Here is a 1,153,433-nt window from a genome sequence, read left to right on the forward strand (position 1 = left end):
GTAGCACCCAATCCAAAGTCTGCTTTTTCTACAATGTTCTATTTTACATTCATTACCCTATCCTAGAAAACCTTAAAATCTGTATATCCACTTGGCACATATAAAATATTTTCTTAATTATTAAATAAATTTTATAGGAAGGATGACCTTTTTCAAAATTTTCTTTCAATTTAAATAACATTTGCTTATTGCAAAAAAGTCAAAAAATTTGAAAGTCATAAAAGAAACAATAGCAGTCATTTCTCCAAAACTAAACCTTGTTATCTTATTCTTTAGTACCTTTCTAAGGGAATAAAATCATGGGTGTGGAGGTGGTGATGTGGTGTGGTGTATATTTGCCAAAAATTATCAATGCTTGAACATATTTTAATATATAAAAAGAATTAGTAGCCCACTATACATGTTCACTTTGTTTTCTTTTCCACTTAAGAATTATTTCAGACATGTTCTCATGTCTGAAAATACTGATCTCCTTCATTTCTTTCAATAATTGCAAAAGTTTCTGCTGTAAATAATATACAATATATAGTGACATATAGAAATGTTGCTTATTTAAAAACAAGAGGCCCGTTGCACGAAGATTCGTGCAATAGGCCTTCCTTTCCCTGGCTGTTGGTACCAGTTTTCCTCCGGCACCTGGGACCCAGGCCTTCACTCTGGCCACCACCTTCAGTCTTTGCTCAGAGCCTTCAGTCTTCTCTGTTCCAGCCAGAGCACCGCTCCTATAGCTCCCTCCGCCACCTGCCCTCCCCCTCATAGCAGGCGTCCCAACCTGCCTGGCTGCTCCGCACCTGCATATGCAAATTAACTCACCATATTTTTGGGTTACTTTGCATACTCACTTCTGATTGGATGGTAGACATCATGGAGGTATGGCTAATTTGCATATTTCTCTTTTATTAGTGCAGATTTTGTCATTGCAATATGCTACAATAAAGTCTTCACATATAGAACTTGATATATTTTATTTTTATTTTTTTTATTGATTTCGGAGAGGAAGGAAGAGGGAGAGAGGGATAGAAACATCAATGATGTCAGAGAATCATTGATTAGCTGCCTCCTGCATGTCCCCAGTGGGGATTGAGCCCGCAACCTTGGCATGTGCCCTGACCTGGGAATCAAACCTTGACCTCCTTGTTCATAGGTTGACGCTCAACTACTAAGCCACACCAGCCAGGCTATAACTTGAAATTTTTGATAGTGTATCCAGTGTAGAAATTCCCAGCAAATATTAAAAGGTGCATACATTTTACTATAGACACTGACAAATTGCTTGCTAAGAGGGTTTGCAATTTACACTCTGATCAACGATGAGTGACAGTTTCCCTGCAAATTCTACAATACCAGACTTAAACTACTTTTGACAAATAAATAGGTGAGAATGTTATCACATTTTTTTATGTTTTTAGTTTGTTTGCATTTACCTGGTGATTTATGATAAAGTAATTATTTTAACAGGCTTTTTGTAATGCATACACACACACACAACACACACACACAATCTCTTTTGTAGCTAGTGTTTCAAAAAAAACTATCTACTATCAAGGGAAGACTTTTTGCAAGGTAGAAGCGAGACAATTGAGGTAATGTATACACTGAGTGGCCAGATTATTATGATCCCTCAATGCATAATAATCTGGCCACTTGCCCTAACCGGTTTGGCTCAGTGGATAGAGTGTTGGCCTGCGGACTCAAGGGTTCCAGGTTTGATTCCAGTCAAGGGCATGTACCTTAGTTGCGGGCACATCCCCAGTAGGGGGTGTGCAGGAGGCAGCTGATTGATGTTTCTCTCTCATTGATGTTTCTAACTCTCTCTCCCTCTCCCTTCCTCTCTGTAAAAAATCAATAAAATCCATCAATCAATCAATCAATAAATAAATAATAATCTGGCTACTCAGTGTATTTGTATCTCAAATGGGTACCAAAAGTATTCTAAACTTTTGCTGGAGATCAACCACCTATTTGCCCTGGGCTTTCTATCAGCAAGTGCAAACCGGAAAACTGATCAGGTGCACTATTTATAGTATCTTTGATATCAAATAAATGAGATACTCAAGAGAAGTACACCGAGTGGCCAGATTATTATGTGTTCAGAGATCATAATAATCTGGCCACTCAGTGTATACAATAGGATACCACATCATATAACAAGAGTGGTCTTCTAAGATAGAGCAAAGAGTTATTAGGACCTATTCAAAGAAGCTTAAATAGAGGTTTAATCAAAAGATATATCTACAACTGTGGGTAGGGAAACTTTTCCACATTGACCCAAAAGTATTTCAGATTTGTTATGAATCTATGTACACCCTTGTCTTCTTTCCAAATGAAACTATCATATGTTTGTCCTTTTCCTGTTTTACCTGAGACATGGGAGACAGATAACTTGTCTTTTTACTTCATAGGTTTCCAAGGAAAGAACTGCATATACTAGTAGTCATGATAGAGCATGGGATTCTGAATGTTGGGATTCATGCAGTTATTGGATGACATGGACATGATTGATACTAGTATGTCTTGATTGTGATGAGAAATTTGAGTATGGCAGTGAAGTTAATGCTTGGGAACAACAAGGGAGACTTTGGTAGAATGGATTGTAGTTTCCCAAATCTTCACTTCCTTCCTGTAACAGATGAACATATCTACATACTCTGTTGACTGCCTTTGCAGTGCTTGCTTGAGGAATACATGACCTATATACACCCTTGTTTGTATGACTTTGGCATAGTCTTCTAGCATGTTTTGGAGATCATGTAAACAAAGCCTTTACATATCTAGCTTTGGTTTAGCATAACCTCTTGGGTTTAGCATTTATTATAAAAATATTATGCCTGCTGAGCTACAAATCCTAGAGTGGAAGACATGAAACTAAGTTGAACCTGAATCATATCCTAAGTAGAACTGCCCCCAGAAGAGCTTCAGAGCACTTTAGCAATAAGTAAATGCTTGTTGAGGGCATGGGTCTGTTTGTTACCCAGCATTAACTTGACAGAACCTTGGTTAATATAACTGCATAATTACATATCACATGGACCATATTGCCAACATTATCTAAAGAAAGACTTAGAGCTTTTAAGTAACCTCATCAAGATGCTATATAATGAAGAGGCAGTCAAGATATGAACCTATATTAGAACACAAAAATGGGAGTGTTTTTTTTTTTTCCTATTACACATTACTGTCTTTTTTAAAAATTTAAAGTCATTGAACACAGTGGGGTGAGGGAAGTCCCAAGGACATTAATTTTGGAGGTAGGGAATGTCTTACTTAAAGTAGAGTAAAATGAGAAAAGAAAGGTTGGAATTTAAGAAGGGCAAAACAATGGAGTGGTATATAACAGATAATAAGAAAATAACTCAGGATATTTGAATTTTGAAGTGTGAGCATTCCTTTGATAAGTCAAGTCAAGTGGGATACACCATTTAGCAAGCAGTTACCACTACTAGGTGCCCTTCATTGTGGTTAAAAAAAAAAAAAAAAGCAGAAAGTATTAAGAAAATTATGTTCTTTTAGACAGCTTATGCAATGCACTAAAATCCATTTAATAAGTATTTAGTGATTGTACCTTATTGAAATATTTACCTAGAAAAAAACAGCACAAATGTATTGATAATTCTACAGTTTATTCTGTTCACCAGATAGGATATGCATGTATTTTTAAATACTTATTGCTTGACTTCTGTATGTAAAGTACAATTTAATTCTTGATCTAATAAAAAAAAGTGAAACATTAATTAAACAATTACAAAAAATGCATGTATCTTACCTTATAATAGACAAATATGCAAATTGACCGCACCTTCGCCATGCCCAAGCCACGCCCATCAACCACGCCCACCAGGAAACCGTTGCAGGGAAGCTGGGGTGTGGCGGAGCCCAAGGCTGGGAAAGGCTTTCCCGGCCTTGGGCGCCAGCGGGATGCCTGCTCCGATCGCAGCAGCGAGCCTACCTGGGGGTTCGGCTTGCTCCTGCGATCGGGTCGCAGGGACGCTGGGGTGCGGGCGGAGCCCAAGGCCCGGAAAGCCGCCCGGGGCTTTCCAGGCCTTTGGCTCCAGCGGAGCACCTGCTCCGATCGCAGGAGCGAGCCGACCTGGGGGGTCGGCAGGCTCCTGCGATCGGGTAGCAGGGAGGCTGGGTGCAGCCGAGCCCAAGGCCACCGCCCAGGGCTAAGCCGGGACCCTGAAAGAAGGTAGAAGGCGGTGGCCACAGCCAAGGCCTGGGTCCCTGGTGCCGGCAGAAAACTGGTACAGGCAGCCAGGTGAATGAAGGTCTATTGCACGAATCTTCGTGCAAACGGGCTACTAGTATAGTACATAATGTCCTTTTCCACATGTTAGTGATAAGGAAGTAGAATTATGCAACACAATAGAATACATAATAGTGTCAAGATATTAAAGAGTTAGTGGACAACACACACACACACACACACACACACCATTAACATTTCAAATAAATTTCCTTGGATATACTAAATTTTTTATTAATCCTCATTGATGATATGCATGCTCAATTTACATAGTTGCATTGTTACCAAGCAATATTATGGAAGAATAAGCATTTTGTCCATTAATAAAAATAATTTGGCTTATACCACTATGTTTGGACTTCCTATTGCTAAGCCTTTAGACAGTTATATTCAATACATGTGAATCGGTAAGCATACATACCGGGAATGTGAGAAGGAAAATTGTACATACAGAACTGTGAAACAGGTGGTTGAGATTAAAAAATCAAAACTATAAGGTATACAGAAGTAGCAAATGCATAACTCAGCTACTACTTACCTAAGAGCTGATGGAACGTGAACGAGGGAGAGAACAGAATTAGAATATCTCGCTACCCCAATCTTAAATTCACATCTCTTCGGAGAGGGTGTGGCTGCCACTAGAACACTGGTGTTTTAGCATCTATATATATAAAAGCCTAATATGCAAAGTGTCCCCCTCAGGAGTTTGATTGCTGACGTGTGCTGACCACTAGTGGGCAGCACAGAATGAAGGAAGGCCCCATCTGGCAGCCGGGAGCCAGGGAAGGGAGGCCCTGGCCAGCAGCTGGAAGCCAGGGAAGGGAGGACCCAGCGTCAGCTGGCAGCCAGCAGCCACTAGGGACCCTACCCATGCACTAATTTCGTGCACTGAGCTTCTAGTTTATTATAAAACAAACTAGAGGCCCGGTGCACGAAATTCGTGCACGGAGGAGGGTTGTCCCTCAGCCCAGCCTGTACCCTCTCCAATATGAGATCCCTCAAGGGATGTCCGACTGCCCGTTTAGGCCTGATCTCACCAGGATCGGGCCTAAACGGGCAGTCGGACATCCCTCTCACAATCCAGAACTTCTGGCTTCCAACTGCTTGCCTGCCTGCCTTCCTGATTGCCCCTAACCTGCTTCTGCCTGCCAGCCTGATCACCCCCTAACCACTCTGCTGCCAGCCTGTTTGCCCCCAACTTCCCTCCTCTGCCAGCCTGGTCACCCCTAACTGCCCTCTCCTGCAGGGTTGATCACCACCAACTGCCTCCCTTGCAGGCCTGGTCCTTCTCAACTGCCCTTCCTTGCAGGCTGGGTGCCTCCCAACTGCCCTCTCCTGCTGGCCATCTTGTGGTGGCCATCTTGTGTCCACATGGGGGCAGCCGTCTTTGACCACATGGGGGCAGCGATATTGTGTGTTGCAGTGATGATCAATCTGTATATTACTCTTTTATTAGATAGGATAGAGGCCTGGTTCAGGGGTGGGGGCCAGCTGGTTTTCCCTGAAGGGTGTCCCTGATCAGGTGGGGGTTCCCTTGGGGCGTGGGGTGGCCTGAGCGAGGGGCCTGTGGTGGTTTGCAGGCCGGCCACGCCCCCTGGCAACCCAAGTGGAGGCCCTGGTATCTGGAATTTATTTTCCTTCTACAATTGAAACTTTGTAGCCTGGAGCAGAGCCAAGCCTGGGGCTCCCTCCCGAGGCCAGCAGCCATTTCTGTTGGGGTTATAATTGAAACTTTGTTGCCTTAAGTGGGTGGGCCCGGCCAGGGTGTGCAGAAAGCTTTGCTTCCCCTGTTGCCGGCGGCAACCCTGGCCTGCTCTCTCAAGCTCCATTCTGCCGCCATTTGTTTGAATTTGTTCACCTTCTATAATTGAAACTTTGTAGCTTGAGTGGAGGCTTAGGCCTAGCAAGGCCAGGCAGAAAGCTTGGCTTCCTCTGTTACCTAGGAATCCTTGCTCTCTGTGGCTGTAGCCATCTTGGTTTGGGTTAATTTGCATACTCACTCTGATTGGATGGTGGGCGTGGCTTGTGGGCATGTCGGAGGTATGGTCAATTTGCATATTTGTCTATTATTAGGTAGGATGAAGGTAAAGAAACTTGCCAGAGGGAGGCGCAGAGCTCATATTGGAGTGTCCTGTCGCGTGGTAAAAACAAGCTGAATGGTGCGAACCACATTGGTATGTGGAAGTCCTTGAGTGAGTACTAGTAGAGCTCCCCTATGCAGATTCGCTGGTTATGGTGACCCCAAAAACAGCCCAAGTGAAGCAAGAAACCCCTTCTTCCTGCAGTGGCCCCTCCTCCAGCCCTTCCTAGTGACCAAGCCTAACACTGAGACAGCTGCTAAAGAGAAATGTCTGTGGGGCACAGCTTCAGCATTGCCAAGCGGGACAGAGAAGGGGGGATTCGTAATGAGAGGCAATGAATTAGACCTGGCACAGGCATGGGGTAGGTCAGACATGCAGCATCACATATATCTTCACCTCCAGATGTTTTCCTCCTTTGGAACAGAGTCAAATGTAGCCCCTTTTGTTTCATTTTCACATTTTAAACAAGTCAAAACTCCATGGGACAAAACCAAAAAGAGAGAAGTCAAAAAATCTGGCAAAACCTGGCCCAGAGGCAACTCCAGCAGTGCAGTCACTCCTGCCTTAGGCTAACTTACATAGCTTTGCTTCCCACTATGGCGGAGTGCTGGCCTAATTAATCAAATAACTTCTCGAGAAGGCATCAGAAATGCAAAATGACGCGAATGTCTTATTTAGCTACATATTTCTGGAAATACTGACAACTTGAATTTAATTATGCACATCTCTCTATAAAGCAGCAAGATGAATGAAGAGAGATGGAGTGCATGGCAGCGTTCTTTAGTCTGCTTTTATGGAATAGGGAACATTTCACACAATTTAATGTTATATTAACTTCCTGCTTGCTTCATTTCCATATGATTAATTTTATGATTCTTCACTAGAATTGTTTATCCTATATATCATGTCAGGAGAATCAATGAAGATCTCCAATTAATTAAGGTAGCAAACACTTTCATAACGTAGATTTTTTTCAAATTCAGTTCATGTTAACAAAAGTAGTATTTTTTTCAACTTAATAAACTTTATTTTTTTAGAGCAGTTTTAGGTTCACAGCAAAATTGAACAGAAGGCACAGAGAGTTCTTATGTCCCCCTGTCCCAACAGACACAAAACCTCACCCACTATGGGCACCCTGAACCACAATTTTACCACTGATAACCCTACATGGCACATATTGTCACCCAAAGTCTACAGGTTTTTGTTTTGTTTTTCCCCAAAAATAAGCTGGAGTAGCCATATTTTTTTTTATTTAAAAAATGTTTTTCATGTGTCCCCTACCCCCCCCACCCCCCTCGGATTGACTTCTTCTAGCCCACCCCCGCCCCCCACCCCAGGCCTTCACCATCCTATTGTCTGTGTCCATGGGTCATGCATATATGCATACTTGTTCTTAGGTTGAGTTTACATTAGGATTTACCTTTGGTTTTTTATAATGTATGGGTTTGGGAAATTGTATAACAGCATTCACCACTATAGTATTATATACAGAGTATTTTCACTGCCGCAGTTCCAAACCCTTGGAAACCACTGATATTTTTACTATTTCTGTAGTTTTGTCCTTTCCCGTACTTCATATGTGTAGTTAGAATCCTGTAACATGCAGCCCTTTCAGATTGGCTTCTTTCACTTATTAATATGCACTTAAGTTTGCTCCATATTTTTTCATAGCTTCATAGCTCATTTCTTTTTACCACAAAATAATAGTGCATTGTCCGGATGTCCCACAGTTTTTGTTTGTTTGTTTGTTGTTGTTGTTTTAAATATATTTTTATTGACTTCAGAGAGGAAGGGAGAGGGAGAGAGAGATAGAAACAACAATGATGAGAGAGAATCATTGAATGGTTGCCTCCTGCACAGCCCCCTACTGGGGATCGAGCCCACAACCCCCTGACCAGGAATCGAACCTTGACCTCCTGGTTCCTAGGTCGACTCTCAACCCCTGAGCCACACCACCCTCCGGCAAGTTTCTTCGTCTCTGAACACCAGTGTTCTAGTGGCAGCCACACCCTCTCCAAAGAGACCTGAATTTAAGATGGGGGTGGAGAGATATTCTAAATCTGCTCTTTCCTCGTTCACATCCCATCAGCTGTTAGGTTAGTAGTAGCTGAGTTATGCATTTGCTACTTCTGTATATCTTACTAGAGGCCCAGCGTGCACGAAACCATGTGTGATCAGGGTCCCTAGGCCATCTTCTGCCCGCTCACCAGTCCCCCCGCCACCCCCGGTTCACCGTGGTTCCCGATGCAGCAAGGCTCCAGTTCCCCAGAGCCTGTGGGCCGGGGAGAGGGACCAAGAGGTCACGCTTACACCCTCTCCCCACCCCGCTGCCACTCACCTCGTTGGCCATGGTTCCTCGTTCGCCAAGCTGCGATCCGAGCCTGAGGGCCGGGGGAGGGACCAAGAGGTCAACTGTTCCGCCCAGCTTGCCAGTCCCGCCGCACTGCCACTCACCTCGGTTTGCCATGGTTCCCTGATCGCAGTTTGGCTCCAGTTCCCTGGATCCTGCAGCCAGGGGGTGAGGGTGTGTGTGGGGGGGTGTGTGTGGGGGTGTGAGGGCGCCAAGAGGTCGTCGTTCCTCCTGCTTACCAGTCCCGCCCTGCTGTTCCGTTCGCTGTGGTTACCCGTTAGCCATGCTCTGATTGGAGACTGCAGATAGGGGGAAGGGACCAAGAGATGCTCAATGAACCTCATGGTGACCGGTCGTTTGGTCGTCCTGGTAGTCATGGACACTGGCTCTTTATATACAGTATATAGATAGTTTTGTTGTTTTAATCTCAATCACCTGTTTCACAATTCTGTATGTACAATTTTTCTCCTCACATTCCTGGTATATTTTCTGACTGATACACATGTATTGAATATAACTGTCTAAAGGCTTAGCAATAGAAAGTCCATACATAGTGGTATGAGCCAAATTATTTTTATTAGTGGGGAAAATGCTTATTCATCCATAATGTGCAACTATGTAAATTGAGCATTCATGTCATCAATGAGGACTAATGCAAAATTCAGTATATCCAAGGAAATTCCTTCCAAATGTTAATGTGTGTGTGTGTGTTTCTGTGTGTTACCCACTAACTCTTTAATATCTTGACACTATTATGCATTCTACTGTATTGCATAATTCTACTTCTTCATCACTAACATGTGGAAAAGGACATTATGTACTATATACATACACTGTTTTTAATTGTTTAATTAATGTTCCTTTTTTTTTTTCTAGATGAAGAATTACATTGTACTTCACATATAGAAGTCAAGCATTAAGTCTTTGAAAATACATGCATATCCTATCTGGTGAACAGAATAAACTATAGAATAAACTATAGTTTATATGTCTACTTATCTACTGGAGATCTTGGTTGCTTCCAAATTTTGGTAATTATGAATGAAGCTCCTATTAGCATCTGTGAGAGGGTTTTTGTGTGAACAGTTTTCAACTCATTTGATAAATAACAGGGAGTGTAGTTGCCGGATTGTATGGCAAGAATGTGTTTAGTTTTGTCAGAAACTTCCAAATTGTCTTCTAAAGTGGCTGTACCATTTTGCATCCCACCAGCAATTAATGAGAGCTCCCATTGATTCACATTCTTGCCAGTATTTGGTATTATCAATATTCTTGGTTTTGGCCATTCTAATAGGTGTGTAGTAGTATCTTCATTGATTTCTTATTGTTGAGTTTTATGAATCGAAGTACTTTGCCAGAGAGATGGGGAGGGGGTTAGGTTAGGAGCTGTGTGAAAATGGCGAAGGGATTGAGAAGTTCAAATTGATAGTTACAAAATAGTCACAGGGATGCAAAGTTCAGCATAGGGGATATAGTCAAGAATATTGTAATAGCTATGTAGGGTGCCAGGTGGGTACTTAAATTATTGGGGGGATCACTTTGTAAATTATATAATTGTCTAACCACTATGCTGTTCCCCAGAAGCTAATATAAAATAATACTGAATGTCAACATTAATTGAAAAATAAAATTTAAAAAAGAAAGAAAAGTGACCTGGGCCTTCTACTGATTGAATCAGTAAAATCCTTTGCACACTTTTCCCGCCTATTTTTCCTGACTCTACCTGAGTGAGAAATAGACCTCTGCTGTGTTAAAACTTTGGGATTTCATAATTAATTTGTTTTAGTTGCATAAAATATTCAAACCTAATGAAACATATGCCTTATAGGCTCCCATTCTTGATATCATCAATAGCATTATTTCAGTTTTTAGTTTTGTTTTCTCAGCATTTTTTTTTGGTTCAGATAGAAATATCAGAAAATATATCACCACAATAAATTCAATAAAAAGGAAAAAAATCAGAGAAGGGATATTTTAAACCTGTCAGTGCTTCTCTTAAATGACTGTCAGTACACACAATTATTTTGTGTTATAACTGGGATTTGAAAGCAGAAATGAGCCAGATGCGTTGAGTCAATGCAGTCCCACTTTCTTCCTGCCATCAGTCTTATTTCTTCACTAGAAACCCGGTACATGAAAATTCATGCACTGGATGCAGGGGTCCCTCAGCCTGGCTTGCCCCCTCTCACAGTCCAGGAGCTCTCAGCCAGGCCCGGCCGTGCCACGTGCCTGCCATCTCAGTGGGGCTGAGGGGACTGGGCACCACCACCTTGTGGCTGTGGGCACCGCCATCTTTGAGGGCATGGCAATCAATTAGCATATTCCCTCCTTATTGTCTGTGGGTGCCGCCATCTTTGTGAAGGTGTGACAGTCAATTAGCATATTCCATCTTTATTAGATAGGATTGCTGGGCAGCACGGGCCACCACCAGGTTTAAGTTGGTATCCGTTAACCCAAGAAGGCACTAAAGCTGCAGAGTACCTCTCACATCAACACACTGGGTAGTGGGTCATCTCCCCATGAACTTTTACCAGCAAGCCAGCAACTAACACTCTCTGTGCCATATTTTCCTATTTGCTGAGCTATTTCATCAGAAGCCCTTATAATTCACAATTGCTTAATTCTTTCCTTTAGAAGATACTATGAAATTCTCAAGATCCTTTTCTTTCTTTGTTATTGTGACTTTTTGGTCTTGTTCCCAGGTCCACAGGGCATTCTTGATGGCACTCGCTCTGCTCGCAGGGATAGAGTATGAGCTGATTTGTTTGATTTGGGAGGGTTGGGATTCTCCAACTCCTCAGGCACTCTCAGTTCTTCTCAAATAATCACATTCAAATGTCTGGTGCCTCACCTTTGACTATTTGGGTCCTGATCTTCACCATGAAATTTTATTACCTACAGACTTCATTTTTTTCTTTAAAATGCTCTGTACATATCTCAGGATGTAGTTTTAACTTATCTCAGAGCATCTTTTTAAGGAGAAAACATAACAAATAAGTTTATATGATAACACTAAGTTGTTTTTCCTCCTTTGTCTTGTGTTTTTCCTAATGTCGTCATTTTAGAGGTATGAGAGGTAAACCTGTACTTCTACTGTGCCTACACTACTGAACACACTGAAAACATTTCAAAGCAGCAACCAAAGATCTGCTTTCCATAGAGACATCTTTTATGTATGAAGATACAGAAAGGTGATAGCTTTACCATCAACTCACCGACCCACTGTGAGCTGTGGGACCTGCTACCACCTCCGTGTTTGGACCATTGCCGGTTCCATAATCTCCAAGGCTCTCTGAGGACCTATTACTTGACAATTAAGTCCAATAACTATTTCAGATGGTATTCTTTTATTTTTTTCAAACTGCAAGCCACATGGACTAGACATGCTTGCTTCAGTTAATTGTGTTTTATTTTTAAAAAGAAAGAATAGACATGGCAAAGTTTTACAAGAAGGAAAAGCAAGTCTCTTAAACTGGAAACACATGCAGGTCACCGTACTATCTCTAGCTATCCTCATTCCCAGGGATGCAGAGTCTAAACCAGTGATGGCGAACCTATGACATGCATGTCAGCACTGACACGCGTAGCCATTTCTGATGACACGCGCCCGCTGAGGCGGCCGCATGCCGAGGATGAAACATTTGCTGCTCCTGAGGATGAAACATTTGCGAAATAATGTTTTTCCTCAAAGTGACACACTACCCAAGTTATGCTCAGTTTTTTGGCAAAGTTTGACACACCAAGCTCAAAAGGTTGCCCATCACTGGTCTAAACTTATGTTCTCTTTGTCTCTTAACAGTCATATATACTCATATATTTTACACACATGCACACACAAACACACACACACTCACACACTTCTCTTGCTCCACAGCTTCTCATTTTGTCATTTCTCCCCTATGGAGTTGCCTAGATTCTGTTGTCTCTATTCATGACTTGCTTGCTGTCACTTTTACAATAAAACTCACTAATCTCTGTTTCTGTTAGCTTAGTCTGTCATAATCAAACATAGAATATTCTTATTAATAATTTTTGTGTCAGATACCTCTTAATTTAATTTCTGCCCCAAATATCTCACTAGCTGACTTAGGTTTAGTATCAACTGATGCAAAACATGAAAAACGGGACAAAAATCACAGCACCTGATGTCCTGAGACGTGGCCTGTCAGGAGGGTAATTGTGGCAGAAGAAAAGCCTTCTTAATGTGATTCAGAGTGAAAGTGATGAAAAGTCATTATGTTGTGGATATATTTGGGGATCTTGTTGATAAAATAAATGAGAAATTACAAAGAGAAAAATAAAAGATGAATGACAGATTTTCAACCTGAACAACTGGTGATTTGCAATTCACTTTACTGTAAGAAAAAATATAGAAGTAGAAAAAGATCGAGGGACAGCACCAAATGTTGCTTTGGGCATGTTAAGTGTGAGAAGCTCATCGGACATCCCATTAGATCTGTTAAATCAGCAGTTGGCATATAAACATTCACTGTGGAATGAATTTATGACTATTAAGATTGTAGGAGACAGTTATGTATTGCCATATATAAGCATATGTGATACAATTGTATAAAATAATAGCAAGAATAAAGTGTGACCTTGCATTTGCATAGCATTTCATAATTCTTCAAAGAGTAGTCACAATATTCTATTCTGATAACAATTATGTCATAAAAATAGGGGAGTTATCATCTTTTCATATGAAGAGACTGGAATACCACTGTGAAAGTGACTTGCACACAGATATATACATGTGTAGACCATAGGAAATCTGGGATTAGAGGTTGGATAGTCCCCACAAGCCTACTTACTAACTACATTTTATACTTACAGAAAAATTAACATCAAGGAAGGACACAAATAAATTACCAAACTTTATCAAGACTTCATCCTCAGACCTGTTAAATTGGAAGAGAGTTGTTTGATGAAGAGATGTCTGTTTATGAGGCACTTTCACAAGGTGTGATATTATTTACTTAGATATTAAGGCACCATGTTTCTACAATTGATTCTCCTCCAGTATACATTACCAGGTATTCTTCCCTTTGCAAATAGACAATCCGATTCTTATAACATTTACACTGATGGTACAAAGCCGCAAGGCCAACTATTGGAAAAGATGAAAACATGTTTAATTAAAATATACCTGCGACTTGTCAAAAGGCAATGCAAAGGACAGGGTTAAAGTCTAGGTTTAAGGGATATGAACTGAGAAAATCATGTAAGTAGAAATTTGAACTTTCCTTTTTTTTCTTTTCTTATAATTCCATTTTCTTCCCTACCTGTTAATAAGACAATTCCATGGCTATTAATGGCAAAAATGAAGTTACTGTACCAAGAGTATTTTTAATCCCGGTGAGCATAATTGCTTACCATCCCTTTCCACTTCTTTTGGTGTGTATAGCTTTGTTTTCTAGTGGGAATACATTCTCCTTTTCTCTTAGTTCATGTATGGCTAACCTTAACTACTGATTTAAGGAGAACCAGGCCTACTCATTCAGGTCATATAATTTCTCTGGCCACTAAAATACTCAGCATATGGCAATAAAATACGTAAACAACTAAAATGTATTAAGACCCGCCGGAGCTACGGGCTCAGAGGGGGAAACCTTGCCATCTTGCAAGGAAAGGAGGGTTTTATTGGAGGCCTGACTTTCCGCGACAACGGCGAACACTGAACAGCTGTGAGCACCAGAACACCGGCCCCCAATCTGCGCAAACACACGATTTCAAAGGAACTCTTCACTGCACCAAGAAAAGGTCAGATTTTGTGGGGATAAGGAGAGAGAGAACTATATAACCAGACATCCAGAGAAGAGAGACTATGGGGAGACAAAGAAACAGCCCCCATAGGAAAGAAAAGCAGGCATCACCAGAAAAGGAAGTAAATGAATTCGAGGCAAGCAACCTATCAGAGAAAGAATTCAGAGAAATGGTCATAAGGTGGCTGAAAAGAATGGAAGACAAATTCGACAATATGAGTAAGAACCAAGAGGAAATGAAGAAGAACCAAGAAGAAATGAGAAATGACATCGCTGCTGTAAAGAACTCAATACAAAACATCAAGAGTAGACTAGAAGAAGCAGAGGACCACATAAGTGAGCTAGAAGACAAGATGGAAAAAAATACCCAAATAGAACAGCTTCTAGAAAAAAATTAGAAAGCATGAGGAGAGCCTAAGGGAACTTCAGGACAACATGAAACAAAACAACATCCAAATAATAGGGGTACCAGAAGGAATGGAAACTGAGCAAGGAATAGAAAACCTGTTTGAAGAAATAATAACACAAAACTTCCCTGATATAGGGAAGAAAAAACCCACACAAATCCAAGAAGCTCACAGAGTCCCAAGCAAAATGAACCCCAAAAGACCAACGTCAAGGCACATTATAATTAAATTGGCAAACACCAACGACAAAATAAGAATCTTAAAAGCGGCCAGAGAGAGACAGAAAATTACATACAAAGGAACCCCCATCAGACTAGCAACTGATTTCTCAACAGAAACTCATCAGTCCAGAAGGGAATGGAATGAAATATACAAAGTCATGCAAAGGAAGGGTCTCAATCCAAGAATACTTTACCCAGCAAGGCTATCAATCAAAATTGAAGGTGAAATCAGGAGCTTCACAGACAAAAAAGGACTATGGTAGTTTATCACCACCAAACCAGCAATGCAAGAAATGCTAAAGGATCTGCTGTAAAAAAAAACAAAACAAAACAAAAAAAAAAAGATAGGAAGCAAAGAAGGAACACAGGGGTATAGAATAAAAATGGCGACAAATAAGTACCTATCAATAATAACTTTAAATGTAAATGGATTGAATGCCCCAATCAAAAGACACAGGGTAACTGATTGGATAAGAAAACAAAACCCATATATCTGCTGTCTACAGGAAACCCACCTCAGAAAAAAAGACGCATACAGACTTAGAATGAAAGGATGGAAAAAGGTTTTCCAGGCGAATGGAAATGAAAAAAAAAAAAAAAAGCTGGGGTAGCAATACTTATATCCGACAAATTAGATCTCAAAGTGAAGGACATAACAAGAGATAATAAAGGCCACTTCATAATACTAAAGGGAGCAATCCAACAAGAAGAAATAACTCTTGTAAACATAGACACACCCAATATAGGAGCACCCAAATACATAAAAAAACTCCTGGAAGGTATCAAAGGAGAGATTGACAACAATACAATCATAGTAGGAGATTTTAATACCCCACTATCACCATTGGACAAATCCTCTAACCAAAAAATCAGCAAAGAAACATCAATCCTAAATGACTCACTAGACTAGATGGAATTAATTGACATCTTCAGAACATTTCACCCCAAAGCCACAGAATATACATTCTTCTCAAGTGCACATGGGTCATTTTCAAAGATAGACCATATGTTAGGACATAGACAAAGTCTCTCCAAATTTAAGAAGATAGAAATCATATCAAGTATCTTCTCAGATCACAGCAGCATAAAACTGGAAATCAACTACAATAAAAACAATCCAAAGAAATCAAACACATGGAGACTAAACAGCATGCTATTAAACAATGTCTGGGTTACCAAAGACATCAAGGAAGAAATAAAAAACATCATGGCAACAAATGACAATGAAAACACAACAATCCAAAATCTATGGGACACAGCGAAAGCAGTCCTGAGAGGGAAGTTCATAGCTCTCCAAGCCTACTGCAAAAAACAAGAAACAATGGTAATAAATTACCTAACCCAACAACTCAAAGAATTAGAGAGAGAGCAACAAGAAAGCCCAGTGTAAGCTGAAGGAAGGAAATAATAAAGATCAGAGCGCAGATAAACGACATGGAAATCAAAGAAACAATACAAAAGATCAACAAAGCCAAGAGTTGGTTCTTTGAAAGGATAAACAAGATTGATGAACCTCTAGCCGAGCTCAACAAGAAGCAAAAAGAGAGGACCCAAATAAACAAAATCAGAAATGAAAGTGGTGAGGTAACAACAAACCCCGCCGAAATACAAAATGTTGTTACAAAATACTACGAACAATTCTATTCCAACAAACTGGACAACCTAGAGGAAATAGACATATTCTGATAAAAATATAACCTTCCAAAACTCAATCAGGAAGAATCTAAACAGCTCAACGGCCAGTAACTATGGAAGAAATTAAAGCAGTCATCAAAAAGCTTCTGGCAAACAAAAGCCCGGGGCCAGACGGCTTCACAGGGGAGTTGTACCAAACATTCAAGGAAGAACTAAAACCTATCCTCCTCAGACTATTCCAAAAAATTCAAGAGGAAGGAACACTTCCAGGCTCCTTCTATGAAGCCAGCATCACCCTAATACCAAAACCAGGTACAGACAACACAATGAAAGAGAATTACAGACCAATATCCCTCATGAACATAGATGCCAAAATCCTCAACAAAATTCTAACAAATCGGCTCCAGCAGTACATCAGAAAGATAATACACAATGACCAAGTAGGAATTATCCCAGGAATGCAAGGATGGTACAATATCCGCAAATTAATAAACATGATACATCACATAAACAAATTGAGAGAAAAAAATCACATAGTCATATCAATAGATGCGGAAAAAGCATTTGACAAAATCCAACACCCTTTCTTGATAAAAACTCTCAACAAAGTGGGAATAGAAGGCTCATACCTCAACATAATAAAAGCTATATATGATAAACCCACAGCAAACATCATACTCAATGGGCAAAAACTAAAACCACTTCCCCTAAGAACAGGAACAAGACAGGGATGCCCTCTCTTACCACTCCTGTTTGACATAGTACTGGAAGTATTAGCCGTTGCAATTAGACAAGAAGAAGAAATAAGAAGCATTCAAATTGGAAAAGAAGAAGTAAAGCTGTCCTTATTTGCAGATGACATGATATTGTACATAAAAAACCCAAAAGACGCCATAAAAAAACTAATAGACTTAATAAATGAATTCGGCAATGTAGCAGGATACAAAATTAACGCCAAGAAATCTATGGCATTTCTATACATCAATAGTAAACTTACAGAAAGAGAGACTAAAAAAGCAATCCCATTTACCATCACACCAAAAAAATTAAGATACCTAAGAATAAACTTAACTAAGGAGGTAAAAGACCTATACACGGAAAACTACAGGACACTGAAAAAAGAGATAGAGGAAGACGTAAACAGATGGAAGAATATATCATGTTCATGGATTGGTAGAATCAACATCATTAAAATGTCCATACTACCCAAAGCAATCTACAGATTCAATGCACTCCCCATCAAAACACCAACAGCATATTTCACAGACCTAGAAAGCACTCTCCAAAAATTTATCTGGAATAAAAAAAGAACCCAAATAGCCACAGCCATCCTGAAAAAGAAGAATAAAATAGGAGGGATCTCAATACCAGACCTCAAGATGTATTACAAAGCCACAGTTCTCAAAACAGCCTGGTACTGGAACAAGAACAGACATATAGACCAATGGAACAGAATAGAGAATCCAGATATCGACTCAAACCACTGGTCAATTAATATTTGACAAAGGAGGCATGAACATACAATGGAGTCAAGACAGTCTTTTCAATAAATAGTGTTGGGAAAATTGGACAGATACATGCAAAAAAATGAAACTAGATCACCAACTTACACCACACACAAAAATCAACTCAAAATGGATACAGGACTCACACATAAGACGGAAAACCATAAAAATACTAGAGGAATCCACAGGCAACAAAATCTCAGACATATGCCAAAAGAACTTCTTCACTGACATTGCCCCTAGGGCAATGGAAGCTAAAGAGAAAATTAACAAATGGGAATACATCAAAATAAAAAGCTTTTTTACAGCAAAATATACCATCAACAAAACAACAAGAAAGCCCACTCTATGGGAGAACATATTTGTAAATGCTATCACTGATAAAGGTTTAATCTCCAACATCTACAGGCAGCTTATGCAACTTAATAAAAGGAAGATAAATGATCCAATAAAAAAAAAAAAGGGCAACGGACCTAAATAGAATCTTTTCAAAAGAAAACAGAAGGAGGCCAAGAGACACATGAAAACATGCTCAAAGTCACTAATTATCTGAAAGATGCAAATCAAAACAATGCGGTACCATCTCACACCTGTCAGAATGGTTATCATCAACAAATCAACAAACGACAAGTGTTGGCGAGGATGCAGAGAAAAAGGAACCATCGTGCACTGCTGGTGGGAATGCAGACTGGTGCAGCCACTGTGGAGGACAGTATGGAGTTTCCTCAAAAAACTGAAAATGGAACTCCCATTTGACCCAGTAATCCCACTCCTGGGAATATATCCGAAGAATCTAGAAACACCAATCAGAAAGGATATATGCACCCCTATGTTCATAGCAGCACAATTTACAATAGCTAAGATTTGGAAACAACCTAGGTGCCCGTCAGCAGATGACTGGATCAGAAAACCATAAAAAAGAAGGAATTCTCATCATTTGCAGCAACCTGCCATAAAAAAGAAGGAATTCTCATCATTTGCAGCAACCTGGATGGAATTGGGGAACATTATGCTAAGTGAAATAAGCCAGTCAATGAAAGAAAAATACCACATGATCTCACTCATTTATGGATAATAAAGAACATTATAAATTGTTGAACAAAAATATAGATACAGAGACAGTAAAGCATCAAACAGACTGTAAAATTATTAGGGGTAGGTTAGGGTGAGGTGGGGGAGATAAGAGATCAACCAAAGGACTTGTATGCATGCATATAAGCATAACCAATGGACACAAAACTCTGGGGGGTGATGGCATGGGTGTGGGGTGGGGGAAACAATGGTAAGATATGTACACATATAATACCTTAATAAAAAAAAAGTGGGAAAAAAAGAAAATGTATTAAGACCCTATAGAAATTGATATCTTAGAAATAAATACAAAAATCTATCATGTTCATAAAACTTGGAAATTAATGATTGTCTTTGACACCTGATCTGTTTATATAAATTCTGCACTTTTATTGATATATTTTTTGAAAGAAAGATTGCTCACATGTCATATTTTTCAGATTAAAGTGTTTCATTGGAAATTGGGGAAGTTGGGAGGCTACTTTGTTTACTTATAATCAATCAATTTGTCAACTGCCATTTCCAATGACACCTTTAACAGGTGAGATAAAACTATATTCTGGCAAATCAGTAATTTTGTTCCATTTTAAATGTTGAACTGCACTTAAAGTTATAAATTATTTTTTCTCTATATATGTTTGAATGAAGTCTTTACTAATTCAAGTAGGTCTCTCATTTCAGAAAATCAAAATATCTTTACAGCGTACCTTCTGAATGTCTATTTCTATTAAATTCGAGGGGTGCAAATATGTATAAAGATGATATATTTACTCAAGGATATCACAGATCATATTTGCATATTTAAGCTTTCTTTTGAGCTCTGGGGAAAATATGCATTTACAATTTAAGATTTATGCTGCAAATTGAGTAGTTCTTTTATAAAGTCTGATTGAATAATACTATTTCTTTTTCAAACAAATAATTTCTGCTTGCATATGAAAATTTGTTGAAGAGGCAAAGTTTGATAATAATTTTATTTCACTAACAATAAAGAAAAATACTACTCATTTATAGATAGCAACAAGTCAGGCTACTTTCTTTTTTTCTTTTCTTTTTCTTTATTGATTAAGGTATTACATATGTGTCCTTAGCCCCTCATTGCCCACCCCCCCCCATGCATGCCCTCACCCCCCTGGTGTCTGTGTCCATTGGTTAGTCTTATATGCATGTATATAAGTCCTTTGGTTGATCTTTCTCCCTTACCCCCACCCTCCCCTACCTTCCCTCTGAGGTTTGACGGTCTGATCAATGCTTTTTTGTCTCTGGATCATTTGTGGAATATAATGAACAACATAAACTGATGAACAAAGCCAGGCTACTTTCAATTCATTCATATTGCATCTCTTTTTATGCCTCCTTCTGGGGTTTAAAATTATCTAAATAAAAAAATAATTTAAAGCCAGGTTTCATAGGAATAATATTCAGAATATTTAATCACAAGTAAGGGAAAGAGGTAAAAATACCTTTAATTGTTTATTATATTTTATATCTGATAATTTCCTAAAGGAATTAAAAAAAACAACAACTAAGTATATTTGGTAAAATAGCCGATTCAGAAAATGACATAAAATATCAATAGCCTTTGTGTATACAATGAAAACTTACTTATAAAAAGGAGAACTGATGTAGTATAAAAATTAAAAAGAACAGAAATAAAAATATCTAAGTTAAAATAAGATATGCAAATCCATATAAGATAAATTACAAAACACTTCTGAATGAAACATAAATCCAAAGACATGCTGTGTTATTTCTTAGGGAGGCTCAACATTATAAAGATATTACTTCTGAAGATAATTTATAAATTTAATACAATGCTTCAAAATGGGAGTATTATCTCTATCATATTTTTGTAATATGCACCAGGAAAAAGCATGAGGAATACATCCTGATAATCCTATGAAGTGATCTCCAGGATTTATTTTTGAGTAAAAAAAAAAAAAAATAGGTGGAGAAATGTCTTAAGTAACACTATTTATTTAGAAAGGTAGAGATGAGTACTAATCTATGTATATTGTCAAATCATACGGTTTAAAATGAATACATTAACTACATTTTTAAGTGTTATGTATGAGGGAAGAATAAGTTGAGGAAAGAGGAATAAGATATAATTTATATTTAATTTTTATATCTTTAACTTTGAATCATGCAAGTTTTTAGATTACTGATCAATACAATTGAGAGTAATAAGCAGATCTTAAATATTAAAAAATGTAAAACCAATAATTCTAACTTTATATCTAATATAAAGCTTAATTATATTGAAAGTTTTTGTTCCAAGTGATTTTTAAATGCAGAAATTTGTTATTATACTATAAGGATTGAAAAACAAACAAATTATATAATATAATTTACTAATCTTATTATTAGTGGCAAGGTCGCATGTTTTCCCTGAGATTGTAATGTTGAATTACGGATTGGAATACATTAATAACTATTTAGATTCATTAAGAATTCAAATGAGTACTGAACTGAGGACATATTTAAATTTTATTTAAAATTATAATTTTTAGCTCTACCCATTGAAAGAGCTTAGAAACAATGATCAACCCAGTAACAATGAAAACTTCTGTTACTCAAATTATAATGCATAAATATAATTTTGTACTGTAAAGAACCAAAGCTCCAAGTCTGGAAAAAAAGCTACAACGAAAACACAGAATATTTTGTCATACCACAAAGAAAAAAACTACCACAGGCTGCATGGATTATGCCAAAAGAACTCAGGGAGTCCAACTGTATAACAAAAACATGCTCTCAGCATCAGTTAGTTTAATTACTTCAATGGATCAAAACCCATAAAGTGTGTTTAAATTTGTTAAGTTCATAACAATTTTAAACCTAAATTAATTCCTCAGTAAACTTGGAGAATGATAGGGAATCAATTATTTTGAAAAATTTTAAGAAGAAAACTGAGTCACTTGCCATACTTTTTTTGCATGAACTGTAAGGAAATATTTAAAAGCAATAATTTTTCTTTATAGAAATTTTTAAATTGACTATGAATGCTGAGATACAAGATTTAAAACTTTGGAACATTTAATGAACAAATGGATCAAGCTAAGAGTTATAAAAAGTTTGTAAGAGCACAAAGAGACAAACTCACATATGACTTCTATGAAAAGACACACATAAAGGAAAAAAATGTAAATTATATGTCTGATAAGAGATTAATATTTAGAATATTTAAAAGGACAACCCGATTAAAAAGAGGCAAAGATTTTGATTCAATATTTCCCTAAAGATATACATACAAATAATGAATAAGTAAATGAAAAGATTCACAATATTATTATTTATTAGGAAAAAGCAAATGAAAAGCATGAAAAAATTCACATCCAGAAGAATGGTTATAATAAAAGAAACATGGAATATATCAAGCATTGTGAGAATGTGAAAAATTAGAACCATTCGACATTGCTGGTAGAAATTTAAAATTATGTCGTCATTTTGGAAAACAGTTTGGCAGTTCCTTAAAAGTTAAACAGAGTTCCTATACATCCAAGAAACTTTCCTCCTAGGTATATAACCAGGAGAGTTGAAAACCTATCCACACAAAATTTTTTACATGAATATTTATAGCATCATATTTATAACTAGTCTCAAAATGACAAGACCAAATGTCCACTGAGTGAATAAAGAGATGTGCTATATCTATACAATAGAATGCAATTCAGCCACAAAAAAGAATAAAGTATTGAATATTAGCATAACCAATGGACACAGACACTGGGGCAGTGGGGGCTTGCCTGGGGTGGGAATGGCTACAGGGGGTGTGTGTGGGAGAGCAATCAGGAGAAAAAGGAGACATATGTAGAACTTTATACAATAAATAAATTTTAAAAATCTAGTATTACACAGAGATGCAGTTGGAAAAGAGAGTATTTTAACACCCTTTGTGGACAATTGTAGTTACTTTTAAAAGTACATGGGGAATAAATGGTAATGGAAAAATAATGAAATAAAATAAAATACTGCGCGCGCGCACACACACACACACACACACACACACACACACACACAAAAAGAATGAAGTATTGATACATGCCAACATATGGATCAACCTTGAAAACAGTACCCTAAGTGAAAGAAATCAGCCACTAAAGTCCATATTTTGTATGATTCCATTTATATTAAAATTCCAGAATAGGCAAATCCATAGAAAAATAAAGTAAATTAGTAGTTTTAGTGGCTAGGGAAAAAGAGTCATGGAGGGTGACTGAAGAAAGTTATAATGTTTCTTTCTGAAATGGTGGAAATATTCTGAAAATAGTGGTAATGTTTGCCTAACTTTGTGAATATACTAAAAACTACTGAATTGTACACTTTAATAAAGTGAATTGTATGTTTATGTGACCTTTAGCTTATTAAAAATAAATTTAAGAAGAAAATCATAGAAAGCATCTAGATATACTCAATTAAATTAGGCTAAGACCTGAAAAGGCTTAATTAAATCTTCCTTTTGAGTAGAAGATCAAGGTGAAGATCAAATAAAGGATGTAGTCATCAATTACTACAGATGATCTTAAATTAGCCACCAATATTGAAAGTGTTAAGGAAATAAGTTCTCATACCCTATCTCTCAAAAGATTGTGTATATTCTTAACTTATGTTTTTAAAATAATTTAGGTATAGTTACTGGCTGTAGATCTCTTTGAAACTAAATGCATAAGAAACCTACTTATTTTTTAATATTAAAAATATATGAGTCTGTCTTAACTGGCATTTGATTGTTTAAGACTTAAGATATTTGGGTATAAGGCAAGAGACAGGGTAGGAAGGCTGTGTTAATTCTCAAAGCATCTCTATCCATTCTTTCTTCATTCAGATAGGACTATTTATTTTGATTATCCCATTATTGTTCCACTTTCTATGGAGAACAAAAAAAAAAAAAAAAGAAAACTAATTATTTTATATTTTAAATGTCTTCAGACCAAAAGGAGACTTGGATAGGCTTACTGTAAAGACCTTTGCACAAACTGCAGAAATCCTGGGCTTTGAGCTGGAAGGGACTGGGCATGTGTCTCCTGAGGTGGGGTCAGTTTGTCCTGTGTGTGGAGGAATCAAAGGAGCCAAGAGAAATGACTGATGTCCAGAATGGTGGGCTGTAGTGACGGCCAGTGTTCCCTATATTCTCCATTTGTTCCCCTGCATTTTTCAATCTCTTTGCTGTTAGGTTGGGACACTGAGAAGTGTGCTAAGGAAATGGGTTCCAAGCAGATGCAGTGAGTGTCATTTTTGAGAGATGGCGAATGAAAGCTGGTATTGGGCCTCTCCTTCAATCTTCCCTTCCCTTGCGGTTATAGCATGGAGTCATGTGTTCCTGATAGCAGGTGAGAGTGAATTCTCACCTGCCCACATATGACATCATGGGAGTGAGAAATAAAGTTTTATTTACTTAAATACTGAAATTTTTTTTTCTTACTACACCAACTAGTATATCTTAATGTGACCAATCCATTGACTTTCAGTAACTCACTTAACTTTTCTAAGCTTACAGTTTCCCCATGTAAATATTTAAATATTGATTGTACTTAATTTCTGCATATGCTTTACAGTAAAATGAAATAAATAGACCTAGCTGGTTTAGTTTAGTGGGTAGAGTGTCAGTCTGTGGATTAAAGTGTCCCGGCTTCGATTCTGATCAAGGGCACATGCCTGGATTGTGGGCTTGGTCCCCAGTGGGGGACGTGCAGGAGGCAGCCAATCAATGATTCTCTATCATCATTGATGTTTCTCTCTCTCTCTCTCTCTCTCTCTCCCCCATCCTCTCTGAAATCAATAAAAATATATATATTTTTTAAAAAGTGAAATAAATAAGTCTATTAATAAGGTTATTCTAGTTTCAGGTACAAATTAAGCAAATAGTTTTAGCTATCATTAAAATAATAATAATTATTATTATTATTAGCTTCTTATTTCCTGGCAAATTACAAACAGGTTAGGGTACAATGTAAATTACACATATTAAAAGGAGTAGTTATTGGGGCATTACATACAACTAGAAGCCCAGTGCACAAAATTCATGCACTGGGAGGTGCGGTCCCTCAGCCCGGCATGCACCCTCACACAGTCGGGGACACCTTGGGATGTGTCCGCCTGCAGGCTTAGGCCTGATCCCCATGGGCCTAAGCCGGTAGTCAGACATCCCTCTCATAGTCTGAGGCTCTCACAGTCTGGGACCCCTCGCTCCTTACCACCTGCCTGTAGCAGAGGTGGGAGAGGCTCCTGCCACCGCTGCTGCACTTGCCAACCATGAGCCCAACTTCTGGCTGAGCAGTGCTCCCCCTATAGGAGTGCACAGATCACCAGGGGCCAGCTCCTGCATTGAGCGTCTGCCCCTGGTGTTCAGTGCGCATCATAGTGACTGGTCGTTCTGCCACTCAGTCAATTTGCATATTAGGGTTTTATTATATAGGATGATAGGAAAATGGGAAAGAATTTGGGGTTTAAGGAGAATTAGAAAGAAACTTAAGAGATATATTATTAGAATTTGATAAAAATTAGTAAGGATAAAATTAAGAAAATTTCTACACATTGTACAGATGAAGTTAAAAAATATAATTTTGTACACCAAAACTTTTCACTCCTTTCACTAACACATTTCAACTTGGGGACAAAACAAAAGCATGCCAGTGTTCTGGGCCTAGGGAATGAGGAAAGCACACTGAAAGGAAGGTTAGTAAAGCACAAAGAAAAAGACTGCTTTGGGGTCTAAGCTGAGTATACAAAACTGAGTTCCAAAGTCAGGTGGTGAGCTAGGGGCAGGAGGTTATTTTATTTTTTACTAGAGGCTCAGTGCATGAAATTCATGCATGGGGGTGTCCCTCAGCCCGGCCTGCACCCTCTCTAATCCGGGACCCCTCAGGGGATGTCGGACTGTCGGTTTAGGCCCAATCTCACAAGGATTGGGCATAATCTGGCAGTTGGACATCCGTCTCGCAATCTGGGACTGCTGGCTCCTAAGTGCTCACCTGCCTGCCGGCTTGATCCCCCTAACTGCTCTCCCCTGCCAACCTGATCACCCCTAACCGCCTCTGCCTTGGCCCCGACACCATTGCTTTGTCCAGAAGGTTGTCTGGAAGGTATCCAGTCTAATTAGCATATTACCCTTTTATTCGTATAGACTAGAGGCCTGGTGCACAAAATTTGTGCATGGGGGTGTGATGGGAATCTCTCAGCCCAGCCTGCACCCTCTCCAACCTGGGATCCCTCTTGCAATCCAGAACCACTGGCTCTTAACTGCTCACCTGCCTGCCTGCCTGGTGCCCCTAACTGCTCCCCTGCTGTCCTGATCCCCCTAACTGTTCTCCCCTCCTGGTCTGATCCCCCTAACTGCCTATCTGCTCTCCCTTCCTCTCCGTGCCCTTCGGACCCCTGGTGCAGGCGTGCTGAGAACTCTCTGCCATGGCCCCGCCCCATCCTGATTGGTCATTACATGACGGCGTCCCAGCCAATTTGCATATTCCTCTATTATTAGTACAGATTCTCTGGAATATTTCAATAGGATGTGAATTCTTTTCTTCAGTTAAAACAATGCTAAAACACTACAAAATAAGAAAACTAAACTAAAATTTTCAAATCAATGTCCCTCTGCTGGGGGTGATTTGAATGGAGAAATAATTGTCAGAAAATAGCAGGGCTTTACTATAAATTTTCCTACAATTAAGAGTGGGACAGGAAACTGCAACAGACCAACTGTTCAGTGTGACAGTGGACCATAGAGGCCTTGTGACTTGGACAAACAAGTACATTAATTGGGGGCTATTTATTCAATGGGGATGTGGCCAAGGAAATAGCATAAGCAATATGGGGGGAGGTTATAAATGACTCCATTAAAATTTAAACATGCTTGAATATGCCAGCACATTTTAGGAAATAATGACTCAGTGATAACATTTACACTAAAATATCCATTTATACATTAGATGTGTTAATTAATGTAAATGTTAAAAAAAAAAGGAAGGATCCTGATGCTGTGTCAAACTGCACAGTACCTGGCGCATAGAAAGCACAACATATCTTTGATTTATTTCATAATTTGAAGCCAACTGTGAAGTTGCAATTTTCCATTTGTCTTGGCAAGAAAATTGACAATTTGTTCTCCCCAAAGGCTCACAATCTAATTACACCATACAGATCATTAAAAGTCACACATGCTGTCCTAAAGGGACAGAGGGTGGAGTGTAATGAGAGCTACACCCATTAGAAGTGCATATGACAGGGGAGGCTGTGTTACCCTGTTTCCCCAGCAGGCCTTTCTTTTCCCATTGGAATAGGCCTTCTGCAATGCATCAATCAGGAGAATTTGTAGCGTGACTAGCAATTCGGGCTGTACAGAGATAATCAAACCCTTATAAATTGGGTGATAACAAATAAAGCTTGCAAAGTGGGACCGTTAACAGAGCAATCAAATTTCAAAACTGCTTGCCTGCAGTGGAAAGTGTGTCAATGATGAAGAGGGGAGGTAAGAAGAGAAAATATCAGCGAGGTAAGCGTGTACTAAGTCTTAGGAACAGAGGGTGTGTCAGATGTTTCGGGTCCTCTGGGAAGAAAACTTTAGACACCATCGAATGAAGGGTCTTTGGAAAACCCTCAGCCCCCACGGTTCACTGCTTTGAGCTGTGCATTGAGCCCCAATGCCAGCAGGAAGGCCCCTGTTGCCTTTGTTTGGGTATACCAGTCTCTTCGGGGCATGCATCCACTTTCCTACCAGTCTTACTTGTTTCATCTTCACTAAGAAGGGTGGCGGTTTCAGCTGTGTGACGTCACAGTCTCCTTTATATCCAGGCTAGGAGTTTTCAATGAAAGCCTGGACAAAGGGACTTGAAGGGTATTCTGTCTAAGATATGTGTAGAAAATGATCTTTCTTGATACAAAGAAATAGGTTGCCTCTCTATATGTGGACATTGCTGTGAAAGGACATGTTTCCTGGGACACCTGCAGCTATCTGGAAGCCAACTGAAGGAGACAAATAACAGGCTGAAGTTATAAAAGTGTAAAGGTGGGAGGAGCCTGGAATTTGATTCCCCCATTGATCTGTTAGCCACCCCTAGAAGCACCCAAGTTTAGCTTTTTTTTTTTTTTTTATGTGAGTAAATGAAGGCTCTTGTCATGTAAGCCAGAGCTTCTCAAAGTGTGCTGTGCATACAAACCACTTAGGGACCTTGTTACCATTAAGTTTCTGATTTAGGAGGTCTAGAGTGGTACCTGAGAGTCGTGTTTCTGGTAAATTCTGAGTGATGTCCAAGCTGCCTGCATATTGGGTCACTAGTATTTAAAGCACTTTTAAGCTTACATTTAGTTACTTGAAGCCAGATGCATACTGTGTGGTGACACAGAAAAGCAAAGGACTTGAATGTTAAATCTAACCTAAAGATATGCACAATGAACCTTAGGAATTCACCAGCTAAAATAATCATAGATTGTAATCATAGATGTGTGCAAGAACTTTGAGATCATCATGGTCTGTGTTCAAATCCTGATTCTGTCATTTATACACTGTGTGACCTGTTGGAACATTTTTTGACATATCTGGATCTTGATTTCTTCATCAGAGCACACCACCTTCCACTCATCCATTCACATGGTTGCTTTGAAGATTAGTTGAGATAATGTGATACAAATCCTAGACATTGAACAAATGTGTGTTCTTTTTCTATGATGTCACTAGAGGCCCTGTGCAAGAAATTCTTGCACTGGGTGTGTGTGTGTGGGGGGGGGGCGGTCCGTCAGCCCAGCCTGTGCCCTCTCAGAGTCTGGGACATCCCTTCACAGTCCGGGACCCCTTGTTCCTTACTGCCTGCCTGCTTGCTGCTCCTTACCACTTGGCTCACTGCTCCTTAGCGCTGCCGCAGAGGCAGGAGAGGCTCCCGACACAGCCACTGCACTTGCCATCCATGAGCCCTGCTTCTGGCTGAGCAGCACTCCCCCCTGTGGGAGCACACTGACCACCAGAGGACAGATCCTGCATTGAGCATTTGACCCCTGGTGGTCAGTATGCATCATAGCAACTGGTCATTCTGGTCTTTCCGCGGTAATGGTCGCTTAAGCTTTTATTATATAGACTAGAGGCCCAGTGCACGAAATTTGTGCACGGGGGTGGGGGTGTCCCTCAGCCCAGCCTGCACCCTCTCCAATATGGGACCCTTCGAGGGATGTCCAACTGCCCATTTAGGCCCGATCCCATAAGAATCAGGCAAAAACGGGCAGTCGGACATACCTCTCACAATCCAGGACTGCTGGCTCCCAACTGCTAGCCTGCCTGCCTTCCTGATTGCCCCTAACCACTTCTGATCACCCCCTAACCACTCCCCTGACAGCCTGATTGATGCCTAACTGCTCCCCTGACAGCCTGATTGCCCCTAACTGCCCTCCCCTGCACGCCTGGTCACCCCTAAATACCCTCCCCTGCAGGCCTGGGTCCCCCCTCAACTGCTCTCCCCTGCAGGCCTGGTCCCCCCCAACTGCTCTCCCCTGCAGGCCTGAGTCCCCCCCAACTGCTCTTTTCTGCAGGCCCAGTCACCCCCAACTTCCCTCCTCTGCTGGCCTGGTCACCCCTAACTGCCCTCCCCTGCAGGCTTGATTGTCCCCAACTGCCCTCCCTTATAGGCCTGGTCCTTCCCAACTGCCCTCCCCTGCTGGCCATCTTGTGGAAGCCATCTTGTGTCCACATGGGGGCAGGATCTTTGACCACAAGGGGCAGCCATCTTGTGTGTTGGAGTGATGGTCAATTTTCATGTTACTCTTTTATTAGATAGGATAAAGGCCTGGTGCATGGATGGGGGCTGGCTGGTTTGCCCTGAAGGGTGTCCTGGATCAGGGTGGGGGATCCCTTGGGGCATGGGGTGGCCTGGGCCAGGGGCCTGTGGTCATTTGCAGGCTGGCCACGCCCCCTGGCAACCCAAATGGAGGCCTTGCTATCTGGGATTTATTTATTTTCTATAATTGAAACTTTGTAGCCTTGAGCTGAGCCAAGCCTCCTGCTTGCTCCATGGCCACAGCCATTTTTGTTGGGATTTATTTATCTTCTATAATTGAAACTTTCTAGCCTTAAGCAGAGGCCAAGGCAGGCCAGGGTGTACAGAAAGCTTGGCTTCTTCCATTGCTGGGGAAACCCAAGCCTCCTGCTCGCTCAGTGGCCACAGCCATCTTGGTTGGGTTAATTTTCATACCCGCTCCTGATTGGCTGGTGGGCGTGACTTGTGGGTGTAGCAGAGTGATGGTTAATTTGCATATTACTCTTTTATTAGATAGGATTGGCAGTATGAAATTCTATATTTGCAAGCTGCAATCATGCCAATTATTACCTATTTAAAATGGTACCAGGACTGATAGAAAAGGACAGATATAGTCATCAGCACAGACACTCCTTGCAATCAAATGCTGTATCAAAAGCCTGTCATGCTAGTATCAGACTATCTTAAATTTGATTGAAAGTCTAATAGAAAAGTAATCAAAATTGTTCTTTGATATGACTTATTAATTCTTTTAAAAAACCTTCCTCTGATGAGAGAAAAGATTTTTGAATTTGCAGCCTCTCTCTTCCAAAATTGCTGAAATATTGCCAAAAGAATTGAGAGTAGATCTGATCAGTAGTCAATAAAATCTATTGCCTATAGTGATAGAAAATTGTGAGGTAACGCAATTTTCCTAGGTTGAATTATAAATAGGATTGTGGATGTCAGCGAAGCTTTTAAATATCACAACATGTTTTCTGTATTTTCAGTGTTTGAAGACCAGGTGATCTTATCATGTTTACAAGCCTGGTGCTTTGATCAACACAATGTTTTAAATGCCTCTAGGAATAATTTTGGAATATAACTGGCATACTGCCAGAGCAAGGGATTTTACTAATGACTTCCCAGGCACAGTTGTGGTTTTCTGGGCAAATGTTCCCATGAACAGGAATAACTCTTACACAACTTCAACAAATATCATCTCTTGATATTAGGGGATTCTTGTAGCTTCCATGTAGCTACCATGCTACACTGGGCTGTTATTTAACTTTTAGTATACTGCTATCAAACACTCTCAAAAATATCTGGAACTATATGTTTAAATACTCAGACTCCATTCTTACATGGGTGAACATGGGTTAAACCCCTGCTTATTGAAGGAGTGCTGAGGAGAATAATGGCTGAGAACATGGCCTTCTATGTTAGCTGGAGCTAAGGTTTAGGCTATTTACCCATTAGTTATGTAAATGTGGGCCAAGTTACATTCTTTTCTGAGACTCGGTTTCTTATCTGTAAAATGGGAATAGTAATACCTATTTTAGGGCATGTTGAGAAGATTCAATTTGATAATGAACATGGAGCACTGAGCACATGCTTGGTACTTAGTAAGAGTCTAATAAATTCTAGCTAGAAACAGCTTATTGGTACTTGAATGAAAGCAATTTTTTATTGTCATTTTATTTCTTCGTCCTATAATAGTCACAATGGTAAGCACTTGTGGCAATAAGGGACTAGCCCAGAAAGTAGAGCCGAGTCAACAGCTGATGCACGTGTGGTTTGCATAGGGACATGATTTTAGGAAATAGGCGTGGGGGACTGAGAAGAGTGAAATGTGAAAGAGAGAACTAGAAAGGTATGTAAGTGTGGGCAGCTGAGATTCATGGCCCTTCCAAGGACCATGTAGAATGTCTGAGAGGAGAAAAAGAGGAATATATAGTCTTTTGCTCCTGTCTTCCATTAGTTGGGTTTTAATGAGGGGCATTAACATCCTTGTATAGGTTTGCAGTGTGTAAGGGATGAGTCCATTGGTTCCAGCAGACAGACAAATGCAGTGTCAGAGAATCCCCAGAACAGGAAGTGAAAGATGGAGCAGAGCTGAGGAGTCAGGTTTTATTTATGCAATGCTCATTGCTGCAGATGTGAAGGTGGGGGGCATGTGAGGAGAGACAAACCAAATATTTCATACATGATTATAGAAGCCATATGCTCTTAATGAGATTTGAGAGCAAATCCATCCCAGGTGCCTGCCATTTGGGGACAATGGCTTAAACAATTCTCCTTATAGCAAAGATCAATATTTAAGTTATATAAGAAATCTACAACTGGCCTCTGCCAGACTCCCCATGGGAATGATGTCTATGCCAAATATTCAATCAAAAGAGGCTCATCTCAGGGCTGAGATTCAGATTTAGAAGAGCACCCTTTTTCCTGGTCCTGTCAGGAAACTCAAACAGATCAGCAGGGACTTCTTAGTCTGTAAGTGTTGAGTTAGAGACCTCCATGGAGGGAATTAGTGAAACAATACTTTTGCCTTTCCAAATAGGTTCAAAACATTATGTGTTCTTCTCCGTGGATGGTTTAATACAGCTTACCTGTTTTATTTTACAGTTTGGCTTGATTTATTTTAACATTAAGGGGAAAATGTCACCTGGAAAGCTTGCTACTGGAGTTCTAGGAACCTAGTGGAATGCATCAATACACTCAAAATAGCGGGATTATGACTAAAGACAAATGTATAAATGGGGAAGTCCACTTACACAATCCCTCTAATACCCGGTGTCTATGTGTTAGTGAGCATTTCTTTACCTAAAATGGCATAATTATTCAAATTCAAAATATCACACAAATGAAAAATGTCCACCTTCCTACTAAGCGGTATGTCTTCATTTGAGATCTATTTAGCCTATAAGGTGAAAGTGGGTTCCAGACAAATGTCTTTCACATTATAAATTGTATTAAATTAATTGGAAAAATAGATAAACATCGATAATAATAAAACAGGAGAAGTGATGAACAGTAAAAGGTAAATACGTTTTAAATGTTACTCAAATAGACATTCAATAAAACCACAGCTTTCAGACAACAGAATTATTTGCATCATAAAAATCTCTAGTGGTTGAAATTTAAAATATTGATTAAAAACCTTCAGTTGGACTTTAAATCAGCCTTAAAAGAAATTTCCATCTTAATAAAATAGGGAAAACTTTCCTTTGAAATATTACAACCTTTTTTTAATGTGTTTACTATTCTTGAGAAAGACCTGAAATGAGTCTTTCAGAAAAGAGCCTTTCTCATTTTAAATTGAATTCAATGGAGCGGTGAGGACACAATTTCAATGCATTCAGAAGAAGAACAGAATATTCCCAAATGACTCACACATTTCCAAATACCCAGATTTGGGGGTTGATCCTTTGACAGAATAGGAGCAATTCTGTGACATGTTTGTTTCCTCCTGGTCTTCTAATGTCATGTTTACGCAGCCTGTACTAAGGAATTTTTAAAATCACAAAAATATAGTATATTACCTAGATTTAGCTGAACTTTTCCAGACTTTCCAATATCTTCTTGACGGTCCTTAAAGTAAAGTGCGAAGATACTCTGACTTTACTCACCAAATTTAATCCCCTCATGACTTACGTTGATTTCAGACAGTGAAGTTTATTTTATTTTCTCAGTTGCTTATTACTGCAAGTTAGCACAGACCAGGAAGGAATGCGTCTTGTGCCTTCATCTCAAGTTAAACAGCAGACACTGCTGTTTATGAACTTTTCATCAATGAATAAAAAATATTTCATTTCTAATTCTAGAAGTATTTAAATTAAACAGTAACAGATGGATTGGGCAGGCACCGATTATTAAATAGGAACTGGCAAAAGAAATAATCCAGCTCTTTGCTTTGCTTTTACAATGAAAATGAGAATTGATTCTGAATTGAGGGAGAGAAGTAAAAGGACCAAGTGTTTTTAAAAAAGCCTTCTCCGCCAAAAGAGCAAAATAGTACTCAGTGGCATTGTGTTGTTAACAAAAGTTCTTTATCAGAAACTATAATTTAATATTTAAGTATCTAATTTACAAGTGACAAGGTATCATATCCAAATAATTAAATTGCAACTAGAAAACTATTAACCACTAAAAACGATACCAAACACAACCCAAACATTTAGAGGAAAGCAATAGCTAGAATTTGAATTGAAAAAAAAAATGTTTCATCATATTTGGCTCATTAAACAAAGCTTCCATTATAGCCTGTAAAAGAGCATTTCTTCTAGTTCATCAAAAGTTTATCCTTTGTAGCATGAATAACATGTAAAGATAAATTTATTGATTGCATATGCACAAGTGTGTATATATATATTGTTTAACACACACTCGTGTGTTGGTTTAACAATATCATATCTACTGGTAACTGGCTGAACTTTGGAAGGTGCTAAAATCCATATTTCTACATGACCTTTGACCCATTTAACAATGTGTTTTTTGTAAACAGAAATTACATAAAATAGCCTCTTTTTATTAACTGAATATTTTCTTAAGCATAATAATAGGCAATGAAGGAATTGCACTTATTGTAAAGGTACAGTAAAGTGTTAGACTGCAGCTCAGCCACCAAGATCAGGGACTGTAGTACTGATAAGATGTGCATTGTATGCAAAGATGGTGGCCATTAAAATTAAAATGGGAACAACTAGTTACAGAACAAATAGGGCATAACAGAAAAAAACATGCACTATTCCTACTTTAATGCAAAACTAATTTCTCCTAAGAAACCAACCATTTGACCTTCCTTTCACAAGAAACAGGTTCTGCACCCGTGGCAAAACAGTAGACTTGGACATCTGTATTCAAATTCTAGTTTATTGTCTCTGAGTGTGCTGTTCCAGTGTCATCTCCTTAAGCTGCCCTTGGAATTCTGCAGCATCTACAATATTACAGTCTCTTGGTTAGATCTCATTGAGCCTCAGTATCCCCTTAGTTCTATATAAATAGAGTCCATTATTCATCTTCTTCTTCTGGTTCCTGTGGTATCATGGATATTTCTTCCTTTAAACAATCACTGAAGAATCTGAGGATTGTGCTGTAGAGATGATACTTGCTCTTCTCAGATATGCTATGACCTTCATCTGGATAGACCTAAGATTTTGAGGAGAAAGGAGACTTAAAGTTACCAGAGCAAGTATTGTCCCTCAGAACCCATTCTTTTTCATCAAATGGCAAAGAAACATCAGGTAATAATATCTAACCAAAATCTCAACTAATTACACTCTGAGTTCTTTATATAAAAAAATTTTCCTTTTTATTATCATAATCAACATTTAAGACAACATACAATTTTTATGTATTTAAATTGAGACTTATTGGGGGAAAATTAGACAGTTTCTTCATAAGTATAAGCTCCTGACCTCCCTTTTCTTAGCCTATTTAATTTAGAAAACTTGAAATTATAAATTCATTCACTGTCCCTTTGAAATGTATGTAAATGCTCTTTCAGTTTATTGCCAGTTTTACAACCCAGGAAATGTCTTTCTCAAGGACTGGAAACCATCTCTTTGACATATAAGCATTGAAGGAGAAAGCACCCCTGTCTTGCAGTCTCTGAGGGAGGGATTTGTCATAAAGATACAAGAAAGTTTACATTACCTTTTGGTAAAGCCAAATGCAAGTGGACTATGAGTTCCTCCTCACTAGCTTCAAAGCTTTCTCAGCCCTTTATTTCAACAAAGTTGAATTTAGTCTCTCTCCCTTATTGCAATAGTCTTAAATAAAGTCCTCCTTGTTTGTTTAATCTTGTGCAATGCAATTTTTACGTTGACAATATAAAAGACATTAGTGACTTTTCCCCCCCAAATACAAATACAAAGGTTGCCACATTAATTCCTGAGTAAAATGTTCTTAAATGGTGCCTTGGTGCCCTCTGGGTAAAGCCACATACTCTTTCAGAGTGCTAATGGTATGACCCACCATCTGTTTACCTAGTCTCCTTAACCTGTCATCATCCTAACACTGGTTCCTGGGTTTTAGATATGTTGAACTACTTTTAGTTCTCCCAAATGTTGAAAAATTACAATTAGTTTTATTTCCTTCTTAACTCCTCCTTCAGACTAAAAGTCCCTTGGTGGTATAAAGTATGTCTTATTGACCTATCTAGCTTAATGACTTTTGTAAAGTAAGTTCTTGATAAATATTTATTAAATATGGTTGAAGGCACAGATCTAAATGTGTTTTTTTTTTAATCTCTCCTTTTTTCTCATAACATTTACTGAAACCACTCCCCCTCCCAACTTTTTGGTTATGAGAATGATGAAAAATGAGGAAAAGACAAAGGGACTAGGAGAAAGAGAATTATCATTTTAAAAGAATTCATTATCAGTGATATTGATGCCACTGTAATGGTCTAGTTATTATTAACAGGAAAGGAGTAAAGGGAAGACTAGATAATATAGGCATGTCATTTATACAGAAAGCTGTACTTTAGCACTCTCCAAGTCTGTTCCCTACAGATTGACGGGGGGGGGGGGGGGAGGGACTGGCCAAAGGCAGTTTGGGCTCATGCCCAATAAGGTCTGAGTGACGCGAGAAGATGCTTACCTATCTGTCCAGTCACACCTGGGAATAGGTAATTAGCAGGAATAGGCATGGCCACTGCAGGGGCATGAAACCTGAATATTTAAACTTCTGAACAAAGGGAGCTCCCAGCTCTTGGCTCTTGGCCCTCTTGGAACTCCTGTTGCAGGCAGCACATTCCCCTGCATTTGCCCACGTGGCCCACAGCCATGTGAGCTCCACATAATGGACTGATGGACTTTAATTAGCCTGGACGCTGACCTGGGCCTGCTGCAACATGGAACAGAAGCTCTGGACACTGGCTTTGTTTTTGGCTTTGCTGAACCCACAGTTGCCCTCTTTCAGGACTGGCTTGATGGAAATGGGACATTGGAAACTGAGGAATGTAATCCATGCAAACAAAGTCTTCTAAGCCATCTCGTTCTCCCACGAGGGCTTCTGAAAGTGTTCATTTCAGCAGCACCCCAAGAATCCCCTCCCGCCAGCAATAGAGAAATCCCACTCATGTACCCCTCTGAGAGCAGCATGAATAAAAGTCTCAGGAGAAAGACATTGCATAAGACTATTACACAACTGTAAAGCAGGAGCTGATCCACATTCTCAGTATAATTAAGAAAAAATAAATCAATCTTTGATCGCTACAAACACAGTAAAACTACTAGCATGGGGGATGGAGCAGCACAGAAGTTGTGTTCTGATCTCGCAACTAAAAAACCTAGGTAGGAAAGGACATCAACACATCTTCTGAAAAAGTGGCTTACCTGCATAGTATAATTCACTTCAGCTTTTATTAGGTGTTTTATTAATTCTGCTGAGTGCTGGAAATGAACTTTTGCTGTAAGAAATTAAATTGTGATATTTGAAGAAATATGTTTATAAGGATAAGAACATTTTATGTCTTTTTTCCCCGAAAAGATTAAATATTTTACTTTACATACATTGCACATGTAAAAGACTTACACCTGGCTTTAAGTAGGAAGCCAGTGGATACAATGATGGTAAAACTTTGAGCTTCACGTTATAAAAAAAATAAACTGAAACAGGAGCTACTAGGAAGGCTCTACTTATTATACAGATGTTACTTAGATTTACTTTATTGGTTATCATTTATCATTTTTAATTGTTCACATTTTATACCATTATAAGAATTTTAACATAGTGAATACTTGTCTGGATAATAATACAGCAAACCAGATTCATTTTCTTTCTGAGGATGATCAGGGCCCAATCTCAGTGAGATACTGGCATTCTGTTTCATTTTAAATTAGAAAAGAATACCCCATGTTGAGAAAAGAGAGTACACATCTCCTTATTCAAAGGCTGAATATTTAATGCGGATCATGCTGGTTCTCCCCTTTCCTTCTACCTGACCCTCAAGGTCCAAAACTGAAGTAAGCAGCACAGCAGGCCAGGTAGAGTAGTAGCCCTGGCCCTAACCAGCTCTGAACGCTTGGAGGAATCGCTCAGATCTCTGTACAGCACTTTGCTCACATGCTGCCTGCGCTGTTCATTCCCATGCTGTGTAGCTCTTCAAATTTCTGTAAATAATTTTTAAGCTAGCATTTTTAACCTGTCTTTGTAAAACTAGGCAGGATTATATATAGTTTAAGATCCTTCATAGCTCTAATTCTGTGATACTGAGCAATACTTCTACATAGCAGAAAATAAAAGCTCCCTAATGGTCATTTCAATCTCTTTAAAATTTACCCAAGGTCTTTCCAACATCTTCCTATTGTACTTAGTGGGGAATGACCATGTCATCTTTGAAGAAGTTTACGTATCGCTCTGTAATTTAAGCTACTTGAAATGCTAACGAAGAGGAGCAATAGCTAAGGTAAAATGATCTCTCATTTTGTTTACTGTAGGATAATGTTTTGGAAAGTACCCACCATTTCCTGGTATGGATAAGGTTGAAAGATACATGTATAAACTAGAGGCTCAGTGCATGAAATTCATGCATGTGGGGGTCCCTCAGCCCAGCCTGCACCCTCTCGCAATCCGGGACCACTGGCTCCTCACTGCTCACCTACCTGCCTGCCTGATCACCCCTAACTACTCTGCCTGCCTACCTGCCTGATCACCCCTAACCACCTCTTCCTGCCTGCCTGCCTGATCACCCCTAACCCCTCTGCCTGTTGGCCTAATCACCCCTAACTGCCCTTCCCTGCTGACCTGATCGCCCCTAACTGCCCTCCCCTGCTGGCCTGATTGCCCCTAAGTGCCCTCCCCTGCTGGCCTGATTGCCCCTAACTGCTCTCCCATGCTGGCCTGATCACCCCTAACCACTTTGCCTCAGCCCCTGCCATCATGGCTTTTCCAGAAGGAGGACCAGACAACTGGAAGATGTCTGGTCTATCTGGTCTAATTAGCATATCACCCTTTTATTAGTATAGATCAGTGGTAGGCAAACTCATTAGTCAACAGAGCCAAATATGAACAGTACAACGACTGAAATTTCTTTTGAGAGCCAAAAACCAACTTCTGCACATGGGCCACGAAGTTTCAATCGCACTGTACGTGCGTGCCCGCACATGGTATTTTGTGGAAGAGCCACACTCAAGGGGCCAAAGAGCCGCATGTGGCTTGCGAGCCGTGGTTTGCCAACCACCGGTATAAATGGATTTTCCAAATGGATTGTTTTCCTGTTCAGTTTCTAGGGTGAAGCTTGTTGATATTTGTCATTTGACCCCTTCCTAAAACTAAACAGGGATATTTAAAGTCTAATTAACTGATTGAACTAATTTGCTGGTAATTTTTGAAGAAAATATTAATAATGGTTTATTATAGTGTCAATGACTGAGCCACCAAGCCCATAGGGAGTGTGCATGTGTAGTGTATGTGTGAGTGTGTGTCTGTGTGCATGGACAAATACACAGGTGCATTTGCTTTAATATGATCAGTGCTGAATCTCTGCTTGCATTTTATCAGACGGGCGAAGCACTAGGCATGACTGAGTCAGACAGGAATGATGATTTACCTCAGTAGCTGCAACAGTGATTGCTAGATATAAAAAAATTTAATCCTTAATATTATTTACTAGAGGCCCGGTGCATGAAAATTCATGCACTGGAGGGGGGGGTCCCTCAGCCTGGCCTGACTCTTCTCAGTCCAGGAGCCCTCAGAGGCGGGAGGTGAGACAGGGATCAGGGAAGGCAACACCATATCACACCTCTGCTGCTGCCACTGCTGGCAGCACATGCCTCAGCCAGCCCTGGTAACCTGAGCCTCAGGCGGCCCTGGGCGGCTGGGCAGCCGCCATCCAAGGCTTGCCTGCACCTTGGGCCAGCCCTGGGCAGCTGAGGGGCTGAGGGGACTGGGGGACTCTGGAGGCAGGCCCGGGGGGCGGGCTCGACCTTGCCGTGTGACTGCCGCCCCAGTGGGGCTGAGAGGACTGGGCACCACCATCTTGTGACTGTGGGTGCTGCCATCTTTGAGGGCGGGGCAGTCAATTAGTATATTCCCTCCTCATTTGCTGTGGGTGTCGCCATCTTTGCAATGGTGTGAGGCTCAATTAGCATATTCCCTCTTTTATTAGATAGGATTGCTGCAATTGAAGCTTCAGAGCACGATAAGTAAGATTCTCAATGTTGAATTCAAATCCTCTTTCTACTAATTGATACTTGTGTGATTTTCAGCAAGTTATTTGATACTTGTGTGATTTTCAGCAAGTAATTTTTATATAAAAATTATATAAATTTCATAATATTTATTTCCCCAATTTGTTCAATAAGAAGAGTGATGATAACTACAGTATTTTGGGAAAAAACAGGTAAGATGAAATTAAAAGTTTTTGGCACATTCTGTGATTGTCAGTGACTGCAAGAACTCTGCTCAGCACTGCTGCTCTGAGTTGCTCTGAATTCAGGTATTTCTCTAAATTCTTCCCAAATATGCCAGGGAAGGTTTCCTCTTGAACCCTGCCCACTATGCTAACTGTTGGGTCCGAGCCCCTCTACCGAGGGGCTGGACCTTCTTGGATGCCAGGTTGTAGACAGAGGCCATGAGAAGTGGTGGGTGTATAAGAATGAGTCTTTATTGCAGAAGCCAGGGGCCACATAGTCATCAGATAAGACAGTCCTTCACAGCAATCCCATATAGGCAGCCATACACAGGCTGGTAAATACATATCATTCCTACACAGTAGCATTAATCTCTGTACTTACAGCTATTATCTGAGCAGCCACATGCTGCCTCTAAATTCACTGCCTTACATTATAGCGGTATCTAAACTCTCTGGCTCAGCAGCTTCTCCCGTCTCTCCTGCCCCGCTCACTCTAGCTGGTTAACAGGGTAGCTGTATTTGAGCTCTCTATGAGCTCCAGCTCTCAGCTCCTCTGAGCTCTCTCCTCTCAACATCACACATAGGAGCTACATTCCCTGTGCCAACCGCCTCTGCTTCTCACACTAGCTGGTCAATAACCTATATATTACTCCAGAGACAAAAAAGGCTAGTTGCCAACAGTGACATAAATCATTTGGCTATAAAAGGGCAGAGCATACTGTGAGATTGCTGTGGTATTGCAGCTGTGTATGGTATCTTAGCCTAGGCACGGAGTGGCCTGGGACAGTCCGGTGTATTGACAACAAGGCCTCTGTGCTTTAATTGGCCTTGACCATAAGGTGCCTCTGGCGTGGTTCCCATAGTGACATATAGTCAGTACTTAATAATTGTTACTTATTGTTATTACTATTATTATTCATATAATATCTTAACACCTTAGAACAAAAGTCTAATGTCCTTCAGAATGTTTATGCTCTCTTTTATGTTTCACTCAACACAAGTCAGGTATTATGTAAGTTTGGGGAATTTTTTTAAAAATATTTTATAGTAGTTCTAGATTTTCAGAAACTTTACAAAGACAGTACTAAGAGTTCTTGTATATACCTTGCCCAGTTCCCCTATTACTAAGATTTTATATTTTTATGATACATTTGACACAACTTAGAAGCATTTAAACTTAATATCACTTTAAGATTTTTTGGTCCATCAGAATTTTTCAGACTTTATTTTTGGTGACTTTGACAGTTCTGAGGTATTTGATAGAATGTCTTTTTGGGTTTGTCCAATGTTTTTTTCTCATTGTTAGACTGGGAATATGTTTTTTTATTAAATTATATACATGGTGCATGCTATCAAAGTGACTTGTCACTGTTGATATTAAACTTGACCACCTGGCTGAATGGTATTTGTCAAGTGTCTGTATTCTTAAGTTACTTTTTCTCCCCTTTCTATACAATGCTCTTAAAGCAAATCAGTAATTTCAATCAGCTCCAAAGGGGGTAGGAAGGAGAGTTAAGTTTTCCCTCTTTGAGAGGAAATACCTAGATAAATCAATCCAAGATCCATCGGGGGATGTCTGACTGCCTCTCGCAATCCGATACCGCTGGCTCCTAACTGCTTGCATTCCTGCCTGCCTGCCTGATCGCCCCTAACCACCTCTGGCTGCCTGATCACTCCTAACTGCTCCCCCCCTGGCCTAATCTCCCTAAACAGCCTCTACTTCAGCCCCACACCCAGGACCCAGGATTCCCTCCTCTGGCCAGCAGCAGTCACATGGGACCCGGGCTTTCCTCCCTCTGGCTGGCTGCAGGCACCTGGGACCCGGGCCAGCTTCAACTGGGCTGGCTGCAGGCGCCCGGGACTGGGGGCGGGTGCCTTCTCCCTCTCCTGGGCCACAGCCGCAGGTGTTGGTGCCCAGGACCACGGGGCAGGTGGCTTGTTCCAGGCCGGCTTTGTCAGGAAGGATGCCTGGAAGGTCCTCCGGAAGACCTCTGGTCTAATTAGCATATTACCCTTTTATTAGTATAGATAATATACTGAGCTGAACATTAATTTAACCATGGCCTGACATGCTTGAAAGTTAAACTCAAGACCTGGTATGATCTTTGCTATAATTCTTTTTTAGTTATATGCTATTTATAATGGAGTAAAAATACTTAGGCAAGGCAGGTTGAACCAAGAAAAACAGTTCAAAATTTAGGAATTATTAACTCAAGGCTTTGACTATCCTTGCTCACTTGCCAGGTAGCCCTAAATAAATTAGTTTCCTCCTTGAAATTGGTGAGTGTTTTTTTTTTCCTCAACTCTGAATGGGGCTATGGATAGTCATCCCTCTGTTGTAAAGTTTTACATAGAATAATAAAAAGCATATATAAGTTCTTTATGTGACTATAAAATATTATTAATTACTAGTAATATCAGTCACATACATTTCCAATGTTTAATGTGACAAATGAGAGGTGATATGAATGTGTGTTTTTTTTAACAATTTAAGTGGGTAGCCTCCTCAGAATTTTATCTCAGTGCTGTCCTGTTATTTTCTAGGCTAGAGTCCTCTTGTGGTATACTAAATAACACCATAGAAGTAGTCACTAGCCACTAAATTAAGTAAAATTAACTAAAATTAAAAATTCAGTTTTTTAATCATTCTAAACACATGCTTATGAACCACATGTGGCCAGTGGCTAGCGTGTTCAACAGCAAAGGTTGAACATTTCTACCATCCAGAACATTTTATTGCACAGTGCTGCCATTGAGGCTCACATCTTGCTCTATTATTATCCTGAGTTCCTTTTAACCACTTCCCATCATGCATCAGATTTTGTGCCACTCTGCTTTCTTCTTTAGTAGGTTTATAGGATCCCCTTTAAGCAAGTCTTTGAATGTACCCCTTTGTTCAAGTTCAGACTCCATCAATGACTAGCAGCAAATATAATACTTACTGTCAGCAGTTCCATGAATTATTAATATATTTTCTTCTTTTAAGCCATGGATATTATGTAGCACACTTGATGCCTACAAAGGGAAACAAAAACATCTGTATATATAGTTCTACCTGTATTTACATTTTTACTGAGTTTTTAGAACAGAAGTACTTTTCTTTCTTAATTATTTTTAAATTAGTTACCTGGTATGTGCTTTCTTCTTTAGATGGCATACCGAGGTATCTTTCAGAGAAAGCTGAAGCTGTGACCCAAGAAAACAGAAATTTAAGAATAAACTAAAAACAATTGGAATAGAATATTTCATTATTCAATTTCTATATTTCACATTTAATTGTCATACTCCAGTAAAATTGATTAAATCAGAGAGAAGATAAACAGCTGTAAACATCTCTGATAACACATGATAAATGAACTCAATTGAGCTCCTTTGCATTAGGATTTTGTTTTCTACAAATGAATACATTGTATTAGGTCATTTTATAGGAAGTACTCACCATACAACTTCAAGTCGGTGATGGGTGCAATTACTGATCCACATTTAAAAAGCTTTTCATCTGATTTTAAGATCATTGATGCAACATAGCCACCATACCCCTGGCAACAAAATATTATATATATATAATTCTTGTAGATATTTTTAGCTTCAATCATTATGTTTGGTGATCTACATATCACAATGTCCCAAACGTGAGCAAAGAATCCTATATAATAAAAACCTAATATGCTAAGTGTCCAGTCACCCTGTCGGCTGTTCAACCAATCAAAGCATAATATCTGCTCAACCAATCAAAGTGTAATATGCTAATGATATGCTAAGGCCACTCAACCACTCCCTATGATGTGCACTGATCACCAGGGGCAGACGCTCTGACTGGTAGGTTAGCTTGCTGCTGGAGTCTGGCTGATCGGGACTGAGTGAGACAAGCCGGACAGCTGGAGCCCTCCTGCAGTCCCTCCCTGGCTGACCAACCTCCCACATCCCTCCTTGGCCCCAGTCATGCACCAGTGGGATCCCTTGGCCTGGCCTATACCCTCTCACAATCCAGGACCCCTCTGGCAATGTTGGAGAGCCGATTTCAGCCCGATCCCACAGGCCAGACTGAGGGACCCCACTGGTGTAAAAATTCATGCACCAGGTTGCTAGTATACTAATAATACAATTGCTACTAATCTATTTATTAATAATAGGAAAGGAGCAAAGGGAAGACCAAATACTGTAGGCATGTTATTTGGGCAGCTTCACCAGGATGCTATAAATTTATACTCCCTAGGATTTCAATGGAGAGGAGATAGACACATGCCCAGTAAAGCTGGGGTGACAGAGGGAAGGTACTTGTCTGTCAGTCACACTTGGGAACAGGTCATTTGCCACAATAGGCATGGCCATTTCAAGGATGCAAAATTTCAGATATTTAATCCCCTAGGAATGCCCTCTCTTGGGCTCTTCGTTTCTCTTGAGCTCTTGTGTTCTTGGCATGTTGCACTCTCCTACATTTTCCCACATGGCCCATGGTCATGTGGCCTCCACACACAATGGACTAATGGACTGAAATTAGCCTGATGTGGAACTGGACCCAGCTGCACCATGGGATGGAAACTCTGGACACCAGCTTTGCTTTCAGCTCTACACTTCTTCCAGAACTAAAGTAAAGGAAATGGGACTTTGGAAACGCAGGGATATAATTCCACACAAATAAAAATCACTCGCTCTCCTGAGTGAGTCTCAGAAAATTATTTTTCTTGAAATATGATAAGAACACCAGCCCCAGACCCAAGGGGAAATGGATACCCAAATCTCCCTAGTAACACAAAGACCACTTTGTACACATAACATTTTGAAAAGAGTTGTTTAAATTTTTATAGAACATTATTTTAATAGTTTTAGGTAAAATATAAAATTAATCATATACCACCAAGTGTCAAAGGTTTGCTCTTTAATTTCATACCAAATATTTGTAAACTGCCCAAAATAATTTGAAGCTATGCAAATACAGCACTTACTAAATCATATATCATTTTAGGCAAACCAGATATCTATATCTGGCTAAGAGACCAGCTGGTAGGTATGACATGCACTGACCACCAGGGGGCAGATGCTCAGTGCAGGAGCTGCTGAGCAACAGCAACTTTGCAGAGTGCCCTCTTGCACTCTGGGACCCCTTGGGGGCTGTCAGACTGCCGGTTTCGGCTTGATTCCTGCAGGCCAGGCTGAGGGACCCCTGAGGGACCCCGCTCACTCAGCAGACACCCTTCGAGCCCCAGCCGAGGAGGGACTGCGGGAGATTGGCTCCAGGGCATGTCTGGCCCATCTCACCCAGTCACGCCCTGCTGGCCACCTCCTAATTAATTTTCTTTAATGTGCATGAATCCATGCACCAGGCCTCTAGTATTATATATGAAACCTAAAATGATATATGATTTAATAAGTTATATATATATATATTTAGTAGATCATTTAATAATAATGATGGCTATGTAGAATTAAGAAAGCATAATTAAATATTTAAAATCTATTATCATACATATAGATTCTGACCCAGCCAGTGTGGCTCAGTAGCTGAGCGTCCACCCATGCAACAAGAAGTCACCAGTTCAATTCCTCGTCAGGGCACATGCCAGGGTTGGGTGCTCCATCCCCAGCAGGGGGTGTCCAGGAGGCAACTGATCAATGTTGATGTTTATCTCTCACTTATGTTTCAATCCCTCTCTCCCTTTCTCTCTCTCTAAAAATCAATTTAAAAACATTTTTTAAAAATAAATAATGAATATAGATTCTGCTTTTGATTTCATGCAACTAAACATTTGAAGGAAATGAGATATGGTAAATAATGTTGCTACTTAAATGAGTTGGATTATTGTTTAAATTTAATTTTAAAATATCCTCTTGAAATTTTTTGAACTAATTTATTTATAAATTCTTAAAAAATAAGTCAAGATGCTCAACTTTCTTTTGTAGTCCATGAGTTGACCAGAAAAGGTCCAAAGGAGATTTTAACAATTACAGTAATTCGAGGCTAAGGGAATTATCTATTAATTTTAATCTGTGCTCTAGGCAATGTTCCACATCTTGCTGGACATTAGAGTATCCTAGGAGGTATTAAAAAATATTAATACCCAGATCTTAGCACTAGGAATTCTGGTGCAATTGGTTCATGATGAGGTCTACTTTTGAAAGATTTCTAGATGATTCTAGTGTAGTTTAGTGCTAAAGTAATCTGGTATTCTCACTAAACACTTGATATGATAAGTACAGAATTTAATTTATGCTTATTTGAAACATCATTTAAATATTGATACATAAAAAAGTATAAAATGCAGTCTGACATTAATGAAATGGCAAAGAGAATGTATGTAAAGAGTACCAGAATATTCCACTCCAAAATGTTCCACAATGGCATATTGATTATTTTGAGCTAGAGGTACTTAAAAAACAACAAATGCAGGGAGAGGATTTCTCTGAACTCCCATAAAGGCAGGTCTTCCAACAGGAACTCTACTATTATAGATTCCCTCCCCAGGAATTCCATTAATCAGGGAAGACTAACTCTTGTCATAAAAGAGGAGAATAGAAGTTGACAGAAAAAAAATTGCCACAAACTGCAACTCCCATCTATTCTGCTAATGTCCTATTCCTCTTTCTTAACAGTCATTTATCTCTCCTAAAAGACCTATATCTTCTCTTGTTTCCCTTTGAAGATGGTAATTTAGGTCTGGTTGCTGTGGCTCAGTGGTTGAGCTAGGAGGTCACAGTTGGATTCCCAGTCAGGGCACATGCTCTAGTTGTGGGCTCTGTCCCCAGGAGGGGGTGTGTAGGAGGCAGCAGATCAATGATTCTCTTCACCATTGATGTTTCTATATCTCTCTCTCTCTCACTTTCTCTCTCTGAAATAAATAAAAACACATTTTTAAAAAAACTGGTATTTTAAGTCTGAATTCTAAGCCACCTCAGAGACGGACTCATTTTTCCCTGGGTATCTCCCATGCAGACATGAGGTATAAATGTCAATAAACATATTTTTATTTTTCTCTTGTTAATCTGTCTTTTATTAAAGGGTATCTCAGCCAAGAACTCAAAAGGGTAAAGAATAAATTATTTTTCATCCCACATATACCATTTTTTTTTACTTGTATATTCACATAGCACCCAGAAGCTTGAGCAAAGCTTCCCCCAAAATAAGGAGCTAAGTGAAATAAAATTACACTTTTTAGAGTGAAGCCACCAAGAGTGTTTTTGCTCAGTCTCTTTGAGAGAGAGAAAAATAGCTGTTGGTTAGCAAAATTTAAAAGTAGCAGGCTTAATTGTGCTAACACATCTAAAGAAAGAAGTGGAGCCCAGCTGGTGTGGTTCATGGGTTGAGCATCAGCCCATGAACCAAGAGGTTACTGGTTCAATTCCTGGTCAGTGCATATGCTCAGGTTGTGGGTTCAATCCCCTCTCATTGATGTTTCCACCTCTATATCCCTCTCCCTTCTTCTCTATCTAAAAATCAATGAAAATATTAAGAAAGGAAGGAAGGGAGGGAGGGAGGGAGAGAGGGAGGGAGGGAGGAAAGGAGGGAGGGAATAATTTCTTTCTATCCTTCTTAATTCTTGGCTGAAATGCCTTGTAATAGATATTAATAAGAGAAAAACAAGCACAAGTTTTGTTGTTGTTGTTGGTTTTGTGTGTGTGTGTGTTGTTGTTTTTTAACATGTATACCTCATGTATATTTGGGAACTAACCAGAGACACTGAGTAATTCTGTAAGAAAGGCCAGGCCACCACCTTAAATACCATCTTCAATTAAAGAAGATGTTGGGAGAGGTTGGTTCTAAGAAGTGACCCAGAAAAGAATCCTAAACAAGGATAGGGCTTGTTATGTAGATTTCAGCCGGTGCCTTCTCCATTGCTAAGAATTTCTTATGGTTTAGAGTCATCTTTCTCTTGTTGACACAGACAGGGAGACACAAATGGCGATTTTCTTTATAAATGTAAATATCTCTTGTAAAAGAATAACTTCTACTCTGTCTGTTTTCAGAGTAGAAGCATCTGCTGTTTCTTAAAAACAATTAGCTCAACATTATCCTTTGGCTAAAGAGGCATATTCTGGTGTGGCATCTTCTGCTCCTTTTCAGAGGTCTGAGAGGGTACGGGGAGTCAAGCAGAACAAGTAAAGAGCTGCTTGGCCCTTAAGAGTGCTGGAGCTAGGGGAAGCATTGCTAGGATATTGTCAGAGAGATGAGCCAGGGTGTCACATCCAAGAGCCTTCGAGTGCTTCCCACAGAGCAATACCATCCCCACCTTGAGAAAGGCATTGTAGAGGATCATGTCTTAGGTGATAACTTATACGGTTCTAATTCCACAAATGCTTAACAAACTTCCACTGATTATGATTTAGTTGTTTACATATATACTTTACTACTTTGAGAAAATAGTTGAGTATTCCAGTCCACAGAACTGTATATCACATATATAAATAATATAAAATAATAAATTGGTGTTATGTTTTTATGTTGTTGTTTTTTTGTTTGTTTATTTTTGTGTGTGTGTGTTTTGTGTGTGTGTGTTTACCTCAGTTTAGTATGATTCTTAGAGGTTAATTTTCTCCAGGACTAAGAAGAATGGTGCCTTTTATAGAAGAAGCAGATCCTAGAAAAATGCTTCACAACTTACATGTTCATTCAAAGTGCTTGCAAATCTTAATAAAATGCATGATCTGGTGTGGATTCTAAGATTTGGCAAGAAACTCCAGGGTATAGCTATGCTGCTGGTCCACATTTTGAATAGCAAGTCCTTATAGCATAATATTACAATAAAGAACAAACCAGGACATTTTCCTAGCTTCAGCCAACATGCCCTAGTCCAGCGGACCTTCAAAAAATATATCAATGTTCTTGAAAACAATTCAATCTGTGGTGGAGCTCTCCATGTGATTCTGAAGTGAAACTAGGGTTGTAAATCATTGCTGCTACACAAAGAATTGTATTTCACTATTTTTAATATGAAAATTTGAGACTAGTGAAGCTAAACACTCTTTAAGACTTAATGATAGTGAAAGCTATTGAACATGATTCTCTCTGTACCACTTACGAACCTAATAAAAATGCTGCTTTAATTTAATCTATGTTAGAGAAATAACCTCTATTTCAAAACAGTTCACATCTACCAAAAAGATATCAAAACCGGTGGCCATCAGATGGACTATGTAGTCAATTAGAGGAAGTTTTTCATTTGATTTAGGCAAAAAAGAGGCAATACTCAGTATAGACTGCTTTGTTTCAATTGTGCTGTCTTTTTATTGGTTGCTCAGTGATGAGATTTTTCCATTCATTACAATTATTATGTCAGTTCCATTTGCAACACATTTTTGCATTTCTTATTAAATTTTAACAAATTTATTTTATTTTTACAAAATCTTGCTTACCTATCGAGTGTTTGTGGAATATTGAAATAAAATTGGAACCCTATCTGGTTTGGTTCAGTGGATAGAGCATCAGCCTATGGACTGAAGGGTCCTGGGCTCAATTCCAATCAAGGGCACATGCCCGGGTTGCAGGCTCAATCCCCAGTAGGGGGCATGCAGGAGGCTGTCAATCAATGATTCTCTCTCATTATTGATGTTTCTATCTCTCTTTCCCTCTCCCTTCCTCTCTGAAATCCATAAAAATTTATATTTTAAAAAAGAAATAAAATTGGATATTAATGCCCAGAAGTTTTGTTTATTTTTAATGTACTGGCTAAAGTTTGTCTCATCCCTTGCCCTCTAATATACATGCGATAGTTTTAGAATGCATGCATTTATTAATAATTCTTTTCCTTGTGAATACAGTTTAACATTACAATAAGTAAAAAATAGGTAAGGTTAGTCTAAAAATCTACATTGTTTCATAGAAAAAACATTCTTAGAAATACTATCATTCTATGTCTTTTTTTCCCTTTTTTTTATTAAGGTATTATATGTGTACATATCTTACCATTGCATTCTATGTCTTAATTAGCTTACATGCTTTCCAAATTTTAAAGATTGAGCTAGAACAAATTATACACAAAACAAAAAAATATTGACCAGTTCCTTATAGTTCACTATTTTGGCATTCTGAAGATCAAAAGTGAAATGTACCTCAGAACTTCTAAATTTCATTTCTGCTGGCAAAGTAAATTATAATGGATGGTGTTAGCCAGCTAGCTAGATGATGTAGATGTAGATGTAGATGTAGATATAGATGTAGATGTCAATGCAGATTCAGATATAGATATAGATATAGATACAGATGAAGATGAAGATATATAGACCATAAAAAATGTATACCGAAAAGGAAAAAGTAGGAATTGTACATTTAATCAAATATTGCTGAATGTAAAGGAAATAAGTTGATCAAAGATAGTGAATTTCTGGCCTAATGCTGCCATATACCCTTTCTTTCCCTGTAATTATGTTTGCCTATAATCAATGATAATAAATTTATTTCAGGTTCCCCAAACATGTTTTTCTTCCTGAATCTGGCATCTATACTTGACTATTCTCCTTGCCCTCTATTTGCGGAATAATGTTTACCATCAGTCCATGTCCCACGTTCTTCATAAGGCTGTTTAAACCTTCTGAATCTGTTCTAAATTTCCATACTAATGAATGCTCCTACAACTCATTTGGTCTTTGATGCCTGTTTTTGTGTGCAGCGAGTATAGAGCTGAAATACAGAAGCCCTGAGTCCTTTATATCATGAGCATTAAAGAGTATAATGATCTCCACTAGATGCACTTTCATGGGGATGGGGTAAAAAATAGCATAACATTTACTATCTTAAGCACTTTTAAATGCACAGTTCAGTAGCATCAAGTGTATTCACATTGTTGTGAAACTGATGTCCAGAATGCTTTCATCTTGTGAATCTGAAATTCTATGCCCATTAAACAACTGCTCTCTTTTCCCCCCACCCCTTAGGCCCTGGCAACCATAATTGTACTCCTTTTCTCCATGAATGTAACCACTCTAGATGCCTCATAAAGGGAATCACATAGTATTTATCCCGCTGTGCCTGGCTCATTTCACCAAGTTCAATGTCGTCAAGGTTCATCCATGTTGGAGCATGGGACATGATTTCACTATATGCACATTTTAATGTAGCTAGAGTTCCCATTTCTTTGAAATGACCACTTTCTTGGACATTTTTGTTTTTTCACTAATACCTTTACCACTAATGAGGGCATTTCATTTATTTGTTTGTTTGCATTTATATTATAGGGATCTTGTTCCCAAAATATTTTTATTGGTCCCTTGAATATTACAACCAAAGTTAAATACAACAAAGACATGGTGCTCTGCAGATATCTGAAGTGGGGAGGACATGCGTGCCCCCAGAAAATTACCAATTATTTTATGGCATGTGTCTCTGGGTTCACTTAGGAATAGCAGAAAATACTTCATATTTAAATCCATGAGCACCAAGAATTTGCTTTGTCTGGAATAGTGCAAGACCTTCTTCCTTTCATCTCTGTATCCTTATACCATCTGGCCCAGTGACATATAAAACTAAGGCGCTCAATAAATATCTACATGAGGTAGATTTTAATACTCTAAAAATGATGTTAAATCCAAAATAAAAATTATTGCTATAAGAAGTAAGTATTGTGCAGAAAATACAGGAGACATAATTATGCATTTGGTCATCTTTCAGATTCTAAGCCAGGTCTGTCTTCCCAAAGCTTGCTGTTCCTGCTGTGCCTTAAGCGAGTTCTATGACTGCCTCCCTTTGATTATTTATGTCCCAGCGTAAATATCACTTAATCAGAGGGCTCTTAGCTGACCACTCAATCTAATAACATTGGTCTTTCCTGCAGTTAAATTTTCTCCATTGATTTTTTTATAAGATTTATTGTCAGATGAAAATATTTTTCATTTATTTGTTTACTATTTTTTTCTCCTCTAGAAGGTAAGCTTCATAAAAACAGAGCTTTTTTATGTCCTGTTGTACTAGGTACTAGATACTAGGTACTAGATACTAGGTACTAGATACTAATAAATAGTTGGTTAATTAATACATTATTGAACGCATATAATTAGTAATTACAACATTATATTCTAAAGAATGATATACATAATTTAGAGTAAATTGAGGAAAGTAATTATACAAACACACACAATTTTTCTACTGTTTACCTTTCCAAAAATGCTTAATCTATTGGAGTCAATGTATGGTAGTTTCAATAAAAATCTGCAGTGAAAAAGAAAAAAAAAATAGTTATATCTTCTTGAGTTAAATGCACATGGGAATTCATTCTTGGCACACACACAACACAAGTCAAACTAGAAATACTTTTGTGGCTGCAGCTCTATTGATGTATAAAAGCCATGTATTTCAAAATCTTGCCAGTCAAAGTGATGGTCCAATAGTTTGGGTAGCACCTGATAGTCTGTTAACAAATGCAGACTCTTGGGTCCCATTTAAGACCCTAGGGTCCCATTTAAAATCATTGTGCCCCATTACAGACACACTGAATTGACATCTACATTTTAACAATATTCTCACCTATTTCTATGTACAGTTTTAAAGAACCTACTAGATTTCTCAGTTCATTCTTTCATGTCAGTGTGGTAATTGTAAATGTGAAAGCTCAGGAATTGTTAATTAACTAAAGAAATAATAGACATTGTGAATTATGATTAAAATGATAGCAGCATAATTAAGATCTTTCATTTTCATGAAAGTGAATTCATCCAAAGTGAATTCTAATTCCATAGAGGAAATATGATAATTCTTTTATTATGGTGCTAAGAAAGAAAGGTACTTGAAAAAATCCAATAGTCTGTGTGATTAACTTAGAAAATTGTTCAATAACTAAAATACAAATATCTGAGTCAGCATCCATCGCATCATATATCATTTACCTAGCACTGACCTTCATAGGGAAGACAATAGGAATATGTGCAGCCACTTACTTCACAGCTGCTACTTGGTCCTTTACTTCCACGGAACCTAACCTTCGATGAATTTCCTGCAAAATTTTCAGGCCCTGGAATCCACTTCCTCTGCCGTCAAATCGTGCAGTGATGATGCTATCTGTGTGGACAAGGACTGAATCCCAGTCAATGTGGAACTTATCTGTCACCAGCTGGCCTCCTGGTTCTTCATCCCTGCAATACCAACATTGGACCAAAACAAGAGCAATTGCCAATCTAGTAGGAATTTTAGCTTTCACCCTTATTAGTTAACAAAATGTATGGAAAAGAGATATGATGGCTATTAATCCATTAATTCTTGTTGATTAACTTGAAGCTTTGAATTCCATTTTCATTTGTAAAATTTTAAATGAAAATTTCTATGAAAATACAAAACAAGATTTAAAACTGCACATGAAAGATTAATTTTACTCATTTTTCAAAAGGGAAAATGATGAAATATGTGTATATTTTCCATTGGCATTTATGAAAAGAAAAAATGGGGGGGGGGCTTGCAACCTAGTTCAGTATCTGGTTAAAACTCTAGTCTTACTTCCCCACTCTGACTGAACTGGGCAGAGCTGCAGAGCCTAACCACAGGGCCCCACCAAGGCTGATGAGCAGAGCTGCGGGGACCCTCAGGGTCCAGCCACAGGGGGAGATATATAGGCCAGAGCCTCCCCACGAGTTCAGTTCAGGCTTTGGCTCCAGAATTCCCCTGGACTAGCAGATCTGCGAAATAAAGGTTAAACTTCCCTCCCTCAGAGTGCTGGCTGATCTTTCTGCCGTGCATTCTGCCACAACATTTATATAGCGTGATCATCAAGTTTACATACAAGCTCATCTTTATTAGATTTCTTCCAGACAGTGTTTCTGAAATGCCTTGCAAATGCTCTACTAGGGCTAATGGTTCTGACAGAGAGCAGAATCAGTTATGGAATCAATCATAATTTAACAAGAAATGTACAACCCCACACAATGTCAGACTCAAAAAGAAACACTACATTTATATTTCCTTTTTCTTTGTATTTCTTTTATTTTGGTTGTTGTGGTGGTGGTGGTGAATTCTCACTGAGGAGAATTTAGCAAACAGTGAGGTAAAACTCTTTGTCATTGACAGCAACAAAAGAAAGCACAGACACATAAGTTTGAAAAATGTGAAAGTTAAAAGTAAAGAAGTACTGTTGAGTTATAAAGCATGAATCTTCTCTCCAAAGGAAAAAGGTGGTAACATTTTAAATTGTCATATTCCAATGATATTTATTATTTTATTTTCCAAAATATAAAAAAAGTAAAAACAAAACAACACACAAATTTTCATAAAATGCCACAGATTATCTAGGTCCAAACCTAAGTTTAGGATGAGCACACAGGGAGTGGTCCATGTGATAATTTTGAAGAGCATCAAACATCTAACTCTGAAAAGATTTCCAGTTTTAGTTGGACTACACACCAGAAATTTTCACCCTACTCACTCTCACTCTCCTATAAAGACACAAAAGCCCCTTGCCTTCATGTTTATGCAAATGTTTACCTAGAAGCTCCAACACACACACACACACACACACACACACACACACACACACACACACACGCTAATCCTCATGAATAAGTTCTCAGGTTACCAAACTTGCTAAAGAAACTAACTTCTGGGCAGCAGATGGAACTGAGCAGATACAGGGGTTGTTTGGGACCAGTGAGTCAAGTAAGAGAGGAAGTAGGGAATAGGGCAAAACATCAAACAACTGATATTTATAAAACGCTGTATCTTAGAATGTGACTGTATTTGGTGACTGGGACTTTATAGTGGTGAATACGTTGAAATGAGGCCATTAGGGAGGGCCCTAATTCCATCTGATTTGTGTCCTTATCAGAAAAGGACATTAGGACACACTGAGAGACCCCAAGGGCATGTGTGCTCAGAGGAAAGACCCTGTAAGGCAGTGGTTCTCAACCTTCCTAATGCCGCGACCCCTTAATACAGTTCCTCATGTTGTGGTGACCCCCAACCATAAAATTATTTTCGTTGCTACTTCATAACTGTAATTTTGCTACTGTTAAGAATCATAATGTAAATATCTGTGTTTTCCGATGGTCTTAGGCAACCCCTGTGAAAGGGTTGCGACCCACAGGTTGAGAACCGCTGCTGTAAGGAGACAGCAAGAGGGCAATAATCTGCAAACTAAGGAGAAGGGCCTCAGAAGAAAACAAACTTGCTGTCACCTTGATCTTGGTCTTTTAACCTCCAGAACCCCGAGAAAATAAATTTGTTTAAAATACCCAGTCTGTGATATTTCCTTGTTAGCCCTAGTACATTAATATAAATGCTTTCTGTGGCACAAGCACTTAGGATCATTACCTTATTTATTATACACTACCAACATTTATTTACCCTTTGTGAGGAGGAAGTTACCTGTACCATAGCTTATTACATGCATTATGATGCCTCCATCAAAAGTAAAGACTGCGTCATTGAAGTTATTCAACCAGGACCTCTTCATTCACTCCTAAATCCCACTAGTAATCCTGTGATCCAAATCAAGATCTGCTTTGTCCTCCCATAGTATTTGCAGTCTTAGCTTCTTTTCTTAATTTAATTCTTAATTTTAAAATGTATTTTAGTTTTGGCAACCTCAGCTCCTGATCAGATTATTGGGAATTCTTCCCGCACATGCCCACATCCGTAAACGAGAAATCTTATAGCCTGGTTCAGAATGAAGTCAGGAATTGGTGTTTTTGCCAGTATCCCCGGGGATATTGATATGACTTGCTCACCATTGGAGAGACAGTATGAATCGCTCTGCCTAACCGTTTCTGATACATGGAGAACAAGCAAACGAGTTCTTGTTGAACTAGATCTTCCAGGGAAAACAGACTCAGGTGAAGTTTAAAATGGAAAGACCTGAAAAAGCCTTGAGTTCAAATTCAGACACTGTATTTTGAAACTTGGGGACTTATTGCAAGTATTAGGAAGCAAAACATGATTCACAAAGGACAAAATACAATGATTAACCTGACCCTTTAAGCTGAGTAGAAATATGACAGTTTTGAGTCCTAACTTTACTCTGAACTTAGGCAAGATGCTAAAATTCTAAGACTTAGTTTCCTTAACTTTAACAATGATAAAAATTCTGTTTTCTCTCCCTCAAGGAATTTTGCAAATATTAAATGTTCTAATGTATTTGTAAATACTTTATGAAATACAGTAAGCAATATAAACCATTGTTAGATTCATCAAACAACAGAAACTGTTATTACACTTTTGTTGGAAGCCATTTTTGCTTACGTTAAGCATATTTCTTTACAGGTCAAATAAATAACTATACAAAAATTTTTGGTCAGTTGTGTGAAAATTAAACTGGGCAATATTGATAGATAAAAATATTGTGCCATGCCATGTGACCTATGTCAGAGGGATTTCCATTTTCTATATTGACCAATGATATCTTAACACAAAAACATTAAAAATGAATCAACAGATTTTTGGAGCGATTACCACAGTGTTCTTAAATATTAAGGCAGAATTTTTCAACTTTAAACACTGGCAGCTGATCTAAGGTAATGTAAATGTGTTGTTAATCTGAAAGATATAAGTTTTCAAGTTATGTATGACCCATTGCATTGTACACAGCTATTTTAGAAATTCACAGCTATGTTAAGTTTAGACAAAATGTAAGTAGTCAAAAACATTTTATGGCAGGCAAATAAATCATTTTAAAATATAGTTTAAAATAAGGCACATTCTCAAACTTTTATGATCAATGAATAGTTGCCTATTTTAAAAAACAAAAGCTTTCAATCCTTTAATCATGTTTCCAATGCTCAGGGAAAACAGTACAATTTTACTCCTTTGCTCCTTTCTCTAAATTCATTTTACACTTAAAGTCATTTTACACTTCAACCAATGACTTTAACACATTTATCTGTTAGGTTTGCTTCCCTTTCTTTTTTGCTCTATAATACAGGCATATCTATTTCAAGGTGAGTTAGGAGAGAACATGGATTAAGATGCTAATATTTCCATTATAAGGAATAACCCAGACACTTGAGGGACAGGGTAAAGATTCTTCATAAAGTGTGAAAAAAAAAATATTAGGTTCCCCACTCTACCCCCCCTTAGAAGTAAAGACAAAAATATACTACTTATTAAGTGAGGTAGGGATATCAAGATAGTTGGTGGTAGGCATGAATACAGGGCATGTACTATAGACCAGATCATCCACCATGTAATAAGTGGGTACATTGGCCATGTAGACTTGTGAGCTTCAATTCAACCAGTTCCTTTTTTTCTTTTTCTTCTGAGTGTCTTTCTAATCTTTTTTTTTTTTACATTATTTTACCTTACTCTGGAGACCCATAGAATGGAGGGTGTTTGAAGATTGAGAATAGGAACATGTAATTTTGTTGAAAGTTGTGGTGAAAAGAACAATTCCATCTATTTTAAGCATTGGAAAGGTCACAGCAGTATGAAACTTGCCTATTGCCTTATATAGGCAGTGAAATCAAATTAAGACTGTAAACTTTTCTTCAAAGTTAAGATTCTCAAGGGCCCAATCCTTGTCTCTTTTGGTACCTTCAAAACTGAATGTGTCTGTATGAATAAAGAGTTCAGGATGTAAAATTTAATAAAACATAGAAAGATAGATGACTAAAATGCACGGTATCTAGAAGATCTTCAAAATGACAGAGCGAGCCCCCTTTTGATGACATGAAAAATATCACCTAGACTAAAACTGAATTAGGGAGGAAAGATTTGTTCAGACTATATGTTTGGTCAGGTTCACAAAATGTTACTTAATTTCAAGAAAAGAGGGTTGAATTTAGGTTCAGAAGACATAGGTTTTATTTCTGACTTTGTTACCAATGTGTTGAGTTACCTTGAGCAATTATGTGCTCTTTTTATCTTAATATATTGTCTTCATTATGAAGTAAATAATATTTTTAAATAGTTAACATTTTTGAAAGCCCTTTTCTTAACCAGTAAAATTTTGGTGAAAATAAAGGGAACAAAAATATTTTCCAAGGAGAGCACATTTCATGACATGGCGCTTTGCTCTTTTGTCATTTTGTCCTACATGGCAGACTTTTAGAACTGCTATACTGTATCATGGGTGCACTTTGAGGATATTATGCTAAGTGAAATAAGCCAGGAAAAGAAGGACAAATACCTCATTATTCCACTTATATTAAGTACTTAGAGTGATTAAATCATAGAGACAAAGAGCAGAATGGTGGATGCCAGGAGCTTGGGAAGGGGAGTGGGGAGTCATTGCATAATAGAGACATGTTTTCTGATTGGGAAGATGAAATTCTAGAGATGGATGGTGGTGATGGTTGCACAACAATGTGAATGTATTAATGCCACTGAACTATATACATAAAAGAGATTTTCATGGTAAATTTTATGTCTACTTTACCACAACAACAAAAAAAAAGCTTTAAAAATAAGTACAAAAAATAAAACTACAATACTGAGAGTTGCATATTTGTGTCCATTGGAGTGTGAAAGGAGGGGACATAGAATTGCTTATAGTCATCTCAGTTATTTGCTTTTTCTAGGCCTCGAATAGATCAACTTCAGCTTCATAAGTGCTAGATTAGAGCTGGAGTCATTGAGGACTGTGTTGCAGTTTTATTTCAGATACAATAAACGCAAAGAGTGTGAAAGGGAGGCTGAAGAACATAATGGAAGGCAAGATAAGGGAAAGGAAACCAACCCTGCATAGAGCCACATCACACTAAATTCTTAAGGAAAATCAGTTGTCAACCCTTCTGATTTTGTTCCTTAGGACAGTTTTCATTTCACAATAGAACATGAGTTTGACATCAGACAGTAGTAGCCTTAAAAATATCTGTCTTGCTTTAATCTAAAATTTACTTTATAGAAATTTATAGGCAGAGAATATTTAGTTGTAACATGTGTACATCTAAAGCCTAATGAAGCTTGTCCTCTTCCAAACAATGCCTACACATTAGCTAAGGGCTCCTTGGGCCAATTCCTTCTCTCTATTTCTCATTTTATTGTCCTAAGATTTTTTCTCATGGATGAATTGTCCTACACACAGAATGGCAGAATGAGTTTTCTCATATATTTACTATATCATATGAGAAATAATATTATTTTGCCTTCCATAGAACTATTTCTTGCTCATATCCCCATCTTCTTCCATTAGTAATCCTATCTAATAAAAGGCTAATATGCAAATTGACCGAATGGTGGAATGGCCAGTCGCTATGCTGCGCACTGACCACCAGAGGGAAGACACTCAATGCAGGAGCTGATCCCTAGTGGTCAGTGCGCTCCCACAGGGGGAGCACTGCTCAGTCAGAAGCCCTGAGCTGGGCTCACGGCTGGTGAGCGCAGCTGAGGTGGCGGGAGCCTCTGACTGACGGCCATCAGTCAGACATCCTCTGAGGGCTCCCAAACTGCGAGAGGGCGCAGGCTGGGCTGAGGGAACCCCCCCTCGAGTGCATGAATTTTTTGCACTGGACCTCTACTATTATTAATATAATCTGAAAATTCCTGATCCATGGTTTGTGTAAAGTATAATTTTTGGCTGACTTACTTTTCTTCTGAGCTATAATTAGGGAAGTGTGTGTTATGGTCAAGTTATTTATGCTTTTATCCAGACCATATCCTAGACTTCCTAAGCCTGTATTTCTAGCAGTGATTTTAATGAGGCCTACCTGAGAATACATAAAAAAGTGTGCTTATTGACTAAATTCTCAAATTGTATTACTCTTCATTATCTTTTTTCTATATACATGCATTCAGAGATCTTATCCAAGTTAAACTTATTAGAAAAATTGCCAGTGTTAATGACCTGAACTTTATAGGTATGTAGGAGTGTCGTTGTGGACAGGGCACAGGTTTATACATAAATAAAACCAAACTGAGTTAAGCCCAGGACCAGTGTCTTTAAACAAGTCACTTCTCTTTCCCTAAGTTTGCTTATCTTTACTGCTTAGGATAATAACAATAGTGTCCACCTAGGAGAGTTATAGTAACTATTAAGTGAAATTATATATATCTCAGAAGAGAACCAATAGAAAGGGACCACAGGAATATCTCCCAGACAGAAATTGTGCAATAAAATGGGAAGAAGCACCAATCTTCTAATCAGCTCTGTTGTCAAAAGTCCTACTATATTAATTCCTATCCATTGGCCAACATATATATATCACTTAGCAAAGCATTTGGTTCTTGGTAGTTATTAAATACTAAAGGCCCGATGCATGAAGATTCATGCAAGAATGGGCCTTCCTTCCCCTGGCTGTCAGCACTGCCTTCATTCTGGCCCAGAGCCGCCTTTCCACCTTCCCACGCTGCCCAGAGACCCAGAGCGGCTGGGGCGGTGTGGAACACCTGTGTTGCCATGGCGACAAGGCAAGTGTCCCGCCCTGCCCCCGGCCACTCAGCACCTGCATATGCAAATTAACCCGCCATCTTTGTTGGGTTGATTTGCATGGTCACCCCTGATTGGCTGGTGGGTGTCACAATGGTACGGTCAGTTTGCATCTTTATCTTTTATTAGTGTAGATTATTAATCCAGTTTTGGTTAATGCTATGGAACTTGACCTTTGCATCTTCCATTCTTCTCATAGAAGCTGAGCTCCCAAATTTGGCCATTCCTAGGCAACTATGAATTCATAATTCTTGAGCCTTTATGTAACAATAGTAAAATTTTTCTAACTTGGCTTAGTCTAAATGTAGAAAACTTAAATTGCATTAAATGTTTCTACTTTTCAAAATGGGTGGGTCTTCAAGTTAATTTAGAATAAAAAGATGTATGTTTGTATTCCTGGTTTTTTGTTTGTGTATTTGATTTCTTTATACACACAGTCATGTGTGTGTGTGTATTTGAGCATAATTTATGTGACTCTGTATCTTTAAGTTTTTTATTCCCTGTTCCCACAGATATATATATACTTATCCCAGCTTCATAAAAACAAAAGAATTCCATCTTAAAACACTTCTCTAGATGATAGAATTTGTGACAGAATTTGGGCTTTCTTTTTGAGGCATTATTGTTTTTACAAGTTTTCTTTATATTCAAAAACTGCTTAGACAATAAATGTAATCAGTTTTTTTTTCTTGACCAGAATTTGGATTTCTTAATTTTTGAAAGTATTTTGCATTAATACAATTTAATATTTTTTTTCATCCTTCCCCTACTCTTCTTCTTATTTCTCCCCTTTTCTCCTTCTACTTGTGATAGAATAGCCTTCTTCATATCAGCATCTATTTCTGTCACTAAGGCATTCTTCTTTGTCTTTGCTCTTTTGGTTTCTCTTGACTAGAAGTCAGATATTGTCTACTGAGCATGATACAAAAACTGCATAACCACTACCATTAGATGAGTGAAGAAAAGCAGAAGCTAGTTATTTAAATCAAGTTATTTAGATTGTCATAGGAAGCCAAAAAAATGAAAAGCTTAGCAGAACACAGACTGAAATACTGAACAGCATGGGTATTAATGAGCCAGCTATAAAACTCAAAAATGGACTATTAGTATTAGCCACACAAAATTAACCTCAGATACACATTTTTACACATGAAAATAGCAGAAGAGAACGAAGAGAAAGGGACCATAGGAAATTGTGCAATAGAATGGGAGGAAGCACCAATCTTTAAATCATCTCTGCTGTCAAAGTCCTACTACATTAATTCCTATACATTGGCCAATTTCAATTTAGAATCATTTCTAACGGAGTGAATGAGGAAGTAGAAATAGAAGAGGGTTTGATGATCTTTGCTTTCAGTTGCTGAGAATGGCGATGAAAGCAGACAGTATTGGGTAATGGAAAGGGCAGAACTTTTTAATCCAAAAAATATAATAATACAGATATGCATAGGATTATGTGTAAACACACCTTCAACTATGAATAGAACTTTTCCACTTGGGAAAGGAAATCAAAGACACTGGAAGACTGTGTAACAAACACAGAGGTGTGCTTGAGAATCCTGTATTTCCAAAATAAAGCAGTTTTAAAAAAATATATGGAACACTGACTCTCTCTTTAGGGACTGGGTAAAGTAAGATGATGATGAAAGAGAAGTAGGAAATGGATGAAGACTTTTTATGCTGTGCTAGGAATGTGAATGTCTAACCACTGGAGAAAAAAAAAAGAGAGGATTTTAGTTAGGGGATCCACATTTTTAGATACGAATCTCATGAAATTTAACCTAGGAGCAGAGTGAAAAAGCAACTAAAAAGTAGAGTATAGAGCAAAACACTAAAAAATGGGGAAAGGGGCAGGGAAAGAGTGATTGAGAGCAAGGTGGCAGATTAGAATCCACTAGATATGATGTCTGCCTTGAATGGGCTTGAAAAGGAAGAGTGTTGACTCTTGGACCCCATGGGTTCAATGATCAAGTCAAGATATTATGATCTCATGAGCATAATGCTATTCACAACTTTAAACAATTTCCATATTGTTTGTTGAGAAGAAAGTGTATGTATGAAACATGTATTGATGTTATCTTGACTGTTGGAGATGAGTAGCTACATAATTTCAATCAGAACAAATGTTAAAAAAAAAAATTGTACCAAAAAGATGACAAACAGCTCTCTTCCATCAAGATGAGCAAGTTGTAGAATTCTGATATGTATCCCATTGATTGAGTGATGAAAATCTTTAGAGGAAAATGAATGATGACCTCCAGTTAGAACTGTAATAGCACCCATGTCCATCTTGTTTCTGGATCTCATCCACTTAGTCACTCAACACATATGCGTGGAGTGATTCTTATTACAAAAGCTAGTTGCTATAAAAATACACAAATAAGTTGGGCACTGTTTAATATATAAATTACATAAAATAAAGATTTTAGCATTTCAATTTTCTTAAGATATGAAATATTCCAGCCCTAACCGGTTTGGCTCAGTGGATAGAGTATCGGCCTGTGGACTGAAGGGTCCCAGGTTCAATTCTGATCAAGGGCATGTACCTTGGTTGTGGGCACATCCGCAGTAGGGGGTGTGCAGGAGGCAACTGATCGATGTTTCTCTCTCATCGATGTTTCTAATTCTCTATCCCTCTCCCTTTCTCTCTCTGTAAAAAATCAATAAAATATATTTAAAAAAAGATATGAGATATTCCATAAGCCAATCTATCAATTAATTTTCTAAACACTAACATCTAAGCTGTAGATTTTCCTTCAGAAACAAGTGGGAGTCAGAAATTCTTTAATTAACATATAAAACCATCCTCACAAATTATCATATAAAATGGAAAAGGGACAATATGATTTGGTTTAAGATGGATGTAGAGTCTGCTGACATAAAGCTATATAGTTGTATATGAAGGCTTGGATTGATTATTGTAAGATGGACTGGTGAGGAGAGCAAAAGAGAGCGTCAGTAAGATAAAACTTGCTGGATATCCATGAATTCATTAGAATTTCAAGAGACATGGGTTTAAGGACAGGGAATCAAGTCATGGGGCCAGATAGAGTGTGCTGCATTCCGTAAATTAACTTGTTGAACCGTCACCACCTCCATGAGTTAGACCTTTATCAAGTGTGGCATAGAGAAGTTGAACATTAAAAGAGCAGAAAATGAAAAAAGATGGTGATTTCTTAGCACTGAATGAAACTTCTGTTCAACAGCACTTCTCTTCATGGACAGCAAACAAAGCAACACACAACCTTTCATCTTTAATAATAGTACATCTGTCTGGATTGCTTTCTACCAGGGTCTTGGCATTTAGATTCATGCTTATGTATTTATCAAATAAACACTGTAACTGTAGGTTAACCCACATAATCTCCAGTCCTGCACTATTAAGAAAATTATAGGTTTGTCAGTAGGTTTTAAAAGGATTCTTTTTTCTATGTGTGCTTATGCACTGAGGAGATATACTTAACAAATCTAAAAAACTATTGCAGATTTCAAGATTCTTGTCATTTTTTTGTCTCTCTACAGGCATTAGTACAGCTTCCTACACATAAAAGCAACATGGTAAATGTGCATTGCATTAAATTACATATTCATTAGTAGAAAATAAGAACATAAACAATAACAGTTGTAAGTGATAAATGCTGAAATAAATATAGATGTATGTCCATTCCATATGTATAGGTGCATAAAGGTGAATATGGACTACTGGGCCCCTAAGGACTCCCTATAATGTTAAACAGAGAGGCTAGAGAAATATGTTTAGGCATCTGGAAAGAGAACAGAAGTAGGGAAGGAAAAGGGGGTCATGACCTCATAGAAACCACTGAAAATCGAGGCCACTCAGATACATTTGTAGTGACAATGCTTCTTAGATTTTCTATTACAGTAAAATACCCTGTGCCTTTGATTCACCAGCCTTTTCAATACCATGAAATTAGATTTGGGTTTTAGATAATATGGACACAAAGAGGTATTCAGAGGACCATTTCTTCTGAGGTCCAATAATGAATATCTAACAGAAAGGAGTCTGCTAATTGCCAGTGGTCACTTTCTTCAAGGTCCATCATCCTTCCAGCTACTCAGGCATTTGCTGTGGCCTGTCTCCAACTCATGTATTTATCACAGGATTTCCTGGTTGTAAATCCATCTGTGTATGTGACTTAAGAGGCTCATTCTGTTGAGAACTTGATGCACTGCACAGAACAGCAATCAAGTTGTGATACCAAAATCATATAATCATCTCTTAGTCTCATTTAAATAATTGTCACTTTATTTATTATTCCTCACTAATTGCCCATTTAGGAAAAAATAATCAATTATCATTATCTTCTTTTGTAGATTCAGAAATCCACTTGTCACTGAAAACAGGATTTAACCTTATAGAAAAACAATGCCTCTAAATTATAGGCAATCTAACAAACAGTTACAAAACACTTCACACTTAAGCCATCCTGACACATATAGGTTTCCAAGTATAAATATTTTAGTCATGATCATGCAGCTTAAGACAATAGATCATTTCTTAAATGAAAATTTTAAAAAGTCTTCAGTTTAGTTTTGTAAGTCATATTCCACTAAACTGAGAATTTTCATCTGAAAACTGAGCAGTTTGATTAAAGTAAATTAATATTTAGCATAATCAGCTTATAAAAACTAATAACTTGATACTCATTTTCATTCTTTTCTTCATCAACCAAAAAGTTACAAAGTAAATTCTATGGGCCCTGGCTAAATTATTTTATCTGCTTTAGTAATGAATGTCTATTAAAAAACTTTATGGATGCTAAACTATATATGTTATATAGTGATAATATTAAATGTTAAAAATACTACTAATAGCCCTAACTGATGTTACTCAGTGGTTAGAGTTGTGGGTTTCATTCCCAGTCCAGGGAACGTACCTGGGTTGAAGATTGGATTCCCAACACAGTCCAGGGCGTGTGTGGGAGGCAACCAATCAATGTGTCTCTCTCACATCGAAGTTTCTCTCTCTCTCTCCCTCTCTCACACTCTTTCTAAAAATCAGTTAAAAAAATATATATATATCCTCAGGTGAGGATTAACAAAAAAAGTAAAAAGTACTACTTCTACTAATAACTATGATTATGGTTATGATTTATTAAACACTAAGTACAAGTGTTCATGCTCTACCCATCACTATGTTGACATGTTCATATAAATTATGCCATTCATTATCTCCTGTTTATCTAGAAAGAAACAGAAACTTAGGAACTTAAGCAATATATTGGTAAATGAGTTAGGGTTTGAACCCAGGCCTACCTAACTCCTTAGCCAGTGCCTTTACTCTACCATCCTGCCTCTACAAAAGACCTGATTATTCCTTTTTAACAAGAGAAACTGAGTCTTGTGCTAGTCCTTACATTCCTTTCCTGAACTAAAAATCACCCACAGCCAAGCACAAATCTGATGCCAGGACCAGCCAGCCGGCTTCTCTGACTCTAGTTACAGAGAATCTGTAGCTCTTGTCTACCTGTCTCCCAAACTGCTACACTCTTCCAGGGCCGGTGGGTGTGCGAGAGGGAATACGTGTCTCTACATCCCTCTGCAGAAGGGCTCATCCTTCAAGCAAGGATGCCTAGAGAAACCATATTTCCCACTGAATATAAAGGACAATCCCTTTTCCCAAAGCAAATATGACTGAAACAGAAGATGAGGTTAAATTTTTCCCTTTTTTGTTCCATTTTTATGCCTTAAATATTTCCCTCAATCTGTCACACATGTAGTTCAAGTAGGGATTGAAAAAAGAAAGGTGAAATGAAGAGGCAAAAGAAAAAGTTAACATAAAAAAAGAGCTCATAAGAACTTCCCCAGAGAGACCCAAGACCCTTGGGGACCTTCTGGCTATTTGTGACAAAGGAGAAAGGTCTGGGCATAAAAAAACCATTTGAGGCCAAAGCATTATAGTTAGGAATAAACAGTAGGCCAAGTGAAAATACTAAGTATTTTATTTTCTGTATTATTTGGCTTATTAAAATGAAGTGAAAAATTGCTTCTACTTATTAAAATACTAAATAAAATCAATACAGTCTATATTAAATAATGAATTATAATCACATTCATTATAATAATCATGTGTGCTAGGCACTTCATATGATGCATTTCACTTAATCCAAAAGCAGCCTGAAGACATAGGCTCTACTGCAATGTTTGCTTGCTGGTATATTTGGAGAAACTGAGCCTTAGAAGAAGTTAAGTAATGTGCTCAAGGACATACAGGCAGTAATGACAAACCAGTTTGATTCCACAGACTCAATACTATCCTTGCATCTAGTAGTCGTAACAAGTAATGTTACTGTCATTTCGTTCATTCCTACTGAGCCTCTGATATAATTCAAGACTGTCATAGCAATATGCTGGCTGGGTTTTTAATAAGGAAAATAGCATAACTCTCAGGAATACAATGCTACATCAATATCAAATTCATGAACCATTATCTGTTAGGGGCCTCTGTGCCTAATATCATACAGCCACAATATAGTCTCACAGAAAGCATGGATTAATTTAATTCTAGAGTCAATTCCATGTTGAAATACCAAATAGTTGAGTTTTCTGAGCATGAGAACTACTTCCTGCAGGCCAAGCATCCAGGAAGGAAAACTGATGGGAGTGATATAAGTGTAACCAAATGTTTCAGCAATGAAAAGAAATGTTTCCTCCATATTACATAAACAACTGATTAACAACAAAGGGCATGTATGTTGCAACATGGATGTACCTTAAGGAAGTTATGCTATGTAAAGCAGTCACTGAAGGGCAAAAACATCCTGATTCCACTTACAAGGGGTACCTAGTGTAGTCAAACTCATAGAAGCACACAGTAGACTGGTGGCTGCCAGGGGCTGGGGGGAGGGGAAATGGGAGTTGCTATATGGGTAGCTGGTATCAGTCATGCAAACCAAATACGTTCTAGAGATCTGCTGTGAAGCATTGTGGCTATAGCTAGTGATATTGTACTGTGAATGCAAATACTTAACAAGGTAGATCTCACATTAAGTGTTTTTACCACAATAAAAAATTGCTTTTATGAAGTGAGCATAACTTTGATATGACAAATAAATCCACAAGAAAGTAACTTATACACCAATCAATATCACTTAAATAGCCGAAACCGGTTTGGCTCAGTGGATAGAGCGTCGGCCTGCGGACTCAAGGGTCCCAGGTTCGATTCCGGTCAAGGGCATGTACCTTGGTTGCGGGCACATCCCCAGTGGGGGGTGTGCAAGAGGCAGCTGATCGATGTTTCTCTCTCATCGATGTTTCTAACTCTCTATCACTCTCTCTTCCTCTCTGTAAAAAAATCAATAAAATATAAAAAAAAAATCACTTAAATAATATGTATATAATTTGGTTTATGTCTGGTTGAGCAATTGTTAAGCTGACATAAACCAAATTACATATTTCACTATACCCAATAGTAACATTCAGTTCAATTTGGAATGAAAGAAGGACAAAACAATTACACATCCCTCCATACGATTAATGGCTGTGTCTTTGAGGAACTCATACAACTGACAGCTGCCCAGTTAACTACACTTCTTCTGGGTTTATTTTTTGTTTGCTTGTTTTAATCAGAATGCTGTCATGTGAGACTTAAGGAAAATTATAAAATCTTTAGATTCCTTTTTTTTTTTCAAAAATAAATAAAATACTTACATTATTAACAGAAGAGCATACTTGTTTCGGTCCGTAAAGTCTTTGGGAAAGGACAACTGTAAAGGAAGTTCTTTTAAAGAAAGAGCAAAATATTAAAGATGTAGAGTCATTTATATGTAAAACTATAAGATGCAGAGAAAGTTGTTTTTAAATAGTGTAGCATGCACAGAACTTTACCATAGTCATCGATAGGAACCATTTTAACTTCTGACTTCACTATCTTCTTCAGGATAGCTTCCTTTAGCATGGAATTGCTTTCCAATATAAAATATTCTACAAATCAAAAAGGGAGTGCAAATTACTAACTGCTGTGTGTTGATCAAGAATCAGTGCAACACAACAAATAATTATCCAGCTGTTACACTTGGCAGCACTGAGCTAAGCAGTGATGAAATGCTCATAATTTCTCTCCTGGATAACTACACCAGTTTTCTCACTGAATTCCGGTGACATTTTCTCCAGTTGCCCCTATACTTAGAATTAGCATTTGCATTTTCAAAATGCAAATCTGATCATGTTCCTACTCTCCTTATTATGTTTAAAAGAATACAAAATTATCAAGCACCCAATGAGATGAAATTAAGAAAGCCAGGATTCCAATTCAAAATTCCTAAGCATGCAAAATATCAGAAAAATACCACACATGATGAGTTCCAAATTTAATCAGTAGAAATAACCTAAGAATGACACAAATGATATGATGGATAAATAATTATATTTAAACAGATATTATAATTATATTTTATGTGTTTAATAAGATAGAAAAAACATGAAGTCTTTAAGGAAAAATATGAAAGAAATTTAAGGAGAAGGATACAAGTTAAAATTTTTTAAAATGTTAAAAATCTGAGACACATGAAAACTATGAGATCTAATGAAACAAAACTGGGTGAGATTAATAGCATATTAGATACTGCAGAAAATTAATGAATCTGACAATGTAGCAAGAGAGCATCTATAGATATAAAAGGCTAATATGCTAAGTATCCAACTGTCCAGGTAATGATGTCATGTAGCAACGCCTAGCTTCCTCTCCCTAGTGACTAGCCTCCTTGGAATTTCTTCAGCCCAGGAACATGGCTTGCTTTATAGCCAGGTGGAAACATTTACACTTTAACCAAATGTCTGTGAAGCATTTTCCCTAGCTTCATCTCATTTGATCCTCACAGAAGTCCTGGAGTAGGTAGATAGGAGACTCAGTGGAATCCTATTTTCTTTTCATTAGCTGGAAAAACGGAGATTTAGAAAGCTTAGAAACTTGACCTGACTGAAAAGAAGTAAGAAATGGTGGACCTTGAAAATGATTTCAGGTTTTCTCATTGAGCAGAATATAGTCAAACACTGCTGCAGTTAAATATTTTACCCTTTGTTCTCCCTGTGTGATCTACAATAATAATCTGCTTCATGTTGATAGTTACTGCTGTGTTGCTGACAATTACCTGAAAGAGAAGTTGGGGTGCTTCACTGGGCTGGAAAAAGTTTAGCTACATCAGAAAGCAGGTCTAATTAAGCAAGTTTGTTCTATATCTATAAAAAACTAAGTTGGCTTGCACATGGGTGACACATATAAAGCTCTCACTGGCATTAATTGCACCGGTGTGTTTCCATCTGTCATTGTCGATGGTGAATGTGGTTGACACTTTTATTATAGAGAAAGGGCCAATGACAATATTAAAATATTTCTTCTAATTAATTTCCTTTCAATGTGCATAAATTTGTGCACCAGGCCACTAGTATGAAAAAAAGAGAGGAACAATCATCAAACACGGAGGAGTATGAGTAACTAGCTAGATTTCTCATTGATATATTAAATCTATAAATTTATTGGGGATATTTTATCTATTAAAAATGGGCCTTCTAGACCATAAATATGTATGTGTATGTATATATACCCACTTGAGTCTTTAATTTCTTTCAAAAATGCTTGTTTTTATTTTAGGGGACTTACACTTTTTTTTGTTATATTTATTATTGAATATTATATGATTTCTGATGTTATTTTAAATAGTATTTTGAATTACTTTTTAATTTTGCATTGCATCATAGTTTATAAAATACCTGGTTTTGTATATTGATCTACACCTGTAACCATGATACATAGATTCATTATTTCTAATAGTTGGGTGAGTGGGTGTAGATTTTACATTTTTGTTTTTATTTTCTGTTTTATTTACAAGTAAGTCTTGTACAAATAAAGACAGTTTTTCTACCTATTTATATATTGTTTTCTTTATTTCACTGGCTAAGTCCTCTAATACAATGTTGCATAAAGGGGATGAGAGCAGGTATTCCTTCCTTTTTCCCAATCTTACGGGAAAAGCATTCCATATTTCAACATTAAGTATGTCAGTTGTACTGTTTTTGTGGATACCATTACCAAGTTAAGAAGTTTATTTTTTTGAGTTATTAATGTTTATTATTATGAATATTATTTTTTTCAAATTAATCAATTGCTTTCTTCTAAATTCTTTGCTTTTACAATATATCATAGTGGATTATATTAATGATTGTTGAATGTTGAAACTACCATGGATTCCCCACATAATCATAATATGTTATCCTTTTATAAATGGCTTGATTTTATTTGCTAGTATTTAGTTAAGAAGTTTTGTATCTATATTCATGAATAAAATTAATTTTTTTATATTTGTAATATCTTTGTTGGATTTGGGATCTGGTTGATGCTGGCATTATATTTTCTAAGAGTTTATGTAGGCTTAGTATCAATATATTAAATATTTCACAGCATGTATCAGCAAAACTAACTCAAATGGGAGTTTTCTTTGTGGGAAGAATGTTAGCTGTGAATTAAAATTTTTAATAGATAACAGGTTATTAAACATTTTATTTCTTCTTGTTTGCTTGTTTAACAACTTATGTCTTTAAAGAAATTTACTTGTTTCATATAAGATGTCAAATTTACTGCCATAAAATTACATGTAATATTCCATTACTATCATTCTAATGTCTTTAAAATCTGTTAACTATTCCATTAATAAAAATGATAATGATAGTGTACTTTTTATATGAATCTATCTAGAATTTTATTGACCTTTTAAAAGAAAAATATTTTGGTTTTTACATATATTTCTCTACTGTTTGTCTATTTTCTATATAATTTATTTCCATTCTTATCTGTATTATTTCCTTCCCACACCTTACTTTGTGTTAATTTGCTCTCTCTTTTTTTTTTTTTTTTTCTAATTTCTTAAGGTGGAGGCTCAGATGATTGATTTCAAAGTTTTTGTTTCTTATAAACTAACAGTTTAGAGGCATGCATTTCTTTCTAATCACAATGTTAGGTATCCCCAAATTTGAATTATCTGTGTTTTTATTTTCATTTTGCTCAAAATATTTTTAAATTATTTTTCTCAGTTCTGCTTTAATCATGCTGTTTTTGTCCTCTGCGACTAGTGTATTCCCCTTAGTATAACGCCCTTAGGGAACACACATTATTGCCTACAAGCCCTATCCATGCTCTCTATCAATTATTTAGAAATGTATTGTCAGATTCTTGATTCTTTATTTTGGATTCACTTTTATTGTTCTAGTTTGAGGTTTTTTGTTGTGTGTGTGTGTGTGTGTGTGTGTGTGTGTGTGTTTTCCATCTGCATTTTAAACATTTTGTTCTACTGTCTTATGTTTACTTTCTTCTAAAGAAAACTCCACAGTCATTCTTGGCTTTGCTATTATGTATGTAATGTGTGGATATAATGTGTTTTTAATTTTGATGATTTAAATTTTTCTTTTTGTCTTTTTTTTTCTCTTCATCACTGTTTTTCTATTGGGATTTATCCTGCTTAAGGTTTATTGAGCATTTTATACTTTTCATTAAATTTGGATTTGGCCACAGTTTCATCAGATATTTTTTTATGCTTCCCCTTTCTGACTCCAATTTAAAATATAAATTAACTTAGGCTCTGTTCATTTCTTTCATTTGTTTTTTTTTTTTCCTCTGTGACTGAAAGCTTCCTCTGATAATGTCTCAAATTCATTGATCTTTTCTTCTGCATGGTTTAATTTTATTTTAGTACTTTGCAGTGAAGTGTTTTTCAGATACGTTAACTTTAGAATGTTCCTTTAAATCATATATTCTATTGAAAGGAGGTGGAAAAAGCACAGGGCTACAGAGTAGCAAAGGGTACATTTCCATAAGATAAGGGAGCTGAGAGGGCAGAAAGGTGTACATCTACAGAATAAAGGGAAGGAAGCCCTCATTCAGAGAGGGAGGAAGAAAGCCCAGAGGGAATAGGAGAACAATAAGGGAGAAGAAGGAAGGAACCTCACCTACTTCACATGAGGTTTGTGCTCTAGAGTTGCTATAGTAACCGATCTAAGGGGGATATGACCAATCAGAGGGGATATCAAGGCACAAAGAACTGCAGCCTTTATAAACTATGGAAAAAATGGACTCAGTGGGACTCTTTCCCCTCCCCATGTGGGGGTCTGTGCTTGTTTCTCAATAAATGTCCACCTTTTGCTATACCACCTTTCGTCCATGGTTTCATTCTTTGACTCCACCTGACAAGCGCCCAAGAACCATCCTGCCCAGAGGAACACCAGGTGTTCCAGTCCAACTTTCCCATATCACTATTTTTCTCACTATGCTAACTCTTCTTGATATTTTTAAACATATTTATAATAGCAGATTGACTGTATTTGTCACTGGTTCCATTATCTCTGACATTCCTGAATCTGTTTCTATTCACTGGTCAGTTTTCCTAGTTGTGAGTCATATTTTCTGGTTTCATCACATAGCCAGGAATGTTTGATTAGATTCTGACCGTTCTGATGTTAGCATTGAGTTATGTATTTGGCTCTGTTCTTTGAAAAATCATTGGGCTTTGTTCTTTCTGGCAGATGTTTTAGGCTCTTTGCAGGTCAGGTTTATTATTCCAAATATCTTATTCAGTGTAGGTTTAAGTGACCTTTGCTATGTGGATGGTTTGATTCTATTGCTAAAGCCAGCTTCTTCTGGGATCTCTCTGAAACGTTACAGTATCCTGCCTGGTTGGGAGTAGAACATACTCCAGCACTGTGTGAGCTCCGAACTTCCAAGGTTCAGAGAGCGTCTTCCTCTGCATGCTTTCAGCATTCTCAGCAGCAGGCTCCAGAGAATCCTTGCAGCCCTGCACATACAGCGAAGGCCCTTTCTCCCTGGCTCTTCTTCCTCGCTGGTGTGTTCTCACCTTCCCAATTACTAAAAGCTTCAACCTTCCTGAACTTCAATTTCTATCTCCATTCTACTCTCCAATAACATACTGATAACGTCTCATGGTTTTTCTTTACTATCTAATATAAATAGAAAAAATAAACCTAATTACATGTAAACTAATTGCATGAGTATAGGAGCAGTTGAGAAATTTTCACTTCTAAATCAAAGGCCATTATTTATTCATAAAAATTAATTTGTGATCACAGGAAAATAAATTATATTTAGGAAAAATATACAGAAACTTTAAAAGCCATTTTCAAAATATTAAGAGCAGAGAGCATTTTTTATGACAAATTCAGAAAATATGCTTAATACACATTTTTTGTAAAACATTGTGAAGAGAAGGAAGTGCGGGATTGAGGAGAAAAGAGAAGACAATGAGAAAAGAAAACTGCGAAGGAGAAAGAAAGGACATATGAAAAAGTAGAAGCATGAAGTGAGAAGAAAGAGATGGAATAGGAAGAAAGGAAAAACAAAGGAGAGACAAAAATGAGTGTAAAAGAAAAGAATCATATATGCAAAATAAAGAAAGAAGATAAACTATTTAAACAGGAAAGAGGACAATAGTAATGTGAAGCAAAAGGACTTTTGAAATATTAACCTTTTGCACTCGGATGTCGAGTGTGACTTGACACGGTTAGCATTGGTAGCAGCTCGTATGTCGAATTGTATTGAATGTATCAATAATTTGAAATATAAAAAAATCCAAATAAATAAGTTTGTATGAAAAGAAACTCTAGTTTTTTATTCTACTGCCATGCTTTGTAAAATCTGGGGTATTTAAAAAATTAAATCCCGAGTAGAATAAAGGAATCGAGAAAAAAGCAAGCGAGTCCAAAGGGTTAAAGTAAAAATGTACACATTTATACCTTGTCTCAAGTCACTGAGCATTTTAATGAAGGGCTTCTTTTTTATCATAAAAGATATATCTACACTAATAAAAGAGAAACATGCAAATTGACCATCCCTCTGCTATGCCAACCAGCCAATCAGAGCGAGTATGCAAATTAACCCAACAAAGATGGTGGTTAATTTGCATACACAGGCACAGAGCAAAGACTGAAGACAGCAGAACAAAGACTGAAGACAGCAGAGCAAAGACTGAAGACAGCGTAGAAGGAAGCCAAGCGCTGTAGAAGAGAGTGAAGCTGCGGAGAAGGGAGCAAGGCAGTGGAGATGGGAGGGAAGCGAGGCGGAGGCGGAGACAGGAGGGAAGCCCCCCTCGGCGGGCTTCGCTCCCTTCTCTGCTTCGCTCTGGCTGCAGGAAGTCCTATTCTTGTAGGAATCTTCCTGCAATTGGGCCTCTAATATATATCCTACCTAATAAAAGGGTAATATGCAAAATGACCACACCTTTGCTACACCTAAGCCATGCCCACCAGCCACGCCCACCAGCCAATCAGGGCGAGTATGCAAATAAACCCAACCAAGATGGCTACAGCCACAGAGAGCAAGGTCTCCCAAGCAACGGAGGAAGCCAAGCTTTCCACCTGCCCTTGCTAGGCCTAAGCCTCCACTCAAGCTACAAAGTTTCAATTATAGAAGGTAAACAAATCTTAACAGAAATGGCGGCAGCCACGGAGCTGGAGAGAGCAGGCCAGTGTTGCCCCCGGCAATGGAGAAAGCAAAGCTTTCCGCAGACCCTGGCCAGGCCCAGGCCTCCACTTAAGGCTACAAAGTTTCAATTATAGAAGGTGAATTAAACCCAACAGAAATGGCTGCCAGCCACGGAGGGAGCAGGAGGCTTGGCTCTGCTCTAGGCTACAAGTTTCAATTGTAGAAGGTAACTAAATTCCAGATACCAGGGCTTCCTCTTGGGTCGCCAGGGGGCGTGGCTGGCCTGCAAACCACCACAGGCCCCTTGCTCAGGCCGCCCCACACCCTAAGGGAACCCCCATCCTGATCCGGGACACCCTTCAGGGCAAACCAGCTGGCCCCCACCCCTGCACCAGGCCTCTATCCTATCTAATAAAAGAGTAATATGCAGATTGACCATCACTCCAACACACAATATGGCTGCCCCATGTGGTCAAAGATCCTGCCCCCATGTGGACACAAGATGGTCACCACAAGATGGCCATCAGGGGAGGGCAGTTGGGAGGCACCAGGCCTGCAAGGGAGGGAAGTTGAAGGTGATCAACCCTGCAGGGGAGGGCAGTTAGGGGTGACCAGGCCGGCAGAGGAGGGAAGTTGGGGGCAAACAGGCTGGCAGGGGAGCAGTTAGGCATCAATCAGGCAGCGGAGTGGTTAGGGGGTGATCAGGCTGGCAGGCAGAAGCGGTTAGGGACAATCAGGAAGGCAGGCAGGCAAGCAGTTGGAAGCCAGCAGTCCTGGATTGTGAGAAGGATGTCCGACTGCCCTCGAGGAGTCCCAGATTAGAGAGGTTACAGGCTGGGCTGAGGGACACCCCCCCTCTCTGTGCATGGATTTCGTGCAATGGGCCTCTAGTATATATATATATATATATATATGAATTTTATTTAGCATTTGCAAATTTTTTCTTCCTGTGATCTTCTATTCATTTTCAAATAGTTTTGTTCAAGTAGCATAAACATTTGGACTCCTTAATCACTTAGAAATGTAACTTAAACATTCTTAAAGAGTCCTGGCAGGTTGGGCTCAGCGGATAGAGCGTCGGCCTATGGACTTAAGCATCCGGGTTTGATTTCGATCAGGGCACATGCTCAGGTTGCACATAGCAGTTAGACATTTATATAACTTATAAAAGTGTTTCCGCAATAATTCTGGTACCCCCATGACACCACGCATAGTTATTACAGCATAGGGAATATGCCCTATGCTCTACATTCTGTGACTCCTTTGTAACTACCAATTTTTTTCTTTCTCCTTTCATCATTTTCACCCAGCCCCCCAAGTCCCCTCCCAACATGGTTTTTATCCTCATGGGAAACTAATGGCAACTTTATTAGAATAATTTTATAAAATTTTAATAAAAGACTATTTACAAATATGTGGACAATGGGCAAAGGATCACAAGAAATAGTGCAATAACCCAGGGCTTGTATGACAGTGGCTAGGTCTACAGATAAGGGGAGAGAGCAGTTATTTGAAGATGTTTGTATGAAAGTTCCACAGTGACCTCTAACCACAAGTTGTAGCAACCTGGAAGACTCCACAGGGATAAGGCTGGAGAATCACTACACCAGAATCATTTGCTCATACCATATGATCTCACTAATATGTGGAATCTAATAAACAAAATAAACTGACAAACAAAATGGAAGCATGGATTCACGGAACAGACTGACCAATGCCCAAGGGGAGGTGCGTGAGAGTGGCTGGATAAAGAAAGCGAAGGGATTAGCTAAACAACATCTATGCATACCTCATGGAAAATAACAATATTTTGGTGAAGGCCAAGGGATGGGGAGGTGGGGGTGGGTGGAGTGAGCAAAGAGGGGTGAAAGGAGGACACCTGTAATATGTCAACATGAAATAATTCAATGATTTTTTAAATCACTTTCTCCTTTTTTCAATCACCTACATGATTCACTTCACTTTAGCTGAGTTCAATTGGCATCCAAATTACAATAGAACCTAAGTCATCCATACACTCTATTTCTGGGATAGAGACCAGGGGAGAGTACAGCAGAATTAAGAGTGGTCTGGAAGGAAAAATGGAAGATATTCAGCACACTAATGCATATTCCATTAAGGTTTATTTTAAATTTTCTCTCTTGTTATTTATATATGCTTTTCCATGATCATCAATAGCCCTGTTATAATTTTATCTAGAGTTATTTTCTCAGTATAAACTATTAAAAAGAAAAAACTGAATAGATATAAAATATTTAAGGCTTATAATTTTTATAATTTATTAAAAATATTTGCTATAATTTATATTTCTAACAGGAAGTTAAGAGACTCTTCACTATATCATAATTAGCAATGCAAATTTTGGTGTTATAATTTGTTAGAAAAAATTACACAGCAGCATTTTACTTTGCATTTCTTTGGTAACTAGTGGGCTTAAAGGTTTTCTATGTTTATTAAAAAATTTCATTTTTTTTATTTCAATTTTCTTTTCATGCCATGTTCTACTTCATGTGGCCCAAAGATGAGTTATTAATGCCTCAGTAGGGTAACAGAGACTAACCGGAAGATTTATTTTCTTACAGTTAATGTACATTTCATCTTAACAATTGTCTTTTGAAGGGAAATTTAATCACCAGAACATGTTCACAGCCCCTTTTTATTTTTCTTGACTAGTATAAAAGGTCTTACTCTGTTCTCTAAAATTGACATTTGTAATCCCACATTGTATTTTTTATGCCCGCATCTTCTTTAAATCTAGGCATTTCAATAAAACTTCTACTTAATATATTCGTGCACGGAGGGGGGTTGTCCCTCAGCCCAGCCTGTACCCTCTCTAATATGGGACCCCTTGAGGGATGTCCGACTGCCCATTTAGGCCCGATTCCACCGGTGGGATCGGGCCTAAACGGGCAGTCGGACATCCCTCTCACAATCCAGGACTGCTGGCTCTCAACTGCTTGCCTGCCTGCCTTCCTGATTGCCCCTAACTGCTTCTGCCTGCCAGCCTGTCACCCCCTAACCACTCTGCTACCAGCCTGTTTGCCCCTAACTTCCCTCCTCTGCCGGCCTGGTCACCCCTAACTGCCCTCTCCTACAGGGTTGATCTCCTCCAACTGCCCTCCCTTGCAGGCCTGGTCCTTCTCAACTGCCCTCCCTTGCAGGCCGGGTGCCTCCCAACTGCCCTCTCCTGCTGGCCATCTTATGGTGGCCATCTTGTGTCCACATGGGGGCAGGATCTTTGACCACATGGGGGCAGCTATATTGTGTGTTGCAGTGATGATCAATCTGCACATTACTCTTTTATTAGATAGGATAGAGGCCTGGTTCAGGGGTGAGGGCCAGTTGGTTTGCCCTGAAGGGTATCCCGGATCAGGTGGGGTTCCCTTGGGGCATGGGGCGGCCTGAGCGGAGGCCTGTGGTGGTTTGCAGGCCGGCCACGCCCCGTGGCAACCCAAGCAGAGGCCCTGGTATCTGGAATTTATTTTCCTTCTACAATTGAAACTTTGTAGCCTGGAGCAGAGCCAAGCCTGGGGCTCCCTCCGAGGCTGGCAGCCATTTCTGTTGGGGTTATAATTGAAACTTTGTTGCCTTAAGCAGGTGGACATGGCCAGGGTGTGGGGAAAGCTTTGCTTCCCCTGTTGCCGCCGGCAACCCTGGACTGCTCTCTCAAGCTCCATTCTGCCACCATTTGTTTGAATTTGCTTATCTTCTGTAATTGAAACTTTGTAGCTTGAGTGGAGGCTTAGGCCTGCAATGGCTTGCAGAAAGCTTGGCTTCCTCTATTACCTAGGAAATCTTGCTCTCTGTGGCTGTAGCCATCTTGGTTTGGGTTAATTTGCATGCTCGCTCTGATTGGATGGTGGGCATGGCTTGTGGGCGTGGCTTGTGGGTGTGTCAGAGGCATGGTCAATTTGCATATTTGTCTATTATTAGATAGGATGTGAGGTGAGAGACAAAAACACAATCGAACAAGGTGTCATTATGTAGTAGTGATGACAAACCCTATTCTGGAGCCAGACTATCACACTGGATTCCTGGCTCTCTCACCTTCTAGTATGACTCTAGCCAAGTTATTTAACCTCTCTGACTCAATTTCCTCTTCTGTAAAATAGAATAATAAAATTAACTACTACAGGAGATGTTCTGAGGATTAAATAAAATGATAAGTAGAAGCCTAATTTGTTAGATTATAGTATCCTACAGTAAATTATTAGAGCATAAGATTATTGATTAAATAAAAATGTTAAACTGGAAGAAGGAAAATAAATATGGAAAAAAGAAAGAAGGATGTGTGGCAGGAAGCAATCTGGATATTCATTTTTAAGATTAGCTCAACCATGTATTTACCTGAGAACTCTACTCTAAGTTCTTAAACATATTGCCCTTGTCTTACCAGCAAGGTACATCCAGCCTCGGTCATATGGCTTGCTAAAGTACATGCTCACCCAATAAATGATAGACAGTTGGATAAATATATTAAACAATAAATGAATATATATAAAACTAGAAAGCCATGAATATATGGAACAAATAGAATAAAAATATAAAATGCTATGTTTTTCATAATTTCCCCAGAATTACAAAAAATGTGTTGCTCTAGAGCTGTGGTCGGCAAACTGCGGCTCACGAGCCACATGCAGCTCTTTGGCCCCTTGAGTGTGGCTCTTCCACAAAATACCATGACCTGGGCAAGTCTATTTTGAAGAAGTGGCATTAGAAGAAGTTTAAGTTTAAAAAATTTGGCTCTCAAAAGAAATTTCAATCATTGTACTGTTGATATTTGGCTCTGTTGACTAATAAGTTTGCCGACCACTACTCTAGATGAATAATTTATATGAGGCCCATAAAAATGAACCCAGAGTACCAAGGGGATAGTAGAATGAAATACTATCCCTAAAGGGGCCTCATCAGTCCCTCCTCATTTAATAGAGACATAGTATACACCCTATTTCAGGCATATCAGATCCAATTCTAGTTGTAACCTGGCTCAATCCACTTGCTTTACTGTTGCTTTTGCATATACAGGTCAAGTTGATGGTGCTACACAGCTTTCCCCATGCTGGGGACTCTTTTGAAGAAGGTTCAAAGACTATGACACTCAGAATGAGTAATATTATACCTAAGACCAGCACCAACCATGACTATTTGTATTGCTGTGTTCATGTACTTACTTTCTGAATTGTCCGTGCTATGTAGGCTGACCATTGGGACCCCTGGACCTGGATTTTAAAAATATATGTATAAACATTTTAAAGAAATTTAAGTAATAATTATGTAATGAAACAGAAGCAAGTCCACTAGATTTCATTCCTTTCTATGGATATTTTATTCAGAAAACACGAACATAGGGTGAAATGAACTATTTGCATAGATTAATTTTAAGATTCCCCCTTATCCAAAATGCCCCATACATCCATATTTCTATGGTTTTAAGCCCATATTATGTGCCTAGCTCTCTCTTTCTCTAGTCTCTTATAGATTAGTCACAGATATTCAGAAAGCTGGTTCATGACCCTGACCTCTCCATCATCTGCTCAAGCAAGATTAAATTCTATTTACCCACTCAGCCAAGAAAGAAAGAATCCATGCATATTAGAATTATTTCATCCACAAGATAAATAAAAATTAGAGCTGATTATATATTTATTTTTAAAATATGTTAACTGGAATCACTAATTATTTCAAATATACTAGTTAATTCAGGTGTAACCATAAAAAACTTCTCTTCTATGATTCGATAGAGATGAATCATAAATTAGGAAATTCTATCTAGAGGTCTAATGGTTTTTCCCTGGTGACATCAAACAAGTACTTTTCTTTTTTGATTACTTCATTTCAGACATCAAGAGCAAAGTTAATTTAAATGAGTAAGTGTTGGTTCATTCCTTGTGTTGTCTTAAAACAGGACAGCCTAGGTTACCAGCTGAACCAGTAGCACTCAATTGATAATGCTATAGGAGGACAAGTCTCCCATTTCATCTCTGGGAAATACAGTGTCCTATTAAAGGGACAATGATTTATATCAATATAGCATAGTGATATCATGCCTCTATAAAAGACTATACTAATTCTATCTATAGATAGAATAAGTAATTGGGGTAAGTGTAATTTGTCAGAATTGAAAGGGACCAGACCCAGAAAATTAAATTTCTGTATATACTAAATATTTTAACAACTTAGCCATTATTTTAATGACTATTGTTTTTCTAAATACAGCTAAGTTAGTTTATTATTGTGGCATGACTTTTTTAAATCATTCATGTTTAAATAGTCCTGATTGTGTGTATTTACTCTCCAATCTTATTTCTAAATGAAGTTTATGAATATAATTTGCATCACAGAAAATCTATAATTTATAACTTAAAAAACATATATTAAGAATAAGTCATATAGCTAGAGAATAATAGTCATTAATGATAGTAATAGATGCTGACCACATAAAATCAATAAAATAAACTTTATCAGAAATCATCTGTTACCTTTACAGAGTAATAAGAAATGTTGATTCATGGGACTAAAACTGGCATCAAAATATGTACATTGTTCTTTCATAAAATTACATGAAATGCATTGACGATTCAATAATCCTTCAGTAGATGCACTGGGGGGAAAAAAACATGTTAGAAATGCTACCATTCCAGGTACTTTATTGTGTGACATCTGAATTTTAATGTTAACATTAGTAGAGGAGCTCCAGCATTACTTACATTGAGGTCGCTTATAAATTATGACTTGCCAGAAAAATGGAAAGTCAATTTCCATTCCTAATGTTAAGACATGGACATTTTTCTTCTCTGTAACAAAATTAAAACTATGTACACCTGTATGTATATATGTATGCTTATAAATAAAAAAACTGACTTCCACAGAACTCAATAAAACTTACTCTTAACTGCATTTCTCTATAGGTATTTCTTTGAAAAGTCTTAAAAGTAATTGCCCATAAAGACTAACATAAAGTCATTATCAATAAACATTAATTGAAAGAACTAATAAATGTCTTCACAAATCACAAACAAAAAATCAAGCTCATTATTTACTCAATTCAACACTCTCACCACTGGGATTTGATATTAGTGTGAAATATTTTCCCACTAAGTATTTGCACTGAATTTTTTGGTAAAGAAAGTTATTTTTATGTCATTTTATATATATGTAGTTAAAAATCATACATATTTTGCAACATCTGGGGGGGGGGTTAAGTAAAAAGAAAGTCAATCATCTTTTTATTTTACCAAAAGAGGTGCTTAAGGTCAGAGGGGTTGAGATATATCTCCAAGGTTAAATTTCATATCTAGAATCATTTATTTTTTAAATAGAGATGAATCATAAATTATCTATGCTAATAGGTAAAACACTGTTGATAATACATTTAATGAAATTTGATTTGACAAAATATTCAATTTTATTTTGAAACGAAACATGATTTGGGCTATGCAGTTGGAAATGAATCATGGTCATGCTGCTTTTGATGTGCAATATGCTGCAGGCATGGGGCTGGGGGCAAGGACAGGGTGTTGATGTGGGCATCAGAAGCACAGAAGCAATCAAGTAGAGTTCACAGAGTCACGTATCATAGCTGAAGCATCCTGAGCTCATCATAACGATCCTTTACTAGTAAAGGTGATTAATATACACTAGGCACTTAAACACAGTAGCCAGTTTCACCTTTATGATATATATATCATGACATTTGCCATTTTAACCATTTTTAAGTGTATATTTCAATGTCATTAATTACATTCACAATGTTGTGCAACCATCACCACAGAGAGATTAAGAATGTGTACTATTCATACTCAGGTATTTAGTGACATAACTAGAATTTAAAACCTTTACTCTCGACTCCATATAACTTGTTGGTATTTTCTCATAATATAGAGGTTTATGTTGGTATTTTATCATAATTTAGACTCTGAGATTATTGAAATAAGAAATGCAAATTGTAAGATCAAATTGTAACACTGAATATGGTAGCAGTGCTGATTCTGCAGAGGTGTCTAATCCCATAAATTGTCAGCCAATGGTTATTTTTATGGCCTGGACAAGACATTGATTGAGTTTTCTGGATTAAACACTAACATTATCTTACAGTCAAGCCAACTGGCATTTGATGAGCTGTTTAAGGGGAAATTTATTGGTACTACATTTTCTTTATAGCACAGCCTGTTATGCTAGCACCAGTCACAGAGAGATTGACTCTTCTGCCTCAGTCACTAAAGAGATAAGTCAAGCACACAAATCTAAGAAGTCATTGTGATTCAAATCACATTTTAGGCTAATAATGGGAAGAAGAATTGAGGGAATTCCATTGGTTCAACCTGGCCAAGTCTAATCTTCTGAAACTAATTTTTCCTTTAAGACTTCTATAAAATGGGAGAAATAAAATATTGGTCAAGTATTTCCACATCTTAAAGGATTGTTCATGACTGCCAATACCAATCATAGTATGTTTCAAGGAAGATAAGCTTCAGGTAACCAAAAAGAAAAAAAAAAAGTGACCAGTACTTTATTGAAGACATCTGAACCAAAGTTAGAATCAGTGTCTTTAAATAAACAGCTGTTCTTCCTTGAAAGTCATTAGGATTGAGACTATGACTTCTAGACTCTAAGAGAAAAGACAAAGGATATGAAAATGACATATTGGAAGGGGTGATAAAAAGGAAAGGCTTGCTTCAGATAAAAGCAATATATGCATACATGAGAGTATATGGGTGAAATAGAGGGAGTTAGAGCACTTTAAACATTTATTTTTACCCTCAAAGGAGAGTCTAGGCTACTTGGTAAGAGTCAGTGGTGACACTTCTTCAAACATGATGAATTTCCACTGAGAAAATGCCATGGCAGTTTTGACACTTTAAAACTGTGAAATGGAAATTAGAAAGTATATATAAAGTCTAGAATTAATAAGTTGCTTGCCAGACAAAAACAACAGTCATTCTTGTGAGGTCCTGCTGAAGGCTTTCTGAGTGAAGAGGCATTTCCATACTACATGGGTATGACCTTATGCCCCTTTTATGAATATAGCTTTCCATTTGGGAAAATTGGCAGATGGAAATATGCCCCATCCATGGCTTTATTTTGGTAAACAACAAGCAGTACTGGCTTAAATAACCTTAATGGATTGTACACACTATTTGGCGGGTGAGGGGGGGCAGGGAGGGAGGGGGAGAAACTTGCACTGGATCCAGTCTATAAGTGCTCACAATGCTTTCTTTTGTTCAGAAATACACTGCATGTGTACAATATTAACACACTGAAAATGCAAAATGAGGCTTAGTAGAAGAAAGGCCAGTGGTGAAATATGTAAATGCCTGTGATGTTGGTGGTTAAGAGAACCGAGCCTCAAAAAAAAATATTTTGAGACGGTAGAAGCAGGTGAGGAAAAAAAAATAAAGGAGCAGCAATATTGTCTGCACTCCCGTTCTAACCTTGAGGATCATAAAGGTCAGGGCTGTGGGACTGGACCAAGAATGTGAAGGTCACGTAGAGTTGGCTCTCCCCAAGCCATGTCAAAAAAAACCCTGCAGAATGTTTCATCCTCTCATTAAGCTATGTAATGGCCATGGAGAAATCAATCTGTGTAGAGAGATCCTGGCACACTGCTTACCTGTACAGCTGCCTCCCTTGGGGGGAAGACTCCGTGCTCAGAAAGTAACTGCCCAGGAAAGAAAATAACACAAGCATCAGGCACAAATCAACATCTGCCATGCTGTTTTCACTTGAATTTTTGTACTGTCCAGAATAGAAGAGCTTTTTAGTTATTAACCACAAAACTTTGATACAGGATTTAGATCCATTTGGGAAATATATACTTTTTCTTAAAATATTATCACACTTTTTATGATCTCTCTCAATCTCTCTGCATATGGGTGTGTGTGTGTGTGTGTGTGTGTGTGTGTGTGTGTGTGTGTATTTGTGCAAGTGTCTGTATAAGTGTCTCTTTAGGTGATGGATAGAGAGAGTCTTTAAAGAAAAGGTTGCTACATGACCAAGTTGTTTGGACTAACACCACAGTTGGCAAAACATAAATCTGGCAGAAAATACTGCAGTTGACAACCCTGACTTCCAACCTGACTATAGAACCAGAACATGCTTACATTTTTTGAGTAGTTTCATCATATGCCAAGATCTTTATCACTTCCCAGTTTCCTGATGTTAGATGCCGCACGGTAATTTGCTCACTTTTACTCTGCAAACAAATAGAAATGATTAAGTTTTTTAAGATTTAAAGAGTATCTCTCTGGTCAACACAACAGTCGTAACTGCCTGTGTCACTTTTAATTCTTTAATTCTCAACTAACATTTGGTTTCTCATTTACCACCTAACCAATGTACTCATATTTATATAAACACTAGAGGCCCGGTGCACGAAATTCATGCACGGGGGTGTGTGTCCCTCAGTCTAGCCTGCACCCTCTCCAATCTGGGACCCCTCGAGGGATGTCCGACTGCCCGTTTAGACCCAAATCCTATCTAAACGGGCAGTCGGCCCGATCCTGGTAGGATCAGGCCTAAATGGGCAGTCAGACATCCCTCTCACAATCCAGGACTGCTGGCTCCCAACTGCTCACCTGCCTGCCTTCCTGATTGCCCTTAACCACTTCTGCCTGCCAGCCTGATCACCCTCTAACCACTCCCCTGCCAACCTGATTGATGCCTAACTGCTCCCCTGCCAGCCTGTTTGCCCCTAACTGCCCTCCCCTGCAGGTCTGGTCCCCCCCTAACTGCTCTCCCTTGCAGGCCTGGGTCCCCACCCAACTGCCCTCCCTTGCAGGCCCGGTAGCCCCCAACTTCCCTCCTCTGCAGGCCTGGTCACCCCTAACTGCCCTCCCCTGCAGGCCTGGTCCCCCCTGAACTGCTCTCCCTTGCAGGTCTGGGTCCCCCCCAACTGTCCTTCCCTGCAGGCCTGGTAGCCCCCAACTTCCCTCCCCCCTTGCAGGCCTGGTGCCTGTCAACTGCCCTCCCCTGCTGGCCTGATCGCCCACAACTGCTCTCCCTTGCAGGCTTGGTCCCTCCCAACTGCTCTCCCTTGCTGGCCATCTTGTGGTGGCCATCTTGTGTCCACATGGGGGCACCCATCTTTGACCACATGAGGGCAGCCATCTTGTGTATTGGAATGATGGACAATTTGCATATTACTCTTTTATTAGATAGGATAGACCCTAGGAGGGTAGTGCCTTTATTCTTATGCTGCAGGAAAACCATTGAGAAGGTACCTCTAGCAGAGGATCCCCTGTGCATCCTCTGGTCATAGGCTGTCATCTTGGCATTTGGGACTGACATAGGACTTTGATAAGTTTCAACTAAATGATTGACAGCTGTGAGGTATGGACAGCTTTAAATAAAACATTTCAGGACAAACTTTATTCTAAATAAACGCTAAGGGTTGTATACTTTTGACCTTCACACCACGTGCTATTTTCAATCAGTAATTTATTTCTGAGAATAATCCAGGTTGATGCTTATAGCCATAGTTTACTTTCACTGTTACATGGTATTTTATTGTATAAATATAGCATAATTTATCTGTTGCTTATTTTTTACAGTTGAGTGTTTCCACATTTTTGCTTTTTAAAACAAGTTGCCTAAAACAGTTTTATTAATGTCTCCTGATGGCCATAGCAGGGTTCTCTTGAGACAAACAACAAGAAATGGGATTGCCTAGGCAGAGGATATAATTAATGTCTTCTACTCAACTAGCTAGTGACAAAGTATTTTCCAAAGTTATAGTGTACCAGCAATACAAGTTTCTCTGCTTCACATCTTTCTCACTTCTGCACCAACAGTTCATTTCATTAGGCTATTTTTTTTCAAACTAATTATTATGAAATTGTAACTCATTTGTTTTGTTTTTATTGAGCAAATATTCAGACCTACAGAAGGTTGAATGAATAGTAGATGAGTATCATACAATTCTTATCTAGATTTACCAAAAGTCAACTTTTGAATACATGCCCTCACTTCTTTTTGCTTGTTTGTTTACTGAATTATTTAGTAGTAATATATATCAGACTATTTCAGCTCTAAATACTTTAATATACATCTCTCAAGATTAAAAATATTTTCTAATATAAGCAAATTGCATATCACACCTATAAATATTCACATTTGTATAATCTAAATACACATCCTATACTCTAATTTTCATAACTGATCCAAGCAACTCAAGTAACTTTTTAGATATTATATCTAAATATAATATTTAGATGTTATATCTATATATATATATATATATATATATATATATATAAAACCTTTCTTTTTTTTTTTTAAACATATTTTATTGATTTTTTTTTCAGAGAGGAAGGGAGAGGGACAGAGAGCTAGAAACATCGATGAGAGAGAAACATCGACCAGCCACCTCCTGAACACCCCCTACCGGGGATGTACCCGCAACCAAGGTACATGCCCTTGACCGGAATCGAACCTGGGACCCTTCAGTCCGCAGGCCGACAATCTATCCACCGAGCCAAACCGGTTTCGGCAAAACCTTTCTATGTGTTGGTAAAAATCTATATTTGACATTTTCCTAAATTGTCTATTTCTTATTCTAAACATCTAGCCATTTAAGGTCAACAAAAAGCATATGACTTCTTAACTTTTTATATACTTTCTCTTGTTGCATTATAACACTTTACAAGTATTTGTTGAATAAAAATATAAATGCAGAGATGAAACAGAATTTCTGAGACTTGAGACAGGCACTTCCCAAAGGGACAGGAATTTTGAAAATCACATATTTTATTCCAAATTCTTACAGGACAACCTCCCACTGATGGTTCACCTTACTCATTTCCAGATCCTACTTAGAATGATCCAATGGCAGGACACTAACATTTCAAGGTGTTAATTCACATTTTGTACCCAAATTCAAGAATAAAATATCTCAAAACAGTAAAAAGTAAAACTTTGCTCAATATGTGAACTTATCTGGAGATGCTTTTGGTTCACAGATTTCTTGGTTGATTATATTTTCTGTTTTTCAGAGAATGTGTGTATATGTTTTGAACACAGACAAGGGCCACATTAAAAGTGATCATGAGAAAATATTCAATGCTTTGGAATTCCTGAACCCAATGTTTTCAAGAATATACTTTGTGCATTATTCACTTCAGTCATGCATCTAGAATCAAATTAGGATGCTTCTAAATCTAGAACCAAGAGAACTCTTGCTGAAAGTCATTATAATGGCCACACAACCTTTGGATTTTACTTCAAACATATGTAACTGCTCTGCTCATTTTCTCTCTACTAGGGCAAATCTGGGCTGAGGAATAAGTCTGAACAACATTTCACATATAATGGCATAGATTATCTTTTATAGTTATATGTTTATAGTTATGACTCATGATATTTTCCATTAATATACAAGGGATTGTATCATGGCAGTGAGCATGTTAAGTTTGATCTGGACTCTATGTATAAAATCCCAATACCAATCAGAGCATTGTAGACAATCAGACTGTAAATCCAAAATAAATATGAATGTACTTAACTATCTTTATGAGAGGGTGTCTGTACCTCAATTTGTTTTTCATCCACCTTCAGCAGATAAACAACCACAGGCAAGATAATTTAACAAAACAAGAAAGAATAATCATTTTTACTCCAAAATAATCATTCTTTCTGTGTTACCATGCTATTTATTTATTATATTAACTTGTTTGAGCAGAAACACTGATTGTGACAATTAAATCATAGTTGACTTTTGACAAGGACAATAGGACAATACACTTTAAGTTGAACTCATTTCAGTTTTAGTTTTAAAATAAACAGCAATAAAATGAATCATTTCATTCATTCTCAAAAGAGGGCTGAAAATCTAGGATGAAGATAGTGTGTGTTTTTATTTAGGACATTAGACATTTGGTGCCTCTCTTTTAACTAGTACAGATTTGATCTTGCTCACTAAAATTAAATATTAATTGTATATTCCTATTTACAAATTGGAAGTGCATTGGTATCAGTAAAAGTTTAACAATGCACTTGATTTTTACCTGATCACACAGTTCATTCAAATTTCTTATATTATATTCTGTTTAACTTTTAGAGCACCTAGATAAGGGAAATATTGTAGTGCTTAAAAATAGCATGCTTTAATTTACTGTCTATTCATCATATGAGGTGAACTAATTGTTTTCAGACAATGTCCTAATCAGATACAGCAGTGCAATTTAATGAAAAATTGTATTGGGTTGATTAGGTGGTAGAATTATGGATGAGGAATTCTATTTTCTACAGTATTTGTAATGAATAAACATTCAAAATTGTTTCCAGTGAAATCATCAGCTATCATGAGCAAAATGTGGTAAGGCTGCATAGCAGAAGCAAGTGGATTCACCAATATAATTTTTCTCTTAACACAATTTGGGAAGATGACAGGGCAATCACTTATGCTTATGAATCTGGACCACTTAACAAAATTGAAACACGGCTTCTTATCTCAGACTAGAGGCCCAATGCACAAAATTCATGCACACAGGGGTTCCTTCAGCTGACCTCCGCCCTCTCACAGTCCAGGAGCCCTTGGGGGATGTCTGACTGATGCCTTAGGCCTGTTTCCCCCAGGGAGCGGGCCTAAGCCAGCAATCAGACATAGGCTCCCGCCACCGCCACTGCACTCCACCAGCTGTGAGCCAGCTTCTGGCTGAGTGGCACTCCCACTGTGGGAGTGCACTGATCACCAGGGGGCAGCTCCTGCATTGAGCATCTGCCCCCTGGTGGTCAGTGCACGTCATAGTGACCGGTCGTTCTGCCATTGAGCCAAAACTGGCTCTCTGACATCCCCCGAGGGGTCCTGGATTGCAAGAAGGTGCAGGCCAGGCCAAGGGACCCCACTGGTGCACGATCAGGGCCAGGGAGGGATGCAGGAGGTTGGCCAGTTGGGGAGAGTCCACGGGAGGGTTCCAGGGCATATCCAGCCTGTCTCGCTCAGTCCCGATCGGCCAGACCCCAGCAGTAAGCTAACCTTCCAGTCAGAGTGTCTGCCCCCTGGTGGTCAGTGCATTTCATAGAGAGCAGTTGAGAAGCCTTAGCATATCATTAGCATATTTCGCTTTGATTGGTTGAATGGACGTCCGGACAAACCGGACACTTAGCATATTGGGCTTTTATTATATAGGATGTGAGAAAAAAAGTGGCCATGTATTTGAAGAAAAAAACCTTTCTCCTGACTGTTGGCTGCATTGCAGGATGTAGGATGTAATAGTTTCAGATATGGTAATTCACAAGTTAGAAGTCTAAATAAAAATGCTATGGGGTATATGGAAAGGGAAAATATCAGAAGTGATCAAAAGTTTAATAGTATGAGGTAAAAGAAGTTTTGCAGAGATCCCAGAAATCGACCCAAGCCATTACACTCATTAATATTTGACAAAGGAGGCAAGAGCATACATTGGAGTGAGGACAGTCTCTTGAATAAATGGTGTTGGGAAAATTGGACAGATATATGCAAAAAATGAAACTAGACCACGAACTTAAACTATACACAAAAATAAACTAAAAATGGAAAAAAAGACTTGAATGTAAGTTATGAACCCATAAAAATCCTAGAAAAAAACCATAGTCAGCAAAATCTGAGACATCTCTCCTAGCTATATGTTTACTGATACAGCTCCTAGGGCAAAGGAAACTAAGGAGAAAATATACAAATGGGACTACATTAAAATAAAAATTTTCTGCACAACAAAAGAAACCATAAACAAAAATTTGACAATGATACATCTGATAATATCCAAAATATATAAGATACTGATACAACTTAACAAAAGGAGGGCAAACAATCCAATTAAAAAATGGGCAAAGGATCTAAATAAACACTTCTCCAAAGGAGACATACAGATGGCCAAGAGACATATGAAAAATTGCCCAAAGTCACTAATCATCGAAGAGATGCAAATTAAAATGACAATGAGGTATCACCTCACACCTGTCAGAATGGCTACCATCAACAAATCAAGAAATGACAAGTGCTGGCGAGGATGTGGAGAAAAGGGAACCCTAGTGTACTGCTGGTAAAAATGAAGACTGGTGCAGCCATTATGGAAAACAGTATGGAGTTTCAACAAATTAAAAATGGAACTGCCATTTGACCCAATGATCCCACTTCTAGGAATATATCCTAAGAAGCCTGAAACACCAATCAGAAAGGATATATGCACCCCTATGTTCATAGCAGCACAATATATAATAGCTAAGAACTGGAAATAGCCCAAGTGCCCATCAGTAGATGAGTGGATAAAAAAGCTGTGTTACATTTACACCACGGAATACTATGCAGCAGTAAAAAAAAAAAAAAAAAAAATGGATAATTTACCCTTTGAGATAGCATGAGGGTACCTGGAGAGTATTATGCTAAGTGAGATAAGCCAATCAGAGAAAGAAAAGTGTCACATGAGTTCACTTATATGTGGAATCTAATGAACAAAATAATCTAATGAACCGAGTGTATCCAGAGACATAGAAGCATGGAACAGAGTGCAAAATCTCAGAGGGAAGGCGGGGCAGGGTGGGCGGGTGGGAAGAGATCAACCAAAGAACTTGTATGCATACATGCATAACCCATGGACATAGACAATAGGGTGGTAAAGGCCTGGGGTGGGGCATGGGGGTGGGCTAGAAGAGGTCAATGGGGGACACCGGGGGACATATGTAGTACTTTCAACAATAAATATTTTTTTAAAAATAAATAAACAAAAGGACTTGGTTTGATTCAGAAATTACATAAACTAATATTAATAATGCATACTCTACTCAGAAGAACAATTAACTTAGTATATAGACTTTTTGAAAAAGCCAATTTTTATTTTTATTAATTTGTCTTTATGAAATATATAAAAGTAGATAAAATACTCACAAATTCTGCTTACACATGTTTAATTGAAAGTAATATAGATATATAAATAACTATATACATATTTAGAAATATTTACTTTTAATCAAAATTAAATAAATGATCCATAATATAAATAAGCTTAACATATACTATCTATAATCATAACAAAATGCTACTAAATTAAACACTGAATATAATGATTTAATATGTCAACTAAATATTAATATTGTAACAAATTATTTTTTAAATTATTTAGAATTATGGGAAACGTAGGCTTTAGATCAAAATTTAAAATATAAAAATATAAGGATGAAATAATGTAGTTTACATAAAATTACAATCATAAGAAGACTGGAAGAGAATAAGTGCATTCCTTTTTTATTTTTTGGAATTACTTTAAGAAAAATCACTTTTGTAAATGAGAATTAAACATTAAAATATTTGTAATGCAAAACCACCACTCTCTATAATGAAAATATCCTGAAAGCACAAATGTACCTTTTATGGTCTCTAATTATGATTTTCATCTATTCACTGATTGTGTAAGAGAGCAAAATGTTGGCAAATTTTACTAGTTTTGTTTAGCCAGATACTTCAAACAGATAAATATATTCTCAGTTAAAGGGACGTTCTCAAATATAGCTAAGCATGAAGTACTTATAGCTAAGCATCAAGGTGCTTCCTGACTGCCAGCGGCCAGGTTCTCTTCTTGTCACTTCTCACTTTCTGGGCACATTGATTTTAAGTGGAATCCTCTAGCATGCCAAGGGAGGGAGAGAGAGTAGAAGTCATCAATGTTGATATGCATTACTCTTAAGCTGTAAATTACTATACCATATTTGTAAATCATCATACTATTTTCAGAGAACCAAGTTGGCACTCCATATCAAAACCTAAACAAATACATATGTGCACATATGGTTTGTCTAGGTATCTTTCAACATCTATAAATATATTCTTGTAGGAATTATTATAAACAAAAATAAGTATTGAGGCATAATAATGTTATGGCTAAATAAATTATAATATTAAAATATTAGAAATAACTTTATGATGATTAAAATGCATTGTTATATATTTACTTGATGGAATGTTGCACAACTATTAAAATCACATTTAAGAATGATATGTGACCGGCCAGTGTCACTCAGTGGTTGAGCGACAACTCATGAACCAGGAAGTTATAGTTTGATTCCAGGTCAGGCACATACTTGGGTTGCAGGTTTTATCTCCAGTAAGGGATGTGCAGGAGGCAGCCAATCAATGATTGTCATCATTGATGTTTCTATCTCTCTCTCCCTCTTCCTTCCTCTCTCTACAATCAATAAAGACATATTAAAAAAAGAAAATTATATAAGTATAAAGATTACATGTACATGATGTGAGAAAATGCTTATACATTATTTTTAAATGTTACAAATCTAGATGCGTATATAATCTTTAAGATTATAATCTTTAAGAGAAAATAATATATTTTAATGTAAGAAGGAATTAGAAATCTAAACCAATTGATTGGCATTGTGAGAGCATGGGGTGATAAGACTATGTTTGATTTTACTCCTTTGTTCAGTTTATGTTGTTTAGAATTTTACAAATGTTTATACTATATACTAGTAGCCCATTTGCAGGAAAATCCTGCAAGCGGCTGTTGTGGTCGCATGCGCTGCCTCTGCTGCCGCCTTTGCGGCCACTGCACCTGCACCCGCTCGCCACTGCTGCCCGCCCCGCTCCGCCCTGTTCCACCCCGCTCCGCCCTGCCCAGGCTTTCCCTCTGGCAGCCACCTTGCTTTCCGCTTTTCCTCCCTCTTCTTTCTAAGTTGTCTTCAGTCTTCACTCCTCCCTCTCTCGGCGTATGCAAATTAACCGCCATCTTTGTTGGGTAATTTGCATACTCACCCTGATTGGCTGGTGGGTGTGGCTTTGGCTGGTGGGCGTGACTTGGGCGTAGCGAAGGTGCGGTCAATTTGCATATTACTATTTTATTAGGTAGGATGTGTCAATATGGAAATCATATACAACTCATAAAAGAGCTTTTTTTTGTTAGCTATTAAAAATTGAAACAATGGGATTCAAACTACTAAAATTGTGTGTGTGTGTATAACTTAGGTATAAACTGTGTTTACCTAAGATCTAACCTCTGACTCATTAACAAAGTAAATTCATTTTAGCCATATCTTGAAAATATCTAAACAATTGCACAGTCATGTTTATTTCTCAATGATGCAAAGCACAAATTCTCTGAACTGCACCCAGAATAGATACAAATGTTTCTACTTCAATGAAACCTTCGCTATATTCTTCATATAGAAGAACAAAGTAAACACATCTGCTCTATGAAGTTGTTCTGAACATTTCAGAAATAATGAGTTAGACTGCACATCAGGATGGTTTGAGTGGAGGACCAAGGGTATTTCTTCCCAAGAATTACAAATAAACTTTGTTAGCAGCATAAATATATTGATTCCTACATGTAACATCATCAGCCTCTCCCAATTCCACACTTTTTAAAAGATACTGTTTATCTGCATAAGTTTTTGAATAAGTTGTACATTAGGGAGCTACATATAGTATAAAGATGTCTTATACATATTTCCCTATTTTTGAGTATATCTTAAGATATTCACAATTTCTTGAATATAAAAGACCGTGATTTAAAAATGCAATGTCACAGTCATTTGGAAGATTTGGAAAGTGTTATTTATATTTTAGGAAAAATATCTCTGTGGTAGTTATATTAGAAAAACATCATTAGTTAGCAAAAGGGAAAACAATTTGCTAGTAAAGCTTCCTTCAGTTCAACACAGAAGGAAAACTTTCCTTAATCCCACCTGTCTCATATAACCATTTAATAGTTAGATATTGAATCACCAAAATGTTTATTCTCATAACAATGTGTACATTTATTTAGAACATAAATATCATGTTATATGTTAGTCTACAATCTGTTTTTCAAACTTAATGATATACTATGCAAATTAATATACATTTCTCCTGTGGAAATTAAATATGTTCCTAATTATTTATTACAGCTTTCATCAAAATTAAAGTTAAAACATGACACTTATTTTAATAGTGCAGACCTTAGATAAGTGTTTGATTTTAAGCTATTGGCACAGATTTTGAGAATTCAAAGCACTGAGATGTGCAATATAAATACACATACATATATATAAATATATATGTATATATAAATATATATATATAAAATGATAAAATGATGAGAATATACATAAGACTTGAAGAGTCTAACATAAAAGTATTCAGTTTGTTTAGAGACTTTTGCAACATTGATATTTACTCTATATTTTGTAGGTATGAAATTGATTCTTGATTAGTTAGTTTGTACAACTCTCATAGAAGATTCCAATTTAAAGCATAGATACACTATTATTTATCTTTACAAATTGTCTTTTTAACTATGAGACTGTGATATTAATATATTTGAATTTAAAAGAAACAATTTCTCATGAACATTTGTAATTGACAATTAGATTTAAATTGACTCATTAATCTTGTCATATTTGAAATACTTGTTAATTCAGTGACTTTTTGTAATTAGATAAACTGTTTAAACTATTAACATTCACTTGAAACTTAGAGAAAAAAACACACAAAACATTTCCCATCTTTTAGTTTGGGAATCCATAAAAATATAACTGCACTATATTTTCTTATGTGGGTACACCATACTTTATTCAACTATTCAATTTCTGATGGCCATTTAGGTTGCTTCAACTAATTAAAACTTTTATAACCCTTTGTAAGTATTACTTGTACAAAATAGGTAATATGTATTTGTTGAATAAACAAACAAACAAACAAAAACCCTCTAGATTTTCTATAGTCTTTGAAAGTAGAAGTTAGGTACTGTTAGTTTATTAAATTCTAAATATCAAGCCCTCAACTCATAGCACACTTGGTATCTTGCTGAATTCTGTTGGATGTTGAAACTGTTTTGTGAGAAGGCACAGCTTGGATTATGGCTATGAATTAGCATTCCTTTTCCTAAAGCGTCCCGAGTTGGATATATGGCTGGGCTCCCAGGCATTAACTGTAGGTTCAGAATGGCGACCAGAGTTGGGCCTTCATGAACATGATCTCAATGAAACCAAACCACAGAAGAAGCACTTACCTGGACGAGGAACATGGCTATGTGGTGAAATTCCCCACGGCCCCCTTGCTTAACAGGAACTGTCATAAAGAATTTGCTGCCGTCTCTAGAAAACACGGGCTCCTCATCCTGAAATGTAGAAGGGACATTACAATCTCACATGGCATAGGATATTTGTGTGGCCAACTATTGCTAAAGCAGGCAGGGTGTAGACCAGCTTTTATTTTAGAATTTGTTTCGAAAATGGTCAAAAAGTGTATATTGATATATATCTTAAGTGAACTCAGTGCATTGTGTATATGTGTGTGTTTGAGTGATGGGAAGAATGGGATGTTTCTTAAACACGGGATACATATGATTTACAGTTAAGCTAAAGACAGTTTTTAAATTGGTTCAAAAAGAACTTTCATATATTTTACATAAAATATGGTTATGGTTAGCAATTTATTCTTAAAAAATAAGAAAAATATAAGCACCTTCACCAGTTTATCAAAATAATTTTTTTTAATTTAGAAATTTTTATAATACTTAATATATTTTTCTGAAATCTTTCAGCAACTCTACATACTTGAAGGTACATTTCTAGTGGTGTATACATAAATTTATTAAAAGTAAAAAATCAAAAAGCCACAAAATAGGAAGGAATCTGTTGAAAAACATTTCATTCATATCCCCATCCTTACTGCTCACCCCTCCACAAACCCACATGCCCAGTTGATGATTTTTAAATTAAACTCTAGTGGCATGTTAAATTAAGAAAATTATTTTTTATAATTAAATTATGGAAACAACACATATAGATTGCTTTCTCTTGCTTCAGGGGAAACATTAAGAAAATGGATTTACCTGACTAAACATTGTGTTCTTTCTTATTGGATTACTGAAAGTGATTATACATATGGTATAATGAAAGGCTTCAATAGGATTTCCTCTCTAGGGCTTTAAATGGTTTAAGGCCCTTTTTAGATGATCTGGCCTTCCACTCTTTCTGATCTCATCTTCTTCAATTCTCCTGTTGCCTCTTTGTACATGTTTCTTCTAAATGGCGCCTTTGTGCTATTTATCCCCTATCCAGCTTTCTCTTATCGTTCATACCACTGCTCTACTTCACCTTATCAGAGAGGGGTTTCCTGATTACCTTATGTAAAGGGTGATCGAGGAAGCCAGGTCATTGAACTCTATATGAATCTCTTACATGTGTGGGTGTTTAGGTGCATAGCAGGTAGAGTGCCTATAGAATGGAAGCTCCATGGAGCAGGAACCTGGTATTCTCCATTGCTGTAGCTCCAGAACCTGGGACAGCAGCAGTCATAATTGTGCTTAATAATTATTTCCTGAATGAATAAATAAATTAACTATTTTCATAATCTCAAGAGTCTCATTCTATCTTTATTAGCAAGAATAACCATTGATAAAAATATAAGAATAATATTTTACTTATCTACTTCATGGACATTCATGAAAATATAAGACAATATACTAGTATATGAATAATTTAAAATCTGAAGTAACATACAATTCAAAGGTGGGAAAATTGCATTACTGGGTATATAATAAACTAGAGTCCCGGTGCATGAAATTCATGCACTAAGGGTGTGTGTGGGGGGATCCCTCAGCCCAGCATGCTCCCTCTTACAGTTCAGGAGCCCTCGGGGGATATCTGACTGATGGCTTAGGCTGCAGGGAGTGGGCCTAAGCCAGCAGTCGGACATCCTTAGTGCTGCTGCAAAGACGGGAGAGGCTCCCACCACAGCTGCTGCACTTGCCAGCTGTGATCCCAGCTTCTGGCTGAACAGCACTGACCACCATGGGGCAGCTACTGTGTTGAGCGTCTTCCCCCTGGTGATCAGTGTGCATCATAGCAACCAGTCGTTCTGCTGGTCATTCCGCTGCTCAGTCAATTTGCATATTAGGCTTTTATTATATAGGATACATAACGGTACTTGACTCTAAATCACACCTTTCAATTACGAGAGAATTTATATTTAATTACTTCTCCTCTGGTATATTACTATTTCTCTCTCTTTTTTTCTCTTTTGTAAATCTTAATTTTTGCTAAAACTCAGGAAACAAAATCTATTTCCAAATTTTTCTAGTTAGAGAGTATCTCCTAGTTAAGAAATCTCTTCTCAGAGATTCTAAACTTTTTATTCATCTCTTCCTGGCTTGCAGTGCACTTTCTTATATGCTTGACTTCTCTCACCAGGCAAGTAATAATTAGAGGAATTTTGCAATTTTGTCTTTTTTAGATCTATTGTCTAGGACATAGTAGGTGTCCAAATCATAACTAAATAGATAATGCATGCGTACAATGGACAAAAATATTTATTATATGTATCTCTATCACATTTAGTCCAACCTATTAGCTCCTCCCTTACTCAACATTCTCCATTTGTGTTTTGCTTCAAAAACAAAATGCATTTTTTATACTATGAGAATATCTGAGCATTCCCCCTTCTTATACTAGCCCTCCAAATCTGGTACCTTAAAAATAAATTCCGTAAAGACAGATGAGGACTCTAATCTTTAATGCATAGTTGGGCTTAAAAACTTGCAGCATTAGATGATTTCTAGCTATGAACATACCACTTTAGGCAGAACCCTCTCCTACAATCAAATAAAGAAAGTGGAGCCAACATCACTGTCAATCCTCATGATCTTAAGCAAGTCAGTGTTTATGACACACAGGGCAGTGAATTGGGGATACACTTTATCCCTGACCAAACATTTTATATATTGGTTATCCCAACTGTAAGTCTTTTGAAGCTAGGGCAAACATACCTGCTCTCTGCTCTTCCTGCTCTCCAGAAAGTAAGCATATAATGATTATGGTGCTTCACCTCATAACGACTGTCATTCTCATCTTTTAAATTTAATCAAATTCTAAGTATTTAATGAAATTTCCTTAAGCTTCTGGAGAAAAAGTCAACTGTGACAAACTATCATTTGCATTTGCTTACTGAATAATTGATCACTGGTTTCTTTGCTTAAAAATTGTTTCTATCACACATTCATGAAATTGGTATTTAAAATGTAGATAACAAAATACCAAAAGAGCATGTATTATGTTGGTGTATGTTAGACAATTATGAATGTCACTGGCAATAAAAATTATAGTAAAATATGTTTAATACTCAGGACCATTCAGAGTACACCAATATTCATATATTATTGTTTTTCATTGTTTTTATTTTCAGTATTTAAATTAATTTTGTGAGAGTTTATTATTGGCTACAAAAATCAAGGTTTTTGCCCCAATTTCATTTTGCACATTGCCTAAGAATAAGCAATTGATATTAATATAGATAATAGATAGATATATGATATATACATATGCCTACATGAGAATAATTCAACTAAGCAAAAGTTTAATCTATTTACACATTTTATTTATTTATTCAGAAAATATTTATTGAACTTTTCTTTTAACAAGACTCTATACCAGGCATTTAGTTTACAATGGAGAACAAAAAAAAAAAATGAATATCCTGCCTCTTCTGGTGAACTCAGTAAAAAAAATCACAGAAGTAATTGTGTATTACACAAAAATTACACTTGACTTTAAAATAAATTTTATTGGGGGAAGTGATTTTGTTAGTATGGTTAGAGGAGGTGACTTCTTAAGTAGGTGATTTAAGGTAAGGTTTGTAAAATGAGAAACCTTTACATTAGAAAGTAGTTGAGGGATTTCTCTTCAGAAAAAAATGGTTCGTATAAAGGCCTCATGAGTACAAGAGTTCATGTGTCTAGAATGAAGAAAACAATTGAAAGCAAGGTATGGCACAAAGCTGAAAATACTTTCAATGTAATTCCTTGTAGACCCTTTAAGAATGTTGGTCTTTTTCTGTAGAATAAAAGGATAGAAAAAATTGTTTCAGTTGTGAGAGTGAAGTATGAGGGTGGTTTGGGTAGTGATCAAATCTATATCTCAACAAGGTCATTCAGCCAGCTTGCAGTGTGAGGAACAGATTGGCAGGTGCCTTAGGGGTTGAGCGAGAACCAGTTAAGGAAGAACTGCAGTACCTGTGGTTTAATGCTGGACAGTGTTTGTGAACTGTAGGAAAATAACGTGAAAGTAAGATCAAAGGTGTGGTGATGAATATATGCAGGTAAGGTTGAGAAAGAGTTTAAGAATAGATCTAAGATTTTAATAGCTGGATGGATAACTCTGTCCTTGACTCCTATGATAAGAAGGCATAAGACTGAATAAAAAAGAGATGTGTTCAGTTTGTACCTATGGAGGATGCAATTACTTTTATAGATTTAGGAGGAAATGCCAAGCATGAGTGTAGAAGTTTTAGAATCAGGCAAGCAAGTTGGTTGGAGGTCTCAGGTTATGGGGTGGTAATTGAAACCATAGATATGAATGAGAACTAGGAAGAGAATATAAAATAAAAGATGACTGTAAAGAACAAAACAAATAAACCAAATAAAACACTCCTCTTTGCAAAAAGTAGTGATGGAGTTATTACTTAAATGGGTTCAGACATATGTGGATGATCTACTTGGGTTTACTTCTGAAATGTCCAGTATGAGACCATGTCATAGAGATATTTGATACTTTTTCTTTTGTGATCATTTAGATTCCAGATTCATTTGTGCCACAAACTAAAACTGTGGGCTAGGATATATCTAACAGAGGAAGTGCTCATATGAATATTTCCACAGAACCAATTTATTGGGCAATCTGAGCACTGTTAATGGTTTCTATTTTTTTTTTCTTTCATCTGCACGAAAGTTTACTTATATGAATGATCCCAACAATGGACAATTGTTATTCTGCAACTTATATCCTATAATAAACAAGAAATATTTTCATAAACATGCCATAAAAATGCTGTCATAAATATTTTCATGGAAAAGACTCAGTTAAACATGTAAAGCCTTAAAATTATATTTCTAAAATAACTTTGGAAAGGTATCAAATTACAAATGGGTGAACTGGATGTGCACAATGGCCAAAATGTGACATAAAGAAACCAACTATACCATACCTGCTTGGAGAGCCACGTATCTGATGTCATCTCATATTTCTGAAACAGAATCATTAACTTTATGAAGCATCTAAAGACCAAAATGAGCATGCATCAATTTAACAAGTTTTACAGTGTTATTTCAGGCATTTTTTTTCTCTCTCCTCACATGGTGAAATAACATGAATTAAACTGAATAAATAATTATAAAATTGGGATTAAATGATCATTTAATTATGAAGTCTTTTCTTTAGGGAACTCCTTCAGAATCCTCAGTAGTATATTACTATGATAACAGATCATTTTCCAGGTCTCTTCCCTCACCTCACTCTAGCTGTTTTGAACCACTAGACACTGTCTCTTTTCACCTCTAGGCATCAGCAGGAAAGAAAATTATTAAGTCCTTCAAAAGAATTGGGCAAATAACCAGGAATAAAACTAAAAGGTAGACATTCTTTCAATATTCAATCACCTCTTCACCATAGTCATACACATTTGTAATGACAAAAATGTTATGTTCTTTTAAAATAATCTTGCAAACAATAAAAACCAAAATCATATTTCAAAAAGAGAAATTACATTAAAATAATCTCAAGAAAAATATTTATAGGTTAAAAAAGTTCAGCATCACTGTTTACATGTAGTAATTTATGAAATATCTTGTCATTTTCTGGAAAAAATTATTCTATAAGAAAAGTATGAAGAAAAGATTCATTTATAAAATGTCAATTGAAAATTTTCTTCCTCTTTATTTCTCCTTATACGAACCTCAGCAATAACCCATATCCTATCTAATAAAAGAGTAAAATGCAAATTGACCACATCTCCGCTACACCCAAAAGCCACACCCACCAGACAATCAGGAGCAAGTATGCAAATTAACCCAACCAAGATGGCTGCAGCCACTGAGAGAGCAGGAGGCTTGGGTTTCCCCGGCAATGGAGGAAGCCAAGCTTTCCACCTGCCCTAGCCGGCAGAAACCTCCACTCAAGGCTACAAAGTTTCAATTACAGAAGATAAATAAATCCCAACAAAAATGGCTGTAGCCACAGAGCAAGCAGGAGGCTTGGCTCTGCTCAAGGCTACAAAGTTTCAATTATAGAAGATAAATAAATCCCAGATACCAGGGACTCCACTTGGGTTGCCAGGGGGCGTAGCTGGCCTGCAAACCACCACAGGCCCCTCACCCAGGCCACCTCACACCCCAAGGGAACCCCCACCCTGCTCTGGGACACCCTTCCAGGCAAACCAGCCTGCCCCCAACTGTGCACCAGGCCTCTATCCTATCTAATCCTATCTAATAAAAGAATAATATGCAAATTGACCATCACTCCAACACACAAGATGGCTGCCCCCATGTGGTCAGAGATGACTGCACCCATGTGGACACAAGATGGCTGCCACAACATGGCCAGCAGGGGAGGGCAGTTGGGAGGGACCAGGCCTGCAAGGGAGGGCAGTTGGAGGCGATCAGGCCAGGAGGGGAGAGCAGTTGTGGGGAACCAGGCCTGTAGGGGAGGGCAGTTGGAGGAGACTAGGCCTGCAGGAGAGGTCAGTTAGGAGTGACTAGGTCGGCAGGGGATAGCAGTTAGGGGCAATCAGGTTGTCAGGGGAGCAGTTAGGCATCAATCAGGCTGGCAGGGGAGTGGTTAGGGGGTGATCAGGCTGGCAGGCAGAAGCGGTTAGGGTCAATCATGGCGATGACGCAAGCATTCTGTCCCACCCCCGGCCGCTCGGTGCCTGTGTATGCAAATTAACTGGCCGTCTTTGTTTGGTTAATTTGCATACTCACTCCTGATTGGCTGGTGGGCGTCACAAAGGTATGGTCAATTTGCATCTTTCTCTTTTATTAGAGTAGATAGTATTCCATTGTGTAAATGTACCATAGTTTTTAATCCACTCATCTGCTGATAGGCACTTAGGCTATTTCCAAGTCTTAGCTATTGTAAATGGTGCTGCTATGGAAATAGGGGTGCATATACACCCCAAGAGGAGACTCCATCTATGAATGGGACAATGACATTCAAGACCCAACAGCATCAGGAAAATCCAAATATCTCATGTAGGGGGCCTTCGTAGAACACCCAGCCCAGGAGATATGAGAGCATGCACCACTGGTCCCACAAAACATCTACTACATAAGATGAACCCCAAAAATCTGGGTGGCATATCAGTTTGATCTAGTACATAGAAACAATTACAAAGGAACAGGTAAAATGGGGAGACAAAGCAACAATCCCCAAAGAAGGATGGGGAATCACTAGAAATGAAACTAAATGAAATGGAGGCAAGTAATTTGTCAGAGAAAGAATTCAGAATAATGGTTATAAGGATGCTCAAATGTCTGGATCAGAAATACAGACAACTCAATGAAAATTATAAGGAGTTCAATGAGAATTCATCAACATGAGTTAGAATCAAGTGGAAATGAAGAATGACATAGGTGTAATAAAAAACACAATGGAAGGTATAACAGTAGACTAGAAGCTGAACACTGAATCAGTGAGTTAGAAAACAAGGTAGAAAAACACAAGCAGAGATGCAACTGAAAAAAAAATTAAAAAGTAGGAGGAGAGTCTAAGGGAGCTTTGGGACAGCATGAAATGAAACAACATCTGCATAATAGGGAAGCCAGAAGGAGAGGAAGCTGAGCAAGTAATAGAAAACTTGTTTGAAGAAATAATGATAGAAAATGTCCCTGACTTTGGGAAGGAAAAAGTCACACAAGTCTAAGAAGCACAGAGAGTCTCAATCAAGATGAACCCAAAAAGACAATACCAAGACACATCATAATTAAACTGGCCAAACTAAAAGACAAAGAAATAATCTTAAAGGCTGCAAGAGAGAGATAGAGAGTTACCTACAAGGGATCTCCCATTAGACTATTAACTGATTTCTCAACAGAAGCACATCAAGCCAGAAGGGAATGAAATGAAGTATACAAATCAAGGGACTGAATCCAAGAATACTCTATCCAGCAAGTCTATCATTCAAAATGGAATGGGAAATCAGGAGCTTCGCAGACAAAAAAGGTTAAGGGAGTATATTACCACCAAACCAGCAATGCAAGAAATGCTAAATGGACTGTTTTGTTTTGATTTTAATTTTTAAATTACAGTTTTAATTTTTAAAATGCAGTTTCTCTCTTTGATTCTTTTCTCTATGGTATATCTCGTACTTGTACAGGGAAGCAATGAACTAAAGATTTCAGAGGTTCTTTATATAGATTGCTAGAATTCTTCTCTATTTAGCTCCAAATTCTATTACTTATCTTTCAAATTTCAACCATAATAGCCTCAAACTGTGATTCTTCCTGTCTACTTGAAGCAGGGATTCCACTGTGCTTTTCTTGGGCACCATCTCCATTGCACTGTGGTCTCAAAAATGTTACCAATGAGAAGTAATATCTATGCTCATCATGTGTATTAACTTTATTTCACCATTTATTTTTTAATCCTCCTGATGTCCAACATCTGAAAATAGATTTTTAATATTTTTGTACAGTTTTATATTTGATTACAGCAAAGATGCTAGACTGATAACATTTATTCCATCTTGTCCAAAGACAGAAATTTGAAAATTCTGTCATTATGTAATTGGGAATCCTTTACCAAGTACCAAGTATATAACAATTTAAATGGATTACAGTATTTCCTCCACTAAGAACCTTAAAATTACACATACAAAATCTACTACAGTTAATAAATATTGATTACAGAAATCTAAATACAACCTGATTTCAAAACACAGCAGTTCCAAAACCATTTTTTTTTACTATTTTTATTTAATTTAAGGACAGAGATACTGTATGTTATTTTAGAAAAAGAATTTAAACTACAAATAATTGAATTTTGAAATATATTTAAAGAAAGCATGAAAGAAACATTCTATATTCTCAAACTAATCAAAGTAAAAGTATTAAGACTTCCCAAATTTAGAATGACATTATCATGGCTTTGGCTACCCTTTACACTACATAATAATCCTTTAAAAAACCTAATTGTGGAAAGTATTACATATGTCCCTCCCCCCACCCCATATTGACCTCTTCTAGCCTACTCCTCCCCCTGCCCCAGGCCTTCACCACCCTATTGTCTGTGTCCATGGGTTATGCATACAAGTTCTTTGGTTGACCTATTCCTACACCTCTCCCCCATCTTCCCTGGTACATTTACACAATGGAATACTACACAGCTGTAAAAAAGTAAAATAAAAATAAATTACATCATTTTAAGCATACAAGAAAAGTAAATTATACTCACTCTACTACAAGCACCAGTTGTGGTCTCACAGACCGTGAGGATGGAAATGTTCTGCGGTCGGTTTAACCATCTGACCACCGTCTTGGTATTGCTTACCCATTTAACCATTGTGATATAATATTCTCTAGTTGGAAACAAAATTAAAATTTACATTTAGAGCCAGAGAACTTGTATAGTACCAATAATGTACATTGTTATATGTAACAATAAATTAAACACTACAAATATAAGAATATCACATCATAAGAATTTCTATTTATGTATATAAACATATATTTCAAATATTAACATACTAGTAGCCCATTTGCAGGAAGAATCCTGCAAGCGGCCATTGCAGCGGCGGCCGCTGCACCTGCACCAGCGAGCCACTGCCACCCTGCCCCGCCCCACCCCGCCCCGCCCTGCCCCGCCCTGCCCCGCCCAGGCTTTCCCTCTGACAGCCACCTTGCTTTCCGCTTTTCCTCCCTCTTCCTTCTAAGTTGTCTTCAGTCTTCACTCCTCCCTCCCTCAGCATATGCAAATTAACCGCCATCTTTGTTGGGTAATTTGAATACTCAACCTAATTGACTGGTGGGCGTGGCTTTGGCTGGTGGGCATGGCTTGGGCATAGCGAAGGTGCGGTCAATTTGCATATTACTATTTTATTAGGTAGGATATAAATACAAATACATGTCTATGTATGTATATATATGTCTATATCTACATGTGTGCAAATATATATATATTTGCATCTACAAATATACAGAAAATTTGAGAATAAAATTAAAAGTGAATGTTTTCCCAGAAAGAAAATCCTTGAAAAGATAAAAATAATCAAAATACTAGAAATTTATAAATAACTAGAGGCCCAGTGCATGAATTCATTCACAAGTGGGGTCTGGCTGGCCTGGCCCCAATCAGGGCAGATCAGGGCTGGGCCTGTCAGGAGGAGGAGATAGTGGAAGTTTGGCCAATCGAGGTAGTGGGGGCTAATCGGAGGTGGGGCTGGCTGTGGAGAGGGGCTGTGTGTAGTGGGCCAGCCAGCCCTGGCCCCAAATGGGGTGAGGGGACGATTGGGGGCCAGCAGCATGGGGGAGAGGCCGTGGGTGGTGGGCTGGCCCTGCCCCTGATCAGAGTGGGGAGAGCTGATCGAGAATAGAGCTGGCTGGGGGAGGGGGTGCAAGCCAATTGGGATGGTGGGTACCCATTAGGGTGGGGCTGGCTGGGGGAGGGGCCGCAGGCAGTTGGCTGGCTGCCCCACCCCCTATTGAGGGAGGGGAGGGAGATCAGGGACAGGGCTGGCCAGGGGGAGGGGCTGCAGGCCAATCAGGGTGGTGGGGGCCCATCAGGGGTGGGGCCAGCTGGGGGGGAGGGGCTGCAGGTCTATCATGGTGGGGCGGGCTGATTGGGGTGGGACTGGCTGGGGGAAGGGCAGGGGGGCATTTGGCCAGCCAGCCCTGCCCTTGATGGGAGTGGAAGAGTCCAATCAGGGGCAGGCCAGCCAGGGGGAGGGGCAGCGGGAGGTTGGACGGCCAGCCCCATCCCCTGATCGGGCCAGTTTGCTGGCCACAGTGGGCATCATAGTGACCAATCATTCTGGTTGTTATGGCATTATGGTCACTGTCTTTATATATATATAGATTTTATCCTCTCCTTATTAGTAATAATCTATGCGCAAACTAAGTATACTTTTTATAAGCTAGGTTCTATTTTATTTCTTTAAAATATAATCAATAATAAATTCAAAAGGAAAGCTTATTCTTGACAATTATTTTTTATGCATAGCCTCTATGTTATTTCACTCTATGCAGAACTATGAATGGTTTGTTTTAGTGTTTGTCAGCTATGGGCAAAGGGCCAGTCTCAGTCTTATTCATAGTATTGTCTACAATATTTTTTCACTCGTATTTATTTAAAATGAAGGAGAAGAGGGGGTTATTGAATATTTGGTACAGTGAGTATACTAATTTGGGAGGCCTATGATGTCCTCAGACTGGTTGTAGATTGGGAGTTTATGTGTGTTTTTTTATATTTCTTTCACTGTAGATTCTGTTTGGGAATTTACATAGTATATTACACAATTCCCAAGCCAAACAGAAGAAAATGCAACTACCAAAATTGATCCTATTAATAACAACAAAAAAAGCAACAACTTTCCAACCAATGTGCCCAGTTTCCGAATAGATGAGATACTTTAGCAATGGCTTGAAAAGTGCCATCTGTGAGTATGATCTTCAAATTAATCCACCTGGTTTTAATGTGACTTGGGGAAAAAATCACCTGTGGGAGAAAAGCCTTGTGAGACAAATCACCTGTCCTTATACACATCTGGGTTAGACATTCAGCTACATGAATCTTACACTTCTAACATTACTGAGTACCTACTGCTTCCTCTAGCAAACCTGTTAGCTCATCACATTGAAGATGTCAGTAGCAGGGCAAGCATAACTTATCATACAGTGAAGCCTGCAGTATTTTCTTCAACAATCTCTTCAAGACATTAGTCAGCTTTCACAACCCAGCTGAGTCCCTCTTGAAAATTGCCTAGAAACTCAGTCCAATCATTGTGGCAAGTTCCCCAAACAGAGTTAACAAGGCAAGGCAACTTCAAATCAAATATGCAACTGGTTTAGGATTACTCTTTGCCCAAATCAGTGGGTGTTGCATTTCTTCAAAGAATTACGTCCTGTTCATTTTTATTTTGTTTTGTTTAAAGTGATTTACTAGTATTTTGCATACATTATTATACCTGGCAGTGTGAACACTAAAAAAGGGGAAATATAAGTATTAAACTTTAAAAGATTTATCTAGAAGATTTAACATGGAGAAAATGATAGTGAGTACTATAATCAATCAGGAGAGGAAATACTGAAATCTGACAATATATATTTATGATTAATTAGCATAAATGTTCTTTGAATTAAAGAAAAAAATAATCTAATCATTGTAAACAATTTACCAAAGACCATACAATCAAGGTCACATTTATGGAAAAAATATAAATAAAACTGGTGTTTAGAATATAAGATAAAATAACATAAAAGGTTTTTAAAATAAATAACATCAGCAACAAAACTATTTAAATATTCATCTTGAGTGTTTTCCCTTTTAAAGTAGCCCTCAAGTTACTTTATTAACTTGAGGGCAAAATAACTCTGTCACATTACTGGTGTAGGCTGAGAACAATGGGTCACAAAAGTGGGATAACTAAATAATATTTCAAATAAATACAATAATGTCACAGAGTAAGGAGAAACCAAAACCAAACCACTACCTCTACTCTTCAGCCTACAGATTTCTGAACATAAACAATGATCACTTTCCCCCAAAAGATGTGACAAATGCATAGCCTATGGAAAAATCTGTATGATTCATTATCATGAGAGTATATACACAATCATTTAATTATTTAAAAGCCATACCTGTAAATTCCAATAAAGATACTAAATGCTTGCAATACCCTAAGGCTTAAGCTTATAGTGTAACAGTTTACAAAATGTTTCTTCTTCTTCAGGTGAGATGAATTGTCTAACTTCCACTGGGCCTGAAGATATTCAAGAAGGGTCATTATCTTAGTTCCTACATGCTATATTCTGAAGAATCAACTCAGGCCATAACTCAAATAAAGATAAGAGACTGGCTTGGCTGATGTGGCTTAGTAGTTGAGTGTTGACCTATTAACCAGAAGGTCATGGTTCAACTCCTGGTCAGGACAATTGCCTGAGTTGTGGGCTCAATCCCCAGTAGGGGATGTGCAAGAGGCAGCCAATCAATGGCTCTCTCTCATCGTTTATGTTTCTATCTCTCCCTCTCTTTTCATCTCTGAAATCAATATATATATATTTAAAAGATAAGAGTCTGGACAGAATTAGTATTAAAGAAAAGCTGTATTCAGGATCTGAATTTCTTTGATAAAGGGTCTTTAGCTGATTCACTAATATATATTTTTAAATGATGGGAGTACAGGGAAAGGAATTGGAAAGGTAAATTATGCCTTTCTCCAATAAACTTATCCTTTCATTTTCTTTTTAGAACATATGAATGAATTGAAATTTATTTTACATTCTTTGACACTGGAGCATAAGTATCTGGTTGAAGAGAAGTTCTATCCAATGATAAGACTAGCTTGGGGACTTTTTTCTATTATAATTATAAACATTAGTTATTATAACTAATTAAATCAACCAACCAAACAACCAGAGGACCAAAACAAATGGCCTAATACCTTCAAATTAAAAACAAATCTTGCTCTTTGGGTAGGGATTAGAAGATACAGTTTATAAGGTAGCTCAAGTAATGAGAACATCTTTCTATATTCATCTTATTAATCATCCTCTCTATATAGGTACATATGTATTTAATTATTATTATTATCACCATGGTGATTTTTTTAGAAATAAAGAGGCTATAGAGATGGTCATAGATGAAATTCAAGTATAGTAGAAAAAAGAATCACAAAAGGAAAAAAAATATATAATTACACTAATAGAATAAGGTTCACTTATTGATTGGCATTTGACAGGTCATGTGAAAATAAAATAAAAATATAGTAGATGCTTAGATTACATGCCAAAAAGCATAAATATATAAATGATTATGAAGTGAATTAATTATTTAGATATTCTGTTATTGTAAGTTTAAGCAGCATCTCAAATGATATTGGTAGCTATGAACACAATACAAACTCCAGTAAGAAGAGTGGGCATTTGATGGCCTTAATAGGGCATAGGAAAAGTATATTACTAATAAATTATCTTATGCATGTTTATCCTTTTACATTATAAAAATAACAATGATTTGGTATTGCTTGGGACTTATAGAATACTGCTACTAATAAATATGGAAATATTCTTACTAGTACCAGCATAAAAATAATATATTTAAAAATATGTAAATAATTTGAGTTAGCTTATAAAAATTTAAGACTAACATGATAAAGGAAATACAAAAGATACGTAAGGGAAATAAGTTACAGAGGGAAGCAAGTTTTACCACAGGTAAATTTCATGTCCAAAATACACTAATGCAAACAATGAAAACACGATCAGTTCACAATTTACGTAAGAAAAATATGTCAGGTTTTCAGGAGAACACAGTATTACTTAGATAAATCACAGATGTACTAGTGTATATATAGAGAAAGAGAAACTGAACACACACACACACACACACACACACACACACACACACACACACACACACACACAGAGGAAATGACAGAGAGACGAGAAAGAAACAAAAACAGAGAAAGAACACTTCTCACATTGCTTCAGAAAAATCATTGTGCTCTTGTGGACATCTCCAATACATCCCTAAAGTAATAACAATGATACATTCCTTAAGGTAAGTATTATCCTTAAGTTATTTGTGTCCAATATTCTCCATTTGCCAGATCCATTCTCCATCTCTTCCCCCCACGATTTCCAAAAGCTGGACTCTGCAATGAAGCTGCCTTGACAACAGGAGTCCTCTGCAGGAACTCAAAGCTTGAGAAGAGAGCTGGGGTATTTATCTCCAGGACCCACTCTCTCTATCAGGGCACGGCTTGGCAATGACTGGACTTTTCTACCCCCGGACAGGTCCTACTGGATGGTCCATTTGTTCTTAAGTTATAAGCCTCTTCAGGCTTCATCAGAGAGCCTGCCCCTTGCTCCTGAAGTCCTGGGGCAGGAATAGCTTTCTGCTGTTGCAGACTGGATGTTGATTTCCCATCCTTTGTAAGTTTCCCCTTAATCCTGTCCATATCTTTGTTAATAGTCCTTTAACTACATTTCATTACCTTTCTTGAGTGTGTTACCTTTTTAATTACTAGGACCCTGGTCAATAAATTATGAAAGATGATTTGCTCTTTTAGATGTCAAGTATTTAACTAGGGAAGGTTTTCGGGAATTTTCCCTATGGGTATAGTGCTAAGATTAACTATCAGAGATATTGATAACCCTAAAACAAAATCAAGAAAACTAAGAGTTTAGTTTCCATTCAATGTACATCTAAATGAATGCAGCTTTCTTTTACTCACACCATGGATCTCTCTCTCTCTCTCTCTCTCTCTCTCTCTCTCTCTCTCTCTCTCTCTCTCTCTCTCTTTTCATGTTTGTGTATCTTTGGGTCCATTCAAGTAATCTGCAGCCTCTCAGTGTCTAAATGCAGATGTCATAAATTACATTGATGCCCTTGTTTTTCCCCTGCGAATTGGACTAAAGCTTTCACCAAGAACAAATGAGTAAGAAACTACATTTTTGTTAAACTGGAGCATGAGAAAATAACAGTTTTGAAGTAAACGTCAATCTTGCGTTTTGCAACAAGAAGAGTAAATCATACACTTTGGTGCATTTCAGATGCCACAGTTGGCACTTACATAAGACCAAGAGGCATAAAAAGCAAAACTGTTATGTACATTTGTAGATGAGGTATTACATGCCTCTCTCCAAATTATAGACCAACATCTTGGCTAAACCAAATAAATATCTGAATTACATTTAAATTCCTTTTCTTCACAGGATTTTTCTCACTCTCAGTGGGATACAGCATTTTCTTTTTTCTTTACTGGCCTTCCAATAGCTAAGGATATGTGATATCTCTTTGCAAGGGCTGACTAATTTTATCACATTGTACCTCACATGTTAAAGAGATGTACACTTCATTAATACTCCAATAAATGACAATGTTTCTGACTTTATGAATATTTGTGTTTGATGATACTCTGCTGTAGCCTATGAACTCACTGTGTTGCTGGTGGAATTAGGGCTCTTCTGTGGAGTCATGAGAAAAGCATTTCAGGAACGATGCATAGGAGGATGAGCTGAGTAGTAAGATTTATTGGAGCAAAAATAAAGAACTGTCCCCAGGTGCCTGCTGTCTTATCCATGACCAGATGGCAGAGCCCCTTGGGAGACTGGAAGCCGGTCTTGCTGCAGGGGAAGGCCAGTCTATGGGGCCTCAAGCCCACACTTGTCCTCACCAAGCCCAGAAGGACCAGCGTCCAGAAGTTCTGTGCCATTGGCTCTGCATCGGCAGAGCATCCAAAGCTCTCGTAGTTCAGTTCATTTCATTGTTCAGTCTCTGTCCCGTCCAGCCAGCTAGTCTCTGTTCAGTCTCTGTCCCGTCCAGCCAGCTAGTCTCTGTTCCTGCTGCACTCCAGCTGGCACTGGCTACCACACCAGACCCATGCTCACAGGGGTGCAGCTGCAAAGCCCACATGGCTGCACAGAGTGTGCAATGGAAGGGAACCGGGAATGTGTGCTACCGACCAGGAGGGGACTTTGTTAAGCTTTGATCGTATTATCTCCATCCTGGGAAAGAGCAGGTTTTCTTTCAAACTAACCAATGTGTTTCCTATCTCTTTGCAGCCTTGTGCTGGGCCCTCACCCTATCCAAGACTTAAAAAAAAACAACAAAAAACCATGCCTGGCTAGCATGGTTCAGTGGTTAAGCATTGACCTATCAACCAGGAGGTCACAGGTCAATTCCTGGTCAGAGCATATACCTGGGTTGCAGGCTTGATCTCCATTGTGGGGCATGTAAGAGGCAGCTAATCAATGATTCTCACTCGTCATTGATGTTTCTACCTTTCTCTCCCTCTGTCCCCCTCAGAAATTAATACAAATATATATTTTTTAAAAACCTGATGAACATCTATCTATATATAAAAGCCCAGCGACCATTGCGGCAGAATGACCAGAACAACCAGAACCACCGGTGTCTATGAGGCACTGTGGCAGCCAACCAGCCTGATCCTGCCCCCATCGCCCCCCCAACCTCCTGTGGCCCCTCCCCCTGACCAGCCCCACCCCATTGGGCCCCCCACCTACTTGTCATGACAGAGGGAGCACATGACTGTGCTGTCAGCATCCCTTCTGAGGGGAGATGCCCGCCAGGTATACAGAAGGCACTCAGCATGGAGTCCAACGGGTTGTGTTCTCACCTTCATGTTGTCTCCCCCACCACCACAATGCCAAAGGCAGCCTGATGCAGGACCCGTGCTGACCACCCACACGGAGAAACAGTGTGTGATAAACATCATGTCCCGCAGATGCCTGCATCTGCCTCAAGAGGAAGATGCTACAGACCCGGAGCGGGAAGATCAGGACTGAGACAGAAGGTCTGGGAAAAACAGGGCTGCCGATGGCCATGTTTTGCCTTTGCTGCCCGACCCCGCTCCCTGGCCCCCTCCCTGTGCAAAGGGCCTGCATTGCCACCCTTGGACAGAGGCCTGTGAAGGAGTGAAGAACTGTGGCTGTGCCTGTGGCTGCACTCAGCCTCCTGCCCTCATGGATAAGCAGGAAACATATTTGCATGCCAGAATCTAAAACCCTCTTTATCGGTAATAGTACAAATAATGCAAGACACACATGTGTTTCCAAACAGGACTCTGTCCTGCTGTGTGTGAACCCAGATTAAAGGCGTGCTCTCCACCGAGGAGTCGGCAAAGGCTGCTCCTCTCTCAAAGGCACACAACCTTGAAAGGATTAAAAGGAGAAGGAGATAAAAATAAAACAAAATAGCAACAAGCTCTGAAGCCGCTGCTGCTGCTGTCAAATCCTCTGCACGGTGGTGATGTCAGAGCGCATCTCCCCATGCCTGGGGCTCAGGCGGCCGAGCTGCTGACACCTGCTAGGTCACCTAGCACTGGCCTCATCTACGAAGCCACTTTCAACCTCCCACCAGCTCCTGGAGGCGGTGGGCTCGTGGATGTTAAAGCAACCCTGGGCTTTTTGATGAGAGAGAACCCATAACATCCCTTCACGAACATGTTTTTAACTGTTCTGAGATCACGCTCCCAGCCTTGGCTACTCTCAAATAGGCCTCAGTGATTCCACTCGCCCAATGCAAATACTGACCCAGGTTTCACTGAGACCGAACCCTCAGCCCGGAGCAGCCACGTCCTTTTAAAAGGAAGGTCACCCTGGCTGCAGGTCCTTGCTCTTCATCCCTTTGAATATTTCTTGCCACACCCTTCTCTACCCAGCAAAGCTCATTTAGAATTGAAGGCCAGATAAAAAGCTTCATAGACAAGAAAAAGCTAAAGGAGTTCATCACCCCAATCGCTGGTGGGCAGCCAACAACCCATGTCCCTCCCCCCCCCCCCCCCAATAGGCCTGGCCCAATCAGCCCCAGCAGCCGGACCCCACCCATACACGAATTCATGCACCGGGCCTCTAGTTATAAATAATTATATCAAGATGAGCGTAGTCAAACCCAGAGACAGGTAGAGTGAATTTCCCAAGATCACAGAAATAAATGGTGGTAGAGATGTGATTCAAACACTGCAGTTTAGTACCCTTTCCTGTTAATTCAGAGCATCAAACAAATTAGAGAAAATGATGTGATTAAGGATCACATAAAAACGCAACAGTTTTTATAATTGTTTCATTTGTGACTAAATCTTTCATGACTAGTAGACTGAGCCCAGAAGTAGAACTTTCTATCTGATTTGGTTAACCTTACTGCATTCTACATGTCAGTTCAGATGGCCTTTTAAGGTCTTCCATCATAATCTGGATGCAATGTTCTGTAACTTGATGGAATTGGCTTCACCTTATTTTCTAACTCTGCTACTAACTAATCCTGAGGGTCTAACTCAACTTTTTTTTTTTTTTTAATCTCTGGGTCTCAGCTTTTCCCCTAATAAAAAGAGCAGGTTATATAGTAGATAGTTAATGAAAACCCTTCCATAATTTTTTATTATCTTTCAAATAGGAAAATTTTCCACACACAGCAGCTTGCACTTTCTGTGAAAATCCTCAACTCTGATAAAAACTTTTCTAAATATGTCAATGTGACAACATTTGAGAGGAATATCTTTTTGAATCAGTCACTCTGGATTGATTGATTGCCGATGTCATGAAAATAACCCTCAAGCTTAGCCCATATCATTCAAAATAGTATGAAACTATTTTCCTTAAACAGCTGCCTATCTCATCCCATCTTTAGGGATGCTTTAAATTTTCAAAGAGCTACAGGATTTTCAAGAATCACCCTCCAAGTTGAGTCCACTCTGGATTTCAAAATCCACATAGCTATTTGATTAATTGTTTCTCAACTGGAAATGTTGCTGCTCCATAAAATGTGTTTCTTTTCTTCCCACTTAAACTTCTTAAGAGGGCTTTTTATGTAGGATATTTAAAAATAAAACCTCATTAAATTTCTCTGCCAGGAAAAGAATGCTAGAAAATCATTGGTAAGCTGTAGAAAGAAAGTTGGAAAAAACTGCACAAATTTTAGGGAGATTATACTCTTTTAAAGAGGAAAAAAATTAAAAATGGAGTTACTATTTTCAGGAGGAAATATCAGTAGAAAATGATCCTTTGTTCCCATCGCTCTGTCACATTTGCAAAAGGTCTAATTCTCAGTATCAGTATATTTAGTCATTTTGAGATACTAAGCACCTTGAACTTTTAAAGGCTTCCTGCGAATAAGATACTCAGAATGACCTCATTCCTGCACTAATGGAGGCAACCTCAACCTTACTTTCAAGTGGACTTGTTGAGCTGATCACATCACTCTAAATTACAACAAAATGGTAATTGGTGTTAAACTATCTATTCCCTGGTAAGAGTGAAATTGAAATTGCATACCTTGATTTAAAGATGTCGGGTGGCATGAGTTCCAAAGTATGAGTTGGTCCGTATAGGTTTACAACATATAATTTGATTGTTGGGTTCACTTGACCTGCCTTTGAGAAAATGAAAGTTGTAAGGCAAATACATTAAGCATTAGACTGTATGAGGAAAGAAAGCAAATGCATGTTGACTCTTTTATAATTTTGTGTTAGAATGGGGGGAAAAGTTTAATTTCTCTGAAGTAGAAATGATTTTAAATTCAACCACTTGATTGCTTTCAATTGTTTTTGAAGATTGCTGCTTCTCAAACCATTTTAGTCAGACAATTAAAGGTGATAGAAAATCATGATGACTTTATTCATTAGCTAGTGCTACTGTGTTCTTTTCCTAGAATGACACCAGAGGGCTGGCTTTATAAAAACTAGTAGCTCAAGCAGCTACTCGTGTTATAGGATATAACATGTAATGGGGAAAAGAGCTTGGCTAGTTAAAAAATAACAATAATAAAACAAGACAGAAAAAAATACCAATCCAGGTGCCACATGCTTAAAATTGCACAATACCGAATTCTATTCCATGCATTAATCATCCTAGGTTTTCTTTGACATTTATGAATGTTAGATGGGGTATAAGTGGCCCTTAGGATGTGGGCCATGAGCAGACTGCCCTCACTCAGTACCTGGCATGCAGAGTAGAAAGACAGTTAAGACTATGTCATTTGAGTTTCATAATAAAAATTGTATTAAATCATAACCAATTGTAAAGCAGTTACTATGTTTCTGGTCAATAATATTTGTTAAACGTTACATGAATTATCTCATTAATGTTCCTACTATAGAACTAAGATATAATTATAACATTTTCCAGATTAAAAAGGAGACGCTCAGCAAACTGTGCAGGGTGAAATGCCCAGTAAGTGAAGGAAGCAGTATTTAAACCCAGGGTGCTCTTAACTATTGTAGTTTTGCTTTAGTTCATTCTTAGGCAATGGCTATCAAAGTTTTCTAAATATACTGTGAAATTTTAGGGGGTAGATATGGGATCTTTCACCAACAAATCTCAAGTATATTGAATGAATGAATGAAATGAAATTTATGTGAATAAATGATTAACAGAATCAGTTGACTACTGTCACTCAATTTATTTATTCCAAGTCTATAAAGAAAAATGACTAGCACATCTGTGGGAGTGTTTCAAACATAGGCTGGTGCTTTAAGAGAGGAGCATAGGAGCTATACAGAGGAGGACAGGGAATTTAAACTGAGTTGAATTCAAAGATCTGACAAAAGTCTAAATAGGACAATAAAACGGCCTTAAAGATGACAAAGAAATATTCATGCTCACGGACTTGGCATCTACAAAATCCAGAGTTAAATCAGGACCAGAAATGATCTAATACATTCTACCAATAGTTAGAAATAGCTCAAGAACTGTTCTGTTAGGTTCTTAATAATAATGAGCATGGAGGGAAGGGAAGAAAGGTGAGCAAATACAGTCAATAAGAGGATTTGTAGGACAGTGAAAACACTCTGCATGATACCATGGAGAGGGATACATGTCATTATACACTTGTCTGAAGCCACAGAATGTATAATGCCAAAATTGAACCATAAAACTATGGATGCTGGGTCATTATCATGTGTCAGTGATGCTTTGTCAATGGTACCAAATGCACAATTCTGGTGGGGGACGTTGATGATGGGAGAGGCCATAAATGTGTGGGAGCAGAAGGTATATGGCAAGTACTTTCCATCTCCTCAATTTTGTTGACAACCTTAAACTGCTCTAAAAAAACTAAAGTCTATAAAGAAAAATGACTGGCACGTCTGTGGGAGTGTTTCAAACACAGGTCAGAAGTTTGGAGTCAAAGAAACAAGTCAGAAAGGCTGTCACTACAGAAGTGCCGTGACTGTTAGGAAACATTCTGGAAATGGTTCCTTGAGTAAAGGGCTTCCTGGAAGATAAGCTGTGAGCCTGCCTCACACAGAAAGATTTTGTAAAGCTTTTCATCGTTCTAAAGCCCTCCTGGGAATATTTGTCTCCAGCAATGTAGTGTTCGACCACACCTAGGAGCTCTCTTTTATATCACTTTTGCTTTCATTAAATTGCCATTTTCCACTTAACAATATTGGCCTTATCCATATATTTTTAGTCTAACCAGTTCTCTAACTTGTATGTTAAAACTTTGAGCTGGGACACAGTATTTAGTGGTGCCATTCAAACTGTTGTTCTCTAATCAAGAGTATCAGTCAGCATTCCCTGGAACCTTAGAAACACAAATTCATGGGCCCTACCCAGACCTATATTCAGAGCCAGAATCAGAATCTCAGGGTGTGGGCCTAAGAGTCTATGTTCATCAAGATCCAGATTACTATAATCACTGTGCAAATATTAAAAAATACTGGTAGATAAATATCAATACATAACTATCAGCATTTTATCAAAATTTGCATACTGATTATAGTTATGGCAGTTCAGTGGTTATCAAAGGTTAACCTGCTTTTGAATCACCCAGTGAACCTCAAGGCCCACCTCCATCATTTCTAATCCCTGATGGGAGATGACAAATTTGCATTTCTAAAAACTCCCCAAAGGAGGCTGACACCCTTGGCAAAAGAACCACATTTTGAGAACTGGTTTAGCTTTATCTGTGAGTCGGAGAATTTTGGGTTCAAATTTTGCTGCTTAAGGACCATGGACAGGATGCTAACAATCCTGAAGTATTATTTTGTATTTTTATTTAAAAAAATAAAGCAATTCTCTGTTCTGGCTGGGGAGTTCAGTTGGTTGGAGCTTCCTCCCATATACCTAAAGTTTGTGGGTACAATTCCTTGTAAGGGCACATTCCTAGGTTTTAGATTCAGTCTCAGATTTGGGTGAGTACAAAGGCAATCGATAGATGTTTCTTTCCATCTTCCTCTAACGTCAATAAACATATCGTTGGGTGAGGATTAAAAATAATAATAATAAGAGAGACAACTCTCTGAACATAATCTGTCACAAGTCAGAAGTTTTGACCCAAAGTAGGTTTTCTTTCTGTAGATAAAAGTATTTCATAGTTTTGTTATTACGGACTGACAAAAAATGATTTATAAAAGTACCTAAAATAGTATATAGTAATGAATTAAAAATGATAGTTATTATTAAGACACTGACCTCTCTAGTTTGTGAAAAATTGTTTATATTTTTTATTTCAATAAACTGATTAAAGAAAAAGGGAAGTTGAATTAAATTTGATCTTTCTGTGAGTTCTTATCAATGTTACATAATTTAATGATGTACTTTGTCAAAGACATGTATGGTCATTACCTCCTCTTAAGGCCACAGCACTGTAAGTTTTTACTTGCACAGAATCACAAATATCCCAAGTAGCTTCTACATGAAAACAAATTAACAGTTGCATACACATGTGGCCAATTTTAGATAAAAACCAAACATCAGGCTGTTTCCAAAATTCAGCTGTTCAGCATTTTATAATCTTAATTAGATTCTTATCTTTTCTTGGAGTTTTGAAATTAAGTGCACATTACAAGTTCATCTGCGCCTTTGAATATTTGAATTGTCTCAATAGTTTGGAGATTAGAGGAGTTCATCTATGTGCTTTTACAGTCACATTTGCCACAAAAACTGCAACTCCACAGACTCCTTCCTCTATGATTCTGAAATAAAGCCTCAATAATAATTAACCTTATTTTACTGGCAACTAAATTGCCATTAAACAAGATAATGTTTTAATTAAGAACATTAACCTGAGGTTACTGAAATAGAACTGTGCATCTCTTTTGTGCTGAATTGCTAATGAAGGATATTTTATGAGTTCTGCACCATGCTGAATTAAGTAAAATACAAATATATTTGTTTAGTGTAAGTATTTCATTAGTAAATCTGACTACATTGGGTATTTTATGCACTCATTTTAATCAAGTTTAATTTGAAACACAATTTAGTGTGAACTCTATGCATTACTTCAATGTCTAAAATACCATTTCTGAAAGTTTATTAAATAAATAAGAGCAAATCAAAATACATGTATTAGTGAAAAAAAAAGCACACCTTTTTTTAAACCCAGAGTAGAAAATAATGAGACCTTGAGAATTCAAGTAATACACCCAACATGACAGTGAAAGTTAGTATGAGAACAAAGACCAAAACCCAGACCTAGTCTCCTTGAGTCCTATTGTCTTAAATACATAGGCAGGAATTCCTACTGGCAACCCCTTAAGGACTTGGGATTCTTTCTCTCAGCTTTGGCCACTGGAATACCTGTTTTGCATTTTAATACTCCTAAATGGTGGTCACTAACACACACTCAGGACTTTTATCATGTATTACATCCATCAAGTATCACATCCATCATATATTACATCCATCATGTCTTACATACAATATGCATTACATATAGACATATACTAGTATATGTTTATATATGGCAAGTGTGAGGCTTTCTAAGAATGATAGTCATACAGGATAGAACAAAAGTAGGTTTACAGTTGTTCGTATGGAAAATACTATAATAATTAATAAATAATAATACAAAAATAAACCGTGTTTCGCAGACTCACAACTGTAAACCTACTCTGGCCCCACCCAGTGTAGAGCTAAGTCACTAACAGTAAGTGGAGCAAGCAGAGCTCCACATATATTTGTTATCTTGACCAGGAGACATTTTCATTCCTGGTACAACTTCTGTGATATGCTAACCTTTAGTAGCTTTATGGAGAGGGACAGAATCGATAAATGTGAGTTATTTCCCTGCTCTTAAAATAACTGTGACTTTCATACAAGGACTTGGCCTTTTAGAATCAAAGTTTGTTTATTTGTAAAAAGAAGAGGCAATTGTGAGGAGGACCAAAGAGGAAAACAATGAGAAGTCTCTCTGAAAACATAAAGCATGTTATTAGTACACATGATTCATACAATTAATAAGCAAACATTACTATTATTTTATGCTTAGCTTAATGATTAAGAAATATTCAAAAACTAATTAAATAATAACTTACTAAATAAGTGTCTAGGTTTATCAATCAGGATCTATTAAATTACTGCTGACATATTTAAATTTCCTCAGGTGCTTCTAGTTGTTCCTTTGTATGAATCAGTCTTGTTAAAATTATGAAGCCTGGGAATGTCCAAGTTCAAGCACCAAAGTCTTAAGAAGGAAACTTGAAGATGCAGCTACTGCGTATGGCTCTTACCTGTGAATCCTAAAATCCTCACCGTTTGGGGGAAATGAATTACAAAAAGCTGTCCCATCCCAGGACTGATTTTATTCTTTGTTCAGTGCACAAACTGGACAGTTCTGTGTGAAGATCTTATTTATTGACATAAGTAACAATATGCCACCAGTTCTTCAATTTGTGTCAGAATTATCAGATGACCTTTCATTACAATAAGTAAATCAAATGGTGTGAGAATTAACAATGTATTGAGAAGTCTTTTCTGTTTTTCTCTGGAAAAAGGCAAGTGCAATATGCTGGGCAGGCACAAACTGTCAACCATAAAACATGGCTAAATCTGTAATTGAAGAAATTGTAAGTACTTTTATTGGAATAGAATAAAAATCTCTGTGAATATGTTTATTTTGTTGTTAGGTCAAATTGCTATTTTCTCCTGAAGAATACTGAGTATGTGGGACTTCCAATGTATGGCCAGAGGAGACCTTAAAAATAATATTTCAAAATCCTGGGATCTGACTCCTCTCCCCCTTGCTGTCCTCCTTAGGCATCAGTTATTTAACACCACACCCTGTGGAAGGAAGACAGGTTGGAGAAAAACAGTACAGAACCTCATTGAGGAAACTCTCTGTTTATTCCCGACTCTCCATAAAGCCTTTTTTTTCCCCCCACCTTGGAAAACTTGAGTCTGGCAGATGATAGGAAAATAAGGACAATCACCCCAACACTGACTATATCTTCATTGCAAGTGTAAAATAATATGTGTGATAGGTAATTTGTCCAGCACTCTGCCCAGTTAATGTAATATGCAAATTGAAAAATATAAAATCTATCTTGCTAGGAAATACAAAATACAACTCACTAAAGGAATGGCTTAAGAAATGGCCTCTAAATGAAACTAGCAGCCATGTCTTAATCTAATTAAGAGCTAAAATGTGTAAAGTGGAATTTTTAAAAGTTTGCTATGAGGTATCTTTACATGATTGACGCATAGAGGGCCTCACTTATGAGCCTTTCCCTTTCTTACATAATATGGGGAAAGCAAACTTTACAAAAGGGACCTTAAGTAATTAAACATGAAATATACTGGAAAACCAACACACTCCAGGTGTTTTAGCAACCTGCTCTAGAAGCCTCACCTAACATTTGAAAATGGTTTCGCCATCTGCACAGGATTTCCGTATTTGCCTCACTCAATAAAACAATTTTATCCTCACTGCGTCTGGCCATGGCTCTACCCCAGCATTTTATAAAGTATGTTCCAGAGTTTGCTCTGCCAAAACAGTACTGAAGTTAATGCTAATAAATCCTTTATGCTTAGTCTATTCTTTATTGGTGATTCTTTATGCTTCTGCAGATTCTTTATGCTTAGTCTACTTTTTATAGGAGATTTATAATACGCATTAACATATAGAACATTAAGTGCTCTAAGAAATCATCTTAGAGAAGCTAGATTTTTTTTCAACTAAGAATTTCCAATGTATTTGACGATGGCACTTTTTCCTCCTTTATAACACCTATTGACAACTCACAGAATATACCTTGGAGAAAGACCCTTTATATCTTCTCATCATCTTTCAAGTGGGAGATGAGGGAAAGCAAGAATTAGAGCATCAATGGGAAAGAAATGCAAAAAGGTCAAAGTCCCCACCTCCCCACATCTTGATCTCCTCTTACCCAAGCAGTGTGGACAGACTACTGAAAGCTCTAAAATGATGCTTCCTTTTTTCTCCAAAGGCAACTTGTTCATGAACCAAGAATACTATCAGTGAAGTCACTGGTGCAGAGCAAGGGGCAACTAGCGCTGCCACGTTACTTACCTTAGGATACGGATACTGCTTTCCTTTGGGATACAATGCTCCGGTAAACCGAGGAATAACCATGTTAGGCACCAGTGAATCATTTATCATCAGGAAGGCAAGCCTTTCTCCATCTGGTGACCACCAGTGGGCGATGTGAGAATGCAGAAGTTCTTCTAGAATAAATGAGTGTTATTTGAAACCAACTGTAGAGATGTGGGCTCAGTGACCCACAAAAATCTGTCCTTGAAATCTCCATTGTACATGTACATTTTCTATACTTGTGTTGGACTTTATCAACTTCATAAAGCATTCTCTATTTCTGAGTTACCCCTTTGATCCCACGAAAAGCAGATGCAAAGAAAGGAAGGAAGGAAGCAATAAGGTCAGGATGTCATGGGTTGCCAGCAATGTGAACGGAGACAATGAAAGTACTATCAGAGTGAAAAGAAAGAGGACGTTTTCAAAGACTAAAATCTTGGACTGCTGGCTCCTAATCGCTCACCTGCCTGCCAACCAGGTCACCCCCAACTGCCCCAACCCTGCCAGCCTGGTCACTCTTAACTGCCCTCCCCCCCGGCTGGCCTGGTCACCCCTTACTGCCCTCCTGCCAGCCTGGTCACCCCCAACTGCCCCTCCTGCAGGCCTGGTCACTCCACACAGCCTGCTTGTTCAGTCATTTGGTAGTCCCTCACTAACCCCCCCTGCTGCCTGGTCACTCCACACAGCCTGCTTGTTCAGTCATTTGGTCATCCCTCACTAACCCCCCTGCCAGCCTGGTCATGGGCAGCCATCTTTGTGAGGGTGTGATGGTCAATTTGCATATTGCCTCTTTATTATATAGGATAAGAAATATACCAGATATTTTTTGTGTGGCTCCAGATTCACTATCTACTTTTCTATACCTGCTTTCTGGCCCAGAAAATTAACCTGTATGAAGCACAGCAATCGGATTCCCATGCCCTCTAGAATATGGCCATTAGGGTTCTTTAGCAAGAGCTCAGAGGAGCATAAAGTCAGAGTATTTACTCCTTTAACTCTGTCTTGATATGTCACCTTAGGCTTGCTGTGTGTATTAAATGATCTCACTCCTCTTGCCAATGCAGCCACCTCTCCACAGCTTTCTGCTTTTGTATTTGGTAATTGTTCATCTCTATAGTCATAGGCTGCTGCAAGTTTAAATTGTAGCTCCGTCCTTTATATTTCCCCTACACTTTCACTTTGTAAATGATCTCTTTGTACATAAATCCTCTTCAAATTATTGAAAGTGCCACCTCTTTCCTCTTGGGACCCTGACTGATACAGTAATTAATAGCAGCAGTAGACTCAGGGAAGAGATCTTCAAAATTAGATTTTGAGATTAAGTTGGAGATATATCCACCTCTATAACTATATGTACTATCTTTGATTTAATAATAACCTTTCCAGGGAGAATTGTAGCAGAGATAATCCATAGTAAGGAATGGAAGCATGAGTAATCAATTGTCACTGGTAATGATGTGGAATGAAGTGCAAATAGAGAGGAAAAGTATTGAGAGGACAAAAGGTGGTGACTTAGTTGCTACAGCAGTGGCAATTGTAAAGATTGTAAAGTTTACCTGGTTCTTATGACATCTGAGGGTCATTATATAGGAAAAAACAAAAACTAAATCCATGACTGCAAGATTTGGAATACACAAAAGGTCACTATGACATGTTTGAAGGAGCCCCTCTCTTTTGTAGTTGCAGGGCAGATATGGCTGAGGTCCAAGAGATCATATTAATGTTGCCAGTGAAAATGGATTCTTTTGAAATGTCTTGAGAAGAGAATTTTAAAGAGCATATGCATGGAGGATGTTTACCAGTAAATGTAGTGGTAAGATTTATTGGAATGAAAGATAAATAATACACCATGGGAATGCAGAGGGTGTGAAGGCTCTAGCAGCACATGTCCCAGGTTCCTGATAATTCTTCATATATGTTCGTGGTTCTCAATAAGTAGCAAGCTGTCATTCAAAACCAAACCATCCAACCTAGCTCGTGATTTTCCCAGGGTATGAGTTGGGTTCCTCCCCCTAACCAATCTCTTTCCTAGACCTTTTTGGGTTCTGTGCCCTCACCCAATCCAATCCCTTTCTCAGGCTAGGCTTCACCCCTTCTTGTTGCCATTTTGGCATCTATTGGCATGCCTCAAACTAGAAGCACCTCTTTTTGCATCATCTTGTCTACTACTGGGCATGCGTTCAGCTAAAAATTTCCTCTTCTACCACCTCCCATAATCCTGGTTCCCTACCAATTGGTATGGGCATATTGCACCCTGAGGAGACTCATCCTGCCTGCCTCAAGGATTAAGTACCCTCCATGGAGAATACAGTGATCCCTTGGAGTGTGTGAATGAGTCTGCAAATGCTATAGCTTCCTGGTAAGTCAAGTTTAATGGAGTGCTGTAATTTCCTAGTGAAGCAGGCCCAATATCTGATTCAACCTCCCAGTTTATTAAGTTTAGTGTCTAGTTCCACTTGCTCCCTTCCTTTATTAATACTAACTACTTATGCCAACAGTAAGGGTTGAAAAAGGCAACACAAATCAGGGGTTCAAATGCACTTGTTTTTTAAAGTTAAGTAGAGATAATGGTAGAGAAGTTCTGGGCCGCTGACACATAGGATAAGAATTTTTGTATAAACATGTGCACTATACTTGTGCTTTCTGAACCAGTCTCAGAAATAACAGATTTCATAGTGGAATACTGCTATATGTATCTAATTTTATGGATGAAGATTTTGAACCTCAAATTCCCACAGGTTTGTTAACAGAGGCAACCTCTATCTATAAAGGCATAAAGGTGCAGTGGAAGAGGAATTTCTGCAAAGTTTAACAGTCTGCATCCTTAGGGAATAGTTGGAGATCTAGTGGCTTGGGATATATTGGTCTATCTCTTCTACAGTGAGAGAAAATTGGTTGAAATTGTACTTGTACAAAAGTAAAGAGGGACTGGACTCTGGATTTTGAAGAAAATATGACCTACATTCCCATGTGCTGCCTTGTTCTATTTCCCAGGTAAGCTGTAAAGGTGCCAGTTCTGAGTAGGACTTGAGCAAGTGAGAGCTATGCAGCAGATCAAGGCCATGGCGCAAGCTTCCCTACCACCTTTACCTTGTGGCCCAGCAGACACAAGGGCAATGCAAGTATCCATGGCGAATGGAGACGCTGTGGAGCTTCCGACACTCACCATATGATGATCAAAGCACAGGCAATACAAGCTTCCCAGAAAGGCCATTTCTCCTGTGCTGATAAATATTCTTTATTTCTAAAGCAGCTCTTTACTTGGCTCTGGCAGAAGCAATTAACCTGACCATGGGATAGCGAGTGGCTATGCAACCCAAATGCCCATCATGAACTGACTATTATCTGATTCACTGACCATAAAACTAAACAAAAACAGCAACATTCCACTAAAAAAAAAAAAAAAAAAAAAGCAGTCTACTGGAATATGGGATTGGTCCAGAATGCATAAGTCAACTGCTCATGGTAGCTTTCTCCTCCTACGTTATCTCACATTTATGCCTCAAGATGTATTTCTAACACAAGTTGGCAGAAAAGTAATAAATGCAGGTCTGGTTAATAGGCAGGTTTGCACATTGTACTTGAACACGCTGGAATTGGATAGGCCCTGGACTACAATCTGATTCAGGAATGGCAGTACAAGACTATAGTAACATGAATCCTGAGCTGGCAGACTTTTGCACAGATATTTAGTTTTCCACTACGTGTGGAAGGAGACTTGGCATGAAACCTGGATCCCTGACTTATGCACAATAACTAATAAATGGCCACCAGATGAGAAGAGTAGCATTAGAAAATTAGTGAAAAGAAAGATTAAGGGGAAAATGAGTGCACATATTTTTGTTTAAATCTATTTTTATTGATTTTGGAGAGGAAGGGAGAGGGAGGGAGAGAGAAAGAGAGAGAAACATCAATGATGAGAATCATTGATTGGTTGCCTCCTGCATGCCCCCTTGTGGGGATTGAGCCAACAACCCAGGCATGTGCCCTTGATCAGAATCAAATCTGGGACCCTTTAGTCTGCAGGCCAACACTTTATCCACTGATCCAAACCAGCTAGGGCAATAAGTGCACAGATTTATCAGAAGGGGTGAAAATGTGAAGACATAAGTGTTCCGTTCAATGTTCAACAGAGCGCATTCACAGCAGGGCTGCTCTCAATAATCCAAAGGGCAAGGTGACTACCAAGTGAACATCAGGTTGCCTCTGACTCCCATCATTATCTGCCAATAACAGAGGTTGTCATTAAACTGTTGATATGGCATTATTTCCCAGCAGTTCCAGCTGACTACCTGTTGGCAGGTGGCTACATGGCAGTCATTCCATGAAGAAGAGTAGTGTTTTGTCATTATAGTCACAGATATATATTCTAAGTATGGATATACCTTTGCTGCCTGCAGTTCTATCAACACTACTCTCCGTGGACTTACAGAATAACATTAATTACTATGTCACTTCCAAACAAGCAATATTTTATAGCAAAAAGCAGGGCAATGGGCTCAGACCCATGGAATTCACTGTTCTCATCATGTTCCCCATTGGCTGTATGTACCTGGCTTGTAGAGGAGTGACATAGCATGCTCCATCTGGGTCTTGGCACTATTTATTTGACAATGACCTTGTAGTTGGGATGTCATCCTACAACATGCAAGTGCCCCTCCTGCACAGCCAGGAAAGCACAGATCTAGGAACTCAGGGGTGGAAGTGCAGTGTTTTCTTTCACTATCAATTAATAACCCACTGGACACATTTTGAATTTTGTCCTCGTGATAATGAGCGTGGTGGGTTTAGAATTCTTAATGCCTAAAGGAGGATTATCTCCTACAGAGGAAATAGTGGTAATTGTGTTCCTCTGAATTGGAAGCTAGAATTTCCTTCTGACCATTTTGGGCTCAATATGACTGAGAAAAATAAACTGGCAGAAAACACAGTCACTGAGTTGAGTCTGATGATTAATCTCATCTGCCAGGAAGAAATGTGTCTTTACTCTACAAGGAGGGCAAGGAATACTATATTTGGAACTCAGCAGATTCACAAATATGCCTTTGTTCAATTCCATCCCACTTTCCAATTTCACATTTCTACATTCCAATTTCCATTTCCAACTGGTATTGTAGCATCCTCATTAAGAAAAAGAAGCAAAGGAATATGATTTGGTAGGACTAAAGTCTGGGTTTGATCTACCAGGTAAATAACCTGCCTTGTCAAAATGTTGGCAGAAGGTAAAGGAAAAAACAAATAAGAAGTTGATGAAGGGACACATGATTAGCAATTAAGGCCACATGATAAGCTTAGTTCTTTTCTTAATTGGAGCATTTCCCCCAGAATCTTATATAAAAAGCAAAAGTGTTAGCTGTAGTTATAAATTTCAGACAGGTGTATATAACTGGACTAATACTGCTATACCTTATGCTCCTCTTTTTATCTGAATAATAAGAATACTCCCAGGGTTTCTAACTTTGGTTGGGTATGGCCAACAGACAAATCAAGTAACAGAAGATAGTTAGTGCATGGCATTTACTATATGGTTCCTACCCATTGAAATCATGTGGGTGGGCCTGGCTGTGTCTCTCAACCAAAATTCATCGCTTTTATTATTGTGGAAACCACAGGATTCAGGTAATAGCTGCCTCCCCTTCTCATTTCAGGTGTCAATAGCTAAACCATTGTTAGCCATTGTCTTTAGTAAGTGCCCTCTTCATATACACAACTTTGAACACTGCTTTTTAAAATATGTTTTTTAATTTATTTCAGTGAGAGGAAAGGAGAGGGGGAGAGAGATAGAAAAATTAACTCAGGATCGAGCCACAACTTGGACATGTGCAATAGGGGGAATTGAACCATGACCTCCTGGTTCATGGTTCAACGCTCAACCATACTGGCAAGGCATCAACGCTGTTTTGAATGTGATATCTATTTTTCCAGTTATGATCTTCACCCTGATTCACACAAGCAACTTCAAGTGCAGATGAGGAAACATGAGGCATCCACATGAAAAGAAAATGCTAAATGCCAATTGAGTGTAAACTCTAAGTCTTACGAGACTTGAAGGTGCAAAAAGATCATGATATCTGAAATCCACACTAGGGTTTCTAAGAAGCAAAGCAAGTTCCATCCGGGGTGCCATAATATGTGTGCACAACTGCTTCCCAGGAATTAGAATGGCCCAGATTTGAGTGCAATATCCATTTGAAAGTTTATATTATCTACTCTCATTTATTTGGAGTGATCTATGACTAAAGTCATTCCTCACAACAATGTTAAAATAGCAGGAGAGTACAAATAGACATTTATTTGGCTTCCTTCAAGTACAAAAACAAAGCTAACTGAAATAAAGAGATGAGTAATAGAATATGTAATATGAATTTTTCTAAGAGACCTCTTGGATATGGCACGCACTTTTTTAATCGCAACAAATAGGTACATTACTCATGGATTTAAACTTCCTGTGTTGATTATATTATATTATTTATAATCAAAGTATTTTTAAAAATTGCATTCCTTTCCTTTTCAACGTAGGCTGGGCTCTTCATTGTCTTTATTACACTGATTTAGAAAATCTCACTGCAGAGTAGATGGAATTTTCAATACATGTTGTTTTATATCACAGACAATTAAAAACATGGCCTCCACACAAAGAAAACTAACATTTAACCACTGAGTTCTGGAAAGTAAGTGGATTGTATCCATTTGTTGATTATCAACTTAGACAGATAGGGTCTCCTGAGTATCCTATTGCTAGCTAATTCTGTGAATCTGCAGTTGATTTTTTCTTTTAATTTTCAGTATCTCACTGTAGACTTTCTCAAAAAAATTATCTATATTCATAACTTCCTCACTTCCCATTTATACCTCCATCCACTGCAATCTTACTTCTGGTGCAACCAACTGAATGATTACGTTCTTGTCAAGTTCTGGTAGCAAATCCAACAGTGACTTTGGTGTCCTTAGCTTGTTTGCCCCCAGAGACTCAGCAATATCCATTATCCTATCTTCTTCTGGCTTCCATAGCTGCATCTCTAATGTTTTTGTTTATCTGTCACAGTTCAGTTTTACTGGAATTTAGTAAATGCTCAATAATTATTTGTTGAGTAAGTGAAAAAAATGGATGTAATTTCTGTGTCCAAGAGAAGGCAATAAAAATAGGCACTTTGCATTGTTCTCATCAAACAATGAAAAAGTTACAATCACATTTTGTTGATAAAAATATTGTTTGTCCTGTAATTTCTTTCGCTCAGTTGTTTATTGTCATTCTTAAAGTGCAATGCAAAGATATTCCCCTATTCCACCAGACTTAATTATGTTTATACTTCTAGTCAGTATGCTGATGTGTAGTTCTATATACTTCTATTTACCATGCTTCAACAAAATAGTTTACAATTTTTCACTCCAATAATTTGGAAGTACCCAAAATCTGTACTACTCATTGTATTGCTCTCAGATGATGCTTGACAGATAAACATGTTCAATAACTGTTGGACTGAATTTCAAAGATGAATTTCTTTAAAAATATGAGGGATATTTTAATATGCTTAAATATAAATCATTTCTATAAATCATTAGTTCCATTATTTTATATGCTTAATCAATTGAAAGTGACAGTCATTTTTTATTCTATTTGATAGATTCAATACTATGAAAAATCTCAAAGTTGTAAGCTTGGCAACTGTGAATTTTACAGTTTTTTCATAAAACATTCATCTGATACTTTATTTAGTTAGGTTACCATGTTAAATACACTAATTTATATGAACCACATTAGACGTGCTTTGTGTGAATTATATTTAAATTTTTTGTTTTGAACATAACACTTTTTTTTTTTCTGAACTTCACTAACTCTTTAAAATACATTATGTTTTACTTCCCTTAGGAATTGAATAATACTGGAAATAATAAAAAAAAAGGTTTTAAAAGGACACTTTTCAAAACTTTTCAAGACTTGATACTAGTGACTACAGTTGGGAACAATAGCCACACTTACAGATTGGCCTGGTCCTAAAAAGATTAAGCCATGCCCTTAAATTTGGCATAAAAACATTTTATTATCTTTTATGTGATTCCTTATCTAATCGTTTTTTTTTCCTATGGCATTTACAGAAGGCAAATTTCAATTTAAAGAGTAAGTGAAACTGTTATATATTACTTCTTGAGTGTCTCACACCTACTAATTCAGATCATAATTGATTTCTGTAAAGTAATAAAAAGGAAATCTCCACACTAGATTATCACACACATCCTGTTGAAGATCATAATGCATTCCTAATAGAAATCACTGTTTTTTGGTGCTTATGTTTAAGGGAAAAGAGAAGCTCTGGATTCTGGTGCTCTTGGCGCACTGGACAAGCAAAGTAATAGTGAGAAATTAGGTATATGTGGGACTCTTGAAACACAGGTTGGGATAAACAGGCACAATGTTGAGGGAAAATCAATGATATGAATATGAGATCCTAAAATATATGCCTAAATCCCTCTACCAAACCTTAACATTAATTCCCTTGGTAGGGTTCCTTCTCTTGGAACTAAAGCAGAACTGACTTAAGTCCATGAATAGTAGGGTTCAGCGTCTTTGGCTGAGAAAAATGACCAGTGAAATCTGACAGCTTAGGTGCATAATGTATGTCATCCTTTATGAAACATTTAAAGGCGTGGAACTGTGACAGCTGGAGCTGACTAGGACTACGCACTGGCTTTGAAGATACAGATGCAAGTTAAAGCTCTGCCTCTCATGAGCTCTGAGGCCATGTCCAAGATGCCTATCCTCCCTGAATCTTGGTTTCTTCAGCAAGTGATTAGATATACTAGCATTGCAAAATTAAATCACATAGCACATTTGGAGTTTCCTACTATGCCTAGAACATAAGAGCCCAAAGGATTGAGTTTAATTTGAATGAAAAAAAAAACCCCTCATTTTTCTATTTCCCCTTTGCAATGTGTCAGATTTCTACAATGTCATCACAAAAGTTTTTGTTACTTGTTTGTTCTGCCTATCCCTCAACACGCTGTTCACTCTTAGCCCAAATATATAGAATTTTTATGTTCTAATTAAGAAAAAAACTAATTTGTCAGATAATGGTCTGTAATGTATCTCCTTGCAATTTTCTTTCAAATGCAATACTATAAACTATATAAATTTTTCCTTAAAGGACAGAGGCCCAAGTCATCTTGATCATTGGTCAAGATAGTACAGTTTACATTGAGTGTACTCCCAGCTGACTTGATGTTAAGGATCACAATTTGTCACACAATGTAGCAGGCCAGCATGCTATAAAGCACAAATGTTCCCACTAACCTGTTTCTCTCCTCACTGAAGTCCACTACTCCTTATGAATGCTGGCTTACTATGTCTGTCACCACTATTTACTAGTGACCAAACCAGAAGCCAAAGAATCATTCTTGTCTTCCATCTGCCTCATCCATTTAACCACAAAGATCTATCTACTTTACTGTTTCATCAAGTTTAGTCTTCCCTCCTTCTTCCTGCCCTAACCATAGTCCTATTAGTCATTATCTCTTGATAGAACATAGAAAACACCTTATAGCTGTCCCTTAGTTCTTTCTGCCATTCAACCCCAGCTTCACACTAGAGCCAAATGATTCATTTATATGGAAGATCTAATCTTGACACTCTCTTACTTGAAAAACTCTATTAGTTTCCCAATTTTCCAGGCAAAAAAAAATAATTAAAATTCCAGATTATTTTTATTGTCACTATCTCTTGGTTCTTGCTGACTTCCTTTTTCTTAAATGTTATGCTTCAATAATAATAAGCAGATTTTAGTTCCCTAGGTACTCACTATGCTATTTAACCCTATTGTGCTTTTGTAAGCTTTAACCCTTGCTTGGGTTTTCCTTCCTAGTTTCTTCTTATGTGTTCTACTTAATGTTTCAGGCTCAACTCAGAGGATTTCTCCTTTAGAAAATATTTGCAAATTCCTAGGATGTGCTAGGAATTTGTTCTTTCAACGAATCGTGTGTTCACTGTGATTTGACAATTTACCACACTGCATTGATCTGGTTTCTTGATCTGTCAATGTTTCACAAAGTCCAACAATATTTTAAAGATAAAGGGCATATCTTACCTATCTCCTTTAAGTAAGAGATGGTTAACTCTGGCTTTCTAGTTTACCAGAACTACCCAGGTTTCATATTTGTTCTCCACCTGTTTTGTTTTGTTTTTGTTTTGTTTTGTTTTCAATTCACTGGGTCATCCCAGGCCCTTCAAATAATAATTCATCTTTTTGAAATAAGAAAACCAGAGTTGGCTTCTGACACTCTCAACCAAAGGACCTTACTTTTCTATTTTGGTATTACAATTTCTAAAAAGTTCATAGCATAATTATGGCTATTTCCACAGTAGCTACTACTGCTCCTGGGGATAAACTGTGGCCTCTCAAATCTTTGATTATTTGAAGCTGGCATATATACAAAAATATATTATATATATAAATATTCATGTAAACATACACATACAAATATCAACCGAAGATGGTTTGACTGTGGTTGGTGGGCACACAATGTAATATATAGATCTTATATTATAGAAATGTACACTTGAAACCTATATGATCATATTAACTAATGTCATCCCAATATATTTATTAAAAATAAATAAATATCAAGGGCTACAACATATCTTTCTTGATAAAATAACTCCACTCAGGAAAATGTGTCTCTTAATGTGAGGTCCTGAGGGTAATATTTTGCTTTATTCCCTGATGTATCTCAGACCCAGACAAGTACTTAGAACATAGCAGTTCTTCCAAAATGTGTGTTGAAGAAGAGAATGGATGAAGAAATAAATGAACTAAGTAATTTACTTTTTGAAAAAAACAGAATTAAAAATATTGACTCTGGGTAGAGAGATTACATTTGCCAATGTTGCTCCAGAAAATGTATTTTCTGGGTGATACATAGCTTTACAATTTCTAAAAAAAATGGGCTAACTTAGTTTAAATCTTGACATATTTTTCCAAATCAGTTGCAGAGTCTGAAACCTAGGTATTAAACTCAAGCTTTGATTCCCCAGAAAATCACTACGTATAACTAAGCTGACAATTGGTAAACAACCAAACTAGATAGAGGTTTTCATATCTGATTCTTTTTTATATTCTCAGCTATTATTAAACAATTCAATTGTTATTGCAAATAACTCTTTAGGTAAGTTTTATTTTCCTCTTCTTACAATGGTTTTTAAAATATGACAGAATTTTAAAAGTGGCTTTTTTGAGAGAGTCAGAAAAATTCAACATCTAATCCCTGTGTGCTATAGAGGTGATCATTTGCTTTTGTTAGTTAAGAATTACCAAAAATAAAATATGTGTATCTATTTGGCTAGAACTATATATATGCCAAGTGTGGAATCATATAAGTAGATATAAATTACAACCAGTCAAAATATGAGCACATACAAAGAAATGAAAGCATGAAGGCAATTTTGAGAGGAAATGAGGAGAAGAAATAGTGCTGTAAGTATTGTTCTGGAATTGAACAGATTTTTCTTAGAGATATTGTATTCAAATATATCATTTGTGTTCTTGTGAAACTAAATCTATTCAACTCACCTTCATACAACCAGTCAGCAATCCCATTAAAAATAATCCCTTCTTTTCCAGAAGATGTCAGTCGCAATGAACTGCTCTTTATATCAGGTTGATAGTAGATATTATTTTCAAAGATATAAATCTGGATCAGGAAACATGTAAAACAAACAAACCCAACATATTAAGAAACCTTTTTTAAAGCTTTCATATTATACAACAGTAGCTGAAGAGCTAAGTGTTTTATTTGTCAGTTTTCCATTTGTCTTTATTTAATGCATATTTTTGTATTGCTTTTAATTATTAATAGTTATTTATTTCCTTATCATATCAATATCAAACTCTCATCTAGAAATAATATGATCCTCACTATTTAAAATTTTAAACCTGTATTTTCAACCACAACTTTTCATCTACTTAATAATCTCTTTCTCTTACTTTAAAATTGGTTTGGATTTGAGATAATATTTTGCATCCTCAGGAGACTGAAAATTATACCAGATACCATTTTAGTAACAGCCAACTGACTGTTTGAAAGGCTTCCAGTTTGTGTCTTTATTTTTACTTTTTGTGGTCAGTGAAATAATATTTACAGACTCTATCTGATTTCTATCTAGCTCCATATACAGATCTGCTGATCAAAGGAAAGGATGATAGAATTCCTTGTAATTGTTAAGTCAACACACTTCACTATGCCCCACTCTCTTCTGGCAATTCTTTCCCAAATAGCATAGCAGTAATAATAACCTTGTGCCTGAGAGTTCACGAAAGATTTTTTATTTAAACACATCAGAGAGTCTTCCAAAATAGTATCAACAACAACAACAGCAACAGCTCCAATAATGTCAGCTACAAATAATATCAACAAAATAATAGCAACCTCAGGGTAAAATTCTTTATAACCACTTTAAAATATTTTAGTGATAAGCATTTCAAACTGCTGGCCGATGTGATAATATAACCTTCATAGAACCATGTTTCATCCACATATTGAAGGGAATAGAATACTGTCCACCATGAGCCAAATTGCTATTTTGATTGAACATTCTACTAAGAATGTGAAAGCTGGCCTAGTGCCCACGTGTTCCAGCATGCTATAGGATCATTACACAAGAGCAAATACAGCAAACATAATAGCTTCTGAAATAATTATCTGATTAATTATGAGGCCCTAGATTTATAATCTTGGTGTGCACAGTGATGAAAGCAATGTTAATATCCAGAATATTTCGTTCATATTCTGTTTTGAATTTGAGGATTTGGCAAGCATTTAACAGTTAGAGTATTTAATTAATCATTCCACCACTACCTGACATTTATATTATAGGTGAGAATGTTAATAGAATAAAAAGAATTTGGCAAGGGAGAAGAAAAAATATACAACAGGGTATTTAAAAGTATGGACTTTATAATAGGGCAGCCTAAATTTAAAATCCCAGTGACATGGATACTTTTCTGTAGCTTTCTAAATCTTAGTCTTCTTCTTTAATAAATGTTTATGTCTCATTTTTAGATATCTGTTATAAGAATAAATGAGATGATGCATATAGAACATATAGCACATGTGGCTATTACTAGAAGCAAGGCTGACCGCACTCAGGATAATTTGGTTTAAAATCCCGGGCCTTTTGAAGATTACAAACTCTAAATCAAAACAAAATCTCTACAGCTTCAGCCAAGGTATAAATTATCCCAAACTATTGACCAGTCCTACATGTGGAAAATTTATTAGGAGTAGCAGTGGAACAGTACTGGCAGGAAAAGAAGGAAGAGGAGAGGTATTAACAAATAATATTTACTGCCGAAACCGGTTTGGCTCAGTGGATAGAGCGTCGGTCTGCGGACTGGAAGGTCCCGGGTTCGATTCCGGTCAAGGGCATGTACATTGGTTGCGGGCACATCCCCCAGTGGGGGGTGTGCAGGAGGCAGCTGGTCGATGTCTCTCTCTCATCGATGTTTCTAGCTCTCTGTCCTTCTCCCTTCCTCTCTGTGAAAAGTCAATAAAATATATTTTTAAAAAAATAATAATATTTACTGCTTTTGCTTCATTTAGGAAGTTTTCAAGTGATAATAGAATATAGAAATAAACTTATTATTGAAAGCATATGTGTACACTTTGGCAAAAGTTTAAGACCTATATCTCAGGTGTTGTAAAACTGGATGGAAGTTAATTTTAATGACGTTCACAGTCCCTCATGACAGAAAAAAATATTAACTTTATTCCAGCCATCTAAAACTTAAGTTTTCCATCTTTTGTAAAACTTACAAACAATATATGAAATAGTCACACAAAATCATCCTGACTTAGAGGGAATCTCCTCTTTGGATCTGAACCTTTTGATTAGGGCTTGTGAGTAATGACAATTCAGATCATCTACACCCAGGCTGTTTAAGCAAAGTGGCTATTATTATTAGGAGTAGGAGTGACTTAACTCAAAGTAAAATGGTTCCAAACCCTCTGCTTTCTGAAGGTAAAAAACAACAACTCTAAGTCAAATAATTAATAAAACCTCCATTATTTCATCAGATGTATAAATTATCCAAAACCATTGACCAGTAATTACATTTACAGTTGAAGAACAGATTGGATGATATTCAGAATCCATAAGAAACTGACATCTGCTTCAATGTGAAAGAACTAGCAATATGGAATCAGAATTTTAATGTCATTCACTCAAAGCTGCAATACCAGGTATTGTCCAAAAGATCATATTTTCTGTGGACAAAAATTACTCGCTACCTTCATGAAAATATACATTTATAATTTCCCAACCCCTTTCAATGATCAAGGTGTTTCCAAGAATTACATAGTTTCAAATAACAATCACAAACTCTAAGCACTACCTTAGCAATATGAGAGCTGCAACTATTTTCAAGTCCAAGGTGAACACACTGATGAAATTAAACTGGTACCAAATGGCAATCATCAGGGGCTGCAGCTAGTGTTCAATCACATTGAAAATATGACAAACACTTATGTCATTTATCCTAATGTTGCTGATTAAACTGTCATAATATTTTGATGTCATTAATCAATTCTTTCAGTGAGCCACCTGAACAGTATAACAAATAGAAATGGGTAGCTGTGTGACCATTTAACCCTTCAATCTATAGAGCAACCCAACTACCCAGTTTTTCAACATTAATTATTTTAATACACTTTCAAAATAATTCCAAATGGTAAAGTCACCACTAGGGGAATAGGAAGACAGAAGAAATACTATGTGCTGAATCATGACAAGTTGAGAAATATGTAATAAGTGTTTCAAGAAATCATTCTAATAAATGTGTTAGTCAATATTGCTAATTATCAAATGATCGGGCACATATATAGTTATTGGTGGGTAGAATTTTTTTCAGAGCGAATTTTCAATTTTCTGCCCCCTGCCACAACCACCAACAATGCTTCAATTGTGGAAAATAGGCACGGGGGGAATTCTTTCCCCACCCCTAGCCAATTGGTAATGGGCATATAGCAAGAAATGAACCCTTGGTGTTAAAGGTCATTAAGATTTTGAGATTGAGTGACCATAATGTAATCTAGCCTACTGTGACCGAGTCAACAGAGATAATACCTGATACAAACACAGCAGACTCTCCCGACTTTTAGCCGGCTTAAAAGAACACAAAAAACAGCAAAATAAAACAAAAATATAACTGAATATTGGATCTATTTTAACTGAAATATTACTGAAAAGCTATTCTACCCTTACTGATTTAAGTGATTTCTCATGATAATTTTACTTTAGAAAACTGAATTATTAAAAAATCCCCAAGCATTGTAATGATGTAAGAGAATCTGTAAAGTTACAGTGGAGTTCAGATAGTCTTTGGGTTGCCTTCTACTGTGACTTGTTTTCTGGGGGAAAAATTATAATGACTTTCCCAGATAACACATTCTGGCAGGGATATGGTAAAGGGGAGCTTTCCTATGTTGATGGTGATAAGGGCTAGCTAGCTAGCTTAATTAGGCAGACAGGAACCAGGGGCGGGGCGGGGGGGGCAGGGAGGGTCCAGGAGGATGGAGGCATTTCTGGCCTGAGCAATTAAAATAGCAGCCACTGTGAACAGTATGGAGCTTCCTCAAAAAACTAAAAATGGAACTCCCATTTGACCCAGTGATCCCACTTCTAGGAATATATCCCAAGAAACTAGAAACACCAATCAGAAAGGATATATGCACCCTATGTTCATAGCAGCACAATTCACCATAGCTAAGATTTGGAAACAGTCTAAGTGCCCATCAGCATATGAGTGGATTAGAAATCTGTGGTATATCTACACAATGGAATACTAAGCTGCTATAAAAAAGAAGGAATTCGTACCATTTGCAACAGCATGGATGGAACTGGAGAGCATTATGCTAAGCAAAATAAGCCAGTCAGAAAAAGATAAATATCATATGATCTCACTCATTTGTGGAATATAATGAACAACATAAACTGATGAGCAAAAACTGATCCAGAGACAGAGAAGCATCGATCAGACTGTCAAACCTCAGAGGGAAGGTAGGAAAGGGTGGGGGTAAGTGGGAGAGATCAACCAAAGGACTTGTATGCATGCATATAAGCCTAACCAATGGACACAGACACCAGGCAGGTGAGGGTATGAGTGAGGTGGTGGGGGGCAATGGGCGGATAAGGACATATATGTAATACCTTAATCAATAAAGAAAAGAAAAAAAAAAATAGCCCTGACCTGAGCAGCTGGGAGAGCCAGGACAACTGAGGGAGGGTCTATGGGAGAGGACTGCATAGATGGGGGCTTGGAGATGCCAAAATGCTTATCTTACTTGTACAGAGGATAGAGAAATCTCACAGGAGGAGAGTTGTAGGGCGGAATACATACACTCACAGAGGATAAAGAAAAGTCATAGGATATCCAGAAGAAGGAAACATACATACTTTCACAGAGAATTGAGGAATGTTGCAAGATAAGGGGAGGGAATGAGGGGGCATCACGTGAGCTTTGAGCTTTGAAACTAATACTATGTAGCAGAGTGACCAATGAGGAAAGCACGGGTCCTAAATTAATGAAGGGTCTAATGAGAAAGGGTCAGGTTCAGACAAAGGGCTACAGCCTTTATAAAACTGGAGACAAAGATACTCAGGAGATTTGGATTTTTTAGATTTTTTTTTTCCCCATTACAGAGAGAGAGAGAGAGAGAGAGAGAGAGAGAGAGAGAGAGAGAGAGAGAGAACAGGCCTTTCCCATTTGGGGGCCCCTCCCCAGGGGTTCCTTTTGGGGACACCCCTTCCCAGATGGAGTTTGTATATGCTCCCAATAAACACCTACTTTTTTTATTAAAGAAATCTGTTAGTCCACTAATTTATTCTTCAACTTCATCAGACAAGGACCCATGAAAAAATCTCTACCCCAAACCCCACGTTTTAACAGTGAAGATATAAAGTGTTATGGCCATATGGGAAAGCAATACAGCAGTTGAAAACAAAACCTATTCTATCTCATAAGCAATCCCTATCTTGGGACCTTATCTTGTAGAGGAAAAAAGTACCAATCTGTAGAGAATAATGAAGCTTGTGATATTTATTTCAGCAGTGTTTATGATGGCCAAAAAGAAGAGTCAAAGTTAAAACCCATTAAAGTGAATGCCAGGATTCACATTTTGTGATAACATTCAGGCTTTGAGGAAAATAAATTAATGCCACATAAGCTGACTTGGAGAAGTTTCATTGAGATATTGCCAAGCGACAAAAGACACAAAATGAAAAAATGATTACAACATGAACCCATTTTGTGCACTAGACAATGACAACACTAATAAAAACTTAGACTGGCAAGAGTCTCACCGACAGAAATACAGTGGATATTGTCTATTGGGTCTTGGCTTCCTGCCTGCCCTATCTAGTTTTTTATTACTGTGGGATTTTAGAAGCCATAAATTTACATTTCCAAGATTATCTTGCAAATGAGTCTTCTCATGTTCTTTGCTAGATGTGTTCTAGTCTTCAATAAGGAGAGAGTTGCTAGTTAGGAATTGAAAGATATTTGCCTATGATAGTGGCTCTGTTATGGCAGCTTCAGCATACGTGGCTCATTGGTTATTTATAAATAGATAAAAAAGCATGAGGAAACTACAATAATATATGTAATATCTATGAATAAATTATAACTATGGAAGAATATAAACTTGTCTTTTAATATAGGTATATGTGTTGGAAGGTAGGTGTACAATGAGAGAGACAGAAACGAAAAACATGTAGTCTAATAGAAAAGGCTGGAAAATACATTAAATATATTGACTTGATCACATTTACACTTATATGTGAACTATACAAGTTAGTATATTTATAAATAAAGTACCAATATTAATTTCCATGGTAATAAAAATGATGATAGTTATGCAGAAATTAGTCTCACATGTGGGTTACATGAGCAGGTGTTTAATTTTATTTAATATGAACAAATGATAAGAGTGTTCCAGAACTTAGAGCAGGGTATTTGAACCCGGACACTGTTACCGTTCAGACTGGATATTCCCTCGTTGTGGAGGACTGCCCTGATATTGTAGGAAGGGTAGCAGATCCCTTGCTTCTACACACTTGATGTGTGACTACCAAAATGTCTCCATACATTGCCTAATGTCTCCTGCAGCAGGCAGAGGCAACATCACCCCCAGGTGAGAACTATTAATTTTGAGGTAAATAAATATTCTTTTTTTTTTACTTTAAAAAATATTATGTATACTAGTAGTTGGCATACAATATTTTGTCTGGCCCTTATAGTCTTTGAACATGCAGATAACCATATCCTTGGCTTCTTTTGGCTCCTTTTTGGCCTACCAACCATATTTAACCTCATCATACTCTCTGGTCCAACACTAGCTCCAAAATTTGTGTGGAACCTTTGCCTTTTACTTTACCAGGAACAGACTTTAATTTCTAATCATGACAACTGATCAGTTTCTTAAAGAATTTAAATTATAATAAACATTTATTATTAAAATGAATTTAATGTAACATTATTTTGGAAATAAATGACACAAAAGGAGATTTTCAGTTACTTAGAGTCATTAGGGACAGATGTTATTGTGTTTCAATAAGAGAGAGACTGTCATTATAAGAATAGTATTAAAACATAATTATGCCTGTAATTGTTTTTTATCAAGAGAGTGTAAGAACAGGCCATCTTGAACTCCATCATACACATTAAAATTTTACAAGATAGTTAAACTGTTTAATAAATAAAAATTATTGAAATATTTAAGCCATATTCCATTATTGGATCTGGTTTCCTTGAAATTGAAGTAAAATTTTACTTTTTCAACAATGTGCTATATTTTAGTCAAGAAAACAGTTTGAACAATTCTTTAAAGTCCTTAAGTATAAAATAATAAAAGTCCTTATTTTGATTAATATTAATTAGATTCTGTTGGTAACATGAAAGGATATAAGTAGACAAAAATAGGGTATTTTGGTTTTACAATTAGAATGGCTAAAATAAAAATGAGAGCTAATAATAAGTGTTGACAAAGATCTAAAGCAGCTGGAACTTCCTTGTACTTCTGGTGGGAGAGTAAATTGGTACAATCGCTTTGTATATGTCTCTAAATTTTTACAAAAGCAGGACTGCATGACTTCATCCAAGGTACAGATGCCTCTCAACTTATAATGGCATTATGTCCAGAAAAAGCCATAAGTTGAAAATATCATGTCAAAATGCATTCAATAGACCTAAACTACTGAACAGCACAGTTTAGCCTAGCCTACCTTAAATGTGCTCAGAACACAATATCCAGAAATCACTAGTAACACAGTACACTGGAAAATATTGGATATTTACCCTCATGATTATGTGTCTGACTGGGAGATATGGCTTATTACTGCCATTGCCATCATCATGAGAAAGTATCATAATAAGAAAAAGCTGAAAATTCAAAATTCAAAGTACATTTTCTACTAATGGAGATCACTTTTGCACCATTGTAAAATTGAAAATTTGTAAATCAAGCCATCGTATGTCCAGGGACTGTCTGTATATAGCTAACACAAATGTATATAAAAGATGTCTAAATATCCATATAGATGACATATCTGTATATACCTAACACAGATATATATGGACATACACACACACACACACACACACACGCACGCACACACACACACACACAAACAGGGTGTCCCAAAACATGTATACACAATGTCTGTAGATTCTATTACATTTTGAAAATGAAATGTATTTTAGTAAACAATGCCTTTATAATTATTCAAAGTGTGTATACATTTTTTAGGACATCCTGTGTATGTGTGTGTATATATTTCAAGAGACATATAAGAATGCTTATAGCAGTGCTATTTATAATATCAAGTTAGTATGTTACAAGTCAGGATAATGATTACCCTTGGAAAGGAGTAGTGACTAGTAAAGGGCAAAGCAAGGGCTTCTGGGATATGAATAATGTTATGTGTCTACTCTGGGCGTTATGTGGATGGGAATGTTTACAGGATTAGCTCTGCATATTTGGAGCATATTTGTTAAACTTAAAAAAATATTATGCAGAATTTTTAATTACTAATCATAATTAATTTAAAATATCACCCTAATGACTATCAGTATATTAGTAAAAGCCACAGTGTATCATTCAACTCTACAAAAATTGTATTTCCTTAATTTACCAGTATGCAATAAATTCTGAGTGTCTATTTATATAATGCAAAGTAAAGCTATGAACACAAGCTAAATAGTTGGATTACCTCTGACATTTTGACTTTGAAAAAAATCTCTGTGGGTTATTGAGCACTGGTTTCATTTACCTGCAGGATCATCACTGAGATATAGAACAACTCATTCAAATCATTCATGTCACCTTTGCACCAGCACCTGACATTCTGGAGATGGAATCACTATCAGAGAACTCCCATCCTTTGACATTTGCAATTATTCATATCAGGAAGCCCTTTCAAAGAGTTCTTAATACCTTTACAGAACATTATGCATTTTCAAAGAAGTGAAATATAACCCTTTGTCTTAAATTCATAATTATGTAAGTCACTTTCCAGTTCCAAAGCCCTTTTATCCATTCTTTAATTTCTGGAGAAAAATTGATACCAGATAAAAGTTAGCGAAGAGACAACTGAAGACCAACTCTAATCAATGAAGTGTAACAGCAGACTCCCTTGGCTACATCAGTCCATAAATCTCCTTTAGAATACTAGAAGATCTTATGATAAATAGATCATCTTGATAATTAAAAATAATAATACAAATATTTATGGGCCTCAAGTATTAAGCTGGGATTCATAGAGTCATCACATTTTTATATCATTAAAATATCTATATGTACATATGTATATATTTCAAAATGAATCCCTTTCCTCCTCCACTCTACTTTCTTTTCTTTCATTTTTCCTTTATCACCCCATTTTCTTGCCTTCTTTCTTTTCTTATAGTCCTCCATCATAAAGTGAATATGTAACTGTCATCCTTTATAATGCTAGGCACTGTGCTAAGCCTGCGGTATATAAAGACAAAGCCTTACAATTGAATGAGATTTCTAATGCAGGCACATACAAATCACTGTCAATGTGTAGGTAAAGAACAATAAAACCAATATATGAGAACATTAATTTAGGGTAAAATGTTACCACATAATATGTGTCATGGCAGTAGAAGTTGAGATGAAAAATAAAAATAAAAGCAAAAATGTACAAAAATGGCATTTTCATCAGAAAGACATGGAACCTAAACCTGGCAGTGCTCTTTTGACAATTGGGCAATGAACTTCCTTAACCTCTCTGATACTTATTGTCCTCATTTATAAAGTGGTGGTATTAACACTCTCATGGTGGTCTATAGAATTAAAGAAACCAAAATCCAGGTTATGGATATTATCTCTGTACCTGTACATATATGCTCAATATTTAAATAATAATAATTGAAGCTAGTAATGGCCCTTAAAGGTATTATCATAATCTGAGGAGAATCAAACCTTCTTATCAAGTTACCCTAAAAAGCATAAGCACCTGAATATGGTAGGTTAATAACTTTATCTCCTGTTTCTCCAATCAGCAAAATAGTGTACATATTTTCCCTTATTTGACCATTCAGTTCTGATTTTCCTTCTTATTGTGGAGGATTCTTCTATTATGTGAGCATTGGGGGAAAGTAGAGCCTAATCTCCATTCATAAATACAAAAAGCCAGAATAAACATCCCTATGTTATGACCATACCTATGACTGCTGATTCTTGAAGGAATAAAGTTGCAGTTGAGAAATTATTCACAATAACAACAGCAAAACCTCAAGGGTCCGGCAAGAGTGAAGGTGAAATGCCTACTGAAGTAGTTGCCAGATGCAGCATCTTCATCAAATTTTACTCAAACATTCCTATGTCCACCAATGCCTGCTGGTTTTCCAGTTCTGGAGTTTCAACCTTCTCATTCATTCTGAAAACTTTCAGAAATCGTTTTAATAAATTCATTTCCTCCTGAAATAAACCTAAGCCAATTATCTGGCTTAGTTCCAGGAATCTTACTTGCTAGCTAGCATGCAAGAGTTTAACCTTCAAACCCTCATAAGTAAGAAGGTTATTTATGTTATTTATGTTGGGAGCTAACTCGTTAATCCCTCTTTTTTTTCCAGCCAGCTCTCCTCCCTCTCATCCATCCAAGGCTTAGCATAAAGCATGGTGCATATGCACTTTAGTCTCTGATGTTAAAACAATTTATTTTTGTATTTGTATTGTAACTCCTTTTATTTTAAATGGTGAAAACTTTTAAAGAGATTTCATAAAAGAGAGTTGGGGGAGACTGGAAGAAATTACCATACGCTTATCAAAGAGTCTGTGCCTAATGCTTTCTAGTTTATAGGCATGCTGATAAGAAAACAAATTGAAAAATGCAGAAGGTGGAACCAACCTTGGCGGTCTTCCATACACATTTTCCCCACAGCTCTAGACTCTCGATTCCACTTCATGTAATTTCAAGGCATCCTTGGCCACAAATGAAGAAATATAGGTACTTTTTGTTTGTTTGTTTTTTGTTTGTAATGCAGAAACATCCAAACACATTTTACTACATCTTCCTAAAATACTGGATATCATTAAAATAACCATAGAAATGTGGACTTAGTAATGAAATGTCTATGTCAAGAATTCATTTATTTATTCTACCTAATGTTCTTCTGAACTAAATTTAATTGAAGCAATGATGAACTTAGAATAATAATCATTTAAATACAAGCATAACTTGGAATCTAGAATAAAAAATACTTGAAATATATCCCTGTTATCCTCCTACCCCCACCCATGTGAAATTCTTTAGAAGTGCCTATCCCTTGTGCTTCAGTAATCTGTCTGCTACAATGGGGTATAATTAAACCCTACTTATGAGTATGGGTAGCTGCAACACAACCTGCTTTAATAACCTTTATTCTCGGGTGAGCATTAACAACAACAACAAAAGAGTAATTTCTGATTCTTTCAATTTCATATTTGTTGTTGTCCATAGATTATTCACTGCTCCCCCCACTCCTTGCCCCCTTCATTCTCCTCACATATATTATGTCTAATGAAATGGCAAATTTAAGTCTTTCTGTCAGTGCTTTGACTCTAATATTACCCAATTAAAGAATTATTCTATTATCCATCATTCCATAGAGAATAAGCATGGAATTTAGTTTCTGGTGTTGAAACAATTTTTAGCAATGATAGAATCCTGCATGATCCTATAAAGGTGGGGACATGACATTATACATGTATTAAAACCCATAGAATGTATACCAAGAATGAGCGCTAATGTCAACTGTAAAGTGTGGTTGACAATTAAAAATAAATAAAAAAAAACAAGCAAGCAAGCAAATGTGTAAATATATATTTACTCCTGGGGAGAATATTTTTAAGTTTCTTAATAAAGAAAGTTTAAAAATGAAAACAATATAACAAGTTGTGGAGATAGACTCGGACACATGATAGTTATAAGCTAACTCATTCCTTTACAATTCTACTACATTCCTAATATGTACCATGTCTATGAGACAACACTGTCTAAGTCTTAGCCCTCGTTGATGTGTTCACAGTTTAAAATAAGAAAGACAAAGAAAAGGCTCATTGATTTATTAAAGATGGTATTCCTACAGTATAGGGGTACACAAAATTATTAGAATGTGAATGAAAGACATGAGATTGTCTGAATCTGATTAAGGAGTAAAAGGGTCAGAAAAGGCTTCAGATGAGACATGACATGCTAGCTGAGCCTCTAAGTTTAAGAGATGTTACAAAGCACAGAAAGCTAAAACAATATTTCAACCAGAGTAAGATAAGTGAGAAAAGGCGTATTTAGAAGATTAGATGATGAAAACACATGTATTTAAAAAAATGGAAGAAAAACGACAAGGTAAATAGATGTATGTAAGAAAGTAAGAGGGGCCAGATTATAGATATCAAAGAATTATTGGAGAACTGGAGAAATATGAAGGAAACATATGAAGATAAGGAGATACTTTCTGAATAATGTTTTTTACTGGCTTGAATGATGATTCTGAAATGTAGCTCCATCTAAAAACTGACTGGAATAATATTAATCCATTTGTAAAGACACAAAGATGAATAAAGTGCCTTAAAAATTAATCATGAACCTAGAATCTTGCATTTCATTTTGAATTAATCAGAACAATTATTTTTCAGACACTCTGTTCTAGTTGAGAAGCAAAAAGTGAAATGGGATCTCAATGATTTCAATGATACTGTAATATTAACAGGTAAGGCAAATGATATCTCAAACTGAATCACCAAACACCTTTCCTATGTGGATTTTCTGATTCTGCAGGTATTAATACAGCAAACATATAATATACCCTCTGTTACGACCGACCGCTTTTCACATTAGCCTTTTGTAGCTGGTGGTGTGTTTCCAAGTTTGATGCATATAATACTTTAATGTTAAAACAGAAAATACAAACTAAGAGAAATAGAAAAAAACAAATGTGACAGATAGGATGCTTTTGGGGAAAGTCCAAGTTCAGTTTCCACAGATGACTTGGTAACATAACCCTTGAAGAGATGTAATATGATTAAGAAGCAAAAGAGCAGTGGGATTCTGAAAGTGCATATACATTTCTGGGTTTATAATTGGAGAATGGGATAAAAGATGAAAATAGATGATGGCATGATTTGAACTAACTTTCAGAACAGCCTCTTTGAAAATAATTTTCTGGGAATTTAAAAGTAGTTAGAAGGAGAAGGAGAATAAAGGAGGAGAAATGCAAAGGGGAGGAGAATGACAATTGAAGTAATACATCCAGTGTTTATTTTCTCAAAATCATTTAGGCTATATAGACTGCAGGTCTGCTGTCCAGAATCCTTCATCACACAGTTCAAACAATGGAATGTCTTTTTTTCCCTTGTCTTTGTTTATTTAAGAGAGAGGGAAACATTGACTTGTTGTTCCACTTATTAGGCATTCATTGGCTGGTTCTTGTGTGTGCCCTTATGGGGGATCATGTATGGCGATGATGTTCTAACCAACTGAGCTACCCAGCCAGGGTGCAATAGGACAACTTCTAATAGAATTTATCCTACCACTAAGGACTATCCAGCTTCCTATGGGTCCCATCTCCTTGCCGCAGGCTTAGTGATTGCCTTCCTCACACAGATTTTACCAACTAAATCTCTCCTGTCACTCATTTATATTCTGTTGGTAACTATTGCCACTAACAATTATTGCTCCAGCATGCTATCCTTCCTATGATAATGCTCATACTCCCTGAAATCTACATTTCAACCTTTATTAACTCAACCTTCCATACCTTTTCACTGCAGTTGAGAACTGGCACTCCAAACCACCCAGATTCCCCCTACTCTGTATTTTCTCTGAAGGTTCCTTCTCCCTCTTTGTCATAACTGAGGCCTGTTCTCCTTAAGCACATCATTACCCACCAGCTGTTTCTAGTGACTTCAGCTGAAAGGAGTTTTAGGGACAAAATAGGCAGGTTTAGGGAGTCTTGGAGATAAGGAGGGTCCATGGGAGAGGAATACATAGATGGAGTCTTGAAGACGCCAACATGCTTATCTTACTTTTACAGAGGATAGAGAAATGACACAGGCAGATAGAAATATTTCTGGCCTGAGCAATTAAAACATCCATAAACCAAGGACAGACAGGGGCATCTCTGGCCTGAGTGACCAAAGTTAGACTAAAAGTAGCCCTGGCCCAAGTAGCCGGGAGAGCTATAAGATAAGGCTTTCTCTGCCAACACAACTGGGAGCAAACTATAAGATAAATCAAAAGTGACCCCAACCAGTAAGATAAGATGGAGAGAAAATGGGGTGGGGGTACCATGTGAGCTTTGAGCTTTGAAGCTAATACCATGTAGCAGAATGCCCAATGAGGAAAGCAGGGGTGGGGGGTCCCGAAGTAAGGAAAGGGACCAATTAAAAAAGGTCAGATTCAAACAAGGAACTGCAGCATATGCAAACTGGAGACAAAGGGACATGAGGCAGGATTTTCTATTTTTCCCATTAGAGAGAGAGAGAGCAGGCTTTTCCCATTGGGGGGCCCCTCGCCAAGGGGTCTCCTTTGGGGACACCCTTGTCCAGATGGAGTTTGTATCTGCTTCCAATAAACTTCTACATTTCCTATTAAAGAAACCTTTTTGTCCACAAGTTTATTTTTCAAACTTCGTGAGGATAAGAACCCACGGGAAGCAAAGTCTGCACCCCGAACCCCACGTTTCACAGCTTATAACTCATATGCCACGACGTTCATTGTTCGCTATTGTTCCTTTAGGACATATCTATTTCACCTCAGTGCTAAAAATCCTTCTCATACAAGGTTCATGCCAATCAGCTTTATCATTCTCTGCTCTTCAATGTGGAAAGTGATATTATACAGCACTAGTTCTTATAGGTGGCATTATATATATAAAAAAAATTCCACCATCTAGGGCAGGATCAACCAATTATGGTACATGAGCAACACCCACACTGCCCTGTTTTTGTATGGCCCACAAGCTAAGAATGCTTTTTACTGACCAACATTTGTAATCATTTGATAAGAAAAGCACTTACTGGAACCTCAATTAAGTAAAAAGTTTCCTACATAATAATTTCATTCTTCCCATCGGTAGACATGTATTACAAAACATTGTACTTAATATTACTTTGTTTTCATCACCTCAATAAAATTTTGTAGCAATTTGTGTACTATCATGTTATTTAAGTGCCTATATAATACACTTGATTTGGCCTCTTGTCCTGCCAAACCAAAAATATTTACTATCTGGCCCTTTATAGAAGGAGATTCTCACCCTTGGTCTAGGATAAGACAAATAAGAAGCATTGAGGTAAACAAAATTAGACAGCTTCTTTTATCTTTCTTTTTTTTTTAAATTTGGGATTCTTCAAAGCTTTTACTAGTTTCATTGTGAATCATTGAGATCCATGATATTATATTGCATTGCCTAAATGCATTTTTTCCATACCATTTTTTTTAAGTCAGAACATCTTGCAGACCAAATGTTCTAAGGAAAGTTTGTAAAAATGTATTTTAAAACAGATCCTATTTTTTAAAATAAAAGTGAACTGGTATATGGTTCATTATTTACATCCTTATGGATCAATTAGTTTCATAGTTTTCAATTTGCATAAACTTCTCTAAGATGTGGGTCACTCTATGTCAATGAAGTTCAGTAGCAATAACAAAACTCATCTTGAAGAAATAAAATATTAAGGATTAACCGAAATTAATGTGATCAATTTAGAGCAAGATTTTCATATTTTCCTTAAAAACAGGGGTGAGGATTTTTCAAATTAACTGACTGCTATTTACACATTATTCTTACCTGAAGTGTACTAGTATGCCCACTCAAAACACGTGATACTTAACAGGATACTTATTCCCAAGCCTGCTTCACTTGTCAGTTTTTTATTATTTTCCCCTTGGATCAACCATTTTCTTATTCTTTTCAAATCATACATGGGAAGTTAACTCTGATCCTTCTTATAATCTGGGCCTCTTCACATGACTATGCTTTAATTTACTCCACAAAACAATTCTTATACACACCACTTACAAACTATGCAGCTTTACTTTTCATAAACTCAAGTGTAATGGGTTTGTTTCAAATTTTTATTAGTGGGAGAGTCACATCAGTGGATAACATCCCACTCAGTCTCCCGGCACTGAAGTAAATCCATTGCACATACAGCTGCTGGAGAATCTTAAATTGCATTTGAGATGCATAAGAATTCAGAGTGGCTCTCAATTTACATTCCCATTAAATACAGAGCCAGCATGATGCTCCAGGCCAACCAAGCCAACTTCATTCTATCCCTGCATCTCCCTTATTTTGTTTATCTTTAGGTTCTCTGATGTAACAAGACCAAATGCCATACCACATCCTTGCAAATAAATTGTTCTTTTGCAAAGTTTCTTTTTATTATCTGCAAATAGATACACATCACTTTCAAAGCTCAAATCAAGAAAGGATGATTCCAAGAAAACAAACCCACTATTACACCCCTTAAAAAGATATGCATTCAGTTTGCTTTATCTGCATGTTATTGTGCTATATCCATTGTAATTTTGTCCCAAATATTTCTTGACTTATCACCTTTTGTTTCTATAGTTTAAATGAATCAGCAGCTCTCCAGTTTTGCTACATCTGAATTTTCTCCAGTGACTAACATATAGCAAATTGTAAAAACAAACTTCCTATTCTTTAAAAACTCAAGTGCCATTTTTTGTAGAGAAAATATTTTCCACATTTCACTAACTAAATTATTGATGATCATGACCTTTGGGAGTAATACATGCTACTAGGAAAACTGAATTACTTAATACATATTTTATTAACCATATGATTAAAAGTGAATTAGCTTCCCAAAGAATACATCTTAAGTTTGGGAAATAAGGCCAAAATGAACAAAAATCACAAAAGTTTACAATGCTCTAGAAAATAAGTTGAAATGGTTGTATATCATTAAATAATTAGGATGTGTTTTAAGACTGATTTATTTCAAATATCCAAATATATTGGACACAAAAATGTTTTAAAAAATGAACATGGTTAATGAATGCAGGGTTTTACCTATCATTTGATGGATAGAAATAAACTATCATAGAGCCTTAAATTCTAAATTATTTAACAGATGATTTGATTTTTATTAGTTAACTAAACAGATATAGACAGGATATAGATATTGATATAGATAGATTGATAAAAATATATATGCATATATGCATATATGTAAATATCAGCATCTATAATAATAAAAGTATAATATGCTAATTAGACTAGATGTCCTTCCAGACAACCTTCTGGACAAAGCTGGGGCTGCGAGGGAAGCCCAGGTTCCGGGTGCCTGCTGGTGGCCGGAAGGAAGCCCAGGTCCCGGGTGCCGGAGGGAAGCTCGGGTTCTGGGTGCAGAGGGAAGCCGGTGCTGGCAGCTGGGGGAAGGAAGACCTACTCTTGCATCAATTTTGTGCATCGGGCCTCTATTCTATAGCTATAAAAGCCTAATATGCAAAATGTCCCCTTGGGAGTTCAACTGACTGGGAGTTCGATTGCTTGCTATGACGTGTACTGACCACCAGGGGGCGGTGCAGAACAAAGGAAGGCCCTGGCTGGCAGACATCAGCTGCTAGAGACCATACCCATGCATGAATTTTGTGTACTGGGCCTCCAGTTATATATAAATTCTATACTGATACTGTCAGAGTAAAATGGGACAGCAGCCTGAGTCAGAGCTCAGTCCCTGCATCCTGACGCCTGTTCTTCCTGACCTGCAATTAAGCCCTGACCTTCCTGTTACTGCTAAGTCCCAGTAACACAGGAAAAAGTACATTATCTATAGTTAAACAATAACACAGGATAAATCTATGTTATCCATCATCTAAAGGTAGGGGGAGGGATGAGAAGGGAAACTTCTCATTAAATCATCCTACCCTGACCACTTCCTTGGATCCTGTAATTTCCTTACATCAATCAATCTGCCCAAATTAGAAAGCTCCCTGAATATCCGGAAGCTTAGTCCATATATGGGAGACAAAGGGGCTAGGAGTATAAAGAACAGACAGACCCCCACTGCATTAGGCTACTCATCTTTAGAAAGCCATTCCTCTGAGCCATGCACCTGTGCCAGGAATAAAAAGTGCTTTTTCTTAACCTTCAAGTGTGCATCTGCCTGTCTTCCTGCCGCAGGGTGATTTTACTATAACAATAAAATTCTAGATTTTCATTCCTTTATGCATTTATTTTCTTGACTTTTCAGGAACACAGAATGGCAACTCTAAAAATCTTTCTTAAAAATGCAAGTATCTGTATTTCAGGTTCAGTCAGAGACTTGGCTGAGTTTATTCACACAACTGTTTATACCTCTTCTCTGACTTTCAGGGTTTTCTCCTCACTCTCTGGCTGTCCTGGGGGCTCAACCCAGGGGGGTTTCCCTTGCTCCTGTCTGAAAGACAGGGTTGTTGTTGTTTTATAGATTCAGCATCTTATGCATGCGCCTCTGCCTCAAGTATAGTTGCTATAAAAATAAGACCTTAAACAAACAAAATGGAGGACTTGCACCTTATTGTTCATTTCACCATTAATTTTGACTCTCTTCCAAAATCTGCCTGTTTTTCTTTAGGCTTCAGAATCCTTGGGTAGCTTTTTTCCATTTTGTGTGTTTCTTAAAGTTTTGTCCTGAGGTTATAACTAAATTCCCATGAAGACTGTGTTATTAGCAGCTCACACTCCTATAAGAGTTGAGAAACCATTTATTCTACTTTACACAAGGCTCTGTTAATTGTATATTGCTCTGAAAGTAGAAGGATATTTTCCAGTATAAAATGTATCATATTCCTGCTACAATATATTTTTCCTTTTCAAACTAAATTTCTTGATATTAAGTGAATCAAATTTTCAAAAAGTGATAGTGGTTTAAAATGCAAAAAACTCTATTTCTAAAAATTTATTTAAACATCAGATATATCAATTAATATATGTCATACTTCCAAGGACAGAATAGTACTTTTTTAAAGGACATAAAACAAGTTAAAATAAAACAAATTAGAAAATGGTGTATTTTTTCAAGGGAAAGTTATTTTGGGAGACTGTGGATTTAGATAACAAAAAGAGAAGTCAAAGAAATTAGTAAGCAGCCAAAGTTGTCTATGTTCACCCTCAAGTTTTAGTTTAGTTTTGGGCATAAAATGTAATTATGAGAATAATTTTGATAGATAAAGATCCGAGTACCAACTTTTAATATAATTATCTTCATTCTACTTTTCATATTCAGCACACATTAGAAACAAACAGAATACCAGATCTTTTAACATTTATTTTAAGTAACAGTAACTTTTTTTCTGACAAGTACAATTGCAGGTCCAAGTCACAGTTGATTTGAATTCAGCTTTAAATATGAATTCTTACCAATAACAACTAATAAAATTGAAGCAGTAATAATAAATAAATAAATAAATAAATAAATAAATAAATAAATAAAAAACACAGCAAACAAAAGTCCTGGACTGGTAAAAAAAAAAAAAAAAAAGCCCTGACTTCACAGGCAAATTTTACCAAACATTCAAAGAAGAACTAACACCTATCTTCCTCCAACTATTCTAAAAAATTAAAGAGGAAGGAACACTTCCAAGCTCTTTTTATGAAGCCAACATTATCCTAATACCAAAACCAGGTAAAGACACAACAAAGAAAGAAAATTACAGGCCAATATCCCTGATGCAAGGCTGGTAAAATATTCACAAATCAATAACTGTGATACATCACATAAACAAGATAAAAGATAAAAATCACAGGATCATATAAATAGATGCAGAAAAACCATTCAATAAAATCTATCACCATTTATGATAAAAACTCTCAGCAAAGTGGGAATAGAGGGATCATACCTCAATATAATAAAGGCCATATATGACAAACCTACAACCAACATCATACTCAATGGGCAAAAACTAAAAGCATTTCCCTTAAGATCAGTGTGGGACCTTGTCTAGAGTATGCTGGATGTCCAAGGCCACTCTGAGACTGGAAATCTTAATCAGGGTGTCTAAGGCTAAGGTGCTATGCACAGGTGCAAGGGCGCAGTAATCTGGACTGTGCAAGTGTGCCCCTCTGTAACCCAAATGATTGATGTCACTATTTGGCGGAAAGATTCTTTTGTCTAAATAATATTAAAAGTATGTTACTGAGGCTAGGGAGCTTGGGAGTGAGCTCAGATGCAACTGATCCAGAGGCAGTGCGTGGCTGCTCAGATAATAGTTGTGTGGACAGAGGCTGCTGTTGCTTTGTGGGAACGATGCGATGCATCGTTACCTAGCCAGTGTGCAGTTACCTACTGTGTAACTTTGCTTTGGAGAGCTGTTTTGTCAAGTAGCTCCTTGTTAGCAATGGCTACATGGCCACTAGCTACTACAATAAAGACTCTCTTATACATCCATGACTTCTCATGGCTTCTCCATCTACTACCCAGCATCCAAGAAGGTCCAGCCCCTGGCAGATTGACTCAGGCCCAAAAGTTGGTGTAGTAGGGCAGGATCAGCACCTGTGCTCTTACACTTGGCCAGTAGGCAGGATAGAGCAGTGAGTGTTTCCAACACTTAGTACAGTGAGCAGGGTTCGAGAAGGAACTTGCTCTAACAATCAGGAACAAAAAAGGATTGTCTGCTTTCAACACTCTTATTCAACATAGTACTGGAATTCCTTGCCATAGCGATCAGACAAGAATAAATAAAAGGCATCCAAATTGGAAAGGAGGAAGTAAAACTGTCATTTGCAGGTAACATGATATTGTATACAGAAAACCTTAAAGACTCCACCAGAAAACTACTAGATCTAATAAATGAACTTGGCCAAATTGTAGGATACAAAATCAGCATCCAGATATTGATGGCATTTTTATACACCAATAATGAACTATCAGGAAGATAAACTAAGAAGACAATGCCATTTACTCTTGCAACAAAAAATAAGGTAAATAGGAATAAATTTAACCAAGGAGATAAAAGACCTGTAATTGGAGAATTATATGACATTGAAGGGAGAAATTAAGAAAGATACAAATAATTGGAAGCATGTATCATGTTCATGGATTGGAAAAATTAATAATTAAAATGACAATAATATCTAAAACAATCTATAGATTAAACATAATTCCTGTTAAAATACCAATGGAATATTTCACAGAACTAAAAAAATGTTCCAAAAATTTGTATGGAACCAAAAATGACCGCAAATAGCTGCAACAATCTTGAGAAAGAAGAACAAAGTTGAAGGTATCACAATAACTGATATCACACTATATGACAAGGCCATTGTAATAAAAACAGCCTGTTACTAGCATAAGAACAGGTATATAGATCAATGTAAGAGAACAGAGAGCCAAGAAATCAATGCACAACTATATGGTCAATTAATATTTGACAAAGTAGGCAAGTGCTTACAGTTTCTTCAATAAATGGTGTTGGGAAAATTTGACAGGCACATACACAAAAATAAAACTAGACCACCAACTTACACTATACATAAGGCTGAACTCAAAATGGATAAAATCTTAAATGTAAGCCAGAAAAGCATCAAAATCTTAGAAAAACATAGGCAGTAAAATCTCAGAAATCTTTTGCAGCAATATTTTTGCCAATATCTCTCTAAGGGCAAGGAAAACACAAAAAAAGTTAAACAAATGGGACTAAATCAAACTAAAAAGCTTCTGCGCAGCAAAAGAAAACATTATCAAAATGAAAAGATAATCCACTATATGAAAGAAAATATTTGCCAATTATATATCCAATAAGGTGTTAATTTCCAAAATATATAAAGAACTTATACAACTCAACATCAGGAATACAACCCAATAAAAAATGAGCAAAGGACCAGATTAGAGACCTCTCCAGAATGGACGTAAAGATGGCCAATGGGCACACTAAAAATGTTCAAGGTCACTAATCAGATAGATGCAAATTAAAACTAGAATGAGGTACCACCTCACACCTGCCAGAATGGCTACTGTTAATAAATCAACAAGCAAATGCTAGTGAGGATGTGGATAAAAGGCAACCCTTGTGCACTCTTGGTTGGAATGCACACTGATGCAGCCACTACGAGAAACAGTATTGGGTTTTCTCAAAAAAATTAAAAAGGAACTCCCTTTTGACCCAATGATCCCACTTCTAGGAATATATCCTAAGAATCCCAAAACAACAATTGCAAAACACCAAGCAGCATCATTTACAACAGCCAATATCTGGAAACAGCCCAAGTGTCTGTCAGCAGATGAGTGGATAAGAAACCTGTGGTACATTTACACAATGGAATACTATGTGGTTGCAAAAAATAAAGAACTCTTGTTCCTTGCTACAGCATGGATGGACTTGGAAAGTATTATGCTAAGTGAAATAAGCCAATCAGAAAAGACAAATACCATATGATCTCACTAATATGTGGAATTAAAGAACAAAATAACTGATGAACAAAATGGAACCAGAAGCATGGATACATTGAACAGACTGGCTTGTGCCCGAGGGGAGGAGGGTTGGAATGACTGGATAAAGAAGGTGAAGGTATTGGCTAAAGAATATATATGCATATCCCATGGATACAGACAATAGTTTTGTGAAGGCCAAGTGAAGGGAAGGTGGGGGTGGATGGAGGTGAGCAAGAGGGGGTAAGAAATGTCAAAATTAAAATTTTTAATAAAAATAAATAAATAAATAAGAATTCTTTATGTTCTTTGTTTTTTTTTCAAAGTATAATGTATCTTCTAACAATTAAACAATATAACAGCATAAAACATTTTTAAAGACTAAAATTATTATTATCCTACTGCTTAGTATAGACTGAAAGCAGTATTATCCTACTACTTTCAACCAGTAATTATTTGTACTTTAATATACACAGTAGAGCAAAAGTAGATTTATAATTGTTGATGTGAAAAATGTGATGATTAATAAGTAATAATATAATAATATACTCTGTGTTTTGTATATTTACAACTATAAACCTCCTTTGTTCCACCCTATATTCTTTCCTTACCACTTTTTCCATGATTATATTTCATATTTATAACACTGTTAAAATTTCTTGCCATTTCATATGACATTTGCTGACATACAGTTTGGAGAACAAGATCTATCTATAAACTTGTCATCTCTTTCTGTATTTGAAAAGTACCTGATTTTTTTTAGTTTTCACATGCTCCATTAAAAGTAACTAATTTTGTGTTTTAAACTTTGTCTTATTCTTAATACCTTTTAAAATATATCTTTTAAGAATATGAGATATGTTCATAAAATATTAAATTAAATACTATGAAAAATCTCTCTCAAACTCTAGTTCTCTGCCAGTTAACAACTACTCTTAACAATGTCTTGTGTATTCTAGAATTTACTTAAATTATATATAGTTATATATTTTATATATCATATATAATAATATAAGTAATACATTATCTTGTTGCTTATAATGATATTACACTAATTAATAATAGGGACTTTTATAACGGGATGGCATTGCAAATCTGCACATGTAAAAGAATCATTTTAATGGCTTTCTAATATTTTGTTGTTTTTTGTACCCTAATTTATTTTACTAGTCTTTTAATCCTGATTTAAGTTGTTTCTAATCTTATTTTGTTTTTAAATTCTAAATAATATTCCAATTAGTTTACTTTTTAAAGGTCTTTAAGTATATGTGCAATATATCTACAGGATAAATTCTACCTTTGAAATTGCTAGATATATACTACCATAATTCTTACTGGATATATTCTTAGACCAATAAAAATGTGTATATGTGTGTTGTGCATGTGTGTAATTTGTTTGCTTTTGATTTCTAATTTAATTCCTTTGTGTTTCAAAAATATACTCTGCGTGATTCCCATTATTTTATAGATATTGAGAATTGTTTTATGGGTCAGTGTGTGCACTTAGAAATTCCATGTGTTCTGTAATAGTCTGGACAGGGTTCTGTAAGTGTCAATTCTCATGTTGGTTGATTGTGTTGATCAAATCTTTTACATCCGTACTGATTTTATATCTACTTGTCTATCCTTTACTGTAAGAAAAGTGTTCAAATTACCAGCTAAAATTGTCAATGTCTCTCTGTTTCCCTAAATTTGCTAAAGTCTATGTTTGCTTTCAATCATTTCCCGCTCTGGGGAATTATTATTTCATGTCCCTTAGAGATTACGTTTTCTGCTGAGGTTGATTAATAGTATCACAGAAAATGAGGTTTCTTTTTCATTTCTTTGTTTCTCATAAGGAGGAGAGTAAGGAGATAGCTCCTCTAACACACCATCTACAGGATGTCGAGTTATTTCTGACGTGACATACCTTGGCGTTAATGCAGACTACAGTTCCCCTCAGGGAGTTCTCTTCATGCCATTTAATAAAACACAGTAAATCACTGGAGTACTGAACTTTTCCTAATTGGAATTCTTTTCCCTCGGGGTTGTTCAAGATGATTCACATCTTACAATAAACAATGTTACAACCTTATTTTTTCAGTTTTAGTTAGCCTGCTGATGGAATATGACTTGATATCACCATAGGATACTCTGTATGGTCAAAAGTAAGAATAGTATATATGCAAAAGTTTAGTTGTAATGAAACATAAAGAATCCAATATTTAGGACTTTCACTGATTATCATCTCTATTCTTATTCCATTCCAGTGGTTTGCTTAGCAGGAGCTGTCCAACATGTTCAGTGCATTTCATTATGCATGACTTAGATTTATGGTTTAAAAATTTGCAATCCTGAAACCCTTATAGTTCTTTCTCCACAAGTTATTATTTAATTTAATGTTAGGAGAAGCATGAGACAAGAAGTACCATAGAAATTGTGCTGGGAAACAAACAAGAGAACAAAGATATGGTTATTGCATTTATTTCATTATTATTAAGTTACTCAGTTGTTTAAATATAAGTTAAGGAAAAAATATGAGTGGTCATTAGAACTAGGACATGGTGGTTATTCTTTCTAGTACAAATCAGCTGACATTTCTGATTTATTTTATCTTTTCACATTTGAATGTAATATGTAAATTATAATATTCTATTTTTTAAAATACAAACAAAAGAGTTAAAGCACGGGCCTCCATGTAAGCCTATTTTAATTTTTTCCATATTGAGATTGTCACTATAGTCCTAACGATGCCTTTAAATAAATAAAAAGTCCAAACTTTGCCCTGACATGTAACTTCAGAACTCAGCTTGCAGGTCACTTCCTCCAGGAAACTGCCCTGTCACCTCAGAGAGGCCTCCGCTTGCAAGGTGAGGCCCATGTCAGGATCCCCCACTGTCAGATGTTCCCAGAGGCCGCCATCCTCACCTTCAACCATGTTTTCTTTGAGTTCCTCCAATACAGAGATTGTGCCTTTTATGTCCCTGATGAATAAATATCATGTTCATCACACAGTCAGAATCTGTATACAATGTTATAATTCATGCTGGATAAACTGATTGAAACATTCTAAATAGGGACAAAGCTACTCCCTCCATCCAAAAGAGATACCCAAATTTCAGATGGCCCATCATTAATATTGGTACTGTTTATGGGAAAGTATTGATTTCCATTTTGTTTTTCTAAATGTTGAGGAAAACATTGCAAACACAGCATAGATAAAAGGTGTTCTCCTATAGCACACACAAGATGGACAGCTTTCTTTTCTTCTGTTTTTTTTGTTTTGTTTTGTTTTTTTTGTTTTTTTGTTATTCTTCTTCCTTTGGCTGGAAGCCTGCAACATTTCTACTCACTTTCTAAATCTCCAGGGCAGGCCTGACCTAGAAACTGTCAGCATCTAAATAGCTTCCATTCCACATACTGGCTGGCACAAGTTACAGCGTCTTGTCTGTACAGCTTCTTTTACTATTTTCTATGAAAAACTCATACTTGCCATCTGCATAGCTCAGTACACACTTACATATGCTATCAGGATTACAGAATTTGAGCTCCTGCCCTCAGAGAGTTTACAGTCCCAGACAGTCAGCAATGTTATGTCAATATATATCTATCAAGTGACTTCTAACAAAGCCAATGCGAACACTTTAAAAGCACTAAGAGTACAGCTAACAGTATGCAGGTTGCTCAGTTTTCTCCTTACATTGAAATATGCAACACTTAATTGGAGGAAAATATTCTCATATGTGTTTATAAAAAAACATAATTTCTCTTTAAATGTCTTTGAAAATCTCTGAATTTAGGTAGAAAGGTCACAAATCTTCTATTTATGTAATTCTAAGACATCAAGAGGTTTATGGAATTGCCACCTTATGTGTGATTTTCACACAGTAATGCAAATTATTTTCCTTTAAATTGTGGATTGCAATTATATACTTTTTTTCCCTTTTCTACACATACATATACATTGTTATAGTATGTTACTTATATGAGAATATACTATCTGTCACATTTACATACATAATCCTATATAATAATAGACAAATATGCAAATTGACAATACCTCTGACACACCCACAAGCCACGCCCACAAGCCACGCCCACCATCCAATCAGAGAAAGTATGCAAATTAACCCAAACCAAGATGGCTATAGCCACAGAGAGCAAGGTTTCCTAGGTAACAGAGGAAGCCAAGCTTTCTGCCTGCCCTTGCCAGGCCTAAGCCTCCACTCAAGCTACAAAGTTTCAATTACAGAAGGTAAACAAATTCAAACAAATGGCAGGAGAATGGAGCTTGAGAGAGCAGGCCAGGGTTGCCGGCAGCAACAGGGGAAGCAAAGCTTTCCGCACACCCTGGCCGGGCCCACCCGCTTAAGGAAACAAAGTTTCAATTATAACCCCAATACAAATGGCTACCAGCCTCGGAGGGAGCCCCAGGCTTGGCTCTGCTCCAGGCTACAAAGTTTAAGTTGTAGAAGGAAAATAAATTCCAGATACCAGGGCCTCCGCTTGCGTTGCCAGGGGGCGTGGCCCGCCTGCAAACCACCACAGGCCCCTCGCTCAGGCTGCCCCACACCCCAAGGGAACCCCCACCTGATCCGGGACACCCTTCAGGGCAAACCAACTGGCCCCCACCCCTGTACGAGGCCTCTATCCTATCTAATAAAAGAGTACTATGCAGATTGATCATCACTGCAACATACAATACAGCTGCCCCCATGTGGTCAAAGATCCTGCCCCCATGTGGACACAAGATGGCCACCACAAGATGGCCAGCAGGAGAGGGCAGTTGGGAGGCACCCAGCCTGCAAGGGAGGGCAGTTGGGGGTGATCAACCCTGCAGGAGAGGGCAGTTTGGGGTGACCAGGCCGGCAGAGGAGGGAAGTTGGGGGCAAACAGGCTGGCATGGGAGTGGTTAGGGGGTGATCAGGCTGGCAGGCAGAAGTGGTTAGAGGCAATCAGGAAGGCAGGCAGGCAAGCAGTTGGGAGCCAGCAGTCCTAGATTGTGAGAGGGATGTCCGACTGCCCGTTTAGGCCCGATCCCGGTTAGAGGCAATCAGGAAGGCAGGCAGGCAAGCAGTTGGGAGCCAGCAGTCCTAGATTGTGAGAGGGGTCCCAGATTGGAGAGGGTACAGGCTGGGCTGAGGGACAACCCCCCTCCGTGCACGAATTTCGTGCACTGGGCCTCTAGTATAAATATATACCTGAATACACTGCAAATTTATCAGTCAAAATGATTGAGTATTTAATAGTGTTTTTGTTGTCATTTTTGTTAAATTGAAACATAATTATCATATTAAGTTTCATCCAATATTTCCAGTCTAAATATGGAGTAAAGAAATTATTGGAGCTTCTTAATATTGGTTTCTTTGATGTAAAATTTGAAATGAGACACAATAGACCTTAGGTAAACCTGGTACTAGAATGTGGTAAGAGGGATTGCTTTTATTTTCTGGAACTAAGACACCAACATTGGATTTTGCTACTGATTACATAAAAGGGTGACCTGTTTCCAATGATCTCCTCTAATGAAGATGAATGAAATTTTTAAAAGTCCAAATTCATTTATTTGGGAAACAGTCATGGCAAACACTTGAGGATGCTCATGGTGTGAATTTTCTGGCTTCGCTCCCTAGCAGTTTTCCCGCACAAGCGTGCTAGCTAGGAATGAACACCACGCACACCACAGTGAAGGACTGACTTCAAATAAAACCTGACCCTTACGGGCCTCCTTTCTTTTCTGCTTCTAGACAGCTCTGGTATGCTAGGACTAGAAGTCCAAGGCTTCATCCCCAAATGGAAATGGCCGCAGCAGCCAGGTGTGAGTGTGTGTGTGTGTGTGTATGAGTGAGTGTATGTGCTGTGTGTATAAGTATATGCATATGTGTATCTTATATTTGCATATGCTTATTTTCTATTTCTTGAATATATCTTAATGATAATTAAAATAATTTTATTCTGAAAAACATGTATACAAAATGGGACATGAAGTAAGTCATGTTGGTTTTTAGTAGGGGACTTGAGATGCCAGTGAGATGTTTGAAAAATGCTACCTTAAACACTTACTACAAACCAACAAGGACTAAATTCATATTGGCAAAGTCAATGGCATTGCTCAAAATTTCTATTAATGAAAACATAAGCAATTACATCCAGTAAATATAAAATTTCTTAGAGACACCGAAACATTGCCAACCACCTAAGGCTTTAATACAATTTTAATGGGAAAATCTAGTAATAGTAAAAATGGAGACAATAGGAAAATTTTATATTATTCTATTTCAAGAATTATGTAAATATTATTATACTTTTTAAAAAATATATAGGAAATAAAGTGCATAAAAGTGATTTTTCTGAACACCTGGATTGTGATAAGTAAAACACTGGATGTTTCTAATGCTGTATGCCATTGGAAGAATGGTGCGATTATTTTATTTTACTCTAAACATGGTGAAAAAATGTTAGCAACAGCAAAGACGTGCATTTTATGTTGTGTTCTTACCACAAAAAATAGAGGGAGGGAGGAAGCTCTCAGAGGCGATGGGGTGCTGTGGCACTGACAGTAGTGATGTTTCCACAGGGGCATGTTTGCCTCATCTCATCATTGTTATACACTGAATGTCCATAGTCTCTTGTATGTACTCAATGCAAAGTACGGCCTTTCGTATGTGTCAATCCTGTATTTGTACTCAGTAAAGCGGTTTAAAGACTTAGGAGTCTAAATTGATTATTTTCTGCAAAATAGTATAGAAATAAACTTATATAGTATTTTAATAATTTAATTTACTTGAATGAATATTTGTGAGACAATTTTTATTGTTGGACTGCCATAAAATTTTAGACCTGAGTTTAAAACTTGATTTCTTTAACACTTAAATATATAGTTATTTATCAATTCAGTTATAGATTAAAATAATAGCCTTTATACCTAGCTCTCTGCCTCTGAACTCAGTTGCTTACAGTCTGGAATGAACTCTTCTGCCAGACCTGTCTTTTCATGTTTTTCATATCATACCATCCTCAAAACCTTCTTTGGTAGCCCATTACCCACAGAAATCACAGTCTTTCATTAATTTCTCAATGCAACCAGATACTTAAAATCCAATTTTGCCTTGTGTGAAATATATTTGATGAATAAAAATGAGGAGGAGGTGAAGGAGGAGGGAAAGACAGAGGGAGGGGAGAGACATTGAGATATTTAGCATATTCTGGATATGTCTGTGCTGGAAACAACTGTAGGTCAATGGTAGAAGATAGCAATATAAATTTTGAGATGAAATAGAAGAATATTAGAATGTGAGAAGTAAGCAATTCACTTAGCATGTAGAAATGTTGGGGAAAAGCTATCAGCAGAGGAGGGAAATTTATTTGACAGAGTTCTGATGAAAACAATGGCTGGGTATGCAAAGGAAATGACTGAGAGATACAAAGGAACAGTGCATCATCCTCTGAAAATTACAAACTTTGGTTCAGGTACAGGAAATCTGTGCGACTGCTCTGTGATGGAGTGGTGGGAACCAGATGATGTGTCATTTTAGTCACATATGGTGTGTCTTCTCAATGACATTTCCTAACCCGTGGGAACCATTAAGAATCTGCATTTTTAACACATATCTTTGCAGGTGCTGTGTGGTTCAGAGTGGATAGCAATTGGAGAGTGGATATTAGAAAATAAGCTGCTAAAATCTTTCACTGAAAAATGATGAGACTTAATTAAGTGTGCTATTGTAGGCAAGAATAGTGGGTATCAAATTAGTAACTACAATTTATTGAGCACTTGCTATGCTGTGATGGTTGATGTGTCAATTTGGCTAGGTTATGGTGTGACTATTTGGTCAAACACTATTCTTGTTGTTTATAGATGTGATCAATATTTACAATCAGTTGATTTTAAGGAAAGAATAATGAGAGTGATATAAATAGTTGAAGGACTTAGCAGCCAAAACAGGTTTCCAAAAAAGGAATTCTGCCTTAAGATTGCAGCATGAATTTTTATCTGAGTTTCCACCCTCCTCCGATAATCGCATGAGACAATTCCTCAAAATCTCTCTCTCCCTCTCCTTCCCCCACCTGCATCTCCCTCTTCCTTTCCCTCTTTCTCTGGAAATACACATATACATATACATACACTGTTGATTCTGCTTTCTGGAGCATCTCGACTTGTGCACATGCTCCATCTCATTTAAACCTCACAAAACTAAGTAGTTATGATTTTCTTTCATTTTTAGTCTGAATAAACCTTCCCTACATCATAAAACAAGCAAACAAAAAAGAAATCTGAACTTAGGCTGAGGTTTTAATGATTCTAGATATCAAGTTCTAATCACTGAAATGTTTTTCCCTTCTGAAACTCAGGACTGACTGGGCACAAGCCTGTGCAGAAGGCCGCAGGTCTGGGATGAGTGGGAGTGGCAGGCAGGAGCAGCAGGCTGCATTGAACTACCTGTTTTGGCCCAATCCCCTCAGGCCACACTGAGGGACCCCCACCTGTGCATGAATTCATGCTCTGGGCCTCTAGTATGTATATTATTATTGATAGTATTACAGATGTCTACCATTTCCCTTCCCCATTATCCCCTTCTTCCCTGCCCTTACCCTACTCCCAGGTCTATACCTCCATATTGCCTGTGTCCATGCATATGCTTCTGGTCTTATTTTGTTGGTCAATTCATTTTGTTCATTAGATTCCACAAAAAAGTGAAATCATGTGATATTTGTCTTTCTCAGATTAGCTTATTTCACTTAGCATAATTGTCTCCAGGTCTATCTATGCTGTCCCAAAGGGTAAGAGATTCCTCTTTTTTATAGCTGCACAGTATTCCATTGTGTAAATATTCCACAGCTTTTTTATCCATTCACCTACTGATGGTCACTTGGGCTGTTTCCAAGTCTTAGCTATTGTAAATAACATTTTTAAATCTGACATTTTTATTATTATGGTAGAATTATGAATAAATATTTTATGCATGAATTTAAATGAATTAATATCATTATATGAATTTTCAAATTGTTATAAAATGAGCGATTTTAGCTTTTATAAGACCAAGTTATTTTTGTAAAGAAAAAATAATATACCCTCTTAAACCAGAAGCCTTTTCAATTGAATGACTAATACTTTATTTTCTGTTTTAGGTAGGAACCACCTTTCTTTTTATAAAACATTCATTATATCTAACGCTGTCCACTCACTACCTTTTCTAAGTAACACATGTTGTATTGTGTCAGTTTTTCTTCCACAAAGCACCACATGCAAATTGCCTTCCCCCATACCAAGCGCTACTGAAACATTCTCCATCCTTTCAGTTCTAACTCAGACAGTCTTTTTCGTAAATCATGTCAATCTCTTACATCGCTTGTCTACAGCCAGAAATTTCTTTTGCAGCAAATAAAATTAGAAACTGAAATTAAGGATGATAAATTATTTTCCCTTGTTTCATAAACACTGCAGGACTTTCTAATTACATTTAATGCAAAACTAATTAAAGTAGTATTGCAAAGACTCACCTCTAATAAAATCATATTGATAAGTCTTCTGATGGCTTCAAATATTGACAAAGCTTGTCATATTCACAGGAAATAGACCATTAGCCATTTGTAAAAATACATCCTTAATTTGTATTGATTTTTATTTTTACATGCACACAACAGATAGCCTTGATAAATATGGACTTTATCTCAAAAATTCCATTACAAAAAATTTAGGTTTAAAAAACAAACAAACAAACAAAAAAACCTTAGGCTTAGTTTTTTTTTATTTGTTTTTGTTTGTTTTGTTTTGTTTTGTTTACCAAATTAGTGAAACTAACATTTCTGAAGAAGAAAATATTAAAGTGATAAAATTTCTTAAAAACATATTTGTATCCTATATAATAAAACCCTAATATGCAAATCCATCAAACAGCAGAATGACTGGTTGCTATGATGTTCACTGACCACCAAGGGGCAGATGCTCAATGCAGGAGCTGCCCCCTAGTGGTCAGTTCGCTCCCACAGCGGGAGCACCGCTCAGCCAGAAGCCAGGCTCAGGGCTGGTGAGTGCAGCAGCAGTGGCGGGAGCTCTCCCACCTATGCAGCAGGCGGACCTACCCCGAGGGATCCCAGACTTCAAGAGGGTGCAGGCCAGGCTAAGGGACCTCCCCGCCAGTGCACGAATGTCATGCACTGGGCTCTAGTAATAATAAAAATTAACACCACTGAAATACCATATGCCAAATACTTTTCCAAGTGCTTTATATTTATGCATTAAACACCAAACTAGCACTATCAATAAAGTACTGCTATTGTCACCATTTTAAAGATAATGAAACTAAGGCATTAGAAATTGAATAATATTCTCAAGGTCAACAGTTAGTAAGGAATGGATCCAATCACTTAGAAAATGATTTTTATAAACTTCTAGTATATTTTATGATTTTTTCTCAAATATATCAAAGAGTAAGAAATCGATAATGTAGGAATAAGTAAATAAATTAATGATTTAATAATTCTTTGAGAATATCAAACTATTATTTTGACATAGTTGTAGGTTCCTTTCAGAGTTGAAGAATAAGAGAGTAATTTAAAACAAATCAAAGTTTCAAAGAATTCCCTAAAGTCTCCTCAATGACACAAACATAAATTTATCTGTAGCTTTCTGGGTTCCGGAATTTTGTGTCCATAAATATATTGATTCATGCTTTTGTTATAGAATAATAAGAAGTTAGTGAAATTCCATGACAAGAAAAACAGAGAAACTGAAACCTATAGTTAAATAGCAGTTTTTGGCCACTTAGTAAATCCTATCTTCCCTAAACCAAAGACACTTAAGAGTAAATGGTTTGCATTTATCCTCCCTAACCAGAGAATAAATAGCTTAAATCACTCTACTCAGGGAGACAGATAACAGGAATGCAATCATGTGCCATTTGTATCAACCACACCCAAGGACAGACAAATTAAAAGAATAAATCTTATTTTGGTACATCAGCATAAAGCTGATGAATATTCTATTGATCCACCCCTAAGAACTCTCCTAAATGCCCAGCCTTTAAAACCCCTGAAAATTAAGGTCCCAGCATGCTCTTCCTGCAGGGACCATGCCTGTGACATTCCCTTCCCCCTTCTCTTTCCCCACAGCACTTATCTCCTAAATTACAAGGGACTTGCAACCAGGGGAGCAATGGGCAGTGGCAGCTTGTCCTGGGATAACCCCCTGAACCTGTCTACAAAGCCCACTTCCCCCTGACTTCCCAGTGAGCCAAAGCAGCCCAGCCTAGGCTCTCCTGTTACTCCCTGCCCTTCTTTGTCATACTGTCCTAATCTTCATATCTAGCAGCTTCTGCTTCCACTCTTCAGTGTCATAATGGAATGGATCTAGAAACAATCCTCCTTAGGATATATACATTGCTTTAAAATTTCTCTATTACACATGATAAAGACAAATATACTGTGTATGATCTATGGTATCTGAACTGTTGACTTTTGTTTTCACTTTAAATCATTGGCTTTTCTTCATAACTATTAAATCAACTAGAGGCCCGATGCATGAAATTCATACATGGCAGAGGAGTTTCTCAGCTCGGCCTGCACCCTCTCCAATCTGGGACCCCTTGGGGGATGTCTGACTGCAGGGATCAGGTCTAAACTGGCAGTCGGACATCCCTCTCACATTCGGGGACCGCTGGCTCCTAACCGCTCACCTGCCGGCCTGATTGCCCCTAACCGCTCTGCCTCGGCCCCCACCACCATGGCTTTGTCTGGAAGGATGTCTGGAAGATGTCTGGTCTAATTAGCATATTATGCTTTTATTAATATAGATTATTCAGCCATTTAGGGTGGATATGAATGGCTGTGCATACAGAGTGTTATATAGTACTTCATTGTGAAGCACAACTATAAGGATGTTTAAGCAGCTTCAGATATGTCTGGCAACTTTGTGTATACTTCCTTCAATACTTTGGTAAGCCTTTGATTTCTCAACATCCCTTTAGTCTGAATCCATAAAACCATGTTAAGAAAATGGGGAATTAAAGACTAGGGAATAACCATTTATTTTACTGTTGATACTTTTCTATATTACAATTAGTTACTTATTTTAATATTACATTTAAAAGTTCCTATGTTTGAGGAGCACATTCACCAAGACACAATGAAAGCTGTTATTGCAGGTGGAAAAATATTTTTCCTGCTCCAAAATACTAATCTATTGCACAGCTAACTCTGGAAATATTTCTGAGTGACAAATTATCATTAAAAATATAGCTGCCCAGTGTGCTCAGTGGTTTAGCATCAACCCATGAACCAATTGGTCTTGGGTTAGATTCCCAGTCAGGGAACATGCCCAGGTTGCAGGCTCAATCCCCGGTTGGGAGCATGCAGGAGGCAGCTAATCAATGTTTTGCTCTCATCCGTGTTTCTCTCTCTCTCTCTCTCTCTCTCTCCCTTCCTCTCTCTCCAAAATCAATAAAAACATTAGAACTATATACCTAGAGACAACCTCTCAGGGCAATCACTCCTTAACTCTTTTCTACTTTTATGTTCTCCTTTCTGTATCCCATTCATGCTAATAATTTTTAAATGAAAATAATATCCATTTAAAACAATTAGAAACTAATGTTTAGAATTTTATTATATAGGATGTAATAAGAATAAAGCCGAGAAGCACAAGCAAATGCCTTCATTTTGCTACTGATGAAAATGGATTCCAAGAGGAAAAGTGATTTGGCCACTGTCATATGACCAGTCACTGGAAGAAACTCTGTACCAGGTATATTCACTTCCTGGGTATTTCAGGATCCAGAATTTGTTTCCAATGAAAAGAGCATCATTTAGTAACAGTATATTATTCTATAGCCTTCTTTTTTTAAAATATATATTTTATTGATTTTTTACAGAGAGGAAGGGAGAGGGAGAGAGAGTTAGAAACATTGATGAGAGAGAAACATCAATCAGCTGCCTCCTGCACACTCCCTACTGGGTATGTGCCCGCAACCAAGGTACATGCCCTTGACTGGAATCAAACCCGGGACCCTTGAATCCGCAGGCTGACGCTCTATCCACTGAGCCAAACTGGCTAGGGCATCTACAGCCTTCTTGTGATGTGAAATTTCTATTATAGTTCCATATCTCACCATTTTGCTTAAGAAATTACTTCTTAGATTTATAAAATAAAAATAACAATAATATTAATCTTATTAAAAGAAACATTTATATTTCTCCAATAATTATCTAAATGAAATGGTGGTATAGAAATTTCTATTTTACATATGAGGAAATTGAAACTTATGGGAAATAAAAACATACCTCATCCCACCAGCTGTTCTTTATGCAGCAATTCTAATTTTAAAAAATCAAGAAAATTTCAACTTATTTTAAAATACTCTGTTAAAGGTAAGAGTTAGGGTTGGTCAATCAGAACTATTAAAGGTAAATAGAATAAACATAATAATAAGGGTATCAAGAAACTCAATTTACTGAAAGATTTATTTAACATTAAAAGCCACTTGTGCCTCATATAGTTTAAATTATGTAATGTAAAACTAATAGGATTCTAAAGAAAAAGATCATAAACCCACTATCACTGGTAAAAAAATAAAAATCTTAAAAACGTAATTATTAAGACGTCTAATAGGCATGTATAAAATACTTTTCATGTCACATGGAACACATATATAAAGCACTTGCCATTTGTTGATTTGTTGATGGTAGCCATTCTGACAGGTGTGGGGTGATACCTCTCTGTTGTTTTAATTTTCATCTCTCTGGTGATTAGTGACTTTGAGCATGTTTTCATATGTCTCTTGGCCATCTCTATGTCCTCTTTGGAGAAGTGTCTATTTATGCACTTTGTCCATTTTACAATTATATTTTTTGTCTTCCGTTTGTTAAGGTGTATGAGTTCTTTATATATTTTGGAAATTATCCCCTATCAGATGTATAACCCTAGTTACTGCTGGTGGGAATGCAGACTGGTGCAGCCACTATGGAAAACAGTATGGAGTTAAAAATACAACTGCTATTTGACCCAGTGAACCCACTTCTAGGAGTATATCCTAAGAAGCCTGAAACACCAATCAGAAATAATATATGTACCCCTATGTTCATAGCAGCATTAGTTACAATAGCTAAGATCTGGAAACAGCCCAAGTGCCCATCAGGGATACCAAGCCTGTGGAGGTCCATCCTGAAGAGTGAGTGGACCCAGTCCCATACTGGGCTCCCCAGCCCAGGTTTGCAGTCCCAGGAAGAGAAGTCTCCATAACTTCTAGCAGTAAAAACCAGCATGGATTGAGGAGGGAGGCCAAGGCTGTTGGAGTCCAGGTGTTCTTCTTAAAGGGTTCACATACGGACTTACCTGGACTCACTTGCTCTGAGCTCCAGCACAGGACAGCAGCTTGAAAGTCACCAGGGACATATGGGATGAACTGAATTGTTTGTCATCACAGCAAGAGCTGGAGGGGTAGCTTTCTCCCAGACAGAAATACTAGCAGAAGCCATTGTTCCTTTCATGAGCCCTCCCCACACAGAGCCGGCAAATGGATGCCATATCTGAGATTCCATTTACCTAACTCACACTATTTGCCCAACCCTGGTGATTCCCTAAGGTCCTGTCCTCTTCAAATTTCAGGCCCACCCAAGCTGTTTCCAGTGGCTTTTCAATAGAAATGGCCTATCTTGGCTCATGTTTCAGGTTTCCCTAAAATCTTTCAAACAAGCAGCATCTGGCCTCAATGAGCCCATACCTCTCACTAAGTCACCCAAGTCATGGCACTAGTAGCAGCTGGCCTTGGCTCAAAGCTTGGCCTTGCCTTGCACCTCCAAACCCAGTACAAGTAACAGCCATCTTCAATGACTGTGTAGCTCATTCCAAACGGCCCCTAGCAGAATACACACCATGGTGGACCTTGGCCTGCACCTCCCAGGAGGCCCCAGATCCAGTACACCTAGTGGACAGGTTCAGATCACGTTGAAGCACCACCATCCAATCACCTCCACAAGTGACACACTCAAGGGTTGACTCAGAGGGCATAGAGCCCTGCTGAACTAAGTCCTGCTCTGTGTGGTGGGTTTCTGGACAGCTGATCTTCCACAGTGGTCGGAGGTTGGTGATCAGTGGTGAGAGCCAGTCCTGTAGTTGATCGGTCTGGGTAAATCCCACCCACTAATGTGTCAAAAGCAATCAAGACTCAACTACAACAGGAGGGTGTACAGCTCACACAGGGGATGTACCTCAAGTTCCCAGCTAGGGTGATCAAGGAGGCTGTGCCACTAGACCCTACAGGACACCTACTACATTAGACCACACTCCCAAACAGGAGAGACAGAACAGTTCTGCCTAATAAATAGAAAGAAACACAAGGAGATGGCCAAAATGAGGCAATGACAAAATATGGCCCAAATGAAAGAACAGAACAAAAATCCAGAAAAATAATGAAACAAAATGGAGATAAGCAATCTATAATATGCAGAGTTCAAAACAGTGATTATAAGGACACTCAAGGAACTTAGTGAGAGCACCAACATCATAAAAAAGAACCAGTCAGAAATGAAGGATACACTAACTAATGTAAAAAATTATTTACAGGTAATTGACAGTAGAGCAGAGGAAGTTAAGAATCAGATCAGCAATTAGGTATATAAGGAAGCAAAAAACACCCAATATGAACAGCAAAAAGAAAAAATAATTTTAAAAAATGAGGAGAGTGTAAGAAGCCTCTGGGACAATTTCATGTGTATCAACATTCACATTATGCGGGTGCCAGAAGAGAAGAGAGAGAGCAAAGAAATTGAAAACCTATTGAAAAAAGAAATAATGACAGAAAACTTCCCTAACTTGGTAAAGGGAATAAACATACAAGTGCAGGAAGCACAGAGAATTCCAACCAAGATGAACTCAAAGATGCCCACATTAGAGCACATTATAATTAAAATGCAAAAGTTTAAAGACAGAGAATCTTATAAACAGCAAGAGATATCATTTAATTACCTACGAGGGAGCTCCATAAGACTGATTATTAATCAATAGAAACTTTGCAGGCCTGAAAGGAGTGGCAAGAAATATTCAAAGTGATGAAAAGCAAGGACCTACAACCAAGATTATTCTACCCAGCAAAGTTATCATTTAGAATCAAAGGGCAAATAAAGAGCTTCCCAGACTAGAAAAAGCTAAAGAAGTTCATTATCACCAAACCAATATTATATGAAATGTTAAAGGGTCTTCTTTAAGGAGTAGAAAAGAAGACAAAAATATCAACAATATAATGGCAATAAATACATATCTATCAACAATTGAATCTGCAAACAAAAAGAACAAGCAGAAAAGAAACAGACTCATAGATACAGAGAACTTTTTGTTGGTTGCCAGAGGGGAGGGCGGTTGAGGGAATGGACAAAGAATGTGAAGTGATTAAGAAGTATAAATTGGTTGTTACAGAATAGTCATGGAGATGTAAAGTACAGCATAGGGAATATAGTCAGTAATATTCTAATAACTAGGTGTGGTGCTGCGTGGGTGTGGAATTTATTGAGATGATCACATATTGTGTTATGTAATGTCTGGTAACCGGAGAGTACACTTGAAATGATGTATATCAACTGTAATTGAAAATAAAAAATAAGAAATATCGGGGTTTCGTACATAGCAGAGCAGCTCCCTCGCTCCGATCTATTGAAAGTCAGCCCTCGACACAAGGGTTTGTAAATAAATAAATAAATAAATAAATAAATAAATAAATAAATAGTCCTGGACCAAAGAGTTTTACAGGTGTGTTTTATCAAACATACAAAGCAAAACTAAAATCTATCTTTATCAAGTATTTCAAAAATTACAAGATGAGAAGATACTCACAAGTTTATTATATGAGGCCAGCATTGTCCTAATTCAAAAACCAGAGAAAGGCACTAAGAAAATAATTATAGGCCAATATCCTTGATAAGCATAGATTAAAAATAAACCTCAAGAAGATATTAGCAAACCCAATCCAACAATACATTAAAAAGATTGCACACCATGATTAAGTGGGATTTATTCCTTGGATGCAAGGTTGGTGCAATATTAGCAAATCAATTAATGTGATATACTACATAAAATAAAGACTAAAAATTATATTATCATATCAATAGATGCATCAAAGCATTTGACAAAATCAGTACTCATTTATGATAAAAACAAACAAACTCCTAGCAAAGTGGGAATAGAGAGAATATATTTCAACATAATAAAGGCCCTACATGACAAACCTACAACTAACATCACACTCAAAGGGTAAAAACTAGCAGCACTTCCCTTAAGATTGGGAACAAGACAGGGATGTCTACATTCACCACTCTTATTCAACATAGTACTAGAGTCCTAGACATAGCAATCAGACAAGAAGAAGAAATAAAAGGCCTCTGAATTAGAAAAAAAGAAAGAATTAAAACTGTCATAATTTGCTGATGACATGATACTTTATATAGAGAACCTTAAAGATCCCACTAAAAACGATTAGACTGATAAATGAATTCAGTAAAGTAGCAGGATATAAAATTAATACTCAGAAACATGTTGCATTTTTATACACCAATAATAAACTACCAGAAAGGGAAACTAGCCCTAGCTGGTTTGGCTCAGTGGATAGAGTGTTGGTCTGCGGACTGAAAGGTCCTGGGTTCAATTCTGGTCAAGGGCACATGCCCAGGTTGTGTGCTCAATCCCCAGGGGGTGGTGTGCAAGAGGCAGCCGATCCATCCTTCTCTCTCATCACTGATGTTTCTGTCTCTCTTTCCCTCTCCCTTCCTCTCTGAAATCAATAAAAATATATATTAAAAAAAGAAAGGGAAACTAAGAAAATAATCTTATTTACAATTGCATCAAAAAATTAAATACCTAGCCTGGCCAGTGTGGCTCCCTGGTTGAGTGTCAACCTATGAATCAGGAAGTCATGCTTCTATTCCTGGTCAGGGCACATGCCTGGGTTGCGGGCTCAATCCTCAGTAGGGGGTGTGTAAGAGACAGCCAATTAATTATTTTCTCTCATGATTGTTTCTATCTCTCTCTAAAACATATATAATTTTAACATTAAATACATAGAAATAAATCTTACCAAGGAGATAAAAGACCTATCCTCTGAAAATTGTAAAAACTGAAGAAATTGAAGAAAATACAAATAAATGAAAGCCATGGATTGAAAGAATTAACATCATTAAGATGTCCATACTACACAAAGCAATCTATATATTCAATGCAATTTCTATCAAAATACCAATGGTGTACTTCACAAAACTAGAATAAATAATTTAAAAATATATATGGAACCACAAAAGACCCCAAATAGTCACAGCAATCTTGAAAAAAAAAATACAAAGTTGAAAGTATCACACTCCTGATATCAAACTATATTACAAGGCTTTAGTAATCAAAACAAATGTGTTGCTGATATAAAAGCAGACATATTGATCAATGGAACAGATTAGAAAACCCAGAAGTTAACCCACACCTATATGTGGGTCAATTAATATTTCAAAAAGGAAGCAAGAACATTCAATAGAGTAAACACATTCTATTCAATAAATGGTGCTGGGAAAAGTGGACAAATACATGCCAAAAAGTAAAACTAAACCACCTTCGTATACCACATTTAAAAAATAAATAAATTCAAAATGGATTAAATATTTAATTTTAAGGCTCAAAACTATAGAACTCCTAGATTAAAAGAAAAACATAGGTAGTAAAATCTTTAACATTTATCTAGGCAATATTTTTTCTGATATATTTCTTCAGGTAAGGGAAACAAAAGAAAATATAAACAAATGGGATTACATCAAAGTAAAATATTTTGCACAGCAAAGGAAACCATCAATTAAACAAAACTAAAAGGCACTGAATTTGAGAAGATATTTGCCAATGAGATATCTGATTAAGAGTTAATATCCAAAATTTATAGAGAACTTATAAAGCTCAACACCAAAAATGCAGACAATCCAATAAAAAAAATGGGCAGAAGACCTAAATAGACACTTTCAAAAGAGGACATACAGATTGTCAATAGACATGAAAAGATACTCAACATCACTAATCATCTGGGAAATGTAAATTAAAACCACAATGAGGTATCACCTCACACCTTTCAGAATGGCTCTCATCAATAATCAATAAACAACCAAATGTTGTCAAGGATGTAAAGAGAAGAGAACCCTTGTGCACTATTGGTGTGAATGCAGATTGTGCAGCCACTATGGAAAAAAGTATGGAGTTTACTTTAAAAATTAAAAATGAAACTGCCTTATGACCAAACAATTCCAATTTTTGATATATATACAAAGAAACTCAAAATACTAGTTTGAAAGAATATGTGCACCACTATGCTCATTGCAACATTATTTCCAATAGCCAAAATTTGAAAGCAACACAAGTGTTCATCAATAGATGAGTGAATAAAAATGTGGTGGTACATATATATGGCTGAATATTACTCGGCCATAAAAAAGAATGAAATCTTATCATTTGAGAAAGCATTAATGGACCTAGAGGGTGTTATGCTAGTAAAATAAGTCAGTCAATGAAAGTCAAATCCCATGTGATTTCACTTATACTCTATATGGAATCTAAAGAACAAAATATATGAAGAAACAGGGCCTCCTGGCCTGGGGGAGCGATGTGGGGAGGGACCACGGGTGGTTGGCCGGCTGGCCAGGGGAAGGGACTGGCCAGGGGAAGGGACCGTGGGAGGTTGGCTGGCTGCAGGAGATTGGCCGAGGGAGTGCACTAACCACCAGGGGGCAGCTCCTGTGTTGGGCATCTGCCCCCTGGTGGTCAGTGCGCATCATAGTGACTGGTCGACTGGTTGTTCCAGTCGTTCTGGTCATTCAGTCATAATGGTTGCTTAGTCTTTTATATATATGACCAAACAATTCCAATTTTTGATATATATATATATATATATATATATGTATGTAGATAATAAGATAGCCTGAAAAAAAAAACAGGTGTTGGTGAGCATATGGAAGAAGGGAAGCTCTCACACTGTTGCTGGTAGAAGCGTAAACCTCACATAATTTATAAATCAAGTGGCAATGAGTGATACATTTGAGCACGCACATGTCACATAAGCAAGCATAACACTTTCTGAGCAGCATTCTCTTGAAGTCTTTATATGGGCACCATGAGACATACATACAGATATAGTGTTGTTCAAACTGTTTTATAAATCAATAATTTCCCTCTTCAATTTGTGATAATTCCAAAATATGATTTAAAAATCCTGTCTTAAGAGAACACTATCAAGTGCAGACTTCTGTCTTAAAATTTTACCCTGAAAAAGTACTCATTGACAACATTATATTATGGAAATGTCAAAGAACTCGACCCTGGTATTCTTGACTCTCTTCTAGGTTTCATTATTGACTAGCATTATAAACTAGTAATGCTATGATAATAAATTAAGAACTATCATTTCTTTATAGACTCCTTAAATGATAACACAATGCTAGTATTGTTTGATATATTCTTAAATTAGAGCACTAGGTACAAGAAATAAAGGGAAATAGACACCATATATAATGACGGTTTTTACAAGGAAGTGGGTCTGTACACATTTCCCTAGGGCCACGGCTGATGGTACTTGTGCATCCCAGTGCCCGCGCTTACCAGCTGCTGCCCTTGCACACCCCAGGCCGCATACTGCAACACGGAGTCCTCTACTTCTGGAGGGTTTAACTCCCAAACTTCCCTTGAAGAAAGGTAAATATTTTTTACAAGAACAAATTGACATCAACACCAGTCATTTATTTGGACAATTTCTCATGAAAACCAGAAAAATCAAAGAACTTACCTAGTGTGTATGTTGTAAATCACATATGACGCAGTATACGAATAATGAAAAATCTGAAATTAAAAAAAAAGAATTATTGACTGTAGTTTGAAATAATGGTTCTATCTTAATGTGTATATGTGTTTTTATTAAATTCCAGGGTAGCCAAGTATTGGTTTTAGAGAGAAATCAAAATGTGAAATATTGCAGTTCTGGGGTTCATTACCTTCCCTGAGCCTTACTGCAGTAGCCTTCTAACATTTATTGGACCATCAGTCGCATTTTTATTCAGTCCACTCTCTATTTAGCATAATTGTGATCAGAATTCTATCTTGTTAAAAATATTTAGTGATTCCTCATCATCTATAAAATAAAGTTCACACTGTTTTGTCGATATTTAAGGCTTTTGGTATTTGGAGTCTACCTGTTTTTCCACCCTTATAATCCACTACTTCCCTTCATCTAGTCTATATTTCCATTGCATTAGATAAGTTCCCCTTGTATAGTCTCAACTTTTTCTTTATAGGCCATCATATCCTAACTCAGGTGGAAATTTTTCCTCCTCCTATTCCATCTCTCTCACAGATTACTCTGACTCTCAGGACACTCTCACCCTGTAGTGTACACTTTATAACTATTTTAAGTATATGTCTTCTTTTCCTCAGAATGCTGTCAGGTCCAGTTGTGTATTACCTTTACATCCTCCACATTACTAATACAGAGTCATGTTTGCATGCAACATGCAACAGTATTTGTTGAGTAATGATTCTGATGGGGAAAATCTCATATAGCTTGAGGTGTTTATTGTTGGAAACAAAATGTGACACCTCCTCTAACCCCTTCATAGTAATTGTTGAAAATAATATATTAAATAGTTGTTTGCAAGTATGTGATCTTCAAGAGATGTTAGTACCATCTTATAAAGAACCTTATTTCTTTCTAAAGGCCACCTTCCCAAGGATTACATAACCTATGATGGGGTGACATCAAATCCCAAAAATGGACCATAGTGGATAATTCAAAGATATTTCTACATTTGGTTCTTCGTAATTAGAAATGATGAAATAGTGGACTACCGAATAAATGAGGAAAAATGCAAAAAAAAATAGGTTAAGGAAAGGGATGATGAATGTGTTGTATTTTAGTGAAAATTATTTTTCTCTAAGCTATTTAGTTCTGGTGAAGAAAATGTTTCTCTAGCTATATTAACTTTTTTATTATTTTCAGGTTTTATAGAACTTATACTTAAACTTTCAGCGTGCAATTGTACAAAGCTTATTTTATTTCTATAGTGGATGTACATTGTACAAATTGTATAATACTGCCAATTAAAATTCCCTTGAAGTCAATGTGTTATTTATTCTGAGTGCAATAATAGCTCCAATTAAACAGGATTTCCACATATTTGGAAAAGCAATACTAGTGTTCTCTCTATAGTGTAATAACAATCCTTCCTTATTTGTTGTAATACTGTGTTTTCCAGTGAAGCTTTCTTCCTTTTGAAATAACTGAACTTTGAGATTGCCTTCACTATAGAGTTGTAGACGTAAAAATGATTTTTCCTGGTGTCTATTTTGACATTCACATCATATTCTACACAATTCCCTAATGAATACATATTTTGAGCCTTGAATTTGCTACTATGGCTGACAGGTGAGAAATGTGACCACATCTATAAACATTTTTTTTTTTTTATCTCAGAAAGTTCTGTTGCCAAAGCACACTGCCAAGTGAGCACTTGACCTTCAAAGCAGACACATGTGTACATGACATTATGAGTAATGTAAACCATTCATCCTATCTGTAAATCACCTAGTACTATACCTGAATTCTAGGCTCACATCCATCCCCAGAGAAAAAAATTGCTGTGCATTACTTTTTAGGTAAAGCAGGCCAAAACAATGACTGACGCAAAACTGGATATAACCATTGATTGAATCTGGTCTCTTTCTGTGATGTTTGTCATAGAGGTAGCTGGCTCTTCTCAATGAATGACTCCAAAGGACTTAAATGTCCTCTAAATGATGTGATTTGGGGAGGGAGATATGGAAATCCACTTCCTGTCCTGTAATTCTTAGCCTGACACAGCATCAGTTTCTCACAGCTGGTGTGTAGAGGTGGAAGACCACAATAAAGAAGTTTACCTTGACTCGCCCCTAAACCCTTAACAGGTTGAAGCAATAAAGGGTAGGGTTTCAGGCTCATCTGTAGGTGTCCTACAAAGTCAGCAGTTTGCCATCTACAGATAATTAGAATCTAGTGCTTTACTCCTAGTTTAGAGCTCTTTCCTCTCCACTGCCCTTGGTGTAGTGTGTGTGTGTGTGTGTGTGTGTGTGTGTGTGTGGTCCCAGCAGATCTCAACTACTTCTTCGTTTTGGAACTTTCATAGTTAAAATAGCCTTCGATGCCCACATCAGAATATAATGAGTGAGGTAGGAGGAATCTTCAACAGGGTTAGAGGTAGAGGTTTCTCTTTGTTTGTTTGCATAGTGTTGCAGCAATTTTAAAAGGGGCTTTTCCAATGACAATTGGATTCAGCTTTAGTGATCATCTGTATTAAGGTGCACTGGTCTAAATTCACTTTGTTTTAATTTGTATCTCTTTATTTCCTTCTTAGGATAGCACTTCCTTTTTTTTTAACATATCAAGATTTTATTGTCATATAAAACATATGTCTCCTTTTCCCCAACTGACCTCCCCCAGGCACATGCCCTCACCCCCCAGGGTCTGTGTCCATTGGTTATGCTTATATGCATGCATATAAGTCCTTTGGTTGATCTCTTACCCCCACACACGCCCTCCCATGCCTTCCCTATGAGGTTTGATGGTCTGTTCAATGCTTCTTTGTCTCTGTATCTATTTTTGTTCATCAGTTTATGTTGTTCATTATATTCTACAAGTGAGTGAGATCATGTGATATTTATCTTTCTCTGACTGGCTTATTTCGCTTAGCATAATACTCTCCAGTTCCATCCATGCTGTTGCAAATGGTGAAAGTTCCTTCTTTTTTACTGCAGCGTAGTATTTCATTGTGTAGATATACCAGTTTTCTAATCCACTCATCTGCCGATGGGCACTTAGGCTGTTTCCAAATCTTAGTTATGGTAAATTGTGCTGCTATGAACATAGGGGTGCATATATCCTTTCTGATTGGTGTTTCTGTTTTCTTGGGATATATTCCTAGAAGTGAGATCACTGGGTCAAATGGGAGCTCCATTTTTAGTTTTTTGAGGAAATGCTATACTATTTCCCACAGTGGCTGCCCCAGTCTGCATTCCCACCAGCAGTGCAGGAGGGTTCCTTTTTCTCCACATCCTTCCAGCACTTGTTGTTTGTTGATTTGTTGATGATAGCCATTCTGACAGGTGTGAGATGGTACTTCATTGTTGTTTTTATTTGCATCTCTCAGTTAATTAGTGATTTTGAGCAGGTTTTCATATGTCTCTTGGCCTTCTGTATGTCCTCTTTTGAAAAATGTCTATTTAGGTCCTTTGCCCATTTTTTGATTGGATTGTTTACCTTCCATTTGTTAAGTTGTATGAGTTCCCTGTAGATTTTGGAGATTAAACCCTTATCAGAGATAACATTGGAAAATATGTTTTCCCATGAAGTGGGCTTTCTTGTTGTTTTGTTGATGGTTTATTTTGTAGTGCAGAAGCTTTTTATTCTGATGTAGTCCCATTTGTTTATTTTCTCCTTAGTTTCCTTTGTCCTAGGAGCTGTATTGGTAAAGATATTGCTATGACATATGTCTGCTATTTTGGTGCCTATGGCTTCTTCTAAGATTTTTATGGTTTCCTATCTTATGTTTAAGTCTTTATCCATTTTGAGTTTATTTTTGTGTATGGTGTGAGTTGGTATTCTTTTTGTTAACATTCCTTATTTTTTCTTAACCATGGTTCTATGACATTGACTAGATAAGTCTTGATTCAAGATGAGAGGATAAAAGTGGAGTCACTAATGTTAGAGACAGTCTTTTTCCTCTAAAGTTTGGCTGATGCATAACAAGAGCCAAACTGAGCACCTGATGAGATCCTTGGGGACATGGACATTTCACAGTCAAAAAATCACATATTCATTTCATCTTTGCAAGTGATATTCCACTGCTTGTTACAGAGTTTGAATAGTTAATGGCTGAGGTAATGGGCATGGGGCAAAACTGAGATATAATATGCAAAGTATTGATCAAAGCTTACTCTTAGAAGTTGTCCTTGAAATGTCCAATCATCCCATATCATGGTGCCAAAAGGTATATATTGGGAGGTACAGAAAGTATCATAAGATCCTTCAATGCAATCTGATCCACATCACCTCTACATTACTCTGTGGTCCCCAAGAAGAGGTTGATTACTAAATGTTAATTACTAAGAATGGTACAATCAATTCTTATTCTTTGTTGTAGTTATGTTCTATAAGTCATTGTATACATTGAATTAGCAAAGACTGAACCATTGCTTCTAAGAGAAATACAGGGTTAGGTTGCTGTGACCCGTTGGTTATAACAGTTTCGTCAACCAATCAACACATAATCTTATTTTATATAGTTTCTTTCTTAAGACACCATATCTAATATTTAGTATTAACATTGAACTCATGGCCAATAGCATTCTGACTCATCCTGCGTGATGCTTATCTAATAGAGGTACTTTATTTATAAAGCACATACAGCCTTCTTGTAACTAGGAACACTGAACAACATTTCAGCACTATGTTTGGGGATATTTTAAATAGAAAAGCCATCAACAAAAAGCATCAGCACGTGAAAAACATAGTACTAATAAGGCCATGTAAAAGACGTTTCACAGTACGAAAGGGGAAATAAGAAAGCGAAGGGCTGCCTTGTACGATCTCAGCTGAGAAAGTGTGCACCGTGCACCTCACATGTCCGCTGCGCTGCACATGTGGATGACCGAGAATGTACAGTGAGCATTGATTTTTGAGGTTACAAATACATCCTGGAAACTGGGAAATTTTTCAAATCCAGAATCTTTAAATAATGAAATAACATAAACATAGCCTGTGATATTACTGGAAGAAAGAAAGGAAAAAAAAAAAACAGGCATATTTAAGGCCTGCCAGAACTTGAATAAGAAAAGTATAAATGTTATTCCAAATGGTGGAATTCATGCTGTGTAAAAGAAAACTAGTTTCATTCATCAACTCTTTATTAAGCAACCTCTTTGACACAAACATTGCACTAGTACTATTTTTTAAAGAAGATTGTGATAATAAAAATTATCTTTAAAATAGTACAACATATAAAGGAGTATCAGTTGATAATTTTTATTTACTCTTATATGTTGTCTGTCAGTTTGTAAACATTTATGGGATACTAATTATGCACAAACTCATAAGTTAAGTACCTTGCCCAATGAAAAGGCCATAATCAACGTGACCCCTGTCCCCAAGCAGCTCTTGATGCAGTTGGGGTTACAAGGTTAAGAAACATTCCATTAGCAACGGGGCACTCTGTGAAAGGTCAGAGTTAAATTAGGACTTGCAGATTATAAACGTATAGGCTTTCCGAGAAGCGATTCATCTTTTTGGCTTCAAGTTAGCATCAAGAATGTAACAATCGACTTAGGCATTGAAGGGACTAATAGGGTTGAGGAAAATGCAGCCAATGTAGTAAACAAGTTAATCCTGTGTATAACTAACAATTCTTGACGTGAACATTTGCTCTATACCTAACTCTTCTGAGTGCTTTACATATATCATTTGATGTTTAAAGCAGCCTCAAGAAGAAGCTTTCATTCATAGTTCATGTGATGGGCTCTGGAAGCACTGAACGTGTGAGTAGGAAATGGAGCTACAATCTGAGCCCACGTCCGTCTGGTTACAACTCAGCATGACTTTCTCTCTCTGTACATCTCTTCAGGGACCTCAGACAGGAAGCATGACTACAGCTTTGCAAAAGATTCATTTCTGGAAGACCTATTAAGCCACCATCCAAAGATATATTGACAGGAGTAGGCGTGAATTAATTATGATTACCGCAGTTAAAAGAGATTTCATTTTGGAAAGATGACCTAATATATCAGATTAAAAATGTAAATCTTCTCCTTTAGCTGTTTTTCACAATTTTTTTTCAGAAAATTGGTTATTACCTAAGACATCTATAGACATTCATGTCAAGAAGAGTTATACTTACAAGAAAAAAGAACAGGGTACTTTAGTAATTTATTCTTGAACCAGATGTTTACACTCTGGGTGCCAAACCTTTTTCTGCACTGCAGTTAAACTGCCAAGTTGGTTTAAATAGCGTGTATTTTCATGGCCTGGAGAATAATTACAGTAGGTTTATGTTTTGCCACGGACTCAAACAGTTAGAAAAACTAACCTATGAGGAGGCAAGTTTCTGAGTGAAAAGCATTTATGAAAGAATATCAGTGAGAGAAAAGACAACAGAAGCAAAGGGCATTTTTTCCTCTTGGAAGTGTTATGAGGATGTCAGGCTTGTTCTAGAATAATGAAGTACCTTTTAGGATGAGTGAGCAGTGGTTCAGTTGTTTAAAAAACATCTTTATTATGTCATGGAGAACTAGATAGTTAGGTAGGACACTCTGATGTAGTAAATGCAATTCACAAAATTACAAGCTCTGGCTCTACAAAAATGTTTTTCAATGCATGAAAAGGGCTTGGTGAACACTGTGAACATTATTGGCTGAAAATAAAAATGAAAGGGAATTAAAGGTACACTTTATACTTGTCAGTATTTTAATTTACTTTCATTTGTGTTCTCACTTAATGCTCACCATAAATTTTAAGATATTCATCCAGAATACACAACTAGTAAAATAGAGACTGGAACCAAGGTCTTACAGATTCCAAACATGTCATCACTGTTTTAATGTGCTTCCACATGGCAGAACCGTGCAGGATTCTTCATCCTATTACCGTCATGGCTGACCGTAAAGATGGGGGCACTAAATATAAATGCTGCTACAGAAAACAAAGTTTGTGTCGCTTAAATTCAGCTCTATTTATGCTAAGATCTATAAAAAACAACAAAAATGAATTATCTAAAGAAAAAAACAACAGACTATCTGGCACAAAACCAATTTAACTCTTCTGTTAGCCTGCAGCCATCACCACATAGAATATAGTAAAGTAATACTTTTACTTTTTCTCTCTTTATTTGGGTCTTTTAGGCTTCCCATTTGGAAAAAAAAAATAGTGTAGTCTGAATTGAATAGTGAATACTGCATTCAAGTCTCAAAAGCAGACAGACACCAAATATTACCTTGGCATCATTTTTCATGTTGAACTATTGTGTCCAAGGTATAATCTAACCGCCCTGCACATTCACAACAGCCAACACAAGAATATACATTATTATATAACAAATATGCAAATTGACCGCACCTTCGCTACACCTAAACCACGCCCACCAGCCAAGCCACGCCCACCAACCAATCAGTACGAGTATGCAAATTCCCCAACAAAGATGGCTAATTTGCATATCAAGACTGTGTCGAAAGAAGCCAAGAGCTGCAAAGGGGAGTAAAGCTTCGAATAATCAAGCAAGCCAGGGGGGCGGGGGGAGGAGAAGGGAGGAGCGAAGTCAGGGCCATAGGCGAAGGGAAACGAAGGCGGGCTGGAGGAGAAGGCGGGGCCGGCGGCAAGGGCGGGGCGGAGGCGGGGCCGGGGCCGAAGGGAAACATGGGCGGGCTGGAGGAGAAGGCGGGGCCGGTGACAAGGGCGGGGCGGAGGCGGGGCCGGAGGCGAAGGCGAGGCGGGCGGCAAGGGCGGGGCGGAGGCGGGGCCGGGGGCGAAGGGAAAAGCAGGCGGGCTGGAGGAGAAGGTGAGAATTATTATATAACAGGAGACCTCTGAGCTAGCAGAATAAGTAATTTTCTGCTATATCCCTTGTTAAATAAATTAATAATCACCATAATCAAACTCCCTTCAAGTTGTTCTTAGAATTCAGTAATGTCTAGAATGTAGAATTTCACTTCAAAGAGGGCACAGAGCATCAGGTTTTCAATAATCTATAATAATAAAAGCATAATATGCTAATTAGGCTGGACATCCTTCCAAACGACCTTCCAGATGAAGCCAGGGCTGTGAGGGAAGCCCAGATCCTGGGTGCCAGAGGGAAGCTGGTGCCGGCATCTGGGGGAAGGAAGCCTATTCTTGCACGAATTTCATGCATTGGGCCTCTAGTCCATATATAACATGTAACCTTCACCATAATATATTGCTGACTGAAGTAACTCATTGGTAATGCCACGCTCTGTGAAAAATTTTTCATATACCAGACTTTTTGCATTAATTATTGAATATGAGCTACTTTCACACCAATTGGTGTTAAACTATTTCGTGTGTCATCATTGGAAGTACATGGTTTGATACCTGAATAACACATAAAGGTCTATTGCTACCAGTGATGTAAGTCAGCTATCAATTTTCACTGGAATAAATTGAAACATAATCTAACTGCATACAAACTAGTTTTCTCTCTAGCATGTCAATGCAGAAATAAATATATTGCAATAGGACAGAGTGACAGATGAACTCTCAACCTTAACTTTGGTGCTAGAACTAGAATGGCAAGGATGAAAATTGCTGCTACCACATATAGAAATGCACAGGTCCCTGTTAATGGAGCCAAGTATGTGCCTTAGGAAAGGGTTCCTTCATTCCACAGTAATTTTTCTGGAACAGTTCTTTCATCATTTCAATGGGATCAAATCTTACTTTGTTATCTCAAGCAGGTCACATAAAAATTTTAATTTATTTATCAGGGAAAGGAAAAAGCAAAATATTTTCAACGATTTTTTTATAAAAATTAGAGGGCAAATTACATGAAAATTATTTAACTATTACATGAAGCTAAACCAAGAGAATGGAGACAGAAAAAAAATCAAATTTATTTGAATTGCAACTTGTTAATTTATTTAATAAAACGGTTACTATCAAGCAGGAAAAAACCTCTACAAAATATAAAATTATTTGTATGGATTTGTTTTAGTCACTTTTCACAACACTATTTTCCCATAGATAATTAAGACTCACCTGTATTGAATTATTTTTTTAAATATTGGGAAAAATATAATTTTCAAGAATGTATAATTTATGTAAGTATTTACATGTTCACAGCTATTTAGGTTGATAATATTTTTCATATATTATATAAAATGCTGAAATTATTTTCATTGCATATTTATGTACATCTTTAGGATATATTCCAGAATTAAAATTTGTGCATGAGAAGATATGCACATTTTACACCTTGATTCATATTACCAAGTAAATTTTCAGACAGATTAAAAACAATTTAGTTGATGTGTACTACACAAGTATCTTTTTTTCCTTAATGCCAAAAATATATATAATATTACCTATTGTGTTGTTTTGTATTGTTTGAATGGCAAAAACAAAAGCACTTCATTATTTAGACTTGCAGTTTGTGAATCAGCTTGAATATCTTGTGATAAGCTTTTAATGCTTTGCATTTGTGCATTTGTGACTTGTCTATCTGCGTGTTTTCTATGGAGTTATTTATATTTTTATTGTTGTTCACTTAATGTTCTTTTTATATTTTGAATTGTAACTTTGTTTTCATGAATACAACATTTTAGCCAATTGATGTTTGCCTTTTAATTTGTGTGTTCTATAAAGAAATTTTAAATCTGTATATGATTTTTTAAGTTATTTTCTCTTTCAGATGCTAGTTGCATGCCAAGGGGAAGCTTCAGTAATAACATTATAAAATTTAAATAATTTGCCGAAACCGGTTTGGCTCAGTGGATAGAGCGTCGGTCTGTGGACTGAAAGGTCTCAGGTTTGATTCCGGTCAAGGGCATGTACATTGGTTGCGGGCACATCCCGGTGGGGGGTGTGCAGGAGGCAGCTGGTCGATGTATCTCTCTCATCGATTTTTCTAGCTCTCTATCCCTCTCCCTTTCTCTCTGTGAAAAAAATCAATAAAATATATTTAAAAAATAATAATAAAATAAATAAATAAATAAATAAAATTTAAATAATTTTTCTAATATTTTAAAAATCCATGATCTCTTCAATTCACTTACAATTATTTTTTGTTTAAGGTACAAAGTTTATACTCAGTTTGGTTCTTTATTCCCCAAATAACCAGGCAGTTTTCCACTACAATTGTTTGAGCAATTTATATATATTGCACATTACCTTTAAAAAACTCTTGAGTTATTTCTTTAAAAACATATTTTTATTGGAGATTATATATATATATATATATATATATATATATATATATATATTTATAGTTGATATTCAATGGCCAGAAAGAATAACAAAATTTTGCAGAAAATGCTATTAATATTATTGGATAGCCATATGTAAAACAATAAACCTTTATCTTTTGCAGCATGCAGTAATCTTAACAAAAGTAAATCAGAGCTCTCAATATAAAACCTAAAGTGTCTACAAGAAAACAATACTAGATAAAATCTTTGTTGCTTTTGCTTAGGAAAAATGTCTTGGGTCAAAAGCACCATAAATAAATGAAAAACTGAATTGGTTTTCATCCAACTTAAGAATGTCTGATATTTAAAAAAAAAAAAAATGTCACCTATTTCACTCAGCTAGTGTCGCTCAGTTGTTGAGTGTTGACCTGTGAACCAAGAGGTCATTGTTCAATTCCCAGTCAGGGCACAGGCCAGGATTATGGCTCAATCTACAGTGGGGTGTGTGCAGGAGGCAGCCAATCAATGATTCTCTCTCATCATTGATGTTTCTCTCTCTCTCCCCCACTCCCTTCTTCTCTGAAATCAATAAAAAAATATTTTTTAAAAGTCACCTATTTCAAAATGAAATGGTCAGTTACATACTATTTGCAAGAAAAATATTTGCAAATCATATGTGATAAAGGGTTTGTGTCCAAAATAAATTTAAAAATTCATAACTCAACAATAACAAAACTGGCAACTACATACCCAAAAGGGGAAATATTTGGACAAGCATTTATCCAAAGATATATGGATGGTAATTAAAGCTATGAATCCAGGTTAAGGGAAATTTCACTAGGAAAATTAAAATGCCATTACATACTATTAGAATGGCAAAATAATAATAATAATAATAATAATCCTATCTAATAAAAGAGTAATATGCAAATTGACCATCACTCCAACACACAAGATGACTGCCCCCATGTGGTCAAAGATGACTGATGACTACCCCATATGGACACAAGATGGCCACCACAAGATGGCCAGCAGGGGAGGGCAGTTGGGAGGGACCAGGCCTGCAAGGGAGGGCAGTTGGGGTGATCAAGCCTGCAGGGGAGGGCAGTTAGGGGTGACCAGGCTGGCAGAGGAGGGAAGTTGGCAGCGACCGGGCCTGCAGGGAAGGGCAGCTAGGGGCAAACAGGCTGGCAGGGGAGCAGTTAGGCATCATTCAGGCTAGCAAGGGAGTGGTTAGGGGCAATCAGGAAGGCAGGCAGGTGAGCAGTTGGGAGCCAGCAGTCCTGGATTGTGAGAGGGATGTCCAACTGCCCGTTTAGGCCTGATCTAGGTAGGGTCCCAGACTGGAGAGGGTGCAGGCTGGGCTGCGGGACACACTCCCCGTGCACAAATTTTGTGCACCGGGCCTCTAGTAATAATATAAATGGTGATGATAAGTAGCAACTGTCAAATGGTACTTCAGAAAATAGTTTCACAGTTTTTTATAAGGTTAGATGTATACTTGCTATATGATTCATCAATTCTCACTCTTAAGTATTGCTCAAAGTGAAATGTAAATCTATGTTTATACAAAAACCTGTGTCCAGTTTTTTAGCTCATGAACCTGAAATCACTGAAATGTCCCTCAATTGGGAAATGGCTAAATAAATAGTGGTCTGTCAATGAAATGAAATATTATTCTGCAATAAAAAGGAACAAAATACTGATATTTACAACAGCATGCATGAAGCTTGTTGCATTATGTGAAGTAAAAGAAACCAGATTTAAAAGGTTACATACTCTATGATTCCATTTATATGATACTAGTGGGCTGGTGCACGAAATTTGTGCATGGGGGGGGGGAATGCTGTCCTTCAGCAGGGCATACACCCTCTCCAATCTGGGACCCCTCAGGGGATGTCTGACTGCCTCTCACAATCCAGGACTGCTGGCTCCTAACTGCTCACCTGCCTGCCTGCCTGATTGCCCCTAACCACTCTCATTCTGCCTGCCAGCCTGCTCGCCCCCAACTGCCCCCCTACCGGCCTGCTCGCCCCCAACTGCCCTCCTCACCGGCCTGCTTGCCCCCAACTGCCTCCCTGCCAGCCTGCTCACCCCCACCTGCTCTCCTCACCATCCTGTCCGCCCCCAACTGGCTCCCCCTGCTGGCCTGCTCACCCCCAACTGCCCCCCCCAGATAAGAAGAAAAAACAAAAGGCATCCAAATTAGAAAAGAAGAAGTAAAACTGTCCTTATTTGCAGATGACATGATACTATACATAGAAAACCCCAAAGACTCCATCAAAAAACTACTAGACCTAATAAATGAATTTGGCAATGTAGCAGGATACAAAATTAACACCCAGAAATCTATGGCCTTTTTATACACCAATAATGAACTCACAGAAAGAGAAATTAAAGAAAAAAATTTACCATTGCACCAAAAAAATTAAGATACCTAGGAATTAACTAAGCAGGTAAAAGACCTGTACTCAGAAAACTACAGGACATTGCAAAAAGGGATAGAGGAAGACATAAACAAATGGAAGAACATACCATGTTAATGGATTGGTAGAATCAACATCATTTTTTTTAAATATATTTTTATTGATTTTTTACAGAGAGGAAGAGAGAGGGATAGAGAGTTAGAAACATCGATGAGAGAGAAACATCGATCAGCTGCCTCTTGCACACCCCCTACTGGGGATGTGCCCGCAACCAAGGTACATGCCCTTGACCAGAATCAAACCTGGGACCCTTGAGTCCCCAGGCCGACGCTCTATCCACTGAGCCAAACCGGTTTCGGCAGAATCAACATCATTAAAATATCCATACTACCCAAAGCAATCTACAGATTCAGTGCAGTCCCCATTAAAATACCAATGGCATATTTCAAAGATATAGATCAAACACTCCAAAAATTCATCTGGAATAAAAAAAAAATCCTGAATAGCCACAGCTATCCTGAGAAAGAACAAAGTTGGAAGGATCACAATACCAGATATCTAGCTATATTACCAAGCCATGGTTCTCAAAACTGCCTGGTATTGGCACAAGAACAGACATATAGACCAATGGAACAGAACAAAGAATCCAGAAATTGGCCCAAGCCATTATGCTCAATTAATATTTGAAAAAGGAGGCAAGAGCACATAATGGAGTCAAGACAGTCTCTCTTCAATAAATGGTGTTGGGAAATTTGGTCAGATACATACAGAAATAATAAAACTAGACCACCAACTTACACCATACACAAAAACAAACTCAAAATGGCTAAAGGACTTAAATGTAAGATGGGAAACCATAAAAATCCTACAAGACTCCACAGGCAGCAAAATAGCAGACATTTGTCATAGCAATATCTTTACTGACACAGCTCCTAGGGCAGTGGAAACTAAATAAACAAATGGGACTGCATCAAAATAAAAAGCTTCTGCACAGCAAAAGAAACCATCAACAAAACAACAAGAAAGCCCACTGCATGGGAGAACATATTTGCCAATGCTATTTCAGATAAGGGTTTAACCCCCAAAATTTACAGAGAATTCAACTTTACAAAAGGAAGATAAACAATCCAATCAAAAAAATGTGCAAAAGACTTAAACAGACAGTTTTCAAAAGAGGACATACTAGTACAGAAAGCCGAGAGTCATATGAAAACATGCTCAAAGTCACTAATTATCTGAGAGATGCAAATCAAAACAACAATGAGGTACCATCTCACACCTGTCAGAATGGCTATCATCAACAAATCAACAAACGACAAGTGCTAGAGAGGATGTGGAAAAAAGGAACCCTTGTGCACTGCTGGTGGAAATGCAGACTGGTGCAGTCACTGTGGAAAACAGTATGGAGTTTCCTGAAAAAGTTAAAAATGGAACTCCCATTTGACTCAGTGATCCCACTTCTAGGACTATATCCCAAGAAACCAGAAACACTAATCAGAAAGGATATATGCACCCCTATGTTCATAGCAGCACAATTTACCATAGCTAAGATTTGGAAACAGCCTAAGTGCCCATCAGCAGATGAGTGGATTAAAAAACTGTGGTACATCTACACAATGGAATACTATCTAATCTAATAATAGACAAATATGCAAATTGACATACCTCCGACACACCCACAAGCCATGCCCACAAGCCACGCCCACCATCCAATCAGAACGAGTATGCAAATTAACCCAAACCAAGATGGCTACAACAGAGAGCAAGGTTTCCTAGGTAACAGGGAAGCCAAGCTTTCCGCCTGCAGGCCTAAGCCTCCACTCAAGCTACAAAGTTTCAATTATAGAAGGTAAACAAATTCAAACAAATGGCGGCAGAATGGAGCTTGAGAGAGTAGGCCAGGGTTGCCTTGCAGGTGGCAACAGGGGAAGCAAAGCTTTCCGCACACCCTGGCCGGGACCACCCGCTTAAGGCAACATAGTTTCAATTATAATCCCAACACAAATGGCTGCGGGCCTCGGAGGGAGCCCCAGGCTTGGCTTGGCTCTGCTCCAGGCTACAAAGTTTCAATTGTAGAAGGAAAATAAATTCCAGATACCAGGGCCTCCGCTTGGGTAGCCAGGGGGCGTGGCTGGCCTGCAAACCACCACAGGCCCCTTCCTCAGGCCGTCTCATGCCCCAAGGGAATCCCCACCTGATCTGGGACGCCCTTCAGGGCAAACCAGCTGGCCCCCACCCCTGTACCACCTCTATCCTATCTAATAAAAGAATAATATGCAGATTGATCATCACTGCAACACACAATATAGCTGCCCCCATGTGGTCAAAGATCCTGCCCCCATTGGACACAAGATGGCCACCAAAGATGGCCAGCAGGAGAGGGCAGTTGGGAGGCACCCGGCAAGGGAGGGCAGTTGTGAGGGATCAGCCCTGCAAGGGAGGGCAGTTGAGAGGGACCAGGCCTGCAAGAAAGGGCAGTTGGAGGTGATCAACCCTCCAGGAGAGGGCAGTAGGAGTGACCAGGCCGGCAGAGAGGGAAGTTGGGGGCAAACAGGCTGGCAGGAGTGGTTAGGGGGTGATCAGGCTGGCAGGCAGAAGCGGTTAGGGCAATCAGGAAGGCAGGCAGGCAAGCATTGGGAGCCAGCAGTCCTGGATTGTGAGAGGGGTCCCATATTGGAGAGGGTACTGGCTGGGCTGAGGGAAACCCCCCTGTGCACGAATTTTGTGCACCGGGCCTCTAGTGCCTCTATAAAAAAGAAGGAACTTTTACCATTTGCAACAGCATTGATGGAACTGGAGAGCATTATGGTAAGTGAAATAAGCCAGTCGGAGAAAGATAAATATCATATGATCTCTCTCATATGTGGGATATAATGGTCAAGATAATTTGATGAACAAGAATAGATCCAGAGACAAATGGCAGGGGATGAGGGGGTTAGAGAGCAACCAAAGGACTTGTATGCATGCATATTAGCATAACCAATGGACACAGACACTGGGGGAGTGGGGACTTGCCTGGGGTGGGAATGGTTGGGGAGGGAAAGGAGACATATGTAAAACTTTAGATAATAATAATAATAATAATAATAATAGCAGGAATGAATACCAGATGACAGGGTGTAATATTTGGTGTTATGACACTATTCTATATCTTGATTGTAGTGGTGGTCTCACATCTGTATGTACTTGCTAAAATTTGCAGACCAACACACTAAAAAAAAGGACAATTTTCTTAATTTAAATCACACCTTAATATAAAAAAATGTGAGTTATTTGTCATCTGAGATTCAAGCTAGATTTAAAAGATGAACAAAGGGATAGAGAGATATTTTAAGACATTTATAAATCCATTAAGACACCACCAGAATAATTTTCTGTGTTCAAGTTGTCTTATTCTACGTTGCAAGGTATGATTTTACCAATAAATGGAGATCTGGCTTTTAATTTTACAATTTTTCTAAAAACCTAAGATGTACATTTTTTCCCACATTTTAACAACTCTGAAATTGAGATGACTCTGAAATAAATGGAATGTCATCATTTAATTGCTTCTTGGAACACAAAATAATAGTGTATCTTTCAATTGATGATATCTCAGATTGGGTGAACTGCAGTAATTATTCTACTCTAGCAAACACGTTGTGATAAAGAGAAGTAAGTGCGTCTTTGTCAAAAGGGTTAAAGGCTAGAACGCTGTGACCGCTGTGCTCTGCTGTGTTTCATCCACAAGACAGTCCTAATTACCTAGTGGCAACTGCTAAGGGGAAAGGACACAGCCAATACGGGAATGAGGTTTGGGTATGTCACTGGCATATTTAAAACATGATTCCAGGGACTTGTAAGCTAAAAATAAGAATTTCTAAGTGCTTAGACCAGCATGGTCAATAGAACTTTATGCAACAATGGGCACAGTCAATCTGCCCTGGCTGCGAGCCCATGTGACTTATAAAGTACTTCAAATGTGGTTGGTGCAACTGTGGGATGAAACATGCAAGCTTTTACACATTAATTTAAATGTAAGTGGTCACATGTGATTGGTAGTATTATAGGGAATAGCCCAGGCTTAGACTCTGGGTTTGATCAGTTTTAGAATCAGAAGAGAAGGGCTGGTTTGTTAGTGGCTCTGAAAATATCAATGCTGCTTTGGCCTCCATGGCCCTGCATCATTGAGCCAGCTGGGAGCACAGAGCAGCCATAGCTAAGAAGGTGGCCAGCACAGAAGGGAGTTGGGCCAGCAAAGAAATATCAACTGTGTCTCCTTTCTCACTTCCTGCTACAAGCTTCCAGGTTTTATGAAACAAAGCATCCACTTGCCCAGCAGAGCTATCTCCACTGGTTCCAATTTTATTTTCCATTCTTTCTCTATGTGTTAGTAGGAAGAATGACAAAATTGGGAGATACAGGGTAAGCATTATCATTAGTTTTATTTTCTAAATATACAACTAATGGTAAAAATAATGAGATTCAGGACCTTAATCCAGATCTTTACTGATATTAATCAGAGATTCAACTTGTGTGTTGGAGTGACCCCTCTCTAATAGCAGAGCTGCTTCTCAAAAAACACCAATAGATGGGCACCATTATCCCCATTTTATGAATGAGGTTATATAATTGCCTATGTTGGCATACCTAGCAAGTAGAAGTATAGATTTTCTGTTTCTAAAATCATGTGTTGACGACCACATCAAAATTAAAACTAAACTATAGAAACAATCATTCAGAACTGCCTGAAGTCAAGATGAACGGAAGCCACATTGATGGGTAGGAGAGACAAACAAGGAACAGGGTGGTCCCACACCCATGTGTGGTGGATAAAAATCGGGACTAATATTTTCATTGTGGAGGTGACCTCCTTAGGAGTGAAGGGTCCCAGCCCTACAGCAGGTCCCCCAGCCCAGGGTTTCAGTGCCATGAAGAGAAGTCCCATAACTTCTGGCTGTAAATTGAAGTGGGAATTGAAGCTGAGGGAGACTGAGGCTGCTGGAATCCCAGGGAGTTCCTTTTAAAAGGCCTGTGCACAGACTTACTGTGACTCACTCCATCTGTGATATAGCATGGGGGCAGCAGCTTGAAAGGCACTGGAGACATATGAAGAGGAATTGAATTGTTTGGCTTCAGGACTAGAGCTTGAGGGGCAACTTTCTCCCACACAGAAATACTGGCAGAAGCCATTGCTCCTTTGGTGAGCCCTCCCCACACGGAGCCAAGAGACGGGTGCCATATAGGAGACTCCATCAACTTGGCTACCACTGTTTGCCCTACTCTGGTGGTTCCCCCAGGCCCTGCCCTACCCAACTTTCAGGCCCACCCACGTTGTTTCTAGGGCTTTTCCATACGAATGGCCTATCTTGGCTTATGTTTCAGATTTTCCTAAAATCTCTCAAAGAAGCAGCATCTGGATTCAGCAAGCCCCATAACTCTTACTAAGTGGTTCCAGGTCTGGCATTAAAGGCAGCCAGCTTTGGTTCAAAGCTTGGTCTCACCTGGGTCCCTATAAGCCCAGCACATAAAGCAGCCACCTGCAGATCACTTTGCAGCTTATGCAGAATGGCCACAGGTAGAAAACAGGTGGTGGTTGACCTTGTCTTACACCTCACAGGAGACCCAAGAACCAACACACCCAGTGGACAGCTTCAGACCACAACAAAGCACCACCATCCAACCACCTCCATAAGTAATACAATCAAGGGTTGACTCAGCAGGCACTAGAGCCCTGCTGAACTAAGTCATGATCTGTGTAGTGGGTCTCTGCACAGCTGACCTTCCAAGGCTTTTGGAGGTTAGTGATCAGTGGTCAGAGCCAGTCCTTGTAGTTGATCGGCCTGGGTAAATCCCTCTCACTGATGTGCCAACAGCAATCAAGACTCAATTACAACAGGAGGTGTACAGCTCACATAAGATGCACCTCAGGGACCCAGCTTGAGTAATTAGGGAGGCTGTGCAACTGGACCCCATAGGATACCTACTACATTAGGCCACACTACCAAGCCTGGGAGACACAGGGAGGTGTCCAAAATGAGGATAAAAAGAAACATGTCCCAAATGAAAGAACAGAACATAACTCCAGAAAAATATGTAAACAAAATAGAGATAGCAGTCTACTAGATGCTGAGTTCAAAACACTGGTTATAAGGATGCTCAATGAACTTAGTGAGAGCCTCAATAGCATGAAAAAGAACCAGTCAGAAATGAAGGATATACTAACTGAAATAAATAATAATTTACAGGGAAACAGAAAAGTAGATGAAGCTGAGAATCAAATTAGCAACTTAGACCATAAGGAAGCAAAAAACACCCACTCACAACATCAAAAAGAAAAAAAAAATTTTTAAATGAGGATAGTGTAAGGAGCCTCTGGGATAACTTCAAGCATACCAACATTCACATCATGGGGGAGCCAGAAGGAGAAGAGAGAGAGAAAGAAAATTGAAAACCTATTTAAAAAATATTCACAGAAAACTTCCCTAACTTGGTGAAAGAAATAGTCATATAAGTCCAGGAAGCACAGAGAATGATGAGCTCAGAAAGGCCCATACATCATAATTAAAATTCAGAAGGTTAAAGACAAAGAATTTTAAAAGCAGCAAGAGAAAAGCAGTTAGTTACCTACAAGAGAGCTCCCATAAGTCTGTCAGATTATTTCTCAATAGAAATTTTGCAGTCCAGAAGGGAGTGGCAAGAAATAATCAAAGTGATGAAAAGCAAGATTACTCTACCTTGCAAAGCACATTTAGAATCAAAGGACCGATAAAGACCTTTGCAGACAAGAAAACCTAAAGTAGTTAATCATCAACAAACCACTATTATATGAACCTAGAGGCCCAGTGCACGAAAATTCATGCACTGGAGGGGGGGCGGTTCCTCAGCCCAGCCTGCCTCCTCTCACAGTCCAGGAGCCCTCAGAGGATGTCCTACTGACGGCTTAGGCCCACTCCCTGTGGCCCTCGCAGCCACTGGGGCTTTGTCCGGAAGACATCTGGTCTATCCAGTTTATTAGTATATTACCCTTTTATTAGTATAGATGTTAAAGGGTCTTCTTTAAGAAGAAGAAGAAGAAGAAAAATATTAACAATAACATGGCAATAAATACATACCTATCAATAATAGAATCTAAAAAAAAAATAAATGAACCAGCAGAACAGAAACAGACTCATAGATACAGAGAACATTTTGATGGTTGCCAGATTGGAGGGTGGTTGAGGGGGATGGGCAGAAAAGGTGAGGGTATTAAGAGTACAAATTAGTTGTTATAGGATAGTTATGGGGGTGTAAGTACAAAACAGTGAATATAGTCAGTATCCTATCTAATAATAGACAAATATGCAAATTGACCATACCTCCGACACACCCACAAGCCACGCCCACCATCCAATCAGAGCAAGTATGCAAATTAACCCAAACCAAGATGGCTACAGCCACAGAGAGCAAGGTTTCCTAGGTAACAGAGGAAGCCAAGCTTTCTGCCAGCCGTTGCAGGCCTAAGCCTCCACTCAAGCTACAAAGTTTCAATTATAGAAGGTAAACAAATTCAAACAAATGGCGGCAATATGGAGCTTGAGAGAGCAGGCCAGGGTTGCTGCCGGCAACAGGGGAAGCAAAGCTTTCCGCACACCCTGTCCGGGCCCAGGCCTCTGCTTAAGGCTACAAAGTTTCAATTATAACCCCAACACAAATGAATGGCTGTGGGCCTCGGAGGGAGCCCCAGGCTTGGCTCTGCTCCAGGCTACAAAGTTTCAATTGTAGAAGGAAAATAAATTCCAGATACCAGGGCCTCTGCTTGGGTTACCAGGGGGCGTGGCTGGCCTGCAAACCACCACAGGCCCCTCGCTCAGGCCGCCCCACACCCCAAGGGAACCCCACCCTGATCAGGGACACCCTTCAGGGCAAACCAGCTGGCCCCCACCCCTGTACCAGGCCTCTATCCTATCTAATAAAAGAGTACTATGCAGATTGATCATCACTGCAACACACAATATAGCTGCCCCCATGTGGACACAAGGTGTCCACCACAAGATGGCCAGCAGGAAAGGGCAGTTGGGAGGCACCCGGCCTGCAAGGGAGGGCAGTTGAGAAGGACCAGGCCTGCAAGGGAGGGCAGTTGGAGGTGATCAAACCTGCCGGAGAGGGCAGTTAGGGGTGACCAGGCCGGCAGAGGAGGAAAGTTGGGGGCAAACAGGCTAGCAGCAGAGTGGTTAGGGGGTGATCAGGCTGGCAGGCAGAAGCGGTTAGGGGCAATCAGGAAGGCAGGCAGGCAAGCAGTTGGGAGCCAGCAATCCTGGATTGTGAGAGGGATGTCCGACTGCCCGTTTAGGCCCGATCCCAGGGAGGGGTCCCAGATTGGAGAGGGTACAGGCTGGGCTGAGGGACACCCCCCCTCCGTGCACGAATTTCGTGCACCGGGCCTCTAGTTATTCAAATAACTATGTATGGTGTCAGAGGGGTGTGAGATTTATTGGAATGATCACATATTAAGTTATGTAATATCTAATCATTGGGTATACACCTGAGACTAAGATAATATTTTATGGTAAGTGTAACTGAAAATAAAATTAATTAACTAATTTAAAAAATAATACAATAAAGCCCAGGTGTTTTTCTCCTCAAATCAATACAGTTTAAATTTTGGTCTAGCTTAGAGGCATTAGAGCCACCCAGCAGAATAATGTCATAATTGGCACAGTGTCTAAGTTACCAGGTATTCTTTTACTCTTTCCCTGACATCTCCAATTTCTCAAATTTCAAAGAAACATTCTTGTAGGGAAAAAAAAAAAAAAATATCTCCATAGTGGAGAAGTCTCTCTTTAACTCTCCTTTAAATAAAGAGTGTTCTAAAGAGATAGTGTGTTCTTACCTTCTGTGGCACTACTACATGAATTGTCTTCATGAGTGCATGACCTGGACCTCATACACAGAATGACCCTGAGCTTGTTTTAGCCATCTTGAAAATTTTAACTTTTATATTTCTGAACATGTAATTTTTTAATATTTATATCTTTAAATGTGTGCTTTGTAATGGTGGAGCGTGAATGTCCAGCATTGCTTGCTATTTCATTCATATAGTGTTGTACTTACAATTCCCCATAAGCACAGAATTATGGAAGTCATAATGTGTGGCAGTTGAGCAACAGTCAAAGTGAGTACAAGGTAAGTGTGTTATGTCTTCAACTAAGTGAAGATGCTGATAGCCATAAGAGGCCATGCTCTCTATTTGAACCAGAACTTATTTGAATGAATAAAGAAACCTGAATGACCAAGGGACCATATTGTATTATTTTCACTTGTTTTACTTTCCTGCGTTAGTTGACCATTTCAGTTAAAAACAATGTCAATGAAAGAAAGAGTAAATCCCATAATTTCTTTCCCTTTTAAGTCCTGTCTAATTCATCATTAAGCCAAAGGTAGGCATTGTTGACAGAATACATTCATATCAAAGAGTAAAATAAAAAGAGCTAAATTAATTTTGTTCTGCATTTCCATTATTCAGTAAGAAAGAAATGCATATACATATACAAGCTAAGAAATGTGAATTGTGTAAATTTAGCAATTTTACATATGAAAGAAAAACTCATATTTCATTTAAAATTGGCATTCTACAGCATAAGTACAAATGCTAAAATACATGCTAATAATTACAATTTATTTTTTCTTTATTTCAAATGATACTAAATACCAAATAATCTATATATATAAAAATCTAGTGACCAGAACGCTGTAATGACCAGAATGACTGGTCACTATGACACCCACTGAAGCCAGTGAACCAGCCAAACCTCCCTGCCCCAGCCAGCCCTGCCTCTGATCAGCCTCTCCCACCCCAATCAAACCCTTCCCCCTGGCCAGTCCCACCCCCAATAGGCCCTCCCCACCCTGATCAGCCCACAGCCTTTCCCCCTGGCTGGCCCCACTCCTGATTATCCCCCCTACCCCAATAGGGGCCAGGGCTGGCCGGCCAACCTCCTGCAGCCCCTCCCTCTGGCTGGCCCCTCCCCAGGTTGCCCCCTCCAACCTGACCAGGGGCAGGGCCATCTGGCCAACCTCCTGCAGCCCCTCCCCACCGCTTGCCCCTTCCTAGATCACTCCAGATCAGCCCCCCACCCTGATCAGGGGCAAAGCCAGTCAGCCAACCACCTGCTGCCCCTCCCCTTGGCTGGCCCAACCCCCAATGGACCCCCACCACCCTGATCAGCCCACAGCCCCTCCCCCCAGTCAGCTCTGCCCCAGATTGGTGCCCCCACTCTGATAAGGGGCAGGGCCAGCTGGCCAACCACCCATGGCCCCTCTCCCAGGCCGCTGGCCCCAGATCACCCCCCATCCCATTCAGGGTCGGGGGCCAGTGGACCCACCACCCACAGCCCCTCCCCAAGGCCGGCCCTGCCCCTAATCAACCCCCCACCCCAATCAGAGGCAGGGCCCACCAGCCAATCACCCTCAGCCTCTCCCCTCAGCCAGCCCTGATTGGGCCCTGATCAGGGCGGGCTGGCCAACCAACCTCCCACCATCTCCTCCTCCCAACAGGCCTGGCCCTGATCTGCCCCAATTGGGGTGGGGCCAGCTGGACCCCACCAATGCACAAATTCATGCACTGGGCCTCTAGTAATAATAATAATAAATCCCCAACACCATGACAAGTTGATAAACACACCATGGATGAAAGCAAAATGTATATATTAGTCTCTTTGTTTTTTAATTTTTCAATTACAGTTCACATACAATATTATATTAGTTTCAGATATATAAAACTGTGATTAATTACTGTGATCACTCCAATAAATCTAGTAACCATCTGATACAATACATACTTATTACAATATTAATGACTATATTCCCTAAGCCATAATTTACACCTCTGTGACTATTCTGTAGCTACCAATCTGTACTCCTTAATACCTTGACTTTTTTCACCCATCCCCCAACCCTACTCCCATCTGGCACCGTCAAAATGTTCTCTGTATCCATGAGTCTGTTTCTGTTCTCCTTGTTTATTTCTTTTTGTTTTTCAATTCCATATATAATTGAAATCATATGGTATTTTTCTTTGGCTTATTGCACTCTACACAAAACCCTCTAGGTCCATTGATGTTGTTGCAGGTGGTAAGATTTTATTTTTTATTATGGCTGAGTCATAGTCATAGTTCATTGTATATATGTACCACCTTTTCTATATCAATTCATCTATTGATGGACATTTAGGTTGCTTCTATATATTGACTATTGTAAACAATGCTTCAATGAATATATGGATGTATATGTCTTTTTGATCTGATGTTTTGGATTTATTTAGATAAATACCTATAAGTAAAATTGCTGGGTCTGCTTTTTCTCTTGTTATATAGTCTTTTTTGTTGTGGTGGTGATTGTTGTCTCAATGTTTTTATTGATTTTAGAAAAAGAGAGAGTAAGGGTAAGGGATAGAGATATGAGAGAGAAACATCATTGACCAACTGATCACTGCATGCCCTCTACTGGGGATCGAGTATACAACCAGGGCATGTGCCCTGAATGGGAATCAAACTGGTATCTCCTGGTTAATGGGTCAACACTCAACCACTGAGCCATACCAGCTGCACTAGTATTTGTTTTAAAGTTTATTTTGTCTGGTATAAGTATTACTACTACAGTGTTTTTGTTGTTGTTGTTTGCTTCCATTTTCATGAAATATCTTTTACCATGCCTTTAATGTAGTCTGTGTGTGCCTTTCCATTTAAAATGAATGACTCTCTTGTAGACAACATATGTAGGGGTTTTATTTTATTATTAATTATTAATTTTGATTAGAGCATTTAATCCATTTGCATTTAAATTAATTGTTGATAAATACATTTTTACTGCCATTTTATCATTGATATTTTTATTTATTTTTACATCTTTGTTAAGAAGACCCTTTAACATTTCTATTAATACTTGTTTGGTGGTGATTAACTCCTTGGCTTTTTATTTTCTAGGAAACTCTTTAGCTGTCTTTAGATTCTAAATGATAGCTTTGCTGGGTAGAGTATCTTGGTTGTAGATTTTTTGTTTTTATCACTTTGAATATTTCATGCTGATCCATTTAGCCTGCAAAGTTTCTATTGAAAAATCAGCAATCTTATGGGAGCTCACTTGCAGATAACTAACTGCTTTTTTCTTGCTGCTTTTCAGATTATCGTTTTGTCTTTAATCTTGGGCATTTTACTTATGATGTATCTTGATGTGGACCTGCTTGGGTTCATCTTGTTTGGGACTCTCTGTGCTTCATGGATTGTATGTCTATTTCCTTCACCAAATTAAGGAAGTTTTCTGTCATTATTTTTTCACATAGGTTTTCAATTTCTTGTTCTCTCTCTTCTCCTTTTGGCACCCCCATAATGCAAATGTTCATACACTTGAGGCTGTCCCAGAGGCTACTTATACTATCCTCATTTCTTTGGAATCTTTCTTTTTGCTGTTCTGATTGGGTATTTTTTGCTTCCTCGAGTTCCAAATTGCTGATATGATTCTAGGCTTCATCTACTCTACTTTTGATTCCCTATAAATTATTCTTTATTTCAATTGGTGTATCCTTCGTTTCTGACTGGTCCTTTTTTATGGTCCCTATTTCCTTTATTATACTTTTGAAGAACTCACTAATGTTCATTGAGCATCCTAATAACCAGTGTTTTGAATCTACATTTAATAAATTTCTTGTTTCCATTTTGTTTAGTTCTTTTCCTGTAGGCTTTTTTTGTTTGTTTGTTTTTCCTGTTCTTTCATTTGGGACACACTTCTTTGTCTCCTCATTTTGGCTGACCCTCTGTGTTTCTTTCTATATATTAGGTAGAGCTGCTACATCTTCAAACCTTGGTAGAGTGGCCTTATGTAGTAGGTGTCCTGTAGGGTCCAGTGGCATAGATTTCAATCATGCATGCTGGGCATTCCAGGTGTAGCCCTGATGTGGGCTGTGTAAACCCTCCTGTTGTAAATAAGTCTCGATTGCTGTTTGCACCTCAATAGGAGGGATTTATCCTAGGGTGATTGGCTGTGAGACTGGCTGTGACCATCATGAAGGATCAGCTGTCCAGAGGCCAACTCCAGGGGCCAACTCCATGGAGCAGGACTTACTTCACTGGGGTTTTGGTGCCTGCTAAGTTCTCCCCTTGAGTGTGCCCCATGTGTATAGGTGGGGAGGTGATTCTCCATGGTCTGATTATCCACTGGATGTGCTGATTCACCTCTGCCCTGCCCACATGGCATGAACTAAAAAATGATTTGCCAATGGCCATTACTTGTGCTATACTTGGAGGTGTCCTACAGAGACCAAGCTGCAAATCATGGCCAGCTGCCACAAGTCCCAGACCCGGAGCCACTGGTGAGAGGTATGTGGCAAGTCAAGGCCAGATGCTGCTTGTTTGAGAGATTTTAGGAAAGTCAAATGCATGAGCCAAGATAGGCCATTTGTATGGAATAGACACTGGAAATGGCTTGGGTTAGGCCCTAACATGGTAAGCCAGGTTGATGAAGACTCAGATATGGCATCTGCCTGCAGACCCTGTGGGTGAGGAGGGCCTGCAACAGGAACAATGGCTCCTGCTAGCACTTCTTTCTGGAAAAACCCTGAGCCTCCAGTTCTCCCCTGATGCCAGATAACTCAACTCCTTTCTGTATGTCCCTGAAACTCCTTTTGAGTTGTTACCCCAGTGTTAGAACTCAAAGTGACTGTGTCAGTCCAAGTAAGTCTGTGTGCAATCTCTTTAAGAGGAACTCCTATGACTCCTCAAACCCTCTGTCTCAGTCAGTCAAAATCCCCACTGATTTTTACAAGCAGAAGTTATGGGGAATTCTTTTCCTGATTCTGGAAACCTGGGCTGGGAGACCTGGTGTAGGATGGGGACCACTTGCTCTTCAGGATTGACCTCTGCATTCAAGATATCCCTCCCAATTTTTATCCACCAACTGTGGGTAAGAGACTACCCCCTCCTACCAGTATTGATGTGGCTTCTTCTTTAAATCCTTAGTTATAGGACTTATGTTCAGCTAGGTTTCAGGTGATTCTGAATCATGGCTGTTCTATAGGTTAGTTGTAATTAATGTGGTTGTGATAGGATTAGAGTATTACATTTACCCACACTGCCATTTTGACCAGAACCCCTATTTTAATATATTCAATGGCATTTCTTTCTGCTTCTGGGATAAGGGATCTCACATTTTCATTTTGTCTTAGACCTCATAATTTATGTTCCTCATCTATCACTCTGAGAGTTAGATTTTGTTAGTATTGTTTACTCTGGGGTATTTATCACATCATTTTTTAGACATTTATTACAAACTAGAGGCCCAGTGCATGAAATTCATGCATGGGGGTGGGGAGTGTCCCTCAGCCCAGCCTGCACCCTCTCCAATCTGGGACCCCTTGAGGGATGACATCCCTCTCACAATCCAAGACTGCTGGCTCCCAACTGCTCACTTGCATGCCTGCCTGATTGCCCCTAACTGCTTCTGCCTGCCAGCCTGATCACCCCCAACCACTTCCCTGCCAGCCTGATCGACGCCTAACTGCTCCCCGGAGGGCCCGATTGGCCCTAACTGCCCTCCACTGCAGGCCTGGTCACCCCTAACTGCCCTCCCCTGCCAGTCTGGTCACCCTTAACTGTCCTCTCCAACAGGCCTGGTCGCCCCCAACTGTCCTCCCCTGCTGGCCTGGTCAACCCAAACTGCCCTCCCCTTCTGGCCTGGTCACCCCTAACTGCCCTCCCCTGCAGGCTTGGCCCCCCCCAACTGCCCTCCTCTGCAGACCTGGTCACTCCCAACTGCTATCCCCTGCAGGCCTGGTTCCCCCCTACTGCCCTCCCCTGCAGGCCTGGTCCCCCCTCAACTGTCCTCCCCTCCTGGCCTGGTCTCCCCCAACTGCCCTCCTCTGCTGGCCCGGTCACCCCTAACTGCCCTTGTTGGCCTGATCGCCCACTACTGCCCTCCCCTGCAGACCTAGTCCCCCCAACTGCCCTCCCCTGCAGTCCTGGGTCCCCCAAACTGTCCTCCCCTGCAGACCTGGGTCCCCCCAACTGCCCTCCCCTGCAGTCCTGGTTCCCCCCAACTGCCCTCCCCTGCTGACCTGGTCTCCCCCAACTGCCTTCCCTTGGAGGCCTGTTCCCCCCAACTCCCTTCCCCAGCAGGCCTGGTCAATCCCAACTGCCCTCCCCTGCAGGCCTGGGTCCCTCCAACTGCCCTCCCTTGTTGACCTGGTCTCCCCCAACTGCCCTACTCTGCCAGCCTGGTCATCCCCAACTGCCCTCCTCTGCTGTCCTGGTCACCCCTAACTGCCCACACCTGCCCTCCCATGCAGGCCATGTTGTGGTGGCCATCTTGTGTCCACATGGGGGCAGCATCTTTGATCACATGGGGGCAGCAATCTTGTGTCTTGGAGTGACAGTCAATTTGCATGTTACTCTTTTATTAGATAGGACTAGGGACCCGGGGCATGAAAATTCATGCACTGGAGGGGGGGTCCCTCAGCCTGGCCTGCCCCCTCTCACAGTTCGGGAGCTCTCAGGGGCAGGAGGCAACCCAGCGATCAGGGGAAGGTGACTCCCCCATCACACCTGTGCTGCTCCCACTGCCGGCAGTGCAAGCCTCAGCCGACTCTGGTTACCTGCACCTCAGGCCAGCCCTGGGCAGCTGGGCAGCTGCCATCGGAGGCTTGACTGCACCTCAGGCGTTGGCTAGGCAGCCGCATCCAAGGTTTGCCTGCGCCTCGGGCCGGCCCTGGGCGGCTAGGGGGCTGAGGGGACTGGTGGACTCCAGAGGCAGGCGCACGAAGTGGCCGGACCCGCCTGGGAACAGGCCCGGCCATGCCGTGCGCCTGCCGCCCCAGTGGGGCTGAGGGGACTGGGTGCCGCTATCTTTGAGGGCATGGCAGTCAATTAGCATATTCCCTCTTTATTAGATAGGATTGGGAATATTATATGGTAAATGCTCAGCACACTGGACATTACACAGCAGAGCCTCAATAAATGAAAACTATTATAAAATTCTAGGCCAACCTATTTTGTAAATTAACCTTCATGCCATGGATTTTTATCCTTAAATGACATAATGATTAATCTACTTTTTGCTTGTTTGTAAGTACAAACTGGCAAATTTAGAAATGATAACATGCCATAAGTAAAGGAATTCTTTAAAATGACTCATGACTTTTAGCACTTAGAATATGGTTAATTAATAAAAAGTCAGAACTGAGAAAAATATGCCTGGAGCTGACAAATGAATGGAAACTGAGGAATTCTTCCTTGCAACATTTATTTGGAGAGGCACCCTATATAATAAAGTGAACTCTATTTGCATTTTGTAGCTAATTAGAAATATATTTAATCCTAGACTGTGCTTTTCAAACCACTTTTAGTGTAGCTAAAGAGAAAAAAATACTTAATGGAAGGTTGGGATGGAAGTTGTTCAGTAAAATAGAGTTCTGATCTCATGTTTGCTAAAGGCTCACTATACAACCTGGGACAATTTCCCTCGCCTAGTCCTTGCATTTGTATAATTTATTTATAAAACTGGAGGTTGGACCAGCTTTCTATCACATTTAATATCCCCAGGTACCTTTATTTACTCTGTGATTCCACATAGGGAGATTAGTAATGATTTTTGGCCGTCCCTTTAGACTGTCCCATTCTATATAATAAAAGCCTAGGTGGCGTCATGTGACGTAGTCATAAGATGGCCGCCCCCATGTAGTCACAAGATGGCCACCACAAGATGGCCACCTCCATGTCATCACAAAATGGCTGCCACAAGATGCTCACCACAAGATGGCCAGCAGGGGGGGCAGCTGGGGGTGAACAGGCCAGCAGGGGAGGGCAGTTGGGGGTGATCAGGCTGGCAGGGGAGGGCAGTTGGGGGAGACCAGACCTGCAGGAGAGGGCAGTTAGGGGCAACCAGGCCTGTAGGGGAGGGTAGCTGGCAGCGACCAGGCCTACAGGGGAGGACAGTTGGGGGCCATCAGGCAGGCATGAGAGGGCAGTTGGGGGTGAGATCAGGCCTGCAATGGAAGGCAGTTGGGGGTGACCAGGCTGGCAGGGGAGGGCAGTTGGAGGTGACCAGGCCTGCAGGGCAGGGTAGTTGGGTGTGACCAGGCCAGCAAGGGAGAGCAGTTGGGGGCCATTATGCCAGCAGGGCAGGGCTGTTGGGGGCTATCGGGCCGGCAGGGGAGGGTATTTGGGGGTGAGCTGGCTGGCAGGGGAGCAGTTAGGCGTCAATCAGGCTGGCAAGAGATCGGTTAGGGGCAATCAGGCAGGCAGGCAGGTGAGCGGTTAGGAGCCAGTAGTCCCAGTTTGCGAGAGGGATGTCCGACTGGAGGTTTAGGCCCGATCCCTATGGGATCGGGCCTAAACCAGCAGTTGGATATCCCCCAAGCTCCCAGATTGGAGAGGTTGCAGGCTGGACTGAGGGACACCCCCACACACACATTAATTTTGTGCACCAGGCCTCTAGTCTACATATATAAAAGCTTAAGTGAGTGTTAAGACTGGTCAACCAGTCAACTGGTCACTATGACCCGCACTGAGCACCAGGGAGCAAACACTCAATGCAGGAGCTGCCTCCTGGTGGTCAGTGCACTCCCACAGCCAACTTCTCATGGCCGACCAACCTCCCACAATCCGTCCCCGCAGCCAGCCAACTCGATTGCTCCAATCGCTGGCCAGGCCAAGGGACCCCACCTGTACACGAATTAGTGCACCAAGCCTCTCATATTGTAAATAAAGGAATATTCAAAGACAAAAAAAAAAAATATTTTTCTAAATTAATAGTTATCTACCTTTTTCGGTTATCTTTAAGATTCAGTTCCTATATCTCTAAGAGATTTGTGGCACTCAAGTTAACTGACAAGGTCATAGTTCTGCAAACATCACATTGATTTGATTCAATCAGAATCAATTACTCCCTGGTTATTGATAACAACCAGTGCCCACCATGGGTCATAATTTATAGATTATATTAACACTTTGAGGAGTGAAATATAGCAAGGCATAACTAATGTTTACTGTCAAACTAGAATAAACGTAAAAAAAGAGAGATGTTAAGACATCTAATTCATCCTTAAGGAATAAAAGGCAGTCAAGTAAACCTAAATCTGTTAGGAAAAAAGATTGGGGAATAAAAAGAGCAAGTGAATGGGTCAAACCTGAGCCATTATGCTGCATTAACAAAAAGATACTGATGGGATGGTGGGAAGGAACTTCTATACAGTGCACATCAATTAATAATAAATTATGTTTATTTTAAGCAGTACCATTGCCTTTTTCAAATTGTTGTTACATTTATTAAGCTTTCAGGATAGAGATATATTGCTAGCATTTGGATATGTACACCTTAACAATACAGCAATCCAGAATAAGTGAATTATTTCCTAAAAATATTTTATGAAATTTATCTTGAAAGACTAATATATCATTGTCACATAAATGTCATTAGTTTTACTATCTTGGGATAACACAACAATTTAGATATCACATATAATGGTGAAAAGTGGTGGCATTTCAGTTAATTTTAAATTTCTTTTTTATATTCTATGTTATCTCAATTATTAATATACACATGTATACGGTCTAAACAGTTTTTTTTAGCAATATTGAAATGAGAACTTAATAAATAATAAATCCCTAACTAGAATTAGTAATTCTCTCTTTCATATCCAAAGGTTTATCATTTTCCTTTTTCAGGCAAAGATGCAAGATGAGGGGAAAATGAAGTTTTTCATATCTTCAGAACATAAAATATTAGGAGTAATCCAAAGCTACTTCAACCTTCAGTTTTTTATTACCCCAGAATTTAAACAAATTAGTAACGTCCAAATTTTAAATTTAAGCCTAAGAAAAAGCAATTCAGAATAGAAACAATATCTTGCAATGCATCACTGTTTTATTAAATTTCCCATAGTTAACACCCAATTTCCAAAACTTATTTTTTTAGTTTTTCTTTCCAGTCTTCCCCTAGTGGTTCTCAACCTTTTTAATGCCGCGATGGTCTTGTGTTTTCCGATGGTCTTAGGCGACCCTGCTAGTGGTTCTCAACCTGTGCATCGGAAAACACAGATATTTACATTACCATTCATAACAGTAGCAAAATTACAGTTATGAAGTAGCAATGAAAATAATTTTATGGTTGGGGGTCACCACAACATGAGGAACTATATTAAAGGGTCGCGGCATTAAAAAGGTTGAGAACCACTGCATAGAAACTGGATTAAAAAAAGGGGAAAAAAAAAAGGCCACATGCTAACCTGACAAGCTCAGAGAAGGCCTGCATGTCAGTCTTGCAAACTCAAAGACCTAAAGTAACCACAAAGGATGGTCTGAAATTAAAATCTGAACTAAAAGCAGTATGATGGGTAGTCATGTCCTAAGCTGGTATTTACCTTAACTGAGCCTATTGTATTTTTGCATCTATGATAACATATCCTTGAAATATATGGGTAACCTGTAACTTCCCTTTTTCCGGACCCCTTGGGGCATAACCTAATGTGCCTGGGCACCAGAACAGATACCACAAATTCCTTCATTGTTATTGTTATCATGTTAATTGTTGACTATTAACTATCTTGTACCCACCTAAGTATGTGTCTATCATTTTACTTTTTATCCAATCCCAGGGGTCCTCTCCCCTTCCCTTCCCCCCCTCCCCCCACCCCATTTTGCTTTCTCCCATCTCTCTAATCTATCACCAATGTATTTCATGTAACCCACCTATGTCCCCTCCTTTGATTGCAATGTATAAAAATAGATTAAAAAAACACCATTCTCTGGAGCATTATCCCAATCTGTTGAGCTACTGCTCCCTAGAAGTTGTCTACAGTTTGACTCAAATAAACTCACAAAAATTCTTTATAGGTTTGAATGTTTTTATGTTAACAAAACTTATTTGTCTTGAATAAAGAGCTAGGTCTCTGAAGATTACAATCAACTCAGTAGGACGATGTTGAGCAATTATGTGACCACCCTCATAATAATTTGTATATTTATTAATTTTTGATTCTTATTAATTTAAGCAAATAATAAAACTATAAATTTGAAAGGAATTTACTAAAGGTGAACAAGAATCTATATGACTTGAGAATCTCTATTTACCTAAACAAATAGCTCAACTGAGCTATCTACAAGGAAACAGAGGATGGTGTAGACAAAATGTAAATAAATATAATCAATGAGAAAAACATAAATTGTGAGTTTATCAGTCTAAATTTATGTAATATAAATTTTATGTAATTCAATGAAAAACTTTTCTGAAGGACTTGACATAGTCTGATTGAAGCATAAATATTCTGATACACATATGCTATTCATAAGTGTTTTTTAACATATAACTCACAAAGGTACTGTTGATATTGCTCTTTTTCTTCAAATCTGAGCTCCAAACTCTCAGTTACAACTTTCATAAATGCTTATTTGGCCAAATATAATTAAAAATATCTAAAGGAGTTATGTATTTAAGATACTGTAAACATTTTAATATAAACTAATATTGAAATCTAAATTTAAACCCACTTTTATCTCCAATTGATGTATTTACAGAATAACCAGAGGATAACATCATAGAATAAAAAAGCAACTACTATACAAATATCTACTCAGAAGGAGAATTTACAAAGAAATCCTTAGAAAGAAATGGGAAACTGGAGAATAAATCTAGAATTTTTGAAAATTAGAAAAGTTAGACTGACTTTCATGAAGAAATCTCATCTAAAAAGTCAAGGTTGTGGGAATTAACATCAGGAGACGGATTTCTCTACACTGTTAATTACTCTAATGAGTCTATCAGCTACTTCATCTTGCCCATGTTAACATTTATTGTACCTCCTTTGCCCTCTGCTGTCTCAGTGGTGACAAAGAGGTTACAAATTGGGATTGAAAAATATTGATTGGTCTATAAACAATAAAGACCATTATCTTCACTGTTAATGGGCACCATACAAGGAATTCAGTTAGAATGTAGGAAGAACCATGTTATTTTTTTTCTTATCACAAGATTTTTAAAGCAAATTATTTAATTTTCATAGTTTCTGTGACTACTACAGGAACAACCCACCACCAAATGATGATTTATTGACTGTTTTATTTGCTTAGGCAATCATTGTTAATTTGGTACCTTCTTGATCTTTCTATATTTATATTCTTTGGTACTTCTCTTTTAAAAAACATTCCTCAAATAATAATTTTTAAAAAAGAATTAAACTTTGTGCTTATTTTAATCAAATGTATCTATTAACACTGCAGTAGAGGGAAATTTCAGTAATTTTGTCTCTCCTGACCCAGGTGCATCTTAAAAAGACAATGCACTAAATCTCATTTGTAGCCACTCACCATGGTCTCTGGTGGAGAGAGGGAAAAGTGGACTAGAGTCATGTGAGGACAGACTGAAGTTTGTGGCTCTGGGGAGAGAGCTCAAGGGACAGCAACCATGGTCCCTGTGCTGAGTCTCTTTCTCATACTGCAGATGCCATCTTTCTTGGGTGGAGCACTCCCCTTGTTACAGCATCAGCCTGCAGGAATACAATTTCCCCACCCTCCAGACTCCCTGTTGTCTCACCCTGCTCTGCAGGGATCATGCCCTATGGAGAACTCAGCTGCCTAATTTCTGGTTATAGAGGTACTAGAGGCCTGGTGCACAAAATTCATGCACGGGAAGGGGGGGGGTCCCCTCAACCCAGCTTGCACCCTCTCCAATTCAGGACCTCTTGGGGGATGTCTGACTACTAATTTAGGCCCGATCCCACGGATGGGGCCTAAACCGGCAGTCAGATATCCTCACAATCCTGGACCGCTGGCTCCTAATCACTCACCTGCCTGCCTGACTGGTTGCCCCTAACTACCACTTCCCTGCCAGCCTGATTGCCCCTAACTGCCCCCCGCTGCCAGCCAGGTCGCCCCCAACTGCCCCTTCCCTGCAGGTCTGGTTGCCCCTAACTGCCCCCCCACTTGCTGGCCTATTACTGCCCCCCTGTCGGCCTGGTTTCCCCCAACTGCCCCCCTCTGCCCGCCTGGTTGCCCCCAACTGTCCCCCTTTGCCGGCCTGGTCTTTCCCAACTGCCCCCTGTCCCCTGCCAGCCTGGTTGCCCCTCATGGCCCCCTCACCAACCTGGTCGCCCCACGTAGCCTGCTGTTCAGTCGTTTGGTCATTCCTCACTAACCCCTCTGCTGGCCTGGTCGTAGGCAGCCATCTTGTGAGGGCGTGAGGGTTAATTTGCGTATTACTGCTTTATTATATAGGATGGGCTGACTCAGGAGGTGTCAGTGACTGAGATGTATGGCTCTAGTATGGAAGCCATTACCCCCACTTTCCAACAAGCATGATTTGGAACTCTCTCTCATTGGCGATCCCCTAGCCTCACCCTACGAATTCCTATTGGCCTGCCCTGCTGAGCATGGATTCTACAGGACGTCTGGGAAGAATTCAGGATAGACTGAGTTGTATGGCACTAGGTTGGGGGCCATTTTTCTCTTGAACACCCCACTGGTGCAACACCTCTCTTCACATAGTCAAATATTGGTCTGTTTGGGCTTGATAAACTCTGGTGTCCTCACCCTGACAACTCCCTGAGATCCTACCCCACCATAAAAGAGACAGCAGGAAGAGGCAAGTGAAAGTGGATCTCAGGGTGCCTTGGGCTATTTGCTGACCTGCCACTGGGCATGATTCTGTTAGAAGCCAGCCCTGGTACACACCTTGGTTCTTCTCACACATACCCAGGCCCAGCAGAAGCAGCCATAAACTGGACATTTGGCAGCTACATATAAGTTGCCCAGGGTCAGTCACCAATAGTATCTTATATTGACCTGCACCAGAGTCTCTCCCAAGAAGTCCTAGAACCAAAACATCCAGAGGTGAGCTTCAGACAATATCAGAGCAGAATCCAATTAGCTTCACAAGCAGTATATACAAAGGGAAATCTCAGCAGACATCAAATTCTGCTGAGGTGAATTCCACTTTGTGTGATCAGCACCTGCATTGTAGTTCAAACACTGTGGTTGGGGTTGGGTCAGCCATCATGAGGCTCGACCCTACACATGGACTGGACAACAGCAATAAAGACCTAAGTACAACAAGAGGGCTCAAGTTATCCACACAATAATGTAGCATCCAGGTTCAGGTGATCAAGAAGACTGAGCCACTGTATTCCAAAAGAAACCTACTACATAAGGCTGCCCTACCAAAACCAGAGTTATAGCAGATCTACCTAATACATTGGGAAAACAAACAAACAAACAAACAAATAAACACAAAAAAAAACAAACAAACAAAAAAAAACATAAAGAGGCAGCCAAAATGGGAAGACAAAGAATTATACCCCAAATGAAAAAAAATAAAAAAGGAGAAATCTCCCCAAAAAGAACTAATGAAATAGAGGCAAGCAATCTACCATATAAAGAGTTCAAACAAATGGTATAAGACTTGTTCAAGGAATTTAGTAGTAACTTCAACAAAAAAATAGCAAGTGTGAAAAGGAGATATAAACTTTAAAACAGAACAAGTTTGAAATGAAGAATACACTGGAAGGAATAAATAGTAGGTTAGATGAAGCAGAGGATAGAATCAGTGATTTGGAAGACAACGTAGCAGAAAACACCCAGTCAGAGCAGCAAAAGAAAAAACAATCCAAAAAAATGAAGATAGTTTAAGGGATCTTTTAGACAACATAAATTATAACAACATCTGCATAATAGGATGTCAGGAGGAGAAGAGAGAGTTCAAGAAATTGAGACTGTATTTGAATAAATATTGAGTGAAAACTTTTTCAGCCATGTGAAGGATAAAGACACACAAGTTCAGGAAGTGCAGAGGATCCCAAACAAGAAGAACCCAAAGAGTCCCACACAAAGGCACATTATAATTAAAATAGGAAAGGTTAAAGACAAAGGGAGAATCTTCAGAGAAGAAAGAAAAGGACAGTTAGTTACCTACAAAGAAACTCTCATAAGACTGTCAGCTGATTTCTCAACAGAAACATTTCAGGCCAGAAGGGGTTGGTGTTACAGTGATGAAGAGCAAAGACCTACAACCAAGACTACTTTACTTAGAAAGGATATCATTTAAAACTGAAGGAGAAATTAAGAGCATCAAGATAAGAAAAAGTTAAAGGAGTTCATTACCACAAAACCAGTATTATAAAAAATGTTAAGGTAAATTCTTTAAGAAGAAAGAAAAAGAGAGAGAGAAAAAAGTTACAAAAAATAAAATGTCAATAAATACATACCTTCCATTAATCACTTTAAATGTAAGTGACTTAAATATTCCAATCAAAAGAAAAAGAGTAGCTGAATGAATAATAAAAAGGCGAAGGCAATGTGTGAGATGAAAATGGGGAAAAAGGAGACATATGTAATACTTTTAACAATAAAGAATAAAAAATAAAAGAAAGGAAATAAGACCTATATATATGATATCTACAAGAGCTCCACCTCAGAACCAAAGACACATATAGACTAAAATGTAAGGGATTGAAAAAGATATTTCATGCAAATGGAAATAAAAATAAAAGCTTGGGTAACAATACTTATATCAGATAAACTACATTTTAAAACAAAGGCTATAGTAGGAGACAAAAAAGGACACTAAATAACAATAGAGTGCTAATCCAACAAGAGGATATAAAACTTGTAAACATTTATGCACCCAACATAGGAGAAACTAAATATATAAAGCAAATCTTGATGGACATTAAAGGAAATATCGATAATAATAAAGTCACTGTAGGGGATTATAACACCCTATGAACATAAATGGGTAGATCTTCCAGACAGAAAATCAACAAAGAGATAGCAGGCTTAAATGACACATTAGATAAGATGGATTTAATTGATATCTTTAGAGCATTTTACTCCAAAGCAGCAAAACATACATCTTTTCAAGTACACAAACTTTTTCTAGGATAGATCAAATGGTAGGACACAAAAACAAGTCTCAATAAATTGAAGATGACTGAAATCATATCAAGCGTCTTTTCTGACCATAATGGCATGAAACTAGAAATCAATCACACAAAAAACAAGTAAACTAAAAAACACACAAAGACATGGAGGCTGAGTAACATGTTACTAAATAATAAATAATGATTAATTAAATAGGAAGAAGTCAAAAGACACTTGGAAACAAATGAAAATGAGAACACAAAAACCGCAAATATCTGGAACACAGCAGAAGTAGTCCCAAGAGGGAAATTCATAGCATTACATGTCTACCTCAAGAAATAAGAGATAGAAATAAAAATACGAAATAAACAACATAGCTTTATACTTTGAGACACTAGAGAAACAACAGAAAATAAAGCCCAAAGTGAGTAGAAGAAAGAAAATAATAAGGATCAAAGTAGAAACAGACAAAATTGAGTTACCCCCCAAAACACACACACACACACACACACACACACACACACACACACACACAGAATAGAGAAACAATAGATCAATGAAACCAAGAGTTGGATCTTTGATACATTCAGTAAAGTAGTAGGATACAAAATAAATATCCAGAAATCAGTTGCATTTTTATATACCAATAATAAGTTAACGGAAAGGGAAACTAAGAAATTATACCATTTACAATGGCATCAATAAAATAAATAAAATAAAATAAAATAAATAAATAAAATAAAATAAATAAATAAATAAAATAAAATAAAATGCCTAGGAATAAATTTAACCAGGGATATAATACCTATACTTGGAAAATAGTATTATACTGAAGAAAAACATTGACGAAGATACAAATAAATGGAAGCAAATACTGTGTTCATGGGTAGGAAGAATAAACATTATTTAAATGTCCATATGACTTTCAGCAATTTATAGATTCAACACAATCCTTACCAAAATTATCAAAGATGTATTTCACAGAACTAGAACAAATAATCCAAAAATTTATATAGAACCACAAAAGACCATGAATATTCACAGCAACCTTGAGGAAAAATATAAAGTTGTAGGAATCATGCAATATCAAAATATACAACGAGGCTATAAAGGCAAAAGATCGTGGTATTCACATAAAAACTCACATATAGTACAATGGAACAGAATAGGGAGCCCAGAAGTAAACCCACACTTATATGGTCAATTAATATTTGCCAAAGGATGGGGTAAAGACAGTCCAGTCAGGAAATGGTGTTGGGAAATTTGGACAGACGTGTGCAAAAAACTGAATCTAGATCACCTTCTTACACAAGAATAAACTCAAAATGGATTAAAGACAAATGTAAGATTCAATACCATAAAAATTCTAGACAATATATGTAGGTGGTAAAATCTTGACATTTCTCTTACTAATATATATATTTTTATATATATTTCTTCGGGAAAGGGAAATAAAAGAAAAATAAACATATGGGACTACATCAGACCAAAACAGTTTTTATACAGCAATGGTAACCATCAACAATATGAAAAGGCAACCCACTGAATGGAAGAATATATTAGCCAGTGATACATCTATAAGGGTTAATATAGAAAATGTATAAATAACTTATACAAATCATCACCAAAAATAATACAATTATGAAATGGGCAAAGTACCTAAATAGACACTTATCCAAAGTTGGCCAAGAGACATATGAAAAGATGCTCAATGTCACTAATCATCAGAGAAATGCAAATTAAAATCATAATGAAATACCACCTCACACCTACCAGAATGGGCATCACAAATAAATCAACAAACAACAAGTGTTGGTGAAGATGTGGAGAAAAGGGAACCCTTGTGCACTGTTGGTGGGAATGTGACTTGATGTAGCCACCAGAAAAATTATAGTTTCCTCAAAACATTAAAAATGTAACTGCCTTATGAGTCATCAATTTAACTTCTGGGAATATATCCGAAGAAGCCTGAAACATTGACTCAAAAGAAGATGTGCACCCCTACGTTTATTGCAGTGTTGTGTGTAACAGCCAAGATCTGGAAGCAGCCCAAGGGCTCGTCAGTAAAAAGAAGGAAATCTTACCTTTTGTGACAGCAAGGGTTGACCAGGAGAGTATTATGCTAAGTGAAATAAGCCAGTCAGAAAAGGCAAGTACCGTATGATTTCATTTACATGTGGAATCTAAGGAACAAAATAAACAAACAAACAAAATAGAAACAGACTCATAGATACAGAAAATAGACTGATAGCTGTCCGACTGGAGGGGTTTGGGAGTCTGGGTGAAAAGGGTGAACAGATTAAGCAAAGAAAAAAAAAACAAAAACTTACACACAGACAACAGCATGGTGATTACCAGAGAGAAAGAGGGTTAGGGGCATCTGGAAGAGAGTAAAGGTGGGATAAATGGAGAGTGATTTTTGGTGATGAACACACAATAGAATATACAGGTGATGTGTAATTTACACCTGAAACCTAGTTAATTTTATTACCAATGTCACCCCAATAAATTAATAAAAATATGAAAATATTCTATTTTTTCTAAATTTTAAAATAATAAAGGCAATTTGCTTTGGTTTATTATTTTTATTATTTTGTTTGTAGTCTTCTGTTGGGTATATTTAGAATTTACTTTAAAATATTTTTATGTTAATGAAAGTTTGTAAAGTGTTTATGATGAACTTAACACTGTGTAAGGCATGGTTATGCAGGGAGAGGCTGGATGTAACTCATTTCTAGAGTCAGGGAAACTAAATCAAGTGGACTGATGTGTAAAAAATTCTAATATAATTAGATACAATATAAGGAGACTATACTAGAGGACTTTATTAGTTTTTTAATTTTATTAATAAGAGGATTCTTAGAAAAAGTTTTCTGATTATAATTGGTATTCAGACTGAATTAAATTTGTTCTTAAGTGTATGACCTTGAACAAGTCATTCAATCCCTCTATGCTATAATTTTCATAATAGTAAACTATGAATTTTTGTAAGAATTAAATGAAATAATGCAGTTAAAGCATTCTCTGAAGTGCTTGGTCAGAAATCAATGAGAGGTATAATCACAATCACTCTCCCCTTTTTCACCACTGTATTATAATTTCCATTATTGTCATTATCAACATAAACTCAGGTTCCACAAAAAAAATTAAAAATAGAGCTACCATATAACCCAGCAATCCTTCCAGGTTTTTTTGAAAGCATTTATTCGTATATATACATATACCCCTATGCTCATTCTAGCTTTATTCACAGTAGCCAAGATATAGAAATAACTTGTGTCCTTCAATAGTTGATTGTATAAAGAAGATATAGTACATATATATGATGGAATACAAGTCAGCCATAAGAAACAAAGACATTTTGCAACAACATGGATGGGGCTTAAGAGTGTCATACTAAGCAAATTAAGTCAGATAGAAAAGGACAAGAACCATATGATTTCACTCATATGTGGGATATAAAGCAGAGAGCAACAAATGAACAAAACAAACAAACACAGACAACAGTAAGGTAGTTACTGGAGGGGAAAAATGTGGGTGGAGGTTGAAGAGGGTAAAGTGTGTCAAATATATGTTGATTAAAGGAGACTAAACTCTGGGTGGTGAGTTCACAATGCAATATACAGATGATGTATTACAGAATTGTACACTTAAAACATATAATTTTATTAACAAATGTAACCCCTACAAACTTAATAATTTTTTTAAAAAAAAAAACATGATCTTGCCTTTTAAGGAATAGGGTTCATAAGATGGAAAGAGAAAAATTGAGTCATCTATGTAAAAGAAGTAGTATAAACAGTTAATTGTGGATAGAATTCAGTATATGTAAGGGGAACAGTAGCAGGAAATGAAGCTGGGAATGAAAAGTAAGACCCATTGATAAGAGCAAAGGAGTTTAAATTTCATTTAAACAGTGGAGATTTCCCAAGCCATTTTAAAGTATGTGAATGACAATTACATTTATAGTTTAAAAGCAAACTACTGGTACTATTGAAAATGGTCTGAAATAGAATACAACAAGAGGAGATAGTTTTATATCTCTCTTGTGTAGTCATCATGTGTTACTTTAAAAATGCTTTTAAATTATTTTTTTCAACTTGTATTAGAAAGATTCTTTGTTTCGTCCAACTATCTGATTCCTAAAAGCCATACCAATGCCTCAAATACTTGACCTAAATAGATATGCCTTTGCCATCATTTCTCTTGCTCTGCTTTTCCTGTATTGTATTTTCTTTTGACCTTTTCTTTGTACTCACTCCTTTCAATTACTTGTAAAACAGTCTAAATTGGGCATATCTTCCTCTAAGTAAATAATGATCTCCTTTATTCATTGAATAAATATTTATTGTGTGTGAGGTATGAACCAGACTCTACTCTCATTTCTGCTTTCCTCTCCTGTATCACTTGTAAAACATAATTGTAACCTTCATTTTTGATATTCATTTTTTAAGTAATTCCACAATTTCCATTCTTTAATTTTATTTTGATGGTGTTTCTAGAAGAATTTAACATTTAAATCAATAGACTGAGTAAAGCAGATTGCCCTCAATGTGTATAGACCTCATCCAATCCACTGAAGACACGAATAGAACAAATGGTAGAATGAGAAAGAATTTTATATCTCTGCCTGACTAGCTCCAAGATGTGACAGTGGTCTTCTTCCTTTGGATTCAGGCTAAGACTATAACTTAAATTCTTGACTCCCATGGTCCTCAAGCATTTGAACTTGAACTGAAACTAGTCTATTGCTTTTCCTGGCTCTTCAGTTCCCCGCTACACATGCTGGGCATCTCAGTGTGCATAAATGAGTGCTGCAATTTTTTATGATGAATATCTCTTTTTCCCTCCATAATACATAAATAATATATGAATAGTAAAAACAAGCACTATCTGTTTTCAGGTATAAACTGTCTACCATATGTCACATTCTGTGATATACACTTTATTTACCAAATAATTAATAATTTCTTTGGTTCTCAGTTTCTTCATCTATAAAATAGATACAATAATAATAAAGAAATAACACATTCATTGGGATAATTAAATACATTAAATCATATAAACTACTTGGAAGAGTGTCCAGCATGTGCTCTGTACTCTGTTAATATTAGCTTTTTTATTATTTATTTTATCCCCAGAAGACTTTACCAACAGCTAAGAAAATCAGGCCTTGAAGATAAAAATTAATGTGTCCAACATCACAGACAAAGTCAATTTTGGGGAATCCAGATTTGAATTCACATAGTCTGACTCTTAGGGCATGCTCTTAACCTACAGATATCATTGACCTGATGGGCGTCAGAGAGGCTTTGAGAAAGGATCATTAATTTTTATAGCTAGAGGAGCACTAAAATTTAATTCAGTTTGACTCTGAAAGCTCTAAGAATTGAATATTCCACTATTTGTTGATGGAAAACTTGCAAAACTTAAAAAACCTACTTAATCATGGACACTGTCTGCTCATTCTTGTTACAGTAAAATTCCCAATATAAATAAAGGCTAAAAATATGGATAAAAGAATGCACCATTTTCACTGTTTGCAAGCTCTAAACAGTACATTCAAAGTTGAGGCAGCAAGAATCTCTTTTCTCTGATTGACATGATGGCATTACTCCACAAGTTATTCTTGTCATATTCATCCTTTTATTATGTGTGGGAATCCTTTTGTCCTCCAAGATAGCCATTCCTAAAAATCAGTTGGCTCCTCTCTCTATTTCCAATTCTATGAGTTGAAAATGAAAATTGGTTTTCTTCTTCTAATTGCTTAATAAAATTAATTAACTTTCTACTTGGGTGCACCATTTTAGAAGATAATTAAGGGTGGAAAGGGAAAGGAGGACAACAGACTAAATGAAAGGTCTCAGTTATGTTCTTAGAAAGCTTATAACATGACATTCTACCTTCATTTTCAGGATCATTAATTTTCTTCCAATTTACAAACTAGAAAGAGTAATTTACATATCTATTTCCATTGTACGAATAAGGTTGGGTGAATTGGTTCTCTTTTGTTGCTTATTTGTTGTTTTTTTATTTTTCTTTAAACATTTTAAAATATATTTTTATTGATTTCAGAGAGGAAGGAAGAGGAAGAAACACTGAAAGAATCATTGATGGGCTGCCTCCTGCACACCCTACATCGGGCCTCAAGCCTGCAACCTGGGCATGTGCCCTGATCAGGAATTGAACCACGACCTCCTGGTTCATAGGTTGATGCTCAACCATTGAACTACACCAGCTGGACTGTTTTTCTTTAAATATATAGGTTTCAAGTGTATATTTTTGTGATACATGATCTGTATATAGCAGTGTGTATCCACAACCCAAAGTCAAATCATCTCTCATCACCCTATATTTGGTTCCCTTTACCCTTTACTATCCTCCAACCCCTTTCCCAACCGTAACCACCATATTGTTCTGTGTGTATGAGTTTTTGTTTGTTTGTTTTGTTTGTTCATTTGTTACTTTCAGTTTTATAAACCACATGAGTGAAATCATATGACTTTTAACTTTTTCTGACTTATTTTGCTTGAAAAGGTCCATCCATCTTGACACAATACAAATATTAAAGGTCATGTCAAAAAATTACCAGTGAAACCTCTAAGATTTTCCTAGAAGTGATCACATTAGCAGGAAAGATTTCAGCAGCATACGATTTCAAGCTGAAGTGAATAAAAGGCATTTCATTGTATCTAACAATTTCTCAGAAAAGGTGTCTAAGATTTGTTAATTCAAAATCCATTCTTTTTATTTTTTATGTTTATTGATTTCAGAGAGGAAAGGAGAGGGATAGAAACATCAATGATGAGAGAGAATCATTGATTGGCTGCCTCCTGCACACTCCCTACTGGGGACTGAGCCCATAACCCAGGCATGTGCCCTTGACCAGAATTGAACCTGGGACCCTTCAGTCTACAGGGCAATGCTCTATTCACTGAACCAAACCAGCTAGGGCTTAAAATCCATTCTTAAAGTGAAGCCATCAGCTAGAAAATGGTGTATCATTTCATAATATAGAAACAAATTAGTACTGGCCATATGAAAAAATATCAGTTGTTTTAGTTTACTTTTTCTTTTTCTTTTTTTTTGCCAACAAATGCAAACATTCAATGAATTGACACATTTGACAGTGCAAACAGAAATTAAGTCTTAGTTCTTTCATAATGGAGGAAATGTGATATTTGCCAGATGACCTTAGTAGTAACCAGCCTCCTTTGCAGGTATTAGAGGTGAAAACAAAGTCTCATGCCTGATTAGTAGACAAATATAAGGAAAGAATGTAGGAGAAGAAATAGAGGTATATTTATTTTTTCACTATTTGAATTAACAAAAAACTTAGGCAGTATATACTCTGAAAATATGAGGTACATTTCCACTCAAATTAAATAATAGAGGGCATAACACAGAGCACACAGTACTTAAAAATCCATACACTTGAGGAAATATAAAATTTAATTAGATCCTCTCTTTTTTCACCACTAAAAGCAAAACACTATTAACCCTGAAGATTATTTATAAAACTAAGTTGATCTTATTTTAAAAAGTAATCTAAAAGAATAAAAATATTAATAGGATACTAATCAATAGCTTCCTAAAAAATCATGTTCCTATAAGCATTTTGAAAAAAGAAAAAAGATTGAAATACAAAATATGAATATAGCAAATTTTAATCTCTAGTTTGTAAAATGCATTTTATGAAATTAATATTAACTATGGCTTATATTTTCTATATATATAAAAGCCTAAGCGACCTACACAACCAAAATAATGGAACAGATGACCGAACAGGCTGCATGGGGCAATCAGGCCGGCAGGGGGGTTAGTGAGGGACAACCAAACTACTGAGCAGCAGGCTGTGTGGGGCGATCAGGCCAGCAGGGGGGTTAGTAAGGGATCAGGCCTAAACCAGCAGTCAGACATCCCCTGAGGGATCCTGGATTGCAGGCTGGGCTGAGGGGACTCCCTCCTCCCCCGTGCATGATAATCCTTTTGATTGTTAATGAACTAAGAAAGTTAAGGTGAGAGTAGCTCCTCTCATTTACATTGAACATCTGACCAGGCACTCAGGTCATTTGTAAATATTAATTGATTAATCTCTCCAAGGAAAGATCTATCATTAATACTCTCAACCTTGCTGTTGCATCACCTGTTTCCTCTTTTCTTTTCCCATGCGACTGAATTATCTCTAGGCTTTACTATTTTCTTTGTACCAATGCTGGAGAAAAACATTGTTTAGGAGGAAAATCATAATAACATGGACTCACTCGGGACTCACCTGTGCCATTACCTGTTCTCAATTATTGCTTTGCTTTCCAACTGAGTTGGTGTCTCTACTCCATTAATCTATAAGTCTTGGCTCATTCTACCTTTGTAAGGTGCTAAGGAAACAAAGATGAATGGTGAGGGTCCTCCATATGATTTCAATTATTGCTTTGCTTTCCAACTGGGTTGGAATCTCTACTCTATTAATCTGAAAATTCTCACTTCATTCTACCTTTGCTATTATAGGTTGTCTTTATCACCCCCTACCTGGTATAATTAACATAAATTAGTTAGGACATCTGAGGCTTTACATAGTTTTTTTGGAATACTTTTAAATAAATAAATCATAAAAGCTCACCATTCTTCTAGCTCTGGATCCTTCTCATTCATGGTCCCTTAAGTGAGTTACTGCTTTTATCTCTCTTGGAAAACTAGATTGGGGGAGGGAGAGGGAGGTCACTTGTTACCCCTCTAGACATATAGACAAAGTAATAGCATAAAATAACTTAGTCCTTCTTACTAAGAGTAAAAGTGATGAGATGGCCTTCACTGAGTGTATTTAGGCATATCCTTACCCAAATTATCACAGTCTTTTATTAATTTATCTTTTATCATGTATTATTTTAACACAGTATTTATACTGTTATATTTTAATCTTTTTTACTCCCTACAGCAAATATATTGCCTTGGTTAACATAGTCATACATCACTTAACTGCAGGGATATATTCTGATAAATGTGTTGTTAGTTGATTTTGTCATTGTGCCAACATTATAGGGTACAATTATACATACCTAGCTGGAACAACCCACTATACACTAAGGCTATATAGTATAGTCTATTGCTTCTATAGCCTATGTTACTGTACAGAATACTGTAGGCAACTGTAATACAATGGTAAGTATTTGTGTATTTAAGCATTAAAGTGGTACAGTAGAAAATATGGTAAAAAGATTAAAAAATAGCACACCTGTTTAGGGCACTTACCATGAATGGATTTTGTAGGATTGGAAGTTGCTCCGTGTGAGTCAATGAGTGAATGGTGAGTGAATTGGAAGACCAAGGACATATTGTAAACCGAGCATGTCAAACTCACGGCCCACGGGCCACATGCAGCTACAACAGTTTTGTGGCCCAGCCAATATAATGGTATGTAAGAAACGTTTTAATAAAAATTTTGTGACTTAATTTTTACGATATCCTGTTATAAATAATTAATAAGGAACTACAACATTCGCTAATGACTGACTACTATAATCATGTTGCATTCATTTCCCTTACCCACTTTAAGTGCAGGTGCACTATTTCTCTCCACTAATACCAGCAGTGAATATTTTAGCAGCTGATTGCCACGTCATTAGTCTTGTACTGACTTGTTCAGTGTGCGCAACAGGAAATATTTCGCTTTCGGAGAACAAGAAAAATAGGTTTATTTTGTGTTACGCTTATTAATTTGTGCAGTTATTCAGTGTCTGGTAACTTAATGTTTAAGAAAAATATTACTTTTTATTAAAATGTTCTATTTTATGTTAACAATTACTCATTTATTTCAGCCCTTTGTATTCAGCATGTCTCTATCAAAATAAACCTACGTTTCTATGAAAATTTAAGCTTTTGTTTTTTTGCAGCCCACATCAACTTAAACCTTGTTTATTTGGCCCGTGTTAGCCTTTGAGTTTGACATGCTTGTTGTATACTATGGAAGACTTGATAAATGCTGTGTACTTATGCTATGCTAAATTTATTTTTAATATTTCCTTTCTTTAATAATAAATTAATCTTAACTTTCTGTACCCTTTTCATTTTTTAAACTTTTGATTTTTTAAACTTTCAAGTCTGTTATAATAACACTTAGCTTAAAACACAAAAACATACAGCTGTAAAAAATGTTCATCCTTTATATCCTTATTTTATGTATTTTTAAATAAAATATTATTGTTTTTAAATTTTTAAACACACACACACATTAACGTAGGTCTACAGGTTCAGGATCATCAACATCACTGTCTTCCTCCTCCACATCTTGTTCCACTAGAAGGTCTTCAGGGACATTTCAGGCGTGGAGATGTCAACCCCTATGCAGTCACAGATATTTTAATGCCTTCACTTGGAACACCTCCTAAAGGACCTGCCTTAGGCTCTTCTTGAGGAGGTGTCACTTTTCAGAACTATGTCCACGGTAGTTTGCTTGGTTTGTTTATTTTTTCATCATAGACTTGCTTATAAGTAGGTAATGCAACGTGAACATTCCTCTCTATTAATTAAAACATTTGGGGTTGAGGTCCATGTTTTCAAACTTTTTAAGAAGCTTGTTGACATCTGCCAAAAAATTCTACTAAACTTTTCACTATTAATTTTATTGGAGTTCTTTTTCTTCTCCTGCTGTTTCCTTTTCTCTTGCCTCTTCTACCAATACATTCCTATTCCACTTCCAACAACTCTTCATTAGCCAATTCTTCAGGAATCTCCTCTAGGAGCTCTGAGTGTCATCCTTAGCCACACCCAGATTAAAGTCATTGGCCATCTCAACAACAGTCTTGATTTTTACAATCTCCCCATCTCTGGCAAATTCTTCAAAGTTATTAACAAACCTCTTGAGTGTATTCTTGTGAGTTCCATTCATATACTCCTTGGTGACCTCAACCCAAGCCCAAGCAAGGTTCTTGATGCAGTCATATTAAATAAAAGGTTCTTGATGCAGATATTAAATATCCTTTCATAATTGCATCAGAGTCTTCCTCGATTGCAGCAATGGGCAAAGGTCTTCCTCAGGTAGTAGGCTATAAAAGCTGCTACAGCCCTGGCTGGTGTCGCTCAGTTTATTGAGAGTCATCTCATGCACCCAAAGGTCACAGGTTCGATTCCCCATTAGGAAACCAAAAATAAATAAATAAAAACTGCTATAACTCCATGATCCACTGGTTTGATCAAAAAGGAGGTATTTGGAAGGAGAAACATCACATTGATATTGGAATGAAGATCACCAATAAAAGGAGTATTTCTGGGAACATTATCAACAATAAGAAAATCATGAAACGTGTGTTATTCTTCAAACAGCACTTCTCCATTTAGCTGACATAGCAATTCAGGCAGATATCTTGGAAGAGGAAATGGGTAATACATGATAACTTGTTGTTCTGTAGTATATTCATAGTGTGTGTTCATTGATATGCTTGAAGGTCCTGGGGTTCTCAAAGTGCCTAATCATAAAGGATTTAAATTTTGCCCCTAAGCAAGTCTTATCCTGTCCTTAAAAAGCCTTATAGACCCCATTGACTTGACCTCCTTTTGGAAGAAACTTATTTTAGGCTTCCATTCCCAGAATAGGGAGGTTTCATCCATATTGAATATTTGCTCTAGTGAATAATTTTCCTCCACAATCAGCTTATCTAGATTTTCCAAAAATTATTCAGCTGTCTTCACATCAGCACTCACAGATTCACCACTCACTTTTATGTTATGTAATATATAATGATTCTTGAATCATTTAAACCACCCAGAGGTAGCAACAAATTCAACATCATGGTCAGGTCCAACCTTTTCTTTCAACATCACAAACAACTTTTATTTGTGTTGCACATAATCATCATGATGTTGAGAGTGATATGTTCAGTGTCTGGTCTTCAATCCAGGTCATTAGAAGCTTCTCCCTGCCTCCAATTTTTTTTTTAGTCTTGTTGCCTTCAGTAAAGCTGGCTCTTTAGCAGGTTCCATTACTTTGCTCTTGTTTTTGAAGATCACAGCAATGGAGAAATGGGACATGCCTGATTGGTAAACAATAAACATCACTGATTTTCCACTTTCATAAGTCTAATCACTTTTAATTTAATTTTCCAGGTCGATCACATGCTATGGCCTTTTACTTGCAGTGGTTTCAGTGGATTTTGTACAGTTAGGGGCCATGATGAACAAAACAATGTGAGAGTAAACGGAACACGAGAGACAATGATACAATCAAGAGACATGGTAAACAGGAGATGTATGAGGTTACTGCCAGCATAACATGACATACTGCTTTATGCAAACTTTTAAAAATATAACTAGGAAGAGTACACACTAAAATAATGATAAAATGTATAGTATGCTAAATATGTTAACCAATAAAGTTGTTTGTCATCATTACTGAGTATTGCATACTGTACATAATTGTATGTGCTACACTTTTATATGACTGGCAGAGCAGTAGGCTTGTTTTGCATCAGCTTCAGCAGAAACATGTGAGTAATGTATTGCACTATGACCATATAACAGCTATTATGTCAGTAGGCAATGGGAATTTTTCAGCTCCATTATAATCATACTAGAGGTCCGATGCACGAATTCATGCACAGGTGGGGTCTGGCTGGCCCACCCCATCAGGGCTGATTGGGCTGGGCCAGCTGGAGGGAGGGGCGGCAGGTGGTTGGCCAGCCAGCCCACCCCCTGGTCGAACTCCTGGTCATACTCCTGGTCGAGGGGACAATTTGCATATTAGCCTTTTATTATATAGGATGGGGCCACTGTCATATAGGGAGCCCATGGTTGACCAAAATGCTGCTATTTGGTGCATGGCTATACTGTCAGAAGTCTTTATCACAGTGCCTGGCAAATACCAATCACTAAATTATTGTCTGTAGATATGACTAATGAATGAGTGTAATCATTGTATAACTTCTTAGAGAGATTTAGAAATCTTCTAGTTGTGTTATTTCATCTTTTACTGCCTACTTCAGAGCCTGAAATACTAGCATTAGGAATGCACTTCTGTGAGGAAAGCTTACAAGCACGCTCATTTACTTGGTTATACGGGTGAGAGAGGCAGTCTTCCTTCTCTGATTGCTCCACAGGAAGAAAAGCAAAGTTTCTGGTACACCTTCAAACTTTAGTGTTACCTTCTTCCTTTTTTCTATTCACACTTTTGGAGTCCATAGAGATTGCAAATAGAGAGATACATTTTTTATCTTTAGAGTAAGGTGGATGATTTTCATTCATCTCAATTTGATGGGAATATTTTTTATGGTTACTGTAAAATGAAAATTTATTACTTCCTATTCATAACCTATCAGTCATGACTAATTTATATACAATGACCATTCTCAGCTGTTGAGACTGATCCAGGAGTAGCAGTGTGTACATAGTGGCAGAAAAAGAAAATTTGTAATTATTTAATTCAACTTCTTCAATTTAGAAAGGAGGAAATTAAGATTCAAGGTTGTCAATTTTCTCAGACTTGTATGAAAACAAATTTTTAACCAAGCTTCATTCAGAAGATCTAAGAATATTTTAAATTGGTGTCAAACAAAATCTATCAGTATAGTCATTCACACAATATTATCTTACCTATTAGTCAAGATGGGCAAAAGAAACAACTAAATGTATATTAAACACACACACACATACTCATAAAAATACATACACAAACACACTCTCATCTATGTCTTAATGACATTATGTCTTACATAGGACATTGTGTTTCAGCACAAATAATAGAACAGATGGGATGGATTGAATTACCTGAGAATCAATGTTATTTTTTTGTTTGTAAACTTGTGCTTGCTTATCTCGTAATTTTATTGGTGTGATTATAGAATTGCCCTTATGTTAAGTCCTCAAATCTTTTCTTACCAAGAGGCAGGCTATATTTCCATTCACAGTGTTAATAGCTCCATTGTAATAATCCTTAAAGATATAAATGAGACCTGCAATAAGCACTGAATAACACTCTTGAATAAAATAATAGGAAAGAAAGAATATAATACACACACACACACACACACATATATGTATATATAGATGTATGTATATATATATATCTCAATTATCAGTTAGGATTATATTTGGCCCATTTAACAAAAAGCCAACTGTAGTGGCTTAACACAGTAACACAGTCAGGCTTTTCAATTGTTTCTGACTCTGATTCTTATATTGTGCCTTTTGTCCCAATAACTATTGTCTCATGCAGTTTTTTCAGCTTCATTTTAATGGTTCATGTAGGGAAAAGAAAAAAAGAAGTAGAAAGAGTTGGCAAAACTTTCCCAGAAATCCCCAGTAGAGTTCAGTTTATGTAATATTGAAACATAGTATGATACAATGCCAACCATAAAGGGAGATTAGAAAATTCAATAGGCTATAGAAGTGCAAAATATAAGAAAAATCTAGATTATGTGCATATAGCTCAGCTTGTGAACAGAAAAAAAGGTGATATTTCCTGATACAAAGCATTTTATTAAAATGTTAGCAGACTAATCAAGTCTCCCTTTAATACAGGAGTTAAGACTTCTTTATCAAGTATGCTTCAGGATGCATAATGAATAAAAAATCAAGATTATTTTAAGACTTTACCCTTGCTCTATTGGAGAAAGGCAGGATAAGAAAAATTAAGAGTGCTGATTTATTTTTGAAACCGCTTTCTTAATAAAATATTTTGTGATAAAGATTTTTATAGTAAAGACGACATATGACATAATTACTTAGTACATGTGATTTCCATTTTTGGTGAATTCAGGCAAATTATTTTCTCTTCATAACCCAAATATTTACATAGGAAAAATAAAGGATTTCGATTAAATAAGGGATGGCAAACCCATATGATTACAGGCAGGTGGTGTAAAAAGAAAGTGGCTGGTGGGATTGTGAAGCCCTGGGGATCACCTGTCTGAAAGGAGAGGCAACTTCTCAGCTCCAGCTGATCATGGTCATGCAGGAATGTGCACCAGGTCTAAATTGTCCAAATAATTTAAAACTATCATCTTTTTGTCAAAATTCATCATTTTCTTACATTTTTTTTTTTTTAATCCTCACTCGAGAATATTTTTTCCGTTGATTTTTTAGAGAGAATGTAAGGGAGAGGGAGAGACAGAGAAAAACACTGATGTAAGAGAGATACATCAATTGGTTGCCTCCCGTGCGCCCCTGACCAGGGCCTGGAGACTGCAACTGAGGTATGTGCCCTTGACTGGAATCGAATTCGGGACCCTTCAGTATGCAGGCCAGTGCTCTATCCACTGAGCCAAATTGGCAAGGGCAAAACTCACCATTTTCAATGTTGGTAACTATAATAAAGATTTTTTAAACACAATGCAACAAAGCAAAACGCATGTGGAGGTTGGAGCTGGCCTATCATAACAGAGTTTCGGACTTCAAGGCAACATCAATTCTGAGCGCTTTAGCTAAAACAGTTGTGTCTTGGCTTTCTATATTCCATTTTAAGGCACTTTTCACAGCATCACCAAAAAGGAAACTTCACAGAAAGCAATGATTTAAGCCCAAAAGGCGAGTGTGCAATTTGCCTTTGGAATCTGATGCCTTTGGAATCTGACTTTGCTGTTCTGTAGATTTTCCTCTGACATGCTCACCATTGCAAAGAAATATAGAACCCAATTATATTGTTGGACATGTTTATGTTTCAGCATCAATAATTACATCTTCGGTGGGTATAATTTACCCCAACTGCATGAAATAATGACAATGATTTATATTGGCTGCTAAACTCCACCCCATACAAACACTCCTATTCAAGGAATAACTACACTAAGAAAACATTTTTTAAGTTTTTCTAATTTACATGATGATTAACGACAGTTGGTATGCAGCATGCAACTGGATTTAGAAATGTTAAGTGGATTGCAGAGAATAAAATTCAACACTCCTGGTCAGCCAGGTAGGGGCTGAGGGTTCCAATGGTTATGATAATGAAGGGAGAACCCAAACAGATGAGCAAAAGAACTGAAGCCTTTCTCATAGCCTTATAATAAACTAGAAGCCCAGTGCATGAAATTCGTGCACTCAGGGGCATCACTCAGCCTGGCCTGCACCCTCTCACATTCCAGGAGCCCTCGGGGGATGTCTGACTGATGGCTTAGGCCTGCTCAGAGGCTCCCGCCACTGCCACTGTGCTCGCCAGCTGTGAGCCTAGCTCAGAGCTTCTGGCTGAGCAGTGCTCCCCCTGTGGGAGCACACTGACCACCAGGGGGCAGCTCCTGCATTGAGTGTCACCCCCCTGGTGGTCAGTGCATGTCATAGCGAGCAGTTGAGTGGCCTTAGCATATCATTAGCATATTACACTTTGATTGGTTGAAAGGCCGACCGGAAGACCGGACACTTAGCATATTAGGCTTTTATTATATAGGATCTTTTAACTAAGTATTTAAAAATGGAATGTTTAGAAGATGACATGACTTGTCCTGAGCTAATTTTGACTTTATAGAAAAAAAAATGATTAAGTCTATCAGTGCCTGGTACATAGTAGGAACTCTTAAGTATTTGTTAAATTAAAGACTTAACAAAAGCCAAAACCTGGGGACAAGACTAATAGTATGTCATGGAGACACACACACACACACACACACACACACACACACAGATACAATCCTGTCATTGGCTTTCTAAAAGGATGCTGAATATAGCTATATTTGCAAGCCGAAGTAATGCTACTAAAAGTACAAGTGATTCTTGTAACTAAATAAAGCCTTGGTGGATAATTCTGTTGATATAACTTCATCTGTGCCCACCCTCCCAATCTCATTGACTATTCTGAGTTAGATATCTTACCTTTTATACTAAACCACTATATCATGAGTTCCTATTTAACTCTTTGCATGTGCCCTTGACCAGAATCGAACCTGAGACCCTTTAGTCTGCAGGCTGATGCTCTATCCATTGAGCGAAACTGACGAGGGCTGTGCAGAATATGTATTTCAAAATTTGTGCAGGTAGAATTCTTGAGCCCTCAGTTTACTGTCTCTGCAATTTTTCATGCTACCACTGTTCTTTATTAGCAATCATGTTAACTATAAAATACAATGACTTGAGTCTTTAAACTCTATGCAGTCCAAGTAGCCAATTTCACAGTGGAGTGTCTTGAGCAATTAAAAAGAAAAATTGTGCTGAACATAACTTTCAACTAGAGTAATGACTCGTGCATGTGTTAACAGCTTCTATAAGACTAACCCACTAAGGCCAGCAATTTCACTGAATACTAATATTGTGTGTGTTACACTTGCTCCTTCTACCTTTTTTCCCCCCAGATAATTTTGTTTCTATATCCAGGACTGGATTTAATTGCTAAATCAGAGGAAATGAACTAAGTTGAGTTTACTCCTTCATTTTTCTTTCCTAATATATGTTAAGTCATTTAAATGACTTCATACTTCATGGGAATTACTTATTATCTTTTGATTCTTTGTAGTAATGTACTTTCAGAATTGACAAATGGGGCCAATATATTTGATACTGAATATATAATTAAATTAATGACTAAATAAATATTTGGACAAGCTATACAAACTTTTCTCATTAGCATATTTTAAGTATATATATATATATATATATATATATATATATATATAGGGGGGCAGAGATAGAGATTTATTTTATGGTCATGACTCTGTGGAGGCATGGAAAGTCCAAAATCTGATGGAATAAACCAGTAGTCTGGGGATTCAGGGAAGAGATGCACTTTGAGTCCCAAAGGCAGTCTGGTGGCAGAATTCCTTCCTGCTTAGGGGAGGTCAATCTGTTCTATAAAGGCCTTCAACTAATTGGACAAGGCCCACCCATGTTATGGAGGGTGGTCTGCTTTCTCAAAGTCCACTCATTTAAATATCAATTTAATTAAAAAAAAACAAACACCTTTATAGAAGCATTCAGAAAAATGTTGACCAAATATCTGAGTGCTGTGGTCCACCTAAATTGACACATAAAATTAAATATTGCAGTGTTTTAGCTATTGCATCTCATCAAATTGTATTTATGAAGCATTGCCTCAGTTCTATTTAAACATGTGCACATTTTGAAAAGAAACTGTATTTTAATTAGAGTTACATAACATGAAAATAACATTATAATTCTCTTACCTAACTGCTGCAGGTCCCTGACTTGGAAACCAGTGCCCTTAGTCACCCTTTCTGTGTGTGCCGAAGATTTTTTCTAAGTGATCAACTTAAATTCTGCCTGAGCTTTCTCCTCATTACTCCATCTGCCATAGGGAGAAGTTCGTTCCAAGAACAACTAGTATGCTCTGTTTCATTATTTCATACCCTGTGGCTGCAAAGCATGATACTTTGTAAAACTATGATATATGGAATAACATAAAAAAGGATTTCTTTGGAGCCATCTGTACCCCATAATTTGTCTGAATCTGTCCAGTGACTGAGCTATCACATGTCAGAGAACCCCTCCCATTTATTCATTCACTTATTCAACTGTGTAGTAACCCAGTAAGTGACAGACTCCTCTGGGAACTAGAAATACATGACACAGACATCACCCTGATTAAGCTTGCACTTTAGTAGCAGAAAAACTAATAACACACATATACACCCATAAGTGAACAAACTGAGATAGTGGTAAGTGCTATGAAGTAAGTAAAACAGGATAATGGTAGAAGGAGGAAGTTTAGGCTATTTCATTTAGGATGATTTATAAAGGTTTTCCTGAAGAAGTAATATTTGAAGGAATCGGAAGAGCAAAGTAAAGGTGGAGATGAGTTGGGCATGTTTGATGATCAGAAAGCAAGTCTGTGGTACTGGAATATGGAGAACCAAAGGAACACTGGTAGCAGATGTGGCCCGGAAAAGCAGGTGAGGACAAATGACATGGGCCTGGATGCCATGGCTAGACTTGTACTTACTGCATGGGAATGACAGGATCAAAATGACTTGAGGAAGCAGACAGGACACAGGGAGGTAACCTAAGAGATGGTAGCCAGGGAGAGAAGATGGCTTAGGCTAGTAGAGATAGCACAAAGCACTGGTTGGGATGTTGTAAGAAAGAGAATTGTTGTTGATGTAAGATTATTTCTCTCTAAGCTGAATACACATCATATAATACATATCTCTTCACATATGTTCAAAGCTATTGTACAATTTTTATCTTGTTAGTCTTAAGAATTAATCAAAATATGGGAAGAAAAATAGCTTTACTCTCATTTGGTGACTACATCAGAAATAGAATTAAATTAAAGTTGAGGGACTGAAACTTTGTATTTTATAAATTAACTAGAGGCCCAGTGCACAAAATTTGTGCATGGGGTGGGGAGTCCCTCAGCCTGGCCTGCACCCTTTTCAATCTGGGACCCCTTGGGGTATGTCTGACTGCCAGTTTAGGCCCGATCCAGCCGGACATCCCTCTCGCAATCCGGGACCACTGGCTCTTAACCACTCACCTGCCTGCCTGCCTGCCTGATTGCTCCTAACCTCTCTGCCTGCCTGCCTGATCACCCCTGACCTCTCTCCCCTGCCAGCTTGATCACCCCTAACCACTCTCCCCTATTGGCCTGATTGCCCCTAACAGCTCTCCCCTGCTGGCCTGATTGCCCCTAACCACTCTCCCTTGCCAGCCTAATTGCCCCTAACTTCTCTCCTCTGCCAGCCTGATCACCCCTAACTGCTCTCCCCTGCTGGCCTGATCACCCCTAACCATCTCTGCCTCAGCCCTGCCACCGTAGCTTTGCTTGGAAGGATGTCTGGGAGGATGTCTGGAAGATGTCCAGTCTAATTAACATACTACCCTTTTATTAGTATAGAATCTATAGATGGTTGATGACATCCCTAAATAAAGACCAGTCCCTGAAAAAAAAAAATCTTTTATAGGGAAGAATTATTTAATTCTCAAGACAACTACAACCCATGGGCCAGTTCTGATTGTTGGAAAGGAACCCAGCCATCTAGCAGTGCTCGGACCTCTTGCAGTGGTGCCTAAGATGGAGTGCAAGGACTCTGGCTCAGCATTCACCTCCACAGCTGGGCTCACCTTTACAGCTGATGTCAGCTTTCCTATACTTACCTGCTCCTTCAACATAATTAAATAAACTTAGCCAAAGTGATTCTGATTTCTATTTAAACATATACACATTTTGAAAAGAAACTGTATTTTGATTAGTTACATAACATGAAAATAACATTTATAATTTTCTTACCTAACTGCTGCAGATCCCCTGACTTGGAAATCAGTGCCCTTAATCACCCTTTCTGTGTGTGCCGAAGATTTTTTCTAAGTGATCAACTTAAATTCTGCCTGAGCTTTTTCCTCTTTACTCCATCTGCCGTAGGGAGAAGTTCATTCCAAGGCCTACTAGTATTGCTCTCAAAAATATACACAAAAATGCCAGATGTTGTTTATTAACTTTAAAATTAATATTATTACATATACAAGCCAGAGATTCCTTTTTGAGAATAAGTGTGAACATTCAGTACATAAAGGACAAACAAGATGAGGAGGGTCCACAGAGAGGGAGGAGGAGGTGCATCAGGAAATGGGACAAGGGTCAAGTTCTCATGTTCTCCAGAGGGATTTTCTCAGACCCTCCCTTGCCCATCACTTGGTTAGTCCCTCTGTTTTATTGTTTTGTGGGGGTGGGAGGTAGGGGAAAGCTCAATATCCAGGACTTTTCTTAGAAATCCACACACACTTAACTTAATGGCAGACCATACTCTTTTTCCTTCCCTGAGGGGTCACACTGATATTTGTTAAGCAAGTAAGTGAGAGAATCTGCAAGCCTGGCCATTTTCCCACATTCAGCATCCTGAGGATACACTTCCAGCCAAACAAATCTGAATTAGAATATGAACCAGGTCACTTGCTAGATGTGTGACATGAATAATTTATTTGCTATTTCTAGCCTCAATTTTCTCTACTCTAAAGAAACAACAACATCTATTCTATTAGTTTTGTTTGGGGCTTAACATTTTCATTTATTCCTCTGTTCCTTCAATTGGGTCCCGGTCTCAGTGCTGAAACAGCAGTGCCTCTGAAGGCCCTGACCTGAGCCTAGCACGCATTAGTCACTCTGCAAGTTCTGTTTCCAAACTCTACTGCACAGAACAATCTGAGAAGCTTGTTAAAATGCAGATTCCTCAGACCAAACCCACCAGATTCTGATTCCTAGGACTGCAAGGAGGTTCCAGAAATCTGCATTTTTAACAAGCACTTCCAAAGTTGCTATGATTAATCTCCTGCTAATTACATTTAAAAAAAAAAAAGAAAATTGCAACTAATGTGAGCTTCATTCATCTATGACTCCTTGTCATCTCAGGGGTAATTCTTGCTTCACTCTCGATCTTCGTACAAGCCTTCCAACCCTTAACCTCCTACCTCCTGGCATAACACACATACCATCAGGACAGAAGCCATCTGTTGGGACTCTTTTCTTTCCGCCTGCCCTCATCTGGGTGATAGAACTTTGATATTCAGCATCTGACTTATTTCCTTGTTTCTAGTATCTACCTCTTTATTCCTAGTTGGATAATGCTTTAGACTCCCAGTTGTCCCAAATGACATGGAAATCTCTAGCTTCTCAATAGAGTAGCTGGGTTGCATGTCAGGCTAATACATTTGTGGATGAAAGGGGCCACATGCTAACCTCAGGGAAGGCCTGCATGGTGGTCTTGAAAGACTCAAAGACATAAAGTAACCACAAAGGATGGTCTGAAATTAAAACTTTAACTAAAAGCAGTTATGGTGGGTAGTCATCTCCTAGGCCAGTATCTTCCCTGACAAGGTCAATCTTTACCTTAACTGAGCCTATTGTCTTTTTGCATCTCTGATAACATATCCTTGAAATGTCATGGTAACTTGTAACTTCCCTTTTTTTCTGAATCCCTCAGGGCACAACCAAATGCCCTGGGCACCAGGACAGATACCATAGATTCCTTCATTGTTGTTGTTATCCTGTTAATTGTTGACTATTAACTATCCAGTACCCATCTAAGTAAAAGAAGTAAGTGTCTATCATTTTACTTTTTATCCAATCTCAGAAGTTTCCCCCGATTTGCTTTCTCTGGTCTCCCTAATCTATCACCAGTGGATTTCATGTAACCCACTTATGTCTCCTCCTTTGACTGTAATGTATAAAACAATGTGAAAACAAGGAGAATTATCCCAATCTGTTGAGATTCTGTTTCCTGGCAATTATTGACAGTTTGGCTCAAATAAACTCACAAAAATTCTTTACAGGTTGAATGTTTTTACATTAACACATTTCCCCAATACTATGTTTTTATAGTTATAGGTTAAAGTTGAGCAGAAGAGAAACACTTTTTAGCTATGGAAGATAGGGAAACAGAAGTCGCTATGTTAGAAGGTGATCAAAGAAAGGGTGCAGAGGTGTATGGCACATCCCAGTTTATTATCATTCTTCTCTCTTTTTTCACTTGGTTTAAACATGACTTGTGTGTGTTTTTTTCTTTCCTTTTTTATTTACTTTATTGGGGTGACACTGGCTAACAAAATCATACAGGTTTCAAGTGCATAATTCCACAACGTATCATCTGTCCAGAGCATCCTTCCCACTGCTGGCTCTGCTGGCCAAGGGCGGGCCCAGACCTGCCTGTCTGTGGACCAACAGAGGTGGCAGCGCCTCAGGGCAACATTCTCTTATAGGTCTTGCCTCAAGTTCCCCCTGGAGAGCTCCTCTTTGGTGGTAGACATATTTGATTTCTTTCATTTCCCTGCAAGCTCTTACTTGTCTACCGGGACCAGTGCTTCAGACAAACCTGTGAGTGATTATTTTCCTAATCTCCCCACTCCCAGTGGAAGACCTTCACTTCCTCTGCTGCTCCAATATTTGTGTAAGGTCTAATTCCCATACTAAATAAACACCTATGCCCACAATGATTTAAATAGCTCCATTTCATTCACTAAAAGCAAACACATTCACTAAAATAACTCAACTCTCGGTCCAGTCTCTTCATATTTTAGTCCAGAGGGAAGCATCAAAGGAAAACTCACTAGGACAATTGAGACCTAACCTATTTCTTTTGAAAGCGCACCAGACTATTTTGAGTGACTTTTAGGTAAAAAATACACAATCCTTCAGATTCCTAGAAATCAATGTTAGTATTTTAGACCCACTTTTACCTCACATTTGGACCTAGAAACCAAGAAGGAAGACAGGAAAAAGCCAACTTCTCTCTCCTGAAGACTCTGGTTTACAGGCATTGAATCTAGCCTTAGAGATAAATGTCAAGGGTGATTGAAATGCATTGATGAAGCAGAGATTACCATTGCAAATTGTGTTAACCTACTTCCTGCATGGTTAGCCATCACCAAAAGAGTTCAGCCTTCCAGATTGCAATCACATATAATATCCGAGAATTAAATCACCCATCACCAACCCTTCAAGCAGTCTTAGTAAATGTACACTTAGAATTCTGAGTAAGTTTTGACTGAACAAGAAATGTGCAATCAACTGATAGACTTCAAATCTCATGATACTTTTCTTTCCAAAGAATCACAAAGCAGTACCCATTAAAATTAGGCAGAGCCACAGATGCATATGAAACTGTATATATCAGAAATTTTTACAAGGCCTATTCAGAGGAAGAGAAGGCTCTGAATTTAAAGGTTTTATTAACCCTCAGATTTCCCTTCTATGCACTGTAGTTAAACCTAACATCGAAGCAAACTTTTGACTATTATTCTACATGCCACCTTCTTATTTCACACAATTCTATGTTTTTACTCTTAACTTACATTTGAATTACACCAATTGAATGTCATATATGCAGTAGTCACAAGAATTATACTAGAGGTCACAGACTTGTAGCATTCAGACTTAATCAGACTTCACACAAGTTTGATTTGACTAGCATCATCACCATTCACATCAATTGGTGAAAGCTCTGTGCAGACCTGCCTTAAGTAAGTAATATAGGCCTCCCTACACTGATAAATGGAAATTTAATCACAGCCTTCTGTCTATAAAACATGTTCTATTTCTGGGCTCACTAGTTGTTTCAATGATATTGTTAGTCTTAATTCTTATAAAATAATCTATATTCATGATTTAGAGTTGCTAAATTGCGTCAGGGCTTAGAAATGCTCTCGTAATATACTGCATTGATTCTTCTAAACTCTGCGCCTTGATCCTCTCATGATTGCCCAATCTTCCTCTATCACTTGCACTGTATTTTTCATGTTTTCTCAAGGCTCAATATTCTGCCTCTTGTTTTATTATTCTACTTTATCTACTCTAGTTTTTGTTGTTTGTGCTTTATAACTTTCTTTTTCATAATTATTCTAAATTTTAAATTCTAAGAAAATATTTTTTCATCTTTATAAACTTAAATTATTGTTTTATACAGTTATTGGTTTAGTTTTAAGCACATATTTACCAGTATCATTCCTTATAATTTCTTCTTGCATCTCTGTTACCATTTCCTTCTGCCTAAATTGTACCTTTAGCATTAATTTTACTGATACTCTTTTTGGGTTTATTTTGCATGTTTAAAAATATATATATACTAGAGGCCCAGTGCACGAAATTAGTGCACAGGGGTGGTGTCCCTCAGTCCAGCCTGCACCCTTTCCAATCTGGGACCAGGATCGGGCCTAAACGGGAGGTCAGACATCCCTCTTAGAATCCAGGACTGCTGGCTCCCAACCACTCGCCTGCCTGCTTGCCTGATTGCCCCTAAGTACTTCTGCCTGCCAGCCTGATCACCCCCTAACCACTCCCCTGCCAGCCTGATCAATGCCTAACTGCTCCCCAGCTGGCCCGATTGCCTCTAACTGCCCTCCCCTGCCAGTCTGGTGGCCCCTAACTGCCCTCCCCTGTTGGCCTGGTCACCCCTAACTACCCTCCCCCACTGGCCTGGTCACCCCTAACTTCCCTCCCCTGAAGGCCTGGGTCCCCAAACTGTCCTCCCCAGCAAGCCTGGACCCCCCCAACTGCCCTCTTTTGCTGGCCTGGTCACCCTCAACTGCCCTTCTCTGCTGGCCTGGTCACCCCTAACTGCCCACAACTGCCCTCCCCTGCAGGCCATCTTGTGGTGGCCATCTTGTGTCCACATTGGGGAAGCCATCTTTGACCACATGGTGGCAGCCATCTTGTGTCTTGGAGTGATGGTCAATTTGCATATTACTCTTTTATTAGATAGGATTTTTTAACTTTGCTCATTGTAAGGACAGGAAAAAGGCCTTTATTTATTTATTTTCCCTGTGGCTTTACTCAATTTATGAGAGGCATCTGGTAATTAAATCCCAAGATTGTTAGCTCCTCTGATTCAAACAGCCTCTCTTTTAAACTGAGGGACAAGCTAAGCTACTCTCAAGGCTACATTTTTGCATCTACCTCCTCCCTGCTGTTTTCACAACACAGGGATAATTCTCACCAAGGAATCTCTAATTAACAGAAAGTTCCCTCTCTTCCTCTCCTTCAAACAAGCCTCCTTTGAACTCTTCATAACATTTGCTCTAAGCATGTTTTATAGGCTTGATAAGACACCACCCTAGGACATCTGCTGGACTGTCTCCTGATAAGCAAACTAACTTTGCAAGAAAACCCCTGGATGTCTGCTCAACTTCAGCCCCAAATCTTCTTCTCTTCCTTGTCACCTAGCAATAGAAATCATTACCCTTTAAAAGGGGAGGCCACTCTTTGTTTCTTGCCCTGTATTGATTCGATGTACTTGGTCATTTTCCTTTATGGAAAGTAAAATAAACGTCCTCTCTGCATCTCTATTGTTAGTTGTGAATTCTTTCACAGCCTATGTCATTGGCCAAAACCTAAAACTCATGAAAGATATATCACTGGGAATATAAGTTTAAGCTATCTCAGCTCAGTGGAGATATTATTATAATACTAGTAGCCCATTTGAGGAAGAATCCTGCAAGTGGCTGCTGCAGCCGAGTGCACTGCTGCCCGCCTTGCCCCGCCCGGGTTTTCCCTCTGGCAGCCACCTTACTTTCTGCTTTTCCTCCCTCTTCCTTCTAAGTTGTCTTCAGTCTTCACTCCTCCCTCCCTCAGCGTATGCAAATTAACCACCATCTTTGTTGGGTAATTTGCATACTCGCCCTGATTGGCTGGTGGGCGTGGCTTTGGTTGGTGGGCATGGCTTGGGCGTAGCGAAGGTGTGGTCAATTTGCATATTACTATTTTATTAGGTAGGATATTTGGGTTTCTCCTGGTTGTTGGTGAGAGGCCTGTTCCTCGAGAATCTTTAAGATTCCATTATCATTTTAGAGAAAAATTGAAAGAACAGTATTATCAAGACCTGAATAATCCTCACTTTGATTCACCAACTCTCAATATCTTGCCATATTATGTTTCATCTCCTTTTCTCTTTCTCTGCACAAACACACCAAAGCTCTTTTGTCAAACAATCTAGAGTCTGTACATCACAAAATTTCAACAGATCTCTCTCAAGAATGGACCATACTACCATTACCATACCTAAGAAAAATCAATCTTAATAACATTATCTAACATATAGCCAATATTCCAGATTTCAGTAGTCATATAAATTATTTTTACTTATTTTTTAATCCATAATGCAAAAAAGTTTATATCATGCAATGATTGTTATGTCACTCTAGTCTCCTCTATTTTAGAATAGTTGACCTGATTTCCTCTATTTTTCCTATAAAAATCCAGGCCAGGTGTTCTGCTAAACATATCATTGTATTAAAAATGAGGTTTCCTTGCCAGGTGGGTGTGGCTCAGTGGTTGAGCATTGACCTATGAGCCAGGAGGTCATGCTTCAATTCCCAATTAGGGCACATGCCTGGATAGCGGGCTCGATCCCCAGTAGGGGACATGCAGGACACAGCCAATCAATGATTCTCTCTCATCATTGATGTTTCTATTTCTCTCTCCCTCTCTCTTTCTCTCTGAAATCAATAAAAATATCTTTTAAAAAATAAAAGAAAAAAAAATGAGGCTACCTTTCCCATTTTTCTTTATCTTTTGCGTCACTATGGGCACATGCAAGACTTATTTTTTGAATTTGACATGTCATTTTGTCTTTTTCTTATTGACAATGCATATCTCAAATTATGTCACCAAATTCCCAAAAAACAATATCTGTACCCTTTTGAACTGATCCTGATAATTTTTGAGTATTCCTTTGCTTTCTAGCATAATAAGATGCCCAGACTTACCTTGTTTTTTCCTGTTTCAGAACTGAAACCAGCCATTTTAGTTTTCCAGTTTTTAATATGTGTGAGGGGAATGGTATTTATAAGACATGATCTGGGCATTAGATGTATGATATACTTTAATAAAAAGGAAAAACATATTGTTGGGATATAGAATAGTTAGATGGATTCAAGATGGATGGATATATGCTTGTGTTTAAAGGATATATTAAGTCTGTGCATGTGTGGGTGGGTGGGTGTTTTGTGTATAATAGGGTTATAGTGATACTTCTAAGTAAAACCCAATACTACAGTGTTTTTCCACCCTATTCTATTCCATATTTGGATCTTCCTTTTCCCAACAATATGTATGCATTTACTCATATGTTCTTTTCTACAATAAGATGCACATAGCTTCAGAATGACTAGACCAATACAGCTACAACAACAAACACACAAAAATCAGTTCATATTTGTGCAATTGCTTGAATGTCATAATATGTCTTTCTAAGCATGAGTTTATGAATAAACATACATTATGTAAATTAAATATTTTAGTTAATTAGTATACTCATTAGTAAAATAATTGATTACTTCTCTCTTAGTGTGATATTTATTATTTTGATCTTCAGTTAGGATAATTTATTTCTATTTTAGTCAGTTGCTTTTTTCAACTTTTTAAAATTTAGTTTTTTGAATATATAAACTATTTTCATACTTCCAACATCAACCTATATAAAGAGATCTTTAGAGAGGTCATACTCCCATCTCTATTCCCTCCACCCCATTTTCATCTACCACTCAGAGGTAACTATTTTTCATTAGTTTGTTTAGTCTTCTTTTGTTCCTTTACACCAAAAGGTACAGAGATAGAGAGATAGCTGGATATATAGATATAGAGATATTGACAGAAAGAGTAAGAATCATATTTTTATTTACCCTTATTTATTAAACAAAAGTTGGCATACTATAATAATTTTTTACACCATATATCCTGTAATTCACTTTAAATTGGTTCATAGAAAATATTGTCATACTTATTTCACAGAAAAATAGTATTTGATTAGGTGGTACATAAATCATCTCACCAGCAACTTTGACTGTTTGCAGTATTTTATTGTTACAACTATTTTATTGTTACAACTAATTAGGTGAAATTTAGAAGCTTGGGTATATGTTGCTTTTAGGTGTGGAGGACTATCTTCATGGTCAATTCCCAGACAGAAGGTAACTGAAGAGAAGTACATAGTTAGATATTTTCAGTTACATAATTTTTGTAGTTGATTTTTAAATCTAAATGACTTCCCTTAATGTCTTAATCCTCTTATCACCAGCTGCCACCAACTACTTAACTTTTCTTTAATACATTAACATTTACTTTTATCCCTCAGAGTGGATTGAGCTCAATTGAGTCCAACAGTCTAATAACCAAGTCTAAATTAAGGAGGGCAATAATCACTACTGTTGTATATTTTGTATTTATATATTTGGGCTGGCTATAATAATAATCATCACACATGCATCTCCTTATCACAGCATTAACTCTTATTTTGCTCTTATAGTCATTGTAAACCCTTAAGTATTTTTTACATTTACATCTTACATTTCATGGACTTATAAGTTGGTATTTTTATCCCAACAAGGATATTTCTCTCATTTCTTCATTTTAAAAAATTATCTTATAATTTAAATGCATTATGAACTCTGTCAATACAGTACTGCCATCATTCTGTTATCCTATATATTACTAAATCCTTACAACTTTAATTTAGTAACAAATTTGGTTAAATTGCCCCCATATCTTTAACCAAGACACTGATAAAGGTACTTACTAGACCAGACTGCACACACTAACCCTCAGTGGATCCAAAGAGACTTCCTTATAAATATTAAACATCTCTTTTAAGGGTAGATTTACCCAGCTTTTAGTATCTGTAAGTATTCTACCTTCTAGTTCATTATTTCCTCATGATCATAACAATATCATGATACCTGCATTAATTAAGTCCTTTTTATTTCACTGATTTAACCATCTGGTAACTGACACAATAAGGCAAATGAATCATGCTTCAGGACACTATTAGTATTTTTCCCAACAAAAATGTTGCCTTTCTAGTAGAGCCTTTTCATTTGTTACACCAAGTTACTGATCAGTAATTCTATTTGCAGAAGGACAATTATTATATACCTCACAATAGGCTGTGATAAGTATTTCCAATCTCTTGATTACACAAGTGAGGAAACTGAGTTAAGGAGGAAAGTAGTTATTCACGCAAAGCATAGCTACTTAATGGCATTGTGGAAAATTGAGCTTGAGTTTCACCTTGTCCAGAACTGTAATTGGCTGCACCCAACATTTTAGATGATCTCCTATGCTTGCTGCCTTCACTTCCAATCCAGGTGAACCACCTTGACAGTGCTTGCTTTTGACTTAGAGGGGTTGTTTCTGAGGGGTTCAAAACAAACAAACAAACAAACAAACAACCCCCCAAAATGGCAAGGGAATTGCAGTAGTACTTTTTAAAATATTATCCACCTATTAATTAGTAAAGGAATGGAAATATTAGAGAGAAAAAAAATGGGCGGATGAAAAGATATTATTGGTCATCAAGACCCAAACACTTCACTGAAAAATGTATCTCTAAATCAATTAAAGAAAACAAAAAAAGATAGGAAGAAATCCTTTTAAAGTGTTAGAGCCCAAGGAAGAATAATGTGTTATATTATCTTTCCTTAAACTTTCTTCTTCATGATCTTAAAGTGCTTTAGAACAACTCATATGAAAGATAGGTATTAAGTAAAGGAAAAACTTAACTTCAAAGATCCTTTGAAGGAGGCATTACCATAACTAATTACAGGCTTAATATCTACACAAGGGAATGTTTTAAGACCTAAAAGGTCACATTGTACTAGAAAACCAAAGGTGTTGAATATGTGATCTTATTTTGCTTCCAGGAGCTTTCATGATTTTTTTTTTTCCATCTTCAACTCTATTTCTGAACAGCAAAGATCTAAATCTCTGCCATCCTCCCAAAATATTTCATAAACCCTTATAACATGCTTGGAGTTCAAGGGACTTATCCTTTCCTGATATCAACCAGAGACCCGGTGCATGAATTCGTACACCAGTGGGGTCCCTTGGCCTGGCCTGCAGGATCGGGCTGAAATTGGCTCCCCAACATCCTCCAAGGGGTCCTGGATTGCAAGAGGGCACAGGCTAGGCTGAGAGACCCCACCCGTGCACAATTGGGGCCGGGGAGAGATGCAGGAGGTTGGCCAGCTGGGAAGGAACTGCAGGAGGGCTCCAGGGCATGTCCAGCCCATCTTGCTCAGTCCTGATCTGCTGGACCCCAGCAACAAGCTAACCTACCAGTCAGAGCACCTGCCCCCTGGTGGTCAGTGCGCATCATAGCAAGCGGTTGAGTGGCCTTAGCATATCATTAGCATATTACACTTTGATTGGTTGAACAGCCAACTGGTCAACCGGACACTTAGCATATTAGGCTTTTATTATATAGGATTACAACATAAAGACTTAACTGAAGAAAATAATCACTAAACACTGACTGCATGAAAGTAGATCATGCTGCACTCCACATATGGAGAGCATGCTCTTATTCTCAATGCCCACTGGGCATTTTCTCCCCTTGTAGTGCAAATATATTTTCCTTCAGTTGAGTTGATGATCAATGAGAAATATATGATCAATGCCTTCAGCTATTCTAGAATGATTTAAGTGAAAAACTCAGGAGAGGGCTGAATCCATTATTCAAAAACTTAATGATATGTGGTGATAACCAGTTTTTATAAAGCTCGTGTATTAATTTAACAGTAGGAGTCAATCATGTGGCTCATTTTTTTAGGGATTTCTTTATGAGGTATATTTGAGAATGCCCCCAATCATTTTTTAAAAAGTTTTAAAGTATGTTTTTTATTGATTTAAGAGAGAGGAAAGGAGGAGAGAGAGTCAGAAAAATCAATGATGAGAGAATCATTGATTGGCTGCTTCCTGTACACCACCCACTGGGGGCAAAGCCCAGCAACTCAGACAGGTGCCCTGATCTGGAATTGAACAGTGACCTCCTGGGTCATGGGTCAATGCTCAACCACTAAGCCATGTTGGCCTGGCTCCCAATCCTTTTAAATCACTTTTTTCTAAAAAGTGTCCTGTTTTAGATCTCTTCCAGACTACTACTAATAGGTATTATGAAAAACACATTTAACATTTCCTAAACGTGATTATCCTTGAGAGACAGTTATTCTGTATTATACTTTGAAAAGCACTGATTTAACTCAAAGGTGAAGAATGCAAAATTATTCACAGGTCATCCAAGAAAGTTAAAATTAATTTTCCCTTATTAGAGATAAAATAATGTAATAAAAATCATCTTAATGTAAAAGAGAAACAACAGCAAAAGATCTCCAACATTTAAAGAAACATTCATTTTTAGAAGCATTCCCTACCTGTGTCAATGATCATTTTTCTCTAGAATAAAGCTTACAGAACAGAAAGAAAAACATCCCAAAACAAATACAATATATTCTATTTTCTTCCAAAGAGGGTCAATGCCATGCATGTTAGAAGTGTAAAGAAATATGAGGAACACATTCATGCCTGCTCAAGAGCCACTTCTGGAAGAAAAATATGAGTCAATTGATCTCTAGTGTTTACCAAGCGACTACAAGTAGATGGCCCTCCAATGGTAGCAGTCCACTAAAAAGCCTTGTCGAGACTGAGAATATATCCTCAGAAATAATTTTCCCATTCTAACATTTGTGTTATAGATTTTCCACTATAGAGATGTTCCTTACATGTATAAAACTCCCTCTTTACCATCCATGAAGCTTATAACCTAAAAAAATAAAAAGTAAATTTAAAAAAAAGCAAAGCAAACCTTCTAACTCTAAAATTAATAGGGCTCACTTTTCTTTTCTCCAAATTATAATCGTTTTGTGTCAACTTTGTATCATAAAGTATTGCCTATTTATTATCAAAGACAAGTAAAACATCATGCATTTGATTTATTTTCTAGAAATAATTACCATAATTAAAATATTTTTTTCTAATAGAAGGTTAATTGTAATGCAGTATTTATATTTATTTCCACTTTTTGGAACACTGTCACTTAAGTTGAAAAGATGCCCAAAATAAAACTTAAAAGTATTGGAAGTGGTTTCTAAAATAATTTACGAGTGAATTGCTGCTCTGTGATTCAAAAAGAGATGCCTGAGCACCACAGTTCTCGGCACCCGGTTTTCTTCATTGGGTGTTGGTCCCAACAACCAGATGTAAGTACAGAAAGGATTGCATGTCATACATCAGTGTTGTCACCATCTCTCTACCCTTGGATGATAACCATGTCATTTTGAAATATAAAGGGCAAGTTAGGTTTTCAGAATGGGCTTGAAGTCTCTGGAAGTGTTTAAGATTTGTGTTATTGGGAAATAGCGCCTCTTATTTAAAATGACCTTCAGAGAATAGGTTGACCATACATTTCAATTTATGCCAACCGCGCTGGTGTAATAATGAATAGAGCTTTCTTTATTCTCTGAGAGTGACCTGACTTGGACAATAAATTATATGTTCACTCTACCCTAATACCATATTTCTCATGGAAATTGTCTAAATGGCAAAGATCTGATTAGAGTTGAAGTTTCTGGGAAATAAGACATCACTGATCTTTACCGTATATGAAGAATGCAAATTTTAAAAGGGCATAGCCTTACGCAAATGGATAGAGGACTATGACTCTCTAAGCAGTCCAAGAGTATCGCCAACCAGAATTGTTAGTATGGACAGGCAAGAATTTTAGTTTCTCCATAAAATATGACAAACTTTTCATCTAGTTGACAGTGTTTTGCAGGCTTGATTTCTAACCATAACATTTTATCTTTGTCTTGCTTTATTGTTCTAGGTGACCTTGCAAGACTTTTTAATCTGAAAAGAGTGACAAACAAATGTTCTATAAATCCTGCTCCACACTTCCAGTGGGGGAACTAAAAGCTGATAGCAACAGCTTCTGAATATGGGCAATAAGCTGAAACATAACATTCTTTTGAGCATAAATAATAGGTTGGTGCCCATGAAGAAAGAGGAGAGATACAGCGGGAAGGCAGGCTAGTGCAGCACATGATGGTGCCTAGATTACAGGTTTGAAACTGGACCAGAGCTCTGTTTGGTTTTCAGGTGGAATCATCAGTTCTCCGGAAGGACAGCTGATGTAAGTCAATGGCAGTGAGCAAAGACTCAGGAGATGTGAGTGCCCATCGTAAAGCAGCCGTGGCAGACTATTCCAACATGCTACACATAAAATAGGAAGATACTTCACTTTGAGAGAAAAACTGAACTCACAGAATGAATCTTCTTTTATAAATTACATTTATTAAGAATACGGTTTCAGTAGAGCCCCTTTCAATATCCTTTCTAATATCCTTTCTAATATTTTATATTACTCTTTCATCTACTCAATCAAATATTAACCAATTCTCAGGTGTCCACTCTATCCATTTTTTAAAAACAAACTTGGAAAAAGTCCCATGTTCATTGGCACTTCCTTAAAGAAAAGAGAAAATTAAAGAGTGAACTCAATAAATGCTAACAGGTGTCATGTTCGACATTCACAGAGAGGAGGGCTGGCGCACTGAGAAAGTAAGTTCTGTGCCTAGATCAGAAAAAGGCTTATGGTGTACTTGACATCTGACTGAGCCTTGAGAGAAAGCAAGGTGACTAGAATAGCAGAGGATTAAACAGAGGAATCCGCAGGGGGTGACAGAAGTGTTAGCTGGGCCTATTCAGAAAACTGTGAGGGAGTCCATACTTGAGTATTGATCTTTTATGACATGGATGAGAGAACTTAAAGGAGATAGTCATGCTAAGGATATTAGATTTGTTATCCTATATAATAAAAGCGTAATATGCAAATCGACTGAACAGTGGAACAACCAGTCAGCGGGGGGGTGGGGGGGGGCCAGAGAGCAGGCGGCACCAGGCCAGCCAAGGTGCGTGCCAGCAGGCAGAGGGAGGGGATGGCGATGGGGGTGGAGGCGGCAGTGACCAGTTGTCAGGAGCCAAGAGTTGGTCAAAGGATTAACTCTGACCTTACTTCAGTAAGTTACTGAAACAGAAACTCACGGAAACTAGGCCCACTTCCTCTTGCCTGAGGACAAAGCATTCCTTCTGTAGCCGCCCTTCAACTGCCACACCCTTTATCTATAGTCAGCACCCTTTACGACTTTAGCCGATTATCTAAGTCCACATGACCCGTTCAGCCCCCATTCCTCCTAGGCATCTCCCCTTCTAGAAACCACATATAAGGAACACTGTAAGAATAAAATTTCGAGGCTTGATCAGAAACCCTTTTGTCCTGCCTCCATTCTTCTGCGTCCCTTGTCTGTCTCTCATTCTCTTAGGTGCGCCGCCTCGGTACCCTCGTTAGAAGACCCCGCTGGCCGGGGCAACCAGTGGCGGTGGAGGGGCTATGGGGGATGGTGGGGCATGGCCGCACCAGCCGGCACCTTCCCCTGATCACCCGCCCAGTGGCCTCCTGCAAAGGGAGGCCAGCAGTGGCAGCAGCAAGGTGAGGGGGGTGGTGCTGTCCCCTGATCGGCCCACTTGGTTGCCTCCCGCAGAGGGAGGCCAGACTGCGGCTTAGACCTGCTCCCTGGAGGGAGCGGGCCTAAGCTATCAGTAGGACATCCCCTGAGGGCTCCTGGACTGTGAGAGGGTGCAGGCACGGATTTTGGTGCACTGGGCCTCTCGTTACAGATAATGGAGACACAAGGTATTATAAGCAAAGTACTAATATGTGCAGACATGAATTTTAGAACTATAAATAGTATATACATTTTTTTTAAAAAAACAAGTGAGCAGGATTGCAATTAAAGGTACTGAACCTAGACTCCATGCCGGTGATATCTGAGCTAAAGTTCAAATAATGAATGAAGTTACTGAGACAGGATGTTATAGATAGGAAACTGTGAGAAACAGGACTACAAGCGAAGGTACGAGTAGATCAAGAAGAAAATAAATTATCATAAAAGGATCTCTATCTCCCATTTATAATCAATGGCACCTGATTCAGGGTCATCAGGTCCGAACACTCTAGGGAGTGCTGTTCAAATCATAATCTAAGTGGGTGATACCCTTTGCCGTTTTGTGGTGCACAGTTGTACAGAAGAATCCTAGAAACTTGGATAAATCAGTCACTTTGCTGCATAGTGAGTCAGATTCAGAAGAAAGATCAGTGCCTAGAGATCCTAATAAGAGCAGTGATGGTGTAGAGAAAACTATTTCAGGGAACAAGTCTTACAATAAGTGAAACCAAGAGATGTAGAACAATGACAGTGACAACTTAAATCTTTGAACCTGCTCTTTGGGCATGTCAGGATTTTTGAACTTGTTCTTCCCACTGCTTATGATGCTGTTTCTCCAACTCTTCATAAATTTCATTTCATCATTGATAAGTCTGACCAAATATCACCTTCTCAGAGAAGGCTTTCATTACTCCTGATGCCTCAATGGCAATTTACAAAAAGGATAGGTCATTTAACTGACACATTTCCCTCAATGTATATTTTATATAAAATGTCACCTCCTTTCATTCTTGATCCAATTATCTGTTTGTTTTTTTGAAACACTCATCCCATCCTGAAGAGAAAACATATTATTTATCTCTTTACACCTGAATTTATTTATTTAAGGTTTTTTTGTTTGTTTGTTTGTTTGAGGATATGTTTTTATTGATTTTGGAGAAAGAGGAACGGAGAGAGAGAAATAGAGAAACATTCAGCCATTACCACCCATAGGCACCCCGACTGGGGATTGAACCTGCAACAGAGCTATGTGCCCTGACTGGAATCGAACCTGCAACTTTGTGGTGTATGGGAAGACGTTCTAATCAACAGAACCACTTGGCCGGGGCTTTTTACAGATTTACTGTTTTGCCAACCTCAACCCCTCAACAAGAATATGAGCCTTATGAAGGCAATTCTTAATCATGAGCATAAGTATATCCCAATCCTTTGAAAAATTCTTAATATATACACTTTTAAAAATTGTTAAAAATAATTGTTTTGTGTTTATATGGATAATTGCATGATATACTATACTCATGGTTTGGTTTCTCAAAAAGTCTTGTTTCTGTCAGGTGTTATGTACTGCATCATCATAACTGTATTAAATGCAATTTATATGTAAATAAATGTGGGGCATTTACAAAAAAGAAGTAATGAATACAATAAGGTTAAATAATCTATATATATATAAAAGCCCAGCGACCAGAATGGCAGAATGACCAGAACAACTGGTGGCTATGACACATACTGCAGCAGCCAACCAGCCTGATCTGAGCCCCGATCAGCACCCCCCTCGGCCGGCCTGACCCCTGATTGGCCCCCAACATCCCAATCGGGGGAAGAGCCAGCCACCAACTGCCCGTGGCCCCTCTCCTCTGCTGACCTGGCTCAATGAGTACCCATCGGGACAGACCAGCTGGATCCCACCCATGCATGAATTCGTGCACTGGGCCTCTAGTAAAGTGTAATGTCAGGAGCATGTGAAAAAGAGAGATGAACTGCATAGGGCTTTCTGGGTTCTGGTGTGGATGATTGGGTAGAAGAGCAGGTTCATGGGACTATAATTTACCAAATGCACATGAACTTATTGGATCAAGTTTATGTGCATCAGGCTTTTAATGGTAGTGTCTGATTGGATGTATGAGTCTAAAATTCTGGAGCAGTCTGGACTGGAGTTAATAGCATGAGATGGTGGTTGAACATGTGTAATTGCCCAAGGAGAATGTGAATGTAAAAATGAGACACTAGACAACACCAACGTTTTTCAGAATGGCAGAGAGAATTCTCTAAAAGAGTCAGAGAAATAACCATCGTAGGGGTAAGAGTGCAGGTGTCTTGGAAGACAGGAACGTAATGGGGTCCAGAGAGGTGGTGGCCGACTTCATGGAATAATACCAAGACAGTCAGTAAGACAAAAATCTAAAAAAGAATATGCAAGAGTACGGCAAATTATAATACACATTTTGGTAGATAAATAACTGTTGATGTGACATTGGGAATCTGCTTTGAAAAAAATTGAGGTAGAAATATATTTATGCTGCTCAGAATATATACATTCTGACTTAGGTTAGAGCAGGGACACTGGAGGGCTAAAGAGCTTTCCTACCTATCAGTAAATTGCCATGGTCATATACTTAATTCTCTGTGACTCAGTTACCTCATTTGGAAAATGGACAACAATATAACAGTACCTATCATGTATATTTTACAAGAATTAAATAATATTATACGCAAAGTATTTAACACATAATTATCACAAATACATATTGCTTTATTTACAAAATAATATTTTCATTATCATCATTTTCCAATCCCATTCCACAGCATAATACACGCTATTGCACAGAATATGAGCTTCAAAGCTATCTGGAAGGGATAAGGTAAATGAAATTGGATGCCCTAGGTTGGAATCCCCAAGTGAATTTACACAGTTTTAACAAACTAAAGGTAGCAGCTGGCTTTTTTAGAAATCTCTTCAGCAGCAAATCACAGAAACAAACCACGGAACACTTTGAGAATGAAATTCTTTGATGTCTTGGTTAAATATGGATTCTCTCAGCAGCAAAGTATGAAAATCATGAAGCAGTCATGGTTGCAATCATTAAAAAAAAAAAGAACACATTCTTTATTTTATGATCCATTTTATACAATTGATTTATTAACTTCACTCTGCCTTGTGGTAAGATTGTTCTTAAAATTACCAGCTGTGGTGATACTGTTATTATGATTGAATGAAAAGTAATAGATACGATAAAACAAAACAAAACAACAAACAAGATACATGTGTTCAGAATTTTTAATGTATTCAACCAATATCTCTATTTCATAATTTCATATAAATTCACAAAAACAATTAGAATATATATCAATATACCCAGCTCTATGAACGAAGTGCTATTAGTCATACTTTACAGAAGAAGAAACTGAGGCTCAGAGAAATTAAGTAATACTTGCAGGGTCACTATAACTCTGAAGTACAGACATAAGATTCCAAGCCAGGTCTCTCTGTCTGCAAAGAGAATGCCTCTCACTTGCTACATTTTGACAGAGGAATTTAGCAGATTAAAAAACTGCTGGTGGGAACCGGACAGATACAGTCTACTTGACTATACATGTGGAAAACATACATAAAATTATGGCTATAATAATGCAGTTCCTAGTAGATTTCACAAAAGTACCATACTTTCCAGCATATAAGACAACTTGGTGTATAAGATTTTCCTGGGTTAAAAAGTCGTTTTATACACTGGAAAATACGGTATATTGGACTATATTGATGGGATTAGATATAATGGATTAGATATATTGGACTACCATATTTTCCAGCATATAAGATGACTTAACCCAGGAAAATCTTATACGCCCAGTCGTCTTATACGCCGGAAAATACGGTATATAACTTTAGGCTTGAGGTCATTTAGCCAAAACGTATTTGTAAACCCATCCTGTAAAGTGTTAACTAGAAGGGTAATCAGCACACTAAACTAAAGCACTGCTCTGTTCCAATTCAACACTCCTGTTTGCACATGAATTTTGGTTAGACACATGTCTCACTATTTCTGCACTAGAGGCCCGATGCACAAAGATTTGTGCAAGAATGGACCTTCCTTCCCCTGGCTGCCGGCACCACCTTTGCTCTGGCTGAAGCCGCCTTTCCGCCTTCCCACATTGCCCAGAGGCCTGGAGCAGCTGGGGCGGTGTGGAAAACCTGCATAGTCGCCATGGTGACAACACAAGTGTCCCGCCCCACCCCCAGCCGCTTGGTGCCTGCATATGCAAATTAACCCGCCATCTTTGTTGGGTTAATTTGCATACTCACTCCTGATTGGCTGGTGGGTGTCGCGAAGGTATGGTCAATTTGCATCTTACTCTTTTATTAGTGTAGACTAGAGGCCTGGTGCATGAAATTCGTGCACGGGGGCGGGGGGGTGTCCCTCAGCCCAACCTGCACCCTCTTCAATCTGGGACCCTTCGAGGGATGTCCGACTGCCTGTTTAGGCCCGTAAACGGGCAGTCGGACATCCCTCTCACAATCCAGGACTGCTGGCTCCCAACTGCTCACCTGCCTGCCTTCCTGATTGCCCCTAACCGCTTCTGCCTGCCAGCCTGATCACCCCCTAACCACTCCCATGCCAGCCTGATTGATGTCTAACTTCTCTCCTGCCAGCCTGTTTGCCCCCAACTTCCCTCCTCTGCCAGCCTGGTCACCCCTAACTGCCCTCCCCTGCAGGGTTGATCGCCTCCAACTACCCTCCCTTGCAGGCCTGGTGCCTCTCAACTGCCCTCCCCTGCTGGCCATCTTGTGGTGGCCATCATGGGGGCAGTATCTTTGACCACGTGGGGGCAGCTATATTGTGTGTTGGAGTGATGGTCAATCTGCATATTACTCTTTTATTAGATAGGATAGAGGCCTGGTGCAGGAGTGGGGGCCAGCTGGTTTGCCCTGAAGGGTGTCCCGGGTCAGGGTGGGGGTTTCCTTGGGGCATGGGGCAGCCTGAGCGAGGCGCTTGTGGTGGTTTGCAGGCTGGCCACGCCCCCTGGCAACCCAAGCGGAGGCCCTGGTATCTGGGATATATTTACCTTCTACAATTGAAACTTTGTATCCTTGAGCGGAGCCAAGCCTCCTGCTTGCTCCATGGCTGGCAGCCATTTCTGTTTGGATTTGTTTACCTTCTATAATTGAAACTTTGTAGCCTTGAGTGGAGGCTTAGGCTGGCCAGGGCAGGGGAAAGCTTGGCTTCTTCTATTGCCTTAGAAACCCAAGCCTCCCTCCTACTTTCTCCCTTGCTGTAGCCATCTTGGTTGGGTTAATTTGCATACTCGCTCTGATTTGGCTGGTGGGTGTGGCTGGTGGGCGTGGCTTGTGGGTGTAGCAGAGTTAGGGTCAATTTGCATATTACTCTTTTATTAGGTAAGATAGTTCCCTGATGAAGGCCAAAGGAAAGTATCACAAGTGGGCATCATTTACCTTCCATATCTTAATCTATTTCATATGCCTAAAAATGTATTCTGAATTTACATTTTCTCAACCATATGATCCAGCATCCCATGTCTAGGTATTTATCCAAAAAAACTGAAATCAGGATCTTAACAAGATATCAGCACTCCCATGTTCATAGCGGCACTATTTACAACAGCTATGTTGAAATAACTTGAAAGTCCATTGATGGACAAATTAATAAAGAAAACATGGTATACATACAACAGAGTATTTTTAAGCCTTAAATAAAGAAGAAATTCTGCAGTATGCGACACAACATAGATGAACCCTGAAGACGTTATGCTGAGTGAAATAAGCCAGTCCCAAAAAGAGAGACTCTGGATGTTTATGTGTAGTATCAAAAATAGCCAAGTTTGCCCAAAGTTACAGGACTTGAACCCAGGTTTTCAAACCCTCAAACCTTTTATTCCATCACATCTTTTCCACTGTACTCTGGATGTTCTGTTTTAATAGCCATCACCAGAAATCCTCAGCTTTTACATACATAACCTTCTAACGGAGTACCATGATACAAATGCAGAGTCTCAGGCCACGTCCCTGACATACTGAATTAGAATCTACATTTTAACAAAATCCTTAGGTGATCCACATTCATGTTAAAATTCAAGAAGCGCTGAGTTAGATACCCCTCCTCTTTTCCAGATCAAAAATCCCGAAAAACAGAGTTTCTGGACTCAGGTTGGGAACGTCTTTTCTAATGTTGTCAAGGAATTACAACAGCAGAGAATGGGAATGACTGCCCATCTCCCAATAATTAAGTCGGAAGATGTATGCAAATGCCCTGTCATCGGCTTTGGCACACAATAGGCAACCGGTGCAAGGCAGTTGTTTTATTGTATTGTTACAAAATGCACAGCTAGAGAAACACAACTTGTGTGTTTCATGATGGTTTCTAATTGGATCCAGAGACTAAAAAAGAAAAGGAAGGACAAAAGTAGTGAAAGAGACTGTTGCTGTGATAAATGGAAACATTGTACTTGAAATTGCAGCAAAAGATGTTTGTGTCTAAAATGATAATGGAAAGCAATTTGAGAAGGTAAACCTCAATTTCCATTTATTTAAAAAAATAGTAAAAAGAAAATGTTTTCATGCCCAAAACAAAAAGCAAAAAATAAAATAGCCAAGTTCATAGAATCAAAGAGTGGAATGGTTTTTTCTAGGACGAGATGGGAAGTTACTAATCAATGGGCATAATGTTTCAGGAAAGCAAGATAAACATGTTTGGGAAATCTGCTCTACAACATTGTACCTGAAGTAAACAACATTGTATCATACACTTAAACATTTAAGAGGGTAGACCTTATGTTACCTGCTCTTACTATGATGATATAAAATTAATAAAATGGAAAAAATAAAAGAGAAAAACAAAAACACAAAAAATTATAAATCTAATATCTATGAAGATATCAAACTGAGATTCAAGAGTATATTTTACATTTGGTTCAAACCTTAACTCTCTATTCAACCTCAAGTGATGTTAGAGCCCACAGAGGTCTTGGAGACCATCAAGTTCACTGCTCTCATTTTACAGATTGAAAAACAAAGAGACTCCTGAGTGAAGTGACTGACTCGAGGCAGCCCAGCAAATAAGTGGTAGCTTAACACAAGATTTCTGACTTTTTAAACATTGTGCTATGGCTTCGGCAATATGCTCCCAAAGTCCAATTCTAAAATTAAACCCTGCGATGATATTCTCATCTCTGCAAGCATGAGAGATGTCTGGAACCATACATACTTTCTTTGAAGAGATTTGAAAGTCATATTGTTATAAAAAGAGTTTCACCTGAAGAAGGAAAGAATAGATCAGCTATGTACTCAAAGCCTGGGCTAGACATTAAATTCTGTGGCCAACAGGGAAAAGAAAGTTTCAGAATCAGGCTTTGCACAGAAATGTGGGCAAAGCTGTCATTACTGTGGCACTGGAGTCGACTCCCTAACATAGTACATTTCATTCCCTTGAAGATATTAATTTATTTTTTGAAATGTTCATTGCTTAGATTAAGATTGGGTTTTTGAAATGTGTTTCCACATAATTTATGCAGGAGAAAAATATGCTTTCTCCCGAAGTGAGGAATATTAATTTGAAAATGATCTATTTTCTATAATCATTTTACATTTCAGTCCCCTACTGAAAAGTAAGGCTGTTGGTTATTTATTTTCCTCTTTAATTTCCTGCAGGAAGTTTTTTTTATATATATATATATATATACATTACAATTCAAGAATATTAGTCACACAACCCAGCTTTTATTAAAATTCTATTTCCTTTTTACTGTGAGGATTTATGCTGCATTGATTTGATATAATATAGATATGTAGAAGGAAAGATCTATCTCTTAAGATGCCAATTTCCAGCCATTGTCAAGTGGGTGAATTCATTTCCTGACATGCCTAGGAATATCAATGCTCCACTAAGAGGTATGCTTTCTAAAGATATTCATTGTGCACACTAATATTGTTTCCTTTTCTTTCTTTTTTCTTTTCTTTTTTCTTTTCTTTTTTCTTTCTTTTCTTTTTTCTTTCTTTTCTTTTCTTTTCTTTTCTTCTTTTCTTTTCTTTCCTTTCCTTTCCTTTCCTTTCCTTTCCTTTCCTTTCCTTTCCTTTTCTTTCTCTCTTTCTTCCTTTCAATGTTTTATTATTATTATTATTGTTATTATTATTGTTATTATTATTATTATTATTATTATTATTAGCTTTTCTCTACCATCCTACTCAGTCCTTGCAGTTCTCTTAAATACATTACTACAAAACAGCCAATTCCAAGTGCTCATAACCTGCTTGCACCATGCCAGTAGTGCTTGGAAGCAGATACACAGAATTTATAGGAGATATATACCTTATCCTCATGTAACTCAAGACCCCCTTCAATAAGTAAGCTGCCGACCATTCACGAGCATTTTAGAAAGAGAAGGTATATGACTTGCTTTATTTACATGAATAATTACAAAATCACCTTTTTCAAATACTGAGTCCTCTGCTTCTAGATTCCGTGTTAGCTACGTTGAGATTGGTTCTATAATTTACCACACACACACACACACACACACACACACACACACACACACACAGCCTGCGGCAGCTAGCCTCCAAGATGGCTCCATGAACTTCTCCTCCTGTTATCCTTACCCCATATCAAGTCTTCTCCAACCCTGAATTTAGAGTTGATTTACATAACTAATATTTTATGAGAACACTTTGTGATGTCTGAGACTAGTCATAGTGGCATTTCCTCCATGGCAGGCTTTCTCTCGAATCACTCACTCTAGAGAAACGGCAGCTGCCATATGGTGAGCCCCTAGGAGAGGCCTGTATTGTGGAGACTGAAGCCTCCCCCCAATAGACTACCTGCCACCCACCTGAGTGAATCCTTGTGGAAATGAATCCTTGAGCACCAGTCAGGCCTTAATGACCACAGGCCTGGCTAACATTGAACTCTAACCCATGAGAGATCCCATACACACAGGCAAGCTGCTCCCATATTCCTGATCCACAGACATGATGTGAAATAAATCTTTAGTGCTGTATAAGCTACTAAATTTGTGGATAATTGGCTATGCAGCAACTGATAACTATTAAGCATCATTTTCTTAATTTTAAAATGTTACATATTCTCTCCTGATGTCCCAGTAAAGAAGATGAGAATGTAGCTCACACCCTGATCCCACATTATTCCCCATCCATTCCTCTAAGACAGGGGTCCTCAAACTTTTTAAACAGGGGGCCAGTTGACTGTCCCTCAGACCGTTGGAGGGCCGGACTATAGTTTAAAAAAATAACTATGAACAAATTCCTATGCACACTGCTAAGTCGGCTGCTAAGCAGGACAGGCAGTGGTGGCAAAAACACCTGGCGGGCCGGATAAATGTCCTCGGCGAGCTGCATGTGGCCCGCGGGCCGTAGTTTGAGGACCCCTGCTCTAAGATGTCACTATTCAGAAATTTCATGGTTAATGATTGCACAAATACTATTCAGAGCTGAGCCACTCAATACATTTTTTTCACTTGCCACAATTTTGGTTTTACTAAAGCAAATAATTTCCTTTTTATTATTATTATTTTTTTACTATTCTATGTCTGTTGGCTTGCTTACTTATTTGTTCACTCATGTATTTATTTATTTGTTTGTTTTTATCTCATCATCTCTGAATCACTCACATTTAAGATAGGGACATGAAAGGCTGATTAGCAATCTTATCACAGACCTAGTTTGAGGAACAATGATCTTTACTGTAGAGTAACCAGAGTCACTTTATTTGGCATAACTATGTGGAGATATCTATGCTCCATCTTCTGATAAGAGCTTTCCAAATTCCTTCTTGAGATAGTACAATTAGGATTTTTGGAGCCCAGCTGAGGAAAGAAGTTGGAGATGTCTCATCATGCAGAATAAAGACTTTAGCTATTATTTTCTCCCTGTTTAATAAGCACTGGTGCCCTCAGCTGACTCGTATCCAAGGCCAGATATCCAGGACCTGGGGTGGGGTGGGAGCAATGGGGGGAAATAACAGGGGCCATCTGTAATACTCTCAACAACAAACAAGGCCAGATATACAAAGTGTGTTTTATTCCACCATGTTTAATCAGAAGTCCAGGCCACTCCATTCTGGAAAATCTCCAAGCTTTGAAACAATTACAATAAACTATACTTCATTAAATTAATCTCTGCATGATTTCTACATTTTTATTCTGGGCCTATGTCCTGGGCTGCAATATATGATATACCAACCTAGACCCCAACGTTTCCATATTACACCCATTAAATTGTCTTCAGACACCATACATCAGACACTTTGAAGATATACCTTGGTCCATGTACTGTACTAGGCATAAGATGAGCATGCACTAGTGAATATGACGGGTGTCATGTGGAGCATACAAGCTAGTGGAAAAGATAGGAATCAAATAAGAAATGAGCCGATGAAATAAGTTGTATTAAATGTTATAGGACACAAAAAGGGTAGAATGCAATGGCAGCACTAACTGCTTTTATTTTATTCACTGCTTCTTCACATGCTACCTAATTTTTTTTTTTTTTTTTTTTTTTACATGCTACCTAAATTGACTTGAGGATGCTTTTAGCAGCCAGATCCTGCTATCTGGCTCATGTGGTGCTAAGTGCGCGTGTGTTTTTTCCTTCGTAAACAGTTGTTAAATAGCATCTCTCCCTAGATATTTGTGTAAATACGGTTGTTTCAGTTGGGTGTTGTTACTAAATGTCAGCTTTTATAGCTATCTACATTAAGTTTCCTCTTCTGAGAAAAGATAGTATCTTACAGTATTGAGACATATTTGAATTAATTTTTTTTCAAATATTTTTTTTATAAAGTAGTATTTTTTAATTGATTTTGGAGAGGAAAAGAGAGGGAGAGGAGATAGAAACATCAATGATGAGAGAGAATCATTGATCGGCTGCTTCCTGCACGGCCCCTACTGGGGACTGAGCTGGCAACCCGGGCATGGGCCCTTGACCAGAATTGAACCCAGGACCCTTCAGTCTGCAGACCGACGCTCTATCCACTGAGCCAAACTGGCTAGGGCTCTTTTTCAAATATTTTGACCAAGCGTCCTATAATTATGTTATGTACAAACACAATGAGCATCCCTTCTTTGTAATTAGTGTACAAGTCATTGATGTACATAAAGCCATGAGAGTACATCATTTCTTTAATTAACTTTAGGCTTTAGGATTTTTTAATATTTTCTGTTAATCTTTGGTTTACCTTCTTATAACTATTTTGTGTCTCACTTTTATATTTATTTTCTTATTGAACACATAAAAGGAAGTCTATTTTTAAAAAATGATAAAACTCTACTGTTAGTTATAATTTTAAAGGAGTTGACAAGGCTGTTATAGATTATTACTTTTGAATAATTCAGTTGATAGTAAATGAGGATTTTTAATATGTATGTAATTGTTTTAAAGCACCTATTTTAAGAGAATATACTGTGCAATGTTGAAAACAGTTTAGGCATTTGTACAAATTGGTTAATTGCAAAAGAATAATCTGCCTCATTTTTAGGTTGTTTGGAGTTACAGACCACTTAGTAAGAGCCAGCTCAGCCTGTGATTAACAAGGGCCCTGCTTTGCACTGGACCAGTTCCAATGGAGGCAGAAGAGGTATATTAAAAGCTCTCCTTCAGTCTCTTCTTTTTGCCTGATATGCTTTTTACCACTTTTTATCTCCAAAGTAGGAAAAGGACAAGGATTTTATATGGGCTTAGAAAATAGGAGGCGAGATCTTATTTTTAACGCAGAAACACTTATATCAGCCTCTCAACAGGCAAGCAGTGACCTCCTTGAGAACCAGTCCAGGAAACCAGCACCGGCATTCACATCCTGTGCTTTTAACTTTTTAATAATATCTTTATAGCAGGAATGAGTTGAACTAACAGCTGCGCCCACTAATCTCACTGCTTGAGGGCTATCCCTTCAGAAATCCAGGGCTCATTTGAACTCCAGGTCCTCTGCTAGTAGAGAGGTTGAGAGTCATTCAGCCAAGTGTTTAGGAATATCTATAATGTGCTGCCAGATCCAACATTTCAACTATCAAGAGGGAAGTGAGAGAAACAATCCAAATCAAATTAATCAGCAAGCAGTGACAAGTTACCTGGGATGAAATAGACTAAAAAGAAAAAAAAGATAAGTACAAATCTACACTAATAAAAAAGAAACATGCAAATTGACCATCACTCCGCTATACCCACCAGCCAATCAGGAGCAAATATGCAAATTAGCCCAACAAAGATGGCGGCAGCCACGGAGCTGGAGGCTTGGGTTGCCCCGGGTGATGGAGGAAGCCAAGCTTCCTGCCCGCCCTGGCCAGCCCTGGCCTCCACTCAAGGCTACAAAGTTTCAATTATAGAAGATAAATAAATTCCAGATACCTGCTTCCAGCTGGCGCTGGCCTCCGCTCAAGGAGGTGCTGGAAAAAAAAAAAAAAAGAAAAGAAAAAAGGAGGGGCTGGGAGCCTGGATCGCTGGGGGGCGTGGCCAGCCTGAAAACAGCCCTCAGCCCCTCACCCAGGCTGGCCCAGCACTCAAGCGGGACCCCCTACCCTGAAGGGGCTGTGGCCAGCTTGAAAAAAGCCCTCAGCCCCTTACCCAGGATGGCCACGCCCCCCAGCAGGGACCCTCATCCTATGGGGGCATGGCTTGGCCTGAAAACCACCACAGGCCCCTCGCCCAGGCTGCCCCATGCTCCAAGGGAACTCCCACCCTGATCTGGGACACCCTTCAGGGCAAACCAGCTGGCCCCCACCCATGCACCAGGCCTCTATTTATACTAATAAAAGGGTAATATGCTAATTAGACTGGGAGACCTTCCAGGAGACCTTCCAGATGTTCTTCTGGACAAAGCCATGGTGGTGGGGCTGAGGTAGAGGTGGTTAGAGGCCAAGAGGGGAGGGCAGTTGTGGGTGATCAGGCCAGGATGGGACGGCAGTTATGGGTGATCAGGCTGGTGGGGGGCGGGGCTGTTGGGGGTAAGCAGGCCAGCAGGGGAGGGAAGGTGGGAGAGAGCAGGCCAGCAGGGGGGGCAGTTGGGGGTGAGCAGGCTGGCAGGGGATGCATTGGGGGCAAGCACACTGGCACAGTGGGCAGTTGGGGGTGATCAGGCTGGTGGGGGGGCATTTGGGGGCAAGCAGGCCAGCGGCGGGAGGCAGTTGGGGGAGAGCACACTGGCACAGGGAGCAGTTGCGGGTGATCAGGCTGGTGGAGGGGGCATTTGGGGGCGAGCTGGCCAGCAGCAGGGGGAGGTTGGGGGCGAGCAGGCCAGCAGGCAGAGTGGTTAGAGGCAATCAGGCAAGCAGGCAGGCAGGCAGAGTGGTTAGCGGCAATCAGGCAAGCAGGCAGGCAGGCAGAGTGGTTAGCGGCAATCAGGCAGGCAGGCAGGCAGGTGAGCAGTTAGGAGCCAGCAGTTGCGGATTGCGAGAGGGATGTCCAACTGCCGGTTTAGGCCTGATCCCTATAAACCGGCAGTAGGACATCCTTCGAGGAGTCCCGGATTGGAGAGGGTGCAGGCTGGGCTGAGGGACACCCCCACACACACAAATTTCATGCACCAGGCCTCTAGTATGTCATAATTTGACACTAGGTAGAAACTGTGCTCATCTGTTGGCTTTCTCTCTCTCTCTCCCTCCCTTCCATTACTCTCATCCAAAGTTTAAGCTATACTGAGAATAAGGGAAACTAAGATCAAATGCCAGGTCCTTCGCTTAAATTTAAAAGGAAGTATACCTGTCTTTAGCTCAGCATTGACAGAATTAGAATGTGAGAAAAGCTAGATTCTTGCAAAACTAGGAAAATATTTACCAAAAGAAAAAAATAAAAACTTAAGAATACTGGAATAAAAGCTGTTGGTGAAAGAAAGAAGGAAGGAAGGAAGGAAGGAAGGAAGGAAGGAAGGAAGGAAGGAAGGAAGGAAGGAAGGAAGGAAGGAAGGAAGGAAGGAGGGAAGGAAGAAAGGAAGGAGGGAAGGAAGGAAAGGAAGGAAAGAAAAGAAGGGAGAAAGAAGAGAGAAAGGAAGAGAGGAAGGAAGGAAGGAAAACCCACTGACTATAGCAGGGCTTCAGGGACAGTGTCACACTTAATTACCATGATGGGCAAAGAGTCTTCTAAAAACCATGGGTTAAGTAAAGGCAAACCAAGTAATACATAAAGCATTTTCTAGAATTAAAGAGTGATGAAGAGAAAGATGCAGACACAAGAGTCACAAATCTATTTTAAATTCTGTAATATTTGTGAAGGTTCTTGTCAAGAAAAGGGGGTTTAAGAAATGATAACTGCCCTGGAAGGGTAGCTCAGATGGTTGGAGCGTTATCCCATATACCCAAAGTTTTCAGGTTGAAGGTTCAATTCCAGACTGGGGAGCTGACAGGTGGCAACCAATCAATGTTTCTCTCTCACATTGAGGTTTCTCTCTCACATCAATATTTCTCTCACTCTCTCACTCTCTCCTCCTTCCTCTCTCTAAAAATCAATAAAACCATATCCTTAGGTGAGGGTTTAAAAATGATAAATCCAAAATTATGTATGTTAAAATAATTTTCAATTATATGCATGCCAACTTCAATTTCTATGAAGACATTCAGAAAGGAAATAAAAAGTGGGATTTTATTCTGGGCGATGGAGCGTGTGTGAAAGGATGATGTATACAGCTTCTTATCAGTTTGTTTATTTCCACAGATGTCTTTCACAGCCCGTCAGTTAGGACCCAGCATGCTTACCTCTGGATATTTGAGAGTGAAATCATTTTAATATTGGAAACCCCAAAATTTTACTTATGTGCTGAGGCATTAAAACACATTTCCTTCCTTTTTTTCTTCTCTGCCCTCTTTCCTCTTTCTTTCCATCTTTTCTCCTCACATTTCTACCCTTCTCCCTCTTCCACCCCTCTTTCACCATCTTTAATTTTTCTCTCAGATTACAAAGTAATACTGGCTTGCTCTTATTTGGAAACATTACAGGAGAAGTTCAACAGAAAAATTACAGAACCTATTTATCATGTCTCAGTAAGACTGTGGTAAATACTAAAATATATACTATACAGTGAAATGCTGTATTCAGAAAAACAACAACATACAATTGTTTAGGATTCCAAGAGTAGGAAATGAATGAGGATTTGGCTAGATTGGGAACTAGAGTTTATTAAAAAAGCAATGCCTTTTAAATAAAATTTTATCTTCAACATTAAGGGAGATAGCATGAGGTGATAAAAAGCATTTTGACCCTTCTGCTCAAAAATGGTGTCCTCTTAGAAAAATTATGATACACCAATTCTTTAACTCATAGTCTTCTCAACATCAAAATGGCAGACATATGCAACTAGTACGTTTCTGATCAGCATTCAATGATATAACATATTTGGTATCTCCAACAGTGATTACATCCAATAAATCATCTGCCCAAAAAAGACAATCCAAAAATTTCTTTATTTTCCAAAAGTATATCCATGACGTAATCCTCTATAGCAAGCAGGTGAAGACTGGTGATTGTTTACCTCTCTTATTTTATTATCATCTGCTCATCCTTATATTCTCTTATAAGATCATGAAAATCTCTCTAGAATTCATCTTTAAGCAATAAAGATGAATAAAAATTAGTAGTGGCTCATGAAGTCATATATTAAATTACAAAAAAAATTTAAAAATTAGAGTAAAATACAATAGACTATAACATAATTGACGGGGTATTAATGTTTTCTAATTTTTTTGTGTGGTAGGAATGCGAGATAAAATTAGACTTTCAGATTTTAAATGACTTTAATAGTCTCATAAACTTTGGACAATGTGGTAGGAAAGATGTGCATACTCATTGTTTACAAAAACAAAATTATCTGATGGAAAAGCATAATGGGCAATAACATAGATTATGCCACATTGGAAGAGAGTGAAATAATATTTAAAAGTCTCTGTCAGACGTAGAGTCATCAAATGAAAAGGCTTGGATTTAGGGATGCTATTCCAGGTGAAGTAGATAGAATAAATCTGAGGGACATTTCCTTGAGGAAAGAGACAGCAGTTGTGAATTGTGACGGTGATTACCTTGACAGAACAGAACTATGGTGACCCACCAGTTCGGGATCAGAGCGGAATATGTGGCTTTGAATGGGCAAGTGGTCTAGGTTGAGGGAGTTCCTCTGAGATCAAAGAAGAAATGACAGCATCAGAATTGCATTTAGGCAGCTTAACTTTAAATCAGAAGCTGGGTAGTTCTTTATATAAGGCATATTGTTAAGTCCGATGCCAGGAAACTAAAGTTTCCAAGGGCTACAGACGGAAGGCTACTGTGGACAAGTTCTGACAAATAAAGCCCCAGTCTACCCTGTCAGGAGGACAACCCTGAGAATCAGTTGTCATCACCCCATTGTATGAAAAAGGTAGTCAGGTCACATGATATCAATTTGTTGGAAAGGGCATCTGTATATCCTGAAAGATCCCACTTTTTCAAAAGCTACTATGGTCAAATAAAATAGCTTAATGGGAGGTTTATTCACATTGTGGCTTGTCCCTATCTTAATGTTTTCTCCACCAACCTAAAATACATTAACCTCTCTGCTTTGATAAAGAATAAAGGCATGTTCTTACTTAGCAATCAGTTGCTGATGCACTTTATGTCTTTCTTAAGAAGTAAGCTCCTAGGTGTTTACCTTAATTTGCATCGATGGCTGTGCACCAAGCATAGAGCCTGTTGCTAAATAAGTGCCTCCTGATAAAAACCAACTCCTAAATATTTCACATTACTCAAGTAATGAGCCTCTGTTTATCCCACCTTTTCAATAGTGGACCAAATCTGTTCATAGGTACAAATTCTGATGAAGAAATATTGCTGCTCTGAGAAGGCGAAGATTTATTGTGCACAAAGTGCAGCTTTAAAAATATGTCAGCATTGCTCATAGCAGGACTGATGCTTTTTCTCCTCTTCTATGTCAGGCTGACATGTTAATAGTTGTCAAGAAACCCAAAGAAAAACACAGCTGAAGGGAGGCCAAGTTCTTCCAGCCAAGCTTTGCTATTATTATGCCGAAAGGTTACACAGGAGCATGAGCAGGCACCGGTCTTACCTGCCTCTTCAGGCACTGGGGCGAGCTGAGAAAAAAGATGGGACCTATTTTCCTGGTCACTGCCAATGTCAGACTTGAGACTGGACTCTGTTTGGGGCCTTTTCCAAGTCACAATTCATAAACAATCTGGTACCCTTGTCACCAATTGAAGAAAGTATAAGACAATGATAGACTATTTTGACCAGAAAATTTTGATGCAAATCCAGACGTTTTCCCCCCATTAGAATATATTCAAACTATCAGATGGAAAATATATATACGGATTTATTATTTTTTAAGTAATAACATCTAGAATGTTGACTGGGATGAAAGCAAACAGGACTCAAACATTCCAGGTAGAATAGCAAATGCACCAACTTCTTGGAAGGTACTATGTCACCATGCTATAGGCACCCCAAATACCAGACTAGGTGTTATTGGACAGCCCCCTGAGTTGAAGGGAAAGGGCTGTGTCCTTCTGGGCTCCTGTCAGTCTCATAGGAAGGAATTCAAACGAATGACTCAGGATGATTGCTTTGTAGTAACGCCAATTGATTAAAGAAGTAAAGCAAATACATGTATTAAAGGATCAAGGCAAGCAGATCTGTGAAACCACATCTGGCCTGGAGCGCGGATGGACTTCTCAGCTGGCCTGAGAGGCAAGTCTGTGGGGGTTCGAGTGGTTCTATACCCATCTGTCTACAGGTTTCAAATCTCTGCTGAGTATCTCGGTACAGATTAACGCTCAAGGTCTTCCTTTTACTTTGTTATGGCTTTTCCAGAATTTATGAGAAGCATCTGGCGATTTTACCTTGAACAAGCCCCGGGACTGCTGGCTTCTCTGTTTAAACAGTGAAATGAAAACTCCCTTTTCTCCCCTCGTGTCCTCCTCCTGCCTTGGCAGTTCCAGGGTGATTTACACTATGTGTCCTCTGGTTAGCGAGGAGAGGCATTTGTTCTCAAAATAAGGCTTTGCAGCAAGCTGGCTGCATGTTTGGCCTTGTTTAGTTTTCTTGTCTCCGTTTCTCTATTCCTCCTGCCCTGGAATTTCCCTAACTTCTCACTATCCTGTAACCAATGCACATAAAGAGCCTTAATAACAATTTCTCTTAAATTATATATCCGTAAGCTAGTTAATGATAATTATACTTCACGGAAATGTCTCAAGGAAATAAAAAGAGAATCATAGGTGAATTTATGTAAATCCATATTCATTACAATGTTACTTAAAATTGCCAGTGACTAACTGGCTTCTTCAGGACACTAAATGAATCCCTGGCAGATGCCATTAAAGACATTTGCAAAGCTCTGACTTCCCACAGCCATTGTTCTATGATCTGTGTGTACCAGGCTGTGAAGTGGGTGACCCCTGGACGAACTGACACCTTGCAAAGAAATGCCTTTTTTCTTCTCACACAGAACATCTGTGAGGAAGACCCTCTTCTCTCTCATAAAAACCCATTCTCATAAGATCAGCAACTTCAGATGAAATAGTAGGAAGAAAAAGTAAAGGCAAAATGTATATGGCCCAAAAGGGCAAGTAAAATACTAAAGAAAATATTTTGAAAATATGTTCTTAGATGAGATAATCTCTTTCACTAGACACAGAACTAAAGGTAAACAGAAAATAAAGAGTTGAAATGAACTATTTAATGTGATACAAATTTGATTTTAAGTTCTTTACAAGATATTGAGTTAAAATGCATGTTGACTTTGGAAACAAATACATTCCTGTAGCACTTTTTGAAACTCATTACTTTTTCATATGCAAAGCCTTGCCATTTCATAGGAATAGCTCTTTTAAATAAATACCATGTCTAATAATTCTTTGAATCCTCAAAATATATACAGGTGAATAAGATTAAGAAAAGCATCGTTGTTTAGAGCCTTCTGTCCTATTAAAAGACTGTCAAATTACTGCTTGTATTCAGGGGTATTATACATGGAAATGTTAATTTTTGAGATAAAAGGAAACTAAGGGGTGACTTAATACAAAATGAATCTAGCCCTGGCAGGTGTGGCTCAGTTAGTTGAGCATCATTCCATGCATCAAAAAGCTGCTGGTTGTGGGTTCAGAGCCCTGTAAGGTCAAGTGCAGTAGATAGCCAATCAATGTTTCTCTCTCACATTGATGTTTCTCTCTCTCTCTCTCCCTTCCACTCTCTCTCAAATCAATAAAAACATTAAAAAAACATTTCTAAGTTCACCATTGAAGAAACAGAAGCCTTGAGAGTTCATATGATTTGCCTAAAGTTGCAAAATTAGTTAGTATTGTCCAACTAGTTAAGAATTAAGCTTTCATTCTGGCCAGTGTAGCTCAGTGATTGGAGCATCAGCCTGCTCACCAAAGGGTTGCAGGTTAGATTCCTGGTCAAGGGTGCATACCTAGGTTGCACATTCAATACCCAGTCCCAGTTGGGGCATGTGTGGGAGGCAACCAATCAATGTGGCTCTCTCACATTGATGTCTCTCTCTCTCTCTCTCTCTCTCTCTCTCTCTCTCTCTCGCTCTCTCTCTCTCTCTCTCTCTCTCTCACACACACACACACACACACACACACACACACACACACTTTCTCTCCCCCTTCCTCTCTCCCTTTCACTCTCTCTTAAAAAAACAAAATCAATGAAAAAATAACCTCAGGTGAGGATGAACAACAACAAAAAGAATTAAGCTTTCCATCTCCCCACCTAATGACTATTAACCTAAGTAACGATTCCTTCTTTCATTTTATCATTATGATCAACTTTAATAGAAATACAGTTATAAATTTCAGATAGCAAACCTCAGTATTTAATGTGAAAAAAGCATAGGCTTTACTCTTTGATTTATATGTTGGTAATTGGTATTATAATACTGCTGTGATAATGATAATAATAATAATAACAGTAAAAATAAAATCTTAGGATAAGTTAATACCATTTTGAAGTCCAGATAATGGGAAAAGTGAAATACAGCATATTTTACATGAAAGTGATTTTACCTGAATAAGTTCTATGTTCAATTCTAGTCAACACTTTAAGATGATCTTTAAATACTTCTCATGAAAATCAGCCATAGTTCAAAGTATTTGAATAAATGAAAGCTTTTTTCTTTTAAGAAGTAGGTAACTGGGTCAAATCAAGAAATACTCTAACTTCCCTTTGTGACAGAATGTCTCCTTAAAGTCTGAGTCATTATTGCACATTTATGAAATCTGACAGTACTGTTTTTATCTAGTCTTAGACATTTGGGTCAAAGTATTGAGTGAGACATTGTAAAGGCAGAGCAATTTGGCTGACTGAATGTGGGTGTTGAAGAAAGATTATACCTGGAGGTGGGAGAGGGTTATAGAAAAAAGTGTGTGTGTGTGTGGGGGGGGGGGGTTGGGGCACCAAAATTGAATTTCACTGTCTTTATCATTTTGCCTGACAATTGAGTTCACAGGCACCTGAGGCTGTAGAATCCAATCCCTCAGTAATCTTTGTAATTAGTCTATCTTAGAAGGGGTTTCTTGTAGCCAAGTCCATGGTTCTGAAATTGGGGCCACGGGTCTATTTAATTGTAATTTCTGTATTTCTCACCCAAGTGCATCACCCATTCTCTTTAGTAATGAGTTATCTTGAGTGTAAGTTCTTGTTTGTCTGTTTTTTCCTATTTTTATGACAAACACCAAGGCAATAGATTTCCTGTGCTGCTGGAGTCTGAGAGCTTATGGAAGACACTATGTAAGGAGGCATTTCTCCTTAGCTCTCAGGAAGAATGCATTACTGGCAGCCTAATGGGGAAAGCCACAGCTGTGAATGCAACCGATGGCCTTTGCATTTGCAAAAACCATAGATCCACAAACTGCAATAGTGTCTTTTTAAATGTGTCTTATATTTTGGGGGGCAAGATGATAATTTACAGGCAAGGTGGGATGGTGCTTCAAGCGGGTCTATGTGTCTTCAATGTGCCATGGTAGGCGGCGGAGCTTGAGAATGGCTAATTCTACCAGAAAATGTTAAAATCTAAAAAAACAAAGAAATATGCTAACCTCATAAATGCTGAAAAATGACATGGAGAAGCTAAATAACTGAAGGAACATGAAGTAGAATGGCTTGAACTTGTTACTGTATTTCTATGCACTAAGCATTAATTTTAAAAGTCCTGTTCACATCCAAGTGACTACAAGCTTTGCCTATACACAAAGAATGGGGGAATGTGACTCAGGGTGGTGTCACTTAAATTGCAGCCATTTTTCAACCGCAGTTATGCTTTTGTGTAAATTTAAATTCGATGGTATCTGCTTATAGATTATTAGTCAAACAAATATTCAGCTATGGTTTTCCTTCACAATTAAACTTTTATTTTGCATAATATGCCATTTGCACTTCATCTGCAGCTGCAATCTTACTGATATAAAAGAAATGTCAACTTCAAAGTTGCCATCTCTTACAAGTTATGAATTCAGCTTTGTAGATTAATGTTATAAGTGCCTACTCCTATGATAATTAAATGTGAAGGAACCGTGCTTTAGAGGCAATCAAGCAGAAAGTGTTTCCCCAAAGGTGCACAAGAATAGATTACTGGAGCAACTCAGTCCTGTGCATTTGAATACATACATTGAAACCAACTAACACATTTAAAAGGATTGATGTGTAAATAAAAATTTCAAGAAAGCACCATTTTTATTGTTTTTTTTCAAAATATATGATAATGAATCTGATAAAAGTTATTAAAATTTGTATTATTCATGTGAGGGAAACATTCATTTCATTATCCTTTTAGTTAGGAAAAATTATTGAATATGAAGCTTGTACTTCTAGATGAAGAAGTGAGCTCCTAACAAACTTATCCTCACAAAAATAACAGCCAGAAATGCTGGATCAAATATAAAAAGCAACTAGCTAAGGGCTTTGGAGATGCAACAAACCAGGGTATTTCTGAGGCGGGATAGTAAGAAGCTGGGAAAATTCCTTGTCAAGTGGGATGGGGAAACTGAGACAGATGGTTGATTCAAACTGGCCTCATCCAGCACCCTGACCCTCCTGCCTTCTTCTCCCTTGCAAGACCACTCCCTTAAGCATGAAGCCCTCAAGACAATGAGGTTCTGATCAGCATCAAATAATGTTAGGAACAAAGCCTCAGGACTGCTAATTACAGAGATCGAGCTTTGGTCAAACTACAGATAGTATCTAGACCTCAGTTGTGTCTCAGGAGCTCCAGGTTCAGAAAAGCAGAATAACCAGACTAATGGACACCATGGCTGACATCAGGACCAGATGCAATGACTCCTCAGTAGAGACCAAGACCCTTAAAGGACATACCTAGAAATTTGATGAATATTCTATTGATATCCTCTCCTAATACCTCTCCTAAAATTCCAGTCTTTAAATAACAACAACAAAAACAACAACACACAAAAAAACCACCTTAGGAATCCAGTGCATGCACTCTCTCTCTCTCTGTCTCTCTCTTTCTCTCTCTCTCTCTAGAGCATGTTCTTGCCTTCCTCCCCCGCCCCACCCCGACCCCTCACTTCTTTCCTAAGGCTCAAAGCTTTCCTTTCTTTCTCCAAGGGCCCCAATTTCGCCTCCATAACTTGTTTCCCGGGTCCATGCAGCCCAGCTGGCTCACTTCTGCCTCTGTGACTTTCTTTCCGAAGGGCCAAGGCAGCCTCTCTTAGACTCACTCCTGTGGCCGTGACCAGGCCTCTTCAATCTTAAGCTCTTCTTTGTTTCACTGTCCTCAGCTTTAATAAAAGTACACTCAAAATCATCTGGATTTGTTTTGTGAAGTCTCTCCTCTATAAAGTCAAGCACTGAGAGCCCACATTGCTGCTAACATTTCTATAAGGGAGTCAAAACTTGGAGAAATTACCAGCATGTAGTAAATCCCTATTTTGTTGGCATTTTACTCTTTGGCAGATTCAAAGGAGACAGGCCAAAATGACTTCTGGTCAAAGGAACTAAGAGAAGGACCCCTGGGGTAATGATTCTGTCAATGAGAAAAGGGTAGAAAGGAAAGACCCAGGAACAAAAAATCATTAATTCAGTGTTTAAGCCCAAGTTTCTGATTGACTACTGGATCACTAAAGTGGAGCGAGAAATGGTGAGCAGAATTAAAGTAACTTACAACTAGAAATTACAAGGTAAGGAAATGTGAGTCACTACGTACTGCAGGGATGCCAGTGTGCAATTTGAGTCTAACCAAAAAAAACTGTCTGCTAAAATCAAAAGCATAAGCCATCTTTGGGGAAAAACATTAAACAAGATATAGAGTCTAGACAGAATAACACACACAATGTCCAGAATGCAATTCATAATTACTAGATATAGGAAGGCCAAGAATGTGGCCAATTCCAAGGTAAAAGATATTCAAAAGATGCCAACCTAGATGGCTCAGAGGTTAGAATGATCAGGTTAGGATGGTAAAACAGCCATTATAATTGTCTGTGCGGTAAATGAAAAAGTATTCATAATGAATGAAAATAGGAAATTTCATCCAAGATACAAACAATATAAAAAAGAAATAAAAGGAAACGTTAGAACTGAAATAAGCATATGAAATGAAATCACTGTATGCACTTAATAGTAGAATGGAGAGGACACAGAAAAGATCTAGCATGCATGAAAATCTATCAAGACATTTCATTAAATTGAAAGATGAGGGGGAAAAAGATTTTAAAAACAGTGAACTGAGGGAATTATGGGACACTTTGTATCTTTAAATTCTGCCAAAAGGATATAGAATAAAAAAGAGCAATGCAAACAAAAAGTAAATGAAAAATTATATTAATGATAAAAGAAAAAGTAACAAAATAGAAAAGAAGCAGCAGAGAACATTTTGTTCATTAAATAAAAGAAGATTAAAATTTTCAACAAAAATATACAGGCTAGAAATCACTACTATTAAAAATGAAAGGTCTCTCAGACATTATCATAATAATTAGGCAATATTACAAACAACTTTATGCTGAACATTTGTCATTTTAGGTATAATAAAAATACCGGGGACAATAAGGCCAAAAGATTTGAGCTTGGATGTTGGGAATACAATGCAATATACAGATACTATATCATGGAATTGTACATGAAACCTGCATACTGGTAGTTTTACCAATGTCACCCCAAGACATTTTTTAAAATATATTTTGTATTGATTTTCAGAAAGGAAGGGAGAGGGAGAGAGAGAGAGATAGAAACATTAATGATGAGAGAGAATCATTGATTGCCTGCCCCCTCTCTGCCCCCACTGGGGATTGAGCCCGCAACCCAGACATGTGCCCTTGCAGGCTCAACCAAACCTGGGACCCTTCAGTCTTCAGGTCGATGCTCTGTCCACTGAGCCAAACCAGCTAGGGCCACCCCAAGAAATTTAACTGAAAAATAAAACAATACCTATAACTTTTATTTTCATAAACCAATGATATAGTTGGTAGGCATCAATAGCATTTTCAAAGTCAAAGATAGTATAACATTTTGCCCTTAAAAAAAAAGATAACTGTGAAAGCTCACTCAGAGAAGCAAATAATCTGGGGGTAGCTCTTTATTAATTATAAAAAGTGAACTAATATTTAAATACCATCTTATAAGTAAAATTACAGAGTAAGTTGGCTTCATGGATAGATTCTGCCAAACATATAAGAAAAATAAAATTAATTACACAAAAAGTCTTGCATAAAATAGAAAACCGTTCTTAACTCATTTTGTGACATTGACATTACCTAAAAACGGACACACTAGAAGAAAACATACACTGTAACAGGAATGATAAAAGTAATTTTTAAAATCAGTAAAGAAGATGAACTATTTAAACATGGTGTAGGAACCACTGGAATACCAAATTAAAAACTGAAATATCATAAACTACTCCTCACATTGCATACAAAAATAAATACCCAATGGGTCAGATATGTAAACTAAAGCTGAAATTATTCAAGTATTAAAGAAACAGTGGTTTATTTTCTTTATATTCTTAGAGAATAGAAATTTCCTATCTTATTCCAAAAGCATCAATGGAAAAAAATAAACAAATTTGATTATATAATTTTAAAACTCTTATACATATCAAAAATACCTAAAGAAATTTGACAAACTGGGACAAATATTTGTATTTTATAAAATATATTAATTATTGTCACATATTTCAAAAATGTTTTAAAATTATAGGACAGACAAAAAGTTAATATGCTTGATAAATAAAGAACTTCAATGAATTGAGAGGAATAAAATCATCAAACACAAGATATGAGCAGACAGTTTACAGGAAAAAAAAACAAAAACACAAATTTTTAAAAGTCCTCTAAACCTGTAAAACTATGTCAATTTCTTATAAAAACAAAGTGATTAAAAACAAACAAACAAAAAAAAGTGATTGACATTTTACTGAACCCTAGCTGGTTTGGCTCAGTGGATAGACCATCAGCCTGGGGACTGAAGCATCCCAGGTTTGATTACAGTTAAGGGCACATGCCTAGGTTGCAGGCTCAATCCCCAGTAGGGAGTGTGCAGGAAGCAGCCAATCAATGATTCTTATCATTAATATTTCTATCTCTCCCTCTCTCTTCCTCTTTGAAATCAATAAAAGAATGATTTAAAAAATTTTTACTAAGAAGCATATTTCCTCGCTAAAATTCTATGTTGGGTAACTTGATAAACCTGTGGGAAGACTATCTTTCATAGCTGTTGGGAATGAACATGGAATGGAACTAGACATTGCTAGTATATATTGTAGTAGAGGCCCGGTGCAAGAAATTTGTGTGTCGGGGGGTGTCCCTCAGCTCAGCCTGCACCCTCTCCAATATGGGAACCCTCGAGGGATGTCTGATTGTCCATTTAGGCCAATACTGCTCACAATCCAGGACTGCTGGCTCCCAAACGCTTGCCTGCCTGCCTGCCTGATTGTCCCTAACAGCTTCTGCCTGTGAGCCTGATCACCCCTAACCACTCCCCTGCCAGCCTGATTGACACCTAACTGCTCCCCTTCCAGCCAAATTGCCCCTAACTGCCCTCCCCTGCCAGCCTGGTCACCCCCAATTGCCCTCCCCTGCAGGCCTGGTCATCCCTAACTGTCATCCCCTGCAGGCCTGGTTGCCCCCAACTGCCCTCCCTTGCAGGCCTGGTCCCTCCCAACTGCCCTTCCCTCCTGGCCATCTTGTGGTGGCCATCTTGTGTCCACATGGGAGTGGCCATCTTTGACCACATGGTGATGACCATCTTGTGTGTTGGAGTGGTAGTCAATTTGCATATTGCCTCTTTATTATATAGGATACTTATTTAGCTTTTGATCCAGAAATCCTATATCTCACAATCTTTAAAAAAGATGCATCAAAGTATAAGCTAATGCACTTCATTGGCTATTTTTTGACATTAATTTTAAGAGGAAAAGATAGTACATCAAGAAATGACTGGTTATAGTCAGAGAAAGATAAATATGACATGATCTCACTCATTTATGGAATATAATGAACAACATAAACTGATGAACAAAAACAGATCCAGAGACAGAGAAACATCGATCATACCATCGAACCTCAGAGGAAAGGTAGGGGAGGGTGGGGGGAAGGAGGAGAAATCAACCAGAGGACTTGTATGCATGCATATAAGCCTAACCAATGGACACAGACAACAGGGGGATGAGGGCATGAGTGGGGGGTTTAGGGGGGTAATGGGGGGATGAAGACACATATGTAATACCTTAATCAATAAAGACATTTTTTTTAAAAAGAAATGAATGGTTATATAAACTATATTAATTATATCATCACAATGAATTAGCATGTGATTGAAAAAGAGCATGGAGTTTTCTTGTTATGCAGTGATCTCTATGATACATGGTTAGGTAGCAAACAAATCAAGATGCAGAACAGTGTTTAGAGCGCTCCTTTCATGTAAGGAAGTGGAAATGTGGACAGATAAGAGGATTTACACATATATATTTAAATATGTTAATAAAAGAAACACTAGTCTAGAAAAATAATCCAAAATTCAATGAAAAGGTTAACTAATTAAAGGAGAGAAGGAAATGCTTGGGGAAGACAGCAATAAAAAGCAGAATTTCTTACCTAACTGTGGACAAGCTATGATATGTCTACATCTTGTTGCTTCAAAAAATGAAAAAAAGGAAGTGAGAGAGGAGGGGGCAGGAAAAAAATGTATTTATTTACTTTGTTTGTTGTGAGCTCACATGATATCACCCATGAGAAACTGCAATGTTTAGTAGGCACTGCAATTACCAATAATAAACAATAATCTTGATGAATTGGCTAAGTAATGCATCATATTCCTATTTTTTTTGTCAATACTACTTGGTTTATTTTTTAGTTTATCTCCTTAAGATGTCATTAATCTGTATTACACATGACTTCAATTGAAATTGATATCTGGGTTATTCATTTGAATTTTATTAAAATGAATATTATTGGATGACTGGTTAATAGTAATCTTAACTGATTAATTTACTTTGCAGCTCACATCTGCTATGGGGACTTAGGAAATATTCCCTGAATGAATTTGATAACTGGCATGTTTCCCCTATAGCCATCAAATGAATATTTTTTTCCCTTCATTACTCATTTCTATAGCAAGTAGGCCCATATAATAGTTACTCTGAATTAAGCCTATTGCTACTATATCTCTGTCAGTGTGGATATTTTGATATAAATATGCTCAATGGGACACAATAAAAATTAATGTTTATGTTTCTATAAAACTAAAAATTGTTGATCAGATCCTACTATACTAGTATAGGGTGAAAAATATCTTATTTCCTTAAACATGACATCATCCAACTGGTAGACAAAGTCAATAGATGAAAAAAGATTGTAGAGGATCATGTAACCAGTACCTTGGACCCAGATGAACCCCATCACTCTTGCTTATCTCCCATTCATGTGAACTATTCACAGAGCTTCACTAGATGCCAGGGCATGCGACAAGGGTCAGAGTTGTAGTCATAGCCTGGATGGTCACTGCTTAGCAACAACTCTATACCATGGAATGGGGACATGATATTTTGTTATTCACCAAGTAGTGTCAAACATAGTTTTTAAGCAAACAAGAAACACAAGTTCATAATATTTTTGGAAAGACACACACAAGAAGAGAGACAGGGGTTCTAAACTTGATCAGCAAACATTGACTGTAAAGGTTCAGATAGCGAATATTTCATATTCTACAGGTCATATATAGTCTCTGCCTTCCTCTTTCCCTTCCTCCCTGTCCCTGTCCCTCTCCCTCTCCCTCTCCCTCTTGGTCTCTCTTTTTATCTTTCTCTTCTTTTAAAAATGTTAACAATAGTTTTAATTTGCAAGTCATACAAAAACAGGCTACAGCCTTATTTGGCCAATGGGCCATAATTTGTTGACTCCTGCTCTAGATCAAGGCTGTCTAATAGAGCCTTCTGTGAAAATGGAAGCATTTTATTCTGCACTATCATTACAGAGGTCAGAGCGATATGTGGCTTGAAATGAGACTAGTGCAAAGGAGGCCCTGAATTTGAACATTCATTGAATTTTAATTAACTTTAGCCATAAATGTCTTGCTGTTATTGTATTTGACAACATAGTAACCCAACATTGTCCAAAACAATATTCCTATTTTATTTCTTGAAACTATAAGTAGCCTATGTTACACCAATATGTGTTGTTGTTTTTTAATATATTTTATTGATTTTTTTAAAGAGAGGAAGGGAGAGCGAGAGAGAGTTAGAAACATCGATGAGAGAGAAACATCAATCAGCTGCCTCCTGCACACACCCTACTGGGGATGTGCCCGCAACCAAGGTACATGCCCTTGACTGGAATCGAACTTGGGACCCTTGAGTCTACAGGCCAACACTCTATCCACTGAGACAAACCGGCCAGGGCTACACCAATGTTTTTTCTTTAAAAAAAGTTTTTGTTGATTTTAGAGAGAGAGGAAAGGAAAGGGAAAGAGAAAGTAAATTGATGAGAGAGAGAAACATCAATCTGCTGCCTCATGCACTCCCCATGACTGGGAATTGATCAGCAACCTCTTGGCAAGTGGGACAATGCTCAAGCAACTGAGACACACTGGCCAGGGCAGTTTTTTTTCTCTTCTAGTTGCATGCTCCTGACTAAATTTGATCTTAAAATATTATATAGATACTCGAGGCTTTATTCATAAGATTTTTATTATTGATATACTTATTTTATTGGTAATATTTGGCTCTCACACTACATTGCAGGGCTTAGGAAAGAGCTGAAATTTGATTTGTTCACTGCTCTAGTCCCAAGGTCGAGCACAGAAGTTGGCATATCATGAACATGTATTAGTCAACTGAAATATGGAAGATCCATAATAAAATGATACTATGATCTACCAGTATGTAAAACTGTTTTTTTCCTGACTTTCATATATTAATATGAACATTGTGAGTTTGCAAAAGGGTTGTTAATTATATAGCATTCCCCAACATATTGGGAGCCTTTTTTATTTTGTTTATCTTCACAATACTTATTAAAACCTAGCTGAACACTACTTCTTGATAAACTGCAACTTGAGAAATGCTGTAGTAGAGGGGAAAACAATAGATCCTGCAACTCACAGTTTGTCTAGCCTAGTTCCAGCCTTGAAATTAAAGCTTTATAATGGTACACGGTATGTTTTTTTCTAAAATAAGCTCAATAAAGTTAAAAATAAGTTTTAAAATACTAGCAGGACTCTTGCTATGTTTTAAATAATGGTCAGCATTATAGCAATTTGGGAAACTTTGACTTAGGAAACCTCATAGATAGGCTGTGGCAGGGATTGGTTTTTGGAGGTGAATTCAGTTATTCAATATATTTGCCAAAAACTTCACTCCCAGAGATAAGATTAAGAGCAACAATGTTAGGCGAATAGCGAAGACCAACTTTATCTACTTTCCCACTTTTTTTTCCCCTATGGCAATATTTTTTCCTCATGGAAGAGAAGCAACTTCTAATGCTTACCAATCTCCACATTTCATCTACCCACTTCCCTATGCTGTGCAGCATGGATTGATGTGTCAGATGTTAGCATGCTCATCATCATACAGCAGAAATACACAGAATGTGAAGATTAAGTCTGGCCACAAATTCTGTGCCATTTTCCTCAGTGAGAGGTGATGTCTATACCTCTATCCCTTGAATCTGAACTGGCCCTGACTGCTTTGAACATTAGAATATAGTAGGAGTGGTGCTGATAGTTTTTCTACTGGACTCTCAGGCACCATCAGCTTGATCTTTTTTGGAACACTCTTTACCCAAGCTCTGAACTACCATGTTGGAAATCTAACTACCCTGAGAAAGCCATGTGTGGCATTTAGTCAATAGTCTCATCAGAACACAGCCTCACAGCCTTCTTTTCTAAGCACCACCTACAAGAGACTATCTCCTCTAAGGCAGCAAGGAGAGGGCTTCTCAGGCCTTCCAGAGCAGCACATTTGTAACTGAACACCATCAAGTAATCTCTGTTGATGTCCAGTGGAAGAGAACAATCTCAACCAAACCCCTGACCCATAATACCATGACATGTCATGCAATCCTGCTGATTTATGCCAGTAACCTTGGAGATGGCTTTGTTATGCAATAATAAATAACTAGAATGCAATGAAAGAGTCCTCGGTGAAAATGATTCTGAAAGGGACAAATAGAAACTAATTTCCTTGTGGTCCTGACAACAAAGAAATCTGATAAAAGTTTTTGTTTGGAACATGACCTGGAACATGTAAAATCTAAAGCATATATTATATTTTTCAGTTGTACTTAAATCTCTTTTCTATTTAGGTTCAGTTATAAAAGCTTTCTAAACCTCAAATTCTCATTCATAAAAATGGAGATTACAGCCTATAGGCCGGCATGGCTCAGTGGTTGAGCATCGACCTAAGAACCAGGGGGTCACAGTTCGAATCTCGGTCAGGGCAGATGCTGGGTTGTGGGCTCGATTCCTAGTGTGGGATGTGCAGGAAGCAGCTGATGAATGATTCTCTTTCATCACTGATGTTTCTATCTCTCTCCCTCTCCCTTCCTCTCTGAAATCAATTAAAAATATATATTTTTTTAAATGGAGATTACAATACTTGATCATCTCACAAAGCTGCAAGATGATAAAATAATTTAAATGCAGAACAGGGGTAATAAACAAAAGAACACTAATGTTAACTGAGAGTCTAGTATTTGGTGGGTCTGTACCAGTTATTTTCCTTCTCACTGCAGATTGGTCACAAGTGGGCAGGCTCGGGAGACTGAGTGATACTAACACTGAGATATTAGATAAACCGTTAACATCTCAGAGAAATTCTGTTATGATTTGACAAGGAAAGACAGTGTTATTTTATCTATTGACTTCTTTGGGTCATTTATATCGGGATTCAAATACATCAACTGAAATGAACAGACTTTATGATGTTAAAAATCACTAGGAAATATAACATAGTCATGTTGACCATGGGGGTTGACAAGGACGTCATTATTTTTCTTGCCTGAAAACCTCTCGATCCATGTTTCAGTTGCACATCCGTGTGGTTTGCGGTGAGCACTATGGTGGCACCTACAGAAAATATACTTGATCCTTGAATTTTACTTTCCCTCAGTCACTCAGGAAGCCAGGTTCTGGGATCACAGTAAATTTCAGACTCAACTTACTACAACATGCCTATCTTCAAATGACCACGTGATCTTGCTGAACTTCCTGGAAACTTTCAACACTGCTGAATAAAATTAACTCAAAGTAATGGGGTCATTTGCAGGGATCATTGAGAACCCTGTTCTTGTTATACCTACGATTTTGTATGAGGCCATGGTCAGGTTAATCTGTTCAGCAGGTTATTTTGTATAACAGAGTTTAGTAGTACATGTGGCTAAGCAAGAAACTTGGCAGTAAAAATTCAGGTCAGAAACCGGAAACCTGCACTCAAGTTCTAACTCTGTCACTCTTTTGCTGTATGACTTTGAGAAAAATCACTAACCCTTGAGCTTGGAGATAATAAGCTATGATTCATTGGCCCACTATTAAGTAAAATGACAATGCAGGAAACAATATAAGGCAATAGTATAGAGAGCTGCAAATAGAAGGTACATTTATAATACTACTATTAAGAATACTGATTATCTTAGAGTCAAATTCTTTTCTGCAGCTGAGCTGGGCACAGTAACCAGGAAAAAGAGTCATTTACATATGAACATTCAGCTTTCCTACTAAGATAGAAACTGCACTATTTAAAACTCTAAAACATGACCCTCAGTTATGGTCCTTATATTTCTCTCAGGTGATTAGATGTACAGAAAGACTTTAAGTAAAATGACTATAACAAAATCAATTTACCACAGGCTAATTGATATAAATAAAAGCTAAGTACCTATGGCATATTTCTGGTCACAACATCTCTAAATAAAGACCCCAAACAGTCTAATAAACATTGCAATAATTGTGAGCAATATACACATTTTACAAAGATTAATAAAAACAAGTAATATTCTTTCCCCACCCACTTATTCCAGGTCAGGATTACAGGTGGCCAGAGCCTCTCCTGGAAGCTCAGGGCACCGGGGGGGACCCCATCCTGGACAGGACACTCTTCCATCACAGGGCCACTCACACATTCACACGCACTCAGACTGGGACAATGGAGAAATGACAATTCTCCTCATATGATCTCTGGGATGCGGGAGGAAACCGAAGTCCCACACAGACATGGAGAGAACCTGCAAACTCCACAAGGGCAAGTGGCCCCAGCTGGGGATTCTGTTTTTTGTTTTTTTTTCCCCTCTCGTTAACATAATCAAACTAGAGGCGTGATGCATGAAATTCGTGAATGGGGGAGGGGAGTCTCTCAGCCCAGCCTGCATCCTTTCGCAATCCTGTACCTCCCGGGGATGTCTGACTTTCGGTTTAGGCCCGATCCCACAGCTATCCCTGTTGGGATTGGGCCTAAACTGGCAGTCGGCCATCCCTCTCGGAATCCGGGACTGCTGGTTCCTAACTCTCACCTGCCTGTCTGCCTGATCTCCCCTAACCACTCTGCCTGCCTGCCTGATCATCCCTAACCGCCTCTGCCTTGGCCCTCGCTGCGGTGGCTTTGTCCAGAAGAACGTCCGGAAGGTCGTGCGGCTGTCTAGTCTAATTAGCATATTATGCTTTTATCATTATAGATGTTGTTGAGGGGAATGATGTAATTTGAGGACCTGTGTATAAGAAGTTAGGCTTTACAACCAATTACCTGTATATGCATCTGGCTTTGCCACTTTCCAGAAATCTGACTTTGGTTGAGTAATTCAACCTCTTTGGGCCTCATTTTCTTTATCTGCACAATGAAAATTTGTTCAGGCACACTTATGTCAGGCACACTTATCAAGCGTGGGAGACAGAAGTGAACCGAGGAATGGGGGGAAGAGAAAAAGGGAAGAAATAACTGTACAAACGTAGGAACTAATGAGGTAAAAAAAAATTAATAGTGGGTGATTCTGTGTGCAGAATGTATGAGGGAGGGCCATTGGTAATATTCTTGCAAATCTATGTAGCCTTGAAATTATTTCCAAATAAAAAAATAATTAGGGCAAATTCATAAGTCATGGGTTGGATGGAACCCAAGCTTTTATCCAGCAGTAGTTTGAGCATATGGAAAGAGAAACTTCGGCTTTCCATTTTCTACATCATTTGAGTTACTCATTAGGACCACAGAGAGACTCAGTGGGGTTGAGAGAGATTAGCTGAGACTAATATAGGAATTTTCTTTTAAACAGTTCCCTTATAAAATGTTTTTAAAAATGTGTCTGCATATCAGAGCTCCTGACATGATGTAGGCATTCCATAAATGTGTGTGTTTTTCTTTTTTCCAAATACGTATACATGATTAACAGGAATCACTTGTTTTATGGTTTCAGTTGTTATAACTGTGTGAACATCCTTTCGGAGTGTTTTTCAAAGTGTGACTGCTGAAAAATTGGCATGAAAATGCGGTGACAGCATAACATTGTAGCTAAGTGGGTAGACTCTGAAACAAAACTGCCTGGGTTCAAACCCCGGCCCTACCATTTACTAGTGCCATGTTCTTAAAAACAACTCTATCTCCACTTCTCTCTTGTAAAACACAGATAACAAAATGTGTTTTGTGACTTTAAAGAAGTGAGCTTTTATAAAATGCCCAAATCAGTGTTTGGCATGTAATAAACACTATATGTTTGTGAGAAAAATCAACAGATATCTCAGGGAAGAAAAGCTTGATGCAACGTAGGTTTCTATGTCCTACTCATGACTGGATAAATCAGAATCTCCTTGGCCTGGGCCATTTCAACAAGATTTCCAGATAAGTCTTAAAAGCATTAAAGTTTGAAAGCCACTGCTTTGGTTATTAGGAATCTTGATGAACTGACTCCACAGGAGCAGCTAATATAGTAAAACCCAACTTTACTTTTTATGTCAACATCTTAGGTCTGAAAAATCCCCAAATCCTTGTGGGACATTTCTCCCCAAATCAAATTAAAAGGGCCTATAAAACTGGCCTAATGCTTAGCATCTCACATCCTGGTTTTTCGTATGCAGGTTTCCTTGAATTGTTTTTTTCAGGTGGCTACTCTTCCTGGCTCAGTTTTCCCCGGGTAGCTGTGGTTCACTGCCCATTTGTTTGCTTGGCTGAGGCCTGAGTCCCAATGGTAGTCCTGGGAGTCTCCATGCAGCCCTTCACCCTAAATTACTCATTGCAGTCTCTGTGCCTAAATGAAAATTCCATATGACAATTTTATCAGTGTGTTGTGTGTTTTTTTCCCAAGAATGGAATTTAGAATTGCTGTAAAAAAGTGCTACTTTACATAATTCTTTTGTCATTGGAGTCAATTGCTATAATTAACCTGGATGCCCTTATGTAGTGTGAATGGGACCATATTTGAGGACAGTTTTCATGTTAAAGGTGACAAAGCCCACAGAGGCCAAGACTCTGGCTTCAATGACTATTCGAGCAAAGGGAGGCACTGGAGCAATGCTACCAACTTTTGTTGTCCCTGAGAAGTGACCCTGAGGCTCAAAGGGACCTGAAACAGGCATTCACTATTTTTATAGATGAAGCTCATATAGTACAAAAAATATAACTCAACTGCTGACCTGGCATTAATCATCATCATCATCATTGTCATCACAACCACAAAATAATCATTATGGATTAGATGTGTCACCCTGACCCTAATTGCACACTTTGAAATTCTAACCCCCAGTACCTCATAATGTGACAGTATTTGGTGATAGGGTCTTTAAAGAGGTAAATAAGCCAAATGAAGTCAAGGGGCAGATCCTAATCCCATATTACCAGTGACCTCTTAAAGGCGAGGAAATACAGATACAGATAGGCACAGAGGAAAGACCATGTGAAGATACAGGGAGAAGATGACCATCTACAAGCCATGAAGAGAGGCTTCTGAAGAAACCAACCCTGCCAGTACCTTGATCTGGGGCTTCTAGCCTTCAGAACTGTGACATCAATTTCTGTTGTTTAAGTCACCCAGTCTGTGGTACTTGGTCATGACAGCCCTAGAGAACTAATACAATAATTACAACAGTACTAATATTTTATAGCACTTTAAATTTTACTGAAAATTTAAAATAAAGATGTCATTAACATTTTCAAAAAATACATGAATGTTTACTGTGAGAGAGGCATGTTACAAATGAAAAAACTAAAGCCCAGAGCGGTTTGGTGATTGACATGAAGTCCCATTGTTAATAAGCACTGAAATAGACAGGAGTTTCATCCATGTTTTCTGATTTTTAAAAATCACACTCTTTTCATTGCCCTGCATGGCTTTCTTGGGTCACCTGCTCCCCTAAATCTTGGCTTTCTGGGTGCCCAGGTAGGAAGGGGCAGGAGATGCAGTGTCTGCATCTGGACCAACTCCTTTAGGTCTGGAAGTCTGGAAGTAGTTGGGGCATCATCAGGGACAATTTCTGACAATTGGGGCTCCTCCACTGCCTCACTCATCATCCCTGTTGGGGCAGAAGGAGATCAGGGGCTGTTCTGAGAACTATGTTTGTCCATCATAAAATCTCCTTATTTCTTTAGTCCTCTCACCTCTGACTAGACGGGTAGCATCAACTGAGGATCTCTCCTGAAATGGGTTAGAAACCAAAACACTAGTGGATCCTTTCCCTAAATTTATTACAATTCAGCTCTACCTGTGTTGGGTCATGGAAGGTGCATGAGAGATTACTCTGTATTCTGACTCATTTTCAGAAACTGTGCACTGCTGACAGCTTGGGTGAGGGAGATGTGTGTATGCACTTGGAGTGGGAAGAGCCACTCAGATTGTGTGGGTGCTTTTCAGCAAATGTGTATTATCCTTCACGTCTCATGATGTAATGCAGATATTGTTCACTTTAAAACACTGATATATATATATATATATATATATATATATATATATATAAAATCACTCTCTGGAAAGCCTCTCCCTTCTTTCCCTTTCCGAATTAATCCTACCTAGACATCAATTAATTCTTAGTTCCTATTGTCTCCTCAATATTTTCTTGAAAGCTTCAACTGACTACTCTGAATTCCTACATTCAGTGTTATAAAATGTTCAAGGTAATCATATAATGCCAGTTTACATAAAATAAAGCAATGTTTACTAGGTTATCTACCAATTCTGTGCTTAGCCTCTAGTGTATACTTGAGGTCACGAGATTGAAACTCGTTTCTTTTGAACTCTTCATTGAGATGCTGCTAAAAACATAGCAGAATTCATTTGGCAATTTATCATGCCCTGCTGTATGACACTAAAGTAATTACTGTCTCAAAATATTGTCTTGTTCTTTCATCACTGTTAAAATTTCCATGTATTTATATCTTCCTTCATAATTAAATTGCAATTTTCCTTAAGGCATTTTTGGCCCTCTCAAGGTTAAGGTGATCAATGTCTTTGAAAGATCATTGTACTATTATCCATGCTGCATTATCAACTTGTCACAAACATAGTGGCTTGAAACAACACAAATTTATTATCTTATTGTTCAGTGGGTCAGATGTCTGAAATGAGTTTCACCAGAATAAAATCAAGGTGTGAGCAGGGAGTTTTTATGGAGGCTCCACGGAGGATCCAATCCCTTGAGACTCACATTGCTGGAAGAACTCAGCTCTTTGCTTTCGGTCTTTCAGCTGAAGATATCACCAGCTTCTAGAAGCTTCAAAGCCTGCATTCTCTGGCTCATGTCCTTCCTCCATCTTTGTGACATCACTTTGAATTACTTTTCTGCCATCTTCTGATTTTAAAGGCCCAATGTGATTACGTTAGATTCACCTGGGTAATCTGGTATCACTTCAGGTTAATCCTACCTAATAAAATAGTAATATGCAAATTAACCGCACCTTCGTTACGCCAAAGCCACGCCCACCAGACGAAGCTACGCCCACCACCCAACCAGGGCGAGTATGCAAATTACCCAACAAAGATGACGGTTAATTTGCATACGCTGAGGGAGGGAGGAGTGAAGACTGAAGACAACTTAGAAGGAAGAGGGAGGAAAAGCGGAAAGCAGGGTGAATACCAGAGGGAAAGCCCAGGCGGGGCGGAGCGGGGCGGGCAGCAGCGGCAGCTTGAAGGATTCTTCCTGCAAACGGGCTACTAGTCCAGTATAATCACCTTGCTTCAAATTCAACTGATTTGCAATCTCAATTCTTAGTTGGCATGTAATGCAACATATTCACAGGTTCTAGAGTTGAGTATGTGGACATTTTGGGGAACCAGTATTCTGCCCACAGCAATCATCAACCATGGATAATTGTAAGGATAAGATCCTGTACTACTGAGTCCTAAAATTCTGTTTTAGGCAGTTCTGAAAAAACATTGAATTCAGCCACAGAGTTGACATTTCAAAACTGTTAATTTTATTTTATCATTTATATTTTATCATGCTTTCTAATAGGAAAGGGTTGCGTGTCCAGGACCTCCTATTTTTGTAACAATGTATAATAACCACAATAGAAATATAAATAAACCAGGGGCCCGGTGCACGAAATTTGTGCACTGGGGAGGGGTCCCTCAGCCCAGCCTGCCCCCTCTCACATACTGGGAGCCCTCAGGTAATGTCCTACTGATGGCTTAAGTCACAGGGAATGTCCTACTGATGACCTAAGCCACAGTCTGGCCTCCCTTTGCGAGAGGCGACCGGGCTGATCAGGGGAAGGCACCAACCCCATCACCCTGCTGCTGCAGCTGCCAATATATTTTCATCAACACGGACTCTAGTCCATTCACCATGAAAAAATTATAACTTTCTTTAGGCATTTTTCAAGATGTGTCTTTCATAGGATATGACATTTCTTTCTTTATTTTTCTTTTTATCCTCACCTGAGGCTATGTTTCCATTGATTTTTTTTCCCCTTTCCTCCGATCCCAGGCTCAGCTCCTTACCAAGCCTAAAGCCTCCACCCCAGGCTTTAGGCTTGGGAAGGGGTTCACCCCTGGCACCTCCAATCACAGGTTTTCCCCCTTCCCAAGCCTAAAGCCTTTGCCCCAGGCTTTAGGCTTGGGAAGGGGGACCCCCCCCACCCCTCCGATTGCAGGCTCGACCCCTTCCCAAACCTAAAGCCACTGCTGCTGGCTGGCTGGGAGTGACCTGGCTGCCGAGGATGTTCCTGGGACCCAAGTATATATGCAAATTAACCACCATCTTTGTTGGGTTAATTTGTATACTCACTCTGATTGGCTGTGGGCGTAGCAGAGGTATGGTCAATTTACATGTTTCTCTATTATTAGATAAGATACATAATGATAAGTCAACTTTATGTTTCGAAGACTGACATGAAAAGAAAACCTACTTTTGATCTTTTAGGAACAAGGACTATAAAAAGTAAAGGAGTCCACAGCTGCTTCACTTGACACTAATATATTTAATATATATTTAATGCCAGTATCATATATATATATTATGCCAGTATCATGCTCTTTTGATTAAAATGGCCTTTAGTATAGTTTAAAAACAGGTAGAATGACTCCTCCAACTTTGTTCTTTTTCTCAAGATTGCTGTGGCTAATTTCAGACTTTCCATGGTTCATTGTAAATTTGCAGCATTATTTACAATAGCCAAAATTTGAAGTAGCCCAACTGTCCATCAATAGATGAGTGGATTAAAAAGATATAGTATATTTATACAATGGAATACTATTTGCCCATAAAAAAGAAGGGGATCTTACCTTTTGCAATAGCATGGATGGACATGGAGAGTATTATGCTAGTGAAATAAGCCAGTCAGAGAAAGACAAATACAATATGATTTTAGTTTTATGTAGAATATAATGAACAAAATAAACAAACAAAATAGAAACAGATTCAGATACAGAGAACCCACTGATAGCACTGATAGCTCTCAGGTGGGAGGGGGGTTGGAAGGCTGGGTAAAAAAGGTGAAGGGATTAAGCAAAAAAAAAAAAAAATACACACACACACACACACTCACACACACACAGACAACAGTTTAGTGATTACCAGAGGGAAAGGGGTTGAGCAGAGGTAGGAGAGATTAAAGTAGGGATAAATGGTAATAAAAGGAGGCTTGGGGTAGTAAACACACAATACAATATACAGATGATGTATTATAGCATTGTACACCTGAAACCTATATAATTTTGTAAGCCAATGTCACCCTGATAAATTCAATAAAAATTAAAATAAAAAGATGAAACTCTAAAACAGTACCAAACTCTCATTTCCATATGGATGTTTAAAGATATATTTTACAAAAATAAATATAGTAAAGTAAGCGCAAGGAATATTTATTTATTTAGTCAATCATTCGCTTGAGTTTTTACCCCATATGTGACTATGCAATCTGATCCCTGATGTGCCTCTTATTTCTCTGCAGTCTGTCCTGGCTATTCAGCTACTTCTATTATATCAAAACCCATTGTTCTAAAAGAGCAGATTTTCTCACCGCAGAACAAACATAGCAAGCACCAACTGAAGAGTTCTTTAGAAGTATGGTCAGTTACGAAAGGTGAGGTTGATTCTCTTTAAAATAAAACTGAAGGGGGAAGAGAGGATTTTAGCAAAACCAGCTCTCAGGAAAACCATGAAGGGGTTCCATTTATTCTACAGGGGCTCTATCTAAGCCTCTCTGAGGCACAGTGCCAGCCACACAAGGTTTTGCACAGTAGGTAAGCAGGTAAGTGAGCTACCATTGACAATCCTGCTTCAGAGAAGGCGAAGATCATGTGGACACTGAGAGGGCTGTGGAGGTCATTTAAATCTAAGGAACTGCAGCGTCAATGATAAGTTTATTGGATAAAGATGTATTCATCACTGGCATTTCCCAGGCACTGTTCCAGGTATAATGTAAGCAGTCCTCATGATCAACAAGCTTACAGCTTGTTGCAAAGACAAACAATTGAGATATTTACTCAGTGAAAATTAATATGTGCTACATTGGAAATAGCATATGGAAGCTCAGAGGAGGGTCCAATCAACATGTTTAATAAAGTCTTCCTGAAGAAAATGTCTATTTAATTAAGTGTTGAAGAACAAGTAGGAGGTCCACACGCAATTCAAGATGGGGCGGGTGTTTGAATCAATAGCAATGGGGCAGGAACTGTTGGAGGAGGTAAAGCTGGAGAGGTAGAGAAAACCAACTCATAGAGAACTTATATAGGAGCAGGAAGCTTATGATAAGTCTTTCATCATAAGAAGAGCAAGTAGTGATATTTATGTCTCATATCAATTACCCTAAATAAAATATAAAGGATGATAAGAAAGGGGTATCAGTGGGAGAGAAATAGAATAACTCAGGAAGAGATACTACTCTGGTGAGAAAGTACTTTTAAGGAGGAAGAGGGTTAATTAATCCTGAGAATCAGGGGGCAGGGCAGGGACGTATAATGGAGACAGAGGGAGGGAGGGAAAAGAAAAAAGTAAAGTACGATTTCCAGGTCCTTGAATTGTGTGATTGGCTGGTAACTAATTTAGCTTACAATAACTCAAGAAAATCATGGTACCTGGCATGAATTGTACTTAGGAAGGACATAGTTTTAATTAAGCTTTAATGGTTCATGGTGTTGAGACAAGACTAGCTAAAGAGAGGGGTTGTTATAAGATATAGAGAGCAATAAAAAGATGAGTATCACACTGTAAATTCAGAAGCTTAAAAATCCCATGAGCCAGGGTTTCCTGCAGTCTGTATGTCAAGCAGGGCTAGTACTTCAGCAGCAAGAACATACAGATCTTCACGTTTTATAGCTCTACTCATTAATATGACTCCACTACATTTGACGACTGGTCTATTTCCCATTCTTACTAATAGGTTTTCTCACTCTCTACCCTGCATATGATTTCAGCATTCTAACATTTCTGCTTTCTTCGGAATCTGGTTAACACATTTTGCTTAATGTACCTCCAAAGGGCCATGAGTCTAATACCAGCCTCTTCTTAGAACTCTAACACAGCATTTAGACATTGCTTAGGCAATAATCAGTACACTTTTAATATGTTGTTATTACAGATGAAATTTTTGATCCACTCCATTCCTCACTCTCTTTCCTGCCAATGACAACACAAAATCGTCATGGCTAAGACAAGTCAGTTATTTCCCATAAGACCCAAAGGTACCCCCCAAAGCTTTTCAAAGATAGTTGGAAGAAGCAGAATAACAATGGCAAACTTTGGTCTCATTAATAATTGAATGATTTCTTAATGACTATCAAACCGACAACCCCAACCAATGCTAAAGTCCTAGGTCCCTAGAAAAATAGTGTCTTCAAACTCTCAGACAATTAAAAAAAAAAACACAAAAAAAAAACAGTATGGTGGCTCTCATTTAAGTCAGCTGACCTTGATTCTGTCCCAAAAACACTATAAGAATTTTCAGGCTAGCACTATGTTCACAAATACATAAGGAGAGAAGAAACAGCCCTGGCTAGTTTGGCTCAGTGGATAGAACATCAGCCTGAAGGGTCTTGGGTTTGATTCTGGTCAAGTGCACTTAGGAAGGCTAGCACTATGAATTTTATAGTGCTAGCATACCTTGGTTGCAGGCTCCATCCCCAGCACTGGTCAGAAGGCCTGCAGGAGGCAGCCAATTAATGTGTCTCTCTCACATTAATGTTTCTCTCTCTCTGTCTCTCCCTCTACCTTCTATTCTCTCTAAAAATCAATGGGAAAATATATTTGGGTGAGGATTAACAACAACAACCAAAAAAAAAAGAGATAAGAAAAAAATATTAATAAACAAACACACTTGTGTGCACACATCATGTCTCTATCCTATCTAAAAAAGAGGGAATATGCTAATTGACCATCACACCCTCACAAATGGCAGCACCCACAGCCAAGAAAGAGGGAATATGCTAATTGACTGCCATGCCCTCACAAGATGCCGCATCCAGCCGGAGTCCCCCAGTCCCCTCAGCCCTGCAGGGGAAGGCATATGGGGGTGATCAGGCCATCAGGGGAGGGCAGTTGGAGATAATCAGGCTGGCAGGGGAGCAGTTAGGGGGCTATCAGGCTGGCAGGCAGAGTGGTTAGGGGCAATCAGGCAGGCAGACAGGCGAGTGATTAGGAGCCAGCAGTCCTGGGTTGTGAGAGGGATGTCCAACTGCCGGTTTAGGGATTGGGCCTAAACCAGCAGTTGGACACCTCCCGAGGGGTCCCAGATTGGAGAGGGTGCAGGCTGGGCTGAGGGACACCCTCCCCCCCCCGTGCACAAACTTTGTGCACCGGGCCTCTAGTATGTTTATAAATATACATATGTATATACATATATATTTATATATACATGTATAGTTATATATACACAAATGCACATATACACATAATACACACACATACACTTTGCATTATCAGTCTGGAAAGCCACATTTGAAAAGTTGGAAGAATATAACTTTTTCACTGATAATTCTAAACTGAGGGAATACATCAGTAGAGAGAATGCATCAGAAAAACAAAAGGCATGAGATTGGAAAATGTATCTATCTTATACCTGTATTTGTCCCACAAAAGATGAAAGACATATTTGTAGGTATTAAGCTATGGTTAAGCCTTTAGCATACTTATAAAACAAATGCATTTAGTGTTAATTTTTAAAATTTTGATATAATTTAGACATTTCTATACCAACCCTGTTGTTTTGTTACATGTTTTGATCTGTGAATATATCAAGCTTTTTAAAGAGTACAATGTGTAGCACTGTAATCAGTTTTGGCTTGTTCAGACAATAGTCGGGTAAAATACTTCCTATTTAAATTTAGTGATATAAGTGTCCAATGGAAGAATGGCCCTTAAAAATTTAGGTTGGAAAGTTGAAAATAATTTATATATTTCCCCTTTGGGAGTGCATATTTTTATTTTATAAAACATATATAATCACACACACACATATGTGTGCATGTGCACTCAAAGATCTTATGGATCAATACATTAAAAAACTGTTCTTTTGGGGTTTTGAGATTAGGAGTGATTTATTTGCTTTTAAATTTTTCTCCATTATTCATGTTTTCCTTAATGAGTACATAGTTTTTCTAAAATTAGAAAAGTACCACTGTACACATTGCTTTACAACAAAAGGGCTGAGTCCCGTCAGGCAGGCTCCTCATGATTAAGGGATAGCGGGGTGACATGCGATCAGTGCCCATTTTCAGTATGCTGCGGCTCCTAGCTATTTCTGCACATTGATGTTTGATTAAAGATATTGGCAACATTCAGGGTGATGTAATAACTGAATTCTTTTACAGTTTTTGAATTCCATTGGCTTAATGTCTTAATGGATCTAATTATTTTGCTTCCTTAGTGAGTTGAGTAAAAAGAAGTAGGCAGAGAGTACAGGGATATGGGAACTAGACTTGACTTCCTCAAACAATAATTATGTGTGTGAGTGCCCAGGGCAAATAACTCACTCTGAATCTCCACACCCTGACTTACACTGTGGCTGACAGCTCTCAGCGTGGCAGGGGGTAGGTGGGGGTGGGGTCCAGGGAGTTAAAGAGTCAGCAAAGGCCTTGAAATTGAATGGCCCAAGGCAGTATGTGAACACAAATATCTTGAGGGACAATTTTGTATCATTATTATTGTATTTATGTTATCTGTTTGCTCAAATTATTTATTCTTCCATCATGCAGAATTACTGTATCCATTTTAGTAGATTAAGAAATGTAATTAAGAGAAAATCACTTCTAAATCTATGCTTTTAATAAAAGAAGTTTATTTTTCAGCTCTTTTTCTCCTTTAATTGTCATTTATTTTCCTCTTTGGTTATTAGAATAATTACACTACAGCATTAACTTGGAACAAATAATTGGCATATCTTTAAAGATGACAAAGCAAGATGACAGATGGAAAGGCATGATTTCTTTAAGAGGAAATTCCTACAAAAGATTCTGAAGTTTTCATCAAACACGTGGCCAAAGAAGGGAAATATAGGCACAGATTCTACATGGGATCTCAAGTGGAGACTCCATTTAAAACACCAAAACCTTTAATACCAGAAGTTTTAATCAAATATTTATTTCTGATAAAATGTAGAAAAAATTCTAACAGTGTAAAGAATTACTTATTACACATGTGTCCTTGAAAGTGTTGGTCCAATTTAGGTAAATGTGGATTTAAGATTATCCTCTGTGCCCTAGCTGGTTTGGCTCAGTGGATAGAACATCGGCCTGTGGACTGAAGGGTCCCAGGTTCGATTCTGGTCAAGGGCACATGCCCTGGTTGAGGGCTCAATCCCCAGTGGGGGGGCGTGCAGGAGGCAGCCGATCAGTGAGATCAGTGATTCTCTTCATTGATGTTTCTATCTTTCTTGTCCTCTCCCTTCCTCTCTGAAATCAATAAAAATATATAATAAAAATATATACTAAGTTCATGGGAGTAGCTTAAAACTGCTCTTATTGGTTCTGCAGAAATAATCTCAGAACCTTATTTATTGCCCAGTTTCTATCAACTAACCTATGATACATATCACCTGCACAATAAGAAAAGAGCAGGAATGAAAGGCAAGATTTCTTCCCAGTGGGCTTGCTTCTCTGCAGGAATGAAGACTCTTCAAAGACAGAAGAAATCTATTCCATAACCTTTTCTCCTCAGACCACGACCTCAGTCTCTATTGCACACAGATGACTGTAGGGTGACTGCAAATGCAGTGAGACTGACTGAAAGAAAATTTGGTGATATCTAAATTTGCTTTCTGATTATCTTTTAAGTTATTTAATTTTTAGTAATTAGTATTTACATGTGGGACATTATAATTTTGTTTCAAATTAACTTTAGGTCAGATTTGTGACAAAATTGATTCATAATAACACTACTACTAATAAGCAGCATTTGATCATGAGTCAGTATCAGCTGAGTTTCTCAGGTTCCCCGTGATTTCTGACCCAGATGACATCACAGTGCCCCTGGCCTGAGCAGGTGTTTATTCAGTCTGCACAGGTATAGCCATGAATACATACTTATAGTGATCCATGCCAGATATGATTACTTCTGTTAATTAAATTCATCAGGTGAAGGTGTAATTCCCCGCTGATCATTTCTTGTTAGATCATATAAGTCTTGCACCAAATAAAGCAATAATGTTACTCAATCATGTAGAGATGACCTAAGTATATTTTAAAAGCAATCAATGCAATCTCCTATTAATAAATTCTGTATTAATCCCTCTCCCTCTATAAAGTATAATTAAAATTTGGATATATCTCATTAAGCACAAATTCATTTTCAAAATTATCGATACTATAGAATAGTAATTATGTAATGTACAAACTATAGCATATTCTTTCCCTCCTAATTAAAAGCAGATATCTCATTTAGCTAATATATTATCAGGCAAACATCTGAAATTCTTGAGCTTAGGATACAGTATGTATTATATTTCTTCTCATTTTCAAAAACAATGAAATGCATTAGCCTTATGCAACACACCAACTGCCAGTTTTGAGTTCAGGCTTTGAAAGCAGGCTACCCAAACCTGTCTGAATCAATTGCTAGCTGTAGGCACTCAGTTGCTTCATCTCTCTGTAACTTGGTTTCTTTTTTTTAATCTGTAACTGTAAACTAAAGATTAGTGAAAATACATACCTCATATAGTTGCTGCAAAGTATAAGTGATACAGTACAAAAGGAGCATTTGTGATACTTTTAAGCACATCTAGCAAACGAACGACCTTTACGTCATTATGTCACGGACTGTAGAAAGAAATGAAGGAAACCGGAAATTGAAGGCCCAACTTAAAAAAAACAAAAGCAACAGATGAGAGGTCATAAAAAATCTCCCTCTTTCAGAAAACAAACAAATAAAAATAGAAAAAGTAAATAAATATGAGAGTGTCATCTTATAAAGTATCAAAAACTCCCAAATGACTACATGAAAACTGCATTAATCTATAAAACACAATTATAATAAAATGGAAAATAAGAATTGAGGCTCCGAAGCTGATGAAATCCCACTTCCTCACATATGATTACAAAAAAACAACCACAAAATCAAAAATAAATTTAAAAAACACACAAATGAATAAAAACCTATACTCAAGACTTCAAAATGAGTTAAACATTTCAAAATATGAGAAAAATCCTAAATCACAAATTAAAATGTAAAAGATAATTAGATAATAAACAAGAAGAAATGTTTTAAACCGTTAAACTGAAAAATAATTGAGAAAAAAAGACAAAAATAATCTCAAACCTGAAAATAAAATTTAACAAATGTTGAGAATAGATGAAAATGAAAATCTAATAATGATTTGAAGAAAGGCAGAATAAAATGCTCAGAGATAAAAAGATAAAATATGAGGCCATTTATACAGAAAAGCCCCTGGAAATGGCTTGGGTGGGCCTGGAACTTGGGTGAAGTGGGCTGTCAGGGAGTCACCAGGGCAGGGTAAACAGGGTTAGGCAGGTTGCTGAGACTTAGATCTGATGTCTGTCTGCTGGCTCTTTGGGGGAAGGGCTCAGCAAAGCAACAATGGCCTCTGCCAACACTTCTGTCTGGGTGAATGCTGCCTCTCCAGCCCTTGCCCTGATGCCAGGCTTTTCAGTTCCTCCCCATATGTCCCTGGCACCTTTCAAGCTGCTGGCCCAGCACTGGAGCTCAGAGTTAGTGGGTCCCTTAGTGAGTAAGACCATGTGTGGACCCTTTAAGAGACACACCTGGGATTCCAGAAGCCTGCCATCTCACTCAGACACAGGCCCCGTTGAGTTTCAAAGCCAGAGATTTGGGGGACTTCTTTCCAGGAACCCCTGTGTTGGGCTGAAACCACCTCAGTACTCACTATTCAGGGAGGATTTCCACAGCCAAGGTTTTCCTCCTCATTTTAACCACAAGTGTGTTTGGGAGCAGCCTGTTCCACGTCTCCACCCCTCCTGTAAGTCTTGAAGTGGCATTTTCTTTATATCCTTAGGCAGAGTATTCTAGTCAGCTAGATTTCAGGTGGTTCTGAATGATGGTTGTTCTGTGTTTAGGTGTAATTTTAATGTGATTGCAAGAGGATGCAAGTACCGCATTTACCTACATAGCCATCTTGACCAGAAGCTCTTTTTTGGTCCTTGTTGTTGTTGAGAATGCGTAAGGTCTACTCTCAGCAATCTGGAGAGCATTATGCTAAGCGAAATAAGCCGGTCAGAGAAAGACAAGTACCATATGAGTTCACTCATATGTGGAATTTAATGAAGAAACTGAACTACCAAGCAAAATAAAGACAAATTCATAGATAAAGAGCAGGCAGTCAGCTCTGGTGGGGAGAATGTTTGTTGGGGTTGGATGGAGGGATTGAGGGAAAAAAAATAAGAGAACTCATGGACATTGACAACAGTATGTGATTGCAGAGGGGAGGGAGTGTTTAAAGAAGGCATAGAGGGGATAAATGGTGATGAACGAAATAAAAATGAATAAATATATATTTTTTTAAAAAGAACTAGTTATACACAGATTTCTGACTACTCAGGAGGTTGGTGCCCCTAACACCTGAGTTGTTCAAGAGTCAACAGTACATAATTCAGAAACGCTAACTAGATCACCATTCTGTATATTACATCCCCAAAACTGATTATTTCCATAACTGAGAGCTTGGACCCATTAACCAGCATCTCCTCCACTTCCTGGCTACTGTGAATAATGCTGCAATGAATACAGATGTACAGATATCTCTTCAAGATAGTGATTTTATTTCATTCAATTATATATCCAAAGGGAAATAAGGTCATTCTATTTTTAATTTTTTGAGGAACCATCATATTGTTTGTCATAATATTGTACCAACTTGCATCTCCACCAACATAAAAGTGGTCTTTTTTTTCCCCACATCCTTACCAACACTTGTTATCTTTAGTTGTTTTTTCTTTTCACCCAATTAGTGTCAGTTGACATCTCTCTGTGGTTTTGATTTGCCTTTCCTTGATGATTAGTAATATTGAGCCCATTTATAATACCATTTGGCCATTTAAATGTCCTCTGGCCATTTTAAAATTGGACTTTTTGCTCTTTTGCTATGGAATTATGAGTGCTTTATATATTTTGGATATTAACCACTTATCAAATATAACAAGGTTTGCAAATATTTTCTCCTAATTTGTAGTTTGCCTTCTCAATTTACTGATTGTTTTCTTTGCTGTGCACATATAGTCACACTTATTTATCTTAGATTTTGTTGTCTGGGTTTCTGAGGTCTTATATAAGAAATAACTGCCAAGGCCAAGGTTAAAAAAAATGTTTTTCACTATGTTTTCTTCTAGGACTATTAGGCTTTCAGGGCCTACATTTAAGTTTTTGATCCATTTCAATTATTTTGTGTGACTGGTGTAAGACAGGGTTCTAGTTTCATTCCTTTGTATTTAGATATCCCATTTTCATTTTATTGAAGAAACTATCATTTCTCAATTTCATGTTTTTGACACCCTTGTAAAACGTTAGTTTACCCTATATGCAAGAGCTTATATCTGGGCTCTCTAAAATAAGCCTCTCTTTATACCAGTACCATGCATACTGTTTTGATTACTATAGCTTTGTAACATAGCTTAAAATAAGGAAATGCGATGCCTCCAGCTTTGTTCCCTGCCTTAGCTGTTCAGGATCTTTTGTAGTTCAACACAAGTTTTAGGATATTCTTTTTTTTTAAATTTCTATGAAAAATGTCATTGGTATTTCCATATGAATTGCATATATCACTTTGGGTAATATGGAAACAATTTTACAATATTCTCCCAGTGTAAAAATATGGCATATCTTTACATTTATTTGTGTTGTCTGCAATTGTTTTCATCAATGGCATACAGTTTTGGGTGTACCGTGCTTTCATCTCCTAGGGTAAATTTATTCCTGGGTGTTTTATTGTTTTTGATGCTATTCTAAATGAATTTGCTTTTTAAATGTCTTTTTCAGATACTTTATTATCAATACATAAAAACACAGCTGACTTTTGTTCATTGATTTTTGTATCCTGCAACTTTATTGAATTCATTTTTTAGTTCTAACAGATTTTTTGTTGAAATATTTAGAGTATTCTATATGTAATATCATGCAATCTTCAAAAAAGAAACAGTTTTACTCCTTCCATCAAATTTGATGCCTTTTATTTCTTTTTCTTATTTCTAATTGCTCTGGCTAGGAATTCTAGCACTATGTTGAATAGAAATTGTGAGAGCCGGTATGCCTATATCATTTCTGATATTAGAGAAAAGCCTTTTAACTTTTCACCATTTAATGTAATGTTAGCTGATACATATGTTCTTTATTATTTTGAAGTATGTTCCTTCTGTTTTTATCATAAATGATGTTGAATTTTGTCATATGACTTTTATGTATCTACTGAAATGATCACATGGTTATCATCTTCCCTTCTCTTAATGTGGTGTGTGAAATTATTGGTTTGCATACGTTGAAACATCTTTACATTCTAGGTATGAATCTTACCTCATTAGGGTGTATGATCATTCCCAGGTGCTCTTGAATTTAGTTTGCTAGTATTTTGTTAAGGAAACTGCACCCATTTTCATGAGGGACATTGTGATTTTATTTTCTTGCAGTGCTTTGGTCTAGCTTAAGCATCAAGGGCATGCTAGTCTTATAAACTGAGTTTGAAAGTTTTTCGCCCTCTTCAATTTTTGGAATAGTTTGAGAAGGATTGGTATTAGTAATATATTTTTTTTAAATGTTAGGTAGAATTCACCAGTAAAGCAAACTGGTCCTGGGCTTTTATTTGTCGAGAGATTTTTTATTACAGATTTGATTCCCTTACCTGTTCAGATTTTCTATTACTTTGTGATTCAGTCTTGTTGTTTGTTCTTAGGAATTTATTCATTTCTTCTGACTTATCTAATTTCTTGGTGTGTAACTGTATGTAGTAGTCTCTTATGATCGTTTGTATTTCTATAATATCAGTGGTAATATTTTTTCTTTTATTTATAATTTTATTACTTGGGTCATCTCTCTTCTTTTTTGTATAATTAATGTATGTTAAAAGTTTGTCAATTTTGCTTATCTTGAAAAAAACACCTCTTAGACTCATTGATTTTTTTCTATTGTTCTATTCCCTAGTTTGTTTATTTCTATTCTGATCTTTATTATTGCTTTCTTGTTGCTAACCTGGGGCTTAGTTTGTTCTTTCTTTTTTAGTTTCTTGGAGTGTATGGTTAGTTTGTTTACTTGAGATTTTTCTTTATTCTTAATGTAGATATTTAGCCTATAGACATCTCTCTTGGACTACTTTTGCTTCATTCTATAGGTTTTAGTATGTTGTGCTTCTATTTTCACAATACTTTTTTGTTTTGTTTTGTTAATCCTCACCTGAGGATATTCTTTCTATTTATTTTTTAGAGAGTAGAAGGGAGTGGGGGAGCGGGGAGAGAAACATTTATGTGAGAGAGAAACATTGTTTGGTTGCCTCCAGAAAGCACACAGTAGGGGCTCTGGACCAAACCTGCAACTCAGATACATGCAATTGACAATCAATCGAACCTGAGATGCTTTGGTCCACACACCAACACTCCAACCACCAAGCAATGCAGGCCAGGGCTCACAATATATATTTTTAAATATATATATACTAGAGGCCCCGTGCATGAAATTTGTACACAGGGGCAGAAGGGTGTCCCTCAGCCCAGCCTGTACCCTCTCCAATATGGGACCCCTCCGACTGCCCGTTTAGGCCCAAAAACGGGCAGTCGGACATCCCTCTCACAATCCAGGACTGCTGGCTCCCAACTGCTCGCCTGCCTGCTTTCCTGAGTGCCCCTAACCGCTTCTGCCTGCCAGCCTGATCACCCCCTAACCACTCCCATGCCAGCCTGATTGATGTCTAACTGCTCCCCTGACAGCCTGTTGGCCCCCAACTTCCCTCCTCTGCCGGGCTGGTCACCCCTAACTGCCCTCCCCTGCAGGGTTGATCGCCTCCAACTGCCCTCCCTTGCAGGCCTGGTGCCTCCCAACTGCCCTCCTTTGCTGGCCATCTTATGGTGGCCATCTTTGACCACATGGGGGCAGCTATCTTGATCTTGTGTGTTGGAGTGATGGTCAATCTGCATATTACTCTTTTATCAGATAGGATAGAGGCCTGGTGCACGGGTTGGGGCCAGCTGGTTTGCCCTGAAGGGTGTCCCGGATCAGGGTGGGGGTTCCCTTGTGGTGTGGGGCGGCCTGAGTGAGGGGCCCCCTGGCGACCCAAGCAGAGGCCCTGGTATCTGGAATTTATTTACCTTCTACAATTGAAACTTTGTATCCTGGAGCGGAGTCAAGCCTCCTGCTTGCTCAGTGGCTGGCAGCCATTTCTTTTCGGATTTGTTTACCTTTTATAATTAAAACTTTGTATCCTTGAGTGGAGGCCTGGGCCCGCCAGAGTGTGTGGAAAGCTTGGCTTCTTCTGTTGCCAGGGAAACCCAAGCCTCCCTTCTGGTAGCCATCTTGGTTGGGGTTAATTTGCATACTCACCCTGATTGGCCGGTGGGCGTGGCTTGGCTGGTGGGCATGGCTTATGTAGCAGAGTGATGGTTAATTTGCATATTGCTCTTTTATTAGAGAGGATATATATATATATTTATTGATTTCAGAGAAGAATAGAGAGAGAGAAAGATAGAAACATCAATGATGAGAGTGAATCATTGATCGGCTGCCTACTGCACGCCCCCCACTGGGGATCAAGCCCACAACCTGGGCATGTGCCCTTAACCAGAATCGGACCCAGGACCCTTCAGTCTGCAGGCCAATGCTCTATCCACAGAGCCAAACCAGCTCGGGCCAATATTTTTTAAATTTCCCTTCTGATAACTTTTTTGATCCATTAGTTGTTCATTTGTGTGTTATTTAATTTCCACATATTTATAAAATTTCCAGGTTTCTTCCTTTTATTTATTTTTAGTTTCATGCCATTGTGGTCAGAAAAGATACTTGGTATAACATCAAGTCCTCTTAAATTTGTTAAGAATTGTTTTATTGCCTAATATATGCTCTCTACTGGAGAAAGTTCCATGTGTATATGAGAAGAATGTGTATTTTGTTGCTAGATAGGATGTTCTGTATATTGTCTGTTATGATAATTGGTTTAAAGTATAGTTCATTACCATTATTTCCTTATTGATTTTCTGTCTGAATGATCTATCCATTATTGATACTTGAGTTAAAGTCCCTTACTATTATTGCATTGTCATCTATTTTAGCCTTCAATCTGTTAAAATTATTTAATGTATTTAGTTGCTGTAATATTGGGTGCATATATATTTGTAATTGTTATATTATTTTAATGAATTGACACTTTTATCATGACATAATGGCCTGCTCTGTCTCTTGTTACAGCTTTCTACCTAAAGTCTTTTCAGCCTGACATAAGTATAACTACCCCTTCTTTCTTTAGATTTCCATTTCCATGGAATGTCTTTTTCATCCTTTTACTTTAAACCTATGAATGTCCTTAGAGCTTATGTGAGCCTCTAGTCCCATGTTTTAGCCATTCTAAATTCTCATTTTATTGTACTTGTTGTCTTGGGTCTTATTGGAAGACATATATGATATATTATTTTTAGATATATACCAAATCACTTAATAAACATAAGATCTGAATTTTGTCACTGTCTCAGAACTCTGATATAGACTAATATTTATAAAACTTAACAGCAAAAATATACATTTCAAATAAATACAAATTTAAGATTTCTACCATGAGTCAGGAATAGGAAAAATGCTGAGGGTACAATGATGCATAACAAAAGCACCTGCTCTAGAAGCAGTCAAAGTGCCAAAGGTCACATGGGCATGATAACTGATTGACATGGCTAAAGGATGATTATTCTAAGTTCTTGTATTTTGCATACAATATTCATTAAAGGAGAAATAAGTCCTGACACATGCACACATATGCATCCTAAAAAGATAGCTTTTATGCACAAGTAACTCATATAGAAAGAGAGATAGACAGCTGGTTTCACATATTCATGACTTGGAATATTTTATTCGTTTATCCCTGATCACTCAGCTTCCTGATTATCATCAATTACTAATGAGTTGAAATTGACAACTATGGGAGTTGACTATTCAGATCAAAAGCTTTACAGAAAGACAACTTAAAGTTATGTAGGCAGTAGAAAGTATAAAATAATATTAGAAAGTGGAAAAATGAACTAGTCCTGTTCAGTAATATGTACATTGCGGAGACCTTATTTAAGGTGAAAACTTAGCAAATGATTAAGAAACACTCAGATGTGACAAACGACTATGCTTTAGCAAGAGAGACACGAGTAAATGAGGTGGTTTGCAGGGAGTGGTTATTGTTTTGGACTTGGGAATCTATGCTGATTAAAGAGAGGCGAAAACTGTAGGAGATGATGGAAACTGAAAAGAGACAGAAATACTCAACAACATGGGAGTGATGTGCAGATACAAATGGCTCAAGTGTGGAATTTTGGAGATCATGATTATCATAAAGGAGTGCTGTTAATGGTGATGAAAAAAGGGTATGGTTTGACCTTTAAAATGATAAAATGAGCTAATGTAGAGGGAAAAGATTTTGGAGACAAGTAAATCAAGGGATTGAAAGCCTAATATTTTAAAAGCATTTTGATGTTGAAGTCAAGTAGAATAGAGACAGGAGTAAAGATGAAGATAAATACTGGCTCAGAATCTAAAGCCATAAATACGTGGAAGTGAATGGCAAAAATGTTAGATAATGACAACTGGAAGGGGGAGAGATTTGCACAACTAGATGACTTGAACTTTAAAAAATATGGATTCTTGAAAAGAAAAGGAGAGGCCTGATTTTAAAGTGGCAACAAGGGGCGAGGAACATGCCTGTTGTACTTTCTGGCTCTAGAACACGTGGGGATTGGAAGGAAAAGTTGTCATTCCTGACAGAGGATTTAGAGATGTGTTTTCAACAAACAACTGTCAGAGTTTACAGAAAGGAAGGCGATGAAGGATATATTCAGAGAAGAGCTTAAAGACATAAAGCAGTTTTGGGGATCAAAGAAGAATAATTCTAAAAGACCCCTCAGAATGTCTTTGTTTGTTTTGCTTTGCTTTGCTTTGGGAAAGGTTGAGAAGAGACACATTGATCTGGAGTATACATGTAAACACCCAAATGTAAGAAAACTTACATATAAACATTTTTTTCTCAAAATTATTCCCCCAAAATATTAAAAGATTGAGAAAGAGATCAATATGTGTGTGTATATTCTCTTTCCATAAGAAAATTTAATATCCAGTGTAAAATTTAGATAATTGTTATTATCTCAAATAATGTAATTATTTTATTTTCAGAAATGCTTTATTTTATATGAAATAATTATTTCTGTAATTTATTTCTTTGTTAAAATACTTCTTACACGTACTATAATACATTTCTCATAAAATTAACTTGATTCCCTCAATAGAAAGTGTGACTATGTCCACTATTTTTGGACATGACAACTTGGTGCTGTTCTTGAGATCTCAGTAGGCCAATTCCACAGCTGAGGATAGGTGAGGGGCTAGTTTCAGTCTAGCTCCTGTTAGGAAAAAGGAACAAAACACTGAAAGGACTATACTCTTCGCTGTAAAAAGAACTGCCTCCACTGACATCCTGCTCTTCTGTCCCCTTTCACTGAGAGGTGGGAAGGGGAGAGTGCCTAATGAACAGAGGTGTCTGCAGTGTGAGACTCCAAGGTATGACACAAAGAGGGCAGGTGATGCATTTACAAACATCCCAGCCATTTTAGAATGGAAGAGTAAACTGTAAAAATAGCCATGGCTGTATGAATTTAACAATGAACATTAAAACATCCATTTCTTATTTCCTCTTTCTTTTAAGTACTTGAAGTATCATTTTGCTAGGCCCACCATGTAATCCTGGGTGTCAGCAGATCCCACCATCTACAGAGCTGGGGTGAGGTTAGGTAACACACTGCTGTAAACAAAACTACCTGGAGGGCTAGATCTCTGTGAGCTCTTCTTTTTAACTACTTGGCAACAACAAAACAATATTTGAAGACTGTGAATACATATCTGAAAAGACAATCTGTAGCTTGTCTTATCTAGAAAAGCATGAAGACACTGTAGGGCTTTTTTGTTGTTGTTTTTTTCAGCAGTGAGTTCTTTGAACAGAGACCTCAAGCTTAAAAGAATTCAAAGCTTGCAGTCCCTATCAGTTCACAACAGAGAAATGACTTCTGTCTTTAGATTCAGGTGTATTTTCTCATAGATAAATCAAAGACAGAATTCTAGAACCATAAAACAATGTGCTGACAGGGTTAACTTGAAACGCAGGCAGGTAGGGCAGGGTCCAGTGGAAAACAAAGGCAGGTGACACATAGGCAGGGGCAGACTGGCAGTTTGAGAACCTAATCCCAGAAACCATTATTTCTCCTTTAATGAATATTGTATGCAAAATACAAAAACTTAGAATAATCATCCTTTAGCCATGTCAATCAGTAATGGGCCACTCATTAAAGCCTTGTAGTCCAGGGGTATATATTTCCTACCCCTGGACTACAAGGCTTTAATGAGTGGCCCATTACTGGGTCCCCCTCCCCTAGTGGGGAGTCTGAATCTGCTTGTAATAGATTTTCCACACTTTTGCTTAAATCTTCTGGTCCCCAGAGCTCATTCTTTGGGGGTCTGGAGACACGACCCCGGGAAAACACCTCGGCTCACCCGTCCGGTCATCAGTACCCTCTGTTGACACTGCGTCTAGCAGATTCACCACACACTTAAGTAAGAACATTAGAAAGAACTTGATATAAGGTTTTTTCACAAGAACTGAAAATGCTTTCACAAATTGTAATAACTGTTACGTGACTTGCCCATTCTCCGCCTGTGAATCTGGGGTATGTCAGATGAATGGCAGAGTACTGTCTGAGCACTGCAGCTAAGAAGTCCACAGGGACCCTTTGCCGGGTTGCACATAATTTGGAAAATAACCACAATTCTTTTTACTCAGTTATAAACACAAAAATGCAAACCACAAAGTAATAATTTTGATTATTAATGGTCACTGAAATGAAGTCTAATGTGCTATCTATTATTTTAGCATTATTTTTATTACCCCAGATTAATTTAAGCACCAAGAGGTCTTATTCAAGTCTGTAAAACAGAAATGAAACTGCAAAACAAATAATGACCTCTCTTAGGTCACTCAATGATCTCTATGCAGGATATTGTCATAAAATTATAATTCTGCCAGTAATTACTACTTTCAGAATACTGAAAAAATATAAAGATTTTAACATTAAGAGTCATTTTAAAAAATGTTTTGTTCATATTAAACTAATCACTTTTAGAGTATTTTACAATATTTTTAGGAAGCAATTTTCATTTATACTGAACCTGCCTTTCATACAGTTTTCATATTTCCATTGGAACTTGCATCCAAATTGAATACATTTTTGTATTTGAACAACAGGAAAATGAAGAAGTTCAATAAGGTAGTGAATGTTCCCTGTTATAGTATCCACAGTGAATGCAACCAATAGTTGAAGAACAAAGTAAGGACAAAAATACTGCTTAAAATTCCACATAGAATGATATGCTCTAATGATTTTCTCTTATCTCCCAAGAGATTTATCTTGTTTCTTAGTCTTATCTAGGAAAATGCCCTCTTTGACCTGGAAAGCTTGATCAACTAAACTAGCTCAGTGTGGGCAATTCATTTGCATAAGTACCAGTCTTTCATATATTCAGTGATTCATTGTGATTAGAGTAGATAACGGCACTTAGTGTAACAGAGAGATACCAGGGAAAATGAAGTCCTCCAAATGACTGTCAGTCTCTACTCTCACTGTGGACTTCCATAAAAATTGCTAATCTATCGATATCTCAGTTGCATGATATCATACACCAAAGACAATTTTCTGAATAAGTGAAAATAACTTTAAATCCACAGAGTAGATTTTTAAACTATGAAAACCTAACACATCTACTTTTTTAAAAAAAATAGAGATATTTAAGTGAGAGTTTTGTGTATTCTACATGACTTAGGTAGGTTAAGTGTTGTTCACTGTGCAATACAGACATCAGAATCTGCAACCAGCATTTAAGCCAGCACTTGAGGTGTATTTGAAAACCTCTGACTGAAAGTTCTCATTAATATTGACCTCCACCATCATTCAATCATTATTGAATCGGCTTTCCCACTGGATCCACTGTCAGGTTCACAATATATCCCCAGAGGGCTATTCTCAGGAGGGACAATGGCAAGCCCGTTTCTGCAGGAGGTAGAATTCTGTGAAGGTCAACTTTGGCTCAGTATTCCCCAAGTTAAGCCTGCCTGAAAATTCCTCAGCTCTGCCCTACAGCCAGAGACACTTGCTAACCCTAACTTCTTCATTGCCCTTGCATTCTATGTGGAAGTGGGAAAAGGTGTGGGGAGGGGGACAAAAAGAGACTGCTTGGGGCTAAGAGCATTCAATGCAATGTGCAGATAATGTTTTACTGAGTTGTACACTTAAAACCTGCATGGTTTTGTGAAACAATGTCACTCCAAGAAATGCAATTAAAAGAAAAAATGCACTGAGGTGTGAAGACCCTCCCTGACTTTCTGCTCTTTCCCTTTTATCCTTCTCAAGCTTTTTTAATCCTTTTGCATATATAATCCCAACTTGGGTCTGATTTTTGGAAAAACACACACACTATAATGTTATATAATCCTATATAATAAAAGGCTAATATGCAAATTATCCCCTCCACCAGGAGTTCGACTAGGAGTCCAACTGGGGGTTCAACCAGGGCAGGACTAGCCCACCAACAGCCCACAGTCCCTCCTCCTGGCTGGCCCGGCCCTATTGGCCCCAATAGGACTGGCCAGACCCCACCAGTGCATGAATTCATGCATTGGGCCTCTGGTGAATACTATATACACAATATAATGTCTTATAAACTATATATGTTTTTATCTTCATTTAAGCAACTTGGGTAAGGTCCCATAAGTAGTGATGGAATAAAAAAACAAACCCAATACATCTGAATTCTAAGTCCCCAAGTCCATGCTTTTTTTTTTTTTTTTTTTTTTTTTTACTAAACAATGTTGCTTCTTCCTTTGTAGCATTAATTTTTCATTTAGGTTGACACTTGAAAACATCATAGTAAATAAGATCCCGAGTGCTCTCAGCACCTGAAAATGTCTTTCTAGGAATGAGCCCATGCATTTCAGAATCAGTGACAAACATGAACAGGCTATTCTCGGTTTTCTCTCTGTCCTTGATTCATCTTCTTTTTGTTATTTGTTTGTTTGTTTACCAAATGCCTTTCAATCCATGATGAATCTGTTTTTTTTTAATATGTCTGAGCTTTTTATAATATGGCCACAAATCTTAAACCCAGTTCAATCAATTACAGAAAAGTGTACCCTGTGGAAGGGGTCTCTATGAAATTTAGAGGGGCAATTACAAGAAGTCAAGATAAAGGCATAGAGAAAATACTGAGTGTGATAGTGCTTTAATTTCCAAACTCTGTAAAGGTGGAGGGCACTGTTCTTGATAGAAAAAAATCTCCCAAGAGGCCCCATAACAGACAATCCCAGTGGCCAGCTTTAGACAAGATGAGTAGAATCCAATTAGCTTTACAAGGGGCATAGGCAAAGAAAGATCTTGGCAGGCACCAGACCCTGCTAAGGCAAATTCCATTTTGTGATGTTAGCACATACACACAAGCTTGTATTCTGTGGTCAGGGTCCATCCTCACAGTCAGCCAGCCTGAGGGTTGACACCATGCACGGAAAAATCAAGAAAAATCAAGATCAATTACAATAAGAGGGCTCACATAACCTACACAAGAGACAATGCTGGGGCACTGTACCACTGTGTCCCACAAGAGACCTAAACATAAGACCACCCTGTCAAGACTGGGAGACACAGCAGATCTACCCTATACATGAAACAAACACAAAGACGCATCAAAAATGGGGAGACAAAAAACATGTACCAAATGAAAGAGTAAGAGAAACCTCCAAAAAAAAGGGGCTAAATGAAATAGAGAAAAGCAATTTACCAGATATAGAGTTAAAAAACATTGTTATAAGGATGCTCATGAAACTTAGTGAGAATCTCAAGGAACTTAGTGAGAACTTCAAAAGCATGAAAAAGGATATAGAAAACATGAAAACGAACCAGTCAGAAATGAAGAATAAAGTATCTGAAATAAAGAATGAATTTAGGGAAGGCACCTGAGCATTCTATATTGGTCCCTCTTACCCTTTAGGCCAAGAGAGACCCTCTTCTCACAATTCAATTGCTCACAGCTGTTGCATGAGCTCTCTGCTCATGTCGAGGTTGAAGTCTCGTGATGACTGGTGCCATGGATCTGTCTCTCACCCAGTGGGGCGAACTGAGCCCTCCCTGGAGAAGAAACCTGGGTTCCACAAGATATGTGATCAGTGCTGGGGCCCCGCCAGCAGGCGAGGGGATCCCAAGGCAGGTGCTGGGCATGGAGGCCACGGGGGCATAGGATACCAAGGAGACAAAACTGAACCTCACATCACCCTGCTTGGCCCCAGAGGATGGCTGGTTAGCCAGAGACGGGTAAGATTCCTCAAGGAAGGAACAACCTAAGACAGGCACAGTTGCAGAGGGGCCATCAGGAGAGAATTTGGGATCAACAGAGGTGGGGCACAGACCTTCATCCCCCCAAGTTTGCAGGGGCATGAACCCTAGCCCCTTCTGAGGGAGGTCTCCTGCCCCCATGGCTGCTTCATGCTTCCCATGCCCAGCGCAGATCAGGACCCAGGTGACTGACAGAGACTTGGCCGACAGCAGCTGCCCTCTCACTCCAACAAGAATTGTTTTGTTTCTTGTACCCATGGTGTGGGGAAGTGGGTTTACGATATCTAAATCCAGCCTACCACCAGGAATGCTCAGGACCTACTCAAGAAGGCAAATAATCCCTTCCACCAATATTTAGAGGGTAAAATAAGATTGTTGTTAGGGTAATAAATTTGACAGTAAAATAGTAGTCAAGTTTTCAGGCAAATTTAAATTGGCTAGTTGAAACAAGTGAATATTCTAGAAAAATTAATTGTACTGGACAAAAAGGTGTCCCTAAAGTGTTAACTAAAATTTTTATTTGTACTTCATCTTATGATAAAATTGTGCACCATGTAATGAACCTAAAACAGTAATATTATAGTGCAAAAAATTAAAATCTAAAAGCCATCAAGACTACATTATAAAATTTTCAAAAGCCTCCTAACATTTAAATCAAAAAAGGTGGGGATAGTAGAGGAATATCATGTAAGGAAAAATAACCTGTAAGTAAATTACATCTAGAAAATTAATACTTTAGAAAATTAATTGTAAGGCTAAAAGCAAGACACCCATGAAAAACATACAAGGTGACAAAACAAGCCAGAGGAAAATCATTTGGGCAAAAAATGAAATATGATCCCAAGTCAAATTTATAGAAAATATTCCTTTATTAACTTTTGGTCGAGAATATGTTTGTATATTTTCAGAAAACAACTCCGAGACCATGTGGATTCCAGCAACAGAGAGGAATCGACAGGACTACTCCAGCCATGAAGACAGAAGAGAAGCAGTCCAGAGATGGAAGACGCTGATGTGGCCTTCCCATACTAGCAGTTAGCAGCTGTGCATCACTGCAGGTTGCCCAGGACCAAACCAGAGAGAGTCGGACCTGCATTACCACCATTTGTCCACCATCCAGAACTGTAATGTCAGTGCTGACATGTACACATAAGGAACTGTTGGACATTGAAATTGGATCTCAAAAGAACTGTTGGCCCAGAAAGAAACTCACTACAGACTGATTCATTTGCCTGTCACCATAACCATTATTGCTTGTCTCATTTTCGGTTCTTATAAGTGTATTTCTAATAGCACATGATCTCACTCATCTAGGGGAAATAATGAACAAGATAGACTGATGAACAAGAACAGACCCAGAAACAAGGAGGCATGGATCAGACTGTTGGGCCTCAGAGGGAGGGTAGAGGAGGGTGGGGGTAAAGGGGAGAGATCAACCAAAGGACTTGTGTGCAAGCATATGCGCCTATCCAACGGTTAAGGACAACAGCGGGGTGGGGGCATGTGTGGGGAGGGGTGTGGGCTGGGAATGGGGGGACGAGGAAAAATATGTGATACCTTAATCAATAAATAAATTTTAAAAAAGAAAAAAAAAGAAGGAATTTAGAAGGAATAAACAGTGGGTTGGATGAAGCAGAGAATCAAATAAAAAATTTGGCAGACAAGGTAGCAGAAAACATCCATGAGAACAGGAAAAAATAATTTTAGAAAATGGGGATAGTTTAAGGTACCTTTGGAACAACATGAAGCATAACAATATGTGTATCATAGGGTAAGGATAAGAAAGAGCGAAGGATCAAGAATCTATTTGAAGAAATGATGGCTAAAAACTTCCCTAACCTGGTGAATGAAAAAGATACAGAAGTCCAGAAAGCTCAGAGAGTCACCAACAAGATGAACCAAAGAAGCCCCACATCCTAATCAAAATGGAAAAAAAGTCAATGACAATGTCACCCCAATAAATCAATTAAAAAATTAAAAATACAGACGATAGTGCAGTGAAGGCCTGGGGTGGGGAGTGGGGAGTGGGACAAAAGGGTTTAATGGGGAAAAGGGGGGCATATGCAATACTTTCAGCAATAAAGATTTATTATTATAATAATAACAATAAAATGTGTTTCAATATCTTTCTGCTGCTATATGAAAGCCTCTCATCAATTTTCTTATAAGTGACATGTTGGAAAAAAAATTGTCATACACTTTTGACAGCCTGTTATTACATTAGGAATTAACATACACACACATCCTTCCTGTGGTTAAATTTCAATTTTTAATATAATACAATTCCTGGAGTATTCCCAAGTTGCAAATGTAAAGTTACTACAAAGGTAATTGTTTACTTAGCAAAGTGAAATTGAATGGTTATCACAGTAAAAAAAAAAAAATGTTTGCAACTTTAGTTTAGCACTGCTCTGTGTCTTTGGGCAAGTGTTACAATATTTTATTATCCTCACCTGAAAATGGAATAAACGTGTGCATTACAATGCTTTTATGTGTTATAACTTCATAATAGTTCATAGAGTGGTAAGCATAAAACTGTTCTATCCATTTTTTGATCCATTTTACATACAGTGCAAGTAATTCTAACATAAATATGTTTCTTTTGAGGAAAAATAACATTAGATACTAACACTTTGGTCAAACTAATTTAACCAGAATGCCATAATAGAAATGGTATAGGATAGATTATATGTTTTATTAGTTAAAATAAGATGAGTGTATAATGCATGGAATGAATGCTTGAAGGTGAGCACTCACTAAAGCCTTTTTATGAGCAGAAAAATTCTAATTGTACTTTTATTTTACACACATTAATACTCTGATGGTATCTTTCATGAGCAGGGCACATTTGTTAATGAAACGACACGTCTTCTCTCACCTTCTAGCTAGTTTTCCTTTCTTATTTTTCCTATATTCATATTAATATTATAAATAGGATCTGTCTATTAAGACAAGTTCGCTCATCTTTTGTAAAATGGAGTTAAAAGGACAATAAAGAAATAAAGTAAAAGTTAACCTTAGGTTATGCTTTTAATACTCAGCAAAAATTTATTTCCACAATATAAAAGACTATGAAAGCTCTAAAGTGGCTATTGAAGATTTAGTGCATGCTACTGACTCAGACCTGGAAGCACACACAAAGAGAAAAATATTCATTGGCAATAGATTTGAAGAAAATAGAGAAACCCCCTCCGTGTATCCTATCCTGCCCTCTCAAACATACACACCCACCACAAGAACACCGTGCACATCGCGTCAGTATCAGGCTTCCAAACGTCAGCATTTTCACTGTTTCCTCAAGTGCTAATTTATAAAGAGGTAGAAATGGTCAAGAACTATTTAGGGGACACAGATTTTAGGTAACAAGAAGCAACATAATCATAGATTTTAGGTAACAAGAAGCAACCTAATCATATATTTTGAATTTCTAGGGGATAGAACACAAAACAGTAAGTAATACCTTTGAGAAAGCTCAGTTTTGCCTCTGATATTTACATTGAAAATAAATTCCCACATCAACATTCATATCAAACATCAGATACCAAAGTACAGGCAGCAAGAATGAAATACCAACTAGGGCCAGTCACCTTGTCCTCTGTCTCAGAGGTGTGAAGATCTGGGTATTCCTGCAGTTTAGACATTTCCTCCAGCCCCTGACAGGAGCTGAAGAGAGAGCTGCTGCTTTATTACAGGGGGACAATCCTGGACAGAACACCAACAAAAAGCTCAATGCAATGTGTGGTGAGTGGGTTATGTAGTGAAATAGGCAGTATTTGCACCAGGGGCAAAGGCTAGCATCAAAACCAATGGAAGATATTTTTAAAAGCTGATTTGATGCAAAAAAAAAAAAGAGGCCTGCATTTGTTTTGTAACATAAAGATATTTTATTAATGTATTTAAGTGTAAATAAGTACCCCTGTATACTTGTCCCCCTGTATATGTGTGTATGTCTTTATGAAGAGAGAATTTTCTGGAAGGACCCATGAGGAACCATTACCGATATTTACCTCTGGGGTATGAGATTATGTTAAGCCCCTGAGATATCAGGACTGATTTGTGAACAAAGTATGGGCTAGGATGATTCTGACCAATGCATGGGATAACTAGTGTGGGAGACACATGCATTTGATTTACTTATTTCATCTCCCCATCATACAGGAGATGCTCAAATTGCTATTGACTACGAGTAAATATTGGCCTTCCCTATACTTGTAAACTCAGGGAATACCATCTCTTGTGACGTCGTCAAAAATGATAAATGGCTGTCTTAGTGGGAAGAGAATGATGACATAACTGATAACAGAAATTTGAATCTCTTGTCACCATTTGCTTTCCTTATAGTGAACTGATGTGAGGGCACATCTGCAATTTACTTCCTATTTTCTCACATGAGATAAAATTTCAGGACTTATACATTTTTTCTCCCCAAGTTTTGCCAAATATAATGTCAAAATTTTCCATAGATAATGTACAAGGTTTGGGAGATGGATACAAGTAATCACTGGCCTTATACCAACATACAGCTTTTCAATAAGTATCTTTATAAACCTGGACAAAGCTGCTCATTGTGTGTGTGTGTGTGTGTGTGTGTGTGTGTGTGTGTGTGTGTGTGTGTGTAAGAGAAAATGAAAGAGGTATCAGAGATAAATTAATCTGGATCTACTCCTCTTGGACTGCTCACTGCAGCTGAAACATTGAATAACTTGGTCAGTGGTGGCTTATTTAGGCAGTTGCTTAAGTAGTATAATAAACATCATCTAAGGCGAAGGGCACTAAGCATAATTTTGGAAGCCAAAAGAGCTTTTGTAAGAGCATCTTCCTAACACAGTCATGAATCCAAATAGTGTGCATATGGGTGGTCTACATAAAAGAATCAAAAGAGATTGTTTTGCTATAAAGGCCATAGCACAGATAAAGTAAAATGTTCTGTTTTGTTTTAGTAAATACTAGTTTCAATTTACTCAATATTGTATTTAATCAATGTCCTAATCCAATTGGGATCATTTCTTCCTGTAAAAACCCATGCAAATGTATTATACTCAATAATCAGATATTTTATGCTAATTTAATATGCCATATATTTATCCATTCAAAGTTAAAATGAAAAAAGAGTTATACAATTCTTGAGGAAAAAAATAAATGTGTGCAATGAAAGTCTGAAATAGTTTATTAATATATGTTAATATTCTTATTAATCTTGAAAATAGTGCTAATTCCCATTTACAAATATAATTTATACTGGCATCATATTATGTAGGGGGCAAGAAGAATAGCTATGAGGAAAGACACAATCTGCATTTGAATATAAAAATTCATGGTAATGTAATTGTGTAATTTCATAATTTATACCAACTATATCAGGCCTATGATCTCTACAAGACATGCTTTGAAAGTCAAATGACTAGAGACTTGCATATAAAATGATAATATCTGGATAGCACATAAATAATGCAAGAGTTTACATTGAAATGTTCACATTAACTTTATCTGAATTGCGTTTGGCAAAGTGAATTCCCTTTAAATCCACTCATTTCTTAGGCCAGGCAACAACTTTGAATCTTCTATTCTTTTTATCTTCTTTTGATTCATTATAACAAAATCAACCTAGTTTCAAATTTTAGGCCTTTAAATCTAGAAATTTAAAGTGTAAATAAACTTTTGCACAAATTGTATAATCATATCTTGCCTAAAACCAAAGGAGAAAGAAAGTTTTAAAAAGATAGAAGTCATAGAGAAATTTTGGTATTCCCTGCCTTGTCTCTCTGGTCAATCCACCTTTTAACACTTTCCCTGACTAGAAATCATGATCTTGAATTTTCATCAATGATTATTCAATATACATATTACATGGTGATTTTTTAATCAACAAAGGTGCTGTTTGTTTTTTTCAATTCTTACTCTAGTACATGTTTAAAAATAGGGAGAGAGAGAGAGATTGATCGGTTGCCTCCCAGACTAGGAATCAAACACAAAATACAAAATGTAGATATGTGCCCTGGCCATGGAATTAAACAGGCAACCTTCAGTGCACAGGACAAAGCTCAACCAACTCAGCCACTCAGGCAGGGCAACAAAGGTGCTTGTAAAATTATTTTTGACCACTGACTTTTCCACATCCTGAAACAAACACTGCCGGAAAAACACCTCCTCCCCACGCAACATAGTATCACTTGCCAAGGTCAACTGCAATACAAGATAAACAATGGAACCTACAACTCAGCAGCCTCATGTATCAGAAATATTGATTGGTTTGATATTAATTCTGTAAGTGCCAGACCAGGGCTATCTTGGAGGAAACCTTCCTTCCTAATGTAAAGACAATGTTATAGTGAAGTTCTTTGAATTCAGGGGCAGAGAAGGCTTGTGCAGCAGATTTTCCCATTGTCTACGCAAGTGTCTTCTCCTCCCCCCATATTCTATGCTAAAGAGAATTCTAGAAGATACCTTAACTTCAGGGAGGGAACACACACACACACACACACACACACACACACACACACACACACAATGTTATCCCACGGGGATGAATTATGATTGTTCTAAATGAATCATTATAATCTCATTCCTCTAAATAATAGATTTCACCTTAATTAAAGTCAGTGAGGTAGCATTTATGTAATATATTGCTTCCTTGATAAAAAGATACAAACCAAACCCATGTAGGCCTTTGCCCTTTATAAAAAAGAACTTGAAATTTTTATTTTTTATCATCTTCAACTCTCTGTTTGGAATAGATATAAGAAACCTGGTACTATGGTAGCCCTCTTATAACAAGAAGACAAACAAAAGTGAAAGATTACGAGCATTTAGAGATGCCAGCCCTGCCATGGTGGAGTCAGAGAATAAATAACATTAGCTGCCTACTTATGGTCCTCTATTTATGTGAAACTAATAACTCACAATTTTTATTAAACAACTATGTTTGAATTTTCTTTTACTTGTAGCCGAAAGCATTTCTAGTTTATTTGATTTGTAATGTGTTACTCACTTGAATGATTTGTTCTTACCATTGAAACTGATATTGCACATTGAGCTTCTTATATTGTTCCTTTTGGTCAAACCCTTTTACTTAGAGGTTCACATTGTGATGAGTAATTGTTATAATCTGAAAGCTCTACAAAAGTTTGACAGGCAGTATAAATATGTGAAGTGTGTAAGAGTAAGAATACATTACAAATGGTGAGCGCCAAGGTTAACTAGAGAGAGAATGGCCTATCCACGAGGGCCAGTCATTGTTTGTCTGAGGAAATGTCATCCCAATATGCCAGATCTTCCAAGCTATCAAGAGAAATATGGATTTATATGCAAATGTTTTAAATATTCAAATAATGACGAGTAAATCTTTCAAAAATATTTTGTCAATATTTGAACCAACACCACTAGGGTCAATTGGAACACATCGGTGGGCAGGCCAGATTACTATATTTGAGTTAAAGTCTTTAAACGAGAAGATTGAGGCAATGTCTTTTTGATATATAACACTCTGGCGAAATGATGTAACATGCAGCTTTCTTTGATGGCTTTTCCTACTTCACAATTACATAAATAGATCTTAAATTATCTCAGGCCATGAGCATTTCAACAGAAAGTCTGAACCAGCTGCAAACACATATTTAGGTTTTTCACATTCCTTTAAAAATACTTTTATTTCAACTGAAAAGTTGAGAAAGAAAATAGGTCCCATGCTAAGCAGATGGCTACTAGGAACTTCATGAAAAAGCCAAAAATGGGGTCAGTTTCTGCATGAAAACAGTTAGAAAATTCAGCGGGTATTTCTGTGTTGTGAAGTGCACTGAGGACTCTCCCTTCTTCTGGTTCAGTCATGTGCTATGCGTATCCCTCTGAGCATAGAATTGAGCATATTTTGCATTATAGCTGTCAGGTTTGAAAGAATATTTTAGAGATGTAGTGATGATAATGATGTTAAAGAGATTTGGGTCCTGAGAATGAAAACTTCTAAGTGGACTGAAGAATCAAGACAGCTACCTTAGTCATTGGACTGATATACACAATACATAATGATGAGTTTCCTACTTTTCACTCATATCTCTCTAATTCACTATCCAGTTCTGTCAAGAGCCTCTGTGACTATGTAACATAAAAGGCATTAGTGACTGTAGTGGAGTTTCACTGTTGCCTAACCGGTGTCCATTCTCCCTTTTTAATTTTCATAATCACATTTGGACTTTCATTAGGAATTTTTGTCTATTTATTTTTGTATAACTAAAATGGTTTGAGTGAGACTAATTCCACCCAAGCTGCATAGATGGATTGGATCTCTATATACCGAGCAACATAGAGAATCTCATCTTCATAGTAACTGGCTCTGGGATGTCGTGAGGTAGAGAAGGGAGTATTACAGCTCAGAAGTAGGATATGTAAATATTGGGGTAAGAAGGATTATGATATATTAAAAAATGCATTCCATCTAATATGATTGGAGTATATATAGTAAAGAAGAACAGTGAAGAAAAACAAAACTAGAGCTATAGGCACAATCTAGAACTTGCAAATCATTGTAGATCATGGAAAAGATTAAGACTTTATCCTAATGTTGTATCATTGAATAATTTTAAGCAAGCGACTCACATAGTCATATTTGTGTTTTTAACTAGAGAGGAGGTGAGGTGCCTTGGCTATCAAGAGCCCACTTAGGAGGCTATTGTAGCAATCCAGTTAAAAGATGATAGAGATTCTGACCAGAGTGGCACTGTAGAGATGGAGTTAATGGACATGGTCTAGTGGTATATAGATGCTTTGCCTCCCACAAGTCAATATTTATAAATATGACAGGAGTGGCAGATAGGCTTGTAAGATTTCAATGACATCAAAAGTCAGTCATCCTGATGTAGAGAACCAATGCATGGAAATTAATAACTTTGGACTAAACTTTGAAGAATAAAAAGCTTGATAAAAAGAGATGGAGGTCAAAAAAGCAACATCTGTGAACATGGTAGAACTGGAAGGACAAAGAATTTTGTGTAGGGCAAAGAGTAATTACACAGATTTTGGATGCAAAGGGAACACTGCAGTAGTAGGGACATGGCTCTGGAGTCCCAGGTAAGGAGGGGACTAACGGGGGCCTTCTATTCAGTGGAAATGCAGAAGCATTAACTGGGTTTGTTGATACCAAAACATAACTGGAGCCCTAGCTGGTTTGGCTCAGTGAATAGAGCATCGACCTACAGACTGAAGGGTCCTGGGTTCAATTCTGGTCAAGGGCACATGCCTAAGTTGCGGGCTCAATTCCCAGTAGGGGGCATGCAGGAGGCAGCCGATCAATGATTTTCTCTCATCATTGATGTTTCTAATCTTTTTATCTCTCTGTGTGTCTCCCTTCCTCTCTGAAATCAATAAAAATTATATTAAAAAAAAACCATAACTGGAGAAGTGGTAGTGATGATAGTATAAAGATGAGCAAGGCTTCCAGTTTTATTAGTTAAGTGGGTACTGATACCATTTATATAAAAAAGAAAAATCAAGAGAATATTATATTTTGGTGAAAGTAGGATAATTGTATAAATATCTTAAAGTTGTTATGATGCCATTGCCATATTTCCATAGAATCAAGTAACACTAATTGTAACTGACATGGGAACAAAAGAGCATATAGCTGTTTCAAAGTGCATGTGTGTTTACATTGTGGACACATCAAACATGGGTACTGATGGCCATTTGTATGTGTCTAATTACTGACCTTCCTCCACCATCCATCACTAGATGGTAAATTCAAGGAGGCCAGGAATTGTGTTTTCTTTAGAATTATTAATGTTTGGAATACTAAAGTGTCTTGAGATCAGTTGAGGAAATGGCTAAAGCCTCTTACACAAAGCTCCTCATGGCATCGTTGACTTTTCTACACTGCGTTTGAGGAGTATCCCCTTGCACAATGCCTTTGTCTCTGCACTTTGTATCCTATTTGTCTACTTCACTAACTCCCTTGTCAGCTCCTCCATGTATGTATTTTCAGCACAAGGCCAGCAAAAGGGGAAGTTCTGCTGGACCCCAGTTAACTGAGGAATCATCGGAAACTTTTCTTTATTCTCTGCTGATTATTCTTTATTCCCCTTTTGGTTTGTAAGAAGAATCTAATGTGTAGACGAAAATATGCCTAAGGATCCCAGAAGACTTAAATATCTAAATTGTGATTAAAAAACACACATAAAAAGCAAAGGAGTCAGAATAGATGATTATAACCGTCAGCTCATTTCCCCCAAATTTTCTATTATAGCTTTCTAAATTCCAGGTACTTTCCAGTTGCTTTATAATTTAATTATTTCTGCTTAATTGATATTTCTTGTTAGTTTGTTCAAACTAATTAAGATTTTATTGTGTGAAAGTTAAAATGACATTTATTTGAGTACTATTTTCAAGTCTAATTGGGTTATTAAGTAAAATGCATTTGAACAATAAAACAGAAATAGATTTTATTTTAACAAGCAGAGATTCCAATTCTATTCATGACTATTAGGAAAGTGCTTTTCTTACATGCAAAGAAATATAAAACATGCCCAATCCTCTAACATTTTGCTCTAGTTAAACCATTTATAAGCCATTTTAAGAAATGTATATCTAAACGAAAAAGAAAAGAGAATATCTGATACAGACTTCTGAAACAAATTTAGAAATGGCAAATAAAGCATTGTGTATGTTTTTTTTTTCTTTTCATATCAGCTACTACTGTATCATGGAAGCCTTAAATATACTCATGTACAAAGAGATTTTTCAAAAATCTTGAAGTTCTAATAAAAAAGATTTTATTGCTGTAACTGCAAAAGCATCCTTCCAAATTAGCTTTATACATTGAAGCCAGACAGCTTTTAAAATAGTTCTCCAATTATTTAACAAAATGAAAGATAAAGCATGACCTCACTGGGAATTTTATAGTACAATATCACAATGTCTTTCTGTGGGACAATACTAAGATGGAAATAAATTTGAGGTGACATTTGGTGTCAGGGATAAAGGGTAATATGCAGAACAAAAAATGAGTCAAGGAAAACATATCAAATTATAAGCTTCTCAAGGGTGAGGGTCATAGCCTCTAAAGATTTCATGTGGATTCTTCACCAGGCTTAGCAGATGTTCCTTCTATTAGTAAGAGCCTAATAAATAATGTTCAGACTAAATCGTATTTGTTTTTGTTTGGTGAGCTGCAATGTTATAAACCGAATAGCAGGAGCTGAAAAAACCTGTAGTGCAGCAACAGTGAAATGGGCAAAAGGTCAGTCTTCCCTGACACTTTTGTGCTGTCCAGTATGCCACCCAACTTCGACAGGTCTTCCAAAGAATTAGACCTTTAATTCCTCAAGCCATAGTCCCGAGCCCTTTGCTCTCTGCCAAGAAAGGAACTGAATGCCAGTGACACAGCGAATCTTTGAGAGGTTCAGTTGTCAGTCTTCTTATTTATCCTGCCCCACACCCATATTTTATCAGGGCCATGATTATTTAACTAATCCTTGTGATACTAGATACTAACACCTGGTAATCTTGTTACCACTGCCAGGATGAAAAAAAAAAAAAAAAAAAAAAGAGGATCTGGAATGTTGAAGGAAAAATAGGTGTATATATAATGTGGAGACCGGGAAGGAAATAAAACAAGTTTCCTATCTCATCACAAGGGAATTATGGATTTTTTATAGGTTTGGGTTTATCCAGATTAAGAACACCTGACAAATGCAACTGTAGGATAGTCTACATGCATGAGGAAAATACATATATACATACATATGCACACAAAATATACATAGTTAATATTGGGTTAGACAGAGCTTGATAATCAACTTATTTAAATTTTATTCAAAGAAGTGTTCATCTTACTAGAGTCAGCCACTCAAGCAGCTCCTGGCTATGTGACCTTTGGTAGAGTTTTCATGAACAATTGAGGAGGGAGGGAATGGAACCCATCAGTGTCACAGCCTCCTGAAGTGACAAACCTAAAGCAGAGGTTACCAGTTCCTAACTTTAGGGGTTGCTTGGAGCTCTGCTTGCCCCTTTTCTCCCCACTCCCTCATAGAAAGGTGATTAGCAAGGTCAAGAAAGGGTTGGCCTTTAAACTACAAAAGAAAAGAAAGAAAAATAAAGAATTGGAAAAGCCCTGAGTGCCAAGTATGAGAACATGGAAGAAATGTAACCGACACCAACTTCTACTGCTGGTCCTGGGTCCAAGGATGGAAAGGAGACACTGGTTTCCTGTGATCTTGCAGAGCTCATTAGAATTAGAGGTGCCATAAGAGGAAAACACTCTCAAATACCAAATGTTCAACTTTGCCTGCTATCAAAAATTCATGCCCTCTTAGCAATTTGTAAGTGATTGAGGATTTGCTTTGCCTGGTGTCAAAGACTCATGTACTAGCATAGGAAATATAGTCAGTAACATCATAATAATTATGTATGATGTCGGGGGGCACTCAATTTATTGGGGAGGAATCACTTCACAAGTTATGTAAATGTCAAACAACTCTGCTGTACACCTGAAACTAATATAATACTGAATGTTGACTGTAATTTTAATTTTTTTAAATAAAAAGAACATCGTACTCTTTGTGAGCCTCTAAGTGATTGAGGATTTGGGAATCTGTGACATATTTCATCACAATTAAGTTCAGAAATGGAGATGGAAAGTAATTAGCAAGTGGATGTATTACAATTTTTTTTTTGGAACCACTTGTACACTTCATCTCCAACATTCCTGCCACACTGTCTCTGCTCTGCACACATGCCCAGTCCTTTTGGGATCCTGATTTCGTACAAGCCTCATACTTTATCTTTTTTTTTTTTTTTTTTTTTTTTTTTTTAGTCAGAGAGAAGGAAAAAGAAACATTGATGGGAGAGCGAAACATTGATTAGCTGCCTCCTGCATGCCCCCTACTGGGCATTAAGCCGGCAACCCAGGCATGTGCCCTAACTAATAATCAAACTAGGTACCTTCTGGTGCATGGGACAATGCTCAACCAACTAAGCCAAACCAGCCAGGGCCTACTTTATCTTTTCAACCACAGAAAATTCCTACTTAATCACCCATATAAGGTTTTGATGTTCTCTTCTAGGAATTTTCAGCTTTCTCCAACTCTTGACAGCCAGTCCTTGCTCCCATGTACCATAAATCACCTATTTATACAAATTTACCTACTACAGTATAAACTTTTCAAATGAAAGCCAGGAATTATCTGAAACTATTTTTATTCCTACTTCCTAGCACATTTCCTGATGTTTTTAAAAAAATGAATGAGTAGATGTGTGGAAAAAATGCAGTTTGTTTTTGAAAGGGATTAAACTATATGTGACTTTTAAACATTGTTGAAGGTAATAAGATTTTTCCTCCTCCCCCTTATATACAATATTTAAAAGAATAATGTGAAAAAAAACTTGAGAATTGGAAGACCTGATATCTAGGTCACACTCTACTACTGCCCTGCTTTATATCATTTGGTTTTTCTGGGCTTCACTGTCCTCAGAAATAAATCAGGGTGTCCTCAAGTCTGGTTGTGTCATTTCTTGGTAACTCTACCAGAGCACCCTCCTGTATTGGAAAGAAAGGCAACAAGCATTCTTTTTTTTTCTTCTTCTTCTTTTTATCAAACAGAAAATACAAAATGAAATAAAGCAAAGGCAATATCCTCAAACTATAACTAACCTTATTCCCAATATTCAGTTCACCTTGGGCGGCAGGTGAGGCACATTCTGCACCTGTTTCTAGGTGGAGTTCCAACTTTTAAGCAGCATCTGCTTGTATGTCATGTATTATGTTGCCCAAATGATAGCAAGTGCAAGTGAGAACTGGTCGAAATATAATTGGCCTAACTTGGCTTTAACCCTGACAATGAGCCAGACCTAAACTGAGCCGGACTTAAAGCTTTAATCAGAGTTCTACCCTTGATCAGAACAAAGGGGTGAATAAGTAGTTTTAGGATGCATGATTAAATTTGTGCTGTAATAAATACTGGGACGAATACGAAATAATCCCCTGAGGTTTACAACCTTGATCAAGCTGTCTTGTATTACCTATGGTGTCTATCAAGAGTATACACTCACACCTAATTTTTAAAGATATGAGTTCTTAGAAATTAATACAAAGCAAATGGGAAGCTTGATCTCAGCATAAAAGGACCTGCAGAAATAGCAACTGTTTGCCTTTCATCATATTGTTCATGGACACTTATGTGGCAGGTAGGCCACGGAATCTATATATATAAAAGCCTAAGCAACTGGAATGCCTGAACAACCATAACGGCTGGTCGCTATGATGTGCACTGAACATCAGGGGGCAGACGCTCAATGCAGGAGCTGCCCCCTGGTGGTCAGTGTGCTCCCATATCAACCTCCCGCAGCCGGCCAACCTCCCAGTTCCTCCCCCCTGTCCAGCAGGCCCTGGCCAGCAGCTGGCAGGAAGGCCCTGGCTGGCAGCCAGCAGCCGGCAGGAAAGCCCCAGTTGGCAGCCAGAAGGCCCCGTTCAACCTTGATCACCAGCCAGGCCTAGGGACCCCATCCATGCACAAATTTCATGCACTGGGCCTCGTGTTTAAATATAAAAACAAGAAATTAAAACAAAAACATCAGCCAGGCCAGTGTTGCTCAATGGTTGAGCATTGACCTATGAACCGGGAAGTCACTGTTCAGGGCACATGCCCAGGTTTTGAGCGTTATCCCCAGTAGGGGGTGTGCAGGAGGCAGCCGATTTATGTTTCTCTCTCACATCAATATTTCTCTCTCCTTTCCTCTCTCTCTAAAATCAATAAAAACATATTTAAAAAATAAAACAATAACATCAAACACCTATAATTCCATAAAACTGACTATATTAACAATTTTCTAAGGATTATTTAGTATCCTATATTTGAACACCATAAATGTTTTTATTTAAATTATTGCTTTTGTGACACAATATTATAAATAGATTAAAGCACATTTTAATTTGTCAGTTTTCACTGTCTCACACTTTGAGAAAGAAAATAAGCACGTGAGAGTGTTTCTTCCATTTTTCCTCCCCTTAACTATACAGTGAGGGTGAATTCTTTCAGATAATTTTTCCTGTTTGAAGATACACTTGTTAAATAAAAAGACACTTAATATTAATGCCACTCACACAGCAGGCATTCAAATCAGCACAATGACTACTTTTGCCTATTGATTCTTGACAGGTTTCATCTCTTAATGCTTTGTTATAAGCAGGAGGGAGAAGGATCAGATGTCTGTGCTCATTAGAGGTGTTGTCTAGAATTGCTGACAGCAGCAGTCACATTTCCATGGGCTGCTGGAAGCCATCACTTGTGTTCTTTGATGTAAAAGAATCATGTCCTTTTCACAAATAGTGACTGAATACACACTGTTTCCTACTACATTCTTGGCACGGTAGGGAAATAAATGAAAGGAAACAAACCATAGTGTCTGCCTTCTGGGAGCTTATATTTGATGATGGAAATCCAGCACAAATACCGAGACCAGTAGGATTCCACCGGCATATTGCAGACCAGATTAGACAAAACTTGCATGGAGGAGCTCATCTTTACCTGAAATAAATGAACTTCTATGCATTTGGCTTTGTTTTTATCTGTGAGTTTATTGTTATTAGCATGTGTGTGACTAAAATTAGGATTTCCAGCTCTTCTCAGCACCAGTTCAACTCAATTTTCATTAATATCCACAACTTAACCGCCTGAACTTTGTTCATTTACTGAGCTGCCTTTGGGCTCTATCAAAGGGAGTTACACCCCCTTTTCTTTGTATGAAAGGCAGGGACTTGGCTAGGGTCATGTTAATTTCCCAAATGGACTGGACTTTCTGGCAGGCCCACGGAGTGCTTGCCATCTGTCATGACATCAAAGGACCACAGATACTGTCAAAAGGCTTCACCTCCATCCATCTCCCCTGTCATCCATGTGAATTTCCTGTGCTGAAGAACCCCATGCTGAGGCAATGCCCTCTGACTTACAGGAGATGCCATCCCTGTTCTTCAGTAAATGCTTTAAGACATGTGTGTTCCCTGAGAGAGATCTGCAGGCACCAGTGGGTTTTGGACGATGAAGAAAAAAAAAAAAAAGAAAAAAAAGAATCTGTGTGCTTTCCAATTCATGCAAAATATACCTAAAGACTTGATAAAATCAACATAAACATTTCATAAATGGATTATAAAACCCATTTAGTATTTTTTAAAGATAAATTCCAGATACTGTGCTCAAATAAAGCACTCATTTATACTAGACACTGGAGAGAAAAAAATCCCTTCACTCTTCCCAATGTTTGAAATTAACTTCATGGGAAAATGTCAGGTCACCTCAGTTATATAATCACTACAGTTACAGCGTCACTGCCATTATTACATGGCTGTGGAGGGTCACAGGGCCTTACGAGGTCTGTGCCCATTAACCCCCATGTCCTCTCGTCATGCTTGCTGACTCTCTCCCACTGCTCTAGCCACATTGTGCTTCTTTGCTGCCCCAAACTTTTCCTCAGGACCCAGGTCTTCATATTCCCTCCACCTAGGAAACTCTTCCTCAGCTGTGCACACGAGCGAGCCTTTGCTCACATCCTTAATTGAATGTTCTGGTCATTTCCTTAGGAATGACTTCAGAAACTACCCCATTGAAAATGGCACCCTCTTAATGACATTTCCTTTTCTATATGCTGCCCAGTAAAAAAAAAAAAATAAAAAGGAACAAACTATTGATAATACATGGAGATTTGGATGGATCTTAAGGGCATTCTACTGAATGAAAAAAAAGTTTATAAACTGTATGATCCCAAGTACATACCATCCTGGATGTAACAAAATTATAGCGATGGAGAGCAGTGGTTGCCAGCAATTAAAGAAGGGGCAGGAGGTTGGGATGATAATGGAGCAGCATGAGATGCCCTCTGTGGTGACAGAGCAGATCTACCTCTCAATCACAGGGTGGTGCTTGTTATGTGATAACGTGAACTAGAATTATACACAAAGGCGTGCTGGAAATGAGTAGATGCAAAAACTGGGAAAATCTGGGTGAGTAGTTGGCTTAATTTGATTGTGCAGGCAACTTCTGATAAATGCACTATGCCATATTGCATTATGGTTATGCCAGATGTCACCACTGGGAGAAGCTTGGAGATGGGTGTTGCAACTTTGTGAGTCTATATTTAAAAATAAAAGTAGTTTAGTCCTAGCTGGTTTGGCTCAGTGGATAGAGCATCAGGCTGCAGACTGAGGGGTCCCGGGTTTGATTCCAGCCAAGGGCACATGCCTGAGTTGCGGGCTCGATCTCCAGTAGGGGGCGTGCAGGAGGCAGCCAATCAATGATTCTTTCTCATCATTGATGTTTCTATCTCTCTCTCCCTCTCCCTTCCTCTCTAAAATCAATAAAATATATATTTAAAAAATATATATATATATATAAATAAATAAATAAATAAATAAATAAATAAATAAATAAATAAAAGTAGTTTAAAAGTAAGATAAAAAAAATTTTCCTGGAGAAACCAAGATGGCAGCATAAGGTAAACACCTAATTGTTGCCTACTACAACAATTTTAAAAGTACAACTGGAAAACAGAGCGCATACCATCCAGAACCACCGGAAAGTTGGCAGAGTGGAAAACCTACAATTAGAAAAAAAGAGAGGGGGACCTGAGCCTCAGGAGCTGTGGAGGTGCGGAGATCCGTGAGCGCGGAAAGGGCGGGTGGCTGAATATGCGACTGGCTTGCTCATGGTGCGCGGAGAGGGTGGGCAGCAGACGCGTGGCTAGCTTTCTCGTTTGGGAGAAAAACAAAACCTCCCGAATGCACTGAAATCCAGCTTCAGTAGGGGAGAAACTGGTCTGTTTGGCAGAGGGCGAGGCTCAAGAGCTACCTTCTCTCAGAGGTGCGCAGCCATTGTTTCGGGGCACAGAGAAACCGGCCCTCTTAGGGCGGCACGGACGGGAAACCAAAGTTTGTCTGCGCCACCCTGAGACTCTGCCCCATCCAAGCTGAGCACAAAAGCTCTTCCAGCAGAGACATTGCTGATCCTCACAGCCAACTGGCTTGGAGATCAACTCCCCGCAGTGATACCAACAACAAGCACGGCTTAACTACAACAAGACTGCACGCACTACCCACAAAGGGGTGCAACAAGAGGATCCACCACAGAGAACTGGGGAGGCTGAGCTACTGGGCCCTGCTAGGACACCTAACACCAAAGCAACTCCATCAACTCAGGGAAGCATCTATAATGCAGAGACAAAGAGGAAGGCCCCAATTGAAAGAAATAGAGGAAACCAAAAGACTGGACATAGAGTTCAAAACCACAGTTATAAGGTTTTTCAAGAATTTCCTAGAAAAGGACGATAAATTAAATGAGAACCTCAAGGATATGAAAAGGGATCAACTAGAAATTAAGCATACACTGACTGAAATAAAAAATATTATACAGAGACTTAAAAGCAGACTAGAGGATCACAAGAATCAAGTCAAAGATTTGGAATACCAAGAAGCAAAAATCACTCCTCTGGAAAAGCAAAAAGCAAAAAGAATCCAAAAAGTTGAAGATAGTGTAAGAAGCCTCTGGGACAACTTCAAGCATACCAACATCAGAATTATGGGGGTGCCAGAAGAAGAGAGAGAGCAAGATACTGAAAACCTATTCGAAGAAATAGTGACAGAAAACATCCCCCACCTGGTGAAAGAAATAGAACTACAAGTCCAGGAAGCACACAGAACCCCAAACAAAAAGAACCCAAAGAGAACCACACCAAGACACATCATAATTAAAATTCCAAGAGCAAAAGACAAAGAGAGAATATTAAAAGCAGCAAGAGAAAAACAGTTAGTTACCTATAAGGGAGCACCCATACGATTGTCAGCTGATTTCTCAACAGAAACCATGCAGGCCAGACGGGAATGGCAAGAAATATTCAAAGTGATGAATAGCAAGAACCTGCAACCAAGATTACTCTACCCAGCAAAGCTATCATTCAGAATTGAAGGTCAGATAAAGAGCTTCACAGATAAGAAAAAGCTAAAGGAGTTCATTACCGCCAAATCAGAATTATATGAAATGCTGAAAGGTATTCTTTAAGAAGAGGAAGAAGAAGAAAAAGATAAAAATTATGAACAACTAATACATAACTATCAACAAATGTATCTAAAAACCAAGGGAATAAAAAATCTGATGAACAGTATTAACTGGTGAATATAATAGAATCAGGGACATAGAAAGGGAGTGGACTGACAATTCTCGGGGGAAAAGGGGAGTGGGGGGTGCGGGAAAAGACGAACAAAAAGCGTACACCTATGGAGGAGGACAGCGGGGGGGGAGAGGGGGTAAGGGCAGAGGGTGGGGTAGGAACCTGGTGGAGGGGATCTATGGAGGGAAAAAAGAGGAACAATTGTAATAATCTGAACAATAAAGATTTATTTTTTAAAAAATGCAGTGAGATCCACGGATATATTTTTATATTTTGCATTACCTACATTTTTAGGAAGTAAAAGAAAACAGGTAACATGAATAATAATAAGTAGGTTTTATTTAACATATGATATCCAGAATGTTATCATTTCAACATATAATCAGTATAAAAAATGCCAATAAACTGTAGTAAATTCTGACACACACACACAAAAAAATTCTTCTTAGCACTTATTACCATCTTACATGCCATATAATTTACTTATTTATTTTCTTTATTCTCTCTCTCTCAGTATATAAGTTCCATGCAGACAATGGATTCTTACTTGTTTTTGTTTAGTGCTATCATCACAGCACATAGACCAATGCTGGGCACACATACACTTTCTATGAATAGTTATTAAATAAATTTATGATTAATGAATGCATTTTACTTTTAAAATCATCTTAACATTGTGATTAATATCATGACCTTTGATGTTGATCCCAGTTCTGCTATTATCTAGAAGGTCTTGATCAAATCTCTTGAACTTTTTCATCCAAAAATTAATAATGCTTAAAAGGTTAAATTAAAAAAGCACACACACACAGTAATACAGAGCTGGAGGAAGTAATACTTGAGATAAACTTCTTAGAAACAAATACAGTATTATGCTTCAGTACTCCCTACAAAATTAATATCATTTGACATGGTGATTTATCAGAAATGTGGACATAGTTGTAAGTGCAAGGATGTTCATCACAACATTATTGTATAGTGGGAAATGTGAAATAACCTAAATTTATAATAATAGGAAAAATGACTTTTTATATATTGTAAGTAATTTGGGGCATTTTTCTGAAAACAAAGACTTCATTTTATTTTATAAATGAATAATAAATACAGATGTATTCCACAAGTCAATAAGTCAGATTTTAAATTTCTATTTCTTATTAACATTATGCCTATCAGCAACATTCACTATTTAGAAAAATTTCCCTTTCACACTATCTTTTGCAACATAGCTGTGTTTTACATTACACCTATAAATGCAACAATAATTTTGTCAATTACAAGGGAGAGTAAGTTAGCATGCATCCTACTATTTTGCATAGTCATGACTAAATCTACGAATAAAGATAATTAACTTACTAATAAAATGCCCTACTCCAAGAATGTGTTATACATGATAGTCATACATATTGGGTGACATGAAATTTCAAAGAAAATTTTACAAAATGTTTCTCAACTCCACATATAAAAGAAAGTAATGACAAAGTGATACCTCTATATTAAAAATTATTAATGTTTTCATTTGAAATATTATAGGCATTTTTTTCTATTCAGAAAAAAATGATTAAAATCACTGTCAATTAGACAAATAAATTTAAGGGCAAAATTATAGTTGCATGAACTAATTTAAGGTTAAACATTATATGTGAAGAACCTCAATTATTTAATTTATCTATTTAATGAGAATCAAATTTCACATTAATATTCTGGATTTTCATCATCTTTGCAAAGTATGATGATGACATATTCTTATTCTGAGACAGGATATTGAAAAGTTGTGAAGAAGAAGAAGGGATGCTGCATATATCTTTTCAAAATAGTGTTTTGGATTTCTACATATATATTCCCAGAATGGGATCGCTGGGTCAAAAGGCAGTTCCATTTTTAATTGTTTGAGGAAACGCCATACTGTTTTCCATAGTGGCTGCACCAATTTGCAATCCCACCAACAGTGAATGAGCGTTTCCTTTCTCCACATCCTTACCAACACATTTGTTGATTTATTGGAGATAGCCATTCTGGTATATCGGAGGGGATATCTCGTTGCGGTTTTAATTTACATTTCTCTGATGATTATTGACATTGGGCATCTTTTCATATGTCTATTGGCCATCTGTATGTCCTTTTCGTAAAAGTGTCTATTTAGGTCCTCTGCCCATTTTCTAATTGGAGTTTGTTTTTGGTGTTGAATTGTATGAGTTCTCTCTATATTTTGGATATTACCCCCTTATTGGATGTATCTTTAAAGCAAATATCTTGTCCCATTCAATAGTCTTTTCATTTTGCTTATGTTTTCCTTTGCTGAGCAAAACTTTTTAGTTTGATGTAGTTCCATTTGTTTATTTTTTCTTTTGTTTCCCTTGCCCAAGCAGATATATATATTGATATATATGTTGCTAAGAGAAATGTCAGAGATTTTACTATGTTTTCTTCTAGAAATTGTATGGTTTCAAGTATTACATTTAAGCTTTAATCTACTTTGAGATATATGCACCCCTATATTCATTGCAGTGTTATTTACAATAGCCGAGATATGAAAGCAACTAAAGGGCCCATCAGTTAACTAGTAGATAAAGAAGATGTGGTACATATATACTACTCAGCCATTAAAAAAGTAAAATAAAATCTTACAGTTTATAACAACATGGATTTCCCTATACAGTATTATGTTAGGTGAAATAAGTCAGACAGGGAAAGACAAATACCATATGATTTCCCTTGTATATAGAATGTAAAGAACAAAATATATAAATGAAACAGAAAAAGACTCATAGATACAGAGAACAAATTATGGGTTGCCAGATGGTAGGGGGATTGAGGGGCTGGGTAAAGAGGTGAAGGGATTAAGAAGTAACCATTGGTAGTTACAAAATAGTCATGGGATGGAAAATACAGCTTAGGAAATATAGTCAATAATCCTATTAATAAAAGCCTAATATGCTAAGTGTCCAGTCATCTGTTAAATCAATCAAAGCGTAATATGCTAATGATATGCTAAGGCTGCTCAACTGCTCTCTATGATGTGCACTGACCACCAGGGGGCAGACGCTCTGACAGTAGGTTTGCTTGCTGCTGGGGTCCGGCTGATTGGGACTGAGCAAGATGGGCCAGGCACACCCTGGAGCCCTCCCAAGGTCCCTCCCTAGTTGGCCAAACTCTTGTGTCCCGCCCCGGCCCAGATCCGTGCACTGTGGGGATATCAGAGAGGCAGTTTCAGCCCGATCCTGCTCAACACAGGAGCTGCCCCCTGGTGGTCAGAAAGCTCCCACAGGAGGAGCGCCACTCAGCCAGAAGCCCTGAGCTGGGCTCATGGCTGGTGAGTGCAGCAGCAGTGATGGGAGCTTCTCCTGCCTCCATGGTAGTGCTAAGGATGTCCATGGGGAGTGGGCCTAAGCCATCAATCAGACATCCCCTAAGGGTGCCTGGATGCAAGAGGACACAGGCCTGGCTGAGGGCCCTCCATCCCGAGTGTATGAATTTTGTGCACCGGGCCTCTAGTATTGTAATAACTATGTACAATGCCAGGTGAATACTAGAATTATGGAGGGTAACACTTTGTAAAATACATGATTGTCTAACCACTATGCTGTACACATGAAACTAATATAAAATGTCAACTGTAATTGGAAAAAAAAAAGTAAGAAATACAAATTTTTAAAAAGCAGGGACTGTGTCCTTTATCCCTGAGCCACGAAGCTTTGTCTTCTACCTCCCCCAATCATTCACTTGTTGAAAAAACAAATGACAATAGTGGGCACCTCCTTGGTTCTTGGTGTTGGGGATGCCATACGGACTAAGCTCCAGTTAGAGTCTTAAGTGATCTCTAAGGCAAAAGGGTAGAAAACTGGGTAAAAATTTAAATTAAGTATAAATAAGTAAAATTAAGTACAATTGTGTAATACTCCATTATGTTTCAGGTATACTGGATTAAATCTCATATGTAAACAAAACTCTAGCTCTTTAAAATGAAGTCCCAATGTTTTTACCACAAGCCTTGGTCATTTTCTGGCTGAGATCTTTTAAAGAGTGGTAGTTTCATGACTGTAATTACATTCTCTCCAACTTCTTTCCTCAGAAATGCTGAGGTCCTTTCCATTTGGCTAATTACACAACACACTACCTTTGAACTGCTTAATTACCAACACACAAGGTTTAACTGTTTTTCTTTTTTAAATAGGCAACATAATACCAATTAAAAGTTAATTAGAGCAAATTCCAATTAAAAAGCATACCTTATTTCTTGGAATAATCAGAAAACACTCATTCTGGCTTTCTTATTAGGTGTGCATATTCTGATTGTTGGTTTGTTTCTACTTGAAGTTTTCTATTTCAGTAAGAATTATTATTGTTATTATTTTATTGGAAAGTTAGCCTGTATTTGATCCTATTCAAAATATATATGACTAAATAAAGCAACTCTTGTTTGAAATCTCTAGCAAAAGGAGTCAGAGACTGTATATTCTGCAAGATATCAAATTTGACACATTAGTTGGAGAGTCACACATTTCTTTCTTCCCGTGTTTATGGTATGATGTATTTCAGAGAGAAAACTGTTATCTTTCTTGGATGAAAGAAAGGCTTTGAAATATAACTACCCCAACACAGTTTGCCCACACAAAATTCTTGCACAATGCCTCTAATGAGCAGTTATCCATTCACCTTTTGGAAATTTCTAAAGGAAGTAGCTGCTGCCTCCCACACTGGCCTCTGAATTATTGAACAAGCAATTGTTAGAGAAGTCTTCTTCATGCTGAACCAAAACCCACCTTCCTGATGCCCTTTAATATCATTGGCCTTAGTTTTAGATTGAGAAACACATCTAATTTCTATTTGCAATACTAACATATCTATGACTCACCCCATGTTTTTCCAAATTCCTCATCCCACAACTACATATCTAATTGAATCATTGTCCTTTCTAAATTTTTGAAAATTATTGTTGTCTTCTATACAAGTCTTCAGTTGGGTACAGGACCCCAGGTGTTCTCCAGTTGGGACTTAGAGAACCGGGATATGAGCCCCCAGTGTCCTAGAGCAGCACCAGCCCAGAAATCTAAGGTTAGGCCTACATATGTGGGTTTAATAGCTTTTGTACACATATTAATGAAAAATAAAAACAGGTGAAATCAATGACTAACATATTTTACTTAATCTAATGTACATGAACATTATGTCAACATGTTGTATTTATAATTCATTATTAATATTTTGCTTTTTTACTAGGCTTTCAAAATCTGGAGTGTGTATATTTACACTTACTGCAAAACTCAATTTAAACTAACCACATTTCAAGTGCTCAGTAGCCATATGTGGCCAGTGGCTACTATACCAGACAGCACAGTTCTAGAAAGTTTAATTTTATAAATTGGCCTAAAAACATATCAGTAATTTTAAAATTCCTGCCAGTCTAACTTTATACTGAGTTTATGGTCAATAAAATACCCAAGTTGGCATGTCAGATACTATCCCTCATCCTACATTTTAAGAACCACATTTTTTATAAAACACATGTGTTGACTTGGACCAGCATTCCCATCTCTAGATCATCTGTAATTTTGATTCTGTAGACTGCTAATTCAATGCTTCAGTCTAGCTTACACATTCAAAACTTTTATAGGGATTCATTGATTTATTTATTTAAAACAGCTTTATGCACATTGAACAGGAAAGGACCATGAAAATAATACAGACTTGCACTGACTGGTTTGGCTTGGTGGATAGAGCGTCGGCCTGTGGACTGAAAGGTCCCAGGTTCGATTCCGATCAAGGGCATGTACCTTGGTTGCGGGCACATCCCCAGTGGGAGGTGTGCAGGAGGCGGCTGATCAATGTTTCTCTCTCATCGATGTTTCTAACTCTCTGTCCCTCTCCCTTCCTCTCTGTAAAAAATCAATAAAATATATGAAAATAATACAGACTTGTGACATACTGAAAGAGGCTCTCACACAAAATATTAACCAATCACTGGGTACTCACCCAGATTTAAAACCACCTAACTTCACCAGCATTCACATGTAATCTCCACCTAATACCACCATGTTTTCACGACGTACTGTGCAAAGCTTTCATGCAATTCAATTCCTTCATCACAGGATCTGTGGCAGCCAATGACTCTCACCTCCTGGTTTTCCTGGCCTAGTGTGCTCCCCTGCCACCTACAATCACAGCTACCCCCGGGTGATAAGAATATAGCGGCAGTGAAGATTTATGAGTCCAAAGCCCAGGTCAAAAAAGGCACTGCAGATTCCACCTGCTGCCTTGTATCACCCACTCTGGGAGAATCCAGCCGCTGCGCCAGGAGGACATCTGGTAGCCCCGTGGGAGGGGCCCACCTGGAGAAGACCTGAGGCTGTCAGTCAACAGCCAGGACTAACTTGTCAGCCAGGTCTTGAGCCACCTCCGAGGCAGATAGTCCAGCTTACCTCAGGGCAACATCTGAGAGCAAAGGTGTAAGGACACAGGTAGGACAAGCGTAGCCCAGCCCTTCCAGAACTCCTGACACAGAGTCCATGAGTATAAGAAGTTACTGTTTATGCTACTAAGTTATGACATAATTACACACAGTACTAGGTTACCAGAACAACACCTTAATGCTCAATATGAAAATATTTTGCTAATACAGTGCTTCTCCAAATATTCTAATGGTTCTGTCAATAAATGGAAAAAATATACACATTCCTATGACATGAACAAGACTCAAATGAGATAAATCAACATACTAATAGTGGTTTTCCTCTAAAAGATAAATACAAGCATTTTAATTATCTTCATTCTTCAGTATTTTCAGATTCTCTATAGTAAACATATTATTTTCAAAATCGAAATAAAATAAATGCCATGTGGATAAAATAGTGACAAACAGGTAAATATATGAATAGCTACTACAAAAAGGGACAGTTGTAAATACTGTCTTCCAAAACTTAAGTTTTCTTCCTTGCCTTCTTTTCCCCCCATCCTAGGATTCTTCTGCTTTAACAAAGAAAACGATTCCCAAATGGATATTAATATCTTTTTCATGTGTTATTACCCCTCTTCAGTAAGAAGGAGGTTAACTAGGAAGGCAGTTTAGCAGCAGCTGCAACGGAACACAGAAAGTGCATTTTATGGGCCCTGGAAGGCAGGAGGTTCTGAGAGTCAACTTCAAGTTCCATATGTTTGAATACAGTCCCTTTCCTACGCTGCCATTTCTCTGAGTTTATTATTAATAGGATTATTTGAAATATCAGTGTGCCCAAGTGTATGAATCTTAATAGCTTAGACAATCCCATGACCAGAACCTCTATGCCCACAGACTTCTTAAATATGTGTCTGTAATTGTAAAGCACTGAAGTATTAAGACCCAGAAATTAATTAGATAATTCACTAGAGAAGAGTTACTACTTCACGCAGCAGTGTATGCAGGATTTATTTTTACAGTGATTTCTTCTTAGTTAAAATAGATATTTATCATACAGAGGGTCTGGTCTACAGAGCTCCAGACCAGTAGGAACATAATTGAAATGAACGCTCTCTGTTCGATGCTTCTATGTACAGATCGTCAAACCTCAGAGGGAAGGCAGGGGAGGGTGGATGGTGAGTAAGAGATCAATCAAAGGACTTGTATCCATGCATACGAGCATGACCAATGGGCACAAAAAAATAGGGGGTGGGGGCATGTTTTGGGGGTGGGAGCAGGCTGGGAGAGGTCGATGGGGGAAAAAGGAGACATGTGTAAAACCTCAGAGGGAAGGCGGGGGCAGGGGGCTGATAAGAGCTCAGCCAAAGGACTTGTATCAATGCATATGAGCATGACCAATGGACACTGACAATAGGGAGGTGAGGGCATGTGTTAGGGGGTGGGAGTGGGCAGGGAGAGGTCAATGAGGGGAAAAAGGAGACATGTGTAAAACTTTCAACAATAAAGAATAAAAAAATAAATGGACACATCTAGCTCTGGAGAATATCAACACTTTGCTTTTACAGAGCATCAGCTCTGGAGGACGGGCAGCCATAGGCCACTCCAGCACATGTACAACTAATCCAGTCCTTCTTTAGAGGGATTTCAAAAAGTCATCCAATTATACTTTTCTTTTCAGAAAGAGCCTATTCTCCTGAAGATTTATGCCCCATTATACATAAAGGACAGTTCTAATTATGCCAAAACATCAGTTACTTTAATTAAAGTGTCTGATCCCAAACATAAGACATAATAAGGCAGTTTACAATGTAAAATAAATAGTTAATTAAACTATTCATTAGTCTATTTAATGTGCATTGTTAAACCAAATAATAAAAAATTATAAATGAGCATTATTTTAAAGAGTTTTTTAAATATTTTTTTCTATTCTTTTCTAAAAAAGAAATGTATATATAAAAAGCAATTGCCTTTTCAAGGCTGGCTTAAAAATGCAATTATTAAATAATTCCAATGGGCTAATAATTTCAAACATATTGGGATAATACATAAAGCAAACTGTATTTAAATAATAAATACTATTTATGATTTAACATGACTCAAGAATAACAGAAAAATTTTTTTTTCTGATATGGGAAATGTCAAATACTAGATTACAATTCTCAACCACAAATATTCTGATCATCAAGATTTATAACATCTAGATTTCCTCATATTTGAAACATATTTTAATCCTCTAAGAATATTTTTGAATTTATGGCATTGCAATGTGTTCTACAATAATTTAGTTCACTATTTTGAGAAACAACTTCTAAGAAGCAGATATAAAAATAAAATGTATAAGTCTGGAGAATTATAATGCATGCTACCTGAGTGTTGCAAATAATAATATGCCATATAAATTCTATTTATCTTGTAGTTAGTAAATTAGGATACAGTTGATATTATTTGAAATGAATAGAAAAATAATTATACCAGAGTACAGAATAATCCTACGAAGACATGTAAAAGCTTTTTCAAAATGGCAGTAAGATCCAAGGACTTGGGATGTTGACTAAAAAGATGGGCTGTGTCCCAGCTCTGCAACCTCAGTGGGGCCCTCATGGCAGAGAGCATCTCTAAGTCTGCTGCCTGTGCAACAAATGATGTCACTGGCAAAGGAGCATGGCCTTTGGGAGGTGTAAGTAGAAACCACTTTCCACATAGAAGACATGATTTGAGTACTCAACAGAGATTTGCTCCCTCTTCTATAGCCCCTTAAAATACTTGCCAAAGGAGAAACAGGGCAATGGATAAGAAAGGGAGAATTAGATAAATAATCTGAAACCAAAATCTATTATTCATATAAATATACACATTTTATAGTCCAATCAGCAGTAGAATGAATAAACTATAATATAGGTAGCAGATTACCCTAAAATAGGAAAAAGAATATGGGACTATCCAATTATTGAACTTATAAGAACAGATACTACACTTGCTCTTAGCCAAAAGACTAAGAAATGATATCCAACTATTGAATGATGAGGATATATTCCCAATCTTAAGCTGAATATAAGAAGACACAAAAAATAATACATACTGTATGTATTTATCTATTATCTATCTATCTATCTACCTATCTATCTATCTATCTATCATCTATCTATCTATCATCTATCTAGTACATAAACAGACAAAACTAACCAAGCTGTTAGAAGCTAGAACAGTGGTATCCCTTGTGGTGGGTAGTGACTGGCAAGGAGCACAGTAATGTTTTGCTTCTTGACCTGGCTGATGATTACAGGGATGTGCTCAGTTTGTAAATATTCATTGGGCTAGCCTCATAATCTGTGCATGTGCAACATTTCAACCATAAAATTAAGTATGAATAGCTTAAATATAAACTCACATATTTTGCTCCAAATCCCATGCACTCCCCACTATGCCACATGTACTTACAACATGCCAGATTAAGCTCCAATCTGGAAGGGCAAATGAGGCCAGCCCAGTGTCCAAGTCCAGAAAGAAACAGTTGGACATTAAATCCAGGATCAATTTTAGAATACTAAAGAAAGTATTAATAGATCATCTGTTGTAAATGTTATTTTTTTCTAAATCATTGTTATGTACATGGGTAACTTCTAGCTAATTACATATTTTCTCAGGTGCAATACTTTGGATTTTGAGAAATAGGACCCTCTAACCAGATGTGATTCTCGAAGTAAGCATTCATCAGCATCCCCTGGAGGCCTTAGTTAAACACAGAGTGTGGGCCCCACCCCAGAGTTTCTGGTTCAGTGGCTCTGAGCCGAATTTGCATTGCCAGCAGCTGCCAGGTGACCCTGATGCTGTCTTCTGGGAACATACATTGAGAACTGCTATTCCAGGAAAGAAAAAAAAAATCAATCCGGAGTCATATTAGGTAAGTTTGGGAATCACCTTTGTATTTCTACTAGAAATGAAAATACTGGTAATAACTATTCTGAAGAGAAATCGCAGGAAATAAGGAATACAAGTAAATACTTTGGCACAAAATAGGTGCAGTATGACAAAATTGGTACACATGTTTATTTTTCTCTCTGGGCCTTCCCTTGTTTGGAGTCTGGAAAGTCTTCAGCAGGTGGAATTGACCAGTTCACTTAAATTCAGAGGCCTTCAAACCTCGCTGCACATTGCAATCTCCTGGGGAGTTTTAAAATGCCCATATTTGGGCTGTATCCCAGACCAGTTAAATCAGGATGTCTCCAGGGTGGGACCTAAGCACTAACAATTTTTAAGTTCTCCAGGTGATTCTCATGTGCAGCTAAGATTGAGAATCAATGCTTTATTTCTACAAACTTTGCCCATTTACTATGTTTCATTTGCTGTAAAACAAAAACAAACAAAAACAAAAACAAAAACTGTCTGGGCATTAAAATAAATGAAGTCAAGTTGTTGACTTTAAGGGTCTTATTATTTAGTCAAGGGGATGTACTCATAGATGGACATGTTGGATATAATGACAAGGACATTAAGATGAAAATATAAACCAGATGCTAAGAATGCATAGAAAACGGCCACTTACTTTTACCTGGAACTTTAAGAAAAGTTTGCTAGAGGTTCTGGTTTATTCATTCATATATTAAAGTTTTATTGTTATTGTTGCTTTAGTAACACTGTGCTAGGCACTGTGTCAGACAATTGTAGTTGTGATAAATTTTATAAAAGGGATGGAGAGGACCATGAAACTTAGGATAGCAGATTTCACTGAGTCAGAGAAGTCTGGAATGGCTCTGACGTTTGAAGAAAAGTATGATTAAGTTGACATCTGAAGAGTAAGAACAAGCTATCTCTATGAAGGTGAGACAAGGGGGCAAGATTTGCTTCAGTAGTGAAAGCCCTGTGATGGGAGGGGACATGGTGTTTCCAGGGACTGTAGGAAATCCCAAAATGCTGAAAGCAGCTGGGGAGTCAAGGGAGGAGAGGCTGGGAAGACAGGCCTTGTAGGTTGTGTTATGACTTTTGGTCTCTATCCCAGAAAGCCTTGGGGAGATTTAAACAGAGAATGACAACGGATTTCTTTTCATAAAGATCAGTTTAGCCTGAGTGTGGGAACTGATTACAAGGCATGAGAGTGATTGAAGGAAAACCGCTAGAGGGCTGCGACATTCTCTCAAACAAGAAATAATATAAGCACATTACACCTCCAAGCCGAGAACACTTTTTTTATTCGAAATATGTTTGATAGTTAACACTGTGTAAATTTAAGGTGTACCACCTGTTAATTTGATGTGTGTATATATTGTAACGTGATTGCCATTGTAAGAATAATTAGCACCTCTACCATGTTACATAATTATTCTTTCCTTTAAGTAGTTGGAATAATTAAGTTCTAGTTTATCAAGTTTGATAATTATAATACAATACTGTTGTCTAAGTTTATTGTGCTCTGTATCATATCTCTAGGGCTTATATATTACTTGTTCTAAATTTGAACCCTAAAAAGCATCTGTCCTGTTCCCCCACCTGCCATACCATGGTAACCCCCATTTTATTCTCTATTTTTAAGAGTTTGGCCAAAACCGGTTTGGCTCAGTGGATGGAGTGTCGGCCTTCGGACTCAAGGGTCCCAGGTTCGATTCCGGTCAAGGGCATGTACCTTGGTTGCGGGCACATCCCCAGTAGGGGGTGTGCAAGAGGCAGCTGATCGATGTTTCTCTCTCATCGATGTTTCTAACTCTCTATCCCTCTCTCTTCCTCTCTGTGAAAAATCAATAAAATATATTAAAAAAAAAAAAAAAGAGTTTGGCTTTTAAAATCCACATATGAGTGATAGTATGTCTTTCTCTCCAGGACCTGTCATTCATCCTTCCTCCATCTTTTAGTCAAGAGTGCAGATGTGAGGATTCAGGCAGGAAAACTCCTGCTGAGCTATATTAATCAGTGTTCATATCGATGGTCACAAGCCAGAGAGAGAAACAAACAAACAAACACTGAGTGAATCTTCTTTTCTTGGTCAAATAATATAGTGTTTATTTTATAAATATTTCTCTTAAATATTTGTTACATCCTAAAAAAGAGTTGGATAACCTCAACAATCTGGATATAAGTAGAACTTATTTTTTTATATTTATCTGACCTTTATTCATGCAAATTTAACATCTAAAAAAACACAGGGAAATGTTAAAGATTGTCTGATTTCCTGCTCCTTTCTCCAATATTTCAGGGGCATGCACCTAAAGGTTCCTGCTTGCTTTGCTTCAGATTCTGTTGCTGTGTAAACAGAGTCACCAACTGAGATGCTATAAGAGTCAGACAAGTACTGCAACCGTGATGAGACTGGGCATAAAAGAGCTGAACTGTCACAGAGATTCCCACCCGTCACTAAGACCAGTCAGCAGAGGCAGCCAGGTTTAAGCACCATTACCACCAGTAGACTATCTGCAAGTTGGAATCCAGCCTTTATTTGAGCTTTTCTAGTTCAGCTCATTTGCCTTGTAATGAAGATAGAGACAAATCATCTTACAAAGCCAATTTGCTAGGGTGCAGCTAGTATTTCCTACTTGAAAGACTTTGGATAAATTTCTAAATATGTCTGATCCTGCATTTTCCAACTTTTCAGGGAGATTAACTTTTCTCCTTTCTGAAATCAGAATAATAGCATGTACTAAAACGATGTATAGTATCTATGGTAGCTCCTGTTTCCCCACTTTTATGTATAAAGGGGGATAAAAGGAATTAAACACACCAAAATACTTTTAAAGGATGTGTTTGGGTGGTTGGATTTTGTGTGATTGTTTCTTTCCATCTTTGTTAATGGGCATCATGCACAAGTGCACATGGACACACACACACACACACACACACACACACACACACACACACACACACGGTAAGCATGACATTTAATTAATTACTCTAAAACTGTCAATAATCCCAATTGCTGCCTTAGTATAAACTGTATAAAATGGAATGAGATTTCAAGTTCTTCTCTAATTTGGGCTTAAAAGATTTATTAAGCCCAAATTGTCAACCTGTGGACAAGTCTGAATTGACTGCTATCCCTCAAAGACAAGGCTGCTCCCATGAAGTCCCATGTTGTCTGCACATCTGGAATGTTTTTCTTTCATCTGTCCTCATTTGATCTTCAAAGTCTAGCATATACTTCCCTCTCCAACATGATTACCTTGTTGTATGTGGTAGATTACTTCTACCTGAGTCTATGTTTCTTAATTGAGCTGATTCCCACGCACACACTTACAAACTTACACAATGTCTATTCCATTTGTGTCCACAAAACAGTTGAAGGACAAATAGAATGGGTAATAAATGAAGTGAAATACGATTGTGAAATTTAGTTTGATCATTTTTTCTTATTAAAATAATCCAGGACTGATATCATAAACTATTTTTCCTGAAATTTAAAAAACAACAAAAAAAAGCACAAAAAACGAGAGAGAGCCAATATTAAAATTTTCTTAATATATTAATTTACATTTTTGGCATTAATTATATTCTCATATAATCTTAACATATTTTGCTCAAGTATTCAAAGTTAACCTAGTTTTATACATTATACTAGGGACCTGTTGCAGGAATATTCCTGCAAGACTTCTGGTGGGCTTCCCTCCCGCCACGGCCACCTCTCCGGCCCCCCCACACCTCCTGCCCCCCCCACCTCTCCCGCTGTGGCGGGCGGGGCGGGTCGGGGTGGGGCGGGTGGAATGGGCGGGGCACCCCCTGCCCCTCCTGCCCACCCAACCCAGCCCTCGGCCACCTCCGCCTCCGCAGCCACGCAGGGGACACAGCCACTGCCGCTGCAAGCCTCGCCCCACACTCCCGACCCTCCGCGCCCGCTGACGCAGCTGCCTCTGTTGCCGTGCACTGCCGTCACCTCTGAGCACCCCGACCCGCCTCGCACACTGCCACCGCCTCCTCGGCCACACACACTGCTGCTGCACGCCCCACCCCGCCCACCCGCCCCACCACGCCCCGCCCCGCCCGCAGCCACTACCGCCTCCGAGGCCACCACGGCCACGCACACTGCCCACCACGTCCCACCTGCCGCCTCCGCTGCGTGCCCTGCCCACCGCCTCTGCCGCCGCCGCCACCGCCGCTGCGCACACTGCCTGCCACCACCTCTGAGGCAGCTGCGGCCGCACACACCACCCGCCATGCCCTGTCCACTGCCAACACCGCCTCAGAGGCCACCATGGCCGCGTGCTCCACAGCTGCACTGCCGCCTGCCCGCGCAGCTGCCTTGCTTTCTGCTTTCTTCAATCCTCCCTCCCTCAGCATATGCAAATTAACCACCATCTTGTTCGCTCTGATTGGCTGTGGGCGTAGCGAAGGTACGGTCAATTTGCATATTACTCTTTTATTAGATAGGATTCCAGAGCAGCCCTACCATTATACATTCCCAAAAGCAATGTATGACCGATCCAGTTTCCCTGAATACTGGCCATCATTTGGTGTAATCATTTTTATTTTATTTTAGCCATTTTGATATGAGAGTAGTGGCATCCCTTCTTGTTTTAATTTGCATTTATTTAATGGCTAATGATGTTAACTGCATTTTTATGTTCTTATTTGCCTTCTGTATGTCCTCTTCAAAGAAATGTCTCATGTCCTTGCCTGTTTTCTGATTATAAATATATATACCAGGCCTGCAGGGGAGGGCAGTTAGGGGTGACCATGCTGGCAGGGGAGGGCAGTTAGGGGCAACCAGGCTGGCAAGGGAGGGCAGTTAGGGGTGACCAGGCCAGCAGGGGAGGGCAGTTAGGGGCATTCAGGCCAGCAGGGGAGCAGTTAGGGCCTCTATATATACTAGAGGTCCAGTGCACAAAATTCATGCACTGGGTGTGTGTGTGTTCCACAACCCATCCTGCATCATTTCCAATCTGGGACATTCCTCTCACAATCCAGGACTGCTGGCTCCCAACCACTCACCTGCTTGCCTGTCTGATTGCCCCTAACTGCTTGTGCCTGCCAACCTGATCATCCCCTAACCACTCCCCTGCCAGCTTGATCAATGCCTAACTGCTCCCATGCCAGCTTGATTGTCCGTAACTGCCCTTCCCTACAGGCCTGGTCACCCCCAAGTGCCCTCTCCTGCAGGCCTTATCCCTCCAAACTGCCCTCCCCTGCTGGCTCAGTTGCCCCTAACTGCCCTCCCTTCCCAGCCTAGTTGCCCCTAACTGCCCTCCCCCTGTAGTCATGGTTCCCCCCAACTGCCCTCCCTTGCAGGCCTGGTTTCCCCCAACTGCCCTGCCCTCCCCTGCTGGCCATCTTGAGGCAGCCATCTTGTGTCCACATGGGGGTGGCCATCTTTGACCACATGGGGGCAGCCATCTTGTGTGTTGGAGTGATGGTCAATTTGCATATTACCTCTTTATTATATAGGCTATTTGTAATTCTTGCATTTGATAGCTTGATATATTCTAGATATTAGTCCTTTGTTGAATATCTGATTTTCAAATATTCTATTCCAGTCTATACCTTATATTTTAATCTTCATAACAGCATATTTCATAGAACAAAGCTTTTTTTTTTCTCTGTATACACTATAAATTTGATATAGTGTGAGAACTATTTCTATAGCCATAGATACCAAAGATTTTCTGCTACTTTTTCCCTAAAAGTTTCATTGATTTATATTTTTACATTTAAATCCATAAATGAGCTTTTACATAGTGTAAGACTTAGGTCAGTGTATTTTTATTTGTTTTGCCTATGGAAGTCCAGTTGCCCCAGAATCATTTATGGAAAAAACCATCTTCCTCCTATTAAATAGCTTTTGCACAATTATCAGAAATCAGTTAGGCCTATTTGTATGGGACTACTTCTGGGTTCATTATTCCATTTTATTGATTTACTAGAGGCCCAGTGCATGAAATTCGTGCATGGGAGGGAGGGTCCCTCAGCCTGGCCTGCACCCCAGGGATCGGGCCTAAACCAGCAGTTGGACATCCCTTTCACAATCCAGGACCACTGGCTCCTAACTGCTCACCTGCCTGCCTGGTTGCTCCTAACTGCCCTTCCCTGCTGGCCTGGTTGCCCCTAACTGCCCTCCCCTGCCAGCCTGAACCCCCTAACTGCCTCTGTCTTGGCCCTGCCACCATGGATTTGTCCAGAAGGATGTCCTGAAGGATCTCTAGAAGATGACTAGTCTAATTAGCATATTACCCTTTTATTAGTATAGTGTCAATTTCTCTGCCAATTCCACTTAACCTTAAGTTCTGTAGCTACTGAGACCTGATTAAAAAACACACAAAAACAATTTATGATCAGTTTAATATAACACTTATTTTCAGTTAAAATTGTATAAAATAATATTATTTTTTAAAAAGTTTGGGATGTTGTATATTTTTGTTTACAAAAATCAAGTATTTTTTCTCCTGTTACACATGATTTTCAAAAGTGCAACTAAATAGAAATAACAAAAGCAAAATTTGAGGTAAAAAGGCCAGGATGCATTATAGGGAAAAAAAAATGTCTTTGATTGCATTCTCCTTTACTCTTTTTTTCAGTGTAAATTGCTTATTTTAAATAAAAACATAAACTCATTAAACATATAGTACATGTGTAATTCAAACAACTAAAACCATCAAACAGAAGGTCCTCTGAACTGTGACATTTTATGTGCTCAAAAGCTTTCAATGCATTATATGAGGCTTTCTGCTTTAAGTCTATAAATTTTTATTGTCTGTCCTAAAGCACATAAAACTTTCTTGAATGATTTCCAATCACTTATTTTCCACAGAAACTAATCTGCTGAACTGGCTTTTCAACATTTACTTTGCTTTTTAACAGTGAGAATTACATCGTAAGTACTAAATACTCAACCATAGTACAGCTCTAATTGTGCTGTGGAGCTGACATGAAATCATAAAACCCCAATTGCATTTAGAATATTTTATTCCTTTAGAATTAATTTCTTGGCTTGCCCCACTTTCAGAACTTTCTACAACCATAAGGCTTATGCTTAAATACCACCAAAGAACATGTTCACCATAACTTAAATAAATGTTCTCACCAGTCCCTTCCCACTATCCACACTGCCATCCTGGGCACAGCCATTAAGAAAATTCCCTAGTTTATACACACATGAAACACTCAAGTATAGAGTACAGCTATCCTGAAAAGGTAAAAATCTCCCATTTGTCAGATCAGCTAACCTGAAACACTCCCCTCTGAAAGAGATGGACTTGGAGGACCACTGCACCAGGTACTTGCTAGTCAGGTGTGGTAGGACATTGACTAAGAACTTCTCTTGGGCAATATTGATCATCAGTGACCCCTGCAGATATAGATAAGCCAAGCTTTCTCTAGATGAGTAGATAACCCAGGAAAACTATAAATGCCACCTAAATGCATCGCAAGGAAAAGTTCAACAAAGGAGATCACATCTTTACCTGTTTGACATCATATGCCAGAAGAACATATTTCAAATCTGGTGAAACGGAATGTCTTGATGCTTTGAAGGTTCCCTATAAACAAAACAAAACAATTATCTATATACATAAAAGCCTAACCGACTGAACAACCAAAGGACCAGTCGCTATGATGTGCACTGACCACCAGGGGCCAGACACTCAACACAGGAGCTGACCCCTGGAAGTCAGTGCACTCCCACAGCCAACCTCCTGCAGCCAGCCAACCTCCCATGGTCCCTGCCTCGGGCTGGCAGGCTCCCCCGATCGGCCCAAATGTGGGGGGCCGGCTGGCTAACCTGCCACAGTCCCTCCCCCTGGACAGCCAATCTTCCATGGTCCCCCCCCAGGCCAGCAGGCCCCCCGATTGGCTCCAATGGGGGGCTGCTGGCCAGCCAACTCCTGCAGTCCCTCCCCCCGGCCGGTCAGTAGACCCAACCTGTGCACAAATTTGTGCACCGGGCCTCTAGTCTTTAATAACAGAGATTAGCGTGCATTTGAATATATACATATTAAAAAAAACAAACCTCATTTCTGTTAAACCCATAAAACTGTTAAATAGGCATTCTCATTCCTGCATTAAACATGCACATGCATATATGTATGTGTGATTATACAGATGAATACGAATACTTAGAGAGGCTATAGTAAACATTTCATTAATAAAATAAATGCTACCATATCTTTTCTACATGTTATCACTATAAAACTATATTATATTTTCATTATAAGAAATAAAAAGCAAAAACTCACTGAAATTCTTAAGTAACCAAAATGCTTTTATATTTGCATGTTCATCAAAATGAAAAGAAATAGTGACATTATGTGGTATCATGATTTTTGGACTGTACTTTTCTTACATGTTGTATATTTATATTGAAAGAAGACACATATTAAAGACAGAATCTCTTTAAAGTAAACTTCCAGAGTGAAACAGATTAAAACACAAAAATACATAATTAATTATATATATATAACTGCATGGAAAATGACCCAATACTTCATTGATTTTGAGCCTATAATTTTATCTTTGAATAGACTTGATGTCAGAAAAAGTGGAAAATAAAATGAAGGAGAAATACATTGAAAGTGGAGAAATAATTTTATTTTAAGTAGAGATTGTATTTAACTTCCTATCTAAAGAGAAGGCAAGCAGCCCTGGCTGGCATTGCTCAGTGGTTAGTGTCAGCCTGTGTGCCAAAGGGTCATGGGTTCAATTCCCGGTCAAGGGCACCATACCTTGGTTACAGGTTCGATCCCCAATCCCTGTTGGGGCACGTGCAGAAGGCAAGGCAACCAATCGATTGTCTCTCATCTCTCTCTGTCTCTCTCTCTCTCTCTCTCATTCTTCTTCTTCTTCTTCTTCTCTTTCTCTCCCTTCACCCCTTGTACTTTCTCTAAAAAATCAATGGGAAAAATATTCTCAGGTAAGGAATAAAAAATAATAATAATTAAAGAGAAAGCAAGCAAATTGAGTTGACGCATCAAAAGTCTACAAAATACAAAGAATATAAAGTGTATATGAATTTTAGGCAACCTTTTTTGAATAGAGATATACATCTTAATAATTTTGTACACCTCATATCAAGGCCAGTTTTCACAGGACTGTGCTCCATGATGAACAGAAAAGGGTGAAGTCAAGATTTTCTCATTTAGAAAGCCCCAAAACACAATGGACAAGGTAAGAAACTTAATAATGAGTATTTGGGAAAGTTTTCATAGAGTAATAAAAATATATATTTGGCTTTTTATTTCAGGTTCTGGGTATAGAGCTCCTAAAGTCCTTGGAATTTCCTGAGCAATGGGAGTGTCTTTTGTTAATAACTAATCCACTTTGAACATCCCAGGTTTATGCTAATGAATGACTTTAGGTTCTGCAGCTAAATGAGTGGCTAGAGGTATCTGGATGGGGCTGGCCACCAGGGGATCCAAATCCCTCATTAGAGGATTAGAATGTCCAGTCTTGGAGGTCAGGGTGGGTGGAAGGTTAGGAGATGTTCAATCACTTGGCCAATGATTTTATCAGGCATGCCTAGATAATGAAGGAGACCTGGATAAAAACTCTGATGGGTAAGATTTAAAGAGGCTTCCTTGTTACTAAACATATCAATGGACTAGGGCATGGCACACCCAGCTCCACAGAGACAGAGACAGAGATTTGGGCCCTCCGAATCCACCCTATTTCCCTCTTCATCTGGCTCATCATTTGTGTCCTTTGTAACGCAGTAATCATAAGTACAACTGACCATTGAACAGCACTGGTTTGAACTATGCCAGTATACTAGTACTTGTATGCAGATTTTTTTCCCCCAGTAAATATAGTTCAACCTTTACATCTCTGGGTTCAACATCTGCAGATCTAACCAATCAGGATGAAAAACAGTATTTTTGCAATCAAAACTGTAATTTCTGACCTGCGGATTCCTGGGGATCAAAATTACTATTTTCTATCCCCACTTGGTTGAATCCACTAATGTGAAGGACCTACTACAGAGTCAAAAGTTATACAAGAATGTTCCATTGAGTCAGAGTTGGCACCCCCAACCTCACATTGTTCAAGGATCAACTATATACAACTTTCTGTGAGTTAGTCTAGAGAATTATCAAATCTGAAGGGGGAACTGTTGGATTTGTGTCGGGGTTCTGCAGAAAGGCAGGGATCCTGAGAACTGGAGACTTGAAGTTGTTACCTGAAGTGGGGGCAGTCAGAAGCCCTTACTCTGTGTGATCGCCACTGAGTCTAGGTAGTTAGTATCAGAATGGAATGGAATTGTAGGTCAACTAGGTGGGGCCAGAGATTGTGGTTGAAATAACACAGTTTAATCTCTGAGCCAGGTTAACAAGAGAGTAGAGTGGCCTGGGAGAAAATACTATTTTATGGCAATGCTAACATTTAGATTTTTGCATATATACAGGGTGGGGCAAAAATAGATGTATATTCTTGTATTATCTTTATTATTATATTATTTTCCATATGAACAACTTTAAACCTACATTTGTCCCGCCATGTGCATCCACCTTGTACAATCCATGTATAAGATATTTAGAAGGCCAGAATAGTCATATAATAATTCATATATTTCTTTCTCAAAAAAAAACACACACATTTCAAGAGCAATGACAATAACAAAAGCAACAATGGAGCTACCATGGGATCTATCATCTATCATAAGGCTATCAATTGCTTAGATTTTTGCAGTTTTCAATAATCCTCAATCCTCCTCATGGCAACACTGTGTGATAGGTTTCACCATTCTTAGAGTTTCATGAACTTATTTTTGAAAATTGATTTTTAGAGAGAGAGAAAGGGGGTGGAGAAAGAGAGAGAGAAGCCTTGATTTGTTTTTCCACTTATTTATGCATTCACTGGCTGATTCCTACAGGTGCCCTGACTGGGGATGGAACCCACCACCTTGGCAAATTGGGATGCTCTAACTGAGCTACTTGACCAGGACCTCTCTCATTAACTTGCTGTATATTGAAACTTGGTAGCCATTAGTTTGTGGGGAATATAGGGTGACATTGAAAACTCAAGGTCATCTCACTCAACATTATTGTATCAGGAGGTGAATTGTTACACAGTAAGGGGAGTTTAATTGTTATTTAAAAATCAGGTAAGCCCTGGCTGGTGTGTCTCAGTTGGTTGAAGCATCGTCCTGTATAAAGAAAGGTCACAGGTTCAATTCCAGGTTAGGGCACATACCCAGGTTGTGGTTCAATCCCTGGTCCCAATGGTGATGCGTAGGGAGACACATCAATGTCTCTCTCTTCCTCCCCTCCCCCCCTCTCTAAAAATCAATGAATATGTCTGTGGGTGAGGAGTACAAACAAACAAATAAGTAAATACATAAATACATAACAGTTAAGAGGGCAATGCCATCATCTGTACTGTGGAGATTAGAAAACACTAATGCCACAGTTAAACTTTTCTGAAGTTCACAAAGGAACACACATCACAAAATTATACAGGAGTACTTCCTTTCATAAATCCTGCATTATCTCACCAGCAGGAGTGTCTCTCTCCTTCCTCCAAAGAACTTCCCTGTCCGAAGTCTGAATTGTTTCAAAAGAAGCGCTCTTCCCTAGTCCCCACACACTCTCCTGGGATGTTCCTCACACACAGTAACTTCACACGTTCACAGGTGCTTCTGTGCCTCCAGCAACAACACTTTAGTATCTTTTATAGATCCCACAATTATCCAGTCTGGCACTTTATTAATTATCACTCCCCTGCCTCCAGCTCATGAGGGCTCGTGTACTGGGAAACTTTCCAAATATCTTTCCAGGGGCCAAGCTGCTGAACCATCTCTGAATTTAGAGAGTGGTACCCAGGTCACTTGTGCTGCAAAGAGACTTGCTGATGATAACGCGTATAAGAAACACATCTTTGCAGCTTAGTCAAGGAACATTGGAATTCTCAGGCAAATCCCTCCTAGCATAAGCCATTAATGTTATCATCTGCTGTGGCTGGGAAATTAATTCCTCCTAGCAGCCACAGGAGACCTCAGGGTCTACACTGACCCAAATTATAGACATCAATATAGTTTGGTTGAGTGTCAATTTTATATGGCTTCAAATTAGGGTTTCAGGAAATTCATTGTTGCCAATAATGCTGTTATCTGACCTACATATTTAATCACTTCATTACTATTGAAGAAATGAATGCAAAAATATTATCCACATATCATTATTAGTATTACTTAGCAATGATGCCCACCAGTGTACTTTTTGACACTGAAAGTGGTACAAAGGGCATTAAAATGCATGAAATCGGCCATCTAAGAATGTTCAATTAAAGTCAAGCAAGGTGACAATAAACAGAGAAAAATAAACACGCAGGTGGTTTACTAAACCAATTAAACAAGGAAGACAAGACATTTGATCAAGTTGAGAAGCAAATGCATGCTTTCAAGAAGCTTAGGGAGATTTTGTAATACCTCTTTTGCATATATCATTTTATTCTGCCAAAACTCATTTATTGAACATTCACAATATGACAAGCCCCATAGTAGGCACTGAAAGTGTTACAAAGTTGAGAAACAAAGTCTACTAAAATCTTATCTATCCCATATTGGGCAAGATAAGACAAGTCTTATGTTTCTCTGTAGTCCACAGTAGAGCAGGGGCCTAAAACCCAAATGCCTTAATGGACTGGGCATGGAGTGAAAGAATTCAGATGTCTGAATAAATTGAGGATAAATAGAATACTAAGGCTGCCTAAAAGAGGCAGGAGTCCCTCAGCTCCCAATATTTGTTATCTTACAGGAATAGAGTATATAGAATTTTTAGTTTTCTAAGTTTTTCAAGATAACCTGGAAATCAAGTTTTAATTTAGAATCTCATGATTTTTAAATTATAGCCCATTACCTTTAAATGTACATGTGGGGGGCAAATTTTGCCTAGGGGCTGCCAGTTGCTAATTTCTGGTAAAGCAATAACAACCATAAGAATGAGAGAAGGGACTGGCCAGTGTTGCTCAATGGTTGAACATGGATCCATGAACCAAGGTTGATTCCCTGTTAGGGCACATGCCTAAGTTGTTGGCTTGATCCCCAGTAGGGGGCATGCAGGAGGCAGCTGATCAATGATTCTCTCTGATCACTGATATTTCTTTCTCCCTCTCCCTTCTTCTCTCTGAAATCAATAAAAATATTTTTAAAACAATTTAAGAATGAGGGAGAAGAAAGAAGATGATATGGGATTTAAAGAACAGAATGGTATCCTTGTCATATATTTGGTGGTAATGTACATAAACATTTCATGATGGAGTTTTTTCCAGTTGAAAAAAAATTATAGACAACACTGTGAGAATAACCCCCACAAAATTCATAAGTAGCTTAAAAAGATTCCTGGAGAGCCCTGTCTGGGTTCTCCGTTGGTTGGAGCGTCATCCAGTGTACCAAAAAGGAAGCAGGTTCAATCCCCAGTTGGGGTGCATACAGGAGGCAACTGATGGATGTTTCTCACATCTCTCTTCCTCTCTCTCTCTCTCTCTCTCTCTCTCTCTCAAATCAATAAAAACATATCCTCAGGCGTGGATAAAAAGAAAATGTTCCTGGAGAGGTGTGGGGGGAGGCAGCCCCATGGATTCCTGCTGATATTAATGACACAACCAATATTACCTACATGAATGTGGCAGAACTGATCACTGTTTTCATGAAGGCTGAAATTTAAAGGCAAGGAAGCAACAGAATCAGATTTGAATTTAGAACAATTAGTCTGGTACATGAGTGGAAAATGAGTTGGATCTGTTGACATATTAAGGTCCTAAGACATGGTAAGAGGCTCTCATGAAAAACCAGGTAAGTGATTTCAAGATTTTAAGGGAGAAGCAAGTGCACAGAGGAGAGAGGATATATGCAAAATACAAAGGGATTTAATTATTACATTTGAAGATAGAAAGAAGGATGTGTACAAAACACATTCTGGATTTTTCAAGTGTTTATTACTCAGTGAATCTTGCTACAGCAAGCTAAGCTGGGAAGAAGCAAAAAAAGTTGTTGTTTTTTGAAAGTATGTTTTTATTGATTTCAGAGAGAAATGAAGAGGGAGAGAGAGATAGAAACATCAATGATGAGAGAGAATCATTGATCAGCTGCCTCCTGCATGCTCTTTACCAGGGATCGAGCCTGCCACTCAGGCATGTGCCTTGACCAGGAATCAAATCATGACCTCCCAGTTCATAGGTCAATGATCAACCATGGAGCCACACTGGCTGAGCTGTTTTTGTTTGTTTTAGAAAAATGTTATTTTAGACAAGCACAATTTAGATGTGTTATGGATACAGTCCCTTAAAAACATCCATAGGAATGTAGAGGATTTTTGTACAAAAGCCTGGAGTTTAAGACAGCTACCTGGGAATGTCATCATTAATCAGTTATGTGGAATATGAGGTGAAAGTCTACATCCAATGAAAATCCACCCACATCAGATAACAGGAGCAAAACCCCTCAAACGAGATGTTCTACTAGGGGTGAATTAGTAGCAATGCAGTTATAATGAATATTCTTTACTATTACTTTTATCATTTAAATGTATGTATTTTCTTTCTCTTATACTTTTGTTCAACCTGCTCACCTGTTGCAATACCATCACCCTTGCCTGCTCATTATTCACATTGCATTTCTCTGAAATATCATTTTAATTCTCCCCATTACCCTCCCCTGTCCTTTTCAGCTCAAATGATTCATCTGACCTCGCATGTATATAATTATATGTGCAATTCATCTGATCATTGATCACTGTTTCATGATTGCTCTTTAGGTTGTTTGAAATTGCAATTTACATTTTTTATTGCCACAGTAATGTCCTTATTAAGATGCTCCATTGCAATGATTCCCTCTTGTCAGTAACATTATAACTAGAAAAAGAAATAAGATGATGGTGTTCCAAGATGTCAGACATTAAAGTTCATGGCAAGAAATCATTAAACATAAACTTAAATGTCTGAAGTGCCAGAAAATGTAAAATATGCATTTGTATGACTTGAGGCTGAGAAAGGACTGAGCAAAGGAGAAGAATGAAGATGGGGATAACATTAACACAATTTGGTAAGAAGGACTTGGTTGCCTTAAGACAGATAAATGGCAGAAGCACAGAAACTGTGTAGTTCAGGTCAGTATTGTTCTAGAACTTGTAAGAAGCTGGTGATAAAAATATGTAAAGACATCTCTATTTACCCTCCACCCACAAAAAATACTAGTCCAGACACTTGAGCTGGGTGACTCTCCAAGCCTTAAAGTGTTAAGTGGCACATTTTCAACAGTTAGAGAATGATGAAAACAGGAAGGTAGGTCTTAGTGGGTCCTATGATCTTTTCTTCCTGCTCTCTCCACCTCCACCCCACCAAACTCTCTCTTTCTCTCTCTCTCTCTCTCTCTCTCTCTCTCTCTCTCTCTCTCTCACACACACACACACACACACACACACACACACACACTGTGTGGACCCTATTCAGAGTATATCGGATGCTCAAGGCGAATTAGAGTATGAAGGCCCTATTCAGATTACACCGGATGTCCAAGTATGGAAATCTTAATCAAAGTGTTCACGGTTGAGTTGCTATATGCAGGTGCAAAGGATGCAGCAATCTATGCACTGTGCAAGAGTGCTCTTCTATAACCCAAAAGACTGAGGTCACTATTTGGCAAAAAAGCTCCTTTTGTTTAAGTAGTAAAAATATGATACTGGCAAGCAAGTAGCCAGTTCAGATGCGGCTACTTAGTGAGGCAGCTCAGATGATGGCTGGTGTGGCTGCTTGGTGAGGCTATAGCTTTAAGGATGGCTCCTGTATGACTAGCTCCTATATAGGAGGCTACAGCTTGGCAGGAAAGATATATTGTTACTTAGCTGGTGTGCGGCTACCTACTGTATGGGACTTTGCATTGAAGAACTATTTTGTCTAGTGGCTCCTTGTTAGCAAAGGCTACTTGGCCAACGGCTCCTACAATAAAGATTCTCTCATACACCTACACGTTCTCATGGCTTTCCCATCTACCACCCGGCATCCAAGAAGGTCCAGCCCCTGGCAGAGGGGCTTGAACCTGATAGTTGGCATAGTGGAGCAGAGGATAAAGGAGGAACTGAGTTCCAACACACACACATTTCATGTTTAACTTATTTGGCTATAACTTCCCTCATTATTGAATTTCATTTTTAATTGATTGATACCTGACACAAATTTTTAGGAAAGGCATCTCTTACTCTAGAAAGGTAAAATATTAACATTTCAAATATGTGATTAAGTATATATTATGAATATGTTTATTTTATTATTTTTAACTAGAGGCCCGGTGCACGAAATTCGTGCATGGAGGGGGGTTGTCCCTCAGCCCAGCCTGTACCCTCTCCAATATGGGACCCCTCGAGGGATGTCCGACTGCCCGTTTAGGCCCAATCCCAGTGGGCAGTCGGATCCTAAACAGGCAGTCGGACATCCCTCTCACAATCCAGGACTGCTGGCTCCCAACTGCTTGCCTGCCTGCCTTCCTGATTGCCCCTAACCGCTTCTGCCTGCCAGCCTGATTACCCCCTAACCACTCTGCTGCCAGCCTGTTTGCCCCTAACTTCCCTCCTCTGCTGGCCTGGTCACCCCTAACTGCCCTCTCCTGCAGGGTTGATCACCTCCAACTGCCCTCCCTTGCAGGCTTGGTCCCTCTCAACTGCCCTCCCTTGCAGACTGGGTGCCTACCAACTGCCCTCTCCTGCTGGCCATCTTGTGGTGGCCATCTTGTGTCCACATGGGGGCAGGATCTTTGACCACATGGGGGCAGCTATATTGTGTATTGCAGTGATGATCAATCTGTATATTACTCTTTTATTAGAAAGGATAGAGGCCTGGTACAGGGGTGGGGGGCAACTGGTTTGCCCTGAAGGGTGTCCCAGATCAGGTGGGGGTTCCCTTGGGGTGTGGGGCGGCCTGAGCGAGGGGCCTGTGGTGGTTTGCAGGCCGGCCACACCACTTGGCAACCCAAGCGGAGGCTCTGGTATCTGGAATTTATTTTCCTTCTACAATTGAAACTTTGAAGCCTGGAGCAGAGCCAAGCCTGGGGCTCCCTCCGAGGCCTGCAGCCATTTGTGTTGGGGTTATAATTGAAACTTTGTTGCCTTAAGGGGGTGGGCCCGGCCAGGGTGTGCGGAAAGCTTTGCTTCCCCTGTTGCCGGCAGCAACCCTGGCCTGCTCTCTCAAGCTCCATTCTGCCGCCATTTGTTTGAATTTGTTTACCTTCTATAATTGAAACTTTGTAGCTTGAGTGGAGGTTTAGGCCTGGCAAGGGCAGGTGGAAAGCTTGGCTTCCTCTGTTACCTAGGAAACCTTGCTCTCTGTGGTTGTAGCCATCTTGGTTTGGGTTAATTTGCATACTCGCTCTGATTGGATGGTGGGCGGAGCTTGTGGGCGTGGCTTGTGGTGTGTCGGAGGTATGGTCAATTTGCATATCTGTCTATTATTAGATAGGATAATCCTTTATTGTTTAAAATATTACATATATTCCCTCTTTACACCCCATTGACTCCCTCCAGCCCACCCCCACCCTCTGTCCCAGACTCTCACAGCCCCATTGTCTGTGCCCATGGGCCATACATATATGTATACAAGGTCTTTGGTTGATTATCTCCCACCCACCCACCCTCCCCCGCCTTCCTTCTGAGATTCCACACTCTGTTCCCTGCTTCCGTTTCTGGATCCACTCAGTTCGTCAGTTTATTTTGTTACTTAGATTCCACATGAGTGAGATCATGTGATACTTGTCTTTCTCTGACTGACTTATGTTTCTTTTAGAGAGCAGTCATAAAGTAAGCATAAGGAAGGGTTTTAGAAAGCCACTCTTACTTAAGGTGATGGGGACAGGGTCAATGGTTACTCTGCAGTGTATAAAGAGGAAAAGTTGATCAAGAGAAGCCAGAAAAGAAGGCATGTATATGGCAAAGATGAGCTCCCTCTCTCTGCATGGCTTCAAATAACAGAGATGCAAGTAGGTTATTACTAGTGTGTAGCTCTAAACAAAGCCATAACTGTGTGTATATAGAAGGAATTTTAAAGTCAAATATTTTATTCATTTTTCTTCCCATGTTCTTTTTTCTTAACTGCCTAGTTACTTAGTATAGTGCTTGAATGATATTTCTTTGTAAAACCTACAACATTCACTTTGTATAAACATAGTACATGGATTATCATTTTTTTCTTGGCACTAGGCATCTTATTGATATTAGAATATTTTACAAAAATACTATGCAGAAAATGCTCTGGTACAAGTCAGTAGTGTTTAAGACTATTGAATCAGTACCTACTAACATATGTAGACTGGCTCACATATATCTTTCTTACTCAATAAATGTGAACAGCCATATTAATAGTTTATCGATTTGGTTCATAGGCCATACACTAAAACATTTAAAAAATAATTTTTATTTTTAATAGAAAGTGAAAACTAATGAACTCTGAAGTCTATTAACTTTTAAAAAGGGGGGCAGACAAGGTGACTTTGAGGAGAACACCAATATATTTCCACCCCAAAAAGTCAATAAATTAGAAAAAAATTGCTGAAGAAGAAAAGGATATTGCAAATTGCATATTATGCAAATAATTTCTTTGAAGTTTAGTTTTTTCTAGTCTACTGATTCTTCAAATTGTTTTAATGATTTCTCATAATATTGCAAATATCTTCCTCTTAAATGATGCTGTTACATTCAGGTACAGCAGCACTAAAGAATATACCCTATATAAAGAAATTAAAAGTTAAGGAAGTCCTAAAAAAATTCACATTAGAGTTTCCGGATAAGTTTTCTCATCATGGCCTAACTTGCTGGGGAGCACAAGAGACATGGTTGAAAAGTTGTAAGGAGGACATTCTGGTAAAAGGGAAGCGTGTGGAAGGCCACCTGCCCTGTTTATCAGAATGCGACTTAGGGGAGACTAAGGGGAGTGTCGAAGGCTTGCGCCCCTCATTATTCTTTGACCTTTCCGAACAAGTCTGTGCACGTGCAGACCCCTGAGTGTTTACTGGAATCCTTATGCTTAATCCCTGGATGCCCTTGCCTAGAGGACAATGTAAACAAGTGTCCTCCCAAGATTACTCACTCTGCTAATTGCATCTAAAGATAAAAATTCCAATAAAAGCCTAACAAGGCAGGCAATCGAGGCTGCCTGGCTGCTGTCAGTCAGGCCGTCCCTTAGCCCTCTCCCCCACAGTCAAACTGTGTCGGAGTAACATGTTCATCCGTCCTTCAGTGGCTGCTGGTCAGCCCAGGCAACAACTAATAATTCCCTCAAAATAAAGCAGAGGTTAGTAACGAAAAAGAACCTTACTTGTTACAGATTTGACATATTCTGATATGTTACCCACTAATACCATGTTTACTATCTATGTGTTTATTGTCTATCTTTGATAAAATTATATATATATATATATAAATATATATATATATATATAAACAGTTATTAGTGTTTTCTCTTATCTTAATGGACCTTGGGCACATATAATTAGATTAATCATAACTTTTGTCTTTTGAAATAGTGCCATTCACAATAAATTTAGCAAATAAAAATATAGGAGGGCTAGTACAATTTTATTTTATTTATTTATAAATATAATTTTATTGATTTCAGTGAGGAAGAGAGAGGGAGAGAGAGAGAGAGAGAGAGAGACATCAAAGATGAGAGAGAATCATGGATCAGCTGCCTCCTGCACGCCCCCCACTGGGGATCGAGCCCACAACCCAGGCATGTGCCCTGATCAGGAATTGAACCGTGACCTCCTGGCTCACAGGTCGGTGCCCAACCACTGAGCCATGCTGGCCGGGCCAATTTTAATATCAGATAAACAACAGATATCTTGTAAATAATGGAAGTAATAACAAACCATATAACCTTGAAAATAATATGAAAAGAATGGAATATCATATAGTAGTCATGAATGTATGTGAATTAGAGTTAAGTGCAAATATGCATATATCAGTAACAGAATGCTGAGTTACAAAGAAAAAAAGGAGATGATCATGGACTGCCTCATGCCTCTATCACAAGTTCAAGGCCAACTAAGATTAAACAATATGTAACTTAGGCAAACATGTACACATATATATGCACACATATATATAACTAAGTTTGATATATATGTATATGAGTGTGTATAATTATATAGAGTTTGCTGGTGCACGTGTGCAACCACCATCATATGTATTTATCTAGGGTGGAATATGTGGATAGAAGGACATGTGAATGTTCTACTTCACAGAATAAGGGCAGCATCTTCCCAAAAGTAAAAACACAATTACACTCCCGCTAACAATGTGTAAGGGGCCCTGCTCTTCACATTCTTTCCAATTTGTGATAATTTCAGAGTTAAGTTTTGCCAGTGGGCTAGGTGCAAAATATTATCTCCTTTTTGACCACCAATTTTTAATGTATAAGTTACGTTAAGCATCTATCTGCTTATTTGTCAATAATATGCGTTTCTTTTGTAAAAAAATAAATCTATTTACATCTTTTTGTCATTTATCAATTAAATTAGATGACCTTTTTCCTTTTTTCTTTACATTAATTACATTAACATTTTCCAGTTAAGTAATGCTTTCACCATGCCTTTATTTACTTATTTTTTTAAATATATTTTTATTGATTTCAGAAAGGAAGGGAGAAGGAGTGAGAAATGGAAACATTAATGATGAGAGAGAGTCATTGATTGGTTGCCTCTTGCATGCCCTGCATGGGAGATGGGGATTGAGCCTGCAACCTGAGCCCGTGCCCTGACTGGGAATAGAACCATGATCTCCTGGTTCATAGGTCAACATGCAACACTGAGCCATGCCAGCTGGGCTCACCATGCCTTTAGTATTTACTAGTTGGAATTCTTTAGTTTGCTAAAATATTCACACACTCTCATTTTAATCCTATATAGTAAAAGACTAATATGCAAATTGTCCCTTCCACTGGTAGTTTGACCAGGAGTTCAACTGGGAGTTTGACCAGGGCGTGGGGCCAGCCGGCCAACTACCCATGGATCCTCCCCCCAGCCAGCTCCACCCCTGATCGCCCCCCCCCCACCCCGATCGGGGGCGGGGACAGCCAGCCAAACACCTGCAGCCCCTCCTCCCAGCTGGCCAGCCCGATCAGACCCAACCCATGCACGAATTCATGCACTGGGCCTCAAGTGAGATTATAATAGATATATAATGCAAACCATAAGATATAAAAATTAAGATTCTGAAGATACAAGTCATTTGAAAAACTAGAGAATAACAAGGCTCAGGTTTTTAGCTTCAAACTCAATATTTTTGAGTATATTAGCAGGTGGATTATCACTCCTATGCTCAGGGTGCATGATAAAGAAGATTCTTCAGCCCTAGCTGGTTTGGCTCAATGGATAGAGTGTCAGCCTGTGGCCTGAAGGGTACCTGGTTCTATTCCAGTCAAGGGTACATGCCCGGAAAAGAGGAAAAAAGTAATTTCACATTTACTCCCTGGTGGCACAGCACATTGGGGAAAGAAAGTCAAATCCAGTGGAATGACAATGAAAATAATTTCCAGAATGAATTAGTTTAAGAGTTGAATTCTTTTTTACTAACCTTGCATTTTAATGGCCCAAAGCCAAAAGTCATTTCTTGTATTATTCCCTTTCTAAGAAAAGCTCATGAAGAGTTTTAATACTTTTATGAAATGCTAAGATCAATCCATTTTCTGCACATTTTTCAATATCCAGATGGAAATTGCACTAAGCTTAAAGCAAATGGTGTCCAGTTTATATGTTTATTTTCCTCCCTTGTATTAACTTATTTCACTTGAAATACTGAGGAGAATTTTAAGGGGTACATTTGTAATACCTTTTAGGGGAAATATTCCCTCTAACCTTTATTAAGTAGGTATTTACATATGAATGAGTTCATTATACATAGGTACTCACAACTTCTCCTTTTGTTCCACCTTCCCTAACACTCATCATTCATTCCTTATTCCATCTGTTAATAATAGATACAGTTCTAGTAAGAGATTTGAAATTAAAAAAAATATTTTCATTGAACTTAACAAATGGTGGTGAGTGAATAATTCCATTAAGGTTCAAGCTAAGTAGGAATATTTAAAGGAAAAACATTGCTGCACATGAAAATCTCTTGCTAAGTCCCAATCTTACAAGGTTATGCAAAAAATAACCATAGAAAAAATATGAATCAATTTCCAGTGCACATATAACAAGATGATGCTTAACTTCACTCAAAATTAGATAGCTGCACATCAATATAACAATTAAGTACCATTTTTCATCAGCCAAATTGATAATAATTAAAATGTTGACAATACTCAATGACAACAAGAGTGGACTAACAGGCAAAATCAAACACTATTAGTGGACCTGATTAATGCAATTTGATACAGTCTATTAAATTTCAAATTGACCTTTCCTTTGATCCAACAAAACTACTGCTATGAATTTAGCACACAAGTATATTTCAAAAAAGGTTGCCTAGTGTATTTGCAAGAATATAATAGAAAGTAAATAAATTGTAGTGCAAGGAAATTCTATGTAGCCATTGAATGATATTAGAGGAAAACAAAAGAGTTCATATAAAAAGATCTTCAATTTACATTATTAAGTGGATAAAGAGTGTAGGCCACCCATACTGTTGAAATTAAACACACACACACACACACACACACACACACACACACACAAATACACTTGAGTGTTTATATTTTAAATATATTGCTTATATACAAATTGACAAGACATACAGACATATTTTTGGAGAATATTTTACTGGTATAAATATGGACATAGCTATCTTCAAAAGGAGTATAGAGTGATATGGAGAGAAACTTTTGTTTTCATTATACTGTATATGCGTGCGTACCAGCTGTGTCCAATAGAATTTTCTGTGATATTACAAATGCTTTGTGTGTACATTTCCAATGTGGTAGCCACTGGTTTCATTTATCCACTTAACATTGAAATGTGGCTGGTGTAACTAAAAAATTGAATTTCCAATTTTATGTAATTTTAATTATTTTAGCAATAAATGTTAATAGCCACTTGTGGCTAGTGACTTTCATATCAGATATTTCAATACAGTCTTTATATTATCTAACCATATGTTTTAGTATTCTGTTCTTAAAAATGGCAATGAGGGAGATTAATAAAACTATTTATATTCTTAATTTTACTATATTTTATGAAATATCAATTAATGTTAATAATTTATAGGACATATATAAATTATGGATAGAGTGGGACATAACCAAGGATAAAAAAGAAGAAAGCCATATATTTTATAAATAAAATTTAACAAGAAAACCCTGATTTATTTAATAAATGTAAATGTTTGCTTCCCTAATAAAGAGTAATTACAATGTAAATTTGTTTGCCTTGTTTTTTTAGAAAGAATTACTATATAAGGGTATATATAAAGATGAAAGATTACTCTGTGTATATGTATGAATTAAATTTGTATTGAATATTTATTTTATAAAGAATATAATGTGCTTCTAAGCAATTTTCTTCTACAATAAGTACTGTCATAGTAGTGTCTGGGCATAATGATGTGCATACATTTTCTCATTTGGCATGAAATATAATTCTACGTCTTTTCTTAGGTAGAAATGCATACATTATCATAATATATACTATCTAAAATTATGATGCAGTTATATATCACCTCAGATATTTTTCTGCCTTAATATTTTTAAAACAATAATATAAAACAGGCATATTTTTTCTAGGTTTTCTTTTAATGCTGTTTAAGTAAATTCATTCACAATCATCATCAATACCCTAATAAAAATAGATTCAGAAAATATGCATTCTGAATGCCATTTTAAAAAATAGAATAAATTTAAAAAATCCTATTTTAGATAGTCCAGGAGTCTGAAGCAGTATAAAAAGTTTCATAATGTCAGATGATAAAGTAGGTTAGGATTTTTATAACAGTTTCTCATAAATCATGTAATTACCTTAACCACTAATTATCTGCACTAATGGTTGTATAGTTGTAATTATTTAGTTAAAACAAGTTACATATTACCTAAAAAAAAAAAAAAAAACAGAGAAAGGAAGAAAGAAAATTATACAATTAAAGTAAAAACAAACTATTATACTTAACTAGAGGCCCAGTGCATGAATTCATGCATGGGTGGGGTCCCTTGGCCTAGCTGGCGATTGAGGCCCATGAGGGGCCAGCTGGCCAGAGGGAGGGACCACGGGAGGTTGGCCAGCATGGAGGGGGGGCCACGGGAGGTTGGCCTGCCATGGGGAGGGGCCACAGGAGGTTGGCTGTGGGGGCACACTGACCACCAGGGGACAGCTCCTGAATTGAGCATCTTCCCCCTGGAGGTCAGTGCATGTCATAGCGACCAGTCAACTGGTCGTTCCTGTTTGTTCGGTCATAATGGTCGCTTAGGCTTTTATATATAGAGGCCTGGTGCACGGAATTCATGCATGGGGTGGTCCCTCAGCCAGGCCTGCACTCTCTCCAATCAGGGACCCCTCAGGGGCAGTTGAACATTCCTCTCACAATCCAGGACTGCTGGCTCCTAACCACTTGCCTGACGACCAGCTTGATCACCGCCTAACCACTTTGCTGCCAGTCTGATGGCCCCAACTGCCCCCACTGCCCTCCCCTGCTGGCCTGATGGCCCCAACTGCCCTCCCCTGCCGGTCTCATGGCCCCCAACTGCCCTTCTCTGCTGGCCTGATGGCACCCAACTTCCCTCCCCTGCTAGCCTGATTGCCCCTAACAGCCTCTGCCTCAGCCCCCACCACTGTGGCTTTGTCCGGAAGGAAGTTGGATGGTAGGAAGATGTCCGGTCTCCTGGCCTAATCAGCATATTACCCTTTTTTTAAAAAAATATATTTTATTGACTTTTTACAGAGAGGAAATGAGAGGGAGAGAGAGCTAGAAACATCAATGAGAGAGAAACATCGACCAGCTGCCTCCTGCACACCCCCCACCGGGGATGCGCCCGCAACCAACGTACATGCCCTTGACCAGAATCGAACCTGGGACCCCTCAGTCCGCAGACCGACGCTCTATCCACTGAGCCAAACTGGTTTCGGCAGCATATTACCCTTTTATTAGTATAGATGATATTAATTGGAAAATCACTTATGCACGTTCAAATTTTAGTAAAACTGAATGTAGCATATGACATGTATACAAACATATAAAGACAGTGAATAGTAAGAGAAAAAGAAACATTTTTCAAAAAATAATGACTCAATTTTTTTTTCAATTTGTTAAAAAATGTTAATGTACATTTTCAGAAGCTCAACAAATTCCAAGCAGAATACATTAAAAAAGATGCTCCCAAAACTTATCATAGTCAAATTGACAACAAACACAAAGAGGAAACCTTGAAAATTTGTTAAAAAATGAGATCACATACAAGGGAATATCAGTAAGATAAACAGCTAACTTCTCTTAAGAAACCACAGATGCCAGAGAGAAAATGACATATTCAAAATACTGAAAGAAAAAGACTGCCAACCAAGAATTTCATATTGAGCTAAACTCTCCTTTAAATATCAAGAAGTAATTAAGCCTTTCTGGATAAATAAAAACAGAGAACATTTGTTGCTACCAGACCTGTCCTGCAAGAAACACTAAAGGAATCCTTCAGGCTGAAATGCAAGGATACTAGACTGTAACATAAAGCTACTTGTAGAAATATAGTGGCTCTGTAAAGATAACTACAGCCTATATAATAAAGAGGTAATATGCAAATTGACCATCACTCCAACACACAAGATGGCCACCCCCATGTGGACACAAGATGGCCACCACAAGATGGCTGGCAAGGGAGGGCAGTTAGGGGTGTCTAGGCCAGCAGGGGAGGGCAGTTGTGGGTGTCCAGGCCTTCAAGGGAGGGCAGTTGGGGGCAATCAGGCCTGCAGGGGAGGGCAGTTAGGAGTAATCGGGCTGGTAGGGGAGCAGTTAGGTGTCGATCAGGCTGGCAGGGGAGTGGTTAGGGGGTGATCAGACTGGCAGGTGGAAGTGGTTAAAGGCAATCAGGCAGGTAGGCAGGCAAGCAGTTGGGAGCCAGCAGTCCTGGATTGTGAGAGGGATGTCCAACTGCTCGTTTAGGCCTGATCCTGGTGGGGTACCAGATTGGAGAGGGTGCAGGCTGGGCTGAGGAACACACACACACACACACACACACACACACACACACACACCATGCTCAAATTTCGTGCACCAGGCCTCTAGTAGATATTATAAAAAGCACTTTGTAACTACTATCCTTTTTAGAAGACAGCTCATAAATAATAATTACAAAAGTATGTAGATAGGATTATCTATATATATAAAAGCCTAAGTGACTGTTACAACTAAATGGCCGGAAAAACCGGTTGACCAGTGCTATGACGCACATTGACCACCAGGGGACAGACGCTCAAGGCAGGAGCTGCCCCCTGGTGGTCAGTGCACTCCCAAAGGGGGAGCACTGCTCAGCCAGAAGCTGCGCTGCAGCAGCACTACCAAGCAGCAGCAGCAGGCACAAAGGGCTGGGATGAGCACGAGCAACGTGGGCCCAGCTTGGGTTCCTCCCTGGCTGCCTGCCACTTGGCACACTGCTACATCCCTAAGGGGATGTCTGACTGCCAGTTTAGGCCCAATCCCCTTAGCTGCAGCCTGGCCTGCGGGAATCGGGCCTAAACTGGCAGTTGGACATCCCCCAAGAGAACCCGGATTGTGAGAGGGTGCAGGCCAGGCTGAGGGACACCCCCCTCCCTGTGCACGAATTTGTGCACTGCGCCTCTAGAACTATATAAAGATATAACCTGTATGACAATAATAGTGCAAAAGAGAAAAATATGTGGGGACATGACATGTTGGAACACCTTCATATAGTATTTCCATTTTTAAAAAATACCAATTATAAACATATATGCACCTAGTAACAGTGCCCCAGAATACTTGAAGCAAAAATTGACAAAGTTGAAGGGAAAAGTGGACAATTCAACAACAATAATTGAAAACATCCTAACTTCAATAAATAGTATAACTAGGTAAAGATCAGCAGAAAAAGAAAGAAATACAAAAAATACTTGAATAACATGTAAGTCTAGAGGCTCTAACAGACAAAAAATAGAATTACAAAATATATTCTGATGAAATGTATATGGAATATTCTCTAGGCTAGAATATATATTAGGCCATAAAATAAGTCTCTATAAATGTAAAATAATTGAAATAATAGAAAGTAATTTCTGTGATCACAATTGAATTAAATAAAAAGTCATAACAAAAACTTGAGAAATTTACAAACATTTAAATATTAAATAATACTCATTTAAATAATCAAAAGATAAAAAATAACAAGGTCAATAAAAATAATTATATGAAAATAAAAATACAAAGTAAAAAATCTATAAAATACCACTAAACTAGGGCTTAGAGGACAAAGTCTAGGTGTAAATATCTGAACTAATAAAAAAGATCAGTAATGTGGCAAGATGAAAGATCACTATACAAAAATCAGTTGCCTTTCTATACACTAGCAGCAAACAAATCAAAGATGAAATGAACATAGCATTTCATTTAAAATAGCCACAAAATAATAAAATACAAATGAAACAATTTAACTAAAAAGTAGAAGATATGTACACTGAAATTTATAAAATATAGGTTTAATGAATTAAAGACTTAAATAAATTGAACAAAATTTCATACCATGGATCAAAAGACTTAATTTTGCTAAGGTAAACATATTTCCCAAATTTATGTAAAGAATCAATAGAATCCCTCGCAAAAATCAAGTTTACTTTAAAAAATAAAACAAAAAAACTTTACCAGTTGATTTTAAAATTCTTAATAGAATACATGGGACCCAGAATATTCAAAACATTCTTAAAAAGGAGAATAAATCGCAAGGACTTGCATCTCAACATAAAGTCTTTTTACAAAGCTATAGTAATTAAGACTTAAGGATAGACATATAAATTAATAGAATAAAGAATCTAGAAATAAATCCAGACATTTATGGTCAACTGATATATGATAAGATTGCAAAAAATGATACTGTTATAATTAACTAGTTATTAATAATAGGAAAGGAGAAAAGGGAAGGCCAGACATAGTCATGTCATTTTGGCAGCTTCACCAGAAAGTTATAACTTTACACTCTCTGGGGTTCCAACAAAGGAAAGACAGACACATGCCCAGTAATGTTGGGATGACACAGGGAAGATACTTGTCTGTCGATCACACCTGGGGACAGGTGGTTGGACATAATTGGTGTGGCCACTGCAAGCACATGGAAAATTTGGGATATATAATTGCCTGAACAAAGAAGTTCACTCTCTTGGTTCCTCCAGTCAGGCTTGGCTTATGGCTCATGCATGGCTTCCTGGCATTCTCCCATGTGGCCCATATCTATAGGGACCTCCACACACAATGAACTAATGGATTGCAACTAGCCTGATGCTGTACTGACTCTGCTCCAACATGGAATCGAAACTGGGGACATTGGCTCTGACTTTAGCTCTACTGAAACCCCACTACACTTCTTTTATGACTGGACTAAGCGAAATGGGACTTTGGGAACCCAGGGATGTAATTCCATGGAAATAAAGCTTTCTACCATATCACATCCTCCTGTGCAAGTCTCAGAAAATTCCTTTTCTTGGGATATTGCTAGGACCCCATTCCCACTAGCAACCGGGCAAGACCAGGAACCATTTTCTCTGATAGCAGAACCATTCAGTTGGGAAAGAGTAATCTTTTCAAATTGTGTTGCATGGACAACTAAATGTCCATGTTCAGAAGAATAAATCTGGAGCCTCTATATATACAAAAGTAAATAAAAATGAATCATGGAACTAAATGTGAGAGCAAATAATACTCTTAGAAAAATATATAAATAAATATTCATGACCTTGGGCTAGGCAACATTTTCTTAGATTAACAACAAACTAGATAAGAAAAAATATATATATAGATAAATTTGACTTCATCAAAGTTAATTTAACAGGGAATTGCATTTTGGATATATGAAGAACACTTAAATTCAACAATAAAGAGACAAAGAGCCAAATTAAAATAATGGACAAAGGATTTTAACATAAATTTCTTCAACAAAAATATACATGGTCAATAAGCACATGAAAAGATGCTCAACATCATTAGAAAATTAAGAAAATACAAGTGAAAGACAAAATGAGATACCACTTTACATACACTGAAATGGCTCAAATAAAAGGACAAGAACAGGCATTAACAAGGATATGGAGAAATGTGATTCTTTTTTTACTGCTGGAAGAAATGTAAATATTTGAGATCGCTTTGGAAAATATCACAGTTGTTCAAAATGCTAACCGCACAGTTACCATATGACCTAGAATTTCCTGTAGGAATAAAAACATGTGTCTACAAAAACTTGCATACAAATGTTTATAGCAGCATTATTCATAACTAGCGTTCCCGTTGCAGGAAAAATCCTGCAATAGGGTTTCCTGCTGCACTCTACCCCGCCCTGCCTGCTCTCCTCCCTTGTCCCCCGCCAGCCCCCCTGCTTTTCTCCCTTCTCCTCCAGCCCCCCACTCCCCCTGCTCTTCTTCCTTCTCTCCTGGCCCCGCCTCTGCTCCTCCCTTCTCCCCCGCCCTGCCTTCTCTGCCAGCCCGCCTGCTTTTCCCTTCTCCCCCGCCCTGCCTTCTCCGCCAGCCAGCCTGCTTTTCCCTTCTCCCCTGGCCCTGCCTCCACTCCTCCCTTCTCCCCACCCCGCCTTCTCCACCAGCCCACCTGCTTTTCCCTTCTCCCCCGCCCCGCCTTCTCCGCCAGCCTGCCTGCTCTCCTCCCTTCTCCCCCAGCCCTGCCTCCACTCCTCCCTTCTCCTCCCCCCGGCTTGCTTGCTTCTCTGCAGCTTTACTCCCTTCTGCAGCTCTTGGCTTCTTTCTACACTGTCTTGATATGCAAATTAGCTGCCATCTTTGTTGGGGTGATTTGCATATTCATCCTGATTGGTTGGTGGGCGTGGCTTGGGCGTAGCGAAGGTGCGGTCGATTTGCATATTTGTCTATTATTAGGTAGGATAGCTCAAAAGCAAACCACCCCAAATTATCATTAAGTAATGAATGGATAAACAATTGTGGTATATCAGTATATTGGAATATTATTTAGCAATAAAATGGAGGTATTGATATATCCTAAAAGATAGATGAACTTTGGACACATGCTAAGTGAATAAAGACAGTGGCAAATAACACATATATTAGATTTCATTGATCTGAAAGGTACAGACTATTCAAATCCATAATTATGCAAAGTAGATTAGCAGTTCCTGGGGCTATAGAGAGGAAGTCAGGAGTGGAGACAGCCTACTCCTGTACAGGTTTCTTTTGGGGCATTAGAAAATGTTTTGAAATTAGATTTCAGTGATGGTTGCACACTTCTGTGAATACACTAAAAAACACTTTGAATGAATGAAAATTATGGTATGTGAAATATATTGCAATGAAGTTCTTGAGAGAGAAAAGAAAAACAAACACAAAATTCAATAATAGTGTGATACAGTCAGGAGTTAGTGTAATTTCCACACTGTAATTTCTTTCCCAATTGTTAAAAGTAAACTTTAATTCAGCTCTGGTTTCCCCATTAGCCATAAATTAGAAAAAAATATCAATTACAAAAGTCATTTTACTTATATAAATGTCAATTGATTAACAGACAAATAGATTTTACTGACTAATGTGTGAGAAACACTTCTCCCAATATCTACTAAGCGATGAAGACATTTGAGGATGAAGAGAAGCTTCTTATTGCACTTGTAATATTTGAATATCCTACACATTAATAATGTCGCAAAAATAACAAAGCTAGGTTGTAAAGAACCAAGTAATTTTTTGTCCTTTGAGCTTTGCTAAAGTTAAGTATTATTCATTTCAAATCTTAGAATCTCTTTACTTGCTTGCAATCTGATGGGCTCACACCTTCAGTGAGTGGGGAAATAATTATTTTGATATACAAATTACTTTTTTCTGTAGCTGATTCAAATTTAGGAGAGGAAACTGTATTTCTCTTTTTTTCTCCAACACCTTCTCATGGGCTCCTCTTTTTAGAGAGAATTGAAGAAAAAGGGAAAGACAGAGAGAAATATCAATGTGAGAGAAACACATGGATTGGTTGCCTCCAGCATGAGCCTGGTCCAGGGCCCAGGCCGGGAGGAGCCTGCAACCCATGTATGTGGCCTTGACCAGAATCGAACCAAGGACCCTTCAGACTGCAAGCCGACGCTCTATCCACTGAGTCAAACCAGCTAAGGCTGAGTCAAATATTTAAATAAATGATGGTCTGTGAAAAAGAAAATAAATATGATTAATTCCTAAAATGTGCACTAGTTGTCTAACTTGTACTATTGCCACCATTACTCTAATCACTGAAGACACAAATTTGACTAAGGTTTGGTTAGCCTCTTCTCCTAAGAGATTCATAAACTAGTAAGAATTTTAATTAAAGATGTAAAAAATGCACCATAACTATTTAATTAAAATATAATAAAAATACCTTTGAATAAGCTTACATATTTCTGGACCTCTTAACCAATAAGAACTTCATTAATTATGTCAACAACTTATTGACTCTTTTGAAATTAAAGTTTTAATTTAACCTTTCAAGAAAGGAACAGTATATCCTTAATAATGTTTTATAGATATCCCACTTATTTCCTAAATATTGCTTAATAAGTATTTTCATTCAGCCATATCCTCAAACTTGAGTCTCGCTCAGCATTGTCCATCTCAATGGTTAACTCCCTTATTCATTAAGTCCCAAATATAAAATCCCAAGAATTATGATCCTTGATATTTCCCCCTGGTTACCATTCCCACCCACCACCATACTTACTCCGTTATTTTCTCTGTATTTCACTTCTTATTATCTTACAAATATTTTCACTTCTCTCAATCCCCACTGCTACTGTCTAACTCCAACTACTACTTATGATCTCAAGCATAGGTCACATCAGTAGTGCCTACTTTTGTCCTCTTCTGAGTCACATCTTTTAATTTATTCTCTAAATCTAACAGAGAGATCTTTGTTTCAAAAAGCAAATCCACTCATCTTTAAAAATCCATCAGCCATGACCTAAATGATCTGGCCCCCACCTATTTTCCAGGCTCATCTGGCTTCTGTCTCCTTGAGCTGTTTCAGCCATGCTGGCATGCTCTCAGGGCTTCTAATGTTCCATGTCTCATTTTATTCCTGCTACCCCTAAGCTCTATTTTCACCTAGTTAACTTCTCTTCACTCATCTTTGCTTCATTAGGGAGCTTCTTATGACTTCTTCAAAGTAGATCAGGTCAATATATTAGAAATTCTAACAGGAATACAATATTTTACTTTCAGACTTTTATTCTGACATATCACTTTCATTCCATACCACAGCTCATAAATGTCCATATATCTGTTATTTGATTAGTGCTCTCCTTGCTTACAATACCATGAGATCATTAGGGCCAATACTCTCCTATTTTCTCATGATCATATTGTCAGCAGCTGTTACGGTGTATAGGATAAAATAAGCACATAGTAAAAGTATTGAATGATTCAATCAAATGATCGTAAGTACAGTAGTACATTTTTAACTATTGAGGATGATGCGTTTCTATAACCTATGTTAATTTCTTCATTTCATTGCAAGTCTTTTTCAACCAGGCCAGAAAAGTTCCTTTATTTTACTGTTACATACAGAAAACTCATGTAGACATATACATAAAGCAACTAAATACTAAATATATTCTATTATCAAGATTAGTTGGAAATATTAAAACAGAACTGCCAACTTAATGCCATTTAAAAATCTAATAGACAATGTTTATTCTTCTATTCCTGGCCAACGTGAAGCAATTCATCAACAAAGACCTATGCACATTATCCTCAAGCAAATCCTTAATACACCTACTTTTCAATTTCTCCATTAGTACCACTCAAGTGGAAAGCGGAAACCCGAATCTTCTCTTATCTGTAACACTGCTCTGGCCTTCAAAGTGGTTTTGGTGTTTCTGCTTTAATTTTCCTTGAACATATTCCTCATTTTGTAGACAGCATTCTTCTAAAATATGACTTAGACATCGTGACTTTCTCCAAATTGTGCTTATTGCTCAGAAAATAAAACCTACACTTCTACAAAACCCAACATAATATTCCTCCTAGTTATCCCACTGGGCTCATCTTCTATCATTCTCCACATCCTCTACTACTTATATATTTTCTGTTGGAATAGATCGATGCAGTTCCCACCCAAAGTTCTTTGTAATTATTTTTCTTTCAGCTTATAAAACTCTTCAACCTGACCTTGAAATGTTGCCTCCACAGTGGGCCTTTCCTAAGCACCTAATCATTCGCTAGTCCTCACCTTGTTATTTTTTATTTTTGAAGCTTCATTTTTTTTGTAGTTCTGCTTGATATTTGGTTTATCAAGCCTGCCTTGTTCACCATGTATCCCCAGAACCTGGAATATTATCTGACACATAGCAGTGTCTGACACAATTGGCAAACAAATTAACAAGACATATGGGTCATGTTAATAATAATGCAGAAAAATTATAAAAACGGCGAGGGAGAAAAAACAATGCAAGATTTTAAAGAAGGAAGAATATGAAGTGTAAAGAAGATTAATTCACACAAATATATCATGGGAAAGAAGGAGGGAAAAGCAGAATGGTGTATAACAGTAATATAAGTGTGTGTGTGTGTGTGTGTGTGTGTGTGTGTGTGTGTGCGCGCAATGCAGCTTAGGTTGTTTTTTTGTTTTTTGTTCACACAGGCAGAATTCCCACAAGAACTGAAAATATTTAAACATATATATACACACATATAAACATATATATATATATATATATATATATATATATATATGTTTAATTCAAGTAAAGTTTATAAAATGTTTAAGTAAGAAATACACAAATCTTTATATAAAAATAATAATTTTAGTTTATTTTATATTTCTTTACAGGGGAGTTTGAATGGAATACTCATCTTGGTATATGAGAAGCAATGCTAGACTAGTAGTCAAGAAATTTATACTCTAGTCTCAAGAGTACCCTAGATCCATTAAACCACTTTATTTCTCTGGGTCTCAGTTTCTTTTTGTTTAAACTGAAATGGGAGACATGGAGTGATTTTCAGCTCTATAATGTGCTGTCATTTTCATTAAACATTTGCTGAAAATTAAACTTCCTTGAATGCTCATTCATGTTCCATGAGCAAACCAAAATACTAAACTATTTCTATTGTAGTTTGACAAAAATCTGTATTGTATAGTATAGACATGTCACAAAAGTTCTGCTGATGCATGGCTGCCCATGAATAAAGCTGCACAGACCAAGGTATTCTAAACTCCAAAAATGGGAGGGGAAAAACATATCTCTGTCATCAACTTCAAAAGCTTCAAAGTTTCCTTATAAATGTCTTTTTTTGTTGTTGTTGTTGTTGTTGTTTTTTGCTTAAATGTCACCATAAATTAATAGAATAATTGGTGTTTTTTTGTTTTTATCTTTAAATTTCTAACTGCCATTCCATGACAAGGAGATAGTCAAATGTAAATTTTTTTTCCAGAAGAAAAAAGCACAGAAATATTCAACAAATGCTCAAGGAAATATAACTTATCTTAAATTGGTCAATAATGAACCTATTGGTCCTGGATAGAACCCAAAGCACTGACTTCTCAAGATGCTGAATTCCAAAACAATTGTACTTAAATGCATATTTGGCTGCCCCTTAGCTTCCATCATCCTATCTGATACAGACTGAAGCAATTTACACCTCTAAGGAGATGACATAAGAATCTTTAAAGAAAGAAGTACTGGAATTGTAATAATTTTATTGTCCATATTTAAGAGGATAAATCAGAACAGATTGAAAAAAGCTCTTTTGAAATAGTGAAGCAAATTATGTCTAATAATAAGAAATATTTATATCAGTGTTTTATTGCTATTCAAAGGAGACCTTTAGATATATTACTTAGGTAATTTTGGTTTCTCTCAAGGATAACTTATTCAAGAATCTGCATAATGATTTATATAGCTGATGATGTGGTTTTATTAGCAACAATATATACTGTTGAGGAAAAAATTATTATACCATCTAAGTACTTTTTCCCAGTGAATGAATTTGTTAGTAGCATCTCTTTTCCTAGATTATTCACAGTTGTAATTTAGGGTAAAACATAATACAGAGTGGTCTCTTGGAAAACCTTTCTCATTTAAGGGGAAATGCTTGAATAACTGTATAGAATTATAGAGTAATCATGCCACACATTCAAAGCTATGGAGACAAGAGTATCTCCTCTCACACTTCAAATTAAATTTTTACCTAAGTAGACTTCTAGGGTGAGAATCAGAACTTTTCACTCCAATTTTCCTGTTTTGATGACCATTGCTTTAAAAATTATGCATCTACTTATAGAAACATTTAAACAAGCTAAATATTCATGGTAGATCCAATGTTTTCCTTCCTAAATAAATAAATATAAAAGAAATATTCCAATCTTTGCTAAAATGCATGTTACTTCATTTCTATTTACCTGAATGTACATAAATGGTATAAATAAAGTTAGATCCTTCTTTGATGACTAAACATTAAAAATTATATAAGTAAATAAATAAAATAATGATTTTCAAAATGAATAAGGTAACAAATTTTCTTGATAGTTTTGAGATGAATAATAAAAATAAAATAAATATAAATGAATCTAACAACAAGGAGTGGTGACTGCTATTGGGAAGGGCAGAGATATACCCAATCTGGAGTCCCTAATGGACATCAGTTTTTATCTTCTAACTTACAGATGAAAACTTGCTTACTGGTCAGAAAAGTTGGCAGTAGTCATAAAAGTGATAATAACTTATCTGAACAAAAAATATCTCAATTATAAGTATCCCCCCCAAATTGTAGGAAAGTGAGGGTCACACTTTGGCCTGTACCCTGCACTATCCCAAGGGATGGAATTCAAGACCAACTGATTCTACTCATACATGCTGGTCTTCTTTGCAGAGTTGTCCATAAAACAAACAAACAAATCTACACTAATAAAAGAGTAAGATGCAAATTCACCGTACCTTCATGATGCCCACTATCCAATCAGGAGTAAGTATGCAAATTAAATCCACAAAGGTGGCGGGTTAATTTGCATATGCAGTCACCAAGCGGCCAGGGGCGGAGTGGGATGCTTGCATCATTACCATGGTGACGATGCAGGCGTTCTGCACCACCCTGGCCGCTCTGGGCCTCTGGGCAACATGGGAAGGCAGAAAGGCGGTTCTGGGCTGGAGCGAAGGCGGTGCCAGCAGCCAGGGGAAGGAAGGCCCATTTTTGCATGAATCTTCATGCATCAGGCCACTAGTCCTATCTAATAAAAGAGTAATATGCAAATTGACCGTACCTCCACTATACCCACAAGCCACACCCACCAGCCCATCAGGAGTCAGTATGCAAATTAACCCAACCAAGATGGATGCGGCCATGGAGAGAGCAGGAGGCTTGGGTTTCCCTGGCAATGGAGGAAGCCAAGCTTTCCGCCTGCCCTGGCCTGCCTTGGCCTCTGCTTGAGGCTACAAAGTTTCAATTATAGAAGATACATAAATCCCAACAAAAATAGTGGCATCCACAGAGTTGGAGAGAGCAGGAGGCTTGAGTTGCCACCAGCAATGGAGGAAGCCAAGTTCCCACAGCCCTGGCCTGCCTTGGCCTCCGCTTAAGGCTACAAAGTTTCAATTATAGAAGATAAATAAATCCCAGATATCAGGGCCTCTGCTTGGGTTGCTGGGGGGCATGGCCATCCTGCAAACCACCACAGGCCCCTCGCCCAGGCCATCCCATGCCCCAAGGGAACCCCCACCCTGATCCGGGACATCCTTCAGGGCAAACCAGCCAGCCCCCACCCGTGCACCAGGCCTCTATCCTATCTAATAAAAGATTAATATGCAAATTGACCATCACTCCAACACATAAGATGGCTGCCCCATGTGGTCAAAGATGGCTGCCCTCATGTGGACACAAGATGGCCACCACAAGATGGCCAGCAAGGAAGGGCAGTTGGGAGGTACCAGGTCTGCAAGGGAGGGCAGTTGTAGGCGATCAGGCCAGCAGGGGAGGGCAGTTGGGAAGGACCAGGGCTGCAAGGGAGGACAGTTGGGGGAGACCAAGCCTGCAGGGGAGGGAAGTTAGGGGTGACCAGGCTGGAAGAGGAGAAAAGTTGGGGGCAACGGGGCCTGCAGGGAAGGGCAGTTGGGGGGAGGACCCAGGCCTGCAGGGGAGAGCAGATGGGAGGAATCAGGCCTGCAGGGGAGGGCAGTTAGGATGACCAGGCCTGCAGGGTAGGGTAGTTAGGGGCAAACAGGCTGGCAGGGGAGTAGTTAGGCATCAATCAGGCTGGCAGGGGAGTGGTTAGGGGGTGATCAGGCTGGCAGACAGAAGCAGTTAGGGGCAATCAGGAAGGCAGGAAGGCAAGCAGTTGGGAGCCAGCAGGATCGGGCCTAAATAGGCAGTTGGACATCCCTTGAGGGGTCCCAGATTGGAGAGGGTGCAGGCTGGGCTGAGGGACACACACACCCCGTGCATGAATTTCATGCACTGGGCCTCTAGTAAATAATAACTGTCTTAAGTTAAAGGAGCTGTAAATCACACTTTCAGATCCTCCCTATCAATCCCTCATTGAAAAGCCATTGCTTTCATCCCACCTTGAAAAAACTACCTTCTAACCATTGAATGGTTTCTCTTGTACGTCAGTCTAGAACAGGATTTCTCAAACTTGGCACTACTGACATTTTCAGCTGGATAATCCTTTGCTGTGAGGAGCTGTCTTGAGTGTTGTAGAATGCTTCATGGAATCCCTGATCTCTTCTCACTAGATTCCCTCAACTCCTTCTTTCCACCCATAACAATCAAGAATGTCTCTAAGTTGCCAAATGTCTCCTAGGGGCAAAAGTATCCACAATGAGAACATTGATCTGGAGAAAGAAACTATACTGTCATGTACACAGCAGCATGCATAAGTATATAGTTCCTGTGACTTCACTAGTTAATTAATATCTGTTACACTACTGAGACCAATCACTACTGGTTACTGACATATACCACTAAGTCCAGATCTCTTAAAAAACAAACATTTTTTTTTTCATTATTCTAGCAAGCATGTGAGGACACTTGGCCAGCCAGAAGTTTGTGAAAATCTTTCTTTATTTAAAAATTTAAAAGGTGAAGTTTTAGTTGCCTTTATCCAGCAATTCTTTTCTTGTGCTGCTGTAATTTTTTATAGGGCACCTATTTCCTCAAACATGAATCAGAATATAAGTTTCTTAATTTCATGATTGCACATAGAGTTGGATCTATCCTCCAACCCTCATATGCCAATGGCAGAATAAAAATAAATAAATTAAAATACTACCATGGCATACAAGGCAACTAATGCTATCTATATGTATGGTAAGGCAATAAATATTCCCTGGTTCTAGTCAAACCTATTACCGTGTAACAAATTACAAATAGATAGTTGGACAAAAAATTTTGTGACTAAAATTTTCCTTGGTATTCTTTGGTTACCATATATAAATTTCCTCTCTCTGCTTTAGGTTATTTTTATAGCATGTTTTAAAACGATTACTGATTTTCAGAATCAAAGAGATATAAAATTCTCAATTAGTTATCTCTTATTAGTGCATGATATGTATTTTTTTTAACCATTACAATGTTTAAGCACATGATTTGGACCCATGTTTCCAATTCCATTTTAATTTCAAAAAGTGATTTGATAGAAGTATTTATGGCTCCTGGCCTTTTCTGTCAAGACAACAAGTGATATTCAATTTATTGACAGCAGAAAGAAGCCAGCTAATACTTGTGAAACATGTTCCTCATTATGTCATTATGAGTGAGCTTTTGTTTGAAATAGTTCTGGCTGTAAGAGATAACATTTCCAAACACTTAGAAAAGATTAAGAGCAATTCGGGGGCTATGTCACTTTTTAAATATAGTTCCCCTTCAAAAAGTTATTTACCCTTTAATTTCCTCCTTTATTAGAAATCCCACCTATGGTCAATCTCAAAGAATGCCTTAAGACAATTATTTCAGGAAAATGATTTACCTTTGTATCATTTTTACCAATCATGGCCATTATTGTTGTAGTCTGCTAACCATGACTACATAGTTAAAAGTACCTACTATTCATATTTAAAATAAGTTTAAGCAGGGAACTGACAATGTGGTGTTATCTTAAATTTTAAAATAAATATGGCAATCACATTTTAGCAAAATATGTCTTAATAACAGGGCAATCTGTTATCACATTTTTGTGAATAATGTTTATTGTTTCAGTTGACTTGGCACACTTCTATTATAAAGCATTTTAGAGTAATCTGATCCAATTAATTATGATTATAATTAAAATATTGATAATTGCTCAATGAATAACCTGCAATCTGAATAAAATTCTTAAGCTCTGCTAAGAAATTTTGTCCCAAAAGAAAGGCCTTATATAGAACATAAATCCAGACATTAGCCTAACGTAAGGTTTACAAACACAACTGTATTTAATAATGCTATCTTGGAATTGGGAGGAAATGATCAAATGAATTCCTCTCAGATCATCAGGAACCATGGTAATTTGTATTTTTGTTTGCAGTTTTGGGTTAACTGGCTGCAAATATCTAGATATATAAAAGGTTAAGTGTTCATCCTTCCCTCAGACCAGTAGCTATGATGCGCACTGACTACCAGGGGGCATACACTCAATGCAGGAGCTGCCAAGACGCGCACTGGCCATTTAAAAATAAATGGCACCAGGGAAGTGATGCTGACAAAGCAACACTTGGCTTCCCCCAAGTGGGACACAGGCCCCGCCACCACCCTAGAGAGACACCCCACCAAATTGCACCAACACTGCCAAGACCCCTGGCGCAAAATGTGGCCCACAGCCCAGCCCAGGCCAGCCCAGCCTGGAAACGGTTGCTGTGGGCACTGGGTATGATGGAGCATAGCAATGCCCAGTTTCCTCTCCCTAATGACCATCCTCCTTGGAGTTTCTTCAGCCCAGGAACCTGACTTGCTCAGATGCAAACATTTTACAGTTTAACCAAATGTTTATGAAGCGTTTTCACATGCCTTATCTCATTTGATCCTCACAGAAGTCCTGGAATAGGTAGATAGGAGACTCAGTAGAATCCTGATCATGAATTTGGTTGACACTTCTATTACTGAGAAAGGGCGAATAGCGATATTAAAATATTTCTTCTAATTAATTTCCTTTCAATGTACACGAATCCATGCACCAGGACACTAGTATGCCGCAGTTATCTGCCTACCCTTCCATTGAATTCTGACACCTGTAGGACTTAAAAATTGCTTAATTATCTGTGTTGTGAGATAAATGTCTCTAGGGAATCTATGGATCTTAGAAGATCAGTGAATAAGACTATTTGCTAAATATGACTTTGTGGTAATTAAGAGTCATAAACTACATAGAGGAGAGTAGAAAAAAATACCTTAAAAGGATTTAAAAAGACTGAACATACAGGTACAAAGATAAAATGGCATAAATCAGCACATGAAGAAAAGTACAATGTTATGAGGTAGGGGTGGTGCAAAGTCCCAATAATAAAACTGAGATAATAAAATAACCAAAATTTTTGTTCTTGTTTCTTTTCTGATGTATCATAAATGCTAAGACAGAAAGGAATAAATGATGAAAAATAATACATAATGTGTGACCAGAGGGAAGTTCTCATTAGACTGTATAAGGGGAATGATCATTAAAGAACAGTCACGCCTGGCTAGCATGGCTCAGTGGTTGAGTGTCAACCTATTAACCAGGAGGTTACAGTTCTATTCTTGGTCAGGGCATATGCCCAGGTTGCAGGTTTGATCCCCAGTGTTGGGCTTGTAGGAGGCAGCCGATCAATGATTCTCTTTCATTATTTATGTTTCTCTCTCTCTCTATTCCTCTCTGAAATCAATAAAAAATATATGTTAAAAAACAGTCACATAATATTTGGTGACCTACTGAGTGACTATAACTAACAAGTGGTTGGCCATTGGCAGCCTCTACTAACCCCCAAAGATGATATTTTATAATAAGGGGACACAATTAAAAATGCTTTTAATTTTTTTCTCCAAACCAATTTTATGGGAAATCAATTCAGACTGACTTTAGTAAGCAAACAATTACTATACCCTCTCATCATTAACAATTACTTCTTTCTACCTCTTGTTCAATCTCCTATTGAGGGCATTTTTTCCACCAATTTCAGCAACTTTCAATGATTCCTTTATCCTCCTCTCTAGTATCCCTGAGGTCTATGCAATTATGAAATATTGGATACTGCTGATATTGTTTATTGAAGTTTTTCATGAGGGTTCTTATCATTTCCCATAAGGAAAATCATATTCTTAAAAAGTGAGCAAATGTTTTATACATACTCAGCATTCCACAAGTGCTATAAAGAATTGCATCCAAAATAGGTGTTCCTCTAATATCTATGAATTACCTTATTAGTTTAAAAATAAAAATGTCATTATTCTCTGTTAGTAATAACCCAATTGCTAAAGTACATTGAGTGGCCAGATTATTATGATCTCTGAACACATAATAATCTGGCCACTCAGTGTATATCCTATATAATAAAAAGCTAATATGCAAATTGTCCCCTCGACCAGGAGTTCGACCAGCAGGCAGGTTAGCCAACTGCCCATGTCCCCTCCCACTGGCCAGGCTGGCTGGACCCCACCCATGCACGAATTCATGCACCGGGCCTCTAATATATGTATATATATCCTGAGTGGTCAGTTTATTATGCATTCAGAGATCATAATAATCTGGCCACTCTGTAAATATCATGGCTGGTTTAAGTTAACCTAAAAAATATGTATCCATATAGTCACTTCATGATTTACAAAGATAATTTTCTCTTAATATATAAAAAACACCAGAATGTTCCAGTTCATCTCTTCCATCTGGCCATCCTACAATACACATGAAGACTAAAGGTTGATTCCAAATGTACACATAAAAAAAAAAAAAAGTAACTCATGGTTCACTCATTGCTTTAATTTGGTTAGGTCCTCTGAGGTCTTGCATGATATTTTGTCTAAATCATGAACTTATATAATAAGCAATATATTAAACCTTGAGTTACATAAAACAGTGAGCAAATAACTTTTAAGTGGTATTTGATGGCAAGATTTTGAACATTTGCAACAGTTAATTCATTATCACTTACTCTACAGGTAATCATAGTTAAATATAACCTTAAGATGACTGAGTTTAAGAGAAAGGCAAAGTTTATACTTCTTTCTAAGAGTAAAATACATACATTCATTTATTTGAACACTGTTAAGCTAAACAATGATCCTGGAGTAGGAAAATGATATTGGTAGAATACTAAATTTTAAAAGTAAAACACATCAACTCCTACAGAAGGCCAGTTTTAGAAAGGCTGTCTTCTGCTTGAGTTGGAAAACCAATACAGAATTAGAAAGAATTCAAAAAGAAGGAAAAGTAGAGGGAGAAAAAGCTAATGATAACTTATTGGACTAGACATAAAAAAATCTTGGCATTTGTATAAAAATCTTACATAAAAATAATAAAAGAAATATTCATTATAAGGAATCATTATTCCTGAAAATATTATTTACTAAAAAGGATAAATGGGAAGAAAATGAAGCAGAAGGTCACATGGGTATTTTCTATCAATCAATATACTGATTCTAATGATATTCCAGCCCTAACTTTTCCCCTAAATGCTTTCAAAATGATAGACCTTAAAAAAATAAAAATATGTATACCTAGAGAACATTCTAAACAATAATGAAATGCATACAGTAATTAAGTATTCATTACTTACAAAAGTTGTGTTTTCCAATAATAATGTGGTGGCATTTGTTTCTATATTCAGTTTAATGACATGTCCATTCTCGCTTTTATACAGCACATCTGTATCTGCAACAACAAAGATATTAACAATAGACTATCACATTGACTAGGTAATATAATAACTGTGGAGGAGAAAATGTGCATCATTAACAGACACAGTAGAATGATCATTGGTAGCCTTTAATAACCTGAGCAGGTTTCTATAGTTGGCTCACGTTAATCCTCTTCAGTGATATGGAAGCCCACCTAGCATATGGCCTATTGTGCAATGAGAACAAGGTTAGTGAGAGGGCCACTCACAATCCTGATTGAACAAATAAAAATTAATTAAAATATGGGCAATCGGCAGCCCATTCTGAGATGAGAGAGAAGGAACAATGAGAAGTGCCTATGGTTTTCTATGTAGGCTGTTACTGATTAATGATCTAGTTAAACTTGCAGAAAGGGCTGCCAGTTAATCATAACTACACAATTCTAGGGCTACTGATATTGAACCAACCCCATGCAGGCTTTTTCATGTATCCAGTCTTACCACCGTCCAATTCCTACTCCAATCTTTTTCCTTTGGGTTGAAATGTTGTCTCTGGTATTTTATCTGGTTCATGTGATCACAGATCAAAATCTTTGACGATAAGGCCTTTTTTTTTTGTGCATAACATTCTAAAATGAAGATATTTTAAGCTATACTAATTACCTTCAAATGTTTATAATGTATGGGAAGATTTTCAATATATTTATTGTATTCATGTATTAAATTCTAACCAGTGTTTCCCCTTTTAAGTCTTAAAAAAGGTTTCTGTACTTATAGGTTTACCAAGTATGTCAGTACAATGCAACTACCTTATTTTAGATGCCAGTTGAAGACTGCACTAATAAAATTTACTAAACATCAGGATTATAAAACACAACAAATATTTCTGAAACTGTTAGCATACCAATGAATCTACTTTGTCAACTTTAGAGGAAGGGTATCTTTATTTAAAATAATGAAATTGCTTCTGAACAGTTGCTGATTTTATATATTTTGGAGCCACATTCATCAGGAAATTAAATTATCATAGGAGTACATCAGACTAAATATACCAACCTAAGGGAAAACTGTCAGAAAGGATACTCACAAGCTAATATATATATATATGGAAAGATACACAAAAGCAGTCTTGAGTATTTATTTTTAATAATAATAATACCTTTCTAGTTTACCCACTAACCTTTCCAATGGTATTAAACATCCCAAACCCCCTGGGAGAAAGGCAGTATTGAAGAGGATTTAGTCCACTATTCATAAAGAATGAAGGTATGTAAGTTACAACCACTCAGATCCTGAATGTGTCATCTGTATAATGGTAAGCAAGTACTGCATGCAGGGTGATGAGCATTGTATAGAAATGTCTGACACTTTTTTTTTCTTTTATTTATTTTATTTATTTATTTTTTAAACACAAAGAGGGCTTCACTTTTTTATTATTTTTTATTTTTTAATATATTTTATTGATTTTTTACAGAGAGGAAGGGAGAGGGAGACATCGATGAGAGAGAAACATCGATCAGCTGCCTCCTGCACACCCCCTACTGGGGATGTGCCCGCAACCAAGTTACATGCCCCTGACCAGAATCGAACCTGCGACCCCTCAGTCCACAGGCCGATGCTCTATCCACTGAGCCAAACTGATTAGGGTTGACACTTTGGCAAAGCAAGATTTTCTGACCTGTTTTCCAGTTATTTCAATATTATAAATTGTAACACCTACAAATCACATGATGAGAAGCAATCAATATTATAGAAAATAAGGCTTGTTTTTCTTTTTTGTCTGTGTTTCATTCAGAAGACTGAGAGGTCAATATGACTCTCCTATTAGAGTCAAGGATGGCACAGAGAGCCAGTAGTTCTTTTTGACCTTATTCACATAGGGTCAGTGATATGTTGGACCTATGGCCTGGGGAAGAAGGGAAAATAAATGGTGATTTAAAAGAGAAGGAAGACAGACATAAATATTTTGAAGTTATTTTTGGAGGCAGACTGCACAGACTGCAAGATAGTTCTATGTGATCTTTAAAATAAGACCTTGCAAACATTAATAAAACAGGAAAATAAAATAAGGCATTGTGTCACCTTCTGAACCTTTGTTGTCAGCTATAAGTAAATTGGGTTACTTTTATCATTAACTTCACCTGTTTTCCTTTTCTTATGATGTTGACCAAATAACAGGTTTACACACATAATACATATTTATATTCTTCTCTATCTTGCCTTTGTTTTCTATCCCAAAATTATGATCACAACCTAAAGGCAACAATAGTCGTCACCTCTGTTACTTGGTCTTGTCAGCTGACTCAATTAATGATTAAATCAACAGTCCAAGCCCAACCAATCTCTTCTGTTATTTTTCTTGATATTCTCAATTCTGTATAATTTCTTGATATTCATTAACATTATAAATTAGCAAGAAGAGACAAAGTGCATGCCTTAACAAATCATCATTATAATAATTTTACAATTAATTAAGAGGAAAAGGATTCCCCCCTTCTACATGGAGATAAATATAGCACAAAGTCAGTTGATGGGTGATTTTCCTCCCAGGGGATGAGTACACTGCAAAATTCTAAACAGGGATGAAGTGTGTGGGCTCAGAGAGAAAGAGGAGCTTAGAGAGCAATTTTAGTGTGAAGGTGGCTCTTCTCCAATAGAAGAGATAGAGCAACACGTGGCCTCAGAGTCTCTCATAGAAAGAGAAAACCCCATGCAGGCGAGAGGTTATATAGGAGGCAGAATAAGGAAAATTAGTTTTTATTTCCTTTAGAACCAAACTAGAAGTGAGTGAAGCTTGTTTGAGAAGATAAAAATGTTACCTTAACATTTTTTAAAGTAAAGTTTGTTAGGTAATTATTTAGACTTGAACAGATCTACAGGATTTGAGATTGTATAAATGCCTCTAGCTCTGCCCTCCTGGGAATAATACTGTCAATGTTGTAGCAGCGATATAATTTTTTTTTTTAATTCAAGGGTAACTATCTAGCTAAATATTTAATTCAGATTTCTGCCTAAATTATTTTAAAAGTATCTAAGATCTGCCATAATTAATTCTTATTTTTTTCTGGTCTTAAAAAATCTGGTCTACTGGGTCTCATATTTATCCTACTTTCCTATTTGATTTATAATCACTAGTGAAGTCTCACAGTTTTGTAACTCCCATTACTGCACTTAATCCCTTTAGGGAACCATATTTCAAAACTGTCATCTCATATTTTGTTTAATATTAGGTAATGAAATTTGAGTGAACCAGATCAAGGAGTAAAGTACATTAACACAGGAAGATAAGGTAGGTGTACTTAAAATATTTTTAACACACAGTATTATGCATGTCTATACAGTATCTTGATTAAATAAATGATCTTCCTTTTCAGCTCAATGAAAGTTAAGAGTCAATGAGTCAATTATCCTAAATACATACCCAATCCAGTTAGTTTTTTTTTTCCCCTTCTTAATGAAAAGGCATGAAAGATGTAATCCTTGTCTGGCCTCTCCATCCCTAGCTCCAAGAATTCATTTTTGGTGTCTGTTCCCCACATTACTGTCATTTCTGTCCCATCCATTTCCCCTATTTGTCTAACAAAAAATAAAACAATGGCATATCCTAGTTTAAGATCTTTCAAGTAAAAGCAACCGTTTAATTTACACCTCTTCCACACAAGGCGGCCAGTAAAACACTTCGCGTTGCATCCCCCCATGCATCCACCTCAACTGTCAGGACCAAGAACCAAAGCTGATTTTACTTTTAGTTCTTGAATACTCTTGCCCACGAGGCTGCAAATCAGTACATAAACGCAATTTTTTTTTCTGAAAGTAAATTTAGCTGCAAATATGTTTCTAAAACTGAGAAAATTTCTTAATAATAAAACTGTTTACTTAATACTCACTTCAAGATGCTTTCCTCTCTGTGTTCACCAATTCTAAAAGATTACATCCAGATTCTCATTGAAATACCTGTCTTAACCAGCAATATACATTATCTCCCCCCAATCCTGCCACCCCCTTCTTCTGCACATTCTAAACAGTCAAATTATTGTTCTCCCTGATTGCATTGGGTAATAAACTTAGCTTTTCTTCATAGGTTATTTTGGAGGTCTTCTGGGAAATTGCAGTTGACAACATTTATCTCCTATGTATATTAATAAAAAGTCACCTTCTTGGTTATTGTTGATGTATTTGATAATGTAAGTATGTATTTAATTTTGATACAATATGCTTTTAAAAATATATTTTATTAATTTTAGAGAGAGAGAAAGGGAGAGGGAGAGAGAGATAGAAATAGTGATGAGAGAGAACCATCAATCCCCTGACTCCTGCATGCTCCCTACTTGGGATGTAGCTCCCTACCCAGGCATGTACCCTGACCTGAAATCAAACCGAGATCTCTTAGTGCCTGGGATGATGCTCAGCCAACTGAGCCACACTGGATAAGGCTGACATAATTTGCTTTTAATGTTTCAAAATTAAACCTGTCATCTAACTGTCTATCTATCATCAATCATCTACCTACACAGAGTTTTCAAAAAGTGGAAAAAAAAATTATTGGAGAAATTTTAATCCATATATGATCTTCATCTTTTTTAAAACCTATTTTTGTTATATCTAAAATAAAAATTCTGTAACATCATTTTTAAATTTATATTCAGACCAAAAGCTGAGTATTTTTTAATTTTTTAAAATATATTTTTATAGATTTCAGAGAAAAAAAGAAGGAAGAGAGATAGAAACATCAATGATGAGAGAGAATTATTGATTGGCTTTCTCCTGCACACCCCGCACTGTGGATTGAGCCTGCAATCCGGGCATGTGCCCTGACTGGAAATGAAACCATGACCTTCTGGTTCATAGGTCCACACTCAACCACTGAGCCATGCCTGCTGGGCATTGAGTATTTTTTTTTAAAGAGTAAAACAAGCCGAAACCAGTTTGGCTCAGTGGATAGAGCATCGGCCTTGCGGACTGAAAGGTCCCAGGTTCGATTTCAGTCAAGGGCATGTACCTTGGTTGCAGGTACATCCCCAGTGGGGGTGTGCAAGAGTCAGCTGATCGATGTTTCTCTCTCCTCAATGTTTCTAACTTTCTATCCCTCTCCCTTCCTCTCTGTGAAAAATCAATAAAATATATATATTAAAAAAAGAGTAAAACAAAATAATGAAATATTTATCACAGTAAATGCTCTTATAAATTTAGGAAGGATTTGTTAAATAACAAGTTAATATTTTATAATTAATTTAAAATTCAAAATCTATAATTTTGAGCTAATCATAATTGAAATGTAGCTGGCCCCTCAATCGTCTCTCTTAAAGCACGGCTCACAACTATGGGAAAGTTGCCTCACCTTTTAAAGAGAAACAAGCTCCATACATTTACCTGATAAAATTGAGGCCATCAGAAATGGCTTTATTGTTTTTTTCATCTACCTCCAAATCTTGCTTCATACACACTCTTCTTTCTCCCCAGACTTCTGGAAAGATGTGATCTTTCTCCTTAGCTAAACAAAAAGCTGTTGTGTAACCAAATCAATATGCTCCAAGCACTTAAATATTTTTTTTTTACTTCTGTTACCCCTTGTCAACTAATTGTAATTTTCATCATGTATATATTTCTTCACAATCCTATCTAATAATAGACAAATATGCAAATTGACCAACCTCCGACACACCCACAAGCCACGCCCACAAGCCACACCCACCATCCAATCAGAGCGAGTATGCAAATTAACCCAAACCAAGATGGCTACAGCCACAGAGAGCAAGGTTTCCTAGGTAACAGAGGAAGCCAAGCTTTCTGCCTGCCCTTGCCAGGCCTAAGCCTCCACTCAAGCTACAAAGTTTCAATTATAGAAGGTAAACAAATTCAAACAAATGGCGGCAGAATGGAGCTTGAGAGAGCAGGCCAGGGTTGCCGCCAGCAACAGGGGAAGCAAAGCTTTCCACACACCCTAGCCAGGCCCACCCCCTTAAGGCAACAAAGTTTCAATTATAACCCCAACAGAAATGGCTGCCTGCCTCGGAGGGAGCCCCAGGCTTGGCTCTGCTCCAGGCTACAAAGTTTCAATTGTAGAAGAAAAATAAATCCCAGATACCAGGGCCTCACTTGGGTTGCCAGGGGGTGTGGCCGGCCTGCAAACCACCACAGGCCCCTCGCTCAGGCCGCCCCACAACCCAAGGGAACCCCCATCCTGATCCAGGACACCCTTCAGGGCAAACCAGCCAGCCCCCACCCCTGTACCAGGCCTCTATCCTATCTAATAAAAGAGTAATATGCAGATTGATCGTCACTGCAACACACAATATAGCTGCCCCCATGTGGTCAAAGATCCTGCCCCCATGTGGACACAAGATGGCCACCACAAGATGGCTAGCAGGAGAGGGCAGTAGGGAGGCACCCGGCCTGCAAGGGAGGGCAGTTGAGAGGGACCAAGCCTGCAAGGGAGGGTAGTTGAGAGGGACCAAGCCTGCAAGGGAGGGCAGTTGGAGGTGATCAACCCTGCAGGAGAGGGCAGTTAGGGGTGACCAGGTCGGCAGAGGAGGGAAGTTGGGGGCAAACAGGCTGGCAGCAGAGTGGTTAGGGGGTGATCAGGCTGGCAGGCAGAAGCGGTTAGGGGCAATCAGGAAGGCAGGCAGGCAAGTAGTTGGGAGCCAGCAGTAGTGGATTGTGAGAGGGATATCCAACTGCCCATTTAAACGGGCAGTCAGACATCCCTCAAGGGGTCCCAGATTGGAGAGGGTACAGGCTGGGCTGAGGGACAACCCCCCTCCATGCACGAATTTCGTGAACCGGGCCTCTAGTAATAATAATAACAACAATGATAATTACCTTCATTTTGCTCTTTTGCTCTCTCCCAGGCTTTTGTCCTTTCACAATAAGCCCCAATAAACCTTTTGTGTATGGGTTTTTTGCTGTATTCTTTGTGTCTGCTGTACATATTATTCTCCATATCTCCTTGCAGTACAACTTCAGTCCTCATTCTCCTGAAATTGCAAACTTCATCCCTGACCTGCAATAGCTGAATCCATTGTGCACTTCCTCCACATTTAACCCCCCTCACCCGACTTCACAGTGTGTGACAATGATGAACAGAAGGGTTTTTAAATCCTTGCCTCTTGTCTTTGAGCCATTACTTTGCCCTGGAATTCTTCCTTCAACAATCTCTGTATTCCACCCCTCCAATCGCTATCTAAACAAAGACGTCCCTCAAAGCTCAGTTCTGAGCTTTATTTTATTTCCAGCCACTATTCTCTGAGTGATCCTTTCTATTCAGACCTTTCTTTCATATTGATTTTAAACTTTCAACTCAAGTTTGACCTCTCCCATATGCCAGTTTTAAATTTCCAGTTCTATGCTAGATCACATAAATGTCTTGCAGATACATAAAACTCAATAGATTAAAATTAAACTCCTATATTTTTGGACATACCCTCCCTCAAAGTTTTATTTCACCTTCTCTATCTCTTCATCTCCTATATTAATATGGTTCTACTCTCACTTGGAAGATTTAGGGTTTCTAAAGTTTATTTTTTAAATCTTTTAATCCTCACTTGAAGATATGCTTTATTGATTTTAGAGAGAGGAGAAGGCAGAGAGAGAGAGAGAGAGAGAGAGAGAGAGAGAGAGAGAGAGAAACAATGCATGAGAGAAACATTGATCAGTTGTCTCCTGTAACCTGGGTATGTGCCCTGATCAAGAATCAAATGTATGGGACAATGCTCCAAACAACTAAGCCACACCAGCCAGGGCAATTTTCTCCCTCCCTCCCTTCCTTCTTCCTTTCTTCCTTTCTCCCTCTTTCTTTCTTTCTTTCTTTCTCTTTCTTTCTTTCTTTCTTTCTTTCTTTCTTTCTTTCTTTCTTTCTTTCTTTCTCTTTCTTTCTTTCTTTCTTTCTTTCTTTCTTTCTTTCTTTCTTTCTTTCTTTCTTTCTTCCTTCCTTCCTTCCTTCCTTCCTTCCTTCCTTCCTTCCTTTCTTCTTTTCTTTCTTTCTTTCCTTTCTTTCTTTCTTTCTTTCTTTCTTTCTTTCTTTCTTTCTTTCTTTCTTTCTTTCTTTCTTTTTCTTTCCCTTTCCTTCCTTCCTTCCTTCCTTCCTTCCTTCCTTCCTTCCTTTCTTCCTTCCTTCTCTCATGTTTGCTATGCCTCTAGCTAATTCTCATCACATAGCTTAACATTCGTTGTAATGTTTTGTATTCACTCATATGCTCCAGAGACACCTGGAGCCCTAATAATAAACTATAAAAATTAAAGGCTATCACTTAGGTTACTCATTTGTGACTTCAACATTTATTTCCATAGTTATTATCGCCTGATACCCTATTAAATAGTCCAGATCGTCTGTTGTTCACAGTTGTCCACATATCTCCTACTTCACTCCCACTCAGTTTTGCTTATGACACCCTCTAATAAATGTGCAGTTCTTGTCCAGACTTTAATCTTTTTCAAAGCATTGTTAAAATTAAATTTTCCCAACATTCCAAAGTTATCACTCGATCTCCCTCTTTTCTGAACTCTTATAGCAGTCATTTAATATTTAGTCATATAACTCCTTTAAAAAATTCTTACTATTTTTATTTAGTTTTCATGTGTTTGTTCTGGGTTTTAATTGACTTTATAAAGTCAGGAAAGGGCCTGTTTCTTGTTCTTTTCAGAACTGAAACTATTCTCATCCACACATCTTATTGTCTACATTAATATGAGCTTACTATTCAATTGTCTGAAATAATATGATTTTAATACTCCAGGAAATTCTTGGCAGGGAAATGAGGTTGCAATAACATCAGTGTTTTTGTTTTTTGTTGTTGTTGTTGTTGTTGTTGTTGTTGTTATTTGTTTGTTTTCAGGAACTTCCCCAAAACTCATTTATTTGAAAAATGGACTACTTCACTAATGTTAACTAAAGTAAATATGTCGTTCTCTAAGATCAATACAAAGCTCAACCAAATCACTGTTCACTATTCAAAAGCCTCTCCCAAACCTTCACCTCACTAAATTCACTAATCCTTACTTCTTACAACACAAACTTCACCCAATCCTGATCAACACTGCTTATTAAAATACCTGTCAAACTAGATCCAAAAAACATCTGTGATATCCTGCACCACAGGGAGCAATAAACTCAGGTGTGCTTTATCATGTTTGACAGGTGATTTGGTTGGTATTTTTGGGGAACTAGCATTCAGCAGTTTGAGGAAGGATCCCAACAAATAATTTTCTTAAGTCTTTTCACTATATTTATCAGTTATATTCATTCTGTTCACTGTTATAACTTAATTTAAAAATACCTTTAGCACTACTGACAAAGACTCCCTCCTTAATTAAAATTTAGTCAAGTTCCTCTGATCCCTCTTCTGGACTACTTCTGGACCTTGATCTGCCTTTAGCAAGGATCTACTAAGTCAGTCTAGTAAGTATCCCCCTACCCTTAACATGTCTGTCGTCTTAATAATTTACCAGCCACTGTTCCCTTCATTCTGCTTCCTGGCTATGAATCCCCAGGAATGTTTGCTGTATTCAGAGTTGAGTTCAGTCTTTCGCCCCTTATTGCAATAGTCTTCCCTCTATTGCAACAGTCTTTTTATAAAATATAGTTTTATTGATTTCAGAGAGGAAGGGAGAGGGGGAGAGAGAGAAAAACATCAATGATGAGAATAATTGACCAGCAGCAGCCTCCTCCACATCCCACACTGGGGATCTAGCTCACAAACCAGGTATATGCCCTGATTTGGATTCCAATTGTGACCTCCTGGTTCATTGGTTGATGCTCAACCACTGAGCCATGCCGGCTGGGCTATTGTAACAGTCTTAAATGAAGGCTTCCTTACTATTTCAACAAGTGTCAGAATAATTTTTATCAAAAACAATCTTGCAATTCTAAATTTAGGTAAAGTAGTTTCATTATATCCTAAAATTAAAGTACATATTATAAGCAAATATATTAATCAAATTAATATAAATAATATACATTTACAATATAAGATATTTGATATAATTTTAACAATGTATATTAATTAAATATAACTATATATTTAATTACTAATTAAATATAATTATACACTAGTGGTCCAGTGCATGAAATTTGTGCATGAAGGGGTGGGGGTTCCCTCAGCCCAGCCTGCACCCTCTCCAATCAGAGACCCACAGGGATCGGGCCTAAACCGGCAGTGGGACATCCCCCTTGCAATCTGGGACTGCTGGCTCCTAACCACTCACCTGCCTGCCTGCCTGATCGCCCCTAACTGCTTCTGCCTGCCTGCCTGATCACCCCTAACTGCCCTCCCCTGCCGGCCTGATCTCTCCCCCAACTGCCCGCCCCTGCTGGCCTGGTTGCCCCCAACTGCCCTCCTCTGCTGGCCTGATCACGCCCCCAACGGCCCTCCCCTGCTGGCCTGATCTCTCCCCCAATTGCCCGCCTCTGCTGGCCAATTTGGTTCTGATTGGTCAGCTTTTATGCCAGTCAGTGTCAAAAGCTCCACCTCCTAGGCAGCCATTGGTTCCTCACACTTCACTCAGATTTGGTTCTGATTGGTCAGTTTCTCTGCCAGTCAGTGTCAAAAGCTCTGCCTCCTAGGCAGCCATTGGTTCCTTACACTTCACCCAGATTTGGTTTTGTCTGGTCAGTTTCTATGCCAGTTAGCATCTCTGGGCTTATCAATGGGGCCTGATCAGAAAGTTGGGGCTGATCAGCAGCCCCAGTGCAGGCCTGAAGATAAATGGCTGCGTGGCTGCTGGACAGACTGGGAGAGAAAGAGAGAGGCAAGTCCTGATCAAAAGCTGCCAAAGAGGCAACGGATCAGTCCCTGCTTCTCTCTTCAGGCCTCTCTCTGGCCCTGATTCGAAGCCCCCTCAGCAGTCAGTTTTGGGGCATGGCGCCTGCAGCAGAAGCAGTCAGCCATGGCAACCTAGCACTGACTGCAGGTCTGACTTCCGGTTGGTAGAGCCTCTGTCATTACCTGACGTTATGACCCAGGGTTTTTATATATTAGGATATGCAGACAGATAGAGAGAGAGAGAGGAGAGTTAGTTTAGTATGCTAGACCAGGATTAGACAAACTCTGGCTATGGCTGTGGTCCAAATTCATGCCCACCAAATTTGGCCCATAGTCACATTTATTCATTTTCATATGTCTATGGCTGTTCTTGCATGACAATGGCAGATTAGAGTAGTTGCATCAGAGACTCTATGGCTCACAAAGCCTAAAAATACTTACTGTCTGGTCCTTTAAAGAAAAAGTTCACTGACTGTGTGTTAATTATTAATCATTTGCCTCAGTCAAGAACATATTTTTTACTTACTATACTTATGTTAGTCATTGGTCATTGTAGTGTCAGTAGAAGAATATTCTTTTATCTCCAAAATATCCATGTACTCAAAGAGTTTTTATTTTCCAACTGGGTATGAGAAATATATTTGCCTTAAAATGATTTGAATTCCTGATAAATATTATAAAGGTAGGTGTACAAAATAAATTCACTTTTTTTGCAAAAATGTAACCCAGATTAAAGGCCATCTTCATTTCAAAGTCATCATAATTGTAAGTAATCAACATTAATTCATAGGGAAGTGTCAATCCTGTGAATAGCACTTCCTATGATAAAGAGCCCTTTTTAGGCTTAATAATGACTCAATTGATGGCCACTCAGCTCAATGATTTTTTTTTTTTTGTAGCTAAAATGTAAATGGCAGCAATTTTCACTTGATCATTTCATTCTTCACATTATTTTTGAAATAAAAGTTCACAAAAGAGGAAAATAAACGCCCCCTCTTGAGAATGTCAAATATCTCTTCTCACCATAATGTTTGTTTGCACAGAGTAGCAGAAGTACCACTTATAACTGGTTTTTTAAACTTTATTCATTTGAAACCTGCAGAAGTCAGTAGGGCTTTACTAAAAGCTGTCTTAACTTCCGATGCATATACACAACCATCTCTACTTGAGTGGTCCAATCCATTGAAGTCAGCAGACAAAGGGAAGATACAAACAGATCCTTACCGTCTCTTCACTGAATATCTCACATAAAATGAACATAAACTTTGGTTGAGTTTCCATGATCCTAAAGGCATAAAAGCCTATACTACAGAGACATGCAGAGAACAGAGCTTATTTTAAAATAACATGTAAACTGCAATATACAGAGAATAAAATTGAGGCTAGGTAAATACCTAAATCACTCCTCTCTCCTTTAATTTTGTTTTCATTTTGGTCAGAAAAAACCTTGTCAGTATTTTTTTTTTCCTCATTCTGAAAAGATTCACCGGGCTAATCTCAACCTCCAAGAAGATGGGCACGTGACCAGGAATCCTATACGAGATGAGAGTTTTGTCTGTTTGTTTGTTTTGGGCTTCTACTCATGTAAGACACCTCACTGGATGTGAACATACTGTTTGGCTGTCACCACACTGCCCCATGGTGATTTGTCTGTTGCTATGAGTAATAAACTCTCCCTGTCTCTGATTCACAGGCTACATTTATATATACTAGTATGTTGGTTTGCAAGCAAGTGAAAGCTCAGATTCTTCATAACTACTCACTTAAAAGCTATCCTTCTTCCTTTTTCTACATCTCTTTTTCTCTCAAGGTTTTAACTTGAACATTCATTTCTACATCACTAATCAAATGGTCTCAAAGTTCATAGTGACATTTCATTAACTTAATTATAGGTCAAATAATCTTTAATCAGACTTGGAAATTAGAAACTCAAAACAAACAGTAACTCATCACATCCAATTTGTGCTTTCATCCCGCATCCCTGACTACCACTTAGAGCTCTGAATTTCACTATTTAAATACCTATATGTGTAGACTTAACTATTAATCACTTAGCTATTTTGTTACCCTCTTTGGGATCTTCCTGAGCAGTCCAAGCAATTTATTTAGTAAATTTCCATTAACTATGGACAATGTCACACTAACAAACATATTTACTCTCCGATATCTTTGATAAGGCCATGACCTTCGATGAACATAATGATACCATTGTAATTATCCTAGTTATTAATAATAGGAAAGGAGCAAAGGGAAGGTCAAATATTATAGGCATGTCATTTGTGCAGCTTTGCCAGGAAGCTGATGTGTAACACCCAGCAGGGTGCTACTGCACTATTCCCCACAGATCACTGGAGGAATGTACTGGACAGGGGGAGAATAGACACATGCCTACTAGTCTGGGAGAAATAGGGAAGATACTTGTCTGCTCAGTTACACCTGGGAACATGTCATTGGGAGATTAGGCGTGGCCACTGTAAGCACAGGAATATTTGAGATACTTAAGTCCCTAAACAAAGAAATTCACTCTCTTGGTGCTTTTGGTGGGCACTCTTGGTTTGCTCTTAGTCTCTCTTGGTTCCTCTTTTTTTTTAATATATATGTTTTATTGATTTTTTACATAGAGGAAGGGAGAGGGAGAGTTAGAAACATCGATGAGAGAGAAACATCGATCAGCTGCCTCCTGCACACTCTCTACTGGGTATGTGCCCACAACCAAGGTACATGCCCTTGACCAGAATCAAACCTGGGACCCTTGAGCCCGCAGGCCGATGCTCTATCCACTGAGCCAAACCAGTTAGGACTCTCTTGGTTCCTCTTGGTTGACTTCTGGCTTGCGGGACTCTCATGCTCTTGCATTTGCCCACATACAATGGACTAGTGCAGTGGTTGGCAAATCGCGGCTCGTGAGCCACATGCGGCTCTTTGGCCCCTTGAGTGTGGCTCTTCCCCAAAATACCACGGCCTGGGTGAGTCTATTTAGAAGAAGTGGCATTAGAAGAAGTTTAAGTTTAAAAAATTTGGCTCTCAAAAGAAATTTCAATCGTTGTACTGTTGATATTTGGCTCTCTTGACTAATGAGTTTGCCGACCACTGGACTAGTGGATTGCAACTAGCCTAATGTTAAACTGGATCCAGCTTCAACATGGAATGGATACTCTAGACACTGGAATTGCTTTTAGCTCTACTGAATCCCCAGCTGTACTTCTTCCAGGACTGGATTAAGGGAAATGGGAGTTTGGAAATCCAAGGATGCAATTCCACACAAATAAAATCACTCATCATACCTTGTGAGTCTCAGAAAATTATTTTTCTTGAGATATCATAAAGACCCCACCTCCACCACTCAGTGGGTAAATGGACACCCCACTTGCACTGATAATAATAGAAGTGTATATATCTTTGCAAATACATGTTTTCAAATTTTGGGGATAGATACTCAGATGAGGGGCTACTGGTTTATATGGTTAATTTATTCTTAATTTTTTGAAGAACCTCCATAATATTTACTATAGTGGCTGTACCAGTTTACATCTCCACCATTGATGAACTAACAGCTGTGAGGTAAAATCTTATTGTAGTTTTGATTGTATTTTCCTAGTAGCTAGTTCATTACAACATTATTCACAATGGCCAAGACATAGAAACAACTGAAGAGTCCTTTGTTAGATTATTAGGTAAAGAAGATGTGGTACATATAATGAAATATTACTACTCAGTCATAAGAAAAGATGAAATACTTCCATTTGCAACAACATGGATAGATCTTAAGAATATAATGCTATTGTCAGTGGAAAGCAGGCTCTTCCATGGGATTGCGAGAAAAGCATTTCATGGACTCATGCCTGGAAGATTGTGGTGTGGCAAGGTTCATTTGGGAAGGCTGCCACTGGGTTTTCAATTTCCCATCTCCTTCCTTCCATCCCACTATGGAAAAAGTCCAACCTTGTCTTCATCAAGGTAAAAACAAATGCCAGTGTCCAGAGTTTCTGCTTCACATTAAAGCTTAGTCCTCTGGAGCCTGTGAGGTCTACTGTAGGCTCCAGGTCACCTAGACCTGCAAGGCTGTATGTATTCCAAGGTGAGAGAGTCTGCTTGAATGAAAGGGCTAGTGTGTTACCAGGTGAGCTAGAAAGAGAATAAAAGGCTTTGTTCTCTTGGAGCTATAACCAGGAGCTTTTTCAAAACAAATAGCTTCCCAAATGTTCACAGGCTTCTGATGGGTCCACTCCTGATCAATGATCTCTTTCTCAGGTGAGATTGACAGGCCTATATGGTCAAGCACCTCCTCCTGCACCATTTTGACTTCTACTGTGCATGTCCTTTTCTCCCAGGCTCCCCAGACAATCCAGCACTGGAGGGCGGGCTGCTCCCTACATGTGGGGAAGGAAGGATATTAACGCCCTTGGAGGGGCAATGCTGTAGCTTCCTGATGAAACAACATGCTCAGTTTCTGATTCCCTTTGCTTTCTTTCTAATATACAGCTACCTATGGTGATGATGCTAAGCAAAATAAGTCACACAGAAAAGTTATGAACCATATGATTTCACTCATATGTGGAATATAAAACTGAAAGTAACAAGTGAACAAACAAGACAAAAAACAAAAATTCATAGACACAGACAGCAGGATGGTGGTTACCAGAGAGGAAGGGAGCTGGAGGATAGTAAAGGGAAGGGGGTGTCAAATATATAGTGACAGGTGAAGATTTGACTTTGATTTGTAAACACACAATGTGATATACAAATGATGTATCATAGAATTAAATACTTAAAAACTATATAATTTTATTAACTTAAGTCACTTCAATAAATTTAATAAAAAGCTAAAAAGAATAGAAATAAATGCAATTCTTGCCATTGGTTCAATGGACAGGTGAATCCATTATCTTTATCTACCCAATGCCAGTTCATCTGAGACATATTTTATTTTATGAAAATGTTTTTCTAGTTATGCTTAATATTTAGCACACTCAAGATGACAAAGGGAAAAAAAAAACATGGGATGAAAGACAATATGTTTCTGTTTCTTTTCTGATTATAAATTAATATATGTCACCATTAAAAAATTGTATAATGCCAACATACTAAGGAAAATAACTGCAAATTTTAATGTGTTTTGTTATAAAGCACACAGTTGAGATCTCAAAGGGTATCATGACTTGCATCCATTTTTCTTCTCTCATATTATAGATTAGGCATACCCCTTCATTAAAAACTATCCATTGGTATCCTAGCCAGTTTGGCTCAGTGCATAGAGCGTCAGCCTGTGGACTGAAAGGTCCCTTCAATTCCAGTCAAGGGCACAAGCCAGGGTTGCGTGCAAGAGGCAGCCAATCAATGATTCTCTCTCATCATTGATGTTTCTATCTTTCTCTCCCTCTCCCTTTCTCTCAGAAATCAATAAAAATATATTTAGAAAAATAAAAAAAATATATCCATTGGTTATTTCAAATGCCTAACACTTTCAGCCCAAAGTGATATTATAGAAAGAAAAATAAGTTGAAATATGACAATTAGAAATGCAGATGTAGCCCTGAACAGTTTCAGAAAGTAGCACTGAGGAATTTTTTAGTCTGATGAACTAATTCACACATTGAAAGAACAGATGGTGTGACTCTTCCAATGCATAATGGCACACCTTTATCAATTTCTGTGTTTTTCAATTAAATCTCTAGAGACTAAATTGATCACTACACTCCAAGAAGTATATAATTGAACCATAAGGTAAGACTCAATTGAATTGAAAATTGGCTTGGTTGAAAAAAATACAAGCGTTGCATTTATTTAAACAGAAAAAAAAAAAACTAAAATAAGTGACAAAAGGAATGATTAAAAATCCACATACTCAAAGACAATTAGACTTTGAGGTAAATAATAGAAAAATAAAATAGATTAAAGTACTTACAGGATGATTATTAGTATCAGAAATATGTAGTTAGTTCGATGGGCAAGTATAGTGGAAAAGAGGCAATAACTTTGAGCAATAGGTTTTTGTTTTTGAATTTGGATGAAATTGTTTCTCAAGCATTTACAGGGTTGTTTTTTTTTTTTAAGTGTTAAAGTTCAGAAGAAAAACAATTGTATAATGGGTGTATTCATATCTTTTATACGATGTAACTTATTTATCTATAAACTAGAGCACAGTGCACGGATTCTTGCACCAGTGGGGTCCCTCGGCCTGGCCTGCACCCTCTCACAATCCGGGACCCCACAGGGGATGTCAGATAGCCAGATAGCCAGTTTCGGCCCGATCCCCTCAGGCCCAATCCAGACAGGAGGGAGCCTGATCCCTGCATGCCTGATCCAGACAGGAGAATGACCGAATGACCGGTCGACCAGTCGCTATGATGCGCACTGACCACCAGGAGACAGATGCTCAATGCACAGGATCGGGCTTATATATATATATATATATATATATATATATATATATATAGCTATTACACAAATTGATTATCTGAGAAGAAGATTGATTAGATAAGGATGCATGGATAAGTCATTGTTACCATTTGCTTTTTAAAAAAATATATTTTTATTGATTTCAGAGAGGAAGGGAGACAGAGAGAGAGAGAAACATCAATGATGAGAGAGAATCATTGGCTGCCTCCTGCATGCCCCCTACAGGAGATACAGTCCACAACCTGGGCATGTGCCCTTGACCAGAATCGAACCCGGGATCCTTCAGTCCACAGGCCAACTATCTATCCACTGAGCCAAACCGGCTAGGGCACAATTTTCTATTTCAGAATAGGAGGTGGAAAAAAAGGAAAGTATTATTTCTGTTACAAGTATCAGAAGCCCCAACTCAAATGGACTTAACCCAAAAAAGTATTGTAGTGTACATCTGGCTTCAGGTGTGACTTAATGCAGGCAAATTAAGTCATGGGGGCATGTGTACCAACTCATAGTTGCATATTTTATGGCTCCATTCAGACACACGTTCCCATCACAGTCAGAAGATGACTATAGCACCTAGAAACCTTGCATACTCTCATTTTTAAGCCCAACAGGAAAAATTAAGATTATCTTTCCAGGATTCTCAAAGATTCATTGCTCTCATTGGTTTTGATTGGTCTAGGCAAGCATTCTTACCCTGGGTGTTAGGGATATGCAATGTAGTAACAGGCACAGAACTAAATCTCATGCCAACTCCTGCTGAGGACTAGTGATGTATTGATTTTTTAAGATAGTTTATTTTGTGAATACCAGAAACGTGTCAAGATTGTCTAGTAAAATAGACAATAGATCTATTATATAATTTTTGGACATTGATGTTGATTAATTTCACATATGGTGCTATTTACAACAAAATACTGCCTCTCCAAGCTTACCATAAATTAGCATTTCATCATGCAGTAACATGAGGCATATATAATTATAAGTGTGTGTTTGTATATATTCATGTGCCTGTCTGTATATGTGTGCATGTAAATGGGTACTTGGTAGCAGAAGAATGGGTCCATACAAGAAAATATAATTTAGTAATTATTAAAATTACGGAACGATTTTCTAGTTTGTCTGGGGTCCTGACTTATTAACAAGCAATGCTTCCTCCAGAGAAAACTGATTTTGCCTGAAATAATAAAACTTTAGTGGCCCATTGGGAAAGCTTTCCAGCAGGAATGTTTGCTTTTGCCAGAATGTCTGGGACTGTTGATGAGAGGGAGATGGATGCCCTGAAGAAGCACAGATCTCCATCAAAGTTGAAAGTCTCCTGTTGAGTTGCTAGTTGTCAGATTTGCCAAGGAACAGACTGAATTTACAAATAAGTCTTGTCAATAAGAATAAACTGTAAATGTACTATTTAAAAAACAATTATTTTGTGTTATTACATCATTAATATAAATATGCTTTTTATATTGTGGTTATTTTCTCAAATCATTGGCCCCATTGCCCCATCCCTACCTCTGATCATGATTAAACAAGTCTTGAATACTTGAATACTAAACGCCATTAGTAAGTTCAAGACCCACTCATCCCATTTCCCATCTACCATGATTCCTTTCTAAATACAAATACATACACATATATATAGCATAATATATACATTAGAGAATATATATGTTCTTTCTCTCTCTAATAATATATATACATCCTATCTAATAAAAGAGTAATATGCAAATTAACCATCACTCCACTACACCCAAAAGCCACGCCCACAAACCATGCCCACAAGCCAATCAGGAGCGAATATGCAAATAAAACCAACCAAGATAGCTACGGCCACAGAGAGAAGGAGGGAGGCTTGGATTTCCCCGGCAATGGAGGAAGCCAAGCTTTCTGCCTACCCTTGCCGGCCTAGGCCTCCACTCTAGGCTACAAAGGCTCAATGATAGAAGATATATAAACTCCAACAGAAATGGCAGCAGCCACAGAGCTAGAAAGAGCAGGAGGCTAGGGTTGCCCCTGGCGATAGAGGAAGCCAAGCTTTCCGCACACCCTGGCCGGCCCAGGCCTCCACTCCAGGCTACAAAGTTTTAATGATAGAAGATACATAAACCCCAACAGAAATGGCTGCCGCCACGGAGCAAGCATAAGGCTTGGCTCCACTCCAGGCTATAAAGTTTCAATTGTAGAAGATAAATAAACCCCAGATACCAGGGCCTCCGCTTGGGTCACCAGGGGGCGTGGCTGGCCTGCAAACCAACACAGGCCCCTCGCCCAGGCCACCCCACACCCCAAGGGAACCCCGACCCTAATCTGGGACACACTTCAGGGCAAACCAGCTGGCTCCCACCCATGCACCATGCCTCTATCCTATCTAATAAAGGAGTAATATGCAGATTGACCATCACTCCAACACACAAGATGACTGCCCCCATGTGGACAAAGATCTTGCCCCCATGTGGACACAAGTTGGCCACCACAAGATGGCCAGCAGGGGAGGGCAGTTGGGAGGAACCAGGTCTGCAAGGGAGGGCAGTTGTGGGCAATCAGGCCAGCAGAGGAGGGCTAGTTGGGAGACACCAGGCCTGCAAGGGAGGGCAGTTGGGGAGATCAAGCCTGCAGGGGAGGCAGTTAGGGGTGACCAAGCTGGCAGAGGAGGGAAGTTGGGGGGCGACCAGGCCTGCAGGAAGGGCAGTTGGGAGAGACCCAGGCCTGCAGGTGAGAGCAGTTGGGGAGGACCAGGCCTGCAGGGGAGGGCAGTTAGGGACAAACAGGCTTGTAGGGGAGCAGTTAGGCATCAATCAGGCTGGCAGGCAGAAGTGGTTAGGGGCAATCAGGAAGGTAGGCAAGCAAGCAGTTGGGAGCCAGCAGTCCTGGATTGTGAGAGGTATATCCAACTGCCCGTTTAGGCCTGATCTCACCGGGATCAGGCCTAAACGGGCAGTTGGACATCCCTCCAGGGGCCCAGATTGGAGAAGGTGCAGGTTGGGCTGAGGGACATCCCCCCCACCCCCGCCGTGCACAAATTTCCTGCACCGGGCCTCTATTATATTAGAGAATGTTTCAGAGATTTAAGATGAAATTCAACTCTTATATTTCCTAAGCATTTAATTTTATATGTTTATGTTTGCTGCTTATTATTTATTTTATCATCTAAATATTAACAGAGATATAAATAAAACACATGCCCCAAATAAGTTGTTTGAATATAAAATACTCTAATGCATGTAAAACATGCAGTATCTTACACAGAGTGTGTGCCTGATATGTGATGCAGAGTTTGTTGATGATATAGGGAGCATGATGATTTATTTATAATTTTTTAATTCTCCACTTGACCTCCATTCTATCCTTACTATTATCAGATATTGTCATTAGTCTCTAAAATGTGCATGTACTCTTTATAGAAGGAATTATTCAAATTTTCTTATATACCACACTAGCTTTCCCATTGCAGGAAAAATCCTGCAATAGGATTTCCTGCTGCACTCTACCCCGCCTCCGTTCCTTCCTTGTCCCCCGCCTCACCTTCTCCTCCAGCCCCCCTGTGTTTCCCTTCGCCCCTGGCCCCGCCTCCGCTCCGCCATTGTCCCCTGCCTCACCTTCTCCTCCAGCCCGCCCGCGTTTCCCTTCACCCCCACCCCACCTCCGCTCCGCCATTGTCGCCCGCCCCGCCTTCTCCTCCAGCCCGCCCGCATTTCTGTTTGCCCCCGGCCCCGCCTCCGCTCCGCCATTGTCGCCCGCCACGCCTTCTCCTCAAGCCCGCCCGCGTTTCTGTTCGCCCCCGGCCCCGCCTCCACTCCACCATTGTCGCCCGCCCCGCCTTCTCCTCCAGCCCGCCCATGTTTCCCTTCGCCCCCGGCCCCGCCTCCGCTCCACCATTGTCGCCCGCCCCGCCTTCTCCTCCAGCCCACCCGCGTTTCCCTTCGCCCCCGGCCCTGCCTTCACTCCTCCCTTCTCCTCCCCCCGGCTTGCTTGCTTCTTCGACGCTTTACTCCCTTCTGCAGCTCTTGGCTTCTTTCGACGCTGTCTTGATATGCAAATTATCCGCCATCTTTGTTGGGGTAATTTGCATACTCGTCCTGATTGGCTGATGGGCGTGGCTTGGCTGATGGGCATGGCTTAGGTGTAGCGAAGGTGCGGTCAATTTGCATATTTGTCTATTATTAGATTAGATTACTTGGATTAGAACTAAGTACTACGTAGTTGGTATTTATGTGTCTTTTTGCATCATTTTGAACATTGTGTAATCACCATATTCTTTAAAATATCCTATCTAATAAAGAAGGAATATGTTAATTGACCATCACAAAGATGGCGGCACCCACAGCCAATCAGGAGGGAATATGCTAATTGAATGCCACACCCTTAAAGATGGTGGCACCCACAGCCACAAGATGGTGGCGTACAGTCCCCTCATCCCCGCCAGGGCAGCAGGAGCACAGAGTCCCCCAGTCCCCTCAAGACCCCAGGCGCCCAGGGCCAGCCCAAGGCACAAGCAAGCCTTGGATGTCTCCTGCCCAGCCACTCAAGGCCAGCCTGAGGCACAGGCAAGCCTTGGATGGCAGCTGCCCAGCCGATGCCCTAGGCACAGGCAAGCATCAGATGGTGGCTGTCCAGCTGCCCAGGGCCGCCTGAGGCTCAAATAACCTGGGCCGGCCGAGACTTGCACTGCCAGCAGTGGCAGCAGCAGAGGTGTGATGGGTGCATTGACTTACCCTGATCACCAAGTCGCCTCCCACCCCTGAGGGCTCTTGGACTGTGAGAGGGAGCAGGCCGTGCTGAGGGATTGCCCCCTCCAGTGCATGAATTTTCATGCACCAGGCATCTAGTGTGTATGTATATATATATATATTATGTGTGTGTGTGTGTGTGTGTGTGTGTGTGTATATATATATATATATATATATATATATATATATATATATATATATATAATATTGATTTTAGAGAAGGAAAAAGAGAGATAGAAACATCAATGGTGAGAGAGAATCTTTGATTGGCTGCCTCCTGGATTCCCTCCATCAGGGATCAAGCCTGCAACTCAGGCATGTGCCCTTGACTGCAGTCAAACCTGGGACCTTTCAGTCTGTAGGCCAACACTCTTATCCACTGAGCCAAACTGGCTAGGGCTCACCATATACTTTTTTTATTGTTTAAAATATTACATATATTAGTACATATATCTCCTTTTTTTCCCCCATTGACCTTCCCCAGCCTCTCCTACTCCCTGTCGCATACCCTCATGCCAACCCCCAGTGTTTTGTGTCCATTGGTTTGCTTATATGCATACATACAAGTCCTTTGGTTGATCTATTTCCCTTCCTCCCCAACACTCCCCAGCCTTCCCACTGTAATTTGACAGTCTGTTCAGTGCTTTACTGCCTCTGTATCTGTCTTTTTATTCATCAAGTTATAATGTTCTTTATTTTCCATAAATGAGTGAGATCATGTGGTATTTTTCTTTCATTGCCTGGCTTATTTCCCTTAACATAATGCTCTCCAGGTCCATCCATGCTGCTGCAAATGGTAAGAATTCCTTCTTTTTTATAGCAGCGTAGTATTCCATTGTGTAGATGTACCATAATTTTCTAATCTACTCATCTACTGATGGGCATTTGGGCTGTTTCCAAATCTTAGCTATGGTGAATTGTGCTGCTATGAACATAGGGGTGCATATACCCTTTCTGATTGGTGTTTCTAGTTTCTTGAGATATAATTACTGGGTCAAATGGGAGCTCCATTTTTAGTTTTTTGAGGAAACTCCATACTGTTCTCCACAGTGGCTGCACCAGTCTTCATTCCTACCATTAGTGCATGAGGGTTCCTTTTTCTCCGCATCCTCGCCAGCACTTGTCGTTTGTTGATTTGTTGATGGTTGCCATTCTGACAGGTGTGAGATGGTACCACATTGTTATTTTGATTTGCATTTCTTGGATAATTAGTGACTTTGAGCATGTTTTCATATGTCTCTTGGCCTTCCTTCTGTCTTCTTTCGAAAAGATTCTATTTAGCTCTGTTACCCATTTTTAATTTAAGTTCCCTGTAGATGTTGGAGATTAAACCTTTGTCAGTGATAACATTTGCAAATATGTTCTCCCATACAGTGGGTTTTCTTGTTGTTTTGTTGATGGTTTCTTTTGCTGTGCAAAAGCTTTTTATTTTGATGTAGTCCCATTTGTTTATTTTCTCTTTAGCTTCCATTGCCCTGGGAATGGTATCGGTGAAGAAATTGCTTTGGCATATGTCTGAGATTTCTCTACCTGTGGATTCCTCTAGTATTTTTATGGTTTCCCGTCTTATGTTTAAGTCCTGTATCCATTTTGAGTTAATTTTTGTGTATGGTGTAAGTTGGTGGTCTAGTTTCATTTTTTTGCATGTATCTGTCCAATTTTCCCTACACCATTTATTGAAGAGACTGTCTTGACTCCATTGTATGTTCATTTCTCCTTTGTCAAATATTAATTGAGCATAGTGGTTTGGGTCAATATCTGGATTCTCTATTCTATCCCATTGGTCTATATGTCTGTTCTTGTGCCAGTACCAGGCGGTTTTGAGAACAGTGGCTTTGTAGTACAGCTTGAAATCTGGTATTGAGATCCCACCTACTTTGTTCTTCTTTTTCAGGATTGCTGTGGCTATTTGGGGTATTTTTTTATTCCACATGAATTTTTGGAGAGTTCTTTCTAGGTCTGTGAAATATGCCTTTGGTATTTTAATGGGGAGTGCATTGAATCTATAGATTGCTTTGGGTAGTATGGACATTTTAATGATGTTGACTCTACCAATCCATGAACATGGTATGTTCTTCCATCTGTTTACGTCTTCCTCTATCTCTTTTTTCAGTGTCCTGTTCACCATATACTTTTGATGACAAATAGGCAAGAAAAATAGAGTGAATTCCCAAGGGTTGATTACTCACTCATTACTCACTCAATTATTTAAAAAAAAGGAGATTAGGTCCAAAGCTATTGATGAATGAAAACCAACTCAAAGTTATGAACTGATAAACAGAGAAACAAAATATAGTATATCCTTACAATGAAATATTATTTGTCAATTAAAAGCAATGAAGTAATGGCACATGCTACAAGAAAGGATAAACCTTGAAAACAATCTAACCAAAAGCTTTATATTCTTTAATACAATGTATAAGAAATATTCAAATAAAAAATCCTTATAAATTGAATGTAGATCAGTGATTGCCAGGGACTGGGGAGAAAGGAGAATGGAAAATGAGTATTAATACATATTGGGTTTATTTTCGGAGGCAATGAAAACATTTTGGACATAGTGGTGATGATTGGATAACTCTGGGAATATAATAAAAACAAACAAATTATCCTAAAAATTGTGAATTTTTTGATATGTGCATTTCTTAGTAAAATTGGTATTAAAAATAAATCAAAAAAATATTGAAGATAGTGAAAGAGGAGAAGAAAGCTGAGATGCCAAAAAATCAAAATATGAAACTTTTTTTAAGGTTTCATTTGGCTATAAAACCAAAACTGCTGATAAAATAGAAAAGAAATACATGTGCTATTTACTGTTATATGTTCCAACTGCTCAAAGTAAAGCAAAACGCTTGGTTTGTCTTTGTGCTATGGGTGTCCTCTGCAATAGGAACCATATAGTTTCCTTTACTTTGAACCTTCTTATCCTTACTTTTTTAAAAATATATTTTTAGAAAGAAAGGGAGAGAAAGAGAGAGATAGAAACATCAATGATGAGAGAGAATCATTGATCAGCTGCCTCCTGCACACCCCCTACTGGGGATCAAGCCTGCAACACTGGTATGTGTCCTGACCAGGAATCCAACTGCAACCTCCTCTTTCATAGGTTGATGCTAAACCACTGAGCCACACTGAATGGGCCTTACCCTTACTTCTATTAATGCAGAGCTTTATACATAGTAATTTGTGAATAAACTATAAATATTTAAGACATTTGCCATGTAGATATACTAGATGATCTAATTGCTTTATCATTAACTCTTTTACATTTTTTAAAATAAAAAAGTCCTGAGAATAAAGCTGGCAACATCATTGGTTCCAAAATATATTTTAAAAATATTTTATTGATTTCAGAGAGGAAGGGAGAGAGAGTAAGAGATAGAAACATCAATGATGAGAGAAAATCACTGATTGGCTGCCTCCTGCACACCCCACACTGGGGATCAAGCTGGCAACCCGGGCATGTGCTCTGACCAGAATCGAACTGTGACCTCCTGGTTCATAGGTCGACACTCAACCCCTGAGCCTTGCCAGCTGGAGCCTAAAATATTTTGAAGAGTTGGGAGGAACCTAAGAGATCATCTTGTCTCATCCCTTCATTTCATCAATGAAAAAATTAGGCCATTGCACGTGAGGTGAACACAGTGAGGAAAGAGTTACTAAAACTCGTGGATTAGGGTTCCATATCCATTCCAACTTCTGCAACACTGGCTACCTCTTAATGATTAGTGCTGATACTGTTTCCTTAAGATCTGGGCATTCTTCTACCTGTCCACTCAGCTGCCAAGTTTCAAGAATTTCCTTTATGAAGCTAAGAGAGTCACTACTGAGTCATAATTAATTAATGAATAAGTAATACTTTAGCTGTGCAGTGACATAAGCAGCTTCCCTACTGTTGTCTCCAACATGGCCTCAGTTTGACCCACGTTAGTCTGTTGAGGGAGGCACAAGGGTGCTAGTGCTCTATCTGCCCTTTGGGGTGAGCACACTGATGATAGAACTACTCTGGAAAATGTGAAGCACATAGTTGCTTAGAGCCTTTTAGGACACATGTTTCCACACTTTATCTTCTAATTCAGTCGATGGCTCACAATTCTCATCTTATTAATTCTTTAGTAAGAAAACTCTGAGTTTTCTTAAATTCTACAAATATGATTTTTTAATAGTCAACATCACATTTAATTCAAGCCACCTGTGTGCACAGATGGCAGTGGTTCACTTTTAACAAGAGCTAAAGAGCTAGGCCCGACAAAACACAAGAGTTAAACTGTCACTGTGCTTTGCTTCTCCAAGTTTAATGTGAGTTGAAGAATCAGAAAGAACAGATGTCTCTCCTTAAGCATTTCATTTCACCTCTTCTGTCTCCCAGGATGTTTTTGAAAACATGATATGAGATCCTCTGCACTGAACATTATGTTTTTACTTCAAAAAGATGAAGCAAAAACCTGTCCCTCTTCCTAATATGACACTTACTGTACACATCATTAAGCAGATAAGAGCCACAATCTGTAGATCCTGCATCACTTCATCTGCATTTACCTTCATCACAATTGCTCTCGAGCGAAGCTAGAAGCACAAACACGATAAACTAGTAGATAACCAAGTTCACAGATGCAGATCTGATATAAAAATAAATGCTATTTTTGTCCTTATCAAAGTGTTCTGATATAAGAAGTAAGATAAATACATGATTTTTCAATATACGATTAGAATAGTCAATCAACTATTTTTTAGTATTTACCATGTTTCTTGGAAATATGAAGGGCAAGACAAATTCACCTAAAATCTAGTCAGTGAAATAAAATAAAGTTATGTTGTACATAAAACAACAACAACTACTCATTAACATCGATAATAGGAAAGGCATTTTGGTAGGCATTTATATTTACCTCATTTAATTCTTACAATAAAGGCCCTTTTACATAAGGGGAATATTTAGCCTCAGGGAACTTAATTAACAGGCCTAACATAATTAAGAGAATAGTGGAGCCAAAATTCTGACTGTAGACAGACGTTAAATACAATCTGGCAATGAGGGTTGAAATAGCTGCTCCAGGAGATGCTAGTGCCTGATCTCTGTCCTCTCCCAGTGCACACACACCCTGCCCAGTGTTGAATGGAGTCCTGACCTGCAGCACAGAGGCAGTAAATGAAGGCACAGCTCCTGAAAGTCCTTGCAATGTGCCAGTATAGGAAATAACTGAAGTCTGAACATGGCAAATTCAGAAGCCTATGCTTGCATGTCTATTCTGCACTGTGGATGCTACTGTTTCTTTTAATCTTGTCAGGGTCAGGCATCAGAATCTTGTCAGCAACTGAGATAGCAGCACAGTAGCACTTGACTAACAGTGGAGCTAAGTCCCTCCTTGACTGGTATGCATAGACCCACCTCTGAAGCTCAGCAAGGATGAGGTGCTAATTTCCATCCAATAATCTCCAACTCCAATAGGGGGAGCTCAAAGAGTCCCACTGAAACACATTATAATTAACCTATCAAAGCCAAAGGCAAGAGAGATATTTGAAAACTACAAGAGAGAAGAAACTCATCACATTCAATAAACCCTCAATAAGACTATCAGCAGAAACTTTAGAGGGCAGACAGCTGATGTATTTAAAGTGCCAAAAAATATGTCAAGACAGAAGTCTATATTCAGTGAAACTGTCCTTAAAGGATAGTAACTCAACTTTCTCTAAAAAGGGTCCATAGGTAAAAGGGTTAGAGCATTGTTAAACAAATCTAAACATATTTGTCTGTTAATACTTACTGTGGTGGTATTCAGATTTCTAACCATGATGGAATATTTTGGATAAAGTCTATTGTCATTACTTCCACATGTTGTTGTTGTTTTTTTTTTCTAGTAATAGGGAGAAATCTCTTTAACATTTCATAAAATAATGGTACACTATACTTTAGACATATTGCCAAATATATTTTGTATTTATGGAAAGAGTTTTGTTAGCTCCTTGAGGGCACTCAATATTTAATAAGTATATTCTTGTAAACCAAACTGAATGCTTACCAATATGAGGTGTCACTCACTATATTCAAAGGTATTGGCTGCAGTATGGTTATTTCTTATTCTTCCAGAATCTTTGTGGCTCAATTCCAAAGAAGCACAGTTCATGTGGTCTTTGGTATTTTTATTTTTTCAATTTATCTTTACTGTTGAAAGTATTGCAGATGTCCCTTTTTCACCAATGACAATGTCGTCTGTGTCCATAGGTTATGCATATATGCATATAAGTTCCTTTTTTAATCTCTTCTCATCACCCACCCTCACCCGCTGCCTTCCCTCTGAGATTCCTCAGTCTGTTCCATGTTTCTTTGTCTCTAGATCTACTTTGTTCAACAGTTTATTTTGTTCATTACATTCTACAGATGTGCAAGACCTTGTGATACTTGTCTTTCTCTGGCTTATCTTGCTTAGCATAATACTCTCCAGGTCCCTCCATATTATCTCAAAGGGTAATAGATCCTTCTTTACAACAACTGCATGGTATTCCATTGTGTATATGCACTACAGCGTTTTTATCCACTCATCTACTGATAGGCACTTGGGCTATTTCCAGTTCTTAGCAATTGTAAATAGCACTGCTATAAATATAGGGGAGCATACATTATTTCTGATTGGTGTTTAGGGATTTTTAAGATATATTCCTAGAAGTGGAATTACTAGGTCAGACGAAGTTCCACTTTTAATTTTTTAAGGAAACTTCATACTATGAAAAACATAGTGGTTTCACCAGTCTGCATTCCCACCAGCAGTGTACTAGGGTTCCCTTTTCTCCACATCCAACACTTGTTGAAAAGCCAAGAGTAAATAAAAGGAAGGAAATAATAAAGATAAGAGTAGAAATAAATAACATAGAGACTAAAACAAACAAAAAAAAAAAAGAAAAGAAAAGAAAATGAAACCAAGAACTGGTTCTTTGAAAAGATAAACAATATTGATGAATCTTTGGCCAGACTCATCAAGAAACAAAGAGAGAGAGGACCCAAATAAATAAAATCAGAAAGAAAAGAGGTTTAGTAATAAATAAAATCAGAAAGAAAAGAGGTTCTGAGGTTTAGGTACCACAGAAATACAAAGGATCGTAAGAAAATATTATGCACATCTATATGCCATTTAGCTGGTCAACCTGGATGAAATGGACAAATTTCTAGAAAAATACAATCTTCCAAAACTGAATCAGGAAGAATCAGAAAACCTCAATAGGCCAATAATAACTGATTAAATTGAAGCAGTAATTTAAAAAAAAAAATCTCCCAGTAAACAAAAGCCCTCGTCTGGATGGCATCACAGGGGAGTTTTACCAAATATTCAACTAACTCCTATTCTCCTCAAACTATTAAAAAAAAAAAAAATCCAAGAGGAAGGAACACTTCCAAGCTCTTTCTCTGAGGCCAGCATTATCCTAATTTCAAAATCAGATAAAGACCTTACAAAGAAAGAGAACTATGGTCCAATATCCCTGATGAACATAGATGCTAAAACCATCAACAGAATATTAGCAAATTGTATCCATAAACATGCTAAAATGATCATACACCAAGACCAAGTGGGGTTTGTTACAGAGATGCAAGGCTGCTACAATATTCTCCAATCAATAAACAAGATACATCACGTAAACAAAACGAAAGACAAAAAGCACATGATCATATCAAAAGATGCAGAAAAAGCATTCAACAAAATCCAACACCCTTTTTTTAAAAAATATATTTTATTGATTTTTTACAGAGAGGAAGGGAGAGGGATCGAGAGTTAGAAACATCGATGAGAAACATTGATCAGCTGCCTCCTGCACACCCCCTACTGGGGATGTGCCTGCAACCAAGGTACATGCCCTTGACCAGAATCAAACCTGGGACTCTTCAGTCAGCAGGCTGACGCTCTATCCACTGAGCCAAACCGGTTTCGGCTCCAACACCCTTTTTGCTTTTAGTTAATCTTTACCGGACGGTATTTTACCATTGATTTTAAAGATAGTGGAAGGGAGGGGGAGAGACAGATAAAGAGAAACATGTATGTGAGAGAGACAAATCGATGGGTTGCTTCCCACATGCACCCTGACTGGGGCCAGGGATTGAGCCTGCAACTGAGGTACATGCTCTTAACTGAACTGAATGTGAGATCCTTCAGCCTGTGGACCTGTCCTCTATCTACTGAGCAAACCGGCTAGGACCCAAGACCCATTTTTTATAAAATCTCTCAGCAAGGTGGGAATAGAAGGATCATACCTCAACATAATGAAGGCCATCTATGAGAAACCTACAATCAACATTATACTCAGTGGGAAAAGTTATAACCATTTCCCCTAAGAACAGGAACAAGATAAGGATATCCACTTTCACCACTCTTATTCAACCTAGTACTGGAAATTCTAGCCCCAGCAATCAGACAAAAGAAAAATAAAAGGCATCCAAATTGGAAAGGAGGAAATAAAACTGTCACTATTCGCAGATGATATGATATTGTATATAGAAAACCCTAAAGACTCTACTACAAAACAACTAGATTTAATAAATAAATTCAGTAATATAGCAGGATACAAAATTAACATACAGAAATCAATGACATTTTTATACATCAATAATGAATTCTCAGAAAGAGCAATTAAAGAAACAATCCCCTTTACTACTGCAGAAAAAAAATAAAAAAATAAATAGATAGTTAGGTATAAATTTAACCAAGGAGGAAAAAGACCTGGTGTATTTTAAAATTCCTACATTTATGGGTTTAAACCATTAAAGTCTGGTTGAGAGGCGAGAGGACCCTTATGACTTCTCAACCTCCTCTCTTGTCATATGAAGTTTGTGCTGTAGTTTTTAGAACACAAAGTTTAACTGAACAAAAGTTTTAAAACTTGAGAAAACTCTACTGCAATTTAATAAAGAATTTCACTTTTGTGATTATGGACATTCGTTGAGTAATAGAACAGCCTGTGTTTATAATTGGTATTCCCTTTGCATAATGATCTACCTGAGTCACAAGGTATAGGGGATGCTGGATAATGGCAGGATTTAGCCATTCCTGGGTTCAAGGCCTTAATATTTCATAGCACTCTGAATTCCAATTCCATTCCCATCAGAAACTTCAATCCCAATGCACACACACCAGCCCTCTAGGAGTCCAGAGTTCCAGGCTCTTATTGAGCCCTTAACCCGTCAGTAGAAGGATTTCTCTTCCACAATAGCTTTACGAGGGAGTCCAGGTTACACCAGCCTAGAAACATTGCTACATAATGTTCACACAGGCACACACACAGCTGCAGTTCTGTACATAAAATTACACAGGAAAATATCCACTCTCCATATCTCACAAAAACAATGTCCTACAACAACATTGAATAGTTCATTTAGACTGAAAATACCTTTATAATCTAAGTAGACATAAAGTCAACTGATTTCTAGAGTGTTACATAAAATGACCCTCTTTATGCTCCTTCATACTCTCCATGGCAGTCAGAACACTCTTCCTGGAGCCACTGAGGGTTATTCTTGCCCATTCTGAAAAACTGGCTGATATTGATAATGTTATGAAAAGTTTACCCCATGAGCCTCATAGGCTGCCAAGCATGTAATTGGGCTGAATGGAAGGTTGGTGTTAAGCTTGCATCTGGTTCTGAGATGAGGGACCCTCACTCTGACTAGCATTGAGGGAAGCTTCTTTCATTTAGGGAAAACAGATGGAACATTTTGACTATAATGGAGTTCATTTTGAGGAACTGTCCCAGCTTGTCCAAACCAGGGCAAGTAGGACAGGATTTAAAATAAATGATGAACACCTGTAGGAGTTAAATTTAGTATCCTTGGCTCAAATAAATAAAATTAGAAAAATATTTATTATACAATGTATGAGGCATGAGTCCACTCATGATCTTACCAAACATGATGTCACATTGCTAATTCTGATCCCATTTTTCATTAAACAAATGTAACTAACAAAGCACAGTATTCCCTAACAATAAAGACATTTTAGAACACCTTTAGACCATGTTTTCATTTGTTATATTAATAATGCTTTTAGCAAAACTCAGCATTTAAATACACTCTTAAAGTGGAACCTGAAAGTATATTCCTGACATCTGCAACCACCTTCTTGTATGCCTTCTCAATCTTCTCACATATATTTTGATTGCAATACTTCAGGAACAAAATTCAATGAACATTTCGTATGTTTCTCCTTCATATCAGGTACTACTGAGTCTATGCGCTAGGAAAAAGAAAACATAAATAACACATCCTCACTCAGTAAAGAACCTCACAGTTCAATGTGGATAGAGGCAAGCAGAACTATTCCTATGCAAAGAGGAGTACGGTGATTAAGAGTAAAGACTTGTGTTATCAACCAAAGGCAGTGTCTAGCCACATGTACATTAAAACACTAGCTAGAACTGAGATATACAGTAAGCATAAAACATACACTGGATTTTGAACACTTAGTATAAAAAATAAAATATCTCATGTTTAAATACTGATTATATATATACTAGAGGCCCAGTGCATAAAATTCGTGCACTCGGGGGTGGGGGTCCCTCAGCCCAGACTGCACCCTCTCGCAGTCTGGGAGCCATCAGTTGGACATCCTTAGCACTGCTGTGGAGGCGGGAGAGGCTCCCACCACCACTGCTGCGCTAGCCAGCCATGAGCCCAGCTTCTGGCTGAGTGGTGCTCCCCCTGTGGGAGCACACTGACCACCAGGGGACAGCTCCTGCATTGAGCATCTGCCCCCTGGTGATCAGTGCGTATCATAGTGACCGGTCATTCTGCTGTTCGGTTGATTTGCATATTAGTCTTTTATTATATAGGATAATGTCTTATTATGGGCAAGGCTCTAACTCAATTTTTTTTTAGGTAGTTAAAGGGAGGGGCAGAATTTTCACTTGAGCCTGAAGCTAAAATTGCCCTTAGCTCAAAAATCTGCACACCACTGAGACACATCTTGGTGAGGCTCATTCTGAACCCCCACACTGTTCTATTATGTGTATAAGTATTGGGAACCATCTTATCTCTTTAGTGAAAGGAACCTTTTGTTATGTTACAATAACTAACTTTATCTCATGAGTTGTGTTTTGGCTTCAAGCCTGTATCCAGTATTCATGCAGCAACTTCAGCTCTTCTGTTCAATATTTACCTGGCATGTCTTTTATTTTCTTCTCTATAAATCTTTCTAGATTTTTATGTATTAGATAGGAATAGCTCATGGACACAGACAATAGTCTGGTGAAGGCCTGGAAGGGGCAGGTGCAGGGTGGAGATCAATGGGGGGAAAAAAACAAAAAAAAGGGACATCTGTAATACTTTCAACAATAAAGATACATTTTAAATAAAGAAAAATATATTAGTTGAAAATAATTTTATGTGAAATAATATAAGTAATTGCTCTATAATATACTTTATATTCTCAATTCCTCTCAAACAGATATTAATTGACCCTATGTTCACTTAATATTAACTGACCCTATGTCCACTGACTACAAGACTGACTTCCGCCCTGCCGACCCAGCACTGACTGTCACGGTGGCTGCGATCAGATCCTGCTTTTCTCTCCAGGCCTGATCACAGCCCCCTCGGCAGTCAGTGCTGGGTTGCTGAGGCGTCCACAGTGCGTCAGTCAGTGCTGATTCACCATAGCGACCCAGAACTGACTGCAGGATTGACTTCAAGTGTTTGGTCAAGCCTTCGGTTGTTTTGGATGTTATGGACCCTGGCTCTTTATATATAGAGACTAGAGGCCTGTTGCACGAAATCCATACACAGGGAGGGGGGGATGTGTCCCTCAGCCCAGCCTACAACCTCTCCAATCTGGGACATCCCTCTCACAATCCAGGATTGCTGGCTCCCAACTGCTCATCTGCCTGCCTGCCTGCCTGATTGCCCCTAACTGCTTCTGCCTGCCAGCCTGATCACCCCATAACCACTCCCCTGCCAGTCTGATCGACGCCTAACTGCTCCCCTGCCAGCCCGATTGCCCCCAATTGCCCTCCCCTGCTGGCCCAGTCACCCCTAACTTCCCTCCCTTGCCAGTCTGGTTGCCCCTAACTGCCTTCCCTTGCCAACCTGGTCGCCCCTAACTGCCCTCCCCTGCAGGCCTGGTCGCCCCCAACTGCCCTCCCTTGCAGGCCTGGTCCCTCCCAACTGCCCTCCCCTGCTGGCCATCTTGTGGCGGCCATCTTGTGTCCACATGGGGGCGGCCATCTTGTGTGTTGGCGTGATGGTCAATTTGCATATCACCTCTTTATTATATAGGCTATTATATAGGTTATGTTTTATATATATATATATATATATATATATATATATACACACACACACATATATATATATATATATATATATATATATATATATGCTATTTGGAATATATTATATCAAACAAATTATATTAATACAATTAATTTTCACTCTTTTTGTTCACCTTTTGAAGACATCCTTTAGAAAATTTAGAAATTACACTGCATCTGTAACTTACTTTAGAGTTGATCAGACACCACTGGAATGGACACTGATGTTAGGCCTCTTTGTCTTCAACACGCATTCTATCACTTACTAGCTTGGAGGTCTGAGGCAAGTTACTTAACTTTAATCGTTTCAGTTTTCAGTGTATAAAAAGAGGCTGATAATAATTATGGTAGAACAGGGTTGTTGGGATTAGTAAATAAATTAAAACATGTAAAAGACTACTATTGTAAAATAAGTAAGCAGATAGCATTAAGTAGTCACACAGAAACAGTACTCATCTTAGGCTAGGAGGAGAAAATTTAAGACATAATTCAAAAAAGAAAAAATATATAAAGGTTTCTCTAAATGTTAAGAGAATGTCAGTCAACTGGCCGAATGTAATAGGAGGGGACAAGTATTCCAAGAATATGGGACAATATGAATAAAGTCCTCAAAGATTGAAAGAAGCATAGCCCATGCCACCAGCTGAAAATGGTTTTCTAGATATAAGACTGTAGACTTCTTCAAAGCAGTGATTAGAAGAGAGGCTAGAGAGAGGGCAAAAGCCAGGTCACTGCTCAGCACTGTATGTGCTATCCTAAGGCATTTATGGAATTCAAAATTTCCTCTATAAAATTAACTATAGGAGAGTCAAGGGAAATATACAATGAGAACAATTAAAGTGGGTATAAGTGATGTCATGTAGGCGATTACTAAAATATTAATTATAGAATTTCTAAGAAGTAAGGCATATGTTCTTCTCCACTTTGCTGACTCTCAAGGCAGGATGGTAGTGAGGTATCCTTTTCTATTACTTGAGACTATGAAAACCAACAAGCTCATGTATTATACCCACTGTAAGCTAGGCTATGGAAATGAATTTTGGATTTTGTAATTATCCCAAAAATATTCATGCTCAGATTCTATTATAATAATGAACAGTCACCAACACTCATTCATTGTTTCTAACATATAAGGACAAAACAGAATCAGAGAGATTACCTCCCAGGTGAAAGGCAAAAGGTTGAAAACTCCCTAGAAACAGTGTCTTTTGCCTTAGACGTAGTTAATGTTAACAGATACACTAAGGCACGTTAACATTTTCAATATTTGAGTAATCCCATTCAAATTGGACAGTGCCAAACTGAAAGTGGTTAGGAGATCCCTCCTGACAGAAGCTAGGGGAAAGGTGTTTATAGAGAAGATAGAAGCAAAAAATAAAAAGAAGAAAAAAGAAAAGAAATTATTTTATTAAAATGAATAAAAGCCATAGCTTTTGCCCTGTTAGTGAAAGCCTAATTGGCTGTTTGTGGTTAGTGTTTATTTAAATGTTCCTTTTCAAATCCTGTGCATTGACTCTGTCTTAGTTTTTGGTTTGCTTCGTAGGCTGCCCATGCATTGGATCCACCGCTAAAGCCTCCTTGTTTAATTATTTTAACAGTGGTTACTATGGTATGTCATGAAGGCAATAAAGTAAGAAAGCTGACATTTCTGGAAGGGATATGGTTGGTTAAATTTTAAATATGTTAATACAAGATAACATCATAGAAGTGAAATACACAAATATATGTATGCATATGCCTTTATACTATAGAATGATTTTGTGACAGGAGAACCTATAACAATAAGTAACAACCAAAAATATCTGAAATACATTTTAACTTGGAGTACAGTCATTTGGTTGTCTTTCCCCTTAGTAAGATTCACTGCTCTGCCATCAACGTGTCAAAGGGCAGATGAAAGTAGCAGGTCTGTGCCAGCCAGCGTTCTATGACAGTCCAGAAGTGTGCATCCCCCGTGATGACACCACAATGGAGACCCATCCTAATTATCCCTTGGTGGGGTATAATTCGCACACTCCTCAGAGTCAGTCTATGTTCCCTCTCTTTGTGGCCCCCCACTGCTGTGTTGAGTGTGCTCTGTCCGTGTGTAAGGAATGTTCTTCTTCTCCAGGCAGCAGTCTTGGCCTGTGGAGTCTCATTCACAGATTGTATTTGCCACTCATTCATGGCTCAACATTACAGACTTTCCTCCATTTATGTATTTTTATATCCAATTTGCGTATTTATGGTCCTTCAGGTTTAAAAACTAACAACACAGTCAACATTAATTTTGAAAAGGAAAACATTCTAGGTAAGACTGAGTTGCATCTTCATATGTGTGAGGAAAAAAAGGTAAATCACCTTTAATACTATTCCAGGACATAATCCCCTAAAGGATCTATAGTTTTACTGACCATTTATCAAACTGCAAATCTGAGACTTCTGCAAAGGAGAGGCATTAAAAAACAAATTTGGCAAACAATCAGCTCAGAGAAAAGAATGATGCAAAAAGTTGTTGGTGTTGATAAAGCAGATTGGGCAATGCTCCAGCAAACAGTGATGGGATGTGACAGAAGGTATTAAAATCCAAATCCACACAAACACTCAAATTGTTTCTCATCTGGACACAGCTTCTTCTCTTAGTCTGAATTGCAGTTAATGGGCTTCAGCGAGAGAGGCCTGTTCACACTTTATGACATCGGGGAGGTCTGCGTGTTCCTATGCAGTGGTCTGATGCCCAGGTCTCCTTCTGTGCCATGGACTACCGGTCCAGGATGAGACTGGGGAAAGATGGTGCAGTGGCAGGATGACAAATGAGGTCCACCCGGATAGAGAATGATTGTCCTCTTCATTGTTGGCAACAGAAACAGATTTACCAACATGTCTGCCTGGTATCACATTCTTCTATAAAGTTTTAAAGCCCAACAGCTAATACCCACACTATACAAAGGATTAACAGGCAAATCTTCTTTTTGTTTGACACTCAAATTAAAAGTTCTTGTTTTAGAACAGGGGGCCTGTAGAGATAAGGATTTTGTCTGTTTGCTGTCATTATAACCAAATTCATATTTTAAAAATTACAAATTGAAAGTACATAAATTGCATTTAGGGAGGATTCTTCCCCTTAAAACAAGATTTGTTCTGTTTCATTTTAAAAATTAATTCATCTAATGCATTTAAAATGTAATAACATGTACAGAATTTAAATAGTACCCAAAATTTTTTGTAACTTTTTTTTTTTGTAAATAAAACCTAGAGGAGCTTTTGTCAAAAGTAATTTAATTTGTGATTATAGGACTTTATAAAAATATGTTTTTATTGATTTAACAGAGAGGAAGGGAGAGTGAGAGAGAGTTAGAAGCCATTAACAATGAGAGAGAATCATCAATTGGCTGCCTCCCACACCCCCCAGTAGGGACCAAACCTGTTACCTGGGCATGTGCCCCAACCAGGAATCAAACCCTGACCTCCTGGATCATGGGTCAACACTCAACCACCAAGTCACACCAGCTGGGCATGATTGTAGAACTTTTGAAAGGAGGTTAATTATTTAAATAGAGATGAAATGAAAGTAAAACATGTTTTAGTTATAACAGTAAAGAGGCAGCACCTTCCAGATCCCTGCGCTGTAAAAGTGACTGTGAGCTGAAATCACAAAGGAAAGAATGAGCACCAGTAAAGCCATCATGTGGTTTCATGATCTCATGAGATAGTTTACACATTTTCATCTAAAATTCAATTAACAACATGTCACCAGATTCAACTGCATTCAAAACTTATTTTGAAAATCTTTTAATTTGAAAATCAATTTAGTTTCTCCTCACTCTTTTCTAAATAACTTTTAAAAATCACCACTTTTATTTTATGTTTCTTTACCTTATTTGCTTAAATCTCCTCATTCCTTCAAATTTTTCTAATGTACATTTAGCCGAGCTGGAACACAGTATTCAAATAGAGCCTTGATTCTGTTGTCTCAGTTTAACTTTGCAATGTCTCCTGTTATTTTGTTATTGTTCTACGTAAGGGAGCTTGCCACAGAAGTCAAAAGAAAAACACTACAAGTGCTATTACTCTAATAATACTTTTTAAAATGTCATTATAAATGTGGTGTGTCTTTAAGTTTGCTGTAACAAATAGTAGTGCAGTTGAATCACTTCCACAAGAACAGTAAGCATAACAGTCAATTCTCTCCTGTTTTCAATGATACTTCCTTTGAGAGTATGTCCCTATTTTGTGGGCAAATGTTCATGTATGCATTAACATGTGTGCATGTATTTATACATTCTCTTCATTGCTACCAGTGCTGTTTATACTTCAGCTTTTCTTCTTTAGCACTACTCTAAATTTCCCCCAGACGGTCCAAATTTCTGAGGAAGCTTTCACCTTTAATAACAAAGTTACGTATTACTCAGAATAATATTTAGACTTTAAGAAAATGGATGGAGAAGAGAGGTAAATGGTATGTCCCCACCATGGGACAAGTACTTTTCATGTGTAGGTCATCACTTTATTAACACAACATTTTTAGGAAAATAATATTATTACCACCACTTTATCTATGAGTACATACCTATAGACATATAGTAACCTTCCCTTCATCATACTGATAATTAGTAAAGAACCCAACACTGAACTACATTTATGATAAGAACATCTATGCTTTAGTGCTACATCATAGTATTTCAGAATTCTGTGTAGATTAGTAGTTACATAAATAGTTAGAAATCCAAATTTTAGAAAACAAGGGCTTTATTCTGTAGCCTTTTTAATTTTTCACAAATGTAACACAATTTATATAATTTTGTCATCTTAAATGTTAATCCTATATAATAAAGAGGTAATATGCAAATTGACATCATGCCCTCACAAGATGGATGCCTATGGGGGGCAGGGGGGTTAGTGAGGGACAACCAAACGACTGAACAGCAGACTGTGTGGGGTGACCAGGCCGGGGGGGGCAGTTGGGGGCAAACAGGCTGGCAGGAGGGGGTGACCAGGCCGGCAGGAGGGGGCAGTTAGGGGTGACCAGGCCATAGGGGGGGTGCAGTTGGGGGCAACCAGGTCAGAAGGGGGGGCAGTTGGGGGCAATTAGGCTGGCAGGGGGGGCAGTGAGGGGCAACTAGGCCACCGGGGGGCAGTTGGGAGCAACCACGCTGGCAGGGGGGGCAGTAAGGGGTGACCAGGCCGGCAGGGGGGCAGTTAGGAGTGACCAGGCCAGCAGGGAGGGGGCAGTTAGGGGCAACCAGGCCAGCAGCAGGGGGCAGTTAGGGGCGATCAGGCCAGGCAGCATCTCCTGGTCGCATCCGGTTTACAATTTGCTCATCATGTACATCAATTCTTTTCTCTTTCCATTCACAAAGCCTAGCAGTGACTAGTCAGACAGATATTCATTGCAATCTGATGTGGCCTTTCTGTGCCTTTCCAGGATTTTGACAGGGCAGCATGAGAGAGATCCAGAATCCAACAGTGCAGTCACCATTATGTAACTACTGCCTCGACAAAGTGATTAAAATTTTCTAGAGACATGTACAGACAACTGGGCAAGTAAAAGAGCTAATTATAAAAACCGAAGCCTGAATATATTTGTAGAAAGAGATGATTAACTTCATGTTAAACATTTTCAAATTCCTGCAAGAAAAGCACCATCTAAATCTACATCTAAATAAGTTAGTTTTAAACAAAGAACCAAGAAGACTGCCTGGTTAGCCATGGAATGTCACCTGGGGAAATATTACTTGAGTCTAAATAGATAAAACTCCTGGAACCTCATTATGTCTCTTCCACTTATGTGCCAAAAGAGAATAACTAATAGAAAGAAAGGTTTTACATTCTCAGGTCATTATAAAAAATGCAATCCATTCACACAACAGAATGTGTGATTACTGATGTGGACACCAGGTACAGTTAATGGGCCTCTGAAACCTACTATATCAGTCACTAGAAAGTACCTATAAAGCTAAAATTTGAAACCCCCATCACCACTAAATATTCAGATGAATACTATGGTTACTAATTCTACAAAGGGAAATGACTACATTTATTGTTATATGCTGAGAAGAAGAAAAAAATAAAAGTAGTTTCCCATCCTTGAGGACAAATTCCATATCGGACTTGGCTTTATTTCCACATTGTCCAGCTTAGTGAATGTGAACAAAGATGCTCAATATGTAGATTTCCTTATGTGAGTGAGCCCTGCAACCCACGGTGGCCTGAGAGCATACTCACCTGTTCACATTTTTTTTCTTTAAACTCTAGTCATGGGACCAAAATTAAATCTCAGAAGTTAAAAATAATCCCAATTATTCATTGTTGGAAGTTGACAAAATTGTATTTGGCATATCCTTACTAATTTGAATTCATATTATATTCAGTTTTTGTTCCACAGAATTGTATTTTTGTTGATTCCTTTACAGGATACCTCAGGCCCGCCTTTCCCTACGTTGCCTTTTTCATCCGCAGAGAGCTTTCAGTTAAGGGAAGACTGGTAGGCATTCGGGAAAATTAAGTTTAGTACATTTTTTCTTTATGAATAGTAATGCTGGCACTACCTTCATAGAAGAATAAAATATGGAGAAAGCTTCATTGAATAAAACCTACAACCGTTTTCTACATTCTTATTTCAATTATTAAAAGGAAGGAAAGGGAAGAGGAAAATATGGTAGGAATAGAGTTTTCATTCAACTGATCACAGGCATACCTCAAAAATATCGTGAAAACTGCAGCCCATGTGGTTAAAAACTTTAAAATCAAACTTGTAAAATAAAAATTGACTTATTCCAAATTTTGACAACTGACTGCTACATGTCCACCCAAGTTTCCATTATCAAATGTCAATCTCTACCATAGCACACACTGAGGTTATCTCTTTATCTGTCTCTGCTGGTAGAATGTAAGCAGAAGGGAAAGGGCTATATCTTAATTAGGTTAATATTTTGTGGGATTAGAGGAGAACCCAGCCATTTAGAAACCAAGTATATATTGTTTGCATGTATCTTTTACATTTAGTATTATCAGGGTGATCACACTGTATAGTCAATAAGAATAGTAACAGAAGTAATATATGTGGACATGCTATACATACATACAGGTTATACAGGTTGCCTTAAAAAAGGTGTACACACTTTGAATGGTTGTAAAGTCAGTGTTTATTAACATAGAGTTCATTTACAAAATTAAAAGAATCTACAGAAATGAATTTTTGTGTGTGTGTCAATGTGTGTTTTCAAACTGATGACCATTTCAGACCAGGCACTGCTGATAACATGAAGCAATAGAATCACAAACATCAAGAATCATTTTATTAGGCTTTGGCTGGTATAGCTAAGTGGTTAGAGCACCAGTCAAGGAAGGATGCAAGGAAGGGTCTTGGGTTTGATTCCTGGTCAAGGGCACATACCTGGGTTGTAGGTTCGTTCCCTGGGCCCAGTTGGGGTGCGTGTGGGAAATAACCAATCCATGTGTCTCTCTCACATCCATGTTTTTCTCTCTCTCCCCCATTCCTCCTTTATACTCGCTCTAAAATTCAATGGGAAAAATATCTTTGGGTGAGCGTTAACAGCAACAACAAAAGAATCTTTTTTTTTTTTTTTTGGTATTTGTGCACCCGCGATTTGTCAACTGTTGCTGGTTTTGTACCTTAAAACTTTATCTTTTATGTATTCCCATATCCCCATAAAAATGTCTAGTGGATAAACGTTCTTTATTCAAAGTTTAGTCTGTTTTCACCCATTATTTCAAATCAGTTAAACTAGAAAAAGAGTGAAAATTAAGTGAGTTATCTGCTGTTAATGTGTGTATAACAACAATGTGTCCCTCCAAAATGTATACACACTTTAAATAAATATAAATGCAGTGCTTGTACTTCAACTGCATTTTCAAACTTCCAGTAGCATTTTAGGGTGAATTTCCTTTGTTAAAAGCTTAGTCTGGCTGAAAAGAAAGAAATCGCACCCCCGAGCTATCAGCTGTTAAAATGTGTGTACATGTTTTGGGGACACCCTATACAGGACACACATAGTACAAATATATCTTGTCTTATGCCCTTAGAAAGTTATTTTCCCTTTATTGTTCTTCTGTATCATAATTCATTTTAATATACCTGATAATTCTAAAAGAATCACCATTCCAGCAACGCTCCCAATGGCATGTCAGTAAAATCAGAGAGCTTGATTAAGCACACACACACCAAAGTCAGGGACGCTCAGTCAACACAGTTGGAATGTGGCTGGTCTCTTTGAGGACATCTCAGATTCCACTCTCCATGACAAAAGGAAATAAGCCTACAAATCAAAGTGCTGAGACCTTAACATGACATTTACCTATGTTGTTTTAAATTTCACATGTTGAGATTAAGGGGAGACAAGTTAAATTTTTAGCAACATCACCGAGATAGGAAAGTAGTCAGTGCGGGAGTAACAAGTGCTCCGGGAAAACCCATGGCAAGGCTAAAGTTCAGGAAAAATGTGGACAACTTGATGAATCAGTAGGTCTCAGCCAGTCATTAAGGTGAAATGCATTATTTTTTCCTAGTAATCGCCAAAGTCACCAACATTTCCAATTTAACTGGAGAGAAAGGAGCAGCTCTGATGGAACTGCACAACGAGACTGCTGTTTTCATTTCTGTTAACACAAAGTCCATTTTACAGCCAATGGAACAAAAAGTAATTTTGACTTTTAAGTTATATTATTTAAGAAGTACATTTAAAAAATTGTACATTTTTGAAGGCTATAGTTGCCATAGATAGCACTTTTTTCTGATGAATCTGATGGATCAAAGGGGTAAACTGAAAATCTCTGGGAAGAATTCACCATTCTAAATGCCATTAAGAAAATTTGTGGCTTATGGAAAAAGGTGCTATTTATATCCATAAACAGGAGTTTGGAAGTATTTGATTCCAACCCTCATGGATGACTTTGAGCGTTCAAGACTTCCGTGGAGGAAGTAACAGCCATGACCACCCTGATCAGTCAGCGGCCATCAATACATAGACAACACCTCCATCAGCACAAGGGTTACAATTCCCCAAAATTTCAGATGGTGGTTAGATTTGCTTAGCAATAAAATATATTTTAATGAAGGAATGTACATTTTTTTAGACATAATGCTATTGCACACTTAACAGGCTACAGCATAGTGTAAAGATAACTTTTATATGCACTGGGATACATCACAATTGTGTGACTAGCTTTGTTGCAATAGTTGCTTTATTGCAGTGGTCTGAAACCAACCAGCGATATTTTTGAGATATGCTTGTAATCAGTTGAATACAATCTCTTTTCCCATCATATTTTCTTCTTCCCTTCCTTCTAATTGTTGAAATAGGAATGTAGAAAATGGTCGTAGGTTTTATTCAATCTGATGAAGCTTTCTACATAAGTATCTCTCTGTGTCTCTCTCCCTCTTTTTTTTTTTTTTTTTTTTTTTTTTTGAGGCGGGGAGGGAGGCTGGCCAGCCCAAAAAGACAGCCAAGATACATTGTTTCAAGCAAAATATATTTTTCTACACAATTATCTATGAATTGAATACATAAATGAAACCAGGGCTCATCCTTAAAATGTTTTCTCTACTCTTTAAAATTCACTTGTTCCTGTCACCTGTAAAATAATCATATTCCTAAAATTTTTCGCCAATCAACCTCACCACCATCCTCCTTAAAGTTAAGGAGCTGAGATCACATATGGAAATGGCTACTTAGAGGCTCCTTAACTGACAATAGTCTCTCTCTCTCTCTCTCTCTCTCTCTCTCTCTCTCTCTCTCTCATTTTTTGGTATAATTTACCAATGTAAGTGTAAAATTCAAAGATTTGTAATGCATTTGTGGAGTTGTACAATCATCACCACAATCCAGTTATAGATCACTTCCGTCATCCCCCCGAAATTCTCTCCATCCACTTTGCTGTAATCTCCACCCCATTACTATTTATCTATTAATTTGTCTTTTCTGGACATTTCATATGAATGAATCATACAATAATGTTTTAAGGGTCCATGTATTTTGTAGCATGCATAAAGAATTTGTTCTTTCATTCTTTGTTTGTTTATTTATTTATTTATTGCTAATCCTTAACCAAGGATATTTTTTCCATGAGTTTTAGAGAGTGAAAGGGAGGAAGAGGGAGGGAGAGAGAGAGAGAGAAAGAGACATTGATGTGAGAGACACATAGATTGGCTGACTCCCACACATGCCCCAAACATGCTCTATGAACTTTCCTGCACACATATTTGCATGAATATCTCTCACATGAATATATACTAGGTCTCCTATTAGCATATACTTAACTTTTAAAGTAGCTGTTAAGTTGTCTCCCCAAGTGTTGCACTGTTTTATTTCCCCACCACAATGAATGAGGGCTCCAGTCTTTCCACATTTTTGTAAACACTTGGTACTGTCCTTTTTATTACAACCATTCTTACAGATATGTACTAGTATCTCATCCTGGTTTTGTGTGAAAGAACTGTTATAATCTTGTATCTCTTTCTTAAGTTGTATTGGTTATTTTCTTAATACTGAGTTTTGAGTTTTTAAATATATTCTATATCAATACAGTCCTTATCCTACCTAATAAAAGAGTAATATGCAAATTAACCATCACTCCACTATACCCACAAGCCACGCCCACCAGTCACACCCACCAGCCAATCAGGAGCAAATATGCAAATAAACCCAACCAAGATGGCTACAGCCATAGAGAGCAGGAGGGAGGCTTGGGTTGCCCCTGGCAATGGAGGAAGCCATGCTTTCCACACACCCTGGCCAGCTCAGGCCTCCACTTAAGGCTACAAAGTTTCAATTATAGAAGATACATAAATCCCAACAGAAATGGCTGCTGCCATGGAGCAAGCAGAAGGCTTGGCTCCACTACAGGCTACATAGTTTCAATTATAGAAGATAAATAAACCCCAGATACCAGGGCCTCCGCTTGGGTTGCCAGGGGGCATGGCCGGCCGGCAAACCACCACAGGCCCCTCGCTCAGGCCGCCCCATGCCCCAAGGGAACCCCCATCCTGATCTGGGACACCCTTCAGGGCAAACCAGCCAGCCTCCACCCGTGCACCAGGCCTCTATTCTATCTAATAAAAGAGTAATATGCAGATTGACCATCACTCCAACACACAAGATGGCTGCCCCCATGTGGTCAAAGATCCTGCCCCCATGTGGACACAAGATGGCCACCACAAGATGGCCAGCAGGGGAGGGCAGTTGGGAGGGACCAGGCTGGCAGAGGAGGGAAATTGGGGGTGACCAGGCATGCAGGGAAGGGCAGATGGGGGGGACCCAGGCCTGCAGTGGAGAGCAGTTGGGGGGGACCAGGCCTGCAGGGGAGGGCAGTTAGGGGTCACCAGGCAGGCAGAGGAGGGAAGTTGGGGATGACCAGGCCTGCAGGGAAGGTCAGTTGTGGGGGACCCAGGCCTGCATTGGAGAGCATTTTGGGGGACCAGGCCTGCATGGAAGGGCAGTTGGGTGGGACCCAGGCCTGCATTGGAGAGCATTTGGGGGGGACCAGGCCTGCAGGGGAGGGTAGTTATGGGCAAACAGGCCAGCAGGGGAGGGCAGTTAGGAGGGACCAGGCTTGTAAAGGAGGGCAGTTGGGGATGATCAGGTCTGCAGGGAAGGGCAATTGGGAGGCACCAGGCCTGCAGGGGAGGGCACTTGGGAGGGAACAGGCCTGCAAGGGAGGGCAGTTGGGGCGATCAAGCCTGCAAGGGAGGGCAGTTAGGGGCAACCAGGCCTGCAGGGGAGGGCAGTTGGGGGCAACTAGGCCAGCAGGGGAGAGCAGTTAGGGGTGACCAGGCCGGCAGAGGAGGGAAGTTGGGGGCAAACAGTCTGGCAGGGGAGCAGTTAGGCATCAATCAGGCTGGCAGGGGAGTGGTTATGGGGTGATCAGGCTGGCAGGCAGAAGTGGTTAGGGGTAATCTGGCAGGCAGGTAGGCGAGCAAATGGGAGCCAGCAGTCCTGGATTGTGAGAGGGATGTAGGACTGCCCGCTTAGACCCAATCCCAGAGGGTGCAGGCTGGGCTGAGGGACATCCCTCCCCCATGCATGAATTTTGTGCAACGGGCCTCTAGTAAGATATAAGCTTTGTAATATTTTCTCCTTTGTCTTTTTGTTCTCTTAGCAGTGTGTTCAATCAAGTTAATTAATTTTTTACTTTTACGGGTCATGCTTTTGCTGTCATACTTAAGAAGTTTTGTTTCAACCAAGATAAAGATACTCTTGTAGGCTTTGATCTAAAAAGTTTTAAAGTGTTACTTCTGATACTTAGGTCTTATTTCTGATCCACTCTCAATTATTTTTAACCTTGTGAGATAAGGGTCCACAGTCATCTTTTGTAAGTGAATATACACTCATCCTACCACCATTTCTTAAAAATATCCTTTATCCCATTGACTAGTCTTGCCATTGGTTTTGTAAATCAATTGACCATAATCCAAGCCCTTACTTCTTGACTTGCAATTTTATTCCTTTGATTTAATACCTATTGTTATGATAGTTCATTACACTTTTAATTACTGTAGCTTTATTGAGTTTTGAAATCAGGTTGGACAAGTCCTTCAATTTCTCTCCTCATTTTTAAAATAATTGTGACTATTTTAGAATTTTCATATAAATTTTAGAGCAGCCCATCAAGTTGTGCCTCCTAAAAGCACCCACAGGAATTTTTATAGGAATGGCATCAAATCTTTAATTTGTCCCAGCAATAGTTTTAGTTTAATTTTCAGGCACACATTTTGCACTTTTTTTGTCAATTGTATTTCTAGGTCTTTTATAATTTAAAAATGTAATAGCACTGACTCATTTAATATTTTATTTAGATTTAATTGGCATATGGCATTATATCAGTTTCAGGTTTAAAACAATAATTTGATATTTATATATTTGTGAAATGATCACCACAGTAAGTCTAATTACATCCATCACCCCATAATATAGTTTAAAAAGGAGTTTTGCCCTGGCTTGTGGGGGTGCATGTGGGAGGCAACCAATCAATGTTTTGACCACCTTCACCCATTTTGCCCACTCCTCACCCCCTGCCTCTGGGACCCACCAGTCTGTTTATCTGTGAGATTTTTGTTTATCTTTAGACTCCACATATGAGATCATATGGTATTTGTCTTCTCTGTCTGACAGATTTCAATTAGTGTAATATTTTCATAATGCCATCCATGTTGTTGCAAATGGCAGAATTACTTATTATTTATCATTTTGCATTTTATTATAATTTATTATTTTTGATGTTAAAACATCCAAAATTGAGAGTTTTGATTCACAAATTTGCAAAATTGCAAAGCATTTAAAGAAGTTTTAAAAAAAAGGAGTTTTTCTCTAGCTTGTGTGGGGTGCATATGGGAGGCAACCAGTCAATGTTTCTTTCTCATATCGATGTATATATATCTTTCTCTCTTCCTTGTTTTCTCTCTAGATTCAATGCGGAAAAAAAACGCATATCCTCAGGTGAAGATTTTTTTTAAAAGATTTTTTTTAATACAAATTTTAAATTTTCATCCATCTTCAATTGACAACATTTTTAACTAATTTCACTCAAATGTACAATAACAAAAATAGTTTAAAAAGGAAAGTGTCTATGGGCATAATGAAAGTCTACAAACAAAGACAGAAAGGCTGGGGATGCAGGGGATGATGAGGCAGGCCCAGCAGCTCTGCAGGTGGAAGCTCGGCCCATTTCCAGGTCCGAGAACAGGGAGGAGTCCAGTCATTGTGTGTCATGTGCCCTGAGCACTTACAATGAGAGATGATTCCTGGACCAGCCCTACTCAGTGCACCAAGTTCAGTCAGTGTCAACTTACATTAGGATAGAAGAAAAAGCACTTACAGGTTAAAAAGTGAATGTGTGTGGGGCGGGAGGTTGGGGAGGAGAGAGGCCCTATTTAACCCACTTGTTTCAAGTGAAGGTCCAGCTTTTTAAGCATTTTCAGGTGGTCACTGAGTCAGTAGAAATCGACGTTACACCTAAAGCAAATTTTCTCCTCTATAGTCAAGTCAGGTTTACCCATACAATAACCCCTGAAAAATCATTCATAGCAGGGCAACAGAAGGCTCATAAGCATTTCAGTTCAAAATAAGTATAAATTGATATAAATAAAACTAAAGGGCAGGCAGAGCAATAAGAGAAGTGAATTGATTGAGATCAGTGTTCTCTTGGCTCTGCTATTAGCAAACCGCGCAAGCTTACATCATTGACTTAAGTATCCTGGCTCCCATTCAGTAACCAGTGAAGTGGTCTAGGTAGACTGGATAGATTCTAATGTCACTGCTGATTCCACCTTTCTGGGACTTACTGAACATCCACCACACATTCTCTCACATGCAAACTCACACACATTCACTCCTACGTAGGTGATAGTTTATTCCTTCAAAAAATGATACATTTGTCCTAAATTGATCTATACAGAAACACATAAATGTTAGCACTGTATACTATGTGGATTTCTATCATTCATTATTTAATACACAATTTTCCCTTCTTAAATAAATAGTATTTAAACTTAACAAGGACACAAAACAAATATTGTTTATTGAATGTGAGTAACATAGTTAAAATATATAATTATCATGGTACCTAAATCCTGGAGACTTCCTGTGCTTTTTAAATTTTCATCCGTCTTCAATTGACAACATTTTAAACTAATTTCACTCAAATGTACAATAACAAAAATAGTAAAGTGGAAATTATGATTTTTGTAAATGCACCTCCAAATATTTTACCATATAAAGGCGCTGGCAGACAAGTGGCAAGATGCTTTCAAAGAGTTCCCTGGTGTGTGTGTGTGGGTGGGGTGGGGGGAGGAATGAGGGTCAATGGGGGCAAAAGGAGAACATCTGGACTACTTTCAACAACAAAGATAAAGTAAACATAAATAAAAAAAGCAAAGCAATTGGAATACTGTAAAAGTCTTTGAGGATGCTTATTTAATAACTTTGAAATGTTGGAAGCTATTGTCATATTGAAATAGAGCCTTGGTCATTTAAAGTTTCTTAAAGACTAAATTATACATATTTAAACTATGAAAGTGTTAGCCTTTCTCAATTAATTATTCATCCTCAATAATTTAATACTTTCTTTATTATACTGTCAATTTTTAATGAACCTATTTGACGTAATAATCCCATTTAAGCAGAGGACAGATTTTTTTTTTTTTAACAACAATCATGTTGTGGACATGCTCCTGGAAATACAGTAGAACCACTGGCTTCAGAGGCTGAAATCCCTGTATTGTGTCATTTAGTATGTCTGCCGCTTGTGTCACATCAAAATCTATGCGCCTCATATTCTTAATGAGAAAGACAACCCTAAGAACACTGGTCCTCACCGCACAGCATTCACTATTCCATGAGAAAGCATTTTATGAAGTAGAGAATACTGTGTTTATATTTTTATCTCTATGTCTCTAACAAATACAATCTTCTAAAACGGTGCATAGACATATGGTTTAGTTAAGAAAGACAGACAGATACTGGGCCCGCCTAGGAGACCCAGAGAGCCGGCTTTTACTCAGGAGGAAGAGAAGCGAGGTTTTCCCCAGACAGAACCAACTGTCAGCAGCTGAGTGTAGGAACCATCAGAAGGATCTGACAGTCTCCAGGCTGGGTCAAGTCAAGCTCCGGAAGGAGAAGGAGCTCGGGGAGTTTGTGCTGTTGGCCCAAAACCCACAGCAAGACCTGCTCCGAGGAGAAGGCCGGGCCAGGCCTCTGGCAGGAGAGATGTGCACTTGACAGCACCACTAAGGAAGGTGGCATCCGGCTGCTGCAGCCCCAGCTACCACCACCCCTGCCCTTCCAGACCAGCCATGATGTACCCCCTAACTGATAGCTTGGATTCGTCCACACAGTCAAGTCCAAGTTCACCTCTTTGACCTTTTTCCTACTGATAATCCTCCCTACCTTTCCTCACCCGCCTGGAGGTGGAGGTCTGGGAGCCCATTGCACCTGGAAGTGACCAGCCTTCCAACCCCTGAACTTGTCCCTCCCTTCTTGCTCTGTGGATTCTTTAGACACAAATGAAACACACAAGAGAGAGAGATTTGGAAAAGGAGCAGGAGGAGAGAAAGGGGAAGAGAGAGAGCGGCTATGAAGCTTTCCTGCCCCTGTCTGACCCTCTGCCATCAGACAGGGGACATCCTTTTGTTCTGCACCCTCTCTTGTTTCTGTGGCCCAAGATGCCAGCGAGCTGGTGACTTTGGGACCAAGGTGGCTGCCTGCTAGCCCTCTCACCTCAACTCAACCTCTGTGGATGGATGGGTAGGAGAGATGCCAACTTTGGGCTGGTGGGAAAGAGGAGCAGTGGATTGTGGGGTAAGCTGGAGTCCTCTCCAGAGAGGCCCATGAAGGACATGTCACACACACCCCACAACGTCCCTCACACCCATCCTTCAGTTGGGTAACTACGCTAGTTATTGCTGCTTCTCCAACCTTAGCTTATTTATTTAACATTTCTATGTGGTTAGATCCTCCTTTCAATTGAGCCCCTGTGAAAATCTTCCCATACTCATAATTATTCTGAAATGTGAACCACCCTCCCTGGCTGTCCAGCTGCCCCCTCCCAGCAAAACTGGCTCTGACTTGAATTTCCCACCTCCTAAGTATCCCTCCACATTCAGCCCCAGCCCTCTTTACTGATTACTGATTATTTCACCCTCCCAGCGCTCAGCCCAGATCTCAGCCTCCTCTCCTGGCCTTCCTTTCTGGGTCCTCTGATTCAGGCAGCAGGGGGCGCTGTGATGCATGTCTTTTTGGAGTATTCTACTAATGCAAAGAGTTGGCAAAACAGTGGGGTGCAGGCCCCTGGAACAGAACCCTTCCAGAGGGATTGTGCCCCGACTCCCCTAAGCCTTTCCTTGGTTCCCCCTCCCCCACTGTCTTCTTCCTCCCCTCCACAGTGAATTAGACTCAAGGGGGTTGTTAATCAATGGAGAGAGGGATGACAGTTATCTATCCTGTGACATTTCTCCTCAGGACACCCAGCCTCCAGCTCTGGCCTTTTCTTTATGGCCTGTCACTATTCCCTGGCCTAGGATGTCAACTTCTCCCTCCCCATGGCACACCATACCCTCTCTAGAGAGAGAGCAAGGGGTCTCTGTCATGGCCTTGAGATTCCGAAGAAGATTCAAGGGCTGAGGCTTTGCCCATCAGTATCCTTGGCTGCCAAACATGAAGGGGCTTGTCTCCCATGTTCCCAGTTTCTACCCCCCCTCCCCCAATCTGGCCCAGCTCCAAATGTTGGTTTTGCCTCCCCTCCCCTGCCTTGCTTTGTGTGTCACCTCATGATAATTTTATTATGAGGCAAATTGATAGTTTTTATTTTTATTTATTTTTTTTATTATTATTTTTCCAATTTTTATTAAAGTATTATATGTGTACATATCTTACCATTGCCCCCCCCAACCCCACTCCCATATATGCCCTCACCCCCCAGAGTTTTGCGTCCATTGGTTATGCTTATATGCATGCATACAAGTCCTTTGATTGATCTCTTATCTTCCCCACCTCTCCCTAACCTTCCTGCTGTAATTTGACAGACTGTTTGATGCTTTACTGCCTCTGTATCTATCTTTTTGTTCAAGTTTTTAATGTTCTTTATTATCCATAAATGAGTGAGATCATGTGGTATTTTTCTTTCATTGACTGGCTTATTTCACTCAGCATAATGTTCTCCAATTCCATCCAGGTTGCTGCAAATGGTAAGAATTCCTTCTTCTTTTATGGCAGCATAATATTCCATTGTGTAGATGTACCATAGTTTTCTGATCTAGTCATCTGCTGATGGGCACCTAGGCTGTTTCCAGATCTTAGCTATTGTAAATTGTGCTGCTATGAACATATGGGTGCATATATCCTTTCTTATTAGTGTTCCCAGTTTCTTAGGATATATTCGTAGGAGTGGGATTACTGGGTCAAATGGGAGTTTCATTTTCAGTTTTTTGAGGAAACTCCATACTGTTCTCCACAGTGGCTGCACCAGTCTGCATTTTGCAAATTGATAGTTTTTAACATGGGGGTGGGGTGGGCCATGCCACCTATATGCTTCAGGCCACACATTCCACACATGCTTGTAGACTGAGGGCCCTGCCCTGAACCCAGACCCTTCTCAGAGTTCTTTTCCCCTTTCCTTGTTTCCAAAAGGCATGTACGTCTAACTTAGAGCTGAATGATGCATATGGCCTTGTGCTCATGGGAGTGTGTGAGCTTCTGCAACCTCCTCCTGGGTCACACTGGCCGTTGAAGGATGCCCTGAATTGGAAATACTGTGTCTGAAAACTGAGTTCCCTGTCTCAGGCTGTCTTTTCTCTGGCTCTGAGTGGCTCCAGCTCTTCCCTGACGGTCGAGGCCCCTCTGGTTGTTCCTGGCAGTCTCCGGAGGGCTCTTTCCTAAGTGTCTCTCACCCTCCTTTTTCTCTGCCTTCTTTGAATCTGGCTGTTGCTTCTGTCTCTTTTCTGATGTCCTTGATCCTCCAGCTGCCTTCTGACTCTGGTTCATTAGGACACATTTTATTTTTGTAAGTGTGCCTGAGGGATCATAGATTTTTATGTTTGAGAATTCACGGAGTTAGTGTGAGACTGGGAGTCAGGGCTTACCTCTGCTGACCACAATTTATTTAATCCCCCACCCTCACTCCATGCTGTATTTGTGAATCTCTTTTTGTATGTTTGCACCTTCCCTGAGAGGTTAGGGCTGGCTGACCCTGGGCCTCTACCCTCCCTCCATGGTTCTGCACTGTCACCAAACAAAAGCTCTTAGGAAAAAAAAAATCTAGATGATATATCAAAAATCTCCTGTTCAATATCTATACAATGTTATGTTTTTCTCATATACCATCCATATCTTAACAACCCTCTGTTTTCTTTGAAACATACCTGTCTATAGCTTGTTCCAAATATATATTATTTATCATCATTGTTATCATCATCATATCTACAATCTCTTAGTATATATGGGCATTACTGTCACCCTGTTCCAGAATCTATTAATAGAGAAAATTTTTTCTCGACGCTCTCTGACCCTTATCGGCAAGCATCAGCCAAATGCTAATGAGAACTGCATCCTGTAAGGGCCTGTAGCATAAGTAACCGTGGAAACATCCAGGTCTGTCTTACTATGTCAGCAAGTGGACACCTATCACAGTGCATAACTGCTACACTTGAAGTGATCCCAGCTTTTTAACTGCAATTAGTTTTATCCGCTCGGTGCCTTGCAATCTGCCCTCACGCAGGACCGCTGATAATGTGAAAACTAGAAAACTGAACACATCAGATTCTGGGACATCTTCCTACGCCATAACCAGGGCTTTGAAATAGAAGGATTAACTACATAAAGACTTGAAAAGAAGTAAATTCTCAAGGCAATCTATGATTGACAGAAGATTCTATATAATGTAATTCTTCAATGAGAATATTTTGATGTATTATTAATACAAGACAAAATGAAAATTACAGCCTTCACTTTCTTAATTATGTTCTAAGAGCAGGTGAGTCAGTCTAATTTATATAAAAATAAATCTCATTTTAATTACATGAGATTCATCTAATTGCTAAGTTTAGAACATAAACAGAATAAATTACTATGTAAGGTCAAAACAGTAGTAATCTCTGAGTATTCATTCTCTCCCTACTTTGGAAAAATAGAGGGGAAAGAAAAACACAGTTAGGGAGTTGGGGGAAAGTGAGAAGGAAAAAAAAAAGAAGTTGAAAGCAAGAAAAGATAAGATCAGAGACTAAAGTGGCCAGAGATTAAACGTGAGATGAAAGTTCTTTAGGACTCCTATGTCGAATAAACATGGTGGAATCCCTTTTTACTTGTTTCAGAGACCTTTACCATGCACTATAAGATAATAAAATAAAGGGCAGTGTGTGTGTGTGTGTGTGTGTGTGTGTGTGTGTGTGTGTGTGTGTGTGTAGGGGGGAGGGAACGGATAGCAGAGATTTGCCCCTAAAAGATATTTGGCAATATCTATTGAGACTTATGGTTGACACAACTGGGAGATGCTACCTGCATCTAGTGGTAAAAAGCCAGCAATGCTGCTATACAGACAGTAGTGAACATCACAGACCCCACAACCAAAATCTACCCGTCCCAAATATGAACAGTGCCCCAGCTGAGAAACCACGGCCTACATTAGTTGTTCTCAAATTTTAATCGTCAGAACCAAGTGGTAGACTTTTTGCCAGAGAGAGAGAGAAAGAGAGAGAGAGAGAACGATGTGATAGAGAATCATGGACTGGCTGCCTCCCACATGCACCCTGACAGGAGATGGAACTGGAAACCTAGATATGTGCCCTGGCTAGGAACTGGCTCCAACAAGCTGAGCCGCCTGGCCAGGGCATGCTGTGGAATACTTGTTAGAAATGCAGATTGCCTTAATATTTTTGACTCATTAGGTCTGAGGTGGGCTCTAGAGTTTGCATTGCTAAGAAATGCCTTGGTGTGGTTGATGCTACTTGTCTGGGACCACATTTCGAGAACTATCATCTTGGCTTTAGTCACTTTCATATAACCACTCATAAAAGTCTATCCTTCTCCTTACATTAGATACATTGTACCTACAATCACAAATGAAATGTCCTTCTTCCCTTCTAGAGTCTTCTCTCAATTAGAGCCAGGGCGATGTCTGTTCAATCCAGTGCTGCTTATTTGCATAAAATCACTCAGATTTCTAGTGGATAAAAAAGTCTTAAATTTAAGTGTTTGGACCACTACTGCAAGATTTCTAAATCTAAGAGTTTGAAGGCCATTTCCTTTATAGAACAACAACAAAATGTTTGTTAATCATATGTATTTTTTTTACATTAAGAGATAAAATCTAAGGGTAGCATTTACTATTATTTGTAAATCTTCTGACTTGAGGATTGAAAGTATCAAGGAACTGTGCTCAAATTATTTTAAGCCTTGACGATTCACTTTAAAATATTTATACAAGTCATTGATATTAATGCAAATCATGTGAATATCTCATAACTCAGATTCATCAAATAAAAAAAGGACTTAATAAAAAAATATTGTTAAATCTTTATACATTTTGTTAGCAGGAATGTAAAATAAAAATATATAAACTAAAGAAGGAGAGAGTGAAAGAGTTTATAATACTGTCAATAGCCTCAATCCTTGTTAAACCCTCCCTTCTTTAATCCAGAAAGTATTGCATTCTCAGATAAAACTAAAGCCACACAGTGTACAGGGCTGTGAATGACAGCTCTTCATTCACAGATAATGGACCAAACATTGATAATTCTGGCAAGTGTTATTGGTTCAATTTTTCCCCTTACATGTCTCTCAATTATGAAGCCTTTTGAGGGGAAAATGGTTTATAATACAATTGTAAGTGATACATTCAAACAAGACAGACTGCTTTTAGTAATTTTTTTAGATTTGTGTTCAATTTAAAACTCGATATCTCTCAGTAATTATCAAAGACATTGAGAAAATAGCATCTTGATATACTGTCTTATATTTTGCAATCTACTCACATGTGAGTAATCAAAAAAGTCTTCAAAAATACTTGGATCTCCTTACAAATCTTAAATGATGTTCCACTGAACACTGAATACTATATACAAAATGTGTATTCTAGAAAATCAAGATTTAGGGGAACAAAGAAGCATCTTTACAATCACACCTAGAAATACACACACACACACACACACACACACACACACACACACACACACTCCTACAGTACAGTTGTGCTTGCAAGATTGAAATAAAAATGGAAATCTAGACTAGTAGCCAGCCAAGCCAACTGGTAAAAGCGCTGCTGTGAGGGGCAGGACACCAAACTTAGTTACAGTAAAGGAATTGGATTCCGGTGTCCAGACAAGGCAGAATTGAAACTACTGTCAGTCAGGCCTAATGAAGAAAACACCTCACTGAGCAATGCAAAAACTAAGAAGAAGCTCATCATGACCTGGATCTAAAAAGGATTAAAAAATAATCATAGTAAAAAAATAAAAGCAATCATCATAGTAATCATTTACCCTAAACACAAACACGTGGATGTAGAAATGTTTCCTAGAAGAGATCATTGTTCATCTCACTTCAAATTGCAAATAGACATGTATTGGTCCCATAGAAAAGCCCTTCCCAACTTCACCCCACACAACCTCTGTAACAGAGCCCTTATCTACTATCAACTCCCACATCAAAGAGCTAAATTGAAGTCACACAAATCACAGCACAGGAAGGTACCCGGCTGGAAGTATGTGCTCCTATTTCTGGATTCACATAGCAGGATTAGTTAACCTAACCGTTGGCTGTGAACATTATATTTATTTACTTCCTGGTGACTAACTTTATATTTTTATTTTATTGGATTTGGCTTTACCACTTATCTCAAATTATTCTTGGAGTGAAAATAGGAAACTGAACTATGAAATAGTGAAATCTGTCTAACACTAAATTATAAAGCAAAAAATACAGATAAAAGTAGAATATCTTTTTTAAAAGGGGAGAAAGGAGCACAGCCAGTGTTGCTCAGTGGTTGAGCATTGAACCATGAACCAGGAGGTCATAGTTTGATTCCCAGTCAGGGCACAGAGCTAGGTTGCAGGTTTGATTCAAGGTCAGGGCACATGCCCACATTGCTTTGTTCTCTCTATCCCCAGTAGGGGGCATGCCAGAGGCAGCTTGTCAATGATTCTCCCACATCATTGATTTTTCTACTCCTTTTCCCCTTCTCCCTTCCTCTCTCTTAAATCAATAAAAACATATTTTTAAAAATATGGGTGGGGGAGAAAGGATTAAAATAGATAAATGAAGCTCTAAATGGCTCATATAGTTGAAAACCAATGTAAGAGATAAACAATATTTGTACTATAATCTTTATTATCTTAATGAAAGAAACATTTTTTTTTCCTTTAGGGAAGAAAAAAGGTATATTTTTTTTTTTTTTACTAAAATCATGTATCATTTCATGTAATATGGAAAAATCCGCCCCCCTCTCTCACACACACACACATTACACACACACACACACACACACACACACACACACACACACTCAAAATTAAGTAACTTTTTCTAAGTGACAACTTCCTCCAGGGCCGGTGGTTTATATCATGGGCATAATACTGAGGAATAAAACCATGTTCAAAGGAAATAGTTGATTCACAAAATGAAGTTAGAATAGGTAGCATGTAAAGTATTTGTTTTTGAAAATATACAAAATATACAATGACTACTGTAAAAATCCAAGTCAGCAAGTCTACAATTTGATGGTGGTAACTCTCAGAAACTAGAATTTAGAGGGGCAGCACACATTGCTAATATAGTCTGAAATGTTTATCGAGCTTCATCTCGTTTATCCAGCTTTGCAATGTTTGGCTACAGATGTTATATGTTTAAATAAATAAATGTTATATGTTTAAATAAATTCATCCAGATCTTCACCAAGAGCTCTATTTTGCACTCAACTTGGAATAGTGATCTGGATAAATATATACATTATAGTTTATACTTTATTTAAAGTAAATAAATAAAATCATTCTGCCTCACTATTTAAAAAACACAGATCATATTTTAATAAGAAATTTCATTTCTTTCTAATAACTGCCAGTTGGGAGAAAGAAAAAATAATCTAGATTTAAGAAAATTAAATCACATTCCTTAAACTCCAAATAAAACTAAATTTATTCACATTCCATAAAAGTTTCTGAAATTCTGTTTTGTTAGCTGTGTTTGTAGAGTATATATTTTTTCAGGATAAAAATATTTTCACTATTTTGTTGTGGAAAAGTATACATAGCATAAACTTCCCCATTTTTACAAATTTTAGTATATAGTTCAGTGACATCATTGGCAACCATAAGCACTATCCATCTCCAGCAGTTTTTCGTCATCCCAAAGTAGAATTCTGTACCCATTAATCCCTTGCTCTCTGCCCCCAGTACCTGGTAACTGCTATCCTACTTCTGTCCTATGAATTTGATTGTTTTAGGTACCTTGTATAAGTAGAATCATAAATGTATTTCTTTTTGTGTCTGGCTTAATGCTAGCATAATTTTTATTTCAAAAGCCATCCATGTTATAGCATGTGTCAAAATTCCATTGTTTTTTAAGACTGAATAATATTCCATGTCATTTTTGTCCAATTTTTAGTGACAGCTTTTATACCACCAAGGTAGTCATTTATCACCTTCAAACTTCACATCTATTTCCTATTGAATGAACTTAACCATACTAGTAATATTCTTAATATATTTCACATACTGTAGTGCAAGCTGTTGCTTACTACATGATTAAGGTAAAGGACACAGGTTAGGGATATTTAAGTTGCCATCTGCTTTCCTACTCAGCATAATTTCTGTCTATAAAAGCACCACAGAGACATTTATTGGTGAGATTGTTGTGCTCATAAGTAACTTAATATTATAGCTTTGTTTATCAATCTGAACACTTGAGGAATGAAACTGCTCAGCTCTCTTAGTCTCAACCCAGATCTATAAACACACCTCACTCTCACAATTAATGTGACTGAGGAAAGTCCACTTTAACCCACTGTATGGGAGAACATATCCACCAATGATACATCTGATAGGGGGTTAATATCCAAAATATATAAGGAACTCATACAGCTCAACAACAGGAAAACAATCCAATTAAAAATGGGCAAAGGTCCTGAATAGACACTTCTCCAAAGAGGACACACAAATGGCAAACAGACATTTGAAAAAATGCTCAAAATCACTAATCATCAGAGAGATGGAAATTTAAACTACAATGAGGTACCTACAACCTCACACCTGCCAGAATGGCCACCATCAATAAATCAAGTGGAACCCTAGTACACTGCTAATGGGAATGCAGACTGGTGCAGCCACTGTGGAAAACAGTATGGAGTTTTCTCAAAAAGTTAAAAACGAAAGTGCCATTTGACCCAGTGATCCCATTTCTTATCCTAAGAGTCCAGAAATACCAATCAGAAAGAATATATGCACCCCTATGTACATAGAAGCATCCTATCTAATAATAGAGTAACATGTAAATTACCATCACTCCGCTATGCCCACAATTGGGCGGCGGGAGGCTGGGGGGCAGGACTCGGGGTGGCCTATCCGGCCATTGAGAGGCACGAATCCGCTGCCACTGAGGGGGCTACCCTGCTGTTGAGAGGCGCAGGGGGCGGGACTCCCGCCCCCTGTGCCTCTCAACGGCCAGATCCGGCCAGATCCGCGGCCGCTGAGGGGGCCTGCCACGGACACCCAGCTGCGCCTCTCAACGGCAGGGTAGCCAGGTGTCCGCGGCAGCCCCCCTCAGCGGCCGTTGAGAGGCGCAGGGGGCGGGAGTCCCGTCCCCTGTGCCTCTCAACAGCAGGGTAGCCCCTCTCAGCGGCCGCGGACCATCAAAAGCGGGGTAGCTGTGTGCCTGTCCACTCCGGCACCAGGCCTTTCAGAAGCCTCCGCTGAGCTGGGGGCTTCTGAAAGGCCTGGTGCACCAGCGGACAGGCACCCAGCTCCACCGCGAAAAGCGAAAGCGTGTAGGGGACCCTACACGTGCATGATTCAATCATGTACTGGGCCTCTAGTTATTTATAATAGTGAATATTTGGAAACAGCCCAAGTGTCCAACAGTAGATGAGTGGTAAAAAAGCTGTGGTACATTTACACAATGGAATACTACGTGGCTGTAAAAAAGAAAGAACCCTTACCTTTTGCAACAGTTTGGATGGACCTGGAGAGTATTATGATAAGTGAAATACGGCAGTCAGAAAAAGACAAACATCTTATGATCTCACTTATATATGGAATCTAATGTACAGACAGCTTTTTAAAATGTCATGATTTGAAATCTCCAGGAAAGAGCTGACATGGATTCCAACTAATTGGGCCAATAAATGTTGTACTACAAATAAGTCGCGGCTGCAGAAGAAAGTTCTAGGCATGAGATGAGGCTGGGTAGAGCTCTGGGTCAGAGCTCAATCTGCTCTAAAAGGCACAGACACTGGTTAAATCAAAGGGTGATTTGCATTTGCAAAGGAGCTACACAGCAGACACAGAGTTAAGTTTGTTGCCTTTTAAACATTAGAAAAGTATAATTCACCAAGAAGCTCTTCAGTAATAGGGAATGTCTTGCCATAATTTGGAGTTAATTCAAACATGATCTTTTCCATGGAAATTTCTCATCAGATAGGCCGCATAGAGTCATGTGGGGGACTGGATTAGATGACATGTATGATTCTAAAAAGTATGCATATTTGGCACACAGTTATCAATAAATATATTCTGATTTAATTCATGCAGTCATGTGTTTAATCACCAGTGTGATCCTATGATTTCTTTAGAGAAATACTGTATCTTGTACCTTGCAAAATTGTCATATCTTATAGATTTTTAATCTTACAATTGGAATTGATTGTTGGTTGGTAGAATAAATTACTGTTATTAGGGGAGAAAAATTATTAACTGGACTGAATGCAGCTCATTTGGAAAGTGTTTCATATTGACCCCAATCCTTGCTTCAAAAGAGTTTTGCACATAAACTGGATGAACTTTCAGAACTAGAAACTTTAAATTAGACAAGTGGCTTTCCATGTTTTTAAAACACTCCACATCTTAGTTTTTCTCTTTTCCATTTTTATTATTGTCTTCTTTTTTCTTCAGTATTCTCCCTCCCATCCTGTGCTGTATACAAACATCAAAAACATGCCCAGGCCCTCAATGGGCCTCAATTAATGGCATTTAGAGTGGATGAGATGCTATATCTAACCTTTGAGCATTGACGAATGTGCCCAGGATTCCGTGAATTATCTAAAAGCAGGTATTTTCTAATGGAGACCTATAACCTATCACTTAACTCAATGTTTTAATCATTACATCACTCAACCATTTTGACATAGTGTTTATTTAAGTCATATTTAATAACATTTTATAAAAATATATTGAAAGAATCTAGTTACAATTTGTCTGAAGATCAAAAACAGTTAATAATCACATCAAACCCCAAGCATTTACAATGAAATTTGTGGAAAGAAATTTAAACCAGATACCATGAATTTTAACCACTGCACTTCCTTTATATTTGATGCTGAACATAGAGGTAGGCTCATAGAATAAGTTAAACATGTCACTGTAGAGTGATCTTTTTTTTTTAATATATTTTATTGATTTTTTACAGAGAGGAAGAGAGAGGGAATAGAGAGTCAGAAACATCGATGAGAGAGAAACATCGATCAGCTGCCTCTTGCACACCCCCTACTGGGGATGTGGCCGCAACCAAGGTACATGCCCTTGACCGGAATCGAACCTGGGACCCTTGAGTCCGCAGGCCGACGCTCTATCCACTGAGCCAAACCGGTTTTGGCAAGAGTGATCTTTTCTTAACTGAAATTCTAGATTTTATAACAGTTCCACACCCAATATATTCATTTTATTTTGCATTGCAATAGATTTTTATTGATATCTCTGGGGAAAAATTTTTTGCCCTAATCTTTCCATTGCCTGACCTGTTTTGGAAAAACAAAAAATAATATTGTCACTTCCAATATTATCTATCCAACTGATTTTATTAATAAATTAAAACTCATCTGCTAAATAAAAGGAATCCCAGAATCTCATCTCTTTTAATATTTCACTTATTTCCTGTGACTTTGTCTATCAATGTTCCCTTTGCTCAAGTTACAATGATGCAATGCCTTTCTCATTTTTGTCCATCTGTCCAGAAAGCCCGTGACCCATCAACCTCAAAGTTTGAGATCACTATTTGGGATCACTTGTGCTTTTTACTGCTCCAAAAGATTTCTTTTACTTTCTTGCAAACTCAGTCACATCATATAAAGAATGCACAGGCAATCCTTTCTTTACACTGTATGTGGGACTGCAGAAGTACAGAAATGTACATGAAATCTGAAACTATACAAAAATTGTAATATTCAGTGGGAAAGTTATGGTTGTTGTATAGCCTTTGAAAATATTTTCACAACATTAAGAAGTATCTTATCATTGGTTACTAATATACGACAAAATGAAAAGTAAAACTAATATTTATTTAGGACAATGCAATTTAAAACATTAGAAACAGCGAGGTTTAAATTTTTTTTTGTATTTTTGTAAGAAAGTCATTAATAGTATTTTGAACAATGCTTGTCATTTTTTCTCATTGTATAATTTAATGATACAAAATACCTTCTCTATGACTTGGCGAATTACCATACTCCTTTCTGTTTGGATCTGCTTTAAACACTTTATCTCCTGCGCCTTGGATGTTATGGAAAATCTCAGAGTTCCTTGAATGTGAAGCTTTTAGGCCTTATCACTTCCACTGGGGCACCTGCATCTGTGTTTTCAAAACCACTTTCCTCATTTATGTCAATAAGTTTCCCTCCACTGAGTTCCTCTGGCTTCAGAGAGTCTTGAAAGGCAGTGACGTCAACATTCCCACATCAGCAAGTTCTTTCAATTCCATTTAATTTTCACTTCAGACATTATCAGTTTTTGTTTATTTGATGTACTTGTGTCGTTGTTGACATTTCTTTCTTTTGATTATTCATGTTTTAAGATGCCATATGTGTTTACGAATTTGACACAAAGAAGCAACACCAGTACGTGCAGTGACCACTCACAGACTGCGAAGAAGCAATGCGATTGTTCTTTGGTCATGATGCACATTTTTTATTTACACAGTGATCTGAGGACTGAGGAGCTAGCAGTAATATGTGAATGTTATGCAAATTACACACAGCTACTATGGTAACTAAAATTTGAACCATGCTGTTTAGCTGTTTAGCTAATCCAGGGTAACTAAATCCATGCCTATCAAAACTGTACAGAAAGAGACTAACCCATGTGTGTGTGTGTGTGTGTGTGTGTGTGTGTGTGTGTGTTTTGTGCCAGAATAATTACTTAGCCAGTCTCTCAGTTGGAAATAGAACTCTAGGGACTTTTCTCTCTCTTGCCTCGTACTTCGTTAGCTAATCCAAAGCATTATCAGTGAGGCCGCTTCCCTCTTAGTCAATCCACCCAATAGCACGTGTCTTCAAATAGCTGCCCCATCCTAATGACTACACTGTACACTTTCCTCTCAGCAAATTCAAAGGATAAACAGTAAAAAAAACACACATAATTATTTCCTAAAATCAGCTCAATGTAAAGTATTTTAGTTTTTTATTACCTTTTTTTTGAGATAAGAATGTAATACATAGCCTCAAAAATCGAGGAGTTTCTAATATCTCTTAAATGACCAAAAAATGAAATTAATTGAATCAATAAACAATTAAACTATATTATATGAAAGAGGACAGTATTTAACTGGAAAATATACTTCTGACTATCACCCCAAATGACAATCAAAACCACTTGGGCACTAGGTTCAAGGGAGGAGTAGTCAACCCTGCAAGGCTGGGGATAAAAGAAAGATGCAAGAGGATGACAGGTTAAATAAAGGTCTGATCAAGAAAATGGCTCTGAGTAGCCATGAAAAATGAATTAGTACCTACCCAGTAGCTATGGAGAAGAAGTGGGGCATTTCAGGGAGATAAAGCCATTTGAACAAAGGTTTAGTTTGTTTTTTTAAACAAACAATTACTCTTCTCCCTTCCTGAATCCCCCTTGGACATTATATCATTTTTATTTTGGCACACCCTTCCCTTCAAGGTTATCCAGGATATTCATTTCAAACAAGTGACATTTGTATACATCTGGAGAAGAGAATGTATTACTGCTGCCCAAATATATGATATTTACAACAATGAAACAATAATAAGATAATAGCTAACACTAATCAGCCATTCTGCTATGTGCACGCACACACACCCGCATGCACACATGTACACACACATGATCTTATTGGATCTTCTCAACAAATCTTTTAAAAGGTATTATTTTTAGTCTGAAAATACTGAGTAACTTACTAAAGATTTAGAAGCTAAGCAATATGCCAACACATAGTTAATTACAGACATGGCAGGAATTCAAACTTCTGTCTATCTACCTTTGGAGTCTGCACTCTTAAACAATTAGCACACTGCCATAGAAAGAGACTGAGATTTAAAATTCAACTGATGGTCTTGGCTCTGAACAGAACAGTGACCCAAATATTTCAGATTATACTTACAGAGCATGCTTTCTCATTTTAATTGATTTCCAAAGAGCTTCTCTCTGCTAAAAATACCATTTTATGTTCCTTAATTTTTTCAATAAAGTTAAAATATGAGGTTGTTTTTTTTCTCCACAACCTGTCCAACACTTGTTATTACTTGTCTTGTTGATAATAGCATTCCTAACAGGTGGGAAGTGGTACCTCATTGCAGTTTTTATTTGTAGTCCCTAATAGATAGAGAAGTTGAGCATCTTTTCATGTATCTGTTGTCCATTTGTATGTCTTCTTGAGTGAAGTGTCTGCTCAGGTCTTCTGCCCATTTTTTAATTGGATTGTTTGTTTGGTGCTGAGTTGTATGAGCTCTTTATATATTTTGGATATTAACCCCCTGTTGGAGCTGTTGTTTGCAAATATCTTCTCCCACTCGGTTAGTTGGTTGCCTTTTTATTTGTTGGCAGCTTTTTTGTTTGTTTGTTTTTTTAGATATAGTCCCAATTATTTCCTTATGCCTTTATTCCCCTCATTTTTGGGATCAAATTCATAAAATCTTTTCCAAAACCGAAGTCCATATATTTAGTACCTATGTTTTATTTTATGTAATTTATTGTTTCAGATTGTATATTTCTCTTTTTGATCCATTTTTAATTCATTTTTGTACATGGGGACAAATTATAGTCTAGTTTCATTTATTTGCATATGGCTTTCAAATTTTTCCAATTTATCGAAGCCTTTTCTCCCCCCATTGTATATTTTTAGTTCCTTTGTCAAAAAATGATCATGCTAAGTCAAGTAAGTCAGACAGAAAAAGTGAAGAACTACATGATTTCACTCATATTTGGGACATAAAACTGAAACTCATAGATACAGACAAAGTATGGTGGTTACCAGAGGGAAGGGGTTGAGGGGCTAGTAAAAAGTAAAGGAGACCAACAGGATGGTGACAGAAGATGATTTAAGTTTGGGTAGTGGGCACACAATGCAAAACACAGATCACGTATCATAGACATGAACATTAGAAACCTATATAATCTTATTAACCGGTGCCACCTCAAAAGTTTAATAAAATAAAAAATATAATTAAAATACTTTGTACTTTTGAAGTTGATACCAAATTTACTTAGGAATTTGGAAAATAAATTTAGTATAGAATTAGAAGAGGCATATATATCCAAATAGTGTAACAGTTTAGGTAAGCATAAGGGGAAAACAGCAATTTGAAATATGTGTTACAATTCCACTCATATTATTGACTATCTTAAAAGGGAAAAAAGAACAATAACTGAAATTTCCTACATTATTTCCTTGAAATAAAGAACATAAATCTATTCTTACCAAAGTGTGTGTGTGTGTGTGTATGTATGTGTGTGTGTGTGTGTAATAGCAAACATCTTTTCTTGGTGAATACAATATTCCTAAAGAAAATAAAAAATAATTCATTTAGTATTAAACTTGAAGATAATATTTAAATTGTTTTAAATCTTCATAACCTCTAATCCCAAGAAAATTCTTAATGACTTTTTGTACAGTTTATCAAATTGAGGATGATATCAATGATGGCCTAGTTAGACCCACAGCTGAGAAAGTGTTGGCAGACGCCATTCTTGAGTCTTGAGTCAGCAGTGGCAACATCAGCCCTATCTCCATAGCTTCTAAAGCATTTACCAAAGACCTTTGCTTGAACACGAGGCAGAGTTTCAAAGTTTTTACATGCTCTTGAAGACAAGCACAAACACAAATATTTATGTATTCCCGAGCATAGGCGCACACACATAATGGCTCAAGACAAGCCTCAGAGTGGAGGAAACATTCTAATGCCGTTTGCTCCACTCTGCTGTGTGTGGCTGCACTATGGGTTCTGTCACTTCACCTCCCAGAACCAGCTGCTGCTTGAGGACTAGGAACCAAGGTGATTCACCCTGATGTTTCCCAGGACATAGCTCAATGTGTGGGAAGTGTTCATATATATGACATATATATATATATATATATATATATATGACATTAATATTTTTCAGAGTCCCTTAATAGATATTATCGCATGTTATTTCTGTGGCAAATTGAGCAGAAAGCTATGACCAGATTATTGAAAAAGAAAGGGAGTCAGATTATAAATATGGTACTTATCTATGTACTAGAGGGCCAGTGCATGATTGAATCATGCACGTGTAGGGTCCCCTACATGCTTTCGCTTTTGATTGCGGTGGAGCTGGGTGCCTGTCCGCTGGTGCACCAGGCCTTTCAGAAGCCTCCGGCTCGGCGGAGGCTTCTGAAAGGCCTGGTGCCTGAGCGGACAGGCACCCAGCTCCCACACTTTTGATGGTCCGAGGTGGGACGTGAGCTCGCTGCCCCAGAGGCCCCTTCTGTTCCGCAGCACAGCCATGGCGCAGACGCTGAGCTCGAGCCGCCGCTGGCGATGCGAACTCAGCATCCTGCCGGCCCAATCGGCTACCCTGGCCACCCCGAGTCCCGCCCCCTGCGCCTCCCTCTGGCCCAATTGTGGGCGTAGCAGAGTGATGGTAATTTACATATTACCATTTTATGAGGTAGGATATAAAAGGCAAATATGTAAAGTGGCTCCTCGGGAGTTCGACCAGGAGACCAGGAGTTTGATCACTCGCTATGACGTGCGCTGACCACCAGGGGGCAGCAAGGGATGAGGAAAGGCTCTGGCCAGCTGCCAGCAGCCAACAGCTGGGGTAGGGCGATCCCAGATGGTAGCCAGAAGGCCCCGATCGGCCCTGATTGCAGCCAGGCCTAGGGATCCTACCCATGCACTAATTTCATGCACCAGGCCCCTAGTCCAAATATACATGAAAAACAACTGCTAGAGCCAGGCTGAAACTCAAGTCTCTAGAATCTGACAAAATCTCATAACACAGAAATATGAATTTGGATATGAGCAAGTCAGTCATAATATTGAATAATCCATGGAGGGTGAATCTTATTTAAAGTTAAATGAGAAGCTCTCTTAGAAAACGTCATCATTTTTTGAAAATGCCAGTCCTTTTGTGTAGGGCAAGTGTGGGGAATGTCTGCCATGTGGGACATATAACGCCTGCAAAATCATTTAGTCTGGCCCTGCTTAGGCCTTAGGGGTGAGTTGATTGTTTGAGCAAATATAGCAGGTTAATTTTTAAATTGATAATTTTGTATGGCCTCTGAATGATGTTATAAATATCCAAATGGCCCTTGGCAGGAAAAGGTTCAACACCCCTGGTGTAGGGAAGTAAAGAAATAAATGGTGTTAATAAAGGAAATAGGAGCAACATATTGGGTACATTCAATTTGTGGGGCCCTTTGGGCAGATCTAGTGGGAAGACAGTCTTATGATATCTTAATGTTCTGTTTTTTAAGTGAAATCAAGAGAATAGGAAATATTTATTAAATGTAAATCTTAATGAGAAAAAATGTTTTAGGCAGAAAAGATGGGATCTTGCTAATAGAATTAATACTATTGAAATAGAAAATTTAGTTTTTTTTTTATTTATAAATGCACTTTTGCTTTTGTGTGTGTGTGTGTACGAAATATTTCCACAGACACACAAAAATAGCTAAATCGATCCTGCCCAAATAAAATTAAGTTTATAGAAATAAAAGTATCTTTATTGATTTGAATTGGCTATAACACATAGAAAACTGAAATGTCAGTCTAGAATATCAATTGTATTCATAAATTTCCAATGCAATAACATGGAAATGGAAAATTCACATCTTTCATAGCATATGAAACATTTATAAAAATTATATATAAGGACACTAAGGATGTATCTATACTAATAAAAGGGTAATATGCAAATTGGTCAGGATGCCCTCACAGTAATGACTGAACAGCCGGCTGAGTGGGGCGACAAGGCCGGCAAGGGGTTAGTGAAGGACGACCAAATGACCAAACAGCAGGCTACATGGGGTGACCAGGCTGGCAGGGGTTTAGTGAGGGATGACCAAACGACTGAACAGCAGGCTGTGTGGGGCGACCAGGCAGCCAGGGGGGATAATAAGGGACAACCAAATGACCAAACAGCAGGCTGCATGGGGTGACCAGCCCAGCAAGGGGTTAGTGAGGGATGACCAAACGACTGAACAGCAGGCTGTGTGGGGCGACCAGGATGGCAGGAGAGTTAGTGAAGGGCAACCAAATGACCAAACATCAGGCTGCATGGGGTGACCAGGCCAGCAGGGGAGCAGTGAGGGGTGATCAGGTTGGAAGAGGGGGCAATTGGCGGTGACCAGACTGGCAGGGGGGGCAGTGAGGGGTGATCAGGTTGGAAGAGGGGGCAGTTGGGGGCAACAAGACCATCGGGGGGGGGGCAGTTGGCAGCAATCAGGCCAGCAGGCAGAGGCAGTTAGGGGTGAGCAGGCTGGCAGGGGGACCATTTAGGGCCAATCAGGCAGGCAGGCAGGTGAGCAGTTAGGAGCCAGCAGTCCTGGATTGTAAGAGGGATGTCCGGATTGGAAAGGGTGTAGGCTGGGCTGAGGGGATCCCCCACCCCGTGCACAAATTTCATGTACCGGGCCTCTAGTTTAATAATAAAAAGGCATGCACAGAGCAAATTCTCTAATCATGACTTAAGTTGTAATGAGGTGGGACCTCAACCACAGGGACAAACATGATCTCCAGCCTTTAGTGCTTCAGACAAAAAACACAGAGAGCCTTTCCCTGTAGAGGGACAAAATAATTCTTCTCTGTCTGGTTTAGATGACGAGCCACTTCTGGGCTGATCACAATATCCAGAAGGCCATAGCGGGTTGCAGGATTTCTCACCCTTGACACTATTAAAATTTTGAATAATTATGCAATGTAGGAGGGCTGCATGTTAAGATGTTTAGCAGCCCTTTGTGTCCTCCACCAACTAGAACCCCATAGCACCCTCATCTCTGACAATCAAAAATGACTTCCAACACTCGTCAAGGTCCCCTCAAACACAAAATTGTTCCTCTGTTGATAAGCACTAACTAAAAAGATGCACACTCACATACAAACACACTCACTTCTATATGTGTTTTAAACAAGGAACACTCAAAAGTAATTCCAATGACTTCAGTATATACAATTAAACTACAAACAACCAGTCAACATTTTGTTCAACATCAATTATCTGTGGTACACTATACAGGAATGGCCCCTCTACATTATCGTCTAATACACCGATGTCACAGGCGAGGAAACAAAGACACATATTAGTTGAACGGCTTCCCTAAAGTCCCTCATATAGCTGGAGTGTAGCAAAACCAGCAGCCAAACCCTTCTACTTACATACATCTATCTTGTTTAAAATCAAGTCTCTTATTACAAGCACTATTTCTTAGAAAAAAATTGCCTCTCCTTTGATTCAGATTTTAGCCAAGTCTATAACAGTTTAAGTAAAAGACTAGTCAACTGGTGAGGCCTGCCACCAAGCTGAGCATTCCAGCTCCCATAATTACGTAGACTGGGCCACGGACTTGGTGTTTGCTGAGGAAAGGCCACTGACAGACAACAGTGAACTTGTGCATAGAAAACTGAGCACAAATGGTGAATGCATCCTCTAAAACCCTTTTTTTAGTTAACTGTGTTTTGTCTGCTTTCCCATGTGGAGGATGAGTAATTTATACAGCTTTGATTATTATGCTTACTGGCCTGATTTTCTCAGAATAAACTATATGGGTTTCCTGCTCAGCTTTGAAAACAGCTTATTTACCTCTTTAGCAATAATTCTGACAGCATTCTAATCAAATTCCAAATCCAGCTTCACAGACGTCCTGCAGTAATGAAGATTCAGAATGCTAGTGTTCAAAATGTAGTTCATGTGAATATGCAGGCAGATACAAGTGCCTGCTTGTCCTGCTTTTATTTATTTACTTATTTTATTTTGTCGCCACCATAATCAGACTTATTATCCCAACGGTACTAATAGAGCTGGAGATGCTCCCGGTGACACTGCACAAGAGTTCCCGCCTTCTAGTGCTGGTCCTATTTTTAAATTCTGATTTCCAATAAGTGAAGAGATAATGTTGGGCCTAGAATGGACAGGCGATACCCAGAGCATGTGCACTGGGGCGAGTTGCAGACACACCAAAATGTTAGAGACCAGCAATGAATATGGTTAGCACCAGGGAGAGGTCAAAGCCTATGAATGAGTAAAATAAATTGCTGGATTGTCCCGTATCATTTAGATTCCCAGTCCTAAAGCTAAAAGGAGCCTTTTGTCTATTCGCACCCAGAGACCACTGTCCGCAGGCAGAATGGTTTAGGTACCACCTTTCATACATCACTTCAGTATCAAACTTCATTCTTCCAATTCCAGTGGACTTTGTACATCACCTAGATCCTGACCTACTCATATACAGAATGTTTGGCTGGGTGAGTCCATGACCATAAAGGTCACTGACCTTTTATCCCTGGCCCTTCATGTCTACCCGTTGTCACCCGAACCCATGCCCAGGTGCCAGTGTTTGCATTTCTCCAGGACTAGTGCCATCCATGGACTTGTCCCTGGGCTGTGGAAAGTGATTCCTGCCTGATCTCTTAGATCCCTTAGATCCTCCCAGGACAGGCCATCTAATACAATCACAGCATCCCTGAATCCTTTCACTAGTATTTGTAAGATATTAGCTCATGAAGATTCACAGTACACTGGCAAGAATAATATTCTGGAATCTCTACTTTCATGTCATGTGATTTTCATGACCTTAAAAAGCTAGTACATATCTGTTTAACCAACCTAACATAATGTGCCTGGCAGAATTTGCATGCAGATTGGATCTTAATAAATGAGGAGGAAAATTTATGCCACCTTAGTCCTATATGTTTCATTTAAATTTTCAAAGTAACTGCCCCCTGTAAGAAAAGAAAAAGAAAAAGAAACTCCTACTTGTAAAATGCTAAGAATGCATGAGTCCAGTGAGCAGTAAAACCCAGAGCAATTTGTTCATCTACCAGTCCAAGGATCTTGGCAGTGTGCTGTCTTTATTAAGTCATATCTCAAAGGAACACCATTCTTAAAAAGTACTGCCCTAGGCTTTTCAGTTAGAAAATTCACTAGAAAGCACAAATATGGGCTTATCAATTTAGCTGTTTCTTCATACATGTTGCAAAAGGAATGCTATTTTCTAATTTGTTTCCATGAGAATATATTCAATTGTTTGTTTGCTGTTGTTTTATTTTTAGCTGAATTCCACAAATATTTGAAAATTTTGATGGACTAAGACCTTTAAAATCCACCTAGAAAAAAAGGAGTAACAATATTACCGTTATCCATTTTTTCAATGCTAAATAATCTCATTTTCCCTACCCTACATTAATAAAAATCTTATTTGTGTTTATGTGTGTGTGTGTGTGCTTCATAATGTTTCACATTTATTTCCAATTACTAAGCATGGAAAAATATCTGACCATAAATCTGATAATATTTTAAAGATATTAGAACTGTTTCCAGTTCCAAAAAGGTTTCCAGTATTTGAGCCCTGATCTGGAGTTATTTTGTTAAAGCTAGGTAGCAAGCATCACTTGGTGAGACAAGTAATTTCACTAGTGAACCAATCTGATCTTTATTAGAATATCTTTTCTTAAACCAAACCCTGGATGTACCTCCTTCTAATCTCCAACTTCAGGTCCCAGTTTACTCATTTATTTGGTTCAGTTTCTACATGGCAATATATCTCTAAGTATTGAAAATGGGTACACACAGCCCTCATGTCCATCCTTTTTTTTTTCTAGAACTCTGCAACAAAATGCTTTCTGCAACCCTTTGTCATACATAATGGCTTTACTGTTCCAGACACACTTCCCTGAATATGTCCAGGTTGTTTATGTACATAATAGAGTCCAGATGCATGAAGATCATGCACTGGAGGGGGGTACCTCAGCCTGTGCCCTCTTACAGTCCATGACCACTTGCCACTGAGAGAGAGGTATGTCCGCCTGCCAGCTTAGGCCCAATCCCCGAGGCGGACATCCCTCTCTCAGTCCAGAGCTCTCAAAGTTCAGGACCCCTCGCTCCTTACCACCTGCCTGCAGCCAAGGTGGAAGAGGCTCCCGCCACTACCACTGCAATCACTGCACTTGCCAGCCATGAGCCCGGCTTCTGGATAATTGGTGCTCCCCCTGTGGGAGAGCACTGACCACCAGAGGGGCAGATCCTATGTGGGGCTGGGAAGGGACATGGGAGGTTGGCCAGCCAGGGAGGGACCACAGGAGGGCTCCAGGGCATGTCCAGCCCGTCTCGCTCAGTCGTGATCTGCAGGACCCTAGCAGCAAGCTAACCTATCGGTTGGAGCATCTGCCCCCTGGTGGTAAATGTACGTCATAGTGTCTGGTTGACCAGTCAACTGTATGCCCCCTGGTGGTCAGTGCACGTTATAGCGAGCAGTTGAGAGGCCTTAGCATATCATTAGCATATCACGCTTTGATTGGCCAACCAGCCAACTGGACACTTAGCATATTAGGCTTTTATTATATAGGATTTAAAAATGAAAAGAACAGAGCACAGTACTGCAAGTAAGGCTTTTTCAACAGAGTAGTGTGATGATCATAAGTCATTCAAGATTCCCTGTGACTGTTAGTGAAACCTGCACCACTGCCTTCCTTACGCTGGTGATGCTCTCGACCTAATCGTGGACTTGTTTTTCTGAGGGGCAGGTAATGACCAAATGGACCAAGTGAAGGTTCCAGACGATATTTGATGTTGGGCATATAAGAGAGCTGCTTAGTTAATACTTATTCTAATTCTAAAATATGCATGAGTTTCTAGACAATCTGGAGACACTAGGGATATTGTGTCTGGGGAGTGTCATTTGACTTCTATTAATATGCACATAAAATAAATACCTCCTTTGTTAAGCTCTTCTCATATGCCAGGCAGCACTTGTGGACATTATGTTATGCATTTTAAGTTTCATTACTATTCTATTTTATGATCACATCACCCTGCCTTATTGTCTCTTTTTCCCCAACATTATATTTATGCTAGCTTGTTAAATTTTATGCATCCCTGTAAACCTTATTTTTTTCAAATTAGGTGAAGGAATATACTAATAAATACAATTCAGTATAAATATCATAGTAGCCCCAAATAAGAAAAGCATACACATGTATAAACTATTTATTTATTTTATTTGATATATTTCAAAAGTATTATTAGGATTTGGAAAAAAACACCTTAAATGTACAAAGAAAAAAATAAAATTTCCTCCCTTGTTCACAATAATTTAATTCACACAAATCACCAGTGTTTAGCATGTACCATTTCAGTTTCTTTTTATACACATTTCCTTCCTTCCTTCTATACAGTCAATGTCCCTTCCTACCTTTCCTTTTTTCCTTGTACCTAACTACTTAGCAATCAATTAATTAGCTATATTTTGCCATCTTGTTATGTATGCATGCTTCTTTTTTAAGCAGAATAATATTTTATAATAAGAAGCTACATAATATTTAGCCACTTTTTTATTTGCAGAGCTTTAGTTTTATTTCTTTGTTATAAATAATTTGAGGAATATCATTTTGAAGGCTCTGAGAAGTGACATTGATAATTCAAAGCTAGCATATTCAAGTGAACTACAATATTAGATGATCCACTCCCTAAAAATTATTTTATAAAAATGTGTATAATAGTGTCTTTATCACATTTATTCTGTACCTATTGGGTTTTTGTTTGTTTGTTTGTTTGTGTTTTTAGTTAAAAAAGAACTCGATATATTTAATGAAGCTTGGAATCACCAAAATCAAAGTACAAACATCAAGTCACATGCCCACACGACAGAGTTCCATTTACAAAACGTCCCTGGGGAGGCACCTGCCTAGACTCCCTTCCCGGCCTGGGGTCCAGGGGACAGGGAGGCCAGAATGGGGTGGTGGACGGGGGAGTGGAGGAAAGTGAAGACTGAAATCAGTCCGCATAAAAGCTCAAAAAGAGCTAGCCGTGGTATTGTCACAATGACACAGGTACAAGTAAACCTGATAGAGGCTGTAAGGCAGGCTACGCTGCCAAGACCCAAGACGGCCGCCTAGGAGTGCCATCACCTGCACCCCAGCTCGCTCGCTCACACTCACTCTCACTCACTCTCCCTATAAAACAAGGAAGGGGTATTCTTAATCTCTCTATATTCTTATTCAGTTTTAAATTGCTCCCCTTTTTGACAATATATATCACATCGTCTTCTCCTACAATTCATTATATGGATGAGAAGATTCAGGCCCTCCCATATTTATTGCTCATTTAGTCAAAGTCTCACAGAAAAAGATGTGGCCTGTAGCAAGCCCTTGGAGATAAAAGCATTTCTCCCTCCTTCACCTGGTCCCTCTCTTTCCCGCACTGAAGGAAGAGCACAGCCAGCACTGATGTCAGACAGAGAATCATTATTTCAGTTCAGTTTTGGAACAAAATTTTAAGAGACAGGGTAGATGAATTTCAAGGAATTATGTAATATCCAGATGTTTTATGAGGAAAAGCAAGATGTTCTTAAATGCCAGTCACCATGTTAGGTATTTATTATCATGAGAATTTGAATTCAATTTCAAAATCATTTTTAATACTAGAGCAGTTTCTGGTCAAACACAGATTCCTTTAACCACCCTTTCCTTATGTAACCTGCCATCTCATTCAATATGGCAAACTCATCACTCCTCTCCTGAAAGCAGTCGATAACATAATGACATAACCCTCTCAGGGGCCAGCACCTCTGTCACATTGCAATTTCTCCTAAAGCCACTGTGCCCTTTGCTCTCCTTAGAAATTAGTTATGGAATTGTTTCCCGGCAAAGCGCAATCTTCATCCTCCACTCCCCAGCTGTAACACTGGTCCTTTCTAGTTAGCTGAACATGTGCATATTTTGCCTTCCTGGTGAGCTGGGCAATCTAGTGCCCCTTACAAATAGCCAATCCCTGCAGACACAACACAGTCCCCTCCTACAGACAACTGATTACAGGACCTATTCATCAGAACCTCAAATCACTTAAATTGACGTTAGCAATAAATAACATGGTTTTAGTCTTAGTGACTGATGCCAATGGAGCCAAGACCCAGATATTAATTACTATTATATGAATCAGGTACCTCTTTCCTATCATTAATACATTTCTTTAATCTCCAACATAATAAAATTTTAAAATGTTAAGGCACATTCCTTCTATACCCAACTAGTTGAGAGTTTTTATTATTACAATATGTTAAATTTCATAAAATGCCTTTTCTACATCTATTAGATGATCATATGATTTGTATCTTTCATTTTGTTAATGTGGTGCATGTATCACATTTATGGATTTTTGTATGTTGAATGAATTTTGCATCCCAAGGGTGAATCTCCCTCGATTATGCTATGTGATACATTTAATGTACTCTTACATGGTTTGCTAATATTATTTTAAGATTATTTGCATCCATATTTATGAAGAATATTAGCCTGTAATTTTATTTTCTTATGGTATCCTTATATGGTTCAGTTTCAGGGCAGAAATGTTTTTTCCTGTTCTCATTTGTTTTGAAAGATTTTTAGAATTATTAATATTAATTCTTCTTCAAAAGTTTTCTAGAATTAATCTGTGAATCCATCTGGTCCTGAGTTTTATTTATTTAGATATTTTGATTATAGATTCAATCTCATTGCTTGTCATTTGTTTATTCATATTTTCTATCAGTTCATGACTTACTCTTGGTAAGTTGTATGTTTATAAGAATTTAGCCATCTCTTCTAAATTATCCAATTTGTTGGTGCATTGTTGTTCATAGAAGTCTCTTTTGAACATTTGTATTGCTGAGGTGGTGGTTGTAATGTCTCCTCTTTAATTTATAATGTAACTAGAGGCATGGTGCACAAAATTCATGCACTCAGGGGGCCCCTCAGCCCAGCCTGCACCCTCTCACAGTCTGGGAGCCCTCAGGGCATGTCCAACTGACAGCTTAGGCCCGCTCCCCTAAGCCGGCAGTTGGACATCCTTAGTGCTGCTGAGGAGACAGGAGAGGCTTCTGCCACCGCAGCTGCGCTCGCCAGCCGTGAGCCCGGCTTCTGACTGAGCAGTGCTCCCCCAGTGGGAGCGCACTGACTACCAGGAGGCAGCTCCTGCATTAAGCATCTGCCCCCTCGTGGTCAGTGCACATCATAGCAACCAGTCTTTCTGCCATTCAGTCGATTTGCAGATTAGCCTTTTATTATATAGGATTATTTTGAGTTATCTCTCTTTTTTTGTGTGTGTAACTAAGGTTGATCAATTTTTTAAAATATTTTCAAAGAACAACCCTGCAGATGTTCCATGTGCACTTGAGAAATATGTATATTTTGCTGCTATTGGATGAAAAGTTTTTATATGTATGTTAAATCCATTTACTCTAAAATATAGTTCCATCCATCATTCCCTTATTTATTTTCTGTCCAGATGTCTATCCATTGTTAAAAGTGGGGAATTAAAGGTTTCTCATTCTGTTAGTAATTGTTTAATATATTAGGTGCTCCAATACTTACTGTACATCCTATATAATAAAAGCCTAGGTCATCACAAGATGGCTGCCACAAGATGGCTGCCACAAGATGGCCACCACAAGATGGCCACCACAAGATGGCCAGCAGGGGAGGAAAGTTGGGGGCGACCAGGCCTGCAGGAAAGGGCAGTTGGGGGCCATCAGGCTGGGAGGGGAGGGCAGTTAGGGGCAACCAGGCCTGCAGGGGATGGCAGTTGGGGGTGATCACGCCTGCAGGGGAGGGCAGTTGGGGGCAGTCAGGCCAGCAGGGGAGCAGTTAGGCATCAATCAGGCCAGCAAGGGAGCAGTTAGGGGGCGATAAGGCTGGCAGGCAGAAGCGGTTAGAAGCCAGCAGTCCTGGATTGTGAGAGGAATGTCCGACTGCTGGTTTAGGCCCCATCCCACTGGGATCAGGCCTAAACCAGCAGTCGGACATCCCCGAGGGGTCTCAGATTGGAGAGGGTGCAGGCTGGGCTGAGGGACTGAGGGACAACCCCCTCCCCCATGCACAAATTTCATGCACTGGGCTTCTAGTATATTTATAATCGTTTTATCTTATTGATGAATTGACCCCTTAATTATTATATAATGACCTTCTTTGTCTTTTGTTACAGCTTTTCACTTAATGCTTATTTTGTCTGATGTAAGTATAGCTACCCCTATTTTCTTTTGCTTTTCATTTGTTTGGAATATCTTTTTTAATCCCTTTATTTTCAGCCTAAGGGTGTCTTTAAAACTTAAGTGAGTGTCTAGTAGACAGCATATATTTTGGTCTTGGTCTTTAATCCATTCAGTGACTCTGTCTTTTAATTAGACAATTTAAACCATTTACCATTAGAATAATTATTGACAGGTAAGGATCTACTATCATCATTTTGCTAATTACTTTCTGTTTTGTTTTTTTTTTAGTTTTTTTTTTTTGTTCTTTTGTCCTTTTTCCTCTCTTGCTGTCTTTCTTCATAAGTTTGTAGCAGTATACTTTGCTTCTTTTCTCTTTATCACTTGTCTATCTATAAAAGATTTCAGCTTTACGTTTACCATGATGCTTTCAAAATACATCATATAGTTATAATTGTCCTTTTTAAGCTAATAATAACTTAATTTCAATTGCATAAAATGTTTTACATATTTACTTTTCTTTACCCAATTTATGTTGCTAATTTCCTAATTTACATAGTTTTATGTTGTGTATCCATTATCAAAATATGTTAGAGTTCAAGGTGATTTAACACCACTTTTGCAATAGTAGAATATTTTAAATTTGAGTACATATCTATCTTTACCAGTGAATTGTATACTTTCATATGTTTTCATATTATCTTTGTCCCTCCATTTCAGCTTGAAGAGCTCCTTTTAGGATTTCTTGTAAGGCAGGTCTAGTAGTGATAAATTATCACAGCTTTTGTTTATCTGGAAAAGTCTTTATTGCTCCTTCATGTCTGAAAAATAACTTTGCTGGTCAAAGTATTCTTGTTGACAAGTTTATGGGTTTTTATGTGTGTATCTGTGATTTTTTTCCTGATTTTTTGTTTGTTTGTTTGTTTGCTTGATTGATTGATTTTGTTTTGTTTTTCCTCTGAGTGTTTTGAATACACTCTCTCCTGGTCTGCAGTTTTTCTGCTGAGAAATCTGCTAATTCTTTTATCAGGAATCCTTTGAGTGTAATGAGTCTTTTTTGCTTTCAAAATTCTCTGGCTTTGATTATTGAGACCTAGATTATAAGGTTTCTTGGTGAAGTTTTCTTTGGGTTGAACCTGTTTGGGGATCTTTGAGAATACCTGGTGGCTATGTCTCTCCCCACATTTGGAAAGTTTCCAGCCATTATTTTTTAAAGCGATTTTTGTCCCTTTCTCTCTGTCTCTTCTCCTTTTGGGATGCCCATAATGAGAATATTATATTGTTTGATTGTGTTGCATAATTCACATAGGCTTTCCTTACTCTTTTTCATACTAATTTGTGTCTGGCAAAGCACCTTGGCATCCTGAGTCTAGAGAGTTTGTCATGGGGGACCCTGGGGGCAGGACTCACTATATCTGTAGCAACAGCTCTAGCCTGGGGAGCTGATGCCTCAGAGGGGTCTCAGTGGAGCTCCCTCAGATGAGAGTAGCATTGGCAAAGAGTGTGGGAGTCCTTGGTAGCAAAGGCTTCAATAGTTCACAGCAGGGGTTTGCTGGGGTTCCCCTGTTGCCCTGCTCCCTTTGAGGTAAAATTCCTCTGAGGGAATTCCTCCTGGCACCAATCTGCTGAGGACTGGAGAATGGGGTGATACAGATGAAATGATTCCTACGCTTTTCTTGGGACAATCCTCCATTTTTGAGCTCCACAAACTTTTTTTTTCCTGCTTCTTTGTGGTAGTCCAGAGCTTTCCTTGAGCTATTTTCATCAGTTTGAAGTTGTTTATGTTAGGTCGAGGCAGGGGGGAAAGACCACAGCCATGCAAGCACCCGCAAGGTAGATGGTGACGAAGATAACTGGCGCCTTCCCAGACCCTTGCCAGCCTTCCCAGACCCCTGCCCGAGGCAGGAATTCCACATCTCTCATGCTCTCCACCCTCCCCTCACCAAACGGCTGTATAAAGGAAGTACCTAAGCCCCCGTTTTGGCGCGAACTCCCCTGGCCCACTCTTGGACCGGTGAGTTTCGCCCGGGAGCGCAAGATTAAAACCTCCCCCCCTTTTCCATGGCCTGGACTCTGTGACTTGTTTCCTGCGTCGCAAACCTTTCATCTGGTGCCGAAACCCGGGTGGGGATTGAGTGTGTATCCCATTTGGGGTACCCCTCCCCACTTGTCTCCCGGAACCCTCAGGCTTCTTTCCAGCTCGGCAGCGTCAGTTGGTGAGTCCCAGTCCCTATTGACTCCTAGGGTCCTCCGTCGGCGTCTCTGTCCGTAAATCGCGGTCCGCGTCAGAGATTGCTTTCCGGGCATAGCCCTCCGGACCTTTCCAGGAAAGGTTCTGACCCTGGGGTGTAGTGAAGACGTTCCTACTCCGCCTCGGTCTCCGGCCTTTTGGCCTCACTCTGATCCCAGGGGGTCGGCGAGAGACGTCTCCCACCATCCCTCGGATTCCGTCCGTAGCCTTGGCTCAAAGATTGGGACGCTGATCCTTGGGCCTCGCTACTGACCCTAGGTTTCAAAATGGGCAATCAGAAATCCAAAACTGACTCGCAGGCGCCGCTGGGTGCCTACTCAACAATCTGGCTAAGCTGGGCCTGTCCCAGGATCTGTGTCCTAAACACCTCATTTACTTCTGTACCGTGGCATGGCCTCAGTATGAATTGGACAACAGGTCACAGTGGCCTGAAAATGGGACTTTTGATTTTAACATCCTGACCGACCTTAACAACTTCTGCCAATGAGCTGGGAAGGGGCTGGAGGTTCCATGTGTCCAGGCCTTTTTCAATCTGCGCTCCCGTCCCTCCCTCTGCTCCTTCTGCTCTCTCTGACTCTGTCCTCTGCTCCTTCTATTCTCTGACTCTTTGGATCCAGCTGCTCTCTCGCTTCCACCCCTCTTCCTCCCGCCGAACACTTTCGGCCCCTTCCTCTTCCTCCTTCTTCGCCACGGCTCCCTTTCTTCCCCGTGGCAGGTGCTTTCTCGGCAGCACCTCACCTGCCCACCCGCGGCTTCCGCGGCCGTGGGCAACACCACCGCGACCGTGCCGCTCCCTCCCGCGGCCGCCGCTGCACTTTCTTCCCCGCGGCCGCAACCATCGCTGCAACCATCGCCGCTGCACAGCGCGAGAGCCACCCGCCCGCCATCCCGCAAGCCGCTCCAAACAGCTGGCTCCCGCGCTCCGGGGTGGGGTAGCGGAGGCGGCAAGGGAGCAGGCATGGGGAGGGCGGGCAGTGCCGCTGGCTCAGGCACAGGACGCCCCGGACAGCGACCGGGCTCAGACCCCCGAGCCCCCGGGTCCGAGGCCCCGCCTCCTCCTCCTCCTCCTCCTCCCCTCCAACTCGCCGGCCTCCCTGCAACAGGGCTCCTTCCGCCCTGCCTCCTTCTGCCCTGCCGTCCGCTCCCTCCCTTCCCCCATCCTCACTCCCCGACCTCCCCAGGCCGTTCCTCGTCAGGAACCAGGCTGGGTGTACCAACTAGATACCCCGGAAGGGCGAGAGGGGCGCCGACATCGCGACCAGATGCTCCAATGCCTAATAGCCGGCCTACAGGCCGTCTCCCACAAGGTAGTTAATTTTGACAAGCTGAGGGAAGTTACTCAGGGACCAGATGAGAACCCGAGGTCTTCCTTAACAGGCTGACTGAGGCTCTGACCTTATATACTCGGCTAGACCCTGGGTCCCCGGCCGGAGCAACAGTTCTAGCCACTCACTTCATTTCGCAGTCAGCCCCAGATATCCGAAAAAAGTTTAAAAAGGCAGATGGCCCTCAGACCCCTGTCCGGGATCTGGTGAATATGGCATGTAAGCTTTTCAATGCCCGTGAGGAGCAGGCAGAGTACGCCCGCCTTCAACAGGAGATGAGTCTGCAAACCCAAACCTTGCTACCTTTGGGGCCGGCGGCAGCCACACATGGTCCAAGAGGGACTGTGCGTGGTGGGGGTGCAACGAGAGGATGCTTCCAGTGCAGAAACGAGGGCCACAGTGCCCCCAACCCTGGGCTCCAGCCCGGCCCTGCCCGGCGTGCGGTCAAAGCGGCCCCTGGAAAAGTGACGGGCCCTCTGCGTCTCAACGTAGAGGGGCCGTCCTTCCAGGTCATGACCCGCTGCTGGCCATGATGGAACTGGCTGAAGGCTGAAGATGGCAGGACTCGACGACCCATCACCCTCGCCGGGCCCCCAGGTAAACGCTCAAGGTAGTGGGTAAGCAGATCTCCTTCCTGATCATACGGGGGCTACGGCTCTGTCCTTGCCCTCCTTTTCCAGGCCATTGCCCCTTCCACGATCTCGGTCATGGGTATTGATGGCAAACATGCTCTGGCCTCAGCGCCTTCTCACCCCGCCCTCTCCCCCGCTCCTCCCTCCCTAGAGAACAACTTTCTTGCTGACACAGGCTTATCAGAAACTCAGTTCTGAATTCAAGCAGTTAAGAGGCCTGTTCCAAGAAGTTTTAAAGTTAACTGTTGACAAGGATTTTAAAAGGACCCACTCACCTGGACGGTCCTGCCCCAGGGGCTCAGAGACAGCCCTCATCTGTTTGGCCAGGCCTAACAGAGACCTCCGACAATGCTCATTAGAACCCAGCACTCTCCTCCAGTATGGAGATGATCTCCTTCTCTGCAGCCCCTCCCTGGACATGTCTCAGAGGCATACAGCTGGCCTCCACTGGTAGGATTCTTCCAGCCTTCACCCCGCAGCCTACCTGACCATACAGCTTGATCCCAAGGTTCGGGAATGGCAGCCCTGCCTCCGGGCTCTGGCTGCAGCTGCTGTTCTCACCAAGGAGGCCCAGAAGATTTGCCTCCAGCAACCCTTACAGGTCTTCTCCAGGATCTTCTGTCACACCGGTCCTTATCTCTCCTTGCCCCCTCTCCCATGCAGGAACTCCCATCTCCTGCTCCTGGAGAGTCCTGACATCTCCCTAACTCAGTCCCCAGCCCTGAACCCAGCCACACTCCTTCCTGCTGCCTCCACCCAACCTGCAGCAAAGCACTCCTGCCCCGAGGTCGTCAGAGGCCCTCACTCAACCCAGGGCAGGACTCTCAGATCTTCCTCTCTCTAATCCTGATTTAACTCTGTTTGTGGATGGAAGCTCTTGTCTAGACCCCCAGGGACGTCAGAAAGCCTCCTACGCGATAGTAACTCAAGCGGACCCTGGATACGGCCTTCATCCCTCTTCACCTCGCCCACACTGCGAGAGGCAGTCACAAGTGCCTGCTCCTCCTGCTCACCCCAGGGAGGAATGCGCCCCAACTTTCCTACCCATCAAATGAGGGGACACCTCCCAGGGCAGGACTGGCAGGTAGACTTCACCCATATGCCTCCCCAAAAGAAGACCAAATATCTGCTTACCATGGTAGACACCCTGACAGGGTGGGTAGAGGCCTTCCCTACTCGCAAGGAAACTGCTGAGGTTGTGGCTGAGACCCTAATGACACACATAATCCCTAGGTTTGGCCTCCCCACCTCCATACAATCAGACAATGGCCCGGCTTTTATATCAAGGGTCGTTCAGCAGGTTAGCACCTCACTTGGCATCTCCTGGAAACTGCACATACCCTACCGCCCACAATCATCGGGTAAGGTCGAGAGGGCCAATGGCCTCCTTAAAGACCATCTAACAAAACTCTCTCTAGAAATTCACAGCTCCTGGCCGGATCTCCTGCCCATGGCCCTGACCAGAATCCGGGCTACACCAAGGAGCCCCACCTTCTTAAGCCCTTTTGAACTCCTATATGGGAGACCCTTCTTGCTCAACCATCGTCTCCCTACTGACCCTCCTCTCTTGGCTACTTATCTTCCATACCTGTCTCTACTCAGGCAGCTGCTCTGGGAACACGCTGACAGGTTTCTGCCCAGGCCTAGAGAAACCTGGGTGCGGTCAAAGCGGCCCCTGGAAAAGTGAGGCTCCCGAGGACCACCCCTCCAGCCCAGGGACTCAGTTCTCCTTAAGAATCTACATCCCAAGGCCTTGGAACCCAGGTGGACGGGACCTCACACAGTAATCCTCACAACCCCCACTGCGGCCAAACTACTGGGAGATCCATCGTGGCACCACCTCTCCAGACTCGAGAGGACCCCGGAGCAGCATGACTTCTATAAATGTGAGGTGTTGGGCCCCACTAAGGTCCGCCTTAGCCGCCCTCCCCCTCCTTCTTCTCCTCCCAGCCCTGGGCAACCTACACCCTCCTACACCTGCTTATGTGTGGAGGTTCAAGGTCCATGAAACCTACAACCAGGACAGCACACAAGTCACCCGGCAGGTAGGATCTCAGGACTGCCCTCTGGTCGGATGCCAGGCGGAGATCCTGATTGCTGTCGACCTCCGGTCAGTGTGCAATGGTGGCCGACCATATGCCTACTCTGCTTACAACCAGCGAAACCCAGACAGGTGTAATCGAGACGTCAACACCTGTGGGGGTTGCCGCTGGTCAGGCTGTGTCATCCATGATGCCTACAATGAGGTCAGGTCTGGTCCCTTTTTCTGGAAGGACGGGACCTTCAACATCAGGGTCCGGGACCCCTGGGACCAGCGATGAGTTGCAGGCGTTATGGGAAAACTATATGGGGGTGGTTGGAGCTCAACCCCTTCAGGGACCATCTACATCTCCCGGGAATATGTCATGGCCCAGGAGGCCCAAATCCAGGTCTTCAAAAGCATCCTACAGGCCGAACATTCCCTTAAAGGGAAGCTGCCTGATTCCCCCCCGGGTAGAAGTCCTGTCTTCTTGGCTCCAATTTATCCAACACACTCTACTATTCCTTAAGGAGACCCGCACCCTGCCCAATGTCTTGCACTGCTTTTTATGTGTCTCTCTCCAAAGACCTTTGCTGGCTGCCGTCCCACTCATGACTCCTCCAGGAACCCAAGGACATGGTGAATGTCAGCCTCCCCTGACTGGCATTCCCCTCTGGGAACCCGAAACTCCAGAGCCCACCTTGCCCCTGCGGATATGCTACCCGACCAGCAACCCGGTAACTGTGGGACGGGTCACTTGGAACTGTACCCAAAACCACACTGCAGCCAGTCCCACCAAGGCCAGCCCGGGTACCTTCTTTTGGTGCAACGGCACCTTAAGCAACTGCATAAACTCCTCTGACCCCGGGCCTTGCTTCGGGGTCACAGTAGTTCCCCAGCTAACCTTGTATGGAGAGTCGGAGCTTGCCTGGTTGCTCCCTTCATCCCACCCCCGGGCCCGCAGGGCCGCCTTCCTCCCTGTCATGCTGGGGGTAAGTATCGCTGCCTCGATAGGCCTCACTGGGGGGGCCCTCGGGCACAGCATAATCTCTGCTCAGGATTACCTCCTTAGCCTCCCTGCAGCGGCAAGTAACATCGGTAGACGTGCAAGACACTCCTGGAACAACTCTCTTTAGAGCTACCTGGACCCTACCCCTGATAGGGCCCCTAATTCTCATCTGTGTCTTTTTTTCCCTAGCTCCCTGCCTCCTCAAATTCATCCGCTCCCGGATCACAGAAATGTGACTGTAAACCAGCTCCTGCTCCATCCCTACACTCGGCTGCCCCTCAACCCGCCTCTGCCTGACCCTGGCCTTTAACATCCCCCACCCTCTTCGCCCCTGGTCAGCAGGAAGTAGCCAGGACGATTTCGGCGCCCCCTATCACCAAAAAGGCTGGGATGTTAGGTCGAGGCATGGGGGAAAGACCACAGCCATGCAAGCACCCGCAAGGTAGATGGTGACGAAGATAACTGGCGCCTTCCCAGACCCTTGCCAGCCTTCCCAGACCCCTGCCCGAGGCAGGAATTCCACATCTCTCATGCTCTCCACCCTCCCCTCACCAAACGGCTGTATAAAGGAAGTACCTAAGCCCCCGTTTTGGCGCGAACTCCCCTGGCCCACTCTCGGACCGGTGAGTTTCGCCCGGGAGCGCAAGATTAAAACCTCCCCCCCCCCTTTTCCATGGCCTGGACTCTGTGTCTTGTTTCCTGCGTCGCAAACCTTTCAGTTTATGTATTGTTTTTGTGGTTTTAGTGGGGGAGACAAGCATTGAGACCTCCTAAACTTCCATCTTGCTAATGCCACGTCTGGCTATATTCTTTATTTTTTCCTTCTGCCTACCTGCTAAGAATTTATCTTGATCCAAGATCATGGGAGAAAAATCTGTGGTGAAAATAATAACATTTTAGAACACAATAACATAAAATGTTTGAAAGCCATTAAGTTGGATATTCTAATTCCAGTTATGTATTTCATGGTAGAGAAAGTAAATTAATATTTTCACACACAAAAAAAATGCTGGTTGAATGTAAAACTACTGCCACAGAAAACACAAATCTTAACTATAGTAATACCACTGTTTCTATCACACTGACAAGTGAAAATTTTAATTACATTTAGAGTTTTGTTTAACCTTACTGGTCACTGGCTCTTTTGACTGTCTTTTTAATGAGTATTTCTTATTGTAATGTCCCAACATTTGACTAACTATGGGTCTGGACAGAATGGAATAAGATTATATAGATTCCAGCAAAAACTCTGGTTAGATTATGAATGATCAGGTCTTCAAGGCACTTGGTGCCAGAAGGTGATGGCATTTGACAGCTGTGCCTGGGGATCAGGCATGCCTAGGAATACAAATTACACATTTGTTCTTCAATCAGCTTTTGCTAAAGACAAACCCATAAAAGTTAAGTAAGAAAACAAAGCTAAACAAATATAACAGGCACTATATAAAATCACCTTACATTTGGTCCTTCCAAAATGTCCATGGGGATATTTGGTTAATAATTAATATAAACGAATTGAACCCCATTGTTACTCAAGATTTAAACCCTGACCTATCTACCTGAACCCAGCTAGGCTACTGAGGCAAAAAGGGTTATTATTGGCAATATAGCCACATCACAATTATTTTAACCAACAAAGCATGATAGTATTTTTTTATATATTAATTCTGTAAGCAAAAAAATGGAAGTTAGCATTATGAGCCACTTGAACGCAGGGTCATTTTCCTAAGTAGGAATGTTTTTTACACAACCAAATATTAAGGGCCATTTGCTATGGACCAATTATGTTCAGAGATGTTTTGGACAGAACCAAATGCAAAGGACCTCTCGGCGTGGATCAAATGTCTCCATGAACAGAACCAAGTATCCTGCAGACTATATACAATTTCCTTCAGATAAATATGGTTATAATAAAACAAACACTCATACTTCTCAAATATTACTTTATTAGTATTATATAGCAATTCCACAAGGCATTCACTGTCAAGTGTAACACAGTAATACTTCTCTCATTAAATGTTCCTTAAATAATTTATGATGTCCAACATCTAAGTTAAAATTGGCTTAGCCCAGCTGCAGTGATTCAGTTGGTTGAGTGTCATCCTGTGAACCAAAAGGTTGCTAGTTTGGTCTAATTTGATTCCCAATCAGGGCACATACTTGGGTTGTGGGTTCAATTCCTCGTTGGGGCACATATGGATGGCAACAGATCCTTGTTTCACTCTCACATCAATGTTTCTCTTTCTCTCCCTCTCCCTCTCCCTCTCCCTCTCCCTCTCCCTCTCCTTCTCCCTCTCCCTCTCCCTCTCCCTCTTCCTCTCCCTCTTCTTCTATCTAAGCATGTCCTCAGATGAGGATTAAAAGGAAAAAAAAAAACATTTTTGGTTAAATTACTTTGGGACATCCTTTTCCTAAAATAGTTTTCTCTGCCACTATTCCAGGTCAAGCCATTATCTTTCTGATCTCTCAGTTCTTTTCTCTGCAAAACCTTTCCACAGACAGGGATGGCTATCTACACAAGCAAAACATAATTTAAAAGGCAGGATTTTGTTGTGTTTACTATGTTATATTGTACAAAACACAGCATGTATCATTTTTAATAAGCACTTTCAAAAGCCTATTTCTTATGATGCTCCTACAGAATAACAGTCTTCTATGCTAATAAAAATACACATCCTGGAACTCTCTTTCCAAATAGAGTAGATACCTTAGCCACATTTTACCATTGAGAACTTCATATACGGCCAGTATGAGTTGAAATGTACTTTAAGTATAAAATATAAACCAGATTTTAAGGAATGTAAAATATATTGTTAGTAATAATAATTCTGATTCCATGCTAAAACAGTATATTTTGAGTTTAAATTGATTGTCTTATTAAAATTAAATTTATCTGTTTTCTTCTTTCTATTTTGGCTATTGATAATTTCAACAGTATATGCTTGCATTTGTATTTTCCGCTACATAATATAAGGGAGTAGCATTTAAGGAATTTTATTGTCTCAAATGGAATGATTAAAAATTTGCTATATGTGTAAATGAATCTGAACAAATGGACCCAATACTGAGAAAGTAATGGGGACATGAACAAATTTACAAAGTTTCTATTCATCCTTCTTAACTGAACTAACACCATATCTGAATTGACATCACTGGAAATTATTTATTCTCCTCATTATCAACCAAAGTTTATTTAGGAGTAAAAAAGTAAAGAAAGTCAGATGTAGAAAGTGTGATTATTTGCTAAAAATATATCAAGTCACCCTCTAATCTGTAAGGACAGAAAGAACGTCATGAGGAATCGCAGTCCATGGGTGGCACAGCTTTCACATTTGCAATTTCAGTCTTCCAACAATGCTTGCTTATCTGGAGTAAATCATTGTGTCATTTGCTTCGCAGAATGATGCACATTCTTATCACAAAAAAACATGCAACTGGCATAGTCACACAGACTTCTTACCGAAACTGTCAAGCTAAGCTCACCCCCAAAATGGAACTGCTTTCTCAAACACCCCTGACTGAAATAATAATACCAACATGTATTTAGTGAGAAGGAAAAAGAAAAAAAACACACACACAACTAAATCAAACTAAACAATTCTATGTTGCCTGTTCTATAAATATCAACTTAACAGTTTATGGTATTAGGAAACTTCCATGCGACCTCTCACAGTGAACACGTCTGTGTGGACTGAGCTCACCTCAGAGAAGCAGAACTCATTTAACAACTTTGCATCAACAATTTTCTCCCTCAAACTCGTTGGAGTTTGCTAAGGAATCTCCCCTAGAGGCCCACCGCAGGGCAGTCACTTCTCATCAGCTTCAGGAAGAAAACCTAGGGAGCTGAAGGTCCTATTTATATCACATGATCCATAAGGGCCTGGGGGTGGGGGGCAAGACTTTAAACTTGCTGAGAGGTGGAAGGGAATTCCAAAATAGAAAGCAGTCACTGAATTTGACATCCTTACATTTTATGAGATGTGAAATCTGTATGCATGTCTCTTTAACTTAGTACCCTCATGGAATTCCCTTCTATATTTTTCACAATTTGCTTAAGTCTAATTGATTCAGATTAATATAAATAAATGGATGTTGCTAAAGATCATTTTCTGGTTTGACATTCTATGAATATATACAGGCATAACATTCTTAATGGTAAGAACATGATAAGGATTTAATAAATAATTAGTGAATTAAGTGTAATTGAGAAAGAGTGACCAAAAAAAAACACAACAAACTTAAGTAGGGCCACTACATTATAGACAGAAAACGTGATTGCTGCCCCTGGTGTTGGGGAAGCAGGAGCCCTGTGTGTTTGCCACCAGTTCCAATGTTAGACGAGCCCTGGGAAAAAAGGTTACAAATTGGCTCAGACGAACGGTAAAATTAATGATGTACTTCTGCCTTTTATTTCCTCATACCATTGTGATATCTCAGCACTCGATGACTCATTTCTTAGACATTTTCTTAAATATCTGATATTTTCTCCCAACTCTGCCCTGATCCTCGCACTGATATCTTCCCATGAAGTTCCTGCTGCCACCGAGCTGCTTGCTGGTCCTCTTCATAGCCACTCTGCTACCTAGAGAGGAGTGAGGCCACCCTTCTTTTGGATCCCAGAGGAGGTCTTCATCCCAGAGGAGGTACTCACCAGCCTTTGCTCTCAGGCGCTTCTGAGTCCCTGGTCCATAAGCCTAAGTTGTAAACCTGCACTGTGTTTTTAGAAACCTTCAGCATGTCCAAGCACAGGATGCCTTGTGCCAAAGAGAAGAGAATCCTGCTCTACTTTTATTGAACTGTTTGACAGAGACTGGCAGGATAATGTTGGAATCCTATGTCTCACACTCTTTACAGTTGTTGCTGTTACACACAATTTCTGTTACACATAGTTTCTAATTCCTTGACCTCTAGAACATGTGGGGAGTGACAGAAATAAATGGGAATCACAGATATTCAGCTGCTTGGACAGTTTACGTACTTCCTGACATCACCCCACCCCTATCTATGAAATCTCTATCAAACTCAGATTTAGTTGTTGGACAAAACCACAAAAGAACTCTCCTTAGGTACAGTTCTCCAGCAGGACTCATCTCAGTCATTCATGTGAAATAGACGCCTGCTGGTATGTGCCCACCAATTGGCCAGACATTTCTAAAACCTATAAAAACAGTCAGAGCTTTTCTATAAGAACTATATGAATTGGAAACACTCACAAGGGAGGAGTCAAATTTGGGTTATGGTTCTATTAAATTCCTCTGAACCTCTGAACAAGTCCATAAAGCCCTCTGGGTTTACAGTCCCTCATTGATACTACCAGTGAGTTAAAGCAGATGTCCTACAAACTAATCGCCATCTCCCAAATACATCAATTGAGGTCAAAATGCAAAGAGGCCCAATATCTTTGAAACATGTGGCTTCTCAAACTGGCCCTGGTGCTGTGCAGCCCTTCTCCAGATCTGGGAAGGATGGGTTGCAAGTCGTATTGGTCAGACTATAAGGCATTCGTTGGGAAGCAATAGTGCCATAACAAGCAAACATCCACAAATCCTTCCTTCCTTGCCCCTGCTTTCCCATTTCAACCCTGTTCTGTGCCTCCTGTGTAAGGGAGCTCTTTTTGGTTCAGTCTTAGCTCTCTCTTTCTTGCAAGCATGTTGTGTATTCCTGTAACAAGACACATATTCAGGGGAAAATAGAACTTTCTAGTTTCAGACTCAGGGTTTGAGTCTAGGTCAGTTATGCCAACTCATTCTTTGTCATATCCGACTTGCAGCATAGGACAGCGATATGGCTATTGCTAAGGTGTTACTTTGATACCCAAATGTACAGCTTCTCCAAATGCAGAGGAACTCCATGGGGAGAATTTGTGATTGGCAGGACAGGATTTGGGTTTTTTATTTATTTTTAAAATACATTTTTTATTGACTTCAGAGAGGAAGGGAGAGGGAGAGAGAGATTGAAACATCAATGATGAGAGAATCATTGATTGGCTGCCTCCTGCACACTCCTCCACACTAGGGCTTGAGTCCCAACCTGGGCATATGCCCTGACCAGGAATAGAACTGTGACCTCCAAATTCATAGGTTGATGCTCAACCACTGAACCACACTAGCTGGGAAGATTTGTTTTTTGTTTTTAAATATCAAACCAAAATAATCTGGAAAAACACCAAAGTCTCACCTTTACCTCTAATAATTTTCATTTGGCATTTCACCAAAAGCAGTGGTCGGCAAACTCATTAGTCAACAGAGCCAAATATCAACAGTACAACGATTGAAATTTCTTTTGAGAGCCAAATTTTTTAAACTTAAACTTCTTCTAACGCCACTTCTTCAAAATAGATTTGCCCAGGCCACGGTATTTTGTGGAAGAGCCACACTCAAGGGGCCAAAGAGCCGCATGTGGCTCGCGAGCCGCAGTTTGCCGACCACGGACCTAAAGTATGTTAACCTGAGTCAAAAGTGTGTCCTTCATCTCTCAGCTAACAACAATATATGCCATCTATGGATATATACAATTTCAACAGGAAAGTCCCAGAACCCAAGTAGAGTAGAAGATTCAACCCATTTCCACATTATTAATGCACTACCTAAATAAGTAGTGCCCTAGTTCTCATTTTTAAATATCACCAGGGAACATTTTAATGGCTTTAGATATTTTTAAAAATTATTTCAGTACTTTCTTTTCAATAGAATTCAAGCAGCACATATACTTTTGAGGAAAACATGGACTAATTTAAGTCATACAAAAGGAAATAAATGGCCTAGTTTTAAAAATTGTTTGAAAACTTACTTTAATAATTTGGGTACTATGAAACGTTGGGCAAAAGATTAAATCATGAAGCCAGGGGTGGACTTTATCTCTTAATCCCACTCCTAATATTGGTATATCTCAAAGAGTAAACTGTAAGTATAACCTTTGTCCCGCATTTCAAATTAAATAGATCTCATTAGTTTCCTTTCAAGGGAATTATCTTCTTTCTATTAAGTCACTCAGCAAATGAATACCAGGCTCTCTTACTATAACTGCACTGGCAAGGACAGGTATTTGTGAGGCACCACTTACTGTAGAGGGCACCCTTGACATAGTCATTGTAGATTTCTGTATTTAAAAATGCATCATTTTGAATATCTATTTCTAAGTTATACAAATGCATTAATCTCTTAGACAATCAATTCTGATATTCTCTCTCCTCAAATAACAAAACCTCCTTCTTTCCTTTCACCAGATGTCATTGTTTCATAGAGAAAACAGAAGCCACGAGGACAGTGCTATCTCCTTCGCCCAGCACCCTGCACCCATGCACCTGTTTGCTGCCTTGTGCTTCGCCTTCCCTCTCACTGTGGATCAACCATCTTGTTCCACCCTCTGAAAATACCTCCTTTTGAGACCGAAGTCCGAATCTTTGCACCTCCTTAAGGTCAGACCTCTAGGAATTGATTAATAGAATTTTCACTACCCAATATCTAGGGAGATTTCCCAAGTTCCTTTTCTTTACTATAAGCTTACATAAAGAAAGTATTTGATACAACTAATGGTAAACAAAGGAAAATGCTACACAGTAGTAAGGCCCAGGATCTCCCAGAATGTGTAGCTCTTTCAAGATTTCAATGCTACCAGTTTAAAGCTGTTTATATTTTACTTGAAATGGGCATGGCACTAGTATCAGCAAACTGTGAGACCATAGAGAGCAATATACTGATTAAGCCCCTTCCAAAATCCCAACATGCACTGGACTACACACCAGGGGGCCAGGACATATGGATTGGCTGTTGCATTCTATCAACATTGCATCCACCTTGTCACTGCCCTCTGTGACTTGGCTAAGAACAAGGCCTACCGACAGCCGTTGGGGTGGCCATTCCATGGCAAGATACTATGTAGTGCAGTCCAGCTGCAAGCAGCAAAATATAATTCTAATTTTGGAAGGTACAGTGCTGTCTAATTAGCTTGATATTCTCAGAAGACAGAACAAATGCAAACATTTCAAGTTTACTGTTTTGCTTTCAGATTTTGTAACGATTCCTTTTGAGGCCGTACAAAAAATAGCAACTAGAATTAGAATACTACAATATTAAAGACATAGTGCATATTCTCAAATATTTTGTCATTAAAATTAATGTGAATGCACATATATTTACATAAACGCATAAGGTATAGAGACAGACCCATTTACACCATCAGAATTGTTTCCGTTGGGCATCATGGGTACTTTTTTTAAAACATACATATACAAGCTCCACTTATGGCCCATGCATATCTATTATGCAAATGGAAAAGATAAGAAGGATCCTTGTTTTATGCATTAGCACAAAATTAAGGGAAGACCATATGTTTGAGAACTACAGTCAATAGCACTCTTGCTAAAGAAAGGTGCAATTAAGATTCAGGCTCTGTGCACTTGGCAAGCTTTTGTCTATCCAGCTTTTGGCATTGAGCCCTTAATGGAACTTTCAATTAATACAGACCTGTTACTTCCTATTTTCATTTTTACCAAAGATCATATACACAAGGTTAGACTTTAGAGGTTAAATCTTTAGAAACAACTATTGATAGAATATTAAAATACATGGGCACAGATACCAAAGATAGATATAGATGCAGCTATTAGTGTAAATGGCCGGTCTACGATGGAGCCATGGAATTGTCTAGCAGGGCTCACACTTAAACTCGGGATATAGGCAAAGCTGTTAGACAGACATGAGTAGAGCAAGGACAATGGGCCAGTTACCCAACAAGGGCAGAAAGTTCTAGATGCCTAGCAAGGGGCAAAACTGGGAAAACAAGAACCTCGCCCCCAGGGTAAGCTATCCTTCCCTAGCACATTAATGGTCATGCGGTTTAGGTCACTGACCTTTTCTTCCCTAAAGATAATATTTAGGCCTCAGCTGTGTTTCAGCTCCAGGCCCAGAAAAGCAGCAAAACAGACAAGTGATGCCGTGGCTGCCTCAGGACCAGCTACATTGCCTAATGACCCCTGCCCTGGCACTGACCAATCAGTGGAGACCATGACCCTGAAAGAGCACACTTGGAAAGCTGATGAATATTCTATTAAGATCCTCCCCTAAGATTCCACCTGCAAGAGAGAGATAAATACATTCAGGATGGCACCCAGTGCATGCTCTCCCAGGGGAGTACACCAGCACCATTTCCTTCCTTCTTCCCTCTAAGGCAAGCATGTCCAACTCGCCGGCCACTTTGACATGCTTCTTCTAAGGGACCCCAGAAAACTTGCAACCAAGGGAGCAATCGGCAGCAACAACTCATCCCAGGCTCACCCCCTGAACCTGTCTGCAAGACCCCCTTTCTCTGACTCCTCAGTGAGACAAAGCAGCCCAGCCTAGGCTCTCCTGTTATTTCTATGCACCTTCTTTGTTTCGCTGTCCTAAGTATATTTTTGCTGCCATCATCGACCCAATATTCTTTGGCTCAGTGCTGTGCAGCCCTTTCTTTTGGATATCCCCATCCCACATACCCGTTTCTTTAAATAAATTCAATTTTTCTTTATTCCCCCTCTGAGATTGCTATTTAGCATGTCCGCACATCACCAACTTTAACCTTTCACAAGCATCAGAAACAAATAATTGTAAACAATGAAACTGGCCCAAATTCAGCCAGACAAACAAGTGCGGAGATAGAATAATAGTAAACAGAAAGAAAGAATAAGTCCTGTTGGACAGTAAAGAGGAGAAATTTGAGCAAAATTAACAGCTCTTTTACTAGGCAAACAGATGAGTGAAGCTACATTAACAACAGGACCACATCTCACAGGCGCAAATGAGATTTCAAGAATAGAAAAGGGCACCAGAAATGCTAAGATCTGAAATAACGATGAAGCCTTTCAGTGACACAGGAGGGCTCAAGGATGATCTGGACAATAACAGCACCTAGAGAAATCTGTGCCCATCTTACAAACGTGGCTTAGCAGTGGGAAGAGGAAGATTGTGGATCAATGGCATTCCTTTCCTTTCAAGTCTCTTCCTAAAGACAGTCTTGATATTAACTTGCGAAATAGTGGTTCTGCATTTTGGCCTTTGATATGTGCTTTGCCCAAGGTATTCAAGATCTCAGCTTTCTTGAAGTTTCTCTCTCTCTCTCTCTCTCTCCCTCTCTCTCTCTCTTCCTCCCTTCCTCCACTGTTAGGGCCATTAAATATTTAGAAAGGCCAGGCTAATTTCGCTATATTTTCTTTGGACAGAGCCTAGCACAGTGCCAGGTATAATTTTATAGATATTAATGAATGGTATTTGATGTTAAACATACATTAGTCTCATGCCCTAGTCAGTTTGGACAGATCATCAGCCTGTGGACTGAAGGGTCCCAGGTTTGATTTCGATCAAGGGTACATGCCTTGGTTGTAGGTTCAATCCCCAGTAGGGGGCATGCAGGATGCAGCCAATTGATAATTCTCTCTCACCATTGATGTTTCTATTTCTCTCTCCCCTTTCCTTCCTCTCTGAAATCAATAAAAAAAAAATTAAAAAATATATGTCTCAAAATTGCCATAACAACATATACTGTGGAAAAAAATCTCATAAAATCTTCTCCCAAAACAAATAATATATGAATGTGATATTTGTTACAGGTTGTAGTCAGTATTCAATGAGACATCTAAATGACATTAATTGACCTCCTACTATGTTTCAGGAACTATGTTAAGCATTGAGATGGAAGATGATTGGGAATGTGCCTCTCCTAGAGCAGGGCAGAACAAGCATCTGGTGAAAATAGGGAGATGGATGCCGTCTATGCTCAGCCATGAAATTTGTGTGCAGTCTTGGCAAGTAAGTTGCTTGTCTTGGACAACATTGACTCATGTCTTCAATAATAGATTAAATTACTTTTAAAGTTGAAGTTTGCAACAGGGTTCTGAAATCTGATTCCACATTGTAGAACTTGGCATGGTAATTATATGTCTTTATTAATCATCCAGGTGGCACCTGGCACACACTTAGTTTATACTAATTGACGGAAGAAGCCCAAAGCTTTTTCTCAGAATAAAACGTGCACCTCTAACACCTTGGACTGCTGAATCGGAAGCATATATCAAACCCCTTTAGTTGCAGTCAGAATGCCAAAGACATCTGTTATGACAGAGGAATCTAAATGGATGATAACCACTGAGGGCTGTAAAATTATCTTCTTTACACAAAATCAAATGGTTCAAACAGTCAGCTGGAGAATGAAACTTGATGACTAATGTGCTGAAACCCCCACCATCCACCACTGCCCTGAACTGAAACGTAAGGTAGAAACGTTAAGTCTGCCTTTTACTCAGAAACTAGGCTTTCTCCAGTGCCCTAAATCTGAGGTCTGGAAGCTGTGTTTTGCCTTGACCAATCAGCATTTCATTCACAAAGCAACAGATGCAGTAGCTTTTGCAGAGTCTTAATGAAAAACAAAGGAAAATCTAGTTCAATCAAGCTAGTGATTTTTTTTCCAAAATGTCAGATGCATTTATGTTATGGGAATATACTGTTCTGATCATGAAAGTAACATTTTCTTATTGTAGACCATCTAAAAATAAAGAAAACATTAAAAAAAATGAAATCTAATGTATACAAATCTCAGGACGCACAGATTGTGTTCTGCTGCTGTGGGGGCTCTGGTCCTCTTTTCTGCTTTCTGACATCCACCTCACTCCATTTCATGAATTTTACTGACTCACGGTCTCTGTTTATCGACATTTCCTATGTTTCCTTTTGCATCTGTTCCTACATGCTCTACACACAGACACCATACGGAAGAGTATCTGAACAGCTGCCGGTGACTAGTCATCAGAGTGACCTTGTTAGGAACACGTGCAGGGCCCTGTCTCCGAGGCTGCAGCTCTCCTCCCACCCATTCCACCTCCCACCTGCCCTCTGCCAACCATCCCAGTTCTACCCTTGCCCTCTGACAACCTCCTGAGGCCAAACTGATCTCTTCACAGGAAGTTACTTCATGTCGTTCCCCTATTTTAAAGCTTCCTCATACCTAGAGTACAATCCAATCGCCATCCACAGCGCAGAAACCGCTCAAAACCTGAAACCTACCTGCCTCTGACTTTATCAAACAATATCCTCAGGGCACCCCAGAGACTGACTCCTCACTGCAGCCTTCAGGCAAAAAGAGTGACATTTGTTCCTGCCTTAGAAAGTTTGCATCATCAATCCCTTCTTCTTAAAACAGCACTGCCTAATATTTACAAATGTGTGGGTGCTTTCCACAAGCTCACGGGCAGGCCGCCCTCCTTCCTGAGGGACGGGACGTCCCCTTAGTGGGCCTGGGCCCCTCCTCTAATCACATCCACCACTTTGCTGTGTTCCTTCCTCATGGCCTTGATCAAGATCTTGTTCACCTAATTCTTTATTGACTGATTACCAACCCTAATTATAAAATGTAAATTCTACAAGAGCCTGACTATCTCATTATATTTATTACTGGCAACTGAAGCAGAGCTTGGTAAATATGTCACAATAAAAACATAATAGCCAAGTGAAATGCTAGAATGACTGCTAGATTCATCAAATAAAACCACAAAACATCTAGTTACATTTTAAATCAAATAGAAAATAGAATTTAATATAAATATATCCCAGGTATTGTGTAAGGTATGCTAAAATGTGGGGACATTCATGGATGTGTGGCTCAAACAAATCAATTATAAAGGATAATTAGGAATTAATTGATTTTAGGATAATTAGGAATATTAAAAAAACTAAAATAATGGTGTTATAAAACTATTGCTAATTTGGGTAGATGTGAAAATGATGGTTTGGTTATGGGAAAGTATCTTTATTTTTTCCAAATGCATACTGAGCTAAAATAGCATGTCTGTTATTTGTTTGAAATTAAGCAAAAGAAGTTAGTGAAGCAAATATGACATGTTTACATGCTTAAAGCCAAAAAAGTGTGAAGGGAGGGGAAGCAACGTCCTGGAGTTCTCTTGCCCCATCCCTCAAGTCTCCCACTGGAGCCTCCACTGCTAGAATCAGGCTGAGAGGGCGAGGCAGAGCATGCTGGGAATGAGAGGGCAGGGCTGCCTCCCTCAGCACAGCACAGAGGTGAGCAGGCGCAGGGGAGCCAGGTAGGTAAGGATAGACTCGGCCTGCAGAGATTTCACTATACTCTGCCTCCAGTTCCTTGTAACTTTGAAATGTTTCCTAATAAAAAGAAAATTAAGACATATATCTCTATACTGGTATAATGTCCTGCAGGTAAATTTGAAACTTTTAAAATTACACTTTTGTCTCTACTTTGTAAGTTTAAAAATTTTCATAAAAAAATAAAAATATATATAACCAAAAGGTGAATTTGAAACTTTTTAAAGAGGATGCACTGTTCCCTTCACATTTTCTTGTTTGTTTTTTTTTCGATAAACTTAACATGTACTCGATAAAGATTTATTGACTGGTAAAAATATAATAAAAATGATTCTGTACTGTGACACAGAATTTTCTACTTTTACTTGGAGCAGAGGTAACAAAGAAGCCTGCTTAATCTGTTCACTTGATTTTTTTAATTAATGGTATAGCAACTACCCTTGCCTCCTATATAAAGTTTGACTAATACAATTAATTTCCTAGGAGATTTTTAGTAATAGATATAAAGTATATAAATTTTCTAACCACTAATTATTCCACATTATGACACACATTTAAAAATTAAATTTAGTAAATCCTAATATTCATACCTGCCTGTATGGTCAACTTTAATTGCTGCTACAGGTGGTAAATCATTCTTAGAATATCATTTCAGGCCATCGTTTGTCTTTGGCAATTTTGTTTATGAAAGAAAAAAGTGTATATCATATCTTGTGTTACATAAATATACATACTAGTGGCCCGGTGCATGAAATTCATGCACGGGGGGGAGGGGAGCAGTGTTCCTCAGCCCGGCCTGCACCCTCTCCAATCTGGGACCCCTCAAAGGATGTCCTACTGCCCGTTTACAGGGATCGGGCCTAAACCAGCAGTCAGACATCCCTCTCACAATCCGGGACTGCTGGCTCCAGCCGCTTACCTGCCTGCCTGATTGCCCCTAACCACTCTGCCTGCCGGCCTGCTCATCCCCAACTGCCCCCCCTGCTGGCCTGCTCACCCCCACCTTCCCTCCCCAGTGGCCTGCTCACCCCCAACTGCCCCATGCTGGCCTGCTCACTCTAAACTGCCCCCCCCTGCTGTCCTAATCACCTCCAACTGACCCCCACTGACAGCCTGCTCACCCCCAACTGGCCCCCCTGCTGGTCTGCTTACCCCCAACGGCCCCTGCCATCCCATCCTGGCCTGATCACCCCCCAGCAACCCAAGGTCTCAGCCCCTCCTCTTTTACTTTTTCTTTTTTTTTTTCCCAGCGCCTGCTTGAGCAGAGACCAGGGCCAGCTGGAAGCAAGTATCTATGATTTATTTATCTTCTATAATTGAAATTTTGTAGCCTTGAGCGGAGTCCAGGGCCGGCCAGGGAGGTTAGGAAGCTTGGCTTCCTCCATCGCTGGGGGCAACCCAAGCCTCCTGCTTGCTCCAGCTCCATGGCCACTGCCATTTTTGTTGGGATTTACTTATCTCCTATAATTGAAACTTTGTAGTCTTGAGTGGAGGCCAGGGCCGGCCAGGGAGGGCAGGAAGCTTGGCTTCCTCCATTGCCAGGGCAACTCAAGCCTCCTGTTTGCTCCAGCTCTGTGGCCGGCCACCATCTTGGTTGGGTTAATTTACATACTCACTCCTGATTGGCTGGTGGGCGTGGCTTGGCATAGTGGAATGATGGTTAATTTGCATGTTTCTCTTTTATTAGTGTGTATATATATATATATAAATATATATATATATAACATTTCTAATCATATTACAAGTATTTGTTTAATGGTTAAATACTTCATATTTGACCATATTTCTTATGCTCTGTTTTGGGGTTAATGTTAGAAAAACATGTGGGGCTGTCAGCAAGGCAGCCACACATTGCTGGGAAGTTAGCCTAACATTTTTTCCTTAATACAATGAGCAAATGCAGGAATCAAAACAATTTGCAGTAATTTATTATAATATGTTCAAAATCACTTTTCTACAAGAAATTTAAATTATAAATCAAATTTTTAAATGTTTTTAATATACTAGTATATGAATTGATTAATAATGTAGCAAAAACAGTCATCTATAATAATAAAAGCGTTATATGCTAATTAGACCAAAAGTCCTTTGGGACGTCCTTCCAGAAGACCTTTTGGTGGGCGGGAGCTGAGGCAGAGGCCCCCAGCCATCGCGGCAGTGGGGGCCGAGCCCCTTGCAAGAATTTCATGCATCGGGCCTCTGGTGTTGAGATAAAACTGGACACTTAAGTAGATTAATTTGGTATAGTTGCAAGTGACAAAAGCCTGGCTTGAACCAGCATAAGCAAAGCAGGATTTCCAGGTTCATTAACTGGATTGTTACTTATCCCACTTGGATTCCATGGGATTCTCTGATCTAAGGACTCAGGTTGTCCATTCATTCCATTCATGCCATAATCCTTGAGTAATTCCCACATTGTTTTGGTGATTTTTTTCAGATTTTCTCCACAGGGATCAAGTCATTTGTGAACAAAGACAGTTTTGTTTTTTTCTTTCTGCCCAATCTGTATACCTTTTATTTTTAGTTGTTTGTTTTGTGTTGTGTTTTTTTTTTTGTTTGTTTTGTTTTTTGGGGGGTCTTATTACATTAGCTAGGATTTGCAGTATGATGTTAAAAGGGAGTGGTAATAGGGGTCATCTTGCCTTATTAATTAACTTAATGAGAAAGCTTCAAGTCCTCACCATTAAGTATCATGTTAACTGTAAGGTTTTTCAGGTGTGTGGGTTTTTGGTTTTTTTTTTTTTTTAGAATTTTTTAATCAAATTAAGGAATTATCCTCCTAGTCCTCATTTACTGAGTTTTATCATGAATGCGTGTTTGCTTTTGTCAAATGCTTTTAAAAATTTTTATTTTTATTGATTTGAGACAAAGAGAGATTGATTTGTTGTTCCACTTATTTATGCATCCCTTGATTGATTATTATATGTGCCTTGACATATTGAGGTAACACTCTAATCAACTGAGCTATCTGGCCAGGACCTCAAATGTTTTTTCTGTATCTGTTGATGGGATCATGTCATTTTTTCTTTTTTAGCCTGTTGATGTGATGGATTACATTAATTGATTTTTTAATATTGAGCCAGTCTTACATTCCTGGGAGAAATCCCACTTGGTCATGGTGTGTAATTCTTTGTATACATTGTTGGATTTGACTTATTAATGTTTTATTGAGGATTTTTCCATTTATGTTCAGGAAAGATATTGGTGTGTAGTTTTCTTGTCCTGTAATGTCTTTGAGCGGCTTTGGTATTTGGGTAATGCCAACCTCATAGAATAAGTTATGAAGTATTCCCTCTGTTTCTATCTTCTGAAAGAGACTAAAGAATTAGTATAATTTTGTCCTTTAATTTGGTAGGAATCACTAGGTCTGGCACTTTCTGTTATAGAGGTTATTAGATATTAATTCAATTTCTTTTGAATATACTTATTCAGATTGTTTATATCTTATTTTGTGAGTTTTGTTAGATTGTGTCTTTTAACAAATTAGTCTATTTCACCTAAGTTATCAAATTAGTGGGCATAACATTGTTCATTGTATGTATTCCTTTATTACTCTTTTAGTGACCACTGAATCTGTAGTAATGCCCTCTTTCATTTGTCATTAGTAATTTGCATCCTCTCTGATTTTTTCTTAGCATGGCTAGAGGATTTTCTATTTTATTGATGTTCTAATATAACCAGCTTTGGTTTTGTTGATTTTCTCTATCCGTTTCCTGTTTTTAATTTCCCTGATTTCTGCTGTAATTCATATTATTATTTATTTTCTTCAATTGTTTTTCCTTCTGGATTCATTCATTCATTCATTCAATTAGTGACTTAATTACTTACTTACTTTTAATTCTCACCCAAGGAGTGAAGATATTTTTTCCTTTGATTTTTAGAGAGAGTGGAAAGGAGGGGGAGGGGAAGGAAAGGGGAAAGACAGAAAGAGAGAGAGAGAGAGAACATCTATGTGAGAGAGACATATCAATCTGTTGCCTCTTGCTTGAGTCCCAACTGGGGTTGGGGATTAAACCTGCAAACCAGGCATGTGCCCTTGACTTGGAATTGAACCCAAGACCGTTCAGTCAAAAGGTCAATGCTCTAACCACTGAGCAAAGAAGCCAGGACTCTTTTTGGATTTAAATTGCTCTTCTCTTTTTTATTTCCTAAGATGGAAATTTAGATTATTGGTTTTCCAACATTTTGTCTTCATTTTCTTTACATCTCAATTACTTTCTATAGCTTATTTTAAAAGGATAATTGAATGGGTGGGAATAAATGGACAGAAAATGAAATTGGGGCAAAAATTATCCTAACTCATAGTTATTTTTTACATCCAACTCACGCTCTGCTTGACAGTGAAATATCCATACTTTTATTCATACATCTTCATTCAAAGGAATTTAGTTGGGAGAGGAGACCTAAAAATATGAAATTAATATAGAGATAGCATTGGAAATAAGACCATTATAACCACTGAGAACTCATTACTGAAATTCAGGTTCTAAAAGAGCAGAACTAAATAAATTTTAAACGTGATAAGATCTCACCCTGGTAATATTCTAAAATGCCTGTCCTACTAGTCATTGAAAGGAACCATGTGAAATCGCACCTTTTCCTAACACTGAGGACAAACTCAAAATACTTTTAGGTGATCATACATAGAAATATGCATTATATTTTTAATTTCAGAACTTATAATCTAGGCAATACACCCATTCCCATCACGTCTCAAAAAATTTAGGACAAAATGGTATAACAGTAACAAGAGAATCAACTGTCTTTGTTTTACATGCCCCTGCCTCCTGCTATAGGTCCACCAGTATGCCTTTAGCAACAGCAAGCTCCACATCCTGTATTTACTCCCTCCTTCATCATCCACTCACTAACACCTTGTTACCAGGCTTCACCCTCAACAGTGTGATGAATTTCTTCTATTAAACACTACTAATAAGTTGCAAAGTGCTATATTCATAATAATTTTATGTTATCTTTCTGACTATACTTTTTTTGAAACATTCTTCCTATTTCTAATGTCTCCATTTATTTTTCTGTCTCCTTTTCCTATTCTTATATCTTATGGGAGAGAGTTCCCCTAGCATAATGCTCAGATCTCTTCCCCTCATTCAATTACCATTAGCATTCTAATCCATTTCTAGAGCTTTAAATGACCTTTATAGGATTGACTGACAAGTCCACTTGTCTATCACTCTGCACAGTATTGCACAGGGACTGATAGCATTGACGTCCTTTTGACTTTCAGCTCAGTTGCAACATGGCTATATGCAATCAATGACTCTGTATCACCTCCCTAAACATCTATGTTCTCATGTGGAGGAAGAAGAACAATAAGATTTCCTATCTCATCGATGGTCCTACTAAACTACGTAGTTAATTTATATTGTTATTATCGGAGTATTTGACACATATAGACAAGCATACAATAGATATTTACTAAAGTGTTATTTCTACTTTTCCTGCTGGTTTTAACTAAGTTGTTCTGCTTTCCAAGAAACTTTCCCTGTTCTCCTTAAATAATCAGGAAAGGCCCCCATTGATTCTAAGGGCTACACCTATCATTGAACTGTCAACTCTATTACTAGTATATTTATCTATAATAGAGATTACATATTGTAATATCAATAAGTGGACTGCATTAACAACGATGTTGGTCAGAAATTTCTTGAGAGCAGGGAGATACTGTGTCTTACTTGTGTTTATATTTCTAGTACTTAGCATAAATTAAATAACTGGCATAAGGACAAAGTAACGGTCTAGGCTAGGATTGGAACACATGCCCAGTGCCTATGCCGCACTCACACACTCTATGGGCTCAGGTCTAGGGGTTACATTACTTTGACTTTAGTGATGGCTTCATGTTTACTCTATCATTCCAGATTACCAACTCCAGGAGCTGGCCAACTAAACTAGTCTCTTATCAGGGTTCATTAGTGACCTTTTCCTCTGGTCCAAAGCAGAGTCAGTAACCAGGGCTTCTGGCTGTGTGATAGCACCACTGAGAGGATGTGGGCCAGGTAAGAGGGTTTCATACTTGCTAAGAAGAGTTTCATCCTGCTGAGCGCAGAGCAGAATCCATCTTGGCTTTACACTGAATGTGGGGTACAGCAAAATTAAAAAAACCTTTCCTACTTATTGAAACCATGTAAACGCTATAAAACCTGCAGAGATGTTCTTATGTCTGAAGGCTATGATGCCTTTTCATTCACTGCCTTAAGTGATACCCAAAAGCTAAAGAAATAGCAAAACAAGAATTGCAGTTTCCAAAAACGACCACCAGAAATGGATTTTGGGTATTTCTAAACCCAAAAGATCTTACATGTACTGTTATTGTTCTTTCTAATGTCTTTTATTCAATTGTTGTTCATCCATAATTCATGTTGAGAATAGCATTTCTTCAATGTACAACTCCATTGATTTAAATATGACCAACATATTACATATATTAATGAAAAACATTTTCAAAATGCAAGACCCTAATTTTATACTCTTAACTTCATGAATTTTAAAAAGACTTAAAATGCTATTTCTATTACAAGAAAACAAGCAGTAGAAAAATTGAATATATTATAATAGGGTCATTGTTAGAGGCATAAGGAAATTAAGACCCAACATTCATTCTAATACAATATGTCTTATAGGCATCCACTCATAATTTAAAGACATTTATAGAAAGAAGCAACATTATTTAATTGTTCTACTACTCTGTTTAATTTTTTTTTCTTTTATTAGGGTGAAATATGGTTCCCCATAACTTTCCTCCATGGATGCTAGGCTAAATTAAAATATAACTCTTTCAAATGGTATCCCTTAAAATATTTGAATATCAGGATTATTCTCGCTTTAGTACTTTTCTCATCCACTGTGAGAATCACAGCATCTTAGTAAATTCGGACCTGTATCCAAATAATAATACTCAGCCAATTAACACTCAGAGAGAAATGCATTAAATAACTCTGAGTATGTTATCTAACCAGAAAAGCAAAACGCTACTAAAAACAGCAAGCAACCTATAACATTGAAAATCTTTAAGGAAAGGAATAGATAAGGTAATATTAATTTGCTTGTAAGCCAATCATCTTTAAATGTTATTTGATAAAAGAGCTTTATGTTCATGTATTTTAATGAAAAAGCTTCTTTTGCTCTCATTATGAGTTTGGCAAATATTTTCATGAGATGTGTATTTAAGAGATTATTTCTGCCATCTGGTGGCCATATACTCAAATTACAAGAAAAGTGTTTGAGGGACATAAGAGTTCACCTTGAGAGTTCATCTCAAAAATCTAAATAAAATGCACACAATAGGCATACTATAAGAAAAAGAATAGAATAAATTAAAATTATAAACTGATCAAACATAGCTCACATTTTGTGGAAAATAGTAATAGAAAGGGGTTCTGGGAACCAAAAAATTGAGTTAAAATTGTAGTAAATGCTGTCATACTCATTTGGATAAACTTCATAAACTTCTAATTACCAAAACAAAATTAATTTAATTTGTTCAATAACAGAGGCCTCCACAACTCTTTAGGCAGAACAGACATCACGTTGTCTTCTTATTTTAAGGAGACAATATTTCAGGAATTCAAAGGCATGTGCCTTCTTTACCTTCAGGGTTCTCTACGTGGGAGCAGCAGCATCACCTGCCACTTGTTGAAGATGCACGTTTCACACCTACTGAATCAGAAAGGGGATGCGGTCCAGCAATTCCTGCTTTAACAAGGCCTCCAGGTGATTCTGACGCATGCTAACCTTTGGTTTATCTTAGCTCTTCTGAGCTCATATGGTTGTAATATGTGATTTAGACAGATGAAGAGCTCCAGGGCACACACTGGTTGTTTAAATTCACCTTCTTGTTTAAATCTATCTCTGCATTTTACAAAACATGCAGGAATTAAATCTTAACTATCCTTGTTCATTCTGTTTACAAGGGGCAGGATCGGAACCAGTCCTTGACACTGTACAGCTTTTGCTCCACGTTTATGCTTCTTTCTCCATGCTTTTACTTCCTTTCTCTGCAAATCGTCAGCCACTACAGTTTTCAAGATCAAGCTTTTAATTCTTCATGCATTAACTCCATCTTAATATGATGAACTATTATGTCTTCCCACTGACCTTTTCTAAAATCATCACAGGGCAAAAATGAATGACCTTAAGGTAAATAAATAAGAATTTCAAGGGGTAAGTGTTTCCAAGCCTATGCACAAACTTGCAATTATCCTGTCACCTAGAATAGATTAAACAAGAAAAACGACCACCAGACTAAGTCTGTGATAGGGGATTTCAGTTAAATGTATCTTGCTTGTGCATTTACTTTGTCCAATGGAATATTTTATTTTATTTACTTTAATAAGAAAGCCGAACATTAAAACCAGTTGAAAGTGAGACTGTTCGGGTTGAAGCAAAAAGAGCTTGTCACACAGCTGTTCCTTGCAAAGCTCCACAGACATGTCTTAGGACCCAGTGTTTGCATGGTCAAATCTGCAAACACTGATCTAAAACATGTCCTTTTCTGAGCATCTTTGTATATATTACAGGTAGATTTATAAGAATTACCACGAACAGAAAAGCACTTTTTTTGCTTAGGCTGAACAATCCACCAATGAAGCAGACCCTAGAAGGAAGACAGGAACTCTCAGATGCTGAGAGTAGAAAGCTGCATTGTACCTGGGAAGCCACCATAGTTCCTGCAGCCGGAGGCTCTCTTCCTTTCTTGTTCACTTAGCATCTTCTATTCCTCCTTAAAAACCTCACTCAAGTCCTATTTCTTTTCTAAAGGCTCCACCACAGCAACTCAATCTTTCTACTGCTATAATTTTTATTTTGAACAGATTTCTAACATTAAATGATACCCAAACATTTTACTAAAATTGTTTGCCTGCGGCTCTACCTCACCCTCAAGTTAAGGTATAATCCCTCATTCACCTTTCTATCTCCAACATCAAATATAGGTGCAGCATGTGATAGGCACTCAGTAAGTGTGTATTTAATTAATCAAAACTATGGAGGAAAATTCAGTCAATTCTTCAGGTAAAATAGTTTGAAAGCTCAAAAAACAAAAACAACAAACAAACTACTTGATTAGACTTGAGGCAAATGCTATTTTATTCATAATAATCCAAACTTCAATTTTCTGCTTTATTATGAGCATACAGAATACTTTATAAGATAATCTTGATTTTGAGATACCTTTGAGAACACTCCCTTTCCAATTAATGTTTGCATTGATTTATTTGACTACACTTTTAGTCTAACAAGGCTACAGATAAACCACACAGTCTGGATAGAAGTCTGATCATTTGCCATTACGTAACGTAGAAACATTCAAACCTGTAAAGTATTTTTGTGAGTTTATTTGAACCAAATTGTCGACAATTGCCGGGAAGCAGAATCTCAATCTTTGGGATAATGCTCCAAAGAGTGGCGGCTTTTCATCTTGTTTTATACATTGCAATCAAAGGAGGAGATGTAATTGGGTTTCATGAAGTCTATTGGTGGTAGATTAGGAGGTGGGAGAAAGCAAAGTGGAGAAACCTCCAGGATTGAATAAGAAGTAAAATGATAGACACATAGGTGGGTACAGAATGGTTAAAGAGTCAACAATTAACTCAATAACAATGAAGGAATTTATGGTCTCTGTCCTGGCACCCCAAAGCATTTGGTTGTGCCCTGAGGGGTCTGGAAAAAGGGAAATTACAAGTTACCCAGACATTTCACAGGTATGCTATCTTAGTGCAAAAAAGACAATAGGCTCAGTTAAGGTAAAGACTGACCTTTATCAGGGAAGATACTGGTCTAAGACATGACTACCCACTATAAACTGCTTTTAGTTAAAGCTTTAATTTCAGACCATCCCTTGTGGTTACTTTAGGTCTTGGAGTTTGCAAGACCACCATGCAGGGCTTCGCTGAGCTAGTCAAGTTAGCAAGTCGCCTTTTTTTCATCCACATACAGGGCGTCCCAAAAATGTATGCATGCTTTTCTGTAGGTTCTATTACATTTCGAAAATGAAATGTATGTTTTTAATATATTTTATTGATTTTTTACAGAGAAGGAGGGAGAAGGATAGAGAGTAAGAAACATCAATGAAAGAGAAACATTGATCAGCTGCCTCCTGCACACCCGCTACTGGGGATGTGCCTGCAACCAAGGTACACGCCCTTGACTGGAATCAAACCTGGGACCCTTCAATCCGCAGGCTGATGCTCTATCCACTGAGCCAAACCAGTTAGGGCAATGAAATGTAGTTTAATGAACACTGCCTTTATAATTATTCAAAGTATTTATACATTTTTGGAATACCCAAAAGACACATTGAAATGTGAACTTCCAGCTATTTTAGGAAAAATTTTCCTCTGGTATGCAATCAAATCTTAGAAAACCATTTCAATGAAAACTCAAACAACTCTCTATTAATGTATGCAGATCCTGTGCTTATTTAAAGTAACTGATACAACTAGTAAAAAAAAAAAAAAAACAGTCCATTTTCATCAGCAAGTAAAAAATAAAACCATATATTGACCAGATAGCTGTCATAGAAATAATTATATGTAAACTTACCCTACAGTAATATTACTATACTAGTGTCCCAGTGCATGGATTCACACACATTTAAAGGAAATTAATTAGAAGAAATATTTTAATATTGCTATTCGAATCTCACTAATGAAAATAGGATTCTACCAAGACTCTATCTACCTACTCCAGGACTTCTGTGAGGATCGAATGAGATGAGGCACAGGAAATGCTTCACAAATATTTGTTTAAACTAAAATGTTTGCACCTGGCTGTTAAAGCAAGTTGGGTTCCTGGGCTGAAGAAACTCCAAGGATGCTAGTCCCCAGGGAGAGGAAGGCAGGCATTGCTTCCTGATATCATTACCCAGCACCCACAGCCACGGTTTCCGGGCTGGGCTGGGCTGGGCTGTGGGCCGGATTTTGTGCCATGGGGTCTTGGCAGTGTTGGCTGCGATTTGGTGGGGTGTTGCTCTGGGGTGGTGGCAGGGCCTGTGTCCCACATGGGGGGAGATGAGTGTTGGTTTGTAAGGTTCGTGGTGGCGTTTATTTTTAAATGACCAGTGCGCGTCATGGTAGTTCCTGCATTGAGCATCTGCCCCTGATGGTCAGTGCATGTCTTAGCTATTGGTCGACGGATGGACACTTAGGCTTTTATATATAGAGATAAAGGCAGTTTGTTATATAAATTTCAATAAAGGTGTCAAATTTTATTAAAAGAAAATACTTTGAATTACTTTAAGTTTAAAAGAGAAAGACCCATTGCACCACCACACATCTGCATAAACACATAACAACATGCAGGCTTTCATTGAAAACATGTTATTGTATTAAAACATATCCACATGTCCACTGGCCAAGCCTTAATGATAATTACATTTCTACATATTAATGTTTCTTCTCATCCTTTTGACCAAATTCAATTCAAATTAATGACAATATAAATGTTGCAGAAAAAAAGAGGTAAATATAAGTATCTATAATAATAAAAGCATAATATGCTAATTAGACCAGATGACTTTCCAGATGAAGCCGGGGCTGCGAGGGAAGCCTGGGTCCTGGGTGCCTGTCGGCGGCCAGAAGGAAGCCCAGGTCCCAGGTGCCAGAGGGAAGCCAGTGCCAGCAGCCCAGGGAAGGAAGGCCTACTCTTGCACAAATTTCATGCACCAGGCCTCTAGTAATAAGATAAGTTGTATCAAAGGTTAAAAGAAATAATAAATTGAAAAGGAAGGTTGTGGGGAGGTAGTAAAGTGTAAAGGGGGTCAAATATATGGTGATGGAAGAAGACGTGACTTTGGGTGGTGGGCACAAAGTACAATATATAGGTGATATATCATAGAAATGTACACTTGAAATCTATATATTTTATTAACTAATGTCACCCCAATAGATTTAATAAAAATTAAAAAAGAGATGATGGACACATTATAATAAAATAACAGGAAAATAGAGTAACACTGAGCATTACATTTGCGGGCTTTGCATATCACTAGAAGTGTTCAAGTGCATCCCTTGATCTCAAAACAGTATGTGTTGTAATTTGCATCTTGTGCTCCTTGAAGACCTGGAGATTTCCCATAGGCCCCTTGGGACTGCCAGGAAGAAAGAAGAGGAATACAGCACACTCCAGACCCCCAGTCCCTGATTCAGGTTTTATTCAGAGGAGCTAGTTCCCTCTTCCTCCTCCTTTTCCTTCCTCCCACTCCCAGGCTCCACCCGCTCCTTTCCTCTTTCCATGTATGTTTTTGTTCAAACAGCCTCATGACTAAAAGAGGTAGGAAACCAATGCTATAAGGAATCCAGGAAATATTCAATAATTATTACAGACCTTAATTTACGGTGAGAGCTAAAACACACATATGTTGAACATATTGTTGACCTTGAACTAAGTGATATCCCTGAGATTAAGTAACAGTCCAAAACTTGCACACCAAATAAAGGCCAAACTAAAAATATATTTAATAAATTTTAAATTTTTGTCAATTGGAAATATTTAAATACAATTCAAAACCTAAAATAATTGCTATTTTTTCTAGTAAAACTTCTGATTAAATATCAACTTCTGATTTCTGTCTGTCCCTTGGATCTAAAATTCAAGTGGTTATATTAACCAGATATGTAGGCCAGCCATTTATCTGCCACTTAGGTGCTTCTTGAAGTAGCCCACCGACTGTGCTTTATTTCCCAATTCTCTCCTCCCTACAGTATCACTCTCACGATGTCCATTAGAAATGTCAACTTCCAGAAAATACCTTGGAACATAATATGGTATTTTATTAATGCTACTTAGAGTGTTAGAGAGGCAATCATTGAATGGATGGGGAAAGATGCAATAACAATACTCATATGACTACTGGTTGGAATGTGCATAGACATTGAAAAGTAATCCAGGAACCGGACAGCTCCACCTGTTTTAAAAATGAGGATTTGGGCCTGGCCAGTGTGGCTAAGAGGTTGAGCCTAGACCCAAGACCCAGGAAGTCCCTGGTTCAATTCCTGGTCTGGGCACATACCTGGGCTCAATTCCTGGTAGGGACAGTGCCGGAGGCAGTCAATTAATAAAGTTCCTCTCTCATTGATGTATTTATCTCTCTATCCTTCTTCCTCTCTCTCTAAAAATCAATTATAAAAAATATATTTTTTAAATGAGGATCTTAGAAGACACAGTAAAGTCAAGAGGAATTAACATAGTCTAGATAGAGGATCATTCCTCCAGAGATAAGCAGAAAAACAATGTTTGAGTAAAAACATAGAACACCATCCTGAGGCCTCAGTGAGAGGTAATGACTGATTTTCACCTATTTGAAGAAGACAAGATATTTTTCCTAAAAAAATACAAATAGTTTAAAAATATGTTTAGAGAGTTAAAGGATCTTTGAAAATGTGTGTTGTATATAATCACAGAATAAAATTATAAAGAATAAAATAGAGATAAAAAGCTTTATAGGATGATATAAAGAATAGGGAGTAATAATTAAGATCTTCAAGGAATCATAATTTATATAGCCACATTGAAAGCAGAATTAATGCCTAAAAAGAAAATAAGAAAATGCATAAAGTAGAAGGTAAATTTGTGATGCTCTCAGAATATGCAGGTTAGTCAAGGGATACAATTACTAAGGGACAAGAGGAGAGATTAAAAAGGCTAAGAGCAAACAGTCATCTTTTTTATTTTTATTTTTTTCTCTTCAAGATACTGATTTTATTTCCTTTGGCTATCTAACCAGAATTGGAACTGCTGGATCGTATGGTAGCCATATATTTTTTTTAATTTAAATATATTTTTATTGATTTCAGAGAGGAAGGGAGAGGGAAAGAGAGGGAGAGAAATATCAATGATAAGAGAGAAACATTGATCAACTGCCTCCTGCACAGCCCCCAATGGGGACTGAGCCCATAACCTGGGCATGTGCCCTGACAGGGAATCAAACCGTGACCTCCTGTTTCATATGTCAATGCTCAACCACTGAGCCATGCCAGTGGAGCTATTTTTTAAAATTTTTTATGAGAATCCATACTTTGTTACCATAATGGCTATACCGGTTTATAGTTTGTTACCATAATGGCTGTACCAGTTTATAGTTTCATCAAGAGTGTACAAGGACAAAGGGGGTTGAGGGGAGTCTGAAATAATGTCAACATTAAACAAGTTTAATTTAAAAAATAAGAATTATAGATGTCTTTGGGGAAGAAGCCAGATAACTCTATTATCAAAGTATCACTTCTCAGCAAAATCCCAGGTTCTGACTGCTGATCACTATTGGTGTCCTCTTCCTTTAATGATAGCCATTTAGATTGCATAGAATCAATAAATCTATATTTAGAAATTTTCATTATTAAAGGTCAAAAGCCAGTAATATATTAATACTAATTCATAACAAAAATAAAATCACTTGGTTGATTTTAAATATGGCTCTGAGACTTTGTGACCCTGAGAAACACAAATCAGCTGAGAATTCACTGCCTTTCATTATAAAACAGGGCTTGTGATGATGACTGTGGACAGTGACAGTTAATGAATATGAATCTAGTCTACCTGAAAAAAAAAAAAAATTAAGTACCTAAAAGGTGGCATGTACTGAGCTGGGAGTTATAGGATTAAAATGAAAATAAACAACATGGTTCCATTCTCAAATACCTTATGGTAAACTGAGGAATACCTCTCTAAACCCTCTTCCAGTAACAGCTTTCTAGAATGAATCGCCATTCATTGTATAGAGAAGTTTGAAAGACAAGAATTAAAAAAAAAAAGTGAATTAATTCTATATAATAAAAGGCTAATGTGCAAATTGTCCTTATGGGCAGAAGTTCGACCGACCAGAAGGTAGATGTGTGTTGATCACCAGGGTTGGCTCAGAACATGGCAGGCATCGGTGATGTGGCACTGGCAGCAGGCGGCAATGGAGGTGCTGCTGGCCCTGATGGGCCTCGACAAGAGCAGGACCATGGCGGGATGGTGGAGCAGGTGAGCAGGCGGCACCAGGCCAAGGTGGGTGTGAGCAGGGGCCCTGATCGCCAGGCTGGTCGCCCCAAAGACTGCAACTGGTGGCGAGGGGTGGGCTGGTGAGCAGGCAGCACCAGGCCAAGGTGGGTGCAAGTGAGGGCCCCGATTGCCCTGCCGGTCACCCCACAGTATGGCTCTGATTGCCAGCCAGGCCTAGGGACCATACCTGTGCATGAATTTTATGCACCGGGCCTCTAGTATTTATATAAACACAGTCTTAAAAACAAAAACATAAGAATTTTATAAACATTGAAATCTTATGGGTATTCATCATGAAAATATGGTGTGTACTAAGTAATCCACTTATTTCCTTAGAACCTGCCTCAGCAATTGTAAAAAAATAATATTAGTTTTCTTATATAGAGGTTACTTGATATAGGATTTTGCCCATCAGCAATCACACCACACTCTATGACACTGTTGCTCATAATAATTTAGTTTTTGTTAATCTTTAAATAAATTGAAGGATATCTTTTTTTTAATTGGTGAAAGAAGTAATGTCCTCTACTATATACTACAAGGAAATACTGTAAAGTTTACCTTCCCAATTGTGTCTATCTTCTAATTAAAATGAGGGTTTTTGTCACCAAAGCCCTAATTCATTGGTTGAAGTAGCTACATGCCTAGACATTTTGATGCTGGATAAACTAGGGCTAAATGGAGTGTCCCTGCCTGAGAAAACCTAGGATAGCAGTGCGGGGTCCAACACAGCTGAGGGGAAGTTCTTAGTGCAGGGAGCTTTTTGCAAAACCAGAGACGCTGGCACGAGTCACGGCTGAATTAGAGTAGTGACATTTCCTAAGGAAAAGCAGGCATCTGTTTCTGGCACAAAAAGGAAAGTAGGTTTGGAAAAGTAACAGAATAATAAATGAAAAAAGCCAAACAGCAAATAATTCTTTCTTTAGCTTTTACTCTCTACCAACACATGCCTCGCCTAGGCAAACTTTTTGGACTATTTTTAAGTGATTTTTAAAAATTGTCTCCCCCTAAATTTTGAGATATAATTGACAAATAAAATGTGGTATATATTTAAGGTATACTAGTTGATATTTTGATGTAGGTAGACATTGGGAAGTCATCACCATAATCAGACTGATTAGCATATTCATAACTTCACAAAGTTACTGTTCTCTCTGTTTTTCTTATGGGGGGGGGGAGAGTGAAAACCCTTAAGCTCTGCCCTCTATTGAATTTCAAGTATAAAAATACTTATTATATTAACTGGATTCACACTGTTGTACATTAGCTCTTGTGATGAGAAAACAGCTGTTCTGAGTTGCTGCCTAGGCATTTCACAGTGTGACAACCTTGCTCACACCGAGTCCAGGCGTTTAGCTAAGGACCTGAGCTTAGGATGCCCACCACAAGCTTCAGCTTTGCTGTTGACCACTGTGAAGGTTTGTGTCTTCTCATTCACCATGTCATAATCTGCATATTCATAATTTAATACACCAGCTGAAGCCCCCAAGACAGATCTGCAGAATTTATTTAACTTGCATAACTTAAAACTTTGTACCCTACATCCCTCTTCATTAAACAACCTAAGAGATCTTCCTCCAGCTCTTCTTCTTACTAGCTGGGAAAATTACTAAACCCTCCAAGCTCAGTTTCCTCAGCTATAAAGTGGAGATCATAAAAATAATTCATAGGATTGTTGTGAGGATTAAATCACAGTGTACACTACAAGCAGTTAGCCCAGTGCCTGGCACTTACTCAACACCCAATGACTAGTTATTATTGCTGTTGTGATTCTCACTCTGGTGCTTAAACAAAAGTAATGCCAAGAAATATTGGCTGACTTGCCCACAGCCATACAGTTTAGGGAAGTGAAAATCAATTTTCGATCAATAAATGCATAACCCATGGACACAGACAACAGCGTGGTGAAGGCCAGCGGGTTGGTGGCTGGGTGGAGGTAGGCAAAGAGGGGGGGAATAGGGGACATTTGTAATAGTGTCAACGATGAAAAAAACAACAACACAAAAATAAGTATAGAGGCAAAAATTTGTAAATGTTTAAAGTTTTTAGAGGACATATATCCCTTGTGATGCTCACAATGACTATGAAGGAAGGAATAAGAGAAATTATCCTCTCAGTCTAATGGATGAACACTTGGCCACTTAGAGAAGTCAAGTGGCCCACATCAACCACTGACAGAACGACAGTTCTAATTTCTGGAGGCCTAACCCTCCCCTTGTAAGACGCTCTGTCTAACATGCAGAGGCTGCTTTTCGGCCTGGATATTGGGAAGGCCATAAAGAGCAACACATCTGGATGGTTCTGAGCACCAGTCACTTAGTCAGCAGCCCAAGAAAATTATGCAGTTCTTCTGCTCTACAAGGCCCCCTGCACTTTTCTAATTACAATATTTTATAATTTTAAAATCTTTGAATACCATAGGATCTTGATGCCATTAAACTCCAAAGAGTGCAATATAAAAATATATTTCGTCATGGGTGTTGGGTGATGGTAGAAAATTTAAATTAGTAAGACTGGTAATATCAGAAAACCAAATGAACTTTCACACTCCTAGGAAAAAGCAAATGTACACATACAATGAAGTAATGTGCAATTTTTTTTCACTTACAAATGAAATATCTTCAGAGACCAGGTAGTTGCAAGCTACCTGCTTTCAGACGCTGTTTGGAAGTACGTGGCAGTGACAGGGTAATGGCCTGGGTACACGCACAGTTCTAGTAATGAATGTTCAAGCTCACTCAAACTGGCATCAGTATTGACAGCACAGAGGCAGATTGCAAGGTGTTATCAACTGAAAGTGCAAAATGAGATCAGCTTTTAAATTATTTTTCAGCAACTTTATGTGGCCAGTCAAAACAAAAAAAACAAGGGCTTCGTGTCACATAATGGAGGTTTCCTGTGTGGAAATACGGAGCAGGGAAATTTCTGTGAAAGCTGATACCACTCCCTAGGAACTGTTTTAGGTCAATGTATCAATGGATTTCTAAACCAAAGTACTATTAAAGCAGTGGCTTAAACCATACCTTTATGTTGACTTAGAGATAAAAATAATAAAATCTTATAACTAGCCTAGCCAAACCTTATAACTGACTCAGTGATTCAGTGTTGACCTATGAACCAGGAGGACATGGTACGATACCTGGTCAGGGCACATGCCCAGGTTGTGGGCCCAATCCCCAGTAGGCGGTGTGCAGGAGGCAGCCCATCAATGATTCTCTCTCATCATTAATGTTTCTATCTCTCTCTTCTTCTCCCTTCCTCTCTGAAATCAATTAAAAACTGTATAACTAAAGTTGAACTAAGAGTTCAAATGTTTACAATCTCATATCAATTATATGAATCCCATTAAAGTGTCCTTATCACATGATCACCTAACTACTTTATAATATAAGCAAGGATGGAGAATTCATGACTTCCTGCCCTAGATTAACCAAAAATTATAAATCTACATTTGCCAATATGACTTACTGTAGGTAAGTAGACGCATATCTCCCCCTAATTTCCATTTCAGTTAATTCTAAAGTCTACATGATAAATCTAACCCTTCCTCACAGGATGCCCTTTCATATCTAATGGTGTTTCTGAAACAACTCTTCCTTGCTTCTTTAAGTCTGACTTTCTTCAACTATTTATCAGGATTTTTAGCTCTTAATTCTGATTTATTTCCTTACATACCTCTTAATGGTAAACTATGTCATTCTGTATTAGCCCAATTCCGGAAACCAGCTATGATCAGCATAGAATCTTCGCTTTGACCACCTCTCTAATAACCATTCTATTCTTCTCTCTGCTTGAAATAGGTATATTCCTTTAGCTGTTCCTATTCTTGTAATTCCACACTTTTATGTGTATCATTATATGAAACAAGATTCATAAGGTATCAGTCATCATTCGCAAATTGGTGATAATTACTTGGAGGCTCATTATACTGTTCCTTCCATTTTTTATGCTTAATGAACAAAGTTCCATTAAAAAGTTACATAAAAGAATATTCCCTTCTCAGACTTTCCATACTTTCAATTACTCTCAGTTCTCATTTGAAACAATGCATAATTAACAGTTTAACTCATAAATAGATGTGTAGGGCATTAAATCATTAGGGGTGATAAAAAAAAGTTTGCATCTCACTTAACAACATAAGCTGGATTGTCAATTTCACTCATGTCATTTAGCAAGTCTGTTAGAAGTTGAAAAGAGTAGAATCAAGTTTTGAAAGTGATAGCAGAGAACTGTGAAATACTGATAATAATAGTACTTACAAATAATAAAATTCCCCAAATTCCACTACTACCAGGTGCTATGATGTTATCTGTTAGCCATATTGTCATTTGCTTTACGGCCTATTGTTCTACATTACTCAAATTTGGATTATTCCCAAATTAAGAAAACAGGATTGGTCTCCTGTGTCATTCAGTCAAACCCTCTAATTATGCAGATGAGGGATCTGAGGTTCAGGAAAGTGATGAGGTTTTCCCATGGTGAATATTCACTTATTAAGCTGGGACTCCTGAATTCTGGTACAATACTCTGTTTTCTATTCCACACTAAATTGTAAATTCCAGTTCTGTGGGCTCTTATTTCAGAGTTCTTGCACAAATTGGTTTGAGGAATTTCACTTTTCCTACATTAATTATATAGCATATACTTAATTTTACATCTAAAATTTTAATTACTGTCTCTTCATGTTATTTGTCTTTCTCTTAATATTGTTTTCCTTCATTTATATGTGTTTACATTTACTATGCTCATTTCGGGAAAGTAACATAATATGTCTAATTCTGTCTCCTTCTAGCTGTGTAAACTTGAACCCATTTATAAAATGAACATATCTTTACTTAAGAATTAGATATCTTATATAATAAAAGCCTAATATGCTAAGTGTCCGGTCAACAGGTCAGCCGTTCAATCAACCAAGCATAATATGCTAATGATACGCTAAGACCGTTCGACCGCTCACTATGATGTGCACTGACCACAAGGGGGCAGATGCTCCAACTGGTAGGTTAGCTTGCTGCTGGGGTCCAGCCGATTGGGACTGAGCAAGATGGGCTGGACACACCCTGGAGCCCTCCCACGTCCCTCCCTGGCCCCGGTCATGCACCGGTGGGGTCCCTTGGCCTGGTCAGCACCCTCTCATAATCTGGGACCCCTCAGGGGATGTCAGAGAGCCAGTTTTGGCCTGATCCCACAGGCCAGGCCAAGGGACCCCACTGGTGCATAAATTCATGCACTGGGCCTCTAGTAATGAAATAAAATGCAAAGCAGAGTTCCTGGCAACTATTACATGCTTCGCAAACATAACATTTATTTAATAAATAACAATAATAAATTGATGAAGGAAGATATAACTTCATTTTTTTTTTTTTTTTTGCATCTCTAGAGTACTATGGAAAGATTATATAATTCTCACCAGGTAAATACAGAAAATAAGTAGAATTAAATCTGCTAGGTCTACTATGGTGTATGCCTCTATGAACACATGGCACCAACCACTATGAACAGGATGAAAATTTCAGTTGACTAAATCCTTGTGCATGAAATGACTTACCATAAAGAATCTTAGCCACTTAATAATAAAAAAAAAATATTATCACTAACAATTCTTCTACCTAAAGATTTCCTTAAATGTACCTACATGATTAGTACTTATTTATTCAATGTAAAAATTGAATTAGTTGATTGTGTTCTATCTAACTATCTCAATGGGCCATTTAAACTGACTACATGAACAACCTGATTAGGTAAAATTAGCCCATCAGAAAGAAAGAAATACACACACATACACAGAAAACATTACTCAAGCAAAGTAATTTGTGTTATAAGCTTAATATGTAAATATAAGTTCATTATTACGGTTACCTACACAAATCTTTTCTTACAGTTACAATCAATGATATAAAATAATTACATTTTCTCACAATCTGCTAAGAATTCTAGTCAAATTCAAACAGTCCAAGATGAGTAAAATAATTTATTCCCTTATTATCTGTCTTTTCCTTAATATTTCTTTCCTTATGCCATAGGCATGCTTCTATTAATTAATTTATAAACACTGTTAAATGTTAGTTTGATTACAATGCAATAAAATTCACTTTAGACATTTCCTGTACTCCAGTGTCTCCCCCCAACATTGAATATGAAGGACCTGGACTCTGGCCAGAGCTAATTATTGACATGATTGGAAAGCGAAGAAAGCCTTTTTGTAATACTACTTACTCATAACAAAAATTAGTGCCCACCAGCCTCTCAAACAAGGGTTTTCAAAGACATGCAAATAAATAACATATGTTGAAAAGTAAATGTAAATCCTGTCATACTACGAACATATAAAGTGAAGTTCCTAACACCAGTATCTCCCATTTTAATTCTAAGGAAAATAAAATAGCTAACAATCATGAAAGCAACTTCAATTTTTTTTCTTCCAGATTAAGATGTAATAAAAAGATGAATCTGCTAAAGTAGATTAAAGGATAATAAGGACAGTAAAATAAACAAGTATTAATGTCTAATTATATGCCAATACTGAGTTGATCAACTTTTTCACCATTAATTTGACACACATGCACACAAACAGCATTTTTCTTAGTCATCCTTACATGCTATGCTAATTCTTTTTTTTCCTTTCTTTTTTATTTTTTTATTTTTTTTATTTTTAATGAATCTTTATTGTTCAGATTATAATTGTTTCTCCTTTTTCCCCACCACCCAGTTCCCACCCCCTCTCTGCCCCTACCTCCCCCCCGCTGTCCTTATCCAGAGGTGTATGATTTTTGTCCAGTCTCTTCCCATTCTCTCCACACAGACACCCCTTTCCCCCTGAGAATTATCAATCCACTTCCATTCTATGCCTCTGATTCTATTAAGTTCACCAGTTTATTCTGTTCCTCAGATTTTTAATTCACTTGACTTTTAGATTCACTTGTTGATAGATATGTATTTGTTGTTCATACTTTTTATCTTTCTTCTTCTTTTTCCTCTTTTTAAAGAATACCTTTCAGCATTTCATATAATACTGGTTTGGTGGTGATGAACTCCTTTAGCTTTTTCTTATCCGGGAAGCTCTTTATCTGCCCTTCAATTCTGAATGATAACTTTGCTGGGTAGAGTAGTCTTGGTTGTAGGTTCCTGCTATTCATCACTTTGAATATTTCTTGCCACTCCCGTCTGGCCTGCCTGGTTTCTGTTGAGAAATTAGCTGATAATCGTATGGGAGCTCCCTTGTAGGTAACGAACTGTTTTTCTCTTGCTGCTTGTAAGATTCTCTCTTTGTTTTTGCTCTTGGCATTTTTATTATGATGTGTCTTGGTGTGGTGCTCTTTGGATTCCTTTTGTTTGGGGTTCTGTGCGCTTCCTGGACTTGTAAGTCTATGTCTTTCATCAGGTGGGGGAAGTTTTCGTTCATTATTTCTTCAAATAGGTTTTTAGCGTCTTGCTCTCTCTCTTCTTCTGGGACCCCCATAATTCTGATGTTGGTTCGCTTGAAGTTGTCCCAGAGGCTTCTTACACTATCTTCAACTTTCTGAATTCTCTTCTCTTCATGCTTCTCTGGAGGAGTGTCCTTGGCCTCTTTGTATTCCAAATCTTTGAGTTGATTCTTGGAATCCTCTAGTCTGCTTTTGGGTCTCTGTATAATATTTTTTATCTCAGTCAGTGTATGTTTAATTTCTAGTTGGTCCTTTTTCATATCCTCGAGGGTCTCATTGAATTTATCAGCCTTTTCCATGAAATTCTTGAAAAACCTTATAACCGTGATTTTGAACTCTATGTCCAGTCGCTTATTCTCCTCCATATCTTTGGTTTGTGATCTGTTTCCTTGCCTCCTCATATTCTCTGCTTCCCTGAGTTGGTTGGGTAGCTTTGTGTACTAGGTGTCCTATTGGTTCAATGGGTCAACCTCCCAGTTACCTGAGGTGGACACTCTTGGTGTACCCTTGTGTACTGTGTGTCCCCCAGCAGGAGCTATAGCAAGAACTAGTTTTCTCCTCCTTTGCTTGGGCGGTTTTGGAGCAGTCTGACTGGAGCTGCAGTTAATTTGGTTAAGCTGCCACAGAACAGGCCATTTATATGCAAAAGTCGCTGTGTGGAGCCTGGGCGGGTTTGTGGAATGTGCGGGGTGGGGTCTCAGGGCTGGGCGGGGTCTCAGGCCGTCACTAGGCTGGGGCGTGGCCAACGGCGATGGCTGGCATCAGCCGTCTCTGTCTTTCCACTTTTCTAAGTCCCTGCGCCCCGCACTCCAGCGCAGTAAACAATGATTGCTGGGCGCACCTCTGCAAAAAAGTCACTCACTTTCCGACCCGATGGCCGAGAGTCCAGCTTCTCCCCGTAGGTGTCTGGGTCCCCCGAGTGTCCCCAGAAACTGGATTTCAGAGCGATCGGGAGCTTGTCTCACTGCGGGTTGAAGAAAAACCGCACACCCAGTTGCCCGCCGCCAGCCCGATTCGCGCGCTCCATACCTCAGCTTTTCAGCGTTTGTGCTCCTTTCTCTTCTTAGTTGTAAATCTTCCACTCAGCCAGCTTTCCTGTGGTTCTGGGTGGTAGACGTTTTGTCTTTTAGTTGTATTTTTGAAATTGTTGTGTGAGGCAGCAGATTAGTTGTTTAACTATGCCTCCATCTTGGTTCCTCCTCCTATGCTAATTCCTATGACTCTGTGCTAATACATCCTTTTCTCCCAATGGTATCCCCTTTTTTCCACTAGGTTCCTCTGCCCACCACAGTGAAACTGAACTTCATTTCTTCCCTAAAGATTACTCAATTATTCTTAACTCAAACTGATCTCTTACAGTTCCAATGTATTAAAAACAAAACAATAATTGAAGAATGTATCACCCAATTGTTGTCTAATTATTTCAGGTCTATTATTTGTAATAAGTTTCTAAATTCTGTAGGTACCATAATTATATTTCCTTTTACCATGTCAGTGGTCCATGCCTATATTAGTCATGACTATGAATGTATATAAGTAAAGACTGTATCAAATAAAGAAGAAGCAAGCATAATAAAAAGAAGTTCAATAAACAAAATGTGGAAGTGTGTGTCCTCCATCATAGTGAAGAGAGAGAGAAGGGAGATAAGGGAGATGGAGACGTGTTTTTGATTCTGGGGAAAAGAAAGTTAACCCAAATCTCATTATAGTCTTGATTCAACATTTTTTGCAACTCGCTACTTAATTCTACTTCCTGTGCCATCACAGCCTTTGATTATTAATTCACTCCTTTAACCCACAGATATGCATAAAAATACTTTGCACAATGGGGGGAAGAACATTTATATTCATTATTCCCTTTAGTGAAGGGACTGCATCTATTCATCTTTATATCCTCATATCTAGAATCTTTTCGCTATGTTCAATAAACACATGTTGAATAAAAGATAGGTGGACATATAGATGGAAAAATAGATGTCAATGTCAAGTGTCTATTGAATCAACATTTGTGTTGACAAACCCAGGTCCTGGGCCAACAAAAACAGACCAGCCATAATTTTGTACAATTTATTACAGCTATGAGAACACCATTTATTTTACTACAAACCTTTCAAATGGTGACAGATTTCCACTTAAAATATACAAAACCCTGTATTGTAGCTGGAACTCAGTAATTCTTGTTGATTAACTCTAAGCATAACTCTTTCATCTCTCTTACTCAGACTTTTTTTTCTCTCTTTATTATAAGTTAAAAATGAATTTATTTATTTTATTTTATTTTTTTTTTGTCAGTTGATTTTTAATTGAATGTATTGGGGTGACATTGGTTCACAAAACCATATAAGTTTCAAGTGTTACAACTCAACAAACATCATCTGCACACTGCACCGTGTGCCCATTGCCCCAAGCAAAGTTTCTTTACATCTTCATTTTCCCTTCCTTTGCCCACCCCACCTCCACCTACTCCAACCCCTGTCCCTGTGCCTATTGCCACACTGTATGAATATATATATATATATATATATATATATATATATATATATATATATATATATATATATATATATATATACACATACACACTTTTCTTGCTTAATTCCTAATTTTAAAAATCAAAATATAGTTTTCTTTTCACAAAGTAGGTTGCAATATGAAAGTTTACCTATCCTAATCTAAAGTTTGTTTTCTATTTCCAACTCCCTTTAAATACTTTAAAGTAATCATTATATGTCTAAAACATAAAAATATTCTTTTTCTGAAAACTTTTTTCTCTCAAATGTTAACACTCAATTTTATGGGTAAATACTTTTCCCTACTCTATTTGGTGTTTATTATAAATATCATTTTAAGGCAAACTAGAATCTTAAAAACATTTCCTTAAAAAATGATTGACATTTAAATTTCAAACAATAATTTGAATATATGCTAAGTGAAATAAGTCAGAAAGAGAAAGACAAATACCATATGATCTCACTTATATGTGGAATCTAATAAACAAAATAAACTGACAAAATAGAAACAGAGGCATAGATACATGGAACAGACTGACGACTGTCAGAAGTAAGGGGGTTGGGGGACTGGATGAAAGAAGGTAAAATGATGCAGCCAACACATGCATACATATACAGTGCATGGGGGTAGGTGGAAGAGGGCAAAGGGAAGATAAATGGGGACAAACAATGACTTTGCTTTGGGTGTTAGGCGCATGATGCAGTGTGCAGATGATGTTTTGTTAAGTTGTAAACTTGAAACCTATATGGTTTTGTGAACCAATGTCACCCCAATAAATTCAATAAAAATGTATGTGGGGAGATGAATAATTTTAAGGAAGATGGATTTCTAGGTTTCAAGGTGACACAACTAGAAAAAAATATGCTATAAAAATGCAGATTCAAGCTTCTGAGCAGATATGGGGGAAGGCAGATGTTAAGCTAACCATGAACATGAGTACCCGTCAAAGGCTGCAATGACATTCAGTTATTTTATTTGAGAACCAGTATAAGAAATGACATTGATGCTCTCCCATCTACCTGTGGTGACCCCCAAGACTAAATGAAGATTCTAAATGAGCTTAACTTAGACTTCTTCAAGAGACTTACATACTAAGAAAGCCTGGTGAGACACCTCATGAGAGACAAGAAAAAATTCAAATTTTATATTAAGATACAATCTGTGATAATGAGGCCAAGGTTACACGTTCTATTCATATAGTTCCCACTGTGTTTCCTGGCCATGTGAGGAACCAGTAAATAGGCCAAGTATCTAGTGACTGCTAGGAAAGTGATCTGGGTGGAGTAAGAGGAATGAAGAAGCACAAATCTGTTCTCTTACTGGAAAAGCAGCACAGTGCACAAAGTCTCCTGGCAGTGAGTCGATTTCTTCAGTGGTATTTACAAAGCCTCTGAGAGCTTAGGTTCTATTTAAGCCTGTTTAAAGGTTTGTTTCTAAAATATTTTTACTGCTTTCAGAGAGAAAGGAAGAGGGCGAGAATCATTGATCGGCTGCCTCCCGCACACCCCCTACTGGGGATTGAGCCCACAACTCAGGCAAGTGCCCTGAACAGGAATTGAACCTGTGACCTCCTGGTTCATAGGCTGACACTAAACCACCGAGCCATATCAGCCAGGCTAAAGGGTTGTTTTTATCGCAAATTTTAAAATAAATATTATAGCCTATGTTTTAGCTAGAATATAATAATAACACTGCAGCTTTGTCCTAGGATGTTTCTCAAGATTAGGTATACCAATAGAGAAGAATGAAATTATTTTTTTATTAAAGTTTAAAATTATTAACTCCAAATATATGATTTTGGTATCTTGTGAAGAGTTAAAGTAGAATGTAAGAATGTGTGCCCTAGATAATAAAATGGCTTAATTTAGCATGCAGTTCACTACTTAAATATCCATCCAGTCCTTTGGCATTTCAATATCAAAGTGTCAGTTCTACACAGGAGTGAATGTCTCTTTAAATAATCCAAGCTAACCTGAGAAGGGAGATAAGGCCCATGGTTTCTGCTTGCTTTCCAAAGTCAAAGACCACAAATTTCTAACGCTTGTCCAAAATCTTGGTGACTAAAACAAAATGTCATTTAGCAATTCAAATCTAATAACACATTTTTTCACAATGTTGTGGTCCTCTTCTTTAATAGAAAATAAGTGTTAACAAATAAAAAGATGACTTGCAGAATTACCATAGCACATTAGGAGAATGATTTGTGAGAGATCTGTGTATTAGAACAATGTTTGGTAATGATACCTCATTTTTATTAGTCTCTTTTAGTTACAGTGCTCATCTGAAATAATCAAAGTGCAAAGGCAACAATATGGCAAGTCCTTAATTTGTAAACAATTCAAATAAAAATATACAAATAAATTAATTAAATTATCTTTATTTATAATAGCAGCAATTTTCAACCTTTTTCATCATAAACTAATTAAAACAATTCTGTAGCACACCAAAAAAAAATATATTTTTTGCTGATATCACAAAAAATATAGGTATAGTTTGATTTATTCACCCAGGCTATTGTTGTGTTGGCTGTTGTCATTTTTTAAATTTGATAATCTAAGGAAAAAGAGGTCAATGCCCCTAACTGGATAGTCAGGTACTGCATATTTTAAAAATTCTTGCAGCACACTGGTTGAAAATCACTGCATAATGCCATCACCATGATACACATTCATCTTCCAACTGATTTCAATTGAAACTTAGTTTCTTGAAAAATAACACAGAACTTCAATGAAATGCATTCATTTATTCAAAGACACATCTTGAGTGCCAGGTAATCTCCAGGAATTTATCAATGCTAACTAAACAGTATGATTTGGCCTGTGCCCTCATGAATTACCTTTCCTTCATTTTATAGTTCCCATAAACTACCATTTAATTCTCAGGTATACAAGCGCTTAATTTGGATATTAGAAAAGAAAGGACTATAAGTGAGATAATCATTATTAGATAAAGGGCAAAGCTTATTTTATTTATCATAAAATAATCTACTCTATGCCTTGAAAACAAGCAAAGATATTTCTAAATAAATTGAAGGGCAAAGATGAACTGTGATCTGACTACAGAGATTAGTATGGTCAGGCAAATTGGAATATTCAAGGAATGAAAACCTGACTTTCTATTCACCAACACATTTCTTCTGACTGGATAACCCATTCACTTTCCCCATCACCTTCCATAAAGAGAAACCATGGAACCAGTGATTTTACTTTTGGTTGTTTCTTTTAAAATCTAAATGCTTTTTCAAACTCTTTGAAAATAATAAAATCTGAAATTACTAAGGAAAACTGAGGTGGTTTCTTTGCCAGGGCAGAAAAAGACAAAGTGCAATACATTTCCACGTGATTTCTCAGTCATTTCAAGTTTGAAAGGAGTCTCCCTAGTTTGCAGCACTTAGGGTTAAAAAGAAAAGCCACCAAGAAGGAAAAGAAACTAATTTGTTGGCCACATTTGAAGCATATACACATGAAGTCTCTCAAACTCCATACTTTACACCAAGAAGAATAATCTAAAGAAATGCTAGAGATGTAACACATTCAAAGTCACATGGCTAATAATGACCACGAGGGAACCACAGATACCAAACAACTGATCTAATGTGTGGAGGATATTTCTATTGATGACCTTTCTTAGGAATTAGTTTCCTCACATGAGCCAAGATATTGATTAAATAGTATATGCAATCTTTGAAAAATGATGTCAATTCGAATACTAACTACAAATAGCATTATTTGCTTAGACTGTAATTATATAGAACTGAATAAATAGCACACATAAAAGGCACACACATACCATTGATCCATCGGGCTTCTGGATCATGCAGCACGAAGTCCTCCCTGAAGAGATCTTCCAAGGACAACCTGGTTTCTGATGAATTTGTAAGTTCATCTAAAATGAAGTAAAACTCCAATTAGGCACTTATTGCATGTTAATTTTTAAAATGAATGAATCATAAAAGTTGAAATACTTTGCTTCAAAAATATCCTATAGAATAAAAGACTAATATGCAAATGACCAAATGGTGGAATGACCAGTCACTATGATATGCACTGACCACCAGGGGGCAGACACTCAATGCAGGAGCTGCCCCCTGGTGGTCAGTGCGCTCCCACAGGGGGAGCGCCGCTCAGCCAGAACCTGGGCTCAAGGCTGGCGAGCACAGCGCAGTGGTGGGAGCCTCTCCCACCTCCGTGGCAATGCTAAGGATATTTGACTGATGGATTAGTGGTCCTACGCCATCAGTCAGACATCCCCCAGGGCTCCCGGACTGTGAAAGGGTGCAGGCCAGGCTGAGGGACCCCCCAAGTGCACGAATTTCATGCACTTGGCCTCTAGTGTTAAATAGATGAAAATATAAAGTAATCATTTATACATGGGTTTTAGCATTTAAAGTTCATCTGTTTCATAATATTTTTCAACATATTAAATTATTTTTAACATTAAAATTGTCTTGATCTAGTACAAATTTAATAGAAAATCCTTTGTTATGTATTGATATATAGTATGAAAAGAAAGCACTCAAAATTCCCATTGTGTTATTGTGCTTCTAAGGGCATATTTTTCACTGTTCATAATCCAGCCAATTACTTTCCAAAATCACTCTTTAACATATTCTCTTTAATCATAAATTTACAGTATTATAAATACCAAATATGAGAGAGTTGAGGACATTGAATATATATTAAGAAAACGTCCAATCTAAGAAGAAAGTTCATCAAATTAACAGAATAATAACAAGTTCCATCAAATAAATACCAGCCAACAAATAATAAGTCTAAGAGTTAAGTATAAACATTCAAATAATGTAATGCTAGAGTATTAACAAAAAGCCCAAGTTACATTAGTTCCTGACATGTAAACTAGGTGTACCCCCTTTTTAAATTTCAAATTCTAGTACATGCAAAGACAATATAATTTAATTACCAAAATTAGGCATAGCAAACTCACTTTTAGATAGTAAGAAGCTATGAACAAGTTAGCAGTAGTCCGTTTTCTTTGACAAATAATAGCATTGTTTATTTACTGTATGAAAGCTTATTTGTGCCCTTTCATTTCTGACCTTCACTCTGGTTGAAAATGAAATGTCAAAGGTACATACAAACCTCATTAGATATTGTTTTTAGAAGGTTCAGAACTTATTACAGCAAGCGCTTTGTTTCTTCCAGCTGAAAAGCTGGGCCAAAGAATCAATAACTTCAAATGCAATTTCCTTTAACATGAATCAACTATGTATTTAACCATCCAAAATAAAAAAAAAATCACTAAGGAGCAAATAAAGAAATATTACTAGTGGTAATAGTATGAATTGTTTGATTCCAAGCCTAGTAAAAGACCTTGTGATTATATATAGATTTGCAAAACATAATGCTCCATTTGACAGTCTGACACACCAAAATTTGAACTTTCTTTATTCATTGAACAAATACTGGAACCGTTAATTTTAAAGCTATTGAGTGAAGTATTGTAAGGTGCTAGAGACATATCTATGCTTTGCTCTTTGGGTTTCACACTGGCAAAAAATGAAAGAATATGATGCATGTCAGCATAAGGATACAGAGTGCTAGATGAGCAGAGAAAGGAAGGGAAAATCTTGCAAAAGCAATTTAAAAAGGCCTTACCAGTAGATAAAAATAAAATGACTAACTCTCATCTATTGCTATTGGTAATAAAAAATAGTACAAACACTTTGGAAGACAGTTGGGTGATTTGTTACAAACGTAGGTGTATAAGCCATCAAGTGAACTCAGTATTTACCCAAATGAGTTGAAAACTTGTGGTCACACAAAAACCTGCAGATGGATATTTAGATCAACTTTATTCATGATTGCCAAAATGTGAAAGCAAACAATATTTTCTTCAATAGGTGAATGTATCAACTGTGGTAGATCTAGACAATGCACTGTTCTGCAATCATAAAAATAAATGGGCTATCAACCAGGAAAAGACATGGAGCAAGCTTAAGTGTACATTAGTAAGTGAAAGAAACCAACTTAAAAAGCTATATGATTCCAACTTCATAACATTCTAAAAGGGCAAAGTATGAAGACACTAACAATATTAGTGATTATAATAGTAATACATGTCATGATATATTTGTCCAAACCTACAGAAAATACAACAGCAAGAGTGAACCCTAATGTAAGGTATAGACATTGGCAGACAATGACGTGTTGATGCAGAGTCATCAATCGTAACAAATACATAACTCTAGTGTGGGATGTCCACAATGGGGGAGGAGGTCTTGCCTTGTGTGAGGGCAAAGGGTAAATGGAAAAATCTCTACCTTCAGCTCGATTTTTCTGTGAACACAATCTCTTTCAGAAAATAAAGTCTATGAAATTTTTTTCTTTCAAGTTAAATGACCTGGACTTCCCAGAAAAGACAGGAGAAGCAGCATGTTAGATAAAATCATGAATAATTTTTTTTTTTTTTTGACAAACCAGAGAAACCTTAATTCTAGAATTCACTTTCTGTCATAGGAGTTTGGGATTTTAGTCAAATGAGCTAATTTTATCAGGGTTTCAGAAATATACTTATTCTATGAGATGTCTCTATAAGAACAAATTATTCAAAACTTAAAATTTTCCAAGATTATATATAATGTACCATCAATTCTCCTTCTTTCTTTAAAAATTACCTTTATTATTGAAAGGATTACAAATGTTCCCCTTTCCCCCACTGACCTCCTCTACTCTGCTCCCAGACCTTCATTGAACTATTATATGTGTCCATGGGTAATGCATATCCTATCTAAAAAAGAGGAAATTTGCTAATTGACCCTCAATCTGTCGAAAAGATGGCAGCGCCCACAGCCAATAAGGAGGGAAGATGCTAATTGACTGCCACGCCCTCAAAGATGGCAGCACCCACAGCCACAAGATGGCGGCTGCCAGTTCCCTCAGCCCCCGCCAGGGTGGCAGGCAGTTGGCAAGGTTGGGCCTGCCCCTGGCGGGCCCAGCCACTCTGCATGCCTGCCTCCAGAGTCCCCCAGTCCCCTCAGTCCCTCAGTTGCCCAAGGCTGACCTGAGGTGCAGGCAAGCCTCAGATGGCGGCTGCCCAGCCACCCAGGGCCACCCGAGGCTCAGGTAACCAGGGCTGGCTATGGTTTGCACTGCCGGCAGTGGCAGCAGCAGTGTGATGGGAGCATCACCTTACCCTGATGGCCAGGTCACCTCCCACCCCTGAGGGCTCCTGGACTATGAGAGGGGGCAGGCTGGACGGAGGGACCCCCTGCTCCAGTGCATGAATTTTCATGTACCAGGCTTCTATTGTGCATATAAGTTCTTTGGTTAAACTCTCCCCACCTCCTCAGAGATTCATCAGTCCATCCCATGTATTCATACCCCAGATCCATTTTGTTCATCAGTTTATTTTTTCATTAGATTCCACATTTAAGTGAGATCATGTGATACTTGTTTTTCTCTGACTGGCTTATTTCACTTACCATAATACTCTCCAGGTCTCTCCATGCTTCTTTCTTATGGCTGCATAGTATTCAATTATGTAAATGTACCACTGTTTTTTTATGGCCAAGAGACATATGAAAAAATGGTCAAAGTCACTAATCATCAGAGAGATGCAAATTAAAATGACAATGAAGTATCACCTCACATCTGTCAGAAAGGCTAGCATCAACAAATGACAAGTGCTGGTGAGGATGTGGAGAAAAGGGAACCCTAGTGCACTGCTGTTGGGAATGCAGACTGATGCAACAAAGTATAAGGAAACTCCATACTATGGTAAACAGTATGAAGTTTCCTCAAAAAAACAAAAATGGAACTGCTATTTGACCCAGTGATCCCACTTGTAGGAATATATCCAAAGAAACCTAAAACATCAATCAGAAGGAATATAAGCACCCCTATCTTCATAGCAGCACAATTTATAATAGCTAAGTTCCGGAAACAGCCCAAGTGCCCATCAGTAGATGAGTGATGAGTGGGCAACCCCTTCAATTCTTAGAGAATTATATTTTACCATCTCTATTTGAAATGCATTTACTTATATACACATAAAGGTGAGAGTCTAACTTTAAATCAGTGGGAGATATTAGTTTAAAACATTCTATTGCATAAATGATCCTAATCTACTGAACTGAAAAGTTAACTTTATATATTATAAATATCCATTACATACTTACATCTGTTTCTCTTTCAATTTTTGTTTTGAGATAATTCCATGTATTTTGTTTACTGTATATATTAGACAGATATATATTATATATATATACTGAGTGGCCTGATTGTTATGATCTCTGAACACATAATAATCTGGCCATTCAGTGTGTGTGTGTGTGTGTGTGTATGTATGTGTGTGTATGTATATGAATATATATATGTATATATATATGTGTGCATATATATATGTATATATATTTTAGAGGCCTGGTGCATAAATTTGTGCATGGGTCGGGTCCGGCCAGCCAGGCCATGGGGAGGGGACATGGGCGGTTGGCCAGCCTGCCTGCTGGTTGAACTCCTGGTCGAGGGGACAATTTGCATATTAGCCTTTTATTATATAGGATATACACTGAGTGGCCAGATTATTATGCATTCAGAGATCATAATAATCTGGCCACAGTGTATACACACTAGAGACCCAGTGCATGAAATTTGTGCATGGGTAGGGTTCCTAGGTCTGGCCAGCGATAAGGGCCAATCTGTGGTGCAACCAGCAGGGCGACCAGGGGCTCCCACTGGCACCTGCCTTGGCTGGCCTGGCGCCACCCACTGGCTGGCCCTGCCCCCAGCAGCTGCAGCCGGTCACAGCCTGTGGTCTGGGGCAGCTCCTGCATTGAGTGTCTGCCCCCAAATGGTCAATGTGCATCATAGCGACCAATAGTTCCACTGGTCATTCCGCTGTTTGGTCAATGTGCATATTCAGTCAATTAGGCTTTTATTATATGGGATACATTATATATATATGCGCGCACGCATGTGTGTGTGTGTGTGTATACACACACACATATAATATATATAAACATTGCAAGGTAAATGCACCGCAGCAAACAATATTATCCTATATAATAAAAGCTAATATGCTAAGTGTCTAATTGTCCAGTCATCCATTCAATCAATCAAAGTGTAATATGCTAATGATATGCTAAGGCCACTCAACAGCTTGCTATGGTTTGCACTGACCACCAGTTGTCAGACAGTTGATCAGTTGACCAGTTGCTATGACATGCACTGACCACCAGGGGGCAGACGCTCCAACCAGTAGGTTAGCTGCTGAGGTCTGGCTGGACATGCCCTGGAGCCCTCCTATGGTCCCTCCCCAGCTGGCCAATCTCCTGCATCCCTCCCCAGCCCTGATCGTGCACCAGTGGGGCTTCTTTGCGTGGCGTGCACCCTTTTGCAATCCAGGACCCCTCGGAGGATGTTGGAGAGCCGGTTTCAGCCCAATCCCACAGGCCAGGTCAAGGGACCCCACTGTTGCACGAATTTGTGCACCAGGCCTCTAGTTTTCAAATAAATTTTCAAATTATATTTCAGTAATTCTCAAACATTCAAACTTTTATTTGAGCTTTGAAATCATATTTCAACTCAGCAAGTTAATAATTTTATAAAATAGCACAGTATATACACAGTAGATTGAAAAACTGAAGATATTTTATAATATTAAAATTTCACATTTAGAACTACTTATTCCACTCATTTTATGAACATTAATAATACTCAATCTTCAATATTTCATGTAGATCCTTTACTTTATCCTATTAGATACAGTCTTAATGAAACATGGGGATTGGATTGCATATTTTTCTTCCCATGGGTTCTTGTCCTCCTGAAATTTGAAGAATAAATTAACAAACAAAAAGCCTTCTTTAATAATAATAATAATAATAATAATAATAATAATAAGTAGAAGTTTATTGGATGCAGATAAAATCTCCATCTGAGTAGGGGTATTCTCAAAGGGGACCCCATGGGGAGGGTCTCCCCAATGGGCAAAGCCTGCTCACTCTCTCTTTAATGGAAAAAAAATTTTTTTAAATTCTGCCTTATGTCCCTTTATCTCCAGTTTATATATGCTGCAGTTCCTTGTTTGAATCTGACCATTTTTAATTGGTTCCTTTCCTTAATTTTCCCCCCACCCTGTTTTCCTCATTGGTTAATCTGCTACATGGTCTTAGTTTCAAAGCTCAAAGCCCACGTGGTGCCCCCTTTCTTTCTCTCCTTATCTTGCTGGTTGGATTTGCCTTTTATCTCCCAGCTGCTCAGGCCAGAGATACCCCTGTCTGTCCTTGTTTTATAGCTGTTTTAATTTCTCAGGTCAGAAATGTTTCCGTCTGCCTGGACCCCCTCTTCCCATGGCATTTCCCTATCCTCTGTATAAGATGAGCATTTTGGCATCTTTATCTATGTATTCCTCTCCCATGGACCCTCTTATCTCAAAGACTCCTTAAATCTGTCTATTTTGTCCCTAAAACTCATTTCATTAGGTATATATGTTTTGTCTTCATTGTAAGCATAACATTTTCCATTCAGATTCTAAATAATATGAGTTAACTACTAAATTATTCACCATATAAGATTTTCTTTAAAATTCCAATGGTAATTAATTAAATATTTTATTTTTCTACATATCCAGTTATATCATCTAAAATGTTTTTTAGTCATAAGGATCAAACAAGGGATCCAAGATGGCAGCCAACAGGACAGCAATGAGGGAGAGAGTGTGAGTGAGTGAGGGAGCAAAGGGGAGTGTGTGGGTGTGTGGGGCATGTGTGTATGTGTGAGTGAGGGACAGTTATATTCCACAGGACTGCTGGAGCTGGAAGACCAAGCTACCCTAGTCAGGTAGCCTCTACTACCACTGCAATCTCTACCAGGGCAGACAGCTCTGCCACAGAGGCCACGCCATCTTGAGGGGAAAAGTGGCTGTGATTGGAAGTCGAGCCTCATCTCCACCCAGGGAGACGTCAGACACCATCGAGGACCCTACAGCCACACCAGCCAAGGACCTGCTGCCTTGGCTGTGAACCCATGAATATTGAGACTCCAGCCTCCCTGGCCGCAGGTGCCTAAAAAGTTTGTCCAGGGGGAGACAAAATGGTGGCTGTATAGGCAGATGTGTCCTGTGCCTTCTCACAGAGCAGGTAGAAGAAACAGCTGAATCAAATAACATCCACCCAGAATTGGCAAATTAAACACAGCTGGTGGGACAATCTGTGGTCAGGAAGGACAGAGGTCACCTGGAAAAAGGTAGGATAGGGGATCTGGGCTGGAAGGAGAGATGCGAGCAGACAAGACTAGAGTGTCAGAGAGAGACTGCACTGCACCAAATCCACATTCCTTGGGGACACGTGTAGTGCTCAACTGTGGAAGGGGGTCCACAGGGCTGTTGGCAACTGGGGACTCTATATCTAAGCCCACAGCCATGGGAGGCTGCACCCAGAAAGGCAGCCTGAAGTTCTGCACCAGCCACACAGTTCCAGGGAGGAGGGGAGAGAAAGAGGCACGATAGCAAGCTTGCTCCGTCTTTATATTTTCCTTGCTTTTACTCGCTAAACCCAGTACATAGGATCTTTCAATTACAAACACTCACCAAGGCTGTGATGCAGGGGAAGGTGGTTCTATGGAAGCTGAGGAACAAACTGAGGAGAGGCGACCAGAAAGCAAGCTCTGGGACAGTCTGTCCCTCCAACCCTGAACAGCCACTTTTCTCCTGAAGACCAGGCCTCTCCTAGTAGCGCAGTGGCACCCAGCCTTAACCTTGGCAAGGATTCTGAATACCCCCAGGGAGCCCTCAGGGACTGGGTTAAGGGGCTATTTGGTCCTGGAAACTAATACAGAAACACCTTCACCTAGAGCCCGTGTCAGAAATAGACGCTTATGTAAATATGACTGAAAGCAGGCATAAAAACAAAGCGGGCCGAGTAAGCTTGCCTGCTTGAACAAGGTTGTGGCGTATGACATAGAGGAGCAGTGGATCACTGGGAACTTCAACATGGTGGTGACTACCTAATAGGAAACTGAGACGTGACAGACAGAACAGTAGAGAGGGGTATTAAACAGGCCCCGTGGGACATTAAAACTCAACTGAAGTGAATGACACTTCACTACTTCACTTTTTTATTTTTTACCTTTTACTTAAGAAAATTTTTTTCTTTTGCTTTATGTTATTTTTAAATTTTTATTAATTGTTATTATTTTTAATCTTTTATTGTTTTGAGGATTAGTGTTCTACATTCTATTTTTATTTTTATCATTATTTTACTTTATCTTATTTTTTCCTTTTTGCTAACCCTTTCTTCCTATTTTCTCTTTTTTCATCCTGTTTCCCTTCTCCTATTCCTGCTTTAGTTTTTTTTCCTCTCTTTTCTTTTTGCGTCTTGTTAAAAATTGATATTTATCTGCTTTATTGATGCATTACTATTATATAAGTCTCTGTTGGCTTACTCATATATCTAATTTCCTCTCCCCTGCTCCAAGTACATACATCCTTCTCTTTTCTCTTTCTTTGTTAGCTCATTTTTTTCTTGTTGTTTGTTTTGTTTTTATCTTATGCTTTTGTTTTTCCTCTCCTCACTTGTTCTCTTCTTCTACTAATAGCTTAATTAGATTCATTCACCAAACTCAGGCCTATCTACTGTCTACTCGATTCTCCTTTTCCAACAACAGATGAATATATAGATATATAGATTAAAGAAAGGAGAAAAAAATATATATATATTCTTGTTAATTATTATTATTATTTTAATTATTTTTTTTATTGAGTATTTTGGTTTGTTTACTTTTCTTCTTATACATTCATTTTCTTTCTACCTCCTCTATACTGAATCATGGCCATTCCCTCATTCATTCAATTCCTTTAACTTACCTTCTGGAAATAAGCTAGACTCTTCAGATTAATTTCCCCTCCTTATTTTTCTGGGTGTTTGTTGTTTACATTTGTTGGTTTTGTGGAATTTTCTCCCTATATAAGGATATTTTTCCACTTCATTTTCTTCACTCTCTTACCTTTTTTCCTTTTCTCAATATCATTTTTGTGCTCTTTTATCTCCCCTAATTATCTTTTGTCTGGTAATCACCTTTATTTGGAGTTATCAATGCCATGAATAAATTTGTGTTTTGTTCCCTCTATGTCGTGTCTTTTCAAGTTGTATTTTGTGCCTTTTGGCCAATGTGGTATAGAGTGAACCACATAACCAGACACCCTGAGAGAAACAAAAATGTGGAGACAAAGAAACAGCCCCATACTAAAGAAAAGGAGAAATCACCAGAAAAGGAAGGAAATGGAATGGAGTCAAGCAATTTGTCAGAGAAAGAATTCAGAGCAATGGTCATAAAGACCTGAAACAGATGGAAGACAAATTTAACATGTGTAAGAATCAAGAGGAAATGAAGAAGTACCAAGAAGATATGAAGAATAACATATCTGCAATAAAGAACACAATAGAAAAAATCAACAGTAGACTAAAAGAAGCTAAGGACCACATCAGCTAGCTAGAAGAATAAGTAGGAAAAAACATCCAAGCAGAGCAGGAACTGAAACAAACAAACAAAAACAAAAAAAGTTAAAAAGCATGAAGAGAGCCTAAGGGAGTTTTGGGACAACACTAAATGAAACAACATCTGCATAATAGGTCTGCCAGAAGGAGAGGAAACTGAGCAAGAAATAGAAAACATGTTTGAAGAAATAATGACAAAAAACTTCTCTGATATTAGAAAGAAAAAAATGCACACAAGTCCAAGAAGCTCAGAGTCCCAAACAAGATGAACCTAAAAGGACCGACACATCATAATTAAATTTTTTTCAGGCGAATGGAAGTGAAAAAAAAAAAAAAAGCTGGAGTAGCAATACTTATATCTGACAAATTAGACCTCAAAGTGAAGGTCATAACAAGAAATAAGGAAGGCCACTTCATAATAATAAAGGAAGAAATTAAACAAGAGGATATAACTCAGATAAACATATATGCACCCAAAACAGGAGCACCCAAATACATAAAAAAATCTGGAAATATCAAGGGAAAGATTAACAGCAATACAGTCATAGTAGGGGACTTTAATACTCCATTGACACCTCTGGATAAATTATCTAAACAAAAAAATCAGCAAAGAAACACCAATCCTAAATGACTCACTAGATCAGATGTAATTGACTTATTCAGAATATTTCACCCCAAAGCTACAGAATATACAATCTTCTCAAGTGCACATGGGACATTTTCAAAGATAGGCCACATATTGGGACACAGGCAAAGTCTCTTCAAATTCAAGAAGATAGACATCATATCAGCATCTTCTCAGATCACAATGGCATAAAATTAGAAATCAACTACAATAAAAAACAATGAAAAAAATCCAACACTTGGAGGCTAAATAGCAAGCTATTAAACAATGATTGGTTTACCAAAGAAATCAAAGAATAAATAAAAAGCATCCTGGTAACAAATGACAATGAAAACACAACAATCCAAAATCTATGGGACACAGTGAAAACAGTCCTGAGAGGGAAGTTCATAGCTCTATAGGCCTACCTCAAAAAAACAAGAAAAGCTGAAACCGGTTTGGCTCAGTGGACAGAGCATCAGCCTGCAGACTGAAGAGTCCCAGATTCGATTCCGGAAAAGAGCATGTACCTTGGTTGCAGGTACATCCCCAGTAGGAGGTGTGCAGGAGGCAGCTGATCAATGTTTCTCTCTCATCAATGTTTCTAACTCTCTATCTATCTCCCTTCCTCTCTGTAAAAAATCAATAATATATTTAAAAAAAAAAACACAAGAAAAAATGGTAAATAAATTATCTAAACCCTACAACTTAAAGAATTAGAAAAAGAGCAAAAAGAAAAGCCCAGAGTAAGCCAAAGGAAGGAAACAATAAAGATCAAAGTGAAAATAAATGATATAGAGAACAAAAAAAATCAATAAAACCAAGAGCTGGTTCATTGAAAGGATAAACACTATTGATGACCTCTAGTCAGGCTCATCAAGAAGCAAAGAGAGAGGACCCAAATAAATAAAATCAGAAATGAAAGAGGTGAAGTAACAACCGACCTCACAGAAATACAAAGGATTATGAAAAAATACTATGAACAACTCTATTCCAACAAACTGGATAACCTAGAAGAAATGGACATATTCTTAAAAAAATACAAGCTTCCAAAACTCAATCAGGAAGAATAAAAAAACATTACTAGGCCGATAACTACCAAAGATATTGAAGCAGTAATCAAAAATCTTCCAGCAAACAAAAGCACTGGTCCAGACAACCTTACAGGGGAGTTTTATCAATCATTTAAATAAGAACTAAAACCTACTCTCCTCAGACTATTTCTAAAAATTTGAGAGGAAGGTACACTTCCAAGCTCTTTCTATGAAGCCAGCATTACCCTAATCCCAAAACCAGATAAAGTTACCACAAGAAAAAGAGAACTACAGGCCAATATCCTTGATGAACGTAGATGCTAAAATCTTCAACAAAATTCTAGCAAATCGGACCCAGAATTACATTAGAAAAGTCATACACTAAGACCAAGTGGGATTTATTCCAGGCTGGAAAATATCCACAAATCAATAATCATGAAACACTACATAAACAAATTAAGAGGCAAAAATCACATAATCATATTGATGCAGAAAAAAGATGTGAAAAAAATCCAACACCCTTTCTTGATAACTCTCAGCAAAGTGGGAATAGAGGGATTAATATAATAAATGTCTTATATGACAAACCTACAGCCAACATCATACTCAATGGGAAAAAACTACAACCATTTCCCCTAAGAACAGGAACAAGACAATAATGCCCACTTTCACCACTCCTGTTCAATATAGTACTGGAAGTGTTAGCCATAGTGATCAGACAAGAATCCTACCTAATAATAGACAAATATGCAAATTGACCGCACCTTCGCTACGCCCAAGGAACACCCACCAACCAAACCACGCCCACCAACCAATCAGGACGAGTATGCAAATTACCCCAACAAAGATGGCAGCTAATTTGCATATCAAGACTGCATAGAAAGAAGCTAAGAGATGCTGAAGGGAGCAAAGCTGCTGAGAAGCAAGCAAGCCGGGGGGGAGGAGAAGGGAGGAGCGGAGGCGGGGCCAAGGGAGAAGGAAGGAGAGCGGGGCAGGCTGGCGGAGAAGGCGGGCCAGGGGACAAGGGAGGAGCGGAGGCGGGGCCGGGGGAGAAGGAAGGAGCGGAGGTGGGGCGGGCTGGCAGAGAAGGCGGGCCGGGGGACAAGGGAGGAGCGAAGAAGGCAGGCTGGGGGACAAGGGAGGAGCGGAGGTGGGGCGGGCTGGCAGAGAAGGCGGGCTGGGGGACAAGGGAGGAGCGGAGAAGGCGGGGTAGAGTGTAGCAGGAAACCCTATTGCAGGATTTTTCCTGCAACGGGAATGCTAGTAAGAAATAAAAGGCATCCTTGGAAAAGAAGAAGTAAAACTGTCATTATTTGCAGATGACATGATATTATACATAGAAAATCTCAAAGACTCCATAAAAAAAAACTACTAGACTTAATAAATGAATGTGGCAATGTAGCAGGATACAAAATTAACACCCCAAAATCTATGGCTTTTTTTATACACCAATAATGAACTTATAGAAAGAGAAATTAAAAAAACAATCCCATTTACCATTGCACCAAAAAAATTAAGATACCTAGGAATAAACTTAACTAAGGTGGTAAAAGATCTGTACTCGGAAAACTGCATATACTAGTAGACCAATGGAACAGAACAGAGAACCCAGAAAACAACCCAAGCTATTATGCCCAATTAATATTTGACAAAGGAGGCAACAGCATACAATGGAGTCAAGACAGTCTCTTCAATAAATGGTGCTGGGAAAATTGGTCAGATACATGCAAAAAAATGAAACTAGATAACCAACTTACACTATACACAAAAACAAACTCAAAATGGTTAAAGGACTTAAATGTAAGGGGGAAACCATAAAAATCTTAGAAGACTCCATAGGCAGCAAAATATCAGACATATGTCATAGCAATATCTTTAGCGACACAGCTCCTAGGACAATGAAAACTAAGGAGAAAATAAGCAAATGGTACTACATCAAAATAAAAAGTTTCTGCACAGCAAAAGAAACCATCAACAAAACAACAAGAAAGCCCGCTGCATGAGAGAACATATTTGCCAATGCTATCTCCAATAAGGGTTTAATCTCCAACATTTACAGGGAACTCATACAAATTAACAAAAGGAAGATAAACAACCCAATCAAAAATTGGGCAAAGGACCTAAGTAGACACTTTTAGAAAGAGGACATACAGAAGGCCAATAGATATATGAAAATATGCTCAAAGTCACTAATCATCAGAGAGATGCAAATTAAAACAACAATGAGGTGCCATCTCACACCTGTCAGATTGGCTCACATCAACAAATCAACAAATGACAAGTGCTGGGGAGGATGTGGAGAAAAAGGAACCCTCATGCACTGCTGGTGGGAATGCAAACTGGTTCAGCCACTGGAAAACAGTATGGAGTTTCCTCAAAAAGTTAAAAATGGAACTCTCATTTGACCTAGTAATCCCACTTCTAGGGATATATCCCAAGAAATCAGAAACACCAATCAGAAAGGATATATGCACCCCTATGTTCATAGAAGCACAATTTACCATAGCTAATATTTAGAAACAGCCTAAGTGCCCATCAGCTGATGAGTGGATTAGAAAACTGTGATACAGGGAGGAACCAAGATGGCCGCAAAGTTAAACAACTAACCTGCGGCCTCGCACAACAATTTCAAAACTACAACTAAAAGACAAAACGTCTACCACCCAGAACCATGGGAAAGCTGGCTGAGTGAATGATTTACAACTAAGAAGAGAAAGGAGCACAAACGCTGAAAAGCTGAGGTATGGAGGTGCACGAATTGGGCTGGTGGCGGGCGACTGGGTGCTCGGCCTTTCTTCACCCCTAAGGGAGACAAGCTCCCAATCACTCTGAAATTCATTTTCTGGGGACACGCGGGGGACCCAGAAGCCTACAGGGAGAAGCTGGACTCTCGGCCATCAGGATGGAAAGTGAGAGTGACTTTTTTGCAGAAGTGCACCCAGCAATCATTGTTTACCGTGCTGGAGCGCGGGACGCAGGGACTTGGAAACGCTGAAAGGCAGAGACGGCTGACGGCAGCCATCGACATTTGCCACACCCTAGCCTAGTGATGCCCTGAGACCCCGCCCTGCCCTGAGACCCCGCCCTGCCCTGAGACCCCGCCCTGCACATTCTACAAACCTGGCCAGGCTCCACACAGCGGCTTTTGCATATAAATGGCCTCTTCTGTAGCAGCTTAACCAAATTAACTGCAGCTCCAGTCAGACTGCTCCAAAACCGCCCAAGCAAAGAGGAGAAAACTGTAGTTCTTGCTGTAGCTCCTGCTGGGGGGCCTCAGACAGTAGCTGACCTGCACCCCATTGGAGATCCAGACACTAGTGTATCTAGTGGTCAGTGTGCGACGACACCAGATTTCAACTACTCTCATAAGGGACACATACAAGAGGCAGACTCAGTGAGCACCAAAGCCCTTCTGGAACAAGTCCTGCCCCATAAACGTGTCTCCAGCACAGCAATTCTTCCGTTATAGACACAGTGGGTCCTCACAGCCAGTTGGCCTGGAGGTCAATTCCTCCCAGTGAATTGACACCAACAACAATCAAGACTTAACTACAACAAGGCTGCACACACAGTCCACAAAGGGGTACACCAAGAGTGTCCACCTCAGGTAACTGGGAGGCTGACCCATTAAACCAATAGGACACCTAGTACACAAAGCTACCCAACCAACTCAGGGAAGCAGCGAAAATGAGGAGGCAAGGAAACAGATCCCCAACGAAAGAAATGGAGGAGAACAAATGAATGGACATAGAGTTCAAAAACACGGTTATAAGGTTTTTCAAGAATTTCATGGAAAAGGCCAATAAATTTAATGAGACCCTCGAGGATATGAAAAAGGACCAACTAGAAATGAAACATACACTGACTGAAATAAAAAATATTATACAGAGACCCAACAGCACACTAGAGGAATGCAAGAATCAACTCAAAGATTTGGAATACAAAGAGGCAAAGGACACTCCTCCAAAGAAGCAAGAAGAGAAGAGAATTCAGAAAGTTGAAGATAGTGTAAGAAGCCTCTGGGACAATTTCAAGCGTACCAACATCAGAATTATGGGGGTACCAGAAGAAGAGAGAGAGCAAGACGCTGAAAACCTATTTGAAGAAATAATGACCGAAAACTTCCCCCACCTGGTGAAAGAAATATATCTACAATTCCAGGAAGCACACAGAACCCCAAACAAAAGGAATCCAAAGAGGACCACACCAAGACACATCATAATTAAAATGCCAAGGGCAAAAGACAAAGAGAGAATATTAAAAGCAGCAAGAGAAAAACAGTTAGTTACTTACAAGGGAGCACCCATACGATTATCAGCTGATTTCTCAACAGAAATTATGCAGGCCAGACAGGAGTGGCAAGAAATATTCAAAGTGGTGAATAGCAAGAACCTAAAACCAAGACTACTCTACCCAGCAAAGTTATCATTCAGAATTGAAGGGCAGATAAAGAGCTTCACAGATAAGAAAAAGCTAAAGGAGTTCATCACCACCAAACCAGTATTATATGAAATGCTGAAAGGTATTCTTTAAAAAGAGGAAAGAGAAGAAAAAAGTAAAGATAAAAATTATGAACAACAAATACATATCTATCAATAAGTGAATCTAAAAGTCAAGTGATTTAAAAATCTGAGAAACAGAATAAACTGGTGAACATAATAGAATCAGAGTCATAGAATGGGAGTGGATTGATAATTCTAGGGGGAAAGGGGTGTCTGTGTGGGGGGTACGGGAAGAGACTGGACAAAAATCATACACGTATGGATAAGGACAGCGGGGGGGAGGTAAGGGCAGAGGGAGGGTAGCAACCAGGTGGTGGGGAGATATGGAGGGAAAAAAGGAGAAACAATTGTAATAATCTGAACAATAAATACTTATTAAATTAAAAAAAAAGAAAACTGTGATACATCTACACAGTGAAATACTAAGCTTCTTTAAAAAAGAAGAAACTTTTACCATTTGTAACAGCATAGATGGAACTGAAGAGCATTATGCTAAGTGAAGTAAGTCATTCAGAGAAAGATAAATATCACATGATCTCACTCATATGTGGGATATAATGAACAACATAAACAGATGTACAAAAAAAGATCCAGGACAAGGTAACACTGAACAGACCATCCAAACTCAGAGAGAAGGCAAGTGATGGGGAGGGGGATTAGAGATCAACCAAAGGACTTGTATGCATGCATATTAGCATAATCAATGGGCCAAGACACTGGGACTGTGGGGGCTTGTCCTGAGCGTTGGGAGTGGCTGGCAGGGCGGGGGTGGGGGGGTCAATCGTGCAAAATAGAAACATATGTAATACTTTAAACAATTAAAAAGTAAATAAATAAAATGTTTTTTATTCTTTCCCAAAGTTTAAACAATTTGTGTATGTATCAAATAAAATATTATATACACAATGAATAAACTATTCAGATAATTGCAAACTCACATACAGTTGTGAGAGAGATCCTGTATACCCTTCATCCAGTTTCCCTCAATCACAGATAATCTCTTGAATAATCATGTCATACAAACCACTGATGTTGATAAACAACTTCATTCAGATTTCACCTATTTTACATATATTTATTTGTACACATATGAGCATGTATGTGTGTGTAGCTCCATGCACTTGTAACCCATGTGACCAGCACCAGTGAGGATACGAAAAGTCCCACTACCAGATCTCCCATGCTGCCCTCTTACTACCACAGCCTCCCTCTGCAGTCCTCGGCAACCACTAGTCTATTTTTCATCTCATCATTTTGTAAATTTCAGCACAGTATGTAAATCAAATCATACAATATTTAACCTTTTGAAATTGGCATTTCTCAAATACTATCATCCTCTTTGAGGTCCATCCTAGCTATTGAGTGTATGGATACTCTTTTCCTTTATTACTGATTGATAGTATTTCAGGTTATTAATTAAGCACAGTTTGTTGATCCATGCACTGTTAAGGACTTCTGGGTTAACATTTGCAGTTTGGGGTTATTATGAATAAACATGCTATGAACATTTTGTATAGGTTTTTGTGGGAACATACATTTTCCTTTCTTTGGGATAAATGCCAAAGTATGCAATTGCTGGGTCACATGATAAGCACATTGTTAGATTTGTAAGAAAATGTTATATGCTTTTCTAGAATAGTTGTACCATTTTACATTCTCACCAGCAATGTATAAGTAACCCACTTTCTCTTCATTCTTGCCATATTTGGTGTGTGTGTGTGTGTGTGTGTGTGTGTGTGTGTGTGTGTGTGTGTGTTTAAAGTTAGCTATTCTGGTACTTGTGTGATGATATTCCATTGTGGTTTTAATTTCCATCTCTCTAATAGTTCATGAACATAATTTAATGTGCTTATTTGTGATCTGTACATCATTCTCAGTGGAATGTCTGTTTGGGTCATTTGCCAATTTCTTAATTGGATTGTTTTCATTTGTGTGTGTGTCTACCTTCTTAGCCTGGAGAGGTCTTTATGTATTCAAGATACAAAAAAATCTCTCATATATTTCAACTTAAAATGTCCTCAAAATCTCTACCTCATCTTTTCATCCTCTTAAAAATGACTTTTACAGAGAAAAAAATTTTAATATTGATGAGGTCCAGTTTATCAAATCTTCCTTGTATAAATCATGCTTTTGATGGCAAAAGGAAAAAAAAAAGACTTCCACATAATTCTCTGTCCTGAAGATTTTCTCCTATATTTTTTCTAAAATGATCAAGTTTTATATTTTACATATGAGTCCCTGATCCGTTTTGTGTTACCTTTGGTATATAGCATGAGGGTTAATCATAGATCCATATTTTGTCTTATTTTATTGCCAACTAAATACCTAATTGCTCCAGCACCAATTGTTGAATAGCATTTATTTCATTTTAGTGAATTATTCTACTAGATTAAATATTGAACAAAGGTTGAATAATAATAGCAAGAGTCTGTTTTCTTCTATTATGGCAGCATCTTTACTATTTCATTATTTAATAAGATTTTTTTCACATTTTTAGAAAGGAATCATTATCATGCTTATATAATTTGTTTTTATTCCTGTGTCACTTAGAATTTTTATTTGAAATTATTACTATCATAATACACTTTGAGCCTCTTTTATATAAACATATTTCCCTCTCTAATGTGTTGACATAAAAATTGTGTAAATGAAATTTCCACCCTCTATTTATATAACAAAATCCAACTGCTTGTGGTGAATTATTATTATTATTTTATACTGCTAAATTAATATGTTAAATGGTTATTTAAATATTTTGACCTATTTTGATGAATGAAATTATATGACCCAAGATTTTTACACTTTGCATTTTATTGGTTAGTTAACATTTCAATATTTTTTTAAAGTTATATTTTTATTGATTTTAGAGACTAAGGGAGAGATATAAACATTGATGTGAAAGCACAACTCCTACTGGAGATGGAACCTGCAACAGGCATGTGCCCTGACTAGGAATCTAAACTATTGGTACATGCTCAATCCACAGAGCCACATTTTAATATTTTTATTAAATATTTGTAAACTTTTATTTTATGTTATGTTATCTAGAATTATTTAATAATAAGGATTTTTATTTTATCCCAATTGTCCCTAGAACTTATTTTAAAAGTAACCCATTAAAGTAATTATTATAATTAAATATGCTCTTTAAACAATAATTGGAAAGAGATATATATGTAACTTAAGGATCCATTTCTTTGGCTTCATTCATTACTGAGAGTGAACTTTATACCTCATTCCTTTTTTTCTTTTTTCTTTGTTCTTTTCTTTAATTTTCTTTAGCTGCTATGCCCCATCCCTGAGGTCTCTTGAATTTTTCAGTCCTAGAATAAAGACTTCTTTCTTCTCCACATAATGAATATTTAAGCTTCTCTTTTACTAGCCTCCCAGGCTGGCTTTTATCCCCTATAGCCCTTTATCTGCAAGTCTCATCATAATCTTTTTGGGTGTTTATCCATTGTAATCAAGTCTCTCTTTTCCAAATGCCCCCCCACCCCAAACCCTACTGGATATTAGTATCTTTATTTCACAGGAAAAGAAACAACAACTTAGGATCAGCAAAGTTAAATATCATCTGACAAAGGTCAGATGGTTAGTAAGAGTCAGGACTGAAACTGGAACCTATAGCTCCCTGACAAATCAAGCTATACTGTCTCTCAAAATGTTCTCATTCACCATTTTCTTTAATGACATCTTTTTCAGAAGAGACAATATACAGTTTTATAAATGATATTTTAAGAATAGTTTTAATGAGGTTAGCCAGAGAACCCTTCATCCAAATGAAATTATACTCCTCAGTGTACCCTCTCCAGACCTTATTAGCACCCCATTCTGCTCCAAATTGCCAATGAACGGACATTGCCACAACCTTCTCTTTTCTGAAACAGAGTAGTGTCGCAGCATTCATTAAAATGTGGGGAGTTGAGTTTGTTTTCTTTGAGAAAATTATCTAGGACATGCCAGTCTACAAGTCCAAATGTACCCTCCCATCATTGTTGCACACTACTTAGTATTAGAACATGTATGACACACATTACCACCTGATTACTCAGGAAATTAATTTATGTTGGAATCTTACTGTTTGATACATTTTAATCATTTTCTCTATATTTTAACTCCAAGGCTACACTTATCAAATAGAAAATCCTGGATTATCACAAATTTATCGCAACAACTCATATTGAAACATAAGAAGGTAGCTCAGAAGAAAACTGGCATTAGGTTGTAAATAATTTAAAGAGATGATCCCTCATCTAAAGCTTCTTTCTGAGAAATCTTCAGAGAAAGAAATTCTGAAATTATTACCTGTTCCCTAATACCAACAAAATATATTTTAAATTTAACATTCACCTTCCATAGACCTTACTCTTTACCAACAAGCTACTGAGTAACGTATCTCCACTCATTTTGTAATGAAATGTGAGATACCTTTCTGAAGTGTGTAAGTGTGAAAGCCTGAGAACAGAATATATATTAATAGTTGCTATCAAAAGGAGACATATTTGTTAATCAAGCAGGACCTCATGATTATGGTTTTAATTATGAATAGCAGCACAAAAATCCAATGAGATGCATAGCACAACAATAATCACAAGTATTTATGGAAATTGAAGCCGAGGAATCATTTGTTAAACAGTTGCAAGATATAGAATCTTAGTTAAAACATTTAGTTTTCAATACACAAATGTACTACCAGAACTGAAATTAAGTAATTCCCTCCATGTTCTTTTCTTTGTTTCAAGAGTAACAGTCTGTAATTTAAGATCATAGACTGCCACTGGTATATCTGTTTTTTCTTCCAAAAATCCCACTGTCTTTTTAAGTGGTCTTTTGAAATAAGTTAGTTGCATAATCTTAAAAGAAAAGAGAATACTCTTGGGTATTGAATGGAATAATGACTAAGACATCCAATTCTTGGTTTGTCTTTTCTAAAACTAATGGTGTTACTTTTTATCTAGTTTACTCTTGACATCAGAGGTTCAGAAGTATTTCTTTTAATTAAAATCCTATTTGAAATCATTTCCTGTTAAAACAGTAATAAATAAATAAAAAACTAACTAGTGCATTCATCTCAAACCTTCCCATAAGAAGAACCAAGCCATTTCCCTTTTCCGCTCAGGTGACTCCCTCCTTTGTCTGCATGCCCAAAGCACCGCCATCTTTATTTCCCAGAACCATGTTTAAATCTCAATTTATTCTTAATACTCTCATTTTCCATGTTTAGTGTCAGTACAGACTCAGCCCTCTAGTGCATTTCCACTTTAAACATCAAATAAAGGATAACTAGTTGAAAATATAGAATGGAAATCATAGCTGTCATGGCTATATTCCAGATTTTTTTCAATATATATACGTTATTTATTTTTTCCATCACCTTTTATACCCTCTACGCCCTCTTCCACCTCCACCCACCTCACCCCTGCCACCAGCAATCACCACACTGTTGTTTATGTCCATGAGTTCTCTTTTTTCCTTTTTTGCTAACTCTCTCTACCCCTCCCAACACCAACCCCCCCCAAACACACACACACACACACACACATACACACACACACACACACACACACCCCAGAGTTGTCTGCTGGTCTCTATTTTGCTTGTTGTTTGTGTATTTCCCATCCAGTCAACAGATAAACCTTTAAGTTATATTTTACTACTTAACAGCTGAAGCATTAATTCCCTTCTTTTTTTCTATCTTTTTCCCCATTTCTTTTCATTCACTAGGATGTTGAAACACTATACAGAAGACTAAACAGGGCCAAAATTGATGTTATCTCAAGTTAGATATAAGATCCCAAGTTCTTTTGAATGTTTCTTAATTTGTCACCTAGACAATAAGCAAAGGTTTACTATTTATCAGTTAAGAAATTACTGGGTTTGTAATCTAAATTTGAGAAATAAAAGTAAATATTATTGAAACAGAAAAACAAGCCTGGCCAGCATGGCTCAGAGGTTGAGCATCCACCTATGAACCAGGAGGCCATGGTTCAATTCCGGTCAGGGCACATGCCCAGGTTGCAGGCTCCATCCCCAGTGCAGGGTGTGCAGGAGGCAGCTGATCAATGATTCTCTCTCTTCATTGATGTTTCTATCTCTCCCTCTCCTTTCCTTTCTGAGATGAGTAAAAATATTAAACAAACAAACAAACAAAAAACAAAAAACAAGACACAAGACATGTCCTGGTATGCCATGGCTCATATGCTTAGAACGTCAGCCTGTGCACTAAAGGGTCACAGGTTCAATTCCTGGTCAAGCGCATGTACCTAGGTTGCAGGTTTGATCCCTGGGGCATGAGGGAGGCAACCAATCTCTCTCTCTCTCTCTCTCTCTCTCTCTCTCTCTCTCTCTCTCTCTCTCCCCCCTCCCTCCCTCCCCATTTTTCCCTCTCTCCCTCCTTTCCACTCTCTCTAAACATCAATGGAAAAAATATCCTTGGATGAGGATTTAAAAAATAAGTGAGGACATATATAAAAATCATTAGGCAAAATACTCAGCTCACTAAATGTCAGCCACTGTCATTATTATTATCATTAAAACATTACAATATATTAAAATATATGTCTTTATGAAGCACCTTTGAATTTTACAATTTCAGAACCACAAAAAGTTGTTTTTTGTTCTTTTGGAATATTCATCTCTTTCATAGTTGTTCCCTTCAGCCAAAACCAAAATGTTTCCATTATGTTCTGGTTTTACCCTACAAGAAGCACATTATTGAGTTGCTTCTATAGTTAATGAAAATGTTCACTCATAAGTATCTTTTTTTAAGGAAGGGCATTTGACCAGATTAGAATTTAAGGTAAAAATTTGAATCTCACAAAAAGTAAATTATAAATCAGTCTTGTCAATGGAGGAAACTTCAAGCAGTGTGCTACCTACTATTGCTGTGAGCAATTCATCCATTTAAACAGAAGCACAGAAAGAATTAGTGCATCATGTAGATGCAGAAAATTACCTTTGTTCCTTTTAGCATACTGGATGTTTCCTTTTTGTATTTTTTTCGTTACCCTTTTCTTACTCTCTAGTATATTATTTGGCAATAGCTAAGTTTCTTGAACAAGAGCCCTGTCAAATCCTCATCAACACTAACTAAAACCAGTTCTGATTCAGATTAACTGTATATCTTCTAAAGTCTATACTATATACACTTCTAATTGAATTTATTTCCTAAATAAGGTTATCATCCAACTGATGTTCTATATTTCTTGACTACATTTCTAGCATGTAACATTCATATAGAAAGACATTTCAATGATAAAGAATGCATTTTAAATTTAACTATGTGGGAAATAGCTAAATTCTGACCAAAGCTATGTGTCCACTGAGTAGAATGAAGAGGCTAGCTGGCAAATAAGTTATCAACTATATATTTATTTATGTATCTGTTTCTCCCCTTCCCGTCCATGCCTTTTTCTTCACCAAACATGGAAACAATATTCAGGAAACTTACATTAAATATGAAATACTGAAATATGAGTTCCAAGTAATATGCCTCCTGCAGTGCATTCATCTTCTCATAGTTTCCTGACACAAAACTATGAACCTATTCTCCCATTCTCTATTCTCAAACAGGAACACCCAGTAATGTTGCAGCAACAGCAATTAGAGTTGGGAGGTCAGATTCTAGTCCTAACTCAACCCTTAACCAGCTTATATGCCCTAGGCTAAATCTCTCAGTCCATTTAGGCATAATTTTCCTCATTTATTAAGAGAAAGGCTTCAGTGGAAATCACACTATTTCCAGCTGCGTTCTGGAGACTCTAACAAGCCCTCTCAGGACAAGAGGGGAAATGTCAGCCACTATCATTATTGGTTATGTGGTTAGTGCTTTTCAACCAGAACAGAGAACAGCTCTTCTTTGGCATGTTCGACTTCTTCATATAGAATTTTACTAAAGCACTCTGCACACACAGCAGAGAGCGCATGTGCGCGCACACACACACACACACACACACACACACACACACACACACAATACAATAACGTAGCTGGCATTTCTAAGATCCCCTAATTTCTGTTATAGTTTGTACTAGTTCCTCTTGTTTTCAGAAGAGACTCTGAGTGCTCATCAAATGAGAACTGCATTTTTGGGTTTTGAAGGGCTTATTAAATTCTACCTCAAACTTGTCATCATTTAAATAAATAAATCAGAACTTTAAAATTTACTCATAGACTTAATTAGTCAAGAGTCAATTATTCAAGCATGCTAATCATTCTCAAACCTCTTTCTAGACCTTTATTCAAATTAAATCTCCTGAGTTTCAGCAGAAAACCTAAATATGAGAAATGTACTTACACAAAGGCTTTTCACATTCTGAGAAGGAAAATTACACAATAACACACACACACACACACACACACACACACACACGGATGATAAGTAGTATGGCCCTACTTGAGCCTTTGAGCCTTTATATAGCCATGTTTAAGCTGCTTTCTCAGGTATACTATTTGTTTCAATCACATAACCATGAGCAAATTTTTTGTATCATTTATTTTATAACTTATAACAGAGGTCTGCAGAGTGTGGTTCATGGAAAATGGTAAATTTAGGTCTTAAAAGTAAAAATTGTACTAATAATACTATTATTTTTAATGATACTACTCTTTTACACTGGGTTAAAATTTTCAGTCTTAGTACAAACCAATGATGGATGAAACTGCAGGCACCTTATTGTCATCATTTGGACATCAAATCATACTACTGTTATTCTATTCTTTATTGCATCTATGATAAATTAAAAAGAAATGCAGGGGTGGGACAAAGCATGCTTATAGTTATAGTACAATAATATAATGATTGTAAATAATAAAATAATAAACTCTATGTTTCACATACTCATAACTGTGTACCTACTTTTGTCCAACCTTGTATAGTTAACCAAAACTTATGGGATGCAGTAAAAGCATATATATAGCTTTAAACATCATTAAAAATTATTTCAAATCAATAGCCTAAACTATCATGTAAAAAAGTTTTTAAAAAAGTAGAGCAAACTAACTGAAAGTTAGCTAAAGAAATAAAATAATAAAGGTTAATAATAAATGAAATGCAGAATAGAAAAACAATAGAGAGAATCAACAAGATAAAAAGTAGAAAAGATCAACAAAATTGACAAACTTGTTGCTAAGATAAAAGTGAAAGAAGATGCAAATAATCAGATATATAACTAGGAGCATTACTAAAAAATCTGACAGAAATAAAAATGGATTTTGAGAGAAATCTATGAACAATAGCATGTCAACAAATTAGATAACCTAAATAAATTGAACACATTTCTAGAAATACAAACTACCAAAGTAACACAAGAAGAAATAGAAAATCAGAACAGACTTATAATAAGAAAATAAATTGAATCATTATTAATAATAATAAAAACCATCCAAAACAACAAAAATTCAAGAGCAGGTGGTTTCACTTGTGAATTCTACCAAATATTTAAAGAATAACAAATGCTAATTGTTAGGCCGCTGAAAGAGGAAGGCAAGAGGCCAGAATGGTGAGGGATTAGAAAATTATTCCATCATCCACACACCAGATGGCTGAGCCCCGGATGGCTCCAGCACCCAGTGACTGGAGTCAGCGGTTTTTAAAGGACTTTGGGCGGCTTTTTCTGGGCAGAGAATTCTCTGTGCAGGTCAGGAGGGGAGAGATAATGGAATGTGGTCTCAGCAAGTAAAGAGTGGTCTCAGCAAAAATCCAAAAAGAAGAAGAGGAAGGAATACTCATTCTATAAGGTTAGAATTAGCCTGATCCAAATCTAGACAAAGGTAACACAAGAACAACTAATTAATTTTCTTTATGAATAGATTCAAAAATCCTCAACAAAATATTAATAGAGAATCTCAGAACTATTTGTTTTTATGTTTAAATTGACACACCAAATTTATAAGCATATCAAAAGGATTACCTATCTTTAATAAAGGCACTTTGCCCAATGAATGCAAGGGTAGCTCAACAGCCACATCAACAAAGAAAATAGATAGAAAAAAGGAAAAACACATAATAGAAAAAAGGAAAAACACATAATCATCTCAATAGATGATAAAATATATGTAAGAAAATCCAATACTCTTTTTAAATGAAGACATTAAAAAATAGTATTAAAAGAAAACTTTCTCAGTTTGATTTAAAGCCTTTACCAAAAAACAAACAAACACAAAAACAGTTCAGATGATAGTCAGTTATGAAAGACTGAAAGCTTTCCTCCTATGATCACTAACAAGACAATGATGTCTACTTTCACCGTTTCGATTCAATATTTTACTAAAATTCTATCCAGAATAAATAGGTAAGAAAAATAAGTAAAAAGTAGCCAAAATGGAGATGAAGAAGTAAAACTATCTCTATTTGGATATGGCATTAGCCTCTCTATACAGAAAAGCCCAAAGACTCTATAATAACCTACTAGATGTAATAGGTTAAGGGTACAGCCTCAACACTCAAAAATCTGTTGCATTTCTATATACCAATAAAGAACAATTCAAAATGTATTAAGGGATCAATTCTATTTATAGTAGCATTCAAGAGAATAAAACACTTAAGAATAAATTTAATCAATGAGGTAAAGAGTTTTACACTTAAATCTACAAAAATTACTGAAATGTGACAATGTGGATGAGCCTCTAAAATATTATGCTAAGTGAAAGAAGTCAAACCCAAATGTCACATATCACTTAATCCCCTCCATATGAAACACTCAAAATAGGTAAATCTATAGAGACTGGGAGGTGATTGTCAGGAGCTGGGAGAAGGAGGAAACTGGGAATAACTGCTTAAGGGACTTTTTTTGGGAGTGATGAAAATGTTTAGGAGTGGATAGAGGTGGTGGTTGCACACAGAGTGCAACATGCCATTGAATTGTTCACTTTAAAGTGGTTAATTTCATAATATGTGACTTTCATTTTAATAAAATTGTTATCAGCAGCATATTTTGAGTCAGAGAAAAAACATAATGAATGTGATGGGGAGATAAGGTAACTTGAGTAACTAGAACTTCTGAGTGGTAAACTGTAATCGATAAAAAAGTAAATTCCTCAACCTTGTTCCCCTAATATTATCCTATATAATAAAGAGGTAATATGCAAATTGACCATCACACCCTCACACAAGATGGCCGACCCCATGTGGTCACAAGATGGCCACCACAAGATGGCCAGTAGAGCAGAGCAGTTGTGGGCGATCCGGCCAGCAGGGGAGGGCAGTTGGGGGCGATCGGACCAGCAGAGGGGCAGTTAGGTGTCAATCTGGCTGGCAAGGGAGTGGTTAGGTGGTGAGCAGGCTGGCAGGCAGAAGCGGTTAGGGGCAATCAGGCAGGCAGGCAGGTGAGCGGTTGGGAGCCAGCAGTCCCAGATTGTGATAGGGATGTCCGACTGCTGGTTTTTAGACATCCCCTGGCAGTTGGACATCCCCCGAAGGGTTCCAGGTTGGAGAGGGTGCAGGCTAGGCTGAGGGACACCCTTTCCCCCCAGTGCACGGATTTTGTGCACCGGACCTCTAGTCCTACATAATAAAAGGGTAATATGCAAATCGACCAAATGGCAGAACGACTGGTCTCTATGACGTGCACTGACCACCAGGGGCAGATGCTCAACGCAGGAGCTGCCTCTAGCCCACAGACCCTGATCTTCTCGTCAGGGCCTGCCAGCCAACTTCTCAGTCCCTTTCCCTGTCAGGCAGGCTTCGATTACCCAATGGCAAACAGAGAACCCAGGGTGGGTGGCAGCAGATGCGGGTGGTGCCTGGCCAAAGACCCCACCCCACTGGTCACCCCACAGACAGAGGGCGACCAGCGACAGGGAACGGGGACAGCAAGTGGGGGCCAACCTCTCAGACCCTTCCTTGGCTGGCAGGCTCCAATCACCCAATGGCAAATGGGGAACCAGGGGTGGGTGGTGGCAAGGGGCAGAGCTGGCTCCCAGCAAGCGGAGAAGATGGCCCTGATTGCAGGCTAGGCCTAAGGACCGTACCCGTGCATGAATTTTGTGTGCCAGGCCTCTAGTATAACTATATGATGCCCCAGAAAAAGCAAGATAAGCTGTGAGTCTAGGATCAGAGATATTCTACACCCTAAGCAAAAGCTAAATTGTGATGCCCAGATTCAAGTCACAGTCTTCCATGTAAGTAGGGATGTTTCCCAAGTCTAGTTTCCCTGATTCCAATTTGCTAGAGTTTACACTCAGATGAATAATCTTAGACCAAGAGAAGTACTATGGAAGAACAGACCAAAACATTGAGTTTTTTCCAGCAAAACTATTTTTTCCAGAACAAAGGCAGGAAGTGGCATCTTATTTAGTTTAAAGTGTTATTTAACTAAGGTTAATTTTTTTTCTTATTTTACAGATAATGTTTCTTCTTATATCTTACTAGAGGCCTGATGCCTGAAATTCGTGCAAGAGGCTTGGCCCCCACCACCACAGCTTTGTCTGGAAGGTCATCTGGAAGGATATCCAGTCTAATTAGCATATTAACTTTTATTATTATAGATAAACAAACTTTGGAATGGGGTGACTTAAGTTACAGTTCAAAGAATTGGATGTTAAAATCTTTGGCAAATAATTACATATATTAAAATATCCCCTTATACAAACACAGGGCCACATGTGTGTTAAAAAATGTTTTACCCCAGGAAGATGTAACCTCTCCTTTAAGGAACCCTTGCTTCTCAATGATCAAGCTCTCTTGTTCCCCCATTATTAGTGGTCAGCCTACCATATTTCTAAAGTAAGTATTTATATTAATTAGAGCAAATAAAAACATGAGAAAATTATTAAAGTTGTATAGTGATATTAGTACTTTTTATACAATGTGGTTTAGGATAAAAATGTGTATTTATTTTTATCATGGGCATTTGTTGACTCTGAAAAAAATATGATTTCTGGAATAAAAATTCATATAAAATTTGCAGGCACAGTTTTCAATGCCCACTCCTGTCATTTCCTCCTTATCTATCCCTTGTCTATCCCAGCCTAATTCATTCTGTGCTGTGCATTCCCTTTAAGAAATATACACAATCTATTGACTAATTTAAAAAAATATAGAGGTAGAATAAAGCAGAGCTCTTTTTTTTTTCTGAAATGTTTCTTGACCATACTTTCCTTTGGTATCTTAATCATGCATCTTAATCTATATTTCAAAAGTTAAGACATGTGCTAAAGCCAAAAGGGCCTGGGATAGTGACCCTGCTTCTTCATGGTCCAGTTGTATGACAGGCAATCCTATATAATAAAAGCCTAGGTGGCATCACACCCTTGCGCAATATCCTCGCATGACGCCCTTGTGCGACGTAATCACAAGATGGCCACCACAAGATGGCTACCACAAGATGTCTGCCACAAGATTGCTGTCACAAGATGGCTGCCACAAGATGACAGGCAGGGGAGGGCAGTTGGGTGCTAGCAGGGGCAGGCAGTTGGGGGCCATCAGGCCGGCAGGGGAGGGCAGTTAGGGGTGACCAGACCAGCAGGAGAGGGCAATTAAGGGCAACCAGGCCAGCAGAGGAGGACAATTGGGGGCAACCAGGCTGGCAGGGGAGGGCAATTAGGGCTGATCAGGCCAGCAGGGGAGCAGTTAGGCATCAATCAGGTTGGCAGGGGAGTGGTTAGGGGGCAATCAGGCTGGCAGGCAGAAGCAGTTAGGGGCAATCAGGGAGGCAGGCAGGCAAGTGGTTAGAAGCCAGCGGTCCCAGATTGTGAGAGAGGTATGCGACTGCTGGTTTAGGCCCAATTCCTGCAGGGTCCCAGAATGGAGAGAGGGTGCAGGCCGGGTTGAGGGACACCACCCCCCTGTGCATGAATTTCATGCACCGGGCCTCTAATCTACTATAACAGCAAGGTTCAACTGAATACAGATTATGAATAAATTAATAATAGCTAAATAAATAGCTAATAAAGTAATCATGTTCATGGTTTGAGGATAAATAACATAGTACGTGTAAAGCATGTAGTACAATATCTGGCATGTGATAAGCAGTTAATAAATAAATGTTACTCATTAAAACAGATTCTCTTTCAACTCTTGTAAAACAAAACACTTTATAATGTAAGCTAAATCCATTACTGATCTTATTGGAGAATACCAAAAGAGAAGAATAAATAAGGGAATCAAATCTAAGTAATTATTGAAATGTAGCTGTAAAGCAAAGACAATACAAAACAAACTCTTAGTTTACTAATGCTCAGAGAAAATTATTTTTCATTGAACATCAGAGATAAATCTACTAGAAAAGTAACAGCAGTAAATGCTATCAGGGGAAAACTGTTAGAATCTGTGAGTTTCCCTTTGGCAGCTGACTAGGTTATACCATATTCAAATGTGTTCATCTGTGCTGTTCCTGGGAAAACAAGCAGAGACTATTTAGCTTATGCCTATCAATACAACAGGCCTCCTTTTTTAAATTAACAAAATTGAATAAGCAATTTGATTTTGGTTGATGTTGATGTTTACAAGTGAGTAATGCAAATCTCACAATCTGCAAAACATTATTTCCCCCTCATAAAAGGATAATGGGATAGTTTGATTGTTGCTTTGACATTTTAAAACACAGGTCAGATGCTTAAATGATACCTTTTAAATTAGAGCTGCCAAGAGATTGTGTGTAACATAATATAACATGACATTTTAACTAACTATAACCAGGAGCAATTACTTTGGTAGAATATAAGAGTAACCAGAATAAATTCATTTTGAGTTTTTGCATAACGAAAACAAATCAGCTGTCACCCGGCCAATACAGTATTTAATTTTACTGAATGCTGTTTGGAAAATGATATATATATTTTTTATAAATGGGGACAGATTAAACTTTTCATGTAGAAATCTGGTGTCGAAGACAATAGGAAGAGAAAAGTCTTTACTACATGGTCACATCTGCAGGCACAGTCAGGAGAGGCCATGAACTCCCTCAGTCTGACATCAAGGTCAACTGAATTGCTTCATCTGCCATGCTTTCTCCAAAATCAAGGCACCTAAGTCATCCAAATTCTCAGGCATTAACTTGATTATCTAGAAAACTACCATTTTTAGGTGTGTGTTTTATAAGGAATGGATGACATAATTCTGCACACTCTGGAAAATATAGGTAAGTTGATAGTCCTTAAAAAAAAGCATACATACTTAAATATTAACTTCTAGTTTTCTGTCTTGATTGTTTATTTTTCTGCATAGGGTTACTTAAATTTCTCTAGTTCCTTAGTTCTAAATATTGGCTCAAACAAACTATTTGAGCATAACTTCATGGATCAAAACTCTTATCTGACATAAGGGTTTAGTTAATCAATATCACAGTGCCGATCTCAACCTGTGTAAATTATTCCCCAGAATGGCTTCTGAAACTACTGTAAAATTATCACTATTTGAGATACTTCAAAGAGTGAAAATAAAGGAATTTATATAGAGGAACTGAACAATCCTCATTTAATTCTTATTTAACTGAGATCGAGCAGAGGTGATGTCTTAGACATGAATGTTTGGCTTACTTTATATTCTGATTGACAGGTAATGACCAACCCAGGATGCTCATCTAAGGAGGATAGTAAAAGAATGAGTAATTGTGTAAAAAGCAAGAGCTAGAGCGAATGATGAAGACACAATTTCACTGCTTTACAACTTTGTCTTTAGTCAGCTATGCTAGTAAATTAACCTGATGACCCTCTTTCGACACTGACTGATTACACACATCAATCCAAGGGCAACAGGTCACTGTTGCTGAAGAATTGGGGGAATATACACAGTCCACAGGTGGCAAGGGACTGAAGAGCTTGATCAATATCCTCTACCAAATACTTTGTAACTCATAAAAGAGGCATCTCTCTTCTCAAACAGCTCCAAATAGGTGCCTATGGTGCATGAACTGTTTCCTGACAATGTTCATTCTCATTCTACGTATTAAATATGAGTATGATACCGCAAAATAAATGCATAGCTATGTAAGACTGCTTTCCACAACTTTCAGCATGAACACACACTCACACATGTATAGAGTATAATTACTGATTTCATAGGAATATATTATGAAAATAAATTCAAGTACTCTTTTTTTTTTTCTTTAAATGAACTCAGTACAACAAAAAAATGTGGGCTTGATCAACACATTCAACAAAGTCTGTTTTTTAATCAGAAAAAAATTGGACTGAATAATTTGTTCCTTTCAGAAACAGTCACTTGTTAAAGAAATACATGAATGGTTAACCCACTCTTCAAAAATAATTAGGACTTCTCTTCACAAGGCAGATAATTTGTAGACAATTTGGAAAATAAGACACCTGTGTCAAATTACTTCTGTAATAAAATTTGCAATCAAACCAAAATTACAATGAACATGTGTTTCTTTGGTTATAGGCTTGCATTCCTTAGCACTTACCTGAAAAATGCGATGCTACTTTGAGCAAAACAGTTTCTAAATCCTATCTTAGACTAGATAACTTTTTGTATGTGTTCCCCAACCTCCAAAAAAACCACTAAATATATTTTCAAGGCAGAAGAGGCTTAGTGAAAGAGCTTACCAGGTTTAATCTGCTATAATATCTGTTATCAAACAAGCCACTATTATTGTTGTCATTATTATTATACTAGAGGCCTGGTGCACGGATTCATGCACCAGTTGGGTCCCTCAGCCTGGCCTGTGGGGGTCAGTGGACCTCTGCGCTGCCACAGCCCGGCCTTACCCACCAGCTCGTCGGACCTGCTGTCCACATCCATCCCACACAGCATGAAGTAGCAGGCAGCGGGGAGGAGACCGAGCCCAGGCTGGGTGCTGTGCAGCTCCCACTCTTCCAAGACCTGCTGCGCCCACCCCCGCTCAGGTGTGCAGCGGGAGTGTCCACGGGCATTTGTGCTAGCCAGCCATGAGCCAGGCGTCTGGCACCTGTCTGTCAGCTGAGCAGCTCTCCAGCTGTGGGGGCGCACTGATCACCAGGGGGCAGCTCCTGCGTTGAGCGTCTGCCCCCTAGTGGTCAGTGCACATCATAGCTACTGGCCGGTCGTCCGGTCATCTGGTCATTTAGGCTTTTATATATATAAATATATATATATATATATATATATATATATATGGATTAGATCATAGATATTAAAGCTGTGATAAACATTAAAAGATCACTTCCTATTGCCAAAAACCAAAGATGCCCTTTTCTTCAACAAAATAAACTTGAGCTTAAAGGAGATATCTGATTTGCCCAAGCTCATATAGCTATGAAATACATAAAAATTTCTGATGTCTATCCTAATTGGAAGGATTGTTCTTGAGTCAGCCCTTTGTACTAAGGTCTAGTTATCTTTTTACCTTGCTGAATAATTTCAGGGTCAGAAGTTTCCTCTCCTGATATGAATTTCCCTTCCTGGTTGAAAGTTTCCAGTGGTTTTACCTAGAAAGCTATGGGAACATATTGGTGAGCAAAGGGTCCGTGAGGAGCGGGGAGGGAGGTGTTGTACTTCATCTTCCTGTGGGATGTTTTCCCTGGTGGATCTATTCTAGCACAGGTGAGGGACTTCAAGCCAGAGGGTAAGAAGAGGAAGACTTTGGTGCAATTAGAGCACTAGAGTCTGTGCACAGACAAGCACTAGCACATGTGCCAATTCAAAAGGTAATGGTCTTGATGCACATTCTAGTCCTTAGAACTGGAGTTTAAACAAACTCAGATTTTTTTTCCTAATTTGATAACTTCTAAGAGTGATTCCAGGCTTCTGACTCCAGTCTTAGGTGATACCTCATTAGGTTTCTGGCCTTATATTTCACTGATATGTTTGGTTTGAGCCTTTCATGAAGGCCATGTAACTAGGCTAATATCTATGCTTGTTTATAACTCAAGCATATCCCTAACCACTGTCATTACCCCAATCCACTTCAATTTTGTAATCTTACAGGCCCCACCGGCATTGAGTTTACAAACACAGAGTGTAGAACACAAGTTGTCTGATCTATATTGCAATACCTTTCCCACCCCAGCATACTGACTTCTATTTTTCATTTCATAATATATCTGCCACAATTAATAGTGAAACCTAAAGACAATTGGAAATGTGGTATGTGAAATGCACTTAGTAAACTGTAAGTCCAAATAATAATTTCCACTTCCATTGATATGATTAACCTCCTATGAAATTAAGTCCTTAGGTTGGGGATGTGTGGGTTGCTGTGTTTTTGTGTAGTTGAGAAAGAGGAGGATAGGAGGCGATAGATATAATGTAGGGGGAGATCAGCTAACTACCAGAGCACCTAGAATGTTGTAAGAACTCCATAATTACCTACAAGAATAAATGAATGGACAAACAGACCACTGAAGACTGACTCTAGATTTCTACCTGTCATAATTTAACATGGAAGTCACAGGTCTATATCCCCGAGAGATTTTATACTTTCATTTGGAAATCTCCCTCTTATAACACAGTGTTTGGTATTGTGTCAAATGATCAATAATTACTGAATAATAGTAATCATAAGAGGAATAACAGTAGCAGTGCTAGAAACTATGCTAAACTATGCTTGAAGTATATGATCATTTATTCCTCATAATACTGTAAAGTTGGCATTACATGTTATATCCATAATACAGATGAATGAAATAAGGAACAAGGCCAAATAACTGGCCAAGTTCCCAAAAGTACTAGTAAATCATAGAGCCAGAACTCAAACTAAAGTGTGTGTCTTGCCAAAGCCTTTGCTTTAATAAATGAATAAGTATATGACAAGTTGAGTACAACTATACTGTGCTTTTATATTGAGACAACTTGAAAACGGTTGAATAGAGAAAGTTTAATTCAGTGAATGGCAAATTCTATAAGGTCTTCTTTATACCAACACTCAAGGACCCCGAAGTGTCAGTATGGCCTCAGTGAGTAACAAAAAAATGGGAGAAAGAGAATCACCCACCAGGAAAAATACTAGAATCAGGATGGAAGGAAACACACAGGCACCATGGCACAAATTTCCTCCTTCTGATTAACAGTCACCAATAGGAGGCCATTTATCTGACTCTTTCATTTTTTAAATAATTGTGCTAAAATTCTTATGTTTAAGTGAAACACTTTTCTGAATGTAAGCTCATCTTCCATTAACAAAAATTCTTGGCATTCTGAAGCAACTTGGAGCCATTGCTCAATTACACTGAACTGCAGATGTACCTACGAGGCAATTAAGACCGAGTTCCTAAAGAGAACGCTGGATGAGACAGCTCTTTCCAAGAAATGTTTCCTTTCTCTTTTAAAATTATTTGTCTTTCCTTTTCTTCTTCCTGATTCTCTTAATTTCTCAATCTCTTCATACGTTAATTAAGAACTGCAAAGTATATTTTTAAGGAGTTATACATTTCAAGTCTATATTTTTATAAATAAGGTATATTTCATAAAGTACCACATTCAAACAATTGCTATTGCTATTTGTATAATTAGCCATCATAATTGTTGACTAAACGACTCCGAAAGAAATCTATTTTTAATCACATTTTTTACGTAAGGCAACATGTTTAATGAACTCTCAAGCAACAAAGCTGGGATAGGAACTACATAATGACAGAACAGAATAGCAACACAATATTCAGCTACATGCTACAACTTCATAATACCAGTTGACTTTTGAACTAGCTCAGTTCTATACCGGAAATGACCATGTTTTATAATTCCGAGTTGTATATGGTGTCCAGTCTTTGAGGAACTACTGGGTGAGTTGTAGAAGTATGTCAAATTTATTTGTTTCTAGAAGACAGTTTGACAGTTTTAAAAATTGAGCAGTCTTGCCTGGCTGGCATGTCTTAGTGGTTGAGCATTGACCTATGAACCAGGAGGTCACAGTTTGATTCCCGGTCAGGTCACATGCCCAGATTGTGGGCTTGATCCCCAGCGTGGGGCGTGCAGAAGGCAGCCGATCAATGATTCTCTCTCATCATTGATGTTTCTATCTCTCTCTTCCTCTCCCTTCCCCTCTGAAATCAATAATAAAAATATATTTTTAAAAAGTGAGCAGCCTTTCTCTGCTATCCATATTAGCACCTACTAAAGAGTAGTAAAACTTCTGTGTACTGAAATAATCCCCAAAGAAGAATTAAACTACTGAAAATTTACACACGTATGTTAAACATTGCAAAGGAAAGGACACAATCAAAAGATCATTGCAAGGGCAATCTGGAGTGGTTCTTTAGACAGAGAGAGACTTAGACTGTGAAAAGTACAGGGAAAGGGAGAAAGAGAGCATTTAGAGACTTAGCTCATTGTCTTTTGATCTGATCTCTTTGTCCCTCAAAGCCTCGCTTACCACTGTCACTACAGTTGGGCTATTAACCAAATATATGGAAACTTTCAGACTCCACTCTCTTACCTCCAACCCACAATGAAAGTCCAGTGTCCCCCAAATTTATTAAACTAGCAAACATAAGTCTCTAAGTAGCAATGGAGTCCAAAGATCTTCTTGCCATTCTCCATGTATATATTTCACATTTCAGCTTCCCCAAAATATCTTACATGATATTTAAACAAAATCACTGTGCCATGTGCAAAATGTCTGGTTGCACATTTTTTTCTTTATTCCAACCAACACTAATATACCCTAAGATACCACATATGGCTACCCTCTTAAGGCATTTGAATGTGAAATTATCATCCACAATACTGTCATAAGAGAGAAATAAAGACAGATTACCTGGGGTTAAGAGGATGACTGACATAGTGATGAGTGAGCATACAACTAAAATCACCAGCAGGGCAATAGCAATCCCCTTCCAGTTTCTCTGTGGAGGGCTGTTACTTCCCAGCTCCTACCGAGATAAAAAAAAGTTTCATAATTATACATGCTCCAAGAGAAATGCATTCATAAAAATATGATTTGGTGCATGGCACAATCACAGTTTGAATGCTGATTAGAATCCTTTTCCTCTTTGGTACCTCATCTATTTATTCTAAGGTGCGTTTATTATAAATGGCTATCTTTGCAGGGGGCAATCTTATTTCTCTATGAGCTAAACCAGGAGAGCTTTATGCCTATTGTACAAAATGCAGGTGATTTTAAATGCACTGACTATAAACACTAGGATAATAGCCAAAATACTCTGCAAAATAATTATGGAAATAAAGTGTTCCCATTTACTTTTTTTTTTTCTTGCAACAAAGGAACTTACAATGAAGATTTAAATACAATCATTCTCAAAGCACTATAGACTACAATTTTAACTAGATGAGAGGTACCAGATGAGAGATGGGGAAATCATTCAAAATGCCACTCACTGCAGAGCCGTGCACAGTTGTCAACACAACAGGTCTTTTAAAACAGTTCCCCCACCACTCATAAAAGCAACAGGGTGCAGGAACTAAATTAAATGAGTGCTTCTCTATCAATGGTTAACAGCATCCTCTCCCTGGGCAGCATGCATGATATTGTCAAGGAGGTGATATTGATGGGGAAGGATGAACTTGAGCATCTCTCACAATGCACAGAGTAAAGCTCTTTATTTCAGATGATCTGTGTTCTACTCTCTTGACTAGAAATGCACAAGCACCATTCACCAAAGTGCAGCACAGACCACACTGGTTTGAAATGAGGACCAGATTTTCTTTGCAATTGTTTTTGAAACACTGAGCCTCCTGATTCTTCCTGCCCCACCCCTCAAACCCATTTTCTCCTTCCCCAAGAGAACCTTCTTTATTCAGAAATATTTAATTGATTTGGGGACAAATAAACAAAATATGAAGTTCGCTATGTGATCATAAATCACCCAAGAAGCTATAAAGGAGCACTGATTTAAACAAAGATAAATGGTATAGAAAACATTTAATAAACTATAAATGGCTTCCTGTGACTCACAGATTAACAAGCATTGAAGCCAATTTTCATATAGTGAAGTTGGCATTCAATTTTTTTTCATAAATACTTTGGACTTAAACTAGACTCTATATAAACTTAAGCAGTCCTGGCCTATGTGGCTCAGTTGGTTGGAGCATCATCCCATGCACCAAAGGGTCACAAGTTTGGTCCCTGGTTAGGGCACTCTTAGAGCTAGGCTGCAGGTTCAATTCCTGAGCAGGGCATATAACCAGGTTTTGGGTTCAGTTCCCAGTCCGGATGTATGTGGGAGGCAGCCAATAGATGTTTCTCTCTCACATCAATGTTTCTCTCTTTCTCTCTGTCCTTCTCCCTTACTCGCTCTCTAAAAATAAATATAAATAAAAAATTAATCAAGAAGAAACCAGGTATTTTGTTCTTGTTTGTGTTATGTCATCTGAGATCAACCACTTTAAGTTTGTCTTTGAGGCCATAAACCAAATGCAACAGATGGCAATTCCACTATTTTTCTAAGTGACTGGACCCACATCTCTTTTTCATGCTTATAAATGCTTGTTATTCAACCTCTGTATACCTCATGCATTTTGGTTAGAATTTCCATTCACATTTCCCATGTAAATCAAGACAGTAGGTCCTCAAATCGTCAGTATTAGAGTAACAAATCAAGACAAGTAATAGTTGTTTTAAGATCATCAACCATTTTCTGGATGCAATGTTACTGCAGGTTTCCAGGTGAGTTTGTTGTTGTTGTTGTTATTATTGTTTGTTTTTTGCTTTTGTTAGAATCTGCATGGTGAGATGATCAGTTATTCTCTATGTAAAGGCACCACTTCAAGACTCCTCAGAAGTCAGCAACAGGTGAAGAGATCACTGCTGTAAATCAAAGCCTGGATGGTCAGAAACGCTCCTCTCAGGAACTAAGAGAGAATGAAAGAAGGGCAGCAAACATAGAAAGTGGGTGTCTGGGCCACAAATCAGAAACACATTTGTATTTGTTGACTCAAAGAGAGGTGAGCCCAGTACTACTGCTTCATAGTATAAGAAAAAGAAAAATAGAATAAGATTAAGAACGTGGAACTGACTTCTCAGTCCAGTAAAGAATCAAGAGTAAATATGAATTTAAGTAAACTAATTCTGATCTTGATTCACTTTTACTTGAATTTAAAGCAAGTTATCGGAGAAATGACTTCAGGTTATTATGTAATTACCATGTGCTCTGTACCAGACATTGTCTAAGACAATAATAATAGCTTAGGAATCTTACTATGTGTTTGGTATTATACTGAGTACTTTATATTCATAATCTCACATAATCCTCATAAAGATAATGTGAAATTACTATTATTTTGACAGGTTTACAGATGAGAAAAAAAATGGGATTTAGAGAGGTATTTATTCAAAAATAAATCCACTTTGTATTAATAAGTGAGAGATATCAGGGTCCACTCCATGAAGTCTGGGCCCTAAATCTAACTTCAGAGGACATTCTTAACTACTATCAAATGCTGCTCTAAAAATAAATATTTCTAGGATAAATTCATGAGTCAATAAAAAAAATCAATGAATCAAGGAATGATTTGTACACCAACATAATAATGGTTGTACTTTAATACTTTTTCTTTAAGAAAATCTACAGTTGTATAAAAGCTTTCCTGAATTCTGGAATACTTTCAAATCAATTTAAGTTACCTAGTCATAACAAATTGATAAAATATACCACTTTTAAATGATAAAACATGCTTGAATTATAATTTTTTTTTCTTCTGAAAAGATACACATAAGAATATGTGGTTCCTCTGGAATGACCCATCAGTGCCCAAGGCTTGTGCAAGTCTGTAGTTCATTAAGCTTGGGGACTACAGACTTAGTGAACGGACTGGAATTCTGACTTTTCCATTCCACCATATGTCCCGTTACCTAATTTTCCTCCCTCCAACCCCTTTCATGTGCACCAACTTACAGACACTCAACCATTCAACACCCCTGCTCAACTGTCTTCTTTCAGGGGTTTCCCCTAATTATGAAAGCCAGATATAATTTTCCTTCCTCTGAAAAAAACATGTTTTAAAATACATTGCATCCATAGATTGTATCTACTACTTAATAGCGATAAGATTGCAAATATGCTTTGTAAATTTTTTGAGCCTCAGATTTTTTAAAAACTGTGAACTGTAATAATAATGATGATTATTTTAGAATCTTGCAAGGATTGATACATATGATTTAAAAACTCTTATTACTTCAATGTGCAATAAGGAAGCTCACACTAAGTGAACTGCGTGGGATTGTCCTCCCCCACACACTGGGCAGACCACACTCACTCAGGTCTCATCTCAAATGCTCCCTCCTCGGAAGCCTTGCCCAACCAACTTCTCTATAAGCACAGTCCATTTCCCTTTCATTCCCCTCACTTAGCTTACGTTTTCTTCATAAAGCTATCATTTGGGGGCATATCATTTACTCATGTATCTATACTAATAAAAGAGAAAGATGCAAATTGACCGTACCTTCGCGACCCCTACCAGCCAATCAGGAGTGAGTATGCAAATTATCCCAACAAAGATGGCGGTTTAATTTGTATACACAGGGCCGAGCAGCCGGGAGCGGGATGCTTGCATCATTGCCATGGCAACGACACAGGCCCGCACAGCCCCAGCCACTCCGGGCCTCTGGGTGGTGTAGGAAAGTGAAAAGGTGGCTCTGGGCCAGAGCTGAGGCAGAAAGGTGGCTCAGGGGCAGAGCAAAGGCGGAAAGGTGGCTCTGGCCAGAGCAAAGGTGGTGCCGGCAGCCAGGGGAAGGAAGGCCCATTCTTGCACGAATCTTCGTGCATCAGGCCTCTAGTATAACAATATGTGTCAAGCTATTTGTTCCTTTTATCTTCCACGGTTTTCCAGAAGGGAAGCTTTATAAAGTCAGATACCTCACTCATCTTGCTCTCTGCTATATTCTTCACACTTCGTAGTGTTTGTTTGGTACATACAGGGTAGACACTAGATAACACAAAATGAATGAGTGTGTGAATGAGTGAATGGCAGCAACTATGATGATGACAATTGTGGTAATAATGGTGGTGGTAGTGATAGTAATGATTAGCACCATGTATAAAGAGCCGTCATATCCCTGTTGAAGATATTATCTTCTTAAAGTAAGAATCACATATTAGAAAGCTTTCCATTACTTGACGTGCTTAACAATCTCTGGTTCTCTTAAAAGGTGCTTAGAAAATGATCTACGATTAACTAAGTTGCATAAATAGAGTCCTGAAAGGGTATAGAAATACACTGCCACTAGCTAAGTAAGTACAGGTTACTAGTACAGTTTTAAAATGTAGCTACTTGCTAAAGATTAATTCACCAGCATTTACTTTAGTCTCATTAACCTGATGCTTGGATTCCAAAACACAGTTGCAGTTCCTTAAGTTACCTTCTCTTCAACTATCTCCTGCACTCTAATTTCCATTGCTGTGCAAAATGGTCCTAATTGGCTTTGCTTTTCAATGACTTCCTACAGCAAACACCTGAAAGCAATCAATGCACATGCCAGGGCCACGGAACAGGTAAGGCGCCATGCGGCAGCCCGAGAAATGGAACACGGAAAGCACTTGCAACATGGTCATCTGGAGGCTGTAGAGGCAGAATGGAGCCACTGGGATAGTATGTTCCTAGGAGGTTTGGAGGTACAAGGACAGATATTTCATATTCCATATATAGAGGTGATTTGAAAGTCAGACCCTCGGTGGATGGATGCATCTGTTTGAACATTCGCTGCAATTGTCTAGAGACATGTTGGTGCTACAGACAAAACTAAACTCCATCAGTAACCTAGTTATTTATGTTGTAGTTACTGCGATCCAAAAACTAATCACCCTTCAGAGACCAGTTTAGTTTATAAGACAAAATGTCCAGGATACAGTGTACCTAAATTCAAGTGCATTTTTAATTTGTTCACGTGCAAAAGACAAAATGTTGAACATCATAAGCAGAAAACAGATGAGGTTTATATATATTTTAATTTGTCAAAATAAAAAATAAAAGAAGCCTAGCCACCAGTTTCAATCTTCTTAAAAAGACGCTTATCAAATGTTTGTAGTATTCCATTGTACTTCCCCATAGAGAACTCCCATATTCACTGCCATATGCATCATGAGAAGAAATATGAGTGCTGCATATTAAAATAGTCTCAAAAGTGATAACATTTACAGAAAGATAAAAGGGACAACAACATTGTTTGCTAAACTTATGTCTGTAGATTGGATGTGGGTGTTTTAGAAAAAATAGGTTTTCTTCAACCGCATGTTAATTTTTAAGAACAACAGTGAAAGTTCTTTAAAATATCTATTTGCTACTTAAAAAGGAAAATTAGATTTTCAAGTTAGAGTAGTAACATTTAATATGCCAGTTCTTAATTTGATTCTCAACACCATCTCATCCATCATTCAAAAACTCATCTTTTCACTTTTCTTATAATCCCTCCTTGTTTTTATCTATTGCTCCAAAACCCTTCTGTTGTGCTTGAGTCTTCACAAAAACAGACTGTTAATGTTTTCTGAAATAAATTTAATTAGTTCCTCAAATTAAAAAAAAAAGGTACAACACATCCCACAGTTCATTTTCTGTTGATCAGCTCAAAAGTTTGAATTTCCTTTTACTTAAATGATTTTACTTTACTCATGGTGTTCGCATGCTCAACACTGAATAGTTTCAACTATGACTAGGTCAGAAATCATCCCAAGACATTTATGCTGCATAGTTGGAAAATATCTTAAAGGAAGTTAAAATACTTTTGTATGGTCTGTATTGTTTCGTATTAGAAAAATAAAGACTTCTATAGACACCTAGCAAAAATTCCAAATAGATGAAAACCACTCTTACATCATTCCTAAGAAATGGTTAGCCAGTTCTGGCTTGAAAAATCTGGAGATATGGGATTCAACAGTTGGCCAATTCTCTTTAAATAATCCTACTTAACAATATGTTAACTATTGATAATTATCAAAATAATAAAAAGTTTAAAAAGGGAAGATAGAATAGGAAAACACAACATTTTTATATGGAAATGAGGAGGAAATTTTTAATTTGCTTGTATAGTTACAAAAATTACTTTGAACATCAAATCACCATTGTCTAAAGGTGTTGAATGTAGTGGGATTGCTATATGACTGTAAAAAATTTGGAATAAAAAAGGAATCATTTTTTTAGTTTTTAAAATAAGTGGACAGTATGTATAAAAATACACACTAAGGTATTTGGAAAGTACAACAAAGCACATGTTTCTTTTTTGTAGCAAAATAATAATTGACAAAATTTACAACCTGAAATAGACCAATAAACATAAAAGAAATTGAGATAATTTTAAAGGAGCTCCCCAAAAGTAAAAAGCCACATATTATGCCTCCACAAAACAATTAATTCCTGTACCATTTAAAACATTTTAGAGTTATACTGAATGCACTATACCTAAATTTTATTAAGTTCACATTGTCTTGATAGTGTATCTGAAAATGATAGCACATAAAAAAATACTTGTAATACCTACTACTTCATAGTATTGCTCCTTGTACTCATGGATGTTCACAATTTCCTCATTTATCATGCTCCCCTAATTTGAAGACTCTATGCTAAGCAAAGCATATATTTTTTGGTAAATAATTGCAAGTTATACATTTTTCAAAATTACATCTGTTTCAGTTTTGTGCTGTTAATGTACACGAGGTGGTGCTGAATCAGTGCTACTCATAGTATGAGCTACAGGCAACAACATCACCTGGAAGTGTGATAAAAAATGCTAAGAAAGAGTCTTTATTGCTATTTGCATTATTTTTTAATATTAGTTTGGTTTTATTTGTTTACCATTAATTTATATAACAACTAACATTTATCTCAATTGTAATTTGACATTTATCAAATTATATTTTGATTGTGTGGGACACATTCTAGAATCTAGATGGATCACCATTAAATTAGAAATAAAACAATGATGACAGCTATTATCAATATATTATGCAGTAATCGTTTTACATTTCTAGTATCATGATTTGGAGGTCTAGCTGAACATCTGCGACTCTGAATCTGTTTAGGGTTTGAAACCATAACTAACACTATAAGAAAGCAATTAAAAAACAAACAAACAGATATGATATCAGCAAGATGGCAAACTAGGAAGTTGTAGGCCCTCACTTCCCCCAGGGCCACATCAAGTAAATAACCATGGGCCAATTAAAATAGCTGTACGGAGATCTTCAAAGCAGTTAAGGACCTGTAGCAACCAAGCCAATGTCCACTCAAGAGAAAGCCATGCTCTCCAGGTAGGGAAATTTCATAGTACTTTTGAACGCCCCACTCTCCTCCTGGCACTGCGCAGGACCAGGAGAAAGTGGCCCAATCTCAGATGAAAGAATATGAGTGGAATTTCTTTGCATGTTCTGGCCAATCTGTGAGCTCCCTAGGAGCTTCTGTGTGGCCTGCCTTGGAGATCAGACAGAAATGACAGCATAGTTCATGCCTACGGTTGGAAGCCATGGAAGGCAGTGGCAGGTTCCATGATGGATGGGAACTGCAGGGGAACTGTAGACACGCAGAATCTGAGTGCAAACATTATAGGCAGGGGGATATAGTAGAACACCTAAGGCCTTAAGAAAAAGCAGGGATGGAACTTTTTAGGAAATTAAGATATTTACAAACAGCTATGTATGTATACAGGGGAGCTTGGGTGTGCAATATACACACAGGCCCAGGGAAGACAAATGCTGCAAAAAGACCTGATCCCCATGGTAACCACAAAAATGTCTATAAAGTATATACAAAAAGGAAATGAGAAAGGAATCAAAACAGTGGATAGAGTGTCGGCCTGCAGACCAAAGGGTCCCGGGTTCGATTCCAGTCAAGGACATGTACCTAGGTTGCAGGCTCCTCCCCAACCCAGGCCCTGGTCAGGGCTCATGCAGGAGGCAAAAAGTCAATGTGTTTCTCTCACATTGATATTTCTCTCTGTCTTTCCTCCCTTTCTTCCACTTTCTCTAAAAATCAATGAAAAAATATCCTCAAGTAAGGATTAAAAACAAAACAAACAAACAAAAAAACATGCCACACACACAAAAAAATCAGCTAAATACAAAAGAAGGTAGTAAGAAAGGAAATTAGAAATCAAAAAGCTATAAGACAAATAGAAAACAAACAAAATGTCAGTATGCAGTCCTTCTCTATGACTAATTATGTTTAAAGTTAATGGAATAAACTCCCCAAACAAAAAACATAGATTCAAAAAATGTATGCAAAACAAAACAGAATTCAACTATCTGCTGTCCACAAAAGATTCCCTTTATATCTAAGGACACATATTAGCTAAAAGTGAAAGAATGGAAAACATATCACATGCAAATAATAACTAAAAGATAGCAGGGGTGGGGCTATAATATTATCAGACAAGTTAAATCTGAGGCAACAACTGTTGCAAGAGACAAAGAAGGATATTATATAATGAAAAAGTAATAGGTAAAAGGTTCTCCACCCAAAGATATACACATGGCCCATAAGCACATGAAAAGATGCTCAACATAACTAATCATTGGCGAAATAGAAATCAAAGCCATAAGATACTGATTCATATACATTAGGACAGCTATTACCTAGAAAACAGAAAATAACAAATGTTGGCAAGGATAGAGAAAAATTGGCTACCTCTACCTTGCTGGTGGGAATGCAAATGGTGTAGCAGCTGTTGTGAAAAAACAGTATGGCAGTTTCTCAAAATTTAAAAATAAAATTACCATATGATTCAGCAATTCTAACTCTGGGCATATTGCCCAAAGAATTAACAACAGGGATTTGAACAGATATTTGTACACCCATGTTCTTAGCACCATTGTTCACAATAGCTAAAAGACGAAGCAGCCCAATTGTCTAGAGATGGGTGAATGGAGAAACAAAAAGCAGTATACACCTACAATATAATATTATTATTAACTAGAGGCCCAGTGCACAGGTGGGGTCTGGCCAGCCCGCCCTGATTGGGGCCAATTGGACTGGGCCAGCTGGGAGGAGGGGCCACGGGCCGTTGGCCGGCCGGCCCCACCCCCAATCCTGGTGGGGGTCCGAGGGGGGCGAGGGTGGCCAAGGGGACGGGCCACAGGCAGTTGGTGGGCCGGCCCTGCCTCCTGGTCAAACTCCCAGTCGAGGGGACAATTTGCATATTAGCCTTTTATTATATAGGATTAAAGAGGAAGAAAATTCTGGCATGTTATAACATCTACAAATCTTGAAGACATTAAAAATAGAATTAATCCATCACAAAATGACAAATACTCTTATGATTCCACTTATACAGGTTACTTAGAAGAACCAATTTCATAGAGATAGAAGTATCTATCTCTATATGATTGCCAGGCACAAAGGATAGGAAGAAATGGGGAGTAATTTCTTAATGGGTATAGAGTTTTAGTTTGAGATGAAAAATGTTCTGGAGATGTATGGTGGCGATGGTTGTACAATAATATGAGTATGCTTAATGTTAATGAACTGTATACTTAAAAATTATGAAACTTGTAAATTTTATGTTATGCATATTTTGCCACAATTTTAAAAACATATATAATATCAACATTCACAGTAGTATCAGATATATTAAATGAGTTTAGAAAGTTTTTGTGTACAAAGAAAGAAAACCACAAAACTTTATATAAGAAATCACTGAATTTTTGTCAGGAGGATGTCATAAATGTCATAAAAATGGCCATTTTCCAAGATTAATCTAAAAATGTAAAATAATTCCAATGAAAATCCTAACACAACTCTTTTTTAACTGATAAAATATATTTGTCATTCATCCTTTAAAATAATTATATGAAAGTATAATTATTTTAAAAATAAAAATAAGATGGGCATCAGATATTGAAATGTAATATAAATATGTGCTTATAAAATATATATTTATAAAAAAAAACTTTAGAAACAAAACTATATTTCAAAGACATAAGTTCCATGCACACAGACAAAGTGTTTATACTTTGATTCCCAGTATATCATTATTCCTTCTTTCTGTAAGGAAGGAGTATTGGGGTTTCACACAGCACTCCAATTAGACATCTTTATGATCTTTGTGGTGCCATTATTTTTTCCATTACCTTACTTGACGTCTTAGCAGCATTTTAAACCACTAACCATCCAATCCTCCCAGAAAAGTATTTTTTTGGCTCCTGCAACACCACAGTCTCCTGATTTTTGTCCTCTATTGCTAGCAACTTTTCCATTTTCTTTACTAGTTTCTTCTTAGGCTTACCTCTAAGCCATGGAGTTCCCCCAAACTTGAACTTTTTTTCTCTATATGATCACTATTTCTAGTGATATCATCCAATGCCACTTTTTATCATCCAAATTTTAAATGAATTTTATATATTAATGCTAAAAAAAATGCATACACAAGCTATTTGTAAAAGAAAAAATAATCTCTAAGGAGACAGCTAATGGTGTCACCATGTCCTTCAAACAGCCTATTTTCTCCCTCTGTATGAATGTCTTCCACATGTATCATCATTAGTAGCTGCTTACAGTATCTATTGCTTCTTAAAATTTACCATTTCACTCGTGACATTCACACTTTCCCACATTTTTTTTCTGCTTCTCCCATGAGAAGATTCCATGTTAGTAGGGTACATATTTTGATCAAATATTTTATATTTTTCAAAATTGAGTTTCTTATTAGGTTGCTTCTGTCAACCTATTTAGATAGTTCCTTAGCGCACTGCAGTGTATGAAGCAGCAGAGTGTAAAACTGACCTTTAGCTGCTGATAAACATCATCATCTGAAAGTTTCTTTGAAATAAAAATTATTTAGCTCCATCCCAGACCTTACGAATCTCCATGGCCAGGGCAGGCCCAGCAGCATCTTTTAACAAGCTCTCCAGGTGATTCGGCAAAAGTCTGACAGACATTCGCCTGAATCAGAGATACTCAAAGAATGGTAATGTCACCTCTGAGATCAGATGAATGCCAATAAGTCAGCCCCACACTGAACTACTGCATTTCTGGGGAAAGGCTGAGCAATCTTTGTGTTAATAGGCTTCCAGATGATTCCTGTGCACATTAAAGTTTGAGAACCTCAACTACAGACATTAGAATGACACAGTTCTGGAAGTGCAAAAATGACCCACCTCAGCTGCCAGGAACTTGGTAGACATATGGCTTATTGGCTTTGGATTCAGTACATATGGATTTTAATGTTTAATTATTGACTTACTAGCTCTGTAACATATGAAATTGGCCTAATCCTATCTATTAAAGAGGGAATATGATAATTGACTCTCAGGCAGTAGCAAAGATGGTGGCGCCCACAGCCAATAAGGAGGGAATATGCTAATTGACTGCCTTGCTCTTAATGATGGCAGTGCCCACAGCCAATAAGGAGGAAATATGCTAATTGACTGCCCTGCCCTCAAAGATGGCAGCGCCCACAGCCACAAGATGGCGGCGCCCAGTCCTCTCAGCCCTGCCGGGGCGGCAGGCACACAGCAAGGCCAGGCCCATGGACCCGGCCGCTCTGCATACCTGCCTCTGGAGTCCCCCAGTCCCCTCAGCCCCCCAGCCACCCAGGGCTGGCCAGAGGTGCAGGCAAGCCTCAGATGTCAGCTGCCCAGCCGCCCAGGGCTGCCCGAGACTCAGGTAACCAGGGCCAGCCAAGGCTTGCGCTGCAGGCAGTAGCAGCAGCAGAGGTATGATGGGGCATCACCTTCCCCTGATCACTGGGTCACCTCCCGCCCCTGAGGGTTCCCGGACTGTGAGAAGGGGCAGGCCAGGCTGAGGGACGCCCCCTCCAGTGCATGAATTTTCATGCACTGGGCCTCTATTATTTTATAATTATAAACCCAACTACTAATATCTGAGATGTATGGTCACTTTTATTTTCTTCCTCTGTTTGTTATTTACCAAATCATGTGTAGTCTCAATGGCATTCCACCTGGTCAGACACTTTGTATCCTCAACACCTAGTACAGCACATAGTAAGTTTTCACAAAATATCTGAACTGAAGCAGTGTTATGCTCTATGACAGTGGTCGGCAAACTGCGGCTCGTGAGCCACATGTGGCTCTTTGGCCCCTTGAGTGTGACTCTTCCACAAAATACCACGTGAGGGCGCGCACATACAGTGCAATTGAAACTTCGTGGTCCATGCGCAGAAGTCGTTTTTCGGCTCTCAAAAGAAATTTCAACCATTGTATTGTTGGTATTTGGCTCTGTTGACTAATGAGTTTGCCGACCACTGCTCTATGACATAAGAATAGGGTCTTTAATCTTGACACAAGCATCTCAGCCACATGGGAACTGGGAGATAACGTGGCTATCTGCCTCTGAAATCTATAAAGAAATGACATCCCAGGAAGGTAACTGTCCATTCATTTCAGGAGCTGTATGTTTGTTGTTTAAAGTGAAATAAGTCATGGAAAAGGACAAGAACCATATGACTTGACTCATATGTGGGATATAAAACAAAAACAACAAATGAACAAATGAAACAAACAAACAAACTCATAGACATACACAAACAGTATGATGGAATGCAGACTGGTGCAGCTACTGTGGAGAACAGTATGGAGTTTCCTCAAAAAGTTAAAAATGGAACTCGCATTTGACCCACTTTTAGGACTATATCCCAAGAAACCAGAAACATCAATCAGAAAGGATATATGCACCCTATGTTCATAGCAGCACAATTTACAATAGCTAAGATTTGGAAACAACCTAAGTGCCCATCAGCAGATGAGTGGATTAAAAAACTGTGGTACATCTACACAATGAAATACTACGCTGCTATAAAAAAGGAACTTTTACCATTTGCAACAGCATGGATGGAACTGGAGAGCATTATGCTAAGCAAAATAAGCCAGTCAGAGAAAGATAAATATCACAGGATCTCACTCACTTGTGGAATATAATGATCAACATAAACTGATGAACAAAAATAGAGCCAGAGACAAATGGCAGGGGAGGTGGGGGGGGGGGGGTTAGAGAGCAACCAAAGGACTTGTATGCATGCATATTAGCATAACCAATGGACACAGACACTGGGGCAGTGGGGGCTTGCCTGGGGTGGGAATGGCTGGGGGGTGTCAATTGGGGGAAAAGGAGACATACATAAAACTTTAGACAATAATAAAAAAAAAAGTATCTCAGCGGGGGTACAAATTGGATCAATAACCCTAAATTCCTGGTGGTGATTTGTGACCATGAGTTGCTAACAAGCCAAATAATAATCTTCAAGCTTGATTTCAGGAGATGAGAAAACAGCAAACATAGTCTGTTAAGTCATCCCAAAGGTCTAATGTTTTATTTTGCAAACTCACCTCCTAGTTCTGAGGAAAGCAAGGAATCTAGTTATTTCTCATTGTTTCTGCAATGCCCAACACAGGTTTGGGTACACAATGCATCCACCAATATTTATTAAATATACAAATATAACAAACTAAGCTATTGTTTTGGATTTTTTTATAATATTAAATCTTTATCTTTACCTTGCAGTTACTCAGGATTTCAGTTCTTAATTTCCAATGCTCTTGTACCAATAGATATAAAGCTAACTTTAAATCAAGGTGTGATATAAAACTAAGTTGAACAAAGATTATCTATGTTTAACATGGATTATATATTCATTATAGAGAAATAGAAAATAAAAGCTTACCAGCCTGGTCTACCCATATTAATAATTACTTGTGTGATTTAAGGTAAGGCTTTTATTTTCTTAAGCATCAAACACAAAAAGTTTGCACAAATAATGCTATTCATTAGGCATTGTCTGATGCAGCAGTAATGTCACAAAACCCATCCCTACTTTTCTACCTATTCCATAAAACACAGCCTTGCTTGCTTCAAATACACAATAGAGGTGATATTACCCAGTGCACCTGATATCTGTGAGTCTTCTAAGAAAAATGCAGATGAAAACTGCATATATCTGTGAGTCTTCTAAGAAAAATGCAGGTGAAAACTGGCATAACCTGTTTATTCAGTATAAATTTAGCTGCTGTAACCATGTGTCTCAAATTTGAAGAATAGCGATACTATACATAATTGTTCATGTACTCTCATTGAGTCAGGAAAAATAGTTCCTTTGAACAGTTTTACAAGACTTCTGTAAACTCCTAAAGACATATACATTTTTGAAGCCTAAATATGACCTCAGCCTGTTGCTAAGATAGACATCAATTTATAGGTTGGGACAAAAGTAAGTTTACAGTTGTGAGTACAGAAACAGATTTTATTATTATATTATTATTTATTGTATTATTCCCATATAAACAAGTGTAAACCTACTTTTTCCCACCCTGTATATTGGATAATAGAAGAAAAGAAGGAAAGGAAGGGATGGAAGGAGGGAGCAAGGGAGGGAGAAAGGAAAGAGTGGATGAAACGGGAAGGAATCCATATAAGTTTCCCTCACATGAATGACAATCTATCTGAGGAGATCAATAGTTCATTTAAGAAAAAGAAAACTAAATTCAAAATTGTAGTGTCAGATGCTAAATGCAATAGGAATCCAAAATAGGACAAAACATCTTTTTTAAAATTTATTTTTTAATATATTTTTTTATTTATTTCAGAGAGGGAGGAAGAGGGAGAGATGAAAACATCCTATCTAATAAAAGAGTAATATGCAAATTAACCATCACTCCGCTACACACACCAGCCATGCCCACCAACCACGCCCACCAGCCAATCAGAGTGAGTATGCAAATTAACCCCAACCAAGATGGCTGCGGCCACAGAGACCAGGAGGGAGGCTTGGGTTTCCCTGGCAATGGAGGAAGCCAAGCTTTCCACACACCCTGGTGGGCCCAGGCCTCCACTCAAGGGTACAAATTTTCAATTATAGAAGGTAAATAAATTCCAACAGAAATGGCGGCAGCCACAGAGCTGGAAAGAGCAGGAGGCTAGGGTTGCCCTGGGCGATGGAGGAAGCCAAGCTTTCTGCACACCCTGGCCGGCCTAGGCCTCCACTCCAGGCTACAAAGTTTCAATTATAGAAGATACATAAAGTCCAACAGAAATGGCTGCTGCCATGGAGTGAGCAGGAGGCTTGGCTCCACTCCAGCCTACAAAGTTTCAATTGTAGAAGATAAATAAATTCCAGATATCAGGGCCTCTGCTTGGGTCACCGGGGGGTGTGGCTGGCCTGCAAACCACCACAGGCCCCTCACCCAGGCCGCCCCATGCCCCAAGGGAACCCCTACCCTAATCTGGGACACCCTTCAGGGCAAACCAGCTGGCCCCCACCCATGCACCAGGCCTCTATCCTATCTAATAAAAGAGTAATATGCAGATTGATTATCACTCCAACACACAAGATGGCTGCCCCCATGTGGTCAAAGATCCTGCCCTTATGTGGACACAGGATGGCCACCACAAGATGGCCAGCAGGGGAGGGCAGTTGGGAGGGACGAGACCTACAAGGGAGGGCAGTTGTGGGTGATCAGGACTGCAGGGGAGGGCAGTTAGGGGTGACCAGGCCGGCAGAAGAGGGAAGTTGGGGGTGAACAGGCTGGCAGGGGAGCAGTCAGACATCAATCAGGCTGGCATGGAAGTGGTTAGGGGGTGATCAGGCTGGCAGGCAGAAGCTGTTAGGGGAAATCAGGAAGGCAAGCAGGCGAGCAGTTGGGAGCCAGCAGTCCTGGATTGTGAGAGGGATGTCCAACTGCCCGTTTAGGCCCGATCCTATAGGGATCGGGATCGGGCCTAAACGTGCAGTCGGACATCCCTCGAGGGGTCCCAGATTGGAGAGAGTGCAGGCTGGGCTGAGGGACAAGCCCCCACCCCATGCACAAATTTTGTGCACTGGGCCTCCAGTCAATAATGAGAGAGAATCATTGATTGGCTGCCTTCTGCACACTCCACAGTGGGGATCAAGTCCACAACCTGTACATATGCCCTGATTGGGAATTGAACTGTGACCTCCTAGTTCATAGGTTGACAACAGTCAACCACTGAGTCATGCCAGACAGGTAAGAAAAGATCTTGATGGTGTTAAATGATAAGGATGCTATTTTGACCCTTTTTTAGGTTAAAAAAAATTCAATCAGGAAGAGCTTAAATAATAAAAATGAAGGTCACCAGGCTGAGGGAAATCCCACTCCTTGCTATTGCTTCAAGTTGAACAATGTGTATTGAATGAGCTTTCTTTTCTAGTGGTCAAAGTTTGCAATTGCCCAGGAATCAAATAAGATTCCAAACAAAGGTTAAGAAAATAGTAAAGCCATTGGAAAGGGAGGACTACTGGAAAGAACCAGGGGTGTACAGCTTCAAGCCAGTTCAAAGCCACATTAGTAATTGGCTCTTCAGAACACAGCTGACCTTTAGATGCTGCTGAGCGTGGGTGGAAATGAGGCAATTCATCAGATCTCCTTATTTAACTAACTGCTATTTTAAGTAACTGAATTTCTACAACACCACCTCCAAATCCCAAGCCAAAAACCTTCCCTGTAAGTCAGCATCGGGCTGGATCTAGAAATCCCTTTTCTCCTCCAGGGCCAGAGCCAGTCTCAGCGTGGCTCACCAGAGGAAACAGTGGCTATCGAGAATTTACCTCTTAGGAGAAAGGTCTTTCGTTTCTCAGGAGCAGAAACCAGTATTGAAATGGAAAGAGACACATTTGATGTAGCTCAAAACAATATTTTTCACCTATTTACATATTGAATAAATACTACTTCTTAACTCTTAAAAAATAAAATGTCATAAACTTTAAAAATTAAGCATTTCCTTCTTTGTGAAATTTTTTCAGCCCTGTCTTCAATATTAGGTATGGAGGATAGCCATTTCTTTCAAGTTTGAAGATAGCTTGTATTTAGGAGAAAATCTTTCTAATTCCCTCTTCACATACAGAAATCTATAATAACAAAAGCATAATATGGTAATTAGACCGGGCATCCTTCTGGATGTCCTTCCTTCTGGACAAAGCCACGGTGGGTGGGGGCCGAGGCAGAGGCAGCCACCGTGGTGGTGGGGCCAAGGCCCTTGCATGAATTTTGTGCATCAGGCCACTAGTTTAATATAAAAAGACAGCTATAGCTAAGACACCAATTTTACTGCTTTTACTTCAAAAGAATAAAAGCAAAAATTAATGAAATGAGGCAGAACAGGAACTAAATATGACTTTAATTGTTTTATTGCTTTGGTTATTAAAATGCTAATAAGCATCATATAGGTTTTTAAAAAGGAAAGAAGTGAGATTCCAACATGGCAGTCAGCAGGACAGGAGTGAGGGAGTGAGAGGGTGAGTGTGTGGGTGTGTGCAGGTGTGTGCGCGTGTGTGTGTGTGCATGTGTGTGTGTGTGTGTGTGCATGACAGTTGGACTGCTCAGGTGTCTCTGGGGCAGGCAGTTCGGGCTCTCCTGGCCAAAGAGCCCCAACTACTACCACAGGCACTCCCAGGGCGGCTCTGGCTCAGAGACCACCCATACCATCATGAAGGGTTTACCAGGTCCTCCTTAGGAGGGGTCAGGGGGCCAGCAGTGTCTAGGTGCCCAGCCTTGCCACCACCCAGACTAGGCATGAGCTTGGGCCTAAACCCACGGACACCTGCCCGGGACCCTGTGTGCCCAGAGCCCGCATGCCTGCAACAGATACCAGCAGGACCTCTGTACCCTGGCACACATCCAGCCAGGACTCTGTCCTTCACCTTGAGACCACCACTGACCCTGCAGGACTTTTGCCCCTGCTGTGTACACACTCACTGCCACTGCTGCCCTAGAGCCCAGCTGCTGGGCTCCACTGCCAGGGCTAGGGGGTAGGAACAGTGCTGAAGGCCGAAGGTGGATTAAAAAAGGCGGTGGGACATTTACACAATGGAATACTATGCAGCTATAAAAAAAAGAGGGATCTCTTACCCTTTGTGACAGCATGGATGGACCTGGAGACTGTTATGCTAAGTAAAATAAGTCAATCTGAGAAAGACAAATGTCACATGATCACACTTACTTGTGGAATATAATGAACAAAAAGAATTGACCAACAATATAAGTGTGGAGGAATAGAACAGACTGACATACCTCAATGTGGGATTGAGGGGATGAGAAGAGATAAAGCAAAGAACTTATATACTTATATGCATAGCCCATAGACATGGGCAAGAGGATGGTGAAGACCTGGGGGGTAGGGGCTGAGAAGAGGGGTGTAAAGGGACAGGTGGGGAGGGGGATGGGAGACATCTGCAATGCTAACAATAAATCTATACTAATAAAAGAGTAATATTCTAATTAGACATGGAGACCTTCCGGATGTCCTTCCAGACAAAGCCATGGTGGTGGGGCCAAGGCAGAGTCGGTTAGGGGAGGTCAGGCCAGCAGGGGAGGGCAGTTGGGGAAGGAGGCCAGCAAGGAGGCAGTTGAGGGTGATCAGGCCAGCAGGGGGAGCAGTTGAGGGCAATCAGGCTGGCAGGAGGGGCAGTTGGTGGCGATTGGGCTGGCAGAAGGGGCAGTTGGGGGAGAGCAGGTTGGCGGTGGGGGTGGGCAGTTGGGGGCGAGCAGGCCAGTGGGTGAGGAAGTTGGGAGTTATCAGGCCAGCAGGGGAGGGCAGTTGGGGGTGACCGGGCCAGCAGGGGAGGGCAGTTGGGGGCAACCAGCTCTGCAGGGGAGAACAGTTGCGGGGGGGGGACCCAGACTTGCAGGGGAATGCAGTTGGGGGGGACCAGGCCTGCAGGGGAGGGCAGTTTGGGTGACCAGGCTGGCAAAGGAGGGCAGTTAGGGGTGACCAGGCCTTTAGGGGAGGGCAGTTGGGGGCAACCAGGTCAGCAGGGGAGGACAGTTAAGGGCAACCAGGCCAGCAGGGGAGGGCAGTTAGGGGCAATCGGACCAGCAGGGAGCATTTAGGCATCGATCAGGCTGGCAGGAAAGTGGCTACGGGGTGATCAGCCTGGCAGGCAGAAACGGTTAGGGGCAATCAGGCAGACAGGCAGGTGAGCGGTTGAGCAGTCCTGGATTGTGAGAGGGATGTCCCAGAATGGAGAGGGTGCAGGCTGGGCTGAGGGACACACCCCCACCCCGTGCATGAATTTCATGTACCGGGCCTCTAGTCTATAATAAAAGTGTAATATGCTAATTAGACCAGACTGCTGAATGACCTTCTTGAAGTGCTTCTTGACATGCTTCCTGACGTCCTTCCGGATGACCTTCCAGACAAAGCTGAGGCTGCAAGGGAAGTCCGGATCACGAGTGCCAGAGGGAAGCCGGTGCTGGTAGCCGGGGGAAGGAAGGCCTACTCTTGCACAAATTTTGTGCATCAGGCCTCTAGTATATATATGTTAAACATTTAAAAAATAAATATAAAAAGTAAAAGAAAAGAAGTAACAAATTATATATATTAACTGTGATAATCAATATCCCTATGCTCCTTTTAATTGGAGATGCTAATATGTATGTTTTAACTTTTCTACTGCTCTGTAATGTTTATAACCAATTCTAACACATATATACTATACATGCACATTATACAATGAAGAAAAAACAAATTAACAGAGATTTCAACTTTCAAAAAAAATCTACATTAAAGTAGTACCCTGGATATTTTTCAGAAACTACTGGACCAGGAATGATTAATAAATCCCAGGTAAGCTACAATATATATGCATAAGTATGCATCATGCATCCTTTGTGCTTTGCTTAAAGGAGGACTTCCCTGGCTGGAGTTTTCTGTATGGATGAGTAAGGCAATTACTCGCCTCAAAGCCAATCAATGTTTCTATTCATCTGCTAAGGCAGTCTTCTTTCCCCTAGTCTTTGTGAATACAGACACCAGGATCCACAGCAGTTCTCAGAATGCACCCTCAGTGCTACTGGTTAAAAATAGACCATCCCCCTCACACTTTCAAAGAGGTTTGCTCTGATGCTTCATTTTGCCTAAATTATTAGATTATGGGTAGTTTAAATCTTTAAATTAAAATTTTCTCTTATTTTGCATATCTTACATTTTTCATTCTGCAAAAGAAGGGTAATGAAATTCTATCAGCCTTATATCTGAGTGGGAGAGGAGGTAGGGAGTGGCAATCCATTGGTCAGGAAGAAATAACCAACTTCATGTCTGTTCCTCTTGTAAAATCATCACTGCTTTGGCCACATAATAAATATGGACTTATTTTCTGGTGATGATTATTAGCATGATAAAAACATGCTGGGAATGAGAGGATGTTTTATAGTTGTCTCAAACCAACAGTAAGCACTCCCCTCATAAAATAGTATTGATATAAACATTCCATGTTAATAATCACAGCGATAAGCTTACCAACTCCAGCCTAGTCATTTTTCATTTCATTAAGCTTTTCAAAAGAGATTTGCAAAGATAACTTTAGAACAGTTCTTCAAAGAAGAAGAGCTGTAAACACAATTTTGGGAGCTCCCTTCCTCAAAAAAGCAAAGCATAAAGGGGGGTGGTCAAAGGCTAAGAGAGAGAACAGAACAAAGCAATAATTCTTTCAAACACAAATTTACAAAACGATCCAAAAATTAACAAAATCTACCTTCTAGCATATGAACTCCATGGGATCTAAATCTTATTTCTTTCAGTCACTGGAGTCACTGTGCTAAAAGAGCCCAATGCCTAGTAGAATCTCAGTGTATATTTGGTAAACAAATAAATGAATCTCTAAATCCAGAAACACATTTTCTTCATAGATCAACCTCCTACTCAGCATGTGTCCCTCTGTATCAGGGTGGCCTTTGTACCTCTCCAGAATGATCCAATGATTCCCTAAGGCGGCACCAGGCCCCTTCTAAGTGGACCAATGGCACCTTGACTTAGTACCCTCCCGGTAGCACTTACCCAACTACATCTGATTGTCCCATTTTATATCTCCTTCCCTAGAACATACCTTTAATCAGCAAATACTCATTGAACAGGGTGAGAATGACAGCGAGGTTCCTTTTTAGGACAGATATATTCCCTTTTTCTTTCCCCAGCTTTACTGAGATGTAAGTGACATTTAGCATTGTGTAAGATTAAAAAGTGATGATATGATACACTCACATGTTGAAAAATAATTACCACGGTATGGTTAGGTACCACCTCCATCTCCTCACATAATTACCATTCTTTTTTTGTGTGCTGAGGTCATTTAAGATCTACTCTTCTGGCAATTTTCAAGTATATAATACAGCACTGTTAACTGTAACTTATTCATTTTATAAGTGAAAGTGTATAGCTGTTGACCAGCGCCTTTCCATTTCCCACCCTCAGCCCCTGGTAACTACCACTCGACTCCCTGTTTTATGAATCTGGCTTTTTCAAATTCCACATCTAACTGATATCATACAATATTTATCTTTCTCTCTCTGACTTATTTCACTAACCAGTTCAATCCATGTTGTCACAGAATTTCTTTCATTCTCACGGCAGAATAATATTCCATTGCATACATTTACTGGTGACTTTTGATTTTCCATTTGTCTTTCATTCAGTTGATGTGGCACCCATTTTCCTTTCTCTAAAATCTTTCCCATTGCTTATAATGACCAGAAATTGTTTGCTGAACAACATTTAATCTTTCTGCAAGTTGTTTTTGAGTTTGACATGCAGCTTCATCCAATAATGCTTGTAATTGTTGGTCTTCAAACTTTTTCAGTTGACTTGAACGTCTTTGTCTTTCACATCGAAATCATCACTTTTAAAGCATTTAAACCAGCGTTTGCAAGTATCTTGAGATGGAGCATGTTCATCATAAGCTTCACGAAGTATATGATAACTTTTTCTTCAAAATAAAGTAATGAATTAAAACTTCCCACAAATGCTCTTTTTTTGGGACAAAATTTGACATTTTTAAGCGTAAAAATATCTATGATCTTAACACCTTCAGCAAATTTGACATATGAAATTTTGTAGCTTGCTGTCAATACAACAAAATAGCATAGATATCAAATCGCATATATATCAACATAAGTGTAACTCCATTTATTGAAAAAAATCTGCATTATTAACTGGTACACCTAGTATATCCCCACCAATAGTTCAAAAGAGTTCCCTTTCTCCACATCCTCACCACCACTTGTTAGCTTCTGTCTTTTTTATAATAGTCACTAGAGGCCCAGTGCACAAAATTTGTGCATGAGTGCAGTCCCTAGTCCTGGCTGGCAATCGAAGTGTGAGCATCTAGTGTGGAAGGGCAAGTCCCAGCTGGCCTCTGGGCCCTGGGCAGCACCTGGGCCCCTGGGCCCCCCTCTACCTGAGTCACAGCGCCTGAGTCCCTATGCGGAGATGAGGTGAGCACAGCCAGACACCATGGGCCAGGGCGCAGCATGGGCCTCTGGGCCACCCAGCGGTGCTGCACAGAAGCTGTGCGGGCAGTGTGCTCTCTCCTGGCCGGCGCCTTGCAGACCAGCTCCTGCGCGAACCCACGGGGAGCTCGACCAGCCCCTGCAGTCCCAGCGGCTGCAGCCCGGCTCACCTGGACGACACTGCGCAGATGTGGGGCAGGCTCCTTGTGGGCACCCCATACCTGAGTGCAGGGGCTTCCCCGTCATGCGAGCCATGGAGTCCCGGGGGAGGTTAGCAGGGGGAGTGAGAGCGAGAGAGCGAGCTCGGCGGACACCTTGCATTCTCACCACAACTCCGTCCCCGTCAACCCCGCCCCCAGGTAGCCAGTGACAGGTCGCAGCCCCCCACCCAGGCGCTGCATCACAGATGCCCACCGTGTTCCTCGCCACCCCCTGGTGGTGGTCAGCACATGTCATAGCTAACGGTCAAACTCCTGGTCTCCTGGTCAAACTCCTGGTCTCCCAGTTGAACTCTCAGTCTCAAGGTCAAACAACCACCCGAGGGGACAATTTGCATATTAGGCTTTTATTATATAGGATTGTAACAGGTGGGGCATGATATTTCATAAAGATTTTGATTTGCATTTCCCTGATCATTTGCGATGATGAACATCTTTTCATGTACCTGTTGGCCATGTCCTCTACCCATTTTAAAATTGGATTGTTTGTTTTTTGCTATTAAGTTATGTGATTTCCCTACATATTTTAGATGTTAACCCCTTATCTGATATAAAATTTTCAAATATATTTTTCATATTAGAAAACTGCTGATTAGTTTAACTCTTTCCCTTGATTTAACTATTAGGGGAAGACAAGGGCATCAGCACAAGTGCTCCTCAAAGCCTCAGTTTGCACCTTTAGCAAGAGCAGAGGCTTACAGACATTTGTGCTGATTTAGAGTTCAATGGTGAAATAAGAACTTTCATGGGATCACTGGGGCATAAGAATCTAGCATAACTATCCTTTTTATTTCTCTCACTTTTCTCTCCCCTTAAAAAAAGTTAATTTCTGAATCCCTATTCTACACACCTGCCTACAGGTTGGATGTTCCCCTATGTTAAGTCCCAGAGTTTATGAACAGCTGAATAATTCCCTTTATTTTTCCTTACCAGAAGCTTGTCTGCACTGCATGGTGGCAACACAGTGAATTTAGGGTTGGGAGTAGGGTGGGGGAGGGAAGCATTGCTTTCTCAGAGTTGACTCATAATACATAGAACTGGTCCCAGTCTACAGAGAAAGATGCTGCCTACATCCTGATTCCATTACTGGACCCTGAGGCACCATGCAGCAATCGGGAGAAGGTGTATACCTGCAGTGCCCTCCCAGTTCTTGACAACCTGATTCCCAAGGCACATAAATTCCTATCGAATAAGTGAACATATAAGGAAATATTAGGCTCAGATTATTAAATATCATAATTGTAAAACCGATTTTCCTTACACTGATTCTGTGTTCCCCCAGCAACTTCCAGCTGTACATTTAGCTCCCCTGCCATGCCTCCAATAGGGACAGAGAGGCCTGACCAGACTGACCCAGTCCTGTAGGTTGCATGGCCATTTTTCTTTTTCTTTATCAACTTGTCCTCAGCACTGTGGTTTATCTGTTCATCTCTGTGCCCTCGGTTAATGTGAATCTGCACCTAAGAGATGGATCCATTTAGTGTGATTATAAATATCAAAGTACCTGTGCCTCGAACCTGAGTGACAGATCTTGTACCGAGGTGACTCAATCAAAATTAAATGGGAAGTTATGAGAAATGTGGACAGCTAGCCAGTTGACTTTGCTGAGATATAGCCTGACCTTGACATTCACCTGTCTTTCGAATGTTCACAATAGACACATTTGCAGGATTCAGTCAACCATCCCCAGCAGGGTGTTTAGCAGCAGCACATCCTAAGATGGATTGACAATGCTCAGACTCCCAGTAAAAGTACAGGCTTAAACCTGAGACGTACATGTTTAGCAGTAGGAGGGAACAATTTTTGAGAAAGCAACAACAACACTAAATATGTTCTACTTGTGACCTACTAAGGCTGTGCTGCCCAAGTTTGGACACCCAACACGCTAGAGGACACAGCAGCACGACAAGAAAATGACAAGCTGCAGAATACATTCCAAGTGCACTCACAGAGAAGCCATTCTACCGGGACATTTGATGTGCAGTTTTCTAATTAATTAATTAAGATATGGGAGTCTTAAAGTAATTAGAGATTCAGCAGGGGTTATGTGGCATGCTTTAAAGACAAATCATTTAGATCCCAGAGATATCTCAAGAAGCAGTTTTTTACCGAGTTCCCAGGCTTCCTTATTACTATTTAGCAGGAAAGTTTGAAGAATGTTGTTCTGAAATAAGATCAAAAGAGTTAAATTGGACATTATGGTTTTTACACACATAATAAATGCAGTTACTTATATGCAGTTATTTAGTTTTATATTACACAAAGTCTACTATATGAAGGATACTATTAGGAGGGATTCATTCCTATGGAGGTAAAATTTAGATTAATAAAGGCTTAAGGAGCACTAAAGAAATATTAGACTAATAACTGGACATAATAAAGGATTGCATATATACATGGTGTTGTTTAAATGGAATAAAGATTTTCTCCAAAGATTTTTTTGCAACAGGACCTGATGGAGCCTGGTTTGAGTAGTGAAAAAAAAGTTATGCAAGGAAGCAAATGTTTGACCTGAATGACCTAAAACACTTAACAGTACTAGATTTTTTTATTGTGTAAACTTACAAGAAAAGCCATCATTTTTTCTTGTCTTAAGTTTTGGAAACACATAGCTTCTACTGCGTAATGGATTTAGGGAAGTGCGCATTGGCACAGTGCTACAGATTTCTAAGTCCGGTCACTATCAAGGTCTTGGCATAGATGAATGTGTTGAAAAGTAATGAGTCAATGAGGAAGATCAGGTCAGTGACCATTTCATCATCATAAAAGATCTGAAATTCTCATGCCTATATAATGCACAAAACTTTCCAAGGGGTAGCGATACCATGCCTGCTGATAAATGGGCTTCAGAGTCAACACATCTATCATTCGCATAAAGGTAGTGGCGAAACAATATGGGAACAAATAAAATATACTGATACAATGGCCACATCTATGTTCAGAAGACAAGTCTTATGATACCAGTATATAGCAAGACTGTTCTTCATCCAATATTTAAAGAGGAAAACAAAACACACCATTAATTTACCAGATATTGAAAACCTGTGGTGAGTAAAATTCAATATGTTATGTTGGTTAATAAAGCTTAAGGTCAGAATGTTTATGTGTCCAAATTTAATAACACCTTAGCAATGACCTTGAATATTTTATTCTTGGAAATACTGAAGAAGTGGTAAGTGATAAAGGGGCAGAACCTGATCCGCAATGACATAACAAATATCAGCCTAGCCCTTGTGGATTAGGGGTAGAACGTTAGGGGCAGATCAGCAATGATTACACTGCCTCACACACTGTCAAGTTAATTATGTGCTTTGTCTCCTTTAAAAAGACAGAAGAGCTCACTTTGCTGGCCAGAAAGAAGGGTCTCTACCATGAGTAACATGAGAGTGCTGGAGAAATCAGAGACAACCTTATTGCATGTGCATGATTATTGATGTAACTTTTAGCAAACAAAGGAAGTGTGTCCCCCCAAAATCATATACTGGAATACCTCAGAGAGATGCTGAGGACACCAATGTCAGTGATATTTTGTAGAGTTAAGCTAATGGTCTCCTCTTCTGACTTGCGTTCATGTGACTTAAGGAAATGTTCTGCCAAATATTTTCATTTAACAATTCCTATGGAATAAAAAGTATATCAAACCAGGATACTCTTGATCAAACATACTGTTTATCCAGTCCAGGATTTCAACAAGGTCACAAAAATGTTGGGGTCTTCATATATGTGAACATTGTTTAAATCAGGGGTGGGGAACCTTTTTTTCTGACAAGGGCCATTTGGATATTTATAAAATTATTCGAGGGCCACACAAAATTATCAATGTAAAATTAGCCTGCTTTATTTCATCAACTTACCCTTAATGCCTTGGCAGGGCCAGACCAAGTGATTTTGCAGGCCTTATGTGGCCTGTGGTCTGGATGTTTCCCTCCCCTGGTTTAAAGAGTCCATAACTATAAAAATTCTTTGAATAATTTCATTTCCAACTATCATTACTTGAACAGGTATTATGGATGTTTTCACCAGTGTCTCAGGTAGCTTTACATTTCCCCAGCATCTTATTATGAAACTTTTCAAACACACAGGAAAGTGGAGGAAAATGCACCATGATCAACTATGTATGCAGCAGCTAGATCCCAGGATTATTATTTTGCTATAGATAACATTATCTGTTTTAGGTCAAAAATACATTGAGTAAAATGTACAAGTCTCCGGATGAATCAGGTATTGTTACTTTCCATTTGCCTTGATATCTGGCCCCTTCAAATGTCAGTTCAGTCTCCACTGGCGCCCACCCTGCTCCATTTTCTGATACACAGGGACTTGCTCAATACATTGTTCAGTTTATCCACATCCTTAATACCTGCCCAAATGCTGACTATCCAGTCCTAGATGTTCTGCTATCCCAGAGTGAAGAAATCCACTTATTTAACTCTCACCAATTCTTCTAGTTCACAAGCACTTGAATTTGTACTTTGAATGTTTTGGGAAGACTTTAGCCAACTCTCTGATAGACTATTACTGCTCATCAATTTGTAGAATATTAGTGTAATGTGAATAAATAAAATTTCCTGACAAGGATCTTCACACTATAATTCCTTTGCTATTGCATATCAAAATTGACTATGTTCTTAGTAATCTTATTCAGGATTTTATTAAGTTTATTGGGGTGACATTGGTTAATAAGATTATAAAAGTTTCAAGTGTCTGATTATATAATACATCATTGTGTAGTGCATTGTGTTCACCATCCAAAGTTTAGTCTATTTCTGTCACCATATATTTGATTCCTTTTCTTTCTTCAACGTCTCCCCATCCCTCTAACCCTCAGGTAACCACCATACTACTGTCTGTGTCTAAGAGGTTTTATTATTTGTTTGTCTTATTTATTCATTTGTTGTTGTTGTTTTATACCCCACAAGAGAGAAGTCAAAGGGTTTTTGTCCTCTTCCATCTGATCAGATCACTTACTATGATATTCTTAAGACGCATGGCAGTCAGAACAGCAGCAATAAATTTCACTTCCCCCTCCTCTATCACCTCATTCCCGGTACCCCTACTCTGCACCCACACCTCAGTCCTCCACATACATCCTCTGATCCCTTTCCCCAAATCTTTTCCAATTGGCATTGCTACAAATGAGTCAGTACTGTCTCAATTCTTAGCCATATGCATATAGTTTTTTCACTTTAAATTTTCAGGTGACCTGACACAGGAATATAAATCATATTTTAACATGTCAAAATAAAAAAGATGTCACTACAATGTATACCTTAAAAAGAAATTTCATTAAATGAGTCTAAATATACATTTATGAATAACATCACCCTTTCCTAAGAGCCCCAAGGGATTAAACCCAGTTTCTCTTATCTTGAAACAGAAATATTAGTACAAAAACCGCATCAGCCCAAATCTCTCCAAATGTTATTAAAAGCTATTTCTGTGTAAACTTGAATGATATTTGCATACCAGTATTAGGACCCATAATAACTCTTTCTCGGAGTATTTTATTATAAAAATAAAACACTGGGGCTTTTTTCTCCTGTAGTAATGAAAAAAGTAAATGTAAATAAATTAAGTAGAGCAAAGATTATGACTTAAAACCTAAGTTTATTTATTACAGCTAATGCAAGACTTTCCCTAAATAATATATAAACAAATAACTGCAGCATGCATAAAGATTAACATAAATATGTTAACCTGTAGGGAAAAAAAAGGCAATGAAGAAACAACACATAGGGAACATGCTTCATTAACTCCAATATACCATTACTTTATTTCCACTAATACTTTAATCGCAAAGTGCAAGTGTAACTACAGGGCAAAGAGCTATAATGTAATTACACGTGGAAACCACAACTCAAATTGTTCTTGGTTTTTATTTGCAGCAATTCTATCCCATGGTACAAGACTGTGAGACAATAGAGAGTAAGCCTTTCTCTTTTTCCACTCTTAGAAAAAAGCGAGAGCCAGAGAGGAGGACTGACCAATTTAACAATGCTTTTTGCTTGCTGAGATCAATCGATCTTCAATCCACCAAGCATAGTGCTTCTTACACACTCGAAATGGAAAGTGTGGCATCTAACAACGGAATGCCTTTCCTCACTGGAGTTCTGGGTTGTAAGGTCATCAGTGCATAACCTGCACACCTTCCAGTGTTAAATATATAAGGGAAAAAATGTTTAAATAAATCAGCACATATACAGTCATCCTTCCTACTATACCCTCATGTTTATTAATGATATGCTTATTATTACTTGCCACAGGATATATGGCAAGTTATATCACAACTCCAATATTATAGGCAACATACACTGAGTGGCCAGATTATTACGATCTCTGAACGCATAATAATCTGGCCACTCAGTGTATATCCTATATAATAAAAGGCTAATATGCAAATTGTCCCCTCAACCAGGAGTTCGACCAGCAGGCAGGCCGGCCAACCGCCCATGTCTCCTCCCCCTGGCCAGGCTGGCTGGAACCCACCCATGCACAAATTCATGCACCGGGCCTCTAATATATATATATATATATATATATATATATATATATATATATATACACACACACACACACACACACACACACACACACACACACACACACTGAGTGGCCAGATTATTATGCATTCAGAGATCATAATAATCTGGCCACTCAGTGTATATCTCAGCTTATGAAATAGCAGGTATTAGCTCTCTTTTAAAAGACAGAGTGCACTAGAATGACTTCATCGTTGATGTGTGAGAGAGTAGTGTCACTGTGGAAAGACATGAGCACTGGACCTGCTCTGCCACTTGCCTAAATGAATGACTAAATTCCTGAATTCCGAGATCCTTCATTCACTGACAAGAGTTCATAAGAGACCCAACTCAGTGATCCTGAGAGGCTTAAATGAGATAATGGGTTTTAAGCCCACCAGAGAGCCAGGCATGTTATGTTAGTTATGATAATTAGTCACAAACCCACACTTCAGATTTTAAAACACAATGGATAAACACCATTGGGAAGCTGAGAACTTGAAATAATTATGGGCAATGGATAGAGTTTTAGAGAATGTTAAATTTTAAAGGAAATAAAGGAGAATAATCTAGAGGGCAAAGTAGAAAGTAATCGGATGATGACATACAGCCCTGTATCCCATTGGTACTGATTGTAGCCTCCTCTATGTGTGGTACCTCAGATGCACACGTGTATAAACCCTACATTTTAACTCCTGTGTTTCCTCTTCCCTGCGTCTATTTCAGAAGCATTTAATTTTTCTATAGCAACACTGTAGCAAAGGTCATTTTCCAACAATAACAAAATATATTTACTTTTTCTTTCCCCACTGAACCAAAAGCTAGTTTTGTCCTGGTTTATCAGAACTGTTTAACATAACTGCTTCACAGATAACATTTTGTCATTAATTAAAAGTGCTGGAAAATTACTTGATGCTTAAAGGTCTGACAAGTTAGAATATGAGGTCACCTTTTGACCTACTGAGGCCACCTAGAGATTATAAACAAAAAAATAATTAATAGGGTTTGAAAGATAATGCATTATTTATAAGCTGATGGACCCTCTGTTTTTAATTGGTTTAAGAGAAATATGACCAGGTTAAATAAATCAGAGTGTTACAGAGAGCAGGCATATTGTAAAGTAATTTTCATTTGTCTCCCCAAATTAACAGAGTATATCATTAACATGATTGCATAAAAACTACATAGAATTTTTTAGCATGTTGATATGGATTTTCCTTCTGTAAATTCTATACATAGAATTGCTTAAGTTTGATACCATGGAGAAAATTGAAAGTTATTTTGCTTATAATTAAGAAATAATCAAAACCTGTTATTATACACACTCAAGGGAGCACATTTTTAGCAATGGTTAGATTAGATAGAAATCAATGTTAGTTATTTGGCCCCTCCCTGGCCTCATAACAGCACCCTTCTGACTGAGTTTAAACACTGAGCTTAGAATAAAAACCAATCATTATAACCTTCAACAAAAGTATATTATATATGTCATCTAAAATAAAGAAGCAATAGTTATCAAAAGTGACTACTTATTATTTAAACTTAGAAAAACCCCAACCAATATAAAACAATAAATAATTAGCTCAATAATATCAAGTATGAGGAAGGTAAGCTGACATACGCCTTCAGCAGAAATCCCTTTCTACCTGCTACAACTCCAATAAAGTTGTCAATCCAAAAATACAATGCTCTATGTCACAGTTTGTTGTTGACATGCTACAATCTAATCATGCATGAAAGTTTCAGTTATTAATATGACTCTGTTATTATTCTAATCTTCAAAAAGACTATTTCTTATAATGTAATTGAGTGGTGATCTTCATCAGCTCTGGGCAGCCCTAAGGTATAGAAAGCTACACTGTGTTTGCGTTTGGGAAAGAGGTCAGGACCAGAAATGAAATTCGAATAGGAAAGAGTGAGCTAGTAACAGGGCAGAGAGAAAACCATGGCCAGATTACAGAACCCAATCCAAGAAAGGAACATGAATGGGGTTCATCCAAAGTTAATAAATATTAAAATGTCCAAATTAGATTGTAAATACACATATGCTCCTTACCCAAACATTTGAGAAGGAGAGGGGCAAAAAGAGGGTATAAAATTAAATATCGAGTCAAGACTCTGCTGCTGAAAGTGAGAAATAGGGCACAAGAATATTATTTTGCTAAGGAGACTTAAACAACCCCTCCTAAAAACAAAACAAAACAAAACAAAAAAACACCTCAATATTTGCAAATGCTATTAGTTTAAAAGAATAGCTTAAAAGTGGTTATCGTCTATCCTCAAACAAACAGTATTGACCTCTTATTTGACATTCACTCTGCTCTGGAAAATGTTAAGGAAATGTAGGGGTGAGACACTAGAGTTGTGGGTGAGGACTACTTCCTGGATAAGATCCTCTGAGGAGCAAATCCTCTTTCTCTAAATACCCAATGGTAGTTTTTGTAGGTTAAATGCTACAGTAATAAAATACCCTATCTAATAAGAGGTAATATGCAAATTGACCCTCTAGCCCTCGCACAAGATGGCCACCCCCATGTGGTCAAAGATGGCTGCCACAAGGTGGCCGGCAGGGAAGGGTAGTTGTGGGCAATCAGGCCAGCAGGGGAGGGCAGCTGGGGGCAATCAGGCCAGCAAGGGAGCAGTTAGGCATTGATCAGGCTGGCAGGGAAGTGGTTAGGGGGTGATGAGGCTGGCAGGCAGGTGAGCAGTTGGGAGCCAGCAGTCCCAGATTATGAGAGGGATGTTTGACTGCTGGTTTAGGCCCGATCCCACAGGCAGTCAGACATCCCCTGAGTGGTCCCAGATTAGAGAGGGTGCAGGCTGGACTGAGGGACCCCCCAGTGCAAAAATTTTGTGCACCAGGCCTCTAGTAATAAATATAACTCTATAATATTAGTTGGAGTAGGCTTCAGAGGAAATAATTTGGCACCATTTTTAATTCTACTTTCAGAAAAGCAAGAGCAAAAATCATGCACAGGGTAAAAAATATTAATACTAGCCACTTAGATATTAGAATAGATAATATAAAACTGTCTGTATTTACTGAAGACATGATTATCTACACAGGAAAATAATCCCAGTGAACATAGAAAAAAAGTTCTAGAATTAGCAAGTCAGTTTAGCAAGTTTATAGGATATTCATTATATAAAACTAGAGGCCCGGTGCACGAAATTCGTGCACGGAGGGGGGTTGTCCCTCAGCCCAGCATGTACCCTCTCCAATCTGGGATCCCTCTCACAATCCAGGACTGCTGGCTCCCAACTGCTTGCCTGCCTGCCTTCCTGATTGCCCCTAACCGCTTCTGCCTGCCAGCCTGATCACCCCCTAACTACTCCGCTGCCAGCCTGTTTGCCCCCAACTTCCCTCCTCTGCCGGCCTGGTCACCCCTAACTGCCCTCTCCTGCAGGGTTGATCACCTCCAACTGCCCTCCCTTGCAGTCCTGGTTCCTCTCAACTGCCCTCCCTTGCAGGCCTGGTCCCTCTCAACTGCCCTCCCTTGCAGGCCAGGTGCCTCCCAACTGCCCTCTCCTGCTGGCCATCTTGTGGTGGCCTTCTTGTGTCCACATGGGGGCAGGATCTTTGACCACACGGGGCAGCTATATTGTGTGTTGCAGTGATGATCAATCTGCATATTACTCTTTTATTAGATAGGATAGAGGCCTGGTACGGGGGTGGGGGCCAGCTGGTTTGCCCTGAAGGGTATCCCTGATCAGGGTGGGGTTCCCTTGGGGCATGAGGCGGCCTGAGCGAGGGGCCTGTGGTGGTTTGCAGGCCGGTCACGCCCCCTGGCAACCCAAGCGGAGGCCCTGGTATCTGGAATTTATTTTCCTTCTACAATTGAAACTTTGTAGCCTGGAGCAGAGCCAAGCCTGGGGCTCCCTCCATGGCTGGCAGCCATTTCTGTTGGGGTTATAATTGAAACTTAGTTGCCTTAAGTGGGTGGGCCCGGCCAGGGTGTGCAGAAAGCTTTGCTTCCCCTGTTGCCGGGGACAACCATGGCCTGCTCTCTCAAGCTTCGTTCTGCCACCATTTCTGTTTGAATTTGTTTACCTTCTATAATTGAAACTTTGTAGCTTGAGTGGAGGCTTAGGCCTGGCAAGGGCAGGCAGAAAGCTTGGCTTCCTCTGTTACCTAGGAAACCTTGCTCTCTGTGGCTGTAGCCATCTTGGTTGGGTTAATTTGCATACTCGCTCTGATTGGATGGTGGGCGTGGCTTGTGAGTGTCTGGAGGTATGGTCAATTTGCATATTTGTCTATTATTAGGTAGGATAAATTATGTGTATACCTATTCTATATAAATGTTAAACATATTGCCATTTATAATGGCATAAAAAATATAAAGCACTTAGCTGGTGTGGCTCACTGGTTGAGCATCGACCTTTGAACCAGGAGGTCACAGTTTGACTTCCAGTCAGGGCACATAACTGGGTTGCAGTAGGGGGTGTGCAGGAGGCAGTTGATCAATGATTGTCTCTCATCATTGTTTCTATCTCTCTCTCCCTCTCCCTTCCTCTCAAAAATTAATAAAAATATATTTTAAAAATATGAAGTACTTAGAAATGCATTTAATGTAATTTGTGCAACACTTGTTACTGAAAACTGAGAAATTAATGAAAACCAAAATAACTGAGATATGTAAGATATACCCTGTTAATCAATGGGGAAATCTCAATATTAAGATACTATTTCTTCCTATATTGACCTACAGATTCAATTGAATCTTCATCAAATTACTAGAAATTGACAATACAAACAGCCAATAGCCATATGAAAGATGGTCAACCTCACTGGCAATTAGGAAAGTGCAAATCAAAACTACAATGAGATACCACCTACCACCTGTTTGAGTGGCCATTATCAACAAGACAAGCATTAACAAGTGTTGGAGAGGTTGTGGGAAAAGGGGAATGTAGGCTGGTACAACCACGATGGAAAGCAGTCTGGCAATTCCTCAAAAAATTAAGAATAGCGCTACCATATGACCCAGTATTCCCTCTCTTGGGTATATACCCAAACAAACTCAAAATCATCTATTTACAAAGATATATGCACCTCTATGTTCACTGCAGTATTACTCACAGTGGCCAAGACATGGAAATAACCAAAGTGTCCTGCAATGGAGGACTGGATAAAAATGATGCGCTACATATACACCATGGAATACTTCTCAGGCATAAGAATGCACCATTTGCAACAACATGGATGGACCTTGAGAACATTATGCTAAGTGAAATAAGTCAATCAGAAAAAGCTAAAAACCATATGGGATTTCACTCAGATGTGGGATTTAAAACTGAAACTTGTGAACACAATCAGCAGTGTGGGGTTGTCAGATGGAAGGGGATGAGGGGTGAAGGTGGCACTAATATATGGTGACAGGAGAAAATTTAATTTTGGGTGGTGGGCATTCGGTACAATATACAGATCTTATAACAGTGAAACCTATATGTTCATGTTGACCAATGTTACCCCAATGAATTAAATATAAAAAGAGAAATTGACAAGCTAGTTCTAAATTTTATATTTAAATGCAGCAAATCTAAATCATCAAACTAACTTTAAGAAGAAAATTACAAACGTGGGAGACTTGGACTACCTGATTTCAAGACTTGTTATAAAACTAAAATAATGGAGACAGTACTTGACTAGGATCAAGGCACATACTGTACATAGGTGAATGGAACAGAATGTAGTACAAAAAATAAGCTCATTAAATGGCCAATTATCTTTAAACAGTAGTGCAAAAATAATTTACTGGCTAAAGCGTGGTATTTTCAACAGATTATGTTGGAATAATTGGCAACCCACATGCGAAATAATGATTTATAATCATAACCATGTACCATGTAAAAATAACTTGAAATGGTTATAGGGTTCAATATAATATCTATACTATAACATTTTTAAAAGAAAACAAAAATAATTGAATGAAGTGCTTTATAAATGATATGGATATGGTTATATGATTATATATTTTTGTCAGAAATAAACAAATTGTTCTTTAAAATTGGTGAATTTTATTTTATGTAAATTATATATCATAAAGCTTACCATAACTATATTATACAATTGGGTTTGATGTGTTTATCTTCTTAAACTCATGTATTAAAATACCTTTTACAACTTGACAGACCTCATATCTCCTTTTTAATAAGTACTAAGGTTATTCAGGTTATTCCTTGTAAATACAAACTCTTTAGCATCAGATAAATTACAAAAATGATTCTTTCTTCCTCCTCTTAACAACCTACTCATCTCCAACTCAAAGGAAAAATATTTTGGAAATAATCACACTTTATAAATATAATAATAATAACAACAGACATTTTAAAGTACATATATAAAAATCAATAGTAAACGTCAAGATTATTCCTAGGTTAAGATTTTGGTAATCCCAAAACACCATCTTACCCTATTAACATCATAGCATTTTGAATATGTTATTGTGGACATACCTTACCTTTATTATCATAAAGCTCAGTAAATATTCTCCACATTAAATTTAATAGTGTTTTAATATATACACTGTTTTTTTCAGGAAATATTGATCATATATATTTATATCTTATGGATTAAAATCTTACACCATATGGACTAAAATCTTATACCATATGAACTAAAATCTTCATTAATTCAACTAATATTTGAGTGCTTTCTCTTGCTAGGTGCTGATATAGACAAAATATCATTTATAACAATCTCAATAACAAAACAACAAAAGTTGAAAGATCAAATGTACTTAAAAAAAAAGTTATATTTATTCCTAAAGGCACATCCTATTCTGGGGGACTCATGTGATTTTACCAAGAGGCACGGCTACACTGGGTATTCCATTTCAAACCAGGACAGCTCATGCAGCATGACATCTATTAGAAAATGAGCTCCACTGAGGAAGGAACATAGTTTTCTATGAAGTTTTTGTTTTTGTGGTGTCTCAGATACAACTCCTCTGTGGGAATTATCTTACTGCTAACTAGCAGAAACAGAAAAGAAAGAAGCAGAGAAAAGAAACAGAAAAACACAGAAAGGCATACACCAGCAATCACAGGGTCTTACCTTTGCTTCTGAAATAGAAAACCAAAGTTTTACTCAGTTCTGAAATGGAATCAGGAGTTGCCTCATTAAGGCTCCTATTCTACTGAAATAACATAAGAATTCCACTTTATTTTCAGAGTGAACAGTAAGAGAAAACTGAACTGAAGCTTAGGGGATATGGTGGAAATATGTTTAGAAGAAATCAGATAAAAAAGTGAAAACCTTCTTGTTCATGGTCTTACTGACTTAAACAAAGCAAACACAGAGTATGGGTAAGATTGTTTATGAGCCCCAAATTCCAGGTTCATCACATGTGATTAATCTTTCCATGTTTTACAGACATAACTATCTCCATTATAGATTTTGTGGGGGGTAGAATTCTTATGTTTAAGAATATGAACAAATCAGATGAGAGCAGATATAAAGTTAGCTATAGAAATAGGTTTAGGAATTTCAAAAGCATTTCCTCATATGACCTTTTCTAGATAACCAAGAGTAGAATAGCTAGTAATCTCTCACAAATCCAGAGGTGGAGTATGGGTAATATAACTCATTAAATAAAGAAAATGATGAGTTTTCCAAATCTTGTAACAAACTCTAATTATACAAGGTTAACTGATGAAATCTTCAAGAGATATAATTTCTCAACACATGTGGAATACATAACAAAAGTTGCATCTTGCTTGTTAGTGGACTAGTTTCCCAGTGCCAACTATTCAGGAGTGTCCATCTAGTTAGCATGATGTTGCTCATATGGGCAAAAGTGTAAAAGGTGACCACTGAAGTAGTTGACTGAAATTTACTTATTGTGTAACTAGAGGACCCGTCACAGATTCATGCACTGGTGGGGTCCCTCCGCCTGGCCTGCATGCTCTCGCAATCCGGGACCTCTCAGGGGATGTCGGAGAGCCAGTTTCAGCCTAATCCCCACAGGCCAGGCCAAGGGACCCCACTGATGCATGAATCCGTGCACCAGGACTCTAGTATGCATATAAGATCTTTGGTTAATCTCTTCCCGCAGTCTCCCCTTCCTCCTTTCCATGGTTCCATGCCTGTGTTTTCTGCTCCTGCGGTGAGTGTCTGCCCCCTGGTGGTCAGTGTGCATCATAGCTACTGGTAAGTCACTTAGGCCAATGGTCAGCAAACTCACTAGTCAACAGAGCCAAATATCAACAGTACAACGATTGAAATTTCTTTTGAGAGCCGAAAACCGACTTCTGCGCGTGGGCCACAAAGTTTCAATCTCACTGTACATGCGCGCCCACACGTGGTATTTTGTGGGAGAGCCACACTCAAGGGGCCAAAGAGCCGTATGTGGCTCGCGAGCAGCAGTTTGCCAACCACTGACTTAGGCTTTTATATGTATATATACACTGAGTGGCCAGATTATTATGATGTCTGAACACATAATAATCTGGCCACTCAGTGTACTTCTCTTCAGTACCTCATTTATTTGATATCAAAGATACTACAAATCGTGCACCTGATCAGTTTTCCCCTTTGCACTGGCTGATAGAAAGCTCAGGGCAAATAGGTGGTTGATCTCCAGCAAAAGTCTAGAATACTTTTGGTACCCACTTGAGATACAAATACACTGAGTGGCCAGATTATTATGCGTTCAGAGATCATAATAATCTGGCCACTCAGTGTAGATAGAATATATCTTAAGAATTTCTCCTAGGAAAAGCCTGAATTCCCACGCTTTAGATTCAAGACTCCCAGGCTATAAGTTTTTGTGGGTATTTTTTAATAGACAAAATGTCTTTCTGTATTTTTACCAATATTTTCACCTACTTGCCTGAAAGTACTATAGATTTTCATTTTTCCATATCTTAGTAAAATAGTAATAAAGTTTGCATTACAAATTCTTATTTCAAAGACAGTGTGAACTCATGTGATTTTACCAAGAGGCACAACTACACTAGGTACTCCATTTCAAACCAGGACAAGGTTCCACAAAGACCTACTGGTCCTAAACGCACATCTTACATTACGTCACTTTTTTTTTTTTTGCCACAAAAAGCATATAATCCCAAAGTCAAGATCTTGTCCTCTATTCACTCTCCCACAATCAATTCAACCAGTACTCAGTGAGCACTATTAGGACATGCAGCTTGCTACCACTGAGCATAAAAGTGTAGGAGTACCTCTTCTAGGGTAATGTCCCAATAACCTAGAAGAATGCCATCCCAAAAGCCAGTCCATAATAACAAAATCACATGCAATGTAAATGAATGTGATTTTTTTAAGTTGGGCAGATCTTGCTGCTGAAAGGAAATGTCTACTGAACTGTCATATGCCAGCACAACCTCCTTCCCACGTGGAGACCAGCAGCAAGCAGTTCACGGTCCGATTCTGACACACACTCAGCATTTTCAGTAGCTCTCTTCTAGACCAGACTCTTCTCTCCTTCTCCTCCTCTCCCTCATCCTCCTTCTCTTTCTTCACTGACTTTCAGCTCCTTATACCACAGAATGAGTAAAATATGGTGAACACAGTTTCCTGAAGTTTGCAAAGTTATAGATCTACAGAGATTCTGTTAGTGGCATACCCTGTGTTTGTCTCACACTCCTACACCAGAAAAACTATGCCAGCCTACCATGGGTTAAATGCTATTTCCAATCTAATTGACTATGGCCAGGGGCAAGGGAAATTCACAGGGTAAAAGAGTGGCTTCTGATGTTATTCTTTAAAGCATGAACATTTTTAATTTTTATTAAATCAGCCCTACCTATTTTCTTTTATCACTGGTACTTTTGATGTTAAATTTTAGAAATCATTGCATAACCCAAGATAATAGAGATCTATCTACTCTTAAATTCCTCCTAAAGATTTTTATAATTTCAATATAGTAAAAGAATTGCACTTTGTTAATATGCTAAAATACACTGAATTATACACCTTGAACTGGATAACTATATGTAAATTATCTCTAAAGCTATTTAAAAATTGGCTTCCGAGCAGTCAGACTCAAAAAGGCGTCTGTTACAATGAATCAAATAGGCAAATAAGTGGTATAATCAATAACTGTTCCAGAAATGAAAGAAGAGGTCGACCTCCAGACAGAGCACATGGGAACAGCTTCACATCAAAGCTGGGGAGTAGACTGTGGTTTGAGAGACATTGTCATAAGATAGCAATCATGATACTAAGACTTGCAGAATACTTTATTCTGCATGTACTTTGCTATGGATATATCTGACAGTAAGAGTTTTAAATCTATTTAGAAAGAAACACTATCAACTATTGTTCTCAAGTTATGCTATCATTTAATTAAGTTTAAAGTACTGGAAGATAAAAATATGAGGACTCTAACAAAGTATACATGTATCACTAAAATCAGTGACCTGGTGCACGGATTCATGCACATTGAAAGGAAATTAATTAGAAGGTGGGCAGCAGGGTGGGACTGGGTGAGATGGGCCAGACACACCCTGGAGCCAACCTCTCATTGCCCCTTCCCAGCATCTACAGAGTGAGCAGAGTCCCTCTGGCAGGTGGGGTTCCTCGGCCTGGCTTGTGGGGATCAGGCCAAAATCAGCTCTTCAACATCCCCCAAGGGGTCCCGGAGTGCGAGAGGGCACTCTGCAAAGTTGCTGTGGTACAGGGTGTGGAACACAAACACAAGTGTGCAGTAAACCAGATTCGGGGCCAACAGTGCCCCAGCAACAACATAACCCACGGCTGAAAGGTGGAATTGCATGGCCCGCAAGGAATTGGGCTCCCTACTCTCTGGTTTCGGGGTGCATCACCGGAGAACCACTGCTGCCAAGTCACTGCAGCTTGGCAGCTCCTGCATTGAGCCTCTGACCCTGGTGGTCAGTGCATGTTATAGCAACCAGTCGGATGGTTGGACACTTAGCATATTAGCCTTTTATATATAGAGATAGCCCTTATTACAAAACTAGCTGTTCTTTATAAGTATCTAAGGGACATACTGAATGAAGTGCCTAAATGACTTTGTTATAAAACATTTTACCCTATAATATAACATCATGTATGGAATACAAAGAAAGTGCTATTGAGTAGAGGAAAAAAAAAAAAAAACCTGGAAGGATTTAAATTTCATTATCAGTCTCTTACATCCCTTGAGTAACATCAAAAAGTACATTGTGCTAAAGGATAGTGTAGCATTCCAATCTGAGTGCCCTTAAAAGCTAGAAGTTTTAAGGTGATTCACTAGCAGTGTGCTGTACTGTCTGCCTGGATCATGGGTTTCACTGGTCCTTAAGAAACGGAGGTCAGGGAATGCAGGATGCCCACTGCAGAGAATGGAGGATGCAGGCATTACTTTAGTTTAGAGTGGCTGTGTATCCTAATTCTGTGACAGTAAAAAGTGGGAAATATTATTTTTTAAGAGTTGACTTCTTATTTTTCTTAATATCTAAGCCACAAATACCATGAAAATTATTACCTTGTGTAATTTTCTTATATAAAAACACAACATTTATATTTTTAAATCTTACTGAAACTTCAAAAATATTAAATTTGAATCTCTTTTGGGAAAACAGAAATGAAATATGGTTCTTCAAAAATGTAAACTTTAAACTTTTGTTGGCATTTCTGTGCTGAAATATGATTTGGATCAACCTAGAAATGGAAGGGCATAGGTCAATAGGACATCTTAGCCAAGAGCTTTATGAAAATCATCCTATTAGTTACAGACCTGGAGTAAAACAGCAGAATCAGAAACATTATTAGCACCTACTTAATAAAGGATGCGAAAAGGAACATGATAAATGTGTCTCAAAAAAAAGAGATAATCTTGCCAAAATCTCTCATTCTTGCCTTTATAGTGCCACCAATAAAGGTGACTGTATCTCACTGAATATCTTACAGATTCTCAGAGTAATCCATCTAAATGGGGGCTGCCTCAGAGCACCAGGAAATAAATGGCACCATTAATTTGCTCTGAAGTAATGTTTCCATCTCACTAATGTACCACCCCCTGTGACAGCGTCCCCTTGGACACTCAGCTTAGCAGTGTTCTCTCCTTGATAGAAGTGGCTTTAGATATTTGGATATAGCCCATATTCAGGGAAAAAAATGCATTTGCCTGTTGGATTATAAAAGCATATTTTTAAGACAAAAATGCAGGGAAAATTAGCTCAATATAACTTGTTTTCTGCTTTTCAGAGAGAGAGTTTACTCTGGCCTGTGTTATCATCAGCCATTTGCAAATTGTCCTCTTGAATGAAGCAAGTGATAGGATTCATTAGCAACCTCAGTGAACTCTCCACTTCTCTAAAGATGACTGTCTCCAGTGTGGATTGGATGGGTTCTATGGGTCTTTAGTCCCTCTTATCCACCTGGCAACATGCCATTTGAGTGTTTTCTCATTATCAGTAACTATGCTAAAAGCCACGAGCAAGGTAGAGCTGTAAGTGGTCTCTCCAAATACCTATTAAGAAAAAAAGAGATGAGCATACAATTTATTTCCCGGTGAAAAATGTGATGCAAACTGGAGGAATTGTTCTTATGGCATGGCATGAGTCTATGAAGAAATTTGTCTATATGATTTTTATACAACATCCAGGAAAAGAAGGAAGTCTAACAATTGCTATAAAAATGATGGATATAGTAACTTTTCCTCCTTACTATATAAATATTGAACACTCTTTGAACCTTGGTTTGCCAGATACAAAATTTTAACACTACTTTTCCATAGATTTTTACAAAGTATATGTGAAATACCATGCCCTAAGCAAGTACCAGATACATAGTAGTTACTTGTTAATATACATCAATAGATAAATTATGGAAATATATTTGAGTGTGTATCTTTACATACACACACATATAGAAGGTGGCAAGATAGAGATTATTATGTTTTTAAATATATTTTTACTTATTTCAAAGAGGATGGGAGAGGAAGAGAGAGATAGAAACATCAATGATGAGAGAGAATCATTGATTGGCTGCCTTCTGCATGCCCCCTACTGGGGATCTAGCTGACAACCTGGGCACGTGCCCTTGACAGAAATCAAACCCAGGACCCTTCAGTCTGCAGGCTGATGCTCTATCCATTGAGCCAACCTGGCTAGGACTAGAGATTATTATTTAAGCCAGGAACCCAACATAGACAGTGCATGATTTATCCCAGAGGGCTTCTCAAAGGAGCAAAGCAGCCCTACTTCTGCAGGAGAGGTCAGCCTGCAATTTTTGAACATCCTTTTGTGAAGTGCCTGCATGAGGATGAAGTGCTTTCAATTACAGGTGGCTGTTAAAATTCATCCCAGAAGCCAGGAAACAACATACATATAGGCTTTTACTAAAGCATGTTTAAATCATTGACCTTTCCTCTTTGGTTCATAACACCTTGTCAAGATGCAACAGACCATTTCTAATATAAAAGAAAACAAAATAGGATTCTATTCTGGGAACAGAGCTCTGCCTGCCTGAGATGCTGAGGACCAGAAAACGAATACAGTGATATTAAAGTTGGAAACCAGAACATGCTGATTTTACACATATTATTATGCTTTGGGAGGTGGGGGAAGACAAGAAGACATATGCTACAACAAATTGGCATCCAATTATACGTTTATCAACTAATGAGGTGCATAAACAGTTTGCAGTCTCAGTATTTTGCATTGTGTCTATGTGCATGGGTTAAAATTCTATCTGAACTTCTGACTTTGCCATTTCAAAAGCTGGTGTTTGGTAATTTTTCTTTCTATGTTCCACAGCTTATGTTGCCATAAATTTCTAATTCCCTGATGGATAGCTGTCAATGAATAATTCATTTAGCCAAGGTCTCCACTGTGTAAATTTTGTATTAGATCATTTGGCAGGAGATACACTCTACAGTTCTTCCCATCAGAGCTCTGGAGGGTCTCAGAACGTCTCTATAGATTAAACAAAAATGGAAAGATGAGAAAAAATACTACTCTGGCCATACATCCAGAGCAGTAACAAATCAGGTCTCAAGTTTCACCTATAAATTAGAGAAAGAGAGAGAGGTGATGGAAGTATAATAGTTTTAATATCAGAGTAGGACATAATTCTGCAGGTTCTAGTGTTAAAGAACTTCAACATGAAGTGGTAGGGATCACAATCAGGAAAATTTTAAATCACCTTTAAAAATACAATGGATACATAAGAAAATTAGGCTGTACTTTCAAGTATAATTATACAAGTATGTCATAGGAATGTCATTCAAATGTAAGGCTGATGTAGATAATGACTGAAACTGCAGATCTCAAATGTGTACACAAGAACACCGGTTCCTGGGGTGCTCTCCGGAGGCAGGCAGGGGTTCTGTGCTCATTCCAATCAAGGACAATACCCCATGACACTACCTTTGTCAGAGGCAGATACGGAGAAATCTTCCACGCACCACAAGTGGTTTAACTCTGTAATCGCCAAATGCAGTTGGCCATGGCATCCTAACTAAAGAGTACAGCCCTAATGTTCTCCTCAGAACAGCTCAGAGAAACGACTAAATTGGCTTCATGTTTCAATTCATCTTCAGAATAAATGTTCACTATTGAGCTTCAGAAAAACATTCTTAATGATTTTTAAGAATATTATTTCAAATCTCTAGTAATATGTTCTGAAATATCACATTTGACATCAGAAGGCAATCGATCATAAATGCTGGCTGTTTGTGAGAGCTCTTTAAAAGCAGATAGTCTAAAACAGTGGTTGGCAAACTCATTAGTCAACAGAGCCAAATGTCAACAGTACAATGATTGAAATTTCTTTTGAGAGCCAAATTTTTTAAACTTAAACTTCTTCTAACGCCACTTCTTCAAAATAGACTCGCCCAGGCCGTGGTATTTTGTGGAAGAGCCACACTCCAGGGGCCAAAGAGCCGCATGTAGCTCGCAAGCCGCAGTTTGCCGACTACTGGTCTAAAATAACTGTGGGGAAAAAAGTATACATAATCTTGGTCAAACAGGAAAGAAATAAGAGTAAATTCAGGAGGATATTTAGAGAGAGAAAAAAACAAAACTGTCTTTTAGAAAACAAATGTGCTCCATTCCAAATATCCGAGTAAAGGGGGAAAATGAGCATTTCCACAGAATCAAGGCAAAGCTAATATTCACACAGGTTCTTTCTCTCTCTCTCTCATTTCTCTGTCTCTCCAAATCTATCTGTCATCTATCTATCCATATATTATCTAAACAATCTTACCTTATATAAAAGAAAAAATTGATTTTAATATAGGATTTGCTTGTTCATTTTTACCAAATAAACCTAATCAGTAACAGTGAGCTCAGAGCAAGCCCGCTCTTCCAGATCCTTCAATACCACAGTGCACATATAGGAGGTATTCTTGTTTCCTTCATTGGGTACATATCCGAGTTAAGAAAGATTCTGATCATGAAGCATGTCACACCTATAAAAACCTTGATTCTAGTCGCTTTTCCTTTCAGCAGCTCAAAATAAAGACTAGTTCAAATTAGCATAAATCAGATATACTTATTCTTTAATGAATTCATATATTATAGGTCAAAATTAGAGTTTTTGTATTCATTTGTAATATTTCTACAAAGCAGACAAATAAAATGTTTTTTTTTAAGAAAATAAAACACTGGAATGTCCCATTTTAGGCACCAAGAGCACAGGCAACATTTCTGTCAGTCTAAAAATATATATTACTATGCCACACCAGATACTCATTTCTTCATCTAACAGCCTGAAATCAAGCTCTTACTATATATTCTAGGCACTGATGTAGAATTATTTCACAGAAAACAATTACAGTAAGATTATGTTATATGAAGAGTGATTTATACAAATACTGTCTGTACAACCGTAACATCAATTTACTTGAGATCAATTTTATTATGTAAGTATTTATAAAACACATTTCATCATTCACAGATCATTTCCAAAGCACATGAATAAAAAGAGTTGGTTGAATGTATATGCTTACATCAATTGCATCTATTATTAAACTCCAAAAGCATTATAAAGTTAACAGTTTTCATACATATTAGATTAAATCAAAATATTGTTCTCATCACAAATGGAACTCATGCAAAGTTTTTAAAATACAGCCAACTTCATCTTTCTCAATTATAAAATAAAAATATAAAAAATATAAAAATACCTCCCCCTAATTTTCATGTTTAGATTTCTGTTAATATTTTTCAAAATTTAATTAAGTCACCTACACTTTACATTCTTCTACTGGAGCCACCAAGCTTTCATTCAAAGTTCTTGCCATTCTTTTTCATATCTGACTACTCTAGTGTTGTTCACCCATGGCTTACTTAAAACCTGTTTTTGTTTTCAAACATATTTTGGCTTTTAGGTGGGCTTTGAAGTTTCCAGTTCAGCAGAATAAATATTTTCAGAAGACATCAGAGTGGTTCAGGGTAACCAAGTGTCTGCTGCTCCTGCTTCTGTGAGAACTTGGAGCTCGCCTCCACATTTCTGAAAGCAGGAAGGGGCTAGGAGGGGAGCATGAACAAGAAAGTGTTCAACAACAAAGAAAAAGAAAAAAAAATGCAACCACTTCAGAGCAAAGACTCCAGAACTCAATTTTCAGCCTGATCCCTTCTGTGACTTTAAAATCTACTCTTAGGAAATAGTGTCACAGTTTAAAAGGGTGAAGAATACACTTTTCAAAATTTCTGTCAAGATTTCCTTACCCCAAAACTTCACCAGCTAGTTAAAGACCCAGCTATCTTAAAACTGTCAGTGATCGTTCATAAATATAGCATGTGGTTAATGTTTCTTTTAATTCTGTCCAAATCAGCACAATCAAAATAATTTCCTCTAAGTAAAATGTTGGATGTACTTGAAACACCCATTTGTTATTTTATATATACAAAATGCAAATCCCTTTAAGCTGCAATAAAGTGATAATGAAAGCACTATAATGTGGTGGAATGAGCATTTTATAGAATGTTGAACACGGTTTGAGAAGAGAGACTGGCAGGGTGAGTACTGTGGTACTCGGCCTCCGAGATACCCCACCAAGCCCCCTTCCTGGTAATGATGCCCATCATCTATAATCCTCTCTCAATGAATGTGAGCTAAACTTTGTGACTTGCTTAAAACCAACAGGATGTGGCAGAAGTGATGAAATGTCACTTCCAATTTAGCTTTTAAAAAGACTCTGGCTTCCATCCTGGTCTCTCCCTTTCTCTCCCTCCCTCTCTCCGACTGCTCCCTCTGGGGAAACCAACCAGGTGTCATGTCATGAGAAAGCCCTGTGAAGCAAACCTGCATAGCAAGCAACTGACAGAAGGCTCTGGACCACAGCAGCAAGAAACTGAAAATCACATGAGTGAATATGGAAGGAATTCTCCCCTAGCCTTCTGATGAGAGTGCAGCCGCTTTCAATAGCTTTGCTGCAATTTCATTACAGACCTTAATTCTGAAGCCCTCGTTTCCTAATTGAATAAATAACAAGATAATAAACATTGGCTGTTGGAAGCCATACATTTTGGCATAATTTGTTCTGAAGCCATAGATAACTAATACATCACCCTGTATCCTTACACCTGGTATCCTATACATCTTACTATAGCCTCAATAAATTATAGCCTCCATTAACTTTTAAAGCACAATCTCGAGTTGTTCAAAATCCTGAACTTAAATCAGATATTGCTTTCTCCCAAATAAAATGTAATGAGCATCTATTTCACGCACAACACTGTGTGCAAGTCTGGCAGTTGTGAGGTGAGTGAATAAGGTGCCTGGCCCTTGTGATTATAGCTAATGAAGTTGCAATAGAATGGAAATAGGAAGATTAATAGGAAAATAAAAATTTAAGTATCTATTGCATATAAATAATAATAAATCATTTTAATATGTAATAAACAGGCCCACTATCACTCTACCATTCCATTTTCCACCAACATCTTTGACTCTCATTGATTCCAATACTTGTTGAATAGAATTAAAGCATGATATTTTAGGAAGTTTCATGGAGGTTTCTCTCTCCCACTGGACATATATCATATATACATCATATATCATAACATATAATATCATTGTTCATTCACTAAATTGCTCAGGGTTTAAAGAAGGTGATGAAGCTTTTGAATCAGAATTCTCTATGTTTTCATCCTAGTTCTGTCACTTACTGCTCTTAAGACCTTAGGAAGTAAATTAAACATGGAGCCATAATGTTTTTCCCCTATAAATTCAAGATATTAATGCTCACTGAGTTCAGAGGGTTATTCTGGAGACAAAATAAGATTAGTCAAATAAAGAGCAAAGAACCTAGTAGTGAGTCTGTAATACAATCAGAACTAAATAAAACGTTAGCTGTCACGTGGGGATACAAAGACGACTGAGACTACCAACACCAAGGTACACATAGTTTTTAAGAGACTTCCAAACGAATCACAACATGATAAAGTATGGCTACAACCACTTATAGCACTGGAAACTGACTCACTAAAAATTCAACTTCAATTTTTATAGAGTGGCAATTTCGTGCAAATCTGTGTGTCAATAAACTAAGATGTGTGAAAGGGAGACATAGCCCTTGACCTATAGGAGAGCAATAGGAAAGAATGGGACATGCATACATTATTGTCAATTAGGCAGAGAAGGATAACTACAATTTAAAAAGTACAGGCTGCAGTGAAAATGAGGACATAAGATTAAATCTGATGGAAGCTTTGGAAACTTCTTGAAGGCTCTGTGATTTCAAATGGATTATTAAAACATGGTTGAGGGTTATACTTGCCTGTAGGAAGAAAAGAGGCATGTAATATGACCAAAGTCCTGAGGATGGGAGTACATAAAAACAATTGTAACAAGATTAGAACACAGAGAGAGGAGGGGGAGAGGAGAGAAGAAAAGGGAGAGGAAGAGAGGGGTGAAGGGAGGGAGGGAGGCAGGAGAGCAGGAGAAGAAAGAAAAAGAAAGAGAGCGAGTTTCCTGGGCATGCATCACAGATTGCTAAAAAGCACTGTTGAAATGCAGTTATATGATAATGAAGGTGCCCACATTTTCAAGAATCTGATCCTTTGTGTGCCTGAAGACATCACTTTTATATATAATAGTGCTGGCTAATGTAAAGGAGATTTCCTTTCTAAAGACAATTATCCTCTACTTCAACATATTCCTGTTTGTAAAATTAGAAAATTCTTCAATAATTATAGCACAAGGCACAGAGACATGACTTTCTGTAGTTATTACATAATATATATTGCACAAATGTTTGTATGTTAGAAATGAGTTACGCTAAATTCCTCCACAGAGTCAGACCCATGAAGACACAGCCTTACAATCTGCTTCTGATACAGGCACTGAGGGATGTCTCCCAGGAACATGCTTTGCTTCTGAGGTAATCATCTAAAAATACAGAAACAGTTCATCCCAACAGCCTTTGATTCCACCTGCTGTATGAACATCAGTGCCTTTTGAAGCACCAGCAAACACCATATGGCACCTATGGTGTTTCCAGCTAGTGAAGCCCTAGGGGTGGAGTGGAAACAAACTCAGCAGCCCTCTGGCATTGACAGTGACCTGACCTCTGGAGAGTGAATGAATTTCTATCTGTAGTAAAACAACCCCCGGTACCTTAAAGCACAGCATAAGGGATCTGAAGGGAGTGTTTAGGGGTAAAATAGGCAGGTTTAGGAAGTTTTAGGAACTAGGGGTCCATGAGGGAGAACCACAGGGCTGCAAAGCTGGGAGCTGCCAAAAGGTAAACATTCACAGAACAATAGAGCTGCAAGAAAGTACACACTCACAGAATAAGGGAATTGCCAAAAGGCATCCATTTACAGAATAAAGGAGAGGAAGCCACCCATTCACAGAATAAAGAAGAAGGCCACAGGGAATAGAAAAACAAAAGGGAGAAAAAGAAGGAAACCCCACTTGGAGTTTGAGCTCTGAAGCTGCTATAATGACCAATCAGAGGGGATATCAGGACACAAAGAACTGCAGCCTTTATAAACATTAAGAAAGAGGGACTTGGTGGGTCTCTTTCCCCTTTCCCAAGTGGGAGTCTGTGCTTGTTTCTCAATAAACTTCCACCTTTTCCTGTAACACCTTTTGTCCATGGCTTCATTCTTCGAATCCACCTAGACAAGAACCCAGGAAATCACCTTTGCATCCTGCCCAGAGGAAAAACCATGCATTCCAGTTTAATTTCTGCATTTCAGTCCTTCTTAATACCTTATGAGAATAGAAAAATCTCTCCCACTATTTTTTATTATACTACCTAATAATAGACAAATATGCAAATTGACCATACCTTCGCTATGCCCATGATTGGCCAGGAGGCGCGGGGGGGCGGGACTTGGGAGGGGCCGATTGGGCCGGCGGGACGCTGAGCTCGCATCGCCAGTGGCGGCTCAAGCTCAATGTCTGTGCCATGGCTGTGCTGCGGCATAGAAGGGGCCTCTGGGGCAGCGAGCTCACGTCCCGCCGCGGACCACCAAAAGCGGGGGAGCTGGGTGCCTGTCCGCTCCAGCACCAGGCCTTTCAGAAGCCTCCCCTGCGCCGGAGGCTTCTAAAAGGCCTGGTGCACCAGCGGACAGGCACCCAGCTCCCCCGCGATCGAAAGCGAAAGTGTGGGAGCTGGGTGCCTGTCTGCTCTGGCACCAGGATGGCAGGTTAGGCCTAGGGGACCCTACACGTGCATGATTTAATCATGCACTGGGCCTCTAGTATGTTTAATATTAGTATCTCATGCTACTTTCTAAGTAGTTTTGTTCATTAATTTCTTAGAACATAAAGTTTGACCAAATCATTGCCATTATCAAATCTGAAGCTGGTTTGCACAGTCCCTAAGAAGATAAAGACCAAAAGACTACATGTAATGAGCAGAGTTGAGATATATTGGAATAATGCCTTTAAAAACATTTAAAATTCTCAGAATAAACTTATGATCTGAGACATGAATACATCATATACCCATGGATACATTCTCAATATTGTACCTACTTCCTCTTCACCACAGTGAAAGCACTATTCAATTTAACTCCTGTTCAAATTCAGTAAGTCGCCCAGGCAGTGTCCTTCAGTGCTCATCGACCTATGAACCAGGAGGTCATGGTTCAATTCCCATTCAGGGCATATGCTCAGGTTGCGGCTTGATCCCCTGTGTGGGGTGATTCCCCAGTGTGGAGTGTGCAAGAGGCAGCCGATCAATGATTCTCATCATTGATGTTTCTATCTCTCTCTCCTCCCTTCCTCTCTGAAATCAATTTAATAATACATCTTTTAATGCAATTAAGTCCAAGAAAGGTGTGGTAGATTAACTTTGTTCAGCAACTTAACAACCTTAACACCAAAGGGCTTTTTAAAGAAAAGCATGCGAACATACAAGAGCACATAATTGACCATACTATACTAGTAAGTCACCTATGACATTCACCTTTTTAAACATTTTTATATTATTCCAGCCTCTAAATCAGAAACTCAAAGTAATTCCCTTTGCCCAAGGAATAAATTTTAAAATCCTTGACCTGAAATTCATGTTCAGACATACTTCACATGAATCCCCAAAATAACTACTATATATAATCCATCTCATAAAATTCATAGTCTATCTCCAAATATGTCTTGCTGAAAGCAATGTGAATCTCACAATTAAAATGCTTTCTTCAAACACCAATAGGAAATCCAAATCCCACCTCTTTACCCTTAATGAGGCCTGGCATCACTATTTTAACCAAAATCAGTTTATTACTTTTCTAAACATGTTTAGTGCATACGGTCTGAGTCTTTTTTTATTTTGTTTGTTTAGCATTTAATGATAACACCGTGTTTATGATATGTGTGGATGCCTCTTTCTCTGCTTTTAATACTGGCCACAAGCTAGACCTAAAATTTTTAAAGTAGCATTTCAGAGTGAGTTGAGACATATGAGTGGGATTCATGTTCATTTAGCGAGCTGCTTCCAGGACTTATCTGCAATGAAATAAAATAAATCAGAACGTATCATGTGTACTAAGGGTAACTATCATTTGTGAAAATTTTGTTTTATGTATGTGTTTAGTGGGTTGCAATGAACATCTACTTCTTATAGTGCCACAAGTTTTAAAATAATTGCAACCACCATCTTAGAAATCTATGTGTAAATAAAGTGTCTAATAAAAAAATTCTGTATTAAATAAATGTTTAAAATGGGTAGGGCAGGGGACTGAACGAAATTAAGGGAGAATCAGATATACATAAGGGGAAGCCAAAACTAAAGGACAGAATGAAGGCTGTGGGATCATCAATGAGTATGTACTGAATGAGAAAAAGGGGGATGTGAAGTGGCCAAGGTCAAATTTCATTTTCAGTGTTGCCTGGAGTTGGCTGTGATTTGGCACAAAATGATGTGGCACATTGACTACAGTGCTCAATGAGTACATCTTTGTGGATTGTCATAACACTCAAGTCTAGTTTACAGCAGGTAAATTACAATATGCAATTGTAATGTCCATATGAAAGAGGGGCTTATTTTTCTTCAGTGTGTAAGAGGGAACATTTGGCACCCTTAGTAAAAGTCATAAGTGGTGTTTATCCAAATTCATAATTTTCTTATCCTCGTTTCCTTTCTTGTTCTATTATACCACCCAGAATTGGGTATCCACTTTGTTACATACATTATGTAAACAGAGCTTTACATTTTAAAACAAGGATGACATATGAATAAAAATTAAATAGTTTACAGAACTGAAATAGCACCATATATTTGAACAATGACATTCTAAAATAGATGACATCTTTGTCTACTGTATTTCTCAAAGTACATTTTGAATTTGGTATGTAAGGTATTCAAAGCAATACAAAATATTACCAAGCATTTGTCATGTGGCAGATAGTATTGGCTGTTCACAATTCTTCCTTTCCCATCTTGAAATGACTTTCTTGTGGTTGTACACAGTGTGTGTATACCTCTCCTCATCACTGACTTGGGGATTGACCTTGTGACGTGCTTTGTGATTGTGATTGACCACTGAATGTGATTTGATATAATGAATCATATCTAACCAGGCTTTACATGTGCATGTGGTTTGGTTTATATGTAATCTTGCCCTAAACCATGCAATTATTACTCCCCAGGTAAGCATCAGTTGCAGAATGCAACACACATAGAGAAGCCATAAACCCAACCAACAGTCTGGAGCAGAGCCGCACATGGTCATTTAAGTGAAGAATACATTTTATTATTGTTAGTCATTGAGATTTTTGGATGGTTTGCTATGCAGCATTATTTTAGCAAAAAATGACTAATACATTTCATGGCTCAGAAAATCATGATATAATAATCAAATTAAAGTCCTAAAAATTTATCACAGCAATCCAGCGCTCTTGAAAAGTCTCAGCAGTACAGGGTTTTCAGGATAATTTTCTTGGTGTTTATACTCTTTTTAGTTTATAATCCTATTGAACATTTAATATGAAAATCTTTTTTTTCCTACTTTTTGTTCTCTTTTTATGAATTAAGACCAATTCTGGTCATTTCAAATGCAGCCTGGTATAATTTATAATTACATGAATTTGGACATATATAATGATCAAAATATGGAAATCAATATAAACTTATTGGCTGCCATCTAATGTATATAATAATACGTGTGTTTGTGTTGTGAACATCTTCAGGATTTTTGTGATACCATATTCTTTTTTTTTTTTTATATATGTTTTTATTGATTTCAGAGAGGAAGGGAGAGGGAGAGAGAGATGGAAACATCAATGATGAGAGAGAATCATTGATCGGCTGCTTTCTGCATGCCCCACAATGGGATTGAGCCCGCAACCAGGGCATATGCCCTTGATGGGAATCGAAGCTGGGACCCTTCAGTCCGCAGGCTGACACTGAGCCAAACTGGCTAGGGCAATACCATCCTATCTAATAAAGAGGGAATGTGCAATTTGACCATCACACCGTAACAAGATGGCTGCACCCACAGCAGAGGCGGGGATCCCGTAACACAAGATGGCTGTACTCACAAAGGAAGCCGAGTTTCCATAACGAGCCTTAATGAGCAATCAGCAGGGACCTGAGGCTGTGTGGTGCTGGGCCAGGGCAGGGGACCTGAGGCTGCACCCCCTGCCTGGTGGGGGTTTAACAGGGGACCTGAGGCCGTGCCCCCCACCCTAGACCGAGGGACCTCAGGCCATGCCCCCCACCTGGCTGGGCTTGACGGGGATAGGGCTGGCCAGGTCTGGATCTAGCCCAATGGGGGTGGGGCCAGCTGGGTCTGGGTATCACGTGATTTTGAGGCACACGTGGGTGGGCAGGGACTTGAATCTGATTTCCATGGCACACCCCAGACTCTGACAGGAGGAAGATTTTCATATACATTTTACTAATTTTCTTTCATCTCTGACACTTCTATTATAGAGAAAGGGCAAATAGCAATATTAAAATATTTCCTCTAATTAATTCCCTTTTAATGTGCACAAATTTTGTGCACCGGGTCACTATCTTTTCAAATAAAGGTAAAGTTTCTAAAGTAATCTCAGAGAACAAGCCTATCTAGCATGTATATAAGAAAGGCATTTGAAAGTAAATACTAAACCAATAAAGGAATTCCTGATTTATTCATGAATAACTCTACCAAAATAAAATATTTTTGAATGTCTTCTATATGAGAGTAGGATGTTTATGGATTTGTAGTTAAAAGAATAAAGTCTTCAAAGTAGCCCATTCATCTATCATTTTTAAAGATGTCAAGGTTGTTTCTGGGAAGATCTTTAAAAGACAGATCTTTTACTGAATTAAAAGGACAATGCTTGACCAGGTAAGCTCTAGTGAAAAAGTCAAGGCAAAGGCAGCTTTAAAGCATTCTTGGAATAAAAATCAGAGATAGCATGGCTAAATATACCCTTAAAGATCATCCTAGGTCAGGAACCAAGGCTGGCTTCTTACTAAAATAATCATTTTAGTAAGACAAGAATTGTATGATTTCTGTTGTGGATAAGCTCTATGTAATATTTTGTAAAATATAAAACTATGCTCAGGGAACTGAAATGACAGCTCTAGGACAGAGCTATTATTTCTAGAGTCCGGGAAATGCTAATCTTTTCCTGGTTCCTTTAATCATTACCGTGAAAGGCACAATCTGCATAAATCAGATAAGAGGTTAATATCCAAAATATAAAGAACTCAAACAACTCAAGAGAAAAAAAAAGCAATCCAATTAAAAAGTTAGCAGAGGACCTGAGTAGAAATTTTAACAAAGAGCACACACAGATAGCCAACAGGTACATGGAAAGATAAGATGCTCCACGTCACTATCATCAGGAAAATGCAGAGCAAAACTACATATGATTCTACTGGGTTATCATCTGGCGTATTTCATCATTTCAGCAATTTCAAGTGTGAGGACTGAAGGGATACAAAGAGTTTGAAAGGGATTCATATCTGATCCTCATTTAAAATAAGGAATGCAGCTTCAGCAATTTTCTCTGAAACACTGACCAAATAGGTCATCATTTTCCCCAGTATAAAGGGGACAATATTAGTTCTTTGTATCTTGATGGCTTTGAACATTTTCTAAATTTGATGTGGTTTTGTGAGTTCTATTGAACATCAATGTGATCCATCTACTGCCTCACTACAGTGGTTCCATATATCATATAGATGTCCTCTGAGGATTTAGTCTCCAATCAAGGGTTTGAGGGCAGAATGCTATTATAGCCAGGAGGTTACAATAACCCCCTATACAAGACTGAAATCAACTAACTCAGTGACCCCAAGATTTTCCTCTCCATTCTGTGAGGCTGGGGCTGTCCTATATAAAACAGCATGTTCTTTAAAGCACCAAAAGGAGCCATCCTCCTTCAGGTTACTAATTTATATTCCAAACCTACTTGTTCTGTCTTGGTTCCTTTGCCTCATACCTGGTTTCAACCTTACTGCTCAGCATTTTCAGATCAGTGTTTCAATAAGACAGTTTTATTTCAGCTGCAGCATGAAGCTCTCCGAAAGATTTCCTGAGTATTAGTCTGCAGGCTGCTTGCCAGATCCTCCCTAATCCCTTGTCAATTGCTTAGAGTTGAAATCCCAAACTGATAAGACATCCCAAGACCCTGTTTATCTGAGGTCAGGTTAAGACAGCCACTACCTACTTAGTAAAAGCTGATTGGGAGGCTGCCTATTCCTTCTGAGAAGAGTTCCAGGAATATAACGAAATATTGGAAAAGACATGACAACATGGAGATAAGTTAAATTCTTCTGCCACATGGTTGGTAGAATATGGGAAAGGTTAAAAAGAGAGATGAGAAAACCTTTATACTAGTATAACCACTGGAGGTAATACAAGAGAACCACACACTTTTCAAACCATTCATCACCTGTAAACATTTGCTTCTGATCTTATAAAAGACAAACTGCTGGCTTCCATACAAATAAATTCTCTTCTTGTCCTCTCCAACACATGTACTCAAGAAATGTGTGGCAATTTTGTTTCCCTTAAACAACAAGAACAAAAATGCAAATGATAAACTGGATTGTAGAAAGTGTTGGAACAGAAAAGTCAACATACGTTAAAATGTTCAAGGCCAATGGGAATTCCCCATGATGCCAAGGCAACTGTCTTTACCTTCTGGGTCCACTTAGTACTGCTTCTTCACCATGGGTTTCTGGAAACAGTAAAAGGATTCACAGTAGAATCATTCAGAATGGAAATGAACCACCCAAGTAATTGTATGACCCACTGCCTTTTAGGCTCACCAAAATTGGGTAATATAGAAAAAAAATTAAAAAAATTAATTTCTATACAACTTTTAGTTAGTGGCAATGAATTCCTGAACAGTATAGGTTCAACTGATTCCATGATGATGCAAGTCAGAAATATAGAACAAGATATGCTCTGATGTTTTTCAAATGCAAAGATTATAGACTCTCCTCTTAATTATATTCCGCTAAGGTGGTGGGGATTTATTGGCCAGGAAATGCACTGCACCCAGCCAATATTTCCATGCAGTATTTTCCACTGTTCCACTTCTGCTAACAAGGACAATTCAAGGGCAAATACTAATTATGATTTTGACACAGTTTCACTTTCCTGTTTAGCTTTGAAAGTAATTCCATGATATGCCCCAATTCCCTTGTTAATTTCCTTTTCTTCTAATTTCTAGCTGAATTAACTAGTGAACTCAAGGAGAGGTTCTGACTTTTAAAGTATATTCCTTCTTAAAATTTCAATTTCACTTTTTAAAAGAACATTTACAATGAAAATTAATATAAAGAACAAACTAAGAAAATTTAAAATTGTTAAGAATGGCACTACAAAAGAGCTTAAAAAATACACATTCATCACTTTTGACGCAGTAATCACTCACTATTATTAATTAGATGAGACATTGGAGGTCCAGTTCTCTGAACTACAAAATATATTAATGAATAAAAGTACCTTACATTCAATAAGAAAATGGTATCTGTCACTGAGATTTTGAGAAACTTGTAAATCTACATATTCTCTTGAGGTCTAGCAGATATGTATGGGACCATTTCATAGCACATAGATATATTTCATGCTTAGTCTTTGTTGAGTCAGACATCTGACCCTCAACTGAAAAATTCCCATAATCTTCACATGTCTCAGTTCAGAAATGATAAGGAGTAAACAGTAAAACAAAAACTATCTATAATAATAAAAGCATAATATGCTAATTAGACAGGACATCTTTCCAGACGAAGACAGGGCTACGAAGGAAGTCCGGGTCCCGGGTGCCTGCTGGCGGCCAGAGGGAAGCCGGTGCCAGAGGGAAGCCGGTGCCCACAGCCAGGGGAAGGCCTACTCTTGCACAAATTTCGTGCATCGGGCCTCTAGTCATAGCATAAAAGTGAAAGCAAGTCCAAATAACCACCAATTTTTTAAATTGCACATTCAATGCCAATAAGCCAGGACAGAGATTGCTATTATTATACTTAACAGGTAAGTTTACTTATTTCCATTAAATAAAGCATATTAATTGTATTATTATCACCAATTTTGTACCTTAATAAGTCAATAACTGAGAGAAGTATACTAAAAGATTACACTCTAAAGGGAGATTTGTCAATATTCTTTGTATTTTGAGCTAGAAAATATTGAGATTATTTATGCATATAACTTCATATTTTTACATTTAACAATTCATATTGGTAAGTCTATTGTTAAAGATACAGTATCTGTTAAAAATTGAACGTAGTTAACTTTATCACTAATGATTATTTTTGCCTTAAATTGTACTCTGTCTCATGTGATATACCCAAAAGTGATCTTTTCATTGTTGCTTTTAATATTTGCGTGATGTAATTTCCCGTCCTTTTGATTTTCTTTTAAATATCTTTTCTGAGATATAACTGACATTCAAAACATTGCACATATTTAAAGGAATTTTATAGTTAGGGCAACAAGACTTTGTATTTCCTAGAATCTGTTATAACTGTGTCCATATCATAAAGTTCTCAGCCAATGAACAGTAAGCAAAAGTTTTTTGAGGTTGACTCCAAGTAGGCTCTTTAAAAGGGGTACAGAGAGCCGAAACACACTTCTTTTACACTCTTTCCTCCCTTCTGCTACCTGTAATGCAGGAACAATGAGTGGCACCTTTGCAGCAAGTTGGGACATGAGTGTTAGCAGGGGCATATACTAAGAAAATAGAAAACGTCCACCTGCCTGGAATCTAGACATCCACTTTACTTAAGCCACTGTTTTTTGTGGTTTTCTGATAAATGTGGCTAAACTTAATTTTCAGTGGCAATATATATATTTTAATAATAGAATACCTGTGCATTCAATGTGAAATTTTCCCTATTTTAAATACTGAGAATATTTACATAGTCTTACATATCATTCTATAAACAATTTAGTTTCACCTTTAATTATAATTTAAGTAAATATTATGGAGATTGAATTTGCCAAATTGAATTCTGTAGGTTTAATTTGAACAGCATTCAAATTTGATTTATTTGTAGATTATTCTCTTTACTCTTCTGCTTTCCAATCAATTATTTAGAATCTGAATAGTTTTGTCATCTGTAAAATGACCTATTTTGGTGGGTTGCTGTGAAAATTAAGAGATAAAAAGGCATGGAGTTGGCATGTAGTGGGTGTTCAATTAACACCAGGTACTGTCAGCATACTCACTGTAGGCCTGCTTACGTCTCTCATTTCTAGTCCTTTTGCATAATGTAATAATTTCAGACACATAAAATAGAATAAATTCTATCTCAGTGTACCACTAAACTAACAAAATTGTCTTAGAAGTCCTTTCATTTTATTAATGTTTCTGGCATCAATAAGTCATATTTACTTTTTAAACAGAAATATTTTCAAGTTTTAATGGCAGCTGTTTCCATGTAAGGATATAAGGAATAATAATAGAGTAGACAGAAAAAGAGTCAGGCTTCCCACTTTCCAATTCCCACTGCAATTCCATGTGAGTTTCCCCTTTTCACAGTTTTACTCTTTCCCTGAATAGAAACCTCTTCTAGAACTATTTGTAACTTTAAATGCAATTCCATTGACATTATTACCCTGAACACATCCTATTAAGTAATTTTAAACCTGAATATAAGCTAGCATATATCATCAAAGCAAACATATGTGTATGTGACTAAATTACAGTTTTATTTATTTATAAATTATGCTATTTTATATATCAAAAACACTCAACACATATTTGAAAATGGTAGGATTTCTACTATAGTTTTCCCTATTTTTTAGGTAAAATGCCATATTGAGAAGCACTGCATTTATATAACTATTGAAATGAAAGTAAAGCTGGAACGATAGGTCAGAAATAAAATCTTTAACAACTTCACCTTGGGCAAAGTTCCTGTAGCTCAAGCACGTCAAACTCGCGGCCCACAGGCATGCAGCCCACAAAGAAAATTTTTGCAGCCTAGCCAATATAACGGTATGTAAGAAATGTTTTAATAAAATTTTCATAACTTAATTTTTACAGTATCCTGTTATACATAATTAATAATGAACTACAACATTTGCTAATGACTGATTACTATAATCGTGTTGCATTCATTTCCCTTACGTGCCTTACACTCAGGTGCACCATTTCTTTCCAACTAATACCAGCAGCGAATATTTTAGCAGCCGATTGCCACATCATTAGTCTTGGACTGACTTGTTTGGTGTGCGCAACAGGAAATATTTTGCTTTCGGAGAACAAGAAAAATAGGTTTATGTGTGTTACGCTTATTAATTTGTGCAGTTATTCAGTGTCTTTAAGTTAATGTTCAAAAAAAATATTAATTTTTATTAAAATGTTCTATTATTTTATATTAACGAATACTCATTTATTTCAGCCCTTTGTATTCAGCATGTCTCTATCGAAATAAACCTGCGTTTCTATGAAAATTGAAGCTATTGTTTTTTTTTTGCGGCCCACATAAACTTAAACTTGTTTATTTGGCCCATGTTAGCCTTTGAGTTTGACATGCTTGCTGTAGCTAGATGATTAGGGGAGATAACCAACCCTCTTTTTTTCACAGAATGCAATTAGGAAAAAGAAGTATTTCATCAGAGAAACCAATTAATCTGTGACTCTGGAGATTTGAAGAATTGAAGCAAACTTCATTTAGGTACATAAAGAAAATTCTAACAACTCTTTATTCTTAGGACTAAAATTAAAATAAAATTGTGATTAATTACATAAGACCAACAACTACCAGTACAGTGAACATCAAATCCATCAGAATTCCTCTCTACAGGCTCGATGGACTGAAGGAAACGTCAGAAGGAAAAGGCTACTCTCAATAAATCAGGATTAATTGGATGAGAAGAATTAGAATACAGTTAACAAACGTAGTAAGGGAGCAATTTCTCTGAGTTAAACTAGGGTTAAATTAAACAATATCCTTGACAGTTATTTCAGATGCAGTCCTCAGGTCTTATAAATCAACAGCCCATGGGGATCAAGTTCGAACAGATGCAATTATCTAAGGAAATCAAGTAAAAGTCACTCATTGCAATTACTCAGGGAATTAAGAGGAGTGTCTTATATAGGAAGAAAAAAAAGTTTTTTGTAACCGGTACCTATAATATTAAAACATTATATATTTGAATCAATCTTTCACTGAACCAATTAGTATTAGAAGCAAACTTTAGACCATAGTATCTGCTAAAAATAGTTTATGTATATTTTTAGAAAAAAAAATTCCTGGGTCAAATAGAAAGTTGGCTTCCTTAGGACACATTAACTCTGTACGTAGTAGGAATGGAATGAGTGGTGTAAGACAGAGGTCCAATTTCATTCTTTTGCAAATAAATAGTTTTGCAACACCATTTATCAAAGAAACTATCTTTTCCCTACTGAGTATGCTTGGTTCCATAATAAAATATTAGCTGATTATATATACACAGTTTTATTTCTGGGTTACCAATGCTGTTACATTGGTCTATGTGTTTGTTTTATGCAAGGACCATGCTATTTTGATGACTATAGACTTGTAATAAAGTTTAAAATAAAGATATGTCATGCATCAAGCTTTGATTTTCTTCTTTAGGACTGCTTTACCTAGTCAGGAACCTTCTGTGATTACATTTGACCTTCAGGATTTTTTTCTACTTTTGTGAAAAAAGCCATTGGAATTTTAATAGGGATTGTATTGGATTCAGGTCTTGAAATTTAACAATCTTAATTCTTCTCATTGATGAGCATAACTTTCCATTTATCTCTCTGATCATTATCACATAATTTTGAGTGCACAAGTTTTCCACTTTCTCATATAAATTTACTACAAGTATTTTATTATTTTGATGCTACTTTAAATGGGATTGGTTTCTTAATTTTTTTGTAGTGATTGTTAGTGTGCAGAATGTAACTAATTGTGTGTATTAATTTTGAATCCTGCAACTTTACTGAATTTATATATTTGTTCTATCAGTTTTGTGTGGAGTCCTTAGGGTTTCCTATTTATAAAATAATATCTGCAAACAAATGATTTCATGTCTAACTTTCCACTTTGGTTACATGTTATTTATTTTATTTTATTTTTTTGCCTAACTGCTCTGGCCACCACTTCTAGTACTGTGTTGAATAGGAGTGGTGAGGGTGGGCAACATCAAGGTCCTGAACTTAGCAGAAAGCTTTCAAACATTCACCATTGAGAATGGTACTAATTGTAGGTTTGCCAAATATGGCCTTCATTGTTATGAGGTGCATTCCTTCTATACCCAATTGGTTGAGAATTTTTATTATGAAAGGATACTGAATTTTATTATATGGTTTTCTGCATATATTGAGATGATCATATGATTTTAATATTTTATTCTATTAATGTGGTATATCCCATTTATTGATTTGCATTGATGAATCCACCTGCTTCCCAGTGACAAATCACTTGGTTATGGTGTATGATCCTTTCTGTGTGCTGTTAAATTTGGGTGGCTAATGTTTTAAAGAGAAAATTTTCATCTATATTCAGGATATTGTCATGGAGTTTTTGTGTGTGTGTGTGTGTGTGTTTTTTTTTTCCTTGTAGTGTGCATGTCTGGCTCTGGTAGCAGGTAATGCTGCCCTCATAATATGAGGTTAGGAATGTTTCTTCCTCTTCAAATTTTTGTTAGAGTTTGAGAAGCATTGGAATTAATTTTCTTTAAATGATAGAATGCATAATGTCTGTGTCCAGGAATTATGCATATATACATACAAGGTTTTTGGTTGATTACCTGCCACCCATCCGTCCTCCCCTGCCTTCCCTCAACGATTCTACACTCTATTCCGGGCTTCCATGTCTCTGGATCCACTCTGTTCATCAATTTATTTTGTTAATTAGATTCCACATATGAGTGAGATCATGTGATACTTGTCTTTCTCTGACTGGCTTATTTCATTTAGCATATTTCAGTTCTCCAGGTAGGTCCATGCTTTCTCAAATGGTAAGAGTTCCTTCTTACCATGACTCAGCACAGGAAACCAGATTATAGTTTACTAATTCTTTTACCTTCTTGGTCAAGTCTGCTGTTGAAGTTCTCTGTTAAATTCTTCAATTCAGTTACTGCGTTCTTCAACTTTGGGATATTTTTTTTATGATTTCTACTTCATTGAACTTTCCATTTTGTTCATGCACTATATTCCTAATATCATTTAGTTGTCTAACTGTATTTTCTTGTAGTTCATTGAATTTCTTTAAGAGAATAATTCTAAATATTTTGTCAGACAGTTCATTATCCCATTTTTTAGTCAGTCATTGGTATTCTATATATCCTTTGTTGGGACCACTTTTCCTTAATATTCATGATTTTTGTGGGTTTTAGTTTCTGTCTGTGCATTTGAAGAAGTGAGTATATTTTCCAGTATTTATGACTGGCTTCAGCTGGTAAGTCGCTTCACAGTCAGCCCATTCAGAGACTGTGGGTGTGCTTGCTGCTGGAGTCCTAGAGAAGGCAGGTCTGGAGGCTGGGTCAGAAGGTGGGCACACCTGGTGCTTAGATAGATGGGAATCAGCCCCGTACCTGAGTATGTGGACTTAGAGCCTGTATTTACTAGGCAGGCCTGGTGCTTGAGTCTGTAGTGATGTGCCTAGGACCTGTGTCTACATGGGAGAATCTAGGTCCTGGACACAGAGAGGCCATCCATGTGTTAGAGACCACCTGGGAGGCCCTGATGTCTGGGTCTGCAGGCCAGTTTGGTAGTAGGATAGGCTGGGAGCCTGGTTTCATGGGGCTGTGACAATGGGGGTTTGTCTGACCCTAGAGCAACCCTATGCCTGGGGTCAAGGGATTAGGCCAGTAAATTAGGATCTGGAGGACTGGCCTGGATGGTTCTGCAGGAACCAGTCTGTCTCAGGAGCAGGCTGTCTGTGGGAACTGGCCTCGAAGCTAGAGCCATGGGAGATAGCCTGGCATTGAAGTAGGCCAGGAGCTATGTCTGTGGGAGCCAGTCTGGATCTAGGACAATGAGGGCTGAGCTCTTGCTAGGGTAGGTCAGAGGCCTGGTTCTGTGCAAGCTGAGTTGGGGCTGGGATAGGTAAAAGTTTGTGTGTGTGGTACTTGACAGGATGCTGGTCCTGGCTAGGAACCTGTGTTAATGGGGGTTGATTGGGGCCACAGAAGCCACCTTGGGCTGTGAGAGCTGGCTGCCACTGGGATGTGCTAGCAGCCTGGATTTGTGGGAGTTCATGGGAGCCTGGTACCATGGGAGTCAAATGAGGCCACTGGAGCCCCATGGGTCAGCCAAGGGTTTGTGTTTGCAGGAGCCCAAAGGAGCCACCCAAGACCTCAGGAGTGGTCTAGTGCTGGGGTGAGTCAGTTGTATGGTTTGCAGTAAAGACGGACACTCTATTCTTTCTTCCCTTTCTTCCACAGAGAGGGCATCTCTTCCCATGATGGGCAACCAGGATCGGGTGAGGGGTGAGGGGGGTACTGTGAGTCTATCTTTCCCACTTCAATGCATCTTTTATTTCTGTGCACCCCTCCGTGCTGTAATCTCTCACCCAGAATCCTTAGCTCATGTAAAAGCATTTTCACGTTTTGGAGGGGGTGAGCACTAAAAATAGCTATGCCACCATTTTCAGACATCAATGTTCCCTTCTCATTTTTTTTCCTATTACACTTTTGCACTTCAATTCACCTCCACAGATATTTGGTGAAGAGACTTAAAGATAAGAATTGGGGATTTGGGATCCAAATAAAAGCTTTCTAATAAGATGATTATATTAAGCTCAGTCTTCCCTAGTGACTGAATTTATAAACCAACAGACACATTGGAAACAGCAAAAAACTGTGGCAGAAGAGTGAGACATGAGTGTAAGTGAGAAACAGAGTTTATAGGAGAGAGGTGTTGTGTTTAGCAGTGACAGCCTCAACCTCAACATGCCTTGAAACCATCATTAATAAAATTAGGCCAATCACACCAAATTCTCACGTTTTTCTTAGGGCAAGTTGTGGATCTTTTCTTAGTAAAGTTTCTGGAAAGGAGGCAGACATGTTTCAAATAGCTGTGGATTCCAATCTAGATAAAGCAGCAGATGCAAGTACTTCAGTTCCCAAGGTACGATTCCCATTATTCCTAATTATATTTCCTACGATAACTGTAGTGGCATTAGTGGCCTTTCCCTCAAAGCCACTGGAGAAGAAACCATGGAACACTTTTCCAGACCAGACCCCTGCCTCTCTCTTATGGTCATTCTCTGGGCCACTGATGCCGGAGAGGAGCCCAGCCTCTGGAACCTTCTCCAACAGCACACAAGGGTCACAATTTGGACATATATTATGTTGACATTTCACTAGAATTTACTGTAATTTTCTCCATGGAAACCATGTTTTAAGTAGTAAATTACTACTGTTCATTAACATAATTCTAAAACTAAGTTATAAGAGACAACTTTGGTAGGTCGATGTAGGAAACTTAAGACCAATCTTTACTTTTTCTGAAATAAAGATTTTCCTAGTTATCAATAATTATCAAGTACCATTTGTGGAAAAAGCTGTTATTAGGTTGGCATCTATAACAACTTTTATTTTTTCCTGGGTAAGCTTTCCAGGAATCTGAGAAGAGTGCATGATGCAAATGTCCTGAGAGCAGATGCTTCTTGCCATATCCCAGGGCCGCGTTGTTTTCCCCACTCCTCACGCTTTTTGATTCCCTGTCACCCACAGGCCCACCCACACATCTCTGTTCCATTCTTCTCCCTCCTGTAGACCCTTCTGCTCACCCATCTTGAACTTGTTCCAACACATCCTTCAGTGAATTCCTCTCCTTAACACAAGCTTTTAATTTCAACTTCATAAAAGGCACGGTCTGTGTCCTGTTTAAGATTCATGGGAGACAAGCTGCCTCATTAACTGGAGGCCGTGGATCCATTGATCTTGGGTACCATTCTCTCAGTACATATCTATTTTACAGAAAAATTAAACAACGGACAGTGCTTGTAGACTCAGACCTTGCCAGGAAGGTGTCTAAGTAAAAAATCTAGGCTCGGTGATACACTCTTACATAAGCAACTATCCCACCCAAGGGCAGTGAGCAGAAGTAGAAAACCCAGTGCTTCTGGGAGTACTTAACTAGTGAATCCAAGAGCCAAAAGCATCCGACCTCTTTTAAAACGTATGTGTTCTTATTGGTTTCAGAGAGGGAAGGGGAGAGAGAGATAGAAACATCAATGATGCAAGATCACTGATCCTGCTCACTCCACACTGGGGATCGAGTTTGCAACCCTGGCATGTGCCCTGACCGGGAATCGAACCAGAACCTGCTGATCTGTCATTATTTTAATACTGGATCAGCTTACTGGAAAGAATCCTTTACTGTCTTGTAACCCACCCATTGCAAAAATGCAGTAAGTACGAGATAATTGTAGAGATACCCCATAGCCATACCACCATCATTCAGGGCTGGCTGTCACTTTCATGAAGCTATTCTTTCCCACAACAGCCTTCCTGACCCTGGAGATTTACCCTTTCTCTCCTGGAACTAGGCGCATCTCTTTCACTTCCTTCCGCTAGAGGAAAAATGCAAGGTTCACTTTTCCTTAATGGTTTGTCCATGTAAAAGTGGTTTTAAAAGATGCATACCTCAAAGGTCTTAATATCAGCAGTAATGTTTTTTAAGTTCCTGATTAGAATTGTGTAACAGCTTGGCTTTAAAACACCCAAAGAAATTTTTTAAGATAAAACCCAAACTCCTTAATATGGTATGCAATGACTTAGCCTCAAGCACTTTCAGACTTATATCTCTTAACTTTGTCTAAAAATAAGTCACACTTCCTATACTCACTGCTCACTGACTTTTGTCACTTTGCCTATGTAGTTTTTCTACTTGGAATCCACCACATCTCTCTCCCTGCTTTACTAAGTGCTACCTAATATTGAGGTCCAGTTAAAATGTCATCTTTTACAAGGCTTTTTGTGATAACTTTAAATAGGCATAATCTGATTGAAACTCCCAACTTCTCATAATATGTAATATGGTTTACAGTGTGTTTCATATCAGGATATTAGTTAAATAGGAAAAGCACAGATTCATCTGTGTATCACTGCAGTGCAATTTATTTTACATATTAAATGCTAAAAACTATTTATTCTCTGGGAGGGAATAAGATTCTGAACAACTAGGTTTAATCTCCAGCATTTTAAAGTACCAAAAATTACTGATAAGTTCCCAATAAGATGTACTAGCAAAATTCCAACATGATTTGGAAGCATTTCCATTTTCAAATTATGTCTTTTTTGTGCTGTTCATGTGTAACAAAACATTTCTATATAGTCTCTCTAATCCAAATGTCACACAAACTACTAATGTGATTTTCTACTGGTTTTATCACTGATTTAATCATATGTCTGTTATTATTTCATCTTCTCAAAATCATGGTGCAGGGACAGAAGTGTAATTTGTAAACGTGTGCCCTGTAGTATTAAAATTCATCATATTGTCTACCCACTTGCTTATAGAGAAAATTATGTATGCTCTTGTTTTTAGATATTCATGAGAGTAGTGCCATTCTTCCTTTTTATTCTCATTAGGACTTTAACTCAAATTTTATTATAGTTCCAACCCTTATTCATTGCCAAACAGGAGTTCACCAACTTGAACTCTACCCCCTTCACCATTATTTCTGTCATAACTAATGTAGCAGTTTACCCATGGGGCAGCCTAATCTGTATACATTGTAATTCATTCACGTATGCATGTTTGTGATGGACAAGTGGGATTGCCTCACAAGGGATACATCTGTGAGTAGTTTCGGAGAAGCCCCTAATGAGAAATTTCATTCTAAGGAAAAGAGGGGGGATCTCCAAGTGTAGTGTCAAACCATGAGTCAGGTCTGACTGGAAGAATATGCTCAATAGCCCCTGGTCCAGCACTTAATACAGCCATTCTCCTGTAGGACTCAGACCTAGAGAGAGGGATTGCAATAAAGCATAAAAGACCATATGAACACTAAGAGCTGCTTTCCACAAATATCTGCCAGACACTGAAAGTACAGGCAAATCTGAACAGTGCCTGAAGTGTGACGGCACAGAAACCCCGCCTGTGGAGAGGGCATCGCCCACGCAGCAGGCCTCCGTACTTTAGGGAATCCCATTCCCATCTCTGAAACCTTAGTTCCAGACAATGTCATAAAACACCATTACCACCCCCAAAACTGGAATAAAGAGAACTTGCAATTGGAGAGGTAGCATCCAAATGATCTGCCTCCTTGGGGACAACCTAAACTACCTGAAGAGGCCTAAAAAGAGGCCAACGAGCCCCCTTAGTTAACTGGCATGGGACCAAGGAAAAACATAAAACAGAGTATTAGTTTGTTGTCTTTGCATGCGAATTTTACGTGGACTCAAGTTTTCTTCTCAAACTCTATCGTCTCTTTCCCTCATCAGCAAACTTCTTGAGTCCACTATATTTCTGTTTCTTCATTCTTACCCCATACATCGCCTAACTTCCTGCAATAGGATTTCATCTCCTACCACCTCACTGAAGTACTCAAACGAAGACACCCTAGGCTCTTTGGGGGCAAGATCAATCCCTTTTCTCAGCTCTCATTCTACTCATTTCCCAGGCGGTGTTCACACCATGGCACCTTTTAAGATCTTTCCATCCTTTCTGCTATGGCTTCCTTTACTTGCTGGTCAACCTCATCAGTATCTTCCGGTTCTCTGAGGTAGATACTGTTCATGAATTTACCTGACATCATTTATTTGCTTTATACATTCAGTAGTCAAGGTTCTAACATATGACATGTCATCACAAATTCTAGGACATCACATCGCCGCCTGTGAGTGTAACTGCCTCCTGTACACTGATGATGCTCAAAATAAACACCTAGTGTCTATGTCTTGGTTGACTTAAAAACAAAATTAGACCTTATCTGAAATTGCTCCTCTCCTTCTCTTCATCTTCCTTATCTGTTCTTTATCTTTTTCACAGCATTACCATCCACTAACAATTTAAGTTAAAAACTGGGGCAATTCGCAATATCTCCCTCTCCCTCTCCTAATTCTAGTCACTCTATTCCACTAGTAAGCACAAATTTGTACACTTCCCCTCACTGTATCATTTTTTAATTCAAATATTGGCTTTATTCCTGACAAAGAGCTGTTTGGTAAGACTGGCTTAGGTCTTTGACAATAGCCGGCAACCTAGTGCTCTTTTCTCCCCTATCCCTTCACCCGTGCAGCTGGACAAAGGCAGTCTCCCTCACTGAGCAACGACTACCTGGCTTAGTTTACATCCTGGTGCTGAGGAAGCTCTTAGGCAGGTCACGTGGTCTCTTCACCTCCCTCCATTCAACAAGCATGATAGATACTGTTATAACCCTCTTGCTATCAGATTGCATAGTATTATATAATAATAAATAAAATAAGTATAAGTATATGTAAACCATAGTAAAACAAGAGTTCAAATCCAGGTCCAACTGCTACATTAGTTATGACAGAAATAATGGTGAAGGGGGTAGAGTTCAAGTTGGTGAACTCCTGTTTGGCAATCAACCAGGAACACCTGTGTGTGTGTCCCAAGCATCAGATTCACTCTATTCCTGCTCTGAAGTGCCTCCTCTATCACCGCTTTTCCCTCCTCTATGCCACTCTTCTAGTTCAGTTTCTATTCATAGTTTAGCCCAGACAATTAGAACAGGCTCCTAACTCGCGGCCATTTCTCCAGTCTCTGCTAAGCCACTTGTGGCCCATGCATTTGTTCACACTGATTGTTCAGTTTAGAGGGCTCTCAGCAAAGTCTCTACTAGGAAAAATCCACCAATTTTTTCAAAGCTTGGGCCAAGAGTTACTTATTCTTGAAAACTGTACTGATCTCTCTAGGCATAATAAAATCTGTATTTCTCTATCCATCACAACACTTTGGCAATTCCACTGGTAAATTGCCCAGCAAACTATCTGTGTCCCTCATTCTGTTGTGAATGAGCTTTATAATCATTACATAGCTAATATGTAGCATAATGTCTGTCATAGAGTGAAGGCTTCCTAATTATGTAATGAATTGAAACAAATCTTCCCAGTTCTGTGGATAACTGGATAAACATTGTAACCCACACAGCTATTAACCCCCCAAAATTATCCAGGAAGAGGTGGGCTTTAAATGCTATGAATGTAAACAAGTTGGATCTCTCTATTCCAAAAGGGGTTTTCTTTAGGTGCACATCTTTCATTTCAATGTTCTATATTAAATACCCAGATATTTCTCACAAAACATATAAGCATAACGTTTAGCTTCAATGAAAAATTTTCTCTAATAAAAACTAACACCAGCACAAAATGTAATTAAAAGAGAAACAGTTGAGTAGTTAATATATTTTTAGACCTAAGATTCAGTTAATTAATACTGCAATTTTATTGTTGGGTTGGTCTAATTATGATACTTATAAGGAGGCCATAAGAATCGATCCTTTTGTGACTGACTTTTACCTGATAGAAAACCTACCATGCATTAATATGGCAGCTATTTCTATTGCATCGCAGAAGGTTGACAACTCTGTAAAATGAAATTTGAAAACAATAGTAAAGTCAGGATATAGACAAAAGAAAATAGCACGTATGTAATTATGTTAATACTTTATTTTTTATTTTATTACCATTAAAATGTATACAGTATTGTCAGAACAAAAAATGACTCTGACAAGATTTCCTATATATTCCCTCAAGCTTTTAAAAACAATACATCTTCTCTTACAGTATCATTTTATGAAGTGTTTGCAACTATTATGTTAAAAAATTAAGACATATGTTACATTACTAGCCCAAATATTTACCAAAGACAGAGCTCTGTTTTAATTATGCAAGCTATTTATTTTGGCTTTAAATTTTAACTTCTCCATTACACATGCCAGAACCATTTTTATATTTCCTTTATCCTGGTTAAAAATTATATTGTGCCTATGCATATGGCTTAATTATAATACTAGTTGTGGAAGTAATTTTGAAAGGTCAATGTATCATATTAGACATTCATATATCCTATATAATAAAAGGCTAATATGCAAATTGTCCCCTTGAATGGGAGGGCAACCAGAGGTTCAACCAGGAGTTTGACCAGGGGTGGGGTCAGGCGGCCAACTGTCTGCGGCCCCTCCCCCTGGCCAGACCCACCCTTAATCAGCCTCCCCACTCTGATCGGGGGTGGGGCCAGCCCACCAACTGCCCATGGCTCCTCCCCCTGGCCAGCCTGGCCCAATCAGCCCAATTGGGGTGGGCCTGTCAGACCCCACCCATGTACGAATTTGTGCACCAGGTCTCGATATGTGTGTGTGTGTGTGTGTGTGTGTGTGTATAACAATAGCATATATATATATTGTGTGTGTGTGTGTGTATAACAATAGCACATATATATATGCTATTGTTACTTATATATTAATAGATGCCAGGGCTTTGTTTTCAAATCTAATACTAAAGTTCAAAAAATAATGTCACAGAACTTCCTTTTAATGTCAAATGGTTTCTTGATCTACTTATTTGTGATGGGCACTTGTTTTCTTATTTCAATGTACCACTTTCTCTGGATTAATGAATAGACAATATCTTAAAAGATGACAAAAAATACTTTCTATTTCAAAATAATAAGACAGATTCTATAAGTTTTCTTCTAAACTCAAATATTATTTTGAACTGTAGAATATACACTGCAGCCAACATATTTCACTGTTTCACACAAATCCTTCTAGCAAGCTCATACATTGTTTGAAATTCTGTCTAATATTTCTTTTAACTTCCAATAAGCATTCTCTGGTGACTATAAGGAGAGAAATGGTTAAAAGAAAAATAATAAGAAGGGAACTAAAAGTACAGAAATCAACACCTTGAGTCATTGGACATTATTATACAAATTTGGATAAATCAATCCAGGACTGCTGGCTCCCAAATGCTCGCCAGCCTGCCTTCTTGATTTCCCCTAACTGCTTCTGCCTGCCAGCCTGATCAACCCCTAACCACTCCCCTGCCAGCCTGATTGATGCCTAATTGCTCCCCTGCGAGCCTGATTGCCCCTAACTGCCCTACCCTGCAGGCCTGGTCCCTCCCAACTGCTCTCCCCTGCTGGCCTGATTGCCCACAACTGCCATCCCTTGCAGGCCTGGTCCCTCCCAACTGCCCTCCTCTGCTGGCCATCTTGTGGTGGCCATCTTGTGTCAACATGGGGGCAGCCATCTTTGACCACATGGGGGCAGCCATCTTGTGGGTTGGAGTAATGGTCAATTTGCATATTACTCTTTTATTAGATAGGATAACTCTTTAGAAGTAACTAGTTTTATAGTGATGTCTTACAAAAATAATATACTGTATAATTAGATGAAAATGTGAGAAACTGAAACTACAGAGCAATAGATTTTTCTTAAATGTAAGCATAGTTTTATTTTCATACTTTGAGAGAACTTCAGCATTTAATGTTCAGTCACTAAAATGTTCTGTTTCTAGGGTCGATGTGCATACCATGATTGACCTTATACTGAAATGGTAACAAAGTGGGAAATTCCCAAAATTAAATAAAAAGAGCTGCCTTGTGCCTTGCCGGGGTGGCTCCATTGGAGCACCAACCCATACACCAAAAGTTTGAGGTTTAAATTCCTGGTCAGGGTACATACCTAGTTTGCGGTTTCAATCCCCAGTCAGGATCAGGATACCTACTGGAGTCAGCTGATCGATGTTTCTCTCTCACATTAGTGTACCTCTCCCTCTCCCTTTTCCCCTTTCTCTCTCTCTCTCTCTCTCTCTCTCTCTCTCTCTCTCTCTCTCTCATCAATTAAAAAAAACAGTTGTCTTGCCTCAGCCATCAGGCAGCTACTGACAAGACACTACTGTTGGAGGCTGGCAAGATGATTTCCATATTATGCAAAGGCAAAATTTGGGAAAGCTCTTAACATGCAGTCAATCGGAAGTCAACATATATCCCAGAACTTAATAGAACACAGGAAACATTCAGCCACAAACAAATATGCAAATATATATACATATGCATGTATAACCATTATTATAATTTATTTGAGAAATAAAGGAAGTTCATGTAAGGTGATAGAAACATCACAAAATACTGTAAAGATGTACATAATATTACCATTTACTTATTAAACATTTTCTCATAATATTAAAATATTTATGACAACCCAATGACTTGAATTCATCCTCATTTTCAAGATAAAATTCTGAGGCACAGAAAGATTGGAGGGTTTAAAAAAATATTTTTGTTAATTTAAGAGAGTGGAAGGGAGAGGGACAGAGAGATAGAAACATTAATGATGAAAGAAAATCATTGATCGGCTGCCTCCTGCATACCACCTACTGGGGATCAAGCAAGCCACCTGTGCACATGCCCTGACTGGGAATCGAACCTGGACCTCCTGATTCATGGGTCAATGTTCCACCACTGAGCCACACTGGCTGGGCAGGATTGACTGATTTGACCACCAAAGTAAAATAGTTCACAGTTAAAGACTAAACTCTAGACCAGTGATGGTGAATCTATAACATGCGTGTCAGCACTGACACGCGTAGCCATTTCTGATGACACACGGCCGCTGAGGCAGCCGCATGCTGAGGATGAAACATTTGTGACTAGAGTCTTGGAGTTAGACTCTAACTCCAAGACTCTAGTCGCAAATGTTTCATCCTCCCCTATTAGACACTCTGTTTCGGAGGTCTGTAGGCCAAAACAACAGAAGTCCGGCACAGAGTGTCTAGTTCTGGGACTTCCGGTTAAGCCGGGATCTTTGCCCTCACTTCCGCCGGCAGAGCAGGGAGCAGCGGAACGCAGCGGGGGACGCATCTCTGGGGGCCCTGCCATTACCAGTAACCAAATAACAGTTAACCACAGCAACCATTATCTATGGTTCTGGGGTGTCATGGATTTCTAATCCATCATTACTGAGATAAGTGAGGGGGAGGCTGGGAGAGGCGAGGGTTTGTGGCGTGCTATGGGTGCCGGTTCCCGCCATTAGAAATAGTGGCAGCCATTTTAATTCACATAAGGAACACCATCTTGCTCCATAGTGCAGACTCCATTTCACCACTATTACTGTTGTGCATCCTTATTAACCCCTATTTCTGCTTATTAACCCTGCCCTTTCCTAAAAGACAGTTATATGCACCATTTTGTGGTTAGTTAGGCTAGTTAACCCCTAATTGCCTGCAGGCCTAACAAGCTATCTATAATTCTATCTTCTGTCACTGCCCCACTGATGGAGAAGCCAAAAAATAAAAAACTAAGGTTAACCTTTTGCACTCGGATGTCGAGTGTGACTCGACACGGTTAGCATCGGTAGCAGGAATCAAGAAAAAAGCAAGCGAGTGCAAAGGGTTAAGTAAAGGAAGTGGTAGTAGCAGTGGCTGACCCTTTCAAGAGACATGGACCGAGATGTATGGCTTTATAGAAAAAAATGGCAGATCATTTTGCGTTCTATGTACTGAAACAGTAGTAAGCAGAACGTGGAATATAAATAGACATTTTGAAACTAATCATTCCCAGCTCTTGGAAAAAAGTGAGGATGAAAGGAAGGAATACATTTCCAGGCAGCTATACCTTTATAAGAGCCAATCTAATTCCATCCTTAAATTTATGAAAGGCTCTACAAATTTAACATCTGCAAGTTTGAGCATTGCTCACTCTATAGCTCAGCATGGAAAAGCGCTCAGTGAGGGAGAATTTATTAAAGAAACTCTCCTAAGATGTGCACCAGTTCTATTTCATGATATGCAGAATAAAGATGCAATTATTAAGAGAATATCTGAGTTACCACTCAGTAGAAATATCATAAAAGAACAAATAATGAGACTGAACACAAACGTACAACATCAATTAAAGAGAGACATAAGGAAGTGTAAATACTTTTCGATCTCTCTTGATGAAACTACTGATGTCACATCACATGCTCAGTTGGCCATTATTGGTCGATATTCTGATAGTCTCACAATGAGAGAAGAGTTGATAAAGTTAGTATCAGTGTCAATAAGTAAATCAGGAAGCAAAATATGTAAGGTTGTTATACAAACATTTCGTGACCTAAGCATTGATATCTCTAAAGTTGTGTCAGTGACCACAGATGGGGCACCAAATATGGTGGGGGAAAAAGTCGGATTTGTCAAATTGTTTACAGAAGCTATTGGACATCCGATTGTGCCTTTTCAATGTATTATCCATCAGGAGGCTTTATGTGCCAAGGCAGGATTCACCGACTTAAACGACTTAATGTCAGTTGTTACAAAAATAGTTAATTTAATAGCTGCTCACCCCCTTCACAAGCGAGAATTTTCGGCACTTTTACTGGAGGTTGATTCCACCTACAGTGGACTGCTGATGTACAATAATGTAAGATGGCTGAGCCGAGGCAAAGTTCTTGAGCGCTTTGTGGAGGGCTTTGAAGAAATTAAGGTATTTCTTAATGATAAGGATCTGGGAAACTTTCCTCAGCTTAATGATGATAAGTGGGTCAACACCCTGATGTTTTTTACAAATTTCTCTATTCATATTAATGAACTGAACTTAGAGTTACAAGGTTTTGGCAAAAGTATTGGCGTTATGTTTGGATACATAAAAGCTTTTGAAAATAAAGTTAAAATTTTCAAGCGAGATGTAGAAACTAAAACTTATAAGTATTTTCCTCGAGTAATCAAGTATTTTGAGAAGGCCAGTGCAGCTGTACAAAATGAAATGGAACTCTTGCATATAAAGTACCAGCATGTTTTAGACTCGTTACTTTACCAGTTTAGTGACAGATTTAGTCAATTTAGAAGTCTAGAACAGACCATGAAAATAATTAAGTATCCTGATGTAGTAGTCTACAGTAGTTTGGAATTAAATGGTTTCCAATGGATGCAAATTGATGATTTGGAGATGCAACTTGCAGAATTTCAAGACAGTATCTGGGCTCAGGTGTTTGTCGACTTGAGGTCAAAGCTAGAGAATCTGGAAAGGTGCCGCTTGGAGAATCAAGAGGAGTGCCACTACGAACAGGAAATTTGGAGTGCCTGGAACCGACTACCAGACACTTTTAGCACCCTGAAAAATATAGCAATGGCTTTACTCACAATTTTTCCCTCTACATACTTTTGTGAGGCTTTATTCTCAGCATTAAATAATATCAAAACCAACAAAAAAATCAAAACAGATTGACAGATGAAGTTAGTAGCGCTTGCTTGGGCCTGAAGTGTACAAAATACCAACCTTCAATTGAAGATTTAGCCAATGAAATTCAGCAACAAAAAAGTCACTAATAGGCAGGTTAGTTAAAGAATTCCCCCTCCCCCTCACTTATCTTAGTTCACGGCACCCCACACAAGCTAAATAATATCAAGACCAACAAAAGAAACCGACTGACGGATGAACAAAGAAGTCACTAAGCAGGTAAGTTAAATATTTAGTTTTTGGTTCATTAAATACAGTTATATATAACAATTATACATTTATGTTATTTAAAGTATAAATATCGTGAAATAATGTTTTTTCCTCAAAGTGACACACTACCTGAGTTATGCTCAGTTTTTTGGCGAAGTTTGACACACCAAGCTCAAAAGGTTACCCATCACTGCTCTAGACAGTACAGTTCTACTTCAAGGTATAAGGTGTTTCTGTATTTTATGAAGCCAAAATCAATCTAATGACAATTCAGAGATAACTGTAAGCTGCTTGATTGACAGCAGAAGACCTCCTTGCATATTACTCTCATCATGATGCCTATGGCTTATGCGTTCCCAGCACAAACATCACCAAGGCCAGTGGAAAGGGAGGAAGACCAACATGTTATTAGTGATTCACTGCAAATTCCAATAGCTAAGAATATAGTATACTTTATGTGTAAGTTCATTACTGTTTTATATCAATAATCTGTACAAAAACAAGATCTGAGGACTATGTTTCAATAGATCCTTCTGTCAAGCTCATACATTGTTTGCAATTCTGTCTAATGTTTCTTTTAACTCCCCATAAGCATTCTCCGGTGACTCTAAGGAGAGGAATGGTTAAAATCAGATGGGTTGTGTTCTTTCAGAGAAAGAGTAGAGAGAGAAGATAGAGGAAACTTACAGCTACCAAGAACAATCAAAATATTAGTCTAACAAGACATGTAAACAGGCAGTTTGTAAAAGGTTAGTCTTGGAAATACTAGAAACACTGCTTATTTTTGTGTTTTCTTGTGAAAAGCGGTGGCGATCAGGAAGTTCTCTGTTGTGTCACAGCTTTAGAGATGGAGAGGCAGACCTGCCCAGCGCAGACTTGGCAGTTAATAGCCGTGTTGTTGATGTGCAAGTTACTGAAGGGTAACCATAGCTATTTTGATTCTACTTATAAAGGAGGACACTATTTTACAATTTTTTTGTGTGTGGAAACTGCATTTTAATGTGTAGGGAGGACCTGACACAGAGCTGAGCTTCAAAGTAGGAAGCCAGGAAAGTTTTATTACTGTGGCAGTTTGCTACATGAAGGGGCTGCAACGCTTTGTTAAGCTCCAGGAGAGCGTTCCCAAGGCCTGAAGTGGCTTATCCCGCATCGTGCATAAGAAGCGCCTCTTGCAAACCCACATGCTTCTTACGGAGTTAAAAATGCAATGTTGTCTTTTCAATCATCAGAGGAGGAGAGGCATAAAACAGAAGAAGGCCAGAATGGCACGATAGTTTTATTTTGATGTCATCAATAACTGATTGGTGGGGCCTGGATAGAGTGCTGTTGGTGAGGATTTTGCTGAGCACTTTTGTTGCGCTGAAAAGAATGCTATGCTCAGTTAGTAATGCCTGCCAACGTGTATGCATATATGCATAACCCATGGACACAGACCATAGGGTGGTGAAGGCCTGGGGTGGGAGGGGGGCTAGAAGAGGTCAGTGGGGGTGGGAAAGAGAGAGATATGTAACACTTTCAGCAATAAGTTTTTTAAAAAAAGAAAAGAAAAAGAAAGCAAATGAGAATACCTGATGTTGGGTTAGGGAGCTAATTATTAATAAAGGTTGTTTGGAAATAAGAGGACAAAAAGAAAACACTGCTCCACACTTTGACACTTCTTGTTAACAGAATTCCCATTAGCTGCCTAAAAGGGACCCTCCCATTAACTAACAAAGGGCAACTCTGCACTGCTGTTATGTCCAGAGTAGATTCGTACGAACTCGGGTTAAAAGCATCAAGTGAAATAAGTAAGAAACTTCGTGAACCTTTTTATTTTATGTATGAAATGTTGATAATATTTATCTCAAAGTTTGTTTGGAGAATTTAACAACAATATTTAGCATAGTGTCAGGCACACACACAAAGCACGTGATATGTGGTTACAATCATCATCATGAACACTTCAAGACAGCGTGGAGTATATGTGTGTGGAGTGTTTTTTTGGTTGTTTCTTCCTGCACTCCTTAGCCACGAGTAAAGCTTTAATATTAGTCATGAGATGAAGAATGAGAATTGGGCTTAGAGAGCAATTTAAAAATTTCACTGAGAAACTGCCCATGATGCAGATCCAAGCAGAGTCCACACCCGGATAATTCAGATGACAAAGAATTAACAAATAGTTGAAGCAGTTTTCATTATTGTTTTTACCATCCAGCTCATTACTTCTACTCGCCCGTTCTCTTAGTATGTGCATTTTTCTGTCCCCATAAACCATTTTCAGCCCACATTAGTTTTACAAAGAGAAGTCTGTTTTTTAAACTGTCTCACATGGAGGTTTTCTGGAGTAATTTGCCTTTCCCTGTGGATATCTGAGAGGTCACACTGAGAATAAAATTAGCAAGTGTACAATGAAAGCTAAAAAAAGGAAAACCTAAGCACTTATGTTCAATGAAAGAGAAGCTGAAAAAAGCTAACAGTTTCTAAAGATCATGTTCTCATCTCAGAGAGATAATAAATTTAACCTTCAAGGCAAGAGGGAGGGATCAGTTTAAGTTTAAACTTTCAAGCAAGAGCTGATTTTAGTGCCAAGGTCAATCGTGTCTATGATGATCACCTTCTAGAATAAATAAAGTCCTGGCAGAAATGAAAAGACGACTAAAGTATAAGTATGCATGCATCTTACGTGTGCTGTGCAGGGCCTGAAATAGTGGCTACTCTGCAGGAGTGAGAAAGAGTGGGTGATTTCTTTATTTATGTATTTCAGAATAGCCTGTGTTATTTTCACATTTAGCGAAAGCATTGAGATCAGTCTAATAAACATAAGTGCATGCGTGCACACACACAGATATCCTCTATTCAAAGCATACACAGCGAGCAGTTGGCATGACATATTGACTGCTATTTTTCTTGCCTCCAAATGTTCTCCAGGGGTGCAGGGATTGCAACAGAGGAAATTCCTGTTGAGAATAATGATTCTAAAAAAGGTAGGGCCAACTTTAGGTAAGTCCATTTATTGATCTGAGAATCCATTGTACTGGGGAAGAAAAGGCCAATGTGTATTTTAGTCTTTACCTTCCTTCTACAGAATTATTTGATGAACTGTGAGACTTGACCCCTCCAAAGGTTAGTTAATGATTTGGGTCACGAAACAAATGTCTTAAAAACCCATAGGGCTGAGTAGACAAAAATAGAAATTATAGTGCATGGCATATGGTATAGAAAAGTATTGGTTTTAAAAAAAAATAGTGTGTGTGTGTGTGTGTGTGTGTGTGTGTGAGAGAGAGAGAGAGAGAGAGAGAGAGAGAGAGAGAGAGAGAGAAACAAAACTTGACTGTCATGTAAAATGTATTTTTTATTGTGGACTGGAGGGAAAAATTAAAAATACTGATCTGGATAATAAAATTAAAAGATAAGTGAATTTGAGAGAAAAGAGCCTTTTCTTCACCTTCATCCTATCATTTATTAGACTTCTTCCCTTTCTTTAAGATTGAAGAGTCCTAAAAAGCATCCCCCCCAATCTCTTCACTCAAATTACTACGGATTTGAGGACTAGTTTACATTACATACCTGGAATTTTCTATTAAAAATCCACTTCATAATGCTGGGGCAGGAGAAGGCTCAAGAGAGAGAAGGGCAGAGAGATGGGGTGTGTGTGTGGGGAGGGGGGCGGGGTAGGAGACAGCCTGCATTCCGCCCCTGGTATGGCAGGTAAGTGAGTGAGTCTTGCATGAGTCAGTGGATGCCATAGAAGTTGTGTGGGATTCACACCCTGTACGTATCAACCAGAAGACAGCAAACTGGGGAAGGGGTTCCCGTCTGTGACAGGAGCTTCATAGCTTTCCTTATCTGCTATTACTGGCTCCTGGAAGCGACTGAGTTACAATGCCAGGAAAGGCAAAGGGGAGACCCAAAGTCCCTAAGAATACGTATCAACTGTACCTCCAGAGGGAACGCTCATTGCATTGCTCCCCACAAAGTGGAACACCAGGAGGAAAAGTAGGGAACAGAGGAAGGGGGTGGGCAAATAACAGACCTCAGCCCCCAGAGCTGCCAACGGCGTCACGTCTAGCCCAAACTGAGAAGTTGGAAGGGAGAAGGAGCAAACACACACGGGACTACCTCATTAGTCTACATTTTAGAAAGAGGCCTTAAAAGAATAGATAGGATTCTTTATATAGAAAAAGTGCTTTAAATATGGGATTCGATTTTCCTTACAGGCAGCACAGTGGGAGCAGGTATTGGAGAAGAAAAAGCCACCTATCTAGCTCCACTTGAACTGCATGGAGAAGCAAGCACACAAAAGCACACCCATTCCCACATGCGCAAGGCATGTACACAATTACAAAACTTCTCTAAAGTGTTTGAAAGATCGCCTTCAGTTTTGTATAACAAAATAAAGTCTGTCACTGTAAGCCTTTACAATATAACTAAGTTGTCCTCTAGTTGCTTTGCAGTTTAAAAAAATACATTGTACAATCACGATTAAGCTGATTATAGATACTATCAATAAAGTCGCTAAGGTTATTATATTTCTGACTTAGCTCCAGTTCCTACTAGCTATTGCAATGCATTTAAGTTATTTAATTTCCCTGAGTCTCAAATTGCCCCATATATGACAAACCTATACCTCAGGATGGTTGTTCTAAGGACATGTAATGATGATAATGTACATAAGATAACTTAGCAATGCTGTTACATGTTAACTAGTGAACAGACAGCAGCTGTTATGATTAGTAAGAAATATTAATACCATACAGATTAACAGCTCAAAATGAGTATAATCACTCCATTCAGTATGCATTTTAGGGAGCTTGTCATGTGCAGTGATTATGAAATGAATCAAATTAGCTCCCTTGTTTTTTGGGAGGGTAACGTGGAGTGCGCACTGACCCTCACTTATATCTTTCAGAACGTGGCTGCATGACAATTTGCACACATGTGCTGAGAAACAAGAAAGCACATAATGGGGAAAATCAGCAGGCTAAGGGAGTGTGAAAACAAAACTACAGGGTGAAATGTGTGCAAGTTCAAACAGAGAGGCAGTCGAAATACTGTAAGCAAAATAATTAAGGGTAACAATATGGCTTTTTAGGGGACAGCCCTCTCATATTAGTATCCCCATCTCTTTTTTTTAAAATATATTTTATTGATTTTTTACAGAGAGGGAAAGAGGGATAGAGAGTTAGAAACATTGATGAGAGAGAAACATCTATCAGTTGCCTCTTGTACACCCCCTACTGGAGATGTGCCTGCAACCAAGGTACATGCCCTTGACCGGAATCGAACCTGGGACCTTTGAGTCCGCAGGCTGACGCTCTATTCACTGAGCCAACCCGGTTTCGGCTCCCCATCTCTTTATTCAGGGACTTCTTCCATATATGTATGGCTTATAAAGAGCTTTGTGTTTTGTGCCACCCCCCCAAAAAAAAAAAATAGAGGTGAGACCCATAAAGTTCTACTAGGAGTAACAATGAGTTTAACTCAAGTCTCTGAGAGCAGAAGCCATACTTTAAAAATTATCAAATTTGTTAACATTGCCTCAGAAAGAGAAGGGGTTCAGTTGCACTGTAGTAAACAGACACACAGCTAGAGAGTTAGGCAGGTATCCTTGAAAGCTAAGGTAGAAAGTGTCACTCAGCCCATGGAGGCCAAAGACATAAGCTTAGAACAACAACAGCAAAATGGATTCGACATGAAGAAGACTGCTGCAGATGAAACACGTTGTCTTTATTTGAATAGAGTGAGAAAGGCAAAGGTGAAGGGCCCTGTGAGTATGCATGCAGGATTCTAGACCAGCTATTCTTCACTTTACCTTGTATCGAGTCACCCAGGGAATGTGATAAACATCTCCTGGCCCATGTCCTAATTTACTCTGACCAGCCTGGGCCTCTGTAAATATTATTAACTCCCCAAGGATCCTCATCCCCATCACAGCTTGAGAACCACGAGCCCGGCAACAGGTAATGTGGGCTTGATCTAGAACAATGGCAGTTGGCATATGAGGAGGGTTTATGGAGAGAGTTACAGAAAAGAGTGAACTACAAAACTGGATTTAATTCATAGATTTCTACTTTGGGATAAAAGTGTTGGGGTTAGAGTTTGTTCCAAACAGAAAGTATAGAAAATTATTCCTAGTGGGATTCATTGCATGTTAGTGATGCAGTGAAGGACAGGGCACAGTCTCCTGAATAGAGACCTGCAGCCTGCATCTATGGAACTCTTGTATTCACTCTCCATTCGAGAGATGGTGCCTTCAGAAAAACTAGGTGCTGGGACTGGGAGGATTTCTAAGGGCGTTTTAAACTCAAAATGTAGGTATGACTTACAAAAACATAAATATTAACATGAATCATACTGTAATATAGGTACTTGAAATCCTTCAGGAGAAAATGTGAAGAATATAACAATAACAAGAAAAAGATCACAAACATATGTACCCTAAAATAAGCATACACATTTATTAGTAGAATGCATGTTATTATATTATTCCATTACTCATATAATGGAATAATAGTAAAATAATATGTCCATTCTTGTTTTAAGCTATGGGGTTTAGAATTATTTTTCTATACTTCATAGCCTTAGATTGGTAATTACAGTTCTCATTCTTCTTTTTTATTTTATTTTATTTTAACTTACTAAAACTCTTTTCTCACCCCAACTTCATAGCCTCAGCTTGATTCTTCTAACTTAGGTAACTAAATTTAATTTTGGTTTCAGTTTTTAAAACTGCTGAGTTGAGTTCTTTGAGTCTGAAGCCACAGAGACTACATATTAAAAAATATTTATTAAGGGAAAACTGTCCCAATTAAATTACATTAAATAAGGTGGTTAAAAATAAATTAAAAAAACACTGGAAATTACTTTTCTCACCTTCTCTTAATGCAAGGAATGACACTACAGTACAGGGTATTGTCAGTGTTATATGATGCACAAAATATTTGAATAAATGGTAGTTTTTAATCAATCTGTGCCTTAATAGTGACCAATTATCTGTAAATATAGAACAAATACAGATTGTATTTTTTGTGTGGGTTTCTGTCCTTTTAGTGATTTTTTTTTAAATGAGAGATGGAATTAAACATTGAAAATGGGAATTTTCTAAACTAATCAATTGTTATACAAAAAAATAAAAATAATAATACTTATTGTGTTTCTTTTCCAGAAACTTCTAAGCAAAGTTAGAGCTCTGTAGATTTTCCTACTGGCATTCTTTTATATGTGTCTATAGTTTTACAATTTTCACAATAAATTTAATACCAAAAATAGCATCCTAAAAAAAGTATAACAAATAAATTGTTAACAGGTCATGGAGGTTTTAATAGAATTTTTATGAGTCATTTTTCAATTTTTGCAAAAGTTACTAAGATGTAAATGTTTCCAAGTAATATAAAAATCATAAAGGTTTATTAGGAAAATTCTAAAAAAAAAGGAAAGCACACAAAATGATATTTTTAGTCAAACTGCTCATAGAATGCTAGTGTCTATGGCAGAAACATTTCCTATAACATAAAAATAAATGATAAAATGGCTGAAAAAACTGCCATATCCATATAATGGGATGCTACTGGGCTATGAAAAGTAGTAGACTGCTGATACCCACAATAGCACGAATGAATCTCAAATGCAATATGTTCAGTTAAAGAAGCCAGTTGCATTTGTATGATTTTATTGATCTGACAATATGAATAGAACAAAACCATAGAGACAAAAACTTGGCGGTGCCAGTCAAGCACTGATAGTCAAGCCTGGCTAGCATGGCTCAGTGCTTGATCATCCACCGTCCTAGGTCATGGTTTGATTCCAGGTCAGGGCACATGCCCGGATTGCAGGCTCAATCTCCGGTGGGGTGTGCAGGAGGCAGCCTATTAATGATTCTCTCTTATCACTGATGTTTCTATTTTTCTCTCTCCATTGCTCTCTGAAATCAATGGAAATATATATTTATTTAAAAAAAGAAAGAACTGACAGTCAAATAGACTAAAGAGGCAAGGGAAAGTTTTGGGGACCCTTCTGTATCTTAATTATGACGGTAGTTAAATGGCTGTCACATTCTAGTTTTAAATTCCAACTAGAATAATCAGCATATCCCTGTACTGAAAGGTACTCTGGAAAGTAACCTTTCATGTACTCTGGAAAGTAACCTCACACTGGAAAATAGTTAGTTACTAAAAAGAGTCTGTACTGAAATAAAATATACAAAATTTTTTTATCTCATTAACTTCATACATATTCACATAATTCAAAGTATTCAGAATATTTTACTTTATGTAACTTGAGAAGAAGCATATACTTACTTTGGATATAATTCTAAGCAGCAATTTAAAATTAAATATTGAGAATATCAGTCTCATTCTCATGTCATGGTGTCATACTAATGCAAACTGTAGGGTCTGCTTGCATTCATGGATTATAAGAGTGTCTGAGGACCATGACTATTTACAGGGAGTTTCCATATATTTATTTGAAATGCTCCTTGATGACTACAGTCAATGCTTATGTGCCTTGATTTGGTAATTTCTTGTTTTGTTTTCACTTATTGGAATTTGAAGGTCTTCAGACAGGAACACATCTATTACGCTACATGGAAAGCTAAACCTATTACCATTTATAATAATAAAAGGGTAATATGCTAATTAGACCAGACATCCTTCCGACGACCTTCCGGATGAAGCCGGGGCTGCAAGGGAAGCCCAGGGTCCCAGGTGCCTGCCCAGGTGCCTGCCGGCGGCCGGAGGGAAGCCCACGTCCCAGGTGCCAGAGGGAAGCTGGTGCCAGCAGCCGGGGGAAGGAAGGCCTACTCTTGCACAAATTTTGTGCATCGGGCCTCTAGTTGGTTATAAAAAGGTAATTCCATTAACAAGAATAATCTGAGGCCCAGATAAGTAATGTGAAATAGAAACTTTTTCTCTCAAATCAATCTTTTTCTTCCAGATATTTAATTAACTGTGCTCCCTATAATTACTATTGGAAAAATGAAATTGATATAACTGTTATAAGTAGTAAAAATGAACATTTTAATAAACTCTATTATAGATAGAAGTCTTCAGTAAAGTGTCATTTCAAAAGTATTCAGTATTTTATAGCTGAATATGATTACTTGACACCATATTATATGACAGTTCAAAGACTTTGTTCATTCTTGGTAAGTTTAATTTTGCTATGTGGGTAACTGACAGTATATTTATAAGCATTAAATTTTAAAATATGAGTTTATTGTATATCAGATAATTTTCATCGAAATATAGAATAGAACCTCATGAGGACTGAGTGGCAACTTTTCTGACACAAATGGAAGCAGATCTTACTGACTTATTTTTCTGATAGTGTCTTTGTAGAAATTTATCAGACTCAACAGAACAGTGTGACATACATTCACATGTACAACTCACACAACATAGAGAGTTTTTTAATAGAATGCACCAAAGAGGGCATGATAAACATATTGTGATAGAAAATAATACGTAGGGAATCTATCTCACCCACTACCAGAATTTGCTCCATGCATCATGATAACAAAATCTACAAACCAGACACATGACTACAGAATTCTAAGTGACAAGATGTTCAGCATATACACTCTATTGAAGAGGAAGTCAGCTGAGTGGGGCAAACAGTATAAAAGAATGAGAGAAGAAAAGCCTCTTTATCCAGACATGAAATCCTAGATCCAACTTTGATCTCTCACCTCTTCCCTTTGCAACATTTACAATGATATCTGTCCTATCATTACAAGTTTGATGTTTTTCCCAATTTTTTAAAATTTACTTACATAGAATAAATGTATTTTACCTAGATGAAATGCATAAAGTCTTGAAAATACACAAACTACCAAGATTAAATCATGAAGAAATAGAACATCTGAAAAGACCAATTGCTATTAAACAGATGGAATCAGTAATCAAAACCTCCAAACAATGAAAAGTCCAGGACATAATTGCTTTACTGGTGAATTCTACCAAACATTTAAAAAAGAACTAATACCAATAGTTCTTTAACTCTTTCAAAAAATAAAAGACTAGGAGATATTTCCAAACTAATTTTATGAGGCTAATATTACCCTAATAGTAAAGGCAGATAAGGACATTACAAGAAACACACACACACACACACACACACACACACACACACACACACACACAAAACTCCAGGCCAATATGCCTGCTTAACATAGGAGCACAAATCCTCAATAACACATATTATCAAACAAATTCAACAGTACTTTATTTTTTAAAATATATTTTTATTGATTTCAGAGAGGAAGGGAGAGAGAGAGAAAGAGACAGAAACATCAATGATGAGAGAATCATTGATCGACTGCCTCCTGCTTGCCCTTCACTAGGGATTGACCCCGCAACCCAGGCATGTGTCCTTGACCTGAATCAAACTCAGGAACGTTCAGTCCACAGGCTGACGCTTTATCTACTGAGCCAAACCGGCGAAGGCAACAGTACTTTAAAATAATCATATGTCGTGATCAAGTGGGATTTATTCCTGAGATGTATGGTTCAACATACAAAAATCAATAAATGTGATATACCACATAAACAAAAGAATAAAAATCATATGATCATTTCAATAGCTGCTGAAAAGCATTAGACAAAATTCAACATACTTTCATGATAAAAACACTAAAAAGAAGTACATGTGGATGAAACGTACCTCAACACAATAAAGTTCATATATGACAATCCAATTGCTAACATTATATTTAATGGTGAAAGCTGTAAGCTTTTCCTCTAAGACCCAGGTTAAGATAAGGATGTCTACTCTCACCACTTTTATTTAATATAGCAATGGTAATCTTAGCCAGAACAACTAGACAAGAAAAGTAAAAGAAAAGGTATCTATATCAGAAAGAAAAATGTAACAGTCACTGTTTGCATATTACATGATATATACAGAAAACCAGAAGGATCTATAAAAGCATTGTTAGAATTAATACACAAATTCAGTAAAGTTGCAGGATACAAAATCAACATACAGAATTCAATTGCATTTCTACATACTAATAATGAACTATCAAAAACAAAATTAAAAAAAAACAATCCAATTTACAATAGTATCAAAATAATAAAATTTTGGAATAAATTTAGCTAAAGAGTGAAAAACCTGCACATTGAAAACTACAAGATTGGTGAGAAAGACTGAAGAAAAATAGAAATAAATGAATATTACTATTTTACACAAAGTTTCCTAAAGATTCAATGCAATCTCCATCAAATTCCCAATGCATTTTTCACAGAAATAGAACAAATAAGCCTAAAACTGATATGGAACCACATATAACTACAAATATCCATAGCAATCTTGAAAAATAAGAAGAAAGCTAGAAGCATCAGACTTCCTGATTTCAAACTATAGTGCATAGCTATATCAATCAAAACAGTATAGTACTAGTTTTAAAATAGACACATATGTCAATGGAACAGAATGGAGGGCCTGGGAATAATCTCATGCATATATGATAGATTAATTTTAAACAAAGAAATCAAGAATATAAAATGGGAAAAATAATCTTGGTCAATAAGTGGTTTTGGAAAAACTAAATATTCATGTGCAAAAGAATGGAGTTAGACCCCCTATCTTACACTACACACAAAAAAATCAAATCAAAATGGATTAAAGATTGAACATAAGACTGAATTCTGAAACTCCTAGAAGAAAACATATGGGGTTCGCTTCTTAATATTGGATTTAGCAATAAATTTTTAGATTTGACACCAAAAACAACAAAAGAAAAAATAAATAAGTGAGACTACATCTAACATAGCAAAGGAAACTATGAACAAAATGATGTCCTATTCCCATGGAGATAAAAGAAAATATTTTCAAACCATGTATCCAATAAGGTATTTAAAAAACACACACAAAACAACTGATGACCAAATTTAAAAATGGGCAAAGTACCTGAGTAGACATTTTTCCAAAGAAGACATTTAAATATTTAAATGAGGAATGGGTACATTAAAAGATGCTCAACATACTACTCATTAGGGCAATGCAAATCAAAACTACAATGAGATATTTTCTCACTCCTGTTAGAATGGCTGTTATAAAAAAGACAGGAAATAACAAATGTTGGCAAGGATGCATAGAAAAGGGAACCATTTTACACTTCTGGTAGAAATGTAAATTGGTACAACCAATATGGAAACAGTATGGAGGTTCCTCAAGAAATTAAAAATAGACCTACCACCACATGACCCAGCAATCCCACTTACTGGGTATATAAACAAAAGAAACTAAATCATTATCTGAAAGATATATTTATACTCCCATGTTCACTGCTGCATTAGTCACAATACCCAAGGTATGAAAACAACCTAAGTACCCATCTATAGAAGAAAGGATAAAGAAAATGTGGCATATATACACAATGGAATATTATTTAGCACTTAAAGAAGGAAATATATCAATTTGTGACAATATGGATGAACCTGGAGAGCATCATGCTAAATGAAAAAAAGTCAGACAGAGGAAAACAAATGTTGCGTAGCCTCACTTATATGTGGAAATGAAAAATATCCTATAAAATAAAAGGCTAATATGCAAATTGACCAAACAGCAGAATGATGGGTCACTATGATGTGCACTGACCACTAGGGGGCAGTTGCTCAACGCAGGAGCTGCCCCCTGGTTGTCAGTGTGCTGGCACAGGGGAAGCACCGCTCAGCCAGAAGCTGGGCTCAGGGCAGTCAGACATCCCCCAAGGGGTCCCCAGACTGCGAGAGGGCGCAGGCTGGGCTGAGGGACCCTCCCTTCAACCCCAAGTGCATGAATTTCATGTACCAGGCCTCTAGTACTAAAATAAAGTCAACCTCAAAGAAACAGATAGTAAAATGGTGGTTTCCAGGAGCCAGAGGGTAGGGAAAACAGGAAGTTGATAAAAGGATACAAACTTTCTGTTTTAAGGTAAATAAGGTCTGAGGAGCTAAGGTATAACATAGGGACCATCCAGTTGATCGCTCTGCATTGTGTGATTGAAATTTTTACTACTTACCATGACAGAGAGAATTATTTCACAGTGTATGTGTAAATCAATCATCATGTTGTACACTTTAAATATACATATTACAATTTTACTTGTCAACTATATCTCAATAAAGCTGAAAAAATATTCAATTCTGCCACACAAAAAACAACACATGTTGATTAAATTTAAAAATACACACAGGTAAATAAAAACACGCATATGAAATACAATTATAGAAACAGAGAAATAATTACTGTTAGTATTTGACTTACATTAATCCATATTCATTACTGTATTTCCCTAGGTAATTTCATTCATGCTCAATGCATGAATTGCCAGCTATTGACAGTTCACTCACAAATCTTTACCTGCAGCCTATAATCTCCACTGAGCTTCAGATCTATATATTCATTTGCTTTGTTTTCAATATTTATATGTTTTGAAAGCACTCAACAAAACAAGAATGAAACTCATGGTCATTATCCTGTCTTGATCCTTGTTCAGTGTCACTGGTCATAGGGAGGGGTCTCAGCTACGACAGAGTTAATCAGTCACAAATCAGAGGCCTCCTTAACACCTCCCTCTCACTTCTTTCCTGGACAGGTCCATCACAAAGGACTATCTAATTTGCCTGTTACAGATTTATGGAATCTGACTCCTTTTCTCCATCTCTACTGTCCTCTCCCTGGTTCATGATCTGTCTTCTGCATTACTTTATAGCCTTCTAACTGCTTCCCTGCCATCTCTCTTGCGCCTCTTAAAGATGTCTCTCCACAAATGCCAGTAGAATTTATCCATTTATCCAAAAGGCCAACATGCTTATGGTTTTTATCTTACTTTTTGGATAAAGTTCAAAGTCTAGAATATAAAATATGGACCTAAGGCCTACCTTTTACCTGAAAGTTGAGTATACAGTAATGCAGTGATTAAGATTCATCTGGGTTCAAATCTTACTTCTGCCAGGACGGTGTGACCTGGGATACATTTCTTTATTTTAGTGTTCTCATCTGTAGAAATGCAAATGCCAATCACATTAAATGTTATTGAGAGTATTTCATGTGATAATTGTTAGTGTTTGATACACAAAAGGCATTTGATATTTGCTACCTAGCATTTTTCATATTACTTTTCTAATTAAACTTCTCACATAGTAACTGTTATTCTCTAATCTTTAGCCAAGAAAGACTTCTTTTGGGTTCTAAGTGGAAAAAACAAACAAAACAGATATGTAACCATTTTTCTTCTTCCTTTTCCTCTTTTATATTTCTATGCCCAGACTTGCACATACTTAACTATTTTGATAAATTTTATTTTTCAATACAGTTTATATTCAATATTATTCTGCATTACTTTGAGATGTACAGGGAAGTAGTTAGACAATCATGTACTTTACAGATTAGTCCTCTGCTGCTTCAAGTACACACCTGGCTCCATACATAAAGGGGTGGGCAAAAGCAGGTTTACATTGTGATACAAATAATACAATAATTAATAAATAATAATACACAATTAAACTCTGTTTAGTGTACTCACAACTGTAAACCTCCTTTTGCCTGTCCCACATTTATCATGTTATTATTGACTAGAGGCCCGGTGCATGAATTCATGCACGGGGAGGAAGGGGTCCCTCAGCCTGGCTTGTACCCTCTCCAATCCCGGACCCCTCAGGGGATGTCAGGGATCAGGCCTAAACCAACAGTCAGACATCACTCTCATAATCCGGGACCACTGACTCCTAACCGCTCGCCTGCCTGCCTGCCTGATGCCCTCAACTGCTCCCCTGCTGGCGTGATCCCCCTAATTGCTCTCCCCTGATGGCCTGATCCCCCTAACTGCTCTCCCCTGCCAGCCTGATCCCCCTAACTGCCTAACTGCTTTCCCCTGCTGGCCTGATCACCCTAACTGCTCTCCCCTGCTGGCCTGATCGCCCTAACTGCCTCTGCCTCAGCCCTACCACCTTGGCTTTGTCCAGAAGGACGTCCAGAAGATGTCCGGTCTAATTAGCATATTACCCTTTTATTAGTATAGATTATATTTCCTATGTTTTAATCTACATCTCTGTGAGTATTCTGTAACTATCATTTGTACTTCTTAATCCCTTCATCTTTTTCACCCAGCCCCCCTAATACCCTTCTCCTCTGAGCGCATAGTTAACTCTTAATTCTGTCATCCTTCAGATTTCAGGAAAGCCATTCAAACTCCCAATTAGATCAGATTCCCTTTTTGTTTTCATAGTGTTTTCACAATTGTGACTTTGAATGTAATTAATTAATTTGCATATTTACCTTATTGATGTTTTTCATTTAATAAATCTTACATCTAAAGGTGGCTAATGTCATGTTACTTTGGATTCATCATTTTCTATACTACTGTACTATATAATGCATAGTAGAAGCTAAATAAATGTTTATTAAATAAATTAAATGTGATTCTTTTGCTGTGATATTGTTCCAATTCTACCAAATCATACTGTCTTCATAATGTCTCAAAGTACTTATGTGGCATGGTTTGTTAAGCAACAACATTTTGTTGAAAGTGGAGTTTGCTTCCAAATTCCATGACTAGCACTGATGTGACAAACATTCTGGAGCAACTCTGTATATATTATAACTATTTTCTTAGAAAAAAATATCAGTTTCCCCTCCAGTATTTCTACCCATCACTCTAATCCCAATGGTTTTCTATTTCTCACTATTTCCTCACACTTTCTAACTATGTTGCTGCTGCCAGAATACATTCTTAGTTACAAGCCTCGTTTTTGTTTTATATTTTCATTTAATATTTTTTGCCATTTAGTGTTCAGTCAACATCTTGAACATAGTCTTTTAAAACTATTTACTCTTTGATTTCTCAAAATGCAATTTTATGAATTATCTGATTTACAGATTCCTATATACTTTGTGGGATGCACTTAGATCTGTTAGTGTATGCATTTTCAAAAAATCTAGCTGGGTTCTAAATTTAAAGTACTTTCAAAAGCTTCCATAACAAGCAATTACACAGCCCTGATTAAACCAATAGTTTCTTGCTCTTTCATTGGGCCTTGAATCTCTCACCTGTACACTGTGACAAAGTTAAACTCTCAGCTATAGACAGTGTAGTTTACCCTAATCGTACTTGTTAAAAAATACACACATACATATACACAGAGGTAAATATTATACACACACCAAAAACTTTAATTTTAATGGAATATATTTGATTTTCAAGACCACTGAGCCACCATGTTTTTATTAAAACAATCAATTCTGCACAACTAGAAGCATTCCAAGACACACACACACACACACACACACACACACACACACAGTTGTTATTATGTAGTCCAATATTGTCAGATTTCAACAGATAAATATGAAAAATCTATTTGTTTTTTAAATGTTGTCAACAAAATTCTAACAACCATAGAATCTATGCTTTGGGAAAAACACACAAATATGAACGTGCACGTGCGCGTGCACACATACACACACACACACACTCTCAAATTCATATGCAATACATAATGCATTAAGACTAGGTTATACAGATTATAATTTCTGATATAGTTAATATTTTTGACATTTTAGAATCAAAATAAACTACAATTTGGGCTCTATCCTTTAATAACTATAATATTTGAGTTACATAAAATAATTAAATTATATCTATATCTATATCTATATCTATATCTATATCTATATCTATATCTATATCTATCTATGCTATATATATGCATACATACATACCAGCCACTAGAATATGTAGTTCACATAATTTACATCTAATTATCATACTTATTTATATATATATACATAAATATAAATAAATATATAATTTTCTATCTAGCAGCTTGAAGAATGGGCTAATTTAGAAGTAAATTATCTGAACTACATAGTACAGTGCCTGATACAGTGGTTATGACCTATTGTTATTATTTCTTTTTTAATTTCTCAAGAATCATCAAAATCACACTGCTTTGTTTTATTTTGTTTTTGGAAATACTTGTTAAATTAACCTCCAGTTAAAGCAGGTCTAATAAATTCTCAAGCTCATTGGTGTTGGTGACATATGGTGACATATTTCTTCCCTATCAAGCACTGGTACATGTCTACGCCACACATAACCCTCTGCAAACAGATGACTTGGTAGCACAATTCTTCCTGAATGCATTTTCCTTAGAATAATATTAAACTCAAGATATCCTTCATAAGATCACATTGGAAATCTAAACAAAGTAACTAATTGGAAATATACTATTTTTTCTTACCACTGTCACACAATCTCATAAAGGCAGTATTTGGTAGTAGTATCACCTACAATTGTGATGGCTACCAGTAGATTCAGTGTTACATATAAAAAGTAGGCAATATTAAAAATGATTAGAAATATAGACTTTGGTATTGGATAACCTGGATTCAAACAGTCACCCTAGCACAATGCTAAGGGAAATGGTCAATTAAATCTCCTGTGTATCAGGAATTTTAGTTCATATAGAATTGAAGTAAAGATTAAACTGGGTCATCTCCCACAGCCACATCAAAATTACACTAAAATACAGAACTACCATCATTCAGAACTGCCTGAAATCTGGCTGAATGAACGTCTTACAACTAGAGAAGTAAAAAAGAAAGCACATTGAGACAGGTAAGAGGTGGGGAGGTGCTGAATGGGCTGGTCCAGTGTGGCGTTTTTGTTTGTTTGTTTTTGTTTTGTTTTGGTTTTTTTACAGGAAAATCTTGGCTGTAGAGGCCTCCTGTGAGGAGCAAGTGGTCCCAGCTCCACCAGCAACAGCTGGTGTCAGCATGCCCCATACCTATCAATGAGAGGCCTAAGACCCAGCATTAGCACCAGCTTGCCTTGCTTTACAGCTTGGCCTTACCTGGGCATTTCTAAGCCCAATACAAGTAGCAGCCCTCTGCAGATTGCTCTGTAGCTCCTGCAGGGTGGTCCCAGGCAGTGGCTGACTTTGTACCTCCTTGGAAGCCCCAGAGCCAGTGCACCCAGTGAACAGCTTCAGACCAAACCAGATTACAACTCTATACATCCATAAGTGACACACTCAAGGGGCAGGCTCTGTGTGCACCAAAGCCCCACTGTAGCAAGTCCTATTCCATAGGGGTGTCTTCTGCACAGCAACTCTTCTACTGTAGTCATAGCTGGTCTTTACAGCCAATTGGCCTGAAGGTCAATTCCTCCCAGTAATGCCAATGGCAATCAAGGCTCAACTACAAGACTGTGCACACAGCCCACACAGGGGCACAGCTAGAGTGCCCAATTCAGGTGAGTGCCCAGTTCAGATGACTGGGGAGGCTGAGCCACTGAGCCCTCAGGACAACTACTACACAAGGCCACTCTACCAATTCCAAGAGACATAGCAGCTCTACCTAATACACAAAAACAATACATAGGAAAGCAGCAAAATAAGGAGACAAAGAAACATGACACAAATGAAAGAACAGAAGAAATCTCCAGAAAAAGAACTAAATGAAATGGAAGTATTTCAAACTTCTGGATAAAGAGTTCAAAACAATGGTTATAAGGTTGCTCAAGGATCTTAATGAGAGCTTCAAGGAACTTACTGGATCTTAGACTTTCAAGGATCTTAGAGAGAATTTCAAAGATATGAAAATGACTAGTCAGCAATTAAGTGTATATTTACTAAAATAAATAATAATTTTCATGAATTAAATAGTAGAATAGAGGATTCTGAGAATCAAAACAATGATTTGGGATATGAGGAAGCAAAACTACCCAATCAGAAGAGTTAAAAAAAGAAAAGAATTAAAAATATGAAGATATTGTAAGGAGCCCCTGGGAAAACTTCAAGCATACCAACATTCACATTGTGGGTGTGCCAGAAGGAGAAGAGAGAGAGCAAGATATTGAAAACCTATTTAAAGAAATAATGACAGAAATCTTCCCTTACCCGGTGAAATAAATGGACTTACAAGTCCAGGAAGCACAGAGAGTCCCAAAAAAAGGGAATCCAAAGAGGCCAATACCAAGACACATCATAATTAAAATGACAAGGGATAAAGACAAAGGGAGAATCTTAAAAACAGCAAGGGAAAAGCAGTCAGTTACCTACAAGGGAGCACCCATACTACTATTGATATCTCAACAGAAACTTTACAGGCCAGAAGCAAGTGGCAAGAAATATTCAAAGTGATGAGTAGCAAGGACCTACAACCAAGATTACTCTACCCAGCAAAGCTACTATTTAGAATTGAATGTCAGATGAAGAGCTTCACAGACAATAAAAAGGTAAAGGAGTTCATCACCACCAAATCAGTATTACATGAAATGTTGAAGGGTATTCTTTAAAAAGAGAAAGAGGAAAGAGGAGAAGAAGAAGAAGAAAGAGAGGGAGAGGGAGAGGGAGAATGAGAGGGAGAAGGAGAGGGAGAAGGAGAGGGAGAGGGAGAAGGAGAAGGAGAAGGAGAAGAAGAAGGAGAAGGAGAAGGAGAAGGAGAGGAAGAAGGAGAAGGAGAAGGATGATGATGATGAGGAGGAACATATGAACAATAAAATGCCAATAAATACATATCTATCAACAATAAACAAACAAGGAATCTAAAGAACAAAATAAACTGATGAATAAAATAGAACCAGATGCATGGAAACATGGAACAGATGGACAAATCTTAGAGGGGAGGAGGGGCAGGAGAAGAGATTAACCAAAGGTCTGATGTGCATATATGCATTACCTATGGACACAGACAATATGATGTTAAAGGCCTGGGGTGGGGCGAGAACCAGGTGTAAGGGGCAGTGGGGGAAAAAAAGGAGGACATCTGTAATACTCTCAACAATGAAGATTTTTAAAAAAATATTAAATTGCATGATGCTTATGAAAAACATAGTGAATACTCAATGAATGCCAGTCATTGGTGGCACTATAATTTTCATGGTAATCACTCTAACACAGCTAGTAGATAGGCTAACTGGCTCTTATATCTCTGATTACTAATGACAGATAATAAATTCTAATAAAAATTTAACCATTCACATTTTCCATGACGTATTTTCTCTATCTTATTATAAAAGCCAAGGCAAGGTAGCATCATTAAAGTTCATAAGAATAAGGCAGTTTATTTGTGTTTTTCTACAAGCTCAATTCCAAGTTAATAGTGAGACTTTGGCCAGTCTCTAATTTTTAAGGTTATTTTATGCTCCTATTTACTAAGTTTTATTTTGAGAATTTAGGGTAAGATTTAAAAAAATACATGCATCCTTTTCTTATGTGTCATGTATGACAAACATCAATCATCTTGATGGTTGATGAAATAGTACATTTTTACTGTTATTGTTGTTGATACTCTATTATTCTTGTATGGACTAGCTTCTTGCCTTCAGGACCATGGACAGAGAATGAGCAATAATAAGAATGGAAAATATATATGTGTAGACTGAAACATATGCAAAATGAATATGTATAAGTACTCAGAATTAGAGTTAGAAATCTTAAATCACACAGATATGACCATATTCTCAAGAATCATATACAAACTTTAATTACATCCCTATTATGTAATAAATATTGGAGAAATAAATGCAATATAAGTTTGCTCATTTTCAAGAGAGTACACCATCTAGAAACCGAAATTACTCATCCTAGAACCTCGGGTACAAACAGGTAAATGCAAGCCTGTGTTATGAGTGTTTATTATTTAAGGCTACAGAATTAACACCTGCTTCCACTTTCTTAAGCTATGTAAACTGTACTCTCTGTAACCCCTGATTATCATCCATAAAATGGGAATTAAAAAGTTACTTAGATACATTCATAAATAAGCTATTGCATGTTATCTCTAAACACAGAGCCTAGTTTATAGTAAGCACACAATGTGATTTGGTTGACAAGGATCATGGATATTAGGATGTGTAATATTAATGCTTCTAACACTAATAGGTTAATCGATTTCATTTTGAAAATACAATATTGGCCTTCTTTAGTAAAATAAAATATGTTTTAAAAACTACATTACGTTTCTCTACATTAAAACATAACTTAGCCCGGGCCTGGCGGCTCAGTTGATTGGAGCATTGCCAGGTACACTAAAAGGCTGCATGTGCGATTCCTGTTTAGGGCACATACGTAGGTTGTGGATTCAATCCCCCAGTCAGTGTACCTGTGGGAGGCAACTGATAGATGGGTGTTGTCTCTCTCTCTCTCTCTCTCTCTCTCTCTCTCTCTCTCTCTCTCACTCACTCTCTCTCTCTCTTTCATTTCCTTTCTCTCTCAAATCAATTTCTTAAAAAAGACATCCTCAGGTGAGTGTTAAAAAATAAAACAAAATTTAACTCAGTAGTATTTAGTTTTTAAATTTTGGTCAGAAACACAATCATCATAAAACTTATTTTTAACTCATAATCATTAGAGGAACAAACATTATACATGGGAAATCAGATTCATTTTTATTTTAATTATTTCCAGTACTCACTACTCTACAAAGGATTTCCTTGGCATTGCATGGGAAGAAAGCCAAGGGAATCTTACAGCCTTCAGAAAAAAAAATTAGCTGGAATATTAATATATTTAAGGAAACCAGAATCTTTATAGTATCAACATTATTTACATTATGCTTTTTTTATGGAGGGAGTAACTAGAGGAATTGTGGGAAAATCTTCTAAGGAATCAATTTCTTGGTTTAGTAAAGGACAGTTTCTTTCTTCACAAAATATTAGATGGGTACTTGTTTGAATCCAATGCCAATACAATAACTGGAAATTATATATCTTTTTTTAAATATATTTTATTGATTTTTTACAGAGAGGAAGAGAGAGGGATAGAGAGTTAGAAACATCGATGAGAGAGAAACATCGATCAGTTGCCAATGTACATGCCCTTGACCGGAATCAAACCTGGGACCTTTCAGTCCCCAGGCTGACACTCTATCCACTGAGCCAAACCGGTTTCGGCGGAAATTATATATCTTAACAGAAACACATTTTTCCTAAAGTATACATTTAATTTAAATGCCATACTCTAAGAAAGCCAAGTGTAAGTAAAAACAAGGAAATAAAGTTTTCTGGAAAATGCAAGGATCCATTGGAACTTTTTAGCTGCATACTGACTGAAATCACAAGATATGATATGTAATTATAAAATAAAGATCACATTCCAGAAAGAACCAAATCCTTTTTTCTCACCTTTCCCCAAACCTCAAATCTACTTATCTCTTGAGTTCAATATTTTATATATATTTAACAGGTAACATACAAGGGCCTTAAAGTAACATTTTACACAGTCAAAAGCTAACATAGGAATTGTATCATTTTGAATACAAGTCAATATCTGTATTGAGAAAGTAAAACTCTATATAAAATATCCAGTTCAGCTCAACATATGTTTAATGAATCCTTTTAAAGAACTAAGAACTAACTCTCTGACAAAACATTCATAATTAATTATAACACTAGAAATGTGCCTGCCCTTGAAAAGAATACAACCGAATGCAGAAGAGACAAAAACAATTACAACAATCAAGGTTAAATTATATATGACAAGTAGGCAAAGCAGAGCATGGAGAAGTGCACCTAAGCCTAGGAGAAGGTGTAAGAGAAGGTGACACTTGAGTCTTGAAATAAGTAGGTTAAACAAGTAAATGAATCAAGGACAACTCTAGACATAAGTAAGCAATAGTTGTCTAAGAGAAGACAAGGACATATTTGAATCCGTAGTGTGTTCTAGGAGACTAGAGCTCAGTATAAAGATTGTTGGAAATTGACCCAGAGCTAACCTCAGTAATGCAGTTTTCCAAAAGTGCTTGATTTTCATGGGCAAGAGATTAGATGCTTTAGGTGGATGATGAGTGGCATTAAAATAAAATAAGATTGATTGTTTATCTGGTAAGTCCTTCTGGCAGCGTTTTGTAAAGGAATGGCATTCTTTCTTTATTCACCTTAAGTTAAGTAAGTCCTATTATGTTTAGGACACGAGTTAAGCTACTAAGGAAAGACTAATACTTACCAAGTCATTGCTGGCTGGAAAGAGTCCCAGTATAATAGGCAAAGTAGTCATATAAGCAAAGAGTTAAAATGTCATTGTCTTGAGTAAATAAAACTAATAACCGACATTCATAAAAAGAGAATTCTCAACTGAGTCTTAAGTGACAAGCTCTCTCTACGTGTTGCTATGGAAGAAATAAAATGGAATAAATATTGCTAAGAGACTCACTTAAAAGTAGAGTCGGGAGGCTATGAAAGAAGTGAGGTCCAGGCACACCTTGGGCCGCAGTTCTCAGAGCTGCTAATATGTAACTAAACCTGTAGCTAAATGTAGGTCTTGACATAAACATCCTGGCACAACTGCTGCATGGACACATACAGACTTCAGCTCCTTCCTTATAGTTCTAGTCTCTTTCATTTGCATATTGGAACTAACCAATCCCTGCTAACCTAGCCAGCAATCCTTCATTTGCATGGAAGAATTACATTTTGTGTGTTTTACCTTTATAAGCCATCCTTTTTTTGTTCTCTCGAGAACCAAATTGGCAAATTGGGTGGCTACCTGAATCTGCATCTCTTGAATTACAATCTTACTTTCGCTCAAATAAATGCTTTTTATTGTTTATCACAGCCAAACTTTTCTTACTGAGATTTTTTTACCACACATTATGTCATTTATCATTCACAAAAGAGGGCCAGTTGCTATTAATAAATAGGTACAATTGTATCACTTTACAGAAGAAACTGTAATATGTAAAGCCATTACATGATTATTCTAGGGTCAAACAGATCATAAGTAGCAGATCCAGAATTCAAAATAAATGTTATGTTTCATTGTTCCTAATTATGAAGTATCTTGGTAAAATCCTGAGATGAAAACAATTCACTTGGAAGACGATGGGAAATTAATATGTGAATTAGGTCCTGAAGATGAATAGAAGCATATCAGATAAAGGGATAAATCCAAACGGATGACACATAGCAATTTGAGAGGTATACTGCAATTAAACTCAAGTATTTAATGCTTTGATTATGCTAAATTAGACACATGTATATTTATAAAAATCAGGCTTTGAAATTCTTCAAGTTCCATGGTCTCTCCATAAGATTGGAGGATTTAAATTTTCCCATGTTCACATCAGCTGTAACAGGTCTATTTTAAAACTTAAGGTTCTTCCATGACCTCATAAATGTAAAATCATATGGCATATTTTAGAAAAGCCTTCTCTTTTCAGGGTTAAAATCACAACTCAATTTGTTAACCACATTGTTCAAATAATTTAAAATTGTCACTATCAAAAAAAATCATGTGAGTTCCCATTAGATGAGAATAAAGCATACAACCAAATGGAGAAGAGACAACCGAAGGTTAAATTACAAATTACATATGACAAGTAGGCAAAGCAGAGCATACAAAAAAAAAAAAAAAGGATGACTTATAAAGGTAAAACACACAAAATGTAATTCTTCCATGCAAATGAAGGATTGCTGGCTAGGTTAGCAGGGATTGGTTAGTTCCAATATGCAAATGAAAGAGAATAGAAACATATTTGTCTTAATTTGGTCCAATATTATAATGTTACTCCTTGACACCACATAGGTAGAGGCATAGTATATTTACCAGCCTAAAAAATAAACACACTCTTGTTCTGAGGCAACTCTGGATGATCAACATTGGAAACATCCATGACATTCTTATCATATAGGTATATCATCATACTCATTGTCTCATATGAACTAAAATACTGATTTTAGTACTTTTTTTTTTTTTTACAGTGAGGAAGAGAGAGGGATAGAGAGCTAGAAACATCAATGAGAGAGAAACATCGATCAGCTGCCTCCTGCACACCCTCCACTGGGGATGTGCCCGCAACCAAGGTACATGCCCTTGACCGGAATCGAACCTGGGACCTTTCAGTCCGCAGGCCGACGCTCTATCCACTGAGCCAAACCGGTCTCGGCTAAAATACTGATTTTAAAAACCAAACCTACTGGGTAGTAAGCAGGTTAAAATGTTCACGCCAGTCTTCCAATTAGTGTCAGGTCTTCAGCACCAGTCGCAGTTTAGCTGTCCACAGGGCAGTGTCTCGGTAAGACAGCATGAATATGGGGAAAACAAATGAGGGCCAGGCCAGGAAACAGTCAGTTGGAGTAGATTTGAAACCTGAGGTCAGAGGGAAGCCAGGGTGCTCACAGTCCTGTCCAACAAGCAAGACTGCAGCCAGGGGGGACGTGTGGAATGGCAGGTCCTGCGACGAGCTGACAGAAAACCAGGCAAAACTCCTTTATTTCTCCAGAGACAGAGGACAACCTCACAATAGGGCCAGTGAGGCCCCCTGAATGTTGCTGAATAAAGGAAGGAGGGGAATCAGAAGGAAGGACAGATGGTGACACTCTCATAACTGCCGGACACATTCATGTTCAGTGACACACATAATTATTTCATATAGAAAATGCACACACATGACAGTCCTGATCAATATTTCTCTCTCGGCTCCCTCCCTGAGAAGGCTGAAGTAGAAATTAATCAAAAATAAACTCAGTGTATCTTAAAATCATTTCTGATGATACAGATGATTTCAAAGGGCCTTTTAAAATCCGCAGGGTTTAACAATTTCATACCTCCCATCAGAACTTGACACTTAGACTTGGAAATGAGGTAATACTCTCTGGTTAAGCTTAACCGCCTACAGGATTCCTGCCATTGCAGCAGAACTGGAATAATAAAGCTTTTCATCAACTTGCTGAATGCTAGGGTTGTCACGAAACCATCTTCATGGGATGTAGCTTTCATTCCTTACATTGACTTGGCACCCAGACCAAACCTCCATTCATTACACATCCACAAATGTCCTCAATTTGCATGGCACTCGCCAACTCACCAGCCACATATGCCAGGGTATTGTTATATTCCCAAGTCTGCTTCCCAGCTCAGGGCCATGGAAGGCTTGCATCTCAAACACAGAATGCCTCTGCAAAACTAATGCTTGAGTGTTAAATGCTGTTTAAAAAATTACTGTACCCTAATTTTTTTTTATTAAAAAAGTATTTTCAGAATTTTTAAATCTATAAACCCTGCCTTCATTTCAGTGCAATACAGGGTAGGGCAAAAGTAGTTTTACAGCTGTGAGTATACAAAACTGAATTTATACTTGTAGTAGTATTTATTAATTATTATATTATTTTCCACAAGAACAACTGTAAACCTACTTTTGTCCCACCCTGTAAACTGTAACTTAGGGACTTGAATCATTTGTTAAGCACATAATATGCCCCAAAATCTATTGCTTATAGTAAGTACTGAAATAATCGTAGTCTAAGTAGGACAGACCTAAACTTAATATTATAGACTCGGGTTTTCTAGTCATACTGACATATGGTACACTCAAACATATTGTATTAGTATTCACTTAGAGTTGAGCATATGTATGTTAGCAAACAAAAATATTAACTGCACTAATATAATAAAAACAAAATCAAGGATGATCAAGAAGAGATGATAAACAGAAATGCAGATCTTATCTTTCCTGTTAAAAATCAACCAACAACAAAATCACATGGAACAAGAATGCCAGAGGAACCAGTTTTGAGGAACAATACTAAGTAAATTTAAGTAAATAAATGAGGAAAATATTTTAGTCTGAATAGAGGAATGGTAATCAATGTATGATCAGTCAGGGTGGGGATGGAAAAACACCTATAGATCAATGCAGACCTGATGTAAAACAAACCATAAAGTCATAAGGATGAGTATTGATCACTCTTATCACCCCTTCATGCTATAGGCAGGTGAGGCAGGGTAAAACTAATGTGAGTTTCTTAACAACAAGAGATTTATAATATGTTTGAGTGTACAACCTCTATCTTTTCTAAATTAATGCTAACCAAGAACACAGCTTCCCTCTCCAAGACATGTCACTGATTCTGAGACTACGCATGTGAGACGGAAAAACACTGTGTCCCGACAGGACCAGGCTATCTGAATTGAGTCTTCAGTGAAGACTTTCTCAGCGTCCTCTTGGAAATCCACTCTGCTGTAATTGCTTACCACCCCTCCACTGTATTCTATAGTCTTCGTCATTTTTAAGAACTCACTTAGAGGGTAACAGAGTGATGGAAATTAAATATTAATGGTCATGGCTAGTCATGTGGTGGGTCTCTATTTTAAACTTACATTAATGAACTTGGTTTGAAGAAATTGGTTTGACAGTATTGTTACAGATCATTCCACCAAACACAAAGAAATCATTCTATCTCATATGTTAGAAGAGCATTAAACTATATTGTGACCCCAGCATCAGCTGCACAAAAGTTTATGTAGAATCTAATAAAATGCACATCAAAGTGAGGTACTTTGGTTATAGTATCTAAAGGCAATCTCTTATCTGAATGACTAGTGTGTGTCCTTTGGCAAAGGAAAGCACCAGTGCAAGTAATAGAGTTGGGCTGGATCTTTCTATAGAGAAAGCCCATCTTTGCTTAATATAAAAGTGTTTCACATCTTCAAAAGAGTCTGTAATAAAGGGTCAGGACATAACAGATTCAGACAAGGAGGTTCACTACAATGTGTTTTCTAAGTACTAAAGCGCTTAAGGGAACACTAAGTTTAAAGGTAAGATAGATAAAGATTAACCTCACAACTTGAAAATTAGCTAAATTGTGGATAAAGCACAAGCACTTAACAAAAGCATTGCAAGAGCTTTATGGAGAAGAAATTGCAGGTTAAGGTCAGAGCTAAGCCATGCATCGTGGGTTATTACTTTTGCATAATGCTGATTGCACAGTTAGCAAATCAAATGATTTTGACCTATCTTTTGCTAAACAGCCATAGCATCAAAGAGCTTTAACTAGCACTTAGATGTCAATCAAGAAAAATAATAAATTGATTAGGAAAACAAGTCAACTACTGATCTAAAGTATCATTGCTCCCATACACCAAAAAATAAAAAAGTTTATCTCCTACTCTATTTACTATTGACATCATTTTTCTCTTAAAGATATTATAAACAATATATGGACAAAGTATTTCAAAATATGAGTGCACTGAAGTGGTATTAATTGTATTGCTTCTGAAGATATACATGACTGATTATCAATTGGTATGTTACTATCATATTAAATGAAAGAACATAAATATCTTCATGTGTCAATATTATAAGAAGAAAAGAACAAAATTATATGAAGACATTCCTTGAATTATATATTATGTGAAGTATACAATACCATATATATTATTTATTAAATATAATTCAATAGCCCAAACAAGACAATGTTATTAAATCCAAAATTTGTCTACACCGATGGTGGATGATGGATGGCTAATGTCATAAGCAGGAACTGGTAGAACTTATAGAAATAATAATGATGCTATTAACCAATGGCAATTTATTCAGTCCTTCCTAGAGGGGGCAACGCTTCATGATTTTCACATGTTGTCCCCCAGCTGTCTTACCAGGCGGGCACTGGTTTGGTGCCTGATACCTACTGGTGCAGTATCATTATTCTAACGTATCTTATGCACACACTGAGGCAGGACTGCACCTTTCAAAGCCTATTCTCTGAGTCACCACGCCAGGCTATTCTCTGTTCTACCAGATTCAGTGGTTTTAAGAGCAATGTAGAGAAATTCCAGAACACATCCATGAAAATCTTTATTTTTCATGTTCAAACTGGTTCTGTCTGTTTTAAACTTTGAGTATCCATGCATATTCAAAGTTTAAAACAAATAAGACCGCTTAAAGAAAACAATTTATTGACTCTAATTATTCCACTGCAGTTATGATTACATTGTTCCGTTATGGACATGTTACTCAAACATAAAGAACAATGATTAATTTCTGAAATAAAAAAGTGAGGTAATACAAAGACTACTTTAGAAACAGTCAAATAGAATGTCAAAATGTCCATGTCAAATAAGTAAGAAAAGAGCATTGTTTCTTTGGTCAAACACTTTTATTATGTTGGAAAATTGAGTGCTTTGGTGGCCCACTTATAAATTATCATTTCAAAAATTCATTCTCAGAGGAAATTTTATAGTCTAGAAATAAAACAAAAGTGCTACAAAAAGTTAATAAGATAAAAAAAGAAACTAAGCAAGCAACTCATCTTTCTGAAAAGCATGCATAAATTTAGCAAAATGATGCTCAATTTAATGAATAGTACTATTCAATGAAGGGTACATATTAATCCTTAATGTATAGTACAAAATGGTATCAGATTTATACCACTGCTCAAATGGTTATGGACTGCTATTAGCAAAATAAGCAAACTACATTAAAATATAAATGTTTTAAATATGTCTTATTTGTGCTGCTTACATTTATTTAATCTTCCTCTATATTGCTAGTATCTACGATGAATATATTGTAGAAATGTAGTGCATTTTATCTGTGTTCGTATTATGTCACTAAATCTGGGAAGTGTATACTTTGAGACATCTGTAGTTCCTCCCTGTCCCTGCCAGAGCAGCTTCTTCTTGCATCTGCTTTGGCATTAATTCAGCTCCAGGAAACATAATTTCTTCCTTACAGTTAGTGGGGTACTTATTTTTTCTCTGTTGTTCTGAGCTGCGAGACCACATTGCCTAGAATGGAGAAGTTTGTTTGCTTGCTCAAGAGATGAGCAAGAGCAAAGCAAGATGATTAAAACAAGGCAGAAGAAGAAAGTTAGACTGTACCAAGAAAAGTGATAAGAAAGCAAATGCAGAGAAGCAAAACCCACAGAATAAAGTTAGCAACTTAAATGAGATTACTGCCATTTCAAACATGCCTCTTTTCTTGTTTAAAAATAGCTGTAGAATATCATATATATTATGTATACACACACACACACACACACACACACACATACACACACACACAGATATGCATAGCTTAAGTTTTGCTAACCGAATTGATCCAATGAAAGCAATTAAGGAATGAGTGAGTATACTAGTAGAGCATAAGATGTGTAAATACCCTCATTTTGTACCAAGATGCTCATGTTCCCTATAGAGGCACATTTGACCCTTGGACAGACTGAGGACAGTAGCATTTTCCTTAAAATGACAATGTTTGGCTTTTATAATTCAGTCACTAAAATTAGAGAAAGGTACTAAAGACCCAGGGTATCTCCTCGGGATCAGGATGGCATAGTCTAGGAACAGAAAGGACAGCTTCAGAGGTGAGTATTCTTGTCATTACAGCTAAAAAGTGAGGGCTGGCCCAAGTAATTGGACATGGTGCCAGTTTACCAGGACCCCACTCCTGGTCTGAGACTTGAGCTGCAATCCACGCACAAGGCCAACCCCAAAAAGGGTTTGAGAATGAACATGTCAGAGCACATCAGAAAGGTCAGATACAAACATGAGATATGAAGATTATTTTTATAATTAGCTTTGTAATTTTCCCCCCTAAACTTACACTTCCAGACATTTGAGAATACAGTGTCAGCACTGCCATGAATGAAGTTTCAAGCCCAGAGAGCCATTCTGAATTCTCCATAAGGGCTGACTGATTCCCTGCCATGGATGCTGAGCAGCCCTGCTCCTATTGCTGTTATTGCTCCTATTGCCCCTATTGCTCCTATTGCTGCTAATGTTCCTATTGCTCCTATTGCTCCTATTGCCTATTGCTCCTGTACTGCATGAGCCTCAAGGGCAGAGCTTTACTCATAATGTACACCCAATACCTATGACAATCCCAGGAAGACAGCTGGTGATCAATACTTGCTCACTGAGTAATGGAAACTAGTGAGACTGATAGGGTAAATATATACAGCAGATTTAGGAGCTCAGTGAATGCATCACTCAAAGTCAAGTAACCAGAGGCAGAGGCAGCGGGCATTGAACACTTTCCCTCTGCTCTAAGACCTCGTGTTAAGCCATTTGTAATCATATTAGAACACATTACTCTTTTACTCAATAACGATGTTATTAAGGCTAAATGAAGGTAATACAATACAAAACAAAATAAAAATGGAGAAGTAACTTAAAGCAGTTTCCGTAGAGATGTGGATTCCAATCCTAGCTATGCCACTAACTAGCTTTAAAAGTTTTAGCAAGGTAGTTTAGTTGTCATGAAACTAGTTTCCATATCTTAAACCAAGGGCTTGGATTAGTGGATTTTCCAGCCTTAAAAGTCTACCATCCATCCTCCCAATCATAATTGTATATATCAACTAATAGATGCATATCAGACCACCACTGGGCCTCCCCAGCTCCACTGCTTGCCAATCCCCTGTTATGTTAATAGGAAATAACAATCTACAGTTCCCTGCATCCAGCCTGACACTCTCTAATGCATTCTCCACTGAGTCATCTTTGCCTAAAAACACAAATCTGACCTGGGTACAGCCAGCTGAAACCCTCCAAAGGCTTTCCATCACCCCAGGCTCAGTGCCAAGGACATGCCTTCCACAATCTGCCTGCTGCAGCTCAAGTTTTACCTTAAGATATTCTGATTTTGGACCAATTGCTCTAGCCTCACTAGGTTTCTTTCATATGTGTAAATGCAATGTGCTCCCTCTCATGTCTGGAATTCCAGTGTTCCTTAGGACAACCTTCCAACTAAACTTTATCCGAGGAGCTTATACTACTTTTATACTACTTACTGTTCAATGGATGTAAAACATTTAGCAGAGTAGTCTTAACCACAACAGCACTGAAATGCTTGTTGAGTAAATAATTTTAAAATGATTCGAGCCAGGGCAAGTAGTTTCTTTTCCTTCTTTTCTTGTGCAGTAATTGCTCTTTACAAACCAGCAAGTCCTTACCCTGGTTTGTAAATGGTGCACAATACAGGGCACCCATTGCACTGAAGGAAAACTGGAGCTAGAAAAGCATCATGGCCAAGCCTGCTGCTGGAAGGAAACAAAGACTCTTCTGTGACTGCACACAAGTCACTCTGCGAAGCGCGGAGCACGGCGAACTGAAGAGACAGCTGCAAAGCACACAATGATAGAATGTGTTTGCCGATCTGCAAAATCATTTGAAAGTTGCTGCTTCAACAGCTGGTATCTGGAAAGTGTAAGCATCGTTCAGTCTAGTTAAAATTAAACAGAGCAAGAATGTTTATTATGCACACAAAAAAGGAGGTTCGAATGTTCAAATTGCAGCACTTTTAAAAGTCTGGAATAGTCAACAAAACACTTGTTGGTAGTTGGAAAAATCTCTCATAGTCATATTTGTCAGTCATCTTCTCTGTGCAGTTCTATGGATTTAATGATTATATTTGACTAGAGGCCCGATGCGTGAAAATTCGTGCAAGAGTAGGCCTTCCTTCCCCTGGCTGCCTGCACTGGCTTCCCTCCAGCACCCAGGACCCGGGCTTTCCTCCTCCGGCAGCCACCAGGCACCCAGGACCTGGGCTGCTTCCCTCCTACGCAGCCAGCAGGCACCTGGGACCTGGGGTGCTTCCCTCTTCCAGCCGCCTGCAGGCACCCAGGACCCAGCTGGTTTCCCTCGGGCCACTGCAGGCACCTCCGGCCCCTGCTTCCTCAGGAAGGACGTCTGGAATGACATCTGGAAGCTGTCCAGTCTAACTATCATATTACCCTTTTATTATTATAGATAATCATTGTTAAAGAGACAGCACCCTCAACCTTATTCAGATCACAGAATTCTTTGAACCTAAACTGCATCTCAACCTCAACATTATTTTTTAACCTTAGCATCATTATTTAAGCTTAGCATTATTATTTAGCATTGGTTACCATTTACAGAATAAATTAAAGACCAACTGGTTCTAGTACCCTGTCCTCAGCACACCACCACTCAGCGGAGGTGTACACCTAGCTGAGTAAATTCCTATAGGTAGGAAAAGAGCTGAATAGTGTAACAAAAAGGTTGCTACAGCTCACCCTCTGTGAGGGAAACAAAAAAGTTTCCCTAATCCCAATATGATGCCTGAATTTGCTTGAATTTTCCAAATCACTCATTCCTTCAGTGTAAGGAAACTTTTATAAATGTGTTCTGCAGAACTGATGTTATAGGCTGATTTGGAAGAGGGGAAAAAACGCGGTTGTGTTGTTCGGTGTAGGAAGAATTGTTGAAAACAAAATCAAACCCTTTCTCTACTGAAGTGCTGCAGTATTCCTCAGAGCACTGGGCAAGAGTGATCTGGTAGGCAGTATCTCCCTCATGCCTCACGTACCTGTGAATAGAACTCTTCATGAAATTCTTATTCAGAGAATACTTATTAACCACATGTGGAAGACATATTTAAACATGCCAATTTAAGGCGTCATAGAGTCTTTAAAAAATAAAATAGGTCCCTGGCCGGGGGGCTCAGTTAGCTGGAACGTCATCCCATGCACCAGATGGTTGCAGGTTTGCTTTCTGGTCAGGGCACAGACCCAGGCTGTGTGTTCGCTTCCTGGGCAGGGCACACATAGATGTTTCTCTCTCTCTCACTTCCTTTCTCTCTCTTTCCCTTTGTCTCTCTAGAATCAATGAAAACATCCTTAGGTGAGGATTTAAACTAATCATGAAAATTTTCCCATGGTGTCCACTAAAATATCTCACACTAACAGCAGCCCAGTCACCTGTGGAGGGAAACATTTTCTCTTGCTCATGTTGCCTTAAGAAAACCGGCACACTGGTGTCCCCTGGGAACGGGAGACTGCTTCCTCCCTGTTGGGTTTCCTCTCTCTGACTCCGTCACTGCTCCCGAGTGAAGAGCTGTGGCTCTCTGATCAGGGGGCAGGGAGAAGAAACTAAATTGCTTCCTCCTTCTCTTATGAGCTCTTTGCCCCGTGTTTGCTGATACCTTATTCTCTGTTCAGCAGCCAGGGTCAGGGCCCAAGGTTTTGTCCAGACGGGCCACTTTCCTGAGCCTCACTATCCTCACTTGTAAAATGGACACAACATCTACTTTGTGGGTTGTTTGCAGATTAGCGTTTATGGGAGTACAGAAAGGCTTGAAAGAGTCTTTGCATTGTCTGAAAGCTCAACAGATTTCCCAATTACGCGCTGAATTGACGTAGCCCATGCAGTAGCTATTGCTCCTGTGAGCTCCCAGAGGTTTGAGGCTTGTCTCTTCCACGTGGGGAATGCTCAGGCCAATGTCTGACATGTGGCCAGTTCCTGGTATAGGAAATGACTTCCCTAGAGCTAGCTAAATTGCCATCTTTGCTTCTTGTTCTTTCTATCTTACCTAAATTAGAAGTAGTCATTTTGTGTTGAAGGAGGCCACCAGCTTATGTATAGCTTTATCGCAGAGAGACAAGACATAACAGATTTTTAACTGTAGAAATTTTACTAATGAACTTCCTTTTTCTTTATAAATAACCAATCAGGTCAAATCAGGATAACGGAAGAAACTTCACAGTAGTCAAGGGAAATCTTTTCTGCTCAAAGGCACTCAACCCAGCAGAGTCCTCATTTCGATATTCGTTTGCATAACAGAATTTCTCTGTGATATTTATCCTTAATCTGAGTATGAATTGCTTTAATACAAATATTAGGAAAATTCCTATAGGTAGGAAAAGAGTTTTGATTAGATATCAGGGAGGGAAAAATTCAACCATAAACAAAATATACTGAAGAACATAATACTGTGTTTGGACAGGGAGGTTAAAATAAGTCACAGAGAGGTTCAAAAAGAGAAACGAGAGACCAAAGGTAAAGTGCCAACTTCATGGTGGGGGTGGTGTGTGTGTTTTATTTTTTCAGAATGGGGAAATTACTACATGAGGTTGATGAGGCTGAAAATAAAATACTGTGGTAGTTTGAAAGTATACCACCCAAGCTCTCATCAGTTCAGCTCAGCCCAAGATGATGTGAGTCAGCATCACCCTCTCCAAACTATCAGATACCATTATAATAATCTGGTTATTATTTAACAGGTAGGAAGTTAAGGAAGATGAGATAATATATGCATGGCATTTATACAGCTTTACCAGGAAGCTACATTTAACACTCTCCAAGTCGGTCCCCTCTGATCGATGGGGGAGGGACTGGACAAAGGCAGTTGGGTCTGAGTGAGCTGGAAAGGTGCTTATCTGTCAGTCACATCTGGAAACAAGTCAATGGCCAGAATAGGCGTGGCCACTGAAAGGGCTGGGAATCTGAATATTTAAACTCCTAGACAAAGGGAGTTCATACTCTTGGCTCTTGACCCTCTAGCTCTTTGGGGACTCCTGTTGCAGGGGTGCATTCCTCTGCATTCACCCAGGTGGCCTGCGGCCCTATGGACTCCACACAATGGCTAACAGACTGAACGTAGCCTGAGGCTGAGCTGGGCCCAGCTGTAATATGGAGCACAAACCCTGGACGCTGGCCCTGCTTTGGGCTCTGCTGGACCACCAGCTGCACCTTTCTCGGGACTGTGCATGGGCCTGTGGAACCCAAGCACTGTAACTCCACACAAATAAAGTCTTTACCACATCTCATTCTCTGGGGGTGAGGGGGAGAAAAGGGGTCTCTGAAAATGCTTATTTAAACGGTGCCCCAAGAACCCCAATCCCAAGAGCGACGGGAAAATTTGGCCCACTCATTTATTCGGTAACACATTGACCCCAGAGTAAGGACTGGAGAAAAATCGCATAGCTATAAAAGACAAGCATAAATGCGCCTGGGCCTTCATCTCCTCATTTCAGTAGCATTTTCACATTTACAGAGCTGACTCTTCAGCAGAGATCTGAGAAATGCCAGGGCTCTATTGAACTTATACACACTGGGAACAACTTGGGGGAAAAATAACGATGACTCAAAATAAATTAAGATTAGACTGCAAGCCAATCCTATTTCTTGTTCTGAAGAGCCATTCGTTCTTGCAGAAAACATGAACTTGGTCACTGCAGCCCAATTACTGCTACTGTTTGGTTGTCCTAATGCCCTCTCTATCCCTCCTGCCACACCGCTCCTAGCCATCTCTCCCTTGATTAATTACCGAACAGAGCTATTTTCTGAACTTGAGTTGACCATATATTGCAACTTTTTAAGCTTTAACCCTTTGCACTCGCTTGCTTTTTTCTCGATTCCTTTATTCTAATGCTAACCGTGTCGAGTCACAATCGACATCTGAGTGCAAAAGGTTAAATTCTATGCAAAATAATAATAATAATAATTAACAACATTTTTTCTCATAAGTTTGTGAAAGAAAACTGTGTGGTTAGTATATTGCCTGTGAGGCAGTAATACAGAAAATATTTTCTTCTCTGCTTTTGATAGAAGTGATGTTTCTAGAGCCACACTATCCAAATACTGCAGCCACTAGCCATGGGTAACCATTTTAATTTAATTTAGCTAAAATTTGATTTAAACTTCAGTTATTCAGTCACACTAGCCACATTTCCAGTGCTCAATGTCCATCTGCTAATACTAGGTAGATAGAGAACATTTTATCATCAGAGAAAGTGCTAACATGCACTGCTGTCCTAGTATTAAAAATGTCTTGACCTGAGCAGAGATATAGGAAAGTAAGTAAAATTATAAAGATTCCAAATTAAACTGAAAATAATGAACCCAACCACCCCTAATAAATAAATAAATACAACTGTCAGAGATATATATTTTCCAGAGGAAAAAATAGACACAAATAGGTCCATTGGAAGTATTTAAACCAAAGCTATGCAATTTAAAACATCTTCTAAGAAGCTGAATTAGATAAATTTACAATTCTAAGGGTGTTAATCAGAAAATTGAGATCAGTTCAATTCCACAAAACCATTATTTCCCTGTTCTTAATTAGCAGGTATTTTTCATTTACTGCTAAACCAGGGAAGGTGGATTATAAGTTGCTAAGTCATAGGAAATCACTTAACTTTAAAATCATCAGCCTTTATTTCTTGAATTTTTAATTAATTAAATAATGGAAATGGATTATGAATCTGTGGCGGAGTTTGGATCAATTTTTAAATAATCATGGTAATTAGCATTTTAAGAATGCAAAGTACTCATTTAACATAAAATTTAGAATCCTTATTAACTCAGAAGCCACATCTGGAAACCTAAGAGCACTATATTATACAGAAAGATACTAATGTAAGAGGAAGTGAACAACATTCTCATCCTCTAATTCCCTAATACTTTTCTAATTCAAATACAGATTTTTAACCTCAAGATTCCCTGATGGAGTAGCAATTGTGAATATGCAACAATGTTCCTCCTGCGAACACATCAAGCTTCCTCTCTCCTCTTACTGCTCCACAGTGAGGAGCGGGGCTGGAGCCCAGCACAGAGCATAAGGAACAATTCAACTAAAACTACAATAAGCGTTTATAACACCTGCCAGAATCACTACCATCAATAAATCAACAAAGGACAAGTGTTGGCGAGGATGTGGGAAAAGGGAACCCTAATACACTACTGGTGGGGATGAAGATTGGTGCAGCCACTATGGAAAACACTATGGAGTTTCCTCAAATAATTAAATTTGGAACTGCCTTTTGACCCAGCAGTCCCGCTTCTGGGAATATATACTAAGAATCCTGATACACCAATAAGAAAGAATGCATGCACCCCTATGTTTATAGCAGAATTATTTATAAGGAGAGGTTCGGTGAATTCAGTTCGTACACTGGAAGGGAGGGGGGTCACCCAGCCTGGCCTGTGCCGTGTCACAGTGCGGGAGTCCCATGATCAATCGCCCCGAAGAGGTAGGCCCAACCCACCCATCCAGGGCTCCTCAATGGATTGCCCCAAAGAGGTAGGCCTGAGCCAGGGGTCCCGCCTCCACGCCGCACAGAGCTGGGAGGCGGGACCCCCAGGACTCCCAGGCAGGCCTCGCCACGTGGAGCCGGGGGACCCCCAGGCAGGCCTTGCCTCACAGAGCCGGGAGGAGGCGGGACACCAAGGCAGGCTCCATGCCAGGCAGGCAAAGTCAAGCCAACTCCGCCCACCTGCGCACGCAGCCATCTTGTGACAGCATGCGGGCATCAGGGCATGATGACCACTTAGGCTTTTATTAGTAAGGATAGCCAAGATCTGGAAACAGCCCACGTGCCCATCTGTAGATCAGTGGTTAAAAAATATGTGGCATGGCCTTGGCTGGTGTGGCTCAATTGGTTGGGGCATTGTCCCAGGGGTCACGGGTCCAATTCCTAGTCAGGGCACATACCCAGGTTGTGGGTTCAATCCTGGTGGAGGTGCATACAGGGGGCAACCAATCAATATGTCTCTCTCTCTCTCTCTCTCTCTCTCTCTCTCTCTCTCTCTCTCTTCTCTCTTTCTCTCATCCTCTTCTTCCTTTCTCTCTCTCTGAAATTAATAGAAACATATCCTTGGATAAGGATTAAAAGAAAAGATATGGTACATTTATACAATGGACTACTATGTGACTGTAAAAAATAAGTAACTCTTATCCTTTGAGACAGCATGGATGGAACTGGAGATTATTATGCTAAGTGAAATAAGCCATTCAGAGAAAGACAAGTACCATATGATCACAAAGAACAAAATAGGTCCAGAGTCATGGACACATGGAACAGACTGACATATCTCAGAGGGGAGGGGTGTGGGGAACTGGAAGAGATTAGCCAGAGAACATATATGCGTGTATGCATACCCATGGACACATAAAATAATGTGGTGAAGGCTGGGGGTGGGGTGGGGGTGCTAGGTGGAGGGGGATACAGGGAGAGAAAATGGGGGATATTTGTAATAGTGTCAACAATAAAAAATAAAGAATTTCTACACATTTCAAGGATAAACAGGCTCTTGGAAATAAATAGTTTACTTGCCAAAGAATCATTCTTGTTTCCTTTTCTTGTACTGACTGTCTATGCTGTTTATGCACAGACACAATTAGTAGATCCTACTTTAAGACTTAATTAAGTGATATGAGAAAAATTAAACTCTCTTCTAAGTGGCCACCATAATGGCTCTGTGTTTTGAAAACTGTGAGATGCGGTTAGTTCTGGGTTAATAAAATATGGCTTTGAAATTTTTTTTTTTTCAATCTGTTAGATTTTTTTATTCTTTAGGTCCCATTATTTCCTGAATAGGATTAACAGAATGATCTAAAATAGAACTAGGTAAGTGCCATGAATTGAGGAACAAAGAAGTTTCTCTTGTTTCCAAATATTAACTTCCTGCTTTCTCTCTTTCCTAAAGAATGACAAGCATGCCTGTTCCCCTCCCTTTGGGTTATTTCTTGGGGATAAAACCCTGAAGTCCTCAGGAAAATGAAAATATATTAGGCAAGTCGGTCAGTAGCATCTTCATTTAAATTAGTGTGAAAAGTATGGTAAGCTCCATTTTGTGGAATGACTCGAGTAGACAAATATAAAGAAGAATGAAGTCATGTTACATGAGAACAGGATTTGGAAGAGTCTAGATCCTGACCCCTATTCAGCAGGGTAGTCTAGCTGGAGTGTTCTATCAAAATGGCAAGAAGCATTGACAAGAGAAATGGGCAGAGAATTAGGCTAGCAGTGTAAACAGACAGATGCTTCATAATCTTCCTAAGTATTGCACCTGCTTAGGGAAATAATTGTCTTATAAAGTCTTATTCTTCTGCAAAATAAATCAGTCATTTCCACCAAAGACACCAAGAATATGCCACAGTTTTCTTCTGAATGAATCTTCCTTTGTTGTGACTTAATCAACGTTCATTCTTAATCTGCATGTAGAAAAAGATTAAATGCTAGGTGTTTAATGACTTTTGGGGGATAAAACACATTAGCTGGGTGTTTTATCTCACTGCAGGGCTGCTTGCACACCTATGTGAAAATGCAAGCATTACAGCAGAGATTGGCAGTAGTAATGGTTATTTAGGGGAAAAAAATGTTTCTGTACAACAAACGATCTCTCTCAATACTTTCATTCTTCAAATGCAGCACTGCTCTAGATGGAAAAGACGCCCGACCACGCCATCGGTCAGAGAAGATACAGTTCAGCTGGGAAAGGCTGTTTGTTTTGCTGCACTCTTACACTTTCTTGCTTCAAACTAGATGAACTGAGGGGGACAGAAAGTACTCTGCTCTCGGATGCAACAAACTGATGGACAGAAATCGTGATGAGATCCAGAGCTGGTGTCATTTCTGTATAATCTAAGTTCAAAATACAATGGTTCCGCTCTAGAGACAAGGCATAGACTTCCTGTTGATGAAAGGTCAGCTATGTAGGAGACTGGCCTCCTGCCTTATTTGAAGACACTGTGGGTGTTTTATGTATTATGCATTATGTATGCATTATGTATGATGTATTATGACAGTGTTGGATCTCAAGAGTGTTAAGTAGAAGACTGCGGATACTATTTGACAAGTACTCAAACTCAAATCTACAACCTGTTAAGTTATGCCTTATGGAACTCAGGTATTTTTAACCCATCCCATGAAGACAATGAATGAAAAGGAAATCATCTTTCAGTCTAAATACAAATTTAAAGGAGCACAGTGCTATAAACAAAGTTAGAGAATAAAAAACAGGGTCAAAAGGAGAACAACAACAAAAACAACACCAGAACTAAGAAATACTCAATCCTAAAGGACCCACAGATTTCCTCTGAAATACACTTGGAAATTAAGTAGGATATTAGAATAAAAATAGAGCAGCATGGCTCTGGGTACTCAAAAAGGTCCTCTCAGGCATTTGCTGTGTTCCAACCTCAGGTCTAGAAGTTCAAATGCCGACAGAGTGGTTCCTAGTGTAGAAGCCAAAAATATCAATCGGATGACAACAACCTAATAGCTGTTTATAATAGGTTTTTATTCTCAGTGCTTAAGAGCCAATTGATTCTAAAAGAAATAACAGAATTCACCTGATCCTGATTTTCCATACTACACATGGCTACTGTAAAAAGCACATACAAATATACATATATACATACAAGCACATAAATAAGTAAGTAAACAAATAAAAAAAATAAATAAATGACAGACTAAAAAGACCAGTGCAGCTCATGGCTGGACTGCACTAATCACGGAAGTGGTTAACAGTGGTCTATAGCAGTGATTTTTAGCATTTTTTAAAATCTCCTGGCACACAAACTAATTGCTAAAATTCTGTGGCACACCAAAACATTTTTTGCCGATCTGATAAAAAAAAATAGGCATAAATCTGATTCGTTTATGCGGGATGGCTATTGCTGTGTTGGCTGTGTCATTTTTTTTTTTTCAATTTGACAATTTAAGGGAAAAGAGGTCAGACTAGTCAGGGGTTGCATGTTTTAAATATTCTTGCAGCACTTCTGTGGGCCCTGACACAGAGGTTGAAAATCACTGGTCTGTAGCACAGTGTTTAAAGCTTGGACTCCTTGCTTGGTATTAGAAATCTCCTCTTTTCAAGCTGTCTAACATTGGGCAAGTTACTCTAAGTCTCTGTGTCTGATTTCAACCATATTTAAAATGGGCATAAGATTCTCATCTAAATTGCTTATTCAAAGTATTGTCTGTTAAAAACCCAACATCTTGTTAAATATTTTAATAAAATTAATATGAAACAATAAAAATTTTATAAAAAATCAGGCCTGAGATTTAATACGCCTACAATAAATGCTAGCTATTATTATTTTTCCTACTACTATCCATATTATTTTCTACATCATAATTAGCCTCTGGCATGTTTTAAGATGGGTTGCAAATATTGCTTAGAGATGTACTTAGGTTCCATTTAATGGTTCAAGTATGACAATGCTTCTTATTTGAAAGAAATGTAATGAGAGCTTTCCTCCTCTTCCATCATAAGATCTGCTTCTTGAGAGGTGATACGGGGACACTTGTTTAGAAGAGGCTTCTATTCCTTCAGTCTGCATGCATTTTATAAATGCCTAGTCCGTGCCGGGCTTTGTAAGGCAGGGGCCAGAGATTTAGTAGTGAGAAGGGACAAGGAAATACCTTGTCCTCGCTGAACTTACGTTCTGCAGTGCTTGGGAGGGGATGCAAAATAACAAAAATAATAAGTAAAACAGCATATTAGAGGGTGGTGAGTGTTGCAGAGGAAAATGAAGACTGCTTGGAAAGAAAGTGGTACACATTTTAAGTAAATTCTTCTAGGGAAAGAATGCATGAGAAGTACTTGGATCTAAGTCTTTAAGAAACTGAAGGAACAGCCCATGAAGATTCCTGAAAGATGTTAATTTCAGACTTGACAGAGCAACAAGGGCAAAGGCATGCTTGAGGAACAGCAAAAATTCCAGAGTCTATGTAGAGTGGTACACAGTTATACAAGCAATAAACATATTTTCCAGAAGTGAGATGTCACAGTTCACACACACACACACACGCACGCACACACACACATACACACGCACACATTCCAGACTGCAGACATTTCACACACACACACACACAAATTCATACTTCAGACATTGAACTGGGTACCTTCACCACAATCCAAATAGTATCATAAGGCTGAAAGGCATGCGTAAAAGAGAGTTTGAAGAGATGAGTTCAGAGAAGTGTAAGGGTGTTACAGTTTATAGGTTCTTTCAGACCATTAAAAGAACTTTGACTTCTGCTCTGCCATTTATTCAGCTTTGCCACAAGCTGCATTTGACACTCTCCAAGTCTGCTCCCTGCTGGGAGAAGGGACTGGACAAAGACAGGTTAGAGGCATGCCCTGTGAAGGTCTGAGTGAAGTGGGAAGGTGCTTGCCCATCAATCACACCTCTCAACAGGTAATTGGGCAGAACAGGTGAGGCCATTGAAAGAGCGTGAAACCTGAATATTTAAATTCCCAAACAAGGAAGGTCTCTCTCTCCTTCTCCCTCTGGCATGCTGGGTTCCTGCTCTCCTGTGGCAGGGATGTGCTTCCCGGCGCCCTGGCAAATGGCCCTGTTGGGCTCCACACAATAGACTAATGGGCTGTAATTAGCTTAGATGCTGAACCACACCCGGCTGCACAGGGAACGGAAGCTCTGGACACTGGCCCTGCTTCTGGCTCTGCTGAAGCCACAGCTGCACCTTTCCCAGGACTGGCTGCAGGGTCTTTGGAACCTGAGAAATGTAACTTCACGCCAATAAAGCCTTTTTCTACATGGCATCCTCCCAGGGGGATTCTGAAAATGTTTATTTCAGTGGTACCCCAAGGACCTCACTCCCATTGCGTCTGAGAAATGTGGTCAATTCCTCCTGCAACAAAATGAGCATCTGATTCCCTGGGGAAAAAAGGAGCCTCAATGACATGTTTTTCCTCAATACTAGACACCTTGGATTGACGTGAACTATTGCTCCTGTGCATTCCTTTTATGATGTAGTCTTTAACTATGCTTTTATTCCATTGAATACTTGGAGGGCATGGCAGATCAACTTTTTCACCAAACCAGAGTAATAAAGTAAGCGATATACTGTGCGTTGGTATACAAGTAAATGTGAACGAGAAGCGAGAGGAGTCAGAGTACCCGCTGAAGACTTGCCTGGTGCTTTGTTTAGGGTGCAGTACCAAACAAGACATTGCCATGGTCATTAAAGGAAGGAATACTGGGGAAATATCAAGGGGGAAGCAGCTGTTAAGAACTGGGACAAAGCATCAAAAAGCTTCTACCATTTCTAATTGAACAATCTACCCGCCATAAGTTCGGCTAGTCATCTAACTTACAGTACAAAAAACAAAATAATAATTGACGGGTACACATAGCCAAAGCAGTATTGATTGTGACAATCACATAAACATACTAACACAAGCAGACATGAGTGTGAATATGTGTCTACCAAGACTAACCGACAAGAATATGAAACACTGAGTAATTTCCTACTGAATAACATCTTGTATTGGTGTGTTAAACTTCACACGTAAATGCCCTATCTCATCCCCTGCCATCTACTAGTAGATCCCAGCAAGTGTGCACAGACTGTTGCAAGGGAGGTTACAAGGGATTGAAAAGCCCTCTAGGCTCTTACAAGAGCAGCAGGGAAGAATGAAGAGTGTACTAGGCAGAAAGCCAGGTCTCCACTACAAGGTGGGCTCTGCCAGTGGGTTACATTTGACAAGTTTACCAGCTCCCCTAAACTCAGTTTCCTCATTTCTTACATCAGATATCCCATCATCTAGCTGACATTACACACAGAGCCCCCAATCCCAATGGGAATACTCAAAAATATGATAACTAAAGAGTTACTTTTTTGGCAGTTCTTTTCTTTTAATCTAAGGATATTCCACGAGGCATGATATTCACATTACTTTTTTTAAGGTCACTTGTAATGGCTCCTCTCTGTGACTATGTTACCTGTTAAATATATGTTTTGTCTGTTAGTGTCTCTTATTTTTAATATTGAGAGATTCCTTTATTAATTTAATTTGTCATAATTAAAATTATGTGAATTATTTATAGAAGTTCAAAATCACTTCTACAAGTTAATGTATATTCAGAGAATAATGTATGTGCTTTTTTCTGTCAGCCACCACATTATCCTCTTCCTGTTACAGGTAAATATCTTTAAATATTATGGGAATGAAGACATAAAATTGTCCTTTTTTGCAGGTGATTTGATTCTTTATATAGAAAAACCCTAAAGACTCCACCAAAAAACTATTAGAAACAATAAACAAACATAATAAAATTAAGAGATACAAAATAGATGTACAAAAATCCACTGCATTTCTATATAATAACAATGAAATTTCATAAGAAGAAATGGAAAAAGCAAGTTATTTTGCCATTGCAACCAAAAGAATCAAGGATGTGAAGAACTTAAATATTATAAGTTACAAAGCTTTATTAAAAGAGGTTGAAAAAGACAAAGTAAAATAGAGATATTCCATGTTCATGGACTTGAAGATTCAACATAGTTAAAATGCCCACATTACCCAAAGCAATATACAGATTCAATATAATTCCCATCAAAACCCCAATGATGTTTTTTAAAGAAATAGAACAAAAAAATCATCAGGTTTGTTTGGAGCCACAAAAGACCCTGAAAAGTCAAAGCAATCTTAATAAAAAAAAGAATGAAAGCAGATGTATCACATTCCCTGACTTAAAATTGTACTACAGAGTGACTAATCCAAACAGCACGGCATTGGCAGAAAAAGTCACACAGACCAAGGAAACAGAATTAAAAGCTCAGAAAAAGAGCCACATGTATAGGGGCAAATAATTTTTGACAAAGGGGCCAAAACATACAATGAAGAAAAGACAGTCTTTTATATAAATGGTGCTGGAAAATTAGAAATCCACATGAAAGAAAGAAAGAAAGAAAGAAAGAAAGAAAGAGAGAGAGAGAGAGAGAGAGAGAGAGAGAGAGAGAGAGAGAGAGAAAGAAAGAAAGAAAGAAAGAAAGAAAGAAAGAAAGAAAGAAAGGAAGGAAGGAAGGAAGGAAGGAAGGAAGGAAGGAAGGAAGGAAGAAAGAAAGAAAGAAAGAAAGAAACTAGATTACAATATTTCTCTATGTACAAAAATTAATTCCAAATGGATCAAAGACCTAAGCATAAGATCTGAAACAATAAATTACATAGAAAAAAAACAGGTACTAAACTTAGAGAGGATTTTATGAATTTGACCCTAAAACAAGGGAAGTACAGAAGTTAAAGAGCTTCTGCACAGCAAAAGAAACTGCCAACATAAGAAAAAGGCAAGAAACCAAATTGGAAAAGATTTTTGGAAAAAAAAAAACACAACAGCTCAATTTTGCTAGCTATTAGGGAAATGCAAATCAAAACTACAAAACAAGAAAAAATAAAAGAGACAACACATGGAAATTGACAATAGTGTGGTGCTTTCAGGGGGGCGGTGGAGGTGAAAGAGGGCATAGAGGGGATAAATGATGATGAAAAGGTAAAATAAAATGAAAAATAAAAATTACAATGACTCTACCACCAAGAGTACTTACAAATGGCCAACAGATAAATGAAAAGATGCTCAACTTTAGTACTGGTAGCTACTAGGAAAATGCAAATCAAAACCACAATGTGATACCACCTCACACCTGTTAGAATGACTATTATCAACAAGACCAGTAATAACAAATGCTGGAGAAGTTGTGGAGAAAAGGAACCCTATTCACTGCTGGTGGGAATGTAAATTGGTACAGCCACTATGGAAAACAACATGGAGGGTCCTCAAAATATTAAGAGTTACCATACAACCCAACAATCCTCTTCCGGGTATCTACTCCAACATTTTGAAAACATGTGTATCCATATATGCACCCCTGTGTTCATTGCAGCATTATTCATGGTGGCCAAGACATGGAAACAACCAAAGTGTCCTTCGATAGATTATGTATAAAAAAGATGCTGTACATATATACAATGGAATGCTCCTCAGCCATAGGAAAAGATGAGATACTGCCATTTGTGACAACATGGATGGATCTTAAGAATATCAAGCTAAGTGAAATAAGTCAGACAGAAAAATTTAAGAACAATATGGACTTCACTCACATGTGGGATATAACACTAAAAGCAACAAGTAAATGCAAACACACACACACACACAAAACTAGACAAAGACAACAGTATGGTGGTTACCAGAGGGATAGGGGGTGAGCAAGTAGTAAATGGTGAGAGGGGTCAAATGTATGGTGACGAAATAAGATTACTTTGGGTGGTGGGCACACAGTGCGATATACAGATGATATATCACAGAATAGTACACTTGAAACCTGTATAATCTTATTAACCAATGTTACCTGCAATAATCTAATTTTAAAATAATAATAAATAAATGTTATGTTTGCATTTTCAGCCTTTTAAATGAATATTAACAGATAAGGGTCTATGTATATCGAATTACACACACACATATACACACATACACACACATATGGCAATATAGTACTAAATAAGTATGTATCTTAATCATTTTTTATAGCTGCAAAGCACTACATTTGTATACATGTATCACAATACTATTAAAGGAAATTTGGATTGTTTCCAGTTTTTCCTATTATAAATAGACATACAGTGAAGAGCCTTGGGTGTACTTTGACTTCAAAGAGAGGAAGGGAGAGGGCGAGAGAAAAACATTGATGTGAGAGAGAAACATCAATCAGCTGTCTCCTGCACACCCCCTACTAGGAATTGAGCCTGCAACCCAGGCATAAGCCCTCACTATGACTGGGAATCGAACCGTGACCTCCTGGTTCACGGGAACGATGCTCAATGAACTGAGCCACACCGGCTGGGCTGCCAACATATTTCGAAGAATGTAGTTTCTGGGTCAAAGGATAAAAGTATATATAATTTTACTAGATTCTGTGAAATCCCTTACCATATGAAATTGTACCTTTTTTTGCTTTTCCATCAGCAATTCCCTCAGCTACATCAACAGTATCTATTACCAAACTTTTTTGGTTTTTGTCAATCCAAAGGGTGATAATTGGTACTAAAGTATAGTTTAACCCTAGCAGTTGTGGCTCAGTTGGTTGAGTGTCGTACTATGGACCAAGAGTTCACTAGTTTGATTCTTGGTCAGGGCACATGCCTGGGTTGGGGACTCAATTCCCAGTGCAAGGCATGCAGGAGTCAGCTCATTGATTTTTTTTTTCTCTCTCTCTCCCCCTTGCCCTTTCTCTTTCTCTAAAATCAATAAAAACATACTTTTAAAAGAAGTATAGTTTAAATTTGTTTCTCTTTTTATGAGAAATATGAACATCTTTATGTTTGATTAGAATGCATTTACATTTGTTTTTTTTACCAATTTTCTATCATTAAACTTTCTTAGATTTCATATATTGTATAACTTGATCTATGAATTTTCTGAAGAGACATTAAGGGACTGCCTATTTTCTTTTCTTTTTTTTTTTTTTTTAATATATTTTATTAATTTTTTACAGAGAGAAAGGGAGAGGGATAGAGAGTTAGAAACATCGATGAGAGAGATACATCGACCAGCTGCCTCCTGCACATCCCCCACTGGGGACATGCCCGCAACCAAGGTACATGCCCTTGACCGGAATCGAACCTGGGACCTTTCAGTCTGCAGACCGACGCTCTATCCAATGAGCCAAACCGGTTTCGGCATATTTTCTTAATACTTAAAATTACTTGTGCCATGGTTAAATTCAATGACATTTTACCAGCCATAATATATTATGTAGTTATTATCCCAACTTTATATAAAATGATCCAGTATCTGACATTTCTTCAAAACCCTGCTTCCTTAATTATCCCCCTTTCCCTATATCTGCAAACATAGTCTCAACTGACTCTTTACCTACAGCCTATAAACATTTTAAATTATTTTTATCCTAAAAAAAAATAAGAAAAATCACACAGGTAATGTAAAACAAAATTGAAAAAAAAGGAAAGTTTGCTGAGTTCTATGCCTTCTCCACTCTTAGCCTTTTTCCTCCCTTGCTCAGCAAACTTAAAAATTTACTTCCCTTCTGCTCTTTCTCTTGCTTCAAACCCCTGCATTGTTTTTCACTACCCGAATGCTACAAAAAATTTTAGTCCAATTCTATGCATTTTTGAACCTCCCCGCCTCGTTATTGAAATCTCATGTTTCCTAGAGTTCCATGATGCCCTTATTTTGATTTTTCTTCTACTGCTCTGGCCATTTGATGTCAGTGGCCCTCATGGACTTCTCTCTCTCCATGTGATCATTGTTAAGCCTTTTTTTTTTTTTTTTTTGACCACCACTTTCCCATTACATTTACTAAATCTAAAGAAGTGCATCTAATTCTATAGTTTTCATAACTATATATGCTATGGTGTTCAAATTTATGTCTTCTTGCCTCTTTCTTCAAGGTTGAATCTCAGATCTACAATATTAGTTAAGTATTTCAAACTTTATAAATCAAAAACTAACTTCTTTCAAGCTGGATTTGCTGCCCCTTATATATTTTAGGAGCTTCACACCATCATCCTAAATCAACAGAGCTAGAAACTTAGAGGCATTCCGGACTTATCCTACTCTCTCAAAATAGATATACAGTCAAATATCCAGCCCTGACTATGTATCATTCAACTTGATTAGCAAGCCCTGAGGAACTGAAGCTATATTTCAGTCTCTTTACTTTTATCCTTTCCTTCCAATCACAGTTTTAGTCTAGTTGCTTTTATATCTCATCTGAACTTTGTTGTCAGCCTCTGGCTAGACGCTCTACCATAGTATATTACAACTCTAAGTCATCCTACATACTGCAGCCAACATGTAGAATCTAAAGGCCATCATGTCAACCACCTATTTAAAGTCTTCCAATAGATTTCCCATCTTCCAGGGTAGAGTCCACACTGCTGTGAATATCCTACAAGGGCAATGATTTCTATGAGATTATTTCTCCAATCTCATCACATACAATTTCTTTGAACTTTACATGGCATTCACAAAAAAATTGCTTGTAATAGCCCCATAAGCACTAAGTGATACAATTTGTGCATGATGCTACCTACTTCTTGAAATGACTGCCATCCCACCTTATTTATCCTATTTCCTGTTCATGTTTCAAGTCTCAAGTCAAAAGTCACCTCCTCCAGGAAGACTTCTTTTGACTCTCCCACTTCCACCACTAAGGATGAGCAAAGCAAAGCTCTCACAAGGACACACAGCATTTGTTGCAAACATTATTACATTTACCAAAACACTATGCTGATCTGTTTCTGCCTGTATTCCACTTCAGGCTCTGAGAGTCATATCATGTCATAGTCAGCAATGTAAATTCAGTAAATAGCTGAGCTCCTGGTGTATAAGTTTCAATCTGTAAATGTTTGTGGGTCCAAGCATCTAAAATATACTCTTATTCTCCCTACATAGACAAACTTGCATGTGAAAATAATCTTATAAGAAAAATAGAACCAAGCAAAGAGAACTAAGACCAGGAATAAAGAAAATAAAAACAATGGCATGACTGAGTGGTAAGAAACAGAGAGTAGTGAAAAAAAATAAAAGAAGCTTTCAATCCTATTGTAAAAGAGAAATAAGTAAGGTAATCTAATAGATTTTTTAAAATTCTGTTGATTAATGACTTTTGTGAAATTCATAACTAACACAATAGAGTGCATTTATTGTAAGGCAGAGGTATCAGTTTTATTCTTGAAAGTGGTTTTACTATTTTTTCACCAGAGAATGAGGATAATTCCTGGAAACTCCAGTAAAACACACTTGCATTACAATCACTACTAATAGGTTGATAATTATAGTAATTACCTCTAAATATAGTGCCCTCCGTATGTAAAACTGTCCAGATTATATCCTTGTGTTAAAATTAGCTCCCTGGAGTTCCTGCTACACTGAGTAGAGCCACATCCACCACATCCATCTATGCCCAATTAGATAACATTAAATATCTATATTTATGTCCTTTTCCTCTTGGTTTGTTAATCATAGCTCTAAAATACCCATACACTCTCGATGCAATTTTCTTCAGAAATTAACAAACTTGCAGCTTTAATATAAATGACACAAAGTGAAAATATTTATCATTAATAACTTAAATATTACATTTTATTTTTTAAATATCCATCACTTAGGATTCTAGGGATAATTTTTTTTGCATAACAAATTTGGTAAAATGGTTAGTTAAAATTCTCAGAGTTCTTTTTTAGTACAGACTCCATCATAATACTTTAAAACTTTTGTCACTACATTTATTTCTTTATTGAAATGCTCTAAATATGTTAATAGATGTTGAAAATTTAAATTCTTGATTTTAAATTCTCCCTCATTATACAATGCACTTCAGCCTTCAAAGTTTTTTATCGGGTCTGACGCTCCTGAAATAAATTGCATGCTTAATCTAAAGGTTAAAAACAAAAACAGCCGAAACCGGTTTGGCTCAGTGGATAGAGCGTCGGCCTGCGGACTCAAAGGTCCCGGGTTCGATTCCGGTCAAGGGCATGTACCTTGGTTGCGGGCACATCCCCAGTGGGAGGTGTGCAGGAGGCAGCTGATCGATGTTTCTCTCTCATCGATGTTTCTAACTCTCTATCCCTCTCACTTCCTCTCTGTAAAAAAATCAATAAAATATATTAAAAAAAAACAAACACATTCTTATTAATAAAAGCAAACTCTTGGGAAAAGGCAGTTAACCTGCTGTGAATTCTAAGCATGGGACACTTTCAAAACAATGTCATAGCATTTATGAGTTGAGAATTAAAATGTTATAATCTGACTATGATCTACGTAACTTTATAGTTCTGATTTAATTATGAAACTAAAAATATCAAGCAATGCTATTTTCATACAATAACTTATTTTATTAACATAAAAAAGACTGCCATATTTAAAAAAGGCTGCTATATAAATGAATTGTTTTCTCGAGCAATGATGAAACTTGGCAAAAAAAATCCTTTAAGGTTTTCAATATCCTCATTGACTTTTATATTACATATTAAAAACTAGTATTAATTTTTCTTACTAGTAGCTATATTTCACAGAATAATATTACTTAAGGTAACAATAGCTTCTATTAGATTATTCTGTTTCATTGCAGTTACTTAAGGCAACCTGCTGTCACCAGTCACAATTCAGAAATTGTAACAATATGTGAGGCTGCAAATGTTTACATTAAGATATCCATCTCTTGTATAACTGTATTGGGAGAAGAGATAAATAGCTGCCTTTCTTATCTAACATTTATTAATATCTGAGTACTTCAAAGACCGATATTGGCCTGGGCCATTAATTACGGCTGGCATGGCTCTGCCAGCTCTAGCTCTCCTGTGTATGACTTCTGCACAGTTGTGATAAATGGGAACATTCCTCCAGGGCCGTTCCAAAGGGAACGTTACTCTTGTCAAGTCCCCGGTTGCTGCTGCTGACATCTTGTAAAAGTTCAAGAGAGAGAAGAAATCTACAGGTCATCCTGCAACCTTTTTCTCCTTTTCCTTCCTTTTGAAATTTCCTCTTCTTTTACCCTACCCGATGCAGCCTGGCATAGTCAGCTCAGGTGCAGTTACTCCGCATTAGGCAGCACAGAATTCCTGCCAATAAACTACATTGTGGTGAAAAACAAAATAGCCAAAGCTTACATCATTCAGGTGGCTGAGCATGAGTTTAAAGTACTGTGTCCCTTCTGACCCATGGTGTCCCTTATGATAGGCACTACCCTCGAAGGCCATTACTCTTCTTCTTAGGTTTTATAGACTTTCTTGCAATTGCTTATTCAGAAAAGTAATTGAGTTGTCTATTCCTTCCCATGTCTGGGCCTCAAGTCCAGATGCTAACTGTATTTGAAATTAAAGCTAATGTTGCAATACACGCCCCTGTCAGTTTGGTTTGTGCTCACTGCTGCCTGGTCCCCCAGGAAGTCTCAACTGGCGTGATCCCCATAGAGCCCTTTACAGGCTCACAGAAACATAGTCCCCTACAAGCCCGGTACCCTCCGGATTCTGTTCCTCCCCTGCTCTTCGAGCTTTCTTTAAAACTCTTTCCATCTAGCTTTTGGAATTCTTGTCCTATGCTGTGCATCAACTCACTCTAGATTTTTTTTCTGCAAGATTAGATACCAAAGGCTAACTCCTCATTCCACCTACACAAATTAGCTCACCCCAGTCTCATCAGCCCACCTTGCCTAGTATCCTTACACTAATCCACAGGTCGGGAGCTATTTTAAAAACGAATCAGCTTAACAAGGAGTTTGATGGCCCCTTTGCCTAAATGCTGGACTCCTTTTTATTCAAATCATTTCTACTACAAACACACATTGAAATGTCCTCATTAATGATTCAAAACTTACGAAGTCCAGTCTGAGATATAGCTGCGCTCAGGAGACATAGCTAGTTGGAGAGAGACCAGTAAGCAGGCAATTACAAAGTGTGATGGAGCTGAGAAAAAAGTCCTATGGGATCAGTTGAATGGTTTGAAGGGCACTTAGCACAAAGTACCAAGATAGGAATGCTTAAAATGCTACACATAACTTTATTCACAATCATCACAAGTCACAATCAATTTGGAAGAATGGGATTTTTTTCACAGAGTTTGGAATGTTAATGAAGACTCCATTTCTAACAAATGAAATACCATTCTTAAGTGCCATTTTAGGGTAGAATGAAATCATACTGTAGTAGTGGATAATTGTCTCTATGTTCTTTTCTGCTTTGAGTAAGAGAAAGTAGATTAAAGCATGCTCACAACTAGTTCTGCAGGACTTACGTTATCATACCAAGAGATATCTTCAAGTAAATTATTTTTTTCCCTTAGTTGATGTGTGTGTGTGTGTGTGTGTGTGTGTGTGTCTGTGTGTGAACATGTATAAATTTTTCATGCTCCAAAAAGGATTGGTGGCACAGTCCATGTGATGTATGCCACACCAATCTTCTGAGGTGGTAGAGCAAAATTTACCACTTGGGATGTCTTCATTTCTGTGTCCCCATCAACCATGAAAATGAAGGAAGATGGTGTGAAGCAGTATTTTAAGCAGAACAAACAGTATGGAGGATTGGAGAGCACAAGAAAGAAACTTCCCATCATCAGCTTATACAGGGGTCTTCATTCTGAGCTAGCCTCCCCTCTTTCCCCCTTTGCTAAATAACTTTAATTTGGCCGAAGGGGTGAATGAAGGAGAAAACTATCATGAATAGAAACATGCACAATGGACAGTGGTATCTACACTTTGCATGGTACTCCACTTTAAAAAGTTATATCACTAAAAAGAAGGAACTCTTCCCATTTGCAACAGCATGGATGGACCTGGAGAGCATTATGCTAAGCGAAATATGCCAGTCAGAGAAAGATAAATATCACATCTCAGTCATATGTGAAATATAATGAACAACATATACTGATGATCCAAAATAGAGCCAGAGGGGAAAAATATCCTACCTAATAAAAGAGTAATATGCAAATTTACCGCACCTTCGCTATGCCCAAGCCACTCCCACCAGCCAATCAGGGAAAGTATGCAAATTAACCCAACCAAGATGGTGGTTAATTTGCATATCAAGACAGTGTAGAAAGAAGCCAAGCGCTGCAGAAGGGAGCGAAGCTGTGGAGAAGCAAGCAAACGGGGCAGGGGAGAAGGAAGAGAAGCAGGCAGGCTGGGGGAGAGGGAAGAGAAGCAGGCGGGGCAGGGAGAAGGAAGAGAAGCAGGTGGGGCGGGGAGAGGGAAGAGAAGCAGGCAGGGTGGGGAGAAGGAAGAGAAGCAGGCAGGGCAGGAAGAGGGAAGAGAAGCAGGCGGGGTGGGGGAGAAGGAAGAGAAGCAGGCGGGGCGGGGAGAGGGAAGAGAAGCAGGTGGGGCGGGGAGAAGGAAGAGAAGCAGGCAGGCTGGGGGAGAGAGAAGAGAAGCAGGTGGGGCGGGGAGAAGGAAGAGAAGCAGGCAGGCTGGGGGAGAGGGAAGAGAAGCAGGCAGGGCGGGGAGAGGGAAGAGAAGCAGGCGGGGCGGGGAGAGGGAAGAGAAGCAGTCGGGGCAGGGGAGAGCGCAGCAGGAAGTCCTATTGCAGGAATCTTCCTGCAACGGGCTACTAGTTTTAGAATATAATAGGAGTAATCCTGTTATTTGCAGATTTTTCATATTTCCTACAACTTTTGTGATATTATACTATGTTAGTACAGTTTTGGTAATATTATTTTTAAAATCTTTTTTTCTTGAAATATTAATGTTTATTGCATGTAACATTATTATACTTAAAACCATTTTTCTTGAAATAAAAATTAAAAATCTCTTTTAAAAAAGTTATATCACGGAGAACAGGGTACTTACACTGTTAATGTGTAACAAGAGACAAGATCAATTCTGAAAGATATTCCATAGAGAATATATCACATTCCTGAGAACCTGAAAGCTTCTTTTCCAGATAATTTTCTCCCATCTGAAGAACCTGACTTTATGTGAAATCTTTGGAGCCCAGCAACCCCAGCCAACTTAGCTGCTTCTTCCAGCATGAAATGTGACAACATAAAGCATTTCACAGTGGCAGAGCTCCTTAAAGTAATGATGCCTGAGAACTGAAGTGTCCTCGCAGCCATAGTAACCAAATTCTACATATAATGTTGTCCCCTCCTTTATAATTAATGAGCACCTTCTCAGAAGTCTAGACCCATGCTTTACTTCATGGCACCATATTACTCTAGATGATCATAATTTTCCTCAAGTTAAAAGTGTATTGATAATATATTTTCAACCAAGCAGTACATTAATTCCCAAATAAATACATTTCATTACTATACTGAGATAAAAGTGATTGTTTTACATATATTTCTATTTTACAATAAAAATATAAATTCTTGACTCTTAAGCACCATTGCATTTGAAGGGCTGTTTTCTATCAATCATAACTTGCCTTCACTTTCCAAAGGGGCCTAGGCTAATGGGTTACAGCCAAGTACAGCATGGATGCCATGGCACCACTTTTATCCTCACAACATTTTCATCATCTAAAACATCTTGAAATTCTCCACATGCTCACATGGTGAATATTTACACCCAGATATAGGTCTGTTGTCTTGTCTAATATTGTTTGAGTCTGTGGTAGATTTGAGATGATTAAAAACTCTTTACCACATCTTTTATGGAGACAAGGAGTCCTTTTCTCCCTCTTTTGTATTTCAGTTCACCTGTGTATTGCTTTAACTAACAAAATATGGCAGACATTCTTTAACTTCTAAGCTTGATTCCTAAGAGCTCGGCAACTTTTCCCCTCACTGCTTGCAATGTTCCCTTTTGGAAGGCAGGTGCTTGATCAGAAGTCCTAAGACTCATGCTGTGAAGAAGCCCACGCTTCCTGTGTGGAGAGAGTGAAAGGCCATGTGAAGGAGCACTTAGGTACCAGACATATGAGCAAAGACTCCCTGGCCTTTCCTCCTGGCTCAGGAGCAGCTGGGTTAATGCACCACGTGGAACAGAAGAGCTGCCACCAAGCCCTGCCTGAATTCCTGACCAACAGAATCATGAGAAAATAAAACGGTTGTTGTTTTAAGACATCAAGTGATGGAATAATGGTGTAATAGACCATTGAAACAGAATCTGCCTAAGATACTTTCTGAATAGCTGCAGGTTAGCACAGTAAGTTACCACACTTTCTCTTGTGATTGCTTAAAAGCAATGAAAGCTGCCCATTTTAAGTATTTTTGTACAAAACACTGTCTGTCTTAACTCATTTTTTAAGGTCCAGAATAAAAGGAACAGATGTGCCTGGCAAGGCCTGAGTGTGATGCTTTAGAGTAAAGCCTTATGGTAGTGTCATGTTAGAAACTGGCTCTTAAATATTCCTATTCACAAGTCAAAACAAAGGTGACGTATTTCTGTTAAGTGATATACATTTTCAGGAAGAAGAAAAAGATTTTACTCATTCTTTATTATCTCTTGTCTCTTAATTTAAAGAGAAAGAGGGAAGGAGGGATAGGAGGAAGGAAAGTTATTGTAACATAGAATACCTGGAGCTCCTCTTGGTCCTTCCAGTGTAAACACTTACCTCCACAAGTATCTAAGCAATAAGCAGACAGATCCCTCCATACTAATTTAGAAGACCTTTTCAAAGCATAAGCTGGGGTGTCTTTCTTTATATAGATGGTGTGCCCCAAAATGTATACACACGTTAACAGCTGGTAGCCCAATTTTGAAAATGAAATGTATTTTAATAAACATTGCCTTTATAATTATTCAAAGTATGTATATACATTTTGGGGACTACATATCTATATCTATATCTATATTGATACTAGTATTTCTATTAATAGGATAAAAAGTTAGAGTTTGCTGGGCAGACTAATATTCAACCATTGAATATGTCATGGGACTCAAACAGTAGCTAGGGAAACAAGGGGTTGGCATGCTACAGAACACAAACCCGTGGGGCCTGGGGAATCCTGGCTTCCTGATGAAGTTCTCTGTCTCACTATAATTATTTCCAGGTTAACTTGTAAAAGCAATAGCTCATTAAAATACACAGGAGGGTTGATTCCTTCTGATAAAACCAAATGGTGCCTTTATGTGTGAATCTGTAAGTAGAAACTTAAAACTCATTTTAGATCATATTCAGTCAGTATTTATAACATAAAATTAAGAATTCTTCATGTATCATTTCATATGCCTTTTCTGTCTAGGTCATTTGAAGAGATCAGGTAAAAGAAATTATGAAAACCCAACTTGATTTCTGTTAATGTTCCCTCCTAATATCCCAGTGTCAGGCAATGGTGGAATTCCAGATATATGCAGTCATATGTTCTCCATGATAGAGGAGATGAGGTAGTTCTTGACTGGAAGTTTAAAAAGTGAGTGACAAGTGAAGAATAACTTACTATATTATGTGTTAAGTGAGATGAGTGTGGCGGGGTGCTCTGTCTCTTAATGACAGCTCTGAAAGCAACCATCTCCAGGACAATAACCATGAAACTTAATCTGAAATCTTATTTTGCTCAGTCCTAGAGAATGGCTTTTCACCTTCTTCTGTTCAATTATGCTATTTTATCTTCTCCACAAAGAGCTCTTTGAAATCACCAAATTGTTCTCTTCTATCAAACACCTGGACCAACTTGCTGGGATGACCCAGACAAGCAGCGGAGGTAGACTGGCTGAGTCCCAGGACCTCAGTGCCAGTGGATGGGATCCGACACTCCCAGTTCCACAAGAAAGCTTTAATGAAGTTGCTTCAGAACCTCACTGGGACATCAAGTGTCGGTCCACACTGTACCTTTGTTGTTGTTTTTTGAGATTGAGAAGGTTAAGACATTTTTGAGAGCTTGAAAATAAAACTTAGGTATGACTGCATGTTCATCTCTTTCAATGTCAGACTGAGGGATTATCTAGTCAGCCCCACACAGCGATCAGACTCCTTTTGGACATTTTACCTTTCTTGTATTTACCACTTATGATCACTTATGATTGGCATAGGCCCAGAGTCTATAAAGTTATTTGTTAAGTGGAGCAGATAGATACGTTGCAAAACCTTTCTGTCTGCCATAAGAGATAACCCAATAGTTAAATGTTGAATATTCACCAGTTTGTATTATTAGGAATTTTGAAAGCGCTGTACACCATTCCTTTTCTGACTATATAAATCTTTCTTCCTCAAATGCTCTTTAAACAAGCTCTGTCATCTCGATGTTTGCAACTTGACTAATGAGTTAAATCCTTGACATAAGTTCACTATACATCCACATGAGAGCTGGGATTTTGTACTTGTAAACACATGCTTTGATAGGGATCAGTGCTGCCTTGAGAACTTCATATATGATCTGCAGCAGCTCTTCCTATCCTCTGCCACTCCATCATACCAACATCAGAAATTTTAAGTTTCATCCTAACCATTACATGTGACCATCTGCTCCTTGATACTTCCAGATAGGATCTGCATAACAGATCTAATCTTATTAAACCAGCTGCCTAGAAAATAATTTTAAACTAAGCATAAAAACAACAAGATATTTTAAGCCAACTGGAACCTTCCCATTTTAATACTCAACCACTTTTTCTTTTTATGACATCAATACTGATAACAACAGCAAAAACAGGTTTATGTGAGCCCAATGATTGATTGAGTGAGGCTCTTTTACCAGTCCCAAACCAGGAGCAAAGAGGTCTGCTTTCCAATTGACCAAATTCACCAGTTTTATGACCTCAACTAAGCTACCATTTATCATTTTCAGTTGGTTAATCAGTAAACCAGTTGACAAAATCACCATGGTGATTTCTAAGATCCTTTTAAAAGAACTGCATCTTCTAAAGGGGCCAACTGAAAGAAAATTTGATTCTATTGTTTAAATCTCTCAGTCAGAAAAATGGACACACAGTGTCCATTACTAATAATCACTGTCTATGGATGTTATACTGGCAATTTGACCATTACTTTCCATACTCAGGTCATTTAATATGTGCCTACGTAGAGCATACCCATAAGAATGGATATTTTCTCCTTAAAAAATCGGCTTTAAATGGAAGTCAGCAGATGGTAGTGTATAGCAGTTCCGTGTTATAACTACTTAATTTTCTATCCCCTGCGTAACTTCTTGGTACTTTGTGCCCTCTCTGAAGCACCTTCACCTTTGTACAGAGAGACTCACTTTGGAGTTTATATAACAATGATGGGCTTGTTATGTTGCATAAATCCAATGCAGCAATTTTACATCAGGATGCTTTTGTCCTGGGTTATCCCTTAACTAAAATAGCCTGTGTGACCAATAAGCAATGTGAGGCTGACATTTCAGAGCCCAAGAAGCTAATCCTAGATTGTATTTACTTATTTTCAAATATTTGCACCATCTGTGATTCTATATTAGTTTTTTTTTTTTTTTTTTTTTTGGATTCATCATTACAGGTCAAGGACTGTAGCTCTGAGTAGGAATGAAGCAGTACTCCAAATGTAGAATGTATTACATGCATGAGATGGAAATTAACCACAGATGGGGAAAGAAAAAAACAAACTCAGGAAAAGCAAATGCATATAGAGTCCTCCACCTTCAAAATGCAAATTCTGTTGGTTTTCCTGGACTTATAAGAAATATAAAAAAGCCCAGCCAGCATGGCTCAGTGGTTGAGTATCAACCCATGAACCAGGAGGTCAAGGTTTGATACCTGGTTGGGGCACATGCCCAGGTTGCAGGCTCGATCCCCAGTGCGGGGCATGCAGGAGACAGCCAATCAATGACTCTCTCTCATCATTGATGTTTCTACCTCTCTCTCCCTCTCCATTCCTCCCTGAAATCAATAAAAATATATTTTAAAATATATATAAAAAATGGATGCCACATATTTTCTTGATCAATGCCTAATGTATGTTTGCTTTGGAGCCAGAATGATTCCATATAATCTCTGTGTCAATGAAAATAAAAGCTCAATATTAAAGGTCCTCTGGAATTTTTCAAAGTAACAAAAAAAAAAATTGGTTCTAAAGCTGGTATTTCCAATATCTGGGGATCTCCACATCCAGCATAATTTATTTTCCCATCACTTTACCCAATTCATATTAATAGCCAAAAGAAAGAAAGAAAGAGAGAAAGGAAGAAAGGAAGAAAGTAAGGAAGGAAGGAAGGGAAGGAAGGAAGGAGGGGGAGGGAGAGAGGGAGGCAGGGAGGGAGGGAGGAGCACCACCATTTTTTGGCACCACCTGGATAATAAGCCTGACTCATTAATGATCCTCACAACAATCCTTCAAGGTAAGCATCATCCTATTTCCACTTAAAATATTAGATTCTGACATTGCATGACTTGCTCAAACTTAAATACTACTTAAATAAGTAGTACTTAAGTTGAGATTAAATGAATAGAAAGCCCTAGTTCTTTCCAGTAGAAAAAAATCGTGTATGACTCAAAAATTATTTTTCTTGATTTATTTAGCATGTAAAAGTGTCACAGATATGATAATGAATTTTGGTACTCTGACAAAATCACAGCTTTAGAAACAGTTGTACTTTTGAAGAAATCCAGCAAGTAAAAAAAAAAAAAAAAGCCTCTTGTTTCTCTCAAATACGCAAGAAAGCTCTAAAATTCACCTTCATGCTTTCCAGAGTTCCTAGGTGCAGCCTTCCTTTCTTAAGAAGGGATTCATCCAATCACTAGCCCATTGACTATTGAACAGGGACTTCCAATGCTGACTGTAGAGATCAATGGGTGCTCATTCCTGCTGAGGGAAGGCAAGAGGCTTAAGAATGATAGTGTCTGCGTGTGTGGTGGGAAATGCTGCCATTTTCTTGGAACAGTGAACTCACAGTTTACTTTCAGAATGGCTTTATGGCTTTGGGTGGCTTCTAGCCATGGCAAGTTGGAAAAGAGTCTTATGTAGTTCAATGAAGTCTTGTGGCCAGGTGCCAAAAATGTAAGAACTATTGGTCTAGAACCAATACATCACAAAGGAGAAACCAAGAAATGCCAGGTGAGTTTTGCCTGCAGATTCAAAACTCTTAAGAATATAAATGTTTTTTAAAAATTACTCTGATAGGAAGGCAGACGTGCCACCAAGACACCAACAAAGGCTCTATGTCAACAGCTGAATCTGGCAGCATGACACACTGAAAATGGCCATAATGAAGAAACAAATACATTAGGTTCAGCAATTAAAACAGTTTCTCAAGATTCTACCATCATCTAACACCGAAGGAAGAATTTTTAAAGACAAGGCCACTGTGGACATCATAGTAGTCTTGATGTCAGGGACTCAAGCCTGGACAGAGCCCAGACTTCAGAAATGTAGAGGCAGAAGGAACTAGATTCGGATGTGGGGATGGCACAGATGTAAAGAGAGACCAAAGAACCAAAAGAACCATCCTGCAACAGACAAGGCTCTGAATTTGTGAGCAAATACACGTGGGCATCACCCCTGCTGGATGCATGAGGTCACTTGGGCACACAGAGGCCCTGGAGCGCCCCCTTGCCCAGGTCCTTGAGTGGCCGGTGCAGAAGCAGCTCTCACAATGCCACTGTGGCACTAATGTTGGGTAAACCTCATTTTAGAGCATCTGCACACCACCTCCGTAGATATGAATGAGGGTGTGTCTCTTCCATTTCAGCTCCAGGTTCAATACACATCCACCTATCATTGCTGATATGATTGTCATGAAGTGTTATACACCTATTTCCTAGGATCAGAGAAAAGGAATAGCTCTGATGAAGATCATGGATATCACTTCAAAATATACTCACTTTTTTTCTGGCACACTTATGTTTTACAATACTCTAAAAAGAAGAAAACAAGTGACAGATACTATATATTTCACATATATGTGGACTCTAAAGAACAAAATAAACAAGAAAACAAAACAGAAACTGACTCATATATAGAGAACAGACTGATGGTTGCCAGAGGGGAGGAAGGTTGGGAAACTGGGTGAAAATGGTGAAAGAGGTCCAAATTGGTAGTCATAAAATAGTCGTGAGGATGTAAAATATAGTATGGGGAATATGGTCAATAATCTATATATATAAAAGCCTAAGCAACCGTTACGACCGAAAGACCAGAACAACTGGAACGACCAATCACTATGACGCACACTGACCGCCAGGGGGCAGACGCTCAATACAGGAGCTGCCCCCTGGTGGTCAGTGAGCTGCCACAGCCAACCTCCCATGGCCGGCCAACCTGCCCTGGTCCCTCTCCACGGCCAGCCAGCCCCGATTGGCCCAATGGGGGGGGGGAGGTGGCCAACCTCCCATGGCCCCTCCCCCTGGCCGGCTAGCTTCCTGCGGTGCCTACTCCCTGCTGGCCTGGCCCTGATGGGCCCCGATTGCTGGACAGGCCGAGGGACCCCACCCGTGCATGAATTCGTGTACTCAGCCTCTAGTAGTATTATAATAAACTAGAGGCCCAGTGCATGAAATTCATGCACTCAGGGCGGGGGAGGGGTCCCTCAGTCCAGCCTGTGCCCTTTCACAGTCCACGAGCCCTCAGGGGATGTCCGAGTGATGACTGAAGCCAGCAGTCAGACATCCTTAGCACTGCCATGGAGGTGGGAGTGGCTCCTGCCATCGCTGCTGTGCTCGCCAGCTGTGAGCCCAGCTCAGGGCTTCTGGCTGAGCAGCACTTCCCCTGTGGGAGTGCACTGACCACCAGGGGGGCAGCTACTATGCTGAGCATCTCCCCCATGGTGGTCACTGTGCGTCATAGCGACCGGTCGTTCTGCCATTCGGTCAATTTGCATATTAGCCTTTTATTATATAGGATATGTATGGTATCAGGTGAGTACTTGAAATATCAGGAGGATTACTTTGTAAAGTATATGATTGTCTAACCACTATGTTGTACACCTGAAATAGATACCAAAAAAGATTGAATGTAAACTGAAATTTTAAAGAAAGACTAAAACAAGTAAAATGTACAGTCCTTTCCCTTAAAATCCCTAAACGCTAATGGAATAGATTTTAAAAATCTATTCATAAATTCACAGATACTATGAAATGGAAATTATATAATACCTAGCCAAATTATCTCTTTCTACATTGAAAAAATTATTCATGAATTTCAGACTTTTCTTCTTGAAAAGATATTTTGATGGCTTGATTTCTAATCTTTGTTTCTGTGTCTAGGAGAGAGGAATTGTTATGCAAGTTTGTGAAACGCCGGTTTAAAAGGTTGCCTCATTTAAAAAAAAAAAAAAAGACTTTCTAGCATGTGTTTCAAAATGTGTGAATGGAAATATATGGCCATGTCTTGCATTCATTAACTCATGAAAACCTTTTCTAGGGTTGAGGTGTGATTCAGGGAAGTGTTAGTACCAGAGTTTTCACTTACTGGATTCCCCTCGCCAAATGTAAACCCATGTACCAATACCAGGAAAGACCTACTCCTACCCTGTGCAAGCCTTATTAATGCAACTTCAAGTGGTCTCTCTGGTCCATTATGTGCAAATACATCGCAGGAAAGCCTGCCATTCAAGTTCTCAATTATATAATTCAGATTCGTCATAGTTATGTTTTCAGAGCAGAGACTTCCAGAATAAGAAATTGAATCTTCATTTAGCTCTCAAAAAAGGGGTGGGGAAAAAGATAATAAAAATGACTTTCTCCCTCACTTTTCTTCATATTCTATCTTGGAACCTGATACCTGGGTTTTTGTATTGACCTGAGAAAATCGATAAGTATGATAAATTACAATATTATTAAAGTCAGATCACATACAGCTTGGTGAGAGAATACACAGCTTGGCTTGCGCTGCTGTGTAAAGTCAGTTTTGATTGTACACTTAACTAACTGCTCTTAAGTTTCCACTCAACATAACATCATGTCCCAGATGCAAAGAATTTCTAAGCCAATCATTTCTGGAAACCAAACTTCTGGAAAGAGAATATTAAACCTTGGACACTTCAAAGAATATCTTAAGCCTTTTGGAAAAACAGATGATCTAAAAATAGCAGTAATCAGTCAGGTTGTTATGCATTTATTTTTACCTGGTGCCCTAGAATAATCTAACCAGGAAACACTCAGCATATTTAGATAATACATGGTATGTGTACATTTGGTAATGTATACACACACATATATGTCTTCAGCATTTTCATTAATGTAAATGCAAAATTATGAAGTCATCCTCTCAAATGATGTTGAAGCATTGCAGCAATAATAATAAAAAATGCGAAGTTCTATCATGGGCTTGATGTTACACAAACATATTCACACAGACTGTCCCTACGCAACATTCCCATCACCCTCTTCCTTTAACAATGAAGGATTGGTCTTAGAGGGTTAGCCAGTTTGCCCTAGATTGTGAGGGAAATGGCAGAAAAAGGATTCAATCTGAAATCTGTCTGACTCTGTCCTCAACATATACATCTCCCAGAAATATAATTAAATCTGAAAATAACTTGGCAATTCCAAAAATAGTGTCGAATGTACTATTCTGGTTAATTGAATAAGCACATTATCTGAAAGTTAGTTTATAGAAATTATTACTGTTGGAACAATTTTCAAATGGACTACAGCATAACAAACTTGAAAAGAAAATGAAAATCATGTTTTATTATGTAGAAAACATTACGAAAAACACTATTACCATCAATTACTAAACAGAACAGTTCAAAATATTTATTTTATCGGTTTGGGATAAAAGCGAGTTTTCTGTATTTAGCCTGCAGCGGGTACATATTTACCCGTACAAATGGGTATATCTGAAACCTTGAGGTTCAGGACAACTTAACAAAAATGAGTCCACAGTAGATCTCTCTTAAGTATCCGATTCTTCCCACGGAACCTACTTTAGAACTTTCTCTACCAACCTGGAAATGACAAGCATCCCTTAAGTTAATACCTAATAAATAAGAACATCTACCAGGTAGAGAAGAAGGCAGGTGTACAGTTTAAAAGCCTAGGTGCTGTCTAGATAGAGGAGAGCAAGCAGACTAGTTACTGCCAAAAAGCTGTTGGACCACATCTGGGCACACTGTAGAACACTAGTGTGATGAAATCATCAGTACGGAGAGGTAGGGCTCTCAAGGGGGTAGCTTACACCCAGCAGAAACATTGCTAACTTTATGTGATGACATGTATTTATGAAGCTTATATTCTCTCCATCATTTATTTGCCTTTTTTGGAACTTTTACAGGTCTGCGGATGGGAACATTTCCCAACTTTCTTAGCTGATGTATGTCTGAGCGTATACACTCATTGTAATACTTCGGTAATACGTACACTTATTTAGAACACACTAAAGTCACTCAGCCACGATGAAAATATATGGAGGTTCTGCTGTGGGTGAAATGCTATCAGACAGCATCACACGCTACAGAGGAATCATTTGTGAGAGACTCGATCCATGCGGCACACGTCATAGTTGTCTTCTTTTTAAGAAATTGCCACAGCCACCCCAGACTTCAGCCACCACCTCCCTAATCAGTCAGCAGCCATCAATATCAAGGCCAGACATTATAATGGCACATGGCTGAATAGGTTATGACTTACTGAAGGCTCAGATGATGGTTAGCATTTTTAGCAATAAAGTATTTTTATGATGATGCAATTTTTAGACATAATGCTATTACACGCAAACAGATTACAATATAGTGAAAGCATAACTTTTATATTTACAGGGAAACAAAAATATGTGCGTGACTTGCTTTCTTGCAATAGTCTCTCTATCTTTGTGATGGTCTGGAACTGAACCCACAACATCTCCAAGGGAAGCCTGTAGGTGGAGTATCAAGAAAAGCCGTGTGTCAAGGATCCAAGATGGGTGTAGGTAGGTGGAAGCTACACACACACATCCTCCTGGCACCGAACCGGATGTATAGCGAAAATATAGAGAAAGCTGAGTAAAGAACCGAAGGACACCCAAACAGGAGTATTGGATCCGAGCATTTACAGAAGAAGCTACTCAGAGACTGGAAAGAAGAGCAGAGATACAGAGAAGGCTGGTCCCCGCACCCAGTTGCAGTGGCTGAGAAGCTGGAGGGTTATCACAGCTGCAAAGTCCCCCCTGAGTAGAATGGGGTTTCAACCCCACACCAGGACCCCCAAAGCAGAGCACCAGAGCTGGGAAGAGGAGCCTGCATAGCATCTGCCAGCCAAAATCAGCAGGGACTCCATCTGCTGGGAAGAGGAGGGAGTCTGCTAGAATCCCAGGTGCTCTCCTAAAGGGCCACCACACAGGAGCTTGCTCTGGGGCACTCACCTGCGCCCCTCACCACCCCTGGGGCTCCCTGGTAGCTCAGTGCACCAGGTGGAGCCACAGGGCACCGAGCTCCAGCATCTGCCAAGCAACCACCTGGCAGGACCGAGCCCAGCACCACACAAGCTCCCTACCAGTGCGCATGGCCAAGGCTGCAGGGCTCCGCTGGCCCCTCACAACCTGCCCACCTGGGGCTCTGGTAAAAGGATGGAGACTCAGGGCATACAGAAGCCATAAAGATATGTGGGCACAGGGCTCTGCAGAGAGATGTAGAGGGCTGGCTACTGAGGTCCTGGTCCTGAGCCACATCCTATACCATCCTCAGGTACCATCTTCCAGGTTCAGGCTCTCCTATTCTTACAGCCCCAACAGGGGTAAGTGCACTAAGATAGTCCTCCAAATACAGGGAACACAACCCTACCAAACTCAAGTCCAGCAGTAAGCACTGTTGGCTGCACCAAACAGGGACCTGAGGTGAGCTCTTTTGGGGAGAAACTATAGATAGACTATCAGATGGTCATTGAACTGAGTGACTTTGGGACAAGGGCTAACCTTTCCCACAGGTTAGGCAGGTGCCACCCCCAGCAAAAGACTCCCTTGTCAGGGTCTCAGGCAGCACATAGCGGTGGAGCGAGGGAGAGGCATACAGCTTGCTCCCCTCCTGTAGGATTGTGCCACCCCCCATGGAGGGCTGCCTTTATTTGCATTCGCAAATCCTACTAGTTCCATCTTGGTAAGTACAATTCGTAGGGGGTAGGGGGCAGAGCTCAGAGCTGAGACCTTCAGTGCCACCCCCTCAGGGTTTCTGGTGGCACACCTAGGAGTTAGGGGGAGATGAGCAGCTCCCTCCCCTCCCAAGGGCAGGTGCCACCACCAGCAGAGGGCTGCACTGATTTGTTCCTCCAAGTCCTACTGGTACCATCCTTGTGGGTGCAGCTACTCAGGGGAAGAGGCACAGCTCAGAAATGGAACATTCGGTATATCCCCCTTGGAGCTTGCCTGTCAGGACCTCTGGCAGTGTGCTGCCAAGCTAGGGGGAGGCGAGTGGCTTGCTACCCTGCCAGAGACCAGCACCACTCCCAGCAGAGGGCTACCTTGATTTATACCTCCAAGTCCCACAGCGGGTGATGGAGCACAGCCTGGAGCTGGGACCTTCAGAATGTGGCCCGGTTTGGGTCTCTGACAGTGCAGTTGTGGAGCTAGGGGGAGAAGGCATGCAACTTGCTCCTCTTAAGTGGGCCAGTGCCATCACCAGCAAAAGACTTCCTTGAGCAGTTTTCACAAGCCCTGCTGCTGGCTCCGTTCTGCTGGGCTGTTTCACAAAGAGGAGGAAGCTCCACGCAGAGCTGGGACATACAGAGTACATCTACCTCAGAGGCTCCAGTCCAGGGCTAGAGCAGGTATAGCTACAGAGCTAAGAGGAGGAGTGCAGCTCATTCCACTCCCACAGCCCAGCTGGTGACCTCTTCCTATCCTGCAGAGCTTGCTCCTGCAATGGGGCAGCTGAATGCACCCAACCTGAACCTGCGGTGTGTTTATCCTTGGGGAGCTAGAATGGGACACTGGCAGAGACTGAAAGGTATGGCTTTGGAATAGAGGCCACATTCTCCCCATTGAGTGCAGGATCACACTGCCCCCATTTTGGGACCCACTAGCCCCATCTTCCTAAACTGATTGTCCTGACCTAATAAGCTTGAGCCCTGTGGAAGGGTCAGTGGGGTGCAGCTGGCTTGGGTTCACTCTACAGTCTTTCTTCAAAAGAATCTGGAGGAAGTCCAGGCAAACTCAAGGTGGGGCAGAGTAGCTGACAGATGGATGCTGACATCAGGGAGCCTGGGGCTTTTACTGATCTCCCCCTAACTCAGAGCTCTAGGAAGCCAACCCTTCCTCACAGATTGGCCACTCCCATGCAGACCCAGATACTGTAGATGCAGACAGAAACAATGAACATTGTGGCTGATCCAGAGAGGTAGCCCAAGCCCAGTTACACACAATGTCTGACAGCAACCTGTACCTGAAGCACACCCAAGTCAACTCAGAACCAACACAACCAGTGGTGGGCTTCAGACCACATGAGACCTTGACCCAACTAGCCACATAAGTGACACACACAAAAGGGGATTCCGGCAGGTACCAGGCCCTGCTGGAACAACTCAGACGTGGGGGCAGCCCCTGCATAGTGTCACACACACTGTGATCGAGGTTTACCCTTATAGCTACCCAGCCTGAAGGGTTAACTCCACCCACAAAAGAACCAACAGCATTCAAGACGCAACTACAACAGGGGGTGCACATACACCACAACAGACATTCCTGGAGCACAAAGCTTGGGTGATCTGGAAGATTATGCCACTGAAACCAACAAGACACCTCAAGATTGCACCTGCACAGCAGCCTCCATGCTGTGGTCTGGGTTGAGCCTCACAGTCAGCCAGCCTGAGGGTCGATACCACCCAAATATGGGCCAATAACAATCAAGACCCAATTACAATAGGAGGGCTCACATAATCCACATAAGGGACATTCCTACAGCACCCATCTCAGGAGATCAAGGAGACTGCACCACTGGGTCCCACAGGACACCTACAACATAAGACTACCCTACAAAGACTGGAAGTCATAGCAGTTCTATCTATGAAACAGATACCAAGAGACAGGCAAAATCGGAAGATAAAGAAATAAGCCCTGCTCTAGCTGGTTTGGCTCAGTGGATAGAGTGTTGGCCTCTGGACTGAAGGGTCCCAGGTTCGATTCCAGTCAAGAGCATGTACCTTGGTTGCGGGCACATCCCCAGTGGGGAGTGTGCAGGAGGCAGCTGATCGATGTTTCTCTCTCATCAATGTTTCTAACTTTCTATCCCTCTCCCTTCCTGTCTGTAAAAATCAATAAAATATATTTTTTTTAAAAATGAAGAAATAAGCTCCAAATGAAAGAACAGAAAGAATCACCGGAAAGAGAGCTAAATTAATGGAGGAAAGCAATTTATGAGATCTAGAATTAAAAGTAAGGATTATAAGGATGCTCTAGGGACTCAGTGAGAAAGACAACAGCATGAAGAAGGACATAGAAACCATGAAAAAGAACCAGTTTGAAATGAGTAATACCATATCTGACATCAAGAATACACTGAAAGGAATAAAAAGCAGGTTGGATGAAGCAGAGGATCTAATCAGTGATTTGGAAGACAAGGTAGAAAAAAAAATACTCATCAAAGCAGCAAAAAAGAAAGAAAAATTACAAAGAACGAGGATATTTAAAGGAATTTTGCAACAATATGAAACATAACAACATCCATACTATTGAGGTACCAGAAGGAGAAGAGAGTGAGCAAGGAATAGAGAACCTGTTTGGAGTAATACTGGCAGAAAACTTCCCAATCCTGGTGAAGAAAATAGATTTTAAAAAGTCCAGAAAGCACAGAGTCCTAACCAAGATGAACCCAAAGAGCCCCACACTAAGACATATCATAATTTAAATTGTAAAAGTTAAAGACATAGGAGAATCTTAAAGGCAGAGAGAAAGATACTTAGTTATCTGCAAGGGAGTTTCTGTAAAGCTGATTGCTCAACAGAAACACTCCAGACCAAAAGGGGTTGGCAAGAAGTATTCAAGGTAATGAAAAGCAAGGGCCTGCAAACAAGACTACTCTATTTAGTAAGGATATTATTTAAAATTGAAGGCAAAATAAAGACCATCCCAGACAAAGAAAACTAAAAGAGTTCATTACCACCAAACCTGTGTTGCAAGAAATGTTAAAGGCACCACTTTAAGAAGAAGAAATATATAGAGAAATATAGGTATAAATGAAAAGAATGGCAATAAATATCTATCAATAAGAGGCCCAGTGCATGAAATTCGTGCACGGAGGGGGTTGTCCCTCAGCCCAGCCTGTACCCTCTCCAATATGGGACATCCCTCTCACAATCCAGGACTGCTGGCTCCCAACTGCTTGCCTGCCTGCCTTCCTGATTGCCCCTAACTGCTTCTGCCTGCCAGCCTGATCACCCCCTAACCACTCCGCTGCCAGCCTGTTTGCCCCCAACTTCCCTCCTCTGCCGGCCTGGTCACCCCTAACTGCCCTCTCCTGCAGGATTGATCACCTCCAACTGCCCTCCCTTGCAGGCCTGGTCCCTCTCAACTGCCCTCCCCTGCTGGCCATCTTGTGGTGGCCAGCTTGTGTCCAGATGGGGGCAGGATCTTTGACCACATGGAGGCAGCTATATTGTGTGTTGCAGTGATGAGCAATCTGCATAGTACTCTTTTATTAGATAGGATAGAGGCCTGGTACAGGGGTGGGGGACAGCTGGTTTGCCCTGAAGGGTGTCCCGGATCAGGTGGGGGTTCACTTGGGGTGTGGGGCGGCCTGAGTGAGGGGCCTGTGGTGGTTTGCAGGCCGGCCATGCCCCCTGGCAACCCAAGCGGAGGTCCTGGTATCTGGAATTTATTTTCCTTCTACAACTGAAACTTTGTAGCCTGGAGCGGAGCCAAGCCTGGGGCTCCCTCCAAGGCCCGCCGGGAGCCATTTGTGTTGGGGTTATAATTGAAATTTTGTTTCCTTAAGCGGGTGGGCCCGGCCTGGGTGTGTGGAAAGCTTTGCTTCCCCTGTTGCCTGGCGGCAACCCTGGCCTGCTCTCTCAAGCTCCATTCTGCCGCCATTTGTTTGAATTTATTTACCTTCTATAATTGAAACTTTGTAGCTTGAGTGGAGGCTTAGGCCTGGCTAGGGCAGGCGAAAAGCTTGGCTTCCTCTGTTACCTAGGAAACCTTGCTCTCTGTGGCTGTAGCCATCTTGGTTTGGGTTAATTTGCATACTCGCTCTGATTGGATGGTGGGTGTGGCTTGTGGATGTGTCGGAGGTCAATTTGCATACTTGTCTATTATTAGAGGGGATAATAACCTTAACTGTAAATAGACTAAATGCCCCAATCAAAAGATATAGGGTACCTGACTGGATAAGAAAACGTGACCCAGAAAGCTAGATAAGTTCCTTCTGGATCAGTGACAGAGGCATCTTCTCATTGAGATAGTTTCTGGCTTCTTGCATCTTCCTTGCCCCAGTACTTGGTGATTTTGATTTTGGCAATGAGCTATCAGAGAGGGAATGCGGCCTAACCCAGGACTCAAGAGACATCAAAATATGTTTAGATTCAAAAATGACAAGTGTGATAAGAGTGTTCAGACCAAGAAAATTAATACAAAACTTCATGCTGGAATATATTAGTACTGTAAAGCAGTATTTGAATGGTGTGTAAAATACAGCAAATGCAAACCATTGTCAAAGCCTAAAAAACGAGCTAAATGTTTACCAAAGATATAGATCATTTGCCTGTGAACTTGAAGTTTGCACAAAATGTGGAAAGAAGATATTGTTACTCTAATAAATAACCAGAAGAGACAGAAAACATTGAAAACAATCCACATTCCAACTGTAGAAGAAGCTGCGGTAGAAATGAAGAAGAGAATGATAATTTAGATTTTGATATTGATTTAGATACTCAGGAGAAGATGACAATCAAATAGATTAGGTATTAGTCTGGTCAGTGTGGTTCAGTTGGTTGAGCATCGTCCCATGCACCAGGAGGTTGCTGGTTCAATTACGGATCAGGGCACATGCCTGGGTTGCTGGCTAGATACCCAATAAGGGGCATATAAGAGGCAGATGATTAATGTTTATCTCATATTGACTTTCTCTCTCTCTCCCTCTTCCTTCCTCTCTCTCTCTGAAATCAATAAAAACATTTTAAAACTTTTAAAATATTAAAAGTCAAGTGAAAACAGGAAATTCTGAACAATTTTTGACATTGAGGGTTTTACAAAAATATACTGTGAAGTCCTAATAAAGATTTTGGAATAACCTATAGAAAATGACAATGTTTATACATGGACAATATAAATAATGTATGACATCTAAACCTTATGCAAAGTTTTCTTACAATATTTTTAAGTAATATATGAGAGCATATCTGCCAAAATGAGCATTGGGGTATCATAATGCTGTTCAATGGAATTATTTAGAAGAACATTCTACCAAATATCAAAGTAAACAAGATTCAGAATTGATGCTTTTGTAAGAACTATCTCATGAAAACAATCAGATGACATTATTGCTAGCCTCAAAAATTGGTCCTTAGTATGTACCTTTTGATAAATTTACCTCAAGTAAATGACCCATAAAACAAAAGCCCCCTTATTTAACATTTGGTTGCTTTATAAAGCAAAAAGGTTATTTTTTTATAATAATCTTTAACAAGTATGTAGCAGTTTTCAAAAGTATTTTTATATACATAATCGCATTTCAACCTTTTTACTTTTGTAAAATATACATACAGAAAACTAAATAAAAATATATACATATAGTATAAGAAATAATTATAAAGAAAACTCATACATTTATCACCCGTATAATGAAACTACTCCTAAAAATATAAATCAGCTTTATCTGATTTTTGGACTTTTCTTTCCCTTTTTATTTTGAAAAATCTCAAACTTAAAGAGAAGTAGCAAAATAGGAAGCCCATCAATGATTCTTTCCCATCATTGATGTTTTTATTTCTCTTTCCCCCTTCTTTCCTCTCTTTTGAATGTTTTTGAGTTTCATTTGCTTTTTTAAGAATATATTTTATTGATTTTTTGCAGAGAGGAAGGAAGAGGGATAGAGAGTTAGAAACATCGATGAGAGAGAAACATTGATCAGTTGCCTCCTGCACACTCCCCACTGGGGATGTGCCCGCAACCAAGGTACATGCCCTTGACTGGAATCAAACCTGGGACCCTTCAGTCCACAGGCCGATGCTCTATCCACTGATCCAAACCAGTTAGGGCTCATTTGCTTTAAAAATATATATTTTTGTTGATTTCAAACACATGGAGAAGAGGCTAAATAGCATATTATAAAACAACGAAAGGGTAACCAATGCAATGAAGGAAGAAATAAAACATTACCTGGAAATAAAGGAAAATGAACACACAACAACCCAAAATCTATGGGACATTGCAAAAGCAATCCTGAGAGGGAAATTCATAGCATTTCAGGCCTAACTCAAGAAGTAAGACAAATCTCTATACTTAAATCTAACTCTGTACTTAAAAGAACTAGAACAGAACAACAAACAAAGCCCAGAGTAAGTACAAAGAAGGAAATAATAAAAATCAGAGGAAAAATAAATGACACCGAGACTAAAATAAATAAATTAATAAAAAGATCAATGAAACCAATAGCAAGTTCTTTGAAAAGATAAAAAACATCAATGTACTGTTAATCAGACACACCAAGAAAATAGAGGACCCAAATAAGTAAAATCAGAAATGAAAGAAGAGAAGTAACAACTGATATTGCAGAAATACAAGGATTTTAAGAAAATACTATGAACAACTGCATGTCAACAAATTGAACAATCTGGGCAAAATGGGCAAATTAATAGAAACATAGTATCACCCAAAACTCAATCAGGAAGAATTAGAAAAACTGAATAGACTGATTACAACTAATGAAATTGAAGCAGTAATAATAATAATAATAATAATAATAATAAAACTCGCAGCAAACAAAAGTCCTAGAGCAGATGGCTTCACAGGTAATTGTACCAAAAAGTCAAAAAAGAACTAACACCTATCATCCTCAAAGTATTTCAGGAAAGTCAAGAAGAGAGAATGCTTCCAAGATGTTTTTACAAGGCCAGCATTATCCTAATTCTAAAAACAAATAAAGACATTACAAAGAAAAATAAGTATAGGCCAATATCCCTGGTGAACATATTAATAGATGGTAAAATCCTCAAAAAAATTAGCAAATGGAATTCAGCAATACATTAAAAAGATCACACACCATGATCAAATGGGATTTAATCTAGAAATGCAAGGCTTGCTCAAAACATATCAATAAATGTGACATATCACATAAGAAAATGAAAGATACAAATCACATGATCATATCACAAGATGCAGAAAAAAATATTTGACAAAATCCAACACACATTTTTGATAAAAACTCTTAGCAAAGTGGGAATAGAGGTATCATACCTCAGCATATTAAATACCATATATGACAAACTTATAGTCAATGAGTAAAAACATCATGGTCAATGAGCAAAAAGTAAAAGCATTTCCCTTAAAATAAAGAATAAGATAGGAATGTCTGCTTTCACCACTCTTATTCAACATAGTACTAGAAATCCTAGCCACAGTGATCATAGAAGAAAAAATAAGAGAAGAAGAAATATCATGTCATCTGTGATTAATTACAATTTTATTTATATTTTTTAAATTGGAAAAAAATATAAATAAAATTGTAATTAATCACAGATGACATGATATTGTACATAGAAAACCCTAAAGAATCCACCAAAAAAATACTAGGTCTAATTAATGAATCTGGCAAAGTAGCAGAATACAAAAGTAATATTCATAAATTGGTGGCATGTTTATACACTTATAATGATCTATCAGTATGAGAAACTAGTAAGAAAACTATCCCACTTATCATTGACAAAATATATATATATTTTCTAGGTACCATATATATATGGTACCTAGAAAAAATATATATATATGGTACCTAGAAAAAATATATATATATATAGTACCTAGAAAAAAATTAACCAGGGAGGTAAAAGACCTGTTTTCATAAAGTTATGATACTGAAGAAAGAAACTGAGGAAGATACAAATAAGTGAAAGTATATAACATGATCTTGGAGAGGAAAAATTAACATCATTAAAATGTTCATAAAACCCAAAGCAATCTACAGATTCAATGTAATTTCTATTAAAATATCTATTAAGCCCTGGCCAGGTGGCTCAGTTGGTTGGAGCATCTTCCATATACCAAAAGGTTGTGAGTTTGATTCGCAGTCAGGGCACTTACCTCAATTGAGGGTTTGGTCCCCTATGAGGGAGCCTATGGGAGGCAACCAATCAATGATTTTTTTCTCTCTCTCTCCTCTCTTTCTTTCTCTTGCTGAAAGCAATAAAACATATCCTCAGGTTATGAATAGAAATAAAAACTATTAAAATACCAATGGCATATCACACAGGTCTAGAACAAATGTTCCACAAATTTAGATGAAATAAAAATTTTAAAAAAACCCATCTTGAGAAAGGGGAACAAAGTTTGAGGTATCACACTACCTGACATCAACTTATACTACAAGTCCCTAGCATTCAAAATAGTTTGATATTGGCACAAAAACAAGCATATATACCAATGGAACAGAATAGAAAGCCCAGAAATAAATAAATCAATTAATATTTAACCAAGGAGGCAAAACATAAAATGGGGTAAAGGCAGTATCTTCAATAAATGGTGTTGGGAAAATTGGGCAGATACATGCAAAAAAAAAAAAAAATGAAACTAGATCAACAACTAACACCATATACAAGAATAAACTCAGAATGCATAAAAGTCTAATGTAAGTCTTGAAGCCATGAAAATCCTAGAAGAAAACATAGGCAGCAAAATCTCAGACATCTCTTGGAGCACAATTTTCACCCACATATCTCCGAGGGCAAGGGAAACAAATGAAAAATTAACAAAGGGACCACATCAAACTAAAAAGCATCTGCAAAGCAAGAGAAAAAATCAACAAAATGAATAGGAAATCCACTGTATGAGAGAATATATTTGCCTATGACAGATCTGATTAGAGGTTAATTTCCAAAATATATAAAAAACTTAGACAACTCAATACTAGGAAGATAAAAAATCCAATTAAAAATGGGCAAAGGGACTGAATAGATACTTCTCCAAAGAGGACATATGGATGGCCAATACACATTTGAAAAAAAAATGTTCAATGTCACTCATCATTAGAGAGAGGCAAATTAAAACAAAAATAAGGTATGACCTCACACGTGTTAGAATGGCTACCAATAAACCAACAAACAACAAGTGCTGGTGAGGATGTGGAGAAAAGGGAACCTCCGTGCACTGTTGATGGCAATGCAGATTGGTCAGCCACTATGGAAAACAGTATTGAGTCTCCTCAAAAATAAAAAATAAAAAATAGAACTGCATTTTTACTCGGCAATCTCACTTCTTGAAATATATTCTAAGAATTCTGAAACACCAACCAGAAAAACATATATGCACCCCTGTGTTCTTAGCAGTGCTATTTACAATAGCCTAGATCTGGAAATGGCCCAAGTGCCTATCAATAAATGAGTGGATAAAAAAGCTGTGATACATTTGCACAATGGAATATTATGCGGCAGGAACTCATCTTTCTTGACAGTACGGATGGACCTGAAGGTTATTATGCTAAATGAAATAAGCCAGTCAGAGAAAAAAAACACACCATATAATCTCATGTATATGTGGAATCTAATGAACAAATTAAGTGATGAACAAAATAGAACTGGAGACATGGAGACATGGAACAGACCAACAACTGTCAGAGAGCAGGGGTTTGGGGGAAACTGAATGACAGAAGGTGAAGAGATTAGCCAAGAACATATATGCATAACCCATAGGCACAGACAACAGTGTGGAGATGGCCAGAGGGAAGGGTGGGTGAAGGCTGGGTGGAAGTGGGCAAAGGGGTGGGAGACATTTGTAATAGAGTCAACAATAACATTAAATTAAAAAAATTAAAAAGAAATGATGTGTGGATCTAAATATCGAATAGGAGTAGCTGTAGAAAAGGAAATGTTATGTGAAAATGGTCTCTTGAATTTTGCCGAGCCCAACACTAGATCACTCATTCCCACCTCCAATGAGAGTAGGCACAGCCACCCAGGGGTCCTGAGGGCTCCTTTGCTCTGTATATTCTCCTGCCACTGAAATCTGACCTCCTGATATAACTCTATACATTACACCTCTCTTGTGCAAACATCATCTTTCTCCAAGCTAATTATCTTAGGAAATGCATTACACTGAAAACAATATGCAACATGTGCAGCAACTAATTCACCTGTTAGTATGAATTAGCCAATGTTTATTTTCAGCCTGGCACCTTATAGCACGGGGCAGTAAAGAAGTGAGTGTCCACTGAATTTGGAAGTAGGGCTGTAACAGACTATTCTAAAGCCAGCATGTCTGCCCAATCATGTCTGATGTCCAAACCAAATGATATATATTATTAATATAATATTTATATGCATACAAACATGTATATTGAACAATGCAATGCTGCTACAAAATGTTAAAATAATACACCATCTGTAGGTGGCTCAATGATCCTCTAAGCTTTCTCTCTCCCTATTCCTAAACTATGCATGTAATGAGAGCACTTGGTATGACAAAGGCATTATTCAAAAGCGTTTCCACAGTATTTCTTTTAATCCTTACAAGCATGTAAAGGCTCTACAGTCCCCTCCATTCACATATGAAGTATAGAAAATGAGGTAGCCTGCCCAAGAAAACACAGTGATGACTGGTGGATCTGAGATATAAGCTTGAGTCTGTGGTTCCAGTGCAGAACCCATAGACAGTAGTGAACAATAATTTCAGGTTGATGGCCCAGAAGTTCAGAGTCCTAGTTACAGCATCCTAGTGCTGTGTGTGCTACACTGTAAATAATTAACAATTTGCCTATAAGTACAAAGGCTTAAAACATTATATAACCATAAATGATTCAAGAAACCAAACTTTTGAAATTGGTTTATTTTTTCTCAGACTGGGAGAAATTTGGTATCAATGTTCTGTTTCCAATGTAATGCACTTCATAAGATAATTCAGCATTAATGTTTAGTGATACAATTTTCTTTAACTTGTCTTTATATAACTTAGTCTTTAAGTGTGTAATTTGCTCGCTGAAATTAACAGATGGAGATTAGAAACGTATAAGCTAGGGATGTTATGTGGTATGTTCTAAACTCAGTGGATTAAATGTCATATATATGAATATATATTTTACATATATACATATATATATATACACACACACACACATACATAATAATGAAATTAAGGGATATTAGAGAATGCGTATCTCTTAGTTTGTAAAGACTTCTACATATCACCTACATACAACCTACATTATCTTTTATAACCTATTCAGCTAGAACTCTCCCAATAATTAGGTAATATATATATATTTTTTTATGTTGAATGCTTAGAAGAAAAGTAATAAATTTTCTGTTAAATAAAGCTTTTCAGCATGACTTCTAAAAGCTATTTTTTAGGTTCTGTGTATTGAAAACAACAGTTTATAGACTAAACTATACCATATTTATATATTAATCAAGGAAACATGGAAGAATATAGTTTTTGTAAGTTTGCATTCAGTATACATTTGAAATGTCAGTCAGATTTGCTAGACCAAAATTAAAGTAAAAATACTTAATCCTAATTTCTGTATGGAAACATTTTAGGTTAATATTACCTATAGGTCAAAAGTATAATACATAGTTTACAAAAGCATTTTATACATTACATATTTAGTTACAATTTTATCTATGAATTACATCATCAAGAGCTGCTACATGTTCAATTGTAAGAGATTGGTTTTCTATTAGAATTAGTTATTTAAAGAAAAATGCATAACTAACACTTTTTGCAGCATAAATAGTTGCTTATAAAAATACACTTTTTTAGTCATATTGTCAAAGTAGGGTTGTGGTTTTTCTTTATTTGTCTATTAATTTATTTTTGTTTTATGTCTGGTTTTGTTTTGGTTTGGCTTGGCTTTTTGGAGCCGAAAGGAGGAACATTTTAGGAAATATTTTTACCCACTGGATTCAGCAGAAGGGTGCCACCTGCTGGAAACATGGGCAAATTCTAAAATAGATCTGAGTACAAATTGCACTCATCCAACAAAACTAAAAAGTCAGTTACCAAGAGAAAATGATGCAAAGAAATTTATAAAAAACAAGTTTCTATGCACTTACCAAGACATGCCTTGTTCTTTTTCTATTATGGCTATAAAAAGAGGAATGTTAACTTTAAAAACTTGAGAGCTATTTTTATTTGTTGAAGATTTAAAACAAATTATTCATCCATTTTACATTCAAGGCAAATCTGTACACACAAATGCTATTTTTCTAATAGAAATGTGTTAAACTGTGGTTGTGTAAAACTTAGATGGTATGGCTTCAGACTTAAATAAATTTATTTTTTAATTTCTTTTATCTTAAATGTCACAGACTAGGACTAAGTCTCATCTCCACCACTTATGGAGACAAGCTTGATCAAGATGCTTAGTCTCTTTAGCCCTCTATTCTCATTCCTAACATAGGAGCTACTTCAAAAAGTTGCTTTGAGGATCAAGTTGGAAACTACATTCAGTAAATGTTACCTCACCAGCCGGGAGGACAGTACTCTGCTCGTGGCAAGCATTTCAAAAGTGATTTTAAAAAATAGGAAGTTACAACTACCAACTCAAGATTTTGAACTCCTCGATGGATATTGATTAAGTTAAGTGGAAATTAGTATATTTAAACATATCAAAGCATTTATTTTTAGACACTTTATAAGTGTGGAGTGTTATGAAAACAAAAGTAATGGTAAACATTTCTTTAATCAATGAAACTTGAAAGGAAATAGCACTAAGAGGATACAAAACATTTCCAGGGATTCCGAATAGGAGCAGGAGCAGAGAGCCCCTGCTTTTCTTGTTGCTGCTGCTCAAGGAAAGAGGTGCCTGTGGCCCTGGCACCCTGTGCCAGAGAACAGTGACAGGATGGAACAGGGAGGCAGAGCTCTCTGGAGCACCATAACAACAACCAAATTATGTGGTCATAACCATTTCGCGCACAGAAAGGAGTACGGCATTCTATCGCGCTGTAAGTGGAAAGAGGTGTCTAATGGCTTCAGGACAAGGTGCTTTTGAGGTTCCATAAAATGAAAACCTTCCTGGCAGCATTCAAAAGCTTGAATCACTCACAATCAATACACAGCCTGCGATTAGCTGGACCACGCCCCCTATTTAACCATTAAGTAGGAATTCATAAAGCTGCAGTTCTTTAAATTTTGTGAATAATTTTTTTCCCCCAGAAATATCAGAGAAGCCTGAATAATCAGTCATGGCTATATGGAGGTATTATATCAAGTCCCACATGGGAGTTGTGTGACAATTGCAAAATTAGACCACAATGACTAATGCTGTTAATAAAAACGTAGTAATCTTACAGCAAGTAGCTTAAGCATTCACAGCCATTGTTCATATTATCTGGCCATCGCTCTATATGTCAAGCTTTAGAGAAAGAATATAATAGATATAGGTATTTTCTGGGAGTCCTTGAAAACCCCCAATATTGCCAGGTATATTTTAGTCAGACTTCCCTTCCCGTTGCAAAATTAATCTCTCTCTCATTTTAACTCAACCATACTAGGCAGACCACTGACATTTTAAAATCAGGTAAATACTCAGAAAGGCACTTTAAAAACTCAATTAAAACAGGAGTTCTGTAAGTGGCCACTCCCTGAGTATTTGGAAAGGCCATGAACAAAAATGCAGGCTAAACAAGAAAAATGGATTCAAGCTTGAATGTATCTCTTCATATGAATTTGAAGCAGCAGACTGGCCCTGACCGAAGGCTTTGCTGTGCACAGACAGCCTGTCCGCTATTCACACATTCCCTGTGCACTGCTCAGCTTCTGCCTCCCACCTCCACCGCCACGGAACGGTGTGCAGCACCTCGAGTAACCAGCTGGTGTCACAGGTTAGTGAGCAAAGATTTCATGTGGGGACGCTCACCTGACTAATCGTTCATATTGGTAGCATCATTCCAAAAGCAATAGAGAGGCTCAGTGGCGTGTTAATGAAATGTAGGGGCTGTCAGCCTGAAAGAGGATGCTAAATCCTTGCTCTTCTCCTGAAATATTTTTATAATCTGTTAACCAGTTGCTACCTCCTAGTGTGTACTGGAGGGAGCAGGGGAATGTGACATAAGGGGAAAGACGTGTGTTTAAACACTTTCACACTTATCTCAGAAAAGGGAGCAAAGAGGACGGTTTAAGAAAACAACTGCTTTGTAAAGACTGCAACATTCACCCCAGGAAACTGGGGGGGGGGGTGGGGGCGGCGGGTGGGGGGGAGGAGGAGGGTGTGCTTTAAGGCATTGAGTAATACTCATCACCTGTGTGGAGAGAGGGACATGAGTAGGGGAGGGAAGGGCAGAAGAGAGAGACCACAAGCCTGACCTAAAGGTCTCATCTGCCTCCAGGCCACTCCTGGGCCATTTACACAGCTCCCCTCAGTGTTTAGGATATGCAAAGAGCAGAGCCTCTACCGGCACCTAGCAGCTTGCACACCCTTTCACCCCGCTTCTAGCAATTAGCCGGGACTGTCTCTGCCAGAAACGCACAGGGTACATTTCTTCAACCGTGCACTGGGGATCAAGGGCCCTTCTCTGGTACCCCAGCGCCTCAGCGCTCCAGCTTCCTGGTTATCCCCTGAGTAACTCAGGGTAGCCCTCTCAGCGCACAGTCTCTAACTGATGTAAACGTGGCAGGACCTGGAGCCCAGGCATCACTGCCTCCCTCCTCCTACCCAGGGCACCTTGGCGCTCCAGACCCTACAACTTTGGGGAAAGCGACAACAACTCCCCTGTCACCCCAACCCAGGGCCAGAGACGCAATGGAGACCCACCTTAGGGTTACGATACAGATTCCTAAAGACAGGAACAACAAAAGGGGTGGTCGGTGTGGAAAGATGTTGAGGGGACAGAATTAACCCTCAGCCAGCACTGGGCACCACATCTCTGTAGACACAACATATCTGGACCCACCAAATCACGAAAGCCAACATCCTCCCAGCTCCCCACAATATTTGTCGTTTTGCTCCCCAGCTCGCTCCTCTCAACAGCCACGCACACCTGGCATCCCCTCTCCCCCCACTTAGCCCCCCGTCCCGGTCTCCTCAAAAGAAAGAGAGAGACGAAAGGAAAAACTCTGCCTGCCGAAAGGTCATCTGCCTCCTCCCGTACCTTTGGCCAGCGCTCCTCTCAGCTCGGCGGGCTCGAACCCTGCAAGCGGACACCCCCAGGAGCGCACCAGTTCCTCCCGCGGGCATTACCAGGAGCCGAGACGCCCCCATCCTTTTGCCCGGGCCGCCTCTCCCGCCCGCGGTGGCCTGCCCGCCGGAGCTCCCGGGCCAGCCCCAGCCTTTACCTCTCTTCCCCCTTCCCCGCGGCTCTCCACCTTGCGCATCCTCTCGCCCGGCCCGAGCGCACGGAGAGGCTCTAACTTCCTGCGGAGTCCATGGAGGAGCAAAGGGAGCCAGGAACCGGGCGGGGGGAGAGTGGGGAGAGTGGGGAGAGGGAGGCGTGGGAGCCGAGCGGCGGAGGAGGGGCTGGAGGAGCGCGGACTGGAGCCTCCCTTCCCAGGAGGGCCTGCCCGCCGCCACCAACTCACCTGGTCCGCCGGCTGCGCCTGGCTCGCCCTGGCCCCCGGGGTGGGCTGCTGCTCCTGCTTCATGGCTGTCATCGCCCGCCGCCGCGTTGGCGCTCACTTCCTCGCCGGCACTTCAGACTCGGGGACCATCACTTGGCAGGGATCGCAAGTCACAGGCGCCCAACGCTCTCCGAATGGGCGGAAGGGAGAGAGGCAGAGACGCGGTGGGGGGAGGGGAGCGCAGGGAGGAGAAGAGGAGCGGCCCCGGGGAGGCTCCCCCTAGCAGGATCCCTCCTTCGGCTACCGCAGACCCTCTAACTCCCCACTCCCCCCGCCCCCACACCCCAAAGCGTCCAGAGCCTTGGAGACCAGACAGACAACACCAAGTAGCAAGTTAGTGGCACGGCGAGCGGCACCTCGCGAAGCGCCGGAGGAACCCGGCTGGCATTCTACTGCATCCTGCGCCCCTCGCGGCCCCGGGGGCTCCCTCGCGGCTCAGAGCGCCAGGTGGAGCAGCCGGGCGCCGCGCTCCGGCAGCCGCCGCCGAGCTACAGCCTGGCGGGACCGAGCCCCGAGCAGCGCGCGAGCTCCCTACCCGCGCGCGCGGCCAGGCTGCGGGGCTCCGCTGGCCCCCGCACCACCCGCCCCCCGCAAGGCTCCAGCTAAAACCCGGAGAAGCGGCGTGCGCCCGTGCAAAGCCCTCGATGGCTCCAGCGCTGCCACTGGGCATGCTCCATCGCTCCAAGAGGACAGGGGCAGTGGGGAATTGGGGGCCCAGAGCCCCACGGAAGCCACCAACACCCAAGGGGTTGTTCCTAATTATGACCAGAGGCCGCCCTGCACCTCCTGATTTGGGGCAGTGGCCAGCCTCCAGCCTGGATTCCCTGCTGCCAGCCTGGCTGATGCCAGTGGAGATCAGAAGAGGTTGATTTAAAACATTAATTAGTAAGGATGCTATTCAAGAACTCAGTTGTGTGTTTTTTGTTTGTTTGTTTTCTTTTCTTTTCTTTTTCCTGGACACGTAGCAAAACCTTCACATTTTAAGTCCCTTTCCATTCTTCTCTTCGCTCAATACAACTCTCTCTCCTTCAAAGTTTGTTTATTGAGCATTTACCATGTGCCAAACACACTGTAAGGCTTGGAGGGATTGCAAGGAAGAGAGACTAAAACCGGGCCAGTTTTAGTAAATTCCCTGCCTGCAGGGCGTCTATTACAGTGCAGGTCCTGGGAGCCTGGAGCAGGGATCTAATCAATGAGCCAGTGTAACTCTTTGGAGCTAGAATTCTTGTGGGTATCACAGATACAGTTCACCACTTCCATCCAGATGAGCTAGCAGTTCCCTTTCCTGGCTTGCCCTGGGTGCTAGGAAGGACCTGCCCAAAGTAGATGGGCAAGGAAGATGTCCCCAAGCCTTAGGTACAGGCTGTTGGCAATTGCTCAGGAGAGAAATTGCAGGAGAGAATTCAATATGCAGACCTTACTGGAGTCAGCACCTGAGCTGTGAACAGGTTGCAGCAGAAGGGACAGAGAATGTGGATGGGCAGGGGGAGGGGAGTAGCCTTGAGATATTTTATTGGCCAAGGCCTAGCTCCCTCCTTGTCTGAGTAGCCACTTCCCACCCAGGGGCTGTTGTGGGATAGCAGGAGTTGTGCTCCTGACTCCTTAATTCCTCACACATGCATTGCCACACTTGTCCTAAACATTAATTATAACAATGGTTGCTTTAAAATACATATTTTTAAAGAAATCAATCTCTTCACCAGATTGGATTAAATTAGAAAAGAAAAATAGAATGAGTTTATCTTTTCTTTCTTTTTTTTTTAATCCTCATGGGAGGATATTTTTCCTATTGATTTTTAGATAGTGGAATGGAGGAGCAGAGACAGAGAGAAAAACATAGGATATGTGCCCTTGACAAGAATCAAACCTGAGACCCTTCCATCTGAGGAGCCAAACCCTCTAGGGCATGAGTTTCACTTTAGAAAGGTGGGGTTTGGGTAAAGAGAGAGCTTGCTTTTCAAAATTAGGTAATCAAATTAGGCAGTCAAGTGAATAGTAGAAGTGACCTCTAATAGTGGGTTGGTCTATTTCAACAGATATAACTTTGCAATAAAACTAACTTTGCTTATTGAAAAAGTACAAGACAAAGTTTTAAAATGAAATACTGGTAAAATAGCTATTGGACAGTTGATCCAACAAATCTGACAATCCAGATTTCCCTCACATGTAATTTTTCTGCCCTTATATTTCGCTCTTCTGTTCATTATTTGAGTTTACTCATCCCTTGAATGTGTTTTCATTTTGGATAACTGACTTGACTTGAAGGAATCTACTTTATGTGCAAAGATTTCTGTTGACATAGGACAAGTATAGACAAGAGGGAATTATCCTCATCCTATTTAAATTACTTATTTGAATGAATTCAGCTGTACAACTCACATTCATTTTCAGTATTCAGTATAAAAGCCACTTTATTTACAAATTGATGTAAGTCCTTATATGTTTCATATATAAGGTGACCTGTGTGTATGTCATATTTTTAAAGGAAGGCTTTTTTATTTGAGTCTTTGTCTTTCTGTTGGGTATTATTTTTGTCTAAACCAAACACATTATTTTATAGCAGTTAGGATCCAAGTCAAGGTCAGTAATTAAAACTTAATCACATGTAAAGGTCAGTAATTAAAGCTTAATCACATGATTATATATTGATTTTATGAATCAAAACCTATCATCTGAGTAGTAAATTATTTATATATGTTTAAAATTTAGTGGAAGGAGAGTGAACAACTGCTTAGAAAAATACAAAATAAAATCAACAGATAAGTTAATTACTCCACAAAGGATCCTTGATATCCATCAAATTTCCTCATGCTCTCTACTAACACATTAGTGTATAGTCACAATTCTTGTCTTGATAATATTTTTAAATTCAGAAAATGAAAAATTTATTTGCAGAGTATCATTTCTGAAATTTAAAGACCTACTAAAGGAGAATGTTATAGAGATTTACAGAATATTTTGAGTACTTTTCTTATATATTGTCTTTAATGAGCTAACTCATGGACAACCATACAATTTATAACACTTATATAATGACTAGAGGCCCGATGCACAAAATTCATGCAAAAGTAGCCCTTCCTTTCCCCAGTTGCTGACACTGGCTTCCCTCTGGCACCTGGGACCCGGGATTGCCTCACAGCCCCAGCTTCATCTGGAAGGTTGTCCTGAAGGATGTCTGGTCTAATTAGCATATTACACTTTTATTATTATAGATAAAGGAGTTTTTCCTAAGTTTTGTGAAATGGAATCAGACTCTAATTGCAGACCCGGAGAGATTGTCTATTTGGGTTATAAATGTCTAAACCGTGCTTGCAATACATGAGCATTGCATTGACTCCACCACTTCCTTCTGAAAAATGTTATTGCCTCAAATCCTAGTTCCAAGTGCCCATGTAGACATGACCCACCATTTGCTTCCATGTTGACTTGTATTTCTGAAGTCACTAAAAAACTTCATCACTTGCAACTTTGTGAACATATACAATGTCTTCCTTTCCTCCATACTTGATTTAAAAGTGAGATGCCAACACAGTACATTTCATTTCACCTGCATTTATTAATATGAGTAGTTGAGGATAGCTTTGAGATTTAGATAACAATTAAATTCATGTAAAATTAGCATTAAAGTGTTTCAGCATTCGTGGCAAATATGGGTTGCTCCAGAATGTGTAGGTCATGTGTGCTGCTTTTAGTACTCCATGTTGAATACTAGACCCAGAACCCAGGTTTATTTCAACAACAATCAGTAACAAATACGGCCTGGCAAAACTCTGCTATGTTTGAGAAGGAGAGAGTCTCATGAGATTTTTGTGAAGCTGGAGTGCCTTTAGATATAAACTCTTCAGTATCAGATAAATTAGGTAGGACTCAGTGAACAGCAAGTTGCCTGGAATCTCTCCCTCTTTTTTTTTTTTCCCCCTCTCCTTCCTGAGATAAGCCTGTGGTGTCATGTAAAGGCCACCTGATGGGGCTTTCCCTGGCATCAGCCAGTCTCTATTGAGTGTCTGTAATGAGCACAGCATTCTGAAGACAGAGTTCATGAGCTGTGCCTTCAGGGACCTGGCCTGAAATGTGCCCAATTAGCTTTGCGTAGATCAAGAAATAGCTTCACTTCACATTCTTCTGCTATCACTTGCTTTCGATTTATAAATCACCTCAACTCACCTCAACCGGCTTCTTGAATTCCCCCAAGTGTATATCATGTCACTGGGCAGAAAACCAGTATGCTGAGGAATCTTCAGAAACAAGCTATATTTCAGAAGCTCTAATCAGTAAACTATATTAAAAATTGATTGTAAAGAAAGTAAAAGAACTACAGGCACTATATATTTAAGTGATATCCTTTTATACTACTCATACTGTTCTGATTGTTTTGGCATTAATTTAGCTAAACTTTTTGTCAGTATCTGTCTATGGCAGGGAGACTTTCCTGCTGTAAAAATTCATAGCCCAATTATGATCTCTGGTGGAAGCAGGCAGAGTTGCAATATCCTGAGAGCATTCTTGTTGCTCACTGGAGATCTGAAGATATTGATGAAGTGCTCATTCACACTGAGCTCTGTGCTGTACAGTCTTCTCAGTTGTTAATAAACACACTTGACATCTTCCTTTCACCCCAGCCCTTCTATAACATATAGAAATAGGGTATTAAGAAGGGAAAACAATGCACATGATTGTGCTCATGTAATATTTTCTCTCCATATGTTTCTCTGAATTGCAACGCCAGAATAACTTGAGAATGTAAGAGATTTGCCTGTTATCATTATTATTTTTATCCACCAGATGCTTGACAAAGGGTCTGTGTTTATTCATTTGATTGTCTAATGAATTGGTTACGTTAATTAGCGTACTAAAAAATAATACTTTCTGGCCTTGGCTATGTGGCTGTAGGTTGTGGGCATTGTCCTATACACCCAAAGGTTGTGGGTTTGATTCCCAGTCAGGCCACATACCTAGTTTTTGGGTTCAGTCCCTGGTAGGGGCAAGTAGGGCAACCGATCGGTGTTTCTCTCTCACATCTCTCTCTCTTTCTCTCTCCCTCACCTAAAATCAATTAAAAAGCATATCCTCATGTGGTAAGGATAAAAAATAAAGATTTTCTGTCTCTTTTAGCTGATATTAGTGAATATTTCCCCCTGATCTTCACATTTCTTTAGAAATACACTCAAGTTTTATGAATCATATTATGTCCACAAATATCAAAAAGATTGTCATATATGAAAGATTTTTAGAAAGATTGGCATAACACTTGTTCTTTTCAGATGAGTCCTTTTTTTTTGGATGAACTAATTTCTTTAAACCTGATAGTTCTTTTTGTCATAAGCAAGACTAGATTTTGTAATCATTCAAAATACCTCTTTGTTTGTCCTTGGAAAATAACTTATTACTGAGACTTACACTAGGACTTCATAATGGATACCTGATTTCTTTCCTCATATAATTCCCAAAACAGCACAAAGCACATTTCACAATCAGGGAAATCTTTCACGAACTGAAAGAAAAAAAAAATTCTACAGTGGGGTCTTTACTAGTTTCTGAAGAGAAGGGAGGACATCCATTTTTTGTAACAACTTCATCATGCTTTATTTATTTTGAGGAATTTAATTTTGGATTCAGTCTCCCCCAAGAATTTTCTTCTTGAAAACAAAGGATAATCTAATGTAAGATTTAGGTGAAACAGTTCCCAGCCATCCACTGACATCAAAGGGCCCCTGTCATTTATGTCCACCAATCGACCTCTGACCATTGGGAATTATTCTTCTACCATCTCCAAAGAAAATTGAGGACAAGTCCTTGGATTCACAGCCAGTTCTTTCACCATATATAATCATCTGTTTAGATTATACAAATATAGTTTCAGGACATCTTGGGAGTGATCTCTATTGAAATAAGGCACATTAAAACACATCTCTCATTATTGAACACTGTTTAACTTTGTTTAAGCTATTAGTCTAGATGGGTTGCTTACTGTTGATGTAGATCAGTTCTTATAGTCTTACTAGAGGCCCGATGCATGAAATTTGTGCAAGAGTAGGCCTTCCTTCCCCTGGCTGCCAGCACCGGCTACCCTCTGACACCTGGGACCCAGGCTTCTCTCACAGCCCCAGCTTCATCTGGTCTAATTAGCATATTATGCTTTTATTATTATAGATATTCATCTATCTGTCTATCATCTATCTATATCTATGAGAGAAAATAATTGAGTTGTTGAATATCTATCTTATAAATCGAAATATTTACTAAAGTCATATATTTATTCAAATCAAAGAAAAGTAGAAAAAGGAGGAAGTGATTAAGGAGGAGTGGGAGGATAAAAAGAGTGGGAAAAAAGCTAAAATAATGCATCCTGAAGCTGTTAGGGATATTAAGGTATATTTTCTTTTATATTTTTATTAAATCTCATAAAGATTATGAAATATCTTAATTCCTATTCATTAGGTCCTCAATCTAACTCCTGCCATAGTCTATGTATTCATATAATTTTATAAAGAGTCAAATTTTAATTTCTTAATTCCTCTCTTGGTTGATTTATATTTGATATTTCCTATCAATATTAAGATTACATTTTCTTGTAATACTTTATCATTTTGCACTTAATAATTAATTGTAAGCATTAGTGGAGGAGGTGGAGATAATCTATAACAAATATCACAGTGTATACAAATCAATGTCTAGAGAAATATCCTTTAATTTGCTATTTTATTGAGTCATCCGTGTTTAATCCTAGTTGAGAAGACATTGAAATAGCCTGAGAAGAAGGATGATCAGTTTTCTTTAGAGTTTTCTTCCCCTCCCTGTGTAGAGGCCATTAACTCTTCTGATCTATACTAATAATAGAGGAATATGCAAATTGGCTAGGACACTGTAACATAACAATTGAACAGCAGGGACCTGAGGCTGCATGGCGCCTGGCTGGGGTGGGGGACCTCAGGCCGCACCCCCCTTGCCCAGCAGGGATTGACGGGGTACCTCAGGCCACACCCCCTGCCCAGAGGGGCTTGACAGGAATCTCAGGTCATGCCCCCCACCCTGGCGCCAGACCGGGGAACCTGAGGCTGTGCCAAGGGACATGAGGCTGCATCCCCCACCCAGCAAGGCTTGACGGGTGACCTCAGGTTGCACCCCTGCCTGGCAGGTCTTGATGGGGGACCTGAGACTGCATCCCCGACCTGGCACTGGGCTGGAGGACCTGAGGCTGCACCCCCCACCCAGAGTGGATTGATGGGGGTCCAGCCGGCAGGGTCTGGGTCTCCTACATTTTCGAAGGGCATGTGGGTGGTGGGCAGGGACTTGACTCTGGGTCCCACAGTGTGCCCCAGACTCTGACAGCAGGGAGATTTTCATATACATTTTACTAATTTTCTTTCATCTATGACACTTCTATTATAGAGAAAGGGCAAATAGCAATATTAAAACATTTCCTCTAATTAATTCTCTTTTAATGTGCATAACTTTCGTGCACCTGGCCACTAGTAGATTATAACTCACTACACAAGTTATGCCTTTCTACTATATAGTTTGCTCAGCATCCTAATTGTCATAAGTGATATCTTACCTTTCCTATTAACCTGTAGCTTCTTGGGGGAGAGAAAACCTGTTGGAGGCGGAGGTACACTGTGTGTGTGTGCAGGGGTATGGGGAGGGATTTATATCAGTCTTCTTGCTTAAGCAGAGGCCTTGGAGGAAATGTACTTTGAAAAAAAGTAACTCTTCTTATTCCCTCAATATAAATTCCTCTCAATATATGAACCTCTATGTATTTTTATTTTAATTAATTGAACAGGGTCACTCAGGAGAAATATATTTTCTTTGTCTCTCTATTATATTAGAATATTTAACTTTTTTCTCTGTGACATGTTCAAATTTCATAATCTTGATATTTCTCTGATCTACTATGCTGGATATAACTAAAGGTTCACCAGTTTTTGCTTAACATTAAGTGAAGGCCAGATAAACTTGGAATATTTTTCATTGCTTATGAGCAGCAGCATTTTTATACAATACTATGCCTGTAGTGCTAAAAACTCACAGGGAAAAATAAATTTGGAGATAACAGTTATATTGGCAATACCACTCCTAATACATTCTATTTTCCCTCGACTGCATGAATTGTATCCTGAGTTTGAGAGAAGAGAAGGTATACTTAGTAAAATGAAGGGGAAATGTTGATATTGAACATGCTATTTTGTTGTATTAAATAGATACATTTTATCTGATATGTGTTATCTGATAGGATTGCACAGTGACATATGAGTACTAGAATTAGTGGGGTTATCCCATTGAGGTATTAAAATGTTGAATCACTATATTATATACATTAAACCATTATAACTAATATAATATTGTGTATCAACTATATTTAAATAAATAAATAATAGATAAATAAATAGAGCTTAAATTTTCATAATCTGTCTATAATGCCAAAAATATTAAAAGGGCAATAGAATCTTCTAGGATTATACCCAAACTCAGAGAATAGTTATTTTTGCTTCAAAGCCTTGGCACAAATTTTATTTATTTCTTGTTTTTAAAATATGTTTTTATTGATTTCAGAGAGAGTGAGGGAGATAGAAACATCGATGAGAGAGAAACATTGACTGGCTGCCTCCTGCAAGCCCCCACTGGGTATCTAATCCACAGCTAGGGCATCTGCCTTGACCAGGAATTAAACCAGTGACCTCTTGGTGCATGGGACAATGTTCAACCACTGAGCCACACCAGCCAGGCATTGGCAGACATTTTAAATAAGCTTATTTGTCTGATGACTAGTTGTTGGACCACATATCAAAAAACAGGGTGAGAGAAATTGCTATTAGATAGAATATACAAATAATAACAAGAAGGGTAAATATATAATCTTCTATATTATAAAAGCCTAAGCGACCATTACAGTGGGACGACCAGAATGACCGGTCGCTATGATGTTCACTGACCACCAGGGGGCAGATGCTCAACCCAGGAGCTGTCCCCTGGTGGTCAATGGGCTTTCACGGGAGAATGCTGCTCAGCCAGAAGCTGGGCTCATGGCTGGCAAGTGCATTGATGGTGGCAGGAGCCTCTCCTGCCTCCACAGCAGTGCTAAGGAGCAGCAAGCCGAATGGTAAGGAGAGAGCAGGCAGGTGGTAAGGAGTGAGGGATCCTGGATTGCAAGAGGAATGGCCGCCCGCTGACTTAGGCTCGAGGGGTCCTGGACTGTGAATGGGTGCAAGAAATCCGTGCACTGGGCCTCAAGTATAAAGAAAAGAAAGAAGAAAATTGATCCTTCACTTAAAATAATAGAATAACTTAATACCATTAGGGAGTGAGGGAAAAAGGCAAGCATCCTTATGCAGTGCAATAGGATCTTTGATTATAACCATCCTATATAATAAAAGCCTAATATGCTAAGTGTTCGGTTGGCTGTTCAACCAATCAAAACATAATATGCTAATGATATGTTAAGGCCACTCAACTGCTCGCTATGACGTGCACAGACCACCAGGGGGCAGACACTCAACACAGGAGCTTCCCCCTGGTGGTCAGTGCCCACAGGGGGAGTGCCACTCAGCCAGAAGTTGGGCTCATGGCTGGCGAGCGCAGTGGCGGTGGTGGGAGCCTCTCCTGCCTCCACAGCAGTGCTAAGGATGTCCGACTGCTGGCTTAGGCCTGCTCCCCGTGGGGACCAGGCCTAAGCCATCAGTCAGACATCCCTCAAAGGCTCCGGGACTGCAAGAGGGTATAGGCCAGGCTAAGGGATCACCCCCCAGGTGCATGAATTTCATGCACCAGGCCTCTAGTGTTATAATAAACTAGTGACTCGGTGCATGGATTCATGCACATTGAAAGGAAATTAATTGGAAAGTGTCAGGTGGGGCAGGACTGGGCGAGAGGGGCTGGACATGCCCTGGAGCCAACCTCTTTCTGTCCCTCTCTGGAGTCTGTAGGTTGAGCAGTGTCCCTACGGTAGGTGGGGTCCCTCGGCCTGGCCTGCGAGGATTGGGCTGAAACTGGCTCTCTGACATCCCCTGAGGGGTCCTGGAGTGCGAGAGGGCACTCTGCAAAGTTGCTGTCATACAGTGTGTGGGATGCAAACGCAAGTGTGCAGTAAACCAGATGTGGGGCCAACAGTGCCCCAGAACAACATAACCCACGGCCGAAGGTGGAATTTCGTGACCCCTTGAGGAACTGGGCCCCCTCCTCTGTTGTTTCAGTGTGTGTCACCAAAGAAGCGCTGCTGCCAAGTCACTGCAGCTCGGCAGCTTCTGCATTGAGTGTCTGCCCCCTGGTGGTCAGTGCGCGTCACAGTGACCCGTCAGATGGTGGGACACAACATATTAGCCTTTTGTATATATAGATTTGATGTTTAAAATGAAGACTTTTGAAAAAGTAAAACCAGGCTTATTAAACATTCTTTAAAAGACAGGACCATTTGGGGAAAAAGGATGGCGGTGATGCCAGCATGGGTTTAGGAGAGATAGAGAACTAGATATCAAATCCAAAGCATGACATTCAGAACACATCTAGGTAACAAAATAGCTCTAGAAACCTACAAAGCTTGAGTCCCTTGGTGCAAATGACAGAACTGGCAATCCCAAAATATGCAAAGAGAAATCCCCCAAATAGTCAGTGGATATTCACCAAAAAGCACAGTGGATCAATATAAGAATTCAATGGAGAAGTTTGTGCAAGCAGATAGTGAGTGAAAGGGACCCTGCTGAGAGCTGATTCTCCATTGATTGCTCACATTTCTACATGTCTTACTAGCAAGAAATGGTCTTTTGTTTTAGAATATCTTTTTTAAAAAATAGTTGTATAGCAGTTATCCTGGAACGAGAGAACATGTATCCCTCTGGAGCAAAGAAAGCTTTTTATAGCCTTGCAAGATAGATATTGTGCCCCTCCAGGACAAAGGGCAGGCATGCATACTCCTCAGTATAAATAAGATAATGTCATCCCCTTGGAACAGAGGGAAGGTATGCTTAATTCCCATTATCCTATCTAATAAAAGAGTAATATGCAAATTAACCATCACTCCGCAACAAAATGGCGGCGCCCATAGACACAAGATGGCGGCGCCCAGTCCTCTCAGGCCCACCAAAGTCCCTCAGTCCCAGAGAGGGCTACCACCTAGAGCAAGCAGCATGCCGCCTGGGCTGTTGGCCTGGGAGGCTCCCCTGTACCCCCGGCTGATCTGCTCCCAGCCGCAGCCCTGGCCGTTGGCATGGGAGGCAGCTGCCACCCTCCACCCCCACGATCCGCTCCCAGCCGTGACCCTGGTCATGGCCTGGAAGACGGCCCACGCACCGCCCCCTGCCCCCCCCCCCCCATGTAATCTGCACTGAGCCAAGACCAAGACCTAGGCAGTGGCCTGGGAGAAGGCGCACACCCCTGGCGTGATCTGCTCCCAGCCACGACCTGGGCAGTGGCCTGGGAGGAGGTGCACACCCCCGGCGTGATCTGCTCCCAGCCGCAACCCGGGCAGTGGCCTGGGAGGAGGTGCACACCCCTGGCGTGATCTGCTCCCAGCCGCAACCCAGGCAGTGGCCTGGGAGAAGGCAAGCAGGCACACACACACACACACACACCCCTGACCTGCTCCCAGCCCAACCCAGGCAGTGGCCTGGGAGGCCACGAGCACCTCCCCGCCCCACCCCCCGCACAATCTGCTCCCAGCCAGGACCTGGGCCTGGGCTGTGGGCCTGGGAGGTGCCAGCACTGCCTATCCCCCTCCCACCCAGTGATTAGCTCCCATCCTTGGGTGGGGGTGGGAGGGTGTAGGCCTGGGAGGCAGCCTGGGGTGTCAGTCTCCAAAGGGCCTGTGCCCACATGGAGTGATCCCCCCCACACACACCTATAGCCTTGGAAATTCCCTTGCCCCCAGCCCAGTGATTGGAGATTGTGAGGGGGGTTGGTATCTGGGCTATGCTGCCCAGCAAACCTCTCCCATTGGGTAGAAACTTCTGACCAGGTTAGGGAGATAAATGGGTTTTGTTTAAAATCTTTAGAAACTGCAAAGGAAATGTCTGAGGTAGAGTTTCACATCAGAAGTAACTTACAACTAATTTCTGAAGGCAAACGGGGACATTGCAGTTACGTTACTGGAGAGTACCCCGAGGTCCAGAGGTTGGCTCTGCAAGGGCGGTGGTGGGTGCTCCCCACCCTGGTTCCTCAGCACCCCAGGCAGGGCTTGAGCCCACCCAGGGAGGCCTTTTCCCCTACAGTTTTCACCAAGGCAGGGAGGTTTTGTAGACATGAATAAGAAGTGCCCACGCACCAGTCTGAAGATGCCGGGGCCGGCAGAAATGACAAACAAACCAGGAAAAGAGCAAAACCAGAAACACCACCGATCCCAACATAGATCATCTTTTTCTTCAGATGACTGTGTGTTTCCCTCTTCTTCGTCTTCTGGAAGCAAGACAGATTCAAGTACTGACAATTCTACCAACGGAAAAGTTAAGCGAAAGAGAGGACAGAAAAGGAATGAAAGGAGAAAAGAAAGGAGAAAAGATGCAACATCAAGAAAAAGAAAAAGAAGGACAAAAGGAAGAAACAACCACATATCACCTTTCCAAGGTCTCATGAAATTCCTGTTTAAGGAGTTTACTTTATGACACTTTTAGTTTGGGTTTACATTTTTACTGGTTTGTCAAGACATGGCAGGTACACTGTCCAATATGTTAAAGAAAAAACCCTATCTAATAAAGAGGGAATATGCAGGGGAGGGCATTTGCGGGTGACTGGGCTTTCAGGGGAGGGCAGTTGGGGACGATCAGGCTGGCAGGGGAACAGTTAGGCGTCGATTAGGCTGGCAGGGGAGTGGTTAGGGGGTGATCAGGCAGGCAGGCGAGCAGTTGGGAGCCAGCAGTCCCAGATTGTGAAAGGGATGTCTGACTGCCTGTTTTTAAATAAGCAGTCAGACATCCCCAAGGTGTCCCAGATTGGAGAGGGTGCAGGTTGAGCTGAGGTACATCCCCCACCAGTGCACAAATTTCGTGCACTGGGCCTCGAGTAAAAAAATGAAATAAAATAAAATAAATGGGTTATTTAAGCCCAGGGACCCTCTTCTGTACAGTAATGCACTGTGTGAACAGGTATCTATCTGGGTCCAATCATTCACCCCCATGGGACTTAGGGACAGGAGAGATTACACAAATATGGTGATGTTTATGCTATTTACTGTACCATGAGTAGTAAAGTTCTTTGTTCTGACCCATGAGTTTCGTGCTTTTGAAAATATTCATAAAACGGGTAGGTTAACTTGTTAGTTTGTAAGCCTTGTGAAATCTCAAACACGTCATGATTCTTATAGGCCAATATCAAGATCTAAGGTGGTGGGAACAGTCTACTAGTATATCCTGTGAACTCTTGAAATTCACCTGCACAGGACCCTCTATAGAGGAAAAACTAGACATGGAATCAAAAGTGAGGAGAATAGAGATAATGGAAGTGAATGAAAAAGAAAAATCCTGACAAAAATTGAGCAGATCCAGGAAAGCTAATAGCACAGGCCATCTTTTTTTTTTTTTTTTAAATACTACATGAAAACAAATAATATTTCTTTGAAGTTGAAAAGCCTATCTGAACCTAAAAGTTTAACGAACTAAATTCACATAAAAACAAGCAACAGAAAATGATCACAGTCAAGTACCAGATGTAGTTTAGCCTTAAAAACAAAGTTGTTACAAGGGAAAAACATATAATTGTATCCCAGTAGACCAGGGATTTGCAACCTATAGCCCACAGGTCAAATCCAGCCCACTTCCTGTTTTTATAAATAAAGTTTTATTGCAACATAATCATACTTTATCCTTTACATATGGCCTATAGCTATTTTCAAGGTACAATGGCAGTGTTAATTATTTGTGACCCAGAACACGTGGCCTGCAAAGCATAAAATATTTACTCTCTTGCACATTAAGAAAGTTTGCCAACTTCTGCTGTTGACAATGAAAGCTTGCTAAAAGTCATGCTCAAAATTTTTAAAACTATAACATATTTCAAAATGAGATAAAGTACATTAAGAAAATCATATAATATATGAAAGAAAAACATTAATCAAAATTAGAAAAAACTCAGAAATAAAGAAGCAGAAATCAAGAAGGAATGAGAAATTTTCTAAAAAGCATCCTATATAATAAAAGGGTAATATGCAAATAGACCAAACAGCAGAACCAAACATCCAATCAAAACGTAACATGTTAATGATATGCTAAGGCTGCTTAACTGCTCACTACGATGTGCACTGACCACCAGGGGGCAGACAGTTGACCAGTTGACCAGTCGCTATGATGTGCACTGACCACCAGGGGGCAATGCTCTGACCAGTAAGTTAGCTTAGTTAGACCCCTCAGAGGATGTCGGAGAGCCTGTTTCAGCCCAATCTGCAGACCACTTCCCTTGGGTGAGCTCATGGCTGGCGAGCACTGCTATGGCAGCGTGAGCCTCTCCTGATCCGGAGTGATTGGGCTCTAGCCTGTGGCAGGCACAGTGGGGCTGGGATGAGCAGGAGCAGCAGGTAGGAGCTGCAGGCAGCATTGGACTGCGGGTTTCAGCCCGATCCCTGTAGGCCACCCAGAGAGACCCCATCTGTGCACGAATTCATGCACCGAACCTCTAGTGTTAGAAATAAAGTTTAATTTAAGAGTAATATAAGAGTCATTAATCACAACACTACTCTTAGGGACATCAAGATGGGAAGAAGAAAAATGTTAAAAAAAAAAAAAAACAAAAGAAGTGAAGAAAGAAATAAAAACGTTCAAGAGAAAGCAGCACATATTATAGATGGTTAAGAAGAGCTAACTAAAATATTATTATATTTTTTATAGTAACAGTTTATTTTAGGGGGGAAATGAAGTTACATATTTAATATTTTTAAGAAAACAATGTGAGGACCAGGGATTTTTATGTTTTTACATATATATATATATATATATATACATATATATATAACTATAACTATATTTGGAGACCCTTCTTATATAATTTTCTGTTCGCTCTGCCCTTCAGTCAAGCCTGCATCACCATCTGAGTTCTTGCTTCTTCTTCTTCTTCTTCTTTTTTTTTTTTTTTATGTGTTTTTATTGATTTTTTTAAAGACGGGAAAGGAGGAAAGAGAAACATCAAGGCTGCCTCCTGCACGCCCCCTACTCAGGATCTAGTCCACAACCCAGGCATGCACCCTGACCAGGAATTGAATCAGCGACCTCTGCATGCATTGGGTGATGCTCAAACAACTGAGCCACATGGGTCAGGGCATCTTGTTATTTCTTCAAATCCCTCCCTTTGTGCCCTCATGGGCATTTCCTCTAATAACTCTCTTGTATATCTAATTACACCTGCCTCTCAGAGGACCTAGGTTAACACAGTATAGAAATAATGACCTACCTAGTTGTAAGCAGTTGTCAGATAAAATATAAGGTATCCAATTACATTTGAATTTCAGTTAAACAAATGTGTTTGTTGTTGTTGTTGTTGTTGTTTTTTAATATAAGCTGTCCCATGTGGACTATTTGGGATATACTTATACTAAAATGTATTTTGTTTTTTATTTGAAATTTAACTGGGTGTCCTGTATTTTTACTTTCTAAATATAGCACACTCAGTAGCAATGAATATTACTTTCACCCAAATTATGGTCAGAAACTAAACCAGGCTCCTTAGAGAAACAGCTGAATCTCTACTAGGGATAAAAATATACCATGTAAACCTAGAACATTTTGACATAAACTAGCAAAGGCTATTAGGATAATGTTAAGAGGAATTAAAAACCAATCTTGAAAAGGCTCTACTTGGCCATAGAAAAATTTGAACCTTAGTAAGAATAGAAATTATGGTAGTGGGGAATCCATTAGATATATTTAAATCCTAACTGATCCTTTCTAAGGATGACAGGAAACCAATTTATTATCATGAAAACTGGGTGAAAGAAAAGAATCAACCATTAATTCAGCCTACTTTGGGACGGTAGCACTGGGCAAGCAAATTATAGATGGGAGAATGCACCTCCTAGTAAAAAAATTATTCAAGCTAATGGATAAAAATAATGGATACAATTAGAGTATTACCATTTTTGAGTCTCCAATAAAAATAATGATTGACGTGTTAAGCATCAGTATGCCTTCTGATAAGAACAGTGGTATCTCTAGTTTTGCCAAAGGCATTGAAGTTCTGTCTAACCCAAAGTCCTGCTGTCCATTTGCAGGATACAAGGAGAAGAGAAGAACTTGTAAAGCTGTGCCCTGAGTAAAATCAGCACCTCTACCCTGGGGCAAACTCAACAAGGCCAGTGGCCCAAGTTCAACAACAGATCCATTTTAAGGAAGAGAAAAGGAGTTGTTTGGTTAGGGGTTGGGGGAAAGAATAACTTTTTGATTAAAATGGAGTTTAAAAAATAAAACAATTTGGAAACTAATGACTATTGATGAAACTGTGCCTCAGAATGCACACTTAAGTGATACACCATAAAGAAATACAAGGAAATGATTACTACTATAAAGGCCAGGACAGTGTTTACTTTTGGAGGGAGAAAGGACAGAACATATGTAGGAGGCTTCTGGGTGGCTACCAATGTTTTATTCTTTGACATGGGTGGTGGTTAATATGGTATTTGCTTTATATTAATTTTTGGTGATTTCCTGTTATCTGTGTTTGTTTTTCTAAAATAATTCTTTATTGTTAAAATAATGTGTCCCCCCCTTTCCCCCATTCACCCCCTCCAGCCTACCTCACCCCTCACCCCAGGCCTTCACCGCCCCATTGTCTGTGGCCATGGGCCATGCATATATGCATACAATGCTCTTAGTTGATTACTTCCCCCCTTCCCTCCCAGATTCCACACTCTGTTCCATGATGCCATGTCTCTGGATCTGTGTTTTATTTTAAAATAAGTTTAAAAAATGCCTAATAGAGTTCTTGGCTATTAGTAAACACTCAATAAAGGATGGCTATTGAATGAAAAATAGAAACTACACTTAGAACAATTTCTTCCAATTATTTTAATAAGTGATGATAAACCTTCAAGTTTATCTCTCCAATGTATGTATAGCTACAAAATTGCTCCTGTCTTTCTAAGATATGTCGCTAGCATTGAATGTAGAATGCTAACCTTGTTTATGCTTTAGAATTCCTCAGAGTTAGCAAACATCAATAAAGACAAGTGGTTGTAAGGAGAAAGGTGCTTTATGTTTTGCTGGGGCCCTTCATGAACTCATTTGCATCCTTTTATATACCACACAGACCTAGCCTACATTGACACCATGGAGAAAATTGTAGATTGTGGTCTATTTGTTCAATTCCAAATTTTTGTGGAAAAAGCAATGAGTCCCAGTGGGATCTCACTCTTTCTCGTTGATTGCAGAGCCACACAGGCTGTGAGATGTAGAGAGCAATTAGTGCTTCTCCTAGCAGGATCTGTGGCTTCAGGTGGCTATGCCTCTTGCCTTCCTAAACTCAGTGAAATGCTTCTTTATAGGGCTGTGGTCCTCAGTCTGCAATTTTCTAGCTATGTATGGGCATGTAGTTGCAATGCAAGCTGAGTTTCAATTAGTATTAGAAGGATGCCTTCTCCTCACTTGTGTCCAAACTTCTGTCTTATGTAGCACCTGCCTTAGAATTATCTTTGCTTGCATTGTGAAATTTTGGCACTGTGGGTTGTGTCTGAGGGTTCACTGGGGTTCTTCCAGCTGCCGAGGAATGATAAAATCTCTGAATTTGTGAATCCCTGTAAAGACACTCCTTCCAAATGCACATTTTCTCCACCTAAAAATGTTTGCATATTTATCTGGACCACACACTGGAGCCATCTCTGCTAACTTTAGTGAAAAGTGATTTCCTCTGTTTTCTATTCCTAGAGTGCTTAATTTCTACATTATGCATTTGTCACATACCATTTATTTCCTTGTGCCATTATCGATCACACTAGCATTCTAGCATTCTTTCCACTCTACTACTCTATTGAGTCCATTCTCATCTTTGAATTTTGACTGTGAATAATAATAATAGTGAAAATAATAATAACTCACATTTATGGACTACTTAATATGAATCACACACTGTCTAATGCTTTTAATGCAACAATTCTATAGGGTTGAAGTTATCCCTACCTCCATTTAGAATCATGTAAGCCAAGTCTTAAAAGATGATATCCAAATTTTCACACCTATTTAGAGGCATAACAGGGATTTGAACTCAATTATGTTGCAAATATTTTTAATAACACTTTGTCTTGGTTCAAAAGCCACAAAGGACAGGTGCCAATTCAATGGACCTCACAAGATTTCATAGAGTGCCTGGTTTGAAATTGCAGTTTAATACACCAGAAAATGTGTGTGTCTGTGTGTCTGTGTCTGTGTATGTGTGTGTGTGATTCAAATGGAAATAGTAGCCAAGAAATCAAGAGAAGGCTGAGATTCAGATGGGCAGCAATGGAAGAATTAGGAAAGATCAAAAGCCAAGATGTGTTTTTAGAGACCAAGGCTAAGATCATCCACCCTTATATTCCCATGTACTATGTATGGGTGCAAAAGTTGGAAGTGAAGAGGCTTATAGGGAAATCATTGATTCATGTGAAATATGGTGTTGAGAGGAGAGAGCTCTACAAAAACCCTAGCTCACCAGAAAGATGAACAAATGGGTCTTAGAGCAAATTAAGCTCAAAACATCACTGGAGGCATAAATGACAAAACTGAAGTGATCCTACTTTGGAAATAGCATGAGGAGGCAGGGTTCTTTAGAAAAGACAATGTTGCTGGGAAAAATAAAAGGCAGATGAAAAAGAAGAAGGCCAAATATGAGATGAGTTGACTTTATAAAAGAAGCCATAGGCATGAGTTTAGAAGAGCTGAGTAGGGCTGTTGAGGACAGGCCACGTGGACATCCATCATTCATAGGGTCATCAGGGGTCAGAGCTGACTCAACAGTAGGTAACACACACACACACACACACATCACACCATACATATATGAAATTTAGAAAGCAATAAGTAGAATTTAAATTAGGTACATAAATATATCATAACACTAGTAGTATTTCCTATTATCTTTTTCAATCTGTCTAGCACAGAGGGATACATAGTAGTTGTTCAGTGGGATATATTTTCTTTTCCTGTTATCAAAATTTTCTCTATGCTCCCATGATTTTTATTATAAATGCTAGTTTCATTCAGTTTTCCTCATTTAGATATATTATTTCAAAAGCTGTATCTAAGTGAGAGGAATTTTTTAAAAAATATGTTTTTATTGATTTTAGAGAAGAAAGGAGAGGGGGAGAGAGACACACTGATTGCCTCATCATGACCCCTACTGGGAATGTGCCTGCAACCCAGGCATGTGCCCTGACCTGGAATCAAATAGGCAACCTCTTGGTGCATGGATGACATTCAATTAAAGGAGCTATCCCAGCCACTGTACTCAAGTGCTTACACTAATAATAAGAATCTTTGGTAGAATTTTTCAGATACAAGCATGAAAAAAATGTGGTGGAAAGATTTTATAGTAGTTTCTAATCAGGAGACACAGTGAAGTATTTATTCATCCACATTTAAGTTATTATCTTATTGTTTCCAGTATAATCCTCCTATCTAATAAAAGAGTAATATGCAAATTAACCATCACTCCACTATACCCACAAGCCACGCCCACCAGCCAATCAGGAGCAAATATGAAAATAAACCCAACCAAGATGGCTACTGCCACAGAGAGCAGGAGGGAGGCTTGCGTTTCCCCAACAATGGAGGAAGCCAAGCTTTCCACCTGCCCTTGCTGGCCTAGGCCTCCACTCAAGGCTACAAAGTTTCAATGATAGAAGATACATAAATCCAAACAGAAATGGCAGCAGCCATAGAGCTGGAAAGAGCAGGAGGCTAGGGTTTCCCGGCAATGGAGGAAGCCAACCTCCCACTGGCCCAATCGTGGGTGTAGCGGAGGTGCGGTCAATTTGCATGTTTCTCTATTATAAGGTAGGATACATAAGTCCCAACAGAAATGGCTGCCGCCACAGAGCAAGCAGAAGGCTTGGCTCCACTCTAGGCTACAAAGTTTCAATTATAGAAAATAAATAAATCCCAGATACCAGGGCCTCTGCTTAGGTTGCCAGGGTGTGTGGCTGGCCTGCAAACCACCACAGGCCCCTCGCCCAGGCAGCCCCACGCACCAAGGGAACCCACACCCTGATCTGGGACATCCTTCAGGGCAAACCAGCCGGCCCCCATCCATGCACCAGGCCTCTATCCTATCTAATCAAAAGAGTAATATGCAGATTGATCATCACTCCAACACACAAGATGGCTGCCCCCATGTGGACACAAGATGGCCACCACAAGATGGCAAGCAGGGGAGGGCAGTTGGGAGGGACCAGGCCTGCAAGGGAGGGCAGTTGTGGGTGATCAGACCAGAAGGGGAGGGTAGTTGGGAGGACCAGGCCTGCAAGGGAGGGCAGTTGGGGGCGACCAAGCCTGCAGGGAAGGGCAGTTAGGGATAAACAGACTGGCAGGGGAGCAGTTAGGCATCAATCAGGCTGGCAGGGGAGTGGTTAGGGGGTGATCAGGCTGGCAGGCAGAAGCAGTTAGGGGCAATCAGGAAGGCAGGCAGGCGAGCAGTTGGGAGCCAGCAGTCCTGTATTGTGAGAGGGATGTCCAACTGCCCGTTTAGGCCTGATCCCACTGGGATGGGGCCTAAACGGGCAGTCAGACATCCCTCAAGGAGTCCCAGATTGGAGAGAGTGCAGGCTGGGCTGAGGGACACCCCCACCCCCATGCACGAATTTCGTGCACTGGGCCTCTCGTTTATTTTATATAAATAACTAGAGGCCTGGTGCACAAAATTCAAGCATGGGTAGGATCCCTAGGCCTGGCCAGCAATCAGGGCCACTCAGGTTCCCTGCCTCCTCCTTGCCTTACCACCCAAGCACTGCCTCTGCAAGGTCCCCACCCCCTTGCCTCCCCACCTCCCACCTCCTCCTTCCCTCGCTCCCTCAGCACCCTGCCACCACTGGTCACCCGCCATATTCCATGCTGCCCCCTGGTGGTCAGCACATGTCATAGCAAGAAATTGAACTTCTGGTTTCCTGGTCTAACTCCCCAGGGGCCACTTTGCATATTAGCTAGCCCTTTATATTTATAATTTGTGTTTTTTGGTAAATATGCTTCAAAGAGAAATGCATGAAGCAATATACAAACAAATTATAGAAATGTCTACTTGGACTTTGAGTAATCCTACTATGACAGTGTAGTGGTTCCAATTTGGGGTGTACATCAGAGTCTTCCACTCCAGAGCCTCACTGTGAAAATGCTGATGTAACTAGGAGTCTCCATTTTTATCAATATCCTAGTTGGTTCTGAAGTAAGAGTATAAGGGATCAAATTTTGAGAAAAAAACAAGACTAGCTAATTCAGAGATGAAAATATATTTGGAGTAAAATAAATCAGAAAGTCATAGATTCAACATACTAATTTGTCTAAGTTTTATTTTCTATTTCTGGAAAATGCCTAATAATAATGGCATATGACTCACTCATAATGTTGTGATAAAATGCATGAAAGTGTTTAGCCTGGTACATAGAGAGTAATAATTAGTGTTAGCAAGTAGTGGTAGTGTTGTTATTAGGAGCTGTTGAAATGTAGGTGTTCTCAACATCATATAACATTAGGGAATTACAGATGAAAAGTGCAATGAGCTTCTACACACCTATTCGACTGGTTAAAATCCAGAATGCTGACAACACCACATACTGGTGAGGTAAAGGAGCAAAGGAACTCTCACTCATTGTTGGTGAAATACAAAATGTTACAGCTACTTTGGGAAACAGTTGGACAGTTTCCTACAAAGCTAACATAACTCTGTCCATACAATCCAACAATCACACTCCTTGGTACTAAACCAAATGAGCTGAAAACCTAATGTCTACACAAAACCCTACATGCAGATATTTATAGCAACTTTATTCATAACTGCCCAACTTGCAAACAACCAAGATGATATTTAGTAGGCAAAGGATGAATAAATTGTGGAATATTTATACAGTGATTATTATTCAGTGATAAAAATAAGTGAGCTATCAAGTCATGAAAACATATTAAGAAACATGAATTGCATATTGGTAACTGAAATAAGCCAATCAAAAAAGTCTCTATGGTGTATAGTTTCAACTGTGTGGTATCTGGAACAGGCAAAGCCATGTAAACTGCAAAGATAAGTGGTTGTTAGAGGTTTGAGGAAGATAGAGAGAGGAATGAATAACTGGGGAAACAGAGTGTTAAGGCAGCTAAACTAGTCTGTATCATACTGCATCTGTGGATACAGGCTATTATACATGTGTCAAAACCCATAGTATATATGACACAAAGAGTGACCCTAATATCAACTATGGCAGTTAGTTAATAATAATATATCAACATTGGCTCATCAGTGGTACCGAACGTACCATATTAAGAACAATGTTAATATTGAGGGCCTATGGGTATTTGGTGCAGGTGTGGGGCATATACAGAGAACTCTGTATTTTTCACTCAATTTTTCTATAAATCTAAAATTGTTTTTTAGAAAAGGTCATTAATCAAAAAACAAAATGAAACAAAAAATTAGGTGTTATTTGCTGGCCTAAATATCAAAACTTGAAATAAAAAAAAGAAGACCAGTTCTGAACTAAGACTGTGCTTGGTTTAGGTGCAAAATCCAAAACTGGAATTTGAAGACCTAGTAGGAAAAAAAAAGAAAGAATGGAAGGAAGGAAGAAAGGAAGGGATAAAAAGAGGGGGAAGGGAGGAACCTATCTTAATATATTTGTTTTTAACCCTCACCAGAGGATATGTTTTTATTGATTTCAGAGAGAGAGGGACAGAGAGAGAGACAGAGAGACAGAGAGAGAGAGAGACAGATAAATTGATGTGAGAGAGAAGCACTGGTCCTGCCAGTATGCACCTTGACCTGGAATTGAACCTGTAACCATTTGGTGTACGGGATGACACTCTAATAAACTGAGCCACCCAGCAAGGGCTCATTAATACATTTTATATTGATTATTAATTGAAATAAAAATGTGTGGGATTAAATTAAATAGATTACTAAAATTAACTTCATATTTTTTTTACTTTTTAATTGTCATTACTATTTTTTAAAATTATATATGGCTCACATTGTATTTCTATTGGACATTGCTGATCTATGAAATACTAAGCAAAGTTTCTGGCATATAATAGTCCTTGCAAATGTCTCTCAGACACTCATTAATGTCCTGACTTTCTTGTAATTATCTATCATTATTTTTCTTAATTATAGTCAAAATTTCTTTTTTATTGTCACTTTTTCCCTTGATGAGGTCTAATAAAAATTTAGGGCCAGTTTAATCCTCTGGACTTCACCCCAATTCTCCATCCACTCTTGCAACTGATCTTTCCCAATCACCACCGCTGGACTGAAGTCACGTACAGAGCCCCAACTGCTAACTTGCCATATAATCTTCAGTCCCATTTAGTGCTGCTGGGCAAACGTTTTCTTCTGCTCCTGGGTATTCTGATCAGAGTGACATGTCCCTGATTTCCTTTGAGATACTCAACTTTCAAAAACACGTGTGTGTGTGTGTGTGTGTGTGTGTGTGTGTGTGTGTGTGTGTGTTTTCTTTATATCCTATATTAGTTTTCTATAACAAATTACTAAAAATTTAGGGGCTAAACACATTTATTATCTCAGTTTTCATGGGTTTGTGGTCCACACATCTATTGGCTTGGTCCTCAGCTTTGGATCTAACATACTTGTTAGGTTGAGGCAGGGGGGGAAGTCCACAGCCATGCAAGCATCCGCAAGGTAGATGGTGACAAAGATAACTGGCGCCTTCCCAGACCCTTGCCAGCCTTCCGAGACCCCTGCCTGAGGCAGGAATTCCGCACCTCTCATGCCCTCCACCCTCCCCTCACTAAACAGCTGTATAAAGGAAGTACTTAAGCCCCGTTTTGGCATGAACTTCCCCGGCCCACTCTCGGACCGGTGAGTTTCGCCTGGGAGCGCAAGATTAAAACCTCCCCCCTTTCTCTGTGTCTTGTTTCCTGCGTCGCAAACCTTTCAATACTGACATCAACATGTTGTCTGGGCTGTCTTCTCATCTGGAGACAGAACTAGGGGAAAATCTGCCTCTGAGCTCACTCAGTTTGTGGTAGCTCACTTCCTTGTAGCTGATGTATGAGGACACTGGTTTCCTGTTGATTATTGGACAGAAGCTGCCCTCAGGTCCTAGAGGCCAGGCACTCTTACCCTCTGCCACAGGACCCTCTTCATAGCAGTTTCAGCACTACTGCTTGCTTCCCCAAGGTCAGAGGACAGTGTCTCACTTTGGTTTGCTGAATTGAAGTCTAATATAATGTAACATAAATAAGGGAGTGACATGCATCACCTTAGCCATATTCTATCAGTTGGAAACATGTAATGGATTCCATACACTCAAGAGTAGGGAGTTACATAAGGGTATGCTTATCAGAAGTCATTGTTGTGTGTCTGTCACAAACCTCTTGCTAGTGTCTGGGGTTCTTCCTTTCTCACTGTATCTCCTCACTTTTCTCTCTGGCTCAAGCCCATGGAAGCCAGTTTTTCTGTCTTGAGGTCATTTACATAGATGGACCGGATTTCAGGCACTGTTGGGTCTTTCCAATGTGCCCACTGTTGGCTTGGAATACTTTCTCTTTTTTTCCATTTTCCTTCCCTTTTTTCTTCTTCCCCTTTCCATTTCATCTTTCTTCTTGCCTTTCTTTTATTTCTTGAATAAGCTTCTATCAGAATGCTTTTCCCATATACAGTAACTATATACTCTGAACAAACTACAAAAAACAACTACCTGAAGGCAGTGGAGAATGACAAAAGCAGACATATTCTGGGAGGAAGTCAACACTTAGAAGAAGGGAGCAGCTCTGGGTGTTTCCAGTTCAGAGCATCTGGCCTGAGGAGAGTCTTCAGTTTGCACCTTGCAAAGCAGGTAGCACACCATTTAAAAACTCTGCTTGACGGAATACACTCATGTAGAGCAGATTCCAAACAGATGACCAAACAGAAGAATATAAAAACTTCATTGAATTTTGAGGTTCTACCAAAAAAATAGAATTTGCAGTTTGAGTCCAATCACATTAGTGGCTTCATAAAACAAGCAAGGTATCAGCACTCTTTGGAGGAATATAAAAGACTCCAAAGTCTCAATTACATAACTTCAGAATGTCCAGAATATAAAAGAAAATTATTCAAAATGCAGAAAAAGAAAAATGTAACATTTTGAGGATAAAAGATAATCAATGCTGACCAACCATATCAATAATTACAGTGAATATCAATGGACTAACATGTTGGTTAAAATGCAGAGATAGCCTGGCTGGAATGGGTCAGTGGTTGAGCATTGACCCATGAACCAGGAGGTCTCAGTTCAATTCTCAGTCAGGGCACATGCCTAGGTTGTGGGCTTGATCCCCAGGAAGGGGCATGCAGAAAGCAGCCAATCAATGATTCTCTCTCATCATTGATGTTTCTATCCCTCTTCCTCTCCCTTCCTCTCTGAAATCAATAAAAACATATTTTTCTAAAAAGGCGGAGATAGCCAAAGTGGATTTTTAAAACGTTCAACTATTTTATTTTTATAACAGATATACTTTAAATATAAAGACATATAGGTTGAAAGTAACAGTAAGCATAAGAAGGTTAGAGTGTGAAGATTAATATCAGGTAAAATACATTTCAAGATAGAAAGTACTACTATTATCAGAGATAAAGAGGAGCATTTAATATTGATACAGTTAATTCACCAAAGGCATAACAATCATAAATTTATATGTGCATATATTTTCTCATTAGAGCTGCCATAACAAAATACTACAGACAGGTTGGTTTAAACCACAGAATCTTATTTTTCTCCAGTTCTGAAAGCTAGGAGTCCAAGATGAAGGTGACAGCAGGTTTGATTTCTTCTCAGGTCTCTGTCTTTTGTCTTCATGAGACCTCATCTCCTCTTCTTACAAGGACATCAGTCATGTTGGATTAGAGCCCACCCACATGACATCATTTTACTTTGATGATCTCTTTAAGGTCCTATCACCAAATACAGTCACATTCTGAGGTTCTGGGGGTTAGGACTTCAAAATATATTTTTTCTCAAATTATTCCAATGTGTTTCCACAAAATTGTTTTTTATACAGTTGGTATATCTGTACATTCCTTGAAGGTGAAATTGTGTTGTTAAACCTTGTATTTTGAGAATTGGCAGTTATCTACAGTGAGTGTGCAATAAATGTTTAACTTGAAAATATATGAGTTTTGAGGGGACACAATTCAGACTATAATGATGCCTCGCATGAAGCAAAAATTAAATAATTTCAGGGAGAAACATACAATTCTAGTTGGAGATTATACCAGTCCTCTTCCAGAAACTGATTGAAATAGACAAAAAACAACAACAACAACAACAAACAGAAACAAAACAAAACAAACAAACAAACAAAAAAACAATCAGTGAAGAAAGACCTTGATGGGCTGAAAAATGGCATTAACACCTTGACCTACTTAGTATTCATAGGGCATACACTCAACAATATTACTTTTTACACCTCTCCTTTGTTAGGTCGAGGCAGGGGGGAAGTCCACAGCCATGCAAGCATCCCCAAGGTAGATGGTGACAAAGATAACTGGGGCCTTCCCAGACCCTTGCCAGCCTTCCCAGATCCTTGCCTGAGGCAGGAATTCCACACCTCTCATGCCCTCCACCCTCCCCTCACTAAAAAGCTATATAAAGGAATTACTTAAGCCCCCTTTTTGGCGTGAACTTCCCTGGCCCACTCTCGGACCGGTGAGTTTCGCCCGGGAGCGCAAGATTAAAACCTCCCCCCCATTCCTTTATTAACTTTTGGTAGAGAATATGTTTGTATATTTTCAGAAAACAACCATGTGGATTCCAGCAACAGAGAGGAATCGACAGGACTACTCCAGCCATGAAGACAGAAGAGAAGCAGTCCAGAGATGGAAGACGCTGATGTGGCCTTCCCATACTAGCAGTTAGCAGCTGTGCATCACTGCAGGTTGCCCAGGACCAAACCAGAGAGAGTCGGACCTGCATTACCACCATTTGTCCACCATCTAGAACTGTAATGTCAGTGCTGACATGTACACATAAGGAACTGTTGGACATTGAAATTGGGTCTCAAAAGAACTGTTGGCCCAGAAAGAAACTCACTACAGACTGATTCATTTGCCTGTCACCATAACCATTATTGCTTGTCTCATTTTCGGTTCTTATAAGTGTATTTCTAATAGCACATGATCTCACTCATCTAGGGGAAATAATGAACAATATAGACGGATGAACAAGAACAGACCCAGAAACAAGGAGGCGTGGATCAGACTGTCGGGCCTCAGAGGGAGGGTAGGGAAGGAAGGGGGTAAAGGGGAGAGATCAACCAAAGGACTTGTGTGCATGCATATGAGCCTAACCACCGGTTAAGGACAACAGGGGGGTGGGCGCATGTGTGGGGAGGGTTGTGGGATGGGAATGGGGGGATGAGGACAAATATGTGATACCTTAATCAATAAAGAAATTAAAAACAAAACAAAACACCTCCCCCCCTTTTCATCGCCTGGACTCTGTGTCTTGTTTCCTGCGTCGCAAACCTTTCATCCTTCTTATGTAAAGAGTCAAATTCCCTATTTTCAAAAACAAATTTAAATTGATAATGCTTTTAATAAAAAGCATTACCTACATGGGAATGTTGGACCAGGGTGAAATTAAATTTAAAAAAAAAATCAAGGTTCTGGACTCTAACCATTCTCCATAATACAAGTAAGAGCTAAGTGACTCCCCATTCAGAATCCTAACCTGTGCATGGGAGGGAACTGTATATACTGGTACACATGGGAATGTTTGAAGAATTAGATCCAATTTATAGAAAAGAGAAATCCTAGAAAGAGGGATGGTGGTCACACCAACTCTAGAAGTATGGGTCAGGGTGAGGTATACTGGTCCCAGCGTAGTAATGTTAACAGTGCTCATTTCTTTGGGTAGGTATTTCTAAGAAAATGTTTGCATTCCCAGGTACCAGAATTGTGGGGGCTGAGTTTGTACAATGTTTCAGGGGCATCCTCCCTTCCTGCAGGTATCTTAGTGCGCCAACCAAATTGTTTTATGTTAAAATTTTTTACTGTTTTAAAAGTAGGAAAATATTATAAATTCTACCCTTATGATTCTCTGACATAGTGCAACATAGAGGACCTCAGCCTAAAGGCACCTGTATTTTCTTCCACCACTTTGCTTGATACCCTGCAAAATGGACCTGGAACCAGACTGTGGAGAAACAAAGACCATTCTCCTGAGACTACTGGATGCTCAGCTGAAGAAATCTATAGATTGACAGAAGCTGAATCTCAGCGGCTCATTGCCCTCTACTGGTACTGTGATAAAAGAACAGAACGAGATGTGCTTGGGAAGACCCTTGAGTGGGAATGCTGCTCAAAAATGTGTTTATTCCATGATGCCACACACATTTATGCCATCAAGTCATATAAATGGTCTGAAGTTCAGAAGAGTAAAGTCTACTGAGGCATGACCATCCTTACCAAGAATAAGATGATTGGACTCTGCAATAGTACATGTAGCATGGTTAGGATCTCAGCGCAGTAAACCTCTTGTGCTTATTTTGTCGGCAGCGGGTGTGAGCTGTGGCTGCTGCCCTGATCACCCCTCAGGAGCAGGGGGAGGTAGAGAAGCCCTCAGAGGCAATCGGGGCCGGCAGCCGCTGCTCTCACCTGCTGATAGCACCAAGTGATCGGGACCGGCGCCAGATGCTGGCAGCGGGTGTGAGTGGAAGCTCTGGCAGCGGCTGCGGGTGTGAGCAGGGCCAGCACCAGCAGCTCGTGCGAGTGGCAGGTGGGACCACAGCTCACAGGAGCAAAGAATTTTCAGTAACCATCAGAGGTTTGCCCCATGACAGCGACCAGCGCCCCACCTTGGTCTGGTGCCCCATTCACTTGCTCCACCATCCTGCCATGGCCGATGCCCGCCATGTTTTGCATGCGCCCCCTGGTGGTCAGCACACGTCATAGTGACCTGTTGTTGGTTTTGTCGGTTGTTCCACAGTTCGGTCTATTTGCATATTAGCCTTTTATTATACAGGATGGAAATTGTTCTCTAATTTGGATAGTGCTCTATTCACTGATCAGATTCATTCATTTTCTGCCATTTATTTCATCACATATTTTGTTAATGTTTCAGGTCTGTTGAGCAGCTCTGTTCTACCTAGGCATCCTACAACACCTTAAATATCTCCTTAACCTCATGCCATTGCTGTTGTTGTTTTAATAATCACAATAAATCATCACTTCTAGCTGGCTATGTACTTCCTTTGCTTTCATAACTAATACCGCAACCTCCAGTCTCTGAAAGGAGCTACAGCTTCTCCTCCCAGCCATGAACTAGCAAAAGGCTATCCCACTAGGTGTAAATGGTGCATTCCTCTGCTTGTTGTTCCTCTGCTTTATCCAGGACACTTCTAGCCAGCCTCCCAGCACCGTGCTCATCCGTTGTTGTCATGGAATAGGACAGCAATATTCTAAGGCAAGTGAATCCAGCAGGAAGAACTATGGTCAGTATTTCCAGAAATATGAAACCCAAAACTCAACCTGGGTTTTGTCCAGAATACCAGAGTACCCCTTAATAAAAGCTCAAGTTCAAATCCAGAGTCTAGTCCTCAAACCCACATAACTAGGCAGATCTAGGGCATCCTACCACCACGACGAAAGGTGTCAGGCCTCTCTTGGGAGAAGAAAACAGTACTCAGAGAGAGGAACTTTAAAAGAAGAATTAAAGTAGACCAAGGACTCACAAGGACCTCTGGAGCTGGGGACCTGGAAGACTGCTTTCTCTCTTACTCCTGGTGCAGCAGTGAGTTCTCCCAAGAAGCAGTCCCTTTTTCCCTGAGTGCTAAGACCTAAGCAGATCCATAGCAGGTGCCTCAGTCAACCCTCTTTCTCTGGGAACTTCTGGGCCCTATCATAACCTCCCTGTTGTTTACTTCACTTGTTTCAGCAGTAACTCTCCTCTTTGAAACAACTGAAATTCTGAGATGGAATTTCTAACCCCAAAACTCAACACTGTTTTGTCCAGCAGTATTGATCTCTGATCCAGGTGGCAAATTTCCTAGATTCAGGTTAGCTCTGAGGCACATTGTGTCATTCCAGCTTCTGGTTTTTAGCTGTATTTAGAACCTCAGGCTCTCGCTAGCAGAGGCTCTCCCTGAATTCCAGAATCCAGACTCCTGCCACCCTTGCTGGAGCCCTTTGGTGGCCCTGCTTGATTAAATGATCACTGCAGAAAGCAGTGAATGATTTCTGCAAAGCCCAGGATTACAGGCAGTAGATGAATTTTAAACAGGCGAGAGGAGTACAGCCTTTAAAGCAGAAGCAGTCTGCCATTATCTGACCATCTTGATAGGATAGGAAATCCTTAGAGAACAAGAACTGTGTCTTATTTAGCTGTGGAGTATATAGCTCCTTACCTATCATATGTACTAAAGGAATTTTGGATGAATGAAGGAATATATGGACAGCACGTCCTCTATAGGACAGCATGGACTTTATCATCACAAAGCTTACAATCTTTAAAGTATTTCTAGGATCTAACATATTATTGTATAGTTTGTATGCACTTAAACAAGTTATTAAACCTCTATCTAATGCCAAAATACTTGGAAGCATCTTCAAATTTTTCAGATAGAAATGACTGCAGGGAAGGCAAAATCTTAGCTCTATCCAAGGCTAGTTATGTTACCCAGGTATAAGTATCTAACTTTATTTTCCTCAATCCCGGAATAGAGCTAAGAGTCTCCATCTCAAAAGTATGCTGGAAAAATCACTTAAGCTAATTTGTGTAAAGCAGGAAATACAGTGTCTAGGATATAATGTGCATTCTGTGAATTTTCCATTGCCTCCCCTCATAAATTTCAAGTTTCTTGGCATTATTTTGAGAATGCTCCTGAAATACACTAGAAAACAATTTTCCAGACTGCATTTATGTTACTGATCTCCATGTTGGAAAGGAGCTATGAGGAGCAACTACGGAACTTTTCCAAGTTACCCAATTTGTGTCTCCCCATTAACTCCACTGTAATGTGTAGATGGCAAAATATTTCCAAGTGATTTTGATAGCTTCAACCACTTCATCAAACATCCATTCCTTCTTGACCTGCTCAACAGTTTAAATTTGTGGCTGAATATTGGAATTCTTTGGGGAAATAGGCACTTTTTGGTAGATTTTTTTAGGGCTATCTGATAATCATTCAATATTTCTCTATTCCATTCATTTCTCTACATTCTAAGATAAATTCTTCATTTATCTGTCCTTGAATATCCAATAGGTACCTCCACATTCTTATGCCTAAATATGGACTCTTGATTTATCTCCCTCCCATAACTTAACCATTGCAGTAAATGAAAGCTCCATCCTTCTAATTACTTGGATTAGAAACGATGGAGTCATCAATAACTCCTCTCTTTAGTTCTCTCCTCTCACACACCATATCCAATCCATCAGCAAATCCTGTTGACCCACACTTCAAAATAGCTACTAGATTCAGTGACTTCTCACTACTTCCACTTAGTCCAAGCTATCAGCATTTTTGGTCTGGATGATTATCCCTTTCTATACTCTTGCTTCCCTTCCATTTCCTCAGAACAACCCAGATGAACTATTTAAGAGAGAAGCCAGATGATATCACTCTTCTACTCCAAAGTGTGTAATGGCCTCTTGTCACAGTGAAAGCAAAAGCCAAATTTCTTAAACTTGCCCCAAAGGCTCTCACTGATTTGGCCCCTTTGCTGTCACTACCCTGAACCATCATCTCATATCACTCTCTTGCTCTCACCCCCGAAGCCTCAAGGGCCATCTTGCTGATCTTTACACAGAAACTCTCCAGGATTTCCTGCTGTTTCCTTTGCCAGGGGCACACTTGTTTCTAAAATCCAAATAGCCCATTTTTCACTTCCTCCAAGTCTCTGTCAAATGCCACTGTGCCAGAAAGCCCTTTCCTGACTATCTTCTCTAAAATAGTATCCCTATTACTCTCCAAATTCCTTACTCTGATTCATAACTTTGATAAAACCCATCACCATCTGGGTGTGTCCACTTCTTTGTTTATTATCTCTCTTTTCTTGGTTGAACATAAACTCCACACTGGAGGTCTTTGTCTATTTTGTTCCCCTGCATTCCTTAAGTACCCAGAATGGGGTCTGCCCCTGGGAGGCATCTATATATATAAAAGCCTAAGCGACCATTACAACAGAACAACCAGAACGACTGGAGTGACCGGTCGCTATGATGTGTACTGACCAGTACATCATAGATTCAGTGACAAACACTCAATGCAGGAGCTGACCCCAGCCCGCAGGCCCCAATTGCCAGTGGGGCCTGCCAGCCAAACTCCTGGTCCCTCCCCCTGGCCAGCAGGTCCCAATCACCCTATTGGGGCTGGGCCCCGGGCTGGGATGGGGAATCAGGGGTGAGTGGCAGCAGACGTGGGCAGCAAGGGAAGGAGGAGGTGGGGAGGCAGGGAGGCCGGGAGGCGGGATCTGATCAGCCCTGATCACCGGCTGGGCCTAGGGACCCCACCCATGCACAGATTTTGTGCACTGGTCCTCTAGTTTAATAGGTAAGGGTGCATCCTGATTCATGAAGTTCAGGCCCTCTCTAGTGGGAGCCAGTGTCCTAAAGTTTAGATTTTCAGGCCGAGAACCATTTGTCTGGGGCAAAGCAGTTCATATTAGGGCTAGTTCACTGAACAAGTTCACTGTCTTAATGGCAGGAGATTGAGTTGTGTATAATTAACAGAATCATTGAATTATGACAAAATAGACTGAAAATTTTGTTTATTATTTTCATTCTCAGATTTATCTCCCAATGATAGGCTATTCTATTAGATCTCTTGATGTTTCCCAAAAGCTCCTTCTAACACTTGCTTTTCACCTCCGGGCCACATTGAAACTCAATTTCCTCTCCTGCCTGACAGAGCTTAATTTATTAAACCTTTGATACTTGGCCCAAAATGTCCATTTTATAACCAATCTTTCTAGACCATTATTGTTAGATTTACAACCAGATGCTTACTATATATTTCACCGTCTTAGAAGTATTTGCCTGGACTTTTAAAATGTGAAGCTTTTAAGGTGTGTGTGTGTGTGTGTGTGTGTGTGTGTGTGTGTAGAGGGAGAAATTAAGAATGTCTTCCAATAGTCCTTTGCTGATTAACACTAAATAAGTTAAATTGATAAACAAATCTGTATACTTCCCTAATATTTTATCTCTGACACTATCTTATAACACAAGTTCTATAGCAGCAATATATTTTTCACTTACGTGATTACAATTTTTGAACGCCACATCTCCTGAGTCTCTTTTCTAATATACTATACTATAAATGAAATTAAATAGTTGTTATTTTTGCATATTTTCAAGTTCTCTGTTATAATTACTAGGATAGTTGTTATTTTAAGATACTATAACGTATTTGCAAACATCCTCTTGGAACCTAGAATTTTCTAAAAAGGATATAACTCCCGATAATATTTGAAGAAGGAATAAAGACATTTAGATAATAAATCTGTGTTCATCGCAATAGTAGTTCATTTTCCTTTACTATCAATTTGAAATTTATTTTTTTCTACTACTTGGAAGATATTGGTAATTTTAAAGACATTTTGCCCAGATCTAAGCAATAAGAATTTACTGTAGATTGTGAATCAAGGAAATACACATAAATTAAACATAGTGCAAAAAAATCATAGTTTAAATCTTACTAAACAGATATTGATCAAGAATTCTGATAACATCTTCAAGTATAACCCGAGATGTGAAATTTATTAGTATATAATGCTTCCCACTACTTTATAAAACTGTCAATTAAAAATATTAAATTGCTTTGGTAGTATTGTTTGTGTTTTAATTAATAAAAATATGTTTGTGCTTTATTTTCCCAAATGAAGTATATAGTAATCATTCTCACTCAAAAGAACTATTTTCCTTGTGAGTAATCATATCTATGTTCATCTTATCTTTTAAAGTAATGTTGAGGAAAATCAAGTTAATATGAATTAATGCAAACTGTAAATGTGTTCTAGAAGAAAAATATTATTTTGTTAAAGGTATATGCAACTATTTCAACACAAATGCAAATGCTAATTTCATTTTCCAAATTCCATTCTTTCACCTATATAATGCACAATCAACTTTAAGTACCAGGCAGGATGTTTTATAATGCTGCGCTAGGGAAGACACACAATTTTTCATTTCATCATCAACTCCATTAAGCTGTATCCCCAAATAATCTATGAACCTCTGCAGCCAGATGCCATTTTCCACCCTCTGTCCCAGATTAAAATTCAGTCATGTGTTCAATAGGGCACTAAGAAAAGTAATTGATAAGCTTTTTATTTTTTCTTCCACATATCCATCCTAGCGTCCCCACCCCCATGTAGAGTGGAAATGAGGCATGGTGAATATTTACGTACATAACTTTTAGAAAAACACATTAGAATAAAAAACGTATTTGTTCCAGTTTTATAAGGTTCATTTTAAATGCAGTGTGATGCAGAGCAGGGCCCCTGCCAGTCCCACATCCCACCCTCTACTGCTTTCTTCTTAAACCCTGAATATCTGTATCTCCACAGGGTGATGAAGTGGTGACCCCCACTCCTCAGTGGAAGTCGGGCCCGGCTACATGAGATGCTGTGGGAGTAACGGCAGCTCAGGTCTCATAATGGAATAGGACTTTGAACTCATTCTAATGCTCTAATCACTGTGACTGGAATATAGTTCGTGTATGATCTCTAACTCACACAATTCTCTATCCTCTGCCTTACTTACCCACTTAGCTAGCCTGTCCCTTGGTAGGCTTTCTTAAGGAGCCCTCCCAACCTTATAACCATTTGTCCAACTGGGGAAAGGTGTCTGCTCACCCCCAAGATGGGTCTGCTGAGGGAAGGTGAGGGAAGGTGGGAGGAGGGACAGAGTAGAGGGAGAACAGGAAGGATGTTACTTCTTCTGTTATTTTAAAAGAAAAAGTTTTTGGTGACAGCAACTTTCCTGACCTTATCGCTGTTAGAGGCCTAATTTTATATCCATGAACATATTAAAAAGCAATTTAAACTTGCAAGAAATGCCCATTGGTGCCCATTGGGAATGGAGATTTTTTTTCAAACCACAGTGCCAGTCTGTTTTGTTTTTTCCACTGGAGCCTGACTTCCCTCATCGCCTGGCCTGCCTGCTGTTAGACATTCCTTGGTATTGAGCCTGGGCACCTTCCTCGCCTGGCCTGGCCAGACACTCAGCGCAAGGTGCTGCGATCCGTTTCCTTTCCTGGGTTGGTAGCCGTCTGGGTAGTTGGCCAGTCTCATCTGCCACATCTTGCCCTTTCTCACCAGCCTGTTTGCTAAGGAGCTAGCCTGCCTCGGCTACACCCATTGCTGTGCTGAAACACTGGTTCCCGGCCAGATGGCTCAGACAGATAGATGTGCTAGAGAAATCGAATCACTGGCCAGGGCTGGGATTCTTTTGCTGCGCTCCCTAAAGCTCTATTTATTCATTGTATTAGTTGTAATTCTATCACTCCCTATCAGAAAATGAAAATCCAAATAGATGCCCTTCACATACAAAGGTGATGCCGGATATGCACTTTGAGTTGATTTTCCATTAGCGCGAGTGACCTCCCCTTCCCACCCTCACCTCCCTCCCCCAACACACCTGCACATGGTTTGCAAGCTAACTGCTCTGTCCTTATTGAAAGAGAGTGAAGCCACCTGGACTGTATAAAGGAATAGCCGCCGCCTGCATCCAATGCTAAACTCACAGAGCTAACGGAACCTCGGCCCCAAATGGAATAACACCTTATTTATCCCACGTCGGTTGATAAGGGACATGTTCTCTTTAAGTGAAATTACTTTTAAATCTATTTTGGATAGACAGTTTTCTAAAATTATTACATTTTTTCTTTGCTTTCTTATACTGGGGATTTTAAACAGGATAACTTTGGTCAGCATTTGGAACATTAATTTCTGTGTTATGGCCCCAAAGATTATTAGCAGGGTATAATTGTTGGCTCCTAAGTCTCTATGTCTGCTCACAGCTCAGCTCCCTAAGTCTCTCTGTCTGCTCTAGGGCTTTTCCTGCTATCCCTCTGCAGGTTTGGCCTTTGCTGATTGCTAGCAGCATTTCCCCTTTTGATCTGTTTTGACCTGGGGGATGAGAGAGCCATGTTTGGTTGAATAGCTCATAACATAATAATACATTGGTTCTGACTGGGTGCCTCAGGATATCTCTTGAGAATAAATACATGAGCTTTTAGGGAGAACAATTTTTGAAATATTACAGCCCTACTCTTGCTCATAGCTGCAGCTCTGCCCAGTTGCTATGTCCCTGCAAATACTATGAGAATACATAAAAGCTAGAAAAACATTGCCATTTGTTCCAAATAGCTTTATAGCACATCATGCTGTCACAGAAATACTGAGCCAGGACTCACACAGGTGCACTCCTCCAGTCATCAACTCCCACACATTCTCTCTAAGAGGTAATTGAACACACACAGGTATGCTTACAGGGATCTACATGTATACAGAATCCTCTTCAGAGTTTTTGCTGGAGCGTGATTTGCATTTATAGTTTTTTCTTTTCAGGCTAAACCAAGCAGCTGCTGTTTCGTTTTTTAAGTTTCATCCATGAAGGACTACTCAAAGACATAAGACAGTTCCTTTTTCTTCCCAGTTCTTTCTACTCCTAAAAAAATAAATAATTAAAATGGCCTCCTTACCTAAGTGTGCTGCATCTTGCTTCTTACAACACTCTCTGCGTGGAAGATTCTGAAGGACAGAAGGAGGCCAAATTAGCAGGCCGACTGCGCAAGTTGAAGAGGGAAGAGAGGACAGCTTTGAGGCCTGACTCTCTCTGTCTCTCTGTCTCTCTGTCTCTCTCTCTCTCTCACACACACACACACACACACATACACACACACACACACACACACACACACACACACATACACACACACACACACACACACAGGATTCAGATACAACGAGAAAACTTGCCTTCAATCCTTGAGATGGAAGTCAAGAAGACTCTGAAGAATGGTTTGAGATTCAGCATAAAACATTACACATTGACCACCCATCCCCCAAGAATCACTGGAAGTGATCTCCTGTCCAAGGCTGGTGTTTGATATCACCACGCACATTCCCTGGGGGAACTACAGAGATCCCGATTTACCACATTCAAGTCAACCTCCTCAGGAGGTGAGAGAACAAAGCTGGTTGTGCTGGGGCCGCAGATGATTTCACCCAGCTTCACAGCGCTGCCTTTTGAGTCAGGAGCTCTGTGTTAGCAGCGAGGCCTTTGGGTCCAGCTGCACTCACAATGCTGGCGCCTTCTTTTCTTTTGGGGACACTAAAATTTGAATATAAAAGCCTGAGTTGTTTTTAATAAAACAGTTGAGTCTGGTGTTATTGATAAAGAAAAGCATAATGAATATGTTCTCCAAACCTGGACAATAAACAAGAAGGTAGGGGGGAAATCCCTGCAGGATCACATATTTGGCAGGAAGGAGGAAATGATGAAAAGCTATGCAAAAGAAAAAACAAAAACTACATAATTCTACTTGCTGTCATTACCATTGTACTCTCCTTTTCATAGTCTCTGGAGTGCACTTCATCATGAAAATTGTAGGAGAAGGTGCCTTTCTCAGGGGAGCTGTGAGGAAGTAGAACCCTATTCACAGGAGCAGGACCCTCTGTCCCACAGCATGCTGAGCGTCCATTGCTGCCCACCGTTTTATACCCAACAACTAATGTACTGCGTGATCAGTGTGGTACCTGTCTGCCTACTCGAGGTAATAGTACAAGTCTTTGCCACTGTTCTCTTCTACTTCACACCCAGCCAGGCTACTGCACCTACCCCGGGTGTGAAATGCAAGTGTGGTTTCACAGATCAGTGCCAGCTGCCCTGGTTTGTGTTTGGTCAGAGCATCAGTGTGGAGGGTTGGGGAGCCATGGTCCTATGAGGCTCCTCTCCCAGAATTCCTCTTCAATTTGACTTAAGGCCTTGTCCTAAAATACACTTATCCTGCTTTTTGATGAGTTAAAATTTTTCCATTACTAAAATAACAAAATGTAACTTAATGCAATGAAACCACTGTTCTCATTGTGGTGTGTTTCCTTCCAGTCATTTTTTTTTCTCCAAAAATGCACTTATCCTTGACCCTATAGTTATTGTAAATATTTTATTATCCATTATGCTTTTACTCTGATCCTTTTGGATGAAGGCCCTAGTTGCATCACTGTGTCTTCCTTGTGTTTTGAGTTATTGGAGGTAGCATATTATAAGTAGGGTAGACAAAGACTTAGGAATCACACAGACAGGTAAAACTCTGGCCTTAACAAGTAAAGTGTGTGGGTTGGCAACTAAACCTCTCCTTGACTCAGTTTCCCCATATAAATGCAATATACTCAAAGATGGTTTTGAATATCAACAGTGTATGTGCACCACCTCACCAGCTGCCTAATGCAGAGCAGATGTAATAAATATCATCTCCTTTCTGCATGTCTAGGGGACAGGTCCAAATCGTTATACTAATTTGGCATTCACCGATGAGTAGCAGATATATTAAATTATCTGTTCAGTGATGTTTTATTGGAAATCCAAGTATAGGACAGTATATCAGTTACTCCTTTAAAATAATTTCTCTGGATTTGTACTTAAATCTATATATTAAATTATTATTATTTTTATCAGATCTCTTAAGGAACATTTTTCTAATTCTATACACATTCCTCTAGTTACTTAACTAGGTTTAAATACCCTAAAAAAACAAACCAAATAATAAAATTCTCAAATTTATTGAATATGTTTTCACAGGATAATAATTTAATTTTACTTAAAAGATTCATCTTAACCAGTTATTTATTAACATGGGGGAAAAGTAGTCCCTGGAATTTGATGAGTGCTCCTTAGTAACACACTAAAATCTCCCATCAATTTGGCAAGTGTTTATCAATTGCTGAGTATGGTAGAACACTGTGCTAGGTATTGTGGAGCAAATACAAAGTGGCTGGAAAACATCTTCGCAGACAGACCTGATTAAAAAACAAATTGATAAGCAGTTCACTAGTTTCCTAAATGGTCTTCATCTAGCATAATATTGTAGGTGCTTATAATGAAAGTAGCTCGGGCCTTGAAGTCTAGTAGGCAAAGCTTCAGATTCCCCTTTACCACTTCAGAGTGGCGTTTCTATAAGCAAGTCATCTGCATCTCTGAACAGCATCCCTCATCTCTGCAAAGTGGGCCTTAGATAATACATACCCCACATGCCTAATAAAGTTCTTGGCATTAAGTACTCAGTTGCTGTTATTTTCACTTATTTTTTTCTATTTTCTTTGTTGATATCACCTGCTTATAGACTTTTTATAAACATTAAATGAGAAAACCTATCAAGTGACCATGAATAACAGGTCTTGGAATCTAATGTACTCATTGCTAGCTCAGTTCCTTAATCTTTACCCTCCTAAAAAAAAAAAAAAATCCCTGGCCTATCTGTGTTTTTAAGGGTTATCCATTAATATCAGGGTATTTTTTGTTGTTGTTTTAAATATACTTTTATTTATCTCAGAGAGGAAGGGCGAGGGAGAGAGAAAAATATCAATGATGATAGAGGGTCATTGACCGGTTGCCTCCTGCACGCCCCACACTAGGGATCTAGCTCGCAACCCAGGCATGTGCCCTGATGAGCAATCAAACTGTGACATCCTGGTTCATAAGTCGATGCTCAACCACTGAGAAATGCTGGCTGTGCAATGTGAGTTTTCATGTATGAACTTATATTTACCTGTTGGCATTGAAGAAAGCAAAGTAAAGCATTAATGGATTGTATAAGTTTTTGTATTTACTTTGATTGCAATAATAATGGGATCCATTAATAAGGCTCTTCCAAATCTGATACCATTTTTAACATGTCCCCCAAAGCTGTCCACATGGAAGGGTTTAACATGTGCATATAAAAATACCTGCTTGTTTACTGGCTTGATTAGATGGCTGTTTTTAACAGTTCAAGTAGTTAGGTAATGAAATGTCAAGTTTGCCTACTAATTCTTCTATTGATCATGCAGCTCACAGTTACATTTAACATATTTTTTATTTACTGAATAGCTTCCAGTGAGTGATATTTGTGATTCATGCAAGTCCTGCTAGCCAGATGAACACCAGAACAGTTAACTGTAGATAAATCTATACAACTTGCTTATTTGTTCTATTTGTTTCAACTATATGATCATTCATGTTTGTTTTAGTACTTATGTGTTTTACTTGCTAATTACAGAAACATATATTTGGTCATTGCAAATGGTACTCTCACACATTAATGCATTTAGAGGGCCTACTGAATGACAGGCCCTGGAAACACAGAATTAAATAAGACAGTTCCTCACCTTGTGGAATTGCTGTTACCCTTATTATTAGCATAGAGAATCCCTCTGCATCCTCATTTATGTGAGCTTTCTCACATAGTCGTATTTGTAATGTAGAATATGGCATACAGGGTAATAGAACATATTTGCTTCACATGGCAAGGGCATAGGGGATGGGACCTGACCAATCCAGATTCTGCAAACAGGGCAAGATGACCCTGCATCCATCAAGTGGTTGCACATGAATGCCAACCCCAGGTAGCCACCCCTATTCTAGGGAATGTCCCATAGTAATTACAAGAGATTGCCACAGACTTTTCTCCCTAGGCATGGTCTTGTCTAGTAGTACCTTAACTTGGTACTGGCATTATGAAGGGCCTTTTTCATGATCCTAAAATAGTGATTTTTTTTTTTTTACTTTTTTCTCTGTTCAGATTTTGCAATCCCTCACAAATTCCTAAATAATTCCATTTTTCCTTAATGTAGGCCCTGGATTTGAACTATAATAAGTTTCCCAGACTTCCTTTCAGAGGAGAAAGGTTTGGGAACACAGAAACTGCGAGTGGAGAATTCAGGAATGGGAGAAGGTTATCACTGAGCAGGGTTTTTAGGTATAAATCAAAGATGTAAATAGGGAAAATGAATACTTACATTAGATGGGCAATTAGTGCAGTTTATTTTAAAAGTCACTAGCTAAAGGCTAAGATAGGAAGTATTAAGAACAATTTGCAAACATATATTTGACCCAGAATCAATTTAAACTTTCACTTTATTTTAACTTATACATAGTTGATAAGAGGGAATGTGCCTGAGAAACCACATCTCTTTTGAGTGATTTACCTTCCCGTTCCTTTCACATTGGTGTAACCTCAGGAGACCTTCCTTTACTTTTGTGGATCTGCACAGACAAACCCATTGAGGTGACTAAGGAGAAAGCTTTTTTATTCTGGAAGAAGTGAGAAGCTTTATTAGAAAGAACACTGCAGGTGAAGAGCAAGAAAATATAGTAAGGGACAATTATTATAGCACACATTTGAGATAATGAAAAACTACTGAAATAAGTAACAATGTGATAAGAAAGGTAGGATAGATTAGAGAGTTGTTAAGACAGTGGAATTGGCAGAACTCAGAGATAATTGGATATGGAGCATAATGGGAAGGAGGAGATGTGAAATATGTTTTAGTTCTTCCAGTCCAGCTAAAGAATATGAAATGGAATAAGGGAGGAGCAAAGAAGTTTAGTTTTGGGCACACTGACAAAGAGAGATATCCAACATATAGAGAGAGATAAGTCCAGAGCTCGGGAGAAAAGGCATGGAAGAAAGAAGAAAGCTAAGGATGGATGGCTTATAGATGACATATTTAATAAGAAAACAGAGGTAGGGAAATGAGAATAAAAAATATGAATCTTTGTAGAACCAGAAGAGGATTATGCCACAGAAGCTGAGGAAAAAGAGAGTTTAAGAAGAAAGGCATTGACTGAAACTTGGAAAACACTCAATATGTTCAGCAATTTTAAGTAACTTGTGACTTTAAGAAATTTCCAGGAGAATGATGGAGCAGAAAGTCAGACAATAAGCTAAAGAACAGCTAGAAAGTGGAGTAGGCTACACTTTAGAGAATCTTGAAGGGGGAGGAAATTATATCTGAACTAGCTAGCCATACCAAAGGCATATTCAAAGACATTTTTAATTTTGGAGTGCTAGTGGACGATATGTGAATAGGAGGCCTTTAATTGGAAGAAAGATTAATTGTAAAGGTGGTTTAGAGACTTGCAAGCAAGTTGACTTGCTAAAATAGAAGAGAGAAGAGTTGCAGAAATGTCTCATGATAATAGGAAGACTTGAGAAAGGAAAGTTTATAAGTCATGAGACCATAGTGAAAATCCAGAAGAGACTTAGAACAAAGCTTCTCAAACTTGAATAAGCATAAAATTACCAAGGAATTGTGTTTAAATGTGTATTCTAATTCACTCTCTCTAGGTTTGAACCTAAAATTCTGCATTTTGGACAAGCTCTTGGGTTATGCCCATGCTACTGCTTCTCTGACCCATCCCCCTTTGAGAAACAAGGGCATAAAGTAGATGGTGAAGGCAACTAGGTTTTTGGATGTAATAAATTTAAGTACAAAATAAGGACTTGGCTTGACAAAAGACGAAAGAACACACACGTGATGGTTAAACTAGGCAAAGAAGAACAATATTATATTCTACGAATGGGTCATATATTAATTAGAAATGTATTACATTTTTATTTGATTTGCATATGCCTTTTCTTTGCACATTAAGTTCAGTCTCAGTGTTTAAGGATTTCATAATACGTACTGGTATAAGAAAACACAAACAAAAGTGGTATTAATTAATACATATATACATAAGAACTTCAGCAATAAACAATGGTCAAACCCTGTTATAGATGGTAGACAGACAGCTCAAATATTACTTTCAATTAACTTATTAGGATCAAGACTTTGAAGGATATTCATCTTGCTATAAATTTTGAAATTGAATTATTATTGAGTGCATTATCATCCACCTTCCATACATTTATATGTTAAAGAAGATATGACAGATGTAAAGTTCCTATTAATTTAAGAATAGTAGAGGGAAAATGAGACTGTACCTTCATATGAAGTGATCCTATCTCTTTAAGTATCTTTCACAGTGGAGAGCTACATGAAGCATGTGTTTGAAATCATTTGGTTCAGATGGAAAAGACACAAAGAGCAAGTATCATGAAGAGAGAAACAATATTAGACCTTCACAGATTACCTAGTGTTCTTTTAGGCACTTCTTCCTGTTTGTAGAATCTGGGACACTCTCCTCCACTCCTTTCTGCTACTGTTCCACTATCTTAGCCAATGGCTATTGCATTGTTATTGCCACTTTTACCTCTTCCCTGTTGGTGTACAGGTACCATGTACTCATAGTTGCTCAGGAAGTTAAGAGCACACAAAGATGGGTAAGAAGAAATGTCTTTAGAAATTTGCTAGATGGCTTGAAAGAATGTAATAAACATATAACTACATTATGAACTAGCATCACCCAAATAGTCCTCTGTAGAATGAGATTCCATAAAATTCTACTAGAACACATGGACAAAAAAAGAGTTTGAAACTGATAAACATTGGTAAAATCCTGTATATTAAAGCTTCTCTTCAATATGAATGAGAGAGCATGTACATTTTCATGGTTCTGAGAATGACTGCAGTAAATAAATCCAGATAACTTTTTTTAAACTAAATTTTTTCTGAAGATTTTTTGTTTTGTTTTTAAACTATTGAGCTTTTCTATAATAATAACTTTAATATATAAAAGGCTTAGTATTTCTCAGAGGACAAATAAGGGATATTGACATAAAGATTAAACTGCTATAGTCAGTTTAGTGAAGTTGTAATTAGGGAGGCCCATGATCATTTCAGAAATTTAGACAAGGCATCAATGAAGAGTTTAGCTGGCATTGAATCATGTGAGTATTTTGAGCATTGACAAAGTAAGATACTCTAAGTTGGGATGGAAGTTGAAAGGGTTAACAGAATAAATAAAAATGTAAAGGAGGAAACAGTCCAAGGTTCAGGTGTGCTTAAACGGCAATGGGAAAATCAATATGCCTGGAGAGGAGGGTTTTGATTGAGTGAAAATCAATTTGGCGAGGCTGATTATAAAGACGCTTGCATTTTTGGGCTAAGTTCTATGAAGATTGAAGTATGTATTAATTGCATCCGGAGAGGAACAAAAAGAAAATATGTCCATTTATTTAATTTTAAAAAAGATTTCATTGCTGTTTATGTTTCTAAAAATAACACAGGCAACATGGTGCAAAAATTATAACATAAAAAAGTAAACAGATCTGGAGATCAGAGGAATGGTGGTTCAAGGGCACATCTTTTCCTCTCCCCCTGATATTTCAACAAGTTAACCATCTATAAATCAACAAAGAAATCCCTGTTCAACAGAGACGCATGCCTAAGAGACCCACACATGGACACATCTAAAGGTGGGTATCAGGGAATCAATGGAAGACAAGAAGGGAAGAGAGCACAGACAGCCACCAGATGCAGTCCTGCATCTGGGAGCTTGCTGCTTGGCCAGGAGAGGGAAGAAAGCCAGCAGTAGCAAGCTCTTCCTTCAGTGGGGAGAAACCAAGAGCAAGCAGAAGTGGCAAGGCTAAACATTATCTGAGACATGAGACACCTGACAGAGCACTGTGTTCTGCTGTGCGGCTCCCCACTGTTAGCTGGGTGGTGATGTTTCAGACAAAAAAACGGAACCACAGAGATCTGCTGCTGCTTGGACTCCCAAAACTCACCTCCTGTTGCCCTTGGAGTTGGGTCCAGGAACATATTATCTGTACACCAAGAGCTGTTGCAGTAGAATCTCTGTTTCCCTCTGTGACTGATCCTCAGGAGGGGTACTTAGGGTGGGAGCTCATGGAGATCAGGGGAAACCATTATGGTGAGGGCAAAACAAAACGCACCCTTAAGCAGCTTGGCTGTACTGTCTTACAGAAACCTCAGAAGTTCAAGACTGGAGGACCACAGAGGTAAAAATATTGTGATTCAGTGCCATCTACTGGAAAATAGTAGAAAGACCTCTTCAGAGATCAATGCAGAAGCAAAGGAGGACAGCAAATCCAATAAAGAACCACAGTAATGACAATAACCAGAAAGAAAATGAAAAATCCCCAGAAAGCAAGCTGGAACACATGGAAATATGTGATATAGATGACAGAGATTTTAAGACTGCAGTTGTGAAAATACTCAACAAGATGCAAGAAAATACTGATAGGCAATTCAGTGCACTCAGAAAACAAATCAATTGAACAAAATAAATACTCTACCAGAAAACTGAAACTTTAAAAAAGAACCAATCAAAAATCCTGGAAATGAAGCATGCAATTAAGGCGATTAAGAATGAACTACTGAGCATAGAAAACAGAACCAACAAGATGGAGGAAAGGAGTAGTGGCATCAAAGATAAGAATCAAGAAATGATGCAAAGAGAAGAGAGATACCGGAGAATTAAGAAAAATGAAAGAGCTCTATGAGACCTATCTGACCCCACCAGAATATAGGCATTGCAAAGGAGGAAGACAGGGAGCATGGAATGGAGAGTCTACTAAAACAAATAGTGGATGAGAACACCCCAAATCTATGGAAAGAACTAGATCCTCAAATCTAAGAAGCAAACAGAATACCTAGTTACCTCAATCTAAAGAGACCCTGTCCAAGGCACTTGGTATTGAGGCTATCAAAAATTAATGAAAAAGAAAAAAAATCTCAAATCAGGCAGGGAAAAGAAGGAAGTGAGCTACAAAGGAAAATGCATCAGAATTTCATCTAACTTCTCAGCAGAAATGATAACCAGAAGAGAGTGGAACCAAATATTTAAACATCTGAAAGAAATTACCAGCCACTAATAATATATTCAGCATAATTATCTTTTAAATATAAAGGTGAGATAAAGACATTTCCAGACATACAGAAGCTGAGGGATTTTATCACCAGAAAACCTCCATTCCAGGAAGTACTCAGGAGAGTTATTATACCTGAAGCAAAGAACATAACATCACAATACTACAAGTATGATCAGCAAAAAACTTACAGCACAAACAGGGATAATTTGTGGTAACAAAAACCTAAAGTGGGAGAGGGGAAAGGTCTGAACTGGCAAAGGAAGATGAAGATCAGATGCACTCAAACGGGAAAAAACTACAGTCTATATGCAAATTCATTTTTTATAAATGAAGTAACCACACACAAAAATCCCCAAACCTGGACATATAGCTTAAGAAAAGAGGCAACAGAGGAAACAAAAACAAAAACAACAGACAGAAGCATAAAGGAAAAGAATCAATGGAGGCGCAGAGCTACCAGAAAACAAAAGACAAAATGGCTATAGGAAATCTTCATACATTAATAATTACCCTAAATATAAATGGTCTGAATTCACCAGTAAAGAGGCACAGACCGGCAGAGTGGATCAAAAAACAAGACCAAACTATATGCTGCCTAAAAGAGACACATTTAAGCTGCAAACACAAAGGTAGATTTAAAGTAAAATGATGGAAAATTATTCTCCAAGCAAATAACATCCACAAAAAAAGCAGGTGTAGACATACTTATATCTGACAACAAAGATATTAAGAGATAAAGATGAACACTTTATATTGATAAAGGGAACACTACATCAAGAAAACATAACATTTCTTAATATATATGCACCCAACCAGGGAGCACCAAAATATATAAAACAACTAGTCACAGAACTAAAGAGAGAAATAAATCAAAACACAATCAGAGTTGGAGAACTTAATACTCCATTGACAGCTCTAGTCAGAACAAACAAACAGAAAATCAATAAAGAAATATTGGCCTTAAATGAAACACTAGACCAAATGGACATCACTGACATTTACAGAACCTTTCATCCCAGAGCATCAGATTATACATTCTTCTCTAGTGCACATGAAACATTCTCAAGGATAGACCATAAGTTGGGACACAAAACTAGCATCAACAAATGCAAGAAGATTAAAATAATACCAAGCATATTCCGTGACCACAATAACTTGAAATTAGAAATCAACTGCAAAAGGGAAGTAAAGAAACCCACAAATATGTGGAGATTAAACAATATACTACTAAAAATGACTGGGTAAAAGAATAAGTAAAAGATGAGATCAAGAGATATATAGACACAATTAAGAATGACAATACAACATATCAAAATGTTTGGGATGCATGAAAGCAGTAATAAGAGGGGAGTTTATATCATTACAGGCCTATCTCAAGAAACAAGAGAAATCCCAAGTAAACAACCTAACATAACATCTTAAAGTACTAGAAAAAGAAGAACTAAAAAACCCCAAAGTCAGAAGAAGAAAGGAAATAATAAAAATTAGAGCAAAATTAAATGAGATAGAGAACAAAAAGCATATACAAAAATATCAATAAAACAAAAAGCTGGTTCTTTGAAAAGATGAATAAAATTGACAAACCACTGGCTTGACTAAGGAAAAAAGGGAAAGACCCATATAAACAAAATCAGAAATGAGAGAGAAGTTACCACAGACATCACAGATATAGAAGGGATCTTACTAGAATATTAGCCACCAAATTCAATAACCTAAAATAAATGGATAAGTTCCTAGAAATATATAACCTTCCTAGACTAAATCATGAAGAACTGGAAAATCTAAATAGACCGATCAGCAGTGAGGAAATTGAAACAACCATCAAAAACCTACCAAAAACAAAAGTGCAGGACCAGATGGCTTTACTGGTGAATTCTACCAAAAGTTCAAAGAAGATTTAAAACCTATCCTTCTCAAACTCTTCCAAAAAATTGAAGAAGAGTTAATAATGCCTAACACATTCTATGAGGACAATATAACCCTGATACCAAAACCTGGAAAAGATAACATAAAAAAAGAAAACTACAGACCAATATATCTGATGAATACAGGTGCAAAAATCCTAAACAAAATACTAGCAAATCAAATACAACAGTACATCCAAACATAATCATCACAATCAAGTGGGGTTCATTCCAGGGGCACAAAGTTGATTCAACATATGCAAATCAATCAACATAATATACCTCATTAACAAAAAAAAAGGATAAAAATATGATCTTATCAATAGATGCAGAAAAATCTTTTGATAAGATACAACATTCATTTATGATTAATACACCCAATACATAGGAATAAAAAGACAGTACCTCAACATAATAAAGGCCATATATGATAAATGCTCAGTTGATATCATAATGGTGAAAAACTGAAAGCTGTCCCTCTAAGATCAGGAACAAGACAAGGATGTCTACTCTCACCACTCTTATTCAACATAGTGCTGGGAATCCTGGCCAGAGCAATAAGGCAAGGGGAAGAAATAAAAGCCTTCCACATTAGGAAGGAAGAAGTCAAACTGTCACTTTTTAAGGATGATATGATTCTGTATAAAACCCTAAAGACTCCACCGAAAATCTATTAGAAACAATAAACAGATATAATCAAGTTGCAGGGTACAAAATCAATGTGCAAAATCCATTGCCTTCCTGTATACTAACAACAAAACTTTTGAAAAAGAAATGAGAAAAACTAATCTTTTTGCAATTGCAACCAAAAAAATAGAATAAAATACCTAGGAATAAACTGAAAAAGGAACAAGAAAGACCTCTATACTGAAAATGACAAAATATTATTAAAAGAGATTGAAAAAGACACAACAAAATGGAAAAAATATCCATTGTTCATGGATTGGAAGAATCAACATAGTTAAAATGAACATATTAGCCAAGCAGTATACAGATTTAATGCAACCCCAATCAAAATCCCAATGTCATTTTTTTAAAGAAATAGAACGAGAAATCATCAGATTTATATGGAACCACAAAAGACCCTGAATAGCCAAAGCAGTCCTGAGAAAAAAGAACAAAGCTGGAGGTATCACACTGCCTGACTTCAAATTATGCTACAGAACTATGGTAATCAGAACAATATGGTATTGACAGAGAAACAGAAACACAGATCAATGGAACAGAATAGAGAGCCCAGCTATAAAACCACATGCATGTGGACAGGTAATTTTAGACAAAGGAGCCATAAACACACCATGGAGTAAAATAATCTCTTCAATAAATGGTGCTGGGAAAACTGGGAAGCCACATGCAAAGGAATGAAACTGGATTACAGTTTGTCCCCATGTACAAATATTAATTCAAAATGGATCAAAGATGTAAATATATGACCAAAACAATAAGTTACATAGAAGAAAAAATAGGTACCAAACTTAGGCCTGTGTTGTAGAGAACATTTTATGAAGTTGACCCCAAAGGAAAGGAAAGTAAAGGCAAAAATAAATGAATGGGACTATATCCAACTAAAAGGTTTCTGCACAGCAAAAGAAACTGACAAGGAAACAAAGAGGCAGCCAACCAGATGGGAGGTGCTATTTGCAAACAGTAGCTCCAACAAAAGTTTAATTTCCAAAATATATAAAGAACATGTAAAACTCAACACCAAATAAATAAACAACCCAATCAAAAAGTGGGCAGCGGACCTGAAAATACACCTCTCCCAAGAAGACATGAACAGCCAATAGATATATGGTAAGATGTTCAACATCACTGGCAATTAGGGAAATGCAAATCAAAACTACAAGGAGCTACCACCTTACACCAGTTAGAATGGCTATTATCGACAAGACAAGCAACAGCAAGTGTTGGAAAGATTGTGGAAAAAGGGAACCCTCATTCACTGCTGGTGGGAATGTAGACTGGTACAACCACTATGGAAAGCAATTTAGCAATTCCTCAAAAAATTAAGAATAGAGCTACCATAAGACCCAACCACCCCTCCTCTAGGTATATACCCCCAAAAAACTTGAAATCAGGTATTTGCAATGATATATGCACCCCTATGTTCATTGCATTATTCACGATGGCCAAGACATGGAAACAACCTAAGTGTCCCGCGATAGAATACTGAATAAAGAAGAAGTGGTCCATATACACACTGGAATACTACTGAGCCACAAGAAAGAATGAAACAGTGTCATTTGCAACAACATGGAAGGACCTTGATGACATTATTTGAAGTGAAATAAGTCAGTCAGAAAAGGCTAAGAACCACATGATTTCACTCACATGTGGGATATAAACTGAAACTCATGAACACAAACAGCAGTGTGGTGGTTGCCAGAGGGAAGTGGGTGGGGGGAGGGGAGCTCCTAATATGAGGTGACAGAAGATTTGACTTTGGGTGGTGGGCACATGGTACAATATGCAGATCTTGTAACACAGAAACCCACACCTGAGACCTATATGTTCATATTGACCAATGTCACCCCAATCAATTAAAGATAAAATAAAATCAATAAACAAAGGAAAGTTAAAATCACTCACACTTCCACTGACCAGATATAATGCAGTTGTTATTGGGAGTATGCTTTGCCGATTCTTCCTAAGCATACACATGTATACACTGATTTCAAAAGGCAGCTCATATAATGTCATAGTGGCTGTAAACTGAACTCCTAAGTGGCAAGTGAGTGAATACAAAAGTGTATAGCAGGGTAGAGGGGTGAGGTGTTGAATAAGTAGTCTTTCATACAAACACCATTACACATTAAACGCATGGAATTTTCTTCGCTTCCTCAAGGAAATATGCTAGCTCCTAGCACTGCATCCCTCTTATTTGATACAAACAGCCATCTATCTCCATTTTTAATTTTGCCACCCTTGGTGGAAACTCAGGTATAGCTTATTATTTTTTTTCAGCTCTTACATTAGGAAAATCATAGATAAATGGTACCTGACTTTAGGCCTCAGTGTGTGGCGGGTAAAGGCAAGCGGGAAAGGTGCTGGACTGGAGAGCCCTCCTCCCTCTGTGGTGCAGCCACCACTCAGCAGCAGCTCCTGCTGCCAAGAGGAGCGGGGTCCAGTGTTGCAAATTTGCATGGTTTCCAAGAGAAGACAGACATCCAGCACGGAAGTGATATTTTATGATTTTTCAAAAATGACAATTATTTAATAATTTTAACGGGGGGATTAGAATTCAGGAGTGAGGCAAAACACATTCAGGACTCTATAGTTTGTGTCTTTCACACATACATACCCACAAAACAAAACAAAACAAAACAAAACAAAACAAAACAAAACAAAACAAAACAGCAATAGAGCTTCTTGGTTCTTTACAGTAAGGAAATGCTACTGGACATCCTCTCCAGCAGAAAATCTTAAAGCCCCAGGGTAATGGGCACTTTTCCTTGCTAGACTTTTCCATCCTTAGATATGGCCTGGTACCATATTTACACTTGTATTAGCATATTGCAAATCTGTCATTGTAAAACGACACATTTGAAAAGTGTGTAGCATTTCAAAAATCTGCTTACTGAATGAATATTTTGTTGATTTGAATAGTTATTTACCCACTGGAAGAAGATCTGTTCCCAAATGCCACTTAGATTATTTTCAAGAACTCCCTACTGAATATTCATGCAGCTGTGTGTCTCTGCAGAAGTGGGAACAAAGCTGGCTGTGTCAAACCCTGGGATCACAACGAGTACTTAGCACGATGTCTGTAATCAGGCAAAGGTTAGGTTAGGAAAAGAGGAAGATAAATGTAGTGACACACAAAAAGCAACAACAGAGCCATCATCTAAACAACAAGAACAAAAAGAACAGTTGCCATATATATATATATATATATATATATATATATATATATATATATATATATTAGAGGCCTGTATAATATATATATATATATTAGAGGCCTGTGCCCTCTCGCAGTTTGAGACCCCTCAGGGGATGTAGCAGTGTGCCAAGTGGCAGGTAGCCATGGAGAAGCCCGAATCGGGGCCAGGCACCACTCATGCTCATCCCAGCCCACTGCGCTTGCTGCTGCAGAGTCAGGAGAGGCTCCTGCCATGGCAGCTGTGCTCGCCAGCCATGAGCCTGGCTTCTGACGGAGCGGCACACCCACTGTGGGAATGCACTGACCACCAGGGGGCAGCTCCTGCATTTAATGTCTGCCCCCTGGTGGTCAGTGTGCATCATAGTGACCTGTTGTTCTGGTCATTCCACCGTAACAGTCACTTAGGCTTTTATTATATAGGCTAGAGGCCTGGTGTATGAATGTGTGCACCAGTGGGGTCCCTTAGCCTGGCCTGCAGGATAGGGCCAAAACCAGCTCTCCGACATCCCCTGAGGGGTCCTGGATTGTGAGAGGGCACAGGCCAGGCTGAGGGACCCCACCGGTGCACCTTTGGAGCTGGGGAGGGATGCAGGAGGTTGGCCAGCCGAGGAGGGACTGTAGGAGGGCTCCAGGGCATGTCCAGCCCATTTCGCTCAGTCCGAATCAGCTGGACCCCAGCAGAAAGCTAACCTACTGGTCTGAGTGTCTGCCCCATGATGGTCAGTGCACGTCATAGCAACAGGTCGACTGGTCACTGTCTACCCCTTGGTGGTCAGTGCACATCATAGCGAGTGCTTGAGTGGCCTTAGCATATCATTAGCATATTACACTTTGATTGGTTGAACAGATGATCAGACGACCAGACACTTAGCATATTAGGCTTTTATTATATAGGCTTCTCCACTGATAATATGAACTTTTCTCTCACCTCAAAATTTCTATCCAGGTGATACTATGCTTTTATCTATTTATGTCATTAGTATTGAGTTTAAATAAATATGCTTTAATTACTCCTGTTTGACAGGAAGAGAGTATTCATATTCAGTCAAGATATCTTAAGCATAGAAACTGGAAAATACCCTGAAATGTTTAAAGTGCTATATAATTGTAATCAATAGCAATGATGGTGTAGACTACAAGATTATATAAGATTGAAATATTCAACAAATGAAGCTCTCACAATAAAATTTTGTATTTGTTCATTATAAAAATAGAGATAAAGTTTCAACATGAAATAGGTACATTTTACTTAGCCTAATAATATGGCTTTTAAAAGATCTAATGGAAATACTTTCAAAATAAAAAAAATCAAACTATGGATATAATGCACTGAAGTGGCTCACTATTTAAAGAAACAAAGAAGTAAAATTATTTTAAATATTTTTTTGTTAATCCTTTCCTGAGGATATTTTTTTCATTAATTTTTTTTTTTTTTTTAGAGAGAGAGTAGAAAGGAGGAAGGGAGGGGGATAGAGAGAGAAAGAGAGAGACATTGATGTGAGAGAGATGCATCAATTAGTTGCCTCCCCCAACCAGGGCCAGGGATCTAACCTGCAACCCAGGTAGGTGCCCTTGATGGGGAATCAAAACCTCCACCCTTCAGAGTGAGGGCCATCTCTCTAACCAATTAGAAACACTGGCCAGGGCCTGAAGAAGTGAAATATTTATAAAAATGTATATTGACTTCCAATTTTTCAGATTTCCAAGTTTGCATTTTATGTGTTTGGTTTTATTTGAATAGGAAATGTCACTTTCCCCCCCATACTGGCAGGAACAAGAACAGGTTAGGTTGTAAGGCCCATGGCAAAGTCCAAGTTTCTATCCCTGTTTAGAATTAGTTTGAGAACATTTTTTTAATCCTCACTGGATGATATGTCTATTGTCTTTAGAGAGAAATGAAGAAGGGGGGAGAGAGAGAGAGAGAGAGAGAGAGAGAGAGAGAGAGAGAGAGAGAGAGAGAGAGAGAGGTGAGAGAGAACATCAATCAGATGCCTCCTCCCCTCCTGCACATGCACCAACCTGGGAGTGAATGGAAAACTAGGTATGTGCCCTGACCTGTAATTAAACCTGCAATATTTTGGTGTAAGGAACAACACTCCAATCAACTGAGCCACCTAGTTAGGGCAGTTTGAGAAATTTTTAACAATATCTATCACAATTTATATTTTATGCCTAGGGATTATTTTAATTATATGAGAAAGAGGAAATATTTGTTTATGATCAAAATATTTTTTATCCTAGTGGGGGGAGGGGTCCCTCAGCCCGACCTGCACCCTCTCACAATCCGGGACCCCTCGGGGGATGTCTGACAGCCAGTTTAGGATCGGGCCTAAACTGGCAGTCGGATATCCCTCTCGCAATCTGGGACTGCTGGCTCCTAACTACTCACCTGCCTGCCTGATCACCCCTAACTGCCTCTGCCAGCCTGCCTGATCACCCCTAACCTCCTCTGCCTGCCTGCCTAATCACCACTAACTGCCTCTACCTGCCTGCCTGATCACCCCTAACCGCCTCTGCCTTGGCCCCCGCAGCCATGGCTTTGTCCAGAATGATGTCCAGGTCGTTCAGCTGTTTGGTCTAATTAGCATATTATACTTTTATTATTATAGATTTTATTGATGTCACTATGTTTATGATTTGAATTGGGATCTTTGGATTAACACTCTTGGCAGCAAGTACAACTGATCTTCACTAATGACCCAGTTAATGTTTGGAATTTCTTGCACAGTGAAAGTGGATGGGGAAGCAGTTGAAAGGAGGAAAGTGGAGAGAGCTTTTCATGCTGCTGCATAGATTTGGTGGGTTAATCTATAAAATGGGGGGTTAGAAAAGACCATCTCTAAGGGCTTTCCTCCTGGTAAGTAGATCCAGGATAAAGCCCCTAGAAAGTCAAAGAACAGAATCAGTGTAATTCTACAGTGTTTTTTTGTTATTCCTCACCTGATGATATTTTTTTCCATTTATTTTTAGAGAGAGTGTAGGGAGAGGGTGGGGGCAGGGAGCTAGAGAGAGAGAGAGAGAGAGAGAGAGAGAGAGAGAGAGAGGGAGAGAGAAACAGAGAGAGAGAGAGAGAGAGAGAGAGAGAGAGAGAGAGAAACATCCATGTGAGAGAGACACATGAATTGGTTGCCTCCTACAGATGCTCCAACTAGGGCCTGGGATCAAACCTGCAACCCAGGTACGTGCCCTTAATGGGGAATGGAACCCTTGGCCCTTTGGTGCAGAGGCCGACTCTCTAACCACTGAATGACACCAGTCAGGGCTGTATAGTTATTTTTTTATCCATGTTATAATTTAATAAGGATTTTATTAAACAGCAGCTAGATGTAGACACTGCTTTAGACACCAATGATACAATGGATAACATACAGACATTGCCTATGTCACTAAACCTTAATATAATAAAACTTACATGACAGAAAAGAACAAAAACATATAATTATATTTTAAAAAAAAAACATTAGTTGTAATTCTAGGTATTATGAACTTGCATATAAATGGAGACTTGATCTAGTCTTGAGTCGTCACACAATAATTACACATCATAAATGCCCCTTTCAACAATAAAGATATTTGAAAATAAATAAATAAACAGAATTTTTTCTAAAAAATCTCAAACAAGTTGGGTTCTGAAAGAACATCAGGAGTTAAGGGAAGATAAGAGATGGTACAGCCACAAAAGGTGAAATGAAATTGCATGTGTGAATGCTTAGACCAAAATGAGTCCTGTACGTCTAAGAAATATGAATAAACAGTAGTGGTGGAAATTAGACAATGGATGCATAAATGGCAAAGATGTGGCTGGAAACATATAGGGGTGAATGAAGCAAGATCATTTGGAGCTACACTAATAATTTTGAAACTTATTCCAAACATAAGGTTAAGTCATTGAATGGTTTTAAGCTAGAAAAGGAAATAGTCAGATATTTTATGTATCACGGGGTCTGATGCGTGCAATAATAATGATCAATATTTGGTGAGGATTTCCTATACACCAGGTCTCTTTAGTGGCATTTCATGTAGCAACATATTAATTTTCATAAGAACTCAATGAGGTGGATATCGTTATTATCTCCACTATTCAAAAAGCTTAAGCAATTTGCCCAGTGTGACATAGCTCATCAGTGAACAGTGCAACCTTAACTTCTATTCTTATTTGATGGTATGGGAATACCATCAAAGGGATGGAAATTTGTTTGAAAGACTAAATATTCTAAGTAAGAGATGGTGTTGGATCAGACTATTGTGATAGTAATAGGCTGGAGAGCAATGGAAAGAATCAAGAGATATTTAGGAGAATCAACAGAAATTGGTGGTTGATTGGATGTAGTAGGTGAGTGATAAAAAAGGATAAAGGGTAATTTCTAAGTTTGGGGCTTGAGCAACTGGGTGGATGGTGATGTCGTTTATTAACATTGGAACCTCTCCCAGAGAAGGAATAGGTTTAGGTGAAGATAGCTTTTGCTAAGGCAAAAGTCACTGTTACTCAAAATCATCCCTGAAAAGCCACCCTAGAGGATCCTTGCATTTGAGGATCTAGTGTTACTTAATATTCCAATATTTTCTCTCTTCCTTATTCTTCCACTTTCCCTCCAACATGGTTACTCTGAAGGTGTTTGAGGCAATCATTACACATGGAAGAGGACCAAAAGGGAGTGAGGGCATTCAGTTCTTTCTCTCTCCCTTAAGCTCACTGGTCTAATTGTACCAAGTTTTTTATACTCCCATAATTTTTTATAAGGTCAGGCCAGTCCCCATCATCTTCCTTTTTATCATATATTGAACTTGCAAAACATTTTCAGGAATCTACGCACAAGTTAGTGCTCCAAAGGAGGAGAAAATATGTAAACTACGGACACATTTTGAAATAGAAACACCAGCAGCTATTTTCAGAAAAGTCATGTCAAAATACTGAGCTCCCTGGCCTCGAAGCACACAAAAGGAAAAGCTGGCTCATAAAATTGCTGTTTTGACTTTCCACCTCCATGGAGCAGGCAGTGAATTTCCAACATCTGTAATTCTCTTTTCCCTTTTCAATATGAGCTCATATCATTTTACTTGCTTTAATTTCTAAATGAAGTAAATTAAGCAATTCACTCTCTTTGACCAAACATCAATCAAGCAATCACCAAATACTACTTGAGCATCCACATGGCAAAATCAATACACTGGGAAGAGTAAGAAGCCACAAGGCGGTTTTTCTCCCAGAAGTTTCTGTCTAGCATGTGGGATAAGATATGAACATGTTTTAGAAAGGATGAGTGGTTACAGGAGTGATAAATAAAAAAGATATAGCAAGTAATAAAAAGATTAATTGTACCATGTATATGTTCTATTGGTTCTAAGAGAAGAAAAACATATTGTGCAATGGAAATTTGATTAGGCTTTATGGAAAATGAAGGTTTTGAGTTCAGTCTTACAAATGTATAGATTTTAGTTTGAAGGAGAAAAGATGAAAGAAAACAATGGTATGATATTCCACTTAGGAGCAGCTCGAGAGGAAAGTGTGGTATAGGAAATCCTATATAATAAAAGGCTAATATGCAAATCGACCAAATGGCGGAATGACTGGTCTCTATGACGTGCACTGACCACCAGGAGGCATTTGCTCAATGCAGGAGCTGCCCCTTGGTGGTCAGTGCACTCCCACAGGGGGAGTGCCACTCAGCCAGAAGCTGGGCTCTCGGCTGGTGAGTGTAGCGGCAGTGGTGGGAGCCTCTCCCACCTTTGCGGCATCACTAAGGATGTCCAACTTCTGGGAAGCGGGCCTAAGCTGGAAGTTGAACATTCCCCAAGGGCTCCTGGACTGAGAGAGGGCACAGGCTGGGCTGAGGGACCTTCCCCCCGAGTACATGAATTTTGTGCACCGGGCCTCCAGTATATCAATAAGATTGAAAGTTAGGAAATCTGTGTTTTGACTCAACTTTAGTAATAATTATAAAGTATGTGTAAAGCAGTCATTTTCTCTGGACCTTGGTTTTCTCATCTTTAAAATAAGATAATCGAATTAAGTGCTCTTTATGCAATCTTAGATATTTAACAATAGTTTAACATTCGTTTATATGTTAAAGAAAGTAAATTCTTCTTACTTGCCCTGCATTATATGAAACTAGCAAAAGGTAGAATGTTTGGAAATATGCACATTATAGTTTAAGTCACACAAGACCTCGATTTAAACCTTGGCAGATCCACTTGTTTTCTAGAAAACTTGGACTAAGCTCCTAACCCAAATGAACCTGATTTTCTCGTCAATAAATGACATATAGATGATAGATCGACCAATGATAGATAGATAGATAGATAGATAGATAGATAGATAGATAGATAGATAATAAATACTGTCATGGATTTAAATATAAACATAGATAAATAATTAGCCATTTCAATAGTCAAGGTAGTGTGTAATCACACTGTCTGCGGTAACTGGTTATGTTAGAAGCACTGAAGATTTTTTAGTTCCATACCTGACTGTCCAGGGGTGAAATAGCCTTGGGTTGCAGTCATGAGATCTGAGTTCAAATCTCTGCTGTGCAAGACTCTCTGAGTGAGTTTGAGGAAAAATGGATTTGAACTTATATTGTGTACATCTACTTCAGTACCACTCAAACATTTGAAATGAAAACAAAAGTTCAAAATATATATTGGGGCAATATGACTATAGCATTGATGATGCCAAGCAGCTAGAAAATGTTGTAGTGACCCCTGGCTTCACAGGATTTTTATCTTTTAACTAAGCAAATATCTGTCTCACACCACCCTCTCCCCATACTTTCCATAACTTACAATTTATTTTCAATGGGCCTTGAGATTATTGGGTACTATTTAGGTTGTGTGACATTTTCACACTATTATGCTAATTAACATCACAATGAATAATTATCAGCAGCTTCACCATTGTCTCTAGCATACTGTTTTTATTTATTATTTTTATAGATTACCAGGAAAGCACACTACCAGTTTTCATGCCAAGGATTTTCCATTTAACTAAGAAATGCCATGCAGTCCATTTCAGAGACAAATGCCACTTAGAAACATGGTATTCTAATGCGTATTGAAGTCTCATGTACTACAGATTGGAGTAGCTATCGGCAGTCAATGAATCATGGAGAGGAATGATTAATGGCTTTGTGAGATAAGGGGTAATTAGATTTGGCATGTGCATCCACCATTTAAGCAAATTGGTATGTGGAATGCATAGTTGAAAGAGATACAGACAAATGACATTAAGCTTCGATGATTCAAATGTGTCCCCTGAGAAAAGATGATCCTAATTCTTTTCTATTTTTTTTCCCCAACAACTCAACACAACCATAAAGGTAACCATGATTTTTTTTTTTTTATGCTTGCAATGGTTGCCTCAGCAACAAAGTGACAGACTCTGAATCCTAGGCAAGTCTCTTCACACCTTCCTGCCTTCTGGTCATTTACCCTTTTCCCAGAGCTCTGTCATTTACTCAGTGCTCTGCAATTACACTATCCCTGACACAGTGATGTTGGCAGGGGGGAAACAAAAGCTCTTAGCAAAACTGTGAGAAGAAACAGTTATCTACAGTATCTTCTATACAGCCCCCTTCTACCTCAGCTCCCCAGTGCACACACACAACCACACATATAGGCAAGTGTACCAGCACCTGGGTGGGTGCGAAACCAACATACTCCCCTTTGGCTGCTCACCTCTTCTCAAGGTGGCAAATTAATAAGGACTGTCGTTTGCAGGTAATGAAATGTTTTGCACCTTCTTTATTCCTAACAAACCATTTATATCCCACTTCCCTTGCTTGGCTTTTCTAGGTAAACCAAGGAATTCATCTATGGCAATGTGTGAATGCTACACTCCTCAATCTCAAAGTAGAAACACATTGGGGTGTCATATCAGGAGAAAGGCATGCCAAAAGTAATGTTACTAATTCTAGCATTAGTTGCTAGTATTAGATAAAATGCAAAAATTATGTGAAGAAATGTTATTATTTAAATTAGACTTCTTTAATGCTATCAGAATAAAAGAATACTTGTATTCAAATGTCTCTTCATTTTTTCCAACTAGGAATGAAATAGCTGGAGTTACAATTAAAATTCAGTATTTGAGTTACATAATTACATAAATGAAAATACTTACATAATTTAAAAACTATAAATGTTGTTTTTATTGTGCTTACACTTTTAGAATCAACTCACAGGAGAACTAAAAATACAACTAGTTTCATATTAAGTGATATTTTATAAACTTGACATTTTGAAATAATAATAAACAATGAGCTTTAGGAGAGGAAGGAGAAGAGATACATGACTGGGTAAGTCGCCATATGATTAATCTTTTGAAGAGGGGAATTAAATGATGGTCTAAAATTAGTAAATTAGGAACATAATTTATTTTCAATATATAAAGGAAATTACTTGAAGAAATGAAACTCAGAAATCATAAAAAGAAATAGCTATCTAGAGTGAAATGCATAAGGGTATGTGAGAATTTTGAACTCTTAATTTGGGATTCATCTATACTGATTTAAAAAATGTGCAGATAGTTCTTTAATTTAAAATATTAAAGAGCAGCCTTATCAACAAAACACTGGGTAAATAAATTATAGTGAAATTAATTTTAATGGCCACTTAAATCCCTCAATGTAGATAATGCTCATAACTTCTGAAAGTGCTTTCACATCTCGTTGAAGTAGAAATCATTTATTGATCACTTCTTCTGGGCAAGCCCATTGCTTTCCCAATTAATGCATTTATTTTCATCCCTGAGACAGGTAAGGGAAAATGGCTTTCTCATTTCTGTGATTAAGAAAGCTAAAATGCAGAGAGTAAGTTGATTTGCCTAAGGCCATCAAACTAAACCTGATGATTCTAAAGCCTTCTCTGAAGTTCTCCCAACCCTCGATTCTTGTGGCTTGCCTCTCTTCCCAATCACTGGGGAATGGGTGGTTACCAAAAATGTTAGTCTAGAGCAGTGGTTCTCAACCTTTCTAATGCCGCGACCCTTTAATACAGTTCCTCATGCAGTGGTGACCCCCAACCATAAGATTATTTTCGTTGCTACTTCATAACTGTAATTTTGCTACTATTGATGAATCGTAATGTAAATATCTGTGTTTTCTGATGGTCTTAGGCGACTCTGCTAGCGGTTCTCAACCTGTGGAACCAATGGTCTAGAGGAACCAATGTGAGAATAGATAAAAGTTGATACAAGAAGAATTAGGATATGGATAAATAATTACTATTTTCTATCTGAGTTTTATTTGCCAGGGCCTGTGGTAGGTGCTTACACAGATTTTGTGTCATTGATCCCCACAAATAAATGTTTTTTTTTCTTTAGTTAACATATAAAGAAATAGGCTCAAACTATCTAAGTTACTTATGAGTGTCCACATAGCCACAATAAGGCAGAGAATTATTCATTTATCAAACTTGTGTCTTTTCCCCTAAGCAGAGTTTCTCAACCTTGGCATTATTGCAAGTTTGGGCTGGATAATTCTTTCTTGTGGGGCTGCTCTGTGTATTGTAGTAGGTTTATCAGTATCCCTGAGTTTCTACCACTAGATGCCGGTAGCATCTTCACCTCCATTTGTGACAACCAAAATGTTTCCTGATGTCCCAGGGAAGGAGAGAAGGGATCAGCCACCGAGAGAACCATTGCCCTGTAGGTACGGGTTATCTTCGTGAGCTGCACTAGGAAACATCTTCTCCCCCGCCCCCGCCCAAACCCCAGGGGGATTCTAGTTACTTGAAGTTGAGTTTTATTTATTTATTTATTTATTTGTTTGTATTTATTTTTAATACATCACTGTGAAATTGTTAATGACAATGTTGAATTTTACCTGAGCCCTGTGATTCTGGAAAGTAGCAATGGTGAAGAAACCCCCCCACCTCTTTGTGTTCAGGAAAATACTGCAAGGAACCCACCCCTCGCCATGTGACTTAGTTACCACTACAGATGTGCCTCTTCTCTACCCCTGACAGGGCCACACAAACTACAAATTCCCAACATTCGCCTCATAAATGAGTACATGAACTGTTTTGTCCATCAGAACTGATTAAGCAGAAGAAAATGCTTGTAACCAAACCTTAAGTTTCCCTTCCTTTCTCAGGCCTCTGGACTTTGATCCATCCTCCAGAGCATACAATCCCTTCTTAATGTCTCATCCTGAATAGAATGACCTCAAGATAAAACATTTTCTGTCTTTTGTTCTGCTACCTCACGCCTGCAGAGTCTAATCTAGGTAGTGTTGTTTATTCCTCTGCATGAAGAAAAGCCCTTTTCTGGCTAATATTTGGTAACCTGGCAGATCACATGATTACATGTTCTTCCTATTGTAATAGTCTACATCTTTCTGTTAGAATAGTTCCTTTTCCCCTGACTCCTTTGCAATAATTTTTTGAATAAAGTTTTTCTTTACCTATATCCAGACTAAGGTTTTAAAATATATTTTTTTATTGATTTCAGAGAGGAAGAGAGAGGAGAGAGAAAGAGAAACATCAATGATGAGAGAGAATCTTTGATCGGCTGCCTCCTGCATGTCCACTACCATGGATCTAGCCCAAAATCTGGGCATATACCCTGACCACGAATTGAACAGTGACCTCCTGGTTCATAGGTTGACACTCAATCACTGAGCAACACCAGCCGGGCCAGACAAAATTTTTATTTGACATAATAATAACATAAATAAAAATAATGACAACTTCTTAGTATATCTGACATTTAGGACAGAATCAAAGGCTGCATTTAACCAAAAATTGACTTTTAACTTTAAAAACATATGTGGAATTTACACTGTAAATATGTAACTGCGTAAAAAATGAAGGCATTGCATTCAGTGACTTCAAACGTCAGTTATATTCACAACGTTCTAAGTGAGCTAGCTTGGAGCCCTCAGGCCAGAGGCAAGAGGAAACAGCTGCCCTAAACTAACATCTAAGCATTTGTCAGCATGGGACACAAATGACATGTCAGCTGAGTATTAAAATGGCCAAGGCTTCACTGGCAGGAGTGAGTGACTCTAAAGGAGAAAGCGCTGTGATGAGATTCATTGCCTGCAGCACAGAACCTTTGCTTAAACTGCCTCCCAAAAGTCTAGATTTATGATAAGCCAACTTGTCTCTAAGAACAGTCCAGTGACTAAGAATGGCTCACCGCGGACAAGGCTAGTTCAAGGGAGCAGAGGTGAAACAGAAACAAAGCCAGCCATGATCTGTCATGGAGAGGTGACCTTATACCTCCTGTGAGAATCATCCCAAGTGGGTTCTTCCATCCTGAAACCATTTTAATTCATTCCATAACTCAGCAGGGAGCACAGCCTGTGGAAGTGGGGGTGAGGGGGTGCAAAAAGAGTTCCACCATCTGCAGAATTTTGTCAAGAATAATTTTCTAGCCATTTTTCATGTGCCTATTCTGCTATTGATTGCCTTCCAGATTTTGAGCATTTCAATCCAAATTTTGGACTTGGCTTTAATTATTTTTCTATTTCCAAGGACTGACATTCTAGATTAGACTTTTCTCTAGCCATTGGGACATGAAACACCCTTAATGACATAAATTCATGTGTTATTGTTTTTTCATATAGCTAGTGATACTCAAATGAATGAAGATGTCCTGTGCCTGATAGAGAATTGCCTCAGTTCCTTGATATGTCAACCAATATCCAAAATATCTCATGATATTTCTCAAGCATACACCTACCCTCTCTTCTACTGATGAATAATCACAATCACATTGCCATTGAGCCTTTAGGATGGACATTGATTACAATCTCAAGGGGATTCAGAGGCCTAAAAGCTAGTAAATGAATAAAGCTAATGGGTATGAGATTCAAGGAATGGTAGAACCCATGTCTAAGTAACATTGAAAGATATTAAAATTCCATTTAAATGTTTGCAGAATTTTGTTATAGATAATTAGTAATTCTTACATAAGATGTGTGTGTGTGTGTGTGTGTGTGTGTGTGTTTAAAATTGGCTGCTGATAGACCAGAGAGATGCTGTGGTTTATATGTTGCTCAATAATTTAAACTAGACACATTTAATTGAGACAATGTAAAAAAAAATAGATTTCTGACTTCTCTTCCCGTAATGGTAATCTCTAGACCACCTGACCAGCAGGAAAACAGTTTCTGACCTTTATAGATGCTCTCCCTCTTTGAGGAGGCATAGGCTTTTGTGTTCACCACAGTCTATTGGATTATACCTGTTTGTTCAATCCATTTTTATTACCTGCCAAGCCTCTCCTTGATCAAAGTTTAAAAACGCTCATCTATGAATGATTCTTTGATTCTATTCCAGATTAATAAATTCAGTCTCCTTCTTCTGCACATTTAATCTATACTAGTTTAAGATACACATATCTTGTGAATGGGTAAATATTTTTCCCAGGGGTTAATATCCAAAAAGGATCCATATGTCACCGGGGGAAATAGCCTGGTGATAGAGAAAACCAGGATCATGAAAAAATAATAGAAGTGCTAGTGATATCCTGAGTGATCAGATTAACAATAATAATTATGATGGTATTAATCTTGCTGAAATAAACCTAAAAGCTTATGTTGATCAAGATTTGTATACATTCAATAATATATAATAAAACATTCCTCAATTTTCTTTCTCCTCCAAAGATGAGAATATATTAATATATGCTTTTTAAAAAGAAAATTCCTTTAAAGAAAACCTTTTGTTTTCAGATTTTCTTAAAAAGACTGACTAGAAATATTCTATAAATCTTTTGAAATTATAAGACACTAACGGCACAAAACATGAGTACTGTGAAATTGCCTTAAGCATTATATTTTCTAGAAATTAGCATTTCAGAATAAATTTTGAGTTTATGATCACAAGGTAATGCATAAGAGCATTTTTACATAAATTAGAAAAGATGTTGCACTGTATGTATACATGCATATATCATAACAAACATGTATATATATTCCTATCTATCATCTATTATCTATCTATCTATCTATCTATCTATCTATCTATCTATCTATTCACCTATATAATATAAATAATTGTTAAAACATTGTCTGTCCAAATTTGTGGGTCTGGTTTTTATAATATGGGCTTTAATTCTAGTGATCTGACATATAGTCAACCTTACCGATAGTCCATAAAAAAACAAAAACTAACTGATCCAGAAACCTTTTGATAATTCCTTCTTTAGTATATTTCACCAGCTACCTTGTTTCCCCTTTCTCTTACTAAACCTATGTTTGTAATATTTTAAGGACATTTAGCTTTTAAACGTTAGTCTAAGCAATAGATTGTTGAAAAGGTGTTTTCTAGTCCCTTCGAATTCTAATGCAGAGATGAATTAACATAAAAATGATCAAGACAAAAGACTTTTACATGTCTGTTACCCCAAAAATTCTGTGTTTGGATTTATGATAATCATTGTTAATTACAGTTTATAGAAGAATTCATTAAGAGATAATGCATCTTCCAATGCAGTTCTATTTTAAGAAACTTCTTTCATCCATTTCTAATTTGTGAATACAGTTTTCTCTGGAGACTAGTCTTTGCATTGGATGCCAAGAAAGCCATCTTGTAGGAAATCAGTCATTGTAAGACTCTTGAATAGAAAAATATTCTCTTACTACCTCACTACAAGGTGCTGTCTGTGGAAATTATCAGTAATTCTAAGCATTCACACAATCACTGTTCAAAATGACATTATCAGAGACATGGCATTGACAGGAAGAATTGCAAGGCAGGAAGAAAGATAAAGTAATTTGCTGAAGTACAGTAGGCCCATCAGAATGGTGCCAAAATAGCTTTAGGTGATGAAAATATATATGTTCATGTCTTTAGAATTAGAAAACAAAGTTTAAGAAACTAGTTTATGTCAGGAGTTAATCTGACCTGTACTTTAAAGCATCTAAGTTACATTAAAAATAAAAGTATAAATTAAAAATAAATAAAATTAACTTTCTGTTGCTAACAATATGTAATATATCTTCCAAAATTTTTCACTCTTTTATTTGAAATCTTTGGCTGAATATTTTAAAATATTTTTTATTGATTTCAGAGAGAGAAAGGGAGAGGGAGAAAGAGATAGAAATAGCAATGATGAGAGAGAATCATTGATTGGTTGCTTCCTGCATACCCCCTACACATACATACAAACTTTGGTCATATAAAACATTTGCAAGACATGTATTTAGTTTAGAAATACTAGTATAATCTTGGCTGTGAAACAGAGCAAAGCAAGCTACCTACTTATTAGTATTCATATATTAAACAGTTGTGTATTGATTTTGTCCTATAGCCCTGTTCTAGATACAGGGACTAAAGTGGTGAAAAATAGAAAATATACTCCTAAAAATTATGTATTAGTAGGGAAGGGCAGATAATAAACAAGCAAAACCAAGAAATAAATATGATTATTTCTGAGAGTGAGAAGAAACAATGACAAACCTAAAACAGAGTTTGGTCTGAGAAAATAGGGTACTGTTATAACATCTAAAATATGCCATAGTTGCCTAGTGGTTGGGTACCAAGCAGCAAGGGATCTGATACTGGAAGCAGTCCAGATGGGAACTCATCTTATGTGGTTTAAGCCATTTGGCATAATTGTTGTCCACAGTAATTTGGTAATCAAACTAGGAGTCAAATGAGCCTGTAACACTAGAGAAAATGGTTAAACAGGGTAAGAGTAAATGTGTGTAATTAGATAGTAACATAATAAAAAAGTTATCGGGGAAAGAATTGGCTGAATAGTTGAAAGAAATAAAAAAGAAATCTGAGTCCAATTTTACACTGCCAAATGGTTACCAAAGCTTGGTACTTGTACAACTAAGAGAAACAGATGAAAGCAGATAAGATACTTAGAATGTGAAAGGACAATTCATATGTAACCCTGAACTGAAGATCAGATGAAGGCTGTGGCCATATCACTCAAAACCATTATGCCAGAAAGCCCCAACATCACCATCATTAACTGAAATATAAAATGTGAAGGCAAACAATTAAATAAATCAATCAGGCTTGAGAATAATGTCGTAGAAAAACTTTGATTGTGATTACTAGTATATACAACATGACTGGAATGAAATAGTTCATATAGCTCCTATATTCTTGAAAAAATGTATAGCCAAAACTTCCATAAACTTAGTCTTTTAAAAGCCTTTGGCATTTGAAGCCTAAAAATAACTCTTAGACTCATAATCATTCTGGAGCAGGAAGCATGTGGTGAGAGGTGTTTCCCTATACATGTATTTTCAGAAAATACTGCAGATGTCACCATGGAGAATGGAATTAGGAGCCACAGAGAACAATGGGGAAAAAAGGAATTTCTGAAAAATAGCAGAATCTGATGAGGAATTTTTCCAAATTTAGGACTTATTCATGATTCATACAAGATTTCATAAATGCTATGGACCAAGGATTGCTTTGTGTATCTTTCTCTCCAGAATGCGATGATCATCTCAGTTATTATCTGAGGGTTCATTATTACATAACAGGTGAGGATGCAGATACATTTTACTTTGCTTTATAGTTTGCTACATCAAAGAAGAGCAACATCTGGATCTCAAAGAACATGTTATACCTCACCTGAATATTCTGAAATTTGAGCTGTAGGCAGTAGATGCATGGGACTTTGGGTTATCTGTATTTAGAGGAAATGAATGTGTTTAATATGTGTAGCAAAGGGATATTTCAGGCACACGAGAATAGACTGTGACATTTCAGCTAGTCATACTCCTTTCTACTTCTTTTGGAAAAAATAACTTCTTGCTTTCATTTGCTACTAAGATAACCTTATGCTTTAGAAAACGTAGGCAATGTGATATATTCTGGTTCTAAGTCTAATTTATTAAAAACCTCTCATGCATGCACTTTAATGTCCTTTCCCCTCTTCTTATGGCTGGAAATGAGGTAATCCTTAGGGCGATTTAGGAAGCCAAGTTTTGAAGTGTGGTAGAGCCAAAATTTGAAAGGAGCTTTTGTCCAGAATCATTATTAAGGAGGAGAGGCACCCAACTGGAAACACTGTGTTTTAACAGTGATGTGAGAGCGATGTAATTGTTATGGTATCAAGCTGTTGATGTTTTAAAGTTTATTTTATAGTGGCAATATAAATGATTATAGTTTTAAATAAGAAAAATCGTCTTAAAAAATAACTCTAGGAAGGTTTTGTGGCTCAAGGATATTATCACTATCCCTGGAGATGATCATCCTTTCATCATTTCCAGTGCGTTGCCTCTTTTGTCCTTGTGTCTATTCTTACATGGCCACAAAGTGGTTTTCATAGTTTCAGACGCTATGATCACAGGGGAGGGGGAGATGTGAAGGGGGCAGGGTGTGGAGGGATGGTGACTGGGGCTGCAGAAGGACCATTTGCTTTATGACTCTCTTTTAGTAGTTAAATGAAATTTACCAGAATCCTCCTATATTGCAGACTGAATATTTGTGCCCCTCCCATTCATATGTTGAAGTGCTTCTCCCCAGAGTGATGACATTTCGAGGTGGGGCCTTTGGGAATATGGGGATCGAGCAGGTCTAGATGAGATCCTAAGGGTAGGGCTCTCATGATGAGATCAATGTGAGGACTAAGAGAGAGAGCCGCCATCTGCAAGCCAGGAAGGGAAATCTTACCAGGATCCAAACTGCTGGCATCTTAATCTTGGAGCTCCTGTTCTGCAGAAATGTGAGAAATAAATGTCTGATTTTTAAGCCTCTCAGTCAGTGGTACTTTGTTATAATGGCCTGAGCAGACTAACATACCCCACTATACATTACTGTCTTCACCCAAGGCTATGCTAACTTCCTCTTTCCTCCTATTCATAATTAATCAGAAGAAATCTGGACCAGATAGGTATTCTGCAGAATTGGTTCAGGTACCCAGACATGTTGCCTATTAGTCCACTATATCAATGTCATTATGTTAATTGGACCAAAATAGAAAGAAGTTACAAATGCATTTGGGGCATTGAAAAGACATATGTTCCCCCAGAAAAAGGAAAATGAACCCTATGGAGATGCAGGGGCCAGCCATGCCAGTGATATTTTTAGGATCCCCTGGCCTGGGGCATGTGGGAAAACTTCAATCAAATGAAAAGACAAAGTACTACGCCATTTTGGATTAAAGGGACAGCATATTTCACACTTTATTGATCCACTAACTGGTGACAGCAAAGGCTGCCAGTTTTCTCTGGGATCTAGAGCATAAATAGTTCTGTAGCAGGTTCAGAATACAAGTGGTTCTACTGCTTGGACCATATGGCCCAATAGATTCTATATTATTACGTGTGTCAGTGGTGGGAGAGGATGCCATGTGGAGTTTATCAGGAGAATCACAACAGAAACCTCAAGGGTTATGGTACCTGCAATAGAGAATTGTGCTTTATTTAAAAAAAAATTCCCAGAAGGTATGAATCAGCTTATTATAAGATATTTATGTAACCATTCAGATATAACTTTCCATCATTAATTCATTTCTGAGAGACCCATAAGATCATAAGGTGGGATGGGCCCAGATGGAATTCATCATAGGGTGGAATTGCACATTTGGATTGAGCAACAGCAAGGACAGAGCACACACATAAGGTATACAAGCTGGTAGCATAGACCCTCATGCCATCCATCACTATTACACTTGTATTTATTTCTCATTTCACACCTGTGGCTCACAGCTACATGAAGAGGACCATTATGATTAGCTGACTGAGGAGAAAAATGACTGAGCTCAGTCATAGGTAGTTGGTTCATTATGTGGGTACAAACTAAAAATGAGCATGAAAAACAACTGTCTGAGTATGTCTTCCTAGTGGACAGAGCTGCTGCTGGTGCATCTGGTTTTCCACTTGGTGTGGAAAGAGGAATGGGCCAAGCGGAGACTATGTCTCAGACTTATGGGCTACAGTGGATGAATTAATTGGTAAGGAGCCTGGAAGAATGATTAAATGAGGGACATAAAGGAGGTGTAGGAAGAATAGGTATATGGATGGATCTCTAGAGGTAGTCACATAGTGTGAACATCTTCGTGTCATATGTTAAAACTCAGCAGAAAGCATCCAGCATAGAAGAGGCACTAAGTATCCAAGTCGAAGTGATTCAGTTCATGTCAGCAGCATATCTCTTTGCCCTCTCAGAACTGGCACAACAGGCAAGTAAATAGAGCAGTTAGGGTGGCAGAAATGGAATCTGTGCATTGGTCCAATAGTATGGGCTTACATTCACTAAGTTTGATTGAATAATGCCACTTTGAATACTCTACCTGTCAATAACAGAGACCAGTGGTGTACCTCCAATATGGCACCATTTCTTGGGAAGACCAACCAGCTACTTGATGGCACATTGATGGAAACAGGTCCCTTTCACACTGGAAGAATAAATTATTCATCTTGACTGGAATTGTCCATATACCAGAAAGTACATTTGCCTTTCCTGACCACAGGGCCTGAGTCAGCACCATTATATAAAGATTGCATTTTTTTTGGTTTCACTTCTGAATGTTGTGTTACAGTATAGTTGGCATACAATATTGTATTAGTCTCAGGTGTATAGTACAGTGATTCAACCTTTATTTACAATGTGATCACCATGATAAGCCTATTAACCATCTATCACCATTCGAAGTTATTAAGATGTTATTATATTCCCCGTGTTGTAGACTATATCCCAGTGGCTTATTTATCTTGTAACTGGAAGTTTGTACTTCTTATTTTCCCTTCACCTTCTGCACCCACCCCTCCTCCAATGTTAACAGTAGCCTTACATTCTCCTAATGATGCAAGGTAAACTTCCTTCTCAAGATAGTGACTTCTTTCTTTAGCTGGTGATCTATTGGCATGAAAAGCCCAAAGTAATTTGGTAGCAGCTATACCTTAAACTTTAACAATGCTTTTTTGATTCTCTGTGATCTAGGTCTTTAAAACTATGGAGTCAAGATTTGTGAGAACAGGAAGCAAGAATTCCCTAAGTGGGTCACTGGGATTAATGTATAAAAAAATCGTAAAACTCAACCTCAAAAACAATCATATTAAAAAATGAGAAGATGCCCTGAATAAACATTTCTCCAAAGAAGACACACAAATCGCCCTTAGACATATTTAAAAATGCTCAATATGACTAATCATCAGGGAAATGCAAATCAAAACCACAACAAGAAATCACCTTACACCTGTCAGAACGGATATTATTAAAAAGTCAGCAAATAACAAGTGTTGTCAACATCTGGAGAAAAGGGAACCCTTGTGCACTCTTGGTAGGATTGTAGATTTGTACAGCCACAACAGAAAAAAGTATGGAGATTGCTCAAAAAATTAAAAATAAAAGTACCATATGACTCAGTAATCCAGTTTCTGTGTATTATATGAAGAAAACAAAATACTAATTCAAAAATATATATGCACTCTTATTGCAGCATTAATTACATTAGACAAGATATAGAAACAATCTAGGTGTCCATGAATAGATGAATAGATAAAGATGTGGTATATGGAATGGAATATTCCCATTTGCATCCACCTGGATGGACCTAGAGGGTATAATGCTAAGTGAAATAATCCAGAAAGAGAGAGACAAAAACATTATGATTTTATCTGTATGTGGAGTCTAAACAAATCAAAAGAAAATAGAGCATATACCATTAGATACAGGGAACAAACTAATGGTTGCCAGAGGGGAGAGGTATATTTTGGGGGGTTCAACTATCAGCCATGACATTCCCTTAGGAATCACCCTCAGGCAAGGAAAGCTGATGCACCTATGGTTATGCCCTCACTCCTCATTCAATGATTGACTGATGAGGAGGTATAAATGTCTACTCCCTTGCAACAAGTTGAGATTATTCTACATATCCTGACACAATAGCTCTTAGTGAGAAAGATGGTTCTGCTGAGGCCTTAATTTTAACTGTGCTTCTCTGCTCAATCCAATTTCCTTCATTCCTCCATGAGTGATAATTCCATGGATATTGCTCAATGAACTTCCGTATGCACCATAGCCTAATTTCTGAAGACCCCTACTAAAAAGTGGTCAAAACTAGCTTTCTCCAAATGTGGTATTTGAACTGAGACTTGAGTGACAAGAAGGATTCAGGCATAAGAAGAACTATCTAAAAACAAAACAAAACTATACCATGTATGAGGATAAATTTTATTTTTCTATTATCCCACGCAGGGTCATCCAATCATACCTCTATTTCCTATCATAGGAAATTCAAATAAGGTTTCTAAGAAGTTATGGAGTGTTACTGTACCTAATATATTATGCTCATGTGAACTTTGAGCAAGAATTGGACATTTCAATAATGTCATAATTTAGTCAATTGTAGGCAGAAACCAAAGTGATACTCTTATAATTTAGAGATTTCAGGTCATGTTTATTGAGGGATTAATGTATCAAATGTTCATGATATAGTTTGTTAACTAGCCAATAGGGGCCATTAGCTAAAGAAATTCTTCATTAGTGAGATTTTGGTGATCTAAGAGTACTTAAATGAAAATCAATATTTCTAATCTCTTTCAAAGCATTCTAACAAAGATCTTCACATTAGAATTCAATACAGATACAGATCTGAAGTATCTATTTTTTAAAAACAATTTAACCCTTAACTGAGACCCAGAGTCACAATCTTTAACATGAAGTTAGAACATTTATTAAGTGGAAAATATTTTTTATGGTCTCTGCTAGCTAGATTGCAATAGTCTTTTTACTATTATTACCTTTAATTTTATAAACAAATTGTTACAATATCTTGAGTCTTAATAATGTGGGCAATTGACTGTCAGCCACAGTTACATAGCTGTCTCCATTTAATCTCTACCAGAGTGGCTATCTCCTTATATCTAAGTGGTTATTTTCACAAGAGTATAATGTCTAGATTAAAGAGGCATTAAGCTTGAGCAAACCTTTTATTACTATTTAAGAGATAGCACCAGTTTAAACTTGAGAAATAGGTTTAAAATGGACATTCATTGATTTATTTATTCTAAACACTTAAAAGTTTCAGAGTAATACAAACTATATATCTATCATATCTGAAAATAAATATTGCCTCAAATAATTTATTTGCTAACAATGATTCTTAGAGAAGCTGACATTAATATATGTATGTATATATGTGTGTATTTATAAATATTATATATATATATATATGGAGATTTCATAGTGATAGTCTGGGTTTATCACTAACATAGTCTTCCTTCTCTCCTTTCTCCACTTTTGATTCTACCTATTCACCAATTTGAAACATGTCATATATTTGTACATTTCTTGAGAGCATATAAACACACATATTCTATGTGCACACATAAATATATGTGTGTATACCAAAGTTCAGCAAACTAAAACTTGTGTGGTGGCCACCTCTTTTATATATAAAGTTTTATTCAAACATAGCCACAAACATTTGTTTACATATTTTCTGTGGCAGCTTTTGTTATACAATAGCACAGTGAATCCTATCTAATAATAGACAAATATGCAAATTGACCATACCTCTGACACACCCACAAGCCACGCCCACCATCCAATCAGAGCAAGTATGCAAATTAACCCAAACCAAGATGGCTACAGCCACAGAGAGCAAGGTTTCCTAGGTAACAGAGGAAGCCAAGCTTTCCACCTGCCCTGGCCAGGCCTAAGCCTCCACTCAAGCTACAAAGTTTCAATTATAGAAAGTAAACAAATTCAAACAAATGGCGGCAGAATGGAGCTTGAGAGAGCAGGCCAGGGTTGCTGCCGGCAACAGGGGAAGCAAAGCTTTCTGCACACCCTGGCCCGCTTAAGGCAACAAAGTCTCAATTATAACCCAACACAAATGGCTACCGGCCGCTTGGAGGGAGCCCCAAGCTTGGCTCCGCTCCAGGCTACAAAGTTTCAATTGTAGAAGGAAAATAAATTCCAGATACCAGGGCCTCTGCTTGGATTGCCAGGGGGCGTGGCCGGCCTGCAAACCACCACAGGCCCCTTGCTCAGGCTGCCCTACACCCCAAGGGAACCCCCACCTGATCCGGGACACCCTTCAGGGAAAACCAGCTGGCCCCCACCCCTGTATCAGGCCTCTATCCTATCTAATAAAAGAGTAATATGCAGATTGATCATCACTGCAACACACAATATAGCTACCCCCATGTGGTCAAAGATCCTGCCCCCATGTGGACACAAGATGGCCACCACAAGATGGCCAGCAGGAGAGGGCAGTTGGGAGGCACCCGGCCTGCAAGGGAGGGCAGTTGGGAGGCACCCGGCCTGCAAGGGAGGGCAGTTGGAGGTGATCAACCCTGCAGGAGAGGGCAGTTAGGGGTGACCAGGCCGGCAGAGGAGGGAAGTTGGGGGCAAACAGGCTGGCAGCAGAGTGGTTAGGGGGTGATCAGGCTGGCAGGCAGAAGCGGTTAGGGGCAATCAGGAAGGCAGGCAGGCAAGCTGTTGGGAGCCATCAGTCCTGGATTGTGAGAGGAATGTCCGACTGCCCATTTACGGGCAGTCGGACATCCCTCAAGGGGTCCCAGATTGGAGAGGGTACAGGCTGGGCTGAGGGACAACCCCCCTCTGTGCATGAATTTCGTGCACCGGGCCTCTAGTAGTTATATAAGAAACCATGTGACCCACAAGTCTAAAATGTTACTCTGGCTATTTAATAAAATGTTCGCAGACCTCCGCTACATACACATTGTTTTGTTGTTTTCTTTGTAACTAACTATCCTGAAACTTTATGGATGAAAACAATAGCGATTTATTGCTCCAAATCTTGACTATTGGCAATTCAGGCTGAGTCCACAACATTGGGAATTAGGATTTTAATATATAAATTGGGGGAGTGCTTCCTACTTAATCTAGACATTATACTCTTGTGAAAATAACCACAGTTCTGCAGGTCTTCCCTGGGCTCACTCATGGGTGGCAGTCAGTTGGTGGTTAGCAGGGGGCAATGGTCCAAGAAAGCTTCCTTCTTGGGTCTAGGAGTCCATGCTATCAGCTGCGAGAGCTATCCACTGGGGGAGCTATAATAGGGTCTCTAATTCTTAAGAAGGTTAGTGTCAAATTTTTGCTCCTAGTGCTATCAGGGCAGAGTTCTAGGAAAGTAGGAACAGAAGCTGGAAGGTAACTTAGAGTTCTAAATTTGAAATATCACCACAATCAAATAGTCAAATTAAGTGTGGAGACCAACCAAGTTTCAAAGGGTTGTAGAAACTGTCTCTACTTCTTGATGGGAGGATTAGCCAATCACAATTGAAAAGAGTATTATATAGAAATTGGAGGAGTTTATGACCACTTTTTTCAATGCATCACTCTCACCTTAGATTACATTAAGACCATATTGTCTGGCAATTGTAGGAAACAAACTGTTCCATATAAAAACACAGATTAGGACTTTAAATACAAATCTGTGAAAATTTGGAACTATTCATGGTATAGAATTTTTCTACTTTCTGTCATTTTGTTCTGTCTTCCTATTTAGAATATGTTGATTATAACTTAACCTATATTGGTGGATAACCCTGTCATTCTCCAGTGTTATTTATTCAGACCTCTAATGCAGCAATGCCCTCAGGGGCTATTGATGAGTATAGTTTTATAGAACAGTTGTCACTAAACCAAATGATCAAATGTATCTTTTTATATTCTGTAATTGTTTAGCAATATCCTCAGATTTTATTTCCCCTTTTAATTTTCTGCTTCCAGGTATTGGCTAAAAACAACATTTAAAATAATATTAGTGTTGTGTCTAAATCGAGTATACATATTTTTACGAAAGTCCTCCCTAAATAGTTTTTTTTTAAATATATTTTATTGATTTTTTACAGAGAGAAAGGGAGAGGGATAGAGAGTTAGAAACATCGATGAGAGAGATACATTGACCAGCTGCCTCCTGCACATCCCCCACTGGGGATGTGCCCGCAACCAATGTACATGCCCTTGACCGGAATCGAACCTGGGACCTTTCAGTCCGCAGTCCGACGCTCTATCCACTGAGCCAAACCGGTTTCGGTGTCCCTAAATAGTTTTAATGTATAATGCAATTTAATTGGATTGAGATACCAATAATTTTCAGAAAATAGATGGTCCAGGTTTAGCAGTCAGCTGTGAAACTGATGTCTCTCTAACAGATAGCTTAAAAACATTTGGAAAAAACCCAAAACTTTGTAAATGCTATGATCAGAATGCTTGTGCTTCCCCTCCCCCAATTTATATATTAAAATCCTAATTCCCAGTGTGATGATATTGGGAGGTGTAGGTCAATGGGATTAGTGCTCTTATAAAGGAGACCAACAGGGCTCCCTAGTTCCTTCCACCAGCAAGAAGTCAGCAATCTGCAAACAGAAGAGACCCTAAACTGGAAGATAACCATGATGGCAAAGTGATCTTGGACTTCTAGTCTCCAGAACTGTGTGAAATAAATGTCTGTTGTTTATAAGCTACCATGTCTGTGGTATTTTGTTATAGCAGCTGAAAAAGATGATGATAATAAGTATTAGTGATGAGCTGGTAATTGTACTCTCTCTACACAGACACACACACACACACACACACACACACACACACACTTATCTATATAATAAAAGCCTAATATGCAAATCAACCAAAGGGCAGAACAACTGGTGGGTTGGGGGCGAGCCTGGCAAGTGGGTGACACCAGGCCAGCTAAGGTGGGTGCCAGCAGGCAGAGGGAGGGGATGGTGATTGGGGGCGGCAGCAACCACCAGTCACCTCTAGCAGAGGGTGGCCAGACTGTAGCTTAGGGCCGCTTCCCACGGGAAGCATGCTTAAGCTGTCAGTTGGATATCCCCTGAGGGCTCCCAGACTGAGAGAGGGTACAGCCTGGGCTGAGAGACCACCCCTCGAGTGCTCGAATTTTTGTGCACCAGGCTTCTAACGTTTTATGTAATACAAAACCTATTTATCAAATAACCCCTACTATTTGCATACTAGTTTTAGTGAAATCATTTAGTAAAAAATATACAAAACCAAAATTTCACTTAATCTTCACATTTGTTTGATCTCTATGGAGTTCAAAATTTTATTTTTGAATAAGTTGTCTATATATGAAGATTAATAGATTTTACACATAAATAGAGATATGTGGCCTATATAGTGTTAGAAAATTTGACAACATTGGTACCTCTTCTCCACCTGATAATCATCCCCCAAAATTGGAATGTCACTGACACATTTTAGCAAAGCAACATTCTCTAGTTCACTGCTCTGTCATCCAACCCACGTCCTCTCATTGCTGTTGTCCATCCTGTCCATATGGCATTTGAATTTATAGCTTGGTTTTATATTAACCTTTCCTGAGATCTGCATTTGTCCTTATTGGACTTGTGTATTTACTCAGACTAATGCTGAAGGAATTTACCTCCTGACTCTCTGAATATGGTTAAGATCAATTCTTAAACGCAGGCCTTTCTTCTGAGGTTGATTTTCAGTTTCTGTGGCTTAATATGGTCTAACATCTGTTCCTCTGGACCTGTACAGTGCATCACAACACGCTGCTGAAAAAGAGATACTTTCCTCTGTCTATTTAGGAAAGCAATGACCTCTTTAAAATTTTTTTATTTGTTACTTTCTCCACATTTTCATTTGGCCTGAGCTCGGTTTCCCTTATACACCAGGTACTATCTTACTTATGATATTACATTTTTCTCTGCAGGTAGCTCCACCTTGTCTTTGATAACTGGTACATTAAAATAAGTCTGAAGTTCCCTTTAAACGATGGCCAGTACCTTCATGGAGAGGCCACTTTGCTTCCTGGTCAACTCAATGACCACCTGAGCAGAATCATATTCACTAACAGGACCTCCCTCTAACAAGTTCATGTAAATGGCCTGTTCAAATGTTTAATCCCCAATGAGTCCCCTCTGCTCACTTTCTTTTTCCATTTCACCACTTACCCCACACTTCTAAATCCCCATTGTACACATAGAAATACATGGAAATATAGTATAGCATTAAATATACTAGAATGAATGTAATGTCTTTTCTTTCTTCCCCCTCTTCCCAAACCCAACTATTACCACATAATTATGAAAAAAAAATCTTATTTAGGGTTGCACATGGTTCTTTAAGAACCACACCTCTCCTGGGTCAGAAGTTGCTTTGCCCCTGTGTGTGAGAATGTGATTGAGTTTTTTAATTACAATTACTTTAACAGATATACCTTCATATTTGAGTTAATTAGCTTCAGAGAAATCAAATGTACCAGAAAGACAGGACCCAGAAATAATTTACAGAAAACCTTAGTAATATTTTCTCAATGCACCAGAAAAAAAGGACATATCTTACGTGATTTTTAATTAAGTAGTTAAGTGTTTTTAAAAGCACTAATTGTTTATATCCTAACAACCTGTTGGTCATTGTGCAGCTTCTCAAACTTTGGAATCAGATTGTACACTATCACTCTCATTTCCTGTTCCACACCGATTTCCACATGGTGCCTGCCATTTGTAACTGTGACTGTCAACGTGCCAGTTCCTGCAAGGTATGATATGGTAAAAATAAATGAGTTGGAAATGAACTGCCTCTAAGTAAGTTCGTACAGTTTCTGACAGATGGCGCATGAGGTCACTGTGGCACTCTAGGGGTACTTTGTCACACAGTTTGAGAACTATCGCTTTAGGTATTGATGAGTATACAGTTGTACATCTGTGTATCTTGGGTGGTTGTGTGAGTAGTTTTGCACTTTAGATATTTAACTTAGAGAAAGGTCATGGATTCCTGACATTTTGAAGAAAGCTAGGTCTTTGGTGATCATTAGGTAAACTCTCAGCCCCGGTCAGTTTGGCTAAGTGGATGGAGCATGAGCCCTGGGACTGAAGGATTCCTGGCTCAATTACAGACCAGCCATGTACCCTGGCCCTAACCTGGGTGTATGTGGGTGTGTCTCTCTCATATCACTGTTTCTCTCTTTCTGTCTCTCCACCTCCCTTCCACTCTCTATAAAAAAATCAGTGGAAAAATATACTTGAGTTAGAATTAAAAAACAACTCTTCAACTGGCCCATGAGGAAGCTAAGGCTCAATGGGTAAGGGCCTTGCTCATCTTCATAATTGTTCAGGTTTTTACTTTATCTTACTGTTATACCATTCAGAGGTACTCTATGTAATATGTTTTTACAGTTTGGAAAATGGCATGCAGTTCCTTTTATAATGCAATACTATGGACCACAATCTAATCTCATTTCAAACAGAAAAAATTGATTAAAATTAATTTTTCTTGTACCTGTGTGTTTTATCACATGTTCTGTTCTAATTGCAGAATGTCTATTGGCAAAGGGTACACAGTTTCCTGGATAGATCTCTTTTGTGTCTAATGTTTTCCAGCACTAGAGGCTCCTAGGTCAAAGTGACCCCAAGAACAGTGGCCTGCTTTCTCCATAGAGGGAGCCACTACTGCTGCTCCAAAGAGCACCCCACATTGTGCCCAAAGCTCATGTGCTTCTGAATTTCCTTCCACTGCATGAAAAAAATGTCTCCTGTTATCTAAAACCATTTTTTTATCTATGGTGCACTGCAAACTCCATTCATTTTTTTTCTCCTGATGATGTCATTCTCAGTAAAATCTCCACACTATTTAAACCCTACTTCCACATCACCTGCTTGGCTCCCAGAATTTGCTCACCTATGTGCAGAAATAAGGTCAGAAGTAAACAATTCAAATACTGACTCCAAATTCACAGGATACTGATTTCAAACCATTGCCTGACTACCTTTTTGTTTATAAACCTACAACATGAAGGACCAAATCTATAAAAATATTTAGCTCGTCTGTGTAAACAAAATATTCAAATTTATTATATAAGGGTCTACTTCTGGAGTCGGCAAACTGTAGCAGACCAAATGTGCCTACTTACGGTTTTTATATGGTCTGTGAGCTAAGAAAGTTTTAAAAAATTTTAAATGATTATATTATTTTATTTATACACTAGAGGCCCAGTGCACAAAATTCATGCACCCGGAGAGGGGGTGCTCTCTCAGCCCAGCTTGTGCCTCTCACAGTCTGGGAGCCCTCAGGGGATGTCTGACTGACAGCTTAGGCCGTCAGTCAGACATCCTTAGTGTTACCACGGAGGTGAGAGAGGCTTCCGCCATCACTGCTGCACTCACTAGCCATGAGCCCGCCTTCTGGCTGAGTGGCGCTCCCCTTGTGGGAGTGCACTGACCACCAGGGGGCAGCTCCTGCATTGAGCATCTGCTCCCTTGTGGTCAGTGTGTGTCATAGCAATCGGTCATTCTGCCATTGGGCCAAAACTGGCTCTCTGATATCCCTCAAGGGATCCCGGATTGCGAAAGGGTGCAGGCCAGGCTGAGGGACCCCACTGGTGCACAATTGGGGCCAGGGAGGGACACAGGAGGTTGGCCAGCTGGTGAGGGACCGCAGGTGGGCTCCAGGGCATGTCTGGCCTGTCTTGCTCAGTCCCAATCAGCCAGACCACAGCAGCAAACTAACCTACAAGTCAGAGTGTCTGCCCACTGTTGGTCAGTGCACGTCATATCGACTGGTCGACCTGTTGACTGTCTGTCCCCTGTTGTTCAGTGCATGTCATAGCGAGTGGTTGAGTGGCTTTAGCATATCATTAGCGTATTACACTTTGATAGTTTGAACGGCCTACCGTACGACTGAACACTTAGCATGTTAAGCTTTTATTATATAGGATATATATATTTTTTTACATTTGTTTTTTAATACACCTTGTGCATTTGAAAAATGGACATGTTAAATACATTTCTCAGGTTTAAAAAAATTTATCATTTGTTAGTCTTTTCTCATTTTGTTTGCCTTAAAACAAATACTTAGATTAAGAGCAATTTGCATTACTTATTCACTTACCCCCTCCTGTAAAAATGTCAAGAGTTTCTGCACTTGTTGGTCTGGTGTGTTAAGTTCAAAAGCTATGTTCTCTAGTGGTGTTTGCAGAAAATAGTCGTCAGAGTAGAATAGCTTCGGGCTTTATTCTGACTTAAATAGGTACATAAGTACCACATAATATTTTCAATTTTGCTTTTTGATAATCTAAAATGGAAATAGTTACTATCCGGCCCTTTACAGAAAATGTTTTCAAGACTCTGGTATAGTTATTTCTGTGACCATTTTAATGTTATGTGTGTCCATGTCAGTTAAGTAAAACTACTTTAGCTAAATTAATTGCTTAGGTAATTCAACTGCATTTAAATTCAAATCATCAAATTCTGTTAACTTCACTAAACACTCATGGAGCTTCTATTTTAAAATAGGTATTATGCGAGGTCCAGGGGATATAAAAATTAATAAGACAAGAAGCTCACAATTTAATGGAACTTCCTCATTTTACTTCTAGAATATCCTCTTTACATTTAATTTTATGTAAGACAATTTAGGTAGTTGTACGTTGGAGAATTTAGAGCATTGAGGATTGCCTTTTGAATCTTTTGATCAATGGGAAAGTTTGCTGAAGGTCAGAAAGCAATTTTTCTGTCTCCCAAAATATATGCCCCAGTCAGATATTTGACTCTTTTTATCACTTTCAGTCAATTCAGACCAGAAATTGAGTAACATCCACAGACCCTTTGTTGCAATAAAGCATAACAATAAAGGTCAGCAGCTGTCACATTTCTCACTCTGAATATCTAAGCCTATTTAAATGATACGTTCTCAATTTTAAGTTGCACATTATTGTGTAAAGTAACAGTGATTAAACCTACTATAGGAATGTTTTTTCTTTACATTTAACTTTTAACAGAGACATGAATGCCATCATTCACTACTCACTATTTAACACTTCAAAGTTACTTGATGCCCCTAAAATACTACAGGTGACCCTCAAATGCCTTGCACTCAGTTTTAAAAGAAATCACTATAATATATATGACATGTTTTACCCCTAAATTACCCAGTCAGTTTCATAAAATATGTTTGAAATTGTATATTTCATGGACACAAAAATGAATATCTCCATTGTCAGAAAATTAAAATAAATAAATTATTTATTTAAAGTGGTTCACAATTGTCCACACAGAGACAAGATGCAATAATTATGCTTTCATAAATGAAAATACATTCATTCAGTAGAACAATGGAGATATTAGGTGACATTTTATGAATTTCCCTTAAAGTTTAAATATCTTTAGAGTTCTATTTTTTAAATAAAATTAGTGTCCCAGCACTATGGGTCAAGTGAATCATTGTTTTAGCCTTATGGTTAATCCAGAGAAGCTGTTTAGCTTGTATTCCAGGACTGCCATTCACTGATCCACTCAACAAATATTTATAAAGTAGGCACTACTTCCTAGACATTATGGGGCACCAAATTATTGTTATTTTCCAAATTCGGTTTCCTTCCAAAGCAAATACATAAACTTTTTATAACTATTCATTTTAAAGTCTGGATTAAAAATGAAAGGAGGTTTTTAAGGGTAAAATAGGCAGGTTTAGGAAGTTTTAGGAATTAGGGGATCCGTGGGGCAGACCACAGGGCTGCAAAGCTGGGAGCTGCCCAAAGGTATACATTCACAGAATAAGGGAGCTGCAGAAGGAATACACTCACAGAATAAGGGAGCTGCAGAAGGTATACATTTACAGAATAAAGGAAAGGAAACCACTGTTCAGAGAGGGAAGAGGAAGGCCACAGGGAATAGAAAAACAAAAGGGAGAGGAAGAGAGGAACCTCACTTGAGGTTTGAGCTCTGAAGCTGTTATAGTGACCAATCAGAGGGGATATCAGGACACAGAGAACTGCAGACTTTATAAACCTTAGAAAAGAGGGACTTAGTGGGTCTCTCTCTGTGTCTCCATGTGGTAGTCTGTGCTTGTTTCCCAATAAATTTCCATCTTTCCCTGTAACACCTTTTGTCCATGGTTTCATTCTTCGAATCCACCTGGACAAGAACCTGGGAAGCCACCTTTGCATCCTGTCCAGGGTAACACCACATGTTTCAGTTCAATTTTTCATTTCAAAAACAATATTTCTTTCAAAATTTTAATTATCTTTTACAATGGCAAGTAATAGTATAAAGTATAGTGTAGTCACTCACTATAGTATATTATTTATATTAGTTGAATCAACATATAATTCATTGTTGATATTTACAATATTGTTTTGTGATACATATAATTATGTATATGCTGCTCATTTTACCTTCCGTGATCCAACAGGAGCACCCATATTTTACGTATTTTAAGCACCTCTTATTTCTCTGGGTAGCTGGTCACTTGGACAGTTTTCACAAATCTTTCATCCCACTGCCAAAGTGGTCTTATCTTGGTTTGCTGCATTTTATTCCCACCAGATTTTTACTTACCTGCACTCTACAGTTTGTTCTGCTTTTAATCTTCTAGACTTTTAGCTTATTGGGTGGTGAAAAAGACCCCTGGCAATTCGGAACCAGGTCACTTCAGCTGAAGGAAAAACAGTATCAACAACCTCTACAACTTTATTTTAGGTTCACAATCTCAGCTTTGATTTTTTTATTTTTTATTGCTCACTATATACCTGTCTAAAAGTCAGTTAAGTAATCAATCAACTTTTTTATTAGCAATGATAAAATACAGTCACACAGCACTTTCAGTTATAAAACACTTCCACATCCATTATTGTATTTGATTCTCTCTTAAAAACTCAGTGAAAGGTAAAACAAGTAGTTTTATTATTATTACCATTTTTCTGAATGACAATACTAAGGTCCAGTGGCTGTCTGTCACATTTTCTAATATTGCACAACTTGTAAGTGCTAGAATTTGATGTATTTTTATTTCAAATGTTACATTGTTTTTTAAAAAATTTATCATGCCTCTTCTTTTTACACTATTTATTGAAATCAAGTACTGAAAACAACAACAAAAAAATGGTTCTATTCAAGACAGGGTGAGAAAATAAATACAACTCTGACACATAAAGGTGGTAATTGTATTTCTAATACTAGAGGCCTGGTGCACAAAATTTGTGCACAGGTAGGGTCTCTAGGTATGGCAGGTGAACAGGGCCGATAGGGGCCTTTCAGCTGCCAGCCAGGGCCTTCTTTCCCCAGCTGCCTGCTGGCTGCTGACTGGGGCCTTACTTTGCTCCACACCACCTCCTGGTGGTCAGCGCATGTCATAGCGAGCGATCAAACTTCCAGTCTCCCAGTCGAACTCCCAAGGGGACACTTTGCATACTAGCCTTTTATATATATAGTCTAGAGGCCCAATGCATGAATTATATGCATGTGGGGGAATGTCCCTCAGCCCAGCCTGCACCCTCTCATAATCTGGGACCCCTCAGGGGATGTTGGACAGCCAGTTTAGGCCCGATCCCGCAGGACATCTACTCCTGTGGGATCGGGCCTAAACTGACAGTCAGACATCCCTCTTGCAATCAGGGACTGCTGGCTCACCTGCCTGCCTGCCTGATCACCCCTAACCACTTGCCTGCCTGCCTGATCACCCCTAACTGTTCGCCTGTCTGCTGATCGCCCCTAACCGCCTCTGCCTCGCCCTGCCACCCAGGCTTCGTCCAGAAGGATGTCCTGAATGACATCCGGAAGGTTGTTTGGCTGTCTGGTCTAATTAGCATATTACACTTTTATTGTTATAGACTAGAGGTCCAATGCATGAAATTCTGCATGAGTGGAGTCCCTTGGGCCCTAGCTCGCACCCCCAGCCTCGCAGCTTGACAGCCCCACCTAGCACCCTGCCGTGGGCCTGGTGCCACCTGCTCATCTGCTCCACCACCTCGCTTGTGGGGCAATTGATCGAGGCTGGGCCCCCCTGCCCCCCAATTCCCTCAGCACCTGGGAGCTGAGCAGTGGCCCCACCCCTTGCTGCCGCTGCTGGTTGCTGTCTGTGGGGCTATCAGCAGGCCACCTGCCTTGGCCTGGCCCTGCCTGCTCACCTGCTCCACCATCCCACCATGATCCCGCTCTCATTGGGGCCCACTAGAGCCGGCAGCGCCTCCACTGCCACCCAATGCCAGCTCCACATCACCAACGCCTGCCATGTTCTGTGCCGCCCCCTGGTGGTCAGCGAGTGGTCGAACTCCCGGTTTGTCGAATTCCCACCTGAGGGGATAATTTGCTTATTAGGCTTTTATTATTTAGGATGAATTGATAAAGTAACAATAAGTGTCACAAACAGCATACCTTAGTAGAGAAGATGAAACATAACTTCATGTTGGGCTAATCAGGGGCAGGACAAGTTACACGAGGAGATATAAACTGGCTCTTTAAGACAGGAGGGGAAATTTATATTAAAAGAAAAGGCAAGACTATTCTGGAAACCAGCAATAAAATGAACGGATGAATGAGGTGATAACGTGTGAATCACATGATAATGGACACACATTGTTTGGAAAGTGATTAATTAGTATTTCGTGTGGATGTCATATTAAAAAATATAGACTGGAGTCATACAGAGAGAGTCCACTACTTATTAACTTGGTGATGTAGCACAGATTATTTAAGCTTTCTGAGGTTTCTTTCTTTATTTTATAAAGGTGGGTATTGCAGACAAGCCCCAGGGAGCTGACATGTGAAATGTCCGGGAACCCCTAGCAGAGCGCCTGGCAGGGCGCAGGACCAGTGGCAGCAGCGGGGGTAGGAGGATCCGCGGTAAGGGGTAAGTTGTCGGAGTCAGGACGACTCCTGAAGGACAGGGCCGAAAGGATCAGCGCACCCTGTGACTATTTTCAGCTCCGGCTTCTAACAGGATGCTATTCTCCGCACTAAAACGACCAAGAAGCTAGAGCACCAGGAAATGCAATGCCGGGCCGGGGCTGAGCATGGACACAGCACTCATCTGCGAGAGCCTCTGAGCAGAGCTGCAGGTCAAACACCATCCAAAGCAGCCTTCCCCAGGGCCGAGGAGGGCCGCAAGCAGCTTTCATTTTTTCTTTGTCACTTTGGCCTCTTGAGTGCATTGTTCATAAAGACGGTTTCAAATGAAAAAGGTGGCAGTTAAGCCATTTATTCTATCCTCTTCCCTTCAGCATCACTGAATAGACAGGGGGTGGGGTGGTTAGTTTCAACGTGGCAAGAAAAGATTCTCACTGAAAGCCTAAAGCTAAAACTAAAAAACAAAAAAAAAAAAAAGAAAAGAAAAACAAGAAAGAAATAAAATCTTTATCACACACTAAAATTTGGACAAAAATGGAGGAAGAGGCATAAAGCTGATATTTCTCTCTTCAGATTATGGACAACCCCACACTTCTCTAACAGCCAGTGAGGTGGTCCTGAAAAGGCTATTTGGTACTGCTCTGTGGGGAGAGTACCAGGAGACCAGGGAGTACCAGGCAGACCCACATCTCCAGGCTGCACAGCAGAGCAGCTCCTGAGTGGAACCTGCTGGCATGCCTTTGTGTCTTTAATACTGCATTTTAGCTCCAGGGGATGGTTGGACCCCAGAGAGTAAGGAGGGAGGGAAAACAGTGATCACCTGATCACATCACAGGACTTCACTGGGAGCCACACTCTTGCCCTAAAAGCCAAACACTAAGTTCTTTATTGCAGCACAAAGGACTTAAATAGACCCCTTATGAAAGAGGACATACAGAAGACCAAGAGACATATGAGAACATGCTCAAAGTCACTAATCATCTGAGAGATGCAAATCAAAATGAAAGTGAGGTACCATCTCACACCTGTCAGAATGGCTATCATCAACAAATCAACAAACGACAAGTGCTGGCGAGGATGTGGAGAAAAAGGAACCCTCCTGCACTGCTGGTGGGAATGCAGACTGGTGCAGCCACTGTGGAAGACAGTATGGAGTTTCCTCAAAAAACTAAAAATGGAACTCCCATTTGACCCAGTGATTCCACTTCTAGGACTATATCCCAAGAGACCAGAAACACCAATCAGAAAGGATATATGCACCCCTATGTTCATAGCAGCACAATTTACCATAGCTAAGATTTGGAAACAGCCTAAGTGTCCATCAGCAGATGAGTGGATTAAAAACCTGTGGTACATCTACACAATGGAATATTATGCTGCTGTAAAAAAGAAGGAATTCTTACCATTTGCAACAGCATGGATGGAACTGGAGAGCATTATGTTAAGTGAAATAAGCCAGTCGGAGAAAGATAAATATCACATGATCTCACTCATTTGTGGAATATAATGAACAACATAAACTGATGAACTAAAATAGATCTAGAGACAGAGAAGCATGGAACAGACCACCCAACCTCAGGGGAAAGGGGGGAAGAGTAGGAGGGGAAGACGGGAGAGATCAACCAAGGGACTTGTATGCATGCACATAAGCATAACCCATGGACACAGTCAGTAGGTGGGGTGAGGGCATGTGCAGAAGGGGGGGTGGGAAAGAGTGGGGAGAGGTCAATGGGGAAAAAGGATTCATATGTAATACTTTAAAAAATAAAGAATTTAAAAAAGAAAACACACACACAGCCAAACACTGAACGTAGAGCTGCTCTTCCATAGGAAGTCAGAGCAGCATTTGTGAGAGGGTATTTGAAAGAACAAACAAGAACCAGACTTTTAAGTGGCTCCAAGGTAGGTGCCCCCTTCATCTCCATTCTATTCACCTTTAAATGGTTTCTCCACGTAGAATTTATACCGAGCCATCCCCCTGTCCAAGAACACAGGGTTTTTCTTAGTTATTTAGGCTGAGTTTTCTCAACATTTTACTAAGTGGTCAGTGGAAAATGAACATTGATTAACATAAACCCCATTACACACAAACACACACACACACACACACACACACACACACACACACACACACACATGTCACACACACACATAAACTTATTTTTTCATTAATTGTATAGAAGCTAGCAAGGTAGCACCATTTTTGTTTACAATTTTCAAATGTTTTAGTAATTCTGATGAAATACAAGAGGAAGGACCCTCAAAGTACTGTTGTAAAAGAAAGGATGGTCCCTAAAGTGTACTCTCTGTCTCCTTGTTAGAAAGGAGTTTTCTCAGGCCCCATCCTACATTTCCTGAGTGGCAACACTGGAGGCGGGCCAGCAGTCTGTGCTGTACCCTGGCTTCCCTGTGATTCTCATGCATGCCTGAGTTTGAGGAAGTTATTTATGCAAATTGAGTGAGTGAAGTTTTTTTGATACCCATAAAACTATTATAGCATTTCTACCAATTTCTGATATCCATCAGCCCTTCAACCATTTCCTTAGAGCCACCTCACTATTATAATATTACTATACTAAGGGCCCAGTGCACGAATTCGTGCACCTTGAAAGGAACAGTGGGCCATGAGGCTGTGGTGGGCACAGTGGTGGGTCTTGGCCCATCCTCCACACCCCTGCCTGGCCCCTCCCACCACAGCCCCCCATTCCTTCCTTGTCTGCCGGCCGCCCCGCTCCTGCCACCATTGATCCCACATGCTGACGGCGTCGGCCCTGCTCGCACCCGCTGACAGCGCAGAGTGATTGGGGCTGGTGCCGTCAGTGGGTGCAAGTGGCAGCTGCTGCCCAGATTGCCCCTCAGGAGCAGGGGGAGATGAAGAAGCCCTCAGGGGCGGTCGGGGCTGGCAGCCGCTGCTTGCACCCACTGACGGCGCTGAGCGATTGGGGCTGGCACTGGGCGCTGGCAGTGGGTGCGAATGGTGGCTCCAGTGCTGGCAGTGGGTGAGAGCAGGGCTGGGGCTGGCAGCAGGTTCAAGCGCCAGGCAGGATCTTGGTGTGCGGGAGCAAAGAATTTTCAGTAACCACCAGAGGCTCACCCCGATGACAGTGACTGGCACCCTGTCTTGGTCTGGCGCCCCCTCTCACCTGCTCCACCATCCTGCCACAGCCAACGCCCGCTATGTTTCGTGCTCTGCCGCCTGCTGCCGACACCTGCTATGTTCCGCATGCACCCCCTGGTGGTCAGTGCATGTCATAGGCACCGGTTGTTTGGTTGTTCGGATGTTCAGTTGTTTGGTTGTTCCACCTTTTGGTCTATTTGCATATTAGGGTTTTATATATATAGATTATTACCTGGCATATTCAACTGAGTGTCTCATTTTGGCAGATTCAGCTTCTTTTAACTATGATGGATCAACACTGTTTAAGAGAAGATAAACTGCAGCACCAGGAGAGCGTATAGCAAAATAAATATAATCATGGCCTCAACTTGCAACTCAGAATGAGCTTATTGGCTGAGAACATTAGTGCGGTGACCTGCTAACTCTCCTGGGATTAGAACCGGCCACTAGCCCTGCAGTGCCTGCTCTCATGGTTGGGAACACAGCTGGAAGATAATATATGTGAGGGGAGGGCATATATGTGTGTAATGTATGTGCATTGCAGTTATTTTTATAGTGTAAGTTATGATATTTTAATTGTTTACAAAACATTTTATAAAACAGTTTGAATATAAACATCATTATAATGAGCCTGACTTAGGAAGGCAGAGTTAAATAGGATATGTATGTATATTTTTTAGAAGAACAGTTTTTTTGTTATTTTTGTTTGTTTTCTGATGAGGGTGTAGGGGAACTTTGATAATTCCTATCTTATATCTAAATGTCATCAGCCAAATATTCAGGTTATATCTACTTCTAATGTTTTAGTGTGAAATTTGGCTTTTGAGAAGAATTATCTGATTAGAATGATTCCTTATAATTATGTATTTTATAATTATAGTACTACACTCATTTATTCAGATTAAAATATTTTATTACAATTTGAAAAAATGGTTTAAAATGATTACTTTTATTTTTTTTTTGAAAAATGGTTTTCTAAACATATTAGAATTTAAGGGGGAACATTTATCTTTATCCCACAAATGAGATGCTTTCAGTTGTCATAAGAGAATGAATGTGAACAGAACACACACACACACACACACACAAACATATATATACACACACATGCACATCCCGAAATTGCATTCTATACAGAAGGACCCAGGGTGTCCTTCCGCTAGAACATGCTTCCTATAACAAGCTAAGTAAAAATTAATGTTATGAATGTATTAAAACTAGGTTTTACTCTGTCGGCCTCTTTCTTTAAGTGTGATCTATGTAGATTAGAATAAAACTACTTTTAGAAATCATTAAATACTTAATAAGAATATGTCTTATCCCAAACATTCTTCACTGTTAATCCATTCATGTAACTAAAGATGAAATATTCACATAACACCATTCTTTTTAATAGAAATGTAGCAAAAACTTTTTGTCTTGTTTCAATTTGCTGTTTTCCCCAATTTTCTATATGTCTTTTACTATTGCCAATATTTTCTTAAAACTTCCTTCCCTGGATACATAATAATCACAAGTTTACTGACCTATCTTTCTCTGTGAAGTGCTAGAAAACTATCTTTACTCTTCTGTCTGGAAGAAATCTGAGTGTAAAAATCCAAGTCATAAGGTCTATTGTGTTCACTAACCATATGTGCAAATGATATACATTTGTATAGCATAGTTATTTATACATGCATATATAACTATATATTTAGTGAGAGAAAGAGAGAGATAGAGAGGAGAGATGGAGTGAAAGAGAAATAAAAGGGGCAGGAAAGGGGAGGGCAAGGGAGAAGAAGAGGATGGTTGGATGCTAAAGGGGTGAAAAGTGAGGGAAGAGATTGCTTGAGTAGAAGAAGCAAATATTTTTAAAGAACACATAAAACAAGTCAAGAAATATATATATATATTTTATTCCTGGGCAAACTATTGGCTCAAATGCAGTCCATTATAATGAAATAATAAACTATAAGGTGCATACAGACTGAACTTTCAGGATGTTGCTCATTTCAGGTTGTCTTAGCCCCACTGCAAACCCCTCTCCAACAGGTAAGCCCAGAGACCGTTAGCATCCTCTCTATTACCACATGCTGCTCCATGTGCTCACCCTGGAATAAACACTGCACACAATTGGAAAACTGAAAAACAGAACTCTTTCTGAATGAGCCAACTTGCAGCTCTGAAACCAGGAAGAATAAAAATAAACTATTTTCTTAGAAATGCTAATCCATTCTTCTCAGGCTGTGTTTTCTAACAGAGTGCATCCGGGCGTGCTTGAAGCTGTGGTCCTCTGGGGGAACATCAGCCCCTGCAATTGGAGGCAATGGTTATTAGAACTGAGGCTGCTCTCAGGTTCAGCATATGGACCGTGAACTGGCAGCCTGAGCTCTCCCAGGAAGGACGCCAGGGCCCCTCCGTCCTTTACTGAGCGGTTGGGAGAGATTTCAACTCTTCAGCAGTTTCTCTTCCTCACCAGCTTTTCCCAAGATAAATGTGAGCTAGCACCATATGTTTTCAGAACCAAAAACAGCTTCTGAATTATTACAGCATAGGGTACTCTTGCCCAGGAAATGCAACCTGCTTTGGCACTGTAATCATGGTACCAGGCAGAATTTGAAGAGAGCAGTGAACCCGATCTCACAACCTTTGTCAAACAACATTTGTCTACAAGGAGTAGGACTCCTTGGGAATTTCCCTGAGATACGAGAAAATGTTGCCTGCAGCCTTAGTTCTGTGGGAACCATACTCGTGGCTGAATGACCAATTCTCAGATGATGTTGAGTCTCCAAGTATTGTTAGGGTTTGGGGAGGTCAGTGTTTTTCTTTATGTATTTTTTTATTTTAAAACCAGTGAACAGCTATAATTCTCAGGTACTGTGTTACATGCTAAGGATATAAAGGCACTTAAGATTCATCTAAGATTTCATAGAGTTCTGATGAGGTAAAATGGACAGACACATCATCAAAAACTGCGACATGGTATGCAGGTGTATTTATAGGGATCCACAGAGGGTCCAACAGGATCACAAAGGGGGAACATCTAGATGTTTCATAAAAGGATACTTAAAAAACGGAGTGAAATTTTCAAAGAGGTATTGTGGTGTACTGAATGAATAGTGGGGGAGTAGATGGGCGTTCTGGGTTGAGAACATAGCATCAATAGAGTCACAGAGGTGAAGAAAGTAAAATGCAAGAGAAGGACAGTAGTTGGATTTTTTTGCATAAAATGTTCATGAGGGAATGGAAAAATTAGTTCAGAATATATAGACAGGGGATAGCTAATAAGGGATCCTTCACTGACACCATTCATTCAGGGACTCGGCATGGTAGCTTAAAAATGGGCACATATTCCTTGACACTTTTTCATCATCAGGTAGAATTCCTTCCTCTTGAGTCTGGGCTGGCTTTAACACTTGTTTGGTCAATAAAATATGATAAAAAAAAAACCTTCTGGGACTTCCAAGATTGTGTTCTCAGAACTGCTTTATAGCCCAGACCTCTCAGAACTCTTGCTCTTAAATTCTAGCCACCATGCTGTGAGGAAGCCCAAGCAGCCCCATGGAGAGACTCCCATAGAAAGATTGAAGTTCCTCAATACCTTCCCTGGCTGAGCTCCCTGCATACTGTCAGCATCATCTTGCCAGGCACTTGAATGACCCATCTTGGAAGTAAATCTTCCAGCTTTAGTGGAGATGCCCCAGCTAATGATGCATGGAGTAGAGCTAAGCCTTCCCCTGAGAACCCTTTCCAAAGTATACTTCCGAGTGCAGCAAATTATTACTGTGGTTATAAGCCACTGATTTGGGGGGGGGAGGGCGGTAATTGAAATTTAGTAATATGACTCATTGCAACAATCATCAAGTATTCACTGAGTGCTTACCCTGTTCTTATAATATAATGTTATGGAGTTTAGACTTTAATCCTGAGAAAGATTCTCTCCTTGGCCAACCTGTAGCCAGGTTTCTCTCATCCTTCTTATTGACTAGATCTCAACCTTGGCCTATAAAACTATAGACTATCAACATGTCCACTCTCATCCTCCCTCACTAAAATAAACACTAACATAGTTTCTGACAGTTCAAGGCCTCTTTCCTAGGATGGCTTTAGCCTCCCTTAAAGTGCCTGCCTAAGAAATGCAAGCCTCCTACAAAAATGTACTGTTTGTTCTAGCCAACCTCTGTAGCTAGGCCTTGAACTCCCTTTCTTAGAGCACTTACTGAAAAAGGCTTTCAACTGTGATTTTTTCCTCTGTCCCTTGGAGATGTTTCTGTAACTCCTAGAATTCAGGAGTGTCTTTCTAAAGGACCCGAGGGATCTGAAAGCCATTCCTTTGAAATGTTATCATCAGGAAGGATATTGCCTCAGTCTCCCAGTCTCTGTGGAAGGTTATAATTCTAACTGCCAAATTTGCCAGCTAGAAGGAACAGCTGGCCTAATCAATACTTAAACTTCTCCGACTCCCCTGAGCCCCTGTTTGTCCCTCTTCTGACTCCCTTATTCTCCCTTTAAAATGCCTCGTCACCTCTGTATCAATCAAAATTGAGTTCAGTTCATGCTAAACCCTCTTTCCTATTGCAATAGTATATTACTAAATGAAATATGATTTTACAACTTTAGTGCCAGGCTTTGCTTATAATCCCAAGGCAAGTAATTTCAGCTTTAAGACTATTGTCCATTCACTTCTAACCACTGTCTGTATAGAGTTGGATTCTAGGCTTAACATGAATATAAAGCAGAAATTATTTAGTGGTGATGGTCAGAGGCAGAAAAATAACTATGGTAGCCTATGTGCTTATGATTGATCAAAGCTGCTACCGTGAACACTAAGCCTCTGGAAAGTTTTTATTTTTAATAACGTGTTGGCAGCCAAGTTTATGATGGCTATAAGAGAAACAACGTAGAATCAGAGAGACCAGTCAAGAAGCTATTTGTGTTGCAGGAGCGAGAACAGGAAGGCTAACCTGGGGCCATGTGTTAGAAACAGAGAGGGCACAAACATGGAGTCTAGCAGAGCCCAGTGCTGTGCCTTGGTCTCTATGGCAGGTGGCTGGGTAACCAGTTGAGACACTATGTGAAATGGAGGAGTGGACAGCCAGCCAGCAGATGGCAGAGTGGAACATGATTCCACAGCTTGGGATATGTTGAATTTTAGGGCCTAGGGACAAATATCTCTCAGCTAACTGTCAGATTACATATTCAGGCCTCTAATGCAGGAAGCAGTTTTGTATGAAGAAACAGATTATGTTATCATAGCCACACAGATGGGAGCTGAAAGAAAAAAGAAGGAGAAGCATCAACAGGAGAGCTTGTAAATGGGTAGGAAGCAGAAAGAATATTGCAACCTGCCCAATGTTAACACTTATGATAAAAATAAAAACAAGCCAACAAACAAACAGCAACAACAAAAAACACAGAAGAGACGAAATTCACAAGGAAAATGGAGAAGGAAGAGCACAGAGTTCTGGTAGAAGTGAGAAGGGAAGGTGTTACAGCAATCAAGATAGTACAGATTTTTAAATAGTAATTAATCAACACTGTCAGGTGACACAAAGTGGTCTCATATAAGGACTGATAAATACTCACTGATTTGACAATTAAGTGGTGATTAGTGACTTATAAGAATAATCTAAATAAAGTAATATAGCTATATGAGTTAGCTTTTTCTGCCAACCAAACCTGTTATAGATCTATCTCAAAACAATCATCAGTTGCATTAGCTCATGAATTCACAGGTTAGAAATCTTGGCTGAATTTGGCTAAATGGTTCTTCTAGTCTGGGCCAGATCTGACTGATCACAGTTGATCTAAGGTGAGATTACTCATAAATCAATAGTCAGCTGGTAGGATCTCTGGCTTGAGTGAGTGGGCCATCTTCACATAAGGTCTCGAATCCTCTACCAGGCCATCCCTGGCTTGATCATGTGAAGTTCACAGGGCTCCAAAAGTCAGAGTGATATGCTCAAAGATTCTTGAGACTCTGCTCAAAACACATATGATATCCTTTCCATAGCATCATATCTAACTGAATAGTATATGAGGCAGCCCTGATTCAAAGGGTGAAGAAATAGACTCTGCATCCCAATGGGAAAAGCTGCAACAAATTACCATTTTCACAACGTATGGCAGCACCAGTGAAGAGTTCTTGGAATTCTGGTTATCTGCCATGGCCATGGCACTAAGGAGAGCTAAAGACAGACATGGTCTACAGGAAGATCGGTTGGAAAGTACTATCTAGGGTTCATCCAGAAAGACCAAAGGAGAAGCATACATGAGAGAGACTAATAACTATGGATGGCACCGTAGCAGGATCTGGGGTATGAAATCAGAGCCCTAGATGGAGAGAAGAAGGACTATGGAAAGAGGGATATATCTGAAGCAATAATGGTTGAGAATTTTCTAGACTTGCCAGACAGTAATCTGCAGGTTCAAGAAGCCCACAGATCCCATGCAGGATAATTAGAAAGGAATATGCAACTAAATACATAATATTGAAACCTCATGAAAAAAATAAAATAAAATAAAAGGCCAAGAGAAAAATCTTAAGAGGTCAGAGGCAAACAAAAAAAGAAAAATTACTTTCAAAGAAGCAGCAGTTTGACTGACAGTTGAGGTTTTAACAGCAACAAAGTAAAACAGATGATAGAGGAATAATCTCCTTCATGTGTAAAAGAAAATAATTACAACCCAGGAAGCAGTTCAATAACATTGGTAGGGGGATAAAAAGGATGTTTTTAGGCAAACAAAAGTAAGAGAGCCATCATGGTAGATTTTCACTAAAGAAAATCTAAACGTTATACTTCAAGCAGAGGAAAAATGATTCCAGGTATGTCTGAGGTGTAAGAAGAAATAAAGAGCAGACCAAGTGGAAATATGTGCAAAATACATGTTTTGGCTGAGTGATCTCTTACATCGGGGGTTTTCAAAATTTTCTCTACCGGGCCAGACTGGGAATATTTTAGGATGTATATAGTCTCTTTTGTGAGCATTCTGCTGTTGTAGACAATATGTAAAAAACTGAGAGTGTGGTTAGTTCTAATTAAGCTCCACTTGGAGAAACAGGCAGAGGGCCTAATGTGGCCTGCACGCCATAGTTTGCAGACCCCTCACTGTAGTGAACTCCCAGGTCTATCCCTGAGTTCTCTGGTTCCCTCCATGCTTAGGAGAAAGAAACAAAGGGTTAAACAAGTTTGCATCCTTTCCCTTATTGTTGTGATGTGATGTGTACAATGGGGCCAGTGGCCATAAATGTAGCATGGGCTCTGACTCCTCCCTCCACAGTCACAGTAAAGCCCCTAGAGATCATCACAAAGCTTCCTTTTATGCCCACCTACCTCTTCTCAGCCGTAGAAAACCCTCAACAACAACAAGACAACTAGAATGAGCCTCTGAAACATGAATCTGACAACACTATTTCCTCTTTACATTTTCTAAGGACATTTCTGTCTGCTCCTCCAGCTCTAAATTCCTCCAAATGACATTGAGGGTCATTATGATCTGGTGTTTATCTTCCTCTCTAGCTACTTGTCTCCCACTCCATCCGAGCTCATCTCACCACTTCAGTTGAGCAGTCTCATCCCCGAGTAGGTACATGGGCTGTTTTCACTTTCCCCATTATCCCTACTTTATCAAGCAGGCAGGTCTTAGTCTTAAGTCTCAAACTAGGCAGCACTTCCTTCAAAAAGCTGCTGATGCCCCAAATTCAGCACTCACAGTTCCTCTGGGCTGCTAGTGTTCTGCCAATGTCCCTAAGCACAGCAGGACACACAGTACCTGTTTACCCATCTTCCACAATAAGCTGTGATTTCCTTGAGGATCTCTTATCTCTGTGTCCTGGAATGCTATAGAGTGGCCACTCAATTAAGTGTGTATGTGCTTGAATGGATTATTGGATGAAGAAACATAAGAATAACAACAACACAAAAACCCACAAGAACTGGATAACCTTAAATTTATCATAGCATTAATTTAAATAAAAATCACCCATTAATCAAGTAATCCATAAATATATACTGAGTATAATTATAAGGAGGTCAAATTAGTGAAAACATTATTGCATAGAAATTATGATATTGCTCCTACAGGAATTTAACAAATCACTTGAGTTATTTAAAATATGTGTAACATTTAAATATGTTCTTACTTCAAATGAGGACATATTTGGAAATACAGGTAATGTGCATAGTGACAAAAGAAACTTAAAAAATAACAACAACAACAACAACAACAACAACAACAAAAAGCCCATAATTTGAACTATCAGTTCATATCAGTTGACCAATCACATGTGTGTATTACAAATTCAGGACAGCCAGCTTAGTTATCTCTTCAGTTAATTATTTTAACTTTTACTTTTGAAACATAATTCTAAAAGTTAGCATTTATAAACACCATGTGCTGTTTAAATGTTCAGTATACTACTTAATAACCAATAGTGTACCTTGCATTACACAAATAAGAATTTGTTCATGCCTGTCTACATTTTAGTGTGTTTCATTTGTTCATTGATTGAAAAAACACATGATGGAATTACTGGTGGGATGTTATTTTCCTTTAATTATCTTTAAAATAAATTATTTAACAATTTTTACAATATCTACCCTATTCTTGTTTTAATAAAAAATTTCTAACCATGATCTGTTTTTAAGATTACAGAATAATTTTCTTTTACTGTTTATATCAGTAATGTTTAACAATTTCATGTAATATGGAGTTAATTTAATATTGATTATTGTGAAATGAAATCATTGTAGTGTTCATTTGAATGTCACATATATTTTCTTAAATGTTTCATTATCATTTAACAATATATAATAAGCATTGGAAATAGACTGGTACTTATGTATTTGCCTTAGTTCCATTAGGAAGCTGTGCTTATGTCTTTAAATTTAAATGATGAATGTGATTATCTCAGGCCTTTATGGGGTCAATGCTGTTAGAGGAGTTTTCTTAAAGGTACCCAAATGAATTAAAATTAAAAAAAGACTAAGATTATTTCTTTCCCCTACCCTAACTCTCACATTTAAGAAGCTTACTTTGATGCTTATAGAATAACTAGAGGCCTGGTGCACGAAATTCATGCATAGGGGGGCGGGTGTCCCTCAGCCCAGCCTGCACCCTCTCCAATCTGGGACCCCTCGAGGGATGTCCGACTGCCTGTTTAGGCCCGATCCCAGTAGGATCAGGCTTAAACGGGCAGTTGGACATCCCTCTCACAATCCAGAACTGCTGGCTCCCAACTGTTCTCCTGCCTGCCTTCCTGATTGCCCCTGACCACTTCTGCCTGCCAGCCTGATCACCTCCTAACCACTCCCCTGCCAGCCTGATTGATGCCTAACTGCTCCCCTGCCAGCCTGTTTGCCCCTAACTGCCCTTCCCTGCAGGCCTGGTCACCCCTAACTGCTCTCCCCTGCGGGCCTGATCCCCCCCCCCCAACTGCTCTCCTCTGCAGGCCTGGTCCCCCTCAAGTGCCCTTCCCTGCAGGCCCAGTCACCCCCAACTTCTCTCCTCTGCCAGCCTGGTCACCCCTAACTGCCCTTCCCTGAAGGCTTGATCACCCCCAACTTCCCTCCCTTGCAGGCCTCATCCCTCCCAACTGCCCTCCCCTGCTGGCCTGATTGCCTACAACTGCCCTCCCTTGCAGGCCTGGTCCCTCCCAACTGCCCTCTCCTGCTGGCCATCTTGTGGTGGCCATCTTGTGTCCACATGGGGATAGCCATCTTTGACCACATGGAGGCAGCCATCTTGTGTGTTGGAGTGATGGTCAATTTGCATATTATTCTTTTATTTGATAGGATTAGATAGGATAGAAGCCTGGTGCATGGGTGGGGGCCGGCTGGTTTGTCCTGAAGGGTGTCCTGGATCAGGCTGGGGGTTCCCTTGGGGTGTGGGGCGGCCTGGGTGAGGGGCCTGTGGTGGTTTGCAGGCCGGCTATTCCTCCCGGTGACCCAAGGGGAGGCTCTGGTATCTGGGATTTATTTATCTTCTATAATTGAAACTTTGTAGCCTTGAGCGGAGCCAAGCCTCCTGCTCAATCCGTGGCCACAGCCATTTTTATTGGGATTTATTTATCTTCTATAATTGAAGCTTTGTAGCCTTGAGTGGAGGCCTGGGCCCGCTAGGGCAGGCGGAAAACTTGACTTCCTCCATTGCCGGGGAAACCCAAGCCTCTTGCTCTCTCTGTGGCCGCAGCCATCTTGGTTGGGTTAATTTGCATACTTGCTCCTGATTAGCTGGTGGGAGTGGCTTGTGACTTTAGCAGCGGTTCAGTCAATTTGCATATTACTCTTTTATTAGATAGGATATTTTTGAAAGACTAAAAAAGAAACTGAAAAGTTCTCTTTAGGGCAAATATTATCAAGAGTCGATACAACATTAGCCACTGTGAGTAATAGTTAATTAGGTTATCAGATTAGTTGGAAAGGAGGAAAATCCTGTACTAATAGGTGAGTGACAGGTGAGATGTTTGAGTAAATAAGTGGTGCAGTAACATCTTGATCACTTGACTTGTTCTTCAGGGTGCGAGGGTCAGCGTGTTCTGTTAGGACATTGTACTGCAGGGTCCTAGGCAGCCAAAAGGTCACATGAAAGAGGTTAAACAGTCAAGGTCTATATGTGGCCTCATCAAGGCCTTTCACCTCTCTGAACCTCATAATTTGAAAATTCATGTAAGAAGTTTAAATAAGCAACTCGGGTAAAGTTGTTAGTAATTCCTTTTAATTATAAAATTATATGCAATTAAGGGATTTGATGAGGGGATAAAGAGAGATAAAGAATGCTTTGATGATTTGATCAATTTCTTAGCCTCCCAGTGTAGTCAGATGCCAAGTATCTGACTCAAGCAGGAGCAGAATGTTGTGTATCCATCTTTGAAGTTCATAGTGAATATGGTTTGTTCTTATCAATGATTGCACAATTCTTTTATTTTATTATTATTGGACCAGAATTATAATTATTCTCATTGTCATGGTTAATATATGGTAAGAGAAATAGATTAAAGTTCTTATTCTGGTTTTGATTATTCAGTTATACATTAGATTATAGCAGCCAATTACTTCACATAGTATTTGCCCATTCAATTGTACATAAGTGTGTGAGAACTACTCATATGAAAAGAATCAGGGAGCTGGTGATGTTTATGGAAAGGACAGTGACAATGGAGGTGGTACCAAGACTTTTTATAGACTTGTCTCTGAAATTCTGAGGTAACATTGTGCCAACATTAAAAAAAAAAAAAAAAAAAAGGAAAGAAAATACTAGATTCTGGTAAAGAAATGAAAGAAAATGCGTACTCCCACTGTGACTGGGAGTATAGATTTTTACAACTCCGGAGAGCAATTTAACAATGTGACAGAAAAGATGAACAATTTTAGCCCGGCTAAATCAGGAGGCCATTGTTCCATTCCCTTCTGGGCACATTCCCAGGTTTCGGGCTCGATCCCAGTGTGGGGCATGCAAGAGGCAGCCAATCAATGATTCTCTCTCATCATTGTTGTTTCTCTCTCTCTCTCCCTTTCACTTCCTCTGTGAAATCAATACAAATATATTAAAAAAATAAATATCCTATATAAAAAACTCTCACATGTGAATTCAGGAAGACATGTACCAGAACAACAATGCTCACTTCTTCATTATTTATAATAACTGAATTATAAACAACCTAGTCCTCACCCATGGAACATGAAAGAATACACTTAATGTATCTGTACATGGAATACTAATGTAGAGGCGAACATTTTCCTGACTCTCTTAGGGTTCCTAACTGGGTATGGCAATGACCTTAACAGAAACAGACTAAGAGGAGGTAAGCACACTCATTTATTTAATATAAGTTTTCAGTGACATAGGAGCCTTCATAAAAAAACAAATCCTCAAAGAAACAGTTAGACCCGAGTATTTTGTGCTAGGTTTGATGTGGAGAGACTAGTGGTGGAGAAAGATGGCAAGTCAGAGAGCAAGAGGACAGTGTAGTGACCTAGGGAAACTTAGCAAAGCCTGCTCATCAGGATTCTGCTTGGCATCCCCCTGTCTTCAGAGACAAAGGTGCTCCTTTTTTGTGGGTGAAGGGGCACCTCTCACATGGGAGTGTTATAACCTCCTTCAGAGCAGAATGGTAGGGCGAAGGTCAGAACAACCTACCTGCTTCTGCTCTTTATCAAACTCCTTCACCTTAAAATGTTCAACATGCCAAGTTGCTATATTCTGGGATATATTCTAAATGCCATTGTATGCACTAGCCGGAATAAATTAGAGTTACCTCTAGTGATCCAGATAAAACTCAAAATAAATAGTGAACAAAAGCAAGGTGTATAATGTTCCATGTAGTATACAGTGTAAATAAAGATTATAAAAAGTGAAACAACACTGCATACATTTATGGATACATAATTATACAATGAAAGTATAGAATGCCTATAGAAATTGTTGTAGTCTTAACGTATACAGTGCCAATACCAAAAGATTGAGCACACTCTCTGACCTCCTCCTTCTACAGTAACAGGAAAGAATATAGGAGACCTTTAGTGAAAGAAAGAAAGAAAGAAAGAAAGAAAGAAAGAAAGAAAGAAAGAAAGAAAGAAAGAAAGGAAGGAAGGAAGGAAGGAAGGAAGGAAGGAAGGAAGGAAGGAAGGAAGGAAGGAAGAAAGAAAGAAAGAAAGAAAGAAAGAAAGAAAGAAAGAAAGAAAGAAAGAAAGAAAAGAAAATGTTCCTTTTATGTGCACCAAATTTCTAATAGTTGTTTAAGATTATACTGGAAGAGAATGAAAATGAAATGATATAGAGGAAGAGCAGAAAAAAGGACCTTTATCTTAACTGTGTCTGTAATGTTTAATTTCTTTTAAAAAATCTGAAACAATTATTTCCTTATTATGATGAAATCTGATGTTCATTATAATATGTTTTATAATACGTTGTTCTTACCTGACTGTCTGAAATATTTCACAATAAAATTAAAATCACCAATAACAGAAACAGAAAAAAAAAAGTAAACCTTTATAGGAAGACATGGAGTTAGGGAAGTTAAGAGATGTCCGTTGCCAAGGAGTTCAGTTTGCAGACACGCACTGTGGGCTGGACGGGAGAATGAGAGCCTGAGTGTTACGTGGGCGTTTGGTGCCTGCCTCCCAGCTGCACCTCCTGTAACTGCTTCCTGCACTCTGTTGAAATCCAAATGAGCAAAGCACTCTTGACCCTGAAAGGCACTATTACATTTAAGAAATGTCAGACTACATTTACTTGCTAGAGTTTTAAATGGACTCACTGTCCCCAAATAGTGAGCATTTACCCACTCTGCCTCGGGTAGGTGGAAATAGAATTTTAACTGACGAGCAGGTGTTTCTGCATTATGAAGTGGAGTGCGTTGCTTAATGTAGGAAAATCTTTCCTCACTGCTTTCTCACTCTTTTCCCCTCAGTAAAATGGACTGAACTCGTAAACCTTAAATGTCTTTACAGCTGCTAAGATTATTAGAGATTCAGAAAGATTTAGAATCCCTAATTACATTCTAGATTACAGACTGCAGCTGGCAAACATGAAAATTATTGTTTTAAAGGATACTATTTCAGCAAAATCTACATGGGTAACTATTTCTTTAGGGACTAAAAACAATCTCAGGATTGTGGACTGGATTCCAATCTGAAATGGCAAAACAGTGTTCAAATTTCTCAATCTGGGACTTCTGCTTGATCATTCTACACGAATGTTCTGAAGGGCCATTGGGAAATTTTGACTTGTCCTGCCAGGACTTTAAGTGTATGGAAGAAACATTTCTTGGAGAGCAACCTTGCTTTCACTTCTAAACACCTCCTAAGAGAAAGGACCCGTGGGTTAGATTATGCTGTTTTATGCAAAGCGCCAGCCTGAGGGGCAGTCACTGCATCGCCAGGGGAAGTCCTTAATAAAAACACGTGCACTCTGCTCACTGCGTGCTTCCTGTGACTATGACCTCCCACCCTCGTGGCTTCACTTGTCCATCGATGTCTAACTACCTCCTACATGTCTCCTCATTGGGACTGAGGCATCTCTCCAACTGCTTACCCGACATCACATGTTGGAGAGTCAACAGGAATCTTTTTTTTTTTTCAATCATCAATAGTATTTCTATTTTTCTCAAGCAAAAATGTATATCCTTTGAGAATATATACTGAGCAAAACATAGAAACATATACTGAGCAAAACATATCATCTTTTAAAACACCAGTGATTTGAACTTCTATAAATATACTTAAATAACAAACATTAGAGATGGCTATTCACATAGGACACAAACATACAAAAATAAAACAATCATGTTTGAACTCTTTTGTTGTTTTTGTTGGCTGGTTGTTGTTGTTTTTGGAGTAAAGGTATTTAAACAATTCAGATAACAGAATGATCTCATCATTATTTATCCTGGGGAGCCTTGATATAAACTTATACTGTGCATGGGCACACACCCATGGACAACGGCAGCAAACACTCCTTGCGGGACCTGTTACTGTCCCTTACAATGGTTCAGGAACGCTGGGAAGGAGTAGAGGCTTCCACGTATAAGGAGACATGTTCGTTAGCTGTTCTGTGGAAAGGAAACATAATCAGATCCCACCCCACTGCCACCTGGTGAAGTGGGAAGCCATCAAGCTGTCCTTTGAGTGAGGGGAACACAGAACACCCCTCCTTCTCGGGTTCTCCCACACCCCACTCGCTATGAAGTATTTCTCCACTCGTGGAAAAGGTACCACCATTCTGGACCGTGGGCAGGGGATTTCAGTTCCACAAAAACATTTGTCCTGCTCTGGTTGCTGCCATAGAAAACATTACTTCATCTAACAAAATGATTTGGAGAACTCATCTGCCCAACTCAGTGGAATTGGAGAACTGAGTATTTCTAAGGTAAAAAGGTGAACTTTTGTCCACAGAATGTTGTAATTCTCTTGAGAGCAGGGAACAGAAGATAGGTTTTTCCCATGCCACCTAGAATCTGGCATAACTGAGCTCCCAGCAGGAACACAAGGACTGTTCAACTGGACTCCATCCCTCTGGTCTCCATGGGAACGCCACACCTGGAAGGAGTCCTGCTGCTCCTGGTGCTGGTCCTCACCCAGCCTGCATCTCTACCTGGAGCTGATGGTTGAGGAACTGGTCTCAGTTTTCCTTTTAAGGAAAAACGTAAGCTCTTGCAACGTCTTGAAGAGTTGCTTGGGGGAAGAAGGGGAGAGAATGCTGGCTTGTAGTCAAATAGAACTTTCAACAGAGGCAGAGGAAGGTGGTTTCTGGAGTCCGAAGGGGGAGCCTGCAGGGACTGATGCGGACGCAGGGTCCTGCTGCTGCTGATAGATGTCCTGAATCAGCGTGGTGTTCATGACCTTCCACTCTCTGTATTTTCTGTCTGTCAGCTTCGGATCCTCCAGCAACTGGTTAGTCACGGCCAGGTCATGTTCTTTACACTTTAATGTGCTAGCCAAGGTTCAAATTTGTGGAGTTTCTCATTTATGGGTGGATTTTTATACCCCCGCACAAAAGACATTTTTCAACTCCTTTTTGGTTGAAGGTCGTCGGTCCCCAAGAGGAAATAGGCTGGCTTGCCCTAACGATTTACAGAGCTTCTCTATTTCATCATCTCCAGACACTTTTGTTTCTTCTCTCTCCATCATCTTTGATCCCGTAGGCTTGTCTGGGACAGGTTGCTGCTCAATGAAGACATGTCACCACTAGATAGAGTTCAAAACTCCGCTTTCTGACGTGGCCAAGCTGTTCTCCGGGGCCTTGTGACTGTTTGTCCAGGTGGGGGAATCTCCACAGCAATTGCTATAGATTGTCCCACATCTTCAGCAGCAGACAAATGGTTAATGTCGATCAAATACTGTCTTTCTTTCGATAAGGAGGTGGGCAAAGTGCTGGCTGTCTTTACGGTATTTTCCAGGGAAGAGAAAGAACCTGGTGTTTCACTCAGTTTGGATGAAGATGAAGATGCCTGCTCTACTGCCTCATTCTCCAATGTTCTCCAGAAACTTAACAGGCCTCTTTGGGGATTCTTTGGAATACTGAAGGACTCAAGGGGGACAGCGTCTCTGAAATTAGGAGGCGGTGCTGTCTCCACAGCTATTTCTGGATCATCCTGTTCACTCTCACTGCAGCATTCTTCGTCCTTTGTAGTGGATTCATGATGGGTTACAGATAATCCAAGCTTGTTTAACCACACATTAGTTTCTTGAATATTCTCAGCTGCAAAATAAAAGGTCTTGGTCTGTGGATGGCTGACCTTGAAAGCATGCTTTTCTTTTGCATTCAGATGCTTTCTCCACAGTGAAGTCAGGCAGGTTGACAAATCCATCCGTTTTTTTCTGCCAATTGATTGCTGTATCAATATAGGGAGGATGCCTTCAGTACCACCCAGAACGTTTTTCATTTGTTGCTCAGAAAAGTTCCTTTCTCCTTTTTCTTCTAGAGCCACCCTTGGCAGTCTGCGTGCCCCAGGTCTTTACACGATATCCTCCCCCAGCTCATCCTGAAAAAACCTTGACTTTTCTTTCCAGGCTTCTGATGCAAGGGAACGAGAAGATGGCCATCTGAAGCCATGTATGATTCCAAATTGGTAGAAACAAAAGCTAAAGCCATGAGCTTCTTCGTTCCAGTATGTTGCCTCTGATCTCTGTCACAAGGAGCACACTCTTGGTCCCCTGATGGGATGAACCAGGCTGGGAGACACTGAGGAGCAGATGATTAGACTGGAATTCAAAATTAACCCTGCTCATACGAAGACCCTGGTATCTGTCTTCCTGCGCTGGCGTCCGGGGCTCAGAATAGCTGGCGTTCCCATCAAGGCACCTGATTTGTACGTAACTGTGGAATGCTGTGAGTGTTCACAAAATAAAACTAAACAGTGCTCTAGTGCCTTGCTCAAACCTTGCTGGACCATTCCTATTTAAGTCCCCATTACCTACGCAAAAGCGGCTCTAGTTGATTAATCAACTTTAAAATCCAGGCGCAGGCCATCTTAGCAGCTTGTGTTCTAGGAGGAGAATCCAGCTCCAGCTGGAAAACCTTGGCTATATTTGACCAAGATTTCCAGTTCAGATCCTCTCTTTGAGGGAATGGCTGTAACTGAGTCTAACCAAGGAAAGGGCTTGTTAATTCACATGATTACAGGGGACCTTTAAGGATGCTCTTGTCTGTTCTCTCACAATGAAATGCCTTTTTTCTGTTAGTCAGAAATTTGGGGAGAGATCCAAGATGGTGGTGGAATAGGTGGAAGTTACACTCACCTCCTCCCAGGACCACTCTAGAATTAAAACCTGGGCTTTGGTGGAGAGAGGGCAGAGCAGTCTAGAATCCTGTGTAGAGAGACTGGGGTCAGTGACTCCGGGGGAGAACCGAAGGGACAGCCATCAGCATTCCTATGCTAAGTCCCTCTCCCACACGGCAGATGCCGTCTTTCTTGGGTTGATCACTCCTCTCCATGTGACATCGGCCTGGGGGATGCAATAGTCCCACCCTCATGACTCCCTGTGGGCCTGCCCTGCAGTGCTCAGGTCTGAAGGAGCAGTCAGCTGCCTGGGCCTGGGGTATAGAGGTATGGGCAGTCTCTCAACAGGAATTTTAAACTCAACATGTTCAAAACATGATCTTCCACCCCAGATAAGAGATATATTTGGTACACACAATTATATTGAACTAGAGGCCCAGTGCATGATTGAATCATGCACATGTAGGGTCCCCTACACGCTTTCCCTTTCGATCACGGGGAGCTGGGTGCCTGTCCACGGGTGCACCAGGTGCCGGAGGCTTCTGAAAGGCCTGCTGCCTGAGTGGACAGGCACCCAGCTCCCACGCTTTCCTTTCAATCGCTGGTGCACCAGGCCTTTCAGAAGCCTCCGGCGTGGCGGAGGCTTCTCAAAGGCCTGCTGCACCCAGCTCCCACACTTTTGCTTTCGATTGGGGGGAGCTGAGTGCCTGTCCACTGGTGCACCAGGCCTGTCAGAAGCGGTTTCTGAAAGGCCTGTTGCCTGAGCAGACAGGCACTCAGCTCCCCCGCTTTTGATGGTCCGCGCGGCGGGACGTCAGCTCGCTGCCCCAGAGGCCTCTTCTGTGCCACAGCACAGCCATGGCGCAGACGCTGAGCTCGTGCCGCTGCTGGCGACGGGACGCAGCTCAGCGTCCCGCCGGCCCAATCAGCTACCCCGGCCACCCCGAGTCCCGCCCCCCCCCCGCGCCTCCTGGCCAATCATGGGCATAGCGAAGGTATGGACAATTTGCATATTTGTCTATTATTAGGTAGGATAGTATCATAGTTTTTCTGGCTGCTGGAATCATATACTAGTATATCGGTATCACACACAGGCTTCTCTCTCAAATCCTGTTGACTTCACATCTGAAATAATAAATACATAAATCCTCCCATTCAGGCAAAACCTGTTGGTTCTGTCTCTCAAATAGTTCATACAAATCCACTGTTCTCTACCACCCTGTCCAATGGACCAGTCCAGGGTGCCGTCATCTCTCTCACCTGGAAAACTTCCGTTACCTGGTAAATGGTCTACTGTTATTTGTGTTTGCTTCTCTCCTTCACGTAGCCATGTTTCACTTGTTCCAGATACCCATGCATCACTTGATAAAAGTCTGTCTCCCTTTAAAGGTAAACTCTATGGGGTCATGAAGTTGACTTTTTCTCAGGGTCATATCCCTACTACCCTGCAAGCAATTGCATTGTATTGCCATCCGGCCTTATGTGCTCTAAATTCTGGAAAACACCTTCCAGATGTATAGTTGGTTTTTTGTTTTAACAGCAGTAGCGTCTTTAGAATAATCTCATAGCTCTCCTAGGTAACTATTTTAAGTTTAATAGCACTTTTTAAGATAAAAACATCCTGCTTTGTGTGTTTAAAACAATCATTCTCTCTCTTAAAACTTAAAAGCACCAACCTTCTCTCTGGCCTTTACAGAGATATTGCCAATGCAGTAAGCGGGCGGCCTTGCTTTGGATCACTTTCACTTGACTTTGCCTGTTCTGCACTAAAGGAGCACCAAGGCTAGGAAAGGTCACACTCCATTAGGCAAGGAGAAGGGAATTTCACACTGACTTTCCCTGTGTGTTAATTCCTACACATAATATCTTCCATTTAATTGGAACAGCTTCTGCATTGTTGAATCTATTTTTTAATCACCTCTTCTTTACAGATGAGGAAACTGATGTTGCAAGACATCCAGTCATCTCAGCAAGTAAATGGCAGAGGCAACATCCCAGCTAAAGTCTCTGGTAGCAAAAATCTCTATTTTTCTTCCCCCTCCCCCCCACCACATCCTATTTTATTGGTAGGTAAGTTTGGAGAAATTTTTTCAGCCACAGACAGGCCCTAATACCATGATTCTCTGCCTAGAGTATGCATGAGATTAACCAGGGGGAATTTTAAAAATCAGAATTTCTCAAGGTGAAATTCAGGTTCTAGTATTTTTAAGCTCTCTAGAGGATCCCAATAGGTGGGCAATGTTCAGAACCACAACCCAAATACTTTTTAGGAATGTATCATTTGTCTTTAATTTTAGTGTACAACTGAACATTAAATTTTTAACAGAAAACAATTATTCTTTAGTATGAGAGGTAAAATCAGGAAGATTATGTTTAGTCTTTATATCTGAAATAAAATACACACATTTACTTTCTATTTAATGTGCATCATGTCATGCATGATTAAGAAGCCTGCACCACCCCCTTCCCCACAACTAGGGGAAATAGGAAATCTTAGACACTGTAAATGCTATTCATGGAGGATGCCTTTTTGCTGTTCTTGAGTGGTTTACACATTCTTTGCAAGATGTGTGTGTATCTACCCATTTAAGCAAAGTGATAATTCAATAATAGCCCATGAACACAATTTTCTGAAAAGAGACTTATAATAGGCTCACAAACAAGGCGAGAGAGCAGTAGTCAAGGTAACTATGTTGAATGCACTACAGGCTGCTGTTTCAAGGACACAGGTGAATTTAAAGCTACTATACTCACATCTACACGCAGCCCGAATCACTCAAGGCAATAAAGAATGGCTTCTATGAATAAAATATAAGCCAAGATTGTTTCTTTTAAGAAAAAAGACATATCTATGCTAAATCGTAAAACCTGTTTCTAGGACTGTTCCCTGTAGCGATGCTACTTGTCTGCTTGGCTTAGTCTGATTGTCATCCTCTCTGGCAGGGCCCTCATTCAGATAAGCATCAGGTGATATATGTGCTTTTTAAAAAACCAGCTGGCAAAGAACGCATAAACGTGCATTTACTCCATTTCCAATCTGTGACTCATTTCTGTCCTTTCTCCCACTGTTTGCTGAATTCCACAGCCTCTCTCTATTCCCTCTATCTTCCCTGTCTTTTCCAGCACCACTCTCATGATCTCAACTTGGGGATGAACTTCTCTCATGTGTACCACTGGACAATCCGCCTTGGTGTTTTGATTCTTTCTAGCTCTGCACTCTCAGGCCTTGTCAATGACATTGAGCAATTTGAACAGGTGATCATCTAAGAAAGTCCTAATGCAACTTTATTTTTGCGGCCCAGATTATGGACCAGGAAATTTCCTCCCTCTCACCCTCTCAGCTTCTAAATGTTTTTCACTAAGGTGACCAGGCCTTAGGAGCCTGGCTGCCCTGCCTCTCCCTCAGCCACGCCCTCACCCACAGCTCCCTCAGCCCTTTAAATGAGTCCATCACTCTTCCTGGTGTGGAAGGCAGAAGAGGGTGAAGAGAAGGCAAGAGCGAGCACTCTGAAACAAAGAGGACAAGGGAAAAATAGACAAGGATGAAGAACAGGGAAAAAGAAGGTGGAGGAAAGTTTATTTATACGGGAAAAAGGAAAGCATTCTCTATTACTAACTGGGTGAAGACAAGGACATTTGTGAATTCCATGATAAGTGTTTAATTGGCAAGCCGGCAACTGCATAAACATTGATTCATTAACTTCTATTTATGAAGAGAAAATAGTAATTTCATTGCAAAGTTAGCAAAGTAACATTTTGTCCTTTATAAATATTAATTTTCAAAATACTTAGAAAATTGGCATTGATTTGGCAGATTTGTCTTGACTATCTGGAAAATTTTCTGCCTGAAGACAAATACACATTTTTATTAGGTGAAGGCTAAGTGCACTGATAAATAAATTGGAGAAAACTTTAAGTTATCTAATGTACTTTAATATAAAACTCAGGTAGGGGAAGGTAATCAGCCAGTGTAAACAACTCTGAATTTAAAACACATTTAATTAACAAATTAGTATTTCTACACTAACCTTTAAACAGACCATTCTTAGAATAACTGAATCTGTACACCGTAAAGAATGTCTATGTCATTTTTCTAATCATACACTGCTACCTGTTTGATAGCTAGTACTATGGTAATCGGTGGGTTAGCTTACTAATAAATGTACCTGGTCTATTAGAGTTAACACTGTTGTACACTCATTATTAGAATTCAGGAACAAAACATAAGCATGCTTTTGATTGTGATTTAGCATATACGAATAAGCTTATGTCATTTGACATGATACTAAATAATTTGTTGCCCACTGGAAAGAATGCTAGAGGTCCTGTTTAATAATTCTCTGCCATATATTTGTTCTGGACAATGATCAAAGATGGTAGTGTGAGCTAATTCTTCTTAGTTTTATCTAAAAAATTACAATACTATAATACTAAATGAGTGAAATATAGAGCTTGCTTCTGTGCGCTGCTGAAAGACCAGAGGCTGTTAAGAAATAATGATGAGCGTTTGCATAGCTGACAAGCATATTCCTAAACACAAAGAGATATGTAATGCCACATTTGCATGAAGTATTATCTCCTATCACCACATAATGTATTTCCCATTATACTTTTATGAGCCTGTGGGGTTTCATTGTGTGTGTTTGTCTTAGAGCATCCACATATTAACCTAATAGATTATGATGATATAAATCTACCTACCAGCATATTAAACTCAAATCTATTTTATTTAAATTTGGACACTGTATAAACACACACAGATTTGTTAAAAACACATTGAACACTTACAGGTAAGTATGGTTACCTTATGCTATATTATATAATGCATATGATTTTATTTATATATATATATATATATACTAGAAGCCTGGTGCATGAAATTTGTGCATGGGCGGGGGGGTGGTCTCCTCAGCCCAGCCTGCACCCTCTCCAATTTGGGACCCCTCCTGGGGATCAGGCATAAACCGGCAGTCAGACATCCCTCTCACAATCCAGGACCACTAGCTCCTAACTGCTCACCTGCCTGCCTGACTGATTGCCTCTAACTGCCCTCCCCCTGCTGGCCTAGTCGCCCCCAACTCCCCCCCACCAGCCTGGTCGCCCCTAACTGCCCCACCCACCAGCCTGGTCACTCCTCACTGCCCTGCCCCTCACTGGCCTGGCCGCCCCCAACTGTCCCTCCCCCCCTTGCGGGCCTGGTCACCCCACACAGCCTGCTGCTCGGTCATTTGGTCGCCCCTCACTAACCCCCCTGCCAGCCTGGTCGGCCCACACAGCCTGTTCGGTCATCCATTCAGTTGTGATGGTCACTTAGGCTTTTATATATATAGATAATTATAGTTACTTTATGCTGAATTATTTAAACTTATAAACATATATAATATATATCTTTATATATTATATATATATGTGTACATATATATGTTTTCCCCTCAAAATAACCATTAGATTGCTGTTATTATTATGCTTATTTGCCAAATAAGAGAAAAGAAGATTCACAGAGAGGTTAAGTAATTTGCCTAGATTCACCAGAATGTAATTTAAGAGACCAGAATTGGAATTTGGACCTGTCTAATGTCAAAGCCTGTACCCCTTAACACTATGCTAAAACCGAGTAAAGACTGAGTTAATACATTTCCAACAAAAGCAAAGAAGTACTGATCCTTTAGTCGTTACAATCTTATTGAGGATATTGAAAGGAAACCTGTGGTTTCTGTAAAGAAATGACAGAACAGTCTGGAGGTTATCCATTCTGGTCTTCACAGATCACTAAGATATCTGGGCCTGGCTGGCAAACTTATTTTTAGACTTCCATTAATTACTTTGATAGTTTCTTATTTTATTTGGATCATGATACCCCATGATTAACAGAATAACAGTACTACTGTCATTATTCCTTATCTTGCTAAAATTTTTGAGAAATGCAACAATAGGAATCATTCAGGGTAGTAATTATGTCCTTTTATTCATCTTCATACTTTTAATGTCTAACACAGTGCTGAGCAGCAGGTACCTGATAATTACCTGTTGAGGAAATGATAGATATTAGAAACAGGTGGCAATTTAGAATCAATTTGGTTGGTATCATATGTTATACTAACAATATGTTGTTACCATTTGCTTTAAGTTGAAGGTAAATTTTAATTTTTAAAATTTAAGAGACATTATATTTTTAAACCGATTGTGCCAAATAATGAACTCATGATCCTCCTCAGTCTGTCCAGCATGCTCTAATTCCATATTAGGTTATGCAAATAAGTACATTATCTCTGTTTATATTTGTATTTACTCATATTATTAATACCCTTGAATCACTCCCTAGTAATGAAATGATTTATAAATATAGGGATAAAAATGTATACTTATACCTGTAAAAAGTATGCACACATGCAGCTATGTGTGTAAAAAATCGCAATTTGTGTACAATCCTAATATATAATCTATAAAATGACCTATAAAAATGAGACTCACATATAAATTAATAAATACTCATTTGTGATGTTTTTACTAGATAGACTAATGCAGACAGTTTATTCCTTATAATGTTTATGTATTTAATGTTCATCTTATGCTTTAACATGCAACTTGTCAAGTCACATAATTTAGAATAATGTTAGATCTAAATATTTCGTTGCTTATTAATGTATCACTTTAGCTATTACTCTGATTCAGCAACTGAGTGAACTGCAGAATGGCAGCAATATCTGTGCAAATGCCAAGGCAAGGTTAACATAACTTGAGATTTAAAAGATTATCTCTTACACAAACTCAGATACACTAACTCAATTAATCTAGCTTTTTTTTTTCTTTTTGGTAAATATATTTTCATGAAAATTAAGAGTAACAGATGTGTATACTTAATTAGAAAGTGTACTGGATACACAATTTTATTCTTTTATTTTTCAAAATCTCATAAAATGAAAAATGCCAGATAACAAAGTAGGGTCGGGGAGAGAGAGAGGGAGAAAAAGAGAAAGAGAGGGAGGGATGATGTACCATGGAAAAAAAGAGGTTACACACACACACACACACACACACACACACACACACACACACACTTGTACATATTCAAAATGAGCATCAGAAAACTGAAAAGTGCCACCAGTGAATCAGAAATGTTGAGGAATCCCTAAAAATAAGGAAGGAGATGAAAAAGAACTATGAAGATAATAAAACAAACATAAGAAACCAGAGCCCCAAACTCCTGATTCCTAAGTTCCTCTGCTCACTTTGCAGCCGTCTAGGAGACCTTCATGATCAGTTTTAGGTTGTGGCAGGCAGTTCAGTAATGATGCCAAGCACAGGAGAGGCCACCTGGTCATTTGTTAGAGTAACTGTTGGAGCAGATGGGCCACTACTTCCTTACCTCTTCCAAATATGTACCAATCACCTCCCATTAAAATGTGTTTGCTCTTGCCCTAGCCTGTTTTGCTCAGTGGATAGAGCTTTGGCCTGTGGACTGAAGAGTCCCGGGTTCCATTCTGGTCAAAGGTACGAGCACATATCTTGGTTGCAGGCTCCTGGTCCTGTTCAGGGGCATGCAGGAGGCAACCAATGGATGTGTCTCTCTCAGATCGGTGTTTCTCTTTGTCTCTCCCTCTCCCTTTCACTCTCTCTAAAGAGCAATGGAAAAAAATATCCTCAAGTGATAAAAAAAAAAGTGTTTGCTTTATAATTTTAATTTCTAATTGAAATAGAATAGAACATTTTAATCAATTGGAATTGAAAAGTGGATAGAGTTATAAAAGAAACTAGTAAGCTCAAAAATAGAATTTTTTTTCTAGGCATTCAAGAAAAAAATATGTGATGTGAAATAATACAGGAATATTGCAAAACTTTTATTAATACTAAATTAAACCTTGAGAATGTCAACATAAGAGTGACTGGTAGAGATGGAGCACAGAGAGTACAATGACAGTGAAAATATGTTATGGTCACTTTCTAAGTAGATACTAAATTAAATTATTCTTAAAATCCTATCTAATAAAAAGGGAATATGATAATTGACTGTCACTCCCTTAAAGAGATGACGGCACACAGCCAATAAGGAGGGAATATGCTAATTGACTGCCATGCCCTCAAAGATGGCGGCACCCACAGCCACAAGATGGCGACGCCCAGTCCCCTCAGCCTCCCAGCTGCCTAGGGCCAGTTCGAGGCGCAGGCAAGCCTTAGATGGCGGCTGCCCAGCTGACACCTGAAGCGCAGGCAAGCCTTGGATGGTGGCTGCCCAGCCATCCAGGGCCGCCCGAGGCTCAGATAACCAGGGCTGGCTGAGGCTTGTGCTGCCGGCAGTGGCAGCAGCAGAGGCGTGATGGGGTGTTGCCTTCCCCTGATCACCAGGTTGCCTCCTGCCCCTGAGGGCTCCTGGACTGTGAGAGGGGGCAGGCTGGGCTAAGGGACCCCCTCCAGTGCATGAATTTTCATGCACTGGGCTCCTAATTATAGTATAAACATGTATATTAAACATTTGTGAGTAACTAACTGTTAGGCATATGATGCATAATGCTTAAAACTAGAAAAAAAATGGAGAAAACATTTAAATGTAGCACAATTTTAAAAAGGCCAATCAGATATCAGAAGACCATATTAAAAAACCTCTTGTGCACCATTCATTAACCTGCTCTTCTCTCAGCCACCTCTGCGATGACCAGCTCTCAGTAGACTCTGACCAATTTCGATGGGTGTGATGCACAACATGTCACCTCACTGTCCTTGCCCAGTGCCTCGCCATGCCTCCTGTTTCCAGAGTTTTGTCTTCCACGCACAAGCACAGGAAGCTAAGGATTCTTGCTTGGTGGGCATCCGTGACCAACCAGAATATGGGGTGGGAATTCATACCCCACTGGCCAGAGTTTTGAGCAGTGGGAACCAGGAGTGGGAGGATAAATTCTCACTCTGTCCTTGGGCATCCTGTTTTGAGTCACATGGCTTCTGGGAGAGTGTTTCTGAAGGTTAAGCATCAGTTTTAGGCTGTGGCAGGCAGCTCAGTAACACACTCTCTCCTGGCTCTCTCTTCTTCCCTCCAGTGATGTCACTGCTTCTCCCTCCCCAATGAAGCAGACACACAGAACCCGTTGCCTTTGGCCCTCCTTTCTGTAGACCCCGGCCTAAGAAATGCTAAGTTAGTAGGTACAATAAACAGAAATAAGTTATACATGGAAGGGGGCAAAGGTAGGTTTACAGATGTCCATATGGAAAATAATATAATAATTAATAAATAATAATACACAAATAAACTCTCTTTTTTGTACTCACAACTGAAACCTACTTTTGCCCCACCCTGTATTTCCTTATTATAAAACAAAGGCCCTAATATAAGGAGAGAGATGAAAGAAATCAAACTAACAATAATCACAAATCTAGCTATATACTGTATGACAGGAAAGAATTAAAAGTGTGATAAGATAAATATGATGATAAAACAATGGGAAAAGTATAAGGGGCAAAATTAAACAACAATATTGCACTGGCACTATGAATCAGTAATAATAACAGAAAATAAAATGATGGATGGGCAAGTTAAACATTTCATATTGGTAAAAGTAAAATCATGAAACCTTGGATGTGTAAAATATTCTATCAAACTATATGGAACTAAGCTGATAGAAATTCAAGGACAAATTTACTAATCCTTAAATATTAGCGCCTTTAAGATACTTCATTCTAAATATATTTGATAATGATATTAGAATCAAAATAAAAGGAAATAGTAAAATTAAAGCAAGTAATAACTTGATTGACTCACTACATATGTAGTAAATATATTTTAGACAGAGAGAGAGAGAGAGAGAGAGATGAACTCTTAAGACAATATGGTTTTTCAAACGCTCATGAAAACATTGAAATATCCATGCAATGAATCACAATTAAAATCAGAACAAATTATATTACTGAAGGCAACATTCTCTGAACAAAATTTTTAAAAATTAAAATAAAGAAATAAACAGCAAAGAGCCAATTAGAATAGCAAATATTATTTTGCTTTGAAATTTTAGTATATTTTCAGACAACTCTTGTATTAGAATAGAAATGTAAACTGAAGTTATGAAATATAAATACATGGAAGATGTAATTGTCAGCATCTGACCTTCTTCTGGGTCCTCCAACAAGCTGTGCTCATTCTCACCTCAGACCCTTGGCACTCGCTCTTCATGGGTAATCTGTGTATTATTTTTCCCAGTTCTCAAGTAGAATAATCATTCCACCTGCCTCAAATGGTATTTGGGAAGATTAAATGGATTAATTTGTATAAAGCACTTATTAGAGTGCCTAGCACACTTGTAAAACTAAAAATCAATTTTATAAATGCTATCTAGCTAACATCATTACTATTATTATTCTTACTAATTATAGATACTGCACATTTCATTTAATTAGCATGAATTTTAAAACAAATTCTTAAGTTTGAACTCAATGTAAGTCTCTAGAAATCACAAATGACTTTGTTTTTGCATAGATAATAACAAATGTGTTATTTGTGTGGAAATTGTTGTTTAAATTGCATTATTGAATACCACTATAATGTCTCCAAAAGTTGGTAGTACTTTTCCATTGCAAAGAATAACTAGAAGCTATCATATTATAAAACCATTTGGCTAATTTTGGCATGACTGAAAATAAGAAAATGATTCCCTTTTATCTGCATTTATCTATGAATTTTTAATAACAAGTAGGCAAAACATAAAAATATTCCCAGAAGTGCCTGCTTCTTAAATAGATACCTAAATAGGAGGGAAATCTCTGTGTTTACTCTTTCATTATTTTTATGAAGTTGAATAGTGTTTTCTGTCCTTTAACAATAGTGTTAATTGTAATTCATAGCCTTATTGCTATGATGGCTGGGGAGAAGAAAAATCACATTTAAGAGTTTTTACAGAGTCTTTAAGGTAACTAAGATCCTGGTTAATTGATTAAAAGTGAATAAGATAAAGGTGTCACAAGGATTTTTTAATTGATCTTGAGAGGCAGCAGGAAGCATGGACCCTCAAGAAGAGGATGAAATGATTGTGGATATACTGTGTCTGTTCTCACAAGTGAGATGAGCACCTTCACCATTCATTACCAGGAATGATTTCTAAGCTTGAAGAGTTTGAGGAACATCTCTGAGCTTATATTCTTCACAGGACAATGAACAATTTCAGATGAAGTCAAAAGGAAGAAAATAAATTTCAGGAAAGTGTGTGATCAGAAGATGAAAGCAGTTAGAATAGTACCAGATGTTGTCAATGAGTCCCTAAAGGATATGCTACTAGACAGTGAAGAATCAGAGAGAATGGGAGAGTGGATAGAAAGTTCACTTCTCCCTTCCTTTTTTCTTCCTTCTTTCTTTCTTCCTTCCTTTCTTTCCCTTCCTTCCTTCCTTTCTTCCTTCCTTCCTTCCTTCCTTCCTTCCTTCCTTCCTTCCTTCCTTCCATCCATCTGCCTATCTCTATCATCTATGTGTCATATGTCTATCTATCTATTACTTCAATATTTATGGTATGCTGAGGTCAACAAAACAAGTAATGATTCTTGTTCTCATATAACTTACAATAGCAGTTAAATAATTAGACAACACATTACATTAAGGGTAAGGACTGAAAAAAATAGTGCTAAAGACATGCACACATCATCTTCATGCTTTAAAATGGTAATAGTTGATTTTAGAAAAATAAATGCTACTTATCATGCCTCTCTGCCCCAAGTAAAAGAAGCAGATCAAAAGGACTTACACAAAAAGTGTCAGTAACTACGAAGTTCACTGGAACAATGACTTCTGGCCTGGTGTGTTCTCTGTATTTCCAGGGAAGCTGTTTCCCTGCTTCAGTTTCCTGGCTCTCTCTCTCTCTCTCTCTCTCACACACTCACTCTCTCTCTCTCTCTCACACACACACACACACACACACACACACACACACACACACACCCTGCTTTTTTCTTATTGGACTCTCTTCTAGCCCCAACCTTTCTTCCAAATCTTATTGAAGTAGAATTTATTTTCTGGCCTTTGCAAGTAAAAATCCTGAGGTTAGTTCTGACTGGTTCTGATGGATCAGATGCCCATCTCTGAGCCAGTATTCATGCATGGAGGAATAAAGTGTTTTCTTTGTCAGAACAGAATATTATGTGTTCTGAAGTTCACATTGAACAGAGCTCTCCCAAGTAACTTATCTAGGAGATGAGTGAGCTTACATCCACTGAAAACTATGGCAATATTATTAGGAAAGAGAGAATGGATTTTAGGTAGGCAAACATCAAATATCTACAGCAATATTTAGCAAATAGTTTGTTAGAACTTAGAAGAAATGAAGGAAACTCTTTAAAACTTGCATGACTTAGTAAAAATATACTATACCAAAATAGACACATTTTTAACAATATGTTTTTTCCTGTTTCTTTTTCTCCCCACCTCCCTTCTCCCTTCCCCCTAGTCCTCTGTCTCTCTACTTCTCCCCCTTTCTATCTCCATCCCCTCCTTTCCTTTACCCTTCCTTCCTCCCTCCATCCCTGTCTCCCTCCCTCCTTTCCTCCCTCCCTCCCTCCCTCCCAATGGTAGATGGATTAACCAGTGGAATTTCCAATCTAGATATGAATGAATCCCCGGTAGAGATGTGATATTCTGGGGAAATGATTGGGGCTCAGCTAGGACCTGCTAGATCTACAATTAAAAAACAGAAGTGACACATTGAGAATGTTCTGGTGAAAACACAGAAAGGCAAAAGAGCTTGTTTTATGGGAGAACTTGTGGGCTAGAAAAAAACAGAGACCAAACTTGGAAGCCGCTGTTAAGGGGGTAATTCAATAGACTATTTGAAGAGTTGTCTCACAGAAAAGGTTGTTGACTTTCTCTGTGCTGCTTCAGACCGCAAAAATAAAACGAAGAGTTGGAAATTTAAGAGATGTATTTTTGTTTCCAGGAAAATAAGAGGCTGCTGAAAGAGCTAAAGAAGCTTGGGGTCTTGAAGGACTGTTTCTTGCATTGTGAGATTCAAGCCCAGCCATGATTTTAGCATGAAAGCTGTAGGAGAAAATCTGACAATTATGTCAACCTATTATAGGGGATGTTCTTAGGGTCTGGAATATTTCCTGTGTTAAGTCATGGGCAGTTTAGCCCATAGAAAGCCTGGACTGAAACGGGACATTCCCTAAGCCCTCCAGAGTGGGTGCAGAAGATGGCCCATCTAAACAAGGGTTTCACAGCCCGAAACATCCGTAGCCCCTGGTTAGCTTTTGCACTGCTTATTTGCTGTTTTGTGAATAAACCAAAGAGAAAGCAAGCTTGCCCTGAGTCAAAGTCAAAATTTCCATACAAACTCAAACCCAAACCAGGCTAGGAGGTCTGGCCTATCCCACCTTTTCTCAGAAATATTGGGATAAATCTCCCCTTAAAAGGCATTGCCCTGCATGACCTCAAAAGCTCTATTCAACTGCTAAATTCTATGACTCTTAATTATGCCCATTATCTATTGATCTGTGAGGTCACCATCTATAAAGTAGAAGCTCTTTGAAATCATGAAGTGAATAATTTAGTACATCCTGTGTACTTGCTGTTTTGTTCTTTGCCATCATATCCACATTTATTAAGGACAAGCAATAAAAACCCCTCATAGGAAGATAATTTCACTCATTATAAACTGCAACTCCACACCTCTTAGTTAGTCACTGAGTCCCTGATACCTCATCTCATAAATGAATCTGATATATCTAGCTACTTTTATAGGTTTGCTGTAATATTCAGTTAAAATATTGAATGTGAAAAAGCAAGAAACCTGAAAACCCTCAGTTGGATGTAGAGCTTTGGTTTTATAATCCCTCCACCCATCATTCAGTGCTAAAATCATTTTTTGTCATGAATTGTGAATGCAAGAACACATTTGCAGTGAAACCTCTATTCCCATCTCAGGCAGCAGAACAAGTAGACTAGCACATGTAGGAGGTATGGGATAGGGGTACCTGCAGGGATGGGTGTTATTTTCTTTTAGCTCATGTCTGAGGGAGTCAAGAAAGGGCTGAGCAGGAAATAGCTTCAGTTGTAAAACTATTTCTAGGTATCAGCTTTGATTTAAAAAAGCATTTAAAGAACATACAGTGCTCGCTTCGGCAGCACATATACTAAAGAATATACAGGTTGTTGTTGTTCTTGTTTTCTAAGGGTGATTCTCCTCTTTTAAACTTAAGTTGAGAAAGTAAAACTTGCAAGTGAAATGCTTTCTGTTATTAATAGAAATCACTTTTGTACACATATCATCTTAGATACCACCGTGGTAAGAGAAGAAATAAAAACATATCCCTATTCTTGGTTATAAACAGTGTTAGGATGTAGTAAACAGGATATAGTAAAGGTGGGCATGACTATGAGTCAATATCCTGGTTTTGGCTCCATTTGCTTCTCTTCCTCCCATTCACCCTCTTCCTTCATAGTGTCCCACATCTTCTCTTCCGTTTTGGGCCATTTGAATAGACAAGATCATGGTGCTCTTCCATAACCCATGCTTTTATGACTCTGGACATAGTACCTCAATGAACCTTGGGCTATCCTGTTCCTGCTGGACTGCATACTACTCAACTCATACTCATAATACTTTCTGTAAATGGTAGCCTATAAGCCCCACCCTCTAACCTCAGGTTGCTGTTTATAGATCCAGGCATATGCAGTAAACATACATGGAAATTCAAGGGTCATCTACAGAATCATGCTTCCCTCTGGCAGAAATGTACAAGAAGCAAGAAATGAAAGAGACTTGACTTTGGCAATATTTTGTTTATTTTTAGATACATTTTCACTGTGTGTGTTCTTTTTAGAGAGAGAGGAAGGGAGAGGGATAGAGAGATACAGAAACATTGATTAGCTGCTTCTTGAACACTCCTGGGGGTTGAGCCTTCAATCCAGCATGTGCTCTGACCGGAATCAAACCAAACCTGTGACCTCTGGTTTCATGGGTCATTTAATGGGTCGACATTCAAACACTGAGCCACTCTGATGGGGTGGCAATATTTTATTTTTATAGCTGGGCAGTATATATGGCTATTCATTGTATTTTTTGTAAATTCTACATGTCTTAAATGCTGCATGATGAATTAATTTTTAAAAGAGTGAGTCTAATATGACAAAATTTTAATATTAAATAAACAAAACCCCACATTTTTATGTGGCAGAAGAGGCCAACAACAGCAAATATTTATGAGTAAAAATGATAAAATATAAAATGATGAACAAATTCTCCCTTACAATGGCGTGGGTGCAACAAGATGCAGTCACCCCTCCATTCTAGAAGTGGGAGGCAGCCAAAGTATACCTGTTCTACCCAGCAATTCTATAGAGTCACCTCCAAATTACTCTTGAACTTCTGGCTGAAAATAAACAGTTTTCGGATAGTTTTCTCATAAAGTGCTAATTTTATTCTTGAGGTTTAGTATAAAACTTAGGAACTTGAGAGAATAATAGAATTTCAGGTTTGAAAAGCTCCTTAAGAGTTACATATCCAACGGTTCTTAGTCTGCTGTTCACCTCCTAAAAGCACTTTGTCAAAGAGAGTTCGAACATCATCGAAAAAGAAAGCCACTTTGTCCAAGAGTGACATTGATAAGTTATTTGGAAATCTGTTATATTTATCACTAAAAGAAAGTATCAAAACAATAATAAATTTCCAGTGGGAGTTTTGCAATCAGTTTTATTTGTAAGACTACCTGTGTTGAATTGCATAGCTCTACAACTGAAAAAAAATAGATTAAAACCAGGACAGGCTGTATGGAAATTCAAGGGAGTAGTGGAAACAAGTTTACAGGGGTCTAGAGTAGTCACGGCATTGGTAGTTTGTGTCAACTTTTTGTTTTGGCAAAAGCCAGACTCACTGAAAGAAAACAAGCTCAATGAAGGATGACAGAAAAAAGCAGACCAACAGCACAGTTTTCTTTCAAGCACCACAAAAATATACAGCAGCATTTTGTTAAAGAAAAGTGGGCAACTCAAAAGGGATGCCAAAATAAAATAATAATATGTAAGCAAATAAAATACATTAAAAGGTGCAAGTTAAACATATTACATTTTGAAAAAAATATATATAGCAAGTATGATACACATTTCTAATAACGATCAGCATTAGAATATCATAGACCAAAAGCTAAATTTGAAAAAGTGAATTTTAACTTGAGTTGCTTAGTCAAAACTTTTTAGCTTAGATTGCTATAAGAAACTATAAAAAATGAACCCAATAGTGCATTTCCCCCCAACAATATTACTAAAGATATTGTCCACTGTGTCACTTGCAATAAAGCACCATGTATGGAAATGATGGTATAGCTGAGCTCCACAGACTTAAGCTTTTAAAAATGGCCATTAGGAAGCAAGTCAAATATGATGTTCATCAGCATTAACCACACAAATACTCGAAATTTTCAGTAACTAGAAAGGGGATCACTTCTCTTCCTTCTTTTACATTATTCTGGGACTATGAGGAGCCACAATGCATTCAGTCTAGAAACCAAGGATAATAACTATATAAGGTGAAGTTTTCAGAAAATTGCATTACTTTACCTAAGTTAATGTACCAGAAAATTAAGCTAACGCAAATTTTAGTATTATGTTTATCAATTGAATGATCTCCATGAACCCAGCATGTGCTGGCTGTTCCATCCTCGTAACTATGACAGGAAACCATGTTTTGTGTGTGTGTGCATGACAGAAGACAAGTTGCACAAAGCACTGCCATGATAATATATTAGTTTCATTTCTAAGCCAGTTCATTAATTCATTTATTCAACAACTATTTTTATATGCCCATCTGTTGCAAGTGACTGAGCTAATAATTGCAAACAGTACACTAATTGAACAAAAAAAATGGTTTATCTCCTCAAGGTGCATGTAGTCTAGGAGGATGGATAACATGCTCTACTATATTGTACAAATAAATAGTGGGAAGTTCCAATGTTATATGCTACAAATTTCACAGCAAAACTCGAAGGAAAGAATTTTCATTTGACTCAAGCTTATGTTTGAATGCACAGTATGCCATGAAATACACTCTGCTTTCTCTTTGTATTTATTTTTTAAAATTTCTATAAGAATTTTCTTTTTCATTTTTAAAAAATTAAGATAAAATATACCATTTAACCATTTTAAAGTGTACAATTCAGCCATCTTTAGTAAAATCACAATGATGTCCAACCATCACCAATATCTAATTTAGAACATTTTAACAAATCCTCCTGAAAATCCCATACTTATTAACGTCACTACCAATTCTCCCAGCAGTACCACAGTCCCTTGCAACCACTAATGTGGGGTTTCCCAAAACATATATGCACACTTTAACAGCTGCTAACTCACTTAATTTTCACTCCTTTTCAGGTTTAACTCGTTTGAAATAATGGCTGAAGCCAAACTAGTTTTGAACAAAGAAACTCGACTTTTTTTTTTTTTTTTAAACAGGGGTACATAAAAGGTAAATTTTATGGTACAAAACTGGCAACAGTCAAAGAATTGAGGGAGCAGGAATACTGAATAAATGATTCTTTCTTACTGATTCCAAGGTTTTTTCTTTGCCTTTGGCTTTTGACAATTTGATTATAATATCTCAGTGTGGATCTTTTTAGGATTATTTTATTTGGGGTGTGTTGAGCTTCTTACAAAGTCAAGTACATTTCTGTCAACCATTGCTGGTCCCTTAAGATTCAAATGAAAAATTCCCATTGCCTAATGATGTGTCAGCCATCTGAAGGCTATAGGGCAATGCATACCTCGCGTGTTAGTGGCAGTGCTGGTGTAAACAAAGCTACTGTGTGGCCATCGTGTAAAAGTATATACATACTACTATGTACAGTGCACATTACTTTAAATGATAATGAACAACTATTACCGGTTTATATACTTACTATACTATACTTTTTATTATTATTTTAGAGTAAACTCTTCCTACTTATAAAATAAAAGTTTTCCTTAAAACAGTATTCTGTGTTATGCTGGCAAAAGCCTCATACATATCGTGTTTACCGTATCTCTTCATTGAATCATTTTCTCTTGTACATGATTTAATATTGCATTGATTTGTACTGTAACATACTGTATAGGCTTGTATTCTGGAAGCAAAAGGCTATACCACGTGGCATAAGTGTGTAGTAGGCTATACCATCCAGGTTTGTGTAAATTCACTATATGACGTTAAAAAGTACCAAAATTACTTAAGGATGCATTTCTCAGAATGTATCCCATTGTTAAGCAGTGCGTGACTGTATGTAGATTGATACTTTTCATCAAGTGTGGAAAGACTTGACTATTATTTCTTCTAATACTGTTTCTCCTTTTTAATTTTTCTCCTTTTCTCCGGGGACTCACATTATGTGAATTTCAGCATGTGTGCAGGTGTCCCACTAGTGTCTTCAGCACTGTCAATCATTTTTCCTTCTGTCTGCAGACTTTATAAGCTCAATTGACCTATATTCATGTTCGCTGATTTTTTCTGCCTGCTCAGATCTGCTGCTGAGTGCCTTGAGTGAGTTTTTATTCCAGTTGTACTTTTCAGCTCCAAAATTTCTATTTTATTCTTTTTTTTTTTTTTTTTTTACAATTTCTATCTCTTTAATGATATTCTCTATTTGGTAAGACATTGTTCCTTTTGTGCTTTAGGCATGTTTTCCTGTAGCCCTTTGAAAACATTTAGAATTGTTGATTCAAAGGATTTGGCTATTAATGTCATTGTCTGAGATTTTAAAAAGGACTGTTTATATTAATTATTCTTTTCCTGTGCATGGGCCATACTTTCTTGTTTATTTGCATATCTAATGTTTTGTTGTTGTTGTTGAAAACTGTACATTTTAAGTATTATAATGTTGCAATTATGACTTCAGATACATTCCCTACCCTGGGGTTTATTGTTACCACTTGTTATAGTAGTTGTTTTGCTTGTTTAGTGACTTTTCTAAAATAATATTAGAAAGTTTGTAACCTTTGCCATGTGTAATTGTAGTGGTCAGCTAGTGATTAGACAGAACTTTCCTTTCAAAGCTTTTATTCCCCCAAACATCTCATTCTCTAATCTTTCATCCCAAACATTTGATTAGTCTAGTGCAGTGATGGGCAACCTTTTGAGCTTGGTGTGTCAAACTTCGCCAAAAAACTGAGATAACTCGGGTAGTGTGTCACTTTGAGGAAAAAACATTATTTCGCAAATGTTTCATCCTCAGGAGCAGCAAATGTTTCATCCTCAGCATGCGGCCGCCTCAGCAGCCGCGTGTCATCAGAAATGGCTACGCGTGTCAGTGCTGACACGCGTGTCATAGGTTTGCCATCACTGGTCTAGTGTTTGCCTCAACTATTACTCATTGCCCCAGGCAACAGTGAATAAATATATTTGCCTGAGATATTTTTTAAAAACATATTTTTTATTGATTTCAGAGAGGAAGGGAGAGAGATAGAAACATCAATGATGAGAATCACTGATTGGTTGCCTCCTGCACGCCCCCTACTGGGGACAAGCCCACAATCCAGGAATCAAACCCGGGACCCTTCATTCCACAGGTTGACGCTCTATGCACTGAGCCAAACCAGCTAGGGCTGCCTGAGACATTTTTGACAAATGCCTATTTGATAGCCACAGGGAGAGTTCTGAGTTATGAGAGATACAGGAGAGTCCTTTGAGCTGGTCCTCCAGAGATACCAGCCAGGTCAAACAGCAGTCACAATTCTTGATGAATGGGGTCTATTCTGCTCCCTCCAGTACTGATACCTGTCCTGGAAATACAAGGTGTCTTCTTTTGTGCCACCACTAACCTGAGGGGTGAGGGATGAGACCAGGGCAAATGAAAGCATCACAAAGCTCACTGTCCTTGCCAAGGCTCACTTGGGTTTCTTGATTAAGGGTTCAAGATTTCTGCAGGATTTTGGTTAGTTTATAGCATCCTGAAAAAAATTAATTCAGATAGCTTTTACCAACTTTTTTATTATTTTTATGCATAGATAGGATTTTGAAGTTTTGTCCTTTGCCAATTTAGTTCTGTTGGAAATTTCTTTGGGAAAAAGTCACTCTATCGACTTATTTGAATCATGTGGTGGTTAACATGAATGTAATCTGAGAGCTGAGACAATTCTCATGCCTTTCTAGTTCTCTCATAACTGGTCTTTTATTTTTACGATTTCTGGCTCATTTTTTCGCCTAGCCTCTTCTGAACAAGATTTGAGATAACTTACATATGTCCATATGTCACTCAAAATTTTATTAAAAAATAACTTAGAAAAAGGGAACCATCAAAGCCAAATTGTCATTTGAAACCAGAAGAATGCAGAGATGGCCTATGCAATGCACATGACATCTAGGACGGTTTGGAATACAGGGAGTATACCAGACTGACTGGAATATAAGATTCAGATGTGCAGTGCTTTTGACATGAAACAGAATAACATGATTTTATGTTACTGGAGAAATGTAAATTACCATTGAGAAAAGTAATGGCTTTATATCAAATTTGTATAGTCTAAAAGTTTAAAATTATTTATAACATCTTGCTTCACTTCTCATAACTATATCACCACAAAGTCAGCAAATGGTGTCTCCATTACATAGATAAGGGCAAAGAATGAAAAACTGTAAGTAGATAGTTTGGTGGTGAACTAGAGCTAGCTTTCTGTAGTCTGGTACACAATGCTTCCTCAAGCTTGGTAAGAAAATAAGCAATTAAGAGTGGCACATATGATGTTTGCATAAATGAACACAGTGAATGTCAAGCATGTAATAAATATTCATTAATGTTACTACTTAAGCTCTTTGCTGCCCAACTTCATAATAATTATCATCATTTCTATCATACTAAAATTAATGAGTTATTAAGTGGCTTTAAATATAATTTTAATATATATATATAATGTTTTATATCTGTGCTGTGTAAATTGTATTGCTCATTCCTTGGACATGTATTTATCATATATTAAAACTTCTTTATCTAATCATTTTTGAATCCAGTCATCCATTTTCTCATTAAAATGCTAAAATATTTATTAAACATATTTTAATGGTTAGAGATAAAACCGGAAAATACATATCTTTTTTACTTTAATTGACTGTGAGCAACTGGGGGAAATAGAAAACTTCAAGTACACCATATACATCTTACTGATTTATTGGCCTAAGGAAGATGACTTTCCTTATCTGGGCTGGCCAATGACAGGCAGGCTGGAGCTAAGCAGTTGAGAAAATGAAAAAAAAAAAAAAGTGGAGAAGCTGTGATGGGTAGAATTTTAGATATCTTGGGAACATTCAAGTGTAGAGATACAATAGGTTGTTAGTCATGACACAGATGTCATAAGAAAATTATGCACACAGAGGCAATTACTTTTTTCAAGGCACAGAGCAAAAGGTGGGCATAGTAGGTGAGGGAACAATCCATGAAGGATGGGAGACCGAAAAGGACGGTAAGTGAGAAGTCATACTTGGGTAAGTTGGTGGGAAGTAGTGTGAGAATAGAGACATTTATTGGGAACTTGTAGGAGATATTGTGAAATGTGAGGTTCAGCAAGAAATACTCTAGCCTTTCTTAATTAACTGATATCTGTAATATATTTTACTTTCAGATTTTATAATCTGAGAAACTTAATTGCTTTTTATTCTATCTTATTTGGGAGCTAAAAGTGAGTGTTTATTTTCAAGCCTAATATTTCTCCTTTATTAATCTACTGCTAAGTTGTCAAGGGTGCTGCCCTTATTTACATTAAATGTGTCTATAAATCACATGGATCACTCTTATTTTACAACATTTAGATTCTTTAAAACAATTAAGGAGGAAAATATTGAAGTCTTACTGATTTAAAAGAATGAAAGAGAGGTGCTTAAAATTTGATCAGAAATAATTTTTACTAATGTAAATATGCCCATAGGGAATTTTTTTCTGAAATTTAGAAACATTAAGATTAGAGTGAATACACATGTTCTCAATCACAACGTAATAGTGATTAATATAGTGGAAATTTACTTAAATATTTAAGTATTGCTGGCAAACAGCAATGGCATTATGAATGGACTTGAAAGGGTACAATGTAAATGAATTTGTACAAGTCAGATAAGTGGTTAAAAGAATTTAGAGAAGAAAACATTTCATTTATTCAACATTAACATGAGAGTCACCTATTTATTTAGAAAATTTTAAAAGTTTCAGTGTGTTCTATGGATCAAAGATTATTTTAATTCTCAATAAATGGCATATACACATGTTACTAGTATTAGAATAGTTAATTCTCAAATGTTTGTAAATAACAATTTAAAAATAACATAGAGGGACATCTCTTCAACTTTGGTTTTTGAACATCATCAGATTGAATGAGGATAAGATCCTTGATGTTGTTTTGCTAATGAAGTTTATATAATAAAAACAAAATTAAAATGTAAATATAGTCACACATTTTTTAAAAATTCTGGTTATTAAAAAGGCAATTCTGGTTTTTAAAAAAGGAAACATGAACAGAAACTATAAATTAAAATAATTAAAAATTTATGTCTAATAGATAATATTGAAAATAACTGGGAAAATAATAATGATAAACAGTTCCTCAACAAATAAAGTGTCATCAGATGTTTAAGTTAATTACATTTGGATGCACTCTTCTCTCTATAACATTTTTGGACAATTCAATGTTTTTGTCCTCAGGCTTTACAGGCATTTGCTCATGTCTCCTATCTTATCTAATAAAAGAGTAATATGCAAATTGACCATCACTCCAACACACAAGATGGCTGCCCCCATGTGGTCAAAGATGGATGCCCCATGTGGACACAAGATGGCCACCACAAGATGGCCTGCAGGGAGGGCAGTTGTGGGTGATCAGGCCAGCAGAGGAGGGCAGCTGGGGGGACCAGGCCTGCAGGGGAGGGCAGTTGAGGGCAGCCAGGCCTGCAGGGGAGGGCAGTTGAGGGCAACCAGGCTTGCAGGGGAGAGCAGTTGTGGGGGACCAGGCCTGCAGGGGAGGGCAGTTAGGGATGACCAGGCCTGCAGGGGAGGGCAGTTAAGGATGATCAGGCCTGCAGGGGAGGGCAGTTGGGGCCAACCAGGCCTGCAGGGGAGGATAACTAGGGGCGACCAGGCTGGCAGGGGAATGGTTAGGGGTTGATCAAGCCTGCAGGGGAGGGCAATTAGGGGTGACCAGGCCTTCAGGGGAGGGTAGTTAGGGGTGACCAGGCCTGCAGGGGAGGGCAGTTGGAGGCAACCAGGCCAGCAGGGGAGGATAGTTAGGGGCAACCAGGCTGGCAGGGGAGTGGTTAGGGAGTGATCAGGCTGGCAGGCAGAAGCAGTTAGGGGCAATCAGGCAGGCAGGCAGGCAAGTGGTTGGGAGCCAGCAGTCCTGGATTGTGAGAGAGATGTCCGACTGCCCGTTTAGGCCTGATACCCGTTGGGATTGGGCCTAAACGGGCAGCAGACATCCCTCGAGGTGTCCCAGATTGGAGCGGGTGCAGGCTGGGCTGAGGGACACCCCATCCTCTGTGCACAAATTTTGTGCACCAGGCCTCTAGTATCAAAATAAGTTACTACTGCCAAGCATTGATTGTTCAAGTTTCAATCTAAGGTGGATTCTCTGGTTGGAAATTACAAACTATTATCACCCTTAGGATGACTATAAGGTAGGATAGTAAGAAGCTAGGAAAATTCCTGGGCAAGTGGAATGGGGAAATTCACACCGAATTAAACAAAGCCAAACAATTTAAACAAGTTACAGGCAGCTAGTGAATCACAAGACCTATCCCCCCTAACCAAGGACACTTGAGAGCAAACGCTTGATACCTCCCCACTCTAACAGAGCTTAAATCACCCTGGTTTGGGAGATAGAAACAGAAACCAAATTAATACCATTTGTGCCAGCCAAACCCAAGGACAAATGAATTCAGAGAACAAACACCAAAAACCCGATTAGAGCCAGACAGACCCAAGATAAAAGTAAAACAGTAAAGCAGACCAAAAAATAATCCCAAACTCCCCTTTATGCTCATTTTACTTCATCAGCATATTAAAAGCACACCTGCCAAGCTGATGAATGTTCTGCGGCAAACTTCCTCTAAGATTGTCACCTACAGAAGGGAAATAAACCCTCACGACAAAAGATACCAGCTCAGGCCTGTTCTAGAGCATGCTCATGCCCCTTCTTGGGCATGAACGTTTTACTTCCTCCTAAACTCTAAGGGTCCCCTCAGAGGAGGCTTGTAACCAGGGAAACAGCAGGCAGCAGGAGCTCATCCCAGGCTTACCCATTGACCTGTCTCCAAGGCCCCCTTTTTCTCTGACTCTCCAGCGAGCTGACAGCAGATTCTCCTGCACTCACTTCTGCCTATAACATTTCTAGGGAGCCAAAGCAATGCATCCCCTTGGCTCTCTCCTGTTGCTTCTTCTACCTTAAATCCTCCCTTTGTTTCACTTTAATAAGCATACTCTCAAAATCACCTGGACTCATATCTTTCCTGCACACAGTCCAGAACCCACACACTGTAGGCCTGCAGGAGGCAGACCCCATCCAGGCCAGTTCTTGGCTGGTGACAACTTCATGGAGCCAGCACAGCCTAATTGGGTGTAACATACATAAGGGTTCTCCAGAGAGAGACTTATTTCCTCTCCTGAGCTGAGAATCCTGCTTTGGGGCATGTTAAAAATGCCTACAGAGTGAGGTAAGTGGGCATCTATTTAAGCTTTCAAGTTTCCAAGAAATTAAATGGTGTGGTTTTGAGTAGTTATCTTTATTTCATTAGATAAAAATTTATGTCTTTTTAAACCAGAGTTGGATTCTCATTGCTTTAAAACAATATTATTTGTGAAAATGATGGCTTTACAAATGGAAACAATTTTAAGTTCCTTATACCTTGGTTAATTGCTAGGACCTTCAGTTATTTTTTTATCTCACCAAAATGTTTATTATTATTAGTTCTACATGAAAACATCTAATGAATCCAAAATCACCAATGTTTGAACTTATTTGACATTAAGCAAAGTACACATATGTGCACATTAGAAACTGCCTCTCAGCACACACCAAATGTGTCTCCTGCACAAACACAAACTTGAGAATCAGTAAAATAAAACTAAACAAAAACAGGAAGTCACCACATTGATAAATTTATATTATCATCTGTGTCTTTTATCTGGTTAAAGTATATTTTTGATGACAGAAATAATGAAGAGGAAGAACTGTGATATACAAAGTATATCAAAACCAAATAAAAGCCAATATTTTAAATATTCTCTCCATAAATTTTAAATTAAAAAATAATTTGCTAATAAAATGTAGTTTAATTTGGATTTTCTTTAATTTATTGTTATTAATCTGGTTGAATTGCTAGTGAGTTTTGATATGATCATAAGACATTTAGGAAGAAAAGAGAAAAAAATCAAGAACTCGGTTAATATTACCAATTGATTGGTCAATCGCTAAATAATTGACAGTTCACTATCTTATCTTTTATTGTCATATATGATAGATGTTAGTCACTTATGAACTTATGCATTTAAGAAGTTGTATGTGCCTTCTATGCAAGAAGACATTTTAAACAATAGCCACCAAAATTATTAATGTTTGTATATCTACATATTGTGATAAAGGCACTTATAAATAACAGCTTAGCAAAAACCTTGATTTCTCTCAAATTATGTGATAGTAGAAAGTGAGTTTATTATAAGCTAATCAACCAGCATTTTCAAATAAATACAATATTTTTACGATTCCTGTGATTATGCACCATTTTTCTAGTATTCAAAGCTACCCAGGTCAGTCATGTAAGTTCACACTCAAATTTAAAGAGGAAACAATGGACAATAAAATTTTCCCTATCTGCACATGAAGTATCAGTTAGAGGCTCTCATGAAAATAGTTTGGCCCCCAGAATTTTTTAAATGAATTATTCTAATTAGTTTGGCTAGAAAGGCTTAAAACTGTTGCGGAGTCATTGAGCCAAGGAAACCCGCTCTGCCTCTGTGCTGTTAAGTGTAGGTTTGGGGTCAAAAAATACTCCTCAGTGAAGTAACTCTGCATATGTCATATCTGAAATAAACCATTAAAATGATGAAATTATTTAATATGCAAAATACAATAAAGTCCAAGTGTTTTATATGAAACATTAATCAGAGTCTAGTGAATTAAACAGAGTCCCTGATTATTAGGTTCAAATTCAAAATAGTCCACAAGAGCATGGTATGGAGTGAGAAGAGGAATAATGCTATCCATAGGAGAATATTAACATGGGCAGATATTGTAGAATAGATATGGCATGAATCAAAATTAGTGCTCTTTTTACTACATTATAGTTTCTTCATAAAGGAAAGAATAATTAGACAGCATGAAAAACAGCTTAATTTGAAAAAAGGAGGTAGAAGCTTCCTAATGACAACTCTGCTGCTAGAAAACCAACCAGTAGAACGGCTTACAGAGCCAGTCAACCCATGGCCTCATTGTGTACAAGGGGCACGGCCTATTTATATAATATGCTTTCTTAAAACACACCATTACTCAAAGTCATACCAAATGCTCATGTGAAAATGATGAAGAATAAGGTCAGGAAGCTATTTCCAAGTATGTGGACACTGTAGATTTATAACTCTTGTTAAAATTCTTGAGGCAGCCAGGGTGTGACCTAGAAAGATACACTGCAGGGAAGAGACAGAGTGAAGGAGCTCCACTGTGATACAAAAGGGAAAAGTAAAGAAGAGACAAAAACGGCACTGCTACTATGAAACATGTTTAAAGACTATGGCTTGTTAACACTTAACGGCAGAAATTCCTAAGTTAGTATCTTTATTGGGTCATAAAAAATTACTGAGTTGGAGATCTTATCTACCTTATCCTATCACAAAAGCAACATCTCGTGGTTAGAAAGAATGATGAGCAAACAGCCTCTCCTGTTTGAATGCAGGCTAAACTCAAAGCAAGAAACCAAGCATTATTCCTCTCATATGTCACAAGTGCCAGATACTGGAAATCATATTAGCGGGAGCAGAACAGTTTTCCCTGAAATTAACTTAGTAAAGAAAGATTGCATCAGTAAGTAATTTTATTCCATTGACCAGATGATTACAAAATACAAAAAAGAGAACGGATGAGTATTTGCTATATGTGGCTTGAATGGACCCAAGGGAGGTAGAAAAAGAGGCCCAATGCACAAAAATTCATGCACTAGGGTGGGGGTCCCTCAGCCCAGCCTGCCCCCTCTCACAGTTCGGGAGCCCTCAGGGGATGTCCTACTGATGGCTTAGGCCTGCTCCCTGTTCCCCGAGGGGAGCGGGCCTAAGCCACAATCTGTCCTTCCTCTGTGGGAGGCAACCGGCTGATCAGGGGAAGGCACCATCCCCCATCACCCCCTTGCTGCTGCTGCCTCTGGCCTCTCTCTGCAGGATCAGGGGAAGACGATGCCCTCATCAGGCCTGTACTGCAGCCACTGCTGGCCACCTCAGCCCTCGCTGCCACCACGGCTTGCCTGAGCCTCGGGCTGGCCCTTGCAGTGGCAGGCACCAACCTTGGCTTGTCTGAGCCTCAGGAAGCACTGTGGCTTTGTCTGGAAGGACATCTGCTCTAATTAGCATATTACCCTTTTATTAGTATAGATGGTCTTTGAATGCTTAGTTATATGTCTTCATCAGATAAAGTTTTGTAAGTATCATGTTGTTGAGTAATAGGCATTGGTGTTGTAAGACATTGCTTGAAAATTGCTCTGTAGACACTTGCTAATGGAAATGTGCATTTGTATGTTAGTAGAGTCTGGCACTATTAGTTATTGTACCCAATTATAGGTATTCTCTAGGACCTCAAGGTACCAAACAACCTAGGCAATATTAAGAAAATAATGGCCTAAAAATCAGCCATGCTCATGAAGTTAACTACAAAATGATTTTTTTTAAATGCACCTGACCTACAAGAGTAACAACCAAATTTCCTAATTTATGAGGGAAAAGTGTGCACACATAATTGGCCAGGTAATAAAACTACTGAAAAGGTATTGCTTTCTGGTATAAGAAATCATGTCATGCTTACCTCTCCTTAGGGCCAGAATGCCTACAAACTCTCAGCAACACAGCTGTTTATTTTATATATTACCCTAAATATTAAAAAGTGATGTAACAAATCACTTCATTATTATCTATTAATTTATACTATTAATTACCATTTTTGTTAGCATTGTTTAATAATTAATTTCTCTGAAGTGAAATCTTAATGATTTATCTATTCAAAACTATTCAGTATGCTTGCATGTCCTATAGGATAAATCTGAGATTCTTGGCATGGCATACAATTCTTTTCAATAACTGGCCCATTACTTTTTTGTCCATCATTTTCTACTTCTTTTCTAAAAACTTAGACTCTAGAAAAACCACGAAACGTATAGTTGCCAAGCATGTGTGTTCTCACATGGTTTATGATATTGTACATGCTGTTTGTTCCCTATGCTCTACCTTCTCCATGCATGTTACAAAGAAATGTCTTCTGGCCTTCTCTGACTCCTCCAAATAGACCCATGAATTATTATTTCTCCTGTGCTTTCACTGAATCTACTTTATGCCTCATATATAACATGTTTATCACATATATACATCCTATATAATAAAAGCATAGTATGCAAATTGTCCCCTTGACCAGAGTTCTTCTGGGAGTTTGGCCAGGAGACTGGCTAGCTGGGAGAAAGGAGGGAGACTCTGGCCAGTGGTGCTGGCAGGCAGCCGAGGAAAGGGAGGGAGGGAGGCCCTGGCCAGCGGCAGCAGGATGCCGGGGGAAGGGAGGGAGTACCCGGCAGCCGCTAGGGACCCTACCAGTGCATGAATTTCATGCACTGGGCCTCTAGTATATATACTTAAAAACTTTGATAATCTAATCCACAGTATCTTGCTCAGTAAAATAGCATAGACATTAAAAAGGATGAGATGAGCTTTGATTAAAGAGAACTGGATTGAAGTTAAAAATAAAATTTATTGTAACTGGATGACTTTGAGCATGGTATTCTTACCTCTCTGGGTTTCATCTTCCTCACTTGTAAGACAGTAACTCCATTATAGGGTTATAACCATTAAATGCAATTACACATGTGATAATTAAAAAGAATAACTGAAGTGCCATCAAAGGAATGGTGGCATCAGAGATGCCCTTGGTCTCACCCTTGAAATTTCACCAATTTTAATAGCTATAACTCAACAAAGCATTCTCTGATCAACACACAATCATACCCGAAAGATCTGCTCATTGAAACATCTAAAGTTGGGCAAAGTGGGAGTGAACTGGAAAGGCAAAAAGAGAGAAAATCTGAGATGAGCCAGAGATGTAACTCTGCAGCTGGGAGCTTACAGTGGGGCTCAGCCTGGGAGGGGAGGAATTAGATTATGGTTGGCACTCCCTTCAGCTGGGAGGAGTAAAGAGATTCAGTGGAAATTCCTGCAGGAGTGGCCTGTACAAGCTTCTGACTGAGCCCAGAGACCTGTGCAAGCACACAGAGCCCTGCAACCGTGGTCTGCATTTCAAACAGAGAAACAAAGCCATGGAACCTGGATACCCTGTAACCACCCAGAGCTCACCTCCCTTTGCTCTTGGTGTTGGGTTGTAGAAAACATTATCTGCAAACCTGAGAACTGGTACTAGAGCATCATATTTTCTCCTAAACGAAGGGTACATGCTGTGACTGGCCCTGTAGCTGGGGTGCAGGTGGACCCATGGAGATCTGAGGTTGCCATTAGCAGGCGGACCAAACAACAAAGAAGCCAGCCAGATTACCTCAGCCCCACATCCATGCATCATTGCTACCTTGATGGCAGCATCTGTCTGTGCAGGGCAGCAATAGAATTTTCAGCAACTGCATTTTCTTGTGGGGTTGGTTCCCTGGGACGGCTGTATGACCAGAGCACATACAAGGAAACCATCTTCTCAAGGAACTAACTCCCTAAAGAGATCAATATAGCTAGAGAAGTACGAGGGGGGTAAAAACTTGTGATTCAGCACCACCTACTGAAAAAAAAAAAAATAGACCTCTTTGTATTAATCTGCTAGAGAAATACCACTTAACATAGATGCCCAGACAGAAAAGGAATTCATCAAATACCATGAATAATCAGCTCAGAAAGAAAATGAAAAATCTCCAGAAAAAAAAAATAAAACACAAATAACTTAAAGACATGAAGAAAGTATGTGATATAAATAACTGAGAATTCAAGATTTTAATTCTTTAAAAAACTCAGTGAAGTGCTAGAAAATACAGACAGGCAATTTAATGAGCTCAGATGACAAATCAACAAACAAAACGAGTACTTTACCAAAGAGATTGAAACTTTAAAAGGGAAACAAAAAGAAAATTCTGGAGATGAAGAACTCAGTAAAAGACATAAAAAATGAGCTAATAAGAATAGGAAATAGAACAGACCAAATGGAGGAAAGGATTGATGATATCAAAGAGAGAACTCTAGAAATGATGCAAAAGGAAGAAGAAAGAGACTTAAGCATAAATTAAAAAATAAAAGAACTCCACAAGAACAATCTAACTCCATCAGAAAGAACAGTATAAGAATAATAAACAGCCCTGTCTGGGTAGCTCAGTTGGTTAGAGCATTGTCCTGATATGACAAGGTTGTGGTTCAATCCCCAGTCAGGGTACATATAAGAATCAACCAATGAATGCATAAATAAGCAGGTGGAACAACAAATTAATCTCTCTCTCTCTCTCTCTCTCTCTCTCTCTCTCTCTCTCTCTCTCTCATAGACAATTACTAGTAAAAAGAATAATAAGCATAAAATAAAAAGAAAAGAGGAGAAGGGAACAGAGTACCTATTCAAATCAATAGTTGATGAGAACTTCCCAAACTTATGGAAAGAGCTAGACCTTTGAATTGAAGAAATGAACAGAATACCTAATTATCTCAAACCAAAAAGGCCTTCTCCAAGGCACATTGTATAAAAACTTTGAACAAATACTGACAAAGAAAGAATTCTACAGGCCAGGGAAATAAAGAAAGTAATATATAAAGGAAATCCCATTAGATTATCATTGGACTACTCAGCAGAAACTCAGTAAGATAGAAGATGGTGAAACCAAATATTCAACTTACTGAAAGAAAGAAAAAAAAACAGCCAAGAATAATATATCCAGCAGTTAATTTTTATATATGAAGGAGAAATAAAGACTTTTCCAGACATACAGAAGCTGAGGAAATTTACCACCAAAAGACATCCATTGAAGGAAATACTCAAGAGGGTTATTCTACCTGAAACAAAGAACAAAAGGTCACAAAATTATGAGTAAGACCACCGACAAACTTACAACATAAATGGGGGTAATTTGTGACAACAAATACATAAAAGGAGATGTTGTAAAGGTCTGAATTTGCAAAGGAGGATGGAGACCATATGCATTCAAAAGAAAAAGGACCATTTCATATATGAAACTTTATTTTACATAAAACCTAATGTTAACCACACAAAACACAAAAAATCAAACTGAGACACATAGCTTAATAAAAGAGGATACAAAAGAAGTATGGAATATGACCAAACAAAAATAACAAATATACAAAGGATCATCTATATATATAAAACCCTAAAATGCAAATAGACCGAATGGCGAAACAACCTTACAACTGGTTGCTATGACATGCGCTGACCACCAGGGGGCACGCACAGAACATGGCAGGCATCGGCCATGGTGGGATGGTGGAGCAGGTGAGAGAGGGCACCAGACCAAGGCAGGGTGCCAGTCACTGTCATCAGGGCAAGCCTCTGGTGGTTGCTGAAAATTCTTTGCTCCAGCACACCACGGTCCCGCCAGGCACTCGCAACTGCTGCAGCGCCAGTCCCTCTTGGACTTGCTGATTGCTCTGTGCTGTCAGCAGGTGTGAGTGGCAGCTGCTGGCCCCAATCACCCCTCAGGGCTTCTCCACCTCCCCTTACTCTTTAGGGGAGATCAGGGCTGGCAGCCGCTTCTCTCACCCACTGCCAGCAGCAGCCCAGCTCATACTCGCTGCCAGCACTGGAGCCACCACTGGAACCTGCCGTCAGTGCCAGCCCTGCTTGCACCCACAGCCGGTGCAATAGCCACCGCTTGTACCCACTGCAGGTGCACTGAACCAGTCAGCAGCTGCTAACCTGATTGCCCCTGAGGGCTTTTCCACCTCCCCTTGCTCCTGAGGGGCGATTGGGCCAGCAGCTGCCACTCGTCAGCAGGTGCAAGCGGGCCTGGCGTCATCAGCGCATGTGAGTGGTGGTGGCAGAAGCAGGGCTGCTGGCAGATCAGGGTTCGAGGGGCTGTGGCAGAAGGGGCCAGGTGGGGGCATGGAGGATGGGCCGAGACCTGTCCCTGTGCCCACCGCAGCCTCGTGGCCCACAGTTCCTTTCAAGGTGCACGAATTTGTGCACTGGGCCCCTAGTCATAGAATAATATCAAATGCTATATGAAACCAAATTCTATAATCTAGAAGAAATGGATAAGTTCCTAGAAATGTACAACCTTCCTAGACAAGAAGAACTGGAAATTCTAAATAGACTGATCAACAGTGAGGAAATTGAAACAATCATCATCCCTACCCCCTAAAATAAAAGATGAGATGGCTTCACTAGTGAATTCTATCAAACATTCAAAAAGATTTGATACTATCCTTCTCAAACTCTTCCAAAAAACTGAAGAAGAGGAGAGAGAGGAACAGAGAGATAGAAACATCAATGAGAGGGAAACGTTATTAATTAGCTGCCTCCAGCACTAACCATACTGGGGATCGTGAGCCTTGATTGTGTGCCCTGACTGGAGATCAAACCAGTGACCTCTTCGTTCATGGGTAGAGGCTCAACCACTGAGCCCACTCGCTTGGCAAGGAAATTCTATTTTAAGTTTTTTGAGGTAATTTCATACTGCTTTTCACTGTGGCTGCATCAATCTGCATTCCCACCAACTGTGCACTTTTGTCCACTTCCTCACCAACACTTGTTTGTTGATTTATTGATGATAGCCATTCTGACAGGCATGAGGTGATATCCCATTGTGATTTTAATTTGCATTTCTCTGATGATTAATGATGCTGAGCATTTTTTTATATGTCTATTGGCCATCTGTATGTCCTCTTTGGAGAAGTATGTATTCAGGTCCTTTGTCCATTTTTAATTGGGTTTTTTGTCTTCCTGGTGTTGACTTGTATAAGTTCTTATTTTTTTTTTTTTTTGGAAATTACCCCCTTTTCAGATGTATCATTGGCAAATATGTTCTCCCATTCAGTGGGTTGTCTTTACATTGTGGTGATGGTTGTATTTGCTGTGCAAAACATTTTAGTGTTCTGTAGTCCCTTTTTAACAAATTTTTAACTTTCTTTTTATTGTTGACACTGTTACAAATGTCCTCCCCCCTTTACCCACTTTTACCCAGCCCCACCTCCCCTTTTCTCTGGCCATCACCATATTGTTGTCTGTGCCTATGGGCTATGCATATATGATCTATGGCTAAACCCGTCACTTCCTTTCATCCAGCGCCCCCCCCCTGCCCCTCCCTTTTGACAGTCTGCTCCATGTTTCCAAGCCTCTGTTTCTATTTTTTTTTTAGTTTATTTTATTCATTAGATTCCACGTATAAGTGAGATCATATGGTGCTTGTCTTTCTCTGACTGGCTTATTTCACTTAGCATAACAACCTCCAGGTCCATCCATGCTATCGCAGAAGGTAAGAGTTCCTTTCTTTTTATGGCTGCACAGTAGACTATTGTGCAAATATGCCACAGCATTTTTATCCAGTCACCTAGTTATGGGCACTTGGCTATTTCCAGATGTTGGTTATTGTAAGTAATGCTGCTATGAACATAGAGGTACAGATATTCTTTCAAAAAAAAAAAGAGTGAGGTTGCCTGGTTAAAAGCAGTTCCATTTTTAACTTCTTGAGGAAACTTCATACAGTTTTCCAGAGTGATTGCACCAACTGAATTCCCACCAACAGTTGTGCGTTAGGGTTGCTTTTTCTCCTCATCCTGACCAGCACTTGTTGTTTGCTGATTTATTGATGGTAGCCATTCTGACAGGTGTGAGGTGATATTTCATTGTAGATTTAATTGTCATCTCTCTGATAAATAGTGACATTGACCATTTTTTCATGTTTATTGGCCATTCTGTATGTCCATTTTGGAGAAGTTTGTATTCCCATTTTTTAAATTGGATTGTTTATTTCCTGATGTCGAGCTATATAATTTATTTAGTATTTTTTGGAAATTAACCTCTTATCAGATATATCATTGGTAAATATGTTCTCCCCTACAGTGGGCTCCTTTTTCATTTTGTTGATGGTTTCTTTTGCTGTGCAGAAGTTTTTTAGTTTGATGTAGTCTCATTTGTTTATTTTTTCCTTTATTTCCTTTGCCTTAGGAGACATATTGGAAAAATATTGCTACAAAAGATGTTTGAGATTTTACTGCCTATGTCTTCTTCTAAGATTTTTAAGGTTTTGTGACTTACATTTAAATATTTTATCCATTTAGAGTTTATTCTTGTGTATGGTGTAAGTTGGTGTTTTAGTTTCATTATTTTTGCATGTACCTGTCCAGTTTTCCCAGCACCATTTATTGAAGGGACTGTCTCTACTCAATTGTATGTTCTTGCCTCCTTTGTCAAATGTTAATTGATCATATAGGAATGGGTTGATTTCTGGGCTCTCTCTTCTGTTCCACTGATCTATATACCTGTTCTTATGCCAGTACCAAACTGTTTGATTACTATGGCCTTTTAGTATAGTTTGATATCAAGTATTGTGATACCACCAACTTTGTCCTTCTTTCTCAAGATTCAGGCTCTTTCTTAGTTTTACATAAATTGTTGGAATATTTATTCTAGATCTTTGAAATATGCCATTGGAATGGTATTTGGTATTTAATCTATAGATTGCTTTGGGTAGAATGACATATTAATGGTATTCATTCATCTAATCCATGAACATGGTATATGTTTCTACTTATTTGTATCTTTTTCAATTTCTTTCTTCAAAGTCCTATAGTTTTCTGAGTATAGGTTTTTACCTCCTTGTTTAAATTTATCCCTAGGTACCTTTTTGTTGCAACAGTAAATGGCATTGTTTTCTTAGTTTCTCTTTCTGAGAGTTCATTATTGGTGTACATAAATGCCATCTATTTCTGCACATTAATTTTGTATCCTCCTACATTGCTAAATTTATTAGATGAGGAGCTTTTTGGTGGATTCTTTACAATATCATGTCACCTGTGAATAATGACAGTTTTACTTTCTCCTTTCCAATTTGGATGCCTTTTATTTTTTCTTCTTGTCTGATGCTGTGACTAGGACATCCTGTACTATGTTTAATAATAGTAGTCCATTGCCTGAGGATATATCACAAAAAATGTTGATCCGAAAACGTTTGAGATTTTATTTTCTATGTTTTCTTCTAGGCTTTTTATGGTTTTCAGACTAACATTTAAGTCTTTAACTCATTTTGATTTTATTCTTTTGTATAGTGTAAGAAGGTGGTCTAGTTTCATTTTTTGCCACATATCTGCCCAGTTTTCCCGTCATCATTTATTGAATAGACTATCTTTACCCCATTGTATGTTCTTGTCAAATTTTTATTAATATTTTAAATGTTATTTAAATACCTGGCTCATAAAATAATAAGTATTTGTTGAATAAAATAAATTAATGGATGATTGAAGACAGGCTGCACTACCACTACCAGACTTCTGCTACAGCTTGTAGTTTTGTAATACAGATTCTTCCTCTGTATCCATTGCCATTTGCCACTGCACCAGGCTGATAACAATTACGAGACACTAACTGACCAGTTCAATTAACATATAGCTACTCTTCCAGTTTTCCTTGCAAACTGGAATTTAAAAAAACAAACTAGAAACTCAAGTCCAATGGTTTAAACAGATTCACATGAGAAATGCTAAAAAATAGAATAATGGATAATGGTGGAATTCAAAACACGTTAGATGGAGTCTCCCATCACTCTTTAATTGTACCACATAGCTTCATCATATGGTTGACTTCAAAAATCATATGGATGAGACCACCATTTTACTTTAAAGTGCACTTGAACCACCCAATAACAGGCTAATATGCAGACTCTAATTCAGAAGGTATTAGATAGGAACTTAGTGGCTGCTAAATGTATAATCATTTTAAAAGTAAAATTTGAAAAATGAATAAATGAACCAGTACTTCAACTGAAATTTTAAAAAGAATGTGGACAGAAAACAAAACAAACTATTTTGTCACATAAATATGTGTGTAATATATGTGAGTCTGAAAATATTTTCCATTACAACTTTAGAATATTTGTTACTTATTTCTTTTCTTTCATAATCCTCTAGTTCTTCATTGCGGGTGAATGCTAACATTCAGGAAGTACGAAGTAAATGTTAAGGCATTACCATTAAGAAAATTTATAATCAAACAAGATTCATTTTAGGTTTGTCAGCAAAACTTCCTCCATAGGCTGCTCACTGCATCTCATATGATACATGTTTAGCTAATGAGTTGTTGCCTGTGTTTGGTAGACAGATGACTCCTGGCAGCTTAATCCACTTGGAAAGTGAGAAGAATGCCAATGGTCTCCTTACTTCCCTCCCTCAGAAAAACATCGCCTTGTCTCCTTTTCAGGGCTAGTTTGACATGAGGCCTGAAAAAAAGTGAGCGATGAGAGGTCGCTGTTCATATTTTACAGATTTGGGCTAGCTCAGACATAGATCTTTTTTCTACATTTTTATATGCTTCTACTATAGAATGCTAGGAGGTCTCTAATTCTTCCAAGAAAATGTGAAACAAGAGTTGTGATTAGAAACGAAGTGGGCATTTTCCAGGAAGAGAAAGCACGGAGTAAGTGTATAAAAAGAGTGTGATCTGTTAGGACTTAGAGAGGTCAGACTCAGGGTTGAGAAATAATTCTAGCCAGTGCCCAGCATAGAGTGTATTATGGGGTAAACAGAAACTGGTTTGATTGGCATGGTACCTTGTGTTTAGACATAGTATGATTACATGAACTTATCACATAGATCCCACTTAACTTTAGCAAGGTAACTAATTATGTCAGCTGTGGGAACGGGGATGGGGATGATGCGAATCTAAAATAAGGAAAAACAATTAAATTTCAGTGACAGTGAAAATGAAGGAGAAGGAAAATTTCCAGAGACTTACTATTGATAGAATTGGAGATCATTTGGACATGGCAAGTACAAAGTAAGAAGTTAAAGGAACTATTATTATTACTCAACAAATATTGAGAGCTTACAGTGTGAAGAGACTATGAAATATTTTAAATGTTTAACTTGGTTATACTGAGATTTGAGCTTCATATATGCATTTCCTAGAGAGATAGTGAGAGTGAAGGGGAAAGATATTGAGGGCATTGGGGTAATAATGTGTTTGGTTTGGGGAATGTTTGAGAAATCTTCATAGCATTAGGGTGGTTCCATCTACCATGCCATTGAAAACATGGGTCCCAGGCTGAAAAACAAAGATCAGGGCTGCAGATATGATGTAGGGATCTTCTTGTCCATGGATAAATGATGCTCTGAAGTCCATAAAGAGGGAGAGTAAAGGTTGAAATTGTTGAAACATGTAACTTAAAGGAAGAGAGGACTTTCATAAAAGATTAAAAATGAGCAAAATGGAGTAGAAGGAAGATCAGGAGGGAAAAAGTCAGGAAGGAGAATATTTAAAGAAGTATATTATGATAAAAATGCCAATTTTTGTATGCAGGCTAAGTAGGATTAAACTGGAAACAAAACTTTGGGAATTAGGAAGTTGTTGGTAAATTTTAAGAGTAAAATTTCAGTTGCATGGTGAGTGTGATAAAGTGAATGAAATGTGAGGAAATAGAGGCCAAGTGGACCACAGCTTTGAGAATTTGGTCACAGGGAAAGGAGTTGGGAGTAGAACAGTAAAAACCATGGTGTTTTGAAAAAAAAAAAAAAAGGAAACACATATAACCAGAACACAAAGAGCCATTGCTGATGGAGAAATCAAAGGGACAAGGTAGTGGGGAGGTCAGCAGGGTACGGAGGGATCATTGATGGAGGAAAATCCTGTGAGAGGCACAAAGTGGGAGCATGGGTGCATCTAACAAATGTAATAACTCACAGTGTTTGTGATTTCAGGGTTTAATGCCAAGCAGTCCACTTTTCATCCTGGTTCTCCCCTTATCCACCTTTATATGCCTCAGTTTCACACCTATTGACTGAGAGAACAAGTGTACCTCCCTTCAATGTTACTGGAAGGATCAAATGAGATCAGTTTTATAACAAAACACTGCTTTGGTTAAGTGCAGTCCCCATATTAATTGTCATGTTGAAGAGATAGGTGCAAGGAGCCACCGTGGAAAGGAGCAGAAACACCAACATTTATGATAAAGAAAGAGGGGTAAAGGAACCAAAAAACTTCATAAAGGGTACCTAACAATGAGCCTTTACTCTAAATATACATGGAATGTTCTTTTATTATTTTCATATTTTATACTAGAGGCCCAGTGCATGATTGAATCATGCACGTGTAGGGTCCCCTACACGCTTTCGCTTTTCGCGGTGGAGCTGGGTGCCTGTCCGCTGGTGCCGGAGCAGACAGGCACCCAGCTCCCCTGCTTTTGATGGTCCGCGGCCGCTGAGGGGGGCTACCCTGCTGTTGAGAGGTGCAGGGGGTGGGAGTCCCGCCCCCTGTGCCTCAACAGCCGCTGAGGAGGGCTGCCGCGGACACCTGGCTACCCTGCTGTTGAGAGGCGCAGCTGGGTGTCCGCAGCAGGCCCCCTCAGCAGCCGCGGATCTGGCTGTTAAGAGGCACAGGGGGCGGGAGTCCCGCCCCCTGCGCCTCTCACCAGCAGGGTAGCCCCCCTCAGTGGCAGCGGATCCATGCCTCTCAATGGCCAGATAGGCCACCCCGAGTCCCGCCCCCCCAGCCTCCCGCCGCCCAATCGTGGGCGTAGTGGAGTGATGGTAATTTACATGTTACTCTATTATTAGATAGGATAAAGTAACATAAACATTCCATATCTCTAAGGAAAACTAAGGCTCAGTTATTTGTTGCCAAGGTAAATACATATATTTCATCTTATTCTGAATCACACTGATCACAAATTAATTTAAGAGATGTTTTTAGTCTTTATCTATGTAATGGTTCACAGTAACGACTTACAGAATCATAATCAACTCTTTCTAATAACTATATAGAAATGCACAACATTAAAATTTTAGTGTTTTTTTTTTTTTTTAATTTCATCTCTTCCTGCAAAATGCCAGTTACAGTGATAAACTCTGGGAATTATTTCTCGGCTTGGCATGGTCTCTGCTCTGTTATATGAATACTCTTGGCATTTTAATGGGAAGAAAAGCAATTTCCAGAATGAGTATGACTTGAAAAGGCCTCTGCCCATTGCTAAGAAAAATGAATTCCCTAGTATTTTCTTCTATTGTTAGCAAATACTGCCCATTTGTTTTACTTTTGAACCACTTTATTCTCACTCTCATGCAGACTGCATTGAAGTCAAAGAGTAATTTGTTTTCCTATCTTGACTCTTTTTTAGAGAGTTTTATAAGAAAATTACATATGATAGACTCGAGTTTTACATTCTACTATTGTAGTAAGCATTTATAAGGAAATAATTCAGCATTGGGACATATTGTGGTTGCATATTATGTATGTAATGGGCAGTCTCTGTTTCAAAGTGATTTTTCAACTATTATCTTAAGCACTCGATACAAGAGCAAAACATATTATGGCTATATTTCAGGTGAGAAACCTGCCACGAGGAAAGCAAAGACATTTTCCACTAAGTCAGAGAGCAAGGTTTGAAATGCTAAACTGCTAAAAGCTGCATTGTTCACATTACAAAAAGCAATTTTTAAGGAATTTTTGAAAGCTTTTGTAAAGATTTACACCTCCATGAAATCACTGGAAAAAAAGAATAAAGAGAAAAATTCTCTCCTTTTCTATTTGTTTCTTTCATCAACACTCTAAACATCTATAAACTACTTATATTTAATGTATAATCTGCTTGCAGAAGAACAACTTTGATTTAGAGAAAGCAATCATTCAATGATCTAGAATGCTTCCCATGTTTAGTTTCTTAAAAGTTAATACTTGTGAAAAAACATTAATTAATTAGATTGCAATTGTGTCCTGGTTAGACTCAAATAAGCCAAACAAATTAGTTCTCTTCTTTGGTTAGCCAATTAGAAATGCTGTAAGACTCATTCACTCTCAAAAAGGGTAGAGCAAACAGTCCCATACATGTTTCCTAGGATTTGTGTCTCATCAAATTATCCAGGCTATTTTCACTACCTCCAAATACACATTGAGATGACAAGAGAAACCATTCCCCCTAAAATATTATTTTTAAAAAGTCTGAGATATTGGGGAAATAATATTCTGGAGAAAATGAAGTTAAGAGACACCTTGGGATTTACTTTTGAGACCATGATAAGACTATACATGGTGTTTAAATGGCTCCCAAGTGAGAAATGTCTAAGTGAGGACAGTGTCAAATCCTTTATGGCAAAGGGACCTTCAGCCAAAGACTACGTATTAGAAGATTTTTATTAACAATGGAAACCACAGAATTGTGAGGCTACATTATGAAATGATAATCATAAGTGGTATGAAGATAACTGTAGCAATGCACATTATAAACATAGTGCTTAAAACCATGGATAAATATAAAACCTTAAAAGCAACCAGAGTGAAATGATAGGATACATACAGAGGAACAGAGATAAGAATGACAGACCTCTCAGCAGAAACAATGTAAGCCAGATGGCAGTTGAGTAATACTTTTAATGTGTTGACAAAAAAAAATTACTATCAACCTAGAGCTCTAGATAAAGTTTAAGCATTTTTCAAAAATTAAGGTTAAATAAACAGAATTTTTAACACGTACCAATACTGAATTTTATAACCAGAACACTTGTACTACAAGAACTATGAGTGTAAACCCTTTGGACAGAAGGAAATGACACTAGACAGAATCTTACATCTGCACAAAGGAATAAAAAACACCCCAAAACTGTAACTATATGCACAAATAGACTAAATTATTTATTACTCTGTAAAATAGTTAGTTGTTTAAACTAAAGTAGCAGCAATGTGTTAAAGAGTTTAAAATAGTGTCCAAATAAAATATATGCAGCAATAGTTCAAATGCTGGATGATATAAATAGAATAATTTTTTTGGAAGATTTTTATACTACATGTGAATAGGTATATCACTTGAATTAAATTAAATTATAGATGTGTGAATACTATAGATCATTAACCAATCACAAAAAATAATTGAAGAACAAAACATAATGTTATAGCTTATAATGAAAAAGAATATAGATTGAAATAAATTTTAAAATCATTTAATCCAAAATAAGCAGGAAATAAGAAAACAGGAAAATATGATAAATAGAAAGCAAATTAATTGTCACATTGCATGTAAGTGGCCTTAAAATCCCAAGTGAAGATAAGGGGTTGTCAGATCAGATTAAAGCCAAGACTATATAATGTCTACAAGAAACCCACTTGAAATATAAGTATGCAAGTAGTTTAAAAGTAAGATACTAGTAAAAGTCCTATTATGCTAACAGTAAACCAAAGAAAGCTGGAAGAACAATGTTAATGTTAGATAAAGTAGACTTCAGAGCAAAGCATATTAGCAAAGATAAAGGGAGTCAATTCATTAGGATGGCATAAGTATCGCAAATGTTTATATGCCTAATAATGAAGTAAAACACACGAAGTAAAAATAACGGAATTATAATGAGAAAGATAAATCTGCAATTATAGTTGGAAATTTCAAGACTCTTTTTTTAATAACTGACAGAACAGAAAGAAAATCAGTAAAGATATTAAAGATGTGAATAACACTGTCAATAGACCTGACCTAATTGACATTTGTGGAACACTTCACTATACAAAAGCAGAGAGCACATTCTCTTAAATGTACACAAAACATTTACAAGACAGACCATATTCTGAGCCACACAATAAGTCTCAATAAATCGAATGTTTAAAATCATAGAGTGTACATTGGTTGACCACAATAGGATTAAATTAGAAATGTGTAACAGAATATATCCATAGAATCAACAAATATTTGAAACTAAATAAAATGTGTCTAGATAATCTGCTAATCAAACCAGGAATAAAAAGGGGAATTTGAAAGGGTTTTAAACTGATTGAAAGTGAAAGTACAACATATCAATGAATTCAGGCCCATGTTTGCCTTCAGAGACGCTACCGTAATTATGTATTTTGTAATGGCATCCCTTCATCTTCCTCTCCAATAATTATATTTTTCTCCATCAATTTTTCAGCTGTTGCCTCGTCTGTCTGGCTTGTAATACTAGAAGGCATGTGGAACATTGAGGGATTGGGAAAAATAAAACAATTCAGCCATGCCAAATTTATTGCCATGAAATTGCTAAACATAGTATATTAGTGAATTTTATATTGACTAAATGATGGATTTTGGGAGCTACTGTTAAAACAGTTTCACATATAATATTCAGAAATGATATGCATCTCAATTTCAATTCTTATCACAGCATTTGAGCCATTTAGAATAATTTTAATTATGTAGAAAAATTTGTATCTGTGATCATGTTCTACATATATATCAACTTGACCTTTTAATTTTCTATCCATTCACACTGGGTACTAAAGAATAATGTTTTGTGACTGACACCTGAGCATTGTCACATTTGTTTTTATTCTTAGCAATAAAAAATGCATCGTTTGTGTTTAAACTATACCCATATTTTCTAAAAGTGTTGCCTCTGATTTACACAATTAACTTATTTAATGAGGCAGAAAGGCCTCACGCATTGTGCTTAGTTTCAAACAAGATGTGACTGCATAAACAACAACTGCACATCAGTCCACCTGACTTGCTGTTAGTATCTACCAGCAGGAATAAATTAAAACTCAATTTAGTGGCTATATTCATGTGTACACATTTTCTTCTTTTTTAAATTTTATTTTATTGTTTAAAGTATTACACATAGTAGTACATATATATCCTTTTTTTCCCCATTGCATGTGTATACATTTTCAAAGTGTGTCTCCATCTATTACAAAATCCGTGCTTAGTTTCTGGGTTACCTTTACTTGATTTACCATAGTATTTTTAAAATAGGATTTGTGAAAATCATAACATTGTATGCTTGATAGAAATCAAACATGAACAACAAATTTATCAAGGAAAGCAAAGATACTCAACTACATTTTATTTTAACAAAATGAAGTAGATGGGAACTGGAGATTAAAAAACTGGAAAATTTTAGAAGGCCTACCCATCTACCATCAGAGCATTATGAACTATGTTTTGAATATCTATTTCATTTCCTTTAAAATAAAATTACTGTAGGGCTAAAACTGAGTTTAGTTTTATATCCTCAACTCACAGCATATAGTATGAACTAAGTAAATATTTTTTGGATTATGTATAAACTAATAGTACATTATATATTAATAATACAATATTATTTTAATTAGGTACTAACTCAAGTCTATAGTTTTGGTAAGATCAAAATTGCTATTAAAATTTGTTTTAAGTGTATCCATTAGTGCCTACATATATGAGAAAATGTTGGTGAATGTCTACATAAATGTAAAATGTTTATGTTTTAATAATTTGTAGCTTTTTGAGAATTATGTATGCTTTGAAATTTAGTTATTTATGCTACACTAGAGGCCCGTTGCATGACATTTGTACACTGGGAGGGGTGGGTCCTTAGCGCTTCCTTAGAAGTGGGAGAGGCTCTTGCCACCTGCACTCGCCAGCCTTGAGCCCGCTGGTGAGCCCTGCTTCTAGCTGAGTGGTGCTTCTCCTGTGGGAACCCACTGACCACCAGGGGGCAGCTCTGCGTTGAGCATCTGACCCCTGGTTGTCAGTGTGCAACATGGCGACTGGTCGTTCGGCTGTTCGGTCAATTTGCATATTAGCCTTTTATTATATAGGATAATAAAATTGTAATATAATTGTTCTAAAACTCTTCATATGCCTATGTTAAATATTTAATTTACAAAACAACAATCAGAAAGAATATATGCACCCCTATGTTCATAGCAGTGTTATTTACAATAACTAAGATTTGGAAACACCTCAAGTGTCCATCAGTAGATGAATGGATAAAAAAGCTGTGGGACATTTACACTATGGGATATTATGCAGCTGTACAAAAGAGGGATCTCTTACCCTTTGGGATCGGCATAGATGGACCTGGAAAATACTAAGTGAAATAAGCCAAAATGAGAAAGACAAACATCATATGATCTCACTTATTTGTGGAATCTAATGAACAAAATGAAATGACCAACAAAATAAGATCCAAGCAAGGAGGCATGGAACAGACTGACATACCTTGATGTGGGTTTTGAGGGACAAGAAGAGACAAACCAAATAACTTTTTTCCTTTATGCATATCCCATGGACATGGGCAATAGGGTGATGAAGACCTGGGGGGAGTGGGTAGGGACTAGGAGGGAGGGGGATGAGGGGGAAGTGGGAGACATCTGTAATACTATCAATAATAAAAAATATATAAAAAAATAAAAATCAAATAAAAAAAGATTTTATACAAATCACTTCATTATGACATTTTAAAAAATCTTCAAAGCAAGTCAAAATGTCAAAATCCAACATTAGTTATTTAGATATTAACGGTTAGTGTTAAAAATGAGGGAAGTCATATCTAATCTAATAATAGACAAATATGCAAATTGACCATACCTCCAACACACCCACAAGCCACGCCCACCATCCAATCAGAGCAAGCATGCAAATTAACCCAAACCAAGATGGCTACAGCCACAGAGAGCAAGGTTTCCTAGGTAACAGAGGAGGCCAAGCTTTCCGCCTGCCATTTCCAGGCCTAAGCCTCCACTCAAGCTACAAAGTTTCAATTATAGAAGGTAAACAAATTCAAACAAATGGTGGCAGAATGGAGCTTGAGAGAGCAGGCCAGGGTTGCCACCGGCAACAGGGGAAGCAAAGCTTTCCACACACCCTGGCTGGGCTCACCCGCTTAAGGCAACAAAGTTTCAATTATAACCCCAACACAAATGGCTGTGGCCTCGGAGGGAGCCCCAGGCTTGGCTTGGCTCCGCTCCAGGCTACAAAGTTTCAATTGTAGAAGGAAAATAAATTCCAGATACCAGGGCCTTTGCTTGGGTTGCCAGGGGGTGTGGCTGGCCTGCAAACCACCACAGGCCCCTCGCTCAGGCCGCCCCACGCCCCAAGGGAACCCCCACCCTGATCCGGGACACCCTTCAGGGCAAACCAGCTGGCCCCCACCCGTGCACCAGGCCTCTATCCTATCTAATAAAAGAATAATATGCAGATTGATCATCACTGCAACACACAATATAGCTTCCCCCATGTGGTCAAAGATCCTGCCCCCATGTGGACACAAGATGGCCACCACAAGATGGCCAGCAGGAGAGGGCAGTTGGGAGGCACCCGGCCTGCAAGGGAGGGCAGTTGTGAGGGATCAGCCCTGCAAGGGAGCGCAGTTGAGAGGGACCAGGCCTGCAAGAAAGGGCAGTTGGAGGTGATCAACCCTCCAGGAGAGGGCAGTTAGGAGTGACCAGGCTGGCAGAGGAAGGAAGTTGGGGGCAAACAGGCTGGCAGGGGAGCTGTTAGGCATCAATCAGGCTGGCAGCAGAGTGGGTAGGGGGTGATCAGGCTGGCAGGCAGAAGCGGTTAGGGCCAATCAGGAAGGCAGGCAAGCAAGCAGTTGGGAGCCAGCAGTCCTGGATTGTGAGAGGGGTCTCATATTGGAGAAGGTACAGGCTGGGCTGAGGGAGAACCCTCCTCCGTGCACAAATTTTGTGCACCGGGCCTCTAGTCTTTACTATAAATAGAAGTAACATTTTTATGAATATAACAATACAAAGAATGTTAATTTAGTTATAGAAAGTGTTAGAGGTGGAGTAGGATAAATTAATGGATCTCAAAGGTTATTTGTTGGTTTCTACTTATTTTCTTGCTCCCCAGAAGTCAGATGTCACAAAATCAAGATCTGGAAATGTGTATTCATTTTCTCATCTCTGAAACAGTGTATATTAGAGAAAGCAACCGTGCATTTTCCTCTAGTATAATGGCAATGATTTGATTGGTTTCAGAATTACTCATAAACATGAATTAGTTTAGAAAATCGGGGATATTTTCAGGTGTTAGTGCTTTAGTTATTTTAATGCTTCTAGGAACATTTAACATATGGGTACAAAATTAAATTATTTTGGCTCAACATTAAAAGTGTTTAAATATCCACAAAAGATACTGTTTAATAGTGCTATTTTGTTTAAGAACTCTTAAAGTAGTATATTTTATAACCATAGTAGCAACAAACAGAAATGAAGAGCTACTTATAGAGCAAGTGATAAACACAGATCAAATGGGCTTTATGAGCAACAGAGTGGGTTATAACTATCCAAGGCTGTTTACTGTAATGACAAAAGGAACCAATATAAAAGACAAATTTATTCTTAACTACAGGTACTGAAAAATCTTCTGAGAGAATTCAATAGATTTGTTTTTCTTTTCCACATTATAGAACACCGTTCTTTTGGAAGGATGTTGTGTGTGTTTTTTTTCATTCTGGAATTGTTAATCTTCCAAAAAGAAAGAAGTTTTTGATAACAACTAGAGGCCTGATGCACAAAATTTGTGCAAGACTAGGCCTTCCTTCCCCCAGCTGCTGGCACCGGCTTCCCTCTGGCCCCGGGACCCGGGCTTGCCTCGCAGCCCTGGCTTCATCCGGAAGGTCGGAAGGTCATCCAGTCTAATTAGCATATTATGCTTTTATTATAATAGAGTCTTCTAGGACTTATGTCTCCTAATTTGTGTGACCATGCTTATTTCTTTCTCTGTATGTTTCAACCAGTCCTAGATGTACAATAAACGATAACTTAAAGCTTGATGAATTAGATTTTTAAATTGTGTGCTTTTCATTTTTCTACAAATAATTTTAATATATTTATTGATTTTCTACAGAGAGGAAGAGAGAGGGATAGAGAGTTAGAAACATCGATGAGAGAGAAACATCTATCAGCTGCCTCTTGCACACCCCCTACTGGGGATGTGCCCGCAACCAAGGTACATGTCCTTGACCAGAATCGAACCTGGGACCCTTGAGTCCACAGGCTGACGCTCTATCCACTGAGCCAAACCGGTTTCGGCAATTTTTCTACAAATAATTTTAGACAACTTATTATTTTTACACTCAATATTATTCTGTATTAGTTTCAGATGTACAGAATAGTAGTTAGACAATCATGTACTTTAGAAAATGATCCCGCAATATTTCAAGTACTTATCTGACTCCATACACAGTTATTACAAAATTATTGATTATATTCCCTATGCTGTAATTTACATCTCTGTGACTATTATGTAACTATTAACTTGTATTTCTTAATCTCTTTGCCTTTTTTCAATCAACCCCTTAAGCCCCCTTCCTTCTGTCAGCTTCCAATTTGATCTCTGTAACTATGAGTCTGTTCCTATTTTGTTTATTTTGTTCATTTGATTCCACATATAAGTGAAATCATATGGTAATTGTCTTTCTCAGTCTGACTTATTTCACTTAGCACAATCCTCTCACATTCCATCCATACTGTCTAAAATCATAATATTTCACTTTTTTATGGCCAAGTAGTATTCACTGTGTAAATGTACCACATCTTTTATATCCATTCATCTATTGATGGAGACTTGGGTTGCTTCCATACCTTGGTTATTATCAATAATTCTGCAATGAAAATGGGAGTGAATATATTCTTTCAAATTAGTGTTTCAGATTCCTTCCGATATATTCCCAGAGGTGGAATTGCTGGTTAATACGGCAATTACATTTTAATTATTAAAAAAATCCTCCACGTTATTTTCCACAGAGGCTGCATTCTCACCAACAGTGCACCAGGGTTCCTTTCTTCAACAACTATGCCAATACTTGCTGATTGTTGATTTATTGATGATAGCCATTCTGACAGGTGTGAGGTTTTAATTTGCATTTCTCTGATGATTAGTGCATAGTACTAGCATAAATACAGACACGTAGAATAACGAAACTGAATAAAGAGCCCAGAAATAAACTCACACCTACATAGTCAATTACTCTATGGCAAGGAAATGAAGAGCATACAATGGGGTAAAGATAGTCTATTCAATAAACGGTGTTGGAAAATTGGACAGATACAGGCAAAAAAGATGAAACTACACCACCTTCTTACACCTTATACAAGAATAAACTAAAAATGAATTCAAGACTTAAATGCAAGACCTGAAGCCATGAAATTCCTAGAAGAAAACATAGGCAGTAAAATATCAAACATTTCTTTTAGCAATATTTTTTCTGACATATCTTCTTGGGTAAGGAAAATAAAAGCATAAATGAAGGCAACTTATTTTTTAAGTATCTTATATAATAAAATCCTAATATGCCAATCAACCGAATGGTGGAAAGACCAGTGGAACAACCGGTCGCTATGATACACACTGACCACCAGGGGGCAGATGCTCAATACAGGATCTGCCCCCAGGCCAGAAGCCCCAGGCCAGCCAAGGTGGGTGCCAGAGGGGGTGCCCTGATCACCTCACAGAGAGAGGTGACCAGCGGCGGCAGCGGAGGGTGGGTCCAGCGATCGGGCAGCACCAGGCTGGCCAAGGTGAGTGCCAGCAGGTTCCCCCCGATCACCCTGCTGGTTGCCTCACAGATCGGCCCTGATTGCTGACCAGGCCTAGGGACTCTACCCATGTACAAATTTCGTGCACTAAGCCTCCAGTGTATAAATAAAACCTTCCACCAGCCTAGACAGTCAGTCCTTTTTCACTCAGGCAACAGATTGCTGTTAAGTTTTTCACATATCCTGAAATACTCTCTCTATATAAAAGCACATATATGGGTTTGTATATGCATAAAATACATGTATACATATATGTATATATGAAATTATACCTTTCATTTTTATACAAACAGAAGACTTATATACCCAGTGGTCCTACACATTTGCTTTTTTTTTTTTTTGAAAAGCTGAACAATGTTACAAATCTATTTGCATCTCCAAAAGAAATAGTCATTTATGATAACTATTAATTAACTGAAGGAACATATTTGACAACATAAAATACCCATTCTTGATTAAAAATTTTCAACAGACTAAGAATAAAAGATAACTTTTTAAACTTCATAAGCTGTACCTACAGAAAATCTTACAGCTAATATCACACTTAATTATAATAAATATTTTTCCTTTTTTATGAATGATAAAAGATGTCTGCTTTTCTGACACTAGAGTGCCTTGCCAATGTAATAGGGCAAGGAAAAGAAATATGAAGCATAATGATTAGAAAGGAAAAAATACAACTAACATTATCTTTTTTATTTTAATATATGTGAGATGGTATCTCATTGTAGTTTCAACTTGCATTTCCCTAATAGCTGGAAAAGCTGAGCATCTTTATATATATTAGAGGCCCAGTGCACAAAATTCGTACACTTAGGGGGGTCCCTCAGCCCAACCTGCGCCCTCTCATAGTCCGGGACCCCTTGGGGGATATCCATCTGCTGGCCATCACCGCCGCTGTGCTCACCAGCCGTGAGCCCGGCTTCTGGCTGAGTGGCACTCCCCCTGTGAGAGTGCACTGACAACCAAGGGGCAGCTCCTGCATTGAGGGTCTGCCCCCTGCTGGTCAGTGAACATCATAGTAACTGGTCCTTCAGCTGTTCCGTCGATTTACATATCAGGGTTTTATTATATAGGATGCCATTTGTATGTCTTCTTGGTAGAAGTGTCTGTTCAGGTCTTCTGCTCACTTTTTAATTGTTTGTTTGTTGTTGGTTATATGAGTTCCTTAAATATATTTTTGTATTAACCCCTTGTCAGAGCTGTGGTTTGCAAATATCATCTCCCATTCAGTGGTTGCTTTTTTGTTTTGTTGACAATTTCTTTTGCTTTCCAGAAGTTTTTAGTTTGCTATAGTCAAACTACATGTATTGTTTTATTTGATTTGCTATTATTTTGTTTTCAAAAGTTTGGCTCTGTATTCATCAGAGATATTGCTCTGTAGTTTTCTTTTGTTGTATTATCCTTACCAGGTTTTGGTATTAGTGTTATGTTGGCCACTTAAAATGTGCTAGGAAATATTGTCTCTTCTTCAATTTTTTGGAAGAGTTTGAGGAGGATAGTTATCAAATCTTAGAATGTTTGGTAGAATTCACTAGTGAAGCCATCACGTCCTGCTCTTTCAATTTTGGGGAATTTCTTTATGGTTGTTTCAATTTTCTTACTGTTGGTTAATCTACTTAGATTTTCCAGTTCTTCATGAGTCAGTATAGGAAGGTTATATGTTTCTAGAAACTTATCCATTTCTTCTAGGTCACTGAATTTGGTGGTATAAACTGTTTCATAGTATTCTAGTATGATCTTTTTTATATATGTGATGTCTGTGGTAATTTCTCCTCTTTCATATATGATTTTGTTTATATGAGTCTTTTCTTTTTTCTTAGCCAAAACAGGGGATTGTCAATTTTATTAATCCTTTCAAAGAACCAGCTCTTTTTAAAAAATATGTTTTTATTGATTTGAGAGAGAAAAAAAGGGAGAAAGAGAAACAGAAACATCAATATGAGAGAGAAAAATTGATCAGTTGCCTCCTATATGCACTAGACTTGAGTCTGAACCTGCAACCTGGGCATGTGTCCTGACCTGGAATTGGACCAGCGACCTTTCAATGCACAGGAAGTCACTCAACCAACTAAGCCACACTGCCCAGAACCAGCTCTTTGTTGTACTAGTTTTTGTATAGTGCTTTTGTTTTTATTTTATTACATTCTGTCCTAATTTTTATTATTTCCTTTTTTTTTTTTTTTTTTTGCTGACTTTGTGTTGTTTTTGTCCTTTTTCTAGTTCTTTATATGTAACTAGAGGCCTGGTGCACAAAATTCGTGCACTGGGGGAGGGGGGTGTCCTTCAGCCCAACCTGCACCCTCTCCAATCTGGGATCCCTCGGGGAATGTCTGACTGCCTGTTTAGGCCCGATAGGCAGTCAGACATCTCTTTCACAATCCAGAACTGCTGGCTACCAACTGCTTGCCTGCCTGCCTAATTGCCCCTAACCCCTTCTGCCTGCAAACCTGATCACTTCCCTGCAAGCCTGATCGATGCCTAACTGTTCTCCTGCCAGCACAATCATCCCCAACTGCCCTCCCCTGACAACCTGGTCACCCCCAAATGCCCTCCCCTGCATATTCCCTCTTTATTAGATAGGGTTTTTTCTTTAATATATTGGACAGCCCTAATTGGTTTGGTTCAGTGGATGGAGCATCAGCCTGCAGACTCAAGGCTCCCAGGTTCGATTCTGGTCAAGAACATGTACCTTGGTTAGGGGCACATACCCAGTGGGGAGTGTGCAGGAGGCAGCTGATCAATGTCTCTCTCTCATAGATGTTTCTAGCTCTCTAGCCCTTCCCCTTCCTCTCTGTAAAAAATCAATAAAATATATGTAACAAAAAAAGAAACATTTAAGACTTCTCCATATCTGCCTGGCTGGTGTGACTCAGTGGTTGAGACCACAGGCTGCCGCCACTGGGAGGGGTATCGTGCCATGGGGGTGTGCGCCCCTCGCAGGCTTAGACTCAGCCCAGGCTATGGCCGCTAGGAGGGGGATCATGCCGTAGGGGTGCACATCCCTCATACTCTGAGACCCCAGATAAGTCTATGGCTGCTGGGAGGGGGATCGCGCTGTGGGGGTGCGCGACCCTTGCACTGAGACCCCAGCCAAGGCTATGGCTGCTGGGAGGAGGATTGCACCCTTCACAGGCTGAGACCCCAGCCCAGGCTATAGCTGCTGGGAGGGGGATTGCACCCTTCACAGGCTGAGACCCCAGCCCTGCCTATGGCTGCTGGGAGGGGCATCGCGCTGTGGGGGTGCTCGTCCCTCGCACGCTGAGACCCCAGCCCAGGCTATGGCTGCAGGCAGGGGGATCGCACTGTGGGGGTGCACGCCCCTTGCACGCTGAGACCCCAGCCCAGGCTATGGCTGCGGAGAGGGGGATTGCACTGTGGGGGTGCGCGCCCCTCGCACGCTGAGACCCCAGCCCAGGCTATGGCTGCTGGGAGGGGCATCGCGCTGTGGGGGTGCATGCCCCTCGCACGCTGAGACCCCAGCCCAGGCTATGGCTGCTGGGAGGGGGATTGCACCCTTTGCAGGCTGAGACCCCAGCCCAGGCTAAGGCCGCTGGGAGGGGTATCGTGCCATGGGGGTGCGCGCCTCTCGCAGGCTTAGACTCAACCCAGGCTATGGCCGCTGGGAGGGGGATCGTGCCGTTGGGGTGCGTGCCCCTCGCAGGCTGAGACCCCAGCCCAGGCTGAAGCCGCTGGGCGGGAATCGTGGTGTGGGGGCACAGGCGCCTCCGAGCTGGACAACCTGCGCTGCTAAGGCTGGGCAGACTGGGGGATCAGGCAGGGATGAGAGGACTGGGCAGCGCCATCTTGTGGCCATGGGAGCCGCCATTTTTGTCGTGGAGTGATGGTTAATTTGCATATTACTGTTTTATTAGATATGATGTGATGTAATGTTAGGTTGTTAGTTTATTTGGGATTGCTCTTGTTTTTTGAGGTAGGCCTGTAATGATATAAACTTCCCTCTTATTACTGCTTTTTCAGCATCCCAAAGTTTTAATATGTTGTATTGTTATTCTCAACTGTCTCTATGTATCTGTTAATCTCACTTTGTATTTCTTCTCTGACCCAGTCATTTTTTAGTAATATGTTGTTTAGTTTCCACATACTTGTGGGTTTCTTTATTTCCTATTTGTAATTGATTTCTGATTTCAAAGCATTGTGCTCAGAGAATATGCTTGGTATGATTTTAATATTCTTGAATTTGTAGAGTCTAGTTTTGTGACTCAACATGTGATTTATCCTTGAGAATGTTCCATGGGCACTGGAGAAGAATGTATAATCAGATGTTCTTGGATGAAGGGCTCTGTGAATGTCTATGATGTCCATTCGGTCTCATGTGTCATTTAAGGCTGATATTTCTTTATTGATTTTCTGTTTGTGTGTCCTGTCTAGAACTGTCAATAGAGTATTAAGGTCCCTAACATGACTGTGTTTTTGTCAGTGTCCCCCTTTAGTCTTATTAGTAGTTGCTTTTTACATTTCAGTTTTGAAATATACATGCTTTTGAAATTTAAAAATGTAACAATTACATTTTTAAAAGTAAATATTTCCTCTAAAATTCTACTCATACTTACTAACTGAGGTAACCCAAATTAGAAGTTTGATACATATAATTATCTATAGGTACCTTTTTATTTATTCCAACATTTATCACATACATAAAACTTATGTTTCTTTAAATGTCACTTTAAAATGTACATTACTGCCCTGACTGGTTTGGCTCAGTGGCTAGAGCATTGGCCTGTGGACTCAGGTGTCCCGGGTTTGATTCCAGTCAAGGGCATGTACCTTGGTTGCGGGCACATCCCCAGTTGGGGGTGTGCAGGAGGCAGCTGATCAATGTTTCTGTCATCGATGTTTCTGACTCTCTGTCCCTCTCCCTTCCTCTCTGTAAAAAAATCAATAAAAATATTTTTTTAAAATGTACATTACTCTGCTACTTGCTTTTACTTTTTTTTATTTCTTTCAATTGTATACCATAGACATCTCTCTAGATTAATGCTCAGAGATTATCATTTTTTAAAATACATATACCTACCTTAGTTTATTAACATTTTATTATTGATGAAATATACTTAGCTATATTTTGTCTTCAAAGAATACTGCAACAAATACCTTTTTATGTGATATGATGAATTTATACTTACATTGTCATAAAATGCATTCTCCAAATTGGAATTGCCAAGTAAAATACTCTGTACATTTTTTATTATAACTGATATTGCCAGATTATCGCAATTTATATTTCTGCCCAGAGCTAGAATAGACTTTGGAATCCCAGTACTGAAAATCTTATAATATCTCTTTACTTCTACATATGTAATTTAAATTAAAACAAAAATGAACAATACAACATACCCTGGAAAGTGTGGCCCAGTTGGTTGGGTGTCGTCCCATGCAGCAAAACTTTTCTGACATTTCTGGTTTGATTCTTGGTCAGGGCTCATGCCTGAGTTTCAGGCTGGATCCCCAATAGGGGGCATGTAGGAGGCAGTCATTCGATGTTGAGCTCTCAGATCAATGTTTCTCTCTCTTTTTCTCTTTCTCTCTCCCTTCCCCCCCCCCTAAAAAAATCAATAGAAAACAGAAAAAAATTAATAATACAACAAATATGAGAAAACTCAACACAGCTCTGACTTCCCATGATGATAACTCTGTATATCTTTTAAAATGTTAAGTAATGGGATTTTAAAAATAAAATTTTGGAAGTCCTGCTTCTTTTAGAAACATCACAGTACTTTACCCTTTAGTAATAATTTCCTGCTTTTGGTATAATTTTCTTACTAGCACCAGATGATATCAATCTTCAAAAATATTTAACATCTGAAGGACAAAAAAAAATACCTCATTTTCTAAAATTTACATTTTTCTGACTATTAGGTGTGTTTGAGAATCTTTACATAGATTTATTGTCCATTTTCATTTATTCAGTTGTGAATTTGCTGTTTATAAATAAATTTCGGGAGCTATATGCATTTCATATGAAGGTAATAATTGAATAGGACTTCTTTTCTAAAGCATACTAATCCTATCACAATTCTGTGCAGCTATATATTATTGTTGTTGTTATTATTAATTATTATTTGGCAAATGAGAATACCAAAGCGTAGAACATTTACCAAATTTGCTCCACACAGCACTGTAAACTAACAGTCTTTTTGCACCTAGAGATGATTTTCCAGGAATCTTGGATCATTAAGCAAATATAGCCTGACTTCCAGCTCTGAGCCAGGCAGTTTGGGCCCCACAGCAATAGAGATGAACAAAAACAATCATTATCTGCATTTAAAGATCTCACAGTGGCAGATCATATCCTGTTTCCTAGAACATGCTGACTCCCCTAACTCTGACTGTCAAATTTTCGGATTTTATAGTAGCCCTTCAGGCTTTTCTCCCAAAGGGAAATGGTGCTGCATAGGAGGCAGGAGAGAAGAAACATTTGTTGTGAGACTCTTACCCCGTGAGACCAGGTTACATGCATTAAAGAGAAAGAAACTCCCAAGGTTATGTACAGCTAGTGGGTGTCTCACAAAATTGCAATCCATGACTGCTGGCTCACAACTGCTCGCCTGCCTGCCTTCCTGATTGCCCCTAAATCGCTTCTGCCTGCCAGCCTGATCACCCCCTCACCACTCCCCTGCCAGCCTTATTGATGTCTAACTGCTCCCCTGCCAGCCTGTTTGCCCCCAACTTCCCTCCTCTGCCGGCCTGGTCACCCCTAACTGCCCCCTGCAGGGTTGATTGCCTCCCAACTGCCCTCCCCTGCTGGCCATCTTGTGGTGGCCATCTTGTGTCCACATGGGGGCAGGATCTTTGACCACATGGGGGCAGCCATATTGTGTGTTGGATTGATGGTCAATCTGCATACTACTCTTTTATTAGATAGGAGGATAGACGTCTGGCCCACCGGTGGGGGCCAGCTGGTTTGCCCTGAAGGGTTTCCTGGATCAGGGTGGGGTTCCCTTGGGGGGTGGAGAGGCCTGAGCAAGGGGCCTATGGTGGTTTGCAGGCCAGCCAAGCCCCTGGCGACCCAAGCAGAGGCCCTGGTATCTGGAATTTATTTACCTTCTACAATTGAAACTTTGTATCCTTAAGCGGAGGCCTGAGCCCGCCAGAGTGTGTGGAAAGCTTGGTTTCTTCTGTTGCCAGGGAAACCCAATGGTAGCCATCTTGGCTGGGGTTAATTTGCATACTCACCCTGATTGGCTGGTGGACTTGGCTTGGCTGGTGGGTGTGGCTTGTGTAGTGGAGTGATGGTTAATTTGCATATTACCCTTTTATTAGAGAGGATAGTTGGAAAATACAAATACTTATCTATAATAATAAAAGTGTAATATGCTAATTAGACCAGACGCCCTTCCGGATGTCCTTCCAGATGACTTTCCAAATGAAGCTGTGGTGGGCAGGAGCAGAGGCAGAGGCGGCCACCATGGTGGCGGGGGCTGAAACAGAGGCCCCTGGCTACCACGGTGGGTGGGGGCCAAGGCAGAGGCAGCTGCCGCCATGGCGGGGCCTGAGCCCCTTGCACAAATTTTGTGCATCGGGCCTCTAATAAAGGATAAAAGAATATGAAGAATGACTATAAAGTACAAGCTATTGGAATTTTTGGGTACTTGTACTTCTAAATCACTGGGTATTGTTTTCCCCTTCATTCTATGGCCCAGGAAGCTGACCCTTACCAACGTATTGTCAAACATTCCCATCCATTGGCTTCTGATTGGTTTCAGTCCAGGGAGGAATGGGCAGGAGAAAGGAAGGTGGGTATGAGGAGAATGCGATCAGCAGAGCTGGGTCCTTCATCTGCAGGGCATCCTCCCATGCAGCTTCCTTCTGTAATTCCCCTGCTCTGTTCTTGCTTCTTCAGGGATGGATGTGGTAATACTCCCTGCTCTTGCTAGTGCTAGGGTGCTGCCCTACCCTTGTTAGCACTGCAAATTAGCTTTTATTTTGTTTACTTACAACTAAAGGCATGCAAGAAATCCCATTAAATACAGCACAAAATTCCCTAAAGTCTAGAGATTTTGTGTTCTTCAGGTAAGAGTCTGAAGCAATGTATCAAAAAGTACTGTGACTGCCGGGCTGGTGTGGCTCAGTGGTTGAGTGTCAACCCATGAAACAAGAGGTCACCAGTTCAGTTCCCAGTCAGGGCACATGCCATGGTTGCAGGCCCGATCTTCAGTAGGGGGTGTGCAGGCGGCAGCCAACCTATGGATGTTTCTCTCTCACCGATGTTTCCAACTCTCTATTCCTCTCCTTTCCTCTCTAAAAACCAATAAAACCATATTTTTTAAGTTAATTTGGTAATATTCAGAGAAGTAAAATATCAGAAATGCAAGCAGTTTTTTTGAAAGTCCTATGTCCTTTAATATACTTATCGATTTTAATTCTAACAATATAAATATTAGGTCAGCATTTATATGAAAGAGAGATATTTATTACAGAATACACTGAAAATACCATGGACCACTCCAGTGGGGCCTGGTGAAGTATTATATTCTAGTATCTGCCCTGGAAAGTAGCTTTCATATTATGAGTCCACAGAGAAACCCTGCTCTGGTTGGGGCAGCATTTGGCTATTAGTCAGTCAAGTATATTCCATGAAAACACATGAGGCTTGAAGATCTCAGACATAGTCCTATCTGTGATTTTCAAGGAAGGTATTGTGACCATCCTATCTAATAAAGAGGGAATATGCTAATTGACTGCCACACCCTCACAAGATGGCAGCACCTATAGCCACAAGATGGTGGCATCCAGTCCCCACAGCCCTACCTCATCCAACCTCAGGCCCCCAGTCCCCTCAGGCCCGCCTCATCCAACCCCAGACCCCCAGTCCTCTCAGCCCTGCCTCATCCAGTGCACACAGCATCCAGCCTCATTTAGCCTCAGTCCCCCAGTCCCCTCAGCCCTGCAGGGGAAAGCAGTTGGGGGTGATCTGGCCAGCAGGGGAGGGCAGTTGGAGACAATCATGCCGGCAGGGGAGTGGTTAGACATCAATCAGGCTAGCAGGGGAGCATTTAGGGGACTATCAGGCTGGCAGGTGAGTGGTTAGGAGCCAGCAGTCCCAGATTGTGAGAGGGATGTTTGCCATAGGAATCAGGCCTAAACTGGCAGTCAGACATCCCTTGAGGGGTCCCAGATTGGAGAGGGTGCAGCCTGGGCTGAGGGACACCTCCCATCCCCCGTGCATGAATTTTGTGCACCAGGCCTCTAGTACAAGTAATAAACAGAAATTCTCAAAGCAGGGACTGGGTAAACACACGCAGGTGGTTTTCTTCCAAGCCAGCACTTGATCAAATTGACAAATTCTCCTGGCTCATTGTAAACACAGACAGTTTCAGCATGATTTTGCCAAATATTAAAAGTTAATAAAGTGGCTCCATGTCATTCTTCCTGTGTGACTTTGTTGGTTTATATCAGGTTACAGTTCTTTTCGATAAACTCTCATAAATTAGTTGTTTTGAACTCAAAACTGATGATTTTCTGTCAGTGATTATTGTTATTAAAAAGAAGAAGCAAGTTGTAGGCTTGACAAGAAACTTCAACCTTTAAAATCTCTCAGCAGGGTGATGCCAAGCAACTTCAAGTGTTTTTCCCTCCTGGCTGTAGAAGCAGACGGGGACTGTACCACTTCCTCTTTCTCTCCAGATCTCCTCCCTCATGTGAATACAGTCCCTTCCATTCCACTGTTCTCGAAAACATAGATAAAATTGGGTATGTTATCATCATAATGTTAAAATTTTTCAAAATGTGAAGGTTTCAGACATGTGTCTTCCCCATTTATGACTTTTTCCAACTTGGCATCATTTGCAGTATTTAACTTTGTTATAAACTATTTAATGATGATATTGACTAGGGTAAATAAAGTAACCCTTTTATATTGGAGTAAACAAAATTATTGTTCTACCTATTACATTTTTGGTAGTACATAATGTACCCAGTGACTCCCTTAGAAAATTGGTTGTGAACTAAGAAAAGTTAATAAAAATCAAACTATTAAAGTAGCATATATCTGGAAAAATTTAGTTTGGACTACAGATATGTCTAATTCATAATTTGAATATTTAAACCCTTGTATTGAAAACCATAGAGTTATAGATTTAAGATATCAATATGCCCTGAAATATAAAGCAGTAAAAAATAACTTGCCTGGTGTCTTTTAAGTTAAAGAAATTAAAAAGTATCTTCAACCTCTATTTCATATACATTTTATTTTCTGATTAGTGAAGAAAAGAGAAAACATAAAAAAAGTGAATGTCTAAGCTGATATCTGCACGTGTTTTGTCTCTCAATCATCTTTAAAATGGATATACTTCTCACCCTTTTGGGCAATTTATAATGTCATTATGATATCTATACACTACAGTATATGACAAAATGTAGAGTGTGATTTGCAGGTAGGCAGATCAAAGAGTATTTCAGAAGTGAGGGGATATGATTTAATGGAAGAGCGACAGATGATTACTCCTCGCCTCAAGCCACCTGTGATATTAAAAATAAATTAAATCCCTGAAAGAAAAGCAAATCCATTCAGTTTCCACACCCATCCGTAAGCTTGATGTTTATTACTTTTGCACTAGCAGCTTAGAGATATATCCCACATAGATTGATTCTTTCAAAGCTTGAAAGAAAAGCCCTTTGTGAAGGGGGTCAGAGCAATCTTCCTAAATAGCTGAAGCCTAGAATTTCTGATTTTCCACACTCCTATCCTGAGTGCATGGTTTTCATTATTTATTCAAAAATGAGAGCTTCACCTATTTGTTTATACCTGCCAGGGTTGCAAATATACAGGTAATTTTTATTCTAAAAATGAATATAAACAAGGTATCTTATCAAGTACACAAAACAGGGGAAATACTTCATTTATACATGCAGTTTACATTGAAAATAAACAAAAATATGTTCATTAGAGGGAAGATGAAAAAAACAAAACACTGATACACTGATGATGCTTCCAAGTTTGTTCGCCCTTTCCCCCAAACAGGCACAATTTTCACATCAGTTTTAGAGGAATGCGGAACATTACATGAATCTGGCTGAGAAAAGAAACAAAAAACATAATTTTTTACTTTCTTTGACAAGCTTAAGATTGGCCTTAGACATAGGTGAATTAGTCATCTGCATATGTTGATTACTTTAGGAAGATTATACAATTCTTTTCCCAATATCTTTATTTTTGTTTAGAATCTTTCTAAGTAGGAGACCCAATTTTTCAGTTACTTATTAGAAATAAGATATAATTCACTACTTTTGTGAAAGGGAAAATAATGGCATTTACCAATTTCAATTTAATGAAAGCATACAGGGCAACTACTGTTCTGCACATGAAAGAGACAGAATTAATCAGGGCATCGCGTGCTCACGGCCTGGTTTCAGTGTGGAGTCACAGAAACCATCTTGGTTAGGCTGGCCACAGTGATGTTGTATGACAACCTGCTGGTCAACTGGCTGTCAGTTGCTCTGAAATGGCAGGCTAATCTGGGCAGGTCCACAGGGCAAGGCAAATGGCAAGAGCAAATACGCTTCCATGTGCTGGTACATTCAAGCCTCTGCTTGCATCATATTTGCTAACGTTCCATTGGCCAACGTGATTCACGTGGTCAAGCTCAGAGTCAACGTGAGCAGACACCACAGAGTAACATTGCAAAGGAAACGGAGGGGTAATGAAGTTCAATCTCACATTCTTTCACACTCGCATAAAAATTGTACATAGAAACAAATGCAGTGTAGTGATTACAACACTGGCAGTGATTAGGTAGACAACAGCTGCAATTCAATGTATAAAACTGCTGTCTTCAGAAGAGTTTTTCTACAGAGGTAACCTCAGAGGAACTGGGTGGTCATTTGCCAGGCTCCCAAGGGAGAGAAGGGATATTCAGCTTTTGTAAATATGTGGAAAGTGAACACATGGAGAGGGTTCAGTGGGTAAGTGAAACTGCAGGGATAGCATATGACAGGATGTCAAGTGCAGAGGTGAGTGGCAAGCATAGCATGGGTGCTGGAGAGTGGCAGTTGAGGATCCGAGGGACAGGAAATTGGGAGCCACGCCCTGGAGAGTATACGTGCACCGTGGTGGACCATTCTCATCAGGGTACTTTTCACAGGGTGGGAGGGAGGGATGGAGTGAGGCACCAGGAGGACGGCAGCTGCATGAAGAGGGAGGGATGGAAGCAAAAAGGCAACCGTGACAGTTCCCAATATAAATTCTACTGCTTCACAGTATTTTTGAAACTTAGTCCTGATCAAGGTTATTTTAAATGTACAAAAATCCCAATGAGGAAGAAATAGCATGTACATAAATACATACATGGTAAAGGGCAGGGCATATTCAGAGAATTGCAAATAACGGGGTGTAATTAAAATAGTGTCAGTGAGGTAAAGTAATAAGGAGAGGCAAAGGAGCCAGATGTCCTACTTCCTGGGGGAATTGCTGTGATACTGACACCCACATTTATGAAATAAGGTATTCCTGCGTGGATACAACTGGCTACCCAGAAGTAGTTCACAGACTAATGCTCTGTAATTATTGATGATGTCACATCCTCCTAACGCCCTCAATTTAAAGACTCTTTTTAGTTGCTTTTGCTTTTTCTCTTTTTTTATTGTTTTCCCCACTAAAATAATTTAGTCATCAAACCCTGCTCATCTCTCATCCAAACGTCTCATGGATCTGCTGTCTAGGCTAGGGTCTGAAACATGCTATTTATTTTCAGTTGCTTGTCAGTTACAGAAATCTTATTTTAGGGGTACGAAAATCTCAGCTGTTTGTGGGGGTGGGGAGAGCAGTCTTCATTATAGTATTTGGTTGCAAGCAACAGAGACTGCTTTCTGGCTAATATAACCCCAAAGTGATTTATTGGAAGCAATAAGTAAGAGTGTTGAACACAAAACTGATGTAAGGCAGGTCTTAGGTTGGATCTGGAAGCCATAGCAGCAGGAGTTTGTAGTCGTTTTTTGAAGAAGCCTGACAAAACTGTGCCTTAGTTTCAACAGTTTCCTATTGAGGAACTCTGAACAAGGAGTCAAGAGTGGCTAGCTTGTGAATCTGGCAGATGTCTAAAATCTATCTACAATAATAAAGCATAATATGCTAATTAGACCAGACAGCAGAACAACCTTCCGGACATCTTTCCGGATGACCTTTTGGACGAAGCCAGGGCTGCGAGGGCTGAGCCCCTTGCATGAATTTCATACATCGGGCCTCTAGTTGACTATATAGAAGGAAAGCCAGATTTGCGGAAGAATGTGAAAATACGCTGGGCAGTCACAGTAGTCCTGTTAAGACCTCAGAAAATTCCTCCTCCCTGATATTTCCTCAAACCTGAGTCCATTTTCACCACAGCTTCCACATTAGCCCTATGAGACATGAATCAGTTTTCTGACCATTGATTTTGAATTCACACCTGTTACACTTGACCTGGTTTTCACTCCACACAGGTGTTGATGGTCTGTTCCTATATACCTTCACAGCCCATTCCTTGTTTTAGCTCCAGCAAGGCCCCTGACAAACTGTAGAGTTTCCTGAATATATGCATATTCAGATATTGTCTTTTGGGGTATTTAATAGTCATCACCAAGCCTCTATAGCATTTCTCCCATCTGCTTTTTCTCTATTCTTCCCATGCTTATCTCTAAAAAGCCTCCAAATGATTCCTGTCTCTAGTTAATATAGTCTATTACTTTCCTTGTATTTACATTATTTTTTTCAGTTGCAGATCATTTATATTCATCAAGCCTGGAATGCCTCATCCTTAACAATTTTTTTCTCTTCCCATAACACTTGCTAATAATTCAGTCTCCATTCTGAGATTTGCAGCAAGGTAGTTAAACAAACCTAATACGGTGTTAGCACAAATACAGAGGCCCACAGTAAAATGCTATGGCAGAAATGTCTAGCCACCATCCCTTCCTATGGCTCCTTGAGTAAATTAACCCTCCTTATACTTCTTGCTATTTACTTAAGTGAAAACCCATGAATAATCCTGGCTAATGGCTTTTCAGGGGAAGTAACTTTTATCACTTGTAGGGTAATACCTTGAATTACTGGTATGACTAACTCCGGAACTTCCCACTTCTCTCTAAATGATATGGAGTCTGGGCTACTTGCATCACAGCTTAGAAGGTGGCTGCCCTGGATAAGTTGGCCAAGCCTATGGCAGACTTTGTGATAGAAGTTAAGTTTTCTTGATTTAAGACAGAAATGGAGTTGACATTTTACTCTAGCATAACCAAGTCAACATTTACTGATGAAAATGTGAAACATTCTAAAAAGTTTCTAAATCATCTCAGTTTGTATAATCGTGATTTGGTCTTATCTGTTATTGACTCATAGAAACATCATAAAAGTTTATTCTTTAACAAATATATTCTTCAATGTATAGACCGTTTCCTAATTATATAGCACACAAAAGACATGCCATTGGTTTTTGTTATCATAAATGTTAAATGTTTATTATAAAGTCCTACTAAAATATTTTGAGAATGACTAAGACTTCGAGTCCCCAAAAAGCAAGAGGAACAGCAATGGAGTATCAGCAACAGCTGTGCTAGAGACAGCAAATCCAATGCATTATTGAAGGCTGGTCTGAGGTCAAAGAATGTGAGGGAGGAGGAGAAACTACCTCCAGGAAAAATCAAAATGTTAACTTCAAAGGGAAATCTGAACCATGACCAGAAAGATTCCAGGATCGAAAGTAGTCAAGACTCTGTCGCAGATAAATGCTGGGAGGAAAACAAAAAAGTATACTGCTTTAAATACTTGAATGGGGAAATGGGTACTAATAGAAGGAAGTTATCTGGTAACTGTTGGGCATATAGGTAAGTGTATTTAGAATAATAAAGAAATCAGAGCAAAACCAAGCTTCAAATCTCAGCTGTTGATAAATATAACATGAAAAAAATAGGAGAATCACAAATAAATTTAAAGTGAAGAAGGCAGTAAAATAGATAGATAGATAGATAAATCGACACGTATTCACATATATATTTTTTATAAGTTTTATTTGGGATTTTAATAAAATGTCATCACAGAAAATTTAGCATCTCCCTGTTTCCTGTTTCTCTATGTAAATTATGTTGAAAACGACATTGTTAATATGTCCAAACTATGATTATATGTTCACACTTGTGTTAGTCTTACAAGAAAGAAGTTGTGTGTTCTTTTTTTAATGCAACTTCTGTCTATTTAAATTATGCAGCAAAAGAAAACTAATTAGCTTTGGTGCTAGCAGCATTAATAATTGACACAGGGTTGTTCAGCTATTCACCTTGATAGCAACTAATTAGGAGAAAGAAAAAAAATACAATTTACAAAAAAACAAATACCAGGGAAACACATTGCTAATGACAACAAGAATGACTTTGATCAGATGAAGAAGACGAAGAGGAGGCGGAGGAGGAAGACGAAGGGAAACCAGTCATAGAAGATGTATGGCAAGTAAAGGAATCTTCCACTCTACAATTTGTTCCAATATGGTTTAGTACTAGTAATAAATAACCTGATAAATTTCACTCGTATATTTCTGAAGGCAACCAAAACTCCAGTAGTGGTAAATGTTTATAAAGAAAACACATGATATGGGTTCCGTCCTTTATCAGGGACATCCTTGCTAAGGGGTAAAAAGCAACATTGTACTGAGTTTCTCATATACCCATTTGCACAGTCTAAAAATATCCATTGATGTTTACTTGGATCATCTCAAGGGGCTTCTCAGGTAACTAAGAGGTCTGGGAAAGGGGTGACCTCCTCTGGCAACAAAAAAAGAACCACAAAGCAAACAAACAAACAAACAAACAACTATACCAGTGGGCAATATTACCTCAAATCTTAATTGTGATTTTGATTTAAATAATGAACCACCTACAAACTAATATTCCTAGTTCAGTTTCTCAAATAGATTTCCTATACCTGTTAGAATGATCTTACATAAATCTGATCTAGTAACTCATATGCTCAAAATTCTTTAAAGATGCTAGTTGTTGTAATAACACAAGAGATAAAGTTCTCTACAACTTGGCTGCAACAATATTTCCACACAAATGCCGTTCCTGCCCCAGACTTAAGCAACGATCAATTCTTCATTCCTATGTTCACCTTCTCTCTGCTTCTGGACCATCCTTCACTTCCTCTGACTGTGGGCTTCCAATTCATCTACCCGGGTGCAGTTCATAAATGATCTCCTTTATAAAATTTTCCTCAGTGTAGAGTGAAGTTACATGGAGTAAATACATACATAAAGTATCAGAGAGCCTTGCACAGATCCTTGGTGATAATGTTCCATAAACTTAGAAATGTGATTAACTCAATCTTAATAGTGCTAAAAAGGAAATATAAAGGAGAAAAAGAACTATAAAACACCCTCTGTCACCACCAGTCCTTCCAGGCAGAATGAATGCTTCTCTCTGAAACACAGCTCGCTGCCTTCTATCATCACAGACGGGTTTAATATAATTTAGTTTGTGGTGTTTTTTTATGCTATATAATAATCTTTTTAGGGGGAAAATACTGTTTGGTTTATTGGTTTAAGGTTGTATTCATTCTATACTTTTTATATAGCAGGTAGTTAATAAATATCTTTGAATTTTAATTGACTAATTCACTGTCAACTCAGGTGGAAGTTTGCTTGCCAATGAAGATGAGCAAGTCCAAAAATGTCACAGAGATTTTAGTTCCACCTCAATTATTACAGATTCAAAAGGTTACCCAGTTCAAACAAAACAAGAGGAAATGTACTTTCATAGGACTGCTCATAAACCATGCAATTTAACTATAAAGAGGTCATATGTGACCTTTCACAATAATTTTCATAATAGGGATGTAGAAAAAGCCAGATTGAAGCTCATAGATGAGAAGATAGTGTAATGTAGATACTTTTGGTGGTATGTTACCGATAAAGAAAAGAAAAAGAAAACTATTTCATGGGGAAAGGGGTCAAGGGAATCTTTTTTTTTAAGAAGCAGGGTTTTGAGTGTGAATGCATGCTTAGAAGATGAATCGGGTAGGAGTGTCTGAGAAAAAATATGATAACTTATGGTATAAGGTCATGGAGAATCTGGGACCAAGGAACTACAGGGACAGTCTTGGCTTTTTGCCATCTTCTCTTTCTCACATGCATGGACAGTTTATTACTCCTCTTGGTAAAGGGACAGAGATACTAATATTATATACAAAATGTCCGTTTTATGCCACACAGAGATGCCCCATTAGCCATAGAGCTACATGAGAGATATGGTTATATGTTGACATTTTTTCATTTAAAAATAATTGTTATTATTCATTGCAGTTGGCATACTTTATTATATTAGTTTCAGTTGTGCACCCAGTGATTCGACATTACACAACCTATTAAGTGATCATCCCAATAAAACTTGCAACTAATAGGTTATTACAATATTATTGGCTATACTAGAGGCCCAGTGCATGAAATTCGTGCACTGGGGAGGGTGTCCCTCAGCCCAGCTTGCACCCTCTCTAATATGGGACCCCTCGGGGGATGTCCAACTGCAGGATTAGGCCAGATTCCTGTGGAATCTGGCCTAATCCTGCAGTTGGACATCCCTCTCACAATCCGGGACCGCTGGCTCCTAACCGCTCACCTACCTGCCTGATTGCCCCCTAACTGCTCCTCTGCGGGGCTGATTGCCCCCAAATGCCCTCCCCTGCTGGCCTGATCACCCCCAAGGCTTTTATTAGTATAGATATCACCCTGCATAGAAAATTTTACTAACCCTGCTTTACAATAAGGGCTTGATGATTGAATCATTAGGACCAGACACCAAGATTTCCTTTCTTTGAATAGTGGAAGGAATACTTATCTTGTCTTTAAGTTGCCCGGAAATTAAAATGAGATAATGACTTAGAAAAGTATAAAAGCACCACATAAAGACAACTGTCTTTTTAATGAAGTGGCAAAATGAAAAACACTTTTTATTCTCCCCTTCCTTCCTTTACAGCTTTTATTTAAACTTTGAAATTTATAAAAATTTCACTCCAATTTTCATTTCTTTACATTCAACATTATTTTGAATTGGTTTCAGGTTTTATATTAGTTACAGAATAGTGGTTAGACAATCATATACTTTATAAAGTGTTCCCCGATATTTCTAGTACCCACCTGGCATCATACCATCATTACAACACTATTGACTATATTCCCTATTTAAGTGACAATGGGTTTACAGGTTCCTTTCAGTCTTTCTTTTGTGTTTTTTGTCCTTCCTTTTCTTTCTCACTTCTTCCCTCATTTTCTTTATATAGTATCTCAATTGGCCATCAAAGCTCAGTGAAGGCACTGGGACACGCTTCATCTATTTTACAGACCAGGAAACTAAGGCCAATTCCAGTTGGCTGTGGAACTTGACTCAGCACACAGGAAGCCCTCAGAGCCATGCTCTTTGCGCTTCCTAAGGGGCAGCGGCCCAGGAAACAGAACAAACCTTCCAGTCAGGCTTCCGAGCCTCTTTATCAAGCACCTCTTCGTTGCGGATGCTCCACATTCTTTCCTCTCCCCCCATTCTTTACTGCCCCAGCTTCTCCAAAGCAGGTGGAAGGCTTCCCACTCACTGCCTAGGCATGCTCTGCTATGGGGCAGGGTGTAGCGAGCTTGCTTTTGGGTCAAGGCAGGAGCAGTAGTCACTGCCTCTGAAGTGTGAAGGCCACCTGAGCGAGGCCCATTACCACTGGGAGCTTCTCTGAATCATATCAGTCAGTCCAGTACCCTGCAGTGCAGCACCCCTTCACTGAGGTGGCACCACCCCTCAACCCCCGCCTCAGGGGTGAGGGTCCTTGCCCCTCTGCCAGGAGTCCTTCCATGCCCCTTGATCCCTGGCTGGGCCCACCCACGTCTTGGGGGCACTGCAGAACCTCTGTCTCTCTGCAGATGAGGCAGATCCCTGCCCTAGGTTTCTGCAAAGCTATGAATCTGTGGCCAGAGGCCTGGTCTGGGTCTCAGCAACCACATGCTTGCAATGTTCCCAGGGACCCTGGGAGTGGCTGGGCGAGTCCTGCCACGCCCCCCAAAGGTGGCGATCTCCCCGGGGACCCTCGGGAGCAGCTGGCTCGGCCCGGCCACGCCCCCCGCAGGGTGGCCTTAGCCCCTGGTACCCCCGGAAGTGGCTGGCTCGGCCCGGCCACGACCCCCCGGGTGGCCTTAGCCCCCGGGACCCCCAGGAGCGGCTGGCTGGGCCCGGCCATGCCCCCCCAGGGTGGCGATCGTCCCCGGGACCCCAGGGAGCGGCAGGCTGGGCCTGGCCACGCCCCCCCAGGGTGGCGATCGCCCCTGGGATCCCGGAACTAAGAGGATTGGGTGCCGCCATCTTGGTCTTCTCAACAGCTGGATAGGCCACCCGGAGTCCCGCCCCCACCCTCTCGCAGGCCCAATCATGGGTATAGCGGAGGTGCGGTCAATTTGCATGTTTCTCTATTATAAGGTAGGATTCCCTACATTGTACTTTACATCCCCATTAGTCTATAACACCATGTTGCCATTATGAATTATCGTTTTAATGAACAACAACAACAAACTTGTCTGGGCTGTTTAGTTCATAAAATTTGGTGAGAACTAACTATTTTCTGGGTGCTATGTCAGACATTCAATTATGGAGGATGGCTATGAAGATAACCAAGACCCAGCCTCTTCATTCAAGGAGCATAAGCTCCAACCGAGTAGTGAGAGATAACGCCCCAACAAGATCCAGTATAGTTTCGGATCTTTCTACCTGACCAAGATTATGGCAATTCCTACTAACATAAGCAATAAGAAAGTGCTTAACAACTCATTTCCTTTCAAAAGTAGGGGTGACCTCAAAGAAGTACAGATATGAATTATATAGAAAAAAATAAAAATAATAGAAAAAATGTAAGGAAGGGAGGAAAGAAGGGAGGGAGGAAGGAAGGAAGGAAGGAAGGAAGGAAGGAAGGAAGGAAGGAAGGAAGGAAGGAAGGAAGGAAGGAAGGAAGGAAGGAAAACAGAAGAATGGAGACAAGGGGAGGAGAGAAAAATCAAGATGTGAAGTTCCATAGCTTAGAAAAACTTGCTCAGTAGTGAAGAGGCTGTATCATGTATAAGAATCCTGGAAGAGAATTATTTAAATAGTTGAGATTTGGGTTAGGAGAGTGGGAAGTAAAGGACCATGAGTATAGGAGAAAGTGTCTATGGCATAGAGTGAACAATGTTGAAGATGTGGTCTAGTGATGGAGCTGGATAAAAAGTTCTGCTATGTAACTTTTCTGGCAGCTTCAGTGAAGTGTAATTTGAAAGCCATAAAATTCACCCAGATATGTGTATACTTCAATGAGTTTTTGACATTTAAATTTTTTTTTCAAAAATCCTTGAAGGCAATTAAGAAGTATATCTTACAGCAATGAATTTATAAAAGGCATCTTTAGCCTTTTGCAGATACCCTCAAATGCCTAGATTCTCATTATCTCTTACTATTTAAGTATGCTATTTATTTGCTTTATTTACTTTTTTGCTGTTAAGTTATGAGTTTTTATTCATTAAATAAGTTGCTCTTTAGATCTGATTGGTCGTGGCAGTTAAAATAAAATCATGATCATGCTCTTGGAGTACTTTGCAAAGATTCTTACACTCCCTACACAATCACATCCAAAAGCAATTTATGATGTAGAACCTCAGCAATGGGGCTGGAAATGATGCTGTGGAGAATTCTGGAAAGAACATGAATACAATGTCCTCATTCTTAAAAGCTTGCTGATCCTTAAGTTTAGTGGTAATTACATTCAAGACTCACCCCAAATTGAAAACTTACACTTATAAAACCATGGCCATTGTGACATCAGTTTACCACATCTCTATGTTTTGAAAGGATTTTTGGAATAGTTTTACAGGATTTTAAATGAAAAAATTAATGAAAATTTATTAAAAGTATAATATGTTAATGTTTAATTATTTTAACTTTTAAGCAGATGGGTTCACTTTTAATCAAAATTATTTCAATTGCTGCTGTAGGTTTATGACCTCAAACTATGACACACAAATTATGGGTGAGCATTTCAGTGACAGAGACTGCTTAACCTTGTACTTTAACTGCAACAGCACAGAGCATATCTTTCCTAAATCTGATACTGAGCAGCAAGGCATCCTATTTAAATTTTCAACTTCTGAACACTCAGACGTGTATTCAAGTTTATAAATCTATTTTCCTATTTTAATAATGGCCATGTAACAATTACATTGAATACTATTACATGCAATGTACATGTTCATGAAAGGATAAAACTGTATATATGTCAGGGAGCACTTGCTCCTGAGTCCGTACATGCTCCTGAACCCTGCTCACCCTGTTCGCTGTGCTAAGTGTTGGGAAGTAAGTTCCTCCTTGACCCTGTTTGCTAGAGCAATTGTGGGAGTACTCACTCCTTATATACTGCTCCACTATGCCAACTGTTGGGTCTGAGCCCCTCTACCAGACACTGGGTCTCCTTGGATGCCAGGTATCAGATGGAGAAGATAATATGAGAAGTTGTGGGTATATAAGAGAGTCTTTATTGCAGGCTAAGTAGCCATTGCTAACAAGACTTCAAAGTAAAGTCCCACAAAGGCAGATGCACACCTGCTGGTTAATAGCACATCTTTCCCATAAAGCATTAGAAGCCTCAACATAGGAGCTGTGCAGGAGCCATCGTTAGAGCTACAGCTTCACTAAGAAGCCACACACTGGCTGATCAGTAACACACTCTAATACTAACTTAGACAAAAGAGGCTTCTTGCCAAAATAGTGGCATCACTATTTTTGGTTATAGAGTATAACTGTATTGTTAAACACATTTTTTTCTGCTAATATTCTCTATGCACAAAAAAATGAAAAGGTAGAAAAGGGGGAAAAATCCAGACACCATTACTCTCCTAAAGAACCTAGCACTTAGTTTCTACTTTCCCTACTCAGGCTTGTGCAGTGTATATAGTCAGATTACTGTGGCCTTGCTCTTGCACCTGTGTATAGCATCGTAGCCTTGAACACCCTGATTAGGATTCCCAGGCTCAGAGTGGCCTTGAACATCCAGTGTACTCTGACTGATTAGGGTTCCCACAATATATTATACACACTGGTATATCTTTGTATCTGTGTATCAGTGTGTGTAATATATAGAATCCTATGTAATAAAAGCATAGTATGCAAATTGTCCCCTTGACTGGAGTTCCTCTGGGAGTTCAACCAGGGGGTGGGCCAGATGGGGGAAGGGAAGGAGTACCAGGCCAGCAACTGGCAGCCAGTAGTTGACCCTACCAATGTACAAATTTTATGCCCTGGGCCTCTAGTAATATATATAAACTAGTAGCCCTGCACACAAATCCGTGTGCCAGTAGCTCTCTGTGGAGCCTGGCTGCTCTGTGCCCGCTGTTCAGAGGCTCTCCACGGTTGGGGTGGAATGCTAGCCTCATTGCTGCGGTGACGAAGCAAGAATTCCGCCAGGCCACTCATGCTGCCTGCTCTCAGCGGCTGCCCCCAGGACTGGGAGACTCCAACCAGGCTGAGAGGACTGGGCGTCGCCATTTTGTGGCTAAGGACGCCACCATCTTTGTGAAGGAGTGATGGTTAATTTGCATATTACCCTTTTATTAGATAGGATAACAGTCATTCTTTCACTATATCCTCACTATTTAGGATATTTGGGAGATTCAGCTGCAACATGACTTCTTCTAGCCTGTCTTTCTATTCTGACCAACATGCAAAGAACATGTTCACCATCCATGGTCTTGGTTCTGGGCTATGTCCCTTGATCTAATTCACCACTAACCTCACAATTGCTGTGAAAAAAAGTAAACAATAGGAAGTAATTTAGGGACCCTCTTTGTGGAATCTAATGAACAAATTGAACTAACAAGCAAAATAGAGACAAACTGATAGAGAGCAGGCAACAGCTGTCAGGGCTGAGGGTTTGGGGGCCCTGGGTAGAGGGATTGAGGGAAAAAAAGAAAAGAGAGAAAATACTCATGGACATGAGTACTGTGGAGGTTGCTGCAGGAAAGGGAGTGTGGGGGAAGTGGAGGAAGGTCTGGGGGTATACGTGGTGATGAATGGATACTTGACTTGGGGTGAACACACAATACAGTGAATAGATGATGTGGTGTGGAATTGTACACCTGAAACATGTATAGTTTTCTTGACCAGTCATCCCAATAAATTCAAAACAAAGTAAAAATCCAATAAATAAATAAGTAAATAAGTAAATGAATACTCAGCATAGCTTTCTCTGAGGGTTGAAACTGAGCTTGGGAAGAGCATTCCAGACAGAAGCAGGCAAAGTGCAAGGACTCTGAGAGAGCGGTGGGCTAATTGGCGAACTAGAAGGAGAAGAGAGTACAATACCCCCCTTCTCCACAGAGGATTCATTCCAAGAGACCCAGTCTGAAACCTGGTTTGTTACTATCTCACACCTTTAATAGTAGTGAACCCTATATATCCCTCTATACTATGTTGGTTTTTTTTCTTATAAACTTTAATTTATAAATCAGGCATAGTAAGAGATAAACAAAAATCAACAATAAAATGACAATTATGACATTTTACTGTAATAATGGTTATGTGAATGTAGTCTTTTTTTCTATCTGCCCAAATACCTTATTGTAGTGTACTCACCTTTTCACTTGAGGGAAGCGCTTTGCAGCTTCTCCTTGGTGTATCCGAATTGCCAGCATCACTGCTTGTGTGCTTTGGGGCGTTATTACATAAAGCAAGAGTGGCCTGAACACAAGCACTGCCTTACCACAGTGGTCGTTCTGCTAACTGAGAGGGATGCTGATGGACTGAGGGGCAGGGAGCAGCTGCAGTGTGGAGACACCGAACAAAAGGATGCGTTCCCTTCTGGGCAGGAGGAAGTGGGACTCACGAGATTTCATCAAGCTACTCGGCATGACATGGCATTGAAAATGTATGAATTGTTTGTTTGGGGAATTTTCCATTTAGTATTTTCAGAGCACAGTTGATGGGGTAACTGAAAATGCAGAAACATAAGCATGGGGCAGGAAGAGGGAATGGGGAACAAATGCGATGGGGTTAGAGAAAGGCAATTCAGAGTCATTGAGCCTTGAAAAGAAGTTTAGATTTTATTCTCCGGCCCATGTGAATGCACTGATTGTTTTTCCCCAGTAAAATAGGTTTGAAGCAGGGGAGGGATATCATCTCATTTCTAATTTAAAACTCTCCATCACGGAGCATAACTCGGGGGTGGGCAGGAGTGGATGCCATGGAAATCGACATGGTGGCCAAGCTGTGCTCTAGGTAAGAAAGGCTCACAACTCCGACTCGGAAGCTGGGGGAAGGGAAACGGAGAAGAGTGGCTGCATTTTACTTTATTTTCCACGTGAACCTGGAGCGCTTCCTAATGGCTCTGATGTCTGCGTAGGGAAAGAAGAAACCAAGTGCTAGGTTTTTTAGGAGAGTAATGGTGTCTGGATTTTCCCCCCTTTTCTACCCTTTTATTTTTTGTTCATAGAGAATATTAGCAGAAAAATGTGTTGGACAATACAAATAATATTTAAAAGGGATTTGTATTACTAGCAATCCAGTGGGCTTTTCATGACAACTAACACAATTTATATTTCTGAACTGATTTGCTAGTAATTCTTGTATAATTGTTTATATATATATAAATTGATTTCAGAGAAGAAGGGAAAGGAAGAGAGAGATAGAAACATCAATGATGAGAGAGAATCATTGATGGGCTGCCTCCTGCACGCCCCCCACTAGGGATCAAGCGCACAACCTGGGCATGTGCCTGAGACCCTTCAGTCCACAAGCCGATGCTCTATCCACTGAGCCAAACCAACTAGGGCTTGTATCATTGTTAATATACCTGTGGGATTGATACACTCTGCTGACTTTCAGCTATGATGATTTTTTTCCTTATATTTTTCCTTTTTCCTTTTTGCTCCAATGTGCTGCAAACTCCAGACACCTTAGGTACTAGTTCATTATGGCCTTCTGAACCCCAAAGCAGCAGTTGGAGAGGGCATCAGGCTCATCCAACTCTACAACCCAGGGTTTGGATTTTAAATGAAATAGACACATTCCAGCAAAAAATGTGAGAAAAAAGAGACTCTTGAAAGAGGACTCAGCATCAGTGGTTTTGATGAGAAAGCTTATCCTTGTCTGTATTAGTTATCTGGCAGGAGTGTAGAAGCAACCAAGTATACCTCTTTAGAATTTAATAATCAGTGGCAGCCAAATGGAACCAAAGCAAATGTATTGGTGAGGCCTATTAAATACTAGAGGCTGGGTGCATGAAATTTGGGCACGGGGAGGTATCCCTCAGCCCAGCCTGTACCCTCTCCAATCCGGGACCCGTTGGGGGATGTCCAACTGCCGGTTTAGGCCCACAGGGATCAGGCTTAAACCAGCAGTCGGACATCCCTCTCATAACCCGGGACTGCTGGCTCCTAACCACTTGCCTGCCTGCCTGCCTGCCTGATTGCCCCTAACTGCTCTGCCTGCCAGCCTGATAGCCCCCTAACTGCTCCCTTGCCAGAATGATCGTCCCCAACTGCCCTCCCCTGCTGGAATGATCACCTCCAACTGCTCTCCCCTGCCAACCCGATCGCCCCCAACTGCCTTCCCCTGTAAGGCTGAGGGGACTGGGGGACTCCGGCTAGAGGAAGTAGGGATGAGGGGACTGGGGGACTGAGGTTGTATGAGGCTGGATGCTGTGGGGACTGGGTGAGGCGGGGCTGAGGGGACTGGGCGCTGCCATCTGTGGCTGTGGGTGCCACCATCTTGTTAGGGCTTGACAGTTGATTAGCATATCCCCTCTTTATTGGCCATGGGACCTGCCATCTTGTGAGGGTATGACAGTCAATTAGCATATTACCTCTTTATTAGATAGGATTAAATAAGTAGAGGAAATAGGACTTTGAAGTTTTGGCAAATCAGTTTGTGGTAGCAAATTAAAGTTGTAAAATCTTGGGTCCATTTGTGTAACTTTATAGGTCATTTGATTCCAACTACCTATTTTGGTCACCCAAAGTCAATTCATACAGGTAAGCCATGCAGCTTAATGGTTAAGTCAGAGCATGGCCTGTTGAGCTATGCTACCTGGACTTCAATTCCATCTTAGTTTTTTACTTCTTTTTTGTGACACTAGGTAAATTATCTAGCCTCCCTAAGCCTCGATTTCTTTAACTCTAATATGGGAATGATGATAAGATCAAACTCTTAGATTATTATGAAAATTGAATGATTTAATATAGGTAAGACAATTTAAAAAGTGCATGGATGGTATAAGTTCTATAGTAATTCTATCTACTTCCAGAATTACTTTGCTTTTTTGCCACTTTTTTTAGGTACTCAGTCTACTGGCAGGCTCCTACTCAATAGTAAAATTCATTGACAGCACTCAATTTTATATAACTGATGAAAGCCTTCAGCCATGGGTAAAGGCTAAAATGACCTTAGAGGAATGCAATTTATGTTATAATGGCTTAATGGAACCAATTATAATATATTGGCATAAAAACTTTTAAATAGAAAATGTATTTGCCAGTAAAAATATCCTATATTTCAACATGGATGTTCATATGCCAACTGTTTATTAGTCAGGATTGAAGGAATATATTAATTTCTATGACTAGTAATTCAATATACATTAATAAGGTAATTCAAAAGCAAGGAGTTTTTATAATATGATAAATTAATTATAAAATAGTCTTAAATATGAAGCATCTAGGAACTATGTCAAGCTTTTCAACAAATATAACAAATTAAATATTTCTAGGGAGAAATTGGATTATCTGGTAACTAATTTAAAATCATAATATGAAATCTACACAGAAATGAAGACCATTGGTATTATCTTCATATCCATTTTTTTGCATTCACTTAAAAATAACACAGAATTAGTAATCAAATGTATAATGCATCATTAACTCTGGATAGTGTAATTAACATTATGTCAAAGAAAATGAGTTTTGATATCAAATCTAAAATCCTGGGAGGGTAATTAATGTACAGATATAATATTTTAGTAGTACAATATTTCAGTTATTTAAATAATCATTCATACTTGAAAGTTCAATTTGAAAAATTGTATTATTTTGAAGTACAAAATCAATTTTGATTTTCCTCAATATTTTATTTTGCTAAGATTTTATTTTCTTAAAAAGAGTATTTGCACTCACTACAAGTAGTCACATTCAGTACAACTTACCCTATCAGTACAGCAATAAAATGTGGGGGATTAGTACAACAGGTAAGTTATAAAGGGTTTTATCACAATTTATTGGTTTTGCTTCTGTGGGACTCTTAGAGACTATTATAAACTTTATGTTGAAAAAGAAGAGTTGAAGAATCTCTAAAATAAATTAGCATAACTGGTGGAAATAGTAGAAAATGTTAATGGATATAATGGTCTAAATTAAAATATATTTTAGTTATAATGCTTAAAAAGTTAATAAAGTAATATATTACCCTTCCTTGCAAGAAAATTTTGCTTCATGTTATTGAAATTTTTCTTGATATCATCCTATATAATAAAGAGATAATATACAAATTGACCATCACTCCAACATACAAGATGGCTACCTCCATGTGGTCAAAGATGGCCACTCCCATGTGGAGGACAAGATGGACAGCAGGGGAGGGCAGTTGGGGAGGACCAGGCCTGCAAGGGAGGGCAGTTGGGGGTGACCAGGCAGGCAGGGGAGGGCAGTAGGGGGCAATTGGGCTGGCAGGGGAGCAGTTAGGCTTTGATCAGGCTGGCAGGGGAGTGGAGAGGGGGTGATCTGGCTGGCAGGCAGGTGAGCGGTTGGGAGCTAGCAGTCCTGGATTGTGAGAGGGATGACGCCTGCCCGTTTAGGGGATTGGGCCTAAATGGGCAGGTGGACATCCCTTGAGGGGTCCCAGATTGGAGAGGGTGCAGGTTGGGCTGAGGAACACACACCCCTGGGCTCTAGTATATACAATAAATGACTGACTATGTTAATCAGTTCAAATACACAAAAATTACACCTTTAGATAAAACTGTTTAATTTTTAAAAATTATTGAAATAAAAAATAAAATAATTATTGTTCTATATTACAGAATATAAAATGTTGTTTGTAGTAAGTTAAATTAAAAATTACAAAAATATTACATTCTCATAATGAAAAAAAATCAAACAAAAGAAATTAAGAAATAAAAAGTCAAAGTCTCTCACTTAGCTTCCCTGTCCCACTTCCCAGGGATCATCATGGTTAACAAACTGGAGTATACCATTTCAGACCTTTCCCATATATTTATAAAAATATGTGAGTTCATACATATATATTTATACTAAGGTGACCAGACATCCCGCTTTTGGCGGGACAGTCCCGATTTTTAACAATTTGTCCCGCGTTCCGCGGCATTTTAAAAAAGTCCTGATTTTTGGAAAGAATGCACGACAAGCTAGGGAACGGCGGGAGAATGGGAAGGGAATATACGGTTTTCGGCGGCCATGTGGCTATTTAGCCAGGATATGAGTTTTATATTATTGTTGTTAATTTTATATTGTTAAACTTTAATAATAACAAATAATTGTTGAGAACTGATTATCGAGAACTGCTTATCAAAGTTCACATTGTTGGTCAGTTGTTAGAATTCGACCACCATTGTTTGGACTTAATGAACAATGGAATTTTTTGGGATTGGCAACGACGAAAACATTTTGTAACTGTCTCTCAGACGATACACGTCGTACTGCGTGCTAGTGAGCTAGTTAAACAAGTGATGTCATTACAAATCAGCTATTCAGATAATTTAGGTAAGTAATTTATTTATTTATTTCATAAAAACATAAATTTTCTTGAATTTAGCAGATAGTACTCGTATTATTTATATTTTATAGTGGCAGCAAAAAGTCTAGCGCCGGCCTTGAAAGTGACACTTACGACTTACGTTACGGCAAATTCAGAGGAAAAATAATACAAGTTAGTATTGTTATTATTTAGAAAGGAATATAGGATTAAAATAATTTTTAAAATATAGTTACTTTATAACAATCAAATTAATTTAATTTATAAATTAACAATAAAATATGTTCATGTAATTATGTACCTACTTACTGTGTTTTTATACAATATGTATATAATAATTTATAATATAATTTTAAATTATTTTTTTAGATTTTTAACATAATGAGTAAGAAAAGAGGATGCAAATTCAACGATGATCTAAGAAGTGAATTTCCTTTTATTAAAAAAACCAAAACCAAAAGCGATTACAATATAGATCAAATTTTTAATCAAGAACCCCCCTCTCCCGCCCCCCCCCCCCCCCCCCGCCCCGGCCGAAACCAGTTTGGCTCAGTGGATAGAGTGTCGGCCTGCGGACTCAAGGGTCCCAGGTTCGATTCCGGTCAAGGGCATGTACCTTGGTTGTGGGCACATCCCCAGTAGGGGGTGTGCAAGAGGCAGCTGATCGATGTTTCTCTCTCATAGATGTTTCTAGCTGTCTATCCCTCTCTCTTCCTCTCTGTAAAAAATCAATAAAGTATATTTAAAAAAAAAAGACACCCCTCCCCATGTCAATGGTGTCCTGCTTTACCAATGTTAAAATCTGGTCACCTTAATTTATACATTTATTTATCTTCTCTGTAAAAAAAATTAATTATAATTAGACCTGTTTTCTTTTCACTTGCTTATTTCAGTAAGAGATAAATTTTCTTATTTTTTAATGGCTGTAAGTAATCTATTCTATTGATTTTACATAATTTATCTTTCCAAAGATTGACATAGAGGTTACTTCTAATATTTCACTGTTACGTACAACATTTCAGGGGCTATTAGCGCAGACATGTTTGAGCACCAGTAAATGGTCTTTGCAGGACTGATTTTTAGAAATAGAATTAATCAGTTAATGGATTTGAGCATTCAAGTTTTTGAGAAATATAGACAAATTGCTGCCTGAAATGGTTGGGCCAATTCACTCTCCTCACGATAGTATATGATAGCGACTGTCTTCCTCATACTCTCTGAAACACTAGATATTATTCATTGTTACATTTTTGTCAATCTTATTGGTTAAAATTGCTGTGTCATCATTGTTGGGACTTGCATTTCAATAATTGAGACTGAAATTGGGTCTGGGCCATTTGGACTTCTATTTTAGAGAATTTCCTGATCATATTCTTCATTTATTTTCCTCTAGCACCCCTTTGTTCTTTCAAAATTCCAGAAGCCATTTATAAAGTGTAGCATTTTCTTTTTATTTTTTGTATTTTATACAGGCTACAAATAATTTTTCTAAATTTGTCACTTGTCCCTGTAATTTGTTTATAGAATCTTGGTAACTGTAGAGTAATGCCTCTTAACCATATTCTTCAGTGTCATTGTAACTTCACAGTGATGTTTAAGATGTTAAGAATTATTTATAGATATTATTAGAAAGCACAAAATTTATGACTACATTATTAAAAGATAGCTATAATCAAATTTATAATAATTTATATAATGTTACTCTTTATACTTGCTCCTATATATTTTTCTAGTTATTGGAAATAAAGCAATAAAACAGACACACTGCATTCACATCACTGCCTTTAAGGAGGTGCAGTCTGATTGAGGAATTATGAAAAATGATAGAAGCTTAGGGAATAAAGTTTCTTAAAAAAATAAACAACTAAGAAAGCTTATCCTCATTATAGTTGGATAACGGAAAGTTAGCATACACACACAAAAATCACTAGGTTATATATTAGTGGTTGCAAACACCATAAAAACTGGCAAATTTTTCTTAGGAAGAAACCAATTGAAATGTTTGCCAGAATGCAGAAAATTAATATGTTTGATTGTGCCCTTGTATATTATAAAAGAAATACAAACATATAGCTCACATAATTAAAATTGCCTTTCATAAGTTTAAATAATTCTTCCCTAATTTTCTAATATATTTAACAATGTAGTTAATTCATTTTTATTGTTTATCATTTATTTTTTAAAGTAGTTCATGCATGCATAGGGCAAACATTTAGAATGAGCCCTAGATATATCTCACCTGATGACTCTTGTCAGGGCTAAACACTTATCTTTTGTAATTAAGAAAAATCTCAAACTCTGAGATTATATATCCATAATATTTTCACATTATTAACCAAATGTTCAGTAATCATCACCAAATATCAAGTAACTTCACTCAGCAAGTACTTTCACTCAATTAGTAATAAAAATCTAAGATAACTAAGTATGAATCCATGGTAAAATAGGAAATGCTTATATACTCAAATTATAAAATCAAACAATAAAAATAATAAATATTATAGGAAACAAAACAACATAGGTGATTTTAAAAAAATATCAAAAACTGGCCCCCAAAACTGATGGGATCTGTCATATAATCAAATATAAAAATTTCTAAATGAAATATTCAGAATAGTTGTCCTGTTCATTTTGATTCTCTTTCCACATTAGCATTGCTAATATTTTAATAAATTCAGATAAAGGAATTTCCTAGTTTAAACATTAGAGCTGAGTGACTCTGTGCAAAATGCTACTGAAAATTGGTTCTGAAATCTAACTGATTTATGAAAAATGATAATCTGTTGGACCAATAAAACTACATAATGAGATTATTTCAATGGAAGAAAATGCTGCCAATTTTATTTATCTAGGAAATACAGGGCTGTGTTTTTCTCTGTGTATGAATGTGACAAAGTGTCCTAATTTGTGTGATGAGCCATACAGCCTCATGGAAATGTCAACAGTGTATTAGGATAGATATATGGGGAGAAAATGATTATAATACATTGTTGATGATGCTGGACATGTACGAAATAAAAGATTCCCCATCCTCAAATGATTTGCCTTCAGTGGGTTATTGATAAAATAATCTAGCAATGTCATGGAGGAAGCATTTGAATATATGAAGGGAAGCAGAATTTGCCACTCTAAAATTTGCCTTTTGGGATATTGACTAATTTAAGCTGCTTATTAAAAAAAAAAAAAAAGAAAAAGAAAAAAGACTATGGAAAACCCTTTAACTTCCCTCAACTGCCTAAAAGGATTTAGACAGAGAAGAGAGCTATTGTCATAGATAACTAGAGTTTAACATGAACTATGCCTGACTGGGAGGAACCACAAGGCCCTCTGAACAAAATCTTCTCTGGGTTCTATTGTTAAAGATGGCGCAGCAAGCATTTATTTCAGAGATACCAGTTAAGTGAGCAAATAAGTCTTTTTGTGTGTGTGAAGCTGGGTTGGTAGAATATATAAAGCACCCTCACTGACAATTCTTCATAATGCATAAATAACACACAATAACCAAATATGTGCTTGAGTATAGTTATAAAGTACTTGGACTATACATCTTCAATATTCGTGAATCTGCAAACTGAACACTGAATTTGTGCAGTTGAGAGGCCTACATTAATTGAATATTTCCCTAAGTTAAAATTAACTTAGTCACATTGGTTGTGAGTGTGGACCTAAACATTTCTATGTAAACTAACACTTGTTAGAAAAACGAGTTAGGAGAGTTCAAAGATAATGACTCTTGAGGACAGTAATAAAAAGTGAAGTCCAAAGAGTGATTCACAATTAGCAATGAGTTATGATTACCTATCAATCTCTTCTAAATGGGATTTTAACGAAATAGTGAATAAACTGTGGAGAGAAGTAACTTATTCATAGCAGTCTAATTTGATTTTTAATCATGCTTCCATAATGAATGATACTGTTAAATTCAAGTTTGCTGGCTTGACTTTTTGAATCAGTTCATGTTAAACCAGAGAATGTCCCTCAGCCATTTTACTACTACAAATGATTCATCATGGCGGTGACTGAGAGAAAGTTCATTGTCTTGTTAGGAAAAATAAACACAAGAATGATCTAGAAAAAAAACTATTTTTAATGTAGGTTATCTTCTTTAATAATACAAGATTAAACAGCTAAACATCCTTCACCTGCCTACTCTGGGTTAGATGCACACCCCTAATGACCTGTCTTTAACTCAGTCATCCATCACTTGCCTGTCTACCGCATGAAGTTCTGAATCCCTTGCGGGCTGAGTTCTAGCTACTAGAGATCAATAATTTTGGTACTGGATGGAATAATAAACAAGTGGAATCAATTTATTTCTAAATCCTGATTTAATTTGGTGTGAAATAAACAAAGCTGCATTACTACTTTGTTACTAAGAATCAATATTTGTTAATTTGTACAATTAAGAGAAAAAACTTTGTATATGGGGAGTTCTGTTTAGCTTCCATGGCTTTAGGCAAAACTCAGATGTTTGGACTTTATCCCTTGTCCTGAGAAAATAATCTGATGATGATAAACTAATAGATTAGCCACTATCAGGCCTGTCTATTGCCAGTTTCTCAGCAATTGGCCAAGACAGCCTATAACTTCCACCAAATGCATGTTGGAAGAATGAGAAATGAGAACATTAGCAATATAGGAAATAGTTTTCACCCTTACGGGGTGTGGGGTTAAAATTTTGTTGAGTTACATAGTGTTTGAGTTGCTAAAGTATTTCTTTGTTCAGTAAATCCCTGTAATATAAAACCCCTAGAAAAAGTTTCCATCATTACCTCTGTGATATTGTGATGTAATAAGAAATATACATTTGGTGTTTGTCCTCATATCCTAAGACATAGCATCTTAAACTCTTATAATTTACCAAGTGATAAAGGTGAAAGGGGGCAGCTTTTGTTTTTCATAATAAGCACCTTTCAAACATAGTTTATGCTAATGAGGTGATTTTTGGTGGACTCCTAGATAACTTCAGGATGGGGATGAGTTGCTAGAGGAAACAACTACATGATTAGAGGGTTGGAACCTTCAGCTCCTCTCCTCTGGGACTCCAGGGAGAGGCTGGAGGTTAATTATCAATGGTCAATAGTTCAATTCACCATGCCTTAGGTAATGAGAGCTCTGTAGACACTCCAAACAAAGGGGTTTGGAGAACACACATGGCAGGATTATGGGGAACTCACGTGCCAGGAGATTGACACTCCCCTCACTCCTGCACTTGGGACACTTCTAGACTTCATCCTATGTTCCTTTGCATCTTGCTGCTCATTTGTATTGTTTATAATCTATATAATAAAAGTGTAATATGCTAATTAGACCAGACAACCTTCCGGACGAAACCAGTGGCCGGAGGGAAGCCCAGGTCCCAGGTGCCTGCCAGCAGTTGGAGGGAAGCTCAGGTCCTGGGTGCTAGAGGAAAGCTGGTGCCAGCAGCCAGGGAAAGGAAGGCCTACTCTTGCACGAATTTTGTGCATCAGGCCTCTAGTATCTTATATAATAAGCCTATACTAGTCAGTAAACTATCTCCCTGAGTTCTATGAGCCACGAGAGCAAATTCAAACCTCAGGAAGAGTCATGAGAATCCTGCATTTGTAGCCAAGTTGGGCAAACATGTGGGAAACCTGGGGACCCTCAACTTGCAATTGGCATATGAGGTGGGGGCAGTCTTGTGGGAATGAGCACTTAACTTGTGGGGTCTTGCTAACTCTGGGTAGTCTGTGTCAGAATTGCTTCATGTGAGGGGAAAACCCGCACAATTGAGTCAGGAGTCTTGAGTAGAGAAACGGTTTTTCCTTTTAGCCTCTGACCTTACCTTCATATAAGCCATGTCTAGATTCTTAAGTCCTGACATATTCCCCCATTTTAACTTTCCACTCACTTCACACAGGCTTTCACTAAGCCTGCCCGCACTCATGCTGGGAATGCATGCTCACTCCAGATGAGCTGGGCCATTCTCTGCCTCGATCCAGGCCCAGGTTTCCAGCTTTGCTCTCTTACTGGCTAAATCATTTTTATCAAGCAGGGCCTGGACATTCAACCACACTTGAGCAAGAGTCAAGAGTGGAAGAAAACTACTTCTAGCTATGGAGAGTACATTCCAGCAACATTAATTAAGGCAAATAATACTAGCTTCTATAAAATATAAATCCTGAAATCTGAGTGGCTCACAACACAATTCAAGTATCTCAGTCACTTTGCAATTTAGTGAGGGTTGGGGGCAAGGTGGGCAGCGATTTCTGTTCCATGAAGCCAGTTCAGAGCCAGGTGCTTTCCCTTGGTCCATGGAATCCTGTCCAGTCAGCTAGATGACAGGACAAGGGAACTGAGGATGTTGGGGGGCCTCGCCCTGAAAAGGCATGTATTACATCTCACTTCCACTCACATTGCATTGACCAGAACTTAATCATATGGTCATGCATCACTCTAAGGATTCTGGGAAATGCAGTGGAGCTTGTGCCCAGGGAGAGGACAGGACACAGTTATCAGTGAGCACTGATACAAACTGCCACATGGAAGACCCCCAAAAGTCAAGTACATAATCCTCAGAAGTATCAACTCAGGGGTATATAACTTTGTAAAAGAATCCTTCACAGGTTTATTTAATTGAGTGCATATGTGTGTATGTCCTGGCTGTAATCTCTGCATGATTGAGGAAAATTGAAACAATGAATTTATACAGGAGTTTACAGTTATAATACAAATAAATAATACACTAATTAAGAAATGATAACATAAGATTAAACTCTGTGTTTCTTATACTCGCAACCTACTTTTGCCCACCTCATAGTATAAAAATACTGCTTAAGGAAGTTTTGTGAATCCCTTTGTAAAGTTGGTTGTCCCATAATTTACATATGCCCTTAAAGAAGAGTATTATGTAGTTCAATGTCTTAAAGAATTCACACATTTACTATAGTAATTCAAGGCTAAAATGAGTCCCAATTATTATTTGAAAAGTACATTCCAAGAGCCAGAAGTGTTGAAACTAAAGCAACATCTTTAGTGGCTAACTTGTCAGAGAAAGATGATTCTATTAATCCACCAACAATAAAAGAAAAGTATTCATTTAAGCTGTGTTATTGGATATAGATATCTCTTAATCATTATTTTGTCATTTTATATCTCAATTACCTAAGAATATCTTTTCATTAGTTTAAATGGGTCAGTTGTCCCAGCTGTTGGAGATTAACAGTAAAGTGATTGCTTGGTATGATCCCATGAAATGAACTATGAAATAAATATAAATGGGCCTGATTGGCTCAGTTGTCCAGAACAAGAAATTTATGATGTCATTATCAAAGTTCCAATCATTGTTCATACCTGGAAATCTTGCTACAAAACCACCAGACGAGTCATATAGCCCATACAAAGTAATAGATAAATATTCCCAGGGACCATAGTATACCCTTGGGGAAAGAATCTGAATACTTGAAACAAATTCTATATAGTTCAAGAAAAATAATTTACTCATATCACAAAGTCTTACTGAAGAATTAGTAAATGCTGGTTTTACCATACGAAGAATTAAAGTATTATAAAATTTTTATTATTTAATATAGGCACAAATGTCTTGATGCAAATAAATATATTCTGTACATAGATTGTTCATTATTTTTTGGCTGTTTACAACACATAATAAATTGTTGTAAATCAGATTTGGATATGGCATAGTGTCTGCATTCAAACACAATTTAACTCTGGAAAGAGTTAATAACTCAGCCTCTAAGATTACATAGTGAATGCCTAATAACTAATTTAGATTCTGGACTACAAAGACAAAAGGAAAAATATCCTTACCATCAAGGACCCTTTTTTCTAGTAGAGAGTAATAAATACAAAATAATGAGATTATGAGATGCTATTGAAACAGAAGTCTATATAGAGTTCAATGAAAACGAAGGAGGGTCATCTACACCGACTAGGGGAACCAGAAAAGGTCTCAGCTTACATGTGAAGACTGAGTAACATTTATTTCTGTACGTGGAGCCAGACAGGAAAGGCCATTCAGAATACACAGAATACCAGAGGTTAAGGCATGGAGATATGAAAAACAATAGAGCATAAGGTTGGGGCTAAGGGATTGAGTAAGTAAAAATTGTAGATATTATGCTTTAGGTAAAGAGGCCCCAGTGAATTATTCGGAGAGGAAGAATTACAAGGCTTCTTTGGAAGATTTGCTTATTGGGAAAATCCTGTGTGTAATTATTCAAGAACACATGGCAGCAAGGACCATAATTTCCACATTCTTTGTGCATAAACAGTCATGTGAGCCCCACTCCTAGGGATTCTTACTTAACATGCCTACATCGAGGCCCAAGAATTTGAATTTCTAATAAGCTTGCAAGTGGTGGTAATGCTGGTGCCTGTGAACCAACCATACTTCGGATTAGAGGCCAGGAAAATGTCCCAGGAGTAACGGCAATCTGAAATAAGGCGTGGCAATACAGATAAGATAAAATAAAAAGCTGAAGGCCTGCTGGCAGGTGGAATAATTAAGACTGATGGTCTTAGAACAAATAAACATCTTTGAAAAATAGAGGTGCTCCTTCCATCTCACTGGGATGCACCAACGTCTCGACTTTTCATTATCCTCCTTTCCTTCTCTGCTCCCTCCATGTCTCACTTTCCTTCCAACCTTGCTTATATGATCACTCCTAATCCTTTCTTTGCATACACTCATGCCTGCCCCCACTCACCCTTTGTAATTTGATGTGCAAGACCCCTGGTTAAACCCAGCCCCTGACTACACTTCAGGTGCATTCCATAGCTGAGAACAGATGAATGGAGGAAAACACAAAGCAGCAATGATTGGGGCATTTTAAATGTGTCATCATGTGCCAGCTTCCCCTGTGTCCACAGTGCAGCCTGGCAATCATACTAGATTCTTCTAGTCCAGCAATTTTCAACAGGTGAGCCACAAGAATTTTTTAATACATCTAATATCTGACTATTTATCAGGGGCACTGACCTCTTTTCCCTTAGATTGTAAAGAAAAAAAAAAAAAACAAAAAAACAAAAACACACACACACAGACACAAAAAACAACAGCTAGCATAACAATAGGCATCCATTGTGAATGAATCAACAGTATACCTATTTTCTTTTTTTGCCAGATCAGCAAAACATATTTTTTTTGGTGCCATGGAATTTTAGTAATTAGTGTATGTGTTCCATGAGATGAAAAAAAAAAAAAATGAAAATCCCTGTTCTAGTCCATTCTTTCTCTCACTCTCATATTCTCTACTATATCTTTAGACACTCAGTCCCAACTTGATTCTCAGCTACATAGTCCACTGAGGACCTAAACCCACACAGCAGAGCTCCGCAGCGGCTCTCCCGGCCACCGCCGCCTGAGTGCCTCTGTGCCCATGCCTTCTGCCGGCTCTCCTGCGTCCAGGAGTGAAGCGTGGAACTGCAAAGCGTGGCCATCTCTGAGCTGGAAGTAGACGTGCACTCCCCACAGAATCCGCCGGAGCCCTGATCTTCAACTTCCCATTCTTGGGAACTCTGAGAAATACATTTCTGGTTTTTGCAAGCCACCCAGTCCATGGGATTTTCTTACAGCAGCCGGAACTAAGACAAAGGGCTCTGTGCAGATTCCACCTCTGAAACCCCTGCCCTGATTCAGCTCTGCTGGGTCTCAGAAATGCTCCACTTCTTAGCATTTGATCTTCAGGAAATCCCGGAGAGGAGTCCTGCTGGGGGAAGCCTTCCCCTCCCTGCTTTCCAGGAAGCCCCAGGTCTGTCCTGCAGACTCAAGCTCAGCCCAACTCCTGCTGACTCAGCCATGGTGAGAGCTGAAGGCAGCATTTAGCATGAGTCCTTTTGCCTTTGGTTGCACCAGGGCCTTTAATAACCGCGTGTTTACATTGGCACAGAGCGTCAGCCCGGCTGTGGAGAGAAGGGAATCTGTGATGGGGTGTGTCCAGGCCCCGTGTAAACTTCTCTGGTTGCATGTGTTACACCCCTCCCCACACGCACTTCCTGTATACTCTAACAATTGAAACAGTGGGTTTTGTCTTTTCCCCTAGGCATTTTTCTCACAACAAATTATCCTTCTTAATTTTTTTTCAGAGATGATAAATCTGAATTCTTTGAATGGACTCTAAGTTGTGATTTTTCAACACCATTTACTAAAATAGTTTGGACATTTTTCATACTTAAAATTTTATCATTGGTTGTTTTTTTACTTGTTTTGTTTTCTTAAATATTTTTATTGATTTCTTTGAAAGAGAGGAAGGGAGAGAGAGAGAGAGAGAGAAGAACATCGTTGTCAGAGAGAAACATTGATCAGCTGCCTTCTGCACATCCCCTACTGGGAATGGAACCAGCAACCCAGGCATATGCCCTGACCAGGAATTGAATTGGCAACCTTTTGAAACACAGGATGATGCTCAACCAACTGAGCCACACTGGCCAAGGCTTATCTGATGGTTTAGCTGTACTAAAAAAGTTAAATTAAAACAGAAACAAAAAAAAAAAAACAACAACCACAGATATTTTAGTTGTCTCAGGAATATTTAAGCTGCAGTTTACACATTGTTTAGAGAAATGGTATTTTTACTATTAAAAAGTTAACCAAGAAGTAAATTATGCCCGTTATCCATATATATAAAAGCCTAAGCTACTGGCTGACTATTCGACCATCCAACTGGTAGCTATGATGTGCACTGACCACCAGGGGGCAGATGCTCAACACAGGAGCTTCTATGCTATGGTGACTTGGCAGCTGTGGTTCTTGAGTGACACACCCGGAATCAGAGAGGAGGGAGCCCAATTTCTGAGTGGGTCACCCAAGAACCACCCTCTCGCAATCCAGGACACCTTGGGAGATGTCAGAAAGCCAGTTTTGGCCCGATCCCCGCAGGCCAGGCCGAGGGAACCCACTGGTGCATGAATCTGTGCCCTGGGCCTCTAGCCCATTGGCTCCCCACTTTGGGTCTCGCTCCCCATGGGGCCTCTAGCCCAATGCAGAGGTCATAGTCTGGTCCTTACAGAAATGTTTTGACTCAATTGGCTAAATGATGAGACTTGCAGAATCTACTGGCTGCAGCCCCAACATCTGGTGTCTGAGCGGGCCCATCCGCTTAACATTGATTTCCAGTGGAGGCAGCAAATTTTCCTGCTACCACTCTCAGCTGGGAAACTGGCTGCAGCTTCCCTCCTTCCAGGTGGACAGTAGCACCAGCGGACAACCTCTGGGGAGGGAAGGAGGTGAAGGAGCCGCTCAGGTGGGAAGAAGGAGGTTCTTGCTGCCACAGGACTCTGCCTGGGAGGAAGGGCCTGGGTGGGAGCCTGACATTGAGAAGGGTCCTGCCTTTGGCCGACTAGATTCCAGGCTAAGTAATTCCTATTTGCTAAATAATTGCACTTTGCAGCTAAATGCCCATAAGTTGTCAATTACCACCAAACTTAGGGTAAAGTGAGATGAAAGAAGCCAGACAGATAACAGAGAGAAAGTGACATAATATTGGGAGAAGAGAGGAGGGAGCCCGATTCTGGGGTGCATCACCCGAGAACCGCCTTCTCACAATCCAGGACCCCCCGGGGGATGTCGGAGAGCCAGTTTCGGCCAGAGATCCCTGCAGGCCAGACCGAGGGACCCCACCAGTGCATGAATCCATGCACCGGGCCTCTAGTGTTTAATAAAGAATGAATAAAGTCAGTGTTTTGACTTGTCAGACTCAGTTAGATGCTGTTTTAATATGTGTACCACACAGCGTCTACATTACAGTTCACAACTATTACGGATTAAGGAAATAAACACAGAGTGTTTGTATGACTCCACACAAACCCTAGTTGGTGATCAGGCTGGGACTTGAGCCTAACTCTTCTGTTCTTGGTCCCACATGCCTCAACAATATTTGTGGTGACTAGGCGGAACACATTTTCCAAAACTCTCTTTTATGTATGTTTCCAGCTAGAAGGAGAGATTCCTAGGGGTATTTACAGAGCAGGCATGAAGGAGAATCCCCTTGCAGCTCCCTACATCATCTCTGAACTGCTGGTTCACGAGTTGGTATGAGGGGTGGTGGGCTTACAACTGCTCCACCTTCTCCTGAGCCCTCCATCAGCTTTCCTGACAGTCATGTGTGTGTTTAGTTGTCATAAAGGACTCCTGTAGAGATAGATGATGATAGATAGACAGACAGACAGGTAGATAGATAGATAGATTGATAGAGATTGATAGATTCCATTCACAGATTTAATGTATAGGTTCCATATATATAGATTCCACATGTATATAGATTCCACATATAGAATATCTATCTAACTATCTATCTACATGTATACATTATATGCTATCTAATAATAGACAAATATGCAAATTGACCGCACCTTCGCTGCGCCCAAGCCACGCCCACCAACCAATCAGGACAAATATGCAAATTATCCCAACAAAGATGGTGGCTAATTTGCATATCAAGACAGTGTAGAAAGAAGCCAAGAGCTGCAGAGGGGAGCAAAGCTGCAGAGAAGCAAGCAAGCCGGGAGGAGGAGAAGGGAGGAGCGGAGGTGGGGCCAGGGGAGAAGGAAGTTGAGCAGGCGGGGCTGGGGTAAAGGGAGGAGCAGAGGCGGGGCCGGGGGAGAAGGAAGGAGAGCGGGCGGGCTGGCAGAGAAGGGAGAAAAGCAGGGGGGCTGGCGGAGAACGCAGGGCAGGGGACAAGGGAGGAGAGCAGGCAGGGCGGGGTAGAGTGCAGCAGGAAATCCTATTGCAGGATTTTTTCTGCAACGGGAACGCTAGTATAACATATATAAAGATAAAAATCCCCTAGTGGTTCAGTTTCTCTAAATGAACACTAGGTCATATCACCACATTATAAATCTGATTCCACTGAGATAATAAATGCCATATGGACTTTTATTCAATCTTTGAAGTTGAATATTTCCCAAAGATACCTCTAATTTGAATGACACTTCCTTTAGTCTTTTTTTTTTTTAAGGAAAAGTAAATGAATAGATGAAAGAACAAATGAATTTATGAAAATCTTTGACATTCACAGCAAACATGTTTTGTCAATATATGAAATACTACTACTCTGTTATCTTGATACATCATGAGCAAAACAAATCCTTTCAATTTAGAAGAATCATTTAAATTAGTCTTTCTCTTTCTCCATTTTTTTACTAACACAACTTCAATGAGAAGTCAAGGGTCAAAGTAAATCTCATATAACTTTTCTCTTATCTTCTCAACATCTAACCTCATGTATCTCTGGGAACTTTATCCTGTCATAAATTAAGTTTTTCAAAGGAACTATGTACTGAAACATTTTTTCATTTCTGTGGTGGCAGAAATCTGTTGATTTTCCCTTCTTTTGCTCTGTAGGCACCATAAAGCCCCACGAGCTACCAGTGTGATCTTCCTGAACAACATTGCACATTGTCCCTTTAATTATACTTACAGCAGAATCAATAGATCACAAGTCAGTCTTCTGGAGAGTCTGAACCTGGACAATAATCTTAACCATTCTTACTTAATTTGAAAGGAAAATATGCTTCTTCAAACACGCTCATTTCTTCATTACAATATTTCTTTTACTCAGGACTCAAAGAACTTCCAGGATAATGTGAAAAAATGGCTATAATCTCTAAAGCCATCTGCAAAATCATGTTTGTACCCAAAGCTGAAGTGCTTAGATATAAGCTAAAGAGTGTAAGTGAAAATAAGCACATATCAGACTATCTGGACACTTATCGTATGGAATACATATCTTGGTCTAATTTAAATAGAATAATTCATACTGAAATTTTGATAGTCATTATATCTAAAGTGAGTTGAAAATGAAGAAAAGATATTTCTCCCTTGCATCTTTGCACAATTGGTTTGATCTACAGTCAATTTTATTATCTCAACCTTCAAAGCATACGAGTACCGTGGCTTACCACCTGATCCCAGTCACCATCGTATCTTCACCTGAATGATTGCAGGTAGCCTCCTAGTTTCTCTTATGTTCTGAGCTCCGCAAAGCAGTCAGAAATGCTTTATTAAAACTGAGTCACAGCGTGTCACGCTTCTTTCAAAAGTGCTTTAACACGAGTGTCTACTCATCTCACTTGGAATAAATGTGGGGCAGTGTTTTTCCAGTCTTGTCTCTCTCACTGGAAAATAAGCTCTAGGAGGGCAAACACCTTTGTGTTTATTTGTTCACTGCTGCACCCTCAGAGCCTAGATCAGTGCCTGGCCCACTCTAGATACTCAATAAATATGCAATGAATGAATGAGTGAATGTTTAAGTTAAAGTGAAATGAGACTGATATCGGATATAACAAATTATATATTTCTAAAGATGATGTTCAGTGAAGTGCCTAGAAGAGTGTCTGATCTAGTTGCTTTCCCCATTGCCAATAATTATGCCCTATTACAGAAGTAGTACCTCTTTCCTTGCATGTAAGTCTAACTGGCTCTATGTAGAGAAGGGTACCATTTGAAGAAAACCTTTCTTTGACATAATACTTTCTCTCTTGCCCCACCAGTGTGGCTCAGTGGTTGAGTGTCGACCTATGAACCAGGAGGTCACAGCTTGATTCCAGGTCAAGGACACATGCCCGGGTTGTGGGCTCGATCCCCAGAGGGAGGCATGCAGGAGGAAGCCGATCCATGATTCTCTCTCATCATGGATGTTTCTCTCTCTCTCTCTCCCTCTCTGAAATTAATAAAAACAAACAAACAACAAACAAACAACAACCAACCATGCCCAGCTCAGATCAGGACCCAGGTGACTGACAGAGACTTGGCTGACAGCAGCTGCCCTCTCACTCCAACAAGAATTGTTTTGTTTCTTGTACCCATGGTGTGGGGAAGTGGGTTTACGATATCTAAATCCAGCCTACCACCAGGAATGCTCAGGACCTACTCAAGAAGGCAAATAATCCCTTCCACCAATATTTACAGGGTAAAATAAGATTGTTGTTAGAGTAATACATTTGACAGTAAAATAGTAGTCAAGTTTTCAGGCAAATTTAAATTGGCTAGTTGAAACAAGCGAATATTCTAGAAAAATTAATTGTACTGGACAAAAAGGTGTTCCTAAAGTGTTAACTAAAACTTTTATTGGTACTTCATCTCATGATAAAATTGTGCACCATGTAATGAACCTAAAACAGTAATATTATAGTGCAAAAAATTAAAATTTAAAAGCCATCAAGACTACATTATAAAATTTTCAAAAGCCTCCTAACATTTAAATCAAAAAAGGAGGGGATAGTAGAGGAATATCATGTAAGGAAAAATATCCTGTAAGTAAATTACATCTAGAAAATTAATACTTTAGAAAATTAATTGTAAGGCTAAAAGCAAGACACCCATGAAAAACACACAAGGTGACAAAACAAGCCTGAGGAAAATCATTTGGGCAAAAAATGAAATAGGATCCCAAGTCAAATTTATAGAAAATATTCCTTTATTAACTTTTGGTCGAGAATATGTTTGTATACTTTCAGAAAACAACTCCGAGACCATGTGGATTTCAGCAACAGAGAGGAATCGACAGGACTACTCCAGCCATGAAGACAGAAGAGAAGCAGTCCAGAGACGGAAGACGCTGATGTGGCCTTCCCATACTAGCAGTTAGCAGCTGTGCATCACTGCAGTTTGCCCAGGACCAAACCAGAGAGAGTCGGATCTGCATTACCACCATTTGTCCACCATCCAGAACTGTAATGTCAGTGCTGACATGTACACATAAGGAACTGTTGGACATTGAAATTGGATCTCAAAAGAACTGTTGGCCCAGAAAGAAACTCACTACAGACTGATTCATTTGCCTGTCACCAAAACCATTATTGCTTGTCTCATTTTCGGTTCTTATAAGTGTATTTCTAATAGCACATGATCTCACTCATCTAGGGGAAATAATGAGCAACATAGACTGATGAACAAGAACAGACCCAGAAACAAGGAGGCATGGATCAGACTGTCGGGCCTCAGAGGGAGGGTAGGGAAGGGTGGGTGTAAAGGGGAGAGATCAACCAAAGGACTTGTGTGCAAGCATATGAGCCTAACCAGCGGTTAAGGACAACAGGGGTGGGGGGTGAGGGCATGTGTGGGGAGGGGTGTGGGATGGGAATGAGGGGATGAGGACAAATATGTGATACCTTAATCAATAAAAAAATTAAAAAAATAAAAAACACACACATACACAAAAAACAACCTTTTTCTCTTATAAACAAAAGATGATTCTACTAACAATTATTAGAATATGCATTCTGAACTGTGTTTCTTTTGACTGAAATTTGTAACTTTTCTTGTCAAGTTTACTCAGAGACCAATGGCATCATTTTATACTTGCTGTTTTTAAAAAAAATATATTTTATTGATTTTTTACAGAGAGGAAGGGAGAGGAATAGAGAGTTAGAAACATCAATGAGAGAGAAACATCAATCAGCCATCTCCTGCCCACTCCCCTCTGGGGATATGCCCACAACCAAGGTACATGCCCTTCACCAGAATCAAACCCGGGACCCCTCAGTCCGCAGGCCGATGCTCCACCCACTGAGCCAAACCAGCCTGGGCTGCACTTGCTGTTTAAAACTACAGTGACCTAATGAATATGGTGAAACATTTGCTCTACATAAAGCAATCACACTTAAAATTAACTTGAAATACGGGTCTCATTATTACCAGGTGTTAGGTAACTATTTCAGGAATGTCATACTGTCCTCTTGTGTAAATATGTGCAAAGATAATGCAGAGATTTTGTTTTAAAAAATACTGTGCTTAAGAATGTTTCTAAATGCTATGGTTGTTATACTCAGAAATATATCTTGTGACATTTTAATTCTTTCTATTATACAAATTTGTAACAGCATTGCTCCAAGGAACTTAACAAGACTCAGAGTAATTATTCTCATCCATCTCACTGAAGATATATAAATCTTACATTAAAGATTTTACAAGTTATGGAAATATATTGTCCCTATAAAGTACATTTAGCATCGGAAGGGTTCAGATGAGGCTTTGGAATAATAATGGAGAAAACCAAGTAATTTAAATTAGGGCTCAACAATAGGGCCCAGAAAACCACTCTGCAGGCCTTTGGCTCCTCATTTTTATCTCTTCCATAAGTAGATTATGCTAATAGGTGCCAAGAGATTCATATCTCCAGCAGGCGAAAATCGGCTCTGGGTACTTTAAATTCTCTTTCTCTCAGAGGGTAGATATCATAACCCAAAGTATTTTCATCCTGATTCACTTAACAAAGATGATGTGTGGCAGGTAGACTGCCTATCAATAATATCTAGTGATGGTTCATTTTGGACAAGCTGTGTGATGTGGGTTTGGAGCAGAAAATCAAATAAAGGAAGATGTGATCTTTCCTCTTAGATACTTGAACTAGAATATCACGTGTATATCCCCACTCTCCTTCCCCTAGCAGCACACGCTAGGGAAATCCCAATAAGCTAACTTTTTCTTGAAACGTGTGCTAGATCTAATGCTTTGCCTCCACATTTCCTGAAGAACCTGTGTATGGAAAGTATACAAACCAATCAACAAACACAAAAACAAACCAAAAATTCCATCTTGATAAAAGAATATTTGACCACTTCCCAGCATTATTTTCTCTGACTCCATTTTTATTTATGAGGTTAATATCATGTGTATGAGGATATTATGAGGATAATATCCCCTCTCTCCTTCCCCTAGCAGCACTTCATATTTGTGTATCTCATTATTCACAAATATGAAGATTAAATGAGATAAAGTACAAAGATGATAGCATATGAGGAACACTCAGTAAATAATAGACAGCAATAGTAGAAATAGTAGCAGCAGCAGCCCTTCTAACAAAAGCAGCCTTAGTTATCAATTTATGAACTAGAATTGTGTACCTTTTATAATCCCATATAATGTACCAGGTGCTGGCAAAATAATGATATTATATACCCACATATTAGATACCCTTAATTATTATTAGTTTTTAATGAAACACACCAGACATACAGACACTCAAACATATAAACACACACAAAAATACAAATACAGTGTGATAAATATTCTGATTACATTTCATAAGGGGTTATAAGAGAGCTTAGAGGGTCATTGCTTACCAGATGCCACATATTTTCTGGCAATTCAATGCTGTCTGCTTAAATATAAACAAAACTTTAATTAGAATTTATTCTTGTCTGTTTTTGATTGAATAGCAACCTTTGCTACTCAGTAAGCTTGTTTGAGCTGAATAGCCAGCAAAACACATTGGTCAACTGTCATGTATAGAATCTTCCTCAGAGCCACCTGCACTCTAAAATATGTCCACTTGACAGAAGATTACAATTCATATTACTGATACAAATGACATTCCATTACAGTGAATGTCCAGCAAGTGAATAGCATACAGTATTTTCTTAAAATGGAATTTCACTGAAGCTGAAACTATACGGATGTAACCCACCACCACTGTGCAGTCTTATGATTGCAACTGGTTTTTCATTTAAATGGTCTTGAGGCTGGATAATGAGATTCCACCTGTATAAGCTAAAATTTTGAAATTATATTTTAGTTTCCTTATGGTCCAGCTACTTGAAATAAATGAATACAAAAGTTGTTTATATTTTCTTAAATGAGTAAAATTAACAACTGTAAAAATATTTACTTTTCAAAGAATATTCTAATATCTGAATTCTCCATCAGTAACTCCCACAAATAACTTGTCATATCCCATTCAACAAAAGTGTGTATGGATAAAACACAGGCTGTACACTCAGAGACCCTAGAGATATTACCAAATCAATATTCATCAGTTATCCATTGTGACTGTGTGTGTGTGTGTGTGTGTTTGTGTTGTTTTTTTTTTCTTTATTGATTACGGTATTTCATATGTGTCCTTATCCACTCATTGCCCCCCCCCAGCCCCTCAATCATGCCCTCACCCCCCTGGTGTCTGTGTCCATTGGTTATGCTTATTTGCATGCATACAAGTCCTTTGGATGATCTCTCCCCCTAACCCCCACCCTTCTCCATATTCCCTCTGAGGTTTGAGCATTTGATCGATGCTTCTCTGTCTCTGGATCTGTTTTTCCATCAGTTTATGTTGCTCATTATATTCCACAAATTAGTGAGATCATGTGATATTTATCTTTCTCTGACTGACTTATTGTGCTTAGCATAATGCTCTCCAGGACCATCAATGCTGTTGCAAATGGTAGGAGTTCCTTCCTTTTTACAGCAGCGTAGTATTCCATTGTGTAGATGTACAACAGTTTTTTAATCCACTCATCTGCTGATGGGCACTTAGGCCGTTTCCAAATCTTAGCTATGGTGAATTGTGCTGTTATGAACATAGGGGTGCATATATCCTTCCTGATTGGTGTTTCTAATTTCTTGGGATATATTCCTAGAAGTGAGATCAATGGGTCAAATGGGAGTTCCATTTTTAGTTTTTTGAGGAAACTCCATACTGCTCTCCACAGTGACTGCACCAGTCTGCATTCCCACCAGCAGTGCAGGAGGGTTCCTTTTTCTCCGCATCCTCACCAGCTCTTGTCATTTGTTGATTTGTTGATAATAGCCATTCTGACAGGTGTGAGATGGTACCTCATTGTCATTTTGATTTGCATCTCTCAGATGATTAGTGACTTTGAGCATGTTTTCATATGTCTCTTGGCCTTCCTTATGTCCTCTTTCAAAAAGTATCTATTTAGGTGACTGTTCTTTTTAAAGCTTTTCTTTTAAAAAAATATATATATTTTATTGATTTTTTACAGAGAGGAAGGGAGAGGGATAGAAAGCTAGAAACATTGATGAGAGAGAAACATCGACCAGCTGCCTCCTGCACACCCCCCACCGGGGATGTGCCCCCAACCAAGGTACATGCCCTTGACCGGAATTGAAGCCAGGACCCTTCAGTCCACAGGCCGACGCTCTATCCACTGAGCCAAACCAGTTTTGGCTTAAAGCTTTTCTTAAAGGGAGCCATAGTAACAACATATTTTTGTTTTCAATTTTCTTTTTCTTTTTTTGTATTGATTTCAGAGAGGATGGGAGAGAGAGAAACATCAATGATGAGAATCATTGATTGACAGCCTCCTGCATGCCCCCCACAGAGGACTGAGCCCACAACCTGGACATGTGTCCTGAACAGGAGTCAAACCCCCTACCTCCTGGTTCATAGGTTGGCTCAAGGAACTTAACAAGACTCAGAGTAATTATTCTCATCCATCTCACTGAAGATATATAAATCAACCACTGAGCCACTGTGGCCAGGCTCCATTTCCTTTTTCTTTAGAGTGAAAGTTAATAAAACATTAATCACTTTTCCTTTGGGAAGGTACTAAAATGTCAGCTGGCAATTTGGTAGGACTTGGAGTTATATATCTTCAAGTAGTATCATCAGCAATTGATATATTTTCTGACTAGTCACATATATGATAAACAACAAATTATCTGATTAAAAATGGGCAAAGGATCTGAATAGATATATGAATGATTAATAAGCACATGTAAAGCTATTTGATATAATTAGTAGTTAGGAAAATCCATATCAAAGTCATGATGGCATTCCACTGTACAGCCCTTAGAATGGTTATACTAACATAAAATTTAAATAAAAGCAGAGAATAGTATGTGCTAATGAAGATGTGAAAAAATGGAAATCTCAAACATTTTGGTGAAAATATAAATGTAGCAGCCAATTTGGAAAACAGTTTGGCAGTTCCTCAAAATGTTAAACATAAAGTTGCCATAAGACACAGCAATCCTGCTTCTAAGTGTACACCCAAGAAAAATGAAATCATATGACCAAATAAAATATACTAAAGGCTCACAGCAGCATTATGCATAATAGGCAAAAAGAAGAAACAACCTAAGATACTCAACAATTTATAATAAATAAACTAAATGCACTGTGTAGTAACAATATTATCTATATATATATAAAAGCCTAAACAACCGTTTTGACTGGTCAACTGAATAACTGGTTGACCAGTCACTATGATGTGCACTGACCACCAGGGGGCAGACACTCAATGCAGGAACTGACCTCTGGTGGTCAGTGCAATCCCCCAGCCAACCTCCTGCATCCAGCCAACCTCCCGTGGTCACTCCCCCCTGGCCAGCAGGCCCTGATTGGCCCTGATCACTGGCCAGGCTGAGGGACCCCACCCGTGTATGAATTCATGCACTGGGCCTCTAGTTTGACAATAAAAAGGAATAAAGTATAGATACATGCTGCACAGATGAACCTTGAAAAACATCAGATAGGAAGCCAGATACAAAACGTCACATATTGTGGAATTCCACTTACCAGTATATGAAATGTTCAGAATAGGATCTCCATAGAGGAGAAAGTAGATTAGTAATGCTGATACACTAAAACCTATTGGATAATATACTTTAAATGGGTGAATTGTATGCAATGTGATTCATATCTCAATACAATTATTAAAAAAACTAGAGGCCCAGTGCATGAAATTCATGCACAGGGTGTGTGTGTGTATCCCTCAGCCTAGCCTGCACCCTCTCCAATCTGGGAACCCTCAAGGAATGTCAGACTGCCCATTTAGGCCTGATTCACAGGGCCTAAATGGGCAGTCGAACATCCATCTCACAATCCAGGACTGCTGGCTCCCAACTGCTTGCCTGCCTGCCTGATTGCCCCTAACCACTTCCACCTGCCAGCCTGATCACCCCCTAACCACTCCCCTGCCAGACTTATCGACGCCTAGCTGCCCTCCCCTGCCAGCCTGGTCATCCCCAACTGCCCTCTCTTACAGGCCTGGTCCCTCCCAACTGCCCTCCCCTGCCAGCCATCTTGTGGTGGCCATCTTGTGTCCACATGGGGGCAGCCATATTTGACCATATGGGGGAGGCCATTTTGTGTGTTGGAGTGATGGTCAATTTGCATATTACTCTTTTATTAGATAGGATAACTATGTAACTAACTAAAACACACTAGTCTGTAGAACTCTGAGTGAAAGTTTCTTTCCCCATTGGAACATTAGTTGCTTTCCCTTCAACATGGTTGGGATGAAGGACAGGGTGATTTATATTAGTGATTCACAAACTTTTTTAATTGTACCAATTTTAAAAAGAATTTTTATAAGAAACTAAAAATGTAAAACAGATAATCAACATTTTGCAACTACAAATTAATCTCAATGTTAAATTTATTACATCTGTTTATTTAAAAATACTCAATCAAACAATGAGGCTTTTGCAATAACTTGACAATTCAAAAAATTGTGGATCAAAACTTCTCAAATTAGAAAGTTGTGAATCACAATAACAATCCTATCAGCATCAGAAAATATTTTATTTCTATTTTTCATTTTGGTTTAATAATTCCAGAAAATCCTAGCTCTTTTAAATAAATAGTTGCAAATAGTTTAAAAATTTATTTGTAGTTAGTATACTTTTTTAATTAAATGATTCTAGAATTTGAGGTTTTTTTTAATTACAAAAGTAAATACATTATTTAATACCAATACAAAGTTTGAGTCAAAGTATTCCAGATGAACAAAAAATAAATATTTCTGAAATATAGCCTTATTAAGATGATCAATGCTTCATATTTACTTATTACTAACTGTAATTATAGCACACATCAAAAATTTGTGTCCAACCTTCACCTAGAATTGAATTAAGTATGACGTGCATGCTATCTGAAAATATTTATCTTCATATGGGAGTAGACACATGTAGGCCTTGATTTGGAACACCAACACTGAGTTGCAAATTTTCTAAGTAAACATTACTACTGAGCATGACATACGTGCCCACAAGTGCCTACACATGCACCAAGATGGGAGAGCAGGAAAAGCGATATTCTGAAGTCCTCACACTCAGAAAATGAAAAGGTCAGACTGGAGCAAAGTAATCATATGATGGTGTTTGATATGTTAAAATTTGTGCTTATAATTTATTTTAAGTTGTGTCATTTTAAAATTACAATTTTAAATATAATAAAAATATATATTGTTTTAATGTAATTCTAACTAAATGCCTTATGTATTTGCTACATAGTGGCTAAGAGTTTTTTAGTGCGGACTTTGAAAACCACTAACTTACAATTATGCAGACGTGGTTTGCAGGTCGAAAATTCTATTGTTTTATTATCTTAAGTAAGAGTGGGATATGTTTTAAAGTGTGCATCAATCATTTAACATTTTAATGCTTTTTATACAATATTTTAGGATTACTGTCTCTGATACATTTTCTCCCAATAGCCTACGGAGACATAGAACAAAATAACAACCAATAAAACAACCCAGAAAGATCTATTCTGTCCCACACGTTTGTAGTTTCTGTTTCATTTACCAGAGAGCTTTACCTGGTGCCAGGAATGACTTTTAACTAACAGTTTAGATGGAAGACACTTCCTCACAAGGCTATGCCTGACCGGAGAATCGCAAGAACTCCAGGTATTTCATACTATTTACTCGGCAGGTACTATGCACATAGACTTATGCCAACAAAATTGTATTTTCTTAAGGACAAATTGTATCTTGTGTGTATTTCCTATCTTACTATCCCTTTACCTATGTTGCATTTACATGTAGACACTGGGAATTCGTAGCACAGTGCTAATAACATAGTAGCCTTAGGAATCTATTTAGGGCCAGAGCAGACTTTTCAATACTGCATGTACAGTATATTTTAGACATCAGAGAGTTTTAGACACCAAAAGGTTAGATAACTAAGATAAGATAAAATGTATTATTTTCTAAATGACTCTTATTAGAGCTGAAACTAGAACTCAATTCTCAAATCTTATAACTATTTCACTACCACATCATACTATCTTTAAATATGTTTATCATGGAAACAATATAGGAATGATGTTGTTTATGTGTGTTTGCATGGGAATGTATTGCTGACTATAAAAAGATGTACTATATGTGTTTCTTATGAATGTATTTTTATTATTTCTATATATGTATATGTGCTTATTTAATAATATAACTTATATATGTACTTATTCTTATAAATTTATGCTTGAGAAGTTCATAATATACAATGTATATTTATTTTTTATTTAATTTTACAATCTTCCAAAATACCTTCCACTGAGCTATTAGTATGTTAGTTTGATAACTAATATGTTTATATCTCTAATCATAGTAAACTACTTATATCAGTTAATATTAAATAATACAGTTCTAATGTAATAATTATTGCTAAGCCAAACATGCATTTGAAAAGATTGAAGTTCTATATGTAATATTAGATAAATATTAATTTACTTAAGAAATATATTGAGACTTCAGATATCTGTAAGTGTATTAAAGGGAAAAATGTTGATATTCAAATTAATCCAGTATGTTTCCTACTCTCAAAAGGCAAACAGAACAGTAGAGGAGAAAGGTATATGAAAAACTCCAATATGAGCCAAATTATTTAAGAGCTTTAATAAATGTAAAGCAAAGTAGTAAAATCCAAAAGAATTATATTAGTTCAGATTGGGAAAACCAGAAAAGACTTGATAAGAGGAGGAAGTATTTGGGCTGGAATAGTATAATAAAATAAAATTCTTATTTTATTACTTAAAAAATAATATGTTCTCACATTATTAAAAACCTTTATATTCAGTCTTGCTTGAGGGTGTTTTACAATAGTTATATTTGCTTCTAAAAACTTGAAGTAATTAGTTATGAAAGCACCCTGGGAAATAAAAGGAAAGTTGGTTGATAACAAAGATTTTTTAAGCATATATAATTAAAAGTCAAAAAATACTATTTATTTAACAAGCACAGAGAAAACTCAATAGAAATCTTCAGGGATCATTTTTTTCATCATTCATTATCATGTTCATTTTTCTTATAAAGTTTTTATACAAGAACCAAATATATTAAGTATGATAATAGTATGAAGCAAATTATAAAAATGAAATACTAACCCCAAAATGATTGATGGTTTAGTTTACTTGAGCTGAACTTTATAAAGAAAACAATTGCCCCTTCCTGTGAGTATTGTGTACTAAATCTTACCTTGATTTATGGTGTTGAAACTGATGAAGGCAGGCTTTCTAATACATACCCTCAGTCACGGCTGAATAGTTCACTAATACACTGTATTCCCTTATGAACCAACCAATTTAATAACTTTGCCAATGCCAGCTTTTGAACAAAGCAGCTTCTCATTGACATTCCAGTGCAATAGCTAATAGCAATTAGATTTCATTGTAGCTCTGTATCTTCCTATTGTCATCTCAACAAGAGATGCTTCCTTCTAATCCATAGAATTGACATAAATGTAAATGCTAGTCCAACCCACCAAATAAGTGGACTATGAACCCGCATTACCAGCTATGAAAGCACATCTGTCTCATTGTCAGATATTGTTTTTCCATGTCATTTATTTTCCATTCTCTGAAAAGACGCCACCATTTTCCACTTTCTTAAACCCTGTCACCAACTTGGCAAATCTTTCAAGCTCTGGAGAAACATAGCTTGCCTCTGTTAATAGTGTTCCCTGAGAACCTAAGTCACTAAGTAGGGTTCTATAGGCATGTCTTATGAATAGAAAACTCAGAGGTTTTCAAAGTTGTATAGATGTTAAAATCTAAAAATCACTAAAAGTACTGTATTCAAAATAATTCACATCATCACTTTGCTGCCTATGTATAGCAGTCATCTTGATATTTGACATGAATGCCAAAAGGCTTCCAAAGACGTTGAAGAAATAATCATTGATATACATTGTGTGTTGTAGACAATATGGGGTTTAATTTATATTAATGTAGCTACAGATGGCTAGGAGAGATCCAGTGGTTATCAAATTAATTCAATGGCACATGGATATGTAATAAATCTGACCAAAAGTAACCTCATTTTTGAAATGCCAGGGTAATCCACTTTCTCAAACACCTCAGAAGCATAACCACCATCATGGGAGCACATAGTCTTAGTCAACTTTTCTGTACTCCAATCATAGACATTTCCCCATCTTGCTTTCTCCAACCTTCATATAATCTTTGTATTTCTCCCACTGAATTCCAAATGTATAAAATAAACTGCAAAACTGTCATTTGAAATTATGTTTTCTGGCATGTTGTCAGTTTGGCTCAAATAAACTCTTATAAAAATTCTCTGCAGATTTAGACTTTCTTATGTTGGCATGGACATAGTGTTCAAAGGCTTTCTTAAAAAGGCTTTTGTTTTTGTTTTTACTTTTAGAGAGAGAGAAAGGTAGAGGGAGATAGATAAACATGGATGTGAGAGGGAAACATCATTTGGTTGCATCTTACACGCTGCCAACTGGAAATTAAGCCCCCAACTTGGCATGTGCCCTGACCGGGAATTGAACCAGCAACTCTTCAGTGCATGGGACAATGCCCAACCAACTAAGCCACACTGGCCAGGACATTGAAAGTCTTTTGTCAAAAATAATTTTCTTTAAGTTATATCTGTCTTCATATTTCTCAAAAGATGATGAGCGATACAGGTTGCTGGATCCCCACCCTGGAATCTAATCTAAAGGGAGATGCCACAGAGAAACAAGGAATTTGATGGATCATAGACACTAACATTAAAACTGTGAAAAAGCCTTTGGGAAGATTGAAGATAGCATAGAAGAAACTACCCAGCCCTCCAGAGCTGGGGTAGAATTCTCACATTGTTTCCTTGTGCTCCCAATCTGACACCTCACCATTGCCCTAGGTCCATGGTCGGCAAACTGTGGCTCGCGAGCCACATGTGGCTCTTTGGCCCCTTGAGTGTGGCTCTTCCATAAAATACCATGGCCTGGGCGAGTCTATTTTGAAGAAGTGGTGTTAGAAGAAGTTTAAGTTTAAAAAATTTGGCTCTCAAAAGAAATTTCAATCGTTGTACTGTTGATATTTGGCTCTGTTGACTAATGAGTTTGCTGACCACTGCCCTAGGTGAATCAATGTCTCTGTCAACCAGAAAGACAGAAACAAAAACAGTAGGACCAGCCTAATTCAAACTAGAGAATTTGGGGTAATACATTAAAATGCAAGTGTGTGGCCTCCAAATGCTTGGGCCTTTGTGAATCAAATCTTTCGAGGGTGGGACTAAATATTCTGTGTTTTAACAAGCCTGCCAGGTACTTCTGATAAACACTCAAGTTTTAGAAGCTCTAGAGTGGAAGCAAACAACAAATACAGTTATATTTCTAGAAACACTCTCTCTTTCCACAGAAGGAACTGTACATGAGAACTGTAGCACATGATACAGTAGTACAAAAAAAGAGAGAGAAGAGAACAAAAGAGAAGAGGAGAGAAAAGAAGAGAAGCGAGAGAAGAAAGAAGGCAAGAGAGAAAATAAAAAAGATCCCTAAAGAAAAGGATGGCCAATAATATGTGGAGGACAAAAAATGGAAGTGGTCCAGTTCTCATTCAATATTCCAGGCTCTCTTTTCTGAAGTGTTTAACTCTTCTTATAAAATCACCGGAAATATCATTAGAAATATTCTTATATAAGGAATAATATAATATAAGGAATAATATTGGAAATATAAGGTAAAAACTAACAATTTTAAAGAAAAAATAAATCAAAACATTGGGTATAAAAATAAAAGTAAATTATTTAGTAAGTTAATTGAAGGTTTAAATGGCCAGATGAATTCAACAAAAGAACAAATTAGTGAGCTGAACAATTAAGTCTAGGAACTCTCCCAGAAGACAACTGGAAGAGGTAAAGAAATAAAGATAATGAGAGAAAAGGTACAGTAAGACATATAAAGGATGAATTGAAATGTTCATATCTATACTAATAAAAGGGTAATATGCTAATTAAACTGGATAGACCAGACTTCTTCCGGACGTTCTTCGGGACAAAGCCACAGTAGCTGCGAGGGCCAAGGGCAGGCGGCAGCCATGGCGGCTGCAAGGGCTGAGGGCAGGCGGCTGTGGCAGCCAGCAGTGGCAGCAGCAGCGGGGTGATGGGGTGGCACCTTCCCTTGATCAGCCCGGTTGCCTCCCACAGAGGGAGGCTAGACTGCGGTTTAGGACATCCCCTAAGGGCTCCCAGTCTGTGAGAGGGAGTAAGCCAAGCTGAGGGACACCTCACCAGGACTCTAGTTTATTTAATAATAATCCTCAGGAAGAAAAATGAAAATAACATTTAAAGAAATAATGACCAACGTATTTTTAGAACTAAGATCTCATATTAAAGGGTCTCATAATATTAAAAGGACAAGGTGGGAGGAAGACCTATGAACATACTAAATTAATTTTAATAATATTTCTTAAATGCAAAACAACAGGCTTAGGCTTCAGACATTCAAGATGATGGTGGAGTAAGTGGATTTTGCACTCACCTCCTCCCAGGACCAAACAGGAAATACCATTAAATTAAGCAACAATCATCCTGAATAACCAACAGAGGAGTCTTATAACAGCTGAAGAGGTGTCTTATAACAAAGGATTTGCAGAAGAGTTCCTACACAGCGGCTCACAAGTCTGTTTGATCCTCATGGACAGCCTGCCTGAGGGTCGATCCCATGTAAGAATGGGCCAAAAGCAATCAAGACTCAATTACAAAAGAAGGGCCCACATAACTCACACAAGGAACATTGCTAGAGAAACCAGCTCATGAGAGCAAGGAGAACGCACCACTGGGCCACACAGAATACCTACTGCACAAGGCCACACCAGGAAGACTGAGAGTTTTAACAGATCTATCTAACACATAGAAAAAAAGAACAAAGATACAGCAAGATGGGGAGACAAAGAAACAGGCCACAAATGAAAGAACAAGGCGAAATCTCCAGAAAATGAGTTAACTAAAATGAAGACAAACAATCTATCAGATATAGAATTCAACATAATTGTTATAATAATGCTCAAGGAACTTAGTGAGAACTAAAATGGCATGAAAAATGACATAGAAACCAAGAAAAAGAACCAGTCATAAAGAATATTATATCTGACATCAAGAATAACTTAGAATGATAGGTTGAATGAAACAGAGAATCAAATCAGCAATTTGGAAGACAGGGTAGAAAAAACACCCCATCAGATAATCAAAAAGAAAAAGGAATTAGCCTGGCCAGCTGCATGGCTCAATGGTTGAGCATGGACCTATGAACCAGGAGGTCATGGTTTGATTCTCGGTCAGGACACTTGCCCAGGTTGAGGGTTCGATCCCTAGTGTGGGGTGGGCAGGAGGCAGCCAATCAATGATTCTCTCTCATCATTGATGTTTCTATCTCTCTCTCCCTCTCCTTTCCTCTCTGAGATCAATAAAAATATATATATTTTTAAAAAGGAATTGAAACAATAAGTATAGTTTAAGGGAACTTTGGGACAGCATGAAGCATAATAATATGCACATTGTAGGGATATCAGAAGAAGAAAAGGGAGTGAGAAACTATTGAAGAAATAAGGACTGAAAACCAAGGAGGTAAATGATCTGATCTTGAAAAACTATAGGACATAGAAGAAAGAACATAAGGAAGATACAAATAAATGGAACTATATACTGTGTTCATGGATTGGAACAATTAACATCATTAAAATACCCATATTGCTCAAAGTAATCTATAGACACAACACAATTTCTAAATAACAATGGCATATTTCACAGATCTAGAACTAATATTCCAAAAATGTATATGGAACAAAAAAAGACCCAAAATAGCCTCATTTATCTTGAGAAAGGAGAACAAAGTTGGAGGTATCACAATAACTGATATCATACTATACTATAAGGCCATTGTAATTATAGTAGCCCAGTTTTGGCATAAGAACACGCATATAGATCAACGGAACAGCAATCAACCCACACCTATATGGTCAATTAATATTTAACAACGGAAGCAAGAGCATACAATGGGATAAAGACAGTCTCTTCAATAAAACTAGACCACCAATTTAAAACATGTGCCTAAATAAATCAAAATGGATAAAATATTTAAGCGAAAGTCACAAAAACCATAAAAAACCTATTAGAAAACATTGCCACAAACTCTCAGACATCTCTTGTAGCAATATTTTTCTGATATGTCTCCTAGGGCTAGGCAAACAAAGGATAAATAAACAAATGGGACTACATAAAATTAAATAGCTTGTGCACAGCAAAATAAACCATCACCAAAATGAAAAAGGAACCCACTCTATGGAGAACATACTTGCCAATGATACATCTAATAAAGGGTTAGCTCTCTGAAATATATAAATAACTTATACAACTCAACACCAGGAAGAAAAAAGAAATCCCCCCAAAATGGGCAAATAATCTGAATAGACACTTCTCCAAAGAGGACATACAAATGGCCAATAGACATGTGAAAAAAATACTCAAAATCACTAATCATTAGAAAGATGCAAAGTAAAACCACAATGAGATATCACCTCACATCTGTCAGAATGGTTATCATAAACAAACAAACAAGGGCAAGTGAGGCTGAGGATAAAAGGGACCCCTAGTACATTATTGGTGGGAACGCAGACTGTTGCAGCCACTGTGGAAAACAGTATGGAGTTTCCTCAAAACTTTAAAAACGGAACAGCCTTTTGACCCAGCAATTCCATTACTGGAAATATATCTTAAGAATCTGGAAACCTCAATTTGAAAAACTATATGCACCCCTATGCTCATAGTAACATTATTTCCAATAGCCAAGATTTGGAAGAATCCCAAGTGCCATCAGTAGATGAATGGATAAAAAGTTGTGGTACATTTACACAGTGGAATACTCTACAGCCTTAAAAGAAAGAAGGAAATCTTAGCTTTAAAATATATATATATATTTTTATTGATTTCAGAGAGGAAGGGAGAGGGATAGAGAGACAGAAACATCAATGATGAGAGAGAATCATTGGTTGGCTGCCCCCTGCACACCCCCTACTCAGGATTGAGCCCACAACCTGGGCATGTGCCCTTGGCCAGAATCAAACCCAGGACCCTTCAGTCTGCAGACCAACATTGTATCCACTGGGTAAAACCAGCTAGGGTAGAAATCTTACCTTTTGAAACAGCATGGATGGACCTGAATGCTAAATGAAGTAAGCTGGTCAGAGAAAGACACATACCATATAATCTTACTTATATGTGAATCTAATGTATAAAATAACCTGATGAACGAAATACAAAACACAGGCATGGGTACACAGAACAGACTGTGAGAGCTGTCAAAGGGGAAGGTTAGTGGGGGGACTGGATGAAAGAAGGTAAAGGAATTAGCCAAAGAACATATATGCACAAACTATAGACACAAACAAAGGTGTGGTGATGGCCAGAGGGGAGGGGGCAGAGGCTGGATGGAGGTGGGCAAAAGGGGGATGGTAAATGGAAGATCTGTAATAGTGTCAATAATGAAAATAGAGAAAAAAATCTCTTCAAAAATTATTGCAATATAAAGCAAAGAAATATGAAAAAGTAAACAACTTTTGAATTTTAATGTTAACCAAAGCAATAACAAAAAGGTGATATCCAACAAAACTTATTTGGGTTAAGAATGGCAATCAAAGGAATGAGGATACATGTAAAAATTTTAACAAACTTCCTTTTTCTGGAAAGAAAAAGATAATAGACAGATGATAGATAGACAGATGATAGATAGATAGATAGATAGATAGATAGATGATAGATAGATAGATAGATGATAGATAGATAGATAGATAGATAGATAGATAGAAGATATACAGATATCTATAGATAATACTTTTACAAACAGATTACAAAAACAAAGTTGAGATAGAAAGAGGAGGATAATAAAAACTGAATATATAAATTGAAAGTAGCTGAAGGAAATTTGTTTTAATAGATTAAATATAGAGATGATAAGTGAAATAAAATGATAGAACAGAAAATGCAATATTTGAAATAAGCTAACAAAAATAAATATGACAATGTAATTGTAACAGAACTGAGACCCAGGCTCACCAATATAAAGATTGGGTTTCAGATAATTTTATAAAACCTTTATTAAAATATTATAATCAAGATATTTGTTGACTGGAAAATATATATATGAGTTAAATGTTATGAAAGAAAACATTAGGTTATCAATTTTCTTATCAGAAAAAATAGAAATTAAAGTTTTTAAGGTCAAACTAGATATTATATTTTGATAAATTAAACTAACAAGAAGTAAAAGATAATAATAAAAATATATTTAGATCATTAAGAAACCTTTAGAAATATAAAGTAGCAACTGATGAACTAAAAAATATCAAAATTTTTAAAATCACTTGAATATTTTGACACTCTCAGAAAGTGTTTAAACAAACAGACAACGATTATGCAATACACTTGAATATTTAGATGAAATTTTCATACTCCTTGGAAAATATCACCTACACAATCTGGTACAAGAAATAGAAAATCTGAATATTCCTAGATTTAAGAAATTTAACTCATATTTAAAAATCTTCTCAGTAATAAAAATGAGACTCATAAGTCTTCATTGGAGAATTCTTCTAAACATTTAAGGAAGAAATACTACCAATTTTGTATGACCCTGCAGCAAAAAAGAAGAGGCAGGAACACTTGACAACACAATTGATGAGGCTAGAGAAAACCTGATACAAATTCCTAATAAGAACAATCCTTAAAAGAAATGAGAACACAAGCTTCTATATCTCACTAATATAGAAACAAAAAAATTAAATATTAGCAAACTAAATTAATCAGTATACAAAAGGTTAATAAAACCGATTTATTTGGGGAATTTAAGATTGGTTTAATATTCAAAAAATCAATCAATGCAATTCCATACATTATTAATACAAAGAAAAAATATATATAATCTGGTCATTTTAAAAATTCATTTGAATAAGCTAGTAAACTTGATTTGAAAACTGTGTAAAAATATTTTTTAAAATTTTAAAACAAAATTTCCAGTAGTTTCTAAACTTCCTTCAATCTCAGCATCTATTAAATATTATACAATGTTGAGGCCTATACAATAGTGATAAATAAAGTGCCTAGTAAAACCTGAGTGCTCATAGGGTGAGCACTACATTTTTCCAGTGAAAAGAGTAGCATCTAAAAATGCTATCTTAAAGCTTAAGAAAACTTCAGGTAATGCGATAAATAATTTCTGGTACAAAGTATTATGCCTATATATTTCCCATGTCTAGCTCAGAGAAAACATAATATAAAAAACACAGTAAGAAAAAAGGAATGCCTAAAGTGTAAGTAAAAAGTAGAGGATGCAAACAATAATGGATTTAAAAGTGAGATATAAATGTTTAATAAAATGCACATGAAGCAAATTCACTGAAAAAGAAATGCTTATGAAATGGGAGTATCATTATTCTCCTGACAAATTAGACAAATTGTCCAAAGCTGGTAAAAGTTGAAGAGGAATTGAAATCTACATACACTGCTCTATACATATCACTATATTGGTGTTATAATAAAGGACATTATTGATAGTAGAGCATCAAGAAATGTGATTACAAATTGCATTATTAATAATACCAAGAAAATATGTTTCCTAAATTTACATACCTAGGGAAAGCAACTTGATACTCATGTCCAAAACCATTTTTAATGTACAAACCAAAATATTCTACTCATGGAAAACTATTACTCAGAAATTAAAATTAATAAAACATATTTCACCCTAAGACATTTATTATAGAACACTATTATGATTAAACAAAACCTAAATAAATTCTAGCATACTAACGCAATGAAATGTTGTGCAGTCATAATATCTTATGTTGAAACAAAATAATAACATAAAAAATACTGGTGCTATACAGTTTTATGTAACTGCAGTAAGGACATTTGCCACATGGCATTGTCTCAACAATTTTTAAAAACAATGAAAAGAAATACAGCAACATCTTATTGATGGTTTTCTCTGGAGTGATGGCTGATTTTTAAAATATGTTTAAAACTTCTATATTTTCTATTATATTCATGATTTTAATTATATTCAGAAAAGAAGTTTATCTTACAAAGAGTGCAAAAAATACTTCAATTTAACTTATCTTCCCACCTTTTAGTAAACATGACTTACTATGATGTTTTAAAACAAATGCCCATAAGGACTTGCTCTGTAGCATATGTAATTTGTATCACACAGACCAGGACATAATGAGTATAGATATACTTATTGAAAAAGAGAATGATAAGAACAATAGATATTAAAGCTGCATGAAGCCTAAATTAGTTGATTTAGAAATGCTTGTGGAAAATAACGCTGGAATTGGAGCAGTTTGAATATAGCAGCAGGCCCTACATAGCCATAGAGTTTAAAACAAGCTTAAAAAATAATTGATCAGTTTAATCAGAAGACAGATTTGGCTTCTTTCTCCTGGTCCCAGTTCTCCAACCATCCTCCCCATATTGGAATTGACCAATTGAACTGGTCAAAATGTTTAATGATAGTATAGTAATATAATCTTTGATTTGACAAAATGTTCAAGATCAATGTCATTTGAGCTACATTTATCACAGGCTCTTTATTAATTACATGTTGTTTCCAAGTCTTAAAAAATTCTACCACTTCCTCACATTTCTCAGCTCTGCCATACAGGTCAGCATGAGTGTGACAGAGTGAACGCAAACTTAATAATTAATGGCAACCAGGGACGTGCCCTTTCAGGCACCTAGAGATGTGTTTGTCAACACTGAGTCTATTAGTTGGTAAAGATGGTAAGTGAATGACAGCTAATTATCATTTAAGGGTGTATTTTCATGACATTGAATCAATCTCTAGAATTAAGCATCTGCATCTGCTGCAATACAATATAGCAACTTTTAGGACCACTGAACCATTTTCTCCCCAAATACAAAGATCAATAATTATCTGGAGAACCATGAAATGCTCCAGACATTTTAAATAATAACATGATGATGTTTATGATTAGTGTAATCCTTATAGTGCAATACCTACAAAATAACATGTCCCTAATTTGCAGTAACTAATTTCCTGGGAACATGTGGTTCATTTCTGGAATAAATGCTCATGGAGAGGCCCCTGTGAGTTGTTGTTTGATCTTCAGATTTTAGAACAGAATGTTATCTAATTGAGTCAAAAGAAAATAGGAACTCAGAGTCAATTTAAAAAACCTGGACCTTTCAGCCAGTATTCCGGGAATGGAGAGTTAGCAAAGCATTGCATCTAAGATATATGAAGCCTGCAGAGATTTGAGCAGTGTCTTGTATTCTTTGATATCATGTACACCACGGGCATCATTACGTGCTTTTAAGAAAAGCAGCTTCAACTTTGCTTAAGAAAAAAGAAAACATTAGCACTTTACAATTAAACCTTTCTCAAGTGGTCGATAAAACAAGTTCCAAGAAAAAAGTATTTAGCAATGTGATTTATCTCTGAGAGTGTATGGCCTTTCCTGGCATTACAGCTAGATTGTCGAGCTGACAATAGTCCCATTGTAAAAATACAAGCAGCGGTCCCATGAATAAGATTGTAAGAGTCTAGAGAATGTAATTAGTGACTGAGGAGATATATTTAAGGAAAAATTACAGCTTTTAATCATTTTAAGAGTCCAGAGTCTAGAAGGCACCGGCAGAATAAAATGTGTGTGGCACAGAAATAAACACAAGTCATAGTAACGCACAATACCGCTCACAAAATGGCTTTGCTGTCTTGGCAGTTCAGTTTATCACTTAATGCTATATTACCAAGGCATGGCATTTTAATTTCTTTTCTACCTAATTGAGATTCCCCTAACACAAGGTAAAGACAAACCTTGTCCTGGGGTTTGTGATGCTGCTTATTGGCTTAACCCATGCAAACAAGCAAAAAATCTTATTAAAACCTCACCTCTCTGTGGTGCGGGAGTTTTGTGGCGTGTCGGCCTGTGTGTGCATGCACCGAGATGGCCTCAAATGACTACACCCAGCAAGCAACCCACAGCTACGGGGCCTACCCCACCCAGCCTGGCAGAGCAACCAGCCCTATGGACAGCAGGGTTACGGTGGCTACAGCCAGTCTGGAGACACTTCAGGCTCTGGCCAGAGCACCTATGGTTCTTATAGACAGACCCAGGACACAGGCTATGGCACCCCGTCAGCTCCCCAGGGTTATGGCTCAACTGGTGGCCATGGCGGTGGCCAGAGTTCTCAGTCATCTTACGGGCAGCAGTCCTACCCTGGCTGTGGCCAGCAGCCAGCTCCTAAGCAGCACTTTGGGAAGTTAGGGTAGCAGTTCTCAGAGCAGCCACTATGGGCAGCCCCCGAGTGGGGCCATGGTCAGCAGTCTGGCTAGGTGGACAGCAGTCTGGCTAGGTGGACAGCAGTCTGGCTATGTGGACAGCAGTCTGGCTAGGTGGACAGCAGTCTGGCTATGTGGACAGCAGTCTGGCTAGGTGGACAGCAGTCTGGCTATGTGGACAGCAGTCTGGCTAGGTGGACAGCAGTCTGGCTAGGTGGACAGCAGTCTGGCTAGGTGGACAGCAGCCCAGCTATGGACAGCAGCAAAGCTCCTAGAACCCTCCTCAGGGCTGTGGGCAGCAGCACCAGTACAACAGTAGCATGGAGGTGGCGGAGGGGGTGGAGGAGGTGACTGTGGCCAAGCTCGGTCCTCCATGAGTGGTGGTGGCAGCGGCGGTTATGGCAATCGGGACCAAAGTGGTGGTAGCGGCGGTGGCTATGGGGGAGGCCAGCAGGGCCATGGGGGGCGAGGCCGGGGCGAGGGCAGTGGTTACAACGGCAGTCGTGGAGGCGGCCCTTTAGGCAGAGGCGGCATGGGCGGAAGTGATCGTGGTGGCCTCAATAAATTTGGTGGCCCTGGGGACCAAGGATCTGGTCATGCCTCTGAACAGGATAATTCAGAAAACAACACTGCCTTCGTGCAAGGCCTGGGCGAGAATGTTACACCTGAGTCTGTGGCTGATTATCTCAAGCAGGTTGGTATGAAGACAAATAAGAAAACAGGACAGCCCATGATTAATCTGCACGCAGACAGGGAAACGGGCACGCTGAAGGGAGAGGCAACGGTACCATGTGATGACCCATCTTCTGCTAAAGCAGCTGGTGACTGGTTTGATGGTAAAGAATTCTCTGGGAATCTAGCAAGGTTTCATTTGCTATTCGGCGTGCAGATTTCAATCGAGGTGGTAGCATTGGTCATGGAGGCCGAGGGCGAGGAGGACCCATGAGCCGTGGAGGCTGTGGAGGTGGTGGCAGTGGTGGCCGTGGCCGGGGAGGATTCCCAAGTGGAGGTGGTGGCGCTGGAAGACAGCAGCGAGCTGGGACTGGAAGAGTCCTGATCCTACATGCGGGAACATGAACTTCTCTTGGAGGAATGAATGCAACCAGTGTAAGGCCCCTAAACCAGATGGCCCGGGAGGGATGCCAGGAGGCTCTCATATGGGGGGCAGCTATGGAGATGATCATCGTGGAGGCAGAGGAGGCTATGATCCGGGCGGCTACCGAGGCCGAGGTGGGGACCGTGGGGGCTTCCGAGGGGGCCGGGGTGGTGGGGACAGAGGTGGCTTTGGCCCTGGCAAGATGGACTCCAGGGGTGACCACAGCCAGGATCGCAGGGAGAGGCCATATTAGCCTGCCTCTTAAGTTCTAGAACAGCTTTTCTTCTATACACAGTGTGACCCTCGTTGTTTTGTAACTTTCCAACTCCTGACCCACTCATGGTTATTTTGTGTTGGACTATGTAATTGTAACCATATACCTGGTTCCCATTAAAAAACCATCACTTTAGTTAAAAACAAAACAAAACAAAAAAACTTCACCTCTTCTGAGCGGTCTCTAGTGGAAGCTCCTGATACTTAGATGTACTAGTAAGCTGACTGTCGCAGCACTAACTGCTCTCGCTCACAAAACTTTTCATTTAGATCAGTCTGGTTTCAGAAGCCTGTGGCTGTCAAAGCTTGTATCTCTCTCTTTCTCTCTGATCTCCAGAGAAGATGCACTCTGTTTGCGCTTATAATAAAACATGCTTCTGGCCTCGAACTGATTACTGTATCGGCAGGAATATAACGAGATAGACAGACTAGCCAAAGGGGTGTGTGTCAGAGAGCAGCATCAGCTTCTTGGTGGAACAGAGCAATTTCTGGGAGGGTCACAGTGTAACATTTACAGGCTTGATCCAGAAAGGACAATATTAGATAGTGTGTAAACCTTTTGATTATTCATCCTTCTAGAAGGAAGGCATTTCAGAAATAATTGTTTGCACACATGCTATGAATATTTAGACAACTGCCAGAGATTAAAATAAGCTTACGTATGTTGGCACAATGCATAAACAAGGTGAGTAATTAAATGTCCCGAGAGACCACTGGTGAGTCTTTTGCCATGGATGCCAATTAACATATTTTGGATATATATTCCATGTCCCACTGTAGACCCCCATGCTACAATTTGTATAATTATGCATTTCAGAAAATTTTGCTCTGAATTACATTTTTTATATAAAGTAAAATAATGATTTTACTAAGAATTCTCTAGTGTTATAGCTTGAATGCTTGTGTGTCCCTCCCCACCAAATTCATATGTTGAAGCCCTAACCTTCAGTGGGCCTGAGATTGGAGAATGGGTTTCTAAGGATGTAAAGTTAAATGAGATCATAAGGTTGGGGTTCTGGTCCTATACTATTAGCATCCTTATAAGAAGGGACACCAGGGAGTGAGCTCACTCTCTCTCCTCATCCAGAGTCACTGCAGAAACCTCATGGATGCACAGCAAGAAGGTGGCCTTCTGCAATTCAGAAAGAGAGCTCTCACCAGAAACCAGCCCCACTGACACCCTGATCTTGGACTTGCAGCCTCCAGAATTGTGAGAAATACATCCCTGTTGTTTTACGGTAGCCATCCAGTCTGTGGTATTTTGTTATGGCAGCCTGAGCTATCTAATACATCTGGTGTGAGCCATAGATATAAATAAAATATTTTGCAGAGCTAACCATTAACTCCTAAGCAGAGAACATGGAAAATGGAAGAAATCACAGAAATTATCCTATACTAACACAAGTTGCAGGCTGGTCCTATAATGAGTAGGAAAAAGTGAAATACTTTTCTTCTAAATTAAAAAGAGAATCTGAATTAGATTTAATACTGTTGGATATGAGTTAAATTATATTATGGATTTTATCTATATTGGATTCTTCTTTCATTATCTTTGACTATAAATAGCACCATAAGTTTAGTGTATATTTTAAAAATTATAAAAGACACATAGGTAGAGTTCGCACTAAATGTATTATGGGATTGAAATGATTTAAACAGTGTGAAATGGGTGTCAGGATAGACTGACAGAAATTATGCATATTAGAAAATGAAAGGAAAAAACAAGTGTAGAAAAATTCACTATATGATTAAAGTAGTACACACATTAGAATAAGTAAAAATAATTGGTGCTAATGAAAATGGATAAGTATTTCTAGAAATAAACAAAAGGATGTCTGGTTAATTTATTGCAATATATTATAGAAAAATTAAAGGACACACACATACACATATCTATTTGTGTATACTCACTGACATACTAGGAAATTATGTAAATCATATAAAGTCACAAGGGAATTAAAAGGTAACTGAATAAATAATTACCTTAACTTGGATTAGGAAAGACAAGTATAGCATTAAAATCAAGGTGCCCCAAAGAAATAACTGACAGACTTGAATAAACAAAGTTGTATTAAAATGATAAAAGGTTAAGAAAAAGCATAGGTAGGAAAAGCATGACGAGAGAAATAAAAGAATAGTAAACTTACCAACATTTGCTGATATAATTATCTCATAAAAATTAATGAGTTAAAAAAAGAGATTCTTCCTTCCCTCCCCTTCTGTCACCCCAGAAAAGGACAAAATATAAATAGACCATTCTCAAAAGAAAGAACTGGACAAATGCTTAGAGAAAGAGATATTCAAAGTTACTATTCCTTGCTGATACAAATTAAAACAACTAGCTACAAATTTTACATATAAAATCAGCCACTTAAGTATGTTTATAAAGAATTGCCCAGCATCGTGGCTCAGTGATTGAGCATCGACCAATTCCTGGTCAGGGCACATGCCTGGGTTTTTCGGGCTCAATCTCCAGTGTGGGGAATGCAGGAGGCAGCCGATCAATGATTATCTCTCATCATTGATCTCTCTCTCTCTCTCTCTCTCTCTCTCTCTCTCTCTCTCTCTCTCTTCTCTCCCTCCTTTCCTCTCTGAAATCAATTAAAATATTTTTTACATGTATTGTATTAATGACACAGGTAATTTCATGCATTCTTTGCATTCTGAAGAGAAATTCAGAATTGTATGATTGACTTTTAACTCAGAAAACCATATGTAGGTACTTGGCAAATAATCATGTTTTATTATGTGATAGAGGAAGAGGTTATATTATATGGAAGAGGTTAGCAATTCCATGATACTAGAAGATGATAAGTAGTGTGCACAAAATGTCATGTTTAAAATATTTATGATGGCATTATTTATAATGGGAAACCATATAGAAACAAAAGATTTCAGCTAAACAATTTCTTATACCCATTAATGATGGGCATTCTTTAAAATTATGTTTTATAAAAATGTAATGACATGTAAAACATATACTTCATATGAACAGAAAAGGCATATTAAAATAGTATGTACATATAAAACTAATTTTGTTACTACCATCCAGTAGAGCAAAATATCTATCTCTCTATTTTTCTTTCTATCTATGAACTATAAGAGGAATCTGGCAGGAATTAAATAGACCATAGTGTTGAATGTTGACTTGATGAGTGACTTTATTTACTTTTCTATACTTTTCAGTATTTTCCAAAATTAATATTCATTGCTTATATGATCAGAATTACATTGGCAATTAGTATTCTCTTAAGTGTCCTCCTTCCACATCGTCTGAAGAGGAAAGATGCAGGCCTAAAATATATGCAATCTTGTTTTCTCTGACTTTCTTAAATTAAACTGTGCAGTGGTTCTCAATGCTGGCTGCCCATTAGTGACACTCAGGGAGCTGATAGAAAATACTCATGCCAGGGGAACCTCATTCACAGAGATTCTGAGTTAATTATCCTGGGACGTGCCTTTAAAAACTCTCTAAATGCTTCCAGTGTACAGCCCAGAAGTTCCCAAACTTATTTCTGTATTAACTCACTGAAGACTCTTGTTTAAAATATAGATTCTCTCAGGCTACATTATTGGGAAATTTTGATATATTTGGTCTTGAGTTAGGATTTGAAAACACACATGAACACACACACACACACACACACACACACACACACACACAACTCATATCATTATTTCTGATCAGCAAAGAGTTTGGAAATGCCTAAATTTGCCTATTCCTTTATAGCCAGTCTCCAAATTGCAACCGTAGTGCCTATGAGGAATTATTCAACTTTAAGTAACACTACTGAAAAGATAATTATATGAAAGGGTAGCAAACCATATCCATAATTCTGATGAATTAAAATCTAAGGGGAGGGTACCATTTACACACAGTATGGATCAATACAAACTCAGTACTTCATACATTAAAGTGCCTAATGGGATCATTAAGTCCTAAAGACACTAAGAGAGATAGAGTGCTGAGGTTGGGCTGGAGTCAGGGTATCAGGCTTCAGTGAAAAAGGCTGTTGATATGGACCTTAAAAGATGGGTCCTTTTGAATTAGGCTTCAAAGCAATGAGGGGAAATTTCTTTTCAAAAGTAGGGAAAAAATGAACAACGAACAAGCAACATGGCATATTGATCAAGATAGTGGGAGAGATAAGAGTAGAACAATGGGCTGTAACCAAATGTAGAAGGACAAAAATGAGAGGCAATGGGGTACGATGACAGGGGAATGGGCATCATGATAAAATACTGTAGTTAAAATAAATATCCCTACCTCTGGTAGATGTATGTCATTTATTAGTGTATATCCAAAATCTATACAGTGATTGACATTCATTAAAGGCTCAATAAATATCTTTTCATGAATGAATCCTATATAATAAAAGCCTTGGTGGCGTCATTGGACGCCCTCGCATGATGTTGTCACAAGATTGCCACCACAACGTTGTCACAAGATGGCCCTCACAAGATGGTCATCACAAGATGGCTGGCAGGGGATGGCAGTTGTGGGTGATCAGGCTGGCAAGGGAGAGCAGTTGGGGGCGATTAGGCTGGCAGGGGAGCAGTTAGGCATCAATCAGGCCAGCAGAGGAGTGGTTAGGGGGTGATCAGGCTGGCAGGAAAAAGCAGTTAGGGGCAATCAGGCAGGCAGGCAGGCAAGTGGTTAGGAGCCAGCAGTCCCAGGTTGTGAGAGGGATGTCCGACTGCCGGTTTAGGCCTGATTGGGGTCCCAGATTGGAGAGGGTGCAGGCCGGGCTGAGGGACACAACCCAGTTCACAAATTTCATGCACCAGGCCTCTAGTATGATTATAATAATAATGTGATAATTTATCAGGTGTTTAGGACTAATGAAAAATACATTAAAATTTTATTTTATAAGGGCTTAGAGAAAGGATATTTGCAATATGGAAATGATCCCCATGATACTACTTACTATTCTAGCTCCCCTATTTCACTAACTCCCCCTCCTCACCACTAGTGATTCCTGGGTGCGAGCTATTGCTACAGGAGATCCTCTGTGATCAGCTCCTATGTGTGATCCAGCCTTGTGGTTCCAGACAGCAGGGTGCACTATGTATAAACCCTAAAAATACATTTTGAAATGAAGCAAGGCACTTCTAAAGAATAAATGAGAAAACAGTAGACAATTTAATGTCATGGACTCAAGGAAGACCCAGGACAGTGTAAGAACTTTCATGGCCACCACATCGCTCTATCTTAATGGTGGAGTTTGGTATTTTTGTGTCAGTAGTAAGGCAGAATTTTGAAGGTTCTTGTTTGAGAATAAGGGAAGCTTGTTCAAGGTAGGGGAAAGTGAAAACAGTTTGATTTAACATTTTCCTCTTCTAGGTCAGCAGTTGTTAAAGTATGTACAAGGGTTAACACAATCAGCATGAGCTGAGGATTAATGAAAATGCAAAATCTTTGGCCCCTGTCTGGATCTACAGAATCAGAAACTCTGAGTATAGGGCTCAGCAACCTGGGTAAACAGCCTCCAAGTAATCTGATGCAGAGTCAGGTTTGAGAGCCTCTGTTTCAGATGCTTGATAGTCTTCTGGCTAATTTTTATCTTGCAGCCCTCACTCGTGGATACTTTTTATGATTGTGTTTTTTGTTTGTTTGTTTTTCTGCCTTGATATTTCTCTACCTTCTACTCTTAAAAACTTAGCAAATTCTCGAAAACTTTTGGTTGGCTTATCTGCTTTTTTGGCAGTGAATATTAAGCCCTGTTTGACTGTCTAGAACCTACCTAATTATTCCAAAATCTGCATTCAGCTCTAATGCAATTTAGAATCTCAGCACTCTTCTCTAAACACCGGCTTGGGGAAGTTGTACTCTTTGTCCCACCTATGGAGCTGCTGAAGGGTTGTGGTATTGGAAAGGATGGTTCAGAATGTATCCTTCAAACCATAGCTGGTGTGGCCTGATTCTAAGAGAGGTAGCACCAGGTCCTGAGGAAAATGATGAGGGTAAGTGGCCAAAGTGCCATTGCATCTATCACAATTCTAATTAATTATTTGCAGATGTATTTGTAATGCTGTTGTTTTTTCATCTAGCTAAAATATAAGCTCCATGAGATAAAGATCATTCTATCTTATCCCACAGGCCTAGCAAAATGCAGATTCGTTGTAAACAATCAGTAAATGTTGAATAAATGAATAGGAGAATGAATGAATGAATGTTAATTACTCAGAACTCCAAGAAGTAGGTATGGTGAAGTCATTAGGTTTGTTCACAAGTATTTTGCTCTCTCTCTCTCCTTCCAGAAATGATGCGCTTTCTCTGCCATGTGAAGGAGGGGTGGCCACGTGACTGGCTTGGCCAAGTTAGGTGAGTGGCAGCTTTAACAGCACATAGTAGGAGGGAGGCATACATTTTTGTTATTTTAGCCACAAAGATTTATGTTAATTATATTTTTCTCCTTTTAAGGTATAACATCAATAAAGTGTGTCAATCACAAAGGTACGTATCTATAGATGTATAGGAATGAATACACGTATATAACCATGATGATATCAAGATAGAGAACATTTCCAGCTCTTCAAAAGGTTCCTTCATGTTCCATTTGAGTCACTACAACCTCTTACCTGCATTCCACTGGCCACTATTCTGATTTCTATCACTATAGATCAGAATTACCTGACTTAGAAACTTCATATAAATAAAATCGTAGGGATTTTAATTTTTTTTTCACTCAAAATGATGTTGATGAGGTTCATCCAGACTATTTCGCATATTGGCAATTTGTTCTTTTTATTGCTATATTATAAATACCACAATGGATTCATCCTCTTGTTGATGGATATTTTTGTTTCAGTTTTAAGCTATTATGGATAAAGCTATTATGAAAATTTCATAAATGCATTTTGGTGGAAAATGGATTCATTGCTCTTGATATATAATCTTAGTAATGGAATTGTTGAGTCACATGATAGGTATATGCTGAGCCCTGGGTAAGTCTACAAAAGTGTATAGTGGTTCTCGGCACACTTTTACTGTCAGAGTCACCTGGAGAGCTTGTTGTTGAGAACAACACAAATTGCTAGACCCCACTCCAAAGCTTCTGAGTCAGTAGGCCTGACTAAGTCGAAGATTTGGCATTTCTGAAATGCTGAGGCATGTTGAAGTTCAGGGACCATACTTACAGAACCATAAATGGTTTAATGAACCTGCTGTTAAGATTTTAGAGTTATGTTACTGTAGCTTAAACTAGCCTACCCTGACTGATTCTACCATCAAATTTAACAAATGACAATACAGGATTGCAGTTAAATTTGAATTTCAGATTTCAGATTTACCTGATTTAGGAATTTAATGTAAATAGAAGCATATGGAACATACTTTAGTATTGATTTTAGAATCGCCATGCTCTGTGCAATATTTGAGATACAATTTTGTTGTTATTTGCTAGTTATTAATAAAGGAAAGGAGCAAAGGAAAGGCCAGATAGACTTGTCACTTGGATAGCTTCGCCAGAAAGCTGCAGAAGCACACTTTCCAGGGATCAAACAAAGATGCATGCCCAGTAAAGTTGGGGGTGAGTGGGGTAGGGAAGATGCTTGCTGTCAGTCACACCTGGGAACAGAGGTCATTGGTCAGAATAGGCAAGGCCACTGCAAGTGCACAGAAATTTGGGGGGTACATAATTCCCTAATCAAAGGAATTTGCTCTCTTGGCTCCTCTTGGTTCCCTTGTTCAGGATACCGTCTCTTGGTTCTCAACCCTATGGCCCACAACTATGCGGACCCCCCTCTGTGGACACTGGCCCTGATTTTAGCTCTAACAAAACCCCAGTTACACTTCCTCTATAACTGGACTAAGGGAAATGGGACTTTGGAAATCAAAGAGTGTAATTCCATGGCAATAAAGCTTTCTACCACATCTCATCCTCCTGTGGGGGCCTCCGGAAATGCTTATTCCAGTGGTACCCCAAGAACTCCATCCCCAGCAGCAACCGGGAGGGACAAGGCAGGCTCCCCTCTAATAACACTTACACTAGAAATTCAAATTTAACTGAGATTTCAGTATTCTATTGAGTAACCCTAACTAATACAGATATTACTTCCCTTTTTTTCCACAGGAAAAAAACAAAAAACAAACATTGGAAATTCCAGTTCATTATCTAGACCAAGTATGAGAAGATATGCCACCAGCAGTAATGCCAGGGAAAAGCGTTTCCTCAGACTCCCTCTTCTTGACAGGAGAGTTCTTCGGCTAGGGAAAGGCACTTGGCAGAGCAGACAGGAAGGACAAGCTCAAGCACTGCATCTTCTGAGAAATGCCGCCTGAGCTTTCTGCCTCTAGAGGCTGAATTGGACATCTTTCCACCTGGGCTGCACTCTCTTTCACCACCCGGATTACTCTGCTGCAATAGTCTATTTAATGTCAGTCCTCCCGTCAAGCTGTGCTGCTTGGGAGCATAGAAACTGGTTAATCTCTGTCCCCGGGGGCATCAGCGGTGTGTTTAGTATATGCAAGGCACTCGGGGCAGTTTGTCAGACTGTCTCCAGGAGCAGGCACCAAGGACAGGCTTTTTGTGTTCACGACTGGGCCTCAGACTGGGCGGTGGATGCTTTTAGGCGCACTTTTGAGAATAGCCTGCTCCCTAGAGGGAGCGTTAGTCACAGGTCAGGGTCTGAAACCCACCTCCCCGGTGGCCCAGAGGTGCACTCTGGAGTTGTCTTTGCAAGCTTGCCTTTTGAAAGTTGCTTTGAACCCGTGAGTGTTGGGTGCTTCTGGAAAGGATACTCTCCAGGCTATTTTGTAGCTTTTTGGTTCACTTAGGTTATCAAAGCCTGCACAGAAATTGCAAGATGAACAATTCCCACACAGCGGCTGAGGAGGAAACAGGTCTGACCTTTAAACATGAACTGGTGAAAAAAACGGAGCCTGATTGAAAACTGAAGCATTCTTCCTTCTGAAGGAGGAATTAACTCTTTGTTCCCTTTTGCCTTTTAGAGTTTTGATAGTCGAAGTGTGGTCCTCCAACCAGCAGCATCAGCATCTGGTGGAGCTTGTTAAACACTTAGGGGAGTTAAGCGGGAGGGGGAGTGGAGTTCATCGGGAATACTGTCAACAATAACAATATATATTAAAAATAAAAATAAATGTAGGATTTCAAGCCCTTGCCCCATATCTGCTAAATCAGAACCTGCATTATTAATAGGTAAACTGTGCATGGATATCAATGTGAGAAACACTGCTCTTCAGAGCCAAATGGCTGCAATTAATTTATTTCTGCTGCTTTGTTTTGGTATGTGTTTTGTTTGGTTACCTGAGGGAGGGGAAGCCTTCCCTCAATGGAGAACCCCATCCTCGCCCCCAGGCACAGGTGGAGTCCTCCCCAGGGGAGACCCGCTGCATTTCCCCCAGGTGCACTGTGCTCCCCAAAGTCCCTGGGTTTTACCTTAAAATAGGTACTCTTTGCTTGGACAGAAACTCCGCTTTTATCTTCTGAGGTGTTTTTTTTTTTTCTTTCATCTTATTTGCATTCTCTCTCTCTCTCTCTCTCCCTCTCTCTCTCATTTTTTTTAAAGCAAAAACCCAGCTACAAAGTGCTTGTTCATCTCAACTGAACAGCGGGAGCAGAATTTAGGATGAGCCCAGCTCTGCTAGGGACTGGCAGCTTGTTTTGAAGAAACCGCGTGGTGGTTCCAGCTAAAGGTCTAGGAAGGTCTGGGATTTTCATTGTTAAATGAAGGAGCCACAGAACGCAAATGAATTAGGATAGGAGTGATATATTGGTTTTCAATAAGGCTAATTAAAATCAAATAGTGTTTTCAGATATGACACCAAAAGCACAAGCGATAATTTAAAAAAAATAGACAATTTGGATTGTAGCCAAATTTTTTAAATGTATGCTACAGACTACACCACCAAGAAAGTGAAGAACAATCCAAAGAATGAGAAAATATATTTGAAAGTCATATATCTGATGAATGATTTGTACCCAGAGTATAAAAGGAACTGTTACAACTTAATAACAAAAATACTAATAACCCATTTTTTTGTATAAATAACAGCTTTGACTAGTTATTTTTCCAAAGAAGGTATATGGTAAGATCAATAAGTCCAGGAAAAGATGCTCAGCATCACTAATTATTAGGAAAATGCAAATTAAAGTACAAAATCACTGGGATGGCTATAATCAGAAAGGAAGACAAGAACAACTTTTGGTGAGAATGTAGAGAAAACAGAGCCCTTGTACATTGCTAATGAAATTGTAAAATTATACAACCACTTTAAAAAACAGTTAGCAGTCTCTCAAAGTATAAACAGTTATCATATGGCCCACCAATTCTGTCCCTTGCTATATACTTTAAGAGAATTGAAAACATATGTCTATATTAAACTTGTGCATAAATGCTCAGAGCAACTTACTCATGATAGCCAAAAAAGTGGAGAAAACCCAAATGCCCATCAACTGATGAATGGATAAACAGAAAGTAGTATGATATATAATGAGATGTTATTCGGCAATTAAAAAAAAAAAAAAGAGAGATACTGCCCTAGCTGGTTTGGCTCAGTGGATAGATTTTCAGCCTGTGGACTGAAGGGTCTCAGGTTCCATTCCTGTCAAGGGCATATGCCTGGGTTGAGAGCTCGATCCCAGTAGGAGGAATGCAGGAGGTAGCTGATCAATGATTCTCTCTCATCATTGATGTTTCTATCTCTCTCACACTTTCCCTTCCTCTCTGAAATAAATAAAATCATATTTGAAAAAAAAAAAAGAGATACTGATACATGTTATAACATGGATAAATCTTGAAAATATTATGCTAAATGAGAGAAACCAATGACAAAAGATGTTGCATGATTCCATTTATAAAAAATGTCCGGAACAGGAAAATCTATAGAAATAGAGAGATTAGTGATTACCTAGGGTGCGAGGGGAAGTGACTACCACTGGGTATGGGGTTTCTTTTCAGGGTACTGAAATGTTATAAAATTCATCACAATAATTATGCAATTCTGTGAATACGCTAAAAACACTGAATTTTACATTGAAAAGTAAAAGGGTTAACTGTGTGATTTGTAAATTAGATCTCAATATAGCTGCTATTAAAAAACCAAGTGGTACATCTTCAGCTATTATATTTCTAGCATTTTGGAAAAACAGATACCAGTTTTATGACAGAGGCATTAAACTTCATAATGTACTAAAGTATGTGGCTCAGACAAAAATCCATAAAAGTTTAAATAAGAAGAAGAACAATGCATCTCATGTATTTATTCATTCATTCAACGCATTCATTGAATGTCTACTAAATGTGAGGCATGGTTGTAGGCATCTGGGATGAAGTGTATTAGACTGACATTACCCCTGCTATGATGTGACCTACAGACCAGGGTAAAGTCAAACTAATAACAAATAATTCAAGAAAGCCTGATAGATAAAACAGTAGGGAACAGAGCAAAGGTAATCACACTAATTTTCCTTATACAACCCCGAAAATAATATTACGAGCTATGTGTTCTCTATACATTTTTAAGTTGACATCTAAATATTTTCATTATGAGGTTAAATTAATATGCCTTATTTATAGTAGCTGGAAACAATTATAAGATGAAACTATATTGATGAATATAAATGGGATAAATATTTCATGACACGATTTGATAAAATAGGTTTCAACTATGGGTAAATTAAACACTTGATATCTGACATACATTATGTAGAAATATTACCCATGGGTTCTATATAATGTACCTTGAAAAATGTGGCAGTCCTTCAATGCATTCCAAGTACATTTCAGCTTCACTAACCTGCAGCTTCAGCTGTATGCATTTAGAGCATTGCCAAATAGGCTAAAACAACTTTCTAACGACAAGCTCCATCCCTCTTTGAAATATACCACAAGGCAGGAAAAGACAAGAAACCCTATAAATTTATGTTTCCTAAATTAAATATTAAAATGTACTTTTTTTAGCCAATATTTAAATTTCTCCTGTTTGCTGCCCCAGTGTATTTAACAACTTGATGAAGATTTTGAAAAATCACAGTAAGATTTGGTATGAGTGAGGGTTTTTATTTGTTTATTATTTACTTGTTTATTATTGGTAAATTGGAAGAGAGAGCATTATTAATGCTGATTCATTAGCAAAGATCATATCTGAAAATTGAGGATCTGGAAATGAGTTCGCTTAAAACTCTTGGTGCAAACACGTCAATGGGAAGTCTTCCTGTGTCATCATGGGTTAATGTATCACCACAGGTACTCAACGCAGTTTGATGGTCACTGTTCTAAGCATAGATTAAGGAGTTTCTGATTTCTGTGGAATTACCAAAAATAAAGTGTAATTAGGAGGAAACAAAGAAGGAAGTGAGGAAAAATTATAAGTGTGGTAGAATTTTTTCTTGCAACGCACAGGTGATAGCAATACACGGATATGGAAGAAGGTGTGGCCAAAATAGGATGGCACCACATATGCCAGCCTCTTGGGACTTTTGAGGACTATGAGTCAGAGGTGAGTGAGAGCAAAAGCCTTAAAAATTGTTACTTTAGAACCCCTGCTCTATCAGATTATTATCATTATTTCATATTATTGTATGTAGTCAGCATCCCTAATTGGGAAAAGTTTGGAAAACAACACTATTCTTTTCCATCTAGATCAGGCTGTGCTCAGTGGGATGGAGTACATTATTTTCCAGGTTGGTGCCATTGATCCTTCCATTCCTCTGCAAGCAGGTGATCTGCCTTTGAGAGTTGGAGTCTAGTTCTCCAACCCTTTGAGCCCAGCCTGCCCTATGACTGTTTTTGACTAATCAAATATTGTGAAATTAATATTGTGTTACTTCTGTAATTAGATCAGAAAACAAAACAAAACATTGCAGTCTCCTCCTAGGTCTCTTGGACCATGTGCTCTGGGAAAAACTACCTGCCATGAAGAGAGTCCCTATGCTGTCAGGAAGCCCAGCCTAGCTGGATGAAAAGGCCATGCAGAGGGATGCCCAGTTAGCACCCATCTCTTAGCCCTCTAAGATTCTGATCTCCAATTTCAATGTGTGGGAGCTTTCCTCCACTTATCCAAGCAATTCTTCCTCACCAGTGAGTGTCTTACAATTCAACTCAAATTTGACACTTCCTATCTGGAGATAGAAACAGATCATACAGGTTAAAACCTCAGTCTTACAAGATTGTCTTCCTCCCAACTTCAGTTGCCAGTCACAAATACAGGTTGTTACTTGTGCTTCTGACTGACTACAAGCTAGGTTCCCATGATTCTCACCTTAGGTTCGATTATTATGCTAGAGAGGCTCACAGAACTCAGAGAAATGTTTTACTTACTAGATTGCCAGATTATTATGAAAGGATATATCTCAGGACCAGCGAGATAGAAGAGATGCATAGGGCAGAGCATGGAGAAAGGACTTGAAGCTTCCATGCTCTCTGAATGCATAATTTTCTCTCCATCTTAACTTGTTCACCAACCCAGGTTTCCAAACCCAGTCCTTTGGGGATTTGTGGAGGCTTGATTGCATAGGCATGGTTAATGCATCATTGACCGTTGTGATTGAATCAACCTCAAGCCCCACCTGCTCAAAGCCGTCACCATCCTTACTGAGGCTTCTCCCAAGTCTTCTTGCTTGCTCACTGCCTCCTCCCATCCATTCTCCACAAAGCAGCAAGCTTGATTTATGTAAACATTAATGCCATTGTCAACATTTCAGAGGCTTCCCGCTGCAGAAGAATAAAGTTGAACCTACTTACTTACCATGGCCCACAAAGCCTAGCTTTCTCTCAGTTTCTTCACCACTAAGTTGAGTCCTCACACAGGGCCTGTGGGATTGCCATTCTCTGTGCTGGTTCTGATACAAGCTCTGGTATGGCTGTCTTCTCAAGCATTTGGGCCTCAGGTTAATGCCAGTGCTCTAGAGAGGACTTTTTCTGAACATTCTATCTAAAGCTGCTCACCATTCTTTTATTCTTCATCACGATACTCAGTTGATAACCTTCACAATGATGGTTCAATTGTTCTATGTATTATCCTGCTTACTATTTATCTTCTGCTCTCTGATATAGGAGAACAAAGACCTGCTTTGTGTCTTTTATGTTTTATTCTTAGTGTTAAGCACTATGCCTGGCAACGAGTAGGTATTCCATAAATTTCTATTGAAGAACAGAATAGATGAGTAAATGAATTCTTTGGATCTATGCACAGAAAATCATTTAAAAACAAATTGCATATGCTCTTGGAGGTTATTACTTGTAACTTTAAAACTGAAAGGGCATACAAGACAATTTTTAAAAATATAAATTCAAATGAAGTAGAGAACATAAAACTTTCAATTCAAAAGTGAGGATTTTTTATCAATGGAGGACAAAGTGAACTCTTGATATCAAATTTTTATTTGACATAGGGCATGTGCTTAGACCCATACTAGTCATTAGAAGAAATGAAAAGAACATATTAGGCATTATATTTGATTTATAAGAGTTTAATATTTACTTGTTGATTGATATATATATATATATATATATATATATATATATATATATATATACTTGTTTATAGTCCAGATAGTAGTCACATTTGCATGTTAAAGAATAAGAAAAAGCTATAACTTCTTCAAAGATCTGCTTCCCTTCATGGAGATAAGAAGGAGAAAATAAATGACTCTTAGGAAAACAAAAATTAAAACAAAGTTGAAAAACTTATTAAAGTTTAAGTACCATATTTCCAAAAGTATTTTTTGAGCATGAACCATTGTATTTTAAGGAGTCCATTTTGGAGTCCATTTTTAGCCATTTCCTAAGCACAAAGTTTTTTTGGATTTCCTAATTGAAGGATACACACACACACACACTCACACACACACACACACACACAAACAAACATACACATGGTAGGACAAAAGTAGGTTTACAGTTGTGAGTACAAAAAACACAGAGTGTATTACTGTATTATTATTTATTTATTAATGCTCTTATTATTTTTCATATGAACAACTGTAACCCTACTTTTGCCACACCCAGCATTTTATTTTGTATCTCACACCATAAGGCACATTTCTAGGTGCAAAACATGTGACCAATGCCTACAAATTTACCAGTAAAAAAATAAAATACAGTGAAAATATTATTAGGTTGGAAATAAAACATGTATTTTAAGTTTGGATATGCCCTTGAAATACTAGGCAACCTTGAACAAATAGCCTCATTGTTCATTTTAACAAATGTAAAATTAGAAGGCTAAACTGAATTATTTCTGAGGTCTCTTCCAAACCTACAATTCTATACTAGTAAATAGATAAATGCATACTAAAGTGCAGGAGATTTTATGAAATTATCAATTTTCAAGGAAAGAAAATTAGCCTTTTTGCAGCCTTAGTGATTGACAAAAGGATAAAGAAGGTTGAGAAGCAAAGCAGATGTGCTCTGCTAAGAATAAAAAGAAAATTTTAATTCTAGAATCAAGGGCAGACAATTTACTCAGAGGCTTTGGTAAATATGAAGAGATGCTTTAAGCAAAATAAAGCTTTGCACCATCCAAAACATGCAACAAATGAAAATATATTGAAACTACCTCTGCCAAGAAAAATACCATGACTCAGGCATTAAACATTGAAATTTAAACAGACAGAAAATATTGCAGGGAAACCTGGCAAAATAAATCATCTCAGTTTTCATAGAAATAAATTATAGTTGGTATGTTTTATTTTCTCTAAAGACAGTCCTTGATATTTCCTTAGATTATGTCCAGCCCCTGGTTATCATCTATGGATAATTATCCAACAAATTGTGCCATGTTGACTCTTTAATTCTAAATACGATAAGTTATTCACTTAGCTGACCAACAGGTTACCAAATCGTACTTGTACTTTTGGGCAATTTATATATCTGTTTAGGGTCCCTGAGGGTACAAAGGACATTATTCCCTTTCACTTTTTAACCAATTAGCTTTTTATTTTAAGAAATTCAACCTGCCATTTGTTTTGAAAATATTATCTCTGTCTTAATTGAGGGCTTCTAGTTCATCCTAGGGATTCACTGACATTCCTCGATACGGGGATTTATTTTTTTCATTCATTCTGGAAAATTCTCAGCCATTGTCTAGCCATATTCATGCTAGTCTATCCTTTTGGAACTTTATTTAGATGTATGTTAGATATTCTCACTCTTCCTCCATGTCTCTTAATTGCTTGTTCATATTTCCTTGTTTTTATTTATTCTTTCTCTGTTGTATTTTAGGTATTTTAAAAATCTCCATCTTAGTTTAGTTTAGTAATACTTTATTCAGTTGTGTCTGATTTGTATTAGACTCTCTATTAAGATTCTTAATTTTATAATTAAATGTTTTAAAATCTAGTAGTTCTATTTGTTTTATTTTCTAAATGTGGCTGTTGATAGATTCCTGTTGCTTCCTCCAGATTATCCATTAGATGTAGGCATCGTGCCTACTGCTCATGACACTTTCAGAGACCTATAAAAAATGTTTACTTTACAATCAGAAAATAATAGAGAACTTTTAGTTTGAAATGAAGTTTTGATTTAAATTATTAATATATTTTATTTATGTAAGCACAGTTATAAAATATAAATTGATATTTGTATATGTGTATGTGTGTGTGTTTATACACACATATGTGGAAGAAGGGCAAAAGTAAATGCCTGGGGCCCACCAAAATCATAAAATCATTATCATATCCTTCTAATTCTTTAAGAATATATATTTTATTTCAATATTGGATGATTACTATGAAGTTCTAGTATATGTAGTTTCTGTAGTCTGTGCTTTGGATTTTGTTGTATCTGTTGACTCTTGCTCATGGTGCTTTATTTCCTTAGGTGTTTCCTGATGGTATGTTTATGTGTCTAAATCTATGTTTTTTAGTACTTTCTAGGATAGAATGGCTTTCCCATAACATCAGAAACAGAACAACGATGTTCCCTTTCACTATTCAAGATTGTGTTTGAGTATCTAATGAGGTCAATATGGCAAGAAAATAAAGTAAAAGACACTCAGACAGGAAAGGAAGATATAAACTTTGTCTTGCAGATATCATAGTCTTATATATAGAAGACCCTAAAAAATCCATTAAAAACTTAGAATTAATAAGCAAGTTTAACAAGGTTGCAAGATACATCATCAATATAAAAATAATCATATATATTTCCACTAAAATAAAAAGATAAAAAATAAAAATAATTCTATTTAAAACATCATCAAAAGAATATAATACTTAAAAATAAATTTAACTAAAGAGTTGATATGAGATTGCAAAGTAACAGCCTAGATATTTCTGTAGCAAAGATACACACATGGTCACTATGTCCATGAAATATATTCAACACAGTTATTAGAAAAGTTCATATAAAAACCATGATAACATGTCATTTCACACTCTCTAAAATGCTTATAATAAAAAACACAAAGTATAGGGAGTGTTGGCAAGTAAGTATGTTGAGCATCGACCTATGACCTAGGACAGTGGTCAGCAAACTCATTAGTCAACAGAGCCAAATATCAACAGTACAACAATTGAAATTTCTTTTGAGAGCCAAAATTTTTAAACTTAAACTTCTTCTAACACCAATTCTTCAAAATAGACTCACTCAGGCCATGGTATTTTGTGGAAGAGCCACACTCAAGAGGTCAAAGAGCTGCATGTGGCTCGCGAGCCGCAGTTTGCTGACCACGGACCTAGGAGGCCAAAAGGTTCAGTTCCTGGTCAGGGCACATGCCCGGGTTGCAGGCTCAATGCCCGGCTGATCAATGATTCTCTTTAACTGGGTGAGACACATAAAGAACTTCTGAGGGTCTAGCACTGTTGTATTTCTTGTTTGATGTGATAGTTACACAATAGTATATTTAAATGTAAATTGTTAAGCTTTACATCAATGTTTAATGCATTTTCTCCTGGTTGTAAATTTTATTTCCCAATTAAAAGCTTAAAATAATAAAAAAAATAACCTAAGCTTGCCTTTACCACTGTTTAGCTTACTCTAGAAAATAGATGGCAATTAGTTGTATAATATTCCTTGGGTAGATATCTGTTCATAATTGTTTCGAAAAAAATTCTGAAATAAGAAAAAATATTCATCTAAATAGTTAATATGCCTTTTTCCTGTGTCATACCTCTCTCCATGTAATAAATTAGATGAGATTCCCAACTACCAAAACATTAAGATTCTAGTCCACATCCAGAGGATTGATTTAGGAGAGACTTAGAGAATTAATGGCCTGCAGTTGTTGTGCGTATTAAGTGCAGGCTACTCTATCAGAGCAGCAATAGTGGGCAAATTGTTGCAGAGACTGAGGAAGAAAATAAAGCCTTGTTCTTTCCTTCGGAATGTCAATACCATGTATCTAAAAAAAATAGTTTCAGAGCTACATCTATGTAAAACCAACATAAAGCTTGCTATTGAAAATTAAAACCTTCTGCAAACTAAATAGTTGTATTATTGTCTTAAAGCATGATGTAACCAACTGTTCTATATAGTATAGACATCCAGCTGCTGGGTTAGGTGTTGAATACCTTATTGAATTTAGATTTAAGTGTCATTTGCCGGGTCCTTGCTCTTTTTCAAGCTCTTTAGCTATACTCTTTAATTCTTACAACTTTCATGATGGGAGTTTTACAGCAAAGAAAAGGAAACTCAAAGAGATTAAATAAATTACCTGAGGTTACAGAGCTAGTAAATGTCAGAAGTACAGTTTGGACAGAAGTGTCCTAACTCTTGTTTGAATAATTTCCCTCTATTTTATCACTTACAGGCTCACTCCTACTGTAACTGACAAAAATATACTTAAATCTGAGTGGCTTAAAGTAATAAATATTCATTGTTTTTTACACAATCCAACATTTTGGATGTCAGGCTGAGGAATGGTGCTGTGCATTCACAATCATCAGGGGACATAGCGTCCACTAGCTCCTGTCTGTCCAATGCCAGTGATTCTGCTGGACCCTTTGGCATATGAAGGATGAGAAAGGCCATCAAGGGTCCGGTGGAACAGTTTGAATTTTCCATTTGGAAATGGCCCACATATCTCTTGTTCAGATTCCATTGCCCTGAACTTACCAACTGGCCTCACCTTATGCAATTAGCCTGAGAAATGAAATCCTACAATATGCCCACGAAGAAGAGAGATATATTTTATGAGTTTCTGTTTATGACCAAGGGCCTCTTTCCCCAGAACTAGGGCCAGCCATATTTGTGTAATGCCTCATTGATTGTGGATTTTGCACATTTGTTATTTTGGCATCCGCACTTTATTATTTTATTTCCAACCAACATGGTAAATACTCCTATCTCTCATTGTCGGGTCCTTTAGTAAAATGATAGTAGACAGTACTTAGGTGGCTTGTACTCTGTGTTAAGCACTTCCTAACTTTTAAAAATAATTATTAACCGGTTTTAGCTTCTCAACACTATATATGAAGTAGGAATCATTATCATCTGCAGATTAGGAACCTGAGGTAGAGTGTTTAAGTAACTGGCGTAATTTTCATATTTCTAGTAAGTGCAATATGCAACAACTGGGTTTTTACTCTGCTTAGTGGGCAACACAGTAATCCTTTTCTATATTTAATTTATCTTGCCATAAACCATGTACTTTTATATATTTTACATAGTATTACTTTGTTTTTTTACATCTTTTTATGAAGGTTTAATTTAAGGTTTGAAAAGTAATATATGTAAGCACATATTTATTATTAACTTGATCCTGATAAATTATGGTTAGATTTTAGACTTGGTTCACTTCTTAGTAAGTCATTTTTTCTAACCTTACAAAGTCAGTATTAAAGTATCTGCTAAACAGTTGTTAAGGAAAATTACCTGTCAAAAGTAAATACTCTATTTCAGTTATTATGCTACTGATTTTATACCTGAACTTCATAAATATCCTTTAGACAAAAAAAAAAAGGACATTTAATATTTTTCAGTGAATAATGACCAACAGGATGGATTTAGATTTAGCTAATCCCAAAGTTATTAAGTAGAGTAGCATTTTGCATGAAGGGAATAGGTCAATATTTGATGGCCTATGGATTCTGGTAAGTAAATTTAGATCGTCAACCTCCTTTAAATTCGATGTTCTGATTAGAGTTACTTAAGGGTTAAGCAACATTGTGTCTAGCAGAGAAATAAAAGTGTGCACAGCTTTTGTGATCTGGCAGGCACGGCTGGAGTCGCTGCACTGTACTGTGCAAGGTGTTTGGACGTTTTATCTTCTTCACCTGCCCAATGGAAGCTTTAATAAATACCTCATGGAGGTCCTGCAATGTAAAATAAATACATGGCAAAAAAAATTGAAAAAGACCATCACTCTTTATGTAAATATCAGCTATTATTGCATAAAGTACACCAGCTGGACACTTTTCTCTCATGGGACTTGGTTAGTGTGTGGAATAATTGAGAAGTGGAGAGATGTGGAGAGAATAGCAGAGAGAGATGAGGAAAATGATAAATATCCACGGAGAAGGAGAATGAGAGGAGAGTCTTAGGTGGAAGGGAGCTAAATTAGTATCTGGTTAGGAATAGAACCAGACTTAACTCTGGTGAGGTCGTACAGAGAAGGAGCAAAGGGCAATGCCAGAAAACCATTTTTCTCTCTCACAATTTTAACTGGAGGGCTGACTTTATATTACTTATGAACACAAGATGATAATATTATATCTTGACTATGTTAATCTGATGAAATGAAGTTCAAACTTTAATTTGCTAATAAACCTGAAGTGGGTTGTTATTATTTCCACAGAATAAAGTTTAATCTTCTTATTCTAGAAATCATGTCTGCAGATTTTGTCCCAACCATCCTCTTTCACTTTGATAACTGCTAATCTATCTGAGTTTCCCATTTTGCAGCCAAGAGAAGCTACTTCCGCTTCCTCTTTCTCTATATCGTGGCTGTGGCTCATTCCCTGTTTCCTCATCCTAGCAAACATTTTCTTTGCCCCCACCGCCAAACATCCAAAGCTGCCTGATTTAAAAGACCACGCCTAAATGCCATGTCCCTGAAATCTCCCCCTTCTGCCTTAGTTGGAATTAGATTTCTCTCTTTTTGGAGCACAATAGCATTTAATCTGAATCTTTGTTAAGGCTCATGTTGCTTTCCTGTTTATTATTTAAAATCGTATTTAACTCATAGTACATGTGTAATATATTTAATGATGAATACAAGGTATGCAAACTGCATTAGTATACTATGAGACTGATGTCTTTTGAAAAAGAATTCTGATTATTTATCTCTGGGAAATTGTACTTTAAAAAAAATAATTAGTTTTTTTAAATCTTTATTGTTGAGATTATTACAGATGTCCCTCTTTATCCCTCCCATTGCCCACGCCCCCCTACCCAGTTCCAGCTCTGCCCCAGGCCTTCGACACCCTATTATCTGTGTCCATAGGTAATGCATATATGCCTATAAGATCTTTTGAACTCTATATTCAGTAGTTTGCTTTCTTCTATTTCTTTCATTTAGGACATGTTTCTTTGTCTCCACATTTTGGCTGCTTCCCTGTGTTTGTTTATATGTGTTTGGTAGAGCTACTATGTCTCCTTGAGTCAACAGAGTGGCCTTGTGTAGTAGGTGTTCTATAGGGCCCAGTAGCTCAGCCTCCCCAGTCACCTGAGCTGGGAGCTCTAAGTGTACCCCATTGTGGGCTGTGAGCACAGTCTTGCTGTAGTTGATCCTTGATTGCTATTGGTGTCACTGGGAGGAATTGACCTCTAGGCCAATTGGCTGTGAGGACCAGCTGCAACTACAGTGGGAGAGCTGCTGTGCAGGAGACACCCCTAGGAGCAGGACTTGTTTCAGTGGGGCTTTGATGCTCACTGAGTCTGCCCTTTGAATGTTTGGCTTATGGATGTGTAGAGTTATAATCTGGTATGGTCTCATAGTGACCACTGGGTACACTGGCTCTTGGGCCTCCAGGGAGATGCAAAGTCAGCTACAGCCTGGGGACACCCAGCAGGAGCTACAGAAAGATCTGACGATTTCTCCTCTTTGTATCAGGTTTGGAAGTGCCTAGATGAGGCCCAGCTATGAAGCAAGGCAAGCTGGTGGAGGTGCTTGGTCTTAGGCCTTTTATTGATAGGTTTGGGGTTCCCTGGCCCAGCTGTACTAGTAGCTTGTTGAGAGATTTTAACCTGAGCAAGGACAAGCCATTTATATGCAAAAACAGGTGCACACAGCTTGGGTGGGGTTGTGAATTGGATGAGGCAGTGTCTTAGGGAATCACTAGGGCAGAGCAAACAGAAATGGCTGGCAGTAAGCCCTGTGACTAGGGAGTTCCCAGCATAAGAACAATCATCCCTGTGAGCACCTCCATCTGGGAGAAAGCCGCCCCCAAGTTCCTGCCCTGATGCCAGGCAATCCAGTTCCTCCTTGTATGTGTCTGTGTTCCCCAGGGCCTCACCCTGGTACTGGAGCTCAGAGGAAGCATTTCATGGTACCAGCTTTTTAAGAGGAATAGCTGGGTCTCCTACAGCCTCTGTATCACTGAGCCCCAATCCACACTGGTTTTTACAGCCCTTAGTTCTTACTGCCCATAGGGACTTATTTTCCCAGCTCTGGAACCCTAGGCAGCGGGTCTGTGTGGGACTGAGACCCTTTGCCCCTCTGGTGGCCTCCTCAGAGACGATCTTCCTCACAAACAAAAAAGTGCCTCACATGAGTTCTGGACCAGCCCATTCTGTGCCTCTGCACCCCCTACCAGTCTCAGTGCGCTTTCTTCTTTAGTTCTCTGGTTGTAGAACTTCCATTCACCCAGATTTCCAGTGGTTGTGGATGGTAGCTGTTCTGTATTTTAGTTGTAATTTTGATGTGGTTGTGGGGGGTGGCAAGTATAGGCATTTACCTATGCAGCCATCTTCCTTTCTCTCCAGGAAATTATACTTTTTCATCAGTATGTATTTCTTGGAACATTCAAGAAGTTATTTAGAATAGTAAGTGTTTGAAAGGTTGTTTAACTCTGGAATTCATATTTTTTAAAACTGTATCTTTATTGTTGAATACAGATATCCCTTTTTCCCCCATTGACCTCCTTTCCTCACACCCACTCACCCCTCCCAGGCCTTCACATTATTGTCTGTGTCTATGGGCAATGCATATATGCATATAAGTTTCCTGGTTAATCTTTCCCTACTCACCCTCCCATCCTTGCCTTTTCTCTGAATTTCAGATGGAATTTATAATTTTAAAATAATAAGGACTGTTTGATCTTGTAGTATATTGGTGTTCTGTGGAATACACTTGATACTCATGTCTACTGCCTTAGCTCAGTGGAAGATTTTTAGTTAGCTCTGTTAAATCGCATCTTCCCTAGTTGTAGGAATTTATTCTTTCCCATTACTGCCATTGACTTTGCTCTATCTTCTTTCAGTCTTGTGTTTTGTAAAGGAGCCTTATCCACATGGCAAGGATATGGTGATGGAGGGTTGGGGTATGAGCAATCACAGTGATCGTAAGAGCTGCATGCTGCAGTTGGTTAGCAGTCTTTATCCAATGGCAAGGAGAACAGTTTATTTGACTCCTTGTCTCAGGCAATGAACAAGGTCTGTCTGCATAAAGACATGAAATTCTCAAGGAGCCGGACAGCTCCGCTGGCTCTGGGGCTGGCTGCTGCCTGAGCCCATGGTGCGGAGCTCAGAAGGTTGTCTTTACGGACTCCATTCCAGCCTGTGTCCTCGGCCTCATTCTGTCACCCAGCCTGTGGATCCTTTTGTCTAGTTTTGGTTCGGAGAATCCTCTACTCTACTGTTGATTTTTCCCTTTTATTTTTAAAGTTTTTGTTTAATAACTCAGTGCATCATATCATTTGAACTTAAGAGCCAGGAGTTTCACTTGTCTTTTCTTTGTTCTTTGAGAAAACACTCCTGTCTAATAAGCATTGCTTTTACCACTGTTTCAGCTCAGTGGAAGGTCCCCTCCAAGGTAATTGATGTAGTAACTCTAATTGGCTACATTGATATGGAGGTCAGGACAGGGTTTTAGGGTACTGGGAAGATTGAAAGGGGTCACAGGGACAGATGGTTAATACAAAATATTATTTTAAAATACTGATATACATGTATTATCTCCCTTACCAGCTGACAAAGTCCTTGAGATTCACCCTTGGTTGTGTCAAGTCCATGGTACTTAGCAAAGATAGTGTCTAGTGACTGTTTGTTAATTTATTATGAAGTTTTAAGACATTAGTTGTGGAGAAATTTTTCTAACCACCTTTGATCTTCTTGGTGGGGTTATGAGCTTCCAACTCACAGAGACATTAGGGGATTCTCATTCTAAAGGAGGCTAAGGATTCTCCTCCTCGAGAACTGATGCTATGTCCAGACAAAAGGCCTGAGTTATTTCTACAGACAGACAGACATCCTCAGCAGAGGGCACCTTCTGCCAAGAAGGACTCGGTGTCAATCATTATTTGACATATCATGTGATAGTGAGAGAAAAGTGCAGATTTCCTCTTCTTTAAATTTTAATTGTGATTCCATGTCCTCTAATCACTCATAACAAAATAAGATTAGGAACCCATTTAATCATCCACCAGGAAAAAACACATTTAAAGATGTTACAAATGACTCTTCAATAAGGTCACATGGTTTTCTTGCAGTGATATGAAATTGTTTGCAAATGACTGATTATACTCCTCTGGATAAAAGCACTGCTGGTGGCAATGGCTTTCTGTGTGAGCACAATTAAGACTTCTGTTTCATATTTGGTTCATTCCCCATAAGCACATACTTGAAGATAACCCTTCTGCACTTCTGTCTACTTGTGACATTTCTAGCTGCAGTTAAGCTTAATTTTTAATAATAAACCTTTCCATCTATCTGCTGTTTAACATTTCTGAGGTACTTAACACCTGTGTGCCATATCAAATTTGTAATAGCCCCAAGCAGCGAGGAGAGCCAGAATTAGGTTTTTAATTGCACATTAACTACATGTGGCAAACAGCATTTGTCTCACATTTTGTAATGAGGCTTATTCTGTGACCCTACAGTGCCTTTTCCCCCTTGAATTTCTACTTCGACATGCCGATAAAATGCCTTCCACCTGTGACTCTTGGCTCTTTCCATGCTCAGCTTGCCTCATCATCACACAGTGACTTGGATACTTGGCTGCCTAATACTCTCACTGATATTCTTTCCACAGAGTTGATTGAAATGGGCATTTCTGAAGGTCTTGGAATTTGTCTAGGATTTATTTTTTCCTCTGTCTCTTTTTAAAAAGATCTGTCTGTTTTGATTTTACACAATAGCACCTTTCATCAGGATATGATTCTCCAGAACTACTGGCAGCTAAAAACAAGTATCAGATGTAAGTTGGTATGTTTTGTTGAGTAGGGTCCATATTGTGCCCTGAGGCAGTGTTCTCGCATGGCATATACTCAATAAATAGGAGAAATTGAAATTTTGTTGTTTTACCCTGCCAAGGCTTAGTTGGTTGAGCGTCATCCTGTGAACCAGGGGGTCGCAGGTTCGATTTCCGGTCAGGGCACATACCCAGATTGTGGGTTCAATCCCTGGTTGGGGTGTGTGCAAAAGGCAATCAATCAATGTTTCTCTCTTACATTGATGTTTCTCTCTCCCTTTCCCTTCTTCTCTCTCTAAAACCAATAAAAATATATTTTTAAAATGTTGTTTTTACATGGAAGTGCATTATCAATGCCTCAGCTCCAACATCCATTTATTTGGTTACTGAGTTATTAAAACACTAGAGGCCTGGTGCACAAAATTTGTGCAAGAGTAGGCCTTCCTTCCCCTGGCTGCTGGCACCAGCTGGCTTCCTTCTGGCACCCGGTACCTGGGCTTCACTCCAGCCACCGGCAGGCACCTGGGACCCGGCTTCATCTGGAAGGTCGTCCTAAAAGACATCCAGAAGGATGTCTGGTCTAATTAGCATATTATGCTTTTATTATTATGGATAGTAGATTAATACTTCAAGAATAAATGATGCTAATAAGTATCCAAACATTGGCTGCAAAAACAAGTGGGTAATAATTCAAATTGCTCTAATTGTGATTTCATTTTTATAAAATGTTGAGAAACTGGCTTGGAGATAGTGAGGACTGTTCTGAATTTGTGGGTCAAATCCAACATTTTCCCCTTTGTGTATGTTCTATTTCAAGCTCTCTTCTTTCCAAGGCTCTTCTCTTGCTCTGAACCTTTATACTTTGTTTCCTATCCCCATTTTCCCCTCATTATTTCTTCTTGTACCTTTCATGATCAAATTACTTTTTCCAACTCTCTCCTATTTCTTGAGCAACATGTTTTCTCTTTGCCTTGCAGCACACAAAATCATGTAGAAAACATGCTCCTGCCTCAAATCCATTTTACTGCCTGCTAATCAACATTTGACCTGCAATCACTTGTTCTTGCTTGTTGATCAGCACTGAAATATGCAGGTGCCTCTCTTAGCACATCTTGTACAAATGACATTAAACCACGTTTCTCTCACCACCAGCCCATATCTCCAAATACAGTCAAATTTTAAGGTACTACGGGTTAAGATTTCAACATGAGAGTTTTGGGGAGACACAATTCAGCCCTCCATAAAGTATATGGAATATCTCCAGAGGCAGATCTTCCTGAGGAAGGGCTGACTGTGGAGCCCGGGGTAAAGGAAGAGCTTCAGGGTGAAGTCATCTCTTGTGGACGGTCCCATGATGACACCTCATTACCAGAAGGAACTCTGTCAATTTTAACTCGAAGAAGAAAGATCTTCTTTTCAGTCTTTCATTATAGAATAAAATGCTTTAATATACGTAAACAAGTAACACATTGTTTAGGCAGGGAGGTTAATGTTCTTTGATTTCTATCTTGAGGACTTGAATCCAATCATAAATCACTCTCAAAATAAACTTCAAATTTCATCTACAAGCCAATTTCAATTTTAAATCCTTAAGTAGAACTTCCTTGATCGTCTTTTATGTTCTGTGCTCTACCAAGCTTGGTTTTCAAAGTAAAACTTACTTTAATCTTAATCATTATGCAGACACATGAACTCTTTTGAAATTTGTCACTTTGTGTCAACATCTTTATGAAATGTACCTTCTTTTTCTTTGACCTACTACAGTCCAATGACCTAATTAATATTTTTTTTACTGATGCATGCAAAGATATAGGGACCAATCAATTAACACATTGGTGTGTTCTCCTCTGTGCTGGAAAATTGTGATCAAAAGGAGAATCAGAGGATGTCACTCTGTGCTGAGCACTGATATTGATGTCTTATAATAGAGAGACAACTCTTAGGATACTCATTTTCTATAAAGAGGTCACATGATACAAGTGACACATGTAAGATCAGACTGCTAGAATGTCCCATGAGCTCATGCTCAAATCCAAGCTTTCACTGACTCTCCAAGACCTGTGCTTTGTAATATGCCATGCAATATTTTTTCCAAATGGTAAAATAGGAAAGGTAATCACATGTATGTTAGTCACCTAATTTTGATGCTGTGATCCTTAGAAGCCTCTCTGAAGTGCATACAAAGTCACCATTTTACAAATGAATGGTTTCCACTTTAGAGGAGGTGAGCAACCTGCTGCTTATGATGACACGAGTACTGATAGACAGATGATGAAACAAACCTAAGGTTTTGTGGGGTCTTCTCAGTATAAGACGATAATATGTTCTAGGAGGACATAATCCCAGAGCAGATTTTTTTAAAATTAAGGTAATAACTCTTCCCCTTGAACATATCCTGAGTAACCTAAATTTTAATCTTTGCTGAGTCACTAACCCGATCACTTGAACAAATTCATTTATATATGATTGTACAATAAATCCCCTTAAACTGGAAATCCCAACATCCAAAGTGTTCACGAGCACCAGTCATTACTGAAGAGACCAAAAGTTCAAAGCACATAAGTGCCTTAGCAAAGTAAGGGAGGGCCTGGGGAGTCTGGGTGCTGGGAGAGATTTGAGGAATGGGTGGCAAAAATGAAGAGAGAGAAAAAAGAAATTGATAAGGAGCAAGAGAAAGAGAGACTACTATGGGTGGAAACTGAAGAAAAATAAAATAAATAACCCACACTAATGGAAAGAGCATGAGAGAAAGTGATCAATCCAGGAAATGCCAGGTTGGAGGAAATGACAAGTGTTAGGAGGAGAGGAGGGAAGCTAATGAGAAAGCATTAGGTAAAACAGCTCAGTATTATGTGCAATGGAATAGTATACACATGGTGGGGCAAATGTAGGATTGCAGTTGTGAGTATGCAAACACAGAGTTTATTCTTGTATTGTTATTTATTAATTATTGTATTATTTTTCCATGCAAACTAGTGTAAACCTACATTTTCCCTCACTCTGTATTGCTTGTCAATACATATGGCTACAAGACTGAAGAATTTGTGTTGCCCAGTGAAAGGGAGAAAAGTAGTCACAAGGATTCCCAGGGAGGGGTGTTTATACATATAAGCAAAATATATGCATACAGACTTTTAATAATTTGAGTAAATAATATTTGAAATGTTAAGAAAGAACAGACACTACCATAGATGTAATAGATATATCTATGCCTATGTCTTCAATACTTTTATGATCACTTCCAGAAATAAAAATATATTTATTAATAAAGATATATTTATTATGTTAAGTGGTAAACTGAGATTCAAATTTGTATATGATAAAGTAGCAAAAAGAGCTTAGAAACAGTTTTGCTACTAGTGTTATATTTGGGGAAAAAGGATGGGTATGATAAATTGCTTTTCTACTCATGAGATGTGAGAAAGAGTTAAAATTGAAGGTAGGTTTAAGGAAAAGAGCAAAGTTGGAGGACTGACACTATCTGACTTTAAGACTTACTATACGGCTGGTATTGGTAAGAGAATAGACAGATCAATGGAACAAAAGAGAGTTCAGAAGTAGACCCACCTAAATACAGTCAACTGACTTGACTAAGGAGCAAAGGCAATATAATAGAGCAGAGAGTCCCTTCAACAAATGATGCTGGAGTAACTGGACATCCACATGCAAAAGAATGAATCTAGTCACAGACTTTATACTATTCATAAAAATTAACTTAAAACGGATCATAGACCTAAGTGTAAAACACAAAACTACAAAACTCTTAGAAGATGGCATTGGAGAAAGCCTAGTTGACCTTAGTATGGTGATGCAACACAAGACACCAACCATGAAAGAACTAATTGATAAGCTGAACTTCATTAAAATTAGGGAAAAAAACACCCCACAACTCTGCTCTGTGAAAGATAATCTCTAAGAATGAGAAGACAAGCCACAGCCTGGGAGAGAATATTTGCAAAAGACACATATGATACAGGACTATTATCCAAAATCTTAAAGATCTTTAAAACTCAACAATAAGAAAACTAACAATCCAATTTTAAAAATGGACCAAAGACCTTGAAAAATACCTCAAAAAAGAAGATATACAGATGGCAAATAAGCATGTGAAAATATGCTCCATACCTTATGTCATCAGGAAATATACACCAAGACAGCACTGTAGAGATACCACTCTACATCTATTAGAATTGCCAAAATCTGGAAGACTGACAATATCAAATGCTGATGAGACTGTAGAACACAGGGAACTCTCATACTTTACTGCTGAGAATGCGACATTGTATAGCTACTGTGGAAAGCAATTTTGTGGATTTTTGCAATACTTACATAGTCTTGCCATGCAATCCAATAATTGCGCTCCTTGGTATTTACACAAAGGAGTTTAAAAAACTTATGTCCACAAAAACCTGCACATGGATGTCCATGTTAAAGAAAGCAAAAAGCCATACACTGCATGATTTTAACTATAAGACCTTATAGAAAATGCAAAATTGTGGCGTCAATAAAAAATTAGTGGATTCCAGGAGTAAAAGAGGGAGAGATGAATAGGCAGAACCCATACAGAGAATTTTTTAGGGCAAGGAAAGTACCCTGTATGATATACTGATAATATTTTATGATATCCATCAGTATAATGATGGATATATATCATTATAAATTTGTCAAAATCCATTAAATATACAAAACTGATAGTGAACCCTATGATAAAGTATAAACTTAGGGTGATTATGATGTGTCAATGTAAGTTCATCCTTGGGAAATATGTATCATTTGGTGAGTGATGCTGTTGATAGGGTAGGGGAGGTCTTGCACATGGAGGGGGTGAGAGTGTAGAGGCAATCTCTGTACCTCCCTCTTCATTTTTTTGTAAACCAAAAACTTCTTTAAACTAATAGGGTCTTTAAAAAATTGAAGGTAGGAGTCTAAACTCAAGAATAGCCTCAGGAATATATTTATCCTGATATTAAAAATACTTTTTCTTGAAGATTTTCACATAAAATGTAGTTTTAAAAGTAACAGTATATATTTTTCTAGAAATATTTTATGTCTCTCTTCCACAAGCAAAAATAATTTCACTAAATTCATAGACCTAAAGAAATGAAAGTTTATAATGGCCAGGACATTGTCATGAATAATAGTTGTAATTATTGAGTGCTGAGAAACATGTTAAAATATATTTTATACATTATTTTTAATAATTATATGTCAATGCTTTGAGGTTGGAATTCTCATCCCTATTTCTCATTAAGTAGTCATTAGATGAGGAATTTGATGCTGATAAATGTTAAGTAATTTGCTTGTGTGACCAAGTAGCTAGTGGGAAACTCAGATTGCAACTAGAAGATCAAATCTCTATTCTATGTACTAAGCCACCACATGGACTCCATAGTTTTTATTTATACTATACTTCTGAGTGCATTTTCATACCCCCTCCATTTTATAAAGGATTTTGATGTTTAGACAGCATGTAGAGTATCCGTGATGAACACTATCAATTTATGAGCAATGAAAAAAGAGTGCAATGAAGGCAAACTCAATAAATTAAACAGTCATGTTTTACTGGATGAGCATATAAATTCCTCATATTTTGATAAAGATATTCTTTTTAAAATATGTTTTATTGATTTTAGAGAGAGAGGAAGGGAGAGGGGAAAAAGAGATAGAATCATGGATCAAGCTGCCTCCTGCATGCCTCCTACTGGAGATCGAGTCTGCAACCTGGGCATGTGCCTTGACTGGAAATCAAACCTGTGACCTGTTGGTGCATGAGACCACTCTCAATCCACCGAGCAAGATAAAGATATTCTAATAAAAAATCAGTTTCTTCCCATGGCCACTGAATGTTAAATGTTTGAGAAATATAAGAGTGAAGGGGAGGCCACAGATAGGGCATTTCTTTTTTGCTGACCCCAGCCTTGCCCTCCCTTTAGCAGCAGCACTGGATTAGTAGCACTAGGTTGTCAACATGCTGTTGTTTTGCCCATTCTATAAGCAATGATCTTCCAGTTCTGGAAAAATAAAAATTAAAAATAACAGTGTAGTTTTTCTCTCTTATAAAACCTGCCCTACCTGTGAAGACCTTGATCTGGTCAGGGAGACCACCCTAGTTTAGACTAATTGAGTCATGTGGGGGCCCCTTTTTAACCTCTCCTATCACCTAGTGCAGTGCTCTAAATATAGCAGCTCCTCAATACATTCTTATTCATTTGATTTATAACACATCTTTAACATAGTAATGGGAAAAGAGCCAAGTCAATTGAATAACTCATTTGTATTTTACAAGGTAATCAGAAAAAAAAAAAAACACCTGAAACGAAGCAGAAGGCTACAAAAAAGAAACAAACAAAAAGAAACAAACAAAAAAACCCCACCAAAAATCCCCACAGTAATTCTAATCATTCCCATTAGCAAATGTTGTGATGCAGAGGCTTGTAAAGTACATGGTTTTGTTTTACCTTTGATTTTTACTCCCTAGAATTTTTTGGAATTCAAATGCCTTGTGAAAAAGCCTAAACTATATGTTATGTGTTTGGGAATGGGGTCCCATTGCTCCCATTACCCCAAACACATCCCAAACTTGTGAGTGAGGCCATCTGAGACCTTATTCTGAGTCCAGGTGAGATCAGACTGACTTGGGAATAACTTAAGTCATTGTTTGATGTTCAGTTGCTTTACAATAACAGGATTCGCATTGTAGTACATATCAATTTTTTATTTTGCTTCAAAATACTGCTCAAAGGAATATACTATCATTGCTCAAGAGAATAAAAAAGGATTTTATTAATGCATTGAAAGAGTCCAAGTAAAATAAACAAAGTCATGGCCAAATGAACAGAAATGAACATGTTTAAGTAATGGACAATATATTTATTCATATTTACTTCCAGGTCACTGAGAATAAAAGTCTAACTGCTCATGGGAAGAATGATATCCTTTCGTGGTATCTCACCCTACTAATTAGTACTAAAAATTATGATTGCTATAGGAGGGAAACTGTATTTAATCAATCAACAAACACCTGTTGCACCACCACTCTCCTCTGTAGAAGCACAAGCTCTAGTGACCTGCCCATCACTGTATCGCTTGAACTTTGGGAAGCAAAATCAGGCTCCTCAAACCCAGACAATGTGTGTGTGTTCCTCATCTCGTCTTCAAGGAAGGGAAGAACGTAGGACATTAGAAGAAGTATACTTGACCAGAAACCAATATACTCGGTCTCAATCACAGACTTTCAGTAAGTAATTGCATGATTCAGAATCTGGCATCTAATTTTTCTGAGCCTGCATTTTTTTCCACTTAGAGTTTGAAAGATAAGAACTTGTCTTTCTAGTCCCAGAAAGTGATATGAAATGATATTTAGGATTTTAGAACTGAACAGCCCAGATAAAAGTTATTAACTAGAACAATAGCTATTTCATTTTGTTCACTTAAAGAGAATATTTGGATTAGCTTATTCTTCTCTTGTAGCTTCACCCATTAAGAAAGTAAACTATAGCAACTGTGTGGATTTGACACTTTTGAATAAGTTAATAGTTTCTTATTTTACTTGGCTTTTGATTATATTCATATTTTTCCTGTTCTTGATTGTTAGATATTTTTCTCTTATTGTAGGTATTTATTTTATTGTTTATTTTAATTCTTTATATGCATTTTTATAAATGAATCCAAATCTTTTGTGAAAAAAATATAGCAAGTAATTATTTATATATATTTTATTTATTTTTGGTTTTTTATTTTTAAATTAATTATTTTCAATTGCAGTTTACATTCAATATTATTTTGTATTAGTTTCAGGTATATAGTATAATGGTTAGTCATTCATATACTTTAAAACTGTTTCCCCAGATATTTCCAATACCCAACTGGCATAATACATAGTTATTACAACATTATTTGTATGTTCCCTATATTGTACTTAATATCCCCATGACTATTTTATAACTACCAATCTGTACTTATCAATCCCTTCAGCTTTTTCACTCAGTGCCCCAACACTCCTCTTCTCTGCCAACCATCAGTCTGTTCCCAGTACCTATGAGTCTGCTTCTCTTTTGCTTGTTCATTTATATTGTTCTTTAGATTTCACATATAAGTGAAATAGTATAGTATTTGTCCTTTTTCTGACTGACTTATTTTACTTAGCATAATATGCTCCAGGTCCATCCATGCTGTAGCAAATGGTAAGATTTTTTTTAACTGAAATAAAGTTTATTACTCACAGGGCCTACAATAACTACATAGCATGCTTCAAGGGGTTATAGCTTTTATTCTTTTTTTATGGCAGTTTATTATTTATATATTTTATCTTTTTCTTCTTCTTAAAGAAGATCCTTTTAACATTTATTGTAGAACTGGTTTGGTGGTGATTAACTCCTTTAGCTTTTTCTTGTCTGGAAAGCTCTTGATCTGTCCTGTGATTCTAAATGGTAGCTTTGCTGGATAGAGTAATCTGTAGGTCCTTGCTTTTCATCACTTTGAACATTTCATGCCAATCACTTCTGGCCTGCATAGTTTCTTTTCTTTTCTTTTTTGTATTGACTTGAGAGAGAGATAAAGAGAGTCTGAGAGAGAGAGAGAGAGAGAGAGAGAGAGAGAGAGAGAGAGAGATCAATTTGTTATTCCACTTATTTATGCATTCATTGGTTGCTTCTTGTATGTGCCCTGACTGGGGATCAAACCCACAACATTGGTTTATCGGGACAATGCTCTAACCAACTGAGATACCTGGCCAGGGTTTGGCCTGCAAAGTTTCTGTTGAGAAATCTGCTCACAGTCTAATAGGATCTCCATTGTAGGTAACTAGCTGCTTTTCTCTTGTCTCTTTTAAGATTCTGTCTTTATCTTTGGCATTTTAATTATAATGTGTGTCATGTGGGCTTCTTTAAGTTCATCTTGTTTGGGATGCTCTGTGCTTCCTGGACCTGTATGTTTATTTTCTTCACTAGGTTAGGGAAGTTTTCTGTCATTATATTTTAAAATAGGTTTTCAATTTCTTGCTCTCTCTCTTCTCCTTCCAGCACCTTCATGACTCAAATATTGGTACACTTAAAATTTTCCAGAGGCTCCTTACATTATACTCATTTTTAAAAATCTGTTTTCTTTTTGCTGTTCTGATTGAGTATTTTTTTGTTTTCTTATATTTCGAACTGCTGATTTGACTCTCTGCTCCATCTACTCTACTGTTGGTACCCTGTATTTTATTCTTCCTTTTAGTTAGTGTATTCTTCATTTCAGACTGTTTTTAATGATTTCTATGTCATTTTTTATGCTGCTAAAGTTGTCACTAAGATGCTTGAGCAGCATTATAACTATTGTTTTTAACTCTGTATCTGGTAGTTTGCTTGCCTTCACTTCATTTAGTAATTTTTCTTCAGATTTATTCTGTGTTTTTGTTTTGTTTTGTTTTGTTTTTTTTTGTTTTTTGTTTGTTTGTTTTCATTTGGAATATGTTTTTTCATTTCATCATTTTAGCTACTTTCCTCTGTCTGTTTCTATTTATTAGGTTGAGCTGCTTCATCTCTTAGTCTTGGTAGAGTGTCCTTATGTAGTAGGTGTTTTGTAAGGTTATGTGGCACAGCACCCCAAGTCACTGAAGCTGGGCATTGTGCGTTGTTCTTTTGTAGTTGAGCCTTGACTACAGTTGGTGTCACTGGGAGGGATCGACCCCCAGGATGATCATCTGTGAGGACTAACTGTAACTACAGCGGAGGAGCTTAAGTGCAGGAGCTTAATCTATGGTCCAGGACATGCTTCCATGGGGGCTTTGATGCTCGTTGAGGCCACACTTGAGTGTGTCACTCATGGAATTGGTAGAGTTGCAATGTGGCATGGTTTGAAGCTGTCTACTGGGTGCACTGGCTCTCAGGCTTCCTGGAAAGTGCAGGCCAATATTAACTGGTGTCTGTGTCCTGTCTGGGGTCATATGGCCTGAGCTACAAAGCAATTTGTACATGGCTACTACTTTCTCTGGGCTTAGAGGTGCCCAGGAGAGCCAAGCTGAAAACTAAGGCTGCTGCTAGTTCTGGGACTAGGGCCACTTAACAAGAGGCAAAGATCATGCAGAGGCCAGATGTTGCTTATTTGAGAGATTTTAGAAAAATCAAAATGTGAGGCAAGAGACACCATTTATGTGGAAATCTACTGGAAACAGCTCCAGTGGGCCCATAAGTTGGATGGGGCAGGATCTCAGGGAATCACCGAAGCAGGGTAAACAGTGTAAGCCAGGTTTTTGGAGACTCAGATATGGTGCAAGCCTACAGGTTCTCTGGGGAAGGGCTCAGCAAAGGAACAATGACCTCTACTAGCACTTTCATGTGGGACAAAACTATCCTTCCAGCCCTTATCCTGAAACCAAATCATTCATTTCTTCCCCTAAGTCTCTGGCATCTTTTGAGCTGCTGCCCAGGAGTTGGATCTCAGAGGGAGGGAGTCTGAGTAAGTCTATGTATGGGTCCTTTAAGAGGAATGTCTGAGACTCCAAAAACCTCCATTTCATTCAGCCTATTCCCTGCTGGTTTCCACAGTGAGAAGTAATGTAGACTTGTCTTCCTGGCACTGGAACCCTGAGTTAGGACCTCTTTAGCTAAGATATCCCTCCTGATTTGTTACTGCCACACATGAGTATGGGATCAGCCTATTCCTCATCTCTGCCCTTCCAACCAGTCTCGATGTAGCTTCTTCTTTATATGCTTAGTTAAGGACTTCTGTTCAGCTAGATTTCAGGCAGTTCTGAATGGTTGTTCTGTAGTTTAGCTGTAATTTTCATGTTGTTGTGGGAGGTTCCAAGTAACATGTTTACCTATACCACCATATTGACAGAAAACCTCAGTAAATAAATTTTTGAAACAAACATACATATAACACATATGTGTTGCAGGGGAAAAAGTGAGCCACATGATACAGCTTTAGGATACTATGAACTATCTGGTCAATTTTTAGATTTCAGTAATAGCTATATATACCAACTCAATGTTTGCTCTAAGCATATGTGCAATGGCTGTTAATGTGCTGTGAAGGCATTCTGGTGCCTCTTCAAGTTTCCCTGAAGAAAAGATATTCCCCCGACAAACTGTGACATAATAACAATGATCAAAGAACTGATTTCATAATCGTTGTAATTTTATTTGTTCATGGACCAGTTCATTCAATTACTCCTCATCCTTTATGAAATTTCCCTCATTAGTTGAACCTATTGGTTTATAGATAAATAGGTAGAGAGATGGATAGAGAGACATATAGATGATAGACAGATAACCTACCCAAATGGCTCAAAGAAGATTCAATATAATCAATTAGAGCAAATATACCAAAGCATTATGATTTTTTTTGGAATCCAAATGCCATGGATGCCATGGATGCCATGGAAAGAAGCCTAAGCTTCTTCTAGATATTGGAGACAAGATATCTGCTAAATATTAAGGACAAAGGATCTCAATTTTTCCCATTACTCCAGTCAAACACCAGATATGTATATGAGGCATGTTAACAGTCATCAACAGCAAAACGGGTCTCTCATTCTCCTGTATATCAAAGTTTCTGATTTAATTTTGAAGTCAAAATAAATTATTTTCTAGGATCTTTAAGTCTATGAATACAGACACATGAATCATACACAAACTATATAAATAATATAAGCTCCATTTCCAATGCAGATGATCAGATGCGAAGTAAAACTAAGGTGAACTAAGTTAAACCTGTGTCAGAATGGTAGTCAGACCAAAATCACAAAGCAAAGAATGACCTTCAGAGAGCTGTCAGTGCAAATTTCTGCTCAAGCCTGGTCCTTTGCTGAAATCCGCTTTGAGAAATCAGAGTTTCTGAATTTCTCACTTTCATCTGTTTTTCATTCTGAATGCATACAATCCCATAACATTTGCATTGCATTTGGTTTTGAAATTGACTTGTGTCATTCATATCACTACATCTTTTACAAGTAAATGAATAAAATTTTATTTTTTGAATAAGTTTTGTATACTTTCTTGCTATTTTGTATAATTGTGGTCAGTGAAAATTCAGTCTTTGGAAAGGTCCTTAATGCTCAATTTTAAGTGCTTAATGCTGACTATAGCTCTTGAAATTCAACCAACAAATTACACTGTAGATTTCCCACTTTTAGTGAGGAACTCATTTCTTTTTAAGAGAAGGTTTTCATTAATCTCATCTGGCGTGTTTCTTTGTATATGGAGTCCCTGCATTAATACTAAACTCTGCCCTCCTAGATAATGCTCGCCAATTACAGTGCTGCTGCTCCTTGGTGTGCTGCAACCGGCTTCATTAATTAGTATTTTTTAAGCTTCTTTGAAGTCTTGAATATGAAAATAGAATGAAAATGTGATTAAAACACTGCCAAATTTGTTAATGGGGCAGTATTCTTTATTTTGTCTTGGGCCAAATTTGATGGTTGTTTTGTAAACAGCACAAAGCAATGATTAACACATAAACTAAGCTGCTCAGATTTATGTAGGTTTATTCCACATTTTCCCCTTAGTGTTGGGGAGGAATCAGGTTTCGTGGCTTCAACTACTTCACATATTCAGTATAGATCCTAAAAGTAGGTAAAATGGAGGTAAAAAGCTCCTCAGGGAATAAGTATAATCTCTTATATGTTGCCATAAAATATTTTATTCAGTGACATTTGTCATCTAAACCAGGGTTACTAAAATCCTGAAATCCCATTACATACAATAATCTTCCTCTTTATTAGCGCTAAGCTCTCGAAGTTATGAGCATGCTCTCTTCTGCCGAACTCAGAAGGTCCCAGCATCCCCAGGCCCCAGGAGAAGCACAGCAGACTCCTGTCAAAGAAGGACGAGGTCCCTGCATGTACAGCCTTTTACTTAAAATGATTTAAACTCCGCTTGAGTTATTTACCTCTGAAATCAGGTCTAAATTACATTTTCTGTTTTGCTTTTTTTTTTCCTATTAAGTGTTTCAGTACCACAAAGACAGCCATCCCCCCTCCCGTGGAGGCCACATGTTACAATATTTGGAATCATGTTTAATTTTTTTCTCACTCTAATTTCAGCTTTCCCATTTGCACTTTGAAATTATTTGAGAATTGTGCAAACTGTTTGATTTTTTGGTTAGAGAAAAAGTATATTGTACATGTACAGATACCAGTTTTCATTCTTTCCAACTCTTACTATTCCTCTTCGGCTGCTGAGTTAAATAGTTTTAAGAGTTTACATAAATTGGTCAAGTAGTGTTATAATAGAGTGTTAATGGGAAAAGAGGATATCTGTAAGATGATAATGTAATAGTAATAAGAGCATACAGTTTATTGAACAGAAAACTGGTGAAATAACAAAAACATTAATTATTGCTAAATAGTGAGTCCCTTGAGGACAGAGACTACATCTTCTAAAACCTTTAGCACACAAGCCTGCCTATCCTATGGTTAAGAGGTCAGTCAATTCCTGTGAGCTTTGGTTTAATGATTAGAGAAGAGGTAGGAAAAAAGACAAACGTAGAAAAAAAGTGGTAAAAGTTGATCTATAAAGTCATCTACTACTTGAATCATCTTTCACACACAAAGGATATAAAAAACTTACTTGCCAAACGGCCACTAGCTCCTGGGAAAAAGAATAATGCCCCTTTCTGGTAAATCCTGTTCCTTCCACGTGGACACACCAAGCGTCTATGGCACAAACGAAGGACTGCTTGGCCAGCTACGTTTTGTCTTTAAGAGAGTAGGTATACATGGATCTTTTGAATGGTCTCTACAAGATGAACTCTACTGTCTTAAGTGAATCCAGCTGATCAATCAGTCTGAGTGACTTTTACCACTTGGCAAATATCTGGCTGAATCATCTTGTTGTTTCCTATGCTGAAGTCTTTATCGATTAATTTATGAAAGAATTTTTTTTTTTACTTCTCCTTAAAGTTTGTTAGTAATATCATTTCCATTTATTTTCTAATCTGTGCACAATAGAGGAGCGAGATCTACACATAACCAGCAGCCTTCTCTCTGTGGATCTTTTACTATTTCTCTATTAACTATGGCCAAATAGGTGTTGCAGTTGTGATGCGCTTCTCCTTAAATGTTCACCTTGGGTCAGAGATACACATGAGCAAATAGAGGTGGGGAGACAGGACAAAAATACTTGCAGATACACACAAAGGAGGAGAGAAACAGCCTGGTCATTGGTCATTAAATAGGCATTGAAATAATAAATCTAATTTTGTTGAGCTTGTCAGCAAGTACTTTGCAATTACAGTAATTGGTAAATACATGCTAAATAACATACATAGAACAGAGACTATGATACCAAACTTTACAACTAATTCTATATAATAAAAGCCTAATATGCAAATTGTCCCCTCTACCGGGAGTTCAACTGGGAGTTCGACCAGGGGTGGGGCTGGCCAGCCAACTGCCTGCAGCCCCTCCCTGGCCAGATGCAGCAGATGGCCAGGGGAAAGGAGGCCCTAGCTGGCAGCCAGCAGTCACTAGGGATCTTACCCATGCACAAATTTCATGCACTGGGCCTCAAGTTAGCTAATAATAATCATAATAGTAATTATGATGTTTTTTGTTAACAATGATAATGATGATGATGATGATGATGATGATGATGATTTTTTGGATCAGGATCAGGCAATTCTATATACCTTAAATCCATCAATTTAATTTAAATGTCACAGAATTCCCATTAGGTTAGCAAAACTCCCATTAGGTTAGTTAAGTGAATGGGCTATAGGTAACAGTACTGCTCATGGCCCAGTCTCTGACCTTATTTGATTTTCTTTTATACAGTCTGATCTCTTACCTTGTTAAACTGGGCCTGAAGCTTTGGGCCTTGAGCCTTGAGCCCAGGATAGTAGGAATTATATACAGACTGAGTTTACTGTCCCATGTAAATGAACGGGGGATCCAATGCACAAAGTCCAAAACCAGAACTTCCATTTAGATGGGCTAGATAAAGAAATGAATAAAATATGTGAAGCTAGGTGGTCTGAGAAATGAGGGGCATCCATGTCAGTATTAAAGGGTTCAGCCAAAACTGGTTTGGCTCAGTGGATAGAGCGTCGGCCTGCGGACTGAAAGGGTCCCAGGTTCGATTCCGGTCAAGGGCATGTACCTTGGTTGCAGGCACAACCCCAGTAGGGGGTGTGCAGGAGGCAGCTGATCGATGTTTCTCTCTCTCATCAATGTTTCTAGCTTTCTATCCCTCTCCCTTCCTCTCTGTAAAAAATCAATAAAAAATATTTTAAAAAAATAAATAAAGTGTTCAGAGTAAGAAGAAAGAAAGCTGGATCTGGAAGAATTGCAAGAGTTAGAATTCAGAGACTTGGAATGTTGTGTATACCTGGCAATACTGTGGTCATTAGGAAAAGGGTTTTTAAAAAGAGATTGAATAAAGCAAAACCCAGAGAAAAATGAGGGTATTGATGGTCTCGCAGTCCGAGATCCCTCTCTCCTTACCACCACTGCAGCGGAGGTGGAAGAGGCTCCTCCACCACCGCTGTGCTCACCAGCCATGAGCCCGGCTTCTGACTGAGCGGCGCTTCCCCTTTGGGAGGGCACTGACCACCAGGGGCCGCTCCTGCACTGACCATCCGCCCCCTGGTGGTCAGTGCACATTATAGTGACCAGTCATTCCGCTGTTCAGTCGATTTGCATATTAGGGTTTTATTATATAGAATTATTACATATATTTCCTCTTCCCCCTACTGACCTCTTCTGTTTTCAAATGCATCATTCTGAAAGTTGTCTATTTAAATAAGGAAAGGTTTAATTCTCCCTCCCTTATACTTTGCAGTCACCTTTTAAATATTTACATCATACCTATGTTTGATAGATTGATTTACATATGACGTAATTATTTCTTCATCTAACATTTTTAAAGGCACTTTTTGCTCTTCCCACCTGCATTTTCAATGCCAAAGATATCCATTCAACATAGTAAAATCACACACAGCTCCTATCTGGAGTGGAAAATCTGATTGGTAGTCTTTATCATATTCACAGTATCATGTTCCCCATGAAATCTCAAATCATTTCAATGCATTCAAATATTCTTAATTCTATACTGCCACAATTTCTTTCACATGCTATGACTTTTATAAATTGTTTTATCATCAGATCAACTTTTATTTTCTCTTCAAGACCATTCATATATGAACAGAAAAAGAAAGTACATGTGGGCTTCCCAAAACCTCTTTGTCTATATAAATTTTTCTACTATCTCTCTTCATCCACGTTGAACTCTGAACCTGCAAACAATTGTTGAAGAAAATATATTTAACACAGAAAATATATAATTCACTTGAATGTCATAAATACTTAAAGGACCTAGTCAGGAAGCATCAACACATGGGTAGGCTAGGAAATACAAAATAATGATTTAAAATCAAGGCAAGCCCAGCTGGTGTGGCTCAGTGGTTGAGCATTGACCTATGAACCAGGAGATCATGGTTCAATTCCAGTCAGGGTGCATGCTCAGGTTGTGGGCTCAATCCCCAGTGTGGGGTGTGCAGGAGGCAGCCGATCAATGATTATCTTTCATCATTGATGTTTCAATCTCTCTCTCCCTCTCCCTTCCTCTCTGAAATCAATAAAAATATATTTTAAAAAACTAAAATAAAATAAAATTGAGGCAAGCTAAACAGCCCATTTTCCTGTCTAGATGTGGAGACTGGCCCACATTTTCTGTAGATATGTTTGCCTTATATGACTGTGAGCTCAGTATAACTAAAATATCTCAGGTTTTAAGAGAAAGCAAAAGTCCTGATTAGCCTACGGAAGTAAATATTTTAAAGGGTGCATCCTAACATCCTAAAGAAGGACAACATAAACTCTAAAGCCAGTTCACCTGGGTTTGAATCCCAGCAACCTTGTTACTCAGTTTTTTGACCATTAAAAATGGAGTAGTAATAAAATAAGAGCTCTTATTTTATAGAGCTACTCTGAGTAGGAAATGAGTTAATACTTGTAGAACATTTTGAAACATGACTGACACATATAATGATAATTTTAAAAAAATAAGTCCAACAAAGTTTAAAATATGGAGTAGGGCATTGTTGTAAAAAAACAAAGTGAAATTGTAAATTTTATTCAAGCTGCATATTATGAGTTTTAAACCCCTGATTTAGGGGAACATGCCTAGGGGGAAAATTATCTTATTCTGTGTTGCTTCAGATGAGATAGAACTGAAACCTGTGAATGGAAGTCAGAGGGAAGTCTAATTTGAGTCAAGATCAGAAGCTACTTTTTACCAATTAGATGTGCCTAACAGTAGAATGAACTGCCTAAAACACTAGTGAGCTCCCTGTCACTGAATGTGGTTCAAGCAGAAACTGCAAGATAGATTGTCTTTTGGAGATATGATAAAGAGAATTTCTGCAGTGTGTAAGGCCTTAGAAAAATGATCTCTAAAATGCTGTCCAACTCTAAAGCCATGAATCTAAGAAGACAAATATCAGAGAAACTTGGCAAATGGAATGCACAGTAACTAGGGGCAATGTTGGCCCTTTATACTGGTGTCCCCAAAAACGTATAAGCACTTTAACAGCTGATAGGGCAATTTTGAAAATAAAATGTGTCTTAATAAACACTGCCTTTATAATTATTCAAAGTGTGTGCATATGCCCTGGCCAGTTTGGCTCAGTGGATAGAGCGTCAGCCTGTGTACTGAAGGGTCCCAGGTTGGATTCCAGTCAAGGGCATGCACCTTGGTTGCGGGCACATCCCCGGTAGCGGGTGTGCAGGAGGCAGCTGATTGATGTTTCTCTCTCATCGATGTTTCTAACTCTCTATCCCTCTCCCTTCTTCTCTGTAAAAAAACAACAACAATAGAATATAATTTTTTAAAAAAGTGTGTGCATACATTTTGGAGGGGACACCCTATATAATCCACAATCAGTAGTTAGTTACATCTATGATCAAGAAGGCAGAGTGGAGGGATATTGCAAAGGATAACCATAGGTGTTTGTTGGACTCTACAAAAGTCCACTATGGGGTATGAAAAAGCCATAGACTGAGAAGGGTGATGATATCAGAACCTACTGCACAGGTGAGGGGAGTGGGGAGTAAGCTAACCAGAGGGCAACTTCCCAAATAATGCCAACAACCTCCTTCTGTCCTCCTCAGCCCTATTTATATGATAGCTATGGCCCTGAAACACCTTCAAGAGCCTGCTTGGCTTCTGACAATTACAAATCTTTTCCTTCAAGTGGAAATTGATGGTGGTTGAATGAAAGGTAGATTGGGGTGATAGAGAATTGACAGTATGTCACCAAGATGAATGGCAACCACAATTTTGCCAAGGGCAAGTACTACATCTTGTCTTCATCAAGGGTTGAAGGAATACATTTGTATACACACTCCCCTCAACCTTCCCCGCCACACACAAAAAATTGGAGAACTACACTATAGAGAGAGGGTTTTATTTGTCTAATTTCTTGAGTTTACTTTAGCAAGACTGGTCCTTTCCAAATAGCCTTTCCTAATAATGTGATCATTTGAAAGGAGATGATTTTTAAATTCAATTACTTTGCTTTTACTCTAGCATGCCTGACATATTTTAATTAATGTTTTAATTTCAATACAAGTAATCTGAGTTTCCAAAAGTTCAATTTTAAAGAAGATTATGCACCAAACCTAATGGATTTTGTAAAACAAATATATTACCAGAAAATATTTCCTATTGTTTACCTACCATAGCCTCTTTCTGATAAATTTTCAAATTTTATTATTCTAAAACAGTAATCATACATTTTCTAAATGCTACAGAATTTTAGAACTTGGAACCTTTTAAAGACCTTAACCCATATTTAAAGATGAAAAAGGTGAAAGCCAGAGAAGCAGCTAGTTCTAATTATAATGGTTAGTACGTGGCAAAGCCAAGAATTTGACCCCGGATTCTGATCTCAGTCTTTTTTGTTGTTATTGTGGCATACTTTTTACGCCACAACAACAACAAAAATGCCTGTAATGGCACAAACATTAGCTGAGTTTCCAGTAGAATCTGCAACATTTAAATGAGTGTTGAGAACCTAGTAGAGTAGCTTCCTGTTGCCAAGATCTGTCACAGCAAAAAGGTGAAACAAAACAGTTCTCAAAGGAATTAATAAAACATGTGAAGAGTGGCTATCATAATCTATTGAATAAAAAGAGACTCCGAGATGGGCTGCGTTGAAATATCAAAAGTGGTGAGCCTCCTGTTTGTTTAGTCTTTTGTTTCCCTTGCCTGAGGAGGTATATCTGAGAAGATATTGCTATAATAAATGTCTGAGATTTTTACTGCCTCTCTTTTCTTCTAGGATTTTATGGTTTTGAGTCTAACATTTAAGACTTCAATCCATTTTTAGTTTATTCTTGTCTATGGTATAAGAGGTTGGTCTAGTTTTATTTTTATTTGCATGTATCAGTACAATTTTCCCAACACTGTTTATTGAATAAACAATTTTTACCCCATTATATGTTCTTGCCTCCTTTGTCAAATATTAATTGACCATAAACATGGGGGTTTATTTCTGGTCTCTCTATTCGGTTCCATTGATATATATGTCTGTTTTTATGCCATGCTGTTTTGATTACTATAGTATAGTTTGATATCAGGTAACATGATTCCTCCTAAAATATTTTTGCACATCAAAGGAAACCATTAACAAAATGAAAAGGCACTCCTGAACTTAAGAACATATTTGCCAATGAAACATCTGATAAGGAGTTAGTATCAAAATTTATAAATAATTCAAACAAATAAACATGAAAAACCCCAAACAATCCAATAAAAAATTGGGCAAAGGACCTGAATCCACACTTCTCCAAAGAGGACATACAGATGGTCAATAGATATATGAAAAGATGGTCAACCAACATCACTAATCATCAAAGAAATGCAAATTAAAACCGTAGCGAGGTACCATCTCCCACCTGTCAGAATGGCTATAATCAATAAATCCACAAACAACAAGTGTTGGTGAGGATGTGGAGAAAAGAGAACTATCATGCACTGTTGGCAGGAATGCAGATTGGTGCAGCCACTGTGGAAAGCAGTATGGAGTTACCTCAAAAAATTAAAAATATAACTGCCTTATGACCCAGCTATTTCACCTCTGGGAATATAAATGAACAAACCTGAAACACTAATTCTAAAGAATATATGCACCCTTATATTTATGGCAGCGTTATTGACAATAGCCGAGATTTGGATGCAGCACAAGTGCTCAACACTCAATGAGTGGATGAAAAAGGCTGTGGTACATTTACAAAATGGAATACTATTTGATCGTAAAAAAAAAAAAAAAAAAAAAAAAAGGAAATTGTATCTTTTGAAACAGCAAGGATGGACCTGGACTATATTATGCTAAGTAAAATAAGCCAGTCAGAGAAAGACGACTACCATGTGATTTTGATTATATGTGGAATTTAATGAACAAAATGGAAACAGACTCTAACACAGACAACAGTATGCTGATAACCAGAGTGAAAGGGGATCATGGAGGTAAAAGAGGAAAAAGGGGGAATAAGGGGTGATGGAAGGAAATTGACTTGGGGTAGTGAACACACAATACAATTCACTGATGATGTGTTGTAGAATTTTATACATGAAACCTGTATAATTTTATTAACCAATGCCACCCCAGTAAATTAAAGAAAAAAGTGGTGAGTCTAAAACAATTATGTTATGTGAAAATAAAGAAAGCAGATATTATGACCTTTTAAGCTTTTTTTTCTTTTTAACAACTAGTAGGTAACAGGCATGTACTCTTATCCCAAAGACATCCAACAACCATTTCTTGAGCACTTGCTCTGTGCCAGACACATACCTACTGTTCAATGCATTGGGGGTATGAGAACAAAAATTAAGTAGGTCTCTGTTCTTATGGAACTTCATTTAGTGGGGAATAAAGATGGACAACTGTCAAATAATTAAGCAAGAAAACAATAACAGGGTAAGAGTTATACAGAAAATAAATACGCAGTGATACAATAGAAAATACTGGTTAGAAAATTATTTTGATGGTCAAGAAAGGTCACTTTGAGGAAATGAATTTTAAGTTCCAAAACCCAGGGAGATTTCAGCCATGCAGAGATCAGTGGAGAGCATTCTGGCAGAGGCAAAAGTTAATATAAGGTCCTGCTACATGTATGAGTTTGGCACGTTGAGATGCATGAAAAAAAGCTGACGGGGCAGAGTGAGAAGGCAAGAGGAAAGAAATATATTAAGAAGGATAGATAGTCAGGGCAAAGGCTTCAAAGGGATTTTTGAGTAAGGGTAAGGAGTTTGCATTTTAGTATAGATGTGGAGATGGATGTGTGTGTATGTTTGTGTGAGATAGGTGTTGGGGGGATTCTGGAGTGTTTTGAAGGAGAAAATGACAAAATCATTTTAAAGATCACTCTGGTATGTAGTGGATGAAGAGTGAGATGGAATTCTGGAGAGCCAGGGGCCTTGTTAAGAGCAGGAGACAAGGGTTATTTTATCTAGAGCAGTGTTCTCAGTGGGTGGGAAGGCCATTGCCCCGAGGAGATATGTTTGATGATCACAAGTCGGAAAGGGAAGGTTGCTACCAGCACCTAATGGGTAGAGACCAAGGCTGCTGGTCAACATCCTACAGTGCACAGAACAGCCCCTCTGAACTGAGTTATCCTGTATAAACAGGAACAACTTTGTGGGTTATGACCTGTGCAATTTCATGGTCCCAGCCCACACTCAGAAGGTAGCCACACTAGATTTATTATTCTGCTGTTGCTGCCTTGAAATTCTGAATAATTTTGTCTTGGATTTTGATTTGTGAGTGAAGTCCATTGGGACAATAAAGCATGCTGTAGGTCGAGGAAGTATGTGCAATAGGCATGTCTTCTTCTTATTCAGAATGAATTTAGATTGTGTACATATCAAGAAGTGAAAGAAAAGTAGATGGGATAGCTTTTTGCAGCATTTCCATTGTTCTGACAAGAACAAAATGCATATGCGTGCACAGGCTGTGAAAGAGTAATTGTGTAATTTCAATGATTCCTCAGATGAGTTAAATATTCTTATATTTGCATTTAAACTGGCACTGTATAATACAAAGGTGAATGGCAAAATTCATGCTAATAATTTAACATTTTAATTTTTCTTTACTAGAAAGACATTAACTAGAAAATTGCCACCATGAGAAGAAAAGAGATAGCAGAAGAAAGGAAAAGGTTTTATACTTAAAGTAAAGACACTTAATCTTTCATGTCACATTGTTCCTTCATTTTGAACAATGGATTCCATGTTTTCATTTTGCACTGAGCCCTCCAAATTATGAAGCTAGTCCTGGCTCCAAATATCAATACTGTCAAGGTTTAGAATTCCTGGTCTAGTGGGTGTCAGGGAAGATGAAGAAAAGTAAACAGAGATGAGATTTGTTCTGGAGTGAAAGTTGAAAGCACTGAGCAAAGACAAGGGACCAAGGATAGCTAGCATGGGGCTTGAGTAACTGGTACAGTAGGGGGAAGTCATGTGATGATATAAATCATCCAATTTTGTCCTACATCAGTGATATGAAATATATGTCATTTTTCTCATTTTACAAAAGAAGGATTAAACTGGTTGTCCAAAATCCCAAAGCTAGTAAAGGTAAAATCCAAAGCCCTGGGAGTTCAGAGAGCATGTCCTACTGGTTCTTCTGCTTCCCATAATTAGGGGGAAGCTCACAGGCTGAATGAAGCTCACCTACAAATCATGAAGCGAATTGTGAATGGAAGCCCGTGGGACAGAGCCCAGAATGTCATTCCTTGTCTGCTCTGATCTGTGGATTTTCCTGCTCTGCTAGCGATGCCAATAATGAATATTCCTTTCACTATGTCTCCTCAAGTCATCTGTCTCCCAATATTGCATAGTATCTTAGAGGATAGCTATAGAAATTGAGAAATATGAGTGTATAAAACAGAAAGTATTTGCTGTGGCTTTTCATTATATTATGTTCTGTATTTTATATCATTCATATTTTTCTTTATAAACTCCTTGTCAAATATTTGAACAGTCATTTACTTTACGTATAGTTTGCAAGAATACTGAATATAGTATCAAAACCCTAAAAAAAATCACCCAGACATTTTTCTCTATAAAATTCAAAGTACATTAATATATTGGAACTTCTGAAAACTCATTCTAAAATGTCACATTTCATTAGACATACAACGATGCTAAAATTTACAGCTTTGAAGACACCCTTGCTTATGTTTTATTATTTATATATGTTTGAAAAAAATTGATATTCTAATTAAAATACCCCTTTAAATTATACATGAATTCCTTATATTAGAAACAGGAAAATAGCATAGGACATTGAAATGTGTTTATGCCAAGAATACCAGTAATTCAATTGTGTAGTAATGAATGTTTTATTATTTCACTTATGCTAATTTTTTAACTGTCTCCACCTGCTTATTTAGATAACCAGAGTCTGAATTTTTGTCTGAATATTTGGATCAAGCTTTAATAAGCTGAACTGCCTTACTCCTTTTCTTCTCAAAATCTGTTATTTCTCATCAAGCACACTGCTGAGAATTTTGGCTGAACTTATTAGTTTCTCAACAGAGCTTTCACTGTCCCAGAAGTCAAAGTAAGATTCATTCTAAGTCAGAGCCAAAGTAAAGATATTAGTTTTATTTCTGAAATAAGCTGGAGAAAAAAAAATCTAGCAACGTGTATTAATGGTACTTAGTATGTTCCGTTGTCATTTATTCATGCTAATGTGTCTGCTCTCCCACTAGGCTGTGAAGTCTCTGTGAGTAAGGACCATGTCTTGTCTCTCACCCTGTCTCCCTTCCTTTGTAACATCCTACCTCTTACAGGGCTTCCCTAAATGTCTGATAAATAGAAGAATATTGAAGAAAATCATCATTGGCATAAATAATTAAAAAAACACACACCTCTGACAGTTACTTCTCATTCAGGGTGATTGGGATTAAAATGAACTAAAGGCAAACTACACAATTCCAATCCATATCCCAGAACCACTCTTTCTAACAATGCTCTCAAGGAAGAATGAGACTTAACATTCAGATTATAGGCCAATGTGTATCCACGGTTTTGTTTTTGTTGCTGTTGCTTTCTAAAGATGTGACATTAGGGACTACTGAGTTGGCATATCTGAGCAGCAAATAAACCATCTGCAAGGAGAACAAGGAGAGGTTGATACCGGGTCTTCTGGAGTCAAAGGGCCTAAGACCAAGCACCTGCTCCTCCATTTACAAGCTGGGTGGCAGTGGACACGCTGGCAATTCTAAGCCTGTTTTCTCACCTGCAAAATATAGGTAATAATAAAAATATATATCACAGAGATGTGTGATTTCCAAAATTTAAAAATAGGTCTGGAGTACAATTTTAGACATACTAAGAACTCAGTAAATGTTAACTCTTAATTCATTCAGTATGATGATGAGCTTTTTAAAAAATTGTTCAGGTTTCAGAATGAATTCTACCTCCTTTATTAGCTCTTCCGTAGGACTCTTTCATTAATTTTAATTTAGCTCTTTCTGGATGTATACAGCACATTTTTTATTGGAAAAGGACTTGGGCACTTTAGAATTTTCACATCTTGAATTTCTTTGTAATTGTTTCATGGGCATAGCTCATGTTTCTTCAATATTCTTTCTTTGTTATAAGGAATGATGGTTTGTTTGTTTTCTCAAAGGGGTACATGGCAGCAACTTCTCCAAAAAAGGACAAGATCTAAATTGGCTGAGGTGATTATTTGACATGGTCCAACTATGGGAAGCCAGAGGGTAAACACCAGCCTTCTTCTAGGGAGCTCAAATGAGTGTAACTGGAGAAGCCATAGCCACACATTGTCACCTGGCATAAGGCCATTAATTAATGAAAAACAAAGAGAAGCAGATTACATTTTTAAAAAAGAAAAAGAAGAATGGGAAAATAAAAGAAAAGGGGAGTAGATGTTTCTGACATTCATTTTTTCTCTGATCCTATGGGGACACTGTCTCTGCTTTTGAGGGTTCACAGTCATGTTATCAACAAGTCCTACAACAAATCTATGTTGTGCTAAATGCCTCATCCCCGCAACCTCTGCTATGGGTTCATGAAAAGATTCTGACAGATGCCCTATGGTAAGAGGAGATGTATTTAAAACAAGCATTTTATTTGAGATATAAATGCGGTTCACATTATGTCCATGAGTTAATAAGTGTGTCATTATCCCTAAGAGCTATCTTTACTTGATCATTGAAACCCATTATCACCTGTTGTGATAATGATTAAAATCTCATATCTTCTTGAGATTCTATCACACCCACACTTAGGGAGGTATCTTCACCTTTCAAAGTCTCATCCACCTTTTGTATATTTCCTCAAGCCAAGAGTTTCCTCTCCTCTCCTACTTTCTGTAATTTCTATTGCTCAATACACTTTTTCCCATATCAAATATTCTATCACTATATGGAATAAATTTTTTAAACCACATACTCTTGAGACATTCTCATCCCTACATAGAATTCCTGTTGTATGTTCTGGACTAAAATAGGACATAAAATTCATTGAATGTTTACTCTGGGTCAAGTATATATTCAGTGTTTTCCATATATTATACCATTTACTTCTCTCACACACTAAAAACCTATGAAGGAGGTATTATTATAAAAACCATTTTACTAAAAAGAAAACTAAGACTTTAAGAAGTTTGCTCAAGGTCACATATTAATAAGACAGAACTGGATATTAAAGTGAAGTTATCTATTATGCTATATTCCTATTTTAAAGAACAAAAATCATGTGTTAAGGGTGACAATGTTCTTTGTTGAAAATCATGTCCAAGATTAGAGGAAGAATAGGAAGCAACAAATTTGAATTAAGATCCACCTAGATCTCTAGGAAGATCAAGTATAAATTTCATTCTAAGGGACTTATATAACTGTGACTTTTTACCTGCCTTTTTTCCTATGATTAAAAGCTCTCAAAGAGCTATGTACTTTCTTCAGATGAGTTGGGAGAATTTGTGTAAGATCACATTGCTCTTCTGAAGTCAGACATATATGCAGGGATCATTCTTTCAAAGCAATAGGTGAAGGTCCAGAAAGGTCTGGTCAGTCAGCATCTCATATCTGTAGGGGTAAGTCCTATAAGTCAGAGGAGAGAATAGTCTGGGGACCACCTGGGACCCTGCTAGTGCCCCTGAATATGAGAAACTAGCAGCAGGTCCTTAGGGTTCTACTTTCTCCCATCCTATATAATAAAGAGGTAATATGCAAATTGACCCTCACGCCCTCACAAGATGGCTGCCTATGACCAAGCCAGCAGGGGGGTTAGTGAGGGACAACCAAACGACTAAACAAGCAGGCTGCATGGGGCAACCAGGCCGGCAGGGGGGTTAGTGAGGGATGACCAAATGACTGAACAGCAGGCTGTGTGGGGCAACCAGGCTGGTGGGGGCGGGGGGGGAGTTGGGGTTGACCAGGCCAGCAATGGAGGCAGTTGGGGTGACCAGGCCAGCGGGGTGGGGGCAGTTAGGGGCAACCAGGCCAGCAAGGGGGTCAATTGGGGGTGACCAGGATGGCAGGGGGGGAAGTGAGGGGCAACCAGGCCAGCAGGGGGGGCAGTTGGGGCTGATCAGGCTGGCAGGCAGAGTCAGTTAGGGGTGATCAGGTTGGCAGTGGGGGCAGTTAGAGGTGACCAGGTTGGCAGGGGAGCAGTTGAGGGCAGCCAGGCCAGCAGCAGGGGCAGTTGGGGGTGACTAGGCCGGCTGGAGGGGCAGTTAGGGGCAACCAGGGAGGCAGGCAGGTGAGCAATTAGGAGCCAGCGGTCCAAGATTGTGAGAGGGATGTCCGACTGCCGGTTTAGGCCAGGATCGGGCCTAAACCGGCAGTCGGACATCCCCCGAGGGGTCCCGGATTGGAGAGGGTGCAGGCTGGGCTGAGGGTACCCCCCTCCATGCATGAATTTCATGCACCAGGCCTCTAGTATCATAAGCCTATTCTATCTTTATACTTACCTACCATATGATCAACCTATATAATAAAAATGTACTATGAAAATCGACTGAACAGCCAAACAGCAGAACAACCATCTGGACGACCATCCGGATGACCATCTGGGACAATGCTATGACACCCACTGGCACCTGGCCAACCAAGACAGGTGTAATACAATTGGTTGGGGGCCTGGCCATCACTCCATGATTGCCCCAAAGAGGGAGGCCCAGGCCACTGACTGGCCAGCTGTGGCAGGTGGGCGGGGCCTCCCTCTGTGGTCCCTTGGGTGGTGGCAGCCAGAGGGAAGCCTATACCAGCAGCCAGGGGAAGAAGGCCTATTCTTGCAAGAATTTTGTGCATCGGGCCTCTGGTTACTCATATAATAGTCAGTGCTATGAACTAAATTGTGTCCTCCAAAATTCATATGTTGAAGTCCTAATTCCTAGTACCTCAAAAGCTGTTTTATTTAGAGATAGGTTCCTAAAAGAGGTACTCAGGTTAAAATGAGATCATTAGAATGAGCCCTAATTAATATGACTGTGTCCTTATAAGGAGAGGAAATTTGAACACAGGAAGATAGAAGGAAGACCATGTAAAGACAGAGAGAGAGGACAGACAACTATAAATCAAGGAGAGAGGCCTTAGAAGAACCCAACCCTGCTTACATGTCGATCTTGGGCTTCTCTCCCCCAGAACTGTGTGAAAATAAATTTCTGTTCTTTAAGCCTCAGAGACCATGGTGGTAATCTCTAAATACTTCTCAGAGACTAAAGAAGTAATACAGCCAATCATGAGCTCTAGAATTAGAGCATCTCCAGGGAAAAGAGTGAGCTTTATATGTCATTCACCAGCCAACTAGTACAGGCTCTGGAAGGTGATCAGTACATATTTCCTGGATGAATGATCGATTAAATAACCATCATAGATATTACTGTATCCTCCACTGCCCCTTCCCTAACAACTAGCAAACCCACAGAAATGCCTAGTGCCCCTGGAACCGGGCAATTTTTTGCTTATTTGCTTATTCTTTCCCACTATTCCTCTTGCCCCTTTTTCTTTTCTTTAGATGCAAAAACCGTTCTTATATTGGCAAAGATGGGGTAAGGGTTGGATCTTGGAGTCTAAAGAATTCCTGATTGCTTTTCCCCTTATTATTGGAGGATCTTATAGGAAAAGCAACTTGGAAAAGTCTCACAGACACTGCAGAAACACGTTGAGAAATTCAGTTTTGGCTAGGAGAGGAAATAAGACTTTAGAAAAGGGGGTGTAATGGGAGATTCAATTTATAGTGAGAACTGAGGTCTATGTATTGCCATTGTTAATTAAAACTAACCGTTTGATAATTGGTTCCTTTATGTAGTGTTTATTATGGACAGGTAATCTGTGTGGTGTTTTATACTTGTTAACTTATTTAATCCTCACAACCCTTAGAAAATTACAACCATTATTTCTATTTTCATTATAATTACAAGGAGGATACATAACTTGCCAAAGTCCGTACTGTCAGGAAGGAGAGAAGCCAGCATTAAAACCCAGGCATCTGGGCTCCAGAGTCTGCACTCGCAACTCTTTCATCTCTATGGCATATATGGTTTCTATAGCTAGTCCAGCCTATCAGTTATTCTTGGATTTCAAATTATATATATACACACACATATACACACTGAGTGGCCAGATTATTATGATCTCTGAACACATAATAATCTGGCCACTCATATATATATATACATACACACTAGAGGCCCGGTGCATGAAATTCATGCATGGGGGGGGGGGTGTCCCTCAGCCCCGCCTGCAACCTCTCCAATCTGGGACCCCTTGAGGGATGTCCGACCACCCGTTTAGGCCCGATCCCGGTAGGATCGGGCCTAAACGGGTGGTTGGACATACCTCTCACAATCCAGGACTGCTGGCTCCCAACTGCCCTCCCTTGCAGGCCTGGTCCCTCCCCAACTGCCTTCCTGCGCTGGCCTGGTCCCCCAACTGCCCTCCCCTGCAGGCCTGGGTCCCCCCCAACTGCCTTCCCGTGCAGGCCTGGTCCCCCTCAACTTCCCTCCCCTGCAGGCCTGGGTCCCCCCCAATTGCCCTCCCTTGCTGGCCTGGTCTCCCCCAACTGCCCTCCCCTGGTGGCCTGGTCACCCCTAACTTCCCACAACTGCCCTCCCCTTCAGGCCATCTTGTGGCGGCCATCTTGTGGTGGCCATCTTGTATCCACATGATGGCAGCCATCTTTGACCACATGGAGGCGGCCATCTTGTGTCTTGGTGTGATGGTCAATATGCATATTACTCTTTTATTTTTTATTTTATATATATATATATATATATATATATATATATATATATATATATATACACACACACACACACACACACACACTAGAGGCCCGGTGCACGAAATTCGTGCACGGAGGGGGGTTTGTCCCTCAGCCCAGCCTGTACCTTCGCCAATATGGGACCCCTCAAGGGATGTCCGACGGCCCGTTTAGGCCCGATGGGATCGGGCTTAAACGGGCAGTCTAACATCCCTCTCACAATCCAGGACTGCTGGCCTGCCTGCCTTCCTGATTGCCCCCAACCGCTTCTGCCTGCCAGCCTGATCACCCCCTAACCACTCTGCTGCCAGCCTGTTTGCCCCCAACTTCCCTCCTCTGCCGGCCTGGTCACCCCTAACTGCCCTCTCCTGCAGGGTTGATCACCTCCAACTGCCCTCCCTTGCAGGCCTGGTCCCTCTCAACTGCCCTCCCTTGCAGGCCTGGTCCCTCTCAACTGCCCTCCCTTGCAGGCCGGGTGCCTCCCAACTGCCCTCTCCTGCTGGCCATCTTGTGGTGGCCATCTTGTGTCCACATGGGGGCAGGATCTTTGACCACATGGGGGCAGCGATATTGTGTGTTGCAGTGATGATTAATCTGCAGATTACTCTTTTATTAGATAAGATAGAGGCCTGGTACAGGGGTGGGGGCCAGCTTGTTTGCCCTGAAGGGTGTCCTGGATCAGGTGGGGGTTCCCTTGGGGTGTGGGGCGGCCTGAGAGAGGGGCCTGTGGTGGTTTGCAGGCCGGCCATGCCCCCTGGCAACCCAAGCAAGGCCCTGGTATCTGGAATTTATTTTCCTTCTACAATTGAAACTTTGTAGCCTGGAGTGGAGCCAAGCCTGGGGCTCCCTCCGAGGCAGGCAGTCATTTGTGTTGGGGTTATAATTGAAACTTTGTTGCCTTAAGCGGGTGGGCCTGGCCAGGGTGTGTGGAAAGCTTTGCTTCCCCTGTTGCCGGCGGCAACCCTGGCCTGCTCTCTCAAGCTCCATTCTGCCGCCATTTGTTTGAATTTGTTTACCTTCTATAATTGAAACTTTGTAGCTTGAGTGGAGGCTTAGGCCTGGCCAGGGCAGGCGGAAAGCTTGGCTTCCTCTGTTACCTAGGAAACCTTGCTCTCTGTGGCTGTAGCCATCTTGGTTTGGGTTAATTTGCATGCTCGCTCTGATTGGATGGTGGGCGTGGCTTGTGGATGTGGCTTGTGGGTGTGTCGGAGGTATGGTCAGTTTGCATATTTGTCTATTATTAGATTAGATATTAGAGGCCTGGTGCATGAATTCGTGCATGGGTGGGGTCTAGCCAGCCTGGCCAGTGGGAGGGAACATGAGCAGTTGGCCGGCCTGCCTGTTGGTCGAACTCCTGGTCGAGGGGTCAATTTGCATATTAGCCTTTTATTATATAGGATATACACTGAGTGGCCAGATTATTATGCATTCAGAGATATACACTGAGTGGCCAGATTATTATGGATTCCCCCGGCCACTCAAAAAAAAAAAAAATATATATATATATATATATATATATATATATATATATATATATTAGAAGCCCAATACACAAAATTTGTGCATGGGGGCAGGGATCCCTCAACCTCGCCTCCACCCTCGCAATCTGGGACCCCTAGCTCCTAACTGCCTGCCTGCTCACTCCTTACTGCTTGTCTTGCCACTCTTTAGCACTGCCAAGGAGGCAGGAGAGACTCCTGCCACCACCGCTGTGCTCCCCAGCCGTCATCCCGGCTTCTAGCTGAGCAGTGCTCCCGCTGTGAGAGCACACTACCACCAGGGGGCAGCTCCTGCATTGAGCTTCTGCCCCCTGGTGGGCAGTGCACATCATAGTGACCAGTTGTTCTGGCAGTTCCATCGTAATGGTCACTTAGGCAGTTGCATCATAATGATCACTTAGATAGAGATAGAGATAGAGATAGAGATAGAGATATAGAGATAGAGATAGAGATAGAGATAGAGATAGTAGTGCAATAAAAGCCTAAACTCATACCTTATTGCATATGCTTATTTTATAAATAAAGCAGAGTGTTCTTCTTAAGCAATCCATTGATATTCCTCAAATAAAATTAAACCAACACTTAAATCCAATAAATATAACAGTATGTTTCATTTGCTGATCTCTCTCTGTGGAGCAAACACGGATCTTAATCTTTCATGAACTCTCTTCACTAACCTTCCCAGGCTGTGAGGTAGGGATTATTTTGCCAGTTTTACCCCTGAGGAAACAGAGACTCAGCGAGGCTATTTAAGTTAATGAAATACACAGGCTAAGAAAGTGATAGGGCCAGCTCCAGCTGAGACTGTAACTCATTATGTTAAACACTCCTCAAGATTCATTTAACAATTCTTATCAGCTTACATGCATTTTAAAGTTTCAGTCCTAGATCAAGTGCCCCTGAAATTTCTGACAGATGCAGGTGTAGGCTGTGAGTTTTTCCAGAGGGTTCATTGTCCAGATCTACCTCGAATCCTAAAAATCATCCCAACTTTACCTAATATGAAGCTAGGTGCACTGTCATTTGTCTGACCATATTAAGAATGTGCCTTTGGCTTATTCCTTGTCTCTTAGTGTTGGCCTCGTGACTCCGATGGTGATAAAATAACCATTTCCAGCACTCCATCATGGACTAAACTGAAGGTGAAGGCAGTACAATGGGGAAAATAAAATTGCCCTTGGAGGATTAAACTACAAATCTACACCTTCTAAATGAGGTCACAATCAGCTTAAGATATAATGTTCTTTTTACAAAAACCTTTTAAAACCTAATGGCCCCAAAGGCTAGCAATATTTAACTGTGACCACATCAAAAGCTGTATTTTTTACATCACTTGTCTATCAGAAAAATAGCTTATTTCATAATAGAACATGGGAGTAGTAAGTAAGCAGAGACAAATTCTGGCAATGTTCAAGCAGTGTCCAGAGAGAAGGGCTCCTAATCAGACTCATCTGCATGATCTGGGTAACAAGCAGTTCTTCAGGCAAATGCAGCAGGTTGTGATGTCTGAAGGCACTTGAGTATTCAAAACAAAATGAATTCAATATACCATGAAATGATCACTACAGGAAGTCTATCATTTGTTACTATATATAGTACAGAATTTTTTCTTGTGAAGCAAACTTTCAAACTTCACTATGGCTTTTTAAAATACATTTTTATTGATTTCAGAGAGTAAGGGAGAGGGAGAGAGATATAGAAACATCAGTGATGAGAGAGAATCATCGATCAGCTGCCTCCTGCACACCCCACACACTGGGGATCCAGCCTGCAACCCAGGCATGTGCCCCGACCTGGAATCAGACAGTGACCTCCAGGTTCCCAGGTTGATGCTCAACCACTGAGCTATGCCAGCCCACCCCAGCTAAAATTCACTATGTTAGCAACTTTTAAATATGCAATAAAGTATTACTAAGTATAGTCACCATGCTGTACATTATATCCCCATAACTTATTTTAAACTGGAAGTTTATACCTTTTGAGTCCCTTTATCCATTTTGTTCATACTTTGCCCCCCCAACCTCTGGCAACCACCCATTTGTTCTCTGTTATCTATAAGCCTGTTGCTGTTGTTTGTAGAGAGCACATATAAATGAGATTACATGGTATCTGTCTTTCTCTAACTTATTTCACTTAGCACAATACCTTCAAGGTCCACACATGTCACAAATTGTAACATTTTTTCTTTTATGTGGCCCAATAATATTCTATTTTGTGTGTGTATATATGCCACAATTTCTATATACATATTTAATTATTGACTAGAGGCCTGGTGCATGAAATTCATGCATGGGGGTGTGTGTGTCCCTCATCCCAGCCTGCACCCTCTCCAATCTGGGACCCCTTGAGGGATGTCTGACTGCCTGTTTAGGCCTGATCCCTCTTACAATCCAGGACTGCTGGCTCCCAACTTCTCGCCTTCCTGCCTTCCTGATTGCCCCTAACCACTTCTGCCTGCCAGCCTGATCACCCCATAACCACTCCCCTGCCAGTCTGATTGATGCCTAACTACTCCCCTGCCAGCCTGATTGCCCCTAACTGCCCTCCCCTGTAGGCCTGGTCACCCCTAACTGTCCTCCCCTGCAGGCTTGATTGCCCACAACTGCCCTCCCTTGCAGGCCTGGTCCCTCCCAACTGCCCTCCCCTGCTGACCTGATCGCCCACAACTGCCCTCCCTTGCACGCCTGGTCCCTCCCAACTACCCTCCCCTACTGGCTATCTTGTGGTGGCCATCTTGTGTCCACATGGGGGCAGCCATCTTTGACCACATGGGGGCATTCATATTGTGTGTTGGAGTGATGGTCAATTTGCATATTACTCTTTTATTAGATAGGCTAGAGGCCTGGTGCATGGGTGGCAGCCGGCTGGTTTGCCCTGAAGGGTGTCCCGGATCAGGGTGGGGGTTCCCTTGGGGTGTGGGGTGGCCTGGGTGAGAGGCCTGTGGTGGTTTACAGGCTGGCCATGCCCCCAGCAACCCAAGCAGAGGCCCTAGTATCTGGGCTTTATTTATCTTCTATAATTGAAACTTTGTAGCCATGAGCGGAGGCCAGGGCCGGCCAGGAAGCTTGGCTTCCTCCATTGCTGGGGGCAACCCAAGCCTCCTGCTCTCTCCAGCTCCATGGCCACCGCCATTTTTGTTGGGATTTATTTATCTTCTGTAATTGAAACTTTGTAGCCTTAAGCAGAGGCCAAGGCTGGCCAGGGTGGGCGGGAAGCTTGGCTTCCTCCATTGCCAGGGAAACCCAAGCCTCCTGCTTGCTCCATGGCCACAGCCATCTTGGTTGGGTTAATTTCCATACTCACTCCTGATTGGCTGGTGGGCGTGACTTGTGGGTGTAGTGGAGGTATGGTCAATGTGCATGTTTCTCTTTTATTAGTGTAGATGAACACTTAGATTGTTTTCTTTCTTGGCTGTTATAAATAATACAGCAGTGAACATTGAGGTGATTGTATCATTTCAAGTTAGTGTTTTCATTTTCTTTGGATAAATACCCATGGTAGAATTAGTGGATCATACGATAGTCTACTTTTAATTTTTTGAGGAATCTCCATAATGTTTCTCAGAGTGATTGCACCAATTTACATTCTCACCAACAGTGCACAAGGGTTCCCCTTTCTCCACATCCTAACCAACACTTGTTATCTCTTACCTTTTTTAGTATAGTCATTATAACAGGTGTGAGGTGTTATCTCATTGTTGTTTTGATTTGCATTTCATGGAATATTAGTGATGTTGAGCATCTTTTCATGTACCTGTTGGACATTTGTATGTCTTCTTTGGGAAAATGTTTATTTAGTTTTTCTACCCATTTTTTAAACTGGATTGTTGCGGGGGGGGGGGGGGATTGTACTGAGTTGTATGAGTTTTTTACATATTTTGGATATTAACAGATATATGATTTGCAAATATTTTCTTCCATTTGGTAGATTGTCCTTTCATTTTACTGAAGATTTTCTTTGCTATGCTTTGTAGTTTAATGTAGTACCATTTATTTTTTATTTCAAATCCAGAAAATCAAGTACAAGATTGCTGCCAAGGAACTTCCTGTCTGGGCATTCTTCTAGGATTTTCATGGTTTTAATGGTTTCTGAATTGCATTGAAGTCTTTAATCTATTTTGAGTTAATGTGTGTGTGTGTGTGTGTGTGTGTGTGTAAGTTGTAAGATCATTATCTAGTTTTATGTTTTGTAAAGTGCTGTTCAGTTTTCTCAACACCACTTATTTAATAAATTGTCCTTTTTCCATTGCATATTATTGGCTCTTTTGACATAAGTTAATTGACCATATATGGGTTAGTATTTCTGGGCTCCCTACTCTCTTCCATTGCTCTTTATGTCTGTTTTTATGCTACAACCACACTCTTTTAATTACTACAGTTTTGAAATATAGTTTGAAATGAAGGTCTATAATATTTCCAGCTTGTTCTTTTTGCTCAAAATTACTTTGGCTATTCAGGGTCTTTTGTGGTTTAATAAACATTTTATTATTGTTTTCTCTATTTCTGTGAAAAAAGTTCCACTGGAATTTTTATAGGAATTGCATTAAATCTATAGATTGCTATGGATAATGTGGACATGTTAAAAGTGTTATTTTTTTTAACCAATTACCATGGTATATATTTCCATTTATTTCTGTCTTCTTCAATTTCTTTCATCAATATCTTATAGTTTTACCTCCTTGATTAAATTTATTTATAGGTTTTTATTCTTTTTGACACCATTGTAAATAGAATCATTTTCTTAATTTCTATTTCTTATAGCTTGTTATTATGTATAGAAACACAACAGATTTCTGTATGTTGTTTTTTTTTATATCCCATATCTCTACTAACCTTGTTCTATTCATTTTTTGTGAGGTATTTATGGTTTTCTATACATACTATCATGTCATCTGAGAAAAGTGACACTTTTATGTCTTTCTTTGCAATTTGGACATTTTTATTTCCTTTTCTTGCCTAGTTGCTGTGGCTATGACTTCTATACTATGCTGAATAAAAATGGTAAGATTGGGCATCTTTGAATTGTTCCTGTTCTTAAAGAAAAGGCTTTCAGCTTTCCGTTTTTGAGTATGACATTAGTTGTGGGTTTGCCATATTTGGCTTTTATTATACTGAGGTACCTTCCCTCTATACCCATTTTGCTGAGAGTAATTTAAATAAAAATTGATGTTGAATTTTGTCAGATTTTTAAGCATCTATCCAGATTATTTATATATATAATTTTTAAATATTTGGTTAATGGGGTGTATCACACTGATTAATTTGTGGATGTTGAACCATATTTGCATCCCTGGAATAAGTTTCACTTGGACATTGTGTATGATCTTTTTAATGTATTGTTGAATTTGGCTTGCTAATATTTTTTTTGAGAATTTTTGCATCTATGTTTTTAGGACTATTGGTCTATAATGTTCTTTTCTTGTTTTATCCTTATCTGGTTTCAGTGTCAGGGTAATGCTGTCATTGTAACATGACTAGATAAGTATTCTTTCCTCTTCTAATGTTTGGAAGAGTTTGAAAGAATTAATTCTTTCAATGTTTGGTGGAATTCCCAATGAAGTCATCTGGTTTTGGACTTTTGATTATAGGGAGTTTTTAAATTATTGATTTCATCTTCTTACTAGCAGTTACTCTGATCAGATTTTCTTTTATGATTTACTCTTGGAAGATTGCATGTTTCTAGTAATTTATCCATTTCTTCTAGGTTATCCAATTTGCTGTTTATGTGTTCATAGTAGTTTTTACTTATTCTTTGTATTTCTGTGGTATTAGTTGTAATATGTCCTCCTTGATTTCTATTTTTATTTATTTGACCGATCTTTCCTTTTTTTAAAAAAATATATTTTTATTGATTTCAGAGGGAAAGGGATAGGGAGAGAGAAATAGAAACATCAATGATGAGGGAAACCATAAAAATCTTAGAAGACTCCATAGGCAGCAAAATATCAGACATATATCATAGCAATATCTTTATCAACATAGCTCCTAGGGCAATGGAAACTAAAGGGAAAAACAAATGGGACTACATCAAAATAAAAAGCTTCTGCACTGCAAAAGAAACCATTAGCAAAACAGCAAGAAAACCCACTGCATGGGAGAACATATTTGCCAATGTTATCTCCAATAAGGGTTCAATCTCCAAAATCTACAGGAAACTCATACAACTTAACAAAAAGAAGATAAACAATCCTGTTGCCAATCAAAAAATAGGCAAAGGACCTAAATAGACACTTTTCGAAAGAGGACATATAGAAGGTCGAGAGACATATGAAAACATGCTCAAAGTCACTAATCATCTGAGAGATGCAAATCAAAACAATGCAGTACCATCTCACACCTGTCAGAATGGCTATCATCAACAAATCAACAAATGACAAGTGCTGGCGAGGATGTGGAGAAAAAGAACCCTCGTGCACTGCTGGTGGGAATGCAGACTGGTGTAGCCACTGTGGAAAACAGTATGGAGTTTCCTCAAAAAATTAAAAATGGAACTTCCATTCAACCCAGTAACCCCACTTTGGGGAATATATCCTAAGAAACCAGAAACACCAATCAGAAAGGATATATGCACCCCTGTGTTCATAGCAGCACAATTTACAATAGCTAAGATTTGGAAACATCCTAAGTGCCCATCAGGAGATGAGTGGATTAAAAAATAGTGGTACATCTACACAATGGAATACTATGCTGCTGCAAAAAAGAAGAAATTTTTACCATTTGCAACAGCATGGATGGATCTGGAGAGCATTATGCTAAGCAAAATAAGCCAGTCAGAGAAAGATAAGTATCACATGATCTCACTCATATCTATAATAATAAAATCATAATATGCTAATTAGATCGGATGACCTTCTGGATGAAGCCGGGGCTGCAAGGGCTGAGTCCCTTGCATGAATTTTGTGCATCAGGCCTCTAGTGTGGGATATAATGAACAACATATACTGATGAACAAAAATATATCCAGAGACAAAGAAACACTGAACAGACCATCCAAATTCAGAGAGAAGGAAGGGGAGCGGGGAGGTAAGAGATCAACCAAAGGACTTGTATACATGCATATTAGCATAACTAATGGACACAGACACTGGGTGGTGGGGGCTTGCCCTGGGGGGTGGAGTGGCTGTGGGGGGCAATCGGGAAAAAAGGAGACATGTAATACTTTAAACAATAATAATTTTTTTAAAAGAAACATCAATGATGAGAGAGACTCATTGATCAGCTGTCTCCTAAATGTCCCACAGTGGGGGTCAACCCATGAAACCTGGGCAGGTGCCCTGATGGGGAATCAAATCATGACCTCCTGGTTTATAGGTCAATGCTCAACCACTGAGCCACACCAGCTTGACTAATTATCATTCCTTTTTTCTTGGTGAGTTTATGCGTACATATTGACAAATGTTATAGCATCACATTTTATGACCTCTTTTTCATTATGTTTTATTATGTAATGCTCTTTTTTGTCTTTTACTACAGTCTTTGTTTTAATGTATATTTGTCTGATATAAGTATGACTACCTCAGCCGTCTTTTGGTTTTCTTTTCTTTTTTTTGTTTTTTTAAAATATATATTTTTATTGATTTCAGAGAAGAAGGGAGAAGGAGAGAGAGATAGAAACATCAATGATGAGAGAGAATCATTGATCGGCTGCCTCCTGCACACCCACACTGGGGATCGAGCCCTTGACCGGAATCGAACCCGGGCATGTGCCCTTGACTGGAATCGAACCCAGGACCTTTCAGTCCACAGGCCAATGCTCAATCCACTGAGCCAAACCAGCCAGGGCCATCTTTTGGTTTTCATTTACATGGAATATCTTTTCCATCCCTTTACTTTCAGTCAATATATTTCTTTACATCTAATGTGAGTTTCTTATGGGAAGCATATAGATGGGTCTTATTGTTGTTTTTTGTTTGTTTGTTTTTATTGTTGTTGTTGTTTTCTTTTTACCCATTAAGGCACTGGATGTCATTTAATTAAAGAATTTAGTCCATTTGCATTTAAAGTCGTTATTGATAGTTATGTACTTATTACCATTTTAGTAATGTTTTCTGCCTGTTTTATAGTTTTTCTGTTGTTTTCTTCTTGTCTTTATATCATTTTTTGTGTGATGATTTTCTTTAGTGGTATGCATAGATTCCTTTCTTATTATCTTTTGTGTATCTACTGTAGGTTTTTGCTTGGTGGTTACCATGAGACTTATATATAGCAACTTATCTTACCTTATAATAGAGAAACATGCAAATTGACCGCACCTCCGCTATGCCCATGATTGGGCCTGCCAGAGGCTGGGGGCGGGACTCCGGGTGGCCCATCCGGCCGTTGGGAAGACCAAGATGGCTGCGCCCAATCCTGTAAGTTCCGGGGATCCGCATGGCTCGCCACAGGGGGGGGCGTGTCCGGCCTAGCCCGGTGCTCCCCGGGTGTCAGCATGGCGATCGCCACCCGGGGGGCGTGTCCGGGCTGAGCCCGGCGCTCCGTGGGTGTCCCGGGGGCGATCGCCACCCCGGGGGCGTGTCCGGGCCGAGCCCGGCGCTCCGTGGGTGTCCCGGGGGCGATCGCAACCCGGGGGGCGTGTCCGGGCCGAGCCCGGCACTCCCCCGGTGTCAGCATGGCGATCGCCACCCGGGGGGCGTGTCCGGGCCGAGCCCGGCACTCCCCCGGTGTCAGCATGGCGATCGCCACCCCGGGGGGCGTGTCCGGGCCGAGCCCGGCACTCCCCCGGTGTCAGCATGGCGATCGCCACCCGGGGGGCGTGTCCGGGCCGAGCCCGGCGCTCCCCCGGTGTCAGCATGGCGATCGCCACCCGGGGGGCGTGTCCGGGCCGAGCCCGGCGCTCCCCGGGTGTCCGCATGGCGATCGCCACCCGGGGGGCGTGTCCGGCCGAGCCCGGCGCTCCGTGGGTGTCCCGGGGGCGATCGCCACCCGGGGGGCGTGTCCGGCCGAGCCCGGCGCTCCGTGGGTGTCCGCATGGCGATCGCCACCCGGGGGGCGTGTCCGGGCCGAGCCCGGCGCTCCGTGGGTGTCCCGGGGGCGATCGCCACCCCGGGGGCGTGTCCGGCCGAGCCCGGCGCTCCCCGGGTGTCCGCATGGCGATCGCCACCCGGGGGGCGTGTCCGGGCCGAGCCCGGCGCTCCCCGGGTGTCAGCATGGCGATCGCCACCCGGGGGGCTGTCCGCGTCGAGCCCGGTGCTCCCCGGGTGTCAGCATGGCGATCGCCACCCGGGGGGCGTGTCCGGGCCGAGCCGGAGCTCCGTGGGTGTCCCGGGGGCGATCGCCACCCCCGGGGCGTGTCCAGGCCGAGCCAGGCGCTCCCCGGGTGTCCGCATGGCGATTGCCACCCGGGGGGCGTGTCAGGGCCGAGCCCGGCGCTCCCTGGGTGTCTGCCTTGACAAAAGCTTTCCACATCTCTGTTTATTCTTTTGAATCCATAAAACGACCTTTAAAAAAGCATGGGGGCCAGCTAAGAAAGAATGCACTTTCTGGCCAGAGCACGCAGGATTCTTTTGCCCAACAGGTTAAAGGGAGCAGAGCTGGCACAGTGGGAATGGCCCTGGTGCCCTATGAGGAGACCGGGGGAATGGGGTTGCCGAAATTCCCTAAGCCTCTTGCCACCTTCTCCTTTGCAAACCACACCATCCAGATCCACCAGGACTGGAGGCAACTGGGAATCACAGCCGTGATTTGGGACATGGTAAGCAAATCTTGAGGGGCCTCTGAAAACACCTGCAACTGATTATAAGACTGGTCTTTATTTAAAAAGAAATAAAAGAACAGCTTTGTTGAGATATAACCCATATACTGTACATGTCACCTAAAGTGTACAATGAACTGGTTTTTTAAAGTAAATTCAGAGTGGTACAACCATCACCATGCTCAATTTTTAAATATCTTCGTGACCCATCCCCTCCAAAAAAAACTTCTACCCACTGGAATCACTTTCCTGATCATCTTCCCCAAAATAGATTGTACTTTAAAGGTGGGTAAAGGAAAGTTGAGGGAAGTTAAAACACTGCACAAAGGATATTGTAAGATGACAAAGCCCAAAGTGAAGATCATGTGTTTTCTTTAAAATATATATATATTTTTAAAATTTCAGAAAGGGAGAGGGAGAGAGAGATAGAAACATCAATGATAAGAATCACTGATCAGCCGAAACTGGTTTGGCTCAGTGGATAAAGCGTCGGTCTGTGGACTGGAAGGTCCCAGGTTCGATTCCGGTTAAGGGCATGTACATTGGTTGAGGGCACATACCCCGGTGGGGGGTGTGCAGGAAGCAGCTGGTAGATGTTTCTCTCTCATCGATGTTTCTAGCTCTCTATCCCTCTCCCTTCCTCTCCGTGAAAAATCAATAAAATATATTTAAAAAAAAAAAAAAGAATCACTGATCAGCTGCCGCCCACAGGCCCCTTACTGGGGATTGAGCCCGAAACCCAGGCATGTGTGCCCCTGATCAGAATCAAACCTGGACTCTTCAGTCCACAGGCCGATGCTCTCTCCATTAAGCCAAACTGACCAGGGCCATGTGTTTTCTTCAAGTTCTGTGTGGTTGTAATGGTCCCCAAATCTATACTAATAAAAGGGTAATATGCTAATTAGAGTGGTTGTCTTCTGGACATCTTTCCAGACAAAGCCGCAGTGGCTACAGAGGCCAAGGCTCAGGCAGCCATAACCACCTGCAGTGGCAGCAGCATTGGGGTTATGGGGGTGGTGCCTCCAGAGGGAGGCCAGACGGGGGGCCAAGGCACAGGCAGTTTGGGGTGATCAGGCTGATAGGGGAGGGCAAGGTAGGGGCAATCAGGCTGGCAGGAGATCAAGGTAGGGGCGAGCAGGCAGGCAGGCAGTGGGGTTAGGGACAATCAGGCAGGCAGGCAGGTGAGTGGTTAGGAGCCAGCGGTTCCAGATTGTGAGAGGGATGTCCGACTGCTGGAAACTGGACATCCCCTGAGGGGTTCCAGATTGAAGAGGGTGCAGATTGGGCTGAGGGGCACACCCCCCCTACCCCCCCCTCCCACCAGTGCACGAATTTCGTGCACCGGGCCCCTAGTATTTATATAACAGTCTATTTTTAGTTGAGAAATACTTAAAGTTTGAATGCATTCTAAAGCCCTACATTTTTCTTTCAGCCCCCTCATAAACCCATATTTTATATTTTGATGTCACATTTCACATATTTTTATCCTGTATAGCCATTAACTATTGTCATTACAATTATTTTTTACTACTTTTGTCCTTTAATTTTTATACTAGTTTTATAATGATTAGCTTACTACTTTTATTGGTGCTATTTATACTGTCATATGTTTTCTTGTTACTAATTAATATCCCTTTAACATCTCTTAAAAGGCTGGTTGGTGCTAATAAAATCCTTTAGTTTTTGTTTATCTGGAAAACTCTTTATCACATTTTTCTGGTTCCCAGAGACTATAACAATCAGAGATACAGCTCTAACCAGACTACGACTCCCAGGGAACTGCGTAGACATCAAAATGAATCACATCCCTAGCCTTTATGTGAAAAGGGCTTATTTTTTAGACCTGGAACTTTGGCCTTAGGGGCAGACTCAAGGTTTGATACACATGTAGAGGCTACAGTGGGACTCTCAGGAAACATAGGCCAGGAAATGCAATATTTGTTTTTATTGATTTGAGAGAGATAAGATGGTAGAGGGAGAGGGGGAGAGAGAGAGAGAGAGAGAGAGAGAGAGAGAGAGAGAGAGAGAGAGAGAGAAACAGTGATTGGTTGACTCCTGTCTATGAACCCACAACCTGGTTATGTGCCCTGACTGAGAATTGAACCAGTGATCCTTCAATGCATGGAACAATATGGAACAATGCTCAGCCAACTGAGCCATATTGGCCAGGGCCTCTCCCACTTTTTTATTACAGCTCACTAATATCTCACAGGAAGGAGCTTATATGTGTGTCTGGTGCCACAATTTTTTCAACTACTAACTAGGGGATACTTCTCAATTGCTTCACTCTTGAGTCCAGCAAGGCATATATTTGCAGTCCATAGGATTGGATATATTTGCATTTGTTAAACACTGATGCCTGAAGGGCTGACTTCCAATCAAACTGTATGTAGGTGCTAAGACTCTCCTCTTTGGGATGCTGACTGGTCTTAGCATACCTTTAATTACTGTAAGCTATTAAAATTAAAATAGGCTGCTTGGGTGAGTTCAAGGTTTTAAGAGAAAAACAAAAGTGAGAAAAACATAAGTTTCTTCTCCTACAGAAGGTCAACCCTTGAAGACTGTGAGAGGTGGATGTTTCATCTAAGGCATAGAAATTAATACAGAAAGTTAAACAAAATGAAACAAATAACTATGTTTCAAACAAACAAACAAACAAACAAAAAACCATGATAACATCTCAGAAAAAAATCTTAATAAAATGGAGTTAAGTAATTTACCTGATTAAGAATTCAAAGTAATAGTCATAAAGATGCTCACTGGGAATAGAATGAATGAATACAGTATTCACTTTAATAAAGAGATATATAAAAAAGGTTCCAAACAAAAATCATAGAACTGAAGAATACAAAAAAATTGAACTGAAAAATACAACAGACGGGCTCAGCAGAAGCAAAAAAAAAAAAAAAAAAATCAGTGAATTTGGAAACAGGACAGAGAAACTAATTCAATCTACAAAAATAAAAAAAAATATGTAAAAGAAAAAAAAAAGCATGATTTATGGAACAACATCAAGTGGACTAACATTTATATTATAGGAATCCTAGAAGGAAAAAAGAGAAAGACGCAGAAAACTTATTTTAATATATACTGGCTGAAAACTTTTTTAACCTGTAGAAGGAAACAGACATCCATATTCAGGCAGTTCATAGAATTCCCAGTAAGATGAATCCAAAGATATCCACACCAAACACACATAATTAAAATGTAAAAAGTTAAAGATAAGTAGACAATCTCAAAAGCAGCAAGAGAAAAGCAGCTTGTTGTGTACAAGGGAGTGCCAGAAAACTATCAGCAGATTGTCTGAAATTTGCAGGTCAGAGGGGAATGACACAATATATTCAATGTGATAAGGGGGAAAAATTCAAACCTAAAATACTCTACCCAGCAAAGTTATCATTCAGGTGAAGGTAAGCTTATGTCTGATGTCTGTGCAATACTCTGGGAGTGGTAGTCTTCTGAGAGTTGTCTCTGATCGGGATCCAGAAAAGCAAGTCCCCTGACCACCAGATCCAGATGATCAATAGTTATCCCCTGGGTAGCAGCCATAAAAAACTGGAGGTAGCAGGTTTTCAGAGCCAGGAAATCAATGGTTATCCCCTGGGTGGCAGCTGCAAACACTGAGTCACTAAACTTAAAAGCTGGGGTTCCAGGCAGATATGAGAGTTCCTCTCTGAGAGATTCTGGTGCTCTGCAGTGCAGCAGAGAAAGAGTGAGAAGATAGTACCTCCCCTCCAAGGTCTCATAAAAGGTTTACAGTCTGCCCTTAGATGCGTGCTTAATTAGAAGCCTCTTTCTCAGGCTACAGCTATGATAATAAGCTGATAGACCTCTTCCACAGTAATAGTGACTCCTGAATATGTTGTCTTTCACTGCACACTGTGGGTGGTAGCTATTTAAGAAGTTATAGTCCTGTGGGTCCTGCTATATAAGCCCTGCTGGTCACCAGAGCCAGGCAATGTATGTGTCTCCAAGCAGCAACCACAAAAATCAGGGCACCCCAAAAAAGTGTAAACCCCTTTCTGGAAGATACCATTGACCTGGAGCAAGGCAGAGGGAGAGTACAAAGACTTCATCTACTATTCTCTACTTCCTAAAAGCACCTTCTTGGGCTTCTGTCAGTGTGTCAGTCTGTCCCTCATGACAAAGTTCCTGGACAGGTGACTAGAACTATTCCTCAGAAAAACTGGAGGTGTATTTTAGTCTGCTATCTGTGCCCAGTCCTGGGAATGGTAGTTCACCCAGATCTGTCTCTCTCATTGTGACAGTCCTGTGGGACCCAGGAATGAAAGTCCCCCTGGCTTCCAGAACCAGATCAAGGGGTGGCCCCGGCGAGGCACTTGCAAACATTGGATCACCAAATGTAAAAACCAGGCACCTGATGTGTGTCAAACTCCCATCTGAGAGATGCTGGTGCTATGGAGCGCAGTAGAGGGAGAGTATGAAGATGGTGCTCACTGGCTAAAGCAAGGCAGTGGGAGAGTCCTAACATTGCACTGTTGGAAAAAAGGGAAGAAAAGAGAAATAAATGGAAGAAAGAAAAAAAAATGTTTAAAGGGGGGAAAAAACAAAACAAAAATGGTCCCTGCCAGCTTTACTAAGGCAGAAGGTGTGCAGGGGATGGTGCCAATCAGCCTCCAACCCTGGAGAGTATCCCAGCAGGCCCCTCCCCTCAGACCAACTAATTAAAAGTAGGAAAGAGTCTCATTCACATAAACCCTGGGTGCTTTTCAATCAGCTGCTTCTGAGCTGGGCACCAGGGTGGGTGAGTCTGCGTGCAGGTAAGGAAAGAACTGAGCCATTCCTCAGTTCAAGCCATGCAAGTCTTGTGGGCAAGAGTCTATTTGTTCTTCAAATCCAGGGTTTGTTACCTTGTCTCAGGTGCCAGTCGTAAAAGTTGGGCTGCCCAATGTGGGGCATGAGCACTCTGCTCCTGAGGGAGGAGCTTGGGTATTGAGTTCCCTCCTGACCGTGGCCACTGCGTAGGAGGTGGGCTTTATGGCAAGGTTGTACCTAAGGCTTTCGTACCCACCTTGCTGTGGTTTCCCTCTCATTTGCTCAATGTGAAGGGGTCATTCCACCAGTTTTTAGTGTTTTTCTCTAGGAAATTGTTTCATGTATAACTGTAGATATGGTGTGGCTCTATGAGGAGGTGGGTTCAGGATCTTCCTATGTCACCACCATACACCTGAACTCAAAGTCACCCTATTTAAAGGCCAACCACCTTTTGACCATGACTTGGCTTTAATGTACTTGGCCACAAGGAGGGAATGTTGACTAGGGATGGATTACATTCCTCTGGTAGTAATCTCTGTAATTGCAGATTACCTAGCCATTCTTGTCTTGAATATCATTTGATGAGAGCTTTGTTAATTTAATTCAGTGTTTAGACTTAAGTCCGAGATACTCTCCATGAGATTAAATTTCTGAGCCTGTGGAACTAAAGGTCAGATATGAAGCCTGAGAGAACCTGATACAAGAGCCGTTACTGGTGACACAATGACCTCTTTTCCTTTGGATGCCTTTAGCGACGTTTTGTCCATCAAGGGAACCTTCCTTCCTTCCATGACATAGTATAAACATAAAAACGGTTTCAGTTTTAGTAAGCTGTAGGCTGGTGCAAAATGAGACATACAGTCATGAATAAATACTCTCAAAGTTTGTGCAAGATCATATTAAGACAGATGCCAAAGCTCGTAATTGCAATACATTGCACATTACTGAAACTTTTCATAAAATCTAATGAGATTCTAACTTATAAGGAAAGAGGCATAAGGAAACTTGTAGCAACATAATTGAATGACACTTTCTGCCCAGAGGGCATAAGAAGCTTAAAAGCATAACTGGTATTTGTGTTTCTAAAAGAAAGGGATTCAGGAAGATGGCATTTTTTGAAAACTAGAATAAAAATTTTTGAACAAAGGGTTCCAGAAAGGGTAATTAAAAAACTCCCAACAATCAAACTGTACTGAATATGATCATTTAATAGGTGAAGATCTTCATGATGGAAATGAGAAGCACGAGTGAGCTCAAGAGACTGTCTAACCCAGATTTCCAACTATTTGCCTAAACTATCTCAAGAATTGTCCTGTTTTAGACATGGCACCAAGACTGGGGAAAACTATCACTTTTATTTAAGCCACAAGTAAACAAAGATACTAGCCACAAGTAAACAGAGATCTTGAGAAAAGCAAAGAAATTAATGAGTTCTGCATTTCACCTTCTGTACCTTGTGCATTGATATAAAATTCTTAGGAAAATTAATGATAGTTACATGTCGGGTCAAGGAGGGAACCAGTGACAAGCTCCCCTAACCTAGAAAGCTCCTCAAAGTGAATATTAACAACCTTTTACAAAGCAGGCTTTAGTCAAGACTAAATGTGATCCTATGTGCACTATTAACGAGCCTTATCTACACTTAGGGGAGTCTGCAGTCTTCCCGTAGAGCCAGAGACCAAAGGGAAAGCCGAGACACTTAGTGCAGCATATTCCCCCTTTGTTAGCTCACAGGCTACTAAATGCTGGGGGACAAATTTACTGAGGAAAACACTTGTTCAATTTCTTGCATATGTGACTACCGTACAGGCTTTAACTTTGGCATTTCAACTTGACCACTTATTAGTTGTGCAAGTTACTCAACATCTCTAAACCTCAACTGCCTTGAATATTAAATAGAGATGAAAATATTTACTTCCTATGGTCCTTGTGAGAACTCAATAAGATCAAGATTCTAAAGCTTCCAACACATCATTAATATTTCATAAAGCTTCATATTTACTAGTTACAAGCTGTTTAATCTTACAACAGGCAATCTAAACATTGCAAATTACATAGTGCCTTCCTTATATTACATATTCCACATATAATTACTTGGCATAGAGTGCATAGGGGATGTTTCATATGTATATTCACTTATTAGATAACAATATAAAAAAGTACAGGGGCCAATACAAGATCTCAATATAAATAGTTGTTTTCTTTTTCTTTTCTCATTAGCTACAACATGCCTGAAAAGTAAGTGAAAATCGAGAATGAAATTAATGATCATTTTTCCTTTGTCATGATTTATAAGTGTAATTATATTTTCAATGAGCAAGCATAAGCTTTTGAATAAAAGAGGTTTTATTTACTAGAAATGGGCAGATGTAAGGATTGACTTTTTTCTGGTTAAGTTTGCTAATGGTTTAGAAAAGACTTTTGGAATAATGAAGCAGAAATAGGTATGTCAGAGAGTTAATCTTCCTTCCTGTTTCCTCCCCATCATGCCTAAGACAACGCCCAGCCAAATGGAATTGCTCTTTGGAATAGAACGTGTTCCAGCATCTTCTCTCTCACTTGAATATTAATATAAAATGATTAATGAACCTGTTGCTCAACATGTTAAATAACAGTGAAGAGATTAAGAATGCCATTTCCATTATTGAGTGCTGCATTTTAAGTCCTAATGTGTAAATGAGACCATTAGTTTTCAGTGAGGCTTTGTAATGGATTTATTTATGAATTTATCTCACTTCTTCTGCAAGCAAAGCAGGCAGCAAATATTTATTTTTTTTCACCCTACATAAAGAATTGAAAGGCTTTCTCCACCAGTAAATAATGCAGATCTCTGACCCTGAAATTTTTACAGAACTGTCATTTTCAGCCCAATTAGTGTGGATAACTAAAATTTGAGGGATTTAATGCATCACCCTACTTCTGAGACTTCTGCAGTGAAACTACACTCTCCCAAGATGTGTGAAAACCTAGAGGTCCTCACTCTGAAAATATAATTTATACTCATAGCTGAACTTTAGTAGCATCTGTTTCTGTTTCCATTGTATCAAGTATTCTATAACTTCTACCCATAATTAGAATAGATATAAAAAGTTCCCATCCTGATCTTCAAGTTTAAGATGAATTATTGTTCTTTATTTATTTTTCCATATTTTATGGTATCTTAGGGTCACCCTCCTTAGAAAAAAAAAATTTTATAGAAAAATAATCTTCTCACATTATTGGTTAGAATGGCCAGTTGTAGAGTTTGTTTTGTGAAGATTGGGGCAAGAAGTTACCACAGAAAAGTGAATCTAGAGAGTTGCTATTTATTTTTCAACTAATACTTAGAAGAAATCTAATAAAATAAGATGAATTAGGTATGTTAGATATTTCTCAATATATTGAAACGAAAGGAGGTGTAGATAAGACTAATATATGTGTTATCAGATTGTGTGTTTGCTAGAAAAAGAGAGAGGAAAGAGAGAGAAACCGGGGAGGAGAATATGAGACATTGGTAATCCCATTTTGAGAAAATTTGAAATGTTTCTCCAGGTAATAGACTTTAAATTAAGTACTAGGTACTTGCCACTTAAAGAAGGCTTTTCAGTCCCTTTTTGGTCAGAAATTTACTTAGCAAATTACATGAGGTGCATGTCCTCACAAAACAGAATCTTATTACAACTTCTACTTTGTCTAAATTAATATATGATATCAGGAAAAATTCATTTAAATATACTCTCATCTTTGTCTAGGTGGAACCAAACCAAATATTTGTGGTTAACAAATGTGACTTTCATAATGACCTAGCAGATAGGTCACTGAGCAATTGGACAACATCATAATGCATCTCTCTAAGTTAAACTTGAGTGAATCTCTGAAATTGTTCTGAGAATTCTTTCTAGTGTTAACATCTTTTTGCCAGTCTTCAACATTTTACTTCTGATGTGCTGAAAGTAGAAAAGCATAGGTCCAGTCAGGTCCTAGGCTTGATTTCAGCCAACTTCCTGTGGGAGTCCTTTTGGATAAACAAATATGTCTAGTGATTTTATGAGGTAGCTGAATGCTAGCAGTGGTTCATCCTTTACTCCTCTATACTAATATCCAAATAATTAATTTCTTAGAAAATAACTGCAAAGGGTAGGCAAGTCTGAATGTATCTGTGACTACCTGTTTTCTACCTTCTTTGCCAAAAGTATTTTTTACTTTTGGCAAAAATATCACACAGAACAACTCCAAGAGTCATCTCTGATACTGCCCTGGCACGCACACCACCCTGGGAACCAAGGTGCAAATCCTGGACATTAATTGCTCTTTCCAGCCACGTGTTTCACAGGCCAGACAGCACCTGTTGTTACATGGTTGCTTGATTGCTTGCTCCCTGACTCCTCCCAAGTTCCCCGTCAGTAAACCGCACAAGAATGCGTTCTCTCTCCAGAAGCACAATCAGTGGAGTCGCTGGCTGTAAGTTCAAGCACGCTTCTCAGTGGGTTGTTTAGATTTTGTGAGACTGAGTGTATTCTCTTGATCTATCACCTTCTCTGCTTCCTTTAATAACTTGTTTTTTTTTATGCCTGAACTGTGAGATGCTAATGACAACTACCCCCTCAGTCTTGGTGCCTGTAGGGTTTGCAAGGAGGGGATATGGTTCTCTTGGCCAACATCCTATTCCCTGTGCTAGAGCAATGCCTGCATGAGCACTAAAGAACTGATTATCCATCGCTGTGTTCACTACAGATGCCACATTGATAAAGTAAATCCATACTGCAAAAGAGTGAGAAATGTAGCTTTTATTGGCTTCTACAGGAAAATGAGAGTGTATCTTATAAAATACTACAAGCAACTTTATAAAAATCTCTATTGTATATTTCAGTTCTTCCTCTATATTTCTCTTTTAGCATTAACTCTTCCTTTCTTTTTAGACCATATTTTTTTTCCAAAACAGTATTTCCAATATTCTCTATTATCTTAGGATTTTAGCTCTGTCTCAAAATTGCTTGTCTCCTGAGCAAAATAAAAATCCTTCAACAAACTGAACTCACATTTTCTATAAGGCCAATGGACAACCAGCTGCATGACTTTGAGATATTCAACCCCTGCCCCAAGCAGTTTATCAAATTATTCATCCACATTTTCCCCCAGTGTGAAAAAAACAGGCATGGGATGAGGTAGGCATTGAAGAGATTGCACTGCTAAGAAAAATATTTTCTCCTTTTACTTATAAACAAATGAACGGAAATGCAAATGTGGTGCCCTCCACCATGGCCACAACCTTCCCATATCTAAAGAAGTAGTTGAACTTCAACTAAATTTTGTCCTATATCAAATCACACAGTTTATATGCCATCCTGTCTGTATTCATCAATGATATTTCAGGGAAACTGATCCACCATGAATCCTACAAAATTGTGAATTTCTCTTAGTAACTCAGCCTTAGAAAATTGTAGGAGGAACCAGGGAAGTAAAGGTCCCAAAAGGGCAGTACAATCACTAACCAGCACAAATGCTGGTGACCGGATCAGAGCTTGCAGGGAAAACACATGCACTGGGATGGTGCAAAGGCTGGTGAAGGAGTCCGGGACAGGCTGTAGTGCTTCGTGGCTGTGAGTTTGTATCCAAAGTGTTGCTGTACTTTGCCTCCCCAATCTCATGCAACTTTACTTTCAATCAACTCCACCCTATGAAATAAAGAAAACCATACAGGAAAGAAATCTACAGAAATGTAATTTCTAGAATTAACCAGGGTTCAAGAACAACTCAGAATACTGCCCCAAGGGGAATCAGATTCTGGCTAACCTCACCCTTGCCATTTATCCAGGAAGCTGGTCAATTATCTATTATTTTAAGTTGAGAGTTAGTAACCATTAGGCAAAGAATAGCTGTTTCAAGGGGAAACATGGAACACTGAGAATGCCTAGTCAACCCAGAAAATAAATTAAGACAGATATGTTGATTTCAAGATGTTTGTGAGATGTCTATGCATACTCTCCTCTCTCTCTCTCTCTCTCTCTCTTCTCTCTCTCTCTCTCTCTTTCTCTCTCTCTCTCACCTCATACACACACACAGTCACTGGTAAACCACCTACCTCCTATAAATCCTACCACAGAGTCTTTGGCATATACAGGTGCTTAATACATGTTTATTGAATATCTGAAAGAAACATATAACAAATCTATAAAGTGGGTGTTTTTGTCCTAAAAAATACACACACTCTCAACATATACTATCAAATGTTTGGGTTAAAGCAGAAAGTAAAATGAGAAAAGTGTTTATTACAAAGAGTAAATAAACTTCATGTGCCACAGTCTGAATTTTGTCAAATAACAATCGCTTCTTCTACATTGCTTCTATTCACATAATCTTCAGCCTATCTATCTCCTTTTCTAGTTTCATCTGAGTGGCTGCTTTATAGCTTTAAGATTTATTTCTGATATATTTTTCTCACCTGTCTTTTTGTTTTGTTTTAACTTTTTCTGTCTGCTCCTCATGTAGTTGCTTTTTCCTTTTATCATTACCCCAAAATCAGAGAATCATTTTAATTGGAATCTTTGATTTCACAGGAGAGAAAAATCACAACCTATCTGCCTAAAAGGTTGTCAGCATCTGGTTCTCACGTGTGAGACTTAGTTTTCTTCCACCACGCTAGCATACACATCGCCAATATTGTATTACAGTGTTCTAACACTGGGCGAAATAGCAAAAAAGCAATCCCAGAATCTTATGAAGGAGAAAAGAATTATTTTTATCTTATATGAGCTGTGAATTCTTAGTCATTTTGTATTTAATTTTGTTGCTTTTGTATGTGATAGCTTTCCAGATGAAGTTGTATCTGCAGTTTAAAAGGTCTATTTTGTTTGTCTTTCTTCAATGGACTTAGCAATCTATGTCTGGTGATGTTGTCTGTAATAATGCTACATTGAGAAGAGGAATGTTGAAATGAGTAATAAAATTCCGGATTTAAAGGCCTATAGATTTGTAGGCCTTTTTTATTAAAGTTTCAAAGGTCATTGGGCCTAGAATGAAAATATTATTCAAACCTTTGGTTTCATGCTACAAGCACATAAAACTGATTCAATGGATTTTTTTCAATTACAGTGGACATTCAATATTATCTTATGGTAGTTTCAGGTGTGCAGCATAGTGGTTAGACATTTATAAAATGTACAAAGTGATTTCTTAAATAAGTCCAGTACCACCTGGCTTTATACATAGTTATTAAAGTATTACTGTGTTCTTTATGCTGTACTTTATATTCCCATGACTATTTCATAACTACCAATTTGTACTTCTTAATCCCATCACATATTTCACCCAGACCCCAAACCTCCTACCCATACTCAGTTTGTAGTCTGTTTCTGTTTTGTTTGTTCACTTATTTTGTTCTTCAGGTTCCACATGTAAGTAAACTCATATGGTATTTGTCTTCCTCTGTCTGAAATATTTCACTTAGCATTGTATGCTCTAGGTCCATCCATGTTGTTGCAAATGATAAGATTTTATTCTTGTCAATGGTTCAGTAATGTTCATATGTATATGTATATGTATATGTATATGCATATGCATATGTATATGTATATAATATGTAATTCATAATATATATTTATATACACACATAATACTTATATATATCTCACATCTTCTTTATCCAATCACCAAATGATGGGCACTTAGGTTGCTTCCATATCTTGGCTATTGTAAATAACTGCAATGAACATAGGGTACCTATATACTTTTTAATTAGTATTTTGGATTTCTTCAGATAAATACCCAGAAGTGGATTTCCTAAGTCATCTGACATAAGTATTGCTACCCCAACTTTTTGTTGTTGTTGTTTCCGTTTGTATGAAATATGTTTTCCACCCCTTTACTGTAAGTCAGTGTGTGTCGTTAGATCTGAACTGGGTCTCTTGTAGACAGCATATCTATGGGTATTGTTTTCTTCTCCATTCAGCCACCATAAGTCTTTGGATGGAAACATTTAATCCATTTACATTTAAGGTAATTACTAATAGACTAGAGGCCCAGTGCCCATATTCATGCACCGGTGTGGTCTCTCAGCCTGGCCTGGGGGGTCGGGTCAAAACGGGCAGTCCCACATCCCTTGAGGGTTCCCGGAGTGTGAGAGGACACTCTGCAAAGTTGCTGTTGCTCAGCAGCTCCTGCATTAAGCATCTTCCCCCTGGTGGTCAGTGTGCATCATAGCTACTGAACTGTCTGCTGGTAGGCCAGTCACTTAGGCTTTTATATATATGGATAGATATGTAGTTATTGCCATTTCATTATTCATGTTTGTTTGTTTTTATCTTTCTTCTTCTTAAAGAAGTCCCTTTGACCTTTCTTGTAATACTGGTATGGTCATAAAGAACTCCTTTAGCTTTTTGTTGTCTGAGGAGCTCTTTATCTCCCCTTTGATTCTAAATGATAGATTTACTGGGTAGAGTAGTCTTGGTAGTAAATCCATGCTTTTCATCACTTTGAATATTTCATGCCAATCTCTTTTGGCCTTCAAAGTTTCTGTTGACAAATAAGCTGACACTCTTATGGGAGTTTCCTTGTAAGTAACTTTCTCTTGCTACTTTTAAGATTCTCTCTTTGTCTTTAACCTTTTGCATTTTATTTATAATGTGTCTTGGTACGGGCCTCTTTGGACATCTTGTTTGGGACTCTCTGCACTTTCTGGACTTTTATGTTTATTTTCTTTTTCAGGTTAAGAAAGTTTTCTGCCATTATTTCTTAAAATATGTTCTCAATCCCTTGGTATCTCTCTTCTTCTTCTGGTTCCCCTAAGATGCAGATTTTGTTTTGCTGGATGCTGTCCCAGAGTGTCTTAAATTATCCTCATTTTTTAAAGCCTTTTTTTTTCTTTGTTGTTATTTTATTGATTTTTTAAAGAGACGAAGGGAGAGGGATAGAGAGTTAGAAACATCAATGAGAGAGAAACATTGATCAGCTGCCTCCTGCACACCCCCTACTGGTGATGTGCCTGCAACCAAGGTACATGCCCTTGACTGGAATCAAACCTGGGACCCTTCAGTCCACAGGCCGATGCTCTATCCACTGAGCCAAACTGGTTAAGGCTTCTTTGTTGTTTTAATTTTTTGTTTTGATTTGTTTTGTTTTGTTTTGTTTTGTTTCTGCTACCTTGTCTTCTGGATTACTGATTCAGTTCTCTGCTTTATATAATCTGCTGTTGATTCATAATAGAGTATTCTTCATTTCAGTTATGGTATTTTTCATTTCCGACTGGCTCTTTTTTTTATGATATCTACGTCCTTTCTAGTTCTTATTATCTTTTAAAGTTCTCACTAAGTTCCTTGAGCATCCTTATAAACAGTGTTTTGAACTCTGTTTCTGCTAGATTGCTTACTTCCATTTTGTTTAGTTCCTTTTCTGGAGTTTTCTCCTGATTTGTTTTGTTGTTATTGTTGTTGTTTCATTTGGGACATGTTATTTTGTCTCCTCATTTTGGCTGTCTCTCTGTGTTTGTTTCTATGTATTAGGTAAATCTGCTACTTCTCCAGTCTTGGTAGGGTGGCCTTTTGTAGTAGGTGTCCTGTGAAGCCCAGTGGCACTATCTCCCTGATCACCTGAGCCAGGTGCTCCAGGAATGTCTCTTGTGTGGATTGTGTATGCTTTCCTATTGTAGTTGAGCTTTGATTGCTCTTGATACATCAGTTGTTGGGGTTGACCCTCAGGCTGACTGGCTGTGAGGATTGGCTACAAGCTGCTGTGTGTGGGCTGACCCCATGGAGAGGAATTTTTCCAGTTGGCTCTGCTGCTTTTTTATATCATTCCTTGTGTATGCCACTTGTGGATCTAAATGGGTGGTGACCTGTTGTGGTCTGAAGGTGGCCACAAGGTGTTTTGGTCCGGGGCCTCTTAGGAGGGGCTCTGGTGTAGGCCAAGGTCATCTGCTGCCTGTGACTGGCCCAGGATCACCTAGTAGGAGCTACAAAGCAATCTGTGGTTGTTAGCTTCCTGTGATGGCCCTGGAGGCATGTGAGAGAGGGCATGCTTGGGATTAAGGCTGACTGCCACCAGTAACAGGTGTGGAGTCACTTAGCAAAATGCACGGGCATCCTGAGGCCTGCTACCACCTGCCAGATTCCTGTCAGGCTCAGCCACTGGAAAAGCCTTGGCAGTTCACAAGGTGAGTAAGGCAGGGTCTCAGTGAGTCACCAGGGTGGGGCAAGTGGTGTTCACCAGGTTAGCACAGGTTCAGATTTGGCTGTGTGAGGGGAGCGCTCAACACAGTAAAGATGGTGCCTGCCTCCCATCTGTGCTGGAGGAGGGCTCAGCACAGGGACAATGGCAGCTGTCCCTCCAGCCCTCAACCTGAAGCTATAAAACTCAGTTTCTCACTGTATGGCTCTGATGGCTCCCAAGCTGGTGTCCCTGTGCTGGAGCCCACGGTAAGTGCCTGTGAGCTTGAGTCTTGCATGGGCCCTTTAAGAGTGTACCTTGGTTTCCAGCAGCCTTCCATCTCCCCAAGAGGATTTTCATAGCCAGATGTTCTGGGAGCTCCTGTTCCCAGCCCTGGTGCTCTGGGCTGGGGAGCCCAATAACAACTCACAGTTCTTCCAAATGAAGCAATCATGTTACTTAATGTGGTCTACACAGAATCTTGCCTCTCAAAGTGGGTTCCAATGCCCACAAAGTATAACACAGGACCTCATTTAAAAATGCAGAATTTGGGGCCCCACTCTAGATCTACTGAATCAGAATCTGTACTTTAACAAACCCCCCACATGATTTGTGTGTATAATTAATATTTTAGAAGTCTTGTTATAGATTAAAACTAAAATTGTTCTAATTTATGGCAAAATAATAAAACAACTGTAGGAATTCAGTTAAAAATCAATAATTTATATCAAAACAACTAACTGATAATTGAAAAATGCCCCAAATCTATCTTTTGGGAAGCTGAGATCCTAGACAGGTGGATGGATGGATGGATGGATGGATGGATGGATGGATGGATGGATGAACAGACAATAGACACAAAGAAAGCCACAGTGAGACATATGTGTGCATTTTGGTGTTGTGTGGGGGAAAGTATTGCACTAATTTTAGAAAATGTGAGTTCTAATTCAATTCAAATATAATATGTTATTACTTTAGTTAAAACAAATAACAAGTTTGAGTATTTATCTTAGCAGAATCTGTAGAAACAAATTCACTGGTTGTTAGAATATAAATTTAAACCCACTTTCAATTAAGTACAATTGAAGTCTATCAAAATATGGTTTGATATATAAACATTTAATAATCTACTGATTTACTAAATAATGTATTTCTCAACAAGTTATTACAATGCATTAACACAAGTTGAATCTCAGATACTATTCCCATTGAGACTTATAACAAAAGATAGGTTATGTTGATAGACTTTATGTGGGGACAAGAGCAAAGGATTCAGAATCACACAAACTCAATATAAATCCTAGCTTTGCCACTTACTGACTATCCAGTTTTCTAAATTCTCCTGAACATTTTTAATAATTCTCTATTTGTGTAAAATGGGAATATTAAAGAGCACTTCACAAGCTTGTTTTGAGAAATAAAAATTCCCATAAAGTATATCATAAACACCTTAAAATTGGTAGGTGTAATGATAATTTTAGCATTATTCTGTCTTATTCAAACCTTAGTTGAAACTCAATTCACAACTGTCACACTCATGAAATAATCTGATCATGTCAGAGTTTCAACGCATACCGCTCTAAGTGAAGCGTGGAGGGAGGATACTGCCATTTTTTCAAAGCCCTTTCTTAAGATAATGCAAAAGGCTCAGTCCTGACACAATGGATAAACATTTCATTAGTAACCTACTGGATAGAAGAGAGTGCAATCAACTTCTTCTGATAGATATAGAGAAATAACTCACAGAAACATAAGTACTCAGAATTTTCTTTCAGAATGAAAAAGGGGCCTGGATGGGGTGGCTCAGTGGTTGAGCATTGACGTATGAACTAAGGGGTCACTATTCGATTCCCAGTGGGTGGCATGTGGAAGGCAGCCTATCATTGATTCTCTTTCATCATTGATTTTCCTATATTTTCCTCTCTCTGAAATTAATAAATACAAAATAAAAACAAAGAATGAAAAAGGGAAACAAAGAGAACCTAAAATGTACCATCATATCCTAGAATTTCATCATATCCTAGAATTTTAAAACTAAATATCAATATTAATTAAACCCCTATGTTTTCAGAGTTTTCTCTAAGTTACAGAGTATTTACATACTTTGTCTCATTAAATTGTCACTGAGCTAGGAGTTAGACATCTTTACCCTTGTTTTATATATGAGGAAATTGAGATTCAAAAGGCCAACTTACTTTCTGAAGGTCATGCGGACAATAAGCAGGTTGAATTTACTATCCTGCACTTGCCTCATGAAGCTCCAGAAGCAGCAATCAATCCAGGGTGGAATGTTAATGCAGTGGATGCTGATTAAAATAAGGACAGCTGCTTCTCAGAGACTGTTCACCCATTCCCTCCTAGTTTCTTTACGGAGCTATTTCAGCTTTTACTTTTATCCCAGCAGCTAACTTCTCCCTACCTGTGGGTTTGGGGTTTTGTATGTTTTTGAAATTTTTTTTAATATATATTTTATTGGTTTTTTTACAGAGAGGAAGGGAGAGGGAGAAAGAGTTAGAAACATCGATGAGAGAGAAACATCGACCAGCTGCCTCCTGCACACCCCCCTCCGGGGATGTGCCCGCAACCAAGGTACATGCCCTTGACCGGAATCAAACCTGGGACCTTTCAGTCCGCAGGCCGACGCTCTATCCACTGAGCCAAACCGGTTAGGGCTGTTTTTGAAATTTTTATACAAATGTAGAAATCTCTGCAAGTCTTCTTTTGTATTTAGCCTCTATTACAAACCATTACATTTGTGAGTTCTATGTTATTGTGTATAACAGTAGTCCATTCATTTTTATTGCTATACTGTTTGTTTTTTAATGAATATTTATTCTACCAATGAACATTAAAAATATTTCCTGTTTTTAGCTGTAAATAGTGTTGCCCTGAAAATTCTCCTACTTGTCCCTGTGACATATAGACACAGTTCTATTCAATAAAAACTTAAGAATGAGATTGCTGGCCAAGGGCATGTGTATATTTAATTTTAGAAATTCTGTAAGGAAATTTACAAAGGGATGCTTCCCATTTGCCCTCCCATCTATGAGCTATGAGTTAACACTCTCTAAGGAGCAGCTGTCCTTATTTTAATCAGCATTCACTGTGTTAGCATCCCACCCTAGATGTTACATCTATGAGATGCCTACTTTTCTGACCTCACTAATGCTTGGTAGTTCCAATTTTTTTAAGAAGCCAGCCATTTTTAATGGGTGTGTAATGACATCTCATGGGATTTTAATTTGCATTTCACTGATAACTACTAATGTTGAGCTCCTTTTAATATATTTCTTACCATTTTGATAATATCTTATGTAATATGCCTATTGAAGAATAGAAATCATTTTTCTTTCCCTTTTTGCATAATTTTTGCTGGTTTATTAAATTTTTTTATATATTTTAGGATACAAATAATTTGCCAATTGAAGAAAAATATTAACAAGGTGGGATTTTTACTATCCTCAGTGATGCCTGAAGATGTGACCGTGGTCAAATGCTCCTTGCCACACTAATATTCAAGAAATTGTTATAAGTACATTTACATCAGATCTAAGAAACTGGAGCATCTCATCCAAGACTATGTATCAAGATATGTCACTAAAAAAAGAAATTCCAAAAAGAAAATAGAATTTATAACTTGCACAAACTTACGGCATTTTAGGTTTTTTTCTGATAAATTATTTCTATGGTATAAGATGCTGATTGTTGGGTGTGGTATCAGTCTAGTCCCTACTCAGCTTTGTATGTCATATGCATACTAGATGACAGCATCACCTTGGAAAATTGTGTTCCTATATGGGCTACAGTTTGGGGAAGTTTTATGTTAAATGGTGTCTTCAGTGAAGTTCTATTGAAGATCTGTATTACTGCCATTTACTCTAATGCATGCCTTTTAAAAGTCCCTTTCTCTTTCCTTCCTTCCTTTCCTTCCTTCCTTCCTTCCTTCCTTCCTTCCTTCCTTCCTTCCTTCCTTCCTTCCTCTCTGTCTTCCCTTACTTCCTCCTCTCCCCCACCCCTTCTTCCTTCTCTTCTCTCCCCCTCCTGACATTTTCTCTCTTTTAATTTCAAATTGCATCTACCTGAAATGAAAATGGAGTTTGTGGTATTATATATCAATAGATACATTTCATCTTTTCCCTTTCTGTGGACTCGTTGTATGTTGGAGATAGAAGCAAACAAGAGAGTTTACCCGACAGTAATCTTTCTGCATTAGATGTCTTGTGGATTATCTTACAGCATATATAAAATGGTTAGAAGACTTCAATGTCAGACCTGAAAGCATAAAACTCCTAGAAGAAAACACAGACAGCAAGCTCTGTGACATCACTCTTGGAGATGATTTTTTTGATTTGGCAACAAAAGCAAAGGCAATCAAAGATAAACAAGTGGGACTGCATCAAACTAAAAAGTTCCTGCACAGCAAAGAAAATTAGCCACAAAACAAAAAAGGAACATATATTGCATATCTAATGAGGAGTTAATATCTAAATATATAAAGAAGTCATGTAACTCAATAGCAAAAAACAAACAATCTAATTTAAAAATGCATAGGAGATCTGAATAGATATTTTTTCCAAAGAAGCCATTCAGCAACAGGTACATAAGAAGATGCTCAACATCACTGTCAGGGGAAATGCAAATGAAAGCCACAATGAGATGTTACTCCACAACTTTTAGAATAACTACTGTGAAACAGATAAAATTGGCAGATGTTGGCAAAGAGGTGGAGCAAAGGAAACCCTTGTGCACTATTGGTAGGAATGCAAATTAGTGCATCCAAGTTCCTCAAAAATTAAAACAAAATTACCATATCATCTATCAATTTCACTTCTCGGTATTATTCTGAAGAAAACAAAAACACTAAAACAAAAGTATATCTGCACCCCTGTGATAAATGTAACAATACTAACATTAGCCAAGACATGTAAACAAGCTACCTGCCAAAATATGGATTAATGGATTGAGGAATTGTGGTACATATGCATATAATGGGATATTATTCAGACATAAAAAGAATAAAATGTTGCCATATGTGTGGACCTTGAAGGCATTACACTAAATGAAATAAATCAGAGAAAGAGGAATACTATTTGATCTCATTTTTATGTGGAATCTAAAAGAAACAACAAAACGACATGAACTCATAGATATAGAAAACAGATTGGTGGTTGCCAGAGTTGGAGAGTGGATGTGGGCAAAATGGGTGAAAGTAGTCAAAAAATACAAACTTCCAGTAATAAAATAAATGGAGATAAAATACACAGTATGGTGACTATGGTTAATAATACTGCATTGCATTTTTAAACTCTTTAAGAAAGTAAATCTTAAAAGTTCTCATCACAAGAAAAAAATGTTTAACTCTGTATGGTGATGAATGCTAACTAGACTTAGTGTGGTGATTATTTCAAAATGCATACAATTATTGAATCATGTTATACACCTAACACTAATATTATATGGGAACAATGCCTCAATTTAAAAGAAGAAAACATTTGTAGGTTAAAGCAGGTGTACAGAAATGCACACACACAAATGTGCGCATGCTCTCACAGTGAAATAACCGGATATCTGCGGCCAAACTTCTACTCCCAGAATGAAATACAACAAAGTAAAAATGTTTTTCAATGACAAATTAAAGAACACAAAAGAAAGAGAGGTGCCATATATCGGATGCCCTCACGGGTTAGCCAATACCTAATTCTATTTTTTTGACTGCTCAAGAGCAATATTCAAGAAGCCTATCCTTGAAGTCTTTACAATTTCCATAACAAAAGAAAAGACAGCTTTTCTTTTTTGAAAGCTTCTTCAAACCTTGTTTCTTTACCACTCAAGGTCACGTCTGCCCTCTGACTATGGCACTCATTCTTGTTCCTCTGAGATTATAAAGTAAGTCTTCCTGAAGCTTCTGAGTACCAACAGGCTTCTCTCCCAGAGGCGCTTCAGGTTTTCAATCAGCACTCATCTAAATGGAACAGTCTGAGGCTTTTGAACACTGCAGATGGAAGATCTTTTTATCCATCTTTCTATGCAAAATACTTAAGGGCAATTCAGTAAAGGTAAAGATATAAACTCTAACGTTTATTTTGTATTGGATTATAATTTGTAAAGGTCAACTGTAAAGAACAGTAATTAAATTGAAAAGTGAACATTGTTGCCATCTTGTGTGCTAAAGACTCAAAGTAGCTCTAGGAGTTAGGAAAGGTTTGGATTCCAAGCAGATTTATGATAATTTCCATGTGTGATCCCACACAAGAGACTTCACCTCTTCGGGCCTTCGTTTCCTATTTTAGTTATCTATTGCTACATAATCAAATATCTCAAAGCTAATAGCTGAAAACAACAGATACTTATTATTTTGCAGAGTTTCTGGGGTCATGAATCCAAGAGTGGCTTAGCTGGCTGGCTCTGGGACAGGTCCTCTAATGAGGTTACAGGTGGGAGACCGGCCAGACCTCTCCAAGGCTGGGCCCGAGCCTGACAAGCTCCTTCATGTGGTGGTGGGAGGTCTCCCTCTGTCTCCCCCAATCTGCTGCCAGGCCCACGCTGCCCTCGCCACAGGCCCTTCACTGAGGGGCAGGTGGCGCTCTCCGCAATGAGCGGTCCCAGAGCGAGTGAGCGAGATAGAAGTCTGGGTGCCCTCTTGTAATCTAGAGTCTGAAATTGCATTTCATTATTTCTCACTAGCTGTTCTCCATTCAGAGAAGCCAGTCACTCAGTAGAGTCCACACTTAAGCAGGGGGAAATTAGGTCCTACTCTTGAGGGTAACATATCAAAGAATTAAACTGTCATATCATCTATAAAAATTAATTGGGTGAGAGCCATGGTTTGAGTTCAGCGAGTCCTTAAAACCCCTGAATTTTGCAAATATGTGTCTTAAGCCTTCTAAAAGCCAACTAACCATGTCTCCCTTTCAGTGCTAAATTTGAAAGGTGGCCTTGCTGATATATGCCATTTTGAAAGTCTTAGACCCAGCCTTACTTATAAAAAGTATTACTAGCGATTGTAGCAGTAATAGTATTTCATTGACAGATTCATAAATTTTCACATATTTACATCCATGCAACTACCAGGTAGGTCAAGTTATAGGACATTTCCAAAACCTCAAAAGGCCTTCTCAAGCCCCTTTCCGGACACCACTGTCCCACAAAGATAACCACTATTCTGACCTCTGTCACCACAGTTTAGTTTTGTATGTTTTAAACTTCATTTACATAGAATCATATGAATAGTTATCTGTCTTCTTCAGCTCAGTACACTTTACTTTTGAGTGTTGTGGATGGTTATCCTGAATCCAGACAGAAGGTCATCTAATCAAAACACAGCTTGTTTAGGTGTTTAGAATTTTTATCATAAATATTCACTTCATTTTTTAATTTATTATTTTTTAATACTCACCGGAGGATATTTTTCCATTGTTTTTAGAGAGAGTGGAAGAGAGAGGGAAAGCCAGAGCAAAATATTGATGTGAGAGAAACACATCAATCGGTTGCTTCTTAAGAGATCAGGCAAAGCAGTGTATTTGGGAGCTAAAGCAAACATCTGGATTTTTTTTTTTTTTTTTTAGATAGAGAACCTTGGCTTATGTCAATTCATTAAATAATTACTTATTGTGTCCTTCCTATGTGCCAGCCTACTGATACAGAGCCAATTATAACACAATGTTACAACTACTATTTTGGAAGCAAACAGACGGAGAGCAAGACCCTAACTGTCTGGACAGGTAAGCTAGGTGATGTTTGAACTACGCCCTGCAGGCACAGTAGCAGTAACTAGGAGTTCAACAAAGAGACAAGAGTGATACTGAAAGAAAGATGCAGTAGCTATAAAAACTTACATTAAAAATAGGCACAATGTATTTAGAGATGCCATGGCTGAAACGCTGAGGGTGGAAAATGAAGCTGCCAAGGTGAGTGGTGTCCAGAGCATGAGACCCTGTGTGCACCGTGGCTATGAGCTTCTATTTTACCCTGAAGTCCATAAAGAGTCTTTGAAAGGTTTTAAGAAAGAAAGTGGCATGATCAGATTTGCATAAAAGTAAATCCATCAGCAATTTAGATAACAAGTTGGGGAAAGGAGAACATGGGAGCAGGAGGGCCACAAAGGAGACCCATGGTGATGTGAATAAGAGAGAAAAGGGCCTAGACTTGCCTGGGAAGTGGGCATTGAATGGAGTAAAGGCCTCTCAGAGATGTCCCTGAAGGTTCCGCAGTTGCTGAAGGCAGACTGCTGAGATCCCTTGCCCTCCTTCCCTGGGAAAGTTGGCTGGCACAACTCACATGCCTCACGGAGGTTCTTTCCAGCCATCTTTGGACCCTGAGACTCCTCAGGTGGCATTGTAAGGTCCCTAAGAAACCTGTCGTCACATACACAATTGTGCCAGTTCCAGAAAATGTGGGGATGGAGGGCAGGCTTTTCCTAAGCTGAAGTTTACGACCCACATTTAAAATCATCGCTTAAAGGACCACTAATTAGGTTGAGTCAAAATAGACAATTATGTGAATTCCAGTGTAACCAAGCCTTATTTTTGTTTACCAAATAAACTTAGATATTTTATAATAGCCTAAATTGTATTTTGCTGCAGTGCCAATAAACTGAGAATGCTACGAGTAGAAAGTTTACGAATTTATACTGAAACTCCTAAAATCTAGCTTAGTGCCTGGCAGATATTTGGTATTCAAGTTCCTGTCAACTGCATGGCATTAGTAACCCAAAACACAAACAGCTCTTAAAGCACGGGCCTGCTGCCCTGGCTGGTGGGGATCAGGTGGCTGGCTTGTCCTCCTGTGAACCGAAGGGCTGCTGGTTTGATTCCTGGGCTCCATCCCTGGTGGGAAGGACTTGCCAGAAGCAGCAATCCATGTTTTTTTCTCTCTCCCTCTCTAAAAAAATCAATTAAAAATCTTTAACAAAAAAGAAACAGGGATATTAATGCTCACGGTGTTACAGAGAGGGTTACTTTAAAGTAAACTATAGTTTTAACATAATTGGTACTTACTGCTACAAAGTAAGAATTCAGTATATGGCAGATGTTAATTGTATTAGCTTTGCCTTCAATAACACATAAATTCTCATCTAACAATATCTGTAAGGAAATCATTAAGCCCTGAATAAGGATCAGGGTAATAATTTCCCAAACATTGATTTAAAAAACGCTACAAATGATATGAGCCAAAATTGCTGTCAGGAATAAATGTTAGAAAGAAGAGTTTTTGATTACTTTTAATTAGCTTTTGATCTTCCCTTCAGCAGCCTTTTATCCTCTCTATAATAAAAAAATAATGAGGAGAAAAATGAGTCAAGGTACTAAATCAAAATGAAGCAGTTATATAAAATTCTGTTGAGAGAACTCATTCACATCCCATAAACATTTCTGATTCTAAGTGTTATAAATGGTGAAAGTTCCTTTCCTACAAAACATTCTGAACAAAACAGTCTCTGGAAGCTTTCCAAAGAAACGAAAAACACATGGAAAAAAATACACTAACATAACACTGCTGGTTACAGTTTAGGTAAAAATATCCTTAAGACTAAATAAATATTAATAGGAAGTGCCAGAGTCCTCTGGGATCCTTCTTATCTTAGGGAAGGCGGCCCCTTCACAGCGTGTGCGCTCTCCTTCTGGAACCTCTCTGGTGCTGCATGGAGAAGCAGACCCCATTCTCAGGTGTGGCAGCAGGAACTGGGCAATGCAACTGGAACACCTTCCACAAAGGTCTTGCCCATCTCTATCTTCTAGCGCTAACCCCCACATTAATAAAATGAGTCATTGCTGGAAACAATGAAATGCCTTCCTCTTAAGGCAGTGGTCGGCAAACTCATTAGTCAGCAGAGCCAAATATCAACAGTACAACGATTGAAATTTCTTTTGAGAGCCAAATCTTTTAAACTGAAACTTCTTCTAACGCCACTTCTTCAAAATAGACTCGCCCAGGCCGTGGTATCTTGTGGAAGAGCCACACTCAAGGGGCCAAAGAGCCGCATGTGGCTCGCGAGCCGCGGTTTGCCGACCACTGACCTAAGCTATGATAATAATTTTTTAAAATTATTTTTTCTAGCAGTGCAATTTTTAAAGAGAAGAATAAATAGTAGTTTATTTAATTCCCAATATTTATTATTCATATTAAGAGATTCTGCCCTTAAAAAAAAGTATTACTTTAAGAGCCTTTCAATTCATTGTTTTTTGGTGAATATTGATATAATTTTCTTCAAAAATTTTAGGATAGGACAACTGACTCCCTAAAAATAAAAGGTGCCATGGCTAAGGGCTGAGGATAGGAAGATAAAAATGCTATTATCTAGATTATTTTGTGGCATGTTGTGATTACAGGGTGTTGTTCTTAAAATACCTCTTGGTAATTGCTAGAATGAAAAAAAAAAAGTGTTTTGATATCCTTATGTGTGTGTGTGTAACTTTGATTTCTTTTAAGAAGTGACTTTAGGGAAAAGGTGCTTAAAAAGTCGCCCTAACCCCTCCCCACATACGTAAGACCTGGCAGAGGCAGAAAAGCAAAGAGAATGGAGACCCAGACTGACCATTCGAAGAGGCCGAGGGCGGCGGCAGCACTCAGCCACATGGAAATCAACCAGTGGGAGCGTGTAGTCTGAGTACTAGTAAATGTGTATGTAAAGACCAGACTGGAGCCAGAACTCAGAACGAACCAATTTGGGACCAACTGGGCAGCATGAATATAGGCACCAAGAAAGTTTCACTGGATCCCATATTCTGTAGCTACTACTTTAAAATGTCTTTGAGGTCATTCATTAGTAGGCTCTTTTGCGTTAAAAACATTTTAAACTTTAAAGTTCTTTCCCCCTGAAACACAAACCTTTTCAATTCTCAAATCAAACACATCTCGGATAGGACAAGACTGATGTAGTCATTGTGGCATGTGACTTATCATAGTGACTTTATTTCCTTCAACTTCACAAGGCGTTCATCTTCAATAAAAATCCCGGTGGTATAGGACCCCATGAATTTGAATCTCAAAATTCTGGAAGCGCAAGTCACGTTCTCTTTTTTTATAGTCCTTGGGGCATCATTTTCCCATCTCGTGCATCTTCTGACTCTCCCTTATTGTTACCTAGCTTCTCAAGGGCACTGTGATTTTTATCAGACCTCATTTTTGTTTAAAGTTAGTTTGTTTACTCGGAGTAATGTATGCCCTGATTGTGAAAACATCCCCTGTAAAATAGTTTTAAATTTTCTTTGGCAGAACCCCAAGGGTTTCGGGAGTCTTTCGGATCCATACCTGTATTGTATTCTTAGTTTGGACTAGTTTAGAGTAAATTGGACCCCAAGCACAGCACCAGGCAGGGAATTGCAGTTTCTCGTGGGAAAGTTTCTTCTTCACAGAGGGGTAGATGGAAGCCTTTTTTTTTATCATCTTTTATTCATTGGCCAAATTTATCTGGATTCTGTTTCATGGGCTTGTGCTGTCCTTTGAAGGTCCCAAATCAGTTCCACCTCCCTCCCTCACCTGGTGCAAGGCTATGTATTTTGACCCCTTTGGGTTTTAATATTCTAGACATATTAGACCAGGTCTGGTTACTTTGTGGCAGCATAAGTCAACTACCTTGGCACTGACCTTAACCACAGCACCTACTAATTTCTCTTTCATTTTCTTTAAACTCTTTCAGATGTTGTTGTTATTACTATTATTAGTATTACCATGATTGTTATTGTTATATTATGCATTAATGTTAGGGAATACACATAAGATTGGTTTGCCCTGTTACCCGAAACATGGCTCAGTATTCTTTTCCTAACCATAGCATTGGCCTACCATTTATTTTGTGCATTTTAGCTAGTGAAACTGATGTCTTTACATAAAGGAGTGGTTATTGTATCAGGCCCATGAGGGGATAACTTTTATGCAGATGAACTTTTACCAAGACTATTCAAATTACAAACTGTAAATAAAAAAGGTAGCTGTTTATTTTACTTATGCGAAAGGTCATCCCAGGATGCACTCACATAATATCTATTTTCTACAGCTGAACTGCTTTTGGCTCATTCATTCATTAGGACAGTCTTTCTAGAAATATTTATCCATAGCCATGACTGTGTTAAGCACTGCTGTAGGGACTGGAAGTACAGAGGTGAACGAGAATGTATGTCTATTCTCAATGAATTGACAAACTAAATCAAATACAGCAGTTAGGACACAAGAAGGAAGGAACAGGAGGTCCTCAAAGAAAGTCGGACATCATCTCTGCACTAGAACAGAAAGAAAATAGGCAGGAGTGGATCAGGCTGACCAGTGTTTGGAGATGGAGACTAGAGATGTAGGTGATCCCGGTATAAAGCTGTGAAGGAACTTGTTGATAAAATAGCTGTTAAAAATTGGTATGCAAGGAGCAGAGTATGAAGCAAGACCCAGAAAGACTCAAACTACTGAAAGTAAGTAGGGGACACACCATACTAGTGTTCAGGAAACAAACAGGGTTAGCAATACTGATGGAAAACATTAAACAGGGGATTTGACAATATGATTTTGTGTTTTAGAAAGAACTTTTTGCTCCCATGACAATCAGACCTAATATCTGACCATATGATCTCCTTGTGGACTAAAGGGGCCACATGCTGACCTGACAAGCTCAGGGGAGGCCTGCATGATAGTCTGGCAAACTCAGAGATCTAAAGTAACCACAAAGGATGGTCTGAAATTAAACTTTAACTAAACGCAGTTATGGTGGGCAGTTACATCCTAGGCCAGTATCTTCACTGACAAGGTCAACCTTTACCTTAACTGAGCCTATCTGTCTTTTTGCATCTATGATAACACACCCTTGAAATGTCTGGGTAACTTGTAACTTCCCTTTTACTGGAGCCCCTGGGGCACAACCAAATGTAGTGGGCGCCAGAACAGATGCCACAAATTCCTTCATTATCATATTAATTGTTCCTGCACCCACCTAAGTATGTGTCCATCATTTTACTTTTTATCCAATCCCAGGGGTTTCCTCCACTTTGCTTTATCCCACCTCCTTAATCTATCACCAATGAATTTCATGTAACCCACCTATGTCCCTCCTTTGATTGCAATGTATAAATACAAATGTAACCCGCCATTCTCCGGAGCATTATCTCAATTTGTTGAGGTTCTGCTTCCCAGCATATGTCAACAGTTTGGCTCAAATAAACTCACAAAAATTCTTTACAGGTTTCAATGTGGTTTTTTTACGTTAACATTACTTGGCATAGTTGGCAGGATTCCAAAGAAAACTCACCCAGGATCATCCCTTGGACTTGGACTTGGTGCTAGGATCCAGCAAAGGGCCCATTGAATCTGCCAGTTCTCCGCCCATTGGGTGAACGTGGGTGAATTGTCTCTTGGATCCAGGACCTTCCCTTGCTTTGGTAGAGGGTTTGACTTTATTTGAGCTGTGTTTTAAAATCCTCGAGGTGGAACCAGGGTTGACAGAACTCAGGTTAAGGGTTGACAGAACCCAGGCTAAGGTGGGATTGGAGGAAAAAATGGATGGCTGGTTTTGATTTTGGCTTTTCAACTGGAATTACTGAGAGTCTGAACAAAAATAACCTACGCCGTATAAATGAGCTGAACTCATTTAGCTCCGAAGATAAAGGGGAAACCTTTCTTTTTTTTTTGTTTTTAATAGTCTGATTCTGGGGTGTTCTTAGGTGACTAAGAATCTTTGTGGAGGTGTCAGAAATGCAGGAGCCCCATAGGGAAGTCCCAATGCAACTGTTAACTAAATGGCTCATCTAGGGGGCCACCATAAGGCTTGGTCTGCCCGGGCCCCGAAAATTTCCTGTGGTTTTAGACAGCCGGGAGAGAAACTGAGGCCACATTTGACCCACGACATAACATGTCTAAAGTTTATTCAGACTACCGATATCCAAAAAAAAAAAAATTAACATGGGAAATTGTGCCTCCAAGGCCAGAAGCTCCCAAGACCCCAGCCCTCACTTAATACTCCTGATAGGAAGCCTTCACTTGCAAGTACTTTACAGAAATGAGAACTGGGAGATGGCCAAAAATGCAGTTTGTTTGGGGTACCTATATATTTTGCATGCAGAAATTAGAAAATGCCAGCTCTGAAATTAAACTGAATGAATATATGGGAAGCATATCTTGACTTGGAAATTAGAAGCTTCTAAGGAAAAGCATAGAAAAAAATTTCTTCCAATAAGATGGCAATTAATAAAAAAAAAATTTAGATACTGTCTCAGAACTATTCTAAAGTTAATAAATGTCTACAACTCTGATTTATCTTCATAGAAGATTCCCCCAGACAAAGGGAGTTAGAGGCAACTAAAAAAAGATCCCAGCCCATTTTTTTTTTTTTTTTTGAATAGTCCATTGGGAATATACTGAAATTCTAGAGAGGGCAGTTCCTGAACCAGGGACAAAAGACATTGCTTTGGTAATTTTAATGCTGGACATTCTCTGGTATAAACTTTTAGTGTGTTCTGCATGCCTGTATAAGAGTGTTGATGTTTTGATGTTTTTGTGTCTCTTTGTTGTTGTTTAACGTATTTAAAGAAGAGGCAAGTCCCGCTCTGGGGAAGCCTAGTTGTGTGTGGTGGGGTTGAAAGCATGAGAGAGATTGCAAGAATGTCCCAGCAGCTGCCAAGAATTCTTAATCTTGGGGGCTCTTATTGCTCTCCCTCTCAGGGTTCAGCCTCCAGAAACAGCTAGTGAGATTTCTGTCTGTCTGCAATATAATTGTGGCTGTCTATCTTTTAGGGATTTTGGTTTGTTCTTTCCTTGTTTATTGTGAGAATAAACAAGTCATCTTTTCTGTCAAAGAACAGTTTAGACAGCCTCCATTTTGGACTGTGACTTGGCAGCTGTCATGCTGGCCACATGGCTTGCCACTCCCCTGGAGGCGGCCATCTTGAAACAGCAAAGGCCAACCCCTCCCTTTGAATTAGCCAATCGGGAAAGACTGTGCACCTGTGCTCCAATCAAGAGCAAGGGACAGGTCACGTGCATTGTTAAGGCACTCTGCTTCAGAAAGGAACTTGCAAAAATTCAGAGCCAAGTTCAAACAGGAAACTTTAGGGGGGTAGCATGTGTCCAGTCACAGACACAGGGCAAGCCAAGCGTCATGATTCCCTGTGGGGGTGTCTGCCAGTGATACTCTGGGTATTTGCGTTTCACATATTGGGAGTTTATGAATTATTTTCAATGCTCAATACACTGCTTGCAATAAGCCATGTGACTCATTTTAAAATCTTACATATTATTCTTTATATGTTGAAATTACAATTGAATCTAAAGGTATACAAATTTTATATTATTCTCTATGTCATTTTATAGAGATTATTACTTACCGAGAAGTTGTTGTCTTGAATTGAGGATAATTATTCTTATGACTCTTTAAAATATTGTTGACTTTTAAATCTTTTATTTCCTGAATATAAGGAAAAGTAAAGAGCAGACATTCTGCATTGTAGGAACTAACAAATTGGTAACAGATTCATTTCACAGTGTGCTCCAGGGAGATGAAGATTTCAAAGATCATGGCTTATAACCAGGAGATTTGGTATATTGGAAAAGACACCAAATAAAAGACTCTCTTCAACCTCATTGGAGGGTACCTTACCAGGTATTATTAACTAACCCATGTGCTGCCAAACTTAAAAGAATTAGCTCATGGATTCACATTTCTCATTTAAAGAAAGCACCTGACTGTGAATGGATGTCTACTCCCATCTCTGACACCCGTCTGCGTGGAGATCAAAGACCTTTCAAGGATGAGAAGTCGCTGACCACGGAGGCAGACAGCTATCCCAAGACAATGTCAACAAGGCCTGTATGCTCATAAACTGATATTGCTTGTTTTTATATCATCTGATTTATATTGATTGAATGTACATAAAATGATTTTCATATTATTATTATCCTTATGGTTCCCTAGTAGAAACAATATCTACCTCCTCAGACCTCTTCCCTTATTAGATATGAAAAATTTAACTTGGATACCTGCTAATCTTTCCCACCTACTATACATTGATGTTCTGATTATCAGGTATGATAGTTAAATTAATGCTTTGTTAGCCACACATTGGTCTTCTCCTACTATCAATATAAGCTTTTGTTGTTTTATTGTTTTTGTTTTTTTGTTTTTGTTTTTTTCTGGTTATATCTATTATAAAGGACCCACCTTAGGCAAATACCTCCAAGAATACCTCCCTGATAATTTAACTGGTAGAATTGTATATGGATCTAATCTGGATGAATATTGTATAGCTATAGAGATGGGTGATGAATAGCTAAGAAAAACACCTGGATATGATAGCCAAAGGCTTGCAGCAGCCTGTCCTATCATTCATAGTATATTATGTTCTCGGACTCACCAGCCATGCTCTTATGGTTGGATGTCTGTGAAACAAGAAAGAAATCAATGGATCCCATTTCAGAAATTATTGGGATCACTTGGTGGGTAGAGATGTCTATAATTACCCTACCGTCCTTGCATCCTGGATGCTTGTGAGAAGCCCTATGGAATACTCAAACTCTAGCTCATTTGGGGGTCACCTTCACCCATTTAACTATGGCATGGGAAACTCAACATTTTTTGTGTCCACTCAGTATACTCTAACTGCTCCCAAGCCATAACTACCCAATGGCAACAACATTCCTGGTGGATCCAACAACATTGCCCCCCACTAAAAGAATCAAAAAGGGAATACTTGGAGGAGTAGCGGCTGGCTTTGGTATCCTGGGAGAAGCCGAACTTGCAGCTAATAAAGAACGTCATTCATTAGAAAAAGATTTTTATCTCAAATAGGTCATATAGAGGGAATGCTGTTTCAGGAAGAAGGAAAAATGGTGGGAAGCAGCATGGAAAGACAATAAAGCCTTAGTTTCATGGATATAACAGACTCGACAGGCTATAAAAACTCACGCACAAACCCAACAATGGGAACGTGTCTGTGCCTGAACTAACTGGCCAGAAGAAAAATAGAGCTTCTAGATAATGAAATAGTAGAGAATCTTAATTCATCTGGCCAAACATATCATAAGGTACAACTGACAGTGGATGAAGGAGGAAAACATGTAATTAGCTTAATAAAAAATTATGATAATACATGTAAAGCATTTTTCGGTTGGCTGGGATGCTTGTTCCGCTCAGACTTTTTCTTGTCTAGTATTGAACATTTTCCGTTCCTAATCAATGTTATTGGTTTAGTATTGTTACTTTTGTTCCTGATATGTAAATGTTATACTAGATGCAAAAAAAAAACAAACAAAAAAAAACTTGACAAACAGCAAAAAGACTCGGATCATGGTGGCTCAAAAATTAGAAATGATCCAGAATACTTTTTAACAAGGACATATAGGATCTGACTGGCTCCCACTTACCTGCCCTTTTTGACTAATAATAATAATTTGACCTTAAATGCCATCTAAGGTTATGGTCTTGCCCCATCCCCAGTGGTCTACCTGTTCAGCAAGACATGCTGACACTGAGACATCCTAGGAATGAGCCTTCCTAGCACTGTGGGACTCTGTTATCCAACCAAGAGTTTGGTCATCAATGCATCCTTTGGACATATTTATGTCCAAAAGGGGGATGTATGGAGGAAACGGGCCACATGCTGACCTGACAAGCTCAGGGGAGGCCTGCATGGCAGTCTTGCGAACTCAGAGGCCTAAAGGAACCCCAAAGGATGGTCTGAAATTAAACTTTAACTAAAAACAGTTATGGTGGGCAGTTACGTCCTAGGCCAGTATCTTCACTGACAAGGTCAACCTTTACCTTAACTGAGCCTATCTGTCTTTTTGCATGTATGATAACACACCCTTGAAATGTCTGGGTAACTTGTAACTTCCCTTTTTCTGGAGCCCCTGGGGCACAACCAAATGTGGTGGGCGCCAGAACAGATGCCACAAATTCCTTCATTATCATGTTAATGGTTCCTGCATCCACCTAAGTATGTGTCCATCATTTTACTTTTTATCCAATCCCAGGGGTTTCCTCCACTTTGCTTTATCCCACCTCCTTAATCTATCACCAATGAATTTCATGTAACCCACCTATGTCCCTCCTTTGATTGCAATGTATAAATACAAATGTAACCCACCATTCTCCGGAGCATTATCTCAATTCGTTGAGGTTCTGCTTCCTGGCATATGTCGACAGTTTGGCTCAAATAAACTCACCAAAATTCTTTACAGGTTTCAATGTTGTTGTTTTTTACGTTAACATCCTATTATCAGTTCCTTTCCTCGTTATGATCCCCATTAAGCAAAATGTGAAGTCAACTTATCCAGAAGTCACTAGCAAGGTCAGTAGAGATGTTTTTTCTCCTTTATATTTCTATGGATAACTCTGAGGTTAGAGTGGACTGATACAAAAGTGGTGCTTGATGAAATCAGGCAGTATTCATGAGGTCTCCTATCTACTCAGTTTCCTGTTGGTACAGTAATGCATCCAGAAGACTAAAACTTTGGCCATTTTGATCATTGAAAAAGAGAAATCAGAATCTGAGTATGGAGCTTATATTTCAGAAATAGTAAAACTACACTTTATCTATCCAGGTCTAAATTGTAGTAGAAGAGATAGAAGAGATAGGGATGCAATTATGTTTGCTGCAAATTATTCCATCACACTTTCAGATATGTTTTTGCAATTGAAAGGATTTTTCTTTCCTAAAGACCCATATTTCTAACACTTTTTAATCAAACTGATTGTCAGAGCTTCCTCTGGAGTATCCCTTGAGTAATTGATGAGCATATTTAAATTCATGAAAACAACTTGAATGACTTGGCTTGATATTTGGGTTTCTCAGTGTAATACCTGATAGCATTGAAACAGCTTAGAGAACATGGGTTCTTAAGTAGACTTAATTCAAAGTGAACTTATACTACTAATATTTTTTTTCAAAATAATGATTGGTTTTATTAATACACTAATAGAGGCATAGAATACCTATGATATATTATACTGAAATTAACAGTAGAACACTGAGCTGTAATGGCCCCAGCTTGATTATGTTAGAACTAGAGGCCTGGTGCACAGATTTTGTGCACTGGTGGGGTCCTCAGCCTGGCCTGCAGGGATCAGGCTGAAACTGGCTCTCTGACATCCCATGAGGGGTCCCGGATTGCAAGAGGGCAGTTCTCATGTGACGCACCCTGGAATCAGGCTCCCTCCTCTCTGGTTCCAAGAATTGCATCACCCAAGAATTGCAGCTGCCAAGTCACTGCAGCTCAGCAGCTCCTGTGTTAAGTGTCTGCCCCTGGTGGTCAGTGCGCATCATAGCTACCAGTTGGAGCGTCTGCACCCTGGTGATCATTGTGCGTCATATCTACCGGTCGGACGGTTGAACAGTAGGACGGTCACTTAGGCTTTTCTATATATAGACTAGAAGCCCAGTGCATGAAATTCGTGCACAGGGGTGCAGCTGGGGGGTGTCCCTCAGCCTTGTCTTGGCCTGCAAAGACGCCAGCATCCCTCATCCCGGCCTCTAGCCAGAGGTTCCTCCCCTCCTTCTGCACAGCCTCTGGGAAGATGCTTGTCCTGGGGCCTCCTCAGGGCCCTGGCCCACGACGCCCTGCAGTTCGGGTACTCGGGGGCTTGGGCTTTCAGGTCTGGCTTCCTCATCTGGCATGGTGAGCATCAGCTGCCATGGGAGCCTTGCCTTAGGAGTCACCCCCTTGGACCATACTACTTGTGATTGTGTGTGTGGGGATGGCCTCGGTGGCAGTGATTTGATGTCTGTAGCATGCCCGCTGACACCCACCACCGCAGTGCCACAGTGGTCCCGTCTGGACTGCTGGCAGGGGGCTTCCAGTCTGTGACTGGGGCTGATGGGCTGTGACTGGGGGCTGCAGGTGGAGGACCCCGGCACCCATAGGCTGTCAGCATCAGGAACTGGAAAGATCCATTTTCCTGGTTCCTTCCCTGCCGCGCGGATGCTGAGCTCCGGGCCCCAAAGGCCCGTTCACTCCCGCTGCACAGCCGGCCAGGGCGGGGGCGCATGCGCACGGCGCCGGGGGGGCCCTTTAAGTCCCACCGCAGGGCCGGCTGGGGTGAGGGCACATGCGCGCAGCGTCGGGGGTTCCTTTAAGTCCCGCCGCAGGGTCGGCCGGGGTGGGGGTGTGTGCGCTCGGCCCTGGAGGCCCATTTACTCCCGCCGCACAGCCCACTGGGCTGCAGCACAGCCATGGCACAGACACTGAGCTCGCGCCGCCGCTGGCAACACGAGCTCAGCATCCTGTCGGCCCCATTTGGTCCCTGCTCAGCAGCGAGGCAGCTGATGGCGAGTCCCTGCCTCCCGCCCCCCCTGTGCCTCCCGGCCCAATCGCGGGCATAGCAGAGGTACGGTCAATTTGCATATTACTCTATTATTAGGTAGGATAGCCTGATCCTCAGGTTTGTCTTCTGTGTGATCCGATATATAAAAATATATTTGTATGAGAAAAAAAATACAGGCAGTGAATCAGAAGAAGATGTCATCTTTTAAAAAGTAGCTATCTCCCCAGGACCCTCTATTTTTCAAAGTTTCAGCCAGGGAAATAAGCAGATTGAGAGGGAGTTTGCCTCTCCAAATATCTTCAACTATTGCATATTAGCCTTGCCAGAAGAGAAAGTGAGAAATGAGGAAGGAAACAGTCTTCCTGAAGAAGTGCCCATTTAGAAATGATTGGCAATATTCTGATGGCTAGATTTTTCACACCTCTTGACAACCCAAAGATATTCTTCACACCTTTTGCAGATGTCAACTTGCAAAGCTGCTACAATTCATTTGGTGATTCACATGTCACCCAGCTGAGTGAGCCAACACCCTGGGGGAATCAACGGGCACAGAAGTTGCTGAGAAACAACTAAAATGCTGTTAAAATGTGCTTAAATACGAGGCTGTTTTTGGTGGCCTTCTGTGCCTCACAGAGATTTTTGTACACATTGGGTTGGATTAGTGATTCTGGTAGAACACTTATTCTTGGAACTGGAAGAATTCTAAGGAATTTTCAACTCTGCCCATTTATTAATATTAATATTATTATTATTATTATTTAAAGGAAATAATTTTAGAGCCATTTTAGTTTCACAGCAAAATTGAATATCAAGTATAAAGAGTTCCTATATATCTCCTGACCCCATGTATGCATATCATTAAGTTTTTATACAATGTTTATTAATAATTTCATATCTATTATCCTTGTTTTCCTACTGAGGCTATAAGTTTCTTGATTAGGAAGATTATGTCTTGAGCTTCTCTGCAACCCATATGTGAGAGGATCCTGATGTACTTTAGTTGGCTGATCTAGATGCCAGAACTTTAGAGAATCTTGAGATGATGCCATATGTTGAGACACCTTGTCATGTGAAGCCACCTGATGTGATGGGAATAGCATTGACTTTGGAATCAAACATGTCTTGGTTTGAATCCTGTCCCTTTAATTTATTAACTAAATGTACCCCTCAGGGTCTCTTTTTGATACTTGTAAAATATCACTGCATTGCATAAGTGTTATAAGAGAATATTTCTACTGAGATTATGTGACACATATGGTACAGACTTCGGTAGTAACTTAGTGAACATTACCTTCCTCCTGTTATTTCTTCCAACCCCTATTTAAGATTAATTTTACATCAATTTCCTGGAATTCATTTACTTTTATCTTGCTTAAGTATTCAATTAAAATGTAGAAATATATAAATTGAGAGCATATATCAATGAAGCTAGTAGGAAAAAGAAAGGAAGATTGATAAAGGAAATCATAGAGAAAGTAGAAGAAGGGTCATTAGCGTTTCAGACAATGAGAAATGTTCTTGGACACTCCCCAAAGCAGCTTTTAGGAGAATCCTGTAGACCTCAGTATTTTTACTACACCTCACTTTGTGTACTTGAATATTGGGGTCTTTAACATGATTATGCAAATCTATATGCAAATCTAGCTTTTCCTGTAGTCTTAACAAGGGAATCTCTCTACCTTATCAAAAACCTTATAATACCTCCATATTAATTTCATATTTCAAAAATATCTCTAGTTTTCATATTATTTGCTTAGTAGGAAAAGTAGGAGTTGGGAGATCCGCCTTCCATTTCGGGTACTGTAACCTATCTTCTAATCTTTGGCAAAGCATTGTTTTCGAGGAATCTTCCTCTTTGAGGTGTTAGTGGCCATGCTGCCTCTTTCAGAGAGTTGTTCAAAGGACTGAATGTAAATCATACAAACACCAGCACAAAGATTTTTATGTACAGTATACCAGAGCGAGCAGGCAACTGCCGCTGTAGATTACAGGAATATGCTCACTCTAAGGAGTGAAAAAAAGGCAAACTAGAGAAGAAATAGAGGACAAAGGGGTCTGAAGGGGGATCAAAGCGATAGCCACTCTAATAAGAAGTCCAATTTAGAGAACACACAGTGTAAACTAATCCCAATAAGATCACAGCAGCTGAACAGTATTGTTTACTCCAAAGACATATTTTACCCTGGTGTTTGATGAAAAGGAGATTGGGTAGTTTCGTTGTAAAATTAGGTTTGCTTTTAAGAACAATAAATTTATGAAATAGGCTACAAACATGTCTTGGGAAACCAGATACTGTAATGGTGGCTGATTAAATACAGGCGGTGCCTTACCATTTGAGACAATTTCCCTCAGTAAGGAAAGAAATAATGTCGCACGAAAGGCATTGAGGAGGCAGAAGGAATTGACAGAATCGGAATGATAAATGGGAAAGGAGGTCATATGACTTTTGAGAGCTAGAAAAACTGAGATTACAACAGTTGAAGAAAAGACATTGAAGAGCAGAGATATGATTGAAGCTTTTAAGATGTTAAAAAGGATAGTAAAGGTCAATATAGATAAGCTTTGCCTACAATAATGGCAAACACTGAAACTTAAGGACACGTTCTAAAAATAAGCAGTGGACGGAACAAGATTACTTTTTTTGTTGTTCAGGGAGCCCCTGCAGATTCTAATCACTCCTAAATTATCTTTATTTTGTTGAACAATCACAGCACAGGAAGGCATGGAGTCAAAACCATTATGCATCACTGTAAATAAAAAGATAATGATTTAAAACAGAATTAAAATAGAAATCCATATACTATTCCTGAGGCTGCACATGTACATCTTCAGAGAAAAAACATGAGTAATATGTAGATTTGCTTATAAGCCGTATGGATTTTGTTCCTTTAATAAGGTTCTGTGTTGGCTTTGTCTAAGAATCCTGTGGGTATCGCCATCCTGGGCTTACTTTTATGTTCACTTATCATATTGGCTGGGGGGAGTCAGAGCCAAGCAAGGGCCTGGTGTAAATCAGAAGTACCGATGCTCCGAGGGCGCGTTTATGACATGAGCCCTAAACATTTTGTTTGTTTGTTTCTACGCCTGTGCAGACCTCCTTGTTATCTCCTGATAGGGGGCTGGGTTTTCAAACCTACCCTGTCACTGTTAGGGCTCTGCCCTGACAGTGGGGACCCGCTCCCACTCTCCCTCTTTCCTCTTGCTCTGAGCCTAGTCTGCTGTGCCTCAGGTTTTCAACCATCTCTTCACTTTCATCTTTGGGGATTTCCCTTCATTTCCAGCAGTTTAAAATTGCATTTAAAGAATGTTTCTGATATTTTATTCAGCATTTCTTTTTTTTTTTTAAAGTTCAAGCTTCCGTATTACTTAGAAACAAAATTTATTGAACTTCTATGAATGTTCCAATAAATAAGATAAATAATAAAATAAAATTGATACTTTTACCCATTGTATAGATTGATTAGTAATGGTAGAAAATCCACAAATGTCACTGCCTCAAATACATATCCTCAAGACATTAAAAGAACAAAACAACAAGAAAAACAGCATGTTCTTGTGCAGTCACTTCAAATATTTTTTTGGGGAAGGGAAGACAGGAAGACCACTATCTACTGATATACTGATCTGATGCATTATTTTCACAGCAAGTTGTTTTACATCTTAGCTGGTCTCTTTCTTCTTATCCTGTAGGCTCAGTTACTCACCTTCTAGCCCTCTAATTTATATTTGATTCAGAATTCCCAAAGGATATGGCTGTGAAGAATTTCCTCCCAATGAGCCCGCTACAAGCCTCCAGGGCATCACTGGCAGAGTATCATTAGCACATTCTTTGCACAGTCGTTTTTTTGAGCAATGGTTTTCTTACTCTTCCCATTTTCTTGATTGTACTTCCTATGTCCATGAAGCAGATGCAGATACAGATAAGAAAAGTCCATCTGCCCTAACCGGTTTGGCTCAGTGGATAGAGCATCGGCCTGCAGACTGAAAAGTCCCAGGTTTGATTCTGGTCAAGGGCATGGACCTTGGTTGCGGGCACATCCCCAGTAGGAGGTGTGCAGGAGGCAGCTGATCGATGTTTCTCTCTCATCGATGTTTCTAACTCTCTATCTCTCTCTTTTCCTCTCTGTAAAAAATCAATAATATATATAAGAAAAGTCCATCTGCCCAGGATTCTAGTCATAATTAAATGAGTCACTCATAAGGCTTAGGAAAAAATCACAGTAAAACCACAAACTTGTCAAGAAAGTTGTTTAACAGTGTGACAATAAAATTCCACTCTCTTATGTTTATTAGTTGGAGAAAAACAACCACAGAACATAAATACTCTGTAACTGCTTTCATCAAAACTGTTAGATAATGAAAAACAGTAGTAAAACAGTAGTCAACTCTAATATACAGAGCAACAAATGTTCTGGAATAAATCTATTTAACTGAAGGATATAAATGTTAAGATTTTAAAGGAGCCTTTCCCCCTGTCCCCCACTCATCTCCCTATTTTAAATAGATAAAAAGGGAGTACATTTCTTAAGTGTTGGAGGGTTTGAATTTATTTTAAAATTTGAGATCTATTTACTTAGCTGCAGAGGAGTGTACTGAAAAGTAGGGGTCACAGAGCCAGAAAATTCTGAATTTGATTTCCAGTTCTGGGACTCAAATTCCACCTCCTACCCAAGACAAATGGCTGAATATAATTCCTCTTGCCCTCACTATTCGTATGCCTTTATTGAGTAATGGTTTCCTTACTCTTTCTATTTTCTTGATTGTACTTTTCTTTGTTTCAAAGATTGTTTTCACTAATCGTTTCAGCTGTAGAAAACCAAACAAACAAACAAAACAACCTAAAAAATGCCTTCTTTTCATATATTTGATTCCTAACTACTCTTCAAGGGCCAGCTCACAAGGTATATATACCTTAGAAATATTTTCAAGGGATTTTATTATAACTGGTACTGGGCACTGACTTACTTAAAAAAAAAAAAAAAAAAAAACTGGTTTGCAGTTTAACAGGCTTGTGTGAATGTCTACAAGAGATTTTTAAAAAAGGACAGGTATTACTCTAATTCAGCTTTACATAACCTTATAAAGAACCACCAAACCTCCTTAAATGCTGTGTAGACCAGCAGGTCTCACTTGCATTTTTCATGCATGAAATCACCCAGATTCTTTTTTTTTATTTTTTATTGAGGGTCCTGAGTATGCAGTGCTACCCAAAAATTTAGTAAAGCTAATTCTTAAAATCCTGTATCATCTCTGAATATTTTTTAGATTGACCAAAATTTTACATTACTTTAATTTTACTGTAAACAAGGACTTTGATGCTTTCAAATTTCCTCTCTTTGACCTCAGAGTCCTAAAACTGATTTTTCTCAACCTAGGTACAAAGAGAGGAGAACAAAAATAATGGGAAGAAAAGGGGAAACTTTGGACACAAAATTGCAGAATGACAGTAGAATAAATAATTTTGCAAAGAAAGTAATATATATGATAATTGCTAAGCATCAGAATTTCTGTGGAAGGCATGAAAGGGAAACCTTTGGTTAATTAACAAAAATCACTAAGCTGACATAATTTATTTTTTTCATAATACTATTTTTACTCTGAATGAGCAATGATTAGATTTCAAAAGGCCTTATTATTTTTGTTTTAATACTTTTTATTTGTGATCACTAATAGAATTTGACATACTGAGTAAAGCATAGAAATATATGTGCTTAGCTGAATAGAATCACTTAAATTGATACCATCTTCTATGGGAACTTTACAGACTTACCTGAATCTAAAAACTCTCTAATGAATGTCACAAGGAAGCTATTTTCCAACTTAAATCCATCTCTCTCATCCCATACTTTAATAAAATGTATTTATTTGCCTTTTATCTAGATCCTAGAGGCCAGGTGCATGAAATTCATGCATGGGGGGGGGGTCCCCTCAGCCCAGCCTGTACCCTCTCCAATCCAGCCCAATCCTAGGGATCGGGACTAAACCAGCAGTCGGACATCCCTCTCACAATCCGGAATGGCTGGCTCCTAACTGCTCACCTACCTGCCTGCCTGATCGCCCCTAACTACCCCCCTGATGGCCTGGTCACCCCCAACTGCCGCCCCTGCCCTGCTGGCCTGGTCGCCTCCAAATACCCCCTCCCACCAGCCTGGTTGCCCCTAACTGCCCCCCCCCCCCCCCCGCCGCCAGCCTGGTCACCCCACACAGCCTGCTGCTCAGTTGTTTGGTTGTCCCACACTAATCCCCCTGCCAGCCCTGTCACCCCACACAGCCTGTGTTTGATCGTCTGTCCAGTTGTTTCAGTCATGACAGCCCCTGGCATTTTATATATTAGGATTACCCACATGGCAACACAGATTATACAATTTTGCCATCCTAGATGTAATTGCTAAGATAAGGCAAGAAACTACTAAATTGCAGTGAAATAAATTCATATCTCTGTTAATTATGAGTATGATATTAATAGTATACTTGTCAAAATTATGTTATTAGAGATATCATGTTGAAGCATTAAAATACATATAATAATATTTAAAAATACAGACTATGTTTCCAAAACATAATTAACATTAACGGAGAAATAAGAAAATGCTGCCCTAGCTGGTTTTGCTCAGTGGATAGACTGTCGGGTTCAATTCCAGTCAGGGCACATATCTCGGCTGCAGGCTCCTCTCAGGCCTGGGCCCTGTTCAGGGCTCATGCAGGAGGCAACCAATCGATGTGTTTCTCTCACATCAATATTTCTCTCTGTCTTTTCTTCTCTCTTTCACTCTCTCTAAAAATCAATGGAAAAATATCCTCGGGTGAAGATTGAGAAAAAAGAAAAGGCTAAGAATGTGCGAGGTAGGGAACAGTCAACCCAAGCTCGAAGAGATAAATGGTGTGGAGATAGGTGTCACAATCTACACGGATAGAACATGACAGGGTAGGACCCAGAAGAAACCTGCTGTGATCAGGGAAAGGATGTCCAATGGCAACCCCTGAAATATGCCTCTAGCATCTTCTGCACTGACATAAAGCATAGTGTGGGAAAGAAACTGGAGGTGCCTCTCAGTAATTTTTAGGATCAGCCTTGTCTTAGGAATTAGGGAAACTTCTTATGTCACTGCAGGATTTTGTTCAGAGGCTATGATGCTTACCAAGTATCCACATGCTCCTCCAGGTTTCCTTGACTTTAGCATGCATGTGACTGAGCTCATGCCAATGAATTTGTGGAAGTGTTGTGGCCACCTGTAGGTCTGGCCTAGAAAAGTACCCCCTGGGCTTTTTCTGTTCTCTCATCCTAAGTGTGGTGACCTTAAGGTCACATTTTTTTAGATGGCAAAACCCTTAGAGGAGAGCCACTGGCTCACTGGATTTCATGAATAAGAAAGTAGCCTTTGATGTGTAATGCCAGTGAGACTTTAACATTGATTCCTTATCACAGCACTGCTTGTTCTACTTGAACTAAATAGAGTGATACCACAAGAGGGCTGCTGATTTTAAGGTCTACAATAGGTGGCATTGCTTTGGGACCTGAGCAATTGGGAATGAGAAAACTGATGTCAGAGGAAGAAAAATAATGAATTCTTTATGTAAACATTGGTGAAATTGTCTCCTGCAATAATGTGGGTGGCAGGTCATGTGAGAAATTAATATTAACTGCCATTGAGGTTTAGAGGCTTATATGTTACTACACACAGATTAATCTAATCTGACTAGCACTCAGGTACATAGCTGCTCCTTTATTTTCCCCACTTGTTTTTTGAGATCTGTACTCCTTTGACAGAAAACAGTCTTTCATTGCGTAAGTACAAGTACCTAAAGTACTGAAATGCATTCATGAGTTCACCAATATTTTTAAAATATTTGCTAGGTCTAGGACTCTGCTAACTGGTGTGTGAGATAAGGTATTCATAACTTATCTTAATATATCTTATGGAAAACTATAATATAAGTATAAAACAATTATTACAAAATGTAGCATATGTCACCCATAGAGTAGTTCCACAAAGTGCTATGGAAGCAGAAAGAAAGAAATTATTTCTAAGTAGGGATTCAGAAAATTCCTTCTTGAGGAAGTATTTTAAATTGCCTTGCATGAAATTGCCAGAAGGCTGAGGGGAAAATTAAGGGTTGGGTGGAAGGACAACTTTCCAGGTAAGAGCAAAGATATCGCACCTACAAGTATCCAAACCCACAAAGTGACTGATAACAGACCTTTTCATATTTTAATAATGAAAAGGGGGATAAAAAAAGGAAGTACAATTACTAGTCACTCAATAAAAAGCATTCTCTCAGTTACTTGAATTCAAAGTAAAAGCACTAGTTACATGCTTCATCAACTGACTACTAATTATATATAATCTATCTATATTTTTTCTCTCCCTCTGATATGATTGTAAAGCTCAGTGAAAGGGGCCACATTTTTCTTCTATATTTTAATAGCTTATTGAGGAAATGACAGATATTTATATCTGTTGGATTGACAAGATTTTTACAAGTGATTCTGCTGTTTAGTTTTACTGTTAGGGATTATAAGTAAATATGCTCCTATGTTCTGTTAACTAAGAGTAAATCTGCTCTTTGAGACTAAGAAATGATCTTGACCTCACTGAGAACAAGGGCTAACTGAATGAGCTGGGTTAATGGAGAAAGTGATCAGCCTGGCACCAGGAAAGCCAGAATGTGCTGGTGAGAACTAAGCAAATGAGTAAGAACACATAACAACACAAAAAAATCATTTTGTCATTAACGTGATTTAAAAACTAATGTAATAAAAATCAGTAGACATATATCTATAATAATAAAAGCATAATATGCTAATTAGACCAGATGTTCTTTCCAAGGACCTTCCATACAAAGTCAAGGCGGGGCGGGGGTCAATTCCTTTACACGAATTTCATGCATTGGGCCTCTAGTGTATAAATATACTACATACATGTGTATATGTACACATATACAAATATACACTTAAATACATGCATAAATATTTTTATGCTGACGTATGTCTCCTGGCAACAGTTCTGCAAACTTAATCACTGTGCTTTGACCGACTGGCTTTGGGTCGCTAATGAGGGGGAACGTCCACCACGTGTCACAGAAAGTTCTTGCCTTGTGCCTCTGCAGGACAGGAGGGATTTGTGGCTGAATATATCAGTTCTTGTCTTTCTGTTGTTCTGTTTATAGATATCACTTCCTGCATATTTATTATATGTCAGGCTTGGAGCTAAATGTGTTGTATGCAGCAGCTCATTGCATGTAATCCTCATAGGAGCATAATGAGATAAGGAACAGTGGTCACGGTCGCTGATGTGAAAACCGGGGCTTAGAGAGATCAAGTGGCAGCATCAGGATGCAAACCTAGAGCTGCCTGACTCTGAAGAGCATACCATATATAGGCAAGCAAAGTCCAGTGGCCACTTTGTTGTCATGGGATATTCCTTGATATTATATACTCTCCACCTGCGTATATGGAAAATAATGAAATGTGCTCACTGCTTTCAACTTTCCTTATTCCATTTTATATATTGGGGGTCTCATTGCTAAATAAAGCTGCTTTAGTATCTGAGAGGAAACTTTTCATTAGATTAAAAGGTTATTTACTAAGAGAAAGATATAAGGTAAAACCTGGGACACATGTAGATAATTAATTTTTAAAGATTCAACATTTTCAGGAAAGTGGTACATTTTTCTAGCTTGATATGTTTAGGTTTCTTTTTTAACAATTAATTTATTTTGAATATATAACAGCCCTTATATCATAGATTATTTCTTCCACAACTTGATATCTGAAATTTCTTTCAATGGTCTTAATAAGTCATGTAGCTAATATAATACTATTACAAAATTTATAGAAAATTATGCCAAATGAATATTTCATTAAAAATTCACCTGGAGAAGTAGAATGCCAAGATTTTCATTGACAAGTCTAAGAATTAGTCTTCTTTGTTTCCACAACTTTAAATATGTAAATTTTACTTATTTTAATCAAACTTATAATTAGACTATTATATTCGCAAACATCGTATATATGAGTATGAGTATTGATTAGCTTTAACTGCAAGCAGTGAAGTGCTAGAACACCTGGAAACATCGTTTAAAGCCTTTTTTCCAGAGATGTTGTCAATGTCAGAGTGATACAGCACATTCTTGAAGCTTTACTCTGAGCAAGATCTGAGAAAATTATATTCTGCTTAAGAGATACCTTTAAGTGACTTAATTTTAACTGTGAAATAAAAAAACTATTTCAAAATGAACTATGTTGAGTGTTTTATTATCTAGGACCAACTAAGAAAAGTTAGAAAAAATGAGAAACAAATAATCAAAACAAAATGTAAGCAACAGATACCAGTCATTTAAATGCCTTGTATCTAAAATAATTTAATGAGGCTCTAAAATAATTTAAATCTTGAAAAGATAAGAACACATTAAATATAAAATATATCTTTAAAAAGGAGGGGAAGGGGAGTTAAGTCAGCCAGAATTAACAAGATAGCCTCTTATATTTTGCTTTGCTATTCCCATGTATATTTAGGAGTCTTAAAATATATTTTTATTGATTTTTAGAGAGAGGAAGGGAGGGGGAGAGAGAGAGAAACACCGATGTGAGAACATTGATCAGCTGCAAGCCTCACCAGGGATTAAGCCCGAAACCCAGGACTGGGAATTGAACTGGCAACCTTTTGATGCAGGGGTTGACACCTAACCAACTGAGCCAAACAGGCCAAGACTCTTTTTTTTTTTCTTTTTAGACAGATTGAGGGATGCAAACCTTAACTGGATTTTTAGTCTTCTTGTTGATAAACTATTTGAAGGATCAATGTGATATTTTAGCTAAATTATACGTCTTTGCAACTTAATTTCTAATTTCATTAAATAAATTTTGATCTCTTCCTTTTGCAACTTACATGCAGAATATCAAATTATTTACATCTTATGTCTTTTTCTTTCATGCTTTTTCTACAAACCCAACTTTCCCAAATGACCTTTCATACTGATATACCACAAACTGAGAGTTTTGACAAGAGACACTAATTGCCTAAAAATTTAAATAGATAACTTTTCTTTGCCACAAGAAATAGATATGGTTTCTGCAAATTAAGTAATAATTATGTGCTTTTCAAAACCTATATTTCTGAGTTGGTCTTAGGTTATGAACCCAAAGCTAATTTTCAACTTGGTGGCTCTGTTCATAAATGTGAAATACTGAATTGCTGAATATTTGACCTGTTTTTATTTCAAAAATACATTACAAACATCCCTTATGGTGAAATATGGGACACAAATACATGAACCTGTCATAGGGAGAATAATTTTTAAAGGCATATTCTATTAAAAAACTTTTAGTATAAAATTTGAGAAAGCAACAATGGTGTGCAAGAATTATAACATTAATACTTTTTATTTTCTTCATTTCTTTTACTACTACATGAAATATGCCTTTATTGCCATATCATCTATTTTTAATAAGACCTTTCTGATGTCCTTGAAAAAATATAGCAAAAAATATCCTTGCATAGTCTAAATTTTCCATTGCAGGGTGAAAAATAAAACTTTTTACTTAAAACTATGTAGATTGCCTAACACTAAACATTTGGTTGGAGGAATGCCTCTTACTAATTTTTTTAAATAATGAACTGACAATAAACTTAAAAAGTGACTAACCAAATTGGTTAATGCAGTCTAATAATTTATGCTCAAAATAGTTTTCTTACCTAATTTAACAAGTTGTTTGTTTTTATGAAAAAATGAATCTCTATTAGGCCTAATAAAGAAATCATATATAATTCTTTATATGTGGCAGAGACATAAGAAAATATCAGTTGAATGAAGAAACTAACAAAATATGAAAGTGGTTTTAAAATAAGAGGTGCTTATACCTGCCTCAATTTTAAGCACTCTCACTTGGCAGTTCGGAATAATGTACAGTGTACCAGGTATCATGTGTGCAAGGGGTAATGAGAAGGGGGAGAGGAAGGTTCATGTAAAATATTCAGTGTAGTAAGTGGTATATCATCAGAAAAGGAGAAGTTAAGAGACTACCATATTGAACAGTGAGTGGCTAAATAGAATATGTTAATTGGGGATTGAATGGTAAATAGGAATTTTTCAATCAAAAGAAGGAAAGGAGGGTATTCTAGGTAAAGAAAAAGCATGCCTGTGCAGCCCAGGGATTGAAAGCACATGTAATATTTGGGAAATGAAAAACAGGTGGACTGAATCTCAGCGTAAATGGGATAAACACATTGGAAGAGCATAAGAGAGGAGATTGATGACCACATTATTATGGTTATAAATCCCTTATTAGGAGTTTGGCATTATTTTCTGGGCAATGTTTATAATAAGGGACATCATGTAGTCCTATCAGAGTGTATGAGAGAAATTCTGATAGCGCTGTGAAAATTGAATTGGTAGGAGAAACCTGGCTAGGGTGAAGAGATCACAAAGGAGGCATTTTCAGTAGCCAGCCCAGGAGAGGATAGCAGTCGAAAGCAGTGAGAGGTGGCTGGTAATAGGGCAATGACAGTGGGAGTCAAGACAGACCACGGTATACCTTGAACTCAACTTGCTTGTTTAGAAGTAGGAGTAGGAAAAGGAGGAAGGCATACTGTGAGTTCTGAAATGCATGTTTTATTGAGGAAAGACATCATTGCTATTTCAATATTTTTAATAGGTTTTACTAAACGGTATAAAACCTCAAATATTTTTAAAGATATTGAAACATTTGAAGTAAATAAAATATATTCCTCTCTCTAAACAGACCTATGTCTTGACTTTGGTCATTCTCTAAACAAGAATGTACTATGTGTCAGTTTGTTAACGGTTACACTCCTTAGTAATCAGTCTGTTTCTATGGGAGACCTTAGATTGTACACTTTTATATCCTGATTTTCCCCATCTACAAGCCCCTGTTCTTTCAAGTCTATTTATTGTTTTCCCTTGAACATAGTTTTTCAGACTATTGCACAAAAATTTCTATACCCTGCATTATTTATTCACTCTTTCTCTCTTAAAAAACAAAACAAAACAAAAAAACAGATCTTTCTCTTGTCTCTTCTCAGCCTCCCTGTCCTGACCTACATACCTACTTTCCAGTCCATGTGCCCATCCTACTTAACCTTCGGCATGTCAATGGCTAACTTTCCTGTGAAAACATCAATGGTTACCTTGGTCTTCAAACTTCTTATACTTTTTTTTTCTTTAACTCTTGAACTTTCAAGTGTATTTTAGCTCACCAAATAGTACATAAAGCTTTGTATTTGAGCTGTTTTATGCATTCATTTATTCCATAAATACTCATTGAGTGCCTTATTCATAGAAGGCACTGTTCTAAAAATGTCATGTGAATTTTTAAGTCACTCCCATAGAAACTAAAAGATCATTAACAGGAAAATGGAGACTACATCTTTATAGTCCCAAATAAGTTAGACTCTTAATAAATATTGACTCCCTAGTTGTGTGCAAGTATAAATATGTGTTGTGTTTAGGTATATATGAATCCAGGGTGAGCAAAAGTAGGTTGACACTTGTTCATATGGACAATAATACAATGATCCTATATAATAAAAGACTAACATGCAAATCAACTGAACAGTGGAACTACTGGTCGCTATGATGTGCACTGACCACCAGGGGGCAGATGCTCAAGGCAGGACCTGTCCCCTGGTGGTCAGTGAGCTCCCACAGGGGAGTGCTGCTCAGCCAGAAGCCAGGCTCAGTCTGAGCACAGCGGCAGTGCTAAGGATGTCCGACTGCCTGCTTAGGACAGCTCTCCGAGCTGTCAGTCAGACATCCCCCAAGGGCTCCTGGACTGCGAGAGGGTGCAGGCCTCTAGTTAATAAATAATACAAGAATAAAATGTTTCACACACAACTATAAACCTACTTTTACTCACCCTGCACACACACACATATATAATTATTATTAAAAACAAGACAATCAGCCCCAAATGGAGTCACTTATGCTAAGCCCCATGTCATATCAGAGATTTAATTATAGTTCCACTCTCCCAGAAACGGAATCTTAAACCAATCCGAAATCACCTGGTTAGCACTAGTAGGTAATCTGTCTGACATCCCCTAAAGCAGTGGTCGGCAAACTCATTAGTCAACAGAAGCAAATATCAACAGTACAACGATTGAAATTTCTTTTGAGAGCCATATTTTTTACACTTAAACTATATAGGTAGGTACATTGTTATTAACTTAATTAGGGTACTCCTAAGCTGGCCTTTACTAAAAACTCAAGGGGCCAAAGAGCCACATGTGGCTCGTGAGCCGCAGTTTGCCGACCACTGCCCTAAACGAAAGTAACCTTGAATTAACCAACCTGCTTTTTTCCCTAGTATGACTTCCTTGTTCCTATTTCTTTCTGATATAAAAGTCTTTCATTCTGTATAGCTCCTCAGAGCTTCTTCCAATCTACTAGAATGATTCAAGTTGATTTTATTTTAAATAAATTTCAAAAAATTTAGTATGCCTCAGTTTATCTTATATGTATTTCATTGCATCATTATAAAGTTTCTAGGACAGTGGCAGAAAGAAGTGCTAAAAAAATAAATTAACTATAGTGAATCTTATGTAGAACTATACAATTGTATATAAAATTTATTTTCTGTCCCTCTTAAATAAAACTTTTTATATGACTAGCCTTTTGAGAATATCTGACCACTATCAAAGGATGCAACTTTAACTTCTCTCCATGTTCTCTCTCTCTTATATCTCCCAAAGAACTATTCATGGAATTATGCCACTTGTTTTTTGTTTTTGTGTGTGTGTGTGTTTTTTGTGTGTTTTTTTTTTTTTTCAGAAATAGCACATAGGCATTGAAATGTCAAAGTAAATGGAAAAGCAAATTTCACTTGACAATAAAAAATGAATAAATAAATGTGGCTTTTTCAACAAAATGAGAAAAAAAGCCACTGGAAAGAATGCCATGTGTGAGTAAAAATATCTGCTTTTTATCATTTGTAAAATAAGAAAATGGTAAAACTTGAGGTCATTATTTTTTCATATCTGAAAGCACAGTTGCTAGAAGAGAGAAGTAAAGTTACATGTTGGCCTTTGAAAGGCAGAAAGGCTCACGAGAAAATAAAAATGTCCAGTTCTGTAAGTACTCACAAAATTGTCAGCTAGTGCTTCCTCTACACGTCCTTCCCAAGCTACCCTGCCAGGCGAAACATATAAGTACTAGAGGCCCAGTGCACGGATTCATGCACATATAAAGGGAATTAATTAGAAGGTGACCCATGGGGCAACACTGGGCAAGAAGGGCTGGACACGCCCTAGAGCCAACCTCCTGCGGTCCCTCCCAGGCCAGTTGCATCTTGGACTGGCCTGTGAGGATCAAGCCAAAACTGGAAGTCTGACATCCCCCTAGGGGTCCTGGAGTACGAGAGGGCACTCTGCAAAGTTGCCGTCACTCGGCATCTCCTTTGTTGAGTGTCTGCCCCCAGGTGGTCAGTGTGCAGTTGCTTAGCCTTTTATATATATATAGGTCATTTTGCAAAAAAACCCACAACTCTAACAACTCTTTGATATCCTAAGACACCCAAATAGATTAAATGCTTGCTTGTATGTCTCACACACACACACACACACACACACACACACACACACACACAGTCAAAAAATGAAATTATCAGTTAACAATTAAGTTGTCAAAAATGTGGTTTGGGAAGATTATCCAAAGTCCAGGCATAGGAAGCATTTACTGGATGTACACAGTTACTGACCAGCTGATGACCTTTAGCCATAATTAGATATAAAGCTGCAACTTGTGGCCAAGCTAGTGACACAACTTTTTTAATTCATTCATAGACAAATCAGTATCCACCATTGCTTTTCTCTTATACAAAGCTTCCATAATGGAAACATTATTGAATCATTTCCCAGACACATCTCCTACCAACTGATGGGCATTGATTATGGGTGGGGTGGTATCATCCACAGAAGAAATTATTACATCTCTCCAGGGTACCACATCCTGGCCACGGGTCTGTTCTCTGCAGCCTTCCCATAATTCCTTCCTGATGACTAAATATATATTTTCATTTATTTTATATTTTTTGTTTAAATCAGTTTAATGAAGATGAGGTTTCTGCATTTAGAGCCATTCAATGAATTTAAACTGGCTCTACATGTGAATCAAATGTGTTAAGATAAATGTTTGGGAAGAACGCCATTTACCTAGCCATTCCCTGCCTCCCAGGAACCGTAATGCTTATGGATTAGTTTTCCTGGGTCAGATATGCATCTTATAAAAACATTTCCCAAAGTATATATGCAAAAGCACATGCCCCTTGAGCCTTTAAGAAAACATACTTGCTGGTCCATTAAGTATGGGTACTCCCACATATTTATCTCTATTTTAATACTTTACATGCCTATGAAATGCTCTGCGACATCATTTATCAACACTGTACCTAAATACATTGTTTTTATTACATCCTAGGGGCCCAGTGCACGAATTCATGCACCTTGAAAGGAACTGTGGGCTGTGAGGCTGCAGTGAGCACAGGGGCAGGTCTCGGTCCATCCTCTGTGCCCCTGCCCAGCCTCTCCAGCCATGGCCCCAGTCCCCTGTCTGCTGGCAACCCTGCTCCTACTGCTGCCACTCCCACGCACTGATGGCACAGGCCCCACTCACACCTGCTGACAGCGCTAAGCGATTGGAGCCAGCACCAGCAGTGGGTGTGAGCGGAGCTGGCACTATCAGCAGGTGTGAGTGGTGGCTGCTACCCTGATCACCCCTCAGGAGTAGGGGGAGGTGGAGAAGCCCCCAGGTGCGAGCACCTGGTGGGACCACGGTGTGCGGGAGCAAAGAATTTTCAACAGCCACCAGGGGCTCGCCCGGATGACAGTGACCAGTGTCCCACCTTAGTCCCCCACTCACCTGCTCCACCATCCTGCTGTGGCCAACACCCGCCATGTTCTGCATGCACCCCCTGGTGGTCAGAACACGTCATAGCAACCAGTTCTTTGATTGTTCCACTGCTCAGTCTATTTGCATATTAGCCATTTATTATATAAGACTAGAGGCCCAGTGCATGAAATTCGTGCATGGGGAGGGGTGTCCCTCAGCCCAGCCTGTACCCTCTCCAATCTGGAACCCCTTGAGGGATGTCCGACTACCCGTTTAGGCCTGATCCCAGTGGCCTTCTGCCGTGAGGGTATCACCCCCTCGGCTCCTCCCACATCAGGTAGTCGGACATCCCTCTCACAATCCAGGACTGCTGGCAACCAACTGCTCGCCTGCCTGCCTTCCTGATTGCCCCTAACTGCTTCTGCCTGCCAGCTTGATCACCCCCTAACCACTCCCCTGCCAGCCTGTTTGCCCCTAACTGCCCTCCACTGCAGACCTGGTCCCCCCACAACTGCTCTCCCCTGCAGGACTGGGTCCCTCCAAACTGCCCTTCTCTGCAGGCCTGGTCGCCCCCAACTTCCCTCCTCTGCTGGCTTGGTCACCCCTAACTGCCCTCCCCTGCTGGCTTGATCGCCCCCAACTGCCCTCCCCTGCTGGCCTGATTGCCCACAACTGCCCTCCCTTGCAGACCTGGTCCCTCCCAAATGCCCTCCCCTGCTGGCCTGATCGCCCACAACTGCCCTCCCCTGCTGGCCTGATTGCCCACAACTGCCCTCCCTTGCAGGCCTGGCCCCTTCCAACTGCCCTCCCCTGATGGCCATCTTGTGGTGGCCATCTTGTGTCCACATGGGGGCAGGATCTTTGACCACATGGGAGCAGCCATCTTATGTGTTGGAGTGATGGTCAATCTGCATATTACTCTTTTATTAGATAGGATAGAGGCCTGGTGCACGGGTGGGGGCCAGCTGGTTTGCCCTGAAGGGTGTCCCAGATCAGGCTGGGGGTTCCCTTGGGGCATGGGGCAGCCTGGGCAAGGGGCCTGTGGTGGTTTGCAGGCCGGCCACGCCCCCTGGCGACGCAAGTGGAGGCCCTGGTATCTGGGATATATTTATCTTCTACAATTGAAACTTTGTAGCCTGGAGCGGAGTCAAGCCTTCTGCTTGCTCCGTGGCGGCAGCCATTTCTGTTGGGTTTTATGTACCTTCTATAATTGAAACTTTGTAGCCTTAAGTGGAGGCCTGGGCCGGCCAGGGTGTGTGGAAAGCTTGGCTTCCTTCATCGCCGGGGGCAACCCTAGCCTCCTGCTCTTTCCAGCTCCGTGGCTGCCGCCATTTCTGTTTGGATTTATGTATCTTCTATCATTTAAACTTTGTAGCCTTAAGTGGAGGCCTAGGCCGGCAAAGGCAGGCAGAAAGCTTGGCTTCCTCCATTGCTGGGGAAACCCAAGCCTCCCTCCTGCTCTCTGTGGCCGTAGCCATCTTGGTTGGGTTTATTTGCATATTTGCTCCTGATTGGCTGGTGGGCATGGCTTGTGGGTGTAGTGGGGTGAGGGTTAATTTGCATATTACTCTTTTATTAGATAGGATTAGGCAAGCCTAATGCACTTATTTTTGTCTGGGTTCTCCCAATTTATTTTCCTCCAATGGTTGTGCCCATATTTAACCACATGTTGCCCCTAAGAGGGACTTCTCAGTCTCTTCTCTGCAATTTCACAAAGTTCAGGCTCTAAACACTAAGTTTCAGATATAATTTCTATGGCCTTTTCAACCTTTCTTCTGAATTACTCAATGCAGACTTTCACTCTGAATCTTACATATGTTGCAAATTGTTAAATAGTGGGTATTCATTAATTGAAAATGTTTTTTTTTCCACTTTTAAGACATAATTTTGATGCTCTGAGTATTTCTGAATTACAGCAACAATTGGAAAGTGTTTTATACCATCCTTTCTTGGGGGAGGAATGAGGAACCTCTAATTTGACGTTGACAACAGCTTTATAAATAATAGAAACACCATGCTAATTTCTTTGCTACACTATAAATCATCTCCTTTGCTCACCAGTAGAAGTGATCACAATTTTATCCTATTACATTGTACCCTCCGTTGTTTAGGCTACACAGCATCACAAGCAAACTGTTTGCACTTGCTTCTACATACTTTAAGCTCACTGAACTGAATACTCTTTTAGACTCATGATCTATTTTTTAAAAAGACAAATCAGATTAATCTGCATACATCTACTCATCTCAAATCCTGGGTCTGTGTTTGGGGTGAAGGGAATATGAAATTCACAGAATGCCTTAATGAATCATTATTTTAGGCAACATTCAATTGCCTATTTATGCCTAAGCTGATCAGAAAGTAACTCTTTAGGAAAGAAGCAAGAGAAATAACTTTTCCTTATATTCAAGAAAGCCCTAGGACAATCATATAAATAATTGAAATACATAAGTATATTTAGTTGAGTGGTCATCCTGGGTTTAGTTGGCCAGTTAATCTGTCAGCCAGCACATGACGGTAAAGGATTTAGAACTCGCAGGCATACAGCTCATAGCAAAGACAAAGCAGGTTAAATGCATCCCTCTTAACTTTAATATCATCCCCTTCCTAGCTCCCAGAATTTCTGTCTTTTGTGGCATTTTCTGCTGAGGAGGAAGTCCCAGATATTAAATGTTAAACTAATTATATCCTTTGATGAAGCTTTTGGAGGGGGAGACAAGGACTCTCTTGGAGCCTACTTGGGGACACCTGATCGATTTTATGCCAACAGTTGAGGTTACCAAATCTCCCAGCAGAAAGTGTGCTTCTTTGCATTTCTCGGTGGCTGCATTCCTGTCCATCGGTTTCCTGCTGATTTGGTGATAACTTTTATGCCTTCCACAGAATTAAGTTGCACAGAGAAGATTCTCAATAAATTCTCATTGTGTGAATTAAACCAAAACCCACTCTCCAAACAATTTGCTGGAGGACACCACTGCCAAAGGCTTCCCAAGCTTTCATTCTGCTTATGATTGGAGCACATCTCTCCTTTATCTACAACAGCATCTCTATTAGAGATACTATAAGGATCCCGAAAATACCATTTCTCCTAGTCTTCTGAAATGTTATTAAGTAAGCCTTTTTACAGATTTCTCTGGCATTTGGGTTCCAATGCTAAAAGTAAAGGTTTCTTACACAATGATTCATTTCTTTAACCTATTAATGGTATTTCCAGAGTCTTCTTTTTTTAAAATATGTTTTATTGATTTTTTACAGAGAGGAAAGGAGAGGGATAGAGAATCAGAAACATCAATGAGAGAGAAACATCGATCAGCTGCTTCCTGCACACCCCCTACTGGGGATGTGCCCGCAACCAAGGTACATGCCCTTGACCGGAATCGAATCTGGGACCCTTCACTCTGCAGGCCGACACTCTTTCCACTGAGCAAAACTGGTTAGGGCTCCAGAGTCTGCTTAACAATCATATAATTTCCTAATAATCTTTTGGTTGAGCAGTATTCAAAGTAATCTTCCTTCTAGAAATTAATTCTTAAAATAAAAGATAATACAAAACTGTAGTTCGTCAAATATTTGAGAGAACCCAAACTTACTGAATGCATTGGCTCTAAAAGATATCTGAAAAATGTCACAGGTTCAGCTTTTGCCTAAATTTCCCTCAAGGGCACCATGTATTTATTTCTTTGCCTCCTATAGAACTAAATCAAGAATGGAGACTTTAAAGGGTCCTTATTACCATTGTCATTCAAAAATCTCATCTTCAATTCTGATAGGCTATCAATATCATGAGTCTTTCTCTCAATCTTTCAAAGGTACACAGCCCTCAATGTTATCTACACATTTATCGACACTTATATGCTATTATCTCAGCAATTGAAGAGGAGTGTAGGATTAGAATTTCTACAACAAAATTAAAAAGGGCAATATTTCTATCATTTCTTACTCTTAACACCCATGTCATGAGCACAGATTGGTTTGAGTTCATCCTATGATCCTCCTCCCATTTTATCCCCTCAGCATTTCACATAGAGTCTGTTCTAGCTGACACTCCATAGAGAGTTTTGATATGTAGAAGCTGGCAAAAGAAATCAATTAAAAACTGCATGCAGTTACTCTCCTTTGAAAGAAATGGAGACATGATGTTATTTTTGAGACACATTATTCCTTCATTTTGGAAAGCCATCTGGTTGGTGATCCCACATGTTCCCCACAGCCCATTTTCCACTGTTCCTTGACTGCGCTGAGGTGCCAGAGGCTCACCTTTGCAGACTGGGTTTTTGGGATGGCTGGTGACTGTTAGATTCACTGTTGGGAGAACAGAGGACAAGAGAGAATAGGTATTTCTTCCTACTTTTCTCCTGGCCATAGCATCTCATTTTCAGAAGTAGCTGAGTCCTCCAGAAATATATTTCCTACTGGGTAGCCCTTCACCCACTGTACCACTTTTTACTGGGCTCCAGTAATACTGTTTTATTTTCTTATCCATTAGCATCTGGACAGAAGGATTAGATACTGATGCCCCTAATTTATCAACTTTGGGTGCCTCATCCTTCCTTGTGTGTCCCCTCAACTTGAGTTGATATACTCCGAGGCTGTAATCTCGTTGGGGGCAGGGTTTTGGTGTTGTTCATCATTCTATCTCCACCAGGCACCAAAGAGTACCTGGCACCCAGTAAGTGCTTAAGAGATAATAAGTGCTGAAAATTCAGTCTAGAATAAGACAACATTTCAGGCTGTTCACTTGTGTTTACTACACATTAGTTATACTTACAACTTTCAAAACTTAAAGACTGTGATACTCTGAAAAGTGTATAGTTAGACCGTGGTATCATACAGTCCCAGGATTATTTTGCCTCCCCCTTTCACCTGTGAGGGATGGTGGGAAATCCTCTGCACCTCAATGTCTTCCTCTGCTAGTACTATCTCATAAATGATGTGGCGAGGGCTGTATGAGAGAACGTATGTAAAATACCCAGCACTGTCTCTGGTACATTGAAACTAAATCCTATGTCTCTTGCTTCAGGATGAATGTATTTTTGAAATCTGGCTAACCTTCCTGTTTCCGAGAGTAATAAAGCAGTTTAAAAGAACATGCTCAAAATGGCCACTCAATCAAAATTACCAAATGCTGAAAAGGTCAAAGCAGTATAGCATACCTTTATAATTCATAGATTATTGAACGCATTAACATTCCAATCCATCATTCTTAAAGAAAAGATTATAATAAGGACACAAATAGCCACACATTAATCCTCTCCTATGACAATAGTTGTTTCTTTTCTGGGAAATGTACAAATGTAACCTCTGCTGACACTGAACTTCAACTTGGATGCCACACTGTGCTTCAGGTTTTGATAACAAGTGGGTACCCAGGAGGAGAGCAATAGGAAATATGCTAGATGCTCACAAAAGTAAAAGGCTTTCAAATATGTGGTGGGTTAATTTCAACCAAACTGCCAGGTCTAGAAAATTATGTAATTGACATCTCTGCTTAAGAATACTTTGAGCTTTCATAAGGATGGGCTTTTTACACAGGCTTTAAACAAGCAATCAAGCATCTGTTTCCCAAATTAAAGAGCCAAAGACTAACTGATGTGAGTTCATGATTATACTGTCAAATATTTCTTTGTAACTGTTGGATCATTTTCAACTCAATCAGTTTTATTTTTCATGATATTTCCAGGGATAACATAGACTCATAATCACCGACTGTTAGAAGTATAAAGGGCTTTAGGGACCTCTTAGCCCATCTCTCTCATTTTATAGATGAGAAAACTGAGGATCTCAGAGGGTAAGTGGCTTGTTTAAGGTCACAAAGTTAGTTAGTTGCTAAGCCAGAATAACTGAAGTCAACTTTAATTTCAAATAGCCAGCTACTGAAGTTATTTCATGCAGAATCCTTTCTTTTCTAAATTTCTATTTAAGAAATAGTTTAATATCTATGATGAGAGCATTACAAAACAAGTTGTTTGGATGACTTGAGCACTGTGAAAATCTTGAAGGACAAATGCCTTAGTATTAATAATTGTGTTCCTGAAAGCTCCTAAGGAATGTCCAGTACTGCATTTCCTCCCCTCCAGCAGTCACTTGGACCAAGATTTTGCAACAAGGTTAGGCAACATGTCACTTAAGGCAATTCAAAAAGCAACTAGCCTGGCTGGGAGACTCAGTTGGCTGAGTGTCATCCATGCACCAAAAGGTTGCGGGATCAATCCCCAGTCTGGGCGTATGCAGGAGGCAAAGGATCAATGTCACACCTCTCTCTCTCTCTCTCTCTCTCTCTCTCTCTCTCTCTCTCTCTCTCTATCTAGATCTATCTATCTATCTATCTATCTATCTATCTATCTAATCTATCATCTATCTCCCTTTCTCTCTAGAATCAATGAAAGTATACTCTGGTAAGAATTTTAAAAAACCCTACACAAAAAGCAACTAGTATTTGGGAGAATAAGTTTATCATTTGATAATAAGGGTTCGAAACAGTTACTTGAAGAAATGTGGTGCCAAATGTGCAATATTTTATTTCCACTTATTAAGGCATGGCAGTGGCATAATAATGGGAAGTGGGCAGAAGGAGTACACGTGATGGAAAACACATAGAAATAGCATGATATTTATCCTCTAGGCAAGCATATAATCTGTAAAAGAGCTGCATCAGAATGTAATGCGTGTTCATTTCAGTAGATGTGAAAGCAAAATGACCTTCTGTTAGAAATCACAGTCTGAAGATGCTGTTTCAAAGATCTGTAAGGTAACCTGTAAAAGGCCACATTTTATAATTTTTTCTTTTGGCAGAAAAAAAGAGATTTTATTTTCTTTGACAATAGTCTAAAACGCTGGAAATGTTACTAACACGTGATTAACTTTAATTTCTAGGAACATATCAGATCTCTTTCTTTTCTGTTTTTGACAATAATGAGGATTTAATGTTGTCCTGGTGTTGGTGGATTTTACTCTATGGTTTCTTCTTCCCAGGCAAAAGATTATCCTCAGTTCTGGATGTTTCTTCCCCAGGCATGAGGGTAGAAAGGCATTTTCTAATCCCTCCACACTTGGGTGGCCTTCATATGCATTGGCCTGAGTTAGACAAACTCGGCCAGCAATCCTGGAGTTATTCTGACTTTCTTCCTTAAGCAGTAAAAATACCTCTTACGGCTTCATTGATCCTTATTTTCTGTTGCATTCCCATATTGTAGAGTAAATATAATACATGAGTGAATGTAGATTTCTAAGATGCAATCTCTTGTCCATGGCTTATCACCTCCTATCCACTGTGCTAGTTATTTTTCATTTGCTTCCCCAGCACCCAATGCTGGATCCACTCTTGGTCCTATTTGGTGTCCAGGAAGCCTGGCTTCTATAGACTGCATTTGCCATCTCTCACCCGCTCTGGCTTCCTGATTGGTTTGACAGAGAAGAAGGAAAGGAAAGTTATCTTGTTGAGATTCTGGTAAAAGCCACATTTGTCTGTGGCCAGAGCTCCTGCTGGCTCACCCCCTACTCCAGGCCCCAGTTCTCACTGAACCCAAGGAATATTTTCTTCCCTAATTCCTTCCGGCGAAGGCATTGCAATGCCTTCCAACTACTGCTGGTCCCTGAGTGCATCACATTCCCCTAGACCCGTGGTCAGCAAACTGCGGCTTGCGAGCCACATGCAGCTCTTTGGCCCCTTGAGTGTGGCTCTTCCACAAAATACCACGGCCTGGGCGAGTCTATTTTGAAGAAGTGGCATTAGAAGAAGTTTAAGTTTAAAAAATTTGGCTCTCAAAAGAAATTTCAATCGTTGTATTGTTGATATTTGGCTCTGTTGACTAATGAGTTTGCCGACCACTGCCCTAGTTTCTTTAGCCCTGTCCTCACTTCTGTTTATAGTACTTCATTAACTGCCCTTTAGTCGAACCTTGTGTGTGAGCCTTGGTTTCTTGCCAGGACACTGACTGATATGCTGCTATCACTAGGTATCTAACGGTTGTCTGCCTCCCATTACAATACTCACTCCTGATGGCGACAAGGCAGAAACTGCCTCACTTTTCCAGGGTCCTCAGTCTCCACTGCAAAGCCATGCACTGGCTTGGGTTGAGAATACTGATTGACAGCATAGGATATATGTCTTGTCTATTAAAGCTGCCTTTAAAAACCCTCATCAAAACCATTTCGGCAAACATAGCTGTTAATAGTCTAGAATTACATGTGCCTTTGATTTGGACTGCAATGACCAATGTATTTATTTCGTAGCCAGAAAAAATAGTGATATTCATAATTTATATTGTGTCCAGATATTAACACTAAAAATTAATTTGTTTCAAATAGGTCTGGCTTTTATAATCTCTCTCTCTCTCTCTCTCTCTCTCTCTCTCTCTCTCTCTCTCTCTGTCTGTGTGTGTGTGTGTATGTGTGTTGTGTGTGTGTGTGTGTGTAAGATTATGTGGAGGGATTAATAATTTGTAGGAATCCTTGATCTTCATGTGCCTGTCATTGTCTCCAAAGGATCTTGATTTTCTGTCACTAAAATTTGAGTTCTTTTCCATCTGGAATTTTATTTCTGTGGGTAAATTACTCATTTTTGCAATACAATATTTTTTGGGACCTACCACCTACCCTATTCTAGTCCTTACTCTAGGAATGAGATCATGGTGGTATGGAAATTGGGCATCTACAATAAGTCAACCAGTAAATAAATAACACATAATCCTACCTTATAATAGAGAAACATGCAAATTGACGGCACCTCCGCTATGCCCATGATTGGGCCTGCGAGAGGCTGGGGGCGGGACTCCGGGTGGCGTATCTGGCCGTTGAGAAAACCAAGATGGCGGGGCCAAATCCTCTTAGTTCCGGGGGTCCTGGGGAGCGATGGCAACCCTAGAGGGGCGTGGCCGGGCACCGCCAGCAGCCTCCCGGGGGTCCCGGGCGGGATCGCGACCCGGGGGGGGCGTGGCCGGGCACCGCCAGCAGCCTCCCGGGGGTCCCGGGCGGGATCGCGACCCGGGGGGGCGTGGCCGGGCACAGCCAGAAGCCTCCCGGGGGTCCCGGGGCAGATCAGGAACCCGGGGGGCGTGGCCGGGCCCAGCCAGCCGCTCCAGGGCCGGGGTTCCCGGGCGATTGCCACCCTGGCCTAAATGGCTGGTGCTGAGAGGGATCAATGGGGCCAGTGGAAGGAGCAGGTGGTAGTTGACCACCGAGGCCATCTGCAGCAGCCGGATGCAGAGCTGGGGTCCACGTTCTCCAGGTTGGCCTCCGTGGGGCCCGTGTCGCACCCATAGTAGCCGAGTGGGCATGCTGGCATAGTAGCCCCAGCATGAGGCCAGCTTCCCAAGCCAGGCTGCGGAGGGAGGGAGGGCCTCTGGGCTGGGAGCACTCCCCCACCCCAGTGGACAGGGCACAGAGAGCAAGCAGCAGAGAGCTACTAGCGGTGGTGGGTGTGGTGGCCTGGCTTCCAAGGGGCTGGCTTCAGCTGCTGTGGCCTGCGCTGAGGTGGCTGGTGGTGGGGGCAACTGCGTGGGCGCATCCGAGGCTGGGGCACTGGGAGACGTGGGACTGCAGCCCAGAAAGCGAGGCTCCGGAGGACCTGGTCACCGACCCCCGGCATTGAAGCCTCCTCCTACAAGATGTATCCTAGCCTAGGTGTGTGGGAAGCAGGTTCAGGAACCTCTCCCTTTGCGGCGCCAGAGCCCAGGCCTGCCAGCACCCCAGAGGAGACCCCTGCCAGGATCGAGGGCTTGACCAGTCTCTAAACCAGGGCGGCCATTAGCCCAGGCCTGCCAGCACCCCAGAGGAGACCCCCACCAGGATCGGGGGCGTGACCAGCCTCTAAACCGCCCACAGCCCTAGCCCAGGCCTGCCAGCACCCCAGAGGAGACCCCTGCCAGGATTGGGGTCATGGCCAGCCTTCAAACTGTGGCGGCCCCTAGCCCAAGGAGGCCTCCTGGCCGAGGACGCCTGAGTCTGTTCTTGACCTAGGGCCGGGCTCTCCCCGCAAGGGACTCAGAAGCCGCCAGAGACTAACTGCCAGTCTCTGGGAGTGCATCCACTGTCCACCAAAAAGTAGGGCCATCAAACCATTCAGTCTCAGTGCAGGCACAGGTCCGTGGCTGACGGGGTGGAGGCCAGACCAAAACAAAACAGCAGAAACACCCTGCCCACCTGGGCGGGTACTGCTGTAGTCCACGTGGCCTGGGCAGTGTAGAAAGCGCTACCTTCTCCCAGGTCCTGTGCTGGCAACTCCGCCTTGCTCACCCTCAAGCCCCCCTGAGTCCTGACAGCAAAGTGTGTAGGGCATTCTGCAGGAGTTGTGCCGTTCTGGGTGCTTTTGCCCAAAGACACACTTTGGGATGAATTCAGAGCCTCATTTCCCATGAGACTGGAAGAACCATGTAAAAGGATTTTGACAAAAGCTTTCCACATCTCTGTTTATTCTTTTGAATCCATAAAACGACCTTAAAAAAAGCATCCGGGCCACCTAAGAAAGAATGCACTTTCTGGCCAGAGCACGCAGGATTCTTTTGCCCAACAGGTTAAAGGGAGCAGAGCTGGCACAGTGGGAATGGCCCTGGTGCCCTATGAGGAGACCGGGGGAATGGGGTTGTCGAAATTCCATAAGCCTCTTGCCACCTTCTCTTTTGCAAACCACACCATCCAGATCCACCAGGACTGGAGGCAACTGGGAATCACAGCCGTGATTTGGGACATGGTGAGCAAATCTTGAGGGGCCTCTGAAAACATCTGCAATTGATTATAAGACTGGTCTTTATTTAAAAAGAAATAAAAGAACAGCTTTGTTGAGATATAACCCATATACTGTACATGTCACCTAAAGTGTACAATGAACTGGTTTTTTAAAGTAAATTCAGAGTGGTACAACCATCACCATGCTCAATTTTTAAATATCTTCATGACCCATCCCCTCCAAAAGAAACTTCTACCCACTGGAATCACTTTCCTGATCATCTTAACCAAAATAGATTGCACTTTAAAGGTGGGTAAAGGAAAGTTGAGGGAAGTTAAAACTCTGCACAAAGGATATTGTAAGATGACAAAGCCCAAAGTGAAGATCATGTCTTTTCTTTAAAAAATACATATTTTTAAAATTTCAAAAAGGGAGAGGGAGAGAGAGATAGAAACATCAATGATAAGAATCACTGATCAGCCGAAACCGGTTTGGCTCAGTGGATAGAGCGTCGGTCTGCGGACTGGAAGGTCCCAGGTTCGATTCCGGTTAAGGTCATGTACATTGGTTGCTGGCACATATCCCAGTGGGGGGTGTGCAGGAAGCAGCTGGTCGATGTTTCTCTCTCATCCATGTTTCTAGCTCTCTATCCCTCTCCCTTCCTCTCTGTGAAAAATCAATAAAATATATTTAAAAAAAAAAAAGAATCACTGATCAGCTGCCGCCCACAGGCCCCCTACTGGGGATTGAGCCCGAAACCCATGCATGTGTGCCCCTGATCAGAATCAAACCTGGACTCTTCAGTCCACAGGCCAATGCTCTCTCCATTAAGCCAAACTTAACAGGGCCATGTGTTTTCTTCAAGTTCTGCGTGGTTGTAATGGTCCCCAAATCTATACTAATAAAAGGGTAATATGCTAATTAGAGTGGTTGTCTTCTGGACATCTTTCCAGACAAAGCCGCAGTGGCTACAAAGGCCAAGGCTCAGGCAGCCATAACCAGCTGCAGTGGCAGCAGCATTGGGGTTATGGGGGTGGTGCCTCCAGAGGGAGGCCAGACTGGGGGCCAAGGCACAGGCAGTTTGGGGTGATCAGGCTGATAGGGGAGGGCAAGGTAGGGGCAATCAGGCTGGCAGGAGATCAAGGTAGGGGCGAGCAGGCAGGCAGGCAGTGGGGTTAGGGACAATCAGGCAGGCAGGCAGGTGAGTGGTTAGGAGCCAGCGGTTCCGGATTGTGAGAGGGATGTCCGACTGCTGGAAGTTGGACATCCCCTGAGGGGTCCCAGATTGAAGAGGGTGCAGATTGGGCTGAGGGGCACACCCCCCCACTCCCCCAGTGCACGAATTTCGTGCACCGGGCCTCTAGTTTAATATATAAAGGCATACTAGAAAGGCAATAAAACAGAGTTATACAACCAAGAGATGGGCAGAGAGACTTTGACAGTGTGGTCAAGGAAGATCTTATCTCCTACTCTAGCTAAGAGCCAAAAATAACCAGAACATGCCGGATGTGGAAAAGTGTAGGAGGGGCACGGTTCAGCAGCCTATGATGACCTATAGACCAAATCTAGCTCGTCATCTGTTTTTGTAAATAAAGTTTTATTGGCACAGAGGAACAGAGCCATGCTTGTCTATGTATTATTATGGCTGCTTTTCTGTTACAATGGCAGAGTTGAGTAGTTGTGACAGAGACCACATGGACTCAAAGATAAAAATATTTACTATCTGACCCTTTACCATAAAGTTCATTGACCTTTGGTCTTGAGAAGGGTTAGTTCAAAGGCTTCAGGCATGTGACTGGGGTTTAGAGGCCATGTGACTGGGGTTCAGCATGTGGGGTGGAGATTGGCTGGAGACCGTGTCGGGGGTTTGCAGGGTTAAGACTGTGATTAGCAGACTAAATTTCATTCTACCTGGGAAATGAAGACATTTTTGGTTTTTATTCTGATAGTGATCTATGTTTACTTTTGAAATGCTGACCACATTCTAGAAATGTGTTTTCATAGATAGCTTTGTCTCTCATTTTTTTTCCTAACAAAAGCGAGCTAGATAAAATGATTGGTCTCATTTTAGAGGTGACAAAAATAAAAACTGAGAGGGTTTAAGTGATGGATCAAAGATCAAAAGGCAAGTGGATGAGATGCAGAGCCTAGTGACTCCTTGAGAAATGGGGGGCCTTTTGCTCCCAAGTGCTGGGGCTCAGTGCACCAGCCTGCACACCTCTGCTGTTCTCACAAATAACAGTGATGTAATTGAGAAGTGGGAAGGCAGACAGTCCCCTGAATGCATCCTATGTGTTTAGTGATGCTTGAAATTCCACTATTAAAAGGTCAACCATTTGGCAGCTCTAACTAGGTCACAGAATAATTGTTCCTATCACTTTGTTCATTTAGCTGTTAATTTTTCTGAAGAGCAATTAAACAAGTGCATTGCATTCAAGTAAAAATAAGGCAATAAGGCAGAATAGCTGCAGCCCTTCTGCCCTGAAGATGCCTCAAGGAAGAAGCAGATGCTTTTGGAAAGTCCCAAATGCCCTGACCAGTGTGCAGCAGAGAGCCTTGAGAACAGAGACTAGATCTTACTTTTCCTTGTGTCCCCAGCCCTTGACACAGTTCTTGGAAAGCTTTAAACGCAGAGAGGATGTTTTTGAAGAAAATGGATGTCTTAGACACAAATAATTCCAGATCAAGCACTAAAACCGCATATTTTCCTGATGCAGATCTTGTATGCCAAATGTAAGTAAAATTATGTGGTGCAATTGAAAATGCCCAAATCAGACTCTCTCTTCTGATGACTCTCTGACCCGACCACCTGCCAGCACCATCCCTTGTGGGGAAGTGGGATTCTGCAGATCATACTAATCGAGCACTGAAGCGAGAGGGAGCAGAAGGGCAGGGACACCCTTCTGTTCAGGTTTGCTACCTGCTCCTACCATGAAATTCCTCTCCCTCATCTGTGGTTCTAATTAAATACCTACCACGTACGTCCCTGTGCATGTTCTGAGTCTAAAGCCTGAGGCTACAAAGCATGTTCTGACTTCTCCAAGGCTTGGCTCTGCTCTAGGAAAGGCTGAGAACTACAACAAGATTCTTGCCTGGACAAATAGAGGAAAAATAAGAAAATAAGTTTTCCCTTGACAGGAGAATGCCCCCTTGGTCACACCTGAGCATCCCTGCATCTCCTATTACAGATCACGCTGCCTTCCTTAGGGATGCTCAGGTGTCCCCAAGGTCATTCGGTGGTGACTCTATAGAAATGCCATATCTAATACAGTGGCCACTCGTCACATGTGACTAGTGAACACTTAATATGTACTAGCACAGTATGTTGAAGTGATAAAAATTTGGATTAAATAAAATATATTATTAGAATTAATTTCATCTGCTTATTTTACTTTTTTAAAATGTGGCTATTAGAACATTTTACATTACATAGCAACATGTGGCATTGTACGGTGCTGCTGTAGAGTGAAAAAGTAAAGCTGGAGATAAAGAGAGATGAAGAGACAGAACATAAACAGAAGAGGAATAAAAAACCCTTCACTTTCTCAGCTGGTGTGGCTCAGTGGTTGAGCATCAACCTATGAACCAGGAGGTCATAGTTCGATTCCCAGTCAGGGCATATACCAGGGTTGCGAGTTCGATTCCCAGTGTGGGGTGTGCAGGAGGCAACTGATCAATGATTCTCTCTCATCATTGATGTCTCTATCTCTCTCTCCATCTCTATTCCTATGTGAAAACAATAAAAAATAAATAAAAACAAAAAAACCTTTACTCAACTTCCCAATTTGAACATAGAAAAGACTCCAAACATTATTCATGTATTAATTTTCATTTTCAGAGAGAATAACACATTAACCCATTGACATCTTGTGAAAGTTCAAACTATTAAAAATTACCACCATTCCAAAACATTACTTATCTCTAACTGGCATCAAGTTATTTTGATTTTGCCCCCTTAAAGACTCAATGAGCTCTTTAAAAGCAAGGACCACAGCTAAATATTTTTTTCTTTACCTGTCATAGTGTCTACCAAAACCATGACAGGCATAAGCACTCAATAAATATTGATCATGTGATTAACCAAAATAAGGAGTAGAGTTTAAGAACAGATAGTTATTGAGTTAATAGCCAGCTGTGTGTGTGTGTGTGTGTGTGTGTGTGTGTGTGTGTGTATTTATTCATGTATGCTAGTGTCAGCCACACAATATTTAGCATGAAGTTATTGGACATGACCCCTCCTCCCCAGCTATTGTTGCTAGAAGATGTGTCATGACAGCCATATTCCTGATATGGACTCCATATTCAGTTTTCCCTATAAGGCAAGAAAACCTTTTTCTGCTGAAAGTAGTGCCCTTTTCTTCCCACCCTAGAGCCTTAGAGTGAAGAATAATGAACTTCATAGACATCATGCTTCTGCAAAAGACTCGGGTGACAATAAGTGCTTGGATTCCAGACTTGGAGTAATATAACACCATTAAGCCATCCCTCCCACAGAGACCAAAAACTAGAATAAAACTAGAATAAACCATAATGGCTTCAAGGGAAAGAATGAACAGCATAACTCTTGCAGGACACAGATACCAACTAGAAATACCAGATCTGTTTTCCCAGCACAGTGTTGTTGAGGAGGGACAAAAGACTCATAGTAGAAACCCAAGTACTGTATGTAGAAACACTACTTACTGAGTGCTTACTATTATGGATTCTAGCAAATATTGCCCATAATTTAGGTTTTTTTTATTCCCATTTTATAGATTAAGAAAATGAAACTGAGCAGCCAACTCATCAGAGTTCACATGTCCAGTTTGTGGTTTGGTTAGAATTTAAAATCAATTAGATCTATAACTATTTTACATAATTCCTTACATTGCATATGTGATTATCTGTAGCAAATTACACATCATTCTCCTTCCAGAGTGTTTGTCTACTCATTATCATTGCATTTTTTTTTTTTGTTTAAAAAGTCCACAGGTAAAGATCCTTTCAGAGATTGTTTGTTGTATCCAGTTTACTACAATCATGATTGTGACATGCACTTCTGATATGGAACCCAGTTGTCATGAGGCTTCATTGTGAATGAGCAGCATGATGTGAGCTACTTCTTGCTGATGCATATAATTCCATGCTGATGTTCAGGGGAGCCTCAGCTCCCTAAAGAAACCAGAGCAATGCAGGTGCCATTCAACCCGGGGCACTAGCCAAGCATGTATAGCTTTGTTCTATAAACTGGAGATCTGGCCTATGTAACCCTCAAGCCATATGCTTATGAGAGCAGAGATGTGGACATTTTCATTTTATTTTCATCACAATCATCTAGTGATTCATCTTGGAATGTATAAAACAGAAAAAAAATCAACTAAAAACTGTGAGGATAGAAGTGATGGTGGAGAAAGTTGTAGGAATAAGTTGATGCTGCATGGTTTCTTATTGAGTTATGATTTTTGAGAAAAACTTATGCACCATCATTTTGAGAGAAAAACACACACTAGAGTTTTTGAAATACAGCACACCAAAGTCTTGAAGCTCTCTAAGTTCAAATTTCCCTCTCAGCACTGACCACTGGTTCCTGCAAACAACAATTCTGCAGAGTACATAGATTTACATGTTTTTCTATAAAATATTTACAAATTAAAAGGAAAAGCTACCTTTAGGAAGAAAGAAAGCATCCTCCGGTATTGCTTCTCCACAGAGGCTTTGATTTTATTGTAAAGAGGCCTGATTTCAGTTTGGAAACCTGCAGAGAGGAAGCCAGGGCAGAGCAGAGTGGTGCCCAGAACAGAATACCAGGGGCTGGGAATGCGGAGTAGAGGCACTAGGCCTCCAGACATCCTCTCCTATTGCGAGTTTTGTTCTTGAAAATGTGGCCTGAGAAAAATGGGAAATTTGAATCACGTAAGTCAAGAAAAGAAATTGGAACTCTTCTACTTAGTGGTAGAGAAAGCACTTGGGTCAGACCTTATCTATCATTTAAATTATAGTTAATGAGCTCTTTTCCTCAGAAAGGGGGATGGGGAGTGAGCTGGAGGGAACTGGAAAGCTGGGTTTGTCAGGGTAGTGGTGGAGAGGTGCAGGGTGTTGGTGGTGGGGACATTGCATGGTGGTAAAGATGGAAGTGGAAGTTATTGTGATGACGGTGGTGGTGGTGGAGGAGATGGTGATGATGATGGTGTGGGGGTGGTAGAGGTAGTGGTGGCAGTAGTATTGGTGGAAGGAAGATCTGGAGCAAGAAAATGTGCCCAAAGATGGTACTAAATTTGCAGATTTTTGCATTACTCACTCCAGAAATTTAAATATGAGGTGCTGTCCTATTGTTGTTACTGGGGAAGACAGGCAGAGGATCTTCCCCCAGCCTCTTCTATGCCATGCGACTTCATGATAGAGATGTCTATTCAGGTCCTCTGCCATTGCATATGGTGCAATATACAAATCTTGTAACAGAAATCTGCACCCGAAACCTCTATGACCCTATTAACCAATGTCACCCCAATAAATTTAATAAAAAATTAAAAACTTCATGATAGGCCCCAGAGCACTGGCTTATTTTCCTCCCTACTGGTTTTGCCTTAGAAGAAATCTTGGAGGTGTGTGTGTGGGGGGGAGGGGGGGAGGTTAGCGGGGAGAAGGAGGGAGGGGAGTATGTGCAAAGGAGAAACCCAGGGAAGAGAAAGACATATACAGGCAGGAGCAATCGTTTTGCCTGGAAAATGTTATCTATTCTATTTTTAACATGATGCCCTTTCTGTTGTGCCTCTTTGTTATCAGAAAATTCTTCTGGGGAAATCCTTTGGGCTACTTTCATTGACGAATAAAGATACAATCAATTACACGAATAAACTGCTGTGGTAAACTTGAAGAATGCTAGCAGAAGAGGCTCAGAGGGAAGCCCAAGGTGAGGACCCTTCTCTGTGTCACATCATTATCCAGGTTTTTTGCATGCAGAGTTCCAAAGTGGCTATCAGCAGGGAATAAAGGAAATGACACCAAGGCAGCAACATAAAACTAACATCTATTTCCACACACACTGAGGAAATGTTAGATAAAGGAGAGTTGGAAATATTGACATTGCTTGCTGGAAAATGTGACTTTTGACATAGTCTTTGAAAGGTGAAAATACTTGGAATATTCCAGGCTTGAGCAAACAATATTGAAATATCTTATACAACTATCTAAATTAGTTGGTTTGCGAGAGTTGATCCAAAGGCCTACTTTTTAAAAATGCTAGTTCTTTGGAATCATCCTTAAATTTCTGATTCCAAATTCTGAACCTGTGGCAGGGCTTAGCAATCTTTTATTTCACTTCTAAACTCCTCCAGGTGTTTCTTTTTTTTTTTTTTTTTAATATATTTTATTGATTTTCTACAGAGAGGAAGGGAGAGAGACAGAGAGTCAGAAACATTGATGTGAGAGAAACATCAATCAGCTGCCCCCTGCACAGATGTGCCCGCAACCAAGGTACATGCCCTTGACCGGAATCGAACCTGGGACCTTACAGTCTGCAGGCCGACGCTCTATCCACTGAGCCAAACCGGCTTCGGCCGTCCAGGTGTTTCTTGCTCAGCCCACAGAGATGGTGTAACAGAATTCAGAAAGAGCTGATGTAGGTGTTTTGCCTACATGATAAACTTCTCTGTCATCAGTAACTATTACCCTAGCTAGAAATCACACTTCATATTTAATATAATCACATAAACCAAAAGAAAAGATGGAGAGAAAATGAGACAAGTAGGAAAAGAATATAAGTCTTGATAACATGAAAAGAACAAGGGCACATTATTTATCAAAATATAGAAAGAGGTGAAGAACCTGGACTTTAGGGATGTTCCCAAGTCGATGAGTTTGAGCTGTCAAAATCTTATCCAGTTAGAAACGTCTACTGATGACTTAGAAATATGGGAGTTTTACTCCAAAAGAAGTTGGGGCTGGAGATAAAACTGAATAATTTTGTATAGACCTTTGGAGTCTTGGGGAAAGATCAAAGAGCGAGAATTCAGAGATTCAGAGAAAAAAAGAACAGCTTATCTTGAAATTGTGGTTCTCGGAGCATGGCATCCAAACCACAGCACACGCATTATCTGGGAACTTGTTAGACAGGCAAATTCTCAGGCCCCACCTCTGACCTACTAAATAAACTCTGGCCCAGTAATCTGTGTTCTCACAGATTGCAGCTCAAGAATCACCACTGAAGGATGCACACTCGGCTGAGATGTGACTGCCCCCAACTAAGCTGACCCTTTATATCTTTCTTCAGCGAAATGTAATTTTTTCATACACATTTTCTCAACCATCTTCATCTCAGAAGTTTAAATCACATAACTAACTGACCCATTCATTTTCCATCAAAATCTTAAGTCTCCACTTATTGCAAAACAAAGAGCTGCTTGTTGTATTGAAAAGATAGTTTTCTAGCATCTGCTACTTTTAAAACAGTTTTAAAAATATTGAAACCAAATTTCAGCATCTTTTAAAAATATTATATTAATGTAAGAAGTACAACATAGATATTAGACATTTATATAACTTGCAAAGTGATTACCCTGGTAAGTCTAGTTAGTACACATCTGAAGCCATACATAGCTATTACAATGTTATTGACTACATCCACATGACTGTTCTCATAACTGGCAATTTGTACTTCTTAATCTCTTCACCTTTTTCACCAGGCCCCACAAACCTCCTCCCATCTGGCAACCGTCAAAATGTTCTCTGTGTCTGAGTCTACTTCTGCTCTGCTTGTGGCTTTATTTGTTTTTCAGGTTCACCAGTCATAGGGGTATGCATGTGTCTCCTTCCGTTGGGTCTAGCTGGGCTTGTGGCAACTCTGACCAACAGAGTTTGGTGGAAATGTCATGTGTTTTCAGTGTCTAGGTCATAAAAGGGCATGCATTTCTGCCTGGAGCTGCTGGAACACCCTCTCTTGCAGTCCTGAGTTGCCATGTAAGAAATGTGCTACCCTGACACCACTATGCTGTAGGAAGCCCAAGCCGCATTGAGAGGACAATGTAGGCACTCGGACCTACGTTGTGGTGGCTGAGTCATCTTGGCCCAGCTGCCAGGCATGGAGTGAAGAGCCTGCAGGTGATTCTCTTTCCCAGGCATTGGAGTCTTTCCGGCAGAGGCCCCAGGTACGATGTAGCAGAGACAAGTCTCCAAGCTGTGCCTTGTTTGAATTCTTGGTTTGAACCCACAGACTCTATGAGCATAATAAGATATTTTTATGTACTTTGGGGTGCCATTGGGAGTGGTTTGTTAGCAGCAATAGAGAACTGAAACAAACTACATCGACAAAACCACAGAAACACACAGCAACATGAATAAATATAAAAGAAGCTAGACATAAAAGTAATACAAATTATATGATTCAGTATATACTGTATAAAATTCAGAAAAGTTAGAAAATGTATATTATATGAGGGTGCATATAAAGCAAAGCAAGGAAGTGATTATCATAAAATTCAAGATAAATATTATAGCTAGAGGAGAGAGAAATAGTTTTGCTCAGGGATACCTATTCTGATGCTTCCAGATGTAGGTAATGCTCTAGATCCTGGTCACATTGGTAACTACATGCATGTTCGCCTTACAATAATTGTGTTATAATTTTGCTTTATGCATTTTTCTGTATGTGCTGCATATTACATAATAAAAAGTGTTTCAAAAAATATTATTCTGGTGTCTGGGTGAAAAATGACCCTAGTAAGCCAGTGAGGAAGCCGGGAAACACGTCGGAAGGCTGTTGCTATATTTCAAGAGAAAAATGCTGGCAGTTTGAACAAGCTATACAGATGGTGAGAGGAGGTTGGTTTTGATATATTTTGAAATGAGAGCTAGTAGAATTTCCTGCTAGATTAGAAAGGTGGAGGGGGAGAGTTAAAAGGAAAAAAAAGGAATAATCAGGAAGGATTATAAATGTTTGACTTGGTTGTATTGTGATGCTAGTAACAGATTATTATGCACTTCAATATCACCTACTAATACTTAATTTATTATTGACCCCCATGCCATTCAAGAGCCCTGAAACCTAGCCTTGGATATTTCATCCTGGCCATTAGATTTCTAAATGTTTGGTGGATTATTCCAGATCATGAAGAGAGCATGTAAAAGTTAGGATACAATCCTAATAATGATGAGGTGATATTTATACTCTTTATTTTTAATACAAGAGGCTAATTATCCACTGAGCAGATACATCTCTGATCTACCAGAATGCAAGGCAAGGTAATATTTAATTATACCAGATGACAGGGCAGAAAAAGTTGTTTTGGGTTGTAATCAAATCACATTTAAATATTTTAAAAATTTAAATACCTTCATCCCTTATTACCTTAATGTATACTTGCCCTCGACTTTTAAATTATGCGCAACTGTGAAAATACCCTTCCTGGAACCTCATGCCTGATTGTATTCTCCGTTTATGTATTTGAGATATTGGCTACTTGATAATTTACATTCTTTACCTCCTGTTGAATTTACATAAAATATTTGTCTTCTCCAGGCTGACACTTCACATGAGAAACCAGTAATGATGGACTGATTCTGGAGCTTATTCACTCTTCTATTTCTAACACCATATTAATACCTAGAACTAGGGAAATTGAGTGAACTGCTGACACATGGAGATATTTCCACACAAAATCTCATTCAAACAGCAAGGTAGAAATTTGGAAACTAATGCACTGGAGCCACATGAACAAGAATATTTCAGTCCTTGGTCCTTAAGCAACAAGTAACCCCATGCACATGAATCCAAGCATCTGAACACACACACACAAAAAGGTTAGAATCAAAACTATATGCTTTATTCACATGATGTTGAATAATTGAAAGGGTTTTTCAATTCTTTTTTGGAGACAGTGGAAATACCAACAGTCCTTTGCTCTTATCTTTCTTTATTCGATTGAAGAGGAAGTTTACCAAATGAGGAGGGAGGAACAGTTAAGAGCCTGATATAGTCCAGGTACGGTATTCAGCTCTTTATACGCACCACCTTACTTAATGTTCAAAATGCACTCCAATGACCCAGACATTATCTCTCCCACTTCACCAATTAACAAACAGAAGCATAGAGGTTTCAGACAAACTCACACAGAAAGCCTTGCAGGCAGTTAGACTGCAAACCACAAGTAGGATGACTCCAAGGTGTGTTTCTCTATATGTAGCAGTGATGGCTCTGAGGGAGCATTAGGGTCTGGACCTGGGCCCCTGCAGTTGCTGTTAGGATCAATGCTGTTAGGATCAATTGCCCCTTTTGATATTACTTACTGTTTATTTCTTTTCTTCTACTTCTCTTCTGTACCATACCAAGGCCTTTCAGGAAAAGAATGTAATTTTAAAACCCCCAATTTCTTCTTTATGTCCTAAGTAAAAAATACTTCCCCACCCCCCACTGAGATTTTTCTAATACCTGCATTTTCACTGTTGGTCTCTAAGGAAAACTGGGAGTCTGCAAAGTATTGTCCAAAGCAGTAGCTTCAGGCTCACAGAAGGCCTGGTTCAGATTCTAATGTATCTCCAGCTGCCTGGGCCTAGAGTTACTTACTCTTTTAAGCTTCAGTTCTTTCATGTGTAAACCTAGAATGGTGACACATACTTCTCAGCATTAGGAGGGTAAAATGTGATAATTCAGGCACAGTGCCTATTTTCTCCAGAAGAACAGTAACCCGTTCTCTTCTCTAATGTGAGAGGATCAAGTACACATGATGTGTCTGAGACCCCGCATGCATTTTCATGTGCCTGTCAGACTGTCTTGCTCATTAGATTCTTCTGCTCTCCTCTCTTTGTTCTTTGTCTGTTTTTCATCCTAATTTTAATATCCTTTGTATGTGAAGTGTTTGTAGTTTGGAGATATGTGGATTCAGAATGTTGACTGAAACAAATGTACAAAATCCATGTTCTGGTGAAATAAAGCACATTCTTTTGGATCTATAAAAAGCAGTTTATATATTTCTGATGTCAATTAAGTTTTCCTTTCTGCATATCATTCCTAAATGATTAACCTTTACTGGTAGCATAACTTAATTATTAATGACTATCTTTTAAGCCCAATTTAATTTAATTATGAATATTACCCTTCCAAATAATTACAAATCAAGGGGTTTTTTTCCTCCTCATTTCAATAACTTAGTTTAATAGAACCACATATGATGCATATTTTTATGTATTGTGCTGACAAGGAATGAACAACTAAAATCCCTATTCCTCATTTTCTTCTAAGCATAGTGAAGGGAAGAGTATCAAATTGAACTGTACAAATAATAAGGGTTTGTACATTCCTTATAGTCAAGGTTTTGCTTTGCCCCTTCAAAATGTAAGGCTATCATCGACTTCATTCAAATTATATTAAATGCAGAATGATTCAAAGAGTGCCAGCTGCCAATTTAAATTTCAAATGAAAACCTGCTCATTTGCTGACTCTTCTTCATTCACTCCTCCTCTTTGCTCCATCTCCCCCCACCCCCCCGTTTCTTTTTCCAATTTATTTTAAAGCTACTTGATACGTATTCCTCATGGGGAGCCTGCTCTAAGTGTGTAGTGCCTTTGAGTCATAAACTACTTCCTCATATTTCCCTGTGCAATAGCAATATTTTCTAGTTGCCTGCCACTGCTTATAGACAAACCTCAGAAAAACATATTATGTTAAAAAATGAGTGCCTCATTTTCTAATTTAATTCCTCTTATTTTTTTCTTATGGAATTTTAAAATAGCTGAGGCATGAAAGAAAGCATATGTGGGTCTGTGCAGGTGGACTCAGCGAGGAGTTCCTTAAGAACTGTGTCTCTACTGTCTTTGGGTCTTTTTTTAAAAAAAAAAAAATAGATTCCTTTATTGATTTCAGAGAAGAAGGGAGAAGGAGAGAGAGATTGAAACATCAATGATGAGAGAGAATCATTGATCGGCTGCCTCCTGCACGCCCCCTACTGGGGATCAAGCCTGCAACCCAAGCAAGAGCCCTTGGCCAGAATCGAACCTGGGACCCTGGTCCGCAGGCTGACGCTCTATCCACTGAGCCAAGCCAGCTAGGGCTGTCTTTGGGTCTTGCCTAAAGTCTGTGCTCTACTATTACTTGGAGGTGATCAGAATGGCTGCCAGCTTCTGAAGGGTTAAGGTATGAGCCAGCAGATGAGGTGGCCCCACTGCCGGTTTTGTTTTGTACTATGACTTGGAGGGGAGCATGTATGGGCTGTGTTACAGATCACACTGAAAAGAGGTTGGACCTAATTTTCATGAAGTCAGTAGAATACAAATTGAAACTTGGAGGAGAAAGATGGTCCAATTCTTAAGTGAACTCTGAACCTGCACTCTCCATTTCCCTTTGGCATTTATTCTTTAATGTAAACTTCTCAAAAATAATATTCAAGTATATCATGCAAATAGAAAAGTGAGCAAATCCTAATTGTCCAGTTAGACGAAGACTCACATCAATGGAGCCCAATTTCCAGAGGGCTCACATCAATGGAACCGGCACCAAGAGCAAGAAACAGAACATCTCCAGAACCTTTCATACCTGCTCCCCATCATCACCCACTCCTCAAGGGCAACAGCCATCCTGACTTCCAAACTGTGAGGTAGCTCTGCTTGTTACAGTCTTTATGTAAAGTTAATCGCACTGTGAGTAGTTGGCTTAGGCTTTTATATATACACTGAGTGGCCAGATTATTATGATCTCTGAACACATAATAATCTGGCCACTCAGTGTATTTGTATCTCAAATGGGTACCAAAAGTATTCTGGACTTTTGCTGGAGATCAACCACCTATTTGCCCTGAGCTTTCTATCAGCCAGTGCAAAGGGGAACACTGATCAGGTGCACGATTTATAGTATCTTTGATATCAAATACATGAGATACTCAAGAGAAGTACATTAAGTGGCCAGATTATTATGCGTTCAGAGATCATAATAATCTGGCCACTCAGTGTATACTAGTGCCCAGTGCATGAAATTCGTGCACATTAAAAGGGAATTAATTGGAAGAAATATTTTAATATTGCTATTTGCCCTTTCTCTATAATAGAAGTGTCAGAGAATGAAAGAAAATTAGTAAAATGTATATAAAATCTCCCTCCTGTCAGAGTCTGGGGCACGCCGCAGGACCTAGAGTCAAGTCCCTGCCCACCACCTGCACGCACTTCGAAAACACAGGAGACCTAGACCCAGCCGGCCCCACCCCCATTGGGTGAGACCCAGACCCAACCAGCTCCACTCCCATCAAGCCCCTCCGGGCAGGGGACGCAGCTTCAGGTCCCTCTGGCCGGTCCCGGGGTGGGATGTGTGGCCTGAGGGCCCCTGTCAAGCCCTGCTGGGCGGGGGACACGGCCTGAGGTCTCCTGGCCTGGCACGGGGTGGGGGCGCGACCTGAGGTCTCCGTCAAGCCCAGCCCTCCCTGCAGCGTCACGTCAGCACTGAACGGGTACGCACGCAGGCAGTGTCATGTCCCTAGCCGGGGATACAGGCAGGCAGCTGCACCTCAGCACTCGGCAGGGATGCACGCAGGCAGCGTGACATTAGCGCTGGGGGCAGAAGTCCCTGCCCCTGTCTCCACCCACAGACTGGTCGTGACTGGGACACCATAAAGGACAAATTAGCATATTACCTCTTTATATGTATAGATAGATAATTTTAGATTCACAGAAAAGTTATAAAATGTTCAGCGATATACCATTCACCAGTTATTCTTAATATTAACATTTTGATACATTTGTCAAAACTAAGAAACCAACATTGCTTCATTAACCTGAAGACTTTGTTCATATTTCACTAGTTTTTCCAGTAACAATTATTTTTCCTGTGCTAAGATCCCATCCAGAATACTACATTTAGTCATCATGTCCACTTAGACTCCTCTGTTTTATGAAAGCATCTTAGTCTTGCCTTGATTTTTAAGACTGTGACAGGCCTGACCAGTGTTGCTCAGTGAACCTGGAAATCTTGGCCCAATTCCTGATCGGGGCACATGCTCAGGTTGCTAGCTTGATCTCCAGTAGGGGACATACTGGAGGCAGCTGCTTGATGATTATCATCATTGATGTTTCTATCACTCTCTCCATCTCCCTTCCTCTCTGAAATCAATAAAAACATAGTTTAGAAAAAGACTGTGACAGATTGAAGAACACTGCTCAGATATTTTATAGGGTGTTTATCAATTTATGCTGTCTAATATTTTTATTTTGATTAGACTTAGGTTATGGGGCTTGGGGGGAGAATATTATGAAGGTAAAGTGCTCTTTTCCTCACATCACATCAGGGAGTACATGATATCATGACTTATACTAGTGACACTAACCTTGATCACTTTGGTTACCATAGTATCTGCCTGTGTTTTTTCATCATAAAAATATTCTCCCTCCCTTTCTACACTACTCTTTGGATGTGAGTCACTAAGTCTGGGCCCCACTCAAGAAGAATGAGACATAGGAATAAAATTCCACTGCTTGGATGGGACAATTTCTGCCTATGTCTTTGGCTAGAATCCTCCTGTAAGGACAGTTTTTACTTCTCTCCCATCTATTCATTTATTTGGTCATTTCATGTATGTTTATTTTATACTTTGGATTTTAATCTAGTGTGATTTTATTCATTTTGTTGCTCAAATTGTTCTACTTTGGATCTTTGGGAACACATTCAGCTTGGCTCTGTGTCCTGTTGAAATGATATCATCCTTTTTTACTTATTTATTTATGATTCCCCCACCCCTTACTATATGGTATAGGCAAATGTTTGAATGTTTCAACATTACCTGGTAATTTTTACTTTTACTTTAAAAATAGAATTGAGGCTTAGAAGAGTTCAGCAACTTGTCCAAGATTACCCAGAAAGTAAACAGTAGAACTAAGATTTAAACCCAGAAACTCTGATGTCCAAATCCTTAATTTCTTGGCAATATACTACCCGCCTCACAAGATAATTAGGGTTAACATGTAAGGAGAACTTCATCACTAAACATTGGGTAATGGACTCAGAAACAGCTCCCTGGCCTTGATGCCTCTGGGAAGGGGATGGAGGTTGCTTGATCCCTGGTGGTACATTAATCATGAAAGCTAAAATAATTAAGAAATGGGAATCTCTTTGCTCTGTTGCCGGTTTGGTGCTCTTCTAGGCAAACTGGGGTCACAGAAAACTGATTTTGACTTGTTTTTTGATTTTCATCCTGTTTTATGTTTGTAGGTATGTATCCCTTCAAATAGGGTTCTATGATCATATCAGCTAACATTTTGCCTATTTTTGCCACTGCCATACTTTCTAGCAGAGTGAAGTGTTATTAATTTTCAGAAGGTAACTCTAGTCCATCAGTTGTACATTGAAATAGGTACTGCTTTTAGCTGGCCAAAGCTTTGCAACTCCTCAGGTTGACCAAACTGCTGAATTATAGCCATAAGGAAATCTATTACTTGTAAACAGAATATTAATGTTTGTAACAGTCAAAATACATTTGACCATTGAACAACATGGGTTTGAACTGCTCTGGCTCACTATACGTGAATTTTATTTTCAATAAATATATGCAATACTATTAATGGATTTTCTCTTCCTTATGATTTCCTTAATAGCATTTTCTCTAGATTATTGTAATAATACAGTACATAATACATATAACATAAAAAATATGTGTTACTTGACTGTTTATATTACTATAAAGCTTCCAATCAATAGTAGGCTATCAGTAGTTAAGTTTTGGGGGAGTCAAAAGTTACACACAGACTTTCAACTGTGTGGGAATGAACTGCCCACAACCTTCTTTCTGTTCAAGGATCAACTGTAATTTTCCTAAATTCAGAGGGCAACATGCATATGTTGGAGTATTAATATAATATTGCTATGTTGGTATAATAGTATATTTGCAAATTTTGGAACAATGAAATGCTTAAATTAATACAGGAACAAAGACTTGTAATCACATTGAGACCACAATTCTTTATCATGCTCTTAGCCATTCACTCAATTCTGGATAAAGGTTTTATATACAAGAGAAGAAAAATATTCTATATTTTAACAATTGTGAATTTAAACTTTTATTAACCCATAAACACTGGGACAAGTTGTGAAAAATAAATTTTAAAAATAATTAAAATCAAGACCAGACATGTAAAAGATAGGTAACTGAATAGTATACAAAGTACTCTGACTGTATCAAAAATATTAATGACTACTGTACAACACCAGATTATTAATAGTAATATATGCCTCAAGCAAAGTACTTAGAAGTTATGCTATCATTCTTTGACATGTAATTAATCCATTCCATCATTCTAAAGGCCAAACAATGTTTAATGATGCAAATAAAAAGGTAATTAAAACTATAATTTTGACTTGGACTGAGAATGTGTTTATAAATGTAGCCCAGTAAGCATTGATTGATCTATATGTCCTGTTCTAAAATATACTCATCTCATTTCTCACACAATGACATAGAATTATTGGAAGAGGGAGGCAGTACCTGAAACAGATTATCCAATATTTGACAAAGACACTTCATGACACTTCACTCTTTAATTTGTGTGTAGATCTTGTTCAAATCATTTTGACAAGTGACTAAAGTTTAAATTCCCTCTCCAGCTTTCTCATCTTTTTTTCCCTTTCTTATTTTGGGTCTAACTGCTTTCTCCTCTATTTTCCTTTTCACTTCTTTTCTTTTCTTTTTCTTTTTCTCTTTCTTTTTCTTTTCTTCCTCCTTTATTTTAAATGATTTTCCTTCCCCTATTCCTCTCATTCTTTATGCTTATTTTCGTTATTGCAGCTCTGCACCTACATATTCCTTTTTCTCCACTAACCCCCTTTTTTGTCTTTTGTTTGTGTGGGTTTTTTTATTGTTTGTTTTATTATCTTTCTCCTCATATTTTTTATTTATTTATTTTCTTCTATCATTCTTGTTCTCTTCTCTTTCCTAATTCTCTCTTCTCTGGTGGCTATTTTTTCTTGTTGCTGTAGGGGTCCTGTGTATGTTTTTGTTTTGTGTCTTTTATTTCTGTTTTGTTATGTTGTATTTTTATCTGTCCTGTCAGCACCTCCACAGCACCTTGCACAATGTGGTCAGGAATGAGCCACATAGTCAGCCAGCTTGAGATGAGATTTCATCCATGAATAGGACAATAACATTCAACTCCCAACTACAATAGGAGAACACAAATAACTCAAACAAGGGGCTTTCCTAGAGCACCCAGCTCAGGAGACCTAAGAGACTGCACCCCCTGGGTCCCACAAAACACCTACTACATAAGACCACCCCACAAAGTTTTGGAGGCATATTACTTTGATCTAATACATAGAAACAAATACAAAGGGACAGCAAAAATCAGGATACAAACAACCCCCCAATGAAAGAAAAGGAGGAATTACCAGAAAAGGAATTACGTGAAATGGAGGCAAGCAATTTGTCTGATAAAGAATTCAGAGTAATGATAATAAGGGTGCTCAGTGAGAACTGCAAGCAACTTAATGAGAATTACAAGGGACTTGATGAGAGCTATACCAATATGAAAAGACAGATTAAAACACAATAAATAAGAATCATTTGGAAATGAGGAATGACATAGCTAAAATAAAGAACACCCTGGAAGGATTCAACAGTAAGCTAGAAGAAGTTGAGGAACAAATCAGCGAATTATAAGACAAGGTAAATAAAAATACCCACTCAGAGCACCAAATGGAAAAAATAAAATAAAAAACAGGAAAAGAGTTTAAGGGAGCTTTGGGACAACATGAAACGTGACAATATTCACATCATAGGAGTACCAGAAGGAAGAAGAATCTGAGGAAGGAATATAGAACCTGTTTGAAGAAATAATGGCAGAAAATTTCCTTAACTTGGTGAAGGAAAGAAGGAAAAAGCCACTCAAGTTCAGGAAATGCAGAGAATCCCAATCATGATGAACCTAAGAGACTCATACCTAGACACATAATAATGAAAATGGCAAACATTAGAGACAAAGAAAGAATCTTAAAGGCTGCAAAGGAGATACATAAAGTTACCTACAAGAGAGCTCCCATTAGACTGTCAGCTTACTTCTCAATAGAAACACTTCAAGCCACTAGAGAATGGCATGAAGAATGCAAGGTAATGAAAACCAAGGGACTGAACCCAAGAATACTCTATCCAGCAAGACTATCATTCAAAATCGAAACTGAAATAAAAAGTTTTATAGACAAAAATGGCTAAAAGAGTTTATTACCACCAAACCAGCACTGCAAGAATTGCTGGGGACTGTTGTAAAAAGAATAAATAGAGAAAGAGAAGAACACAGGAATAAAGAATATGAATGGCAACAATTAAGTATTTATCAATAATAACCTTAAATGTAATTGGATTAAGTGCTCCAATAAAAAGACACAGGGTAGCTGAATGGATAAGAAAACATGACCCATCTATATACCATATTTTCTGGCATATAAGACAACTGGGCGTATAAGATGACCCCCAACTTTTCCAGTTAAAATATAGAGTTTGGGATATACCCGCCCTATAAGATGACACCTGGCATATAAGATGACCCCCAAGTTTTGAGAAGATTTTCCTGGGTTAAAAAGTTGTCTTATATGCCAGAAAATACGGTATATAAAAGCCTAAGTGACCATTACGACCAAATGACCAGAACAACCAGAACGACCTGTCAACTGACAGATGCTCAACACAAGAGCTGCCCCCTGGTGGTCAATGCACTCCCACAGCAGGAGCGCTGCTCAGCCAGAAGCTGGGCTCACGGCTGGCGAGTGCATTTGCAGCAGGGCTAGCCTCTCCCACCTCTGTAGCAGCGCCACCAGGCAGTGGCAGCAGGTGCAGAGAGGCCGAGATGCGCAGCAGTGGAGTTGCACCTGGCCCCAGCTGGGGCTCCTCCCTGACCACCTGCCACTTCAACACTGCTACATCCCTTGGGGGGATGTTAGACTGCCGGGTTTCAGCCTGATCCTCATAGGCCAAACTGAAGGGATCGGGCCAAAACCCAGCAGTCTGACTTCCCCTGAGGGGACCCAGATTGGAAAAGGGCGCAGGCCAGGCTGAGGGACCCCACCCATGCACCAGGCCTCTAGTATCCTATATAATAAACTGTCCATGGTCGTCATGCCATCACGGCGTCACAACTGATCACTAGGAGGCTGCGTGCGCAGCAGGCACACGCAGTTGACCAGGGCTGTGTGTGCGGCTAGGCGTGTGCAGGTCAGCGGGGACTTGACTCTGGAGGACTTGACTGGAGGCGTGGGAGGGTTTCTGGGTCCTGCCTCCTGTGGTGGCAGTGGCTGAGGGACTCCTTCTGGGCAGGAGGGCGGGGCTGCATGCATGGGGAGGCATGTACAGGGAGCGATTCCGGGATTTGCGTGATTTTGTGCGCTGAGTCACTAGTGTGTATATATATATATATATATGTATATATATATGCATGCTTCTAAATGTCCTCTCCCAGTGGAGTCACACAGGGCACACTCAATTCTTCCAGCAAGGAGTTATCACAAAGTGTGTGAAATGTTGTCTACCAGGGAAGCTCACTAAAGACCCGATTCCTGAGGATTTTATTGGGGTCTAGTCACATGGGCATCCTTTGCTTAGCATCTACCAAAATTCTAGACACCCAGAAGGAAAGCATAGGCTCAACGTAAAGGATAATTTTTGCATGAGTAATTTAGGCACAGTGAGCAGCTCTTAGCAGGGAATAGCCCTCTCAAAATCTATGTTCCCAGAAGTTGGCCAAGAGCCAACCTTACAAGCAGGCCCAAGAATCGCAGGCACAGATCTGCTATATTAACTCTTCTGCACAATAGTTTTACCTATTTCACTTTTAGGAACATCTGACTGTGCATAGATGACAACTCTAAAGAGAAATTTGGTGGATTCTTAATTAATGTAATTGTGTATAACTTTTCAAAGTGAAGACTTCAGAGAGATTCTTTATTTATAAAATAATGTCATCTCACTATCTACATCATCATCCATTATAAGCCCTGTGTTAGTTGCTAACGTACATTGAGTTCAAATGGTACGCCATATATTGTATTCTCATATGAAGGCAACATCCTAAAGATTTGCTCCATTTATCTACTCACAATTACATAACCATAGCTCTTCTTCCATATACATAATGAAAACAAACTATAAACCAAGAATAGATGTCAACTAGCAATGAATGCAAAGCTATCTAAAATTGTCACTTTCTTTTGCTGACACATCAGCAGAGACACAATAACTTGAAGACATGATGGAGTGTCATTAAAAATATATTCATAAGTATTCAGATATCCAGATGTTAACATTTTATCAGAGGAATTATTTTATAACTTTTAAATAATATAGGGTGTCCCCCCAAAAATGTATATACACACTTTGAATAATTATAAAAGCAGTGTTTATTAAAATATATTTCATTTTCAAAATTGAGCTATCAGCTGTTAAAGTACATATACATTTTGGGGGGACACTTTTGTATTTTACATCAAATATGCCTGCTGCCTACGCATAATTGAATGTTGCAGGAAGTTCCTAGTGTTTCCTCCACTTGCCTACAACTGTTCCCGGTTGACTGTACACATTGGTCTTTAACCTGAACCACAATGCCCATTCAGTAAGCCACAGCCATCTCTTGTCAGTGAAGACAGACAGAGGGGATGTTCAGGAGGGTTGAGGGCCTGGGATATGTTCTTGCATATGATATTAAGATAGGTACTATAGTTTTTAATTTTTTTTTTTTTACTGGGAGTATATTTTCAAAGAAATTCTCATGTGGAAGACAAGTAAAAAGTAAAAATCAGAGGTGCTAAAATGCAGCAATTGGGGGAGCCCCAAAATTGTACTTATTTCCTCTCTTGATTTTTCTATCTCAGCAGTTCTTGAGTGTTCATGACATATTTCTAAAAAGTAATGTGAGCACTATTTATTCAGTTTAGCATTCTTTTGTTTATTAATATGCAAAGACATTAATTTGATCAGGGCGAGCTCATTCAGTGGATATTGAACTTCACTTTTCCTGAGGTGAGCTGGACCTGTCTCCAGGTTCCCTATTCAGACACAGAGAACAGGAGAAGGCAGACTACATGTACAAGTCTTGTTTGCTGTTTTGAGTTTAGGTTTCTTCACTTGCAGGACATCCATTGGCTATTATACCAGACAAGTGTTTTTATTCCTCTTCATGTTACTCTTCATTCTTCTTAAATATAGCTTTTTCCCATCCTATTTTCCTTATATTCTATACTCATGCTTATGCCTTGTGTCTATAAATTTCAATCACCAGCATCGTTATGGGAGAATCAGCAAGTCCTTTTGTGTGGTATGAATTAATGCTCATAAAATGGTGTTAGGAGGAAAAGAGCCTCCTCTTCTCTGTCCTGTTGTCTGATAAATATATGTTATAGTAAATTACCTAATTAAACAAGCATAACATGGAAATTAGTTGTTTGTTTCTATAAATCTTTGAAAAGTAACCAGTTTCCCTTCTGCACCATTTATTATCCCTTCAATTTGCATAAGCTGAGTAATCAGGAATCCACACCACGGCTTTAATTGCAAGCACTAAGTGCTGATGTGGGATGTTCTGCTGCTGAGCTTTTTAAAAGTGACAACTTTTTTCTTTTCTTTTTTCTTTGGTTAGTAATTAAGGTGGCTTATATAATCATACCTCACCCTTATCAGTACAGTATTGTTCTCTAATGTGTTTAGTTTTCTTTAATAGTCCAATTACTTGGCAAAAAGTGAAAATGATGATAATAATAACAAACATAATAATGGGTAAAGTTAGACATCTACATAAGGTACCAGGCATCATGTAAGCACTTGAAATGCATTATTTCATTTAATAATGTCAAGAAAATTATTTAAACATTTCTTAATGCTTCAAAGACAAACTCATCCAACCAACAGGCACCTGCTCTCCTCTGGTGTTCGGCATCACAGAGTCTGCGCTGCACCCTCACTTCCTGCACATCATACTGGTGGGGCCACTGTCTGACCTCTCGTCTCCACCACCTGTGCACAAGTTATTGATCAATGCATTCATTTATCAGGAAGACAACCTCAGTGATTTCTTTTCCCATGATTTCTCTCATTTCCTTTCCTTTTAAAAAATATGTTTTAAAGTGATTTCAGAGAGGAGGAAAGAGGGAGAGAGAGATAGAAACATCAATGATGAGAGAGAATCACTGATTGACTGCCTCCTGCACATGCTGCACTGGGGATCGAGCCTGCAACCCGGGCATGTGCCCTGACCCAATCAAACCGTGACCTCCTGGTTCATAGGTCGATACTCAACCATTGAGCTATACTGGATGGGATCTCTCACTTTCTGTATCCACCTACCACCAAGTTCTGCAAGTTTTATCTCCTAAATCAGGGCTTCTGGCCCTTTATGATGCATAGGGATACCCTGGGGAACACATTAAAATGCATATTCTGAATCAGCAAGTCAGTAGATTCTGCATTTCTCAGGATCTTCCAGATGGTATCGTACCAGGTCATGCTTTCAATGTTGCTAATCCAAGTACCTCACTTCAAGTAACAAGGTGAGCGATTCTGGAGTTGATCATTCACCTCCATCCTCAGCATCTCCCTTGACTAACATGTGAGAGGAACTGATGGCCTGATCTGTGAAGAGTTCACGAAAATAGATCCAACATCCAACCTGCCAGTTTTCTCATACTTTTCAGTAAACAGTTATCATTACTCTTCCTTGTCCTTCGCTAGAAAGCTTGTAAAGTTCAGTCAGGACACAGTGTTCTTTGAGACTCTGGCAAGAAAGACGATCATGAATGCTTATGGGTTTTTCAGATAAACAAGTCCCCAATATTTGTATCTGATGGCTCCTAACCCAGAAGTCTTAATGTCTTAACCTAGTGAAGATCAGTTTCCAGAAAATCTCTGAGGAGCTTTTAGACAAGAGCTTGGTGAAATCTATACTGTGGGTTGGTTGAATTTTTGTGACCCCAAACTGCAGCCAATTTCCCAGAAGTATGATGGTGAACCTCCTCTGACCTCCCCCCCGCCCTCACCCCATTTGTCTCATGTCCCAAAGCACAGGCTTGACCCACTTTCTTATCCTTAGGAATGACACTGCCTGGAAGTGCTTTGCGAATGGAACAACATGTGTGGCTCCATGGCAGCCTGTGGAAAGAGGCCATTAATACAGAGTAAAGGGCCAGGTGTGGTGAAAATAATATTATAAAGCATGCTCATTGTTTTCAATTAGTATGTTAAAGAAATGTTCGTGAAAATATGTTTGTCTCTACCTATAGAATCAGCCAGTAACAGAAAAATACTCAGTATTGCTGAGGATATGAACAATCTTATATTGCTGGTGTATAAATAAGTTTAAGAAAAATTGGAAATATATAGTATGTGCATTAGGAATGTGCTTGCTCTTTACCATGAACATAAGTTTAACTACTGAGAATTTGTCCTAAAGAAATCATTAGGCAAATGTGCAAATATAACTTATACATGTATATTTACATAAACACAAGATATTGAAAATTGAAGATACTGAAATTGGTACATTATTATGTTAAAACATATTGAAATAATTAGTTTGGATTACCTATGACCTAATGAAAAAGTACTTTACATGGTTCAATTTAATAATTACATTATATATAAATAATAGAATACCAACTTACAATTAAAATGTACTAATATATGTATGTACATAGATAGAAAATACTGTATATATGGAAGGCTTTCAACCAAATATTAATAGTACTTTTATCTGAGTGTTAGGATTATAGTCACTTTTTTCCCTATATTTTTATAACTTTTCTCTCAATGAACATGGGCAAATGTGCAATTTTGAATAAATAAATAAAAAGGACAGTGTTTATATAACCAATTAGCAATTTTCCTGCATTGACAATTTTAAGCTCATTTTCAGTCAGCAAAACTTGGGGGTACTTCAAAGTATTTTCTGCTGATAGTGACATGATAATATATGTTATTAGAAAAAGTAATTTCCAGTTATTGTATTGAAATTCAGTAATTACTTTTTCAATAAAGAAAGTGAAAACTATTAAAAGCAAAAATGTGAACTAAATTAGCTCTATATCCTACACTCAATTAAACTATCATAGCAAGAAGGTAATGGATTAAGATAATTTGAGGATAGGAAGAAGGCTTTACAAAGCAGAGATTTAACACTTCTAAAATTCATTAAAATACTCCAAAAGGAGATCACAGCAAAGCGGGTAGCCCACAAGATACTTCAGAGAAATTGCACCGTGCATGCTAAGTAGGTAGAGGGAGAGTGTTCGGTCTCTGTAGTCTTAGAGGCTCAAGCATGATACCTATGTCTTGGTGACAGTGGCCCCAACAAGAAAGGTGAGCTTTCCACAGGCTTCATCACTTTAGAGAATAGGGAGATAGTTCTGTAGTTTGAGAAAGAGAGGAAGAGAGAGAGAGAAACATCAATTGCTTGCCTCCCCTACTGGCCCAATTGTGGACTGAACCCACAACCTAGGTATGTGCCCTGATAAGGATTGAACCAGCAACCCTTATGGTATATGGGATGAAGCTTCAACCAACGGAGCCACCGGTCAGGGCAATAGTTTTGTTCTTCAGGCATGTGTTCTCTCAAGGAATTCACACAATATTTGAGCAGTTATTGATATGTAAGCATTTTCTCTAGTATAAAAGGTATGCTCAAAAATAGTAAGCTCTTGCTACACCCCTGCTGAAAATTCTCCCCACTGCGTTTGGAATAAAACTGAGAGTCCTCACTGTGGCCTGCAGGGAGCTACAGGCACCAGGTTTTCCCTGTCTCTACAACATCACTTCATCACTCACACTGGCTTTCTCTCTATTTCTAGAACAGGCCAAACTCATTTCTGCCCTTATGCCTTTGTGCTTGCTGTTACTCCTTCCAGGAACACACTTCTGTTCTTTGCAAGGCTAGGTCCTTGGCATGGGCTCAAATGTCATCTCGTTAGAGTTCTCCAACCACCAGCCAAACCAAAATAACCCGCTACTCTTTCTGTCAATTTTTAATGTTCAGTTTTCTTTATAGTATGTATCTGACACTCCTTTTTATCTGTGAACTTCATGAGGGAAAGTATGATGCATCCCCAGTTCTTACACCCAGGCTTCAATGCCACGGCCATCATGGGAGTGGTCTAAATTGCTTTAGTTGTGTTTAGTTAGATTGTCTCATTCTAACTAGAATGGTTGAGGGGAGCAGAGGTGAAAATCTGAGAGCCCATGGACCCAAGCTTTCCAGAATCCCAAATAGAGCTGACCCAGATAGCTCTCCTGAACAAAACGCCACATCGCTTTGGTTCCTTCTTCTGTTTTTGTTTGTTTGTTTCACTTCACTCTGATATGAACTAAATTCCCGGTAATCAGATGGGTGCTCAACATTAATTTGTGTCCATTTTGATACATCTGGAGATTCTGGAATAACCCCCTAAAGGTTTATTTACCTACTTGAGGATTACTGTATTTTTTAAAATATTTTTTTATTGATTTCTGAGAGGAGGGGCGGGGGGAGAGAGACAGAAACATCAATGATGAAAGAGAATCATTGATTGGCTGCCCCCTGCACGCCCCCACTGGGAATCGAGTCCGAAACCCAGGCATATGCCCCAGAATCGAAACCAGGACCCTTCAGTCCGCTGGCCGACACTCTATCCACTGAGCCAAACCAGCTAGGGCTATTTTTTTTTCATTATTCTCAATGATTTTTTAAAGTAAAATTTACTTTTTGTAATATGGATCATATAATTTTTTTTTTTATTCTCTAAACATGAGGCTACACTTTAAGATTGTTTTAATTCTTTACAAAATATACTCTGGCCCAATTTCAGCATGCAGTCCCATCTGCAGACATCTTGCTCCTGCTTCTCTCTCCATGGCCTTGAGAATCGCTGAAGCAGAGCAGTGTTTCTTCATCATTATACTCTTTCCCTTGAGGATGTATAGATGTATTTTCAGGAGTCCTTGAAAATGCATTTCCTTCCAAAGCACAGGATACACCAAACACAAGTTTGAGTACCATTGAGGGGAAAAGGTAAATGAAGAAGCACTTACATTTACATGGCTAATATCTTTAGGAGAACAAAGGTTCCATCAGTCATTTATGCTATAGAGTAATTTTGCTTGATCACCTTAATTTTTTCTATTGCACAGCTGGCACTAGCTACTCTGTGAGAATAGAAGCTTTGCTAGAAGGAAGAAAAAGAACAGTAATTTTACATCATGAAGCTACATGCTTGTTCTCCAAACACAAGCGCCTGGGGCAGGGCCTCAACATAGGAAGGAGGGAGGTGAAAATGAAAGGGGCTTTGCATACTGACACAAGGTCTCATTTTAAACCTTGCTTATTGGCCTTGGATTCAGAAACAGAAAATGAGATTACCTCCTCTCACCTTTTCATTGCTGCCATAATCTGTAATTTAGACTATGCTCCTTAGTGGTTTATTTCATTTCTTTATAGTTTAAGGCAAGTTTTATAAGTTAACTTGGAAACACTGTTCTCAAAACCCAATGGTGTTAATAAAGCATAATGCATTCTGAATTTTAAGTCCAGTCCATGGATTCTTTAGCTCTGTAGACTGCAATCTCTCAAGGGTGGGACCCCATGTTATTCACCGCTGAACTCCCAGGGCCCTAGATAGCCTCTGGAGGAAAGGCTCAGTAAATTGCCATTTGGGGACACAAAAGTTCATAAGGTGAGACCTATGTTTCAGGTTTTCTATTTTAAAGAGCTACTAATTTCTAATCAATTAATATGGCTTAAGGATGCTACCTAACATCCTTTTCTCAGTGACTATCCGCCATGGCAGAGGCTCTTTCCTTGCTGGGAAACAGGATCACTTGAGTGTCAGCCTCCCAGCAGGAGACAGTAGGACTTAGTCAGGGGCAGCATCTTATGTGATAACAGGCGGAAGGTCACCTCAGATCTGAGAGACAGCTGTTCCTCATTTCAAACCAGGTTGGCAACACGTTTGGGGAACTTCAGGGGAAAACACACACACACACACACACACACACACAAGCCCTATTTTCATTGCCATGCTCTCTATTTTGTGAACTTTATAAAACACACAAGATTCAAAATACAACTGGGGGTAGCGGGAGACAAACAAGGTGGGATTAAAGAGTTCAGTTGTGTACGTCCTTCAGTCTTCCAGGGACTGTAATGGAGCTGGACCCCATTTTCCCTAGAGAGGTATCAAGTTATTACAGCGGCAGAGCGATTATGTACAAGGGAGAATAAAAGAGGCAAATATTCAACTCCCAGAGTGGGAAAGACTTGAAAAAAGTTTAGTAAGTCCAGGGGAAAAAAAAAGTACTGACTTTTCAGCTTCTTATGCACATTGCAAGAGCAGAGAAGAGTGATGTGCATGTCCTCCTTTTACAGCTCAGTCTAATTTGGCATGCCGTTATAATTTCTGGCTCAGTTAGCAAATGACTGGAAACACTGCTTTCTGCAATTTTCCCTACAATATGACAGTTTTGTAAGTTGTTCTATTGATGTACTTGAAACCAACCCAAGATGGGAGCGACCATTATTCTTAATTTTTATTATCAGGGAGGTTTTAGAAGTACCTGTATGAAACTACCATCTACTGGTATATACTGTGATTATGAATTTGGGGAAAGACCTGAACAATTTCAGGAATGAATATGCCTAGAATTCTACTATTAGGGACGAGCTACTTTGGACCAACATTTGGACCTCTCACATAATTTTTTAGATGAATATACTTGATATTGTTATAATAAGCAATCACTACTGAAATATTCATGTCAAAGGGGGCTTGAATGTTGAAGTCACTGGAGGGGCAAGAGAAGAGAAGGTAGGTTTAAGAAAAGAATAAGAAGATAAATTTTAAAATCTGGCTCAAATTCTGAAAAATGGCACTTAAGACAGGTGTTATTTTTCCTTATAAACATGGAGACCTTGGTAAATTAACTATTTGAACCTTTATGATTCATATCTGTAAGTGAGAGATAAAAGAGGGAGTTTCAAAGGAAAGAAAGAAAGCCAAATTAACGCTGCAGTATTAAGTTACTCATCTCTATGGGAGTTCTTGATCCCAGTGGGCCTCCCAAGAACCCTGTATAATATATCTCAGAGTTACCACATCAGCTCCAGATGGTCATTGGTCAAGGAGAGCCCCACAGACATCAATATCCCTGCATAGGGGTATGCACAAACAAGTGCAAGGTACTGTCAGTTTGCACCTGTAAGTGACCGGTGGAAGTCTTTGCACACCTGGTAGCTACAGCAGTGAGGGAATTAAGAGTAGGATGGGGATATTTTAAATGGCACAAACGTAATGCCTAATGCATATATTTGATGCTTATGTATTTAGCTATTCAACATGTTTCCTCTCTATAAAGTAATCTCTATGAGAGCTGGCTATTCCTTTGACTGACTCTTGTCACACCGATTCTTAGCCAATATTTGTTAAATAAGTGAAAAAACAAAAATAGTTGCCTTTAAATTTTTTCTTGTATTTTAAACCTGAACTGCCTATTTTTTGTGGTTGTTTTGGTGTGTTTATCATTGATTTTTAGCTTAGTTCTCTTTAAGCACCTTTTCGTTTTCAATTATCTCTGTTTTTACTATTTTAACTTTAATGTAATTATATGTACATCCAATAACTGAGTTATGGGTCTTTTCAAATTCTCTCTTTTTTTTTAAGATGTTTTAATTTAGATTTCATGTTCTATCATTGAATGTCTTTAAATCCTGACTAAACTTACTTTTAATTTTAATGATTTTGCTCAGAGACGATTTTGTTTCTAATCTACTTTATTTTCCTCGTAAAAGGAATGGTTTATGTTTTTTGGATTAACCTAGTTTATCAGTGTTGCCTTATTTGATCACCAGATAGACAATAAATGACAGAAATGATAGGGGAAACGACATTCCTTCCCTATTGTAGCAACCAGAAACCCGAGGATTGTATCAAACTGAGGTCCACTGGTCCTCACTCTGTGTTCTTTCCACTCCACTATGTGGGGTGCATTGTGTGAAATGATTGAAACTAGCTAATTTGAAATCACTGAAATTACTATCAAAAAAAGTTAAAATATAGTAGCATTTATTTTAAGAATGCAGTTAACATAAAATGCTACTACAGTATAGTCACTACTCACTTAATTACTAGCTTTGCATAATCTGTTTATCATGCTCTGAAGGTTTTAAATCTGTAAATGTGACAATAAAATGAAAAACAAAGTTAAGCTGATCTTGGCTACCACACTCAATGGACCATTTGATTTCCATATCCCCTCAGAAGCAGTCAGTGGAACTCATTTTTCTTCCTTACTCAAATGGTTGCCTACAGATTCCATAAACCCAATATTCTAATTGTAAGAAATTTGCTTTCTCTGGCCAGCCTTTTGCAAGATCCAAATGTAAATATAAGGGAGTGTGACAAAGAGTTCTTTATTCGTAGGAAGAGCATTTAGTCTTCACATCCACATTCAGAAGAGAAAGCCACAGCTTTTATCTTGCCTAGAAGTTCCCCAGAGGCATATTCTAACTTGAAGACCACCATCATGATGTAACAGAGGAGCTCCATACTCTGCAACACTTAATGTCTCAAGTCCTAAGATAGCAACTGTGCTGGACCAAAGACAGATGTCCAGCACATTCCTGGACTCCAAGAGAGCTGCCAACTGCCATTGAATTAACCAACATGTCTAAGAAAGGGGAGTGTAGGTTACAAATCCTATATAATAAAGAGGTGATATGCAAATTGACCATCACTCCAACACACAAGATGGCTGCCCCCATGTGGTCAATGATGGCCACCCCCATGTGGACACAAGATGGCCACCACAAGATGGCCAGCAGGGGAGGGCAGTTGTAGGTGATCAGGCCAGCAGGGGAGGGCAGTTAGGGGGTGATCAGGCTAGCAGGCAGAAGTGGTTAGGGGGTGATCAGGCAGGCAGGCAGGTGAGCGGTTGGGAGCCAGCAGTCCTGGATTGTGAGAGGGAGGTCCCAGATTGGAGAGGGTGCAGGCTGGGCTGAGGGACACACACACACACACACACAGACACACATACACACACACACACACGTGCATGAATTTCATGCACCAGGCCTCTAGTTAGTTTATAAATACTATAAGTAATTGTGACACTATTAAATTGTGCATTGTCTTTCATTTAAATACATTCATGATTCATTTTAATATGCTATAAAGTTGTAACAGAAACTTGGAGGGCCCAAATCTCTAATTAATCTTCCACCTGAGCATGTAGGTGAACTCCATGTTCTAGTCTTTTTTGGGATTAGGTTCTGCCATGTGACAAAGTTTGGACCAATAGAATTTGCATGCAAGTGGCATATACCACTTTCAAACATGCATTTTTCTATGCTATCTTCCATGATTTCTCTTCTTTTATCTCCCAGTTCGATGAATTCAGGTTCAAGAACATTCTAAGATTCTTGATCTTAACAAAGCCATTAGATGGAATAAACCTGGAACCTTAAATAATTTCATGGAGCAGAAACAAACTCCCTCCCTATTCAACTTAAACTAACTATAATATTAGTAGAAAATTAAACTTTATTGCATGAAGCCACCAAAACTCAGGGTTGTTACAGATTTATCCAGTGCAACTAATGCACGGCTCAATAGATATTTTAAGATATGACTTATATGATCAAATCACTTACCATGAAAGTGAAGGATATAACCATGACCAATGTCACTTGTATTTTAATAAGCCACCATTTGCATATATAATGCACTTTAGCATCTTGAATTTTGAAAATCAACTCTGATCTTCTGAACCCAAGGGTAAGGCTTAGTCTACTGTTACAAACATAAACTCATAATATTACCTAAATATGATGATGATGACATGATGATTGAAGGTGAAAATGATGATGATATTTGAATCATCATCTTTGAATCAGTCATCTTTATAATATATTTAATTATCTTACTCTCAGACATATTCAGGATAAACATTATTCTCATTTTAAAGGTATTGAAACTGAAACCCAGAATATGTTAAGTAAATAATAAAATTAAAATTCAGATCTTCAAATTGTTGTCCCTAGGGCCCATGCTTTACCACTACCTTACAATTTCTTAGACAGAATCTTCAGCAAACTGTGCGTGTGCAGGAGACTGTTTAAAGGGTGGAAAGCTCTTTGGTGTATCACTTGACAGAAGTTACTATAAAGCATCTTGTCACTGAAATCAGGGCATTTCTATTTAATGATGTCATTACCATACAGCCAGGACACTCTATTGCATTTAAGAGATAGATAGTCATCATTTAAATATTTACTGCTTTTGGCCTCAAATTTATTACTGATAGCAGCTTTGAGATGAGGATTTAAATACTACTTTACATTTATTTCTTAAGTTCTGTCATAAAGGATTTCCACAGAAGACTATCAGCAGTTCTTAAATGGCTGCTTCTTCCTAGCCAATTGTATCTGGTTAAACTCCTTTTTTTATTTGCTAATAATAACTGTAATAAGTGGCTTTGTACTAGGAATTGAAATGAGACAATTGCCAACTTTTTAAGACTTTTTCTAGAAGAAAGATAATTTTGTAGGAATGATATGTCCAAATGCAATACTCTAAAAAGGGAGGATCTAAAAAACTGCTATAGACTGAATGTTTGTGTCCCCCCAGATTCATATGTTAAAACTTAATCCCCAAAGTGGGCATTTGGGAGGTGATTATGTTATAAAGGTGGAGCCCCAAAGAATGGGATTAGTGTCCTTATAAAATAGAACCCAGTAAGCTCCCCTCCACATGAGGACAACAGTGAAAAGATAGTTACCCACCTATAAGCCAGAAATTGGGCCCTCACCACACACCAAATCCAGGAGCACTTTAGTCTTGGACTCCCCAGAACTGTGAGAAATAAATAGCTGTTGTTTAAGTCATCTATTCTATGATATTCTTGTTATACAGTCTATAAACCTAAGACAGAAATTGGCACTGAGAAACAGAAAGCTGCTGTAAGAAATATCTAAAAACGTGGAAGGAGCTTTGGAACTGGGTGACAGATAAAGGCTGGAGGCTTTTTGAAGTGCATGTTGGAAAAAGCTTACATTGCTGTGCATGGACCTTTAAAGGTGATTCTGGTGAGAACTTAGAAAGAAAAGAGAAGTGTAAAGAAAGTTTCTGTTTCCTTAGAGAACACCTACATAACCATGAACAGACCATTGGTTGAAATATGGACCATTCTGGTAATTTCTCAGACAGAAATGAACATATTACTGGAAACTGGGGGAAAGGCAATCCTTGTTATAAAGTACAAAAAACCTGGCTGAATTCTGTTTGTGTTTGTGGGAACCCCAATCAGTCAGCCTGCACAGGATGTTCAAGGCCAAACTGAATGTGGGCCTCCTAATCAGGATGTTTAAGGGACTCCTAATCAGGATGTTTAAGGCCAAGTAGCCAGAGGCAAGTGCAAGGACACAGCAGTTTCACTGTATACACTGTGCAGGCATGTCTTTCTGTAACCCAAAGATTGAGGTCATTGTTTGGTAAGAAGCCTCTTTTATCTAAATTAGTATAAAGTATGTTACTGACCAGCCAGTGGGCAGCTGCTTAGTCAGGCTACTATGTTTGTATAGCTCTTATGTGGGAAGCTGCTTTGTAGGAAAGATGTGATATTAACCAGCCAGTGCTGGCTGTTTTTACTGGATGGGTCTTGTGTTTGCTACTGTGTTAGCAAGAACTGCTTTGCTGGACTGTTTTATCTGATGGCTCCTTAGTAGCAATGGCTACTTGGGTTGCAATGAAGTTATACGCCTATAACTTCTTATATCTTCTCTGTCCAATACTTGGCATCCAAGGAGGCCCAGCCCCTGGCAGAGGGACTTGGACCCAACAGTGTTCTAGTGTTTTATAGACGTGAGTCTGTGTAAGTGATGAAATTAGGTATTTATAAGAGATTACTAAGCAAAAATCTTGAAATAGAGGTTTGGCTCCTTCTGACTGTTTATACTAAAAGGCCAGAAGAAAGTAATAACTTAAAGATGGAATTATTAAGCAAAAAGGAGGCAGACTTTGGTGCTACTGGGATGAAATAAAGGTATGTTGCATGTAAGGAGACACATGGATCTTGAGAGGCCAAGGCTGGAATGTTATAGGCTGAATGCTTGTCCCCAACCCCCCAATTCATATGTACAAACCTAATCCTCAATGTGATAGTACTTGGAGGTTGTGTCCTTGTGAGGTGATTAGGAGATGAGGGTGGCACCCTCATGAGTGGGATTAATATCCATATAGAGCATCCAGGGAGCTCTCTCACTCCATCTGCCATGTGAGCATACAGAGACAAGACAGCCATCTGTGAAACAGGAAGTGGGCTCTCAGCACACATGGAATCAACTGGCCCCTTGATTTTGGACTTCCCAGTCATCAGAACTACAAAATAAATGTTTGTTGTTTACCATCTTGGCTCTATTATTGACTTACAGCAGCCAGCAAAGTCTAAGACAAAAACCTCTTCAGAGATGTCTGTGGATAACACATTCCTAAGGGTCATGATCTGTAAGGTACAACACCCAAGGGAAGTCCTAGGGAGAGCTGCAGCAGAGAGGGGCACCGTTTCTAGCACAGGCAGTGTTGCCTAAGGCATAGAACTACAGGACTTGAGTATGCCTTTTTAGTCTTCTTTTTTATATTAAAAATACTTATAAGAAATACATGAGAATATGGTCATTAGAAACATTACAATTTGCCCATTCTCAGAGTATGTCTCCTTTGTTTCTGATGAAAAGCATACCTTGATAGTTTGTATGTAGCCTGTATCAACCGGTTTTAATCCAATAATTGCAAATTTTTGTTTAGTCAGAATTATTATACCTATTTGTAAAAATCGTGTGAAAAGTAATCCTTAAGTAAACTTTTTATTTATTTACTTTTTATTGTAAGGTGTGTTTTCTTATTTCTATTGATTATTTTAGAGAAAGGAAGGGAGAGGAAGAGAAAGAGCAAGAGAGAGAAACATCAATGTGAGAGGGAAACATCAATTGGCTGCTTCCTGCACACACTCTACCTGGGATCATGCCAGCAACTAGGGAATTGAACCAGCAGTCTTTCAATGCACAGGATAATGTCCAGCCAACTGAGCCACACAGGGCAGGGCTAAATAGTCTTTTTAACTACCACAATGTCCTCTATCATTCCCATTTTTTCTCCTCTTGATAATTTTGGTTCTTTTACCAGAATTCTCAATGCCAAAAGAGGTTTCTTTACTCACATCCCTCTCTAATATTTATCATTCTTACTAACTTTATTTAATTTAAATAATTGAAACTTTAAAACTTGTTCTAATATCATTTACTTTAACCAACAAACATTTTTTGAACATTTTCCTGTTTACCATAATGAGCAAGACCCAAGAAATGCAGTTATAAACTGCTTATAAAAGTAAAGCTCTTAAAAAAAATAATAAAAAAGTTCTGATTTGTAGTGTTTGCCAATTTCCATGGTATAAATACTCCCCTCATAATGATTTCAGCTGCCAAAGATTTAGCAAATGGCTCACAAAATTCTCGAATACATAAATCAGTTCTCCTAGGTTGATGCCTGCCAACTGCATTACACCATTGACAGTGTGAATTAAAATTCAGTGCCAGCTCCCAAGGAACTTATGGCATGGTAGGGAAGACAGGCATTCAATTTAAGAAAATTACTAACTGTTAAGTAATAATTGCTATAATGAAAGTGTTTACTAGAAGCAGAGACATCACAATGGAAGGAATGATCAATTATTTGGGGAATGGAAATTGGGAAAGTTTTATTTGAAAAGATGCTTGAAGCTCCGCAACCTTGAGGAGGAGTGTGATTGTTCCCCTGGATGTAAGCAGAGAAGGTAATTTAAAGGAGTGGTGGGGCCAGAAGCAGACACTGCTGTGTGACTTGCCAGGGCATGGTTGCTTACCCATGATGCAGTAGGAGGAGCTGCCCAATAGCCGGGCATCAGATCACGGAGGACTTTTGGTGCTCTCGCTAATGGTCGTCTAGATGTTCACTCAATTAGATAAATGCCATGACAACTAAAATGTATCTGCACATAACTTTTTCTCTAAAACATTTTCTAACTTCATATATCTATCGCTGTAGCTAAAGTCAGCGTGTTTCCCATCATGCCTTCAAAACTCATCTCATTTGTCAACTCCTCTGGGAAGATATTCCTGATCCCTTCTGCATTCACTCCCATTCCCTCCTGCTTTCAATCACAGTGAACTTGCTCTCCTTCAGGGTATTTCTCCAGTGCCTCTGTGCATTTATTTACTTGGATCCCAAAGTAGTAATTCCTTCACGTCTAGGACTGCCCATCATCGTTTTTATTGCCAGACCCTAGAATAGTGTATGGTATATACGTGGCACTCAATATTTATGAGTTGTGTTGAATTAATATGATGCTTCTTGATTGTAGTTCAAAGGTTAAACAAAGAGTGCTAGGCTTCTAATTGTTGGAAATGTAAAAATTTAGGCTTTACCGTGCTAATTAATGCTGCCATATACTCAGAGGGAATGCATTCTAAGAGCTCCTACTAACATTGCTTAAAAAATGAAGTTACTAGGCCCCTACAGCCTGCTAAAACTTTCCCTGAGGCTGAAATCCACCCAGCTTAAGTTTAGCTCAAGCAAGATTACAGCACAGTTGATAAGCAAGAAAGAAGGGTTCCCATGGTGCCCAGAAGTGGGATAAAAATGCTGATCCTTCAATTTCCGTACATGGCTTTAGGACATTTCTAAGCTTGGCACCAATATAAGTCTACCCCCAACAGCTACAGAAACCAAAAATTTTCTTTGAAAATCAGTGCATTTCAGGGCTGGAAATGACTTTTAAATGTCTACATTGGCACATCTTAACTTGGACAATACACTGGCTGGGAGGTAGAGTCTACTGGACATATTATGACCTTCAGCTGCTACATGTGTATAATTGGGATAATAAGTAAATTATAGACTTATTGTGAGTTCTACACAAGATGAGGCATACATAGTGTCTGCCCTCTAGTTACATCTCTATCCATGTTCTTATAGAATCATTGCATCCTATGGAATCAAGGATGGGAATGAGGACCCAGATTGGCTGAGTTCAAATTCCATCTCTCCTACTTACTGGTTGTATCATCTTAGGTGAATCACATGACCTACGTGGACTTCAGATTTCTTATCCTTATAATGGGAATAATAATGGTAACTACTACCAAGCATTGTTGTGAGAATTAAATAACACGATATGAAGAGTTTAAAAATTGGTCTGACCCATCATTAATAGGAAATGAAGTTAAACAATAGGCTAGCATTAGATCAAAGAAGCAATTGAATTTCATGCTTCAGGAAATTATTTTTAAATTCTTGTGAAACTTTGGTCCACTGATGTTACTAAGTTGTTTCTATTGCTCATTCATTACCCTCCCAATGCACTTATACAGGATATATTATCATTTGCAATAATGATAAATATGGTCATTTCTGCTTCACAGTTAACTTCTAAACATCAAAACTATGTCCAACATTTTATAAAAGTTTCTTCAATTCTCTTGCAAAAATTTAAGCTGATTTTAGGGTGTAAATTTGTTTTCCTTAAAGTTATTTGACTCTAACAGAGTCCCCCCAAACCTCTTGACTCTTTGTTCTATTTGTTTCTCTAACACGAACGGACGTTATTTTTTTTTTTTTCTCTAAGAGGTCCAAATATGTTGCTTGTTAACAAACATGGCAATAAGAACCATATCTCAAGGTCCCACTCACTGTTATTCTTAGGTGGGTTATGGGATGCAGTGTATGAAGAGCATTTGCTTGCCTACCAACTGTGCAGGCTCACATAAGAGCTTCAATTTCACTATACATCTATTGGTCATTATAAAGTATAAACTCCTTAAGGGCAGAAATTTTGTGTAATTATTCCTGAGCCCTTAACTCCTGGCACAGAGTATGACCCACACCAGGTGTGTTGAATAAATAAACATAAATAAGTATAAATATTTGATGCTTCTTAGCCACTGGGTTATTGTGGGTTTCTGATGTTCACTTTTCTATTTGATTGATTGTGTGTGTGTGTGTGTGTGTGTGTCTGTGTGTGTGTGCGCGCGCGCTATTATATGACTATTTAAAAAGCAAGAAATACAAACATAGGGATCACATCTATATGAATCACTCCATGACTTGACTGTACATAGATTTCTACACATTTTAGGTCTAGGATTTTGTAGTGATTTTCAAGGGCCTAGTAGGTTCAGATTCCTAATCAGAACTCAAATCCGCATTTGCTTCTTTATGGAAATGCAAACACCTTAGAAATGTGATAAGAATAAAAAATGTTAGCTTTGGTTTTTAATTATACCACACAAGATAAATGATAATAATTTAAGACCTGTTATGCTTAGCTCCTATAGGGAGTGGGTATAGAAAGAAGAAATGTTTATTGATCCTGCATTACCTATGAAACCCATTACATATGTTCATTTAGAAAAAAAAATAGGTTTGTTGAGTTATAATTTACATAAAGTAAAAGTTTCTGATGAGGTTTGACAAATGTGTATAGTTGTGTAACAACCACAATTGAGAGAGACAATAAATATATCACCTCTCCCCCAAATTTTGCCTGTGGCACTTTCTAGTCAATTTCCTATAAATACCGCCAGTCACTGGCAACCATCCATCTGATTTATGTCTAAGATTTTGCCTTTATTTCTGAATGTCCCATAAAAAAATTATACCTTATGTAGGTTTTTTGTCTGGCTTCTTTTGCAATATGGTCTAATTTATTTATTACTAAGAAAGCTATTATGTAGGGGCTGTTATTCCGATTTTACAGATTTAAAAAAAAATTGAGTTTCAGAGAGTTTAAGTGAATTACATTCTCTAAGTTAGGTTTTGATCCCAAATCCAAAGAAGGTGATACCTTTGAGATGCTGTTAATCAAAGTCTATTGTTTAGGTTTCTGCTCACAACCAGCTAATGCTGACTCCTGGTTCTAACATTGTATCATCAAGGTGAACAGGTGCTTATAATATTAATATGGAGAGCAGTTAATGGTTAGCCACTTGAGATGGGCCCTACAACTCTGGTCTACTCTGCCTTTTAAAATGAGATTGATTCAGTAAATAATGCTTGCTTTAGCTGAAAACAAGATATAAGTGGAAAACATAAAAAAAATCAAAATAGGGGAAAATTAATCCACAAAGTACAATATTTACAAAGAAACCTCTCAGACTGTGAATGATGATAACACAATTGTTTATCAGTAAAGGTATATAAACCCCTATATCTGATAAAATCCTAATACAAACACATGTTTTGTTTTGGATTTTAAATAAAATAGAATAAATGAGACAAAGATTTGGGGCAACATACTATGAAAAATAATTTTAAGTTTCTACACTCTAAAAGATGACCTGATATCCCAGTAAGAAAAAATTAGGGAAATCCTGATATAATTTGAAAATAGGGGAGAAAAACTTCTACCAGGAGAAATAATTTAGATTCTAGAATACATAATTTTTCCATAGTTAATCTTACTTGATGTCTGTTACCAACTTTACAGTAATGGCTGAGGATGAAGGGTGTATGATAAGTAATCCCTCTTCCTTACAGAAATCACCAGTACTTATTATGTGTTTGCTATATGCTTAGGTCGTGGGACTTACATATTTTTTAAAAGTTAGAAATGTTTAGTGTTCAATTAGCCTTAAATTAGGTTAACATTATACATGACTATGGGAAAATATGCAATTTTTGGAAGTGTTCAAAAGATTAAAATCACATGCTCTTCTTTCCAGTTCAACTCTGAAGGTCAAGTGGGTTTCCCCTGTGCCAGGATGCAGTCTCCCTTCCTATAGCCACATTGATGGACACGTGGATGCTATCTCTAAGACAAAAGGAGATCCTTTCAGAAAAAAAAAAAAAAATTACTCTGTGTTTGCATCCAAACTATTGTCTTCACAAAATCTATTGCATTGTTTGAAGAAGAAGCCACACACTTATTTTGTCTTTCTCAAGTCATCTATTCTTATGAGGATGGACTCTCTCTGGGGACTCTGGCTGCTGAATCTGGAGGCGGATGAGGAACCAGGCAGCAAAACAGTGAGGGGCATTCTGGTGGGTAAGCTGTGAGAGAGCTGTTCAGATGAGGAAGGGCTGACTTCTTAGAAGGGACCGCTGCCTACCTGAGCACTGGCATGTGTGGGTCACACCACACACCACAGTGGCTGGACTGATGTCCTGAGCAACCAAAACCTGCACTGAAACAACTGTAGGATGGAGCGAGTTGTCAGCTTCCTCTTGGTTTACATATAAGATGTGCAGAGCCAATTCTCTGAAAAAGTTCAGCAATTCAATTTTCCTCAGTTATTACTGCTCACGATTTTTTTCTCTCGGCGTATTCTAAATGAATTAGCTCTGAAGGATGACACTTACCAGCTACAATCGTCACAAAGTGGTTAAGTGTTTAGACTAATACATAAATTAAACATAACATTGATATCCAAAGCTCTCTAGTGCATCTGACACTAAAACATCTTTGTGGCAGAGATCCCTTTTTCATTTAATTTTATAACTATTTCTCGATACAGGCTATCAAGGAGACAATGCTGAGGCAGAACCTTTTTCCCCACAATTTTTGAATACTAATATGTGAGTAGTTCTTGGAAATCCTGCTTATTCTTTGTAGAGAAATGATCTACAGATGAAAGAAAAACAGCAAAACCTCTCTAAGCGGAACCTAGGTTATAAAATAAATTCAGAGCTGAAGAAGAGCATTGCTGTTCAAGGCCAAAGTTATGCTTTATGCAAGAGATTTTTCTGTCTCTCATAGTCCATGTGCTCCCCTCTTTCTTCCCCCAATTACATAAATTTGCAAATATTGTCTTCCTTTCATGTTTTCCTATTTCAATATAAATTAAATTCATTTAAGTGGGATTACTAAATCAAGAGGGAAAGCATAGTTTTTTGGTTTAAAATATACTACTCTTTTGCAAAAGTTGGGATCAATCGATACTCATCCACATTGGAGAACATTGTTTATCGTGTCTTTTATGCCTCCATGAGGTTGAATCATTAAGCCTAGCATCCTTCTGCCCTAGCTGGTTTGGTTCAGTGGATAGAGCATCAGCCTGCAGACTGAAGGGTCCTGGGTTCCATTGCAGTCAAGGGCACGTACCTGTTGTGGCTTGATGCCTGGCCATGGTCAGAGTGCATGCGGGAGGCAACCAATCAATGTGTCTCTCTACATCAATGTTTCTCTCTGTCTCTCCTCCTCCTTTCTACTCTCTCTAAAAATCAGTGGAAAAATAATAAAAAATGACTAGCACACTTTTTGTGGTCCTCTTCATGTGGTCCTCCCTTTTATTTACTGGTGTACTTTAATTTAAACCTTCAAACTAGATTTATTAATTCTTTCATCTGGATTCCTCCTCTCAACCATTCTCTAAGTGGCAAGCAGAGAGATGGTTCTAATCTGCACTCTGATTTGGTCTTGTTCTTTATGCATAAAAATATGGTAGAGGCTCCCCATTGCCCTTAAGAAATAATTCAGACTTTTTAAGCAGCTCATAATGTCTGCTAGGATCTGGAATGTGATTTCCACTACAATCTTATACCATTGATCTGGTTCAGAGAAATTCACTTTATTCAAATATCAACATGTATTATCATCTTGCCCGTTTTAGAGTTCTCAATCAAGACAGAGCCAGGCAGAGTCACATTATCCTGCATCCTTTCAATCAGACCTTCAATCTGTGTCAGATGCCCCTGTGGTAGGCAGAATGATAGCCCCAATGATGTCTACATCCTAATCCCCAGAACATATGAATATGTTACCTCACATTGCAAAAGGAACTTCACAGATGTGATTAAGATTATACACCTTGTGATGGGAGAATATCCTGGATTATCCTTATAGGCCCAATCCAATAATTTGAACCATTAAAATTAGATAATCTTTCTCTATGCTGTTATAAAAATGCAATTTGAAAGGACACAAACCACTGGCTTTGCTATTGGTGGAGGGGTCCAGGAGCCAACTAATGCACATTCTTTAGAAGGTAGGAAAGGCTTTCACTTTGCAGCCAGCAAAATAATGGGAACATGGACCCCCACAGCTGCAGCAAACTGGATTCTGACAATAACCATAATGAGCAGGAAATGAATTCTCTCCCTGAGCCTTCAGAAAAGAATGCAGCCCTGCTGATAGTTTGATTTTAGCCCAGAGACTTCTGGACTTCTGACCTCCGAAACTGCAAGATAATACATTTGTGTGATTTAAGCTGCCAAGTCAGTGGTGATTTTGTTATAGGCAGTTAGACAGACATGAGCAGAGCAAGGACGATGGGCCAGGTACAGAAACTCACCAGGACCTAAAGCCCTGGATGCTTAGCAAGGAGCAAAACTGGGAAAACAAGAACCTGGCCCCAGGACAAGCTATCCTCCCTTAGAACATCACTGGCCATGCGGTTTGGAGCCCTCATCTTTCATATCACTGGTCATGTGGTTTTGACCTCCTGATCTTTTCCTCCTTGAAGATGACATCTAGACCTCAGTTTTATTCCAGCTCCAGGTCCAGAAAAGCAGCAAAACCAGACAAGTGTTGCTGTGGCTGCCTCAGGACCAGTGGCATTGCCTAATGACCAGCTGCCGCGGTGCCAACCAATCAGTGGAGACCATGACCCTGAAAGAGCACAGCTGGAAAGCTGATGAATATTCTATTGAGACTCTCCCCTAAGATCTCCCCTAGGATTTCCACCTGCAAGAAAAAGATAAATACCCTTAACTCAAAAGACCCAGCATTCACTCTCCCACAAGGGAGCACACCTATGCCATTCCCTTCCCCCTTCTTTCTTCTAAGGGACCCCATGGGACTTGCAACCAGCGGAGCAATGGGCAGTGACAGCTCATTCTGGGCTAACCTCCTGAACCTGTCTCCAAGGCCCCCTTTTCTCTGACTTCCCAGTGAGCCAAAGCAGCCCAGCCTAGGGTCTCCTGTTACTTCTTCTATGCCCTTCCTTGTTTCATTGTCCTAAGTATATTTTTGCTGTGGCCAATTGATTCTTACTTACTTTGCTATACTTTGTCTCTTGATTGAAATCTTTTTTTTTTCTTCAAGAGGACAAGAACTGATCTTTGAAAGGATAAACAAGATTGATGAACCTCTAGCCAGGCTCACTAAGAAGCAAAGAGAGAGGACCCAAATAAAATCAGAAATGAAAGAGGTGAAGTAACAACCAATTCCACAGAAATACAAACAATTATGAAAAAAATACTACGAACAACTCTATTCCAACAAAATCGACAACCTAGATGAAATAGGCATATTCTTAGAAAACTACAAGCTCCCAAAACTCAATCAAGAAGAATAAAAAAACCTAAATAGGCCGATAACTACCACAGAAATTGAAACAGTGAGCAAAAATCTTCTGGATGGCTTTACAGGGGAGTTCTACTAAGCATTCAAAGAAGAACTAAAACCTATCTTCCTCAAACTATTCCAAAAAAATTCAAAAGGAAGGCATACTTCCAAGCTTTTTCTATGAAACCAGCATTACCCTAATCCCAAATCCAGATAAAGACACCACAAAAAAGAGAACTACAGGCCAATAATCTTGATGAACACAGATGCTAAAATCCTCAACAAAATTCTAGCAAATCAGATACAGCAATACATTAGAAAGATCATACACCATAACCAAGTGGGATTTATTCCGGGGGTGCAAGGATGGTACAATATCCACAAATCAATAAATGTGATACAACACATAAAAAAAACAGAGAAAAAAATCACATAATCATATCAATCAATGCAGGAAAAGCATTTGACAAGATCCAACACCCTTTCTTGATAAAAACTCTCAGCAAAGTGGGAATAGAGGGGTCATACCTCAACATAATAAAAGCCCTATATGACAAACCTACAGCCAACATCATACTCAATGGGCAAAAATTGAATTCATTTCCCCTAAGAACAGGAACAAGACAGGAATGCCCACTTTCACCACTCCTGTTTGACATAGTACTGGAAATGCTAGCCATTGTAATCAGACAAGAAGAAGAAATTAAAGGCATCCAAATTGTAAAAGAAGAAGTAAAACTGTCCTTATTTGCTGATGACATGATACTATACATAGAAAACCCCAAAGACTCCATCAAAAAACTACTAGACCTAATAAATGAATTTGGCAACGTAGCAGGATGCAAAATTAATGCCAAGAAATCTATGGCCTTTTTATACACCAATAATGAACTCACAGAAAGAAAAATGAAAAAAAAAAATCCCATTTACCATTTCACCAAAAAATTAAGATACCTAGGAATAAACTTAACTAAGGACATAAAATACCTGTACTCAGAAAACTACAGGACATTGAAAAAAGAGCTAGAGGAAGACATAAACAAATGGAAGAACATACAATGTTCATGGATTGGTAGAATAAGCATCATTAAAATGTCCATAATACCCAAAGCAATCTACAGATTCAATGCAATCCCTATCAAAATACCAATGGCATATTTCAAAGATCTAGAACAAACTCTCCAAAAATTCATCTGGAATAAAAAAAGACCCCGAATAGCCACAGCTGTCCTGAGGAAGAATAACAAAGTTGGAGAGATCACAATACCAGATATCACCCTAACTGGTTTGGCTCAGTGGATAGAGCGTTGGCCTGTGGACTGAAGGGTCCCAGGTTCGATTCTGGTCAAAGGCATGTACCTTGGTTGCGGGCACATCCCCAGTAGGGATCATGTAAGAGGTGGCTGATTGATGATTCTCTCTCATTGATGTTTCTAACTCTCTATCCCTCTCCCTTCCTTTCTGTAAGAAAAAAAAAATCAATAAAATTAAAAATTAAAAAAAGACATTCCAGGTTTAAAAAACAAACAAACAACAATATCAGATATCAAGCTATATTACCAAGCCACGGTTCTCAAAACTGCCTGGTACTGGCACAAGAACACACATATAGACCAATGGAACAGAACAGAGAACCCAGAAATTGACCCAAGCCATTATGCTCAATTAATATTTGACAAAGGAGGCAAGAGCATACAATGGAGTCAAAACAGTCTTTTTAATAAATGGTGATGGGAAATTTGGTCAGATACATGCAAAAAAATGAAACTAGACCACCAACTTACACTATACACAAAAACAAACTCAAAATGGCTTAAGGACTTGAATGTAAGACAGGAAACCATAAAAATCCTACAAGACTCCAGAGGCAGCAAAATAGCAAACATATATTGTAGCAATATCTTTATAGACACAGCTCCTAGGGCAAGAGACACCAAGGAGAAAATAAACAAATGGGACTACATCAAAATAAAAAGCACAGCAAAAGTAACCATCAACAAAACAAGAAAGCCCACTGCATGGGAGAACATATTTGCCAATGATATTTTCGATAAGGGTTTAATCTAAAAAATTTACAGAGAACTCATACAACTTAACAAAAGGAAGAAAAACAATCCAATCAAAAAATGGGCAAAGGACCTAAATAGACACTTCTCTAAAGTAGACATACTGAAGGCCAAGAGACATATGAAAACATGCTCAGTTGCTAATCATCCAAGAGATGCGAATCAAAACAACAATGAGATACCATTTCACACCTGTCAGAACGGCTATCATCAACAAATCAGCAAAAGACAAGTGCTGTCGAGGATGCGGAGAAAAAGGAACACTCCTGCACTGCTGGTGGGAATGCAGACTGGTGCAACCACTATGGAGAACGGTATGGAGTTTCCTCAAAAAGTTGAGACTGGAACTCCCATTTGACCCAGTAATCCCACTTCTAGGACTATATTCCAAGAAACCAGAAACACCAATCAAAAAGGATATATGCACCTCTAAGTTCATAGCAGCACAATTTACAATAGCTAAAATTTGGAAACAACTTAAGTGCCCATCAGCAGATGAGTGGATTAAAAAACTGTGGTTCATCTACACAATGGAATACTATGCTGCTAAAAAAAAAAAAGAAGGAACTTTTACCATTTACAAAAGCATGGATGTAACTGGAGAGCATTGCGGAATAAGCCAGTCGGAGAAAGATAAATATCACATGATCTCACTCAGTTGTGGAATATAATGAACAACATAAAGTGATGAACAAGAATAGATCCAGAGACAAATGGTGCGAGGGTGGCGGTTAGAGACCAATCAAAGTACTTGTATGCATGCATATTAGTATAACCAATAGACACAGACACTGGGGCAGTGGGGGCTTGCCTGGGGTGGGAATGACTGGGGGTAGGGGGGTCAATTGGGGAAAAAGGAGACATATGTAAAACTTTAGACAATAATAAAAAAAAAGTTAAAAAAAGAAGACAAGAACTGGGGTCTCAGCATCTCAGCATAACAATTTGATATGACAGAAAAAGAAAACAAATACAGGCCTCTTCATCAGATGCAAGAATCAGCTCTGGATAGTCCATACAATTCCCATCCTATTCAAATCCAACCTATTCTTCAGACCCTGGCCCCCAAGCCATCTTTTCCTCTGTCCCACAGGGATATCACTGCTATCTCAATTTATCTCGGGCATTCATTTAAGCAATTATTTTATTTAATTGTTAATTAGAATATGCTTTCCCAAGACAGTTTATAAGATTAAAGAAATATTGTGCTATTAATTTATAGTTTTTCTCTACTTTGCAATTTTTCAGTGTCTTCTATTTCTTCTTTTTTTAAAAAAATATGTTTTTATTGATTTTAGAGAGAGAGAAGGGAAGAGAGAAAAATCGATGACAGAGAACCATGGATTGGCTACCTTCTGCATGCCACATACTGAGGATCGAGCCTGCAAATTGGGCATGTGCCAACTTGGAATCAAAGCAGAGACCTCCCAGTACATGGGACTGTGCTCAACCAACAGAACCACACTAGCCAGGGCAGTTCTTTCTATTTCTTGTTACATCCTCATTAGGTAATGTTTTTCCCCTTTCATTTCTATTCCGCCAGTGAGTTTTATGAACTGAACTTTTGTATTCCCACCCCAACCATCAAATTCTTATGTTAAAACTCTAACAACCAGAGTGATAATATTTGGAGATGGGGCCTTTGGGTGGTAATTAGGGTTAAATGAGTTCAGGAGGGTGGAGCCCTCATAATGGGATTAGTGGACTAATAAGAAGAGACCCCCAGAGAGCTCACTTTTTCTCTCCACCATGAAAGGACACAGAGAAAGGCAACTCTATGCAAGCAAGGAAGAGAGGCCTTATCAGAAACTGACCCTGCTGACACCCTGATCATGGACTGCTAGCCTCCAGAACGGTGAGAAGGTAAATTATTGTTGTTTAATTAACCCAGACATACCCAGAGTGTGGGACATCCTGAGGGTTTATCATACAGACTCATTACTGTCTAAAGTCAGTCAATATGTTATCATCTCTGCCTCCAAGTGATTTGAGTACTTTAAAACAAGTTAACACTGATCAGCCCTTTCTGTCTTATATCAAACTAGCGTTCCCATTGCAGGAAAAATCCTGCAATAGGGTTTCCTGCTGCACTCTACCCCACCCCGCCTGCTCTCCTCCCTTCTCCCCCACCCCGCCTTCTCTGCCAGCCCCCCTGCTTTTCTCCCTTTTCCGACATCCGCCTGCTCTCCTTACTTCACCCCCGGCCCCGCCTCCACTCCTCCCTTCTCCTCCCTCTGGCTTGCTTGCTTCTCCGCAGCTTTGCTCCCTTCTGCAGCTCTTGGCTTCTTTCTACGCTGTCTTGATATGCAAATTAGCCACCATCTTTGTTGGGGGTAATTTGCATATGTGTCCTGATTGGTTGGTGGGCGTGGCTTGGTTGGTGGGCTTGGCTTGGGCGTAGCGAAGGTGCGGTCAATTTTCATATTTGTCTATTATTAGGTAGGATACTCGAGGCCCGATGCACAAAAATTCGTGCAAGAGTAGGCCTTCCTTCCCCTGGCTGCCGGCACTGGCTTCCCTCTGGCACCCGGGACCCAGGCTGCTTCCCTCCTCCAGTAGCCCGAAGGCACCCAGCTGGGACTTGGCTGGCTTCCCTCCGGCCCTGGCTTTATCAGGAAGGACGTCCGGAAAAATGTCCAGAAGACGTCGGTCTAATTAGCATATTACCCTTTTATTATTGTAGACTATTTAGCACATATCTGTTTTTTGAACCTCAATCAGAGATTATCATTGGGCATTTATTTTTAAGGACAATGCATGTTATATTTTCTTACATACTTTCAATTTCTCTATTCACCACTCTTATTTAACTCTCAAGCCTTTTTTGGAAAAATGTTCTTCCTTTCATACTATATTGCCTAGAAATGTATTTGATAAAAGTCTGCTGTGTTAAAAAAACACTCCATTTTTGTCTACCTGAAAATGTCTTTATCTCGGCCTCATTTTGTATGTTGTAATTTTGAATTGATTTTATGTTTCTTCCGAGAACTTAGGAGCTAGCATTCCATTGGTTTCTTTCTTACCTCTTTGCATAGAAAAGCTTGCTCACAGGACAAATCAGTGGTTCTCAACCACATAGGGAGTACTAAAAGAAACACTGATGCCCAGGCCTGCTCAGGTAATTAAAATGTGCAACCCTCTTTACAAACCGTTGTTCTAAATGTTCTTACTTTTTCAGTAACCTTGCTTTTCTCTGAATGCTTTTAAAAAAAATCCTCACTAGAGAAGATGCTTGGGGCGGGGGAGGGGGGGCGGGGACGAGAGAACATCAATGTGAAAAACATTGATCCTTTGCCTTCCTTATGCTCCTCAACTGGGGACCAAACCTACAACCTAGGTATGTGCCCTGACGGGGAATCAACCGACTACCTTTCCATGCACCGGAGGATGCTCAACCAACTGAGCCGCTCTGGAGGACTCTGAATGCTTTAAGTATCACCGCACCTCCACCTTTGGCATCCTACAATTTTCCTACAACATGCCTGTATCATGAAAATCCTTTTGTTATTCTGTTTGTGAATTCATACCATTCATCATTTTTTGTAACTTATTACATATATATGTGCATACACACACACACACACACACACACACACACATATATTTATTCAGACTCTCAATTGTGGTGGTTTTTATCTTATACATGTATTACTTAGCTTTTTTTGTTGTGAGCTCACATTTGATTGACTTTAATCTGTATAATTCCTAAAATCGAAAAATGGAGATTTCTTCCAGAAAAGATTTTGACTGCACTGCTGGCAGGCAGAGGCTGCTACTGACCTGGAATCGCTGTAGACCTCTCTGAGGGTCTGAACCAAATGCAAGAGTCTCAGTTGCACCTGCAACATTTTAAGTGAGACCCGCATGTTAGTTTCCCTGCCTCAGCACTTAGAGCAGAAGTGCGCCCCTCCACCCCCCCACACCCGCAAGTAAACTAGGATTTGTAAACTGCTTAAAATTTGTTAAAAGTTTTAGCTGACTATAGTTGCTGTGAGTTTGTTTAGGCCATTGAAGAATTTTAGGAATTTAGTAAAGTGTATGTTTGTTATAATTAAGCTGAGGTTTATTTTTGTTTTTCTCTGTAGAAGGATCTTTCTAAACATCTCTTCTGCCATGCTGCCAGAAGCTTATGTCCTGGATCCATTTTTCACATTTGTTATGGTTGCCTCTTAGCAATGCTTCATTTTTGTCCACTTAATGAATGAATGAATAAGATAATAAATAAGTGAATGGAAATCAGTAGATAAATGACCCCATAACTTCTTTGAAATGTATTAAGGTCATATTTAGACAAAAATTTTTCAGAAATTTTTCCTTCAAAAAATTGAAAGAAGTTATAGTGTTTTTTAACATCAAAGCTTTATAAATACTCTCCAACACATTTATCTATACTATTTACCACATCAATCATACAATTTTTGTTGTGGCAAAAATAGATCAAAACTGTAAAGTATAATTTTTAAAGGCTGATGATGGTCAGAGGTTAGCCTACCTCTGAAACAATAAAAAAATCAAAAGAAAAAAAGAAAAATGTGCCATGTTACAGGCCACTAACCTTCTGAATATATAGAGTTGGAGACTCCTGATTGAAATAGCTGACCCAATATAGAAACACCATTTCAAAATACGCTCATTCAAAAGCTAGAATTGTACCTCTACTGTCTAGCCTGTGTATTTGTTATATTACAAAAGCCTGATCCCTCAAGGTCAGAGCAGATAGGGTATTTTCTTCCAGTATTTCTGTTAGATTCATATAAGGGAAATCTTTTCTTCTCTAGAATTACATACATACACTAAAAATTGAAACAGAAGTATTGCATTGGTATATATATATATATATATATATATATATATATATATTATTGAAATACTTTCTTATTCTATTTAATTGGTGATTTATTTGTTATTTACTTTCTTGGAAAGGAATTTTGATGCAGTATTAACCTTCTTGGAGACAAATATCATTAATTAAATAAACCTTTATATTGTAAAAAGAAATGTTAGCACTTCTAATTTACTGATCCCAAGACTTTAGTTTAGTGACAAGCAATGGTATAGACTTACGGAAATTTAGTCCAATAAAAAGTTTAAAAGCACGTTAATTCCTCTCTAGGTATAAATTTTAACTTTCTTAAATTTTACAGATGAATGCTAATGTCAGTAAATTCCAGATCAAAATTGTTTTTTATGGGTTCCCCCCCCTCCTCGGAATTACTCAGCTAGAAAGAAATCTGAATGTAATAGAAACATGACAAAAAGAAAGCAATTTAAGAGGCTGGCAATTGCAAGAAAGTGAAAAACACAGTGAGATATGTCAAGCATTGCAGAATAAATAATATAAAAATATGCAGCTTTTCAGACTAAATGAACTACCCTTTCATTTCTTGATGTTTACTGCAATACCATTTAGTAATACAGTTTGAGGCACTCAAGTAACTATTTGAGCAGTATTTACCCAAGGTAGTTGTATAAAAAAGCAAGCCTTTGATTCTCACAAAACATAGTTTTTAGTAGTTGATGTGCTCTTTGGAGTGTTCCAGATTTTAAAAAATGTGTTTTTGCAAAAGAGCCAGTTCTGTGGAGACAATAAAGGAAAGAATAACTGGACTAAAATTTTCCCCAGGAACCTAGATCTTACCAGAGAAATGACAAGGATGAGAGCATTTGAATTAATAACCTGCAGGAGAAGGGGGTAGGAAGGAGTTGCCAGAGCTGCCTGCTCAGACTGGGTGACCTTTATTAGTTTGTCTAAGGCTGGAGTCCACTTGTGCCAAACACTAAGGCATCAGCTGCCAATTCCCCTTCCCCATTTCCATTGCCATTGCAATATGTGGAGTTGTAAATGTGCCGCTTAAACACGATCCTTTCTTTGGTTTTTCAGAATTATTTATTAACACTACCAAATTTTTCCTGACTGGAACTTATTATCACTTAAAATTGGCCATGTAGTCTTTTTACATTAGTGTGTTTTTTCTTTCTTTCTTTCTTTCTTTTTTCAATCCATAAAATACAAAAACTATTATTGTTACTTATAGGGACATCATTTAAATAAGAAAATATGAATTAGATTAGGATATGGAAACACTATATCAAAGATAATTTAACCAATTTTAGAAGTTATCAGATGTGAATACTGGATCTATCAATTCTGAATTGACCATCCAGCTCACCAGTGCCCCCTGAAGGCTGTAAGAGACAAAAAGAGGGCGATACCTGATCTGATGTATGTGATATGATGCTTGCCTGCCAGTCTGTCAACCACGTCTGTGGTTTCCTCCTAACTCTCAGGATGAAGTCCAAATGGCACAGCATCCCACAAAAGACCTTTCAGTATTTTGCTTCTTCTTGATCCTCAGATTCATTTCTTCATCTGTTCTCATATGATCTCAATACTCCACTCACATTGGCCTGCAGTAGCTCCAAAAGCACCAGCCCTTTCATAGCCTGATGCCCTTGAACCCCTCACTACATCTTCCTGGAATGTCTAGTCTCTAATTCTTTTACCTGGAAACATTTTTCTAATCCAGAAAGATTCTCATCAGCAACCATAGCCCCTTCCTTTACTCCATATCTGGGTGAGCTGCCTCTCTCCTTGACCTCCCAACAGCACACATATATTGCCTTCATAAGCCTTACCAAACCAGACTGTATTAACTATTTTATGCCTTGGTTTCCTCCTCTAGATTTTGGAAAAAATATTTCTCTCATCTCAGCACCCCTGGTGCACATCAGACCCTCAGGCACATCAGAGATGCTCATTATAGGAATGCATTTCAAAGAGTTGTCCTATGATTCTGTCCCGGTCAGAATAATCTCTTGTGCCTGGCACCATTTCTATTCAGACACAGGTTAAGGCCCCACGCATAATGGTACAGCATGGATCGTATGGATCTGTTCTGATGCTGCCTTGTAGCATCTAATTGTTAGATTTGTCTGTCTGGTTATGGGCAGTCGGCTGGGTGTGAGGAGGGCAACGCACAGCTATTTGAAAAGCTACTTACTGAGTCACCCCTGAACGTTTTGTTTATCCTATTCTATATTCCGCTTCCTTTTATATTTCTTGGGACCACTCCGAAGCATTTAAAGCCATCTTCCAATTTATTTTTCCAATGTACGTTTCCAGCTGAGTTCTTTTTTATTACGCGGTGGCTCGTCTTGCAGGATTCTCAGGCTCGCTTTGAGAAGAGCTCGCATCACATTACTTCAGCTTCTTAGCTGTTTATACCATTATACCCAGGGACGCAGCGGGAGGGAGAAGAAAGGAGGGTTCTCTTTGAGAGGTCAGGTAGCAAGGCATGGCAATTAGAGCCGCAGAAGAAAAGATGTAGAAGCAGCAGGGACGTCCAGGTGGATCCTTGATCTAAAGTTTATGGTTCCCTCCAGAGCTGTTATTTAAGAGGAGAAGAGCTCTGTTATGAATGCATCCTTACTTCCAGAATTTGCCAAGACATACGATTAACGCTAGGAAGGGGGTTGCTGTAGGAAAAGCAAGGAAAAGCAGCGACTCAGAGGAGGCCTAGTGTCTGCCTCATGAATTCTGTTTGTGCTGGAAAGGGGAGAATCAGCTTCAGGTGAGATGGAGAAAGTAGCAGCTAGTATACTGCTGCTTCTGAGCTCCCCCCAGCAGCTCCCCTACCTGCCTATCTGTCACCGTGGGGCTGCATCCCATCCATGTGCAGTAGAAGAAAACAAGTCGCGTTCGGTAAGATGGGAAATGAATGTGTTTCCTTGTTAGAAGACTTCTTAGAGAGCTTCTCTTGCGTCTTGAAATCCTAGGAGGGGAATGTCAAGGGGTCATGCAGTCCTAAGCAGCAGCAGGGTGGGAAGCTGCTCCGCTGGCTTTCAGACTTCCACTGATTTGGCTGATAAGGCGGCAATAGGCTCAAATGGATTTGGACAGTGAATTATTCCCATCACAGCAGCCCACAGGAGCTCCGGTTCCCCTCAGTCCTCTTGCCCTGCATGCCCCATGGGGTGATGCCTGGAGGGCCCAGGAGTATGTGTCACATATGAGGGACACTGAGCTTAAAAAATCCCCAATCTTATAAGAGAAATGCTAGCATAGCCATCGGTTTTCCTCTCCTCTGTGGAGAGAGACGTTCTGTTTATTTCCCAGGAATACAAGCACATCTCTCCAGGAAGGGATGGGAAGCAGCTCTGTTTTACTGTCCTGGAATGTTTCCTTAGGCCAACGTTCTTAAATTGACATTCTTTAGTTCTTAGAAGGCTTTCGCTTAGAAGATTGTAAAAAAACATGAGAGATCCGGTGAGAATTGTCTCCACATGGGGATATAATATATGGTGTTTTCCAAATTTACTTAAATGACTAACACTGTGCCTTCTCCTTTTCTTTCTTTTTTCTTTCTCTTTCCAGCCTAAGCATTTTTGCTCAGTTAGCGCTTTTCAGAATGCTCTTTGCAATCACTGGCGGAAGGATTGTGCAAAGGGCTTGAAGTCAGATACCTTGGTTCAAAGGACAATTTACAACTACTAGCTATGTGATACTGAGCACATTTTATAAGTTATGTTTTCAGCTGTAACATGGGAGAAATAATAAAAAACTGAAATATGGAAACAATTTATAATAATAAAAATTTTTATAATAATAAAAAACTAAAATATGGAAACAATTTACTTATGTATGTGATGCGCCCAATAAAGTCAAAGCAAAAAAATTGTTAGTTTTTTTTGCTTTAATTTTTTAAACTTTTGTTTCCAAAGTATCTTCATTCTCTCAGAGTTGTATGTGTTTGTTCATTTTCAGAGAGTTCCTCAAACATTTTCCAAATCTATCTGGTAAGAAACAAAGTGATATTCCATCTCTATGATATCAGAAACTGAATTCGGTCCTTTTAATTTTAAGACATTTTTTACTCATTTCAATGATATGGAATTTCTTCTCACTGGAATGAAGTTAAAAATACATTTTGACATGTCATGTCATTACTCTAAGTTAAACAACTGCATTTGCCTGTGCTGTCAGTGTGTCTAATATCACATTTCCCAGCAGTGGGGCCTCAGAAAGAGGAACTGTATAAGTAGGAGAGAGCTCAGAAGAAAACCCTGTAAGGAACTGAGGACACTGGAATAATGCCCAGTCAGAAGCTCAGTGGTTTAGCTGACATCCAGTCTCTCTCAGTCCCCTCCCTCAGGGAGCTCTGGAGTGTGCCTCGCACCACAGGTTTATCTCCCCTCCAGGCAGGGAAGCTGGCCTTTTGCTTGTCAGTGTCAGTTAGACAGTGGCTGCAGGATACAGTGAGAGTGAAGATGCACTCTCCCAGGTATTTCCCTGTATGCTGAGGGTAATTCTTAGGGGAAGGATACAATGCAGACCATTAGCAGCCAATGCTCCCAGCTGCTGGGGTGGGTGCACCTGTGAGGTAAAGAGGCTCTAGGTGGGCCAGCATCTCCTGCTTGGGGCGGTTAGTGAAGAGAATTGGATAGTAGTCGAGTTTATGGATGAAATATGATAGCTCAGATGAGGGCGGTGTAGATGGTGAGAAGTGGGTGAATGCAGGATTTAAAAAGTAAAGAATGTGAAGCTAAGATATATTAATTGGGTCTTTGTTAGTGTCCTTTCATTATATCTGATTCCAAATATTATTCTTCCTTTTCAAATTATTTCATCGGCTTCAATTACCAGCAATCTCTTATTTGCTAACTATTTTGCATGGCATGTTAACTTTTTATTTTGTCCTGGTCCTCCAATTCTTGGCAATTCCCCAGGTGCTGTCTAATGGCACAGCCTTTAGCGATCTACTTTCCACTTTGATCTCAACTTATTGCTCTGGCCTCTGACCTACTGCTGTGCTCACATTCCTGGTCCAAATTACATGCCTTGTCCCTACAACCTTCTAGTTGTGTAGCTGGATAGGAGAGCCACTTTCAGGCTAGGCCCCAAATGACTTTATAGAAGATCTTGTTCCTGACCACAGTGGCACTTGGAGGTAGTAGAAAGAGGAGAAAAAGCGAAAGAGTTTCCTTTTCTTTCTTCTCTCTCTCTCTCCCCCCTCTCTTACAGATCACTAGTCTGGAACTATTTACTAGCATAGATTAAAACAGAGAAATACACTGAGTTTTATTGTTGAAAGAATAAGACTGCTTTATAGCCTACTACTACTGTATCAACTGTGCTCCATGAATGAGACCAATGCCATCAGGAACATCTGAAGACACTCATTACCCCATGTACTGAGTCCATAAACAGTTTGATCACAACCAAAAAGCTTCATTTACAAATGTGTGGGTACTTCATGCAGAAAGCAACAATTTTCTAGAAACTTCGTTTTTCTGGGTGACTCCCTCTTTTTTCTAAGTATGATCAATATATACAGTTACTATGATAAAAGTTTGATTAAATAAAACACCAGGAAAGTTGTATTTTTGAAAACTTCAAAATTAACCCAATTTGACTCAATAGTCCAAGTAAAAAATCTTTGGAAAATGCATTATTCCATAAATGTCTTTCAAATGGAGACTTTGAAAAGAATCAAATTTTTGTTTCATAACTAAAAATCTTACTGAAAACATGATTATCTGAACAGTAATTTTCACTTAGCTAGATACAGATATAAAAGGTGCAAGAGGTTGCTTTGAATGTTTTTTTTTTTTTTAATTTTATGAAAATTTGTTGTTCTTTCCTTTATGCCTTTTTGCAACAAGTTAAATGCAGACAACATATAGTTAAAATAGCAGTATTTTCCAGCATGGTTAATCAAGATTTTCCTGTCAAATAATTTCTTTTTCCTGCATAGAGGCATCACTAATTTAGCCTTTTTTTTTTTTTTAAACAGGGTTAGAGGGAAAATTTGAGCCCGTATATTTACTTGAAATACAATTAAAATAATGGAAACATCTATATCTTCTTAGCATTAAAGACTATAGAATGAACAATTAAAAGCTCTCTCAGATTAATACTATTAAAATGTCATGAGTAATGCAGGCCTGGCCATCTGATTTATCATTCACCATTACTGTATAAGTTCCTCAGAAGCTATGCAGTGAGGAGGGATGCTGAATTTCCACAGCTATGAATTCTTAAGTAGAGGAGAAAAAAATCCTCAGATTAAACTGCTTCTCAGAATAGCAGATTCAAATGTCAAATATGTGATTGATGGAATGGTAGCGTGAGCATTGGTACAGCCTGTGCTCTGTCAGCGGTGCCTGCGTGGTGTGGTGTGGATGGCCAGTCAGGGAGGTTGCCGTGTTCTGAAGAATTTGTTTGGTAGAAAGTGTATTCAGCTGAATTGGCTGCACATATCAAACTGGTAACTACTTTAACCTTTTTTCTTTTTAGGCAAAAAGTCCCGGTAATCATTACATGTGTCATTTTGTGAATGGACAAAAGTCTGGATCTAAAATTAATCGATAAAAATAACTCCTCTTGAAGTACTCACGCAGAGAATGATGGGAACTCGAGTCAGAAAACACAGAGAACTGTGTTTAACACAGACAGGGACCCAAAACTGCAAAACCAGCTTTTTTGTGATAACCTAGGTCAGTGGTCGGCAAACTCATTAGTCAACAGAGCCAAATATCAACAGTACAATGATTGAAATTCTTCTGAGAGCCAAATTTTTTAAACTTACACTTCTTCTAACGCCACTTCCTCAAAATAGACTCGCCCAGGCCATGGTATTTTGTGGAAGAGCCACACTCAAGGGGCCAAAGAGCCGCATGTGGCTCGCGAGCCGCAGTTTGCCTACCATGGACCTAGGTCATATTCGGTGAAAACCTAGGGACTCTGTGGACAGGGCCCGCGCAGAACTGTCTTTAGGGTGTGTGGATGGATAGGGTGTGGAGGTTGGCAGCTATTGACTAACCATGTTTCAACCAAAGTAACTCCACATGTATCTTATGTTTTCAAACTTGAGCACACATCAGCAACACCTGGAGAGCTTGTACAATCAGAGTGCTTGGTGCCATCCCCAGATCTGCTGACTCAGTGGATCTGGGGTGAGTTGTGAGAATTTGCATTTCTAACAAGTTCTACACTTGTTGGTCTGGGAACTACACTTTGAGAATGACCAAATTCCATTATATATGTTGGGCCATCTAATAATTATTTTATTTGAAGAAAGCATTCTAAAGCTAAAGTGATCAAGTTCACAGTAATAAGCTAAACATGTTGAAAGCACTCATAGAAGTAAATTCTTTCTGGCATGCTTGTTTTTCTATTTTATTCTATTCTATTTTTGTCTCTGGTATCTGCATACTTCTGGCTGCCACAGGCACCCAGTGTACAAACTAGTTTCTTTCCATTCTTTTCCTCTTTCCCTGCTCCATGTATTTAAGACTTAATATATTGTAGACACCAGGCCAGGAGCTATGCATTGTAACACAACTGAGCCCTTGAGACATGTATAACCTGATATCTAAAGTAGTCACATGATGACCAGTGTGAGAGGTAGTTCAAAAGAGCTTTCCTCACACTATTTTGCCAAGGAATAATTCATTTTTCCTAGGAGTATGAATAAATATTTGACTGAAGAGATCACATTTGAACTGATTCTTAAAGAATGTGTAGACTTTTCCCAGTCAGGAAAAAATAAAAATGATGTTTCAGGCAAGGAAAATGACATTATGAGAATTTGCTTAAAATTGTCTGCATGTTTGACAATTAGGGATGAGAGTGTGGCAGAATAGTAAGAAAATGCCTGGGCATGTGGAATGGGAAAAGTGAGACAAGAATATTAAACAAGGTCAAACAGTTTGGGCAGCTTGTGAATCAAAAGACCTTATATCCCCCAACCAAGGACACTTGAGAGCAAGTGGTTTATACCTTTCCTCCCTAACCAGAAAATACATATCTTAAGTCACCTTGGCCTGGGAAAATAGACAACAAAGGCCAAATTAATGCCATTTGTGCCAGCGAAACCCAAGGACAAATAAAGTCTAGGTGACAAACAACAAAACCCTGTAAGAATTTGGATGGTATCACTTGAGGGATGTTAGGCAGAAAAGATAACTACTAAGACAGGGAAGTAGGAAAAGCAGAGTTTATTTTACCCATTAAACAAAGAAGCTAGCCACCTTAGGACTTGCCAAAAAGATGACCAAAGGTATGTGCAAACATTCTTTGATAAGCCACAACGATGCAGCAGGGTACTTTGAAATCTAGTCTGCTACCCAAAATATAGGGCACAGGAAATTTGAAACGTATAGGGGGGAAATGTATAAAATTTCTGAACCCCCACTAGGCAGGCACTCAGACTAGCTGAGTTGCCCGCTTGTACTTTATGCCAAATGCATTCTTCATAAATTCCCTTGCTTAGCTTAAACACTGCTGTATGTCACTCATCTGAAAACAAGTACAGAAGAAGGGAGAGACACCTCCCCCCTCTGACTCAGGGGGGGTGTCCAGTAACAAAAGGAGCTAAGCAAGGGAGAGCTCAAGGAGATGCTGTGTTCCTGCCATGTGGGGTTGACACTTTATGAAGACTGATGCCCTGTGAGGGCAGGGATGGTGATTTATAATCTTTCTTAACTGTATTCCCAACACTCAGTGTCATCCCCTGGCCCTATACCACAGAAATTCAGATTTATGTGTCTGTTGTATAGCTTAGACCCCAGGGTATTGATGAAGCTCCCAATGTTACTCTAATATGCAGCCAGAGCTGAAAGTGACTGTATAATCAGTTTTTAAAAATATTTTTATTGATTTCGGAGAGGAAGGGAGAGGGAAAGAGAGATTGAAACATCAATGATGAGAGAGAATCTTCTACTGGCTGCCTCCTACACGCCCGCTACTGGATATTGAGCTCACAACCCATGCATGTGCCCTGTCCGGGAATCAAACTGTGATCTCCTAGTTCATAGGTTGAGCCAAACCGCCAGGCCACTGTGAAATCAGTTTTGATTGTGAACTATTTTAGAAGCACACAGATTGGTTGACAAACATGGAGAACTGAACTGAGCTGGTTCTCTAGTTTTCTTATCTAGATGTAAACAGTTCTTTTTCTATTTAAATGCAAGAGCTTCTCCCCTCCAACTTCAATTGTTGACAATCAAATGACCTTGAATCGTGACCATGATTCACCAGCATCCACAAGGCTCTTCTCCTGGATAAGCTCCTGCCTAATTCTCCAAACACTCAAGTCATGCTAGACACCTTCCTTCCTTTGCCTTTTCTGAACCAAGATATTCATTCATATCTTATACTTAATGTCTCTCTTACATCAGATTTCTTGGTCCTATCTTTTATTTAGCTTCCTTGCATTCTCATAGCCTATTTTAACTCCTGCCATATAGGAAATAGGAAATACTGCCTTCAATGACGCTAAAACGGGGGAGATGTAAAGAACACAGTTGGAAAATAAAATAAATGATAATGAATGGATGTTTGTGACAACTCTACTTGGCGTGTATTTCTTTCACAGCCTTGAACATCCTAAGCTCTTTCCTGTCTCAGTGCCCTCTGCCTCACAGCTCCCCTGGTCTTACAGCTGGCTGTACCTCTTCCTGCAGTCTTGGCTCAGAGGGAGGAGAAGACTCTTAGATTCTATCACAGTAGAGACTCCCTTCCCTCAGCACACACACAGTTTTTCCCAGTCGATACACGTTGTGTGTTTTCTTCATTGCACTTAGTACCACTTATCATCTGTTTCTTATTCAGTGTCTTTGTTCCATTAGATTGTAAGTAGCAAGAGGTCAGAAACCAAAACTGTTAAATCACAAATATTGTGACCATTTCCTAGTTCAGAGCCAGGAGCCCAAAGGAGAGGATTTAATAAATATTTGTGAAATAAAGGATGAATGAATGAATGAATGAATGAATTGAAAATAAGGATCTGGACCTGAATACAGATTTATTTCTCAGTCCTGTAAATGTAAATAAGATTTGCCAATATATTTATTTAAGATAAACCTGTATTAAATGACCTCATCAAACTCAGTCATATCAATGTTTTTAAGTTGTGACTGTATTCCCAAATATGCAAAATAACTTATATAATTTACTAACATCAAATTTAAACAGTCACTTTGTTTGCTAGACCATTTATTTTGCACATAAATCAGAATCCCATTTTATATCTGAAAACATGAAAATTTATTTCCTAGTCCCATGCAGATATTGTTCTTATCCATGGGATACTCACAATCTGGTTAAATGTGGTTAATTGTTTCATAATTATTTCTGAGAAAAATCAATGTTGAAAAGCCATCTCCAAACAAGGGAACAGGCTACCTTGGCCTCTAGCAGACTTTCCTAACAGGCTCCAAATTAGAATCACCTGGGGAGCTTTTTGCAAGGACTACAGATGCCACACTCCACCCACTGAGATTTGAATTTCATTGATTTGGGGTGGAGTCAAAGAATTTCTACTGTTTTGAATGCTCCTGGGTGATTTTAATGTGCAGCCGATGTTGAGAATCAATGATTTAAAGAAAGAAAAATAACTACGCTCAAGCAGAGAATGGACTGCCTGTTCTCTAGACTTTGAGAGTTGCCCTGACATTCAAATCAATTGAACTATTATACATAAAAGGCAGAGAAATCACTGCTACCTGTGCTCTCAGTGCTGGCAAACTAAATGGGCAAAGGCTATAAAAGACTGGAGCTGGGGGATCTGTTAAGTCTGGTGATTGGCTCAGGACTGAAACTGGTTGTGAGCAAAACAAACGATCGCCCCATCCAAGGCTGGCCACTTGTGTCACTGACCCTTGAACCTCTGTGCTAAGCCTCTGTCCACGCCCTTTTCCATCCCTAAAATGCCCTGCCCTCTCCTGCTGTGAACAGGCTGTATCTTCTACTGAACTCAACCAAAGCCACAGTGCTCCAGTGGAACTACTCCAGGGCAACTCTAGATCCCTTCCGCTTCTTGTAGTCTGAACTATGTATGCATCTTTAAATCTTGAACTGAGAAACTACTACATGATATGCATTCATTAGGCATTTTACCTATTTCTTTTAACCTTCACACTAATCTCATTTTTTAGAACACCAATACGTTGCCTTTGCTGTATTTAAGTTTTTATATTTGTGCCCTTTTCTTCAAGATTATAAGTTCTTCAAGCTCAAGTGCAATATGAAATATTTCATTGTATTGAGTCATATGACGAACAGATGAAGAAGAAAGAGAAGAAAAATTGCTACATAGAGTCCCTTCTAGATATAAAGTGATATATTTTTAATTTTCATAATTCTTTTTTGGAGATGTTACTTCTTATCCCAATTGTGTAGATGTAAAACTGAAGTTCAGAGAAGTTGAGTAACTAGTCTAAGAGAGGACAGAATTTGAACTCAATTTAGTTACTAATTTAACTCACTGGGGGGAAACATTAGCCTGGTATTTAAGGTGAGAGCAGGTTAGCAAGCAGACAATAGACTGCCTGCTCTCTAGATTTTGAGAGTTGTTCTGACATTCAAATCAATTGAACTATTAGGGACTTTTTGGGGGGACTGCTAATCCATCACCCACTTCTGTGTCCAGATGAAGGATATCCATTAGTTCCTCATCTCAGGTCTCTTTCTATTCCCTAATTGCTGCTTTCCTTTGGAGTGAGAAGTGATTTACCTGATTGGTGGGCTTGACAGAAAGAACTGGGCTTGCTTACCCCTGATTCTTCCTCGCCTCATTTTCTTCAGGAGCTAGCTGTCTGTAGGGAACATGCAGTTCCCTCTGCTTCTCCATGTCATTAGGGTACCAGGGGCAGGTCCCCCTTAGGGGATGCTGGTAGGCTTCGGTGCTGCCTGTGAATGGGTGAACGTGTCTCTAATTCTGCATCAGGCTTAAGAAAGCCAGAGTTGATCTACCTGGTATGCCTAAGACATATTCTCTAATATCAGTGTCATCAGCAGAAAAACAATTTTAGTTTTAGTTTCTGTCTTTTCTTAATTGGTGGAAAACATAAGCAAGTAAAACAGGGGTGTCCTTTAATTTGATCCTTAACACAGTGGTTCTCCAAGTTGTCAGGAACCAAGAGTCGGTCAAAGGATTAACTCTGACCTTCAGTAAGTTACTGTAACTAGGCCCACTTCCTCTTGCCTGAGGACAAAGCATTTCTTCTGTAGCCGCCCTTCAACTGCCACACCCTTTATCTATAGTTACGACTTTAGCCGATTATCTAGGTCAGCCCCCACCCCTCCTAAGCATCCACCCTTCTAGAAATCACATATAAGGAACGCTGTAAAAATAAAGTTTTGAGGCTTGATCAGAAACCCCTTTGACTTGCCTCCATTCTTTGCGTCCCTTGTCTGTCTCTCATTCTCTTAGGTGCGCCGCCTCGGTACCCCCGTTAGAAGACCCCGCAGGTCGGGGAAACAAGTTGTCCAGGACCAGCTTTAGTAACACCTGGAATTTTTAGAAATACAAATTCACAGGCCCCAGCCCAGACCAGAATCTGTGCTTTAACAGGTCTGCAGAGAACTCTGATGCCTGCAGAAGAGTGAGAAGCACTGCTATGGGCAGGACCTGAGTCCTGGCCCTGTGGGCTCTGTGACGGTAGGGCACAAAGTGAGGCTCTTGAGTGTGCACCAGTCTGAGTGTGAGATCAGGTGAGTGGGTGTGGGCTGATGAGCAGGCACTGGTGGTGCAGACTGAGAGAAGACGGTGACTAGAGACATCTCACCTATCATTTTGTTTTTCTCCCAGGCTCTGATCACAGTGATTGCATGCTTTTATTTTGTTGTGTTTCATTTTATTTTTCTTCTCTATTGCTATAGTATTTCAGTGTCTAAAAGATTGGGAGGTTTTCTTTTACTTTCTATTTTACAGGTAGCTGAAGAGAAAAAAAAAAAAGATCATTATCTTTCCATGGTCATTTCGGAATAAACTGCAGAAGAGGAGGAGGGGTGGGTACATGTCCAGCAGGAGGGGCAGCAACCTGTCCTCCTGAGTAGTCACAGCCGAATTCAGTTGGAAGCAGCACAGTCTAAAGCAGTGGCTCTCAAAGTGTGGACCCCAAGGATCAGCATCCTCGGGGAACTTACTAGAAATGCAAATTTTGGGCCCTACCCCAGACTGCTGAGTCACACAGTCTGGGGTAGGATCCATCAGTCTGAGCTTTAACAAGCCCCCCAGGTAGTTCCGATGCACTAATGTTTGAGACCCTCTGCTGAGCCCTTGTTTCTCACAGTGTGGCCTGGCAGCACCTGGAAGCTTGTTAGAGAGTCAGATCTCAGACCCACACAGGACCCACTGATCTATTCACACCGGAATTTTCACAGAATCCCCAGGTGATTGGTAAGCACATTAAGGTATAGAGCTGGTGTAGAGCGAAGGATGCAACCGTGAAGCTGAAACAAAAAGGGAACAGGATTTTAATGAGGTTTTCAGCCTAAATTACAAACAGGTAAATGACAATCTGTGGATTGAGGCTAGAGTGAGGAAATGGACTCACACCTGGAGAGAGGGAGCTGTGTGGAAACCTTCTTGGAGCCCAAGGCACCTATTTCAATCTCGTTGTCCTCATTACCTCATGCTCACTTCTTGCTTCACCCTGCTCTGTCAGGAACTTGCGTGAGCCGACACTACCTCCGGGGACTTGCTGTGTCCCATACCACTACATGAATCTTCAGGAGCCACCATTTTAGATCTGCATTAAATTTCCAACCAAGCTTTTTTTTTTTTTTTTTTTAATTCTTCTCACAGCAGGGCAGTCCTCCCTAGATGTCCATAGAAGGTCATTTCTCAGCCCAAACAGGTAGTAGCCTGGGATCAATAAGAACCAAATCAACTCTGATCATTTAAACATGTGGCTAGAGTGTGAATAAGTAGTTGGAGAAATTGTACAAAGGTCAGGTGGCAAGGACTGCCAGCTTTGTAAAGAGCAAAAGTACCAGCACATAGATTTGGCATTTCACAGTACCTGCAGGCTGAGTTTGATTAGTTATTAAAATTATGGGTGGCTGGTGGGGAGAATCAAGATAATTGGTGTAGGTCAGAGATAATCAAAAGTGTCTCTCCCAGTGGGATGAAACCTATTAAAATTTGTTATTTAAATTCCTTTGTCATTTCCATATTCTGCTCACATGCAACATGGCTTGTTCCAATCTTGTTCTCCTAGGAAGCAAGCAAACATCTTCCACTGTTCTTTGTTTGGTGCTAATTAACATTTTCAAGAGGATTGACTTAGATGCCACTCTATATATCCTACAGCAACTTCCATATCATAGCTTTGCCTAGTTAAAGAAATAGCTTCTAATATTCAGAATGCTTAGGTTAGTTCAACTGGTGTCTCCAAAACTTGAAATCACTCACAAATAAGCCTCATCTTGACCCCACCAGTGCTGAGGTGAGGAAGTGCTTTCCTGAGAGGGAAAAATCCCTTATTTCTAGTCTTAGCCCTGTGCTTTGGAGTAACACAACTCCAGTTCCCAAAAGACAGCCACCATGGACTCATCTGGTAGAACAGGTGAATGATCATCCACCCTAGTGGCTCTGAAACTCGTGGGACATTGGAGTCACTTGGGGAGTTATTAAAAATACTGATACCTGACCCTCCCTCCAAAATACTGGTTTATCTGGTCTGAGATTGGGCCCAGTCATCTTGTTTTGTTTTGTTTTGTTTGTTTGTTTTGTTTTGTCTTGTTTTAAGCAGCTTCCAAAATTCTGGTGTCATTATACAGATTGGTTTCCTCTTATCCACTCAGCCTCCCACATGCTTTGCCTTAATCATGCCCTTGTCTTAGACTACTTGACTTCTCATCTTTCCCAGGGATCCCATTACTTTCATCATTACAGACTTCCCTAGCAGCCCCATCCTTTCAATGTCTTTCATACACATGAAACGAAAGTGACAAAAAGCATACAGTATTTGATACAAAACACAGCAAAGGATAAAGGAAAATAATAAATAATCTTATCACCCAAGGATACTTACTGAGAACAGTTTTAGGTATGTGTTTCTGTACATGTGAATACACATTTCTTTACCAAATATTGTTATGTTAAATATATACTTCTTTGTATCTTATATTATTTCCTTGGTGCACATTATGTAGAGTATACATGATACATGGTTATTCTTTTACTACAAGCATTTTGGATGACTGAAGGTGCACCCTCATTGCATACACCATAATTTAGTATACTGACCCTTGTTCTTTTGCATTTATGTGTTTTTAATATTTTTACTATTAAAAAGAATGATGGGTAAGCCTCCTTGTTTTGATATTTCAATGTAAATCTCATACGTCTTCACCACCAATCATGTGTTGGTGGTCATGAGCACACAGGGCACTAAGTCAAACAAATAAAGCAGTCCATTCTTCCCGTAAGCTGAGTCTTCAAAAAATACGTGGTTTGAATGCCAAGTTCTCCTGCTCTGTTTAAAAAATTCACATTGTCCTAACTGAAGAATTTTGGATGGCCAGGGTATCTATATCTCACAGGATACACTAAGTAAAAATATTAAAGTATTCTGCAAGCAGTTTCTGTTCCTTTACAGCAATGCCTCCCAAGTTACCCTGGTGAAGGGCAAGATTTTCGCTCATTTCATTTTGTTTTACTTTGAAATTTTTGTGGATCTATACTTTTGTAAAATAATATAAAAATAAATTTCTGAAAAAATGAAATCGCACATAAAATGCAAAGTCCAATTGTATTACTAGATTCAAGAGTCATATAATTTCTTTGACAAATTCCCATAAATGTTTTAAGAGCTTGCTCTCAATCTCTACACTCGGTTTCACAGCAGGCCAGTAACAGTTTACAACCATAATTTGAGTGACACTGGTTTAGAGTAAATTCTCAAGGAAATGCATTAACTGGGATAATCTGGTGTTTGAGTGGGGAAAAAAAAAGTTTTCCAGCAAAGGTATAAGAGAAATGCAAAGTCAAAGTAAATATTTTTGGTAACAGTGAATAACCAAGGAAGACTGTAGTAGACAAGACCATTACTAAACACAGAGATCTGAAAAGCACATAATCTACAACTGCAATGATCCAGAGAAGAGAAAAAAACTATATAAGGATGACATGCAAACTCATATTTTTTCCCAAAAAATGTTCTATTTCTTGACCTAGCAATGGTTTCATACATTTTCTCCTTAAAACTATTTATGAAAATACACCCAAAAGTGCTATGCACTTTTGAATATTTTATAATTAAACATTGCTACATATATACCCATGTTCTAATGCTTTGCTAAAGCTCTGACAAACGCTTCTATATCAACACAATTGAATGCAGCTAAGTGATAGAAAATGGACATTGTAGGTGACTTTGGTAATTCAGATTTAAAAAGGACAATATTTGTGTGTAAAATTCCTTTCAACAGCCCTTAAATAAAGGATCTCATACTTATCTCTCTTACAAAGAATAAACAACTGATAAAAGCAAAGACAGACCAAAGACTTATTTTTACCAGGGAAGGGCATAGTTTATTATTCTTAAAGGAAAGTTGTCAGGTAAGATGCATCCTAAAGCAATAATACTGTGTGTGTGACTCACATCTAAATGCTGGGAGTGGGGCTGGGAGGGGACTTTTTTTTTTTTTTTAACATCATCACTCTCTTATTTAATTGACATTACTTAATAAAAGAGGGAATACTCCTTCACTTACCTTCAAGATGGCATAGCAAATTATACAGAACTATGATATTTAGAATATATTCTCACTAAGAATACATATGTGATTATATACATTTATATAAACATGTATATGTTAAGGTTAACCTAGGAAGTCTCTTTTTCTGTTTTAATTTGTGTTTCAAGAACAGTGTTATAGTGATGTGAGTTAAGCTTTGCTTTTCTGATTTTTGCTCATTTTATGCTTAAGTGATGAGGGGGCGTGAAGCAACTGGAGAGAGATAATGGCACCTTGTTTTTTATCATATCTGTTCCAATTTTCCTTTTCATTTTGTCATTGCAAAACTCCCAGAGCAGTTTGCTATATATATATATTTTTTTATTATATATATATATTATTGATTTTTTACAGAGAGGAAGAGAGAGGGATAGAGAATTAGAAACCGATGAGAGAGAAACATTGATCAGCTGCCTCTTGCACACCCCCTACTGGGGATGTGCCCAAAACCAAGGTACATGCCCTTGACCGGAATCGAACCTGGGACCCTTGAGTCCGCAGGCTGACGCTCTATCCACTGAACCAAACTGGTTTCAGCAGAGCAGTTTGCTTTGATTCCTTATTCAGAGTTCCTGGCTCCTCTGGGTGCGCTCATCAAATACAAAGGAGGATAGAAGCTCAGGGGACTTTCTCTAGCATGATTCTCAGGTCAACCTCCTCTGGAAGCCTTTGGCCTCTTCTCTTCCACCTGCTGGGGCTCCATTATCTTCTCTTTCCAAGGAGAGGTTGTTCATGACTAAATTCTGTAGCTGCAGTTAGGACCCTTATCCATTTGTGGCTTTAGTGCTCTTAGTTTTTTGTTTGTTTTTTTAATATGTTTTTATTGGTGTGTGTTTTTTTAAGAGCTCAAGGAAGGAGAGGGAGAGATAGAAACATCCGTGAGAGAGAAACTTTGATTGGCTGCCTTTTGCACTCTCTCTAGTGGAGATCAAGCCTAAAACTCGGGCATGTGCCCTGACCAGGAATTGAACTAGAGAACTCTTGGTGCATGGGATCATACTCAACCAACTGAGCCACACTGGCTGGGCTGGGCATAGTTCTCTTAGTTTTTTTTACTGATTTTTAAATTCTCTTTTAAATTGCTTATATATCTATATCTATATATCTATATCTATATCTATATCTATATCTATATCTATATCTATATCTATATCTATATCTATCTATCTATATCTATGTATATATATATCTTATATAATAAAAGGCTAATATGCAAATTGACCAAATGGAGGAACGACTGGTTGCTATGATGTGCACTGACCACCAGGGGGCAGATACTCAACTCAGGAGCATCTGCCCCCTGGTGGTCAGTGGGCTCCTACACGGGGAGCACCACTCAGCCAGAAGCTAGGCTCACAGCTGGCAAGCGCAGCAGCACTAAGGATGTCCAACTGCTGGGGAGCGGGCCTAAGCCATCAGGTCGGGCTGAGGGACACCCGCTCCCCCGGAGTGCATGAATTTGGTGCACCAAATTATTGGTCCTTGTGTACTCCATGCTCAACCAGCCTGTTCTCTCTTTATGTAAAAAAAATATATATATATAGTTGTTGTTTTTTTCTGTCCTAGGAGTAGAGAAAAGAAGGGAAAAAAGAAAGACAGATAATGGAGTCAGAGTAAATAAGTGTATGAATTAAAGGCACTTAATTCAGCAGAAATAGAATGGGTAGATGAAGCCAAAGAGAACTGTGCTCTTTGAATCCCTGGGACATCTATTGAGCTCGGTGTCACCAGGGTTATTTTTATTGGCATTCCACAAGACATTTGGCTAAAGAATCAGAGCAAGAGAAATAAGATGAAAGAGAAGGAAAGAGAAGGAAAGGGGTACTGGGAAGAGAGACAATTATCCAATTCTCTTTAGTTAATTTCCTCTTGGTGGGAAAGAAGGGACAGAAATAAAGCAAAGGAAAGACAAAATGTAAGTGCAATGGGAGATAGCCAAATATGACAGCAAGGCCATTGCCACAGGCCACCTTCTCTCTTACTAGTCACCAATTAGAAGTGTACAGTGCTTTCCGATCCAGAATTGCAAATCAATGGCTTTGAGAAAGGAATGGGTAATGTAAATAGTGAAGCTGGCTCAGCATGAGACAAGAAGGAATGATAAAAATTGTATGAATATAGGACCACCCAGCTCCCGGGGCTACTAAATTGCTATGTGTTGTCAGACTTTCAGAAATTTTAAGAGAAACCCCATATTCTATATAAACCCCAGCCATTATCTAAAATTTCCTGATTTTCAAGACATTATTTAGTTTTTATGGACACTTGTCTTTGTTCCAAACTCTAAAGAAAAGGGAAAGAAGTGGGGGGAAAGCAAAAATGAATTCTCACATTAATTCTCCTTCAGTAGAGTCAATGTTGCTTTGTATTGCTTTTTGTATATGGACATTTGCTTATGGAGATTTAAAAATTCCTAGTGGGTGAAATGTTTGGAGTGGGCCGGGGTCACACACCTATGACATGAGGCCATAATGTATCAAAAAGATTTTAATTCCGACACCTGGGTGCAGGTGGGCTGAGACCGAGAAAAGCATCAGCGAAGAGAGCAGGGAGAGAGAGGTTTTTATTCATTTTTGCTGGCTGCAAGCCACTCTGCTGACATAAGGATCTGGTCCGACCTTGGTTCCTCCCATGCCAGGTGTCTTCTGGTTATCTGAGCTCTGCTGTGCTCAAGGCTGCAAGCTTTCTGCAAGATAGCTGCTAAGCACAATAAGTCTTTCTCTGCCCTGTCTTATTCTCCTTAACCCTCTCAATGGGCAGTCACCATGCCAAGTATTTCCTTGTCCTCTGCTTGTACTCACCTACACGGACTGGAGTTCAGAGTCGATTAAAAATTCTGAGACTGAATTAAAATAATCTGGTAATGCTTTTATTTTATTTTCCTCTCTCCAGTGGAACAAAACCAAACCTGTTATCGCATAGTTTACGTGACAGCCTTTTGTCAATAAAGTAGAAAATGCAGATGTATCCTCCCTCCATGTTGTTGTGTGTGTGTTTTTTTAAAGCTAGTTCCAAAGTGTCTAATTAAAGGCTTTGAATTTTCAGAAGACTTTCAAAAGAAATAGCAAAGTGCTTATATAAGCCCACTTCATTTCTGAAATTTACCTCAATATCAGCATACTCCTGAGCTAGGGCCCGCGAAGGTTTTCTGCAAAGGTCCCAAGAGAGAACATTTTAGGTTTTGTGCCCATTATGTCCTCAACTACTCAACTTTGCCCTTATAGCACAAAAACAGCCATCGACCAGATGTAAACTAATGTGACTGTTTTCCACTATAACTTTACAGAAACAAGCAGCAAAAGGATTGGCCAGTTGGCCATAGTTTACTCATCTTTTCTCCACATGAAAATTATTTCCTTAGCCTGCATTCTCTAGATAACTGCTTCTACTTCAAGTTTGTTTCTAGTATCGACAATTCCTTTTGTTTAACATTTCTCCTACTTCCCTGGTCAGAATTATCTCCTTCTTGATCATTATGGGCCAATCTAATCCAGGCCATTCCACTTCTGATACTTGCAAATTGTTATTCCATCCATTGTCAAATTCAACTACTTTTCAGTCTTTACTGATTGTGTCTCTTATTTTATTGTTGAAAATAGCTTCCAAATTGCTCTCTCTTTATGTAACCTCCCATGCCTTCAATATACTCTACTTAGATATACTTTTTTTATTCTCAGTGAAACTATAATCTTGTCACACTTGGTTCAAACATCTTTTATGATTCCCTGTTGCCCATAAAAATAAGGTGTAGGCTCCTCAGCAAGGTCATGGCTGCCACTAGACCTTCCCATCTATGAGCATATCCAATTATTGGTCCCTGTGTACTCCATGCTCAACCAACCTGGACTCTTTACATTGTTCTGTGTCCCTGAACTGTGCTTGGTTAAATCTCAGCTTGCTTTAAGACCAGTTCAAATGCCACCCTCTCTAGGAAGTATCCTGGGTTCCCCTCAGCCAGAGTACCCTTTCCTGCATCTGCATCTAGAACTTTGTATCTTGCCTAGAATAATTATCACATTTTGTCTCAAACTACCTGAGGGCGAGACCAAAACTCCATCACCACCACCAAGTTCTAGACCAGTAATCCTACTCTAGGAGACACCATCAACAAAAGTTCATATTTATCTAGCACCTTCTATGAGTCCTTATAAAACTTTGTGTTTTATATATTTTAAAAGTATTTAAATCCTTATAGCCAAATCTTTTACAGATGAGCAAACTGAGTTGATTATGTAATATCTCTCTTACAGACAGGGAAGGAGGCACTGAGAGATTATGCAGCTACTTGGTTGTAGAGCTGACATCCAAACCCAGCAGTGAGGCTTGGGAGCCTGGCTCTTAGTTTTTGCATTGGATCACCTTTAGATACATTTTCATAGAATTTACATTTTGCAGAATTGAGAATATATCTTGCTCTTTATACTTATAGTTTATAATAATTGTATCTATTCCTGAACGGCTTTCCTTGATCAGAATTATGATGTAGTTGATATTGAGTACTCTGTTTATAAACAAACCCCCTAGGCAAATTATTGTGTTTTTTTTTTTAAATTAAAATGTTTAACAGCATTCTGCTTGATTATTACTGAAATGTTAATATTTTCTCAGGATTTAAAAATCCCATTTACCTGCCTTTACTCTTAATTTCAACTTTACAAATTAAATTAAGTCTCAGGGTTGCAGAAGGAGGAATGCATGAGACCCAAAGGGGTAAAGAATTAGAAATTTATTATTACATCTGCTCACAGGAAGGCTGAGGCCAAAACAGCATCGCGGGGCAGAGTAGGGGGAGCGGGATATTTATGTCTCATGTAAAGGTTAGTCAGAGTAACTGATTGGACCAGGTGCAGGTGGGGGCCAGGTATAGGTGGTCACTGGAAACTGGGTGAGGCGGTTTACTGGAAACCGAAGGCCATTAGTCATGAAACCTGCAATAGGAATAATAGGAAAATCACTGGGAGAGGCAAAAGTCCCCAACGGGGCTTAATGGATTACAACAATGTGCCTAACATTAAGTTTTTCCATTTTTATGCAATCTTCAGGTTTGGATATGAAGAAAATTAATATTAAAGCAAATTCCACTTTTCTGCTGTTTTCTCCTATTTATCCATAAACTCACAACATGGCTTGGCTCCCTTCCTGCAGAGGCACCGGGAATCACTAGTAAGTATCCTAGAAAACCTCTTTAAGCATTGCTTGGTTTCTGGCTTGTTTCTAAACACAAACTTGTTGAGTTTTTAGGGCAATATTAACTCTCCCGCATTTGTTGTATCATATCTTGTCACAAAGACCTCAAGAGCAAACTTCAAAAAAATCCACTTGAAAAGTCAGCACATTTGTCTTGATTTGTGTGTTACCAGACTAACTACCGTATTTTCCGGCATATAAGACGACTTTTTAACCCAGGAAAATCTTATACACCCAGTCGTCTTATACGCCAGAAAATACGGTAGGTAAGGTGAGCTCCCAATATTCCTTTTGTAGCCAAAATAGTATTTCAGTTTGGTGGTAGTTAGAACTGCTTTCCTTTCTTCCCCCTTTGACCTTGGGCTACTTATGCCTCCTACTCTCCCTTAATAGTTTAGTGGGCACAGAGAGGGGTCTAGAATTAGTATTGGGTGAGAAGGGGCTGCTGATGAGGAGTGCAACAAAGGAGAGCAGAATGGTTGGCTTAAAACAAGAGAAATGTATTCTTTCACGGTTCTGAAGGATAGACGGTCAAATTCAAGATGTTGGCAGGGCCATGCTCTCTCTGAAGCCTCTAGTGGAGAATCTTTTTCTTGTTGTTGCCTCATACTAAGGCAGGATAGAAAGAAATTAGGGAGAAATGCTGCCTAGGGGAATGAGGAAATAGTAGTTGACATCCTTTAACCAGAGCTCCCACCTCTGGGCATGATCAAAGAGAAAACAGTTAATGGCAGGACACCCCTGTGGTAATCATGGCAGTCACAACAAGGCTCCCTCCCAACCAGCAGGCAGAGTCAGAATTTGGTGCCACAAAGCTTGGAGATAACCCTCTCTTTGGAAACACACAAAATCCCAAGACCTAACTGACCATATGAGCAGCTTATTCTCAAGTCAGCCCCAGTCTTCTCAGACACGTATTCTTTTGCAGTGATGCCAGCACTATGGCCTCTTTCTTTTTCTCTACCTAAATAAAACTTGCTTTATTTTCACTCAGATTTGTCCTTGAAGTCTTTCCTGGGCCAGTCAAAGACCTGGAGGTCTCCCTACAAGCAAAAGATCCCAAACTATGCTGGAGCAGGGCCAGCCCTCTGTAAGAAGCAGTTGGGGCAAAGCCAGCCAGGTCTTCTTATCCTCTATTTTAGTCCCCTTCCCTCTCACTACTGTGGGTGTGTTTGAATACCCTGTCTGAGCAGCGAGACAACATCAAAGCATATAGCCACAACCCTTGGTAAAACTGCCCTCAGGACTCATGGCTCCCAGGTGACAGTGTTCCACTGTGAACTAGGAACTAATTACCCCTAGAAACCAAATGAACCCTCCCATTTGTGTGTGTGTGTGTGTGTGTGTGTGTGTGTGTGTGTGTGTGTGTGTGGTTTTTGTTCTTTTTTTGGTTAATCCTCATCCTACTCAAGGATACTTTTCCATTGATTTTTAGAGAGAGTGGAATTTAGGGGGAGAGACACACAGAGAGAAACATAGATGTGAGAGAGACACTGATTGGTTGCCTTCTGCATGTCCCAACCAGGACCTGGGATGGAGCCTGCAACCAAGGTGTGTCCTTGACTGGAATCAAACTCGGGACCCTTTAGTACATGGGCTGACTGAAATAGGAATTTTTAGGGGTGAAATAGGCAGGTTTAGGGAATTTTTAGAACTGGGAGTCCATGAGGAACAAACACAAGGCTACAGCCCGGGAAAAGTTACATTTCCTTAAGACAGGAAAGTTGGAGGAGGCAGCAGTTACATTTCCATAAGACAAGGAAGCCACAACAGGTACATTTACAAAAGATAAGGAAACTGGGAGTACCAAAAAGGTCTGTATTTACAAAATAAAGAAGGAGGAAGAAAGCCCAGAGAGAATGGGAGAGTAATGAGGGAGGAGGGCCACACATGTCCCCTGTGATGTTTGACCTTTGAGCTCAGGAGTTACTATAGTGACCAATTCAAAAGGAAATATTGACCAATCAGAGGGGATATCAGGGCACAGGAACTGCAGCCTTTATAAACCCTGGAAACAGGAAGTCGGCGGGACTCTTTCCCCTTCCCCACATGGTAGTCTGTACTTGTTCTTCAATAAATTTCCACCTTTTCTATACCATCTTCTGTCAGTGGATTCATTCTTCGACTCCGGTGTACAAAGAATCTGGGGAACCATCCTGCCCAGGGCAACACCGCGTGTTCCAGTCCAAAAATCCCGTATCCACTGAACCAAACCAGCTACGGTGAAAGCCATCCCTGTTTTGCTTCTGTTTTCTACAATCACACTTTTTTTTTTTTTTTCATATTTCTCTCTCTTCTTTTGGAGGGCCAGATATTCTCAACTTTCTTTAACACTTAGATTGCTGTTTAAACAACTTTTCAGGATGTAATTCCTTGAATTGGAGCCAGATTTTCTTTGTTTCCACCACTCATTCACTTGTCTTTGAACTGTTCATTGAGAGTCTCAATAGGTCTTCCTGCTGGGTAATTAGAAATGTAAATGAGGCTGAGGTAATTGAAAAAAAATAAAGTGACACTTTTAAAATCCAAATGGATAAAGTCACCCATGCCTGATACCTTCCCAACTCCCTTCTCTAGACTCCTTAACAGTTGTCAAGGGCAAATAAAAAAAAATCTTGTGTCTTCTCTACAAAAATTAGTGATTCAGGTTATGTGTATGACCTTTTATGTGTATGGTCTTTTTATGATATGTGTTTTGTGTGTTTTCTGCCTTCCAGATGGTATTATTAGGGTGTAAAACTTATTGACTTAAAGAAATTAAATGCTTATATAAATTAAAAAATAAAAGCTATCTCAAATATTTGTGTGTTTGTTTGTTTTTTTGTTTTGTTTATTCATAATCATGTGGTCTGGGAAAATATTAAAGCAGTTTTAAACTTGGTTGATGTCTTTTAGAGTTATGCCTGGGTTAAATATGTTTTGCCTGGGTTCAAAAAATTATGTTATTTCTGTACAAAATGTGTTAAGAAATGGCTTGGGTACTAATTGACTAAAATCTCATAGAGTTGGTAAAAATTAATAAATAGATGTAACTAAAATGAAGGGTTTTGATAAGGCTTTTTAGTGATACATGCTTAAACATAGTTTTCTTAAGTCTGTTGGTAACTTGACATTTTACAAAGTTAAAAATTATTGAATATCTACATATTTCAAAATCACATGAAGTACTATGTTGACATTGATTGCTAGACAAGTCTTAAGTTCACCTATTTTTTTGTTTGTTTTTTTATTACAGAGAAGGAAGTAGAAAACAGATTTGGAGCCATTAATGAATGTCTTATACAGAAGATTTGTGAAAAAAAATTTTGAAAGGAAATTATATGGTTAAGCTGAACAATGAATTTAATTAAATAAATACATTTAAATATCAAAAATAAGCTAATGCAGAGTTGGGGCTTAGTTCTTTTTCACTCTGTTAAAAGGACAGGGATTTTCCTGTATTTATTGTTTTATAAGATACTAGGGGCCAGATGCATGAAATCATCAAGGGTTAATTTTTAACCTTTTGCACTCGGATGTCGAGTGTGATGGTTATTGAATGTATCAATAATTTGAAATATAAAAAAATTCCAAATAAATAAATTTGTATGAAAAGAAACTCCAGTTTTTTTATTCTACTGCCGCGCTTTGTAAAATCTGGGGTATTTAAAAAATTAAATCCTGAGTAGAATAAAGGAATGGAGAAAAAAGCAAGCGAGTGCAATTCACCCAAAGCCTTAAGAAACTTTCTTCTTAACCTAGAAATGGCTTTGAGTTATTCCAATGGGCCTCCAAAATACCTCAAGGATTTGTTCTCCCTCTATACAAAAGAGAAAATTGAACTAATCAGGCCTATCTGATATATTTGAAGTGGATGGGAAGCTTTTTCAAATTAAAAATAACTGTGTTCTATTTGTAAACATATATTTTTATTAAAGTGGATGTACTAGAGATTATATCAAAATCTCCAAGAGTCTACAAAGTTCTGATATACTTTGATTTCTAATTCTATCTTAAAATGTTCTTACAGAAAAGCAAAGTTCTTTATCAATTGCATTATAATCAGTTCTATAACCATGTCATTTTAAGTTTTTGTCATTTAGAGATAGTAATTGTTTTACTCTGATACATTTGCAAATGTGTTACATCTTCAGAAAAATCCATGGGAAAACTCTGACTTAATCTAAATTACAGATTTCTAAAAATAAATTTTTAGATAATACCTTTAAACTAGATGAAGATTAATAGAACTCTAACTAATAATTAGATTAATGGAAATACTGGTGAATAATCAAGATAAACAAAAATTGATTATGAGACTAAATAAATATGATTATAATTTTTATGGTTTTGTTCAAACATTACTAACATTTAATCTTTTGCTTTCCTGATATAAGAAAACATTCTTATTCTCAAAACTAATAAATTATACCTTATTAGCAATATTGAAGCATTATTTTCATGGCAATATGGTTCGCATGAATCTAATAAGTATCTGTTTTCTTTATATAATCGGACATAATTGGAAACTGGTTTTATTAACTAAGACTTTGACTGAAATATCATGTTCAAGAGAGACATGCCTAGACTCTGGATGTCCCCAGAAAGCTTTAAGGAATTAAGGTTGACCTTGGAAGCCAATAAAAGCCCGTTGGAGAAATGGTCTGATACCTTGCTCATTTACATGGTTTATGGCAATCTTTAATCTTTCCAGGTTAGGAATGAGGGTTGCTTTCCTGAAAGATGACAAAAAAAAAAAAAAGAAGCTCAAGACATGTTGGGGACCTTGAAAACTTGAGGAATTCACCCAAAGCCTGATGACAACTATGTGGCTTGGCTTCTTCATGCTGAGAGGTTAATTGAAGTTAAATCTGGAGGTTCTGTATGAGATGCCAGCAAAGCATATTTAAGAGAGCCTATATGATCATTATATGAGCCTATATGGCTATTCTTGTGTTTGTGCAAATAATTAGGCCAAATTGAAATGAGACTTAATGTAGTAAATAAAGTGGTCTTAATTTGGCTCTTAGATAAAAATGTGGGTGATTTTAGGGGAAGAAATTGTGTTTCAGTAGATCCTTCAATAAAGGACATTAGACAGTAGTTCAGTTAATTGTCCTCAAAGTTTAATTTTCACCTATAAACTAGACTGGATCCTGAAATTTTCTAGTGTTCTTAAATATGTGGATACTATACTCCAAATGAATGTTTTATATTTCTCCCATCTTTTTACTTGAAATTACTGAGAACTAAAATATTGCTTTTCTCTCTGAGCTTTGAGATTGCAAATCATAGCCAAAGGACTTGATATAAACTTGAGAAATTGCTACAATGGCTTAAACAATCTTCGTGACTGATGCTGTGTAAACCATGCAGAATTGATGTGCGCACCTGATGACACCACCAGAGATATTCAAACTGCAGATAAGGGGGGGTCTATCAGATTGTCGCTGCTGGCTTTCATTCCAACAAAAGAAACTTTGAGCCTTCCAGACTCAGAAACTAGTATATAATTTGCTCTGATCGCTTACCTTTTTTTTTTTTTTTCCTTATGTTATCTTAGGCAAACCTATTATTAAATACCTGATTGCTTGTTTGTACAATATAGGCCTCACTTTGGAGCCCATCTGCATTACCACCTCCTGAAATGAGATTAAACAATGAAACTGAACTCACTTATTTTCAGGATTAAATAATTGAGTCAACCAAATATGGAACAATCTACCAACTTTGCTTCTGGAAAGTAAAACTATGATTTAAGAGGTGGGACTAAAGGGACCAAAGTTTTGCCAACTTAAAGCTGTCATATTTGATTGGGGCACACCATTAGGGTCACATGTGAACTTGATTACATTTGCAAAGTCTATTTCCCAATAAGGTCTTATTCACAGGTATCAGGAATTAGGACTTCAACATATCTTTTTGAGGGACACAATTCAACATATAACCAGGGGTTAGACTCTTCCCTTCAAGCCAAGGTGAGGAACAGAGAGAGGATGGACTATCCTCTAGTAACATCAGGAGTCCCTAGCCTTCCCTACCACTTCCCCTTAACTTTATCTTACAGCCAAGGCACTAACCCTGCTCTCTGCTTATATTACTCTTCGGGCCTTTGCTACTGCCCAGAAATCACCTTGCACTGCAAGCATAATTATGGAAAGGGCTCAGATTATCCACATTTCCCTCTATTGTCTATAATCAGTTAAAAAATGTTGCAGAGCCTGTGAGTAGCTTCTGTGAGTACACAGAATAGTTCCAGCTTTGCAATGAAGAAAATCTTTTATTTATAAACTAAATAATCCGTGCATATTTGAAGTTTGGGTTCTTTATAACATAAAAAAGATAAAATGACCTTTCAGCATTACTGTAATAATAAAAGTGCCACAATATATAAAATGTCTGGTATCCAAGTATCCCTTATAAATTAACTTTAAAATTTAAAACTCTGAGTAAATTTTTAAAATATTGGAACATTGTACAATTTTCTCAAATAAGAACTATTTGAGATAACTGGATTCCATAGTGTCAAGAAGGCTATAGTACAAGCATGTCAAACTCATGGCCCACAGGCCACATGCGGCCTACAACATATATTTTTGTGGCCCAGTCAATATAACGGTATGTAAGAAACATTTAAATAAAAATTTCATAACCTAGTTTTTACAGTATCCTATTATACATAATTATTAATAACGAACTACAACATTTGCTAGTAACTGTTTACTATAATCGTGTTGCATTCATTTCCCTCACCCGCAGGTGCAATATTTCTCTCCACTAATACTGGTAGCGTATATGTTAGCAGCCGATTGCCACGTCATTAGTCGTGGACTGACTTGTTTGGTGTGCGCGACAGGAAATATTTTGCTTTCAGAAAATAAGAAAAATAGGTTTATTTGCATTAATTTATTAATTTGTGCAGTTATTCAGTGTCTGTTAAGTTAATGTTCAAGAAAAATATTAATTTTTATTAAAATGTTCTATTATTTTATGTTACCGATTACTCATTTATTTCAGTCCTTTGTATTCAGCATGTCTCTATCGAAATAAACCTATGTTTCGATGAAAATTGAAGCTTTTTTTTTTTTGTGGCCCACATACACTTAAACCTTGTTTACTTGGCCCATGTTAGCCTTTGAGTTTGACATGCTTGCTATAGTACAGGTATAATATATGCTGCAAAAACTAGCCCATGAAGAACATGGACCCCATGACCTAGGACGAAGCTTTTGGAAGACAATCTGATAAATCTTTTGATAAAAGTTTTAATTAATTGAGAGCAAGCCCATTGCCATAGTTTGTCACTGCCCCCAACATCATACCTTCAAAAATATGCTATAATTTTCTTAGATTTATTACTTAAATTATTTGGTTGCAGGCAATAATAATGCATTCTGGCTTAGAATAACAACTGAATTTATTAGAAAGAAGGGAATAGCCACAGAATCAGAGAAATTGTTGAACAACCAGATCATAGAAAGGGTAGGAACATATCTCTGAATATCTAGGCAGCAAAAACAGATGTACATCCAAGTCTTTATAATGAATGAATAACTCAGTGTCATTTTGGCTCAAAACACTGTGTTATTTTGAGAAAAGATAATCTGGTTGAGCTAGCTTTACCTCAGGAATTTAGGGCCCTCTGTTTGACAGACTCAATAGGACTGAATGCACTAAAAGGTACCCCAAAGGATGATCTAAAAGTGTTGTCACTAGAGAAATATAAGTGAATGCTTGACAAGTAAAATTGACAAGTCTACTATGTTGTCATTTTAAGAATAGAGATTTACCTTGACTTTCAATTGCCATTCATACAATTAATCAAGTATATCATCTGAGTGAATGACAGATTGCCTTATTCCAAAAGGACTTATGAATAGGTGGAAAATGTAGTGAAAGGTATGTTAGGAAAACTCTCAAAGAATTTTTCATATGAAAATTCCTTTATTTTGATTAATGTACGTTTTCCTAACATGCAGAAAAACTTTTGTAGAAGAGCAGCCATTTATCAGATGTCAACAAAGGATTATGTCACTTTGAAGTTTTAATCCTGCTGGCAAATTGAGATCCTAAAACCTCAAACTAGGAAACAGGGAAACTAAACTGGAGGTGAGTTGGAGGGGAGCCTGCATTTCTAAGGATGAGTACTGTGGGGGATCCCTGTCTTTCCTTAGGATAAGTAAGAGTTACTGGGATGGGCATCTGGGCTTCCAAAAGACATACTAAGTACCTCACACATATGGAAGGAAGAATAGACTCAGAGAGGAGAAGCAAAGCAGTAGTGCAGAGATACTAGGACAATTACCACTAACACTATGAGTCTGTGCCTCCGTATCAGAGGTGGGCTTCAGGGGCAGAGCAGCCACTGAAAGGGCCAGGGGTCAGTGCATTAGTTACCTGTCCTTCTCCTTTTCCATCCTACTCCACCTCATATCTTCTATCCCACATTTCAACCCCCTTCATTTTGCAGATAAAGAAAGTGAGGTTCAAAAAAATGAACTCACCTGCAAGTCCATACAGCTGGCCCCTGGTGGAACGGCTCGAGTTCCCCTTTGAACCCTGTTTTCCAGTCTAAATGTTTCCCACTAAGGGGCAGAATAAACAGTTTGTCCCTTACTAAGACAATTAAGCAATTGACTTAGGAGCTACATGTTTTGAGGGGGTGACATAGCAGTGAGAAGGGGAGATTCCTTGCCCTCCTGAAACTATCCAGGCAGACAGCCTGCTATCTGATCTAATAATAGACAAATATGCAAATTGACCATACCTCCGACACACCCACAAGCCACGCCCACAAGCCACGCCCACCATCCAATCAGAGCGAGTTTGCAAATTAACCCAAACCAAGATGGCTACAGCCACAGAGAGCAAGGTTTCCTAGGTAACAGAGGAAGCCAAGCTTTCTGCCAGCCGTTGCAGGCCTAAGCCTCCACTCAAGCTACAAAGTTTCAATTATAGAAGGTAAACAAATTCAAACAAATGGCGGCAGAATGGAGCTTGAGAGAGCAGGCCAGGGTTGCCGCCTGCAACAGGGGAAGCAAAGCTTTCCATACACCCTGGCCTGGCCCACCCGCTTAAGGCAACAAAGTTTCAATTATAACCCCAACACAAATGGCTTTGGGCCTCGGAGGGAGCCCCCAGGCTTGGCTCTGCTCCAGGCTACAAAGTTTCAATTGTAGAAGGAAAATAAATTCCAGATACCAGGGCCTCCACTTGGGTTGCCAGGGGGCGTGGCCGGCCTGCAAACCACCACAGGCCCCTCACTCAGGCCGCCCCACGCCCCAAGGGTACCCCACCCTGATCAGGGACACCCTTCAGGGCAAACCAGCTGGCCCCCACCCCTGTACCAGGCCTCTATCCTATCTAATAAAATAGTACTATGCAGATTGATCATCACTGCAACACACAATATAGCTGCCCCCATGTGGTCAAAGATCCTGCCCCCATGTGGACACAGGATGGCCACCACAAGATGGCCAGCAGGAGAGGGCAGTTGGGAGGCCCCCGGCCTGCAAAGGAGGGCAGTTGAGAGGGACCAAGCCTGCAAGGGAGGGCAGTTGGAGGTGATCAACCCTGCAGAAGAGGGCAGTTAGGGGTGACCAGGCCGGCAGAGGAGGGAAGTTGGGGGCAAACAGGCTGGCAGCAGAGTGGTTAGGGGGTGATCAGGCTGGCAGGCAGGCAAGCAGTTGGGAGCCAGCAGTCCTGGATTGTGAGAGGGATGTCCGACTGCCCGTTTAGGCCCGATCCCAGGGATCGGGCCTAAACGGGCAGTCGGACATCCCTTGAGGGGTCCCAGATTGGAGAGGGTACAGGCTGGGCTGAGGGACAACCCCCCTCCATGCACGAATTTCGTGCACCAGGCCTCTAGTAGCATGAGAAAGGTCTTAAGCTGTGATTGTGCTTTTAATTCCAATGTGTGGGGTGTTTTTACATATTGTATCTCATTCTATTATCACAAAAGCTTTGTCAAGTGGCTAAAACAAGCTGCATCCTATAGCTGAGGAAACAGGCTTAAATGTCTTGCCCAAGGTCACAGGTGAGACCTTGCAAGGGTGAAGAGTAGATTCCATGTCACTTGATTCTCAGCCTCATATATTTTGCTTGCTCTGTGCTCTTCTTTAGGGCTTCAGTAATTGCAAGTCACCACGTGACTTTCTTGGATGCTAGCCTTCTGAAATAAGAACACACCGATCTCCAGATTTCCTGAGATGGGAATGCGGATGCCTCCTATTGATTCTATCTCTCCACTGTTTCTCCTGAAAGTATTACAGATTTCCATCTAGCTTTCTTTACAGATAGGGCTTAGGAAAGGCTGGAGGGATGTTTATCTGTCAGGCAGATTTCTCTCTACTGCAGAAATGTTAGCCTTTTCACAGACCACTGCATCCTTCCTTAAAAATGTGTAGTAAACCAAATGCTGTCTTCTGGGATCAGTCTGATTAAGGAGACACCTGTATGCATTCTTCAATCAGACACAAGTTCATGCCACTGCCAAAACCCTCCATGTAGCTCAAAGGAGGACAAAGTCTGACAGCATTTTTCCTGCTGCATGAAGACTTGTGTGATTAAATTCAAGGAATTGAATTAAATAAGCAGTTAACAACTAGCATTTAAGACTTACATCATAAGCACCTGTCCTGGTCACCACTATGAACAGAAGATAACATATTATTTTGATTTTTTTTCCATTTTGCAACAATTCCTAAAGACCACAATCATCTCTTTTCTGCCATTTCCTATTTATTTTACATCTATTGCTTTTTACTAATTAATGTAGATGGTGACAATTAAGGAAGGCTCTTTCATACAGGTCTCCATGTTCTTTGCAATACTTAATACAGTTACTGTTCATTTAGGAGAGCTTAGCAAACCCTTATTGGTTGAAAGATTGACTGACTTGATAGTTATCCAACCTAGCGTCATCATTCAATAAAATCCTGAAAATTCGTGGATTCTCTAAGGCCTGACTATTTCTATACCATGACAAAAATACAGGTTATCAGAAACAGACAAATTATACTAAAATTTTTAGGCATTATTTTCTCACTTTGCACTACATAGTACATAGATAAAAGCAAGAGGAAAAGTTGCATAACTTTTGCTAATTCTGTTCCCACTTCAGTCTAAGAAAAATGAAGGGGGAAGTAAACTTGATCCAAATTATCAGCATTGGCTATTTTCAGAGATTTTATTTTTATATTATTATTTCTTTAAATATATTTTTATTGATTTCAGAGAGGAAGGGAATGGGAGAGAGAGAGAGAGAGAGAGAGAGAGAGAGAGAGAGAGAGAGAGAGAGAAACATCAATGATGAGAGAGAAACATTGATCGACTGCCTTCTGCACGCCACACACTGGGAACTGAGCCCACAATCCAGGCATGTGCCATGACTGGGAATCAAACCATGACCTCCTGGTCATGCCAGCTAGGTTATTTTCAGAAATTTTATTATCCAAATAACTAACTATGAAATATTTTTATTTTATAGACTTTATCTTTCATGAAACCAAACATCCCCATTTATTTTATTTTTCCAAATAGAATCCCATTATTTGGCATCATTAAAATGTGTTCAACTAACTATTCAACTTTTGCCTGGAGGATGGTTGTTCATGTGTTCATTCATTCATTCATTCATTCGTCAGATATTTTTTGAAAAGTAGCACTAAACTAGGTACCAGGCAAGGCAGTCAGGAGATAGGATAATTATGACAGCTTTTGTAGTGGAGAAATTCAGAATATGGCCAGACATGTACATAGATTTAATAGAATTTTATGTATTGGGGAAGAGGGATAAGCATGCTTGTAGTTTGGGAGGAGGGAACCAGTGGAGAAAGAGGTGTGATATCCTTGGAGAGGGAATAGTTGAAAATACAAAATGCCCTAGAAAAATATAAAATCCTGGAGAGAACTGAAGGAGACTTGGAGAAGAAATATGTACAAGAGTAGGTCTAGAGTGGTTTTGGGAGGTGGTAATACATGTGAGAATGAACCTTGAGAAAATTCCCCTTTAAAATCCTGAACATCCATAATAATCCCTCTAGTTATAATTTTTATCTATCTTAGAATAAATTAACAAATTCTAATTTATGAGTAAGACTTTTGTGGTTCTTTCTCAGAAATTCAGGTTTTACATTTGGCAACTCAAATTCCTGCAGATCTCTTTCTGGAAACTACCACATAGGGTTCTGAAGGAGACAGGATATGTCTCCCCTTTGATGGGTCTGGAAGTCTTATCAGCTTAGGCATTTGAAGCAGATAAGCAAAACCTCTCTAGCAAAAGACTCAGAAACCAGTGCTAAAAATAGATGCTATTATTTGATAGTATTATAAGCAAGAAGTAAAGAGGCCATGCTTTTCATTGGTTTTTGTCTTTTCATATTATATTCTGAATTGTTTATTTAAAAAATAAACAATTAATTTGGACCTGACAAACAGAGGAACATTATTGCCAATTTTCACCAAAGATATATAAACTACTGAAGTTGTAATCAACTACTGAAAGTGGGGACAGCCCTAGCCAGGTTGGCTCAGTGGACAGAGCATCAGCCTGCAGACTGAAGAGTCCTGGGTTCGATTCCGATCTAGGGAACATACCTAAGTTTCAGGCTCCCAGCCCTGGTCAGGGGCATGAGGGAGGCAACCAATCGATGTGTCTCTCTCACATTGGTGTTTCTCTCTGTCTCTCCCTCTCCCTTCACTCTCTCTAAAAATCAATGGATAAAATATCCTCGGGTGAGGATTGGAAACAAAACAAAACAACAACAACAAAATTTGGAACAGATGGATAACACAGCATCTGCAGAAGGAAGGAGAAGGTTTGAGATGGTTTCTGTGAAGAAAAGGAGATGGAGCTAGCAAATAAGTGAAAAGATTGACTAAGGATATAGAGGGTCCCACCTAAGTTAAGAACAAAATTTGTAGAGACCTTGAGCCACACTGAAAACTTCATCTCATCTTCCTTAGCCTAACCCACCACCTAGCTTCACACCATCACCAAGACCTGCATTCCTAGTGCCTCAATAGCTCTCAAATATGCGACATTCTCTGCTCTTCTGCTGCCATGAGCTAGCTCAGGTCATCCTCTCCTCTGGCCTGAAGGCAGGGGTACAGCAGGTAGGAGTACAGACTGAGTTCATACCCTGTCTATTTAATATTTTCCAGTTGCGTGACCTTGGGCAAGTTACTTAAACAGTAACTTTTCTTATCTGTGCAATTAGAATGATACTAGTACAACCTAACTTATAGCATTATTATAAAGGTTAAATTGGATGCGTATAAAGCGCTTTACAGCAAGAGTAAACTACTAGCCATTGTTATTAGCTATCATATAGGACTATACTGAAAAGAACTCCCTCCCCCCAAAAAATAAATTAAGGCATTTTTCCTTTAAGTTTTGCCCTTTTTTAATGCACAGTTTACCTTGCAGCTAGAATGAACTTATAATATCCAAATGATGTTGAGTTACTCTTCTGCTCAGACCATTAACTGGCTCACCATCACCATTAACATAAGTAACACACTCCTTGGCAACATAAACAGATCCCTTCTTGGTCTAGCCCCAGCTTATGTCTCTAACACAATCTTTCCCCATGTCACTCTCCTCCACTTCCTCTACTCTGTGCTGGAGCCATATTAACCCATTTGGTACATCAAATGTGGTATGTTCTATCTTCCTTTTGGAGTTTAACCTCTGCCACCGACTTTGCCTAGAAGCATTCTCCCTCCTTCTCCCATTCTCTTACCCTTAGACTTAGCATGGACATTGCTGCCCTGAGGAAGTCTCCCCTGGCTTCAGTATTAAGGTTAGCTGTCCCTCTTATGCACCATAGCCCACTACTTCCCCTCCCATGGCACGGCCCACACTATTGACTTGTAGTTGCCTACTGCATTGGCTGTATTCTCAGTTGGAATGTGAACTTTGGGAGGTTGTTACAAGGTTCGGCTCAGAGATCACTCAGCCAGGATAGATAGCTCTTACAAGGAAGAGGAGCACTACAGTGCTGTGAATTGGTGACAAAAAAAAGACAAACTATTTCCCTGGACCAAGGCATTCTTGGAAATTTCATTGTACTTAACTAAATCCTAATAAATGATATTAACATACCACAAAAAAGATAGTGTCCCCTGAGGATGGAGGGAAGTTTAGCCTAAAACAGGCAAATCGGTCAGAGAAGCAGAGGTGATTATGCTGTGTCTCAGAAACCCAAACAACAGGTGTATTTGACAAGTCTATCCCCACAGTGGAGATGGGCACTAAAACGCCCCACTAATTCCTTCTGATCTGATATCATGTTCCTCAAGCATATTTTTAGTTTTAACTTGACTCTCCATTTAGATGCATCAAGAAGAAAAGGCTGCATGTGGCCAGGTAACAGATGCTCTGGCTGGAGCTTTTCTTCTGTTGCTCACAGTAAATTGAAAAAAAAAAAAAACACACACACACACACAAAAAAAAACCCGTCATGAAAGGTCATAGTGAAATGAGTCTTTTGTAGGTTTGGTTAAAAAATGACCATTTCTGAAGGACTGGTCAAGTCTAGTTGTCATGCCAAAATGGACTTTATGGATCTGCCAAATTATGACGGAACCTTGGAAATGTGGTCAAACATTTCTGAGGTCTTCTGAGAGTGGCCAGCCAAAGCTTTGTTTGTTTTGTCTGTGGTCATGTTCTCTGTACTTGTGATTTTTCATTTAATGCAATAATGGTCCCATTATTTACCATCCACTATAAAACCACACAATTAATTGATAAAAGAGAAATAAATTTTTCTGGACTAGACTTTATTCGATGCCTATTAAAGTGACAAAATTACTTCTTCCAAGAATCTTTATGCTTTTTTAGTGTAATTGACTTTTCATTTTTAGCTTTTTCCCCCTTGTTGGGAAAGTTAGCTTGCATTATATTTTTACTAGAGGCCTGGTGTATGAAATTTGTGCATGTGTGTGTGTGTGTGTGGGGGGAGGTGTCCCTCAGCCCAGCCTGCACCCTCTCACAGTCTGAGAGCCCTTGGGGGATGTCTGACTGCCACTGAGGCAGGAGAGGCTCCCGCCACCGCCACTGCGCTCACCAGCCATGAGCCCAACTTCTGGCTGAGCAGAGCTCCCCCTGTGGGAGCACACTGACCACCAGGGGGAAGCTCCTGCATTGAGCGTCTGCCCCATGGTGGTCAGTGCACATGATAGCAACTGGTCATTCTGCCATTTGGTCAATTTGCATATTAGCCTTTTAGTATATAGGATTATGCATTTATTCTATACTAGAGGCCCGGTGCACGAAATTCATGCACGGGGGTCCCTCAGCCCAACCTGCACCCTCTACAATCCAGGAGCTCTCAGGGTTGTCCTACTGATGGCTTAGGCCCACTCCCCATGGTTCTCTGCTCTCTGCAGGGCCTGGAGGTTTCCCTGCAGCCATGGAGATGAAGCCCCCATGCCGTGCTATCCGCTCTCTGCCTGCTGCTGCCATGCGCCATGCAAAGGAAGCCCCAATGCCCTGCAGTGTGCTCTGTCTGCCAGGCCTGGGGGCTTCGCCGACAGGGACACACTAAGGAAGCCCCCATGCCCTGCTGTTCGGGCTCTGACTGCCATGTCTGCAGACTTCGCCGCCACTGCCGCACTAAGGAAGCCCCCAAGCCCTGCTGTCTGGGCTCTGTCTGCTGGACCTGGGGTGTTCCCGCCACCTCTGCTCTAAGAAAGCCGCCATGCCCTGCTCTCCGGGCTCTGTTTGCAGGGCCTAGGGCTTCCCCACTGCCGCAGTGCTAAGGAAGCCGCCATGCCCTGCTCTCCCTGCTCTGTCTGCAGGGTCTGGGGCTTCCCCTCTGCCGCAATCAGGAAGCCGCCATGCCCTGCTGTCCGGCTGCCGCAATCAGGAAGCCGCCATGCCCTGCTCTCCGGGCTCTGTCTGCAGGGCCTGGGGCTTCCCTGCTGCCGCGATCAGGAAGCCGCCATGCCCTGCTCTCTCTACTCTGTCTGCAGGGTCTGGGGCGTCCCCACTGCCGAGATCAGGAAGACGCCATGCCCTGCTCTCCCGGCTCTGTCTGCAGGGCCTGGGGCTTCCCCGCTGCTGCGCTCAGGAAGCCGCCATGCCCTGCTGTCCCGGCTCTGTTTGTTGGTCGGACAGGCCAGACACTCCAGCAGTGGGGCTGAGGGGACTGGGCACCGCCATCTTGTGGCTATGGGGGCCGCCATTTTTGTCATGGAGTGATGGTTAATTTACATATTACTCTATTATTAGATAGGATAAGAACAATTAAAGTCATTTTAAAGTTTTCTTTCTCATTGTTCTGAGGAATAATTTGTAAACTTTTCTGATAGAGAAAATTACTTTAAAGTTAGTTTTCTGAAGATTTTGTGCTATTGATGTCAGCAGAAATTCAAATGATGGGAAAAAAACAATGTTCTTCTATATTTATCACTAATTGCTCTGGTTCATTTTTAAGGGATTACTTTCTTTCAGGTTACCCTTCTTTGCCTGCCTGTACCATCCAAGCTTATTTATAGCTTAAGGCTATAACTAAGACCACATAATTGGATAATTGGTAAATCCTACAGCAAGGTATTATTTGGGGATTTGCCCATGTTTTGAAACATGGATAACGGCAATAGACTCAATACCTACATCTTTAGTTCTCAAAGCTGAGTGTGCATCAGAATCCACTGAAAGGCTTAGGAAACCCAGATTTCTGAACCTTGCCCCTAGAACTTCTGATCAGTAGGTCCCAGGTGGGGCCAGAAAACTAGCATTTCTTACAAAGTCCCAGGTGTTCTGGTGCTATCGATCTGGGGACCACACATTGGGGCTTTACTTTCTTTTCTGGTGAAAAGAAATTTGGCCAAAGGCCAGAACTGCCCAGAGCCTCACTGTTAATTCTGGTAAGCTCCTGGGTTCATTGCAATCCTGGAGGAGAAAGCTCTCCATAAGTCTGTCAGTGTGCCAATGCCCCCCAGTGCTTGAAGTTTTCAGGGGTGCATTTCACCAATAATCATTCCATTTTGAGTAATAGACTTCAAGCTGCTGCTTACAACTTGCAAAATGGCTTATTCTCTCTGCATGTTTCCTTGGAGCTGTCATCGGAGCCTATTCAGTAAGCAGTGCTGCCACCTTCTGATTTTCAATAGAAAATGGATATTTAAAAGTTTTGCTCTTTGTTGAATATATTATGTACTCAGCAAGTATTTATTTTAATGTTCTTTTCTTCACGGATTCTTTTTCTTCTTCGGGCCTCTTATTTAAATGCCACTTATTGTTTCTTGTGTGCACATTTCTATACAAAGCCCTGATGCTGTAATAGCAGCTCCTCGGCAGTTTAAACACTCTGTCCTCATGAAAACTCCCTCCTTTCATGGGTTTGGAGTCATGTGCCAAAGAACAAAACCAAAAACTCAAAAGTTTCCTGTGAGTGGGTTGGTTTCTAAAGAATATTTCAAGGGAGACTACCAACCCCCCACCCCCCTCAGTTCACAAAGTCTTTTTGAACAACTCATTTTTTAAAATCTCTTTGTTTTAGCCATCATAGCCACCAAACAGCATTTTTTGCCTCCAACAACTCCCTCCCATATCTGATATTTTATAGAACCCAACTATATTAAATGAAAAGCTGAGAGTGTATTTTCTTGCACATGGAGGGTAGACCATTAAAACTTGTTGGAAGTAGAGAGGATGCAATCCAATCCAATCCTATAATTTTACCTCAGAGAGAAAGGTCAAATGCTGGCTCAAGGTCAGATGTATGTAGTGACAAAGGTAGGCTCTTTCCAAACACAGTCCACAGGACTATAGGAACACCAAGCCCAGGTCTGAACCATTTCTCTGTCCAACAGAATGGGACGCTAAGACTGACCAAACCTGGTTCAAGTACCCATACCGTGACCAATGGTCAGTGTGTCTAAGCAGGTGAAGGGAAATCATGTTTTTGTAAACAACTGAGGCCCAGGATACAGAAGCTTTCCTGGTTCACATACAGAAAAAGGCATCCATGGGCTCATCTAGGTTTGCACTTCAAAGCCTTGGAGCTTTTACGGTAACAATCCTTTGCCTCCCTGGGTTAGAAGTGTAGGTGGGGGCATGAGCACGTGGTCTCGAGAGGATGACATTTTGCATCTTCTCATGACTCTTCCAGCACAGCAAGGGTTCTGTAACCCTTCTCCCCACCTGCCTCCCCATGTTAGTGGACAGATAGCTAGTAAGTCTATTGAGTCTGTTCAGTGCTAAGGCTATTCCACATGTGGTCTCAGATACTCATAAAGATGGAGAATAGAGGAAGGAGAAGAGGAGATGAAAGACTGATGCCTATTTATACAATTGCCACCTCTCTAGTCACAAACTAGATTTTGGATCATGGCAGATTAAGCTCTGTTGTCTCAGTTTCAGCATCTAAAATTGGATATTAGTTATTCCTCATAGAATTGGTGTGATAATTAAATGAGGGTTTATAAGTGTTGCGGTAGCCACAGTGACAAACAGATAATAGACAATAGAGAGTAGTTCTCACTGTGATTATTTTTATTATTAGCATTATCACCTCAAAAAGAGGTGTTCAGAGCCTGACTAATGCTACCTGCAGTATTACCTCAGAGGTACCTGTGTTCCCTAGTTGCTAGAGTGCTTTACTACACAAACCCTGAATAATTTGGACTGGGAAAGCTGATTGAATTTGTGTAGCCATCAGGGAACAATATGTTGGCTTTTCTAAGAATATTTGATTGAACCCATCTGTTAGAAAAAATAACTTTAAAAATGCTCTACATCTATTTGCAAAGGCAACTGTGGCCAGTGGCCTGGGCACCACCCTGGCACAGGTACGGGCCTGCCACTTACCCCAGGGCTTCTTTTCTGTTTTATCCTTTAAAATCAACCTGCTGGATTATCCATGGCATCCAATCCTGCCTTATTAACTAGAAACTAAATGAGCATTCAAGAAATTTAATTGAAAGTGATGCTCAGAATATTAATAAGCCCCGGTCAGGAGGGAGACCGATGTTCCCAGCTGCACGCCCAGCCTGGAGGAAGAGTCTCCGAAGGCCCATCACCGGAGGCAGACCGGGCTTCTGCCTGCTGCTGCTGCCTTCCTCACAGGCTCGCTGCCACCAGCCCTCCCAGCCGTCCACCTGTTCCCCTAATTCCTACTTAACCGTCTCCCCCAGAGAGCGCCCTGCCTACTGCCTCCATAGCACATCAAGCACCAGGGCAACAGTGCACTGTTGCTATTCGGAATAAAAACAGTTCTCTGACTGAAATGTTAAGGAAACAGAAAGGATGCTGATGGGAAAATGGCGGTTCAAACATTTGAATTCTTTCCTTTTCCATGCAGAGACCTGGAGGACTGTGTCCTTCGCTATGAGGAATGATGTCTTGCCCTGGCTGGTGTGGCACAGTTGACCCGAGCATCATCCTCTGCACTGAAGTGTCGCCTGTTTGATCCCTGGGTGGAGCCTGTACAGGAGGCCACTGATTGATGTTTCTCACAATGTCTCTCTCTCTCTCTCTCTCTCAAATCAATAAATATATTCTCGGGTGAGGATTAAAAATTTTTTTTTAAATAATGTCTTTCTGAAAACAGGCATGCAGGTAAACTGTGCATTATTCAAACCATTTTTGTGTATGTTAAAAGGAGAGTTTCCATTTCCAGAGCTTATAATATTTGAGAATCCTAACCCTATTTTGATCTTTGAGCACATCTTTTCATGAAATATTCCCAGGACTATGAGCATACTCTTGAATTTTCCTTTTTCCTTCATAATTCAAAACATAGTTGACCTAAATACATTAAAAGTGTGTTGGGATGAAGCTAAAACACTGCTATTGGCATGTCAGATGATTTCCATTGTTGTTTCTGACATAAATATGTTTCAGTACTGTTATTTATATTTTTCTATAATTGAAATGGAAAATAATTCGGAGCAAGAAATAAAGCAGAGATCATAATGAAATGGAACTACTGATTGAAAGGCAGCGCCACCGGGTCAGACTTAAAATGTTTGTTCACCCCATAACAGCATGTAAACACAACGCTCAGGCTGCACCCCAGGATGACCAGCGAGCGACCTTGTGTGCAACCTGTTCCAGCCCTCACTTTCTTTTTCCAATAATATTGTCATCGAATATTCCATCTTCCATCCTCTCCTCTAAAAGGAAGTTGACAAAAAAATGTTTTCCCAGGAAGTGGGGGAAATACAACTTTGCTCTCTATTTCTAATCCCTTCACAGCCATTCAGAGTCACTCAGTCTTCTTCTAACAGTAGATTTCTTCAGCTTGAAAATAGGCAGAATTTTCTTGACCCTGATTTCATAGGTGGTGAAGTGCCCCGGCCCACCCCCACTGTCTGAAGGACATTGATCTCAAAGAAGCTGCTGAGCAGCCGGTAGGCATCACTGATGATTTGTCTGCACCAGTGAAGAAATTCTAACGCTGAACATGCTGCACAGAAACTGGTTTACATGCCTTCAGTGTACTCACACTCATATGCTCTGTTTTGTTTTGCTTTGGTAGTTGACAAGAAGTTAATTTGCTTTAGTGAAAATCCCTCATTCCAGCCTTTCAGTATAATAGCTCTTCTGTGCTGTTTTCATGGGCTGCACACGATAGCCTCCCACACCTGTTATTCCAGCATAATCTGCGGCGTCTTAACTAACATTACTGACCTGGTTTCATCTGCACAGTTTTGTGTCATGTTTGCCTCCGGAATCTGATTAACTAGAGTATTTCTCTTATCCCCTCTTTAATATGGGATGTCTTTGACCTAACTTATGTGTAGGACACTACACCACTGATTGTCAGCACCCTACCTGTAAGATACACATTTGTATGCAGAAGTACTTTCCTGTGGGCTTGTAATATCCATCACATGGAAGATCAGTGAGGCAAAACTTTATATTCTGTATAAGAACAAAATAAAATTTATATTCCAAAATGATTTGTTTAAAAATTTAACTTGTTTTCAAATAAAAATGAAAATGCACTTCTGAAATGCAAACACACACACACACACACACACACACACACACACACACACACACACCAACAAAAAAGACATTTATTCACCACTGACTTTTGGGAACTTGAATTTGGTTTACCAAAGAGAGGTTAAAAGCATCATCCTAAAACAAGTGAGTGGAGGTTGTATAAAAAGTTGAGGAAGTCAGTATTTAAAAGCACAAACTGCCCCCTATTTCTACTTGACATGGCTGGGTAGTTTAGCTCTTTCTAAAGGAATTGTAGGACTTTTGCTGAAATCATTTTGGTTCAATAACATTCTGGACCTCTTAAAAAATAAAAAGGAGTCTTTCTTCTCATTTGCCAATTTGGTTTAGGAGTGGCAAGGAGGTGTAGTATAGGAGTTATTTGCACATACTCTGAGAAATAATTGACCTTGAATCAAGTTTCTCCTCCAACATTTACTAGTCAGGCAACAAACTCTGAATGTATTGTCTTCTTCTGTAAAGAGGGATAATACTACCTATTCCAGAAGAATAGATATTTTAAGAGATGAATCTAAGTAATAGACATAAAAAGCATCTAGTGGAGTGTATGTATCTGGCACTTAGTAATGCCAAGTAAATGTTGCCATCCTTCTCATCTTCATCATCATCCTATTGAGAGGGTTCACTTGAAATGCAGGCAGACAGGGCAGGGGTCCAGGGGGAAACAAAGGCAGGTGGAATATAGGCAGGGGAGACAGGGCAGTTTGAGCAGCCAAATCCCAGAAATCAGCCAAGCAGAAATAACAAAATGTTTCTGGACTCAAAGCAGGAGGCATGGGAAAACAGGGGAGGGCCTGCAGCAACAAGGTGTATGAACACATAGAAACAGAGAAAGTTCAGCATAGGAACAGAGAAAGAACACATAGAAAGAGGGAACATTCAGGTCTGTTACTGCGCAAGAACAATGTGGGGAATCAATCAGGTGACGACACGGATAGATATAGAAACAGGCTTGTAGCAAATATATACCCCGGCACTACAAGGCTTTCGAGGAAAGCCCATTATTGTGCCCTCCCCCTCCCCAAAAGGGGGTTCTGAATCTGTTTGTAATAATCTTTTGTCACAATTTTGCTTAAATCTTCTGGTCTGCAAAAGAAAAATACTTTGGCTCACCGCTCTGATTATCACTATCATCAAAGACTTTAGATGCCTTGGAGAGGAAATGAGAAGCTATTGAAGGAGCAGTTGCATTATTATATGTGACCTTTATGTCCTGAAAACTGTGTGGAAGATAGATTGAAGGAGGTCAAGGTTGAAGGCAGTAAGATCACATTAGAGACTGTTTTCCTAAAATGAGCCAGAGAAAGCTTGATGTAAAGGAAAAACTGAGAAATAGAAAGAGGTAAGAAGTGAATTCAAGAAGTATTGAAAGAATCAAAATTGGAAAAACCTAGTACAAGTCTCCATGTGGACAATGAGGTGGTTGAGGGACTTAGAGATGGCTTGGCATTCCAGCTTAGATGATCTGGTGGACAATAGAGCCATCCTTCAATCCATGAAGACAGCACATCTTGTGTTCTTCATCTCCCATGGCCATGATCATTTTATAGCATCCATTACTTTTGTTGAGCCTATCCTTCTATATGAATATGCAGAATGAAAATTTGTCTATAGGCTAAAGTCTTCTAGTATTCAAATACTATCAAATATTGTTGTGAGTATAGTTTTTAACAATTTATTTATTTGGACAAGACATATTAAGTCATTAATGCTTGTTGTGAGTTTGCAGTTTTCTTCCTAGGGCTTTGTAAATTCCTTGTTGGAGAGGATGGAGAACTAAATAAATGAAAACGCAAAGAAAAGCATGACAGCACACAGCAAAGAGTAAAGAGTAGTAGGACTGGATCCCACTTCTCAAATGGATCAATAAGGAACCATTCACTGTTCCATAAACCTTCAAGTAGGATTGCTATGAAATGGAAAAACAGGTAGGTGTGCTTTAATTTTCTCAAATCAACTTGCCTAAGCTAGTGGAACTTTTGCTTTTCTCTCTTTACACTTTTGAGCCAGATGACTGAAGCAAAGGTTCACTAAACTGGATGACAGAAGCCTTGTCCAGCCTTGGTTCAAAAAGAGGCCAATGCATTTTTCTTTGGCGCTATGCATCTCTCTAACCACCATTCCATTTCTTGCACCTGTTTAGTTCCTTACTTCCAGACTCCAGCAAGGCTTACTCTTTCCCAGTGAGATACTAGTTGATAAGGTTAAAAATTTATCAGTAATTTGCATTTTAATAAAGTTTTCTTGGAAATAAAAATTTCAGATCCAAAGGAATTCTGAGCTTAAAAGCACAGATTGTTTGTCTTGAAGATGTTGCTCATCACTCATATCTTTCATGATGGAGGCTAGGAGGTTAGATGGTCAGAACCCCTGCCCAAGTCTTTTAGGAAGCTGCCTAACATTAAAACTAGCCGGAAAGAGCTGGGGAACATCTCCATGAATGAGACTTGCTTATCCCCTTCCTCGTCTCACAAACATGCTCACAAACACTTCCTTCTTGGTGTAGGCACCCACTGAGTTTCACTCAGAACCTCTGCTTATCCCCATTTTAGTATTCATCATGCTAGACTGAATTTGGTTGTTTACTTTCTTCCTCATCAGATTTTTATCCCCTTTAGGGTAGAAAATGTCCTGTTATAACCTGTGTACCTTCTGGTCAACATGGCATGGTATCTAGTGAAGAGGAGACTTTAAAGATAGGAATAGTCTACTGACTTGGCTATTTTATTTTTTTAATATATTTTATTGATTTTTTTACAGAGGAGAAGGGAGAAGGATAGAGAGTTAGAAACATCAATGAAAGAGAAACATCAATCAGCTGCCTCATGCACACCCCCTCACTGGGGATGTGCCTGCAACCAAAGTACATGTCCTTTACCGGTATCGAACCTGGGACCCTTCAGTCGGCAGGCCAATGTTCTATCCACTGAGCCAAACCAGTTAGGGCTGACTTGGCTGTTTCAATACCTGAGTCTTCCTATTCATTTGGATACTGGTTGAATGACTGAAAAATTCTTCAAACTCCTCAGGGCTTATCCTTAAAATGGGGTGGCATTCTTTCCATACTTCAGATTCTTAGATCTCTTTCCCTTAAAAACAAGTCTGTACAAAGCATTGTGCTAATGTAAAGACTTTTAAATATCACTCTTGATAAAAATGGTGTAATGCCAGTCCAAAGAAAATTATGAGTTATCTTGTTGGCTTCACCTCTCCATGTTCAGGCTCTTTATGTAATCCTCACTTTTATAATTAAATCTATCTAGGCCTTCTCTTAGATCAGTACCATCTTTAGTCTTTCCTTACCTTTCCTATGTCAAAGGAGTGAGAGAGCTGGCATTTATAGCTACTTATGGAACCATGCATTGTTCTGAACACTTTACATAAGTTTACTTATTTTACTTTCTCAATTATACTGTAGTTTTTATTAACCCATTTTTTATAGAAAAGAACTGAGGTTCAGAGGATAAGTAGCTTGCCAAAAGTCACCCAGATAGGAAGGGACAGATTCATAAATGAAGCCTTAAGTTGCTCTGAATGGAAATCATTGGATATTCTCACCATCCCACTGCTGTTTTTGAAGCTGGGAGTTACTGGATTTCCAATGTGATATGTTGATCTTTACTCTGTCTCTGGAATTGGTGTGTGCTACTGTTTATAAAGGAGTTAGTTCTTCCCTATCATGACCATACTTGGCATTATAATATAAGCATATTATGCAAGTCAAGGGAGTGACTCTTTTATACAGACACCTTTGAGTAGGCTTGATCTGTAGATTCAGAGTACTTCAAAGGACACAAGAGCTAAGATTCACAATTGGGTGCTAGAGAAAAAACAAGGAAAGAAAAGCCCTAGCAAGCTAACAGATTTGTTCGTCAGAAGTGATTCTCTGTACTCTCAAAATTGTACTTTCAAATACTAGCAAAACAAAGGGAAAACATCTATTCAGATCTTCCCACTGAAAAGAAAAAGAAAAAAACTTGCACATACTCAAAAATTAAAATTAACGTCATTCCAAATGCTTACTTCAGAAATAGCAAGATTTATTTCGGAAGCTGTCAGCTGTGACAGCAACAGCTTTGTTTATAAGTATGTATTGGTAAGGCTTTTGCTACTTTTTAAAGCATCTTCTCGTTAATCCCTGCGATAACTAGGACAGGCATTATAGAAAACTTATAGAATGAATGCACACCCTAGAAGAGTCACTGGAGGCCATCTGGTCTAACTTTCTCTATTATACATGTGACGTCAAAGCACAGGGAAAAACAGTGGCTTCTTCACCAAGGCATTGGGAATTAGCACAGTTAGAACAGAATATTAACCCAACATCACAGTGGCTTAGCTTTTAAACCCGTTTCTTGTTTACACAAACTCTGCTGCAATTTGGTCAGCTCACCAGAGCAGTTCTGTTTTCAGACACGATGTTTCCTAAGACATGCTTTTATAGACCTTTGCAGTTTCCATCTTGTGGCTTCATCATCTCATCATGTTCCTTTTAGAATCACTGTGCTAGATAAAGAGAGCTGATGGGTTGCCACGGCTAGGCGTGGTCCCTGCTCAGAAATAATGTATGTAAATTCTGGTCAGTCCATTGGCCAGAGCTAGAAATACACTCGAGAGCAAAGGTCTTGGAAATGCAGTATTTCTTGTGTCCAGAAAGCAGAGGAGAATCAGATGGGTGGCATCAGATATCTCTACCATAGAATTGGCTTCTCGATGGCCTCTTTCTACTAGCACATGGACTCCAGGCACTATTTGTAATGGATGCTGGAAACTGGCAAAAAGTCATTGGAAATTTCAGAAAACCGTCATGCTATCTTAACCCTAAACTCCCTTTTTCATTAATTTTAAAGAAATGGCTTGTTTGATGTAACATCATTTCTTCCAAATATAATTAACTACCTTAGAAAGGACTTCTGGGTTCCAAGGGAATGCCATCTTTATTTTCTCTTTTAGTCCTTGCAGCAAGCCCTTCAGATTAGCACTATTAGCCCTGGTTTAGTTAGGAGCCCTTTTGTTTTAAATTATAAACGAATTAATAAATTATCTTTAGTGTGTTTTTTTTTTTTTTAAAGAAACTAAGAAGGATAAATTACATTAAAGAGATACAGAAGCTCATGGAAACTCAAATAGGAAAAGTCATCAGGAAACCACACTTTGACTCTGGATTTGGGCCTCATTCAGAATCTGCAGCTGCTCCCTCAAGGGCTTCCTTGTCTCCTGTGAGCAATTTTCAGCTTCTCTGAAGCAGACTGGTCTCTCATCTCTCTCTTCACATGCCTGTCCTCCCTCCTCTGCCACTGCGCGACTTCCTCTGCTTTAAGTTTCTGAACCTTTAATCATTTCTGCTTGTTAATAGCTGAAAACCATGCACCAGTCCTCTCTGCATCTTGGAAACTCTCAATTATAGCCACTCCCCTCACTGCTAACTGATCTTGTCTTTTAACATCCTAGTTGCAACTTTCAAAATACTGTACACCTCCCTGGCTCATTCTTGTGAACTAGGCCATGTAAGTCCTATGTCATTGGGTCAGCTGCCTTTGGTTCAGGCACCCACCTGTGCACCAATGTATGCACTGGTGCCCTGGTTAAAGCAGTTGAAGAACTGTGGACATGGACACTCTGACTGAGCAGGAGCAAGAGCAGTGTAGCTTCCTGCAGAAATGGCGGTAGGAGGGAAGGCAGTAATGGTTATGGCTAATCTTGTGCAAGGTCACTGCTGTGGTCTGAATGTTTGTACCTACCCCAAATTCATATGTTGAAATCCTACACTCAGAGTGATGGCATGAATACTTAGGGCCTTAGGGAGATAATTAGTTCATGAGGATGGATCCCTGATGAATGAGATTAGTGCTCTTATAAAAGAGACTCTCTAGCTCCTTCCACCATGTGAGGCCAGGACAAGAAAAGTCTGTGATCCAAAAGAGAGCCCTCAAGCAAGGCTTGAGAACTGTAAGCAGTACATTTCTGTTGTTTCTGAGCCATCCAGCCTGTAGTATTTTGTTACAGAAGCCTTGATGGACTGAGTCACAGTACTAGTAATTGTCAACATGAGATTCAAATGCAAAATTGTCTGGCATCTCAGTACCAAGAATGAGGAAAAGTATAGGAGCAGCATCTACGCTGCAACTTAGGAGCCTCTTGTCTCCATACCTCTTACTCTGTAGATCCTCAACCTTCAAACAATCACAAATCTAGCTAAAGAGATACCTCACATAAGTTAAATGTTTTGCTAAAGCTGAAGAATGTATTGTAAGGCACATTTAGCAGATGTTCCTGGTTGAATCAACCAACCCCTGACAAAGTTACAGAGACTGGATGAAGATAATAAAGGAACAGTCCTCAGACTGGAACTTTGAATTTGGTTTCTTGTGGCACATTGGCCAAGTTGGATCTGCTCCAGTGGGAATTCTCTCTACCTGTTTTCAGTGCAAGAATTATTTTTATATCCTTACTTCAAAATGTGTAAATGTGTGTCACTACCAATACTGATGATTAAACTCTGTCACAAAATCCTAGGTGACATTACACAAAACACTTAACCTCTCTAACACCTCAGTTTACAAAATAGTAAAATAAGAGGAGTTATATTAGCTTCCTACAGTTCTTACAGCTATAAAATTCTATGACTGGTTCGCCTTACAAATGTAACATGCAAATGTCTACATCCTCTGATTACAACCTGAGGCAAAATCATTTTCTTCAATGTTCATTTTAAATAGCTCCCAATAATCCTTGAATAGATAATCCTTTTAATTTAACTGTAGTAGAACCTTCTGTCCAGCAGAACATTCTGTGATGATGGAATCAATAGCCAATATCTGTCTAATACAGCAGTCTCTAGCCATATGTGACTAGTGAGAACTTGAAATGCAGCTAGTGCAACAGAGGTACTGAATTTGTCCTTTCATTTAATGTACGTGTAAACAGCCAGATGTAGCCATCGCCTACCATATTGAACTGTGTAGGAATAGTGATGTATATAATGTGAATGAAAAAGGGAAATCAAGAAATAAATACTATTTTGATGCATGAATTAATATTTGAAAACCCCTGGCTTTCATTTTCATGTGGAATTGTGTACTCTAGATTTTAGTTAATCTATTTTGGGATGATGCAGGCCTTTCCACAAGCAGGGAAAGAGATGGATGATTTCTCAAGCTCTTGCTAATAGTAGCCAATTCACTTAAACAAATATCAAATTTTTCTTGAAAAAAAAATGGCAGTGGTCTTTTACAATATGTCTGATCAGAGATGTAAGATATTTTACTTAAGATTCTTTGAAAAGACAGCAGCAGGATAAATGAATAGATATGCACTTTTAGGTTACTAGATTTGAACTTCGGAACCCTGAATTTTTAGTTCCATCTTTTTATCATCAATTACTATTTTCTTTAATTCCTAGTTACCAAGTAATGTAAAATTCACCATCATTAATAACAGCTTTGGTAGAGATCAAACAGTGTTGGGGAGAGACACTTTTAAAAAATCTAAATGATTATACTAGTAACAATCATTACACAGGTTACCACTTTTATTTTTAGTAGCAACATTTAATTTTCCAGTATTTCTCCACATGTGCAAACTAACAAGTATCATAATTGATTTTGTCATTTGTGGGTTTGTAAAGCTTCATAGAGGGGAATTGCTTGTTATTCCTCAAACTCAGGATCTTAACTCCTTCAATCTCTTTAGAAAAGATGGTATAATTGAAAAATAATAAAGTTTCATCTTTATTTTCTATTTGCTTAAACTCACATTTTATTATTTGTTTTTCTTTGATTGAATTACATATTTCAAAAGTCAAGTTAACTAGCTTTTCTAAAATACCAGCAAGATGCTTTTGACAGATGATATTCTATGCCTAGGTGATAGCCTTTTATGATACATGGATCAATCATAAAATTATCTTTGAGAATTCTTGGACTTATATTGAAGGATCAAGCACTTTCTACTGCCTTTAATGGCTTTACCCAGCATGTGGCCCACTGTCTACTTTGTATACAGTAACTTTTCATTGCAAAGTGGTCTTCTAATGAAAAATTTAAAAGAAATATTAATGGAAATTTAAGAATACAAAAATGAGTTCAGATATAATTTTTTGTATTGTTTTGTTTTATTTCACAGAAAATAATTTTATTTTAATTTTTAAAAATCTTTATTGTTGAAAGTATTACATATGTCCCCCTTCTCCGCCCCATTCCCCACTAACCTCTGCTAGCCTGCCCACCCCCTGCCCCACGCCTTCACCGTCCTATTGTCTGTGTCCATGGGTTATGCATATATGCATACAAGTTCTTTGGTTGACATTTTCTTACCCACCCACGCTCCCTGCCTTCACTCTGAGGTTCAACAGTCTGTTCCATGCTTCTGTGTCTCTGGAAATATTTTGTTCATCAGTTTACCAGTATTTTGTTTATTAGATTTCACATGTGAGTGAGATCATGATACTTGTCTTTCTTTGACAGACTTATTTCACTTAGCATAATACTCTCCAGGTCCATCCATGCTGATACAAATGGTAAGAGTTCTTTCTTTTTTACAGCTGTGCAGTATTTCATTGTATAAATGTACCACAGCTTTTTTATCTACCCATCTGCTGATGGGCACTTGGGCTGTTTATAAATTTTAGCTATGGTAAATTGTACTGCTATGAACATAGGGGTGCATATGTCCTTTCTGATTGATGTTTCTGATTTCTTAGGATATATTCCTGTAAGTGAGATCACTGGGTCAAATGGGAGTTCCATTTATAATTTCTTGAGGAAACTCCATATGTTTTCCACAGAAGCTGCAGCAGATTGCATTCCCACCAGCAGTGCATGAGGGTTCCCTTTTCTCCACATCCTCATCAGCACTTGTCATTTGTTCATTTGTTGATGATAAACATTCTGACAGGTGTGAGGTAATACCTCACTGTCATTTTGATTTGCATCTCTCAGATGATTAGTGTCTTTGAGCATGTTTTCATATGTCTCTTGGCCTTCTGTATGTCCACTTTGGAGAGTTGTCTATTTAGGTACTTTGACCATTGTTTAATTGCATTATTTGTCTTCCTTTTGTTAAGTTGTATGAGTTCCCTATATATTTCAGAAATTAACCCCTTATTGAATGCATCATTGGCAAATATGGTCTCCCATGCATTGGGCACTCTTTTTATTTTGTTGATGGTTTCTTTTGCTGTGCAGAAGCTTTTTATTTTGATGCAGTCCCATTTGTTTATTTTCTCCTTATTTCCTTTGCCCTAGGAGATGTATCCGCAAGCATTTTGCTACAAGAGGTGTCTGAGATTTTGCTGCCTATGGTTTCTTCTAAGATTTTTATGATTTCAAAACTTACATTTAAGTTTTTTATCCATTTTGAGTTTATTCTTGTGTATGGTATAAGATGGTAGTCTAGTTTCTTTTTTTTTTTTTTTTTTGCCTATACCTGTCCAATTTCCCCAACACCATTTATTGAAGAGACTGTCTTTATTGTATGCTCTTGCTTCTTTATCAAATATTAATTGAGCATAATGGTTTGGGTTGATTTCTGGGTTCTCTGTTATGTTACATTTATATATATGCTTGTACTTGTGCCAATACCAGGTTATTTTGATTACAGTGGCTTTGTAGTACTACTTGGTATCTGGTATTGTGGTTCTTCCAACTTTGTTCTTCTTTCTCAAGATTGCTGAAGTTATTCAGGATCTTTTTGGTTCCATATACATTTTTGGACTGTTTCCTCTAGATCTGTGAAATATACTGTGGTATTTTAATATGGATTTAATTGCATTGAATCTATAGATTACTCTGGGTACTATGGACAATTAATGATGTTAATTCTACCAATTCATGAACATGTTATATTCTTCCTCTTGTTTATATCTTCTTCTATCTCTTTTTTCATTATTTTGTAGTTTTACAAGTATAGATCTTGTACCTTCTTAGTTAAGTTTATTCCTAAGTATCTTAATTCTTTTTGTTGCAATGGTAAATGGGATTGTTTAGTTTCTCTTTCTTAGAATTCATTATTGGTGCATAAAAATGCCATTGATTTCTGAGTGTTAATTTTGTATCCTGCTATGATACATTTATTAAATCTAGTAGTTTTTTTGTGTGGAGTCTTTAGGGTTTTCTATGTATAATATCATGACATTTATGAATAATTATAG

The 1,153,433-nt window shown here is 38.9% G+C and overlaps 2 protein-coding genes and 3 pseudogenes across 2 annotated transcripts; 2 read left to right on the forward strand and 3 right to left on the reverse strand.

Annotated features, from left to right (window-relative positions):
* Positions 1 to 35,006: 35,006 nt before the first annotated feature.
* DPP10 (dipeptidyl peptidase like 10) lies at positions 35,007 to 701,835 on the reverse strand. Its single transcript, XM_054723381.1, has 26 exons — positions 701,764 to 701,835; positions 544,523 to 544,637; positions 508,089 to 508,184; positions 381,757 to 381,851; positions 346,422 to 346,496; positions 177,495 to 177,547; positions 177,311 to 177,392; positions 134,367 to 134,487; positions 122,785 to 122,939; positions 115,806 to 115,903; positions 105,250 to 105,373; positions 101,009 to 101,047; positions 96,036 to 96,143; positions 85,167 to 85,258; positions 84,677 to 84,724; positions 81,546 to 81,667; positions 80,238 to 80,285; positions 68,472 to 68,567; positions 68,295 to 68,364; positions 53,218 to 53,412; positions 52,438 to 52,492; positions 43,796 to 43,895; positions 43,484 to 43,542; positions 43,299 to 43,371; positions 37,337 to 37,410; positions 35,007 to 35,144 (listed from the first exon to the last, which is right to left on the reverse strand). Exons 1-26 carry the CDS (start codon positions 701,833 to 701,835, stop codon positions 35,007 to 35,009), a joined length of 2,403 nt encoding a protein of 800 aa, XP_054579356.1.
* LOC114232203 (U2 spliceosomal RNA) lies at positions 337,899 to 338,053 on the reverse strand (annotated as a pseudogene).
* LOC114232159 (uncharacterized protein C9orf85 homolog) lies at positions 690,556 to 690,998 on the forward strand (annotated as a pseudogene).
* A 103,396-nt stretch (positions 701,836 to 805,231) lies between the features above and the next one.
* Positions 805,232 to 806,615, reverse strand: LOC103287799 (interactor protein for cytohesin exchange factors 1). Its single transcript, XM_054723497.1, is given in 9 exon segments — positions 805,232 to 805,467; positions 805,470 to 805,521; positions 805,523 to 805,680; positions 805,683 to 805,717; positions 805,719 to 805,770; positions 805,773 to 805,979; positions 806,043 to 806,274; positions 806,276 to 806,338; positions 806,340 to 806,615. Coding segments are annotated over 9 exon segments (1,311 nt in total).
* Positions 806,616 to 920,268: 113,653 nt separating this feature from the next.
* LOC103287750 (RNA-binding protein FUS-like) lies at positions 920,269 to 921,952 on the forward strand (annotated as a pseudogene).
* The last annotated feature ends 231,481 nt before the right edge of the window (positions 921,953 to 1,153,433 follow it).

Source organism: Eptesicus fuscus, chromosome 11 (genome assembly GCF_027574615.1).
Source record: "Eptesicus fuscus isolate TK198812 chromosome 11, DD_ASM_mEF_20220401, whole genome shotgun sequence".
NCBI classification, from domain to species: domain Eukaryota; kingdom Metazoa; phylum Chordata; class Mammalia; order Chiroptera; family Vespertilionidae; genus Eptesicus; species Eptesicus fuscus.

Coding starts and splice junctions, on each gene's coding strand:
- DPP10 (XM_054723381.1), bottom strand. CDS start 701,835: ATGACAGCCATGAAGCAGGAGCAGCAGCCCACCCCGGGGGCCAGGGCG. Junction 84,725..85,166: donor GATGAAACTACTCAAAAAAT/GTAAGCATGTTC, acceptor TTTCCTGGGCAG/TTACTTTCTGAGCACGGAGT. Junction 68,568..80,237: donor TAGCACGGACAATTCAGAAA/GTAAGTACATGA, acceptor TTTGATTTGTAG/AATATTTTATATTGGAAAGC.